Source organism: Zalophus californianus, chromosome X (genome assembly GCF_009762305.2).
Source record: "Zalophus californianus isolate mZalCal1 chromosome X, mZalCal1.pri.v2, whole genome shotgun sequence".
NCBI lineage: Eukaryota > Metazoa > Chordata > Mammalia > Carnivora > Otariidae > Zalophus > Zalophus californianus.
The window spans coordinates 73,511,139-74,664,571 of NC_045612.1; the positions used below are offsets into that span (position 1 = coordinate 73,511,139).

At 39.7% G+C, this 1,153,433-nt stretch overlaps 6 protein-coding genes and 1 pseudogene across 19 annotated transcripts; 2 read left to right on the forward strand and 5 right to left on the reverse strand.

The window, feature by feature from the left end:
• Positions 1–7,443: 7,443 nt before the first annotated feature.
• EFNB1 (ephrin B1) lies at positions 7,444–19,728 on the reverse strand. The gene is made up of 5 exons (XM_027609274.2): positions 19,577–19,728; positions 10,651–10,928; positions 9,780–9,872; positions 9,446–9,574; positions 7,444–9,284 (listed from the first exon to the last, which is right to left on the reverse strand). The coding sequence occupies exons 1-5, from the start codon at positions 19,702–19,704 to the stop codon at positions 8,872–8,874; spliced, it is 1,041 nt and encodes a 346-aa protein (XP_027465075.1). The 5' UTR covers positions 19,705–19,728; the 3' UTR covers positions 7,444–8,871.
• A 91,947-nt stretch (positions 19,729–111,675) lies between these two features.
• Positions 111,676–152,437, reverse strand: STARD8 (StAR related lipid transfer domain containing 8). 7 transcript variants are annotated; one of them, XM_027608908.2, is made up of 16 exons: positions 152,285–152,437; positions 124,929–125,000; positions 122,838–122,919; positions 121,796–121,859; positions 118,898–120,321; positions 118,110–118,283; positions 117,944–118,006; positions 116,953–117,112; positions 116,310–116,508; positions 115,691–115,901; positions 115,308–115,422; positions 114,827–115,051; positions 113,928–114,041; positions 113,608–113,825; positions 113,327–113,503; positions 111,676–113,173 (listed from the first exon to the last, which is right to left on the reverse strand). In XM_027608908.2, the coding sequence occupies exons 1-16, from the start codon at positions 152,400–152,402 to the stop codon at positions 113,056–113,058; spliced, it is 3,534 nt and encodes a 1,177-aa protein (XP_027464709.2). In that variant the 5' UTR covers positions 152,403–152,437; the 3' UTR covers positions 111,676–113,055. The 7 variants fall into 7 exon arrangements, 5 of the variants coding, with proteins under 5 accessions (XP_027464709.2, XP_027464714.2, XP_027464710.2 ...); XM_027608913.2 differs by lacking the exon at positions 152,285–152,437 and adding an exon at positions 145,019–145,193; XM_027608909.2 differs by lacking the exon at positions 117,944–118,006.
• A 55,688-nt stretch (positions 152,438–208,125) lies between these two features.
• On the reverse strand, positions 208,126–233,185 carry YIPF6 (Yip1 domain family member 6). Its single transcript, XM_027608683.2, has 7 exons — positions 233,028–233,185; positions 222,668–222,796; positions 221,274–221,352; positions 217,855–217,897; positions 215,245–215,370; positions 214,451–214,608; positions 208,126–212,675 (listed from the first exon to the last, which is right to left on the reverse strand). Exons 1-7 carry the CDS (start codon positions 233,166–233,168, stop codon positions 212,557–212,559), a joined length of 795 nt encoding a protein of 264 aa, XP_027464484.1. The 5' UTR covers positions 233,169–233,185; the 3' UTR covers positions 208,126–212,556.
• Positions 233,186–266,692: 33,507 nt separating this feature from the next.
• OPHN1 (oligophrenin 1) lies at positions 266,693–766,614 on the forward strand. 6 transcript variants are annotated; one of them, XM_027608515.1, is made up of 24 exons: positions 266,693–267,020; positions 267,548–267,718; positions 426,578–426,673; positions 466,503–466,564; positions 539,312–539,413; positions 563,035–563,145; positions 565,682–565,786; positions 567,794–567,923; positions 570,517–570,617; positions 574,629–574,720; positions 580,000–580,078; positions 582,517–582,550; positions 583,081–583,143; positions 584,635–584,709; positions 641,171–641,255; positions 646,432–646,490; positions 647,586–647,691; positions 669,198–669,357; positions 708,721–708,868; positions 732,845–733,171; positions 752,160–752,325; positions 753,351–753,401; positions 761,444–761,485; positions 762,677–766,614. In XM_027608515.1, the coding sequence occupies exons 2-23, from the start codon at positions 267,565–267,567 to the stop codon at positions 761,475–761,477; spliced, it is 2,340 nt and encodes a 779-aa protein (XP_027464316.1). In that variant the 5' UTR covers positions 266,693–267,020; positions 267,548–267,564; the 3' UTR covers positions 761,478–761,485; positions 762,677–766,614. The 6 variants fall into 6 exon arrangements, with proteins under 6 accessions (XP_027464316.1, XP_027464318.1, XP_027464313.1 ...); XM_027608517.1 differs by lacking the exon at positions 426,578–426,673 and adding an exon at positions 472,685–472,756; XM_027608512.1 differs by lacking the exon at positions 762,677–766,614 and adding an exon at positions 472,685–472,756 and having other exon boundaries at positions 761,444–761,477.
• Positions 371,740–372,420, reverse strand: LOC113930905 (V-type proton ATPase subunit E 1-like). Of its 3 annotated transcripts, none has more exons than XM_027608519.1 (2): positions 372,376–372,420; positions 371,740–372,321 (listed from the first exon to the last, which is right to left on the reverse strand). In XM_027608519.1, the coding sequence occupies exons 1-2, from the start codon at positions 372,418–372,420 to the stop codon at positions 371,740–371,742; spliced, it is 627 nt and encodes a 208-aa protein (XP_027464320.1). The 3 variants fall into 3 exon arrangements, with proteins under 3 accessions (XP_027464320.1, XP_027464321.1, XP_027464319.1); XM_027608520.1 differs by having other exon boundaries at positions 371,740–372,055; positions 372,146–372,420; XM_027608518.1 differs by having other exon boundaries at positions 371,740–372,420.
• Positions 766,615–962,117: 195,503 nt separating the features above from the next.
• On the reverse strand, positions 962,118–962,596 carry LOC113931126 (transcription factor BTF3-like). The gene has a single exon (XM_035725731.1). It carries the CDS (start codon positions 962,498–962,500, stop codon positions 962,201–962,203), a length of 300 nt encoding a protein of 99 aa, XP_035581624.1. The 5' UTR covers positions 962,501–962,596; the 3' UTR covers positions 962,118–962,200.
• An 8,652-nt stretch (positions 962,597–971,248) lies between these two features.
• LOC113930407 lies at positions 971,249–973,039 on the forward strand (annotated as a pseudogene).
• Positions 973,040–1,153,433: the final 180,394 nt, after the last annotated feature.

Below are 1,153,433 nucleotides of genomic sequence, written 5' to 3' on the forward strand. Positions count from 1 at the left end.
GAGATAAATTATTCAAGTATTAGTGGCAGAGTCAGGCCTCAAACGCAGGCCTCCCAACGCTGAGTCTCAGCTCGGCGGGGGGGGGGGGGGGGGCTGCACAACAGACTGGATGTTCCTTCATCTGGGCCTGAAGTAGCCGGCAGCCTACCACCACTGGACTCCCACCGGAACTGTAGTGACCCAGGCTGAGGCTGAGGCCAGAGATTCTCTGGCTGCTGAGCCCCTGATTCCAGTGGCCACACAGAGACCAGCCTGGAGCAGACTTGGCGGCCTACAGCGGGGTGAGAAGCACCGAAGGCCGCTCCGGGACTCCGAGGCTAGTAAACGGCACGCACCGAGCGGTTACCAGGGCACTGTTCCCGGGGCTTGTTAGGCAGGCCTTCATGTAATCCTCGCTGCAATCTCATGAGGATGCCGCTACTCTCAGCCCCATCTTCTGGAGCAAAAACCAAAGGCACAGAGGGGTTTCAGGAACTTGCTAGAGAATTCAGAGCCAGAAAGCGGTAGAGCTGGGGTGCCCACCCTGGCAGCCTGACTCCAGAGTCTGGGCTCTTAACTACCACCGGCAGCCAGCCTCTGAGGCCACGTGGCTGAACATCAACAGCGCAGGCTGCAGGGCCCGGCTTCTCCCTCTCCTCTGGCCAGCACTACCCTCTCACCTCAGCACTGTGGCAAAGTACCTAAGCATTTGGACTCTGGAGTCAGGCCTCTTGAGTTCAAATCCTTTTGCTCTGCCACTTCCTAGCTACGTGCTCACGGACAAGGTACTTTCCCTTTCTGAGCCTCCGCTTCTGTACCTGGGGCACAGCGTTAATCATAGCCCTACCTCAGATAAGGCCCCCTCTGGAACCTCACTGAGCCATGAGGTGTCAAAGGAGTAACGCCTGTCAAATGTTGAGCACAGTGCCTGGCCCATAGGAAGGATTCAATCAATGTTCCCTGTTATTGTAGGGTAATATAATAACATGTCGACGCTCCAGACTGGCTGGACAGTAATGTAAGTAGGTAGAGGGGCAGGGACAGGGCCCTGGGATGACTGTCCCAGCCCATCCAAGCCCCTTCACTTCGACAAACATTTCAAAAGGGTATTGATACTGCCTCTGTACTAAACTCTATTCTGGGCCTCAATCTAGGTGAGATACAGAGATGAACTAGACAGGGTTTCCGGCCTCCAGAAGCTCGGAGTCTAGTGGGGGAAACGGACACAGGCCACGTAGCGTGAGCAGAAGCACTGTGAGAGCTGAGAAGAGAACCGTATCCTGGCCTGGATTTGCGGATGAGAACGTTCATGAAGGAGTAATAGGAGTTTGCCAGGCCAAGGGCAGGTGGGTGGGCATTTCTGGCCAATGGAAGGGCATCCAGAAAGGCTCAGAGGCTTAAGGGTGCCTGTCCCGGTCAGGGACCAGAGAGTAGGTTTGTGTCGTTAAGGTGAGTATGGCGTGGAAGGATGAAAGGTTCAAAGCTTAAAATACGGGCAGGGATCAGATCGGCCAGGGCCCCGATACCCATGCTGAGGAGTTGATGGATGATTGACACATTTGAAAGGTAAACAGAGATTGGCCATATCAGGATTGAGTTTGGGCAAGAACATTTTGGCTGCTGTTTTGCAAGAGAGGCGGACGGGATGGAAGCACGGAGACCAGGTGGGAGGCTATTGCCATCGTCCCGGCAGGAGATGAAAGGCAGCTTGAACCAGAGCAGTGGTGTTAGGGGTGGTCAGCAATGGGCAGAGTCAAGAGCTGTTTCGGAGGCAGAGACTACAGGATTAATCCTGAAGTTTCTAGCTTAGGCCCATCTGTGGCAAGACTCTGGCTGAGGTGGGAGCAGACACCTGTGCTCTGTAAACTGGTCTCTTTTTCCCCTTTGGTGTTTATTTTTGTTTCCTTGTAAAGTTCATTGCAGAAAATTCTGCTCTTGTTTCAGCTGAACTGAAAGAAAGGGAGATTTTTCCATCCCGCAGCTGGGACCTGGGTTCCCGCACCTCCTAGGGCCCGGGTTTTACTGGTGGCAACTCCAGCGGAGTGATTATACACAAAGCTAGAAAGATCTGGTGAGGCTAGGGCCCAGGAGAAGGTTTGGTGTGGTTTGGCAGGCCTGCTGAGGCGGATGGGGGGGTAGCCGGGGGGGGTAGGGGGGAGGGTAGTGAGAGCCGTTTGGCCTGGATCAGGGGATGGGGGTGGGTGCGGTGCTGTGTAGAGCGAGAAATTCGAAAATCCTGCCTATTGGCTTTTTCAAAGGAGAATGGCTCCCTTCCCTGGGCAATGTCCGTAGGTCATAGATACCTCTGGCCTTTTCTTCTCTGGATTAGACCCTCCCAGGCCCCACTGGGAGGTGCCTCAGTTGAGCATCTGTGCTAGAGGAAGGGATCCCAGAGTACACAGTAAACAACCCATGGCGGTGGCGGGGGGGGGGGGGTATTGGGAAGCTGTGTGGTGGTTTGAAGAGGCGATGGGCTGGAAGTCAGAAGACCTGGGTGAAGGCCAGTCATGCTGAACTTTCTGTGTGACTCCGGGCAGTTCCTTCTTCCCCTCCCTGGGCCTCAGTTTTCCCATCCATCCAACAAGGGGGCTGGACTAGAAGGTCTCTAAACGCCCTAACAACTTGAAAGATTCCATTCTCTTCTCTGAATCTGCCCAGGGGGAGGCCTTGGGGGCTGGGGCACCGGCAAGGTCTGAGAATTCCATAGCAATTTGCATGTGAAAGCATGTTACTGCCATGGCTATTAGTGTGGGCAGGGGGGCTGAAGACAGGGCAAGGACAGCTAACTGTCAGGCTGGCCTGAGAGGCCCAGGCTGGCTGCCTGGGTGGGGGAGGGAGGGAGGGAGGGAGATCCCGGAGGTGTGCACAGGAGGCTGGACCACCTCACTTGTCTCCCTTTAAGGCCCCGCCCAACGGAGATGCCCAGTTCTGGGTCTGCGCCATGAACCAGCGGGTCTGGCCTCCACAGTCGCCCCCAATCTATTGTACCTAGTGACTTCAGAGCTGTGTGAGGTGCCACAGGAGAGGGGGGCACCCAGGGAACGGGGCAAACTATCAGTGCATTTTCCAGGTCGGCTGTGACCAGGCCTAAACCTCCCAGGGCCATGTTTCCCTCAGGGTTATATATAATGTGTCGTTTTGGCAATTGCCTTGTGTAAACTTACATAGTTTGTCAATATAAATACTGTGTATATATGGATTTGTTTGGTTCACTCACAGGCACAGACTTCTGGGGATTCTGAGAGATCAAAGCAACAATGCGTAAGAAAGAGCAGGCGACTGTGGCCTGTGAGGCAAAGGAGCTGGTTCTGAGGCCTGGCTCAGCCGGTCCTCCCTGTGTGTCCTTGGGTGATAAGTCCCTTCTTGTGCCTGGGCCTCAGTTTCCCCCTGAGGGGCTTGGTCTGGAAAGGAGCTCTTGGGAAAGTCCTAGCTCTACCATTTCCTGGCCTCTGGCCTCTCAGATTCTACTGAACAGGCCTGAGGGCAGCCAGGGAAATCTGGCTCATCCCCTGAGAGCGAGGGCTCTGCCCAGTAGAATCCAGCCGGCATGAAATCCCCATGATGCAGGGTGGATTCCAGGATCTCCTTGGCTTCTCCTGGTCATCTGGAAGCTAAGGAGCCACCTGGAGCCTCTCCCTACGGCCCTGGCCAGAGAAAAGGGGCAGCTCCTCTCTCAGAAGCCAGTTCTTCAAGTGCTGCCTCTAGGGAGGCTGGGAGAGACGAACCCATGGAGCCACGGGGATAGCAAGGGCTATGGACACACATCTCTTCTACTCTGGCTTTGGAAGAGTTTATTATGGGTATATTGTGCCCAGCCCCCAGCCCAGGAACCTGGGACTAGGGCTAAGGGAGGCAGCCTGGAGACTGGAGCCTCAGGGTAACTTCTGATGGGGATGTTCAGGAGCTTTACAAAAGGCCAGCTTTGATCAGTGATGATGGGAACAGCCAGGGGCTTGGGGTCCCCAAGAAGCCCAGCCGAACTGCCCATTCCCTGCCTCACGAGAAAAGCAACAGGTACCATTTATTGGTGCTTACTACGTGCCCGGCATTCAACAACTCATGGGAAAAAAAAATGGATGCGTGAATGCATGAAAGGCTAACTTTAGAACCCAAGTTTCTAATCTGTGTACCTTCTATTCTGCCTCTCACATTCCCACGACCCATCACCATGCAAACCCTTAAGAGCTAACCAGGCACTCAAGGGCCTTTCTAGAATGTGACGTCCCTGGTAGCAGGGACCTTGTCTATTCTGTGCATCACTGTACCCCAATGCCCAGACCACTAGCTGGTATATGGGAGGTGCTTAGTAAATAGTTTCTGAATAGATGAAGAAATCTTGTTCTACTCCTCATTAGCCAGACAGGGAAACTGAGGCCCAAAGCAACAGGGGCCTGCCTGCCTCTGGTCAAAAAGAGTCAGGCTGGAGCTGGGCTGGGCCCTCAGTCTCGAGCCTCTCTCGGGCCGGGGCTCTTTCCCCGTTTATCAAAGGGCCCTCCGGCAAACTCCTCCCACCCTCCCATATCCCTTCACACATTCCTTATTCCCCCCACCCCCCAGCTTTTCCTCTTTTCTCTTTGCCAGCTGGGTAATTAACCATTGGAAACAGAACCTATAATTACTGTCTCCCCCATGCCCTTAAATTGCTTTCAGTTTGGGATCCGTGACCCCTGTCCTGGGTGGAGGTTGGTCTCGCCCTCAGCAGCCAACCTAACAAGCACCAGCTGGGGCTCCAGGCCCCCCACCCCAGGTCTAATGGCCAGCTGTACAGGAGACCAGCAGCAGATGGGCAAGGAGGGTCCCCAGGCCGGCTGGGGCTGACTCAGCTGGGGTGTCAGTGGGCCTGTGACGTGCCTGGGCAGGACAGGAGGTGAGGCAGGCAAGGCTGGATTTCTGAGAGCGACTGGTGCCAGGTGGCCAAAGGGCCACTGGCTCAGCAGGGGCAAAGCTAGGATGGTCCCAGTGGGGCCCGTGTCTCTCCTTGGGTTCTTTGGCCCACCCTCAGGACCCTGCCTAGAGTGCGCCAGGCCATCCCCATCCTCGGGGAGGCCTCCTGTGAGCGTAAAATGGACCAGAGCAATAAATCACAAGAGCCCCGGTTTTCCAGCTCCGCGAGGCCCGCCCCTTCAAGGGAAACTGACGCCTGGTTAGCACCTGCCCAGCTTGCCTCATTGGTGATCTGGGCTCAGCCTGCAGAGGAAGCCAGGCAGCCCCACCCTCACCTGGAAAGCATCCTCTATCCCTGACTCACCACGAGCTTGGGCCCAGCTGGGACAGGAAGGAGAGCTGAGGGTGGGGCTGGTCTGGGCCCTACCACAGGAGGCTCACACCTCCTGCCTCCGCCTAGCTCAGCTTGGTCTCTCTCTGACCCACACAGCTGGGAAGGCAGGGTGGGGGAGGGCTCCTGTCCTTCAAGGTCCCTAAGGAAGCACGCTTGCTCGGTCTCACCCGAGACAGGGCAAGGGGCAAGGGGGTGGGGAGAAGGAGAATCACCTTCAAGGAACTTCCACTTGCTCACAGCGTAGAAAAAGGCCTGGGCTCCAATCCCAGTGCTCTGGATCCCTTGATATGTGTTCCTGGGGCAAGTCACTGCCCCTGATAGAGTCTCAGCTTCCTCATCTCAAATATGAGGCAAATAATTGCCCACCGTCCACCCTCACAGGAAGGTTTATGAGACTCGGTGACAACGATGTGCATAAGGTAAGTGAAACAAGTGGCAGGCACTGTCCAGGTGAAGGACACTCTGCCACAAGGAGCTACTGAGCACTACTGTGTGGCCAGCCCAGCTCGGGCACTGAGCCCAAGCCCGCACCAGCCGTGGCACCCAGGCCAGGGCAAGTGGGAACGGCCAGTCACAGATCTGGGCTGTTGGAGAGACGGCCCCACACTTTCCCCTGCTGTCTCCCGCAGATTTTACTTCACACCCCCATAGCTACTACCCCCAAGGGGCCCCCAGGAACTCGACCCCCCCCCCACCGGTAGGGTGAGGGCAGCTGATGTCATGGGCTGGGCAGGGGACCACCCAAGCACACTGAGTTGCAGAAGTGCATGAAGGGCTCACCCAACCCGGGTCAGGCTCCACCTCGGTTAGAGATGTCAACCCGGCCTGAACCAGCCCTGGTTAAAGACCCCCCGACCCAGGCTGGGGGCCCCACGCTGGGCAGGCAGTCAAGTAGCAGAGGCCCCATCTGATCCAGGCACTTCCTTTGGTTAATGAGAAACCAAATAAACAGCCTCTGCCCCAGCTGGCTCCAGGAGCACCCCAGCCGGGCCCAGCCCTGCTCCAGCCCTGCTCCAGCCCTGCTCCAGCCCAGCCTCCCTTCCCTTCACCCTACAGGGCCCATGGCTCTCCTCCCCCTTCCTTCTCCCAGCACTTCCCACTTCCCTCACAGCCCTGCCTGCGCCTTGGCTGGTGGTTCTCTGAAGCTTCCTGCTCTGGATCACTAGCTAGCCCTCCCCTTCCTTCCTCCTTCTTCTTTCCTCTAGTGCCTTCTTACCCATTTCTAGCTACTGGGATCTCATTCGCCTCCTCTCCTGACATCTGCCTTGGCCATCTCTACAGGGAGCTCCCCACCCCCAGACGGGAGCAGGAAGGCCCCGGGCCCTTGCCAGTCTGCCTCTCTCCTGTGGGATTGAGGCCAGACCCTCTTCAGGGCCCCCGCCACCCTCCTGGACCATCGGCCTGCGGGAGGGAGACTGGGTGCTCACGGCTGCTCACGGCCGCCTAGCTCCAGGGCTTCGCCTGCCAGCCAGAAGCCCCTAAGTATATGCCCTGGTGAGGACTCTGGTGTGGCCCACCTCTGAGGACGAGAGAGGCTAAGAAGTGAACTAGGCGGCCTGAAGCAACCCCAGCACCTAGTGGGCCACAGCTGAGGCCCAGCTCTTGGAAAGTTATTTCTATCCACCTTCAGGTGTCTTGAGGCAGGGCAGGGCCGGGCCTGCCAGCAGGTCCCAGACGTAGGTAGCTCCAGCCAGGTGGTGGCAGTGCTGGCGGACACACCCAGGGCCCCATGGGAACACCCCTTCCCCCATCAAGTCTCTCTAGCAGAGCCTAATGACAGACTGGGCAGATGCTCATGGCCTGTGCCACCAAGGTGACAGGATGGACAGGGAGAAATGGTCGCAGGCTCCAGCAGAACAAGAGGGCAGAGGAACTTGGGGGCGGGGGGCAGAGAAGAAGACAGGCATAGGACACCTAGAAACATCTTGCTCCACTAGGAAAGCCACCCTCTTCCCATACCTGCCCAGATCTTCAGTGATTTGGGCACAGGAAATCTCTCTCTCTCTCTCTCTCTCTCTCTCTCTCTCTCTCTCACACACACACACACACACACACACACGCACACACTCACATACTCACACCTCATTCCCCAACATCATGACACCATTTTACACCCATTTCTCCATGTGGTTAATTTTTTTTTTAGTTCTCATTTTTTTTCTAAGAAAAAAGCAACAAGAAAATAATTCAGAGTTTATACAAAACATCTTTACATTATTTCTTCCAAAAAAGACTAGTATTTACACAAATGGCAACAGAAACAAAAACAAAAAACCCTTCCGACTGCCACCTGGAAGGGGCTGGCTGTTTGGCTCCCTCTCCCACCTGGCACTGGGGTGGGCAGCGGGCCAGGAGCCAGTGTGGAGGTGGGGGGCATAAAGGCCCAGCTCCTTCCATGGCCACTCTGGGAGCACCTGCAAAGCGCACTCAAGTGGCCGTCTGTACGCAGCCGTGCTGGCAAGGAGCCGGGGTCAAAGTGCACGGCGTGCTGGCCCAGCCCTGGGCAGCCTCTTCCTCTTTCCAGGCCCCGGCCCAAGACTGGAGGGGCCAGCGGAAGCTGGGTTGAGGGGGCACCCACCTGTGCTAGAGCCCAGAAAAGGAGCAGGCCTCCTGGCCTTATACCCGCTTAGGTCTCTGCCCTGGGCCTCCATTTCCCCACCAGGCCAAAGGATGCCAAAGGTGAGGAGAGAACAGGGCGGGGAGGGGGAGGGGAAACTCCCAGCTCTGCAGGGCAAATAGCCACCTGGGCACCTCACCTCCCTCCACCCCCATGAGGTCATCTGCCTGCAGCAGCTCTCCTGTTCCCCAGGCAACAGCCAATTAAGACGTTAATTACCGTGAGAGTGAGGGAGGCAGGAGATGCCCAAGAATCCCACAAGGAAGAGATTTTTTTTTTTTTTTTTTTTTTTTTTGGTGGAAGGGTGGCAGCCACTACCCCATTGCCAAGATCAGCTTTGTAGAAGGAGGGTCAGGAGGGCAGGGCGAGACACTTTGCCCAATAGCCCTCTCGTCTTCCCTCCTGGGCAAGAACAGCTCTGGCCTGCCACCCCTCCCCCAAATACCAAGGCGTTTATAAAAGAAATGCCATCCTATGCTTCCTGGCTGGCCACATCGTGCCCCAGTTCCCTTAAACTGGGCTAGGCCAGGCTCAGAAAGCCGAAGGAGGGGCTGCCTTTTACATTTTTCCATTTTTCTTTAAAAAACAGATGAAAATGAGTTGACAGCTAAAAAATGAACACAAAAACATTAAAAACAGTGATGACAGTGGACAAACAGTCCTGGGAAGGGGGGGAGGGGGGAGGGGAGGCAGGGCCAGGGGAGCATCTTCCTGCCTGCTGTCCATCAGCGTCCAACCCTGCCCTCCAAGAAGGGGCGCCCCTGCAGAGCCCAGAGGCCTGGCCAGAGGGGGAAGGCACAAGAGCATGGGGGCTGGGGGCACAAGCACCCCCTCCGAAGCCCAGGGGGCAGGGCAAAAGGGGGATTATAAAAGCCAAGAAACTACAAAACTAAATACAAAGGTGGGCACAGCTGGTTGGGGAGGGGAGCGTGGGGGAGAAAGGAGAGGTGCAGTCCTGGCCGACTGTCCCTCGGGGGCCCGAGGCCGCGCTGGGCCCTCAGACCTTGTAGTAGATGTTCGCTGGGCTCTGGGGCGGCATCTCCTGGACGATGTAGACGGGGTGCCCGTAGTCCCCACTCACCTTCTCGTAGTGGGGGCAGTAGTTGTTCTCTGTAGTCCGTAAGGGGATGATGATGTCGCTGGGCTCGGTGCCCGCCGTGCCACTGCCCCCCTTGGGACTGGCCAGGGTACTGAGTGAGAGGGCGGGCGCCCGCTGCTGGGTGTGCTTCCGGTGCCGCTTGCGCAGCTTGAGTAGCAGAACTGTCAGGAAGATGATGATGAGCAGGAAGATGACACAGCCGGCGCCGACGGCCGCGAACAATGCCACCTTGGAGTTGAAGAAGCTGTCGGGGTCCCCACTGCCACCTCCGCTTGCCCCTGGGCCACTTTTCTCTTCCTGGTTCACAGTCTCTGAGGAAGGAGGAGGGAGGGGAGACGTGGTCGGCCACAGGTCCCAGGGACGCGCTGCCCACTTCAGGCTGGGCCCCGTGCCGCCGCCCTTCAGAGATAAGGGCCTGAAAAGGCAGCTAAGCAATGGCTTCTGCCCTTCGGGAGACACCTATACCACTCACCATGCTTGCCATCAGAGTCACCCAGGGAGCCCCGGCCACTGGGGGCCTGTGTGGCCATCTTGATGGTGTTGTCTGCCTCCTTGCTGGGCCGGCTGGTGGTCAGCTGCTCAGGCGTCACAGCATTGGGGTCTGGGGCCGGGGAGAGGACAGGTGAGTGGGGGACCCCACGAGCATAGGTGCCTCACTCATCTAGCACGAGCAAACAGTGACCTGTAAGTCAGATCCCAGATACTCTGACCCTATTGCCCCTCCCCTACTCCCAAACGCAGCCATACCCAGCCAGGGACATCTGTTGCAAAGGCTCAACTAGGGAGCCCTCACGCCGGGCACTCACCTTGCCCAACCTTCATGACAATCTTCATGGTGCGTGTGCGGCACACGCCTCCCTCCCGGTTTTCCAGGCCCTCCAGGCTCCCATTGGATGTAGCTGTAGCAAGAGGCCAAAGAAATCAGGGTGGGGGGGGGGAGAAAGTCTGCCCACACTACCTAGAAATCCTAGTGCTGTCTTAGCCCGTAGGAACAGAACTGGGAGCTGGGGCGAGGGGGCGACAAGCAGCTCCCGCCTACCTGCGAAACTTTCCGCTCTCGGCTCCCTCGCGCTGGGAAGAGAGTAGCCGGCCCGGCCCAGCCCACGTCGGAAACTAGCGCTTCCCCCAAGGGGGCTGCTCCCTTATCAGGACCAGGCCTTAGCCCTTCTTTCTCAGTGGACACTGAGGTATCTTCTCTCTGGGCGATGTTGCTCAGAGGCCAAACAATTAGAAGCGGAATCATGGGGGAGGCTCCTATACAGCCTGGAAGGAAGCCAGTCAGGTAAACTGGGCTGCAGTCCCAATGCTATTCCCGGCTCCCCAAGTGACATGGGGCTAGAAGCTCCTTCACCTCTTGGGGCCAGTTTCCCACGAAGAGAAAGGCCCAACAGCCAGCTGAGGCCAAAGGGTTCTGCCAACTCTGCCATTCCCGAGATTAGACCTGAGGTAGGCCAAGAAAATGAGAGAGGGCACCGCGAATTGGAGTCTCCTCCCACCCAACTCCTAGAGCCAAGGTGAGCGGGCAGCCACCCCCTTGGTGAATGTTAGGGCCAGAAATCCAAGGCCAGTCTTCAGAGGGGACTGGCCCAGGACAGGCCGTGTGCTGTCTCACCGTACTACTTAGAAGCTCCTGCTGCTACAAGATAAGAGAGAGCCCTACGATGGGAAGGGACTCACAGGTAATGTAGTAATCATGGTGCTTCTTAAACTCCAGGCCCATGTAGTTGGGGCTGAACTCCTGGAACTTAATGGTGAAGCGAATCTCCTGCTCTGGCCGATTGCAGGTGACCAGCACGTTGGGGTCAAGCACAGTGCTGCAAGCAGCCGCCTGCTCAGGCCGCACCAGGTACAGCTTGTAGTACTCGTAGGGCCGCCCTGCTTCCGCTCGGGGGCAGATGATGTCCAGCTTGTCGCCAATCTTTGGGTAGATCACCAGGCCCTTCCCACTCAGGAACCTGCCCAGGAGGGATGACATGGTCAGCCTCAGGGTTGAGGGTCCCGGGCCATCCCCCCGGATCGGGGGCACACACGATGAGGGCCACAGGCTGAGCCTACTGGGGGGCGGGGGAGATGGCAAGGATAGGCATTCTGTCCTTCCTCCATCCTCAGGCTGGGGCTGAGGAGAGACAATCACACTGCCAGCAGGGTGTGGAAGGGGTGGCCCATGGGCAACGCTGCCAGGCTTTGACTGCTCGGCAGGGTGGGGCACTGCCGAGCCGGGGGAGCCCGTTGTCCTAATGTGGCATTTCCGCAGGGGGGCTGACGTGGCCAATGGTGTCAGGCTCCGGCTGCCTGGAGGTGGCAGCCCTGTTCTCCCACTGCCATCACACATTCCTTCAGAGCCACTGCTACCATCTCCCCAGCACACATGCGTGTGTGTGTGTGTGCACACATGCACCCAAATACACACACACACACACGCCCCATGCCCACACATGCCTTAGCCACCACCCCTGCGGCTCCCAGGCTACAACTGGGGGAGCTCAACCTGTCTGGGACCCAAGCCTTCTCTCCCCTCCTTGCTAATCTTGGGCAGGATGGGGAGATAGGAATAGGCATCGCCTGGAACCAAGGGGTAATGGGCACAGTCTCTGGCCAGGTGTGACTCCACACGGCTCTCCCCACTCCCCACAGCCCAGTGTCTCAGAGGGGGGACCCATCCAACCCCCATAATGTGAGAACCTGAGTCCCTAAACTTGACCAGTCTCAGTCCTAAAAAGAACAGAGGGAGGGGAGAAGGTGCCCAAACACAGACAACAGATCATGTGAGACAGGGCCCCAGGAACCTCACACATCTGTGTTCTAATCCTCCCACCTCCACATCTGCCTCTGTTCCAGATCCTGAGGGAGACGGGCAAATGCCTTCTGAGCCAGGTTCATCTTCTAATCTTGAAGGCCAGACACAGGGACTAGCAGAGGGAGGGTAGCTGCCCAAGCCCATCTATTCATATCACTCTGTCCTTACCTAAGCACACAGTAAAACAGTGCTGCTATCTTGGCCATTTCTGAGCCTGGGCAGGCTGGAGCTGGGAGCAAGGCAATAGCATGGAGGAAGGAGAAAGCAGACAGACTTTGGAACCAGACAAACACGGCCCTTCCTAGCTCCGCGACCTTGCATGAGCTGCCTGATCTCCCTGAGTTTCAGTTTCCTCACTTATAAGCAGGCCATGATAAGAGCCCTACCTCCCTGGGATTGTGGAGGAGGTGCAATGGCGCATGCAGAGTGCCTAGCGCATAGTAGGCACTCAACATGTCTGACTCTCGCTTAGAAACAGTCTAGTCTGCCAAGAGGCAAGACACTAACAGCAAGTACCTACAAGGCCAGTCTTGGGGGTTTTTGGCAGGGGTGGGGGGTGGGCTGGCTAGGAAGAGAAGCTGTGGCCCCATCCTCAAGGATTTTATCGTCTGCTGTGGGTCAGAAAAGTAAAAATGGTCCATGCTTTAGCAACAGACAGTACCAGGCTATCTGTAGGTTATGTGGGAGGACGGTGGTTCCAGCCGCAAGGGCTGGAGGCCGTGAGAGGAAGGAGATAATTCACCTGACAGGAGATGGTTCCTCAGAAGGAGCAGAAGGAAAGTGAGTCCTGGGGGGCGACGGATAAGAAGTTAACACAGAGCAAGAGTGGACAGGAGTGGCTGGAACACAAACCCCAGGCCAGTGACTGGCCCCACAACTGGTAGAGAGAAGCAGAAGAGGTGGAAAAGCTCAGCTGGGGCCAGACTGAAAGGCCTCAGGTGTCACAACAAGCAGGGTGGCTTTCATCCCACTGGGGACAGACCTTCTAGCAAGGACAATGAAGGGTTGAAAGCAGTGCTTCAGGAGAACAGAGCTGACAGCAGAAGAGCATGGCTCCACTTCCTGGGGGCCCGTTGCGCACTGGAGACCACAAGGTACGAGGGCCTACCGGGAGCTCAGGGCCCTCACTCGAGGGAGGCAAATGATACCCCAGGAGGTGAGTCTAGACCAAGTAGATGAAGAAAGGCAGCCCTCCCTCCATGTTAAATGAGGCTTCAACAAGCTGAGACCTGCCATCTTGCTGTACAGGAGGGTAAAAACCACAAGAGGGTCTTTCCCTTAGTATCTAGCTTTACTGCACTCCAGAGGGCCATGGGATGAAGGCCCCTACAAACATTTGCGAGCGAACACCCTCACCCCATGCCCCCATAATTCCCAAGGCAGTTTTCAATTCCCCAGCCTCACACTAGGTCCACCCAGACAGCAGGATTAAAGGACTTGTAACTTCTTAGAGCCAGAGGAACCTTCGAGACCCACTGAGTCCAGGCCCCTCATGTGACGGAGGGAGTGATCAGAGGAACATTTGCTATGGAAGAGAGGTGCTCAAAGCCAACTGGAGGAGGCTACCCTCACCCAGGACGTTAACCCCTAGGGGTCTAAGAAGCCTTGGCTGAATCCTTGCATAGCTGCACTTCAACGAGACCCTCCCTGGAGGTGACGGCAGGGTACACAGAGGGCATGCGAAGGGGCACAGGCCAGCTCACCCCTCAAACCACTCTGCCCGGGCTTCCTCACCGTGGAGGCTTGGCTGTTCTGAGCACATCAATGGCCGTTCAGGCTCTGGAGCTCCGGAACTGAAACACAGGGCTTCCAGCTACTGGGGGCTCTACCTTGAATCCAGAGACATCGAGAAAACAGGTATCTATACAGTGGATGGAGGAGGGGGAAGAAAAGAGGACTATTGCCCCTAACACCCCTCAGCCTTCTCTTCAACCTCCGCGACGACTTCATAAATATTCATCAGTTCATTTGCATAGCAGCTGGCAGAGGGAAACTCACCTTCCCCTAAAGTGCAGAAGGGAGAGGAGCCTGATGAGACCTGCCTTCCCTGACCCTGATCCCCCATAATGGTGCCTCCTCAGCATCTTCTCCAGCATCAGGAGAACTGCTTCTTGGCCTATGAGAAGCCCAGGAAAGTGGCAAGGGGACATAAGGGGCAGGTGTGTAGCCAGGGAGAGCGAAGCCTGAAGCCAGGTACAACACCAGTCATACTATACAGGGGGGACCCTGCAGGTCTCCCCTCATACATGTCAGGTTAGGAGTAGGGGCAAGAGAGGAGGAGAAAGAGATTGTCCCCAAGTTAAACTCTTTATCCCCCACTTTTCAAAAACTACTACTCCCCCATTATGAAGCCAAGCTTTCTTGCCTGGGGCCACCCCCAGACAAAGCCCTTTTCTGGAAAATAAGGGGATTGACAAGGCCCAGCAGGAAGCCTGAAGCAGGTCGCCATGGTAACCCCTGAGGCCTTCCCTCCTTAGCCTCTGATAGCCCCAGGACCCCAGTGAGCCACCCCAGGGAGTAAAGGGACTTGCGGGAGGCGGCCGGAGCATTCCAGCTCCTTCTTATGGCCTGCCTCTTCCCTTCCACCCTAGCCCAAGTCTCTCCCTCAGCCTTTCTACTGAGCTGAGAAGTGCCGCCATAACTGCTAGTAAGAATCCCGGGACACAAGAAGCCTGAAGGGTCTGGGGCAGTAGCCCAGTCAGAGGCCAACTGCCCGCCTGCTTCTGGCATCCAGCTGAGCCCCTCTCCACCCAAACACCTACAATCTGCAGGGGGGCCAGCTTGCAGCTGTAGGGGTCATGCCCAGAAAGGTGCCCACACTGGCTTCCCTCTCGCCCTTCCCACAGGCTCTGGGAACCTGTGGTCAGAGAGCGGCTGAAGGGACAGCCCGGTCCCAGGCCGTGCCGGGCCAAGCTTGGTAGAAGACTCCAGCCATGGCCTTGACTCGGGGACCCTGGTGGCACTGCGCCTGCACCCACAGAGTGGCAGGACGAGTGGAGGACAGACCCCAAGCCAGAGCTCAAGTCTGCTCTCATCCCAGCAAGGGTGGGGAGCCCCCAAATTAAAGGCTCCTCTTTCATTCGCCCAGCTCCACCCAGCCCCCGAGGCGGCAGGAGCAGGCCTGGCGTGTCCCAGCAGTGCCCGCCCAGGCGTGGGTGGGCAGGAACAGCAGCTGGGTCCTGGCGAGCGCGCACACACACACACACACACACACACACACACACACACACACACACACACCCACACACACACACACACACACACACACACACACACACACACACACACACACACACACACACACACACACACACACACACACACACACACCGCTGTTGGAGGCAGGGAAGCCAGGAGAGTCCTAGAGAAAGTCAACCTCCCCACCTACACTGAACCCTGCCCTCCCCTCCGCCCCACCAGGCTCATACTTGGGTCCACTGGGGGGCCTAACACCCCTTTTCTTGTTGTCTGCTTTCTGTGGGATCCCTGAGAGGCAGTGAGGTTCCTGACCCAGAGAGGAACCAAAGGTGCTGTTCAGAGCTTGGGAGGGAGAGTGCCAGGCGGTGAGCTGACTGCCTCTAGCTCAGGTCACCCAAGCAGGCTGCCCTCAGAGGCAGACCTAGCAAAATCAAATGAGGAAGCCAGGGCACTGCTCATCCCACGCAGGCAGAGCCTGAGTCACAAGGACAGATGCGCGCACACCTGTGAGGTAAGAGGGGAACCCAGGGGCAGGGAGCCGGCACCTCTTTCCAAACCCCACCTTGAATTCCTATCTCTCCTAGATTCCAAGGTAGCAGGATGGCATGGAAGGAATGGAACATGACAAGCTCTACCCCCTATGAGCTGAGTCTAGACAAGTCACTTCCCTCTTCCAGGCACAGGCCTTCTCATCTGGAAATGGGGGCAATTCCTACTCCCTGGGGCTGTTGGGAACCAGCAATGAACTTACAGATGAGGATGCTTTGTAAGTAGCAAGGTGCCGCCTGATTGCTAAGGTAGCCTGCCAAACACAGTACCATTTAGAAGTAAGAAGCCACAGGAGCTTCCGCTCCTGGCTGCAGGCATCCCCACACCCCGAAATGACCACTACGAGAACACACACCGGAGGGGCCACTATGGTGCCCAGGGCCAGGAGCCCAGGATGTGGCTGGTGAGCACCCCCCCACCTCAGCTCCCCTAATAATCACAGAGTGGACCCTCCCCCAAACCTGGTGTTCTCTTGGCAACAAGCAGCCTCCGGGCCGGCCCACCCCTCCCACAGTCCCAACCCCAGAAAACAGTAGTGTCCAGGGCCTGCCCATCCCCATCCACCTGAGCTGACGAGGCAGTAGAGAACCCAAGGGGAAACAGGGAACCCTCCAGTTAGCCCCCACCCCAGCCTCACAGGCCCTTCTTGCCCCAGGGCCCCGGCTGCCTGGGATGGGGGTGGGGAAGGAGGAGAATGGGAAACTTTAGGAGCCGCTGGGTTCCCATCACTCTCAAGCCCCCACCTGTGGCCAATCAGCCACAGGGTAGAAGAGGTCAGGTCCCTAGCCGCCCCGGAAAGGGGCCCCCTGAGCTGGCCTCCCCAGGACTGTGAGCTGGAACAGCTGTGAGGGGGCTGGGACCAACATTTCGGCTTGTAGCGGGCAAGCCTAGGTTGGGGGTCTGCAGCTGCCCCCACCCATGCTGGATGGAGTCAAGGGTCCTGGACACCAAGCCGAACCCCCCACCCCCACCCCCTTATAGGGAAGGTGTAATGTGATCTCAGGCACATTCCCACTCCCTGGAGGTGGGGGAACCTGAGTGGGGGGCAGGAAGGGGTCAGAATGGGACTGAGAGACTGAACTGCAGCAGCTGGACTTGGCTGAGGACTCAAGTGTGAGGCCTGCCGGCTGCCCCAAGCTCTCCGGGGAAGAGGCTGGGGGAGGGGGCCACTCTGGGACCTTCCATCACAGCCCCCAACCCACCCAAGCACATGCATACACTCTGGTTGCTCCCAACCTGTAGTGGGACTGAACCTGCTTCCCCACCCCGTGCTCATCAGGCAAATCTGACAAGAGGGGCGAAGGAGAGGCAGAAGCTCTCGCCACCCAGGGACTTCCACGCTGAAAGACCCCCCGCACCAATTCGGGAAAGAGCCTAGAAGTCTTAAGCTGGCCCTTCCTGCTCTCCTCTTCCATCAGGGCTAGGGCTGCACGCACCCTGGAACCTGGAAACATACCCCCAACCCCATCACTTCTTTATTTTGATTTGTTTTTTCCCCCAAGAAGGAAGCAATTAAGCAAGGTTTATGGGCACCGGGAGATTTGACCGGGGGGGGGGGGGTGCCGGTTCCTGACAAGGCTGAGGAAAGACACCAAAAGCAGGGAGGAAGAGGGGAGGGAAGAGAGAAAATGAGCCTGTGAGGGAGAGCACGGGCATGTGCGAGAAACAAAAGGACTTGAGAAAAAGAGGCAGAGAGTGACTAAGAGTGAGAGGGAGTGTGAGAAAGAGGGAGAGCAGGCGAGCCTAGCTGGAGAGGGGAGGTGAGCGCAGCTCACAGAGGGTGTGAGAGGGCGAACAGACACAGACCCAAGAGGGAGAACTCGGGCAGGAGGCAAAGAGGGAGAGGCAGACAGAGAGAGACTGTTTATTTGAAAGGCTGGGGCAGCCTGAGGGTTGGGCGCGGTGGCAGAGGCAGCCCCCAGAGCTCTAGTGGAGCTGAGGGCAGTGCCTCCCTCCTGTCCTCCTGCCCACCCCCCATGCACCCACACACACAGACCCTTGGACGTGGATGGAACTGGGGTGGGGGGCGGTGTGCAGGGGCACCAGGATCAGTCCCCCACCATTCTCAGGATCTGCTCAGTTACAGGGCAGAATTCGTGCGGGTGCTACTGAGTCCTACTGAGTCCTCCCCCCGCGCCGGATGCCTGCCCCCTCAGCCTGAAGTGGATGGTGGGGTGGGTAGAACTCAAAAACCTGTAAACTGGTCCAGAGCACTAAAGGCTCAAAACACAAAAAGGGAGAAGCTCAGAGAGATCTTGTTTCTCCCAGCACCACCACCTCCCCCCCCACCCCCCGCAACTCTGCAGGAGAGCTCCTTTCCAGCTGTGGAGCTGCCTGCTATCTCTGGTTAGAGACCCGAGAGAGCAATTAGGTCACTCCCATGAGCCCCTATAATGGGCTACCCCAGGCGGATTTCAGCTATCCTGGCTCAAGAGAGAGCATTTCCAGCCTCCACCTCCCCTGTAAGCAGGGGGTGGAGGGGAGGAACTGGGCTCTTCACAACCTTTCCCCTTGAGCTAAGCAGCTCAGGGCCCCCAGACTATCCTGACTCCCTGCTGTTAGGAGAGCGCTGCACCCAGTTTAGCTTCTAGGTGGGGGAGAAATTCTTGTCAATCCCTTTCCTTGGTACCTTGTTCCCTTTCCGGAACCCTCTACACTGACCTTGTTTTAGCCATCCCACAAACCAGTAAATAGGACCCTACCTTAACCCAAGGAGAATAGAACTAGAGAAGGTACCTTCTCCCCGCTCCAGGGCTGAGAGATGCACTGTCCCTGGAACCTAAGAGGCCAAGGCAGGCAGGAGCCCGGGAAGTTAGCCGGGGAGCCCAGGAGAGTGGAGATAAAGAGATTCCAGATACAAAAAATCAGAGAGCACAGAGGGCAGGCCAAAGCCCCCCAGTTTCCCACTAAGTAGGGGTATCCGCATATTGCCAGGACCTCCACAAAACAGGAAGAGCAATCTTGACCCTGGATTCCAACCCCAGGCCGGAATGCCAAAAGAGTAAAAGGTCCAGAGGTCACTACACAGCCCCAGCGACTCTTCACTAACAGCCTCCCAGAAACCACTGAGCCACCGCCCTAAAAGGTGTGCGTGTTGTTTGGGGTGGGGGGGGGATTGTGAAGGGGTAGGAGGAGGAAGAAAAGAAAGCATCTCCTCTACGTAGCTACATCCCCAACCCCTTGGGAAAAGCGAAGCATAGCTCCCCAATCTGAGGGACAGAGGGTTGGGGGGGGGCACTGGGGCCCGCCTGGGCAGGAATCCTTCGACCCCAACCCACCTCCCTTGCCAGCTCGGACGCCACTCTCTGCCTGGGCTGGCCCTCGAAGCTCTGCCGCCGGCTCCATTGGACCCCCGACGGGCGCCGGATCGAACCCCCCCTTCCCCAACAAATCCCTCTCCCACTCCGCCCCTCTCCACCGGCCGCCTTTGTGAGCCTGGGAGAGGCGCCCGCCCTTCCACGGCCCCGGCAGGGAGAAAAGAGGGGCCAGAAGAGACGGCAAAGCGAAAAGCTGGGGAGGTAAAGAGGAAAGAAAGAGAAATGGAAATGGGAGAAGCCCGAATGGGGATACAGGCGCTGCCCCCCGCCCGAAGCGCGTAGTCCCGAGCCGTGGTCCCTTCCCAGCTAAACAAACGAGAAACCTGTGTTCCGGCATCGTCCCCCACCCAGGTCAAGCTCGCCCCTCGAGCGGCTCTCGGAGAAAACCGCCACGTTCCCAGGGGCCCCACAGGGGAATGCGTTCTCTCCCCCACCCAGCTCTCGGATGCGCCCTCGAGCGCCCGGACTCCCAGCTCCGCCAGGCGCGACCATCTCGACTTGATCCGGGACGTGCGGAGGAGAGGGCGGGGAAGCCAAAGGGTCACAACCCAGCCGAGTGCCCCCCACCCCACCCCGCCGCACCCTGCCCCGCCCGCCCGCAGGAAAACACTCGAAAACGCCAGAGACAAAATGGGGCGCCGCTCCTCCTCGAAACACCTCCCCGCACGCACTCGGGGGCGCGTGGCCTCACCCTGCAGGAGTGCCTCCCACCCCCAGGGACCAGAGCCAATAAGTTACTCACTTGGGGTTGAGGGAGCTCCAGGACACGGGCTCCAGGTTCTTGGCCAGCGGCGTGGCGAGCCGGCACAGTGCCAATACGACCATCGCCACAAGCCACTTGCCGAGCCAACGCTGCCCAGGCCGGGCCATCTTCCCGGGAGCAGGCTGCACTTGGGATCCCCTGGCGCCTCCTCAGCAAACTGGCCTCGCCTTCCCGTGCTGCGCTGCGCTCTCAACCGCTCAGGCGCCCATCCTCCGCAGTCGCCGGCCTTGAAGTGCTCCCCTCCCGCCGGCTTCGGTGTCGCTCTTCTCCGCCCGGCGGGCCAGGAGGACTCACTGGGCAGCCGTCCCCAACCCGGGCATGGGCCGCGGCCTCCGAGGACTCGCTCCCCTGGTCTCTCCGCCGCACGAGGCGCGACGGGGGCTCTGAGCCCCCGGGTGATCCGGCCCGATTCCGCTTGGCTCCCCGAGACTGTTCGGGACTGCGCGCCCTCTCCCTGACTGGGTCTCTCGGAGGCCGACCCGACGCCTCGGCCGTCCCGGGATCGACGCCCCTCGGAAGAAGTGGGAGTCTCCCCCCGACGCGAGCTCAGTCCGGGGGCTCCCGGCTGGGTCGCCCTGGCACGGTCTCCGTTCCTCCAGGCCACACTGGGACTCTGGGCTGCGCGCCCCCCGACAGCTTCTACTTCAGCGGGGGCCCCGTTCAGTGTACTCAGAAGAGCGGGAAGACGCTGCCGAGCAAGCTAGTCCCATCAGTTTGCGCTTCTGGAGCCTCGGCCCGGTAGCCCCGCAGCCCCGTCGCCGAGTCCTAGCTCCCCCGCGATCGCGCCCGAAGGTCTGCGGCCAGTGCGAGCCTCGCACACCTCCCACTGCTGTCCAGCGCGCATAGACTCCCTCCGCCGCCGCTGAGCTGTCTACTCCCCTGCTCAGGCGAACGCAAGGCCAACCCTACTCCTCTTAGCCAATAGTAAGCTCCGTCTCGGGGTCCTTGTCCCGTGCCACGCCCCCAGAGCAGGAAGGGGGCGGGGCTCCTGGGAGCTCTTAAGGACGCCGTGCTCACGATGGCACCAATCTGAGAGTGCGGCTCGTGCGGTTAGGGGTGGGTCCGGTTTAGTCCCGTTCCCAGAGCGCTCAGCCCGTGGGAAGTTGACGTTCCTCTAGGTCTGTCGGCCTGCTCTCCTCCCGCGCGCCTAGTCAACACTCTGGCCCACTGACCGGGGCCAGACAGGCCCTGTCACAAGTACCCCTGGAAAGTACTTCCATTCTCTTTACACAGGAGCCCCGAGGTCCTGCTCTGTGCCCACCTCTGTGGCAAAAGTAGCCGCTTTGCTCCCCGTCCCATCTCACGTAGGGCTCTGGTAGGCCTTCCTCCTTCTTACCTCGCAGTGCAGTGTCTGCTTGCCCTTGGACCTGGAGTCCTAAACCTACGGATAGCGGTAGGTGAAGGAGACTCAGAGAGGTCAAGTACGGGATGGAGGCGGATGGGAGGTGCGTTCTTTGGCCCTGGGGACAGGCCTTCGGATTCTCAGCTTCGGGGGAGAGCCGTGTGGGACCCGGGAGCCCAAACTTAGAGTCTTGTCCTGTCTGAAGGGGCAGGCAAGGCCCCGGAAAAGGCCAGCGGGAATGAGCGGGCACCTCGATAAAGAAACACACCTCGAGGGCAAAAAGGAAAAGGCGCAGGCAGACGCCTTTTGAAAAAGCAAAAGCGGGCGTCCTGGCCCCAAGACGCCAGACTCTAGCCCCTCCCGGCCTCGCCATCTGGGTCTTTGTCTCCCAGCCCGGGCCCGTTCTCCCCGCCCCTCCTCGCTTCCTTGCTTATAACTTTGGCTCCATCCCATAGCTCAGACCCTCCCGGTCCGGCCCGCTCTCCTGGTCGGACCCCAACAGGCATACCCACGTGCTAATGTCTCCCCCTACTGGTCTTCCGTAGCACTGCGGGAACCCCGGACAAACTGGAAGCTCACACCCAGGAGCTTGGCCCACAGAAACCTAGCACTTGACTTGAACGCGAGACTTGGGACCGGCGTGGTGGCCTTGGCAAGAACCGCGGCCCAGTATGGGGGGGGGGAGGGAAAGCACTAGGAGGAAGATCTGGGTTTGGGGTTGGCTTTGGGATATAGTCTCCTCGCCACTTCTTGATGGAGACAATTAGGTGAGCAACATTCCCAAAGGGCTCTACCGTTTACACAAGTTCCTGTCCTTATCGCACTCAAGTCGGAGTTTCTCACTGGACTCCTATGATGATCTCTTTGGCTGTAGAGTGGACCTGGATTGGGGGGGGGGGATAAGAAAGGAGAAGCTAGGCCCCTCCTCCTTTTAGGGACAGGGCCTGGAGGGTGAAAGGGATCTGGGTGGACAGGGACCAAGAGGAGCTATGTCGGGTCTCTCAGCTGACAGCTGGACCCCTTATTGGGGTGTGAACAAGGAGAGATGAGAACAAGGGCACACCAATAGTCCAGCTTGGGGACTAGGATCCCTTGAAATGTGTGCATGGCACCTGAGTATGGAAAGAAGCCTGCTGCTTACTGAGTGCCGAGTCCGTGTCAAGAACGGTGTTAGATGGATTTCCTCTCAGAGTCCCTTGACCTAAGTTCCACTCCCCCCATTTCACGTAAGAGGGAAGATAAGGCTCAGGGAAGAGGAGTAGCTCCACTGAGGTCACTGGGCTAATCGGTGGTAGAAGCAGGACGTTCCCCCAGGCTTATCTGTCTCCAAAGCCTATACCAATTGCAAAGCCTGTACCATACTGACTTGCCACATGTTCAGCCCCTTCTCGCCTACTTGCTTACTTAATTCGTTCCTGGCCAAAAGTTGGCTCAAGCTCGGAAGGCAGCAGCCGTCGGGATATAGCCAGGACTCACTCTTCATTCACACGTTACTAGGCCTGGGAAATTTCGGCCACATCTCGAGGTTCCCACCTAAAATCACCACCACCAACCCCAGAACCAGCCTCAGATTCTGCTGCCAACATGCCCCCAGGGCCCTTTGGGAGCAAGCCCAAGACCAGGTGGGGGATGGGGGAGATGAGGCTATGGTGCCAGACTTGGGAACCCTGAGCAGCTCCTGAGCGTGCGTTGGCACACCCTAATGCTGGGTGGGGAGGGCAGCCGAGGAAAGAGGAGAAGACCCCTTATGTTGAGGCCGGCTTTACATGATGGCCACCCCTGGTCACAGCACAACCTTCTGCCTCAACCTGCCCACTCCAGCTCTAGGGGCCTCAGTAGCAGGTCGGGGCCCACTCTCGGCCATAGCCAGGGCCAGTGACTCCAGGCCCGCACCACCTGCGCCACCCTAGAGGGACCTCAGATGTAACGATTCAGGCCCCTGAGGTAGGGAGAAATTACTCCCCAGGGGAGCCTGAGAAGAAGTTGGGAATCTGTGCGGCAGGCGGGCCCTCTCTTATCCAAGCCCTCCCTACTCCAGTAGCAGTCACACCCCTCGCCAAGCCTCCCAGATCAGCGTCATCACACACACACACACACACACACACACACACACACAAACACACGCACCCATCGGGGTTCAAGTCCACCAGAGTTTCCTGAGCACTGATGCTGTGCTAACCTCTGAGCTGGGCCTATCCTGGTGACCCAAACAAGAGCCCCGCCAAGCCCTGCCTTTGAGGAGCTCCAAGCACACCGAAGTCAGCGTGCGGGGACCTCCCAGACCAGGGATCATGCAGCCCCCAGAGAACTACAGAGAAGTTCCTTCTGAGCTCAGCTTCCCACACCCATGGGAGGCAGGGAGGTATCAACTTCCGAGTCCCAGACTTCACCGCTTATCAGCTCTGTCTCCTTGGGCAAGCTACTTTGCTTCTGTGTGTGCATCTATAATCTGGAGATCATCCCTCCTTCACAGAGCTGTGGTGAGGGGTGAATGAGATAATGTACAACAAGGGCTTAGCATCATGCCTGGCCCACCCCGGTGCTCACTATATGGAAACTCATTCTTCCAGAGACACCCTCATTCCTAGTCATACAGGTTCTCGCTTTTGCATGTTCACATGTTTTGTGTGCACATGCACAGTTTTTAGCCCCTCTTGTATTTTCACATACAGGTGCGTAGTCCCACAAGAACACTTGGGGTCTCTCACCTATCAGTGCATGCAGCCCCAGGTGGCAGGCCTGGTTCCCACTCCTATGGAACCTAGAGTCTAGCCTCCACATTTCTCTTGTCGCTGTTACATACACATGCACGAACACACACATACACACACGTAATTCCTGTGGCCCTTGTCCTTGACCTGTACTCGCCTGCCTTGAACTCTGAGACAAGAGAGGTGAATTAGTTTACCTAAGGCCACACAGCCAGGAAGTAGAAAAGTCACGATCTTAACCTAGGCTACTGAGCTACACAACTTGTGTTGTAACTGATGACTCTCATGAGTCTACACTGATATCCCAAGGCTCTGGAAAGGAGTGTGTGCCAAGGGGTGGGCCTTGCATACCAAAGGGTCAGAGCACAGGAAGCCTACCCCGAGGCCCAGGGCAATGTAAGCTGGGAGAGCCCAGTGAGGCTAGCAACCCTCTATTGTACCTACAGTCATCCCCAGCCTGCCCTAGGTCCCTGTCTGTGCCCTCAAAGACGCACACAGCCATTCCCTACAGGGAGAGGGAGAGCTTCGTTTCTTGAACACCCACTGTATGCCACCCACTGTAGCTGGGTACTTTCACTTTGGGCGCTGCGTTATCTGAGTATAATTCTCACAACGTCCCTGAGGTAGACATTGATAGGCCTACTCTAGAGATGAGAAAAACTGAGGCTCCAGACTCGAACGGTCTGCATCCCCCGCCCGCAGCCTCCACTTGTGAGGCCCTCTCGTGCCGGCTGGCTCATTCCCGCTGTCCATTTCTCTCCTGTTCTTCCCTCTGCCCTCAGGGCCCTCCTAGCTGAGCTTTGCTGGGGTCTGTGTTGGGCCCAGGCTGTCCTCCCTCCCCCACAAATACCTGGTTTCTTCCCCAAATCACTCTCTCTCTCTGGGTTAGTCTCAGGGCAAACCCAGGGTGGGGCCGGAGCCCTCGCGTTCTCCCTCCTCCCCTTTCCTGGATGCACCACACCCCAGCACTAGGTCAGATGGAGCTCCAGGGAGGTAAACCTTGAAAGTCTAGTTCCACTGCAGCCATGACAATTTTCAGTGGCTGGTGCAGGAGGGGTTGGTCCCAAACGCCCAAGGTTCAACCAGACTCTCAACCCCCAGTCCCCGCCCCAGCTTCACGCCTGGTTTACAGGTGTTTGTGGTGAGATCACCTTGATCTTCCAGGTGTCAGCCTGGCCCCTGCTCAAGCTGTCGGCAGGATACTGGGGATAGGAGGAGCCCGGCTTCTTGAGATGGTCCTGCCCCCTCCCTCCCTCTCTCTTTATCCCCTCCTTATTCCACTTTACCCCACCCTGGACTTCTAGAAGTCTGTCCCAAACCCTCAGGCCCCATACAGGCAAATGACCGGCCCCTGGCCCTGAAAAGAGCCTGGAACAGGACATCTGAAAGACAGAGTATGGCTCGGTGTGGCAGAGGAGGTGGTACAAGGCTCTGAACTGCAGCTGGAACCTTGGGTTCCTTGGAAGCCTCACCTTTGGACATCCGTGCCCTCCTGTCCCCTCCAGCAGTCCCTCCTGTCTTGCGCTCTCTAGCCCAGCAGGGGGCAGTCGGGGAGGGGGGAAGTCCCACAGCACTCTGGCCCAGCCCTCCCGTTGTTCTCGCACTCCCCCGTGACTTGGAGAGTAGGCAAAGCAGGACTGGGCCATTCATCATGGTCAAGGTCTCGGGAATTTGGGGAAGCGGAAGTGGTAGCTGTCCCCACCTGTCACTGGCCCCAGCCTAGCTCCCCATCTCAGAAGGCCAGTAGGCCTGGGGGAGGATGATGCTGGCTAGAGAAATAGCATCTTCGTCCAGTCCTGCTCCTCGCTCCTTAGAGAACGCACTGGACATGTCAGGCCCCATAAACACGGGGAATAGAGTTCCCCTAGAGGAACACCCCAAGCAGAGCAAGCATCTGGACAACCCAAGGAGCACCGGGAAGGGCAGCTGCTTCCTCATCTCTCCAGCCCTCCTAGATCTGACCTCTTACCAGCCTATGAGCTAACTTCTTACATCCCACCCTGCCATGAAGGCTAAAGGGTCAGGTCCTGGGCTTCCTTGACTGATAAACCCAGGCCTACTGGTAGAAAGGTCATGAGCCCCTGGGGGCATCCTGAGGAGAGACAAAGGACCCAACCCAGCTGGCCAGATACCCACTGGCAGATAGCTATATGGCACCCAGGCTCACCAGCCTCCAGCTGCCCCTTAACCAACCCAGCCAGGATCTCTGACATTGAAACCTCCTGTCCCCACTCACAACTTAGTCAAGCTTGGTTTCGAGACCTTCCGTCCTACCTTCGGGCAGGAGGGCCCCAGTGCTCCCTCCTGGGCTCAGTGTACCTCCCAGTGAGCGCCCAGTTTCCTTCTAAGCCATTAGTCTCCTCACCTCGCCTCTCCCATCCTGGCCCCACCACCTCCACTTGGGGGTGGGGTAAGACCTCCATTAAGGAATCACCCAGCATCTTCCTTATGGGAAGCCAGCTTCTCAAGGGAACAGAAATTTCCTTGGCCTGGCTGGTTTTTCTTTCCCAGACCCTCTCCAGGGCACAAAGTAGAGCCCCCAACCTCAGGAGGAATTTTCCTCCTTGGGCTGGTGTCCTGGGAAGGAGTGGGGAAGTCAAGAAGCTGGGGGCTTCTGAACTAAGAGCACCATAGGGGGTTAAGGCTCTGAAGACATGGGAGGGAGGAGGTGGGATTTTCAGCGGTGGGGAAATGAGGCACTAGGTAGGTTGTTGAATCAAAGCGGTAGAGTCCTCAAGGAAATCCTCCCCTCTCCCCGTAGCCTCCCTTATTCCTCAATCTCTGTCGACCCCCAGTGGCCAGCCCAGTATTTGCATTCCCAAAGCTGACCTAGCCCTAAACCCGGCCACTGACAGCCAACGGGAACTAGGGGACACTGCCAGCTCTGGGGGCTGGCCTGGGCTGGGCTGGGCCAAGAACATCCTCCCTTCTCCTCCCCATCCTCCCTCCCGGTGCTGTCAATCCGGTCTATCCAGGCCCACATTAGAATCCACCTCCTCTGGGCAGCCTTACTGGCAGATCCTGGAAACTTTCCTTCCTTTGAGCTCCATATCATGGCTGTACCACCTGTGATTGGCACTTGAATTTTCATTGTTTGTGTCCACCCTATAGCTCTCCCACTGCCTACTAACCTGGGGCAGAAATCACTGACTGCTTCTCCTTTACCCTCTGCGTCAGGGCCAAGCATAAGGATGGACATACAATAAATGTTAATGGTGATGATGGTGGTGGTGACAGCTGCCATCTACTGAGCACCTGCGACATCCCACGTACTTTGTATCCATTTTCTCATTCAAAAGTCATTTTATGTACAGACCAGGAAACTAATGTTATCAGAAGTCAATTGATCTAAGTAACGCCTCACATGTAGTAAGTGGCAGACTCTGAGGCTTGATGCAGGTTTCTCTGGCTCCAAGCTATAGGTATCTCCATCTCCTACGGGCCAATACACTGCCTTTACCCCTGGAAGGGACGTGGGGATGACTACGACTCAGCCCCTGACGACGAGCCATGGTGTGGGCCATGGCAAAGACGATATGCTCCACAGAGCATGGAGGAACTGGCTCCACATCCTTCCAGGTTTTCTCTAGTTTGCTCTTTGACAGAGCAGATTGCCAAGCCCAGAAGCAAGTCTCCCGGGTCCCAGCACACAAGGAGACTGGGGCCAACAAGAAGACTTCTGTGGACAATAAGTGCTTAAAAGAGTCAAGAATCCAGTGCCACAGAGGAAGAGTCCCTCAGACATTGCTCTCAGTAGGATACCCAGACCCTCCCGAGAACCAACATGGGTCAGTTCAGTTCACCAGGCTCTGGGAGCCTGACAGGAGCTGGAATCTGAGGTTTAAAGAGATGAGCGAGGTGCGCCAGTTACTTCCCCTTTCTCCATGCTGTGCCCAGTTAGCTAACAGTCCCAGGCCAACAAGCACCACTGAGTAGAGCACACACTGATCTGAACCTTACTCTTGCCCCTGACTTCCCTGAACCATTTTGCCTTTTTCCAGCCTGGTGACCTAAGAGGAAACTGAGTCATCTCACGCCTGCCCTCCCTCCTTTCCCGGGTAAAGCATTCACCTGAGACTCTTTCAGTCACTCCATTCTTACTAGTCCTTGGTGCAAAGAGTACCTGCTTGGGCTGAAAAGGAAAAGAGCCCATTGTGGGTGTCTCAGGTGGTTCAAGCTCCCCCTCCCTTGCCTGTCCCCACCACGAAGGTCCCAACAAGGCCTTGGCTTAGAGTTGACAACCCTGGGGACGCCTGGGTGGCTCAGTCGGTTAAGCGTCTGCCTTCGGCTCAGGTCATGATCCCAGGGTCCTGGGATCGAGTCCCACATCGGGCTCCTTGCTCAGCAAGGAGCCTGCTTCTCCCTCTGCCTGCCTCTCTCTCTCTCTCTCTCTCTGATAAATAAATAAAATCTTTAAAAAAAAAAAAAAAAAGAGTTGACAACCCCGGAAAGCAGGAAGCTCAGTTCCCCAGGCACACTCTTACAAGGAGCAGACCCTTCAGGTTTCGGGTTGGACTTTCCACGGACAGTTCACTAAGGGTTTTTTTTTGTTTGTTGGTTTTTTTGTTTTTGTGTTTGTGGTTTTTTTGTTTTGTTTTGTTTTTTTGCCGAAGTGGATGAGTGGTAACACCCGCTTTTGTTCTTTGTTTTTGTTTTTTTAATATTTATTTATTTATTTATTTTGATGTAGTGTTCAATGATTCATTAGTTGGGTATAACACCCAGCGCTCATCACAACACGTAACACCTGCTTTTGAAAATGTCCAGTCTGGGACGCCTGGGTGGCTCAGTCAGTTGAGTGTCTGACTTTGGCTCAGGTCATGATCTCAGAGTCCTGGGATCGAGTCCCATGTCTGGCTTTGCGTTCCAGTGTGGAGTCTGCTTGTCTCTCCCCCTCTCCTTCTGCCTCTCCCTTCTCTTGTGCTCTGTCTCTCAAATAAATAACTGAAGAAAATCTTGTAAAAAATAAAAAGTCCAGTCTGAAATGACCAGGCACAGGCCTCTGATTCTGAAACCCTTTCTTGTTTTTTTTCTCACATGGGTACAAAACAGAACTGCTTCCCATAGGAAATCTCAGGCCTGCTAGCAGGGCCTCTCAGGACCACTGCTGGGCAGAAGCATAGTGATCTTCCTCTAGGAGCGAACGTGCCCTCACCGGGCAACCCACTTCCATCAGCAGCGAACAACCTCACTCCCAGCCTAACTGATTGCTAAGACTGATGGGTGTGCACGTACCCTGCCACAAAGAATATTTGCACTCCAGGAGCTCATTAGGGAAGTTGGGCTCACACACTGCCACCTAGCACTTAGCAAAACGTGTACTTTCAGAAATAATGACTCCAGGAGCCTTGTCTGAAGGCGTGCAGTCCAGCAAGCTATCCTGACACCCTAAATGATCCCAGGGATGAAATCAGATCCCCGGGGTCAGTGGCCCTCAGATGGGGATTGTGGGGGCACACATCACTGCACACAAGTCAGCACACCACCGTGCCCCGTGGATGGGGCAGGGGTGTCACACAGTATTGGGTAGCCTGGTGGCATTCACCGTGAAGGGCTGGGAGTCTATTTTATAGAGTTGTGAGGGTTAATTGGGTAATATATGTGAAGCATTTATATAGCATGCACCATGGATGTGTTAGCCCTCATTAACTGTCTTTTTGTCCTCTTCAAATATTTATTAGCCAATTTGTATTTCTTCTCAGCTTTACATATTCCTCTCATTTGTCTTTGCGTTTTTTTGTTAACCCGTGAGAACAATTTATCTGTCAAGAATATTAATTATTTGTTGAAACTCTCTTGAACTTGGAGCCCAAATTATTTTACTATGTTTTTGCTTTTCAGATTATCCCTGATAACAGCTTTATTGAGATATAATTTACATACCATAAAATTCACCCCTTTAAAATGTACAAATCAGTAGGTTTTAGTATATTTGCATAGTTGTGCGAACATCATTATTATCTAATTTCAGAATATTTCATCATGCCCCAAAATACCATATCCATTAGCATCCACACCCCACTCCCCATTCCTTTCTCCCCCCAGCTCCCGGGAACTACTACTAGACTTTCTGTCTTGGTGGATTTGCCTATTCTAAACATTTCATATAAATGGCATCATACAATACATACATCTTTTGTGACTGGCTCCTTTCACGTAGCATAGTGTTTTTGAGGTTCATCCATGTTGTAATACATGTCAGTAGCTTTCCCGTTTTTATTGCCACACGATATGTCATTGCATGGATATACCACACAATTTTTAGGCATTCATCAGTTGATGGGCACTTGGGTTGTTTCTACTTTTTAGATATTATGAATAATGTTGCTATGAACATGGATGCACAGATTTTTGTGTGGACGTATATTTACATTTTTCTTGGTTACATATACCTGGGAGTGGAATTGCTGGGTCATGTGGTAATTTTATCTGTAACTTTTTTTAGGAACTGCCATATTGTTTTCCAAAGCAGCTGTACCATTTTACATTCTCACCAGCAATGTACGAGGGTTTTGATTTCTCCACATCCTCCCCAACATCTATTTCCTTTTTTTTGATTATAGTTATCCTAGTGGGTGTGAAGTGGCATCTCACTGCGGTTTTGGTGTGCATTTCCCTGATAACTGGTAATCTTGAGAACATTGTCGTGTGCTTATTGGACGTCTGCACATCTTCTTTGGAGAAATGTCTATTCAGATACTTTACTCATTTTTACTTGGGTTATCTGTCTTTTTAATGTTGAGTCCTAAGTACACTTTATATATTATGGACACAAGTCCCTTACCAGATATATGATTTGCAAATATTTTCTCCCATTCTGTGGGTTGTCATTTCGCTTTCTTGATATGGTCTTTAAAGCACATTGTTTTCTTTTGTTGCTTATGTTTCTGTCATCACATCAAGAAACCACTGCATAACCCAAGGTCTCAAAGATTTACTCCTAAGGTACTTCTAAGAGTTTTATAGTTGTAGCTCTTACATCTAAATCTTTGATCCATTTTGAGTTCATTTTAGCGTCTGGTGTGTGGTAGGGGTCCAACCTCTTTTTTTTTTTTTTTTTTTTTTTTTTTTTTTGCGAGGGGATATTCAGGTCTCCTAGCACTTTTGTTGAAAAGACTTTTCTGTCCCCATTGAATTGTCCTGGCACCCTTGCTGAAAATCAATTGACTATATGTGGGAATATTTATTTGGGGGCTCTCGGTCATATTCCATTGATCTACATGTCTATTCTTATGCCCATATGATACTGTTTTGATTACTCATGTACTAGCTTTGTAGTACATTTTGAAATTGGAAAGTGTGAATCCTCTAACTTTGTTTCTCTCTTTCAAAATTGTTTTGCCTTTTCAGGGTCCCTTGCCTTCCATATATGAATTTTAGGATCTGCCTGTCAAATCTGCAAAACAAAGCCAGTTGGGATTTTCATGGGAATTGCACTGAAACTATAGGTCAATTTAAGAATGAAATTTAAAATATTAGGTTTTCTATTTCATGAACACAGAGGATGACTTTCCACATATTTAGATCTTCTTTAATTTCTGACAATAACATTTTGTAGTTTTCCGATTACAAGTCTTGTACTTCTTTTGTTAACTTTATTCCTATTTTATTCTTTTGATGTTATCATACATGAGATTGTTTTCTTAATTTTATTTCAGATTGTTCATTGCTAGTATAGAGAAATACACATTTTTGTACATTGACCTTGTATCCTGAAACTTTGCTAAATTCATCTGTTGCTTTTATAGGCTTTTAGTAGATTTGTTATGCTTTTCTATACATAAGATTATATATTCTATAAGTAGAGATAAATATTTACTTTTTCTTTCATTATCTTTCATTTATTTTTTCTTGCTATATTGCCCTGGCTAGAGCCTCCAGTAAAAATGTTGAAAAGAAGTGGCAAAAGCAGACATCCTTGTCTTACTCCTGAACTTAGGGAGGAAGAACTCAGTCTTTCCCCATTTAGTAAGATGTTAACTGTGAGTTTTTTTGGTAAATGCTCTTTATCTGGTTGAAGAAGTTCCCTTCTCATTCTAGTTTGTTGAGTTTGGGGGATTTCATTTATCATGAAAGAATGACAAATTTTACCAAGCACTTGAGTGTCTAATGAGAAGATCGTGTAGTTTTTGTCCTTAATTAATATGGGTGTTAAATAAACCTTTTATTCCAGGATAAATTCCACTGATTGATAGTGCTTAATCGTTTTTATTTATATGTTACTGGATATGGTTTGGTCTGTAGTTTTCTTATGATGTCATTGTCTAGCTTTAATATCAGTAATATTTACTTCATTTGAATGAGTTGAAAAAGGATTCTCTCCTTGTATTAGGATTCTCCAAAGAAATAGAACCAATAGTATATATATATATATGAATTGGCTTATTCACTTCTGCAATAATGGAGGCTGGCAAGGCCAAAATCTGTAGAGCTGGGGTGCCAGTTCATGTCGGGAGGTTGATAGCTGCTGTAGAACCAGAAAGAGCTAATGTCCCAGTTCAAAGGCCTTCAGGCAGGAAGATCTGATGTTCTAGCTTGAAGGCTGGCAGGCAGGAAAATTATTTGGGGCAAAATCAAGTAAGATTGGGGGATCAACCCTTTTATTCTATTCAGGTCTTCAACTGATTGGGTGAGGCCCATCCATATTATGGAAGGCAATCTGCTTTACTCAGTCTGCCGATTTAAATGTTAATCCCATCCAAAAACACTTTCACAGACATTCCCAGAATAATGTTTGACCAAATATCTAGGCACCCCATGACCCCATAAAGCTGGCACATAAAATTATCTATCACAAGTCCACCCCTTATCAACTTGACACCCATATCCATCTCCTTAAATCATACTTAATCTCCAAATAAAGACTGTAACAAGGTTATAATTCCACCAACATGATGCAATTATCCTGCTTACAACCAAAAGCACACTAACTCCTTTCCCAGATCAGGGGGTAAAGTCCTTGAGTGATGTTTACTCTCCCCATGATATCCCCATAACTTAAATAATATGATGTAAAGTTAACAATACTTGAATACTGTTACTCAAATCTTCCTGTGCCTTTCTCTTGTAAGAACACTTGTCACTGAATTTAGAATGCACCCAGATAATCCAGGATGATCTCCTCATCTCGAGCTCATTAACTTAATCATACCTGCAGAGAGAGATCCTTTTTCCAAATAAGATAACATTCATAGGTTACATAGTATTAGGGCGTGGGCATACATTTTTGGTGGCTACCATTCAGGGAATGGGGTGAGGATCAAGTGCAGAGAAGGTATAAAAAGGGGCTATCATGTTGTGTTTGTCTCGGTCACCATCATCATCACAGACATTTATTGAGTGATAACCACGTATCAAGCTCCATGCTAAGCCGTTTATGCACATTATCTCATTAAAGTGGCCCAACCCTCTGAGTTGTTACTATTATTACCCCCATTTGCCAGTGAGGAAGCTGCGGTACAGAGAGGTTAAGCAACTTGACCACACTCACATAGCCAGGAAATGGTGTGCCTGCTTACTAACTAGCTCCCTGACTTCACATCCAGTATCCCTAACCACAACTCTCAGCTTCCCCCTCACACAGGCCTGGGGATTGGCATTCAATGCATTGGCAGTGGTTTTAGAAGCATCCTGATGTGATTTTGGGGAGCCTGGGCTCTGAGGTCAAACAGGCTTAGGTTCCCATTCTGTCCCTGCCCCTTATTACTTGTGTCATCTCCCTGAGCTTCTGTTTGTCCTATGATAAACTGGGGAGAAATCATTTATTCATTCATTAAATGCCTACTCTCTGCCAATAAAATAACACTTAGCCATCAGCAAGCTGTGCAGATTGAATGAGTTCATGCATGTAAATATCCCGGCACATACTAAAGATTTAACAAATTGTGGCTATTTTTATTACCGTATAGTTACAACTGAGAGAGAGAGAGAGAGAAAGTGAAAGAGGGGGAAATGACTGGAAGGACTTACATTTGGAGTGAGACCAGATGGAGTCGCCAAGACCTAGGCTGATTCAAATGCCAGGAAGGCAATGGTACAAATAGGCAGAGATAGCCTAGGACCCTTGGCTAGGCCCTGGAGAAAGAAGACTCTCCCAGGAGGGTTACTGGTTGTCATCTCAGCCTGAATTTACATGAGGTGAACACACGAGGGCGTGTGATTCTCACAACAGGCTGGCTCAGAGACTCCCAGGGAAGCCCCAGGTTCATTCTCCCTTGTTTCTACCTCTAGGGCAGCAGGCCCAGGCCCCGTGACTGAGAAAGAGGCTGATGGAGGGAGGGAGAGGGCCTGGGAGATTAATAGGGTCCTCTCTGGGGCACAAAAGATACCTTATGTCAACCCACGGAAGGGAGTAAAAGGGAAAGTAAAACTGGCTCAGCACATTTAGGGGTTGAGCGCGGAGGGAAGAAGTCACAATACAAGGGACTGAAATGACCTTATAGCCTTCAGGCTAGGCAGGTAAACAACATTAGTGTATTACACACACACACACACACACACACACACACACACACACAGAGAGAGAGAGAGAAATTACGAGGGAGTCCCAGATTTCTGGAAGGGAACATGAGTGAGGCATGAGAATGTCCAGTTGGGAGCATTTGGGGCCATACTAGATCTCAGTCTTCATGTTATAATAATGAAAAATAAAGGCAGCAAAGCTTCATGTCTCTATAGGGTTAGTATGTGGAACAGCTCTAGTGAGAAAGATCCGATGAAATCAAGCCTGTCCTGAGGTTAGAAATCTCAAAGAACTTTTAGCCTAAACAGGATGGTTGAAACTTCAGAATTAAAGGAGCAAGGAATGGTAGCAAGATGCACCAGTTTTAGAGTCAGGCACATTCACTGCATACTTGCTGGCAGTGTCGCCTTGGGCAAGTTTATAAGCTCTCTGATTTGCCCCATCTTTCAAATGGGCATAATAATAATAGTACTACTAGGTAAGAGTCAAGTAAGATACTGGGTATAGAAGTGTCTGGTGCACAGCAGCTACCTAGAAAATGCTCAATCTACAGCTATCCATGAGGGAATCTTGAGAAACAACTTCAGTGTGAAACTTTGGGGACCCTGAGGCAGGTTGCCTTACTTGGGAGCAGTAACCTACTGTTGGAAGATAAAACCCATGTAGGATTGGACCTTCTCTAGATAATCTTTAGGAACATTCCACTCCTGAGACAAGGAATTATGGGATGTGCAGAAAGATACCTAGTTCTCATCAGCCAAATTTCAGCTCAATTGCCACCTCCTTGGAGAACCTTCTCCAACCATCCAGACTAAGTTAGTGCCGCTTCCCCAACCCTAGCCATTGCCTAAGCAATTATCTTGTTTATTTTTTCATAACAGTTATCATAGTCTAAAATTACCATTTTCTTTATTAGCTTACTCTCTGGCATGCACACACACACATGTGCGCACACACACACACACACACACACACACAAATCCAGTAAAATTTGTTGCTGTGATGTATAAGAAACGGACCCTAGCATCAAAGAACTTATGATACAGGTGTAAAAGTAGTTGAGGACTCATGTGTCAAGGTCAGGAGCTCACTTCCAGCCAAGGGGTATGAGTTCTGGGAATTACTGGGGTCTTGAGCAAGGCTTTGAAGGATGAATAGCATTTGAAAAAGTGGAGGTAAGTGAAGAGAGAGGAGTCAATGAATGACAACAGCAACAGCAGTTCTTATTTTCTGAACACCACCATGGTAACAGACCTGGTTCTCAGCCCTGCAGTAGAGCAGTAAACAAGCCAGAGGAGACCCTGGCTCTGGAAAGGCACTCACACTGCAGTTGAGAGGAGACAGGACCTTTCAAATAGTAATCAGTACAATGTGGAGGATAATGCAGGGTAATGGGATGGAAAGAGATGGACATAGACGTGGGTGGGCTTCCCATAGAGGTAGGTTATCAAGGGGCCTTTGAAGAGGCCATGTCTGAGCTAAGATCAGAATGATTAAAAAAAAAAAAAAAAAAGCCAGGCACCCAGATTCCAGTCCACCCTTCTACACACAAGGCTCATTTCCCCTGCATTCAGCCCTTGCCACCTCTTCTCTTTGTCCTCTGATCTTTCCCCAGAACCTTTCTTGCTTCCTCTGGCCACTCTCTACTCCTTTTACTGTAAATCACTCCAGCCTTTCAAAGCCTCTTTCGATTTTCCTTTATTTAGTAACAATTCAACAAACCAAAAGGCCCCAAATCCAGCCAGCAAACTCAAGAAGCTTATTAGAAAGGGAAAAAGACTGGGAGAAGACAATGAATCCTCATGCCTCATTTTTTCCTGTCGCACTGGTGAACTCAAAATAAAAACAGTAACCTGACAGGGATGCTGTGGGGATTGTCCCACCTAGCACATAGTCGGTACTCAGGACACGTTAATTCCCTTCTCTCCCCCACTCCTTGATATTTTCAAATGTGAAGTGTCTGTTTCTAATGTTGTGTTCATCATAGAAGAAAAGAAAAGAATAGCAATCACCCTCATAAATTTCCCAGGACTCAGAAGTAACAACCAATTAACCTTTCGGTGTGTTTTTTCCAGGATTTTTTCTAGGTTTCTTTATTTAAAAAAACAAACAAACAGATTTATTGAGATATAATTTGACTACCATAAAGTCCACCTCTTTGAAGTGTATAATTTCTTAGCATATTCCCAAAGTTGTGTGATAGTCATCACTATCTAATTTTGGAACATTTCATCACTCCAAAGAGAAACTTTGTACACATTAGCAGTCGCTCCTATTTACCCCCACCTCACGTCCAAACTAAACCAATACTTTATTTTCTGTTTCTGTAGACCTGCCTATTCTGAACATTTTATAAAAATGAAGTCTTTTGTGTCTGGTTTCACTTAGCATGATTTCAAGGTTCATCCATGTTGTAGTATATATTGGTAATTCGTTCCTTATGAATTCCTTATTCCAACAAATAACATCTTGTTGTATGGATATACCACATTTTGTTTATACAGTCTTCAGTTGATAGACATTTGGGTTATTTCCATTTTTTACTATTATGAATAATGCTACTATTCATTTTTTATGTGGACATATATTTCTTTTTTCTTGAATAGTGTATATACCTAGAAGTGGACTTGCCGGATCATATGGTAACTGTTCAACATTTTGAGGAACTACCAGACTATCAATGTTTCTTTCTTCATGTTAGTGAAGATAATACAATCACCTGCACTAGCTGTTAATACAATCACCTGCACTAGCTTTCTGAGATTTTATTTTTTTCTCCTAGTTTCTTAGTAAAACTTATTTTTTCAAGCTTCCTTTTAAAAATGCATTTGAGTCAATAAGGCATGGCCTAAGCCCTGGGAATACAAACATAAATAAAAGCTGGTCCTTGGGGCGCCTGGGTGGCTCAGTCGTTAAGCGTCTGCCTTCGGCTCAGGTCATGATCCCAGGGTCCTGGGATCGAGCCCCGCATCGGGCTCCCTGCTCGGCAGGAAGCCTGCTTCTCCCTCTCTCTCTGCCCCTGCTTGTGTTCCCTCTCTCGATGTCTTTCTCTCTCTGTCAAATAAATAAATAAAATATTTAAAAAAAAAAAAAAAAAAAGCTGGTCCTTGCTGTCAATGAGCCCACAGTCTAGCAGGGAAAGCAAACACATCAAGTTCAATTCCATGTGGTCTGTCCTATAGTAAAGAGAGATTTACAAACTGCTGAGAGATCTCGGACGAAGAGACCAAAACTCTTCCCGTGGGGTGCTAGGGAAGGCTTCCTGGGGGAGGTGACATTTGCACAGTCTGGAAAGATGAGTATGGGTTCATCAGGTTGATGAGGAAGGAAGGGAGGAGGAGAGGGAGGGGGAGGAGAAGAATGCCAAGCAGAGGCAATAAAATGCGAAAAAGCATGTAAACATGAGCAAAAATGGCACCCAAGATGCTACAAATAAACTGGTGTGGTCAGAGTCCCACGGAGTTGTGATACTGGTAATGTAGGTCAGGGCCAGATTTTGAAGGGCTTTGAATGACATGTAAAGAATTCATAATTTAACCTGTATCACTGGAGAGCCTTAGAAAGATTTAAGGCTAGGAGTTGGCATGGTTAGAATTACAGAATTTAAAAAGTGTTTGTAGGGGCGCCTGGGTGGCTCAGTTGGTTAAGCATCTGCCTTCGGCTCAGGTCATGATCTCAGGGTCCTGGGATCGAGCCCCGAGCCCCGGGTTGGGCTCTGCTCCCTGCTCAGTGGGCAGTCTGTGTCTCTCCCTCTCCCTCTGTCCCTCCCCCCACTCATGCTCTCTCTCTCTCTCTCTCTCTCTCTCTCTCTCTCTCAAATAAATAAATAAATAAATAATATTTTTAAAAAGTATTTTTAAATCAAAATAGTATGCATGTATATGGTTAAAAATCAAGGAGCAGAAGTGTTTATTATAACAACTAGCAGTCTCTTGCTCCATTTGTCCCATGTCAGACCCTCTCTTCTTTTGTTTCTCCTGATAATTAGTTCCTTCATTTATTCCTACTAATATACATAAGTGGCTATTTCTTGATCTATCAATTTAAGACATAACCTCCTTATTTTTATCTTTGCAATATACACTCTATCTTTGTATATTGTACTCCTATCTGTGTACTCCCATCTTTCAATGGACACTACACCGTTTTACATTCCCACCAGCAATGTATAAGAGTTTCAATCACCCCCTTGCTTTTCTGTGTAGCTTTAGACAATATACTTGTATCTGTATTTCTTGTTTTAGCAACACTAAATATCTCTTGACCCTCCATTCTGTGAGATGATATTAGTGGCCCTGCTTTTCCCTAATGCTCTTCTCTCCTTTCTACATCCCATTTTCTGTCACCTGTATTTTTAATTTTGCGTTGTCAAGACTGATGATATTTGCATTCTGTTCTATAAGCATAATTGACTCTTCCATGTTTTCTCTCTATATGTTGATTCAAAATAAACAATGGTTGCATTAATTTTTGTGACTTGTACATTTTGTTCCTTTTATAGCCAAGTAGTTTAGTGCCCCCATTTCCCTTTCTTATATAGCTTTTTGTGTATTCTGCTGTTGCTGGGTGGAGGATTCTGTTAGGTCTAGTTGGTTTATAGTGTCATTTAAGGTCTCTATCTCCTTATTGATTTTTTATCTGGTTGTTCTGTCTATTATTGAAGGTGCGCTATTAGAGTCTCCAAAAATTATTGTAAAATCATTTATTCCTCCCTTTAATTCTGTCAATTTTTGCTTCATATATTTGGGCATCTGAGTTCAGTCACATATGCCATTCAGATGGTCTCAACACCACATTACTATCTCAAGGCTATATCTTTGGGACAGCTTCTAGGAGCAGGAAAGGCAAGCAGAATGCACATTTCAAGGACAGAGGAGTGGGTGAGGAGCTTCTGATTGCCCTGGTCCACCTCACCAGTCAATTGGTGGTTATGTCCTCTCCATGACATCCCTTAACCTTGGATTTGGCAACGGGTTCTCATATATGACACCAAAACACAAGAAAAACAATTCAAATAGGCAAATTTGAATTAGAATTCATCAAAATGAAAAACTTTTATGACATAAAGGGCTATCAAGAAACTGAAAAAACAATCCCCAATATGGGAGAAATATTTGCAGATCACAAAGGACTTGTATGTAGCATATATAAACAACTCTTAAAACTCCATAACAGATGATCCAATTTTTAAAAAATAGGCAAAGTATCTGAGTAGACATTTCTCCAAAGAAGATATACAAATGTCCAATAAGTACATGGAAAGATTCTCAAAATCATTAGTCAATCGTCAAAACCACAATGAGATACCACTTCACATCTACTAAGATGGCTACAATCAAAAACTCGGATCATAACAAGTGTTGGTGAAGATGTGGAGAAATCAGAACCCTCATATATTGATGGAGGGAATGTAAAATAGTGCAGCCACTTTGGAAAGCAGTCTGGCAGTTCTTCAAATGGTTAAACATTAAGCTACCATATGACCCAGCTACTACAATCCTAGGCATACACTCAAAAAAATAATAATAAAAACACACACATTCACACAAAAACTTGTTTATGAATGCTTATAGCAGCATTATTCATAATAGCCAAAAGGTGGAAACAACCCAAATATCTATCAACAGATGAATAGATAAATTAAATACGCTCTATCTGTATAGTGAAAATTTATTTCACAATACAAAGAAATAAAACTCAGACACATGCTACAACACAGATGAACTTTGAAAACATTACATTAAGTGAAAGGACCCAGTCACAGAAGGCAATGTATTATATGACTCTAATTATATGAAATGTCTGTAATAGGCAAGTCCACAGATACTTCCGGTTGTCAGGAGTTGGAGAAAAGCAGGAAGGGGGGATGACTGATAATACAGGTACAGGATTTCTTTTTGAGGTCATGAAAATGTCCTAAAGTTGACTGTGGTGGTAGTTGCACATACACTAAAAACTATTGCATTATATACTCAGTAATGGATGAATTGTATAGTATGTGAATTATATCTCAATAAAGCTGTTCTTAAAAAAAAAAAAAAAAAGCAGAAGCTGTGATGCATTCAGACCTGCTCAGTTAGCAGAGGTTTCATGTACAGGCAATAAGGAAATAAATATGGGACTTGAAGAGACAGAACCTTAGAATGATCTGGCCTCATGGAGGCTGGAACTGGATTCTAAGCTACTCCAGAGATCCCAGCAGCAGGAGTTTAAAATACTCACTCTTAGCCTCTATTTTCATCTTTCAGATCCAACTTTCAGTGCTGGCTACTTGATGATCTTCTCTAGTTCCCGTATCAGAATTCCTTTTGCATGGAGTTTTCTGCCAGACCACCTTTAAGGTACCACCAAGTGGGCTGCCCTTTGGTCAAATAGCCAACTTGATTCAACTAACCATGCTCACCTCTACTCCACCTCACCAGATTCAATTACTTCCTCTTCCCTTCCTTGCTCCCACAGCACTCTGAGCCTCTCTCTATTATAGTCCTGAGCCTCTTGGATTCCTCAAATGTAAGTATACATTTCTCTCCCAGAAACCTGTCCTGATTCTTCGTCGCTTCTCCCAGGGCATCTGGCACAGTCAGGCACAATATAGGTACTAAGTCAAAATGCATTCAACACTAATGATAATAGCATTTATCAAGTGTTTACAATATGGCAGGCATTGATACCTTTTCATGCATTAACTAATTTAATCCTCACATCAACCTTATAGGGTAAATACTATTATATTCTGATAATACTGATGAGGAAACTGCGACTTTAAAGAAGTTAAGTAGCTTGCCCAAGATCACACAGCTAATAAGTGGTAGAGCTAAGAATTAAACACAGCGGCCTAGCTCTTGAGACTTTGCAAATTGCATGAAATCCAGAGGACTAGTAGTGATGACAGTGAATCAAGCATCAGAGAGTTCTTTGCAGGCTGGAATAATGAGTTGAGAAGGACAAGGTGAAATATTAAAGCGCCAAATGTAATCTGTAACTAGCCCCACGCCTCACCCCTCAGTCCAGCTGCACAAGTCTAAGAAAGGGAAGGTGGGTCGTAGCAGCAGTGAATTTGGAAGCCCTTTGAACTTGCCCTTTTCCCTTTATTCCCTCTAATCAACCATTTGCCAAGTAAGGCTACAGTCATTTCCACCCATGCCCTCCTCTCCATTCTCACTCATTCTGCCTTAGTTTAAGACACTAACATCCCTTCCCTAGACCACAGCAAAAGTCTCTTCGATGACCCTGCCTCCAGCCACCCTTTCCTCACACCTAGGGTGAATCTAAAACCCTACCTGGCAGACTTCCCCTTCAAGACTCCCTATCTCTTCCCCCTTACTAAAATGTGAGCCCTTGAGATAGAGGTCAGACCTTGTTTGTCTTTCCATTTCTCCTACCATCACCAAAAAAGACACACACACACACACACACACTGTGCTCAGTGCAGTTCCTGGTGTGACAAAGGCTTCTTAAATATCCTGGGTCTACCAAAGAGAAATTTCAATTTCTTCACTAAAGATGGTATGCAAGTGAGGAGAAAGGCCTATATCACCGCCACCCTCACATACTTCTGTGCCCCTAGGCTACCATGACCCTGGGCACCTCTCTATTACCAGCTGATGAAGCAGTATCCTTTCCTTCCTTGCCATGGGCCACCAGCAGCTCTCTCTGGCATATATAGACCCATCTGATCATCAATTAAGTGAAACCACCCAAAGGTTTATCCAAGGTCCAGGCACATGTGGTTAGCTAGAGGAGCTTGGACATCTCTACCTCTCAACAAAGAGTGAATGAGGGTGGCCTCCACCAAAGATTTTTATATCTTGCCTTAAGATTTTCACATCATTTTCATCCTTAAGTATCCTGCAAAGGAGGTAGGACAGGAGCTTCATATTTCAGATGGGGAAACTGAGACTCAGAGAAGGAACAGGAACTTCCCAGGGTCACTGAGGCTGCACATGAAATTCCAACTCCAACACACACACATAGTACCTGGAGCACATTGTGGATACATTAGTGGTGATGTCTTACCCATATTCAGTCCTGCCGTCCTGATAAATACAGGGATCTGAGATAGCACGCACAATCTGCATTGGTTAATCAGACTTGTTAGTCACACTGTCAGGGTTTCAGTTTCAGCTGAAAGGAAGTAGCCACCAAGAATCAGTTCTGGACTGTGAAGGTTGAGGTGCTATTACTCTGTGTATGTGTGGTGAGGCAGGGCGGGGGTAGGGGGTGATGTAGTGGGAAATGAGAAGAAATAAGAATGCAGGCACCATGAAATTCCAGGCTCACACCGGTCTCCAGGGTGCCCACTTAAGTCCCTGGCTCCTCACTGTGGCTTCTACTTATAGGCCTGGTAGTGAGCTCACCTCTCCCTGGCCTTGCCCTTCCCCTGTTCAACATCCCCGTGCAGGAGAGGCTTCTCACCTCCTGCAGGCCTTTGACCTCTCTACTTAGGAATAAAACATACACCTCCCCTAACAACTTCTTAGATCCCTTTGATCCTTACTTTTTCTTCTAACATTCTATAAATTTTTATTTATTTTGTTTATTGTCTGTCTCCCTTCACAAATGTGAGCTCCACGAGGGAAGGGATTTTTATATGTTTTTGCCTCTCATAGTCACTGTTGTGTTCCTCGGTGACAAGAACAGTACCCGGTACATCATGGGTGCTCAGCAAATATTTGTGGGATGGATGGGGTCTCACAGTCCAAATCTTCCACTGTCAGCCATCCAGCCTATAAAACAGCACTGTGTGCACTCCATGCCACAAGCCCATGAAGTATGGAATGGGGAATGTAGTTACAGAGAACTGCTTGGTCCCGTTGAAGGGCTAAAGCTGGTATCTTTCCTTCTGGTTTCCATGTCATGGCATGCACCTCACACCCACCCACCCAGCCCTGCAACCTGGACAGACTTCCCCTTCTCTCAACTTACCTAGTCCTTCCTAGCAGAAACCTCAGGGGTTAGCCAAAACTCTGCCTGACTACCTCAAATTCAATCCCAGTCCTATCCACTTTCATTGACATCTACATCTACCACCTCTTTCCTGGGTAGTAATTCAATCCAATAAACATCAGCTTACGGTGCACAAGATACCAGGCTGTTTCCAGAATGTTCATTCAACACACAATCATTAAGCACCTACAAGGTGCCATATGAGGACAAATAAGACTTGGTTCCTGTCCTCAAATTGATCCCAGTTGAGTAAGGGAGTCTGAAATATAACTAGATTCATACTAATTAATGTGATTAATTTTGTGACAAAGAGAAACCAGGGGTTGTGGGAGCCCAGAAGGGGAACTCCAACCCAGACTGGCTTTCAAAAAAAGAAGTTGGGCAAGCTGAGGTTAAAAGGATGAGGGTTTTGCCAAGTGATGAAGTAGGAAGGAAGATGTTTCAGGCAGAGGAAGAAGTGTGTGCCAAAATCTGGAGATGGGCAAGAGTGGTTTGTAAGATAGAAGTGTTGCCATCTACTAGGAAGTGAGAGAGATGAAGCTGGGAAGAAAGCATATGTCAGACTGTGGGGGGCCTTGTAGGCCCTGGCGAGGAGTCTGGATTTTACCTAAGGAGCAATGGGGAACCAGTGAAGGGTATTTCAGGGATGTGGAGAATGGTTTGGAGAGGCAAGAGTGAACTCAAGGAAATCAGTTAGGAGGTACTCTGGTATTCCAGGTGGTAAAAGATGATGATGACCTTGTGTAGATATGGAGGACAAGGCAGACTCAAACTTGAGATGTAAGGAGGAGACAAAAATCAAGAACAAAAACAAAAACCAACAACACTGGACTTGGAGACTGGTTCACTGAAGGATCTGATTCGGGAGGAGAAAGATGCTGAGTTGGGTTGGGGCCAACAAAAGCCATTGTGGCTTTGAGCTGTTGGTGGGACTTCTGAGGGAAGATGTCCAGTAGGCAGATAGACTTATAAGTGCTGATATTTTTCTCAAATAGCTCAGTCCTGCCCATCTTTGGATTCTCCATTCTCTTCATTATTTTCATCCAGTGCCTTGTCATTTTTACTAGATCTCTATGTACATACCTCTCTGCAATCTTCTTTCTGAGGCCATCAGTTTGTCTGCCCACCTCCATCCCATTATGTTCTTCTCTGTTCCATCCCAACTAAATATCTCTAAGTACATCTGAGTATAACTGCATATTTCCAATTAATACATTATTCTATTTTCCATCAGTCAATTTTTTCCCATGGTGAATTTTTAATTGCAGACATGTACATTAACTCTTGGCATAGCATCATCTGATCAGAGGCTTTTGAACTGCTAAATAGAAAGACCCTTAGAATGTGAATCCCAGAGAGAGGAAGCGAGTTGTCAAGAAGATCACACAGTGAGTTCATAGTTGAAAGGGGACCAGAACCTGGTACTTCTGCACCCCAAGCTGGTGCTTGAGTGCATACAGTGGGTTCTTCTTAGTATGAAAAGGGCTGTTTAATATATTGAGCAAACAGAGAGGGTGCTTACTTGCCATGAAAACATAAAAAGGAGCTATGAAATTTCCTCTTCCAAACTCTCTCAGCAGAGAACTGCTATTCAACTGACTCCGGCTTTTCTGCTTCAAAATAGGCATTTTACTAGGCTGACTTCTGCCTCGTATACATTCTCACTGGGTCAAATATCACCTAACAAGTAGTAAGTTATTGGGACCAGCCCATGGGGAGACAATGGAGACAGGTATTTCTATTCCAAGTACCCCATTACAGCAGAGTTGTAGGTGCCTTATTGGCCAATCCAGAAATCATCCAGGGATGACACACTTGTTCAAATAGTGGCTTCTGAGAGCTGGGAGCCCAATGGAGAACAATAAATGTAAATTACCCACAAGGACTGGGGTCCATCTCTTCCAGACCTTCCTTAGGGAGAAGGAAAACATCACAATGGGGGTAAGGGAACTTCTGAGGCCTCCAACCCACTTGGTGGCCTCTCTGAGACCTGAAATCTGTGCCAGCATCCATCCAACTGACCCAGAATGACCTATAATTATCACTGAGGGGCAGGAGACCTAAAACCCAATCTCTTCTCCACTACTTAGTAGCTGTGTGATCTTAAGCAAGTTACTTAATCTCTCTGAGCTCCAACTACTAATTCTGTAAAATAGAGGTAATTAGTATCCACCTCACAGTGTTGTGAGATGCTTGCAGAAGAGTGTGAAAATGAAAGAACTCTATAAACTGTAAACCAGTGCACAAATGTGAGGAAGTTTTATTGCCAGGAATTCTTCCTGCTGTCTGACCAGCAGTCCCACCTCTAGCATGGTCTCCTCTTGCTGTAGTGTCAGCCCATGCTCTCTTATGAGCCCTTATTCTTCAAAGGTGCATGAGGTAGCTTCCAAAGACTACAACTGCTTTCCTGAATCTTGTGGAGCCCCCACTCTCATTTTACTGAAAAGTAGAGACTCAAGGGTACATGATCTCTGACTTCAGACCTCAGAAGTATTGTCACAAGCAGAGGTTGTAGATGGGATCTGGGTGGCCCCCAGGGTGGGAGAGATTAGGACCCATGCTCAAAATTTGCTCCTTCCCTTCCCCTAGCAGCCCTTCTTCCAATAGCAGATGACAAGCCCCACGAAGCCACCTGAGAAATCTGCATTTTTAACATACACCTCAGATGATTCCAATGAAGAGTTCCCCAGACCAGACAGCTGCCTTAATTAATCTACGTGGACAGGGCCAATAGCCTTCCTAGGTTCCCCGCAAAGCAATACCTTATCTTAAATGATGGCAGTGAGACACTGTGAGTGACAGGTGGGAGTGGCATCTGGGGTCCAGCGTCTCCACTTCTCTCAGATGGTACCTCATGAGTGTGACCACGCGGCCCCACAAGGTGCAAATATGCTTTGATCTTCCCATGTTTGAGCCAAACAAGCTTTGTTTGTCCCCAGCCTCTGCTACAATTCAGCCTTGGGGGCTGTGAACACCACAGGAACCACAAATAATGGAGAGGCACAAAGCCAATTTTTGTGAGTCTGGGAAGAATACACACAGTGGCTTGATGGAGGAAGACAGTAGGAGGCCCCTTTCAAAGAGGACATAAGAGGAAAGGAGATAGAGCAACTGAGGGATTTGGTCAGAGCCCAGGATGCATGTTCTAGGAGGTGTCTTTGAGGGAAATCCAATGACAGCATGGGGCAGAGGACTGTGTGGGGGTAGGGATGATATGATTTCCAAACAGCTTGAGAAGAAAGTCCCCCAGCTCCTTTTCTCCATGGCTATATCACTAACAGCAGAAACTGGTGCCCTGCATTTTGTTAGTGTCATAAAACACACACCAGACAAGGAAGCAGGAATCCCAGGTCTGAGTGCCACCCCTAATATAGATGCACAAGGAGTGGGGAGAGAGGAAGTATCTATGAACAGGTTGCAGCTCTGCCTCTGCTACCAGTACTAGGACCCCCAGAAGTTCTGGATAGCACTTGACAAGGATGCTGCGCAGAAAACCCCAACACAAAATAAAGGTGGAACCAGAAAACTGTGAAGTCTCTGTCATCCCTAATTGTCTGGTTCTTTATCTCTCTGCTTAATCCGATCAAGATGAAGAGATTTTCCAGGTAGGAGATCATAGTAATAAAGCTAACATTGATTAGATGCTTTATTATATGTTTCAGACTGTTCTAAGCCCTTATGTATCACCCATGTAATCCTTATAGAAGATGGGGATTTTTATGGCTTTAATTTTACAGATGAGGAAACTGAGGCACAGGGAGGTTAAGTAACTTGCGCATAATTCAGTTTGGGGCAGTACAGGCCAGGTTATGCTGCATTAATAAACATCACTTAAATCTCAGGGACTTAAAAAGGAAGCTTACTCTCACTCATCTTATATGTTCATTGTGGGTCAACAGGAGGGTTCTAGGACCCAGGCTAGGGGAGCAATCACCATCTTATGACAGTGACACCACCATCTCAACCTGGGCTTCTACCATTGTCAAAATTATGGAAGACAAAGGTGGACAGCTGAAGATTGCTGTGCCATTAAATGTTTAGATCCAGGTGTGACCCTTGTCAGTTCTGTCCTCACTTCTTTGGCCAGAACTAGTCATATGTCCACATCTAACTTCAAACAAGTGGGGACATATAATCCTCTGTGTACCTAGAAATGCAAACAGAGCCTACTATTGATGAATGTCAGTGATGCCTATCACAATCCCACACCTGGCCCAGATTTAACCTCTGGCTGCCTAGTTCTCAAGCCTCCACTCTCTATCACAGAGCTTGACTTGTCTCCTCCTGTGCCCCCCAGGAAGAATGATTGACACTCTTCCTGTGAGAGAGCTAGCAATTGATATGGTTTGGGGTGGGAGGGGTGGGAGACGTGGGCCTCTCTCTGCCTGTTCAGTGTCTCTCTGTGACTCTTGCCACCAAATCCCTCAGGATCCCAGGGTGTTTTCTACCTGCACTCCTGGAATAAGTCCAAGTCCAGTATCCCCTTCTATTCTCTGATCTTGGAGGGGTAGGAGTGCATAGGCTTCTGGTGAACCTTATCACACCTCACCCCTTCCACTAGCTCAGGCTCACATAAATACTTTCTTGTTGAGTTTTGGGTGCTGGGAGATAGAACAGTGGAGACAGAAAAGCCAGAGGGAAATTGGAAGTCCTCACTCCTGGTGAGCAGAGAACAGTAGCAGAAGTTTAACTTGATGGCTGAAGCTTCTACCACAGCCTACCAAGGTGATGTTAGGAAACTGAGGGGAGGCTTGTATAAAGGAATCTGGGGTGGCATCATCACAGAATGCAGCAAGAGAGATTAAAGTTAGCTACTGAAGACTTCCTGATGATAAATGTAATTGTTTCTGTATGCTTGTCTCCCCATTCATTGAGGGAGAAACTATTAAGTTCATCTCTAGATCCTCAGCACCTAGCATAGGCCTGGCACAGAGCGAGCACTCAGAAAATATTTGGGGCAGGGGCACTAGAAGCAGACATTTAAGAATGTGGAGATAGCCAGGCTGGCTTAGGCCCCTTCCAGGTTAAAGAATGCCGCCACTAAGCCTTCCTATACCATGCTGGATTGCTTGATGAAAGGCAAAGCTGGGCTCAGGCCTGGGGAAGCTTAACAGACTACTGTTTCCACAGGAACTGAGCAGCCAGTTTCCTCCACAGGCCTCATTCCTCCTTTCAAGTGGGGCCCACAGTCCCTGACCCTTGGGTACCTGGAAGGGGATTAAGAAGGAACAAACCCCGCAGGGTGGCTCAACCTCTTTGCCCCAGTCATACCAGTCTCCTTCTAATTCTTTAAGCAATCTGATATCTTCCCCATTTTGAGGCCCTAGCTTAAAGTAGTCCCTTGACTCTTAATTTGGCAATTCCTACTCATCCTTTAGGTCTCATTTTAGGGCCTTTTCCTCATAGGGGATTTCTTTGACACTCCCCTCCCCACCAGTCTGAATTTTGCTTCCCTTGCTATATACTCTCAAAGCCTCTCTATTTCTTTTTTCAGAACATTTATCACACTTTGTAATTTGGAATCAATTGGGGGAATGATTTGCTTTATGTCTGTTTCTCCCAGTAGACTGTAGTTTCATGAGGTCTGAGATCATGTTTTTTCACTGTATAACCCCAGTATTTAGCATGATGCCTGATGTATAGTAGGTTCAATAAATATCTGTTAAATAAATGGATAAAATTATGAATGAATGTCTAACTCTGAAGTCTTTGCTCTTTCCGTTAAACCACATTTCCTTTGGTGCCTAATATGGCACCTGGCCCATAAGTGAAGTTCGATTAAAGTTTCTTCTCTCCCTCCTCCTGCTCTTCTTCCCTCTGTCCCTCCCTCCCCTCCTCCTTTCTTCCTTCCTTCTCTCACTACTCCCTTCGCTGGGAAACTCCTGCCTAGATATACATCTTCTACTGAGAACTTCAGACACTAAGACTCCAGATGGGTCAGCAGGAGTGGGGAGCATGGCTAAGCCACACCATGCTCAGAGTAAGCATGCATTAGGAGGCAGAAAACATGCTACCTGATCCCCAGCATCTCCCACCTCCAGGCAGATGCCAAACCACACTGGGACCTGGGTTTGGTGTCCAAGGCCTACCTGTTACCTAGCAACTAAGGTTACATTGAGGTGGGGACTCGAGTGCAGGGGGAAAATAAGAAGAATGGCAGGGATACCAAGGGGTCTCTCAGAGACTACTCACTAGCCCCAAGGGAACTTTGTTGACCTGGCTGGGTAACTGTGCCCCACTATCTGTCTATGGCAGAACTCTATGGGGTCACCTCTGGAAAACAACTGGGCAGAATCTCCAAATTTCGGCACTGAAAGCAGGAAAAGATAGGGAAGTCCACCTGGTTCCACTCCATGCCCACTGCCACTGGCCCCTGATGCCCCATGCTGTAGCATCCCCAGCAGCTGTTCTCACAGATTCTGCTTGCACATTCCCAGTCACAGGGAGCTTACTACTCCCTAAGGAGGAAAACCCTGAACCCTCTGCTATATCATTTGGGTACCCCTGTCTACTGGATTGTGCTGTCATAGCTCAGATCCCATCTCAAGGGAATGGTATTGGTCCGGGGGAATGGTCTGTCACTCAGTCTGGGAACATAGAGGAATGGAGGGCTAGAATCCTCTGTCAGGCCTCCAGAAGTCCTAGGGACCCTACTTAGCACCCTCATATACAGTCCATGCCGGAGACTGTGCAGAGCAGCCTGTACAAGCAGCTAACCTGATGTTCAAGGTGCTCACAGGCAAAAGAGCTTCTTCTTCAGGGTGGGGATCATATCTCTCTGGTTTGCCACTTCTGTCACATGGCTGTTGCCCAGTAAAGGATAAGGATTGAGCTGTATTCATCTTCGTGACCAGCACGGTGCCTGACCTTGTTCATCAAGTGAATGGGTGGATAGGTTCTCCTCCCTGCGTAAGTTACTTCACTTCTCTGAGCTTCATTTTCCTTATGCTTCAAATGAGCACCATAACCCTTGCCCTATCTAGCTCCTAATGACAGTTGTTGGGAGGGGGAAGGCAATGTCAGTTGGTATACTTTGGAAAGAGTGTGAGAAATCATTGGTATTCTCAGTCTTTGTTTCCACCTTGCAGAGGAACATCCACCTCTCCTGACTGGTTCTCCAGCTTCTGCCTCCCCCAAGTTTTCTCCACCAGAAGCTCACAGGGCTCCCCCACTCATGAACAAAAGACTCCACAGATTAGGCCACCCACTTCACAGGCACCCTTCAGACATTCTTACCCCTATAGTCCCTGGCTTCAATTGTCCCCACCCTTCTCCCACTTCCAGAAAGATCTTGGTTGCTCTAGTTGCCCACTGGCCCCTGGAAGATACCCTTAAAGCTACCTTTGTGGACCCCGGCAAAGACTGCTTCTTGGCAGCTGCCACAGTGGGTGGATAAGCCAGGAATAGGGATTTATCACCAAGAAGGCCAAAGCTATAAGCAGCCTGGATTTGGTGGAAGAACCACTTGAGAACTTGGAGGAATAGTGTGTCAGTTCAGAGATCCAATGAAAATAATCCAAACTGTTGCTTAAATAAATTTCCCAGGGAGAACAGAAAAGAAGACATTCCCTCAGAGAAGGTATTTAGCACAAGAGGAACTTTAAGAGTACATCTCAACCATTCCCCTGCCTCTGTTCTGGGCTACCCTGAAGCCATCACACACTAAGGAGACTCTCTACACTGTTTAAAACTTGGCAGTTTAAGATAAATTGGAAACACCCTAAACACCCAACAATAGGGAATTATTTAAATAAATTACAGCTCGCCCACAGGATGCAATATATATATATGAAAATATGCATAATTTTCATATATTTTAAAAATATACATATATAAAAAATGCTTAAATTATACTTAGATATAGATATAGATAAAAGATTGGAAAGAAATACACTAAAATGCGTACACTGATTACCCTGGGTGGCAGAGTTATATATGATTTTTATCTTCTTCACTGTACTGTCATTTCTTACCAAATTTTATCCATTAAGTAAATGTAATATTAAAGTACTGATCAAGGCTACAACATGAATATACCTTGAAAACAGCATTTGAGGAAGTGGCTTTCCCCAAGCTACAAGGTGAAAACTCAGCAAATCTCAACTTGACACCTAGGGCTGAAGTAAATTATGAATTCCGTGCCCCAATGGAGCTTGGCAGGAAAGATAAAAAGCCTAGTGGGTAGAGGAATGGGTCTAGTCCCAGCTCTGCCTTTAGCTCACTGAGTGACCTCCGGGACAAGGCACTTGAAAACCCAAAACTCTCAGAAGTGGAATGAGCACTTAAATACCCTCTAATCCAAAGAGGGTAAATGGGTGGTATGTATGCTATTGCCCCTTTCTCCCTCATCCATGGCAGACATCGCTGATTCATTCCTTCTCCTTTAGCCCAGATGTCCTCAGAGTCCACCTCCAGGTAGTGATCCAAGTAGCCACTGCTTATTGTGTAAATTTATATTCCCAATTTGATCTGATCCCTTCATTTTATAGTTAAGGAGAAAAGTTTCCTAAGGCCATAAAATGAGTAAGTAGCCATGCCAGGACTTGCACCTGGGACTCCTGCATCCCTGTCCAGTGTGCATTCCACTTACCATCTATCTCCCTCTCATGATACCTCTTTGTATATTTGGAGGGGTCAAATAAGATAATTTATGTGCAAGCACTTTCCAAACTGTTAAATGCAGTGCATATATGTGGGCAAAGGATGACTGTTATAGACATTGGGTGATTTATCAGTCCATATATATTTCAAGTGCCCAGGCTATGTGAGGTTTTCTGGAGGAGAAGAGAGAAGCACACAAAAGAACACATTATTCTAGGAAAGAAGCTAGTAAGCCCAGGTGGCCCATGAGAACAGACTCCAGACATGCAATAAGCACCAGTCCACAGGTCCAAGATCTGAAAGAAATCAGGTAGTAGATGGGAATTTGTTCCTCCCTCCCCATTTGGTTTCTTCTTTGCATTCTGTTTCAGCTTTTCATGGTCACAGCTGCCCAAGCTAGAGTTCTAGAAATATCTGCTACAGGAAGTAAAAACTTATAAATTATATACAAATTAGAAGCTGGAGAATGTGGATAGGGCCAAAGAGATGAATACTTGGCCAACTGTGCTGTTCGTAGTGGCTCACACTTTGGGCCCTACATCCAAGGCCAACCCCATTTATCCTGAGCTGGATGTACTATTCTTTTATAAATTGTTTTGAAACATCTTTATGGTTTGTGAATATCTGACTGCGTGGAGAGCTTTGCTGAGATCATGGGTGGTCTCCTCTAGGGAGTGTTTGATAAGTGGCTGAATTCAAGGGGGGGTGCTTCAAAGACATGTGCAGTCTATAGAGCAAAGCTCACCAGACACAGTGGGTACCAACATCTATGGCTGGCAGAAGGTGCTTCTTCTAGACCAAGACTCTGGAAAGTAGGAAAGACTGGACCTTCCTGTGGCTATAGAACAGCTTTTCCCACAGTGTACTAGGGCCTGTTCTTCAGACCAAGGGCCTAAGCCTCAGGCCGGCCTGTTTTCTATTCTCACTTCTTTTTATAAGACCTTGGCATTGTCATCTGTGACAAGAGGATAATGACACTGCCCCAAGGGTAGCCATCAAAATGCAGAAGAGAACATAAAGAGCATAGAACACAGGGCTGCATGTGGAGGGGCCATAGTAATCCACCACTTCACTTCCTTTCTTCAGGAAGAACCATTCAAAGAAGGGCCTTTGCCTCCCCAACCTGCAGCCCAACTCCCTGCGAGAGCAGACCAAAGAACATGATAAGGAGACCAGCCAGCCAAGAGATTCTACTTCCACTGTCAGAGGTCTCATTTTTATTCATGGCCTCACTTAATGTCTCCAGCCACCTTAGAAGCTCTAAATTATCATTAGTTCCATATTAGGGATGAGGAAACAGGCTGCTTAGCAAGGTGAGGTGACTTGCCCAAGGTCACAACTTTCACAGTGAGGTCTGTCTGTCTTGTAAGACTGGGCTTTGTTTATGATGCCTCATGAGAGTCAAGAGAGTTCCTGCTCACAGAGCTGCAATGTTCAAGGCACTATGAATGGAGAGGATCAAGAAAGCCTTCTCATGAGACAATGGATCCCATAGAATTTCAGCTAAATCAAACAAGGGAAAGGAAGCAAAAAAGACAATCCAAAGATGCTAGCATAGGGGGTACAAACTGAGTAAAGCATCAGTTAGGGATAGAGGCTGCAACTCTGTCTCTTATAGCTGTGTAACCTCGGAAATTTTACCTTACTTCTCTGGGCCTCAGTTTCCTCATCTGTAACATGAAGATAGTTACAGGACCTTCTGTATAAGGATATTATGAGAATTTGATGAGATAATACATGTAGAGCTCTTAAAATAACATCCAACTCATAGTAGACATCTCAATAAATAGAAATTAGTACTACTATTTAGTAGAAGGGAGAAGATGAACTTGGGGAGGTAGATTTGAGCCAGCTCCTAGACAATGATGGATGTCTACACGCTAAATTTTGGAGTTTTTCCTACAGGTAATGGGAAGCCATTGGTAGTTCCCGAGTCAAGGAGTGTCATGAGCTAAAGCTGTTTTCTAGGAAGATCAGACTAACAAAGTCATAGGCCAGACTCTCCTAGAAAAGACTGAGAATTCTGGAATTTTCCTGATGTCCAGTAGATATGTGAACAATTAGTACTTTGGAGATTTGGTGGGAAGGAAACCATGGTAGCCTGAGTACTTGAAACCTGGCGCCGGGATTTGGTCTCCTAGAAATGTGACAGCCTGTGACTGGAGGCTCTTTTGTGCTCTGTTCCTTAATCCTATCACACATTCCCTGACTATCCATTATTCAAGGAGGCTTATCCCTGGGATGGGCTGCTGGAAATGTCATGATGTTTGAGTGCAGGGAGTTGCAAGCAATGACTCAGTCCACCTAGCTCAGGCCACCAGAACATTCTTTACCGGGGTGGTGGTGATAGCAGCGTTTTTGTGTCTGTCATTTGTCAATTTATGTTCAGATCTTGTCTCTGGCCCTTCCTTCCCTCTGTTCTATGTTGGGTTTGGCCAATTTGAGGCACTGGTGGAAGACTAGAAGGCAAGGGGAAGTAAGTCTTTCTTCATCTCTGGTCCTGCTTTGGGGGCTGGCTCTGGAAGCAGCTGTGTTTCCTCTGTGCTCCATCTCTCACCAGGCAACTCTCTGTGGTTCTAGTTCCCCCTGAATTACCCAGCATCTGTGTTCCAGTAACACCACCTCTTCCTATTGTTCTTCCAGTCTAAGGGTGACAGTGGTCTGCTGCTGCTAATGTGGGCTGCCTCGCCATCCTCTGTTTGGCCTCTCAGATCAAAAATATTTGTTGGATGAAAAAAATGACCTCCTATCTCCAACTCTCCTAGTGAGGTCAGGCTGGGGAAGGGAGGGCCAGGGGATAGCTGAGCCAGATAAGCCCTTTCCAGCTATTTGACTTTGCTCTGCCTGCTGAGGCCTGGGGAAGACAGAGTGAGTACCCAGCACCTGAGAGCAGGAAAGCCTTCTAATACCTCTTTCTCCCTCTCAGAAGTAACTATTTCCTGACTTTCCAGGAAACATATAAGCTGGCAGTGTCCTGGGGCTCAGCTGAGACTGTTGGGCCATAGCCAGGCCTGACATCCCAAGTTCTTCTCCAAAGCTGGAGAGGTAGATGTCCTACCTGGAGGAAGACAAAGGAAGAAAGCTGGGCTTTTAGAGCAATTCAGACAGGGCTGCTGAGTGTGTGTGTGTGTGTGTGTGTGTGTGTGTATGTGTGTGTGGGATAGAGAGAGAAATCGTGATTGTGAGTCTGTGTGTGAGCCCCTGTATGTCTCTGTGTGAATCCTTGTGTTTCTGAGGGTCAAGAATAAGGCTGAAGGGAAAGGTAGTATGTGCCATCTGGTGTTGGCAGCTGCATGTGAATGTGTGTATGTGAGTGCCAGTGCATGACGGGAGCCAGACTCTGTGTGTGTGTGTGTGTGTGTGTGTGTGTGTGTGTGTGTGTGTGTGTGTGAGAGAGAGAGAGAGAGAGAGATACTATGTGAATGAGTACATGTGTGACTATGTGAGACCAAGGGGGTTGGGAGGGAGGGAGGTGGGCAGGAGAGTAAGGGAGAAGGAAGGAAGGGAGAGAGGGAGAAAAGAGAGAGCCGAGTCTACCCCAGCCAGTCAAGGGCCCTCAGAGATGAGCAAGTTCTGCCAGAGATTTCCTTCTCCCTATGCTCCCAACAACCTGAAGAACACCTCCTGTCTGCTCATAGCCCTCTTCTAAACCTTTACCAATAAGTGCCTGCTTGTTCCCTTCTGCTTTCCTTCCCCCCAGGGGAGCAGAGAGTGGTTTCCCTAGTCCACAACTGGATGAGAGGTTGACCTGTTTGCTGTCCCAGAGAGTTCGAGTCATAGAAAGGTGGCAACCAACAGGAGGGGTAGTTCTATCAGAAGAAGGTGCTACCACAGGGGGGAAGTAGAGAAGAACCATCTTGATTTCTCTCTATTCCCCCCCTCAACCCTTGCAGGTGCCTCCCATTGACTGAATCCAATGGGAAGCTAGAGGGCAAGGGAGGCCAAGTGATGCTGTCCCTAAGGGTCAACTGCCTCCTGCCCACATGGGATAAAGAGCAGGGTAAAAAGGGGGAAAGAATGAAGCTGGGGGAGGGGGTGAGCAGCAAAATAGAGCTAATCAAGGAAGACTCTCTGGAAGAAGTGGCCTTCAAGGGAGATGTTAGGGAGCCCAGCCTCTGAGGCCTAGCAGTCAGGTTCAGGTTGGGTGGGCTGAACAGAAACTGAAGGGTGTGGGCCTCTGGCTTAGTTCTGGGCAAGGTTGCCTAGAGGTCAATAAATGGGACAGTGAAGTTATATCTTTCTTGAGGAAAGTTCTGGTCACTTTGCTGAATGGGGGACATCCAGGAAGGTAGGTGGAGCTGTGAAATTGGGTGGGCAGCTCCTTCCATCAGGGTAGGCTGGGCCCCGACTTTTCCTGGGAAATGAACATTCTGGAGTCATCAGACCATATCATCTGAGTGGGGAATGCTGAGTTCCATCGGGGCTCTCTCTCTCTGAGTAAAAACATCTAGGGGTCTTAGCAAACCTCTGAATTGCCAGCCAGAGAGGGGAGCACATGGTGGGATACAGATGCAGCAAGTACATTCATTTTCTCTTTGCTGCCCCGGCACTGAAGTCATTTCTGGAGCACTCCATTCTCCTCTCCGTCTACTTCTTCCTTCTATACCTTCAGGGGAACCCTGGGCCTCTCTTGGCAAAACACTCTGAAATCTCAGATGTTACATGGTGACAGAACCAGAAGAGCTGGACTGCATATGCCAGCTACAGAGATTGGGATCAGACATTAAAAAAAGGTGAGGGATATTCAAACACTAAACCAGTTGCCCATGAGAAGGTATAGGATCCTATGCCTGGAGGGGGTGGCCTGGTGCTATGGAGGAAACCTGGCTTCTAGTACTGGTTTTGCCACTAACTCTCATCTTCAGAAAGTACATTCTGGCCTTTGAGCCTCAGCTTTCCCATTTATAACGTGAAATCACCAGGTGGGCCTCAGATGGGTTTTATAAAGAAGAAAGCATAAAATGAATGAGGAAGTATTTCTAAAACTATAAGTCACCAGGTAAACCTGAAGTATGGTAAAATACAGTAATAATGCTGACAGGAGCTCCCAGGGTGTCCCTTGGCAGGGAAACATGTCTGTTGACTAGACGAATGAATGTCTTTATACAGACACACATTTCCATGTATACCTAAACTTGAAGTCTGCAGAAGCTTGAACATTCTATAGGGAACATTTTGATCCAGAACATACATATATCTGAGTTCTTGGGTGTAAGGATCTATGAAGGCTGTTAGTGTCTGGGCGGAAAACAGCCTGGAGGAACGATACACAGCTTGCTTACCGCCAGCCCCAAAGATACACACTTGTGCTCACTTTTACTGAAAACTCAGTTCCTCTGGACAAAGTCAAGCCCTAGGCAGGGCCTCACAGCCAATTCCATCTTGCCATAGCCACTCTTCTTCCAGCTTGCCTTTGAGTCTGTCCGAGAAATACATTATTCACTGTGATTTGAAGCTTCACCTGGGTTTGGGGGAGAGGAGTTAGATAGGAGAGTGAATGAGATTTCATAACCAAAAGAGCACTGGACTGGGAGACAGAAATTCCCTTCTATTCCTGGTCGGCCATAGACCTAGGGTAAGTTCCTTGCCCTCTTTGGGCACTTGCATCTGAAGCCAGGGGGAAGTGTCTAAAGGCCAAGTGAGCTAAAATCCACTGTAGGCTCTCGAATGGGCCTTTCTATCCTGGCAAAGAACATTTTGGAGAAAGAGGAAATTCTGCCAGAGGAAACCAGGAGCTTTAACAGACTGTCTTATGAACTGCAGGCATTCTGCCTGAGATATATACGTCAGAAGCAGTGGTTGGAGAATAGCACTGTGCACAATATGCTCTTTCCTTTCAGACGGTTGAAGGATATCAGAGGCCTCCTGAGAGAAGGTATGAAGAAGGGCAGGGAGCTGCTTGCAGGATGAATCCCAGGCCATATGAGCCCGCTGGCCCCTCGTGAGAGGGATGGCAGTGTTCAGCTCCTTGCTCTGGGCTGCAGCTAGGTTGGAACCGGGGTTTTGTCCATTTTAGAGATGGGAAGACTGAGGCACAGTAAGGTGAAGAAACTTGCCTGAGGCCCTTCAGCTATTAGGCAACAGAACCAGAATATGAACTCAGATAGTACGATTCCAGAGCCTGTGTGCTCGCTTCCACACCTCTTGCCATCACACTGGACAGCTGTGCTAAGGGCTCTCAGCAAAGAAGTAATCCAGCTTCTGCTCGGTGCCAGGCGCTGCTCTAAGCAGTGAACAAGACAAAATCCCTGCCCTGATGGGCTTCAAGTCTAGTGCAGGGAGGCAGACAGTAAACCAGCAAAAGGTTAACACTGTGTTAAGTTGTGATAAGTGCTTTGATAAAAGGTGAAGCAGGGTCGTGTGCCAAGAGTGATGGGTGTGCTGTTTTAAACAGGATGGTCCCAGATGGTCTCATGAAGAGCTGATATTTTTACCTTTTTTCTGTGAGGTATAATTTACGTAGAACACAGGCACACGAATCCCCCATACAGACAGCCAATTGCTCCAAGCACCATTTACTGAAAAGACTGTCCTTTCCTCCATTGAATCACAGTAAGGGCCTTTTTTGTAAGTCAGTGACCGTGTTCGTATGAGTCCATTTCTGGCGTGAGCTGAAATGTGAATGAAGTAAGGAAACCAGCCACAGTGCTAAGTGGGACAGAACATCCCAGGGCCTGAACTAGGGTGAGGCAGTTGCCTTGGGCTGAAATTTAAGGGGTCACCAAAAAATCTTGGTAATTTTTATGTATTTTAGCATAATGTTTTTAAAATCAGAATGAATGCAAGAAATCCACGATAAAAATATATCAGAACTGTACAAGAAGGCAGACTGGGTATTGCTGATTTTTCCTTTTGTCTCTGGCCCCAGTGTGGCTTGACATTGCCCTGCTGCGTACAGTGCTGAAGGCGGGGTAGGGGAGCAGCCCGAACAAAGTGCCTAAGCAGTTGGGCCTGAATTGAGGGAGGTGCATATTAGAGAAGGCTTCCCAGAAGGGGTGTTATTTGACCTAGTCTTGAAGGAAAACTAGGAGTTTCTAGGCAGAGTCTGGGGTAGGAGTACAGCACAGGCAGAGCACAGTGGGAGCAAAGAGATGCTGGCCTGAAAGAGCCTGGAATTTGAGAGAAATCAAGAGGTAATCTGGTGTGGCTGGGTTCTGCCCACAGTGGGGAAGGAGAGAGGGTGAGGGAGAAGGCTGGAAAGATATGCTGAGACCAGATGGCGAAGGGCCTATAACTCCAGCTAAGTATGGGCTTGGTTTTGAAGGTGAAGGGAAGCCACAGATGCATTTTTTTCGTTGGGGGTAGTTAGTACATGCAGTGCTTAGGAAGAGGTTAGCCTCCACAGAGGTCTTCCCTCTGCCTGGGTGCTTGTCTGCTGGAGGTGTGGACATCAGGGCGTGGGCTTCATTAAAGGATAAGAGTTCCAGGGGATGGAGCCCAGAGCAAAAAACCACCAGACTCCCACATTAGCCTTTACTTCCCTTGGGGACTTCATTCGAGTCACTGATCACTCCAGACATTGGGCTTTCAAGCTGGGTATTTGGACTCTGCCTGTGCACAGGCAGGCATCATTGCCACCCTCCTCTGGCAGGTGGCTCGCTCCACTTCAACATATTGTCTTCCAAGAGAGGCCTGTTCCTGCTCCCCTGCAGGGTCCTCTCCTCTCCGTGAGGAGCCTTCTCAGCTGCACACAGTCTGTATGCCATAGAATTTAGGGCTGAAACGCGGTTCTCAGACCATCTAAGACAGTGGTTCTCAGCTCTGCCTACACACTGGAATCACCTGGAAAACATTAAAAAATACCACTGCCTGGGTTTTGCCCCCAGAGACTCTGACGTAATTGGTCTGGGGTGTGGCCTGGGCATCTGGTGACTGGCTCACAGCCAGGGCTGACAGCTACCAATTCAGGGTTTCTTAAACACCCCTGATGGTAAGAATCACCTGGGGTACTTGTTAAACCTACACATTCCTGGGCTCTACCTAAAAATCTAGACGGGCTTCTTTCTGACTGGACTTAGGAGCAGGGTTCCCAGCATGTGGATAACTCCTTCCTGCTCCTTCTCTTCTTACCCACAGAGATGAGCCTCAGGGAAAATGGTATGCAGGTTGTGGGTGAAGAGTTGGAGTTAGGGGCCTCTCACAGAGCCATTTGCCCTGGACTATTATATGTTAGCATGTTTATTGAGCAGCAAGCAGATTCTCAAAGCTTCAGCAACCCTAAGTGTAGATGAGTCCTCAGCTCTAGGGGATGCCCCCCCCTTTTTAGCGGCTGTAAATTCCAAGATGATCTGGGCAGAAAAATAGGACAAGGAAGCTGGAATAGAGTTCCCAATAATAGCTTTCCCCTCCTGCCTTGGAAGAGATAGTGTTGGGCAGATAAGCAAGAGATTCGGTGTGGAGGGAGAGGAGCAAAAAATAGGGAGCAGGAAGAGAAGGGGTAGGTTCAAGGTATTGAGTGGGCAATGGAGAACACCCCCACAGGGCAGGCATCAGAGACACAGAGCCTGGGGCACAAAAGCCAGTGCCCGAACCTATAACATATCCTTTTATAATCCAATGTCACAGAGAACTGCAGAGTGGAAACTTTAGGCTTAGCCATAGTAGACTCTCAAAAAATATTTGTTCAATAAATGAGTAACGTCAAGCTTTCAGGTTCTAAGGACATGCCTCTAGAGCAGCCACTGAGGGGCAAACTGGCTGAGCTAAGTGGATACTCTTCACCACAGCCAGCCTGCTTTTATTTGTTTCGTATTTTTTTTTCTGAGTTAGATTTCATTGGAACATAGAATTTTAAAAGTATTTTTAAGTGTGGAAACCACAGATGTGTTCCAATGTTTTCATATTACAGATAAAAAGGAAACCGAGGCTTGAAAGGGAGAAGGGACTCACCTTGGTCACATGCAGTCAGTGACAGAATAGGAGCTTAGGCCATGGCTGTCTGAGGCCTAGGATTCAGCCTTCCCAAAACTGTCTGAAGGTCATTTTCACTAGATCAGGCTTCCCTCACCTCAGATCTCTATTTCTCCATCTCAAGTCTATTTAAATGACCTGGAAATTGGGCGAGGCAGGGAGTGAAGGAAGGAAAGGAAAGGGATGGAGGAGGAAGGGAAGGAAATAATAAAGGAGAGAAAAGAAGAAGGTAAGGAAGAAAAGAAGAGCTTGCTGCACTGCGTGTTCTAAAAGAAGAGGATTGGGAGACCCGGGAGTATTCAAAAACCAGGGATTTCTTGAAGAGCAACATTTCTCTGGATAGAACTTGACTGGACTAGAGAGTGAAGCAAGGTGAGACTGAGGGAAAAAATCAAACTTAAAAAAATATATATCTAATTTAGTCCCTGAAGGAAGCCCGGGCTGAATTCTGCAATGGTTTGGGCACTTGGAGATACCTCTCGTGATGCATGAGAGACAAGAGCTCTGAGCATCTGTGGACAAATAAATCATCTGTGGACAGATAAATTGGACTTCATCAACATTTAAAACCTTCGTGCATCAAAGAACATTATCAAGTAAATTAAAAGATACTTTATAGAATGGGAGAAAATATTTGCAAATCATATATCTGAGAAGGGTTTAATATTTAGAATAGACCTGTTACAACTCTTATTACTCAATGACAGAAAGTCACACAACCCAATTCAAAAATGGGCAAAGGACTTGAACAGATATTTCCCCAAAGAAGAGATATAAATGGCCAAGAAGCACATGAAAAGATAGTCAACATAACTGACCATTAAGGAAATGCAAATCAAAACCACAATGAGATATAACTTCGTGCCCACTAGGATGGCTATAAATTATATATACATATATATTTAAATATATAATATGCATATTTATAGATTTTAAAAAGAAAACAACAAGTGTTGACAAGGATGTGGAGAAATAAGAACCCTCATATAGTGTTGGTGGGAATGTAAAATGGTATGCCCTCTGTAGAAAACATTTTGGTACTTCCTCAAAAAGTTAAATAGAGTTAACGTATGACCCCACAAATCCACTGCAAATATATACCCAGAAGAATTAAAATGGGCACTCAAATAAACTCTTGTTCACAAATGTTCATAGCAACACTACTCATAATAGCCAAAAGGTGGAAACAACCCAAATGTTTATCAACAGATGAATGGATAAACAAACTGTGGTTTATCCATACATCAAATAAGATTCAGCCATAGAAAAGAAATGAAATACTGATAATATATATAGAGAGAGATTTGGATGAACCTCAAAAACATAAGCTAAGTGAAAGAAGCCAGACACAAAATCACATAATGTATGATTCCTTTTATATGAAATATCCAGAATAGGCAAATCCGTAGGGACAAAAACAGATTAATGGTTGCTAGGGAATAGAGGAGGGGTGATTGAGGAGTGACTAATGTATATGGGGTATACTTCTGGGGGTGTGAAAAAGTTTTGAAATTAGGGAGAGGTAGTGGTTGCAAAACACTGTGAATGCACTAAATGCCACTGAATTGTATACTTTAAAATGGCTAATTGTATGTTGTGTGACTTTCACCTCAATAAAAAAAAATCATGAGAGATCACAGTTGCCATCATTAAATAGAAGACACGCCACCTGAACAGTCAGCTCCTCAGAGCTAGTATCATGTGGCCTTCTGTAGCATGAGCAACACATTTTCTATACATTCAAAGCTTAGCTTGATAACCAGTAGCAGCTCAAAGATGCAAACAGTGTCCCCTAGCTAATCGATCTGGTTATAACCAACTCAAAGTATGAAAACTAGAGCTTCCCCATGCTTTTCTCTTTCTTATTGGAACCCTGATTTTGTTCAGGTAATCACCCTCCTCTGCAAGGTCATGTGATTCAAGAGATGGGTCCTGATTGGTTTAAAACTATTGTAGAACCATTGACCCCTGGCCTGTGATTGTCTTAGGCATGGGTATGTGACACAGTTCAGACTAATGAGATACTTGGGGAAGCTTACTGGGGGACCTTCTGGGAAAGTTTCCCTTGCTTTATAACGAAACCACATGGGAAGAGATGATCTCTCCCATCTTTTGTGAGATGTTATTGGGCTGGAAAGGAGCAGTGGCAGCCATCTTGGAACCAGACTCAGATTGAAACCACCATATGGATTAGAGAGGAGCCACAGGCCAATAAATCCTGCAATCATCTTGACACGCATCTTCATCCCTTATAGTAATGGCTACCCACAGGTATCAAGTCCTAATCATTAGAAAAGGGGTCTTTGCATATGTAATTAAGTTAAGGATTTTGAGACAAGGCAATTACCCTGGCTTATCCAGGTAGGCTGTAAATGCAATCACATGTGTAAGAGAAAGGTTTTGAGAGATACACAGAGGAGAAGGCAATGTGAAGACAGAGGCAGAGATTGAACTGATGCCAACTACAAGCCAAGGAATGGCAACAATTGTTGAGGAATCACCAGAAGCTAGGGTAGAACCATGGAACAATTCTCCCCTAGAGCCTCAAAAGAGAGGGTGGCACTGCCAACACTTTGATTTTGGACTTCTTCCCTCCAGAGAATAAATCCTGTTGGTTTAAGCAAACCAGTTTATAGTAATTTATTATAGCAGCCCTAAGAAACTAATATACATCCCCCATATACTCTGTGCTTCCCTTAGGCAGATTCCCTGCTGACCCATTCCAGTTTCAGTGGAGATACCCCCCATCAGCCCTGTTTCCTGGGCCAATTTTCCTGCGGCTGCCTCCCCCAGCTCCTATGCTGCAGTGATGGGCTGGAGTGTGCCAACTGGTGCTGATGAGAAGGGTCGTGGTGAATCCTATCCGCCCATTTCCCCACCCTTAGCCAACTCACCCACCCCAGAAGCCCCTGGTAGCCCCACTCTAAGCATTCAAACATACTTAGCTCTTGGTCTCCCATGGCCTCCCATTAGCTTCCTGGCACCTGACCCATAGGCTATCCTTATTCCTTCCCAGAGGACTGCGCCTCCATTCTCAACCTCTCCCCACCCCAAAAGCTGCCTTCCCAGAGACATATCTCATCACATCCCAAGAACTGATCCTGTCTACCAATCAGGAAGGGCTACAGATAAGAAGTGGGTTCTGGGGCGGGGGGGAGAAGTAAGAGTGGTCTCCCTTCACCACACAAATCCACCACCTCCCTTTTCAGGATCCCTGGCTCCTCATCAGTCACATGACAGTTTTGGAGGCAGGCAGATATGGAGTTTAAATCCCACTTCCCCTACTTAGCAGCTATATAATTGCAGGCCAGTTCCCTAATCCCTTAAAACTGGGGATAACAATATTGAAAAGATTTTTATGTATAGTAGCTGATCCTTCACTTTCTGCATTAATAATATTGCCAAAGTTTAGAATGTTTACCACAAGACAGAACAATTTTTTAAAGGTACATGAAAAAATCTATTTATATATGCATAATTTTTGTTAACCATGAAGACAAATAAATAACTTGTCACTGTTATAACTAAATATGTATTACCAGTGAGACTGTCATTGTGGTATTACTAGGCTCATGTGACATCCACACCATTCTGTCCATATTGCATGAACTGGGCCACTGTGACCTCAACCAACATTATACACCTTCATCTTGTAATGAGCTGTGGTGCTCAATAAATCATCATTGCGTTATTATGGCGTTGTTTCTTAAGAAAAATTGATGTCCCCTTAAAACATCCCCTTATAACAAGTCCTTTGCTATTCAGATGCCTTGGATGTTTAGGTTCCAAATGAGTGACTCTCTACTGGGTTTCCTTCTGTCATCAGCGAGACCCAAGACCTGACCTTTACTGCCCATCTGCTTGCAACTGCTGACCTTTGTCCCACATTTTTCCTTAAGCTCTTCTTTCCAGCTTATCTCTTAACTCGGGCAAATGAAAACCCAAACCACCCCTCAAGCAAGAGCTACTGCCCTGGTAGGACCTCCAGCCAACCCAGATCACCCAGACCAGTTTGAGTGTAATCCTCAACTAACACTTAGACAAATGGACCATGGACTGACCTCTAGAATGACTGACAACTACCTTTAACTCATTATAATACTAAAATCTCCACCCAAGGAGGAGCACAAGCCTTATTTACATAGCATACAAAGTATGTATAGGCATGTTTCCTTAAGGCACATATAAGGCCTTATGCCCGCTTCTACATAAGATAACAAGTCTTCCCTACTCACCTAAACCTAAATAAAAGGAGCCTATTCACCCTTGCTCGGGAAGTCATGGCTTTGGAAGTTATTCCCTGTAAGCTCCTTATTTGCCGCAAATAAAGTTTACTTTGGCCGACAACTCCACCTGGTGTATCTGTGACTCACCAGGGAGCAAATTCATGTTGGTTCGGTTCCACTTCCTCCCAGGGTGGTATTAAGAGAGAATATTAAAGTTCCTGTCCACAAAGTCCCCAATCAAATGCCAGGTCCATGGAGCCTCTTGGCACATGGGAACCCTTACAGTGAGGAGGCAGGGAGGATCTGCTTGGGGGCTGTCCATTCCCCTCGCCCCGGCTGTCCTCTTTCCTGTCAGTGAACATTAGTGGATGGGTCCAGCTTTTGGACTTGATCAGAGAGTGAAACAAGTATGAAAGTGGATTAAAGAGGACCAGCCATGAAGTGAGTAGCTCTCAACAGGAAGGGAGCCATAGGCTCACCTTCACCCTCTCCCTGGGTGTGATAGTTAATGTTATGTGTCAACCTGACTGAGCCATGGGGTGCCCAGATATTTGGTCAAACATTATCCTGGGTGTGTCTGTAAGGGTGTTTTTAGATAAGATTAACATTTGAATAGGAGACTGAATAAAGAAGATTGCCCTCCCTGATGTGGAAAATCCTCATCCAATCAGGTGAAGGCCTGAATAGAACAAAAAGGCTGACATTCCCAGGAGTAAGAGGGAACTCCTGTTTGACTATGTGAGCTGGGACATCCGTATTTTCCAGCCTTCATATTTCAACTGAAACATTGGCTCTTCTTGAGCCTCAAGCCTGCCAACTTTTAGATTGGAACTTATATCATCCGCTCTTCTGGTTCTCAGGCCTTTAAACTTGAACCAGAACTACACATGGGCTCTCCTGGGTCTCCAGCTTGCTAATGGTAGATCTTGGGACTTCTCAGCCTCCATAATTGTGTGAGCTAATTCCTCATAATTAATGGATCTATTTATCTGTTTATCCTATTGGTTCTATTTCTCTGGAGAACCCTAATACCCTAATAACCTGTCATCCATTTCTTCCAAGACATAGAGCTCCTTACACATTGGCAGTCCCAGAATTTGGAATCAGGAGACCTGGGTTCAGATCCTGACACTACCACTAATCTGCTTGGGTAAGTCATTCACTGTTCATTGCTGGTCTCAGTAGATTGGTTTGTAAAGATGGAAAATAATACCCACTCTGCCATCTTGCTGGACTGTTGATGCATCCAGCCATAAGACAATGGTAGATCCATAATAATTGAAAGCCTCTACCCCCACCAACCCCACGTTTTCATCAAAAGAGACTTTTTCACCCCTGTCAGAACAAAAAAGTTTTGAAGAAGGAAGGCACCTAGAATCCTGGCATCTGGATCCTCCTCTATTACTATCTCACTGAGTAGCCTAGGCTGGGTCAATTGCCCAGTGAGTACAGTAAGGAGAGTGGCCAAGGAAAATTGGACCATTCTAGGAACCTAAGAGACATTGACCCACAGAAAGGAAAGAGCAATTTCCACAGTAGATTCAAAGGTGCCCTTTATGAAACCATCTACCAAGGACGAGGTCCCAGATCTTTTAAGTCCAGCTTCCAGGACATGGTTCTGTTTGGGGTTTTATAAGCAGGCAGCTCTGTTCTCCAAGTCAGTCCATCAATCTCTCTTTCTCTTCCCTCCTCTTTCTTCCCCACCCCATCACTAAACTTTTCAGAGATTTGTTCAGCCCAGTCATCCAGAATCAGGTAGGCAGTCCAGCCTCCTGATTTGACTCACAAACCTCTGAATGGAGAGAATTTCCAGGCAACCTAATGCAAGGTTGTTATTAGCTTCTGATTGCCAAGACTTCTTCTGGGGTGTTTCTTATTAAAGAGACATTTGTTCTTTAATACCCAGATCCCAGGATCTGGGTTTCAGGAGTTTTGGAGGTATTTCTAACACTCCGCTCTTCTCCTTCGCTTTCTCTCCATCTTTCTCCCCTTTTCTCTTTTTTCCTGGGTCTTCTCCTCTGTCCTTTGTAAAAGCCCTTCTTGGCATTCTTTTTTTTTAAATTGTGGCTTTAATATGCAGTGCTTCAGTTACACAAGATACAGAACAGTTCCATCATCCCCCAAATGCTCCCTTGTAGTCAGGCCCCTCCCTCAACCTCTAAACCCTGTGGGTCAGTAGCTTGAGTAGCATTCTAGAGAGTGGAGACTCCTGTGTGTTTTCTTTCTGGTGCCAGAGTACTATTCCATCAGGTGCCTGGACTCGGGGCTTCCATAAGGCTTTAATGGCAGAGGAGAGTGCAGAGCTACCCCTGGAAATCTGAGGATGACCACTGCATGACCATAAGCCAGAACTGCTCTGAGGTGTTGAATTCATTCTTAGTGAATTAATGCAAACTTTGATGTTGACTTTCAAATGTATCCTTGTTTATTAATTTAAAAATGGCCAGTGATCTCTTTCTCACCTCCCCTTTCCCCATTGTATGAAGCTGTACTTCATCTGTGGCTTCATAGTAGCCCTTTCATGGAGCTGGGTACTATTTTATTTCTGAGGCAGGGACCCTTTCCAGAGCTTTCAAGACCTGATGTGAAAATGGAATCCTATACAACACAATTAGGAGGTAACTTTGTTCCAGGAAGGGGCTTACTATGGGATTCCTTGGCGTCAAATGCCACTTCATCCCTCCTCACTCCTGCACTTGAAGCATAAGTGGGTGTGCCAATGTTTGATTTGCATGCTGGGGTTTTTTTTAGCATCACATCTGTTATTCAAGCCCAGGAATACCTAGACTCATTAAACAACCTGAGTTATTTGGGCACTTCTTGGAGGCCAGCTATGGCAAGATTCAATATTACCTCAAGGTCACTGAATCTCTTAGACATTTTGTTTATGGGAGAATGACATTATTTCTGTCTCTTGAAATCCCTGGGTGCTGCAAAATCATAGGACAAAAGTATTTTAGAGCTGAATGGGTTCTGTGTGGCAGGTTAGTAATCCAGTCCAGCCATTTCACATTCTTAAAATATTTTATCATTTTATTTTATTTCATCATGGTAAGTGTACTCTTTAATCTTCATCCCCTATTTCACCCATCCCCCCACCCACCTCCCCTCTGGTAACCATCAGTTTGTTCTCTATAGTTAAGATCTGTTTCTTGGTTTCTTTCTCCCTCTCTGTCCCTCTAGCTCATCTTTCCTATGCTCATTTGTTTTGTTTCTTAAGTTCCACATATGAGTGAGATCATATGGTATTTGTCTTTCTCTGACTAACTTATTTCGCTTAGCATTATACTCTCGACCTCTATCCATGTGGCTGCAAAGGGCAAGATTTCATTCTTTTTGATAGCTAAGTAATATTCCATTGTATATATACACACCACATCTTCTTTATCTTTTCCTCTATTGAGGGAAACTTGGACTGCTTCCATAGTTTGGCTATTGTAGAGAGTGCTACAATAAACATAGGGGTGAGGGTAGACCTTTGAATTAGTGGTTTTGTATTTTTTTGTTACTGAGATTACTGGATTGTAGAGTAGTTGTATTTTTAATTTTTTGAGGAACTTCCATACTGTACCACAGTGGGTGCACCAATCTGCATTCCCACCAACAGTGCAAGAGGGTTCCTTTGTTTCCACATCCTTGCCAACACTTGTTGTTTCTTGTCTTTTCCATTTTCCATTCTGACAGGTATAAGGTGTTATCTCATTTTTATTTGCATTTCCCTGATGATAAGTGATCATGAACATCTTTTGATGTGTCTGTTGGCCATCTGTATGTCTTCTTTGGAGAAATGTTAGCTCATGCCTTCTGCCCATTTTTAATTGGATTATTTGTTTTTCGGGGGGTATTGAATGATATCAGTTCTTTATATTTCTTGGATACTAGTCCTTTATCAGATATGACATTTGCAAATATTTACTCCCATTATATACATTGCCTTTTAGTCTTGTTGTTTCCTTTGCCGTGCAGAGATGTTTTATTTTGATGTAGTCCCAATAGTTTATTTTTGCTTTTATTTCCCTTGCCTCAGGAGACATATCTAGAAAAATTTTGCTACAGCTGATGTGAAGATTACTGCCTGTGCTCTCTTCAAGGATTTTTAGGGTTTCAGATCTCACATTTAGATCTTTAATCCATCTTGAGTTTATTTTTGTGTATGGTGAAATAAAGTGGTCCAGTTTCATTTTTTTGAATATGGCTGTCCAGTTTTCCCAAAACCATTTGTTGAAGAGACTTTTTCCCATTTCATATTCTTTCCTCCTTTGTAGATTAATTGACCAGATAATTGTGGTTTATTTCTGGGTTTTCTGTTCTATTTCATTGAACTATGTGTCTTTTTTTATGCTAGGACCATACTGTTTTAATTACTATTGCTTTATAATATAACTTGGAATCTGGAATTGTGATGCCTCCAGTTTTGTTTTTCTTCTTCAAGATTACTTTGCCTATTCATGGTCTTTTTGATTCCATGCAAATTTTAGGGTTCTTTGTTCTAGTTCTGTTAAAAAATGTTAGTATTTTGATAGGGATTGCATTAAATCCATAGATTGCTTTAGGTAGTATAGACATTTTAGAAATATTTGTTCTTCTAACCCATGAGCATGTAATGTCTTTCCATTTCTGTGCATCATCTTGAATTTCTTCCATCAGTGGTTTATAGTTTTCAGAGTATAGGTCTTTCACTTCTTTGGTTAAGTTTATTCCTAGATTTTTTATTGTTTTTTGTGCAATTATAAATGGGATTGTTTTCTTAATTTCATTTTCTGCTGCTTCATTATTAGCATATAAGAATGCAACAGATTTCTGTACATTGATTTTGTATCCTGCAACATTACTGAATTCATTTATTAGTTCTAGTAGTTTTTTGATGGAGTCCTTATGTTTTCTATATACAGTATCCTATCACCTGCAAAGAGTACAAGTTTTATTTCTTCCTTACAAATTTGGATGTCTTTTATTTCTTTTTCTTGTGTGATTGCTATGGCTACAACTTCCAGTACTATGTTGAATAAAAGTGGTGAGTGGACATCCTTGTCTTCTTCCTGATCTTAGGAGGAAAGCTCTAAGTTTTTCACCAGTGAGTATGATGTTGGCTGTGTGTTTTTCATATAAGCCCTTTATTACATTGAGGTATGTTTCCTCTAGACCTACTTTGCAGAGGGTTTTTATCATGAATGGATGTTGTACTTTGTCAAATGCCTTTTCTTTACCTATTGAAATGATCATATGATTTTTATCCTTTCTCTTATTGATGTGATGTATCACGTTGATTGTTTTCAAATATTGAACAACCTTTGAATAAATCCCACTTGATCATAGTGTATGATCTTTTGTTTTTTATTTTTATTTTTTTGAGTAGGCTCCATGCCCAATGCGGGGCTTGAACTCATGACCCTGAGATCAAGAGTCACATGTTACATTGATGAGCCAGCAAGGTGCCCCGAATGTGTATGATTTTTAAATGTACTGTTGAATTTGGTATGCTAATATCTTTTTGAGGATATTTGCATCTATATTCATGACAGATATCGGCCTGTAGTTCTCCTTTTTTGTGGTGACTTTATCTGGTTTTAGTATCAAGGTGACACTGGCCTCATAGAATGAATATGGAAATTTTCCTTCCTCTTGTATTTTTTGGAATAGTTTGAGAAGAATCGGTATTAACTCTTCTTTAAATGTTTGGTAGAATTCACCTGTGAAACCATTTGGTCCTGGACTTCTGTTTGTTGGGAGTTTTTTGATTACTAATTCAATTTCATTGCTGGTAATTAGTCTGTGCAAATTTTCTATGTCTTCCTGATTTACTTTTAGTAAATTATATGTTTCTAGGAATTTATCCATTTCTTTGAAGTTGTCCAATTTGTTGGATTGGAGGTTTTCATAATATTCTGTTACAATTGTTTGCCTTTCTGTGGTGTTGGTTGTTATTCTTCCTCTTTCATTAAAGATTTTGTTTATTTGGCTTCTCTCTCTCTCTCTCTCTCTCTCTCTCTCGATGAGTCTTGCTAGAGGTTTATCTATTTTCTTGATCTTTTCAAAACCTAGCTCCTGGTTTCATTGATTTGTTCTATTCGTTTTTCAGTTTCTATATCATTTATTTCTTCTCAAATCTTTATTATTTCCATTCTTCTGCCAGTTTTAGGTTTTGTTTGTTCTTTTTCTAGCTTTTAAGGTGCAAGGTTAGGTTGTTTATTTGAGATTTTTCTTGCTTCTTGAGGTAACCCTGTATTGCTTAGAACCACTTTTGCTGCATCCCAAATGTTTTGGACCATTGTGTTTTCATTTTCATTTGCTTTCATGTACTTTTTAATTTCTTCTCTGATTTTCCTGGTTGATCCATTCATTGTTTAGTAGCATGTTATTTAACCTCCATGTACTTGTGCTCTTTTAGATGTGTGTGTGTGTGTGTGTGTGTGTGTGTGTGTGTGTGTGTGTGTGTGATTGACTTTCTAGTTTCATAGTGTTGTGGTCAGAAAAGATACATGGTATGACTTCAATTTTTTTTTTTTGAGGCTTATTTTGTGGCCTAATATGTGATCTATTCAGGAGAATGTTCCATGTGCACTAGAAAAGAATGTGTATTCTGCTGTTTTAGAATAGAATGTTCTGAATATGGCTGTTAAATCCATCTGTTCCAGTGTGTCATTCAAAACCAGTGTTTCCTTGTTGATTTTCTGTTTGAATGATCTGTCCATTGATGTAAGTGGGGCGTTAAAGTCCCCTACTACTATTGTATTAGCTATCACGTGTTTCCTGTTATTAACTAATTTATGTTAAGTGCATAAATACTTACAGTTGTCATATCTTGTTGGATTGTTTCTTTTATTATTATATAATGTCCTTCTTTGTCTCTCCTTAGTCTTTGTTTTAAAACCTATTTTGTCATGGGGTGCCTGGGTGACCTTGTCTGTTAAGTGTCCAATTCTTGATCTCAGCTTAGGTCACACTCTCAGGGTTCTGAATTCAAGCCCCATGTTGGGCTCCACACTAGGCATGGAGCATACATTTAAAAAAAATCTATTGTGTCCAATATAAGTATGACTACTCTGCCTTTCTTTTCACATCCATTTACATGATAAACGTTTCTCCATCCCCTCACTTTCAATCTGCAAGTGTCTTCCAGTCTGAAATGAGTTTCTTATAGGCAGTATAAAGATATGTCTTGGTTTTTTTAAGGTTTTATTTAAATTCCAGTTAGTTAACATACAGTGTTATATTAGTTTCAGGTGTATAGATGGGTCTTATTTTTTTTTATTTTATTTTATTATGTTATGTTAGTCACCATACAATACATTGTTAGTTTTTGATGTAGTGATCCACGATTCATTGTTTTGCATGTAACACCCAGTGCTCCATGCAGTACGTGCCCTCCTTAATACCCATCACCGGGCTAACCCATCCCCCAAACCCCTCCCCTCTAAAACCCTCAGATTGTTTCTCAGAGTCCACAGTTTCTCACGGTTCATCTCTCCCTCCGATTCCCCCCCTTCATTTTCCCCTTCCTTCTCCTAATGTCCTCCATGCTATTCCTTATGTTCCACAAATAAGCGAAACCATATGATAATTGATTTTCTCTGCTTGACTTATTTCACTTAGCATAATCTCCTCCGGTCCCATCCACGTTGATGTAAAAGTTGGGTATTCATCCTTTCTTATGGCTGAGTAACATTCCATTGTATGTATGGACCACATCTTCTTTATCCATTCATCTGTTGAAGGGCACCTCGGCTCTTTCCACAGTTTGGCTATTGCAGACATTGCTGCTATGAACATTGGGGTGCATATGGACCTTTTTTTTTACTACGTCTGTGTCCTTGGGGTAAATACCCAGGAGTGCAATTGCTGGGTCATAGGGTAACTCTATTTTTAGTTTTTTGAGGCACCTCCACACTGTTTTCCAAAGTGGCTGTACCACCTTGCATTCCCACCAACAGTGTAAGAGGGTTCCCCTTTCTCCACAATCTCGCCAACATTTGTTGTTTCTTGCCTTGTCAATTTTGCCATTCTAACTGGTGTAAGGTGGTATCTCAATGTGGTTTTGATCTGAATTTCCCTGATGGCTAATGATGATGAACATTTTTTCATGTGTCTGTTAGCTATTTGTATGTCTTCTTTAGAGAAGTGTCTGTTCATGTCTTCTGCCCATTTTTTGACTTGATTATTTGTTTTTTTGGGTGTTGAGTTTGAGAAGTTCTTTATAGATCTTGGATACCAGCCCTTTATCTGTAGTGTCATTTGCAAATATCTTCTCCCATTCTGTGGGTTGCCTCTTTGTTTTGTTCACTGTTTCCTTTGATGTGCAGAAGCTTTTTATCTTGATGAAGTCCCAAAAGTTCATTTTTGCTTTTCTTTCACTAAACTTTGGAGATGTATCTTGAAAGAAGTTGCTGTGGCTGATGTCAAAGAGGTCACTGCCTGTGTTCTCCTCTAGGATTTTGATAGATTCCTGTCTCACATTGAGGTCTTTCATCCATTTTGAGTTTATCTTTGTGTATGGTGGTAGAGAATGGTCGAGTTTCATTCTTCTGCATGTGGCTGTCCAATTTTTGCCGCACCATTTATTGAAGAGACTGTCTTTTTTCCATTGCATGTTTTTTCCTGCCTCCTCAAAGATTATTTGACCATAGAGTTGAGGGTCCATATCTGGGTTCTCTATTCTGTTCCATTGGTCTATATGTCTGATTCTGTGCCAGTACCATGCTGTCTTGGTGATCACTGCTTTGTAATATAGCGTGTAATCGGACAACGTGATGCCTCCAGCTTTGTTTTTCTTTTTCAACATTTCCTTGGCGATTCAGGGTCTTTTCTGATTCCATACAAATTTTAGGATTGTTTGTTCCAGCACTTTGAAAAATGTCATTGGAATTTTGATCTGGATGGCATTGAAGGTATAGATTGCTCTGGGTAGCTTAGACATTTTAACCATGTTTATTCTTACGATCCATGAGCATAGAATGTTTTTCTATCCTTTTGTGCCTTCTTCAATTTCTTTCATGAGTGTTCTGTAGTTCCTAGAGTACAGATCCTTTACCTCTTTGGTTAGGTTTATTCCGAGGTCTCTCATGGTTTTTGGTGCTATAGTAAATGGAATCATTTCTCTAATTTCTCTTTCTACAGTTGCATTGTTAGTGTATAAGAAAGCAACTGATTTCTGTGCATTGATTTTGTATCCTGCCACATTACTGAATTGCTGTATGAGTTCTAGTAATTTGGGGGTGGAGTCTTTTGGGTTTTCCACATAAAGTATCATGTCATCTGTGAAAAGAGAGAGTTTGACTTCTTCTTTGCCAATCTGAATACATTTTATTTCTTTTTGTTGTCTGATTGCTGTTGCTAGGACTTCTAGTACTATGTTGAACAATAGTAGCGAGAGTGGGCATCCTTGACGTGTTCCTGATCTTAGGGAAAGGCTCTCAGCTTTTCCCCATTGAGCATGATATTTGCTGTGGGTTTTTCATGGATGGATTTTATGAACTTCAGAAATGGTCCCTCTATCCCTATACTCTGAAGAGTTTTAATCAGGAAATGATGCTGTATTTTGTCAAATGCTTTTTCTGCACCAAGTGAGAGGACCATATGGTTCTTCTCTCTCTTCTTATTAATGTGTTCCATCACACTGATGTGTGAACGTTGAACCACCCTTGCATCCCGGGGATAATAAATCCCACGTGGTCGTGGTGGATGATCCTTTTAATGTATTGTTGGATCCTATTAGCTAGGATTTTTTTGAGGATTTTGGAATCCATATTCATCAGGGATTTTGGTCTGAAATTCTCCTTTTGGATGGGGTCTTTGCCTGGTTTGGGGATTAAGGTAATCCTGGCCTCATAGAATGAGTCTGGAAGCTTTCCTTATGTTTCAGTTTTTTGAAGCAGCTTCGGGAGAATAGGTATTATTTCTTCTTTGAATGTTTGGTAGAATTCCCCAGGGAATCCATCAGGCCCTGGACTCTTTTTTTGGGGGAGGTTTTTGATCACTGCTTCAATCTCATTCCTGGTTATTGGCCTATTCATGTTGTCAATTTCTTCCTGTTTCAGTCTTGGGAGTTTATAGGTTTCTGGGAAGGCATCCATTTCATCCAGATTGCTCAGTTTATTGGCATATAGTTGTTGATAATAATTTCTAATAATTGTTTCTATTTCCTTGGTTTTAGTCGTGATCTCTCCCCTTTCACTGATAATTTTATTAATTTGGGTCCTTTCTCTTTTCTTTTGGTTAAGTCTGGCCGGTGGTTTATCGATCTTATTAATTCTTTCAAAGAACCATCTTCTAGTTTCATTGATTTGATCTACTGTGTTTCTGGTTTCTAATTCATTGATCTCTGCTCTAATCTTAATTATTTCTCTTCTAATGCATGGCTTAGGCATCGTTTGTTGCTTTTTCTCTAGTTCTTTAAGGTGTAAAGTTAGTTGGTGAATTCGGGATTTTTCTATTCTTCTGAGTGAGGCTTGGATGGCTATGTATTTCCCTCTTAGGACCACCTTTGCAGTATCCCATAGGTTTTGGACTGATGTATTTTCGTTCTCATTGGTTTCCATGAATTGTTTAAGTTCTTTGATTTCCTGGTTGACCCAAACATTCTTGAGCAGAGTGGTCTTTAGCTTCTAAGTGTTTGAATTTCTTCCAAATTTTTTCTTGCAATTGAGTTCCAGTTTTAAAGCATTATGGTCTGAGAATATGCAGGGAATAATCTCAGTCTTTTGGTATTGTTTGAGACCTGATTTGTGACCCAGTATGTGGTCTATTCTTGAGAAAGTTCCGTGTGTGCTCGAGAAGAATGAGTATTCTGTTGTTTTAGGGTGGAATGTTCTGTATATATCTATGAGGTCCATCTGGTCCAGTGTGTCATTCAAAGCTCTTGTTTCTTTGTTGATTTTCTGCTTAGATGATCTGTCTATTGCTGAGAGTGGAGCATTGAGGTCTCCTACAATTAACATATTGTTATCAATATGACACTTTATTTTGGTTAATAGTTGGCTTATGTAGATGGCTGCTCTCATGTTGGGGATGTAGATATTTACAATTGTTAGATCTTCTTGTTGGATAGACCCTTTAAGAATGATATAGTATCCTTCTGTGTCTCTAACTACAGTCTTTAGTTTAAAATCTAATTTGTCTGATACAAGAATTGCTACCCCAGCTTTCTTTTGAGGTCCGCTGGCAAGGAAGATGGATCTCCATCCTTTCACTTTCAGTCTGGATGTATCTTTAGGTTCAAAACGAATCTCTTGTAGACAGCATATGGATGGGTCCTGTCTTTTTATCCAATCTGCAACCCTGTGCCGTTTTATGGGAGCATTTAGGCTGGTCATGTTGAGAGTGATTATTGAAAGATATGAATTTGTTTTCATCATGTTGCCTGTGAAGACCTTGTTTTTATAGACTGTCCCTGTAAATTTCTGTTCTATATCACCCTTGGGGTCTTTCTCCTTTTATAGAACCCTCCTTAATATTTCTTGCAGGGCCGGCTTAGTGGTCACACATTCTTTCAGTTTCTGCCAGTCTTGGAAGCTCTGCATCTCTCCATCCATTCTAAATGACAGCCTTGCCAGATAAAGTATTCTTGGCTGCGTGTTCTTCTCATTTAGTACCCTGAATATGTCTTGCCAGCCCTTTCTGGCTAGCCAGGTCTTGGTGGATTGGTCTGACATTATTCTGATATTCCTCCCTCTGTACGTAAGGAATCTCTTCCCCCTCACTGCCCTTAAGATGGTTTCCTTGGTTCTGAGATTTGCAAGTTTTACTATTACATGCTGAGGTGTTGGCCTGTTTTCCTTGATCTTGGGAGGGGTCCTCTCTGCCTCTAGGACATGAATGTTTGTTTCATTCCCCAGATTAGGGAAGTTCTCAGCTACAATTTGCTCAAATATATCTTCTAGTCCTCTCTCTCTATCCCCTCAGGGATTCCAATAATTCTGACATTGGAACATTTCATGGTGTCACTTATTTCTCTGATTCTATTTTCATGGATTCTGAGTTGTTTTTCCCTGGCCTCCTCTTTTCCCTTTTTATCTATTAATTGGTCTTCTAGGTCACTAATTCTTTCTTCTGCCTCACTTACCCTAACTGTTAGATTATCTAGATTAGATTGGATCTCATTGATAGCATTTTTAAGTTCTGCCAATTCAGCTTTCCTTTCTGCCCTTAGAGACTCTGTGTTGCCATTAATTGATTTCTCCATTCTAGCTATTGTCTTCACAATTGCTAGCTTGAATTCCATCTTCGACATCTGAATCCATTTGTAAATCTGCAGCATAAGTCATAGTCTCTGAGTCTTTCCAATTTTGGGAGTTCCTCCTAGTCACTCTGTTGATGGGTGTTTGAGAGAATGTATAGAGTCCAAATTATTGACCAGAACCCAAGCAAGATGCACCTGTTTTCTAGGGACCTTAGGGTTGCTGGCCTCTTGTTTTCCCAAGCTGTCTTCTGGGGGAGTGGCCTGCAGCACTGTTACTCAGGCAACCCTGTTTGGGCAGAGTTGCCCTGCCCCCTGTAGTGGGGGATGGGCTCAGTGAAAACGGTTTTTTTTTTTTTTTTTTTTTTGGCTTTTGTTCTCTGGCCACTTTCCACCTCTCTTCCAAGAGTCAGAGCAGAAGAGACTGTTTCCAACCCTCTGCCTCAGAGCAGAGAATCACAGTCTGTTCTTCAGTGAGCTCTCCAGGCCACACTATTTCCATTTCTGTCTGTGCTTCTATAAACTGCAGCATCCTGAGTTGTGTGCCCCTCCACAGTGCTCCCAGTCCTGCCTCCAGGTCGGGGCTCGTCTTTGCCCTTTGTGCTTCTAAAACCGCCTCCAGTTCACATGCACAACCTCACAGCTCCAGGTTTCCATCCTGTGGGCTGCCCTAAAGTCCTTTCTCCACCACTACCGGTCTGTGAGTCTGTGCCTGGTCCACAGCGTGGGAGGCTATTGCTCACCGGAGGTGTAGGATCCCCACCACCAGGCTCCCTCTTGTTGCCTTTTATCCTCTGATATCTGTCCGCGGAATCTCGGCTCCCCGCTTCGTACCTCGAAACCAACCGCCTGAGATTTTCTGTTGGTAGAGATCCAGATCTATCTTCTTACATCTTAGGCTGATTTCATGGGTGTTCAGAGTGGTCTGGTAGATATCCAGCTCAGTCCGGGGACCGGTTGGAATAGGGTCCCCTACTCCTGTGCCATCTTTTCCCCCTCCAGGTCTTATTTTTTTAACCCACTCTGTCACCCTATGTCTTTTGATTAGAGCATTTAGTCCATTTACATTCAAAGTAATTATTGCTAGATATGTATTTACTTCCGTTTTGTTACTTGTTTTTTTGTTGTTGTTGTTATTCTTTACTTAGATTTTCTCTGATCCTTTCTTTTCTTGCTCTCTTTCATGGTTCATTGGCTTTCTTTGGTGATATACTTGGATCCCTTTCTCTGTATTCTTTGCATATCTATTAGTGATTTTTGACTTGTGCTTACCATTAGGTTTGCATTTAGCATCTTCTACATATTGTAGTCTACATTAAGTTGAGGATGCTTAAATTTAAACCCACATTTTAGGTATATGACATCATATCTTTCATCCTTTTATTTTATGAATCTCTTGACTGATTTTTACAGAAATATTTATTTTTACTGCTTTTGTGTTTTTTACTTTTTATACTCTCACTTGTGATCTTTCCTTTCCACTAAAAGAGTTCCCTTTAATATTTCTTGTAGGGCTGATTTAATGATCATGAACTCCTTTAGTTTTTGTTTGTCTGAGAAACTCTTTATCTCTCCTATTCTGAATGATAGCCTTGCTGGATAGAGTATTCTTGGCTGCAGATTTTTCTCATTCTGCACTTTGACTATATCATGCCATTCTCTTCTGGCTTACCAAGTCTCTGCTGAAAAATACGCTGCTTGCCTTATGGAGTTTCCCTTGTATGAAACTGTCTTCTTTTCTCTTGCTGCTTTTAAAATGTTTAAAAATATTTATCACTGCTTTTTGCCATTTTAATTACTATGTATCTTGTGGACCTCCTTGAATTTTTGTTTTGGGAACTGTGCTTCCTGGATGTAGATATCTCTTTCCTTTTCCAGATTAGGGAAGTTTTCAGCTATTATTTCTTTAAATAAATTTTCTGACCCCTTTTCTCTTTCTCCTTCTGAGATCCCTATATTGTGAATGTTATTATGCTTGACGGAGTCACTGAGTTCCCTGAGACTATTTTCAATTTGTATAATTTTCTTTTTTTAAAAAAGATTTTATTTATTTATTTGAGAAAGAAAGATGGAGATAAGGACAGATAGCAAGAGAGAGCACGAGCAGAGAGGAGAGGGAGAAGCAGGGTCCCTGCTGAGCAGGGAACCCAACATGGAGCTCGATCCCAGGATCCTGGCATCATGACCTGAGCTGAGGGCAGACGCTTAACCAACTGAACCACCCAGGTGTCACTCAATTTGCATAATTTTCTTTCCTTTCTTTCCCTCAGCTTTTTTACTTCCTATTACTCTGTCTTTCAGGTTATTAGTTCACTCCTCTACTTCATCTAGTCTGCTATTTATTCCATCAGGTGTATTTTTAATTTCATTTGTTGTGTTCTTGATCTGTAATTGTTTCTTTTTTATTTCTGTGTTAAGGGTCTCACTGGTGTCCTCCACTCTTCTCAAGTACAGTGAGTATCTTTATGATCATTACTTTAAATTCTCTACTCATGCACATTACTTATATCCATTTCACTTAGGTCTCTTACTGTGGTTTGGTCCTGTTCTTTCATTTGGGACATATTTCTCTGTCTCTTCACTTTGTCTGACTTTCTGTGTCTGTTTCTGTGTGTTAGGAATGTCAGCTACTTCTCTTGCTCTTAATGATAATAGCCTTACGAAGAAAAGGCCCTGTAGTGCCCTGAAGTGAAGTGTCCCTTGTTCCCCAGGACCTGGAGCTTCTGGGAGTGTCTGCTATGTGTGTTGTGTGTGCTCTGATATTGAGTCTTGGCCTCTTTATCCTTTAGTCCAGTCGTCTGCAGAGGCTCTTTTTACCTATTGTGGGCAGTGTTTGGTCCCCAGCAAGGGTGGGGTGTGTTTTAACAAGGCATATGGTGATATGCTTGCCAAATGAGATCTGCCCCCCAGCCCCTGCTGCATCCTTGGCATTCTTAATAAAAGACAGCCTAGCTGGCCCATGGTTAACAGTGGAGGGAGACTCAACTTGGGGACCTCTCACTAATTACTGCTACTTCCTTCTCCCCAACTCTATACAAACATTGGCAGGACCCAACTAATGCTTTTGGCCTAGGGGAGGACCTAGGGCATTTCTCTTCATTCCCTGCCCTTAGTGTGGAATTGTATAGCCAAAGCTTTCTTATAGGTGCTTGGATAATAGCAGGGCAATGACATAAACCTACATCATCCAGCTTACAACAGAACCCATCCCTGAGGCCCATGCCAGTCCCATCTCAGCTTCTGGCCTGCTACCACAATGCAGGTACCACCCAGAAACCCATGTCTAGCCCAATACTCCAACAGGCTGAAGAGGTTCTGTCCTGTCAAATGGCCACTTCTCACAGTTTGGGTTTCTATATCAGGATCTGCCTCTTCCCCAAGTCAATGACCCCAGAAATATCTTCTCTCTAGGAGAAAGCACACCCACACATGGAATGCCAAAATGCAACACAATAACCAACCATTCATACCCACAAGATTATCTGTTTGGTAGACGGAAGAGATGTCCTTACCTTTCTTTCCTTTCTCTCCCTTGTTTGTCCCTCTCCTCATTGTCACCTTTATCCTCAATATCTACTTTGTTTCTTTGTTTCTCACTTTCCACCCACAAGCACAGCATCGTTTCTACTTGTTCTGGTAGTCTTTCCAATGCTGGGGTCTCAAAGCTTTCCCTAGTGTCTTTCCCTGCCCTCAATGGACAACCCAGGTCAAATGGTTGGTTTGCATCCCTTCCTCCAGGGTCACATCTCTGCCTTGTTCAGATGATATTCCCAGTCTTTGCTCAAAAGCACAGGCTAAGCTCTACTCAGGCCAAGTCCAGGCAAAGTGCTAGGGACTTTGAGGAACTGAGTCATAGTTCTTGCCTTCCAATGATTCCGTTAGTTGAGATGAGAGCACACAAACAGGCAATTAAAATGCAGTATTGCCAGTGTCATGTAAAGTAAATACAGGGATATCTACTCCACACTGGGATTGAGGAAGAAGAGCAAGGAAGGTTTGCAAGAAGACATGAAATCTGACTTGAGACCTGAAGAAGGAATTAGAGTTAACCAAAGGAAAAGAAATGGCATTCCAGACAAAGGAACTTGCATGTTCAAAGTCTAGGAAGAAAATGAAAGCATAACACATTCCAGTAACTGCAAGAGATTGTATGTGGCCAGAGCAAAGAATGTAAGGGAATTTAGTGATGAAGGATAAGGTACAAGGGTAGGGCTGTGTTGTGGAGAGCCTGGTATGTCATGTCAGGAATCTGAGATTTTATCCTGAAGGCCTGAGGGAGTCATTGAAGAACCAAACTCATGGGCCTTTAACTTTGGTCCCCAGGCAGAGAAGGTGAGTGCTACAACCAGTCCTGTGCCCTTGAGAGTTGCACACCCAGCTCACTTGGCAGAATGGCCTAGAGATGAAACACCTGGGCTCTGGAGCCAGACTGCCTGGGTTGGAAATCCTGTTCTGCCCCTGGATGCAAGTAACCTCAGATAGGTTTCTAGACCTCTCTAGACCTCAGTTTCTTTACAAAATGGGGACAATTATAGTACCGATCTTGGAGTGTAGTTATGAGGATTAAATAAAATAATACATGTAAAGTATCAGGCACCTACAAAGTACTTGATACATAGTAGCTATTATGTCTTATTTATTACAGGCATAAAGCTCTCACTATATGTAAGGCACTGTTCTAATTAGTAACTAAGTATTAATTCATTTAACCCTAACAACATCTCTATGATGGCTAGATAGAAGGAGCTACATAAACTTCTTAAATAAGACTGACAAAGCCAGCAATCAGCCCAAACCTGGACAGAGTTCCCATAAGCATGGGGGGGGGGGCAGTCAGGGGCAGTATGACACTCCCCTCAAAACACAAGTTTCTGGTTGGACTGATGTGATTGGTGTGTGTGTGTGTGTGTGTGTGTGTGTGTGTTCAGAGGAATGAGAGACAGTGCCTGTACCAGGCCAATCCCCTCCAGCTGCGGAGCCAGCTTGGCCTGTGAGTAGGAGAAGAGTGGTTATGGAATGGTCTTGTATGAAGACTTTTGGGCTCCAGGAAGAGACCCCTCCCCACATAATCTGGATGGGCCTGGCCTGAATGAGGGGTAAATGCTTACCCCTAGCCCTGTCCCCTGCTAATGTGGTCTGTTTAGAAGGCCTAGCCTGGGAGCTCTCTGGACCAATACCTCATTTCAGTCTGGAGATACTGCCCTCCTAACTCCTTCCTCTCCACCTCCCCCAGCTGATTAGAGGATCAGACTCCCTCTCTTCTCTCTCCCAGACAGGCTGCCATCTTTCTGTACAAGGCAAGTGCCTGAGGACAAAGACATTCCCAGGACACTGCAAGGGACATACAGAGCAACACCCCCACATATGCACTCCTGTTGACGGGGCTGACCACGTGTGTGATTTACCCCTGGGGGAGGAAAATGGGGTGGTCAATGGTTGCAACCAGCCCTGGGTCTCCAACCCTCCTTCAGCCCCACCAGCTCCTGGATAAGCAGTTCATCTAATACTCACATTTTGAAGGGCTACAAGTGCCTGCATGCCTCTGCCCTTGTCCTATGACTGGTGTGCCCACCACACACCCTGATTGCAGCAGAGGTTGTGTCACCAAGACACACTACAACCCAGAGTTGCATAATTAAGTAAATGAGAAGGGGAAATGATGTGCATTAGAGACTCCTGTGTGTCTTTGTGCCTAGGATTGTTCTTCTGTGCCACTGTGTACACATGTGCCTGTGTACTCTGCATCCCCATGCATCACCATAGTCAGCACATCCTAACAGAATATTTTGAGGGCATTCTACTGGAGCCATTAACACACTATACCCAGATGACTGGGTTACAACATAAAATCACCATGATTTTATTACCACCTGGTAATGGACTTCTGCTACATCCCTGAGCCTCCCTTCCCCTGTGAATTCCTCTATCAATCCCCATCAGAGCCAGGGTCACCAATAGAGTGAGGTGAAGTGGGGAGGTGAGGATGTCCTTTTCTTTTTCTTTTTAAAAAATAAACCACTAATCTGTATTTATTTCTTATTTCTTTATTGCAAGGCCAAGACTTATTTGATTTTATGCATCATCTTTTGGTGCATAAAATGCCTCCATAATGAATCTTTTATCATTTTCAGTTTTGGTCTTTTTTCTTTTTTGCCCAGAGTTATTGGGAAAAAATTGACATATATCACTGTATAAGTTTAAGATGTACAGCATGATGGTTTGATTTACATATATTGTGAACTGATTAGCACAATAGGTCCAGTTAACATCCATCATCTCATATAGATACAATAAAAAGAAGAGAAAAAACAAAAAAATATGTTTTTCCCTTGTAAAGAGAACTCTTAGGATTAACTCTCTTAACAAATTTCCAGTATATCATAGAGCAGTGTTAGCTATAGCCAGCATATTACTTCTTATAACCGGAAGTTTGTGCATTTTGACGGCCTTCTTCCACTTCCCCCTCCCCCACCCCACCTCTGGTAACTGCAAGTCTGATCTCCTTTTCTATGAGTTCTATTTTTTTAGATTTCTACATATAAATGAGATTATACAATATTTGTCTTTCTTGTCTGACATCCTTCACTTAGCATAAAGCCTTCAAAGTCTGTTCATGTTGTCATAAATGATAGAATTTCATTTTTTTATGGCTGAACGATGTTCTATTGTAGCTATATATACCACACCTTCTTTATCTATTCATCCATTGATGAACACTTCGATTGTTTCCATGTCTTGGGTGTTGTAAATAATGCTGCTATGAACATGGGGGTGCAGATACCTTTTTGAGTTAGTATTTTTATTTCCTTTAGATATATTCCCAGAAGTGGAATTGATGGATGATATGGTAGTTCTATTTTTAATTTTTGAGGAACTTTCAGACTATTTTCCATAGTGACTGCACCAATTTGCATTCCCATCAATAGCTCACAATGGTTCCCTTTTCTCGATATCTATGCCAGCTTTTGTTATCTCTTGTCTTTTTGATGATGACCGTTCTAACAAGCATGAGGTGATATGTCACTGTGGTTTTAATTTGCATTTCCCTAATGACTAGTGATGTTGAGCATTGTTTTCATGTACCTGTTAACCTATCTTATGTCTTCTTTGAAAAAATGTTTGGGGCGCCTGGGTGGCTCAGTCGTTAAGCGTCTGCCTTTGGCTCAGGTCATGATCCCAAGGTTCTGGGATTGAGCCCCTCATCGGGCTCCCTGCCCCAAGGGAAGCCTCCTTCTCCCTCTCCCACTCCCCCTGCTTGTGCTCCCTCTCTCACTGTGTCTCTGTCAAATAAATAAATAAAATCTTAAAAGAAAAAATGTCTGTTCAGATCCATTACCCAGTGTTTAGTTGGTTGGTTGGTTGGTTTTAACCACTGAGTTGTATGAGTTCTTTATTTTTTTAGTTTAATTTTTAAAATTTTAATTCCAGTATAGTTAACATACAGTGTTATATTATTTTGAAGTGTACAATATAGTGATTCAACAGTTCTATACATTATTATACATTATTCAGTGCTCTGTATGAGTCTATATATTTTGGATATTAACCCCTTGATAAGGGGTTATGGTTTATGGTTATGGATATATGGTTTGCAATTTTTTTTTCCATTCCATAGGTTGTCTTTTTTACTTTGTTGATGGTTTCTTTTGCTGTGCAGAAGCTTTTTAGTTTGATGTAGTCCCAGTGTTTATTTTTTATTCTGTTTCTTGTGCTTTAGGTGTCATATCCAAAAAATCATCACCAAGACCCATGTCAAGGAGTCTTAAGTTTTCTTCTAGGACTTTCATGGTTTCAGATCTTACATTTAAGTCTTTAATCCATTTCAAGTTAACTTTTATGAGTGGTGTAAGATAAGGGTCCAGTTTCATTTTTTTACATATGAATATCCAAATATCAGAACACCGTTTATTGAAAGACTTTCTTGGGGCACCTGGATGGCTCAGTCGTTAGGCATCTGCCTTTCGCTCAGGTCATGATCATAGGGTCTTGGGATCGAGCCCCTCATCGGGCTCCCTGCTCGGCCAGAAGCCTGCTTCTCCCTCTCTCACTCCCCCTGCTTGTGTTGCCTCTCTCACTGTGTCTCTCTCTCTCTGTCAAATAAATAAAGTCTTTAAAAAAAAAAAAAAGAAAAGAAAAGACTTTCTTTTCTCCATTGAGTATTCTTGGTTCTCTTGTCAAGTATTAGTTGGATGTGCATACTTGGGTTTATTTCTGGCATCTTGATTCTGTTCCATTGGTCCATTTGTTTGTTCTTATGGTAGTACCACACTGTTTTGATGAGTATTGCTTTAAATCAGGAAATGCTATGTCTCTAGCTTTGTTCTTCTTTCTTAGGATTTTTTCGGTTTGGGGGGTCTTTTGTGGTTCCATATAAATTTTAGGAGTGTTGTTATACCTATGTAAAAAATGCCATTGAACACTTGATAGAAATTGCATTGAATCTATAGATGGTTTTTGGTAGTATTGACATTTTAACAATATTAATTCTTCCATTCCATGAACACAGGATATCTTTCCATTTATTTGTGTCTTCTTTGATTTCTTTCATCAGTGTCTTGCAGTTTTCAGAGTAGAGATCTTTCACCTCCTTGATGGAATTTATTCTAAGTATATTATGAGTTTTGATGCTATTGTAAATAGGGTCAGTTTTTTTCACTTTTAGAAATTTTGTTGTTAGTGTATAGAAATGCTACTGATTTTTGTAGTTAATTTTGTATCCTACAACCGTACTGAATTCATTGATTAGATCTAACAATTTGTGGGTTATTTTGGTTAAGGCTTTAAGGATTTTCTATATTTAAAAGTATGTCATCTGCAAATAGAGACAATGTTACTTCTTCCTTTCCTATTCTGATACTTTCAATTTCTTTTTCTTGGCTGATTGCTGTAGCTAGGACTTTCAGTACTATGTTGAATAAGAGTGGTGAGAGTGAGCACCTTTGTCTTATACCTGATCTTAGAAGAAAAGCTTTCAAATTTTCACCATTGAGAATGAATTAGCTGTGGGCTTGTCACATATGGCCTTTATTATGTTTAGATATGTTCCTTCCATGACTAATTTGTGAAGAGTTTTATATGAATGGATGTTGAATTTTGTCAAATGCTTTTTCTGTATCTACTGAGATGAACTTAGGATTCTTTTATTCTATTAATGTGATTGATTTACATATGTTGCATCCCAGGGATAAATCCAAGTTGGCCATGGTGAATGATTCTTTTAATGTGTGTTGAATTCAGTTTCCTAGTATTTTGTTACTAGTATTCCTAGTATCTATATCCCTATACTCATTAGGGATATAAACCTGTAATTGTTTTTGTTTGTTTGTTTTGTTGTTGGTTTTTTTTCTAGTAGTTTTCTTTTCTGGTTTTGGAATCAGGGTAATGTTGGTCTTATAAAATGAATTTGGGAGAGTTTCCTCCTCTTTGATTTTTTGCAAGAGTTTGAGAAGATTTGGTGTTAATTCTTCTTTAAACATTTGTAAAATTCACCAGTGAAGCCATCTGGTCCTGGGCTTCTTTTTGTTGGGAGATTTTTTATTACTGATTCAATCTCCTTACTAGTAATTGGCCTATTCAGATTTTCTATTTCTTCATGATTCAGTCTTGGTAAGTTGTATGTTTCTAAGAATTTTTTCATTTCTTCTAGGTTTTCCAGTTTGTTGACATATATTTGTCCATACTATTCTCTTATGATCCATTGTATTTCTGTGGTATCAGTTATAATGTGCCCTTTTCCATTTATGATTTTGTTGACTTGGATTTTTCTCTCTTTTTCCCTTGGTTAGTCAAGAGTTTGTCAATTCTGTTTATCTTTTCAAAGAACCAGCTCTTAGCTTGTTTAATCTTCTCTATTGTTTTTTTGTTCTTTATTTTATTTATTTTTGCTCTAATCTTTATTATTTTCATTCTTCTCTTAACTTTGGGCTCAGTTTGTTCTTTTTTGATTTCCTTAACATATAGAGTTAGGTTGTTTTGGGGGGCTCTTTCTTGCTTCCTAATGTAGGTGTTATGCTCTGAACTTCCCCCTTGGAACTGCTTTTGCTGCATCCTGTAAGTTCTGGTATGTTGTATCTCCATTTTCATTTGTCTCAAGAAACTTTTATTTCCCCTTTAATTTCTTTTTTGGTCCATTGGTTGTTCAGAAGAGTGTTGTTGAATTTTCATGTGTTCATAAATTTTCTAGTTTTCCTCTTGTTATTGATTCCTAGTTTTGTGCCATTGTGTTCAGAGAAGATACTTGGTATGATTCCTATATTTTTGAGTTTACTAAGACTTGTTTGTTTTGTGGCCTAATGTATGGTCCCATGTGCACTTGAGAAGAATGTACTCTGCCATTTCTGCATAGAATGTTTTGTATAGATCTGTTAGGCCCATATGGTCTATAGTATGTCAAATCCACTGTTTCCTTATTAATTCTTTGGATGATCTATCCATTGTTGGGAGTGTGGTTAAAGTCTCCAACTATTATTGTTTTAGTGTTTATTTCTCCTTTTAGCTCTGTTAGTTTTTGCTTTATATATTTAGATGCTCTGATGTTGGATTCATAAATATGTATAACTGTTTTATGTTCTTGATGTATTAATCCCTTTTTTATTACATAATGGCCTTCTTTCTTCCTTTTATTATTTTTAAAGTCCATTTTTTCTGATATATCTACCTCTGTTTTGATTTTGTTGTTGTTGTTGTAACCTTTTCCTTGAAAAGACTTCTCCCATCTCTTCACTATGTGTGTCTTGAAGGCAAAAGTGAGTTTCTTGTCAGCAGTACCTCTTTAGCTCTTTTTAAAAAATCTATTCAGCCTTTCTGTGTCTTTCAATTGGAGGTTCTCCTGTTTTTTTTCTTGTTTTGATGTCTTTTGGTGTTAGTATGCTTTGACTTCTTTATCATGTTCTTTTGTGTAATTGCTACAGGTTTTTCCCTTGTGGTTACCATGAGGCTTACATAAAATATCTTAAAATTATAACACCCTATTTTAAGCTGATAACAACTTAACTTTAATAGAACTTCTAAACTTTAAACTTTTATTTCTCTTCCCCTCACATTTTGGTTATTGCTGTTAAAAGTTACATGTTTTTATATTGTGTAACTAGTAACAGATTATTATAGTTATAGTTATTTTTACTACACTAATTTTTTAACTTTTAAACTACAGTTTAAGCGAATTATTCACCACCATTACCAAATTACAGGACCTACCTTGAGATGTCCTTTTCAAATAGCACTTGATAATAATAATTTTTTTTTTAAAGCTGAAAGTTTACTGGTTTAATTTTAGGCCTTTAAAAAAAAATCTTTCTATCAAATCCACCACATTAAAGCAGTCAGAACAAAGTGTTCCTGGTGTCCAAATGGATGCATCAAAGCAACCAGGTCAAAATGCCATGTACCCATGTGTGTGTGTGTGTGTGTGTGTGTGAGAGAGAGAGAGAGAGAGAGAGAGAGAGAGAGAGAGTGAGAGAGAGAAAGAGAAAGAGAGCCTCTGTGTGAGTAAATAAGGGTCACTGGCTACATGTTTCCTTTTTTGAACACTTGGGGCAGCCCAAGTACCTGTAGGCCTGGGGGCCTTGTTCAGTGTACATAGTGTGTGTCCATGTGGGCAAAGGTGCCTATCACCATTACCCACAGAAATAGTGTCAGAGTGTTTCCATCTGCGATCTTGAAATTGCATTTGCCTGGGGTGAGGAAGTAAGGCTGATCCATGGGACGAAGAGCTGTTATTTGCACCCCCCTCCTCACTCTTTCATTGCTTCCACCAATCTAGCCAGCCTTCCCAAAAAATCCCTCCAGTGGAAAGTCTTAAAATGCTTCATAAAAGAGAAGGGAGCTTGGTGCCAGGTCTGCTCAGGCTGCAAATCCCATTAGGGAGAAATGGAATTGAGGAGTATAAGCCTTGTGAGACCTCAGCCTTTTAAGGTTTTAAGGTGGAAAGAAGCCAGGAACCCAGCCTTTGTAAGTGCCAGCACACTGGTATCCTTGGCAGTTGGGAGGAGTTGGGGCTGGGAGGGTGACTAGGGCTGGGTGGGGAGTGCAGACAGACTTACAGTGAGACTAGGCTGACTGAGAGGGCTCAGTATTAGTCTGTGGGCAAGCTTCAGGGCACGTGGACTGCGCCCAATTCAAAGATGATGCAGGCTTCAATGCCATCTGTCACCCCTGCTGCATCCTTGCCTTGGATGGAACTCTCGATTCTTTTGCCTGGGTGATTGCAGTGGTCTCTTCTGATCTCCCTGCAGTTCTTCTCTCCCTCTCCAGTCCATGACGCACTCAGTGTCCAGAGTGAGTCTTCTATAACAGGCTCAATCTCATCACTCCCAGACTGAAACCCTCTGCTTGTTCCCTAATGTTTATGGCAGCATTTCTCAAACTCTGTGGCCTGGGATGATCCCTGGATCTTGTGACAAAACGGGCTCCAAAGGTAAATAAGTTAAGAGGATACTGGGTTCAACAAAGTAAAACAGGTGTCTTTATTGCAAGACAGATCAGCACCTGTACTATAATAATGTGTACTGAGGCTCACCAAAACCCTCCTCTCTACCACCTTTCTCACAGGACATTGTGTTCAGCAGAACACAGTTTGAGGAACACTGGCTTGACAGGTCTCTGGAACCTGGTGCTTGCCTGCACCTCCAGCTCCCATATGTTCACTAATGCTGTCCTCTCAACTCAAATGCCTTCCTTGGCCCTTCCATTGCCTAATTCGTACTTAATCTTTGAGGACTCTTATACTTGTGCCTCCTCCAGGAAACTTACTATGGCTACCCCCACCCCCTACTCATCACTCACTCTCCCGGCTGTGCCTATCTCTGCCTTGTCAGTAATGGCCATGTATTGAAATGATTTCTGTATTTGTCTCCTGCATGAGATTTTTAGCTCCTTGTAGGCAGGGTCTCAGCTTTATTCAACTCTGGGCCCAGAGTGCAGCACAGGGCCTGCCAGTTCTCAGTGAATGCTGGATGGAAAGATGGGACAGAAAGAACAGCGGAGAAAGAAAAAGAGATTTTAAGAAAGAGAAGGACAGAAAGAAAGAGGGAATGAAGAAGCAACAGCAAGTACAATTAACCCCTGAACAACGTGGGTTTGAACTGCATGGGTCCACTTATACGTGGATTTTTTAAAAAGATTTTATTTATTTATTTGAGAGGGAGAAAGAGAAAGCGAGAGAGAGTGCAAGAGCAGGGGGAGGGAGAAGCAGACCCTCCGCTGAGCAGGGAACCCAACATAGGACTCAATCCCAGGACGCTGGGATCATGACCTGACCGAAGGCAGACACTTAACCGACTGAGCCACCCAGGCACCCCTATATGCAGATTTTTTTTACAGTACAATACTGTGAGTATATTTTCTCTTCCTTATGATTTTTTTCCCATCCCTGGTGCTTTTATTTGTGCTTTTTTTAAGTATTTTTTTAATTGTTATGTTAATCACCATACATTACATCATTAGTTTTTTATGTGTTCCATTATTCATTGTTTGTGCATAACACCCAGTGCTCCACGCAGAATGTGCCCTCTGTAATACCCATCACCAGGCTAACCCATCCCCCACCCCCCTCCCCTCTAGAACCCTCAGTTTGTTTTTCAGAGTCATTGTCTCTCATGGTTCGTCTCCCCCTCCAACTTACTCCCCTTCATTCTTCCCCTCCTGCTATCTTCTTCTTTTTTTTTTCTTAACATATATTGCATTAATTGTTTCAGAGGTACAGATCTGTGATTCATCAGTCTTGCACAATTCACAGTGCTCAGCATAGCACATACCCTCCCCCATGTCTATCACTCAGCCACCCCTTCCCTCCCACCCCCCCACCACTCCAGCAACACTCAGTTTGTTTCCTGAGATTAAGAATTCCTCATATCAGTGAGGTCATATGATACATGTCTTTCTCTGATTGACTTATTTCACTCAGCATAAAACCCTCCAGTTCCATCCACGTCGTTGCAAATGGCAAGATCTCATTCCTTTTGATGGCTGCATAATATTCCATTGTGTATATATACCACATCTTCTTTATCCATTCACCTGTCGATGGACATCTTGGCTCTTTCCACAGTTTGGCTATTGTGGACATTGCTGCTATAAATATTGGGGTGCATGTACCCCTTCGGATCCCTACATTTGTATCTTTGGGGTAAATACCCAGTAGTGCAATAGCTGGATCGTAGGGTAGCTCTATTTTCAACTGTTTGAGGAACCTCCATACTGTTTTCCAGAGTGGTTGCACCAGCTTCCATTCCCACCAACAGTGTAGGAGGGTTCCCCTTTCTCCACATCCCCGCCAACATCTGTCGTTTCCTGACTTGTTAATTTTAGCCATTCTGACGGGTGTGAGGTGGTATCTCATTGAGGTTTTGATTTGGATTTCCCTGATGCCGAGCGATGTTGAGCACTTTTTCATGTGTCTGTTGGCCATTTGGATGTCTTCTTTGGAAAAATGTCTGTTCACGTCTTCTGCCCATTTCTTGATTGGATTATTTCTTCTTTGGGTGTTGAGTTTGATAAGTTCTTTATAGATTTTGGATACTAGCCCTTTATCTGATATGTCATTTGCAAATATTTTCTCCCATTCTGTCGGTTGTCTTTTGGTTTTGTGGACTATTTCTTTTGCTGTGCAAAAGCTTTTTATCTTGATGAAATCCCAATAGTTCATTTTTGCCCTGGCTTCCCTTGCCTTTGGCGATGTTTCTAGGAAGAAGTTGCTGTGGCTGAGGTCCAAGAGGTTGCTGCCTGTGTTCTCCTTTAGGATTTTGATGGACTCCTGTCTCACGTTTAGGTCTTTCAACCAGTTGGAGTCTATTTTTTGTGTGGTGTAAGGAAATGGTCGAGTTTCATTCTTCTGCATGTGGCTGTCCAATGTTCCCAACACCATTTGTTGAAGAGACTGTCTTTTTTCCATTGGACATTCTTTCCTGCTTTGTCGAAGATGAGTTGACCATAGAGTTGAGGGTCCATTTCTGGGCTCTCTATTCTGTTCCATTGATCTATGTGTCTGTTTTTGTGCCAGTCCCATACTGTCTTGATGATGACAGCTTTGTAATAGAGCTGGAAGTCCGGAATTGTGATGTCACCAGCTTTGCTTTTCTTTTTCAATATTCCTCTGGCTATTTGGGGTCTCTTCTGGTTCCATACAAATTTTAGGATTATTTGTTCCATTTCTTTGAAAAAGGTGGATGGTATTTTGATGGGGATTGCATTGAATGTGTAGATTGCTCTAGGTAGCACTGACATCTTCACAATGTTTGTTCTTCCAATCCATGAGCATGGAACGTTTTTCCATTTCTTTGTGTCTTCTTCAATTTCTTTCATGAGTATTTTATAGTTTTCTGAGTACAGATCCTTTGCCTCTTTGGTTAAATTTATTCCTAGGTATCTTATGGTTTTGGGTGCAATTGTAAATGGGATGGACTCCTTGATTTGTCTCTCTTCTGTCTTGTTGTTGGTGTATAGGAATGCCACTGATTTCTGTGCATTGATTTTATAGCCTGCTACTTTACTGAATTCCTGTATGAGTTCCAGCAGTTTTGGGGTGGAGTCTTTTGGGTTTTCCACATACAGTATCATATCATCTGCAAAGAGTGAGAATTTGACTTCCTCTTTGCCGATTTGGATGCCTTTGATTTCTTTTTGTTGTCTGATTGCTGTGCCTAGGACTTCTAAAACTATGTTGAATCACAGTGGTGAGAGTGGACATCCCTGCCGCGTTCCTGACCTTAGGGGAAAAGCTCTCAGCTTTTCCCCATTGAGAATGATATTCGCTGTAGGTTTTTCATAGATGGCTTTTATGATATTGAGGTATGTACCCTCTATCCCTATACTCTGAAGAGTTTTGATCAAGAAAGGATGCTGTACTTTGTCAAATGCTTTTTCTGCACCTATTGAGAGGATCATATGATTCTTGTTCTTTCTTTTGTTAATGTATTGTATCATGTTGATTGATTTGCGAATGCTGAACCAGCCTTGCAGCCCAGGGATAAATCCCACTTGGTCATGGTGAATAATCCGTTTAATGTACTGTTGGATCCTATTGGCTAGTATTTTGGTGAGAATTTTTGCATCCATGTTCATCAAGGATATTGGTCTGGAATTCTCCTTTTTGATGGGGTCTTTGTCTGGTTTTGGGATCAAGGTAATGGTGGCCTCGTAAAATGAGTTTGGAAGTTTTCCTTCCATTTCTATTTTTTGGAACAGTTTCAGGAGAATAGGTATTAATTCTTCTTTAAATGTCTGATAGAATTCCCCTGGGAAGCCATCTGGCCCTGGGCTTTTGTTTGTTGGGAGATTTTTGATGACTGCTTCAATTTCCTTAGTGGTTATAGGTCTGTTCCGGTTTTCTATTTCTTCCTGGTTCAATTTTGGTAGTTGATACATCTCTAGGAATGCACCCATTTCTTCCAGGTTATCTAATTTGCTGGCATAGAGTTGCTCCTAATATGTTCTTATAATTGTTGTATTTCTTTGGTGTTGGTTGTGATCTCTCCTCTTTCATTCATGATTTTGTTGATTTGGGTCATTTCTCTTTTCTTTTTGATAAGTCTGGCCAGGGGTTTATCAATCTTGTTAATTCTTTCAAAGAACCAGCTCCTAGTTTTGTTGATCTGTTCTACTGTTCTTTTGGTTTCTAGTTCATTGATTTCTGCTCTGATCTTTATGATTTCTCTTCTCCTGCTGGGTTTAGGCTTTATTTGCTGTTTTTTCTCTAGCTCCTTTAGGTGTAGGGTTAGGTTGTGTATTTGAGACCTTTCTTGTTTCTTGAGAAAGGCTTGTATTGCTATATACTTTCTTCTCAGGACTGCCTTTGCTGTATGCCAAAGATTTTGAACAGTTGTGTTTTCATTTTCATTGGTTTCCATGAATTTTTTTAATTCTTCTTTAATTTCCTGGTTGACCCATTCATTCTTTAGTAGGATGATCTTTAGCCTCCATGTATTTGAGTTCTTTCCAACTTTCCTCGTGATTGAGTTCTAGTTTCAAAGCATTGTGGTCTGAAAATACGCAGGGAACAATCCCAATCTTTTGGTACCGGTTGAGACCTGATTTGTGACCTAGGATGTGATCAATTCTGGAGAATGTTCCATGGGCACTAGAGAAGAATGTGTATTCCGTTGCTTCGGGATGGAATGTTCTGAATATGTCTGTAAAGTCCATTTGGTCCAGTGTGTCATTTAAAGTCTTTATTTCCTTGTTGATCTTTTGCTTAGATGATCTGTCCATTTCAGTCAGGCAGGTGTTAAAGTCCCCCACTATTATTGTATTGTTGTCAATGTGTTTCTTTGCTTTTGTTATTAATTGCCTTATATAATTGGCTGCTCCCACGTTAGGGGCATAGATATTTACAATTGTTAGATCTTCTTGTTGGATAGACCCTTTAAGTAGGATATAGTGTCCTTCTTCATCTCTTAGTACAGTCTTTGTTTTAAAATCTAATTTGTCTGATATAAAGATTGCCACCCCAGCTTTCTTTTGGTGTCCATTAGCATGGTAAATGGTTTTCCACCCCCTCACTTTCAATCTGGGGGTGTCTTTGGGTCTAAAATGAGTCTCTTGCAGACAGCATATTGATGGGTCTTGTTTTTTAATCCAATCCGATAGCCTGTGTCTTTTGATTGGGGCATTTAGCCCGTTTACATTCAGGGTAACTATTGAAAGGTATGAATTTAGTGCCATTGTATTGCCTGTAAGGTGACTGTTACTGTATACTGTCTGTGTTCCTTTCCGATCTATGCTGCTTTTAGGCTCTCTTTTTGCTTAGAGGACCTCTTTCAATATTTCTTGTAGGGCTGGTTTTGTGTTTGCAAATTCTTTTAGTTTTTGTTTGTCCTGGAAGCTTTTTATCTCTCCTTCTCTTTTCAATGATAGCCTAGCTGGATATTGTATTCTTGGCTGCATATTTTTCTCGTTTAGTGCTCAGAAGATATCATGCCAGTCCTTTCTGGCCTGCCAGGTCTCTGTGGATAGGTCTGTTGCCAATCTAATGTTTCTACCATTGTAGGTTACCTATCTCTTCTCCCGAGCTGCTTTCAGGATTTTCTCTTTGTTTCTGAGACTCGTAAGTTTTACTATTAGATGTCAGGGTGTTGACCTATTTTTATTAATTTTGAGAGGGGTTCTCTGTGCCTCCTGGATTTTGATGCCTGTTTCCTTCCCCACATTAGGGAAGTTCTCTGCTATTATTTGCTCCAATATGCCTTCTGCCCCCTCTCTCTTTCTTCTTCTTCTGGGATCCCAATTATTCTAATGTTTCATCTTATCATATTGCTTATCTCTCAAATTCTGCCCTCGTGATCCTGTAGTTGTTTATCTCTCTTTTTCTCAGCCTCTTTATTTTCCGTCATTTGGTCTTCTATATCGCTGATTCTTTCTTCTGCCTCATTTATCCTAGCAGTTAGTGCCCCCATTTTTGATTGCACCTCATTAATAGCCTTTTTGATTTCGACTTGGTTAGATTTTAGTTCTTTTATTTCTCCAGAAAGGGTTTCTCTAATAACTTCCACGCTTTTTTCAAGCCCAGCTGGTATCTTTAAAGTCATGATTCTGAACTCTAGGTCCAACATCGTACTAATGTCAGTATTGAGTAGGTCCCTGGCAGATGGTACTACCTGTTGTTCTTTTTGCTGAGGTGATTTTTTTCGTCTTGTCGTTTTGTCCAGAGGAGGATAGATGAATGAGACAACAGAATGCTGACAGGTTAACAATGTCTCCAGCAAATATACTCTATACAAATCAGGGGACAAGAAAGGGAAAGAAAGAAGAGAAAAAAAAAGGGAAAAGAAAAAGATAAAAACAAACAAAAACAGAACAAAACAAAACAAAAAAGAATATGATCAAATATGATCAAGCTAGTGCATAGACCAGTGCCACACACTAGCTTTTGGGCATATTTTGGTCTGTTAGAAGAAAGTGCCTGCTAAAATTTTAAAGGAAGAAAGACTTATATATGTACAAAATAAGGGTTGATACAATGAAGGGATGGCAGATGACTGTAAAGATGAAAATTATAAAAGATTTTATAAAAGGAATTGATAAGAAGTTGTTTTTTAAAAAGAAAGAAGAAGATTTAAAAAGAAAAAGAAAAAAAAAGGGAGAGAATGTGATCAGGCAGGAGAATAGAACAAAGCCATACAGTAGTGATTTAGGGTATATTTTGATCTGTTAGAAGAAATTGTATCTCAAAATCTTAAAGAGAGAACAACATATATATATGCCAAAAATAAGGGTAACTACTATGAAGGGATAAAAATATGACTCTAAAAATGAAAAATAATTTTTTAAAAAAAAGGGATAAGATGTTGTTTGAAAAAGGGAAAAAGAAAAATTCAAAAAAAACAGTTGAAAAATTAACCTTGAAAAACTAATGAATTATGGTAAAAAAGCCATGAATTCTATGTGCAGTACTCCCCTAGCGCTGGAGTTCTCCCGTTCTCCTTGATCGGTAAGCTTGGTCTTGGCTTGCTGGCTGTTCGTGCTGATCTTCTGGGGGAAGGGCCTGTTGCCGTGGTTCCCAAATGTCTTTGCCGGAGGCGGAATTGCCCCGCCCTTGTGAGTCCGGGCTGAGCAAGCTGCTCTGGTTTGCTCTCAGGAGCTTTTGTTCCCTGCAAGCTCTCGGTACAGCTTTGGAGGACCAGGGTGAAAATGGTGGCCTCCCAATCTCCACCCGGAGGAGCTGAGAACTCGGGGCCCCGCTCCTCAGTGCGCCCCCAGAGAAAAGCAGTCACTCCCATCTCCCATGTCTCCAGCCGCACTCCGTGCTCACCCGGCCTGTGATCCAGCGTTTCTATGTCTGGCACCCGACCCCATGTGGAGTCTCCAAACCCAGCAGATCCCTGTGGTGCGCTTCCACGCTGCTCCTCCCGGGGGAGGAAGAGGAGTCTCCCCGGATCTGCCACTTGTTGGGTCCCTGCTGGAGGAGCAGTGGCCCGACTGTGCCGCGGATCACGGTTTATGGCAACCCCGAGCTGAGAGCCCGCGCCTTGGCTCCATCTCTGCAGCCGGCTTCCCCGCTCCGATACCTGGGAGCTCTGCCGCACTCAGGCACCCCCGGTCTTTCTGTGACCCCAAGGGTTCTGAGACCACACTGTCCCGCGAGGTTTCCACCCCCGCTTGGGGCAACGTCCCTCTGCGGAGCCAACTTCTAAAAGGTCTGATTTTGTGCTCCGCTGCTCCACCACTCGCCAGAAGCGGCCGACGGAGGCCCCCTCCCCCACCGTCTATTCTCCCGAATATAGCCTCGGATTCACTTCTCCGCACGTCCTACCTTCCAGAAAGTGGTCGCTTTTCTGTTCAGAGAGTTGTTGCTACTCTCCTTTTCGATCTCCTGTTGAGTTCGTAGGTGTTCAGAATGGTTTGATCCCTATTCAGCTGAATTCCTGAGACCAGACGAAATCCAGGTCTCCTACTCCTCCGCCATCTTGCTGTCTTCCTTATGATTTTTAATAATATTTTCTTTTCACTTGCTTACTTCATTGCAAGAATGCAGTTTATAGTATATAATACATATAACATACAAAATATGTTAACTGTTTATGTTATCAGCAAGGCTTCCATACAACAGTAGGCTATTAGTAAAGTTTTGGGGGAGTCAAAAGTTATACATGAATGTTCAACTATGTGGGGGATCGATGCCCCCAATCCCCATATGTTCAAGTGTCAACTATATGGAAGCTTTCGTTAGGAAGCCTTCAGAATGCTCCAGGTTCTGTGTGTCAACCAAACGGACTTGAAATTGAACAGCAGACATTATATAAGATACTCTATGCTGCTTTAGTAAGAATGGCTGATCATTCTTAGCTTATTGACATCCAGTGATGCTGTAGCCCACACACAGTAGTGAGGCCAATACATTGGGCAAGTCCATCCTACTAATTCAGCACTGTTCACTAATTTGAAAAACAAAACAAAACAAAACAATTTCTGCTAAAGAGCTCAGGAAGGTCATCCCCTTGCTCAGGTGGCCCCCATTTGGCCCACAGGCAGCGTGTGTCAGTGTCAGGTTCTACTCCACTGGGGCCTTACCCATAAGCTGCTGTAGTGCCTCTATGGAAGGAAAGGTCTGAGGACTCACCCATCTCCACAGAAGGGCACTGGGGCGTCCTGGCCGCCACGCAGGTGATGCATCTCTTGTCTCTCTGGGCCCATTTCCCTCTCCTTCCTTCTGAGGCTCAGAGTTTGGAAGTGGGGAAAAGAAAGACACTAGAAAGAAAGGCCAAAGTTAAGGTTTAGATGGGCTTCCTTGTGGGCAGAACCCTAGCTTTCCTAGAACCTGATATAAAATAAGTACTCAAGGAATCTTTGTTAAATGAGTGAATGTAGGTCAAGAGATATGAGCTTGGGGGCTGGAGTGAAATTCAAGGAGTACCTCAATCCTCACTTTTTCCAAGAGTCACTCTGAGGTGGCTGCAGGGCCTGAGTTTCCACCCTCGGGATTGAAACATTGTGTCTTGAGAGGTCTCCTTTGAAATGCAAACTTATTACCAAAGAGGAGAAACCAGTATTTAGTCACTTCATATTTGCCTATCAACTTGCCCTAGTATCTGTTCATTGATCAAACACTGGGTACATACAAAGTGCCAGGTCCTGCATCAGGTGGGCATAGTCCTTGCTCTGTTGGACTCACAACCCATGTTGAAGATGCTTCCACCTGGGCACCAACCCAACTGAAGAAGGGTAGGGTTTCCCAGCTTGACTTGAAGGGTTTCACTGCTAATCATTCAATGCTTATTCATTGAGTGTGTACTAACTACTGTCCTGATTCTGGTGATAGAGCAGAGACCAAACCTATCGAACATCTCTGCCCTTAGTGGAGCTTCTGCTGAGTGGGGAGGGACAGGCAATATATGAAATTCGTCAATGACATAGTATGTCAGATGGTGGTAAAGCAGAAAAATGACATAGGGAGTGTTGGGGCCAAGGATGGGGTATACATTGCCATCTCAAATATGTGGCCACAGAAAGCTTCACTGATGGGGCGTGTGGGTGGCTCAGTTGGTTAAACGTCTGCCTTCAGCTCAGGTCATGATCTCAGGGTCCTGGGATCGAGCCCCACATTGGGCTCCCTGCTCAGAGGGGAGCCTGCTTCTCCCTCTCCTTCTGCCCCTGCTCATGTACTCTCTCTCACTCACTCTATCTCTCAAATAAATAAATATAATCTAAAAAAAAAAAAGAAAGCCTCACTGATATTTGAGTAAGAACTCCAAGGAGGTAAGAGAGAAAGCTTTGCCAGTATCTGGGGAGTTAGGCAATGTAAGGACACCAAGGCAGGAGTAGGCCTGACAAGGGAGAACAAGGTGGTCAGTGTGGCCAATGCAGATAAAATGAGGGGGAAGTAGCAGACGTGGTTAGAGAGGTAACAAGGGGCAAACTTGGGCAGGGCCTTGTAGACCATCACAAAGACTTGAGCAAATCAGAAGCCATTGGAGTTTTGAGCAAATGGTCTTTCTTGTTTCTATATTGAGAATGAATTGTAGGAGGCTAGGGTGGAAATAGGAAGGCCAGTTGAGAGGCTCCTGCAATCACCCATGGGAGAGATGTTGTTAGCAAGGACTAGGGTGAGATCAGTGGGTGTGGTAGGGAGCGGGAAGTTTCTGGAAGGATTTTTTTTTAATCTTTTTTAAAAGATTTTATTTATTTATTTGAGAGAGAGAATGAGAGAGAGAGAGAGAGAGCATGAGAGGGGGGAAGGTCAGAGGGAGAAGCAGACTCTCTGCCGAGCAGGGAGCCCGATGCGGGACTCGATCCTGGGACTCCAGGATCATGACCTGAGCCAAAGGCAGTCGCTTAACCAACTGAGCCACCCAGGCGCACATCTGGATGGATTTTGAAAGGAGAACCAACAGAACTTGGATTGAATGTGGGGTATGCAAGAAAGATAGGCTTTTGGCCTGAGCAACTGGAAAGATGGAGCTGCCATTTATTGATAGTTGCTGCCAATAATCAAACCAATTTTCAGGGCATGGTGAAAGTAGACCAAGTTCCTGCAAAGCCCATTTACCTTCCTCAGTGCAGGCCCCACTGCAGATCCTGCTTGACCTAGCAAAGCCCCATGTGTTTTGCTGGAAGGAAGGGAATGAGATATTTGGCAGGCCCAGATAGAAATACTGGAATCTGGGAGAGTCAATGGAGCCAGAGACAACACATGGGGATCTGGTTCCTCCCTTGAGCCCTGGGTTTCTCTGGGGCATGAGAGCATTGGATATTATGAGGTACCCCAGCACCTTTCTTTGCTTAACAGCTTCTTTTTGACAACTCAGTCCACCCTATTACTCCCAAGGCTTTCAAAGGTTTGTCAGAACTGAGAAAGGTGCAAGTGCCGGGTTTCCTGGTTGGAGCCTGGTTGTTAGGGAGTAGGGATGGGGTGAGGCTTTGGGAGCTAGAGAAAGATGGAAATGTTCAGCTGTTTGGCTGGGTAAGAGGGGAGATTGGGAGCCCAGCGCAGAAAGAAACTTGAGCTTGGGGTGGCCTTGGTATTGTTTGGAGTCCACGTTTACTGGCCACTGGTTAATATCCTTTGCCAGAAGCCAGAAGAAAGGGAAATGTGTTCAGACCTCAGTTATGAGTGACCTTGTACCCAAGAATTACACTTGTCTCTGATCCTAGGGATCACTGGTCAGGTCTGAAGGGACATCTGTTACCACTTCCTGTCCCAGACCTTACCAAGTCCTTCCTTAACAAAGATGACCAAGACTTTAGTCCTCACTCTTGGTCTAAGACCAAGAGAACCATCACCACGCTTACTTGTTCCCTTGGCAACCCTGGGCATTTGGTGGGCTGACCGGCCCCTTTGGAGAAGCGGTTGTTATAAGGAGGCAATATCCTTAGGGCAAAAGTAACTTTTAGAAAAATTAATCCTCCATGGGAAGACTCACCAGAGAAAAATGTCTGTGTCTTTCATGGCCAACTAGGAACTTGCCATGTATTTCTCACTTAAATTAGATTTGCTCTTCGATGCTTACTTTTTTACTCAAAGCCAGTCCTCCTTGACCCTTGAGCACACCCACTACCCAGGTAAGCCCCATGCCCAGTCCTGCCCTTGTCCTAGACTCTGCTCTGTCTTTTGGGGCCCTTGTGGTCCCCTCTCCCTGGCTCTTTCAGGACCTTTCCCTGGAGGGTCTGCGAGTAGCTTCTTTCCTTATGAGAGTGGGAAGGAGATGGAAAGGAGTCAAGAAAAGCCTCAGGGACTGTTGGGAAAGGCAGTCTCCTGCAGTCTTCCACCCCTCACCCTCCATTTCCCCCCTACCTCCATTGGGCCTTGGGCCTAGAACATTGTGCTGGGCTTCTAGCCTTGTGAGGGACTCTCTCTCCCTGTTCTGGGCTTGATGCCTACTCATGTGTTCTGCTTAAGCTCCCACATCCGTGGCCCTCAAGCCTGCCCCCAGCTTTCTGTATTTCAGACCCCACAGGGGGTAGGATCAAGTCCTTCCACCAAAGCATGAAGTGGGGCACCTGCAGTCACGCTGCCAGCTATAAAACAGATCCTCTGGCATGGGGGATCCAACACTCTGCAAGGGGCTGAATATTGTGCACTTTCTCCTCTCTTGCTGCAAGTAAGAGTTATGCCACTTGAGCCTGGTGTGTGTGTTGTCTATTCTCAATGACCTCAAAGCATGTATGGGTCTCTTCCCTGGGTGGCACATTTCACCTTGACTGCATAGCCTCAGCACCCCATGAACAGTAAAACAGTGAGACCAATTCATGCCTTGGTTGCTGGCAGTTACCTCTTGTGTTTGGATAAACCAGAACAAAGCAAGGCTGAGGGCCTCGCAAGGCCCACGCTTGGAAGGAAACTTCACCTCAGATGTTCAAAAAATTCTTTGGCCCCGCTATCAGGGCACCTCTGTGACACTCTCCTCGAGGCTGTCCAGGATAAGGACAGCAATTCAGGGAAAGGCTGATTGGAGACCACACCTCTGTCTGTACCCCATCTTGGAGACAGGCCTCCTGCCTGGGCAGTGCCCACGTGCTCTACCCACTTGCTGAGGCTTGCCTCCCGCAGGATGTTGGATGGCAATAACCTCATCCAGCTGCTCTTGGATAGCTTTCTGAGCTGAGTTCCTTGTAAGGAACTCAACTTTCTGTAAATTCTTAATCGTGTCCTCCTTTTTGCCCACGTTTGCTCCAGCCAGGGCGCAAAGAATCTGGTGACTGTGTGTGTGCACACATGAGCATGTGTGTATAATACACATGTCTGTAAGCATGTGTGTGTAAGCATAGACCTACCTGCAACCAGGAGAGGGACAGGAGCTTCTTCCCAGAGAACAGGGGCCCAGAAGTCCCCAAATCCATCCCCTGGAAGTGGTGGCGGTGTGGAGGACAGACCCTGCTTTAGGTCCCTAGACCATGTCTCTACTTACACTGGGTGGGCTTGGAGGAAACACTGAGTTGAAGGGGGGTCTTGCTCAAGGTCACATAGTTCAGAAGTCACGGAGCTGTGACAGACTCCATGGCTCCTGATTCTCAGAGCAGTGTTTTTACTACTCCCCTAGAGCAGAGAGAAGAATCTTCATCCTGCCAGTCCCATGGAGCACCTGTGAAGCTTGCAGGAACCCATGGACAGAGCAATGCTTAGTTGGGTGTCAAGGGCCATGTGGCTGTGAGAGGTGACTCTTAGGCATCGTGTCTCCCTGGGTGTCTGGCAGAGTCCTGAGTCCCTGGCGAGCACTCCGGCCTGCCTATTTGCTTGTCACCTTCTAGCCTCCTGCTGCACAATTCTCTCAGCTACATGCCCACTTCATCTCTGTACCTAGAGACCCAAGCTGAACTGGCTGTGAGGGCCCCTTCTTCAGAGCTCTGGGAGTAGGGCTGGGGGGCTCACAGTCAACTCTCCGCAGCCCTTCTTTTCATCTTCCTTTATCTTCTCAACCTTGATTTTCTGGATTTACAGACTTCGGTACCAATGGCCTTAAACAGTTAACCCAAATCACAACTGGAAGGATTTGAGTTAGACCAACACTTCTCAACCTTGGCACTATTGACATTCTGGGTTGGGAAATTTCTTGTTGTGAGTCTGTCCTATGGCCTGAGCAGCAGCATCCTTAGCCTTTGCATGGCATTTGGTGTGCCATTACCACATTTCTCCCCACTGTGTCCTAGTTGTGACAACAAAAAACATTTCTAGACATTGTCAAATAGCCCCTGGAAAGAAAAATTGCTTTCAGTTGAGAAACACTGGGTTAAGCTGAAGGCGGCCACTCTGGTTCTGCCTCCCTTTCCTGGGAAGGCTGTGGTGTAGGTGGTGAACTAAACCAGCTCCAATGTTCCCCGTACCTCTCTGAGGCCCTCTTCCTGCCAGGCCCCTTGCCTGCTTGGGGATAAGACCCAGAACTCCAGGAGCCAACACTTGTGAGCTAGGCCCAAGCACTCCCATCCATACAACTTGGGAGGACTTGGAAGTAGATTGGGATGAGAGCTGGTAGGGTGGGAAGGGACCAGGGATTAGGGGAGGACACTGGGCCTTGCCCTTGTGTTAATAGTGAAATGGCATTTGTTTGCAAGACCGAGTCTTAGGGCAATGTGCCACTTTCCTTCTAGAGCCCAGCTGGGTCTTTTTTAGACCTTACCTGTCCTGCTAGGTGCTCACCATGGCCGAGCATCATAACTCCTTGATTTTCTCCTCTCTAAGCAATCTGTCATCACCATGGGGTACCTGGACAAAGCCAGTGCCACCAGGGGTGTCCCTGGGCTCAACCCTCCAACTCCTCTACCCTGAGGGTCCTAGAGTGTGACACTATCAGTGGTCTGAGCACCTCCATGTGTCAGGGTTGTAGGGCCTTCATTGTGTTGTAAGTGACTCCATTCTCCGCACAATTGCCCGTAATGCCTTTGCTTAACCACCCCTCAGGCACCCTCACCTTTTCAGTCTTGTGGCCCATGTGGCAGGAGTAACCAAGGTTTTGAGTTGGTTCCTCCAGGAACTCTTGGAGGGAACTTGGCAAGTTAGAGCTATAGGATGTCTTGGCTCTAGGACCCTTGGAGAACCAAAGCCCAAATCGCTGTGCAGATCATAACCCTGAGGCCAAGAGAAGAGGGACAAGGACTCAGTGGCTGTATAGGGTCTAGAACTGACACCTCTTGGCTCCCAGTCCATGACCTTTAACTTCTCTTTCCAGGAGTCTTAGAAAGAGCTTTCTCCTTGGGTTTCCTGCACCCCTTCTAACCTCACCCCACCATGCTGCCAGGTTTAACTTCCTTAAGCATAGCTTCTGTTATACTCCTCTCCTGCTCAAAAACCTTCAGTGGCTCCCTGTGGCCTAGGCCCTAGGGAATTCCATTCAAAGTCACCCTCTGGGGAGTCTCTTCTCCAGACCCATCCCCCTTCTCTCCCTGCCTCCACTGCACTTACCTGCCAACCCAGTTCCTCAGGTTCACTAGGTGGGACCTGTGCTCTCCCAGCTGCCAACTCTAGCTCACACTCTTCTCTCCTCCATGAGATCTCCTCCTCCCATCCTCCCCAAATCATTCTACTCTTCTAGCTTCTCTCAAATGCTACCTTAAAATGATGCTCCCCCTGCACTACCCCATTAGAATGAAATCTTGCCTCCCCTAAACCTCTGCCCCTTGGCATACCTTCCATGTTTCCTCTCACATTCTAGCACTCCCCGAGTCTCAGTTTCCCTGGCCTGTAAAATGAGTCTCTAAGCCTTCAGCACATGGACCCGCTGTGGAATTCAGATCAAAGCAGCCTACGTAGCATGAAGGTGTTTGACAGTGCTCTCCTGTTGCCCTTCCTCACCATGCCATCCCTAGTGACCTGAGGCCTCAGCTGGTGGTGCACTTAATTCAATGATGCTACAGCACTGCTCACTGTCCTCCAGCTCCCCATCTTGTGGGAGGATGGGGGGTGCAAAGCCTTCTGAGAGGTTGGGCCTCTAAGCCTCAGAGTAGGAAGTAAGTTTGCCACTCAGATGTAAATAATCAAATATGCAGCCAGATCCAAACCTGGCCTGGGAGGGGGCAAGTGGTGGGAGAAATCTGGTGCTTGGGCCTCAGGTCCATTTCTGTTCCTCCCACCTGTCCCTGGGAGCTGGTCTCCAGAAAGGAACTCAGCCCTGCTGTTTGCCAAATAATCCTTGCCCGTCCTCCCCAAATTCTGGTTCAACCTCCAGGCCTCATGGGAGTCATTTGAAACAGCCTCTGTCTCCAGGTAAGATGCTGCCAGGTAAGCGGTGCTTTAGTGAGCCACAGAATGAGGAAGTGCTCCTTACCATTCAACCCCCAATGTTTCCAGTCGTTCCCCTCGACCTACTTCCTCTCTTTCCTGCATGGACAAGGGAACCACTTGTCACCAGCTGTTGGATGAAGAGTGTCTCGGTCACGTGTTGCTTCTTCTCTGGCTGGGCTCCATTTTCAGCGCCCTAACTCTGCCAAGTTTATCCCACTGGGTCTAATGCCCACTGCCATGCCCAACCACAGCCTTTCTTTGGTCTTCAGAGTCTGACAGCCCAAGCTTCAAATTCAGGCTCCCCCACTTGCTGGCTCTGTGACCTCAGGTAGGTCCCTTCACCTCTCAGGGTTGCAGGTGTTCTCATCCATAAAGTGGGGCTATTAATCACAGGATTGTTGTGAAAAGTGAATGAGCTCATGCATATAAAGTGCTCAACACGGCTTGGCATCATAATTGCACACTAAGCATTAGGGGAGGAAAGGCATGTAAACTGTGTAAGCAGTGCTTGGCATAGAGTAGGCACTGAATAAATGTTAGCTCCCCTTATGCTGATACCCACCTGAAGGTCTTTTGGAAGCAAACCGAGTGTCCTTGACAGGAGGCAGTAAGGAGACTGACCTGGCCACCCCCCCAGACAAGCGAAACCACGAGAAAAGGCACTCTTGCCTCACTCACTCTCCCCGCCCACCTCGCTGACTAATCTTTTCCCACCCACCCAACACTGAGTCACACAGACTCAATTTGTTCAAATCTAGCTCCAGTACTAACTAGCTGAGTAGAACGTTGGGCAAGTCCCTTCCTTCACCTCTCTGAGCCTTAGTTTTTGCACCTCTAAAATGGGGCTCAAAATTATCCCTACCTTCGGGGTTTTATGAGTAATGAGAAAACAGGAATGTGAGCCGTGTCAGGCACACTGGAGAGAGGCTGGTTTTCATTTCTGTGGTTCCTCCTCCTTTGCATAGGCCCTAGGCCCTGCCTCCTTTCTTAGCACCCTGCCCCATTACCCTCCATCTCACTTTCCTCCCACCTCTTCTTCCTCTCCTCCTAAAGCTGTCACAGGCCAGGACATGGCCATTTACTCTGCACTTGTTTATGCGGGCTTCTTTGGGTGACCTGGACAATGTGTCCCACTCCACGGACAAACTGAAGCCACTGACTCAGCTGCTGATTCGGAGGAGAGAAGGCCGGGAACCCCAGGAGCTCTGCCTCCCAGTCGGGAGCCCTGGGCTATATTGCTCTCATTTGGCAGCAAAGAACTTGTCCAAGGCCATAGAAGCCAGTTAGAGGCCCTGACAGAAACCTGCTTGCCTCCCTGGACTAGGAAGCATAGCTGGGATGGAGTTAGAAAATGAGAAGAGGTGTCTACACTCCAACAAGGAAGGCCAGAAGTGCCCTTACAAGTCGCACGTGCTAGATCACAGGAAGTGTAGAGTCAGGCCTCCAGCGGCCCAGGCCTGAGTACCTCTCTTCCCCTTGAGCAGCAACGTTTTAACTTTAATACAGGCTCTGTGCTGCCCTCTGCCAGGGCCACCTTATCATTAGGCATATTAGGCCTGGTATCTAGGGCCCATAAAAATGTTTTCATCCTGATTTATTTTAACATCAGAAGAGAAAAGGAGTATAATAACAGCACATATATAATGAATAGGGCAGCCCAAATAATATTCACCTTTATACCGATGCAGTTGTAAAATATAATTTTAAATATTGTTTATAGAGGAAGGACCCATTAAAGTCCAGATGCAGCCTTGGTCTCTGCTCCATCCCAGGCCCTCCCCGTTGTTTGAGGCACCATCTGCTTGTCTTAGACGTACAGCAGCAGCCCAAGGCCACCCTAGAGCCCTCTGGAGCACTGCTGGAATCCAGGAGGCAGGGCAGGGCAAAGGAGGCCAACTCCCAGCAGGCTGTGAGGGCAGACGAGGGCAGTCTCTACATCATCGTGCATGCTACCATCCCTGGCCCTCTTCCCTCTCTCCTGGCCAGACTACTCTTCAGCCAGCATTCCTCAAACACATTTCCTCTTTTGTTCAACAGCTCTCATACCTACCACTCCCAGTTCACTCCCCACGCCCCCCCCCACACACACACACTGAAGGCAGCAGTGGGAGGTAGGAGTGTCCTCTCCCTTTGCACTGGGCTCCAGTGGAAAGAAGACAGGCTTAGGAGTCTGGGCAGAAGTCCTCATTCAGTCCCTTACTTGTTGTGTACTCCAGGGCAAGTCGCCCTGTTTCTCAGACTCTGAAATCTCCATCCAGAAAAAGGGGGGGGGGGGTGTGCTAACACCTCACAGGAGACTTTTGAGGTTAAAAGGACATGCTGTAAGGGAAAATGCATGGCATGGTGCCTGCTATAGAGTAGACACTCAGTTCAGTATCCATGCGTTCCCTCGTAGCCAGTAGGAGGGTTTGATGCGGGTCTCACCCACTCTACCAGGCTCCTTTGGGCTCCTGTGCACCCACCCTCACACTCCCTGCCTCATGCTCTCTCATGTCTCCCTGCTGCTACACCCAAATACGTAACTGCATTCAGCACACACTTCCTGAGACCCTGTGCTGGACACTGGGGCCACAGAGCTGAATCTCACTGGGTCCATGTCCTTGATGTCATAGCCTAGGCAAAGAGACAGGCTTGTCCGTTTGAGGTTAGTTTTGTGCGACAAAAAGTGCTTTTTGAGTGATCCACTCAAAAAGTGCTTCAGGAGCTCGGGGGTGGGTTGGTTAGGAAAGGCTGGCTGGGGCTGGAAGGGTGTGAGCAGCTGGTGGAGATAAAGGAGAGCAAGCCAAGTAGAGGAAACCTTGCAGAGCAAGGGCTTGGAGTGAACAAGGCAACATTATCAATGGTGATGAAACACTCCCTTTAGGCCTGTCAGTGTACTAGGCACTGTGCTAGGTGCCTGGGCTCCTCTCAACACTCACTTTACAGATGAGAATGCCGAGGCTCAGAGAGCAAAGGGGCTTGCTCAAGATCACAGTGCTAAGAAGTGGCAGAGCCAGGACTTGAACCCACCTCTGTGTATCTCCAGATGCCCTCCACCAGGCCTCCCTGCCTCTCTGGGCTGGGCACTATGAAGGACGCAGAGATGATCCTCACTAGGATCCTGATCCCGGGTGCTCCCAGGCTAATGGGGGTCATGTGACTGGTACCCAAAGAACACAAAGAGGAGACATAAGCAGGACGGAAGCTTGGAAACAGATGCAAAGGGCAAATGAGGACTCAGAAGAGGGAGTCAAGAAACCTTGCTGGAAGCTTCAGGGACAGCTTCATGGTGGGGATATACTGGCATTGGGCGTTGCCAGACTGATGAAGTCTGGGGGTGATAGCACTTTGTAATAATTGACCTACATTGCTAAGTAACCTGCACATCTCTCCAAGCCTCATTTTATGTATGGGGAAACTGGGCTCCCAAAAGTTTCAATAACTTGCCCACAGCCCCACAGCTAAGAAGTGGCAGAGCTGAGACCTGAACCTGGGTCCTCCAAATCCAGGACAGTTCTATGTCTGCTCATGGCAGAGGAAATGGAAGGAGCATGTCAAGCACATGGCCGAAGAAGGGAAGTGAAAAGAAGAAACTTGGTGGACAAGGCCTAAGGCCACATCACGGGGTCCTGAATGCCACAGTCTGAAAAACATAGGATGATACTTGACTTTTCGACTCTTGAATGATTCACCTGGTACTAAGTATAGGTGGAAATGGGCAGGATAAGAGAAATGAGGTGAGTGCCTCTTCCTAATGTCTGGGTGGAAAGGCATGCAATATGAACAGGGTGCCCTAGACACTGGGTAAAAGCTAGATACAGGAGACACGGCCGAGGTAGATCTGACAGCATGTGTGGCTAGCTCCCCTTTAGGTCCACATGATCCAGGCCTCTACTTACCTCTCCCACGCCCTCTCCTTCTACCCTCCCCTTGCTCCTGCATTCCAGCCATGCTAACCAGCTGCTCACCCCCAGAAAACGCCAACTTTGCCTCCACCCCAGGTCCATTGTATCTGCTATTTCCTCTGCCCAGAACTCCTCCCCTTAGATCTTTGCATGGCTGATTCATTCTCCGCCCTCAGGTCTTGGCTTACGTATCACCTCCTCAGAGAGGCCTTCCCTGATCATCGGATGGACGTAAGTGCTCAGTCATCACTGCCTTACCCTGCTTGATTGCCTTCATCACCCTTATAGCTGAAGTTAGCTTGCGTGTTTATCGTCTACCTCCCTCCACTTGTCCAACTACTAGGATGGGTGCTAAAGGCATGTGGGAACCTTGTTGGTCTGGGTCACTGCTGTATTCTCGGTGCCTCGTGTCTGGCATATATGCCAGCATTCTGCGACTACCTGTTGAATGGCAGAATGTATGAGTGTTTGGACTGACGGATGGATGCCTGTATGCATTGGTTATGTGGGAAGGTGAGAGGGCTCTGGGAGTGACGGGGCATCTGCACAGAAGTATAAATGAAACCATGGATGCCAGCGAGGTCCCTGATGAGCAAGGTGAAGCAGGGTGGTGGAAAAGGAAGAACTTGGAGGAATGACCGAGGTTGAGGTGGCACAGAGGGAGAAGAGAAGTGAAAGGGGCAAGGAAAGAGGGTCAGGAGCCGTGCTCAAAGAAGTGGGAAGAGCTCCCCTTGCGCAGAGGAAGGAGGGCTTCAAGAGGGAAGATAGGGCCAGGGAGCCAAATTCTCAGGGCGGAAGTGGTATGAAAACCAATCAGTAGTTAGGATACAAAAAGGTCACTGGGATGTTTTGAGCCTGATGAGGTGTGTCCAGCATGGTGGCAGCCGAGGCCATGGGGGTCTGAGAGCCAAGGAGGCAGGCAGGGCCCCGATGCCAAGCAGAACATAATGTGCATACCCACCCATCCACCCAAGCCCAAGCCCTCTGCACAGAGGCTGACTGGCGAGGGCGAGGCAGGTAGGAGGCAGGGTAGCGGAGACTACCATTTATTCGTATCCACCATGTGCTAGGCACTGTGCAGCCACATTCACAGCCATTGGCTCATTCGACCCTAATGACAACACTGCAGTATATAAATAATTCTTAGCCTTATCTTCTGTGAGGAAAAAGAAGTCAGATAGGTTAAATGTGTCACTTAAGATCACAGCCAGGAAATGATGGAGATAGAGCTCTGAACCCAGGTCTACCATCTACTCTCAGCCACTCTGGCAACGAATGCCAGAGATGGGGAACCACACTGGTCCCCCACTGGGCAGCTGGTCCAGGGCAAGGGTCCAGAGCTGAGAGGTTGGAGGGATTCTCTGGCTCTTCCAAGAATCTCCCTCCTACACGACTCTTTGTCTCCTAGCGACCGTCACCTGGGCAGACATTATCATCTCACCCATTGACATCGGGGCCCTGCCTGCCTCCTTGGCTCTCAGACCCCCATGGCCTCGGCTGCCACCATGCCCAACCCTATACTCTGTCCCATCGCCCCAGCCTCCTTCCACGAGCAGGTCAGGCGGTGCTTGCGCCAGAAGGTCCCCTGGCTGCCTGCCTCAGGCCACTGGCTGGAGCTTCCCCCTGGTGTCCCTTAACACCAACACTGCTTGAGCCATCTCTCATCACCCATACCCACATGTGGGGGGCCTCCACTGTTCTCCCACGGGCGAATGACTGACAGCACTTCTGTTCCACCGTGCTGCCTCCTAAGGCTAGCTGAGGGCCCCAGGCAGCAGCAGTGAAGAAAGGCCAAAGGCACGTAGGGACAGCTTAACCCAAAAGAAGAGAATAAAAGGTAACAGAGAAATGGGACTTGACAGACGCCCCAACCTGTCCAGGCCGAGCGGGGCAGGCCAAACTGAACACTTGCTGAGCCTGGCTTGTTGCCAAGGTGTCACTGGCCTATTTGGCCCACAAGGAGGCGGACGTTCAGATAGAGGGACAGCAGTAGGACTTGTTTGCCCCAGGCGACCCAATGGCACTCAATGGGTACAAACATAGATTGGATGGCAAAGCCTGCGCTTCCTCTCTAACTGCCTCCAGGAGCTTGGGAAATTTATGGCTACAGCAGTGCGGCAAAGAGAGCCTTTTCCTGTGGGGAAGTAAAGACGAGGGGGCCTTTCTAGCCCCCGCCCTCCGGGCTTTGCCGGCCACTGGAGCCAGACCAGGGGCTGCCTTCAGGCACTCCAACCTCTCTTAGGCTGGTTTATGGGGAAAACCGGGTCTCCAAGCCTCCAGGGGCTGGGTTTCCACTCTTCATCCTGAAGCCTGGGCTGTGCGTGACAGGTGAAGGAAGGAAAGCAGAGCCGGGAGCATCTCTCCCTAGGGCTACTGTCAGGATGCCTGAGGTCATGCTTGTGTGCCACTCCAACTGGGGACCCTGGCCAGATCAGGGGACAGGGGGTCTGCAGCTTCTGCCCAAGCCCTGGCTTCCTGTAGTCCCACCTTCCCCACCCCCAAATCACCTCCCAAAGAGAAGAGCTGAGGCCCTCCCCATTCCCACCATGGCCTCCCCCCAAATCCTACACCGGTAATGTTCACAATTTCTCACGCTAACACTAATAAGCCCACATTGTAACCTGCCCTCAGTCCCCAGCCCATCATCTCAGGGAAGACAGTCACACAACCAGAGTCCATCTCTAGTAATGCTTTATTGTTCTCCCGAGGGGTCACATGGTTCCTGCCTTCCACCTCCCTCATCCCTGCTCCCTTGGGCTTTCCAGACCCCTGCTCGCACCCACAGATTATAATATACTCACAATAGAATACGTGTGTGTATATAGATGTGCATATATATGTATCTATATATATATACAAATACATATATATATTCTGACTGTACAGTATTTATAGGTACAAATAAAATAGGCTTAAAAATTACAACATTGGCTGGGACCCATCCCACTCCAGTTTATTGAGCTGAAAGAAAAATAAAGCACCAGTTGGCATCTGAACGTCATTTGGAATTCCACATAAGTCAAGATAGCTGCTGGGTGGGACGGATCAGGTTTGGATCAAGCCCCAGCTGGCTGAAGTGACACTCGGCCCTTCCATCTGGCTGGCCAGCTGCCGGAAGCAGGGGCCAGGTCTCTGCTTGATGACGGGGCTCTTATGTCAGCCTGGTACCATAGGCAGGAAGAGCAGGAGAAGGGACGCAGACACAGATATGTGTCTATTCACTACCATCTGCTTTTGCTTGGCCTGTGCAGTGGGAGTGAGCCCGTTTGCTCTCCAGACGTAAGAGTGTGTGACCAAGGGCCGCACAGAACACCAGGGAGTGGCAGATAAAGTAGGCGGCCCGAGCCAGGGAGACTGATTCACTGGTCTCCTGAGACCTGAGAAAGGAAGCCCCCTCCCCGCTCCACTACCATCTCCCAGGCTGCCCCAAACTGTCCTGTTGCCCGCTGGTAGTGCGCACTCTTTAAATCAGCCTCAGGTGAATCAGCATCGCATTTACACCAATAAAACAGCTCATGGTGTGGTTGGGGCTGCCCTGTGCTCATCCTCTTTAGTTCGCTTTCTCTGGCAGAGCTAGTTCAGGACCAATATTAGGCCCCAAGGCAGGACCAGAGCCTCCTGCCAACCTCAAAGGGACCCGAGCACCAAAAAGGACGGCTTGGCCTCTCGGAGTGGCAGAGAGCTGGATGCACACACTGCTCTCTACCTCCTTCCCCCTGCAGGTGGGGAGTGCTGGCAAGGCTTCAGACTGATGGTGCCTCGGTGGGCCTGGAGGGCTGCAGCAGTCTTCTGCTCCTGAAAATGACTCCTCTCTCTTGGGAGGACAGAACACAGGCTGGTGGGTACAGGTGGAGTAGAGATGGGACACTGAAATTCTCTCCTCCTCCCCTGTATGTGTGGAGGAGCTTCAGGAAGACAAGGGGACAGCAGGCTGCTGGATCGGCAAGGGCCTGGCTCTGCCCCTGGAAGCAACACGTGGGGGCTGCTCTCCTTTCCTTACCCCCTTACTTCCTTGGTGCGGAGGGGCCTGGGTGGTGCCACCCTGGCGCCGAGCTGAGGCTCACAACTTTGTCTCGGGGCCAGCTGCCTGCAGGGTGGGGAAGGAGTCCCGGATCTTTGCCACCTCCATGGCACACAGGTGCCCAAAGACTTTGTTGTACCAGTCAGGAGAACGGCCCCTGGGGAGGTAGAAGTAGGCAGGCATGAGCCATGGGTTCTGCCCTGGAGCCCTGGGCAGGAGGAAGGAAGAAAGGCCTCGCCCCCAGCCCCCAGGGATCGATGGCACGGGGCAGAGATGGGGAGAGTGCCGTGCGGCTGAAGGGGCCTGGTACCTGAGATCAGCGCGGCAGATGTGAGTGAGCCGGGAGCGGCCCAGGCCGCAAGGCTCCATGAGGTACTGGGAAGTGAGCATCATGGCCCGCACCCCTGACTCTGGCACGGGCTGCTCCGGATCCAGGGACTGGGAGACTAGCAGACAGCCGCCGCGGGGCAGGTCGGAGCGCCACATCCTGTGGGGAAGGGACACACACACACGGTCAGGTTCCCGGCGTCCATTCCCAGTCCACCTCCCTGGTCCTGCACGCACGGCAGGCCGACAGCCAGAAGCCCTCACCGGAGCACCACAAAGTCGCGGCAGGGATGGGGCGCCATGCTGTCGGTGACATAGTGGTACAGCTCCACGCCCGGCATCAGGGCTTCCAACACCTGGGCCCGCAGCAGGTCCTCGTCCCAGAGGGCCCTCTCCCGCAGAACACGGTGTAGCACCACGGCTGGAGGGGCCGCCACCTCAGTGGACGCCTTCCACACACGCAGGGGGTGCCCGTCTGGAGCCTGCGAGCCACGGGAGTGGGGACGGGGGACAGCCGTCAGGGCTGGAGAATACCCACTGTGCCCCTCCCACCCCCCCCGCCCCCAGTTCCAGCCTGCCCTCACTTCAGCCCCTGACAAGGGAAGGCTGCAGGGGTCCTCTGCTAACCCTAGCCAGATCCGGACAGGCCGTCCCTGTGTTCCCTGTCCTCTCTCCTTTCTGGATGTCTGCTTCTCCACCTAGTCAAAAGCACAGAGAGATGGCGAGACGCAAGTCCTCTGGGGCCTACCAGGCTCTACCATGAAAGGGACACGGGGCTTGGAATTTCTGGAAGTGAACAGGAAGAGAAGACGGTGATCATCCTCAAGGAACCTGCCATCTAGCACAGGCGGAAGGACAAGGGCACAGCTGCCACTCGGTGAGTCTTCCGTATGTGCCAGGTGCCGTGCCAGCCTCTCATCCCGATCCCAGGAGGGAAGTTTCACCACGACTGGCGTACACACGGCAAAGCTCGGGCTCGCGGTCTCACTTGGCACGGGAATCCAAGAAAGAGGATGGCTAGCGCCAAGAGAAGGACAGAGAAGGCACCTCCCATCTGGGACATGACAGGAGGCTCTGACCAAAGGAGAGGGCATATCAAGTTGAGGCTTCCTGTGGCTTGGGGCATGTAATGCTCGGGGCAGGTCAGCCAGGGCCGGAGCACAGAAGTGCAAGTGTGAGGAGCTCAGCACGGCCGTGGTGCAGAAAGATACTGGAGGTGAGGCTCTGCACGCACAGAGTTGACGTGTCTGCAGCGGGGCTTTGGTACAGGAATTCCGGCCGGCGATGCCCAACAGAGAGCCCCTGGTCTCATCGGGTTCTCGGGTCCTGAAGGTCCTTGGCTCTGCTGGCTGACACCCTCCAAGATCAAGCCGAGGCACCGTGCGACTGACGGGGCAGCTCCTTCCCTTGGGACTTTGGACCTCCCTGCCTGCCCTATGAACGCTCCCAGCTCCGTGGCAGCCACGGGCAGTGTGCTACTCACCTTCCTGCAAGCCAGCTCCGTGTGCTGGGGCCCTGGCATACTCATCCAGCCCTTGAAGCGCTCGGCAGCATCACGGAGCAGCTCCTGGACGCTCTCCTCCATGTAGAGGCTCAGGCTCCTGCCGGCAGCTTGGGCCTCCCGCAGCTCAGCCAGGCCCGGGCCGGGAGGGCAGAGCTCAGCCGCACTGTAGGAGCCACATAGTTGCAGCACCATGTCCTGGGGGACCTGGGAGAGCACACATGCACTAGGGCCGTGGGGAGCAACAGAAGGTCAGGGGCCATCAGTCCCAGAACCCACGGGATCTCTCCGGTCCATGTTCAGGGGCAGAGAGGCCTGGCTACGGCAGTGAGGTAGATGAGAAAGCTTGTAGGGCAAGAGTTGGAAGCTGAGGGGGTATGTGTCAAGTTGGGCCCTGTCCCTGACTGGGGGTGCAGAGCTCTGGCCTGGTGGTTCCCCTGGATCTGGGCCTAGAGTTACTCACTTGGAAAAGTTTCTTGCAGTCACTGATCATGTGCGATAGGCCCTGGGTGGCAGCCATGTTCTCACTCAGGTCCCTAGGGCCCGGCCGGCCAGCCAGGCTGCGTTTGCTCCTGATCCTGGAGGGAACGGGAGGAGAGGATGGCGCACGGGCACAAGACAAGATGGATGACCGGCTGGCTTCTAGCTCCCCCAAAACACAAAACAACCTGCTGCCCTTTAGAAGGCCCTGCTTCAAAAACATCCAACCGGTCCCAGGCCCCCGAAGAGCCAGGCTGACCCCTTGTGGTGATGCCTGGGAACTGCAGGGCCAGCCCTCAAGGGTCCGCAGCCCAAGGGGGCCCAGACCCTCCCCGCCTGGCCCTGCCACATCCTGCCCTGTTTCACCTGGGTGAGGGGCTATCCTTCTTGGAGACGTTGAGATGGAAGATGGAAGGCGCCAGGCACACTGCTAGGTTGCCGGCTGTCATCTGGTTTTCTTCAGCAGAGGCGATGTCACTTAGGAAATAGAGCAGGGTCTGTAGGACCTCGCGGTTCTCGTCGGGGAGCAGCAAGGTGGCGGCCTGCGCTGCAGCCAACCACTGATCCTTGGGGAGGACTGTGAGGAAGGAATGGCAGAACGGCTTTCTTATTCCCCTAGAAGCTTCCGGCAACAAGTCTCCTGCTTCTAGGAATGCAGAGGGCACAGTGGTCCCAAAGGAAGTCAGTGAGAGGACAGGGTAAAGATGGGCTCTGGGAGGTCTCTGCGTACCAGATCAAGCCCCACTCTAATGTGCAATGTAACCTTAGGGAAGCCCCTGCCTTTCCTTGGGGCCTCAGTCCAGGTCTCCATATAAGGGGTTTGGGGAACAGAGTGTGGTCTCCCTCCAAGGGCCTTTCCAACTCTGGATAGTAGATCTTCCAACGAGCTCATTCATGCCCACACCCGGTTCATCTCTCACAAGCCCCAGGATTCAGGGAGATCGAGAACGGGGCAGGTTGCTGGGGGCAGGTGCAGGTGACTCACGCTGGTAGATCTGCAGAAAAGTGGTGGTGAGCTTGCTGGTGAAGATAGGCTCTGGTAGGTCCCGGAAATACTGCTTCAGCAAGTCGGCCACATCGTAGGCCGATTGGCCGTCGTAGCAAACATTGTCTGGTGAGGTCTCATTCATTTGGCGCAGGTTCTGGATCCTGGACTTCACCCCCGACTTGCGGAAGATGCCCACCTGGCCCATGCAGGGAAGGAAGGGAGGGAGGGAGACATGCAGGGCAGGGGTGGGGTGGGGAGGAAGGTTATGAGGCCAGCCCTGACAGGGCCTCCCCAAAGACTTCCCAGCCTGCCAGGCTTCCTGACGGGCAGGGTAGGAGAAAAATGGCAAGACCAAAGAGAAGGGTTTTTATAGCCTCAGGGTCAAGGAGAAAGATGGCTGTAGCAGGAATGAGTAGGAAAAGAGGGACCGAGGCTAAGGCAGGCTCCTACAGATGGGGCCTACCGTGCCCAGGCCAAAAAGAAGCTGGCAGACAGCCGGGCAGAGGGGAGCTTCAGCTTAGGAAGGCCCAGAAGGGTCTCTAGTGGGCCAGAAAGGCCCTAGCGGCCCCCCTCCCCCACTCCTCAGCCTTGGCTTTCCTCCCCAGTGCCATCTCTCTGCAGGTCCCCCGGCAGGGCTCACCTGGTCCAGGCACTGGCTGCGCAGGTAGCGCATGGCTTGCTGAATGCTCTGTGGCAGTGGCTGGCCGGTGCGCTGCACGTGGATGAGGGGGGGCACCCCGAACACGTGCTGGCCCCGGTAGTCCGGGGTCTTATGCCTTTTCATGAACTTGGGCACTGACCTGTTTGGGGGAGTGACAAGAGGTCCGTGAGGGATGTTGGGGTCGGCCCAGACACAGCTTGGAGACTCCGCAGTCTCAGGGGGCTCGGGCAGGGATGCGGGGGTGAGAGGCACACCACGTCCCCAGAGTCAACATTCCCTGAGCACCTGCTCGGGGCCCGGCCCTAGGGAGTCACAGAGGAATCCAGGGAGCTCTCGGTCTGCTTAAGGGGATAATTGCATCAACAGGCGGGGACAGTATACATGGTCAGGAGCGGAGCAAGCAAGAACTTCGGCTAAGTCCCACGAGGAAGGAGAAGTATACCTAGCGGATCAGAGAAGCCTTCAGGGAGGATATGGAAATTCAGCAGGCTCTTGAGGGATAGGTAGGAGTTGTCCCAGAGGAGAAACGGGGAAAAGGCATTCCAGGCGGAGAGAAGAGCACAAAGGCAAAGGGGCAGGAAGGAGAGGACGGCACGCTCAGGGAAGGACAACGCCCCCACTGGCCTACATGGCGGCATGGCTTGAGGGCGGCAGGCTAAGGACCCCAGCAGCTGGGGCAGGGCCAGAACACGAAAGGGTCAGGATGGGAAGGAAGCTGGACCTTCCTTGGCACTGGGGGCGGGAGGGGGGGGCACGGAAGGGTGTTTATCGGGAGAGCAGCAACCAAAGCTGCCTTTCAGGACAATCTCACTGGCGGCAGCCCGGAGGCTGGGATGGAGGTACGGCTGGAGGACGTGGGGTCCCCCGCCCCCACTCCTCCTCGCACAGACACACGCACGTCCCATGAGCACCCCCCACAGACCATATGCAAGCCATGCCACGGCCCCTCCAGCTTTCTGGCACAACCTACCACTGCTGGCTTCTGGCTTCCTCCCGCCTGCACCCACCTTCTGGGGCTGACCCTGCCAGGGTCCTGGAGCGGGGACAGGGAGGGAGCCAGGGCGTGGGTGAGCAGCTCCCCGCCCACCCCACCCCACCCCCCCGCCGCCTCCCCACCACAGCCCGGGAGCACTCACCAGACCCATCCCGGCTTGTGCGGCACAGTGTACTTCTCCATGAAGGCGGTGAGCCGCAGCAGCGAGCCCTTGTGCAGGAGGTGGATCTGGCCGGCAAACTGCCGATTGATCTCCAGGGACTCTGAGTTCAGGCTGGGCCGGTGGGAGTTCTGGAAGCTGTGCCAACGGAGCTTCCTGGTGAAAGATGGGGGGGGGGCAGAGAAGGCCAGGGGGGCAGGTTTGGATGAATCTTAAGGTAGGCTGAGTTCTTCGGGTCCCTTTATTCTCCCCAAAGAGAGCAGATGCGGGGGGACGGGACTGTTGTCAGTGCTGCTACTGGGCCCCAGGGTGGAAAAACCGAATCTTAGTTTCCAGGACTGCCCAGTGGGCAAGATGCTCTCAGGGAGGGTGGCACGGAGCTGAGGCCCATCTAGAGCCACCAAGCAGTAAGTACCATCATCCCCTTACGCTTCCAAGACTGCAGCAGAGGGGCTGCTCTGAGAACCCAGGATGGCAAAGCTGGGGACCAGAAACCATCTCCTCTAATACCTTCGATTTGCACATGGGGAAACCAAGGGCCAGAGAGGAGCTAGAATTTGCTCAAGGCCGTATAGCAGAGGCAGGCCCTGAACTTAACCGGGAGGGAACGGAGACCCTGCCCCTGGGCCTCGGGACTCAGAAATTGCCTTGAGGGAGCGTTGTGCAGCGGAGAGAGGGGCAGGAAGAGAGAGAAGAGGAAGGGTGCGGAGGGGGAGAGACAGAGAGACACAACAGAGTCCCCTGTCCCCAGCCCTGCTCAAACCTCCCACCTGCAGGGTCTGGTAAGTGAGGCGCCAACGCCTGAATCTCGTCGTTCCCGCGGTGCTAATGCCTGAGGTCCAGCCGGCGAGCCTGCGGCCTCGGGCTCGTTCAGCGACTTTCCACTACTGTCCAGTTCGCCGGAGGAGGCCACGGTGTCAGCAACGGAGTGCCTATCTTCCACCGTCAGGCTGGGGGCAGAGGTGGGCTCCCCACCTGAATTTGCCTCCTGCCCATTATGCTGGGCTGGACCCGGGGCCTGAGCCTCGGCCTCGGCCTGTGCCCGTGCCAGGGGCTCGGCCTGCACCCGACCCTGAACCTGAGCTGGGACCACTGGCGGAACATCAGCCTGGCCCGGGGCCGAGGACCCTCTGCGGGCCGGGGCCTCCATCTGGGCCAGAGCCTCAGCCTGCCCCTCGACCTCAACTGTGGCCATCTCTGCTGCTGAAGTGACCTCCTCCTCCTCTTCTTCCTCCTCTTCTTCCTCGTCCTTATCTCCAGTCCGCAGGTCCGGGTAGACGGCCCGGGACCAGAGCTCTACCCGTTGCTGCAGCCCCCACACGTGCTGGAGGATATCGTCCAGGTGGGTGTAGCTGCCCCCGCCCTCGTCCTCTTCGGCTGCAGCCCTGGCCAGTAGTGGCTCCGCTGGGTACAGCTCGGGCATGTTGTCATAGATGCTGGCATGGCTGCCCGTGGAGCCGCAGGAACCCCGGCGCCCTTCATAGCCCCGGGGCCTACCTGGCTGCCAATCGGCCAGGCGCTGTCCGTCCTCAGGAAGCAGGCTCTCGATGGACAGGGAGCGAGGGAATGTGCCTGGCTTGTGGTCCCCGGGCACGTGCACAAGGCAGTCCCCCCGGTGCGCCCGCTGCGGATGCCGAAACATGGCCACAGGCCAGGCCTCCCAGGCCCTCTGAGTCGCAGTGCCGCAATCACCGGCTGAGGTGGCTGCCCTGTTCTTGGCCCTGTAGAATCCAGCTGAGAGGAAGCCACGGCGACTGCAGAAAGAGGAGGCTTTGGTGGCCTTCTCTAAGGTGGCTGGGCCACGCGCGGGCTCCGCTTGCCGACCGCCACCCTTTTCCTTCCGCCTCAGAGAATCGAGGTGCTTAAGGAAGCTACGAGAACGGTGCTTCTTGGCTTTGTCCCGGGGACCCTCTTGGCCCTGGGGGGCGCTGAGGAGGAGCTGGTTGCTCGGGCTGGGGACACGGCAGGGTGAGGGCAGGTCCGTTGGCTCCGGCGATAGGCTCACGGTGATGGCTGGTAGGGAAGTGGCACTGAGCTCTGTGAGGACGCTCTCACAGCTGGAGGTCCCCGGCAGGCCAGGGCTCGGGGGAGCCAGCAGGTCAGAGCAGCCCCCACGAGACCAGCATTTACTTTCTCGCTGGAAAGCCCAGTGGTTGCTGATGCTACATTGCTCTTCTTCTTCTGAGTCTTCATTCTGGGGAAGGAGCCACGGGGTCAAGGTCAGAGAAGTCTAGTCCCCAAGCCCTTGTTTGTACCCCCACACTCTGCCTCCAAACTCTTGGGGGACTTTGAGGTAAAGGGTCCCGCTTTCTGATGGAGGACATGTCCTAGATGGGGAGCTGGCTCTGGGAGCAGCAGAATAAGCCAGGGCTCAGGGACGGAGCCCAGATGGATGGTAACGGTCATCTCATTAATCTAATCCCTCCTCATGTTACAGACAGGGAAACCCAGACCCACAGATGAGAAGCCACTTGCCTAAGGTCATACAATGGCATGCACTAAGTCAGTGAGAGAGCCGGGGTTAGAATCCAGGTGTCCTGGGATGCCTGGGTGGCTCAGTCGTTAAGCGTCTACCTTCGGCTCAGGTCATGATCCCAGGGTCCTGGGATCGAGCCCCACATCGGGCTCCTTAGTGGGGAAGCCTGCTTCTCCCTCTGCCTGCCGCTCCCCCTGCTTGTGCTCTCTCTCTCTCTCTCTCTCTCTGACAGATAACTAAAATCTTTAAAAAAAAAAAAAAAAGAATCCAGGTGTCTTGTCCTCCTGTCCTCAGCAGCCTCCCAAGTCTCTAGGCTATAGTCTTAGATTAGAACCACAGAGTGCCAGAACTGGAAGGAGATTTTAGATTTTCTAATTTTCTACTTTGCGATATGGGGAAATCAAGGCCCAGAGAGGGGAAGAGGCTTGCTCAAGGCTACTGAGCAAGCAGTGGCAGAGGCAGGACCAGGCTCCAGGGGTTTCCTGCTTCCCAGGCCAGGGCTCTGGCAGCTCAGCTGGCCCTGCTGGCTCCAGACCTCTGGTGGAGAAAGCCCCAGAAGAAACCCACAAAGCCCGACCCTATGGAAGGATGAGGTCATCAGGCTAGCCTTCCAGGGCTCCAAGCGGACTAAGAATCCTCTCCGTTTCTGCAATTCCAGGTTGGCAGAGTCAGAAAGGCCTCTTGAGGCTATTAATGCCCCCCTCCAGTTTGGTGTAGAGATGGGGAACATGAGACTCAGGGGTATAAGACCTCATGGGGACATAGCTGGGGATCCTGACTTCTCAGATCATATAGGCCATGATTTTTCCACCACATTATTCTGTCTCTGCTCCCTAGTCAAGGAATTCTTACCATCGCAAAGCAGGTAGAGGAGGCAGAGAGATTTCCCTGAGGAAGGGCCATCACTGGACCAAGTTATGAGTAAACTCAGTGGGGAGAGGTGTGCCAAAGGGGGTGGGTGAGGCCATGGGCCAGCGTACCTGTTCTCAGACTCCAACCTCTAGGCCACACTTGCCAAAACCCAGCAGGCTCATAGAGCTCCTTACACTTCACTCCCAGGCTGGAGCAAGGCACCTCTCTGTAACATCTCAGACTCCCAGGGCACGGGAGCTGGTTTTGCAAGTGCCCTGTGTATGTCCTGGGTTCCCCGTGGTGCCACAAGGCCCCAGGCTCCACCCTTGCCATGACTCACTTGCTTGCTTTGAAAGTGAACTTCCAGTTTCATCGAGGCACAGTTGTTCAAGGTCATCAGCCTCCTGTAAGGAAAGAAAGCAAGCGCTCACCCAAGGGTCCCAACCAAAGGCTGCGGGGCATGACCCACCAAGACAGTCCCAAGATGCCATCCACTACTTTACATGCCCGAGCCATCAAAACATCTCCTAAGACCCAGTGTTCATGAAGGTTTCAGTGCCAGACGCAATGCTCGGGAGATTATGGCTTCTGTCCTCTGGGAGCTTATATATGCGGAATAAACCACTACAGAGATGGGGCAAGTTCAAGAACAGGGTAGACTGAGGCACAGCAGGCACAAAGGGGGGGGGACAAGGAACTTCCATGAAGGGGGATTAGGCAGTCAGAGAAGGCTTCCCGGAGGACAGGGGTGGGATTCTGAAGGAGAAAAAAAAAAAACAGGGACTTCTATGCCAGGCTTCCACAAGAGGCTGTGACAAGGGAGGGAAACGGTCAGTAAACGGACCAGCGCTGGTGTGACAGGGGAGACGGAGGCTGATGCGGTCGGTCAGAGCCAGATTGCAAAGGTGCCTCATGGTAAAAAAGCGTTGCTTTCCTCTGCAGGCAGTTGCACACCCCAAGCAGAGGGGTGCCTGCTTGGAAGCGGAATCTGGTGGCCGTAAAGAGGCTGGATCAGGGCGAGGAGGGGAATGGCAGGCAGGCCAGTTAGTAGGCTACTGAAGCAGATCCAGAAAAGCCGTGGTTTGGCCTGAAAGAAGGCCCAAACCCGTGTAAGTAGAGAGGGGCCAAAGCACAGGAATGTCTGGGGAATTGAACTGAAGGGAGAAGATGAATCACAGCCAGATCTTGGCTCTCTAGCTAGAGGGCCTGAGCGCTGCGGCGTCACAGACACAAAAGACAGAGTGAGATGTGCGACTGCGGCAGAGGAGTGTTGTCACAGGCTGGGCTCCTCCTCTGTTGGAGGGGACACGGACTGTTTCTTCCCCCGGGGAAGCCCCAAGCCAGGCCCTGACCTCCCAGGCCTGGCCCTTAGTGCCCCCTACCTGCACAGGGCCCCCAAAGAGTCCTCGTCCAGAAAACCGTGGTCCTTCTTCACAGAGCCAATATCCAAGGGAAACAGACCTTCTGTATGGCGGAGAAAAGCCAAGATGAGTCGAGGGTGGTAGGTCAGCAACTCAGTGCCAGTAGCCCTTGAGGTGGGAAGGGGAGGCCAGGGAAGAGAGGAGGCAGGAAGGCAAAAAGCCGAGCAGAAGGAGCAAACCTGGGGTAAGGGAGGGGCCCAGGGAGCTCGGGTTGACCATCAGAGGCAAGTTCAGGGTTGAGGGAAAGGAGGCTTGAGCTGGATGAGAGGACCCAACAATAAGACAGGTCCCCGGGAGATGGCAGGTCCGAGGTCTTGGGTGGCTGCCAAGAGCGAAGCTCACCCTCCCACCCCAGTCCCCTTTGCATCCTGGGCTACTCAGACAGGGAGCCTCCTCCCCGGCCCAAGGTGAACTGGGGGGAGCAGGGAGACAGTGAGAGAGGACAGTATGCAGCCGAACAATGCCTCATTTCCTCCTACTGGTCCAAACAGGGGAGCCCGCTCCCTGGGATGTAGGAAGGGGAGGGGAGAGAGGAAGGAGTGCGGTCAGAGGACAGGGCATCCAGGAAATCCCACACCTCTCTGCCTGACTGCTAAAAGAAACCCATTTTCTCATTTAACTAACATTACTTGAGCACCTACTTGATGTCAGGCACCGGGGATACAACAGCGAACGAGATAAAAATGATCCCTGCCTTCACGGAGAGACCGTACGGGGAACAAGATCATACAGTTCTAGGGGCGCCTGGGTGGCTCAGTCGTTAAGCGTCTGCCTTCGGCTCAGGTCATGATCCCGGGGCCCTGGGCTCGAGCCCCGCATCGGGCTCCCTGCTCCGCGGGAAGCCTGCTTCTCCCTTTCCCACTCCCCCTGCTTGTATTCCCTCTCTCGCTGTGTCTCTCTCTGTCAAATAGGTGAAATCTTTAAAAAAAAAGAAAGAAAGATAATACAGTTCTAAATGCCATGAAAGACATTAGCCAGGGTGATAGGGTAAAGCGAGGCTGGTGGGGTGGGGACCACTCGGAGAGAGGTGACTTCCGAGACAAGTCCTGAAGAGGGGGCTGGCCGGGCCAAGAGCCTGGGAAGAGGATTCCAGGCAGGACTAACAACATTAAGGCTCTGAGGAAGGAAAGGTGTGAGCCTGGAATGAGGATGATTCCTGGATGATTCCTGGCAGTGGGGCCCTTGGGAGGTGGAATTTAGACCTGTTCCATCTGAGATGCCTATCAGACAGATGAGGAGATACTGAATTGTTGGCTGAATGGATGAATCTGGAGCTCGGGAATGAGGTCTGACAGAGATATTTGGGAATCACCAGAAGATGCACGGTACTTGGAGAAGGATCTCCTGGGAAAGAAATGTGGAGAGGGAAGAGGGGCCAAGATTGAGCTCTGGGACACCCCAACATTTCGATCTGTTAAGAGAAAGCAGAGTCTGGTATAAGAAGACTGACAGCGGCATCTAGAGAGAGGCAGCCAGGAGAGGCGAGTGTTCCAGAAGCTGAAGTGAGTGGCCAACGCCCCTCATCTCTCAACGGCTGTTGAGAGATTAAGACTGGGAAGGGACCGCTGCATTTGATCACGTGGGAGTCCCTGGTGACCTGGACAAGGACTGTTTGGTTGGCAAAGTGGGAGTGAAGGCAGGGTACGGTGGGGAGTGTGGGAAGAAGAGGGAAAGTGGAAACAGCAAATATAAACAACTCTAAAGAACAAAACAGAAAAATGAAGGGAAACAGAGAAATTGAGGCCATGCGGGAGCTGAGATGAGGTCAGGGAGCCCAGGATGCATCTCTGCAAATGGCATCCTCAGCAGTGGTACAGTGCAGGGGCCCTGGTCGAGACAAGGCACTTTAACACACTGGTGACACCAGAGCTTAGAAGAGCCCAATCAGAGTGACCCACTAGAGATGACGCTGTCGTGACAGGAGCAGGACCAAAGAGCATAGCTTCTTGCGTGGTTGGAGAAAGGTTCCGATTGGCCTCCTTTTACAGATGAAAAACAGAGGGGTACGGCAAGCTTTGGGGTAGGGAAGGGGGAGCAACCGAGTAGCCTTACCTTCAAAAAGCTGAGCATACTGAGGGAATCCTGTTGCTCGGAGCCACTTGCATGCTCTCTTGGCTTCAACTTCTAAAATGGAACAGAGGGACAGAAATAGGCAGAGAAATGGGGTTAGCCGGGTGCTGGTACTGAGCCACCCCGGGTGTACGTTGCCTCACCTTCCGCGGACAAGCACCTCCAGTTCTCGGGATCTGGAAATGGCAAGGAAGGCATGGAGGGGCCTGGCATATTCGCTGGGGGTCACAGCCAGCTAGGATTTACCTTCGGTTCCCCATACCCTACCCTCTCTATGTCCTGGTGCGCCTTTCTTGAGCCTCACTCCCTGCCTGTCCCAATACCCCTCTCACTCTCCCAGCCCTGCCCAAGAACAGAACCCACCAGCAGCAACTCCCAGGAAAGCGTGGAGTCAGCCACAAAATGTTCAACGATTTTCATTCTCTTTCCCACCCTTATTATACCTAACATTCCCCAGCACTTTGAGAACCAAATCTCACTTAACACACACAATATGCTGTGAAGAAGGTCTTACTCTCTCTGTTTTATGGATCTCCAGACAGGCTCAGGAAGGAAGGGGCTCATCCACAGTTTCACAGTTGACCAAGGTAGCAGTACTGGGGCCAGAGATCAAACTCAGTCTGACTCCCACTCAGGGCTCCTACCCTTCTGACGCGGCAGCTTCCCCAATGCTCACCCTCCCCGACCACACATCGATTTCCAGCCCTCCCTCCCCAGGGAGCCTCCCAGGACTGCTCCAGCTCTCCCCGGTGGCTAGGCCTATGTGGTGTAATCCAGTGCTGATTGTCATGATGACACAGTGCGGGCCTGTGAGAATCCTGGAGGACGCTGGTTGGGTTAGCCTCCCACCTCTGCTCTGGGAAGGCCCAGCACCCCTCCCAGCCTCAGTGGAGACACGCACCTGGAACTAAAGGAGGCCAGGGTGGGCTGAATGCCATTAGCAAAGCCCTGGGACTGCCCAGGCAGCAATGTGTTTCCTACCCAAGTGCTGCCAGGGAGCAGGGGGCTGGGACTATGGGACCAGGCACTGTGGGGTTGGGGGATGAAGGAGGCTGCTGGCTCGGCAGAGCTGCTCTGGCCACAGAGCACGCGCCCAACATCTCCTTGATTTCCTTAACACCCATGACCAGGGGACTCCAAGGAGACTGGTGAGGTTTCTCTGAGACAGGAAGAGCTCTTTCTCTCCAGTGCTCTCCCACAGGGAAATCCAGGATGAGGTCCTGGCAGCTGGGACTGAGAAGTTAAAAGACAAAATGGTACTTGAGAGGATGCTGGGTGGGGACATGAGGGAGGGAAGAGGGCAGAAAGGTGGAAGTCGGTCAGAAAAAACAACAGGCTTCTCAAGGGTCACACACTGATGAGGATTTGAGGAGGGAGAAGAGAAGGCTCTGGAGCCCCCAAGGGCTTTGGGGGCAAACAGGAGTGGGGCGGGGATGAACATCTGTGTGTTTCCCAGAGTGAGGGCCACCCCAGCATCTGCCTCTGCACACAGCTGTAGCCAAGTCTGCTCATGTCCATGATCCGTGAAGATTGGCGTGGGACGGCACGCCCGTACGCACACACGGACAGGCCCCTCAGCCTGTGTGCGCACCCAAATCTGTATGTGCACATGTTTTTTGTTACTGCAACTTCCTAACCTATGATAAAGATCTAGGGGTCATCAGGACTTCTGAGAGGTCCTGGAAAGCGTTTGTTCCCACTGAGCTCAGCCAACAGTACCGCAGATCCTCTGGCAGGGGGCAATGCAGGCCTGGGAGAGGATGCAGGTCTCTAGGCAACAGGCCGCCTGGGAGAATTGTGCTAAGAGCTGCTGGGAGGGACTTCACATCAGCCCAGGAAGCATTAAAGGACATGGTTTTGCTGTTAGGACAGCTGAACCAGCTGCCATAACCACCTCCCTGTCTCCTGATCCTACCACAGCCCCAGGAGAAGGCCCTTCTCCATCCACAGAGCCCCTCCCAGCAGCCAGCTCTGCTATCCCATCATTAGGACAAAGAGAAGGTACTGAAGGAGGGACCTGGTAGGAGTTTCCAGAAAGGCAGGCACAGAAGGAAACAGTGATCCCTAAAAGGGCCATGAGTCTGGTATGGCCACCCCGGGCAGGGCAGGCAATCCCCAGGGATAGGCCTGCATGCCAAGAACACACCCTCAAAGTCCACTGCAGCCCTCAGTCCTTCGTGACTAGAGGCAGAACAAAGAGCGAAGGGAAGGAGAGAGGCACCTGCCTGCCCGTTACTCCTGAGCTCCCTCCTAAGCCTGAAGCAGGTGGGAGAGTGCAGTAATAAAGTCCTACATCTTAAATATCTGCACCATCTACCCGAGCCACGGAGGCAGAGCTCTTAGGAGAGTGGCGAGCCCCCTGCCCCTCTCATGCTAGGCAGCGGCCCTAGCCAGGGTTGTCAGGAAGGAAACAAGCTCACGTGGGTAGGCACCAAGTTCTTTCACTGCTACCTAGAGCCCTCTAGCCCCTTGCTATTCCAAATGTGATCCCTGGACCTGCAGCATCAGCATCACCAGGGACCTTGTTAGAAATGCAGAATTCCCAGGGGCGCCTGGGTGGCTCGGTCGTTGAGCGTCTGCCTTCGGCTCAGGTCATGATCCCAGGGTCCTGGGATCGAGCCCCGAATCGGGCTCCCTGCTCAGCGGGAAGCCAGCTTCTCCCTCTCCCACTCCCCCTGCTTGTGTTCCTTCTCTTGCTGTGTCTCTCTCTCTGTCAAATCAATCAGTCAATCTTAAAAAAAAAAAAGAAATGCAGAATCCCAGACCTACTGAATCAGAATTTACATTTATTTAACTAGATCCTGAGTTGATTTGCATGCACATTAAAGTTTGAGAAGCACTGGCCTATATCACCTAGTACAAGGATTCTCACCCTTGGATGCACATTAAAAACAGCTAGGAAGCTTAAAAAATACCAATTTCCTGGGGCCCCAGCCTCAGAGGCTGATTTAATTGGTCTGTGGTGAGGCTCTACAAATCAGCACTTTAAAAAAGCTACAGTACGGGGCATACTGAGGCCCAAGGGACTTTTCCAACTCCCACAGAGTTACGTGTCACAGCTGAGACTATGACCCTGATCTTTTATTTTTCTTTCAGTTTTTGTTTTATTTCCAGTTACTTAACATACAGTGTTATTTTAGTTTCAGGTATACAATATAGTGATTCAACACTTCCATGCATCACCCAGTGCTCATTACGACAGATGCCCTCCTTAATCCCCATCACTGATTATACCCATCCCCCCAGCCACCTCCCCTCTGGTAACCATCAGTGTGTTCTCTATGGTCGAGCGTCCGTTTCTTGCTCACTTGCTCTCTCTTTCCCCTTGCTCATTTGTTTTGTTTCCTAAATTGTCTTTCTCTGACATTTTGCTGAACATAAACTCTCTAGCTCCATCCACGTGGGTGCAAACAGCAAGATTTCATTCTTATTTATGGCTGAGTAATATTCCATACATACATACACACACACACACACACACACACACACACACACACACACATATCATATCTTCTTTATCCATTCATCAATTGATAGACACTTGGGCTGCTTCCATATCTTCCCTATTGTAAATAATGCTGCTAAAGACATAGGGGTATATGTATCCCTTTGAACTAGTGTTTTTGTATCCTTTGGGTAAATACCCAGTAGTGCAATTGCTGGGTCATAAGGTAGCTCTGTTTTTAACTTTTTGAGGAATCTCCATACTGTTTACCAGAGCGGCTGCACCAGCTTGCATTCCTACCAACAGTGCAAAAGGGTTCCCCTTTCTCCACGTCCTCACCAACACCTGTTGTTTCTTGTGTTGTTGATTTTAGCCATCCTAACAGGTGTGAAGTGATATCGCACTGTAGTTTCAGTTTGCATTTCCCTGACGGTAAGTGATGCTGAGCATCTTTTCATGCAGCTGCTGGCCATCTGGATGTCTTCTTTGGAGAAATGTCTATTCATGTGTGACCCTGATCTTTTCATTTCCTGTCCAGCTCTCTCTTTTCCAGTAAGTTATGCCACTTGCCCTCAGATGCCAGGTAAACAAAAGGCTTAGACTCCAAGGAACCAACTCCAGGTCCCCCCAGTTTTTTCCGCCCTTCTGATACAGTAGAGTTACAAGCCTGAGTTGAAATCCTGGTGCTGCCAGTCAGGAGCTCTCTGACTTTGGGCAAGTTACTTAAACTCTGTAAGACTCAGTTTCCCCCTCTGTAAAATGGAGGTAATAGAGTCTACTTGGAATAACTACTGAGAGCATTAAGTAAAATACTGGAGAGGGAAAAAACAAACAAAACCCTGGCACACTCCCCACTAACTGAAGGGTCCCAGGAAAAAAGAACAGAAGAAAGAGGCCCAGCTGGCATTTCCTTTCGGGTCTGGAAAGTGGCTGCATCCACATTACTGTCAAAATTGCAGCCAAAAGGCTCTGGGAAGTGTGGTTAGTTAGGAGGCAGACGTTTCAAAGAGGTCACAACAGCTTCAAAAAACAAAGGAGCCAAGGAGTTTGAAGCAGGGCTACGGACTGAATCCCCAGCAAGTACTCCCTGGCAGGAATCTGGAGAATGTAATGGGCTATTACCCAACAGGATGTCAGGGACACTGGCTCCCAACAATACACCACCTCATGGAGGCCTGGGAGGCCCTGAGGCTCCCTCCCAGATGGAGCAGTCAGAGACATATGTCTTGGTGATTAAGGACTGAGCTAAAGTGCTTTGCGTTCATCCCTCCCACCCGTCCCAGCCTGCCCAGGCTGGGCCCAGAAATGACCAGTCACCCCCAGGAGAGTCCACTCACCTGAGGTTGGGGCCCCGGTATCCCAGACTAAGGATGGCCTTATGTGCCCGGCGGGGAGAGTGACACAGGGCAGGCTGAGGCGAGTGATGAAGGAATGTCTGTAACCCCTAGTCCTGCTTCTATGTCCAGATGTGCAGATTCCAGCAGTTTCAACCTCTATATTCTACAGGCCGTGCTCTGGCCAAGGCTAAGATGATATGCTGGGACAGGTCAGGAATGGCACTCAGCTGGCACAAGCTGGATTCCACAGAGATTTAAGCCCAGACTCTCTCCCTGGGGAGGGTCCCAGCTGATCTGAGCCATAAGAATTGGGGAAAAGGGCATACTCAAAAGCTCCAGGGTCAAATCAGGTCTCAAGGCCATGCCCACAGGTTTCCTGGAGGGAATGTCAAAGAAAAATGGCTGAGCAGCAGCAGATGATTTCAGACAGCAATATGCACCTACACTTATGTAGGCCACATAGCGGGATCCTCTTAGCACAGAGCTTTTTTTCTATTCAGAGGAGGATGGAATGAGGAGAAAAGTGGGGCTTCTGTTCCTGAGAAACACTATATGAACAAGGGTAGTTTATGTACTCAGGAAAGGGGCAGCAACATCTCCCACGGAGGAAACGCAATAATGCTCAAAGATGACAGAACTGAGTTGAAGAAAGCTTTTTCCAATCCAGCTAGCTCCCCTACTCACTGCCTAAGTCATTTTAGCCAACCTGCTTCATCCCCTAAGCTTTGGATTTTGATCTATGTAGTGAAGACCAACAGCTTTCCTGCCTACCTCCGTGGTTACTATGTGGAATGGGTCAGGTTTTGCCTGGTTTTGAAAGTGGCTGTATGAAAGTTATCATTAGAGAGCACTACTTTTGTTAAGACTACTTGAACTTGGTGTCTCTCTCTCTCTCCTGAAACTAGTTTTACACTGTATGCTAAGTGAAATTTAAATAAAAAATGTTTAAAAAGACGGACCTTGGTATGCACACATTCACAGTCTTTAAGGCTCAGTTCAGAGTGTGTCCTACTTGTAAAACAGTGAGCATGAGCTAGGAGGAAAAGAAAAGGTAACCGGCAACTAAGTTGAGGGAGGTCAGGCCTCACCCAGCCAATATCACCAACCCCACCCTCTTCATGCCACACTCAGGGGACTTGAGTCCTTCTCCCTTGTGGTCACTCAGTGGGTTATGAGAGAGCTGCCCAGACCCCACTTCTGCCTACTCTTTCCCAACCCAAAACCCAGCTCAGGCAGAGGTACCAGGTAAGACCCGGAGCCCAAGACAAGTAATGGGTGGATGTCACAGAGGCCCAGAACAACGGGGTCCTTGTTACTGCCAAAAGAGCAACCTCTCCACTCAGACTGCACATTATAATCTGAAAGCTTTTAAAAATTCCAGGGCCTGGCAGGGGGGCGGCGGGGGGCGGCTGGGTGGCTCAGTCGGTTAAGCGTCTGCCTTCGGCTCAAATCATGGTCTCAGGGTCCTGGGATCGAGTCCTCGTGGCGGCGGCATCATCATCATCATCAGGCTCCCTGCTCAGCGGGGAGTCTGCTTCTCCCTCTGCCCCTCCCCCCAACTCGTGCTTGCAAGCGCACGTGCGCTCTCTCTCTCTCTCTCTCAAATAATTTGAATTTCCTGGAGGGAATGTCAAAGAAAAATGGCTGTGCAGCAGATGATTTCAGACAGCAATATGCACCTACACTTACGTAGGCCACATACCAGGATTTTTCAAATCTTTTTTAAAAATTCCGGTGCCTGGGCCCCAGTCATGACCATTTAAATTAGAATCTCTGGGAAAGTTTTCATTTGTTTTTGAGAGCTTTCCACATGATTCTCAAGTACAGGCAAGGTAGAGAACCACTGCCCTGAACAAACATGGCCAGCTAAAAAGCCACAGCGTAGGTGTCTGGAAAGATTCTAGCCAGAGGCCATACTCAGGCCCATTCTGGTCACTGGTCCGTGTTCTCTCTAGGCCCAAGTGAAGGAGCAAGAGACCAATGAGCAGTAATATGAATGCATATGGTGGGACAGGGGAGGGCGAGTCTGTGGGTGTTTGCGAAGGTAATTTATTCAAACAGTTAGCTGGCCTACTCCATAAGGAAGCTTTCAGCAAATGTGCTGATTTCCTTTGCCTTACTTTGCTTTCTATTTGGAAAGACATCTCCTTCACGGCCCTCGCTCTAGGACGAATGTCTCCCAAACAAGGTCTGGGATCAGCATGGTCTCTCCCACCTTTAGTGAGCCCAGGAGGAAAAGCCAGCATTCTGAGGGAGTAGAGAAAGACCTGGAATGCCACTGTCTATGTGACAACCCAAGTTTCCAAGGTGGGCTTTGCAAGGCCGAGCTGGTATTCCAGGTAGGCAGAAGGGCCCCCCACCACTCCAGGCCCTGCTGCTATAGCTGGGAAATGCTAGGTCCTGGCAAACAGATCCTCAGCTCATTTCTCTTGGTGGATGCAAGGCCCTTTTCCTTTGCCCACCTTCACTCCCAGAGAGGGATCCTTTAAGGAAGACATGTGGGCTTTCTGTCAGGGGGCTTGTATCTCACTTGGCCCCAAGGGGTTATTAGCGGCTCCTTTCACCCTCCCATAAGGATACATCTAAGGAGCCTAGGCCACAAGAAGTGTGCCCACCCGGCCTTGAGCCTTGGGTCCCTCAGAGGCGGGGCTTCATTCAAATTTACACAAAAGCTGCAACAGGGGACTGTCTGGCTATGACCCCCCACTCCAGAGGGACAGAGCGAGAGGAGCCCTCACAAGGGCTCATACTAACAGCTGTCATGACTTTTACGACTGCCAAGACTTCCCTTCCTGACCTTGGGCGGAACATTCAGGGGGGTCCGCAATACCCTGTCCTCCGGGAGACTGCGTACACTTGTCTCCCTGCTACTGCTGTTCTTCGCTGTAATCACAACTCTTAGTAGAGTCTTACAGGGGAGGGGGCAAAAGGGGGAAAGAGGCAAGACCAAAATAGCTCTCATCCCACATTCCAAACCCCACAGGAGGGGTGCCGCAGTAAGGGCTGTTGGATTTCAGGCAGCCAGCTTGGCAGTGCTAGCCACTGGCTGGCCTCTAGCTTGTTAGGTCGCAAGGCAGGACTTGGGGCCCCTGCTGCACCTGTTGGGATGCCAGTCTTGATCTCAGCCAGAGCTACAGCCGGACGCCAAGCTCCCGGGCCCGTGTGAGCAACGCTTTTGGAGTCTCCCTGTCAGAACTGCAGCACCACCAAGGCACACAGCCCAGGCAGGGACAGTACCATGCGACTGGGTGGCAACATAGTGAAGCCACTGAATCTTCCTGCTGGCTAGTGGCAGGTTGATATGTGTGGTCCCCGTTCTAATACCCCTCTCTCCTTAACGCTCCATGTCCGCACCAAAGCCAAAGGGAGTCAGGGAGTCTCAGGGAGTCTCAGCCAGGGATAATGTTATGCCCCAGGAGACCTCTGGCAATGTCTAGAAACATTTTTGGTCATGGCAATTGGAGAGGGATGCTACTAGCACCTATTGAGTAGAGGCCAGGGATGCTGCTCAGCACGCTACAGTATCCAGGACAATGCCCACAACAAAAGAAAGGCTGACTCCAGACCTGAAGTGTGACACTGAGGTCGGCCTCCACCTTCCCTGGGGGCCTCAGGCACCCCCTCCTTGAAGATGTGCTAAGGGATGAGGCAAAGACTGGATGCCCGATTCCGTGGAGGTCCCTTGTCTGTGGACACTGTCAATCCCTTGCAGGCAGGGTCAGGTCAGCCAGGAACAAGTGGCAGTTCGAGTTTGGAGTTTTTATACAAGAACCACCCCCCAACCGTGCCCCTCTCCCCCACGAGGTGCAGCCTGAGATCTGGTATGCAGCTTCAAGTGAGGGAGGCACAGAAGGGCCCTGTGGCTAAACCAGGCCTCTGGCCTCCCGGGGCTGCTTGAAAATTGGGGTCCAGAGTCCAGTCTGTGGTCTCCTAGGCTGGTACTTGATACTGCAGGGTTGAAGCAGGCACCTGACATTCTTGCCCAGCCGGTGAAGGTCAAAACTGCCACCTACTCTGCTGCAGTCACTCCATTAGCTTTCTTGCCCTCAGGGGATCCTGCCCCCAACCCAGTCCCAAGTGCTCTGACAAGGTCATGGTTACAAGGAAGGACTGGTGTTTTAATAAGTCATGCACTACTCCATCGCCTCCAGTCGCCAGCCTGGAGGCAAGAGATACCAGCCTAACTGGTCTGGGGCAGATGTTAGACCAGTGGTAACTGCTCTCCACTACGGTACAGGTATTGGACTGAAGGTCAGGAGAACTACATTCTAGCCTTAACTGTACTAGGAACTTGTTGGGTGACCGGGGGCAAGCCACCAACTCTGTCTGGGCCTCAGTTTTTCCGTCTCCTAGTGGCCGCTCACCAAAATCTAGACCCAGAGCAGGGGCATGTGTGATTCACACTGGCTGGTTCAGTAGAGGGAGCACATTCTCTTTTGGGAGACTCCAGTGAGGGTGGTCAGTGGGGACCAAGACCAAACCCATCTTCCCTTCCCAGTCTGGCTCTCCTGCTTTCCTGCCTCCCAAGGCACCCGAACACCCAGGCTTAAACCACTAGTCATCCTGTTCTGTCCTCTCTCGACTCATGTATTTAAGTCACCAGGTTCTATCGACTTTTCCATCAAGCGGTCACGGTTTCCCAAGCCCAACCGTGCTCTAGGCTGGCATGCCTGGATTACTTCAGCCCTCCAACTTCCCGGCCTCTAGTCTCTCCTTTCAATAGGTTGTCCCGCCAGCTTCTTCTTACAAGAGCCCAGCTCTGACCTGGCCACTCTCCTACTCTGCAGCCTAGCAGGCTCCCCACCGCCCACAGCACAGAGCAGACACCAGCCTGCTTTCCACCTGGCACTTGAGGCCTCCTACACCCTAGACCCAGCCTGACTTGAAGCTGCAAACTCCCATTATTCATCAAGACAGAGGTCATACCCCACCCCCATGAAATCTTCCTTCCCTGACCTCTCACTAACCCCCTACAACCCAACCGCTCATTCAAATGAAGTGACCCCCTACACATTCCCATTACCTTCTCAGCGGCACATGAGACTGTCTACCCCATTCAACCAGAGTCCCACAGCATTGGATCCTATTGGTCTCAGTATCCCTACTGCAGTGCGGTAAGGGCTACAGAATGTTCTGGCAACACCCAGACGGGAAGTCCTGCTTTCCAGCTAAACAGCGTGCAGGCTTCTGACTCCACCCATTCCTCTGGCATCACTACAGCAAAGACACGGAACTGAGGAGACACGCTGCTTGCAACTCAGCCAACTAGATAGCCAGCAGAACACCTTGCCCCAGGGCAGAAACCACGGGGCCAGGAACCAAGGCCCAGAGGTGTAAAAAGGGAAAATAACCTCTGCCTGAGGGTGAAGGCATTCTGGCCTCAAGGAACCCTCAGCGCTTTCTTCCCAAGCTCCTGCGAGGGTACATGAGAAGGGACATGCGCCGTCTCCTGCTTCCTCTCTTAGCCTGCAAAGTCTTGGCACTCACCCATTTTGACCCTGTGCCACCACTTTTACATCCCACCCCCTCCCTTGCCTACTTCCTTTTCCTTTTGCAGAGGCCAAATATAAACTCCTGGGCAGGAAATGCCTTGAAGGAGCCTGGTCCCACCCTGAGATCCCAGAAAAAAAATTGTCTCTTACTGAAAGAAAATGGGCCCGAGAGAAGTAGCCTCTTCACAGGGTCTGTTCCCCCTCTGTAAGCCAGTGGACACAAGCCTCGCCTGAGCCCCGCAGCCAAAGGGAGGGCTGTGATTCTGGGCAGAAAGGGGAGGGCAGGGACCTTCCTTGGCTTTATGGGCAGGGGGTGGCAACGTGCATGCTTAGGCCATGGGGGGTGAAGGGAAGGAGAATCCAAAATGGTGACCTAACAGCTGTGTAATATCTAGAAACAGAGGTTTTCGGGTACAGTGGGAAGACTAACGGGCTAACAATCTGAGAATGTGGCTTTTAGTCTTGGCTCTGCTACTTCTCAGCTGTGGTTGTGTTCCTTATTGATAATAACACTTATGATACTGAATGTATTTATTAATAATAATTAAGATTAAACACTAATATTTACAGAGTCCTTACTACGTGCCAGGCCCTGAGCTAAGAACTTTACCCAGATCACATTGGGCAAGACTTAACTTCTCTGTGCTCTGGTGTCCTTATCCATAAAATAGCGATATGATTATATCACTGACAACAGGAGGTTTTTGCAGGTATAAAATGAGATAATAACAACCACCACCAAAGGGTTCTGAGTCATTATTGTGTCCCAGGCATAGGTACTTTTTATATGGTTTATATCACTGAATCTTGACAACAACCCTGTGGGGGTAAGTGCTATGAAATTCCTATTTGACAGATGAGAAAACTAAGGCCCAGAGAGATCGAGTAACTTGCCCCAAATCAGCAGCTAGGAAGTGGTGGGTCAAGGTGCAAATCCAGGCAGTCTAGATCCAGAGTCCTCCAAGTCCACCAAGTTAGAATACTCTTCATTAAACAGGAGAAGTCACCTTGGCCATAGACACAAGAAACATACACCAGGAGTTTTGCAGCATGAACCCTTAGTGTGAAGTAACCTCCCATCGGTGGAGAAAACACTTGACCATCCCACATCTCATGTGGTCCCTATGACAGCCCTGTCCGAAGCAGACCTACTGCACGAATGGGGAAACTGAGGCTACAGAAGGTCAAGTGGTTTCCACTGGACTACGGTGGGGGCCTAGAGCCTGCCTAAATGCCCACAGCCATCCTGTCAATCTGTTCCCATGTTGTCTCCCTAGGCTCTCCCCTCCAAATCCACTCCTACTTGGTGCCAGGCCCCGTGCTAGGCACCAAGGTCTGAAATTGAACAAAAGCCAAACTCTCCTGGAATACCTGACGAGGCCCATACTTCCCAGGGAGGCAGAAGCTAAGACGGGCTGTCCTCTGAAGCACTCTCTGGCCTCTGTTTGGCGGCAAGATCACAGAGAATGAGCTCGAAAGCAATGGCGCTCACAGCTGGTACCGCCTATGGGAAGGAAGTCTGCAGCCCCCCGAGGGCCCTGAGGTGGGAACACTGTGAGGAGGGTTACAGCTGCCGGACCAAAGCTCACCCCTCCACATGCCCAATACCAGCACGGGTCACACCAGCTGGAGGGGTCACGCAAGTGAATCCGGCCAGCCTCCCGCCTGCCCCTAACCACCCACACCTTCTAAATAACAAAATCTAGCTGTCAGGAAAGATCATTATAACGTCTCTTCTTCCCTGATACCACCCAGCACCCTGTTCTCCACCCCTAGTGCTAGAAGGTGCTAATCAGGCAGGCCTGCCGCTGTCAGAGCGACCTCCCCAGTTTCCTCCTGCACACCCTCCCCCAACAGTGCAGCTCTGCTTTAGAGCCTCGATACCCAGCCCTTTGATTTTTCTCTCCTCTCCATCTGTCCACCTTGGTGGGGAGAGGGCAGGCAAGGACCTAGGGACTGTGTGCCCAGGAGTGACTGATCACTGGTGGGTAAAATAAGCAGTCAGGGGCAGAAGGGAGACCCAAGCCCAAGCTCTGGCCTCCTGGCCGGGCACCCGAGAAAGGGAGAAGAGGCATGGCACCGTTGCGAAGGGTGTGGGCGGTGGACGCAGCCTGCCTGGGGCCTGATCCCAGTTCCATCATTCCCTAGCCATGTGACCTTGCGTATGTTCTTCCTTTAGCCTCTCCCTGCCTGTTTCTTCATATGTAAAATGGGGATGAGGATAGTAGTTCTTACCTTACAGAGGTACCATGGGAGCTAAATAAGTTCAAATGTGTCAAGAATTTAGAAGAGTTTACTATGATTATTGTCATTATCATGGTCAAAAATATCACTCGAGGAGGCCAGAAGGATCCCTCCCTACAGGTGGGCGTGGCCAAGGAATGCTTTTTGGGAGGAAGTAGAATCTGAAGGACAGAGAAGTCCAGACCTAAGGCCTAGTGGGCAGCATGTTTGAGCATCGCACAGTCCCGGGTCAGTGAAAAACAGCAAAGAGGCAAGGTGGCAGAAAGTACCCCTAAACAACAATAATAGTGAGAATTCTGTTCATATGATCGGATTCACTACTCACCAACCCCATGAGGTAGGTACATATAGCTGACAGAATGGAGGCTCACAGAGGTTAAGTAATTTGCCCAAAGTCACCCAGTGCTGTTTATCCCAGAGCCCCTGCTCCCCACCATGACACTTTCCTGCCCCAAGCTCCGTGCACACAACTCAGCACGCCTTTGGCTTCATCTCTATTCTGGCCCCTTTCCCACACGCCCCTCTTTGCTTTTCCCATTTAGAAAGGCCTGCTCAGATGGGGGGCTGCTCAGGCCAGATGCCTGGGGCCAAGCACTTCCCAAGCTGCCTGCTTGTAGCCCCAGCCTGACTTGACCTTGGCCTGGAGCAGAAAAGCTGGCTGCAAGTGCGTGTCTCACACCTCAGACAGGCCAGCCTTTGGCCAGCCCAGATAAAGGACAGGAAATCCTTGGCCACCTCCCCTGGAGATTGCTCCCTCTACCATGGGAACAGAGTTGCAGCCTGGGCAGAGGTTCCTCTGTGGTGAGGAAGCTGCCGAGTCAGCCCCAGCTGCCTTGGCTGCCGGGTGTGGTTTGGGGGAAATAGGCAGGGCTGAGCATCAGGAGACTTAGGCTCCAAATCCTCCCTCCCTCGGAGACCAGGCCCTTCCCCTATCTGGGCCCCAGGTGGGCATCAGCAAGGATCACACTGCTTATCTTACCAGGCTGCCCTGAGAACAGAATGGAATCGTGGAAGTGAAAGTGCCTTGGAAATGGAAAGAAATAGGAAGACTCATCGTGGTCATCATCGTCAACTGCAGGGGAGGAATGGCTGAGTTGGTGTTTCTCCCCATCTGATTCACCCTCCTAGGCCCCACTGTGGGCATGGCTCATACTCATTTCCGGCTTTGATGCTCCTCAAAATATCCCCTTCCCCTACCACCTCCACCAGCTCAAGGGAAGAAAGCAAGTGGCAGGAAAACAGGATATACTGGCAGCCCCCACAGAGTACACTGCAGTCAACTCATCAAAAGTGAGCACCTCCTCTCACCAGACTTGCCCTCTGCTATGAGGGCCCCAAGAAGAAGGCCCTCGCCTCCAAGGGCTCCCCAGTCATGAGAGCTGGCTGGGCCTGACCAACAAACAAATCAAAGAGTTGCATGAGGTGTTTGGACCCAGGAGTCTGGGGGTTCAAAAGGCACCTGCTGGAATCACCAGGAAAAGATAATGGAGAAGTCTTGTAGAAAAGTTCAGGCTAGGGGCTCCTGGGTGGCTCGGTCGGTTAAGCGTCTCCCTTCAGCTCAGGTCATGATCCCGGGGTCCTGGGATCGAGCCCCGCATCAAGCTCCCTGCTCAGCGGGAAGCCTGCTTCTCCCGCTCCCTCTCCCTCTGCCTGCCACTCCCCCTGCTCGTGCTCTCCCTCCCTCCTTCTCTCTCTCTCAAATAAATAAATAAAATGTTAAAAAGAAAGAAAAGTTCAGGCTAGAAATAAACAGAGGAGAGTGAGGGACTTCCAGAGCCCCATTTCCCATTCCCAGGGCCACCAATAGCAGCATGTGCAAAAGACAGTAATGACGCTGGGAAGGGGACTGGTCCCAGGTCCCTTGAGAAGTACTTGGAGGAACTGAGGCTGTTTGGTGTACAGAAGAAGCAGAGGGACTTGGGTTCTGTCCTCAGACCTCTGGGAATCAGAGAGAACAGACACTGGCTAGGTGGTCCCAGGGGGCAGAGCTGGGACCCAGGGTTGTAGAAGCCATGGGGATATGGCGTTCAGTTCAACATAAACAAATGCTTTTGGACGTCCCAGGAATGAAAGCAACTGCTTTGAAACGTTGTGCTCGGGTACTGAAGATGGGGGCACAAGAGCTACGCAAATACCTGGTGGGAAGATCTCGGTTCACAAGGAGAGTTGGACCGAGTGTCCTCTAAAGGCCCTTCTCCCCGGAGCTCTGTCTGCTTCCTACCTCTGGGGTATTGTGGGAGAAAGCATAAAGGTGACTGGGGCTGGCTGAGCCCTTGGCCACTTCCCACAGAGACCTGGGATCCCAAGAGCACCTCGGGCCGCTACTACCCAGGGAGAGCAGGTGACTCATTAACTTGTGGCTGAATGGGTCAGAGGGTGGCCACTTGGGACACACACAAACATGGGGAGGGGGCTGGAGAGCAAACTGCACAAAAGCCCATGGCTCAAGGAAAACCCAAGCTGTGGCAGTTCAAGGCCTGGTCAGCCCAAACTGACCAGCCAACGGGCGAAACTTAGTGACTGGGCCTGGCAGAATTTAAAGCCAACTGACCTTTGCCTTGTGGACAAGCAAAAGGCTTTGGCTGGGAATGCTTAATCTTTGGCTGGACTGGAACCTGAGAGACCACCGAGTGCACGCCATCTGCCCTGCCAGTTTTAAAAATTGTGGAAACTGAGGCCCAGAGAAAGCAAATGTCACTCATGTAGAAGCAGCTACAGAGAGGCACAACCAGAAGCCAGGCTTCCTGACTCTATCCCTAAATGTTGGTTCCTTCTCTTCTCATTGAAATTGCAGAAAACCGCTTGGGGTCCAGAGCTTTCCCAATGGGACCTGGCCTGACCTGTCCCAATCTCCACTGCTTGTCAAGATACAGGCTCTTGCAGGAGGCCTCAGCCTTACAGCAGCACCTTACAGTGTGGCTCACGGCCCAGGACCCTGCCTAGTGTGGAGGAGGGACCCACAGCTGTACTGAAAACGGACACACACGCAGGCCTACTAATGGCAGATCCTTTGGTTGGGTATTTCTCGCTCTTTCAAACTGACCTTAGAGGGGGTCAAGTGCTCCTGGAAACACCCCCAGCCCCTTCTGACTCTGATTCCCCCTTACCCCACTGCCCATCTGAATCCCTAGCAACCCAACTCCCTGACCCTCTCAGTAACCACCCAAACGAACGTGTGTCCTTCAGCAATGTGAGGAACAGCTTCCGTCTGCCCAAACGAAGACACAGGGGCAGATGTTTAGTTGGCCCTGGAAGTTCCCGCGAAGGAATGTTTGTTAGTGTCCCCTTGGGGCAGGCGAGGGTTAAGATGGGACCCCCTTAAGGCCTGCAGTGAACAGGGAGTTAGTTAATGGCCATCCCCCAGAGGTGACTTTTCAAGGTGGTTATTATGTGGCTCAATCATTAACCAAGCAGTGGCAGGACCCCAGGCTTGTTGGAGAGGAGCCACTCCTTTCCCAAGGACAGCCCAAGAGCAGGAGGCTGCAGCCAGGGAGAGCACTCATGGGGTCTCGCCGTCCTCTCACAGCCTGCTCTGGAGCAGTGGGAAGGGAGGCCTGGATGAGGGAAGCTCTCCCTCAGCTCCACACGGGGGTGGAGGAGGGCTGGCCCGGATGTGGAGGAAGTCAGCACACCCTTACTGAGGCAGAGGGAAAAGGGAGACAGTGAGGGTTTTATCATGAATGAGAGAGGAAGCTCCAAGCTGGGCCTTGGTGATTAGATGACAAGCTGGGAAAGACGCTCATCCTGAATGCATCCTGTTTTGCTCCAAAGTGGCCTCAGGGGCCAGGGGAGGGGCCAGGAGGAGAGGAGCCTCCCAGGAATTCTCCCAGGCCTGCTGACCTCAAACTCCTGGGTGGCCCTGGAACTGGGGAGGCAAGTGGGAGAGGTTACCCCATTTACTGCTAGAGGAGCAAGGCACAAAGTTTCTTGTGCCTCTGGAGCGGCAGTCCCAGAGACTGTGGCTAATGCTGTAAAATGAGGGGCCGGGGCTCCCTAATCGCTCCAGCTCTGACTTTGCCTGGGCCTCTCTTCAGAGGTTCAGCTCAAATGTCACTGCCTCGCCTCTGTCAGTCATCTTCCCCTTAGTCAAAAGCAACAGCTCCCTAGTCAGGCCTCCCCGGGCAAAACAGCCCCCTCGACAATTGGAAATATGAACACTGTCAGGATATCTGATGATATTCAGGGGCTCTTCTAGGTGTGCTAATGGTACAGTAGCTATTTTTTACGAATCCTTATCTTTATATATATATATATATATATATATATATGTAAAGAAAGAGAGAGAGAGAGAAAACTACTTATAGATAAATTGGTAAGATGTCTGGGATTTGTTTCAAAACAACAAGAAAGAAGGTGAAGTAGATGGAAGTGTTAATAGGCAGGATTATAGCCATGGGCTGTTGCAGTTCCGTGATGAGTACAGAGGGCCTAATTACACTAATCGTCTCTACTTTTACATATGTTTGAAAGTCTTCATAATCATTTTTTTTAAAAGTCCTCACGGAGGTAAAGACTTAGTATGCCATGCATTATTTATGCCAGGAACCCCCAAACTAGATTCCCTGAAGATGGGGGTTACACTCTGTGTCCTCCACAAGACCTAGCCAAGCCTGAACTTAATGACTAACAATTTGTACAGTACTTGGTAGTTTACAAAGCACTTAGCCATGGATCCCCTCGTTTAATCCAGTGAAGTGGAAACAGTGAGGAGAAACTAAGAGTCCGAGAGGTCACAGGTGGAGCAGCGGGGCCTGGATTTAAACCCCCCATATGTCCAGCTCCCAGTCCCCTGCCCTTTGCCCCACACCACCCTGGATTCCTGAGGAACTTAACATCCGGTTACCTGTACCAGTAACCTGAGGGTCAGAGTAAACAGGGACAGCAATCGGCGACATGTGAGCTCCCAAAGTGGAGGGTTGGGCAAGAGCAGACTCAACACACAAACACAGCATTTCAGACCTGTGACAGACTGATTCGAGGACTATTAGTACCCCCTCGTCACATACACACAAACCAAGAACGCGCGCGGGTCACAGATGAAAAGAGCCTTAATAAACACGGGACAGCAACAGCTGTGTGCCCAGGCCTGTGCTCAACTACTTTGCTTAGGGTTGCAGGATGGGGGAGCTCACACTTCCCATCCTAGAGCCCTTGTATTTTTGAGATCGTTTATCTCTATTTTATCTGATAATAGCCTCCCAAAGGCCCAGGGCCAAGGCACTTGATCTTACCCAAACTTGAAGCCCAAAGAAAAAGTTCTATTTTATTCAAGCCAGAGGCAATTCCTTCTTCCAGCCAAAGACCCCTTGCCCCACCTTCTCCAAAAAGGTGAGGGCACAGGCTGCTTTTGTTAAGCCTGCCATCCACGGAACCTGAACGTTCTGTGGCCGGAACAGAGAACTCCGAGAGGGTCCTAAGCAGAAAAGCGCCAGCAGCTGCAACAGCATCCAGATTCCTTCCTCTCCTCCCTTTGGAACCTTCTTGCTTTTGTGTTGCTGCAGGTATCCCTGTAGCTGGCTCCAGGGGTTCTCTGCTCCCTCTCCAATCCCTAGCCCTAAGGGCAGAATTTTAAAACTTCAGAATGGCAGAAAGGGTCAAAGTTCAGGCCTCTTTGTGCCACTTTCTTGGCTCCTGTGCTCAAACTCAGGAGGTGTGCTTTACTAAGGAAGGCCCTTCCATCCACCCTGCACAACTCTGCCCCAACTCCCCAGCACTCACACAAGCTACACAGCCCCTTTGTGCACCTTCTGCCGCTCTTCTTGCTCTAAACACATCCAGGTATCTCTCAACCGCGTCTCCTCTCCCGAGGGGGGAGGTGAGCTGCGGATGCACCAGGAGGTTTAGCATACTTCTGTAAGAGTTGCTTAAGAGGTGGACAGAAGGCCAGAGAAGACGGGAAACGGGATTCTGTCCATGTGGTGTTTTCTAGCCCTAATGACAGAGGTCCAGGGAACAGAAATTCCAAACCCCAAATCCAGAACAAAATTGGACAGAGGTCATACGCCGGAAATGAGGACCAAACCCAGAATGTCCAGTGACACGGTAGCTGTAGCTTTAGGGCGAACGAATCCCCAACCCCCAACACCCTCATTCCTGTCACCCTCTTACCCGGTTGCTCCATCAACCATTCATAAACCACCTGCAGCCGTGCCTCTTTCTCTGTGCCCTTGGGCTGGCTGCCTTCCCATCCCCAGAGAGAAATTGTCTCTCCTTTATTCCTGGCAGATGGAAGTGAGGGGAAAACTCAGAGAGCGAGAGCAATAAGAAAAGATGGTGGGTGGAGACAGCAACCCTTAGAGTGGGGGGGGGGACAGGTCCCACAGTAGGAGTCCGGGTTTGAAAATAGCCCTGGGTGTGATTCATCACCCTCTCCTCCTACGTGGGCAGACCTCGGGGCTCCAAGGGGGACAGAGGCAAGCCAGGCTTCTCCAGCCCAACCTCTGGGGTCCCAGGCTCTGAGTTGGCCCCACTCCTCCCCACCTTCAGTCTGGCTGCTGCCCTGCTCACCCTTCCCGCCACTACTAGTTTTCCAGCTTGCTTGGCGGCATAATCACCACAAAGCTTTCCATCTGCATAGCTTCTGTCGCCCCAAGGATCTCAAAGACAACCTTTTACCTGCCAGGGAGGAGCCTGAACCCGCATGACAAGTCAAAATGTCATGGAAGAGACGGGCCCTTTAGATACTGAAATCCAGCCCAGCACCTGAAGTTGAGCACAGCTGAAAGTGCACAAGTGCAGTTGAAAACACTGTGGCCCGCAGAAGTAGCATGACTCACGTGTAAGGTCACATGAATTAGCGGCTGAACCCCAGTTTCCTGAGTCCTAAATCAGTGCTCCACTTTAAAGAGTCTTGGGAGAAGAGAAATGGAGAGAGCCCCAGACTACCTAATTTGGAAGTCCCAAAAAAATGTCCACTAAAAGGAAACCTTTCCTCAGAGCTTCTGTAATCCAAACCCATTTGGGACTTCAATGGGGCAACTGAGCCCTGAAAGATGCGACTTATCCAAAGGTTTTCACTTGATCCCCACAGCTACCGTAATACCAGGAAAGTCCGGAGCGTTTCTCAGAAGAGAGGACAAGACAATGGCCAAGGGGAAAGCCCATAGGGCCCGACCGGGGATTCCTGGAAATGCCCTCAAAAGCAGAGGAAGGAAAAGGGTAGGCGAGGTGGCACCGAGCCCGAAGGGCCGCCACCCCTGCCCAGTACCAGTCCCCCTCCAAAGCCCCAGAGCTCTGGCTCCAGAATTCCGGCCAAGCCCGGGATAACGGGCGGAAAGCCTTCTTCTACCACCCGACTCGCGGGGCTTCCCTGGGGAGAAGCGCTGCCAGCGGGCTCAGGGAGTCCCCCAATTTCGGCGACTCCGACCCCAAAGCCCCGGGGGCGAAGGTGGCTCGGCTTGCGTCCTCTGCGTCTCCTGCGTGCGCTGCCCGGCCGAACCGCTAAGAGCGGGGGCGGGCCAGAGCGCGCCGGGGACTAGGCCGGGCCAGGGGGCCCAGGGGGCCCAGGAGGCCCCGTTGGTCCGGATTTTTGCCTGACGTCGCCCCAACTCCTACCTGGAGCCCGCGTCCACCACTTGGGGTTCGAGACCCTGACACGGCGGCCAGTGGGCAGGAGGTGAGTGCAGGAAGGACTGCTCCCGTCCGGGGCACGCGCGGAGCCTGGGGTCGGGCGTGGGTAAGGGTGCCAGCGAGAGGAGCAGCTGCCGCGGCTGCTTAGCTGTTGTCAACCCGAGGCCACTTTCGGCGCAGGTGGGGAGGGAACGGGCGGCGAGTTGGGCGGTAGGGACGCCCCGCCCACCTACAGGACCCTCGACCAATGAGGGCGCAGTCCGGCCCACCGGACTCCCCAGAAAGTCGCCCAAATTGTGGTGGGCGGGGCCCTGCCGCCTAGCTGCTCCAATATCCGCGCGGCTGACTCTTGCTCAGGTCACACCGCTGGTGGGGAGGGGGTAGGCGGGGAGAAGTCACCGCCGGAGCGCGCGGCGGAGGGTGAAGGAGCGAGCAGCCGGCCAGGCGCATAGACTATTTATTGGGCTCTGAATGTGCCTGGCACCGTATGGGGGGTTTAAATACATGCGCCATGTGCACGTGAAGGTTCAGTGGCTTGCTGCGGGTAATTTACGGGGAGTTCAGAAGACAACTTCAGTGAGATCGCCGGTTAGTGGGGACAACCAAGAGACGATCTTGGACATAAACAATTTGAGCAGGAAGTTGCCATTCCCACCTTGCTCAAGCCCCAGCATTGTGCAACTTCCCCACTACCCCCAGCTCTCTGCCTCAAGTCCAAACTCTACCTCCGCGGAGAACTTCATGGAAAACTTGGGGCATATGCATTAATCATGACAGGCAAGGGCTCCCAAGAGTGTGACGTCAGAAAGGTGGCTTAAATTCTATAAGAAACAGAGTGTTAAGATTTGATTTCTCTCTTGCCTTTCCTCACAAGGGTCCAATACAAGTTCACAACCATGACTTCACTGTTGAATTGAGGACTCCTATTAGCGGGGACTGGGAGTACTCGAGACGACCTGCCATCCAACCGCCATCTTCCACAGTTACAGATACAGAAACTGAGAAGAGATGACTCACTCAAGCTAACCCACCAGATCCATGGCAGGGATAATACCTGCACGTGGGTTATTTTCTCCATACCTAACAGATGGGAGAAATGAAGCTGAAGTTCCTGGAAAGCATGGGCCACATCCATCTAATTTGTTTGCTAGAGTACCCAACACAGGCGAGAGCAAAAATTCATGTTTATTAGGACAACAACTTTGTTAAGGTCACCCAGACAATGGCAAAGACAGACAGAGCCCCAGGTGTCCCCCTCCTGTCTGGTCTTCAGACAAACTGTAATTCTCCCACCTTCCTTCCCTGCTGGCCCTGATGAGAATCAGAGGAGAAATGCTGAAGCAAGGCTACCCCCCAGGGTGCACCCCTCCTTTCCTCTCAGTGGCAAGACGGAAGGGAACTGGCACTTTGTTCAAGATGAACCATGTCCCTGTGGGTCTTGGATGTAGACGAGACCTGCAGATGAGACTCCAGAACTCACTTCTGGAAACAAAATCCTACCCAGTGTCAGGAACCCCTGTAATGGGTGGGGAGGTAGATGACCTCCTTCCTGAGGCTGGGCTGTTATATTTGTAAGCATCCCTAAGGTCCTGAGTTGGGGCCAAATTTATCTTGCTTTTGGAAAATGCTAAAAGGGTATAAAAGTGTGGGTCCTGCAATATCCTTGTAGCTTCTCTAAGGGGAGGAAGCCATGTCAGAGCCGATTCCATTCACCACATGGCACCAAGCACAGTGCCCACGGTAGTTTCTCAGTAATGCTGAAAGATAATCAAGGGACAACCATGAAGAAATTGCAGTCATATAAATAATGACCAAACCCCACTAACCTTTTAGTAGATACATTTAACTGACTCAGAGATGATGGATTCTGAGACACCCGGTTCTTTAAAAAAAAAAAAGTAATCAAACCAGACAACTAAAAAAGGGAAAACTACAGAAAGTACAAAAACTACAAAAGAGCATAGCGCCTGGCATAGAGTAGGTACTCAATAAAAACATCTTTTGAATGACTAAGTGAACACAATAGTCAGGAAAAGCCACAATCCTAATATTTGCCATGCACATTGTGACATTTTTTAAAATGGCCAAGCCAAAAAAAATAATAATAAAATAAAATAGCCCAAGCAATGTCCAGGCTATTGCTTTGGGTCTTTCTTGATCTCCTTCTCTTAACCCATGAGCTTTAGAAAGCCAAGAACTCAGCCTCTTTAGAAGGAGATAGCTCGTTTCCTTCAATCCTTGCTCCCTGATCTACACCCCCCAGGCCCTGACCTAAGTCAGAGTAATTGTGCCTGGAACAGATGAGGAAATGGTACCTTTTCACAGTCTCCTTTCTGGGCTGCATCTCGAGTGGCTCTGGTGATAACTGGAGCCCGTAGGTTCTGGGTGTCCCTTTTCCCATGAGCCCCCACTATTGCCTGTGTGTCCTACAGTGCTGTTACCGGTGCTACCCGAGATGCCAGCTCGGCCATTAAGGGGGGAAACGTAGAGTGCATGAGAGCAGGCTGAGGGCAGGTGGAAAAGCCTTGGGGTGCACGTATGCATTTCTATGCCCTAGACATGGGGCTTCCCTCTGCCACTACCAAAGCCCAGTTGGGTCATACAAAGAGCAGTATGATGGATTCTGGAGCCAGACAGCCCAAGCACAAAGCCCAACTCTGCTACTTACTAGCCGTGTGACCTTGGGCAAATTACTTTCCACCTTTCTGTGCCTCAGTTTCCTCACCTGTAAAGTGCGGATCATCACAGTCCTGACCTTATATGGCTGTTAGGTAGATCCACTGGGCTAAATAGCACTTAGAATGGTGGCTAGCTCACAGTACATGCTCCTAAGTGTTAGATATGGTGACAGAGGCACTGGGCAATGAAGTAAAAGACTTGGGTACTACTCCAGTTCTACCACTTTCTGGCTGTGTCACCGAGGGGAAGGCATTGTGCCACTCCAAGCATCAGCGTCTTCACCTGTGAAATGAGGATAGAGCATAATCCCTAGCAGGCAAGATTAAGACAGTGGATGTGAGGGTGTACTGTAAAGGGTGGTGGCAGGTGATGGGATGGCCAAGCAAGGTGTTGGACAGCTCAGCTTCTTTCCAAGGCCAATCAGCTCTTTTCTTCTAGGAGGTGGCAGAGAGAAACTCCAGATGCTGTTACTGTGAGCCACACTCCAAGACACTTGGGTCCCAATAAGTGCCTATCTGGACTTCTGACGGCCCCCACAGCTCTCCCTGTCTAGGAATGGGGATTCTTCAGACTGTTGCAGGCAGACCCATAGCCCCACTCTGGAACGGCTGAGGGTAACGAAACAGGTGCTTCCACTACTCTTTTTCCGTGGAGCGAAAGGATCAGCAGCAAATAATCCCAGAGAACCCAGCTGAGAAGAGAGAACCACGAGAGGGAAATGAATTACACTTGGACCAGCCCTGCGCAGCACATGACCACGGATGCCCTCATACTCACACACATGTTCCCGCATACCTCATCGAGAGCCCACCAGTCAAGCCTAGGACGGGAAAGGCCTGCTTTTCGAAGGTTCAGGGGCCCCCACCCAGTTTCATGAAAGGGGGCTACTGATCAGATCCCCACAACATGAGACAGTTACAGCTCATTAAAAAAAAAAAAAAAGCCTCAGGAGCCATCCCACAGCAGGGGAGCTTGCGCTAAGAAGGGCAGCCAGAACAGGACCAATGTAGGAAGAAAGGGATTTGGTAGTAGGAGGGGTTTGAAAAGGTCAGGGGCAACAGGCACCTCACCGTGCGTTGCTGAGTGGGAGTGGGGGACGGAGCTAAGCCCCGGGAGGAGCACAAAGACCACCTCTCAGCCCAAAGCCCAGGAGACCACTATGGCTGTGCCTACCCCACACCCGAGAGTACCCTGAAAGCGGGGCGGGGGGGCTCTGTGCTGGGCTGGGAGCCCTGGGCTGGCTGTGAGGAAAGCTGGAGTACTGGCTGAGCCAGGCACAGGCCAGGGGAGTTTCAGGGATCGCTTACTCTCCCAGGACACCCTCCTCCCCAGCTCCAAGCTAGGACACAGATGCATCTATTCCCTCTCACCTGCCTCCTGGAACTATTGAAAGGAATGTTTGGGGCAGCTCATGATGAACCTCCAGGCACCTGGACTAGGCAGCTGGAGAGGGAGAACCCAGGCCCCCTCAGTCTCTGCCTCCCACTCTTCCCCAGACACCCAAGAGCCTGCCCCCATCTCTCCAACAGATAGCAGGCAAACTGTCAGCTGCTGGAGAGCCGGCCCCCAGCATCCGCACAACAGACTCACTGAGCCATGACAGTGTGGCGGGCCCCATTTCACACCCAGGTTGGGCCCCTGGCCTGGCTTTACTGGCCAGTCTCAAAGGGGCCAGAGGTTTTCAGCTGCAGGCAAAGGGAGCACCCCCTCCATTCCCTCGAGAAGGTCTGCCTGCCTCAGCTCGAACAAAGCAAGGGGCTGAGCCCTTGGTGAACCTGGCACAGACACCCAGAGCAGGATGTCCACTCCCACTCTCCCGCCCCATTCGTGCCCTTCCAGAGGATAGTCACGGTGTGGTGAGATGAGCGAAAGCAAGTCAACTTCTAACACAAAACCCTCGCCCTGCCCCACTCCACCCCCATGCACAGCTACAAGCAGCTGAGACCAGAGGAACCATCCCTGTGCCCCCCAACAATGTTCCCCTCTGCCTGACTTAGTTTCAGTCCTTGAGCTCGCTCCTTCCTGGCCAGGCTCAGTTTCCTCATCTGGAAAAACAGAGCTGGATCCTGCGTTCTTGGATACCTCCTTTTCTTTTCTTTTCTTTTTTTTTTTTTTTGAGAGAGAGGGAGGGGCAGAGGGCCCAGAGCCCAACGAGGGGCTCAATCTCACAACCCTGAGATCATGATCTGAGCGAAATCAACAGTCGGATGCTTAACCGGCTGATCCACCCAGACACCCCTGGTACCTTCTTTCCATTACATTCTCTGCTTCTGTGAGCTTCTCTGTGTGTTCGTTCCTGTGGGGGTGAGGCTCCTAGAAACCCAACATTCCTGGAGCTTCTGCAGAGGAAGGGAGTACTTGGGGGTGTAAGAGTCCTCTGAGGATGAGGAGAAAGAGCAGAGGAAAGTGAGAAAAAGGAAGGAGGAAGGCTGAGGTCAAAGGCAGAGAAAGAGGCGGGGCAGGTGCTGAGGCCAAACCAGCCTAGAAGTTTAGAGACCTGGCCCCTGCCTCCAGCGCTGCCTCCAGCTCACCCAGTGGCAAAGGACACACAGAGCCTCTGAACAGAGCTCAGGATCCCGCCCCCTTGCCTGGGACCTTTCCACTTGTCCCTCAAGGGAAGCAGCTCCTGGGACAAAACAGAAAGGGTGAGGAGGAGATGGAGGAGGAAGAAAGAGTGGGCTCTTCCTTCCCACCCAACAGGCTGCCCCGTCAGTCCACTATGGTCTGACCTCATGCTGCAACCAGATACAGCGCCCGCGAAGTTGGAGGGCTGCGGGTGGGAGGTGGGAGCGGGGGATGCGCTTTCACGGGCCTGCCCAGAGTCTGGCCCAGTCCAACCCTAAGATTATGGGTCTCTAGGGCTTGGTATTCTCAGTTCAAGCAGACAGAACCATGCCCTGGCCACCCACCCTGTCTATTTCCCCTGAAGAATAGTCCGCAGAGGCCCCTGGGTGACATCAGAGAGGGCACAGGATGTGTAGTGACGCTTGAGGGCCACTCAACGAAGGGTCTGGGCTCTTGAAGCCCCTCTCAGTGTGCCCTTCTCCAAACATAGCTACCCCCTCCACACCCCTCCACACACCCCTCCACACACCCCTCCACACACACACACACACACACACACACACACACACACACACATTCTCACTAAATAAAAATTCTGAGCTGATCTTCAGCCAGGGCCCTGGTTTCCCTATACATATGTATCAACCCATCAGTCAACATGGGCACCCAGGCACTGGGTGTGGGGCGGGGGGCTGGAGCAGAGAACAAGGCAGGTAGGCCCAACAGCCAGGGCCTCTGCCTGATGGAACTCCCATGCCAGTGGAAGAGTCAACAGTAGCCCCCAGATAGAGAAGACCCAACCCAGGCAGGTGTGCAGCCAGATCAGGTCCCAGAGGACAGGGAGACAGGGGACAGCAAGGCCCCCAGGTTTGGACACTTGATATCTCTGGATCAACGGACCCCCAGGAAACACCAGGGAAGTGACTCCTGGATCAGGGGCCAGGACACTGCAACTCTGGCTTCTACCCCCGTTTTACCACTGAGGAGCTATGTGACCTGGCTGAGAGTCTTGCCCTCTCTGGGCCTCGGGGTCCACATATGTACAATCAGAGAGTCTGTTCTGAGGATTTCTGGGGGCCCTGTCCTTTAAGTGTGTTCGTGTTCTATGACAAACCCACGTTGAGAAACCCAACCCAGTTTGCTACGTCCTCCCTGCCATTCGGGCAGGAGCAAGGGAGAACTTACTGGGGAAAAGGAAGTGGCCCAGCCCGGAAATTTTTTTAAGCACTCCGAGAAATATATACTTTTTTCAAAGTACCGGGTAGTCTGGGAGACCCGCTAGAGTGGAAACAGGCCTTGGGATGGAGCTTTTAGGCAATTCAAAGTGACTAAAAACATGCTGCTAGGGTGGCTGGGCCATGTCAGGCAACTGGGGACCGAGTGAGGCAGTAAGGGTCTCCTGGAGCGACAGGGGCTGTGTGGAGCTACTGGCTAGGTAGTAAGACCCAAGGATACAGAGACAAAAAGAGGGATAGAAGGACAGATGGTGGGATGAAGTCAAAACATAAGCGGAGGGCCAGACATAGAGCGGGACAGGAAGACAGATGGGAGGGTGGAAGTGTGAGGCCAGAGGCAGGGACAAAGAAACTGCTGGAGCACTAGGGGGTAAGGGACATACTGTTTGTTAAACGCCTACTATGTGTTAACAACCAAAATGTCGCTCTTTTTTGAGTGGAGGATGAAGGCAGAGGGAGAGAGGCAGGGACGGACGAAGCCAGAGGGACAGCTGAGATGAAAGGATGCGGGCGCCTCGAGAAAGCCCACGAGCTGGCTAAGAATTAGAAGAAAGCAGGAGTGCGGGGATGGAAGGTCTGAAAAAAGGAGAGCGCCAGCCAGGGGTGGGATCAAAACGGAGAGAGGACTAGTAGATGAAAGCGGGACTGGAAGCAAAGATGCGGAGGCGAGGGGGGCTCAAGTTTTGTCTAGCCAGCCGGCAGCGCCGACGCTCCCAGCGACGTGCGAGCCTAAGCCCTGACCTCCCACCGGGGTCCGCCCAGCTCCATTCACCTGGCTTCCAGCGCGGCAGGTCCCACCGAGCGCCCTTCACACCCCGCGGCTTCCACGGCACCCACGTCCGGGGCTTTGGGAGCCGCAAGGCTGGCCCCCCACCCGGCGCTTCAGCCATGAGTCCACCGGCGACTCCCAAGCGGAGCGCTGGCGCCTCGGGTGGTCGTACCGGGCCTGAGCCGCTGGCGGGGACGGCGCCCAGGGAGGGAGGGGCTGAGGGAACGACGGCCCCGGTTGCCCCGCCCCCAGAAAAGTTCCACGCCCCCACCTTGAGCAGGAAGCCCCCCTTCTTTATCCTACGCTGGCCTCAAGTCATTTCTTTAGCTGGGCTCCTCTGCCTCGCCCCTCGCCAATGCACCTCCTCTACTGGGTTGCCGTGACCCTCCGGCCTTTTGCATACTGGCCCCCTGTATGAGGGGTGTCTCACCACCGATCCCACTCCTCTTTTGCTGTCCTATGCCAGTGCGAGATAGTGAGGGTCAGCCCCTCCACCTCCCGTCTCCCCCAGATCTCGTCGCCAGGTCAGCCCCTCCACGTCCGGTCTCCCCCAAACCTCGCCAACCACGTTACATGGCAGGAGCCCGTGTGCCACAGCCAGCTGGAGTGGGGAACAGCGGCTCCAGCCCACTTGGTGGACTGACTCACTCACTCCCTCAGCCTCCTCCACGCCCTGCTTCTTACCACCCTCCCAGCCCCATGTTCTGTCTGTCTGACCAGAGCAACAGGACTCTGGCTTCCAAAGAGGACGCCTTGAAGTCCTTCTAGCACCGAGAATATCCGGGACCTTAGGAGCAGAAGCGTTCCTTTCTTATAGACTCTCTTACATTAGAGAAGCAAAACTGAGGCCCAAGAATGCAAATGGCCTGGTGATCATCTCAGTGGGACAATTATCTCTGTTGCAGTGCTGTCGTGAGGCTCCATCGCAGCTCAGCATGGTGCCTGGCACAGCGTGCAGTCTCCATAAAGAAAGATTAACTTCTGGGGCACCTGGCTGGCTCATTCGTTGGGCATCTGCCTTCGGCTCCAGTAGTGGTCCCGGGGTCCTGGGATCGAGCCCCGCATCGGACTCCCTACTCGGCGGGAAGCCTGCTTCTCCCTCTCCCACTCCCCCTGCTTGTGTTCCCTCTCTCGCTGTGTCTCTGCCAAATAAATAAAACCTTAAAAAAAAAAAAAGAAAGAAAGATTAACTTCTATTCGCAAAGATATCAGCACTGAGGATCTGCCACGAAGAAAGCCTGGACCAGGACGCTAAATTACATGACTTTCCCTGACCCCTAACCTCCACCCACGGCAAGCAAACTTGCATGCCCTGATTTGGGGATGGTGGGGAGTTCTGTCCGCCTTTGTTTACAGTGGAGGAAAGGCAGAAAGTTGTCAGCTTTCAGACCTGGGTACTTCCACTCCGCTTCTGGTGGTGGCCAGTAAGGAGGCAAGATTCTAATCGTGGCTCTGCATGAACTCAGCAAAGCCTGGGCAGTTTTCCCTCTTGTGCCTCCACTTCCTTGTCTGTAACATGAGGATAATAATCCCATGACTCAATCAGAATAATGGTAAAGGGATACACAGGTGAAGGTCACAGCCCCTCTCTCGACCATCCCCATACCTTGTGCCACTAGACTAGGGCCAAACAGCGCCATTTGTGAGGGACAGGCTAGGAGAAGGAAGAGGGGTTTGTGAATTCGTATGTGCTTATTTGCACAAGATTTGCACTCGCTTTTCATAGATGCCATGGGCAGAGCTGGAAAGGAATGAGAAAGAAACGTGTTGATCTCCGTGCCCGTCACCCTTTGCCCCAGGGCAGTGTTGGCACACAGTAGGCGCTCACAAAGTATTGCACGAACGTATGCTTCCCACGGGGAAGAGAACTTGCCCAAAGTCACACAGTGAGTCTGTCTCACAGTCAAGACAGATCTCCTGTCTACCCCTACTAGGCCATGCTACTTGACGGAATTTCTTTTCCCCCATATGATCATCAATCAGTGGGGAGCTCATTCCTCTCCCCCGGAACCCTCTGGCCTATCAGCAACCCCCATTCCTGACGAGCTCAGCCAGGAGAGGCAGCCACGGGGAGGCCTCTGTCTGTGCCCAGCTTGGTACTAGCAAGCCTTTGACTTCTGAGTTTCTCGCAGCCCCTGCACTGCCTCTGCCCCCCAGGGGCAAGTTCCTCTCTGAGGAGCAGGAGGCCCCAGTCAGCTTCCTCCAAGCACAGGAGTTTCCCTTTTGCTCTCTGGTGGGGTGGGAGTGCGGGACACAGCCTCTCGGAGCAGTAGCCTTGAAGGAAGGGCGGCGGTGGCCATTTCCTACCCTGCTAAGGCATCTCCCTCCCTGGCTAGTCCCTCCTGTTTCCTGAGTTCTGCCACTTCAGCCCCAGCCAGAACAGTGGCATGAAAGGGGCTCCAAAGTTTGCCTTGAGTCGCAGAACCTTGGACCTGGAAAGGACCTCAGAGCTCATTTATTCCCACCTCCTCCCTACTACTGGGAATGCCCTCTGGTAGCAGAGAGGAGGGGGGCATGTGATCTAACCTCTTCCAGCTTTAATTGTCTCCTTCATAAGACGGGCGGGATGACACCTACCCCGCCAGTGTTGTTGTGGGAGGGAATGTGAGAACAGATTTAGTAAAAGCTATTGTGCCCTGAGCACTAACTCTATGCCCTGCCTTGTTCCAGGTGCTTTTTGGGTATTCGTCTATTTAATTTTCACCGCAACCCTCTAAAGTAGGTTACTGTTATTATTGTCATCATCATCACCATCGCCCTCTTTGACCCTTTGTCATAAAGGTAACGCGACTTGCTAGGTTCACACAGCTAAGAAGTGACGCTGGCAGAATTTGAACCCTGAACCTCAGTTTTCACCAGTATCACGACGGGGATCATCCTTACCCCAGAGAATGAGCCCTCTTTAAATTCCATGAGCTCACATGTGTCTGTGCGGCTGGAACTTTTGTACCCAATGCCCCTGACGGCTAAGGGGGAAGAATGCGTAGAAACCCTGGGGGAGCTGAAGACACAACCGGAAGCTTTGGCTCCATGCAGAGGATGTCTTTGAAGTCCCCGCTCTTATCTTAAACACCTACTTGGATTTCCTGGTTAACTCTGGTGTACATCCATGTTGTTTTCTGAGAAAAACGGGGGCTTTTCTCCTTTAAGCCTTTGAGGAAAGTTGACACTCCAGGAAGACGGGCTACACTGGTCCTGTGCATCTGTGTGCTCCAGGCCACTGCCTTTTATCCCAGGGGTACCACACACCTGGCATATGGTGGGCCCTTAGTCACTGAGAAGAGCTAATGTTAATGAAGTGCTTTTGTATGAACCAACATTCCCCAACACTTTCCACATATGATTTTAATCATTGTGACAATTCTATGAGGAGGTAAAATGATTATCATTGCCTTTATTTTCTAGTGGGAAAACTGCAGCACAGAGAGGTTAAGCAACTAGCCCCAGGTCACACAGTTTGTGAGTGACCACTAGGCTTTAAACACCCCCAGCCTGAGTGTCAGCCTTGGCTTGTAACGGCTCTACGGACTGCCCCTCAGGCCACAACAGAGCCTCTCTTCCTTACCCGTCTCCACCACTTCCTACCAGGATGATTGAGTTGATTCTTGGCAGAAGCAGGACTTATTCCCATTAGAGGAGCAGCGCCTTGAGGGCGGATACATAGTGTCTCCCCCACCGACCCACCCTTTCCCAGATGATGCTGAGCCAGGCTCTGGGCTGTGCAGACGGCTTGTCCTCCATTCGTGTGTGGCAACTGACTGGTCTCTGACCTGTGGCAGTCTCTTGGACCTAGCACCTACTGGGCTGGTAGACAGAGCACTAGCATTTCACACAGGAATCCTCTGCCACTCTCCTTGGCAAAGATCCAGCTTCGGAAATGGCTGCCCATCATCCACAGGGGACAAGTCCATGCCTCTAACATTGACATTCAACGCGCTGCAAATCGGCTGGCACTCCCAGAACACCCTAGACCTCATTAACCCTCCAGATGTGTTACATGGGATCTTCTCTCTCGCAAAAATGCTCATTCTTATTTCTTTTGACTTTTTGTTTTTCCAAACACTTATATGGTGCTTTCTGTGTGCCTGGCACTGTTCTCAGCTGTTTGCATATTTTAACTCAAGGACTCCTTACAGAAACACTGCAGGTATTGTTACTCTCCCATTCTATAAGTGAGAGAACTGAGGTACAAAGAGGCTAAGTTATTTGCCCTATCTCCTGCACCTGGCAAAGTCCTGCATATTCCTGCAGCCCTTCTTATGAATACCATAAGCCATTCCCTATCTGGGCGTTCCCACAGCTCAGTTGTATCGGCACTCATTCTATGTTGAGTTTAGTTATCTCTGTGTCTTCCTGCCCAATAAGAGTGTGAATTCTCTGAGGGCCAGGACTGTGTTTTATTACTTATGGCCTATCTGTTGCTCGGGAAGGAGTCTGGCATTGAGTTGGCACTTAGGAGATATTGGCTAAAGAACTGATGACAGTTGAGAGAATGAATGAGTGACTGGCCCCAAAGCAGCCTTGACCAAACCAAATGGTGGCTGAGAAATTTGGGGTTTTCTTTCCCCAATGTTATTGGGATAGAGGAACGTAAAGATGACCAAGCATGAAATGCGACCACAGGTAGGGAGAGGGGAAGAGAGAGAACCCCCCCGCCCCGCCCTGACCACCACTATCCTGCCATTTGTGTGGCTGGACCGCATCTGGCACACAAGGCCATTTGGGTTGACAGGGCATCTAGTAAGCCACAGAAGCTGGCAGCTCTGGGGTCTGCTCTGAAGACCTGAGCTCACTGGATTCTGCGTTTCTCCCTCAGAGACCCCAGGACTGCCTCTGCAATTCAGAGGTTCATATGGAAAAGAGCAAAGGGCTGAACTGTCACCCCGAGGGGTTGGAGTTTGCTGCTTTTGGTCTCAAATGCTATGCTTCAGTGAACTTTGTCTGTCTCTTGCTGGCCAAATGCACTTTGTAGGAAAACAGAGGGGGGTCTGGCCCAACTCTGGCCTCAAGTCCTGCTTCCACCATGCAGTAGCTGTGTGACCTTTGGCAAGTTACCGAACCTAGAAAAATGGAAATAACTTTTTCTGCCCTGCAAACAGAACTTGAGATACTGGATCTGAGAGCCTTTGTAAGGGGAAAATGACCAGATGCAGAGAAAATGGCAGCAGGAGGGCTACTTCTAGCAGCGTTCCGCAGCTTTCCAGTTGAAGGCAGCTAGGTGAGGGACCTGAGCCTCAGCCTCTCCCCTCTCTCACCCTGCCTGAGTATGACTCCGGTACAATCATCAGCCTTTTCTGGGCCTTTGTAAAATGGGAAGGATAATTCCTAGGCCCTTGCAGCCAAGTTGTAGCGGGGTTGCTGGATGGGAAGCAACATGGTATCCACGTATGGATTTTATCAGCTCCAGATAAAGGGATCCCTGAGCACTGCACTGCAACTCTCAAAGCACCCTTGGGTTTGAACACCAGCTTTTTTTTTTTTTTAAGATTTTATTTATTTGAGAGAGAGAGAGAGAGAGAGAGAGAGCATGCATGAGTGGGGGGGGGGGAGCACAGGGAGAGGGAGAAGCAGGCTCCCAGCTGAGCAGGGAGCCCGACGAGGGGTTCGATCCCAGGACCCCGGGATCACCACCTGAGCCGAAGGCAGATGCTTAATGACTGAGCCACCCAGGCGCCCCTGAACGCCAGCCTTAACACTTACTTGAGGACATGTCATATCACCTCTCTGGGCCTCCGTTTCCTCACTTGTTCAGTGGAGACAATAACACCTACCTCCCTCAAATGTTATGTGGATCAAAAGTGAAAGTGTCAGTGAGATGCCTTTATCAGTGACAGAATGGCCCCTTAGCCCTTCACCCTGCTTCATGTCTTTCTTCCTGCCCTTGAATCATGTAGGCTGCAGAGTTGGGAACTTCACTGATTCTTTCTGCCTTTGTCTGGGTCCAGCCCCAGCCACCCCCCACCCCCGTCCCCAGCTTTAGTCCCTACTCCTTTGCCCTGGTCAAAACTCGCAGAGTCCCTTCCTCCTCTTCCCATCATCTGGCGGGGTGCACCAACAACCCCACAGTAACGCATACCTTGCACTATGGCTCAGGGGTTCAGGGCTCTGTCCATTTGAGCAACTGGCCTTTTGCCATAAGCAAAAGCTGCTTTTATGCCAGAGGAGTGGTTTGCAAGTCAGGGATCATTATTCTGCCTCCTGCATCCCCACCCTCTTGTGACTGGTCCAAAGGGCCAGCAAACCATGGCAGGGGGCAGGCTTTTTTGCATCCATCACCTGGTATGTTCCCCTGGGATTCTAGAGCAGCACATGAGAGAGCACCCAAGTGGTGGGGGGCTTCCACAGAAGACCAGCCTGGAGCTGGTGGGCCCTCAGAGCACATCTGCTCCACTCCTTCATGGTCCAGATGAAGATCTTGAGGCCACCCAGGGAGGGGCAAGCAACTCAGGGCCCCGCACCCTGGCTTTGCCCTCCAGTATTTGCCTCTGGAAGATTCAGTCTTCTAGAGCTCTCATGGGGCCTGAGTTGCTCAACTGATTAGGTCAGAAGAAGGGATTCCAGAGAAGTCCCAAGGTTCTCTGGGAGGAACTTCTCCTGTAATTTCTCCTCCATGGGGTGTCCTCGGGTAACCCATGCTGAAGTCTGGAAATAGAAGTTGGCAGCACAAAGGTTCTCAGATTAAAAAGCAGCACACCTGGAACAGATAGGGGCATCCATGTGCACAGCTGTAAAAGGGGCGGAGCATCGGGCCACTCCCCCACACTTTCCTGACAACAATGGGTTGGAAGCCAGGCTACCTTCCCAGAAGCCTGGAGACGAAGGAGCCTTATAAAAATGCCCAGCTAAGGCCAAGAGTCCAGCCAGAAGGGCAGAATTTAGCCCCAGGTCAGATGCACCCCACGGACTAGAGAGTTCGGGGACAGGGGGCTACATCCCTTGTCCAAACAGAACCCCAGACCCTGTGCAGTGAGAGGCCCCATGACGGTAGGGCACTGTCGTATTGTCTTGAAGTCTAGGGTGGCTCCAGTAGGATATGAGGGTTCACAGGGTCTGCTCACACCCAGGACTCAGGGGCAGGGCCTCTGGCTCAACCTCCCCTTTCCGCCTGCTCACCTTCCTTCCCTAGCTGTTCTCTGCCCAAGCCTAGCGTGTTCTGTGTTCTGGCTTAACCAAGGAGGCTTTTCTCCTCGCCTAAGTTATTGCCCTCCATGCCCCGTGGTGCCACCTGTGCCCCCCTCTAGCTGTGCAACCTTGGGCACATGACTCGCCCTTTCGGGGTTCATGATACCTTCATCTGAGCATGAAAAGGTGGGACGGACTACATCAGCGGGCTTGCAGATTGCTCCTCACAGTGACCAGAGAAGGCCTGCCTTGGGGAGGTTGGGGGAGGAGAGAACACGGGAAGGCTGAGGCAAGAGGCTCTAGGCCCCCACCCCTACTCAACTTTGCTCCAGTCAGAGCCGTAATGCTTTTTATCTGTTCTACATAGCGGAGTTCTACATAGAATTCAGTCCAGGCCGGGGCAAGGAGCCTGCATCTAAGGCAAATTTAAAGGCCAATGGACTCGATGTGTTCCTCTTGCTCCTGGGCCTCAGTTACCTTCTGAGTGATCATTATACACCACGATACAAGTAGAACATTTAGAGCAGTGCCCAGCACATAATGATGATGTCAACTGTAGCCACCATTTGTGGAAAGTTATGTGCCAAGAATTGTGCCAAGGCTGTACCTGGGTCAACTCACCTGATCCTTACAGATCTTCTCAAGAAGGTATTATTATTGGGGCACCTGGGTGGCTCAGATGGTTAAGCGTCTGCCTTCGGCTCAGGTCATGATCCCAGGGCCTGGGATCGAGCTCCACATCGGGCTCCCGGCTCAGCGAGGAGCCTGCTTCTCCCTCTGCCTCTCTCCCTGCTCATGCTTTCTCTCTTTGTATCTCTGTGTCTCAAATGAATAAATAAAATCTTAAAAAAAGAAGGTATTATTATCCTCACTTTACAGATAAGCACACTGAGGCACAGAGATGTTAAGCAACTTGTTCCTTTGGTTATTATTTTCATTGGCAAATGACATTACCCCTCGTCTGGAAAAGGGGCTGAGTTCACCTCACAATGTGACTGTGTGCCTAAAATCGGATCGTGGCGGCAGAGTGAGTGCATTCCCACTCTGACGACCAGTCCGGGCTGTACGGATGGTGGTGCCCTCGCGTGCCAAATCTGAAGCCAAATCTACAGTCTGGGGCCACTTCTGCAAACAGTGCCGTGGTAAACTGCTGCATCTGCTAAGAAAGTAAGGACTGGCTTGCACGCTCAGAGTCTAAAAGAAACTGAGCAGCCGAGCTGGTGGGAACTTAGAAGGTGGCTAGATGGGCCTGCGTGCAACAAAACACTACTGACTTGCTACATTCAGCCCTTACTGAGCCTACTACTCCCAATATTCTCCATCTGCCTGGGTTAGCCTTCCTTCTTCTCCTTCTTTTTCCCCTTTTCTGCCCCCCTCTATTTTTCTCTTCCTCTCTCCTCCCTCCCCTTGCTCAGCAATACTCCTCCGAACTTGCTAAACCACAACCCTCATGTTTCTTATATCTCCACTTTCCAGGGGAATTTGGCAGATGGCCCCAACTGCTTCTCCTGATTGATGCCCCCTCTCTGCCCACATTCATCTCTTTTTGGGCCCCACCCACTCTCTCCAGGCCACTTCCCTTAACTTGAGGGCCCTCAGCCCAGCGGCTTGCCTTTTCCCTCAGTAACTTGGCTGTCAGAGCCACTAGCTTCCTGGGAAAATCCCTTCCCTTTTCTGGGTCTCAGTTTCCCCAGCTGGTACAGGTTAGCTCTCGTTTCCATTTACAGCTAGCCCATTTAAAAAATTGAATCTTCTTAGCCACCTCTCCCTCTCTCTCTCCCGTATTTGTATCTATATGTACACCCACAGCACACACATGGGGAACACCAAAAGCATTAGCTGGGCCAGAATCTGAGGAACTGAGACCTGAGGGAGGTAGAGGCTGAAATAGCAGTTGCAGGATTTTCAAAGCCGAGCATCATTTTGAAAGCCAAGTAACTTTAGAAAATAACGGTCCTCTCAGCTGGGTTTGTCTCCAAAGGAAGGTCAAGAACTATGTGCCCAGAAGCAGGACAGGAACAAAGCACCAACCCCTCTAGGTATAGCACACCCTCTGGGATTGAGTTCCGTATCTCCTATCATTCGCCACCTGCCTGTTCTAGACAGGTCATCTGGGCTAAGGGCAATGGAAACTCGGCCCCAGAGGGACCAAGGGTTCTGTTCTCAAGGTGCTTACATTCAAGCTGCAGACACAAGCATGGAGAGAAATAGAACACCCCTTAGAGTTTCCAAAAATGCTTGTATGTCTTTTGTCTCATTTGGTCTCTACAACAGTCCTGTGAGATAGCAGGAGAGGAATTGTTATCCCATTTTACAGAGCAGAGGACTGCGAATCAAAGAAGAGACCGAATTCGCCCAAGCTGATCTGACCAGCAAATGGAGAGCTGAGGCACAAACCCAAGTGTTTAGTCTCCAGAGCCAGCACTCTGTCCAAAGCATCATGCTTTGGCCTTTTCAATAGCTTTGACAGTAGGAGCTTTCTGGGAAGCTGCGAGGAAACCTCCAGACAGTGGTTGGTTATGGAAATTAGGAATGAGGGATTATAGGACTTTGGTTCTCCATTTTATATCCAGATGTACAGGTTGAAATTTTTCCTTGGAGAACATATTTTATTTCCAATCTACATGTGAAAGGAAATAGCTCCAACAGGAGGCAGAGTATGATCCATGCTAGAAGACAGACACACAGTATGCTGGGGATTTGAAGGTAGAGGCAACAGTATTTGAAATGAGCTTTGAAGAATGGCAAAGGTCTAAACAGGCTGAGATGGGGGTGGGGAGTCCCAGAATCCCAGAGACTGCAGTGGTCAGCTTTCCAGCTCAACAGCTGTTGCTGACTTCTGAGACAACGCGCCAGCCTAGAAGGAATTCTTCCTGAACAATTAGGTGCATATAGTGGACAGCATTTCCTGTTTTCTTCCCTTTCCTCATTTTATATTGTGAGGTACCTGGGTCAGAGCCCAGGGCTTGGGAAACACCTGCTTCATCCACTCACCCCTCACCTGGACTGTGATCCCAGACTGCCAGTCCAGCCAGACACAGGCACAAGGACCAGCAGATTGAGAAATGGAAGGGGGTTCCAGCAAGGCCTCCCCACACCGCTTTCCACTGTCTTTTGTTTTTGTTTGTTCGTTTTTGGGGGGTTTGTTTGTTTGTTTTTGTTTTTTTTTACTGGGGTCCAGTATCAAACTATCAGGTGATCAGATTGATCACTTTTTTTTTTTTTTTGGTAAATCAAGGTCAAATACCTTTTCATTTAAGGGTCTCATAACCATAGTGTGTAGGAGATCAAGGGCCTTAGAGCCCCACCCTCTCCAATCTCCTTATTTTAATGGTGAAGAAGTCCAGGCCCAGAAGGAGAAGTTACCTGCCCAAGGTCACAGAGTTTGTTAGCAGTCAAATCATCATGCTTGGTTATACTTTAGCTCCTACTGACAAATGACCCTTGCTGTGCGCTGGGCCACCGAGGAGCTCATCGGCAGACATGAGAAAGCAAGCCCATCTGGCCTTGGGAGACCTGAGGTGTATCAGGCACATCTGATCCTTCCATCACTCCAGGGGAAGAAGCTGCCCTCTGGCCTGCACACTGCTTCCCTGAAGTGGGGGTGGGGCTCTACAGCCATGATTCAACATCAGCCTTCCCCATCCCAGAGGCCCAGGGGCTCATTCCTGAGGCCTCAGCTCTTGCCTTCTTAATCTCAAATCAGGCTTCTGGGCTGCAGAAAACATCTCTCCCATCCCTCACCCTCCTGCCTGGGCTAGTCATGGCGGTCATTTTATAATCTTAATAACTATGTTTTGCCTGTTGCCTGGGAGCTTATAGAGCACTCTTATACCCACTACCACACTAAGTTCCCACAACAACCCAGGAGATGGGTATTTTGATCTTCATTTTAAAACTGAGGCTCAAAGAGGTAATCACATAGCTAATAAGTGACAGAGTCAGAATTCAACACGGAGCTGTCTGAATTCTCCAGAAACTGAGTTCTTTCCACCACTTTAAGGCTACCTTTTTTTGCTTGTTCCTTGACGAGGACGAATGGGCAGATGGGTGGATGGAAAGATGAAACAAACAGTTCTTGAGCACACCCTGTCTGTGGTTTGCTCTGTATTGGGCATGAAGATACAGAGAGCAATGAGACGAAGTTTCTACCCTCAGGAAGCCCACCATTTCAGTGCATGCTTCTCAAACTTTTGCACCAAAGTACCAGATGGTTGAACAGAATGAACTCATTTCCCACACAGCCCCAAGGAGATGCAGAAGCCCATGTAGTCAGCCACAAGTGTGAAATTTCTTTGAGGTCTCCACTTTTATCTCACAAATTCATGTGAATTTTGCATGCTATTCCATAACATAATCTGCGCTTGTTTTAATATAAAAATAATGCTCCCCCCACCTGGATCTTTTAAGGAGAATGAGCCATTCCAATCAGATGCTCTTGGAAGCATCTTCCAGGAAGAGGCTCTGCTTACCCCTGGCCCAAAGGGACACAAAGTTCCCTTTGAGAAGGAAGAGACAATGGTACATTTTTGTGTTTTGAAGGAACTGTTACTCTGCAAAACTAAGATTTTTGGTAAAGATGCTGTGTGTGTGTATGTGTGCACACGCACATGCATGTAACACATGATCATGTGCCTATAGACGTTCCAGAGGTGACCAGAACTGTTTCTTTGTGGGACCATGTTCCTTTGGCACCCAGATGATCCACACTTTTACCCTGCCAACTACCTGAGAACTAATCAGGTTCCTCAATGCAAAAACCAGAACTGGAAAGGACCTAAGGGGTTCTGGGAGGTTTTTCATTTTTCTTTTTCTTTTTTTTAATATTTTATTTATTTATTTATTTATTTGAGAGAGAGAGAGAGAGAGAGAGAGAGAGTAAAGAGAGCACAAGATGGGGGAAGGTCAGAGGGAGAAGCAGACTCCCCGCTGAACAGGGAGCCCAATGCGGGACTCGATCCCGGGACTCCAGGATCATGACCTGAGCCGAAGGCAGTCGCTTAACCAACTGAGCCACCCAGGCGCCCTTTTTTTTCTTTTTAATTTTATTTTTTTATGTTCAATTAATTAACATATAATGTATTCTTAGTTTCAGAAGTAGAGGTCAGTGATTCATCAGTCTTATATAACACCCAGTGCTCATTACATCACATGCCCTCCTTAATGCCCATCACCCAATTACCCCATCCCCTCCCCTCCAGCAACCCTCATTTTGTTTCCTATGGTTAAGAGTCTCTTATGGTTTGTCTCCCTCTCTGATTTTGTCTTGTTTTAATATATACAATGGAATATTATTATTCAGCCATCAGAAAATGAACTCTTGCCATTTGCACCAACATGGATGGAACTAGAGAGTATTATGCTAAGTGAAATAAGTCAGTCAGAGAAAGACAATTATCAGATGATTTCACTCATATGTGGAATTTAAGAATCAAAACAGAGAAGCATAGAGGAAGGGTGGAAGGTTGTTTTTTTTTTATAAAAGACCTTTTGCATTGACTCTTTTGGTAATTGTGGTTGGGAAACCACATCCCAACGACAGAGAGCTGAGAGAGGAGAAAGCCAGGCAAACTTACAGCAGCTCATGTGGGGCAATGAAGTAGTTATCCTGACAGATATTTGGGGACTGGCAAAGTGCTTCCCTCCTTTCGCGGGCTTTAAGACAAGAGGCATTTACTTTGTGAAGCCTGAATGCTGTTCTGCTGTTTGTGGGTTCTGTAATTAATTTACGTCTGCTTTTTCTTGGTTTTAAAGGAAGGTTCTGAGTGACAGCCTACTTTGATGATACTCAGATAAACAAGAAAGGAGGCTTGGACCTTCTTCTGGGCCATAGGTTAAAGGGAGCAGGGGATCTCTGGGGGCCAGATGTGGTGATAACAGCAGTAAGATCAAAGTACGACATCTCCAAGTGGTGGATAGGGGAGAAGGGTTGGAGATTCTGAAACAGCTGCCCCTCCCCTCCGTAAGAGTCTCCTTTGGCCTTTTTCTCTTTCCAAACCTTGAAGGGCTTTGTGTTTTGTTTTTAATAAGGAGGCCGTTCCCTTCTCTTGTGGAATGTATTCTCTGAAATATCCTGTTCCAGGGGCACATGGACACAGAGTTGGAAGCCTCTGTTCTCAGGAGCCCCACTTCCTATGTTTTCATTTTTCTTCTCAAAATGTAAACCAAACCAGCTCTTCCTGTTTCTGGGTTTGGGATGTGGAAGGTCACACAGCAGGGACCCTCTAGCAAACAGGTCAGTAGGGGCCTCTGAAAGCTGCCCCTTGGCTGCCCTGCCATGGGAGGAGCACTGTTTGAATGGAATTTAGTCCTATGGAAAGAGGAGGAGGAGGAGGAGAACAGCATCCAGGCTGTGGTGAGGGAACAGTTCTGTTTTTGATGCCAGTTTGCTTTCCTTTGCCTTTGCCCTTACCCCAAGCCAATGAAAGCCTGGGTACCATAAAGCTTTCACCAGCTGAGCTGCTGATCTTCAGCCACTGGTTACTGTCAATCAAGAGTAAGTTTAGGGAATAGTCATCAGGACTGTGAGGAATCATTTTAGAGTTGGAGCAATCTACCCTGGGGAAAGACAGATTCAGGGGAAGACGTTATAGATGAGTCAGAACTTGGCTTCTAGTCTCAGTTTTACCACTGATGAGCTGCCTGCTGTTGTGCAGATCATCTGCCTTCTCTGGGCTTTGAGCTCCTCAACTACAATGAAGGCATTGGACTGTATGAACTACAAAGTCACTTCCGTCTATGACTTTGGGAAATTCTAAATGCCAGTAGATAGGTCATAGGGAAGAAGGAACAACTTCCATGAGACTCCAAGGGGTGAAAATGAGACAGCTGGGTGAAAGTTGTAAGGCAGATTCTGGTTCTATATAAATAAGAACTTTCGACTGAGTACAGAATGTAAAGGGATATTTGACCATACCTGGAGAGTTTGGTCCAAGCCCAAGTGGATACATAGCAGGCATGGTATAAAAGGGAGGCCGTTAGCTGTTAAGCACTGGACTAGAGCAGTGGTCTCCAACATCTACTTTTATGTGGTCAACTCCAGTCTCCAAATGAAATCTTCATGAAATCTCCAAAAGGTAAAATAGATTTGGTTGAATGAAGCACCCCTCAATTCTGTCCTCCTTTCACATACCCCAGTGAATCTCTGGGAACTCTAGAGTTCCTCAGTATTTGGTTTGAAAACCACTGGTTAGTAAGGTCCTTAAGTGCCCTTCCTGCCTTGAGATGTAAGGTAACCTCAAAGTTTCCAGGGTTTGGTGGAAATGTGTTTTACATGGATCTGCACCATTAGCTGGAACTACAGGAACTTCAAGACCCCATCTCAAGACAATTTGTCATCTGGAGACAGTGGAGTCTGTGTGTCAATTTAGATTAGCAAGTGCAGAGCTGAAATGATAGAGAAGAAAGTCTGCTGAAAGGAAGAAGTCACTAGCCTGATTACCAGCAGTTCTTTTGCTATGCCATCAAAAATAAAAGACAGTCTTTGCCAGATTCATTGTTTATTTGAGGCCCTGTGTTTAGTCCTGGGACTACAGGAGTCAGTCAGATATAGCTCTCGTACACACATGGTCTGTGGGAGATACAGGAAAGAAAGGAGGTAAATGAGGAACAATATGTTCTGTTATAATAGAGATGTGGAACTGATGGAAAGGGAATCTAGAGGATGGCTTAACAGGCCAAGTGGAGGGGGGTTGTTGGTAAAGACACCCACAGTGAAGAGTCCAATATGAGAGTTCATTGTATGTAGAGGAAATAGGGAGTTGTCCCATGGAGCTCAGAAATGTGAGGATGTGGCGGTAGATGAAAGAAAGATAGGTTGTTTAAGTTGTGAAAGACCTTGAATGCCAATGCAAAGAATTTGGACTTTGACCAAAGGTAAGGAACAATCAAAGGTTTTTGAGCATGACCAAATTGTTCTCTTAAAGAGTGAACTCTGGGGGCGCCTGGGTGGCTCAGTCGTTAAGGGTCTGCCTTCGGCTCAGGTCATGATCCCAGGGTCCTGGGATCAAGCCCCACATCAGGCTCCCTCCTCCACGGGGAGCCTGCTTCTCCCTCTCCCACCCCTCCCCCCGCTTGTGTTCCCTCTCTCGCTATGTCTCTGTCAAATAAATAAATAAAATTTTTAAAATAAATAAATAAATAAAATAAAATAAAAAGTGAACTCTGGCAGCAGTATGGGAAATGGACTGGAAGGAAAAGCATGGTGACAGGGACACCAGTTAAGAAGCCATAGCAACCATCCTTGCCAGAGCTGCTAAGGTCTGAGATGGAAGGCTATCCTAGTGTGGATGGAAAAGAAGAGGCAGAAGTAGGAAACATTACAAAGAAGTTTCTTGGCCATGATTTGGCAAGTGGATGACAGCAAATGAGAGAGACGGAGGAGTCCAGATGATTCCCAGGATTCTTGCTTGACTGGGGGGATGACGGTGCATTAACCAAGAAAGAGAGTCCTGTAGAAGGAGAAGGTTTCCAGGAATATGATGATGAATAATGATGTTTAGTGTTGACTTTGAAGGATTTATGGGTTGTTCTGGTAGAAGTGTCCAATAACACTTTCCAGATCTTTTCCAGACCTGTCATTCCTCCTGCAGTTCTCATTCCCTTCCTAGCCCCCGGGTAGTTATCCCATGCCATCCAGGCCTTGCTCTGATTCTGGATTGGTCCAAGCTATGAAAATGCCCCACTAGGCTGTGCCTCAGGACATTTGCCTTACCTGCATCTGTAAACCTGGGCCTGACTTTCTGTTTTGCACTCCTGAAAACAGGCGTTGGGAACCTGGACTTCCCAGCCCCTTTTGACCCAAAAGGAAGCGGTTACACTCCTCCACAGGTCTGGAAATCCTTCTCCAATCCCAAAGAACATCTTGAAATTGCCCTTTCCACTGACCCTATCTCCACCTCTCCCTTCCTTTCACTCTGACTCTGGCAGGGGTGGAGGATCAAGGATGACACAGAATCAGAGTACCAAGGACTTTGGGACCTTCTATTTCAACATTTTTATTTTCCAGACAAGAAAATTGAGGCCCAGGGAAAGGAAACAACTAAGTCGAAGTCACAGAAGGAGTTAATGTCAGACCTGGGACCAGATCTTAGAATTCTCAACTCACAGTCCAGTATTTTTGCATTGGCTGAATTCATTATAGATCATGGTTGAAAGATTTCCTGTCTCAAGTGATAATCAATTCCAGATGCCCCCTAACTAAGTAGATCTTTATACTATTCCAAGTTGCTGGATAAACTATTTGTCAAATGCTAGATAAGTTATACCTTGCAAATATTTTTCAAGAAATAGCAAATGTTAAATGGCCAAATCTGTCAAGAATTAGTTACAAGAATGATTTGGTCATTTTCAAAAGAAAGAAAGTTAATTAAATTATTATTACTGATTTTCTTTGGCTCAGTATTTCAGTCTCCTGCCCTCCTGAGCCTTGGAAGTGATACCCAACAGCAGCTTAAATAAATGCACTTAAATTAATGTATTTGTTTCTATTTTTTCCCCTTTAAACTGGTCTCCCTGCCCCCTCAGAGCTGAAGGGAGGGGTCTGGGGCAGCTGATACACAGAGTCTGGTGCTAAGGCCAAGCTTGCAGCCAGGCCAGAGACAGTTGGGTTGGGGAACCAGGCTCTTGTTACAAGCCAGCTATTACCCCCCACGTCACCTCAGCTACTTCTGCAGGAGCCTGGAGAGAGGCCCTGAATGGCTTCAGGCAACAAAAGGAGCTTTGTGCACTGGGGGCAAGGGGCCTCAGGGAGGATTTGGTACAGAGGTAGCAGGAGGTCAGCTCAGCAACCTCCCACCTCTGCAAGCTGCTGGGAGCCAACGGGTTAAGCAGAAGTGTGAGGTCTACAAGTGAAGGAGTCATTGCATTTCAGAGCAGCAAGATACCTTTGAGGCCATTTGACCAAATTATTCATTTTATAGTTGGGGACGCTAAGGCCCAGAGAGGGAATGAGACAGGCCCCAGGTCACACAGCTGGCAAATGGCAGAGCCAAAACTGGAACCTAGAGCTTCTGGTTCCCTAGTCAAGTGTTCTCACTTCAGTATCTGTGAGGCCATTCAGAATTGTGGATTTTGTTTAGAAGGAGGGAGCTCCGTTTAGGCTCCGGAACCTACTTCCATCTCAGGAGCAATTCGTGCTTGCATAACATGATATGAGGACTTGGAAGGAGGATGTAGTATTTCAGGGAGCCCAAGAGCACTTAGTGAGTCTTAGGGTGGGCCCTGAAGGCCTGAACCTCCTTCTGACCTGCTGGTTTGTGTTACTGCTACCTCTGTGTTTCCCAGTGTTTGTATATATGCACAGGATGAGTTGGAGTGATACACTGACATTTTGAATCATGAGAGATATATATTGAATTCAGTATTTATTAGGAAAGATGTAACTAGTAGCACAAACACTAATTTCATAGATATTATGGCTTCGAGTAAGGTTATTGTTTAAAATCGGATTGATGCGAAGAAAAAAAAAATAAGTACGAACTGGCACGGGGTGAAGTGATGGCAAAAACTGTGAAGTTGATTCACAAATATGTAAAATCTGGGAAACACTGTGCTGGTGGATTCTTGGACCATTATAGCACAGCTGTCAGAGGTCCTTCAGCCCATCCTCTTGGGCCTGGGCAGCACTACATATGTTGAAGCAAGTTGGACATTCCTAATGTTCTCCTGTGAAGACAGTGCCAAAGGTGTCCTCTGTCAGTGAGACCACCAGGACAAAAGCAGTAGCATGTCAGAGAACCCTTCCCCTGACTGATCTTAATATGAAGAAGATGACATATGTAAATCATATTCAATTGTCAGCTTTGAATCAATTTCTTGGCTTTTTTTTCTCTACAGTGTCCCTGGTTGGTCCTCTCCTCCATCATATCTGTTCAACTCTGGTGGAAATTGTCAGAATGGCATATGAGAACACAACAGTTTTAATGTGCAGATGGAACATTGAGGGTCAGAGAGGGGAAGGTTCTTAAGATAATTCAGCCGTGAGTGGAACGGTCAAGACTGGATCCCAGGCCTCCCGACATCCAAATTCGTGCTTCTTCCACCTCTGCCCCACATTTCCCGCTCCACAATTCCTTCTCCATTGCCTTTCCCACATATTCCCCTCAGCAGGACGCCCCCCCACTCCAGATCAGGCAGCCACCTCCACTGACGTCCTGTCTAGCAAACTCACTTTAGTCCTTTAAACTCATCAAGGGCCCGAGAAGCTGGTAACATTGGTCACCTCCAAGAGGATTGCTGGGTGGTTGAGAGACAGAGGTGGGAAGAATTTTTATTTTCATATCTCTTGAAGTTTGAGACATGTGAAGGTATTACATATTCCAAAAATAACTGACTAAAAAACCAAAGAGTTCTGCCCTTCCCTGAGCTAGATCTCAGAAATAATATTTGTTCAGCATTTTGACATCCTAATGCACTATCTTGTATGATGCATACTAGAGCTCCATGCAGTAAGTTCCATTTTATAGGTGTGGACACTGGTCCAGAGAAAGGGAGCTCCTTATTTGGGCTCATACAGTGAACTGGTAATGAAATTTGTACTAAAATCTAGGTCCTTTGATTCCCAGTGCCTTGTTGCTTCGGTTGCCACATCCACATAAAGTCATAATTTGTGCCAGATGGTCCTTGGATTGGCCTGAGACAAAGTGTTCACGTTTGCCCTTAAATAGACATTTTCAAACTTTAACCTAAAGAAGTAGGACAAAAACTAGTCCCAGCTCAGCTTTGTCCGTGGCAACTTCTTCTGCCTGGGCCCACCCCCTAAAGGACACTCTCTTTCCTCAGGAAGCCACAGACCTCTCAGCCACCTGGGGCCCACCCTTCCAGGATTCAGCCCTGTTGACTGAGCTTGGCACAGACACTCTAACGAGGCAACTTGGCAGCTGCAAGTAACATTCATCTGAGGGGGTCACTATTTCAGGGTCTGAAGGGTTTCTTTTTAGCCTCTGCAGCTGGTGTCTCTGAAATGGAGAAGTTTGTTCTTCTCCCAGGATGGGTAGCCCACAGATATTGTGTCCCCAAAAGTCGCTTTTGCAAAGCAGGAACTGTGCTCAGCAAGAAGTGCTGGAATGGTGAAGGGGGAGGAGGTGGGGAGTGGAAGAGCAGATGTATGCTGTATGCTGATCAACGCAGTGTTCCTACTTCAAAATAGGTCCCCTCTCATCTGCTGTCATGGCAGTGCAAATAAACACCTTGCCCTGACAACTCTTCTTTTTTTCTAGCAGCCACCACCCAAGAACTCAAGATCCTAAGGTGGGAAAGTACTTAGGAGGTCACCAGATACCCTCTCTGCCTTCAGGTAAAACTGTGCCCAAACTGGCTCCAACTACTGGGGGAAGTCTTCAGGAGCAAGAGATCAGGTCATCTCTTCCAATTGCTCCCTAAGCTGCCTCACACAGGCCCTTAGCCTGCCACTTGTTCATTGATGCCTTTCTGTTTCTGTGACCCTCAGCCCTAACTGCCACCTAGAAACCATGCTCAATCAAGTCATGAGCTCATCCTAAAGAAAAACTGTAGCCAATGGGAATGGCTGAGGTTGGGCTAGAGCCAGGAGGATGGCCTACATGGCCTCAGCAAATCTGAGCCAATGCCAGGAGTTCGGACTCTGGCAGCAAATTCACTCCCGGCCAGTATCCTTCTTTCTCTTCCTCTCCAAACCAGGTGTCCCCTCCAGACAGCTGTGTCCTCCTCAATGAAAGTGAGTTGTTCCCAGAATGCCACTAACTTGCCCACACCCAAGTAGGACACCAGGGGCAGAAGGCAAAGAAACTTGTTAGAAAAAGGAGAGAATTTTTCGCTTCAAGGCTATATGTTTTCCCTCAGTCCTCACTAACCCTCTTAGAAGCCTTTCAGATAAAACAAGTGTTGGGACTATCACAGACATTGAATCCTAAATGTCATGTTTCTCTCCTTTACCTTCCATTTACTTATTCCTTTTCCCAACATACCTCCCACCCGTAATATACTTCCTGGGGGAAAGTAGGCACCTGAGAACAAGGGAAGCATATGGATGGCTGCCACTTGCTGATAGTTCTTTAGGGAAATCCTCCCCTGGCTCCCTGACCAGAGAAAACCCTCCATCTGAGAAATAAAGAAGTTCTGCATGCTAACTCCCTTCCAGAAGGAAAGGCTGGAGGAGGTCAGGAAATGCCCACTGGAGGGAGACAGAGGATGTTTCCAGATTTTGCATCTAGGCCATTGATTGGTCAGGAACCAGATCAGCCAGCTCATGAGTACCACTGAGAAGCTCAGCCCCATTGCATGACACTTGTGACCCCCACCTCACACACTTACCGGTGTTCTTCCGCCTCTGCAGCAATGGGAAGCACTACAAAGGAAACAGAGAAGAAATCAACACATTGCAGAGACCCATGCAATGTCAGAACTGGAAGGAATCTTTGGAAGTCAGCAAGTTCAATCTACTCATTTTACAGAAAGACACACTGAGGCTTACAGAAAAGGAAAATGAAGTACAATAGGAAACCAAGTCGAGCCTAGAAGCCCAGACTCCTGCTGCCTGATCCATAATACTTTCTCCCGCTCCACTGACTGACTCCTCTGGTTCACTTCACTCTCATGGACTGGGGAGTGTCCCTAAGTCGGGAGTTGGAGACAGTCTGCACAGCTCACGGTGCTGTTCCAAGAACCGACAGTAAGGATTATCAAAGAATCAGTTAGCATTTGCTTGGCAACATAACGTCATTAGTTAGAAGCAAAGTATGTTGGTGGGAAGAGCAGTATTTAGAATTGGAAAACTCAAGTTCAGGGCTACCTTATTATGTAACATTGGACATACCTTCTTGAGCCTCAGTTTCTGCATCCCTAAGACTACGATGGTAATAATCCCAACCTCACAGGCTTTGTGAGAAATTAATTTACATGAAAGCACTTTTTAAAATAAAACACATTATAAAGTCATTCATTCAATAAATATTTTTAGAACACCAGTACCCTATGGAGCACTATGCACCATGCTAAAGCTGTAGCAGTCATCTAGACAGATAAGGTCCCTGTTCTCATAGAGCAGGGACAAACAATGCATAGGTAAACAAATAAATAAGGAACTTTCAGACATCACTAAGAACCAAGAAGGAGAAACTAAAGAAAACAGGATGAGGTAAGGAGTGATAGGGTAGGAAAAATAGAGATAATTGCTTTAGAAAAGGTGGTCAGAGAGGGTGTCTCAGAGGAGCTGAAATTTTTTTTAAGTTTTTAGTTTCATCCTAATTAGTTAACATATTAGTTTCGTGTGTACAATATAGTGATTCAACAACTCCATACATCACCCGGTGCTCATCACCACAAGCGCACTCCTTAATACCCATCATCACCCCTATCCCCCTCCCCTCTGGTAACCTTCAGTGTGTTCTCTATAACTAAGAGTCTGTTTCTTGGTTCTCTCTCTTTTTTTCCCCCTCTGCTCATTTGTTTTGTTTCTTAAATTCCACATATGAGTAAAATCACATGATATTTGTCTTTCTCTAGCTGACTTATTTCATTTAGCATAATACTCTCTAGCTCCATCCATGTCATTGCAAACGGCAAGATTTCATTCTTATTTATGGCTGAGTAATATTCTATTATATATATAATATATATTATATATACCATATCTTATGTTGTGTGTGTACATATATATACACTATATCTTCTTTATCCATTCATAAGTCATTGGATACTTGGGCTGCTTCCATAATTTGGCTATTGTAAATAATGTTGCTATGAACATAAGGGTATATGTATCCTTTTGAATTAGTGTGTGTATTCTTTGGGTAAATACCGAGCAGTGTAATTGCTAGATCATAGGGTAGTTCTATTTTTACTCTTTGAGAAACCTCCTTACTATTTTCCAGAGTGGCTGCACCAGTTTACATTCCCACCAACAGTGTGTGAGGGTTCCTTTTTCTCCACATCCTCACCAACACCTGTTGTTTCTTGTGTTGTTCATTTGAGCCATTCTGTCAGGTGTGAGGTGATATCTCACTGTAGTGTTGATTAGCATTTCCCTGATGATAAGTGATGATGAACATATTTTCATGTGTCTGTTGGCCATCTGTATGTCTTCTTTGGAGAAATGGTTGTTCATGTCTTCTGCCCATATTTTTTGGATTATTTGTTTTATGGGTGTTGAGTTTCATAAGTTCTTTATATTTTTTTGGATGCTAACCCTTCATCAGATATGTCATTTGCAGTATCTTCTCCCATTCTGTAGGTTGCCTTTTAGTTTTGTTGATTGTTTCCTTTGCTGTGCAGAAATGTTTTCTTTTGATGTAGTCCCAATAGTTCATTTTTGCTTTTGTTTCCCTTGCCTCAGGAGACATATCTACAAAGTTCCTATGGCCAACGTCAAAGAGGTTACTGCCTGTGCTCTCCTCTAGGATTCTGATGGTCAAGTCTCACATTTAGGTCTTTAATCCACTCTGAATTTATTTTTGTGTATGGTGTAAGAACATGGTCCAGTTTCATTCTTTTGCATGCTGCTCTCCAGTTTTCCCAAAACCATTTGTTGAACAGACTGTCTTTTTCCCATTGGATATTCTTTCCTGTTTTGTCAAAGATTAATTGATCATAGAGTTGTGGGTTTATTTCTGGGTTTTATATTCTGTTCTATTGATCTATGTGTCTATTTTTGTGCCTGTACCATAATATTTTGATTACTGCAGCTTTGTAATATAACTTGAAGTCCAGAATTGTGATGCCTCCAACTGTGCTTTTCTTTTTGAGGATTGCTTTGGCTATTTGGGGCCTTTGTGGTTCTATACAAATTTTAGGATTGTTTGTTCTAGTTACGTGAAAAATGCTGGTGGTATTTCGATAGGGAGTGCATTAAATGTGTAGATTACTTTGGGTAGTATAGACATGTTAAAAATATTTGTTCTTTCAATCCATGCGCACGGGATGTCTTTTCACGTCTGTCATCTTCAATTTCTTTCACCAAAGTTTTATGGTTTTCAGAGTACAGGTCTTTCACCCCTTTAGTTAGGTTTATTCCTAGGTATCTCATTATGTTGGGTGCAACTGTACAAGGGATTGTTTTCTTAATTTCTTCCTCTGCTGCCTCATTATTGGTGTATAGAAAGGCAACAGATTTCTGTACATTGACTTTGTATCCTGTGACTTCACTGAATTCACGTATCAGCTCTTGCAGGTTTTGGGTGGAGTCTCTCATATTTTTTTATATAGAGTATCACGTCATCTGCAAATAGTGAAAGTTTTACTTCTTCCTTACCGATTTGGATGCCTTTTATTTCTTTTTGTTGTCTCATTGCTGTGGTTAGGGCTTCCAGTATTATGTTAAATAAATGTGGTGGGAATGGAAATCCTTGTCTTGTTCATGATCGTAGGGAGAGAACTCTGTTTTTGTCCATTAAGGACGATGTTAGCTGTGGGTTTTTCATAGATGGCCTTTATTATGTTGAGGTATGTTCCCTCTAGCCCTACTTTGTTGAAGGTTTTCATCATGAATGGTTGCTGTACTTTGTCAAATGTTTTTTCTGCGTCTATTGAAATGATCACATGGTTTTTATCCTTTATTTTATTGATGTGATGTATCACAATGATTGATTTGCAAATATGGAACCACCCTTGCAACCCAGGAATAAATTCCACTTGATTGTGGTGAATGATTTTTTTTAAATGTATTGTTGGATTTGGTTTGATAGTATTTTGTTGAGAATTTTTGCATCCATGTTCATCAGGGATATTGGCCTGTAGTTCTCTTTTTTAGTGGAGCCCTTATCTGGTTTTGGTATCTTGGTATCAGGGTAATGCTGGCCTCATAGAATGACTTTGGAAATTTTCCTTCCTTTTTTATTTTTTGGAATAGTTTAAGAAGAGTAAGTATTAAATCCTCTTTAAGTGTTTGGTAGAATTGGCCTGTGAAGCCATCTGGCCCTGGACTTTGGTTTGTTGGGAGTTTTTTGATTACTGATTCGATTTCTTTGCTGGTTATTGGTCTGCTCAAATTTTTTCCTGTTTTAGTTTTGATAGTTTATATGTTTCCAGGAATTTATCCATTTCTTCTAGTTTTTCCAATTTGTTGGCATATACTTTTTCATAATATTCTCTTAGAATTGTTTGTATTTTCATGGTTCTGGTTGTTACTTCTCCTCTCTCATTTGTGATTTTATTTGTTTGAATCTTTTCTCTCTCTTTTTCTTTATAAGTCTGGATAGACGTTTATCAATTTTACTGATTTTTTTTTTTTCAAAGAACCAGCTCCTGGTTTCATTGATCTGTTCTACTGTGGGTTTTTTTTTTTTTTTTTTTTTTTTGGTTTGCTTTTTAGTTTCTATATCATTTATTTCTGCTCTAGTCTTTATTATTTCCTTCCTTCTGCTAATTTTAGGTTTTGTTTGTTGTTCTTTTTCCAGCTCCCTTAGGTATATGGTTAGGTTGTTTATTTGAGGTTTTTCTTGCTTCTTGTGGTAAGCCTGTATTGCTATATACTACCCTCTTACAGATGCATTTGCTGCATCCCAAAAGCTTTGGATGGTTGTGTCTTCATTTTCATTTGTTTCCATATACTTTTATTTCTTCCTTTATTGTTTAGTAGCATGTTATTTAATCTTCATGTGTTTGTGGTCTTTCCAGATATTTTTTTGTGGTTGACTTCTAGTTTCATAGCATTGTGATAAGAAAAAAATGCATGGTGTGACTTTGATTTTTCTTGACATTATTGATGATTGTTTTGTGGACTAATATGTGATCTATTCTGGAGAATGATCCATGTGCACTTGAAAAGAATATGTGTTTTGCTGTTTTAGGATGGAATGTTCTGAATATATCTGTCAAATCCATCTGTTCCAGTGTGTCATTCAAAGCCATTGTTTCCTTGTTGATTTTCTCTTTAGATGATCTGTCCATTGATGTAAGTGGGGTGTTCAAGTCCCCTACTATTACTGCCTTATTATTGATAAGTTCCTTTATGTTTGTTTTTAACTGTTTTATGTATTTGGTGGTCCTATGGTGGGTGCATAAATATTTACAATTGTTATATCTTCTTGTCGGATTGTCCCCTTTATTATTATACAGAGGACCTGAACTTTGAACCAGAGGCCTGCATGATAAGACAGAGCCAGTAATGTGACAATCTGGGTGCAGAACATTCCAGGCAGAGGTTGAAGAGAGAAGCAAGGGGTTTTGAGGGCCGGGGGAATAATTGGGGCTTTGATTTAAATTACGTTAGGAAGACATTGGAGGGTGTAGAGGAGAATGACAATATCTGATTTTCACTTTAAAAAGATCATTCTCTGGCTGCTGTGTGGGGAATGCATTGTGGAGCTACAGTGAAAGCAGGGAGACCTTTTAGGAGGCTTTTGCAGTAGTTCAGGAAAGCAATGTCGAGATGTTACTTTGAAAGAAGGGTTTCTCTTATGCAGTCAATCAAAAGCTTATGGGGAAAGGAGTTGTCATAGTATTTGTCATCTCTCTTATCCCCTGAACAATGATTGCCACACCAGGTGCAGACACTTGACTACAATGATTTCTAGTCTTAGGAGATTAGTCTCAGCCCTAGATCACTTTAAAATGGCTAAAGTTCAGCTCCACCTTGGTAGACCACAAGACAACCTGGTGAACCTTCAACCCACAATTGGCCACAGAAGAGAGGAGGGGTGGGAGGTGTTCCCCTAAGGGTTCATTGACAAGAACCTTGAGGGATGCTAGTATGAGAGAGATGGCAAATTATAGAATGAGATAGGTGTAAAAAGAGGAGAAAGACCAATCAAGAGGGACAGATATGGTATTCCCCTACAAGCTACAAAGGGACCTATGATTAAGCAAGTCGATATAATTCTCAGTGGTGGACAGAAGGGGACTAAAACAAAAGGTTAAGGGAATGGGAGAGAAGGAGGAAGCAGTCTCCTGTGAGGTCCTAAACGTGACCATTCTGGGAAATTAGGAGATGAACTGTTGGGTGGAAAAGACTGTAACTCTGCAGTCCTGTTCTATTCACATTAAATTCCCTCTTCTCCCACCCTATCCCCCAACCCATCATGGGTGCAACAGATTAAAGATAGAGCAAGAGCTAAATTAGGCTTTAATTTTACACAGGAATTTAGTTTACAAATAAGTGACCTTGTTCGTCACACACATTCCACATGGTAGGTTTTTTATCCTCATGTAGCACATGAGGAAAATGGGGTCCAGAGAAGTGAAATGACTTACCCAAGGTCACACAGCTAGTAAATATCAGAACCAAGTTTATACTTTAGGCCTACGGAGCTTCCGATTTTATTGTATCCTATTCTTTTCTCCCTGGGGTCCAGGATAACCTGAACTGGGCCAGGACTATGAGTTCCACTCTGCTTTGGACCCTGATCTTAGTAGCTGAGGACCTTACAGGAAAAGGTGAGGCATAAACTTCTATATCAGAGAGTTCTGCTGTAGAGTGGAGGCTCTTTTTGTTTCCTGTTGCAGAACATATTCCTCACACTTGGGGCTGTTCTGAACCCAGGAGTCTAGAAGTTACAGAGACAGCCACCCTGGAAGAGACCAGGATTAGTGGTGACAGTGTTCCCATCATTCATTCATTCATTCATTCACTCCCTACAAGCTTCCTCAGGGCCAGCCCTGTGCTAGGTATTCAGGGATTCAGACAAATCAGGCACATTCCCTGCCCTTGAGTAACTCACAGCCAAGTGGGTGGGAGGGGAAGCCACATGCACATATCATCACAATTCCATGTAAGTGCTATTGGAAAGTATAAAACCCTGTGGACCTGAGCAAATGGAGTAATTGGTTGCTGGGAGTGTGGATGCATTGTCACGAGGGCCTTCATGAAGGAAGCAGCATTTAGAACAGGACTTGAAGGATGAAGTTGTTCATGAGGAAGACAAGAGGGCAAAGAGCATGGCAGGTAGAAAGAAGAGCATAGAAAAGGGCAAGGAGGTATAAAAGCATGTGGTTTGTGGAAGTGTATAGTCTGGCTGGAGAGCGGAGTAAGAAATGAGTCTGGAACAGGGGTAGGGGCCAGATTATGGACCTTGTACGTCATGTGAAGGAACTTGAACTTTATCCAGAGCCCAGTGGGGAGCCATTGAAGGGGCTTAAAGAGAAGGGTACCATAGTCAGATTTATATTTCAAAATGTTATTTTACCTGTTGAGTGAAAAAATAGATTGGGAATGGGACTGGGGGAGGTTAGACAAAACTAGAGACAGAGAGGCCAGAGCAGATTGGAGCAGTGGCCTTTGGGACAGAAAAGGAAAGGACCAATATATGAACTATTTATATGGTAAAACCAAAGTCAATGATAGGATGAATCCAAAGTTTCTGGCCTATGCAACTGGGTGAATAACAGGGCTATTAACTGAGGTCAGGAATGGAGGAACCGGCATGATTGGGGGTAGAGGGAAGGAGAGTCTTCCTTTTGTAATGAATCACAGTTTTGAACTTGTTGGATTTGAGGGGTCTGTGGAGAATCTGTTCAGAGCTGTCCAGAAGGCAGTGTGGTAGACCTACAGAAGCAAAGTCACACAGAAGCAAATATGGTCCCTGTCCTTGAGGATCTTACAGTCTAGTGGGCAATAGAGTGGCCAGCATAAAAAGACAAATCAGGAGTTGTTGAGAGAAATAGGGAATCATGTTGAAAGCGTGAAAAAGAGAGAACACAAGCTAAAAAGGGGATGGGAGCATAAAGCTGGTTGCTGGGTGAGAAGGTGGGAGGTCTAAGCGGGGTGGTTTTGGAGGCAAGCTGCAAAGGCAGACCTTGTCCAGACCCGAGGAGTCCTCAGCAGTAAGTGGCCAGGATGGACCTTACTCTCTCCAGCAGCCTCTCTGCTGTGCTTGCAAGTGCTATGACCAGCCCTTGCCCTGCTATCTGAGGGCAAGCCTGGAGACTTTTCAAACTTTCTTTGCCTGGTTTCTCTGCTCCCTCTCATCCCCTGGCCAGTCCTGTGCCACAGGCCCAAGGCTGGGGCCAGTCATGAGAGCACGTTCTTCACATTCCAGCCTCCCCCAGCCCTATCAGCTAGGACACACAGAGCCTTATTCACAGCCTGACCCTCCTGGCCTCCAGAGTGGGCCCTCACCACCTCCACGTGGAGCCCCAGCTGGGGTTTTGCCAACACAGACTGTGGCCACTGTGGGAAGCAGGCTTTTCTGATTCCTCAAGAGCTTATTTCTCTGCATCTTAGGGTTTCTCTGCTGGGATGGGGTGCAGTGGGTCCGGCCACTAGTATGTGCATGAATATGCATGTATGTCCTATACACTCAGCCAACTTCCTCTAGGCTAGGCCTAGAATAGGGGCTGTGTGTGGCGGGACACGGGTGGATAAGACACAGGCTGGGTCCTTAGAGGAGCTCACAGTCCAGTATGGAGACATCTGGATAATGAAGGGCACTGTGTGGGCTGAGTCTGGAATCATCCTGCCACCAGGTCCTAAATTGGAGCATTGGTGTCATGATGCCACTTTTAAACCCCATCCCGGAGGCCTGGGAACATGTGTTCATGTTCAGGGTGTGCTGTCTGCTGAGAGGGGGTGCTACAGCCCTGAGGATTGCCAGTCTTTTTCCTGGAAAGGGGAAAGGAGACCTGATTTAGAGTAAGACCGACCCACACAGGCATTCTGGGCCTAACCATGTGATTTGACCAATTCTTTGCTGGTCCTCCAATTCTTTGTTGCCTATAATGATAAGAGAGTCCTTGACAATTCTCATCCTCCCATCACAGGGAGGAGGGTAAGGGACAACCCCAGCTGGGAAAGGGCAAAGGAAGACATGATCTCTAGAAGGTCTTTGTAGAACACAGAGTCTGGGACAGCCTTGTGAGGAATCCCCAGAGGGTCTACTTCCTTTGTCCCCTCTCTGAAGGTACAAGCTGTCCCATGCTAGCTAGGAGTGTGGCCCCAGAACGCCTGACTGTCCTTTCCTAGCCACCAGGACTATGGTGGTCTCATATCTACTCACCAACCCCCCCAGAAGAGTACCTGACCTGTAGCCTCAGGAATGCTGATCTACATATCATTTTATAACTCCTCCCATGACAAAGTCCTGCTGCCTTGAACTCTTTTCACCTTAATTCCTTCCTGCCTGTTGTGGAAGGGTCTCCTTTCCTCTTCTCTCCCCATTTCTCACCTGGCCAGCAGGGTTGTTCCAGGCCCAGCCCTTTGCCTTCTGTCCTTCCTTACTGTCCTTCTGCCTCCACAGCAGGCAAGAGAGCTTGAGCCAGGGAGGAGAGTGAGCAGCTGCAACCCCCAGGGGTTCTCTGGATAATCTCAGGAATGTCATATCCCTAAGTCTTGACTTTCCCACCAGCCAACAGGGACCCTCCTTCCTGCCCACAGCTTGAGAGTCCTTCCAGGAGAGGGGCCTTGGATGGGGCGAGCGCAGGGAAAGACTGAAGGGGAGAGACACAGTGGTTCCAGGGTGGAGCAAAGCCTCTTTTCCAGACTCTGCAACTAGTTCAACAAGGGTTGGGAGAAGGGGTGGGGAGAAAAGAGGGGAATCACCTAAACAGTCCACTTCCTGAGCCTCAGGGTAGTAACATCAGGTTTCCTACTGTCTTTTTACTTCCAGAGGATGTTCCCAAGTCCACGCTCTCCTCAGGCAGGTAAATCTTATTTTTCAGATCAGGAAACTCAGAGCACAAACCGTGGGCCCAGGATCACCTAGAGCAACCAATCAACTATCTTCAAATTTAACTCAGACTTACTGAGCACCTACTCTGTGGCAGGCCCTTTCATATATGTCCTCGTTGCAATCAATTGTGAAGTAGAGAATATTCTCCCCATGTTGTACATGAAGAAACTGGGGCTCAGAGAGGGGAAGTAGAGGCTGACCCTGGGCTAGCTGATTGGTGTCCTATTTCCAGCAGCTACTGGATTATATCATTATACCATATTCTTCTCCCAAGGTCCGAGGGTGACCCAGGCCCGGGCAGAGGAGAGTCCAGGGAAAGTCAGCCCACACCAATTTCCAGGACCTCAAACCCCATTCCCCAAGTGCAGGGCTTCCTTTCTTCTACCCCTTGGCAACCCCAGCCTTGGAACTGCCAGCTGAACTGGACTTCAAGGTCCCTGGTTGCAGCAACAGCAGCTTGAGGGGTGGGCCAGAGAGGTGGGGGTCAAGGAGCTCCATTCCTCCACCCCTCTGTGAAACCTCTGACCCCACATCCCAGCGTAGGCCACTTAAGCTCTGCTCCCTGTTATTGTTCTTAGTGACTTGGAAATGCAGGCCAGGCCCTGGCTCCCAGAGCTTGTCAAGCCTCCAGCTGTCCTCAGGCCCTACTGGCTGCTGAGAGGACCAACCTCCAGGGCAGGCTCATTCTCCTGAGCCTGAGCTCCCTTCCCATTCCCCAGGGACCTTGAGTAGAAATCACTGACATTTGGGGAGCAGGTTTTTTTTTTTCCACTTTGCTTGGAAGTTCAAAGAACTATATATGAAAAATGATGAGAGTGGCAGAGCTGGGGAGACTCTCAGAGATAAACCAGTCTAACATAGTCATTTTATAGGTGGAAAACTGAGCAGAGATTATATAAACATAGTGGATAGAACATGGACTTTGGACCCGGATTACATGGGTTTAAAATCCCAATAATAGCTGTGTGACCTTGGATAAGTTTCTTAACATTGTTCTGTGTTTCAGTAAAATGAGGATGATGGGAATAATAGCCTTGCAGTTCTTGTAATGATAAACTGAGTTAATATATGTGAAGGGCACGGAACAGTGTCTACCACATAATGTGTGCTCTATAAATGTTAGCAATTAATATTAGTTTTAACTTTCTGTAGTGCTTTGGAGGGAAAAAACCAACCTGGCATTGCCAATCCACAACCTTTTCCAGTTACTTCTGCCTTTACCAGCCATATTGTCAGATATGTCTTCCACCACCACCCCCCACCAGCCCCCACTCATACTCCTTTTGGTGCCAATGAAACTAAAGGTAAAGTAAGAATTAGTGTCCAAGACATAAGTTAGACACTCCCCTTCTCACCTCCCCACTGCCCATCTCCATCTCTCCTAGTTCCCAGAACAAATATTGTCCAATCTCTTGATGACTTGATCAAACAGTACAAATTGTGCTGAAATGGGGCAACTGGGAGAGAGGGACAAGGGCTAGGAGTTCAGATCAGGCAAATTCTGGAGGTCCCCATCTCCATCTCCTGGTTGGGCCCACTTTTAAGATTGTTCTGGCTATGCTGTTGCAGGAAGTACCAGGGACTCCAGTTTAGCCATTCCTTTGCCTTGAAGACTAGGTGGGAATTGCCATGCACTGGTGCTAGATAGACTAAAATTGTTAAGCAAACAGTTTCATGCCCTGGCATTTTCTGGACTGAATCAGTCATACTCACCAACAGGGCACTTGGGGGTTGTGAGTATGAAAAACTCTCATTTTATATCCACTAGACAGTAAGTTCCATGAGGTTAAAGACCCACAACTATTTTATTAACCATTATCTATCCCCTCAGGGCCTGATGCATAGTAGGCCCTGAATAAATATTGCTTGGTAATGACTGAAGGAATGAATTCCTCAAGGCTATTCCCAGCTTAAGGAAACCTCCCATTTTCTTCAAGATAACAATAAATAAACATGTCAACAGTCCTTGCTGTCATTATTTCATGCATTCCTCACTACAACCTTGTGAGGTAGGAATTATGATTTTCCCCAGTGTACAAATAATAAAAATGGTTAATACTCACTAACTGGGTGCCAGGTGTTTTATACATGTCAACTCAGTTAAGCCTCGTAACAACTTTATGAAGTGGGTACTATTATTAGCTCCATTTCACAGAGCAGGAAACTAAAGCTCAGAGGGGTGAAGTACTTTTCTCAAAGTCACACAGCTAGAAAGTTGTGGCTCAGAGAGTGAAGGGCTTGACTCCTTGTTTTGTTACTCTAGGGACCCTGGTTTTTTCACTGCATCAAGAGAACACTAAGTAAAGTCGAACTCCCACACACAAATTTGCAAGTTTCTAATTTTGACCCTTGCTCCCATAACTGTACACATCCAATTTCTACATCCAGGGCAAGTCCCCTGGTTCTCTGTGCCTCCTCTTTCTCCTGTCTCCAACCTTACCCCTCCTTGAAGAAGCCTCCCTCCTTTTCTCCATAGATCATCTCTTCAGATTCTGATCCAATTGTGCATCTACCATGTGTTGGGCTTGTAAATCCATTATTTCCTTGGCAATTCCACTAAGTCTTATCCACTGAGGAAAGATGGCTTGCCCAAGACCTCTCAGCTTAGATGTGGCAGAGGTGGGCACTACATCCAAGCCAGTCTGACTCCATGTCCAGTGTTCTTTCTGCCACACCCAGCTGCCTTCTGTTCTGAGCCAGGAAACTCCTCCCAGAAAGCTTTCTAGATCACCAAGAAACCTACTCAAAACTCTCTTTAAGTCCATGTTTTGTCAATAACATTAGCACACCTGTTCTTTTACTTCAGCCCATTGACCTGGGCCTCACAAATTTGTGACATATGCCAGCATCTAGGCAATTTACAATTAGCCACACAAGGAGAAGCCATAGTGTGGATTTTTCACCCATGTCAGGAGCCAGTGCCCACCACTCAAGTTGACTAAGCTGTGGAACTACAAAGAGAGGTCCTGAGGGTGAAGACTCCTTCTATGGGGTATAAGACCTTGCCCTGTCCTCTCTAAGTGGTTTTTCCATGACCTGGGAGAGTATGTCATAGTTCCTTTCTTTGGGTCCAGTAATTGAGAGGGGACCATATGTACAAGTCTCAGATGTACAAGTATACACCTACCACTTACACACACACACACACACACACACACACACACACACACACACACACACACTGGTTAAGGGACTCATGGCAGTATCCTGGGTGGTGCAGTCAGTTAAGCATCTGGCTCTTGGTTTTCACTCAGGTCATGATCTCGGAGTTGTGAGATTAAGCCCCGTGTTGGACTCCATGCTCAGTGGGGAGTCAGCTTGGGACTCTGTCTCTCTCTCTCTCTCTCCCTCTGCCCCCCTTTTCTCTCTCTCAAATAAATAAATAAATCTTAAAAAAAAAGAAACAGGCTATTGGAGGAGGTGGTGAGCTCTACATCACTGGAGGTATGCAACAATGTCTAGCCATCCTTTTGGCAAGATGTGATAGGACTCCTACATGGAATGTGGGAATGGCATCCAGAAGCATTTAAGAGTTTCTATACACTCATATGCTCTCCTGAATTCTCTACACTCCTTCCTGCCCCTCTCACAATGAATACACTCTACATGTGGAAAATGGGTCTTGCTTGAGACAATAAGGGCCAAGGCCTGGAAAAGTAGAGACATCCTGGAGGCTGGGAGTACAACTGCTGAATCACCCAGTTACCATCACACTTTCACCCTATATCCTGCCAGGCTGATTCTGGACAAAGACTGCGAAGTTGTGAGTTCGCCTGGGGACAGAAAGAGCCCCAGGGGTGAAGAAGCACGCATGAGTATGTGTGCTCACATGAGTGTATATATGTACATAAATATGAGCGGGCAGAGGGAGTGTGAAAGCACACACACCCATATGAACAGGTGCCTAGGAGCCAGGTATAAGAACAGCCACATACAAGTCCCATGCACACTGTGGCAGTGAATTCATAGGAGACGGTGCTTGAGAATATGTCCTTGGGTGAATCAGGAGAGCCCTTGTGCACATATGCACTGATATGCATGACTAAGTATGTGAATATAGTGACTGGGGAAAAGTGTGGTGTCCCTTGTTGGACCATGACTGGATGGTTAAACTCTCTGAGGCTTCCCAGCTTACAAAGGACTTTTCTCTCCATAATTTGCTTTGCCTCCCATAGAAGCTCTGCAAGTAAGTGAGACAGGGTTATTACCATGTGTGGTTATATGTGACACGTGTGTTAAAGTCCCACCTGATATTGCCCTTGGATTCTACTGCAGACAAGTTGTGTTTGGATTTGGCCACAGGGAAGGAAGGAGATTATGGTCTATTACATAGACCATGTGTGGACCCGGCTGTGTCCTGACTGCCCCACCTGTGACCTTGGGCACAGCTCTTTCCATCTTTGGGCCTCATCCATAGTTTAGAGGGAGGGAAGGGGGAGGAACAGGTGACCTCTATGGGCCTTTCCATCTCTGACATTGTATGACTATCTGGTATAAGAGAAAAGAATTGAAAGACAGCAGGGAGTATTGACCCTCTCAAAGTCACCTAGAGGTCATGGCTTAGATAGAGCTCCAGCCAGATTCTCCACCTTCCAGGTCAGTGCCCTCCAGGAACAGATATGCCCACCTGATACAAAGAGAGTTCCATGAAAGAGGATCCAAATTCTGGTCACTTGTTATGTGCATTAACACCATGCTAAGTGCTGGAAGGGAGCAAAAGGACACATCGAAGGAGTCCTGTGTGTGTGCATGTTTGAGTGTGAGGCTGGAGTGCGGACCCATATGCATGCTCGGTTTTGGTAAGAGCCCATTGATACCTTTCTGGCCCCTGCCAGCCTGTGGGGAAGACACATCAGCCACATATGAAACTATTTATACTGGGTTCATCTCACATCCGAAGGTCTTATCCCTTGGCTGCCCCTAACCCCAGTGCAGCTCAAGCAGTCCTGGGCCCTGGCCTGGCATCTTGCTACCTTCTCAGTATCCCTGGCTTCTGAGGTAGCACTCTTCAGCTCCCAGATGGGTTGCTTCTGGTCCTAGATTCACGCAGGGCCAGAGTATAGAGTGCTGAAGGGAAATTGTGGCTGAGGAGCAGATAAGACCTGAGCTCTCAACCCTGGAGTTTCCAAATATGGAATAATCCTTGTTCTTTGCCTGGTGCCCCCCCCCACTGTGTGTCATTTGGAAACCTATTTCCAACAAGTCATGTGTTGACCACCTACCTACTCCATGCCAAGCACCTTAAAGACACCAACTCCCCAAATCCTCATGACATCTCTGTGAGGCAGGCACTGATTAGTATCATTTTTTTAGATAAGAAAACGGAGGCTCAGAGAGGACTTGCTCAAAAGCACACAGCTAGTGTGTGTGTGTGTGTGTGTGTGTGTGTGTGTGTGTGTGTGTGTGTGTGTGTATCAGGGGGGTGGAATTCAAACCTACGTTTCTCTGCTTCCCCCCCCCTTCACACCTCTTCAGCTGATGGAGAGCACCATATGGTATGGGATGGTAGGGGGCTCGGTTTCTCCATTAGGACCACAAGAAGGTTGAATGAGATGATCTAAAAGATCCCTTTCAGCTATGGCAGACTCTGTTACAACCTGCCCCTCTCTGCACTCAGCTCTCCCACAGTCAGGCAACTGCTCACAAGGGGGCCTGGCTCAGAAAGGGAGGGTGACTCAGAGTAGCCCAGAAGGCCTGCCTCTCTGACCAGGACCTCAAAGCAGTAGCATTGGAAAAGTAGCATGTATGTGGGTCTGTCAGGCTGCCTCTTAGCCCTGAGATATAACCATGTGTTGATTCACATCTGCCACAGCCCTGTGTGTGGGAGGGCATGCATATGTGCCTTTGTGCCATGTGCATGATTTTGTATATCTACGTGATTTGGTGTATGTGCCTAGGTCTGTGTGTGTCTGCATGCATGTGCATGGGACGGTATCTATTTGTGTACATGTGTGCCTGTCTCTGTATGTGTATGCAGGCATACATGCGTGAGTTTACATGATAGTGGATGTACGCTGTATGTGCATGTGCATGTGCATGTGTTTGTCCTGAAATGCATGTGTGTGCACACTTGAATGGTGTGTCTATGCACCTGAGTGTGTAACTATAAACATATACACATGTGTACATCCTGTGTTTGTGGAAATGCATGAGAGAATGTGTGTGTGTGTGTGTGTGTGTGTGTGTGTGTGTGTGTGTGTGTGTGTGTGTATGCCAGTGTCTAGGACTGGGATAGAGGTCTCCAAGCCTTCTGGGGGTGGATTCTCCTGCCCTAACAATTTCTAAGAGGCTGAAATGGGCAGGGAGTGTTTGCTGGGAGTCTGAGAGACTGAGGTAATGAATGCAAAGTGATTCCAATCCCTGCCAAGCACCCAGAATGGTTAGCCGGAGTAGAGGACAGTGGTGCCAATCAGGTGTCAAATCTCACAGATATTTTTGCTTCCCTGTTGCCTTGTCCTTATCATTAGATCCATCTCCCATCATCTCCTCCCCACCCAGCCTCATTGCCATCGCAGCCACCTTCCTGGCCTCAGCATCACCACTTGGGCCCTTCCACACCGGAGTGGAAGGCTGCTGGAGTGCATTTCTTAAAAGTGTCCACTGAATTATATCCCTACTTCACTGAATTCCTCCTGATCCCCTAAAACAACAGTCTCTGGACTTTGGAATTTCACAGATGAGAAAGACAATTTTTAAATAAATACATAAGGGAACAGAGCACTGCAAACTTTTTATTTTGCTGAGGACAGATATTTTTAAAGTCTCTTACTCTTGAACCCCACCTCATTGGAAAGACGCAATAATCTCCAAATAAAGAATAGTCTTTTGAATTGAATTAATTTAGCTTTCTGAAAATTGTACTACATTATTCCCACTTTTCTCCCATTTCACTGCAGATGGGTGAGAATCTCATTTAGGACCCCCACTAGGTAAAGACCACAGCCCCATGGATCAGTTGCAGACCCTATGGGAGGCAGCCCCATTCCCCCCTCTCTAGCATCTCTTCCCTCAGACCCTGTACTGGAGGCACCCCGCCCCCCCAACTCTGCCAGGCACGCCTGGAATGCCCTTCCCCGCTTTTTGGACTGACAAAGTCTTCCTTCAAGCCTCAGGCCCAGCCCAAATGTGACCTCCGGTGAAACCTTTCCAAGTCCCTTCTGGTGGAAGTGATTTTTCCTTCCAAGGGTCCCAGCCTTCTCTTCGTCCTGTTTTACAATCAGGCTAGTTATTTAAAAGTTTCCCTACTGAATTAAACTGTGGGACGCCACATAGTGTCAAGAGAGTTATGGACTTAGGAGTTCAGATCCCAACTCTGCCAGGCATATCTGAGTGACCTTCCTTAATCTTTTACAGTGTCCCTTCCGCATCTATAAAAACAGGAAAACAGTGGGTTTTGGTAAAGATTACCACCACAGTTAATGAACTGAAAGTGCCTCTGTCTGATACATAGCAGATACTAAATAAATATCAATTTCTAGGATCTTGAGAGCAGAAATTATGCCCTGCACATCCTTGTGGGTCCTGTTGTGCTCATGTATTCCCCATGTCCAAGATATAGTAGGCATTCAACAAGTATTTACCGACCGACTATCTAGCATAGTATCTAGCATATAGTAGGTGCTTGATAAAGATCTGTCACTTTTCCTACCTCCTCTTTGAGGACAGAAGCCATGTCCCTTTTTGTCTTCATGTAACTCCTATGGTGCCTAGCACAGAGCTTGATATATGTTGATGGAAACTAGTAATAGTAATCATAATAATAGTTACTGTTACTCAGATGGATGCTCTATGCAAGACATCACGCTAGGAACTTAACACACATTATCTCTTTTATTTGCAAACATTTAGTATGTAAACAAAAATACCAACCTCATCGCCTTATTGAGGTTGGTACCCCTACTGTCTTCATTTTAAAGCTGAGGAAACTGAGGCTCAAAGGGGCTAAGAATCTTGCCTTTGTGGCAAGGCCTGGGAAGCAATGGAGGCAAGTTTTATGATAGGCAGCTAGCCTACTTATTTTTATGGGAAAGCAGCAGACATTTACAGAGCTGGTTAAGTGACAAAAGCAAGACTTGAATCCAATTCCTTCTAGCTCCAAGGTAGTCTCAGAAGCCCATCTGCCTTCCACCTGGCACACAGTGGTCCCCGGCTGCCTCTGTCCCCTCTGAGCCCTTCTGAGTGGAGTGGGCTGGGTCTGGGCAGCCACTTACCTTCACTTTCCTGAAGCAAGCCCAGAAAACGTCCAGCAGAGGCATGGTGGGGTGCAGGGAGCTGGCAGGGTCAGGCAGAGTTCTGCCGGGCACAGGCCTCTTTCTCTCTAGGGACTAGACTAGAGAGGATGCGGGCCTCCGTGAGAATCAGCCCTGGCCCTGTGCTCCATCAGCCGCACCGGGCACACCAGTGAGGGGAGACGCACAGAGCAGCCTGGCCTGAGCTCAGTTTGCCTCCTCTTCAGGCGCCTCCCAGAGGGCCCCAGGGAGGGAAGTAGGAAGGGAGGGAGGGAAGGAGGGAGGGAGAGAGAGGCTAGCTAAGGAGGAGGGACCAGGAGGCGGGTCACTGATTCAAACTCGGCACCGTTAACCAGTTGGCTGGGAGTGGAGAGCAATGCCAGTTGAAATTCCTTGAACATTACAGTTCCCAGGCTTGGAGAGTCCGGCCTGCCTGCCGGCTCACCCGTCACTCTGCCACCGGCACTCTGGCATGCATTCCTTCTTGCCTCCTGCTGAATGACACACCAGCTCTCCCTGGGGGCCACTGGGGACAACCAAGACCACACAGGTGCTGTGGAAAGAGAGCGCAGCAAGGGGAACTTTCAACCCAGGCAGGACCTAGGCCAAGTGTGAAGGCGGTTGGTGGAAGCAGAAAAGCTATGAGCCTGGGGAACTTTCTCAGACATGAGACTCTGGGCCCTTGGTCACTGGGTCATTCTCCAACCCCCACTTTAAAGTTAAGAATCGTGAATCACTCTGGCACCTTGGGGAGGCACCTTCCTTTCTGGACCTCAGTTTTCCTGGCTGTGCAATGACAGGCAGGGTCACAGGTGTCTACGTCTCAAGTATGTATGACTCCTGTTTGGAGTTAGGTACAGGGCAAGTCTAGAAGAAACTGCATTCTGGACAACAATTACAGCTCCTCTCAGAACTCCTGTGTGGCCCATAAGAGGTCAGGTAATGTTCCAAAGCCAATCTGAGCCCACAAAGGCCATTTCATTGATTTGCCTGCCTCAGGGCATCATAACTCTTGCCCGCCTCAGATAACCTGGGTGGATGCCATTTTCTGAACATCTGAGGAGATGATAGCTTTCCTCCTTTATCTAGTCCCATGCTCAGAAACCTGAGCATTCCAGGCTGAACTTCTGGATCTGTTCAGCCTAGAATGCTCAGGTTTCTGTTCAGCCTGGAATCTGAACTTGAACCTCCTGGAAACACTGAAGTCAGTTCTTTCAGCAAAAATAAAGTTAGCACTAGGCAGTTCTAGAGGTTTTATGGGCAGGAAGCCATTAAGAAGCAGTGATTCTCCCCTCCCCCAAGCCTCAGCAGGCAGGGTGCTGTGGCTGGCAGCCAAAAGCCTCCTAGGAACCCCATGGCAAAGGGCCAGGCGTGAGTCTCTCGGGGCATGTGTCATCACAAGGCCCAGAATAACTTACTCCCCCTGGCCTCACTTCCCTTTCAGAGACCCCAGCTGGTCAGGCAAAGGACCAAATCCTGGGACCCTTTGAGGATGCCTCTGCTTCTTTGAGGACTTTCTTCATTACTGGTTTGGTCCAGAGGTTTGTCCCTAGAGTCTGTGAGAATCTTTCCAGCTCTGCTTACAATTTACTCTGTGGCCCTCTGTTTCCCCATTTGTCTCCTGGGGAGCTTACGATAACTGATCTCTCATCTTCTCTCTAGCCCTGACCTCTGGGGTGCCTCAGATGGTCTGTTCTGTTGGGCCCTGTCAGGATGACAGTCAGCCATAGATAAGACAAGTGGCTCCTTCCCACTCACCTCCAGCTGGACACAGTCTTATAAGGCAAAGCCCCCTGTATGGGGCAGAAGGGTAACATGAAGACGCAGAGCAGAGTAGTGTTCCCTCCTTTGAGTATATGCCCTCTTCCCCCACAGCCAGAGACCTGAGGATGGAGAACCATGAAACAACTGTTGGAGGAGAGGCTCTATGGCAGGAGAACAGACCTCCTAGGATGGCCCCATGACCTCTGGAGTCCATCTCCTTCTTTAGATTCAGGCCACTGCGAGGAGGTGGCTTTGGCCATTCACTCTAGAGGTAAGAGTGCACAATACACTGACCGGAGAGACCAGGAGAATGGTTTCAGTTCCAGGCTTCTCACACCAGTTTAGCCTTGAGGATATTAGAAAACAGTAGTAAGCCCATGAACTCTGGAGGTAGACTGCCTGGATTCAAATCCCAGCTTTGTTACTTTCTAAATGGGTGACCTCGGGCTTGCTGTGGCCTTAGTTTTCCCATCTGTAAAATGGGGAATAATAATAGCACCCAGCTAGTTGGGAGGTTTAAATTAAATGAGTTAAAGCATTTAGCATAGGTTTAGTATTGTGCCTGGCATAAGGTAAATTCTCAATAGATGTTATTTGTTATTACTGAAGAAGCTAAGGCTTTGGGACCAGACAGTCTTAGATTTGAATGCTGGCTCTGTTACCTTTTAGCAGGGTTCCCTTAGGAAACGCACTTCACTTCTCGCAGCCTGGTGCCTCATCTGTAAACTGTGGATTCACTGTTTACATAAGGGGACCACTGCTGGGAGTCAATGAGGTAACATCCATTTATACTTAGCATGCTCAGCACATAGTAAGTGTTCAATAGATATTAGTTCCCTTGTTCTCTCTTCCTGTCCTGGGTGTTCCTGACTCTCCCTGCTTCTGGTAAAGCAGAAGGAGCATTGATTTGGCATCATCCAGACCTGAGTTCCGATCCAAGCCCAGGCACTTTTTGACTGTGTAACCACCTAAGGCAAGTCACTTTATCTCTAGGACTCTGTTTCCCTGGCTGTAACATGGGGAGGAAGATAAAGATATTTACTCACCTCCCAGCCTTGTCATTAAGGAAGGAGGGACATGAAGAACCTGAAAATGTTGTGCGTTCTCTCAGTTAACATGAATTCTCCCTCCTCTCTTTCTTCCTTCTGCCTCCGACACTCCATAAGGACTCTGAATCTGTGAGCGCTTCCCTTGCCTCACACCGAATACCTCCCAAGATCAGAATAACAGACATGAAGCCTGCTTTCCTTGATGGTGGGTAGAGGGTGGTGGTTGGGAGGAAAGTCAGGGAAGGGGGTTGGCTGTATAGGAAGTGCAGCACTTAGGGCAAGGGAACAAGCAGGTGTGTGTGTGGGGGGGGGCTATCTATCACATTAACATTCACCAGGCCAGCTGCTTTATTTCCTTACCCAGGAACTGGCACTGCCTGTGATAGGGTGTCTTGTTTAAGGCCAGAATCACCAGTCCATGCCAAGGAACCCAGGTGAAGGAGAAGAAGAATCTTGGTACGGTTGAGACCTGTGAGTTAGGAAGAATGGCCTTCCTCTCAGGGTAACTGTGTCCATCCTTCTGCCAGATATTGCGCAGATCACAGTTGGAACCACTGGAAGGAGAAGCCTGTACCAAATGAAGACAGGAAGTCAGAGACATACCAGAACAGCGGTTCTCAAGCTTGATTGCTCTCCAGACACCTTTCCACTATTAAAAGTTATTAAAGACCAGAAATTTTATTTATGTGGGCTATATCTATGGATATTTACCATATTAGAAATTAAAACTGAGACATTTAATGAATACTCATTGATTTTATTCATTCAAAAAACATGCTTACAATTTAGACATGTTAACATAATGACATATTTTAGAACATGTCTGTATTTTATTTCATTTTAGTTTAATTCCAGTTAGTTAACATACAGTGTTGTATTAGTTTCAGGTGTACAATATAGTGACTCAACACTTCCATGCATCACCTGGTGCTCATCACAAGTGCCCTCCTCCTTCATCCCCATCACCTATTTCCCCCAGCCCCCACCCCCTCCCCTCTGGCAACCATCAGTTTATGCCCTAGAGGTAGGAGTCTGTTCCTTGGTTTGTCTTTCTCTCTTCTTTTTTCCTTTTGTTCATTTGTTTCATTTCTTAAATTCCACATATGAGTGAAATCGTATGGTATTTGTCTTTCTCTGACTGACTTATTTTGCTTAGCATTATACCCTAGCTCTATCCATGTCCTTGTATATGGCAATATTTCATTATTTTTAATGGTTGAATAATATTCCATTGTATATATACGCCCCTTCTTTAACCATTCATCAATTAATGGACACTTGAGCTGCTTCCACATCTTGACTATTGTAAATAATGCTGCTATAAACATAGGGGTTCAGGTATCTCTTTAAATTAGTATTTTTGTATTCCTTGGGTAAATACCCAGGGGTGTGATTGCTGGATCATAAGGTAATTCTATTTTCCACCTTTTGAGGAACCTCCATACTGTTTTGCAGAGTGACTGCACCACTTTGCATTCTAACAATACAAGAGGGTTCCCCTTTCTCCACATCCTTGCCAACACCTGTTGTTTCTTGTGTTGTTCATTTTAGCCATTCTGACAGGTGTGAGGTGATATTGCGGTGTAGTTTTGATTTGCATTTCCCTGATGATGAGTGATGTTGAGCATTGTTTCATGTGGCTGTTGGCCATCTGGATGTCTTCTTTGGGAAATGTCTGTTCATTTCTTCTGCTCATTTTAATTGGATTATTTGTTTCTTGGGTGATTTGTATAAGTTCCTTATATACATTGGATACTAACCCTTTATTATTGGATATGTCATTTGCAAATATCTTCTCTCATTCTGCAGGTTGCCTTTTAGTTTTGATGATTGCTTTCTATGCTGTGCAGTTTATTTTTACTCTTATTTCCCTTGCTCAGGAGACATATCTAAAAAAAAAAAATGCTGCTATGGCTGATGTCAGAGACCTTACTGCCTATGCTCTCTCTAGGATTTTTATGGTTTCAGGTCTCACATTTAGGTCTTTAACCCACTTTGAATTTATTTTTATCTATGGTGTAAGAAAGCTGTCTAGCTTCATTCTTTTGCATGTTGCCATCCAGTTTGCCCCAAACCATTTGTTGAAGAGACTGTCTTCCCATTGGATATTCTTTCTTGTTCTGTCGAAGATTCATTGATCATATGGTTGTAGGTTCATTTCTGGGTTTTCTATTCTGTTCTATTGGTCTATGTGTCTATTTTTTGTGCCAGAACCATACTGTTTTGATTATTACAGCTTTGTAATATGACTTGAAGTCCAGAATTGTGATGCCTCCAGCTCTGCTTTTCTTTTTCAAGATTGCTTTGGCTATTCAGGGTATTTTGTGGTTCCATAGAAATTTTAGGATTGTTTGTTCTAGCTCTGTGAAAAGTACTGTTGATATTTTGATAAGAACTATCTTAAATATGTAGATTGCTTTGGGTAGTATAGATATTTTAAACATATTTGTTCTTTCAAATCATGAGCATGGAATGCTGTTCCATTTCTTTGTGTCATCTTCAATGTCTTTCATTAGTTGTTTTATAATTATCAGAGTACAGGGCTTTCAACTCTTTAGTTAGGTTTCTTCCCAGCTATCTTATTGTTTTTGGTGAATTGTAAATGGGATTGAATCCTTAATTTCTCTTTCTGCTGCTTCATTATTGGTGTATGGAAATGCAACAGATTTCTGTACACTGATTTTGTATCCTGTGACGTTATTGAATTTGTGTATCAGTTCTAGTAATTTTTTGATGGAGTCTTTTGGGTTTTCTATATATAGTATCATGTCATCTGCAAATAGTGAGTTTCACTTCTTCCTTGCTAATTTGGATGCCTTTTATTTCTTTTTGTTCTATGATTACTGTGGCTAGAACTTCCAGTACTCTGTTGAATAAATGTGGTGAGAGTAGACATCCTTGTTTTGTTCCTGACCTGATGCTAGGTGACGGTTTTTCATAGATGGCCTTTATTATGTTGTGGATGTTCCCTCTAAACCTACTTTGTTAAGAGTTTTTATCATGAATCGATGTTTTACTTTGTTGAGTGCTTTTTCTGCACATACTGAAGTGATCATATGGTTTTTATCCTTTCTTTTATTAATGTGATGTATCACATTGATTGGTTTGCAAATATTGAAGGATGCCTGCAACCCAGGAATAAACGCCACTCGATTCTGGTGAATATTTTTTTAATGTATTCTTGGATTAAGTTTGGTGGTATTCTGTTGAGGATTTTTGCATCTATGTTCATCAGAGATATTGCCCTACAGTCTCTTTTTTTTGTGTGGTGTCTTTATCTGGTTTTGGTATCATGGTAATGTTGACCTCATCGAATGATATTGGAAGTTTTCCCTCCTTTTTTTTAGTTTTTGGAATAGTTTGAGAAGAATAGGTATTAACTCTTCTTTAAATGTTTGGTAGAATTGGCCTGTGAAGCCATCTGGCCCTGGGCTTTGGTTTGTTGGGAGATTTTTGATTACTGATTAAATTTCTTTGCTGGTTATCTGTTCAAGTTTTCTATTTCTCCCTGTTTGTTTTGGTAGTTTATATGTTTCTAGGAATTTATCCATTTCTTCCACATTGTCCAATTTGTTAGCGTATCATTTTTCATAATATTCTCTTAGAATTGTTTGTATTTCTGGGCGCCTGGGTGGCTCAGTTGGTTAAGCGACTGTCTTCGGCTCAGGTCATGATCCTGGAGTCCCTGGATCGAGTCCCGCATCGGGCTCCCTGCTCAGCAGGGAGTCTGCTGCTCCCTCTGACCCTCCCCCCATCTCATGTGCTTTCTCTCTCATTCTCTCTGTCTCTCAAATAAATAAATAAAATCTTAAAAAAAAAAAAAGAATTGTTTGTATTTCTGTGCTGTTGGCTATTATTTCTCCTCTCTCATTTGTGATTTTCTTTATTAGAGTCCTTTTTCTTTTCTTTTTGGTAAGTCTGGCTAGAGGTTTATCAATTTTCTTAATTTTTTCAAAGAACTAGCTCCCAGTTTCATTGATCTGTTCAGCTGTTTGTTTTTTAGTTTCTATATCATTTCTGCTCTAATCTTTACTATTTCCTTCCTTCTGCAGACTTTAGGCTTCATTTGTTGTTGTTTTTCTCTGTTAGGTGTAAGGTACGTTTGTTTGAGATTTTTCTTGCTTCTTGAGGTATGTGTGTATTGCTATATACTTCCCTCTTAGGACCACTTTTGCTGCATCCCGGAAATTTTGGACCATCGTGTTTTCATTTTCATTTCTTTCCATGTATTTTTTGTTTGTTCCTATATTTCCTGGTTCACCCATTCATTGTTTAGTAGCATGTTACTTAACCTGCATGTATCTGTGGTCTTTCCATATTTTTTCTTGTGATTGACTCCTAGTTTCATAGCGTTATGGTCAGAAAAGATGCATGGTATGACTTTTCTGTTTGTTGAGGCCTTTTTTGTGGCCTAATATGTGGTCTATTCTGGAGAATGTTTCATGTGCTCTTGAAAAGAATGTGTATTCTGCTGTTTTAGGATGAAATGTTCTGAATATATTTGTTAAGTCCATCTGTTCCAGTGTGTCATTCAAAGCCTTTGTTTCTTTCTTGATTTTCTATTTAGATGATCTGTCCATTGATTTGAGTGGGGTCTTAAAGTCCCCTACTGTTATTGTTCTGTTATGAATTTAGTTCTTTTATGTTTCTTATTAATTGTTTTATATATTTGGGTGCTCCCACATTGATATATTTGGGTGCTCCCACATTGGGTGCATAAATATTTATAACTGTTGCATCTTCTTGTTGGATTGTCCCCTTTATTATTATATACTGCCCTTCTTTGTCTTTTGTCACAGTCTTTGTTTTAAAGTCTAGTTTGTCTGATATAAGTATTGCTACTCTGGCTTTCTTTTGACATCCATTTGCATGATAGATGTTTCACCATCCCCTCAATTTCAATCTTCAGGTGTCTTTTTGTTTAAAATGAGTCTCTTGTGGGCTTGTTTTTTTATCTATTCTGCCACCCTATGTCTTTTGATTGGAGCATTTAGTCAATTTATATTCAGAGTAATTACTCATATATTTGTATTTAGTGCCATTTTGTTCCTTGTTTTGTTGTTGTTTCTGGAGATTTTCTCTGATCCTTTCTTGTCTTTCTTTCATGATTTGCTGATTTTCTTTAGTGATATATTTGGATTTCTTTCTCTTTATTCTTTGTATGTTTATTAGTGGTTTTTGATATATGGTTACCATTAGGTTTGTATTTAATCTTTATGCAAATAGCAGTCTATTAAGCTGATGGTCATTTAAGTTTGAACCCATTTTTTTATGCTTCTCCTCATGTTTTAGGTATATATATTATATTTTATATCTTTTATTGTGAGTTCCTTGACTGATTTTTTACAGAAATATTTATTTTTACTGCTTTTGTGTTTCCTGCCTTTATACTCTCACTTTTGGTCTCTTCTTTGCACTTAAAGTGTCCCCTTTAATATTTCTTGCAGGGCTGGTTTGTGGTTGTAAACTCCTTTAGTTTTTGTTTGGGAAACTCTTTATCTCTCCAATTCTGAATGATAGCCTTGCTGGATAGACTATTCTTGGCTGCAATTTTTTTCTTTTTAGCACTTTGAATATATCATGTCACTCTCTTCTGTGTTGGAAAGTTTCTGCAAAAAATCCCCTTCTGGGGTTTCTCTTATAAGTTAATGACTTCTTTTGTCTTGCTGCTTTTAAGACTGTCTTTATCGCTATATTTTGCCTACTTAATTGCAATATGTCTTTATCTGGATTTGCTTTTTGTTGATTTTGATGAGAATTCTCTCTGCTTCCTGGATCTGGATGTCTGTTTCCTTCCCCCAAATTAGGGAAGTTCTCAGCTATTATTTCCTCAAATAAATTTTCTTCCTTCTTTTCTCTCTCTTCTTCTGGGACTCCTGCAATAGGAATATTACTATATTTGGTGAAGTCACTGAGCTCCCTAAGTCTATTCTTGTGTTCTATAATTCTTCTTTCTCTCTTTTGTTCAGCTTCATTGTTTTCTGTTACTGTGTCTTCCAGGTCATTAATTTGTTCCTTTACTTCTTCCCACCTGCTATTCATTCCATTGAGCATGTTTCTAATCTCCTTAATTGCACTCTTCCTCTTTGATTCTTTTTAACTCTTTAATTTCTTTGGTAAGGGTCTTACTGATGTTTTCAATTCTTTTCTCAAGCCCAGTGAGTATCCTTATGATTGTTGCTTTAAATAGTCCATCAGGCATGTTACTTATATCTGTTTCACTTAGATACCTGGCCGTGGACTTATCTTGTTCTTTCATTTAGGATAAATTCCTCCATCTTCACATTTTGTCTAAGTCTCTGCCTTCTCTGTTTTAGAAAAGCCAGTTATGTCTCCTGCTCCTGAAAGTATTGGCCTTAGGAAGAAAGGTCATGTAGTGCCCAGGACTTGATGTTTCAGTAAGTGTCTCCAATGTGGTTGTGTGTGCTCTGCTGTTGTGTTTTGGCTGCCCTGTCCTTCAGGAGAGTCATCTGAAGAGGCTCTCCTTGCCTGCAGTGGGAAGTGTTTGGTCCCTGGTCTGATTGTGGTTGAGTTTTAACTAGGTGTGCTCAGGTCTGCTTGTGAAATGAGACCTGTCACCACCTCCACTGGAACTAGGCCCTCCAAAACTTTGTTTTGGGGAGATATGGTATGGACAAGGGTTTGTGTTGGTCTTCTCAGTGAGGGGTCCACCTCACTGAAACTGAGTCAAGTTTGACTAAGACGGGGAGACCTCCTAGAGCGCAGGCAGGGGTGGAGCTTGGTGCAAGCACGTTAGGCAGCCATTGTCCATGCTGAGCTGCTTCCTGCAGGTGGCTCTGTGTTTATGTTGAGAGGCGGGGGATGGAAATGTTGCCAGTCAGCTCCTTTGTTCCTGGAGTGGTATCTCTGTGAATGCTGATTCTCATGGACTCCCTCTGAGAAGAGCAAATACTCTCCCCGCTGTGTACCCCAGGCAGTCTTCAGATCACTGTTTCCACACTGTCTGTCCCTGGTTTGTTTGCTGCCTTCTCTCCAAGAGCAGCACAGTAGTCTCTGGGCTCTAACCCAGCCAAGCCCACTGACTTTTAAAACTCCAGGCTTTAAGCCCCACTGGCTGCAAGAACTTACAAGATTCAGCCACTCTCATTTTCCAAGCCAGTGGCTATGGGAAAATGTTCTCTTTGTGGGATCCCCTGTGTGCTCCTCTTTCTCATTTGCCCTTCTCCACCACCTCCCTCTCCTCTGTAGCAGCCAGGATCCATTTCTCCTCTAAATCACATCTCCAACACTTCCTACCTTCTTAGATGTGGCTTCTTCTCTTTTTAGTTGTGGAGTTTGTTCTGTCAGTCTTCAGGTTGATTTCTGGGGTACTTAGGATGATTTGTTAGTTATCTAGCTGTATTCATGGGACGAGGCAAGCCTAGGGTCCTCCTACTCCACTACCATCTTCCTCCCTGTCTCTAGAACATGCTTTTAGTATAGTTTATAAATAATAATATTTTCTATAGCTAAGATAAATTGACTGAGAAGAGGGGCATGGTTTCACATTTTTTGATATTCTCTTTAATGTCTGTCTTAATAGAGGAGAACTGCATTCTCATAGATGCTCCTACATTCAGTCTGCTGTGATATGCTGTTTTGGTTGAAGTATATGAAAAGCACACTTCCTCCCACAGATATATAGTTTGAAAAGGAAGACCTCACTGAACCTTGGAAAGGGTGTCAGTTATCCGTAGGGATTCTTGGGCCACTTTGAGAACCACTGTATTATGAGATCTTGATTAGACCTCATTACAGGATGCTAGAATATGTGAGCTGGAAGAATCTAGCAGATCATCCAGTTTGAGACTGTCATTGTGCAAAAAGGGAATCTGAGGGCCACATAAGGAAGGGATTACCCCAATTATACACAGTAAGTCAATGGCAGAGCTCAGATGTGGACCCAGGTCACCTGCTACTTAGGAAAGTTCTTTTCTCAACACCTCTGAATAAATATAGCTTTATAATTCCAAGGGTACTACAATGGACAGTACCCTAGTCTGATTTATAGAGAGTTTTGGGTTCTAGTACTGATCTGTCATTGATGCAGCAGTCAGAGTTTTTCAGAGCATTCAAAGATCATAGAATCAATAAGAACATTGCAACAATTATAAAGTAGTGAGCCCCCTATCACTGGACATATACAAAGGAAAAGTTGGCCCAACTAACCTCTCATGTTCCTATTGGCTTCAAGAGCCTACTGGTGGTGACTATAAATGGTACTTGCACCAAAGTTCAGGCAGGGTTCCTGTGGCAGGGCCTGATCGGTCACTTTTCCAGGTTGAACTAGGAATGTGATAGGCACCTACTATATATCAAGCAATATACTGAGTGTCTTGTTCCAACAAAAGCCATACGTGATTTCAGATGATAATAATACATATCACTGCACTAGAAAACCATCTATCTCACTTCCTTTTGTTTCAAGTTCTACCTGTTCATTTTATGCTCATTTTAATAAATGCCATGGACCCAGTGAACCTTCAAATTGTTGGGGGTGGCAATGGTGAGGAATCAGAAAAGTGAACCTGAACAGAACATGGCATTTTTATCTCATCTTTTCCCCCCTTGATTTCCAAGTATTTGCCAATCTTTCAATCAATGACTTTCACTGTAACAAAGGGAGAGAGCAAAGCCCAATGGAAATAGAGTTTCTTGGCAGTCCATAGGAAGGTAAGGATAGAGTGAAAGGCACAAGTCTAGATTTTCATTTCCAATAATTATTGTAGAGACTAGAAGCATAGAAGAGACAAACTGTGGAACAATCTCCAAACAACAATTTATGCCCCCAGAGAGGAATATGGTATTATATACAGCTCCTCAAGGGCAGAAACTTTCTCCTAGGGGAACACGGTTTTCCAATGAACACGTATTTTCAATGCAAAGCTGTTCACATTGGCATCTAGCATTGTCAGTAGGGCACAGGGTCTTATATCCAGGCCTTTTACTTTTATTCGTGTATTCATGTATTCATTCATTTATTCACTCAGTAGATTTTACTGATAACTACTCTGTGCTTCACTCTGAGGTTACAGAGATAGTGATTTATAACAATAGCTAACATATATTGAGCACTTTCTGTATACTAGCTCTGTTCTAAGTGCTCTCAAAGCTTCATCTCATTTAGTTTTCACAGCAACCCTATGTAGAAATTACTCTTAAAATTCCCATTTTACAGATGAAGAAACTGAATACCAAAAAGATGAAAAATCTTGCCCAAGGTCATACAGCTGGTAAGTGGCAGAACAGTAGAACAGATCAATGAAACTAGGAGCTGGTTCTTTGAAAGAATTAACAAGATTGATAAACCCCTGTCCAGACTGATCAAAAAGAAAAGAGAAATGACCCAAATCAACAAAATCATGAATGAAAGAGGAGAGATCACAACCAACACCAAAGAAATACAAACAATTATAAGAACATATTAGGAGCAACTGTATGCCAGCAAATTAGATAACCTGGAAGAAATGGATGCATTCCTAGAGATGTATCAACTACCAAAATTGAACCAGGAAGAAATAGAAAACCTGAACAGACCTATAACCACTAAGGAAATTGAAGCAGTCATCAAAAATCTCCCAACAAACAAAAGCCCAGGGCCAGATGGCTTCCCAGGGGAATTCTATCAGACATTTAAAGAAGAATTAATACCTATTCTCCTGAAACTGTTCCAAAAAATAGAAATGGAAGGAAAACTTCCAAACTCATTTTACGAGGCCACCATTACCTTGATCCCAAAACCAGACAAAGACCCCATCAAAAAGGAGAATTCCAGACCAATATCCTTGATGAACATGGATGCAAAAATTCTCACCAAAATACTAGCCAATAGGATCCAACAGTACATTAAACGGATTATTCACCACGACCAAGTGGGATTTATCCCTGGGCTGCAAGGCTGGTTCAGCATCCGCAAATCAATCAACGTGATACAATACATTAACAAAAGAAAGAACAAGAATCATATGATCCTCTCAATAGATGCAGAAAAAGCATTTGACAAAGTACAGCATCCTTTCTTGATCAAAACTCTTCAGAGTATAGGGATAGAGGGTATATACCTCAATATCATAAAAGCCATCTATGAAAAACCTACAGCGAATATCATTCTCAATGGGGAAAAGTTGAGAGCTTTTCCCCTAAGGTCAGGAACGCGGCAGGGATGTCCACTCTCACCACTGCTATTCAACATAGTATTAGAAGTCCTAGCCACAGCAATCAGACAACAAAAAGAAATCAAAGGCATCCAAATTGGCAAGGAGGAAGTCAAACTCTCACTCTTTGCAGATGATATGATACTGTATGTGGAAAACCCAAAAGACTCCACCCCAAAACTGCTGGAACTCATACAGGAATTCAGTAAAGTAGGAGGCTATAAAATCAATGCACAGAAATCAGTGGCATTCCTATACACCAACAACAAGACAGAAGAGAGACAAATCAAGGAGTCAATCCCATTTACAATTGCACCCAAGACCATAAGATACCTAGGAATAAATTTAGCCAAAGAGGCAAAGGATCTGTACTCAGAAAACTATAAAATACTCATGAAAGAAATTGAAGAAGACACAAAGAAATGGAAAAACGTTCCACGCTCATGGATTGGAAGAACAAATATTGTGAAGATGTCAGTGCTACCTAGAGCAATCTACACATTCAATGCAATCCCCATCAAAATACCATCCACCTTTTTCAAAGAAATGGAACAAATAATCCTAAAATTTGTATGGAACCAGAAGAGACCCCAAATAGCCAGAGGAATATTGAAAAAGAAAAGCAAAGCTGGTGGCATCACAATTCCGGACTTCTAGCTCTATTACAAAGCTGTCATCATCAAGACAGTATGGGAATGGCACAAAAACAGACACATAGATCAATGGAACAGAATCGAGAGCCCAGAAATGGACTCTCAACTCTATGGTCAACTCATCTTCGACAAAGCAGGAAAGAATGTCCAATGGAAAAAAGACAGTCTCTTCAACAAATGGTGTTGGGAAAATTGGACAGCCACATGTAGGAGAATGAAACTGGACCATTTCCTTACACCACACACAAAAATAGACTCCAAATGGTCGAAAGACCTAAACGTTAGACAGGACTCCATCAAAATCCTAAAGGAGAACACAGGCAGCAACCTCTTGGACCTCAGCCACAGCAACTTCTTCCTAGAAACATCGTCAAAGGCAAGGGAAGCCAGGGCAAAAAATGAACTATTGGGATTTCATCAAGATAAAAAGCTTTTGCACAGCAAAAGAAACAGTCCACAAGACCAAAAGACAACCGACAGAATGGGAGAAAATATTTGCAAATGACATATCAGATAAAGGGCTAGTATCCAAAATCTATAAAGAACTTATCAAACTCAACACCCAAAGAAGAAATAATCCAATCAAGAAATGGGCAGAAGACATGAACAGACATTTTTCCAAAGAAGACATCCAAATGGCCAACAGATACATGAAAAAGTGCTCAACATCGCTCGGCATCAGGGAAATCCAAATCAAAACCTCAATGAGATACCACCTCACACCCGTCAGAATGGCTAAAATTAACAAGTCAGGAAACGACAGATGTTGGCAGGGATGTGGAGAAAGGGGAACCCTCCTACACTGTTGGGAATGGAAGCTGGTGCAACCACTCTGGAAAACAGTATGGAGGTTCCTCAAACAGTTGAAAATAGAGCTACCATACGATCCAGCAATTGCACTACTGGGTATTTACCCCAAAGATACAAATGTAGGGACCTGAAGGGGTATGTGCACCCCAATGTTTATAGCAGCAATGTCCACAATAACCAAACTGCAGAAAGAGCCAAGATGTCCATCGACAGATGAATGGATAAAGAAGAGGTGGTATATATACACAATGGAATATTATGCAGCCATCAAAAGGAATGAGTTCTTGCCATTTGTAACGATGTGGATGGAACTGGAGGGTGTTACGCTGAGTGAAATAAGTCAATCAGAGAAAGACATGTATCATATGACCTCATTGATATGAGGAATTCTTAATCTCAGGAAACAAACTGAGGGTTGCTGGAGTGGTGGGGGTGGGAGGGATGGGGTGGCTGGGTGATAGACATTGGGGAGGGTATGTGCTATGGTGAGCACTGTGAATTGTACAAGACTGTTGAATCACAGATCTGTACTTCTGAAGCAAATAATGCAATATATGTTAAGAAAAAAAAAGAAGAAGAAGATAGCAGGAGGGGAAGAATGAAGGGGAGTAAGTCGGAGGGGGAGACGAACGATTAGAGACAATGGACTCTGAAAAACAAACTGAGGGTTCTAGAGGGGGGGTGGGGGGATGGGTTAGCCTGGTGATGGGTATTAAAGAGGGCACATTCTGCGTGGAGCACTGGGTGTTATGCACAAACAATGAATCATGGAACACTACATCAAAAACTAATGATGTAATGTATGGTGATTAACATAACAATAAAAAATATTTTAAAAATTTAACAAAAAAATAAATAAGAAAGCTAAAGATAAGATGTGGCATTAGGGTTGAAGACTGGGCAAGATTTGGGAAAATAATGGGATGAGTATTCCAGACAGAGAGAACAGCATAAGCAAAGGCCTAGAAGAAAAATTTCAGAAATTACATCTGGCACATATGACAAAGTTCATTCAGGTGGTCTGTGGTGTTGGGTGCTTGGAGTTGCCAGACTGAGCTAATATGAGTACAGGATGCTCAGTTAAATTAAATTTAAATTTCAGATAAACAGTGAATAATCTTTGTAGTATAAGTATGTCTGAAATTAAAATTTAACTGGCATCCTGAATATTATATAGCAACCATAAGGGTGTATAATTGAAATGCTAGAATGAGAAAAGATAAATTAGAACTGATCATAGAAGGCTTTCAATGTCAGGTTAGGTAGTTGCCATATGACCTTGAAAATATGCCTCTCTGAGCCTCAGTTCTCCCATCTGTAATGTGAGTGCACTGGACTAGACCAGAGCTTCCTGAACCTGGCTGCACATCTATATTTAAAAATATAGACTGTCAGGCCCCTCCCTAGATATTCTTAGTCAGAACCTTAAGGGGTAGGACCTGGATCTCTGGTGATTCTGATGAATAGCTGGGTTTGGAAACCAATGGGCTGGGTGGTTCTAAGGGTCCTTCTAGCTCCCATGTTCTTTGTGACCAATCCAAGAATTGATTATGCTGGAGAAGCAGGATATACCTTTATGCTTTTAAATCCCTGAGACCCTTCTGTCCCCCAGGTTTCCTTACCAGGGAGGCCTAACACAAAAGACTTCGGAATTCCCATTCTATTCCTCTCCCAGTGGCAAAAGGCTACCATTTTAAATGCCCACACTATGGGGAGTTCTGGCAGATGGGAAGGAGGTAATCGTTTCTTTGCTGAAAAATGACCTTTGTCTTGGCAGGAACTTCTTACTGCCCAAGGCAAGGGACCAGGGATGGCTGGAGGATGGGATGTAGACTAGAGTTCTGTGTGTCACAGGACCATCAGGGTAAGCAGCCAGAGATTGAGGCAGGCCAAAAGGTGATGCCCAGAAAAGACATTAAATGCCCCTTGGAGAAGTGAATCCCTGCGGTGGGAAATACTGACTCTCCAGCTCAGGAACACAGTGGCTCTGCCCATAAGTAGGTCAGCTCAGCACCTCCTACCTCCTGTTGCCCCTACCTCAACCAGCCTGGTATGCTGAGAGTTAAGGAAGGGCAGGGGACATGATCCCTAAGGACCAAGTTCTGGGACCTAGCCAGGCCCAGCAACCCATACTTTAAGCCACTTTACTCTGCCTCTCTGGGGAGGCCTTCGGCTCCTTTCTTTCTTTCTTTTTTTTTTTTCAAGTATGATTAACATACAGTGTTACATTCATTTCAGGTATACAATATGATTTAGCAATTCTATGCATTTCATCAGGATAAATGTACTCAATTTCCTTCATCTGTCTTACCTATCCCCCTTTCCCCCTCCCCTCTGGCACCACCAGCTTGTTCTCTGTCTTTAGGAGTCTCTGTCTTTAGGAGTCTGATTTTTTCTTTGTTTATTCATTTGCTTCATTTCTTAAATGCCACATATGAGTGAAATCATATGGTATTTGTCTTACTCTGACTTATTTCACTTAACATTATACCCTCTAGGTCCATCCATGTTGCAAATGGCAAGATCTCATTCTTTTTTATGGCTGAGTAGTATGAAGTATTTTATATATATATATGAAGATTATATAGTGTGTGTGTGTGTGTGTGTGTGTATATATATATATATATCTCCATTCATCTATCGATCGACACCTGGGTTGTTTCCATATCTTTATTGCAATAAACATAGAAGTGCATATATCTTTTTGAATTGGTGTTTCTGTTTTCTTTGGGTAAATACCCAGTAGTGGAATTACTGGATCATATGGTAATTTTATTTTTAATTTTATATTTAATTTTCTGAGGAATCACCATATTGCTTTTCACAGTGGCTGCACCAACAATTTGCACTCCCACCAACAGTGCAAAAAAGATTCCTTTTTCTCCACATCATCAGCAACATTATTTCCTGTTTTTGAATTTAGGCATTCTGACAGGTGTAAAGTGTATCTCATCATGGTGTGTACAGATGGTGCGGAACTTTGTTTCTCCAAGTAGATTGTAAACTGAAGGCAGAAATTAGTACAGTCCCCAGCAGATGGGTGAAAACCCCGTTTCCCACCATATTATTAAGCTACCTGATTGATGTGGCTTAGGTTAAGTAGGTAGATATGATTTTAGTTTGGCAAGGAACTAATATGGAAGACTATGGAGTCATAAAACCTGAGTTTGAACCCTGGTTGCACCACTCACTGTGACTCTGGGCAATTTATTTAACCTCCCCAAATTTCCAGGTTCCAAAACTTTGAAATAAGGATAATACCAAAACTTTAAAAGGCTGCTGTGATTAGAGGAGATACTGTTATAAAGTAGTTAACATAACACCTGGTATATATTACTTGCTCAGTAAATGTGATTTCCCTTTTTGCTTGCTGCCTGTGCAATCCTACACAGCATTCAGTATTGTCTGATCACAATATATTACATCTGAAAACAGTATGCAGCAAATGTCTGTGTCTTTCAGCTCAAGAATAGGCACGTACAAAATCTCCTTTTCCAGTGTTTTTATTTGCACATTTAACATTCACAAATCATTTTACAGATTTATTCTTTCCACAGGTTCATTATTTACAGGAAAGATCAGGATTAAAATGGAGTATTGAAGAGAACCAAGAAATTACCAGCAGTGATAGCATAGAGTACAAAGGCTCTGAAATAAACAGAACAGAGCGGACAACAGCAGCGTGTGGCCACTTCCTACCAGGCGGAACCACTGACTTCATTGCCTTAAGGCAAAGCCTTTACTCTGTTATTTCTCCCACCTAGTTTAACCCAAATAAAAAAGGATTTTACTCTCACGCTACTGCTCTCTGAGGTCTTAGAAATATAATTGGTATTATAAATGACTAGATGCATCCCCTGACTATAAACACCTGAATAAACAGGTTAAATTTTGATGCATTAACCATCCCTCTGGGAGAATAAAAATGAAAAGAGGCAGAAGTCACTTGACTCTTAAGACTTTGGGAAAAAGGAGAGGAGAGAGAAAGAGAGAGAGTGTGTGTATGTGTGTTGGGTGGGGGGAAAGGAGAGAAAAGGGGCTCAAGTTTGGGGAGGGCAGCAAACCTAACTCTTTCCGATGTACAGCTGCTCTTGTGTTTTCTGCAGATGCTAATATAGTGTTCTATTATTCAGGGGGAAAAAAAAAGGATGAGAGTTATGTATCTCCAGTCAGTTGTAGGGTGTAATGGCTAATGACAAGGAGCATACCCTGGGAAAGGGGTACATTCATTTCATGTATATAACAATGCAATTCAAAACTGTCTTACTATGCTCCCATCTACAGTGTTTTCCTATTTTAAATCAATTTACTGTGTGACCTTGGGCAATTTACTTAACCCTTCTATGACTCAATTTTCTACTTGTAAAATGAGAATTATAGCACTTTATGTTAAGGAGTAGAGGAGATACATAAAAAGCACTTAAGAATAGTGCCTGGCCAAACCAACAGAGACAGAAAGCAGATTGGTGGTTGCCAGAGGCTGGGGAGAAGGGGAAAAGGAAGTGATGCTACTGGATATGGGATTTTATTGTGATGTGATGAAAATGTTTTAAAATGAACTAGTGGTGATAATTACACAATTATGTGAATATACTGAAAAATTACTTAATTGTACATCACTTTAAAAGGGTGAATTTTATGGTAAAAGTATATCTCAATAAAGCTGTTATAAAAATTCTTAAAAAAATAGAATATTGCCTGGCACAATGTAAGTGCCCAATAAATGTTAAGCCATTATTAGTAGTAATATTATTGTCATTATTATTACTTGGCCATCCTATGGCCTGAGTAAATTCCTAGAAATTCTTTATTTTCAATAAAAGCCCACAGAATCTAGAAAAGTATTTCTAATTTACATACATGAATTAACATTCACACATTTATTTCTGTCCAAATTGTCTCAGAAGTTAACAGTCTAATTAAGAATAACAATTTCAGTATTTTACTCTGGAATAAAACAGCTCATGCAATGGATGTCTGATCGTATCATTATAGCATTTAAATAAATTTCAATGACTTGATGTCACTGCAATGACCGAAGATTTTCATTTTCATCTTCAGGAATAAACAGGAAGTCCAGGTACAGTAAGTAGTTAGATTATAAGAAGTATACAATTAAATCTTCAAATACAGGCTTGCTAGCCTTCTAATCACATCTAGCGGATACTTCATAAAAAGACAAATATAGTAAACAATAAAATGCAGACTGGTCCTATGCCCTATGACAAGCCCACCTTGCCCAACAACAGGAAAAAACCCATCACAATAAAAAGATCCTATTCAACTCATGTAATAAGACTCCTAAGAGGCAAAAGACTTGACAGTTAATGGTTGACATTTAAGACTACACTGCACATTCAAACATGTTTGCATCAGTTGAGTTTTTATAATCTGAACAGCAATTACATCCAGTCTTCACCTTTCCTATTGCTAAAGAATGTGACAACGGAGGCTCAATCTCAGAAGTAGGAGCAGCAAATGACAAGCCATGACAGTGATGTACCACATTTGGTAATGATGCTCACACACTTGAGTTTCATCTAAAGCATGAAACTTCCCAATTCCTGGAACAGGGTTTCCTTTGTTAAAATCCCCGTTAAAATCCCCTTCTCTTCTAGTCTTTGTTTCTAAAATTAGCCATATGCCTTTGCAGCAAACCAGGGAAAGCTGCGTTGAGGGTTACAACTTCCAGATCATCAGGTCTTCTGCCACAGAGAGCAATGCACTTTTTTTTTTGCATATATTAAGAAAATAATCATTTATACCATAAAACTGACCATTCATTTCCAGAAAGATAATCTCCATTTTACCCATCTTCATTTAAATCAAATGAAACCATTCCTTAAGTCACCCGAGAGCAACAGATTAACACACAGAACAAGCTGCCTTAATACCCAATGTGATAACCCCCTCTCCCCGCCCTCTACCCACACAACCCCCACCCCTGTTGTAGCCTTAAAAATTTCTGACCAAAATATTTAGCCTGAGTACAATTCACCCCTAGGCAATTCCCTTTTGAGAAACATGATCATTTCTTTAATTTTTACATTATAACCATTGGGACGGATTATGAAATAACTTTCTAAGAGAGATGTTTTTAGTAAAGGTTAGGAAATTTCAGACAATGGAAATAGATGATAACTTAAGGACCAATTTCAAAATCAAAACCAGTTTCAAAATATTGTCTTTACCAATTCAAGATTGAAAAATTGGCTTTGTGCTCACCAGGTTTATTTTAATTAGAAGGGAAACTGAAATGAATATAAATATATAACCAAAACCTCTGGACAAGGCTGGGACAGAAGGGACCAACTCTGTAATGCTCACTAATTTAATATCACTCCAAGAACTCATTTGTCCTAGTAGTGTTCTTGGTTAATCTGGGAATGGAGAAAATACGTTTTTAAAATTATATATCTATGTGTAGTCTTTAGATACAAAATGAATAAATATTTAGATTCCATGATAAAGAAAAACCGTGGAATAAATTCCTATCTTTGTAAGTAACTGTATATACAATGAATGTTTTCTGCCTGACTCCTAATCTTTTGTCTATTAAGAGTTCTTCAATGTGCAATTTATAGAAGGCAGTAGCTCATATTACCTTAAAGGAGCGCTGTTTAGCTTAGAATCAGCCTTTCCAGACACTCTGCTCCCTGAAAAGCCTTCACACTTGTGTGTATAAATAGCTGAGAATACAAGTAGGTGCACATGTGCAAAAAAAGTACTTGTCTAAAGAAGAGCTAAGTAGCTTTACAAATAAAGTCTAAAACCAAGAAAACAAATTGCTATTCCCCGACCCAAAAAGCACATCTAATGAAAAAACTGCTAAGCCCACTATGAAGAGGTGGCAGCTGTAAACCCACGTCATCCAACGTCATGCTCTAAGCATCTAGTTGTTCTGTGAACCAGCCATCAGAACACTAAATCCCTCCATGTGCATACGGTTAAATGCAGGCTTCTGATTTAGCTTTACTCTCTAGTTAGAAGCCAGACTACACAGAATAATGAAGAATTCCTTAGAGCTATGCTGTATCCAAACTGCCTCATTCTACCCTGAAGAAGAAACAAGTGCCCAAATGATAATATGCATTAAGGACCAACCAATCTAAATTTCGGAAGTCTTCCACCCAGATAAGTTCAAGCACTGGTCCACTGAGAGCTTTAATGAAAGGAAAATTACATATTGACTGCTAACAGCTTACATATTCAGAGCTAGGGAGTAAGATTAAAAACTAGAGTGTCAATGAGGTGCTGTTAATAAGCATGGCGGAAAAGGGACTATACAGAACGACTAAAGAAGCTGATTCTTTAGATGTCCTTTGCTTTTTTAAAAAGCAACGAGTGCAGAATTTTCTCCAGTCAAAATCTGAATACTGGTTAATGCATGTTTTCTCCTCCCCAATTATGAACCCCGTTCCCAACGTCTGTCATTGCCTTTTTAAGCCTAAGAAAGAAATAAAACAACATGGATAGACTACCCATTCCTATTTATGAAAAGAGAGGCATATTCTAATAGTCATAAGGCAATGTGTTTAAGAGCTGCACCTGAACTGGTATTCTCAAAACTGAAAATATAGTTGCTAATTCCACTCAACTTGCAGGATGTATCCATGTGCTTCCCAAATCGTTGGTTGTCACTCAAATGGACCACAGTGATCCTATCATGCCTTGAGGCAGCACTATACTGCACATACTACGTATTTTGAAGAAATAACATCAAGAGGCAAAGGACAGCCTTTCAAACATCGGTTCCTTACATAAGCAGTGATGGTGCTTTATGGCTCCCTTTTAAATCTCCTCACATACCAAATACCTCCAAAATTAGACAAAAGAGGGCCAGAGGCAAAGCTCCATGGTGAATTGCATCTTTCAGATGAGCTTTCAATTCACTGGTTTTTAGTTTCCATTTCCTGATTTACTGAGGAGTGAATGTGAGAATCATCCAACTGATGACAAAATAGAACAAGAAAACGGGATAAATGGCCAGGGCTTTGCGGTTTGGAGGCTGGCTATCGGCCAGAAAAGCTGTAGAGGCTAAACGAAACAAACAAAACAAAATGGAATCTTTAGTATAATAAGATTGTCACAACCACTAACATTTACTACACTTTAATGTGCTTGGCATAGTCTGGAACACAAAATTATACAAAAAGCTCAGTTATATTTGTGATCTTCAGAGAAAAAGGCATTCTGCAGCATAGTTTTCCAGACAGTTGAGAGCTACTTGTTTCCAATACTAAACTTTGAAAGTTTTCGACCATTTCACACGAAAATCTTTCTAAAAGGAGCTTCCTACCCTTTTCTGAGAAGTTACTGACCTGTGCCGAATACACTGAGAAAGATGTATAAGGCGAGTTGCTCCTATGGCAAATGGCCTCATACTGCTGTGCTTTTTGAGTAATTGTGTTATTGGCTCTTTTAGATGCCATTCTTCTTGTCCACCCAGGAAATGAGACTCATCCTTTTACTCATCAGTGATCACCCTTCACGGGCAATCTTTCCTGAACAACCATCTTGTATTCTGCCATCCCAGGCGGAACTGCCCACTTACCGCCTCTGTGTCCCTACCATACCCTGCACAGACTTCCATCTCCCGCCTGGGACGCCTATTGCCCTTAAGTGTTTCCCTGTCTGGCTGTTCCACTAAGTTCTGAACTCTGAGGATAGAGACCATGCCTAGCAAAATGCCTGACACATAGTTTGTGCTCAAGAAATATCTGCTGAATTAAAAAATGGAATGCCTCTCTCTCTCTTCTAAAATTCTACTTTCTGAACTGCCATAAGCCTGGACACTGGATATTTAGAACTACAAGTATGGTAAATTATCAGACTCTAAGTGAGGGAATGAGGGGGTTCTCCCATGGGTAAAGCACTTGAGCTTAACACACAGTCTTCATAATATCAATTGTGGCATTCTCAGACCTTATTTTTGGGTTACTTCTTGGATTTTAACCATGTTTCAGAGCAAAGATATGTTAATGCACTTAAAAATATTAGGCAGTCTGTCTATCCCATGAAGTAAGAAGCCAGTGAACAGTTCTAGTTGAAGGTAGAATTTTAAGAGAATTTTAGGAATGCAGCAACAACGAGCCCATAGCATGCACTGCCACCGCTATAGGCTCTTCCTAATCTTTGGCAGAATTTTCTACTGAAGCAGAAAAGTACTGTAGATGATATACCTAACAACCTATACTGGGAGGTAGTATAATACAGTTCTAAACAGGTGTGTCATCTGCTTGGGTTTGAAACTTAATTCCGTATTCACTAGTTTTGTGTCCTAGGGCAAGTTGCTTAACCTCACTGGCTCTGTTCCTCATCTGTAAAAATGGGACTAATAATACTAGTTTTTATTTATTAGAGTTGTGAGGGTTAAGTGAGATAATGCATATAAAACACTCACAACGGTGCTTGCCTAGAATAAGCAATCTGTAAATGCTGGCTACTATTCTCATCATGATTAATTTGTCAGGAAAAAGCCCAAGTCATTTCTCAAGTCACCTATGCCTCATCCTATATGCTAGGATCTGAGCTAGGTCTAATGTAATCTCCTTTCCCAACCCTATCCATTATTTAAGAATAAAAAAGAAAGGATATGACTGTCCACATCTCAGAAGTCCAGATATCCAACTCAGATAAGATGGACAGCATCCCTATCATTGCCTACTTAGAGAAGAGGGTTCTATGGATGATACTGGCAAGAATCCTACCACTCACATATGACTCAGGAGTTACACTGCACTTCATCCAGTCTTCATCTCTAACTCATGTTTTTGTTTGCTTTGCTATTGTAGAGATAAGTACATTCTTACCTACTATAGACCAGGCAAACATGACGATCACCACAAAGAGCCGGACCATGAAGTTTATAGGTCCTGGCTCAGCCAAAAGCACCAACCGGCAAACCAGCATTGCCACTGTCAAGGGAAGTATACAGTAACCCAGCACACAGAGGCTCTGAAAAAAAGATCTAAAAAATAACATACATCTGTAAAGATCATAAATATAGTTGATCTGTATCATGATACAGTTTATTACACAGATTTCTATATATCATGGATTGTTACCTTCCTTCAAATACATAATACCTATACCCTAACGTTGATTTTATGAGGAGAGCCTTCTGTATTAAGCATATGCTTTAATTTTTCTCTCCCCATACTCTTCCTCCTTTCCTCTCAAACTCCTGAGAGTCAACCACCTAGGGTACCAGATGATCTACTCTAATTCCTAGAGACTTCCTTCTCCCACCGAACCTCTAAGACAGTTGTTCTTAATCTTTTCTAGTTGAAAGACCTATTTGAGAATTTGTTGAAAGCTACAGACCATCTTTTATGCAAAATGGACATAATCTTCTAACACAAAAAAAGTCTCCATATGATTTCAGGAGCTGGAGAAAGCATCTGAAGCTTATCATAGGACCCTAGATAATTTAAGGTAAGTTAAACTAGGTTATCCCTGTTCAGTGGGTTTAAGAGAACTTTCTCTTTAGCCCTCATTTATTTTCATTTTTTCTTTTAAAAAAAATACCTAACTAGCCAGACTTCATTAAAAATCTAAGATATGCTACCTGGCAAGGGAAAAAGTATATTTTAGTAATACTCACATGTTTCCTCCAAGAAGTTTTGAGTTGAGGGTGATAGTAACTGCACCAAACCAGACAATGACAAACACTTCTGCAAACTGGGGCCCTCCATCCTTTTCACTATCTATAGAGCTTCTTTGAAGCATTCTGTGACAAGGAAATGGCATGAGAATTGCTTCATCTTTTATTTAGAGCAATAAAGTTAAGGCAAACTTTGAAACAGGAAGCTGTCCTAAACCTTACCTGAAGATCTGTAATATATAGGTTGTACGAAAGTAAAATGCCAGAAATATTTGGCAAGGCTCCCTTACTTCCAATTCCAAATGCCTCAGGACTACAAGGGTCACCTCACTTGGCCTTGTTGGGATGTGTAAATGGATTATTGAAGACCTTTTTTGGTTAAGCAGAGGTTATAAATTGAAGGGTCAAATGTGACTCACAGACATGAGGTTGTCAGTCCATACAAGACTTAAAATGGGTTTAAATTCAAGTGACGGTTTTTAAAATTGGGAGGTTTCACCTAAAAATATGTATTTCTGGATTTTCCTGAAAAACCTGAAGACTTTCTAACAGTGGGCTTACGTTCCTACATGGCAACAACTGAGAGCAGTTGACTGACATAGAAGCAGGTCCCTTCACAAGGGGCTTCAGGTCACCAAATCAGGCACACATTTAGGTTACTTCTCTAGCCCCTAGACACATTTGCATTTGTAATCCTTTGGTTAAGGCTTTAGTTCTGACATTTATTATTTTTTTAAGATTTTATTTGAGAGAGAGAGAGCAGAGCAAGAGAGAAAGTATGAGCGGGGGGCGGGAGGGGGAGCATAGGGAGAGGAAGAAACAGGCTCCCCACTGAGCAGGGAGCACGACATAGGGCTGGATCCCAGGACCCCAGGATCATGAACTGAGCCCAAGGCAGACACTTAACTGACTGAGCCACCCAGGTGCCCCTAGTTCTGACATTTCAAAATGGAAACAGTCTATAAACCTATTTAGGTGATTCTTTTGAATCAAAACACAGATTATTACTAAAAGACTTTGCTTTAAAATGGAGTAGCTGAACAGTCACTGAAATATTTTCTCTTTGTCTAAGAATTTTACAGACATAAACTGTTTTGAATTGTGGACTAGAACACTTGGACTGAGTGTCATTTTTTTCCCCAGAAAAATAGTAACACGAAGCTCCCAATCTCTTTTTATTACATAGTATAGAGGAATCACATAGTAAGTCTCGCCCTGCTATGCTGTTTGCCGGGACAGGCTTCTGTATTCTACAGTTGTAAGTACTCCATTCTGTGTCCAGACAATCCGATGCAAGGAATGCTGGCACTCATCACTTGTTGTCTAGAATCTCTACTGCTTCAGCATGTATGATGGGAGAACATTAACAGGCCTCGAAGGCAGGAGATCCAGAGAGTGATCCTAGTTCTGTCACTAGGTGTATAAACTAGAATAAATCACTTGATGTCTTGGGACTCCAGTTGTCCTCTCTGCAAATAAATTGGATTAAACTACATAATCTCTAATGTTAACCTTTTTAAAACTAAAAAAAATATATGCTCAGTGATTCTACTATAAACCTGTCTGTCAAGGCACTGGAGTATTGCCCTTGATGTGGTTATTAAAGGCATAAGAAATAGCACTCTATGTTATTACCTAAGTTACATTAAAAATGGGTAGAAAAATCATTAGAAATTTGCTGAATTTAGAATCATAAAAGGTCAAGCCTGGAAGGGATCCTTAGCCATCTCCTTTTATAGATATGGAAGAGGAGACCCAGAGGGGTTAGTTGGGAAGAGATGTATAATAATCACAGAGGAAGAAAATGGGCAATCAAGGAAATCTGAGGTTGAATCCCAGGTCTACCACTGATTGTAGTGATCTCGGTTCAGTCCCCAATCTCTTTGAACCTAAGCTTGTTTGTCAAAAAAGAAAGAAAATAATATTCTTGCTATGAGGATAAAATACAGAGAAGGTATTTAAAAGTTTTCTGTAAACCGGGAAAAATCATTATACACATTTTAGGGTTCTAGGTAGCCCCAAATCGCTTTGCAGATAGCACAGTCAGGATGAGAACCCAGAACCGAATCCTAATGCAGTATTTTTTTCCATGCTACCAATGGTTATATTCCCCTTTCCAATGGAACTTCGCTCTTCTGTCTTCTCCAAGTACAATGTGTATGGAAAGCCTAACACTTTGAAACATGATCTTGCTTTGAACTCTATCAGTTCTACTCTAATTTATTCTCATTCTCATCTGTATTATTATTAAGATTTAAAAAGACCTATGTTTGCAAATAAACAGTGCTTAAACCTATAGATATTTAATTCACTTAGTTTAATGATGGGGAGGTGCATGAGAGTAAACAAATGTCAGTTCAACAGAAATGCCTAAAACAGGCTAAGAAGTTATTGGTAAACAGAGAGAAGCGCAATTTTCATATCTTTAATTCCATCACTCTTTGAATTGATCTGGAAACCTGCTTCACTTTTTAGATTTAAATCATAAGGACTACAATATGTCATAGAAGTCCCAAATTAAATATTCAAAATTCCCCTCAATTTTGAAACTCCACACAAAAAAAGTACAGTCTATCTCAAATGACAAAGGAAGGAAATGTAAGTACTTACAATGCAAGTGTCACACAAAGGATCAAAGGGCCCCATAGATCCCCTATGAGGCAAGAAAAAACAGACTATTAAGAAACAACTACGTAGTATTTTCTAACTTTATTCCAATTATCTACCTCTCCCACTCTTGGAATGCAGACATCAAGGCTCCTTCTGTCGGCCCAAGCCTTCCCACTTCTCCTACCCCTCTACCTGCCCTCCCTGCTCCCCAATTCTGAATGCCCTTCTTCATATATCCTTTAAATTTTGTTGACTTCTTAGACCACAAATCACCTCTCTCCCACCTACTAAGCCACATTCCAGCATGCTATAAAGACCAAGGGGCAGGGAGTCAAAAGACTTAGGTGCCCCACCCTCAGAAAGACTAGAGCCAAGTCACTCCACAAAACTGAGACTACATTAGACAAAGCAAGTATAATCAGGCTCACCTCAAGAATATGAGAAATGAAGCTTAGAAGGAAGTGATTTCCCCAAGTTTATATAAATAGTTAGGTGTGGAGGGGGGACCAGACCCCCTGGTCTTCTGAGTCCTACTCCAGAGCTCTTTCCACTCTGCCACACTGCTTCCCTTCTATAATCCATTACACTGAACTAGTATGGAATTGCTGTTCTTATAGGTGAAAAAACAGGCCAATATTGGTAATTTCATTAGGTCAAACCTTAGCAAATAACATGAAAGCTTTTGGAAAAGTATAAAAGGCTCTGCCAACATCAGGTCTAAGCACAGCGGTTCTCAATTAATAGCTGTTAGGTAAATTAATCAGCCAACAGTTCAGTAACATACAGCCTACAGCAAAATTACCTTCCTCCACTAATATGAAAAAAGATACATACACCATTTCTAACTTTAACCTCTTACGTACATAACTTTAAAGAAGTATGCATATGTACATACTTATATTGTTTTTTTTTCACATTATATATGTAATTTTGACACCACTGAGGAAAGTTTGGAAAAGGTATAAAGAAAAATTATAATCCTACCACTCTGATAAAATATTGTTTTTCTTGTTAAATTTTTGAACTTATCAACTAAAAAAGTGAATTCAAGTACAACTGACATTAATATACTGGCTTTTAAAAAAATACACTTAAGTTTTTTTTAATTCATAAAAAATCTGTAATAGTATTTTAAAACTATTTTCTTATTTTAGCAGAATATATATATATTTAGAATATATTCTATTTTTAGTAGAATAGATTCTATTTAGTAGAATATATATATACCTTAATAGAATATATATATATCTATAGATATATATATATATCACAAAATTTACCATTTTAGTCACTTTTAAGTGTACAGGCTTTGGGTACATTCATTGTTGTACAACTTTTTTTTTTCATTGTTGTACAACCTTTGTATCATCCATCTCCAGAACTTTTTCATCTTCCCAAACTAAAACTCCAACCCGTGAAATAATAACTCCCATTCCCCACTTAGCCTCCAGCAATCATCATTTTACTTTCTATCAATTCAACTACTCTAGGAACCAAATATAAGTGAAAAAAACGTATGTCCTTTTGTGACTGGCCTATTTTACTTAGCACAATGTCTTCACGGCTAATCCATGTTGTAGCCTGGATCAGAATTTCACTCCTTTTTAAAACTGAGTCATAGTCTATTAGTATACGGTATATGTCACGGTGTATATACCACAATTTGTCTATCCATCCGTCTACCTTCTGGCTATTGTGAATAAGGCTGCTATAGACATGGGTGCACAAATATCTGCTTGAGTTCCTGCTTTCAATTTTTGGGTATATACCTAGAAGTAGAATTGCTGGATCATATAGTAATTCTATGCTTAATTTTCTGAGGAACCACCATGCTATTTTGCACAAAAACTGCACCATTTTACATTCCCACTAGCAATGCGCAAGGGTTCCAATTTCTCCACATCCTCACCAATATTTGTGATTTCTGTTTCTTTGATAACGGCCATCCTATTGGGTGTGAAGTGATATCACATTGTGGTTTTTTTTTAATTTATTTTTAAGTTGTGAATTTTTTCCTTGCCACTTTACCAAGGGCTATGCTAACAGGGCAGGGCAGAAGTGCAAATTTGGGCCATGACTGACTTACCCTTTGTGCCAGCCTATGTGTCTATCCCCACAAGGTCTGGGAATGGACCTTAACACAAGACATAGCTAATCATCATCACTAATCGGCAAGATAACACACTGGTTCTGCACTGTCACTGAAGCAAACTTGCTTTGGACTGAGCCACAGCAGCAGTTGAAAGGGTATCCTCACATCTGGGATAGCAGTGGTAGAATGGAAAGGGCAATGAACTTGAAAACTGGGTGCTAGTCCTGCCTGTGTCATCTTGACCAGACACTCAGCTTCTCTGAGACTCATTCTCCTCATCTGTAAAACAGGAGCAATAATTCGTACTTCACAAGGTTGTTGTAAGGATTAAAAAAGAGGTATGTGTAGGGGAAGGGCAAGGCACTAGAGTAACAGCTAACATTTATGGGCTGCCTACGAAATGTCAGATGCTGTGCGAGGTGGTTGATATGCATTATCTCTAAGCCTCACCAGCAGATACACGGTATTATCTCCACTTTAACAGAGGAAGAAACTTGAGCCTCAGAAAAGTTAACTGTCTTATCCAAGATCACATAGGTAGTGATGGAACCACTATTCAAACCCAGATCTGTCCATGCTCTTTCCACTATATACCAGCAGTAGCAAATCATGTCAGCTCCAACCCACAGTGTACTATGTTAAAAAAGATTCTGACACTGCATCCATGTGCCACATACTTGACATCCCTACATTACAGCTGAAATGCTGCCAAAATAGAAGGTACACTCATGTACAACATCATTGTTACTACTCTCAAACAATTGATTCAATTTTTCTGATAAAGGGTACTATGAATGCAAAAATAAAAGGTCTAACAATTTTAATAATAAATTCTAAATAAGAGCATAATTTATTGCAAACACTGTTTTGATAGAACTCGTGGACAAAAAAAAGCAGTCAGCAGACTAAGTAATAGTTCTGCAAATAGAAATGTCAATAAGGGTATTAATTTGTTAATCCTTAATGGGTATTAGCTGTTATTCTAATTTAATATTCAAACATTTTGCCTTTCCCTTGGAGACTGTCAGTTCTGTGGTTGAATAAAGTCCCTATGTGTTTGCAGCTTCCAGAAATATTTTTTTCAGTGGCAGGTGAAGATATACAGTCTATATTTATTAATGAAGACAATATATTAAGCAAATTCTTCCAATCTCTGAAATTCCATTCTAAATGTTTAAATTCTTCAGAATGTTCATTTGCATGTTCATTTATGTATTTTTTCATTCTGCAAAATGTCAGTTTTCTTATCACAGAAATTTAGCCACAAAAAAGTATTTATGATAAGGTATGCTGAAAAATAGCAAATCCTCAAGAAACTCATACTTACAATCTCTCAAAAGAGTATTACTTTTCCTTGGGTACAAAACATGCATGAATTTTTTCCCAACAGCTTTTAGATCACGCATCTGAAAGACAGAAACAACTTGTTGTAGTGTCATGACTAAGGTTACCAAGTAGTCCCCTCACTTAATTTGCTCAAATTTCTTTTATTTTAACCTCCTGGGTTCATTGAATTTGGGAGCTACAATTCCAGTTTAACTCCTTCACTATACAAACAAACAGAAAGGTAGTGTGTTTCTTATTAACTTTTTTCTTTTTCTAATTTATTTAAATTCACTTAACTAACATATAATGTATAATTGGTTTCAGAGGTAGAGGTCAGTGATTCATCAGTCTTATATACTACCCAGTGTTCTATTAACATTTTTATTAACTCCTTAAGCCAACATTTAACTCTTTACCACATCCACCAGCTCTGTTTTGATTTTTAAAGCTCTGTAAAAGAGAAATATAGCTGTCCCAATATATTACTTAAAGAAACTAAAATAATATAACTATTAAAAATCTACTCTGCAACACATGGCATCTGACTTTCAGTTCATAACTGATGAAGTCCTAAGGGCCAATTAGCCTGCTCCCCGGCTACCGCATTATATACAATATAAAACAAATTAATCTCCAACATTCCCAATTTAACTGGTAAATGAATCCTAAAAGCTAGATTTTTAAAAATCAAGACAGCTGAGGGGCACCTGGGTGGCTCAGGTCACGATCTCACAGTCCTGGGATTGAGCCCCCTGTTGGGCTTCCTGCTCAGCAGGGAGTCTGCTTCTCCTTCTCACTCTCCCCCTGCCCCCACCCCATTCATTTTCCCTCTCTCTCTCAAATAAATAAAAAAAACCTTTAAAAAAAATCATGACATTTGAGGTAATACAAATATAACCTGCCAAAATATAGTTGAGATAATTCTGTCCTGCCTTTTTTACCTAGAAATTTCTTCATGTCATTTAACAGTTCTTTGTAAATACATTTTGAACGGTTGTTTAGTATTCCATTACATAGATGTAACATAATTTACTTAACTGATATCCCCTCTGTTGTTCAATTTCCCCTTATTATAAGGAATGCTGTAATAAACATCTTTGTGTATTAATATTCTTCTGTATTTTGAAAAATATTTTTTAAAAAAATTCCATATACTGTATGTGGAGCAGAATTATCAGCTTAAAAATATTCAAACATTATAAGATTCTTAATACTCATTATGGTGAAACTGCTCTCCAAAAAGGCTGTACCGAATTATTCTCTAGGGGAAAATCTTAAACTTCAATCAATAAGATATACTGAAAATCAGTGAGCCAAATAAAAATTATTACAAAGTACTATAGTTATTTAGTCCCATGATACTGAATAGAAGTTCTCTCAGCTAGTCTCACTTACAATGGTATTCTGAACAGATTCATTTAATGTGGAGCTGTCAAATTCCCGAATGTGAGATCTCATAGGAATGGTGATTTCTCCTTCCACGGGGATGTCTTGTGAGATCGATATATCGGAAAGGCCTGCAAACTGAGAATAGTTGGGGGAAAAAAGTAAAGTCTATAATCAACTGCATTCCTCAAAGACAACATTTCCTAGTGAGTAAGGACTACTTCTTTTTGTAGGGATTTACACAATTTTTCAAGTAACGTATTAGTTTACCAGACATTAAACAATACGGTCAACTAAAATTCTCAAATGCTTATTTCTTTTAACTTAAAGAAGGAGATGGCATATGATGGGAAAAATTACGAAGTAAATGGCATAGACACTTTCTTGCCCTCAAATATTTGCTTTCTTTCAAGCATGAAACCTTCACATGGCACAAGCTAACAAGACTGCAAAGCTATTTGAAAGCAACCTTTCGGCAACCACATCTTCACAGAGCCACAATTCTGTAGCTCTTCTGCTCCTTGGTAGGCTCCGGTGGCCTCTGCTGGCTAGAAAGGAGCATTAGGTGAAGCCTAACGGGAAACTGGGAAGAACAGGGAAATAGCAAAATAAATCTTGATTTCTACTCTTTTTACCAGGTTACCTAGCAAACCAGATCAAATAACATTTCCAAAGTGAATTATGAGATTGCAAGCTTATAAACTCTTATGTCCATCTGCCAAATTTTATTATTCTAACTAAAACTCTGAAATCTTCAAGTTCCTAAGAAAACAAAAGCAATCCCTTCTCACATGGATTTTGGCCCAACAGGCACAATATTTAGAGGGTAGCAGTTGTAGGTAAACCAAGTACAAGACAGTATACTGAAATTTTAGGAAGAATAACGTTGCTCAAAGAACTTATGAAAAATAAATTCTCAAACACACTTTTAATAAGAAATGCAAATTAAAGCTACTTGTAATAAAAATTTTTCCCTGTTAAGACTGGCAAAAATCCAACAGTTTGACAACATACTCTGCAGGTGAAGCATTCACACACATCTGGTACTACAGTCTACTGAAGATAAATCTGGCAATATCTAGCAAATTTATATATGGATCGCCCATTGACTAAGCAATGCCACTTTTAGGAGTCTAAAGACAAAGTGGCAAAAACACAAAAGGACATATAAACAAAACTACTTATTATAACACTACTTGTAAAAGCAAAATCCTGAGAATAATCCATATGCCCATCAACAGAGGACTACTTGAATAAAGTATGGGATATGCACATAACAGAGTTCTATGCAGCTGTAAAAGGAATGGGAGTATCTCCAAAGAACTATTTATGGAGTGTTAAATAAAAAAGCAACGTGGAGAAAAGTTTGTATAATATGCTACCATTTATCTAAGAAAGGAGGGAATACAAATACACACTCTCACACCTGAACGTTATCTTTTAAATGTAAGAAACGTGTAAGAGATAAATCATGCAGTGTGATGTAAGTCATATGTAAGAAGTAAGTCATATGATTTTTTTTTAAAGAGGCTTCCTATTAAGGAAAGTGGGGAATAAGGTAGAGAAGACAGGGAGAGAAGTTAGGCTTCTTCAAATACAAGTTGTTCTATATATATGACTTGAGAGCTTGAAATCATATAAATAGTTGCAATAATTATGAAACAAAATTAAAACTTAAAAGAAGTCCTTAAGACTGAAAGAAAAATGAAACAAATGAACCTACTGTACGTTGAATTAAATGCACAACCACACAGCAACTATTTCAAGTGACTTTAATACACCGTAATTTGACTTGTGATTAGAATGTAGAAAGCTGGAAAGAATACCCCTCCCACTAGAACAATGAGAAAAAGTTAGATAAACTACAAAATCATAACTTTCCTTGAACCCATCAGAGAGTGGAGGTTGTAGAGCAACCAAGCAGCCTGATTAAAATCTAAGAAAAGAGAGGTACTTCCAGGAAAACATGGGACATGAGCACTACTTTGCACATTGTATCATAACACAGAGAATGACACTAGGCATCACACAGACGCTTAAGAATTCTGCTAAAATTTAGAATGAATTGCTAAAGGCCAAGCATGGACTAGTACAAGAATACAGAGCCCCTGGAAGCATCAGACACAAGGGGAGTTCACACCCACTTGCAGAGTCTTCTCCACCGACTTCCACTGGGTCTGGGTTTTGGGGGAGGGAGGAGCTGCCAATTCCGAGAAAAGCAAAGAGCCCTGCTCAGACTCTTCTCCCCTACAGAACAACAGCCTTAGAGCTACTGGGAGAACTCTGTTGTCTCCAGGGCACAGGCGAAGACCCACTGTGGCTGGGGAAAGGGAAAAGACAAATCTCTCTACTCCTGGGGGAGGGATAGGAAAACATCCTGAGGCCAGACCACGACAGTCTCCTTCAGCTGGAGAGAGAAACAGAATCAGTGAAAAGTCCCACTCAGGAGACACAGGGATACACGGTTTACCTAAGGCTGAGGCTGGACCAACACAGCAAAGAATCCCCCCTCCCAGCCCCATCCCCTAGAGTAGCAAGTACGGAGTCAAAACCAACAGCAGTCTACTGCTAGGGGAGGGCCTAAAGGTTGGAGAGAGAACCACTATCTTATGCAAGGGCAAAGGGAAAATGCAGAGAGCTGAGAATAGAACAGGAACGGTAGGAAAAACACAGGGATGATCTAGCACTCACCCCAAGCACAATGTAACAGAAGAGGAATTTGAAGTTGGTGACACACTGAAGGTTCCCATAGCAAGGATGAAACTCAAGCACAGTTCAACTCCTGACCAGACTGATTTAATCCCCACAGGAAAACCTTGGCAGAAAAGATGTGCCACTTCCAGGCAGTCTCTACTGTTCTATACATGATGGCCAGCATTCAATAAAAAAAATTACTCCCCCCACAATGAAGAAACAACCCACTATGATGAGACATAGCAATCAATAAAACCAGAGACTCTGAGATGCCCCAGATGTTAGAATTACCAGAGGAAAATTAATAGGACTATGATTAATATGTTAAAGGCTCTAGTAGAAAAGGCATGTGCACAAACGATGGTGAATTTCTGCAAAGAGATGGAAACTGTAAAAGTCAAATGGTAATCCCAGAAATAAATGAACACAGTAACAGATGAAGAATGCCTTTGACAGCTTTATCTGTAGATTCAACACAGCCAAAGAAAGAAATCAGTGATAGGCCAGTCAAAATATATATATATATAATTGGAATCCCAGAAGAGTGAGAAAATGTGTCTGAAGAAATATTTGGAAAAATAATGGCTGAATATTTTCCAAAAATAATGACACACATCAAATGACAGATCCAAGCCCAGAGAACCTCACTCAAGATAAATACCTAAAGACAAAACAAAACCAAAAATCCACAAACCTGGACACAATCAAACTACTGAAAACCAAAAATAAAGAAAATCCTGAAGGCCGCCAGAGAAAGACACTGCATTCAGCGGGACAAAGATAAATAACAGACATTTCACCCACAACTATCCAAGCTAGAAGAAAATGGAAATACCTTTAGAATGCTGCAAAAAACTGTCAACCCAGAATTCTAAACCCAGGAAAAACAGCTATCAAAAATGAAGGCAAAATACTTTTTTCAGACAAGCAAAAGCTGAGACACACACTACAAGAAATGTTAAAGAAAGATCTTCAAGAATGTGATATCAGAACGAAACTTGGACTTACACAGGAAAAGAAGATCTCCAGAAGTGGTTAAAATGAAGATAATTATAAAAAATATTTTTTCTTGTTTTAAATTATTCTAAAAGATGATTGCCTAGAGCAAGGGTCACAAAATTTTTTCCTTAAAGGGTGCCAAAAGTAAGTGTTTCAGGCTCTGAGAGCCATGTAGATTCTGTTGCAACTACTGAACTCTGCTGCTGTAGCATGAAAGCAGTCCAAGACAAGACATAAACAATTAATAAAACCTTATTTATAAAAATAGGTAGTGGGCCAGATTTTAAATCATAAAAATATGACATTTAGGAGATAACTGGAAATTTGAACACTGACAAGATATTTGATATTAGGGAATTACTAATGAAAGACCATTAAAGATTGAAGGGAATTAAGGAAAAACAACAACTCAAGGCAATGTGAGATCCTGGATAAGATCTTGAAACATTAGTAGAAATGTGGTCTAATTCAAGTAAGATCTGTGATTTAGTTAATAGTATTGTGTCAATGTTAATTTGCTGATTCTGATCATTGTACTATAGTTATGTACAATGTTAACATTAGAGGAAACTGGGTAAGGGCTATATAGGAACTCTCTGTTGCAACTTTTCTGTAGGTATAAAATTAGTTAAAAATAAACAGGTTAAAACTCATACTCCAAAGAAAAAGGAACCTTTGTGCATCTCTGGGGGGAATGCAAGCTGGTGCAAGCCACTGTGGAAAACAGTATGGAGGTGCCTCAGAAAATTAAAAAGAGAATTACCATAGGATTCAGTAATTCCACTACTGGGTATTTACCCAAAGAAAACAAAAACACTAATTTGAAAAGATATATGCACCCCTATGTTTATTGCAGAATTATTTACAATAGCCTAGATATGAAAGCAGACCAAGTGTCCTTTGATAGATGAATGGATAAAGATGTGGTATAGATGCACAATGGAATATTATTCAGCTATAAAAAAGATTGAGATCTTGCCATTTGCAGCAACATGGATGGATCTGGAGGGTAAGTAATGCTAAGTAAAATAAGTCAGAGAAAGGCAAGTACCATATGATTTCACTCATAAGTGGAGTTTAGGAAACAAAAACAAATGAGCAAAGAAAAAAAGAGACCAAAAAACCAGACTCTTAAACATAGAGAACAAATCTGTGGTTGCAAGATGGGAGGCTGATTGGGGGGATGGGTGAACAAGATAAAGGGGATTAAGAGTACACTTATTGTGATGAGCAGCACTGAGATGTGTATAGAATTGTTGAATCATTATATTGTACACCTGAAACTAGTATAACACTGTATGTTATACATACTTGAACTTAAAAAATAAACAAAAAAAAAGATTAAACAAAAAAATAAAATCGTATTCCAGAAAAAAAATGTGGGGAGATGAAATAAGAATAGCAGAATTTTGATAGGTACCTGGGTTCATTATACCACTCTTTATTTTATTTATATACTTAAAAGCTTCTGTAATAGAATTTTTAAATACACCATTTCCTTGTTTCTGCCATTCCCTCGAACTACTCTCCTTCCCCTCCTCGTCCCTGATCAAACTGCTCTGCAATTTGCCTACTCCCTTAATCCTTTGTAACTTGGCACTTTGCCTTCCCACAACTTTACTTTCCCCACGACTCTGTAACAGTGACCTCATAACCAAGAAGTACAAGGATCCCTTCACCCTCTGAATATTCTTCAGCACTTAATATGTCAATCACCCCTTTTGAAGCTGTATTCTCTCACTACTATGACACTGACCTTTCAAGCTCCAGGATTGCTGTTTTGAGTTTTCATGCTGCCTGCAACTGCTAGGGAAGGCAAAGCAGTACAGAAGGAATGAGCTTCAAAGCCAAACTGGGCTCTGCCCTCACTTGGAGACAACACCTCATGCTCAACACAACATGCTCAACATACGATATTTAGAGTGTATTGGTTAAGAGTGCTGCTGGAAGCCACCCAGCTCTAACATTTACTACCTACGTGACACTGAGCAGGTTCCTTAACCTCTCCATACCTCAGTTCCTCATCTATAAAACTGAGAGAATAGTATCATCATCACAGGGTTGTTGTGAGGAAGAAATGCATTACTATGTGTAAAGCACTTAGTAAGAGGCTCACAGCAGGGGCTAGATACATGTTAGCTCTAGTTCAAGATTCCCAGGGGGTCAATTCCAGTTCTGTCCCTTGTATAAAATGGGGAATTTGGCTGGCCTTTGTCTCCTGTTCCTGCAAGGTAGCCTCTAAACCCTTGGAATTTCCTAAATGATAGTGTTATTTTTGTTATTCATGGTAGGCCCTAACAGTTTAGCTAACAGGTGAGTCATGGTAGGCCCTTAGACAGTTTATGCTAATGAGATGACTCAGCATGGGGGCAAACCATTCCAGACAGACAAAACACAATATTAGAGGGCTGAAGCTTTGACTCCTGTGACATAAACCTGGCCTCTGGGGAGGGGAGGAGTCAATGATCTATCTAGTCAATCATGCCTACATAAAGAAACACTAATAAAGACTCTAGATACATGAGTGCACTTCACTGGTTGGCAATATTCTGCCTGTTGTCACAGATTGATGTATCAGGGGGTTAACAGGGTCCTGACTCCACAGGGAGAAGACAAGGAAGCTTTGTGTTAGGGGGACCCTCCCAGATCTCACCCTATGCATCTCCCCCTTTTGCTGGTTTGAAGTGTATCCTTTTGCTATAATAAAACTGTAATTTTAAGTATGGTGCTCTCCTGAATTCTATGAACCATTCTAGTGAAGTATGGAGCTTGAGGGGATCATGGGAACCCCTGAATTTGCAGCCAGTAGGTCAGAAGTAAGGGTGGTCCTGGGAACATCCAAACCTGTGGCTGGTGTCTGAAGTAAGGGCAGTCTTGTGGAAGACTGTGCCCTTAACCTGTGAAGTTTGGCCTAACTCCAGCTAATTGGTTTTGGAAGTCACTGCAGTCACTAAAGTGTCATGTGATTCCTATCCTATCCCCCATCCCAACATTTCCTTAGTACCTCTTCTCAGGAGAATCAGTGATACGGTTCAGAGAGCTGAGCCAGGATCTGTGGACTTCAAGCCCCACCTATGACAAACAGGACTTCTAGGCCCTCAGCTAGTCAGGTCTAGTGGACCTTGCTCTCTGACTAGCCTCTCAGCGGGGATGAAAGGTGCCTTGGACCCAATGTCTCTTCCCTTCTCCCTCTGCAGGCAGGCTCAGGCACATATATGCACACATGTGCACAGAAACCCATGTGTACACTCTGCTGCCTAGCTTGGGCCAAGGAGGGGAGCAGGTAGAGGCAGGGCCAAAAAGATACAGTAGAAGCAGGGACTGCAGACTTAAGAAAGCAGCTGGGACCAGATGGGTTATACTACTGACCAAAATCCTGGAGCAAAGAGTCAACAAGTTGGGGGGGTAGGCATCAAGCAGAAACCAGCTCAGTCCAAGAGGCTTGGCTCCAAGAAGTGGGGAGGGGTGACTAGTGGTGTGGTCTCCAGCCAGCCCCTTTACCTGAGGCCTTCCAGACCTCAGGCTAAAGCCATTATTATAACTCTTTTTCCTGCTCCCTAAACAGACAAACAATAGATAAGCATTACCAAAGACTGTCTTCTCAACTCTATGCAAATGACTCCTAATTAAACCTAGTCCTGACTTCTGAGCCCTGAAGTCCAGGTTTTAGACAAACTGCCTGCTGGATATCTATTGGATGGCCTGCCAATATCTCAAACTAAACATGTCCAAAAGTGAATTAATCAACTTTTATGGTCCTCATCCTCCTCTTACGTATTTCTGTTCAGGGCATCAGTATCTTGCTTTTCAAAATGTGGTACTGGGAGCAGCAGCGGCAGCAGAATCACCTGGGAGCTTGTCAGAAATGCAGACTCGCAGGTGTCCTCTCAGACCTACCAAATCAGAATCTGCCATTTAACAAGATCCCCTAGATGACTGCTATGCACATTACAGTTCGAAAAACTCTGATCCAAGACACAGTCTCCCTAGCACTCCAAACCCTCAAGGAGCCTGCCTGTGTCCAGTCTTCACGGCTCCCATCACTGCTATAGTCCAGGTAGCAATCACTTGTTCCTAGAACTACTGGTTTCGCTAGTCTAGCTTCCAAACATTCCTCATGGTAACTCTCCCTCAATTATGTTGTCAAATTCATGATTTTAAACCCTTCCCTCCTCAAAAATTTCCATTGGCTCCTCATTGCCTATTAAAGCTTAGTAGTCAACAAGAAGAAATATTGTATGATCATTATTATTATTGTATGATCATTATGTGCCAGGCACTCTACCAAGTGCTTCACGTGTCTTAACTCATTTAATCCACTAACAACCTTATGAGCTAATTATTACTGTATCTTCATTCTACAGATGGGGAAACGGAGGCATGGAGAGGTTAGATGACAGAGCTGGGAATCAAACCTAGGCAATTTGACCCCAGTGCACAAATTCCTAACCACTGTTTCATACTGCTCCCTAATTCAGTGGCCTTATTTTTTTTAAGGCTTACCTCCTAAGACTTCCCTGTAATTTAGCCAAAGTGATCTACCTGTTGTTCTATAAATACATTAACATTTCCCAACTTCTGAGAGGTTGTGCAGTCTTAATGGAAATAATCCGGGCTTCAAAAGCGGACCTAGTTTAGGGGCGCCTGGGTGGCTCAGATGGTTAAGCATCTGCCTTCGGCTCAGGTCATGATCCCAGGGTCCTGGCATCGAGTCCCGCATCGGGCTCCCTGCTCAGCGGGGAGCCTGCTTCTCCCTCTGCTTCTCTCTCTCTCTCTTCTGTCTCTCATGAATAAATAAATAAAAATCTTTAAAAAAAAAAAAAAAAAGCGGACCTAGTTTCAAATTTTAGGCCTGGCCACTAACTGGTTCTAAGACCCTAGGGAAATGATCAAACCTCTCTGAGTCTCCTCTCCTCATCTGCAAGTAAAACACAATTTAAAAACCACCTAACTGAAATGGTTGCTGTGAAGTTTAGAAAATATGCAGAGGATGTCTAGTACAATCTTGGCACATAGCAAGTGCTCAATCATTGATAGCTCTTATGCTCACCTGAAATTTCAAATCTTACCCACCCTTTGACGCCCTCTCAAATATAACTTCTACTGTGTAGCTTGCTTTGTCACCCCAAATGGACATGATAGCATCTTCCTTTAATTTTTGTTAATATTTTACGTGTAACTCTCTCTGATTTACTACCTTATTTTAACATTGTACTTGTGTCGTATTAGACTGTAAGCACCATAAGGGCAAGCCCTAAAACATTTAGGGCAATGCCCTAAAACAGCTAGCATAATGCATTGCACATTGTGGGAGTTCAATAAACATTACTGAGTAGAGGCGGATTGGACATTGAGTAATGAATGACCAGAACCACTAAAATTAATTGGGGAAAACTTCATTTAAAAAAAGAGGTGGAACAGGAACTAAAAACAGCTAAGCATCTGTAACTATGTCGCACGAGGCACTGTGTGTATAATAATAGCTCATTAGTACTCTCATTAATTCTGTGATGAGTTACTATCCCATTTTCCAAATGAGGACACTGGGGTTGAGAGTGACTTCCTCAAGGTCACAATTGTTCCATGAGAACTTGAACCCACTCACTCTCTTTCACTGCTGTATCCCCAGTGCCTAAAGGAGTGCCAGGAACACAGTAGATATAACACACAATAAATATTTGTTGAATGAATGAAGAAATGAAAAAATAGTGCTAGTAAGCAGAACCAGGACTAGAAGCAATTTCACCTGACTCCCAGTTCAGTCCTCTGCTGTGAATTTGCCAATCTAAAACAGAGGAAAGGGATGTACCATTTATTAAACTGCTATAAAACTGAACACCGTTTGGGAAAAGGGATCCTAGGGCAGAATGCTGAATAATTACACTCCTCAGTTCATGACACTGTGTTTGACACTTTACATAAATTATATCATTTCATCTTCCTAAAAACTCTTTGAGGCAGGTATTTTTATATCCATTTTACGGATGAAGAAACACTCTCCGTGAAATGATTTGCCCAAACTCTCATAAGAGGCAGAGCGGGTGATTCCAGCCCAGGTAAGTTTAACTCCAAAACTTGTGTTCTTAAATACTTGTCCAGGCTTTGGGCTTGTACTTGCAATGGAAATCGTACCCCCTGTAGCGACAGGAGCAAGACAGCATCATGAACAGCAGGGCATCATGAAGAGCATTGCAAGGAACTGCAACAGGGAGGGCAGGGATTAAATCAAGACTACTGAGGTCACTGAACAAATCAATAATCAAGTTATAATGTCCTTTGGGAAGCAATCTCATTAATCCAAGAATGCTGCTACTCCAACAAGAACTAGTGACAGAACTTGATAACATTAAGGACAGCAGGGGCAAAGATACTTAAGAAATCACCTAAAGCTCAGCATTTAACACAATGTACGGGAGGAGGACAAGCCCTGAGAGTATGGGACAGGAAAATGAATAGGAGTTTCACAAGAAGGCGTGGAAGGAACGAGGAGGACAGGGGGAAAGCGGTTAGCCCAAAGAGCAGGTGCAGTGTTGAGACTGGTTCTGGCATCGGGTATAGGAAGGGCCTACCGGGAGGAAGGAGTTCCGGCCTTCTCCGGCCAGAAGCCCGTCACCCGACTTCCTTAAGGGCACTCTGCCTCACCCTCAGTCCCTTTTGCCGCAGAACCCAAGCTCACCAGGGGCCTGGGCGATGTTGTCCCCGGGTCTCCTGAAGACTCGGCCGCTTTCGCCATCTTGGCCCTCCTTCTCCCCGGTCGCTCCCACAGGCCTTTGCGGAACCTGAGACGTGGAGGCCGCGGCTGCTCAGCGCGCGTCATCGCGCGGCGGTCGCGTCACCGAAAGGCGCCTGGTAACGGCTGTCGGTCCCGTCACACGTTGCTGTCCCTGTCCTCCGGGTGTCCGGGAGAGGTCCGAGTCGCCGCACCTCGCTTCGCTTCTTAGGGACCGCAGGTCCCTTCAGACATGCTCCCCCTTTTCATACTCAACCCCGATCCTAAGATCGGTCCACGGCTGCCTTTTTTTTTTTTTTTTTTTTTTTTAATGCATCGCACGCGCGCACCCGTTTCTCGCCCTCAGGGCGGGTCCGCAGAGCTAGCACTTCGCGGAAAAAGCCTGCGCCTCCCCGGACCGCAGAAGAAATTCGCGTTTCCGTGCTTCTGAATAAAGAGATCAAGGCCGCCTGACCACCTGCTTCCTCCGCCGTCGCTCCTGCCTTGCGCTCCCCCCCGCCCCGCTACCAGCCGCTTTCCACTTCCCAGCTTTTATAAACTATACAAGATTACTTTTCTTATTCCCTCACCCCCTTTGAGGAGGGTCGAAGCTAGCTTCTCTATATACGTTGGCCAAAATTTTAATCTCACTACAACTTCTAAAATTGCTAAGTGATTTGGAGCAAGTACTAAAGATGTTTAAGGTCTAAAAGAGGGTGATTATTGTAAGAATAACAACAACAACAAAAACAAACCTGCATGTCCCAACCTCTTTTCCCCACCTAATTCCGGGTCTTTCTCACTCCATTTTACCTCGGGCCCAGGTTAAAATGCGATCAGGTAATACAGTCATTTTTGATGCAAGGAGGATTCAGGATACCTGAGTGTCCTTTGGTGGTATGAATATCAGGTTTCCGCTTTTAAGAAACAGGGTAGGGATGGGTGTGTAATAAAGTGCTTTCTATTTTTGGATAGGCAATCCAGAAAGAAATCAAGTGTTAAATTTAAGAAGAAAGAATGTGGATGGGCGCCTGGGTGGCTCAGTTGGTTACGGGACTGCCTTCGGCTCAGGTCATGATCCTGGAGTCCCGGGATCGAGTCCCACATCAGGTTCCCCGCTCAGCGGGGAGTCGGCTTCTCCCTCTGACCCTCCCCCCTCTCATGCTCTCTCTCTCTCTCTCATTCTCTCTCTCTAAATAAATAAATAAATAAAATCTTTTAAAAAAAAAGAATGTGGAATATGGTGGGAGGAAATTCTCAAATAAATGTTGGGGTGGGGGTGTGGGGGGGGTTTTTTTGTTTAAATATTCTCATAATTCTTCAGCTCAAGCACATTTTCAATACTTGCTCAAGTACTGATGGGAGTGATATTAAAATTGAGGCCAATAGATTTGAAACTTTTTTTTAAAAGATTTTACTTATTTGAGGTAGAGCGAGAGAGCAGGAGCAAGGGAGCAGAGGGAGAGGGAGAAGCAGACTCCCCGCTGAGCAGGGAGCCCCACGTGGGGCTGATCCCAGGACAGCGGCATCATGACCTGAGTGGAAGGCAGACATTTAATGACCGAGCCAGCGAGGAGTCCCTTAAACATTTTTTTTTTACAAGAGAATATTAGGTACAATTCCCCAGCCCCAGCTTTGCCACCCACTCTACCCCTCCCGCTTCCACCCCAGTCCAGATTTCTGGCACTTGTTATCAGGTTACCAAGTCCCTTCCCGTTTTTCTGAGGCTGTTGATAATCTCTTCTATTTCCTTGCCAACCTCCAAAATTAAGTTATCTCTCCCTAACTCCAAGCTCCAACTTCTGCCACCTAACCTCATCTCTTGGCCTCTTTGCTACTGGTTTCAAGATGGCTCTGATGCTGGGTTAAGAAGAGGACAGGCCATAAAACAATTGTTCAGGCAGTCAGTGTTCAGGTTCCCTAGGCATTAATTAGTTCCGGCTAAAATGTCAGTTTCCCTCGGGTGCCTGGGTGGCTCAGATGGTTAAGCGTCTGCCTTCGGCTCAGGTCATGATCCCGGGGTCCTGGGATCGAGTCCCACATCGGGCTCCCTGCTCCTTGGGAGCCTGCTTCTCCCTCTGCTTCTCTCTCTCTCTCTCCCTCTCTCATGAATAAATAAATGAAATCTTTAAAAAAAATAAAATAAAAAAATAAAATGTCAGTTTCCCTCATTTAACTAATAGGGTACAGGTTGAATATGAGGTAATATGCTGTGAAGAAAAAAACTCAGAAAGAAAGGTTGTAGAGGAGGCAGGTGGCATAGGGACATGCTCCTAAAATAGGAATTATTTTATGTTTTTGTTTTTTTTTAAGATTTTATTTATTCATTTGAGAGAGAGAGCACAGGCAGGGGGAGCGGCACACAGAAGGAGAAGCAGGCTTCCCTCCAAGCAGGGAGCCCAATACGGGACTCAATCCCAGGACCCTGGGATCATGACCTGAGCTGAAGGCAGTTGCTTAAGGACTGAGCCACCCAGGCGCCCCAGAATTATTTTATGTTTTAGTTGCAAATATATCTTACAAAATTGCCAAACTCAGTATTCTTTAACACGCTTTTTCGGTCATTACCCTCTGTTAGACTATGAACATTTACAGTGCAGCAGGACTCAACATGACTTGCCCAAAGTTGCCCAGAAACTTTGTAAGTGGTGGAAGTGAGATTAATATTTAGGCCAATAGGTATGGAGAACTTTTTTAGTTGTTCTAAATTACAGGACAATACAAAGCGCAACTCTAAGAAAACAACTAGAAAATATTGAGGAAACAGGCAGTTTCCTAGAAAAATGGTCAAAATTAATTCAAAAAGGAAGTAGGGAATTTCGTTGGGATAAAATTTTGGAAATGAAAAATCAAATATATAAAAAGAAAAGTACAGAACAGTTTGTATGGTATGCTACCATCTGGGTAAAAAGTAAGGGGGAGGGAATATATATTCATATACTTGAATTTTCACTGACTATGTCCCAATGGCTACACAAGAGATTGGTAACAGTGGTTGCCTCAGGAGACAAACGGAGGGACTGGCAGTAAGAGGTGGGAGGGACTACTTAATGACTTTCAAGGGAGGATTTTTGTTGTATAAACTTTCATGCAGTTTGAAATTTTTACCATAGACATGTATTACTTTAACATAAAGTTGTCAAAATCTATCCTTCCCTCCCACCCACAAAGTGCTGGATGGTTTCACAGGCTATTCATTCAAGCCTTCAAGGAGCAGATCATTTCTACATTACATAATTTTTTCCAGAGAGAGGGAAAAAGAAAATTTACAGATTTATTCTGGGGACCCAGTATAAAAATGGTATCAATCCTGACAAAGAGTACTAAAAGAGAAAACTGTAGCAGTCTCACTATCAATATTAGGTACAAACATCTCACACTAGCAAATCAAAACTGGCAAAATAATACAATAATAATATCCCATGACCAAGTAGAGTTTTTCTCAGAAATGTAAAGTTCATTCAGAAACAGGAAATGCAATAGTGATAACTGACCATTTTAACATGTCAAAGAAAAAAACCATCATCTTGATGCTGAAAATTCAACTTCATTCCTGAAAATAAATACATTATTAATAATAACTACATAATAACTACATTAGGATACTTAATTTCATAAAGAAATCTGTCTCAAACCAAAAGCATCTTGCTATACCTGGCATTCTATTTAAGCCAAGACCAAGAGAAGAATGCTTATTATCACCACTATCATTTGACACTGTTCTGCAAGTGCCAGGCAGTGCAATTAGACTCTTCCTCCACTGGGGGCCAGGGGTAGCCTTGCTCATTCTCTTTGAGGCCATTGGTCCCCCTGGATATTCTCACCCATAAACCCCACCTTAACCCTCTCTCTCTAATACACAAGCAAACTTCTAGCCCTAGAAACTCCAAGTCTGTTTCGCACTTCCAGTATTTTCTTTTCTTGGCACTTGCCTCTCCCAAAGTATAGCACTTCTCTATGTAAACACTCCACCCTTCCTGGTGTAAACATAGTTTCTTCCCTCTCCTATTGTAAAGAATTACTGATAACTCCCCTCCCTAACCTATCTGCCTCCACCTCTTTCCCAGTTGCTGCCTTGGCCCAGCCCTTCCCTTACCCCATTCTCCTCCAGTCCTTTTCCACTTTTTGAGGCTTAAAAAAATAAAAAGATTTTATTTATTTACTTGAGTGAGTGAGAGAGCAGCGAGAGAAAGAGCATAAGCAGGGGAGAGGGGCAGAGAGAGAGGGAGAAGCAGACTCCCCGCTGAGCAGGGAGCCCAATGCTGGGCTCAATCCCAGGACCCCAGGACCCCAGGACCTCAGGACCATGACCTGAGCTGAAGGCAGATGCTTAACTGACTGAGCAACCCAGGTGCCCCAACCGAGGCTTTTCATACCTTTTATTTTCACACCTATCTCCAAACTAGGTTTTTTTTTTTTAAAGATTTTATTTATTTATTTCAGAGAGAGAGAGAATGAGAGATAGAAAGCACGAGAGGGAAGAGGGTCAGAGGGAGAAGCAGACTCCCTGCTGAGCAGAGAGCCCGATGTGGGACTCGATCCCGGGACTCCAGGATCATGACCTGAGCCGAAGGCAGTCGCTTAACCAACTGAGCCACCCAGGCGCCCTCCAAACTAGGTTATTGCTCTGACTCCTCTACCGTGTACCTCATCCCTGGGCTTTCTCAGCGCTTCCGACTCAGGACTGCCTTGCCCCTGGGCTAGGAGGAGGTCAGGCTATAACGCTCTAAAGGTGAAAAGATGTAAAGGACATAAACAACTCACAGAATAGGAATTGCCATCGCATTTTTTCCTGTTACAGACATATCCAACAACATTTATGATTGTGTATACCTACATTAATTATTCTTTTTAAAAACATGGATATTTTCTGGGGCGGCTGAGAGACTCAGTCGTAAAGTGTCTGCCTTTGGCTCAGGTCATGATCCCAGGGTCCTGGGATTGAGCCCCGCATTGGGCTCCCTGCTCCGTGGGAAGGCTGCTTCTCCTTCTCCCACTCCCCCTGCTTGTGTTCCCTCTCTCTCTCTGTCAAATAAATAAATAAAATCTTTTTTTAAAAAATGGATATTTTCAATAGAGCAGTTGACATTTGATTTTTTTATCCATAAAATTATATTCACAATCTTAACATGTGACAAATTATAGTTTTGTAGCAAAAGAAATAATTTTATAATTTATTTTTTAATATTTGTACATTTGTCCATATTATTCTATTTGATTCATACTTTCCCCAAAATTTTGCTATGAAAATATCCAAATATATCCAAATATCCAAATATATAGAAAAGTTGAAAGACTAGTACAGTGAGCCTCCACCTAGATTTCTACAATTCACATTTTGCTATTTCTGCCATCATACATGGATACATCTCTATCCATCTGTCCATCCAACAAATCTCTTCATGCATCATTCATTTCATTCTTTATACATTTCAAAGCAAAGACATTAGTATACTTCATGCCTAAACACTTAAGCATGCATTGTTTGGAAAAGGAAAAATAGATCTTTGTGTATTGACATATGAAGATGTCCATGATATATTAAAAGAAAAATGCGGCATATAAAAAACAGTATTTGTGTTAAGTATAGAGGTTAATGCAGACAGGAATTTAATTGCCTCAACAATATCCATTTTTCCCTTATTCCTTCTTGATAGACCCCACTTTTGTTCAGTTCGGCAATGTGTCCAGACCCAAGTATTGAATCATGATCAATTCAAGTCAATCATGGCAATCTTCCCAACTTCCTTTGCTGACATGGATGACCATATGATCCAGTTCTGGCTAATGAGAACAAAAAGAAGTCATCCAGGGAGGCTTCTGGGAAAGGCTTTGTAAGATAGAAGAAACAAATTCAGCTTGCATGGCTTGCCTCTTCCCCCACTCTTCCTTCCCTGAATGCAGGTATGATGTCTGGAGGTGTAGCGGCTAACTTGCAACTAAGAGAAGACAAAGATATGGACAAATTGTCATGGGCTGAGAATGGTCTTTTCATATTCTATGTAATTTTTTAAAAGAATCATCACATGTTATTGCAATATATGAATAAGTATATCTCTATGAAAATGGAGATATACTGTCAACACTTAATTCAAACTAAATTTTGGAGGCTTAAATGAGAAAGTAGCAAAGTGTGGACAATAAAGTTAAAGTTAAATATACTCTATTGGAAGAGTAGTCTGTCTTACCCTGCATTTCCTTCAGAAAGCAGAGCCTGAGACAAGGACTTTTATATACATGTTGATGTTGGGAAGTGATCCCAGGCAACAGTAGGAACTGGGAAGAGTGAAGCAGAAATGGAAGGAAGTTCATTAGAAGGGTACATTTTCAAGCTGCAAAACTGGGGATAGATACCACTGGGGAACCATGTAGAATGTGCTTTACATTTGTCCCTGGAGAGACAGAAGAGGGAACTATTTCTCTACAGTTCCCACATCCCATTGTCAAAGGTCACTATGTGGAGTGTTAAGTCTCTTGCATCTCCAAACATGCGCGCATTTCAGAATGGCAGAAGAGATTTCCATAGGCCTATGACAGAAGGTGAAATATAGCACAGCATAGACAAGTGCTTTTTGGTTCAGCCTGGCAGAATGGAGGGCTGAGAGGATTGAGGCCCGGCAAGAGAGGTAGATGCCTAGTCTAAACACAAGATGATGGACATCTGCAAAATAGTGGTGGCAGTAGGAATGCCAAAGGAGCAATTTTGTTTTACTTTTTTCTTTATTTTTATATTTGCATTTATAAAAAGAGAGGCAACTTAGTGAAGTGAATAAGAACATAAACTCTGGAACCAGAGCACTTGGGTATGAAACTCAACTCCACCATTTACTCATTTACTTCTTACTTGACTTTTGTCAAGTTACTAAACCTCTCTGTGCCTCAGACTCATCATCTGTAAAATGGAGACAATAACAATAGCTGACTTACAGAGTTGTAAGGACTATGAGTTAAACGTTAGCTATTAATACTTACAATGGAAATACATGTTTGTCGTAAGGAATCAAAATACCTAAGTATATAAAACACAAAATGTCCTGTATCTGTTAGAATGCTTTTGTTTTCAAGTGAAAGAAAAGCAAACCACACTGCCAGGGAGGGATTGGACATGGATAGGATATTGAGATAGGAAATCTCGGGATTAGGTAGTTGGAAGGTGACACAAAGCTATTCTGTCAGCAATGTCAGGTCAGGTCAAGTGTTGAGGGAAACTGAGGAGTGGAAAGCAAAGCAGGTAAATTGAGTGGTGAGTGTTAGTATCTAGCTAGCCAAGGAGGAGTATTCCTTCCCTTACCTCCTTTGGTTATTCCTTCTGCCTCTTTTTCTCGTCCTTCACTATCTTGCTTGTTAGCAGCAATGCCCTCCACTTTTGTAGCTAGGAAGAAGGAGGACATGGGACTACTGTGAGAGAATTTCTTGGCTCAGTGGACCACAGGAACTAAAAATGTAGAATGTCTGGTCAGTGTTTGTTCTGAATAAGTTCATCTGAAAAGTGTACTTTTCTTTTTTTTCTTTTTTTAAAAGATTTTATTTATTTATTTGATAGAGAGAGACACAGTGAGAGAGGGAACACAAGCAGGGGGAGTGGGAGAGGGAGAAGCAGGCTTCCCGCGGAGCAGGGAGCCCGATGCGGGGCTCGATCCCAGGACCCTGGGATCATGACCTGAGGCGAAGGCAGACGCTTAACGACTGAGCCACCCAGGCGCCCCTGAAAAGTGTACTTTTCAAAAGTGAACAAAACCTTTGCAATTAGACTTTCATTGAAATTACACACAGAGCAAAGAGAAATGTGTCTGCTGGACTATACATTTCTTCTTCCCACCCTTCCCCAACATCTCTTTTTCAAAAAGGGAGGTTGTAAATAAGGAGAGCAGGAGGAAGGATAGGAAAGGAAAGAACACTCTGAGGAGTATGGAACAGCTTCACTTCTCTTTCTTTAAGTAAACTGCAATATGAAAACACCATTTGGAATCATTTTGAGGTAGGTTTCCTCTATAAGAAGGTTGGGAAAGGAAAATGGTGTGAGTGGGCATGACAAAGTGGGGCTGAGGCCACTGATTTTCCTAGATCTTGCAGTCCCTAAGGAAGCATACATAGGGTGCCTGGGTGGCTCAGTTGGTTGAGCGGCTGCCTTCGGCTCAGGTCATGATCCTGGAGTCCCTGGATCGAGTCCCGCATCGGGCTCCCTGCTCGACAGGGAGTCTGCTTCTCCCTTGACCCTCCCCCCTCTCATGTGCTCTCTCTCTCTCAAATAAATAAATAAAATCTTAAAAAAAATTAAGGAAGCATACATAATCCACTAATATCTGAACTACTTGTATGAGAACTTAAAATATAGTTACTTCTTTAGTTCAGCTCACCAAATTATTTCCTACCTCTGTTTATGTGTGAATTCTTAGAAAAGCCCACTGCTTTAATGTATGTGAGATGAGCAAGAAACAAGCTCAGGGAGAAACAAAACCACCTCACTCCTTCTCTTCTTTGATTTCATTGGGACTTAAAATTAATTGATCTACTGATATTTCACTGTCCCACATCCCGCTGATATCTTCTCTTCCCTACTTATTCCGCTCAAACTCCGTTGATGATCACTGTACTCATGCCCTTGCAAAACTCTCAACTCCTTTGACCCTGTTTTGCTTCATCGTATTTATGTGGCAAAAGTCTAGCCCCGGTTGAAGGCAACACCAGATCTCCTTGGTGCCTGCCACAGTTAGCTAGGTGTGATTAGAGTAAAGCCTGCAACTACGCTGACTGGTCTCACTTTAAATGACCACAAAGTTTTATGGACTGGTTAATGCTGCCTGGTGATCACACATATTTTATAAGTCCAGTCACTCACCCAATCGCTTAGACGAGTATTTTATTATACCTCTGTCTCCTCAACATTTTCTCCCTAGTCCTGAATTTCACATGACAACTTTGCCTTCAACTTCACTAACATAAAAGCAATAAAAAGAGAACTTCTACAGACTTTCACCACCACAACTACCCACTTATAAACATCTGTAACCACACTCTCTGCCCTTGCTCCCAACAAATGTCATTATTATATAGGGCTAACCCCCTTCACTCGTGTACTAGATCCAATCCCCTATCTTCCCACTCAAAGATAACATGTCAAAGTTAAAAGGAAATGTCTACATAAATGAAATGAGTTGGTTAAAATAACAAATAACCTAGCAGGTTAAAAATAACAACTAGCCTCAACTTGGGCTCAACTATTTTAGAAACGAATTTCACATACATTATTGCATCTTATCCTCACAAAAATTGTGAGGTAACTTTTGTTATTCTTCCCATTTTATGAGACTATGAGACTTAAAACAAGATACGTGATTTGTTCCAAATCACTCAGAAATTTTGTAGTGATAAAAGTGGGCTTAAAATTAAGCCAAGAGTAATAATGAAGGTTTTTTAAATTTATATAAGAGTACTATATACATATCCATGCAAACAAGTTTAAAAACATCAAAGAGATGGATAGATTCTTAGGAAAATATAAATCGAAACTGCCCCAGGAGGATTTAAAAAACCTTATCAGAACAATACCTTTGTAATAACATATTTTATTTTTAAAAAATATTTTACTTGAGTATGGCTGACACACAATATTACATTAGTTTCAGTTGTACAACATAGTGATTCGACTTCTGTATATGTTATGCTGTGCTTACCACAAGGGTAGCTACCATCTGTCACCATACAATGCTATTACAATATCATTGACTATATTTCTTATGGTGTGCTATTTTATTCCTTTGATTTATTTATTCCATAACTGGAAACCTGTATCTCCCATTCTCCTTCACCCATTTTGTACAACACACTCTCCTCCTTCCCTCTGACAACCACCAATACTCTGTATTTGCAGGTCTGATTCTGTTCTTTGTTTGTTTATTCATTTGTTTTGTTTTTTAGATTCCACATATGAATGAAATCATGTGACATTTGTCATTCCCAGTCTGACTTATTTCACATAGCATGGTACTCTCTAGATCCAAGCATGGTGTTGCAAATTGCAAGAACTCATCCTTTTTATGGCTGTGTAATATTGCACTATATTTATCTCAATGGACACTTAGGTTACTTCAATATCTTGGTTACTAAATAATGCTGCAGTAAGCATAGAGGTGCATATATCTTTTCAAATTAGTGTTTTCATTTTCTTTTGGTAAATACCCAGTAGTGGAATAACTGGATTGTATGGTATTTCTATGTTCAATTTATTGAGGGACCTCCACAAATCTTACCACAGTGGCTGCACTAATTTACATTCCTACCAACAGTGCATGAGGGTTCCTTTTTCTCCATATCCTTGCCAACACTTGTTTCTTGTCTTTTTGATATTAGCCATTCTGACAGGTGTGAGGTGATATCTCATTATGGTTTTATTTTGCATTTCTCTGATGATTAATGATGTGAAACATCTTTCCATACATCTGTTAGCCAATTCTATGTCGTCTTTACAAAAATACCTATTCAAGTGTCTGCCATTTTTAAATCAGATTATTTGTGAAGTTTTTTGGTGCTGAGTTGATTAAATTTTTATATATTTTGGGAGATATTAAGCCTTTATTGAATACATCATTTGCAAATATCTTCTCCCGTTCAGTAGGTTGTTTTTTTGTTTTGTTGGTTTCCTTTGCTGTGAAAAAGTTTTTTATTTTGATGTAGTTCCAATAGTTTATTTTTGGTTTTGTTTTCCTTGCCTTAGGAAACATGCTTAGAAAAATGTTGCTACAGCCGATGTCAGAGAAATTACTGCCTGTGTTCTCTTCTAGGACTTTTATGGTTTCAGGTCTCACATTTAGGTCTTTAATGATTTGTAGTTTATTTTTGTGTATGGTGTAAGTGGTCCAGTTTCATTCTTTGTATGTCACTGTCCAATTTTCCCATTGGATATTCTTGCCTCCTTTGTTGTAGATTGAAAATATAAGCATGGGGGCGCCTGGGTGGCTCAGTCGTTAAGCATCTGCCTTCTGCTCAGGTCATGACCCCAGGGTCCTGGGATCGAGCCCCGCATGGGGCTCCCTGCTCAGCAGGAAACCTGCTTCTCCCTCTCCCACTCCCTCTGCTTGTGTTCCCTCTCTCACTGTCTCTCTCTGTCAAATAAGTAAATAAAATCTTTAAAAAAAATAAGCATGGGTTTATTTCTGGGCTCTCTACTCTGTTCTATTGATCTATGTGTCTATTTTTGTGCCAGTTGGGTGGAATTTATCTGTGAATCCATCTGGTCCTGGACTTTTAAGTTTTTGGTTTTGTTTTTATTACTGATTCAATTTAGTTATTACTAATTGGTTTGTTCAGATTTTATACTTATTTCTGATTCAGTTTTGGAAAATTATGTGTTTCTAGGAATTTATCCATTTATTCTAGGTTGTCCAATATACAGGCATATATTTCTTTGTAGTATTCTCTTATGATTCTTTGTTTTTCTGTAGTGTCTGTTTTTACTTCTTTTCTTTCTTTTTTGATTTTATTTATTTTGGTCCTTTTTCTTTTTTTCTTGATGAGTCTACCTAAGGATTTATCAATTTTATTTATCTTTTCAAAGAAGCACCTCTTGGTTTCATCGATTTTTTTATTTTATTTATTTTTTTTGGACTCTATGTGATTTATTTCTGCTCTGATCTGTATTATTTCTTTCCTTCTACTCACCTTGCGTCTTTTTTGTTCTTCTTTTTCTAGTTCCTTTAGGTGGAAAATTCGATTGTTTATTCAAGATTTTTCTTGTTTCTTGAGGTAGACCTGTATTGCTATTTATTTTCCTCTTAGAACTGCTTTCATCCCATTTTAAAGATTTAGAACATTTGTGTTTTCATTTCATTTTTTCCATGTATTTTTAAATTTCTTCTTTAATTTCTTCATTGACACATTGGTTTTTTTATTAACATGTTGCTTAATGTCCGTGTGTTTGTGTTTTTTCCAGTTTTTTTCTTGTGATTGATTTATAGTTTCGTATCATTGTGGTTGAAAATGATGCATGGTATAATTTTAGTCTCCTTAAATTTATTGAAACTTGTTTTGTTGCGTAACATACGATCTATTCTAGAGAATGTTCCATGTGCACTTAAAAAAATGTGTATTCTGTTGTTTTTGGATAGAATGTTCTATATAAATCTGTTATGTCCATCTGGTCTAATGTGTCATTCAAAGACACTGTTAATTTATTGAGTACCTGCCTGAATATCCATTGATGGAAGTGGAATGTTAAACTGCCCTACTATTATTTTATTATCATTCATGTCTCTGTATGTCCATTAGAATTGCTTTATGTATTCACATGCTCCAATGTTGGCTACATAGACATTTACAGTTGTTATAGTCTCTTGTTGGATTAATCTCTTTATCTTTATGTAACGCCCTTCTTTGTCTCTTGTTACAGTTTTTTTTAATTGCTAATTTTATGTATTTTGTGCACACATTAGGTAACATGCAGTTTTGAGTGATGGGATAACAGATCACTTTTTCACTCTGAATCCAACCAAATCCCATTTTAATCCCATGAATATTGTGAACTTAAACTGATGTCACTTTATCAACTTTAAATATTTGGAAATTCTAAAATATTATTTTTGTTTACTTTTTCACTTTGTTTTCTAATAGATATTTTTAAGAGTGACTTTTAAAAAGTATTTTACTAATTTATTTATTTAAGAGAGAGCAAGCGAGCACACGAGCGAGGGTGGGGGAGAGGGAGAGGGCGAAGCAGACCCCCTGCCGAGCTGCAAGCTTGATGTGTGGCTCCATCCCAGAACCCCAAGATCACATCCTGAGGCCAAGTCAGATGCTTAACAGACTGAGCCACCTAGGCACCCCTAAAGGTGATTTTTTTAAAAAAGATTTTTTTTTTGTTTTTATTTTGAAATGAGTATAGACTTACAGAAAGTTGCAAAGTACGAAAGAGTCATAGGTAATTCTGACCCCAGAGTGATATCTTATATACTTGTAGTACGATGTCAAAACCAAAAAATTGACATCAGAGAACTAGACTACCAAGAACTAGAGAACTAGACTACAGACTTTAGTAAATTTTCACCTTTTTAAAACCTACATTTGTGTGTGTGTGTGTGTGTGTGTGTGTGTGTGTGTGTGATTCATTACAGTCTTTATTTTAAAGTCTATTTTGTCTGATTTAAGTATTGGTCCCCAGTTTTTAAGAAAACATTTTAAATAGTCAGAGAATCAGTTCTATAAATCAGAGGTTGAAAAATATTACTTGTAAAAGGACAGATAGTAAATGCTTTTGGCTTTGAAGACCTATTGCTTCTCTTACATGTTCTTTTTGTTTTATTTTGAATTTTTACAGCTCTTTAAAAATGTAGTGTCTTAGCCTGTTTGAACTGCTACAACAAAATACCACAGACTGGGCTCCTTATAAACAATAGAAATATATTTTTCACGATTCTGGATGCTAGAAGTCCATGATCTAAGCACTAACACCAAGGCCCTCTTTCTGGTCATAGCTGGTACATTTTCACTATGTCCTCATATAGTGGAATGGGCTAGAGGGCTCTGTGGGTTCTCTTTTATAAAAGTGCTAATCCCAGTCATGAGGGCTCTACCCTCATGACCTAATAACCTCCTCAAAGCTCCACCTACTAATACCATCCCTTTGGGGTTAGAATTTCAACATATGAATCCGAGGGAGGGGACACAAACTTATAGACCATAGCACACCAAAAACCATTTTTGACTTAAGTAGCAGCACAAAAACAGTCTGCAGGCTGGATTTCGTTTGCAGGCTGTAGTTTGCCAATTCCTGCTTTAGCTCTAGCTACCTGTTTACAAGATATACAGAAGGCAGAAGAACATGTTCAATGCTACCATAGGGATGCAATCAGCAAAATCCGAACTGAGGGAAACTTTAATCTACAAACAACCTGTTTGTGGTGTATCCTCAAAAGCTCAACATCTCCTCCTCAGTCCCAACTTTGAAAATAAATTCAAAAGCAAAACTCAATTGCTATGCGTGAATTTTACTTGGATCGTAATTCAAAAAAACAAAAGTTAAAAAAAAACACCATTTGAGACAACCTGCATAATTTTCAATACTGATGATATTTTTGATGAGATTAAGGAATGGTTTTATTTTGTTTTGTTTAATTTTGGTATGATAACAGCTTGTCTATATCTACCAAAAATCCTGTTGGGATTTCACTTGGAATTGCAATTAATTTATATGTCAACTTGGGGAGGACTGACATTTTTAACAGTATTGAGGCTTCACACACATGAATATAGAATATATCTATTTATTTATATCTTTGATTTCTTTCATCAATATTTTGTAGTTTTCAGAAAAATGCATACATATTTTTGTTAAATTTATACTTAAGCATTTCATTTCCAGCATTATTGTAAATGGTATTTTTAAAATATCAAATTCTACCTGTTCATTGCCAGTATTTATATTGACTTTTTATCCTGTAATCTTGCTAAACTCATTTATTAGTTTTAGGAGATTTTTGTAGATTTATTTAGATTTCTGGGTGAACAATCATGTCATCTGTGAATAAGGACAATTTTATTTCTTCCTTTCCAATCTAGATGCCTCATTTCTTTTTCTCATCTTTTTGCACATAATAGGACTTCCTGTATGACATTGGGCAGGAGTGGTGAGAGAGGACATCCTTGCTTTCTTCATAAATTAATTATGACGTTAGAGTAGATTTTTCACTGATGCTTTTTAGTAGATTACAAAAGTTCCTGTCTATTTCTGGTTTGCTGAGAGTTTTTATCAGGAACGGGTGTTGAGTTCTGTTGAATATTTTTTCTGCATCGATTACAGAAAATGCATACCATATGACATGATCGTATGGTTTTTCTTACTTAGTCTGCTAAAATGGTGAATTACATTGATTGATTTCTCAAATGTTGAACCAGTCTTGCTATCCTAAGATGGAACCTACCTAGTGGTATTGTATTATCCATTTTATATATTGCTGGATTTGATGTTAGTGTTTTGTGAAGATTTTGTTGAAGAAAGGATTTTGATCTGCAGGTTTCTTTTAATATTTATGCTTTGGTATTAAAGGAATGCTGGCCTCATAAAATGAGATAGGGTGTGCAATATCCTATTTTCTGTAAGGAAGTGTTTAGAATTGGTATAATTTCTTTGTCAATATTTGGTAGAATTCATCAGCGAAAACTATTTGGGCCTGAATTTTCTTTTTTGGAAGTTTTTTTAAAAGATTTTTTTAAAAAGATTTTTATTTATTTAATTGAGAGAGAAAGCACAAGTGAGAGAGAGAGCAGAAGCAGAGCAGCAGAAGGAGAGGGAGAAGCAGGCTCCCTGCTGTGGGGTTCCATCCCAGGACACCAGAATCGTGACCTGAGCTGAAGGCAGGCACTTAACCTACTGAGCCACCCAGGTGCCCCAAGATTTCATTTTTTTGATGGCCGATAGAAGGTTTTTCTTTTTAACTGTAAATTCAATTTATTTAATAAACACAGGACTATTTAGGCTATTTCTTCTTGTGTGATTTTTGATGGTTGATCTCTTCTAAGGAATTGGTCCATTTTATCTATGTTGTTAAATTATGGGCATAGAGTTGTTTGTAGTAATTTTTCTTTATTATCCTTTTAGTATCTGTGCAATCAGTAGAGATCTCTTTCATTTCTGATGTTGGTAATTGGCGTCTTTTTTTTCTTATTCAGGTTTGCTTGAGGTTTATCAATTGTATTGATCTTTTGAAAGAACCATCTATTGGTTTCATTTATTTCCACTATTATTTTTCTATTTTTGGCTTCATTCATTTCTCCTCCAATCTATATTATTTTCTTCCTTCTGCTTGCTTTAGTTTCAATTCTCTTCTGCTCTTTCTTTTCTAATTTTATAAATTAGAGGCTTAAGTTACCAACTTAAGGTCTTTCTTCTTTTCTAATGTAAGAATTTAATGCTATAATTTTCTTTCTAAGCACTGTGAGAGCTGCATCCTACAAAAAATGATATGTTTTATTTTTATTTTCATTTAGTTCAAAATATTTTAAATTTCCCTGATTCTTCCTTTTGATGTGCCAGATATTTAGAAGTGTGTTGATTAATTTACAAATATTTGGGAATTTCTCAAGATATTTTGTTATCACTCTCTTATTTAATTACATTATAGTTTGAGAACATATTTTGCATGATTTGTATCCTTTTAAAATTTAATGTTTGTTTTATGACTTAGAATATGGTCTATGTTGGTGATTGCTTCAAGTGTACTTGGAAAGAATGTCTATTCTGCTGTTGTTGAGTGGCATGCTCTATAAATATTAGTTAGGTCAAGCCGAATGATTATGTTGTTCATGTAATCTATATTCTTTAACATTTTCTGCCTACTTGTTCTATCGATTACTAAGAAAGGAGTGTTGAAGTCTTCAATTATACTTGTGAATTTATCTATCACTCTTTTCCGATTTATCAGTTTTTGCCTTATATATTTTGAAAGTTCATACACATTTAGGATTTTTATGTCTTCCTGGAGAACTGACACTTTTACCATTATGTAATATCTTTCTTTATTCCTGATATTATTCCTGGTTCTAAAGTCTAGTTTTTCTCAGGTTAGTAGAGGTACTCCAGCTTTCTTTTGGTTAGTGTTTGCATGGTATTTTTTGCTATCTTTTTACTTTTAACATAATAGATTTTTATATTCAAAGTAAGTTTCTTTTAAATAGCATACAGCTGGATCTTACTTTTTTACCTAATCAGACAATCTTTGTATTGTAATGGATATATTTAGATCATTTCTATCATTGATATACATGGTGTTATATATACCATCTTGCAATTTGTTTTTTATTTGTTCCATCTGATTTTTGTTTCTCTCTTCTTTTTCTGATTTCTTTCTCATTAATTCACTGTTTTTTATCATCCCATTTTTTATCCTTTTTTTGGATGATTAGCTATAATTTTTTGCTCTATTAGTTCAAGTGGTTGCTTTAAGGTTTATATTAAATATCTTTAATATATCACAGTCAGGTGATATATTCAAGTAATTTATACAACTTCATTTATAGTGTGAGAACCTTATAACACTTCCATTTCTTCCTTCTTGGCCTTTGTGCCCTTGCTTTCATAGATTTTACTTCTACATATATTATAAACTCTGTCATACATGGTTGTTTTTCTTTAAACAGCCAATAATCCTTTAAACATATTTAAATAACAAGAAAGGAATTATTTATATTCATACGTATATTTACCCTTTCTGCCTTTCTGGTGTTCTTAATTTGTTTGTGTAGCCCAAGGTTTCCCACTGGTATCATTTGTCTACCATTTGAAGGAATTCCTTTAATAGCTCTTGTAGTGCAGGCTTACTAGTGATAAATTATTTCATCTATTTTATGTCTGAAATTATCTTTATTAAAACCTCAAGGGTTTTTGTAACAGCTCTGTTGAGATATAATTCACATATTATATAATTCACCCATTTGAAGTATATAATTCAATGACTTTTAGTATATTCACAGAGTTATGCATCCATCACCACAATCAATTTTACAAACTTTCATCACCCCAAACAGAAATCATGTATCCTGTAGCCATTACCTGTCAATTTCCCATTGCCCATTCCCAGCCCTAAGCAACCATTTCTCTCTAGAGATTCTCTTTTTCTGGACATTTCATATAAATGGAATCACACAATATGTGGGCTTCTTTCACTTAGCATATGTTTTCAAGGTTCATCCATGTGGAGGTATGTATCAGTATTTCATTCTTTTTTATGGCTGAGTAATATTATATTGTATAAATAAGCCACATTTTGTTTATCCACTCATCAGTTCATGGTCATTGGGATTATTTCCATTTCTTTTGGCTATTATGAATAATGTTGCTGTGTACTTCTGCAAGAAAGCCTTTATGTGGACATAAGTTTTATATACCTAAGAGTAGAGTTGCTGGGTCATATGGTAATTTTATGTTTAACATTTTAAGGAACTACCACCCTGTTCACCAATATGGCTGAATTTTATATTCCCAACAGCAATTTATGAGGGTTTAAATTTTTCCACATTCTTGCAGACCCTTGTTATTTTATATACATTTTGTATATGTATTATAGTCACCTGGTGGGTGTGAAGTGATATTTAATTGTGGATTTGATTTGCATTTTCATAAGGACTACTGGTGTTGAACATCTTTCATTTCCTTTTTGGCATTTTACCTATGTTCTTTGAAGTAATGTCTATTCAAACTTTTGGCCCATTTAAAAATTATTGTATTTTTTATTGTTGAGTTATTAAGAGTAATTTACATATTATATATACATTTTTCCTGTAAGATATATAATTTACAAATATTTTCTCCCATACTATGTGTTTTCTTTTCACTTTCTTGATAGTTTTGTTTGATGAACAGTAGTTTTAAATTTCAATGAGGTCCAATGTTTTGTTGCTGTCCTTTGGCTGTCATAGCTAACTCAAAGTCACAAAGATTTGCCTCTATATTTTCTTCTAATAATTTTATAGCTTTCAGCCCTTCTATGTCTATGATCTATTTTCAGCTAATTGTGCATGATGTAGATACTCATTTTTTCCACATTTAATTCTCATTGGTTAAAAACCATTTGTTAAATTCTGCCTTTTCCCATTGAATCACCTTGTACCTTGTAAAAATTCATTGATAGAAGATGTCTGGATCTATTTCTGTGCTGTCTGTTTCATTCTTTTTATCTGTGTGTCTATTTTTTGTCAAAAATACCAACTCCCTTTGTTACCGTAGCTGTACATTCAATCTTGGAATCAGATAGGGTAAGTCCTTCAACTTTGTCTCTATTAAAAAGGTCTTTAGTTATTGTAGGTGCTTAGCATTTTCATATAAATTTTATTTCTTTTTTTATCATTTTATTTTATTTGTTTCATCATGATAAGCATACTCTTTAATTCCCATCACATATTTCACCCATCCCCCATATAAATTTTAGAATTAGCTTTTTAACTTACGTTTTTAAAGACAGTGGAAATTTTTATTGGGATTGCATTAAATCTATTGATCAGTTTGGGGAGAATTACCATCGTAACAATATTAAATAATTAAACATTTTTCAATCATGAATATAGCATAGTTTTTAAATTATTTAGATCTTCTTTAATTTATCTTAGCAATATTTTTGAAGATTATACTGTACAGATCTTAGATATCTTTTTAAAAATTTATTTCTTGCCATTTATATTTACTGTATTTGGATTTGTAAAAAATTTTTCACATTTCTTTTGCTAGTATGTAAACATATGATCAATTTTCTTATTAACCTTGTGTTCTATGACCTTGTTAAATCCACTGACTGTAAATTATTATTCTAACTGTTGTTTTGTTTTTGTTAGACCTTTTCATTTTAGCCACTCTTGGAAGTGTGTATCAGTACGTCACTGAAATTTTAATTTGCATTTTTTAATAATCAATGGTGTTGTGCATTATTTTCAGGTTAATTTACCTTTCTAAAAATTGAGATTTACTTGGCACAAAATATTACATTAGTTTCAGGTATATAACCTAGTGATTCATCAACTCTATATGTTATGTTATGCTAGCCATAAGTGGAGCTGCCATCTGTCACCATACCATTACAATACCATTGACAATATTCCCTTTGCTGTACCATCCATCCTTAGGACTTATTTGTTCCATTACTGAAAGCCTGTACTTCCCACTTCCCTTCACCCATTTTGCCCATCCCCCCTCCCCTGCTACTGGCAAGTACCAGTTTCTTCTCTGTACTCATGGGTCTGCTTCTGCTTTGTTTGCTTTATCATTTGGTTTATTTCTTAACTTCCACAAATGAGTGAAATTATATGGTATTTGTCTTTCTCTGACCAGCTTATTTCACTTAGCATTATACCATCTAGATCCATCCATGTTGTTGCAAATGGCAAGATCTCATTCTTTTTATGGCTGAGTAATAGTCCATGGTGTGTGTGTGTGGGGGGGAGGTGTGTGTGTGTGCCACATCTTCTTTATCCTTAATTTGGCTATTGTAAATAATGCTGCAATAAATGTAAGGGTGCATATATCTTTTCAAATTAATGTTTTCATATTCTTTGAGTAAATAGTAGTGGAGTTACTGGATCATATGGTAATTCTATTTTTAATTTTCTGAGGCACCTCCACACTGTTTTCCATGGTAGCTGCACCAGTTTGCAATCCCATTAACAGCACATGAAAATTTCTTTTTCTCCACATCCTTACCCAACACTTGTATTTCTTCTGTTTTTGATTTAACCATTCTGACAGGTGTGAGGTGATATCTCATTGTGGTTTTGATTTGCATTTCCCTGATGATCAGTGATGTTGAGAACTTTTTCATGTGTGTGTTGGCCATCTGTATGTTTTCTTTGGAGAAATGTCTGTTCATGTCTTCTGCCAATTTTTTAATTGGATTATTTGGGTTTTTTGGTGTTGACTTGTGTAAGTTCTTTATATATTTTGTATACTAATCCTTATCAGATATGTCATTTGCAGATATCTTCTCCCATTCAGTAGTTGTCTTTTAGGTTTGTTAATTGTTTCCTTTGCTGTGCAGAAAATTTTTTATTTTGATCAAGTCCTATTAGTTTCTTTGTGTTTTTGTTTCCCTTGCCTTATGAGGTATAACTAGAAAAATGTTGCCATAGCCAATACCAAAGAGAGTACTGCCTGTGCTCTCTTACAGGACTTTTATGGTTTTAGGTCTCACATGTTGGTCTTTAATCCATTTTGAGTTTTTTTTCTTAAAGGTTTAGTTGCATTCTTTTGCATGTAGATGTCCAGTTTTCCCAGCACCATGTTTGAAGAGAATGTCTTTTTCCCATTTCACTTTCTTTCCTCCTTTGTTGAAGATTAATTGACCAATATACTTGTGGGTTTCTTCCTGGGCTCCCTCTCCTCGTGCATGGATCTATGTGTCTAATTTTGTGCCAGTACCAAACTGTTTTGATTACTACAGCTTTGTAATATAACTTGAAATTTGGGATTGTGATACCTCCAGTTTTGTTCTTTTTCAAGATTGCATTGGCTTTTCAGGGTCTTTGTGGTTTCACAGAAATTTTAGTATTATTTTTTCTAGTTCTTTGAAAAATGCTGTTAGTATTTTGATAGAGATCACATTAAATCTGTTGATTGCTTTGGATAGTATGGACATTTTAATAATATTTGTTCTTCCTATTCATGAGCATGGAATATCTCTTCATTTTTTTGTGTCATCTTCAATTTCTTTCATCAATGTTGTATAGTTTTCAAAGTATAGGCCTTTCACGTCCTTAATTAAGTTTATTCCTAAGTATTTTATTATTTTTGGTGAAATTGTATATGGAATTATTTTCTTTTTTTAAGTTTTTATTTTAATTTCAGTTAGTTAATATACAGTGTTATATTAGTTTCAGGTGTACAGTATAGTGATTCAACATTCCACACATCACCCTGAGTTCATCATGACAAGTGCACTCCTTCATCCCTATCACCTGTTTAGCCCACTCCCACCCCTCTGGTAAACATCAGTTTGTTCTCTATAATTAAGAGTCTGTTTCTTGATTGTCTCTGTCTTTCCCCTTTTTTCCCTTTACTCTTTATTTTATTTCTTAAATTCCACCTATAAGTGAAATCATATGGTATTTGTCTTTCTCTGACTTATTTATTTCACTTAGCATTATACTTTCTAGCTCCATTCATGTCATTGCAAATGACAAATTTTCATTATTTTTTGTGGCTGAATAATATTCCATTGTATATGTATATACCACATCTTCTTTATCCATTCATCAATCAATGGACACTTGGGCTGCTTCCATATCCTGGTTATTGTAAATAATGCTGCTGTAAACATAGGGCTGCATGTATCCCTTTGAATTAGTGTTTTTTAATTCTTTGGGTGAATACCCAGTAGTGTGATTGCTGGATCATGCAGTAGTTCTATTTTTAACTTTTTGAGGAACCTCCATACTGTTTTCCACAGTGGCTGCACCAGCTTACATTCCCACTAACAGTGCATGAAGGTCCCTTTTTCTCCATATTCTCACGAACACTTGCTGTTTCTTTTGATATCAGCCATTCTGACAGGTGTGAGGTGGTATCTCATTGTGATTTTGATTTGCATTTCCCTGACGATGAGTGATGTTGAGGATCTTTTCATGTGTCTGTTTGCCATCTGTATATCTTCTTCAGAGAAATGTTTTTAAACAATTAGTTTTGCCAAAGTTCTGTCTTATTAATCTTTTTAAGGGAGCAATTCATTTTGTAAATCTTCTCTGTTGTTTTTTTTTCTTCTCTATTTCATTATTTCCCTTATCCTTATTATTCTTTTTTAATATTTTCTCTATGCACTTCTTCCCAATTTATGATTTGAATGTTCAACATTTTTTGTTTTTAAACTTTCTGGTTTCCTGTTCAAGTTATTTAATGTCATAAATTTTAGCCTGTATACTTATATAGCCTTTTTCAGGTATGGCACCCCAATTTTAAGATGCATAGTTTTATTATTCTATTCTAACATTTCTTAATTGCCTTTATGCTTCTTTTTTTAGCTAAAGGATTGTTTATTAATATGCAATTTTATTTCCAAATATATGTGATCTGTTAGTTATCCTTTGTTATTAATGTCTAGTTTTATTGCATGAATTTTTATAGTAGCATTATTTATAATAGCCCCAAAGTGGAAAGAATCAAAATGATCAATTGATGAATGGATAAACAAAATGTGATATATTTATACAATAGATTTTTATTCAGCAATTAAAAGGAATGAAGTACTGATTCACATTAAAATTGATAAGTGAAAGAAGCCAGGCAGTAAAGGTCCCATGTTATATAATTCCTTTCAGGTAACATGTCCAGAATAGGCAAATCTATAGAGACAGAAGGCAGAATAATGGCTGGTAGAGCCTGGTTGCTAGAGGTCGGTTTGTGGGGAAATGGGGAGTGATTCCTAATACGTTTTTGTTTATTTATTAATTTTGAGGTAATGAAAAATTTATAAAATTTATTGTGGTCATGGTTGTTCAATTTTGTGACTATGCAAAAAAGCATTCAATTGTACATTTTAAATGTGTGGATTTGGTATGTGAACTATATATCAATAAAACTGTTAACTAAAAAAAAAGTCTAGGGCTATTGCAGCAAAGTATTGGTTAGGCATGACAGTGACTAAAGTTTTCAGTCCTCCCAGAATGGTTATTTCAAGAACTATGCACTGTTTCATATTTATTTAAAATTTAAATAGTTCCAATTTACTGTTTATTGATAAAGGCATGTTAAAAATGTAAAATAGTTTGCATTTTCTCCTCAGTGTTCTATTTATTTAATTTTGTTTTACCTTTATAGTTTAACAAAGCAGTTTTACATAAGCTCACATGAACCACAAAAAGTAAGCATTTTTTTAACCACATGATGTACAATTTTAAATTGGGTCCCACATTAAATAATCTAATGCCTCACTTAAATTTTTTGGTGAACCAAACTCTCCCCACATCTTTGGGTTCGGTGGGGCTTTTAAAAAATGTGTTATTGCTGGCTACAAGAAAGCTTGGCTTTACTTTGCACAATCTCAGAATAAGTAAATCAGGAATATGATTTTATGGGTTATATGAATATTCATTATATGAATAGGGGACGTAAGAATTTGGGTATGTGAACTGGTAGTACACTGGGAAGAAAACAAAAAAAGTCATGTTAAAACAAATGAGCAACAAGGGCATCGGGGTGGTTCAGTAGGTAAAGCGGCTGCTTTCCGTTCAGGTCATGATCCCAGAGTCCTGGGATCGAGCCCCGCATCAGGCTCCCTCTCCATCTGCCTCTCTCCCCAACCCATGCTCTCTCTCGCACTCTCTCTCTCAAATAAATAAATAAAATCTTAAAAAAAAAACAAGCAACAGAAACAACTTTTTTTTGGTTCCTTAGTGAATTAGATCAGGTCACACTACAGGTAGCTGAGTCAAAAAAGTATTACTGCCAAACAGGGAACCCAATTTAGTAAAGTCTAGGTAGCTTTTGGGATATGAGACTGGGGATAGGAAGAATGGGATAAGTCCCTTAAACTGAAAAGATCTGAGACCGCATCTGTGCTGTTGTAGGAAAGCAGTGTCTTTTGTTAATTGGGCTGGGAATATCTGGGTTTGTGGGTTAGGTAAGCACTCAGGATGGCTGGACATGGTCTGTTGTGTAAATGAGGTCTACCTCCTACTTTTATCTAGTTGGGCCTATACCCATGTCTGCAGGACAAGTCAGGATTTACTTATATGAGATCACTTTAGTGGGTAGTAATCAAAGTTTTTTTAAAAAAATGAAATAGAGTAGAATATAATAGGATAGAAGATAGTAGAGCACATACTATGTAGTATTCTGTGAAACTTCATATATGTTCTGGTCTATGATGTAAAATGTATTGCTTACTATGTTCATTGTCAAAAAAGTTCAAATGGTACTGACTTAAGTGATGCTCCTTGAGTTTTTGGTTTTGAGGGTGTTTTTGAGTTTTTTTGGTCTTAATTTTATTTTTAATAAGATATAATAAAAACTCAAACTGTCTAGGAGGGTGTAAAATGAAAGCCCCCCCCCATCGCATTTCCACTCCCTCAAATCAGGGCCCTTAAAATTACTTATATAAATACATATATACATACACACTCCCATTTTATTTAGCTACAACTTAAAAATATTATAAATTATAATATATAATATAAAACACAAAATTTGTCATACTCTAGATACTGATGTAAAACTAGTTTTCAACTAGTTTGTTTCACTTACATACCGTGGGTGAATTTTTGTACTAAGTTGTTCTCTTTATGTGTGCATAATCTCCTACTGCATGGATGTATATCATTTATATATCTAGTTCCATAATGGCCATATCAGGGGTTTCCAGTTTGGCTACTACAAAAAAATGCTATAGTACACATACTCGTCCATATCTTTGCATTCTTCTGTGATGAAATATATAGCACAAATTCCTAAAAGTAAAACTGTTGGGTCAAGGGGAATATGCATTTAAAATTTTGATATATATTGCCAAATTGCCTTCCAAAGTGTTTACACCGGTTTACATTCCCATAATCGGTCTATGAGGGTTCCTGTTTCTCCTTGTCAACATCAGTTTTTAGAAACATTTTAAGCTTGTCCAATTTGATGAAAATAATATCACCAGCACATAGGCAGGCTAGCATAGAAATTAAGATGAAATCCTGGGGTCCCAGCAGCTAGATTTGATTCCCAGCTCAAACACTTCCAAGTTGTGTGACTTTGGTCGAATTACTTTATCTATTTAAGTTTCAGTTTCTTCATCTGGGGAATAGCAATGATATTCCTAGGTACCTCGGACACAGTAAATGTTAGTATTTATTTACCTTTCAGTATTTAACATTATTAACCTAAAATTCAATGTTGTTTTTGAGAATAGAAAGTAGAGTAACTTAGTGGTCTAATCAAGCTTTTTGAAGATTGAAATGCAAATTCACCCACAATTCATTTTTAGTAAAGTTCTAAAACCAGTTTCCTTCCTGTGGTAATGTTGGTTTAACAATGAGAAAGAGAAAGCATGATTGGCATGTACTGGCCCCTTGCTGCCTTGCCAGAGCATTGCCACTGCACTGTTCCCTTCTTTAGACAACCATCTTGATGTTCATGGTGTGATGTTTCCATTTATAAAGTTGCTAGTATAAAATTACTGCAAATTTGTGGGTAACGGTCCAATTTATATTGCTCTAGAATTATTAAAATGCTTTGTTTTATATCTTAATATTTTACTTTAAGTATAAATACATATCCATTTGCAGTCAGTGACATGTTCTTTACATTTGTCTACTGCTTGTTTTACTGTGAAAAAAGGAAGAGATTTAAAGAAAGAATCATGTGTTTTATCTTGTATTGTTTTACTTTAAGAGAAACTAAAATAAGTTGCTAGCCTCAGTTGTCTGAAGGCTTCCTCATGTCTTATCACCCTCAGAGCCAAAAACCTGTTGGAAAATATCTCAGTTGTTTTATTTTTCTCAAGTTATTCTAGTAATTCTGTTAAAAAAGGAGGTAATGTGCTATGTGATATGAGTAAAAATGACCGCATACAAAACGTTAAACAAATGCCACAGTTATTGAATCACATTTATTTAATTATTAGCTTAGAGTGTAAGATGAACTGCCATGGAAGTCAGAAAGTCTAACTTTTGCCAAAATGAGGAGTGGAAACTTTCACTCATGTTATTAATCAAAACCACTGTTGTAGGAGGAATGTCATGTCTAAACCAGTTTTTAATAGATAAAACCCTATATCAATGACTGGATGACAGGACTGTGGACCCCCTCCAACAAAACCACATGTCGGTACTTGTTTAAAATTAAGATTTCCCAAGAACTTACCTAGGTCTCCTCTCCTTCCATTTTTTGGATTCCTTGTAATTTTCAGGCCTCAATCCATATTATTTGGCCTCAACCCATACCTGAATCCATATTATACTCTCAGACCCTGGGAGAAGGTTTCAAGAAAGTCTTCATTTTCAACAAACACCCTGAGTGATTCTTATGTGAATCAAAGTTCAAGAAACATTAGTTGAACATCATGACTTAGGTTCCACTATTTAGTAAGAGTCCTTAGAAATTTTTGGACAGTTTCTGGCCCTTCAGTAGATCATACTACCTTCTAAGATGTTAGAAAATGGAGTAGGCAAGCAGGCTGTACTGGAATGGTGGGTATTGGTATCTTTCTGGGAGTTTTTTTAATATTTTATTTATTTGTTTATTTTAGAGAGAGAGAGAGAGAGCACATGTGTCTGAGCAGAGAGGGGCAGAAGGAGAAAGAATCTGAAGCAGACTCCGCACTAAAGCCGGGCTCCATCTTATGACAGCAAGATCATGACCTGAGCCAAAACCAAGAGGCAGATGCTTGACAGACTGAGCCACCCAGGCATCCCTTTCTGGGAGTTTCAGTGTAAACAGCCATGCCTTCATCATCCTTAGAATGTCTCTCAGAATTGAAATAGGCTCTGTTTGGATTTTTTTTTTGGAACTGTGGCTAGTTAAGAATCAAAATGGACGCAGAAAATAGCCACAAGGAGACCATCCTCAGATCTTTACCAATAGACAGCTTTGACATAGTCCTGCTGACATGAAAGTGTGATGAAAATGCTAAATTCTAGGAATAAAGAATTTTGGTAGATAGTAAATAACATGGATTAAACAGATTACAATTTTAAAGCTATAAATTGATGGTTTTTTCCACCAAGAAATATCATAAGGGGAGACTTGAAGAGGGAAGTTAAGTGGAGCATTGGATATCTGGATAACTATGGAAAAGGATTTTCCCTTCCTTCAACCATTTGCCACTTATAACTACTAAAATCTTGGCCTAGGCTAGGGAAAGAAACTAGGCCAAGTTTAGTCAAAACAGCAAATGGGCCAGAGCCAAGGCTGGGGCTTGGGAATGGTGCCAACAATAGTATAGGATTTAGGCTAGGCTAGAACTAGGAGCAAGGTTAGCCATGTGGTGGGGCTGGGGGACTGATAGACACTTTGTCTTATGTTCCATGCAGTTCAAGTCTGGAAAATGTAGAAGGTTGGGCATATGGAACATGGGAGCCAGATTTGTCAGCTGTCTTCAAAGAAGTTCACCATAAAACCTTCGTTAATATTAAACCTAGGCTAATTTCAAATTATTTGCTGCAGTTACCAACAAATGACCTTGAATTATTTTTTTCCGTGTTACAGTACTAAGTACACCCAGTCACATAAACAGGATGAAATGGAGATTAGATATTGATGTATTAGACTGGAAGGCATTGTAATGCAATGGCAAGAAAATGGCTGCAGATTCAGACATGGATTTAAATCTCTGGTACATCATTTAATTTCTTGGCCAAGTAGCTTAACTCCTCTGAGTTTTAGTTTCCTCATATGTAAAATGAAGGTGACAACAGAACCTTTCTCACAGAGTTGTCATGTAAAGTAAATGAGAACATTTATGTAAAGTGCCTGGCATAAGAGAAGTCATCAACCCGTGCTGCCCCCTAGCCCTCCACTTACTCTTGCTTCCCCTCTAGTTTCTCTTCTTGTTACTGATACAGCCCAGTTAACTGATGTATCTTTTCTATGTTTTTGTGAAAGAAGAACTATAACATTTTAGAACAAACACCTTTAAGATTTTTTATAAGAAGCAGAAGGGTTATAAAATATTACTTTATATCTTTAAGATAAAAACTCTCTTAAAACACATCTCATAAGTTACTGGAGCTTAAAATGTCATTTGGAAAATTACCTTTCTTTCCAGGCGCCCAGAGCATTAAAAAAAAAAAAAAAAAAACCTTCCTTACATATATATATATTTTTTTCACATGTGGATAAGAGCAAATGATTAACAAGCACTGTATTGAAATATTTTAATGAAGCCATCTTTGATCCCAGATGGGAGAGATGAAGTAGAAGTTGGCATATTAAGTTAATTATGGATATTTGTTTGATTTTCTCAGGGACGTATATTGCCTTTCCTAAAAATCTATGACATATGGTTTCTTTACTTTCCCACTCCTTATATCTTGCAAATTGTGAAATAAATTTTAAATTTACAAGATCATTTAACCCAATGATCTGCTTCATTGGGTTAAAGGGTTATGGCTCTGGTTCCGACATGAGGGACAGACAGATAAGACACATCAAGTTGATAAGCTCCTATCCTGGAGGACCTGAGTTGAACAGTGTTGAGACTTATAGCTGTCCTGCAACTCCACCTTAGAGTAATCCACTAAAATGATTAACTCCTGGGGATTTCAGGTTCTGGTTCTTAAAACCTGAAAGGGAGTCTTGGCCTTGTTATGCTGTGGACTCTGAGTGTACTGAAAGTTGAAAGAAAGCATATTTAACCAGACCACAAACCAGGATATAGTTTCTGTATTAGTTGAAATGTAAATTTCTCTGAGCATGTTTTTGTTTTTGTTTTCCTATAATGATAATGAACAAGGATCAAGTTGTGTTGTTATATAAATAGTAATGTTTTTCTAGGAATATCATTGTAAGCAATCTGACTCTCTCTGCCTCTGATGTTGTTCATCAGACCAAGAACAATGAAAAAGCTTTGGGCTCAACCAACATTTACTGAGGAGTTATTATATGCCAGGTACTTCCACATATATTATCTATAGTTAATCCTTAGAAAAACTTTTGGGGGTGCCTGGGTGGCTCAGTCGTTAAGCGTCTTCCGTCGGCTCAGGTCATGATCCTGGGGTCCTGGGATCGAGCCCCACATCGGGCTCCCTGCTCTGCTGGAAGCCTGCTTCTCCCTCTCCCACTCCCTCTGCCTGTGTTCCCTCTCATGCTGTGTCTTTCTCTGTCAGATAAATAAATAAAATCTAAAAAAAAAAGATTAAAAAAAAACTTCTAAAGAAGATATTATTCCAAAGAGAGTTTACATGACTTACTCAGGTCACTGAGATTCTAAGGGGTGGAGCTAGACCATATTTCAGCTCTGTATTACCAATATTGTTCCAGCTCTGTGTTCTTTCCACAGCATCAGAGCTAACATAAGAGTGACTGCTTAGGAAAGAGATACTGTCCTGCATTAAGACTGTAGAGGTTGGTGTTACCTTTACATACAGGAAATAGGGGAAATGGGATTTGTTTCCCCCAACATTTTTTAAAAACTTTATTTTTAGATCAATTTTAAGGTCACAGCAAAATTGAGAGGGAGGTACAGAGATTTCCCATATACCCTCCACCCCCCCACATGCACAGCTTCCCTTGTTATCAACATCTCCCACCAGAGTGGCACATTTGTTACAGTTAATGAACCTACACTGACACATCATAATTACCCAACGTCCACAGTTTACATTAGGGTTCACTCTTGGTGCTGTACAAATGTATAATGATATGTATCCACCATTGTAGCATCATACATAGTATTTTCACTGCCCTAAAAATCCTGTTTTACTCCACCGATTCATTTCTCTCCCTCCTTTCCATACCCTCTAGCACAACCCATCTTTTTACTGTCTTCATAGTTTTGCCTTTTCCAGAATGTTATAATGTTGGCATCATAAAGTAGGTAGCCTTTTCAGATTGGTTTATTTCACTAATATGCATTTAAGTTTCCTCCATGTCTTTTCTTGTCTTGATAGCTCCTATCTTATTAGCACTGAATGATATTCCATTGTACGGATGTACCACAGCATATTTTTACATTTACCTACAGAAAGACATCTTAGTTCCTTCCTAGGTTTTGATAATTATGAATAAAGCTGAAAGGGGACCAATTTCCAAATCCTCAACTTTCTTTAGTACTACTTCCAAAAAAAACTTATTTGCCTTCTCTCATCTTCTCTTTGCCTTTCCTACTTCCCTTTCCAAGTCTCTAAAAACGAAAGCATACCTTTCAAAGGTCAAAAATCTTACTAAGGTACATTGACTCAGGGTGTAAAAACCCTTGGTGCTAAGCAAGGCAACAATTTCAAAAATTGATGTCCAGGAATTTTCTTTAAGTCAAGGTCCTGTGCTACCCCTTCCCCATCCATCTCACTAAGAGCTGCATTTCCAATAAAGTTTATGTTTTAAGTTTAATAATGATAAATACCATAGGATTTCACTCATATGTGGAATTTAAGAAACAAAACAACCAAGCAAAAGGAAAAAAAAAGAGAGAGGCAAACTAAGAAATGGACTCTTAATTAGAGAGAACAAACTGTTGGTTATCAGAGGGGAGGTGGGTGGGGGGATGGATTAAATAGGTGATAGGGATTAAGGAGTACGCTTGTTGTGATGAGCACTGGGTGTTGTATGGACATTTTGAATCACCATATTGTATACCTGAAACTAATATTATACTGTATGTTAACTAACTGGAATTTACATAAAAACATAAAAAGAGAAAAACCTCTTAATGACCACACTTAGACTTATTCCAGTCAAATAATATCATTAATTGACTCAAATCTTTGATCCGTGGAACAAGATATCCTAGGGATAGCAGCACAATCCTATTACATGGTTCATATTGATATGATGGTTTATGACCTTGATGTTGGATCTCAGGTTACCCTGATTTTGTAATGGCTATTTGAGGCATGTTGTTACAAATAAAGTTTATGAGATCTGAAAAAAATAATAATCACAATATATAAGAGTTTCATGCTGTTTTTATCTATTGTGTTTGCGTAACAATTGCAATTGTAACTGAATCTAGAAGATTTTTTATACTTGGAGGCTATGATCACAAAGAAATAAAAATAATTCAATTTCTATTTATGGACAAATCTTTGTTGTAGAGAAATTCAATATGGTGATCAATAGAAGACTTTCAAGTATAAAAATATATTATGATGGAATATAATTCTATGGGGAGAATGCAATGGATATTTGATTTCAAGGAGAAGAAAGAAACAATGCAAATTTTCTGAAGGTTAAAGGAAAGTTTACACTTTTGTGTTTAATGTTTGATAGTGGGCATCAAATTGCTCTGGTATTTATCATCCAATGAAAATCTTTAAAAGCATAATATAAAAGTTTTATTTTCAGTTGTCAATATGTATAGTATACTGGATATTGTACCTTTTGCAATTATTTAAACATGATGAAAAATTTAGATGTCAACCTAAAAATATGTGAGGGAGTACATAGCTTCTCAAAATTCTTCTAGGGGTTATGTGAATACAAGTTTGAAGATCCCAATCCTTTAGAGTTGTTGTGAGGGTGAGGTATAATGTATGCAAAGCATCTAGGATAATGCTCAATTAATGTAGCTATTATTTGAGGACTGAGTTCTCATTTTAATCCTCTTTCTTCTTTGGTATTTGATCCAGGGCATTTGTTTTCCTCTGCACTTTAGCCTCATTGTCTAGATAAAGGATAAAACAGATGATTGTAAAAACACTTTGGGTATAGGAAATTAGACAAGTAAGAGTGTACCTAACATCAATAATGTCAATGGTAATATTCATAGTGATGAAAACAGGTATAGACTATAAGTCAAGGCATATAGTAGATATGCAGTAAATGCTTGTCAAATTAGTGAATGAATGCTATGAGGAACCTTGCTAGAATGAAAGACCATACACCCATTTATTGGGCACCTTCCCTAGTACCTGCATCGGTGTTTTAAAAGCTCAATTTGGACATTTTCTCATAAAGATGAAAGGAGTAGGCAATAAAATCCTTCCCTGGGACGTGGCTACTCATTAATTTTCTGAAGGTGTTTCTTCACTGGATTCTTTACCAAACTGCAGTAGAGTGTAGTGGTTAGAAGCAGTGCCTCTGGAACCAGCCAGGTTAGGCTCAAGTTCAAACACTGCCACTTAAGTAGCTGTGTGTCTTTGGGCAAGTCATTTAACTTCTCTTCAACTCAGGTATCCTTACATGGGTATAATAAGAATACTAACCTCATAGGATTGTTTTGAGGGTTAGTGAAATGGGTTTAAAGAATTATAGGTTGTGTGGAAGGTGGAAGAATGTTGCCCCCAAATATGTCCATGTCCTAATCCCTGGAACCTGTGAATATATTACTTTATGTGACAAACAAAATAATCGCAGCTGTGATTAAGTTAAGGCTCTTGAGATGGGGAGATTATCCTGAGTTATTTGGTGGGTTCTTATGAGCGAAAGCGGGCAGGAAAGTCAGAGTCAGAGCAATGCAGTGGGAGAAAGACTTGATCAGGCATTACTGGCTTTGAAGAGGAAGGAAGAGGGCTATGAAGCAAGGGATGTGGATAGCTTTTATAAACTGGAAAAGGCAAGGAAGTGGATTCTCCCCTGGAGCCTCCAGAAAAGAACACAGCCTTCTGACATCTTGGTTTTGACCCAGTGAGGTCCATTTCTGATTTCTGACTTCCAGAACTCTTAAGATAATAAATTCATGTTGTTTTAAGTCACCAAGTTTGTGGTAATTTTTTACAGCAGAAATAGGACACCCATACCGGTGGGTTAGCCATTATTACCCTATTTACAACTCCCTTCAGTTCTGGCTTTTCTTGGCTTTCTTCACAAGGCAACGTAATCTAAACCCTTCTCCACAATAAAAATGGATCCTTTTGCCCACGGACACACGATTTTCCACCGCGAAGCTGCTCTTAATCTCAAGGCATCCACCTGTAAGAGTAGCCCCAGTTCTCCTACCTTGGACAATGAACAAGAGGTCTCTTAGCCAAGCTGCAAGACAATTTATAACATCTTCTTCTTAGGTTTTCCACTTACACATGGAAAATCATGTGCTTTAATGAACAACCTATGCAGTGAATTGAATCACAAAAACCATACTCTGAGGTCCTAGTCAGGAAAAAGTGAACTCCTAATTATGGCCTCCCTTCCTTTGGCAGGGGGTTCTGAGCCTAACACTGAGATCCTAGAGTAGGAGTCAACCCTTGAGGTTGTCCAGGTCGAGGGCCCATGGGAATTAGAACACTAGGATCAGGAGAAATGGGCAAGGGAAGGGAAAAGGAAGTTGCTCCCTCAGAGGTTAGCTGGAAAGAGAGTAAGGAAAAAAAAAAAAGCCAATGGGAAGTGAGAGATAGCCTCCCACAACCGACGCCTCCCGGGTTCTCTCGCTCGTTTCGGAAACTTTTCCTCTTAGGCTCCAGCGTGGCGCACCTGCCCCTCGAGGCTGGGCCTGGGGAGCGAGCCTGGGGCAGGCTGGGAAAGTCTTGCTAGGAGAGCCTCCGCCCTGGCTGGGTGGTGGGGAGATCGCAGGGAGGAGTCATGGGGCGAGAAACGGAAAGACTACATCTCCCAGGCCGCCACGCTTTCCAGCAGGAGTCCTAGGGCGCCGACTGCTCCCCAGTTTCCGTAGGCAAGCGCCAGGCTACCGCAGCTATTGTGCGTAGCGATATCGACCTCCTCTTCCCTCTCGGGTGTCTCGGGAGGAAGGCTACGTTTCAATTGCCGCCGGGGCTTAACCCCTCCGACGCCTACCAGGACAGCAGGCCGGCTCCCTTGGACCAGGAAGAACTCTTGGGAGCGAGAACACTCTGGTCACGCAATCCCAGGGTGCGAGGAAGACAGCCGAAGAAGGAGCCCGAGGGCTGGGGCTCGGCACAAAGGTTCGCTGGGGCGGGGCGGCAGCTCTGGCTTTAAGAAGGGGGAGGGGATAGTGCAATCAGGGTTGCCCGCGGAGTTCGGCAAAGGAAATCTTCAGCTAGCTCGGGAACGAGGAGCGAGGAGAGGAGGCTTCCCGTCCCAGCGCCTACCCCAGCCTCCACCCTGGGCGGGCCGAAGTGTCACGTTTGCAGTTGCTCAGGAAGGACTCCCGCTGGTCTCCGGAGGCAGGCTGGGCTGCCTGTCAGGGGAGGCAATGCCTTGGGGGCATGCTGCTTGCTAGGCAGAACCCCTCCGGGGTCGGACTGCGTTAGTTAGCTTTCTGTGTCACCTGAAGCAATTGCCGGCCGCCCGCTTCTGGCACAGACCAGCCAGCTTTGCCCAGGAATCTCCACGGAACAGGTACCTGTCCTCCAAAGGGAGGGAGGCTACGAGTTTCCCAGGCGGGTCCCGCGCTCAGTTCCTCCCATCTGCTCCCCCCTGCTGTGCCGCTGATGCTCTTGGTCTTTGTGTCTTTCCTCTCTCCTTTCAGCCCTCGCCATCAGAACCATGGGGCATCCCCCTCTGGAGTTCAGCGACTGCTACCTGGACAGCCCCGATTTCCGCGAGAGGCTCAAGTGTTACGAGCAGGAGCTGGAGAGAACCAATAAATTCATTAAGGACGTGATCAAAGATGGCAACGCGCTTATCAGCGCAATGAGAAGTAAGTGGAAGGTTTCGATGGATGAGCTGTTTCCCTGAGCTAGTGGCTCTGGCCTTTCAGCTCTTCCACACCGCAGGGGAAAGGGAGGATTCACGGTGCTTCCCAATCCAGTTCTCTGAGGCGAGTGGGTTTCCGAACACTTAGGAAGCGGCGTCAGTTGAAGTGGAAGGTGGTGGCTATAACTAGAACTTTAGTGGCCTTGACTTTGTAAGACTTGATCTGTACCTGTGCCAAGGACCCCCTTGCTCTGCAGCTATCCTTACTTGGCAGATTGGTGTTCTGAAGGGACAATTTGCCTGTACTGTTGGACATGTTTAGTACTCATGACTTGGGTAAGGAGACATTCAAGCTGACCAAGGAACTTGCCCTAGCACCTCCTAAAGAAGAGAGATTTGAAGCCGGCAGCTTGAGTAATGGTTTTGTCCTGGCTTCTGGTTGCTAACGGATGAGGGTCGGGGCAGTAAAAAAAAAAAAAAAAAAAATCTCTGTATCAACCTGTTTTCTAAGGAAAGCACCTTTGCCCCAGTGACTTTTTTCCTTTAAGGTCCTGAGCTATGGTTTTGGTCAGAGTCAGTCTAAGCCCAGAATTATTGGATGGCCTCACGTGCCACTGAATTCTGCTTGGGGGTGAAACTGAGACCTACCTGGTACCTGGCATAAGGAGCCCAACCCCCAGGGAGCATACTTCAGGGCCAGTGGTCTGAAGGAACCTCATCTAGCTTGGCTTTCCCAGTGGTCACAGCTGGCAGCTGTGGGACCCTACCCCCCCTTCCCCACTGTGTGGAGTTTTTATTTCTGCTAGTTGGCAGAAGGCTTGGAGTAAGAGAAAGAATAATAAATATTCCCAACAAGAGTGCAGGCAAGCCAGCCCTTTGTGCCAAAGTATATATACCCAGAAGAATGGAGGATAGCAATTGGGTGGAGTGATAATTTTTTCTCTTCTTGGCTGAAAAGTGGTTGCAAAAAGTAAAGTCACTGGTCAGAGTCACTGGTAAATATGTCCCGTCTGCTTATAACTGTGTTCTGAATGGGTTTATCCCTGAAAAACTGTGTCCAGAGTCCAGTGTGGGGACCTTCTCAAGGCAGATGGAACCGATGAAGAGCAGGGAGAAAGGCTTGGGGGTGCGGTGGTAACAGCTACCAGCTGGTATTTTTGTGCAGCTCTTTTGATTTGCTCCTGGGAATCTGTGCTTTCACTGCCAGTGTTGTCTGCTCACTTTGGTGAGAGTATATCAATTGCCCAAGTTCCTGCTGGTCATTTGATTGAGTTTGATTATTTAATTTTTTTGTCGTATTGTGGTCTAAACAAGAGCACACTCTTGGAAGCACCTTAAAGATGGGGTATTTGAAATGCTGATCCTTAGAGGCGTATAGGCTAGGCTTTGGGGTGTGTTGCCACTTAATAGAATTCATTGAGGGGTTAAAGATATGCAGGCTATGCCACAAAAGTAGTTAGAAAGATTGAGGGTTCATTGAAAGGAAAAGGGGAGAATGTTTGGATTTTTTAAAATTTTTACTTATTATGATAAACTGCTTGGTGTAGTATCTACAGTCAAATGTAGCTCATCATAAGCCCCAGGAAGGGAATGGTTTTGTGAAGTGTATGGTAAGCTGAAATTGTTTGTGCTAAAAAGTGACCAGATACAGAGAGATTAAGATTAACATTAACATTTGAGGAAGGACAGATTTTTGTATGCTAGGGGCAAGTAGTGGTTCTTACTCTTTCCTTCTTCTCTGAGACTGAGACTGGTAAGAGTCAACAGTTAAGCAGGCCTAAACCTTTGCAGATGGGTGGAAGATCCAAGAAATAATTTGGCCCGTGGGGTTTCTTGATATTCAGGGTGGTTTTCTGTTTCCGAATATACATAGAAAGCCAAAATAGGGCAGGGAGGAAATAAAACCCAGCAGCTAACCCACACTCCATTTCTTTCCTTTGAGTTGCATGATTCTAAAAACATGATTTAGATAGAGGCAAAGGCGGGATGTTTCCCACTGTCTTGACCACAGTAATGTTTATACTCCCACTCTACTTCCTCACAGTGTGCTAGCTTTTTGAGAGTAAATTGGGAAGCAAAGCAAAGGTATGCTTTTTCTTTGTGTGGAGGAAACAGGAAAAGAGAACGCTGGAACTGGAGTTAGAAGACGTGGCTTCGCCATCTTGGGATAAGATGGCGCAGATTGCTGACTTCATCTGTTAAATAGGGGTGATTATACCCACCTCACAGGGTTGTTGTGAGACTCAAAGGAGTTAATGGATTATGAAAGTGCTTTTTGAATGGAAACAGCTAAACATAGAAAGTTGTTGATAATATGTCTTTAGGCTAATAATGTATCTGCTGGTGAGTGTGTATTTTTCAGTAGGTTTCTGAAGGGAAATGAATAAACAGAAGTAGTTGGAAACATAATTTTTGCTGTCATCTTATTGGAAAATGTCACTCCCTACATTGGCATGTCTCAGCGATTAATTTTGTATTCATGTGTGGGGATTCATTTTGGCATTTGGCGCCTGGCATTAACATCAGAAAGAATGACTGACACCTTTCCATTTACCTCACTAAACTGACTAGCAAATCAAATGGCTAGTGTTTCTAGGAACCAATGAAACTTGGTGCATTGTGCTGCAAAAACTAGCTGCAGTTTTTGTTAAAGTTGCTAGCCTAGGTGGAACTGGATTTCTACATTTATCCTGCTTGTGTCTGATTTTGTACAGAGCTCCAGATAAGGTTTAAGTCACAACTTTGTGTCATGATTTAGTCATTAAACATAGGTCCCTTTTGAGTGTTTAGATTTACTTACATCTGTACTCAGAGGTAATTGATGTTATGAACAATACTCAACATGTCTCCCTTGGGGAAGTAGTTGATTTCCCCCCTTTAAATGTGATTTATTTATAATCGTTGGGGTACAAGATGATGCTTATAATTTAAACTAGTGGAAAATAAAAACACCATGACTCTGAAAGGTGAACATATTGCCTGCTTTTCTGTTTGTCCTTTGTTTTTATGTTGGCAGTTTTGGTCCCTGGTGGTGTTTGAATATTTTCTAGGCACTCAGGCTAGGAATTATTCAGAAGAAGTGACGTGGCTCCTGCTTATATCACAAGGCAACATGATACACCTAATAAATGATATATATAGTTCAGTGAACACATACCATTCATTCAGTAAATACTTGTACACATACTATAATCAAGCCTGTCCTCAGGGCTGTCACAGATGTGGCAGGCTTAGTCATACATGGATCCTGCCCTCAGAGAGTTCCTAGATTAGTAGGAGAGAAAAGACATGGGTAGAGATCACTATCATGTAAGGCAGTAGATATGGATCAGAGCCATAAGAATGAAACGGGTGGGTATCAGGGCACATGACACCAGCAGGAGAGCTCATTTCTTGGTGGGAAGGCAAGGAAAAGGAAAGGAGGAAATAGCATTGTATTTGACAGAAATCATACTTACTGCTTGTTAACTGTTCCCAGTGCCAGGCATTAAAATATTGTAACAGCCTTATGAGGTAAGGATTATTCCCACTGTATAGATGAGAAAACTGAAGTTCAGAGGTGCTGAGTAACTTTCTCAACAAATAAGGGCGAGAGTGTGAATTAGAACCCAGACCTGACTCTAAAGGCCCTGCTTACTTTACTGTGTTGCACTGTATTCGGGACGAGGCATTTCATGTAGTAGGAATGACCTAGAAGATGTAAAGGGACAGCAGGTAATTCAAGTTATCTGCAATGGATAGGTTGCAGGAAGGACATTTTGGGAGATGAGGTTGGACTGGAAGGTTGAGGCCTTAATTGTGCAGGGACCTGTTAAATACTTCAGATTTTTCTTCATAGATAGAGGGAATATTAAAAATGTTTTTCGTTAGGAGAGAGGCATGGTGGCAACTGCCTTCGGCTCAGGTCATGATCCTAGGGTCCTGGGATCGAGCCCCACATCGGGTTCCCTGCTCGGCCGGGGGCCTGCTTCTCCCTCTCCCACTCCCCCTGCTTGTGTTTCCTCTCTCGCTGTGTCTCTCTCTGTCAAATAAATAAATAAAATCTTTAAAAAATTTTTCATATGTCACAAAATATTCTTCTGCTTTAGAATTTTTCAACTGTTTAAAAACATAAAAACCATTCTCACCTCAGCTAGGGGAGGGAGGCATGCCAAAATAGGCAGCAAGTTGGGTTTGTCTGTCTGGTAGTAGTTGGCAGACCTCTGATATAACTAGTCAACCTAAAAAAACCGAAATGGATTTTTATTGGCGAGGCAATGAAAATAGCTAATGGTAGAATATACTGCCATATTTCACATTTCCATCAACTAGGTTTCCTTTGGTGTGCTATTAATTATGCCTAATCCGGATTCAGGGATCACAGGCTCAAGTGCTGTCAGAGACCAAGGAGAAAACGGAAAAGTATAAAGCTGTTGGAAATGGGTTAATAGGGCTGGAAAGATTGGGGCAAAATATAGCAGCCTCACCCCATTCAAATGGCCTTCTTTTTTTTTTTTAATGTGCTAACTAAATAAAATACATTCAGAGCCTATATTTAATCAGGTTGCAACTCCTGAGCTAGATGATCTAACTCTATTAGTCTATGAGTCTTGAATGCTTATGTGCTAGGGAAATGAAAGGCAACAGTCTTCAGATCGAGATTTCTCTGGGGAAGCACTACAGGGCACTGTTTCCATATGAGCAGAGACAGAATGATAGTATAATGGGGAACAATCCCTAGACATAACGATTAGATACCTGGGTATGGTTCTGTTACTAATGGGATCTGTGACCTTTGTAAGTCATTTTTTTGGGGCCCCAGGTCTGCAGCTTTATAAAGGTAGGGGCTGGGCAGGAGATCTGTAAGCTCACTTTCAGCTCTAACATTCCATGGCTTTGTTTTTTTGTATTGCATATTGTAGTTTACTCATTTGGGAAAGAAATGACTAACCCAATTATAGGAACTTATTTTATGCCTACATAAATTTTCACATTATTTTAGTGTACATGTCAGTATTTAGTTAAATAGAAACATTTAAACAAAAATTTTAGTCTTTCAAAAACCAAGGATAACATACATTATGTATGTTTGTATATATAAAGCAGATGTCAGGAAAAAAGAATTATATCACTAAGCCTATACATATACATGTATAGTCACACATACATAGGTTGTCTGGGACTAATGAAAACCTTTGTTTTAAAAGAATACAAAAGAGGGGTGCCTGGCTGGCTTAGTAGAGCATGCGGCTCTCAATCTTGGGGTCATGAGTTTGAGCCCCATGTTAGGTGTACAGATTACTTACGTAAATAAACTTAAAAACATTAAAAAAATAAAAATATAAAAGATGCATTCTGTACTAAAAATGTACATGAAGTTGATAAAGTAGAAATCATATAATTTGTATAGCTTTTATAACCCAGTCTTAAATTCTTTAAAAATGCCACTTTCTTATATTCTATCCTTTTTTTCCCTAAAGATTTTATTTATTTGACAGAGAGAGACACAGCGAGAGAGGGAACACAAGCAGGGGGAGTGGGCGAGGGAGAAGCAGGCTTCTGCGGAGCAGGGAGCCCGATGCGGGGCTCGATCCCAGAACTCTGGGATTATGACCTGAGCCGAAGGCAGACGCTTAACGACTGAGCCACCCAGGTGCCCCTATTCTATACTTTTTTAAAGACAAGAGTTTTAGATATTTACATTAAGGTGACCTTTTGGGGTATCTGTTCACCTCTTGCTTTGGCAACTGGGGCACCTGTCTGGTAAGTGTTTTCTTGGAAGGACGGATTGATTCCTTCTGTGAGGCAAATTTGATCTTGAATATCAATGGGAACCTGGTTGCTAGTTCCAACTCTGTCACTAGCTTGCTGTGTGACATTGAATGAGTCGTTAGCTTTGTGAGCCCGAGTTTTCCCATTTGTAAAATTAGAGTTTTGGTCAGTAAGCCTTAGCGTTCCTCCCGGCTTTATCATTCTCTGTTTTCTGGGCTGCAACTGTCTTGCTCATAGCCAAGCAGCCTAAATTGATTCTGTTATAAACTTTAGAGCCAATTCACCTTTACTCTGGAAGAGTAGGCAAGGGGAAAATCAAACTGATATGTCCAGCATAAGTACATGACTTGAATCGTGCTAACTTATCTGATTATCTTCTTGATGAATGCTTCCTGAAAGGTGTCACCCTGATGGCCTTTCATTCTGTCCAGAATAGCTCTCTAGTGAGAGAACCCAAGGCTTTTAATTCCTTCGGGGTGGGTATAGTGTCATGGTGTGCAGGGAGGAGTTGGTGATGTAATATACATTCTCAGCAGATATCCTGTCATTATCTTGGTGATATTTAATTAGTGCCTTAGAACACATGGGGTTATTTTAGATATTCTCTGAAGTCAGATCAATGTAATGAGTATGTCATGTGGTACTGTTGTTAGTAAGTGTTAACCAGTGTCGAATGGAATTTGGTGGGGGCATTACTGCCATGTTCGTTGAAGGCCCTCAGGAAACCAGATTCCAAAGTCTAAAGTAGTTGGACTAGTAGTGCTGTAGGGACTTGGGAGGAAAAGGGAACCAAACCAGCCTTTCAGTGTGACCATTTATAAGAAGTTTTTTGTTGGGGCGGAATGGGGGATGGTGTTGGGATCGGGTAGGGAATGTTGTGGCTTGACCTGCTTGTTAAGAGCAGTTTTTCAGAGTTAATAGTGATGAAGGGAAGTTACTTTTTAGCTTAATTTTTATAGCCTCACTTGTTAAAGCATAGCCGCAGTCTTGTTTATTCTGGCATCTGTTTCTCTAATCATTTACTATAGGAATTTTCTAAAGCCCATGAAGATCTAGAAGGAAATATGGTTTTCCAGGGGAGTACCCTTGAAATCTTGAGCTGAGTTTTTTTGCTGGTGGGGTAGAGAGCCCACATGATGCTTTATTGGACTCGCATCAAGTGCTAAAGCCTTGCACAATGTGAAGGCATTTCAATTTAATTCAACATGGATTTGCTAAGCACTTGTATGTGTCAGGTACTATCCTGGAAATGGGGTGAATAAGGCTGCTATGGGCTCTCCCTCTTGGAGCATACATAAAACATCTGATTGCTCATTTAAATAATTTAATTACAATTGTGAGAATAGCAGTGAAAAGTTCAGGGTATGATGTATATTCTATCACATGTTACAAGGAGGATCTTTGTGGGGGAGAAAAGGGAGTTAGACTATGGGGATGTAACTGTCCATAGGAAAAAGAATGAACTGAAAAAGGAAGAGTTCCTAAGTCAAAGCTACCTGTCTTACTATCCTTCCCTTTGTAGTTAATGGTCCTGGCTAATGGTAGTTAATAGATACTTCAAGTGAGTGGAAATTTTCTCAGAAACAGACAGGGTATAGTACATTTCATGGGGTCTTCAGGGAAAATCTATAGTACCTACTGTCTCCTTTTATAACTATATTACAATTTTTTTTGATCAGTAACACATGAGCATGGTACAAAATTCAAAAGGTACAAAAGGCTAAACCTTCTGCCTCCTCTTATGTCCCACTTCCCGGGTTCTCCACCATAGCAGCAACAACAGGTAGCTGTTTGTTTATTCTTTAAAAAGACTTTACCCCATTGCTTCTTTTAACTTCTGTTTCATCTGAAAAGATGTAGAACCTTTGTAGCAGCAGGGTTTGTGGCATTTTAACTTAACCTGCCTCCTTTTCCCTTCTCCATAGTTTTGGGGTAACCTTGAAAACCAACAGCCTCATAACCACATTAGCTGTGGAAACCAGCCCTTTTAGCATCTGAGGGGGAAGACTGGGTTTGTAGCTCCTCAAGAACTCACATACCCAGAGTCTTGTCACTATTTAACCTGTCTCAAAGCTACCTAGAAAAGCCCACTTATAGGACTTCTCTTTTTTTCACCTGACTTAGGGCTAGCTCAGTGGAAAAGTTCTATCCCTAGGGTGTTTAACATTACAGCTGCATGAGACTGCAATACCAGTAGGGCAAGCAAGAGCCTGGCCAAAAACATGAAAGGAAGAAATGGGGAATGAGATACCCACGGGGGCTTTGGAAAGCTCTGACATATTCCTGGAAATCTAGAAGGCCACGTGCATGCCCAGGACTATGCATGTGCCTAGAAGAGACCTCAGAGGGCTCTAATTTCTCCCCTATGGCTGAACTTGAGGCAGAATTGTGAAGTACCTGGCTGAGTGTTGAGGGAATGTCCCAACATACACACAGAACCCCTTGGCAAAAGGTGGCAGTCTTTTTTTTTTTTTTTAAAGATTTATTTATTATTTATTTTGAGAGAGTGAGAATGAGAAATAGAGAGCACGAGAGGGAAGAGGGTCAGAGGGAGAAGCAGACTCCCTGCCGAGCAGGGAGCCCGATGCGGGACTCGATCCAGGGACTCCAGGATCATGACCTGAGCCGAAGGCAGTCGCTTAACCAACTGAGCCACCCAGGCGCCCCAAAAGGTGGCAGTCTTAATGGTTCAAGACATTTAAGAAGGTCTCTGAGAAGTCACTAGCTGGCCACTAAGCTAACCAAGCAGAGATGTCATTGGCAAGGAATACAAGGAATACAAACATTACAGAAATAATCCAAGAAAGACACTAAACAAAGCAACAACAACAACAGCAACAAGACCTGGGTGGAGGTCAGGATCTGATTTTCAGAGGTACCACATTATATTGTTTAAAATGCCCAATTTTCAACAAAAAATGATCAGGCATACCAAAAAAATTTGACCTCTATGTAGGAAAAAAAGCAGTCAGTAGAGACTGTCCCTGATGTGGCCTAAATGTTGGAATTTAGACAAAAAAGATTAAATCAGCTAATATAAATATAATCAAAGAAATAAAGGAAACCATGTCTAAAGATTTAAAGGAATTCATGAGAACAATGTATCAACAAAGAGACACTACAAACAAACAAAAATTATAAAGAAGAAGAAGAGAAATTCTGGAGTTGAAAAGTAAAATAGCTGAAATGAAAAATTCACTAGAGAAGTTCAATAGCAGAATTGAGCTAGCGGAAGAGAGTAAAGAACTTGAAGATTGAGATTATCTAGTTTAAGCAAAAGAAAGAAAAAAATGAAGAAAAACAAACAGAGCCCCAGAAACTGTGGGACACAGTATATAAGATATGCATAATGGAAGTCCCAGGAGAAAATAGATTGAAAGGGGCAGAAAGAATATTTGAAAAAATAATGGCCTAAAATTTCCCAAATTTGATGAACAACACTAATCTCCAGGTTCAGGAAGCTCAAAAAGCTCCACATAGGAGAAACTAAAGGAGAGCCGTGCCTAGATATGTTATAGTTAAACAGTTAAAAACCAAAGACAGAGAGAATCTTGAAAGAAGCAAGAGAAAAGTAACTCACCAGGTAAATGGGATCCTTAAAAGATTAAAGGTAACTTAACAAGAACCATGGAGACGAGGAGGCAGTGCTGCTGAAATTCAAAGTGCTGAAAGAAAAATAATGACAACCAAGAATTCTGTATTCATGAAAACCATCCTTCCTCCTTCAAAAACAAAGGAGAAATTAAGACATTCTCAGGCAAACAAAACCAAAAACTGAGAATTTGTCACTAGCGGACCTGCCCTATAAGAAATACTAATGGGAATCCTTCAGGATGAAATGAAAGAATGGTGAATGGTAACTCAAATCTGTACAAAATATGAAGAGTACAAGTAAATGTAACTATATACGAAGACATAAGAGACAGTATAACTGTCTTTTAGTACCTCTTTTTTCCCTACCCGACTTAAATGACGACTGCATAATGCAATATTTACAAAGCTATGTTGATGAGCTTATGATATATAAAGATGCAATACATATGACAATACAGCACAGAGCAGGAGAGAGGAAACAATTATACTGGCACCATTGTTTCTGTATGCTTTCTAAATTAAGTTAAAATTAATCTGGACCAGATTGTCTTAAATTAAGGTGGTAATTGTAATCCCAAGGTCAGCCACTAATAAAACAACTAAAAAATATATAGTGAAAGAAACAAAGGAATTAAAATAGTACAGTAGACAATAATTAACACAGAAGAAGGTAGTAATGGAGGAATAGAGGACACAAGATAAGATATATCGAAAATAAATGGTAGACATAAATCCTGCCTATCTGTAATTATATCAGGTGTGAATGGAATACACACTGAAGTAGAAAGGCAGGAATTAGCAAAATGGATAAATTGATTAAAATACATACTGTCTTTAAGAGATACATTTTGGATTCAGAGACACAAATGGTTGAGAATAAAAGGATGGAAAAATATGCCAAGCAAACAGTAACCAAAGAGAGTTGTGGTTGGCTATACTAATATCAGACAATGTAGATTTTTTAATTTTTATTTTTTTTAAGATTTTATTTATTTATTTGACAGAGAGAGACATGGTGAGAGAGGAAACACAAGCAGGAGGAGTGGGGAAGGGAGAGAAACAGGCTTCCCGTGGAGCAGGGAGCCCGATGTGGGGCTCAATCCCAGGACCCTGGGATCATGACCCGAGCGGAAGGCAGACGCTTAATGACTGAGCCACCCAGGTGCCCCAATGTAGATTTTTTAAAAAAAGATTTTGTTTATTTATTTGAGAGAGAGCGAGCAGAGAGAGGAGCAGAGGGAGAGGGACAACCAGATTCTGTGCTGAGTCTGGAGCCCAAAGCGGGGTCCAATCTCATGACCCTGAGATCATGACCAGAGCTAAAACCAAGAGTCAGATGCCTAACTGACTGAGCTACCTAGGTGCTCCCAGACAGCATAGATTCTAAGACAAAATATTTTTGACATACAAAGAAAAATATTTTATAATGGTAAACACAGTTCATGTATCAGGAAGATAGAAGATTATAAACATATGCACCTAACAACAGAGCCTCACAATACATGAAGCAGAAGTGACAGAATTGAAGGGAGAAATAGATACTCTAAAAATAGTAGTTGGAGACTTCAATATTCCACTTTCAATAAGGGAGAGATTAACTAGACAGAGATCAACAAGGAAATAGAAGACTTGAACAATACTATAAACCAACGAGACCTCTTACAGACATTTGTAGAACACTCTACATGACAACAGCAGATACACATTCTTCTCAAGTGCACATGGAACATTTTTCAGGATAGACCTTCTGCTAGGCCACAAAACATGCCTACATATATTTATTCACATGAAGCATATTCTCTAGCTACTGTGGAATGAAACTACAAATCAATAACAAAAGGATATTTAGGCAGTTCACAAATATGTGGAAATTAATTATCAGACTCTAAGTGTCTTTTGGGCCAAAGAAATCATAAGGGCAATTAGCAAATATGTTGGAATGAATAAAAATGAAAAATGCCAGAAATTATGGGATGCAGGAAAAGCAGTGCTTAGAGGAAAATTTATAGCTTTAAATGCCTACATCAGAAAAGAAGAAAGACCACAATTCAGTAATCTAACCTTCCACATCAAGATACTAGAAAAAGAACAAACTAATCCAAAAGAAAGTAGAAGAAAAGAAGAGAAAAATATAAAGTGGAATTAAATGAAATAAGGAATAGGAGAGCCATAGAGAAAATTTAAAAAAATCAAAAGTTGGTTTTTAAAAAGACCAACAATATTGAGAAATCATTAGTTAGACTGACAGAGAAAAGATAGAAGATTTGAATTATTAAAAGCAGGAATGAAGGTGGGGACACTACCAACCCTACAAAAATTAAAAAAAAATGGGGGAATACTATGAATAACTTTATGCCAATAAATTATGTAATTTAGATGAGATGGTCAAATTTCTAGGAAGACACAGACTACCAAAATTGACTCCACAATAAATGGAGAATCTGTATAGACTTATAACAACTAAAGATACTGAATTAGTAATCAAAATACTGCCCACAAAGAAAAGTCCAGGCCTAGCTGGTTTCACTGGTGAATTCTTCCAAACATTTAAATAAAAATTAATACCCATCCTTTGCAAACGAGAGAGAGAACACTTCTTAACATATTCTCTGAGGCCACTAATAGCCTGATAGCAAAACTAGACAGCACAAGAAAATAAAACTATAGACCATAATCAAGTGGAATTTATCTCAGGAATCCAAAGTTAGTTTAACATCTGAAAATCGATCAATGTAATCATGCACCAAATAATTGGAATAAGAGAAAAAACATATAATAGATACAGATATTTTCTTAAAGATTTTTATTAGAGAGAGAGAGAGCATGCTCGAGCACGAACTGGGGGAGGGGCAGAGGGAGAGGGAGAAGCAGACTCCCCACTGAGCAGGGAGCCATGATGCAGGGCTGGATCCCAGGACCCTGGGGTCATGACCTGAGCTGAAGGCAGACACTTAACCGACTGAGCTATCCTGGTGCCCCCATATGATACAGATATTTTAAAAACCTTATTATGTTAAAAACCATTAAACTAGGTATATCAGGTTAGTGGTTGTCTAGGGCTGGGGGAGAGGGTCGCAATGTATTATGACTATTAATAGGCGAAGGATTTCTGTTTGGGGTTGTGAAAATCTTCTAAAATTAGATTGTGATGATAGTTGTACAACTCTTTGACTATACTGAAACCCACTTAATTGTACACTTTAATGAGTGAATTTTGTGATATGTGAGTTATATCTTAAAGCCATTTTTTTTCCCACATTGTGCATGTGAAACGGAGGTGCTTGGCTTATAGTCCTACTTTTTCCTTTGGTTCTTACAGAATAACAGACCTGGAAGGTTGTTTAGGAAACTTTACATCCACTCTGTTGAGTTTATGTCTAGGGAAAAGGAAGCCAAGGGAGAGAACTGACTCCAGGGACATAGAGCTGGCATCCAAATTGGGACCAGAATCAGATTTCCTGGTTTTCAATTCTAAGGTTCTTTTTATATTGTACTCTAAAGCAGGTATCTTGCATTAAAACTGCCTGGATATTTTTTATTGGGACCGGGGGTACTTTTGTTTCAAATGACCCAGTTGGCAGTAAAGAGCTGGACCAGTAGTAAGTTTCCTTTCATTCCCTTCCCCCAGCCCACCATCATGGCTGGGATTAGGGGTTTCCCTGTTAAGCAGTCTAGCCTCAATTTAATTAGGATCTGGTTGTGTTTTCTGTCCTTTGTCATAGAAGAACGGCTATACATTCTGATGGTGTGACACTCGTCCTCATTGTTTCCTTCCTTAAGAGCCTACACCAGCTGGTTAGGCAGTTCCAGAGGCCTCCTCTCTTCTCTGCTCATTTGTTGATGTCTTTTGGCAAAAGCAGCTGCTTTTCTTGTAGTGGGTAGTGTCTAATTGGGAAATGTGTGGCATTACTAAAGGGTGACAAAGTCCTCCCCCCCTATTATTTTTATCGTAAGGCAGCATGAAATTTCTTCTAAGTGGCAAGCAGTAGGCCCCACACTATAGTACCATATTAGGAACTTAAAGGCAGTTCTTTGCAAAAGGTTTTCATTAAGGACTTCCCAGAAATAGGAGGGCCACATTTCAGCTTCCAACTCTCTTTACAGAGCCAGGCTGTCGTGGAAAAGCCTTTCCGTGTGATTGGAAAAATATGTATTTTGCATATGGCAGTTGACAGCTGGGGACTAATCCTGAATTCATCCATCCTGAATTCATTAGGTGGGGGGAGGGTGGTGAGTAACAAGCCATCAAGGTGTTTTATAGCTGCCCCTTACAGCTTTTGTCTAGAGCAGGAGAAAAACTCCAAAGGGAGTTGTAGAGAGAATGTCCTTGCCACCATTGTCACCATGCTGAATTTCTCTTGCTCTTAACATGGTAAATATTCATAGCTCTCCATGTCTGGTTTGTCTGGAGAGATCTCTCTTCTAGAATCCCCGCCCATGCCCAGTGTTTCAGGGTTTATGGGTATGATTATTCTGTTATGGCACTAAATAGGAAAGCAAAAGGTTATCAGTGTGCTAATTGGGTAACAGCTCAGCCAGGGATTGTATGGCTGCACTGGCAGAAAGGAAGGGGAGGGAAAGCTGGGGCTTCTTGGCATTTTGTTTGCTTTTCCTTTGTGAAAAGCAGTTGCTGTTTATTTCCTTTTCTTTTTGACTAGTGGGCACGATCTTGCTGGAAATGGACGCATAGAGTTCCAAGGGCCCTTCAGAGAACATTTAACTCTTTCATATTTCAGATGAAGAAGCAAACTTAAGAGGGGATGTTGCTTGTCCAAGATCATGGAGCCAGTTAGTCAGAGAGTCATTACTGGAACCCAGTAACTAGTTCCCTCTCCTGGGCTCTGTGCAATATCACTATGCCTCACAAAACACTCTCTACTCTTCACAGCCTCTTTGCTGAGCCTGTGATTTTTTTTCAGAATCACTTTCAGATTGTGAAAGAAAAGACTTGTTTTCTCTTTACTGCCTCTTGCCAAGAATGCACCTCCAGTGTTGGCCTTAAAGACAGCCACGCATTTCACAGACCTGCGGGAATGGAGTAGGGGAGGGAAGGTTCAGGAAGGCTGAAGTTACTGCTGTACTTTTTCTAGTTGGCTCTTGCCTAGCTTGATGAAGCAGATCAAGAGAACGTTCTTTTATAATAGAATTCCCCTCCAGATATGTGGAATTTAGAGAATCCAATTATGCATGAGGAAGAAGTAATTCTAATACAAATTGAGTTGTGTTTCAGGTATGGTGAAGTTTGTGCTGGGCAACAGCAAGGCTGGGATCTGTGAATGTGGTCTTACTCGGGTTGACCAATTACCTGGATGTGGATATAGATATAGGCATAAACTGTGGATATAGATATGGGTATAAATTAACATTTGCAAAGCACTTTATAGTATACAAGGCACTTTCACATACGTTATGTCACTTAATCTGGGAAGGAAAATGTTATTATCTCCATTTTATAGATGAAGAAACTAAGGCTTAGGGAGCTTAAGTACTTTCCCACTGCTAGTCAGTAGTAGGACTAAGCCTTAGATTTTCTGAGTAATCTTTCCGCTGTTCCACATTGCTTTTTTCCCCTTTAATGATGAAAGAAAATATAAGTGCTATTCAGAGGAACAGATAGTTTAGAAAGAACAGATCTGAAGAAGAGATACGTCGCCTTCTGTAGAGAAACAGGAGTAGCCACCAGTATGCGTGTATAGGGGAAGTGGCCATTAAGAAAGGTTTGAAAGCTGGAGGACAGCAGTAAAGAAGTGGGTAGCTGGCAGGGCAGATAGCCCAGGGCTCGTGGTAGAGTCTCTGGCATCATCAACCTACTTGTGCTATTCTGGGAAGGTTGCTGTGAAGAAGACAGTCCAGACCAGTGTAGAGATCTTTTTTTTTTTTTTTAAGATTTTATTTATTTATTTGACAGAGAGACAGCAAGAGAGGGAACACAAGCAGGGGGAGTGGGAGAGAGAGAAGCAGGCTTCCTGCCGAGCAGGGAGCCCAATGTGGGGCTCCATCCCAGGACCCTGGGATCATGACCTGAGCCGTAACGACTGAGCCACCCATGCGCCCCAGTGTAGAGGTCTTTAAAGGAGAATTCTCCGAAGCCAGGGAAGGTGGTTAGAAAGAATTGAAGAAGCTTCATATTGATGATGGGTGAGGGGGGTGGCCCTGGGCAACGTTCATTACAGATTTGGGATGTAAAATGAAGCTTAAAATAGCACTTTAGCTAATAAGGAAGTAAAATAGGTGGGTATTTTAATATGCCACTTAGTTTTCTATTCTAGAGGTTTCATTGGTGGTGCAGACATTATTTAGTCCAAGTTATGTGAATGTTGACTTTTAGGGCTAATGCATATCTTGTTTGAAACCAGTTTCATCCTTAGATGGAGTTGTGTGTTTGCACTGATATCATACGTAATAATACTTCATAAAAATAATGGAAGTAAAACATCTCTCTTAGTATTTTTCAGTTCACCTGTTTTACCTATGATTTCAATTTCATCTTTACACCAACCCTAAAGAGCTAATCAGGCAGGGTATTATTAGTGTTCCTCTTTATACAGGTGAAGTGACCGAGGGCAACTAATGGTCTCCCACTATTACAGATGAGGAAGTTGAAATTCAGAGAAGTTAAGTGATTTGCTCAGAGTTATTCAGCTAATGTGTGGCAAATTGGGATCCAAACCTAGATTTTCTGGCTCTCAGGGGCTTCAGATTTTATTCTTATTCTAATGTATTCTCTGTAGAATGGGATCAGTGGTTATGCCTTACAGGGTGGGTTTGGGAAGTCTGTGTCTCTGGCTTTCTTGTCTAGTCTCTTGCCATGGTAGGTACCTGATTCTCCCTGATGTGTGTCCTAGCTCTGGCCTGGCTTTGCACTCAGTCCTCTTCTGCTCCTTGAGCCTGCCCTCCTAACACCATTTCCTTATCTATCTCACTCTCTGTTAAACTCTTATTACTATTCAGTCTTCTCACTGTTGCCCAGTGCCAGATGCCATCTCCTACCTTCTGGATCCTAGGAAGCCCTCTCAGAAACCTTGCCTTTCTGTGCCTTGTTTTTATGCCTAGCTACCTCTTTCTGCTCTGATGACTTACCTGCCACCCTCCAAATTGTGATTTAAAGTCTTTGGGCCCCTCCCTCAAGCCATGTGTTAGACAGCCCCCATTCAAAGGAGCTCATAAATATTAGGTGTGCCATGGTGATGTTTAGGACCAATCCTTTGCTTCTCTCTTACCCCTGTGCCTTTAATCAGCTTCTGCTTCCCTGGTAATATGAGAATAATTGGCATGTTTCCTGGGCAAAGCCCATTATATAGATTTCCTTTGCAGCAAGCTGTTTTGCCCTGACCCATGTCTGGCATTATTACCAAAGCTATATTGCTGGTGTTTTGTCAGGTCTAACAAGTCCAGCAGGATCTGGCTGATTAAAGCATTGAACCAGTCACTGGGCAAGGAGGCACTTGCTTGGCAAGTCTTCTTTCTAGGGAGAATTCTTTTCTCTCAGTAGCAGTCTCATCCTCAAGGAGTTAGTAGTCCTCTTTAGGACTGGCTTTCCCAAAGTGTGGCCCTCCAGGAGCTTCTGGGTGTTCATGAAGGCTGCTGGACAATTGTGGCTTTGATGTTTCCTATGGGATACTGTCTGAGTTCCTCCATCAGGCAAGAATTAATAATGTGATGTTTAAAAAAAAAATCATTCCATTGGCACATCAGAGAATGTCACTGTGGTCTCTCTATTGGATCAGCAAAGACTTTTGTTTTCTAATGGTGACAAGTAGAAGTTGGTGGAAGGGATACTCACAGGCATCGTATACTTCGAAGTGTTTTGTAGGCTCTGACTTTAAGAATAAGTGATTGAGGGAAACTTTTCTAGCCTTGCACCTTTGCTCTTTGCTCCTTCTTAGAAGTCCTGGGCTGAAGGGAGATGGGGTAAGGAGTTACTTGATTTCTCAAAGAGGTCTCCTTGCTCTGTTTGCACCAAAGCAAGGGTCAGCATACTATGGCTCATGGACCAAATCCTGCCCACCACCTATTTTGTAAATAATGTCTGTTTTTGTAAATAACATTTTATTGGCACAGAGCCACACCCACTTGTTTATATGTTGTCTAAGGCTGCTTTTGCACTAAAATGGCAGAGTTGAGTAGTTTCAGCAGAGACAGTATAGTCCTTGATGACTAAAATAGTCTGTGTAACACTAATTGGCTGTTGTTGGGTAGGGCAAGACATGGAGTTTCTTGAATGTTCCTTGGGCCCTTTAGTTTTTGTCCAGCTTTGTCTGGGTTTGTGTAGAGAGGTATATAAGGAAGTGGTTTTAGAAATAGCCTACTTCCTAAAACACAATGAAGGCTTAGAATCCATATGGTACTACTGGGTGTTTTTGTTTCTGTTGTTGTTGTTTGAATGGGTAAAAGCCTCCATCAGTGATGCATCCCTAATGCCTAGCCCAGGGCCTGACTCAATCTCAGCTCTGGTCTCAAGAAGCTATCATCCAGGGTTTTTGCTTTCCCCAGTGACCAGTCAGAAGCACATTGCTTTTCCAGTGCAAAAATTGATCATCTTTCAGTTATTTGGCCATGAACCCGTTTCCTCCTTCCCATTAGAGACCATCATTGGGTAAAAGATCATTGGAATCTTTTACAAATCCCCTGAAGAGTTTGTATGCATTGGTTGATTTTGAACTGGTATATTAAGCCCTAAGGTGTAATCTATGGCTTTGCTAGAAGGGAAACGCATGATTTCTGATGTATGATTTGTCATAAAATAACAAGAATCTTTTCTTCTCCTTGACCAATTTGGGAACTTCTGGTTCATTAAAGGGGCCAGATAGCAGTTCCCTTGAGAGTTAACAATGAAGGTGACAGGACAGGAACCACAAAAGTCACAATTGGGCATGCTGCCCAGTCGGGCTTTCTCCAACTGGTCAGATATTATTTCAGAGGTCCAAAGAAATGGAATGTTATGAACAGGAGTACCTCTCAGCATTCCTGGTTTTTATTTATTCCTTGTGATTAACTGGTATGATTTTGGCATTTTGGTATGATTTAATATAAATTTTAAAAGCATGGCAATTGCTAGATGTGATTTCATGTTATTTGTGGTACCTCTACTAAAATGGAACAGTCTGGCCTCTAAAACCTAGTTTTAGAGAATAACCACAAGTTCCCCTATATAAGTAAGGCAATCAGAATTATAGTGTTAGAAGGGGTTCGGGAGGTCATGGAGTCAACAACAGCTATGTTTTCCAGGCACCTAAATCAGCCAAAATAGATGAGAGCTAGAAAAGGTATGGAATTAGATTGTTGCCTTAGGGATGTTTTCCATCATTAACTTCTGTCCTTTTGGGAGCACTGGGTACTAGTTTGTTAGGGAAAATATAACTTTTGGATCCCAGGGCTTTAATTAAGTCTTCTATTTTTTTTCAATCTTACCTAAAGGACACTTGGGACTAAAGTAGTTAAAGATATGCTCTTGGTTGAGGTTATGTTACTGAACTTAGGTTTCAGCATATTCTCTGTCTAGGAAATAAGAGTTTATCAGCAAAGAATGACATGGCGAAGCTTAGCACAGTAGCTTGATGTTTTGTGCATTCTAGGCACAGAGACCTGGGTTAAAACTCCATATTTGCTTTTGACTTGTTGAGTGGCATTTGGCAAGCTACCAGCCTCTTAAAGTCTCAGTTTCCTCAACTATAAATGGAGATAGTAATACCAACCCTGGTCATTGAGTGTATTAATGAAATCAGATATTTAAAAGTAACATGCTCTTCATAATTGTTAGGATCTGCTAAGTATTTTTTAAAAACATATTTGTGGCAATCCTTGTGCCATAAATAAACTTAAATTGTAGTAATCAACAACTTGGTTGGAGTTTGGGTATGGGCCATTAATTGAGAATTCAAGAATACATTTTACAAAGAGAAGAGCAAAGTAACATGAGTCATAGTGCTTTCTGTCAGACAGCCCTGCAGAGATGCCCCAGTGAGAGTAAGTAAGGTAGGGACTGATCAGAATGCCTTCTGATATAGCATATAAAAGAATTTCACTCACAAGGAAGGTATCAGTGTGCCCGATCTTGGTCTCCTTTTCTATAATAATAATTTGAGAAAGATTAGCATTGCTATTTGCAGTTGAGTGTCATATCTTTGCTGCAGTTCTCCTGGCACTGAGAAAGGGAACACTCTTTAGGTCTGGTCAAAATGCCTAACATAGTGCCTGATCCTCAGTATTCTCTAAGTATTCTATTCGAATGAATAATGAGAGCCATTTTACAACAGGTAAATTGAGAAAAAGAACAGTTAAGTGGCTTATCCAAGGAATAACACAGAAATTGTGGCCTTGTCCCTAATGGGACCTGGTCTCCTACTTTGGTTTTTTAACACAAATCCTTCCCTTTCCAGTCTCTCTTTCCTCTTGCCCCATGCATCTCATGCAGTATAATGTAAAGGGACTTCCTTCCCCCTCACCAGCTGGTGATCAGCGTCTACCTAAATTAGGAGAGTGGGTTAAAAATGCAGTGGGAATGCTATATGGCAATTCAAAGTACAGTGTTTTAGCTAGGATTTCATAGTTGTTGACATTGCTACAAATAGGGAGGGCCCTTTTTTGTCTCTAATCAGAGAAGAGGTTGAACAAAGGGGCCTAGGTGGGAGTATGGAGAAGGTTGGGTGTCATGGCATGGATTTTATGGTTGTGGTGACTTGGAAGAAAAGCACAGTAACAGTGATGTGTGGATATGGGTATAGAGGGTATATCTCATTCTACAGCCTTGACTCCTTGGATCTGACTACATTCCTCAGGGAGGTGGCATTGATTAAAATGAGTTATTCTGATAGAGCCACAGGGTAGGGCTAATGTACATTAATAAAACTGTGTGTAGAAGTCCTCTCTCTGAATATACAGGCACCCTCTGTCTCTAGAAAGCTGGCCCCTTTTTGAACTCCTCACTGTGCCCCAATTGTTGCAGAAGTAATTTGGAAACCCCAGCGGAAATACATAAACAGGGTCTGTTACACAGTGGGCCTAAACAAATTGGAGAGGTATAATTTCACATTCGATGGCAGGCTATTTGAGTGTTTTTGTCTTTTCCTCTTCCTTTGCTTCCTGTCTGCTTTTGAGTCACTGCAGCAGCTCTTTTCGTACTTTTTTTTTTTCCTATTGAGGTACAGTGGACACACAATGTTACATTAGTTTCGGCTGTAAAACATAGTGATTCAATTTCTTTATATGTTATGCTGTGCTCATCACAAGTGTAGCTACCACCTGTCACCATATGATGCTATTACGATATCCTTGACTAGATTCCCTCTCCTGTACCATCCATCCATAACTAGAAGCCTATATCTTCCACTCCTCTTCACCCATTTTGACCAAATCCTCTGGCAACCATTACTTTGTTGTCCATGTTTATAGGTCTGATTCTGCTTTTTTAAAAATTGGTTTTGCTTTTTAGATTCCACATATGAGTGAAATCATACAGTATTTGTCTTTCTATGACTGACTTTCTTTAACTTAGCATAATACCTTCCAGGTCCAGCCATGTTGTTGCAAATGGCAGGATCTCATCCTTTTTATGGCTATGTAATATTCCATTGCAAATATATACCACATCTTCTTTATCCATTCATCTATCAGTGGACCTTTAGGTTATTTCCGTATATTGGCTGTTGTAAGTAATGCTGCAGAAAACATGTGGGTGCATATATCCTTTTGAATTAGTATTTTCATTTTCTTCTGATATATACCCAGAAATGGAATTGCTGGATAAAATGGCAGTTCTATTTTTGGCTTCTTGAGGAACCTCTGTTTGTTTTCCATAGTGGCTGCACGAAATTGCATTTTTACCAGCAGTGTATGAGGTTTCATTTTTTCCAACATCCTTGCCAACACTTGTTATTTCTCATCTTTTTGATAATAGTCACTCTGACAGGTGTAAGGTGATATCTCATTGTGGCTTTGATATGCATTTCCTTGATGAAGAGTGATATTTAGAATCTTTTTATGTGCCTGTTGGCCATCTGATGTCTTTGGAAAAATCTCTATTCAGAGCCTCTATTTTTGTTTATTTATTTATAAAAGATTTATTTATTTATTTGTTAGTTTATTTATTTACTTAGAGTGAGAGTGGGGGGAGGGGCAAAAGGAGAGGGAGAAAGAATCTGAAGCAGACTTCCCATTGAGCAGGGAGCCTGACATGAGGCTCGATCTCATGACCCTGAGATCCTGACCTGAGCTGAAATCAAGAGTTGGATGCTTAACTGACTGAGCCACCTAGGTGCCCTAAGATCCTCTATTTTTAAATAAAAAAAATTTTTTTTGCTACTGAGTTATATGAATTCATTATGTATTTTGGATATTAACCCCTTACTGGATATATCATTTGCAAATACCTTCTTGTATTCAGTAGGCTGCTTTTTTTGTTGTTGCTGATGTTTTTCTTTTCTGTGCCAAAGCTTTTTGTTTTTCATGTAGTCCTAATAGTTTTTATTTGCTTTTGTTTCCCTTGCCTTAGGAGATGTATCTAGAAAAATACTGCCAGGGCTGATGTCAGGGAAATCACTGCCTGGGTTCTGTTTGAGCATTTTTATGGTTTTAGGTTTCACATTTAGGTCTTTAATCCACTGTGAGTTTATTTTTGTTGGTGTTAAAAGATGGTCCAGTTTCATTCTTTAACCTTTAGCTGTTCAGTTTTCCCAGCACCTTTTATTGAAGAGACTGTCTTTTCCCCCTTGTTTATTCTTCCCTCCTTTGTCATAGATTAATTGACCCCATAATCGTGGTTTATTTCTGGGCTCTGTATTCTGTTCTGTTATCTATGTGTCTGTTCTTGTGCCAGTACCATACTGTCTTGATTATTACAGCTTTGTAATATAACCTAAAGTCTAGAATTGTGATTGTCTCCAACCTTGTTTTTCTTTTTCAAGATTGTTTTGGCTATTTGGGGTCTTTTGTGGTTCCATACAAATTTTGGTATTTTTTCTAGTTGTGTGAAAAATGTTGTTGCTATTTTGATAGGGATTGCATTAAATCTGTAGATTGCTTTTGGTAGTATGGACATTTTAACAACACCCATTCTTCTACTCCATAAGCATGGGATATCTTTCCATTTATTTGTGTCATTTTCAATTTCTTTCATCAGTGTTTTATAGTTTTTAGAGTCCAGGCATTTGACCTCTTTGGTTAAGGTTTTGTTTAGGTATTTTATTCCTTCTGGGATAATTGTAAATGGTACTGTTTTCTTAATTTCTCTTTTTGCTACTTTGTTATTAGTGTGCAGAAATGCTACAGATTTCTGGGTATTAATTTTTTATCCTGCCACTTTACTTGATTCATCTATTACTTTTAGTAGTTTTTTGGTGGAGTCTTTAGGATTTTCTACATATAGTAGCTTGTCTGAAAATAGTGAAAATTGTATTTCTTCCTTGCCAATTTGGATCCTTTTTTATTTCTTTATCTGATTGCTATGGCTAGAGCTTCCAGTGCTGTGTTAATGGTAAGTGGGGAGAGTGGACATCCTGGTCTTATTCCTGATCCTTTAAGGGAAAAGCTCTTAGTTTTTCACCATTGAGTATGATGTTAGCTGTGGACTTTACTCATATGGCTTTTATTATGTTGAGGTATGTTCCCTCTACACCTAGTTTGTTGAGAGATTTTATCATGGATGGAGGTTGTACTTTGTGAAATGCTTTTTCTGCATTTACTGGGATGATCATATGACTTTTATCCTTTCTCTTGTTAATATGGCATGTCATGTGTATTGATTTTGTGAATATGGAACCACCCTTGTATCCCCAGAATAAATCCAGCTTGATCATGGTGAATGATTTTCCTAATGTATTGTTGGATTTGGTTTGCAAATATTTTGTTGAGGATTTTTACATCTATGTTCGTCAGAGGTATTCGCCTGTAGTTTTCTCCTTTTGTAGTGTCTTTATCTGGTTTTGTTATGCGGGTATTGCTGGCCTTATAGAATGTATTTGGAAGCTTTTCTTCCTCTTCTCTTTTTTGGAATAGTTTGAGAAAAATTGGAATTAACTGTTCTTGAAATGTTTGGTCGAATTCACCTGTGAAGCTATGTGGTCTTAGACTTTTGTTTGTTGGGAAGTTTTTGATTATTGATTCAGTTTCATTGCTAGTAATTGAACTGTTCAACTTTTTTTATTTCTTCCTGAATCAGTTTTGGAAGGTTATATGTTTCTAGGAATTTACTCATTTCTTCTAGGTTATCCAATTTGTTGGCATGTAATTTTTCATGGTATTCTCTTATAATCCTTTGTATTTCTGTGGTATTGGTTGTTACTTCTCCTCCTTAATTTCTGATTTTATTTATTTGAGTCCTCTCTCTTTTTTTTTTTTTCTTGATGAGTCTGGCTAAGGTTAATCAATTATGCTGATCTTTTCAAAGAGCCAGCTCCTGGTTTCATTGATCTATTCTATCGTTTTTTTAGTCTCTATTTCATTTATTTCTGCTCTAATCTTTATCAGTTCCTTCTTTCTACTGGCTTGGGGCTTTCTTTGTTTTAGTATGACTCTTTAATTTTTCTTTAAACTGATTCATTGAAATTTCAAGATGATGCCTACTTAAGTTTTGGTTTTTCAGATTTGCTAAAAAACAAAAACAGAAAACCCCATGTATTAACATCTCCTTACCTTGTGTGACTCTGCCAGTTTCTATTTTCAGTTATCAGTCATCATCTTTTCAGATAAAGTAATTGTAGTTGTTCCATTAGCATTTCATTTTAAAACACATCAGTTGCTTGGCCAACATTTGGTCCTCTATTTCTGGATCATGTCCAGGTCTCATATGACATTCTGAACATTGTCATTAGCATTCCAGGGCAATGCTGAAGCCAAGGGAGGAGATTTCAGTCTGCAAGGTGTGTAATTCCCTGCTTAGTGATAATCACCGTTTTGTTGGGCTTGTAATTTTTGGAAACAGTACACACCTCCTCCCCTTGAGGACTGTAGCTGATAAAATGCTCTTCATTTTATTCACTTACGGAGATGCTTTGGTGTGTTCATGAGTGTCAATGTGGTCTAGTACCAGGAAGACTGGCCTAGCATTCCTAGAACCAGGAGTCAAGTCCTAAATCTTTGCTACCCACATATTAAGTACAGTTTATCTTTTAGAGCCTTAGTTTCTGTATATGTGAGATGGAATCAAGAACACCTGCCCTGTTTACCCAGGGTCCTGAAATCAAGCCCTGCATTGGGCTCCCTGCTCAGCAGGGAGTCTGCTTCTCCTTCTCCCTTTACTCCTCCCCACCCCCTGCTCGTGCTCTCTCATTCTCGCTCTCTCTCTCAAATAAATAAATCTTTAAAAAAAAAAGAGTACCTGCCCTATTTACCCCTTAAGATTATTCTGAGAATCAAGTGAAATTATAGAAGTTAGATTACTTTTTATTAAGTGCTGTACACTGGTGGGAAATGTTGATTGATTGAGACTTAAAGATTATAGGATGTATCAAATAATTTTGCTTCCCTGACTTACTTATAAGCCATTGGACCAGTTGCTAATTAGGGTAACTAACCTAACGTGCATAAAAATGCTCTTACTGCCTCATTGCAGTAATAGCACTATATATTTGAAGGTCAGTTTTCTTATCTCAATATCCAGAATAAAACTGAGAGTCTAAAGGTTGGCCTCAAATAGTCTTAAATAGCTAAAGTGGTTTTCACTGGGCATTCTACTCCATGAAAGAGCATGTGGTTTCCTACCCCTCAGAAATTTAGAGGCAAAAACTAAGGATGTGAAGGTGAAGTAAGAAGGGGTCTAGAAACAGAGCTTTGATATGAAGAATAAGTAATCAAATTTAATTGAATTAAGGTTAGGGAGGCAACTCAAAATATCTGAAAAACAGGTATAAAGTCTACAAAACATTTTGTTTGGGCTGATTTTGTGGAGGGATAAACAGTTCTATGTACCTGAACATTTGTTGAGTATATGATAGTCTTAGATTGATTGATGGTATCATGATGATGAAATTGAGTCATCCAAAATCTCTTTAGAAGGAAGTATTAAATGATAGCTTTCCATTAAAATGGTTAAAATGAAGAAAATCAGTGCTTAAAGGGTTAAGCCTTATCCAAATTGAAAATTAACTTTCTTTAATGATGCATTATCCAATAATGCTGAATAAATAGGAAATTATTATATTAATATTTTAGTGATCATTATAAAATTATTTTTATTTATTTATTTTTGTTTTTAAGATTTATTTATTTATTTATTTGACAGAGCGAGAGAGAGACAGCGAGAGAGGGAATACAAGCAGGGGGAGTGGGAGAGGGAGAAGCAGGCTTCCTGCTGAGCAGGGAGCCCGATGCGGGGCTTGATCCTAGGACCCTGGGATCATGACCCGAGCCGAAGACAGAGGCTTAATGACTGAGCCACCCAGGCGCCCCTAAAATTATTTTTATTTTTCACAGCTGGATACTTTAGTATTATTACACCTAATATATAGGTAGAGGGCCTTAACAGGGTACTGTTATGCCAGATTTGTGGCATCATCTGGAGAGGAACACATGGTCCTTATCTTTTCTGGTATGTTACCTATAAATATAAATAAAGGACTTTCCTATAGGCATTGTCTCATTTTACAAACTGCACAGTGATCCACTGAAGTGCGTATTGTTACTCCCATTTTACAGATGAGAATACTGAGGCTTCAGGTAGGATCCATGCAATCTATTCTTATAAGTGGTTTGCATCTTGTCTCTAGACTGTAAAGCTTTTGTTTTTTTTTTTTTCAAGTCTTCCACATAGTTAGCATCGTTATGCTCTGCATTTTAGAACAGTTCTGAAAAGTAGGTAGGGCATATAGGTATCATTGCTTCCATTTTATTATCTGAAGAAATTGAACTGAAAGGTGCCAAGTAACTTTCCCAAGGGTCACATGATGGCTAGAACAAAATGGGAATATGGATACCCTCTTTCCTTTGCACTACCTCAGGTTGCTTGCACCTTTTGTGAAACCTCACCTACCACCCAGAACTGTTGAAGATAGAGATTACTTATTCTGCAGCAGCTTCTGCTTTCAACAAGGCAAGGACTTGGGCATCTTCCAGCTTTCCTGTTGACATCTAGGAAATCCCAGTCATGTACAGGTCTGATGTCAGTTGTATTACAGGAATGTGGCTGTGCCAAAATAGAGGAAAAATAAAATAATTTCAGGGACTGGAATGAGTAGAATAGGGGATAGATGATGAACAAGAAATGTTGTACCATATAAATATGTAGGACTTTATTATTTCAAATGAATATGCATTACTTTAACAAACCTGTTTGCATCTCATACAAATTATTTGAAATAGGGTTGTTGTCATTAACCCTGTCCTGCAGATAAAGAAGCAAAATAACTTAAATATACAAAGTCACACAGTGGTAAAGCTGAGACTTGAATCCAGGTCATCTTACTCTGCATTCTGTATCTCATTTCCTCCTTTGTTCCTTCCCTGCTTATGCCATCCCTCCAGAGCTCCTCAGATGTGATTGTGGTACTTCTGTTTTAGAATTTTTCTTGAGCCTGTGTGGTATAGATGTTCCCGTTGCTCAAGAAATGTCCCATCCATCAAACAGTGTGTCTGGTGTAGTACCTGACTTCTTAGAGTTCAGAATGCTGCCTCAGGTGAGACTCATCACTGCTCCTTTGCCTTGTGCTCTTGAGCTCAGGATCACACACAAGGAAGTAGCCAACTGGCACAGCTCTGTGAGTCTCTATGGCACTAGGTCATTGATAGGGAATTTTCCTTTTTAGAGTTGAAAGACACAGTTAGTCTTTGATTTAGTTGCTGAGCACTGACCCCCTCCCCCTTAGATTTCTCCCGATTTAAAGCAGGTATTATTTCAACATCAACAGTTCCAAAAATAACACATGCTTGCACACATGTGAAAAGGTTGCTCATCTGTAGGGAAGAGAGGCAGTTCTAAAATAAAAAGGCATATGATTTTTATATTTCAGTTGTAGCACATCATTACCCTTCTCTCTAGGAATGCTTCCTACCACAAGTTGTGTCTCCCTGATTTTGAGTTTTTAAATTTGGTTTTCAATTTATTTGGTGTCTTTTTCCTCTTCCATAGGGATCATTTTAGTATTCTCTTTTGCTAAAGTGAAAGGCATTTGATACTGGTTCTGTATCTGGGCTCTGACGTTAGTGGTGTGAAAGGTCCTAAGACCAAGCTCCCTAAGCCATAGATTGCTAAATAAACAGTGTCCTCCTGGAATCTGCGGACTTGAAACATTTGGTGTCTGTGTTCCTATTCCTATTCAGCACACAGGGACAGTTGGCAGCAGGGACTGTATCTTAATTCTCTATCTTTGGCTTTGTTTATCATCTTCCCATCTTAACCTGCTTATGATTTAGCGCTGGCTTGTTCAAGTTCCGTCAAGGACACTATCATTCTTTCTAGGCAGACTATCAAAATGTTGAGTATTTACTTCAACTACTCCTATATAATTATAACTCTCTATTAGGAGTTTTGTGGAAACACCTCCCCACTTTTATTTATTTTTCACTTTTATTGAAGTATAACTAACATACAGTGTCATGGTAGCTCTAGGTGTACAACATAATGATTCAACACTTCTATACATTACTCAGTGCTCATCACAGAAAGTGTACTCTTCAGCCCCTTTATCTATTTCACCCAATCTTCCCACACACCTCTCCTCTGGCAGCCACGTCTTTGTTCTCTGTATTTAAGAGTCTGTTTTTTTGTCTCTTTTTTCTATGTTTGTTCATTAGTTTTGTTTCTTAAATTCCATGTATGACTGAACTCAGAAGGTATTTGTCTTTCTCTGAGTTATTTCACTAAGCATTATACCCTCTAGGGTCCATCCAACATCCCCTCCCCACAATTTTATATTTTAATGTGTGGGTACATACTAAGGTATGTTTTTCTCAGGGAACAAGTCCATAGTGTTTGGTGAATTTCCAAAGATTGAAAACTGCTGGCCATATGTGGGACCTATCTTGGCCCTTTTCATTATGAAAATGTGTTGCAAACCTGATCTTATAAGCACTCATCTGAATATCTTACCAGGGATTATTTCTTTGGTTTCTAGTTCTTGGTGTAGCGCTATCTATAACTCTTACTGAACTGTTTGAAGAGAACATATCTTAAGGCCTGTCAACATAAGGTATGCAGCAGGGTTTATTTATACCTGGGGTTTCATAATTTGATTTACTTTGTCTTTGTTTTGAGTGAAAACCCAGCTAAGCCTTTTCCCCACATCCTGCTGACTTCCTTATTTTGGTTCATGGTATCCCCGGCTGGCCATTTGGCCAGACTTGAAACCTCAAAGACAACTTTTCTTTCTTTTTTTCCTCCCATGGCCCTAACATCCAATAAGTGGCCAAGTCTGGTAGGTTTATCTCTGGCATTGTCTTTCGCATTTAACTCTACCTTTCCCTTGCTCTCCTTCTGGGTGCATTTCAAACTGTTAACCACTTTTTCCTGAGCAAAAACTGGTCCTCAACTGTTTATCTTTTTTTTCCCCTTTAGTTTGTCCTATACTGATTCTAGATGAACTGTTCCAAATCAAAGCACCCATCATGCCACTTCCTGTTCAGAAGCATTAAATGGCTTCTCATACTGTGAACTTCCTTAAAAAAAAAAGAATGTTTGGTCTGACCTTCAAGGTTTTCCAGATTAGGCACCCAAGTGTCTTCTCCAGACTCATTTCCTGTTACACCCATTTGTATCCTTTGTTTTCAAGCTAAATTGGACTCCACACTGTTTTCCAAACCTATGCTTAGCTCTGTACCACCTTAGTCCTTTTTGCCCTAGCCATTCTTTTGCTTTTGTCTCCATCATCTCTCTTTGTTGTAATCCTTCCATCTTACAAGGCCCATGTCAAATCTCACCTTCTTCCTTCTTCCCAGATCCTCCCAACTGAATGTGATTTCTTCCTTATTTGAACTCTCACGGGCCTATCTATGTCTCATGAGGCTTGTATGATTCTTGATATTATAGATATTTATATACTCATCTTCACTGCTTCATTGGATATTGTCCTTCAAAGACAGCAGTTGTTTCTTAATAATCTTTATATTACTGTATAATATGAGGCCTAGAGCTTTGCATATAACTGGCTTTCCATAATTATTTGTGAAACTGAATAGAGTTCTCTTTAGTTATCTTTATTGTTTCAGTAGTTTATCTGAAATTTTTGTAGGCCAGGCTCACATGCCACCTTCTCAATTAGAACTAGCACTACATCCACTGATGATCATTTATATGTTATTTATACTGTATTTGTAGCCATCTATTTTGTTATTAAATTAGCTAAATTTGGGAATATCTCCCTTCCCCTCCTGGGAGAGGGACTGGCTCTGATTCATCTTTGTATATCTCATGACATTAAGCACAGTGCCTAGCTCATAGAAAGATATTCAGTGACTGTTAGTTGAATTGAGTAACTATAATTATCCTAAAGTTTATATTTTTTCATCTTCTTTTCAAAAAAGCTATTCTTATGCTCAGCCACATTCATAGAGTGATTAGTATATAGAACAACTTTTCTCCCAATTATCTGAGACCCACTCTAAGAACCTTTCCTTGTCTAAGTCATGAATGGTGAAGTTCCAATATCCACTAGGAATTAGAGGCTATATGAACACATCTAGGGTTGTTGTGTGTAAGAATAGAAGGTTGTGACATTAAAAAAAATCTGTGAGTGTAATACTAACAATAGGTGATAAGATATATCGTGAGGATGGTCTACCTCATGCTGCAGTACCAAACAACCTACAAAAAAAAAAATCAATGGCTTATAATAACAAAGGTTTATTTCTTTATCATGGTGCATATCCATGGAAGTTTGTCTGGGTGCCCTGTTTATCATAGAGACGCATGGACTGAGGCTGAGGAGCTTCGTTTCTTTCTTTCTTTCTTTTTTTTTTTTTTTGCTTGTTTCAATTTTGTATTTAAATTCCATTTAACATATAGTGTAACGTGGTTTCAGGGGTAGAATTTAGTGATTCATCACTAACATACAACACCTAGTGCTCATCACAACAAGTGCCCTCCTTAATGCCCGTCACCCATTTAGCCCATCCCCCCATCCACCTCCCCCCCAGCAACCCTCAGTTTGTTCTCTGTAGTTAAGAGTCTCTTATGGTTTGTCTCCCTCTCCTTTTTTCCCTCCTTCCCCTATGTTCATCTGTTTTGTCTCTTAAATTCCACATATGAGTGAAATCATATGGTATTTCTCTTTCCCTGACTGACTCATTTCGCTTAGCATAATACTCTTTAGCTCCATCCATGTTGTTGCACATGGTAAGATTTCATTCTTTTTTGATGTCTGAGTAAGATTCCATTACATACCACGTCTTTATCCATTCATCAGTCAATGGATATTTGGGCTCTTTCCATAATCTGACTATTGTTGATAATGCTGCTATAAACATTGGGGTGCATACATCCCTTTGAATCAATATTTTTATATTCTTTGGGTAAATACCTAGTAGTACAATTGCTGTATCATAGGGTAGTTCCATTTTTAACTTTCTGAGGAACCTCCATATCGGTTTGGAGAGTGGCTGCACCAATTTATATTCCCACCAACAGTATAAGAGGATTTCTCTTTCTCCACATCCTTGTCAACACCTGTTGTTTCCTGTGTTGTTAATTTTAGCCATTCTGACAGGTGTGAGGTGGTATCTCATCATGGTTTTGATTTGTATCTTCCTGATGATGAGTGATGTAGAGCATCTTTTCATGTGTCTGGAGCTCCATTTTCATATATGCTTTTCATAATGACTGGGGCAAAGGAAAAAAATGAGGGTCTCCTCCATGGCTCTTAGAGCTTCTACTTGAAATGATATACATCACTTCTGCTCATATTACACTGGCCAAAGTAAGTCACATGGTCAAAGCTGCCTTTAGAGAAGATGGGAAAGTGCAACCCTACCAGCTGCCTGGGAAGTAGGAATCAGCAATATTTGGTGTACAACGCTAATATCTACCATACATAGTAAAGGCTTCATGAAAGCCATATTATAAAAACTTAATCCAGGATGTTTAGGGAGGGCAGGGGAGAAGGATAAGGAAGTGTTCAGCTCAATCAGAATTTAAGTCCTGCAGAGGTACTTATTGAGCACCTTTTGTATACTAGGCACTGGGATAGGGTGATGAACAAGACTAATATGGTCTCTGCTTTCAGGGAACTAACATTCCAGAGGCAGGCAAAAAATAAGTAAGCAGACCAATATTGTGGTAAAAATTGTGATGGGACTACACAAAGGTTGAGAGAATAATGAAGGGAGACTTTCTTTTGGTAGCATGGTCAGGGAAGGCTTCTTAGAAAAGGTGGCATTTAATTTGGAACTTAATTTGGAAGGCACCAACCACACAAAGGGATTAGGAGAACATTGCAGACAAAGACTCTGAGGTTGCAAAGAGCTTCCTTTTTTCCCCTTTAAGATACTAAAAGAAGAGCAATGTGGTTAGAAAGTATTGAGTAATTGCCTATTCACTCAGAGCCTATCCGGCAGGTAGGGATATAAAATGTAAACCCATTAGAGAGTTTAAAACAGGAGGATTCAAGTGATACAATTTATATTTTCAACTTACTCGGGTTGCACCATGGATAATGAATTCAAGATGGGCAAGAGTGCACAAGGGGAGACTGTTTAGGTGGTAGGTGCAGGAGGTACATGTGAAATGATGATGGCTTAGATTGGGGGGAGTCAGAGAAAAGTATATTAGATATTTAGGAGTTTAAATCCGTGGTTTTGGTGACAGATTAGATATGGAAAATGAGGGAGAGGGAAATATCACAGATACCTGGTTTCTAGATGGATGTTGGAGCCATTCTCTGTGATGGGGAATCCTGGACAAACAAAAACTGTTCTGTGGAAGATTGGGCATTAGATTACATATATATTGAGGAGCCTTCCTGACACACAGTCCAGGCATACTGCCTGTAGGTTAGGGCCAGCTCTCTGTTACTGTATAAATGTGCTCCTCATTTGAGGCATGGGGACGAGGGTAAAGTGACTTCTTTACAAGCCTGATAGCCCTGTGTGGTTTCCTTTTCACCATTAAATGCATCATCACTGCAGGAAGGGAACACATAGAAGGGGCTGGAGAACATTTTAGTGGGTTTGAAAATTTCAAGTGAAAAATGTGTTGGCTTGACATATTTGGCAACCATTCCATAGGGTTATTATAGCTGCAGCTGAAATCAATTAATGGAGCAGTAGATGAGAATCCAAAACATCCAAAGATCATTCCAGTATTGGGGCACTATGGAAGAGGGTGATCTTTAGGTGGATGTTTCTCTTATTGGACAGAGGGTAAGTTGAGGAAAATGTACACAGATTCAGTCATGAACAACTGTAAAAGTGTCTCCTAAAAATACTAGCCAATAAAAGCTAGTAAATGGAGGTACAGAAAAAAGGCAGGAGGCAACATAAGATTGAAGTCAGTTCCAGTTTCTTTGCAGTCCTTTGTGTCCCAGTCTGGTAGTTTTCCTGTAGATATTCTGGTCTGGAATAGCTGGCTTCTTAGTTTTTCTTTGACTCACTTCCCAACCCCAAGCAAGATCATTAAATTACCTTTTTATAAATGTTAGAGGATGGAAGTAGCCTGATTTGGGAAGAAAAAGTAGCAAGCAAGAGCAGTGCCAAACGAAAGATGGTGGTGATAAAAACAAAAAACAAAAACAAAACCCAAACAACTCGGGGAATTAAGAAGGGTTAACTAGTTAATCTAATAGAGAAAAAAAAAAAGCCAAAAGAAACAGACAAGCTGTGTTGAGGCCACAGTGTGGAAATGAATTCAGCTACCTGAGAAACTGCAGGCTTGTAGGGAAATGCAATTGGCTTCACTGATAGAAGGCCTGGGGCAAGGTTTGGGGGGAGAAGGGGGATGGGGGTGGGGAAGCCTGTTTTGTAAACTGGCTGGGAATCCTGTTGCAAATGCATATGGTCCCCAGTTAACAGCAAATTTTAAGTTAGAGGTTAAAAAAAAAAAAGAGGAAAAGGTCGTTAACCTTGCTATGATTTTATCTAAATGGAACTTCCATTACAGGCTTAGAGAAGATTAAAAGAAATCGGAGTGAACTGTACTGGAGGCTTTTTCAACATAGCTCTTGTTAAACAGCTCTGGGACTGCTCCCAAGGCAAGAGCTGCTCACAATGGGGACATAATTTTCATTAGCCACCCAGAGAAGATTAACAACAGGATCCAGTTATTTGCAGTTTCCTCAAGCCCCACAGTCCAGACAGAATCACATGCTTCTGGGAGCAAGTTCCCCTAGGAAGGCAGGGAATGATGGGTAAAGTTATAGCTAGTTACTACTGACCAGGGGCTCAACCTGCAAGACAAGTATTCAGAGTTAGTAACTCCCTGGTAGTCCTTCCTATAAAACCTTAAGCCATAGACATGGGGAGAAGGCATGTGGATTCACCTAGCCTTCATATTCTTGATGCTTACTGCCTATACAGGGAGATCCTGCCTTGTTCTGTCTCAGGGAGGAATGGTTTGAGGATCCTAACAGCCAGCTTCCAACCTCAGTAATCTATTGATCAGAATCTTTGCTATGCATTCAAAGAAAGGATCCCAGATTCCTTAGGAATCCTGAAATTGCCTTCATGTGAAGTAGTAACAATTAGAATATATAATGAAAGGAAAGACTTCATTTATTTATTTTATTTAATTTTTAATTTTTTAATTTTTTTTAAGATTTCATTTATTTGTTAGAGAGAGAGAGAGCACAAGTAGGGGAAGCAGCAGGCAGGAGATGCAGGCTCCCCGCTGAGCAGGGAGCCCAATGTGGGGCTCGATCCCAGGACCCTGGGATCATGACCTGAGCCGAAGGCAGACACCCAACCGACCAAGCCACCCAAGTGTCCCTATTTTATTTTATTTTATTTTAAATTCCAGTAAACTTAACAGTGTTATATTAGTTTCAGGTGTGCAATATAGTGATTCAACAGTTCTGTACATTACTTGGTGCTCATCAAGGTAAGTGTACTCTTAATCCCCTTTGTCTTTTTCACCTATCACTCCACCCATCTGTCCTCTGGCAACCACCAGTTTGTTCTCTATATTCAAGTATCTGTTAGGAGGGATCACTTTATCATGATGAGCACTGAGTAATGTACATGACTGTTGAATTGCTCTATTTGTATACCTGAAACTAATATGACATAGTATGTTAACTATTATGGAATTAAAATAAAAGTCTCTTTTATTTCGTCTCTTTTTTTCTTTGTTCATTTGTTTTGTTTCCTAAATTCCACATATGAGTGAAATCATATGCTGTTTGTCTTTGTCTGAATGACTTAATTTCACTTAGCATTATGCTCTCTAAGTACATCTATGTTACAAGTGGCAAGATTTCATTCTATTTTAAGGCTAAATAATATTCCATTAGGGCACCTGGGTGGCTCAGGTGGTTGGGTGACTGCCTTCGGCTCAGGTCATGATCTGGGACTTCTGGGATCGAGTCCCGCATCAGGCTCCCTGCTAAGCAGGGAGTCGGCTTCTCCTTCTGACCCTCCTCCCTCTCATGCTCTCTCTCTGTCATTCTCTCTCTCTCAATAAATAAATAAAAATCTTAAAAAAATAATATTCCATTTATATATATCACATCTTTATGCATTTAACGATGGATAGCCACGTGGTGGGTTGATTCTATATCTTGGCTATTGTAAATAATGTTGCAAGAAACATAAGGGGTTTTGAATTTGTGTTTTGGTTTTCCTCACTAGTGGAATTATTGGATTATATGGTAATTCTATGTTAACTATTTGAGGACTCTCCATACTATTTTCTTTTTTTCCCATACTATTTTCTACAGTGGGTGCACCAGTTTGCCATTCCCCACCAACAGTGCATGAGGATTCCTTTTCACCCACATCCTTGTCAGCACTTGTTATTTCTTGTGGTTTTGATTTTAGCCATTCTGACAGGTGTAAAATGATATCTTATTGTGGCTCTGATTTGCATTTCCCTGATGATTTAGTGTAATGTTGAGCATCTTTTAATGCACCTATTGGCCATCTATATCTCTTCTTTGGGAAAATGTCTGTTCTGGTCTTCTGCCCATTATTTAATCAGATTATTTGGGTTTTTTTGATGTTGGCTTGCATAAGCACTTTATATATTTTGGATATTAACCCCTTATCAGATATATCATTTGCAAATATCTTCTTGCATTCAACAGGCTGCTTTTTTTGTTTTGTTGATGGTTTTCTTTTCTGTTCCAAAGCTTTTTGTTTTTCATGTAGTCCTAATAGTTTTTATTTGCTTTTGTTTCCCTTGCCTTAGGAGATGTATCTAGAAAATTAGTGCCAGGGCTGATGTCAGGGAAATCACTGCCTGGGTTCTTTTTGAGGATTTTTATGGTTTTGGGTTTCACATTTAGGTCTTTAATCCATTGTGAGTTTATTTTTGTTGATGATGTTAAAAGACGGTCCAGTTTCATTCTTTAACCTTTAGCTGTTCAGTTTTCTCAGCACCTTTTATTGAAGAAACTGTCTTTCCCCCCATTGTTTATTCTTGCTTCCTTTGTCATAGATTAATTGACCCCATAATCGTGGTTTATTTCTGGGCTCTGTATTCTGTTCTGTTGATCTATGTGTCTATTTTTGTGCCAGTACCATACTGTTTTGATTATTACAGCTTTGTTTTTTTTAAAAAGGTTTTCTTTATTTATTTGAGAGAGAGAGAATGAGAGAGAGAGAGAGAGAGAGAGCACATGAGAGGGGGGAGGGTCAGAGGGAGAAGCGGGCTCCCTGCCGAGCAGGGAGCCCGATGCAGGACTCTCCTGATCCAGCAACTCCAGGATCATGACCTGAGCCAAAGGCAGTCACTTAACCAATTGAGCCACCCATATGCCTTGATTATTACAGCTTTGTAATATAACCTAAAGCCCGGAATTGTGATGTCTCCAGCTTTCTTTTTCTTTTTCAAGATGGCTTTGGCTATTTAGGGTCTTTTGTGGTTCCATACAGATTTTGGTATTTTTTCTAGTTGTGTGAAACATGTTGTTGGTATTTGGTAGCGATTGCATTAAATTTGTAGTAGGTTTTGGGCTTTGTTTGTTCTTTCACCAGCTCCTTTATATGTAAAGTTTGGTTTATTTTAGATTTTTCTTGCTTTTTGAGGTAGCAAAAATTGTACTAGCATAATATTCCCTCTTAAACAGCTTTTGTTGTACCCAAGAGATTTTGAAATGTTGTGTTTCATTTTCAGTTGTCTCCATGTATTTTTTTGATTTCCTCTTTGATTTCTTGGTTGACCCATTCATTGTTCAGTAGCATGCTATTTAGCCTCCATGTATTTGTCTTCTTTCTAGATTTTTTTTCTAGTGATTGATGTTTTTAGTTACTTATTGTTGTGGTCAGAAAGGATGCATAAAATGATTGCAATTGTTTTGCATTTATTGAGGCTTCTTTTGTGTCCTAATGTGTAACCTATTCTGGAGAATGTTCCATGTACGCTTGAAAAGAATGTGTATTTTGCTTTTTTCAGATGAAATGTTCTGAATATATTTGTTAGGTCCATCTGTTCCAGTATGTCATTTGAAACCATTTGGTGATTTTCTGTCTGGATGATTGATACAAGTGGGGTGTTGAAGTCTCCTACTATTGTTTTATTACTGTCAATTTCTTCCTTAATGTCTGTGAATAGTTGCTTTATGTATTTAGGTGCTCCCTTGTTGGGTGCATAAATATTTACAATTGTTATATTCACTTATGGGATTATTCCCTTTATCATTATGTAGTGACCTTCTTTGTCACTGTTACAGTCTTTGTTTTGAAGTCTAGTTTGTTTGATTCAAGTACTGCTACCTGAGCTTTCTTCTTGCTTCCATTTGAATGGTAAATATTTTTCCATCCTGTTACCCTTTCAATCTGTGTGTGTGTTTAGGTCTGAAGTGAATCTCTTGTAGGCAGCATATAGATTGGTCTTCCTTTGTCATGTATTCAGTCACCCCATTTCTTTTAATTGGAGCCTTTAGTTCATTTAAATTAGAAGTAGTTGTTGATAGGTGTGTACCTACTGCTGTTTTATTACTTCTTTTACAGTTATTTTTTTGCAGTTCTTCTCTGTTCTTTTCTTCTCTTGCTCTCTTCCCTTGTGGTTTAATGACTTTCTTTAGTGATATGCTTGGATTCCTTTCTCTTTATTTTTAGTGTATCCATTACTTATTTTTGATTTGTGGTTACTATTAGGTTCATATATAACATCTTACGCATATAGTGAGTGGTCTATATTAAGTTGATGTTTGCTTAAGTTTGAACCCATTACAAAAGCATTAAATTTTTTGTCCCTAACACCTGTTATGTGTATGATGTCATACTTTACATCCTTTTAGTTTTTGAATCCTTGATTGGTTTTTATAGATATAATTGATTTTACTGTGTTTGTGCTTTAACCTGTACTGGTTTTATAAGTGATTAATCTACCACATTTATTATGTTTGTATGCAACTGTATAATTTTTTCCTCTCTTAATTTTCTTACTTCTGATTATGGTCTTCTCTTTCCATTCAAAGAATTATCTTCAATGTTTCTCATAAGGCTGGGTCAGTGGTGACAAACTCCCTTAGCATTTGTTTTTCTGGGAAACACGATGTGTCCTTCCATTCTAAATGATAGCCTTGCTGGAGAGATTATACTTGGTTACAGGTTTTTTCCTTGTAGCACTTTGAATATATCATGCCATACTCTTCTGGTTTGTAAAGTTTCTGCTGCAAAATCTGCTGATAGCCTAATGGAATTTCCCTTGTATGTAACTGTTTTCTTTTCCCTGGCTGCTTTTAAAATTCCGTCTGTGTCACTGGGGCGCCTGAGTGGCTTAGTCAGTTAAGTGTCTGCCTTTGGCTCAGGTCATGATCCCAGAGTGCTGGGATCGAGCCCCACATCAGGCTCCCTGCTTAGTGGGGAGTCTGCTTTTCCCTCTCCCTTTGCACCTCCCCCTGCTCATGCTCTCTCTTACTCAAATAAAAATCGTTAAAAAAATTCTCTTTGTATCACTACTTTTTGCCACTTTAATTATGACGTCTTGGTGTACCTCCTTGGGTTCATTATTCTGGGGTCTCTCTGTGCCTCCTGGATCTGGATGTCTGTTTCCTTTCCTAGATTAAGGTTGTTTTCAGCTATTATTTCTTCAAACAAATTTTTACCCCCTTTCTCTCTTGTCTTCTGGGATCCCTGTAATGTGAATGTTACTGTTTGATGATGTCAGTGAGTTCCCTTAACCTGTTCTCATCTTTTATTAACTCTTTTTTTTTTCATTTGCTATTCAGCCTTGGTTGCTTTCCATTACTATCTTCCAGTTTGCTGACCCATTATTTTGCTTTTTCTAATCTATTGATTCCCTCTAGTACATTTTTAAAACATTTATTTATTTGAGAGAGAGTGGGGGTGGAGGGGCAGAAGGAGAGGGAGAAAGAATCTCAAGCAGACTTCCCACTGAGCACGGGGCCCAATGCGGGGCTCGATCTCACAACCCTGAGATCATGACCTAAGCTGCAACCAAGAGTTGGACACTTAACCAACTGAGCCACCCAGGTGCCCTGGTTCCTTCTAATATATATATATTTTTCCTTTAATTTTTTATTGTTATGTTAATCACCATACATTACATCATTAGTTTTCCTTCTAATATATTTTTAATTTTAGTTACTGAGTTCCTCATCTCTGATTGGTTCTTTAAAAATTTTCTATCCCTTTGTTGAAGGTCTTACTGAGATCCTCTACTCTTTTGTCAAGCCCAAAGAGTGTCTTTATAACCCTTCCTTTAAATTCTTAATCAGGCATATTGCTTATCTCCATTAAATTTAGTTCTGTTGTTTTGCTGTTCTTTTACTTGGGACATAATCCATTGCCTCTCATTTTGTCCAACTCTCTGTATTTTTTTCTGTGTATTAGGAAAATCAGCTAAATCTCTTGATCTTGAAAATAGTGAACTTATGAAGAAGAGGTCCTGCAGTGTACTCTTGCATAATGCCCCCTATTTACCAGAAATAGGCACTTCAGGAGTGTCTCTTATGTATGTTGTGTGTGCCCTCCTGTTGTGGCTGATCTGTGTTTGTCTTCAGTCCAGTGGCTGCTGTCACCCACTTTGCCTGTTGTGGGGAACAGTTTGGTCCCTGTGTTGTTAAGGGGCCAGTCTGCAGCTGCCATAGGCTTATAGTTGGGCAATATCAGCAGTCAGACCAGATGCCTGTTCTCATCCTGTTTGCCGAGGCTGCAATACCGCTAAACTGCAGGGCACTCTCCCTGTGTTGTGTTCTGAGATACTTTTGTTGGTAGATGGGTCCTGCAGTTGAACCTGGTGCCTGTCCCTAGTTCATTTTTGGAGCTATAATAGCACTGACTTGCAGGGTGCTCTTCCTGCCTTGTCCCTCGAGAGAATTTTGTTGGTTGGTGAGGCTGGCAGTCAGACTGGGTGCTCATCCCCGATCTGTCTGCTGGGGCCACAGTGACCTTGAACTACAGGGTTCTCTCCCTGTGCTGCATCCCTGAGAGATTTTTGTTGGTGGGTAGGGAGAGAAGTCAGATCAGATATCTGCCTCTAGTCCATCTGCTGAGGCTGCAGTTGAACTGGTGTATGTGGTTATCTTCTCCTCTCTAAAGCACTTTAGAGTGGCGTTAGTCCCTGCTGGGGCTGCTTACAGGATGAAACATGGCGGGAACCACTTTAGAGGGACTCTTGCCGAGTGTGGTGAGTTGGATGGGGTGGATGTCCTAGAGAACCTGGAGGTGGGGCAGGGGATGTTAGCAAGTTAAGTGGTGGGTGTTAGTGCTGGTTCCTGCAAGTGTCCAGCTATCCAGGCTGGTGGAGGGGGTGGTGAGAAACGGTGCCTGCTAGCTCTTTTGTTCTTGAAGTCTCCTAAAGATCCCTGCCCTTCCAGAACATGTTCTGAGATTAGTAAGTGAATCTCCTTCACATGTACCCCAGGCACTTTTCAAACTGTTGCTTCTATGCCATATCTCAGCAGGGTTGTATGTTATGCTGGCTCCTTAAGGGCTGGGACTGTTTCATATCACCCTCTAGCTTTCCCCGAGCTAAGCCTGCTGATTTTTTTAAAGTACTGGGTTTTAAGCCCTACAGATTGTAAAAACTCCTGAAGTTAAGCCCCACTGGTTTTCAAAGCCAAATGTTATTGGGACTTGTCTTTCTACTGCAGGTACCCCTTGTCTGGTGTGACTGGTGTGGGGTCTGTCCCTCTCCCTTTTCTGTGCTTCTGGTGTCCCTCCCATTTGTGGTTAGTATGCCTGGGAGTTTGGTTCCTGACTGCATGTCCGCCCCTCTTATCGTTTTTGATGTGGCCCCCTCTCTATGATTAACTGTGGAAAGTCTATTCTGCCAGTCTTTGGGTCATTTTCTGGGTTAGTTGCAGTGATGTGTCTGCTCTCTAGGTGTGTTCATGGGGTGAGGCGAGCATCAGATCCTCCTGATCTGCTATCTTCCAAGAAGTCTCCAGAAAGACCACATTTAAATAGCAATAGAAAAGAGAAAATATCTAAAAGTAGACTTAATAAACAATATGTAAGTTCTGCATGAATGAAAAAATAAATTTACTGAGGACCATAAAAGAATATTTAGACTAATAGAAAGGCATGGCATATTCTTAAATGGAAAAATAATATAAAATACATTAATTTACTCAAGACTTAAGTAAATAGTAAGATAAATTAAACTCAGTTCAAGTAAAGATACATTTTTTTGTTAAGCTGGATGTAAAAATCATATGTGAAAATAAGCAAGCATGAAAACCCAGAGAAATTTGGAAAAGGGGAATAGTTAAGGGAGATGTTTTATCAGAGATTAAAAATGACATCTTTAAGCTACAGTAGTTAAAGCAGTGTGGTACTGCTACATGATTTTATGGGCAAATCAATGAAACAGACTAGAAAGTCTAGAAATAGATTGAAATCAGATAGAAATTTAACATCTGATAAAGGTGGCATTTTAGAGTAGTGAGAAAAAGATGAATTACTTAAGGGTCACCTTGGTAGCCATTTGGGAAAATGAGTAGCATCCATACCTCATGGTTAACCACAGTTAGATCAAGATTTAAATGTAAAATATTGGACCATAAAACTAATAGGAAATATGGGAGTGTTTAAAAATTAAGTTTGGAGTAGGTATTTCTAAATTGTGATACAAAATTAGGAAGCAATAAGAGGAAAAGATGCATGAAACTCAAACCTCTGGAAAAAGAGCATCATGGTAAAGTCAAATGAGTTACACTCATACATTATTGCAGTAGAGATTGGTACATTCGGCATGTAGGAAATTTGGCAGTTTAAGTCAAAATGAAAAATTATATACTTTAACCCAGGAATTCTAATTCTTTGGGTTTATTCTATTGATATATCCAATATATCCATACATGTGCAAAAAGATACATGTCCAAAGATGATCTACATTGCCACTGTAACACATGACCACAAATCTAGTGGCTTAAAACAAGACAGATTTATTCTCTTACAGTTCTGGGGGTCCTAAGTCTAAAATCAGTTTCGCTGAGCAAGTCAAGGCATGAATAGGGCTGGTTCTTTTTGGAGGCTCTAAGGGGAAAATTTGTTTTCTTGCCTTTTTCAGCTTCTAGTGGGTGCCTCAATTCTGTGGTCTGTGGGTCCTCCCTCCATTTTTAAAGTATATCTCTCCAGTCTTTGCTTCTGTTGTCACTTAGCTGTCTTCTCCCCACTTAGCCCTAATTCCTGCTTCTCTCTTATAAGGATCCCTGTCATTATGTTGGGCTTATCCAGACAGTTGGTCATCATCACCCCATCTCAAAATCCTTAATCATATCTGCAAAGTCCCTTTTGCCAGTAAGGTAATATATTAACAGGTTCTGGGGATTAAGACATGAACATCTTCGAGGGGCCATTAATTAGCCTACCATGGACATGTTCTGGCATATCCTCTCTCTGGAAGAAGAAGAAACTGCTAATGATAATTGCCTCTAGAGAGAGGAACCTGGGGGCTGAGGGACAAGGGTGTGACAAAGACAATTTACTGTATGCCCTTTGAACTTTTTGTGTTTGTATGTCTGTATTGTCTCTTTAGAAAAAGTGACATATGCTCATTTTAGAGCTTTTGGAAGTTGCAAAAGAGTAAAACTTAATTCAACCATCCAGACTCAACACTGTTAATATTTTTTTCTATATTTCCTTTTATTTTTTTAAATTCAAAGTTAGTAGTAGACAGAATAAAGGACTCTCAAAGATTTCAAAGCCCTAATCCTCAGAACCTGTGACTATACTATACCACACATGGCAAAAGAAACTTTATAAAGATGATTAAGCATTCTGAGATAGGGAGATATTCTGGATTATCTGGGTTGAGTAATGCATCTAGGAGCCAAAGAATGTGTATAGCCTTGATCAGCTGAAAAAGGGAAGGACTGAATTCTTGGACTTCTGAGCTCTGGAACTGTAAGAAAATAAATTTATGTCATTTTAAAATACTGAATTTTTGGTAATTTGTTACACTAGCATTAGAAAACTAATGCAAGTTCTTTAAATGATAAGCATTTTCCCACATGCTTTAACTTTTTTTGTGAACACTGTAATTAATGGCCCTTTACTTTAATATTATCACTGTTTATTTGTTTGCCTTATTTTCTAGACTGTAAGTTGTACAAGGGTAGGGACTATTCATGTATTTTTTCCACAGCTTTATTGAGATGTTATTGACATATCTGTACATTTAAGATGTGATGATTTGATACATGTATATATTGTACAGTAATTACCACAATAAGGTTAGTTAGCACCTCCATCTCCTCACATAATTACCTTTTTTTTTTTGGTGTGTGGTGATAACATTTTAGTTCTATTTTCTTAACTTTCAAGTTTATAATATAGTACTGTTAATTATAGTCACCATTCTGTACATTATATCTTCAGAACTTATGCATCTTAAAGCTGGAAGTTTGTAGCCTTTAACCAAAATCTACTCATTTCCTCCAACCCTCAACCCCTGGCGACCACCAGTCTGCTCTCTGAGTTCAGCTTTTTTAGATTAATGAAAGCATACAGTTTTGTCTTTCTGTGACTTATTTCACTTAGCACAGTGCCCTCAAGGTTGATCCATATTGCAAAAGGCTGGATTCCCTTCTTTTTTTATGGCTGAATAATATTTCATATATTAATATTCTATATATAAGTGTGTGTGTGTATATATATATATATATATATATATACATACACCACATTTATATTTACACTACATTTTCTTTATCCATGCAACACTTAGGTTGTTTCCATGTCTTGGCTATTGTGAATGCAACAAACTTGGGGGTACAGATATCTCTTTGAGATAGTGATTTCATTTCCTTTGGATATATCCCCAGAAGTGGGATGCTAGATCGTATGGCAGCTCTATTTTTAATTTTCTGAGGAACCTCCATACCGTTTTCTATTTTGGCTCCACTAATTTACATTCCCACCAACAGTTCACAAGGTTTCCCTTTTCTCCACATGCTTGCCAACAATTGTCCTTTTTCTTTTTGATAATAGCTGTCTTAAAAGTTGTGAGGTGATATTTTATTGTGGTTTTCATTTGTATTGCTCCAATGATTAGTGATATTGAGCATATTTTTCATAAATATGTTGGGCATTTGTATATCTTCGTTGGTCAAGTGTCTATTTGGGTTCTTTGCCTATGTTTTAATCAGATTACTTGGGTTTTTTTGCTATTGAGTTGTTTGAATTCCTTATGTATTTTGGATATTAACTTATTAAATGTATGGATTGCAAATATTTTCTCACATTCTATAGTTGTCTCTTCACTCTGTTGATTGTTGCCTTTGCTGTGCAGAAGCTCTTTAGTTTCATGGACTTATATTTGTCTATTTTGCTTTTGTGGCTTGTACTTTTGGTGTCACATCCAAAAAATTGTTGCTAAGACAAATGTCAAAAAGCTTTACTTCTATGTTTTCTTCTAGTAGTTTTATAGTTTTGGGTCTTACATTTAAGTGTTTAATCCATTTTGAGTTAATTTCTGTGAATGATGTAAGATAGGGGTCCAATTTCATGCCTTTGGATGTGTATATCCATTTTTTTCCAAAACCATTTGTTGAAGAGACCATTGTTTTCCTATTGAGTATTCTTGGCTCCCTTGTTCAAATATTAGTTGGCCATATATATGTGTGGATTGATGATGGGCTCTCAGTTCTGTTTCATTGGTCTATGTGTCTGTTTTTATGCCAGTTCCATATTATTTTGATTACTATAGCTATATAATGAAGTTTGAAATTAGGTATCATGATGCCTCCAGCTTTGTTCTTCTATCTCAAGATTGCTTTGGTTATTGCTCTTTTGTTGTTTCATGTGAATTTTAGGATTGCTTTTTCTATATCTGTAAAAATGCCATTAGAATTTTGATAGGGATTGCATTGCCAAATGGCTTTGGGTAGTATGGACATTTTAGTACTATTAATTCTTCCAATCCATGAACATGAGCTGTCTTTCCATTGTTTTGTATGTTCATCATTTTTTTATGAATGTATATGATTTTCAGTGTACAGATCTTTTATCTTCTTAGTTAAATTTACTCCTAAGTATTTTATTATTTTTGATGCTGTTGTAAATGGGATTGTTTTCTTTATTTCTTTTTCAGATTATTATTAGTGTATGGAAATAGCTGATTTTTGTATTGTGGTGAGCATAGCTACCTTGTATTTATGTCTTGATCACCATTATATTTCCAATGTCTTTTCCACAGTGGCCCCTTAATAACTATTTAGTAAATTAATGAATATGCCATAATTTATCTTACTAGTATTTCAATTAGCTCTTAAGTTTTTTCCAATGTTTTGCTTTTTCCCAAAAGTAGCTCTTGCCACACATAGCTGATAATAATATTAATGATAATAAAATAATAATAATCTCTTAAGTGCTTTATATACATGATCTTAATTTAATCCTTATAAAAATCCCATGAGGGGTAGATGCTATTATTGTCACCCTTGCCCAAGATTGCACAGTTTGTAAGTGGCAGAAGCCCAGATCTGTCAGACTCCCGATCTAATACTCTTAACCACTATGTTCCATCCACAGCCTGCTCAATCATTGGCTCATACTGTATATGCTGATTTTGATAACTTGCTTTTTTACCAAATCACACATCGTAAGCATCTTCCCATATCATTACAGATTTTTTACTGTCATTTAAACATGTTGCTTAATATTCCATTAGATATATCTACTAAAATTTATAGGACCAAGATTGTATTAGCACTTCCTTTGTAAACTTAATTGAATTTGTTTCCACTTTTAATTTGGAAAATTTCGAATACACACCAAAGTAGAGAGGAATATAAAGAACACCTGTGTACCCATCATGCAGCTTCATAAATTATTAACATATGGACTATCTTTTTTATCTCTAACCCTCACCTGATACCTTACTCCTGGGCTGGATTTCTTTGAAGCAAATTTTCAGACATATAATTTTATCTGTAAATACTTTAGCATTAGGGGCGCCTGGGTGGCTCAGTCGTTAAGCGGCTGCCTTCGGCTCAGGTCATGATCCCAGGGCCCTGGGATCGAGCCCCGCATCAGGCTCCCTGCTCCACAGGAAGTCTGCTTCTCCCTCTCCCACTCCCCCTGCTTGTGTTCCCTCTCTCACTGTCTCTTTCTCTCTGTCAAATAAAGTCTTAAAAAATACTTTAGCATTAAACACAATTTTTATACTATTCAGTTGTAGCAACTGTATCCTAGTAGCTTAGTAATTCAAGTTAGGGTAGAAATTAGTATTCAGAGACAACCTGGAAAATGAGTAGAGCCAATGACCTCACTTTGGTTGGGAAAAGCACAGTTGGGCATCCATCATCAGTGATCTGCAAGTGATAATTGAGTGTGCCCCAAGAGAGGAAAAAGTCCAGAGCTATGGTTCTCAATCTTGGCTGAACATTGGAATTACTCCAGGTACTTTAAAAATACTGATGCCAAGACTACTTCCAGAGATTCTGATGTGATTGGTCTAGGATAAGTGTGGGACACTGAGGTTTTATTTTATCGTGGTAAAATATACGCAATGTAAAATTTATCATTTTAGCCATACTTAAATGTACAATTCAGTGGCATTTAGCACATTCATAATTTTATGCAACCATCACCACTGTACATTTCCAGAACATTTTCATGATCTCAAACAAAAACCCTGTACCCACGGAATAATAATTCTGTTACTCCATCCCCTCAGCCCCTGGCAATCATCATTTTACTTTTTGTCTATGAGTCTGCTTATTCCAGGTACATAATATATATTGAGTGGAATTATATAGTATCTGTCCTTTTGTGTCAGGCTTATTTCGCTTACCATAATAGTTTCAAGATTTATCCATGTTGTAACATGTATTGGATTTTCATTCCTTTTTTTTCCCATTCCTTTTTAAGGTTGAATAATATTCCATTGTATGTCTTACTACATTTTGTATCTCTGTTGTTTCTGTCTTTTGGCTATTGTGAATAGTGTTGTTATGAATACTGGTGTGCAGTTACCTGCTTGAGTCAATTCTTTTGTATAAACGCAAAGATAGAACTGTTGGATCATACGGTAATTCTGTTTAATTTTTTGTGGTACTACTATACTGTTTACTGCAGTGGCTGCACCATTTTATTTTCCTACCAGCAATGTATAAGGGTTCCAGTTTCTCCACATCCCCATAGTGCTTATTTTCTTTTTTTTAATAATCGACGTCTTAATGGGTGTGAGGTGGTATCTCATTGTGGTTTTGTTTTCATTTCTTTATTTTTCTTTAAAGGTTTTATTTATTTATTTGAGAGAGAGAGAGTGATTGAGAGAGAGAAAAGGAGCAGGGGGAGGGTCAGAGGGAGAGGGAGAAGCAGACTCTCCATTGAGCAGGGAGCCCAGTGTGGGGCTCAATTCCTGGGACTCCGGGATCATGACCTGAGCCAAAGACAGATGCTTAACAGACTGAGCCACCCAGGCACTGCTAATTTGTGTTTCTTTAAATGGCTAGTGATATTGAAAATTATTTCATGTGGTTATTGTCTATTTCTATATCGTGTTTTGAGAAATATCTTTTCAAGTCCTGTGCCCAATTTTGAATTGTATTTTTTTGTCTTTTGTTGTTAAGTTGTAAGAATTCTTTATATATTCTGGATATTAATCACTTAACAGATGAATGATTTGCAAACAGTTTCTTTCATTCCATGGGTTGCTTTTTCAATCTCTTAATAGTATCTTTTAATGAACAAAAGTTTTTTAATTTTGATGAGGTCCATTTTTGTCTATTTTATTCTTTGTAACCTATACTTTTGGTGTCATATCCAGGAAATCATTGTAAAATCAAATTCTATGAAGATTCTCCCCTATGTTTTCCTCTAAGAGTTTTACATGTTTACCTCTTACATTTAAGTCTTTGACCCATGTGAAGTTAATTTTTGTATGTAGTGTAAGATAAGGGGCTATCTTCATTCTTTGTATGTGGACAGTTTACCCAGCACCACATGTTGAAAAGACTGTTCTTTCCCCATTGAATGGTGTTGACATCCCTATTGAAAATCAATTGACCATATATGCAAGGGTTTATTTCTGGATTTCTATTCTATTCCATTAGTTTATATGTCCTTATGTCAGTTCAGTATGTTTTTTTTTTATTATAGAACCTTTGTAGTAAGTTTCGGAATAGAGAAGTATGAGTCCTCTACTTTGTTCTTCCTTTTCAAGATTGATGTGGCCATTCAAGGTCCCTTGAGATTGTGTATGAATTTTAGGGTGGGTTTTTGTATTTCTGTAAAAAATGCTGTTGGGATTTTGACAGAGCTTGCATTGAAGCTGTCGATTGCTTTGGGTGGTAGTATCATCTTAACAATATTAAGTCTTCAATTTATGAACACAGGATGTCTTTCCATGTATTGTGTCTTCTTTAATTTCTTCCAGTGATGTTTTGGAGTTTTCACCATAGAAGGCTTTCACCTCTTTGGTTAGGTTTATTCCTAAGTATTTTATTCTTCTTGATGCTATTGTGAATAGAATTTTGTTTTTTTTTTTTAATTTCCTTTTCATATTGTTCATCACTACTGTTTAATAATACATTAATTTTTTATTTCTTAGCTTTTTGATTTTAGCCATTCTGACAGGCATAAGGTGATATCTCATTGTGGTTTTGATTTGCATTTCCTTGATGATGAGTGATGTTGAGCATCTTTCAATGAGTGATGTTGAGCATCTTTCATTGTGTCTTTTGGCCACGTGTATGTCTTTGGAAAAAGGTCTATTTAGTTCCTCTACCCATTTTTTTAATTGGATTGTTTGTGTTCTTTTTAGTGTTGAGTTACCTAAGTTCTTTCATATTTTGGATATTAACCCCCTTATCAGATGTATCATTTGCAAATATCTTCTTCCACTCAATAGGTTGTCTTTTTGTTTTATTGATGGTTTCCTTCACTGTACAAAAGTTCTTCTTTACATATAATTCTAATAGTTTCTTTTTGCTTTTGTTTCCCTTAACAGCCATATCTGGAAAAATGAGTGATTGCCTGTGTTCTCTTCTAGGGTTTTATGGTTTCAGGTCTTACATTTAGGTCTTTAATCCAATTGGAATTTATTTTTGTGTGTGGTATTAGAAAGTGGTCATTTCATTCTTTTGCAGGTAGCTTGTCCAGTTTTCCCAGCACCATGTATTGAAGAGACTATCTTTTCCCTATTGTATATTCTTGCCTGCTTTGTCATAGATTAATTGACCACATGATGATGGGTTTATTTCTCTGTTGTGTTTCATTGATCAATGTGTCTATTTTTGTGTCAGTACCATACAAAAAAAGGAAACTACAGGCCAACATCTCTGATGAACATAGAGGCAAAAATACTCATCCAAATATTAGCAAATTGCACTCAACAATACATTAAAATAATCATTCACCATAATCAAGTGGGATATATTCTGGGGATGCAAGGGTGGTTCAATATTCACAAATCAATCAGTGTGATACAACACATCAACAAAACAAAAGATAAAAATTATATGATCTTTTCAACAGAGAGAGAAAAAGCATTTGACAAAATTTAACATCTATTCATAATGAAAACTCTCAACCAAGTGTGTTAGAGGGAACAAACCTCAACAATATATGAAAAACCCACAGGCAATATCATACTTCATGGTGAAAAACTGAGAGCTTTTCCCCTAAGGTCAGGAACAAGACAAAAATGTCCACACTCACTATTTTTATTCAACATATTACTGGAAGTCCTAGTCACAGCAATCACAGAAGAAAAAGAAGTAAGAGCCACCTATATTGATAAGGAAGAAGTTAAACTGTTACTAGTTGTAGGTGGCATGATACTATATGTAGAATATCCTAAAAACTCCACCAGACACGACTAAAAGTAAAAGATGAATTCAGTAAGGTTGCAGGATATAAAAGTATTATCCAGAAATTGGTAGCATTTCTATACACAATAAAGTAGCAGAAAGTGAAGTACAAAGAAAAATTCCATTAACAATTGCACCAAAAAGAGTAAAATACCTAGGAATAAACTTACCCAAGGAGGTAAAAGGCCTATACTTGGAAAACTATAAATCACTGATGAAAGAAATTGAAGGCAACACAAACAAATAGAAAGATAGCCTGTCCAATGGATTGGAAGAATATATAGTTAAAATGTCCAAACTATCCAAAGCAATCTATGGATTTGATGCAGTCCTTGCCAAAATATCAACATTACTCACAGAACTAGGACAAAGAATACTAAAATATTAAGGAACCACAAAAGACCTCAAATAAGCAAAGCAATTGCAAAAGAAGAACAGTGCTGAAGCTATCTCAATTCTAGATTTTAAGAGATACCACAGAGAGAGGAAGATGGCAGCAGATTAAGGAGGATCCTAGGCTCATCTCCTCCCACAAATAAAACTAGATGAATATGAAATCGTCCTAAATACCCTAGAAATCACCCTGAAGACTGACAGAACACAACTGAAGGGAGAGAAGAGGCCATACGGAGGAAGGTAGGAAGTATGGAGACATGGTTTAGGGAAGAAATGGATTGCAGGTGTTGTGGAGGGAAGGGAGCCATGGTCACAGAGAAGGGTGAGAGAGAATTACACAGGGGAATGCACAGGCAAAACATTTCCTCAACGTCATTGGCTTGGAAAATGAGAGGGGTTGAATTTTGTGAGTTCTTGCAACCAGTGGGTCTTAAAGCGTGAAGGTTTGAAGATCAGCGGGCTTGGCTGGGATAGAGCCTGGACGGCACTGCACTGTTCCTGGAGTGAAGTCAGGCAAACAACCTGTGGAGAAGACCCCATGGGAGCAGCGGTCTGAAGAAATCCTAGGTCATGTATGGGGAGATCATTTACTCTTCTTGGAGCACGTGTTTGACAGGCAGCATTCATGGAGATACCTCTTTGGGAACAAAGGAGCTGTCTGGTAGTATTTTCCTCCTCTGCCCCTCAGCATAAGCACCATAGTGTGGACACTGGTTCCCTAACTTGCTTACTCCAAGCCCTATTCCCCTGTGCTCTGGCAGGGCTGCCCTTCTCAGTTAAGTTTGTATCAGTCCTGGTGCAGCAGACCCATTCTACAGAAGACCAGCACCAACCCCTGTCCACAGCACATCTCTGGACCAGAGAGTTCTGTAGGGCCTCAGTTTTGGTGGAGTTGGTGTCAGATTTCATTTCACAAATAGATCAGAGCACACCCAGTTAAAACTGCCCACATTCTGGCCAAGCATCAAGCACTGCCCACTCCAGGCCAGGAGAACCTCTGCAGATGACTGGCCTGAAGGATACAATAGGCAAAACAGAACAGCGGAGCACACAGCACACACGAGAGACACTCCCTGAACCACCAGGCCCTGGACACTATATAGTCTCTTCTTAATAAGGCTATTACTCTCAGGAGCAGTTAACATAGTGGGCTGTCGCAACACCCAGAAGAAGACAGAGACTTAGACAAAATGCCAAGTTGGAGGAATTCATCCCAAATGAAACAAGATGAGGTCATGGCCAGAGATCTAAGTGAAACAAATATAAGTAACATGCCTGATTCAGGAGAACTGAAAGCAAAAATCATACAGATACTCACCGGGCTTGAGAAAAGAATGGAAGACTTCAGGGAGGCCCTTACCACAGAGATAAAAGAGTTAAAAAACAATCAGAAATGAAAAATGTAATAATGAAGTTTCAAAACAGGCTTGATTCAATGAACACAAGGATGGAAGAAACAGAGGAATGAATAAGTAATATAGAAGATAAAATAATGGAAAATAATGAAGCTGAAAAAAAAAGAGGAAAGAAAGGATTATGGAACATGGGAATAGACTTAGGGAACTCAGTGACTCCATCAAATGTAGTAACATTCATATATAGGAGTCCCAGAAGAGGAAGAGAGAAAAGGGGGCAGAACATTTATTTGAAGAAATAATAGGGGAAATTGGGGAATGAAAGAGACATCCAGATCCAGGAGGCACAGAGAACTCCCATCAAAATCCACAAAAATAGGCCAACACCAAGACATATTGTAATTAAATTGGCGAAATATAGTGATAGAGAACCAGTCTTAAAAGCAGCAAGACACAAAAGAAGACAGTAACATACAAGGGAAATCCCATAAAGTGATCAGCCCATTTCTCAACAGAAACGTTGCAAGCCACAAGGGAGTGGCCTGATATATTCAACGTGCTGAATGTGAAGAATCTGCAGCCAAGAATACTTTGTCCAGCAAGGCTGTCATTTAGAATAGAAAGAGAGATAAAGAGTTTCCCAGACAAACAAAAATTAAAGAAGTTTATGACCAGTAAACCAGCCTCTGCAAGAAATATTAGAGACTCTTTGAGTGCAGAGAGACCAACATTGAAAATGTCAAGAAAGGATCAGAAAATCTCCAAAAGCAAATACAAAACAAATAATAAAATGGCACAAAATACCTATTTGTCAGTAATTACCTAGAATCTAAATGGATAAAATACTCCAGTCAAAACACATAGGGTGTCAGAGTGGATAAAAATAAAAGATATATCTATATGCTGCCTACAAGAGACTCATTTTAGACCTAAAGACCCCTGGAGATTGAAAGTGAGGGAATGCGGAAATATTTTTAATTCAAATGGACATCAGAAGAAAGCCAGTGTAGCAATACTTATATTAGACAAACTACACTTTACAAAGATTTTAACAAGAAACAAAGAATGGCACTATATAATCATAAAGGGGAAAATCCAAGAAGATCTAACAGTGGTAAATGTTTATGCAACCAATGTGGGAACACCCAAATATATAAAAATAATAAAGATGAAGGAATTAATTGATAATACATTAATACTAGGGGACCTTAACACCCCACTTATCAACCGACTGAGCCACCCAGGTGCCCAACACTCCTACATCAATGGATAGGTCATCTAAACAGAAAATCAACAAGGAAACAATGACTTTGAATGACACACTGGACCAAATGGACTTAACAGATATATTCAGAACATTCCATCCTAAAGCAGCAGAATGCACATTTTTTTCAAGTGTACATGGATCATTCTCCAGAATAGATCACATATTAGGTCACATATCAGGCCTCAACAAATAGAAAAAGTATGAAATTATACCATGCATCTTTTCTCACCACAACTCTATGAAACTAGAAGTCAACCACAAGAAAAAAATTTGGAAATACCACAAATACATGGAGGTTAAACAACATGCTACTAACCAATGAATGGGTCAACCAGGAAATCAAATAAGAAATAAGAAAATACCCGTATGCTGTCTACAAGAGACTCATTTTAGACCAAAGACACCTCCAGATTGAAAGTGGGGGGGTGTGGAGAACCATTTATCATGCTAATGAACATCAAAAGAAACCTGGGGTAGCAATCCTTATATCAGACAAATTAGATTTTAAACCAAAGACTATAGTAAGGGATGAAGAGGGACACTATATCATACTTAAAGGGTCTATCCAACAAGAAGATCTAACAATTATAAATATTCATGCTCCTAATGTGGGATCAGCCAATTACATAAACCAATTAATAACAAAGGAACAGATTGATAATAATACAATAATAGTAGGGGACTTTAACAACCCACTCACAGTAATGGACAGATCATCTAAGAAGAAGATAAACAATGGAACAATGGCTATGAATGACACACTGGACCAGATGGACTTCACAAATATATACAGAGCATTCCATCCTAAAGCAGCAGATACACATTCTTCTCGAGGGCACATGGAACATTTTCCAGAACAGATCACATACTGGGTCACAAATCAGGTCTCAACTGGTACCATAAGATTGGGATTATTTCCTGTATATTTTCAGACCACAGTGCTTTGAAACTTGAACTCAGTTGCAAGAGGAAATTTGGAAGGAGCTCAAATACTTGGAGGTTAAATAGCATCCTACTAAAGAATGAATGTGTCAAGCAGGAAATTAAAGAAGACTTAAAAAATTTCATGGAAACACATGAAGATGAAAACACAAATGTTCAAAACGTTTGGGATGCAGCAAAGGCGGTCCTAAGAGGGAAGTACACAGCAATACAAGCCTTTCTAAAGAAACTAGATGAGTCTCAAATACACAAGCTAACCTTACACCTAAAGGAGCTGGAGAAAGAACAGCAAATAAAGCCTAAACCAAGCAGGAGAAGAGAAATAATAAAGATTAGAACAGAAATCAATGAAGTAGAAACCAAAAGAACAATAGAACAGATCAATGAAACTAGGAGCTGATTCTTTGAAAGAATTAACAAGATCGATAAACCCTTTGCCAGACTTATCAAAAAGAAAAGAGAAAGGACGCAAATTAATAAAACCATGAATGAAAGAGGAGTGATCACAACCAACACCAAGGAAATACAAACAATTTTAAGAACATATTATGAGCAACTGTATGTCAACAAATTAGGCAATCTGGAAGAAATGGATGCATTCCTAGAAACTTATAAACTATCAAACCTGAACCAGGAAGAAATAGAAAATCTGAACAGACCCATAACCAGCAAGGAAATTGAAGCAGTAATCAAAAATCTCCCAACAAACAAGAGTCCATGGCTGGACGACTTCTCAAGGGAATTCTACCAAACATTTAAAGAAGAATTAATACCTATTCTTCTGAAGTTATTTCAAAAAACAGAAATGGAAGGAAATTTTCCAAACTTGTTCTATGAGGCCAACATTACCTTGATCCTAAAACCAGATAAAGACCCCACCAAAAAGGAGAATTACAGACCAATATCCATGATGTACATGGATGCCAAAATTCTCACCAAAATACTAGCCAAGAGTGTCCAACAGTACATTAAAGGATTATTCACCATGCCCACGTGGGATTTATTCCTGGTCTGCAAGGGTGGTTCAACATTTGCAAATGAATCAGTGTGATACATCACATTAATAAAACAAAGGACAAGAGCCATGTGATGCTCTCAATTGATGCAGAAAAAGTATTTGACAACATACAGCATCCTTTCTTGATTAAAACTCTTCACAGTATAGGGATACAGGGAACATACCACAATAACATAAAAGCCGTCTATGAAAAGCCCATAGTGAATATCATTCTCAGTGGGGAAAAACTGAGGACTTTTCCCCTAAGGTTAGGAACATGACAGGGATGGCCAGTCTCGCCACCTTTGTTCAATATAGTATTAGAAGTCCTAGTCTCAGCAATCAGGAATCAGAATGATATAAAGGGCATTCAAATTGGCAAAGAAGTCAAACTCTTACTCTTTGCAGATGACATGATACTTTATGTGGAAAACCTAAAAGACTCCACCTCAGAATTGCTAGAACTCATACAGGAATTCAGCAACGTGGCAGGATATAAAAGCAATGCATAGAAATCAGTTGCATTTCTACACATTAGCAATGAGACAGAAGAAAGAGAAATTAAGGAATCGATCAGATTTACAGTTGCACCAAAAACTATAAGATACCTAGGAATAAATCTAACCAAAGATATAAAGGATCTGTACTCTAAAAACTACAGAACATTTACAAAAGAAATTGAGGAAGACACAAAGAAATGGAAAACCATTCCATGCTCATGGATTATAAGAATAAATATTGTTAAAATATCTATGCTCCCCAGAGCAATCTACACATTCAGTGTAATCCTTATCAAAATACCATCGACATTTTTCACAGAGCTGGGAGAAATAATCCTAAAATCTTTATGGAACCAGAAAAGGTCCCAAATAGCCAGAGGAATGTTGAAAAAGAAAATCAAAGCTGGTGGCATCACCATGCTGGATGTCAAGGTATATTATAAACCTGTAATTATCAAGATAGCATGGTACTGGCACAAAAGCAGACACATAGATCCATGGAACAGAATAGAGAACCCAGAAATGGACCCTCAACATTATGGTCAACTAATCTTTGACAAAGCATGAATATATATCCGGTGGAAAAATGATAGTCTCAATAAATGGTGTTGGGAAAATTGGACAGCGACATATAGAAGAATGAAACTCGACCATTGTTTTATATCATATACAAAGATAAACTAAAAATAGATGAAAGACCTAAATGTGTGACAGGAATCTATCAAAAACTTAGAGTAGAAGAAAGGCAGCACCGTCTTTGCTAGAAGTTGCCACAGCAACTTCTTGCTAGACACGTCTCCAAAGGCAAGGGAAACAAAAGCAAAAATGATCTATTGGGACTTTATCAAGATTAAAAATTTCTGCACAGCAAAGGAAACAGTCAACAAAACTAAAAGGCAACCTACGGAATGGGAGAAGATATTTGCAAATTACTTATCAGATAAAGGGCTAGTATCCAAGATCTATAAAGAACTTATCAAACTCACCACCCATAAAACAAATAATCTAGTTAAGAAATGGGCAGAAAACATGAACAGACATTTCCCCAAAGAACACATAAGAAGGGCCAACAGACATGAAAAAATGCTCCACATCACTTGGCATCAGGGAAATACAAATCAAAACCACAATGAGATACCACCTCACATCAGTCAAAATGGCTAAATTTAACAAGACAGGAAACAACAAGTGTTCGGGAGGTTGCAGAGAAAGGCGAACCCTCTTATACTGTTGGTGGGAATGCATGCTGGTACAGCCACTCTGGAAAACAATATGGAGGTTCCCCAAGAAGCTTAAAATAGAGGTACCCTATGACCCAGCAATTTCACTCGTAGGTATTTACCCCAAAGATTCAAATGTAATGATTCGAAGAGGCACATGCATCCCAATTTTTATAGCAGCAACATCCACAATAGCCAAACTATGGAAAGAGCCAAGATGTCCATTGACAGATGAATGGATAAAGAAGATGTGGTGTATATATACACAATGGAACATTACTCAGCCATCAGAAAGGATGAATACTTAACATTTACATTGCTTTGGATGGAACAGGAGGATATTATGCCAAGCGAAATAAGTCAATCAGAGAAAGAAAATTATCATATGGTTTCATTCATGTGGAATGTAAGAAATAGTGCAGAGGATCATAGGGGAGGGAAAACTGAATGGGAGGTCATCAGAGAGAGACACAAACTATGAGAGACTCTTAACTATGGAAAACACGCTGATGGTTGCTGCAGGGATGGTGGGTGGGGGGATAGGTTAATTGGGTGATGGGTATTAAGGAGGGCATGTAATGTGGTGCACAGTGGGTGTTGTAAGCAGCTGATGGATTGTTGAGCTCTACATCTGGAGCTGGTGATGTATTATATGTTGGCTAACTCAATTTAAATAAAACAAAGATGATTTCTATGCAGAAGGAAAAGAAATAATAACAGACTCTTAACTGTAGAGAACAAAGTAACAGTTGCTGGAGGGGAGGTGTGCAAGGGGATGGGTCAAATGGGGATGGGTATTAAGGAGGGCACTTGCTCTGATGAGCTCTGGGTGTTGTATGTATGAATGAATTTGTTGTTTCATTCAACAAATCAATGAAACCAGGAGCTGTTTCTTTGCAAAAATTAAGAAAATCTCTAAACTTTTCATTATAGATCTTGGATACTAGCCCTTTATCTGGTATGTAATTTGCAAATATCTTCTCCCATTCCGTAGGTTGCCTTTTAGTTTTGTTGACTGTTTCCTTTGCTGTGCAGAAATTTTTAATCTTGATAATTAATAGATTAACTCCTGAAACTAATATTACACTATATGTTAACTAACTGTAATTTTTTTTAAAGATTTATTTATTTGACAGAGAGAGACACAGCGAGAGAGGGAACATAAGCAGGGGGAGTGGGAGAGGGAGAAGCATGCTTCCCGTTGAGCAGAGAGCCCAAGGTGGGGCTCGATCCCAGGACCCTGGGGTCATGACCTGAGCTGAAGGCAGATGCTTAACGACTGAGCCACCCAGGCACCCCAACTAACTGTAATTGAAATAAAAAAATAAGGAAGTACATGGAAAGAAATGAAAATGAAAACACAATGGTTCAAAACTTAGGGATGCAGCAAAACCGTCCTAAGAGGGAAGTATACAACACTACAGTCTTACCTTAAGAAGCAAGACAAATCTCAAATAAAGAACCTAACCTTATACCTAAAGGAGCTAGAAAAAGAAAAAAACAAATGAGGCCTAAAGCCAGCAAAAGGAAGCATATTATAAACATTAGAGCAGAAATAAATGATTTAGTAACTAAAAAAAATCCCAATAGAACAATCAATGAAACCAGGAGCTGTTTCTTTGCAAAAATTAAGAAAATCTCTAAACTTTTGCCCAGATTTATGAAAAAGGAGAGAGGACCCAAATAAATAATATCAGAAATGAGAGTGGTGAAATAATAACCAACACGACAGAAATAATAATTAAATGACAATATTATAGAAAAGTATATGCCAAGAAATTGGACAACCTGAAGAAATGGATAAACTCCTGGAAATATATAAACTACCAAACATGAAACAGGAAGAAAACGAAAACTTGAACAGGCTGATAATCAACAAGAAATATTGAATCAGTAAGCGACAATCTCCCACCAAGGGAAAGTCCAGGACCACATGGCTTCACCAATGAATTTTACCAAAGATTTAAGAAGAGTTAATATCTATTCTTCCCCAACTATTTGAAAACTAGAAAAGGAAGGAGAACTTCCAAATTCATTCTGTGTGGCCAGCATTAATGTGATACCGAAACCAGATGAAGACTCCACTAAAAAAGGAAACTACTGGCCAATATACCTGATGAACATGGATGCAAAAATTGTGAATAAAATACTAGCAAACCTAATCCAACAATACATTGGAAAAGCATCATTCACAACCATCAAGTGGGATTTATTCCTGGGTTGCAACGGAAGTTCAATATTTGTAAATGAATCAATGTGATACATTACATCAATAAGTGGAAAGATAAGAACCACATTATCATTTCAATAGATGCAGAAAAAGCATTTGTCCAAGCACAGCATCCACTTATGATGACATCCCTTAACAAAGTTGGTTTGGAGGCAAAACACCTCAGAACAATAAAGGCCAGCTATGAAAAACCGATCATCGTATATGGGGAAAAACTGAAGTCTTTTCCTCTAAAGTCAAGGAACAAGACAAGGATGTTCACTCTCACCACTTATGTTTAACATAGTAATGCAAGTCCCAGCCACATCAATCAGACAACAAAAGAAATAAATGGCATCCAAATCGGCAAGGAAGAATTAAAACTTTCATGATTTTCAGATGACAAGATACTCTATCTATAAAACTGAGACTCCACCAAAAATCTATTAGAACAGATAAACAAATTCCGTGAAGTTGTAGGATACAAAATCAACATATAGAAATCTGTTGCATTTCTAAACACTGATAATGAAGCAGCAGAAAGAGAAATTAAGGAATCCATTCCATGTACAGCTTCACCCAAAACAACTAAGATAGCTAGGAATAAACCTAACCAAAGAGGTGAAAGACCTATATTCTGAAAACTACAAAACACTGAGGAAAGAAATTCAAGACAACATGAAGAAATGGAAAGACATTCCATGCTCCTGGATTGGAAGAACAAATATTGTTCAAATGAATACTACCCAGGGCAACCTACACATTTAATTCAATTTCTATGAAAATACTACCAACAGCATTTCTCATGGAACTAGAACAAACAATCCTAAAATTTGTATAGAATCACAAAATACCGTAAATAGGGATAGCAGTCTTGAGAAAGAAAAACAAAGCTGGAAGTATCACAATTCTGGACTTCAAATTATATTACAAAGCTATAGTAATCAAAACAGTATGGTACTGGCAGAAAAAGAAACACATTTGATTAATGGAACAGAACAGAATATTCAGAAATTAACCCACAATCATAAGGTCAATTAATCTTTGATAAAGCAGGAAAGAATATCTAATTCAAAAAGACAGTCTCATCAACAAATGGTGCTGGGAAAACTGGGCAACAACATGCAAAACAGTGAAACTGGACCACTTTGTTACACCATATGCAAATGTAAATTTAAAATGGATCAGAGGCCTAAATATAAGACCCTAAAAATCCTAGAGGAGAACATAGGCAGTAACCTCTTTTGCTTTGGCTGTAGCAACTTCTTCCTAGATAGGTCTCCTGAGGCAAGGGAAAAAGAAGCAAAAATAAATTGTTGGGACTAATGAAAATAAAACCCTTCTAAGCACAGTGAAGGAAACAACAAAACTAAAAAGCAACCTACTGAATTAGAGAAGATATCTGCAAATGACATATCCAATAAATGGTTAGTGTCCAAAATATATAAAGAACTTACAGAAACCTCAACAGTCCCAAAACAAATAATCCAATTAAAAAATGATCAGAAGATATGAATAGATATTTTCCAAAGAAGACATACAGATGGCTAACAGACACATTAAAAGATGCTGAACATCACTGTTCATCAGGGAAATGCAAATCAAAACTACAATGAGGTATCATTTCATACCTGTCAGAATGGCTAAAATCAAGTACACAAGAAACTACAGGTGTTGGCAAGGATGTGGAGAAAGGGGAACCCTCTTGCACTTTTGCTGGGAGTGTAAATTGGTGTAATCGCTGTGGCAAACAACATAGGATTTCCTTAAAAAGTTAAAAATAGTATTACCCTATAATCCAACAATTGTACTACTAGTTATTTATGCAAAGCATACAAAAATAGCAATTCAAAGGGAAATATGCACCTCGATGTTTTTAGCAGCATTATCAAGTGTAGCCAAATTATGGAAAGAGCCCAATTGTTCATTGACTGATGAATTCATATGGAAGATGTGGTGTAAATATACATAATGGAATATTACTCAGCTGTAAGAAAGAATGAAATCTTGCCTTTTGCAAATTTGTGAATGTAGTTAGAGTGTTATAATGCCAAGCAAAATAAATCAGTCAGAGAAAGATAAGTACCATATGATTTCACTCATAAGTGGAATTTAAGAAACAAAACAAGGAAGCAAAAGGGAAGAAAAGAGAGAGGGGATAATGCAAGAAGCCAATTCTTAACCATAGAGAATAAACTGCCAGTTACCAGAGGGGAGGTGGTGGTGGGGAAGCTGAGTTAAATAGGTGGTGGGGATTAAGGCGTGCACTTGCTGAGATGAACACCGGTTGTATGGAAATGTTGAATCAGTATATTGTACATTTGAAACTAGTATTACTCTGTATGTTAAGCAACTGGAATTCAAATAAAAACGTTTTTTAAAAAATGAAGAGTAAAAAAATATAGTGCAAAGCTGTAGTAATCAAAACAGTATGGTATTGGTAGCATCTTTCTAATTTTTCTGCCTCCCTTTAGTTTATTCCAAATGTTGGTATACTCTTGCCCTTATTGCCTAGGTTATCTTCCTTAAAAACAAATCTGTCCAGACACTTAATAAACATTTGTTGAATGGATGAATGTTTTTCACTCTTTACTTGCACTTGACTCCTCCCTGTGTATAGGAATTAATACCAAACTTCTTAACAAAGCATGATCATTTATTATCTGACTGCCGCCCACCTCTTCAAGCTTCCTTTCCTAGCTTTTCCTCCCATATACATCCTCCATTCTAGCCACCAAACGACTTAATTTTTCCTGAACGTTGTTGTCATTCTTAAGCCCCATATCCTTGCTTACAACTCCATTCTCAGGCTGTGTTGTTTCCTTTACCTGTCATACATATTGCACATTTTCTCAGTCTGGAAAATGTATGCATTCTTCAAGTTCCTGCTCGCATTTATTCTCTTCTGTGAAGCTTTCTGCATCTCACCCAAGTATAGTCAGATGACCCCCTGTTTTATTTTTCCAGGTCCTCTGATTTATACTTTTATTGTTACATTCATGACATTGTATTATAATTATTTAATGTCTATATCCCTCATGTGAGCTCTTCCAGGTCAGGGACCATGTCTTCTTTGTCTCCATCACCTATAGTCCTTAGCACCATTTTGTAAAGTAAGTGCTCCCTAAAAGTTTGTTCAATAATCATTCATTCATTCATTCTGCATGTTTACTGAACATCTCCTGTATGCCATGAAATGTTCTAAGTGTTACAGATTCAGTGGTGAAAGAGACCAAGTCCTTTCTCTTAATGGAGGTTGAATTTTAATGAGGAAAAACATAAAATGTAGTAAATAATTAAATAAGGTATTTTGTTTTTTAAAAGTTTTTATTTTAATTTTAGTTATTTAGCATATAGTGTTATATTAGTTTCAGGTATATAATACAATTACATACATCACCCAGTGCTCATCAGGATAGGTGCCCTCCTTAATCCCCATCACCCATTTCACCCAGCCCCCCAATTCTTCCCTTCTGGTAACCATCAGTTTGTTCTCTATAATAAGATATTTCTTGATAGTTATTAGTTCTATGAAAAAATACAGCAGGATAATGGGATAGAGAATATCATACGTATTATATTTTTAAGAGTTACTTGTAGCTTCTGTAAGTTTAATGAATTATAGGAGTAAGAGTTGGAAGCAGGAAAATCAGTTAAAGGGGTATTACACTAATCTGGTTAAGAGATGGTGGTGGCCTGGACCGAAGTAGTGGTGGAGGTGGTGGAAGTGCATAGGGATTCAAGATATTTAGAAACTGGAACCACTGAGGCACCTGGGTGGCTCAGTTGGTTAAGTGTCTGACTTTATCTCAGCTCAGGTCTTGATCTCAGGGTCGTGAGTTCAGGCCCTGAGATGGGCTCCATGCTGGGCATGGGGCCTACTTAAAAAAAAAACAAAACAACTGGAGCCATTGTTATTTATTACTTGCCAATGAATTGGTTGAGAGATATAGAAGGGAAGGGAGAGGGAGGGAAAGAGAGGAAGAAAGAGATCAAGGATGAGTCACAAGTGTTCTTGGCTTGATAACCTGGATTGTGTGTGTGTTTGTGTGTGTGTGTGTGTGTGTGAGAGAGAGAGAGAGAGCACACAAGAGTGAGTGTGAGAGAGAAGATAGTTTTATTTGGACATAATAAAATTTGAGATGCCTATTTGAAATGAATAAACAAGGGTAGTTTTTGTCAGTCTAGAATTTTTATCAGCTGGATAGCATAAGCAAAACTTCATTCCCCTATCCTTACTTCTTTGATTTGTGAGAGCAGAGATGAGAGAAGGAAGCATTTTGACAGTTGAAAATTGGCTTCCTTAGGCATTAAAATTACTAGAGTTTACGTAGGTTTTTCTTATATTTCACCTTTTGCAAACGTTAGATGGAGACAAGATGTTTGCCCCTCCCTTTCCTTATTCAGTTTTCAAAAAACCTGACCCACACAACTGGCCCTTTAGAAGGGCCATATTGGTCTTTGAAAGTTAATAACAGTTGTGGATAGATTGGCTAGAAGTCAACTGGTGGGTGGCAGGGAAAATAATTGATTAGTCAGAGCCAAATACAGTTATTAGTTCCTCAGTATAGATGAGAATTTGTGGGGAGCAAAATATTCTTAGAAGACACTACTAAACAGTAAGGATGATTGTTCAGTATTGGGTTTGGCTTATTTTGAAACATTAGACCCTAGAGTTTGGATACCAGCCCAGTGAGGCCAGTGGTAAAAACTGCTAGCGCAGATTCAGGATTTTTAAATTTCTGGAACTCTAGGCTATATTCTAGGAGACTGCTGCCAACGTGGGGTTTGCCATGGAGATCTGCTTTTTCTGCCACAGAAAATAACTGCTTTTTGAAATACATCCTTAAAAGGAAACGATTTATTTGCTGTAATCTCTTGGCTGGTTTCAGGAAGGGGTTAAATCTGGCTTTGATGAGTAATGGGTATGGATGGGATTATTATAGTTTGTGTCCAGAAAAACCAGAAAAGCTATTTTTTCAAAAGATCCTATTTAACTGTTGGCCCTTCTTCTGTTGGTGTGCTAGAGGCTTTTATGTTCTTCCTTTGGCTCCTGGTATTCTATCAGTGAGTTCATTATCAGTTTATAACAGTTTGTGGTTAAGACCCTGGAGTTAAAATTTTATTCCAATTGATTTACCTTCATATTGATAAGTAGCAGACACAAAGTAGCTCATTGTTTCTGATCCATAAGGCAGAGTACTTATGTAGGATTTGTGGGAAGAATTTCAGAGCAGGAATTAAAAATAGTAAATTATATTAAGTAAAACCTCTTGACTCTTGGGTTACAGCTAATACACAGCCACTCATGTTTTTTAATTGGCCTGAAACACACGGATCCAGCAGAGTAAACATTTTGCTGTTCTATGAACACTTTTCCAACTCCTTTTCTTACTTGCTCCTAACTCAGTTTCACTTGGATTTCAAATGTGAACAACAAAGTCTAATGGAATTTATTGTTTGTGTTTTTTTAAACAAATGGTCTTTAAGGAACATCTGGTTGCAGTTAATAGTTCTCTGTGTGTGTGTGTGTGTGTGCCTAATGTCTTCAGTCGTAAGGTTCATTTCCAGATTCAGATCTGTTCTAAAAGAGATTTTGTTAATTACACGTTTTATAGCATGAAATGCAGAGTAATTTCTTTATTTTTCTTTTCTTCTGATTTACTGAGCCAAATATGACTGAAGTTTCCCCACTGTTCAGGCCAAACACAGTATTGCAGTATTCTTTGTTACATTTGCCTATGGCAAAGGATTTTAGAGGTTGACAAGATCTTATTTTGTCCATTTATTTCTGGGTAGGAGAGATTAATATGCTCTTGACATTTTAGACAGGATAATTCTTTAATTTTTAATTTTTTAAGGATTTTACTCATTTATTTGTCAGAGAGAGAGCGATCACAAGCAGGAGAAGCGGCAGGCAGAGGCAGAGGGAGAAGCAGGCTCCCCGTTGAGCAAGGAGCCCGATGCGGGACTCAATCCCAGGACCCAGGGATCATGACCTGAGCCAAAGGCAGACACTTAAACAACTGAGCCACCCAGGCGTCCCACAGGATAGGTATTTTTGTGTTTGTCTGTTCTGGGCATTGCTAGCTGTCTAGTATTTTAGCTGTCCCTCCCTATCTTGCAATAAATGCCAGTAGTTCTCCCTGAGTCATTGTGCCAACCAAAATCACCTCCACACATTTCCAACTGTCCCCTGGCTATATAGTACTGCCTTGAGATTGAGAACTATTGATAAATTTTAAACTCCTCATATTTTAGAGGGGTGACTGAGGACTAGAGAGACCTGCTGAAGGTTACACAACTAGTGACAAAGCTGGACTAAAATTCAGCTCTCCTGAAATTCGCCTAGTGTCCTTTCTTGCCAGATATTTTGAAGGGTTCATTTAATTACTTTTAGGCTGATGTCTTTTGTACTTTTAGGGAGTTTTGACTGGTGAGAAGGTATTCCCAGGCATACATATGGTCAAAAGGTAGTAGAATCTGAAATTTAATTAAAGAATATTATGCTTCAGTTTTTACTTAGACAAGAAATTTAGCTATGTCTGCTGTGTGACAGCTTGAAAAAAATGGTATCTCTCATGAGCCTCTACTTTTGAAATAATATACATGGGAAGAGGTGGTGATATGAAAAAAAATACTTAAGGCTCTGGAAAGAGGTCTTTTTTTAAGTTGAATGCAATGAAGTATTTGCAACCCATTCTCTCCTTTCCTCTCCATAGCTGCTTCCCAGTATTCACTAGGAATCAGGTGTGATCACCAGCTGCTTTATTTTTTCTTCAATCACTCTTCCCCCATAAGTTGTAGATGACATATAAACTTGCTTTCCGGTTATTTAACCCAGGTCAGAGTGTGAACTCATGAGGTACCTGGCAAATGTTCCCGCTTGGGGAAATGATTCTGAACTTATTCCCAGGCCAAGTGGTGGCATCTCACTCGGTCTTACCTTTTTCACCAGTGACAATGAGGCAAATAAATAAACACAGAACTGTCTTCTCTGCTGTGGGGTTTCTGCCTGAGATTACTAAATGTGATTAGCTCTCTCATGGATAAGAGAAAGAATTGAAAGAATACATTGGAGCTTTCTGAGGATCCCTGAGGGCTTGTCCTCTTCTGGACAGCCTATTGTTTTCCATTTATTTTTCCCTTGTTTTCAACGTTGAGCTTCCCTTTAGAGGATTTTCCTCCAACTGCCTATTTAATTCCATTTTGATCATGCCAAAATGTTTTCCAAGTAGACTTAGGCAATCTATAGTTGGTCTGAGATGAAAAGTGATGTTTTTCTACCCCTTTATCTCTGATTTCACTCAGTAGCATTTTTAATGTAATCTGTATGCTTAGCATGGTGACCCTCACCCCTCCTCCTAGGTGGGCCACAACTACAAAGATCTTGCCTATCACCAGAACAGAAAGTAAACCTTGGTATTCTACAGGCTTTGGGCAAATAGTGTTAATAATATGCTTTTGGGCAGAGATCCTTTTATGTTCTACCTCCTGTTCCAATTAATGAATAGATCCAAGGCCTATTTTGTTTTGGGGGTTATTTTTAAAACACCATACAGTTCACCCATTCATACTGTACCATTCACTGGTTTTTAGTACATTCATAGAGTTGTACAACCATTACCCCAGTCAATTTTAGAATATTTTCATCACTCCAAAGAGAAACCTTATACGCATTAGAAAGGCCTACTACTAAGCCTGGGTCAATGTCAATCAATAATGGCTAATGTTTGTTGAGAGTGTATTCTGTGCACTGGGCATGTATTATCTCATTTAATACTTGTCACAATCCTGTAAGCTTTGGACTGATACTATCCCCATTTTACAAATGAGGAAACTGAGGAAACATGGAGACATTTAAAAGTTGTTCAGAATCAAACAGGTTTTAAGTGGTGAAGCCTGGATTCAAATGCAGACTGTTTGACTCCACAGCATTTTTTAAGTTTTTAATTACACTTAATAAACATACAGTGTTATATTAGGTTCAGATGTACAATATACTAATTCCATACTTCCATACATCACCCTGTGCTCATCACAACAAGTGCACTCCTTAATCCCTATCCCCTATTTAAACCACCCTCAACCCCCTCTCCTCTGGTAATCAAGAGTTTGTTCTCTATAGTTAAGTCTTTTCTTGGTTTGTCTCTCTGTCTCTCTGTCTCTCTCTCTTTTTTCCCTTTGCTCATTTGTTTTGTACCTTAAATTCCACCTATGAGTGAAATCATATGGTATTGCTCTTTCTCTGATTAACTAATTTTGCTTTGCATTATACTATCTAGCTCCATCCATGTCATTACAAAAGGCAAAATTTCATTGTTTCATGGCTGAATAATATTCCATTGTATGTATATTCCACATCTTCTGTATCCATTCATCAATCAATGGATACTTTTGCTGCTTTCATAACTTGGCTATTGTAAATAATGCTGCTGTAAACATAGCGGTGCATGAATTAGTATTTTTGTTTTCCTAGGGTAAATACCCAGCAGTGCAATTGCTGGATTGCAGGGTAGTTCTATTTTTAACTTTTTGAGGAACCTCCATACTGTTTTCCACAGTGGCTGCACCAGTTTGCATTCCCACCAGCCGTGTAAGAGGGTTCCCTTTTCTCCACATCCTCGCCAACACCTCCTATTTCTTGTGTTGTTGATTTCAGCCATTTTGACAGAATGTAAGGTGATAGCTCATGGTAGTTTTGGTTTGTATTTCCCTGATGGTAAGTGATGCTGAGCATCTTTTCATGTGTCTGTTGGCCATCTATATGTCTTCTTTAGAAAAAGACCTATTTGTGACTTCTGCCCATTTTTAAAGTAGATTATTTGTTTTTTGGGTGTTGAGTTTTATAAGTTTTTTTTTATATATTTTGGATATGAACCCTTTGTTGGATATGTCATTTGCAAATATCTCTTCCCATTCTGTAAGTTGCCTTTCAGTTTTGTTGATTGTTTCTGTGCTGTGCAGAATCTTTTTTTTTTTTTAATGTAGTCCCAATAGTTTATTTTTGCTTTTATTTCCCTTGCCTCAGGAAACCTATCTAGAAAAACATTGCTACAGCCAATGTCAGAGTCTTTATTGCCTATATTCTCTTCTAGGATTTTTATGATTTTAGGTGTTTTATTTAGGCCTCTGATCCATTTTGAATTTATTTTTGTGTATGGTGTAAGAGAGTGGTTCAGTTTCATTCTTTTACATGTTGCTGTCCAGTTTTCCCAACACCATTTGTTGAAGAGACTGTCCTTTTTCCATTGGTTATTCTTTCCTGCTTTGTGGAAAAACAACTGACCATTTAATTGTGGATTTATTTCTCGATTTTCTGTTCTGTTCTATTGCTCTTTGTGTCCGTTTTTGTACATGTACCATACTGTTTTGATTACTACAGCTTTGTAATATAACTTGAAGTCCAGAACTGTGATGCCTCTAGCTTTGCTTTTCTTTGTCAAGATTGTTTTGGTTATTCGGGGTCTTTTGTAGTTCCATACAAATTTTAGGATTGTTTGTTCTAGTTCTGTGAAAAATGCTGTGGGTATTTTGATAGGGATTGCATTAAATGTATAGATGGCTTTGGGTAGTATAGACATTTTAACAATATTTGTTCTTCCAATTCAGAAGCATGGAATGCCTTTCCATTTCTTTGTGTCATCTTGAATTTCTTTCCTCACTGTTTTATAGTTTTCAAAGTATAGGTCTTTCATGTCTTTAGTTAGTTTTTTTCCTAGGTATCTTATTTTTTTCTTGCAATTGTAAATGGGATTGTTTATGCAGTTTCTCCTTCTACTGCTTCATTATTGGCGTATAGAAATAAAACAGATTTCTATGTTGATGCTGTATCCTATAAATGGACTGAATTTGTTTATCAGTTCTAGCAGTTTTTTTCATGGAGTCTTTAGCGCTTTCTACGTATAGTGTCATGTCATCTGCAAATAGTGAAAGTTTTATTTCTTCATTACCAATTTGGACTCCTTTTCTTTTTGTTGTCTGATTGCTGTGGCTAGGACCTTCAGTACTATTTTGAATAGAAGTATTGAGAGTGGACATCCTTGTCTTGTTCCTGCCCTTAGGGGAATGGCTCTCAGTTTTTCCCATTGAGGATGATGTTCGCTGTGTGATTTTCATAGATGGCCTTTATTATGCTGAGATCTGTTCCCTCTAAACCTACTTTGTTGAGGGTTTTTTTTTTTTTTATCATGAATGGATGTTATACCTTGTAAAATGCTTTTTCTGCATCTATTGAAATGATCATATGGTTCTTATCCTTTCTCTTATTGATCTGATGTATCACGTTGACTGATTAGTGAATATTGAACCACCCTTGCATCCCAGGAATAAAACCTACTTGATCTTTTGTGAATGATTCACTTATGTATTATTGGATCTGGGTTACTAGTATTTTGTTGAGGGTTTTTGCATCTGTGTTTATCAGAGATATTGGTCTTTAGTTCCTTTTTTCTTTGTTGGGTCTTTATGTGGTTTTGTTATCAGGGTAATGCTGACCTCATAGAATAAATTTGGAAGTTTTCCTTCTATTTTTTGGAACAGTTTGAGAAGAATAGGTATTAACTCTTTAAATATTTGGTAGAATTTGCCTCTGAAGCCATCTGGCCCTGGACTTTTGCTTGTCGGGAGTTTTTGATTACTTATCCAGTTTCTTTGCTGATAATTGGTCCTGTTCAAATTTTCTATTTCTTCCTGGTTCAGTTTTGGTAATTTATATATTTCCAGGAATTTATCCATTTTTTTCTAGGTTGTCCAATTTGTTGCCATATAGTTTTTCATAATATTCTCTTAGAATTGTTTGTATTTCTGTGCTGCTGGTTGTTATTTCTCCTCTTTCACTTGTGATTTCTTTTCTTTTAGTCCTTTCTTTTTTTTCTTGATAAGTCAGTCTAGAGGTTTGTCAATTTTATTGTTTTTTTTTTCAAAGAACCAGCTCTTGGTTTCATGTATGTGTTCTATTGTTTTTTTTTTCTTTTAGTTTCTCTATCATTTATTTTTGCTCTAATACTTATTATTCTTTCCTTCTGGTGGTTTTAGGTTTTGTTTGTTGTTTTTATTTCCTTTAGGTATAAGGTTAGGTTGTTTATTTGAGATTTTTCTTGCTTCTTGAGGTAGGCCTGTATTGCTAGAAACTTCCCTTTTGGAACCACTTTTGCTGTATCCCAAAGGTTTTGAGCCATTGTGTTTTAATTTTCATTTGTTTCAATGTACTTTATTTCTTCTTTTATTTCCTGGTTGGGCCTATTCATTGTTTAGTAGCATGTTGTTTAACCTCCATATATTTGTGGTCTTTCCAGAAATTTTCTTGTGGTTGACTTCTAGTTTCATAGCATTGTGGTTAGAAATGGTTCTTGGTATGACTTCCATTTTCTTGAATTTGTTGAGGCTTGTTTTATGGGCTAATATGTGATCTATTCTGGGGAATGATCTGTGTGCACTTAAAAAGACTGTGTATTCTGCTGTTTTTGGATGGAATATTCTGAATATATCTCTTAAATCCACGTGTTCCAGTGTGTCATTTAGTCATTGTTTCCTTGTTTATTTTCTGTTTAGATGGTCGGTCTATTGATATAAGTGGGGTGTTAGAGTCCCCTCCGGTTACTGTATTATTATTGATTTTGTTGATCATGTTTATTATTAACTCTTTTATGTATTTGGGTGCTCCCATTTGGTGTGCATAAATTTTTACAATTGTTATATCTTCTTGTTAGATTGTCCCCTTCTTGTTATAGTCTTTGTTTTAATGTCTGTTTTGGCAGATATAAGCATCGTTACTCTGACTTTCTTTTGACATCCATTTGCATTATAAATGTTTCTCCGTCTATCTATCAATCTGAAGGTGTCTTTAGATCTAAAATGGGTATCTTTTAGGCAGCATATAGATGGGACTTTTTTGTAATTATCCATTCTGCCACCCTTAATATCTTTTGATTGGAGCATTTAGTCCATTTACACTGAGTTATTGATAGATATGTATGCATTACTATTTTATTACTTGTTTTGTAGTTGTTTCTGAAGATTTTCTCTGAACCTTTTTTGCCTTTCTCTCTTTCATGGTTTGCTGGTTTTCTTTTGTGATATATTTGCATTTCTTCCTCTTTATTCCTTGCATATTTATTAGTGGTTTTTGATTTGTGATTACCATGACGTTTATATATAGCATCTGCTTATAGCAGTCTGTAGTAAGTTGATGATTCTTTTAGTTTGAACTCATTCTTTACTCCTCCCGTCCCTACATTTTAGGTGTATGGTGTCATATTTTACATCTTTTTATTTTGTGAGTTCCTTAACATATTTTTTACATAAATATTCACTTTTACAGCTTTTGTGTTTCCTACCTTGATACTGTCACTTTTGATCTTTCTGTTTCACACAAAGGATTCCTTTAATATTTCTTTCAGGTTTTGACTAATGGTCATGAACACCTTTAGGTTTTGTTTTTCTGGAAAACTCTATTTCTACTTCTATTCTGAATGATAGCCTTGTTGGATAGAGTATTCTTGGCTGCAGATTTTTCCCATCTAGCACTTTGAATAAATCATGCCACTCCTTTCAGGCTTGGAAAGTTTCTGCTGAATAATTGGCTGCTCACCTTATGGGGTTTCCCTTGCATGTTACTATCTTCTTTTGTCTTGCTGCTTTTAATATTTTTTCTTTATCACTGTATTTGGCAGTTTCATTACAATATGTCTTGTGTTTTGTTGATTTTGTTGGAGGTTTCTCCATGTCTCCTGGATCTGGGTATCTGTTTCTTTCCCCAGATTAGGGAAGTTTTCGGCTATTTTTTCAAATAAATTTTTGCCCTCTTTTCTCTGTTTCATTTTTCTGGGACTCCTATAATATGAATATTATTATGTTTGATGGAGTCACTGAGTTCCCTAACTCTGTTCTTGTTTTACATAATTCTTTTTTTCTCTTTTGTTGAGTTTGGTTACTTTCCATTACTCTGTTTTCTAGGTCAGTAATTAATCTTTCTGCTTCTTCCAGCCTGCTGTTTATTGCATCAAGCATGTTTCTAATCTCAGTTTTTGCACTCTTCCTCTCTGATTGGTTCTTTTTTTATTGCCGTGTTAAGGGTCTCTCTGATGTCTTCTGCTCTTTTCTCAGATCCTGTGAGTATCCTCATGATCATTGCTCTAATTACTCCACCAGGCAAATTACTTATATCTATTTTGCTTAGATCTCCAGTCATGACCTTGTCCTATTTTTTCATTTGGTACAGATATCTCTGTCTTCTCATTTTGTCTCTCCCTGTTCCTGTTTCTGTTTGTTAGGAAAGTCAGCTATATCTCCTGTTCTTGAGGGTAATGGTGTTATGAAGAAGAGGTCTTATTTTGCTGTTCCATGTAGTGTCCCCTGTTCCTCAGGGCTTGGCAGTTCTGGGAGTGTCTCCATTGTGTGCTCTGTGTGTACTGCATTTGTGTCCTGGCTGCTTTATCCTTCCAGCCGCTTGTCTGCAGAGGCTCTCTTTGTATGGTGTGGGCAGTATTTGGTCCCTGGCCTGAATCTGGCAAGTTTTTATTAGATATGCTCTGGTCTGCTTGTCACATGAGATCTGTTGCCACTCTGCAAAACTACTGGGTCAGCAGACATGGTGTGAGGTGGGGTTTGCCCCCGTCTTCTGGGGGAGGGTGCTTGCCATGTCAAGTGTGACTGGGAAGGATGAGGCAAGTGTGACTGGGAAGGGTGGTTTCACCACAGTGTGGGCGGGCGGGGCTTGGTGTAAGCAAGTTAGGTAGCATGTGTCATTCCTGTGCTGGTTCCCATAGGAGGCTCTCTGTTTATGCTGAGAGATGGCAGAGGGAAATGGCATCTACCAGCTTCTTTGTTCCCAGAGAGGTCTTTCCATGAACGCTGTGTCTCTGGGACATGCTCCTAAATGAGCAAATATCCTCTGCAATATGTGCCCACGTGTTCTTCAGATCGCTGTTTCAGTGCTGAATGTCTAGGGATTGTTTGCCTTCCTTCTTTCCAAAGTAGCACAATGCCTTTCAGGCTGTATCTGTGCCAAGCCCACTGCCCTTTAAAACTCCAGGCTTGAAGCCTTGCTGGTTGCAAGAATTCATGAAATTCTGCCCCTCTCACCTTATAAACCAATTGCTATGGGAATTCATTTTTCCTGTGTTTGGCTCTCCTGTTTGCTAGTCTGTCTCTTGCCCTTCTCTGTGTTGCAGGTACCTCCCCACTGCAATGGCCATGATCTTTTTTTCTCCCAGTCCCTGTCTTTGCACTCCCTATCGTCTTTGAGGTGGCCTGTTCTCTACCTTTAGTTGTGGAGTTTGTTCTGCCAGTATTTAGGTCAATTTTTGGGCTACTTAGGATGATTTGATAATTATTTAGTTGTGTTCACGGGAAGAGGTGATCCTAGGGTCCTTGTACAGTGCCACCATCTTTCCCTCCTCTTCCTTGACTCCATAGCTTTTAACAAATCATCACCCCGTCACACTTTGGTCATGTGATAGGAATAAGCACAGTCTTCCCTACTTTTCGTCAATGTGAACCATGATTTGAGATGTTCTATGATAAACTGGTGAGTGAACACACAGAGTAACTGAGTTGCCAGAGTGAAGAAGGGGGTGGGAGGATGGGCGAAATGGGTGAAGAGTGGTAGGAGATAACAGACTTCCAGTTATAGAATGAATAAGTCATGGGAATAAAAGGCACAGCATAAGGAATATAGTCAATGATAACATAATAGCATTGTATGGTGAGAGGTGGTAGCTACACTTGTGGTGAACATAGCATAATGTTTAAACTTGTCAAATCACCATGTCGTACACGTGAAACTAATGTAACATTGTGTGTCAACTAACCCAAATAAAATAAAAATAAAGGAAGTAAGTCCGTATTTATTGATTACTTGCTACATATCAGGTACTGGTACAGAAGCAAAGTGGCATGTGGAGAGGACTGACGCAGAGATCATTTCCTTAAAAAGTTTCCAATCTAGTTGGTTGCTGGTTTATAGTGTAGCACCACACTTTAGAGATGCCATACACTTGCCACAGATGGTTGATACTGTTAAGCCTAGTGGAAGGTGAGATTAAAGTGGGCTGGTGTGATTAAAGACTTCCAGAAAGAAGTAGGTTTTACCTAAATGTAGATGGGAATAACATCAAAGGCATAGGGTTGGGAAGGCCTGGAAACATATTGGGAGGATCTTGAGATAGGTTGGAGATTGGAAGATGGTGAGGGAGACCATTGTGCAAGTCAAACTGTGAAGGGTCTTCATATCAGACAAAAGAGTACATTCATTCATTTAATGGATGTTTATTGAGCAATTGCTATGCACTAGCACTTGTGTAGATATTCAGGTAGAGCAGTAGGCAGAAGACAAAAATCCCTGTCCTCAAAGAAACTTAAATTCTGTTTGAGGAAGTAGATGACAAGTCAGTTACAAATCAGATTGTATGACTGATTAAGTAGGGGATAGGGTGTGTCCAATGTAGGAGGTAGTGGCTATAAATTTATAGTTTTAACTTTTTCATTTCGAAAGCAGAGAGCTGTTAACAAACTTCTCATATTTTGTTTTGGCAGAACATTTATCCTTGGGATTGCCTAAGAGAGATGATTTGGAAGTGAGAAGTTAGGTGTGGAGAAGCATGGAGGCAGGTAGGAAGGTCAAGGTCAAGTCAGAGCTGGGTCTAGCTTGTTATTCTGAGTCTAGCTGCTGTGGTATTGTGGAAAAATCACTGGATTTGAATCCATATGGTTTGGACTCTGCCAGTAACCTTAGGTCACTTCAATTCCCTAGGCTTATTTTCTCTTCTGTAGAAATATCTAACAAGAGTTTTTTCTGGATTACTTGGCATAATATGAATAAAAATTTTATTAGTTGTGTAATACTGTACAAGGTGAAGAGTTATTATGGACAGTGCCTGTGAAAATTGCATTTCCATTCTTTTTGGTCCGTCTACAGTTCTGATAGTAACATTTAATTTTTTGTGTCAGTGAAGTCATAAAGTACAATTTTAAATCACAAAGTGCAACTAATACAAGATACTCTATAAGAGGTACTATCCTAGATACTGGGAGTGCACTGGTGACCAATACTACTTATACCCCAGGAAGTTTTCTTTCTTCCTTGTTCAAGGCTGCCAGCATGAAAGAAGGGAAATTTGGTTGTGGAGTAGGTAGTATATTCAGTACTGGCCACACTCCTTCTGCAACCTTGCCCTGTATAGCAACCAGCCTTCCCACCACACTGAACCATGTTATTACTGATATTTCTCTTTGTCTCTTAATCTCTTTGTCTTTCTGTCTGTCTCTATCATTCATTCGTTTGCAGCTGCATTTCCTTCTGCCTGAAGCACCCTTCCCTGCCATATTTTTTTTTTAGCAATCTCTAATTTCACATCCTCAACTCATATATCCCCCTCCTTCAGGACGCCTTCTCTGATATTTTTCCCACTGTCAGAGTTACTCCGCTGAATTGCACTTGTTCCATGTGAGTCACCATCACCAGAATGAGCTCCTTGAAAGCAGGATTGTATTTTGTCTCTTTTTGGGTCTCTGGTACTTAGTGCTGGAATTGCTATTAAGGAAATGCTTGCTGACTGAAGGAATCATAACTATACAGATCCCTCTGTGTTATCTAAGAAAATTTTCAACAGTCCTGTATTTGTGAATCTTTAATGAACCTAAACATAAACCAAAGGCTTAATGACTGAAAAGTGTATCATAGAGAGACTATAGAATATAGTAATAAGGCTTTATAACAATTATGGGGATATAATTCTAGATCCAGATCACATTGTAGCTCCTTCTGTTCCTGGAGATGGGGCCTGGAAGCAAGTCCTTTAATCTCTCTGTGACCCACTTTTCTCATCTGTAAGATGAGGATCATAGTCATCTCTACCTCATAGGGTTGTTTTGAGAATTACATGAACTAATATATATATATGTGTGTGTGTGTGTGTATAATATTTGACGCTTCTTAGTACATAGTAAGTACTCTATAAATGTTAGCTTTTCTTACCTAAATCAACTAGTTACCCAGCATATTTATGGACAAGGCAGTTTGAGAAGTCTAGTGATCTCTTTAATTTCAACATTACTGAAAACAGGTATTTCCTGAGTGCCTGCCATGATCTAGGTACTAAGGCACAGTTGGATAAAATTTGGTGTCTGCTGCCATCAGGAGTCTTTGCTTTTTGTTTTGAAAGATTTTCCTGCAGAAATTTCTTGACATTCTAAGATTTTAGTCACACATAATATTAGCATTTGTCATAAGAGTTTCTTGAAAAAATTTCAGTTGTTCACCATGTGATTACTCAACAAAGAATTCCTGTTATCTCTGCACATATAGCTACTGGCATATTTCTCAAAGATGTCTGCAGGTTTTCCTAAGGTCTCAATTTCAAATTCTTTTACCTCAGGCAACCACTGATCTGTTTCTATCTCTATAGTTTTGTCATTTCAAGAATATTTATTAAATGGAATCCTATAGAATGTGAACTTTTGAGACTGGCATTTTTTTTTTTTACTCAGCATGATGCCCTTGTGATCCATCTGAGTGTTCCATTGTATGGATGTACTGGTTTTTTATCCATTCTCCAGTTGAAGGACATTTGGATTGTTTGCAGTTTTTGGTGATTACAAATACAGCCGCGTTAAACATTGTCATACAGGTTTTCATGTGAATGCAAGTTTTCATTTCTAGAGGATAAATGCCCAGAAATGGGATTGTGGGCTCATATATGTACATGTTTAATATTATAAGAAACTGACTAGCCCTTTTTCAGAGTGGCTAAACCAATTTATATTCCCACTAGCGATGTATGATAATTCCATTTTCTCTGTATCCTTGCCAGCACTTGGTATTGTCACTATATTTTATTGTAGCCATGCTAATAGGTGTGTAGTGAAATCTCATCTGGGCCTTAATTTGCTATTCCTTAGTGGCTGATGATGTTGAATATCTTTTCATGTGCTTATTTGCCATCTGTATATTTTGTTTCACTAAGTATCTGCTCAAGTGTTTCGCCCATTATCTCATTGGGTTGTTTGTTTTCTTACCTTTGGGTTTAGTAAATCATTTATATACTCTGGATATGAGTTCTTTGTAAAATATGTAATTTACAAATATTTTCTTCTAGTCTGTGGCTTACTTTTTTGAACATTTTCTCATTAGGGTCTTCAACAGAACAAGTTTTTAGTTTTGGTGAAGCCCAATGTATTTACTTTTTCTTTATGTATTGTGCTTATGGTATCCAAGAACATGTCACATAACCCTAGGTTACTAAAATTTTATCTTATGGTTTCTTGTAGAGATGTCACAAGTTTAGGTTTTACATTTAGATCTATGGTCTATTTTGAGTTCATTTTTGTATAAGGTGCAAGGTTTAGGTTGAAGTGGTTTGTTTGTTTTTGCCTATGGATATCCAATTGCTCCACAACATTTGTTGAAAAATCTCTGCCACTTCTTAACTGTGACACCTTGGGAAATTATTTAACCTCTCATGGCCTTATTTTCCTTTCCTCAAAAATGGGGATAATAATAGGACATAACTTCTAAGGTTGAAGTGAGGATTCTAGACTAGATGTGTAAACACCTGCTGGTAGCCATTATTATTACACTTACAGAGTTTCAAATTTTGGTAATTTATTTTATAATTTACAAAATTTGATAACATACATTGTCTCTTTTAATCCTTTCCAAGGATGTTGGGGAACATGGATCAGTGCTAACGTAGGGTTCTGGCAGATGGGTTCTATTGAGATGATGACTGAAAGTACTTGTAGTGAGGAAGTGACAGCAATTCCCATTGGGAAGAGGAGCTGAGACCAAGGCCAGTTCAGTACAAGTCAAGAGTATGTGTAGCCAAAAACGGGAAATAAAAAATGAAGTCAAATGTTATGGAAGAGAGAATTCAAGAAAATTTTTCAGAATTGGTAAGGGCAAATGGGGTTCTGGACTTTGTGTATAGAGTAAAATATTGGGATACACTCTTATTGAATTGTGGCCTCATAGCCTTTTTTAAAGGTCTTGGACTTGGCATTTCACTTCAGGATGCTCTTTACTAGCTGTGTGGGAGTCTTTTGCCCTCTCTTCTCTAAGTGAATTTAGTCCAAGACCTTGTTTTGCTGTGAACACTTCTGATTTGATGCCAATAGTGTGGTGATGTGCCAGGTGCCCTCTGGGAAATCTTTCTAAAACATACTGCTTAATAAAGCTGTAAAGGCTGAAGAACCTTCTCAGAAAGCTGATTGTGCCTGTGGTAGGTCTTGGTCTGGAAGCCATTTCAAAAACTGGATACCATGCCACTTTGTTAATCCCCATTATGCTCTCTGGCATTGCATATCTTGTTGGCTGCCTAGGAACTCTCCTTAGTCTCCCTGAGAAAGAGCTGGAAGCTTCAGTGGTTTTTTTTGTTTGTTTGTTTGCTTTTTTGTTTGTTTTTTACTTCCTCTTTGGTCTGTGTTCTGAGATCCTACGTGAATTAATCTTTTCTGATAAGCACGTGTAGTCACAACCATTCTGACCAGAGATTCCTATCAGTCTGGTCAAGTGTGAAGTTTTACTTAGGGTAGTGTCATTGGAAACCGATAGTATAATTGAAATTGCCTCTGAGCTGCAAGAAAAAGCAAAACAAATATGTTTTATTGCACAGTACTGAAGATCAACTCATTGTGGTGGTTTATGTGTAAACCTCCAAGATGATAATGGTACCTGACTTCAGTCCTTTGTAGTTTAGAAAGCCCTGTGATGTGCCCTATTTAATTTGACTCTTCCAACAAGGACAAGAGAGGCAGGGCAGGGATTATTTTTCATATTTTATAGATATGCAAGCTGTCAGGGATTTGGAACTGGAGGGGGCTGGGTTATCACCCATAGTGTTCAAGAGCATAGTTTCTGAGGCAGATTGCCTACTTTTTTTTGAATTTTTGTATTTTGGTAAAATATATTATATAACATAAAATTTGTGATTTTGAACATTTACAAATGTACACTTCAGTGGCATTACATTCGTAATGGTGTATAACCATTACCACTGTTTCTAAAATGTCTTCATCACCCCAAACAAAAACTCTGTAACCATTAAATAACTCCCCATTAGCCCTCCCCTCAGCCCTTACTAACCTCTAATCTACCGTCTGTATGAATTTCCCTATTGTAGATATTTCATGTAAATGGAATAATATAATATTTGTCCTTTTATAGCTGGCTTATTTCACTTAGCATAATGTTTTCAAGGTTCATTCATGTTGTAGCACACATCACTATGTCATTTCTTCCTATTGGCAAGTAATGAATATTCTGTGGTTTCTGTGTGTATGTGATATATATATCACATATTATTTATCCATTCATCTGTTGATAGGGATTTAGGTTACTTCCACATGTTGACCACTGTGAATTGTGCTCTGTGAACATTTGTGAATAAGTTTTTGTTTGAATACCTGTTTTAATTCTTTTGGGTTATACCTAGGAGTAGATTTGCTGGGTCATATGGTAATTCTTTTTTTTTTTTAAGATTTTATTTATTTATTTGAGAGAGAGAGAGAGAGCATGAGCGGGCAGAAGGGCAGAGGGAGAGAGAGAATCTCAAGCATACTCTGCGCTGAGAGCCCGACACATGGGGCTCCATCTCACAATGAGATCAAGACATGAGCCAAAATCAAGAGTCGGATGCTTAAACAACTGAGCCATCCAGGTGCCTCCATATGGTAATTCTGTATTTAGCTTTTTGAGGAACTTTCAAACTTTCCTACAGCAGTGGTACCATTTTACATTCCCACTGGCAATGTACAAGAGTTCCAACTTCTTCATATCTTCACCAACACTTCCTAGTTATTTTTTTTAAACTACATCCTAGTAGGTGTGAAGGAGATATATTATTATAGATTTTATTTTCATTTCTCTAATGACTAAGAATGAGCATCTTTTCATATGCTTATTTTCCATCTGTATATCTTCTTTGGAGAAATGTCTATTCAAGTCCTTTGCCCATTTTTAAATTGGGTTATTTATCTTTTTGTTGCTGATCTGTAGTTTTCTATGTGCTGGCTATTAACCCTTATCAGATATATGGCTTCCAAATATTTTCTCCCATTCTGTAGGCTTTCACTTTCTTGATGATGTCCTTTGTTGCACAACAGTTTTAAATTTTGATGAAATCCAATTTTTCTATTTTTCTTTGTTGTTCATGATTTTGTTATTATATCTAAATTCATTGTCAAGTCTGTGGTCATGAAGATTTACTCCCATGTTTTCTTCTAAGAGTTTTATGCTTTTACCTCTTATTTTAGGTTTTACTCACTTGAGTAAATTTTGGATGTGATGTGTTGTAAAGGTCCAAATTTATTATTTTGCCTGTGGAAATACACTTGTCCAGCCACATTTGTTGAACACGCTGTTCTTTTTCCATTGAATGGATTTGACATCCTTGTCAGTTTCTGACTTAAAGTCTTTTTTGTGTTTTATTAGTATATCCACCTCAACTCTCTTTGGTTCCTGTTTGCAAATAGTCTCTTTTTATGGCTGAATAGTATTCCATTGTATATATATGTATATGTATACATACACACCACATCTTTATCCATTCATCCATCAGTGGACATTATTGTTTCTATATCTTAGCTATTGTTAATAATGCTGCAATGAACATAAGGGTGCAGATTTCTTTTTGAGTTAGGTTTTTCATTTTCTTCAGATAAATACCCAGAAGTGGAATTACTAGATCATATGGTAGTTCTATTTTTAATTTTTTTGGGAAATCTCCATACTATTTTCCATAGTGGCTGTACCATTTTATGTCCCTACCAGCATTCACAAGGATTTCCATTTTTTTCCACATCCTTGCCAACACTTATTTCATGTCCTTTAGGTACTAGCATAAGGTATGAGGTGATAACTCATTGTGGTTTTGATATGCATTTCCCTAATGATTAGTGATGTTGAGCATCTTTTCACGTGTCTGTTGGCCATCTGTAGGTTTTCTTTGGAAAAATGTCTATTCAGTGGCTAAAATTAACTCAGGAAACAACAGATGTTGGTGAGGATGTGGAGAAAGGGAAACCCTCTTATATTGTTGGTAAGAATGCAAACTGGTGCAGCCACCCTGAAAAACAATATGGAAGTTCCTCAAAAAGTTAAAAATAGAACTACGACCCAGGAATTGTACTACTAGGTATTTATCTAAAGGATACAAAAATAGTGATTTAAAGGGGCGCATGCATCCCAATGTTTATAGCAGCAATGTCCACGAGTGTCAATATATGGAAAGAGCCCAGATGTCCATCGACGGATGAATAGCTAAAGATGTGGGGTGTGTGTGTGTGTGTGTGTGTGTGTGTGTGTGTGTGTAATGGAATATGTATATATATTTCATTCCAGTCAGAGAAAGACAAATACCATTTCACTCATGTATGGAATTTAAGAAATGAAACAGATGAACATAGGGGACGGGAAGGAAAAATAAGATAAAAATAGAGAGGCAAGTCATAAGAGACTCTTAACTATAGGGAAGAAACTGAGGGTTGCTGGAGGGGAGGTAGATGGGGGGACGGGGTAATTGGGTGATGGGTATTAGGGAGGGCACTTGATGTAATGAGCACTAGGTGTTATATGCAACTGATGAATCACTAAACTCTACCCTGAACCTAATAATACACTATATGTCAACTAACTTGAATTTAAATTAAAAAATAAAAAAAGTCTATTCAGATTCTCTGCCCATTTTTATTTTTATTTTTTTTAAAGATTTTATTTATTTATTTGAGAGAGAGAGAATGAGAGAGAGAGAGAGAGCATGAGCGGCGGGAGGGTCAGAGGGAGAAGCAGACTCCCCGCTGAGCAGGGAGTCCGATGTGGGACTCGAACCCGGGACTCCAGGATCATGACCTGAGCCAAAGGCAGTTGCTTAACAAACTGAGCCACCCAGGTGCCCTTCTCTGCCCATTTTTAAATCAGATGTATTTTTTGTTTTTGTTTTGTTTTGTTTTGTTTTCTATTTAGTTGTATGGGTTCTTTACTTTTTTGGATATTAACCTCTTACCAGATATATGATTTGCAAATATTTCCTCCCATTCAGTAGGTTGCCTTTTCATTTTGTTGATGATTTTTTTTTTTTTTTTGCTGTTCAGAAGGTTTTTTGTTTTAAAGATTTTTATTTATTTATTTGACAGAGATACAGCGAGAGAAGGGACACAAGCAGGGGAGTGGGAGTGGGAGAGGGAGAAGCAGGCTCCTTGCTGAGTAGGGAGCCTGACACGGGGCTTGATCCCAGGACCCTGGGATCATGACCTGAGCTGAAGACAGTTGCTTAATGACTTAGCCACCCAGGCGCCCCAGCTGTTCAGAAGTTTTTTAGTCTGATGTAGTCCCACTTGTTTATCTTTGCTCTTGTTGCCTTTGCTTTTGGCGTCAGATCCAAAAATCCTTGCCAAGACTGATGTCAGGGAGTTTACTTACCATCTATATTTTCTTCTAGGGGTTTAATGATTTCAGGTCTTACATTCAAGTCTTTAATCCATTTGGAGTTAATTTTGTGTATGATGTAAGATAGTAGTCTCATTCCATTCTTTTGCATGTAGCTGTTTAGTTTTCCCGGTACCATTTATTGAAGATCTTTTCCTTTCCCCATTGTATATTCTTGCCTTTTTTGTCATAAAATAATTGACCGTATACGTGTGAGGGTTATTTCTGGGTTCTCTATTCTTTACCATTGATCTGTGTGTCTGTTTTTATGCCAGTACCATACTGTTTTGATAACTATTTGTATGGAATAATTTTTTCCATCCTTTATTTCTTTGGATGTATTTCTGTCTTTGGATCTAAAGTGAGTCTGTTGTAGATACCATGTAGTTGGATCCTGTTTTTTAATCCATTCCATGGATTAAATCCTATGTGATTATTTAATTGTATGGATCCATTCTATGGATTCTGCCTTTTTATTGGAGTGTTTAATCTGTTTACATTTAAAGTAATTATTGATAGGTAAGAACTTACTTCTGCCATTTTGCTATTTGTTTTCTGTGTGTCCTCTACTATTTTTGTCCCTCATTTCCTTGTACTGCCTTCTTTTGTGTTTAGTTGAGTTTTTTGTAGTGAGACATTTTTATTCCCATCTCATTTCCTTTTATGTATGTTTTTAAAATATTTTATTTGCGGATACCTTGGGGATTACATTTAACATCCTTAATTTATAACAAGCAAGTTTGAATTGATACCAACTTAGCTCCAATAGCAAACAAATCTCTGCTTCTTTACAGCTCTGACCTTCCCCTGTGTATTGTTTTCACAAATTACATCTGTATTCACTGTGTGTCCAGGAACGTAGACATGTAATTATTTGTATGCATTTGTCTTTTAAATCATGTAGGAAATTAAAAAGTGCTGTTACAAACCAAAAATACAATAATGCTAGGTTTTATATTTGCATATATAGTTGCCTTTACAGGAGATCTTTATTTATACCTTCATTTTTGAGTTACTTTCTAGTGTCCTTTTATTTCGACCTAAAGGAGTCCATTTAGCATGTCTTGTAAGGGAAGTATAGTGGTAAAGAACTCCCTTAGCTTTTGTTTATCTGGGAATGTCTTATTTTCTCCCTCATTTTGAAGGACAGTTTTGGCCTCCATGGTTTCTAATGGGAAATTGGTTGTTAATCATAAATGAGGATCCCTTCTACATGACAAGTCACTTTTCTCTTTCAAGATCCTTCCTTTATCTTTGACTTTTGGCAGTTTAATTACAGTGTGTCTGTGTGAGTCTCTTTGAGTTTGTTCTCCTTGAAGTTTGTTGAGCTTCTTGGATGTATAGATTTTTATCTTTCATCAAATTTGGCATGTTTGGGGCCATTATTTCTTCAAATAGTCTTTCTGCCCCTTTTACTGTCTGTTCACTTTCTGGCAGTCCTATAGTGTATATTCTTGTCTGCTTGATGGTGTCCCACAGGTCTCTGAGATTCTGTTCAGTCTTTAATATATTTAATGATTCTCATTTTATTTATGTATTATATTCCCAATTTTTATTTGCTGTTTTCCTTTAGCTCTTTTAGCATATTTAAAAAAGTTATTGTTCTGAAATTATTGCCTGGTAAATATGATATGTCAACATCCTAAGTTTCGGACTATTGTTCCTTTGGACAATACTTTTCCTGTTTCTTCATATGCTTTGTGATTTTTTTTGTTGTTGAAAAGTAAACATTTGAATATTATAAGGTGGTGACTCTGGAAATTAGATTCTCTCCCTTCCACAAGATTTTCTTTCTTTTTTCTTTAAACTATTTTGGCAAAGGCTATATCCTTTGGCTTTGTCCTGTGGGGTCACGAATGTCTCTGATACTTAGCTTGTGTTCAACTAGAATTTTGACACAGGTTTTCTTGAATGCCAAAAGCTGAAAACAAATATACAAACCAATAAACAAATAACTCTCCCAGTCTTTCCTGATTGGTCCTGTGCTTGAGTCATCCTTTAACAATTAGCCAGGCTTGCACTGACTAGGGATTGGCCCAAGGTGAAAGTTGAGGGTCTTCTCAGGTATTTTCTGAGAATGCATATTGCTCTGGGCATGAATGTGGTTTTGTTTGATTCCCCGTATACACAGTTGCTTTTGAATATTCTAATTTTCCGAGGAAACTCTCCCTTAGCTTTTGCTCCCATGCCGTAGTCAGTGTATTGTTGGTTTCAACATAATCTCCTGCCTGAAGCATCAGAGGGTTGTTAGGTCATCTGGCAGTATTTTCAAGAATTGCCCAACTACTTTCCCAGCTTGAGTTTTGAGTTACATGAAACAAACACAAGCACCTGACCTCAGTCTTTCAGGTATCCACCAGACAGGTTCAAACAGGTATACATGATGATTTGTGAAAAAGATCTGATCTGCACCTTCTAGGACCAAGGGCTAAGGTCACACACTGGGAACACAGGCTGCCACCATTTTAAGACCACAAATGCCATTGCATCAGAGATGGGGTGGATAAAAGGCAAGTTAAAAATCCCACAAACCTTCCTACTATTGTGAGGTTGCCTTATTTTTTTTTTAAAGATTTTATTTATTTGACAGAGAGAGACACAAGCGAGAGAGGGAACACAAGCAGGGGGAGTGGGAGAGGGAGAAGCAGGTTTCCCGCTGAGCAGGGAGCCCGATGTGGGCCTCCATCCCAGGACCCTGGGATCATGACCTGAGCCGAAGGCAGATGCCTAATGACTGAGCCACCCAGGTGCCCCGAGGTTGCCTTATTTTTGATTCAGCATTTTTTTGGTGAGTGTAAACTTTTGACTGTTTTCCAGAGTTCTGATGAAGTTGGTTCTGACATTTTCTACTTGCTTTCTGATGTTTCTGGATGAGGGAGTGGGGCGAGAGCTTAGAGCTACTATCTGCCATTTTGCTAATGTTACTTCCTGACTACACTTTTTAAAAATTTTAATTCCAGTTAACATACAGTGTAATATTAGTTTTAGCTGTACGATATAGTGTCTCAGCAGTACGATATAGTGTTTCAGCAAGTTCCATACATCACCCAGTGCTCATTACAAGTGTACTCCTTAAGCCCCATCACCTGTTTCACCCATCCCCTTGCCATCCTTCCCTCAGGTAACCCCATCACTTTTCTCTCTGTAGTTAAAAGTCTATTTCTTGGTTTGTCTCTCTCTTTTTAGTCCCCTTTGCTCATTTGTTTTGTTTCTCAAATTCCACATATAAATGAAACCATAGAGTATTTGTCTTTCTCTGACTTATTTTGCTTAGCACTATACTCTCTAGCTCCATCCACATCATTTCAAATGGCAAGATTCCATTCTTTTTTAATGGCTGAATAATACTCAATTGTGTGCATATGTATGTGTATATAGATACATACTCCCTTCTTTATCCATTCATCAATTTGATGGACACGGGCTACTTTCATAATTTGGCTATTGTAAATAATGCTGCTATAGACTTTGGGGTGCATGTATCCCTTCAAATTAGTATTTTTATATTCTTAGGGTAAATATTTAGTAGTGCAATTGCTAGATCATAGGTAGTTCTATTTTTAACCTTTTGAGGAATGTCCATACTGTTTTCCACAGTGGCTGCACCAGTTTGCATTCCCACAAACAGTACATGAGTGTTCATTTTTCTCCACATCCTTACCAACACCTGCTGTTTCTTGTGTTGTTGATCTTAACCATTCTGACAGGTGCGAGGTGATAACGCACTGTACTTTTGATTTGCATTTCCCTGATGGTAAGTGATGTGGAACATTTTTTTCATGTGTCTCTTGGCCATCTGTATGTCTTCTTTGGAAAAATGTCTGTTCATGTCTTCTGCCTGTTTTTTACTGGATTATTCGTTTTTTGGGTGTTGCAATTTATAAGTTCTTTATATATTTTGGATACTAATCCTTTATCAGATATGCCATTTGCAAATATCTTCTCCCATTCAGTAGATTTCCTTTAAGTTTTGTTGATTGTTTCCTTTGCTGTGCAGAAGCTTCTTATTTTGGTGTACCCCCAATAGTTTATTTTTGCATTTGTTTGCCTTGCCTCAGGGGAACTATCTTGGAAAAAGTTGCTACAACCAATGTCAAAGAAATTGTAAAGGGGATTGTTTTCCTAATTTCTCTTTCTGTTGCTTCATTATTGGTGTATAGGAATGCAATATATTTCTGTACATTGGTTTTTTATCCTGTGACTTTACTGAATTAATTTAGTAGTTCTAGCAGTTTTTCATGGAGTCTTTAGGTTTTTTTGTATATAGTATTCTGTCATCTGTAATTAGTGAAAGTTTTACTTCTTCCTACCAATTTGGGTACCCTTTATTCCTTTTTGTTGTCTGATGGCTGTGGCTAGGACTTCCAGTACTATGTTGAATAATGGTGGTGACATCCTTGTCTTGTTCCTGACCTTAGGGGAACAGTTCTCAGTTTTTCTCCATTGAGGATGGTGTTAACTGTGGGTTTTTCATAAATGACCTTTATTATGTTGAGGTGTGTACCCTATTAATGTACTTTGTTGAAGGTTTTTATAATGAATGGTTGTTTACTTTGTCAAATCCATTTTTTTTTTGCATCTATTGAAATGATCCTATGGTTCTTATCCTTTCTCTTATTGATATGTTGTGTCACATTGATCGATTTGTGAATATTGAACCATCCTTGCAACCCAGGAATAAATCCCACTTGATCTTTTTGAATGACTTTTTAAATGTATTGTTGCATTAATTTTACGGTACTTTTTGTGGATTTTTGCATCTGTGTTTATCAGAGATACTGGCCTGTGGTTCTCTTTTTTGTGGTGTCTTTTTCTTGTTTTGCTATCGGGGTATTGCCGGCCTCATAGAATAAATTTGGAAGTTTTCCTTCTTCCATTTCTTAGAATAGTTTCAGAAGTGTAGGTATTAACTTTTAAAACTCACATAGGTATTAATTCTTCTTTAAATATTTGGTATAGTTTGCCTATGAAGCCATGTATTACTGGACTGTTCTTTGTTGGAAGTTTTTGATTACTGATTGAATTTATTTGCTGGGAATCAATCAGTTCAAATTTTCCATTTCTTCCTGTTTCAGTTTTGATAGTTTATATATTTCTCAGAATTTATCCATTTCTTCTAGGTTGTTCAATTTGTTGCCATATAGTTTTTCATAATATTCCTTTAGAATTACTTGCATTTCTGTGGTGTTGGTTGTTATTGGTTGTGATTTTATTTATTTGAGTCCTTTCTCTTTTTTTCCTGATAAGTCTGGCTAGAGGTTTATCAATTTTATTGATTTTTTTTTCAAGAATCAGCTCCTGGTTTCATTGATCTGTTCTGTTGTTTTTTTCAATTTCTATATCATTTATTTTTGCTCTAATGTTTATTATTTCCTTCCTTCTGCTGGTTTTAGGTTTTGTTTGTTTTTCTTTTTCTAGCTCCTTTAGGTGTAATGGTGGGTTTTTTATTTGAGATTTTTCCTGCTTATTGAAGTAGGCCTATATTGCTATGTACATCCTTCTTAGAACTGCTTTTGCTATATCCCAAAAGTTTTGGACCACTGTTTTCATTTTCATTTGTTTCCATGTACTTTTTAATTTCTTCCTGATTTCCTGGTTGACCCATTCATTGTTTATTAGCATGTTATTTAACCTCCATATATTTTTGGTCTTTCCAGAAATTTTCTTTTGGTTGACTTCTAGTTTCATAGTGTTGTGTTCAGAAAAATTTCGTGGTATGACTTCCATCTTCTTGAAATTGTTGAGACTTGTTTTGTGGGCTAATATGTCACCTATTCTGGAGAATGTTCCTTGTGCACTTGAAAAGAATGTGTATTGTGTTGTTTTAGGATTAAATGTTCTGAATATATCTATTAAAATCCTTCTGGTGCTGTGCGTCATTCAAAGCCGTTGTTTCCTTGTTGACTTCATGTTTATACGATCTGTCCATTGATGTAAGTGGGGATGTAAAGTCCCCTACAATTGTTGTATTATTATCAATTAGTTCTTTTATGTTTGTTATTAACACTTAATGTATTTGGGTACTCCTATGTTGGGTGCATAAATATCTACAATAGTTATATCTTCTTGTTGGATTGTCCCTTTATTATTGTATAGTGTCCTACTTTGTCTTTTATTACAGTCTTTTTTTAAAAGTCTATTTTGTCTGATGTAAGTATCGCTACTCTGACTTTCTTTTGACATCCATTTGCATGATAGATCTTTCTCCATCCCCTCCCTTTCAATCTGCAGGTGTCTTTAGGTCTAAAGTGAATGTCTTGTAGGCAGCAGATAGATGGGTCTTGTTTTTTAATTCATTCTGTCACCCTGTATATTTTGTTTGGAGCATTTAGTCCATTTACATTCAAAGTAATTATTTATAGGTATGTGTATATTGCTATTCTATTACTTGTTTTGTATTTCTGAATATTTTCTTGCTACTTCTAAGTAGAGGGTGAAGTGATACTACTTCTAAGTGTTGATTGGTAGATAGTAGATTTCCACTAATTGGTAGTTTTCTTTGCTACTTCTTGGAGAGAACTTTGTTCACTGACATTTTCCCATTTCAGCTCAGACCTTGTATATGATTATATTATTGTGTAAAATTAGAGTACTATTACTCTCTTCAGTGAATTTGCCAATGAGGGAAAAGGTAATAGCTATAATTGGTCAGAGAGACATTCCTAATGCTGAGTGGGAAGACAGCTGCTTATGGAAAATGAACAAAAAATGGTCATTACTTCATGTCAGCTTGTACATTATGAGATTTTTGCTTCCTGTTGTTGTTTTCTTATATTAATCATGTAACGGTGTCCTTACATTAACCAAGTCCCCATCTACTTGCCACACTGATCTACCAGCTTTTTCAGCATGCTAGGTCCTTTTGTAAGCAATTTGTTAGTATTATCAAGACTTAGTGTTAAGGCTGTATAAATTGGAAAAATTGTTATTGGGAATAGATATTCTTAGCCATTACTTTAAAATCCATCTTTTTGGGCTCCTGGGTAGCTCAGTTGGTTAAGCGACTGCCTTCAGCTTAGGTCATGATCCTGGAGTCCCGGGATCGAGTCCCGCATCGGGCTCCCTGCTGAGCAGGGAGTTTGCTTCTCCCTCTGACCCTCTGCCCTCTCATGCTCTCTATCTCTCAAATAAATAAATAAATCTTTAAAAAAATAAAATCCATCTTTTTACCATATTAACTATACAGCACAAAAATGAAACATTGCAGTATATGTTGGGGGGGATGTTATTGCTCTGGCTGAAACACAAACATATAAAAGTAATTATTCCAATGGAAGTTTAAAATCACAGAAATACTACCGCCTTAAGCATCCCATCAAAGACAATTGGTGTTGGGCTAAAGGAACAGGAGATTATGAAAACCACCCAGCGATCAAAGTTGTTGCTACCATGACAAGAGGTCCTAGAAAAAAATCCATGACAGACTCTTCATGTGCGTGGATGTTAGAGATTGAGGAAGAATGCATTTTTATTAATTATTGAGAAAACCCAGCTTCCCCACACAGAACATACATTGAGTAAGGGTGGACATATTACAGGCTATAGAATCAAAGAACCTTAGGGCTAGAAGGAAACTGAGCTCTTTTGGTATTTCAGTGCACACATATTTAAAAAATTTATTACAGAAAATTTTAAACATACCAAAACCAGAGTCTGGTATAATGAACCCCATGTATCCATCACTTACCGTTTTGTCAATGTTATTTCATGTATCTCCTCCCCCCCACCCCACCAACACACACACACACATACACACACACACACACACACACACACAGTTTTTTTTCTGGAGTATTTTAATACAGATCCCAAGTATGTCATTACAACCACAAATATTTCAGTATGTATCTCTGATAAGGACTTTTTAAGTATATATAACCACTACAGATCATCATATTCAATAAAAATTGCTGGTAATTTGTTAATATCATCTACTACCCGGTCTAAGTTTATATTTTTTGATTGCCTCAAACTGTATCTTTTTTTATTAGATTTAATTTTTTAGAGCAGTTTTATTTCACAGAAACATTGAGTTGAAAGTACAGAGTTTTCATATGCTCCCTAACTACACCCCCACCTTTCCCATATTATTAAAATCTTGCATATTTTACATAAGTTTTTACTCTTTATGTTGTACATGACCTGGGTTTTAACAAATGTATAATGATATATATCCACCATTACAGTAGCATACAGAATAATTGTTGTATTCTAAACATCCCCTGTGTGCCACTTACACATTCTTATGTACCACTCCCTACTGAATCCTTGGCAATGATTGATCTTTTTACTGTCTCCATAGTTTTGTCTTTCTCAGAATGTCCTATAGTTGGAATCATATGGTAGGACCCTTTTCAGATTGGCTACTTTCACTTAGCAATATGCATTTAGAGTTTCTCCATGTTATTTCATGGCTTGATAGCATTTTTTTTTTTCTGAGTAATACTTTATTATCTGGATATACCATAGTTTATCCATTTACCTGCTGAATGATACACCAGTTGCTCCCAAGTTTTGGCAATTATGAATAAAGCTGTGTAAACATATGTGTGCGGGCTTTTGTGGGGACAAAAGTTTTTAACTCATTTGGGTAAATACCAAGGATGGTGTTTGCCAGATCATTTGATGAAAAGTATGTTTACTTTTGTTAAGAAACTGCCAAACTGTATTCCAAAGTGGGTGTACTATTTTCATTTTCATTTTCATTTTCATTAGCAATAAATGTTTTTTTCTAAAGATTTTATTTATTTGAGAGAGAGAGCACACACAAGCAGGGGGAGGGGCAGAGGAAGAGGGAGAAGCAGACTCCCTGCTAAGCAGGGAGCCTGACGCAGGGCTTGATCCAAGGACTCTGGGATCATGACGTGAGCTGAAGTGAGACACCTAACTAACTGAGCCACCCAGGCACCCCCTCCTTTACTTTTGAAGTATAATTTTGCATTTGCACATAATTCTAGGCTGATGGATTTTTTTTTCACCTCAGCATGATAAATATTTTACTCCACTGTTTTCTTGCTTGCATGGTTTCTTTTATTTATTTATTTTTGCTTGCATGGTTTCTAAGGAGAATTTGGATATAATTCTTATCTTTCCTCCTCTATAAGTAAGGTGTTTTTTCCTCTGGCTTCTTTCTTTCTTTTTTTTTCCTTTATTTTGATTTTCTGCAGTTTGAGTATGATATACATGAGGGTAGGACTTTTTGGTATTTACCATGCTTCGTGTTCATTGAGCCCCCTAGATCTGTGGTTTGGTGTCTGAAAATAATTGGAAGGAAATTCTTAGTCATTATTGCTTCAAATATTTCTTTTGTTCTTTTCTTTCTTCTTTTCGTGGTAATTTCATTATGCATATGTCACACTGTTTTTAATTGCCCTACCAATTTTGGATATTCTGTCTGTCTTTCAATTATTTTTTTCTCTTTGCATTTCAGTTTTGGAAGTTTCTGTTGACTTATCTTCAAGCTTACACTAATCTTTCCTTGGCCTATTCCAATCATTTGATGAGCCCATAAAAGGCTTTCTTCATTTTTGTTCTTGATTCCTAGCATTTCCTTTTGATTCTTTTCTGTAGTTTACATCTTTTTGTTTACATTACTCATCTGTTCTTGCATGTTGTCCACTTTTTTCCATTAGAGCCCTTAACATATTAGTCATATTTTAAAAAAAATCCCTGATTTAATTATTACAACATTTGTGAAACATCTGAGTCTAGTTTTGAAGCTTGCTGTGTCTCTTGAAATTGTGTTTTTTGTTTTTTAGTATGCTTTGTAAATTTTGTTAAATGTCAGGCATGATGTACTAGATAAAGGGAGTTGTGGTAAATATACCTTTAGTGTGAGACTTTATGTTTATCTGGCTAAGACTTGGGTTGTATTGGTGTTTGCTATTTCTGGAGGTGTCAGAAACTAAAATTTCCTTTGGTATCCTTGTTTTTGTCTCCTTTTTTGTCTTTGGGTTTCCCTAGTGATTTCTTCTGAAATAAGGTTTGAAAGGTACAGTACTTTCAGTTGTATTTTCCTCATATTATACATGAGCCCTTTTGATATTCTGCTAAATTTTGGGGGGAGGGCAAGATGAGAAGCATTCAGTAGTCACATGTTTAGGATTTAGTGTTTTAGTGATCCTGTGCCCCTGGGCTGTGACCTTTACAAGTGCTTCTCAGTTCTCTTACCTTAGGTTACGAGAGAAATGCTAGTGGGGCCTAGAGTTGGTATTTTCTTTTTCCTGCATGGAAAAGTAGAGGTTGCTGGAGTTGAGTACTTTCATTTCTCTGTGTGAATGGTGAAATTTTGCTTCAGTTAGGAATTTTCCTTTCTTCAGATTGGTTAGGCTTTGATAAAACCCTAGTCAATTAGGCTCTCATAAAATAATTTCCCTTGAGTTTAGGTTTTTTTAAAGAAGAATAGAATGCTCTGGGTGTATTTCAAAATGGTTATTTCTCCCCCTCCTCTTGCTGGAAACATAAGGGTGTTTTTCTCTGATCTTCATTGTGAGAACCTGGTAGGGCTCCTGGTGCTAAAACTCACAGAATTGTTGGGGGACTCCCTAAGACTGCCCCCCACCAGAGCTTTTAAATCTCAAACTTGTCCACACTGAGCCTCCAGAAATTTAAACAATTATAATTTTGTTTTCTTACCCTGGTACTGTCTCCAATGAGGGTTTGTACTCCTGAGCTTCTGCTCCACCAAGGTATGACTTTTTGTATTAACCTGTTTGTCCCTCCAAATTTGAGGCCCAAGTTTGTCCTGTGACCTCAATTATCTGATGAATTTAAGAACTATTGATTTGCAGTTTGTTCACCTTATTTTTGTAGTGATGTCTTCCATGCTCCTTACATACTTACTGGAAACCAGGAAGTTCTTTCAAACTTTATAGCTTAAGCCACTTGTTTTAAGAGATTTATCTAATGTCACCCAAGTAGTTTGTAAATTACAAGCACTTATTATATGCCAGGCACTCTTACAAGTACTTTAGAAAACGTATAACATTAGTGTGCTAATATCACGCTCATTTTACAGAAGAGGAAGCTGAGGAGCAGAGACGTTAAGTAACTTGCCTAAGGCCACAAAGCTATTACCTTTCAGAGTAGAGATTTGAACTTAGGCAATCAGGCTCTTCTCTTCTAGATGATTCCTAACAAGTGATAAGTAGTACTACTGAATGTAGGATGGGTGTGAATATGCCTTTTTTGGGGCCTGTTTGTAATATGCTCTAGGAAGCTCATGTTTCAGGGGAGTTTCCTTTTTAATCATCTCTAATATTTTCCTTCTGTGATCTCTTGTGCTTCCTCACAAAAATAGAAACTACTCATTTCCCATTCCAGTCATTCTGTTTCATAAAAGCCATAGGTCCTATAGATATGAGACCAGTGGAGGCTTGTGTTTATTATAAAGCATCAATAAAGCCATATGTACCCCTTAATATTTTCCTTCTGTGATCTCTTGTGCTTCCTCACAAAAATAGAAACTACTCATTTCCCATTCCAGTCATTCTGTTTCATAAAAGCCATAGGTCCTATGGATATGAGACCACTGGAGGCTTGTGTTTATTATAAAGCATCAATAAATCCATATGTACCCCAAACCTTACCTGTAGTGTAGAATAATAGTGTGAACACTATTTTTAAAGTTTGTATATAATAAATATTCACTGCACTTATATTTTCTTATTTGGTGGATATTTTAAATTACAATTACAAATCACATGAGAAGGTCCAAAATTTGGGGGGGGCGTGCATCAAAAGTGTTTTTTTCATATTTGAATGGGGTAACCATTGCTAAAGAGAGTATGAATGAAATAATAGAGCAAAGATGAGTAGAAAACAAAACGTTTGGTTAGAAAGGGAAACCCTAGCCTCATTGGCTCTTCCAGTTTTCCAGACTGACCAGGGCTGTCATTTTGGGAGAATAGGGAAAGAAGACGTATGTGAGGTGATACTAAGAATATTAACCCGAGGGGTTTTTGGCATTGGTATTCTTGGATTGGAATCACATTTCCACTGTTTAATAGTTGTTTGATTTGGGACAAGTTACTCTCTCTGAGTATCAGCTTCCTTATCTGAAAACGGAATTCTTAATATGCAAAGTAAATCACAAAATACATAAGGCAGCAAATAAGGTGGCTAGAAACTCAGGTTCTGGTAACATGAAGTCAAATGGACTGGGATTCAAATCCTGGCTCTCTCACTTAACATTTGTTTAACCTTGAGGAAGTTACTTAACCTCTTTCAGCTACATTTTCCTCAACTGGAACTAACAGTGGTTCCTATCACAATACAGTTTTGAGTAGTAAATTAAAGAATCCTTGTAAGCCATTTGGCTTAGTGCTTGATATGTCATATGTTTTCAGGGAAATGATGGCTCTAGTCTTGATAATTATTATACTAACACAAATGAAACTTGCCTAACATGTATTTGTAGTTCAGTAAATATTTAAAGTTGAGAAGAGATGGTGGTTTGTGTTTTTTTTTTTTGTAGACAGATGATTTATTTCTATACTTATATACCTCAGTTATGTTCTTCTTTGACTCTGGGCTACCTCTAGCATGGGTTTTATACTCCTTTTTGCTTTTAACTGTGGACTAAGATTTTATCGTGGAGAGCACCACTTGTCTTCACCAAACTCTCCTTGTAGCAGATCCTTTTCTTCTTTCTGGAAAAGGAGAATATTTCTTCTGTGTCTCTTCTTCCTGGAAGAGATATATATATATATTTTTTTACCTTCAACTGGTCTTCTTGCCAAAGATGATGGCTCTTTGAATAAGCCTCCTGAGATTAGTAGTTCTTTTATTTTTTTAAAAAAGATTTGATTTATTTATTTGAGATAAGAGAGCAAGAGAGAGCGTGAGAGCAGGAGTTGGGGAGCAGGCAGAGAGGGAGAAGCAGACTCCCCACTGAGCAGGGAGCCTGATGCAGGGCTCAATCCCAGGACCCAGGATCATGATCTGAACTGAAGGCAGAGGCTTAACCGACAGCCATCTAGGCGCCCCAGAGAACAAGGGAATTAAAAACCTGATGCCTGGGATCCACAGCTAAAAATTCTGATTTAATTGGTCAGAGGTGCATTCTGTGCACTGGAAATTTTAAAGCTCCTGTCATTCTAGTGTGTAACCAGGGTTGAGAACCTTTGCCCTAAAACATCCCTTGTCAGAACCTTCAGTGACTCTATTATGTACTCAATAAATATGGACATCTGAGCCTGGTGTTCAAGCACCGCCATGAACTGGCCTGTCCTGGTCAGCTTTTCTGAGTGTTATCTTTCATTACTTCCCAGTGTGAACCTGCTCTTGTTAATCTAGAAGACATATTACTCTTTGAAAGTGCACTTTCTTACACCCATTCTTTGGCTAATATATATATTTTTGCTTGGTATGCCCTCCCCATTTTTTAGCTGTTGAAATAAAGATCTGTATAAGATCTTTAAAGCCCAATTAAAAAAAACACTTCCTCAAAGAAGCCTCTTGTGATTTACCCCACGGAAACAATTCTTCCTTTCTCTGCCTGAACTTTGGCAGCATGCACATTGCACTTACCGTGCACTGCCTTGTATTTGGACAAAATATAATAAAATTTTGCAACAATATACAATAGAATAAAATGCATTCTACAGTAGTTTATTTTATGAAGTTTAGAGAGTTAGAGATTAATAATTATTATTTTAGTTATAATAACTCAATAAATAGTAGGCACTATTATATTCCAGGTACTATATTAAGTATTTTTATAATATTAATTTAATCCTCAAGACAATTTTATGAGGTAGGTATAATTAGCCTCATTTGGTAGATGGGAAACTGAGGCAAAGACAAATTAAAAGAGTTTGTTTTGAAGTTAAAAAGCCTGTAATGGGTAGAGCTGGAACCCAGGCAGGCTGTTTCCAGAATCTGTGCTCTTTATTTTTTTTTAAATATTTTATTTATTTGACAGAGAGAGAGAGCACAAGTAGGCAGAGAGGCAGGCAGAGGGAGAGGGAGAAGCAGGCTCCCTGCTGAGCAAGGAGCCCGATGCAGGGCTCGATCTCAGGACCCCAGGATCATGACCTGAGCTGAAGGCAGACGCTTAGCCATCTTAGCCACCCAGACACCCCCAGAATCTAGGCTCTTAAGTACTACATTTTACTACCTTTCTGAAGAGAGTCTAAAGATGGTTTAAGCGAAGTCAACTAGGTGACAGTTTAGTCTTTGGCAGAGTGGTAGAGTGGGATTTGTACCCAGGCAGTCCGCATATTGTTATGTCTAGAACTACCTTGTGTACTATGGTAGGCACTGACCACATGGGCCTATTGAGCAGTTGAAGTGTGGCTAGTCTGAATTGAGATGTGCTGTAAGTGTAAAATATGTATTGCATTTCAAAGACTTGGTATGATAAAGTAGGAAATCTCATTTTTACATCTGTAGATACAGAATATCATCTTTTATTTTTTTTAAAGCTTTTTTTTAAGATTTTATTTATTTGACAGAGAGAGACACAGTGAGAGAGGGAACACAAGCAGGGTGAGTGGGAGAGGGAGAAGCAGGCGTCCCGCTGAGCAGGGAGCCCGATGCGGGGCTCGATCCCAGGACCCTGGGATCATGACCTGAGCCCTGAAGGCAGTCGCTTAACGACTGAGCCACCCAGGCGCCCCCAGAATATCATCTTTTATACTGATTACATGTTGAAATTATATTTTGGGTAAATTGAGTTAAATAACATTATCAAAAATAATTCTTTTTATACCTTTTTAATGTGACTACTAGAAAATTTAAAATTAGATACGTGTTTGCATTTGTGGCACACCTCATTTTCTGTTGGACGTCACTGATGTAGAAAGTATTTTCATGGAAGAGGTCATTTTAATTCTTATGGCAGAATCATAAAGCAACAAAACAAATGCTTTTATGTATCCTCATTTTAATTTTTTTATAGACGAGGAAACTGAAGCTTATAAAGATTTATCAATTGACTAAGGTCACACATCTGGAAGGTGCTGGTGATGGGACTTAAATGGTCATCTTCCTAATCCTGGATGCTAAATACTGTTTTAATTCCATTTTATGTCATAATTCTTCATTATGCAACTATTTAGTATATTATGGGATATTCTTATTTGGATCTTGTGAACTTGGTTACTGGTCACAATTTCAAATGACTTTCAAGACTCTTAACAAATTACTGTTGTATTTGGTAGGCAGAGATATTTTAACCTGCAATATTAGTCTTTCTTGTATCTGCACCATCTTACCAAACCAGCTTTCGATTGAGAATGAGTTTTTCAGGTCCATTTTTTCGTTGTGTCCAATAATGCAACAAGCTCTATTATAAAGTTTCATCCAGATCTGTGCTGTGTGAACTTTATTCTGATGATGAGAGCTCATAGCGGAGCCTTAGTTTTCTCATTTGTAAAATAGGATGATATCAACTTTCACATAGGGTTGTTAGGATGATATGAGATGATATAAAGTACCCAGGGCAGTACCTAATACATGATAGGAAATCAGTTAACAGTAGTTTCTTTCCTTCCTCCAGATGGGTCACCAACAGGAAACCTTTTACAAGCTCCCTAAGCCAAGTTCATTATTCTTTCCTAGGTACTACCACAAAACAACTCTGTTATAGCTCTGATTTCATTCAGGATTGTGGTAGTTTCTGCTCTCCTTTTCTCCATTTTATGTATTGTAAACTTCCCAATGGCTAGAATCACATTTTATTCATCTTGTATCACTATAACTTCTGGTACTGTGCTATACCCAGAGTAGGTGCTCATGACCAGCCCAGAAGTTAGAAATGGAGCTTATGACCTGGTGGTTAGAATGGGAGTCTAGGGTGACTTTTTTGTTGATTATTATAATAGATACCTGCTTGAAAATGAAAATGTTAAAATATTTATCATATATAAAATTTAGAAAAGATTATGCAACACACACACACACACACACACACACACACATTGTAGGGAACTTCCCCTTCTGGAAATGTAGAGTAGATGTCCTTTTTTTCCTATCCCTCCTGCAATGTACAAATAAGAACCATGGGCATTATATATAAAACAGATATAGTACAAGAAGACTATGAGTAGAAACAGGTAGACAAACTGTCTAGGAACCTTGACCTGAGGAAGTACATGGTGGTGAATTCCCTGGGTGTTCTTTTGGTCTCATATACCCAGTCTGGGAGCTGTAGAAGCTGGCAACCAGATAATGCCAATAGGCAGAAGCAAAAATAAAAAACAAAAACCCAAGCAAAGTCTCCTCTAGGGGCAGCCTAGCCAGACAGAAGACTTTTAGATAATAACTGTTCTTCTCAAGTCAAATACCACAGAAAACTGTATGGCTCTACCTCCATCACTACCAGCAAAGACCAGCTTATGAATCTACACCATCCTTGCCTGACTGAAATGAATGAAGCACCCTAACCACTTCTTCCAGCTCGGGTAGTATCATTGGAAGCCTGTTGAGGTGCTGAGGAACCTGAACTCCCACACCTATGTAGCAATAAGGAGAAACCCTTCCTCTTTTAGGTATCAGTCGAGGCCAAGATCCTCGATTTTCCCCAGGACCTGACAATAATGGGCACTTACCTTCACCCATCAGAGAGGTGTCAGAGGAGGCTCACTAAAACACAAGATTTAATGAGATTAAGGATCTCATAACAGAATACCTTAAATGCCCAGGATATAAGAAAAAATCTGTTATACCAAGAATCATTAAATGTTAAACGTCGGTCATAAAATTGCTTTAATCAGCAATTGTTAATATGCTTGAAACAAATGAAGAAATAGAAATCTTAGCAAAATATAGACAATAGAAAGAAGAATAAAATGAAAATTTTAAATGGAAAAATAACTGAAATTAGAAACTCAATGGATAAATCCAACAGCAGAATGGAAAGAAGAAAGAATCTGTGAATTTAAAGATAAAACAATAGAAACTCACCAGTCTAAACATAAGGGAGAAAAAAATAGATGAAAAAATGAACTGAGCCTAAGGGACCATTGTGATTATAATAAAATGTCTAATATTTGTATCATTAGAGTAGAGAAAAAAAGGAAAAGAAGGTGGGGCTGAAAAGTGGAATATATACCAGTAAAACCTGAATATTGCCCTGGCATTTGAATATTTGAGTTTCTAGCTCATCAGTGTGACTTAATTCCTCCCCTCCCCTCCCCTCCCCTCCCCTCCCCTCCCCTCCCCTCCCCTCCCCTCCCCTCCCCTCCCTCCCTCCCTTCCTTCCTTCCTTCCTTCCTTCCTTCCTTCCTTCCTTCCTTCCTTCCTTCCTTCCTTCCTTCCACTTAGCATGATATTTTCAAAGTTCAGACACATTGTGGAGCCTGTTCTTAAAAACTCTGCATTTGGAGGTGAGATTTTGCTGTATTAGTCAGGGTTCTCCAGAGAAACAGAAGCAATAAGATGTGTATATGTATAGAAAGGTATTTATTTTAAGGAATTGACTCACACAATTGTGGAGGCTTGCCAAATTCAAAATCTGATCGGGGAGGCCCGCAGGTTGGAGAACTAGGAAAAAGTTGCAGTTCTAGTGCAAAGGCAATCTGCAGTAGAACCAGGGTCTACTGGGCTTCTAGTCTATTTGGGCTTCTATATAACAAATATACCATAAACTGGGAAGCTTATAAACCATGGAAGTTTATTTCTCCCAGTTTTGGAGGTTGGGAAGACCAAGATCATGGTGCGGGCAGATTCAGTATTTGGGGAGGGCCTGATTTCTAGTTCATAGATTGTGTCTTTTTGCTGTAGCCTCACATGGCAGAAGGGGACAAGTGAGCTCTCTGGGACTTCTTTTATAAGAGCACAAATCCCATTCATGAAGGCTTTGTCCTCATGATGTAAGCACCCCCTCAAAGGCCCTACCTCCTGACAGCATTACAACTGGGTATTAGGGTTCAAAATACGAATTTTGGGAGGGACACAAACATTAAATCTATAGTAACCAGGAAGAGCCAATATTGAAAATAAAGCCCAAAGGCAGTTGTGTGTGTGGAGAAAGAGTCTGGTCATGTATGCTAGTCCCCCAAAATGTGCCTAAGATATGTGTGCCCATGTCACTTGAAGGAGTGTTTGACCTAGAGGTATGGAACATTAGGGATAAGGACAGCCTTACGTAAGGTCACAAAGACAGTAGGAACTATGGCCAGAATTTGAACTACAAAGCCAGTGTTCTTTTTACTTCATCATGGCGGTTCAAATGCTACTCAACAGTCCAGAGGGATTATTGTTTTTTTTAATTAATTTTTTAAATTTTATTGTTATGTTAATCACCATGTATTACATCATTAGTTTTTGATGTACTGTTCCATGACCCATTGTTTGTGCATAACACCCAGTGCTCCACGCAGAACGTGCCCTCTTGAATACCCATCACCAGGCTAACCCATCCCCCCACCCCCTCCCCTCTAGAACCCTCAGTTTGTTTTTCAGAGTCCATCATCTCTCATGGTTCATCTCCCCCTCCGACTTACTCCCCTTCATTCTTCCCCTCCTGCTATCTTCTTCTTTTTTCTTTTTTTTTTAAACATACCATGTTGCATTATTTGTTTCAGAAGTACAGATCTGTGATTCAACAGTCTTGCACAATTCACAGTGCTCACCACAGCACATACCCTCCCCAGTGTCTATCACCCAGCCACCCCATCCCTCCCACCCCCCACCACTCCAGCAACCCTCAGTTTGTTTCCTGAGATTAAGAATTCCTCATATCAGTGAGGTCATATGATACATGTCTTTCTCTGATTGACTTATTTCACTCAGCATAACACCCTCCAGTTCCATCCACGTCGTTGCAAATGGCAAGATCTCATTCCTTTTGATGGCTGCATAATATTCCATTGTGTATATATACCACATCTTCTTTATCCATTCATCTGTCGATGGACATCTTGGCTCTTTCCACAGTTTAGCTATTGTGGACATTGCTGCTATAAACATTGGGGTGCACGTACCCCTTCGGATCCCTACATTTGTATCTTTGGGGTAAATACCCAGTAGTGCAAATGCTGGATCGTAGGGTAGCTCTATTTTCAACTGTTTGAGGAACCTCCATACTGTTTTCCAGAGGGGTTGCACCAGCTTGCATTCCCACCAACAGTGTAGGAGGGTTCCCCTTTCTAGTCCAGAGGGATTATTAATGGCTAAAATCATTTCAGTGCTGTTTTGTCAGAATAGATACTGATTTTGTGTGAATATTTGTGAATTCAAAATGTGTATCTGAGTCAGAAGCCTCGTTCTTTGAAATAATGTACTTTTTGTAACTTTTTGGATTTGAACATCCATTGTTGAGGAGTCTTCACTATGATCTGGGAATGTTGAATTGATAGCATTGAAAGATCTGGCTACCTATTTTGCTTCACTGCTAACTTTTTACAGGATTATATCTTAGCAAGAAAAAACGACTTGCTGCATGCTTTGTTGTATAGCTACACTGAGTATATGTTAAAAAAGTTATGGACTTAGCAATGAAGAAATTATGCAGTGAAAATTATTAGATAGAATGGAATCTTACAAATGATTTCACTTAAGGGAGAATGATAAGGAATTATCATTTTTTTTGACATTATTTGAAGATGCCATGCTTTAATGTTCTAAAAAGGGCATAGTTTGTTTTTTTATTATTTTTTTATCTTTTAAAGATTTTGTTATTTATTTGACAGAGAGAGAGAGACAGTGAGAGAGGGAGCAGAAGCAGGGGGAGTGGGAGAGGGAGAAGCAGGCTTCCCGCCGAGCAGAGAGCCCGATGCGGGACTCGATCCTGGGACTCCAGGATCAAGACCTGAGCCAAAGGCTGATGCTTAACGACTGAGCCACCCAGGCGCCCCAAGAGTATAGTGTTGTATTTTATTTTATTTTATTTTGTTTTACAGAGAGAGACACAGTGAGAGAGGGAACACAAGCAGGGGGAGTGGGAGAAGGAGAAGCAGGCCTCCCGTGGAGCAGGGAGCCCGACATGGGGCTCGATCCCAGGACTCCGGGATCATGACCCCAGCCAAAAGCAGACACCCAACTACTGAGCCAGTCAGGCGCCCCTGTAGTTTGTTTTTAAGTAGGAAATAAAAAACAACATAAATTTACCTTTTACACTTTAAATGGGTGAATTTTATGATATATGAAGTATATCTCGATAAAGGTATTTAAAAAAAAACTTCACTTAATCTCCCCGTTATTCTGATTTTTTTGTCTTTCTTTTTTTAATTTAATTTGATTTGATTTTATTATATTGTGTTAGTCACCATACAATACATCATTAGTTTTTGATGTAGTGTTACATGATTCATTGTTTTCGTATAACACCCAGTCCTCCATGCAGTATGTGCCCTCCTTAATACCCATCACCGGACTAACCCATCCCTCCACCCACCACCCCTCTAAAACTCTGTTTGTTTCTCCGAGTCCATAGTCTCTCATGGTTCATCTCCCCCTCTGATTCCCCCCCCTTCATTTTTCCCTTCCTTCTCCTAATGTCCTCCATGCTATTCCTTATGTTCTACAAATAAGTGAAACCATATGATAATTGACTTTCTCTGCTTGACTTATTTCACTTAGCATAATCTCCTCCAGTCCCATCCATGTTGTTGTAAAAGTTGGGTATTCATCCTTTCTGATGGCCGAGTAATATTCCATTGTATATATGGACCACATCTTCTTGATCCATTCATCTGTTGAAGGGCATCTCGGCTCTGTCCACAGTTTGGCTATTGCGGACATTGCTGCTATGAACATTGGGGTGCATGTGCCCCTTCTTTTCACTACATCTGTGTCTTTGGGGTAAATACCCAGGAGTGCAATTGCTGGGTCATAAGGTAGCTATTCTTAATTTTTTGAGGCACCTCCACACCGTTTTCCAAAGTGGCTGTACCAACGTGCATTCCCACCAACAGTGTAAGAGGGTTCCTTCCCCTTTCTCCACAACCTCGCCAACATTTGTGTCTTTCTAATGCAGAAACTTTTCTTTCCCTTTGTCAACAACATTCTTTTTCCTTATCCCAAAGCATTGAGAAGCTCCTCTGCCCTTGGATGCTGCTCTTTCCTGTAACTGGTTTTAAAACATACTTTTTCTCTTCCTACTTTATATCAAAGCCCTATCTAATTCTGACATTGAAATGACTTTATGAAAGGTTTTGTGTTTTAGTTTCATCAAAATCCCCAGTGAAACCCAAGTTGCTTTCCATTCTAAGCCTTGTGTTTATTTTAATAATGGATTGTTTTCCCATAGCTGAGGTGTCTAGGCCTTGTCCTCATTTTTCTGCCCATAAATACTCACATTGTAATTGTAGCTCTGGTGATATTATTCCTTTACATAGAGTTAAAGCTTATGAGAAATGTGTACATAGCAGGTCAGTGGGCTCTGCTGATAATTTACTTCTTACTAACAGTAATGTGCTTTGGAGAGGGCTTGTTCCCCCCCATTTCTTTTGTGAATTAATATGAAATAAAAAAAAAAACTTCTAAAGGATTTTTCTAGGAACAAACTACTAAATCTTAAGAGGAAAATCTTTTAGGAATGAAATGAATGTTCTGTGGGAAATTTTACAAAGTTTAAGACTCTTTTTTTTTTGCCATGTAAACCTTTTGTTTTAATAAATAAGACCGATTCATGGCTTAGATTCTAAATCACATTTACAGATGAGGAACGCTTCTAGGCCCAAACAGGTGAACAGTGCTACTAGTGCTGGTAGGAATGCATGCCCCCCCCCCATGCATCTGAAGCCTAAAGAGCAGAGACTGAATGTCAGAGAACACCATACACATCACCCTCTAGACTTGAGAACGACAGCAGAAGATGAGAGGAAGAGCAGAGACTCGGGGAAGCTCCAGTAACCACCATCTGATACCCTCACCTTCATGCTACAGAAGCAGATGAAAGTTGTGCTACTTTCAGATAAGCTAAGAAGGAGGTTTCCTGCTCATAGTAAGTCAGACTTTCTCTCCTGTTAACAATTAGGCCAAGGGCATTAGCTACAGAGAGAATCCACTGATAAATATAGAATATTACAACAGCGAAGAGGATATCTTGTTTCTTCAAATATCAGAAACTTTCGCATTACAGCAGGAGAGCAGTGGATAAACTCTGCCTCACCCAAAGGTTTAGTCCAAAAACTTCCTGTTGGCATTTGCACCAAATAAGGCTCCCTGTACTTCTGGCATTATCTGCTGGGCTATGAGATCCAGCCAGCTTTCTAGGGTATTGGAAACTTTTATTTTACGATCCCCGTTGTAGATCTCAACTCCACCAGCTATTTCCTCAGGCAGGTAGGCCTCCCGATTAAATTGGACATCAACATCTTTTTTGGTGGCAATTTTGTACATAGGAATCGCTTTTTGCACTGCGGCCTTTACCAGAGGGAAATCCTGCTTCCTGCAACGAACATTCATTCGGGGCTCTAACAGTTGGTACAAACCCTGAAGGACCAGTCCATCCAGCAGCACCTGGTACCTGGTTGTATCTTTTACCACTTTGCTGAGTCTCTGTTTTGCTTCATTTAGTAGGTCTGTAATAAGGTCATCTCCTGCTCTGAGGACTTTGAGCCTTGCTTGATTCATCAAATTAGACATCTGGATTTTCTGCTGCTGCTCAATCTGCTTTTCTTTCTTCTCGTAGTATTCCATAATCTTCAGTCTTTGGGTTTGCACAAGATGACCTTTCTCAATGTTGAACTCTTCCTCTGCCTTCACATCTATTTCCTCTGCTTTCTCATTGGCTTCTTGTTCAATAAAAGCCACCATATGCTTAATCTGCTTTTGCATGTCAGCATCGCTGAGGGCCATGGCGAAAGCTCTGCTAGGCTGGAGGCCCACTGGCTCTAGCTTAGGCTGGAAGCAAAGTTGAAGACTCTTAAGAGGGTTTTACCCACTCGATGCCGTGAGGCTACCATGAAGTTCTGTGCTAGGCCTAGGAGACAGAGAGATGAAGTAAACACAGTGCCAACTTATAGGTAGCACATGGCCTAATGGGAAAGATAGGCATATTTACAACTAGCCATACTATGGTCACCATTCTTAGTGAACCCAAATTTGAAATATATGCTCTTTATTAATAGCAATGTACTTACGTGCTTAAGGTAACAACAGGATAGAATATTTTAAATTAGTGCTGTTCCTTATTTTCTGAGACACTTAGTACTGATAACAGACAAATGAGAATTTTGTAATTCTCTTTTGAGAGCACCCCTGAACTTATAGACAGGGGTTAGAAGAGAGGAAATAATGCTACGGAATTTCTTGCCTCTTTCTTCCCCCTCCCCTGACATTTTCATGTTGTTGAAATCTGGTTGAGGGAATGCCATAAGAATTTCTGATAAATAAAGAAACCACTAAAAGATAATGTGTAAAAGATAAAATATGGCAGAGGCAGTCTTATATTTTGGAAACACTTGGCATGTTAAAAAGCTCTTTTTACCATGTAAATATGATTTGGTTATTCTTTGGTTCATAAAAGCTTTTGTAGGTTGAAATTTAAACTTCTTTGTATGACATACAAAGCTCTTCATAGTTGTTCTTCTACTTATAAGACTTTTCCAGATTTATTTCCTACTATTCTTGCCCATAACTGTACTTGCCAACTGCATGAGGTTCTTAGAATATTTCTATTTTTTTCCATATTCATTATCTCTTTATTGGCTATTTCTTTTGCCCAGAATTTTCTCATCCCTTCTCACCTGGGTAAATGTCTCCTTATTTTTGTAGTCACAGCCGAATATATATTACTTTTTTTTTTTTTAGATACTGAGTAAACATTTTACATGAGATTTATCCTCTTTCTCACTATAATGATAATATCAATATATGCTTGCTAAGAAAATTTAGAAAATACAGAAGATATAAATAAGAAAGTAACAATCATGCACAGTCCCCAGTAACCACTTTTTTTTGACATGTTTTCTTTCAGTCTTTTTCTCTAAGCGTATCTTATATTCTTTAGATAGTTTTGCATTTTTTGGTAAATGTTTAATTAGCTCCCTTTATTAATTCTTTTTAATCTCATGTTTCATTATTCCCCTAGTTTGTTTGTTTGTTGTTTGTTTGTTTGCTCTGTTCATGTTCATATAGCTGCTATCCTCTCTCTTTTCTCCATTTTCTGCTTTCATACTTAGTAGTTTCCTCCTGAAAATTTAATTATATGGTATTCTCTCTGTCAGCTATGCCCGCCACCTTCACTGATCTTGTTTTCCTTTCAAGCCTGTTATAAAATCAAAATTCCAAATACATTTTGCATGATTCAATCCACCTGCTTTTCTACCTTGTTCTTTGAACACCGATGGAGATTAAATTTGGATGTTTAAGCTGGAAGATATCTTGGGGGAGATAGGCCTCCATTATTATTTTCAGATCAACTCATGTGCCTGGCATATAATAGGTACTCAGTGAATATTAGTGTCCTTCCTGCTCCCAGCCTCTTGTTCCTATTAAGGTCACACACTGGTAATTGGCACATTAGGACTGATTCCAGGTCTACTGATTCCCAGGCCAGCATGTCTTCTTGATTGGCTACTCTGTTCAAGTGTTGTTCGGTTGTTGAAGATACCTTTTATCTCCAAAATCCGTAAGTCTTTTCTCATCAAAATTCTTGCAAAATTAGTGTTCCTGAGATGTTAGTTTGACTGACTAAATGACCCAGGGTAGAATGGTTCCTTGCTTTGTGACTTCTCCCAGGCTCACCTAGAGAACTTCTTATTAGAGTTGGGAATATAATTCATAACTTCAGCTCCTAGATTTTGAATTTAGGCCATTAGGGCCCACTGGTTTCTCTGAGGAGAGTTCCTAATTTTCTTTTTTTTTTTTAAAGATTTATTTATTTATTCATGAGAGACAGAGAGAGAGAGGCAGAGGGAGAAGCGGGCTCCCAAGGAGCAGGGAGCCCGATGCGGGACTTGATCCCAGGACCCTGGGATCATGACCTGAGCCGAAGGCAGATGCTTAACCATCTGAGCCACCCAGGTGCCCGAGTTCCTAATTTTCTCATAAGGAAATACAAATTTAATATGGAGGTTTTGAAAGTTTGATGATAGCAGTGTTAACTTAGGTTCACAGAATCATAGGATGTTAGAACTGGGAGAGACCTTTGAAGTCATCCTGTAGAGCTCCCTATTTTATTGATGAAGGAAATGGAGCTAAGGATCACTTAGCTGTAAAATGGCAGACACCACTAGGAGCTCAGGCCTCCTGCCATTTGTACTGAAGACACTAGAGAATATGTCTAGGCAGAAGCCAGAGAGTAGGTGAAAGAGATGGGCTTTGGATATGTGTCTTTCCTGTGACATACAGCAGTGATCATATTTACAATTGTGAAATGGTCCACAAAAATGCATTTCCTTCCTACACCTTAGTCCTGTGTTGTAAATGCACAGGAGCAATTGTCTCAAGTTAAAGAAATTGGATTGTTTTCTCAGAGAAATTCTCTATAGAGAAATTGAGATTACATTGCCCCATTTTCATGATGAACCTAATTTGGAGTACAGTTGGCCCTTGAACAATGTAAGGATTAGGGGCACTGACCCCTCTCCCCTGTGCACAAATCCACATGTAACTTTTGACTCCCCCAAAACTTTATTAATAGCCTACTGTTGACCGGAGGCTTTACTGTTAACATAAAATAGTTGATTAACAAATATTTTATAATGTTTTATGTATTACATACTATATTCTTACAATAAAGTAAGCTAAAGAAAAGAAAATGTTATTAATAAAATAGAAAATACATTTAGAGTACTGCACCACATTTATGAAAAACAAACAAAGAAACAAACCCGTGTGTAAGTGGATCCATGCAGTTCAAACTGTGTTGTTCAAGGGTCAACTGCATGATTGTTCGGGAGTTTTAGATTCCCTTCATAAAAATAGTGACATTCTCAGCATACACACTTTGGGGAAAGCAACTGATGTTGGTGGAAAGAGTTCTGGTCTGGGATTCAGTCCTAGCCCTCCCAGAATTCACTGTGGACTTTACATAAGACCCTTCCCCTGTTCTCTGGGCCTTGGTTTCCCCTTTTGTAAGATCAGAGGTTATATTGGTTCCTCTTGTGAATCTTCTTGTGTTGATATCCTAGGTTCTAAAGGCATTTTTAGCATTCTGCTGAAGCAGCCACTCCTAGCCATCTGCTGCATTCCAGGAGAGGCCCCCATTCTCTCCCTATTGCCTAATTAGATTGTTTCATGCTACAGACTAACGGGCATGCTGCATTTGTCATTTCTGTAGATCCCTTTGTTTTCTCTTGAATTTCACAGTTGTTTCTTTGCTTGTTCATTTCTCATCAGACTCTATTGTTCTGCTATTAATAGAGGTTTGTCTTCTTTGTCACTTCTCTCCACAGCTCATCAGTTCTGACAACCATTCAGTGCTCAGAGGACTCTACTGATATTTTATTTTAGCCAGAACACCACCAAATATAACAGTATGTGTATCTCAAGGCCATGCAGTTTGTATCTCTGCTAATAGTCTCTGTGCTTTCTTTAAAAAGGGTATTATTTAGGGCGCCTGGGTGGCTCAGTTGGTTGGGCGACTGCCTTTGGCTCAGGTCATGATCCTGGAGTCCCGGGATTGAGTCCCGCATGGGGCTCCCTGCTCGGTGGGAGGTCTGCTTCTCCCTCTGGCCCTCTTCCCTCTCGTGCTGTCTCTCATTCTCTCTCTCTCAAATAAATAAATAAAATCTTAAAAAAAATAAAATAAAAGGGTATTATTTACTATCAAAATACTATTGTAATAATATTGAAAAATTTTTTAGCTGTAAGCTTAGCTCTTAAATATTTCTATCTTGTCCCATTTTATCCATATATATTTTATGCATGTTTTTGAATAATCTTTTTCAATATAAAGGTAATGTAACTGCATAAAAATATTTGGAAAATAAGAGGAAAACAAATCACTTCAGGATCCACCACTTTAGTTCAACCACTATTAATACAACAGTATACAAAATCAAGCAGTCCAATTAAAAAGTGGGTAGAGGATCTGAGTAGATGTTTTTTCCAGTGACGACATACAGATGGCTAACAGGTACATGAACAGATACTCAACATCACTAATTATCAGGGAAATGAGAATCAAAACCATGATGAGATATCACCTTGTACCTGTTAGAATTGCTTTCCTCAGAAAGAAAAGAGATATGGAGGAAAGGGAAGCATGTAGAGAAAGGGGAACCCTCTTGCACTGTTGGTGGGAATGTAAATTGGTGTAACAACTATGGAAAATAGTATGGAGGTTCCTCAAAAAATTAAAAACTAGAACCACCATATGATCCAGGAATCCCCTGTCTGGGTATATAATACATCTGAAGAAAACAAGATCACTGTCTCGAATAGATATTTGCACCCCCATGTTCATAGCAGCATTATCTATAATAGCCAAGACATGGAAATAACCTAAATGTCCAGTGGTGGATGAATTGATAAAGTAGTTGTGGTATATATGTACAATGGAATATTATTCAGCCATAAAAAGAAGGGTATCCTGTTATTTGTGATAGCATGACTATAATGTTAGGGCATTATGTTATGTAAAATAAGTCAGAGAAAAAATACTGTATGACTTCATTTATATGTGGAAATCTAAAAACCTGAACTCATAAAAACAGAGAACAGATTGGTATTTGCCAGAGACAGGGTTGAGGGGTGTGAGAATTGGGTGGAGGTGGTTGAAAGGTACAAACTGGAAAAAAAGGTATCATTCCAATTTTTTAAAAATATATTTAGTTATTTAAATACAATTTTGAGGTTTTTCATTAACTTTATATTTTTAAATTTATAGAATAGTTACAAAATATTACAAGAAATTTCTATATAAACTTTATACTCAACCTAGGTTCCTCACATGTTAACATTTCTCACACTTTTTTAAAAATTTCAATTCCTGTATAGTTCACGTACAGTGCTATATTAGTTTCAGGTGTACAACATAGTAATTCAGCACTTCCCTACATTGCCTTGTGCTCATCATGACAAGTGCATTCCTTAATCCCCATCATGTAGTTAACCCATTCCCCCACCCAGCTCCCCTCTGGTAACCATCAGTTTGTTCTCTATAGTTAAGAGTCTTGTTTCTTGCTTTCTCTCTCTCTCTTTTTTCCCTTTGCTTGTTTGTTTTGTTTCTTAAATTCCACATATGAGTGAAATCATATGGTATTTGTCTTTCTCTGACTGACTTATTTCACTTACCATTCTACTCTCTAGCTCCAGCCATGTTGTTACAAATGGCAAGATTTCATTCTTTTTGATGGCTGAATAATATTCCATTGTATATGTATGCCACATCTTCTTTATCCATTCATCAGTTGATGGACACTTGGGTTGTTTCCATAATTTGGCTATTGTAAATAATGCTGCTATAAACACAGGGGTGCATGTATCCCTTTGAATTAGTGTTCTTGTATCCTTTGGGTAAATACCCAGGAGTGTACATGCTGGATTGTAGGGTCGCTCTATTTTTAACTTCTTGAGGAAGCTCCATACTATTTCCCAGAGTGACTGCACCAGTTTGCATTCCCACCAATAGTGAATGAATGTTCCTTTTTTACCACATCCCTGCCAACACCTGTTGTTTCTTGTGTTGTTGATTGTAGCCATTCTGACAGGTGTGAGGTGATACCTCATTGTAGTTTTGATTTATGTTTCCCTGACGATGAACATGATGTTGAGCATCTTTTCATGTGTCTGTTGGTTGTGGCACTGCTTTTGATGGACTCCAGCCAAGGTGGGGTTAGTTCTGTAGGAGAACATGGGGCTGAATGCCTCCTGTTAGCAAGGGTTGCTCAAGACTGCTGTGGAGGGGACTTGAAGCTGGAGGGGGTGTGTCCACAGGAGAATATGGGGCAGGGCGTCCTGTGAGCAAGCTAGGTGTAGTGCTTTTTGTGCTTCACTCTTTTCTGCAGTGTTGTTTATCTAGGCTGGGTGTAGGGAAGGGAAATGGTGCCTGTCAGCTCTTCTGTTCTTGGAGAAATCTCCCAAAGATCCCTGCCTCTCCAGCACAGCTTTGAGATTAGTAAACAAATCTCCCTCTTGTATATCCCAAGTGTTTTTCAAACTGCTGATTCTATGCTGTGTCTTCCCAGGGCTGTTTGTTGTGCTGTCTCTTTAAGGGTGGAGACTCTCCTTTTGCACTCCTGTCCTTCCCAGAGTCCTGCCTGCTGATTTTTATGAAGTTCTAGGTGTTAAGCTCTGCTGATTGTAAGAACTTGTGAAATTGGGCCCTTTTGGTTTTCAAAGCCAATGTTATGGAGATTCATCTTTCCTGTGCAGGTTCCCTGTGCCTGGGTTACCTGGTGTAACGATCTCCCCTCTTAATGCCTGTGGCATCCCTCCCTCCCTCAGACAGCCCTCTGGGTCAGTTTAGCTCTAGACCACACATCTCTGCCTTTCCTACTTCCTTAGATGTGGCCTCTTCTTTATATTTAGCTGTGGAGTCTGTTCTGCCAGTCTTTGGGGTGTTTTCTGGGTTATTTGCACTGATGTGGGTGTTATCTAGTTGTTGTATCCATCGGATGAGGTGAGCTTAGGGTCTTCCTATTTCACCATCTTTCCCGGAAATCAGATTTTTTAGTATCCTTTGTAATAAATTGGTAATCCATTAAGTAAATGGGTTTCCTGAGTTTTGTGAGCTGCTCTAGCAAGTTAATCAAACCCTAGATGGGGGTCCTGGGAACTTCTTGACTTCCAATTGACCTCTGAAGTAGAGGGCAGTCTTGTGGGACTGATTCCTTAACCCATGGAATCTGATTCTATCTCCAGGTAGATAGTGTCATAATTAAATTCTTCTTTGTGTGGGAATCTGCCCCATGCAACATACACATTGAAATTGGGTTCAGAATCTTTTACTATTGTAAATGGTTTTCTTAATTTCATTTTTGGATTGTTCATTGCTAGTATATAGAAACATGATTTGTTTTTATATATTTATTTTGTAACTTACAACCTTGCTAAATTTGTTTATTCTAATTGGTATTTTTACTGATTCCATTTGAATATTTTACATGACAAGATCATGTCATCTGCAAATATAGTTTTTCTTTTTTTCCCTTTTTTTAGATTTTATTCATTTGGGAAAGAGAGAGAGACAGAGAGAGAGAGCAAGAGAGAGCACGAACAGGGGGGAGAGACATGGGGCTTGATCCCAGGACCTGGAGATCACGACCTGAGCCAAAGGCAGATGCTTAACCATCTGAGCCACCCAGGTGCCCCGAATATAGTTTTTCTACTTCCTTTCCAATCTGGATACCTTTTATTTCTTTTTTTATTGTGTGTGTGTGTGTGTGTGTGTGTGTGTGTATGCCATGGCTAGAATCTCCAGTATAATGTTGACTAGAACTGGTGAGAGTGGACGTCCTTGTCTCATTCTTGAATTAGGGGGAAATTATTCAGTCTTCACTACTAAGTATGAAGTGAACTGTATGTTTTTCATAGAAGCTCTATACCAGGTTGAGGAAATTTCCTCTCTTCCTAGTCTGTTGAGTGTTTTAATAAGGAAAATTGTTGGATTTCGTCAAATGCTTCATTTTATCAACTGAGATGACTATGTGATTTTTCTCCTTTATTCTATGTTTTTTGGGGGGGGCAAGGGGCAGAAGGAGAAGGAGAGAGAGAGAATATCTTAAGCAGACTCCTTGCCCAGCACAAAGATGATGGACCCTGAGATCATGACCTGAGCTGAAATCACGAGTCGGGCATTAACCAACTAAGCTACCCAGGTGCCCCACTCTCCTTTATTCTCTTAATGTAATGCATGACATTGATTTTCATGTTGAACCATCCATACATTTCTTTTTTTTTTTTAAGATTTTATTTATTTATTTGAGAGAGAGAGTGAGCCAGAGAGAGAACATGAGCAGGGGCAGAGGGAGAGGGAGAAACAAGCTCCTCTGAGCAGGGAGCCTGATGTGGAGCTCGATCCCAGGGATCATGACCTGAGCTGAAGGCAGAGGCTTAACTGACTGAACCACCTAGATGCCCCCACTCATGCATTTCTGAAGTAAATCCCACTTGGCCATAATGCATAATCCATTTTATATGTTGCTTTAATATTTCCTTGCTTATACTTGCTTTATTTTTATTTTGTTCTTCTCTTTCCAGTATCTTAAGAGGAAAGGTTAATGATTTGACATCTTAAATATAAGTATTTGTAGCTATAAATTGTACAGTAAGCCCTGCTTTAGCTACGTGCCCTATGTTTTTGTGTGTTGTATCTTCATTTTCATTTATCTCTAAGTATTTTCTAATTTCCCTTGTGATTTCTCATTTTACCCATTTACTACTTAGTAGTGTGTTTATTTTCTGCACACTTGTGAATTTCTCAACTTTATTTCCATTAGTAATTTCTAATATCATTCCATGTGGTCATAGAACATACTCTATGATTTCAGTTCTTTCAAATTTATTGAGGATTGTTTTATGGACTAGCACATCGTCTAAGTGGGAGAATATTCTATGTCCACCTGAGAAGAATGTGTTTTCTGCTGTTGTTGGGTGGGGCGTTCTATAGAGGTATGTTAGGTCTAATTGGTTTCTGATGTGTCCAAGTCTTATATTTCCGTATTGATTTTCTGTCTAGTTCTTTTTTTTAAAAAGATTTTATTTATTTATTTGACAGAGAGAGAGAGAGAGAGAGACACACACACAGTGAGAGAGGGAACACAAACAGGGGGAGTGGGAGAGGGAGAAGCAGGCTTCCACTAAGCAGGGAGCCCAATGCAGGGCTTGATCCCAGGACCCTGGGCTCATGACCTGAGCCGAAGGCAGACATTTAACAGCTGAGCCACCCAGGTGCCCCAAGTTTCTGTCTAGTTCTAACCATTACTGAAAGTAGGTTATTGGATTCTCCAACTATTATTGTTGAATTGTTTATTGTTTATTTCTCCTTTCAATTTTGTCATTGTTTGTGTTACATGTAGTTTGGGAGCTCTATTGTTAGATACATATATGTTTATAATTGTTATACCTTCCTCATGAATTGGCCTTTTTATCATTATAAAATGTCCTTCATCATTTCCAGTATCATTTTTTGCTCTGAAATGTATTTTATTTGATGCATATATAACCACTAAAGCATCCGTGTTGGGCTCTGTGCTGGGCACGGAGCCTGCTTAAGATATTCTTTCTCCCTCTCCCTCTGCCCTTCACCCCCCCTCTAAAACATAGAATAAAGGAGAAAATTCACATAGTCAACTTATTTGATAGAAATGAAGCATTTGACAAAATCCCACAATTTTCCATATTAAAACACTCAACAAACTAGGAATAGAGGAAATTTCCTCAACCTGGCATAGAACATCTATGAAAAACATACAGTTCATTTCATACTTAGTAGTGAAGACTGAATAATTTCACCCTAATTTCAAGAATGAGACAAGGATGTCCACTCTCACCAGTTCTAGTCAACATTGTACTAGACATTCTAGCCATGTTTTTCATCTTTTTACTTTTGACTTATTTGTATCTTGAATGTAATATGTGTCTCCTATAGGTAGTATACTGTTGAGTTTTTTTTTAAAAATCCAGTTTGCATTCAGTCTTTTGATTAGGTTATTTGATGAATTCACATAGCAATACAAGCCTTTCTCAAGAAACAAGAAAGGTCTCAAATACACAACCTAACCCTACATCTAAAGGAGCTGGAGAAAGAACAGCAAATAAAGCCTAAACCCAGCAGGAGAAGAGAAATAATAAAGATCAGAGCAGAAATCCATGAAATAGAAACCAAGAGAACAGTAGAACAGATCAACGAAACTAGGAACTGGTTCTTTGAAAGATTTAATAAGATTGATAAACCCCTGGCCTGACTTATCAAAAAGAAAAGAGAAAGGACCCAAATAAATAAACTCATAAATGAAAGAGGAGAGATCACAACCAACACCAAAGAAATACAATTACAAGAACATATTATGAACAACTATATGCTAGCAAATTAGATAATCTGGAAGAAATGGATGCATTCCTAGAGATGTATCAACTACCAAAACTGAACCAGGAAGAAATAGAAAACCTGAACAGACCTATAACCACTAAGGAAATTGAAGCAGTCATCAAAAATCTCCCAACAATCAAAAGCCCAGGGCCAGATGGCTTCCCAGGGGAATTCTACCAAACATTTAAAGAATTAATACCTATTCTTCTGAAACTGTTCCAAAAAATAGAAATGGAAGGAAAACTTCCAAATTCATTTTATGAGGCCACCATTACCTTGATCCCCAAACCAAAGACCCCATCAAAAAGGAGAATTACAGACCAATATCCCTGATGAACATAGATGCAAAAATTCTCACCGAAATGCTAGCCAATAGGATCCAACAGTACATTAAAAGGATTATTCACCACAACCAAGTGGGATTTATTCCTGGGCTGCAAGTTTGGTTCAACATCCGCAAATCAATCCATGTGATACAATACATTAAGAAAAGAAAGAACAAGAACCATATGATCCTCTCAATAGATGCAGAAAAAGCATTTGACAAAGTACAGCATCCTTTCTTGATCAACTCTTCAGAGTATAGGGATAGAGGGTACATACCTCAATATCCCTGAGATTCTTAACCCATATTAGACTGCATATTCATGACTCGTCAGTATGGCATAGATCTGTAGTTCTCAAAGTCTGTTCCCTAGACCAGCAGCATTAGCATCACTGGGCACAACGTTAGAAATGCAAATTCTCAGCTACTACTCCACACCTACTAAATCAGAAACTGTAGGAATGGGGCACGGTAGACTCTGTTTTACCAAGCTTTATCTCTCCTCTTGGTTTTGATGCACTTTGAAGTTTGAGTGCTGACATAGATAGAGAAAGAGCATTGTGGGCTTTGTGGTAGGAAGACTTCCAATGAGTTTTGGAGCTTTCACTGGCCAGCTCTCGGGTGTTGCTGGGCAACTTACCTCCTTTGAGACACTTTTACCTTTTTCTCTGAGAAGAATATTTGCTCTATATAACTCATATAGTTGTGAGACTAATCAGAGACAAACAAGCTCCTTTGTAAAGTATTAAGCCTGCGTGCACATGTAAGCCATCATTACAGCCAAAGGTAACTAAAATTTACTGAGTATTTTTTCTAGGCCAGGAACTCTGTATATGTTATCTCATTTAGTGCCTAGCCACTTTACAAGTAGTGTTAGAATTATTTAGCAGTTCAGTGTAGTTTTCCAACTGTATTAAAATCTAAACATTGAAATCCATTAAAATCCAATTACATCAAAATCGAACTAAATCAAAATGCATCTATATCAAAATATAACTACATAAAAATCCAGTTATATCAAAATTCAGGATTGGGAGCTAGAGAGGGAATGCTTTTTATTAAAATACTAAGAGAATTTTGTTGGATTTTGTCACCTCCTCACTGAGAAAAGCACATCCTTTTTTGTCCTACCAGTAGTTAGAGCATGTTAATAGTTAGCGCTGACACTACAGTAATTAATTCTGTGCCATAGAGGAAATCATGTTTCCTCCTTTGACTTCAATCTTCTCATTTTAGAATAAGCAGTTTTACAAGAAAACTCCTTTAATTATCTTTTCCACTTTAGTCTGTTAGTTTAAGATGTGCGGTTACATGTGAAATTTAGTGATTGTTTAAAGGTATAAAAACTGCTTTCCTTTTGAAGTTTAAGAGGAGGTATCCTTTTGGATTTGATTAACTACTAATGTCAGATTAGAACTGATTGGATTGTATTGGACCTGATTAGGAAATACTAGTTGAATTAGCTAAAATTTCCCTGTCAGTATTGGTCCTTAGGAGTGTGATTAGAGACTCTTAAAACTCAGGGGTGGGATTTCTCATATTAATGACACATTTATTTCCTGATAGGTACTCACTGTTAATATGAACATAAAATTCAGCTATTTTGCCACAACCCTCTCATATGTGGGGATGAGTGTGTGTGTGTGTGTGTGTGTGTGTTTGTACACAGGTATATTTGCTTTAAAGTACCAATCTTATTGGCTGGATATTGTTACATTATATCACATTTACATGCATTTCTTTGTTACATTATATGTACTGTAATCGTGATTTAACAGGGGCCAGAATGTCAGCTTAAATTTGTAGCATTTTGGTTCCTTTCTCTAAGTTTGACTGGACCTAGAAGCTAGCCAGTGATAGTCAGTCTCTGAAGAATTTTGTTTTCCTGTGCTAAAGAAAGAAATTTGCCCCAAAAGGACATTTGCTATTGTTTCTACACCCAGATAGCAGAATTTGTTTTGCTTTACCTCCTGTAGGTCTCTTTAGAGGCATAACAGCAGCCTATATTCTTATGATTTGAAGGCTCTAAGCTCTCTGCTTTTTTAACAGTTTCCACAGATGACAAATTAGAATAGGAAAAATAGTGGGGAGCTTATAAAGATTTTCTCTCAGTCCTTTTTGGCCTAGAAGTCTCCTTCTTTGTTCTCTCAAAGGCTGAGTCTTTTGCATAGGCCCTGCCAAGAAAAAAAAAAAAAAAAAAAAAAAAAATCAGAGTTTTCCCTTGGGAATCAGAGAATGGCCTAGTACTCAGTAAATCTGAAAAAGACAAGCTTTTCAGATGTTAATAAGACTAAGCAGGACCCTGCAGCATGGAGGGCAAATTAAATACCCAAGCAGTATAACCTTTCCCTGGCCTCTGGCCAGATACTTACTATTGGTGATAACTTTAAGAAGGGATCTCAAAGGTAGAATTCCACCAGAAGGCATTTCACTGACTTTGGAATTCCATACAACTCCCAAAGGTCACAACAAGCCAAAAAGCACTGGTGCCTGTTTGGGTGCCAGATTTTCACATTTTCTCTGGGTTTCTCTCTGTGTCCCTAAACAGCTGCTACTGAGTGCTGAACTGCCAGTTGCTGCCACAAGCACGTAGGAATCTTGGAAAAAAAAGTTACCTGTTCTGGAAAGAGAACAGCAGACACAGGGAAAACCAACCATACTTCTGCTGCTGCTGCTTCTTAGTAGTAGTAGTACTATTATTAATGAAAATTAAAAAGTACAGAGAGTCGTATAATAAACATTGTTGCATCCATTTCCTGAAGATGAACATTTGTCATGTTAGTTTTATTGCTCTCTTTTTGTACTCTTTATTGCTCTCTTTTTCTAAATAAAACATTACAGAGATAGTGAGGTCTGCTTTTAATTCTCTCTCTAGTCCTCAGCACAGGCAACCACAATGCTGAATTGGGTGTGTATCCTTCTTGGCCATTCTCTCTCTCTCTCTGTGTATCTCTGTCTGTATCCATATATCTCAGAGATATTTGATATGTTTATAAAATCTTTATATATATTTATTTGAATTTTTTCACAAATGAAATCATACTACATGTACCATTAAAATTACTTTTTTACTCAGAATTATTCCTTTTAGATGCTTAGCTATTTCCATGTTGAGATTTTATATATATATGTAATATATATGTAATATAATATATGTAATATATATTATATGTAATATATAAGTAATATATGTGATATATATATAATTTATCCACTTTTAATACTGAATAGTATACTTCTGTTATGAATATTGTTGGGGAAATTAAAAATAAAATCTGCTAACCCAGGAAATCGTTTTTGTAAATATAGAAAAGAACGAAAACTGTTTTATTATTGAATAAACATTAAAATAAACTGGGATGTAAATAATAGACAGTCCACTACTAAGATTGCAAGGAGAGAAAGAAATCTCACCCTTTTGTATAGCCAAACAGATACAATCCATTATGTACATGTTCTTTTTTTTTTAAAACTTTTTATTTATTTATTCATGAGAGACAGAGAGAGAGAGGCAGAGGGAGAAGCAGGCTCCCAAGGAGCAGGGAGCCTGATGCGGGACTCGATCCCAGGACTCTGGGATCACGACCTGAGCCGAAGGCAGACGCTCAACCATCTGAGCCACCCAGGCGCCCCAATTATGTACATGTTCTAAACTAAACTATAACTTGTCCTCAAGTAAAGTGACTTGACAGCACTGTTAGATATACATAGATCATCCAAAATTCACCTGGTAATTGAAATGCTATGCATTTAAATTGTCTTTATCAAAAGGGAAAAAAAGAAAACTTTTATCTCTTATGACTAGCAGGCAGTTAAAACTTGAAGCAAGGCACCTCAAGTAAACTTCCAGGGTAACAGGGAGATAAGGACTTAATCTTCCTTGATGTTAATATTTCAAAGAGATTGCTCCTAGGCCTTTAAGACAAATATTCCTGGGTCATAATGCTTATATAGCTTTGACAAATATTTGCATATATATCGAAGGGACAGAAGGCAGCTTTACAATTAAATTTTCTCAAGGAAATGAAAGGGAGAGGGGAAAAGGTCTTTCCTTCGTGGCAACCAGGAACATTCAATCCTACAGTATAACACATATTTATCTATTAATTTCTCTATTAATGGGCTTGTAGGCTGTTTCTAATTTTTCATTATTGCTAATAATATGACAATGAACATCCTCATATATGCCTTCCTGGAAAATGTGCAAGAGTTTCTCAGGTAATGAACATTTTTGGAATTACCAGATATTTCCAAATTACACTTTTGAGTGGTTATATCCATTTATACTTCTACCAACAAATATGGTATTCTCCATTTATCCACATCCTCAGTGCTTGATGTTGTACCTGAAAAATTTTGCCAATATGATGACTCTGAAATGGAATCTCATTATTGCTTGATTTTTATTTTCCTATTTTTTAAAATTTGAGTATAGTTGACACACAATGCTACATTAGCTTCAGGTGTACAATGCAGTGATTCAACTTTATTGTATGTTATCCTATGCTCACCACAAATGTAGCTACCATCCATCACCATATAATACTATTACAATATCATTGAATATATTTCTTATGCTGTATCTTTTATTCCTATGACTTGTTCATTCCATAACTGGAAGCCTGTATCTCCTACTCCCCTTCACCCAATTTTTCCATTGCCCCCACCCCTCTCCTCTCTGCTAACCATTAGTTTGTTATCTGCATTTATAGGTCTGATTCTGCTTTTTCTTTATATATTCATTTGTTTTTTAGATTCCATGTATGATTGTGAAATCATATGGTTTTTGTCTTCTCAGTCTGACTTACTTCACGTAGCATAATAGCCTCTAGATCCATCCATGTCGTTCCAAATGGCATGATCTCAACCTTTTTTATGGCTGCATAATATTCGTGTGTGTGAGAGAGAGAGAGAGTGTGTGTGTGTGTGTGTGTGTGTGTGCATGCATGCATGCACTTGTGTATGTATACATCATATCTTCCTTATCCATTCATGTATTCATGGACACTTAGTTTGCTTCCATATCTTGGCTATTGTAAATATAATGCTGTGATACACATAGGGTGCCTATACCTTTTCAAATTAGTGTTTTGGTTTTCTTTGGGTAAATACCCAATAGTGGAATTATTAAATCATATATTCCTCATTATTTCTCACTGTTTTCAACAGTGACTGTACTAATTTACATTTTCACCAACAGTGGACAGGTGTTCCTTTTTCTCTACATGCTTGCCAGCACTTGTTATTTCTTGTCTTTTTGATTTTAGCCATTCAAACAGGTGATATCTCATTGTGGTTTTAATTTCCATTTTTCTGATTATTGGTGATATTGAGCATCTTCTCATGTATCTATTGGGCATCTGTATGTGTCCTTTGGAAAAATGTCTATATAGGTCCTCTGCCCATTTTTAAATCAGATTTTTTTTTGATGTTGTATAAATTCTTTATATATTGTGGATTTATATAAGCTCTTTATATATTTAACCTTATTGGCTATATCATTTGCAAATACCTTTTCATATTCAGTAGATTGCCTTTTCATTCTGTTGGTGGTTTCCTTCCCTGTGCAGAACTTTTTTTATTTTGATGATGTCCCAATATTTTTTTCTGTTTGTTTTGTTTTTGTTTCTCTTGCCCTAGGAGACATATTTAGAATAATGCTGCCAGGGCTGATGTCAGAGAAATTACTACTTGTGTTCTCTTGTAATATTTTTATGGTTTCTGGTGTCACGTTTAGATCTGTAATCCGTTTATTCTTTGTGTGGTGTTAAAAAGCAGTCCAGTTTTTACTTTTACATGTAGCAGCCCCGTTTTCCCTGCACCATCTCTTGAAGAGACTGTCTTTTCCCCATTGTATATTCTTGCCTCCTTTGTCATAGATTAATTGACCACATAATGATGGGTTTGTTTCTGGGCTCTCTATCCTGTTGCATTGATTTATGGCAGACTGTTTTTGTGCCAGTACCGTACTGTTTTGATTACTACAACTTGGTAGTATATCTCGAAATCTGGAATTGTAATACCTCTAGCTTTGTTCTTCTTTCTCCAGATTGCTTTGCCTACTTAGGTCTTTTGTGGTTCTATACAAATTTTAGGATTATTTGTTCCAGTTTTTTGAACAATGCTGTTGGTATTTTGATATGGATGGCATTAAATCTGTAGATTGCTTTGTGTGGTATGGACATTTTAGCAATGTTGGTTCTTGTAATCCATGAGCATGGAGTATCTTTCCATTAATTTGTGTCATCTTCTATTTCTTTCATCAACGTTTTACAGTTTTCAGAGTACAAGTCTTTTACCTCTTTGGTTAAATTCATTCCTAGGTAATTTTTTAATGCAATTATAAGTGGTGGTGTTTTCTTAATTTTGCTCCTTTGTTATTAGCATCGCGTCTTCTGCAAATAGTGCCAGTTTAACTTCTTCTTTATGAATGTGAATGCCTCTTATTTATTTTTTCTTATCTGATTACTGTGTCTAGGACTTCCAGTACTATGTTGAATAAAAGTGGTAAGAGTGTACATCCTTGTCTTTTTCCTGATGTTAGAGGAAAAGCTCTTAGCTTTTCACAATTGAGTATCATGGTAGCTGTGGGTTTTTCATAGATGGGCTTTATTAAGATGAGGTATATTCTCTCTAAGCCTACTTTGTTGAGAGTTTTTATCATGAATGTATATTGTACTTTGTCAGATTCTTTTTCTGCATTTATTGAGATGATCATATGGTTTTTATCCTTTCCCTTGTTGATGTGATGTATCATGTTGATTGATTTGTGAATATTGAACCATCCTTGCATCCCTGGAATAAATCCTACTTGATGATGGTGAATGACATTTTAATTATTTTGTGTTGTGGTGTGGACTTCCTTTGGCTTCATCTTGTTTGGAACTCCTTGGTCTTTTTGCATTTGGGTGTTTATTTTTTTCCCCTAGGTTAGGGAAGTTTTCAGCTATTATTTATTTAAATAAATTTTCTACCCCCTTTTCTCCCTCTTTTTTCTTCAAGGACTCCTATATTGTGAATATTTGTTCACTTGTTGTTCAAGTGATCCCTTAAGCTATCCCCATTTGTATTTTATTCTTTGTCTCTTTTTGCTGTTTAACATGGGTACTTTCCCTTACCCTGTCTTCCAGATTGCTGATATATTCTGCATGTGCTAATCTATTATTGATTCTCTCTAGTGTATTTTTTATTTCAGTTGTATTCTTCAACTCTGACTGGTTCTTTTTTTATATTTTCTATCTATTTATTAAGGGTCTCACTGAGTTCTTCTGCTCTTCATTCCAGCCTAGTGAGCATCTTTTAAGATCATTACTTTAAATTCTTTATCAGGCATACTATGTATCTCCATTTTATGTAGTTATTTTACTGAGGTTTTTTTCTTGTTCCTTTTTTTGGAGCATATTTCTGTCTCCCCATTTTGCTTGACTTTCTATATTTGTTTCTATGATTTGGTAGACCAGCTACCTCTCCTAAACTTGAAAGAATGGTCTTGTGTATGATTGTCCTGTATATAGACTGTGTAGCTATGGTAACTTTTCCTCGTTGAGTGGATCTATGGCTGGCAGGAGCTGGGGGTCATGGGGCTTTTCACATAGTGGATGCCCTGTGAGGACAGCTGAAGCTGAAATGGGTGCAGGCTGTAGTATCCCGAGGTGTTTATCACGGAGGGGAGGGTCCTTGACTGGTTTAGAGCTGAAGCCAGTGCAGGGGGGTGTGTTCCAGGATGCTCCACATAGGGGAGCCCTGGTGAAGTGGCTGAAATCAATGCAGACATAGGCTTGGGGTTCCCAGAGCCCTCCACATGGGGGGCACCCTGGCTGAGTGACTGAATCTGTGGCTGACATCAGTCAAGAGGTTCTAGAGCATTCTGCACCAAGGCTGCCTTTGTAAGCTGTCTGAAATGTGTGGACCATGGTGTTTGTGGTACTCTGCATCCACGTCACCCAGGCATGAAGGCTGGGGCTGTAGTGAGTGCTAACCAGTGGTGTCCCAGTGTGCATCGCCCCATGACCACCTTCACTGAATGCTGTGGTTGGAGGCCTGGGGCTTCACTGAGGCAGCAGGCCAGTTAGGGTGTCCAGACCGTGCACTGGTCTGTGCTTTCAAAGTGGAGGGGTAGTGTAGACCATGTCTGTTGGCCCTGTCCACCTGGAAAATGTTCCAGTAGCTACCCAACTGTTGTTTGGTGAAGTTCTAGGGCTGAGGCTTTTATATATAACAACAGTTTTTTTTTAAATTAAGTCTTTAATTTAAAGAATATGAAGAAAAAAGAAAAAAAGGAGTAAAAGGAAAAGAAGAAAGAAAGAAACAACAAAAAAGGAAAAGATAAAGCAAAAAAACGTGAGAGTGTGAAGCAGGACGCTAAGCTTGCCTCATCTCACACATACAACTAGTTAACACATCAGGGTAAATAATGCAGAAAATGACCCAAAGACTGGCAGAACAAACTCTACAACTAAAGGTAGAGAAGAGGCCGCATCAAAGAAGGTAGAAAGAGCAGAGACACAGTTTGGGAGTGAAACATACTATGGCCATCTGTGGGTGGGAGGGAGCCAGTGGTGCAGAAAAGGGTGAGAAACAGACTGTCATGCTGGGAAACCTATATGGGGAAGACAAAGCCCCATATTTGGCTTTGAAAGTGAGAGGGGCCAAATTTCATGAATCCTTATAACCAGTGAGACTTAAAGCTTGGAATTTTAAAAAATCAATAGTCTCAGCTCTGGGAGAGCCTGGAGGGTACTAGGAATCCAAGTCCCCACTTTTAAAGAGATAGCATGACAAACAACCCATGGAGATACAGTGTAGAACCACTAGTTTGAAAACCTATGGGGCATATGGGAGGGAGAGTTATTTACTCATTTCAGAGCATGTGCCAGAGAAAAGGGTAGCAGGGAGACCCCTCCAGGAACAAAGGAGCTGACAGGTGCCATTTCCCTCTGTGCCCCACCCCCAGCATAACCACACTGACACCTGCAGGAACCAGTATAATGCTGACATTTGCTACCTAACTGGTTTGTACCAAGACCTGCCCCCATGTGCTTTGGCATATCTGCCCTTCCAAGTCACGCTTGTCTCAGTCCACAACACTGTGGGTCCACTGCCCCAGAAGACCAGTACAAATGCTACCAACACCACATCTCTGACCTGTGCATTTTGCATAGCCATAGGTCTGGTGTCAGTGTGGCAGGTCTCACTTGTCAAGAACACCAGCGTGCATCTTGTTAAAACACACTGCACTCTGGCTGGGACAAAATGCTGCCCATAACAGGCAAAGAGCCTCTGTAGATGACTGCACTGGAAGAAAAAGCAGGACACACGAGAGGGCATAGGCAACATATATAGTCAACACTTTCTGACATGACAGGTCCTGGGGAACAGGGGACACTGCATTGCAGGGAATTGCAGGACCTCTTCTTCATAAGGCCATTACCTTTAAGAACAGAAGACATAGCAGACTTTCATAATACACCAAAACAAACACAGAGAGACAATATGAGGAGACAGAGGAGCATGATCTAAATGAAAGAACAGTATAAAACCACAGCACGAGACCTAAGTGACATGCCTAACAGATAATTTAAAGAATGATTAAAAAAAGGTAAAAAAAAAATTATCATAAAGATACTCAGTGGACTTGAGAAAAAAAGTAGAGGACATAAGTGAGGCCCTTAAAAAAAGATGAAAAAAGAAACAATCAGAGATGAACACAATCTAAAGATTTAATGCAATCCCTATCAAAATAACCACAGTATTAAATTTTTTAATTAATTTTTTTTAGAGAGAGAAAGAAAGCACAAGTGGGGTGGGGAGGGGCAGAGGGAGAGGGAGAGAGAAAATCCCAAGCAGGCTCCACGCCCAGTGCAGGACTCGATCACAGGACCCTGATCATGACCTGAGCCAAGATCAAGAGTTGGATCCCCAACTGAGTAAGCCATCTAGTCATTCCTTTTTTTTCTTTTTTATTGGCTTTCATTTTAATTCCAGTATTGTTAGCATACAGTATTATATTAGTGTCAGGTATACAATATAGTGATTCAACAATTCTATTACATCACCCAGTGCTCATCATAAATGTACTACTTAATCCACATCACCGATTTAACACATCCCCCTTCCCACCTCTCCTCTCCTATCAGTTTGTTCTCTACAGAGTCTGTTTCTTGATTTGTCTCTTATTTTCTTTTGGTCATTTCTTTTATTTATTAAATCCCACATATGAATGAAACCATATGTTATTTGTCTTTCTCCTACTGACTTATTTCACTTAGCATTATACACACTAGCTCCATCCATATCCTTACAAATGGCAAGATTTTATTTTTTTACGACTGAATAATATTCCTCTGTGTGTGTGTGTGTGTGTGTGTGTGTGTGTGTACACGTACATATATATCACCTCTTCTTTATCCATTCATCTATCAATGCACAATTCAACTGCTTCCATCATTTGGCCATTGTAAATAATGCTGCAATAAACATAGCAGTGCATGCACCCCTTTGGATTTATTTTTTTTTTTTAATTTAAATTTTAGTTGGTGAACATACAGTGCAATATTGGTTTCTGGAGTAGAATTCAGTTATTAATCATTATCCCTTTCAATTACTGTTTTTGCATATCCAGTAGTACAATAACTGGATCAGAAGGCACTTCTATTTTTAACTTTATGAGGGCCTCCATACTGTTTCCACAATGGCTATACAAGCTTCCATTCTCACTAACAGTGCATGAATGTTCCTTTTTCTTGACATTGTTGTTTCTTGTGTTCCTGATTTTAGCCATTCTGACAGGTTTGAGGTGATATCTCATTATAGTTTTGATTTGCATTTCTTTGATAACTGATTTTGAGCATCTTTTCATTGAAGTGCCTGTTTAGTTTTTAAAGATTATTTATTTGCTAGAGAGAGGGAGAGAGTACAAGCAAGGGGAGCGCAGAGGCAGAGGGAGAAGCAGGCTCCCTGCGGAGCAAGGAGCCCCATGTGGGGACTTGATCCCAGGACCCTGGGATCCTGACCCAAGCTGAAGGCAGACACTCAATCCACTGAGCCACCCAGGCGTCCGTATCTGGGCTTTTAATGTGAAAGTGGAGACAGCATTTGCGCAGCTCCTTGGTCCTTTTAAATTGCGACCTTTTTTTTTTTTTCCCTGTGCCTCAATATGCCCTGGCCTGATATGGGCTTGCAGACCTGGAACGTATTTGAAGCATCAAGCTCACTGTGTGGACCAAACCCTCTGGTTTTTATGTGTCGACTCAGTTCTGGTCTGGGCTTTTTAAGTTAGAGGGAGAATGTAAACTGTGTAGATCTCCAATCTCTCTGACTCGGAGAGGTCTGCTGAAGCTCTTCTGTCATTTTTCAGAGTTCTAGTGTTGTCTGTGATGAACTAGTTGCTCTTTTAAACCATGCCTTTTTTCTGTGACCTGGCACAGAGGAATCTGTTCCTGGTCCCTTAGTATCCCTCTCCACTGCCATTCTCAGCATCAGGGTGGGGTTTTCTTTTGTTACCATGTTCCCCCCTCTCTTGGTCTCTTTTGCTGTCCTCTACTGTGCAGATTCTGTTCAGTTGGCCCTCAGTTCTTCAGGAGGAATTGTTCTATATATAGGTGTAATTTGGTGTTTTCCACAGAGCTTGTGAGTTCAGGGTCTTCCTACCTCACCACCTTGGACCAGACTTTATATTTTTTTAACCTATTAATTGAGCACTTTATGTTTATTGGCCATTCGTATTTCAACTTTTGTGAATTGCTTGTTTTTGTATTATTTACCCATTTTGTCTTTTGGTTTGCTGGCTCTTATTATTGGTTTATAAGTGTTATTTGTATGTTCCAGAAGTTAATTCTGTTAAATATGTTACAAGTAACTTTCCCCTCTTCCTTAGTCTTTTCCATTTGCCAAAGGCAAACACTCTGTTCACCTTCTCTTCCTTTTTATCTTATGTTGCCTTTTGTCGTAAAGAAGTTTTTAACTGTTAAATATATTCATATTTTCCTTTATTATTTGCACATTTAGTATCTTTAAAAATTGTTACACTAAAGTTAGGAAGATATTTTGTTTTCTTCTGTAAGTTTTAAAGATTTGATATTCACATTTAGGTTATAATGCATCTAGGTTTGTCTTATAACATATCTAGCCTATTGGTAGGGAGAGTTTTACCAACTTGTTATTCATTACTTTCCTTACTATTCTTGGACTGGCACTTCTCTTTTGAAGGACTGACTTTATCAAGTTCCATAAAAAAATCCTACTGATTAGAATTGCATTGAATTTATAGATTGAGAACTGACCCCTTATGATAATTCAGTTTTTCCATGTATGGAAATGGATGATTGCGATATTAATATGGGGACATTTGTGTCTTTCAACACTGTTTAAAAATTTTTTACATAAAATTCATGCACTTCTTTTCTTAGATTTACTTCAAGGTAGCTTATTCTTTTAGTTGCTATAATGAATCATAATGAAAAATAATTAGAAAATTATTTTTAACATATAAGAATTCTATTATTTTTTATATGTTGATCTTGTATCTAGGAACCTTGATGAAGTCTCATTAGTTCTAATGATTTGCCTGTAGGTTTGCTTGGATTGGCTAAGTAGTAAATTATGTCACCTATAATTTTAAGACTTTCTTTCCAGGCTTTATACTTAATATTTCTTTTTCTTGTCTAACTGCAATGGCTGGAATTCCACATAATGTTTGTTAGTAAGAGTTATAGGGGTTTCCTGGATTTTTAAATATTGGATTATCCTTGAATTCTTAGAATAAACCTTACTTGGACATGATATATAGTGACTTTTTTTCAGTTTTATTGAAATATATTTGCCATACAGCACTGCATAAATTTAAGATGTGTAGCACAATGACTTGATTTACCTATATTACAAAAAAAATACCACTATAAGTTTACATAACATCCATTTCCTTGTATGTATAAAAAAAGAAAAAATGTTTTTTCCTTGTGATAAGAACTTTTAGGATCTACTCTCTTAGCAACTTCTAAATATACCATACAGCCCTGTTAACTATAGTCTGTTGTGTTGTACATTGCCTCCCAAGTACTTATTGGTCTTAAAACTGGAAGTTTGTATCTTTTGACCACCTTCATCTAATTCCCCCAGGCTCCCACCCCCTACGCCCTGCCTCTGGAAAACACAAGTCTGATCTCCTTTTCCTTTTCTGAGTTCTTTTTTTTAGATTCTCCATATAAGTGAGATCATGAGTATTTGTCTTTCTCTGTCTGACTTATTTCACTTAACATAATGCCCTCAGTGTCCATCCATACTGTTGTATGTGGCAGGATTTCCTTCTTACAGTGACTTTCTTTTGCATTGCTTATACACCAATATTTTGTTTAGGATTTTTGCATCTATCTTCATAAATGAGTTTGGTCTAGAATTTTCTTTCCATGTACATTTTATCATTCACTCATTCAACATGTGTTTATTAATTTCATATTGTGTTCCATGTATTGTTTTAATAAGTGTGGAGATAGTAATGAATGAAGTGGGTAAAAATCCTTGCTTTCATTAAACTTTATATTCTACTAGGAAGAAGACAGATCATAAACAAGATGATTAAATATATAGTATGTTAAATATTGACAAATGCCAATGATAAAAAATAAGCAGGAATGGGGATAGAGTTTATATATTTGTGTGCATAGGGTATATGCGTTCTTAGATAAGGATTTATAAGGAAGGCTCTCTGGTAAAGTGACATTTCAGTAAAGACATGTGGGGGAAATTTTAATGGCCCTGAAGGGTGCATGTTTCTGGTAAGTTGAAGGAATAGAAAGAAAGCCACTGTGGCTAACCCTGGTTTTACTGTTAGGCCAATAAATAATTGGATAGCTTTCTCAGTTTTTAAAAAATATATTTTTTTGAAATAATTATAGAATCACTGGAAATTAGGGTGCCTGGGTGGTGCAGTCAGTTAAGCAACTGACTCTTGGTTTTAGCTCGGGTCGTGATCTCAGGATCGTGGGATTGAGTCCTGAGCCATGCTCCTGTGTTGTACTCTGCGCTTAGCAGGGAGTCTCCTTGGGACTCTCTCCTTTCCCTCTGCCCCTCCCCTCTGCTCTCTCAAATAAATAAATAAATCTTTTTAAAAAAGGAATCATAGGGAATTACAAATAAAGTACAAAAATGTTCCTTGTACTTTTCATTGAGTTTATGACAATGGCTACTTCTTAAATAACTTATACAATATCAAAACCAGGAAACTGATATGGGTTTAGTGTGTATGTAAAGTCCTATGCATTTCATCACACTTGTGGATTTGTGTGACTATAACTTCAATCAAGATATAAAACTAGCCCATTACCACAAAGATCTCCTTCATGCTACCCCTTTGTATTTGTACTTACCCCTCCTTATCCTCTGGCAACCAAGAATATGTTATCCATCTCTATATTTCTTGTCATTTTGAGAATGCTATACAAATGGAATCATATAGAATATGATTTATTGAGACTGGCTTTTTTTTCCCCACTCAGAACAATTTTTTGGAAAATCTTTCAAGTTGTTGTGTGTATCAATAGTTCGTCCCTTTTTATTGCCGAATAGCATTCCTTGGTATGGACATATCATAGTTTGTTTAACCATTCACCTGGTGAAAGATATCTGGGTTGTTTCCGGGTTTTGACTACTAATAAAGCTGCTGTAAATATTTGTGTAGAGGATTTGGGGCAGGCATATATTTTCATTTCTGTGGAGTAACTGCCTCGGAATACAATTGCTGGGTTTTATGGTGTTTTTTAAGAAAATTTCAAACTGTTTTCCATAGTGGTCTTACAGTTTCACATTTGCAGCAGTAGTGTATGAGATTCAGTTTTTCTGCATCCTTGTCAGCTTTTGATATTGTCACTATTTTCAGTTTTAGCCTTTTTGATAAGTATATAGCAATATCTCATTGTTGCCTTAATTTGCACTTCCCAAATAGCTAATGATGTTGAGTATCATATCTTGTACTGATTTGCAATCCATGTGTCCTTTTCAGTGAAATATTTCTTCATATCTGCCCAGTTTCTGATTGGATTGTTTGTATTTAGTTTTCAATTTTTGTTATTCTTTATATAGTCCCTATTCTGTGAAGCTTTTCTGATATATGTGGTTTGTAAATATTTTCTCCCAGTCTATAACTTGTCTTTTCATCCTCTTTAACAGGGTCACTTTGCAGAGTAAAATTTTAAAATTTTGGTGAAATTTGATTTATAGATATATTTCTTTTATAGGTCATGCTTTTAGTATCAAGTCTAAGAACCCTTTAACAAGGACTATGACCTAAAGATTTTCTCCAGGTTTTCTTCTAAAAATTTATTGTTTTAGGTTTAGGGCTAAGGTCCATATTGAGTTAATTTTTGTATTTTTTTATGCCTCATGTTTAATGACTCCAGGACTTTATGTTGAAAAAGTTATCCTTGTTTCGATCAATAGTTTTTACACTTTAGATAAAAATCAGTTGGGCCATAATTTATGTAGATATTCTGCACTCTAGGAGGTGGAGCATAACTCCTCTCTCTTTGAGTGTGGGCTGTATACAGTGTTTTCCTTCCAAAGATGCGGTATAGAATGAAGGAAAGAAACACTAATTTTAGTGTGGACAATCTTGAGAAACACTGCTTCATCCAGGTAAACAATGTCAACATTAGCAGTGGTAAGTCATGTTGATAGTGTGTGTCCATGATATGATGTGATAAGAATGGCACTTTTGTGTTTTGTTCCCCAAAATATTTAACCCTAGGTTATGTGAGAAATATCATAACATTCTGATTGGATGATATTTTACAAAATACCTGACTAGTGCTCTTTAAAATTGTCAAGGTCATTAATATAAGAAAAGACAGAGTAACTGTCACAGCTAAAAGGAACCTAGGGAGACATGACTACTAAATGTAATGTGTGATCTTCCAGTTATAAAATAAGTAAGATAAGGGGATGTAATTTACAACACAGAGCATGTAGTAAATAATGTTGTAACTACTTTGTATTGTGATATATGGTAATGGCTTATTGTGGTGACCATTACATAATATTTATAACTATCAAATCACTGTGTTCTACAGCAGAAACTAATAAAATATTGTATGTCTCTTTTTCTGTTGTCAGCCAAGAAAAGAGGAAGTACTGAAATAAAAACATTTATTTGGGGATCTTAGAATTGCAGTTCAGGGAGTATAGATTCAGGTAGCATCACAGATGTGTCCTGTTGAAGAGTAAAAGTCAGGGGTCTTCATTAGTAAATTGTGGAGTTACTAGAAAATGCATGGAAGTTGTTTTCCAAAGATTACGACTGGAAGATGTAATTACATTTTACAACTCACTGGTTTTCTGGGTACCCTGTGTCTGTTACTAGGAAAATATATGTGCAGAGTGTCTAATTTTTTTCAAGAATGTTGACGTAACAGTCTTGTGTTCAGTCATATACTTCTGCCCACTTCAGTAGTTCAGTGTAGTCCCTATTTCAAAAAAGCAGGATGAAATTTTTAGTCCTAAAATAAAGTCTCATGTTCAGAGGTTTTCAACAGATTTACATTTCCCCCTTTTGATTGAGATATCTCCTCTGTAAAACATCACAGGTCAACATTTGACCCCTCATTGCCAGTGTGGTCTTCAATACCTAATCTGGTTCCCTCCTGTACCTTGGACGGGGATATTAGTGATCCTGTTCTGGTATCCTAGGTTAGAAGGTAGATTCACATGGGTTGTCCGCTTTGTGAATTTTAGTAATGCCAAGCATGGTCATGTGGCAAATCATAAAGCATGTGACTGAGCTGGGTACAGCAGAAAGAATAAGTTTGGATATGCATTTAAGAATCATTAAATTATAGAGTAGTATAAAAAACACAATGAAACCAGTTTAGTGTGTAATGACTGGAAACCATTGAGGTCACATTTAAGTAACAATGAAGGGTAGTAGAGAGAACATTCAGGTACTTCCCATTTAAAGTGTATATCTTATCAAGGTCATAAGCATTGGAGATCATCTCAAAACACTGAGCTACCATCATCCTATTTGATGCATTATTTTTGCAGAAATTTGACAGGCAATAGGTACACATTTTAAAATAATTATATAAAAAAGAATTAAAAGTACTATGATAAGTACAGTTTGTATGATTATTCTAAACCAAGTGCCCAGACCTGAAGGTAACCAGTTAAATAGATTAAAAGACCTGGGGTCTTTAGGTGAAATTCACTGCAGCCAATGTGCTTGTTTTCTGATTTTATGCAATTATGTTTCTGCTTTCCCAGAGGAATTTATCCATGTGCAGCAGGTGGTATTACTATTAAATACATGCCTACATGCCTCCTTGTTCAGCAAGTAATCAATGGCTAGGTGCATTGGGCATCCTGTTACAAGGAGAACAGATTTTATTGAACTTATGCAAATATACACATTGTCATGGAAAATAAGAATATTTAAAAGAGTTTCAGAATTCTAGAGGGATAAGGTAGGGAGAAAAAGATAAAGCCTTCAACCTTTGTTGTAAAGATACACTTTACCAAGTTGTAAGTTATAAATAGCTTAAAGGAGAGGAGAAAATGGGGTCCTATAAATCTGGAAAACAAAACATTGAAGAAATCTGTTTCCATTAGAGTTTGAGAAATTCTTACCCACTTTAGTGTTATGATCTTAAATTTATCAAAACCTGTGTTTTAGAGTATTTGTCAAATTATACATCTCTTTGAAGATGAAGCACTTTTAAAACCATAACTGTCCATAAATGACAAAAGACTTAAAAAAATAGAGATCTGAAGCAAGTTCATTACGATGCAAGTGACAAGCAGATTTGGTGATTTCTGTGGCACACCATTTCATGATAATAACTAGAATTATCTTTATACCAGGACATATCAGGATTTTAGGAATATTACATTATTTCTAGAACACTTAGAATATATTCCTGTACAAATATAACATTAAAGAAGTATTACTTTTTGAAATGCTTCCTATGTAAATTAACATATTAGGTAATCATAATTATTGTAACATCTCATTTTTTTATAAGGAGAGGGAACAAATCTTTTGAGAAGTTCCAGGGGCCATCTAAAAATCACAAAGTTAAGGAGGTGGGGGTTGGGCAAAATGGGTGAAGAAATGTGAGAGATACAGGCTTCCAGTTATGGAATGAATAAATAATGGGAATAAAAGGCACAACATCAGGAATATAGTCAATGATATTGTAATAGCTATGTATGGAGATAGATGGTAGCTACGCTTGTGGTGAACAAAGCATAATTATGTATAAACTTGTTGAATCACTATGTACACCTGAAACTAATGTAATATGTGTGTCAAGTATACTCAAATTAAAAAAATATTACAAAAAAAGTCTAGAATTTAATTTGGGGAAGTTTGTTAAAAATACCAAAATTTTTGGATTACTTGACCAAATAGGATCATTATCATTATCATTATGAAACAGTATTTAATTATCTATTTGACCACTGTGACAATAAAAGATTTCAAAGACAAGGGTGCCACTTTGGGCTCCTCGTTCAGCATAGACTCTGCTTGAGATTCTCTCCATCTCTTTCTGCCCCTCCCAGTCATGCTCACTTGCTCTCTCTCTCTAAAATAAATAAATCTTTAAAAAAGAGAAAAAAAGATTTCAAGGACAAATATAAGGGTTACATAGTTGTACAGGAAATTATTTTGATAAAACACAAAATCTTTTTTAAATATATTACTTTGAAAGATAAAGAAAACCTTTCACAATATCTTATCAAAAGCAACTCAATACTCCGAGAAAGCTTTGTCCTTTTAACAGATAAAAGATAATTTTTAGTTTTACATAAATATGTTATGGGTATTAAGGCTTAATTTTATTTTATTTTTAATTAAAAAAAATTTTTTTTTTAATTTGACAGAGAGAGATACAGCGAGAGAGGGAACACAAGCAGGGGGAGTGGGAGAGGGAGAAGCAGGCTTCCCTCTGAGCAGGGAGCCCGATGCGGGGCTCGATCCCAGGACCCTGGGATCATGACCTGAGCCGAAGGCAGATGCTTAAATGACTGAGCCACCCAGGTGCCCCAAGGCTTAATTTTAAAACCCTTATAATAACGATTCAATCTGTAGCCAACTTGATCATATATATAATTCCTTTCCATAAACATTTTACAACTTTCTGTATCTATTTAGGTCTGTCCTATCTTTTTCCTGGAACAATTATTTTACTTTAGTAGGACAAAATTACATTCTTTTTTCCTTTGCCAACTCCCCTACCATGTCTTTTATATCTTTCCTTATCTAAAAAATACATTCTGTTTTCCTTACTTTTCATATAGTCACTACCTTTCACCCTTATTATTTCTAGTAGTTTTTTTAAAAAAAAAAACAAACTCATTTTTTGACAATTTCAACCTTATTAGTTTAAATGTTATTTTCTCAATTTCAAAAAAATTGCAAATCTTATCTAGAAAAGAAATTATGTGAGACAGTTATTACAGCATAGTTACAGATTTACTCTTAAGAGGATAGCATGATTCCTTGTGCATTAAGTGCATATAAACTCTTTCCATATTATATAGTTAAAACATACCATACACTTTTTGGACATTATCGTATGAAATTTATTTGCATTTTAAATTATCCTGACATTGCTCTGCTAGACTGGTAATGATAGAACAGGCAGGGGCAAGAGGATCACCAAATTGTTGCTGAAGAGGGTTATTCTAAGTTGACTAGGAAGAATAAAGGTTTTTAAAAACGGGACAATTTCTAGACTGATAGCAGAGCAATGTCTGGGAAGCCATCACCAGAATTCCCAGATTGTTACTAGCAAGTAGTTATAAGAAATGGGAAGAGTTCTTTTAAATAAAGATTGCTGCCTGCCTGCATATCTAAAAAACAAGGCAACAAGGTATGAGCCTATTGAAGAGTGATACATTTTGGCCTTGAGGAGCTAACACAATGTGTGTACCGGACAGAAAGGGTGATGGTTCTTGTATTGGCCTTTCTAGCTTTCTGCACAGACCCTTTTGTTGCTCAGTTTATTGTGGTATGAGTAGTAGCCATAGGGAGAGGAGCAACTGAGGTGGCTGTGTAGTAGGGGGACACTCGACTCCTCTTTTCCCTCCAACACAACTAGATAATTATCAAATCATTCTGAATACCCAAGCAGTTAGCCTGAAGACTGACAGAACAAACTTCACAACCAGAGGTAGAGAAGAGGCCACATGGAGGAAGGTAGGAAGTGCAGAGAGGTGCTTTGGGGGAGAAAGGGATCCCAGGTACTGCAGAGGGGAGGGAGACCTGGTTGTGGAGAAAGGCAAGGGAGAGAGGAGCACACAGGGGAATGTATAAGGAGAACACTTCCCCAGAGCCATTGCCTGGGAAAATGAGAGGGGCTGATTTTTCTGAGGTTTTGCACTCAGGGGTGCTTTGAAGAGTGGAGTTTTAAAGGTCAGTGGGCTTGGCTGGGATAGAGCCCTTAGGGCACTAGACTACTCAGGGAGAGAAGGCAGGCAAATAAGCCAGGGGCAGATTGAAAGGGAACAGTGATTTGAGGAATGCCTCAGGCACACAGTGGGGAGATACTCACTCTTCTTGGAGCACTTGCCTGAGAGGTAGCATTCACAGGGACTTATCTCCTGGGACAAAGGAGATAACAGGCAACATTTCCCTCCCCCATGCCTCAGAACATATGGAGAGCCACCTGCAAAGGGCAGCTTGGCCCCCACATTGGCTGCCTAAGCCTGCTTGCTCCAAGTCCTATGGCCCTGCACTCTGGCATGATTGCCCTTCTCCATAAAACTTCCCTCAGCCCTGGCATGGCAAGACTCTATCCCAGAAGATGAAGGCAGGCCCCTGCCCACACCAATTCCCTAAAGCCTAGAGTTTTAAAAGTCAGCAGGCTTGGCTGGGATAAAGCCCAAAGGGAACTGCGCTGCTCTTGGAGAGAAGGAAAGCAAACAACCCAGAGGCAGACAGCATGGAATCAGTGATGTGAAAAATGCCTGGGACACACAGAGGGAGATTACTAGCTCTTCTTGGAATGCTTCCCTGAGTGGCAATATTCAGTGATATGCCTTTCTAGGGACAAAGGAGATGGTTAGTGCCGTTCTCCCCACCCCCACCCCTCATCATAAACACAGAGCCACCCACATTTGGTAAATAGCACAGCACCCACACTGGCTATCTGACCCGCTTACACCAGGTCACACACCCCTGTGGTTTGCTGGTAGTGCCCTTTTTGGGTAAGTTTGCCTCAGGCCCATCATGGCAGGCCCCTCTCCCAGAAGTCCAGCAGATACCTCTGCCCACACCACATCTCCCAACCAGAGAGTTCTGCAAGGCTTTAGTTCTGGGGGAAGTAGTATCAAGTCTCATTTAACAAGCAAACTACAGTACACCTAGTTAAACTCTCTACCCTCTGGCCAAGGACCAAACACTGCCCACTGCAGGCAAGGAGAGCCTCTGTAAATAACTGGCCTGAAGGACAGAGCAGCCAAAACACAACACAGGGTGCATGCAGGACATACCAGAGACAATTCCTCAAGGGCCAGGCCCTGGACAGTATATGACCTCTTTTTCATAAAGCCATTACTCTCAGGAGCAGGAAACAGAACAGGCTTTTCTAACACAAAGAAGTCAGAGATTTAGAGAAAATGTCAAGATGGGGGAATTCATCCCAAATGAAACAAGATAAAGTCATAGGCAGAGATCTAATTGGAACAGATATAATCAATATGCATGAAGGAGAATTTAAAGCAGAAAATCCTAATACTCACCAGGCTTGAGAAAAGAATGGAAGACTTCAGGGAGGCCCTTATTGCAGAGATGAAAGAGTTAAAAATCAGAAATGAAAAATGCAGTAATTCTGATTTAGATCAGACTGGATGTAATGAGCACAAGGATGGTAGAAGCAAAAGGACAAATAAATGATATGGAAGATAAAATAATGGAAAATAATGAAACTGAAAAAGAAAGAATTATGGAACATGAGAATAGACTTAGGGAACTCAGTGACTACATCAAACATAATAACATTTGTATTACAGGAGCCCCAGAAGAAGCAGATAGAGAAGAGGTGACAGAAATTTATCTGAAGAAATAATAGCTGAAAAATTCCCTAATATGGTGAAGGAAACAGACATCTAGATCCAGGAGTCACAGAGAACTCCCATCAAAATCAGCAAAAGCAGGGCAACACCAAGACATATTGCAAATAAATTAGCAAAATATCGTGATGAAGAAAAAAATCCTGAAAGCAGCAAGACAAAAGAAGTCCCTAACTTACAAGGAAAGACAAATAAGGCTAGTTGCACTTCTCTCCACAGAAGCTTGGCAGGCCAGAAGGGAGTAGCATGATATATGCAACTTGCTGAATGGAAAAAATCTGCAGCCAAGAATATTCTGTCCACCAAGGCTATCATTCAAAATAGAAGGAGAGATAAAGAGTTTCCCAGACAAACAAAAACTAAAGGAGTTTGTGATCAGTAAAGTATCTCTGCAAGAAATATTAAGGGGAACTCTTTGAATGGAAAGGAAAGACCAAAAGTTATAAAGATAAGAAAGGATCATAGAAAATCTCCAGAAATAATGACAAAACAAGTAATAAAATGGCACTAAAAACATATCTATCAATAATTACTCTGACTGTAAATGGACTAAATGCACCAATCAAAAGAATAAAGGGTATCAGAATGGATTAAAAAAAAAAAAGGCACCTCTATATGCTGCCTACAAGACACTCATTTGAGACCTAAAGAAAACTGGAGATTGAAAGTGAGTGGATGAAAAAAACATTTATCATGCATATGGACATCAAAAGAAAGCCAGAGTAGCAATAATTATTTTGGATAAACTAGACTTTAAACTGAAGATTGAAACAACAGATGTAAAAGCGTACTATATCATAATAAAAGGGACAATTCAACAAGAAGATCTTACAGTTGTGAATATTTATACACCAACATGGGAGCACCCAAATATATAAAACAATTAAAAACAAACATAAAGGAAATCATTGATAATGGTACAAAAATAGGTGGGGACTTTAACACCCCACTTACATCAATGGACAGATCATTTAAGCAGAAAATCAACAAGGAAAAATGGCTTTGAATGACACACTGGACCAGATGGACTTAACAGATATCTTTAGAGCATTCCATCCTAAAGCAGCAGAATATACATTCTTTTCAAGTGCACATGGGACATTCACCAGAATAGATCACATACTGGGTCACAAATCAGGCCTCCACAGGTACAAAAAGATTGAGATTGTACCAGGTATATTTTCTGACCACAATTCTATGAAATTAGAAGTCAACCACAAGAAAAAGTTTGGAAGGATCATAGATACATGGAGGTTAATCAACATGCTACTAAAGAAGGAATTGGGCAACCAGGAAATTAAAGAAGAAATTTAAAAATACATCGAAAAAAATGAAAATGAAAACACAATGGTCCAGAATCTTTGGGATGCAGCAAAAATAGTCCTAAGATGGAAAGATATAGCAATACATGCATACCTCAAGAGGCAAGAAAGATTTCAAATAAAGAACCTAACCTTACACCTAGAGGACGTAGAAAAAGAACAACAAATGGAGTCTAAAACCAGCAGAAGGAAAAGAGTAATACAGATTAAAGCAGAAATAAATGATATAGAGACTAAAAAACAATGGAACAGATCAATGAAACCAGAAGCTGGTTCTTTGAAGAAACTAATAAAATTGATAAATGTCTATCAGACTTACAAAAAGAAAAGAGAAAGGACCCCAATAAATAAAATCACAAAGGAGAGAGGATAAATACAACCAACACCACGGAAATACAATCAGAATATTATGAAAACTATATGGCAACAAGTTGGACAAACTGGAAAAATGGATAAATTCTTACAAACATATTAACTACCAAAACGAAAGAGGAACAAATAGAAAACTTGAAAAGACTGATAACCAGCAAAATAATTGAATCAGTAATAAAATATCCTAGCAAACAAATGTCCAGGAGAAGATGGCTTCACAGGTGAATTCTACCAAACGTTTAAGGAAGACCTAATGTCTATTCCTCGCCAACTATTCCAAAAAATAAAAAAAGGAAAGAAAACTTCAAGTTCATTCTATGAGGTCAACATTATCCATACACTAACACCAAATAAAGACTCCACTAAAAAGAGAACTATAAGCCAATATCCGTGATGAATAGGGTTGCAAATTCTCAATAAAATACTAGCAAACAGAATCCAAACAATATATTAAAAGAATCATTCATCCTGATCAAGTGGGATTTGTTCCTGGGTTGCAAGTGTGGTTCAATATTTGCTAATCAATCACTGTGATATACCACATTAATAAAAGAAAGCATAAGGACCATTTCAATAGATGCAGAAAAAGCATTAGACAAAGTACAACATCCATTCATGATAAAAATCCTCAACAAAGTAAGGTTAGAGGGAACATACCTTAACATAATAAGGGCCATACATGAAAAACTCACAGCTAATATCTTCAGTGAGGAACAACTGAGAACTTTTCCTCTATGGTCAAAAACAAGACCAATGTTATTCACCATAGTACTAGAAGTCTTAGCCACAGCAATTAGACAACAAAAAGAAATAAAAGGCATCCAAATCAGCAAGGAAGAGGTAAAACTTTCTCTGTTTGCACTATGACAGGATACTGTATATGAAAAACAAAAGACTCCACCAAAAAACTGCTAGAACTGTTTCCCTTTCCTCAGGAGACATATCTAGAAAGATCTTGCTAGGGCCGATGTCAGAGAGGTTACTGCCTGTGTTCTCTATGATTTTGATGGTTTCCCGTCTCATGTTTAGGTCTTTCATACATTTTGAATTTGTTTTTGTGTGTGGTGTACAAAAGTGGTCCAGTTCCATTCTTTTGCATGTTGCTGTCCAGTTTTCCCAACACCATTTCTTGAAGAGATTGTCATTTTCCCATTGGATATTCTTTCCTGCTTTGTCGAAGATTAACTGACCATATAGCTTTGGGTTAATTTCTGGGTTTTCTATTCTGTTCCCTTGATCTATGTGTGTATTAGTGTGCCAGTATCGTAGTGTCTTGATCCCTATAGCTTTGTAATAGAACTTGAAGTCCGGAATTGTGATGCTTCCAGCTTTGCTTTCCTTTTACAAGATTGCTTTGGCTTTATGGGGTCTTTTGTGGTTGCATACAAATTTGGGGAATGTTTGTTCTAGCTCTGTGAAAAATGATGGTGGTATTTTGATAGGGATTGCATTAAATGTGTAGATTGCTTTGGGTAGTATAGACATTTTAACAATATTTGTACTTGCAACCGATGAGCATGGAATGCTTTTCCATATATTTGTGTCATCTTCAATCTCTTTTGTCAGTGTTTTATCATTTTCGGAGTACAGATCCTTCACCTCTTTGGTTGGGTTTATTCCTGTGTATCTTATGGTTTCTGGTATAGTTGTAAATGGGATTGGTTCCTTAATTTCTCTTTCTGCTGCTTCATTATTGGTGTTTAGAAATAGAACAGATGTCTGTATGTTGATTTTGTACCCTGTAACTTCACTGAATTCTGTATCAGTTCTAGCAAGTTTTTGGTGTAGTCTTTTGGGTTTTCTTTTCATGTCATCTGCATATAGTGAATGTTTTCCTTTTTCCTTGTCGATTTGGATGCCATTTCTTTTCGTTGTCTGCTTGCTGTGTCTAGGACTTCCAGTTCAATGTAAATGACAGTGGTGATAGTGGATATACTTGTCTTGTTCCTGACTGTAGGAGAAAAGCTCTCAGGTTTTCCCCATTGAGGATGATATTACCTGTGGGTTTTAGTGTATGTGGCCTTTATCATGTTGCAGTTTATTCCCTCCAATCTTACTTTGTTGAGAGTTTTTATCATGAATGGATGTTGTACTTTGTAAAATGCTTTTTCTGCTTCTATTGAAATGATCATATGGTCCTTATCTTTCCTTTTATTCGTGTCGCTTATCACAGTGATTGATAAGCAAATACTGAACCACACTTGCAACACGGGAATAAATTCCACTTGACTGTGGTGAACGATTCTTTTAATATATTCTTTGATTCTCTTTGCTAGTATTTGATAGAGAATTTTTGCATCTATGTTCATCAGGGATCTTGCCTTGTAGGTCTCTTTTTTAGTGGAATCTTTATGTGGTTTTGGTATCAGGGTAATTCTTGCCTTATAGTATGAATTTGGAAGTTTTACTTCCTTTTCTATTTTTTGGATTAGTTTGAGAAGAATAGGTGTTATGAAGCCACCTGGCCCTGGACTTTTGTTTGCTGGGAGATTTTTTTATTGCTGATTTAATTTCTTTGCTGGTTATCAGTCTGTTCAAGTTTTCTGTTTTTTCCTGTTTCAGTTTTGGTAATTTTTATGTTTCTAGGAATTTATCCATTTTTTCCAAATTGTCCAATTAGTTGTCATATAGTTTTTCATAATATTCTATTATAATTGTTTTTATTTCCATGGTGTTATTTGTAATTTCTCCTCTTTCATTTGTGATTTTATTTATTTGGGGCCTTTCTTTTTTTGTTAGGTGTGGCTGGAGGTTTATCAACTTTTTTTTTTTTTAAGATTTTATTTATTTATTTGACAGAGACACAGCGAGAGGAACACAAGCAGGGGGAGCAGGAGAGGGAGAAGCAGGCTTCCCACGGAGCAGGGAGCCCGATGTGGGGCCGGACCCCAGGGCCCTGGGATCATGACCTGAGCCAAAGGCAGACACTTAATGACTGAGCCACCCAGGTGCCCCTGGAGGTTTATCAACTTTTAAAATTTTTCGAAGAACAGCTCCTGGTTTCATTGATGTTTTCTACTGTGTTTTTAATTTCTCTATAGAAACACATACAGAACACATTTCTTTGTGTTCTGATCTTTATTACGTCTTTCTGTCTGCTGGCTTTAAGCTTCATTTGTTCTTTTTTCTAGCTCCTTTAGGTATAAAATTAGGCTGTTTACTTGAAATTTTTCTTAGCTCTTGAGGTAGGCATGTATTACTATATCCTTACCTCTTAGGGCTGCTTTTGCTGCATACCAAAGGTTTTGGACCGTTGTGTGTTTATTTTCATTTGTTTCCATATTTTTTTTGTTTATTTCTTCTTTGATTTCCTGGTTGACCCATTTATTGTATGGCATTATGTTGTCTAACTTCCATGTATGTGTGATATTTCCAAATTTTTTCTTGTGGATCTCTTTTAAGTTTCATAGTGTTGTGGTCAGAAAAAAACGCGTGGTATGAGTCAGTCTTTTTATATGTATTGTTTTGTGACCTAATATGCGATTTGTTCTGGAGAATGACCCATGTGCACTTGAAAAGAATGTGTATTCTGCTGCTTTAGGTTGGAATATTCTGAATATATCTGTTAAGTCCACCTGGTCTAGCCTGTCATTCAAAGCTATTATGTCCTTTTTGATTTTCTCTTTGGGTGATCTGTCCATTGATGTAAGTGGGGTGTTAATTCCCCTACTATAATTGTATTATGATGAATGAGTTCCTTTATGTTTGTTATTAATTGTTTTATATATTTGGGTTCTCCCATGTTGGGTGCATAAACACAATTGTTAGATTTTCCTGTTGGATTTTCCCTTTTACTATTATATAGTGCCATTCTTTGTCTCTTGTTACGGTCTTTGTTTTAAAGTCTAGTTTGTCCAATATATGTATTGCTACAGTGGCTTTCTTTTGATGTCTCTTTGTATGATGAATATTTCTTCATCCCCTTGCTTTTAATCTTCAGGCATCTTTAGGTCTCAAATGAATAAGCCACATATAGGGTCTTTTTTTTTTCTTCCCATTCTGACACCTTGTATCTTTTGAGTGAAACATTTTGTCTGTTTACATTCAGAGTAATTATTGATAGATATGTATTTAGTGCTGTTTTACTTGTTTTGTCATTGTTTCTGGAGATTTTTGTGATCCTTTCTTGTCTTTGTCAGTTTTGGCCTCTCATTTCCACTCAAAGAGTCCCATTTAATATTTCTTTCAGGGCTGGCTTAGTGACCATGACATCCTTTAGTTTTTGTTTGGGAAATTCTTTAACTCTTCCTATTCTGAATGATAGCTTTGCTGGATAGAGTATTCTTGGCTACAGATTTTTTTCCGTTCTGCTCATTGAATTTATCATGCCACTGTCTTCTGGCTTGCCAAGTTTCTGTTGAGAGGGCTGAAGCTAGCCTTATGCATCTTATTTTGTAAGTTAGGTACTTTGTCTTGCTGCTTTTAGGAGTTTTTTTCTTTATTACTGTATTTAATTACAACATATCTTGGTGTTGGCCTGCTTTTGTTGATTGTGATGGGAGTTCTCTCTGCCTCCTGGATCTGGATGTCTCTTTCCTTCGGTAAATTAGGGGAGTTTTCACCTATTATTTCCTCAAATAAATATTCTGCCTCCCTTTCCCTCTCTTCTTCTGGGACTCCTGTAATATGAATGTTACTACATTTGATGGAATCTCTGAGTTCCCTAAGTCTATTCTTGTGTTTCATAATTCTTCTTTCAGCCTTCTGTTCATTGCATTAAGTTTGTTTCCAGTCTCAGTTATTGCATTATTTTATCTCTGAGGTAAAATTCTCTTTGTTGCCTTCCATTCTTTTCTCAAGTCCAGTGAGTATCCTTATGAGTGTTGCTTTAAATTCTCTAGGAGTCATGTTACTTATATCTGCCTTGCATAGAACTCTGGCCAAGGCCTCATCTTATTCTTTCATTTGCAATAAATTCCTCCATGTTAGCATTTTGTCTAAGTCTTTCTCTTCTTCTCTATGTTAGAAAAGCCTGTTCTGTTTTCTGTTCTTGAGAGTAATGGCTTTATGAAGCAGTGATCATGTAGTGTCCACGGCTTGGCACTTCAGGGTGTCGTTCTGGTGTGTGCTCCTGTGCTCTGTTGTTATGTTTTGTCTGCTCTATCCTTCAGACCAGTCATCAGTAAACCTCTCCTTGCCCGCAGTGGGCAGTGTTTGGTCCTTGGTCAGAGTGTGGCAAGTTTTAACTAGGTTAGCTGTGGTCTGCTCTTGCAAAGAGAGTGGATCCTACTTTATCTAGAACTGAAGCATTTGGAACTCTGGTCAGGAGACATGGCATGGGCAGGGGTTTCTGCTGATCTTCTGGGGAAAGGGCCCACCATGCTGGGACTGAGTCAAGCTTGATGGAGAAGGGCAGTCCCACCAAAGTGCCACGGTTTGAGAGTTGGTATAAGCAAGTTAGGCAGCTGTGTCAGCCCTGAGCTCTTTCCTGCAAGGGTCTCTGCATTTGTGCTGGAGGGGGAAGGGAAATGGCTCTAGCCAGCTTCTTTGTTCCTGGAGAGCTCTCTCTGAAGGCTGCCTCTTAGAGAAGTACTCTGAGAAGAGTGAATAGTCTTCCCCTTTTGTGCCCCAGGCGTTTTTGAGATTTTTGTTTCCAAGTTGTCTGCCTCAAGGTTTTTGACTGACTTCTCACCAAGAGCAGCACAGTGACCTTTGGGCTCTAATTCTGGCAAGGCTGCTGACCTTTAATACTTCATGCTTTAGAGATGTTGTGTGGGTAGGGGATTGTGCTGGACTTTTAGGGGAGGATCCTGCTGTGCTGGGACTGCGGCAGTCTTGACTGACCAGGGTTGTCCTGCCAGAGCACAGGGGTGTAAGAATTGTAATCAAGTCAGGCAGCCTGTGTAAGGCCCTGAGCTGCTTCCTGCAGGTGGCTCTGTGTTTATGCTCTGGGGAGGGGGAGTGAAATGGGGAGCAGCCAGTTGTTTTGTCCCCAGAGAAACATCTCTGTGAGCACTGTCTCTCAGGGAAGCACTCACAGTAGAATGAATTATCTCCCCTCTGTGTGTCCCAGGCATTTTTCAGATTGCTGTTTCCAGGCTGTTGCCTCCCCCTTTTTTGCCTGTCTTCTTCTCTCCAGGAGCAGGGAAGTTCCCTCCAGGCTCATACCAGCCAAGCCTGCTGACATTTTACAACTCCAGACTTTAAGCCCTGCTGGTTGCGAAAACTCAGGAAACTCAGCCCTCTTGTTTTCCCAGTCAATGGCTTTGGGAAAACATTCTCCTTGTGTGTCCCTTTGTGTGCTTGTCTCTCACCCTTCTCTGCAGCTCCCATGATCCATTTCTCCCCCAACCATGTCTCCCCACTTACCTTCTTCAGTGGGGCCTTTTCTCTCCCTTTAGTTGTGGAGTTTGTTCTGTTGGTCTTCAGGTTGATTTCTTGGGTATTTAGGATGATTTGATAGTTATCTCATTGTATTCATGGGACTAGACCAACCTAGAGTCTCTCTGTTCTGACACTTATCTTCCCAAATTCTGGTTTATTTTTCTCTTATTTTAGCCTGGTAGACTCTGTTTAGTATTTATTGTAAAGCAGATCTGCTAGCAAGTAATTCAGTTTTTGTTTATCTGGGCATATCTTCTTTTTTGAAGGTTAATTTCGCTAGATGTAGAATATTATTGTAGGGTTGTAGGGTTTTTGTCTCACGGAGTGGAACAATGAGTCTCCAGGACACAAAAGGGTGAAGTGAAGTGAAAGTTTATTAAGTGAAGTCAAGAAGAGAAAGGAGAGGAGAGGAGCGGGGAGGGAAGGAGAGGCAAGGGGAGGGGAGAAGGAGGGGAGAGGAGAGAGGAAAGGAAAGGAGCTCTCTAGAGTGAGAGGGGTTCTGAATGGGTTGCCACTGAGGGCTTTTATGGTTAGTCTTTTGTAGAAAGCTGATCAGGGAACTTGGCAAATTTCTTGTCAATAACAGGTAAGAACAACAGGGTGTATTTGTAAATATCATGAGACTATCCTGTCTATATTTAGAACAAAGATAGTAGATTTGTTACCTTCCCTTCTCTCTGTTTAATATCTCATCTATAACATTTCTTCACATCTGGGATTTCTGTGAGCCTAGTCATGTAGCTCCCTACCTGTCTTTCCCTTCCTAGCCTCTCCTGTCCCTTACTCATTATCTTGATAGTTCCCTCCACCCCAGCATTTTGAATATGCTACTTTGATCCTTCATGATTCCTGATGAAAAATTCCGCTGTTAATCTTATTGAGGATTCCTTGTTCATGATGTCTTTTTCTTTTGCCTTTTTAAAAGATTTTGTCCCCTTCTCTATCTTTCAGCAGTTGACTGTGATATTTTTAGGTGTGTATATCTGAGTTTATCTTCCTTTAGGTGTGCATTGAGCTTGTTGGGAGTGAAGATGATTTTTATTTTTATCAAATGTGGCAGATATTCTTTCTTCATCTTCCTCTCTTATTCTAGGATTCCCATTGTGTGTGTTGTTATGTTTATGGTGCCTCATAGGTCTCTGGGAGTCTGTTGATTTTTCTTAATTCTTTTTTCTTTCTGTTTTATAGATTTGGTAATCTCAATTGACCTGTCTTTAGCTGCACTGATTCTTCTGCCTGCCCAATTCTCATCTTGAGCTAGTGTAGTAAATTTTCCATGTTGATTATTATATTTTTTAACGACAGAATTTTTGTTGATCTTTTAAAATATTCTCGGACTCATTATTGATATTCTGTATTTGGTGAGACATTGTTCTCATTCTCTCCTTTAGTTTTTTTAGATATGGTTCTTTTTAATTCTTTTTATATATTTAGAATAGCTAATTTAAAATCTTTGTCTAGTAAGTACAATGTCTGGGCTTTCTCATGGATGGTTTCTGTTGATAACATTTTTTTTAGTATAAGCCAATGTTTCCTGTTTCTGTGGGTCTCCTAATTTCTTGATGAAACGTGTACATTTAATATGTAATGTGACAATTCTTGAAATGAGAACCTTTCTCTTTCCCCATGGTTTGTGTGTGTGTTGTTGTCTCCTTGTTTATTGACTTCTTGAACTAATTCTCTATTAAAGTCTGTATTTTTTGTTGTATGTAGCCACTGAAGTCTTTGGTAGGTTAGCTTAGTGATCACCTACTGATTGTACAAGGATTCAATGAAATATCTTGAGTCAGCAAGTTTCCCAGCCTTTGGTGAAGGGCTTTGTTGGTGTATGTTATGGCATGCCCCCAACACTTAGCCAGTCAGTTCACAACTCTGCCTACCCATTCTCTCTCTTCTTGTTCAGGGCCTCAAGGTCAGATAGAAGTGAGAGATTAGGGCCATCTCAAATCTTTCATGGACATAGTCTGAGGTGTGCACACATTCCTTCACACACACATGTCTTTCTAGATTCTTAGAAATAGGTTGTAGCTTTGCATAGGGCCTGTGCACATGTCATTCTCCAAATTGCATTCTCCAGTTTTTTGATGAAGCATTTTGTGTTCTTGGACCCAATTCCAGTGTATTTTTGGGAGTAGATTCCGTACACTAACAGTTCTCTGAATACCAGCTAGATGTCCTACCATTCAACTCAACTATGACACTATCTCCTTGGAAACCGGGTTCTACAGGTTAAGGTTTCAGTTGTACAAGACTGCACTACCACTTTCAGATGTCTGTCACAGGTCTAGTGCTTCTGACGAACTGGCTATAAACTAGAGGTTCCCAAAATGTCCTTAGGTTTGATTAATTTGCTAAAATGACTCACAGAATTCAATGAAATATTTTATTTACTAGATTACAGGCTTATTATGAAAGGATAGAACATAAGAAAAGCTATATAGAAGGTATGTATAAGGCATATGATGGGAAAAGGGTGTGGAGCTTCCATGCCCTGTCTGAGCATACCATTCTCCCCACTTTTCTACATACTTACTTAACCTGGAAGTTCCTTTTAGGTTTTTATGGAGGCTTCATTACATAGGAATGATTGATTAAATCAGTGGTCACTGGTGGTTGATTCAACCTCCAGTCTCTCTCTCCTCCCCAGAGGTCAGGGGAGTGAGAATGAGAGTTCCAATGCTCTAATCACATGGGTAGTTCTCCTGGCAACCAGTTCCCATTTTTAGGTGTGGTCCAAAAGTCATGCCATTAACCTAACAAAAGACAATTTTATGGCTCTCATCACAGAAAATTTCAAGGGTTTTGGGAGCTGTGAGCTGGGAATGGTGGATGAAGACCAAATATATATGAGAAGTATATTCTGGTCATCTGAATGATCAAATATATATTTCTTATAAATCACAGTAGCACAGTAAATATTTTGGTTAACCTCTTGATAATTCCCAACTTTTACATTGCCTTGGGTTACCACGATTTTTTAAAAATTTGAGATGATTGTTTTTCATAAATGCCCCCAAAACAGCACTGCTTACAAAGAATGAGCTTTGTTAGGACAGAGACTAGACTTAAGAATGGAACTTTAAGGACCTGTTAAAATGGACAAATAGTGAAGGTCCCTTAAGAGTTCAGCCTTGTAAAACTCCAACCCCATTCTGCTCTCCCTGGTGGCTGCTAACCTGTTGGTTTACACAGCTATCATAGTTGGGAAGCTGTTGGTTTTCAATGCTACAGCAGAGCTGGGGAGAGAGTGATTTGATTAGGTTTACTTAATACACAACAAAGTACACTGGTATTATCAAGATTCAATCTTTTATCTTGAACAGAGAATCCTTACATTGTTAAGCCTTTAATTTATTAGAGACTATTATGTATATTGTATAATCTAACATATATTATAATCTGTTATATATATAACATATATGACAGAAAAAACTTGTGTCCAGGATATATAAAGAAATCTTATAGCTCAATAGCTCAACAATAAGAAGACAAAAACCCAATTATAAAACTGGCTAGAATCTTAACAGACCCTTCATGACAAAAAGATATTGTAAATGCCCAATAAGTTCATGATAAACTACTTAGCACCATTAGTCATCAAGAAAATGCAAATTAAAACTATAGTGAGATACCACCACACATCCATTGAAATGGTTAAAATTGAAATAAAAAAAGTCATTTACCAGATTTTTATTGTAGCTTTATTCACAATAGACAATATATGGAAGGAATCCAAGTGTCTGTTGATAGATGAATGGATAAGTAAGATATGGTGTGTGTATATATACACACACACAATGAAATATTACTCAGCCATAAAAGAGAATGAAATCTTGCCATTTGTTACAACATGGGTGGACCTTGAGAGGATTATGCTAAGTGAAATAGGTCAGACAGAGAAAGACAAATACCATATGATTTTACTTACAGTGGAATCAAAAAGAGCGGAAACAGGCCCACAAACACAGAGAACAAACTGGTGGTTGCCAGAGGGGAGGTGAGTGGGGGAATGGGCAAAATGAGTGAAGGAGAGCGGGAGTTACAGGCCTGTAGCTATGGAATGAGTAAATCACCAGGAAGAAAGGTACGGCATAGGGAATATAGTCAGTGGCATTTCAATAGCATTTATGGTGACAGATGGTAGCTATATTTGTGGTGAGCATAGCAGAGTTGTTGAATCACTATGTTGTATACCTGAAACTAATATAACATTGTATCTCAGAAATGCTTCACTAAAAAAAGATTTTATTTTTTTAATTTAATTTAATTTTATTATGTTATGTTAGTCACTGTACAATACATCATTAGGTTTTGATGTAGTGATCCATGCCTCATTGTTTCCATATAACACCCAGTGCTACATGCAGTATGTGCCCTCCTTAATACCCATCACCAGGCTAAAGCATCCCCCCACCCTCTTCCCCTCTAAAACCCTCAGTTTGTTTCTCAGAGTCCAGAGTCTCTCATGGCTCGTCTCTCTCTCCAATTTCCCCCTCTTCATTTTCCCCTTCCTTCTCCTAATGTTCTCCATGTTATTCCTTATGTTCCACAAATAAGTGAAACCATATGATACTTGACTTTCTCTGCTTGACTTATTTCACTGAGCATAATCTCCAGTTCCATCCATGTTGATGTAAAAGTTGGGTATTCATCTTTTCTGATGGCTGAGTAAAATTCCATTGTATATATGGACCACATCTTCTTGATCCATTCATCTGTTGAAGGGCATCTTGGCTCTTTCCACCGTTTGGCTATTGCGGACATTGCTGCTATGAACGTCGGGATGCCTATGGCCCTTCTTTTCACTGCATCTGTATCTTTGGGGTAAATACCCAGGAGTGCAATTGCTGGGTCATAGGGTAGCTCTATTCTTAATATTTTGAGGAACCTCCACACTGTTTTCCAAAGTGGCTATACCAACTTGCATTCCCACCGACAGTGTAAGAGGGTTCCCCTTTCTCCACAACCTCTCCAACATTTGTTGTTTCTTGCCTTGTCAATTTTTGCCATTCTAACTGGTGTAAGGTGTTATCTCAATGTGGTTTTGATTTGAATTTCCCTGATGGCTAATCGTGATGAACATTTTTTCATGTGTCTGTTAGCCATTTGTATGTCTTCTTTGGAGAAATGTCTGTTCATGTTCTGCCCATTTTTTGACTTATTTGTTTTTTGGGTGTTGAGTGTGAGAAGTTCTTTATAGATCTTGGAAATCAGACCTTTGTCTGTGGTGTCATTTGCAAATATCTTCTCCCATTCTGTGGGTTGCCTCTTTGTTTTGTTGACCGTTTCCTTTGCTGTGAAGAAGCTTTTTATCTTGATGAAGCCCCAGAGTTCATTTTTGCTTTTGCTTTACTAGCTTTTGGAGATGTATCTTAAAAGAAGTTGCTGTTGCCGATGTCAGAGAGGTTACTGCCTATGTTCTCCTCTAGGATTTTGATGGATTCCTGTCTCACACTGAGGTCTTTCATCCACTTTGATTGAGTTTATCTTTGTGTATGGTGTTAGAGAATGGTCGAGATTCATTCTTCTGCATGTGGCTGTCCAATTTTCCCAGCACCATTTATTGAAGAGACTGTCTTTTTTCCATTGTAGATTTTTTCCTGCTTTGTCGAAGATTATTTGACCATAGAGTTGAGGGTCCATATCTGGGCTGTCTGTTCGTTTCCATTGGTCTATATTTCTGTTTCTTGTGCCAGTACCATGCTGTCTTGGTGATCACTGCTTTGTAATATAGCCTGAAATTATGCAACGTGATGCCCCCAGCTTTGTTTTTCAACATTTCCTTGGCAATTCGGGGTCTTTTCTGATTCCATACAAATTTTAGGATTGTTTGTTCCAGCATTTTGAAAAATGTCACTGGAATTTTGACCGGGATGGCATTGACGGTATAGATTGCTCTGGGTAGCATATACAATTTAACAATGTTTATTCCTCTGATCCATGAGCATGGAATGTTTCTCCATGTTTATGTGTCTTCTTCGATTTCTTTCATGAATATTCTGTAGTTCCTAGAGTATAGATCCTTTACCTCTTTGGTTAGGTTTGTTCCGAGGTATCTTATGGTTTTTGGTGCTATTGTAAATGGAATCGATTCTCTAATTTCTCTTTCTGCAGTTGCATTGTTAGTGTATTAAAAAGCAACTGATTTCTGTGCTTTGCTTTTGTATCCTGCCACATTACTGAATTGCCCTATGAGTTCTAGTAATTTGGGGGTGGAATGTTTTGGAATTTCCACATTAAGTATCATGTCATCTATGAAGAGAGAGTTTCACTTTTTCTTTGCCAATTTGAATACCTTTTATTACTTTTTGTTGTCTGATTGCTGTTGCTAGGACTTCTAGTACCATGTTGAACAATAGTGGCGAGCGTGGGCATCCTTGATGTGTTCCTGATCTTAGGAGAAAGGCTCTCATCTGTTCCCCATGGAAGATGATAATTTGCTGTGGGTTTTTCATAGACGGATTTTATGAACTTGAGGAATGTTCCCTCTATCCCTATACTCTGAAGAGTTTTAATCAGGAAAGGATTCTGTATTTTGTCAAATGCTTTTCTGCATCAAGTGAGATGGCCATATGGTTCTTCTCTCTCCTCTTATTAATGTGTTCTTTCACATTGATTGATTGGCCAATGTTGAACCACCCTTGCATACCGGGGATAAATCCCACTTGTTCATGGTGGATGATCATTTTAATGTATTTTTGGATCCTGAAATTATCCTTTTTGATGGGGTCTTTGCCTGGTTTGGGGATTAAGGTAATGCTGGCTTCGTAGAATGAGTCTGGAAGCTTTCCTTCTGTTTCTATTTTTGAAACAGCTTCAGGATAGTATGTATTATTTCTTCCTTGAATGTTTGGTAGAATTCCCCAGGGAATCCATCAGGCCCTGGACTCTTTGTTTTTTGGGAGGTTTTTGATCCCTGCTTCAGTCTCGTTACTGGTTATTGGCCTATTCAGGTTGTCAATTTCTTCCTGTTTCAGTCTTGGCAGTTTATAGGTTTCTAGGAAGGCATCCATTTTCTTCCAAGTTGCTTAATTTATTGGCATATAGTTGTTGATAATAATTGCTAATAATTGTTTTTTTCTCCTTGGTGTTAGTCGTGATCTCTCCCCTTTCATTCATTATTTTATTAATTTGGGTCCTTTCTCTTTTCTTTTGGATATGTCTGGCCAGTGGTTTATCGATGTTATTAATTCTTTCAGTGAACCAGCTTCTTAGTTTTGTTGATCTGATCTACTGCGTTTCTGATTTCTAATTCATTGGCATCTGCTCTAATCTTAATTATTTCTCTTCTAATGTGTGGCATAGGCATCGTTTGTTGCTTTTTCTCTAGTTCTTTAAGGTGTAGAGTTAGTTGGTGAATTTGGGACTTTTTTATGTTTTTGAGTGAGGCTTGGATGGCTATGTATTTCCCCCTTAGGACCGCCTTTGCAGTATCCCATGGGTTTTGGAGTGATGCATTTTCCTTCTTTTTGGTTTCCATGAATTGTTTAAGTTCTTCTTTGAGTTCCTGGTTGACCCAAACATTCTTGAGCAGAGTGGTCTTCGGCTTCCAAATGTTTGAATTTCTTCCAAATTTTTTCTTGTGATTGAGTTCCAGTTTTAAAGCACGGTGGTTTGAGAATATGCAGGGAATAATCTCAGTCTTTTGGTATCAGTTGAGACCTGATTTGTGACCCAGTATGTGGTCTATTCTGGAGAAAGTTGTATGTGTGCTTGAGAAGAATGAGTATTCTGTTGTTTTAGGGTGGAATGTTCTGTAAATATCTATGAGGTCCATCTGGTCCAGTGTGTCCTTCAAAGCTCTTGTTTCTTTGTTGATTTTCTGCTTAGATGATCTGTCTATTGCCGAGAGTGGAGTATTGAGGTCTCCTAAAATTAACGTATTGTTATCAATATCACTCTTTATTTTGGTTAACCGTTGGCTTATGTAGATGGCTGCTCCCATGTGGGGGCGTAGATATTTACAATTGTTAGATCTTCTTGTTGGATAGACCCTTTAAGAATGATATAGTGTCCTTCTGTGTCTCTAAGTACAGTCTTTAGTTTAAAATCTAATTTGTCTGATATAAGAATTGCAACTCCAGCTTTCTTTTGAGGTCTGTTGGCATGCAATATGGATCTCCATCCCCTTACTTTCAGTCTGGATGTATCTTTAGGTTCAAAATGAATCTCTTGCAGACAGCGTATGGACGGGTCCTGTCTTTTGATCCAGTCTGCAACCCTGTGCTGTTTTATGGGAGCATTTAGACGTTCACATTGAGAGTGATTATTGAAAGAAATGAATTTATTGTCATCATGTTGCCTGTGAAGACCTTGTTTTTATAGACTGTCTTTGTAAATTTCTGTTCTGTATCACTCTTGGGGTCTTTCTCCTTTTATAAAACCCCCCTTAATATTTCTTGCAGGGCCGGCTTAGTGGTCACATATTCTTTCAGTTTCTGCCGGTAGTGGAAGCGCTGCATCTCTCCATCCATTCTAAATGACAGCCTTGCCGGAGAAAGTATTCTTGGCTGCATGTTCTTCTCATTTAGTACCCTGAGTATGTCTTGCCAGTCCTTTCTGGCTTGCCACATCCCTTTGGAAAGGGTTGACGTTATTCTGATGTTCCTCCCTCTGTACGTAAGGAATCTCTTCCCCCTCACTGCCCTTAAGATGGTTTCCTTGATTCTAAGATTTACGAGTTTTACTATTACATGCTTGTGCGTTGGCCTGTTTTCCTTGATCTTGGGAGGGGTCCTCTCTGCCTCTAGGACACGAATGCTTGTTTCATTCCCCAGATTAAGGAAGTTGTCAGCTACAGTTTGTTCAAATATATTTTCTAGTCTTCTCTCTCTCCACTCCCCTCAGGGATCCCAATAATTCTGACGTTGGAATGTTTCATGTTGTCACTTACTTCTCTGATTCTATTTTCATGGATTTTGAGTTGTTTTTCCCTGGCCTCCTCTTTTTCCTTCTTATCTAGTAATTAGTCTTCTAGATCACTGATTTGTTCTTCTACCTCACTTACTCTAGCTGTTAGATTATCTAGATTAGATTGGATCTCATTGATAGCGTTTTTAAGTTCTACCAATTCAGCTTTCATTTCTGCCATTAGAGCTCTATGTTGCCATTAATCAATTTCTCCATTTTAGCTATTGTCTTCACCATTGGTACCCTGAATTCCATTTCCGACATCTTGGTTTTATCTGTATCCATTTGTAAATCTGTGGCAGAAGTCACAGTCTCTGAGTCTTTCCTATTTTGGCAGTTCCTCCTCCTAATCATTCTGTTGAGAGGTGGTTGAGGGGATGTACAGAGTCCAAATTATTGACCACAACCCCAGCAAGGTGCACCTGTTTTCATGGAACCTTAGGGTTGCTGGCCTCTTTGTCTCCCAGCTTGTCTTGTGGGGAAGGGGCCTTCTGTGCTTTTACTTAGGCAACCCTGTGTGGGCAGAGTTGCCCTGCCCCCTGTGGCGGGGCATGGGTTCAGTGAAAACCAGTTTTTGGGGGCTTTTGTTCTCTGGCGCCTTTCCCTGGCAGATTTCTGTGTCTCTTCTGCGAGTCAGAGCATAAGGTATCATTTTTAACCTTCTGCCTCAGAGCAGAGAGATCGCAGTCTGTTCTTCAGAGAGCTCTTCAGGCCACACTATCTCCATTTCTGTTTGTGCTGCTATAAACTGCAATGTCCTCACTGTGTGCCCCTGAGCTGCGCTCCCAGTCCTTCCCTCCAGGTAGGGCATGTCTCTGCCCTTTGTGCTTCTATAACTGCCAGCTGCCCCCAGTTCGAACTCGTGGCCCCACTGCTCCGGATTTCAGTACAGGGGGCTCCCCTAAAGTCCTTTCCCCATTGCTACTGCTCTGTGAGTCTGTGCCCTGTCTGCAGCACGGGAGGCTATTGCTCACCATCGGTGTAGGATACCCATGGCTTCCTCCCCCTGCTTGCCCTTTATCCTCCAATATTTGCCCGCAGAATCAAGGCTCCCTGCTTCGTACCTCGAAACCAAACGCCTGCGATATTTTGTCTGTAGGGATCCAGGTCTATCTTCGTACATCTCAGGCTGCTTTCTTTGGTGTTCAGAGTGTTCTGGTAGATTTCCAGCTCAGTTCCGGGGACTGGTTGGAATAGCATCCCCTACTCCTCTGCCATCTTTTCCCAAAACCACTAAAAAGATTTTAAGTTACCGGCTGTTGGAATTTCATCAACTAAAATTCTCATATATTGTTGTTGATTGGAATACAAAATAGTACATTGGCTTTGGAAAATAATTTGACCGTTTCTTGTATGTTTTAAGGTACACTTGCACCTAACCCTGTAACCCATTTATTGGACCCCTATGTATTTACCCAAGATAAATGAAAATATATGTCCTAGAAAGATTTATACATGAATGTTTAGTGTTTTTCACTATTGTGAAGAAACAGCACAATGTCCATAAATAGGTGAATGAATGAATTATGGTATATTTATACACTGGAATTTACCCAGCAACAAAAATAATGAATTACAGATCGATGAATTTCTACGATATTGTGCAGACCAAAGTAATTTAGATATAAGAGTATGTTCCATATGATCCCATAGACAATAATAGTGATAATAAGTAAATTGGTTTCTATACAACATTAATTACCTGACTAATTAGTCTTGTTTTAATTTACCTTATTCCCAGAAAGCTTCTGTTGTGTAACAAACACTATTCTGCTACATTCTAGAATGAGTGGGTGAAAAACATTACAGAAGACAGATGAATATGAAGGTGGTGTAGAGATAACCCTCAAAGATAGCTTGAACACTTAGGAGAACGAGGCTTGGTCGACAGGGATGCAGAAGCATTGGGAAAGATAAAGTAACGATTTTACATGGTGTAGAGTGAGGCAGTAAATTTTATTTTATTTTTTTTTTAAAGATTTTATTTATTTATTTGACAGAGAGATAGAGAGCACAAGTAGGCAGAGTGGCAGGCAGAGGGAGAGGGAGAAGCAGGCTCTCTGCTGAGCAGGGAGCCGGACATGGGGCTCGATCCCAGGACCCTGGGATCATGACCTGAGCCGAAGGCAGCCGCTTAACCGACTGAGCCACCCAGGCGCCCCGTAAATTTTATTTTAATTAGGAAATAAATGCCCCATACATAACAAGCATTGCTAGGTTATCTATTGATGCTTTGGTGTCCAAAAGTTACTCAACTCATTTATCTGAAATACAGGACTCATTCCTGACACTTTTCTTAGTATAGAGGCCAAATATATGAGACTTTCTTTCGCTGAAGAGCTGCTAATTTATGCTTGTTCATATTTGTGAATGTGATTTGTTTGCGTTGTCTCATTTTTTATTTGTTTGTTTAGAAGGTAAGTATAGGAATGCCTATCTTTGTGTATTTAAGAGGAGTAAATGAGAGTGCTTATGGAAAGTCCTTCATAAACTTTTTCAAGCTCTGTGCAAATGTAAAGTAGTGTTTTCCATCCAGCCCAAGGTCTGGAGAAGAGATGTTGTTGCAAATAATGAAAATGGGAATGAATGCAACTCCTTTTTTACCCCACGCTTTTACTTACAAAATAATATAAATGTAAAAAAATCATAATATTTGTGGTTTCTGAAATGTTTAGATAGTTCTAAAAGAGGAGTGATTATTAACTGTACTTTGTATTAAGAAAAAACTGAAGGAATCCAGGTATTTGTGAAAGGGCAATATAATGAATATTCTTATTTAATTTCCCTGAGTGACACAGAAATCACATGGGGGAATTCTGAGCTTGTCCTTTTCTGCTCCTAGCCAAGGAGGCCAGAGGAAAGTGATTGTTTTCCAGCCATGGAGCCAGTTTTGTGTTCTCTTTCTGATGAAATATGGAAAACAGGGTGTGCATGCTCCTCTTACATTTATGTGTACCAGATTTGATGTAGAAAATGTTACTCCAAAGTGTGGAAATTTGAGAAGGCATGGTAACCTGGTGTGCAGTCCCTACGCTTTGTAAAACCTTTCTTCTTTTTTAAAGGTTTTATTTGAGAGAGTGTGAGCGAGTGGGGGGAGGGGCAGAGGGAGAGCGAGAGAGAGAGAGAGAGAGAGAGAGAGAGAGAGAGAGAGAGAGAGATTCTCAAGCAGACTCCCCGCTGAGCACCAATCCTGACACAGGGCTCAATCCCAGTACCCATGAGATCATGACCTGGGGCAAAATCATGAGTCAGATGCTTAACTGGCTGAGCCACTGCTCCTCTCTTCTTCTTTCTTCTCCTTCTCCTCTTCCTCCTCCCCCTTCTCTTCCTCCTCCTTCTCCTGCTTCTCCTCCTCACCAGTGATGTGTTTAAAGGGTCAAGGATCTAAATCCTGAAAATAAGCTCTTCTGGAAATGTGATGTAGACAACATGACAATAAAATTCTAGGCAGGTTAATCTGTTCCAACCAAATGTCTGAGCACGTTTTATTGTTTGTGCCTAACCATGTTAGCTTTTTATTGAAAGGAATAGATGTTATTGTTTGCACTGTTTCCCTTTCTGTTGGTCTGAGAGTAAAAACTCTCATAAGCCTATGTATCTGATAGATAGATGTGAAAGTGGAGGAGGCTGAAACTATGGAGTTAAAGAAGAAATACGAAAAGGGAAGCAAAAATAACCAGAAGTTTGAGCTTCCCTGGAAGATGTTCTAATGGATTACTTTAGTTAGTGGGAGGAGTGCCCCTTAAACTGTAAAGGACATATGAAGTATATGAAAATGCAGTTTCTGATTCTGTAAGTCTGCGGTTTGACCTGGGAATGTGTATTTCCATAAAGCTCCCATGTGATGATGATTCTGCTCTGAGATGCGCTCAGAGTAGCAAGGCTGGAGAGTTTGGCTGTACCTTTTGGTGAAGGTCATATTTTAAAAAATTTCACTGAAGAAAATTTGTCAAAAGGCTAGCTAAATATGATTTAGTTTTATACCTTCATTAGACTTTCATATAATAAAATTCAAAATTATTCACCCAAAATAAAAGCATTTGTCTAGGCATACCACCCTGAAGTTTTTCATTAATTGCTTCCTTAGTTCAGATCCCTTGCTGAATACTATGTGAACAAGTTAAATTTGTTCTCCTGCCAGATAGTATCCTAACCCAGGCTGCCATAGGGTTAATGTGTAAAATGTCCAGGTTGTGCCTGTGTTGCCATGGAAAAGGACAGACCATCTAGCTTCTACTTTTGATACTGCCGGCTGGCTCAGGGACCTTGAGTACCACAGCTCTAAAATTCAGCTATTTTTTTTCCTTTGTAGAATGATTGTGGGTATTTGTTTGGTGAGAGGTGAGAAAGCATTTAGTTAGTGCCCATAATTGGTGCTCAATTAATGCTTAAAGAGATTCTTTAGGAGTAAAACGAAGTAGTTTTAAGTCTTATAGGCTTTGGGTAGAAGGAGTCAGAGAGGAAAGGAATTGAGAGTAAAACACATCCTATAACTTAAAAGAAGGACTTCACTAAGCTGCCCTCCTTCCATCTTTAATGGTTTTAGTTGCTCAAATCTTCTACTGAAGTTCTGATCTTTTGTTTAACTTTATTAAATGCAAGTTGCTAACTACTGGGAGAACTTCCTTTTGCTTTTCTTCTATCAGCCTTATCAGAAATGAGTAAATCAGTTAAAGGACAGCAGTCTTGACCATTTCTTCTGTTCCTCTTACTTTGCAGATTATTCTTCAGCTGTTCAGAAATTTTCTCAGACACTTCAGTCCTTTCAGTTTGATTTTATTGGAGACACTCTGACTGATGATGAGATTAACATTGGTAAGTCTTCAGCTACATGTGGCCTTGTGCCTCTTGAGGCAGTTCTGAGACTCCTAGGTTTTTGGATACAGGGAACCTGGGCATCTTCATCCTCTGTGATCTAGTGTCAAGCTCATGGGAGGCTGCTTAAGAAGGGTAAAGAAACATTGTCTCCCAGTCCCCTTCTCCTCTCAAACAAAAGCAATAAAAAGATAGCCCTTAAGCCTCCACTGAGGCCTTTGACTCAGTCAATCTTCAGGGGACTTTTTCTTTAAAGAATCTAATACATGAAAACAGATATTTTTGTAAAATATAAATGAAAGAGTGATTTTTTTTTAAATTCTAAAATGATTTAGAATAACAGTCCTCCAAGGAATAAATTCCTCTAGAATGTTTAAAAGTAACATTTATATATGTCCAGCTTTTCAGACAACAGGACATTTGACATCTCTCTTGGGAACTGAATTTAACAACTCACTCTATGAGCTGTGTGATCTTGGACCGATACTTCCTTTTTCTGAGCCTTAGTCTTATCATCTATAAAATGTGTTTAATATTAATATCAAGAATGTTACCGGGAAGAGATTGAATAGTGGATGTTAAAGAACTTTGTGTTAGTTGGTATGAAGTTAAAGTAGTGTCAGCAAACTATGGCCCTTGGGCCAAATCTTGCCTGCCCCCTTCTTTTGGTAAATAAAGTTTTGTTGGAACACAGCCACATATATTCGTTTAAATATGGTCTAAGGGAAAAAAATATTGTCTAAGGGTACTTTTGTGGTAGGACAACAACATTGAGTAGAAGTAGCAGAGACTGGATGGCTTTCAAAGCCTAAAATATTTGTTCTGGTCATCTAAGAAAAAGTTTGGTAACCAGTGAGCTAAAGAATTAGTGTAAAGCATTTGCTAGACAAGAACACTGGATCACAGGACTATGGTGAATGATTTAATGTCACTGAAACAAGTTAGTTACAAGGTTGTATTTATGAACCCCAGCATTAAAATATGAAAATGTATTATTATTATTTAATGGTCATTGTAGTAAATATGAATAATATATAAAAATATAAAATTACCTATGATAGTAAGATATTCCATCACAGAAACAATGTATTAGATGGTATTGGCATGTTATATTTTGGCTCTTTTTTGTACATGTGTCTCTTATGTGTATGCAATTTAGTTCATGCTAAATATGTAATTTTATCTTTTTAACCTAACAGTTTATCCTAATCAGCTTCTGATATCATTTAAAATTCTTTGTAAATTTCATGGGGGAGCAAGGACATTGTTTTTATTCACTGCTATTTCCCTAGCATGTAGAGGGTGCCTAACATATAGTAGATACTCAGCACATGTTTGTTGAGTAAATAAATAATGGATGAATTCGGATCTCTTTATTATAGGAGCCATAGTTTATATGATATTCAACTATTTAGCTTATTTCTAATTTTTCACTATTATAAATAATACTGCAATGAGTACTTTCATGAGACTAAGATTGATGACTGTTTTGGTAAATGTGGTAGTGTAACTAATGAGGCACACATTTGCATTTAGATTATTTATTCACTTCATTTTAATTTTGCAGATCTATTTTTGACTAAGGGCATGACTTATTTAAAAGTTAATATCATGAGCTCTAGAGTCAGATAGCCCAAATTTGAACTCTAGCTTTGGAATTTATTATCTGTGTAATCTGGGGAGATGACTTTCCCTTTTTTGAATGTTAATTTTTCTCATCTTTGAAATAGGGTTGAGATGATCAATGCCAAGTGTGCACAGTGCCTAAATATATGTTAACTGTTTAATCATTGTTAATATAAGACTTGATTTCTTTGTACTCTGCAATGGACTGAGTGCTTCTGTGTCCTTCCCAAAATTCATATGTTGAAATTCTAACCCCTGATATGATGGTATCAAGAGCTGGAGTCTTTGGGAGGTGATTAGGTCATGAAAGTGGAACCCCTCATTGATGGGATTAGTGCCCTCCTAAAAGAGACACCAGAGGACTCTTTTACCCTCCTTCCATCCCGTGAGGATACACAAGAAGTTGTCAGTCTACAACCTCGAAGAGCGCTCTCACCAGAACCTAACTATAATGACACCCTGATCTCAGACTTCCAGCCTCCAGAACTGTGAGAAATAAATTTCTGTGGTTTATAAACCACTCAGTCTACAGTATTTTGTTATAGCATCCTAAACGTGGTAAGACAGAAAGAAATTGGTACTGGGAAGTCAGGGTGTTCTGTACCAAATACCTAAAAATGTGGAAGTAGCTTTGGAACTGAGTAATGGGAAGAAGCTGCAAAAGTTTGGAGGTGCATGCTAAGAAAAGTCTAGATTGTCATGAATGGCATTTTAAAGGCAATTGTGGTGAGAGCTCAGAAAGAAAAAAGGCGAGCCATAGAGAAAGTTTCCATGAAGAACATGTTATTAGACAATAGAGAAAAGCAATCCTTGTTATAAAGTAGGCAAAGAACTTGGCTGAGTTGTGTTTGCATTCTAGTGTTCTGTGGAAGATGGTGTTTTCTGACTGAAAAAAATTGAATATTTGGCTGAGGAAATTTCTAAGCAAAGTGTTAAAAGAATGGCTTGGTTCCCCCTGTTTCTACCAAAAGCTGAGAGGAGAAAAATGAATTGAAGATGAAATTATTAAACAAAATGGAACCAGAACTTCAAGATTTGGACACTTCTCTGCCTGTCCACATTACAAAAAATGACAGTGTGTTTGGAAGAGAACACCAAGGGTGTGGTGGACTGACCATTGCATAAGGAGATCAATGTGGGTGTGAACCATGGAACAGAAGCCAGGAATAGAGATGGAATTATATGAGCAGAAACACTACCAGCTGGGAGTATAGGAAACAAAAATGGGACAAAATGAAGGAAGACTGACTTCTTAGACCCTATTAGACCAGACCATATAGCTATTTGGCTATGAACATGCACTATTTTTCAAAGACAAGAGAAGAAGGACTCTGAAGCCAATCCTGAGATCATCAGGGCTGCCACTTCCATCACATGTGTAGAGTGCAGAGGCCCTAGGGCCTCCCCCTAGATTTGAAAGGGTGAGACCAATGCCCAAGGAGCTGTAAGGGGTGGGCTCTCTGAGGGTACAACACCCATCTTACCGTAAATGTCAACAAGTGCCGTTTAGGGAAAAGGTGTGTGAGTTTGAGCATGATGGCTTATAAACAAAAATAAAAATGGCGCCCCCCCCCCCCCCCCCCCGGCTATTGATGCCAGGTTCTTGTGGGTGTTTGTGAGCTCCATTTAAGTTGCTAGCTGTGACACAGCTTCTTAATGTATGCTTTACAACAACACTTTAACTCAGTTGCCATTTGCCTACCATCTCCAGAAGCTCACAGTTACCATCTGATCATTGCCTTTAGGGATGATGACTCATGAATTGACTTTTCTTGATGGGGACTGAGAAAAGATTTTGAGATTTTAATTGGCCTGTCATAGTCATTGTCCTTGTTGAATGTGTCATTTTGAGAACTGGGATTTGTGATGGTAGTGAGAAGAACAACCAGTGCTCCAGCAGTTTAAGGTAAGGCTCTTTGGAGGCTTTGAGAGGAAATATTAGACACCCTACTGGGAGGGCATTGTTGGGAAACAGTTGCTTTGGAAGCTGAGACAGGAGAGTGTGCCATACCCTCCAATTGCCAACACTACTGGCCCAGAGTAGGTAGATCTTCTGTTCAACTAGAAAAATTGGTAGAAGTACAGTTATGATAGAATTTTGGGTTGAGATTTAGATTTCACATTATATGTGAAGAGAGCCTTGCAGTTCTTTTCATAATGCATTTTTCATGATGGCTGCAAAATGTGACTCAGTACCATTAACCCCCTTGTAGATACCAGTTGTCTAACAGAGATGGTAGTGATTCCTAGAGGATGTGAGTCAAAACCTGAGGCTTCTTTGGAGAGTCCCTTCCCTTGATCATCAGCGCTAGTAACTAACTTGAGTAGTCTGTGTCTAACAGGGACAAGTGAGAGAAAATGTCTCACTGCCCTGATGATGACATTTGTCCCTGCTCTAGAGCAAGACATCTATGCCTTCAATTGGCATTGCCTGGCTTTTTCTCTACCTCTGTAGCTCAGTAACCAAAGGAAATCTCAGGAGTTTGGGTACTTTTGTGTATACTTCAGATTTATTAGCTATGGGATCTTAGCAACATTACCTAAGCTTTTTGGGCCTCTGTTTTCCTCATCTGTAAAGCAGGAAGTATAATCTATTTCATAAGACTGTGAGGAGTAAATCAGATAAATACATATACCAGAGAGTATATGTAAATGATTAGGCTCAGTGTCTGACTTGTGATTGGTGCTCAGTATTTCATAGTTGTTACCAGAAAGGTGGTAGAACCTAAGTTTTGGAAAATTTCAGTTTGAAATTATACTTCCTGAATAACTGCAAAAGAAAATGTGAAATAAACTGTTAATATTCTAGGAACCTTAGAGAGTATCTAGCTTAGTTATTCCTAATATATGTCACAGTGACCTGAAGCTCTTATTGATTCAGAGTCTCAGGACCTCTCTTAGATCAAATAAATCAGAATCTCTGTAGTGGAGCCTAGCGCCCTGATTTCTACACAGTCATCATAAAATGATGAGCATTTTGGAACCCCATGTCAGTTTTCAGGATTTTTCAAACTGTTCCTTGGATCCTCAATTTCTCCTATCCACCAGTGCTCAAATGAAGCATGTAAGAATTTACTTGAAAAATTGAATTTCCAGATTAAAAAATAAGCTGATACTTACACAGTGCTTACCAAGTACCAGGTCTTGTTTTAAGCACTTTACATAAACTGATGAGAGAGAAGCAGAGAGACAGGGACAGAGAGAGGCATGTGCGCACGCATGCGCACGCACACGCGCACACACACACACGCACACACACCCACAGAGCAAGAGAGGGAGGGAGGGAAGGAGAAGATGAGAATATACTAAGCTAGTTTACCAACCTTCCTGCCACCACTCCTGCCAATTCTACAGATAGGGAAACTGATGTCCAGAGTTGGGCTAGTGATTGTTGAAGGTAGTGCCAGATTTATTGCTGGAACCAAGGTCTCCTAAAGCCCAATTGATTTATTCAACTAATTTTTATTGAGCACCTGCCATGAACCCTGCCGTCATGGAGCTTCCATTCAGGTAAGTTTTAGGAAGAAGTATAGGCAAATAACTTCCTATATCATTGCAGTACCAGGAGCAAGAAAGATGGGTGCTTCCCATGTAGGCTTCAGAGAACCTCCTTGCTCTTTTCGTAGGAACCCTGCTATTGTATTTGTTCATTAGTAAATAGGTAGAAAGTGTCCATTAAGTGCCATAGACTGGGGATTCAGAGACACAATGAATCTCCCTGCCCTTGAGGATCTCATAGTCTATTAAAGGAGGCAGATGAGTATACAGACAATTGCAAGACAATATAAAAAGTACTATGATAGAGGTAGGCACACAGTGGCTCCTACTCCACACTGGTGTGTGTGTGTTTGTGTGTGTGTGTGTGTGTGTGTGAGAGAGAGAGAGAGAGAGAGATAGGGAGAATAAACAAGGAAGGCTTCTCAGAGAAATGATATCTAAGTTAGATGCAGGGCTAGGGTGAGGCAAGTGAGGGTGCTAGGGCTACAATTTAAGAAAGCACTTATTCTCAGGTTCATGCAAAGTGCAGGTGGGCACCAGAGTGTGAGTGCCTCCTAAATTTTGCACCATGAGTGCCTCACTTGCCTCTCTCCTGTCCTGGTCCTGATCTGAGTTGAATTTCTAAAGGATGAATGAGAATTAAGAAAAGACAACAGAGAAAACAAATATACAAAAGCACAGTTGAGGGGAGTAAGATTATCTTTCTTGAAACTGGAAGTCACTGAATGTGACTGGAAAAGATGGAGAAGGAGTCAGAGATTAAGACCTGAGAGGTTGCATAAAGGCTAAGTTAGAGTCTTGGCAGGTGATGAAAATGAGCAAAGCAGACTGTATATAGGATGACAATTGATATTCTGTCTCTGTGACTTGGTAATGAGAGGTAGGGCTTGTGACAAACAGAAAAAGACGTGCTCCATCTAAGAGCAGCATCCTTGAATGGGCTCTAGTGATTGTTGCTATCTAAAAATGTGGGCCTATATTGCCAGAATCTCCTATTTTTTCCCAGAAAGTGATACCCAGATACTTTATGCATAGTATTAAGTGTCAGCAGTTCAGTCAAAAACACTATGCGAACCAAACAAAACATACCTGTTGGTATGTTTACAGTACATGGGTTTGTGATGCTGATGCCTGGGTTAGACAGTGAGGGGCCTGGAATACCTCATGAAATATCTTGGATTGTATCCTGAAGTTTATGGGGAGTAATACACAAATGGGAAGAGATCAGGAAGGAGACCTAAGCAGATTCCCAAAAGTTTTGACTTAATCTTAAAAACTCTGGTGGACCTCACTGGAGAACCTTATATATATATGTATATATATATGTATTTTTTTCTTTTCAAGTTTTTATTTAAATTCCATTTAACATACAGTGTAATATTAGTTTCAGGTATGGAATTTAGTGATTCATCACTTACATATAACACCCAGTGCTCATCGCAAGTGCCCTCTGTAATATCCATCAGCCATTTAACCCATCTCCCCGCCCATCTCCCCTCCAGCAACCCTCAGTTTCTTCTCTATAGTTAAGAGTCCGTTTTCTGGTTTGCCTCTCTCTCTTTTTTCCCTGTGTTTATCTCTTTTGTTTCTTAAATTCCACATATGAGTGAAATCATATGCTATTTGTCTTTTTCTGACTGACTTATTTCGCTTAGCATAACACCCTCTACCTCTATCCACATCATTGCAAATGTCAAGATTTCATTCTTTTTAGAGCCAAGTAATATATTCCATTGTGTGAGTGTGTGTGTGTGTGTGTAGTGTATATGATGTTTTCTTGTTCTTTCTTTTGGGATGAATTCTTCTGTCTTGGCATTTTGTCTAGGTTGGCTTTATGAAGATGAAGTTGTGTGACGTCCAGGGCCTGGTGCTTCCGGCTCTAGTGTGTATTGTGTGCATTCTGCTGTTTTGTTTTGGCTGCTCTATCCCTTAGATCAGTCTTCTACAGTGGTTCTCCTTGTCTGCAGTGGGCCGTGTTTGGTCCTTGGCCGGAGTGTGGCAAATTTTAACTAGGTGTGTTCTGTTCTGCTTTTTAAATGAGACCTGATGCTATTTCCACTAGAACTGAAGCTTTGCAGAACTCAGTGGTCACTAGACATGGTGCATTTGGAGATGTGTGCTTTTCCTCTTGGGAAGGAGCCTGCTGTGCTGGTCCTTAGGCACACTTTCCTGAGAAAAGCAGTACTAGCAGAGTGCAGGGGGGCGAGACTTGATGTAAGCAGGTTAGGCAGCCAGTGCTGGTGTCGTGCTGTTTACTGAAGTTCCTTTATGCTGAGGAGCAGGGTAGGGAAATGGCACCAGCCAGTTCCTTTGTCTCTAGGGAGTACAGTCTTTGCTTGCTACCATCAGGAAAGCCCTCCCAAAAGAGCGAATAATTTCCCCTCATGTGTCCCAGGTGTTTTTCAAATTGTTTTTACACTGTGTCTGAGTTGTTTGCCTTCCTGGACCAGCACAGTTCACTTTGGGCTCTATCCCATTCAAGCCAGCTGACTTTTAAGACTCTATACTTTGGGGGCCTGGTGTGGCAGGGATCTTCTGCGCTGGTCTTCTGGGGTCCTGCCATGCTAGGACTGATGCAGTATTGACCCAGAAGGGCAGTCATGACAGAGCATGGGGGCATGGGACTTGGAGCAAAGCAGGCTAAACAGCCAATGTCTAGGTTAGGCACCTTTAGTAGGTGTGTCTGCTGAGGGGTGGGGAAGTGAAATGGCTCCAGGTGGCTCTTTTGTTCCTGGAGAGGCAATGCCACCATGTCTCTGCCAAGAACCTTATATTTTAACCCTGAGTTTCAGTCTTGTCATCACTAAGTGGGGTATCCATTGGGTGAACCCTGGTAGCATAGTCCTCTTTTGTGCACCTGGCTTGTTACCTCTTTCCCAGAAGATGGCACCTATTAAGTTTTAGCAGGTTTGTTTATGCCTAGAGAAAGAAAAAACAGTGTTGTAAAATCTCAGACTACAAATTACATTTCCACTCTAGTCATCCTAACATTTTTGAAGAAATCCCTTTGTGGACCAAGCAGATTGACTTAAGGTCAAACTTGCAGGTAGAAAATTCCATCAACCACCAATTACTGCTTTCTGGGAGCAGATAGCTCAAATAAAGTTCAACATTGTCATTCCCCCCTCCTCAGCCCCCGTACGTTTAATCAACATGGATATTATTCATTGCCGAAAACTCACAGCCAGTCATAAACCACCTGATTAGAAAGGAGTTAGTCTCTTGAGGAGTTTTCTTGATTTTTTTTTTTCTATAAAACCGGATCATTTTTTGAGAGGGGGATGGCAAAAGTCAGTTTTTTTAGCGTCAGGCATCTTAAAAGAAGAGGGATACCTAAAGTGAAAAAGAGAAATACTAATATCAAAGTGTATATTAAAGAAAAGAGCCAGGAGTTAAACCCTGAAGTTCCAGTTGTTTCTAAGAGGTCAGTGGGGAAAAATCTATCAACTGTACTGTACCACTCCTGGAGTTTCTTGAAGCTCCCAAGCTGGGTGTCAGTGCTTTAGGTGACATTGTCCACAGACTTGGCTACCATGCGTATAAGGGCATACATAAACTGAACATTTTACCAGGCTTTCTTAATCCAGACAATGTCTTTTCCAGGGAGAGTCTAGCTCAATGCATGGTCTCCTGTTGTGGTGAGCCATTCATTAGAAGTTTATACCAAGTTATCAGGCTTTATTTCACAGGTCTTCAGATCTTGGGGAAAGGGCCAGTTGTAAGGCAACCTGGAATCTTTATAGGAAACTGGGCTGTCAGGTTTTAGTTCTTCATGAGTCCGAGTCATATGAGAGGGCGAAAATTGGAATTGTTAGTTTGGAGGATTATAACTAGATATTAAAGGAAATGGAAAGGATTGGAAATTTGGTATTTACGAATTGGGCAAGATAGCAGGATCCAGTCTGATTTACAGATAGGTACCAAAACTGTTTTTTTTTTTTTTGACAGAGAAGGGGAGAAAGCCAATGAAATCTCAACCAGGCAAGATAGAATATGCATGCTCATAAATTACCCACAATTAACAAGAGGTGCAAAAGCTCAACTAACTCAAAGACCAAAAAACAGGGCAAAACTGATCATCCAAAAGGGTGTGCTATGCATCGTTCCCCATTAAAACAAAATTTCTCTCTTTTGATCAAAGTTCATCTCAGAGATTAATTTTTTTCAAAGATAAATTGCTTTTTTTCCAAAGATAAATTACTCTTGATCAAAAAACAAGGCTGGTCTTACTAGATTTGGCCTAATTATTTATACAGTTGCAACCAAGATGGTAATTTGCCATATGGGTCTATTTGAGTTTGCTTTGCCAGAAGTTTTCATAAAGAATCTCAGGTGGATTTTTAGAAGTCTCTTGAGGCTAAGAAGCCAATCTAAGTATTAAATCTCCCAGATTTCATCTGTACTACCTATAAATTTGGGTGAATTCCTTTCTTCTCTAGATCCCCAAAAATATCCAAAAGTGTTCGGGCCTGCCAGGAGACTTTCCTACTCACTTATAAGGCTGGAAACTATGTAATCAGGTATCAGCCTGGTTTCCCCAAGAGGGCTTTGTATGCATTGGCTCTATAAAGTCAACCTTTCCTCCTCAAACATATCTGGTCACATATATCTGATTCAATGAACATCACGTTCAGTTATGTCATTCCAGGCAAAGCTTTGGTTGCATAACCAGTGTTTTCAATCCTGTCCTGATAACAAAGAGTTCAGACTGTCATTAAACCTATGCAAATAATTATATTTTCTTGGAAATAAAAATATTTAATATGAATTTTTGAATCATGGAGAGATTTTGGAAGAGAGAATAAGATATCATTTAGAATCATTTCATTTTATAAAAGCATAATCCACTAATTGTTATGACTTATAGATAGCTTATGAAATAAGAGAAGTGTGTTCCTTATATTTCCAAAAATAGAACATTATATCATCAATAATATTCTGAACAAAACCTGCAGTCATCCTTCATCAGTTTACTTGGTCCTAAGAAATTAATTCTTGTTCCATTTGACTGTGCATTAACAGTCACATTAACTCACCTGATTCTTGATGCGAGTTCTGGAAATCCTGACTCAGTTCACTGGTACAACCTCAAAGTTCTTTAAAAAGTGCCATCAGAAGCATGTACATAGAAGTACTGGTACAGCTCTTTTCCATGGGGTTCTGAGAAAATTCTTCTTTGTTAACAGAGAAGTACCCTGGTTTTCTTGGATACATCAGTTTAAAATATAAAATATTATAGATGAGAAAAAGATTTAAATGGCTGTAGCTTATTACTAATCATTTTCAAAAGTGAAAGATCTGATGAGAGTTCATTACAAGAAAAATAATGCAACTGACAAAGACATGGTTGTCTCTGTGACATTCATAACAAGATAAAAGTCAATCTAAGAAAAGTTTTTAGACAAAATATCTATAAACATAATGATTTCTATTTTCAAGGAGTGGATATTACATGTCATTTATAAAAATGAATGAATACAATCTTTACAAGGGAAAAAATCTCCAGATATAATATAATAATAATGACATAATATACCAATCATATAGTTAGAATATACCAAGAATACATCAAGAATTTCAAGTAAAGAGAATTAATAATCTGGAATAGGTCCTTAACATCTGTATATTGATAAGGTAGCATAGATAAGTGATGTGAGTCTTCATTTGAAACCACTGACTTGACAATGCTAAATTAACAAATAAGTTAAAACTGATAACACTATACTGTTGTCTAATATCAGGGAAGGCAGCACCAGGACTCCGATAAATAGAAACAAGTCGTGGACAAGGAGGGCATTGACAATTCTCTAGGAACTTTCTGTACATTATACAATATGTGAAACATGTATATTGAAACATTTAATGCATACAAATTTAAATTAGGGAAGGCTAAGCATTTCTTCGGTTTTGACAGTGCTTCCTGTGTAACACAGATGATAAAACCAAAAGCACTAAAGCTGTGCGCTGGACAGTTAAAGATGTGGTGTATTCAGATTATTGCCACAGGGAGAAACTTTGTTAATGAGGAACATTTCAAAGAAAGGAAACGTGGGGTATTAAGAAAGGAAACGCGGGGTATTATAGAGATAAGTAAATAAGGGAGCCATCTGTGAGTCTTAATGGGAGTCACGAGGAAGGTTGAAGATGGGTCTAATGTTTGAAGACAGGATGGTCCTTTGCAGTTGAGCTGTTTTACAGAATACAAAAGGGTGAGGCATGTCTTAACAGTTGCTGCTTTCCTGGAGCCCAGGGCTCAGATAAAGTTCAACATTTACCTGAATGTTTACATTTAACTTCTCTATATGTTCAGACAGAATATGAATAGCTGTCATTTGCTGAGTAGCTACTATGTGCAAAATGCTTTGCTTGCATTATCTAATTTTCAGAGCAATTCTAAGGAGATAGACGGGCTAATGGAGGTTAAAAAACTTGCCCAGGATAATATAGCTAATAATTAGCTTAAGTGGGATTTAAAATCAGTTCTTGATTTGAAAGCTTATACATATATGCTTTCCACTCAACAAATCACAATTATTTTGATGTATAAACCACTCCTTTTCTTTGGTCTAAGCATAATTTTCTATTCATAGTTACGATTATATTTTATGTACACTTTTTATGTACAATTTTTGTATTCTTTTTTCATATAATATTTCACCTTAAGCATTTTGTCATGTTTATAAAATGTGTACTGCTCCCTTTTAATGGCTGTAGTAATAGTCCATTAAGTAGATGTACTTAATCGTTCCTCAGTCATTGGACATTTTGTTTACAGTTGTTCATTATCATTAATAATGTTGAATGCCTACCTTTGGGCATCAAGGTTTCTTTCTCTGTATTCAGGATTAGTTTTTAGGTGTGGTTTCCTAGAAAGGAATTTACTGGCTAAAAGAGTATAAACAGTTTTGAGCCTTTTGATCCATATTGTCAGCCTTCATTGGAAATTTACAACCCTTTTGGATGACAGGGTATATTAGTGTTAAGAAACTCACTTGACCTTGCTAAACCTCAGTTTTCTTATTAAAAAAAGGTTATAATGAATAAGACACGAGAAGCATCTAGCATAGTGTCTTTCCTTTTCCTTTCCCCTTAACTTTTTGCTCTTTCTCCCTTGAAATTTTCTAGGGATAGTTAATTTTTTCTGGACTCTCATTTTAATACTCTGGGACCAGTGGACATTATTAAAGAGTATTTGTTGGGGGAGGTCATCGAGAAGGTGGGACCTCTGCACCCATGAGCTGGATCCTGGCAATTGGAGGCTTATGTCCCCCACCCCTGTCCTACTTGCCTTCTCTGCTCCCTGAAGCTGCCAAAAGGATATGGCCTTAAGATAATGAAGGGGTTGCTAAGACCATTTAGATGGTATATGTGATTGAACCAAGTTAAGACCTTTATAAAAACTTTTAAGATGTGGTAGGTGGGTGCAGATATCTACTCATCTTACTGTCACCCAAGACAAACCTTGCATGTAAGTTTCCTTTGCCTATTTAAACTACCACCTACTAATCTTCAGTCTATCCCTGACCTCTGCTTATGGGGACCAATTTCATATTACACCTGGGAGGCTCCCTAGGAATTTGCAAGCCAACAACATTGCAGTCAATTTTCTAAGCTATGTTTTGTGGTGAGGAGGGCAGAGGATATTGTTGACAGTGGTGGTGGTGACACGTGGTTATGCAGGTCTGTCTTCTTTTTCTAGCCAGTTGTTTTTTCTTTTATTATCGAAGTATACTTGACATTAATATTATATTAGTTTCTTGTGTACAACATAGTGATTCAACAGCTCTGTATGTTATGCTGTGCTCATCTCAAGTATGATGACCACCATACAACACGATTACAGTATCACTGACTATATTTTCTGTGCTGTACTTTTATTCCCATGCCTTACTCCCCTTCACCCATTTTGTCCATACTCTCACCCCATCCCCTCAGCCAGTAGTTTGTCCTCTGTAATTATGGGTCTGATTCTGCTCTTTTGCTTATTAATTTGTCTTATTCTTTTAGATTGCACATATAAGTGAAATCGTATGGTATTTGTCTTTCTTTGTCTTAGTTCCTTTAGCATAATATCCTCTAGATTATCCTCTAGATCCATCCATGTTGTTGCAAATGGCAAGAGCTCATTCTTTTTTATAACTGAGTAATATCCGTGTGTGTGTATCACATCTTCTTTATCCATTCATCTATCAGTGGACACTTGGGTTGCTTCCATATCTTGACTATTGTAAATAATGCTGCAATAAACACAGGGGTGCCTATATCTTTTCATATTAGTGTTTTTGTTTTCTTTTGGTAAATACCCAGTAGGGGAATTACTGGATCATTTGGTATTTCTATTTTTAATTTATTGAAGAACCTCCATATAGCTTACCACAGTGGTTGAACCTATTTATATTCCCACCAGCAGTGCATCAGGGTTCCTTTTTCTCCACATCCTCACCAACACCTGTTGTTTCTTGTCTTCTTGATTTTAGCCATTCTAACAGGCATGAGGTGATACCTCATTGTGGTTTTGATTTGTATTTCCCTGATGATTAGTGATGTTGAGCATCTATTCATGTTACTTTGGAAAAAGGTCTCTTCAGGGTCCTCTGCTCATTTTTAAAAAAATTTTTTAAAGATTTTATTTATTTATTTGAGAGAGAGAGAGAATGAGAGACAGAGAGCATGAGAGGGAGGAGGGTCAGAGGGAGAAGTAGACTCCCCGCTGAGCAGGGAGCCCAATGCCGGACTCGATCCTGGGACTCCAAGATCATGACCTGAGCCAAAGGCAGTCGCTTAACCAACTGAGCCACCCAGGTGCCCCCTTCTGCTCATTTGTTAATTGGATTGTTTGTTTTTGTGGTGTTGAGTTGTGAGTTCTTCAAAATTTTGGATATTAACCCCTTATTGCATATATCATTTGCAAAATCTTCTCCCATTCAGTAGGTTGTCTTTTTGTTTGTTGATGGTTTCCTTTGCTGTGCAAAAGCTTTTCATTTTTGCTTAGTCCCAATAGTTTATTTTTGCTTTTGTTCCCCCTGCCTTGGGAGATGTATCTAGAAAAATGTTGCTATGGCTGATGTCAGAGAAATTACTGCCTGTGGTTTCTTCTAGGATTTTTATGGTTTCAGGGCTCACATTTAGGTCTTTCATCCATTTGCTTGTTGATATTGAGTTGTGCAGATTCTTTATATATTTTGGATATAAACCCCTTATCAGATATATCATTTCAAATATCTTCTCCCATTCAGTAGGTTGCCTTTTTGTTTTGTTGATGGTTGCCTTTGCCGTGCAGAAGCTTTTTATTTTGTTGTAGTCCCAATAGATTACTTTTTACTTTTGTTTCCCTTGCCTGAGGAGACATATATGTAAATATGTTGCTTAAGTTGATGTCCAAGAGATTAAGGTTTATGTTTGTTTGTTTTTTTTTTCCTTAGGTATTTTTATGGTTTCAGTTCTCACATTTAGGTCTTTAATTCATTTTGAGTTTATTTTTGTATATGGTGTAATAAAGTTTCTTTCTTTTGCATGTAGCTGTCCAGTTTTCCCAACACTATTTATTGAAAAGACTATCTTTCCCCATTGTATATTATTGCCTCCTTCCTTGTAGATTAACTGACCATATAATTATGGGTTTACTTTTGGGCTGTCTATCCTGTTCCATTGGTCTGTGTTCTATTTTTGTGTCCACACTCTATTGTTCTGGGTACTATAGCTTTGTAATAATATATCTTGAAATCTGGGAGTGTGATACCTCTATCTTTGTACTTCTTTCTCAAGATTGATTTGTCTATTTGTGGTCTTTTGTGGTTCCATATGAATTTTAGGATTGTTGTAGTTCTGTAAAAAAATGCTGTTGGTATTTTGATGGGGATTGCATTGAATCTGTAGATTGCTTTGGGCAGAATGGGCATTTTATTAGTATTAATTTTTCCAGTGCACGAGAATGGTGTATCTTTTCCTTTGTGTCATCTTCAATTTCTTTGATCAGTGTCTTGTAGTTTTCAGAGTATAGGTCTTTCACCTCCTTGGTTAAGTTTATTCCTAGGCATGTTATTCTTTTTGGTGCAATTGCAAATGAAATTGTTTTCTTAATTTCTCTTTCTGCTACTTTGTTATATGTATTGAGAAATATAACTGATTTCTGTATATTAATTTAACTATTTATTCTGCATCTTTACTGAAATCATTTATTAGTTCTAACAGTTTTTTGGTGGAGCCTTTAGAGTTTTCTATATACTGTCATGTCTTCTGCAAATAGTGACACTTTACTTCTTCCTTTCCAGTTTAGATGCCTTTTATTTCTTTGTCTTGCCTTATTCTGGCAGGTAGGACTTCCAACATTATGTGAATGAAAATGGTGAGTGGCCATCCTTGTCTTGTTTCTGGTCTTAGAAGGAAAGTTTCAGTTTTTTTGCCATCGAGTGTGGTATCAGCTAAGGGTTTTTCATATATGGCCTTTATTATGTTGAGGTATGTTTTCTCTAAACCTACTTTGTTGAAAGTTATATGATGAATGGATGTTGTATTTTTCCAACTGCTTTTTCTGTATGTATTGAGGTGATTATATGGTTTTCATCCTAGGTATTACATTTATTGATTTGTGAAAATTGAGCATCCTTGCATCCCTGGAATAAATTCCATTTGATGTTAATAATCCTTTTAATGTATTGTTGAATTTGTTCAACAATAGTATTGTTGTTAGTATTTTGTGTTTTTTTAGGATTTTATTTATTTATTTGAGAGAGTGTGTGTACAAGTTAATATTTTGTTAAGGATCTTTGCATCTATGTTCATCAGGGATACTGGCCTGTAGTTTTCTTTTTTTCATAATGTCATTGTTTGGTTCTGATATCAAGGTAATGCTGACCTTGTGGAATGAATTTGGAAACTTTCCTTCCAATCTCTTTTTTGGAATAGTTTGAAAAGAATGAGTTTTATCTCTTATTTTACTGTTTGTTAGAATTAATCTGTGAAAATTTCTGGTCCTGGATTTTTGTTTGTTGGGAGTTTTTTGATTAGCGATTCAGTTTTGTTCCTAGTGATCGGTTTATTCAAGTGCTCTTTTTTAAAAATTGTTATTAACATATATTCTATTATTTGTTTCAGGGGTACAGGTCTGTGATTCATCAGTCTTACACAACACACAGCACTCACCACAACACATAGCCTCCCCATTGTCCATCACCCAGCCACCCCAACCCCCACCCCCCTCCCCTCCAGCAACCCTCAGTGTGTTTCCTTAGATTAAGAGTCTCTTATGGTTTGTCTCCCTCTCTGGTTATTCAAGTGTTCTATGTCTTAATTGACTTTTGGAATATTGTATGTTTTTAGGAATTTATCCATTTCTTGGTTGTCCAGTCCAGACCAGTTTATTGGTATATAATTTTTCATAATATTGTCTTATAATCCTTTTTATATTTCTTTTTTAAAAATTTTTGTTTATTTACTTGACCATGAGAGAGAGAGAGAGAGAGAGAGAGAGAGAGAGAGAGAGAGAGCACACAAGTAGGCAGAGAGGCAGGCAGGGGGAGAGGAAGAAGCAGGCTCCCCGCTGAGCAGAGAGCCAGATGGTTGCTCCCAGGACCCTGGGATCATGACCTGAGCTGAAGGCAGATGCTTAGCCAACTGAGCCACCCAGGCACCCCCTTTTTATATTTCTGATTTCAGTTGTTATTTCTCCTTTTTCGTTCCTGATGTTATTAATTTGAGTCTTCTCTTATTTTTTTTTTTTGATGATTGTATGTTAAAGGTTTATCAATTTTGTTCATCTTTTCAAAGAAGCCGTTCTTGGTTTCATTGATCTTTTAAGTTTTTTTTTTTTTTTAATTTTTTTATTGTTATGTTAATCACCATATATTACATCATTAGTTTTTGGTGCAGTGTTCCATGATTCATTGTTTGTTCATAACACCCAGTGCTCCATGCAGAACGTGCCCTCCTCAATGCCCATCACCAGGCTAACCCATCCCCCTACCCCCCTCCCCTCTAGAACCCTCAGTTTGTTTTTCAGAGTCCATCATCTCTCATGGTTCGTCTCCCCCTCTGACATACTCCCCTTTTCTTCCTCTCCTGTTATCTTCTTCTTTTTCTTTTTTCTCAAAATGTGTTGCATTATTTGTTTCAGAAGTACAGATCTGTGATTCAACAGTCTTGCACAATTCACAGCGCTCACCGTAGCACATACCCTCCCCAATATCTATCACCCAGCCACCCCATCCCTCCCACCCCCAACCACTCCAGTAACACTCAGTTTCTTTCCTGAAATTAAGAATTCCTCATATCAGTGAGGTCATGTGATACATGTCTTTCTCTGATTGACTTATTTCACTCAGCATAACACCCTCCAGTTCCATCCACGTCGTTGCAAATGGCAAGATCTCATTCCTTTTGATGGCTGCATAATATTCCATTGTGTATATATACCACATCTTCTTTATCCATTCGTCTGTCGATGGGCATCTTGGCTCTTTCCACAGTTTGGCTATGGTGGACATTGCTGCTATAAACATTGGGGTACACGTACCCCTTCGGGTCCCTACATTTGTATCTTTGTGGTAAATACCCAGTAGTGCAATTGCTGGATCAAACGGTAGCTCTAATTTCAACTGTTTGAGGAACCTCCATACTGTTTTCCAGAGGGGTTGCACCAGCTTGCATTCCCACCAACAGTGTAGGAGGGTTCCCCTTTCTCCACATCCCCGCCAACATCTGTCGTTCCCTGACTTGTTAATTTTAGCCATTCTGACGGGTGTGAGGTGGTATCTCATTGAGGTTTTGATTTGGATTTCCCTGATGCCGAGCGATGTTGAGCACTTTTTCATGTGCCTGTTGGCCATTTGGATGTCTTCCTTGGAGAAATGTCTGTTCATGTCTTCTGCCCATTTCTTGATTGGATTATTTGTTCTTTGGGTGTTGAGTTTGATAAGTTCTTTATAGATTTTGGATACTAGCCCTTTATCTGATATGTCATTTGCAAATATTTTCTCCCATTCTGTCGGTTGTCTTTTGGTTTTGTGGACTGTTTCTTTTGCTGTGCAGAAGCTTTTTATCTTGATGAAATCCCAATAGTTCATTTTTGCCCTGGCTTCCCGTGCCTTTGGCGATGTTTCTAGGAAGAAGTTGCTGCGGCTAAGGTCGAAAAGGTTGCTACCTGTGTTCTCCTTTAGGATTTGGATGGACTCCTGTCTCACGTTTAGGTCTTTCAACCATTTGGAGTCTATTTTTGTGTGTGGTGTAAGGAAATGGTCCAGTTTCATTCTTCTGCATGTGGCTGTCCAATTTTCCCAACACCATTTGTTGAAGAGACTGTCTTTTTGCCATTGGACATTCTTTCCTGCTTTGTCAAAAATAAGTTGACCATAGAGTTGAGGGTCCATTTCTGGGCTCTCAATTCTGTTCCATTGATCTATGTGTCTGTTTTTGTGCCAGTACCATACTGTCTTGATGATGACAGCTTTGTAATAGAGCTGGAAGTCCGGAATTGTGATGCCGCCAGCTTTGCTTTTCTTTTTCAGTATTCCTCTGGCTATTCTGGGTCTCTTCTGGTTCCATACAAATTTTAGGATTATTTGTTCCATTTCTTTGAAAAAAGTGGATGGTATTTTGATGGGGATTGCATTGAATGTGTAGATTGCTCTAGGTAGCATTGACATCTTCACAATGTTGATTCTCCCAATCCATGAGCATGGAACGTTTTTCCATTTCTTTGTGTCTTCTTCAATTTCTTTCCTGAGTATTTTATAGTTTTCTGAGTACAGATCCTTTGCCTCTTTGGTTAGATTTATTCCTAGGTATCTAATGGTTTTGGGTGCAATTGTAAATGGGATAGACTCCTTGATTTGTCTCTCTTCTGTCTTGTTGTTGGTGTATAGGAATGCCACTGATTTCTGTGCATTGATTTTATATCCTGCTACTTTACTGAATTCCTGTATGAGTTCTAGCAGTTTTGGGGTGGAGTCTTTTGGGTTTTCCACATACAGTATCATATCATCTGCAAAGAGTGAGAGTTTGACTTCCTCTTTGCCGATTTGGATGCCTTTGATTTCTTTTTGTTGTCTGATTGCTGTGGCTAGGACTTCTAATACTATGTTGAATAGCAGTGGTGAGAGTGGACATCCCTGCCGCGTTCCTGACCTTAGGGGAAAAGCTCTCAGCCTTTCCCCATTGAGAATGATATTCGCTGTAGGTTTTTCGTAGATGGCTTTTATGATATTGAGGTATGTACCCTCTATCCCTATACTCTGAAGAGTTTTGATCAAGAAAGGATGTTGTACTTTGTCAAATGCTTTTTCTGCATCTATTGAGAGGATCATATGATTCTTGTTCTTTCTTTTGTTAATGTATTGTATCACGTTGATTGATTTGCGGATGTTGAACCAGCCTTGAAGCCCAGGGATAAATCCCACTTGGTCGTGGTGAATAATCCTTTTAATGTACTGTTGGATCCTATTGGCTAGTATTTTGGTGAGAATTTTTGCATCCATGTTCATCAAGGATATTGGTCTGTAATTCTCTTTTTTGATGGGGTCTTTGTCTGGTTTTGGGATCAAGGTAATGCTGGCCTCATAAAATGAGTTTGGAAGTTTTCCTTCCATTTCTATTTTTTGGAACAGTTTCAGGAGAATAGGTATTAATTCTTCTTGAAATGTCTGATAGAATTCCCCTGGGAAGCCATCTGGCCCTGGGCTTTTGTTTCTTGGGAGATTTTTGATGACTGTTTCAATTTCCTTAGTGGTTATAGGTCTGTTCAGGTTTTCTATTTCTTCCTGGTTCAATTTTGGTAGTTGATACATCTCTAGGAATGCACCCATTTCTTCCAGGTTATCTAATTTGCTGGCATAGAGTTGCTCATAATATGTTCTTATAATTGTTTGTATTTCTTTGGTGTTGGTTGTGATCTCTCCTCTTTCATTCATGATTTTGTTGATTTGGGTCATTTCTCTTTTCTTTTTGATCAGTCTGGCCAGGGGTTTATCAATCTTGTTAATTCTTTCAAAGAACCAGCTCCTAGTTTCGTTGATCTGTTCTACTGTTCTTTTGGTTTCTAGTTCGTTGATTTCTGCTCTGATCTTTATGATTTCTCTTCTCCTGCTGGGTTTAGGCTTTCTTTGCTGTTCTTTCTCCAGCTCCTTTAGGTGTAGGGTTAGGTTGTGTATTTGAGACCTTTCTTGTTTCTTGAGAAAGGCTTGTATTGCTATATACTTTCCTCTCAGGACTGCCTTTGCTGTATCCCAAAGATTTTGAACAGTTGTGTTTTCATTTTCATTGGTTTCCATGAATTTTTTTAATTCTTCTTTAATTTCTTGGTTGACCCATTCATTCTTTAGTAGGATGCTCTTTAGCCTCCATGTATTTGAGTTCTTTCCGACTTTCCTCTTGTGGTTGAGTTCTAGTTTCAAAGCATTGTGGTCTGAAAATATGCAGGGAATGATCCCAATCTTTTGGTACCGATTGAGACCTAATTTGTGACCTAGGATGTGATCAATTCTGGAGAATGTTCCATGGGCACTAGAGAAGAATGTGTATTCCGTTGCTTTGGGATGGAATGTTCTGAATATGTCTGTGAAGTCCATTTGGTCCAGTGTGTCATTTAAAGTCTTTATATCCTTGTTGATCTTTTGCTTAGATGATCTGTCCATTTCAGTCAGGGGGGTGTTAAAGTCCCCCACTATTATTGTATTGTTGTCAATGTGTTTCTTTGCTTTTGTTATTAATTGCCTTATATAATTGGCTGCTCCCATGTTCGGGGCATAGATATTTACAATTGTTAGATCTTCTTGTTGGATGGACCCTTTAAGTAGGATATAGTGTCCTTCCTCATCTCTTATTACAGTCTTTGTTTTAAAATCTAGTTTGTCTGATATAAGGATTGCCACCCCAGCTTTCTTTTGGTGTCCATTAGCATGGTAAATGGTCTTCCACCCCCTCACTTTCAATCTGGGGGTGTCTTTGGGTGTAAAATGAGTCTCTTGCAGACAGCATATTGATGGGTCTTGTTTTTTAATCCAATCTGATAGCCTGTGTCTTTTGATTGGGGCATTTAGCCCATTTACATTCAGGGTAACTATTGAAAGGTATGAATTTAGTGCCATTGTATTACCTGTAAGGTGACTGTTAACTGTCTGTTGTCTGTGTTCGTTTCTGCTCTTTGCTGCTTTTAGGTTCTCTCTTTGCTTAGAGGACCCCTCTCAATATTTCTTGGAGGGCTGGTTTCGTGTTTGCAAATTCCTTTAGTTTTTGTTTGTTCTGGAAGCTTTTGATCTCTCCTTCTATTTTCAATGATAGCCTAGCTGGATATAGTATTCTTGGCTGCATATTTTTCTCGTTTAGTGCTCTGAAGATATCTTGCCAGTCCTTTCTGGCCTGCCAGGTCTCTGTGGATAGGTCTGTTGCCAATCTAATGTTTCTACCATTGTAGGTTACATATCTCTTCTCCCGAGCTGCTTTCAGGATTTTCTCTTTGTCTCTGAGACTCGTAAGTTTTACTATTAGATGTCGGGGTGTTGACCTATTTTTATTGATTTTGAGAGGGGTTCTCTGTGCCTCCTGGATTTTAATGCCTGTTTCCTTCCTCACATTAGGGAAGTTCTCTGCTATAATTTGCTCCAATATACCTTCTGCCCCTCTCTCTCTCTCTTCTTCTTCTGGGATCCCAATTATTCTAATGTTGTTTCGTCTTATCGTATCACTTATCTCTCGAATTCTGCCCTCGTGATCCTGTAGTTGTTTCTCTCTCTTTTTCTCAGCCTCTTTATTTTCCATCATTTGGTCTTCTATATCGCTGATTCTCTCTTCTGCCTCATTTATCCTAGCATTTAGTGCCCCCATTTTTGATTGCACCTCATCAATAGCCTTTTTGATTTCGATTTGGTTAGATTTTAGTTCTTTTATTTCTCCAGAAAGGGTTTCTCTAATAACTTCCACGCTTTTTTCAAGCCCAGCTAGTATCTTTAAAGTCATGATTCTGAACTCTAGGTCTGACATCGTACTAATGTCCATATTGAGTAGGTCCCTGGCTGACGGTACTACCTCTTGTTCTTTTTGCTGAGGTGATTTCTTTCGTCTTGTCATTTTGTCCAGAGGAGAATAGATGAATGAGAGAACAAAAGGCTAACAGGTTTACAACGTCCCCAGCAAATATACTGTATACAAATCAGAAAAGACCTGAAACCAGGGGAAAAGAAAGGGAAAGAAAGAAAAAAGAAAGAGAAAAAGAAAAAAAAAAAGAAAAAAGATAAAAACAAAAACAAAACAATTCAAAAAAGGCAGAATATGATCAAATATGATCACGCTAGTGCATAGATCAGTGCCACACACTAGATTTTGGGCGTATTTTGGTCTGTTAGAAAAAAGTGCCTCCTAAAATTTTAAAGGAAGAAAGGCATATATGTACAAAATAAGGGTTGATACAATGAAGGGATGGAAGATGACTGTAAAGATGAAAATTATAAAAGATTTTATAAAAGGGCTTGGTAAGATAAGTTGTTTGAAAAAAGAAAGGAGATTTAAGGGAAAAAAAAAAAAAAAAGGAAAAAGGGAGAGAATGTGATCAGGCAGGAGACTAGAACAAAGCCATACACTAGTGGTTTAGGGTATATTTTGATCTGTTAGAAGAAACTGTACCTCAAAATTTTAAAGAGAGAACAACTTATATATATATGCCAAAAACAAGGATAACTACTATGAAGGGATAAAATATGACTCTAAAAATGAAAAAAAAATAAAAAATGTTTTTTTTTTTTTTAAAAAAAGGGATTTATAAGATTTTGGTTGAAAAAGGGAAAAAGAAAAATTAAAAAAGTCAACAAAAATTAACTTTGATGAAATAATGAATCATGGTAAAAAAAAAAAAAAAAAAAAAAAAGCCATGAATCTATGTGCAGTATTCCCCTAGCGCTGGAGTTCTCCTGTTCTCCTTGATCGATCAACTTGGTCTTGGCTTGCTGGCTGTTTGTGTTGATCTTCTGGGGGAGGGGCCTGTTGCTGTGGTTTCCAAATGTCTTTGCCGGAGGCAGAATTGCCCCGCCCTTGTCGGTCCGGGCTAAGGAAGCTGCTCCAGTTTGCTCTCAGGAGCTTTTGTTCCCTGCAAGCTCTCGGTACAGCTTTGGAGGAGCAGGGCGAAAATGGCGGCCTCCCAGTCTCCGCCCGGAGGAGCTGAGAACTCGGGGCCCCACTCCTCGGTGCGCCCCCAGAGAAAAGCAGTCACTCCCGTGTCCCCGGTCTCTGGCCGCACTCCGTGCTCACCCGGCCTGTGATCGAGCGTTGCTATCTCTGGCACCCGACCCCGCTCGGAGTCTCCAAACCCAGCAGATCCCTGCAGTGCGTTCCCGCACTGCTCCTCCCCGGGAAGGAAGGGGAGTCTCCCCGGATCTGCTGCTTGTTGGGTCCTTGCTGGGGGAGCCGTGCCCCGACTGGGCCGCAGATCACAGTTTATGGCCACCCCGAGCTGAGAGCCCGCGCCTCGGCTCCGTCTCTGCAGCCGGCTTCCCCGCTCCGATACCTGGGAGCTCTGCCGCACTCAGGCACCCCCACTCTCTCTGTGACCCCAAGGGTCCTGAGACCACACTGTCCCGGGAGGATTCCACCCCCCGCTTAGCCACTGCAGCGACGTCCCTCCGCCGAGCCAACTTTTAAAAGGTCCGATTTTGTGCTCCGCGGCTCTAGCACTTGCCAGAAGCGGCCGGCGGAGGCCCCTCCCCCGCCGTCTATCCTCCCGAATATCGCCTCGGATTCACTTCTCCGCACGTCCTACCTTCCAGTAAGTGGTCGCTTCTCTGTTCAGAGAGTTGTTGCTACTGTCCTGTTCGATCTCCTGTTGAGTTCGTAGGTGTTCAGAATGGTTTGATCCCTATTCAGTTGAATTCCTGAGACCAGACAAAATCTAGGTCTCCTACTCCTCCGCCATCTTGCTCCGCCCCCGATCTTTTAAGTTTTTTTAGCCTCTATTTCATTTATTTCTACTCCAAGCTTTATTATTTCCTTTCTTCTAGTAACTTTGGACTTTGCTTGTTCTTGTCCTCATTCCTTTAGGTGTAGGTTAGATTGTTTATTTGAGGTTTGTCTTACTTTTTGAGGTAGGCTTATATCACTATAAACATCTAAAGTAATTATAGGTATATGCTTGTTGTCATTTTATTAATTTATTAATTTCTTTCTGGTTGTTTTTGTAGTTTCCTCTGTTCCCTCTGTTCTTCTTTTGCTCCCTCCCCTTGTGGTTTGATGGCTTTCTTTGGTGTTATGGTTGGATTCCTTTCTCTTTATTTTTTGTGTATCTATTGTAGGTTTTTTTAATTTGTGCCATTTCTGCTGAAAATTCAGTTGATAGCCTTTTGGGGGTTCCCCTTGTATATAGCTGTTTGCTTTTCTCTTGTTGCTTTTAAGATTCTGTCTTTATCTTTAATCTTTGACATTTTAAGTATTATGGATAATCTCATCTTACTGTGACTTAAAAAAAAAAAAATAACCCTAAACAGCCATTTGCAGGGTTAGCTATTAGAAGGTACTGTAATGACCCATAATATTTGGTTAAAAATGTATCAGTAAGAGGTCTTATAGGACTTCATGTCTCAATGCCAGAAATAACCATTGCCCGGACCTCCTGTTTTAGCTCTTGAAGGATTTCTCAACTCACTATAGACATGAGCAAAGAATAGTGAATATGAGACCTTTTGAAGAACTGAAAACATCATTTGGGGGGCAATTAGAGAAAAGTATGTGACATGGATACTTCGGCTGTGACAGGAGTCACATTATTATCTTACAGTGGTTAGACAGAGCATTGAATTCATGATCTCTCTGGGCAGCTAACTGTGTGACCTTGACAGTTCCCATCTTTGGACTCTAGTCTCCTTATGACTCAATCAAGGTAGTTGGACTAAAATAGTTAATATGTAAAGTCTGAGCCTTTCCCATAGTAGGTGACCAGAATGCAAAAAATATCTTTACTTTTTGCTTGTTGACATATACCTCGGTAGACTTTTAAAGTCTTCTGGTCACCTAATAAATAAATTTATAAGGTTATTAGAGGCCAGCAATTGAACAAATGGTTTTCCTCGATTCAGTTACTGAATTTTAAATTGATTCAACAATCACAGAATTCTTTTTAATTGAAAGTAAGGATCAGAAAGCTCTGACCAGGTTACCTCCATGGGAATGGTTGAGAAATGACCTCTGAAAAGCTGCTCTTTCATAAAAGCAATAAAAACAATGACAAACATTTCCAAAATCAACTTTTTAAGAACTCTGGAAATCCACCAAAATTTGAAATAATAGAAGGTGTGCTTGTTCAAAAAAAAAAAAAAACAGCTGCATAATTAAAAGATCAGTGAGCTTTGTGGTGTTTTGCCCTATTTTCTATGTTCCATGGTAGCTTTGAAAACTAACAGCTGGATAGTTAGGGAAGCTGTGAAAACCATCATTTTAGTAGCCACTGGAGAGGGCAGAATGAGATTGTAGCTACCCTAAAGCTGAAAAACATTACTTGTAGGGGTTTCCATATTTGAATTGACTCAGAGTGGCTTACTACAAGTGGGTTATTCCTCAGAGCATTTGTCAAAGCAATTAATTGGTAGTAATTTCTTAGTACTGCAGCTCTCTTAGGCTGCATGAAGTGTGATAGCAAACAAGAAGCCAAACAATAAACTTAAAAGAAAACCTGGAGAATGAGATGTCTATAGAGAACTTTGAAAAGTTGCAACATATTCCTAGAAATATAGAAGATCATGTACATGTGTAGGGCTTTGCTCCTATGCACGTTCTGTGCCTATCTAGAAAAGACTTGAGAAAGCTCTATTCTCTTACTTCTAGCTGAATTTGAAGCTCTGGGCAGGAAGACTAAGACAGAGTTATAAACTATCTGGCAGAGTGTTGAAGGCACTCACCAACACACACGAGAGCCCTTTAACAAAGGCTGGGAGACTTAATGTTTCAAATTAAATAAATCTCTGTTTAATCATTAGCTGACCACTAAGCTACCTGACTAGAGATGTCATTGGCTTCATATGATAAAGAACACAGACTTTATAGAATTAGTCTCTAAACAAACAGCAACAACGAGAACAACAAAATTGGGAAAAAGGGGGGGTTTTGATTTCTCAAGTTGTCACAATATGTAGTTTAAAATGTTCTCTTTTCAACAAAAATTATGAGACATGTAAAGAAATAAGAAAATTTCCCATGAACAAGGAAAAAAAAAACCCAAAATCAATATAAACTGTCCCTGAGGAAGACAAATCATTGGACTTCCTAGAAAAAGACTTCCAATGAGCTGTTTTAAATATTATAAACATACTTATATGTGAATAAAATTGTAATTTATTTATTTAATAAAAAGAATGAATTATTTAAAATTGTGTAGTTGAAAAACATAACTGAAATGAAAAATTCACAGGGGCTTCACCTCAAATTTGTACTAGAAGATGGAATTAAATATAAAGACAGATGAATTGAGATTATTCAATCTGAGGGAAAAATAAATTAAAAAATGAAAAGAACTTCCGAGACCCATAATAGAATATACATAATGGTAGTCTCAGAAGAAGAGAATAGAGAGAAAAGGCAGAACAGATATTTGAAGAAACAAAGTCCAAAATCTTGCTAAATGTGATGAATAACTTTAATCTGCTCATCCAATAAGTTCAACAAAAGTTGAGGGAAGGAAAACTTGTAAATATGTGCTTAAACATATTACAGACAAATTTGGAAGCAAGGGAATAGAACACTGGAACAATACCATAAATCAACTCTACCTAACAGATGTTTTCGAAACACTACCCAAGAACAGTAGAATATATTTTTTTCATGTGCACATGGAATATTCTCCAGGAGAGACCATAGGTTAGGCCATAAAACAAGATTCAATAAATTTAAAAGAATCAAAATCATACAAAATATGTTTGGTGAATACAATGGAATGAATTAAGAAATTAATAACAAAGTTGGAAAAGTCATAAATATGTGGAAATTAAAGAGCATACTCTTAAATAATCAACAGATTAAATTTAGAGGTAATCACAAAGGAAATGATAAAATACTTTGTAATTAATAACAACAAAAACACGGTTTACCAAAGCGTGTGGAATACAGCTAAAGCAATGACTGGAGAGAACTTTGTAGCTTCAAATTTCCAACATTAAGAAAGAACAAAGGTCTCAAATCAATAACCTAAAGTTCTGCCTTAGGTCACTGAAAAAAAGGAGCAAAGTTAAGTCCAACACAAAACAGAATGAAGAAGATAACAGAGAAGAAATTAATGAAATAGAGAATAGAAAAACAGTAGAAGTAACAACAAAACCAAATATTGGCTTATTGAAAAGTTAAACAACATTGACAAACCCTTAGCTAGACTGACCCAAGAGCATTACTAAATTACTAAAATCAGGAATGAAATAGGGGCCATTACTTTTGACCTTACAGAAGCAAAACTGATTATAAGGAAATAGTATAAACATTTCTATGTCTACAAATTGGATAATCTTAGTGAAATCAACAAATTCCCTGAAAGATACAAACTACTAAAACTAATGAAATAGGAAATGTTACTGGACCTATAACAAAGAGATTGAAATTTTAATTAAAAAAAATATCCTACCAACTCATTTTGTAGGGCCAGCATTACCCTGATACAAAAACCAAAGGTACCCCCATGTTCATGTGTCAGAAAACTTAATATTGTTAAGTTGGCAGTAATCCCCATATCTATCTACACATTCATTGTAGTACCTATCAAAATCTCAGTTGCTGTTTTTTTTCAGAAATTATCAAGGTGATACTAAAATTCATATGGAAATTCAAGGGACCTAGAATAGCCAAACCATCTTGAAAAAGAACAATGTTGGAGGACGCATACTTCCCCATTTCAAAACTCATCACAAAGGAACTGTTATCACAAATGTGTGGTACTGGCATAGAAACAGACATAGAGATCAGTGGAATAAAACTAAGAGTCCAGAAGTAATCCCTTATTTTATGGTCAGTTGGGTTTTGACAAGGCTGCCAAGATCATTAATTGGGGGAAAAATCTTTTTGATAAATGGTGCTGGGATAACTGGATAGACATGTGAAAAAATGAAGTTGGACCATTACCTTACAGCATATATAAAAGTTAATTCAAATGGATCAAGGAGTTAAATGTAAAAGCTAAAACTATAAATCTCTTAGAAGAAAAGAAATAGATATTGACAACCTTGACTAAACAGTGGTTTCTTACATAAGACCTCAAAATTACATGCAATAAAAGAAAAAGTAGATAAGTTGGATTTTAACAAAATTTTAAACCTTTTTTTCTTTAAAGGAGACTCTAATGAGAGTGAAAGAAACCCATAGAAGGCAAGAAGATTTTGCAAATAATCTGTCTGATAAGGGATTTTTGTCCAGAGTATACAAAGTACTCTTAAAACTCTATAATAAAGACAAGTAGCCTAATTACAAAATGGGCAAAATAATGGAATAAACATTTATCCAAAGAAGATAATTAAATGGCCAATAAGCACATGCAAAGATTCTCAATACCATTATGAATTAGGGTAAAACAAAACCACAATGAGATGCCAGTTCAAAGCCACTAAGTTTGTGGGTAACACAAAGAGAGGTAATAACAAATATTGTCAAGGATGTGGAGAAAAATTGTGTAGATGATTTAGAAAACAGTTTTGGCAATTCTTCAAAAAGTTAAACCTACAGTTACCGTATGATTCAGCAATTCCCTGCCTAGGTATATACCAAAATAATGGAAAACATCCACATAAAATATGTACACACATGTTCATGGATGCATTATTCATAATAGCCAATAAATGCTAACATATGTGTCCTTCAATTGATGAGTGGTCAAACAAATGTGATACAGCCATACAATGGAGCATTATGTAGTAATAAAAAAAGAAATATTGATTTACAACATGGAATAACCTTGAAAATATTATACTAAGTGGAAGAAAGTCATAAAAGACCACATATTATTTGATTTCATATATGTATGTATATGAAATGTCTAGAGTAGGCAAATCCATGGAGATAGGAAGTAGATGAGTGGTTGCCTGAATGTAGAGGGAAATGGAAATGGCAAGTGATGCTAATGAGTTTGTGGTTTCTTTTAGGGGTGATAAAAATGATCTGAAATTATATAGCAGTGATGGTTGCACAACTTTGAAAATATACTAAAAACCACTGAGTTGGATACTTTAAAATGGTACATTTTATGGTATGTGAGTAATATCTCAAAAAAGTGATTTAGCTAAAGCTAAATATTGTCAAATTTTTCATTTTTTTCCTCATGAATGATGAAGCCTGACTAATTTTAAAAACCTACCTGCTGGTAGTAGTAGCTTCCCTCATTTCTTTTTGATAATCTAGTCAGATGGTATTTAGTAACCGAATCTTTGGTTATCTCTCCCTGGAGAGTTGTGGGCAGTGTGACAGTGGAAAGACCTTAGCTCTGGCAGCAAGGTCAGAATTCGATATGTAGAATTGTCATTTACTTCCTGTGTGACCTTGAACAAGTTGCTTACCTTCTGTGAGCCTTCGTATTCTCATGTTCAATTTAGGGATAATTACATGTCCCTAATAAAGTTTTTATGAGTATTAAGCTGTCAGCCAAAGGGCTTTATCCATTTGTTTCAGGAAATTAACCTTTTCCTTTCAATGTTCCAATATGATATACATCTCATTTCTTTTAGAGGCACACTGATCTTGCCTGGAAAAATGCTAGAATAAGAAACAAAACAAAACAAAACAAAACAAAACTCCCTGACTCCTTTCGTAGTGTTAACCTTAAAAATAAAACGGTCAGTTATTTTACCAGCAAAAATGGATTTATTTGGGAATAAGAGAGAATTACAATTCAGGACAAGTAAATTATGGCAAAACCATAGGCAAGTTCAACAAGCAAAGGAAAGAAACATTATTTTATGGAGAAGGAGGAAGTTGAGAGGGGTTGTTGAAGAAAAGCAAGAGTTTAGGGTGATGATTGTTTCTCCTTGGCTGAGTTGCAGGGGTAGTTGGTATCTGTAGGAGATGCAATGTACATCTTTCCCTGTTGAGGCCTGTAATTGATGATTCTTTCCTGCTGAGGATTCTTCTCTTAGGGGTCTGTGATTGACGACTTGTCCCTTAATTGACATTGAGTGTTATGACTCCCCCTTCCAGCCCTTCCTTCTAGCATCCCGAGTTTACTTTAGTTAGGTTTCCCTTTATTAATTTTCACAGTAGCATACAGTATTTGGGGACAGGAGGTCAGAGAACATTTCCATTTTTTTTCCTATTTACTCTTCCTGATTAGGGTATTTTTTTTTATCTATGTTGAGCTTGAGCTTTTAATTTGCAGTGTTTCCAAAGGTGACCTCCCTGGGTATGTGGAGCAACTTGATCCTCAGAAGAAAAGAATGTCATTGGTGTCCTATATTGACCCAGAATGTAGTTTCTTTGGTACTAGGAGTTCTGGATTAGTTGTCCAGTTCTCTTGGGAAGGGGAATCTATTTTTTATTAAAAATATTAATATGTTTGGGGCGCCTGGGTGGCTCAGTCGGTTGAGCAGCTGAGCCTTCGGCTTTGCTCATGATCCTGGGGTCTTGGGATTGAGCCCCACATCCGGCGCCCTGCTTGGTGGGGAGCCTGCTTCTCCCTCTCCATCTGCCTGCCACTCTGCCTACTTGTGCTCTCTCTCTCTGTGTCAAATAAATAAATAAAATCTTTAAAAAATATTAATGTTTCCCTTCCTTCTCCTAATGTCCTCCATGCTATTCTTTATGTTCCACCAATAAGTGAAACCATATGATAATTGACTTTCTCTGCTTGGTTTATTTCACTTAGCATAATCTCTTCCAGTCCCATCCATGTTGATGTAAAAGTTGGGTATTCATCCTTTCTGATGGCTGAGTAATATTCCATTGTATATATGGACCACATCTTCTTTATCCATTCATCTGTTGAAGGGCATCTCAGCTCTTTCCACAGTTTGGCTATTGCAGACATTGCTGCTATGAACATTGGGGTGCATATGGCCCTTCTTTTCACTACATCTGTGTTTTTGGGAAAAATGAAGGGGGCGGGGAAATCGGAAAGAGAGATGAACCATGAGAGACTATGGACTCTGAGAAACAAACTGAGGGCTTTAGAGGGAAGGGGCATGGGGGGATGGGTTAGCCTGGTGATGGTTATTAAGGAGGGCACATACTGCATGGAGTACTGGGTGTTATACAAAAACAATGAATCATGGATCACTACATCAAAAACTAATGACGTATTGTATGGTGACTAACATAACATGATAAAATAAAATTAAAAAAATAAAAATATTAATATGAATATATTTATTTTCTAGGCTTTCAGTATGTTTTCTTTAAATCAGATACCATTTGAGAATGTACTTTCTGTTTCTGGCGAGAAGTTGTGACCTTTAAAATAATAGTTGCCAGAATTTGAAGGGACACTAAAGACTTTTACTCATCTTTCTTTTTATATGTGAAGACCATGAGGTCCAAGAAGAAGTTACTTGCCCAGACACCTTGCCAATAGGTGGCAGAACTGGCAGTAGAAGAGTAGAAAGTTGGGATGGGGGAGAAGGGGTTAGGTTTATTGCCTACTGTGTGTTGGCACTTTACATTTATCTTCTGATTTAGTTTTTATAACAACACTCTCATAGATATATTATGCCTCTTTGAAAAATGAGGCAACTGAAACTCAGTTAAGTCACTTATCAAAAGTTGTACAGCAAGAAGATGATAAAATATGGCTGCAAGTCCAGCTTTCTTTCTCTCTCTCTCTCTAAGTCATGCTCTTTTTATTTCACTAAGCTGTCCCCTTAACTAGAATCCTCTTTATCTATCACCCTAATAATAGATGTTTCTATCATGTCACATGCCCTTCTTATCTATAATCCCACAAAAACTCTTTAGGAATCTGAGGAAAAACAAAATTAGAATCCAGGGAGATGGAATTTATCTTAATATTAAGGAAGGAGATTTAAATAAAGACATCCTGAAAGCAAGGAATGGCCTGCCTTAGGAGAGAGTGAGCCCTGTTATTTAGTTGACTTACAGTACTGGGCAGACTAAGACTTTGGGTTTTCCTGGAATAAAAGGCTTCTAGTTTGATAACTGCGACAATCCTGGGCATAATAAGAAAAGTTGGTCTTCACTACTGTCACTGGATGTGTGTCAGCAAAGATTGGGTAGTTCCTCAGGTTTTGAAGCATTGCATGAAGAGTTGGGTAAGACCATCTGAGTTCCTTCTGTTACTGTGGAACAAGATGTTCACCTTGTTGTTTATGGAGCTAATGTCCAAATTGTGATAAAATTAGGTCAGAAGGCTGGTAGTTAAATATAATAATAACACTAACACAAAACAGAAGCAAAAGAGTACCTGGGTCTTACTGCTCTCTGTACTACACAACATAGTTTTATTATTGGTATTTTGTTTTGTTGATTCATTTTTGTTTTATTTCAATATAAGAATATACTCTTGGGTAGTTAAGCTTTATTTTCTGGCTCAGTCTCTGAGTGTTCACCACTGCAATTGTATTTTACCAATGAAGCTATCTGACACTTAGCAAGTGAATCAGGGCTTAAATGGTCTGGGAAGGGGGGGGGGTTGGCATTAGTATCTAAACTTCCCAGATGATTTTAATATGTAGCCAGTGTCAAGTATCACTGCCTTAAATCAAAGAAGGAACAGAACTAACATTTATTGAATCACTATCATGTGTTCTGGGAGCTATACTTGATGTTATCTTGTTTAATCATCAAATAACCCTGTGAGATAGGAATTATTATTTCTAGACAGGGGAAGTTGGTCTCAGAGAATTTGAGTAACTTGTCAAAGGTCATAGCTAGTAAGTCACATGTGCTTTTTACTCAGCCATAGTGCTTCTAAAAACAAGAAAAAACACTCAAACTTTATAAAATCTGTTGGCAACTCATTATTCAATTATATCTCCATAACTACTCTGAGTAACAATTTAATATCCTAATTTTACAGTTGGAGAAATTGAGGCACGGAAGGGCTAAATTGAGAAATTTGTCTAGGTTGGTAAGTAGTGGAGCAGGGATTCAAACTCAAGTCTCAAGATTTTAGCTCAGCTTTTTTGTTTTTTAATACAGCAAACCCATCGCCCCTCCCCTAATCATTTTGCTTGTCTGTGAAATGAGAGAAGTCCTAGCTACTCCTAAGGATGCCTGTGAGGATTAAATTAAATATTAGCTATGAAAGAACTCATGGAAAATTGCATGCCAATATTCTCGACGAATACAGGTGTAAAAATTCTCAACAAAATATTAGAAAACAGAATTCAGAAGCACATTGGAAGGAGCATAAACCAGGATCAAGTAGGATTCATCCCTGGGGTGCAAAGATGGTTCAACAAATGCAGATCAATACATTTGATATATTACATTAATAGAATGAAAGGTAAAAACCAATGATCATTTCAATTGATGCAGAAAAACCATTTGACAACTCTCAAAAGCCAAAGGCCAGGACTGGAATTCATAGGTGAATTCTATCTAATATTTAAAGAAGAGCTAAGGCCTGGTCTTCTCAGACTACTCCAAAAAATGCAAGAGGAAGAAAAACTTCATTCCAGGAGGCCAGTATCACCCTGATACCAAAACCAGATAGAGATACCACAAAAAAGAGAACTATAGGCCAATATCTCTCATGAATATAGATGCAAAAGTCCTCAACAAAATATTAGCAAACCAAATCAAACACTATATTAAAAAAATCATACACCATGATTAAGTGGGATTTATTTCTGGGATGCAAGGTGATTCAATATTTGCAAATCAATCAATGTGATAAATCACATCAATAAGAGAAAGGATAAGAACAATATGATCATTTCAGTAGATACAGAAAAAGCATTTGCTAGAGTACAATATCCATTCATGATAAAATCCCTTTGCAAGGTAGGTCTAGAGGGAACATACCTCAACATAATAAAGGCCTTCTATGAAAAACACACAGCCAATATCATACTCGATGGTGAAAAACTGAGAACTTTTCCCCTAAGGTCAGGAAGAAGACAAGGATGTCCACTCACCACTTTTATTCAACATGGTACTGAAGTCCTAGCCATAACAATTAGAAAACATAAAGAAATAAAGGCATCCAAATTGGTAAGGAAGAAGTAAAAATGTCACTATTTCAGATAAAATAATACTCTATATGGAAGACCCTAAAGACTCCACCAAAAAACTACTAAAACTGAGAAATGAATTCAGTAAAGTTACAGGATACAAAATCAATGTACAGAAATCTGTTGCATTCCTAAAAATTAATAATGAAACAGCAGAAAGAGAAATGAAGGAATCAATCCCATTCACAGTTGCACCAAAACAATAAAATATCAAGGAATAAACTTAACCAAAGAGGTGAAAGACCTGTACTCTGAAAAGTATAAAACACTGATGAAAGAAACTGAAGACAACAGAAATAAATGGAAAGACATTTCATGCTGTTGGGTTTGAAGAACAAATATTGTTAAAATGTCTATACAACACAAAGCATTCTACTGATTTAATGCAATCCTTATGAAAATACCAACAACATTTTTCACAGAACTAGAACAAACAATCTTAAAATTTGTATGGAATCACAAAAGACCTGAAATAGCCAAAGCAATCTTGAAAAACAAAAACAAAACTGGAGGTATCGAAATTTCAGATTTCAAGTTATATTACAAAGCTGTAGTAATCCAAACAGTATGATACTGGCATAAAAATAGACACATAGGTCAGTGGAACAGAACAGAGAACCCCCAAATTAACCAATTAGTATATGGTCCTTAATCTTTGACAAAAGAGGAAAGAATATCCAATCAGAAAAAAGACAGTGTCTTCAACAAATTGTGGTTGGGAAAACTGGACAGCAACATGTAAAACAATGAAACTGAATCCATATATACAATGGAATATTACTCAGCCATCAGAAAGGATGAATACCCAACATTTGCATCAACATGGATGGAACTGGAGGACATTATGCTAAGTGAAATAAGTCAACCAGAGAAAGACAATTACCATATGGCTTCACTTATTTGTGAATAAGTGAATAAGGAATAGCATGGGGCACATTAGGAGAAGGAAGGGAAAAATGAAGGGGGGGAAACCAGAGGGGGAGATGAACCGTGAGAGACTATGGACTCTGGGAAACAATCTGAGGGTTTTAGAGGGGAGGGAGATGAGGGAATGGGTTAGCCTGGTGATAGGTATTAAGGAGGGCATGTATTGCATGGAGCACTGGGTGTTATACGCAAACAATGAACCATGGAACACTACATCATGGGACTAACATAACATAAAAAAAGAATGAAACTGGACTTTCTTTCACCATACACAAAAATAAACTCAAATTGGATTAAAGACCTAAATGTAAGACCTGAAACCATAAAAACCATTAAAGAGAACACGGACAGCAATGTCTCTGACATCAGCTGTAGCAACATTTTTCTAGATACGTCTCCTGACAAGGTAAATAAAGGAAAAATAAACTTTCGGGACTACATTAAAGTAAGTTTCTGCACAGCAAAGGAAATAATCAACAAAACTAAAAGACAACCCACCAAATGGGAGAGGATATTTGCAAATGGCATTTCCAATAAATGGTTAGTATCCAAAATATATAAAGGACTGCTACATCTCAATACCCAAAGAACAAATAATCCAATCAAAATGGGCAGAAGACATGAACATTTTTCCAAAGAAGACATAAATATGGCCAACAAACACATGAAAAATTACTCAGCATCACTCATTATCATGAATATGTGGTGGGGGGTGGGAGGGGTGGGGTGGCTGGGTGATAGACATTTGGGAGGGTGTGTGCTATGGTGAGCGCTGTGAATTGTGTAAGACTGTTGAATCACAGACCTGTACCTCTGAAACAAATAATACATTGTATGTTAAAAAAAAAAAAAGAAGATAGCAGGAAGGGAAGAATGAAGGGGGGGAAATCGGAGGGGGAGATGAACCATGAGAGACTATGGACTCTGAGAAACAAACAGGGTTCTAGAGGGGAGGGTTTGGGGGGATGGGTTAGTCTGGTGATGGGTATTAAAGAGGGCACGTACTGCATGGAACACTGGGTGTTATACACAAACAGTGAATCATGAAACACTACATCAAAAACTAATGATGTAATGTATGGTGATTAACACAACATAATTAAAAAAAAGGAACATGCAAATCAAAACTACAATGAGGTATCACCTCACTCCTGTCAGAATGGCTAAAATAAAAAACACAAGAAATAAGTGTTTATGAAGGTGTGGAGAAAGAGGAATCCTTTTGCACTGTTGGTGGGAATGCGTATTGGTACAACCACTGTAGAAAACAGTATGGAAGTTCCCTAAAAAATTAAAAATAGAACTACCCTACAATCCAGTAATTGCACTACTGGATATCTACCCCTAAAATACAAAAACACTAATTCAAAGGGTTATATGCACCTCTGTGTTTATAGCAGCATTATTTACCATAGCCAAATTATGGAAGTAGCCCAAGTGTCCATTGATAAATGAATATATAAAGAAGATATGGTGTGTGTGTATTAATATTTTATCTATATCTATCTATCTAGATCTATATAATGGGATATTATTCAGTCATAAAAAAGAAGGAAGTCTTGCCAATTGCAATGACGTGGGTATAGCTAGAGAGTATATTCCTAAATGAAATAAGTCTGAGAAAGACAAATACCACATGATCTTGCTCATATGTGTGGAATTTAAGAAAGAAAACAAACGAGCAAAGGAAAAAAAAGTGTGACAAACCAAGAAACAGACTATTAATTATAGAGAACAAACTGATGGTTACCAGAGGGGGTAGTGTGGGGGGATTGGTGAAATAGGGCTTGGGATTAAAGAATATACCTATCATGATGAAAATAAAGTAAAATGAAATAATATGTTCAAAATGGGGTAAAGAGATTAGTTTCAAAATAACTGCACTGCAGGACCTAAATGCTGGACTTAGGTAATCAAGACTAAATAAAGGCCAAGCATCACCTCATTGTTATAGTTCAATCATAAGTCGGGGCTATGGGAGCACCTTACTGAACAAAACAGATGTGTTTTGGAAAGTTGGAAAGTTTGGAAAGTTTTACAAATCAAATATTTACATTTTAAATATGTTAGGAGAGTTTAGTAATTAAAGGTATCCTGAAATGAATCTTTCATAATGTTAATGCAAACAAAACAAATATAAACTAATTATATTATGATTAACCACCAATAAAAATAATAGCTAAAGAAACATTTGACAGAATTCAACATCTGTTCATGATAAAAACTTTCAACAAATTAGGTATAGAAGGAATGTACCTCAACATAATTAAGGCAATATGTGACAGCCCACAGCTAAGATCGTACTCAGTGGTGAAAGTTCCAAAGCTTTCCTTCTAAAATCAAGAACAAGACAAATGTGTCCACTTAATACTGCTATTTAGCATTGTACTGGAATCCCTAGCCAGATTAATTAGGTAAGAAAAAGAAATTAAAAGCATTAGAATCAGAAAGAAAGTAGTAGAATCATCTCTGTTTGATTTTATATATAGAAAATCCTAAAGACTTCATCAGAAAAATGTGGGGTAATGGGTAAAAGAAATAGGTGAAGGGGATAAACAGTTAAAAAAAAAACAAAAAGATTATCTGGAAAAGAAATAAAGAAAATGATTTTATTTACATTATTTACAGGAGCATCATAACAAAAGTATTTAGGAATAAAATTAACCAAGATGGTCAAAGACTTATACTCTGAAAACTATAAGGCATTGATGAAAGAAATTGAAGATTACACAAATAAATGGAAAGATACAGTTCTCTTGGATTGGAAGAATTAATATTGTTAAAATGTCCATACTACCCAAGGCAGTCTACAAATTGAAAGCAATCCCTATCAAAATACCATCAGCATCTTTTACAGGCTAGAACAAATAATCTTAAAATTTGTATGAAACCACAAAAGACCTTGAATAGTCAAAGCAGTCTTGAGAAAGAAGAACAAAGCTAGAGGCATCATACTCCCTGATTTCAAATTATACTACAAAGATGTAGTAATCAAAACAGTATGGTACTGGCATAAAAACAGATATATCGATCAGTGGAATAGAATAGCAAGCCCAGAAATAAACCCAGGCTTATGTTGTCAATTAATCTAAGATAAAGGAGGCAAGAATATACAGTAGGGATAAGACAGTCTGGAGTTGGGAAAGCTAGATATTCACTTGTAAAAGAATGAGAGTAGGTTCCAATCTTACACATTCACAAAAGTTAACTTGAAATGGATTAGACTGAAATGTAAGACCTGAAACCATAAAATTCCTAGAAGAAAACATAAAGAAAAAGCTTCTTGATGGGGTCTTTGCTATGACACCAAAGGACAAACAACAACATAAAAAAAAAATCAACAAGAGGGACTGTATCAAACTAAAATTCTTGTGCACAGCCAAAGAAACAGTCAACAAAATGAAAAGGCAACCTATGGAATGGGAGGAAATACTTGCAAATCATGTATCTGGTAAGGGGTTAATAGCCAAAACATATAAACAACTCTGACAACTCAATAGCAAAGCAAACAAACAAAAACCCTCAAATAATCCAATTAAAAATGGGCAAAAGGCTTGAATCAACATTTTTCCAAAGACGATATTAAAATGGCCAAGAGGTACATGAAACTTGCTTAACATCACTAACCATAAGGGAAATGCAATTAAAACCACAATGAGATATTCCCTCAGTTAGAATGGCTTTCATAAAAAGGACAAGATGACAAATGCTGGCGAGGATGTGGAGAAAAAGGAACTTTTGTACACTGTTGGTAGGAATGTAAATTGGTGCCAGTTACTGTGGAAAATAGAATGGAGGTCCCTCAAAAAATTAAAAATAGAATTACCTTATGATCCAGCAATTCCACATCTGGGAATTAATTATCCAAAGGAAATTAAGCCACTATGTTGAAGAGATATCTGCACTCCTGTGTTCACTGCAGCATTATATATAATAGCCAAGACATGGAAACAACTTAATTGTCCATTGATAGATGAATGGATAAAAAAGTTGTGGTATATATATGGTACACACACACACACATATACACATATATACATACATACTGGGATACTATTCAGCCATAAAATACAAGGATATTCTGCCATTTGTGACAACGTGAATGGATCTTTATGGTATCATGCTAAGTGAAATAAAGACATACTGTATGATCTCACTTATATGTGGAACCTAAAAAAGAAACTCCTAGGAAAGGTAATTGGATTTGTGGGGGTTGGGGTAATTGAATGAAGGTAATCAAAACGTACAAACTTCCAGTTATAAGATAAATAAAAACTGAGGGCATAATGTAAATATGATGACTGTGATTAGCATGGCTATGTGGTATATTTGAAAGTTGCCAAGAGAATAGATCCTATCCTTAAACTCACATAGTGTTGTGTGTCAATTATATCTCAATAAAACTGAAGGGAAAAAATCTCTTGGGTAGTGGAATTGAAAAAAAAAAAAGAAAAGAAAAGAAAGAAAAAACAAAAAAAGAAAAGAAATATTCAACAGGCACTGAACACATTCTCCTATTGGCCTTAGGTTTGATGCCTTCCTCTCGTGTCCAGGCTGGCTTGGAGCACTGGTCCCTAACTTATATCACTCAGATCTCTGCCCACTTCCCTATCAAGTACTCTGATTAATTTGGTTTATCTTTTATTCTGTCTTTCTAGCTGAATCCTTCAAGGAATTTGCTGAATTGCTCAACGAAGTAGAAAATGAGAGGATGATGATGGTAGGTCACTAACACTGGGGCTTGAACTGGTATCTTGGCTGATATTGGGGATTTTTCTGTCCTCATTCATTGGATTGATACTCTGTTGTTTCAGTGTCTGTCTCATGGCTGTTTAGAACAGTAAAGATATTTAGGAAGTAGATCTGGTTATTCTATTTTAAGCTTTTACCCTGGGAGTTTCGCATTAGGTAGAAATTAGTGTGGAAATTCCATTTCTGTTCATATCAGCAAGAAGCGGTTTCAAAGGACATTAAACTGGGCTATTGAACATGTGGAAAGAAATTGTGGCCCTTATTGTCCTTAAATTACTCATTTATTTTTCTGTTTCTCTGCTTATAGAAATAAATAATACAGACTTTATTTATATTTGACATATAATTGTTTTATTTAAATCTCTCTGTAGACTTCTCCTTATATTTAAAGTTTATTTCTTAAAATAATAGATTTATTTTTTAGAGCAGTTTTAGTTTTACGAAAACACTGAGTGGAAAGTACAGAGAGATTTCACAGAACCCCTTTCTTCTGTTTTGATTACTGTAGCTTTGTAGTAAGACTTAATGTTAGGTATGAAATTTAGAATCAATTTGTCAGTACCCACAAAATAAATTGATGGGATTTTGATCAGGATTATGTTGAATCTATAGAACAAGTTGGGATAAACTGACATCCTAAGAATATTGTCTTCCTATTTATGAACATGGATTATCTCTCCATTTATTAAACCCTTCTTTGATTTCTTTCATCAGAGTTTTGTAGTTTCCTTACATAGATCTTATATTTCATTTTTTTTTTTTTTTGGTGAACTCTATTTAGCAGCTTAAAAAATAATCTTTTTGTGTGGTCCCTAGACCTGCTGCACCAATGTCTCTTAGGAAATTGTTAGAAATGCAGGTCCTCGGCCCCACCCCAGACCTATTTGGACTTAAATGTAGAAGTACCTAAGTTGGTCAATATTTCTTTTTATTAGGGGTGTGAAGGTAATGTTGGAACTTTGTAGAGGGTGATGAGAGATCTACCTTCCCTTTCTTGATAGGATGATTTCCTGTGGGCAGTTCAGTTTTGTTAAGTCTATTTATTCAATAGCCAGAGTTCTTTAATCTGTCATTACTCATCCTTTTCAACAGTATGATACTGGCTTCTGAGAATCCTGCTGCCATTTCATCTAGGCTCCTAGAGAAGTAGAATTGAAGGCAGGACTTGGATGTAGGGGAAGTAGAGACTTAGGTTCTAATAATGGCAGTGCTACTAATTGTTGATTTCAAACAAATGGTATTTCGCTGTCTTTCTTTTTTCATATGTATAATGAGGAAAATAACCCCCACCTCCCAAGGTGGTTGTAAGAACTCCAAATGATATAATGAATATGAAAGTCTTCTATAAATAGCAAAAAAATACTTATTAAGTGAGTGTTCTTTGTAGTTAACTTTTGTTACTTCCAAGATTCTGCTTATGGAAATTTGACTTGGGAATTTTCTTAGTTTAAGAGACTTGCTTCTAAGGATATTAAGGAGAGACCAATATGGGTAGTTTCTTTGGAGTCTGGTAGATGGCCACCCTAGCTAATCTACACTCTGCTAAATGTTTTCTTCTGCCTGAAGAATTTGTGGACTGCTGCCAATGTTGATCTCAAAGGCATTCAACTCCATTTCATTCATGTACCACTAGAAAGCTCAGCTATACTTCTCTTCAGCCCTAGTTGTTTCCTTTTTTTTTTCCCTTGAGATCATGAGTGACTTTAATCAAGAAAGCATTTCTTTTTTTATTATTATGTTATGTTAATCACCATACATTACATCATTAGTTTTTGATGTCGTGTTCCATGATTCATTGTTTGTGTATAACATCCAGTGCTCCATGCAGAACGTGCCCTCCTTAATGCCCATCACCAGGCTAACCCATTCCCCCACCCCCCTCCCCTCTAGAACCCTCAGTTTGTTTTTCAGAGTACATAGTCTCATGGTTCGTCCCCCCCTCCGATTTCCCCCCCTTCATCCTTGCCCTCCAATCACAGACCTGTACCTCGGTACCTAGTTGTTTCTTGATCTCTTTTATTTACCCAATTACAAAGCTCTAAAATATGAAAGTAGGACTCATCTTTTGAGACATTGTTTTTCTCACCCTTCTTGCTGGCTTTTTTCCACAGGAGTGACTCATTTTCTTCTGTCTCTCATTATGTTGTGCCTCTTTGTCCCCACAACTCTTCAATCATGTATTGAGTGTTGGCTCCCCATTTCCCGTTTAATTTTAGGAATGCTGTGAAGGTTAGGCTCAATGAGGGCCTTTCACAACATGCCAGGAATTCATTGCTTCACTGCACCTCTCCCTTTTCCTAGAACTGTGGTAAAAGGACTTCTTACCCCACTATGGATAATATGGGAGGTGTTAAATAGCTTCTTTTCCTTTCTATAAGAAGAGGCCAAAAGAAGCTTTAGAAGAGGAAGTTCACAGCTCTAGCCTGTGATAATTGCAAATGTCTAGTCATTCTTGTAAATGAACTTAAATTGTGGAAGGAATTATGGAGGAAAGTTTTGAAGAGGGGCATTCCAACTGTGATGTTCTTAAATAGTACCCTGTGGGATATTGTATTACCTCAGAAGTTGGCCTTGAAAAGTTTGGATAACAGATTTCCTGTATGATTAACGTTTTGCTTGCCTAGGTGCCTTTCTGACTCTGAAGGCGACCCTGTTAACAATGTGCAAGGTCTGTCTTTGAGGACTGCGAAGAATGACCTAAAGAGACCCATACTATTTCAAGCAGTATATCCTCAATGACTTCTTTTGGTAATTAGTTATCCCATCAAAGATTCATGAACAATCCTACACTGCTGGTTTGAGTACCATCTCTAATCTGCTAAATGCCCTACCTAGTGTTAATTGGGATTCATACAATAGGAACCTGATTAGCTAAACTCACTAATGTGTTGTTTAGAGTGTCACTTATCATGCTGGGGGTTCTACCCTGGGATAGCAGGTAGGAACTTTTCTGCTAGAGAGCTTATGAAATGGGTGTAGTGATCAGAAAGGGGAATAAAGATCATGTTTAATTAAAAGGGCTTTTTTTGAGTAGTTGCTAGACTTCTAAGAGATTTGAGGATAAAACGAAATAAAAAAAAAGTCAAGCTTCAGTGTGATCTTTTCCTACATCTCTAGCTCTGTGTTCTGGCAGAAAGTATTATAATAACCAATGAGTGTCAAAGAGAGGAAATGCTCAGCGTATTTATTTGTGTTGTAGGAGACTGGTAGCAGTATTATAATCAATGTGATCAAGTGAGAACTATGGCGTCCAATTTCAGTGAATCATGTGCTAGTTTTCTTGACAGAGACAGGGCCAAACATACAAAAAGCAGTGGCCTTATGGACCTGTGTAAGAAGTTGCTGGCACACCTGCTTATACAAGAAAATCCCCTTTGAAGCATAAAAACTGGCAACTGTACCATTCTTGGGTTGCCTGTGCATGCAAGGGCTCAGCTGAAAGTCCATATAGAAGTTTGACACATACTACTCTCCTTAGAAATGGCATGTTCACTTCGTATTCAAAGGCAAACTTCTTCAATGTGTCCCAGGTAACCACTTTTTGTGTGTTACCTTTGTGAAAGTGGAAATAGGTTTTCTAATTATCTGTTGCTGCACAACAACCTATTCCAAAATGTAGTGGCTTAAACTAAAACCATTTAATTTTATCTCATTATGTTGTGGGTCAGGAATTCAGATAGGGATCAGCTGGGTAATTTTTCTGCTTCATGTGGTAGTATTCACCTGGGAGGTGGGTTGAGGTGGAGAGTCCAAAGCAGTCCAAAGCTTTGCTCACCTATCAAGCATCTTAGTGGAATGGCTGGGAGGCTGGGCTCAGCTGGACTTTTGATCAGAAAGTGTATATTTGGCCTCTCTCGGTAGGTAGTCTCAGGATGGTCCAGCTTCCTATAGGGTAGCTCAGGGCACCCCAGGGGAAGTGTTCCAAGAGACCCAGGTGGAAGTTGCTGGCCTTTTATGACCTAGTCTGAGAAGTCACATAGTGTCACTTCTGCTATACTCTATTGGTTCAAAGAAGTAATAAACCCTGTCATATTTAAGGTAGAGGGGACAGCGACCTCACCTCTCAGTGGGGAAAGTATCACAAAATTTGTGGCCATGTTTTAAAACTTGCACAAAAGGAGAGAAGAAAAATGACTCTCTGTACTGGATCTATGACATTAATGACATAATTTGTTTCCAGGTATGTACACAAAGTTGATTATCACATATCTCACAGTCCATAGAACTATAGAGTGTGTTGGGCAAGAGAGATGTGCTAATACTTTTTTTAAAATTTAAATTCTATTAGCATACAGTACATCATCAGTTTCTGATGTCATGTTCAATGATTCATCAGTCATGTATAACACCCAATGCTCATCCCATCATGTGCCCTCTTAACTGAGCTAGTACTTTTAATAAAAGAATTCTTTTTTTTAAATATCTTTTATTTATTTATTTATTTATTTATTTATTTATTTATTTATTCATTCATTCATTTGAGACACAGAGATACAGAGAGAGAGAGAGAGAGAGAGCATGAGCAGGGAGAGAGGCAGAGGGAGAGGGAGAAGCAGGCTCCTCGCTGAGCCAGGAGCCCGATGCGGGGCTCGATCCCAGGACCCTGGGATCATGACCTGAGCCGAAGGCAGATGCTTAACCATCTGAGCCACTCAGGTGCCCCTAATAAAAGAATTCTTATTTTTGATCAAGGAGAATCACTGATGTCCTTATTTTTGGTACTAGGGCTTCTGGTAGAGCTTGATTAGATGAGAGTTTGGCCATTTAGTTGAACTCTGAATCATACCTGGACGCAAAACAGGAGACCCAAAGTGCCTGCAGGACACAGATTAAAAAATATGTACTAATGCGCCAACCCCAAATGCCCATGCATTTTGGTGGTAGTTTAAAAACTGCTTCTTGGGATGCCTGGATGGCTCAGTCATTAAGCGTCTGCCTTCGGCTCAGGTAACGATCCCAGGTCCTGGGATCGAGCTCCGCATTGGGCTCCCTGCTCGGCGGGAAGCCTGCTTCTCCCTCTCCCACTCCCCCTGCTTGTGTTCCCTCTCTCGCTGTCTCTCTCTCTGTGTCAAATAAATAAATAAATAAAAGTCTTTAAAAACTGCCTCTTAATCTGGAGAATACAGGACTGGTCAAAACTGGCTTTCTACTGTTTTTTTCTACTTTTGTTATGAAGATATATCTTGTCTTACTGACACTTTATGTCTCATTTGACAAAGAAGGCAGTACCTCATTTCCCTGTCTTATCTCAAAATTAGTGCAATGGGTCCTAAAATCTAGCCCTTCAGATGTATTCTCTTAGGTCCTCCATTAATGTACAGCTGATTCACACCACTGAAGAAAACAAACCCCACTTGTTGCCTTGGATAGATGCAATCTTTCAAGAGGTTTATATGAACACAAATCTTTGTATATCTCTGCCTGCCCACTGAGCAAGGGGTCCAGTTTGCAAATGGTGTTTTTATATCTCTAGAACCATATTAATGTCAATATTTTTCATTCTTGGACAGGCTGTTTTTATCAGCTTTGGAGCTGATGCCTACATTTGTAGGTAATTTGAAGGCCTGATCCAGTGCTCTCTGTGATGCTGTAATATACTCCTAAGTTCTGAAGAAAATGTTCTGATTTTTATGACACTCCCTGGCAGGACCGGAAATAGTTTATCCTGGGATTTATCCTGATGCTATTACTGCTAAATCATTTGCCTCCCATGAAATGGTTTGCACTTGGTGCAATTGGTATTTTCAAACATTTTCCATTCTCTTTCTCTTTTCCACATATACTTCAGGCCCCCTGTATCTGTTTCTGGACATGACTATAGATACTTATTGATTAAAAACTCAGATCAGACTACCAGTAAGTTACAGAGAAATGCCCCTAATGTCGCTTCTCTCATTTCCTCTCAAAACATTTGATTTTAAGAGACCAGTATGGGAAAAAAAGACAGTAACAACAATGAAAAAAACCCGCAAATCAATTTACATTTTGCAGGTTGATGTATTACAGGGTAATGCCTTAGTAACAAGGAAACTGAATCTGAACCTTTCTAATCTGAAAGTTGTTTTGTGTGTTCTTTCTTTTTTTCTAGGTACACAATGCTAGTGATTTGCTGATTAAACCCCTGGAAAATTTTCGGAAGGAGCAAATAGGCTTTACCAAGGTACATTTTCTCCAAATGTATAAGATATTTTTTATACCTGAGTAGTTTGGGCTACCACTCTTCACTCTTTAGGGGTGAGGAGGGTTCATATATATACGAAAATTCATTCAAAAAAGTGAGAAAATCTGAAATTGGCTCCTGGCTATGTTTCCAACGAGCTGTGCAACTGTGGACAAGTTTCTTCTCTTTTTGGAGCTTCAGTTTCTCCATCTGGAAAATGAGGAGCTTGATAATAGGCATTATTTAAAGGGCACTTACTATGTGCTTGCTAAGCACTGGGCTACATGCTTTACATTCATTCTCTAATCACAACAGTTGTGTGAGGTTCTGGTATTTTCCACATTTTACAAATGAGGCAGCTGAGGTTTGGGCAAGATAAAAAAAACCTGACCAAAGTTGTATAGTTAGGGACAGTAGCCAGCATTTAGACTTTAGGATTTCTTTTAGCTTTAAATCCCACATTCTTTCCATTAAGCCCTACTATGTAGATATTTGCTGTCCAATATGGTATCCATAGCTATATAAATAAAATAAAATTAGCAACTCAGTTTCTCAGTCATGCTAGTCACATTTCAAGTGCTTGGTACCTACATGTGGCTACTAGCTACTGTGTTGGATTGCACAGACATAGAACATTTCCGTCATTGTAGAAATTTCTACTGGACAGCACTGTGCCAGATAATCTCAGATTATTTCCAGCTTGATCACTCATGGATCTGGCTCCCCAGTGTCTCATAAAGAGGTACGAAAAATTGTTAAATTTCTTCTTTTCAGCTAAGAATAGACCTATTTTTTGAACTCCAGTATGTATGCAACATGTAACCTAGATAGTCTTCCAGACCTAAATGTAGCGTCTTGACTAAGCATCTGGTCCTAAAAAGGATTGAGAACACACCATCTGGTTATTATCTGGAATATTGTGACAGCAAGCAGTTTGGATTGAAGATAGCAAGTTGAGAGAGGAAAGAGGAAAGACGAGATTAGTGGATGTGATGTCACTGTTGGATGTCATCAGTCAGCTTGACCTGGGTATTATTTGAATGACTGCCATTCAGGCTAACTGAGTTAATATGGATAGCCCAGCAATTCTGGATTCTACTTGATATATCTGGAATCTCATTAATGTAAGTACTTAATTGGGAAAATATATAATTGAAGGAGGGAAGAACCTTTAAAATCATAAGTGTGGTATGAAAATAGTTAAGTGATATGACAGTTGTTACATAACAATGAATCTTTATGAAGAAGGACAGATAATGTGAAAATCTTCACATAGTCTACTTTCACTCCTGGATGAGATTAGGAAAAAGGAAAGTAAGAATATGCTGCAGTGGTTGATTGACCTCATGTCATCTGAGGGAAAGGAAACAAATATCTATTATATATTTCCTATGTCCCAGGCCTGTGCTGAGGATTTTACATGTGTTGTCTTCCTTAATTCTTACAGCAAACCTATGAAGTAGGATGTATAATATCCATTATCTCAATGAAGAAACTGAGACTCAGAAAGGTTATATTCTTATATTCCTATCGGTCTTTTTTTTTTTTTTCCTACTTCCTTACCATAGGGTCAACTTGTACACCTAAAAGGCGAGTGACCAACTCTCAGGGTGAGGGCTGTTTTCAAGAAACTATCTAGAATTATCCTGGTAGTAAGTAAAATTTAGGGTAATAGAAAGAGCAGTGAACTAAGGACTAGAAAATGCAGGTTCCCGTCTACCCCTGTGTTTTCAAATTATTGCCTATCAGTTCCAACACTTCTCAATACCTATTCTGTGAAAATGGATGGAATTCCTTTAAGCATCTCTCCTTTACAATGATCAAGCTGTAAAGCTTTCTCAGGAGATGGTGCTGGAGGGATATTGCAGGAGGAAGGGGCTCTCCTGAAGTTTCCAACTGCTGCAAAGTGGGGGTCAGTAGAGAGGGAGTGAGCTATCTGGTGGGGGCTCTGACCCAGCCACACATCTAGAATACATGGCCCCTCAGTGCCTTTGAAGCCTCTGCCTGGCCTGGCGATAACTTATCTGCGGATCTCTCAATTTAGGTCTCTCCCTGAAGGCCTCCCCACTCATTCTGTCCCCCAGCTCCCCTCTGTAGGCCCCACACCTCTCCCACCTGCTGACTGAAGGTTTATAACAGAGCTGCTGCTCCCTGCTTCCTCTGCAAGCCCCCATACAGCCTGCTTGCTCCTTAGGGGGTTCCTACTGAGGCAGGCTGGTCCTGCAAAGCTTATTGGTAACCTAAAAGGTTCCCATTCTCTCTCTATTCCTACTCCACTAGTTGCTGCTTGCTTCCCCACCTACACTCTGGAGAGTTGCCTCCTGCTTACCTAGTGACTCTAGAACACCAGGCCAAACCAATTTAAGCTAACTTCTCTGCTTAAATTACACCTTTTCCAATGAGTTTGGAGCCCCTTCCAAATTTGCCCTTCCATGGGTACCCTCCCTCAGCCTCAGGGTACTGTAAAGAATTTCCTTATATATTATAGTTAGTTTTTTTTTCTTTTAGTTTAATACGTTTGGAGTTTAATAAATCTATATAGTGGTTTTTATCTTTTGATTGGGCCCAGACTGATACACCCAGCACTGCTGCTAGTTGGCTCTGTGACTTAACTGGTAGTGGAAAATGCTTTGCTAGGCCCTTACAAATATAGATGTATGTTCTCATTTGAACCTTGTAAAGTAGAACTTATTGTCCTTTTTTACTGATGAGGACACTAAGATTCAGTGAGGTGTAGTGTTAAAGTCATTCAACCAGGAAGTGGCAGAGCTTGGATTTGAATTCATTTCTCTCGATTGTAAGTCTGGGGGAGAAAAAAAAAAAGCCTTGAATTCCAGGTCGCAGGTCCAGATGGAGCTGCTGCAGGTACATATCTTGGTAATACTCCATGGAAAAATTTAATGGTTAAAATGAAGGGTTCCTTGGGGCACCTGGCTGGCTCTGTTGGTAGAGCATGTGACCCTCGATCTTGGGGTCATGATTTCAAGCCCCATGTTGGACATAGAGATTACTTTGAAAAAGGGGGGGGAGGAATTCCCTGTTACCCATCCACTAAGCATGGCCTGCTAAGAGGGACAATGCTAAGTTGATGTCTTCTGCTTTTAGAGGGCAACATACACCACAAGTGGATGTGCTACTTCAATTTGCCAAGTAACCCAAAAGCTTTGAGCCTAGAGGAAAAGCAAAACAAAAACTTTTGCAGCAGGGTAGGGTCCAACTTAGTCTGCCTGCATGTTCTGAGAAATAACTCCAATTTTTTATGCTCCAGTTCAAGGAGTCACCTTTTTTAATAAAGGCCAACTCACATGTCCAGTATTTCATAAAAAATGATGCAATTCTCCATGTAAATATGGTTAGCAGAAATTATGCAAGTAGTATGAAAAGTAGGCCATTATTTTTTCCCACAAGGATCCCAAAGGAAAAAAAAAGATAGCACTTCTCTCTTGGCCTCAGTTTTCTCATATGTACAACAAAACCAATGGACAAATAATCCTTAATCTAATCTGTGTGAGATTCTAAGGGTAATTAACTAAAAGTGCATCTGTTCAGTAGTAGAAATTGGCTAGTCAGAATTTACTGTGCTGTAAATGTAAAATATGTGCTAGATTTTGAAGATGGTGTGAAAAATGTAAAATATCATTAATATTTTATATTGATCACATGTTGAATGGTATTTTCGATATAGTGGGTAAAATAAGATATATCATTGAAATTAATTTCACCTGTTTCTTTTTCCTTTTCTTAATATGATTACTAGAAAGGTAAAAATTATAGATATGGCTTGCATTAGATTTCTATTTGGTAACACTGAACTAAACAATGTAAGTACAGTTGAATTATTTGTTTAATAACTAGAGGTTTGTACTTCTTGATTCCCTTTATCCATTTTACCCATCCCCCCCACCCAGCTCCCCTCTGGCAACAACCAGTTTGTTCTCTGTATTTAAGAGTTTCTTTTTGGGTTTGTTTGTTTGTTTCTTCGTTTGATCATTTGTTTTGTTTTTTAGATTGCACATGTAAGTGAAATCATATAGTACTTGTGTTTTTCTGACCTTATTTCATGTAATACCCTCTACATCCATCTATGTTGTCACAAATGGCAAGATCTCATTCTTTTTTATTGCTGAGTAATATATACCACATCTTATTTACCCATTCATCTATCAGTGGACACTTGGGTTGCTTTCATACCTTGGTTATTATAAATAATGCTGTTGTAAATACAGGGCTGTATATATCTTCTTGAATTAGTGCTGTTTTTTCCTTTGGGTAAACACCCAGTAGTGGGATTACTGGATCATGTGTTATTTCTATTTTTGATTTTTTGAGGAACCTCCATACTGTTTTCCACAGTGGCTGCACCAGCTTACAGTCCCAGCAGCAATGCAAGAGGGTTCCCCTTTCTTTCTCTGCATGCTTGCCAACACCTGTTGTTCCCTGTGTTGCTGATTTTAGCCTTCCTGACAGGTGTGAGGTGGTATCTCATCCTGGTTTTGATTTGCATTTCCCTGATGATGAGTGATGTTAAGCATCTTTTCTTGTGACTATTGGACAACTAGATGTCTTCTTTGGAAAAATGTCTGTTCAGGTCCTCTGTCCATTTTTTAATTGAATATTTGCTTGTTGATATTGAGTTGTACAAGTTCTGTATATATTTTGAATACTAACTCCTTATCAGATATACTATTTGCAAGTATCTTCTCTCATTCAGTAGGTTGTCTTTCATTTTGTTGATAGTTTCCTTTGTTGTGCAGTTTTTTATTTTGGTGTAGTCCCAATATTTTATTTTATTTTAGTGTTCAGTAATTTATCAATTGTGCATAATAACACCCAGTGCTCATCACAACACATGCCCTCCTTAATGCTCATCACCCATACCCCATCCCCCCACCCATCTCCCCTCCAGCAATCCCCAGTTTGTTTCCCAGAGTTAAGAGTCTCTCATAGTTTGTCTCCCTCTCTGATGATTTTCAGTTTTCCTGCCCTTCCCCTATGATCCTCTGCACTGTGTCTTATGTTCCAAATATGAGTGAAACCATATCATAATTGTCTTTCTCTTATTGACTTATTTTGCTCAGCATAATAGCCTCTAGTTCATCCACATTGATGTAAATGGTGATGGCTGAGTAATATTCCATTGTGTGTGTGTATGTATATACACACACCACATCTTCTTTTTCTTTTTTTCTTAAGTTCAGTTAGCCAACTTATAGTCCATCATTAGTTTTTGATGTAGTGTTCAATGATTCATTAGTTGCATATAACACCCAGTGCTCATTGGATCACGTGCCCTCCTTAATGTCCATCACCCAGTTACCCATCCCCCCACCCCCTTCCCTTCTGCAACCCTCAGTTTATTTCCCAGAGTCCAGAGTCTCTCATGGTTTGTCTCCCTCTCTGATTTCTTCCCATTCAGGTTTCTTTCCCTTCCCCTGTGGTCCTCTGTGCTATTCCTTATGTTCCACATATGAGTGAAACCATATGATAATTGTCTTTCTCTGCTTGACTTATTTCGCTTAGCATAATCCCCTCCAGTTCCATCCATGTCGATGCAAATGGTAGGTATTCATCCTTTCTGATGGCTGAGTAATATTCCATTGTATATATGGACCACATCTTCTTGATCCATTCATCTGTCGTTGGACATCTTGGCTCTTTCCACAATTTGGCTATTGTGGAAAGCCATTGGACATTGCTGCTATGAACATTGGGGTGCAGATGTCCCTTCAGATCACTACATTTGTATCTTTGGGGTAAATACCTAGTAGTGTAATTGCTGGGTCATAGGGTAGCTCTATTTTTAACTTCTTTTTTTTTAAAGATTTTATTTTTTATTTATTTGACAGAGAGAGACACAGCGAGAGAGGGAACACAAGCAGAGGGAGTGGGAGAGGGAGAAGCAGGCCTCCCCACTGAGCAGGGAGCCCGATGTGGGGCTCGATCCCAGGACCCCAGGATCATGACCTGAGCCACCCAGGCGCCCCTCTATTTTTAACTTGTTGAGGAACCTCCATACTGTTTTCCAGAGTGGCTATACCAGCTTGCCTTCCCACCAACAGTGTAAGAGGGTTCCCTTTTCTCCACATCCTCGCCAACATTTGGTGTTTCCTGTCTTGTTAATTTTAGCCATTCTGACTGGTGTGAGGTGGTATCTCATTGAGGTTTTGATTTGTATTTCCCTGATGCCAAGTGATGTGTAACACTTTTCATGTGTCTGTTGGCCATTTGTATGTCTTCTTTGGAGAAACGTCTGTTCATGTTTTCTGCCCATTTCTTCACTGGATTATTTGCTTTTTTGGGTGTTGAGTTTGATACGTTCTTTACAGATCTTGGATACTAGCCCTTTATCTGATACGTCATTTGCAAATATCTTCTGTCATTCCATAGGTTGCTTTTTAGTTTTGTTGACTGTTTCCTTTGCTGTGCAGAAGCTTTTTATCTTGATGAAGTCCCAGTAGTTCATTTTTGCTTTTGTTTCCCCACACAGAGAGCAGTCACCTGGTCCTGCATGTACCCGCGATGCCCCTCCTGGGGGAAGGCGGAGGGTTGCTGGGTCTCTGCCCCTTTCAGGGCCCTGCCCGCAGAGTGGTTGCTGGATAGTGCCGCAGTTTGGGATTTATGGTGAACGGAGCTGAGAGTCCCCTCTTGGGCTCACTGACTGCAACCAGTTTCCATGCTTCAGTGCTTGGGACCTCTGCTGGCTCAGGTATCCCTGTTCTTTCTGTGACTCCTGGGTTCCTGAGACCACTCACAGTGTCCCAGCTAGCATTCTTCCCTGCTTCTCCACTTGAGCATCTTTCAGGAAGGGATGTCTCTCACTGGAGCAGACTTCTAGAGGTTCCGATTTTGTGCTCCTGGGCTCTATCACTTTCCAGTAGCTGGCTTACAGAGGCTCCCTCCCCCCACCATTTATCTTCTGATATATCTCTTCAGATTCACTTTTCTGCACCTCTTACCTTGCAGAAAGTGGTCACTTTTCTGTTTGTAGAATTCTAGCAATTCTTTTCTTATATCCCAGGCTGAATTCATGGGTGTTCAGAATGGTTTGATAGTTATCTAGCTAAATTCAAGGGACCAGATGAAAGGAGTTCCCCTACTCTTCCACCATCTTGCCTCCCTCCCCCAGTAGTTTAATTTTGCTTTTGTTTTCCTTGCCTAAGGTGACATATCTAGGAAAATGTTGGCTGATGTCAAAGAGGTTATTGCCTATATTGTCTTATAGGAGATTTTTGGTTTCAGGTCTCACATTTAGGTCCAACTATTTACTTTTGGTAGAAAGCTTCTGCCATTTCATGGGTTCTCTGGATTCAGAATCAACAGGAAGGCAGCATTTGATGAAAATTCATATACACATAGATATAGAATTAATTAAATTAGTTAACATAAATAAAATTATTCGAATAGCACCTGGCATGTAATACATGTTAGTGTTTTCTGTTGTTGTTATCATCATCCTCATCATTATCATTGTTATTGGCAGTAAAACAGGGAGAATAGAACACTTTCCATAAAATTGTCCAATTGGTGATAGTCTTACTCTGATTAAAAATTCACAAGGAGAAAATTTAATGAGTGAGACAGGAAGATAAATACAGTGGCAATGAATGTTTCCCACGTGACTACTGGTACATGGAGAGGTTTCATGTCACTGGATCTCCAGATTTGTGTCTCTGGCTTTGCGGGGTGTTTGAGATGTCTTTTTGTCATAGGAAGTTAGAAAAGGGGAGGGGCAAATAATTGAGAGTGCTGGGAACTAAGAGGGGACATATTTGGAATAAACTCATCTTGTTGTTCAAAGAGGATTAGCCTCTTCAAATGATGCTGATGATAGTACCTCTTGAAATAATGAATATCTTGTGTGAAATCTGTGGAAAGTGTTGGAGCATGCATGGTGGGGATTGATGTGTAATATTCAAATGATACTCTTCTCCTGTGACTCCTGTAATAGATTTTGAGCTATTGGTTAGGGAATTTGCTGGGTAATGCAAGTTATAATGTTTGCAGAGTCCATTTGCAGACCAATGAACTCTGTTGTCAGTTCAACTTGGCTGACTTAGTCCCAGTGGACAGGCTCTTTCAATAATCAGAATCTCAAAAGGCCATTTTGTAACTGAGATATTTCACAAAGACAACAGTTTCTCTATCTGATTAGCCATTCTGTGATGTCTTGGACACTAGCTTTTGTTATACAATAGCTTCTAAATGCCTCAGATGGTTGGGTTCCCAAGCATAGAGTCATGGGCCAGATGATTTCACAGGTATCCTCTCCATCAGAGGATTTTTTTCCCAGGGGAAACTGTGCTGGTAGGGCTCCTAAATCCCTACTTTAGCCAGAGCAGTTTCTCTTGGATCTGTTTTATATACTGAACTTTTGGGGCAATATTTCTTTTAAAATAGGATTCTATTGGCTAAAAGGTTTGCAAACCACCTCTTTACGCTAAAACTCGATTGGTCTCTCTTTTCCAATTAAATAGGATATGTCTTCTAATCTCTGTATGGCAGTTGGGATACTTATGCAATTAGATGCATGTTTGTTTTCCTCAAATTTTAGTGTGTAATCTGCAGTGTGATCAGACTAATCCCATTTTACAACCCTTGAGTTTTGAGAAAAAAAGTGTTTATTTTTTCCACTGTAAAAATTGAACCTATATACAACACACACTTGCACAATAATTTAAAATAAAATAATACAATAAGATCTATTAAAAACTCAACAGTCTTCATTCTTTCCCCACTCCTCAAAGTCATATATTTTTAACCATTTGTATTCTTTTGGTAGTTGCTTTCATATTTAAAAAAATGCTTTTATTGCTACTGCATTATCCACTTAAGAAATTATTTATTTTGTCTTGCTATGAATAGAGGAAGTCATTGCTCAACACCTCTCTCTTTCCCTCCCCTTCTGTTGCTGGGTGGACTGGGGAGATCTCCAGACCCTGACGCCTCCTCCCAACCTATCTCTGGTTTGTTGCCAGAGGCTCTTTGTTTCATTGCAAGAAAGAATTCAAGGATGGATCAGACACAGTGGTTGAGTGGTACAAGTGGAAGAGTTTATTAAAGGGAGAGTACACTTTTGAGATCTGAGAGCTGGTGAGTTCAAGTGAGAGCTGTGCCTAAGCTAGCGTTTGAGGTCTCTATCTTTTATTAACAGTTATTAACTAAGGGGTAGAATATTTGTTATTTGTGGAGGGGATTTCTTTGGGAGCAGGGTTTCATGCCTTTTCGCTCTTACTTGGTCAGGCTCTCTGGCCTTCTTTGTCTAGGGCCTGTCTGGTGTGATCTGGCTTCCTTTGGCTTTGTTTTTGGAATACTGCCAAGACAGGTTTCTAACTTTCTTGATAATGGGCCGTGACTCCCACCTTACTGGCCTCCAGACATCCTGTTAAAGCCTAACTGTCTATTCTACCACTTCTAAGTTCTGATAACTATAACATCCTTTTACTTACCTCTGTTACTTTAAATAATATACTTAACCCCTATTTCTTACTCCATTACTCACTTTTGACTGTGGCTTTGTAAGATGGAGATATTAACACTTCTATCTTCCTTTACTGCCTCTAAACCCTCGACTCCTATCAACCACACCTTCACTTTTCACTGGTAGGGTTGATCACATTACTACTGGTTGATCACACTACTATTCTAGTCTGGAACCTTAATTAAATCTTGTTGGTGGTTATTATTAAGCTCATTTTATAGTGACAAATGCAAGTGACAAATCCAGGATTTGAACTCAAGTTTCTTGGCTCTGAGTCCATAAATTTTCACATTTCTTTTTTTTTTTAAGATTTTATTTATTTGACAGAGGGAAACACAGTGAGAGAGGGGACGCAAGCAGGGGGAGTGGGAAAGGGAGAAACAGGCTTCCCATGGAGTGGGGAGCCCAATGCGGGGCTCGATCCCAGGATCATGACCTGAGCTGAAGGCAGACGCTTAACAACTGAGCCACCCAGGCTCCCCAATTTTCACATTTTTCTATACTGGATTAATATGAGTATTAATTTCTGGTGGCTAGGATAGATCAAGGATGATCCCCTTCTTTACCCTTTTCTCCTAATTTCTTGTCTACTAGGCTTAGATAATTTTTGTCTACCTACTCTAGACTCCTATTTGGTTAACTCCTTCTATTCCTCTCACCTCTCAAAAGTCCTGGCACATGCAAATCTTGTGAGTAATTTCCCATGTGTATATTTTAGTTATCACTTGGTTAGCAGAACCCTTCCCACCACTATTCCCCTTCTCACCACCATTCAACCCCCCCAAGCCCCCTGCACCAAGGTCAAGGAAGGACAAACCAAACTCAGTCCAGTTCTGTTCATAATGGTTCTTTCATCCTGCATTGTAGAATGCCGGGCTGTCCATTGGAGATGGCAGAATAAAGACTTAGTCATCCACTGTAGACACATGACAGAGAAAGTATTTGTACCCTTTGATTCATATTTTTTGGGGCTTGTCACAATTGCCCACAGTATTATGTTTTCAGTTCTTTTTTAAGGTTGCTCTTGCCAAAGAATAGTCACTGAATTGAGCCTTTGTGTATTCTCTGGTGAGAATAAGGGCCAAATGGCCTAAGACATCTGAATCTGCATTTAACCCACTTTCTGAAGAGTTGGAGCTTGTGTGGAAGCTATGATATAGTGTGTTCTCACCCAACAGATGTCAGGCAAGTAGGCATTGACAGTAATGTATAAGTTTGCCAGTCTTACTGTTACTTCTTCTCCATGAACAGAGATCATAGAAAAAACTTTAGGAAAAGGGCTTGTTCTGGAGGTAGATAATGTTGAAAAAAAGTAAAGAAGATGGAACAAAATGAACCCTGATAATTAGGGTAGGTGAGGCTAAGGGTATTAGTCTGCCCTGGATTCCAAATGTGAGTGCATATCCTGGGACAGAGAGGAAGGAAGGAGGAGCAAATAACCATGAAAAGCTACAATTTGAATTTCAGATCACTTCATCCCTTGAGTCTCAGTGCCCCGTAATGTATTAGGTAGAAGAGTCAAGGACTCAACATGCTCAAGAGCTAAGCTGTGTGACAGTAATCCATAAGTGATTTTCAAGCCAACATCAAATACTTTACATGCTTTGTAATAATAATTACCACATAGTAGGTGCTTGTTGTATGTTACCTCAATTAAGCATTATTATCCACTTCCTACAGATGAGGAAGTCAAGACCCATAATGGTCAAATAACTTGTCCAAGGACAGAAAGTTATTAACAGAAGCAAGCTTCAACCAGATATTTGTTAATTCCAGAAATCATACTCTTTCCTTTTTATATACTCTGAAACCAGCTTTGTGGGGTTGTTATGAAAAAATTTATAAAGATAGATTAATAATGCCTACTGATAATTTAATGGGTAAATACATTGTGACAAAATCACACTATTTTACAGTAATAAGAATGAATGAACTAGACCTGTTGTATACAACAACAGGGATGAATGACAAATACAAGATCAAGGGGAAAAAAGCTAGTCACAAAAGATTGCCTACTGTATGTATATATTTGTACAAAGTTCAAAAACAGGCAAAAATAAATGATGGTGTTAGAAGCCAGGATACTGGTTACCCAAGAGTGGGGGTATAAGTGAGAAAGTCCGGTGTATTCCATTTGTGAATATTTATTGAGAATAGTGCAGAGTATTTTTCAGATTATATGTTACATTTTTTTACTAAGTTTTAAATTTTAATTCCAGTATAGTTAACATACAGTGTTGTATTAATTTCAGGTGTACAATATAGCGACTCAAAAATTCCATCACAAATGCACTCCTTAATTCCCATCACTGTTTAATACATCACCCCCACCCCTCTGGTAACCATTAGTTTGTTCTCTATAATTACGAGTATGTTTCTTGCTTTCTCGCTCTTTTTCCATTTGCTTGTTTGTTTTCTTTCCTAAATTCCACATATGAGTGAATGAAATCATGATATTTGTCTTTCCTGACTTATTTCACTTAATATTATACTGTCTAGCTTCATCCATGGTTTTGCAAATGTCAAGATTTCATTCCTCTTTATGGCTGAATAATATTCCTCTGTGTGTGTGTGTGTGTGTGTGTGTGTGTGTGTGTGTGTGTGTGTGTGTGTGTGTGTGTGTGTACACCACACCTTCCTTGTCATTCATCAGTTGATGGACACTTGGGCTCCTTCCATAAAAAAGGCTATTGTAGATAATGCTGCTATCAACATCAGGGGGCATATATCCCTTTGAATTAGTTTTTCTGTATTCTTTGGGTAAATACCTAGTAGTGCAATTGCTGGATCATAGGGTAGCTCTATTTTTAACTTTTTGAGGAACCTCCATACTGTTTTTTCCAGAGTGGCTGCACCACTTTGCATTTCCACTAACAGTGCAAGAGGGTTCCCCTTTCTTTCTCTGCATCCATGCCAATACCTGTTGTTTCTGGTGTTGTTGATTTTAACCATTCTGACAGGTGTGAGGTGATACCTCACTGTAGTTTTTTTTTTTAAGATTTTATTTATTTATTTAACAGAGAGAGACACAGCGACAGAGGGAACACAAGCAGGGGAAATGGGAGAGGGAGAAGCAGGCTTCCTGTGGAGCAGGGAGCCCGATGCGGGGCTCGATCCCAGGACACTGGGATCATGACCTGAGCCAAAGGCAGACACTTAATGACTGAGCCACCCAGGCGCCCTTCATTGTAGTTTTGATTTTGCATTTCCCTGATAATGAGAGATATTGAAAATCTTTTCATGTGTCTGTTGGACATTATGAAGTCTTATCTAGAGAAAAGTTTATTCATGTTTTCTGCCTAATTTTTAAATTGGATTATTTGTTTTTTGGATGTTGAGTTGTGTAAGTTCTTTATTTTGGATACTAACCCTTTATTGGATATGTCATTTGCAAATATCTTCTCCCTTTCAGTACATTGCCTTTTAGTTTTGTTGACTGTTTCTTTCGCTGTGCAGAACCTTTTTATTTTGATGTAGTCTCAGTAGTTTATTTTTGCTTTTATTTCCCTTGCCTCAGGAGACATAACTAGATAAATATTGATATGGCTGATGTCAGAGAAATTACTGCCTGTGCTCTCTAGGACTTTCATGGTTTTAGGTCTCATATTTAGGTCTTTCATCCATTTTGAGTTTATTTTTGTATATGATGAAAGAAAGTGGTCCAGTTTCATTCTTTTGCATGTTGCTGTTCAGTTTTCCAAGCCCCAATTGTTGAAGAGACTGCATTTTTCTCATTGCATATCCATTCCTCTTTTTCAAGGATTAATTAACCATACTATTGTGGGTATATTCCTGTGTTTTCTATTCTGTTACATTGATCTATGAGTCTATTTTTATGCCAGTACCATACTGTTTTGATTTCTACAGCTCTGTAACATAGCTTGACGTCTGGAATTGTAAAAATTCCATTTTTGTTTTTCTTTTCTTTTTTTTTTAAATTATGTTTTGTTAGTCACCATACAGTTCATCATTAGTTTTTGATATAGTGTTCCATGATTCATTGTTTACGTATGACACCCAGTGCTCCATGCACTATGTGACCTCCTTAATACCCATCACTGGGTTAACCCATCCCCCCACCCACTTCCCATCTAAAACCCTCAGATTGTTTCTCGGAGTCCATAGTCTCTCATGGTTCATCTCCCCCTCTGATTTTCCTCCCTTCATTTTTCCCTTCCCTCTCCTAATGTCCTCCATGCTATTCCTTATGTTTCACAAGTAAGTGAAACCGTATGATAATTGACTTTCTCTATTTGATTTATTTCCCTTAGCATAATCTCCTCTGGTTCCATCCATGTTGATGCATATGGTGGGTATTCATCCTTTCTGATGGCTCTGTAATAGTGCATTGTTTATATGGACCACATCTTCTTTATCCATTCATTCGTCTGTTGAAGGGCATCTAGGCTCTTTCCACAGTTTGGCTCTTGTGGACACTGCTGCTATGAACATTAGGGTGCATGTGGCCCTTCTTTTCACTATATCTGTATCTTTGGGGTAAATACCCAGTAGTGCAATTGCTGGATCATAGGGTAGCTCTATGAAAAGCCCACAGCAAATATCATTCTCAGTGGGGAAAAGCTGTGAGCCTTTCCGTTAAGATCAGGAACACAACGAGGATGCCCACTCTAGCGACTGTTGTTCAACATAGTACTAGAAGTCCTAGCAACAGCAATCAGACAACAAAAAGAAATAAAAGGTATTCAGTTTGGCAAAGAAGAAGTTAAACTCTCTCTCATCACAGATGACATGATATTTTATGTGGAAAACCCAAAATACTCCACCCCTAAATTACTAGAACTCATAGAGCAATTCAGTAATGTGGCAGGATACAAAATCAAAGTACAGAAATCAGTTGCTTTCCTATACACTAACAATGTAACTGTAGAAAGAGAAATTAGGGAATCAATTCCATTTACAATAGCACCAAAAACCATAAGATACCTTGGAATAAACCTAACCAAAGAGGTGAAGGATCTATACTCTAGAAACTACAGAACACTTATGAAAGAAATTGAAGAAGACACAAAAGGATGGAAAAACATTCTATGCTCATGGATCACAAGAATAAACATTGTTAAAATGTCTGTGCTGCCCAGAGCAATCTATACTTTTAATGCCATCCCAATCAAAATACCAATGGCATTTTTCAAAGTGCTGAACAAACAAACCTAAAATTTATATGGAACCAGAAAAGACCCTGAGTCGTCAAGGAAATGTCGAAAAAGAAAAACAAAGCTGGGGCATCACGTTGCCTGATTTCAAGCTATATTACAAAGCCGTGATCACCAAGACAGCATGGTATTGGCACAGAAACAGACATAGATCAGTGGAACAGAGTAGAGAGTCCAGATATGGACCCTCAACTCTATGCTCAACTAATCTTCAACAAAGCAGGCAAAAATATGCAATGGAAAAAAGACAGTTTCTTCAATAAATGGTGCTGGGAAAATTGGACAGCTATATACAGAAGAATGAAACTTGACCATTCGCTTACACCATACAGAAAGATAAACTCAAAATTGATGAAAGACCTCAGTGTGAAACAGGAATCCATCAAAGTCCTAGAGGAGAACATAGGCAATAACCTCTTCGACATTGGCTACAGCAACTTCTTTCAAGACACGTCTCCAAAGGCAAAGGAAACAAAAGTTCCACACTCTTTTGATTACTATAGCTTTGTAATATAACTTGAAGTCAGAAATTGTGATGCATCCAACTTTACCTTTCCTTTTGAAGGTTTGGCTATCCAGGGTCTTTTGTGGTTCCATACAAATTTTAGCATTGTCTTTTCTAGCTCTGTGAAAGATGCTGGTGGTATTTTGATAGGGTTTGCCTTAAATGCATAGAACGTTTTGGGTAGTATAAACATTTTAACAGTATTTATTCTTCCAACCCATGAGCATGGAATGTTTTTCCATTTCTTTTTGTCATCTTTAATTTCTTTCCTCATTGTTTTCAGAGTACAGGTCTTTCACCTCTTGGTTAAGTTTATTCCTAGGTATTTTCTTGTTTTTGGTTCAATTTTAACTGGCATTGTTTCTTCAGTTTCTCTTTCTACTGCTTCATTACTGATTACAGATTTCTCTTGTTGATTTTGTATCCTGTGACTTTACTGAATTTATTTATCACTTCTATCAGTTTTTTGATGGAGTATTTTGGATTTTCTATATAGAGTATCATGTCATCTACAAGTAGGAACATTTTTACATCTTTGCTGATTTGGAAACCTTTTGTTGTTGTTGTTGTTGTTGTTGTTACCTGATTGTTGTGACTAGGACATCTACTACTATGTGAAATAACAGTGGTGAATGGACATCCCTATCTTTTTCCATTGGCGATCATGTTAGCTGTGGGATTTTCATATATGGACTTTATTATGCTGAGCTATGTTCTTTTTAACCTTACAGTATTGTTTTTATCGTGAATGGATGTTGTACCTTGTCAAGTGTTTTTTGTGCATCTATGGAAATGATTATATGCTTCTTATCCTTTCTTTTAGTAATGTGGTTTATCATCTTGATTCATTTACAAATATTGTACCACCCTTGCACCCCTGGAATAAATTCCACTTGATTGTGGTGAATGATTCTTTTAATGTATTGTTTGATTCAGTTTGCTATTGTTTTATTCAGAATTATTATATTCATATTCATCAGGGATATTGCCCTGTAGGTCTTTTTTTTTTTTTTTTTTTGTGGAGTCTTTATCTGGTCTTGTTATCAGGGTAATGCTGGCCTCAAATAATGCATTTATAAGTTTTCCTTCCTTTTTTGGTGTTTGGAATAGTTTGAGGGGAACAGGTATTAATTTAAATGTTTGGTAGAATTCACCTGTGAGGCCATCTGACCTGGGACTTTTGTTTTTTGGGAGTTTTTTGATTACTGATTCAATATCTTTGCTGGTTATTGGTCTGTTCAAGTTTTCTATTTCTTCTTGTTTCAGTTTTGGTAGTTTATATGTTTCTAGTAGTTTATCCATTTCTTCCAGGTTGTACAATTTTTTTGTACATGATTTTTCATCATATTGTCTTACAGTTGTTTGCATTTCTGTGGTGTTGGTTGTTATTTCTGTTCTCTCTTTTGTGATTTTGTTTAAGTATTTTTTTTATGAAACTGGTTAGAGATTTACAAATTCTGTTGATCTTTCATGGATCCAGCTCTTGGTTTCATTGGTCTTTTCTATTGCTTTTTTAGTTTGTTTATTTTTATTTCTGCCCTAATTGTTATTATTTCCTTCTTTCGGCTTGAAGTTTTGTTTTTTGCTCTTCTTCCAGCTCCTTTAGGTATAAGATTAGATTGTGTAGTTGAGATTTTTCCTGAGTCTTTAGGTAGGCCTGTATTTTTTATAAACTTCCCTCTTATAATACTTTAACTATATTCCAAATATTTTGGATCATTGTGTTTTCATTTTCCTTTGTTTCCATGTACTTTTTGATTTCTTCTTTGACTTCTTGATTGACCCATTCATTGTTTAGTAGCATATTATTTGACTTCCATATGTTTGTATTCTTTCCATTTTTTTCTCTTGTGGCTGATTCCAAGTTTCGTAGCGTTGTGATCAGAAAGGATGCATGGTAAGACTTTTATCTTTTTGAATTTGCTGAGCCTTGTTTTGTGTCTTAATATGTGATCTGTGCTGGAAAATACTCAATGTGCACCTTGAGAAAAATGTGTATTGTGCTTTTTTAGAATGGATGTTCTGACTATATTTGTTAATAACTCTGTTCTAGTGTGGTACTCAAAGCCATTCTTTCCTTGTTGATTTTCTGTTTGGATGATCTGTCCATTGAAGTGTATGTTGTTTTAACATCCTGTACTATTATTTTATTACTACTGATTTTTCTTTGTTTGTTATTGACTATTTTATGTATTTGAGTGCTCTCATGTTGGATGAATAAATATAATTTTTATGTCTTCTTGTTGGTTTGTCCCTTTGTTATATAGTATTCTTTGTCTCTAGTTATAGACTTTGTTGTAAAGTCTATTTTGTGTGATATAGGTATTGCTACTCCAGCTTTCTTCTAACAGCCATTATGATAAATATTTCTCCATCCCCTCTCTTTTAATATGCAGGTGTCTAAGTTTGAAATGAGTCTCTTATAGGCACTGTATGGATGGGTCTTTTGTTTTTTTTATCTAGTGTGTCACAGAATGTCTTTTGATTGGAGCATTTAGTTCATTTACATTCAAAGTAATCATTGATAAATATGTATTTATTGCCATTTTTGTGTTTGTTATGTGGTTGTTTTTATAATTTTTCTCTGACCTTTCTTGTCTTTTTCTCTTTAATGGTTTGCTGGTTTTATTTAGTGGTAAACTTGGATTGCTTTCTTTTCATTCTTTGCGTATCTATAAATGATTTTTGATTTGAAGTTACCAGTAGATTTATATATAACATCTTCTGCATATAGCAGTCTATATATATTTTTTAAAGATTGTATTTATTTGACAGAGAAAGACACAGCGAGAGAGGGAAGCCAAGCAGGAGGAGTGGGAGAGGGAGAAGCAGGATTCCTGCAGGGCTCGATCCCAGGACCCTGGGGTCATGACCTGAGCCAAAGGCAGATGCTTAACCGACTGAGCCATCCAGGCGCCCCTAGCAGTTTATATTGTTGATGGTCACTTAAATTCAACACTGTCTTCTCTTCCTCCCCACATCATCTTTTAGGTGTATATTGTCATATTTTGCATCGTTTTATTTTGTGAATTCCTTGACTGATTTGCTGATATACTTATTTTTATTGCCTCTGTGATTACTTCTTTTCAAACTGTCACTTATGGCCTTCCCTTTCCATTCAAAGATTCCTTTTAACATTTCATTTCAAGCTGGCTTAATGGTAATGTATGCCTTTAGTTTTTGTATTAGAAAGTCTTCATCTCTCCTATTTTGAATGGTACCTTTGCTGGATAGAGGATTTTGGGATGTAGATTTTTCACTTTCAGTACTTTGAATATATCATGCTACTCTCTTCTGGCTTGCAAAGTTTCTGCTGAAGAATCTGCTCATTGCCTAATGGGTTTTCTGTTTTTTTTTTTTTTCCCCTCTTGCTTATTTAAAAATTTTTTTGTTACTGCTACTTTTTTCCATTTTGAATTCTATTTGTCTTGGTGTAAACCTCCTTTGGTTGATTTTGTTAAGGGATCTCTGTGCCTCCTGGATTTGGATATCTGTTTCCTTCTCAAGAATTGGGAAGTTTTCTGCTATTATTTCTTCAAGTAAATGTCTCGTCCCCTTTTCCTTATCTTCTGCTTCTGGGATCCCTATAATGCTAGTGTTATTTCCCTTGATGGAGTGTCTGATTTCCCTAAGTGTTTTCTAGTTTTGCACAATTCTTTTTTCTCTCATGTGTTCATCTTGATTACTTTCCATTACTTTGTCTTCTAGGTCATTAATTCATTACTCTGTTTCTTCCATCCTGCTATTTATTCCATCAATTATATTCTAAATTTCATTTATTGTGTTCTTCATCTCCAATGGGTTCTTTCTTATCTCTGTGTTAAGGGTCTCACTGATGTCCTTCACTCATTTCTTAAGTCCTGTTAGTGTTTTTATGATCATTAGTTTAAATTCTCTATCAGGGATATTAATTATATCTCTTTTGCTTGGGTCTCTTGCTATGGTTTGGTGCCGTTCTTTCATTTGGGCATATGTCTCTGTGCCTTTTTTTTTTCTGTCTAACTCTTTGTGTATGTTTCTGTGGGTTCAGAAAGGCTATGTCTCCCGCTCTTCGCAGTAGTGGCCTTATGAAGAATAAGCCCCGTAGTGCCCTGCAGTACGGTGTTCCTTTTTCCCCCGGGCATTGCGCTTCATGTAGTGTCTCCTATGTGTTTTCTGTGTGTGCTCTGCTTTTGAATGCTGGTCTTTTTTTTCCTTTTGTCCAGTTGTCTTCTGAGCCTGTCTTTGTCTCTTGTGGGCAGTCTTTGGTCTCCAGCAGGTTTGGCACTCATTTTAACAATATGGAGCTGGTCTGCTTGGAAAATGAGACCTTCCAGTATGGCCATCCTTGGAACTGAGGTCCCCCCAAACACTCAGGTCGGTAGATGGGGTGTTGTTATGGTTTGTGCCCGTCTGGGGGTGAGGTCCCGATGTGTCAGAACTGAGGCGAGTGTGACTAAGAAGGGCAGATCTTGCCAAAGTGTGGTGGGATGGGACTTGGTGTGAGGAAGTTAGGTAGTAAGTATGGGCACCATGCTGGTCCCCACTAGTGGCTCTGTGTTTATGTTGGAGTTCAAGGGAAGGAGATGACACTTGTAGCTCCTTTGTTTTTGGACTGGTTTCCCTGTGATCCCTACCTCTCCAGGACATGCTCTGAAATGAGTAAGTCACTCTCACTCCTGTCTGTCCCCAGCAGTTTTCAAATTACTCTTTCTTTGTTGCATCTGCACATGCTGTTTTTGGTACTATTCCTTTAAGGGCAGGTTCTCAGCTTCCTAATGCCCTTAGGACTCTACCAGAGCTGAGCCTACTGATTTTCAAATTTCCAAATTTCACTGATTGTAGGAACTCACAAAATTCAGACCCTCTTACTTTCAAGGACAAATGTTATGGGGATTCATTTTTCCTCTGTGGGATCCCTGGTGTGAAAGACTGTTTTTTGTCCTTATCCATACCACCAGCTCCCTCCCCACTGCAGACTGCCAGGGTCTGTTTTGTTTCCAGACTGCATCTTCACATTTCATACCTTCTTCTAGGTGTTCTCTTCTCTGCCTTTAATTTTGAGTTTTTGCTACCAGTTTTTAGATTGTTTTCTGGGATATTTTTGCTTATTTGAGTGTCATCTAGTTGTATCTGTGGCACAAGGGATGCTTAGGGTCCTCCTACTCACTCCACCATCGTTCCAAGCTTCTTCATATGTTACAATTTTCCAAAAATTCATAAAAGAACATTAAAATATTAATATTTCCTTGTATCGTATCTTTTGCTGAAAGTCTCTTGTGTATGTACATAGAGGGCGTCAGTGTTTGATGCAAAATCTGTGGGTTTATGTTCCTGAATGTCTTTCCTAAGGAGCTTCCTCTGCTATTATGACTTTCCCTCCCTTTCCCCCATATGCGACTTTCCCTAAGCAATACATAGTATTGTTTTGCATAGTATAGTAGTCAAACCATGGATTGTGGAGCCAGACTACCTGACTTTGCATCCTGGCTCATCAACTTACTATCTTTTGAACTTAGGCAAGCCACTTAACTTCTCTGGGCTTAATTTTCTTATCTATAATGGGATAAATAATGGTACCGAACTTAAAGAGTTGTTGTGAGGAATAAAAGTTTTAATTTGTATATAGTGTTTAGAACAGTGTCTGATACCTAATAAGCATTTTGTGTGTTTGTTATTAGTGCTTTTCCTGTTTATAAAAGAGAAATAATTTTTCATTTATTCTTTTTGTACCTTGTTTTTTTGACTCAATATTATATATGTGAAATTCATTTGTGTTCATATATTTAACACAAATTCTTTCATCTTTATTGCTATATGGTACTCCATTGTGAGAATATACTGTCATTTCTTTAAACATTCTTTTATTGATTGATGAAAAAGTTACTTCTCTTTTTTATGCTAGTGCAAACATTACTCCCATAGAAGTGTTCTACGTGTCTTTTGCACATTTGGAATTTTTTCCAGGGTATATACCTAGAAATAGAATTTTTGGGTTGTAGGGCATGCACATCTTTAGTGGCTATTACCAATTTGTGTCATTACCAGGAGTGTGAATGAATTTTCTTTGCTCCATGTCCAAGGAAAACAGAAGCTGGTTCAGAAACATGTAAGAAAGTTTCATTCAGCAAATGTTTATTGTGTCTGTATCCCATGAACAGAATGAAAGCAATTATACTGGAATGCAAATCTGCTGTCTTGCAAACAGAAAGAACTCTACTTAATACCAAATGAGATCACACATGTAAAGTACCTGCCATACAGTAGTCACCTTTCCTCAATAAATTTAGGAATGTACTCACTCAGGCTAATATGGTAATGTTATTGATAAAAACTTTTTATTAGGTAATCTATCGCCCCCAAAATAGAAAAGTATCTGCATTTAGCGTGAAGAGGAGATGGTTAAAGGGGAATATCATCCCATTTGTGATGTTGAAAGGATTATGCTTTAGAAGGAGATCACATCTGTTTCATCTTCCTTGCCATCCTTCAGTAGAGCTGAAGGAAATTGCATCATAAAACAGAGTGACACCAAAAGATTTATCCTTCATTTTGTGATAAAAAAATGAGAGTGTTATCTGCCCATCCTCTCTACCTTAGTGACCTTTCTACTTGAACTATTTAAAAGCATGTTTGTAATTACAAGCAGGACTGTGTTCAAATGAGTGGGACCCACGTGAGCTTGTAACTTTGTCTCCGATAGCAGCTGGCTTCAAACTCAACTCTGGAGAGGATAAGAAATGAGGAAAATCAAGAGCACGTAACCCTTGAATTAGATTGTAATATTCAGGGTGCCTGGGTGGCTCAGTTGGTTGGGCAACTGCCTTTGGCTCAGCTCATGATCCTGGAGTCCTGGGATCAAGTCCCGCATCGGGCTCCCTGCTGAGCAGGGAGTCTCCTTCCCCCTCTGACCCTCCCCCCTCTCATGCTCTCTCCATCTCATTCTCTCTCTCAAATAAATAAATAAATAAATAAAATATTTTTTAAAAAGATTGTAATATTCAGATTCAAGAAATTAAAGGAGAAATCAAAAAGTACATGGAAGCAAATGAAAATGAAACATAATATTCCAAAACTTTTGGGATGCAGGAAAAGCAGTTCTAAGGGGAGTTTATAGCAATTCGGGGCTATGTTATGAAGCAAGAAACCTCTAATAAACAACCTAACTTTAAACCTAAAGGAGCTAGAAAAAGAAAAACAGACAAAACTGTAAACCAGCAGAAGGAAGGAAATAGTAAAGATTACAGCAGAAATGAATGATGTAGGAACAGAAAAACTAAACTACTATATATATTATAGTTTAGTATATTAGTATTGTTAGTATATATATAAAATAGTACATATTTTATGTATATACTAATATATATAATATTTAACATAACATATAACATACAATATATATATGTTTTATATATATATATATACGTGTGTGTGTGTGTGTGTGTGTGTGTGTGTGTGTGTGTGTGTGTGTTATACACACACACAACCAATCAAAGAAACCAGGAGCTGGTTCTTTGAAATTATCAACAGAATTGGTAAACCTCTAAACAGACTCATCAGAAAAAAAAAAGGACCAGGTAAATGAAATCACAAATGAAAGGGATGAAATTACAGCCAACACAATTATAACAAATAATTGTAATATTATGAAAAACTATATGCCAACAAATTAGACAACCTAGAAGAAATGGATAAATTTCTGGAAACATGTAACCTACCAAAGCTGATGCAGGAAGAAATAGAAAATTTGAATAGGCTGATTAGCAGCAAGGAATTGAATCAGTAATCACAAAACTCCCAAGAACCAAAAGTCCAGGACCAGATGGCCTCACAGACGAATTCTATAAAACATTTGAAGAAGAGTTAATACCTATTCTACTCAAAGTATTCCAGAAAATACAAGGAAAACTTTCAAATTCATTCTATGATGTGAGTATAACCCTGATACCAAAATCAGAGGAAGATACCACAAAAAGAAAAGAACTACCAGCCAGTATCTCTGATGAATATAGATACAAAAATCCTCAACAAAATACTAGCAAACCGTAATCCAACAATATATTAAAAATATCATTCACCACGATCAAGTGGGATTTATTCCTGGGGTGCAAGAGTGGTCCAATATTTGCAAATCAATCAATGTGATACATCACATTAATGAAAGAAAGCATAAAGTCCATATGATCATCTCAATAGATGCAGAAAAAAGCATTTGACAAAATATAACATCCATTCATGATAAAAAGCCCTCAGTATACCTCATCATAATAAAGAGTATATATGAAAAACCTACAACTAACATCATACTCAGTTGGGAAAAACTGAGAGCTTTTCCCCTAAGATCAGGAACAAGCCAAGGATGTCCATTCTCATCGCGTTTATTTCACATAGTAGTGGCTATCCTAGACACAGCAAACAGACAGGAAAAAGAAATAAAAGGCATCCAAGTGGGTAAGGAAGATGTCAAACTTGCAGTATTTGCAGCTGACATGATAGTATATATAGAAAACCTGAAAGACTCCACCAAAAAACTACAAGAACTGATAAATGAACTCAGTAAAGGTGCAGATACAAAATCAATGTACAGAAATCTGCTGCATTTCTATATGTTAATAATGAAGCAGCAGAAAGAGAAATTAAGGAATGAATCCCATTTACAACTGCACCAAAAACAGTAAGATACCTAGGAATAAATCTAACCAAAGAGGTAAAAGTCCTGTACACTGAAAACTATGAAACATTGATGAAAGAAAATGAAGATGACACAAACAAAAGGAAAAATATTCTGTGCTCATGGAGGAGGAGAATAAATATTGTTAGAGTGTCTATACTACCCAAAGGAATCTAACATTTAATGCAATCCCTATCAAAATACCAACAGCGGTTTTCATAGAACTAGAACAATCTAAAATTTCTGTGAACCACAAAACTCCCCAAATAGCCAAAGCAGCCTTGAAAATGACAAACAAAACTGGAAGTAACACAATTCCAGACTTCAAGTTATATTACAAAGCCATAGTAACCTAAACAGTGTGGTTCTGGCACAAATATAGACACAAAGATCATGGAACAGAATAGAAAACTCAGAAATGAAGGCACAATTATGTGTCAATTAATATTTGACATAGGAAAGAAAACATAACGGATAAATGACAGTCTCTTGAACAAACGGTGTTGGGAAAATTGTTGAGCTACATGCAAAAGAATGAAACTGGATCACTTTCTTACACCATACAGAAGAATAAATTCAAAATGGATTGAAGACCTAAATGTGAGACCTTAAACCATAAAAATCCTAGAGGAGCACATAGCAATAATGTGTCTGAAATCAGCTGTAGCAACATATTTCTAGATATGTGTCCTGAGGAAGGGAAATAAAAGCAAAAGTAAGCTATTGGGATTTCATCAAAAAAAGCTTCTTCACACCCAAGGAAACAACCAACAAAACTAATGGGAATCCTACTGATTTGGAGAACATATTTGCAAATTCTTTGTCTGATAAAAGGTTAGTATCCAAAACATATAAATAACTTATACAACTCAGCCCTCCCAAAACAAATAATCCAATTAAAAAATGGCCAGAAGACTTAGACATTTCTCCAGAGAAAATATACAGATGGCCAAGAGACATGTGAAAAGATGCTCACCGTCAGTAGTCATCAAGGAAATGCAAATCAAATGTACAGTAAGATATCATCTTTTAGTCAGTATGACTAAAATAAAAAGCACAAGAAACCACACATACTGGTGAGGATAGGTAGAAAAATGAACCCTCATGCACTGTTGGTGGGAATGCAAACTGGTTTAGCCACTGTGGAAAATAGTATGGAGGTTTCTCAAAAAACTAAACATAGAAATATAATTAGAAATACCATTTGATACAGTAATTTCACTACTGGGTATTTACCCAAAGAAAATGAAAACACCGATACAAAAATATATATGTATTCTAGTGTTTATTGCAACATAATTTGCATTAGCTACCATAAGTTAGTGTCCATCAGTAGATGAATGGATAAAGAAGATGTGATATATATATATATATACACAATGGAACATTATTCATCCTTAAAAAGAATGAACTTTTGCGATTGGTGACAACATTGTTGGGGCTACAGTATATTGTGATAAGTGAAATTAGAGAAAGGCAAACACCATGTGATTTCACTTATATGTGGAATCTAAAAAATAATATAAACAAATAAATCAGAAACAAACCCATAAATACAGAGAACAAACTGGGGGTTGCTAGATGGGAGGGGGTAGGAGGAAGGGTAAAATGGGTGATAGGGAATATGAGGTATTGGCTTCCAATTATAGAATGCAATCATATGAATGAAGTGTACAGCATAGGAAATATAGTCAATGGCAGTGTAATAGTGTTGTATGGTGACAGATGCTAGCCGCACTTGTGGTGAACATAGCGTAATATATAATAGATTCATTGAATCACTGAGTTCTACACCTGAAATTAATGTAACATTATATTTCAACTGTACTTCAATATAAAACAATATTTTGTATGTAGGGGTAGGTGGGGGAGCTAACATTTGTTCAGTACTTACTATGTATTGCAATCTATACTGGCATTTAGTTCTCACAATACCTGTGAAGACAATATTATCCCTGTTTTGCAGATGAAGAATCCAAGGATCAGAGAGGGTAAGGACTTGTCCAAGGTCACACAGGTACAAAATAGTAGAGCTAAGATTATACTCTGGTCTGTCTGGTCTCTCCAATTCCAAAGTCATTCCTTTCATCTTATATAGTTTGGGTACAGTTTTGATCTTGCTGTTTGGCTCTAGCTGTTAACCAGGAAAGCTTAAAATTCAATGTCCTATAACACAGGTAATTGCAAATTCTTAACTGCTAATTTGCATTAACAAATTAGTTTGTTGATACTTTAGATTCCAAGGGCTTTGATGATGATTTTCTTTAGTAAGATGTTCAGGAGGAATAATAAGTAACCAGGAATAAAGTGACTGAGTCAGTTGGGCTTCTTGTTAACTTGAAGCAAAAAAATCATTCCTGGAGAAGCTAAGTGGTGGAGTAATAAGTGGACCCAAGGCTTGCCTCATCCCTCGAACACAGGTAGATAAATATCAAATCATTCTGAATACCCTGGAAATCAATCTGAGGACTGACAGAACAAACTGCACAACTAGATGGAGGGAGGAGGCCACATCGTGGGAGATAGGCGGTGCAGAGATATGGTTTGGGGGAGAAACTGATCTCGGGTGCTGTAGAGGGGAGGGAGCCCTGGTCATGGAGAGAGGCAGGGGAGAGAGAGGAGTGCACAGGGATAATATAAGGAAAACACTTCCCTGAAACCATTAACTTGGAAAATAAGAGGGGCAGATTTTCATGAGTTTTTGCAACCATCAAAACTCAAAAACTGGAGTTTTAGAGGTCTGTGGTTTGGATGGTATAAAGCCCTGAGGGCACTGCGGTGCTCCTGTAGAGAAGGCAGGCAGGTAACCTGGGGGCAAAGAGCACAACCTGTGGATCACCTAAGATGCACTGGGAGAGACAGTTCCACCTTCCTGGAGTGCATCTGAGAGAGGTGGCATGGCAGGCACCATTTCCCTCTCCCGCCACTCAGCAGAGGCACAGAGACACCGGCTGAGGGTAGCTAACCAGGACGCTAGCTCTTTAGTGCTCTTTGCTCCAAACTTGTTGCTCCTGTGCCCTGGTGTGTCTGCCCTCTGGGTCAAGCCTGCATCAATTCCAGTGTAATGAGACCCTTCCCCAGAGGACCAGCACTGGTCCCCACCACACCAGGTCCCTAAAGTTTGGAGTTTTAAACCTCAGCTGGCCTGGCTGGAATAGAGCCCAAAGTGCACTGTGCTGGTCCAGGTAGGCAAGCAACCCAGACGTAGACAGTGGGAAAACAGTGATCTGAAAAACAACTACAGCACGTGAATGGAAATTATTTGCGATTCTGGGAGGGCTTCCCTGACAGCAATGAGCCAGACTCCCCTCTGCTGGGACAAAGGAGCTGGCTGGCAACATGTCCCTCTCCTGTTCCGCAGCATAAACTAACGTCAGCAAATGGCACAGTGCCAATACTGGCTGTCTCACCTGCCTACACCAACTCCCCTCCCCTTCATTCTGCTGGTAACTGCTTTTCATGGGCAAGTGTGCCTAAGAACCAGCACAGGCGGCCCCTTCCCCAGAAGACCAGTGCAAACCCCTGAATGCATTATGTCTACTGACAGTAGAGTTCTTCAGAGCTTCAGTTCTAGTGGAAATACCATCAGGTCTTTTCTAACAAGCAGACCAGAGCACACCTAGTTAAAACTTGCCACACTTTGGCCAAGGTCCGAACACTCCCTGCTACAGACAAGGAGAACCTCTGTGGAAGACTGTCCTGAGGGATAGAGCAGCCATAACGGAAGCAAGAGTGCATGCAACATACACCAGAGACACTTCTTGAAGCATCAGGCCCTGGACATTATATGACATCTTCTTCATAAAGCCATTACTCTCAGGAGCAGGAAACGTAACAGACTTTCCCTAAAACACAGAAGAAACCTTGACAAAATGCAAATGTGGAGGAATTCATCCCAAAAGAAAGAACAAGTAAAGGTCACAGCCAGGAACTCTAATTGAAATGGATAATAATTAGTATGCCTGAATCAGAATTTAAAGCAACAATCCTTAAGATACTAGCTGGGTTTGAGAAAATCATAGATGACACCAGGGATTCTCTTACTGCAGCATTAAAAGAGCTTAAAACCAATCAGGCCAAAATGAAAAATGCAAAACAAAGCTTTTAAACTGACTGGATATAATGACCACAAGGATGGAAGAAACAGAGTAACAAATAAGTGATATAGAAAATAGAATTATGGAAAATAATGAAGCCATTTAAAAGAGGGAAACAAAAATCTTAAATCATGAAACTGGATTTCATGAACTCAGTGACTCAATGAAGTCCCAGAAGAAGAAGAGGGAGAAAGAGCAGCAGAAGGTTTATTAAAAGAAATTATAGCTGAAAATTTCCCTAATCTGGGGAAGGAAACAGACATCCAAATCCAGGAAGCACAGAGAACTCCTATCAAAATCAACAAAACCAGGCCACCAACCATCTATATTGCAAAATATAGAGATAAAGAAAAAAACCCCTAAAAGTAGGAAGACAAAAGAAGTCCCTAACTTGCAAGGGAAGACAAATAAGGTTAGCAGCAGATCTCTCCACAGAAATTTGGCAGGCCAGAAGACAGTGCAATGATATATTCAACATGCTGAATGGGAAAAATATGCTGCCAAGAATATTCTATCCAGCAAGGCTGTCATTCAGAATAGGAGAGGTAAAGTGTTTCCCAGATAAACAAAAACTAAAGGACTCCATGTTCACTAAACCAGCCTTGCAAGAAATATTAAAGGGAAGTCTGGTAAAAAGACTAGAAAGGAACAGAGAAAACCTCCAGAAACAACAACAAAAGAAGCAATAAAATGGTACTAAATTCATATCTATAAATAATTACTCCAAATGTAGGGGGACTAAATGCTTCAATCAAAAGCCATGGGGTATCAGAATGGATAAAAAACAAGACCCATCTATATGCTGCCCAAAAGAGACTCATTTTAGATACCTGCAGATTAAAAGTGAGGGCATGGAGAAACATTTGTCGTGCAAATGGATGTCAAAAGAAAGCCAGAGTAGCAGTACTTATATCAGACAAATTAGATTTTAATTCAAAGACTGTATGTAACAAGAGATGAAGAAGGGCACTAGGTCATAACAAAGGGGTCTGCCCAACAAGGAGATCTGTTATAAAAACAGACACAAAGATCAATGGAACAGAATAGAAAACCCAGAAATCCACCCACAACGATATGGTCAACTAATCTTCCATAAAGAAGGAAAGCATAGCCAATGGAAAAAGGACAGTCTCTTCAGCAAATGGTGTTGGGCAACCTGGACAGCAACATGCAAGAGAATGAAAATGGACCGCTTTCTTAGACCATTCAGAAAAACAAATTCAAAACGCATTAAACACCTAAAATGTGAGACCTGATCCTTGAAAACAGAAGCAGTAACCTCTTGACATTGGCCCTAGCAACTTCTCACTCGATACATCTCCTGAGGCAAGGGAAACAAAAGCAAAAATAAACTATTGGGATTTCATCAAGATAAAAAGTTTCTGCACAGTGAAGGAAACAACAAAAGTAAAAGCAGTCTTCAGAATGGGAGAAGATATTTGCAAATGACATAACTGATAAAGGGTTCTTATCCAAAATCTATAAAGAACTTATAAAACTTAACACTCAAAAAGCAAATTATCCAGTTAAAAAGTGGGCAGAATAATATTCCATTGTATATATGGACCACATCTTTTTTATCCATTCGTCTGTTGAAGGGCATCTCGGCTCCTTCCACAGGCTAATGTGGACTTTGCTGCTATGAATGCTGAGGTGTATATGGCCCTTCTTTTGACTACATCTGTATCTTTGGGGGAAAAAAAAGGTGGGCAGGAGACATGAATAGACATACAGATGCCTAACAGACACATGAAAAGATGCTCAGCATCACTCATCATCAGGAAAATACAAATCAGAACTACAATGTGATACCACCACTCTCACACCTGTCAGTGGCTAAAATTAGGAACACAGGAAACAACAGGTTTTGGCGAGGATACAGAAAAAAGGGTAACTTCTTACCCTGTTGGTGGGAATGCAAACTGGTGCAGCCACTCTTTTATTTATTTATTTATTTAAATTCAACTAGACAATCATCAGTAGTTTTTGATGTAGTGTTCAATTAGTTGCGTATAACACACAGTGCTCATCACTCTTTTTTTAAATTTTTTATTGTTATGTTAATCACCATACATTACATCATTAGTTTTTGATGTAGTGTTCCATGATTCATTGTTTGTGCATAACACCCAGTGCTCCATGCAGAATGTGCCCTCTTTAATACCCATCACCAGGCTAACCCATCCTCCCACCCCCCTCCCCTCTAGAACCCTCAGTTTGTTTTTCAGAGTCCATCGTCTGTCATGGTTCCTCTCCCCCTCCGACTTACTCCCCTTCATTCTTCCCCTCCTGCTATCTTCTTCTTTTTTCTTTTTTTTAAACATATGTTGCATTATTTGTTTCAGAAGTACAGATCTGTGATTCAACAGTCTTGCACAATTCACAGCGCTCACCATAGCACATACCCTCCCCAATGTCTATCACCCAGCCACCCCATCCCTCCCAGCCCCCACCACTCCAGCAACACTCAGTTTGTTTCCTGAGATTAAGAATTCCTCATATCAGTGAGGTCATATGATACATGTCTTTCTCTGATTGACTTATTTCACTCAGCATAACACCCTCCAGTTCCATCCACGTCGTTGCAAATGGCAAGATCTCATTCCTTTTGATGGCTACATAATATTCCATTGTGTATATATACCACATCTTCTTTATCCATTCATCTGTCGATGGACATCTTGGCTCTTTCCACAGTTTGGCTATTGTGGACATTGCTGCTATAAACATTGGGGTGCACGTACCCCTTCGGATCCCTACATTTGCATCTTTGTGGTAAATACCCAGTAGTGCAATTAGTGCTCATCACTCTTGAAAACGATATGGAAGTTCCTCAAAAAGTTAAAAATAGAACTACTCTACAATCCAGCAACTGCACTCCTAGGTATTTGCCCAAAGGATATAACAATACTGATTTGAAGGGATACATGCACCCCAATGTTTATAGCAGCATTATTAACAATAGCCAAATTATGGAGAGAGCTCAAATGTCCATTGACTAATGAATGGATAAAGAAGATGTGGTGTATATATACAGTGGAATGTTACTCAGCTATAAAAAAAGAATGAAATCTTGCCTTTTGCAATGACATGCATGGAGCTAGAGAGTATTATGCTAAGTGAAATAAGTCAGAGAAAGACAAATACCATATGATTTCACTCATATGCAGAATTTAAGAAATAAAACAGGTGAACATAGAGGGAAAAAGAGAGAGGTAAATGAAGAAACAAACTCTTAAATATAGAGAATAAACTGAGTGCCGCTAGAGGGGAGGTAGGTGGAGGGATGGATTAAATGGGTGAAGGGTATTAAGGAGGGCATTTTTGATGAGCACTGGATGTTGTATGGAAGTGATGAATCACTAAACCCTACACGTGAGACTAATATTACACTGTTAACTAACTGCAGTTTATGTAAAATTTGGAAGAAGAAAAGAGATATACTTGTTTCTAAACCTAAAGAAAAAAAAATCATTCCCAAAATTGGATCATGTATCAGTCAGTATTCTCATAAGAAACAGAACAGAGAAATAGAAGCAATAGGATGTCTGTATCTGTGTATGTGTATGTATTTGTATCCATATATATGTACAGAGAGATTTATATTAAGAATTGGTACATGTGAGGGGCTCCCGGGTGGCTCAGTCGGTTAAGTGTCTGACTCTTGGTTTTGGTTCAGGTCATGATCTCAGGGTTGTGAGATTGAGCCCTGCATTGTGCTCCACTCTGGGTATGGAGCCTGCTTGGGATTTCGCTCTCCCTCTTTGCCCCCCCCGCCCCCCCACTCTCCATGCTCTCTCTCTCTTAAAGGAAAAAAAAGAAAGAGAGAGAGAGAGAAAGAAAGAAAGAAAGAATAGGTTCATGTGATTGTTTAGGCAGGTAAGTCCAAAATCTGTAGGGCAAGATAGCAGCCTGGAGAAGAAGCAAAGAATTGATACTGCTGCTCGAGCCTGAGGCATTCCCTCTTCCTTGGGGAACCTCAGTCTGTTTTCTTCTAAGGGCTTTAACTAACTGAATGAAATCCATCCACATTACAAGGTGTAATCTGCTTTACTTAAAATCTACTGATTTAGATGTTAATTGCATCTAAAGATTACCTTCATAGCAACATCTAGACTAGTGGGTTTTTTTTTTAAGATTTTATAATTTAGGAGTGAGTGTGAGAGAGAGAGCACGAGCCGTGGGGAGGGGCAGAGGGAGAGGGAGAAGCAGACTCCCCACTGGACAGGGAGCCTGACACGGGGAGCTGAAGGCAGATGCTTAACCAACTGAGCCATCCAGACGCCCCTAGATTAGTGTTTGACCAAAAGTTTAGGTACCATAGCCTAGCCAAGTTGACACATAAAATTAATCATCATAACATTATAACATCATTTGTTATTGATTTAAGAACTCTGGAGTTAGGCAGTTCTAATTTGCAATCAGTGGCCTCTAGATATCTTCTCTTATGATTCTCTTCGACTTTGCCTTAAGGTCATAACATGATAGTCACCGCTCAACACATCACACCCTACATATTTGCATCTTAATCAAGAAGGAAATAAAAGGGCTTTTTTCATATGACATATTCTGTCTTTTATACAGAGAGAAAAATGTCTTCCTAAAGCCACCTTCGGATTTCCCCTTTTATCTCATTGGCAAGAACAGAGTCATAGGTCAAATTTTAGGCAATAATTGAAAAAGAGAAACTGAAGTACTAAGATTTCCCCTTGGTCTTGCTTTCCCAGAGAACATTGCTACCTGCCTGATATCCGAAGAAACACTAAGGAATAAGAAGGATGGCTGTTAGGTCGGCAATAAAAAGTGACTGCCATAATGGCCTTTCAAAAATAGAGATTTTGGACCCTAACCAAAAACCTCTGGAATATGCACAAAGGTCAGGAAATAGTAAAATTCTGGTTATCTGCCTGCAGTAGTTTCATGTAATAACCACAGAAGTTTTTTTCATGTCTTCTCTTCCGAGGAGAGAGGGAGAGCCAGAGAGGGAAAGTGACTCCTCCAATGTCTCATAGTAAGCTAGTGGCAGAACTAGAATTAGAACCCATATTCTTTTGATTCATGCTCTTTGTATCACATTTGGTCCTGGATTCAGAGTATCTTAATCACTTTAAAAATTATATGGAGGGGCACCTGGGTGGCTCAGTCATTAAGCATCTGCCTTCAGCTCGGGTCATGATCCAGGGTCCTGGGATCGAGTTCCCACATCGGGCTCCCTGCTCGGCGGGGAGCCTGCTTCTCCCTCTCCCACTCCCCCTGCTTGTGCTCTCCCTCTCTCTCTCTCTCTGTCAAATAAACAAATAAAATCTTTAAAAAAATTCTATGGAAAATTTTCCTACCTATATAACATAGCCATGTTGTGGTTTTCCAGTTAAAAATTTAACATAATTTGACTTACTGTTTGCCATTCATATTGTAGTTTATATTTGGTAGTAGAAGGGACCTTCAAAGGCATAAGTCTAATGTCACTTTACAAATGAGGAAACAGAGGCTTACATGACTGACCCTAGAGGCAAAGCTTTTTAGTGGGGGAAATGGGACCAGAACCCAGGTCATCCTACTCCTATTCAGGTGTAATCATACTTCCCTTCAAAGGTATTCCATAATTATGATATATTAGAGCTCAGCTTTACTGTGTATTCTCTAATCACTTATAATATTATCGACATCCTTGAAAATCCAAGTAGGGCAGTACTGCAGTGTTAACTTTGTAGGCTCAAAGTCATGCCCCTTCTTTAACCCTTCCCTACTTCAGTCATTTCCCTTCAGACAGAACCAGGTGCACCTCTGTGCATCACAGTTTCCTTATTTGGAAAAAAAATGAGGGGAATGAGTGACATAGTTCAGACATTTTACTTCTGAAGTTCTATAAATCATACAAACAAGATTGGAACCAATAGCTAGGTCTATAGATTGCGTGTCTGAAAATCAAGGAGTCCCTTTTTAATTTAAGCCAATATCTATCCAGACAACTTAATTAATAGAACTTTTTGTTTCCTTGCCTATGTTTTAACCAAAACAGATATCTAAGGATTCTGTCTTTTAACTGGCATTATGTCATCAGTCCTAACAGGCACAACAGTCCTTGAGGAGGTCTACATTCCAAAGCCAGATTTCCCCTGAAAAGGCTCTCCGGGAAATGAGTCTCCACACAGTAGAGTATACTCTCCCAGGATGGCATGTCCAAAGACTTTTTCTTTTGCTTAGTTACTTGTGTAGCTTTTGTGTCTGAGAGAGGAAATGTACTGAGCTGCTTCTTACATACTTCTCTCTTATATATAAGCAGTTGACATTATTAGGCAGTAATAGTGAAGAAACAACTTTAAGCCTAAACTACAATTTTCTACATTGTCTCTTTTCAGCTTTGCAATAACTCTATGATATAGGTACTATTATTATCTTCATTTTGCATATGAGGAAATTGAAAGGCAGGGAAATAGGAACCTTAAGTAAGCTGGTATTTGATTCAAGGGTAAATTCTCATACTGGGAAATAAAGGGAAATTGTTGCTAGATGAAGTAACCTGCTGAAATGAATGACAATTTCTTTCTTTATTTATTTTTTTAAAGATTTTATTTATTTATTTGACAGAGAGAGAGACAGCGAGAGAGGGAACACAAGCAGGGGAAGTGGGAAAGGGAGAGGCAGGCTTCCCGCCAAGCAGGGAGCCCAATGCGGGGCTCAATCCCAGGACCCTGAGATCATGACCTGAGCCGAAGGCAGTCGCTTAACTGACTGAGCCACCCAGGTGCCCCATGAATGACAATTTAATTTGGCCTCCAGTTTTTATTCCCTGAAGAAATGTATCATGGCCACAAAATACTTTTCTGGGAACTCTAGAAAACCTTGTGTATTCGTTAGCTATTGCATTAAGAATTCTGCATAACAAAATACTCCCAACCTCAGTGGAATACAGCATTAAGCATTTATTTCTAGCTCACACATCTATGTGTTGATTGTGGTAGCTCTGTTGACCTCAAATGGGTTTAAATGGCTTGGCTAAGGCCATAAGTGCTATTTAGGTCTTCTCCATGTGGCTATTTTTCAAAGATTGGGGGTACTGGGGCATATTCTTCTAATGATGAGGGCAGAAGTCCATAGTGGGTAAGCAGAGAAATGTGAGGTCTTTTAACGTTTTAAAACTCTCACACTGTTACTTTCTCATAAATTCCACTGGCCAAAACAAGCTATATAGCCTAACATCAGTTCAGCGTACAATAATTTCTGCCTCTAGTGGGAGGACTGCAAAGTTACATGACTAAGTAGAATGGCACAGGGAAGGGGGAAGATTTGGGAACAGTAATTCAATCTACCATGACCTGGCTGAGCATTAGTGGTGATAGAATCAGAAGGTGAGAGTTAGAAAAGATCTTTTGATGGAAACAAAGAGATGTAGTAAGAAGAGCCTTGGGGTCAGGATATTTGGGTTTGAGTACTACCTTGACACTACTTGGTAGGACTTTGATGAAGTCATTTTCTCTTATGATATTTCAAAATTAAGTTTATGAGGCCTCTTTATTAAGTATTTCATTTTCTAGATAAGTTGCTGAAACAAGAGGGGTGAAGTCATTATTAGCCTGATTTCAAATAGCTAGGTAGAAGCAGAGCCACGACTAAAACCTAGGGTTCTATTTTATTCCTATGTATTCATCACTACAGAAAAGGAAATATTTGGAGGTGGTGTGAAGAGAGTTTTCAGCCCTCCTCCTTTCCTCATGAAATTGAAGTTGTTTTACTGTGATTCCATTTCCCACAGTGCAATGCTCATGTTTTCCATTTCTTCCAAGGGCTGAACAAGAGGAAGTAGTCCGAAGTCATAACAGGAGGGATTGAAGTTCAAGCTGAGATAGTTACTTCCTAAATGGAACAGCATTTAAATGCTGTATGTTAGGGAAACTGTTAACATTGCTTTCCTCAAAGATCTTTCAGAAAGGCATCTGCTGCTATGTGATGTGTTAAGGGGAGTTATTGTCAAAGCAGCAAAGTGGGGTAGATATGATTCATGACCTCTTGTAATTTTGTGGTACTACAACTCTGTATGTATAGTTGTTTATTCGTTAAACATTTACATAGTGCTTATTTTGTGCCAGATACTCTTCTAAGTACTCTACAGATATTAAATTACTTATTTCTCAAAACTAGCCTATGAGGTAGAGACACTTATTTATTCCTCTTTTAAAGATTAAAATAAACATTTGCTACAACATAGATGGGCCTAGAGGGTATAATGCTAAGTGAAATAAGTCAGAGAATGACACATATCATATGGTTTCACTCATATGTGGAATTTAAGAAAACGAAAGAAATGAACAAACTAACAAAAGAAGACAAACAAGTAAAGAGACTCTTAAATACAGAGAACAAACTGGTGGCTGCCAGAGGGGAGGTGGGAGGGTGATGGGTGAAATAGATAAAGGGAGTTAAGAGTACACTTATCCTGATGAGCACTGAGTAGTGTATAGAACTGTTGAATTATTATATTGTACACCTGAAATTAATATAACACTATGTTAATTATACTTTAATAAAAAAGGAAAAATACATTAAACAGTAACAAAACAAGCAAAAACAAAAGCATAAGGCCTAGGGAGGTTACATAACTCTCACAGTCATGTACTGGAAAGGAACAGAACTGGTGCTTGAACCCAGGTAGTGTGGTTCCATGGTCCATGTCCTTAACTACTGTGCTATGCAGTACCAAGAATCAAGGCACAGGGCAGTATCAAGGCACACAGAACTCACAACTAAACAGACCATCTCTGCTATTTTCACTGGTTCTGTGAGATGAGAAATTATTTCACCACTCTGAGCCTCAGTTTCATCTGTAATACGCAGATGATAATTATACACTACCTTACAGGATTGTTGTGAGCATTAAATGAGATAGTGTATAAAACATGCTTGGGACTGAAACATTAGTTCCATTTTAGTGAATTACTTCTATCAGTTTTTAAAATGTCTTTCTAAGTATTCTTTTCAACCCTTCATAACCTTAGTTTGTTTGATTTATCCATATGATTTATGCTTTAGCAACTCTGTAAGATGATTTGGTATTGCCATCTCCGTTTGACACAAGGTAAAAAACAATGAGGCAATTTCCCTCAGGGAAGAGATTAAAAGCCAGTGACCCCATATGTCTTGGCTGTCTGGAAGGTTGCTGAGCTGTGCCATCTCCTTTTTCCTAAGTTATATTTACCTTAAAAATGGTACTGAATATGAATTTTATCTGTAGTGTTGAGAATAAATCTTGTATTATGGTTTTGAGTTTGCTAATTTATGTTCATTATTTCTTCTCTGAACCCCCAACAAGAAATTATTAAATAGTTTCTGGTGCCCTTGTGAAGAAGGGCCTGAGTATGTTGCTAAATACCAGAGTCCCATGTCTGTGGACAGAAGCACCATCCTCCTATACAAAGAATAATACACTATCTACAAAAAGCTCACACCCCAGCATGTGCTGCATACTGGGGTCCCCAGGGAATGTGCAAGTGGGTGGAGGAGTTATATAAGCTCATATCCCCTTCCAAGGGGAAGGAAGAGAAGGACAACAGCTGTCAGCTCCACAGCTGGTCTTGCCAGCCCAAATGATCCCAGCTTCATTAGGCAAGAGAAGGAGCCTCCTCAGCACATTGGAAGGGAGATTTCCTGAACCAGATCCAATGTCTTAAACCTTTGGCAACTTATGTTAACTTCCTCTAGCTAGGACAGAAGTTTGTTGGCTCTGGCTGTCTGGACATAGTGTTCTCTAGGCATTTTGTATGGTCTTCATCTAGTTGCTCATCTATAGGAAGCTCTCATGGTGCAAGAGTTCAAAGCCTACATTACACTCAGACTTTTGGTTGGACAGTTGCTCTTGCCTCAGTGTCAGCTTCAATCCACTAGACTAAAAAATATATAAATAAGAAAATCTGCAAGGACACGTAAGAAGCAGCAATCTCTGTTAAGTGATTTGTTCTTCATTTACTCCAATTCTCTTTATTTGTGAAAGATGTTGTTACCACATTAATTAACTTCATTTCTTTTTACAACTGAACAGAATATTGGACTTTTGGGGTACATCTCTTGTCCTTGCTGGACCTATGAGGGTCTTGAAGGCTGGTTTACTCTTCAAAATTCCCTCTGAGCTGAGCCCATGCTTTGTACAAACTCAGCTACTATATTTATAGCTAGAACAGATGAAATAATTTTATGACTGGAATGTTGAAATTATACTTAAGAAACAAAACTGGAGAAGAAAAGGAAAACTGTTTGCCTATGGACTTAATTCTTATGATGATTTATTCTCATAATGTTCTTCTATAACAATTTTACTGTGTGTAAATGGTATTATAGCATCTTCATATTAAAATGGTACAGTGACAATATTTCTAGTTATTGGATGTACTAGAATGACTAAAATATTAATATATATAATTCTGTTCATAACAAATCCTTCTTCCTTCCTTTTGTTTGTCCATCTCCTTTTCTTTTTCCCATTCTTTTTTTATTCTCACATCTCTTTCTCACTCAGCATTTACTGAGTGCCTGCTCTTTACCACACACTGCAATTTATTTATCTCTGGGAGTACAGAGATAAATAAAATATAGTTCCTGCTCTCAAAGATCTCACAGTCTAGACCAGCAAATAGACAATTACAGTACACTCTGTTCAGTTCTGTTACTATGTACACAGTGCTGAGGGAGCACAGGAGGAACCCCAAACCCAGACTAGGACATGAGGCATGGAGGAAGGCTTAGAAAAGACACCTTGGAGGGGCGCCTGGGTGGCTCAGTTGGTTAAGCATCCAACTCTTGATTTCAGCTCAGATCATGATCTCAGGGTTGTGAGATCAAGCCCCACGTGAGGCTCTGTGCTGGGTGTGGAGCCTGCTTGAGATTCTCTCTCTCTCTCCCTGTGCGCCCCCCCCCCCCCCGTCAAAAAAGAAAAAAAGAGGGATACCATGGTAGCTCAGTTGTTAAGCATCTGCCTTCGGCTCAGGTCATGATCCCAGGGTCCTGGGATTGAGCCTCGCATTGGGCTCCTTGCTCAGCGGGGAGCCTGCTTCTTCCTCTCCCACTCCCCCTGCTTGTGTTCCCTCCGCTGTGTCTCTCTCTGTCAAATGAATAAATAAAATCTTTTTTTAAAAAAAAGATACTATGGAGAACATGATACAGGAATGGAATCATGAAGGATGAAGTAGAGTTAGCGAGTGAATGGAGTGTGAGGAAAGAACTTGCTAGGTGTTGGGCACAAGTTATGCAAAGATAGAAGACTGTCAAGGTACACGTTGATCATCTCACAAAGGATCTTGTATGTCCGGTCAAGGTGTATAAACATGCGGCCAATACTGAAAGCTTTTAAGGAGGGGAATGGGGTAGATTTTACATAGTTCATTCCATTTCTTACTGGCTGTGTGGCCTTGGGCAAGCCATTTAACTTCTCTCAAGTTTGGTTTCTTCATTTGTAAAACAACCATCATCATGTTTATTGTAAGGTAACTCTGATGATTACATGGGGTTCACAGGTCCAGACAATGTGTGATGTATTAGAGGTATTAAGAAATTATTTGATTCTCTTTCTTTGTACTCATCTGTGATTTCTTGCATTACATGGTAGGTTAACAGGTGTATCTTGAGTACCTATTATGTGCCAGTTTCAATTCTAAGCCCTAGGAATATAGTTGAATAAGACAGTTCTTGACTTCAAGGAGCTCTGAAGTATGTACCTAACTATAATAATCACAAGGCCATGGTTTCCAGTCTCCTCTATGCCATTAGGAAATCATAAACCCATTCATTTTCTAGCCCTCTTTAAACTTCTCTCTATCCCCATCCATCTTTACCTTCTTCCCTCCCCTGTCAGATAGCATCTTGGACCTTCTCCTACCCATTGTCTTTCCATATGAGCTTTGTATGCTATCCTCTTCACTTGTCTTTTCTTATTTGTTCCCTCTATATAGAAACATACTTAAATCTTTCCTGCATTAAACACAGAGCTCCATCCTTATCCCTAGGATCTGGAGAAACCACAGCATAACAGCGTTGGTCCAGCCAGTGTTAGTCAAAGCACTGTAGCAACAGAACTCAGGAGTCAGCGTTATTTAGAAATGGAGATAGATGGTTCAAGGATAGTCTCTTAGCAGGGTGAAAGGTGACTAGTTCAGTGGTAGGAGTGTGGGAGTGGTGGGAGTAATCAGTGTTGTCCAGAATCAGAAAGGATCTAGTTCTAGAGAACCTGATTACCAATGTAGGGACTAAGGCATAGGAAATCAGTATGGGACTCAACTGAGATGCAGGGTGAACCAGGTGGAAATCCTGATGTCTCAAATAAGACACAAAGTCAAAGTCAGGCTAGTAGCCACATTGACATAGTGGTGAGTCCAGTGTATGGGTCCACAGTTCTCAATATATCTTACCCCATGGTAGGCCTCTTCTTAGCAACTAAAGCCAACTAGACCTGTATGAGCATGTCAAGTAGCTTTCACTCCTGGGAAGAGAAGGAACTGGCTGGCTAAGGTCTCACCATTTCAATTAGGAGATGTTGGAGAAAGAGCATTCATGCTAAGTAGATAAAATAACATGACAAAAGCACAGTATGAAAAGTATGGCATATTTCAAGAACATAGAATACTCTGATATGGCTAGAACATGAGTGGTTCATACAAGGAGTGCAGGATATGAGACTAGACAGTATATTGGGATGAGACTGAGGGCCTTGAATTCCAGACTAAAGAGCTTGTACTTGGTACTGAATTAAGTCTACTATTGCTATCCCATAACTGGGGTCTTGGGATCTGGTTCAGTGGTGTGCTGTGTGTCCTTAAAGCATTTCCTTGATTGTTTTTTCTTATAAAATATATGATAGTTTCTTTACAAGATTGTCTTTTTTCACATTGGGTAATTGATGGCCAGAAAGTGTTTTGTTTAAGGCACCATAAGTAATAATTGGAAAAGGTGGAATTTAAACCTGGTTCAGTGCCCTTAACATAATCTAGTATAGTATTGGAGTTAGAAGCAAAGACTTAAAGCAGCATTTATTAACAATAGCCAAATTATGGAAAGAGCCCAAATATCCATCAATTGATGAATGGTAAAGAAGATATGGTATGGAATATTACTCAGCCATAACAAGGAATGAAATCTTGCCATTTGCAATGACATGGATGGAGCTAGAGAGTATTATGCTAAGTGAAATAAGTCAGAGACAAATACCATATGACTTCATTCATATGTGAAATTTAAGAAACAAAACAAATAAGCAAAGGGGACAAAAGGAAAACCAAGAAACAGACTTTTCACTATAGAAAACAAACTGATGGTTACTGGAGGGGAGGTGGATCGGGGATGGGCTAAATAGGTGATGGGGATTAAGAAGTACACTTGTGATGAGCACCAGGTGTTGAATGCAAGTTTTGAATCACTAAATTGTACACATGAAAGTAATATGACACTGTATATTAACTAACTAACTGGAATTTAAATAAACACTTAAAAAAAAAAAGAAGCCAGAACTTTAGAGTCACATCTGGGTTTAAATCTTATCTCCTCCATTTCTAGCTGTGCAACCTGAAGGAAGTTAGTTCTCTGAGGCTCAGGCTCATTCCTCATCTATAAAATGGGGATAACAATAGTAACACTCAGAGGCTTTTGTCAGGATTTAAAGAAGTAATGCATGTAAAATGCATAATATAACAACTGGCAAATGATCCTCAGTAAATGGTAACTTTATAGTATTATATATAATTCAGATAAAAATGTGATTTGCAACTATTTGCAAAAGTTGCCCAAAATAGACTAAAAGGAGTTGATGTAATATACTTATGGGCAGGTAGTTCACATTAGTATTTCTAATTCAACAGCAGTTTGATGCTGTGGTTATATTTGGATCCAAACATATTGCTTGTTCTGCAGCTGAGGTTGCAAGTCCATTTCATTCATTCATTCAACAGATATTTATTTAGTTCCACCATATACAAGAGACTGTTTCATGTACAGTGACCAAGAAAGATGAAGTCTGTGCCCGTGTGAAGCTTACATTATAATGGTGTGGCAGGGGGTGGGATGCTAATAATTAGATAAATTAAATTATTTACTATTAGGTAAACAATTAGATAAATAATTTTAGATAGTGATAAATGCTATAAAGACAATAAAATGGATAATTTGGTAATTTGACTGGTGGGGGTAGAGATAGTACTGGGCAACTTTAAAGGGGTTTATACTAGAAAGCTTCTAAAAAGGTGACGTTTTAGGTGTGACCCGAATGTTAAAAAAGAGCCAGCCTTGGGAAGAGCTGGAGAAAGAATGTTTTAGTCATGAAAACAGTTAGTACCAGGCTCTGAGATAAGAGAAGCTTGATTGTATGTTTAAGAAACTTGAAAGAAATTCATTTTGGCTGGGGTGAACACTGGGGAGAGAGTGGTAGAAGATGTAGTTGGAGAAGAACACAGGGATCAGATCATGTCGGGTTTTGTAGGTCATAGTAAGAAATGTGGATTTAATCCTAAGGGCAACAGAGAACTCTTGAAGGTTTTAAGCTGAAGGAAGTGATGTGACTGATTTCTGTTTTTGATAATAATAGCTTTTGTATATTAGATATAGTGATAAGGACATTACATGTATTTGGCTCATTTTAATCCTCAAGTAACCCAAATAGAATAGGATACTATGTTATTTTTGTGATTATTTTGAAGAGTATGACATCTGAAGTTTAGGGAGGTTAACTTTTCAAAAGTCATAAAATTCATAATATAACCAGAATTTGAGTTTGGGTCTGTCTGATCCCTGCACCTACTATTTTTTTACTGTGGTTTAAAAGAAAATATATTTCTATAACAGAATTTGCCATTTTAATCATTTTTAAGTGCACAGTTGAGTGATATTGATTACATTCACAACTATGTGCAGCCAACACCACTACATAATTCTAAAACCCTTTCATCATCCCACATACAAACTCTGTAGCCAATTGACACCTTTCTGTCCTCTCTTCAGCTCCTAATAAACTTTAAACTACTTTGTATCTCTATGAACTCTATGAACTTTTGTATTCTACATACTTCATATAAGTGGAATCATACAATACTTGTCTTTTTGTCTGACTTACTTCACTTAGCATAATGTTTTCAAGGTTCATGTTGTAGCATGTATCAGAATTTCATTCATTTTTATGGTTGAATATTACATTGTATGTATATACCACATTTTGTTTATTCAGTCATCCATTGTTGAACACTTGGGTGGTTTCCAGCTTTTGGCTATTGTGAATAATTCTGGAATAAACAATGGCAACCAAGTATCTGTTTGAGTCCCTGTTTTCAGTTCTTTCAGATATATACTCAGGAGGGGTCACATTATTAATTGTATGTTTAAATTTTTGAGGAAATGACAAAATGTTTTCCAAGGTGACTCTACCACTTTGCATTCCTTTTGGCAGTGCACAAGGTTTCCAATATCTCCACATTCTCGCTGACACTTGTTATTTTCCATAATTTTTTTAAAATTATAACTATCCAGGTAGTATAAAGTGGATGTATCTTGTGGTTTTGATTTGCATTTTTAATGACTAATGATGATGAGCATCGTTTCTTGTATTTATTGCCATTTGTATATCTGGAGACATGGAGAAAAGTTTATTCAAGTTGTGCCCATATATTTTTGCTCATATTTTTTAAATAATTGAGTTATATGGTCTGAATATTGTTCAGTGCAAGAATTCTTTATATATTCTAGATACTGGACCTTTATCAGATGTATAATTTGCAAATTTTTTTTTTCATTCTGTAGATTGTCTTTTTACCTTCCTGACAATAGCCTTTGGTGCACAAAAGTTTTTAATTTTTATGAAATCTAGTTTATATTTCTTTTGTTGCTCATGATTTTGGAGTTACATCTAATAAATCCGTTACAAAATCCAAGGTCATGAAAATGTACCTCTGTATTTTCTTCTAAGAGTTTCATGATTTTGGCTATTATATTTAGGTTGTTGATTCATTTTGAGTTAATTTTTATATAAGGCATGAGGCAGGGGTCCAAATTTTTTCTTTTGCATATGGAAATCCAATTGTCCTAGCACCATTTGTTGAAGACACTATTTATTTCCCCATTGAATGATATCGATACCCTTGTCAAAAATCATTTGGCCACATATATATGCGTTTACTCTAGATTCTCATTTCTATTCCATTGCCAGTACCACATTGTTTGGATTACAGTAGTTTCATAGTAACTTTTGAAATTGGAAAGTGTAAGTCCTCCAATTTTGTTCTTTTCCAAAAATATTTTGGCTGTTCAGGGCCCCTTACAATTTCATATAAATATGAGGATCACTTTTTACATTTCTTCAATAAATGTTGGATTTTGATAGAGATTGCATTGAATCTGCAGATCAATTTTGGTAGTACTGTCATCCTAACAATAGTTAGTCTATGATCCAAGAACACAGGGTATCTTCCCATTTATTTGGGTCTTCTTCAGTTTCTTTCATCAATATTTTGAGGATTTAAGTGTAAAAGTCTTTCAACTCCTTTGTTACATTTATTTCTAGGTAATTTAATCTTTTGGATACTATTGTAAATGGAATTGTTTATTAATTTTCTTTTTCAGATTGTTCATTGCTGGTGTATTGAAACACAACTGATTATGTACCCTGCAACATTGCTGAATTCATTTATTAGCTCTTGTAGATTTCCTGTGCATTTTTAAAAATAAATTTGTAAATATAGAATCATGTCATTTCTGAAGAGACATCATTTCACTTCTTCCTTTTCAATATGGATGCATTTTCTTTCTTTCTTTCTTTCTTTCTTTCTTTCTTTCTTTCTTTCTTTCTGTCTGTCTGTCTGTCTGTCTTTCTTTCTCTCTCTTTCTTTCTCTTCTCTTCTCTTCTCTTCTTTTCTTTTCTTTTCTTTTCTCTTTTCTCTTCTCTCCTCTTCTCTTCTCTTTTCTTTTCTTTTCTTTTTTCTTTCTTGCCTCATTACCCTGCTTAGAACTTCCAGTACAACATTGAATAGCAGTTGTGAAAGGAGTTCTTATCTTGTTTCTTGACCTTAGGGAGAAAGCTTTCAGCCTTTTGATATTTAATATGATGCTATGATGCTACCTGTGCAGTTTTAATAAATGCCCTTTATTATGTTGAGGAAGTTCCCCTCCACTCCTAAATTTCTGGGTGTTTTTATTATCAAAGGTTTTTGAATTTTGTCAGATGACTTTTTTGCATCAATTCAAACGATCATGTGTTTTTTTCATTCTACTAATATGGTGTATTAGATTGATTTTCTATTTTTATTGAAGTATAATTGACATATTAACTTCAGGTGTATAACATAGTGATTTGACATTTATATACATTATGAAATGATCACCATGATAAGTCTACTTACCATCTGTCACCATACAGTATTATTTACAGTATCATTGTCTATATTGTCTATAGTGTACATTACATGCTTGTGATTTATTTACTTTATAAGTGGAGGTTTGTACTTAATCTCCTTCACATATTTTGTCCATTCTCCCAACACTTCCCCTTTGGCTACCATTAGTTCTCTATGTTTATGAGTCTTTTTCTGTTTTGTTTTGTTTATGTTTGTTTTGTTTTTTAGATTCTACATATAAGTGAAATCACACAGTATTTGTCTTTCTCTGACTTATTTTACTTAATACCATCTAGGTATGTCATGTTGTCACAAATGCTAATATTTAATTCTTTTTATGGCTGAGTAATATTCCAGTGTGTGTGTGTGTGTGTGTGTGTGTGTGTGTGTGTGTGTGTGTGTGTGTGTGTAAAACCTCTTTGTTATCCATTCATTTATCAATGGACGCTTGGGTTGCTTCTATATCTTGGCTGTTGTAAATAATGCTACAGTGAAGATAGGGGTGCATGTATCTTTTTATGTTTTAATTTTTTTTTTGGATAAATACTTTGGAAGTAGAGTTGCTGTATCATAATGCAGTTCTATTTTTGATTTTTTGAGGAAACTCTGTAATGTTTTCCACAATGGCTGCACCCTTTTACGTTCCCATCAACTGTGCACAAGGGTTCCTTTTCCTCTACATCCTTGCCAACAGTTGTTATTTCTTGTCTTTTTGATGAATAGCCATTCTGACTGGTGTGAAGTGACATCTCATTGTGGTTTTGATTTGTATTTCCCTGATGATGAGTGATGTTGAGCATCTTTTCATGTGTCTTTTGGACATCTGTATGTCTTCCTTGGAAAAATGTCTGTTCAAGCCCTCTTCCCATTTTTAATCAGATTATTGTGTTTTTTTTTTTTTAGGTTGAATTGTATGAGTTCTTTATTTTGGGTATTAACCCTTTATATAAGATATATAGTTTATCAGATATATAATTTATAAATTTCTTCTCCAACTCAGTTGGTTGCTTTTTGTTTTGTAGACAGTTCCTTTACTGTGTGAAAGCTTTTTAGTTTGTTATAGTCCCAATAGTTTATTTTTGCTTTTATTACCCTTGTCTGAGGAGGCAGATCCAAAAAAATGTATCACTAAGACAGATATCCAAGAGTTTACCATCTATGTTTTCTTTATCATATTTAGGTATTTAATCCATTTTGAATTTATTTTTGTATATGGTGTAAGAAAGTTGTCCAGTTTCATTTTTCTGCAGTAGCCTTACAATTCCCTCAACACCATCTAATGAAGAGACAGTCTTTTCCTCATTGTAAATTTTTGGCTATTTTGCCATAAATTAACTGAGCATATAAATGCGAGTTTATTTTTGGGCTCTCTATTCTTTTTTTTTTTAAAGATTTTATTTATTTATTTGAGAGAGAGAGAGAGAGAGAGAGAGACAGACAGACAGCTAGCAGGAGCAGGGGGGTGGGGCAGAGGGAGAAGAAGAAACAGACTCCCCGCTGAGCAGGGAGCCCTACGCGGGACCTGATCTGAGGACCCTAGGATCATGACCTGAGCCAAAGGCAGATGCTTAACCAACTGAACCACTCAGGCGCCCTGGGCTCTCTGTTCTGTTTCATGGATCTGTATGACTGTTTTTTTTGCCAGTACCATGCTGTTTTGATTACTGTAGTTTTGTAGTATATCTTGAAATGTGGGATTGTGATATCTCCTGTTTTGTTCTTCTTTTTCAAGATTGCTTTTGCTATTCAGGAACTTGTGTGGTTTCATACGAGTTTTAAGATTATTTGTTCTAGTTCTGTGAAAAATGTTAGTATTTTGATAGGGATTGCTTTAAATGTGTAGATTGCCTTTGGTAGTAGGGACATTTTAACAATATTAATTTATCTAATCCATGAGCACAGTATATCTTTCATCAGTGCATTATAGTTTTCAGAGTATAAGTCTTTCACCTCTTTGGTTAAATTTGTTCCTAGGTTTTTTTTTTTTTTTTTTTATTCTGTTGTAAATGGGATTGTTTTCTGCTAATTCATTATGAATACATAGAAATGCAACAGATTTCTGTATATTAATTTTGTATCCTGCAACTTTACCTAATTCATTTATTACTTCTAATAGATTTTTTTGTAGGGTCCTTAGGGTTTTCTATATATAGTATCATATCATCTGCAAATAGTGAGTTTTACTTCTTTTCAATCTTGATGCCGTTTACTTCTTTTTCTTGTCTAATTGCTGTGGCTAGGACTTACAGTACTATGTTTTATAAAAGTGATGAGAATGAACATCCTTGTCTTGCTCCTGATCATACAGGAAAAGTTTTCAGCTTTTCACCATTGCATACAGTGTTAGCTGTGACTTTGTAATGTATGACCTTTATTATGTTGAGATATGTTCCCTCTATAGCCACTTTGTTAAAAGTTTTAAATTTTAAATAGATGTTGAATTTTATCAAATGCTTTTTCTGCATCTATTGAGATCACATGATATTTAGCTTTCATTTTGTTAATGTTTTGTATCATGTTGATTGGTTTGCAGATACTGAACCACCCTTGCATCCCAGAAATAAATCCCACTTTGATCATAGTATATGATGATTTTAATGTGTTATTTAATTCAGATTGCTAATATTTTGTTTAGGATTATTTGCATCAGGGATATGGACTTCTAAATTTTTTTCATCTCTCTCTGGTTTTGTTATCAAGGTAATTTTGGCCTCATAGAATAATTTTGAAAGCATTCTTGACTTTTCAATTTTTTTTTTTTTTAGTTTGAGAAGAATAGATATTTACTCTTAATTAAATGGTAAAATTCATCTGTGAAGGCATCTAGTTCTTGACTTTTGTTTCTTGGGAGTTTTTTGATAACTGATTCAGTTTTACTAGTAGTAATCAAGTCTTTTCAGATTTTCTGTTTTTTTCCTGGGTCAGTCTTGGAAGATATATATTTCTAGGAATTTATTCATTTTTTTCTAGGTTGTCCAATTTGTTAGCATATGATTTTTCCTAATAGTCTGTTTATTTATTTATTTATTTATTTTTGTATTTCTGTGATGTCTGCTTCAACTTCTTTCATTTTGAATTTTATTTATTGGAGCCCTCTTTCTGTTTTCCTTGATGATTCTGGCTAAAGGTTTATAAGTTTCATTTATCTTTTTAATGAACCAGCTTTTAGTTCCATTGGTCTTCTTTATTGTGTTTTTAATTTCTATTTTATTTATTTTCACTCTGTGCTTTATTATTTCCTTCCTTCCACTAACTCTGGGCTTCAGTTGCTTTTCTTTTTTTTAGTTACTTTGGGTGCAAGGTGAGGTTATTTATTTGAGATTTTTCTTATTTCTTGAGGTAGGCCTGTTTCACTCTAAACTTCCATCTTGGGATGCTTTTGCTGCATCCCATAGATTTTGTAATGCTGCGTTATCATTTTCATTTGTCTCACAAGGCATTTTTGGATTTCCTCTTTGATTTCTTCCTTGACCAGTTGTTTAGTATCATGTTGTGTATCCTTCATGTGTTTTTGTTTTTTCCAGTTTTTCCCTTGTAATTGATTTCTATTATCGTACCATTGTGGCTACAAAAGTTGCTTGATATGATTTCAGTCTTCTTAAATTTATTGAGACTTATTTTGTGGCCTAACATGATCTATCCTGGAGAATGTTCCATGTGAACTTGAAAAGAATGTGTATACTGTTATTTTTGCATGGAATGTTCTATATACATGTATTGGTCCATTTGGTCTAATGTGTTATTTAATACCAAGATTTCCTTATTGATTTTTTATCTGGATGGTCTATACATTTATTTAAGTGGTATATTAAAATCCTCCTCTATGATTGTGTTGCTGTCAGTTTCTCCCTTTAGGTCTGTTAATATTTTCCTTATATATTTACTGCCCCTTTTTGGGTGCATGTATATTTATAAATGTTGTATCTTCTTGCTGAATTAACCCCTTTATCACTATGCAGTGCCCTTCTTTTTTTAACTTCCAGTCGTTGTTTTAAAGTATGTTTTCTCTGATATGAGTATAGATAGCTACACCAGCTTTCTTTTTGTATGCATTTGCATGGAAGATCTTTTTTCATCCCTTCATTTTCAGTCTGTGTGTGTCTTTATATCTGAAGTGAATCTCTTGTAGGTAGCATATAATTGGATCTTGCTTTTTTATCCATTCAGCCACCCTGTGTCTTTTGGTTGGAACATTTAGTCAATTTTTATTTAAAATAATTATTAATATGTATGTACTTATTGCCATTTTGTTCATTATTTTCTGGTTGTTTTTGTAGTTCTTCCTTGATCCTTTCTTCTCTTGCTCTCTTCCTTTGTGATTAAATGATTTTTTTAGTGCTGTGTTTGTATTCCTTTCTCGTGTGTGTGTGTGTGTGTGTGTGTGTGTGTGTGTGTGTGTGTGTATTATATAGGTCTTGGGGTTTTGGCTACCATGATGTTTATATATCACAATCTATGTATACAACAGTCCATTTGATGTTGATGGTCGCTTAAGTTTGAATGCATTCTAAAAGCACCACAGTTTTACTCCCTTCCCCACCCAGACTTTGTATTTTTCTAACCATATTTTAGATCTTTATTTTGTGTTTCTATAAACCAATTATCGTAGATATAGTTGGTTTTGCTACTTATGTCTTTTGACCTTCATACTAGCTTATAAATGGTTGTCATTACCTATATGTTTGCTTTTAAAAGTGGGATATTTTTTCTTTCATAATTTTCTTCTAGCAATAGCCTTTTTTTGCACTTCAAGAAGTCTTTTTAACATTTCTTCTATGTCTGGTTTAATGTTGCTGAAGTTCTTTAACTTTTGTTTTTCTAGGAAACTATTTTTCCTTTAATTTAAAATGACAGTCTTGCTGGGTAGAATATTCTTGGTTTTAGGTTTTTTCCTTTCTCCACTTTGAATTGATGATCATTCCACCCTCTCTATCCTGCAAGGTTTAATGCTGACAAATTAGCTGATAGTTTTATGGGGGTTCCCTTATACATAACTAGTTACTTTTGCTGCTTTTAAGGTTCTCTCCCTTTAAGTTTTGACATTTTAATTGTAATGTGTCTTGATGTGGACCTTTGTGGCTTCATCTTGTTTGGGGCTCTCTGTGTTCATGGACCTGGATGTCTGTTTCCTTCCACATATTAGGTAAGTTTTCAACAACATTTCTTCTAATATATTTTCTTTCCCCTTTTTTCTCTATTCTGCTTCTTGGACCACCAAATGTGAATGTCAGTATACTTAGTGTTGTCTCAGAGGTCCCTTAAACTATTCTCATTTTTTAAAATTCTTTTTTTATTTTTGCTATTCTATTTGGGCGACTTCTACTAACTTGTCTTCCAGATTGCTGATCTATTCTTCTGCATCATCTAACCTGCTATCAATTCCCTCTAGTATATATATTTTTTTCATTTCAATTATTGTACTCCAGCTCTGATTTTTTTTCTTATATAACTTCTGCCACTTTGTTGAAGTTCTCACTGTATTTATCCATTCTTCTCCTGAGTTCCCTTCAGATCTTTATGACCATTATTTTGACCTCTTTAGCAGGTTGATTAATAATCTGTTTCATTTAGTTTTTTTCTGAGGTTTTGTCTTGTTCTTTTGTTTGGAACATATTATTCTGTCTTCTCATTTTGCCTGACTCTCTGTTTGTTTTTATGAATTAGGTAGATCAACTGTATCTCCCAGTCTTGAAGGAGTATGCAAATTTACAATGTGTCCTGAGCATCACAGAAGTGCAATCTCCCCCTGTCACAAGAACCAGGCACTCCAGAGGTGTTCCCTCTGTGGGCTCCATACACTCTTCTCTTGTAGCTGGGCTATGATTAGTGTGGATGTGCTGGTGGGCAGGACTGGCTCCCAAACTGGCTGGCTGCAATACCTGCTATGGCTGTGATTGCACTGGTAGGTGGGGCTGGATTCCAATGAGGCTAGCTAGGAGGCCTGGCTGTGGTTGCTGAGGTCATAGTTTTGGGTGGGGTTAGCCCTCCACCACAGCTGGCTGCATGGCCTGGCCATGACTGTTGCAGGCATGCTGGTGGGTGAGGTTGATCCCCCTCAATGATGGGAATGTTTTGGTATGTTGTGGTTCTAGATGGAGGCCACTCACCTGGTATGGTAGGCCAGGAGCTTCTTTGGGAGAATATTGCTCATGACCAAGTCCACCTGCTATGTGTGGCAGCATGAGAGGCACTTTGAGGGGACCCCAGTTTCAGTTGTGACCTCCTGCCTGGTTTGGTGGGTCAGGAGCCACTTTGTAGGAGTTGCTAGTTCCAGCCAAGCTTTCCCACAGGGTGTGGTATAGCAGGAGCAGCTTTAGAGGTACATCTGCCAGGGCAGGCAGGTGGAGTGTGGTGGGTTCACAGGGGAATGCTGGGGCAGGGCAAATGATGCTAACAAAATAAATGGAGACCTTCAGAAATGGTACCATCCAGTGCTGGGCCAGGTAGGTAGAAAGAAAGTAAAAAAAAAAAAGACACCTGCCCACAGTTTTGTTCCTGGAGAAAGTTCCTACAGATCCCTGCCCCCCCAGCACACATCCTAAAATTAGACAGTAAATCTCCTTCATCTATGACCAGGCACTTTTCAGATTGCTACCTCTGTGCTTCATGTCCAAGCAAGTGTGTTTGTGTGAGAGCCCTATAAGAGCAGAGTCTTCATTTCATATAGCCCTCTGGCTCTTCCAGTGTTAAAAACCTAACTGATGTTCTAAGTTCCCAGAACTAAGCACCACTGGTTTTCAAAGCCAGGCGTTATTGTCTTCCTGGTGTAGGTCCTCAGGGCTGGGGTGCTCAAGGTGGGACTTAAAACCCTTGATCCTTAGGAAGGAACTCTGCATTTGTGATATCCCTCCTGATTATGGTTTGCCATGCTGAGGTGTGGGTCCTAACTAGACCTCATCTCTACTCCTATGTGTTTTAATGTGGCTTTTTCTTCTTATCTGTAGTTGTGAAAGAGCTGTTCTTCTAGTCATTGTGTCATTCTTAGATAGTTGTTCTCCATGTGGTTGTAGTTTTGGTGTGTCTATGAGAGGAGATGAGCTCGAGATCTTCCTGCTCCACCATCTTTAGAGACTGCTACAGTGATTTTCTTATGAGCACCTTTTCATTACTGGGAAAAAAAACCCACTTGGTCATAGTCTATAATCCTTTTAATATTTTCTTAGATTCTGTTTGTTAGTATATTGTTGAAGATTTTTACATCTGTATTCACAACTTATGTTGGTTTATAATTTTATTTTCTTACGATTTTGTTTGCTTTTCTGTTTTTGCTTTTTTTTTTAGAAACTTTCTCTTCTTTTTTAAAGATTTTATTTATTTATTTGAGAGAGAGAGAGAGAGTGAGAGAGAGCACAAGCAGGGGGAGCTGCAGGCAGAGGGAGAAGCAGACTCCCCGCTGAGCAAGGAGCCCGATGTAGGACTCAATCCCAGGACTCTGGGACCATGACCTGAGCCGAAGGCAGTCGCTTAACCAACTGAGCCACCCAGGTGCCCGAAACTTTCTATTTTCTATCAACCTTATTTTCATTTTGTTTGCCTTTGTGGAAGAGCAAAGGACCACTCAGTGATTGTTCCTATACATTCAGTGGCCTGAGCAGTGGGAGCTACAGAGCAGTGTTTGGTTGCAGGCTGAGCACTTCAGTCCTCAGTAGGAAACTGCTGAATAGGCACAGAGGGCACCTGCATGCCTTCAGACCAGTCTGTGACTTCAAGTTGAGTAGCAGTGAACTCAGGAGCTGGAGCCATCCATTCACCCTGAAATTCCTCCTGGTTCACAGCCTTTTCAGCAGCAACCTGCTCTTCTTTTTCAGTCTCTTCAGGATCTCTGTAGAAGGAGAGATCAGGCATGACCTCCCATGGGTACTTACAGGAAATGATGCTATGCATGCGCAGAACTTCCTGGGCCAGCATCCACCACATCACGCCCATTGAGTGAGTTCCCTTGTTGCTGCAAGGGATGGCAATGTCCTCATAGTGCAGAGAAGAGTCTGTGTTATACCAAGCAATGGTAAGCAGGTTAACAAAAGATGCCTCATTGAGAGGCTGGTGGTCAGCCCTGCGATCAGTAACCACCAGAAATCTTGGCTCCCAGAAGGCTGCCTGGTTCTGGTTAGTGAAGGTTCCAGGAATGAAGTGGCCAGCAATAGGAGTGGCTCCGGTAGCAGCAGCAAACTTCAGCACAGCTCACTGGCCACTACGCCTGGATGATATGACACTGACATCAGCTGGGGTATTTTTTTTTTTTAAGCTATTTAGCAGTTTTATTTAGATCATTAAAAATCTTGTGAGTTCTCTTATAGCAGTTTCTAACTAACAATACATTATAAATGAGGAATGTATTATTTCTTCCACATGCCATTAAAATGTTTGCTAACTCCATCCTCTATTACTCATAATGTATATGAAAAGCAGAAATGTACAAGATAGTCTCTGTTTATTTTGTAATAAAATGAGAAATTAACAATATGAGTTATAATCAGAAAAACTACCCTTTGGAAATTGAACAATGCTATCCTAAATAATTTTTCAATCAAAGAAGAATACAAATCTATAATTAGAGACTAGGAGAAAAATTATGAGAATAAAACATACTCTGTCATTCTTAAGGATATAGTCAAAATCAGCAAATAATCAGTAAAAGAAAATCATAGCTGTAAATTCAGCTGGGTTTTCAATGGCAACAATGGCACAAGTTCCCAGCAGAAGCTTTTCCCAGGTTCTCTTCAGATCTATGATGTAGATGCTGTCACTTTTCATTTAGTAGATACGCTGTTCCATTTGGAAATCAAGGATGGTGCCACCTAAGTGGGTTCCTGCTGCAAGGAATTTGAGTACGTCCTCCTTGATTTTCAGGACATCAAGGGCTCTGGAATTGTGAAAGTTTCCCTTTAAGTTATGACAGAAACACAAACTGCCATATGGACACCTCTCTGGGTAGCATGGAAGGCTATTGTCTTGTGATGTTTTTATCTGTCTTTGGTATCGGAGTAATGCTGGCCTCACAGAATGAAGTAAAATTCACCAGTGAAGTCATCTGTTCCTGGAATTTTCTTTGTTGGGAGGTTTTTGATTACTGATTCAATCTTTTGTACTTTTTAAAGGTGTGTTTAAAATTTCTATTTCTCCTTGAGCCAGTTTAAGTAATTTTGAGTAGTTTCAGAATTTCTCCATTTCAGCTAGGTTGCACAGTTTGTTGACATACAGTTTTCCATAGTATTCTCTTATAATCCTTTTTTATTTCTGGAAGGTTGATAGTAATGTTCTCACTTTCATTTCTGATTTTGACTCCTTCTTCTCGTTTTTGTTAGTTTAGGTAAAAACTTGTCAATTTTTAAAATCTTTTTGAAGAACCAACTTTTGGTTTTGTTGATTTCTATTGTTTTTCTATTCTCTGTTTCATTTACCTTTGCTCTAATCTTTATTTTCTACATTCTGATGGCTTTAGATTTAGTTTGCTTTTCTTGTTCTAATTCCTCAAGGTGTATATGAAGGTTATTGGTTTTACCTCTTTATTCTTTTTTAATATAAGCATTCACATCTATAAATCTTCCTCCCAACATTGCCTTTGCTACATCTCATAAGTTTCAGTAAGTTGCATTTTCTTTTTATTTATCTCTAAGTATTTTCTAATTTCACTCGTGATTTCTTCTTTATTCCTTTGATTGTTTAAGAGAGTGTTATTTAATTTCCACATATTCATGAATTTTCCGGTTTTCCCTTCTGTGATTGAGTTTGAGCTTTATTTTGTTGTGGTTGGAAAAGATACTTAAGTAATGTCAAATTTTCAAAATGTATTAAGACTTGGTTTTTGGCCTAATATATTGTCTGTCCTAGAAAATATTCTATGTATAGTTGAAAAGAATGTGTTTCCTGTTCTTGTTAGGTGGGATATTTAATATATGTGTGTTAGGTATCAATAGTTTATGGTGTTGTTTATTTTGTATTTCCTTATTGTTCTTCTGTCTACACATTTTATCCATTATTGAAAGTGGGTATTGATATCTTCACCTGTTGTAAAATTATATAATTCTTTCTTCATTTTTTTGAGTTGTCAGTGAGTTTATTTTTTAGGTTTTTATTTAAATTCCAGTTAGTTAACATACCATGTAACATTAGTTTCACATGTATAATATAGTGATTTAACAATTCCATACATCACCCAGTGCTCATCATGACAAGTGCATTCTGTATTTCCCATCACCTACCTTTATTGTATTATTATCAACTAGTTCCTTTATGTTTGTTATTAACTGTTTTATGTATTGGGGTGCTCCCATGTTAGATGTATAAATATTTACAATTATTATAACTTCTTGTTGAGTTTTCCCATTTATGACTATATAGTGTCCTTCATTTCTTGCTATACTCTTTGTTTTAAAAGTCTATTTTGTCCAATATAAGTATTGCTGCTCTGGCTTTCTTTTGACATCCATTTGCATGATAGATGTTTCTCCATCCCCTCACTTCACTCTGCTGGTGTCTTTACGTCTAAAATGAGTCTCTTGATTGGCAGCATATAGATGGGTCTATTTTTTTAATTCATTCTGTCACCTTGTGCCTTTTGTTTGAGTGTTTAGTCCATTCACATTCAAAGTAATTATTGATAGATATGCATTTATTTTCATTTTATTGATTTTTGCTTATTTCTGAAGATTTTCTCTAATCCTTTCTTGTCTTTCATTTAAGGTTTGCTGATTTTCTTTGGTGATATATTTGGATTTCTTTCTTTTTACTCCTTGCTTATTTGTTAGTGGATTTTGATATATGGTTAACATTAGATTTGTATATAACCTCTTCTGCATATAGCAGTCTATATTATGTTGATGGTTGTTTTAAGTTTGAACCCATTCTTTTTTTTTTCAAAGATTTTATTTATTTATTAGAGAGAGGGAGCAAGGAAGGGAGATGGAGATGGAGAGGCATGGAATTCCAAGCAGACTCCACACTGAGCATGGGGCCTGATGTGGGGTTTGCAACCCTGAGATCATGACCTGATTCGAAACCAAGAGTTGGACAAACCACTCAGGCACCCATGAACCCATTCTTTACTCCTCCCCATGTTTTAGGTATATGTTGTCATATTTTACATACTTTTATTTTGTGATTTCCTTGACTGATTTTTTACAGAAATTCATTTTTACTGCTTTTGTGTTTCCTACCTTTATACTATCAGTTTGGGCCTCTCCTTTCCACTCAAAGAGTCCTGTTAATATTTTTTGCAGGGCTGGTTTAGTAATCATGAACTCTTTCAGTTTTTGTTCATCTGGGAAACTCTTTATCTCTCCTTCTGTTCTGAATGATAGCCTTGCCTGTTACAGTATTCTTGGCTTCAGATTTTTCCCATTCAACACTTTGAATATATCATGCCACTCGCTTCTGGCTTTGAAAGTTTCTGCTAAAAAATCAGCTTATAGCCTTATGGGTTTTCCTTGTAACTTACTGTCTTCTTTGGTCTTGCTGCTTTTAAAATTTGTTGTTTATCACTATACTTTGCCAATTTAATTACAATATTTCTTGCTATGAATCTGCTTTTGTTGATTTCGATGAAAGTTCTCTGTGCCTCCTAGATCTGGATATCTGTTTCCTTCCCCAGTTTAGGGAAGTTTTCAGCTGTTATTTCTTCAAATAAATATTCTGCCCCCTTTCCTAAGCCATCTTCTTCTGGGACCCCTGTGATACAAATGTTATTATATTCGATGGAGGCACTGAATTCCTTAAGTCTCTTCTCCTTTTACATAATTCTTCTTTCTCTCTTTTGTTTAGCTTAATTACTTTCCATTACTCTGTCTTCTAGGTCATTAATTCCTTCCTCAGCTTCTTCCAGCCTGCTGTTCATTCTATCAAGCATGTTTCTCATTTCATTTATTGAGTCATTTATCTCTCCTATGTTATTTCTCATCCACGTTTTAAGGGTCTCACTCATGTCTTCCTCTCTTTTCTCAAGTAGTATGATTATCCTTATGATCTTTAAATTGTCTATCAAGCATGTTATTTATATCTGTTTCACTTAGATCTCTGGCCATGTCCTTGTCCTGTTCTTTCATTTGGGATAAATTTCTCTGTCTTCTCATTTTGTCTGTGTCTCTGTGCCTGTTGCTCTGTGTTAAAAGAAAGTCAGCTACATCTTCTGTTTCTGAGGTTAATGGCCTTATGAAGAAGAGGTCTTGCAGTGTCCTGCCATGTAGTGTCCCCTGTTCCCCAGGGCCTGGCACTTTCAGTAGTGTTTCCAATGTGTGCTGCATGTGTTCTGCTGTTTTGCCCTATCTACTTTATCCTTTAAGTCAGTCATCTGCGAGGGTTTTCTTTGCCTGTTGTGGGCAGTGTTTAGTCCCTGGCCTGAATGTGGTGCATTTTAACAAGATGTGCTCTGGTTTGATTGTGAAATGATACCTATCACCGCTGCTTCCAGAACTGAGTCTCTGCAAAACTCTCATGTTGGGAGACATGGTATGAGTAGAGATTTGGGCCACTCTTCTTGGGGAGTGTCCCCACCACACTAGGACTGAATCAGACATGACTGGGAAGGGTGGTTTCACCAGAGCATGGGAGATAGAAGACTTGGTGTAAGCATGTGAGGTAGGGAGGGTCAGTGCTGCACTTGTTCCTGCATCTGGCCCTGTGCTTATGCAGAGGTGTAGGAGGATGGAAATGTCGCTGGCCGGGTCCTTTGTTTCCAGAGGTGTCTCTCCTTGAATGCTATCTCTCTGGAACATGCTCTGAGATGAGTGAATAACCTCCCCACTGTGTGCCCCAGGGTCTTCAGATTGCTCCTTCCGTTCTGTTTGTCCCCAGATTGTTTGTCTGCCTTCTCTCCAAGAGCAGTGCAATGCCCTCCAGGCTCTATCCCAACCAAGCCTGCTTACCTTTAAAACTCCAGATTTTAAACTTGTTGGTTGTAAGAACTCAAGAAATTTGGCCCCTCTTGTTTTCCAAGTCAGTTGCTATAGGGATTCATTTTCCCTGTGAGCTCACCTGTATGCTAGTGTGTCTCACACCCTTCTCTGTGACTACAGCAGGCACGATCTCTTTCTCTTCCAAAGTACATCTCCATTCTTCCTACCTTCTTTCATGTGGCCTCTTCTCTATTTTTTTTTTTTTGTGGAGTTTATTCTGCCTGTGTTTAAGTCAATTTCTAGGGTATTTAGGATGATTTGATTGTTATCTAGTTGTACATGAAGGTAACATTAATAATATATATGTAAGCTATAAGTAATATTTAGATTGTCATAAAAATGTAATTACTGACTATAAATCAAAGAAAAATTGCATTAAAAGTATATTGAGAGTATCAGGAAATGGTTTTGGGTTGGGGGACAAAGGAGATGGTAGTGGTAATGAGATAGGGAGAAGAAAGAGTTAAATCCTCATCTTTATTTGAGAGTTAATAGATAATGCACAAAATTTTAAAATTCATAATAGCAATATAAATTTATTTTGAGATATTAGAGATATGGAAGTAAATACTAGAATAATTGGCTTAGAGACAAAAGAGGTTATTTCTAAAGAAGAGGTAATAGAAAGGTGACTGGGTATAGCTGCTTGTCTTAACCTACTGCATGGAACTAGATGATAATTTGAATTAAGACTTTAATAAAAGTCTTAAACATGAATGCTTCTGATGTGATCACTTGGGCATTATGAATGTAATGCTGCAAGCAAATTTCCTGGGTCTGTTTTCCATATTCAGTCTCTGATTCTCTATAAATTTCTATTAAATAAGAAAATTTGTAAAAGTTAAACCTAGCATTCAGAGTTCGTAGTTGGTATACAGTAAGGAACCTCACATCCTGCTTGGCAAAGGTATATTCTCAATGTATAGGAGTTCCTTTCCTTCCTGATCAGTCTAACAACTGTTTTAATGCAGCCATTTAACTTGAGGATGGCCAGTGACTCTTGATCAGAGCCTCTGCTACATTTGGCTTTGGAGTCAAATTGTCCCTGAAATGAAAGCTCTTTTTAACTGATATTGGAATGTCCCAGAAGAAGTAGGCTGATGTCACTGATTGTTGACATTAGTGGAATTAAATGTAAGTGAATTCCAGAAGAAATAGAAAATCTTAATAGACTTATATAAAGAAAAGCCCAGGACCAAGATTTAGTTTTTCTTTTTTCTTTTTGATGGCTGCTTAATATTCCATTATATATATATATATATATATCTGTTGATGGACATCTTGGCTCTTTCCATAGTTTGGCTGTTGCTTGCCATTTGCAACGAAGTGGATAAAGCTAGAGGGTATTATGCTAAGTGAAATAAGTCAGTCAGAGAAAGACATGTATTATATGATCTCACTGATATGAAGAATTCTTAATCTCAGGAAACAAACTGAAGGTTGCTGGAGTGGTGGGGGGTGGGAGGGATGGGGTGGCTGGGTGATAGACATTGGGGAGGATTTGTGCTATGGTGAGTGCTGTGAATTGTGTAAGACTGTTGAATCACAGACCTGTACCTCTGAAACAAATAATACATTATATGTTAAAAAAAAAAAAAGAAGATAGTAGGAAGGGAAAAATGAAGGTGGGGGGGAAATCGGAGGGGGAGACGAACCATGAGAGACTATGGACTCTGAGAAACAAACTGAGGGTTCTAGAGGGGAAGGGGGTGGGGGAATGGGTTAGCCTGGTGATGGGTATTAAAGAGGGCACATATTGAATGGAGCACTGGGTATTATGCGCAAACAATGAATCGTGGAACACTACATCAAAAACTAACGATGTAATGTGTGGTGATTAATGTAACATAATAAAATAAAATTAAAAAAGAAAAAAAAGAAAAGCCCGGGACCAACTGGACCCACTGGGAATTCTACCTAGTGTTTAAAGAATTGACACTTATCTTTTACAAACTCTTCCAAAAACAGAAGAGGTGGAAATACCTCCTAACTCATTCTATAAGGCAGATATTACCCTGATAGCAAAACTAAAGGCATAACAAGAAAACAAAATTACAGGCTACTATGGCTCATGAATAGTTACCCCTTATCTATGAGGAATACATTCTAAGACCCCCCCCAGTGGATGCCCGAAACCATGGGTAGTACCAAGCCATATATGTATCTATAAAATTTTTAGTACCAAGCTGTATGTGTGTGTATGTATATGTATATATATTTTTCTTATACATATATACATATGATAATATTTATAAATTAGGCACAGTAAGAGATTAACAACAATAGCTAAAAATAAAAAAGAACAATTGTAACAGTGTACTATAATAAAAGTTATAACAATGTGGTTTCTCTTTCTCTCAAAATATCTTTTTGTACTCTACTTATCCTTCTTTTGCTAATGTGAAATGATAAAATTCCTGTGTGGTCAGATGAAGTGACATGAATGACATAAGCATTGAGACATCTTTAGACTACTATTGACCTTCTGATGTTACATTAGAAAGAGGATCTTCTTGCAGACTTTGGTGGACTTTAGTAACTGAGACTGTGGAAAGCAAAATTGTGGATAAGAGTGTACTACTCTATAGATGTAAAGGTTCTCAGCAAAATACAAGCAAACCAAATCCATCAGCATATAAAAATAAGTATATACCATAATCAAGTGAGATCTGTCCCTGGAATGCATGGTTGGTTTAACATCCAAAAAAATCAATCAATACTGTATACTATATTAATAGATTACAGGACAAAAGTACTTGAACATCTCAAGACAAAGAAGGCTTTTGACAAAATCCAACACCCTATCATGATAAAAATATTTTACAAACTAGGAATGGAAGGGAACTTTCTCAACCTGATAATTGAGAAATATAAAAAACCCATTACTAACATCATATACATAAGTGAAAGACTATAACCCTTCCCTCTAATCTCAAGAAATCAAGGATGTCCACTCTTGGCACTTCTATTTAACATTATGCTGGGGGTTCTAGCCAGGATAATTAGCCAAGATTGGAAAGGAAGAAGTTAAAACTATCTGTGTTTGCTGATTACTTCATTTTAAATATAGAATCCTAAGGTACAAACACACACACACACACACACACACACACACACACACACACACACACACACTATTGGAATAGTAAAGGGGTTCATCAAGGTTGCAGGATACAAAATCAATATACAAAAATAAATTATATTTCTATACACTATTAATAAATTATTTGAAAATTAAAATAAAAAATTCCCCTTTGCAGTAGCATCAAAATATTAAAGTACTTAGGTATAAATTAACAAAAAATTGCAAGAGTTATATGTTGAAAAGTACAAAACGTTAATGGAATAAATTAACTAAGACCTAAATAAATAGAAGGATAAATAGAAACACATCTTGTGTTCATGAATCAGCCTTCATATTGTTAAGATAGTATAGTCACAGAATTGATCTACAGATTCAGTGTCATCTGTACCAAAATTTCAGCTGGCCATTTTTCAGATTGATAAGGTGATCCAAAATCCACACAGAAGACCAGAATAGAAAAGGAAATATTGAAAAAAAAAAAAAGAGTTACAGTCTTTAATTTCAGAACTTACTACAAAGTAATCAAGACAGTGTGGTTGTGACATGAAGATAGACATATAAATGAATAGAATAGAACTGAGAGTCCAGAAATAAACCTATACATTTACGGCTGATTGATATTTTCTGAGAATGCCAAAACAATTTAATACGGAAAGAATAGTCTTTAGAACAAATGGTTCTGAGACTACTCGTTATCCATATGCAAAAGAATGAAGTTGGAGCCCTATATCACACTGCATTCAAAAATTAAAACCAAAAAATATAAAGTTATTGGAAAAAAACACAGCTATAAATCTTCATGAACTTTGATCGGGCAACATTTTCTGAGATATGACACCAAAAACACAAGAAATTGAAGAAAATAGGCTGATTGAACTTCACAAAATTAAAAATGTTCATGTTTCAAAGGACACTACCAATAAAGTGCCAGAACAACCCAAAGAATGGGAGAAAATACACCACAGCTAGTATTCAGAGTTATATAACAAATTCTTGTAACTTGAAAATATAAAGATAAAAAAACAAATTTACAAATGGGCAAAATAATTCAATAAACATTTTGTTGAAGAATATATATATGTGAGTGTATATACATGTATACACAAAGGGTCAATAAACACATGAAAAGACATCATTAGTCATTTAGGAAATGCAAGTCAAACTACAGTGAATGCAAGTTAACACCCAATAGGTTATTTGTAACCAAAAAGTCACATAAGGGTTGGTAAGGATGTTCAGAAATTGGAACTCTCATTCATTGCTGTTGACAATGTAAAATGGTACTCCTGCTTTGGAAAACAGTTTGGTAGTTCCTTAGATAGTTAAACATAGAGTTGTCATATCACTCAGCAGTTCCACTGCATATATATATATATGCCCAAATGAATTGAAAATATGACCACAGAAAATCTTGTACATGAATGTTCACAGCAGCATTATTCATAATTGCTGAGGAAATGGAAATAACCCAAATGTCCATCAATGTGAATTTATAAAGAAAATGTGGTATATCCATACAATCAAATATTATTCAGCCATAAAAAAGAATGCTACACCATGAATGAATCTTGAAAACATGTTAAGTGTAACAAGACAGGCACAAATGGTCACATATTGTATGACTAGAATTATATGAAACCTCTAGAGTATACAAATACACAGAGACAAAAGTTAAATTTTGGCTTTTGAGGGGAGTATTAGGAGAAGGGGGGAATGACTACTAATAGGTATAGGGTTTTTCTTAGGTGATGGAAATATTCTGGAATTAGACAGCAGTGATGGTTGCACAACTTTGTAAATACACTAAAAACCTTGAATTGTTCACTTTAAAGGATGAATTTTATATGTGAATTACATTTTATAGTTTTTATTTTAAAAATTGAATTGGAGGAAGAAGTGACCAACAGAACTTAATCTGTTCTTAGAGAATTCACTGACATTTTCTGGCTCTAATGCTTTCTTCAAAGAATTGCTACTTTAAATAGATTCACCTGCTGGAGGAATGGTGTGTCTTACCTATGTTTTGTGGGAAAATTTCTATCTCATGTGATTTGGTATGAGTGTGGGCTAGGGCTATAGACCTACTTGAGTTTTATTCACAAGGTTTCCTGGTTATTTACAGGCCTCCTGAGTGTAATTCCTCTCATGATCATCTGGGCTCTATTTGACTATGTGGAAGAAATCCAATAGATCTATATATTATATGACCTTGGACAAGTTAGTTCATTTTTTTGAACCTTAGGTTCCTTTACAATAGCTACTTCTCAGGGTTGTGAAGACTAAATGAAATAATGGATTATAAGTACCTACTTCACTGCCTGACCTGATGTGGGCCTCAGTTAATGTTAGTTTCCTCTCTGCTTCTTTATCTTGGGAAAAAACACTTTCCTTCCAGGTCAGAGGTCACTGAGCTTGGTCCTGGCTTCCTGCCCAGGAACAGATTGCCTCTAGAAATAAATCATGTGTGAGTTTTTTTTTTTTTTTTTTTTCTTTTTGCCTGTGTGTCTCTTGCTGTGCCTCTTCTAGTAACTGGCACTCTGTAGGTGCTCAGTGAATTTGGATTTACTATGACACAACACAGGCCCTTTACATGAATTTCTCAGCATGGTGTTGAGAGGATTGCAGTGTGTCAGCATTCGTGTGTGACATATGAGCATTGTTAATGCTCCTTTGGAGCTGTGTGACTTCCAGTTGTGCTGAGGCAGAGAACTTAATTAAATTTCATACTTAAGGAGAGTGACGGCTGAGTCCTCCATCCCCCATAAAGCTTTTTGTCTCTTGCTTTCTGGCTACACTTTCCAGGATTGTTTCCTCCTTTGTAACATCATCTTTTAATAGGGCAGTAGTAAAATGCTTAAACAGTATCAAAGAACTCATCATATATAGAGACAGTCCAAGGTTCCTATTGCCTTGGAAAAGTTTTACTTAGTATTAGTCTGTCTAAATGCATTGTATATGACTTTTATTTTTAAATTTTATTTTATTGTTATATTAGTCACCATACATCATTAGTTTTTGATGTAGAGATCCACACGTCATTGTTTTCGTATAACACCCAATGCTCCATGCAGTGCATGCCCTCCTTAATACCCATCACCAGGTTAACTCTTCACCCCACACTCTTCCCCTCTAAAACCCTCAGTTTGTTTCTCAGAGTCCAGAGTTTCTCATGGTCCGTCTCCCCCTCCAATTTCCCCCCCCTTCATTTTTCCCTTCCTTCTCCTAATGTCATCCATGCTATTCCTTATGTTTCACAAATAAGTGAAACCTTTCTCTGCTTGACTTATTGCAGTTAGCATAATCTCCTCCAGTCTCATCCATGTTGATATACAAGTTGGGTATTCAGGGGCTTTGGAAAAGATGGCGGAGGAGTAGGGGACCCTATTCCACTGGTCCCTGGAATTGAGCTGGATATCTACCAGACCACTCTGTGAACACCCATGAAATCAGCCTGAGATGTAAGAAGATAGATCTGGATCTCTACAAACAGAAGATTGCAGGTGGTTGGTTTCGAGGTTCGAACTGGGGAGCCATGATTCCATGGACAGATATCAGAGTATAAACAGCACCAGGAAGCAGCCTGGCTGTGGGGATCCTACACCGCTGGTGAGCGATAACCTCCCGTGCTAGGGATGCGGCACAGACTCGCAAACTGGTATGGGTGGGGAAAGGACTTTAGGGCAGCTTCCTGGACAGAAACCACAGCGGTGGGGGTCACGCGTGCAAACTAGGAGTGGCTGGTGGTTTTAGAAGCACAAAGGGCAGAGACGTGCCCCAACCTGGAGGCAGGACTGGGAGCACTGTGGAAGGGTGCATAACCCAGGACGCTGCAGTTTATAGCAGCATAGACAGAAATGGAGAAACTGTAGCCTGGAGAGCTCACTGAAGAACAGACTGCAATCTCTCTGCTCTGAGGCAGAGGGTTGGAAACGGTCTCTTCTGCTCTGACTCTCGGAAGATATGCAGAAAGTCACCAGGGAAAGCCGCCAGAGAAAAAAAGCCACAAAAAACCGGTTCCCACTGAGTTCATGCCCTGCCACAGGGGGGCAGGGCAACTCTGCCCAAACAGGGTTGCCTGAGTAACAGTGTGGCAGGCCCCTCTCCCAGAAGACAGGCAGGGAAAACAAGAAGCCAGCAACCCTAAGGTCCCTAGAAAACAGGTGCATCTTGCTTGGGTTCTAGTCAATAATTTGGACTCTATACATTCCCTCAACCACCCCTCAACAGAATGACTAGGAGGAGGAACCCCCCAAATAGGAAAGACTCAGAGAATATGACTTATGCCACAGATTTACAAATGGATTCAGATATAATCAAGATGTCGGAGATGGAATTCAGACTAGCAATCGTGAAGACCATAGCTAGAATGGAGAAATCCATTAATGGCAACATAGAGTCTCTAAGGGGAGAAATGAAAGCTGAATTGGCAGAACTTAAAAATGCAAGCAGTGAGATCCAATCTAATCTAGATAATCTAACAGCTAGGGTAAGTGAGGCAGAAGAATGAATTAGTGATCTAGAAGACCAATTAATAGACAAGAAAGAAAGGAGGCCTGGTGCTCTGTCCTCAGCATGGGAGGCTGTCGCTCACCGGTGGTGTAGGATCCCCATGGCTCGGCTCCCTCCCCCTTCTGTTTATCCTCCGATATTTGCCTGCGAATCACAGTTCCCCGCTTCCTACCTCCAAACCAGACACCTGCGATATTTTGTTTGTAGAGATCCAGATGTATCTTCTTACATCTCAGACTGATTTCATGGGTGTTCACAGAGTGGTCTGGTAGATATCCAGCTCAATTCTGGGGACTGGTTCGAATAGGGTCCCCTACTCCTCCACCATCTTTTCCCTCAATCTGTATATGACTTCTAAAGGCATATATTGAATTCACCACTGTGTTCCTTCTTTCTCCTTTGAAAAAAATGAGGGAGTAGTTAATGCATGTGAAAAAAATAAGAAAAATACTGGGAAGAAGAAAAAGTAACAAGTGTACAGGCCCATTTTAAGTGTCATTTTTGGAGCAGCAGCTCCCAGAGCCTTCAGGTATACTAATAACAATTGCCGTTTGTGTAGGTGGAATGATTCAGGGTTATATTTGAGGAAATTGAAACTGGTGAGACCCGTGCTAAAGCAAATTCTTTCTGTGTTCTTCCCAGAGGCTAGAGAGATTGGAAACTTCTGAGACCAATGCTAAAGCAAATTCTTTCTGTGTTCTTCCCAGAGGCTAGATAGATGAATCCTGACACTGCATCTTTCATTCTTAATTCTGAGCATAGTGAATTAAAAACTTATATAGATATCTTAATGTGTGCTTTCTCTCCCACATGTAGGAGCGGAAAAAAAAATTTGAAAAGGATGGTGAGAGGTTTTATTCCTTGCTGGATCGGCACTTACATCTATCTTCCAAAAAGAAAGAATCTCAGTTACAGGAGGTATGTTCAAAAAGCTGTTCTCATCTTCCTTTGCCGGCTGTGTCTTGGTAACATTGGCATCTTCCTATTCCAAGGCTCTCTTCCTGCCCTGCCTCAGCAGGGATCCACTATAATAGTAGTACTTACAGTTAAAATCTTTGCCTGGAACTCAGGAGCCTTGAGTTCTCAAGGCAGCTCCTCCACTAACTCACCGTGTGACATTTTTGTTGTTGTTTGTGTTTTGGACATTAGAATAAATAATTTAATACATAAATCGTGTTTATGTAAGCAATAAAATGCAAGTTTGAGAAAATAAAATTTCACCATACAAGACTATTACAATATTATTGACTATATTCCTGACACTGTGCCTTTTATTCCTGTGACTTATTCATCCCATAACTAGAAGTCTGTATCTCTCACTCCCTTTCACATATTTTGTCCACCCCCATCAGTTTTTTCTCTGTATTTATAGTCTCATTCTACTTTTTGTTTGTTCATTCATTTGTTTTGCTTCTTAGATTCCACATATTAGTAAAATTATATGGTATTAATCTTTTTCAGTTTGACTTACTTCACTTAGCATAATACCCTCTAGGGCCATCCATATTGTCACAAACGGTAAGAGCTCATCATTTTTCATGCCTGTCTAATATCCCAATATCTACATCTTCCTTATCCATTCATCTATCAATGAATATTTAAGTTGCTTCCATATCTTAGCTGTTGTAAATGCTGCAATAAAGATAGGAGTGCATATATATTTTTGAATTAGTGTTTTCATTTTCTTTGTATAAATACCCAGTAGTAAAATTACTGGGTCATATCGTAATTCTTTAATTTTAATTTTTTGACGAACCTCCATACTGTTTTCCATAGTAGCTGCCCAAGTTTACATTCCCACCAATAGTAGATGAGGGTTCCTTTTTCTTCACATCCTCTCCAACACTTGTTATTTCTTATCTTTCATGGTGTGACTTTGGAGAACATATTGTTTTCTTGGCCTCATTTTCCCTTTCTGTCAAAGGAAGAGTGGTACTCAGTGATCTCCAGAGTCCCTTTCAGTTCTATGTTTCTGATTCCATAATCCACATGAGGATAAAGTTAAACTAGTGTTGTATTTGGTAGATCAGGAGCAGGTCTTCTACATTTTTCCCAAGATATTCCAACATTACCTTTTTTTTTAATGGATTTTCAGTGACTTCAGTTCAAATAAGCCACTATTCCATGAGTGCATACCACATGCCAGGCATTATGCTGGGTGCAACAGGACTACAAAGTCAATGAGACATACTTCCTGTCCTTCTGCAGCTTATAATTGGAATGCTAAAATAAGAATACACATGACACTTAAACAAGTAGAATTTTTACATACTGTAACATGAATGTGTATGTGGTGTCCGTGTAGGGGTGGGAAGGTGTCTGGAGAATAAAAACCTTACATCTGGATGTGGAGATTTGCCCTGGCACCATAGCGGTGCCCGTTCAACAAAAGGTAAAGCCTTTGATAGAAATGGAGAAATGGACCTCTCACATGGAGGGAAATGGTCCCAAGAATAGAAAACATGGAGTACGTTTGGGGACATTTGACCAGAATTTTCATTGTTTTTGGAGAGTAGTGAAAGACAAGATAGGATCAGGGAAGTTGAGGTCATATTGTGGAGTAATAGTCTCAGGAGTTTGTATTGAATTCTCTCGGGCCTGGGAGGATCATTGAGCACTTTTGGTAGTGAAAGCAATATGAGTGGAATTCTGTTTTAAGAAGCTTGAACTGTCTGAGGTTGTAAGATGAATTAGACCCCTGACAGACTGGAAGCAAGAAAACCAGTTTAGGGAACTATTGCAATGATCTAGGGGAGAGGGTCTAAGTCACAAGAGTGGCACTGGAGAAGGAAGGGAAGGAACTAACTGATTTTAAACTGTTTTCAATGGCAGGGCACCTGGGTGGCTCAGTGAGTTAAGCATCAGACTCTTGATTTCAGCTCAGATCGTGATCTTAGGGTCATGGGATTGAGCTCTGCGCTGGGCAAAGAGCATCCTTCAGATTCTCTCTCTTCCTCTCCCTCTGCCCTTCCCCCCCAGTCACATGGGTTCTCTCTCTCTCTCTTTCTCTAAAATAAATAGACCCTTAAAAAATACAACTTTTTAATGGATAGATCCTTGTGTTGGATAATAGATCCAGTAAAAGATGGAGATATTTTAGATTCAAGTATAAAATGAGACACTCAAATGAATAAGGTCTGACATGAGCTAGGAAAGTTCTTAGAAATCATCTTGTCCAAGGTTACACAGATTGTGACAAAGCTGAAGCTTATCTCCTGATATGTGCTTTGGTGAATATCCATTACGTCATGTGAGGTGTTTCAAATTGATGAGTCAGGAACCTCAGTGGTGAATAGACTTAGTATTGAAAAGGTGAAGGACTACTTTTCTTCCTTGAACTGGAATAGTTTGGGGTCTTCTGTCATTTTCCTTCTGCATTCTTTTGTTTCCTTCCTTTTGCATATATTCTGGGTCAGGTTCCTGAGCAGAAAAGAGTTAACATAATAGGCCAAGTCTACTATGATTAGAAAAATCTGACTACAAGATTAGCTCTTGGCTTGTATCTGGGAACTTGGCTAGTGAACAGTTTCTTACGCAGATATAAAATTTTCCCTAAATGGTAAGAGTGACTCACTGTGCCTAGACTGCCTGTACAAACAATGTGGTTTATGCTGAACATCTTATTTTCTACTGGGAGTCTGGAATTTTGGTATATGCTTAGTAGTGGGTGCCTCTGTACAGCCCCCAATAAAAACCTAGGGCAGTGAGTCTCAAGAGCTTCCATGGTAGACAAAATTTCACATGTGTTGTTAAAAGTTCTTGCTGGAGGAATTAGTTGTGTCCTGTGTGACTCTTCTAAGGGAGAACTCTTGTAAGCTTTCACCTAGCTTCCTCTAGACTTCATCCCATGTATTTTTCCCTTTGCAGATTTTGCTTTATATTCTTTGACTAAAGTAAATACTAGCCATGAGTATGACTATATGCTGAGTCCTTTAAGTCCCTCTACAGAATTACCAAACCTGGGGATTTGTAACCCTGGACATAGTCCAAATTTTATTCTTTTGGAGGATTTTCCAATGAAAGCTTCTGGAATGTCCTAGAAGTGTGGTGTTTTATGTAGATGTTCCCATTGACTTTCCTAAAGAGCAAGGATGCAGCCTTTGTACTTCTTTAATTAAAAATAATCTGGGGGACCCTGGGTCACTTTTTTATATGAAGAGTCTTGATTTTTAGAGCAGTGTCAGGATTAAAGAAAAATTGAATATGTGTACAGAGTTCCCATATATCCCTAATTTGCCAGCATACAGTTTCCTCTACTATTAACATTTGCATTAGTGAGATACATTGATATGATTGGTGAGCCAATGTATTGCGCATTCTGTGGGTTTTGACAAATGTATAATGACATGAATCCATCATTACACTATCATGCAGAATAGTGTCACTGCCAGAAAAGTCTGTGGGCACCACCTGTTCATCCCTCCATCATCTTTCCACACTGCAAACCCCTAGCAACTATTGATCTTTTTATGGTCTCTATCTTTTTGCCTATTCCAGAATGTTTTATTGTTGAATTATACAGTATGTGGCATTTTCAGATTGGCTTCTTTCATTTAGCAGTATGCATTTAGGGTTCTTCTGTGTCTTTTCATGATGGGATAGTTCACTTATTTTTAGTGCTGAATAAGATTCCACTGTGTGGATTTACCACAGCTTTCTTTTATCTTTTCACCTCTTGAAGGATATCTTGGCTTCCTCCCTGCTTTGTCAATTATTTTTTTAAGAATTTTTTTTTTATTTCAGAGAGAGAGCACACCTGAGAGAGCACAAATGTGGGAGGGGCAGAGGGAGAGGGAGAAGCAGACACCCCGCTGAGCAGGGAGCCTGACTCAGGGCTTGATTCCTGGACCCTGGGATCAGGACCTGAGCTGAAGGCAGACGCTTAAGTGACTGAGCCACCCAGGTGCCCCCCAACTTTGTCAGTTATTAATGATGCTGCTATAAACATTTGAGAGCAGGTTTTGTATACATAACTTTTCAAATAATTTGGGCAATTACCAAAAAGCACAATTGGTAGATTACATGGTAAGAGTACATTTAGTTTTGTAAGAAACTGTCAAATTGTCTTTCACAGTGGCTGTACCATTTTTTTTTTTTTTTTGTATTATCAATGAATGAGAGCTCTTGTTTTTCTTGTTGCTCTCTTTGCCATCATTTGGTGCTGTCTGTGTTTTGGATTTTAGCCATTCTAATAGGTCTGCACTGTGATCGCATTTCTATTATTATTTTAATTTCCTGGGCAACCTTCTCAGGTACCCTCCCTCTTCAGGTGCTTTGTACTATTGCTCAGTACTCTTGCTCAATAAACTTTGCTTTACTGCCCACCAAAAAGAAAAAAATTCATTTCCCTAATAGTATATGATGTTGAACATCTTTTCATATTCTTTTTTGCCATGTATAGATCTCTTGGTGAGGTGTCTGTTCAAATATTTTGCCCTTTTTCATTGGATTGTTTTCCTATTATTGCATTTTAAGAGCTCTTTGTCCATTTTATTTTTATTTCTATTTTTATTTTTTAAGATGTATTTGAGAGACAGAGCACAAGCATAGGTGTGGAGTGGAGGGGCAGAGAGGCAAAAGGAGAAGGAGAAGCAGACTCCCCGCTGAGCGGGAAGACCAATGTGGGACTTGATCCCAAGCAGGACCCCAGGATCATGATCTGAGCCGAAGGCAGAGGCTTAACCAACTGAGCCACCCGGGTGCCTCACTATTTTTCTATTTTTTTCAAAGAATATCCTACGACTTCTCTTTTTCCACCCCCCACCCCGGGTAAGAGATATTTATTTCAGCTTTCTAGGGTAAAAATAAAATTTTAACTTGGATTTTTGTTTTAAGTTTTTATTTAAATTCTAGTTAGTTAACATATATTGTAATATTGGTTTCAGGAGCAAAATTTAGTGATTCTTCACTAACATATAACACTCAGTGTTCATCACTAGTGCCCTCCTTAATACCCTCACCCATTTAGCCCATCCCCCTGCCCACCTGCCCTCCAGCAACCACAGTTAGTGCTCTATAGTTAAGAGTCTGTTTTTGGTTTGCCCCTCTCTCATTTATGTGCCCCTATAGTCATCTGTTTTGTTTCTTAAATTCCACATATGAGTAAAATAATATGGTATTTGTCTTTCTCTGACTGATTTATTTCACTTAGCATAATATACTCTAGCTCCACCCACATTATTGCAAATGGCAAGATTTCATTCTTTTTGATGGCCGAGTAATATTCCATTGTATGTATATACCACACTTCTTTACACATTCATCAGTTGATGGACATTTGGGCTCTTTCTATAATTTTGCTATTATTGATAGTGATGCTTGTTTGTCTATTTTAGATATCAGCCCTGTATCAGATAAGTGTTTTGCATAGATTTTCCTCCAGTCTATGGCTTGTCTTTTCATTCACTTAACCAAGTTTCTCATAAAGCAGAAATAATTTTTAATGAAACCCAACTTACCAGTTTTTTCTTTTGTGGATTATGCTTTGGATGTTATATCTAAGAATTTGTCACCAGAGGTGTAGGAGGACCCTGAGAGCTTGTCTCAGCCCTCAAACACAGCTAGATAGTTACCAAATTATTCTGAACAACCAAGAAGTCAATTGGAGGCCTTAGAGAATAAAAACTGCAAGTCTACAAGTAGAAAAGTGACCACCTTTTAGTAGGTAGGAGGTGTGGAAGTTCACTTGGGGGAGACATAGCTGTGGATGCGGCGGAAGGGAGGAAGCCTGCTAATGGAGGCTACCACAAGGTATTAGAAGCAGTGGAGTACAAGATCTGAACTTTTAAGTTTGCTCCCATGGAGGACATGCCTGGATCAAAGATGCTAAGGTGGTGAAGAGGGGCAGAATCCCAGGAATGACAGGGTGGTCTGAAGATCTCCTGGGTCCCAGGAAGAACAGGTGGCACCAACGTGCTGCACTGTTCCCACACATAGGAGCTGGGAAGGTGACAGAGAGCATCTGGTCTTGGTGCCAGGTTTTGGCTATAAACTGTGAACCACTGCATGGTCCTATGACTGCTTTCCTGGGATGGGCTGGGAAAGATAGTTAGAACTTCTCTTGGAGGAACAGTGTGGTTCCGCACCATGGGTGTCCCTGATGTTTGGAGTTTTGAAACTCAGTCACATGCTGGAGATAAAAAGGCTTGGACAGGGGCAGGGTGAATGCAGTTTCCAGACGGAGACTGGGGAAACAAATAGGGTGATTGATCATTTCTCTGTGTGGGCTCACTGATGCGTAGGGGGCATGAATCTGCAGCTCCAATGCTAAAGAGCAGGGTGCCGCCATTTTAATCCCACCCATCAGTGCTGAAAGCCTTCAGAGAGCAAAATAGCGCCACCTACTGGAGACCAGAGCCAGTTACACCAAGGCCCACCCACCCTGTGATCTGGAGAAGCATTTCCACTGAAACAAGTCAGCCTGGGAATCAGCACGACACTCTCACCAAGAACACCAGTACAAACACCTAGCTCTCACCAAGTTTATTAACCATAGAGTGCTGCAAAGCTACAGCTCTAATGGAAGGAGAATTGAACTTCCTTTTTACTTTTATTCTTTATTTCTTTTATTTTTATTATTTTTTCCATTTGTTTTCTTGTATTTTCCAATTTCTATTTTAAATTTTTATTATTTTAAAATATATATATGTGTATACTTTCATATGTATGCATATTTTTGTCTACTTTCCATTTTATTATTTTTTAAAATTTTGGGATCTAGGGGTGCCTGGGTGGCTCAGTCGTTAAGCGTCTGCCTTCGGCTCAGGTCATGATCTCAGGGTCCTGGAATTGAGCCCCATATCAGGCTCCCTGCACGGCGGGAAGCCTGCTTCTCCTTCTCCCACTTCCCCTGCTTGTGTTCCTGCTCTTGCTGTGTCTCTCTCTGTCAAATAAATAAATAAAATCTTAAAAAAAAATTGGGGGATCTAGATTCTTTTAACAAGTAGTCCAAAACACACCCAGGATCTAGGTTTTTTTGGTTGTCTTGTTTTGTGTTTTTATTTTTGTTTTTTTTCTTTTTCTTTGGTTTTTGCTTTTTTGTTTCATTGTTATTTGTTGTTTGTTGTTTTTGTTGGTGGTGGTGTTGTTTCTCTTACTTCTTTTCTTTCTTGGACAAAATGACTAGATGGAGGAATTCACCCCCAAAGAAGATCATGACCAGGGATTTAGTCAATACAGGTATAAGTAAGATGTCTGAAGTAGAATTTAAAACAACGATTATAAGGATATTAGTTGGGCTTGACAAAAGCATAGAAGACACTAGAGAATCCCTTACTACAGAGATAAAAGAACTAAAATCTAGTCAGGCTGCAATTAAAAATCTATAACTGAGATATAAACACAAATGGAGGTCATAAAAATGAGGATGGATGAAGTAGAGGAGCGAATCAGTCATATAGAAGACAAAATTTTGGAAAACAATGCAGCCAAAAGTAAGTGGGAAAGAAAGGTAATAGACCATGAAGGAAGACTTAGAGAACTCGGCAAATTAGTGAAATATAATAACATTCATATTATAGGAGTCTCAGAAGATGAAGAGAGAGAGAAACGGGCAGAAGCTTTATTCAAACAAATTATAGCTGAAAACTTCCCTAATCTGGGGAAGGAAACAGACATCAAAATCCAAGAAGCACAGAGAACTCCCATTATATTTAGCAAAAGCTAGTCACTGCCAAAGCATATCATAGTCAAATTCACAAAATAAACAGATAAGGAAAGAATCCTGAAAACAGTAAGGGGAAAAAAAGGTTCTTAACCTACAAAGGAAGACATGTCAGGTTTGCAGTGGATCAGTCCACAGAGATTTGGCAGGACAGAAAAGAGTGGAAGGAAATATTTAATGTGCTGAATGGGAAAAATATGCAGCCAATAATTCTTTACCAGCAAGGCTGTCATTCCAAATAGAAGGCGAGTTAAAGAGTTTTCAAGATAAACAAAAACTAAAGGCGTTTGTGAGCTCTAAATCAGCCCTGCAAGAAATTTTAAGAGGGACACTTTGAGTGGGGGGAAAAAAAAAGACCAAAAGTAACAAAAACTGGAAGGGACCAGGGAACAGCACCAGAAATTGCGAGTCTATAGGTAACACAATGGAACTAAATTCATATCTCTAAATAATCACCCTGAATGTAAAAAAAAAAAACACACCAACCAAAAGACATAGAGTATCAGAATGGATAAGAAAACAAGATCCATCTATATGCTACCTACAAGACACTCACTTTAGATCTAAAGACACCTGCAGATTGAACGGGAGGGGATGGAGAACCATTTATCATGCTAATGGATGTGAAAGGAAAGCTAGAATAGACATACTTACATCAGACAAACTAGATTTTAAAATAAAGACTTTAACAAGAGATGAAGGAAGGCATTATATCATAATTAAGGGATCTATCAATGAAAGCACAACAACCAAAAACCTGTGGGATGCAGCAAAAGCAGTCCTAAGAGGGAAGTACAGTGCAGTACAGGCCTACCTCAAGAAGCAAGAAGAGTCTCAAATACATAACCTGAAGTTAAAACCTAAAGGAGCAGGGCGCCTGGATGGCTCAGTTGTTAAGTGTCTGCCTTCTCCTGAGATCGAGTCCCGCATGGGCCTCCCTGCTCCGCGGGAAACCTGCTTCTCCCTCTCCCACTCCTCCCTGCCTGTGTTCCTTCTCTTGCTGTGTGTCTCTCTGTCAAATAAATAAATAAAATCTTTTTTAAAAACCTAATGGAGCTAGAAAAGGAACAGCAAATAAAACCTAATGTCAGGAGAAGAGAAATAATAAACAGTACAGCAGAAATGAATGATATAGAATAAAAACCAGTAGAATGGATTAATGAAATTAAGAGGTGGTTCTTCAAAAGAATTAATAAAATTGATAAACTCCTAGCCAGATTTATCAAAAAGAAAAGAGAAAGGATCAAAATAGATAAAATCATGAATGAAAGAGGAGAGATCACAACCAACACCACAGAAAAACAAACAATTGTAAGAGAACACTATGAAAAATTATATGCCAACAAACTGGGCAACATGGAAGACATGGAGAAATTCCTAGAAACTTACAAACTACCAAAACTGAAACAGGAAGAAATAGAAAATTTGAGCAGACTCCTCACCAGCAAAGAAATTGAATCAATAATCAAAAATCTCCCAAGAAACAAAAGTCCTGAGCCAGATGGCTTCCCAGGGGAATTCTACCAGACATTCAGAGAAGAGTTAACACCTATTCTTCATCAAACTATTCCAAAAAACAGAAATGGAAGGAAAGTTTCCAAACTCATTCTATGAGGCCACCATTACCTTAATTCCAAAACCAGACAAAGACCTCAGTTTAAAGGAAAATTACAGGCCAATATCCATGATGAACATTGATGCAAAAATTCTTTATAAAATACTAGCAATTCACATTCCACAGTACTTTAAAAGATTTAATCATCCCAATCAAGTGGGATTTATTCTTGGACAATAGGGGCTGGTTCAATATCTGTAAATCAATCAACATGATACACCTTATTAATAAATGAAAAAATAAGAACCATATGATCCTTTCAATAGGTGCAGAAAAAGCATTTGAGAAAATGCAGCATCCTTTCCTGATAAAAATGCTCACCAAAGTAGGGATAGATGGACCAAACCTCAACCTCATAAAGGCCATATACAAAAGACCCACAGATAATATCACCTCCAATGGAGAAAAACTGAGACCCTTTCCCCTATGGTTAGGAACAAGACAAGGATGGAGGTTCACTCTCACCATTACTATTTAACATACATCTGGAAGTCTTAGCCTCAGCAATCAGACAACAAAAAGGAAAAAAGGACATGCAAATTGGCATGAAAGATGTCAGACTATCACTATGTGCAGACAACATGATACTCTATGCAAAAAACCCAAAAGACTGCCAAAAAATTGCTAGAATGAATACATGAATTCAGCAAATTTGCAGGATATACAATCAATGTACAGAAATCTGTTGTATTTCTATACACCAGTAACTAGGCAGCAGAAAAAGAAATCAAGGAATTGATTTCCTTTGCAACTGTACCAACAACAATAAGATACCTAGTATAAATCCAACTAAAGAAATAAAAGATCTAGATTGGAGAAAAGATGGCAGAGGAGTAGGGGAGCCTTTTCCAACTGTTCCCCGGAATTGAGCTGGATATCTACCAGACCACTCTGAGCACCCACGAAATCAGCCTGAAATGTAAGAAAATAGATCTGGATCTCTACAAACAATATCGCAGGCGGCTGGTTTCGAGGTTTGAAGCAGGGAGCCATGATTCTGCAAGCAGATATCAGAGGATAAACGGCAGTGGGAGGCAGCCTGGCCATGGGGATCCTACACTGCCTGTAAGCAACAGCCTCGTGCGCTGGGGACGGGGCACAGACTCGCAGACCGGTAGTGTCAGGGAAAGGACGTTAGGGCACTATCGGGGATGGAAACCCGGAGCGGCGGGGTCACGTGTGTGAACTGGGAGCAGCTGGTGGTTTTAGAAGCACAAAGGACAGAGACCTGCCCCGACCTGGAGGCAGGACTGGGAGCGCTGCAGAGGGGTGCACAACCCAGGACACTGCACTTTATAGCAGCACAGACAGAAATGGAAATAGTGGGGCCTGGAGAGCTCACTGAAGAACAGACTGCAATCTCTCTGCTCTGAGGCAGAGGTTTGGAGACAGTCTCTTCTGCTCTGACTCAGAAGAGACGTGGAAAGCCGCCAGGGAAAGCCACCAGAGAACAAAAGCCCCCCAAATCTGGTTCTCACTGAGCCCATCCCCCGCCACAGGGGGGCAGGGCAACTCTGTCCCACCAGGGTTGCCTGAGTAACAGCGCAGCAGGCCCCTCCCCCAGAGGATAGGCTGGGAAAAAAAGAGGCCAGCAACCCTAAGGTCCCTAGAAAACAGGTGCATCTTGCTTGGGTTCTGGTCAATAATTGGGACACTATATATTCCCTCAAACACCCCTCAAAAGAATGACAAGGAAGAGGACCCCCCAAAATAGAAAAGACTAAGAGATTATGACTTATGCCACAGATTTAAAAATGGATGCAGATATAACCAAGTGTCAGAGATGGAATTCAGGCTAGCAATTGTGAAGACAATAGCTAGAATGGAGAAATCAATTAATGGCAACATAGACTCTCTAAGGGGAGAAATGAAAGCTGAATTGGCAGAACTTAAAAATGCTATCAGTGAGATCCAGTCTAATCTACATAATTGAAAGCTAGAGTAAATGAGGCAGAAGAACGAATAAGTGACCTGGAAGACAATTTAATAGATAAAAAGGGAAAAGAGGAGGGCAGGGAAAGACAACTCAGAATCCATGAAAATAGAATCAGAGAAATAAGTGACACCATGAAGCGTTACAAAGTCAGAATAATTGGAATGCCGGAGGGAGTGGAGAGAGAGAGAGAGAGAGGACTAAAAGATGTATTTGAGGAAATCGTAGCTGAGAACTTCCCTAATCTGGGGAATGAAACAAGCCTTCGTGTCCTAGAGTCAGAGAGGACCCCTCCCAAGATCAAGGAAAACAGACAAACACCCCGGCATGTAATAGTAAAACTCACAAATCTTAGAACCAAGGAAACCATCTTAAGGTGAGTTAGGGGGAAGAGATTCCTTACATACAGTGGGAAGAATATCAGAATAACGTCAGACCTATCCACAGAGACCTGGCAAGCCAGAAAGCCTGGCAAGACATAATCAGGGTACTAAACGAGAAAAATATGCAGCCAAGAACACTTTATCCAGCAAGGCTGTTATTTAGAATGGATGGAGAGATGCAGAGCTTCCATGACCGGCAGAAACTGAAAGAATATGTGACCACTAAGCCGACCCTACAAGAAATATTAAGGGGGGTTCTATAAAAGGAGAAGGACTCCAAGAGTGATATAAAAAACAGAAATTTACAGGGACAATCTATAAAAACAACGTCTTCACAGGCAACATGATGGCAATTAATTCATATATTTCAAGAATCGCTCTCAACGTGAATGGCCTAAATGCTCCCATAAATCGGCACAGGGTTGCAGATTGGATAAAAAGACAGGACCCATCCATATGCTGCCTACAAGAGACTCATTTTGAACCTAAAGATACATCCAGACTGAAAGTGAAGGGATGGAGATCCATCTTCCATGCCAGCGGACCTCAAAAGAAAGCTGGGGTAGCAATTCTTCTATCAGACAAATTAGATTTTAAACTGAAGTCTGTAGTTAGACACAGAAGGACACTATATCATTCTTACGGGGTCTATCCAACAAGAAAATCTAACAATTGTAAATATCTATACCCGCAACATGAGAGCAGCCATCTACATAAGCCAGCCGTTCACTAAAATAGAGTCATATTGATAACAATACGTTAATTATAGGAGACCTCAATACTCCACTGTCAGCAATGGACAGATCCTCTAAGAAAATCAACAAGGAAACAAGAGCTTTGAATGACACACTGTACCAGGTGGATGTCATAGATATATACAGAACATTCCACCCTAAAACAACAGAATACTCATTCTCCTCGAGCGCACATGGAACTTTCTGCAGCATAGACCAAATACTGGGTCACAAATCAGGTCTCAACCGATACCAAAAGATTGAGAGTATTCCCTGCATATTCTCAGACCACAATGCTTTAAAACTGGAACTCAATCACAAGAAAAAAATTGGCAGAAATTCAAAGACTTGGAAGCTAAAGACCACTCTGCTCAAGAATGTTTGGATCAACCAGGAAATCAAAGAAGAACTTATGCAATTCATGGAAATCAATGAGAATGAAAACACATCAGTCCAAAACCTATGGGATACTGCAAAGGCGGTCCTGAGGGGGAAATACCTAGCCATCCAAGCCTCAAAAAAATAGAAAAATCCCGAATTCACCAACTAACTCTACACCTTAAAGAACTAGAGAAAAAGCAACAAATGATGCCTAAGCCACGCATTAGAAAAGAAATAATTAAGTTTAGAGCAGAGATCAATGAATTAGAAACCAGAAACAGAGTATATCAGATCAAGGAAACTCTTAGCTGGTTCTTTGAAAGAATTAATAAGATCGATAAACCACTGGCCAGACTTATCCAAAAGAAAAGAGAATGGACCCAAATTAATAAAATGATGAATGAAAGGGGACATATCACGACTAACACCAAAGAAATAGAAACAATTATTAGAAATTATTATCAACAACTATATGCCAATAAACTGAGCAATCTGGATGAAATGCAGGCCTTCTTGGAGTCCTATAAGCTGCCCAAGACTGAAACAGGAAGAAATCGACAACCTGAATAGGCCAATAAACAGTAATGAGACTGAAGCAGTGATCAAAAACCTCCCAAAAAACAAGAGTCCAGGGTCTGATGGATTCCCTGGGGAATTCTACCAAACATTCAAAAAGAAATAATACGTATTATCCTGAAGCTGTTACAAAAAAATAGAAACAGAAGGAAAGCTTCCAGACTCATTCTATGAGACCAGCATTACCTTAATCCCCAAACCAGGCAAAGACCCCATGAAAAAGGAGAATTTCTGACCGATATCCCTGATGAATATGGATTCCAAAATCCTCAACAATATCCTTGCTAATAGGATCCAACAATATATTAAAAGGATCATCCACCACGACCAAGGGGGATTTATCCCTGGGATGCAAGGGTGGTTCATCATTCGTAAATCAATCAATGGTATAGAACACATTAATAAGAGGAGGGAGAAGAATCATTTGGTCCTCTCAATTGATGCAGAAAAAGCATTTGACAAAATACAACATCCTTTCCTGATTAAAACTCTTCAGAGTATAGGGATAGATAGAACATTCCTCAAGTTCATAAAATCCATCTATGAAAAATCTACAGTGACTATCATCTTCAATGGGGAAAAGCTGAGAGCCTTTCCCTTAAGATGAGGAACACATCAAGGATGCTCACTCTTGCCACTATCGTTCAACATAGTATTAGAAGTCCTAGCAACAGCAATCAGACAACAAAAAGAAATAAAAGTATTCAAATTGGCAAAGAAGAAGTCAAACTCTCTCTTTTCACAGATGACATGATACTTTATGTGGAAAACCCAAAAGACTCCACCCCCAAATTTCTAGAACTCATACAGCAATTCAGTAATGTGGCAGGATACAAGATCAATGCACAGAAATCAGTTGCTTTCTTATACACTAAAAACGCAACTGTAGAAAGAGAAATTAGAGAAATGATTCCATTTACAATAGCATCAAAAACCATAAGATGCCTCAGAATAAACCTAACCAAAGAGGTAAAGGATCTATACTCTAGGAACTACAGAACTGTCATGAAAGAAATTGAAGAAGACACAAAAAGATGGAGAAGCATTCCATGCTCATGGATCAGAAGAATAAAGATTTTTAAAATGTCCATGCTACCCAGAGCAATCTATTACCTTCAGTGCCATCCCGATCAAAATTCCAATGATATTTTTCAACGTGCTGGAACAAAGAATGCTAAAATTTGTATGGAATCAGAAAAGACCCCGAATCACCAAGAAAATGTTGAAAAAGAAAAACAAAGCTGGGGGCATCACGTTGCTCGTTTTCAAGCTATATTACAAAGTCGTGATCACCAAGACAGCATGGTACTGGCATAAAATCAATACATATAGACCAATGGAACAGAATAGAGAACCCAGATATGGACCCTCAACTCTATGGTCAAATAATCTTCGACAAAACAGGAAAAAACATGCTTTGAAAAAAGACAGTCTCTTCAATAAATGGTGCTGGAGAAATTGGACAGCCATGTGCAGAAGAATGAAACTCGACCGTTCTCTAACACCATAGACAACGGTAAAGTCAAAATGGACGAAAGACCTCAGTGAGACAGGAATCCATCAAAATCCTAGAGGAGAACATAGGCAGTAACTTCTTTGACATCGGCCACAGCAACTTCTTTCAAGATACATCTCCAAAAGCTAGTGAAACAAAAGCAAAAATCAACTTTTGGGAATTCCTCAAGATTAAAAGCTTCTGCATTTGAAAGGAAACAGTCAACAAAACAAAGAGGCAACCCACAGAATGGGAGAAGATATTTGCAAATGACACTACAGATAAAGGCCTGGTATCCAAAATCTGTATATAAAGAACTTCTCAAACTCAACACCCAAGAAGCCAATAATCATGTCAAAAACTGGGCAGAAGATATGAAAAGACACTTCTCTGAAGAAGGCATACAAATGGCTAACAAACACATGAAAAAATGTTCATCATCATTAGCCATCAGGGAAATTCAAATCAAAACCACATTGATTTACCACCTTACACCAGTAAGAATGGCAAAAATGGACAGGGAAAGAAACAATAAATGTTGGAGAGGTTGTGGAGAAAGAGGAACCCTCTTACACTGTTGGTGGGAATGTATGTTGGTAAAGCCACTTTCGAAAACAGTGTGGAGGTTCATCAAGAATTTAAAAATAGAGCTACCCAATGCCCAGTAATTGCACTTCTGTGTTTTTACCCTAAAGACAGAGATGTAGTGAAAAGAAGGGCCATATGCACCCCAATGTTCATAGCGGCAATGTCCGCAATTGCCAAAGTGTGGAAAGAGCCGAGGTGCCCTTCAACGGTTGAATGCATAAAGAAGATGTGGTCCATATATACAATGGAATATTACTCAGCCATCAGAGAGGATGAATACCTAACTTTTATATCAACATGGATGGAACTGGAGGAGATTATGCTCAGTGAAATAAGTCAAGTAGAGAAAGTGAGTTATCATATGGTTTCACTTATTTGTGGAACATAAGAAATAGCATGGAGGACATTAGGAGAAGGAAGGGAAAAATGAAGGGGGGGATCACAGGGGAAGATTAACCGTGAGAGACTATGGACTCTGAGAAACAAACAGGGTTTTAGAGGGGAGGGTGGGAGGGGGGATTGTTTAGCCTGGTGGTGCGTATTAAGGAGGGCATGTACTGCATGGAGCACTGGGTGTTACACAAAAACAATGGATCGTGGATCACCACATCAAAAAGTAATGATGTATTGTATGGTGACTAACATAACAATAAAATTTAAAAAAATAAATAAAAAAACATTCATCAATTAAAAAAAGAAATAAAAATCTGTAGCCTCAATATTATATAGCACTTATGAAAGAAATTGAAGAGGACACAGAGAAGTGTAAAAGTATTCCAAGTTCATGAATTGCAAAAAGAAACATTGTTAATATGTCTATACTATCCAGTGCAATTGACACATTTAATGTGATTTCCATCAAAATACTGCCATCATTTTCTCCAGAACTAGAACCAAGAAATTTAAAAGTTTTTGGAACCACAAAAAACCCCATATAGCCAAAGCAATTCTGAAACAGAAAAACAAAACTGGAGGCATCACAATTGCAGATTTCTGGGTATATTACAAAGCTGTAGTCATCAAGACAGTATAGTATTGGCACAAGTACATACACATGATCAATGATACAGAATAGAGAATCTAGAAATGGACCCACATTTCTATGGTCACCTAGTGTTCGACAAAGCAGAAAAGTCTATCCAATGTAAAATAGACTGTTACTTCAACAAATTGCGTTGACATAACTGGACAGCAGCATGCAAGAAGAGTGAATGTGGACCACTTTCTTTCACTGTCCAAAAAATGAATTCAAAATGGATGAAAGACCTTAATGGGAGACAGGAAACCATCAAAATCCTAGAGGATAACACACACAGAAACCTCTTTGACCCTGACCATAGCAGGTTCTTACTAGACACCTCACAACAGGCAGGGAAACAAAAGCAGAAATGAATTGTTGGGGATTCTTCAAGATAAAAAGCCTCTGCACTGCAAAGGAAAGAATCAACAAAACAAAAGGTAGCCTATAGAATGGGAGAAGATATTTGCAAATGACATATCTGGTAAAGGTTTAGTATCCCAAATCTAGAAAGAACTTAGGAAATTCAATACCCCAATAATAAATAACCCAGTTAAGAAATGAGCAGAAGACATGAATAGATACTTTTCTAAAAAAGACATCCAGAAGGCTAAGAGACACATGAAAAGATGCTCAACATAGTTCATCATCAGGGAAATACAAATGAAAAACCATGATGAGATACCATCTCACACCTGTCAGGATGACTAAAATTAATAACACAAGAAAGAACAAGTTTTGGAGAGGATTTGGAGAAAGGGGAACCCTCTTGCATCGTTGATGGGAATGCAAACTGGTGTAGCCACTCTGGAGAAGAGTATGGAGATTCCTTATAGGGTTAAAAATAGAACCACCCTATGATCCAGCATTTGCACTAATAAGCATTTCCCCAAAGGATACAAAATACATATTTGAAAGGGGTGCATTCACCCCAATGTTTATAGCACCATTATCAACTATAGACTTACGATGGAGAAAGCCCACATCTCCATCAACTAAAGAATGGATAAAGAATATTTGGTATATATATATACACAATGGCATATTACTCAGGCATAAAAAGAATGAAATATTGCCATTTGTAATGATGTGGATGGAGCTAGAATGTATTCTGCTAAGTGAAATAAGTCAGTCAGAGAATGACAAATACCATATGATCTCACTCATTTGGAACTTTGAACAAAGAAAATATATGTATATGTGTGAAAGGGGAATATAAAAGAAGGAGAGAGGGAAGCAAGTCCTATGAGACTCTTAATGATAGAGAACAAATTCAGTGTTAATGGAGGGATGTGGGTGGGGGATCAGCTAGATGTGTGATGGTTATTAAATTGGTACTTTTTTTATGATGAGCACTGGGTGTTGTATGTAATTGATGAATCACTGAATTCTACTCCAGAAACCAATATTGCCCTGTATGTTAACTACCTAATATTTAGATTAAATTTTTTAATTAAAAAATTAATAAATATTAAGAAAATAGTTATCACCAAGTCCAAGGTAACCTAAATTTTCTCTTCAGTAATCTGAGAGTATTAGAGTTCTGCTTTTTACAATTAGTTCTGTGGTTTATTTGGGGTCAATTGTTGGAAAAAAATGTAAGATCTGTCTTTCTAGATTCATTTTTTTTGGCATGAGGATGTGCAGTTGTTCCAGCACATCCTCATGCCAAAAGAGTATCTTTTCTTTTTTTGTCCTTTGCTCCTTTGTCAGAGATTGACTGACTATATTTATATATAAATATACCTTTCACGTTTTCTATTCTGTTCCATTGATCTGTTTGTCTATTCTTTCACCAGTGGCACATTGTTTTGATTATGGTAGCTTTATAGGAATTTTGAAGTCAGATAGTGTCAATACTTTAATTTGTTCTTCTCTCCAAATATTGGGTTGGCTTTTCTAGATTTTTCCCCCCCTCTTTATGAACTTCAGCATCACTTTGTTGATATACAGAAAATAGCTTGCATTGATTTTGAATTGGATTGCACTGAACGTATAGATCAAGTTGTGAAGAAATGACATCTTCATATTTTCTTTCTATGTCTGTACATGTAATATCTCTTCATTAATGTAGATCTTTGATTTCCTTTATTAGTTTTATATTTTTCTTTATATAGACCTTACGCATATTTTATATGCCAAAGTATTTCAAATTTTCTTCTAATTCAAATTGTTTTGTGTTTTTCACTTTAAATTCCAATTGCCCACTCTTAGCATGTAGGAATTGACTTTTGTACATCAACTTTGTATCCTGCAGTTGTATATGTAGTTACTTATTAGTTCCAACAGATTTTTGTTGATTCTTTGGGATTTTTCTACACACACAATTGTGTCATGTGTGAACAAAGATAGTTTTACTACTTTCTTCCCAATATATATATCTTTTATCTCCTTTTCTTATTGTACTAGCTTGGAATTCCGCTATGATTTGAATAGGAGTTGTTACTGATCTTAGAGGGAAAGCATCTAGTTTCTCACCGTCAAATACGATGTTAGCTGTAGGTTTTTTGCAGATATTCTTTATCAAATTGAGGAAGTTCCCATATAATTTTAGTTTTTTTAAGATTTTATTTATTTGAGAGAGAGAATGAAAGAGAGAGAGAGAGAGAGAGAGAGAGAGAGAGAGCACAGGAAGGGGGAGGGGCAGAGGGAGAAGCAGACTCCCTGCTAAGCAGGGAGCCTGATGTGGGACTCAGTCCCAGGATTCCAGGATCATGACCTGAGCCGAAGGCAGTCGCTTAACCAGCTGAGCTGCCCAGGTGCCCATATAATTTTAGTTTGATGAATGTTTTTCTCATAAATGGATGGATGTTGGATTTTGTCAAATATTTTTTCTATATCTGTTGGTATGATCATATGATTTTTATTCTTTGGGTTGTTGATGTGATGATCTACATCAATTGATTTTTGAATGTTGCACCAGCCTTGCCTATGTGGAATAATTCCCATGTGGTCCTGTATATTTTTTATATATAATTTATATATAATTTTTTAGACCTTGTTGGATTTGATTTGCTAATATTTTGTTTAGAATTTTTTCATCTATGTTTATGAGATATACTGATTTGTACATTTCTTTTATTGTAATGTTTTTGTCTGGTTTTAGTGTCAGGGTAATGGTGGCCTCAGAGAAGGAGTTACAAAATATTCCCTCTGCTTCTATTTTCTGGAAGAGAGTGTAGAACTTTGGGATCATTTCTTCTTTAAAATATCTAGTAAAATTCGCCAGTGAACCCACCTAGGCTAGTGCTTTCTTTTTTGGAAGGCTTTTAATTATTTATTTAATTCCTTTAATAAATATCCTTTCAGATTGTGTGATTTCACCTTTTGCGAGTTTTGTGAGATTGTGTCTTTCAAGGAATTGGTTTATTTCTTTTAGGTTATCAAATTTTAGGCCTTAGAGTTGTTGTAAATACTCCTTCATTATCCTTTTAATATCCATGAGGTCAGTAGTGATGACCCCTCTTTCATTTCTGACATTTTAAATTTAGGTCTTCTCTTTCTTCCTTAACCTGGCTATAGTCTTATCAATTTTCTTGATGTTTTGAATTAACCAGCTTTTGAGTTTGTTGATTTTTTTTCTATGATTTCCTGTTAATTTTATTGGTTTCCTTAAAAATTGTTATTATTTATTTTCTTCTTATTCTGGTTGTAATTTGCTCTTCTTTTTCTGGTTTACTAAGGTGGAATCTTAAATTATTGATTTTAGATTTCTTCTAATATATGCCTTTTATGCTATAAACATTTCTGTAAGCATTACTTTCACTGCATCCACAAATACTAAGTTGCATTTTCTTTGTCATTTAGTTCAAAATATTTTTTATTTTCTCTTACGAATTCTTCTTTGACCTATGTATCAGTTAGGAATGTGCTGTTTAATCTCTGAGTATTTTGGCAGGTTCCAGCCATTGTTTGTTATTGACTTCTAGTGTAATTTATTCATGGTCTGAGAGCATACTTTGTATGATTACTATTCTTCTGAATTTATTCAGGTGTATTGTATGTCCCAGAATGTGGTTGATCATGGTGCTTGTTCTATGTGAACTTGAAATAAGGTGTATTCTGCTGTTGTTAGATGAAGTGTTCTACAGATGTTAATTAGATCCTGTTGGTTGATGGTGCTGTTCAATTCAGTTATGTGTTTACTGATTTTCTGCCTCAATTACTGAGAGAGGAATGTTGAAATTTCCAACTCTAATTGTGGATTCATTTATTTTTATCAGTTTTTGGCCTCACTTGTTTTGATTTCCTATTATACATAATAAGGGTTGTTATATCTTCTTAGATAACTGACCCATTTATCATTATGTTATGCCCCTCTTTTCCCCTGACAGGTTTTGTTGCTCTGAAGTCTCCTTTTTCTGAAATTAATATAGTTACTCCAGCTTTCTTTTGATACCTGTCAGCATGGAATATCTTTCCATACCTTTACTTTTAGTCTCTCTATGTCATTTATATTTCTAGTGATGTCTTATGCATAACGTATAGTTGGCTCTTACTTTTTATGCACTTTGACGGTCTCTGACTTTTAATTGGTGTGTTTAGGCCATTAACCTTTAAAGTGATTGATATAGTTGGGCAGATTTCTACCGTGTTTGTTATTGTTTGCTACCCTTTGTTTATTTTTTTGTCCTCTTAAGTTTTTTCCTGCCTTCTCTTTTTTTAACTTAAAGTTTTATATGATTCCATTTTCTGTCCTCTCCTAGCATATGAATTATACTTTTTAAAAAACTTTCTTTAGTGGTTAATCTTTTTTGCCATATGCATTTACAATTAATGCATGTGTACTTTCAAATAACATAATGCTGTGGCACAGGAACCTTATAACAATATTTTCAATTTCTCCCTTCAGTCCCATATAATATTGATGTCATTCACCTTACTTTTTAATAATCTATAATTACCAGATACATTGTTACAATTATTATTTTGGACAAACTCTAATCTGTAAGATTAGTTAAAAATAAAAAATGTTGGCGCCTGGGTGGCTCAGTCATTAAGCGTCTGCCTTTTGCTCAGGTCATGATCCCAGGGTCCTTGGATTGAGCCCTGCGTTGGGCTCCCTGCTCAGCGGAAAGCCTGCTTCTCCCTCTCCCCTGCTTGTGATCCCTCTCTTCGCTGTGTCTCTCTGTCAAATAAATAAATAAAATCTTAAAAAAAAAGAAAAAATGTGATTTTATTTTACCTTCCTTTATTCCTTCTCTAGTGCTCTTCTTTTCTATATGTTGGTAATGCATTTCTCACTTATATAGTTTTCCCTCTGCTTGAAGAAATTCTTATAACTTTTTTTTTTTACAGATTTTTTTTTTTTTTTTTTTACAGATGCGGGGCTCGATCCCAGGATTCTGGGATCATGACCTGTGGTGAAGGCAGACACTTAACGACTGAGCCACCTAGGCACCCTTCTTATAACATTTCTTGGGTCGTTATTCTACTGGCAACACATTCCTTCAATTTTTGTTTGTTTGAGAAAATCTTTAATTTTTCTTCCGTTTTTAAAAATAACATCACTGGATACAGAATTCTAAATTTGTGATTTTTCTTTCAATATCTTAAATATCTCACTCTACTCTCTTCTCTTTGCATGGTGTCTTAAGAGAAATTTTATTCTTGCCCCGCTTTAGATAAGGTGTTTCCTCTTGGAGATTTTCTTTCAAGATTTTCTCTGTGTCTTTAACTTTGTGCAGTTTGAATATGATATGCCTACATGTAGATTTTTTTTGTATTTATACTGCTGTTGTTCTCTGAGCTTTCTCAATCTTTTGTTTGGTACCTGTCTAATTTTGGAAAATTTTTAGTCATCACTTTAAGTATTCCTTATGTTTCTCCTTTTCTTCTCCTTTTGGCATTCCTAGTATGCATAACTTACACCTTTTAAAATTGCCCAACACTTCTTAAATATTTGACTCTATCTTTTTTATTCTTTTTTTCTCTTTGCATTTCAGTTTTTGAAGTTTCTATTAACATATCTTCAAGTTCAGTGATTCTTTCTGTAGCCTTGTTCAGTCTGTTGATAAGCCCATTCAAGGCATTCTTCATTTCTGCTATTGTTTTTGATTTCTAGCATTTCCTTTTGATTATTTCTTCACGTTTTCACATATCCACATATATTACTCATGTGTTGTTGTGTATTCTCCTCTTTTTCAATTAAAGCCCTTACTGTAATTTCTGGTGTAATAATTCCACCATCCACTATCTCTGCCTTATCTAAGTTTGGTTTTGATGTTTGTTGTTTATCTTCAAACTGGTTTTTGTTGTTGTTGCCCTTTTGAATGCCTTGTACTATTTTGTTGAAAGCCAGGCATGATGTTCCAGGTAAAAGGAACTGAGATAAATAGACCTTTTGTATAAGGCTTTATGTTTATGTGACTAGGAGTTAAGCTGTGCTTAGTTTGCTGTTAGACTATGCTTGGTTTATTCCAGCTATTGTTCTCAGAAGCCAGAATTTCCTCTGGTGTTTTTCTTTCGTTTTCCCCATTGTCTTTGGATTTCCTTAGAGAGGTATTCTTTTTAAAAAATATTTATTTGAGAGAGAGAGAGAGAGAAGGAGAGATGAGTGTGGGGTGTGGCAGGAGCAGAGGGAGAGAGAGACTCTCAAGCCGACTCTCCGCTGAGCTTGGATCCTGACGTGGGGCTTGATCTCATGTCCCTGAGATCATGACCTGAGCCGAAAGGAAGGGTCAGATGCTTAACTGAGTGAGCCACCCAAGGGCCCTGAGAGTTATTCTTAAATAACTGATAGTCTGATATTGTCTGCAGTAACAGGTTTCTGCTTCTGGGCTTCCGCTCTGGTAAGCTCTGATTCTCCATTTTCAACTGTCTATCCAATATTTGAGGCAACTGTTTGCCCTCTGACTTCAATTCTCTGTTGTTTCCAAGGGGAGTTGTTCATTTTCAACTTGTTCATCATTTATCTTGTGAGGATGGGTGAGATAACTTTCAAGCTTTTTAATTGTTGGACCAGAAACCAGAAGTTTCACATTGATCACTTTTTATTTCTTGATTTATAATTCTATGTCTGTAAAATAAAAGAATTAAGATCATTACTTGATGTTTAAATTCTCCCCTAGCTCTAGCATTCTGTTGAGTCCCTAAGCAGTGACTTGCATAAATGATTATGCTGTTATGTGACATTTGCTACTCTTCTTCTACAGGCAGACCTCCAGGTGGACAAGGAGAGGCACAATTTCTTTGAGTCCTCCCTTGATTATGTTTATCAAATCCAGGAAGTTCAGGAGTCCAAGAAGTTCAACATTGTGGAGCCAGTAAGTTCTATCTGTGGATGAATAGTCTAGAAATATTTACCAAATGCCAGGTTAATGTGGATTACTTTGACCATAAAATTGAAATTTCAAAGATGGTGAAGGATATTTAATGTTTAATAATGAATATCAAGAAAATAAACACACTAGCTTGGGTAACTCTTGCTCTCTTACTAGTAATATTTTATCTCTCTTCCTTACCTCCCCTCCCCCACCTTTTTTCCTCTCCCATTTTCTCGCCCCCCAGGTATGATTTTTCTTTCCTTCTCTTTTCTTGCTTCCTTTCTCCTTTTCTCCCTCCTTTGATTTCTCTGTCACCCTTCCTTTTACCTTGTTCCCTTCCCTTCCTTGCTCTCATGCTTTCATAAATCTTCTAAAGTGCCTATCATATGCCAGTCAGTGTTCTAGGAGCTCATGTCCCTTGCACTCAATGACTTCCTTTTGTACTATTTTTACTTCTATCTTCTTTATTTTTTTCTACTTACATCTCCTTGACTATAAAAGAGGTATGCTTTGATTTGACAACTATGCTGAATTTTAACTCTTGGTGCAGAAAAGCTAGAAAAAAATTATAGGAAAAACAAAACAAAAATCACAAATTCCCCATACAGAGATAGTCACTGTTAATATTTTGGCATTTTCCTTCCAAATTTTCTGTGTATCTATTATATTTCTTTCTCTATTTATGTGTGTCTTTGTACTTGTAGATGTGGGTGTGTGTACACCTGTGTGCAGGTCTGTGTACACATGTATATGTTTTGCACATGAGCATGTATATCTATGTACATGTGTATCTGTCCTCACATTTGTATATATCTGTATATATATGTGTGTGCAGCCAAGTGTTTATTCATTTGTACACAAAATAATTGAGCTTCTGTTATATGTCAGGCACTGTGCTAAACACTGGGTATTCTACAGTGAAGAAGACAGACTCTGTTTCTCTCTTTATGAAGACTACACTCTTATTGGGTAGACAGAAGGGAAAGAAGGATACACATAAATAAAACTAATTGTAAGTTATGATAAGGGCTAAAACAAATAACAAGAATGGGCAGCTACTTTAGATTAAGTGTTCAAAGAGGAACTCTGGAAGTATCACTTAAGTTCTAAAGAAAGAGAGGATGAGGCCACATGAATAATGGGGAAATAATATTAAAACACAGAAAAACACGTGTGCATGGTCCTTAAGTTAGGAAAGAACGTATGCCCGAGGGATGAAAAGATAAGTGCCTTTAGATACAGGCGATAGAAAAGGAAAGTGGCAGGAAATAATGTATGATAGGAAGGCATAGGACTTGTAATCACGGTAAAGAGTCTGGATATTAGTCTAAGTGGAGTGGTAAACCACTGATAAGTGTTAAGCTGGATATGACATGAGCTGATTTTGTTGTGTGGAGAATGGCTTGGAAGAGAACAAAAGTGGAAGTAAGGAAACCAAATAGGAGGCTACTACAGCAGTCTAGGCAAGAAAAGATGTTAGTTTGGGTTAGGGTGGTGGAAGTGGCAACAGAAAAGAATGTCTGGATTAGAGATATATTTTGGTGGAAAAACTGGTAGGATTTGGATTGATATGTGAGTGGAAGAGAAATCGAGGATGATTCTTTACTTTCTGGCTTGATTGAGTGGGTGGTAGTGTCATTTCCTGAGATGAGAAAGCTTGGAGGAGAAACAGAAAGATTTTGTATATGACAACGTATGTGGTACACACACCCACCTATACACACACACACACACACACACGTGTGTGTATATGTACATAGTTGTTATATGTTTATGTATATATACATATATATATAGTTTGTGTTTATATTTATAATATATGCATGTGTATATGCATATGGTGTATCTGTGTGCATATTTACATATACCTACCTGCTTATTTTCTAAAATGAGTAGAGCAGTTATTACTACTTCCTATTATTACACTTCACTATTGCCAGAATTGAGCATTATTGTTTAAAGGTTTGTATTTCATAGATTAAATCATATTTTCATTGTTTTTATTTCTGTGTATTTAATTATTAATGAGGTTGAATATTTGGAACATTAAAAAATTTTATTGATCATTTGTATGTCTTATTCTGAAACCCCTCTGAAACATTTCTGATTTGAAAATGGGCTCACGCTCTTTGAATCTTTTAGCATTAGGGCAGTCTTCATTAGGGTACAGAATCTTACTTTACTCATTTATTCACTTATCTATTTATTCAACAAATATCGAGTACCTACTCTGTGCCAATTCTGAGGCTATAGAGAGAAAATACAGTCTATTCCCATCTGGTCCAAACTATGAATGGTTTTATATGCTATCTGGAAAGGATCTGAATGAATACATTTTTAGTAGTTCTTATATTCTGGAAGTAAGTTCATTGTAAATGTTTAATAAAAGAATAGCTATGTGTAGACCTGTTTGTGTTTTCACAATTACTTTTAACACTGTACTCGGTATGTGGAATTTCTTTTCCGTGTTTCTTTTTCCTTTATTTGGTAATGAGAAGGTACTGGTGATAAAGTTTTTTTTACACATTTTCCCTAGGTGTTGGCCTTTCTTCATAGTCTCTTCATTTCCAACAGCTTGACTGTGGAGCTCACACAGGATTTTCTCCCATACAAACAGCAGCTCCAGCTCAGTTTGCAGAATGTGAGTTTGCATGGGGGTTTCTTTACCTGTCCCTACATTCCAATTGTATTTCAGCCCCAATGACCTTGACCTTGAAATCCCAGTTTATTGCATTCTAGCCAATTTGTCAGGACATACTAGTGTGGATCATAAATATTTTAGTGTGCTTGCTCTTCCAGTTTCAACTCTTACCAGTCTTTGAGGCTTATTGTTTTTTTTGTTTTGTTTTGTTTTTAAGATTTTATTTATTTATTTATTTGAGAGAGAAAGAATGAGAGATAGAGAGCACGAGAGGGAAGAAGGTCAGAGGGAGAAGTGGACTCCCTGCTGAGCAGGGAGCCCGATGCGGGACTCGATCCCGGGACTCCAGGATCATGACCTGAGCCGAAGGCAGTTGCTTAACCAACTGAGCCACCCAGGTGCCCCTGAAGCTTATTGTTGTTCAAACCTACCCTTCCACCCACTGACACCTCTATTTATCCAATAAATATTAAATGTTGCTAATTTACTGCATCCCTCTCAGATCAGAACCCAGCTATGGGCTTGTTTTAAGCACAGATCTTATGCTACTTCCGTGTTGGTCAGTCAAGGCACTTGTGAGTTTTATGAACGTGAATGCCCATTTTCCCCTCTCTTCCTTTTCTCATTAATTACTAGAGTTAAATAAATTATATATAAAGGTTTTACTCACCTTCTTTCCCATGCTGGTTTTTGTAGATGGCCATAGGCACCACCTTCCCATCTTTGTAACGTATATATTTTTTCTCATTTGTTTATTTAACCCACATTTAATGAATGGTTATGGATATAATATATACTCTGTGCCAGACATGGACATACCATAATGAAGTACGTTAATTTTTCTTTCCTCAGGGAACAGGAAAGAAACATAAACACTGGAACACATCATAATTCCTTGTGATAAGTGTTTCAATAGTGTTAAGAGCAACAATTTGAAGGAAGCACAGAAAGTGGAACATTTGACTGCTTGGCACAGTTAGAGAAGGCATCACTGAGATAGTGACTGTGGACTAGTTGTTGCATTGCATAAAATCTGTATTTTTATATGAAAAAGGTTGGTAATAAGGTTGGTAGTGGAAATAAACCTCACCTGGTTGTTTAGGAGGATCCTGACTTAGAGTTGTTTTGTTTCTTTCTGGGTACTCACCTTCACCAGAATGTGAGAGCCCCTGACTTCTATGGATTTATAAAATATTCCTATAACCAGGTTAATCATTTGAATCTTCCTCCAAATAGAACTTGAAAAGTATGAGTTTAATAACAGCACTTTGTATCTGTGTATATGATGAACTCATTCACAGGATAATCAATAGAGTGGGCCCAACAAGATAAGGTAGTTCAGATCACCTTTTTGACTGATCTAACAGTCTTGAGGCTGGACACTAAGGACCTGTCTCTAGTGATTTTCATACTCACATTTCAAACATTTGCTATTGTGTTTTAGTGGTGTAGGTTTAAATAGATTTCTTCTTACCATTAGCTTTTGTTATTCATGGAAATGAAAACATAACTTTTCTATTGACCTGTCTTCAAAGATAGCACCTTGTCATGTATTTTATCCTAATAGCCAGAATTTGGTTCAGAGTCAAGTAGGCAGTAACTTTACTTGAGGCAGAGCTTAGAAGTTGCCATGATAATATTATCTTTGGAAACCTTCTTTACAGTTTCCCATCCTGTAAAGCGAAGTTCAGTTTGGTGCTCGGAATTCTAAGAACCCTTATTTATTGGCTTATGTGATTCCCATTAGAATAAAAATTCTCCCAGATGTGTTTTTATGTTTATATTGCTATTTATGTTTCTGTTTCCCTTTTAGTCTTCAGCACTGTTAAACTCCATAAAATTGTTTTCTAGTCACTATGTTGTTCTACGTTTCTTTTTTTTTTTTTTTTGCTATGTTGTAACATAATATGCAAACCAAGAAAACTCTGAACTGGATCTATGACCAATAAGTGCTTTTTAGTAATGATGGTGATAATGATAATAGTGACAATGATAATATCTTCACAGACAAGAAATCATTTCTCCAGTACCCGGGAAGAGATGGAAGAACTTAAGAAAAGGATGAAAGAAGCTCCCCAGACATGCAAACTTCCAGGACAGCCTACCATCGAAGGCTATCTCTATACACAAGAGAAATGTGTGTGGGAATACAAGGATACCCACTGGGTTTCAGTAGGCTAGCACCTACTGCCACTTGGCTTCTCCAAACTCCTGGCACCCATATTGTTTACAGACCCCTGACAACTACACCTCTTTGGAGAAGAGTCTGGGAACAGTGAAAAAAAGAAAAGGAAGGAGAAATTGGAGGGGGAGGTTAAGGATTTGTCTTCCAAAGACTTTGGGATGATAAGATCTAAGGTTTTTCTCTGTGATTCAAAATGGGGATTGTTAATTATTTAATCCTTCTGATGACTGTGACTGGGGAAAAAAAAGGAGGTAGGGGAAAGGAGGCAGAAAAATAATATTTATTACACCTACTATGTACCAGGCATGGTGCTAAGTGCTTTAAATATACTATCTCATTTAATCTTTAAAAACGCTTATCATACCCATTTTACTTGAGGCCATGGAGGCTTAGAGAGATCACTAGTTGAAAGTTACCCAACTCTATGTTGGCTAATTGAACATAATAAAAAAAAGGGAAAAAAAAGAAAGTTACCCAACTATCAATTAGCAAGCCTAAGAGTAAACTCAGTTCTCTGAAATGCCAAAACCTATGCTCCTGTCACTACACCCTGTACCTTCCACTGCCTTAGGAGCACATATTTGCTCTTAAAGCACTGAACAACAACCCTTGTGCTTTCAGTGAGCAAGACAGTTGTTCATTGCTAACCAAGGACCACGGGTTAACTTACCCATTCACTGAATATTGCAGAGTATTTAAGCCTTCCTGCTTCCTAAATTACATTATGAAAATCTGTATGTGCTCTTTGATTTTCCTTATGAACTATGACCCAGTGCTCCCAAAGCCTGTGATTTCAGCCCTGCCCAGAATTATTATACCTGAGAAGAAGAGGCAAAAGAGGCTATTCAGATGTTACCAGTTTGAAAAACTACTGCAATTCACAAAGCAGGGCATTTAAGCAATGATCTTATCATCTTTTCTTCTCTTAGAGAAATTAACTTTTGGTGGTTTTCAAAGATATGTTCTTCCACCTTTCAGGTTTATCTCTTCAACTCTGCATTGCAGAATTTCTCAATCTCAGTGCAACTGATACTTTGGGCTGACGTTTTGGGCTGGGGGATCATGTACATTGTAGGGTATTTAGCAGCATCTATGGCCTGTCCTCACTTTATTCTAAGAGCACTCTATAGGTGTGACAATCTAAAATGTCTCCAGGCATTGCCAAATATCTCTTTGGCAAAATTGCCCTTGGTTGAGAACTACTACTGTATTATAAAAGATGTGGGAATAATGATTTTGTAATCTTGGCTGTAATATCAACTAGCTACATGGTCCTTCTGTGCCCCAGTTTTGTAATTTGTCAAATGGATATGACGTTGCTATTCAGTTGAATGTTTATCGAGCATACTTTTTGCCAGACAATATGCAGTGCATTGGGGATTTAAAAAAAAAAATGAACCAATCTTGGTTTTGCCTCCAAGAAGTTCATAGTCTGATGAGGAAGGCAGACAACTATATCAAGAATTATAAGGAAATGTGTTGAGTACTGCATTTGGGGCATATATCTAAGCGCTTCACTGAGGAAGCAATGTTTGAATTAGGACTTGAATTATGAGTGGAAGTTTGATAGGCAAAAAATGGGGGGAAGAAAAATTCCAGTTATACACATGTTACTCAGGCACAAAGGTGTGTGAAGATGTAGTTTATTTGCAGGGTCTTAGTTTGCCAAGAATAGCCCTGGTTTACACTTGTCATCCTGATGTAATTATTAATAGTGACCCCATTCACTCTTAAGTATGTATTGAATTTGGACTAAAAATATATGGCGACCTATTTATTTGGTAAGTGAAAGTAATTCAGTGAGGCAGGACCATAGAGGGTGGCAAAAGACAAAGTAGGAAAGGTAAATATCATATTATGAAGGGTCTTGTGGGCCAACCTGAGTTTAGAGACGGTGGGAAAGCCATGCGTGATTTATAAGAAAAATTATATAAAGAGAAATATGTATTTAAAAAATATTCCTTTAACTAAAGAATGGAGAATGGACTAGAAAGGAGTGATCAGAAATGGGGGAAATCAGAGAGAAGGCCACTGTCATAATTAATTAGTGAAATGGTGAGTTTTTATTTTGTTTGAAGTAGATCATAAAACATCTAAAAGTAATTCAGCAATAGTGCCCTGAACTAATTCAGTCCTAAAAGGGATGGAGAGGAGGAAGCAGCTGAAGGAGAGACATGTGGGGAAAAGAATGAGCAGAACCCAACCACCAATCAAATGGGACAGGTTACAGGGAAGAAGAAGCAGAAGATTACAGATGTTTCCAACTCATACAATAGGATGAACAGTAGAAGCATTTAGAAGACATGGCAAGAAGAGCTATTTGGAGCATGCTAGAGCAAATGTGGAAAGCATTTGATGAGGATTAGGATCCCTATATGTGCTGTGGGTCGATAGCCCACAAGGTTGGAGTTCAGGGGAAGGTTAGAGCTAGATCTGAAGCCCTATGACTATGAAGAGCAGACTATAGCATTTCCATCTTAGGAGTGTATTGACCATATAGCCAAATGGATATAGTCTGTCAGCTCACTTTTGCCTATCATTGTAGGGGCTTTGGGAATATCCTGGGTGAAATATTACTGCCAGTATGAGAAGGAGACCAAAACGCTCACCATGACACCTATGGAGCAGAAGCCAGGTGCTAAACAGGTCAGTTCTTTTGTGTGCCATATTTTTTTGAAATGCATCTGTGACTGCATCTCAGAAAAGAGTATATCTTGACTTAGTGTCAAAGAATCAAGTCCAACACTGTCATGTGAAGCCATGACTCTGTATGTTCCTCTTGACCTAAGTTTGCATTGGGCCAGATACTACTCAGTTGAGTGAAATATATCTATTAATTATGTCAAGCCTTCTGAAGGTGCTTGTACTTTCTCAGATCATTTATTAAATTATTACAAGTGCTCATCCATTGTACAAGAAAATTTGCAAGTATATGGATGAATTGCAGGAAGATAGTGTTACCTGCTTTTAAGAAGTCTCTACTTCTTAGGATTCTTAGGATTCCTTTAAATAGTTTAAAATATCATTTTCCAAAATTCCTTTTTTAGAGAAGCATGTCTGTTTCCTAAAGTTGGAATAACCTATACCCCATATTCTGTGTAATGTTCGGATATATTTAAGCAGATAATACTTCTTCTGTCCTTCAAACCTTCCTGATTCCCTAAAATGTCAAGATGAATTGAACATACTAAGAAGATAGTTACTTACCTGGAAGAACCCAATCTTATACATTACTTACTGTACTATACTATATATATGACCACACAGCCAAAAAATGTTATTCTGTCAATCTCACTTTTGCCTATCTTTGTAGAGGCGTTGGAAATTCTCTGTCTCTCTCTCAAGGGTTTATTAAGATAAAAGCTGATAGATAGACTGTTCATATTCTAAAAGTAGTTTAGTGTGTACCTTAAACTGTCCCTCAGACTGGGTCTTAAGGCATGATTTTGAGGATTTCTATTCTTTACAAATTGTTTACAAAGTCTAGCAGGGTTCATTTGTTAGCACTGAACCTTGGTGGTGTGAGAAGACCCAATTTGTTAGGCAGAAATTTGGAGAAAAATTGGACCAATTTGTCTCCATTGCTGGTGCTTTCCATGGAAGATCTCTCTTGTGTGGCTTGTTCACAGAAAATTAGAGAGGACTGAAATTTGATGTCAGGCTATAGAAAACTGCCTTTTTGTCTTTAACCAAAAATTTTGTCACTCGGCTTTTAACGTGTATTGGAGATGGAAGGCACCTCTAATGAAGTGTACCAAATGGGGTTTCCAGAAGCCTCATCCATGCTTCTCTATGGGCTAGTTGCTCATTCCTGACTCCAAAACTCTTACTGGTTTCCAGTCTGGTAATTGCCAAAGTACCTTTCAATGTGGTTTCAATAAATTTATCTTGTGCTCTATCACAGAATTTTTTCCATTTCTGTCAGAACTTAGCTATGTATTTTACTGGCTAGTGCTTATAAGCACTGTCCTGTAATTTCTTCCTTTTCTTCTCCTACACACATTACTTTCCCAGTCCCAGACTTTAAAGTAAGCTGATTTAGGCCCCCTTTCCCCTGCTCAGGCACCTACTACAAAGCTCAAGACAGAAGCGGACGTACCACTTTCATATCCTCCTATGAGATGAGCACAAGCTCTCCTTTTAGTTTTTCTTTCCTTCTTCCCTTTTCATTGAGTGGCTGCTTGTAAAATTGCAATAGTGTCAGCCTAAGCAGTTTTAATATGGAGTTCCTTATGGAGTGGAAAGAGGAACTTGTTTCTCTATTTAGAAGGAAGGGAAGGTAAAGTAGTAACTTGAATTTCCCTAAAATGAAGCTGGAAATAATTTCTTCTTGTCAGTTCTCTCAGTTCCTATTACTGGTTTGTGTTTTAGAAAGGTAAACAATACAAGTAAGTGAGACTGTAATAACACCATAAAATCCACTATTTATTGAACATCTACTGTGTGCCAGGCACTGAGCTAGACACATTTCGGCATGTGCCTCATTTACTTTCCCAGTAGCCCTGGCAAGTATTAATAGTTCAATTTGAAGGTGGCAGAATTAGCCCTCTTTGTGACTATGGTACTTACCAGTGTTCCCTACTAGTTCAGCCTATCAACTTCCACTTGTGTTGTGCTGCTCATTTTACAGGTTATCTTCCCAAATTATGTTTTATAAGATCCCCATCATTTACCTGTCAGGCAGTTGTGGTAAGAGGAAAGAGTGCTGTATTTTTATAGACTTTCAACAATTGGGTTTAAATCCTAGCTCTTTGGCCTAGTAGCTTTTTGACCCCAAGTAAATTATGTAATGTTACTCAGTATCATTTTCCTCATCAGAAAAATGGCAAGAATGATACTGTAGTTCATAAAAATTTCTTGGGCACTAACTCTTTCCTAGACCCTGGAGATATAAAGATAAATAAGATGCTGCCCATGCCCTTGAGTTCTCAGTCAATTGGGGAAATAAGGCATGAAAACAGGAAGTTTTAATATAATGCACAAAACACATAGTGAACAGTGCATGGGATTGGGGAAGAATATTGGAGGAAATGAAAGCTGAACTGCAGTTTGTAGAACAATTAAGAGTTTAGCCAGACCAAGAATATAGATAAAGTCATTGCAGGTGGAGGAAACATTATTTACAGTTATGGAATCATGAGAGTTATGACGTGTGAAATGAGAGCACTTCTGCACGGATGAGGCATGAAACAGATGGGGGTGGCTAGAGGTAACCTGGAGTAATAGACAGGGCCTAGGCCCCTGAGCTATGATGCCTTTGACTCTGAGGGAGCTGAGAGTTTAAAGAGGGAGGGTGAGTGTATAATGCTGTTAAGTTACTGTCATCTTGAAAGTCTAGTAATTCTTGATACCTTTAGTATTGGGGTAAAGAAGGCAGATTGAAGAATGAAATTAGAGTTGAATTTTTATAGTGTAGGAACAGTAAAAGGATAGGCCCGAAAGGGGGTTGAGTGTGCCAATAAGAAAGAAGTATTGTATGCAACTAATGAATTGTTGAACACTACATCAAAAACTAATGATGTATTATATATTGGCTAATTGAACATAATAATAAAATAAAATAAAAAAAGAAGTATTGTTTGATCAGTTGGATCAACTGTATGGACCAGTTTGGATGGCATAGTACCTAGACCCAGACCTGGCACTTGGGAAGTGTTTCTGAATTTCTGGCAGCTAGGTGGTTAGCATTTTCCCCATTTAATAGATTGTGAAGTTAAGATTCAGAGGGGAAAACAATTTGCCCTGGATTGTAAGCTAGTAAATGGCATAACTGAGACAAAACCCCAGGTTTTAAACTTCCTAGTTTATTACTATTTCTACTATACTGACTTGGTTGACTTTGGGTAAGCCATTTTACCTCTCTGAGCTTCACTTCTTTCTAAGGGTTGTTATGAAGAAAGTTGATTTAAAGATACCTAGCATAATGTGTGGCAAATAGTAGGTAATTGATAAATCTTACTTCTCTTTCCTATACCACATTGTCTCTGTTGAGATAATAGAGGGAAACTGAACAATGTGGGATTGGGAAATTTTAATCTGTGGACACAGTGGACTTCAATGGCCTTATTAAGTGCCCATAAGACTAAGGTGGGCTACACTGTTCTGCATATATGAAATATCAAATGGAACTTTGAGTAATATATAAATTTGCTCATTTTCTCTACTCCTGCCCAGTCTTTGGAGAGATTGCTTTTGTGATTCCTGTCTTCCTGAAGAGTCTGGAGGTGGGGAATGAAAATGTTTCTCTCCCCTCCTCCATCTGCCAATTTAATAGAAGGAGGGTCGCATAAAGCCACTCCCAACCTGGAAGTTTCATGAAAATTTTATTCAATACACTTAATGCCGTTTGGTCAACCCATTTGTCCTACATTCCCCTGATATTATGTATAATTAGCTTCCTATTTAATCTACCATGCTTGGAAAACAGTACTGACCTATCCCGAGCATTTTGTCCTGGTCTCAACCATTAATTATTGGAGCAAGAAGAAACCATCTGCTGCAGATACTGTTTGAAGGGACAAGGTTCTCAGTGAGGCTAAACATTACTCCTGCTGCCCTGACAGATGCCTTCCAAGTGGCTGAGGCTACTGCAGGAGGCAGAAGAAGCTTCTGTGCATTTTCTTTTCAAATTGGCTATTAATCCTTCTCTTATATCAGGGGCCTTTGGACTTAACCCTGAAGTACTGCGTGAGGAGGAAGACAGAGTCTATCGACAAAAGGTTCTGTTTTGATATAGAAACTAATGAAAGGTAAGCTGTGCTGGTATGAACTGGTAATGTCCTCATGTGCCAGGTGCTGAGCCTGAGTAGATCTTTTATTTTCCTCTGTCCTCTCTCGTGCTGAAAATGAGCAAATCTGTTCATGACATTACTGTTTTGGCTCTCTGGCTGCTATTCACAGGAACCCCTGTTAGACCTGGCCCAGAGCTGGTTTTCCCTGTGGGAACTTCAGCCAGCTTTGCCTCACCTGCTCTAGGCAGAATAAGTCATTCCTAGGATTTAATTTGCTATGAGATATGCTGCAACAGTCAACATTTGGTGACGCTGCAGAGACAGCATAACAAAACTCATTCTTTTTTTTTTTTTGTAGTATCAAGTTTTTATTTAAATTCCAGTTAGTTAACATATAGTGTGATATTAGTTTCAGGAGTCGAATTTAGTGATTCATCACTTACATACATCCAGTGCTCATCATCACAAGTGTCCTCCTTAATGCCCATCACCCATTTAACCCACCCTCCACCTCCCCCCAGCAACCCCAGTTTGTTCTCTAGTTAAGAGTCTGTTTCCTAGTTTGCCTCTCTTTTTTTCCCCTATGTTCAACTGTTTTGCTTCTTAAATTCCACATGAGTGAAATCATATGGCATTTGTCTTTCTCTGACTGACTTATTTCACTTAGCATAATGTGTTCTAGCTCAATTCATGTTGTTGCAAATGGCAAGATTTCATTCTTTTTCATGGCCAGGTAATATTCCTGTGTGTGTGTGTGTGTGTGTGTGTGTGTGTGTACACCATATCTTCTTTATCCATTCATCAGTCGATGGACACTTGGGCTCTTTCCATAATTTGGCTATTGTTGATAATGCTGCTATAAACATGAAGGGTGCATGTATTCCTTCAAATCAGTATTTTTGTATCCTTTGGGTAAATACCCAAGAGTGTAATTGCTGGATCATAGAGTAGCTCTATTTTTAACTTTTTGAGGAAACTTCATACTGTTTTCCAGAGTGGCTGCATCAATTTGCATTCCCACCAGCAATATAAGAGGGTTCCCCTTTCTCAGTATCTTTGCCAATGCATGTTGTTTCCTGTGTTGTTAATTTTAGCCATTCTGACAGGTGTGAGGTGGTTTCTCATTGTGGGTTTGATTTGCATTTCCCTGATGATAGTGATGTTGAGCATCTTTTCATGTGTCTGTTGGCCATCTGGATATATGTCTTCGATGGAAAAATGTCTATTCATGTCTTCTGCCCGTTTCTTAACTGGATTATTTGGTTTTTGGGTGTTGAGTTTGATGAGTTCTTTATGGATTTTGGATACTAGCCCTTTATCCGTAATGTCATTTGCAAGTATCTTCTCCCATTCAGCAAAACTCATTCTTTTATCTCCTAATATAACATACAAGAATGAGTTAATTAAAACACATTTTTAAGGGGAGATAGAAGGGATGGAAGATGGTAGTGGTAGTGGGGAGTCTTTTTTCCCCACTTGGTGCAAACATGATACAGACTTCCCCTACTTTGCAGGTATACTGGAAATAGTTTGATTATCAACTTTCTGATTTCAGCTAAGGCTTTCAAACTTTGTACTTTGTTGCATTTGTTTCTCTCCAGTACCCTCTTTTTGTTTTCTGGAACTGGGCAGTTTTATCAGAGGTGAATTTAACCTTGAAATTTTAAAATGAGAGCATTTGGAGTTCCTTTGGAGAAAAGCATATTATGTAGTTGAGAGGTTGATCCAAAATTCAGTGAATAAATGTCCCTGTACGTTATTTCGGTCTATTATTTCTATGTGTTAGGTACCACATAATAGAATAGAATTTAACAAAACAGATTTCCTAGAAAGGGACTTAAAGGTTGAATTAGAATATCATATGAACTAAACTATCAAGGACTGGAATCATAAAGATTATACTAAGAGATGAGGACTTTTATTTATTTATTTATTTTAGTCTGGAAATAAGTAAAAAGTCCTTTTCCCCATTTGAAAATCTGTTTGTTAATCCATATGATTTCTTTGTTAGAAATGGATGGTCCTGACCGAAGATGGTTGTGATAGTAAACATTGTTACTGGTAACCATGCAGCTGTCCCTCATTTCTCCAGCAGCTTCAGGCCTAGTTGGAAGGGGGAACTATAGTCCTATTTACTGCAAAAAATAACTATTGGCTGTGGCTTCTCTTTCATGAACCTTTATTGTCTCTCGCTCTGTAGCATCAAGGTGCTTAAAAGAAATTAAAATTATCTGTGTCTAGTTTCATTCTGATTCCCTTTTCAGCTTAAATTTGCAAGCTATTTGCAAATAATATCCCTATAGACTTAAAGCAGTTGCAGACAATTTGGCCCTGAGATAATGTGCTGGGACCAGTTTATCATCATATATCTTGCACCTAGTGCTATGCGTAGCTCATGATAGGTACTAAATTTGGTGTTTATTTTTAAATGTATTTTCCCACCCCATAACACTGAGGAATTCTGAGACTAGAACCCAGGAATTAAAGTTTTGGTGTGTCTGTGATTTTAGTTACCACATATTAGGCTCTTAAAAAACATTCACTCACCTAATCCCCCTCCCCCATTTTACTGGTGCGGAGACTGAGACTTGAATATGTTAAGTTACTTGCCCAAAGTCACACGGTGGCAAGGCTGAGTGCAAACGCTCGTTTGTAGGTCTCCAAAGTCCATGTTTTTTTTTTTTTTTAATTTTGCTCCATTGTCTTATAAGGAGAATAAACATGCTGTGAAATAAAGGGTCAAATATAATAATGAACAGGTGCTGAGGTACCTCTGTGTGCATGAAGTTTTGTGAAGAGTGTGGCATCTGCTTTCCTGGATAGTAAATCTGATATAAGAAACAAAGTCAGCATTCCCAGCAAGCATCAGTCACCTATACTCATGTCCCTGCAGCACAGAGAGCTAAGGACTCTTTGAGTTCCTTTTACTATCTCAGGAATAGAGGGTAACTATTTTTTTTAATTAGTTTTGCTGCCATGGTGCCTGGGTGGCTCAGTTGGTTAAGCCTCTGCCTTTGGCTCGGGTCATGATCCTGGGGTCCTGGGATCAAGCCCCACGTTGGGCTCCTTGCTAAGCAGGAAGCCTGCTTCTCCTTCTCCCTCTGCCTGCCGCTCCTCCTGCTTGTGCTCTCTGTCTCTTTATTAAATAAAATCTTTAAAAAAATAAATAGATTTGCTGCCAATATTTGAAACCACAGGCTTATAGCTCATAGAACTTGAAGTGCAATAATAATAATAATAATAATAATAATAATAATAATAACCTAACAACAACTGCTAACGTTGGCCTATGTACCAGGCACTATTCTCAGCCCTTGAAGAGTATAATTTCGTTTAATCCTCACTAAGTTCCATGAGGTATGGGATGTTATCCCAATTTCACAAAGGAGGACAAGGAGACAGGGAGAAATTAAGCAACTTAGGTAACACAGCAAATGGTAGAGCCAGGATCCAAATCCAGGAATTCTAGTCTTCAAACCCACACTCTTGACCATTGCTCTGTACTGCACATATGCTATGTATGTCTTTTTGTTCTGGATGAGTGACTGGGACCTCAGGAAGGGCAGGGGATTTGCCTAAGGTCATAAAGATAGTCAGTGGAAAATCCTGGACTAGAAGTCAATGTTCTTTCTACTTTGTCATCCTGTTCTTATAAATATTATTCTGTGAATTTGACTTTCTGTGGCACCCAAGAATCTTCAAATGCTTCTTGAATAGTCACTTATTCATTCTTTCAGCCTCTCTGTAAGGTTAAGAGAAGACACGCACTGGAGTTTTAATTTCCTAGATAGGGAAGCTGAGTTCCAGAATGTGTTTAATGTCATATCTGGTCTGTACTGTCTGCTTTTATATCTGTTGCCCATTTCCTTGTTCTTCCTCTGGCTTCAGGATTCAGCTGGGTAGCTGTCTTTACAAAGATTTCTAGACTTGCTAGCCCCATGTGATATATCCAAAAAGTTGGTTATTTGTTAGAGAAGAGTAAACTTGAAAGAATCCAGTGCCCAAAGCCAAGTTCTGGTTTTCAGTTGATTTTGTCTTAAAGATCATTTGGGGGTTTTCCTTTTTAAGGTGTACTTTAATGGAGTAAAAGATGGAACGTCAAATAGGAATCCCATGGTATCAAAACTGGAAGGGACCTCCCAGCTGATCTGGTCCAACACCGTTATGGATAAAGAAACTGAGGCCCATAGAGACCCAGTTGCTTTTCCGGGCTCTCTGAACTCTCTTGTCATTGTTCTTACTATTCCACGACTCTGAGAGAGGTCTTAACAGAAGGAGTTAAGAGGAACCAGTTTCTCATAATGGTGCAGATATACAGATAATGCAAGGAGACTTTATATCTGCAATAATATGGTCAATCTGGAATTCTCAGTTTGGTTGTGAAAGTCTAAGAAGACCATACAGAGTATACCAACTTGGAGTATCTCTGGCTATAGGTAGCCTACAAGTAAATAGAAAAAAAAAAATGGGTTTGAGGCCATCTCTGATGGAGAAAAGGCCTTGTAGCATGGTGGTTAAGAAAGAACATGGCTGTTGGACCAGAATTCCTAAATTTAAATCCTGGCTCTATACTTACCCACTGTGTGAACTTAGGGAACAACTCGGTGCCTCAGTTTCCCCTTTTGTAAAATAGGGATTCCTGTATGGTACCTGCTTTATAGGTTCCTAGGTAGATGACATGAATTTATACCTATAAAATACTTAGAACAGAACCTGGTTCCTAATGAACATTCAGTAACTGTTATTATTTAGTCATAAGATTGCTTAAGTCAGCCAAAAGGCCTCCTCCCTGTGCTGAGCTAGCGTGCATGTTGTTGAATTCTTTCCAGCTGGAAATACTCTTTGGACATCATAGATGGGGGAAGTAGGAAAGCCATTTTTTTTTTTTTGATGGATGAATGTGCCCATGCTGAACATGCTTACTCCTAGAGCCCAGACCAAACTGCTGGCTTCTAAGAAAGGCAAAGAGAGCCACGGTTTGTCTCAAGTACAATGGAGCCAATTTAAGTGTGTATTCTGATGAGGTGTCTTGGGATCTACCTTCCTATTTCCTTGCCTGACCCTGGCATGAGGCTGCCAAGATACCATCTCCCCTAGGGTTCCCAACGTTACTGCTCTCTAAATGTTTCATTGTTTTTTTTTTTTTTTTTTTGAGTAAGAGAGATTTTGAAAAATTGGAATTCTGTATGTGCCTGCTCAGTGTGACACCTCCCAGGGCTGAGAGGGACCCTAGATCACAAGACTTCATTTTCTCGGGTGAGTTTTCTACTTTTAACTTGTCATCTTTTTCCCCTTAGGCCAGGAACCATCACTTTGCAGGCCCTTTCAGAAGCTAACAGAAGGCTATGGATGGAGGCCATGGATGGAAAAGAACCTGTAAGTTACCTCAGGATACTAGAGAAACCTCAGCACCATAATCCAGTGTGTGAGTGCCCTTAGTGGTACCAGTGGGTCTAGGACAATTAAATAGTCAGATCATCAGACTCAAAATTTTAGAGCTAGAAGGAATTGTTGACTTGATATTTCTTGCTTAAAAAGTAAGGCAATTTTGAGTTCCAGAGGGTGAGGGACTTCTCTGGAATTACTCTCAGAAAAGGCATAACAGCTGGGCCTAGAATCCAGGTTTCTCAGCTTCTTGCTGCAGTGCTAGATGATGCAGCTGTGCCCACAAGATCTTCTTAAGAAAGAAAATTAAGCCTTTTTTCAGTTTATAAAACATGTGTTCATATAGAAAGATGGAAAATAATTGTCATAACTGAATAAGCATTTGTTAAGATTTTATTCACATTGGTTTTGCTGCTCCCATCTTACATTCCTAAGTCAGCTTATTCTCTTTAAGGGTACAGCTATTGGGGAAGATGGTACTGCCATACTATATCCCAAGATGTACTGGTCCGTTTAGAACATTGTTACATAAGAGGACAAACAGTACCTTAAAAGTTTTAGTGACTGTCATAGAAAGACCAATATGAAGAGTCAGAAACGAGGAAAAAGCACTTTTTCTCTTCAGTATCTTCCATGTAGGTTTCTTCTAGTGGCATATGAACTAATATCACCTAACTAGTGTTGGAATTCCAAAAGCCTGAATTTGGATCTTTTGTTGTGCCATTCAGTGGTTGTGTGACTTTGAGCAAGTTATTCCATCTCTCTGAGATTCAGTTTTCTTCTCTTCAGTAAAATGGGTTTAATAATCTCTGTTCTACTTACCTCACAGAGTTGCTTTGTAAAATCAAATGAATGGAAGTCTGTCAACCATAATGTGCTATATTAGTTTTAGGTGCTTCTAACTGGGCTGAAGAAAGAGTGCAAAGCTACTGAGATTCAATAATATTTGGATATAGTCTAATCTTGTTTTATTCAAGGCAAGAATGTGCTAAGAGGGGGAAATATACTCCAGGGTTTTCTTTCTGTGTCTCCTCAGTGCCCTGGAGACTAAAGAGGAATACCCAGATCTCAGATTGCATTTATAGCACCCAAGAAGTTTAACTATTGCATGCCTTTGATGTTTCTCTAGGAAGATGGTGGGAGGCTGAGCAGAGCATTTTATTCTTGATTCCCTCTTCTGAACTTGTTCTCTCTTTAGATTTTAATGGTCAAAGGATGCAGATGGCTTTTTGTGGAGAATGACGTTAGAATACAGGTCCACTGAATGTGGATCCTTAACAACTTGATTATGATAGACTTTCCACAGATATCTTGTTTATTTTTTTAAGATTTTATTTATTTATTTGACAGAGACACAGAGAGAGAGGGAACATAAGCAGGGGGAGCGGGAGCGGGAGAAGCAGGCTTCCTGCTGAGCAGGGAGCCCAATGCGGGGCTTGATCCCAGGATCCTGGGATCATGACCTGAGTCAAAAGCAAATGCTTAACGACTGAGCCACACAGACGCCCCCACAAATATCTTGTTTATAAAAGTGGCAGCAAGGGCTGGTCAGCATAGAAATCTCCTTCATTGAAATATCCATGGGCATACACACAGATGCAGATAATTTTCTTTTAAAAGGAGAGATTGTTAAAGCAGACTAATAGATGCCATATAGAAGGCTTATTTCCTGCAGTTTCACATTATTATTTTTGCTGCTTTACTAAACACCTCAGTTCACTAATCTTATACTGGGTATACATGCCTTTGTTTAAAGTGTCAGAGAAGATCAGGACTTGAAGGGACATCTACTCCAATCCTGATCATTTTAGAGATCTTGATTTTGAAGTGTAGAGAATGAAAAGGACACACACGCCCGAGATTTCATAATGAGGTAGAGGTGGAGCCTGGACTAGACTTCGTCAAGGATCTCCTCTTTGGTTTCTCACACAGCTGTCACAGTGTGTACTTCAATATGACTCAGACAAATCTTGATCAATGCATGGATCTCTTTCAGTTGGACACTTGCTTTTCTACAGAGAAACACCCATTAGTTAGCCTTTGGGGTAGGAGGTTGGTATTGGGAACATTTACATTTTACCATCAATGCCCGTTAGCCATATATCCATTAGAAAACTATTTCTTTTCTCTCATGCTCTCTTGCTCCATCAGAAAAATTCTGCAAGCTTTACATAAGTAAATCTCTAAGATGGGTAGGCTGCAGTGAGCTACTTGGAATCTGCCATAGTCTTCAGAGATTGTTAATCCACGTGTTTTCTAGGGACCTAGGCAAAGATCATTCTGTTTAGTCCACTTTTTCATCTTATTAAAGCTTTAGAGTCGCTAATGGTTTTGATGGACTATCTGGGGAAAGAGATTTAGTATTATTCGCCATACTTACCTATAGTGATTCCCAATAGCCATGGCTTTTTCTTTCTCTTCTTTTGTAGATCTACCACAGCCCCATAACAAAACAGGAAGAAAGTGAGTCAAATTTATGATCTATTGACATTACAAACTGCTAGCTGTCCTAATCACAGTTAATACTATCATCAATAATATGTAATATTGATGCAAGTGTGTTTATTGATTCCTCTGTGTAGAATAAAATTCAGACCTATTTTTTTAATATGTCTACTTATTGAAATAAGGAAGTCACTTTATCTTAGCTTATGGTGTGGGTAGTAATAGTAATATAGAGAATAGCATTATATCTTTCTTGTTCTAAACACATGATAGAAATTATGTGCATTTCCACCCTAACATTTCATGTTTGATGTTGCTCATGTCTAAAACAAACATAATACAATGGAATCACTAAAAGCATTTTGTGTTATAAGAGTAAAAGCTCTATTCTTCCCCTGAGGGGGGGGGAAGATCTTTCCATTTAAGGGTATTGGAGATGAAAAACCATACCCCTTATTCTCTCATTGCAGTCTCTTAGCATGATCAATAAATGTTTGGTAGGTAAAGCTTGTTATAGCAGGATCTAACTCTGTTTTCCTTTGAAACAGTGGAGCTGAATGAAGTGGGGTTCAAGTTTGTTAGGAAGTGCATCAATGTCATTGAGACTAAAGGTAAGACATGAACCAGAGTGTTGGCAGTGTTTGAATTCGGTCACTCTGAATTTATTCTGGGGCAATTTCTCTAAAGTCGCAATGATGTCATTTGTTGGTCAGGACTCATTTTAGCAATGAAGACTATTTATGAACCTTGAACACGAGACACAAATTTCTAAAATTCCAGCAAATTCCAAGCCAGTGGTATCCAAGCATATTGGGATAATTTGTGGTTCCCTGCTTTTAAAGAGAAAGAGCTTAATTAATCAAATGGTACAAAATTCTAAGTTATGCAAGATAATTATGTCCCAGATATCTGCTGTACAGCACAAAGCTGTAGTTAACAATACTGTATTGCAGACTTAAAAATGTTCTAAGATGGTAAATCTTGTGTTAAGAGTTCTTTTTTTTTTTAAAGATTTCATTTATTTATTCATGAGAGACAGAGAGAGAGAGAGAGAGAGAGAGAGAGAGAGAGAGAGAAGCAGAGGGAGAAGCATGCTCCCAAGGAGCAGGGAGCCTGATGTGGGACTCGATCCCAGGACCCTGGGATCATGACCTGAGCTGAAGGCAGACGCTTAACCATCTGAGCCACCCAGGCGCCTGTGTTAAGAGTTCTTATCACAAAAAAATAATAATGAATAAAGAGGGCCACAGAAAAGTTTTAGAGGTGATGGATGTGTTTCTGCATAGATTGTGGCGATGGTTTCCTTTATCTCCAAGCTCACCAAGTTGTATATATTAAATATGTACAGCCTCTTGTATTTCAAAAAAAAATAAAGAGAAAGAGCTTCAAACAGCTTATAAAGTATTCTAAAATACTACTGGGCACTCCTCAAATAGTGTTATGACAGTTCCATTGCAAATAAATAAAGAGTTCAATTTCTGCCACAATACATATCAGTTTAAAAATTGATGGGGTGCAAAGCTGAACTCAGACAAATATGGAATCAGTGTTTTCCCAGGTTGATTATACTCTCTAGTTTCTCTCTCAGAATATTTAGAATGTGGGCAGGTAGTATATGAGCCAAGCCTCTTTATTCTTTGAAATGTTGCTAGAATTTCTCTATATGCAAAATGGCCATTTGTTTCACATATGCCATATTCCATCCCTTTCTCCCTTTATATCACTGCTCACAAGCAACTCGGAGGTTGATATTTCCTCCTTTTTCAATTAAACCGTAGCTCCCTTTTTCAATTAAACCCTATTCTCAGCCACCTGCTGCTACCCACCTAAGCATATTTTTCTATTTACTATAGAGTATATTCTCTTCTGTTCACATTAATGAAGTCTTGGTATAATCCAAATGAAAGTATGGAGAGAATAATTTGGAGAGAGGCTTCAAAACTGTTCCCCTATTGCAGGGGAAGGCTGGAGAGCTTGCAGAGGGTAGGGAGACACTTTCCTGTTTGAACTGACACCAGGGTGTAAGTACCTACTTTCTCTACCCTGAGGAAAATGAAAGCTCTAGCTATGGAAACAAAACTGACCTCAATTTCTTTCCCTAGGGATCAAGACAGAGGGATTATACCGTACTGTGGGCAGCAACATTCAGGTTCAGAAGCTGCTGAATGCCTTTTTTGGTAACAATTTTAATTTCATAATTCTTATTGGAAATTGTGTATTAAAAATAAATGTGTCTATAAGAGAAAGGAGACATTGCTAAAAAAGGTTGTAGAATGTTTAAGAAATATTTTCAAAGGAAAAATGTACGCATATTTGCCTACCCAGGCTCAGAGACAATCTTGCCTTGAAACAACTAGCATCTCTCCTTCTCCACATCATATTGACACCTCAGAACCTTTGCAGTCTGGCTTCTTCCTCAGCCTCTCCACTGGAACTACTTTTGCCAGGCTTAGAAGGTATCTTCTGTGAAATCCAGTGAACAATTTTCAGACTCTGTCTTGCTTGATCTCCTTGTTGACTATTTCCTCCTTTTTGAAACTTTCTCCCTAATGTGACTTCTGTGACTCAACATCCTGTGACTTTTCTAAAATCTTGTATTAAACCTTTCAAGTGACTCTTGTCAGGTCCTTTTTCTTCTTCTCATCTTCTAAATCTTGGCTGGGTATTTTCCAGCATTCCATCTTTGCCACCCGTTGCTTCTTCTTCTACATGTATTCCTAATGAATAAATATTAACTTGGTTATGCATGACATTTTTTCCCCTTTTTACATGTCTACTGATTTTTAAAGTTTTTATTTAAATTCCACTTAGTTAACGTTCAGTGTGATAGTAGTTTCACATGTATAATATAGTGATTCAGCACTTCCATATAACACCAATTGCTCATCACAAATATAATCCTTAATCCCCATCACCTGTTTAACCTATCCCCTTACCCACCTCCCCTCTGATAACCATCACTTTGTTCACTGTAGTTGAATCTATTCTTGGTTTGCCTTTCTCTTTTTTTCCCCTATGCTCACTTGTTTGGTTTCTTAAATTACACAAATGAGTGAAATCATATGGTATTTGTCTTTCTCTAATTGACTTATTTGGCTTAGCATAATGCTCCCTAGCTCCATCCATGCTGTTACAAATGGCAAGATTTCATTCCTTTTGATGGCTGAGTAATATTCCATTGTGTATATATACCACATCTTCTTTATCCATTCAGCAGTCAAATGGACATTTGGGCTCTTTCCATATTTTGGCTTATATTCATAGTACTGCTATAAACATTGGGGTGCATTTATACTTTGAATTAGTATTTTTTTGGGCAGATACCCAGTAGCGCAATTGCTAGATCATAGGGTAGTTCTATTTTAAACTTTTTGAGGAACCTCCACATGGTTTTCCAGAGTGGTTGCACCACTTTGCATTCCCACCAACACTGCAAGAGGGTTCCCCTGTATCTACATCCTTGTCAATACCTGTTGTTTCTTGTGTTGTTAATTTTAGCCATTCCGACTAGTGTGAAGTGATTATCTCATTGTAGTTTTGATTTGTATTGCCCTGATGATGAGTGATGTTGAGCATCTTTTCATGTGTCTGTTGGCCATCTATTTGTCTTCTTTGGAAAAATTTCTATTCATGTCTTCTGCCCATTTTTTTTAACAATTATTTGTTTTTTGGGTGTTCAGTTTTATAAGATCTTTATAGATTTTGGATACTAACCCTTTATCAGATATGTCATTTGCAAATACCTCTTCCCATTCCATAGGCTGCCTGTTAGTTTCATTGATCATTTACTTTGCTGTGCAGAAGCTTTTTATTTTGGTGAAGTCCCAATAGTTTATTTTTGCTTTTATTTCCCTTGCCTCAGGAAACATATCTATTGAGAAGTTGCCACGGCTGATATAAAAGAGGTTACTGCCTGTGTTCTTCTCTAGGATTTTGATGGTTTCCTGTCTCACATTTAGGCCTTTACTCCATTTTTATTTTTGTGAATGGTATAAGAAAGCATTCCAGGTTCATTCTTTTTCATGTAGATTACCAGTTTTTGCAGTACCATTTGTTGAAGACACTGTCTTTTTTCCATTGATTTTCTTTCCTGCTTTATTGAAGATTAACTAACCATACAGTTGTGGGTACATTTCTAAGTTTTCTATTCTGTTCCATTGATCTATGTGTCCATTTTTGTACCAGTACCATACTGTCTTGATCCCTACAGTTTTGTAATATAACTTGAAGTCCAAAATTGTGATGACTTCAGCTTTGCTTTGTTTTTTTCAAGATTGCTTTGGCTATTCAGGGTCTTTGTGGTCCTATACAAATTTTAAGATTCTTAGTTCTAGCTGTGTGAAAAATGATGTTGGTAATTTGATAGGGGCTGCTTTGGGTACTATAGACATTTTCATAATATTTATTCTTCAAATCCATGAGCATGGGTCTTTTTCCATTTCTTTGTGTCATCTTCAGTTTCTTTCATCAGTGTTTTATAGTTTTCAGAGTACACATCATATACTTCTTCAGTTAGGTCTATTCCTAGGTATGTTATGCTTTTTGGTGCAATTGCAAATGGGATCAATTCCTTGATTTCTCTTCCTGCTGCTTCATTATTGGTGTATAGAAATATAACAGATTTCTGTACATTGTTTTTGTATCCTGCGACTTTACTGAATTCATTTATCATTTCTAGCAAGTTTTTGGTATAGTCTTTCAGGGTTTCTAAATATAGTATCATGTCATTGGCAGATAGTGAACATTTGACTTCTTCCTTGCCAATTTGGATGCCTTTTATTTTTTTCTTATTGTCTGATTGCTGTGGCTAAGACTTCTAGTACTATGTTATCAGTGGTGAGAGTGGGCATTCCTGTGTTGTTCCTCACTGTAGAAGAAAAGCTATCAGGTTTCCCCATTGAGGATGATAATAGCTGTGGGTTTTTCATATATGGCCTTTATTTTGCTTAGGTATTCCCTTTAATCCTACCTTTTTGAGGATTGTTATCATGAATGGATGTTGTACTTTGTCAAATACATTTTCTGCATCTATTGAAAGGATCATATGGTTCTTATCCTTTCTTTTATTAATGTGGTCTATCATGTTGATTGACTTGCAAATATTGAAGCACTCACAGCCCAGGAATAAATCCCACTTGATCATGCCAAATGGTTCTTTTCATGTACTGTTAAGGATTCAATTTGCTAGTATCTTGTTGAGAAATTTTACATCCATGTTCATCAAGGATATTTGCCTGTAGTTCTCTTTTTCAGTGGAGTCTTTATCTGCTTTTGGTATCAGGAAAATGCTGGCCTCAAGAATAAATTTGGAAGTTTTCCTTCCTTTTCTAGTTTTTGGAATAGTTTGAGAAGAATAAGTATTAACTCTTCTTTAAATGTTTGGTGGAATTCCCTTGTGAAGCCATCTGGCCCTGGACTTCTGTTTGTTGGGAGATTTTTGATTACTGACTCAATTTTTTAGTGGTTTTCAGTCTGTTCAAGTTTTCTATTTCTTCCTGTTTCAGTTCTGGTAATTTATATGTTTCTGGAAATTTATCCATTTCTTCAAGGTTGTCCACTTTGTTGGCATATATTTTTTTCATAATATTCTCTTATAATTGTCTTTCTGTGGTATTGGTTGTTATTTTTTCTTTCTCACTTTTGATTTTATTTATTTGGGTGATTTCTCTTTTCTTTTTAATAAGCCTGGCTAGGAGTTTATCATTTTTCTTTATTTTTTCAAAGAAACAGCTCCTGATTTCATTGTTCTGTTCTATTGGTTTCTTTTGCCTCTATATCATTTCTTCTGCTTAATCTTTTTATTTCTCTTCTTCTGCTGGTTTTAGGCTTCATTTATTGCTCTTTTTCTAACTCCTTTAGGTGTAAGGTTAGGTTGTATATTTGAGATTTTTCTTGCTTCTTGAAGTAGGCCTAATGTATTGGTATATACTTCCCTCTTAAGAGTATGTCTAGCAATTTTGATTAGATTCTGAAAATCGTGGATATTGCATGTCTTGATTTTGCTGACTTCTATTAAAGAGTATTGAAATTAGTTTTTCAGGTAGTTATTTGTAGATCAACTTCGTCCATTTCAGGGTTCCTTTTAAGCTTGTTAGGACAAATATAAGGTATCTTTTACTGGCCAGGTTAGTCCTACTACTAAAGTCTGCCTTCTTTTTTCTCTTCATTCTTATTGGTTGGAACTTAAACATCTCCCAGCTCTGCATCACTTCTTGGAATTGTTCAGCTTAAAATTCCCTGATACTTCATTGGCCAACCTCATAGACTTTTTTTTTTAAAGATTATTTATTTATTTTTAATTTATTTTAGAGAGAGAGAGCACAGGCTGGGGGAGCCACAGAGGGGGAGGCAGAGGGAGAGGGAAAGAAACTCAAACAGACTCCGTACTGAGTGGAGAGCCCAATGTGGGGCTCGATCCCACGACCCTGAGATCGTGACCTGAGCCAAAATGAAGAGTCAGATGCTCACCTGACTGAGCCACCCCGGTGCCCCTAGCTCATACATTTTTATCTTGGCCACTCATGGCTTAGTATTCAATGGACAGACTCAAGGAGACCCATAGAAATTTTTTTTTTAGTTCTTTCTCTATACAGCTCTCTCTTTTCTGGTACACTGCCCTGCAAATTCTAGCTGTCTCAGCCTCTCTGAACTCCAGTCTTTGTCTCTTCCACCTGAGGAAGACTTCCATGCTCAGCAAGACTTCCAAGCTCCCTATGCTACCATTCAGAATGTGCTGCTTTCAGGTAGCAAGTGGTGACAATGGTAGGACTTAGTTTGTTTCCCTTTTCTTCAGAGTCATTGCCAAAGAGCTCTTTCTTATATTTTGCCCAATTTTCTAATTGTTACAACAGGAGAGCAAGTCTAGTACCAGTTACTCCAACGTGGCCTGGAGTAGAAGTCCCTCTGTGGGGTTTTACTAGCACCTCTGTGCGGACAGCACCCAAAAATCTCTAGCCTAGACATCATCTCCTGAGTTCTAAATGCAGTGTATCTAGTTTCTCACTGGACCTGTGCTTCCCAAATCTATTTAGGTCATGGTACATTGTAATGATCATATCTGTATAGCATACTCTGTTATATGAAAAAAACTGATCATGGCAGAGGTATTAAGCTCCAAGGGCCAAAGGAATCGGAATTGGAATTGTCGCAGACTCTCTCTGTACATACATGTTTCACAGATACATATATTTGACATGTTCAGAACTAAACTTAATTGTTTTTATCTTTCTGCAAACCTGCTGTTCTTCGTTTTGTGAATGGTAGTAAACTATCTGATAATGGCAGTTTTCATAAAGCGTCAGAAAACAAATTGAATGTGGAGAGCTGTAGTTTGAATAAAGCACGTGTTTTTGGTCTTTTCTCTGATGCATAGCTTACCTTCCATAACCCTGTAGGCCTGACAACCTAACCCTGTTAGTATTTGAGGATGCTACAGCATGTAGTAATAGCAGGTATAGAGTTTTTGTATTATAGAGTACATCATTATTGCCTCAGCATTTGTTTGCATTTATCACTTTGCATTCTTGACTTAAAAAATCACATTGTCCTATTCCAGGCCATTTACATCACATTTTATAAGCTATAGGACACTTTTTTTATTTATGAAAGGGCTTAAAGCATGACCCAGAATACTTAATCTCTGAAAAATTATTGAAATCAGATTAGCTGTTTAGAATTCTCTGTCTAGTATCACTACATTCTTCTACCTAATATATAATAAGCTAAAACATGTGCCATGCTCAATATCCTACTGATTCTCTTACAGGCTTCAATAGGACTGAAATGGTTCCCTCAAATCATACATGGCAATACAATTTGATTCATATATCATAGAAAGTGGCAGGGTTGGCATATTGCATCTATTCAACATCAAGTTCCAAATATCATTACTTACATGAATATCTGAAAAGTAGACCAAGAATTTCTGGATATAAATATTTATACATATAATATAAAACAGTGTCAGTTTTACTTATTTATGCATAAAAGTGGTAAACTCTGATCCTTTCCCCAATTCTAATTCTAGATTTGGTGATCCTTATTCATTTAACAGATAATTTGAGTATCTAACTAAGGGTCAGGCATTTTGCTCAAGGATGTAGATTACAATGAACATATCACTTGCATTTCCTGCCTTTGTGGGGCCTACATTTTATAGGAAAGACTGTCTTTCTGCTAACTTGCAATTTATATTTGTATGGGGTGATCTCCTTTCTAAGCTTCTTGTATATTATGTCTTCTGGGGATGCTCACTGGGATCCTCAAAAGTATTCTTGCTTCTTTTCACCCTACCTGATCTATTTCCACACCATTAGGGGCCAGCTGCCTTGGCTCCATATAGCCTCATCATGATTTATCCTGGGAGGAAGAGTATTCCTCTCCTTTTGCTAGCACAGCATGTTTTTATCTCTTCTTTCCTTAAGTCTCATGCTCTATGTAAGTCAAAGGTACACTTCCAGCTATGTTTTTTAACTTAAACAACCCTCAGAGTACTTTCTTTATAGCATCTCCTATAACACATGACTGTGGGCTTTTGTTGTTGTTGTTGTTGTTGTTTACTAAAAGCTTCCATTCTTTGCCCAACTGAAAATCTGTCTTTTTGCCAAATAAAATATAACACAGACCACAAAGTCAATGGGAGGGGAAAACACATCCACAATCTAATTATTTTCATTCAGGCCATCATTGGGTTAGTCACATTCCTCCCCCAGCCAAGATTGTTGCATTATGCTCTGTGGTTTTTTTTTTTTTTATGTTCAGTTAGCCACTCTATAGTACATCGTTAGTTTTTGATGTAGTGTTCAATGATTCATTAGTTATGTATAACACCCAGTGCTTGTCACAGCATGTGCCCTCCTCAATACCCATTATGCTCTATTTTAACAGATTCTGCAAACTGAGGGGGTAACATCTTCACTCATGCTGAATCCATCATAAACTACTCTAATCACAGAGAAGCTAATCTGATTACCTCAGAAACAGCTTGGTACTGCATCTAAGTGTTCTGCTTCTCCACCCCTTATCAAGTCATAGTCATCTTATTAATGATAATACCTATTATAATAATTACATATATTTGTATTATAATCTTGATAATCATAACCATGCACATGATAATACCAATGTACCTAGCACATTGCAGGTTCCTTCAGTGGGACTCCAAAATCTTGTGCTCCAGAGAGTATTTCACAATGACTGAAACAGAGGGGTGAGATAGAGTAGGGAGACTGGATGTATTGACATGTGTCCTTTATGAAGTTGATTCTAGCTAGGAAGCCATACACAGAAAAGCATTATTCCCACAATACTATTACCTAATGCCAGAGGCCTGCTGAACTAAACAGAGGAGAAATGAACATAGTGAGTAAAGTAACATATAATTGGTAAAATGTTAATTATTTAGGTTTTAAAATTTCTCCTTTTATCTTTATGCTATTAAAAAATACATTTAATTTTCAGAAACTAAATGGAACACCTAATATAATCATATGTAGACAGTTAAATACAATAGAAATTATAGTGAATTTTTTTAACAAAAATCATACTTTGAGAGGAAATAAAGGTGGTGGAGAAATAGGGGACCCCATTCCAACCAGTCCCCTGAATTGACCTGGATACCTACCAGACCACTCTGAATACCCATGAAATCAGCCTGAGATGTAAGAAGATATATCTGGATCTCTACAAAAAGAATATTGCAGACGGTTGGTTTTGAGGTATGAAGCAGGGGGCTATGATTCTGTGGGCACATATCAGAAGATAAATGGAAGGGGGAGGGAGCCTTCAGGATCCTGCACCACCAGTGAGCGAAAGCCTCCCGTGCTGAGGTTGGGGCACAGACTCGCAGACAGGTAGCAATGGGGAAAGGACTTTAGGGCAGTCCCCCAGACTAAAACCAGAGTGGCGGGGCCATGCATGCGACCTGGGGGTGGCTGGTGATTTTAGAAGCACAAAGGGCAGAGATGTGCCCCGACCTGGAGGCAAGGACTGAGAGCACTGCTGAGAGGCCCACAACCCAGGACGCTGCAGTTTATAGCAGCACTGACAGAAACGGACATAGTGTGGCCTGGAGAGCTCACTGAAGAACAGACTGCGATCCCTCTGCTCTGAGGCAAGGTTTGGAAACAGTCTATTCTGCTCTGGCTTTCGGAAGAAACGTGGAAAGCCACCAGAGAACAAAAGCCCTCAAAAACCGGTTTTCACTGAGCCCATCCCCCCCACAGGGGTGCAGGGCAACACTGCCCAAACAGGTTTGCCTGAGTAACAGCGCAGCAGGCCCCTCCCCGAGAAGACAGGATGGGAGAACAAGAGGCTGATAAGTCCCTGTAAAACAGGTGCATCATGCTTGGGTTGTGGTAAATATTTTGGACTCTGTACATTCTCTCAATCAACCCTCAACAGAATGGCTAGGAGGAGGAACCCCCAAAGTAGGAAAGACTCAGAGACTGTGACTTCTGCCACAGATTTACAAATGGATACAGATATAACCAAGATGTCGGAAATGGAATTCAGGGTAGCAACTGTGAAGACGATAACTGGAATGGAGAAATTGATTAAGGGCAACATAGAGTCTCTAAAGGCAGAAATAAAAGCTGAATTGGCAAAACTTAAAAATGCTATCAATGAGAACCAATCTAATCTAGATACTCTTACAGCTAGGATAAATAAGGCAGAAGAATGAATTAATGATCTGGAAGACCAACTGATAGAAAAGAGGTAAAAAGAGGAGGCCTGGGATAAACAGTTCAAAATCCATGAAAACAGAATTAGAGAAGTAAGTGACGCCATGAAACATTCCAAGGTCAGAATTATTGGGATCCCTGAGGGGGTGGAGAAAGAGAGAGGACCAGAAGATATATTTGAGCATTTCGTAGCTGAGAACTTCCCTAATCTGGGGAATGAAACACACATTCCTGTCCTAGAGGCAGAGAGGACCCCTCCCAAGATCAAAGAAAACAGGCCAACACCCAGGCATGTAATAGTAAAACTTGCAAATCTTAGAACCAAGGAAACCATCTTAAGGGCAGTGAGGGGGAAGAGATTCCTTACGTACAGAGGGAGGAACATCAGAATAACGTCAGACCTATCCACAGAGAACTAGCAAGCCAGAAGGGGCTGGCAAGACATACTCAGGGTACTAAATGAGAAGAACATGCAGCCAAGAATACTTTATCTGGCAAGGCTATCATTTATAACGGATGGAGAGATGCAGAGCTTCCAAGACCTGGAGAAACTGAAAAAAATATGTGACCACTAAGTCGGCCCTGTAAGAAATATTAAGGGGGGTTCTATAAACGGAGAAAGACCCCAAGAGTGACATACAACAGAAATTTACAGATACAATCTATAGAAAAAAGGAGGACTTCACAGGCAACATGATGACAGTAAATTCATATCTTTCAATAATCACTCTCAACATGAATGGCCTAAATGCTCCCATAAAATGGCACAGGGTTGCAGACTGGATAAAAAGACAGGACCCATCCATATGTTGTCTACAAGAGACTCATTTTGAACCTAAAGATACATCGAGACTGAAAGTGAAAGGATGGAGATCCATCTTCCATGCCAGCGGACCTCAAAAGAAAGCTGGGGTAGCAGTTCTTATATCAGACAAATTAGATTTTAAACTAAAGACTGTAGTTTGAGACACAGGACACTATATCATTCCTAAAAGGTTTGTCCAACAAGAAGATCTAACAATTGTAAACATCTATGTGCCCAACATGGGAGCAGCCATCTACATAAGCCAACTGTTAACCAAAATAAAGTCATATTGATAACAGTACGTTAATTGTAGGAGACCTCAGTACTCCACTCTCAGCAATGGACAGATCATCTAAGCAGAAAATCAACAAAGAAACAAGAGCTTTGAAGGACACACTGGACCAGATGGACCTCATAGATATATACAGAACATCCCATCCTAAAACAACAGAATACTCATTCTTCTTGAGCGCACATGGAACTTTCTGCAGAATAGACCACATACTGGGTCACAAATCAGGTCTCAACCAATACCAAAAGATTGAGATTATTCCCTGCATATTCTCAGACCACAATGCTTTGAAACTGGAACTCAATCGCAAGAAAAAATTTGGCAGAAATTCAAACACTTGGAAGCTAAAGACCACTCTGCTCAAGAATGTTTGGGTCAACCAGGAAATCAAAGAAGAACTTAAACAATTCATGGAAACCAATGAGAACGAAAACACATCGGTCCAAAATCTATGGGATACTGCAGAGGCAGTCCTAAGTGGGAAATACATAGCCATCCAAGCTTTACTCAAAATAAATAGAAAAGTCCTGAATTCACCAACAACTTTACACCTTAATCAACTGGAGAAAAGGCAACAAACGATGCCTAAGCCACGCATTAGAAGAGAAATAATTAAGATTAGAGCAGAGATCAATGGATGAGAAACCAGCAACACAGTAGATCAAATCAGCAAAAGTAGAAGCTGGTTCTTTGAAAGAATTAATAAGATCGATAAACCACTGGCCATATTTATCCAAAAGAATAGAGAAAGGACCCAGATTAACAAAATTATAAATGAAAGGGAAGCGATCACGACTAACACCAAGAAAACAGAAACAATTATTAGAAATTATTATCAACAAGTATATACCAATAATGAGGCAACCTGGAAGAAATGGATGCCTTCCTGCAAACCTATAAACTGCCTAGACTGAAAGAGGAGGAAATTGACAACCTGAATAGGCCAATAACCAGTAACGAGATTGAAGCAGTGATCAAAAACCTCCCAACAAAACAAGAGTCCAGGACCTGATGGATTCCCTGGGGAATTCTACCAAACATTCAAAGAGGAAATAATACCTATTCTCCTGAAGCTGTTTCAAAAAACAGAAACAGAAGGAAAGGTTCCAGGCTCATTCTATCAGGCCAGCATTACCTTAATCCCCAAACCAGGCAAAGACCCCATCAAAAAGGAGAATTTCAAACCGATATTCTGATGAATATGGATTCCAAAATTCTCAACAAAATCCAAGCTAATAGCATCCAACAATACATTAAAAGGGCCATCCAACATTACCAAGTGGGATTTATTCACAGGATGCCAAGTTGGTTCAACATTCACAAATCAATCAATGTGATAGAACACATTAATAAGAGGAGAGAGAAGAATCGTACGGTCCTCTTAATTAATGCAGAAAAAGCATTTGATAAAATACAGCATCCTTTCTTGATTAAAACTTCAGAGTATAGGGGTAGAGGGAACATTCCTCAAGTTCATAAAACCCATCTATGATAAACCCATAGTGAATATCATCCTCACTGGGGAAAAGCTGAGAGCCGTTCCCTTAAGATCAGGAACAGGACAAGGATGCCCACTCTCATTACTATTGTGCAACATAGTACTAGAAGTCCTGGCAACAGCAATCAGACAACCAAAAGAAATAAAAGGTATTCAAATTGGCAAAGAAGAAGTGAAACTCTCTCTTTGCAGATGACATGATACTTTATGTGGAAAATCCAAAAGACCCCACCCCCAGATTACTAGAACTCATACAGCAATTCACTGATGTGGCAGGATACAAAATCAATACACAGAAATCAGTTGCTTTCTTATACACTAACAATGAAACCGTAGAAAGAGAAATTAGGGAATCAGTTTCATTTACAGTAGCATCAAAAACCACAAGATACCTTGGAATAAATATAATCAAAGAGGTAAAAGATCTATACTCTAGCAACTACAGAACACTCATGAAAGAAGTTGCAGAAGACGCAAGAAGATGGAGAAACATTCCATGATCATGGATCGGAAGAATAAACATTGTTAAATGTCTATGCTGCCCAGAGCAATCTATACCTTCAGTGCCTTCCCAATCGAAATTCCAATGGCATTTTTCAAAGTGCTGGAGCAAACAATCCTAAAATTTGTATGGAAGCAGAAAAGACCCCGAATTGCCCAGGAAATGTTGAAAAAGAAAAGCAACACTCGGGGCATCACATTGCCCGATTTCAAGCTATATTACAAAGCCATTATCACCAAGACAGCATGGTACTGGCAGATAACCAGACATATAGACCAGTGCAACAGAATAGAGAGCCCAGATATGGACCCTCAACTCTATGGTCTAATAATCTTTGACAAAGGAGGAAAAAATATGCAATGGAAAAAAGACAGTCTCTTTAATCAATCGTGCAGGGAAAATTGGACAGCTATACACAGAAGAATGAAACGACCATTCTCTAACACTGTACACAGAGATAAACTCAGAATGGATGAAAGACCTCAATGTGAGAGGAATCCATCAACATCCTAGAGGAGAATATAGGCAGTAATCTCTTCGACATCGGCGACATGGACTTCTTTCAAGATTACTAGGAATCTCCAAAAGCAAGTTAAACAAAAGGGAAAATGTACTTTTGGGACTTTATCAAGATAAAAAGCTTCTGCATAGCAAATGAAACAGTCATCAAAACAAAGAGGCAACCCACAGAATGGGAGAAGATATTTGCAAATGACACTATAGACAAAGGCTGATATCCACGATCTATAAAGAACTTCTCAAACTCAACACCCAAAAAAGAAATAATCAACTCAATGAATGGGAAGAAGATATGAACAGACACTTTTCAAGAGACGACCTACAATTGGCTAACAGACACATGAAAAAATGTTCATCGTCATTAGCCATCAGGGAAATTCAAATCAAAACAACATTGAGATACTACCTTACACCAGTTAGAATGTCAAAAATTGACAAGGGAAGAAACAAATGTTGGAGAGGTGGAGAAAAGGGAACCCTCTTACACTGTTGGTCGGAATGCACGTTGGTACAGCCACTTTGGAAAACAGTGTGGAGGTTCCTCAAAAAATTAAGAATAGAGCTACCCTATGACCCTGCAATTGCACTACTGGTTATTTACCCCAAAGACACAGATGTAGTTACAAGAAGGGCCATATGCCCCCCAATGTTTATAGCAGCAATGTTCGCAATAGCCAAAGTGTGGAAAGAGCCGAGATGCCCTTCAACAGAGGAATGGATAAAGATATCGTCCATATATACAGTGGAATATTACTCAGCCACAGAAAGGATGAATACCCAACTTTTACATCAACATGGATGGGACTGGAGGAGATATGCTAAGTGAAATAAGTCAAGCAGAGAAAGTCAATTATCATATGGTTTCACTTATTTGTGGATCATAAGGAATAGCATGGAGGACATAAGGAGAAGGAAGGGAAAATGAAGGTGGGGAAATCGGAAGGAGAGATGAACCATGAGAAACCATGGACTCCAAGAAACAAACTGAGGGTTTTAGAGGGGAGGGGAGAGGGGGGATGCGTTAGCCCGGTGATGGGTATTAAGGAGGGCATGTATTGCATGGAGCCCTGGGTGTTATATGAAAACAATGAATCATGGAACACTACATCAAAAACTAACGTTGTACTCTATGCTGACTAACATAACATAATAAAATAAAATAAAATTTAAAAAAATTTCATACTTAACTATTCAGCGTCTAAAGACTTATGTTTAGTATAAAACTCACATGTATCTAGACAAATAGATCATAAATATATATTGAAAAGAAGCATCTTCAAAGTATATGAGCTCTTTGAATTACAGAGACATAATACCCCTAGGATATTAAACAAAAGCGTATCACACTCTACTTTAGGAGCTGCATTACTTGAACTCTATGCATTTATCTGTAAAGCAACTCTGCAGGTTAATAACCTTTATTATACTCAAGTATAGTGGGGAGGTTTACCTTTCAATACATAGTCAAGGCATTTTTATTCCTAAGGTCAGGGTTTTGTGTGTGTGTGTGTGTGTGTGTGCGCGCGCACACGCGCATGTATTTAACAACTTATAGGTTCAGTACCTTAATCACAACTATTCTTAGTCACCGAAATAGGTACGTTGAATGTTCTCAGATCATGTGTACTTTGAACCAGTACCACTAAGAGGCTGGAATAATTTGTAAATAGTTATTTAATGTCCTTTTTTATATTCTTTATTTGCCTTCAGTTTTGAAGCTGGAAATAAAGTTTGTGCTATGAATATTTGTTTTTTCAATTGTTTTCTTAAAATCTGAATAATGGATATCAAAGTCATCTTCAGTTCCCAACCAACATACTGCCCTTTTCTAGCATTCTTGACAATGTGTGAAAAGTGGGAAAGAAATATTTGTGTCAGGTGTATCTTATCTTACAAAAAAGTTAAATTTTTGACATATCAATCTGGTAACCTCCTTACCCTACCTGCTACCTGCTACCTGCTGCTTGGTTTCTCATTTGGAGAGTCTATCCACTATCTCACCATGAATAAGGAACCAGGGAACTTTTTGCACTTATGTCCTATTGCTACTGTAATCAGTCAGTCTTATGGAGTTAAAATCAAGGTGTTGGTGGGGTTGCGTTCACTCTGGAGGCTCTAAAGGAAAATCTGTTCCTTTGCCTTTTGTAGCTTTTAGGAGCTGACTACTTTCCTTGTTTCCTATGTGCCAGGCACTGTATCAGGTGGTAGGTGTATAGCAGTGAATAGACAGACAAAAAACCCATTCCTCATGAAGCATAGAGTCTAGCAGCAGCCATATTGTTCATGGATATAGTCCTACATTTTCCTCCCAGAATAAACTCTGGAATATCCCCAATCCAGGGTTTTGTTGATCTCCACCTGACAGTACAGGCAATTGGAAAAGAGAAATCACAGTTACGTTTTGAAAAAACAGCCTGCTCCTTGAACCAAGGTCTTTCATACTATTTATATGAATTATGTAAGAAGAATTTATTATCTTTGGGATAGTGTAAAAGTATTATTTTTTTCTGATATGGAGTATATGCCTCATTTTCTCTGTCTAAACTCCACTGGTTCTCATTTTCCTCCTGGTCTTATTGCTTATCTTCTGCCTCCTCCTGTCTTGACTTATGAACCCCTTTCTACTTTCCTTAGACCAGTCTTACAGTTCACGCCATTTCATTTATTGATTGATTCAGTGTTTATTGAATGTCTACTATATGATAGACACTAGTGTTTATGGCTGCTCTTTACCTCTCTTTATCTTTTATTTTTCTCCTATGCTTCACATATCCCTTGCCTTCCATTCTGACATACTGTCAATTTATTTTCATAAAATGTCTCCCATTAGCTCACATTGGAGACCCTTTCAGATACAGGTAACCAGTCAATTCAATCAGAAATAAAAGACTAGTCTTCTCTAGATCAAATCTAGTTGTCATCTGGGAAAATTGCATTTACAGAATTCTCAGGTAGGTGGTACATACTCTAGCATTCCTCAGTCTATTTTTTTTCCCCACAAGATGCTTGCATCTCTAGGAATCTAATATCCAGCACAATGGCTGACATAAGAAGTATTTGTGGAATGAATGAGTGGTGTAATGATAATTCCAAAAGTCACAATACTTGGGACACAGTGCTGGCTACAGCAAAATCCAGCTATAGTTCCATATTCATTTATTTCTCATGTACTTTTAATAATGGTACAAGTAATTAATTGCCAGTTACATTTAACAGTCTTTCACATACTTTTTGAAATAAAAACTGACATTAGAAATCAGCAAAATTTGTAGAATAGAATGCTCAGCAAGTCCCATTGTAGTGTGAGTATACATTCTAAACTGATTTCACAGATTGATCAGTCTATACTTGCACTCACAATTTTACATTCCATGGTAGGTACATGTACTGCTAAAACATAAACTGAGGCGCATTAAAAATTTAAGAGCTAATTTGAGGATAAATCCATTTGAATTGGGCAGCATTCTGTCTAGCAGATAGAAAAGAGCTGAAAGGCTCTGTAGAAAATGAAAGACTTTTTTTTTCCTTTAAAAATTTTTATTGTCATAGAATATATAGAACATAAAATTGCCATTTTAGACATTTTTAAGTGTACAGTTTTGTGACATTAATTACATTCACAATGTTGTACAAACACCAGTATTTATTTCCAAAACTTTTTCATCATCCCAAACAGAAACTCTATAGCAATTAAGCAATAACTCCCCATGCCCCGCCTCCAACTTTTTTTTGTTATGTTAGGTTAGTCACCATACAGTACATCATTAGTTTTTGAGATGTAGTGTTCCAAGATTCATTATTTGCGTATAATACCCAGTGCTCATTATAGTACGTGCCCTCCTTAATACCCATCACTGGGCTAACCCGTCCCCCTCCCCCCTGAAACACTCAGATTGTTTCCCAGAGGCCATAGTCTCTCATGGTCCATCTCCCCTTCTGTTTTCCCCCGTTCAGGTTTTCCTTCCTTTCCCTAATGTCCTCCATGCTATTCCTTATGTTCCACATATGAGTGAAACCGTATCTATAAAGAACTTCTCAAACTTCAACACCCAAAAAACAAGTAAGTCAAAAAATGGGCAGAAGACATGCATAGACACTTTTCCAAAGAAGACATACAAATGATAAGAGACACATGAAAAAATGTTCAACATCATTAGCCGTCAGGGAACTTCAAATCAAAACCACATTGAGATACCACCTTAAACCAGTTAGAATGGCAAAAATTAATAAGGCAGGAAACAGCAAATGTTCGTGAGGATGTGGAGAAAGCGGAACCCTCTTACACTGTTGGTGGGAATGCAAGCTGGTACAGCCACTTTGGAAAGCAGTATGGAGGTTCCTCAAAAAGTTAAAAATAGAGCTACCCTATGATTCAGTAATTGCACTGCTGGATATTTACCTCAAAGATACAGATGTAGTAAAAAGAAGGGCACCTGCACCCCAATGTTCATAGCAGCAATGTCCACAATAGTCAAACTGTGGAAGGAGCCGAGATGCCCTTCAACAGAAGAGTGGATAAAGATGTGGTTCATATATACAGTGGAATATTACTCAGCCATCAGAAAGGATGAATACCCACCATTTGCAAAGACATGGATGGAACCGGAGGGGATTATGCTAAGTGAAATAAGTCAAGCAGAGAAAATGAAAGAGTTTTATAGGCAGATGGGAGCAGCAACAGGAAGTTATATTGGGAGGAAGGGTAGGTTGCTTATTACCAAGATTACTTTCCTTTAGGGAATGTCGGGTTTTTCAGACATCTAACTAGTGCTGATTAATTGATTTCTGATGGACTGGTTTAAAATTCCTTTTCTGGGAAAAACAAAATAATAATTAAGTCTCAGTTTGGGTAATGTGGGGGTTACCATAAGTGACTTCATTTTGGGCCTGTTGTCTCATTTTTTTAAGAAGTGCACCTCTTTTGAAAAGACTCTCAGCCTAATTGAAAGATGTGATCAAAATTTAAGGCACTAGTGCTACTTCCAGCTACTGCACTGGGGTGCTCACAGGTGTTTTTGTTTGTTTGTTTGTTTTCTTTTCTGATTCTGTGTGGTATTCATATGTCATGACATCGGATTCACACTCTTTAAGTTGGCCATTCTCTTTGCTCCTTTTCTGACATTCTAATCCCAGGGAGGTCATTTTCTTGATTATTAGCAGCTGTGAGCATGCTTAAATGAGATTTTGAGAGAACACAGTGTCCCACGGAGACTGCTATGATTATTATTTTTTTAAAGGTTTTTATTTATTTATTTGACAGAGACAAAATGAGAGAAGGAACACAAGCAAGGGGAGTGGGAGAGGGAGAAGCAGGCTTCCCGCTGAGCAGGGAGCCCGACGCGGGGCTCAATCCCAGGACCCTGGGATCATGACCTGAGCCAAAGACAGATGCTTAACCAGGCGCCCCAAGACTGCTATGATTATTATAAAGAAGATAATTCCACATGTGTGGAGTGTACTTTGGAGCCATGGTTCCCAATATCCAAACCAATCAGAATCAACGTCAAAGAAAGACCCCATTGAAGTTGCTTTCTTAATCCAAGTGAGTTGTTCAGTAATCTTATGTAGCTGAGTCTCAACTTTCCCAGAAGTGTCAGTCCAAGTGAGCATTTCATATTATCCATAGCACAAACACCTGCCTGCTCAGCTGAAAGATAATCAAGGGCTATCCAACTTCGTTCAGAAAGTCTAGGGATTTTTTGGGGCAGTTATTGCTTGAGTAGTAGATTCAGGTATAGTCACCAGAGTTAAGGAGCATTGTTTTCCTGTGTATTAACAGAGAGGAAAAGCAAGTAGTGAAAGGCAAAAGGAAAGGCTTCCTATTGGATATGAAAATCCTGATCTACAATCTTGGGAGAGCTCTGCACCTCAAGATGCCATCTACTTCTGGGGAGGAACCTCCCTAGTGAATAATAATTTTAGATCTCTAACTGGTGTACAGCTCCAAGAGTCTGAAGGAGCTTTTTTAAATTGGGAGCTGTGGACCTAAGGTTCAAGTTCTAGAAGTTTGACTCCTGTCTGGGTAGTGAGGGGGACCTGGTATAGTCCCTTTCAAGGAGGTTCAAGAGCACTCTTTATTCTTAATAATTCCTAATAAGAAGGGTGGGAGAAAATTGGAAATATTAGTTTGGAAAATTATAGCTTGTAGCCTGGATAACTGAGGGAAGTAGCAGAATTTAGAATCCACTCCAGTGTGGAGTTATATAACAAAATCTCAATGACAATAAATAGGACTAAAATTTGATATTTCAGAGTTGTGTTATAATTTTCTACAGAAACATTCATTTTTTTCTACAATCATGCTCATTTCTATCAAAGATAATCCCAGTGAGACTAATTTGTTTGCAAAATAAATCTAGTCCATTACAGTGGCCTGATTATGAGTGCAGCAAAAATAGTGATTGACCATACAGGCTCTTTTTAAATCTGCTTTGCTGTAACTTTTCCTATGTAATCTTAGAGTGGACTTTTAAAACCCTCTCCAGGCTAAAAAACCAAGCCAACGACTCCCCATCAGACTTCTGGAATACCTTTAGATTTGGATGAATTCCTCTCTTCATGAGGTCCCCAACATATTCTGAGGTCCCTAGGCCTGCCAGGAAGTGACCTCCTTTATTCACCTGGTTAGGCTGCTAAGAATCCTGTAAGCAAGGTACGAGGCTTGTTTTTCCAAGGGGCTTTATTAAGTCCATAAAGTCAACCTTAGTTCTTTAAAGATGTCTCTTCATATTTGATTCTATGCATATTCTCAAATACAACATTCCAGTCAAAGCATTGGTAACATAACCATTGTTTCCACTTGTGTCTAAGGAGAACAGATTCTTACTGAACTTATTCAAATAACTATATTGCCTTGAAATAAGAAAACTTAGTAAGTTTAAATTCTGGAGAAATCAGGTAAAGAGAAAAAGTAAATGGTTATGTTCTGGTTAATTAGTTATACTTTACAAAGTTACTATAGTTCATAGATAGCTTAGGAGAGAGAAGTTTCCTTAAATCTGGATAAAAGAAAACATTAAGGAACAAGCAATGTTTCAAAGAAAAAGTTTTGAAAAATATAATTATCTTCATTAGTTCATTCATCTTCATGTTGTTGTTCTGCTTGAATCCAGTTTTTCCATTAGTTCTGGACATTCTTGCTCAGTTCAGTTTTATAATGGTAACGTTATCAGAAACCTGTATTCTAAAGTAATTGTCAGATTCTTTTTGTGAATCTCTCCAAAGATGAAATGCTTTTGCAAAAGCAACAGAGTAAATAATAACTGTCTGTAAATGGCAATAGACTTACAAATGTCCATGGTTAAAGATCTGATGATAGTTCGCTATAATAGAATTGTCAACAAAATTTGGTTATTTCTGTGATACATAACATTTTATGGTAATTACTGGAATTATGACTGATGATATTATACCAAGGTGTATCAGATTTTTAGGAATTTCACATGATTTCTAGATCACTTATATCAATAATATACATCCATACAATATAACCTAAGAAAGTTTATCATCATTTACCTAACAATATTCCCCATGTAATTTAACATACCAAATAAGCCTAATTAGTTTAACATTTCTCTTTTACAAGCTGAGAGACAAATCCTTTGAGATTTTTCAAATACCTTCTGAGAAATCTCAGTTAGTTTGAGGTAGAAAAGATGTCATTTAGAATTTGATTTTGAGAAAGTGTCAAAGGTTTGAGCATTTGATTAAAAAGGATCAAATTTCATAATGAAATAATATTTTATATATTTAACCAAAGTGACAAAGAAGATGGTAAAGACAAACACATAAGGTTATATAGTTCTGAACAAACCTTAGCTCTCTTAATATTGAGAAGACTGGGTTTTCTTAATTATTAAAGACCTGATAAAGACAATGTGAAGCATAGTAAGTTATTTTGGTCAGACACAAAATCTTTGCTTTCCATGTAGATTATTAAAAGGCAAAGAAAAACCTTTCATAATTTCTTATCAAGAGCAGACCAATAATCCAGAAAAATTTTGTCCTTTTAGCATATGAAAGAAAATTTTTAGCTTTAGTTTTACATAAGTACAATTGATATGATAGCTTGTTTTTAGAACCCTTATTATTTCTAGTAGTTTTAATTACATATATTAATTAGAATTCTTAACCCTTAGGATCCTTAATTTCTAGTAAAAACCACGAAGTAAACAATAGTAGACTGGAAAATTTATAAGTACATTTCATAATTTTTAGAAGTATATTCTTCCTCATAGTGAATTTTCCAGAGTGGTGCAAAATATGTTTAATTATAGACTCAGATATCTGTTCCTCTATAAAAGGAAGCCAAAGGTAGATAAACCTATGTTTAATAATTAATGTTTCAGTGTTTTATCTTATTTGGAAATGATCTAGTATTCAATGAATATCCATCATTTAACTTTATCTCAGTATAACTTTAATGTTTTATCTTACCAAAAAGATTTAGGAAACTATTTTTAAATAGATACACCATAAAGTATAATTATTGTTAAAATTTTTATTTACTTTTAATGTTTTGAGTATACTTGATATACAATGTTACATTAGGTTCAGATGTACAACATAGTGATTCCACATCTCTATACATTATCCTGTGCTCACCATAAGTATAGCTACCATCTTTCACCATCTAACACTCTTACAATATCATTGAGTATATTCCCTATGTTGTGCCTTTTATTCCTATGACTTATTCATTCCATAGCTGGAAACCTGTTTATAAACATTTACTTACATCTGTTTAAACTTACTCATTCTTAACAATTATGTTTAAATTAGTCATGAAAATTTTATGAGATATTATATAGCTAACCATTATATTAAGTTCTCTTTCTTGCTGATAAATTCTGTAACAGAGATAACATGAGCTTATATGACTTTTAGTAAACCTAGATAGAATAAAAGTATATTTAATACTGATAACTTTAAAGACCTGCCTGTTTTAATTAAACCAACAAACAAATGAGCTTTTATTTACTGAAGATTATCCTAGTTCACATGAACTTGAAAAACATTTGGGTTGGTTTCTATACTTCTGAGGGTATACTTGATTTATATAAATTCTTATTTGTCTTTAAGCAATTAAATAGAGCTGTTTATAAATTAAGTTTGGCAATATCATCTGGAGGGTAGAAAAATATCACACATCTATAACATACATATATAGACATTCATAAACATACAAACATGAAAGGAGATCTTACGTCTTTCATTTTACCTTAGGGAAGAAGGCCTAAAAAATCCTTTCTATCAGGCTCTGAATAAAAACTTCCAATTTAGCCAACTTCTGAACATAGAGTTACCTTAAAAAAATCCTTTCAAGTATCTTGTCAGGATTCAACTGGGACAAATAATAAATATTCCTGGCAACCCTTTGGATGCAAGAGTTGTCCCGAAAGAGGGTACAGAAGATGCTACCCCCTAAGATCCAGAACCGAAAATAATAGCCAAAAGAAAGAAAGATGTAGGCAATTCCCCTGAGAGTAGGCAATAGTTGGTAGGACACTAGATGCAAATTGAATGTGTCCTGCATTTCTGTTCAGCCATAGCTAGCCCTAAATGGGGTACAGCCCACATTTCTGTCTGGCCAAATTTGGGAGACTACCCAACCTGACAGTTGCCAAACCAAGCTCTCAGGACACAAAACAAGACAAAGAAGAAGGCAGTGGCTGTCCACGGTAAGACCAACAACCCATGACAAAAGTATCTGAAAGCAAAGTCATGAATCACAGTTCAAAAATTTAATTCTTACAAAAGTTTAATTCTGCAAATCTGAATTTGATAAGGAAGGGACACTGTAAATGTTTACCTTTCTCTACCAGGCACTACAGATATCTGTGAGAGCTGACTTTGGTAAGAATTCTCACCATTTGCTGGCTTCTGCCCATTTTTCTGGGATCCCATCTGTAGGCTCCAGAGCAAATGGGTTGTCCCAGTGGGTATGATCATGGTCATCAGAGACCGTGGAGGAGGAAAAATAATTTTCCCTCTACATTTTATGGTGAGTGCTTGGCTGAAGACCATTTATCTCTAGAAGATCTCCAAAATTGATAAGTGTACTTAGGTTAAAAGTTCTCCATTGTAGCCATTGTAATTCAAGATGATTTTAGTAAGGTTAATGTGCTTTTTCATCCTTAAAATTTCATTCATCTGAGGCCTCACACTGGAGCTAGTCCAGCTTAAGTCAGTCTCAGTCTGACCCCACCCAGTCTGGTTTCTAAATCAGTCTCAGTCTGATGCTGGACCCAGTCTGGTTTCCACATCAGACTCAGTCCAGAAAAATACATGCTCAAATAAAGTCTGAAAACTCATAATGCAAAGGCTGCAGAGCTAGGATCCAAGAAGGACTTACTCACAACCTCCAGAGGCAGCAAGAAAGCAGCAGACTCAAGGGGCTCAACTGGTACCCTTGTGTGGTTGCTTGTTGTTCTTGGAGGCCTTTGGAAGTGGGTTTCTCCTTCAGATCCCATTTGTGACATCAGAACTGTTACAAGATAAAGTAAGGCATATTAAAAACTTTAAGTGTATTTGAGCAAAAATCAATTCGAATCAGACATCATCCAGTCTAGCAGATAGAAAGGAGTTCAGAGGAGCTGTACAAAATGAAAGACTTTTATGGGCAGAAGGGAGCAGGAACAAGGAAGTTATACTAGCAAAAAAGCATGTTGGTTATTGCAAGCTTACTTCCTTTATAAAGGATGGCAGTGGTTTATTAGGCAGATTACCTAACTAGTGCTGTAAGGGTAATTCCTGATTGTTTAAAAATTCCATTTTTCTTTTTATTATTATTATTTTAATTATTTTCTTGGGAGCCAAAACTGTAATTCGCACTTTGGTAACATGGACTTAGCATAAGTGACTCCATTCTGGGCCTGTTGTCTTATTTTTTTATAACTCAAAATTCTATAGAATACAGAGAAGAGAACTAATAAATCACGACTAAAAGCATGAAACCCACAAATAATGGACAAATTTAACAATAAGGATTTTTATTGTTCAGAATTAAAGTACAATAATAAATGTTTCACTCTTCTGTACTAACTCCATATCTTGAACACATTTTTTTTTGTTTTACCTATCACCTATCATGTTGTATTGAAATTATTTTTTGATGCATAGTTGTCCCGGGAGAATTTGTTTCTCAAAAAAGGAACCATTATATACATGACTGTACTTCATACCATTGCATAAAATTCCTACCATATATGGTTTTATAAAATACGGTTTCTGTGAATCTCTACAGATAGTACCACCAAGTTATCTAAACTGACAGGTAATTAATATTTGGAAATAATGGCCACCTGGGTGGCTCAGTCAGTTAAGCGTCTGCCTTCAGCTCAGGTCATGATCCCAGGGCCCTGGGATCAAGCCCCCCATCGGGCTACCTGCTCAGCAGGGAGCCTGCTTCTCCCTCTCTCTCTGCCTGCTGCTCCCCCTGCTTGAGCTCTCTCTCTCTCTCTCTGTCAAATAAATAAAATCTTTAAAAAATGTATTTGGAAAGAAATAGTAACTAACAAGTTAGTAATATTTTTACATGGGAAGCCAGAATTCTCAAAGATGCCTAAATCCCCATCAGAGGCTATCCCTCATTTAATCTATGTAGATTAGAATTTGCAAAGGGAAATAACAGCTTTTTTTCTCTGTTGAAGGGCATCTTTTATTTGTTTTTCGTATTGTCCTCATCTTTCCCTTACTGTTGTTCCTTTGCTGGCCAGATGATCACATCCAACCTTTCTATAGGCTGTTCTTACCTGGTTAGTTAGTTCAGTTTTGATTATTCTTCCCACTCAATTCATCTTTTTAATTTTTTTAGAGCATATTGTGGTCTCCCTCTAGTGGGGAACCTGTCATCTCAAAAAAGAAAAAAAAATTATGTACATTCTAAAGCCAAGCAGTCTGGCCATACTTCCATATTTGTCCACCTTGTGAATTTTTATTCACCTATTAGATTTCTGTTCTGTATCCACAAAAGCCAAACCGCATCTTACCCAAAACAGTTAATCACTTCCTTTTCTCTACTAGTTCTGTACTTTGTACAATTTCTATTATTGTGCATTTCCTACTGTGAAGTAATTACTTCTGGGCTTATCTGACCTGCTTCACTGTGTCTTAAGGCGAGAGACTACTTTTTAATCTTAGTTGAGCATCATGTATATATGCATATCAAGAATTTCTAGAATCTTAATTTAATGGAATATGACTGTGGGCCTTTGAAATCTTTCACTTCCATCTGGAGTTCCTGGAGATATCTGGAATTTGTGACAGACACTGTTACCACCAATTTCCTGAATATTTAGAAATGATATGTATTTTCAACATTAACCTCAGTCCTTTCAAGGACCCCTTAGGCCAATCTATTATCTGTTGCACAGTCGCAGCTAGATGCTTTATCTCTGGGTATTTTTGGATATCAACTGCTCACCTCTTAGATTTCAAAAAGGCCAGAGATAATTCTGCTGTTTCTCTTCTCTGCTCCTTATGAGTCCCTCTACCTCTCCCACCCTTTTCTCTTCCCCTCCCCCTCCTCTTTTTTTTCCCTCCGCTCGCCCAACTTCTCTTTATCTATTTTAACCTTTTCCTACAGGAGTCCTTGTAGGAAGCCTCTATTTTCCAAGCAGTCAGTTGCTCCAGGGCCCTTTATGTCTCTCAGAGTTGTCAAGTTAGGACCCACTCAGTGTATATTGATAGTTTGCACATATGTAGACACCCCCTCCTGAAGAAACTGTCACCCTAGGGAAAGAAGCTACAGAGCTTCTTACTAAGTAAGTCCTAAGATTTTATCAGACTGTAATTGCTTGTGCATCTCTAGTCTATTCTTCACTCTGGTGCCCATTGTGCGGCCACTCTTCTATATCTGTGTGCACCCACCAGCATTCTGGGAGATCATCCCACTCCTGAACCCAAATGCTCAGTTAGTTAATTGCCTCCTGCAGAGACTAATAACCTGCCTTACTGGCTCCAGCCAGCCAGCCTCTGCCCAATGTTCTACACACGGGATCTGTGTACTCCATGGATAAATATTCAGAATTGATATCTATGTGGAAAGTGACCCTAAGATAAAGATGGAGTAAGCTTGCCAAACTTTAATTTTAGAATTTTAATTTTAGATAAACAGGTTTGGGATACACTTATACAAAAAAACCAAACCAAACCAAACCAAACAAAAAAGCCCTAACTGTTGTTTATATGAAATTCAAATGAAACTGGGCATCCTGTATTTTATCTGGCAACCTGAATCTGGGGTCAGGTGCAATAGGAACTTACAAGTCATGTTAAGATTTTATTCCTTAACATAAGAAAAATGAAAAATGACAATGTTTTAAAACAAGTTTTATGAAGTAAGTTTGCATTTTATTGACTGATGAGTCCATGAGGACACCAAAATAGTCCACTGATCAAGCAAATCCAAGTTTGTTGCACTATTGTAAGGAAGGCCACAACCATGACAACACTGTCTTAGTATCTTCTCAGAACAGGAAAATCAAAGAAGGGAGTGCATATTATGAGGTTTTTGGAATCTGTTTTGAGGCAGGTCTTTCAGTATTGGTGCCTACATGATTTAGATTAGGCAAAGTTCAGAACACACAGATTCCATGCACCCCAAGTTGCCACAACTGTGGCTGTGCACTGTGCCCCTGGCAGCCACTGGACTGTGGGAGATCTGGCCTAAGACTAGTGGCTCAGTGCAAATTTTGCTAACTCTGCCAGTCTGATCCCTTCTGCAGTCAGCCTCCCTCAGAGCCAGCTCGCCTGGGTCTCACTAACATCACAGAGAAAGCAAAGCACCCAACAGGCAAGGAATCAGTTCAGATGTCTGGACTGAAAGGACAGTGACTCAGACACAATAGCAGGACACAGGCAACACATGTAGGAGAATGCCATGAAGTGCCATGTTCTGGTGAACAGGGGACTTAGCACTGCAGGGTATTACAGGTCCTCTTCATGGAGCCACTACTTTCAAGAGCAGAAGACATAGCTGACTTTCCTAACAAAAAGAAACAGACAAAACAGTAGACAAAATGAGGAGATAGAGAAATATATCCCAATGAAAGAACAGGACAAAATCACAGCAGGAGACTGAAGAAAAAGAGAAATAGATAATATGCCTGATAGAGAATTTAAAGAAATGACCATAAGATACTCACTGGACTTCAGAGAAGCATGGAGGACATCACTGAAAAACAGGACAAGGAGATAAAAAAAAGATGACATCAGAAATGAAGAACTCAATAAATGAAATTAAAATACAATAGATGGAACAAATAGCAGGCTACAAGAATCAAAAGAACATATCAGTGACCTGGAGGATAGAGTAATGGAAAGCTGAATCAATCTCAGCTGAACAGAAGAGAGATACATATTGCATAATGAGAATAGACTTAGAGAAATCAGTGACTCAATCAAGCATAATAACATTTTCATTATAGGGATCCCAGAAAGAAAGGAGAAAGAAGGGGGGCAGAAAATGTATTTGAAGAAATAATAGCTAAAAATTCCTGAATCTAGGGAGGGAAACAGATTCAGGTTCAGGAGGCACAGAGATTCCCCCAAAAATTCAACCCAAGGAGGTCCACACCAAGATACATAGTAATTAAAATGGCAAAAATAGTACAAAGGAAGAATTTTTAAGGTTACAAGAGAAAACAATATAATTACATAGAAAGAAAACCACATAAGGCTTTCAGCTTATTTTTCAGTAGAAACTTTGCAAGCCAGAAGGGAGGGGCATGAGATGTATACAATGTGCTGAAAGGAAAAACTCTGTAGCCAAGAATACTCTATCCATCAGGGCTATCATTCGGAATAGAGGGGAGATAAAGTGTTCCCCAGACAAACAAAAGTTAAAAGAATTCATGACCAGTAAACCATCTCTGTAGGATACTGTCTTAGTATCCTCTCAGAAGAGGAAAATCAAAGGGAGTACATACTTAACAAGGTTTTTGGAATCTGGTCTGAGGCAGGTTTTTCATTATTGGTGCTTGCATGATTGAGTTTGGATAAAGTTCCATGTTCACAGATGCAGAATGTTAAGGGGGACTCTGTGAGTGGAAAACAAAATCCATAAGTAAGAGTATGAAAAATAAGCACAAAAGCAAAAAAAAAAAATAAGTATATCTGTAAAAATCAGTCAAGCACAAAATAAAAGGATGCAAAATATGAACCAAATACAGGAAATGTGGAGGTGAGAGGAGTAAAGAATGAGTTTAAAATTAATATAGACTACAGTATGCAGAAGATGTTATTTACAGCATGAATGGTAACCACAAAGGAAAAAATAGGAATAGATATGCAGGAAATAGAGTAAGGAATTCAAGTATATCACTAAAGAAAACCAGCAAATCATTAAAGAGAGAAAAAGAAGAAAGGATATGAAAAAAAAAAAACCATGAAACAAGTAACAAAGTGGCAATAAATAACGTATCTATTAATACTTGCTTTGAATGTAAATAGACTAACTGCTCCAATCAAAAGACATAGGGAGACAGAGTGGATAAAAAAACAAGACCCATGCACATGTTGCTTATAAGAGGCTCATTTCAGACCTGAAGACACTTGCAGATTGAAAGTGAGGGGATGGGGAAATATATATCATGCAAATGAATGTCAAAAGAAAGGCAGACTAGCGATATCATTATTGGACAAAATACACTTTAAAATGAAGACTGTAGCAAGAGACAAAGAAGGATAGCATATAATAATAAAGGGAATGATCTAACATTTTCAAGTGCACATGGAACATTCTCCAGAATAGATCACATATTAGCTCACAAAACCAGTCTCAACAAATTCGAAAAGACCCAAGTCATACCATGCATCTTTTCTGCCCACAATGCTATGAACTTGAACTAGAAGTCAAGCAACCATGAAAAAAAATCTGGAAAGACCACAAATACATTGATGTTAAACAACATGCCACTAAACAGTGAATGGGTCAACCAAGAAATCAAAGAAGAAGTCAAAAAGTACATGGAAACAAATAAAAATGAAAACACAATGGTCCAAATCCTTATGGATGCAACAAAAGCAGTTTTGTTTTGTTTTACCTTTCACAATAAAGTTTATTACGAAAACAGACTGGTGTGGCGACAAGGGGACAGACAAGTACATTTAGGTTGGGTGGCTCAGGTGAAGTAGTGTGGCTTCTTCACATTGATGCCATACTCACTGAGGGCAGGGCAAAAGCAGTTTTAAGAGAGAAGTTTCTGGCAATAGAGGCCTGACTCAAGAAGGAAGAAAAATCTCAAAACCCTCACCTTGTACCTAAAGGAGCCAAACAACAACAACAACAAACAACCATAACCTAAACAGCAGAAGGAAAGAAATAATAAAGACAAGTGTAGAAATAAATGATATCAAAACTAAAAAGTAATAGAACAGATCAATGAAACCAGGAGTTGTTTCTTTGAAAATTTCAACAAAATTACTAAGCCAATAGCCAGACTCATTTAAAGGAGAGAGAGAGAAAGGACTCAAAGAAAATCACCAGTGAAAGAGGAGAAATAACCAACACCACAGATATACAATTATAAGAGAATATTATGAAAAACTATATGGTAACAAATTAGACAACCTAGAAGAAAAGGATAAATTCCTAGAAACATATAACCCACCAAAACTGTACCAGGAAGAAATAGAAAATTTGAACAGACTGATTACTGGCAAAAACATTGACTCAGTAATCAAAAAACTCCTAACAAATAAAATTCCAGGACCAGGTGGCTACACAGGCAAATTCTTACATATTTTTCTCAAATCATTCCCAACAACAACAAAAAAATGAAATCTTCCAAATTCATTCTATGAGGTGAGTATACCCACCAAAACCAGAGATAGACACCACAAAGAAAAAAAAAAAAGAACTATAGGCCAGTATCTCTGATGAACATAGATGCAAAAATCCTCAACAAAATGCTAGCAAACCAAATCCAACGGTACATTAAAAAAATCAACACAATGAAGTGGAATTTATTCCTGGGACATGAGGTGGTTCAGTATTCACAAATTTATCAACATGATGTATCACATCAATAAGAAAAAGGATAAGAACCATAAGATCATTTGAGGACATGCAGAGAAAGCATTTGGCCAAGTATATTTCCATTTATGATAAGACTCCTCAACCAAATAGCTGTAGATGGGATGTACCTGAACATAATAAAGGATATATATGAAAAACTCACAGCTAATATCACCCTTGATGGGGGAAAAACTGAAAGCTTTCCCCTTAAAGTCAGGAAGAAGACATGGATGTCCACTGTCACCACTGTTATTCAACATAGTACTGGACATCCTAGCCACGGCAATCAGATAACACAAAGAAATAAAAGCATCCAAATCCATAAGAAAGAAGTAAAAATTTGACTATCTGTAGATGACAAGATACTAGATGAAAACTCAAAAGACTGCACCAAAAAACTAGTAGAACTGATAGGTGAGTTCATAAAATTCCCAGGATACAAAATCAGTGTGCAGAAGTGTATTGCATTTCTATACACCAATAATGATGCAGCAGAAAGAGAAATTAAGGAAACAGTTCCATTTACGATTGCCCCAAAAATAAGATACCAAAGAATAAACCTATGCAAAGAGGTGAAAGACCTGTACTCTGAAAACTATAAAACACTGATGAAAGAAATGGAAGAGGACACAAAGAAATGGAAAGATACTCCAAACTCCTGGATCGGAAGAACAAATATTGTTAACATGTATATACTACTCAAAGCAATATACACATTTAATGTAATCCCTATCAAAATGCCAACAGCATTTTTCACAGAGTAGACCAAAAAAATCCTAAAATTTCTACAGAAGCACAAAAGACCCCGAATAGCCAAAGCAATCTTGAAAAAGAAATGTAAAGCTGGAGAATCACAATTCCAGACTTCAAGTTATATTACAACCCTGTAGTGATAAAAAAATATATGGTACTGGCATGAAAATAGACACATAGATCAATAGAAAAGAATAGAAAACCCAGAAATGAACCCACAACTATATGGTCAATTAATATTAGACAAAGCAGGAAAGAATATCCACTAGGAAAAAGTCTCTTCAAGTGGTTTTGGCAAGCTGGACAGCAACATGCAAAAGAATAAAACCAGACCACTTTCTTACACCATACACAAAAATAAATTAAAAATGGATTAAAGACCTAAATATGAGACCTGAAACCATAAAAATCCTAGAGGAGAACACAAGGAGTAACCTGTGTGTTAATTATTTCTCCTCTTACTTGTGATTTTATTTATTTGGGCCCTTTCGCTATTCTTTTTGGTATGTCTGGTTAGAGGTTTATCAATTTTGTTTATCTTAAAAAAATAAAAAACAGCTCCTGATTCATTTATCTTTTCTATTGTTTTTGATTTTGTTGTTTGTTGGTTTGTTTTTAGTTTCTATATCATTTATTTCTGTTCGAATCTTTATTATTTCTTTCCTTCCTCTGGATTTAGACTTCATTTGTTTTTCTTTTTCTGGCTCCTTTAGGTGTAAGGGTGGATTGATATTTTTCTTGCTTCTTGAGGTAGGCTTGTATTGCTTTACTCTTCCATTTTAGGACTGCTTTTGTTGCATCCCAAAGGTTTGGGACAGTTGTGTTTTCATTTTCATTTGTTTCCATGTATTATTTCTTTTTAAATTTTCCTTCTTTCTTTCTTTCTTTCGAGAGAGCTTGCATGCAAGTTGGGGTGGGTGGAGCGTAGGAGGGTAGGAGGGGCAGAAGGAGAGAGAGAATCTTAAGCAGGCTCCATGCCCAGCACCGAGCACAAGGTAGGGCTGAATCTCATAACCCTGGGTTCATGACCTGAGCCAAAATCAAGAGTAGGACACTTAACCAACTGAGCCATCCAGGCACCCCTGTATTTTCTTCTTTCTTATTTGATTTCTTGGTTGACCCATTCATTATTTAGTAGCATGTTTAACCTCCATGTATTTGTGGTGTTTCCAAAATGTTCTTGTGGTTGACTTCTAGTTTCATAGTGTTGGGGTCAGAAAAGGAGTATGGTATGATTTCATTCTTTTTGTATTTGTAAAGACTTGTTTCATGACATAATATGTGATCTATTGTGGACAGTGTTCTATATGCACTTGAAAAGAATGTGTATTCTGCTGTTTTTAAGATAGAATGTTTGGAATATATCTGTTAAGTCCATCTGGTGCACTGTGTCATACAAAGCCATTGTTTTCTTGTTGATTTTCTGCTTAGATGATCTGTCCATTGCTGTGAGTGGGATCTTAAAGTCCCCTACTGTTATTGTATTATTATCAATGAGTTTCTTTATGTTTGCTAATAATTGTTTTATGTATTTGTGAGGTCAATTGTTGGGTGCATAAATATTTACAGTTGTTATATCTTGGTGAATTTTCCCTGTTATGATTTTATAGTACACTGCCTCATTATAGTCTTTGTTTTAAAGTCTATTTTGTCTGATTAAGTATTGCTACTCTGACTTAATTTTGACATTCTTTTGCATGATAAATATTTCTCCATCCCCTCATTTTCAATCTGCAGGTATCTTTAGAGATAAATTGAGTCTCTTGTAGTCAACATATAGATGGCTCTTTTTTTATCCATTCTGATACTCTGTGTCTTTTGATTGGAGAACTTAGTCCACTAACATTCAAAGTAATTCTTGATAGATATGTATTTTTTGCCATTTTATTACTTGTTTTGTAATTAGACCTGGAGATTTCTCTGATCCTTTCTTGTCTTTGTCACTTTTGGTCTCTTCTTTGCACTCAAGGAATCTCCTTTAATATTTCTTGCAGGGCTGGTTTGGTGGTCAGGAACTCATTTAGTTTTTGTTTTGTTTTGTCTGGGGAACTCTTTATCTCTCCTTCTGTTCTAAATGATAGCCTTGCTGGATAGAGTATTCTTGGCTGCAGAGTTTTCCATTCAGCAATTTACATATATCATGGTCCTCTCTTCTGACTTGCCAAATTTCTGTTGAGAGAGCTGCAGCTAACCATATTGGTCTTCCCTTATATATTAGGGACTTCTTTTGTCTTTCTGCTTTTTAAATTTTTTTCTTCGTCACTATATTTTGCAAATTTAATTACAATCTCTCTTAGTATTGGCCTACTTTTGTGGGTATTCATGGGAGTTGTCTGTGCCTCCTGGATCTGGGTATCTTTCCCCAGATTAGGGAAGTTTTCGGCTATGATTTCCTCAAATTTTCTGACCCCTTTTCTGTCTCTTCTTCTTCTGGGACTGCTAAAATACAGATGTTATTACATTTGATGGAGTCACTGAGTTCCTTAAGTCTATTCTTGTGTTCCATAATTCCTCTTTCTCTCTTCTGTTCAGCTTCATTATGTTCCATTATTTTGGCCTGTGTATCACTTATTTGTTTTTCTGCTTCTTCCAGCGTTGTATTCATTGCATTGTCTGTTTCCAATTTCAGTTACTGCATTTTTCATTTCTGACTGATTCTTCTTTAACTCTTTTATCTTTGTGGTAAAGTTCTCCCTGAAGTCTTCCATTCTTTTCTGAAGTCCATTGAGTGTCCTTATGATTGTTCCTTTAAATTCTCCATCAGATGTGTTACTTATACCTGTTCCACTTAGATCTCTAGCCTCAACCTTATCTTGTTTCATTTGGAATAAATCCCTCCAGCTTTGCATTTTGTCTCTCTGCCTTCTTCTGTGTGTTAGCAAGGCCTGTTATTTTTCCTGGTCCTACGAGAAATGATTTTATGAAGAGGTCATATAGTGTCCATGGCCTGGCACTTCACAGAGTTTCTACAGTGTGTTCTCTGTGTGCTCTGCTGTTGTGTTTTAGCTGCTCTATCCTTCAGGCCAGTCATCTGCAGAGGCTCTCCTTGCCTACAGTGGGCAGTGTTTGGTTTGAATGTGGCCAGTGTTAACTAGGTGTGCTATGGTCAGCTTGTGTCATGAAATCTGATACCACTTCTATTAGAATTGAAGCCCTGTTGCATTCTCTGATCCAGAGTCATGCTGTGGGCAGGGTTTTGTGCTGATCTGGGGGAGGTGCCCTACAGTGCTGGAACTGAAGGAAGCATGACTGAGAAGAGCAGTTCCACTGGAGCACAGGGGAGTGATGTTTGATGTCAGCTAGTTAGGCAGCTAGTGTTGGTGATGTACTGCTTCCCACAGGTGGCTCTGTGTTTATGTTGAGGTTCAGGGAAGGGAAATGGTGCTGGCATTCCCCTGTCTCAGAATAGGCATCTCTGTGAATGCTGCCTATCAGAGATGTGCTCAGAATAATTTCCTTCCTGTGTGCCCAGAATTCTTCAGATCACTGTTTACTTGCTCTCTGCCCCTAGGTTGTTTGCCTTCCTTCTCTCCAAGAGCAGGACAGTGCCCTCCAGGTTCACATCAGCCAAACCCACTGTCCTTTAAAATTCCAGGCTTTAAGCCCCACTGGTTGCAAGAACTCAGAAACTTCATCTCCTCTCATTGTCCAAGCCAATTACTTTGGAGAAATGTTCTACTTGTGCATTCCTGTGTGCTCTCTCTCACTTGCTCTGCCCTGCAACCATGGCTCCCTCCCTTCCACAGTACCTGTGATCTCTTTTCTCCCTAAGCCATGTTTCTGCACTTCCTACCTTCTTTGGTGTGGCCTCTTTTCTCCCTTCAGTTGTAGAGTTTGTTCTGTCAGTCTTCAGGTCAAGTTCTGGGTTATTTAGGATGATTTGATAATTGTCTACTTGTATTCATGGATAGTTGGGAGCCTAGGGTCCTCCTACTCTGTTGCCATTTTACTCTGTCTCCAGGTACATTTTAAATTCATGTGTCTTTGCTATGTCTCAGGCAGAGTTATTTAGGGTGCTGTCTTTTTAAGGGTGTGGTCTTGGTTTCCTGTAGCCTTCTGGCTCTCTGAGTTAAGGCCCACTGATTTTTAATATTCCTGCACTAAGCCCCACTAGATATCAAAGCCACACATTTTGGGGACTCATCTTCCCATTGTGGGTCCCCAGGCCTGGGGATGCCTAGTGTGTTTGATACCCTCCCTTCTCTGTGCTTTTCATGCCCCTCCTGTTTGTGGCTAATCATGCTGGGAGTTTGGTTCCCAACCTTTTCTACAGCCCTCTCTACCCTTTTTGGTGTGGCCTTCTCTTTACAACTAGCTGTGGAAGATCTGTTCTGCTAGTCTTCAGGTTATTTTCAGAGTTAGGTGAAATGTAGTTCTTGCCTCAGTGACTCTGTGGGATGAAGTGAGCTCAGGATCCTCCTACTCTACCATATACCCTGCACTCTCATTTTCTTCTTTTTTTTTAAATCTTCTATAAGTATTTTCTTTGTGGTTACCATGAGGCTTTTATAAAACATCTTAAAGTTTTAAAAGTTTACTTTAAGCTGAAAATAAAAATCAATCCATTAAGAACTTTATACTTTTGCTTCTGTACCCCACCGTTTGTTACTGATCTGACAACTGACATCTTTTTATATTGTATATCATTAATAAATTTTTTAATTATAGTGTTTCTTAATTTTTTGTCTTTTAACTTTTATACTAAAAAGTTGACACCACCAATAAAGTATTATGGAATTCTTTTTTTCTTTCTTGAGGCTGAGAAGTATCTTTTTAAAATTTTTATTTAAATAGTAGTTCTGTAACATATGGTGCAATATTGGTTTCAGTAGTAGAATTCAGTGATTTATCACTTACATACTATACCCAGTACTCATCACAACAAGTGTCCTCTTTAATACCCATCACCCATCTAGCCCTTTGCCCACCCATGTCCCCCCATCAACCCTCAGTTTATTCTATATCATTAAGAGTCTCTTAGGGTTTGTTTCCCTTTTTTTCTTTTTCCCCCTTTCCATATATTCATCTGTTTTATTTCTTAAAGTCCACATATGGCATTTATCTTTCTCTGACTGACTTATTTTGCTTAGCATAATACACTCTAGCTCCAGCCACGTCATTGCAAATGGCAAGATTTCATTATTTTTCTTGACTAATATATATATACACACACACACACACACACACACACACACACACACACACACACACACATATATATATATATATATATATATAAATACCACTTCTTCTTTATCCATTTATCAACTGATAGATATTTGGGCTCTCTACATAGTTTGGCTATTGTTGATAATGCTGCTATAAACATTGTGATTCATGTACCCCTTCGAATCTGTATTTTTGTATCCTTTGGGTAAATACCTAGTAGTACAATTGCTTGATCGTATGGTAGTTCTACTTATAACATTTATGGAATCTCCATATTGTTCTCCAGAGTAGCGGTACCAGTTTGCATTCCCACCAACAGTGTAAGAGTGTTCCCCTTTCTCTGCATCCTTGTCAACACATGTTGTTTCTTGTGTTGTTGATTTTAGCCATTCTGACTGATGTGAGGTGATATTTCATCATGGTTTTGATTTGTATTTCCCTTATGATGAGTGATGTTGAGCATCTTTTCATGTCTGTTACCCATCTAGAAGTCTTCTTGGAAAAAATGTCTATTCATATCTTCTGCCTATTTTTTAACTGTATTATTTGTTTTTTGGGTGTTGAGTTTGATAAGTTATTTAGAGATTTTAGATACTCTTTATCAGATATGTCATTTGCAAATATTTTCTCCCATTCCATAGGCTGCTTTATAGTTTTCTTGATTGTTTCCTTCACTGTGCACAATCATTTTATCTTGATGAAGTCCCAGTATTTCATTTTTGCTTTTGTTTCCCTTGCCTCTGGCTGTGTGTTTATTTTATTTTATTTTAAAAGATTTTATTTATTTCTTTGAGGGAAAGAATGAGAGAGAGAGAGAGAGCACATGAGAGAGGGGAGGGTCAGAGGGAGAAGCAGACTCCCTGCCGAGCAGGGAGCCTGATGCGGGACTCGATCCCAGGACTCCGGGATCATGACCTGAGCTGAAGGCAGTCGCTTAACCAACTGAGCCACCCAGGCGCCCCTGGCTGTGTGTTTAGTAAGAAGTTGCTACAACTGAGGTCAAAGAGATCGCTGCCTGTGTCATCCTCTAGGATGATGGATTCCTGTCTCACATTTAGATTTTTCATCCATTTTGAGTTACTTTTGTGTATAGTGTAAGAAAATGGTCCAGTTGCATTCGTTTGTGTGTCACTGTCCAGTTTTCCCAACACCATTTGTTGAAGAGTCTCTCTTTTGCCCACTAGATATTCTTTCTTGCTTTCTTAAAGATTAATTGACCATATAGTTGTGGGTTTTGTGCCAGTACTATTCTGTTTTGGTGAGTACAGCTTCATAATATAATTTGAAATTCGGAATTGTGACACCTCCAGCTTGCTTTTCTTTTTCAAGATCGCTTTGGCTAATTGGGGTCTTTTGGTTCCATACACATTTTAAGATGGTTTATTCTAGTTATATGAATAATGCTGTTATTTTGATAGGGATTGCATTAAATGTATAGCTCATTTTGGGTAATATAGATTTTTCACAGTATTTGTTCTTCCAGTCCATGAGCATGGAATGTTTTTCCCTTTCTTTGTTTCATCTTCAGTTTCTTTCATCAGTGTTGTATAGTTTTCAGAGTACCAATCTTTTACCTCTTAGGTTAGGTTTCTTCCTAGGTATCTTATGGCTTTTGGTGCAATTGTAAATGGGATTAATTCCTTGATTTCTCTTTCAGCTTCTTTGTTATTGGTGTATAGAAATGCAAGAAATTTCTGTACACTGATTTTGTATCCTGCATCTTCACTGAGTTCATGTATCACTTTTATCAATTTTTTGGTGGTCTTTCAAGTCATTTATATAAAGTATCATATCATCTGCAAATAGTGAACTTTTTTGCCAATTTTAATGCCTTTTATTTCTTTTTGTTGTCTGAATGCTGAGACTGAGACTTCCAGTACTATGTTAAATAGAAATGGTGAGAATGGACATCCTTGTCTTATTCCTGACTATACGGGAAATGTTCTCACTTTTTCCCCATTTAGGATGATATTAGCTGTGAGTTTTTTTGTAGATGGCCTTTATGATGTTGAGGTATGCTCCATCTATCCCTACATTGTTGAGGGTTTTTATCAAGAATGGATGCTGTATTTTGCCAAATGCTTTTTCTGCATCTATTGAAAGGTTCAGATGGTTCTCATTCTTTCTTTTATTAACGTGGTGTAACATGTTGAATTGATTTGCAAATATTGAACCAGCCCTGTAGCTCAGGAATAAATCCCGCTTGATCGTGGTGAATAATTCTTTTAATGTACTGTTGGATTCAATTTGCTAGTGTCTTGTTGAGAATTTTTTACATCCATGTTCATTGGGGATATTGGCCTGTAGTTCTTTTCAGCTGGGTCTTTGTTTTTGAAATCAAAGTAATGACAACTTCATAGAATGAGTTTGGAAGTTTTTCTTCCATTTCTATTTTTTGGGACAGTTTGAGAATAGGTGTTTACTCTTCATTAAATCTCTGGTAGAATTTCCCTAAGATGGCATGTGGCCCTGGACTTTTGTTTGTCAGGAGATTTTTGATTACTGATTCAATTTCTTTGTTGGTTATGGGTCTGTTAAAGTTTTCTATTTCCTCCTGTTTCAGTTTTGGTAGGTTGTATGTTTCTAGGAATTTGTCCATTTCTTCCAGAGTGCCCAGTTTGTTGGCATATATTTTTTTCATAATATTCTCTTATAATTGTTTGTATTTCTGTGATGCTGGTTGTGATCTCTCCTCTGTCTTTCATGATTTTATTTGGGTCCTTTCTCTTTTGTTTTTGATAAATCTGGCTATGGGTTTATCAATCTTGTTAATTCTTTCAAAGAACCAGCTTTCAGTTTCATTGATCTATTTTACTGGGGGTTTTTGTTTGTTTGTTTCTGTATCATTTATTTCTGCTCTAATATTTACTACTTCCCTTTTTCTGTCGGCTTTAGGCTTTATTTGCTGTTCCTTTTCTAGTTCCTTTAGGTGTAAGGTTAGGTTGTGTATTTGAGACTTTACTTACCTCTTGAGGTAAGCCTTTATTGCAATATACTTCTCTCTTAGGACTGCCTTTGCTGTATCACAAAGGTTTTGGACTGTCATGTTTTCATTTTCATTTGCTTCCATGTACGTTTTTATTTTGTCTTTAATTTCATGATTAACCCATTGATTCTTTAGTACAATGTTCTTTAACCTCCATGTATTTGTAGTCTGTTCATAGTTTTTCTTTTGGTTGACTTCAGGTTTCATAGCATTGTGGCCTGAAAATATGCATGGTATGATCTCAACCTTTTTGTGTTTGTTGATGGTTTTTTGTGACTCAGTATGTGATCTATTCTGGAGAATGTTCCATGTGCACTCAAAAAGAATGTGTGTTTTGCTGCTTTCTGAGGAAATGCTCTGAATATATTCTTCAATTAAGTGGGGTATTCAAGTCCTCTACTCATATTGTATTATTATCAGTGAGTTTCTTTATGTTTGTTATTAATTGATTTATATATTTGTGTGTTCCCTTGTTAGAGGCATAAATATTTACAATTGTTAGATCTTCTGGATGGATAGACCCCTTCATTATGATATAATGCCCTTCTTCATCTGTTGTTACAGTCTTTATTTTTAATAAAAAGTGCAGAAATTTTTTTAAAATCTAGTATGTCTGGTAGAAATATGGCTACTCTGGATTTCTTTTGACATCCATTAGCATGATTGATGGTTCTCCATCTCCTCACTTTCAATCTGCAGGTGTCTTTAGGTCTAAAATGTGTCTCTTGTAGGCAGCTTATAGATGGATCTTGTTCATTTTTTTATCCATTTTGAATCCCTATTTCTTTTGATTGGAGCATTTAGTCCATTTACATTCAGAGTGATTATTGTAAGCTATGAATTTAGTGCCATTGTGTTACCTGTAAAGTTGGTGTTTCTGGTGATGTTCTCTATCCCTTTATAGGCTTTGTTGCTTTTGGGTTTTTATTCTCCCACTTAAAGAATCCCCCTTAATATTTCTTGCAGGACTGGTTAAGTGGTCACAAACTCCTTTAGTTTTTGTTTGTCTCGGAAACTCTATCTCTCATTCTGTTCTGAATGACAGCCTTGTTGGATGAAGTCTTCTTGGCTGAATATTTCTCCCAATCAGCACATTGAATATATCCTGCCATTCTCTTTTGGCCTGCCAAGTTTCTGTGGAGAGATCTGCTGCAAACCTGATTTGTCTTCCCTTGTAGGTTAAGGACTTTTTTCCCCTTGTTGCATTCAGGATTCCTTCCTTGTCTGTGCATCTTGTGAATTTGACTATACCTTGGCAGTGGCTCACCTTTTTGAATTTAATGGGAATTCTTTGTGTTTCTTGGATTTTTATGTCTGTTTCCTTCCCCAGATTAGGGAAGTTTTCAGCTATAATTTGCTAGAATAAACGTCCTGCCCCTTTATATCTCTCTTCATCTTCTGGGACTCCAGAATGCAATGAATATTATTCCATTTTAATAAGTTGCTAAGTTCCCTACGTCTATACCCTCCTGATCCATTACCTTTGTTTCCCTCTTCTTTTTAGCTTCATCTTTTTTCATAATTTTATCTTTTATATAACTGAGTCATTCCTCTGCTTTGTCCATCCTCATTGTTCTGACATCCATTCAGATTTCCATCCAGGTTATAGCCTTTTTAATTTCAACCTGACTAGATTTAACTCCTTTATCTCTGTAGTAAGGGATTCTCTAGTGTCCTCTATGTTTTTTTCAAGCCCAGGTAGTATCCTTATAATTGTTGTTTTAAATTGTAGTTCAGACATCTTACTTATATCTGTATTGATTAAAGCTATGGCCATCATTCTTCCTGTTCTTTCTTTTGGGGTGAATTCTCTATCTTGTCGTTTTGGAAGTCAAAAAGAAGTAAAATAAAATTAAATTAAAACTAAAACATAAATAAATAAGGGCTCCTGGTTGCCACAGTCAGTTAGGTATCCAACTCTTGATTTAAGATCAGGTCATGATCTCAGTGTGGTGAGATTGAGCCCTGCCTCAGACTCCATGCTCAGTGGTATGTCTGCTTGAGATTCTCTCCCTCTGCCCCTCCCCCTGGTTGCACTTTATCTCTCTCTCAAATCATTAAATAAATCTTTAAAAAGGAAGGAAGGAAGAAAGGAAAGGAAGGAAGGAAGCTAGATCTTAGAAGTGTTTGGTCTGCTTGTTAAGAGGTCACTTGATAGAAAAATGAAAAAAGCACATAAAATATTGAAAATGAAAAAAATAATTTACTCTTTTTGCATCCAACAAAAAAAAAACAAAGACAAAAACAAAACCAAAAAGCAAACAAATGAAAATACCCAAAGGAAGCTAGATCTTGTTTCCCCTAGAACTGAAACTTTGCAGCTCTCTTTGATCCATAGACTTTATGCCTGAGAGGGGTTTGTGCTGTTCTTCTGAAGGAGGGAACTGCTGCTCTGATTCTCAGTTGGACTTGCCCTAGTGGAGATGTGCCTGCAGGGTGCAGGGGGGTGGGGCTTGGAGTTAGCAGCTCTGACCTCCACTTGGTGGTGCTCTTTTCTCTCACTGAGGTAGGTCGTTGCTGGTGGGCAAGGGGTGAAAATGGCTCCGCCTCTTCTGGTCTGTGGAGTGGGGAGCTTGTGCCCACCACTCTTCAGGAAGCCCTCACAGACATGCAAAAAATCACCCCTCCTGTGTCCCTGGCTTCCAGATCACAAGTAGTCAGAGTTGTAGGCAGAGGGAGAGGGAGAAGCAGGCTCCCTGCTGAGCAGAGAGCCAGAGGGCTCAATCTCAGGACCCTGGGATCATGACCTGAACCAAAAGCAGATGCTTAACCAACTGAGCCATGTAAGCACCCCTTAAAGTTCTATTTTATGACTGTTTGGTTATAAAGGCAAATATTATAGAGAATGAACTATATTAATATTTTCTTTTGATTTAAAAAAATATTTTTTGAGCCTCTAAAAGTATCACGGGCCCTAGGCATTGTGCTTACTCTGCACAGTGGATGTTAGTCCTGGATATTTGGACACATTCTCTCATGATATCATATAGCCCTTTGTCATTTTTATTGTCATTGGCATATGAGTTCTTAACAGTTACAGTGATTACTTTCTAATAAAAATGTGCTCTTTACAACTACTTTGAAATATCTATCTTGTATCACTCAGATCATGTTAAACTTGTCTTTTTGCTTCAATTTCATCATGGACTCAAAACCACTTTGCAGTTTCAGCTTGTTCCATTTTATTTTTATTTTCTACTCATACCCTGCTTGGTACCATTTGAACTCTCAGCTGTTGGAAAGCCTTTCTCAGATAAGGCCTTTGGCTTGGCATAGCAGTTTTTGGCTCAATATGTTTCAGAAGGTTGAGTTCAGTGTCCATTTGATCTCCACTTGTAGAATTGAGGAGATAACAACACAGGTAGACTGGAAAAGAAGAATGCACACAAGTGAGGCTTTAAATAGTGAAAAAACTGAAGAAATAAAAATGTTTATCTGCATGTTATACATTCACACAATGGAATGCTACACAACAATTACAATGAATTAACTATTAGAAGAGTTGGTAAACTCTTTCTGTAAGGGGCCAGATAATAGTTGAGGGGTTGAGAGCCACATTATCTGTCTCAACTCCGTTGCTGTTGTGAGAAAGCAGCCATAAACAATATGTCATCTAATGAGAGTGTTCCAGTGGCTGTGTTCTAATAAAACTTTATTTATAAAAACAGGTCGCAGGTTGGTTTTGGACCAAGTAGGATATATCAACATGAATAAATATCAGAAACATAATTTGAATAAACAAAGTAGAAGGATTCATGCATTTTATTAACATTTGGATAAAGTTTAAAGACCCAAAAAAGAATATAATATTTATGGATGTGTGTGTGTGTGTGTGTGTGTGTGTGTGTCAGTGCACATGCGCACACATGTATTCATGATAGTGGTTATTTCTGAAGAGGGAGGGATGGGTACACAGAGTGAGTCAATTTAATTACAGTGTTTAATTTCTTTATAAAAATGATCTGATGGATATATGGCATAATATTATGATACGATTAGTACATGGATTTTTGCTATATTTTTTCTCTTTTTGTCTTTATGTTTGAAATATTTTACAATAAAAGACACTGTGTAAGCCAATCAAAACATGTTTGAAAGCTAAATTTGACTCAGATGCCATCACTTTGCCACCTCTGCTGTTGATGCGTGCAAGAATTCTAAGGAATATTAGCATGGTGGAAAATGAAGAGTCCTTATGTTAGCAGATTGGAATCTACTACATTTATGTCTGGAGGCTTTTAATGCAATAACAGTTTATGATAGATGATTTGAATATTAAGATGTAAGCTCTTTTTTGTCAACATATAACATTTCCTTCTTTCTCTTTACAGAATTGTTGCATAATTTCTTGACAATATATACATATTACAATAACTTTTTATGACCTTATTCTCTAGCATACTTCATATTAGCTTTGCATTTTCTCTGTGGTTTTGTGGACCCTTAAAAAGACTCAGCTTGTTCCAATTAAATCTAATTACTTAATAATCTAATTAACTACCTCTCCTCATCATGGAAGCTTTTTCTGTGACTTGCCTCTGGCCACTCCAGAAGTATCCTAGAAAACCTGGCAAACATTGTGCCTTTTTTTTTCTTGTTTTAAGGATTTTATTATTGGTTCTTGTTGAAGGAAGGAAAGAATTTGAGGTGACCTTAAAAGATGGGTAGAGTTTGAATAGGCTGAATATGGGAGGAATGTTTCAAGCAGAAAGGATAGTGAGCAAAATCGTAACAGCAGGAATAATATTCTTTGAAGGCCAGTGACAAGTAAACACATCACAGCATTAAAACTTGATAATTCCTAAAACCAAAAAGCAAAAAACCCTTGATAATTCTTTGATATCCATCAAGTGTCCCATCTCCTCCTAGAAGCCTTCCTTGTTGACATCCTTAAGATACTGTATCCTTCCTATGTTTCTTATTGTCCCCCAAAATAGCTTGGTAACGAACTATATTCAGTTTGGAAGAACAGTATTGTGCCTTTTTAGTAATATGATGCTCCATAACCATTGCTTTTCTTGTTCCAAGATGAAGGCTGGCATTCTTTTCTATTGACCTTGAACTCATTTGGTGAAGAGTTATGAAATGAACCATATATTGAGCTCCATGAGAACAGAAATTTTGTTTTATCTACTGCTATGTTCTTAGAACCTTGAAATAGTGTTTGGCACAGAAAAATTACTTCAGAAACATGTGTTGAATAAATAAATGAATGATGTTATTCATTTCAGAGGGCATAGTTCTGCATGGTTTCTAGTGAGATGTGGGGTTATTCCAAAGGCAATTTTAGATAACACAGTGGAAGATGGAAACTCAAAGCTCCGAGTTTGATTGATTAATGTGCAGTTTCACCCCAGTTCCCTTTTTATTTCTTTAGTATAATTTTACTTTTGACATCCTGTTTTCTTTTTATTTTTTCATATGCAGTATGCATATATCAGATTCTATGTAATACGCTATTTATTACCTCACCCAATTTCATGTGTTAAATATGTTTTATAAACCTTAATATTTAAATGCCAATTTTTGGTTTCTTTACTCAATTGAAACTTGTTTGTGTGACTCTGCAAACTTTTTTTTACATTTGATGCTTTTATCTGTGCCGTTATTATTTCAGTGTCGTTTTAGTTCATTACTCTCTATAATTGTCACTCTTTATGGTACAGTGCCCATAGCCATTGTCAGTTGAGTTACAGAAAGACTGAAAAGGAAATTGTTTCTACTGAGGCCCAGCAGTATGGTTATATGCCAGAAATAGGGTATGATTCCAAAAAGTATCAACATACCTTCTTATTTACTGTAAGCACCTTGGGGGTCTTCAAGAATCCTCTTTGAGAACCCACATTTCCTTACCAAAAGAGGAGGTTTTCAAGTCTGAATCCAGAGTAAAGGAACTCACAGAGAAGGCTTGTTCTGTAAGGGTTAACATAGCGGGTAAGAGACCACAAATCATGTCCATCTCTTAATCTGAGCAATTGAAATTAGACATGACAAAAAGGTCCTTGCAGGATAATATATACCAAGAACAGTGCTTAATACTTATCCAGGTTTTTAAAGCCATGTAATTTCCTTTTTTCTCTTTTTTATTATTATGTTATGTTAATCACCATACATTACATCATTACTTTTTGATGTAGTGTTCCATAATTCATTGTTTGCGTATAACACCCAGTGCTCCATTCAGTACATGCCCTCTTTAATACCCATCACCAGGCTAACCCATCCCCCCACCCAATTATTTGCAGAATAAATCTGATCATAGACTTTTATCAAAGAAAAAGAAGCATAGCCACAATTCACGTACTGAACATAATCCATCGTAACAAGCAAAATTTTCACACACATAGAACATCTCAGATATCCTAAATATTGTTACAAATAATTCCTAATCACTTTTGTCAACATCCCAGAAGTTAAATCAAACAAAAGCAGAGAATAAGGAGGTATATAAAGTAAAATCTTTTATTTGATAAGTCCTAGTGAGAGTGGTTGCCAGGTCCAGATTTTCACATAACTTTACCACTCCATATTGTTCTCCAGTTTTATATTTTTTCACCACAAATTATCAAGCAGAGAATGGATAATTTATCTCAAGATTTTATATAATAAATTTATAAAATAATGATTCTGTTTACCAATAAAATATCCATCCTTCCCCAAATTAAAGCCATCTGGGAAAATGTTTCATTCCTTTTAATTGTATACTTATCCCTATTCCACTGTATTTTAATACTTTATCTTCATGTATGTTCTTAAGACTTTGAATAATCCTTTAGCATCTACATTTGTATAACACCTATGTCATCATGCTCTTACAAGAATTCCCCAGGGTATGATGTCCTGGAATATTGTTGTTTGTGTCCTAAGTCCTGTGTCAGCACCATCTAAAACATGGAATAGGCATTATTATAGTTCCGTCAGCTTAATAGATGCTTCATCAACATTTGGGAAACCGTGTAGGAACATTTGGAACAGGGGACAATGTCAGGACTGAGGGGCTGTTTGCCAGGGGCCCAATTGTAGGCATCATCTCAAAGACTGTCCAGATCAATAGGCAACTTTCTTCATTTGTAACTCTTCCAAGCTGGGCCCTTGACTCTCCAATTCCTTTTCTCTTATCAACACCATGTTTTCTGCTATTAAATCATAACTATCTTCATTTTCTCTCCCTCTTTCGACTTTTCTTTTCCTGGTCACAATGCACTTCTGGTTTCTTTTAGGGCCTCTCTTGCCCATAAGTCTCAGTCACTGGACCCTCTTTATGAGTAGCTATACCCACACTGGGAAAGAGCCAGTCCCAGCAACCATAAATATCATATTTCCTTGATTCTAAGACTCACACATTTTTCACATTTTCACATTTATTAAATTGAGATTTATCTCATAAGTGATGGTATGTCAGTATAATTGACAGTTTTCTTCTCTCTTACTAATACAAAAATAATGGTAGAAATTACATTTAAAGGTATTTTAGATTTGAAGTAGCAGTAATTTAAGAAAGTATACAAAGTCACACTGGTAACCTTCACACACAGAGATTTTGTTTACATGTAGTCCCTTGTTTCTGCCCTGACCTTACCACATTGCTTTATGCTGGCCTATTAAATCAACATGACAGAGATTCTTCTTGCTGCCCTATGAGTGTTTCCTGTTATATGGGCCTATCTTAAGTCCTTCTGTTGAATGTGTATTGAATAAATACTAAATGTCAAACATGGTGATAAATGCAAAGGATAAAAATATGAGCAAAACCAGTCATAGTCTTTGCTTTTTTTCATTAAAGACTCTTTTAAGATAGTGTTATCCATTAGCATTATCAATTGTTCTGGTCGTTGGTCAGATCATGCAGTTGTTCCTCTGGTATCTAGGTTCGTCAGTCTTTTTTCCTCAGTCATCTCTTCCATAAGGAAGGAACTATTCTGGGCAATTATTTTGACTATGTCCAGTGAACCTGTAAAGATATGGCAACAGTTTGGGATGGCTGCTTCAAGCTGATCCATCTCTTTCATGGCCTCATCATTTACTGCTGAGGCTTTCTTTCTAGTGTGTGGATCTAATATGTTGTGTCTGTCGTTGTCAGATTTTTAAAGGAACTATACCAAGTCCAGTGGAATTGCCTAAGGGTTTAGTTTTTCTCTTTACACATAGTCTTTATATAGCTCAAGGAAAGTTCCCACTGAGAATGTGTCAGCTGGCACTTGCTAGGTCTAAAAGGAAGCTGTTATTTCTTCTCTTGAGTTAAATTATCCTCAAAAGGTTGGTGTTTGGATAGAGACTTCTGAGTGCCCTACCTGATTTCTTAGTGTTCTCTGCTCAAATCTGTAACCACCTCCTCTTGGGACAGCAAGTATTCAACATGTACGTACTCTCTTGGTAGGGCCTTGCTTATGATGAGGTTTTGTCTTTTTTTTCTTTCTTTTTTTAATTGAAATATAATGGACATATAACAGTGTATAAGTTTAAGGTATACAATGGTTGGTTTCATACATTTATATATTGTGATATTATTGCTATAGTAGCATTAGCTAACACCTTTATCATGTCACACATTTATCATTTCTTTTTTTGTTAAGAACTGTTAAGAATTAGTCTCTTAGCAACTTTAAAGTTTATAACATGGTATTGTTGACTATACTCACTTGGTGTGCCTAAAAGCTCCAAAATTTAGGGGCACCTGGGTGGCTCAGTCGGTTAAGTGACTGCCTTCGGCTCAGGTCATGATCCTGGAGTCCTGGGATCGAGTCCCGCATCGGGCTCCCTGCTCAGCAGGGAGTCTGCTTCTCCCTCTGACCCTCTTCCCTCTCGTGCTCTCTCTCTATCTCATTCTCTCTCTCAAATAAATAAATAAAAAAAATCTATAAATAAAAAAATTTTAAAAGCTCCAAAATTTATTTAACTACTAGTTGTAAGATTTTACCCTTAAACAACACTTCCCCAATTCTGTCAACCCCAGCCCCTGGTAAATCACCATTCCCTCTATGTTTATGAGTTCAGTTTTTTAAAAATCCTGTTAGGATGGCTTTTATAAAAAATACAAGATAACAAGTGTTGGTAAGGATGTGGAGAAAAAGGGAACCCTTGTTCCCTGTTAGCGGGAATGTAAATCAGTGCAACCTGTGGAAAACAGGATAAAGGCTTCTCAAAAATTTAAAAATGGAAATACATATGATCCGGTACTTCACCTACTGGGTATTTACCCAAAGAAAATGAAAACACCAAGTAGAAAAGATAAATGCATAAATGCATCCCTATATTTATTGCAGCATTATGTACAATAGCCAAGATATGAAAGTAACCCAACTGTCATTGATAGGTAAATAGATAAAGAAGTTGTGGCATATACATACAGTGGAATATTACTCAGCCATAAAAAATTAGACTTTACCATTTGTGACAACATGGGTGGATCTAGAGGATATTATGCTAAGTGAAATAAGCCAACAGAGAAACACAAATACCATATAATTCCATTTATATTTGGAATCTAAAAAGCAAACAAATAAATCAAAATGCAGAAGCAGACCTATAAATATAGAGAATAAACTGGTGGTTTCTAGAGGGGAGAGGAGTAGGGAGATGGACAAAAAGTGGTGAAGAGGAGTGGAAGATACAGGCTTCCAGTTATGGAGTAAATAAGTCATGAGGATAAAAATTAGAGCATAAGGAATATAGTCAGTGGTATTATTTCGGGTTTTTTTTTTTAAAGATTTTATTTATTTGAGAGAGAGAGAGAGCATGAGCAAGAGGGGGTAGAGGGAGAGGGACAAGCAGAGTCCCCACTGATCACAGAGCCTGATACAGGGCTTGGCACAGGGCTTGTTCCCAGGACCCCAAGATCATGACCTGAGCTGAAGTCAGACGCTAAATGGACTGAGCCACCCAGGCATCGCTATGGTCAGTGGTATTGTAATATCATTGTGTACTGACAGATGTTAACTATACTTGTAAATATAGCATAATGTATGAACTTGTTGAATCCCTATTTTGTACACCTGAAACTAATGTAACATTATGTGTCAACGATGCTTCAATTAAACAACAACAACAAAAGAAAGAACTGGATAGTAGAGAAAATGGTAACTGTGTTTGCTTCCTGGGTTGGGAACTGGACAATTAGGGACCAGGGGTGGGAGGAGACTTCTTTTACATAGTGTATCTTCTATACTTCCAAAATGTTGTTCCAAATATATACATAACCTGTATAAAATTAAATTGAAAGAAAAACAACTTCAGTTTTTTCTGGATTCCACATATAAGTGGTATCATAAAATATTTGTCCTTCTCTGTCTGATTTACCTCATTTAGCTTAATGCCTTCAAGGTCCATCCATGTTGTCACAATTCACAAATGGCAGTATTTCCTTCTTTCTCATGGCTGAATAATATTCTATTATATATATATATATATATCATATCTTATTTATATATTCATCTGTTGAAGGACACTTAAGGCACAAGACTGTTTCCAAGTCTTGGCTGTTGTAAATAGTGGTGCAATGAACATGGGGGTTGCAGATATCTCTTCGAGATACTGATTTCAATTTTTTTGGATATGTATCCAGGAGTGAGATTGCTATTCTTATCTTTTTGATACTAGCCATTCTGACAGATTTAAGATGATATCTTGTTGTGTTTTTAATTTGCATTTCCATGATTATTAGTGATACTGAGCATCTTTTCCTGTGTCTGTTGGCCATTGGTATATCTTCTTTGGGAAAAATGTCTATTCAGGTCCTCTGCTCATTTTTTATTGGTATTATTTGGCTTTTTGGTGTTGAGTTGCATACATTCTCTATATATCTTGAATATTATCATATATAGCATTTGCAAATGTTCTCTCCCATTCAGTAGGTTACCTTTTCATTTTCTTTGTGGTTTCCCTCACTATGCAAAAGTTGTTTTTTTTTTTTTAATTTTTATGCAGTCCCAATAGTTTATTTTAGCTTTTATTTACCATGGCTGAAAAGACCTATCTAGAAAATGTTGCTAAGGCTAATGTCAAAAAGATTACTGCCTGTGTATTCTGCTGGTTTTATGGTTGCCTGTCTCACATATAGGTCTTTAATGCATTTTGAGTTTATTTTTGTGTGTGGTGGAAAAAAGTGATCCAGTTTCATTCTTTTGCATGTAGCTGTCCAGTTCTCCCAATACAATTTGTGAAACAGACTGTCTTTTTCCCATTAGATATTCTTTCCTCCTTTGTTGAAGATTAATTGACCATATAATTGTGGGTTTGTTCCTGGGTTATCTCTTCTATTACATTGATCTATGTGTCTATTTTTGTGTCAATACCATAATGTTTTTACTAGTACAGCTTTGTAATATAACTTGAAGTCTGAAATTATGATGCCTCCAGCTTTGCCATTATTTTTCAAGATTGTTTTGGCTATTAAAGGTCTTTTCTGGTTCCATGTAAATTTTAGGATTTTTGTACTGGCTCTGTGAACAGTGCTGTTGGCATTTTGACAGGGATTGCTTTGAATGTGTAGATTGCTTTGGGTATTATAGATATTTTAACAATATTTGTTCTTCCAGTCTATGAACATGGAATGTCTTTCCATTTCTTTGTGTCATCTTCAGTTTCTTTCACCAGTGTTTTATGGTTTTCAGAGTCTTTCACCTCTTTGGTTAGGTTTAACCCTAGGTATCTTATTATTTTTGGTGCAACTGTAAATGAGATTTTTCTTTTAATTTCTCTTTCTGCTGCCACATTGTTAGTGTATAGAAATGCTATACATTTCTGCACATTGATTTTGTATCCTGTGACTTTACTGAATTCATTTATCACTTCTAGTAGTTTTTTGGTGGGTCTTTAGGGATTTCTATAGAGAGTATCATGTCATCTGCAAATAATCAAAGTTTTACATTTTCCTTACTAATTCGGATGCATTTAGTTTCTTTGTGTTGTCTGATTGCTGTTGCTAGGACTTCCAGTACTATGTTGAATATAAGTGGTGAGAGTGGACATCCTTGTCTTCTTTCTGACCTTAGGGGGAATAGCTCTCAGTTTTTCTCCATTGAGTGTGATGTTTGCTGTGGGTTTTTCATATATGCCCTTTTTTATGTTGAGGCATGTTCCCTCTAAACCTACTTTGTTGAGGGTTTTCATCATGAATGTATGCTGTACTTTGTCAAATGCTTTTTCTGCATCTATTGAAATGATTCTATGGTTTTATCCTTTCTCTTATTGATGTGATGCATCATGTTGATTGATTTGCAGATATTGAATCACCCTTGCATTCTGGGAATAAATCCCACTTGATCGTGGTGAATGATTTTTTTAATGTATTGTTGGATTCTTTTTGGTAATATCTTGTTGAGGAATCTTCCATCTGTGTTTATCAAAGATATTGGCCTATAGTTCTCTTTTTTGTTTTTGTCTTTATTCAGGTTTTTGCATCAGGGTAATGCTGGCCTCATAGAATGAATTTGGAAGTTTTCTTTCGTCTTCTATATTTTGGAATAGTTTGAGAAGAATAGGTACTAACTCTTTAAATGTTTGGTAGAATTCAACTGTAATGCCATCTGGTCCTGGACTTTTGTTTGTCAGTTTTTTTAGTAATGATTTGATCTCCTTGCTGATATCAGTCTATTCAATTTTCTATTTCTTCTTGCTTCACTTTTGGTGTTTAAGTGTTTCTAGGAATTTATCCATTTCCTGTATGTTTTTCAATTTGTTGGAATAGAGTTTTTTATAATAATTTCTTAAAATGGTTTGTATTTCTGTGGTTTTGGATGTTATTTCTCCTCCCTTCTATGTAATTTTATTTATTTTGGTCCTTTCTCTCTCTCTCTTTTGATAAGTCTAGCCAGAGATTTATGAATTTTATGTATCTTTTCATAGAATCAGCTCCTGATTCATTGATAAGTTCTATTGTTTTTTTAGTTTCTATATCATTTGTTTCTTCTATAATCTTTATAGTTTCTTTCTTTCTGCTGGTTTGGGGTTTTGTTTTTCTTTTCCTAGCTCCTTTAGGTGTAATGGAGTTGTTTATTTGAGATTTTTCTTGTCTCTTGAGGTAGACCTGTATTGCTTTTCTGCACCTGAAAGGTTTTAGACCATTGTGTTTTCAATTTCATTTTTTCCATGGAATTTTTTTTTATTTCTTCTTTGATTTCCTGGTTGAGCCATTCATTGTTTAGTTGCATGTTGTTTAACCTCTATGTATTTGTGGTCTTTCCTAAATTTTCTTGTTGACTTCTAGTTTCATAGCATTGTGATCAGAAAAGGTGCATGGTATGATTTTGGTCATTTTATATTTGTTGAGGTCTGTTTTGTGAGCTAATACATGATCTGTTCTGGAGAACGTTTCATGTGCACTTGAAAAGAATGTGTATTCTGCTGTTTTACAATGGAATGTTCTGTATATATCTTTTAAGTCCATCTGGTCCAGTGTGTCATTCAAAGCCACTATTTCCTTCCTTAAGCCAAACAGTTTGGCTGATCTCTCCATTGATATAATTGGGTTTTAAATTCCCCTACAATTACTGTATTACTATTGATAAATTCCTTTAGGTTTGTCATTAACTGTTTTATATATGTGGGGGGTCTTATTTTGGGTGCATAAATACTTACAATGGTTATATCTTTTTGTTGGATTTTTCCCTTTATTATTATATAGTTTCCTTCATTGTCTCTTTTTATAGATTTTGTTTTAAAGTCTATTTTGTCTGATAGAAGTATTGCTACTATATCTTTCATGGTTTCTTTGTTTTCTTTAGTGATAAACTTGGATTTCTTTCTCTTTATTCTTTGCATATCTACTAATGGTTTTGATTCATGGTTACCATTAGGTTTGTATATAACATCTTCTGCCTATAGCAGTCTATATTTAGTTGATGGTTGCTTACATTTCAAACCTTTCTTTACTCATCACTACCCCCCCCATTTTAGGTATATGTTGTTATATTTTACATGCTTTTATTTTGTGACTCCCTTTACTTATTTTTTTTTACAGAATTACTTATTTTTACTGCTTTTGTGTTTCCTTCTTTAATACTTTCACTTTTCATCTTTCCTTTCCACTCAAAGAGTCCCTTTTAATATTTCTTGTAGGGCTGTGTTAGTAGTCAAAAACTCCTTTAGTTTTTGTCTAAGAAACTCTATCTCTCCTTCTACTTTGAATGATAGCCTTGCTGGGTAGGGTATTCTTGGCTATCGATTTTTCCCTTTTAACACTTTGAATATATTATGCCACTCTCTTCTGGCTTGTAAAGTTTCTGTTGAAAAATTTGTTCATGGCCTTATGTAGTTACCTTTTTATGTAACTGTTTTCTTTTCTCTTACTGATTTAATTTTTTTTCTTTATCACTACTTTTTTTCATTTTGATTACTACGTGTCTTCGTGGATCTTTATGCCTCCTGAATTTGGATATCCTTTTCCTTCCCCAGATTAGGGATGTTTTCAGGTATTATTTTTTGAAATAAATATCCTGCCCCCTTTTCTCTGTCTTCTCCTTCTAGGTTGCCTATAATGTGAATATTATTATGCTTGACAGAGTGACCGATTTCCCTAAGTGTATTTTCAATTTGCATAATTCTTTTTTCTCTCATTTGTTCATCTTTATTTACTTTCCATTACTTTGTCTTCTAGGTCATTAATTCATTCTTCTGCATCTTCCTGCCTGCTATTTATTCCATCAATTGTGTTCCTAATTTCATTTATTGTCCTCTTCATCTCTAATTGTTTTTTTTTATATCTGTATTAAGAATATCACTGATGTCCTCCACTCTTAAGTTGAGTGAGTATCTTTATGATCATTATTTCAAATTCGCTATCAGGCATGTTACTTACATCCCTTTTGCTTTGGTCTCTTGCAGTGGTTTTGCCCTGTTCTTTCATTTGTGATACATCTTCTCTCTCTTCATTTTGCCTACCTCTCTGTGTCTGTTTCTGTGTTTTAGGAAAGTCAGCTATACCTATTGCTCTTGAAAGTAGTGGTCAGAGTGTGCACTTTTAACTAGGTGGCACTTGTCTTCCACCACAGGGGATGCTCAGCCACTGTGGAGACTGAAACTGGCCAAGGCCACTGCACAAAACTTGAGTGGACTGATGGGGGTGCAGTGCCATAAACTGTTCACACTGGCCCTCCTCCACTGGGGATGCACATCTGCCACAGAGACTGGAGCTGGCTGCTCCATACAGCATGGTGGGCAGCAGGTGCGGTTTTAACAAGTTGTGTACATCCTCTCTGAGAGGCTGACAGATCCAGGGGTGGCAAGGTTTGCATGTGTCTTCTGGGGGAGGGGATCTGTAGCACTGGGACTGAGAGAGGTCTGGCTGGGGACATGTGCTATGGTGTAAGTAAGTTAGGTAATGAGTGCTGGTGCTGCACTAGTTCCCACAGGTGGCTGTGCATTTATGAATTTGGACCGGGAAGGGAAATGTCACCTGCCAGCTCCTTCATTCCTGGAGAAGTCCCTCAAGTGAACTCTGAGATTAGTAACTAATTCTCCCTCTTGTAAGCCCCAGGTGCCTTTCAAACTGCTGCTTCCAAGCTGTATCTCCATGAGCTGTTTGCTGTGCTGTCTCTAAGGATAGGGGCTCAGCTTCCTATTGCCTTCTTAGAGCCAAGCCTGCTAATTTTTATAGTTCCAGGCTTTAAGTTCTGCTGGTCATAGGCACTCGCAAAATTCCGCCCCTCTGATTTTCAAAGCCAAATTCTATGAGGATTTTTTTCCCTTTGTAGGCTCCCCAGTGTGCTAGTCTGTTCCTTGCTCCTCTCTGAGCCTGCAGCTCCCTCCTTCCAGCTTTCAGACCCACAGGGTTTAGGTTCCCACTGAATCCTTGCCCTTCCTACCCTCTTCAATGTGGCCTCTTCTCTACTTTTAGTTATGGAGTTATTCTGCCAGTCGTTGGGTCCTTTTCTGGGTTGTTTGCACTGTGCAAGTGTTATCTAGTTGTATCCTTGGGAGAGGTGAGTAGAGAGTCCTCCTTCTCCTCCATCTCCCCTGGAAGTCCCTACTGATGACTCCTTTTGTATTCTGTATTTTTGTTTTATAAAGTTGGTTGCCATGTTATTTGATATGCAGATATTCATAGCTGTTTTGCTTTCATTTTGAGTAAGGTTTTTAGCATTAAAAGTGTTCTTTGTCTCATTTAGTGCTTTTGGGCTTGAAATCTACTTTGCCTGATACTGATTGCATTTGCCTGGTAGATCTTTGCCCATTCCTAAATTTTCCTCTTTTGCTTCACTTCCCTTTGGCTGATGTCTTTCCATTATGTTTTGCCCTTTCCTTTCCTAGGAGCAATACCTTCCATGACTTCTTTTTGAAGATCACTTAGAACACTCTTCCACAAGTGCTCTGATTTACCCTATTTTTCAGTATTTTTATAGTTTGTTTAGACTTTGTCTTTCTGGTGCTGGTTTTAGATTAATCTTAGCCCTCCAGACCCCTTATTTTCTTATGAATGACCTTTTCCCAGCATTTCGCTTGCTCCCTGCAAATGTTTGTGGAGAAGGAATGTTAGTGATAGCTCCCTGGGATTTAATGTTTATATTCCTACTTTCAAGTGATTTGGAATTTGGGTGTTTTCTATGTTTTTATTATGTGGAGGGCATGGCTTTGTGTAGCCCTGTTTTTCTGGTGGTTCCATGTTGTTTTCTGGAGGATGTGTAGACAGACTTAGATTTACATGGCCAACGTTACCTTGACATATGCATTTCACATATGGTTAAAAATACTTTGTAAATATTTCAATGGCTATAATATTATGGTAAATAAAAGGACCAATATTTATCAGATTACTTCCTTATTATTTAGCATTTAACTTTTTTCCTTTTTTGTGATGACGTATTTGTAGATGAGTCTATTCTAATGTATACTTTGGGTAGATTCGCTGACAGAACTATTGCTTCAGGGTTATAAGTGTTATTAATAATCTTGATGTAATTTGAATCCAGGGAGAACCAATTGGCCACAGATGGATTTACTTTAAGCTGCTAAAGTAGTCTCTACCCTTTTATAAGGTCACATCCCTCTTCCCTATGTATATAACAGGATCCAGGTCTGAAATAGCTGGGACCACCAGTGTGGCCATTTCTGGTGAAGAGTGAGAGTTTGACTTCTTCTTTGCTGATTTGGATGCCTTTTATTTCTTTTTATTTTTTAAAGATTTTTACTTATTTATTTGAGAGAGAGAATGAGAGAGAGAGAGAGAGCACATGGGGGGGGAGGATCAGAGGGAGAAGCAGACTCCCCACTGAACAGGGAGCCCGATGAGGGACTCGATCCTGGGACTCCCGGATCATGACCTGAGCCGAGGGCAGTCACTCAACCAACTGAGCCATCCAGGCACCCATGGATGCCTTTTACTTCTTTTTGTTGTCTGATTGCTGAGGCTGGGACTTCTAGTACTATGTTGAACAACAGTGGTGAGAGTGGATATCCCTGTTGTGTTCCTGACTTTAGAGGAAAAGCTCTCAGTTTTTCTCCATTGAGAATGATTCACTGTGGGTTTTTACTATATGGTTTTTATGATATTGAGGTATGATCCTTCTGTCCCTACACTGCAGAGTTTTTATCAAGAAAGGATGCTACATTTTGTCAAATGCTTTTTCTGCATCAGTTGAGAGGATCGTATGGTTCTTATCCTCTCTTTTATTAAAAAGAAACACAGAAACATGAGTGAATTTTTCAGATCTTCACTGTGAGAGCCTGATAGGGCTCCTGGAGGTAAAATTCACAAAAGTGTGCAGGTCCCCCTAGAACCAAGCCCCCTTAAAATTTTTAACTCTCAAACTTGTCCACACTGAGCCTCTATCAAATCAATTGCAGGTTAGGTTTTCCTAACCCTGTAGTGGTTCCCAAGGAGTTTTCTGCTCCTGGGCTTCTGTTCTAGTAAGTTTTGATTTTCTGGATCTGCCAGCCTCTCTCTTCAGTTTTAAGGACAGTAGTTTGTTATATGACCTTAATTCTCTGATGGATCTAAGAGGAGTTGATTTTCAGTTTGTTACCCTTTTTTTCTTGTGTGGATGGAAGACATGACTTCCAAGCTTCTTACATGCCTGAATGGAATGCAAGGGAATTTTTAAGACATCAAAGACATGGTCGTTGTACAAAGTTTTCATCTCTTGAAAACTGGGTAGAGTGACTATCATTTAATGTAATGTATTTTCTTTTTCTTTTTCTTCTTTAAAGATTTTATTTACTTTAGAGAGAGAGAGAAAGTAGGGGGAGGGGCAGAGAGAGAGAGGGAGATAGAGTCTCAAGCAGACTCTGCACTGAGCACAGAGCCCAACCTGGCTCTCTATCCCACTACTCTGAGATCATGACCCAAGCAGAAACCAAGAGTCTGATGCTTAACCAACTGTGCCACCTAGGCTACCCACTTTATTTTTCTTTTAAAGGGGTAAACAGTAAGAACTTTTAGAACATTAACTTTTTTCTTTTTTTTTTTCTCCTCAAATAGATCCTAAATGCCCAGGAGATGTTGATTTTCATAATAGTGACTGGGACATTAAGACAATCACCAGCTCCTTGAAATTCTACCTCAGGTATGCCTGATACAATTTGGGACTTTGTTTTTCATAGTTGATGAAATTTGTCTAGGTGGAGATTGGAGCTTATGTGGTCACAGTTTCAGGAGGTTGGAGTTGCTAAAGAAAAAAAGAGTGAAAAGGATTTCCATCAAAAAAGAATGTGTATTGTAAAATTTTTAACCTGGGAATTTAGGCAAGCAAAGCATCAAAATAATAGAATTATTGAAAAATGGCTTTTCCTTAAAGTAATGGAAGTTTTGCCATTGTTCATAGATAGAGTGATGTCTCAATGTGCTCATGAATAATATCAGGATTTATGACAATTCAAGGTTGTTAACATGTTTTGTTGAATAATAACTATTTTGAAACATTAAATTGCATTTGACAAACATAATATTTGTGTCTGTGTGTTATGCATCATATTTCATGCTTTCATCCATATAATAGAAATAAAAAGAACAAGAAAATGCAGTCATACAAATGTTAGAACTGAGTGAATTGAGAGCAATAGGAAAACAAAATTTACCTTATCAGCAAAATTTGGTGATGCACAGTGGTGATGAATATATCATTTAGTTGATTGGCATAAATTTATATTATGTAAAAATATTTGGGACATATACTTTTTTTGAGGGGGGACATATACTTTTTAAACTCATTCATTTCTTACTATTCTTTATGTCCAATAGTATGTACCATACATTATTTACTAAATGTCTTTTTTTCAATTATTGTACTCTTTAGGCATTTAAGATAGATGTTTGAATATCATTAATCCAAAATAAATTGGGTCCCAGATATTGCTGTTAAGTGACCTTCTGCTGTAGTATCATTTTAGAACTTTATATAAACATGAATGCTCTTTCCGGCAGTATTTCTCTGGCATCTGCCAAAGAAGAAATGTATTGTTGTTAGAGGGTTTATACTGTACTAAGCAGTGTTCTAGTTGCTTACATTGATAATATCATTGTTTTGTTTTGTTTTTTTACAATAATACTGTTAGGTAAGTGGTATCATACTAATTTTACAGAAGAGGAAATTGAAAGGCACCTCCTTTCCTGTTAAGTAATATCCATGCTCACAGCTCATATTATTTGAACCTAACTATCTCTGACATATAGGCCATTGGTATTGGAACATCTTCTTCCTGTTTCCCACCCTCAGGGGCTATGACCTTCTTGGAGTTGCTTGGGTAATTTTAGTGAAGACAGAGAGCAATATACTATGCATACTTTTAGAAGACTGGTGGTGATTAGTGAGGGTAAATGATTCTATGTCTCTAGCCTTTTTCAAAGCAGTCAATTTTTTTCAAAGATTTATATAGGTTAAGTACCTCCCCACATTACATCTTTCCCAACTCATCCCATAATAAGCAGTGTGGCCCTTTTGAAAGATGGGAAGATCAAGCCTGAAAACCTGAATGAGCAATACCTCCAAGAAAAGATTTGTCCTTAAGACGTAATGTATGGGCATTTAATATGCACTAGCCAGTTAACACCCTTTAGGTTTCTCAAATACTTTAGTATTTTCAGAGAGGGACTATTCATCTGTGTTATATATACCTAACTCGCCCCTTATTCCAACATTTCCAGAAAAGTACCCTAAAAACTACCCTTTCTCTCTCTAATATCTTTAATCTTTCTTATTCAACTGGCTCTTTCTTCTCAGCATATAAATATGCTCCTGTAAAGCACATCGCTTTGACCTGTGTCTTTTTTCATAAATGAATAAATTCATTCTCCCATTTCCTAAATTATTCAATAAACATTTCCTGAGTATCTAGTCTATGTCTAGCATGGTACTAGGCAGTAGGTATACAATTGTGAATAGATGTGGTCTCTAAATTTGAAAAAGTTATAGTCCAGTTAGGAGAGCAGAAAAAAACAAATAATCATACAAATATAACAAACCATAATAAGTGCTCTGAAGAAAAGGTGCAAGGTGTTATGAAGACATATATAGGAAGACTTGGTTTATTCTGGTTGTTTTTTGAACTGAGGTTTGAATTGTAACTTAGAGTCAGCTGAGAGGTGGCAGTTCCAGACAGACAGAACTATATACGCAAAGGCCTTGAAGCATGAGAGAATGACCCCTTCTACATGTACCAGTATAAGTGGTGTGTTGTAGTATAGAGAGGGAAGGAAAGATATTAGGAGCCAGATCATGCAAGGTTGTATGGGATGTTTTAAGAATTGGGGTCTGAATTTATTTTATTTTATTTATTTATTTGACAGAGAGAGAGAGAGAGACAGCGAGAGCAGGAACACAAGCAGGGGGAGTGGGAGAGGGAGAAGCAGGCCTCCCGCCAAGCAGGGAGCCTGATGTGGGGCTCAATCCCAGGACCCTGGGATCATGACCTGAGCCGAAGGCAGACGCTTGATGACTGAGCCACCCAGGCGCCCCATTGGGGTCTGGATTTATTTTAAAAGGAATGGGAATAAACTGAGAGATTTTAAGCAGTAGGTTACATGATGAGATTTGCATTTTGAAAAAAACATATAGAGATCAGATTAGAGGGAATCAATAGGTAGGTAGAGATAGAAACCAATTAGTAGGCTATTGCTGTGGTGCATGAAAGAGATGATGCTTCTGCTTGAACTAAGGAGTAACAGTGTAGATTGGTAGAAATAAGCATACTTAAGAAATTTAGGGAGTAAATTTAGATATGAGAATGGGGGAGATGGAGATAAAAGAATGACTTCCATGTTTATGGCCCATACAACGAAATGGTGGCCATATATTTACTGATTTGAGAAACACAAGACAAAAACTAGATGTAGGGGAGATGACAAGTTGGGCTTTAGATATGTCAAATTTGGGTGTCTGAAGAAATCAGGGCAAGATATTAAGTGAGCAATTGCATATATGGGAATGAACTCAGAGAAGAAATCTGAGCTTGAGCTAAAAATTTGTGAATCATTGAAAATATATATGGTAATTGGGAGGAAGGAGCTTGGATGAGATTGCCTAATAAGAGAGATACTTCATGCCTTCCTATCCAAGCTTCAGTATATGAAGTAATCTACACACAGTGTCTCTACTTCTTCTTTTTTTTTTCTTAGATTTTTAAAATTTATTTATTTGTCAGAGAGAAAGAGTGCATGGACAAGCAGGGGGAGCAACAGGCAGGGGGAGAAGCAGGCTCCCTGCTGTGCAAGGAGTCCGATGCTTGACTTGATTCCGGGATCCTGGGATCATGACCTAAACTAAAGGCAGACACTTAACCCCCTGAGCCGTCCAGGTGTCCCAGTGTCTCTACTTCTTAATCTCCCAGTTTGCTCCTTAACCCATTGCAGTCTCCCTCCCAACACTTCTCCACTGCAGCTGCTCTTGCCAAGGTCACTAGTGACTCCCTCAGTGCTAAACACAATGTACAATTTTCAGTCTTTACTTGATTTCTTTGTAGCATTTGAAGCTGTTAATGAGCCCTCCTTGACACTTTCTCCTCTTTTGGATTCTAATATATCACTTGCTTTTGGCTTTCCTTGTACCTTTTTTGACCATTTTTAGCAGTCCCCTTTATGGACTTTCTACCTGATATTTTCCAGGATTCTCCTCTCTTTTTCCTATAATGGAAGGATGGAAAATTCAAATATCCACAGGGTCCAGGACACGAAAATGAATGAAGCAGACTACTTCCATATTAAAACATTGCATATTGAACCTGTATTTGCATAGTGATCCCTTTGTTTATATATAATCAGCAACAATATTTACTTCCACAAATAACCATATGGGCCCAATATAGCCAGATCTTTCCATTTTTCAGTAGAGGTAGAAAATATGGATCTTTTGTGAAATATCTCAAATTTTTATATTCTGATAACTAATACAATTCCATGTCTTTTTTAATACACTATTCTGGACAAATAATAAATGGAAGGCCCCGTGTAGCTGTTGGGTGAGTTGGCCATCTCTCCTTGAGCCGTGGTATCTGTTCTTGTGGTTTTAACCACTCACCTGTGTTCATGGTTTTAACCACTCACCTAGGTTTATGATTTTCATATTTACTTCTCAGATCTAGAAGGGCATTCCATCCATCTGCCTGATAGACATCTCCCTTTGGCTATCCCAAAAGTCCCTCTGGCTTAGCATCTCTACTTCCTTCTGAATCCATTTCTATTCTATCCAGTCTCATAAACCAGATGACTTTCTCCCTCACCAGTATACCTGTCATTGAAGAAGTTCTGTCTTTAATGTCTTTTAAATAATTCTCCTCATCATTTCTTTCTATCCTTGATGCCACTGTTTTTGTTTAGGCCTTTATTATCTCTCAACTGGACTACTACAATAATAATAGTGGCAGGCAGTATAAAAGTGATTAAGAACATAGACTCAAGACAGACTGCCTAGTTCTACCACTTACTGGCTGTGCATGGTCTTGGATGAATTATTTAACTTTTCTGAACTTCAGTTTCCCCATTTATAAAATGGATATAATAACAATATCTACCTTACAGGGTTGTCATGAGGATTAAATTAGTAAATATATGCAAATCACTTAGAACAGTGAAGCATTTACTATTATTGTAAGTGAATTATTTTTTCTGAGCTATGCACCACCTATCTTTATTTTATCATCACACTGGTCCTTTTACATTGTAAATTTTGTATATGGCACTCTTCTCAACTAGACTATTAGTTCCTTGGCGGTTTGGGGTCTGTCTTACTCATCTCTGCAGCCTCAATATCTGGCACAATGTCAGGTACCTGTAGGTGCTCAGCCAATATTTTTTTACTAAATAAAGAAACCTATTGGGCCTCAGTTTTCTCCTCCATTAAACTGGGATTTGAATAAGTGCTCCATCTCACAGGATCATTGGAAGGATCAGATGGGAGGACAGATATGAAAGCACTTTGAAAACTAAGGAACTATCAAACTGCAAGGACTTTATAGCAGCATTCAGAGTGGGTTCACTTTGGAATTTTTCAGTACTGGTTTGTGACTCCTTCCACTTTTGGGAACTAATTAGAGACCCTGCAGGACTAATTGGCTTTTACTTTTGCAGGTATTCTATTGAATTACTAGTAAGTAGCATTCCTCTGACAACGTTTCAGGTGAAGAGAGAAATGTATGTAGTCACACACTAAGCTCTAGGGATCAGAAACAAGCCTTGCTGTCCACAGAACTGAAAATCTAAGACCCAGCTATTCCCTCCCCAAAGGAACTTACAGTCTTCATTAATTTCAGGAATCTCTCTGAACCTGTCATGACCTATAGACTTCACAAAGAGCTGGTCTCGGCTGCCAGTAAGTATTTATGTTACTAGTTAATTGTGTTGTCTTGGCTTTTTAATAATGTTCATAGCAATGAACCTAGAAAAATGAGAGAAAGTGAGGGGAAAAAACAAAACATACCCATAGATTTTTGTCCACTGCCAAATGAGAGTATTCTTGCTTGCTGTCTAACTCGAGTGTTATATTACTTTTCATAAATCAATGTAAGTTGAGTAGGTTGGAGAAAACTGGCTAACATGAGGATGTGACAGGTGTGAGGGCTTTATTGACTGAATGTGCCTCTTCAATCAGAATAAGAGCATTGGTTCACATAACTAGGGGGCACCAAAATGGTTCCATAATAGTTGCTGTTTTAGATTTTTTCATAACTTTGCCTTTTCAAATGCTTTTCATTTGTGCTATGAATTATTACTCCTAATCTGTTAGTGCTAGAATCACATTTCCTAGATGATAAAAATGAGGGTGAAAGTGGAGCATTGCATGGGAAATACGGCATATAGAATCACTCCAAAATGTGGCAGCTGAAGAAGTATTAAAAGTTTTGGCTGAGGCCAGTATATGAGTATCCCTCCCTATCTCTACATGACCCTTCTCCTGCTCTGTGCTCTCTGTGGTGTGCAGGAAAAAGACTGAGAAGACTTGACCTCATAATGAATTTTTGTTGAGGCAAGAGACCTTTGGTCTTTACTCTGAGCTCTCTCAGTGATTTTCACATAAACCCAGAGGTGGCAGTATACCTCCCAGCACCACAGAAAGATGGGTGGGCAAGTTACATGTGGAACTTTAGGGACAACCTGCTATACCTAGAACTCTGACTTCCTCAGAGATGGTCTTATATTCTCATCTTTCTATTCTCTCTCTTTTTTTTTATTTTTCTAGGCCTATTTCTTTGTTTTTATCTCTCTTTTTGTCTTTTATCTCTCTTTTGGTCTCTTTTGTCTTTCTCTCTCCATCTCAGTGTCTTTTTTTCTTGATCTCCCTTTGCCTGTTTATCTCTCTGTCTCTTTTCATCTCTCTGTGTTTCTGATTTTGTGTGTGTGTGTGTATGAGAGTTTGCTTGATCCAGTTGCCCAAAAGGCAAAACTATTTCTCTTTGTTCTCTCTCAGAGTCCGACAACCTGGATTACCGGCTGGGAGCTATTCACTCCCTGGTATATAAGCTACCCGAAAAGAACAGAGAGATGCTGGAACTTCTTATAAGACACTTGGTCAAGTAAGTAACTTCTGGGTTTTCAGGAAGAGTTTCTATTAGAGGACTGGCCCACAGGGTAGCATCGCAGAGAAACTGTTTGTCATCTCCTTATGTCCCAGCCACCAACTGTTTCATCCTGGACAGTCTGAGTGCTCTATGAAGAAGGTGATTTTGCCTTGGCCCTTGTATATATCCTCCCAGAGTCATCATGCATCTCAGTTGAAGAGTAATACCGGGTAAAATGGGCTGAACGCAGGCTTTGCAGTCAGATAAACTTGGTTTTAAATCCCAGTTGTACCATTTACTTAGCTGTATAATCTTTTAGCCTGTTTAGTCATCTGTAAAATGAGAATAGTATTGCCCACCACGCAGGACTGTTCTGTGGATTTGAGTGAACACAGATAAAGTGCATAGCACATAGGAGATTCTCAAGAAATGGGAGTTATTATGAAGATTGTGGCCAACTTTTTAATTGGGTATGGCAGGCAGGAAAGACAGTATTATAGAGAGTAGGCTTTGTGATGAGCTCCAAGATGGTGCATTTAAGTGGCATGGGTGGTGCTTTCTGGCCAGAGGGTTCAATGTTGTGGATGAAGATGAATTTACTTGACTTGTAAAAGGCCAGAAACTGGCTCTTATGAAGCATTATGGTGCAGCAGAAAGCACTCTGACTACAGGTCAGCAAATCTGGGTTCTGGTGTCAGTTCTGCTACTAGCTTTATTGACAATCATGGGCAGGTCACTCTTGAGGCTTCTTCTGGTATATTAAAAAGTACAGAAATGAGACAACAAGCTTAGAGAAATTGCAATGCATTTTATATGTGTCTGTTTTTCAAAATAAAGCTATCATGACACTCAAAAAAATGCAGTAGTCATACATTTTTAACCTCATTTGGAGAAGATCTCAAATACCTAAACTTGAAGCCTTTAGTGAAGGTGAGGCTCCAGGCTAAATGGCCCTCTTGGTCTCCCCCTGTGATAAATTCTGCATCTCTGGATCTCAGGTTTCCCTGTGACATAATGAGACATCACCAAGATTCAGTGCAGCTGACATTCTATGTTTTTCTTATACTTCTATAACAAATGAGCATTATAGACACTAATATAGATAAAGAGGCAGAATTAACAAGAGGATGCCTTTTATATTTATTGCCAATATTTGTAATTTGGGCTAATAGAGGACATCACGAGGCAGTTTCTTCCCAAAAAGTTGTTTGTGATAATTTCAATGAAAGTGTAACAATCAGCACATAAATCATTTGCATATTAATTTGAAGTTGCCCTGGGGGAAAGAGAAATTGGGTTCAAGTTCCACGTTACCACTGATTTTCTGTGTGAACTGAAGAAAGTCCCTCCCACTCTCTGGGCCTCCATTTATTCATCTATAATATGAGGGGACTGAACTAGCTAATCTAAAATAGTTATTCCTGCTCTGATTTTCTGAGATTCCTAGTATGTGACAGGAGCCAAGGACTGAGCTAAGGATTATCCTGCTAGCAGTTAGTGAGAAGCACCTGCTTCCATCTACCCAAAGGTTGGCTACTGCCTTACTTCAAGAATCTTGGTCCTTGGGGTGCCTGGGTGGCTCAGTCAGTTAAGTGGCTGCCTTCGGCTCAGATCATGATCCCAGGGTCCTGGGATCGAGCCCCCCATTGGGCTCCATGCTCGGCTGAAGCCTGCTTCTCCCTCTCCCACTCCCCCTACTCTCTCTCTTTTGCTTTCTCTCTCTCTGTCAAATAAATAAAATCTTAAAAAAAAATCTTGGTCCTCAAAAAGCCTAGAACAAAAGGAGCAAAAGACACAAACACACAAGACACAGAAATAGATAAACAAATACTCTTAAATATATGAAAAACTGCTCATTTCCTCAAAGAAGAAAAATGCAAATTAAAATCTGCACTGAGATACCATTCATTGGCGAAACCTAATGCATGACCACATTCTCTGTTGATGAGACTTTGGGGCAAATAGATACTCTACTACATTGCTGGCATTAATGCAATACAACACTAGAGGAGGAGAATTTGACAAGATCTAACAAGTCTGCATATTCACTTACCCTGTGCCTAGAAATTCTACTTTTAGACATATACCCTGAAGACACACCTCCACAAGTACCAAACAACATATGCACAAGGTTAAACACTGAAGCACAATTTTTTAATACCAAAAGGTTAGAAATACAAAGTATCCAAGAATAGGGGACTAGTTGAGTAAATAATGGTATATTCAAACAATGTAGTATTATACAGTCAAAAAAGAATTAGGAAAATACCTACAAACTTTTTTTGTAGTGATTTCTAGAATGCATTATGAATTTCAGGGTGTATAACAGAGAACAACAGCAAAAATAAAAACAAAAAACCCAAAGTTAAAAACAAGGTATCTGAGTATGCTACCCTTTTTATAAGAACAAAAGAGGGAAATAAGGATATATAAGAATATTAAACACATAGTTTCTTACTTTTGTCAAATTAAGCACACAATAAGATAAATAAAAACCAAATGATTCAAAAAGTTAAACCAAATGACCCAGCAATTCTACTCTTAGGTATATAATAAGGAGAAATGAGAACATATGTTCACGTAAAAACATATACACAAATATCCACAGTACCATTATTCATAGTTGCCCAAAGGTGGAAACAACCCAAATGACCATCAACCGATAAATAAAAAAATAAAATGTGGTATAAATATACAATGAGATATTATTCAGTGAAAAAAGAAATGAAGCCCTGGGGCACCTGGGTGGTTAAGCATCTGCCTTCGGTTCAGGTCATGATCCCAGTGTCCTGGGATCCAGTCCTCTTGCTTATGCTCTCTCGCTAGTGCTGTCTCTCTCAAATAAATAAATAAAATCTTAAAAAAAAGAAATGAAGCACTGACACATGCTACAACAAGGATGAACTTTGAAAATATTATGCTAAGTAAAAGAAGCCAGACACAAAATACCACATATTATATGACTCCATTTATATAAAATGTTCAGAACAGACAAATCTATAAAGACCAAAAGTAGATTAGTGGTTGCCTAGGGCTGGGATGTGGGGACATGGGAGGGAATGAGGAGTGATTACCATGGGGTTTCTTTTTGGAGTGGTGAAAATACCCTGAAATTAGATAGTGATGATGGTTACACAACTCTGTGAATATACTAAAACCATTGAAAAAACATTAAAAAGGTGAATTGTATGGTATGTGAAATGTATTTCAATAAAGCTGTTATAAAAACAAACTAATAAGTATGGTAAAGGAAACCATCAACAAAACAAAAAGGGAACCTATTGAATGGAAGAAGATATTAATCTGATAAGTTAATGTCTAAAATACATAAATCATACAACCTAACACCATAAATTCCCAAACCATCTGATTTAAAAATGGGTAAAAGATATGAATATACATTTTTCCAATTTCCAAAGAATACGTACAGATGGCCAACAGACACGTGAAAAGATGCTCAACATCACTTAGTTTCAGGGAAATACAAATCAAAACCATAATCAGATATCACCTGCCAAATGTCTAGTATCAAAAAGACAAGAAATAACAAGTGTTGGTGAGGATGTGGAGAGAAAGGAACCCTCATGCATTGTTGGTAAGAATGTAAATTGGTGCAACCACTGTGGAAAACAGTATGGAGGTTCCTCAAAAAATTAAAAAATAGAATTACCATATAATTCCAGTAATTCCACTACTGGATTTACCCAAGCAATATGAAAACACTGACTGAGAAAGATATATACACCCCTATGTTTATTGCAGCATTATTTACAATATTATTTACAGTAGCCAAGATAATGAAGCAACCCAAGTGCCCATCCATAGATGAACGGATAAAGAAGATGTGAAAATAATGCATATATTATATATATAATATACATATTATATATATAATGGATATATAAAATATATATAATGGATGTGTGTGTGTGTGAAATAAACCAGACAGAGAAAGACAAATACTATGGAATCTAAAAAACAAAACAAACAAAAACAAATAAAACAGACTCTTAAATTCAGAGAACAAACTGGTGTTTGTCAGAGAGAAGGTGGGTGGGCGGGGGATGGATGAAGGGGATTAAGAGGTACAAATATCCAAAAGGCAAAAAAAAAAAAAACAACTAATGAAAATGATTACTAAAGGGGGTAGTTGGTGAATAGGGTAGAAGGGATAAAGATGAGAGCCACATTCCTCTAAATCCACCTCCTTGTATGGTTTTGACTTTTGAACCATACTTATGTTTTATATATCCAAAAAGTAAAAATCAATCAAGGATATAAGCCCCGAGACTGAAGATAAAAAAGTAAATGAGGGACGCCTGGGTGACTAAGTCATTTAAGCCTCTGCCTTTGGTTCAGGTCATGATCTCCAGGTCCTGGGATAAAGCCCCGCATCGGGCTCCCTCCCTGCTCAGGGGGAGTCAGCTTCTCCCTCTCTTTCTGCCCCTCCCCCTGCTCATATGCTCTCTCTCTCTCTCTCTCAAATAAATAAATATTTTAAAAAAGCAAATGAGTCTAAATGTTTATCAAATTGGTAACATAGTCCCATAAAGGAAATAGCTATTGCAAATAATTTATAAACACAGTCCTCTGACTCATCCTTAATGAGATAATATTTTAAAAGCAGGAAAAGCTACAAAAAAGTAGTAAGCATCACCCAGTAGGTTTAGTAATAGTAATAATATTATAATTAAATTTGAAACTATTTTATATTTATATATCACAAGGATAAAGGAAAAAGTAAATATATTAGTATTATCAGACGACAAGATTTATGGTGTAAGAAAAAGAGATAAGGATACAAAATGTAAGATATAAAGAAAAAATCTATAACGGTAAAGTTGAATTTAGAAAGCCAATATGAACTCATGATTTATTTTTTTAATATTTTTTTCTTTTTTTAAGATTTTATTTTATTTTACAGAGAGAGACAGCGAGAGAGGGAACACAAGCAGGGGGAGTGGGAGAGGGAGAAGCAGGCTCCCCACTGAGCAGGGAGCCTGATGTGGGGCTTGATCTCAGGACCCTGGGATCACAACCCGAGCTGAAGGCAGACGCTTAACGACTGTGCCACCCAGGCGCCCCTGAACTCATGATTTAAAAATGAAATAACAATGGATCTAGAGTGTATTATGCTAAGCTAAATAAGTCAGTCCGAGAAAGACAAATACTGTATGATTTCACTCATTTGTGGAATTTAAGAAACAAAACTGATGAACGTAAGGGAAGGGAAGGAAAAATAAATAAGGTAAAAATAGAGAGGGAGACAAACCATAAAAGACTCTTAACTATAGAGAACAAACTGAGGGTTGCTGGCGGGGAGGTAGGTGGGGGGATGGGGTAATTGGGTGATGGGCATTAAGGAGGACACTTGATGTAATGAGCACTGGGTGTTATATGCAACTGATGAATCACTAAATTCTACCCCAAAACTAATAATACACTATATGTTAACTAACTTGAATTTAAATAAAATAAAACCAAAAACAACCCCAACAAAACAACAAAACTTCTATTCATTGAACCAGTCTTGAAGTGATTCTACCCCCCCAAAAAAGCTATGAACATACATAATGCCAAGCTCTTTGTTTCTAAATAACATTCACTTCTTAGAGAAATGGCTGATTACAGGTCTGAGGCAAGGAAAATACCAGGTGAGCCTAGGATAAAGTGTACCTTTGTGAGCAAATAAGAGCTCAAGTACTAATACAGTCATGTCACGAGGACACAGGAACCTGCTTGAAAAGGCTGACACTGATTACATTTGGAGTCAACATAAACATCAAAACCAAAAATACTGTATTTGAGTATAACTCTTTGAATAAATAAAAATTTATGGGAGATAAGTAGAATAAAGAAAGCTCTTCCTTACAGAAGAATGCCAGCTAATAGATGTGGGAGAAATAATAGAATTAGACAAACCTGTAGTTTCTAACCTCAGTACCGTTTCAAGCATATATCAAAACCATTGGGTAAAAGATTGTTCAGCAACAAGATATTCACATAATTTCAATGTATCACCCACAGATTACTTACTAATTACAAATGAAAAAAAATGTATCTTTACAATCAAGCTATCTGGCAAACACCAGTTTACTTAATTGATCAAACTTAGCATCACTAATAATAGTACAAACTGGCCTTATGTGCCTCTTGATAGGATACAGAAAGAAGTACACAATATAACTTAAATAATTTTGCCAAAAAGGTTTAACCTGAATCAAATTAAACCTTTCCAGTTTACAAAAAAATAGAGGGTATAGAAAAATACAGACTGCTTGACATTCTATTAAGAAACTAGCTTGAACTTTTCCCTGGCCTGGGAAACAGAGGTAGGGGTACTGTTCTATATTAAGAGACTAAAGAAACATAAACAAATACAGTGCATGAACTCTGGATCTAGGTTTGAAAAAGCCCAACTATAATTTCTTTTTGCATGACATTTGACAAAATCTGAATATGGACCACTAATTGGATGATGTGACACTGTAAATTTTCTTGGGTATGAAAATATTTTGTGATTTTGTAGAACAGCATGCTTCTTTTTTTTTTCCTTTTTAAGTTTTTATTTAACTTCCAGACAGTTAACAAATAGTGTAGTCTTAGTTTCAGTGCTAGAATGTAGTGATTCATCACTTCCATACAATGACCAGTGCTCATCACAAGTGCCCTCCTTAATATCCATCCCCCACCCACCTCCCCTACAGTAACCCTCAGTTTGTTTTCCGTAGTTAAGAGTCTATTTCCTGATTTGCTTCTCTTTTTTTCCCTATGTTCATTTGTTTTGTTTCTTAAATTCCACATTTGAATGAAATCATATGGTATTTGTCTTTCTCTGATTTATTTCCCTTAGCATAACACAGTCTAGCTCTATCCACATTACAAATGGCAATATTTCATTCTTTTTGATGGCTGAGTAATATTCCATTGTATTTATAAACCACATCTTTTTTATCCATTCATCAGTCGATGGACATTTGGGCTCTTTCCATAATTTAGCCATTGTTCATAATGCTGCTATAAACATTGGGGTGCATGTATTCCTTCGGATCAATATTTTTTGTATCCTTTGAGTAAATACCTACTAATACAATTGCTGGGTTGTAGGGCAGTTCTATTTTTAATGTTTTGAGAAATGTCCATACTGTATTCCAGACTGGTTGGACCAGGTTGCATTCCCACCAACAGTGTAAGAGGGTTCCCCCTTCTCTGCATCCTCACCAACAGCGTTGTTTCCTGTGCTGTTAATTTTAGCCATTCTGACAGGTGTGAGGTGATATCTCATTCTAGTTTAGATTTGTATTGCCCTCATGCTGAGTGATGTTGAGCATCTTTTCATGTGTCTGTTGGCCATCTGGTTATCTTCTTTGAAAAAATGTCCATTCATGTCTTCTGCCCATTTTTTTAAACAATTATTTGTTTTTTGGGTGTTCAGTTTTATAAGATCTTTATAGATTTTGGATATAACCCTTTATCAGATATGTCATTTGCTAATATTTTTTCCCATTCTGAAGGTTGCCTTTTAGTTTTGTTGATTGTTTCCTTCACTGTGCAGAAGCTTTTTATCTTGATGAAGTCCAGTAGTTCATTTTGTTTCCCTTGCCTCCAGAGACATATCTAGTAACAAGTTGCTACAGCTGATATAAAAGAGGTTACTGCCTGTGTTCTCCTCTAGGATTTTGATGGTTTCCTGTCTCACATTTAGATCTTTCATCCATTTTGAATTTGATTTGTCTATGGTATAAGAAAGTGGCCCGGTTTGTTTCCAACAAACTGAGGGTTCTAGAGGGGAGGGGGGTGGGAGGACGGGTTAGCCTGGTGATGGGTATTAAGGAGGGCACGTACTGCATGGAGCACTGGGTGTTATATGCAAACAATGAATCATGGAACACTACATCAAAAACTAATGATGTAATGTATGGTGATTAACATAACATAATAAAAAAATAAATAAAGCTAAATCCAAAAAAAAGAAAAGAACAATGTTTACTGATAATTATGTTTCCTTAATAAAGAGTTTAAAGTGGAAAAAAAAAAAGTGGTCCAGTTTCATTCTTTTGCATGTTGCTATCCACTGTTCCCAACACCATTTGTTGAAGAGACTGTCTTCCTTCTCTAAGATACTCTTTCCTGCTTTGTTGAAGATTGGTTGACAGTATAGTTAGGGTCCATTTACCGATTCTCTGTTGTGTTCCACTGATTTATGTGTCTGTTTTTGTGCTAAAACCATACCGTCTTGATCACTTCAGCTTTGTAATATAACTTGAAGTCCAGAATTGTGATGCCTCCAGCTTTGCTTTTCTTTTTCAAGCTTGCTTTGCTATTTGGGGTCTTTTGTGGTTGCATACAAATTTTAGGATTATCTCTTCTAGCTCTGTGAAAAATGCTGGTTGTATTAATAGGGATTGCATTAAATGTGTAGATTGCTTTGGGCAGCATAGACATTTTAACAGTATTTTGTTCTTCCAATCCATGAGCATGGGATGTTTTTCCATTCCTTTGTGTCATCTTCAGTTTGTTTCATAAATACTCTGTTCTTTTCATAGTATGGATCTTTTACCACTTTGGTTAGGTTTATTCCTAGGTATCTTATGGTTTTTGGTATAATTTTAAATGGGATCAATTCTTTGATTTCTCTTTCTGCAGCTTCATTATTGGTGTTTAAAATTCTAGAGATTTCTGTACATTAATTTTGTATCCTGTGACTTTACTGAATTTGTGTTTCAGTTCTAGCAATTTTTTGGTGGAGTCTTTCAGGTTTTATACAGAGTATCATGTCATCAGTGAATATTGAAACTTTCTTCACTTCTTCATTGCTGATTTAGATGCCTTTTATTTCTTTTTTTGTCTGATTGCTAATGCTAGGGCTTCCAGGACTATGTTAAATAACAGTGGTGAGATTGGATATCCCTGTCTTCTTCCTGACCATAGAGGAAAAGCTGTCAGTTTTTCCCCATTGAGGGTGATATTTGTGTGGGTCTTTCATATGTGACCTTATGATGTTGAGATATGTTCCCTCTATCCCTACTTTGTTGAGGGTTTTATCAAGAATGGAGTTCTAACTTGTCAAATGCTTTTTCTGCTTCTATTGAGAAACTCATATGGTTCTTTTTCTTTTATTAATGTGTTCTGTCACATTTACTGATTTGCAAATATTGAACCCCCCTGCAGCCCAGAAATAAATCCCATTTGGTCCTGGTGAATAATCCTTTTAAGGTACTGTTGGAGTCAATTAACTACTATCTTCTAAGAGTTTTTGCATCAATGTTTATCAAGGTTATTGGTCTGCAATTCTTTTTATGGCGTCTTTGTCTGGTTTTGGAATCAAGGTAGTGCTGACCTCGTAGAATGGGTTTGGAAGTTTTCCTTCCTTTTTTTTTTTTTTTTTTTTTTTTGGAACAGTGTGAGAAGAATAGGTATTTACTGTTTAAATGTTTGGTAGAATTCTCCTGGGAGCTGTCTGGCCCTGGACTTTTATTTCTTGGGAGATTTTTGATTACTGATTCCATTTCATTGTGGGGTATCAGTCTGTTAAAGTTTTCTATTACTTCCTATTTCAGTTTCGGTAGTTTATATGTTTCTAGGAATTTATCCATTTCTTCCAGATAGCCCAATTTATTGGCATATACTTTTTCATATTCTCTTATAGTGTATTTCTTTCGTGTTGGTTGTGATCTCTCCTCTGTCATTCATGATTTTATTTATTTGGGTTCCTTTTTTTATTTTACTTTTACTTTAAAATTTTTATTTAAATTCAATTAGCCAACATATGGTGTATCATTAGTTTCAAATGTAGGTTTCAGTAATTAATCAGTTGCATATAACACCCAGTGCTCATCACATCAGGTGCCCTCCTTAGTGCCTGTCACCCAGTTACCCCATCCCCCCACCCACCTCCCCTCCAGCACTCTTCAGTTTCTTTTTTTTAACCCTCAGTTTTTTTCCCATAGTTATATCCAGGGGTTTGTCAATTTAAAAAAAATATTTTATTTAAATTCAATTTAATTAACATATAGTGTATTATTATTAGTTTCAGGGGTAGAATTGAGTGATTCATCAGTGTCATATAACACAGACACCTCATTACGTCAACTGCCCTCCTTAATGCTGATCATCCAGTTACCCCATCCCCCTCATCCACCTCCCCTCCAGCAACCCTTAATTTGTTTCCTATACTTAAGAGTCTCTTATGATTTGTCTCCCTCTCTATTTCATCCTATTTTATTTTTCCTTCCCTTCCCGTAATTCATCTGTTTTGTTTCTTAAATTCCACATATGAGTGAAATCATCTGGTATTTGTCTTTCTCTGACTGACTTATTTCACTTAGCATAATATCCTCTAGTTCCATCCATATTGCTGCAAATGGCAAAATTTCATTCTTTTTGATGGCTAAGTAATATTCCATTATATATATATATATATATATATATATATATATATATATATACACCACTTCTTTAACCATTCATCTGTCGATGGACATTAGGACTCTTTCCATATTTTGACTATTGTGGACATTGGTGCTATAAACATTGGGATGCATGTGCCCGTTTGAATAACTATGTTTGTATCCTTTGGATACATACCTAGTAGTACAATTGCTGGGTTATAGGGTAGCTCTATTTTTAATTTTTGAGGAACCTCTATACTGTTTTCCAGAGTGGCTGTACCAGTTTATATTCCCATCAACAGTGTAAGGGGCTTCCCCTTTCTCTGCATCTTCGCCAACATCTCTTGTTTCCTGGGTTGTTATTTTAGGCATTTTGACTGGTGTGATTTGGTATCTCACTGTATTGATTTGTATTTCCCTGATGCTGAGTGATGTTGAGCATTTTTTCATGTGTCTCTTGGCTATTTGTATGTCTTCTTTGGAGAAATACCTGTTTTTGTCCTGCCCATTTCTTGACTGGATTTTTTGTTTTTTGGATGTTGAGTTTGAAAAGTTCTTTATACATTTTGGATACTAGCCAATTTTCTGATAAGACATTTGCAAATATCTTCTCCCTTTCCATAAGTTGCCTCTTAATTTTGTCAACTATTTCCTTTGCTGTGCAAAAGCTTTTTATCTTGATGAAGTCTCGATAGTTCATTTTTGCTTTTATTTCCCTTGCTTTTGAATACGTGTCTAGCAAGAATTTGATGTGGCCGAGATCAAAGAGGTTGCTGCCAGTGTTCTCTTCAGGATTTTGTTGGATTCCTGTCTCACATTTAGGTCTTTCATCCATTTTGAGTTTGTTTTCATGTATGGTCTAAGAAAGTGATCCAGTTTCATTCTTCTGTATATAGCTGTCCAATTTTCCCAACACCATTTGTTAAAGAGGCTGTCTTTTTTCCTTTGGATATTCTTTCCTGATTTGTCAAAGATTAGTTGACCATAGAGTTGAGGGTCCATTTCTCAGTTCTCTATTCTGTTCCACTGATCTCTGTGTCTGGTTTTGTGCCAGTACCATACTGTCTTGATGAAGACAGCTTTGTAATAGAGCTTGACACCCTGCATTGTGGTGCCGCCAGCTTTGGTTTTCTTTTTCCACATTCCTTTGGCTGTTCTGGGTCTTTTCTGGTTCGATACAAATTTTAGGATTGTTTGTTCCTCCTCTGTGAAAAATGTTGATGGTATTTTGATAGGGATAGTATTGAATGTGTACATTGCTTTGGGTAGTATAGACATTTTAACTATATTCTTCCAATCCATGAGCATGGAATATTTTTCCATTTCTTTGTGTCTTCCTGAATTTCTTTCATAAGTGTTCTGTAGTTTTCATAGTACAAATCCTTTATCTCTTTGCTTAGGTTTATTCCTAGGTATCTTATGGTTTCTGGTGCAATTGTAAATGGGATCAATTCCTTGATTTCTCTTTCTTCTGCCTCGTTGTTAGTATATATAAATGCAACTGAGTTCTGTGCATTGATTTTATATCCAGTGACTTGCTGAATTCCTATATCATTTCTAGGAATTTTGGGGTGGAGTCTTTTGGAATTTCTATGTAGAGTACCTTGTGTGAGTGTATGTTTGAGAGTGAATGTTTGACTTCTTTTTTGCTGATTAGGATGCCTTTTGTTTCTTTTTGTTGTCTGATTGCTAAGGCTAGGACTTCCAGTAGTATGTTGAACAACAGTGATGAGAGTGGGCATCCCTGTCATGTTCCTGACCTTAGGGGAAAAGCTCTCAGTTTTTCTCCATTGAGGATATTTGCTGTGGGTTTTTTGTATATGACTTATGATATTGAGGTATGTTCCCTCTATCCCTACATGGCAGAGGGTTTTCGTCAAGAAAGGGTGCTGTATTTTGTCGAATACTTTTTCAGCATCTTTTGAGAGGATCATATGGTTCTTGTCTCTCTCTTTTTTTTTATTAATGTGGTGTATCACATTGATTGATTTGCAGATGTTGAACCACCTTGCAGCCTAGGTATAAATCCCAATTGCTCATGGTGAATGATCGTTTTATTGTAGTATTGGATCCTATTAGCTAGCTAGTAACTTGGTGAGAACTTTTGCATCCATGTTCATCAGGGATATTGGTCTGTAATTCTCCTTTTCTGTGGGGTCTGTGTCTGGTTTTGGGATCAAGCTAATGCTGGCCTTATAGAATGTGTTTGGAGTTTTCCTTCCATTTCTACTTTTTGAGATAGCTTCAGAAGAATAGATACTGATTCTTCTTTAAATATTTGGTAGAATTCCCATGGTAGGCTGTCCAGCCCTGGACTCTTGTTTGTTGGGAGATTTTTGATTACTGCTTCAGTTTCTTTTTTGGTTATGGGTGTGTTCAGGTTTTCTATTTCTTCCTGGTTCAGTTTTGGTAGTTTATATGTCCCTAGGAATGCATCCATTTCTTCCAGATTGCCTAATTTGTTGGCATATAGTTACTCATAATATGTTCTTATAATTGTTTGTATTTCTTTGGTGTTGGTTGTGATCTCTCCTCTTTCATTCATGATTTTATTTATTTGGTTTCTTTCTCTTTCTTTTTGATAAGTCTGGCTAGGGGTTTATCACTATTATTCTTTCAAAGAATCAGCTCCTAGTTTTAGTGATCTGTTCTACCGTTTTTTTTGTTTTGTTTTGTTTTATTCTATAGCATTGATTTTTGCTCTAATCGTTATTATTTCTTTTCTCCTGCTGGATTTAGGCTTTATTTGCCGTTGTTTTTCCAGCTCCTTTAGGTGTAAGGTTAGGTTGTATATTTGAGACTTTTCTTGTTTCTTGAGAAAGGCCTTTATTGCCTATATACTTTCCTGTGAGGACTGCCTTCGCTACATCCCAAAGGTTCTGAACTGATGTGTTTTCATTTTCATTTATTTACATGTATTTTTTTTAATTCTTCTGTAATTTCCTGGTTGACCCATTAATCTTCAATAGGATGCTCTTTAACTTCCATGTATTTGTGTTCCTTCCAAATTTTTTCTTGTGATTGTGTTCAGATTTCAAAGCATTATGGTCTTACAATATGCATGGTATAATCTTGATCTTTTTCTACTAGTTGAGACCTGATTTGTGACCCAGTATGCGATCTATCCTGGAGAGTGTTCCATGTACACTTGAGAGGATTGTGTATTCTGTTGCTTTAGGGTGAAATGCTCTGAATATATCTGTGAAGTCCATTTGGTCCAGTATGTCATTCAGAGCCCTTGTTTCCTGTTGATCATCTGCTTAGATGATCTGTCCATCTAAGACCCCATTATGAGTGGGGTCTTAAAATCCCCTACTATTATTGTATTGTTATCAATGTGTTTCTTTAATTTTGTTATTAATTGGTTTATATAATTGGCTGCTCCCATGTTAGGGGCATAAATATTTACAGTTGTTAGGCCTTCTTGTTGGATAGACATTTTTATTATGTTATAGTGTCCCTCTTCATCTCTTATTACAGTCTTTGGTTTAAAATCTATTTTGTCTGATATGAGGATTGGTACTCCAGCTTTCTTTGATGTCCTTTAGCATGATAAATAGTTCCTCACCCCTTTCTTTTCAATCTGTAGGTGTCTTTGTCTAAAATTTGTTACTTTTGGGCTCTCTCTCTTTGCTCAAAGGATCCCTGTAATATTTCTTGCAGGGCTGGTGTTCATGAACTCCTTTAGTTTTCATTTGTCCTGAAAACTCTTTCTCTCTCCTATTCTGAATGACAGCCTTGCTGAATAAAATATTCTTGGCTGCATATGTTTCCCATTTAGCACATTGAATATATCATGCCTGTCCTTTCTGGCCTGCCAGGTCTCTGTGGACAGGTCTGCTGCCAGCCTTATGTTTCTACCCTTGTAGGTTAACGACCTCTTCTCCCCAACCTGCTTTCAGGATTTTCTCTTTGTCTCTGGAATTTGCAAGTTTCACTATTAGATGTTGAGGTGCTGATCTATTTTTATGGTTTTTGTTGGGGGTTCTCTGTGCCTCCTAGACTTGAATGCCTGTTTCCTTCCCCAAATTAGGGAAGTTCTCAGCTATAATTTTTTCAAATAAATCTTCTGCCCTCCTCTTTATCTCCTGGGACCCCTATTATTCAGATATTATTTCACTTTATGGTATCACTGGTTTCTTGAAGTGTGATCCAGGAGTTGTTTTTCTCTTTTTCTCAGCTATCTTATTTTCCATCATTTTGTCTTCTATATCACTGACTCTCTCTTCTCCCTCATTTATCCTAGCTGTGAGAGCTTCCATTTTTAAATTTTGCCCTTAGTTCTTTTACTTCTACAGTAAGGGATTCTCTAGTGTCTTATCCTTTTTTCAAGCCCAGCTAGTATCTTTATAATCACTGTTTTGAGTTCTAGTTCCAACATCTTATTTATATCCGTATTGATTCAATCCCTGGCAGTGTCTACTTCCTCCTGTTCTTTCTTTTGGTGTGCATTTCTCTCTCTCATCATTATGTCCAGAAAAGTAAAGAAGAAAGAGAGAGCAAAGACAAAAATAATATATCTGATTTTAGATAGAAAGAAAGAAACAAAAAGAAAGAAACAAAACAAAAGAAGAAAAAATCAAACAAGAAATAAAACAGAACAAAACAATGAACTAGATCATGGGTGTATTTTGGTCTGTTTGTTAAAAGAAACTAGATCCCAAAATAGGAAGGAAAGAAATATACACACACACACATATATACATACACAAAAATAAAATAAAATGGAAAGAATGGAACCCAAATTTAATATATATATAAATTATATATTAAAATAAAAATTGAAAAAATAAGAGAAAGATTGAAAAAATAAGAAAATTGCTGAAAATAGATAAACCTGAAAGACTAAGGAAAAATGCTATATACTGTTTTCTCCAAGAGCTGAAATTTGACAGTTCTCTCTGATTGGTAAACTTTGTGGTAACCATTTGTTCCTACTGGTCTTCTGGGGGAGGGGCCCCTTGCACTGATTCTCAGAAGTCCTTGCTTTGGTGCAAGTGCACCCCTCCTGCCAGCAGCCCAGGCTCATTGTAAGTGGCTCCAGATTTCATTGCACATGCAAAACAGCATGTGGTGCTGTTTTGCTCCCTGTAGGCTTTCAGCACTGATCTCTAGTCCTGGGGCTGGAAGTTCAAATCCCCCCATCCTCAGTGAGCCCTCATGAACAATCACTTTTATCTCCCTGGTTTCCGTGCATACTTTGTGTTCACCCAGCCTATGATTGAGCATTTTATCACAGACATGCAACCCAGTTTTGAGTCTCCAGTCTTTATTGACTCCTTCAGCGTGGACTCAGCTGTTCCTCCCGGGGTGGGGGTCGTTGAGGGTGGTCTCGTTGTGCTTCTGCCTTTGGCTGGGCCCCTGCCTGGAGAGTGGTCCAAGGACAGTTCAGCAGTTTGCAGTTTATGGCAACACAGAGCAGAAAGCCGGCACGTAGACTCACTCTTTTCAGCTGGCTTCCCCACTCTCGTGCCTGGGAACTCTGCCACACTCAGGCACCCCCATTCTTTTTGTGATCCCGGGGATCCTGAGACCATGCTGTCCCACTTGGGATTCTGCCTCGCTTCCCTGCCTGAGCACCTTTATGCCGGGGACGTCCCCCACTGTAGCAGACTTCTGTAAGTTCCGATTTTGTGCTCAGGTGCTTATAATACTTTGCCATGGTCTCCTAAACAAGCTCCCTCCCCTCCACCATATCCTCTGAATTACTGCCCTGGATTTAAGTCTCTGCACCTCCTACCTTCCAAAAAGTGGTTTCTTTCCTTTTTTTAAAAAAAGTATTTTATTTATTTATTTGACAGAGAGAGAGAGAGAGAGAGCGCAGGGGGAGCAGGAGAGGGAGAAGCAGGCTCTCCGCTGAGCAGGGAGCCCGATGCGGGGCTCGATCCCAGGACCCTGGGATCATGACCTGAGCCGAAGGCAGCCGTTTAACTGACTGAACCACCCAGGCGCCCCTGTTGCTTTTTTATTTGTAGAATTGCAGTATTTATTTTTTTAGATCTCCGATTGATTTCACAGGTGTTCATAATGCTTTGATAAGTCTCTAGCTGAATTCCAGGGACCAGGCATACTCAGGGTACCCTACTTCTCCAGCATCTTAACTCACTCACCCTAGGGGTTTGTCAATTTTATTAATTTCCCCAAAGAACTGGCTCCTTATTTAATCTGTTATACTGTTCTTCTTGTTTCTGTATCATTTATTTAGGCTCTATTCTTTATTATTTCCCTTCTACTGGCTTTAGGCTACATTTGCTATTCTTTTTCTAGATTGTTTAGGTGTAAGGTTAGGTTGTGTATTTGATATTTTTATTGCTTCATGAGGTAGACCTGTATTGCTATATACTTCTCTCTTAGGACCCCGTTTGCTGCATCCCAAAGGTTTTGGACTGTCGTGTTTTCACTGTCATTTGCTTCCATGTATTATTTAATTTCCTTTCAAGAGAAGGATTTTTTTTTAATTTTTTTTATTGTTATGTTAATCACCATATATTACATCATTAGTTTTTAGTGCAGTGTTCCATGATTCATTGTTTGTTCATAACACCCAGTGCTCCATGCAGAACGTGCCCTCCTCAATACCCATCACCAGGCTAACCCATCCCCCTACCCCCCTCCCCTCTAGAACCCTCAGTTTGTTTTTCAGAGTCCATCATCTCTCATGGTTCGTCTCCCCCTCTGACATACTCCCCTTTTCAAGAGAAGGATTTTTTTAGATTCATTAGATGACAGACATGGAAGTGCCTTTAGATCACCTAATAAACTTTCATTTTACAGATGAGAGAATACATACATGGGATAGAAAAAAATAAGCCAAAAGTCACATAAGTGACTGAACCAGCTTTAATGAACTGCTTCAGTTTTTATTTTTATGTTTTCTGTATTTACTGAGGTATAATTGACAAATAAAAATTATATATATGTTTAAGATATACAACTTGATGTTTGGTTTATGTATACAGTGTGAAATAATTGCCACGATAAAGCTAATTAATTTATCTACCACCTCACATAATTTCATTTTCTTCTTTTTGTGGTGATTACACATAAGGTTTACCCTCTTACCAAATTTCAAATGTATAATACAGTATTGTTAATTCTATTCTCACTGCTATACATTAGATCTCCAGAACTTAATCATCTTATATAACTGAAACTTTGTACTTCTTTACCAACATCTTCCCATTTTCCCCTCCCTCCACCTCCTGGCAACCACCATTCTACTTTCTGCTTCTATGTCTATTTTGGATTCCACATATAAGCAAGATTGTTTAGTATTTGTCTTTCTAGGTTCATCCATGAACCTAGCAAATGGCAGAATTTCCTTCTTTTTTTAAGGCTGTTTAACATTCCATTGTATATATATATTTATCTAGCTACCCATTGTTGAACACTTAGTTTGCTCCCATATAATGCTGCAATGGGAGTACACATAACTTTTTCAGATAGTGATTTCATTTCCTTTGGATTGTCTATGCAAAATGAACAAACCTTTCAGAATCCCTAATAAAAGTAGAAAGAGAGTTTTATTTGAGCCCAAGTTAGGACAGCTGCCCAGGAAACATGGTCTTTACAAGGAAGAAAGTGCTCCAGAAAAATGAACCTTTTTTACAGGATTATAATACTTTTTTACGTCTTGTAAAGGCTCAAAATATTATAGATTAGCACATAGGCAGGAATCACGAGTTTCATCATTCAGGAATGCAGGTGATGTGGGATCTCTGAGCAAAAAAGGTCAAGAAAGAATTCTTGACATGTTTTCAGTGCAAAAAGGTGTTTTTATTAAAGCATGGAACAGGACTCATGGACAAAATTGCTGCACTGTGACTGTGTGGAGAAATTGACTATATACTTTCAAATTGGGGGGCAGAGATAAGGGAAGTCACTAAAGGGATTTCCATATGTTAAAGAAAACTTACAGGATCCTGGAGGTCTGGCTATTGTCAAGCTAAGGTTGCTTTTAGTCTCTAGCAAAACGTCAACATTAAGGCAGCCATGAGCTCCTTGAGGAATGTCACACTCTGCATGTCTCAGGTATTTCTCAATGGGCTGCAAGTTGTAAGGAAATTTAATTGTATCTACATTTCTTTTGCCTTTCTTCTCATCATAGGGGTAGGAATATTGACTGATATCTCAAGGACATGATGGTTTTCCTTTAGGCTACTCATTCACAAAGCAGGTGTACAATGTATGCATGTTGAGCCATAAATCAGGCTTTTGATTTAAACAACATTTATGTACAGTAATGCTAACTAAAAAAGAAACCTAAAATGGCTTCCCTTGTGTATCAGGCCTTGAGAGAGTTTTTCTCTCATCAGGATATATACCCAGAAGTGGGATTCCTGGATCATAAGGTAGTTCTATTTTATAGACATTTTAGTTTATGACCTCGGATCTAAACCATCTAATCAAAATTATTTTTCTAAACTGTAGGCTTTTTACAACCTCCCTCTGATAGCCATTTTTTGTTTTAAATTTTGATGTTCCAGAAGTTGTACCCATTGTTGGCGAGTCCATGTGGACTAGGGAATTTGAGATTTGTTTGCTGTCAAGTCATATCACAAACTCCTACCTAATTCACTACTCACAATGCTCTTATTTTTGGTTTTATTTCCCTTATTAACCCACAATTTGGGGTGTGACATACCTCTTAATGATAATGTATAATAAAAAGAGAGATGTCAAATGCAAAGAAATCTCCCTCTAAAATAGGTTACCTTCCAAATCTCATAAGAAGGCCAAGAAGAAAAAGAATGTCCTAAACGGGATACCAGGAACCTCCCTTAGAAAAATAGAAGGTGGCTTTAGCTTAAAGAGAGCCCCACAAGGGTTTTGATTTCTTAACAGGAATTAGATAAGCAAGCAGTGGGATGCAATAGGATGACTGTAAGACTTGTGGCCCAACAAATATGGGTTTGAATCCTTGTCATGTATTCACAAACTGTGTGACCTTGATTAAGTGCTTTACCTTCTGTAAACCTAGGCTTCAGAGATAAAACACTCTGCCTTTTTTGGAGTTGGGAGTGTTAAGTGAGCTCTGGCACCTTCACCAGAAGTCCATTCCTTTCAAAGTTCACAGAAGGAGATAAGCATTCACAGGTGTTGGAGGCTGCAGTCTCACGAGTGTCCTTGCCTTGCTACTAGTGGTTTAGCCACTTGGTGGTGGTATGGAGTTGCTTTTCCATTTTAACATCTCAAAAAAATTGTCATTAAATAATAAGGGTTAATTGTCGAAATATTTAAACCGTTAAAAGGGACCCATCACCAGCCCAGCAATAATAAATGCCTGTGAATGGTTGCTGTTCATTATCATGTGAATGGCACCCAACCTTTGTAATGAGCTTAACAGACTTCATCAGGATTTGTCTAAGGATTCTGTCTCTGTCAGTTACCCACTTAGTAAAGAGCCTGCCTGTTGATAGGGTCAGTCTCTCAGGGGCCTTTACCTGGGAGGGTTTTGAAAATTAGTGTTTGAGGTGGGTGGTCTCACTGCCTCACCTCCCCACCCTCACAGCCAAACTAACCAAAGAGCTGCTCATATTTTATTTGCTGCCTCCAGTACTATTTGAAAGAGCAGTAGAGGCACTTAGTTCCATTCAAAATAATTAATTGGTAGCTGCTTTGTATGAGTCACACACACTTGAAAGTTGTTTACCATCTAGTAAGGGAGGCAGATAAGAAACAGAAAATTGTAACATATTTGCTTGCCAATGGTGTCAATCAAGAAGAGGACAATGGGCTGTGATAGCCCTGAAGGAGATGTCACCTAAAGTGAATCTCAGAGGATAAATAGACATTCTTTATATCCAGAAGGAAGGAGACATTCTAAGCAGGAGTGGCATGAAACAACATGGTATAGCCAGAAAACCTAATCTAAGCAGTATAGTGTATCAAGAGTATCAGAGGTCAGCAGTACTTAGATGGAGACTCCTGGAGAGGTAATAATAATAGCAGATATTTCTAATGCAATATTTCCAGGATACCATGTGAAAGCAATTTAGCTCTATGTAAACAGCCCTGTGAGGTGGGTACTATTTTTGCATATGGGAAAACTGAAGCCCAGAGAGGTTATGTCACTAACACTGTTGCACAATTGAGTGGTACTGTTAGGATTCAAGCCCACGTCAGCTTCAGAGTCCAACCTTTACATTGGGATTAGAAACAGGCTATAAGTTGCAACTTTGAAGAGAGCTGGCCTTATCCTATAAGTGCTACAAAGCCCCTAAAGAGAATTTTAGCAAGATGAGTGATTAGGGATCAGAATATTGGTAATTACAGGCTCTACTCTGATGAGACTGACTGTGATTTCAAGGAAATCCCTTTCCTTCTTTGGACCTCTGTTTTTTTGTTTTTTTGTTTTTATTTTTTTAAAGATTTTATTTATTTATTTGAGAGAGAGAATGAGAGAGAGCACATGACAGGGGGGAGGGTCAGAGGGAGAAGCAGACTCCCTGCTGAGCAGGGAGCCCAATGCGGGACTCGATCCTGGAACTCCAGGATCATGACCTGAGCCGAAGGCAGTCACTTAACCAACTGAGCCACCCAGGCGCCCTGGACCTCTGTTTTTTTGTTTTGTTTTTGTTTTGGGGTGTGTGTGTGTGTGTGTGTGTGTGTGTGTGTGTGTGTGTGTGTGATTTCATCTGTAAAATGAGGACAGTGATGATAAAGGGCTAATTTCAAGGATCCCTTCCAGCTCTTTTGAGTTTTTTACTTTCAAACTAGGGGTGGGGGAGGGGCTACATTCCTGACTGGTGTCAGACTGGTGAGACTGGTAGGTACTTATCTATGTGCTTTGTTCTTTTTTATATGTGCTTTATACATGCTGTACTTATTGCCTGGAATGTTGTCTTGCTTCTTTCCTGTCTTTCTAAATACTTTCTAACTATGGCTGCCTACCCCCCTTCTCTTAACTCCTACAGTGCTACTAAGTTAGCTGTGTCTCACTTAGGCCCCTAATAATATACTTTTATTCTTTGCTACTTGTTTGCTTTGTAGTCTTCTCATATATATTTTGGACTCTACTTTTTTCCTACTTTTTAGTTTCTCTTGCCCCCATATCATCTAACACAGTCTTGGTTACAAGGGGGTCTTGGAGAAAATCTTGTTAATCATTTTTTTTTTCTCTTTTGGCAGTGTATGTGAGCACAGCAAAGAGAATCTTATGACCCCTTCCAACATGGGCGTGATCTTTGGGCCCACTCTGATGAGAGCTCAGGAGGACACTGTCGCTGCCATGATGAACATCAAATTCCAGAACATTGTGGTGGAAATCCTAATTGAGCACTTCGTCAAGGTATGTATTCCCTGTTCTCACCATCACTTCTCCAAGCATGTGACACTTTCCCCTAGCCACCTTTTAGAGTTGTGTCTCCCTCCCTTGTTCAAGTTGATAATGGAAGGGAATTCTATTATGACACAATGGCATTTAAATAGCATTTCTGACACTGAAATTCATTCATTTAGCAAATACTGTTCAGTTCTATAACTATTTTATTATCAGGCACCAGGCTAGATGGTATAGAAGAAGAAAAAAATCATTGTTCATGCCTGTACAGAGTTAATAGTATAATATGAAGATAGCCATATATACAAATGAAAATGATAGATATGAAAGTGGTGCGTGTATAATGAAACCATAAAGAAAGCAATATCTATACTTATTTAACCTCATCCTATTTCAAAAAAAATTAAGGTGGTATATTTTATATGGTATATAAAATACAAGGTACTATATTATACATCATAATTAGGTCAAATGAAAAAGGAAAAATAAGGATAGAGACAGAAAATGAACCCAGGAATGAGGCTAGACAAGAAATAATTATTGACAAGTCCTGTACACTTGCTACAGATGGCCTTTCATCTGACTCTTAAGCTTTCTAGTAGCCAGTACCATCCTAGCAAGGTTTAATTCAATAAAAACTTTTCTGCAGGGGGAGGAGGCTAATGACACTATCTAGATGGCATCTACAGTTCAAACCCAAGCTCTACCACTTACCAGCTATATTTGGTGGAATATAGGTTAGGCTTCTAAGACTCCACATATAAACACAGTGGCTCCAACAAAAGAGACATTTATTACTTGATTGTGGGATAGTCCAGTGAGGTGTTCCAGTGCTGATATCGTGACTTGACAGGGGCAAGAACCCAGTTTCCTTCTTTCTTCTTGTTCTGCCATCTCTAAGGGCTGCTTCACTGCATGACCAAATATCTTCTATATCATATCAGTTGAGAAGGATGAAAGAAAGGAAAATGAAGGATACAACCCTGTCCTTTAAGGCCAGGACCTGAGAGTCACATATATCACTTTTATTTATATACCATTTCAGAATTTAATCCTGTGGTCACATCTGGCAGATGAGTTAGGGAAGTATAGTTTTTATCTGGGGCCCTCCTGTGCCCAGATAAATCTTTAGTTCTTTTTCTAAAAGAAAAATGAGTGTATATTGGATTACAACTGGTATTCTCTGCTATATTATCTGTGTTACATCAAACAACTTCTCTGATAGTCATTTTTTTTAGCTAAAATGTGAAGATGATAATAAACCTGTACTATGTGAAGTACTATGTAAATGTCCAAGGCCACTTAGCTAGTAACAGAGCTGGGGTTTAAATCCAAGTAGCCTGGCTCAGAGTTGAAGTACTTAATCACTATGAAGTGCTGCCTCATTGATCATTTTTGAATGGTGATATTATTGGGCATAGAGGACACTTGGGATTATCAAGGATGGGTACTTGCAAAGAAGTACAATTTATGTCACTACTGTAGGTGGAAATAAAGGAAAATAGGGAAAGGAAATTTCAAGGAGATGACCCAGCATGAACAAAGGCCCAAAGACCTAAAACTTCAAGTAATTTGGTATTGTTGGAACATGAAATAAAAATAGCAGTGGTCAGAGATGTGATTGGAGGCAGACAGGGGCCAGGTCCCAAAAGGACTAAACTCTGTCTAGTTGAAGAGTTTGGAATGTTTGGCATTGTTCCTACAGGCTTGGGAAAGCATTGCTTAAAAGTAGAGTAGTATTATGGATAGACTTACATTCAGGAGGCATTATCTTGTCTGTGGTGTGAAGGATAGATTACAAAGAGAGAGGGTAGTGCCATTATCAGAGCAATAAATAACTGTAGTCTGAGTCAGGGTGGTGGGAAGAGGAACAGGGAGGGAAAAGCATAGGACTGAGTGATTGGAAGTGGAAAATGTGGGAGAGGAAGATGTCTGAATTCTGGATTTCTAACTCGGCTGACTGGATGGATGGGGCTGTCCTTCATAAATATAAGAAATACAGAATGGAAAAGGTTGGGAGAAGATGGAAAAAAACTTGATTTGCTGCAGGTTGGACTTCAGATTCCTGAAGGATATCCAGAAAGCAGTATTTATGAAGTAGTTGGAGTAAAGTAAGGAGTAGCAAACTTTACTCAAAGAAAATATTTATGGTAAATATTTTAGGCTGTGCAGGTCATAGAAATCTTTCACAACTATTCAACTCCACCTTTGTATTGGGAAAGCAGCCATAGACAACATGTAAACAAATGAATATTCCAATAAAACTCTGTTAACAAAACAGGGAGCAGGCCTATGGGCTGCAATTTCTTTTTTTTTTTTTTTTAAAGATTTTATTTATTTATTCATGAGAGACAGAGAGAGAGAGAGAGAGAGAGGCAGAGGGAGAAGCAGGCTCCCGAGGAGCAGGGAGCCTGACGCGGGACCCGATCCCAGGACCCTGGGATCATGACCTGAGCCGAAGGCAGACGCTTAACCATCTGAGCCACCCAGGCGCCCGCGGGCTGCAATTTCTTGACTCTTGGTCTAAAACCCAAATTTCATTAATTAATTAATTGATTGATTGATATTCAATCAACCAATATGTATTGAGTACCCACTATTTGCCAGGTACTATTTTAGGTCCTGGAGATACAGCCCTCATGGAATTTACATTCTGAAGGAAGTAGAAAAACAATATTCAAAATAAATAAAATACATAGTGTGTTAGATGGTAATGAGCATTAAGAAGAAAAATAAAGCAGAGAAGGGGAATAGGAAGGGTTGGAAAGTGGTTTTGTAATTTTAAAATACAGTAAGTCGTCACTAAAAGGACAAATTTTGAGCAGAGATCTATAGGAAATAAAGGAGTGATTTCATTCAGCTATCTGAGGGAAAAGCATTCTAGGCTGAGAAAATGGTAAGCACAATATCCCTGAAGCAGAAGTGTGTCTATCATGTTCAAAGTACAAAAAGGAGGCTAGATTAGCTAAAAAGGATTAAACAAACAAACAAACAAACAAACCAAAAAGAAAGAAATATAAGAAGATGGATTCAGAAAGAAAATAGAGAAAGCTGAGTAGATTCTATAGGTCCTTAGAATCCATTGGAAGGACTTGACTTCGCTGTATCTGAGTAAGATAAAAGGGAGGTTTTTAAGAGAAATAACACAATTTGATTTATGTTTAACAGGACTATTCTGGATGCTGTGTAGAAATAAGGGTAGAAGGAAGGAGATTAATTAGGAAGCTGTTTTAATAATGCAATCAAAAAATAGTTGTACCTTGGATGAGGGTAGTAATAGTGGAGATGGTAAGAAGTGGTCAGATTCTGAATGTATTTTGAAGTCAGAGCCAACAGTATTTGCTGACAAATGACAGGTGGAATGTAGAAGAGAGGAGTCATGGGTAACTTCAGGGTTTTTGTTTTTGTTTTTTATCTGAGCAATTGGAAGGATGAAGTTGCCATTTACTGAGCTATGTAAGAATGAGGGAGGAGCAGATTTGAAAGAAAAAAGGAGCAGAAGTTCAGCCTATGAGACATCTGAGATCAGAGAAGAAAACAGGATTAGAGAAATAGAGTTGGCCTTCAACAGCATAGAGTTGGTGTTTAAGACAATGTGAATGAATATTCTGGCCTAATGAACACTTTTGTGAGAGAATAAATGTTAGACCAAGAATTGAAAACTAGGGAGTGCCAGTGTTTGAAGGGCCAATGGAAGAGATTACAAAACAGATTGAGAAGGATTGATCAATGACAGATCTAGGAGATAGGGGAGCCACAGAGCCCTGGAAATGAGAGAGTCTTAGGAAGGAAAGAGTAGACAGTAGTTACAATTTCTCAAGACATGTTATGTTGGACAAGCACTGAAAAGTACCTACTGCTTTACATATAAATTTTTTTTAAATATAAGCAATATCTATACATGGCAAAAATACAAACCATAAAGAATAAAACACATTTCTATCCTTTACCTGTGTTCAACTCCTAATTCCAATCCTCATTTCAAGAGTTTCTGGTCATTTTGGCAAAGGAAAAAAGTGCGTATATACACATAGATGTATATATATATATACATATATAAAATATGTCAAATATTTTATATGCATATATTATTCTTCTACTTAGTACAGCTAAAATCTCTGGACATTATATATAAAAATAACACAAGAAGACTCTGAAATATAGAAGGTGGACCAGACTGGCTAAGGACCTTAGGACCTGAGGAATGACATGGCCACAAGTCACCTGGATTTTGTTTTTGCCTCATCTCCCAGATTGGGTGCGGTCAAAAAAGGTATCAACAAAAGTCTACTCTCTCTAGCCAAAGGACCTGGAAAGGAACAGCCCTACAACACAGAAAAATTTTAGATAGTAACCTCTGTACTCCAGCAAAATAGCACAGAAAAGAAATGCAGCCCCACCCCCACCCCTTCCAGCAAATACTGAGTGGAGAAGCTAGATTTTTACCTTTGCCAGGCTGTAACAAGCACCTGAGCCTCTCTCCCCCCACTTCATGCAGTGTTGTCAAGAAGGCCAAGTGGGGAGCCAGAATTTCATCCTCACCTGGTGGTAATGAGACACCATCTTCCACTCTCAGTGGTGTCAGTGGAGACCACATGAAGCACCTAGACACCCATGCCTATTTGGCATTGGAGTAGCATCAGAGGAGGCTTGGTAGAAATACAGGACTTTCACCACCACTCAGTGGTAATAAGTCTAGCACACTATAGTGTCAGTGGAGAGGAGACCATTTGGGGAACAGTAACGAGACACTCCTCCCCCTCTGGCCACAGTGGTATCATCAGAGGCATAGTGAGAAGTCTGAAATCCTACTCCTGCCTAGCAATAACAAGAAGTTCTTACCTTCCACTGAGATGTCAATGGAGGCCAAGTGGAAAACCTGGACTTTCACTCCATCCTGGCAGAAATGAGGCAGTGCTCCTCCTATGTTAGAGTGGCAGTGCCAGAGGAGGCCTGCTATAACAGAAGATATAAGTAAGAACAAGACTCACATAGTACCCAAAATGTGCAGGCTTCAGTTGAAAATCATTTGTCAAAATCATACCAAGATGATTCATCACAACATGAATGAGAAAAGATCATCAAGAGAAACCAACACCAAGATGACACAGATGTTAATGATCTGACAAGAATTTTAAAGTAGCCATTATAAAAATGCTTTAATGAGCTATTAGGAATACATTTGAAAGAAAAAAAAATAGAGAATCTCAGCAAAGTAATAGAAAGTTTCTGCAAAGAAATACAGATTCGGCAAATAAATAGAACATATCAAGAAAAACCAAGTAAAAATTATAGAACTGCAAAATGCAATAAATGAAACTTAAAAATCCAATGGATGGGCTAACAATAGAATGGAGAGGACAGGGGAAAGAGACTGAACTTTTAGAGTAACAGAAATTATGCAATCCAAACAACAGAAAACTAAGAGAAATTGTTGCCAGCAGACCTCTCCTAAAAGAATGGCTAAAGTAAGTTCTCTAAACAAAAAAGACACAATAAAAGAAGGAATCTTGGAATATTGGGAAGGAAAAATGAACAAATAGAAAAAGCAAATATTTGGGTAAATTTAATAGACTTTCCTTTTCCTCTTGAGTTTTCTCAGTGATGTTTGATGGTTAAAGCAAATTGTTTTTTAGCTTTATTGAGATAAAACAAAATTTACAATATGATCTGATGTGATTCTCAATGTATGTGAAAGAAATGTTTAAGACAATTACATTATAAAAGGGGGAGCATAAAGAACATTAGAGGGAGGTAAGGTTTGTGCATTTCAGCAAACAGGTAAAATGTTGAAACCAGTAGCCTGTGGTGACTCATATATGTACAGTGTAATACCCGAAACAACCACTAAAAATCTATACAAAGGGATACACTCAGAAGCACTATAGATAAATCAAACTGGAATTATAAAAAGTGCTCAAGAAGACATAGAAATCCTAAATGTTTATATAATAAACAACAAAACTTCAAAAGACATGAAACAAAAATTTGTGGAGCTGAAAGGAAAAATAGAAAAATCCACAGTTATACTCAAAGACTTTAACAGCCCTCTCTCAGAACCTTCTTACACTGTTGGTGGGAATGCAAGCTGGCGCAGCCACTGTGGAAAACAGTATGGAGGTTCCTCAAAAAGTTAAAGATAGGGGCAACTTGGTGGCTCAGTGGGTTAAGCATCTGCCTTTGGTTCAGGTCATGATCTCAGGGTCCTGGGATCGAGCCCTGTGTCAGGGCTCCCTGCTCAGCAGGGAGTCTGCTTCCCCCTCTTCCTTTGCCCCTCTCCCCTGCTCATGTTCTCTCTCTCTCTCTCATGCTCTCTCTCTTGTGCTGTCTCTCTCAAATGAATAAATAATTTTTTTTAAATGTTAAAAATAGAACTACCTTAGGACCCCGCAATTGCACTACTAGGTATATACCCAAAGGATACAAAAACACAGATTCAAAGGGGCAATCCTCTTAGAGCATTGAGAAAGAAAACCAGAGAGTAGACATAAATTGCCAGTATGAGGAAAAAGGAGAGGACAAGTAGTATCATACTAATCCTGTAGATCTGAAAATGATAATAAGGGAATAATATAAACAATTCTATGTACACAAATTTGACAACTTAAGATCAAACAGGCCAGTTCTTTAAAAAGTACAGACTACCAAAACTCACTCGACATGAAATAGATTATTTGAATAGCCCTAAAACTATTAAGAATATTCAGTTCATAATTAAATAGCATCTGAGGAAGAAATCTTTAGACCCAGATGATTGTACTAGAGAATTCTACCAACTGTTTAAAGAAAATTTAAGACCAATTCTAACCATTCTCTTTTAGAAAATAGAATGGGAGGAAACACTTCCAACTCATTGTATGAAGGCAGTATTTCCCTGATACCAAAACCAGAAAAAAGTACAAAAAAAAGAGAAAACTATAGACCAATATCCCTCATAAATTAAGTGCGAAAATCATACAAAATGTTACAGATAGATATATATATATATATTATAGTTTTACATTTAAATGTATAATCATTTTGAGCTATGTGAAGTTTAGGTTATACATATATTTTTTATAATATGTGAGGTTTAGGTTTATATGAATATATATTTATATAAATATATTATTTTATATATATACATATGTATGTATATATATTATGCTCAAGTGGGATTTATTCCAGGAATGTAAGGTGGCTGAATTGATTTGAAAATCAATCAGTATAATCTACCATATTAACAGGGTAAGAAGCAAAATCATATGATCATACCTATTTATGCAGAATAAGTATTTGAAGAAATCAACATATATTCATAAAAAACAAACTAAAACTCAGCAAATTAGGGATAGGGGACAATTATCCCAACTTGGTAAAGAACATCTACAAAAATAAATAAATAAATAAAACCTATAGCTAACATCAGACTTTATGTTGAGATATTGAATGCTTTCCTTTTAAGATTAGAATAACACAAGAATGCTTTTTCTCACCACTACTATACACCATAGTAATAGAATTTCTACCCTGTGCAATTTGGCAAGAAAAGAAGATAAAACACATACAGGTCAGAAAGGAAGAAATACAACTTTCTCTATTTGCTGATGGCATGACTGTCTACATAGAAAATCATAAAGAATCTATTAAGAAAACCTCCTACAACTAATAAAGGAGTTTAACAAGGTTACAGGATTCAAGGCCAACATGCAAAGCTCAATTGCATTTTTATATACTAGCAGTGAATGTGTGGAAAATGAATTAAAAATAGAATACAATTTACAAACTCTCAAAAACAAGTGAAATATGTAGCTATAAGTCTAATAAAACATTTATAGGATTTATATGCTGAAAATACAAAATGCTGATGAAAGAAGTAAAAGAAGATGCAAGTAAATTGAGAGACATCTTGTGCTCATGGAGTGGAAGACTCAATGTAATGAAGATGTCAGTTCTTTCCAAACTGATATATAAGTTTAAGGTAATTGATATCAAAATCTCAGCAAAATATTTTATAGATAGAGGGACGCCTGTGTGGCTCAGTTGGTTAAGCATTTGCCTTCGGCTCAGGTCATGATCCCAGGGTACTGGGATCAAATCCCGCATTGGGCTCCTTGCTCAGCGGGGAGCCTGCTTCTCCTTTTGCCTGCTGCTCCCTCTGCTTGTACTCTCTCTCTCTGACAAATAAGTAAATAAAATCTTAAAAAAAGTATTTTGTAGATGGAGACAAGATTATACTAAAATATATATGGAAAAACAAAGGAACTAGCAGAGCTAACACAGTTTTGACAATAAAGAATAAATTGGGAGGTATTATATTAATTCTCACTGTATTGCTGCAGTAAGCAAGACAGTGTGAGACTGGCAGATGGATAAACACAGATCAGTGGAAGAGAACGGAGAATCCACAAATAGCCTCACAAAGTACATCCAAATTGTTTTTGAAAAAGATACAAAAGTATATCAAAGGAGGAAGGATGGTCCTTTCAACAAATGGTTGCAATTGCATATCTATAGGCAACAAAAGTAAACTTCAACCTAAACCTCACATATTATATAAAAATTAGCTCAAAATGATTATACATTTAAATGTAAAACTATAAAACTTTTAGAAGATACATGGGAGAAAATCTTTGGAGCCTATTGAAGTCTTACTGAAGAGCTTTTAGACATGACAACCACAAGCACAAACCATTAAAGAAATCAATAAATTGGACTTCATCAAAATTAAAAACTTCTGCTCTATGAATGACCTTATTAAAAAGATGAAAAAACAAGCTACCAATGTAGAGAAAATATTTGCAAACCATATACTTGATAAAGGACTCATATCTAGAATATATAAAGAACTCTCAAAACTCAATAGTAAAAATCAAACAATCCAATTAGAAAATGAGCAAAAGACATGAAAAAGATGTGTGGTTGACAAATAAGCACATGAAAAGATGTTTAAGATCACGAGGCATTGGGGAAATGTAAATTAAGATCACAATGAGATATCACTGCATACCTATTAGAACAATCAAAAATAGTGATAACACCAAATGCTGATCAGAGTACACAAAAATTAGATCTCTCATATACTTCTGGTGGGAACATAAAATGGTATAGCTACTCTAAAAAAGTTTTGCAGGTTCTTAAAAAGAAACTTAAACATGTACTTATTATATAAATCATCATTTACACTCCTGAGCATTTACCCTGCAGAAATAATAACATGTCCACACAAAATCTCTACAGGTATTTTAATAGCAGCTTTATTTGTAAACAATAGCCAAAGAATGGATACAACTTAGATGTCCTTCAGTGGGTGAATGGTTAAACAAATTGCAGTAATTAATACAATAGAATACTACTCAGCAATAAAAAGGAATGAATTATTGGTATACACAACAACTGGTATGGGTCTCAAGGGCATTTTGCTGGTGAAAAAGCCTATCTCAAAAGGTTACATACCCTATAATTCCATTTGTATAATATTCTCAAAATGCCAAAATTATAGAGATGAAAACGTATTAGTGGTTGCCAGTGTTTAGTGATGGTGGGGACAAAGAGTGGTGGGTGTGACTAAACAGGGTAGCATTAGGGAGATCTTTGAGATGATGAAATAGTATCTTGATTGTGATTTTGGTTACATGTGATAAGATGGCATAGCATTATATACACATTTTGCCAATATTCTCCAGTTTTTGATATTATACTGTAGTTATGTAAAATGTCACCTTGTTGGGAGAAACTGGGTAAGAGGTATGTGCAACCTCTCTGCACTGTCTTTGCAACATCCTGTGAACCTGTAATTATTTCAAAATAAAAAGTTAGAAAATGTAAATCAGTTCAAATTTTTCTTATTGGTTACATGTGGGAATAATATTTTGGACATAAGTCGTTTAATAATATATATTATACAAATTTTTTAAATGAGGAGGATCTCAATATGCTCATATGGAATTATTTCCATTATATACTTTTAAATTAAAACAGCTTAGTGCAAAAATGTGTCTATAATATACTACCCTTTAAGTAAGAAAGGAGATATAAGAAAATAGAAATGTGTCTTCACATTGTGTAAAGTTTTACAGGACAGGTAAACCAGAACCTAATGAATTGGTTACCTGTAGGCATTTGGTGAGTATATGTTGGTAAGAATGGGATAATGACAATGGTTTGGTAGGGACGAGAGAGGAGCAACTCTTTGAGCATACTTTTTTTTTTTCTTTTTGCATAGGTCTGACTTACAGAATCGTAGTAACATTGCATGTACTCTAACTAAATAAAATCAACCAGGTTGGGGGAAGAACCTAAAGTGAAGTACACATAGTAACAAATTAACCTTATATTACAAATCCATAATAGCCGTATTGAAGAGGATGGGACAGAAAGAACTAACAGTAATTTGGAAAACAGTATTTTTACTCTGTATTTTAAGACAAAGACAAAAAGAACTGTACACAGGGGTGCCTGGGTGGCTCAGTCATTAAGCTTCTGCCTTTGGCTCAGGTCATGATCTCACGGTCCTGGGATTGAGCCCTGCATGGGGCTCCCTGCTCCGCGGGAAGCCTGCTTCTCCCTCTCCCACTCCCCCTGCTTGTGTTCCCTCACTTGCTGTGTCTCTCTCTGTCAAATAAATAAAATCTTTAAAAAAAAGAAAGAACTATACACAAACAGCATACTCTAGTTGGTAAATTTATTGCTCACAGTTGGTATGGGCTAGCAATTCTGAAACTAATGTGCTTATATTCTAGGATTAAATAAATAAATATGTTATGAATAGGGAAGCCTGGGTGGCTCAGTCAGTTAAATGTCTGCCTTCGGCTCAGGTCATGATCTCAGGGTCCTGGGATCAAGTACCACATCAGGCTCCCTGCTCAGCAGGGAGTCTGCTTCTCCCTCCGCCTCTGCCTGCAGCTCTCCCTGCTTGTGCACTTGCTCTCTCTCTCTCTCCCCCTCTGACAAATAAATAAATAAAATCTTTTTTTAAAAAGTATGTTATGACTATTGAAAATTAAATTTATTGCTACTGAAGATGGACATTAAACATAAACAAAGGGGGGAGGTTACAGTGATTACTGTGGTATTTGATTAGAATGGAAAGAATCAATGTGAATTCATTTTTTAAAAAAATACAGATAGATACAGAAGGAAATATGGATTAGTATGTATCTGTGTCTGTCTGCTGAGAGGGCCTAGAAGCAGTGCCACTCTAGTACCAGTGAGCACACTTAACAGCCAGATCTTGGTTTCTAAATACCATTCGCCAATAAAATAACCAGGACTTCTTAGAGAAATAGCTGATTCCAGATCTGGAGCATGGAAAATACAAGATGAGATTAGAATGTCTTGTGATGCCAGAAAATAAGGAAAAGCTAAAAAATAATTACAAGGACATGATGAAAGGACACAGGAGCCAACATGAAATTGATCCCAATGGTCAAAGTGAGAATATTTGAGCAACGAAATAATGTTATTATTGAATTACAAGCCATAGAATAAAGTAAATATATATGATTTCATACTGATAGAAACAAACACACAGGAGGGAGAATTAACAGCTCTTTCTTACCATAGAATTTTATATAACAAATTAGAATGAATAAGAAAAAATAGAAAATCACTACAGTAAATAGCACAGTGTTTGCAGGAAAGAACCATTAACAGAACTAAAATTGGTGGATAAAATTATGGCCAGAATCAGGATATCTGCATGTGATGTGGGAAAGACATTATTAGCGTTCGAAGCCAACGGCCAAGAAAGAATTCTTGAGAGGTCTTTGGTGCAAAAAGGTGGTTTTATTAAAGCATGGGGACAGGACCCGTGGGCAGAAAGAGCTGTAATGGGGTCATGAGGAGTGGCCCATTATATACTTCCAAGTAGGGAGGGGGTTAGGGATAGTGTAAGTCTCTAAGAAATTTTGGAAGCAAGGTTTCCAGGACCTTGAGGGGGGTAGCTATTGTTGGGAAAAGGTCATTTATTACCATCTAATAAAACCTCAGTCATGAGACCCTTCAGATGTATCTCGGTGGGCCATAGGCTTGGGGGATGATAGCCAACGTGTATCTTGGAGGGTTTAGAGATAAAGGAAGTTTCTAAAGGAATTTTTATATGTTAAAGTAGACTTACAGGATCCTGGGGGCCGGGGGTGGGGGCGGTCAGGCTAGGGTTGCCTTTAGCCCTTAGCAAAGTATGAACACTGAGGCAGTTGAGTCCCTAGAGGAAGGTTACTCTGCCTGTTTCAGGGACTTGTCAATGGGCTGTAGGTAGTAAGGAAATTTAATAATTTTTCTTCTGCCTCTGTTTCCCACATCACATGGTCTCAAAATATCTCTCTGCAAGATACTTATTAATGAGAAGTGGGGAAATAGTATTTTTATGGTGGAAAGTCTGGTATCACCTGTAATAAGATATATTAACATCTTGTATCATTAATATGATGCACTGAGAGGGGTACAGCATCGCTTCCTCTCTAAAAATGCATAGCCTAAATCTAATCATGAGACAATATCATAAAACCCCACATTGCCTGAATCCTACAAAATAACTGCCCAGTTGTATGCACTTTTTCCATGTAAGGTGACCTTTTTACAGGTTCTGAGGATTAGGATGTGGACATTTTGGGGGGTCATTATTCTGTCTGCTACAGTTCGCCCTCTGGCCCCAAAAGATTTACATCCATCCCACATACAAAATACAACCAAACTATTCCAAGTTCCCCCAAAATCTCAACTGATAATGGCATCAATACAAGTCTAAAACCTTATCTAATTATTATCTGCTCAAAAGTCACAAATTTCTTAATCTAAATTATCTAAACTACATATGGGTGAGTCTCTTGTTATAATTCATCCTAGGGTGAAATTTCTTACCATCTGTTCACCAATGAATCTAGAAAACAAGTAATTTGCTCCCAAAATATAGTGGTAGGACAGATACAAGATAACAGTTATAGATATTCCCATTACAAAGGGGAGAAAATGGAAGGAAAAATGAGCCACCAATACCTAGCAATTTTGAAATCCAACTGGGCAATTTTTTTTTTTTTTTTTTAGGTTTCAAGGCCTGTAATAATCCTCTGTGAATGTGGCTCAATCCTTTGGGCTTGCAGCTCCACCCTCTGAGTTTTCCTTCCTTTTTCATGAAAAGTAGCATATGTTTGAAGCTGAGTAGTTTCATTAGCCTATGTCCTGCTTGTGGAATTTTGAGGGTCTGAGCCTTCTTTCGTTTCATCTACTCTCTGTCCCTCTGAGGCCAAGCTGGCAGTGTTTATGTTGGTATAAGTATCCTCAAAATCTTGTGGGTCCCCCAGGTATGTCATTGAGATTCATTCTACTAGAAAAGAAGTTTCTCCACAATTCTTTCCTAAATAATCCTTTTAGCCATACCAACTCTAATTTTGGCTTTTACTGAGATAGCTAAGGGGATTCGTGAGTCATATGCATAGTCTCTTTAAAGAGCCCCCTGTGTAACTACTGTGCTCTTTTGATCCTTCTGAGTCACTAGCAAAAGGCTATCTAGCCATATCCTTGGCTTTCTCTCTAGAACATGCTTTTCTGACAGTGTATCTCCTAATTTTAGAATCTTTTGCAATCTGTACAGGCTGTGAATTTCCTACATTATCTGGTCCTAGAAGACCTACTCCCCTTTTGCTTAACAGTTCTTTTCTTAATTTATGTCTTTGCTCTCATGTTTTAGTATAAACAGCAAGAAGAAACCGGGCTATGTCTTTGATACTTTGCTTGCAAAACTCTTCAGCTAAATAACTAAGTTCACTGTTTACAAGTTCTGCTTCCCACCTTACTGTAGGACACAACTCAGCTAAGTTTTCCACCACTATATAGCAAAATCCCTTTTCCTCCAGTTTCTAATAACATGTTTGTCATTTCCTTCTGAACCCTCAGCAGCAGCATCTTTAACATCCATAATTCTACCAATAGTCTGTTTATAACAATTTCAGTGTTCTCTAATATACATTTTCTCTGTTGTGCTCCTCACTTCCTTCTGAGCCTTCACTAGCAGAATTGTTAATATGCACATTTCTAACAATTTGTTCAAGGCAGTCTAAGCTGTTTCTATCATTCCGATCACTGCCCAATTACAAAGCCACTTCCACAATTTTATTAAAATTTAGACTTCCACAATTTTTAAGTATTTTGTGTACAGCACACCACTTCCAGGTTCCAAAATTTATATTAATTTCCTATTGTTGCTGTAAAAAATTACCACAAACTTTGTGGCTTAAAACAAGTCAAATGTATTATCTTAACAAGTTACCACAAACTTTGTGGCTTAAAACAAGTCAAATGCATTATCTTAACAAGTATGGAAGCCAGAAGTATAAAATCATTTGGCAATGCTACATCTCTCTCTCTTAGCCCTTTCCAGCTTCTAGAAGCCTCCTGCATTCCTTGGTTTGTGCCCCTTCCTTTATCTTCAAAGTATAGCATCTTCAACTTAATCAATCAATCTCTGTCTCTTTGTCTCTCTTTCTCACTCCCTTACTCACCAACTCACCTTTGCTTCTGTTATCACATTACCTTATCCCTCTGACCCTCCTGCCTCCCACTTATAAGGACCCTTGTGATTTATAGTGGTTTTACCCAGATAATCCAAGATAATCTTCCCATCTCAAAATCCTTGCCTTAATCATATCTGCAAAGTCTCTTTTGCCATGTAAGGTAACATAATAACAGGATCTGGGGATTAACACATGAACATCTTGGTATCATTATTCTGTCACACCAGTACTCTTCAAAAGTGTTATGGTCATGAAAGACAAAGAAAGATTAAGGAATTATCACAGACTGGAGGAGACTAAAGTGACATGACAATTTAATGCTACATGGGATCCTGGACTGCATCTTAAACCAGAAAAAAAAAAAGACATTAATGTGAAAACTGACAAAATTCAAACAAAATTTGTGATTAGTTAATATTATCAGTCAATATTAGTTTTCTTATTTTGATAATTGCATTATGATTATGTAAGATGTTAATGTTAGGGGAATCTGGGTGAAAGTTATACGGAAACTCTGTTCTATTTTTGCAATTTTCCTGTAAGTCTAAAATCACTGCAAAATAAAAAGAAAAACACTTTTATTGATATATACTGGCACCATCGTTATTTGGTCTATTCACATTCTCAATAAACTAGGATATTACTGAATGTTTTAATGCTATCCAGATTGTAAATGAATAATTATATTTCATTGTTTTCAATAAATTTTTGAAATTATGAATGAGATTGGTTATCTTTTCATATGTTTATTGGTTATATTAATTTGCTAGGACTGTAATGACAAAATGCTACATACTGAGTGGCTTAAACAACAGAAATTCCATCTTGAAGATGGAAGTCCAAAATCAAGGTGCTGGCAGGGTGGTTTCTTCTGAGACCTTTCTCCTTGGCTTGCAAATGGATCCCTTCTCACTCTGTCCTCATGTAGTCTTTTATCTGTGTGTGTGCCTCCTTGGAGTCTCTTCCTCTTCTTATAAGGCCACCAGTAATATTGGATTAGGGCTCCACCTTTATGACCTCATTTAACCCTAATTAGCTTTTAAAGGCCCTATCTCCAAATACAGTCACACTGGGGTTAAAGTCTTCAAAATATGAATGGGAGGTCACATTTTGGTCCATAACAGCTATCTATTTTAGTTGAGAGATGGGGGTGGCAGATTGTTTTTACTGGGTTGAAATTTGGATGTGTGCCTATTATTCTTGTACACCCATTTAATCTTTAGTCACTAAAAACTTCACTTCAGGATAGTGATTACTTCTGTGAGAAGAAAGGCAGTGCAGTTGCTGAGGATTATTAATCTTAAAATGAGTGGTAGTTACACAGGTTTTTGTTATAATATTTTTAATCTCATATCTATCTGAAATATTTCATAATAAATTATTTTTAAATATTTAGTGGGAGGTGAGGAAATAAACATTAAGTAACTTAGTTGTAAAAGGAAAAAAAATTGGAGACAGTGGCTAAAGAGACATTGATTCAAGAGATAATCTTTTTAAAACTGATAAACCTGTACATGTTTATAAACCAGGGTGAGTAGAATTAGTATGATAGAAGCGATTAAAGATCCAAGTGAGAGAGAGAGTAATTGATGGAGGGAGGTCCCTAAGGAGCTTTGAGCAAATGGCCTCCAGATTACTGCAAGAAGGATTGCTTTGGATGACCTTTTAGGAAGGCAGGGATTATGAGGAAGCAGTGTCTGTGAAAACTGAGGAAGATAATGATTGCTGTACTCCATTTTCTCAAATACAATGTAAGTTTATCTTATCTGCTGAGAGTAAGGGAAAATGGGTGTAGGGCTGGAGGCTTGAAGTGAGTAAGAGAAGGTTTAGAACAGTCTATGAAGGGAATGGAGAAAGCTGGCCAAGGACATGTTACAGGGTTGTTAGGAAATTGCACACCATAAATCTAGAGTGGTACCATCCTTGGTGGAGCTTTACTTTCCCACCCAGCACTGCTCAAAAGCCAGTGTGTACAATTAGAAAAGACTGATTATGTGCTGCCTTCAGGTGTTTTTAAGGAAGTGCAGAAAATGAACAAAGACCAAAAATTCTGAGGTAGTTATTTATTATTCCACCATTTAGACCAATCTTAGAAGGAGGGGAAGGAAATGAGGGATTTGGTAAACTGACCAGGAATAGAGAGAGCGAAAGCATGAGATTGCTAGAAGGATAAGAAGTTGTCATCAAAGTTGGATACTAGCATTTATTTTTCTTTTCTTTTCTTTTTTTTTTTTTTTTTTTTTGAGCTCTATGTACAAATTTAATGTAAGGTTTCCATTCAGGTGCAATAAGGTTATTTACCCAATACACTTAACAAAGGTGTGAGTGCTAGTGTAATTTAGATAGATATAAGGAATGCACTAACTTTATGAGCAAATTTATCATTCCTTTTTTTGTGTTTTGATTTTTATGTGTGGGAAATTATATTGACTGATTTCAGGTGATTTGTGCTTCATTTCAAGTTTTTATTTAAATTCTAGTTAGCTTAACATATAGGGTGATACTGGTTTCAGGAGCAAAATTCAGTGATTCATCACTTACATATAACATCCAGCGCTCATCACAACAAGTGCCCTCCTTAATACCTATGATCCATTTATCCCATCCCCCACCTACCTCCCTCCATCAACTCTCAGTTTGTTCTCTATAGTTAAGAGTCTCTTATGGTTTGCTTCCCTCTCTTCTTTTTTAATCCCCTCCCCTATGTTCATCTGTTTTGTTTCTTAAATTCCACATAAGTGAAATCATATGGTATTTGTCTTTCTCTGACTGACTGACTTCATTTAGCATAATACACTCTAGCTCCATCCATGTCATTGCAAATGGCAGGATTTCATTCTTTTTGATGGCTGGGTTATATTCCTGTGTGTGTGTACACACATCTTCTTTACCCATTCATCAGTCAATGGACATTTGTGTGCTTTCCATAATTTGACTATTGTTGATAACGCTGCTAAAAACAGGGTGCATGTGCCCCTTTGAATCAATATTTTTATATCCTTCAGATAAATATCTAGTAGTTCAATTGCTGCATCGTAGGGTAGTTCTATTTTTAACTTTTTGAGAAACCTCCATACTGTTTTCCAGAGTGGCTGTACCAGTTTGCATTCCCACCAACAGTGTAAGAGGGTTCCCCTTTCTCTGCATCCTCACCAACACCTGCTGTTTCCTGTGTTGTTCATTTTAGCCATTCTGACAGGTAGGAGGTGGTACCTCATCATGGTTTGGATTTGTATTTCCCTGATGATGAGTGATAGTGAGCTATCTTTTCATGTATCTGTTAGCCATCTATTTGTCTTCTTTGGGAAAAATGTCCATTCATGTCCTCTGCTATTTCTTAACTGGATTATTTGGGGTTTTGGGGGGGTTGAGTTTGATGAGTTCTTTATAGATTTTGGATACTAACCCTTTACCAGATATGTCATTTGCACATATCTTCTCCCATTCTGTAAGTTGTCTTTTAGTTTTGTTGATTGTTTTCTTTGCTGTACAGAAGCTTTTAATTTGGTGAAGTCCCAATAGTTCATTTTTGCTTTTGTTTCCCTTGCCTCCAGAAATGCTAGTATTTTAAATGTCAAAGATGAAGCAAGTTTCTAGGTGATGACAAAAAGGTATTAGCTGATACATATAAGGTCCTTACTATGTGCCAAACACTGTTTGAAGCACTTTACACATGTTAGGAAATTTACACCTAATTTCACATAAGAAAAATACAAGGCACAGAGTAGTTGTGACTTGTCCAGGGTCACAGAGTGAGTAAGTACTGGAGATCAGATTTGGAACCAGGCAGTTCAGATCTTTACTCTACCGCTTCAAGATCTTTGTTACATTCAGAAAAATAGGTGCCTGAAATGGAGGTGAAGGTCACTGGCGATGAAAAGACCATGGAACTTTTGAGTCAACAGTTGCTGAAGAGTCACCTACATAGACCATGACAAGTTGCATTAGAAGATATTCTTCTAATTTTAGCATTTGGTGGTCAGATCATGCATCTTGTATGCTTGGCTAAGTGGTCAGGTCTTTTATTTTGAAGGTAATAGGGAGACATGGAAGCTCATTGCATGATTCATTGCATTTTAAATGTTCTAATTAATTAACAAGTGGATAGAAGATTGACACAGTGTGCTTGGTCTCTCTTCATTAATCTAACAAAATAGGGGCTTTTGTATTGTTATTCTATATAATTTTTAGAGAAAATACCAACTTCAATTTATCAGAAATCCTTTTTTTGTGTGAATAACCTCAACCCCCACTGAGTTTATTAGTGTGATTTTGCTATGCTTTTGGCCAGCAAATCAAAAGTGTATTCTGTGGAGTGATTACAGTGTTGATAATCTGTTATCCCCGAGATCTAATAGGATCATTTCTACTAACCAATGGTCAGCTTTTGAGTGAAGTTGTTATACCTTGTAACCTGTAAATATGTGTTAAATGATTGAAGTTCTGACCTTTGTGTGATACCAGAGATGTACTCTGACCATGTTTTCCAAACAAAGACATGGTAACCAAGGATCTTTCCTGACTTATAAATGTATTTCATATGAAATATCTTTCATGGAGCTATGAAATGAAGTCCCAGTTTATTATACATTTATATTGAATTGCCTTTTTTAAAAAAGAGCAAAATGATGTGTGGGTGAGATTGTTTCAGAAATTCTGGACCTTATGTAGGTGTAACCTCATAGGATAGTTGCAAGGATTAAAAGAGATAATATATATGAGAACTGATGCTGCTCTACAAGTATCAGGGATTATATGTTCCTGCCAAGTTGTTCTGTTAATGGGATATGATTTTTCAGTTGACATATTATAATTTCAGTAATGTGTTTTTTCCATTTATACTTGCTCTTAAATAGAAAAGGGCTTAATCACATTGGTTTTAAGTTTCTCTGTCATTCCCTTCCTTCAGCCTCTCTTTTAAGAATATCCAGGTTTTGTGAATAAAATTTAAATGCATCAAAAGAATTGATACTTAAGGAGTCCATTCCTAAGTCTTTTTTAAAGAGTTTTTTAAACAATTTGAATAATCTTTTCTAAATTATTTTCTAAGTTGGTAGGTAAGTAAATGATTGGGGAAGATCTGCCTCTACTCTGATCCCTAGAACAACATCAGTCATTTTTAAGTTCTGTCTCTTCCCACCTCATTGAGCAGTATGTGTCGGGGTGCCCAAACCTGATGCTGCTGCTTTGAAACACAGGCAGTTTGGACTGATAGAGGAAGACTGACTTCAGTTTTCTGAACATTTTGTCTTAGGAAACTTTCAGGAAATACAGTGGAAGGGAGGTCAGCTCTTAGCAATTTAGTTTTGAGGACAGCAAGTTATTTCACTTCAGAGGACAAAATATAGGATCGATCCATTTGAATATTAATACTGGGAAAGGGACCTTGAAGACCTTCTGGTCTCAGCTCATCATTTAATTTAAGTCCCTTTATGCATGCTGCAGTCGTGGTAACAAATTTGCATTTCTCCAACTCCATTCCCAGTCATCTACTCTTTGGAACTTTAGCCCACGCTCACCCACCTACCTCCAAAGTTCTTCCCAACTAGTTTATAAAAGAACTCTGGTACCAGCCCCAAAGTCTTACCAGTTGTCTCACTTGTGCTTTGCAAATTCATCTTCTCAGTTATACGAGCTGGCATTTCCCTTTTACTACTCCTGAGATCATTATGTTGGAGCTAGGAACCAGCAAGTTTGTCTCTTTAGATTTAGATTTGTATTCAAGGAACATGAAATCAGGCTATGTGACCAGTGTGGGGCAATTACTTTTTATCTCACTTATTCCTTATTGTAACTGTGATTGATGGGTATTAGTATTTTCATTTTTTTTTTATTAGGCACTGAGTGTGGTCAGTGGCAAAGCTGAGACTTAAATCTAGGTCTATTAGTATAAGGCTGGACCTCAGGGAATGTGGATCCCTTTATGTGAGATGTTAAAAACAACAGCGAGTTTTGGTACTTATCTTTGTATCACTGATGTTGACTTAGCTTTTCTAACCTCCCTTGAGCTCTATCCACATTGCCAATCTCGTCCTTTTACTGGGTGAGAAGCTGCCTTTTAATCCTACAGAATCTTGCTTTACTGCTTTAAGTGCAGTGTTCTGGGAAAATAATTAATTATTTTCAAGATAATTAGAAAATCTATTATCAGGATATGTGAAAATGGATTTTATTCTTATTTCTAAATATGTATGGTTAGAAGCCATGGTTGAGGAAACTAAACAGTACAGTCTTTGCTACAGATCTATATGGCTGAGGGCAGTTCTTTCTGTAAATTGGCCAGAGAAAGCTGGGCTGTTCTTAGTGCAATTTGGGGGAACTCAGTTGGTGCCTAGTTCCCAAATGGCCAAATGGGAACTTGTCCAGGAAAAACTCTACATCGTAGCAATATAATGGATTTGGGAAAGCAAACAAGAGTCCCTTTTAAGGAACTACTCTGATTTATGTATCTTTTAGACACCCATTTAGCAACTCAGAGGAAACAAGACCCTTCTAGTTCTAGTCTGTTCCTCCTTTCTTTCTGAAATGTGGCTTCTGTGAATTTTGGTCTGCCACCAGAGGGCAGCAAGAGAATAGATGAATGTTTCCCTCCACCTCTGCTTTCTGGAATAATAGGTAGATACATGTTTTAAAATATAAGTAAATATAAATATAGATTTATGTTTTATCTATTTTAAAATATATCTCTGTGTGCCTAACTACATATATACCTATATGTGTACACACACACACATATGCATACGGAGAGAACAAGAGAATCTAATTAAGCCAGGTCTGTACTTCATTGTCATTAATTTCTGAAATGATAAAGTTAACCTAAAAGTTATTAAAAATAACATTTTGTTAACTTGTATGTGTGAAAACATTTTCAGTCTAATATGTAGTTAGCTGGGGATTTGGCAAACATTTTCAAATGAATCTTCAGAAAAAATATCTTTAAGTAGTGATTATTAAGAGCAAACTGTAACCTGAAGGAAAACATCTTTGAACAGAGAATTATTAAGATTGAGAAATTCAGATATGTTCATTAGTCATAGTGAATCTTTGAAAACATAACTTCAAGTTTTCAATTCTGGCTAAATCAAGATCACACACTTTCCAAAAGCCTAGTTGTCTTAGCTTTGAAGTGAGGTCGAGACCTGTTTGAAATGAATAAACATGTCCAGGCCTGATGAGATAGTGTGATAAGTGTAGAATGCAGCTGTGAGCTGGGGTTTACCCTTCAACCTTCAGAGAGCTGTAACATTCCCCATGAGTCACCCTTTTGATGCTTGTCACCCTAAGAATTATTCAAGATTCAGCAAAAGGTAGAAATGCCTTCTCCTTCCTTTTTCTTTCTTCAGCTGGCACTGAAACAATAACTGCAAGAGCAAAAATGATAGCATTTATTGAGAGCTTGCTATGTGCCACGTACTGTGCTAAGCAGTTGACATTCAACATCTCATTGAATCCTTCCAACTTTTATGAGGTATTCCCTCCTTTTACTTGAGGTAAACTGAGACCTATAAGGGGCTAAATTTGTTGCAGAATACCAAAATCAAATATCTGTTTTTATTGTATTTTTGTAGTTTGCTTGCATATGTTTGTGCATGTGTGTGCTTGTTGAGAGAGAGAGAATGAGAGAGAGAGAGAGAGAATTATAGACTTTTGAGAATTTAAAAAGATCTCCATATACTTTTGCCTTTACTATTGTCCTTTGAGTGGTCTGAGTCTCAGGTTTGAAAATCAGAGCCTAAATAATACAGTAAGACTGGGGCCAGTGTGCTAGAGAGCCAGATGTGTACTTCGGCAGTTAGACTCGAAGCAGATTGAAGTTCCTAAGTCTGGTGGTACTGCCTATAGAAACTTCAAAAACCAGGAATCAGTGGAGGACCATTGGTGGGCTTTTTCTTTGTTCTGAGATTTTGGAACTGATGGCTGGAGCACTGCTACTTTCTTGGATTAAAACATCTTAAAATAACCCTGAAAATGCCAAGGCCAACTCTGTAGGCTTGCCAAATATCACAAAAGGTAAGTATATGATGGAAAGAATGGAAAAAATGCTTTGGAACCAGATGGCCCTGAGGTTGAATCCCAGCTCCATCCTTTGCTAGCTGGGTGGTCTTCAACAAGCTAGTCTACCTTCCTGAGCCCAGTTACCCTTACTTTAAAAATGGGGCTAATAATTAGACCTCTCTCACTCTGTTGTTGGGAGGATTCAATGAGATAAATATGTCAAGTACTTTGTAGATAGTATTGCCCACCAAATTTTAATACCTCCATTTGCCATATACTACTATCCCTTTACTGTATTGACAGGAAATTAACTTTATCTTAGTGATGACCTTCTTCCATAATCCTTTTCCCTTGGTGTCTATTAAGTCTTTGTAGCGAAATGGGCTTTCCTCAGTTGTTGTTAGACCATTGTTAATTATTGGTTGTTAAATGATACTAAAACTTCATTTCCCCAGCCTAAAAGCATCCTAAATAGTTCTAAAGGAAAACTTCATTTAAAATATGCCATTTCATTCTGAGTAGAAAACATAACCCATGCCAAGTAGATGGAGGTGTCCTTAGCAGAATCTGACTTTATTGTTTCTCTCCCTCAGTATTCTCTTCCCAAGTCAACTAGACAGGGGAATGAACTGACAGACAGAGCATAGATTATAGACCTATTAGATATAATCAGTGGGAGTATAAAAAAATTGTTTTATATAGGAAGTACTATGTTTTAAGGGGATAGAGTACCAGATTGAGGATTAGAATTGTTGGGATCTTGTCTCAGTTCTACCACCTACTAGCCTTGGAGCCTTGGGCAAATCACTTCCCCTGTTTGGACATTAGTTTTCACATAAGTATGATGTATGGGTAAGACTAGGTAGGATTCTAGAATGTTACATCTAGATGGGCCTTAAAGACTACGTGTTGAAGAGACCAAAGACAGAGCTGGTGACAGCCCTCTTTAAAAAATTGGCTCTTGGTAACAACAGACATGATATTTTCAAATTTCTGTGCATACTCTAAGAAAACGTGGTGACACACTTGATGTTTAAAGTGATCTCTGCCAAATGCTAAGAGCTCATTATTTTAACCCCATCACCACCTTTTTTCTAATGAAGTTCAGAGTACAGCTTTTGCTAATATAACCAAGGCCCAGAAAGCCCAACACAGCCTCAGCTAGAGTATAAATGGAGACTCAGTGGAAAGCTGGATTTCATCAAGGCCAAGTCTTGTAGCCTTGATTTATAAAAAGGCAAGATGCTTTTTGTACAATCTGATATTCGTAGCCCTGAAGCAGCATCTGGGAAGAATCCGGATAGTTGCTCAGTTTTGCCAAAATTTCCAAGAGTTGGAATGAATGTGGACCTCATGACAATTAGCAATTGAAAAATGATTGTCTTGTGTTAAATTTCTTCTTTATTTCACACCTAAAGACATGAAAGAGAAGAAACCAGAAGAGGGTTAATATGTGACCAGTCAGGCAAGAAGTTCATGAACCCTGTTCCCTGTGTAGATCCTTCTCTGGGTGTCCCTCAAAGCTCAACAAATTTTATCATCCAGTGTTAGCCCTCAGGAGCCTTTAGAAGAACTCCCAGGAGTTGGACTCCTGACTATAACCCCAGGCAATGGCTAAGGCCCAACAGAGTGAAATAGTATTTCTTGAATATTGAGTTTTTTAGACCAGGCCTTTAGAATTCAACTCAGCTAGGGGCGCCTGGGTGGCTCAGATGGTTAAGCGTCTGCCTTTGGCTCGGGTCATGATCCCAGGGTTCTGGGATCGAGCCCCACATTGGGCTCCTGGCTCAGCAGGAAGCCTGCTTCTCCCTCTCCCTCTGCCTCTCTCCCTGCTCATTCTCTCTCTCTCTCTCTCTGTATCTCTGTGTCTCAAATGAATAAATAAAATATTTTTTAAAAAATTAAAAAAAATAGAATTCAACTCAGCTAACATTCAGTCAATGCCAACCATGTACCCAGCAAACATATAAGCACTGGTTTACCCCCAGACTCTGCTCTGGCTACCCTCTGGGATTTTTCTTGAAGTCACTATCAAAGACTACAAAACGCTAAGTGTTCCTAACCAGTCCACAGAAAGCCAGATCAGTCTGTTCTCTATCTGGAGTTTTGGAGGGTGGGTAAATAAGTTTTGCCTAATACTCTTTCCACTCAAGGAATTATTTTTTAAACTTAAAATGTTTCCTTCTATGCTATATAGTAGAAAAAATGTTAACTTTAAAGCTAAATACATCTGAGTTCATATCATGGTCCTGCCACTTACGATCAGGGTACTTTGGAAAATGCACACTCTTTATTCCTAGCCAACTTTTTAGCCTCAAATTTCCCTCTCTAGTCTTCTCTCTAGTGAATTGACCTAGTCTGTCTAAGATTTAAGAATACCAGCTTGATTTTTCACCCCTAGAAGAGCTACTCCAGTGACCAAAGTGGGAGAAAGTAAGGACTTATTTCCTGTCAAGTTTTAGTGATAGTTTATTCAACTTTCCATTTACATTGCCAATTATTCTCCCCTTCTTAATCCTATGAAAAAGGGTGGATAGAGGGATTTATTCTGTGGTTACCCTAATGTGCTAGTTGATCAACCATGTCCTTTTGCCCTAAATTCCCTTTGGAAGTTCAGAGAAAGGAATTTGTGAACAATCAGTAAATGAATTAGTATATGTAGAATATTTTAAACTGTGCTCGACACATCGTAAACACCGTATAGGAGCTGGTCATTAAAAACAGCTCTGACCCATGGCTTGAACTTGGAAAAAGTTTGTTCCACCAAAGCCATTTTTTAGTCAGTCTTCTAGGTCAGCAGCTGGTCCCACCATTTATGCCCTTTCTTGCCACTGATGTCACTTCCCCTTTGCAATGATTGCATGAGACACAGAGGAGCTATTTTTGTATCCTGTGCCATTGGTATTTGTCCCCATCCATCCCTAGGAGAGCCCCATGCACTATGAGTTTCCCATCCTTTAGGATTTGTTTCTTCTACCTTCAAAGGGTATACTGTTATTCCTTTCTCAGAGCGTGGTTAGAATGTCTTTTCATGGATACTCAAGAAGTTGATAGGGAATTGAGTAGAACAGACTGGGTTTCCCTTCTTGTGCCTTTCTTAACTCCCTTCATCTCTAAAAGTTTTCCCCTCATTAAAAATGGACTGCCAAAAGTAAGTCCAGAGATCATGGGCCCATCATCTCTACTTTCTCCTCTCATAAGAGAAACTGTGGAGATTTTCCCAGGATTTCCTTCCAAGGGTCACTAGTTAATCTGTAGTTTATAGTTCTATTTTCAAAAAGCTAATGATATCTGTTAGTTAAATATTTACTAAATTCTTATTATATATACCTGTAAACAAAACAAAGGATCTTATATTCTACTTGGGTGAGACAAATGATAAACAATTTGATATATTTGCCAGGTGGTGATAAGTGCTCTTAAGAAAAATAAAACAAGGTAAGGGATTGTCACCTTATAGAAGATGATATTAATATAACATCATATCATATCATATCATATTTAGTCAGAAAAGTGAATAAATTAAGGGTGCAGGCCATGGTGGGTATCTTGGGGAAGAACTGCTCCAAGAATATTGAACAGCAAAGGCCCTGAGGCAGAAGTTCTTTGGCATGTTGAACAGCAAAGAGGCCAAAGTGGCCAGGGTTGAATGAGCAAGCAGGACCATTTACTCCATTTCTTTTCTCAAAGGGAATAGCAGTAACACATAGGTTAAAGCTCATTTAAAAAGAGATGTGAAATGAGACCTTTGGAGGGCCCACAGAACAGAGAGAGGTAGTGGATTTTTCCTACCGCAGTAATTTTCAATATTTCCACATTAAAGCCTGTCTTCAAGGTTTGCATATGTAGGCCAGCTTTGGGGAAGATGTTGCAATCCGTGTTGACTGTAGGGTTATAAAGGCCATGTTTTAATTTTAGAGAGGATGCACAACAGGAAGTGTCCTCTCTGTTTTTCTAGACTTTTCTCATTTAGAGAGAGTGTGAATTTAAGCCTAACAAGCATCTTCTCTGAGCTCTGCCTACTGGCACATTGGCAGAACTGGTCTCAAAAGGCTCCCAACCAGTGCCTTAGTCTATTTGGTGGAGACATCCTGTCCAGGTAAATTTGGAAGTTCTCATTACAAACCCTAGAGGTTGGTGAGCCAATATCCATCTTGGGGCCTGGGTAATTCCTTAAAGAGCAGGCTGTGAGGAAGAAGCTTTGTAAATGATAGATGAATAATTTGTATAACTGGAAGAGGGAAATAAAATCATTTAATCTGGCAGAGACCTTAAAGAGCCAACAAGTTCCTATCCCCTGATTTGCATAGCACATAACCACTTCACCCCTTATTGTTCTGATCTCCACTTCCCTCCTGCCCCAGCTCCTTATCCATCTTATCCAAGGAAATATGGGTTTAAGTCCTTTTTAGGATTGCTAATAGAATAGTTATCATTTATTGAGTGTTTAATATGTTGAAACTGTGCTCTTTACATATATTTTCTTATTTATCATTACAACAACCCTATGAAGTAGATGGTATTATTATCCTCATTTTGCAACTGTTTGCAAAATGCAAACTGAGCCTCAAGTGTCAGGCTCATATAGTTTAAGTTCCTTCCCTGAGGTTGCTTAGCTAGTAAGTGGTAAAGCCCCAACACAACTGATTCTGACTCAAAGCTGACTCTGATCTCTCTGCTATGCTTTCTTTTCCCAATCACAGTTGGAGAAGGAATAAGTGAGAATGGGCTCTATTATTTAATGGCCTTGAGGGGCCTGGCAGCCAAGATTCATTTATTAATTCTGAAAACTGCCACTGAGCTGCTACCTTTTGTCTGGTGCCCTAGTAGGGCTCTTGCTTCTAAAGATGAATGAGACAAAAATCTTTACTGTCAGGAAGCTCATGATACTGGCAGAGAATTTGGACCAACTAACACTCAGGATATAGTATAATAACTATATATATATATATATATATATATATATATATATATATATTAGATGCTATGGGAGCACATGGAAGGGGAATATATCTTTGTTTGGGAGTCAGAGAAGACTTCATACACTGGGTAATGCATGATTTGAGTCCTGAAAGTTAAAGAAGAGTGGATTAATTAAGGTACAGGCCAACATCCTGTAACAAAGAGAACCACAAATTCAGTGACATATATAAGATAGAGAAAAGTTCATTTCTGTCATGGAGAAGTCCAGAGGTAAACAGTCCAAAATTTGTGGGGCAGCTCTGTTATCCTCACCACTTGGCCTCAATCTCTGGGTCCTAGACATTGTACCACCCAAAGAGAAGGGGAAAAAGAGACAGAATGGAATAAAGACAATTCCTTTATAAAAACATGATCCAGAAGTTTACATACATCATTTTCACTTGTATTCTATTACCTAAAACTTAAGTACATGGTCTCACCTAGTTGTAAGTGAGGCTGGAAAATGTAGGCATGGGCACCCAGCTAAAACTCAGTGACTTCTATAAGTAAAAGCAAGAAGAGGGGATAGACACTGAGAAGCAATTAGCAGTCTCTGCCATAAGGAGGAAAGGTGTTATAAGCACAGAGAATTCTGTATACACGAAGGAGTGAGAAAACATGATATGTAAAGGGGTATAATAATTCAGTATGGCTGTAGTAGAGTAGGAAAATAGAAGTAGTGGAAGATGAGACTGGAGATTGCAGGCAGTGACCAGATTATGGAACACCTTGTCTGCTAAGGAATTTAGAATTTATCCCAAAGATAGTGTGGGGTCACTGAAATATTTTAAGCAGAGGAGTAGCATGATTATATTTTGAATTTATAAAGGTCCCTCAATCCATACTTTGTAGACATATTAAAGGAAGAAGTGACAGGAGGCATAGAGAAACAGGAGACGATTGTAGTAATATTAGAGAGACATGATGATCCATGAAACCAAGGCAATGGCAGTGAACAGAGAAGATATAGTAGAGAGATTAAGGAAGTATAACTGATAGACCTTGGTGATTAAATGGATGTGGGGTGTGAGAGAGAGGGAGGAGACAAGGATAATAATGTCCAGATTTCTGGCTTGGATATTAGCATTGTTTTTGAGTAATAAACAGTTATAAGGAAAGAATTAAATGTGTTTAATTTTCAGAATATTGAGGTTGAGATATCCAAATGGCATCTATTGAGCAGGCAATTTAGATATACTGGTATAGAAATTATTAGAGAAAACTAGTAGCGCAAACCATGAGAGTGAATTAAAGTGTTGAGAGAAAGAATGAGTCTAGATAAGTGAGATCATTAGAGGACTGAAAACATAATTTTGGGGAAGATCAACATTTAGGAAGAGCCAGTGAAAGAGACTGGGCAGTGTTCGGAGAGGTAGGAATATGTTTATTCAGAAAGGTAAAGGTTACCCACTTTAGCCTACATTTTTAGAACAGGAATGTCAACTCTGTCAAATGCTGAGGCAAAGTCAAAATAAGGATTGAAAAGGGACCATTGGATTTGGCAGTTAGGAGGTTAGTGGTAATCACTGTGAAAACAGTTACAAGAGTGGTATGGGCAGAGACCAGGTTGAGGAGCAAATGGGATATGAAAAAGTGGAGGCCAGGCCCTTCCCAGCAACATAAATTTGAACAGTTGTCTACATGCAAAAATATCTTCACAAGAGCTAAGGAATCCTGGTGAGGGATTACAACACCTGGGTGAAGCACAGAAATAAGAAAAGACACACCAAGGAGGAAAGATAGTCACATTATCCCTGTCACCCCTCCCCCGATCCTTGACAGCCCAATGCAGAGATAGACACCCTCCCCAGGGGGAGAGTAAAGTGAGCACCTGACTTCACCATGGACCCAACTGCTGGCCCTCCCCAGGACCAGGCCAGTTCCTGCAGGCCTGGGTGTTTTCCATAGCCCTAGTGTCCTGGTGGGCTCCTGAAAACCCAGTCCCCTTCCCCACCCAGGTGTCCTCCAGCTTCTGTGGTCCCAGGCAGCTCTTGTAGCCCCAGAAAGTTCCCACAGCATCAGGCCCAGCAGGTTCTTGTGAACCTAAGTCCTCAAGCCACACCAGCATCACCCAGATCCCATGCCCTTAGGCGGCTCCCAAGGCATCAGGCTAAGGGGGGGCCGCCACAAACCAGCCTTTTGGCCCACCCCACTGTCAGCCAGCCCCCGTGTCACCAGGCTCCTGGTGGGCTCCAGTGTGCACAGACTCTTGGTTGATTCCAGAACTGGCCAGCTTCCACAGAACTAGCCTTTAGACCAGGTCCCACAGACCCAGACTCCTGGCCTGTTTCAACACCAGGATTGCCCCTGTGGCTCAGGCTCCATGTGGGCTCCTGTGGACCCAGCCTCCTGGTCTACCTCAGTGCTAGGCCAACACCTGAAGCTTCAGCCTATAGGCTAACTCTCATGGACCCAGGCTCCTTGTCTGCCCAGACCAGGCCAGACCTCATAGACCCAATCTCCAGGCTGGCCCCCAAGGCCCCAGGTTACAGGTCAACTTCCATGGCCCTAGGCTCCAGGCTTACTTTAGTAGCAGGCCAGCCCCCATGGCCCTAGCCTCCAGGCCAGTTCCTATGAAACCAGGCTCTTGGCCCACCCAGCATCATGCCAGTTCCTGTGGACCAAGATGCCAGACACACCCCAGTAATCCCCTGAGCCTAGTGAGCCCCCATGGACCCAGGTCCAGATTTAGGTCCATCCACACAAACTCAGATTACAGGTCCATCACCACAGACTCAAACACCAGGCCCACCCCAGTGAATCCAAGCTCCACCCCCTTGGGCATCAGGCCTGCCCATCTACTCATCCAGGCACCAGACATACCTGTCCAAGAACTCCAGCCACAAGCCTCCCCAAAGACACCACCAGATGGCCCACTCAGAATCTCAGAATGAGCTAACTGCTGAAGGCTTCTGCCTGCTGAAGCCAGTTTATAAAGACTGGAACAGATGCCTACTTGGACAAATGCCAGACACAAATGCAAGGACACAAGGATCATGAATAATGAAGGAAACATGACACCATCAAAGGTAACTAATAAAGCTCCAATAACTGACCCTAAAGAAATGAAGATCCAGGAATTGTCAATAAAGAATTCAGAATAATCATCTTAAAGAAATTGGGTAAACTATAAGAAAACACAGATAGACAACTAAATGAAATTAGAGGAAAAACACATGAACAAAATGAGAAGTTCAACAAAGAAATAAAAACCATTTAAAAAAAGCAAATCCTAGAGTTCAAGAAACAGTGACTAAAGAATTCAATAGAGAGCTTCAGCATTACACTTGACCAAACAGAAGAAAGATTTAGTGAATTAGAAGACAGGCCATTTATGAGAAAATTGAACAGCCACATACAGAAGAATGAAACTGGACCATTTTCTTACACCACACACAAAACAAACTCAAAATGGATGAAAGACCTAAATGTGAGATAGGAGTCCATCAAAATCCTAGAGGAGAACACAGGCAGCAACCTCTTCGACCTCAGCCACGGCAACTTCTTCCTAGAAACATCGTCAAAGGCAAGGGAAACAAGGGCAAATATGACCTATTGGGACTTCATCAAGATTAAAAGCTTTTGCACAGCAAAGGAAACAGTCAACAAAACCAAAAGATAACCGACAGAATGGGAGAAGATATTTGCAAATGACATACCAGATAAAGGGCTAGTATCCAAAATCGATAAAGAACTTATCAAACTCAACACCCAAAGAACAAATAATCCAATCAAGAAAGGGGCAGAAGACATGGACAGACATTTCTGCAATGAAGACATCCAGACGGCCAAAAGACACACAAAAAAAGTGTTCCACATGGCTCAGCATCAGGGAAATACAAATCAAAACTTCAATGAGATACCACCTCACACCAGTCAGAATGGCTAAAATTAACAAGTCAGGAAATGACGGATGTAGGCGGGGATGTGGGGAATCCTCCTACACTGTTGGTGGGAATGCAAGCTGGTGCAGCCACTCTGGAAAACAGTATGGAGGTTCCTCAAAAAGTTGAAAATAGAGCTACCCTATGACCCAGCAATTGCACTACTGGGTATTTACCCCAAAGATACAAATGTAGTGATCCGAAGGAGTACGTGCACCCCAATGTTTATAGTAGCAATGTCCACAATAGCCAAACTATGGAAAGAGCCAAGATGTTCATCAACAGATGAATGGATAAAGAAGAGGTGGTGTGTATACACACACACACACACACACACACACACACACACACACACAATGGAATATTATGCAGCCATCAGAAAACCCTGAAATCTTGCCATTTGCAATGACGTGGATGGAACTAGAGGGTATTATGCTAAGCGAAATAAGTCAATCAGAGAAAGACATGTATCATATGATCTCACAGATATGAGGAATTCTTAGTCTCAGGAAACAAACTGAGGGTTGCTGGAGTGGTTGGGGGTGGCTGGGTGATAGACATTGGGGAGGGTATGTGCTATAGTGAGCACTGTGAATTGTGTAAGACTGAAGAATCACAGACCTGTACCTCTGAAACAAATAATACATTATATGTTAAAAAAAGAAGGAGATAGTAGGAAGGGAGAAATGAAGGGGAGGACATCGGAGGGGGAGACGAACCATGAGAGACTATGGACTCTGAGAAACAAACTGAGGGTTCTAGAGGGGAAGGGGGTGGGGAGATGGTTTGGCCTGGTGATGGGTATTAAAGAGGGCACGTACTAAATGGAACACTGGGTGTTACATGCAAACAATGAATCATGGAACACTACATCAGAAACTAATGATGTAATGTATGGTGATTAACATAACATAATAAAATAAAAAAAAGAAGACAGGCTATTTAAAATCACACATTTAGAGGAACAAAAAGAAAATAAATGAAAAAGAATAAAGATAGCCTATGTGAATTGTGTGATCCATTAAAAGAAACAATCTGTGCATTATTGAAGTCCTGGAAATCCCAGAAAGAGAAGATTAGGAGAAAGCTTATTTAAAGAAATAATGGCTTAATATCCAAAGGGAAAAAGACTGTCTCTTCAAAAAATTGTATTGGGAAAACTGGTCAGCTACATGGAAAAGAATGAAACTGGACCACTTTCTTACACCATGCACAAAAATAAACTCAAAATGGATTAAAGACCTAAATATGAGACCTGAAACCCTAAAAATCCTAGAAGAGAGCACAGGCAGTAATGTCTCTGACATCAGCCATAGCAACGTTTTTCTAGATATGCCTCCTGTTGCAAGGGAAATAAAAGCAAAAATAAACTATTGAGACTACATCAAAAAAGAAAAAAACTTCTGCACAGCTGAGGATACAATCAACAAAACTAAAAGGCAACCTACTGAATGGGAGAAATATTTGTGAATGACATATCTGATTAAGGGTTAGTATCCAAAATATATAAAGAACTGATACAACTCAACACCCCAAAAGAAATCCAATTAAAAATGGGTAGAAACATGAACAGACATTTCTACAAAGAAGATATCCAGATGGCCAACAGACACATGAAAAGATGCTCAACATCACTCATCATCAGAGAAATGCAAATCAAAACTACAAGGAGATATAACCTCACACATGTCAGAGTGGCTAAAATTAAAAACAAAAGAATCATCAAGTGTTGTTGAGGATGTGGAGAAAAAAGAACACATGTGAACTGTTGGTAGGGATGCAAACCTGTGCAGGCACTGTGGAAAACTTTATGGAGTTTCCTCTAAAACTTAAAAGTAGAACTACCCTATGATCCAGTAATCTCACTACTGGGTATTTACCCAGAAATACAAAGCACTAATTCAAAGGGCTACATGCACCCCTATGTTTATAGCATTATTTACCATAGTGAAATTATGGAAGCAGCCCAAGTGTCCATTGGTAGATGAATGGGTAAAGAAGATGTGGTATATAAATGGAATTGAGTATTGTTCAGCCATAAAAAAGAAATGAAATCTTCCCATTTGCAATGACAAGGATGGAGCTAGGGAGTATAATGCTAAGCGAAATAAGTCAGTCAGAAAAAGACAAATGCCATGATTTCACTCATATGTGGAACTTAGGAAACAAAACAAATGAGTGAAGGAAAAAGAGAGAGATACACACAAACCAAGCAACAGACTCTTAACTATAGAGAACAAACTGATGATTACTAGAAGGGAGGTGGGTGGAGATGGGTGAGATAGGTGATGGGGATTAAGGAGGGCACTTCTCATGATGAGCACTGGGTGATATATGGAATTGTTGAATCACTATATTGTACACCTCAAACTAATATAACAGTGTATGTTAAGTATACTGGAATTAAAATTTAAAAAAAAAGGAGAACTTCTCAAATCTGGGGAGAGATTTATGAACCTAGCAAGTGCTTCAAAATTTCAACCTGAAACAGTCTTCTTCAAAATATCATGTAAAATGAAAAAAAGAATTTTCAAAGCAGTAAGAGAGAAAGAAAAAAATACATATAAGGGAACCTTATAAGGCTATCGGCAGATTTCCCACAGATGTCTTTCAGGCTAAGAGAGTGTTGGTTGATATATGCAAAATGTGGAAGGAATAAAACTGCCAACCAAGAATATTTTACCTGGAAAAGTCATCTTTACGGAATGGGAGAAGATATTTGCAAATGACATACCAGATTAAGGGCTAGTATCCAAGATCTATAAAGAGCTTACCAAACTCAACACCCAAAGAACAAATAATCCAATCAAGAAATGGGCAGAAAACATGAACAGACATTTCTCCAAAGAAGACATAGAAATGCCCAACAGACACATGAAAAAAAGCTCCACATCACTCGGCATCAGGGAAATCCAAATCAAAACCACATTGAGATACCACCTCACACCAGTGAGAATGGCTAAAATTAACAAGTCAGGAAATGACAGATGTTGGCGAGGATGCGGAGAAACGGGTACCCTCCTACACTGTTGGTGGGAATGCAAGTTGTTACAGCCACTCTGGAAAACAGTATGGAGGTTCCTCAAGAAGTTAAAAATAGAGTTACCCTATGACCCAACAATTGCACTACTAGGTATTTACCCCAAAGATACAGATGTAGTGATCCAAAGGGGCACCTACACCCCAATGTTCATAGCAGCAATGTCCACAATAGCCAAATTGTGGAAGGAGCCAAGATGTCCTTCCCATAAATAAATGGAGTAAGAAGATGTGCTAATGATGTTATATATTCGGTTAAATGAACATAATAAAAATAATAAAACAAAATACAAATAAAAAAAGATGTGGTTCATATATACAATGGGATATTACTCAGCCATCAGAAAGGATGAATACCTACCATTTACAACAATGTGGATGGAACTGGTGGGAATTATGCTAAGTAAAATAAGTCAATCAGAGAAAGATAATTGTAATATGGTTTCACTTATATGTGGAATATAAGAAATAGTGCAGAGGATCATAAGGGAAGGAAGGGAAAACTGAATGGGAGTAAATCAGAGAGGGAGAGAAACCATGAGAGACTCTTGCCTCTGGGAAACAAACTGAGGGTTGTGGAAGGGGAAGTGGGGGTGGGGATGGGGCAACTGGGGGGATGGGCATTAAGGAGGGCATGTGATGGGATGAGTATTTGGTGTTATACACAACTGATGAATTTTCTAGCACTACATCTAAAACTAATGATGTACTATATGTTGTCTAATTGAATTTAAATAAAAAAAGAAGATGTGGTTTATATATATAATGGAATATTACTCAGCCATCAAGAAGGATGAATACCTACCATTTATATCGACATGGATGTAACTGGAGGGTATTATGCTGAGCAAAATAAGACAATCAGAGAAGACAGTTATCACATGGTTTCACTCATGTGAAATATAAGAAACAGGGCAGAGGATCATAGGGTAAGGGAGGAAAAAATGAATGGGAAGTCATCAGAGAGGGAGAAAAACCATGAGAGACTCTTAACTATAAGAAATAGATGGAGGGTTGCTGGAGAGGAGGTGGGTGGGAGAATGGGGTAATTGAGTGATGGGCATTAAGGAGGGCACATGATATGATGAGCACTGGGTGTTATACACAACTGATGAATGATTGAATACTACATCTGACACAAATGATATACTGTATGTTGGCTAATTGAATTTAAATAAAATTTTAAAAAGGTTAAAAAAAAAAAGAAAAGTCATCTTTCAGAAATGAAGGAGAGATAAAGACTTTACCAAACAAACAAAAGCTGTGGGAGTTCATCAACTCTAGACCTGCTTTACAGGAAATACTGAAAGGAATTCTTCAAGCTGAAATGAAATGCCACTAATTAGTAATATAAAAATATATGAAAATGTAAAATCTACTAGTAAAGGTAAGTATATACTCAAATTCAGAATACTCTAATACTGTAATATGGTAGTATGTTAACTATGTAACCCTAGTATCAATGTTAAAATACAAAAGTGTTAAAAAAAAACTAGGTACAATAATTTTTTAATAGGTACACAATATAAAAAGGTAAATTTTGACATCAAAAACAAAATATGGGAAGAGGTGTAAAATGGTAGAGGTTTTGTGTGTGTTCAAAGGTAAGTTGTTATCAGCTTAAAAGATATTTTTGTTTATGAAAGCCTCATGGTAACCACAAAGGAAAAACTTAAAGTAGATACACAAAAGATAAAGAGAAAGGAATCAAAACATACCAGTACAGAAATGATCACTTCACTAGAAGACAGCAAGAGAAGAGGAAAGGAACAGTAGAATTACAAAAGAGCCAGAAAACAATTAAGATAGAATTAGTAAATCTTTACCTATCAATAATTATGTAAATGTAAATGTATTAAAATTTTCAATCAAAAGGCATAGAATGCCAAATAGATTAAAAATAAGACCCAGTAATATGCTGCCTAAGAGCAACTCACCTCAGCTTTAAGGGCACACATAGGCTCAAAATAAAGGGATGGAAAAAGATAATACCATGCAAATGGAAACCAAAAGAAAGCAGGGATTGCTTACTTATATGAGACAAAGTAAACTTTAAGCCAAAGACTGTAACAAGAGACAAAGAAGGTCATTATATAATGATAAAGTAGTCTATTTTTCAAGAGGATGTAACAATTGTAAGTATATATGCATCCAACATTAGAGCACTAAAATATATTAAGTAAATAAATTAAGATCTGAAAGGAGAAATAGACAACAAAAAATAATAGTAGGGGAATTTGATACCCCACATTCAACAATGCATATAGACCATCCAGACAGAGAATCAATAAAGAAATATTGGACTTGAACTAAACCTCAGACCAAATGAACCTAACAAACATTTATAGAACACTGCATCCAACATTCTTCTCAAGTGCACATGGAACTTCCTAAAACATAGATCATATGCTAGGTCACAAAACAAGCCTTAGCAAATGTGTGAAGATTGAAATCATACCAAGTATCTTTTCTGACCAGAATGATATGAAACTAGGCATTAATAACAGGAGGAAAACTGGAAATTCACAAATATGTGGTAGTTAAACAACCCACTCTTGAACAACTAGTGGGTCAAGGAAGAAATCAAAAGGGAAATAAAGAATTATTTTGAAACAAATGAAAATGGAAAAACAGTGTATCAACCTTATGGGATGCAGCAAAGCAGTTTTAAGAGGGAATTTTATACTGATAAACACCCACTTTAAGACAAAAGAAAGATGACACCCAAGTCGCAACTCAGCCTTCTGCTGGAGCTAGCCAGCTGCCTGCATGCTCCACATGTGCAGTGCCCACCACCCACAGCACTTAATTATTTGATTTTCCACTGTGGCTGGTAAAACAAGAACTCTTCTAGGCACTGTATGATCTTAGGTAATTAATCCCTTTAATTCAATTTTGTGGTTCTTTCCTCACACGTAAGTATTAATCAGCTAAAGTGTTAAAGAGGACCCCCCTGCAGTTCTCCAGAGCCCTTTGTTCAGCTATCTTCTCTCTGATATTTTGCCCTGAAAAATTATCTTTCTTGCCCTCTCCATACTTGCAACTCAGTATCTTCAACTTAAGCAGACTGATGGGCTCCCCCTGAGCTTCCCTCCATATACTATGGCTTGCAGACTCTCTCCACACTGTACGCTGGGAATATCATGAGGCTCACCTCATTTCTTTTTCCTGTCTCTCGTGGATCACCGTCTTTCATTACCAGATTTCCATTGCCTTGAAACCCATTGTTATGTGTATTTTTTTCTAGTTTTTAAATTATTACTTGCAGAAGATTTAAGCCTAATACCTTTAGTCCTATCTTGGCTAGAAGTGGAAGTAGCTATTATAATCTTTTCAGAGGACAGTTTGGCCTTTTATTTCAGTATTTTAAATGTGTTTTTCTTTGACCCAGCAATTCCAGTCTTCTAGTTGCTGGAGATATAGCAGTGAACATGATAATGTACTTCCATATACCTTACAATAGATTAGAGTGGCAGACACAAAAACAAAAAAATAAATAATTACAATATATCTTGTTAGGAAGTAATAAGAAATGCTAAGGAGAAAAAAAAGGAAGGGAGATAGGAGGCATTGCATACAGGGAGGTATATAAAAATTTTAGATACATTCACTTGGAAGACTCACTGAGAGGAATAAATTTGATCATAGCCTACTGAAATTAAGAGAGCAAGCTATATGGATATCTGGAGGAAGAGCACTCCAGGTAGATGAAACACTCAGTGCATAGGCCCTGGTGTGTTTGATAAATGGCAAGGGATATTCTTAACTCCTATAGTGCATAAACATATGCTCACAAAGTGGTAGTTATTTAGAATATTATTACTATAGGTTGTGAAACTCTATGGCCTCAAAGTTTATCTGCTTGCTACTATGTCATATTCTCTCTTTCCTATGCCATGAAACATTGAGACATGCCCTGCTTTCTATCATTGTTCAGCTTTTACACAAGGTTTCCTTGTGTTCCCAGTCATGTAATTTTTGTGACCTTGCAGCCTGATACTGGTCTCTGGCATTTCTCTTTGCACTAATCATCGGGGTTGATTTCATTTTTGCACTACACAATTGTCCCCTTCTTCCCTCACCATGTGTGTGTCCTCCCAAAATGTGTGCACTCTGGCCAAAAGCTCAGTCTCCCCCAGAGACAAGAAAGATTTTCCAATACATATGACACTATATAAAAATTGTAATCATTAGGAGTGCCTGGTTGGCTCAGTCAGTTAGGCATCTGACTCTTGATCTCGGTTTGGGTCTTGATCTCAGGGTCGTGAGTTCAAGCCCCATGTTGGGCTCTGTGCTGAGCATGGACCCTGCTTAAAAAAAATTTGTAAATGATAGCTTCTCCCTCATTTGTCCAGCACTTTTTACAATGTATAAAACATTTTGTTTTCGCCCTTTCTTTTTTGACTAAGTAATGCTACATGGTATGAAATTTTAAAAGATCAAAATGATAAAGGAGTGAGAAATAAGTTTCCTCCATCCTTTCCTCAGCCACTCATTATTCCTGTCTTGAAGCAAACAATTTAACCAATTTCTTTAGTATCCTTTCAGAAATATTGGGTGCATTTTAGTAACCCTCCACACCCCACCCCTACCCATACAGTAGGTACCTTGACTACCCTTTTTACTTGATTCTCATCACACCCTGTGAGGTACATGGTGCTCTCCCCATATTACAGATGAGGAATCTAAAGCTCAGAGATAGGTGACTTGCCTAAGGTTTTCCAGGCAGTAAGTGGAAATCCAGAACTGATTGTGCAGTTTTTGTCTGCATTCTTTCCTCCACACTGTGAAGTGCCAGGTCCTGTGTCTTAAACATGATAGGAGACTTCTAAACACTTGCTGGTAACTAGAGTGATTTTAAAAATCCCAATTCCTTTAGTCATATTAGAATTGCTCTGTCAGACTCTAGATGTAGTGCTGGTAGGCATCAACTGGTAGTTAGCATTAGGGAGACAAAAACTCGATCTTTCTAATTGTTTCCTGAAAATATTCTCCTTTTACAGATCTATTCAGGTCCACCTGAGGAAAGTGCCACACCCCCAGTGCCTCCACCTCGAGTGACAGCAAGAAGGCACAAACCAATCACAATTTCAAAACGCTTGCTGCGGGAAAGAACAGTTTTTTATACTTCTTCCTTGGATGAAAGTGAAGGTCAGTACTGAGGTATATCCTTAGCTTCTTAATAGAATTAGAAGTGACTAGATTGCTGCAATCTCATGAGAAAACTTCACAGATGAGGAGTTGCTTCTTATGGATGAGCAAAGAAAGTGGTTTCTTGAGATTGAATCTACTCCTAGTTAAGATGCTATAAAGACTGTTGAAATGACAACAAAGGATTCTGAATATTATTTACACTTAGTTGATAAAGCAGTGGCAGGATTTGAGAGTATCAACTCCAATTTTGAAAGTTCTACTGTGGGTAAAATGCCATCAAACAGCATTGCATGTTAAACAGAAATGGCATGTGAAAGGAGAAGTCAGTCAATGCAGCAAACTTCATTATTGTCTTATTTTAAGAAATTGCCATAGCTAGCCCAACCTTCAGCAGCCACTACCCTGATCAGTTAGCAGCCATTAACAATAAGGCCAGACACTCCTCCAGCATAAGGATTGTGACTTGCTGAAATCTCAGATGATTGTTAACATTTTTAAGCAATAAAGTATTCTTTTATTTATTAGGCTTTTATTTTAATTCCAAAATAGTTAATATAAAGTTATATTAGTTAATATAGTTATATTAGTTTCAGGCGTACAATGTAGTGATTCAACACTTACATACAACACTTGGTGCTCATCAGAAGAAATGTACTCCTTAATCCCCATCACCTATTTTATCCATTCCAGCACCTACCTCCCCTCTGGTAACCATCAGTTTATTCCCTATAGTGAAGAGACTGTTACTTGGTTTCTCTATCTCTCTCTTTTCCCCTTTGCTGGATTGTTTTGTTTCTTAAATTCTACATATGAGTGAAATCATATGGTCTTTGTCTTTCTCTGACTTATTTCATTTAGGATAATACTTTCTAGCTCTATACAGATCATTGCAAATGGCAAGATTTCATTCTTTTATATGGATGATTATATTTCATTATATGTACCCCACATATATACCATATCTTCTTTATCCATGCATCTATCAAGGGACACTTGGGCTGGTTCCACAGTTTTGCTCTTGTAATAATGCTGCTATAAACGTAAGGGTCCATGTATCCCTTTGAATTAGTGTTTTTGTATTCTTTGGATAAATACCCAGTAGTGTAATTATTGGATCATAGGGTAGTTCTTTTTTATTATTATTATGTTTTGTTAATCACCATACATTATATCATTAATTTTTGATGTGGTGATCCATGATTCATTGTTTGCATATAACACCCAGTATTCCATTCAATATGTGCCCTCTTTAATACCCATCACCAGGCTAACCCATCCCCCCAACCCCCTCCCCTCTAGAACCCTCTGTTTGTTTCTCAGAGTCCATAGTCTCTCATGGCTCGTCTCCCCCTCCAATGTCCCCCCCTTCAATTTTCCCTTCCTACAATCTTCTTTTTTTTTTTTTAACACATAATGTATTATTTGTTTCAGAGGTACAGGTCTGTGATTCAACATTCTTACACAATTCACAGTGTTCACCATAGCACAAATCCTCCCCAATGTCTATCACCCAGCCACCCCATCCCTCCCACCCCCCACCACTCCAGCAACTCTCACTTTGTTTCCTGAGATTAAGAATTCCTCATATCAGTGAGATCATATGATACATGCCTTTCTCTGATTGACTTATTTTGCTCAGCATAATACACTCCAGTTCTATCCATGTCATTGCAAATGGCAAGATTTCATTCATTTGATGGCTGCATAATATTCTATTATATATATATACCACCTTTTCTTTATCCATTCATCTGTCGATGGGCATCTTGGCTCTTTCCACAGTTTGGCTGTTGTGGACATTGCTGCTATAAACATTGGGGTGCACGTACCCCTTCGGATCCCTACATTTGTATCTTTGGGGTAAATACCCAGTAGTGCAATTGCTGGGTCATATAGTAGCACTATTTTCAACTTTTTGAGGCACCTCCATACTGTTTTCCAGAGTGACTGCACCAGTTTGCATTCCCCCCAACAGTGTAGGAGGGTTCCCCTTTCTCCACATCCCCGCCAACATCTGTTGTTTCCTGACTTGTTAATTTTAGCCATTCTGACTGGTGTGAGGTGGTATCTCATTGAGGTTTTGACTTGGATTTCCCTGATGCCGAGTGATGCTGAGCACTTCTTCATGTGTCTGTTGGCCATTTGGATGTATTCTTTGGAGAAATGTCTGTTCATGTCTTCTGCCCATTTCTTGATTGGATTATTTGTTCTTTGAGTGTTGAGTTTGATAAGTTCTTTATAGATTTTGGATCCTAGCCCTTTATCTGATATGTCATTTGCAAATATCTTCTCCCAGTCTGTCGGTTGTCTTTTGGTTTTGTTGACTATTTCCTTTGCTGTGCAAAAGCTTTTTATCTTGATTAAGTCATTGGACATTCTTTCCTGCTTTGTCGAAAATTAGTTGACCACAGAGTGGAGGGTCCATTTCTAGGCTCTCTATTCTGTTCCATTGATCTGTGTGTTTGTTTTTGTGCCAGTACCATACTGTCTTGTTGATTACAGCTTTGTAATAGAACTTAAAGTCCAAAATTGTGATGCCACCAGCTTTGCTTTTATTTTGCAACATTCCTCTGGCTATCTGGGGTCTTTTCTGGTTCCATACAAATTTTAGGATTATTTGTTCCATTTCTTTGAAGTAAGTGGATGGTATTTTGATGGGGATTGCTTTAAATGTGTAGATTGCTCTAGGAAGCATTGACATCTTCACAATATTTGTTCTTCCAATCCATGAGCATGGAATGTTTTTCATTTCTTTGTGTCTTCCTCAATTTCTTTCCTGAGTGTTTTATAGTTTTCTGAGTACAGATTCTTTGCCTCTTTGGTTAGATTTATTCCTAGGTATCTTATGATTTTGGGTGCATTTGTAAATGGGATCGACTCCTTAATTTCTCTTTCTTCTGTCTTGTTGATGTATAGGAATGCCACTGATTTCTGTGCATTGATTTTTATATCCTGCCACTTTACTGAATTCCTGTATGAGTTCTAGCAATTTTGGGGTGGAGTCTTTTGGGTTTTCCACATAAAGTATCATATCATCTGCAAACAGTGAGAGTTTGACTTTTTCTTTGCTGTTCAGATGCCTTTTATTTCTTTTTGTTGTCTGATTGCTGTGGCTAGGACTTCTAGTATTATGTTTAATAACAGGGGTGATAGTGGATATCCCTGCCGTGTTCCTGACCTTAGCTGGAAAGCTCTCAGTTTTTCCCCATTGAGAAAGATATTTGCTGTGGGTTTTTAATAGATGGCTTTTATGATATTGAGGTATGTACCCTCTATCCCTATACTCTGAAGAGTTTTGATCAAGAAAGGATGCTGTACTTTGTCAAATGCTTTTTCTGCATCTATTGAGAGGATCATATGGTTCTTGTTCTTTCTTTTATTAATGTATTATATCACATTGATTGATTTGCACATGTTGAACCAAACTTGCAGCCCAGGAATAAATCCCACTTGGTTGTGGTGAATAATCCTTTTAATGTACTGTTGGATCCTATTTGCTAGTATTTTGGTGAGAATTTTTGCATCCATGTTCATCAAGGATACTGGTCTGTAATTCTTTTTGATGGGGTCTTTGTCTGGTTTGGGGATCAAGGTAATGGTGGCCTCTTAAAACGTGTTTGGAAGTTTTCCTTCCATTTCTATTTCTTGGAACAGTTTCAGAAGAATAGGTATTAATTCTTCTTTAAATGTTTGGTAAAATTCCCCTCGGAAGCCATCTGGCCCAGGGCTTTTGTTTCTTGGGAGATTTTTGATGACTGCTTCAATTTCCTTAGTGGTTATAGGTCTGTTCAGGTTTTCTATTTCTTCCTGGTTCAGTTTTGGTAGTTGATACATCTCTAGGAATGCATCCATTTCTTCCAGATTATCTAATTTGCTGGCATATAGTTGCTCATAGTATGTTCTTATAATTGTTTGGTGTTGGTTGTGATCTCTCCTCTTTCATCCATGATTTTATTTATTTGGGTCCTTCTCTTTTCTTTTTGATAAGTCTGGCCAGGGGTTTATCAATCTTGTTAATTCTTTCAAAGAACGAGCTCCTCATTTCATTGATCTGTTCTACTGTTCTTTTGGTTTCTATTTCATGGATTTCTGCTCTGATCTTTATTATTTCTCTTCTCCTTCTGGGTTTAGGCTTTATTTGCTGTTCTTTCTCCAGCTCTTTAGGTGTAAGATTAGGTTGTGTATTTGAGACCTTTCTTGTTTCTTGAGAAAGGCTTGTATTGCTATATACTTTCCTCTTAGGACTGCCATTGCTGCATCCCAAAGATTTTGAACGGTTGTGTTTTCATTTTCATTGGTTTCCATGAATTTTTCTTTAATTTCCTGGTTGACCCATTCATTCTTTAGTAGGATGCTCTTTTCCCTCCATGTATTTGAGTTCTTTCTGACTTTCCTCTTGTGATTCAGTTCTAGTTTCAAAGCACTGTGGTCTGAAAATATGCAGGGAATGATCCCAGTCTTTTGGTACCGGTTGAGACCTGCTTTGTGACCTAGGATGTGATCTGTTCTGAAGAATGTTCCATGGGCACAAGAGAAGAATGTGTATTCTGTTGCTTTGGGATGGAATGTTCTGAATATGTCTGTGAAGTCCATTTGGTCCAGTGTGTCATTTAAAGTCTTTATTTCCTTGTTGATCTTTTGCTTAGATGATCTGTCCATTTCAGTGAGGGGGGTGTTAAAGTCCCCCACTATTACTGCATTGTTGTCGATGTGTTTATTTGCTTTTGTTATTAATTGGCTTATATAATTGGCTGTTCCCATGTTAGGGGCATAGATATTTACAATTGTTAGAAATTCTTGTTGAATAGACCCTTTAAGTATGATATAGTGTCCTTCCTCATCTCTTCTTACAGTCTTTGGTTTAAAATCTAATTTGTCTGATATAAGGATTGCCACCCCAGCTTTCTTTTGGTGTCCATTAGCATGGTAAATGGTTTTCCACCCCCTCACTTTCAATCTGGAGGTGTCTTTGGGTCTAAAATGAGTGTCTTGCAGACAGCATATTGATGGGTCTTGTTTTTTTATCCAATCTGATAGTCTGTGTCTTTTGATTGGGGCATTTAGCCCATTTAACATTCAGGGTAACTATTGAAAGATATGAATTTAGTGCCATTTTATTGTCTGTAAGGTGACTGCTACTGTATATTGTCTGTGTTCCTTTCCTGTCTGTTACTTTTAGGCTCTTTCTTTGCTTAGAGGACCCCATGGGGTAGTTCTATTTTTAAATTTTTGAGGAACCTCCATACTGTTTTCCACAGTGGCTGTACAAGTTTGCATTCCCACCAAATGTGTCTGAGATTTCCTTTTTCTGAACATCCTCACCAAACTTACTGTTTCTTATATTTTTAATTTTAGCCCTTCTGACAGGTTTGAGGTAATATCTCATTGTAATTTTGATTTGAATTTCCCTGATGATGAGTGATGTTGAGCATCTTTTCATGTGTCTGTTTGCTATCTATGTCTTCTTTGGAGAAATGTCTGTTCATTTCTTCTGCTCATATGATGTTCACTGTGAGTTTTTCATATAAGACCTTTATTTTTAATTGGATTGTTTTTTAGGTGTTGAGTTGTATAAGTTTCTTACATATGTTAGATACTAACCCTAAATCAGATACATCATTTGCAAATATCTTCTCCCATTCAACCGGTTGCCTTTTAGTTTTGTTAATTGTTTCCTTCACTGTGCAGGAGCTTTTGTTTTGATATGGTCCCAGTAGTTTATTTTTGCTTTTATTTCCCTTGCCTCAGGAGACATACCTATGAAAATGATGCTATGGCTGATGTCAGAGAAATTACTGCCTATGTTCTCTTCTAAAATTTTTAGGGTTTCAGATCTCACATTTAGATGTTTAATCCATTTTGAGTTTATTTTTGTATATGGTATAAGTAAGTGGTTCACTTTCATTCTTTTGCATGTAGCTACCCTGTTTTAGAGGCAACATTTGTTGAAGAGACAGTCTTTTCCTCATTGTTTAGTCTTTCCTCCTTTTTGAAGATTAACTGATCATATAATTGTGCATTTATTTCTGGGTTTTCTATTCTGTTCCATTGATCTAGCTACTTATTTTTGTGCCAGTACCGTACTCTTTTGACTACTACAGCTTTGTAGTATAACTTGAAGTCTAGAATTGTGCTTCCAGTTTTGTTTTTCTTTTTCAAGATTGCTTTGGCTATTTGGGGTCTTTTCTGATTCCATATAAATTTTAGGGTTGTTTTTTCCAGTTCTGTGAGAAATACTACTGGTCTTTTGATAGGGATTTCATTAAATCTCTAGATGGCTTTGGGTAGTAGAGACATTTTAACAATATTTGTTATTCCAGTCCATGAGTATGGAGTTTCTTTCCATTTCTTTGTGTCATCCTTAATTTCTTTAATGTTATATAGTTTCCAGTGTACAGGTCTTTCATCTCTTTGGCTATATTTATTCCTAGGTACTTTATTATTTTTAGTGTAATTTTAAATAGAATTGTTTTTTATATTTCTCTTTCTGCTGCATCATTACTATTATATAGAAATGTATTGACTTTTCTGAACATTGATTTGTATCCTGCAACTTTATGAATTTATTTATCAGTTCTAGTAGATTTTTGGTAGAGTCTTCAGGTTTTTCTATATATAGTATCATGTCATCTGCAAATAGTGAAAGTTTTACTTCTTCCATGCCAGTTAGAATGCCTTTTATTTCTTTTTCTTGTCTGATTGCTGTAGCTAGGACTTCCAGTACTATGTTGAATAAAAGTGGTGAGAGTGATTATCCTTGTCTTGTTCATGATCTTAGGGGAAAAGCTCTCAGTTTTTCCCCATTTAGTATGATGTTCACTGTGAGTTTTTCATATAAGACCTTTATGTTGAGGTATGTTCCCTCAAGACCTACTTTGTTGAGGTTTTTTTTTTTTCCATGAATGGATGGGCACTTTGTCAAATGTCTTTTTTGCATCTACTGAAGTGATCATATGGTTTTTATCCTTTCCCCTATTGATGTGATGTATCATATTGATTAACTTGCTAATATTGAACCACCCTTGCATCCTTGGAATAAATCCCCCTTGTTTGTGGTGAATTAAAATGTTTTGAAGTATTGTTGTATTTGATTTACTAGTATTTTGTTGAGATTTTTTTGCATCTGTGTTCAAGAGAGATATCAGTTTGTGGGGTTTTTCTGTGTGCTGTCTTCATCTGGTTTTGGTATCAGGGTAATGCTGGCCTCATAGAATGAATTTGGAAGTTATCCTTCCTTTTCTATTTTTGTAATATCTGGAGAAGAATAGATATCAAATCTTTAAACGTCTGGTAGAAATTGCCTGTGAAGCTCTCTTGCCTGGACTTCTGTTTTTTGGGAGTTTTTTTATTACTGAATTCAATTTCTTTGCTGGTTATTGGTCTGTTCAACTTTTCTATTTCTTCCTGCTCCAGTTTTGGTAGGTTATATGTTTCTAGGAATTTACCCATTTCTTCTAGGTTGTCCAATTTGTTGGCATGTAGTTTCTCATAATATTTTCTTATGTTTGTTTGTATTTCTGTGGTGTTGGCTGCTATTTCTCCTCTCTCATTTGTGATTTTATTTATTTGAGTAATTTCTCTTTTTTTTCTGGTGAGTATGGCTAGAAGTTTATCGGTTTTGTTTATCTTTTCAAAGAACTGGCTCCTGGTTTCATTGGCTGTTCTATAGTTTTTTTTTTCTAAGCTTCTGTATCTTTTATTTCTATTAAAATATTTATTATTTCCTTCCTTCTACTTGGATTTCGGTTTTGTTTGTTCTTTTTCTAGCTCCTTTATGTGTGAAGTTAGGTTGTTTATTTGAGATTTTTCTTGCTTCTAGAGATTGGCCTGTCTTGCTATAAACTTCCCTCTTAGAACTGCCTTTGCTGCATCCCAATGATTATTGGACTGTTGTGTTTTCTTTTTCATTTGTTTCCATGTAATTTTTTATTTCTTCTTTGATCTATTGGTTGACCCATTCATTGTTTAGTAGCATGTTATTTAGCCTCTATGTATTTGTGCTCTTTCCAGATTTTTTCTTCTCATTGATTTATAGTTTCATAGTGTGGTGGTCAGAAAATATGCATGGTATTACTTTAATCTTTTTGAATTTGTTGAGACTTGTCTTGTGGCATAATTTGTGATCCATTCTGGAGAATGTTCCATGTGTACTTGAAAAGAATGTGTATTCTGCTGTTTCAGGATGGAATGTTCTGAATATATCTGTTAAATCCGTCTCGTCCAGTGTGTCATTCAAAGCCGTTATTTGCTTGTTGGTTTTCTGATTGGATGGTCTGTCCATTGATGTAAGCATGGTGTTAAAGTCCCCTAGTATTATTGTATTATTATAAATTTGTTCTTTTGTTTGTGAAGTGTTTTATGTACTTGGTTGCTCCCATGTTGGGTGCATAAATATTTACAATTTTTATATCCTCTTGTTGGATTTTCCCCTTTATTATTATATACTGTCCTTGTTTGTCTCTTGCTACAGTCTTTGTTTTATTTTTTAAATATTTTACTTATTTATTTAACAGAGAGAGCAAGAAAGCACAGCAGGGAGAGCAGTAGAAGGAGAGGAAGAAGGAGGCTCCCCACCAAGCAGGCAGGGAGCCCAATGCAGGGCTTGATCCCAGGACCCTGGGATCATGACCTGAGCCAAAGGCAGACACTTAACCATCTGAGCCACCCAGGCACCCGACAGTCTTTGTTTTTTAAAGCCTACTTTGCCCAAGTCACAAGATATAAAATCAATGCACAGAAGTCAGTTCCATATCTATACACTAACAATGATGCAGCAGAAAGAAAAATCAAGGAATCGATCCCATTTATAATTGCACCAAACACCATAAGATACCTGGAAATAAACCTAACCAAAGAGGTAAAGGTTCTGTATTCTGAAAACTATAGAACACTTATAAAAGAAATTGAAGGAGACACAAAGAAAGGGAAAAATCTTCCATGCTCACGAAATGGAAGAACAAATATTGTTAAAATGACTATGCTACCCAAACCAATCTACACAATCAAGGCAGTCCCTATCAAAATGCCATCAGCATTTTTCACAGAGCTGGAACAAACAATCCTAAAATTTGTATGGAACCAGAAAATACCCCAGATAGCCAAAGGAATGTTGAAAAATAAAACCAAAGCTTGTGGCATCACAATTCCGGACTTCAAGTTCTATTACAAAGCTGTAATCATCAGGACAGTATGTTACTGGCACAAAAACAGACACATAGATCAGTGGAACAGAATAGAGAGCCCAGAAATGGACCCTCAACTCTATGATCAACTAATCTTCCAACAAAGCAGGAAAGAACATCCAATGGAAAAAAGACAGTCTCTTCAACAAATGGTTGGGAAAATTGTACAGCCACATGCAGAAGAATGAAACTGGACCAGTTTCTTATACTATACACAAAAATAGACTCAAAATGGATGAAAGACTTAAATGTGAGACAGGAATCCGTCAAAATCTTAGAGGAGAGCACAGGCAGCAACCTCTTTGACCTCAGCCACACAGCACCTTCTTGCTAGACACATCTTCAAAGGCAAGGGAAACAAAAGCAAAAATTAACTATCAGGACTTCAAGATAAAAAGCTTTTGCACAGCAAAGGAAACAGTCAACAAAACTAAAAGGCAACCTATGGAATGGGAGAAGATATTCACAAATGACATATCAGATAAAGGGTTAGTAACCAAAATATATAAAGAACTTATACAACTCAACACTCAAAAAACAAGTAATCCAATTTAAAAAATGGACAAAAGACATGAAGAGACATTTCTCCAAAGAAGACATACGAATAGCTCACAGAGAGAAGAAAAAATGCTCAACATCACTCGGCAGCAGGGAAATACAAATCAAAACCACAATGAGATACCACCTCACACTGGTCAGAATGACTAAAATTAACAACTCAGAAAACAACAGATGTTAGTGAGGTTGTGGAGAAAGAGGAACTCTCTTACACTGTTGATGAGAATGCAAAGTGGTGCAGCCACTCCATAAAATAGTATGGGGCTTCCTCAAAAAGTTAAAAATAGAACTACCCTAAAACCCAGCAATTGCACTACCAGGTATTTTTCCAAAGGACACAGACATAGTGATTTGAAGGGACATATGCACCCCAATGTTTATATAGTTCCAATGTCCACAATAGCCAAAATATGGAAAGAGCCCAGATATCTATTGTAGATGAATGGATGAAGAAGATGTGGTGTGTGTATATATATATATATATATATATATATATATACACACACACACACACACACACAATGTAATATTACTCAGCAGTCGAAAAGAATGAAATCTTGCCATTTGCAATGACATGCATGGAACTAGAGGGTATTATGCTAAGCAAAATAAGTCAGAGAAAGACAGATCCATATGATTTGACTCATATGTGGAATTTAAAAAATAAAACAAATGAACATAGGAGAAGGGAAGGAAAAATGAAATAAAAAAGACAGAGAGCAAAGCAAAGCATAAGAGACTCTTAAGTATAGGGAAAAAAAACAGGGTTGTTGGAGGGGAGGTGAGTCAGGGGATGGAGTAATTGGGTGAGGGGCATTAAGGAGGGCACTTGATCACTGGGTGTTATATGCAACTGATGGATCACTAAATTCTACCCCTGAAACTAAAATAAAAGAAAAACAAACAAACAACAACAATAAAAACTAGTATGTGAATGTATATAGCATCACATTTATAATAGCCAAAAATGGAAACAACCCACATGTCCACCAACTAATAAATGGATTTTGTTAAAAATAAATAAATAAAAATAAAATAAATGAAGCTTCTTTTGCCTGATATAAGTTTTGCAGTTCTGGCTTTTTGACATTCATTTGCATGATAAATGTTTCTCCATCCCCTCATTTTTAATCTACAAGTGTCTTTAGGTTTGAAATGAGTTTCTTATAGGCAGCATATAGATGGGTCTTGTTTTTTTTTTAATCCATTTCACCAGCCTGTCTTTTGATTAGAGCAATTAGTCCATTTATATTCAAAGTAATTATTGATAGATATGTATTTAGTGCCATATTGTTACTTGTTTTGTGGTTGTTTCTATATTTTTCTCTGATCCTTTCTTCTTTTGCTGTCTTTCGTGTTTCCTGGTTTTCTTTAGTGATACACTTGGATTCATTTCTCTTTATTTTTTGCATATTTATTAGTGGGTTTTGATATATGTTTACTTTATGTTTGTATATAACCCCTTCTGCATATAGCAGTCCATATTAAATTGATGGTCACTTAAATTTGAATCCACTCTTCTCTCCTCTCCTCCCCATAGTTTAGGTATCCGGTATCATATTTTACATTCTTCCTTTTGTGAATCCCTTGACTGATTTTTACAAGTATACTTATGTTTCATATTCTCATTTATGGTCTTTCCTTTCTACTCAGAGTCCTCTCAATAAAGTATTTTTTTAAATTAAGGTATACACATTGTCTTTTTAGACATAATGTCATTGCATACTTAATATGGTACAGTGTAGTATGAACATAACTTCTCTATGTACTGGGAAACCAAAATACTTATTTGACTTTCTTTAATTGTAATGTTCACTTTATTTCAGTGGTCTGGAACCAAACCTGCAATATATCTGAGGTGTGCCTGTAATTACTTTAAATGAAAATGGATTAAATTCTCCAATGAAAGACATGGAGCAGCTGAGTAGATTAAAAAATAAGATTCAACTATATTTTGTCTAGAAAAGATTCACTTTAGCAGTAAGGACACAAATAGGCTGAAAATGAAGGAGGAGGAAAAGTATTCCGTGCAAATGGTAGTCAAAAAAGAGCAAGAGTAACAGTACTTACATAAGGAAAAATAGTCTATATGTCAAAAACTGTCACAAGAGACAAAAATGGTCATTATATAATAATAATTATGTCATTTATCAAAGGATATAACCATTGTAAATATATATGTACCCAACATCCGAGCACCTAAGTATGTAAAGCAAATATTAGCAGAATAAAGAGAGAAATAGAGCAATAACAAAATAGTAGGGGATTTTAATACTCCACTTTTAAAAATGCATCAATCATTCAGACAGAAAATAAGGAAATAGCTGACTTGAACAACAATATAGACCAAATGGACTTAAGAGTCATATGTTCCATTCAGTAGCAATAGAATACACATTTTTATGAACACCACGGAATATTCTCCAGGATAGATTATATGTTGGGCCACAAAATAAGTCTTAACAAATTTAAGAAGATTAAATTCATACCAAGTATCTTTTCTGACCACAGTGATATGAAACTGGAAATAAATGGCTGGAGAAAAATAGAAAAAATTACAAATATTTGGAAATTAACACACTCCTAAGAAACCAGTGGGTCAAAGAATAAATCAAACTGGAATTAAAAAAATTCTCATGAAACAAACAAAAATGGAAACACAATGTACCAAAACTTATGCATTGTAGTAAAAGCTGTTCTAAGAAGGAAGTTTATAGTGTCAAATGCCTACATTAAGAAAAAAAAATCAGAGATAACCTAGCCTTACATCATAAGGAACTACAAAAAAGAAAAAAATAATAAGGCCAAAGTTAGCAGAAGGAAGGAAAAAATAAATATCAGTGTAGAGATAAAGGGAATAAAGATCAGAAAAACAATAGAAAAAATAAAAGAAATTGTTTTTAAAAATTGTTTTTAAAAACAATTTGTTTTTAAAAACAAAATTGACATTTATTTAGACTAGGGAAAAAAAGAGAAGACTCAAAATTATTAATGAAAGAGGAGGCATTACAACTGATACCACAGAAATTCAGAGAATCATAAAGAGACAACTGTGAACAATTGCCAACAAATTGGATAACCTAGAAGAAATGGATACATTTCTAGAAACATAAGCTATCAAGACTGAATTATGAATAGAAAAACTTAACAGACCAATAATGAGTAAGGAGATTGAATCAGCAATTGAAAACCTCCCAACCAAGAAAAGCTTCTTCACAACCTAAGGTATTCACTGGAGAATTCTACCAACAATTAATGAGGAATTAATACCAATCCTTCTCAAACCCTTCCAAAAACTTTAAGAAGAGGGAACAATTATATCTCATTTTATGGGGCCAGCATTACCTTGATACCAAAGCCAAACAAGACAATATAAAACAGGAAAACTGTAGGCCAGTATCCCTGATGAACATAGATGCAAAACTCCTCAACATGATACTAGAAAACTGAATTCAACAGCAGATTAAAAGGATCTTAAACTATGATCAAGTGGGATTTATCCCTAGGATGGATACAAGTATGGTTCAATATAAATAAAACAATAAATGCGACACATCACATTGATAGAATGAAAGATAAAAATTATATGATTTCAATAGATCCAGAAAAAGCATATTCATCAATATTATTTTGTGATAACAATTCCCAACAAATTAGGTATAGAAGGAATGTACTTCAATATCATAAAGGCCATATATGACAAACCCACAGCTAATATTATACTCAAAGGTGAAAAGCTGAAACCTCTTCTAAGATCAGGAACAAGGATGTCCACTGTCTCCATTTTTATTCAGCATAATACTGTAGTCCTAGCCAGAGAAGTTAGTCAAGAAAAAGAAAAAATAAGTGTCCAAATTAGAAAGGAAGAAGTAAAATAGTCTGTTTGTAGACAGTATGATCTTTTTTTTTTTTTAAGATTTTATTTATTTATTCATGAGAGACGGAGAGAGAGAGAGAGAAGCAGAGGGAGAAGCAGGCTCCCAAAGAGCAGGGAGGCCGATGCGGGACTCAATCCCAGGACCCCCCGGGATCATGACCTGAGCCGAAAGCAGACGCTTAACCATCTGAGCCACCCAGGCGCCCTGTAGATGGTATGATCTTATACAGAAATAACTCTAGGGGCGCCTGGGTGGCGCAGTCGGTTAAGCATCTGCCTTCAAGCTCAGGTTATGATTCCAGGGTCCTGGGATCCAGCCGTGGGTCGGGTTGCCTTCTCGGTGGGGAGTCTGCTTCTTTCTCTCCCTCTGCCACTCTCCCTGCTTGTGCTCTCTCTCACACACAGACTCTTTCTCTCTCTCAAATAAATTAAAATTTTTTTATCACAAAATCTATTTTTATTTTAAACAATGAAATACCTGATATATCTTTATATTTTTCCTCTCTTTATTTGATAAAAATTTGGTACTAATTTTCCATAAAGAAGACAGAAAGATTATTTAATCCTCTCTGTCATGGTTAAGAAAAATGTGTTTTTTGTTTGTTTGTTTTTAACTAGAATGTATTATTTGTTTCAGGGGTACAGGTCTGTGATTCATCAGTCTTACACAACTCACAGCATTCACCATAGCACATACACTCCCCAATGTCCATCACCCAGCCACCTCATCCCTCCCACCCCCCTCAATTCAAGCAACCCTCAGTTTGTTTCCTGAGATTAATAGTCTCTTATATTTTGTCTCCCTCTGATTTCGTCTTGTTTCATTTTTCTCTCCCTTCCCCTATGATCCTCTGTCTTGTTTCTCAAATTCCTCATATCAATGAGATCATATGATACATGTCTTTCTCTGATTGACTTATTTCACTTAGCATAATACCCTCTAGTTCCATCCATGTCATTGCAAATGACAAGATTTCATCTTTGATGGCTGCATAATATTCCTGTGTGTGTGTGTGTGTGTGTGTGTGTGTGTGTGTGTGTGTGTGTACACACCAACTCTTCTTTATCCATCCGTTGATGGACATCTAGGCTCTTTCCATAGTTTGGCTGTTGTGGATATTGCTGCTATAAACACTGGGGTGCATGTGCCCCTTTGGATCACTACATTTTTATCCTTGGGGTAAATACCCAGTAGTGCAATTGCTGGGTAGTAGGGTAGCTCTATTTTCAACGTTTTGAGGAACCTCCATGCTGTTTTCCAGAGTGGCTGCACCAGCTTGCATTCCCACCAACAGTATAGGAGGGTTCCCCTTTCTCCGCATCCCTGCCAACATCTGTCATTTACTGACTTGTTAATTTTAGCCATTCTGACTGGTGTGAGGTGGTATCTCATTGAAGTTTTGATTTGTACTTCCCTGATGCTGAGCCATGTGGAGCACTTTTTTTGTGTATCTTTTGGCCATCTGGATGTCTTCTTTGCAGAAATGTCTGTCCGTGTCTTCTGCCCATTTCTTGATTGGATTATTTGTTCTTTGGGTGTTGAGTTTGATAAGTTCTTTATAGATTTTGGATACTAGCCTTTTACCTGATAGGTCATTTGCAAATATCTTCTCCCATTCTGTAGGTTGTCTCTTCGTTTTGTTGACTGTTTCTTTTGCTATGCAAAAGCTTTTAATCTTGATGAAGTCCCAATAGTTCATTTTTGCCCTTGCTTCCCTTGCCTTTGGAGATGTGTCTAGCAAGAAGAGGTCAAAAAGGTTGCTGCCTCTGTTCTCCTCAAGGATTTTGATGGATTCCTGTCTCACATGTAGGTCTTTCATCCATTTTGATTCTATTTTTCTGTGTGGTGTAAGGAAATGGTCCAGTTTCATTCTTCTGCATGTGGCTGTCCCATTTTCCCAACACCATTTGTTGAAGAGACTGTCTTTTTTCCATTGGACATTCTAAACTGCTTTGTCAAAGATTAGTTGGCCATAGAGTTTAGGGTCCACTTCTGGGCTCTCTATTCTGTTCCATTGATCTATGTGTTTGTTTTTGTGCCAGTACCATACTGTCTTGATGATTACAGCTTTGTATTGAGCTTGAAGTCCGGAATTGTGATGCCACCAGCTTTGCTTTTCTTTTGCAACATTCCTCTGGCTATTCGGGGTCTTTTCTGTTTCCATACAATTTTAGGATTATTTGTTCCATTTCTTTGAAAAAAATGATGGTATTTTGATAGGGATTGCTTTAAATGTGTAGATTGCTCTAGGAAGCATAGACGTTTTCACAATATTTGTTCTTCCAAACCATGAGCATGGAACGTTTTTCCGTTTCTTTGCATCTTCCTCAATTTCTTTTATGAGTATTCTATAGTTTTCTGAGTACACATTCCTTGCTTCTTTGGTTAGATTTATTCCTAGGTATCTTATGATTTTGGGTGCATTTGTAAATGGGATCAACTCCTTACTTTCTCTTTTTTCTGTCTTGTTGTTGGTGTATAGAAATGCCACTGATTTCTGTGCATTGATTTTATATCCTGCCACTTTACTGAATTCCTGTATGAATTCTAGCAGTTTTGGGGTGGAGTCTTTTGGGTTTTCCACATAAAGTATCATATCATCTGCAAAGAGTGGGAGTTTGATTTCTTCTTTGCCTATTCAGATGCCTTTTATTTATTTTTGTTGTCTGACTGCTGAGGCTAGGACTTCTAGTACTATGTTGAATAGCAGTGGTGATAGTGGACATCCATGCCATGTTCCTGACCTTAGGGGGAAAGCTCTCAGTTTTTCCCCATTGAGAATGATATTTGCTGTGGATTTTCATAGATGGCTTTTATGATATTGAGGTATGTACCCTCTATCCCTATACTCTGAAGAGTTTTGATCAAGAAAGGATGCTGTACTTTGTCAAATGCTTTTTCTACATCTATTGAGAGGATTATATGGTTCTTGTTCTTTCTTTTATTAATGTATTATATCACATGGATTGTTTTGCGCATGTTGAACCAACCTTGCAGCCCAGGGATAAATCCCACTTGGTCGTGGTGAATAATCCTTTTAATGTACTGTTGGATCCTGTTGACTAGTATTTTGGTAAGAATTTTTGCATCCATTTTCATCAAGGATATTGGTCTGTAATTCTTCTTTTTGATGGGGTCTTTGTCTGGTTTGGGGATCAAGGTAATGGTGGCCTCTTAAAACGTGTTTGGAAGTTTTCCTTCCACTTCTATTTTTTTGGAACAGTTTCAGAAGAATAGGTATTAATTCTTCTTTAAATGTTTGGTAGAATTCCCCTGGGAAGCCATCTGGCCCAGGGCTCTTGTTTGTTGGGAGATTTTTGATGACTGCTTCAATTTCCTTAGTGGTTATAGGTCTGTTCAGGTTTTCTATTTCTTCCTGGTTCAGTTTTGGTAGTTGATACATCTCTAGGAATGCATCCATTTCTTCCAGATTATCTAATTTGCTGGCATATAGTTGCTCATAATATGTTCTTATATTTGTTTGTATTTCTTTGGGGTTGGTTGTGATCTCTCCTCTTTCATTCATGATTTTGTTTGAGTCATTTCTCTTTTCTTTTTGATAAGTCTGGTCAGGGGTTTATCAATGTTATTAATTCTTTCAAAGAACCAGCTCCTCGTTTTGTTGATCTGTTCTACTGTTCTTTTGGTTTCTATTTCATGGATTTCTGCTCTGATCTTTATTATTTCTCCTCCTGCTGGGTTTGGACTTTATTTGCTGTTCTTTCTCCAGCTCCTTTAGGTGTAGGGTTAGGTTGTGTATTTGAGACTTTTCTTGTTTCTTGAGAAAGGCTTGTATTGCTACATACTTTCCTCTTAGGACTGCCTTTGCTGCATCCCAAAGATTTTGAGCATTTGTGTTTTCATTTTCCTTGGTTTCCATGAATTTTTTTCATTCTTCTTTAATTTCCTGGTTGACCTATTCATTCTTTAGTAGGATGCTCTTTAGCCTCCATGTATTTGAGTTCTTTCCAACTTTCCTCTTGTGATTGAGTTCTAGTTTCAGAGCACTGTGGTCTGAAAATATGCAGGGAATGATCCCAGTCTTTTGGTACTGGTTGAGACCTGATTTGTGACCTAGGATGTGATCTATTCTGGAGAATGTTCCATGGGCACAAGAGAAGAATGTGTATTCTGTTGCTTTGGGATGGAATGTTCTGAATATATCTGTGATGTCCATTTGGTCCAGTATGTCATTTAAAGTCTTTATCTCCTTGTTGATCTTTTGCTTAGATGATCTGTCCATTTCAGTGAGAGGTGTGTTAAAGTCCCCCACTACTATTGTATTGTTGATGTTTTTCTTTGCTTTTGTTATTAATTGGCTTATATAATTGACTGCTTCCATATTAGGGGCATAGATATTTGGAATTCTCAGATCTTCTTCTTGAATAAACCCTTTAAGTATGATATAGTGTCCTTCCTCATCTCTTCTTAACAGTCTTTGGTTTAAAATCTAATTTGTCTGATATAAGAATTGCCACCCCAGCTTTCTTTTGGTGTCCATTAGCATGGTAAATGGTTTTTCACCCCTTCACTTTTAATCTAGAGGTGTCTAAAATGAGTGTCTTGCAGACAGCATATTGATGGGTCTTGTTTGTTTATCCAATCTGATAGCCTGTGTCTTTTGATTGGGGCATTTAGCCCATTTGCATTCAGGGTAACAATTGAAAGATATGAATTTAGTGCCATTGTATTGCCTATAAGGTGACTGTTACTGTATATTGTCTGTGTTCCTTTCTGGTCTATGTTACTTTTAGGCTCTCTCTTTGCTTAGAGGACCCCTTTCAATAGTTCTTGTAGGGCTGGTTTCGTGTTTGCAAATTCCTTTAGTTTTTGTTTGTCCTGGAAGCTTTTTATCTCTCCTTCTATTTTCAATGACAGCCTAGCTGTGTATAGTATTCTTGGCTGCATATTTTTCTCCTTTAGTGCTCTGAAGATATCATGCCAGTCCTTTCTGGCCTGCCAGGTCTCTGTGGATAGGTCTGTTGCCAATCTAATGTTTCTACCATTTTAGGTTACAGATCTCCTCTCCCGAGCTGGTTTCAGGATTTTCTCTTTGTCTCTGAGACTCATAAGTTTTACTATTAGATGTAAGGGTGTTGACCAATATTTGTTCATTTTGAGGGGGTTTTCTGTGGCTCCTGGATTTTGATGCCTGTTTCCTTCCCCAAATTAGGGAAGTTCTCTGCTCTAATTTGCTCCAATATATCTTCTGCCCCCTCTCTCTTTCTCTTCTTCTGGGATCCCAATTATTCTAATATTGTTTCATCTTATGGTATCACTTATCTCTCAAATTCTGCCCTTGTGATCCTGTAGTTGTTTATCTCTTTTTCTCAGCTTCTTTATTTTCCATCATTTGGTCTTCTATATCACTAATTCTCTCTTCTGCCTCATTATTCTAGCAGTTAGATCCTCCATTTTGGATTGCATCTCATTAATAGCCTTTTTGATTTCGACTTGGTTAGATTTTAGTTCTTTTATTTCTCCAGAAAGGGTTTTTCTATTATCTTCCGTGCTTTTTTCACGCCCATCTAGTATCTTTAAAATTGTCATTCTGAACTCTAGTTCCAACATCTTACTAATGTCTGTATTGATTAGGTCCCTGGCAGTCGTTACTGCCTCTTGTTCTTTCTTTTGAGGTGATTTTTCTGCTTGTCATTTTGTCCTGAGGAGAATAGATGAATGAGAGAACAAAATGCTAACAGGGTAACAACAGCCCCAGAAAAATATACACTAAACAAATCAGAAGACACCTGAAACTGGGGGAAAAGAAAGGGAAAGAAAGAAAGAAGAAAAAGATAAAGATAAAAAAACAAAACAAAACAAAAGAAAAAAACAGAATATGATCATATATGATCAGACTGGTGCATAGATCAATGCCACACACTAGATTTTGGGCATAGGTGTGTTAGAAGAAAGTGCCTCCCAAAATTTTAATGAAAGAAAAGCTTATATATGTACAAAAATAAGGGTTATTACAATGAAGGGATGGAGTATGAGTGTAAAGATGAAAATTATAAAAGATTTTATAAAAGGAATTGATAAGATAAGAAGTTGGTTGAAAAAATAAAGAAGAGGATTTAAAAAAAAAAGAAGAGAATGTGATCAGGCAGGAGACTAGGACAAAGCCATACACTAGAGATTTATAGTATATTTTGGTCTGTTAGAAATAACTGTATCCCCAAATTTTAAAGAGAGAACAACTTATATATATATATATATATATATATATATATATATATATATATATATATATATATATATATAAAATAAAGTTAACTACTATGAAGGGATAGAATATGACTCTAAAAATGAAAAATAAAAAAGATTTTTTTAAAAAAGGGATTGATGTTGGTTGACAAAGGGAAAAAGAAAAATTAAAAAAAAAGTAAATTTAAAAAATTAAGTTTGAAAGAGTAAAGAATCATGGGAAAAAAGCCATGAATTCTATGTGCAGTATTCCCTTAGCTCTGGAGTTCTGCGGTTCTCACTGATCGGTAAACTTGGTCTTGGCTGACTGTTCTTGCTGATCTTCTGGGGGTGGAGCTTGTTGGCAGTGGTTCTTAAATGTCTTTGCTGGAGGCAGAATTGCCCCGCCCTTGTTGGGGGCCGGGCTAAGTAATCTGCTCGGGTTTTCTCTTGGGAGCTTTTGTTCCCTGCAGGCTTCCCATACAGAGTGAAAATGGCAGCTTCCTAATCTCTGCCCTGGGAGAGCTGAGCGCTTGGGGCCCTACTCCTCAGTGCGCCCCCAGAGAAAAGTAGTTAGTCACTCCCATCTCCCTGGTCTCCGGCCGCACTCCCTGCTCACCCGGCCTGTGACCGAGCATTTCTATCTCTGGCACATGACCCCATGTGGTGTCTCCAAACCCAGCAGATCCCTGTGGTGCGCACCCGCACCACTCCTCCAGGGGTAGGAAGGGGAGTCTCCCTGATCTGCTGCTTGTTGGGTCCCTGCTGGAAGAGCAGTGGCCCAGCTGTGCCACGGATCACGGTTTATGGCAACCCTGAGCTGAGAGCCCGCTCCTCGGCTCCATCTCTGCAGTCGGCTTCCCCACTCTGATACCTGGGAGCTCTGCTGCACTCAGGCACCTCGGTCTTTCTGTGTCCCCGAGGGTCCTGAGACCACACTGTCCCAGAGAGGGTTCCACCCCCCGCTTAGCTACTGGAGCGACATCCCTCAGCAGAACCGACTTCTAAAATTTCCGATTTTGTGCTCTGCGGCTCTATCACTTGCCAGTAGCGGCTGACTGAGGCCCCCACCCCTGCCGTCTATCCTCCCGAATATTGCTTCACTTCTCCGCACGTCCTACCTTCCAGAAAGTGGTCGCTTTTCTGTTCAGCGAGTTGCTGCTATTCTTTTCTTTGATCTCCTATTGAATTTGTAGGTGTTCAGAATGGTTTGATCCCTATGTAGCTGAATTTCTGGGACCAGACCAAATTTAGGTCTTCTACTCCTCCGCCATCTTGCTCCTCCCCCCTCCCACTGTTTATAACCTATTGTAATCCTTCAAGGCCCAGCTCAAATGTTACCTCTTTTACAAGATCTTCTTCAGCCCCTCCAGACAGAATTAGCACTGTCCTCCTCATAGTACTTATTTGCATGATTCTACTTGTATCATAGTAATTGATATTTTTCTCCTGCTGCACTGGTATGTTACATCTCAAAGCTTCTCCCTACCACTTACCCACACATAGAAGAAAGGCCCACAGTTGGCTGCTTGCCTATTTGTGAGGCCTCCCTGTCAATCCTGATTTATTCCCAGTTTTCTGCAGTTTCTGAAGCTGGTCTATATGTTTTCCTGTGGAAATGGATAGCTGGTTAAAGAAAGAGAATGATAACTAAACTCTTGTTACCTGACCGGAGGTATAAACTCTCTCTTCAGAAAGTGTGGACTCTGGAAACAGACTTCAGAGTTTGAAAACTGGCTCTACCACATTAGTTTTGTGACACTGAGCTTGTCTCAGTGCCTTAGATTCCTTATCTGTAAAATGGGACTAATAAGAGTTCACTAATTTATAGAGCTGTTTTGAAGATAATGATGAGATAATCCTTGTGAAGCACTTAGAACAGGGCCTGGCACAGATAAAGTGCTCAAATAATGGTATCTCTTACCATTATCATCATTGTCATTATTATCATTACCATTTTCTCATTTTGTCAATAATAATTCAGCATATTCCAGAACCTAGAAATAGTTTCCCTTGGCATAGGGTCTAGTTCAGAGTCTCCATTGCTGCTATCATTCCATCCCCTATTTCCTTGCGTCAGGAAATGGTTCTTCCCCATGTGGAAGGTAGTGGCCTCTTTGAGATTGTGTATGTGGATCATCTTTATGAGATTGGACCTCCCTAAATGTATTGAGATGGTAACAATGCTGTTATGTCCTGAAGGCACAGCCAACCCCTGTGGTGTCTTCTAAAGTAGAGCAGGGATAAAATTTCCTAGGGTCTTTCTATTAGAAGAAAGTATTCAAATAGAAACATGTAACTGAGATGTTGGGCCTAAAGCATGTGAGAGAAGAAATTCATGTCACTGTTCACTTCATTGTTCTGAAAGGGTAAATGTGCTTAAGGTTACTCCTAAATGCTAGAGGTTTACAGGTGGCCTCTGCCATAAGCATGTCCTGGAAGCACGTGATCTAGTTATGTGGCTCTTTTGTGCTTATGTCCCTACTATTATTTGTGAGCCTTTGGTAAATTTTTGTTTGAATGTTCTAGTCTTATGGCAATTGTGGTAGGGTTAATAAAAGCAGGGCTATATACCTACCTTGCTACAGAGTAAGGAAACTATAGAGGGAATCCTTTTGGCCCTGATCCCTATAATGGTGGCAGCACTGATTGGTGACAGGTTCTCAAGGAGAAGAAAGTTCTCTGGGGAAAAAAGTCTTTGCAGCAAAACTTAGCCCTTCCTTCCCACATAAAAACTCTTACCTCACTGCCCTCTTAGAGCATAATAGCATAAGTAATAACTAACAATTACAGAGTGTTTATTATGTCCCAGGCACTGAAATAAGTATACCATCTCATGTAACCCTCACGACAACCTCATGAAGTAGGTACTATTATTATTCCCATTTTATTGAGGAGAAAACTTGAGGTATAGAGAGATTATGAATTTGCTCAAGGTCCTACAGTTGATAAGAAGCAGAACTGAGATTCAGACCTGGCTATCTGACTCCAAAGCCTGCATTTCTTTTAACATTTTACTATGGAGAGTTTAAAACATAAGCCAAAGTTAAAAAAAAATAAACAGTATAATGTACTCCCCATGTGCCTATCACCCAGCTTGAACATTTACCACCCATTATGTCCGTTCTTGTTTCATCTGTACCCCTACCCACATCCCCAACTAAAACACATGTATGTCATTTCATCCATAAATGTTTCAGTATACATCTCTAAAAGATAAGGACTTTAAAGCCAAAATTACGATACCATAATCATACCTGAAAGAAAACAAAACAAACAGTAATTCCTTAAGATCACTATCTAGTCAATGTTTAAATTCTCCATCATTTTTTTAAAAATCAGGATTCAACAAGATATATGTATTATAACTGCTCAACATGTTTCTCAAGTCTCATTTGGCCAAACAGAACCTCTATTCTTAACCACTACACTCTGATCTAGGTTTTCTATTATGAAGAAAGGTGACAGTTTCCTTACAGCAGGAGTTTTCAATCAAGGATGAACAGCTTTAAGGGACTCTATGAATCTCTTAAAATTAGTTTTTAAAATTTTTCATGTATTTGTGTGGGTTAATTTGTCTAGGGAGAGTATCCTTGGCTCTCCTAAGAGTCTCAAAGCTTTAAGTAAGACTCAGAACAACTGAAAAGTAGGTACTATTGTCACAGAAAATTGTGGACCACAAAAGCTAAGGGAAGAACATGGCTAGTTGGAGGTTTCTTTATGAGGATGGAGAATGAAGTTAAATTCTGTTAAGTTTATTAACTTTAAATTTGAGAGATTTTAACAAATTACTTTTGAGAGAAATAGAAATCATTAAGGATTAACTGGTGTCTCTTTAAAAAGAAGAGAATTATAATTGGGGACTCTTAAGTTCCTTTTAAATTACATATCCCTTTTAATAAAGCATCTTGGTATATTATGGTTTTACTAAATTGTGGTGGTGAAAATCAAACTCGCATCTTGAACTGAATTCCCTATTTTATGGGATCTGTGACTCCACATGAATTGGGCTAGATAGAGACTGATTTTGCGAGATATCAGTGATTTGTTCCACAATAATAGCTCCATTGACAATGTGTAAAATTTTTCAATATTATGTGTGCGTGTATAAAAATGAAATGGTAATGAAGTTAGCTTTAATCTTCCCTCTTTGCACCACCTTTTCCTAGATGAAATCCAACATCAAACACCCAATGGTATTATCGCCAGCAGTATGGAACCCCCCAAGCTACCACAATACCCCAAACTGCCTATTCAGAGGAGTGGAGAAGCTGACACTGGGAGGAAGTCTCCAAGTAGCAGGCCTGTTTCAGATGGCAAGTTGGAGTCCTGTCCTGAAGTGGATGTGGGGAAGCTGGTGTCTAGGCTGCAGGATGGAGGGACCAAGGCCATACCAAAGGCCACCAATGGACCTGTGCCAGGCTCTGGGCCCACCAAAGCCCCCTCTTTCCACATAAAGAGACCAGCTCCTCGACCCCTGGCTCACCACAAGGAGGGTAAGTGCTTGGGAATCTCATTGGAATCAGAACTGAAACCAACTATTTTGCACCCTAATATCTTTCTGAGGTTGGAGATATTTAAGTAGGGATTTGTTTCCAGTTTACTACCACCAATATTGGAATGGTGGGTAAGAACATAAAAGCCATTCACAATAATCACTAGAGTGTAAACTTAATGAGGGTGGGGATTTGGGGCCTATTTTATTTACTTCTATATCCCAAGTGCTTAGACAATGCTTGACTGTCACAAGGTAAGCACTCATTGTAGAATAAATTAATAATAATGATGTTTTTATCAATATTATTATTGCTGCTGTTGCCGTTAAGTATCTGCTGTGTCCCTGGCACTGTACTAGGTACTGACAAATTATTTCCGATCCTCACAACCTTACTGTGAAGAATGTATTACTGTTTTTTTTTTTTTCTACTAGAAAGCTGGGGATCCTAGAGCTAAGTGACTTGCCAAAGATTCACAGTTACTAACTAGCAGAGCTGGGATCTCAATCTTATCAAGTCTGGCAGGTAACAAAGCCTGTGTTATTTCCAATAAGGCAGAACTATCACTTTTCCTTTGTATAAGAAGCTTTGAAATTGGTGAACTGATGGTTTCTCATTCTCACTTTTCAGATTAGCCAAGATAGGGACAAAGGGACACAACTTCTGCAAAACTCTGGACTTTTTAAATTACAAATTCAAGATGTGGCTTACTTTGGTAAATTTAATTGGAGACTCATGTTTGGAGGTTGGGGCTAATCCAGAGAGTATCTGGAGGGCAGTACATAATTCTATGATGATAATATGATATAATGGACAGAATATGGACTTTGATATCAGAAAGGCTCAGACCCAAATTGTGGCTCTTTTACTTTCTAGCTAGATGCCCTTCTAAAAATGTGCCTTGTTTTTTATCCTGTCCTGTTCCAGAAAGAATTTAAGGCTTTCACAATATAGAAAATACAGGAACTTAAAAATAGTAAGAATAATTTATTCAACAAGTATTTATTGAGTACTTGTTGTGTGCCTGGCCCTATCCTAGGCATTAAGGACATAAGAATGAATAAGAGATACAAGGTCCCTACTCTCTTGAGGCTTATATCAGGGCTTAGCGAACTATGGCCTTAACTGAAAAATATCAAAAGAAAAATAATATGTCATGACTCATGAAAATTATATGAAATTAAAATTTCTGTACCCATCAACAGAAACACAACACCTCATTTACATATTGTCTAAAGCTACTTTCACACTAAAACAGCAGAATTAAGTAGTAGCAACAGAGATCTTATGGCCTACAAGTCCTAAAATATTAGCTATCTGATACTTTACAGAAAATGCTTGCTGACTTCTGCCTTAGATTCTAGAGAGTACAGGTGAGAAAAAATGAAGCCAATAGAGGGAAAAAAGGTAGGATAGTAGGGATATGGAAAGAATGGAGTTAGTACACAAAATGTTTGCTATGAAGCCTTACACACTTGCTGGAACAGTGTCACAGATTTGGCTCCAAACTTTCTAGAGAAAATGAAAAGCGAAAGAACTTAATAGTCATGTAAATCCATGCTCTTAAGGTAACAACAAGCAAGTTGTTCAAAAAAGCACAACTCATCCATTTTTGAAGCCAGAGAATATTTCTAAGAAGCATTTTCTCTCAAGGATTGTTGCATATAAAAACCTCAATATGGGCTGATTGCATTGTCTCAGAGCACAATTCAATAAAAGCTATTCTATGGGGGTCTGATAAGATTTCCACTAAGTAACTGACTCTGTGAATTCTTTGGCTTGACCCAGTGATGCATTTGTCTGTATGATTAATAGTTAAGTTATTTAAAATCTGCACACCTTGGTTTCTATATCTATCTATATCTATATCTCCTATAAATAGAAACAGCTCATCCCACAGAATTATTGCTAAGGTTAAAAAAAATAACAAAATATCTGCCATGTAATCAGTATTCAAAATATGTTATTAATTCCCTTTCTCTGCCCTTGCCCTTCTTAAGATTTGCCTATTCAAGGAAATAGCCAATTAAGACCAGACTTCTATGTGGACACAACTTCAATTTATAAGTCATGTGTTGACCTTCACATCAATCTGTTAGAGAGTTGGGTAACTCAAGTTATATTCATCACAGTGAAGTTTGTTTTGCCTGCTGCCAAGTCTTGAGGTCAGCCAGATCCTGTAAGTTTAGCACACACAGTAACAGCCCTCCCTAACCATCATCTACTGCAAAGTTAAATTCCAGAGGCATTCCCCCTTCCCCTTCCTCCACAGTCCTGCTCCAGACTTCTGGCAGCAACTAACAGTTTCAGTCAATGAAAGTACTGATCTTGCTGTCAAGTATCAGCCAACCTATCTAAGTTTGGGCCACATCATTGCCTGCTTTTGCTTTCTGTCTTAAATCAGTCAGCAACAGGCTAGGGTGATGCAGCTTTTTTCAAAGCCCTATGCCTCCAGCCTTAGCCACAGAAATCAGAACTGAGGTAGTGGTTTTGGCCTTGGTGGAAAATCAGCTAAACTTCTGCCTCTTTGCTGGTTTTTTTTTTCAAGTTTTTATTTAAATTCCAGTTAGTTAACATACAGTGTAACATTCATTTTAGGAGTAGCATTTTGTGATTCATCACTTAAATATAACACCCAGTGCTCATCACAAGTGCCCTCCGTAATATCCATCACCCATTTAGCCCATCCCCCACACACACCTGCCCTGCAGCAACCCTCAGTTTGTCCTCTATAGTTAAGAGTCTGATTTATGGTTTGCCTCTCTCTTTGTTTCCCCGTATGTTCATCTGTTTTGTTTCTTAAATTCCACATAATGAGTGAAATCATATGGTACTTGTCTTTGACTAACTGACTTATTTCGGTTAGCATAATACACTCTAGCTCCATCCACATTATTGAAATGGCAGGATTTCATTTTTTTGATAGCTGAGTAATATTCCATTGTATATATATACCATGACTTCTTTATCCATTCATCAATCAATGGACATTCAGGCTCTTTCCATAATTTGGCTACTGTTTATAATGCTGCTATAACCATCAAAATTCTAGAGGAAAACACAGGCAGAAACCTCTTTGACATTAGCCGTAGCAACTTCTTACTTACTGTGCCACTCTCATGTCTCCCATCTCCATCCCTTGTATCAATCCAACATTTGAGTGGACTTGATATTCTTTACATTTTTCCTTAGCAATTAAAAATAGCACACACAAGGTGCATGTTAAATTGCATTGTTCCATGGCAATCAACTTAAAATAAAAATCAGTATTGTTTGCTGATATAATTTAGTCAAGGACTCTTTTTTTTGCAGACATAGAACTAGATGCTTTCTCTTTTTCTATTGTATTCTATTGTGATAGACCTATGAGATAGGTTTTTCCCCTCATTTCACGTTTATTTCCCCATTAAGGAAAAACTGAGGCTCAGAGAAGTGAAACAACTTCCCAGAGTCACCCACGTTGTAAGATATGGAGACAGAGCTTGAACCTTGGCTTCTTTTGAGTATCACATTTTTATTTCTTAAACAGCTTTAGCTACTTTGTCCTTTCTATTTTCTAAAAAGCATTAGCTTTTAGGAGAGCAAAATTATACAAGCCAATATCCTGCCCTCCTTTGACAGCACTGCTTCTAACCAGGCCTGGCTTTGGAGAGGGCTTTTGTGTAGTTTCTACAAAGGGACTTAGGATGTTCCTTTTGAGAGTAGGGTGGGGAAGAGATCTACTTACATGCATTTGTTCATTTATTCGGGCATAGTGCTATGCAGTGGGAGAGAAAAAGATGAAAGGCCATGCATGGTCCCTGCCCTCCAGAGGGCAGAGGATGGTGAGGCTGGCATGTAAGCAACCAGTCCCAGTCCAGTATGACCCATGTTCTGACGGGGGTGAGAATAAATTCCTGTTGGAGCATGGGGCAAGGAGCGCTTCACTCTGCCTTGGGTTCTGAGATAAAAGTGAAGCATATATCCACACTGGAAGCCTATAATACATGTGTTTAGGATCCCTTCTTAACTCTTTCCTCTGTCTTGACCAGAGAGAAAAGACTACATTCTGATGGTGTGTTCTAGGGTTTGGAGAAAGAGTGCTTGTAAGGCCTTGCTCAGCTACAGGGCCATCAATTCTCCACTGGGTTAACTATTGCAGTGAGTAGCATTTGCATCAGCTCCAGAAGCATTAGAAACAGACCTGTCCTTGAAATAATTGGCTGTGCTGGCCTTTATCCACGTTTGCTTGTTTGGATTCATTATGCTTTAGTAATCTACTGTGTTTGGTTTTCATGCTCTGCCTTTCCTGGAGCCTAACTCCCAAGTGATCCAAAAGAGTAATTAGTGGCTACAGGAGAAGAGAGGCTTTCAGGTGAGCATGGCAGAATTTCACAGAAAGTAAGAGATGATTCTAGAAAACTGGGGGAATGTACAAGGAGAAAGAACCTCCCCTTACCGTGCTTTCAGATTTGGTGTAGATGGATATAAGAAAAGGTGGGAGAAAGTTGTTTAAGGTTGAAGACTGATAGCCATGAGGTACTAAGAAATCAACAAGTGCTAAGATTGGTTATAGTCATTTTACAGAGAATGTGGAGGGAGAGAAGAGGTTGGGCTGGAGAGGGAGGTAAAATTTGTAGTAAAAGTCAGGTGTGGACCAAAGTTAAAAAGAAATTAAGAGGAAGTACAGTTTGGTAGAAAGATCATAGGCTCAGAAGGCTTAGTGAAGTCTCAGATGTGACAAGCTTCAGTCTCCGAGATAGGATTTTGAATCCTAGCTCTGCCTCAGAGCTGTGGGACCTTTGGCAAGCCACAACCTCTCTGAGTCTTAGTTTTCTTATTTGTAAAATGAAGATAATAATTATGCCCATAGGATTGTTACAACAATGGAATGAGGCATCCATTTGCTTGGCACGTAGTGAGTACTCAGTAAGTGGTAGCAATTGTTTTGCTTTTATAGGAAGCTAAGTACTAGCTACATAATCTTAGATAAACTTAACTTCTTTGAGCCAGTTTTATTAACTGTAAATGGGGACAATGCTTACATTGTAAGAAACATTTTTTGTGGGTATAAAGTAAGATTAGGTATACAAAACATTTATGCAATAATACAATAGAAGTTCAAAAAATGATATTGCTACTGGATGGGCAACAACCTCTCAGGAAACTGGCAGCCAAAGAAGATGGTACATGTTTATTCTTTTGTATTTTGGAGCGTGTGAGAAGCTGAAGCCTCAAACATAGATGACATCTAAGAGCTCAGAGCTACTTTTTCCACCCTCAAACTTTCTGACCATGCCAAATACTGAGAAAGAGGAGGACCATTGTTGAGGGGAAGAGACAAGGAAGGATATTTCGCCATCCCTCAAGGTCTACCTCAAGTCCTGTTCCTTCCATGAAGCTTCCTGACAGTTCTGCCCCAGGGAACTCTACCTTACCTCATTTCTTCTGACATTCAAGTTTGACCCTTTAATGTGGATGCTGAGTTACAGTATTCACAATTGTTTTCTAAATGTATGACTTCATTGTCCAATTCTGTTTTAAGCCCCTGGAGGGCAAAGTCTGTGTCATATCACTTGTAAGAGCATAAGGCTGGGCACAAAAGCCCTCAAGAAACACAGCGTGTCTTTCAATTTAGGTTCCAGAATAGCCCTGAAATTTGGCCATATCATGTTTGTGTGTGTGTCAAAGATGTCGCAACTGGGAACTTAAAAAAGAAAATCTCTTTATGTTGTCTTCTAATGGACTGAACTACATTTTTCTTTACTCAGTAAATATTTATGGAATACCAGTTATGTGCAAAGCAATTTACTTGGACTTTTGGTGACTACAGAGATGAATCCCACCTGGATCTTGCTATCATCTTGCTTCCGTTCTAATAGGGGACATAGAGCCACCAAAACAAAGAGCCCTGATTCAAAGTACAAGATGATTAGTGCCTGAGGAGTCAGAGAAAAGAATTTGGAGCATCTTAGGCTTGGAGCACTTAAGCTGAATCTTGATAGATGATGTAAATTTAGGTGTTTGGGAATAGGGTAAAGGGAATCTGGGGAACATATGATCAATTGTGAAACATGTATATGGAACAACAAATAATACTGTTTGTGTGGACTGTAGCATATGTGAAGAGAAATGGTGGAAAGCTAGATCAGAAAGATCAGTTGAAGCCAAGTGGAAGAGGATAGTGACTTTCAGGTTAAAAATGATTGAGTTTATTCTGCAGGCAACACTGAACTATGGAGTCTAAATCTAAATCTATCTATCAAGAGATTTTTTTCAAGCTGGTTAAGTACATCATCAGAACTGGCTTCTAAAATACTCCAAAAGCAGCATTTAAAAGTCAGCAGGGAGAGATATAGGTCTATAGACTTATATCATGAACCCATTGATCTGTAAAACAGTCCAAGTCCACGTTGCACAGCTATTGAAATGATCTTGTCAAGGTTACACAGCAAGTTTGTTTTAGTATTAAGACTGGAATCTAGGTCTCTTGACTCCCAGTTATATTACTCTTCCATCTCTGCCTCCTCAGTTTGATATTGTGGTTTTACTGTGGCAAATTGGAATAAGAGAGAACATCACTGGGGTGTTTTAACCAAGAAATCCCTTTGCTGTGACTTCAAAGTTTGACTTGTAATGAATCATCAATAAAGAGCCTAATGTTTGTTTTCCAAGGCCTTGGGTTGATGTCCATTTGGATTTGGCTGTAAGTTGGAAAGAAATGGGATTCATATTTTAGGAGGCATCATCTGGTTCTTTTATCAAGAAAAGCAATCGCCCTAAGACGGACCCAGGTTTGGGTAGAAGTATTTTCTGGTTTGACCACAGCATACTCTTCCTGTCCAACACCCCCTCCACTATCCATTTGAAATGGAACAGCATTATCAGCTCTGGTCATTTTGATCTGCAGTGACCAAGTTAGCATTATGTGGCCTAGTGGTTCCTAACTCTGGCTACACATAGCATCACCTGGGGAACTTTTTGTTTTTGTTTTAAGATTTATTTATTTATTTCAGAGAAAGAGTGCAGGGGAAGAGGGGCAGAGGGAGAGAGAAACTCAAGCAGAGTACACACCCAGAGCAGAGTCTGACGCAGGGCTTGATCTCACAACCCAGAGATCACAACCTGAGCTGAAACCAAGAGTTGGATGCTCAACCAACTGCACCACCCAGGTGTCCCACCTGGGGAACTTTTAAACATACCCATACTCAAGTCCTACCCTATTCAATTAAACTAGGATCTCTGGGGATTGGGTCCAGATACTATATGATTTTCATGTTCCCAATGTATAGCCAAGGTTGAAAACCACTGGTACTTGGGACTACCTGGACTTCAGAAATCAGATGTATCTGAATCTATTACCAATTACCTATGAGGTTACTTCTTATCTCTGTGTCTCTGTTTTCACAACTGTAGAATAGGAATAATACTTTCTACCTTGGAAGGTTATAACCCATGTTAAATGAGAATGTATGCATAAAATACTGAGTATAGTATCCTAACATCTAGAATAGAGCAGGTGTTCAATAAAAGCCAAAATTTTTACCAGCTATTTTATTACCATTACTATTATTTTTACCATTTATAATTTTTATATGACTAATAATAACAAAACAGCAGGCACTAGGAAAAACAGTGGATGCAGAAACAAGAGATAGGAGTTTCAACCCTCACTCTATCACTTACCTAACTACGTGACTTGAATTAGTTTGTCTTTCTGAACCTCAATTTTGTTCTCTATGAAATGAAGAAGATAAGACCCATCACTGTTTCTCTCCCAAGATTATTGTGAACATCAAATAGTTATCTGGAAGAGTGCTTTGAATGGTATAAAGTGTGTTAGAAAAATCAGATTATTATTATAATTTTGGTCATTTTTTAGCTGCAATTCTGTGTACCCAGCCTGGTGCTAAGGGGAATGTCATGTTCAGAAATATAAGATACAGTCTAGATGGGGAGACAGAATTTGTATGTGTGTACACAAATAATTCCTCCATTAGAATACCAATCATACTGTATTATCATTATCTCTTTTCATATCTGTGTCCCTCACCAGAATGGCTGGCTAGCTGGAGGAATTAAAAAAACCCACAAGGCAATATATAAGTACTTCATGAGTGTTTATATGGATGGAAATCACCTATGTCACCAGAACTGTTCAGAGGGGTGAAATCTGAGCTGTTTTGAGGGTTGGTTACAGTACAGATAAGACATGAGAACTGGGGCATATATCAGGCAGGAAGCAAAACAGAGTCTAACACTTACTTACTCCTCATATATGCTAGGCACTGTCAATAGGCTTATTTAGTCCTTACAATCACCTGGTGGGGAGAGGTTATTATACCCACTTCCTGGATGAAGACACTGATGGTCAAAAAGGGGAAATAACTGCCCAGAGTCCAATAGCTTGGAAGTAGCAGAACAAGGCCTCAAAATCAGGACTACCCAACTCCAAACTTTCAGTACTTTCCACCATACCATACCAGCTCACCTAGAAGTAAGAATCAAGGGCTGGCAGGGTGCCTGGGTGTCTCAGTCAGTAAGCATCTGCCTTTGACTCAGGTCATGATCCCAGGGTCCTGGGGTCAAATCCCACATTGGGCTCACTGCTCAGCAGGGAGTCTGCTTCTCCCTCTGCTTCTGCCCTCCCCCCTGCTCATGCTCTATCTCTCAAATAAATAAATAAAATCTTTAAAAAAAGAATCAAGGGCTTGCTTTGATAGGGCAATTAGGAGACCAGTTTGACTAGAGTAGAGCTGGAAGATAAAGTCCAGATTTGCTGCCTGGGATTATAATTTGGGAGCAGCTCATAGAGGGCCTTGAATTTATAGTAAAGAATTTGAACTTTATCCTATACATTTTTTTTTAGAGTATGAAATCCTTTTTTTTAAAATTTTTAAAATTTTATTATGTTAGTCACCATACAATACATCATTAGTTTTTGATGTGGTGATCCACAATATCCTATACATTTTATAGCTACTGTATGATCTTCAAGAAGAAAAATGATGTTAAAATACTTAGGGTAAACCTTTTAACAGTATTACATAGATTAAAGTTAATATTTTTTATATTTACTTTAAAATTTTATAGAAGAAAAATTGAGACTATAAAGATGTACTAAACAAAAAATCAAGAAATATCAAAATCACCAACAATATTTTTCTCCTCAATTTTTTAAGTTTTTATTTAAATTCCAGTTAGTTAACATACAGTATAGTATTTGTCTCAGGTGAACAATTTAGTGATTCAACACTTACATACGACACCCTGCGCTCATCACAACAAGCGCACTCCAGGGGTGCCTGGGTGGCTCAGTTGCTAAGTGTCTGCCTTTGACTCAAGTCATGATCCCAGGGTCCTGGGATTGAGCCCCACATCAGGCTCCCTTTTCGGCAGGGAGCCTGCTTCTCCCTCTGCTGCTCCCCCAGCTTGTGCTCTCTCACTCTGTCAAATAAATAAATAAAATCTTTTTTTAAAATTTTATTTATTTATTTGACAGAGAGAGAGAGAGCGAGAGCAGGAACACAAGCAGGAGGCGTGGGAGAGGGAGAAGCAGGCTTCCCGCCGAGCAGGGAGCCCGATGTAGGACTCCATCCCAGGACCCTGGGATCATGACCTGAGCTGAAGGCAGACGCTTAACGACTGAGCCACCCAGGCGCCCAATAAATAAAATCTTAAAACGAAACAAGGGCACTCCTTAATCCCCACCACCTATTTACCCAACCCCCCTACCTCCCCTCTGGTAACCATCAGTTCTCTATAGTTAAGAGTCTGTTTCTTGGTGTGCAACTCACATTTTTCCCCTATGATCATTTGTTTTGTTTCTTAAATTCCACATATTAGTGAATTCATAGTATTTGCCTTTCTCTGACAGACTTATTTTGCTTACCATAGTACTCTGTAGCTCCATTCACATCATTGAAAAGAGCAAGATTTAGTTCTTTATTATGGGTGAGTAATATTCCACTGTGTGTGTGTGTGTGTGTGTGTGTGTGTGTGTGTGTGTGTGTATATATATATATATATAAAATATTGTATATATATGTATACATATATACTCCATTGTGTATATATACAATATAATATAATATATACGATATTCCATTGTGTGTGTGTGTATATATGTATATATATATATATATATATACACACACACACATAAAGATATCATATCTTTTTTTTCCAAGTTTTGCTTTAAATTCCAGTTAATATACAGCATAATATTAGTTTCAGGTGTACAATTCAGTGATTCAACACTTACATAGGACACCCTCTGCTCATCACAACAAGTGCAAAACTTAATCCCCATCACCAGTTTAACATATCCCCCCACCCACCTCCCCTCTGACAACTATCATTTGGTCTTGCACTTGTGATGAGCAGAGGGTGTCCTATGTAAGTGTTGAATCACTAAATTATACACCTGAAACTAATATTATGCTGTATATTAACCAACTGGAATTTAAAGAAAAACTTGGAAAAAAAAGATGTGATATCTTCATGTGTGTGTATATATATATACACACACACACATACACACACAATGGAATATTGTATATTGTAAATTAATTGTATTAATTGTAAATTAAGAGTCTGTTTCCAGGTTTTCCTCTCTCTTCTCCCACTCATATTCATTTGTTTCTTAAATTCCACATATGAGTGAAATTATAAGGTATTTGTCTTGCTCTGACTGACTTATTTCCCTTAGCATAATACTCTCTATCTCCAAGTAGTTGCAAATGGTAAGATTTCATTCTTTTTAATGACTAATAATATGCCATTGTGTGTGTGTGTGTGTGTGTGTGTGTGTGTGTATGTACACACACAACGTCTTCTTTATCCATTCATCAGTCAGAAATGGGCTGTTTCCATATTTTGGCTATTGTAGATAATGCTGCTATAAACATCGGGGTGCAGGTATCCCTTTGAATTAGTATTTTTGTATTCTTTCAGTAAATACCTAGTGCTGCAATTGCTGGATCATAGTGAAGTTCTATTTTTACCTTTTTAATTAAGATTTTATTTATTTATTTATCTATCTATTTATTTATTTATTTATTTGACAGAGAGAGCGCGAAAGCAGCAACACAAGCAAGGGGAGTGGGAGAGGGAGGAGCAGGCTTCCCACCGAGCCGGGAGCCCGATGTGGGGCTCGATCCCAGGACCCTGGGATCATGACCTGAGCCGAGGGCAGACTCTTAATGACTGAGCCACCCAGGTGCCCCTATTTATACCTTTTTAAGGAACCTCCATACTGTTTTCCAGCATGTCTGAACCAGTTTGCATTCCCACCAACATTGCAAGAGCGTTCCCCTTTCTCCACATCTTCACCAACCTCTGTTGTTTCTTGTGTTGTTGATTTTAGCCATTCTGACATATGTGAGATGGTATCTCATTGTAGTTTTGATTTCCATTTCCCTGATGAGTGATGTTGAGCATCTTTTCATGTGTCTGTTGGCCATCTGGATGTCTTCTTTGGAAAAATGACTTTTCATGTCTTCTGCCCATTTTTTTAACTGGATTATTTGTTTTTTGGGTGTTGAGTTTTATAAGTTCTTTATATACATTGGATACTAACCCTTAATTGGATATGTCATTTGCAAATATCTTCTCCCATTCTGTAGGTTGCCTTTCAGCTTTGTCGGTTATTTCCTTCACTGTGCAGAAGCTTTTTATCTTGATGAAGTCCCAAAATTTATTTTTGCTTTTGTTTCCCTTACCTCAGGAGACATATCTAGTAAGAAGTTGCTATGGCCAATGTCAAAGGGGTTACTGCTTGTGTTCTCTAGAATTTTAATGCTTCCGTGTATCACAAATTTAGGTCTTTTATCCATTTTGAATTTATTTTTGTGTATGGTGTAAGAAAGTGGTCCAGTTTCATACTTTTGCATGTGGCTGTCCACTTTTCCCAACACCAATTGTTGGGGAGACTGTCTTTTTTCACATTGAATATTCTTTCCTGCTTTGTCGAAGATTAATTGACCATACAGTTGTGGGTTCATTTCTGGGATTTCTATTCTGTTCCATTGATCTATGTGTCTATTTTTGTGCCAGTACCATACTGTTTTGATCAATACAGATTTGTAATATAACTTGAAGTCCAGAATTGTGATGCCACCAGCTTGGCTTTTCTTTTTCAAGTATTGCTTTGGCTATTTGGGGTCTTTTGCGGTTCCATACAAATTTTAGGATTGTTTATTCTAGCTCTGTGCAAAATGCTGTTGTTATTTTGATAGGGATTGCATTAAATGTGTAGAGTGCTTTGGGCAATATAGATTTTTCACAAAATTTGTTCTTCCAACCCATGAGCATGGAACATTTTGTCAGTTCTTTGTGTCATCTTCAATTTCTTTCATCAGTGTTTTGTAGTTTTCAGAGTACAGATCTTTTACCTCTTTGGTTAGGTTTCTTCCTAGGTATCTTATGGTTTTGGTGCAATTGTAAATGGGATCAAGTCCTTGATTTCTCTTTCTTCTGCCTCATTGCTAGTGTATAGAAATGCAACTGACATCTGTGCATTGATTTTATATCCTGCCACTTTGCTGAATTCCTGTATGAGTTCTAGCAATTTGGGGGTGGAGCCTTTCGAGTTTTCTATATAGAGTGTCATGTCATCTGCAAACAGTGAACATCTCACTTCTTCCTGGCGTTTTGGATGCCTTTTATTTCTTTTGTTGTATGCTTCCTGTGGCTCGGCCTTCCAGTGCTATGTTAAGTAACAGTGGTGAGAGTGGACATCCCTTGTCTTGTTCCTGACCATAGAGGAAAAGCTCTGTTTTTCCCCATAGAGGATGATATTAGCTGTGGGCTCTTCATATATGGCCTTTATTATGTTGAGGTATGTTAGAGGGTCCCTCTAACCCTACTTTGTTGAGGGTTTTTTTTTTTTTTTATCATGAATGGATGTTGTACATTGTCACATGTTCTTTCTGCATCTATTGAAAGGATCATATGGTTCTTTACCTTTCTTTTATTGATGTGGTATATCACGTAGATTGATTGTTGAATATTGAGCCACCCTTGCAGCCCAGGAATAGATCCCAGTTGATCCTGGTGAATGATTCTTTTAATGTACTGTTGGATTTGGTTTGCTGGTATTTGAATGAGAGTTTTTGCATCCGTATTCATCAGGGATATTGGCCTCTCGTTCTCCTTTTTAATGGAGTCTTTATCTGGTTTTGGTATCAGGGTAATGCTGGCCTCATAGAATGAATTTAGAAGTTTTTCTTCCAGTTCTATTTTTTGGAATAGTTTGACAAGAATAGGTATTAACTGTTCTTTAAATGTTTGGTAGAATTCCCCTGGGAAGCCATCTGGCCATGGACTTTTATTTGTTGGGAGATTTTTGATTACTGATTCAATTTCTTTGCTGGTTATCGGTTTGTTGAAGCTTTCTATTTCTTCCTGTTTCAGTTTTCGTCATTTATATGTTTCTAGGAATGTATCCATTTCCTCCAGGTTGTCCAATTTGCTGGCATATAGTTTTTCATAATATTCTAATTGCTTGTATTTCCGTGGTGTTGGTCGTTATTTCTCCTTTCTCATTTGTGATTTTATTTATTTGGGTCCTTTCTCTTTTCTTTTTGGTAAGTCTGGCTAGAGGTTTATCAATTTAGTTATTTTTTTCAAAGAACCAGCTCCTGCTTTCATTGATCTGTTTTATTGGCTGTTTTTTAGGTTCTGTTTCATTAATTTCTGCTTTAGTCTTTATTATTTCCTTCCTTCTTCCTGGCTTTAGGCTTTGTTTGTTGTTCTTTCTCTAGCTCCTTTAATTTTAATGTTAGGTAGTTAATTGAGATTTTTCTTGCCTCTTGTGGTAGGCCTGTATTCCTATGTCTACTTCCCTCTTATGACCACTTTTGCTGTATCCCAAAGGTTTTGGGCCATCATGTTTTCATTTTCATTTCATTTCATTTGTTTCCATGTATTTTTTAAATTTTATCCTTAATTTCCTGGTTGACCCATTCATTGTTCGATAGCATGTTGTTTAATCTCCATGTGTTCTTTCCAAATTTTTTCTTGTGGTTGACTTCAAGTTTTATAGCCTTGTGGTCAGAAAAGATGCATGGAATCATCTCAGTCTTTTTGTACTTGTTGAGGCCTTATTTGTGACCTAGTATGTGATCTATTTTGGAGAATGTCTCATGTGCACCTGAAAAGAACGCATTTTGTGCTGTTTTAGGATGGAATGGTCTGAATATACCTGTTAAATCCATCTGGTCCAAGGTGTCATTCAAAACCATTGTTTTCTTGTTGATTTTCTTGTTGATTTTCTGCTTAGATGAGGTGTATATTGATGTAAGTGGGAGTATTGAAGTCTCATATTATTACTCTCAATGAGTTCCTTTATGTTTGTTATTAATTGTTTCATGTATTTCAGTGCTCTCATGTTGTGGGCATAAATATTTACAATTGTTAGACCTTCTTGTTGGATTGCCCCCTTTATTATGATATAGTTCTCTTCTCTATCTCTTGTTACAGTCTTTGTTTAAACTCTATTTTGTCCAATATAAGTATTGCTAATCTGGCTTTCTTTTCACATTCTTTTGCAAGATAAAAGTTTCTCCATCCCCTCCTTTTCAATCTGCAGGTGTCTTTTGGTCTAAAATGAGTCTCTTGTAGGTAGCATATAGATGGGTTTATTTTATCCATTCTGACAGCTTATATCTTTTGATTGGAGCATTTAGTCTGTTTACATTCAGAGTAATTAGTGATAGATATGTATGTAGTGCCATTTCATTATTTGTTCGTTGTTTCTGGAGATATTCTCTTATCCTTTCTTGTCCCTGTCAGTTTTGGTCTTTCCTTTCCACTTAAAGAGTTGCCTTTAATATTTCTTGTAGGGATGTTTTAGTGGTCACAAACTCCTTTATTTTTCGCTTGTCTGGGAAACTCTTTATCTCCCCTTCTATTCTGAATGACAACCTGCCAGATAGAGTATTCTTGGCTGCAGATTGTTCCCATTCAGCACTTTGAGTACATCATTCCACTCCCTTCTGTCTTGCCACGTTTCTGTTGAGAAATCTGCAGCTGGCCTTATGAGTCTTCCTTGTAAGTTAGGGATTTCTTTTGTCTCTATGCTTTAAGAATTTTTCTAAATCATTATATTTTGAAAATTTAATTACAGTATGTTTTGGTGTTGGCCTGATGTTGTTGATTTTGATGTGAGTTTTCTGTATATCCCAGATCTGAATAACTGTTTCCTTCTCCAGATAGGGAAGTTTTTAGCTATGATTTGCTTAAGTAAATTTTCTGCCCTCCTTTCTCTTCTTCTGGGACTGCTAAAATATGAATGTTATTACATTTGATGGAGTCACTGAGTTCCCTAAATTTATTCTCATGTTCCATGATTTCTCTTTCTCTCTTTTGTTAAGCTTCATTATTTTCCATTATTTTGTCCTCTACATCACTTACTCATTTTTCTGCTTCTTCCAGCCTTGTGTTCATTCCATCAAGTCTGTTTCCAATTTCAGTTATTGCAGTTTTCATTTCTGACTGATTCTTTTTTAACTCTTTTGTCTCTGTGGTAAGGGCCTCCCTGAAGTCTTCCATTCTTTTCTCAAGCCCAGCAAGTATCCTTATGACTGTTGCTTTAAATTCTCCATCAGGCATGTAATTATATCTGTGTCACTTGGATCTCTAGCTGTGACCTAATCTTGTTGTTTCATTTGGGATAAATCCCCCTGTCTTCGCATTTTTTCCTAAGTCTCTATCTTCTTCTCTGTGTTAGAAAAGCCAGTAATATTTCCTGTTCCTGAGAGTAATGGCTTTATGAAGAAGCGGCCATACAGTATCCATGGCCTAGAGCTTCAGGGAGTGTCTCTGGTGTGTGCTCCCTGTGCTCTGCTGTTGTGCTGTGGCTGCTCTGTCCTTCAGGCCAGTCATCCTCAGAGGTTCTCCTTGCCTGCAGTGGGCAGTGTTTGGTTCTTGGCCAAACTGTGGCAAGTTTTAACTATGTGTGCTCTGGTCTGCTTGTGAAATGAGAGCTAATACTTCCAGTAGAACTGAAGCACTGCAGAGCTTTCTATTCAGGAGATGTGGTGTGAGCAGGGGTTTCTTTGGTCTTCTACAGAAGGGGCCCACCACACTGTGACTGATGCAAGCTTGACTGAGAAGGGCAGTAACACCAGAGAGCAGTGGTATGGGACCTGGTATAAGCAGACTAGGCAGCTTGTGTTGGTGCTGTAGTGCTTCCTGCAGGTGGCTCTTTGTTTATGCTGAGGGGCTGGGACGGGGGAATGGTGCCAGCTAGCTTGTCCCTGGAGGAGTGCCTCCATGCACACTGCCTCTCAGGGAAGCACTCCAAGAAGAGCAAGTAATCTCCCCACCATATGTCCCAGGGGTTTTTCAGATTGCTGTTTACACACTATCTGACTCCCTGTTGTATACTGCCTTCTCTTCAGGAGCAGCACAGTGCTCTCTGGGCTCTATCCCAGCAAAGCCTGCTCACTTTATTTTCTTTTTAAGAGCAAGAGCCATATCTTATTCATCTTTGCACCCTCTAAGGCACCCAGCACAGTGCCTGGAGAAAATGGAGTTAAGTGTTTTTTTGAATAAACTCTGTTTCCATATTTGGGTTTCTCTAGTTTCTTCAATTCAGATCATTTACATAAGTTTCTCCAAAGGGATCTATATGGGAAGTCATTGACTTCCTCATTTCCAGATAAATTTTATATGTAATAGCATTAATGAAAATAGTGAAAAGAAAAAGGGATCTATGTACAATACCACAGTATTATGTCCAATGTATGTATAACTACCTTGTGGCGAGGTGCTCATCAAGAAACATCGATTGGTGAGACAGTTCTTCCTTGTATGGACTATCCAGCATATTGACCTATCCTTTCAAATGCCAGCAGGTCCCTCCATCATTTTGGCAAATCAAAAAGGCCAGTATAGTTTAATTAATTTTTAATTAATTAATTAATTAATTAAAAATAATTAAAAATTAAATTAATTTTAAATTAATTAAAATTTAATTAATTTTTCCAACTGTTAACCACAAATGCATCTTCCAAATTAAAGATAAAAGTTGATTAGATGCTTATTTGTTTGTTTTTTTAATTTTTTATTTAAATTCAATTTAATTAACTTATTCTGTATTTTTAATTTCAGAGGTAGAATTTAGTGATTCATCAGTTGCATGTAACACCAAATGCTCATTACTTCAAGCCTGCTGACTTTTAAAACTGTAGGGTTTAAGAATGTGGTGTGGGCAGGGGCCTGTGCCGGTCTTGGGAAGGGGCCCACCATGCTGGAATTGAGGTGAGCTTGACAGAGAAGAGCAGTTGTGCCAGAGCGCAAGAGTGTGGGACTTGGTGTAAGCAAGTTAGGCAGCCAGTGTAAGGGCAGAGCTGCCCTCTGTAGGTAGCTCTGTGTTTGTATTAAGGGGTGGGGGAGGAAAGTGGCACCAGCCAACTCCTTTGTCACCAAAGAGGTGTCTCCCTTAACTCTGCTCTCAGGGTGGTGCTCCAGGAAGAGCAAATTATCTCCCCTCTGTGTACCCCAAGTGGTCTTCAGATCACTTATTTCCATGTCAGCTGCCCCTTGGTTGTTTGCCTGCCCTCTCTCCAGGAGTAGGGAAGCTCCCTCAGGGCTCTATCACAGCCAAACATGCCAAGCTTTAAAACAGCAGTCTTTAAACACCCCTGGTTGCAAGAACTCATGAAAGTCAGCCATTCTCATTTTCCCAGCCAATGGTTTTGGGGGTGCATTCCCCTGTGTGCTCCTCTCTCTCTTGCCTTTCTCCACGACCATGGCTCCCTCCCTTCTGCAGCACCCGTGATCCATTTCTCCCCCAAACCATGTGTCCACACATCCTACCTTCTTTGATGTGGCTTCATCTCTCCTTTTAGTTGTGGAGTTTGTTCTTTCAGTCTTCAGGGTGATTTCTGGAGTATTTAGAAAGATTTGATAATTATCTAGCTGTGTTTGAGGGGCAAAGACTAGAGTCCTACTCCACCACCATCTTTGCTCCCCTCCCCAACATCCCCGCACCCCCCCCAACTAACAACCTTGCATAGTTGTACATATGCCTATTTCCATATGGTGTTCATCAGGCCATGAGTACTTTTTGTGGATTTTTTCCACTTAAATGCACATACTTTTTTGACCTGGCCCAAATCCTTGTCAGTTCATGTATAATATGTATTGGTTAAGTACTTGTACAAAATGGTTTGTGTAGTCTTTGTGGTTGGGCCCAAGTTTCTTCTATTAAGAAGAATGTTTTTGTGTCAATTGTTTTTCCTATTTTTTGGTGGTTAATTCCCTTGGCCTGTTCCCCAAAATGGATCCAATCGATCAACAAATATGAACTATCTCATATGTATGATTTTGCATTTCGTCTACATTTTTCCAGAATTCTTAATGCCTGTGTAAATAGAATAAGCCCAGTGTACAGTGCTACCAGCAATGTGTGAGTGCATCAGTGTCTCTCCTGCCAAAACTCCTGCTAAATCCATTTCATAAAAAAATTATATATATTTATTTTATATTGACTGACCTGGAAACCAGAGACATAGAAGCAGGGAGGCAAGTTAGGGGACTGCTGTGATAGTCAATGTCTTAAGTAAAAAGGGCCTGAGTTTGGGTAATTATGAATTTAATAAATTCAAATTCATCATCACATATTGCCTAAATACCTACTATGTGCCAGGCTCATACTAAACATGTTAGTACCTAATTAAAATTTTAATATCTTTGTAAGATAATGTATTATTGGTCTTCATTATATAGATGAGGTAACTAAGACTTAGCAGATTGATATTACATACCCTAGGTCACACAAACAGAAGTTCTAGAGCTGGGTTTCAAACATAGGCTTTCTGAAGGATTAAGCTGCTGGAAGAATTACAAAAAAAAAAAAAAAAAGGAAAAGAAATCCAGAGTTGTTATGACCAAAAATAGTTGGACGCTAAGGGAGGTAGCCCAGATAACTCCAGTATTGGATGCCTGTTCATGAATAGTGTTCCATTTGGCTAACCATTCAAGTAATTTTCTCTTTCAGGAGATTCTGACAGTTTCAGCAAAGTGCGGCCTCCAGGAGAAAAGCCTACCATCGTCCGCCCCCCAGTGAGGCCTCCAGACCCTCCATGCCGGGCAGCTACTCCCCAAAAGCCAGAACCAAAGCCAGATATTGTGGTTAGCAATGCAGGGGAAATCCCATCATCTGTGTAAGTAGAGTTTTTCCTCAACCTTGGCCTAAGGCTCATCTTAGGCCACCAGGAGTTCTTTCCAGGATCACCATAATGGTTGTGAAGGGTATACAGTGCACAACCCCAGGGTATCATTCACTTCATAGTCTAGGGAAATGTCACAGACAAGCCCTGTTTGGAGTGTTCCACTCAGCACCCAAGGCTGAGAGATTTCACTAACGCTGCCCTGATTTCTGTAGGGTGATAAGATTACCTTCTGCTTTCATGCTCCCTTGGCTCTGGAAATTTTTCATATTTTCTTATTGCTACTGTAATGAACAGATTTGTTCATTGTACTTGTGCCTTCAGGCTTTCTTTTTAAATCAGTGGTATGATTTTTTTTTTTTTAATCTTCTAAAATGACTCAGGTTCTCCAGAGAGTCTCTTGCAGGGTAAGAACTGAGCTAATGGCCAGCACGTTTTCCTGAGGTGGGACTGGAAGCCAAGAAACGAGGTATAAAGTAGCTAAGGCAGGGCCACAGCAGCTCTCAAGAACTAGCCTTGTATGGTCATAACTAGCCTGACTGGTCTCTCTTCAGCCAGTGCTTGGGACCCCTCTCATATACTGCCTCCTAGTATTCCTTTTTCTTGTGTCTCTTGTTTTCCATAATTGTAAAATGGGCGAAATAAGAAAAACAAAGCTTCTATCATGTTGATTAAGCAGCTAAGTGTATTTACGAAAATGTCAACAATTTATACATTGAAGCCAAGGACTTGTTTCACTTATTTCTCATAAGAATAGCCTGAACAAACAACATACTTACACCACTCTGAACCAAGGGAAAGCAAAGGGCATTAGACGTAGCCTTGAGGGTGCTTATGGTCTCTGAGTCATTTCACATTCTGATATTTGGGTTCTCCTTAGGCCCTGGTCCTTTGCAAGCTAGGGAAGCCCCTTCAGTTGGTGGCCTGTTTGGTTTATACTTTTTGTCTTGTCCATTGTCTGTTGGTTCTCATATGTATTCCAGAGCAACTCATGGGACTTGATTGGCTTCTGTTTGCAGGGTGGCTTCCAGGACCAGGTTCTTTGAAACAGCTTCCCGAAAAACAGGAAGGTAAGACACATAGATAACAGAAGAGACACCAGGTTACTTTTTAATAAATGGATCATGAGCATCACAGTTGCTGTCTTACATTCTCTTTTTCTGTTTCTGTGCAGTTTCATCTCTGGCTCTCTGTTTGTCCCTTTCTCTCCCCTAGTTCTGTCTCTCTGTTTCCTGTTCTCTCACCCTACACATCTGTTTTTGTCTCTGTACATATGTTTCTCTGTCCTTGTTATTCTATTTGTCTCCCTCATACTCTTTCTTTCTCTGTGTCATTGTCATTCTCAGTCTCTTTCTGTCTCTCTTTGTGTTTTTCTACTTATATCTCTGTTTCTGTGTCTCTGTCTCCCTCTTTGTTTGTTTTACTCTTTTTCTGTCTCTCTCTCCCCTTTCCCTCTTTCTTTGCCTGTCTCTGTATCTGTGGTATCTTTGAGTCTCTGACTGTGTTTTTCTACCTCTTCCTCTCTTCTGCTTCTCTCGTCTGTCTCTCACACACACAGTACTCACATGCTAAGTAATATTGCAAAAGAACATGACATTCAATGTAGGTCTTGTTTTTTTGTTAGTTTACTTATTTAGATTCTATTATATTCTAAAAGGGCAGCTGATAGGAATCTATAGAATGCAACACTCACATAAACAGCCTTAGAATAAACACAGGTAAACATTAGGTGGTATGATATAAATCACCTGGAAACAACTGAGGGAACAAAAACATAAACAGATTTGCTTTCCACCCTAGACCCACTAACACAGAATCTCCAGGAGTGGGGCCTGGGAATCTCTTTTTTTGTTTTATTTCCTTCCTTCCTACCTTCATTCCAGTTTGTTTGTTTTTAAAACTTCTAAGGTATTGGTACAAATTGTCCAAAGTTTGGCATTTGGGACCCTTTAGAACAGAATACCTAAGAAATGGTTGCTTAGACTTTAGGGACTCTTTTGTGATTTTGCTCCATGTTGCTTTTTAGAGAGTTTGAAATTGTGTTTCCTGATGGGTGATAAGAGTATAACTCTTCTAGGTGGTCAGTTAAAAGAACAATGTGCCTTTACCAGCAGTGGAGCTAGGGTAAGTTTAACATCATCTGGTCAAAACTGTGAGACCTAACTCACCAGGACATGATACTGCACAGCAAGTCACCCTAGTTCTGCTTGGCAGTCAGCCATTAAACCAGGTCCAGTTCTCCTTAGACAATAATTTGCTATTTATTCTACCATAACAGATAAAAATGAGGTCAAGCTCCCAGATTTCTCTTACTAATACAGTAAAATTTTAGCCTAGGATGTTTTTAAATCAGGCTTAGTCAAATGTCCCTCTTGAGAAAAAAGATGAAAGAGAGAGACAGAGAGACTCTTTAATACTCTTAATATAGTACCCACTTTTGAGCAGGACCACTTCCTATTTCCTGGTGATCCTTCCTCCCTCCCTAGAATAAGCCATATGAGAAATAAGTTACAAGGAAATGGAATGAAGTAAACTAGAATTAACAGAGTGAGCTGGGTATATCTATAAGAACACTCTTTAGAGGAAGTGATATCTAATTTGGGGCTTAAAAATGAGTAGAAATACACCAAAAAGTATGAGGAATTCATCTGTATCCTTGGACAGGGAACCAGTGTATTGAGAGAGAATATGTAAGAGGCATTAACAAAGTCCAGTAGAATCTTTAAGGCAGGCCAACTTCTAATAAGAAAACTATAGCCAAACTGATGTTGAGAGTATGGAAAGATTGATACTGCTGTCTGAGCTTTGTCACCTACTGCTCAGGGAATTCTTGGACCAACTCACAAAATAAGGGGTTGGGGGGGTGCTCTAACCAAACCAGGCACTTCAGGCTAAAGCACCACTCTACTTATCCTATGTTTAGGCCTCTGGAACCTAGATTTAATCCTGTTCCTTATCCCCAGATTCCATCTTGCCAGGAGTGTGGCCAAGACTGAAGTGGATACACCTGTCCTCCAGTGTGTCATGAGCCATAAAGCCATATAGGTTCCTCCCATTTAGTATCCACATAGAAAAAAACCACGACTTCTGTCTATACTCCCACCTTGTGACCACCACTTACATCAGTACATCTACATGCTGGCCACTGGTCAAGATCCTCAGACTAGCCACATCAGTACCATCTATAGACATTGTTGGCAAGCTCTTCTCTCTGATGAAAATAATGATCTGTTTAGCTTTTGTTCTGCTCCTTTTTGCTTTCCATTTGTACCCAACTGTAGCCTGACATTTGAATCACTTTACTTCCTCATTCATCTCTCTTCCACAACCAATAAAAAATTTAAAACTTAAATGAAAATGGGAAGTGGTCCATCAAGAAGAGAAGGAAGGGGTTCAGCAAGGCAGAACAGCTTATGCAAGACAGGTTCAGTAAGTGATTAGTGTTGCACTTTGGCTATGATATTGGGGTGAAAAGAGGGAAGCTTATCTGGAGGTGAGGCCAGAAAGATAGACTGGGTCCAGATTGTAAAACCTTATATGACATACTAAGGAATTTGGTCTTTATACTTTAGTCCATGGGGAATCATGTAACCTTTAAGCATGACAATGCATACTCTGAGATGACTAAGTTGTGAAACAAAACAAAACAAAAAACAAATAAAACCTCATTCTGTTAGTAATGAGAAAGATAGATGGGAGAGTAAAGACTGGAGACAGAGACAAATTGGGAGGCTAATCATCATGGCAACAATTGATGAGGCCCTAACCTATGGCATTGCCAGTGAAATGGAATAGAAGGACAGATATGAGATAGACACAAGGAGACCTGGCTGACTTTTCAAACATGGAGCATTGGATGGGCAACTGGGTGGCTCAGTTGGTTAAGTGTCTGCCTTCGGCTCAGGTCATAAACCCAGGGTCCTGGGATTGAGCCCCACATTGGACTCCCTGCTCAGTAGGGAGTCTGCATCTCCCTCTCCCTCTGCCCCTCCCCACCACTTATGCTCTTGATCTTTCTCTCTCTCTCTCTCTCTAATAAATAAATAAAATATTTAAAAAAAAACATGGAGCATTGGAGAAGGATTAAGAGGGAAAAAAGTCTGACTTGGAAAATTAAGTGGATGGTAACAATAATTAATCATAGAAGAACAGGTTTTGTGGGAAAGTTGCTCTCAATTTTGGACACAGTGTTTTTGAAGACCCTGTGGGATATTCAGATAGAAATGCCCAGTGCAGGTTGAGAGGAAGATGGTGGTGGAATAGGAGGACCCTAGGCTTGCCTCATCCAACGAACACAACTAGATAACTAAAAATCATCCCAAATATCCCAGAAATAGACATGAATACTGTCAGAAAAATCTCCTTAAATAAAGGGAGAGAAGAGGCCCCATTGAAGAAGGTAGGAAATGCGAAGAGTGGGCTTAGGGGAGAAAGGAATCTCAGGTGCTATGGAGGGGAGGGAGCTGAGGTTGCAGAGAAGGGCAAGAGAGAGACCAGCACACAGAGGAACACACAAGGAGAACATTTCCCTAAACCCATTGGCTTGGAAAATGAGAGTGGTTGAATTTCCTGAATTCTTGCACCAAGTGGGGCTTAAAGCCTGCAGTTGTGCTTTTTTTTTTTTTAATTGATTCGAGACACAGAGGTACAGAGAGAGAGAGCATGAGCAGGGGGAGAAGCAGAGGGAGAGGGAGAAGCATAAAGGAGAATGGGTTTTGCTGAGATAGAGGCCTGGAGGCACTGTGCTGCTCCCGGAAAGAAGGCAGGCAAACAACCCAGGGAGAGACAGCGTGGAAAATGAACTGAAGAGCACCTGCAGAACACAGAGGGGAGACTGTTCACTCTTCTCAGAGTGCATCTCTGAGAGACAGTGTTCACGGAAATACCTCCAGGAACAAAGGAGCTGGCTGGTGCTATTTCACTCCCCACCCCTCAGCATAAACACAAAGCCACATGCAGGAAGCACAACAAACAAAGCCTAAAGCCAGGAAGAAGGAAGGAAATAATAAAGACTAAAGCAGAAATTAATGAAACAGAACCTAAAAAACAGCCAATAAAACAGATCAATGAAAGCAGGAGCTGGTTCTTTGAAAAAAATAACTAAATTGATAAACCTCTAGCCAGACTTACCAAAAAGAAAAGAGAAAGGACCCAAATAAATAAAATCACAAATGAGAAAGGAGAAATAACGACCAACACCACGGAAATACAAGCAATTAGAATATTATGAAAAACTATATGCCAGCAAATTGGACAACCTGGAGGAAATGGATACATTCCTAGAAACATATAAATGACGAAAACTGAAACAGGAAGAAATAGAAAGCTTCAACAAACCGATAACCAGCAAAGAAATTGAATCAGTAATCAAAAATCTCCCAACAAATAAAAGTCCATGGCCAGATGGCTTCCCAGGGGAATTCTACCAAACATTTAAAGAACAGTTAATACCTATTCTTGTCAAACTATTCCAAAAAATAGAACTGGAAGAAAAACTTCTAAATTCATTCTATGAGGCCAGCATTACCCTGATACCAAAACCAGATAAAGACTCCATTAAAAAGGAGAACGAGAGGCCAATATCCCTGATGAATACGGATGCAAAAACTCTCATTCAAATACCAGCAAACCAAATCCAACAGTACATTAAAAGAATCATTCACCAGGATCAACTGGGATCTATTCCTGGGCTGCAAGGGTGGCTCAATATTCAACAATCAATCTACGTGATATACCACATCAATAAAAGAAAGGTAAAGAACCATATGATCCTTTCAATAGATGCAGAAAGAACATGTGACAATGTACAACATCCATTCATGATAAAAAAAAAAAAAAACCCTCAACAAAGTAGGGTTAGAGGGACCCTCTAACATACCTCAACATAATAAAGGCCATATATGAAGAGCCCACAGCTAATATCATCCTCTATGGGGAAAAACAGAGCTTTTCCTCTATGGTCAGGAACAAGACAAGGGATGTCCACTCTCACCACTGTTACTTAACATAGCACTGGAAGGCCGAGCCACAGGAAGCATACAACAAAAGAAATAAAAGGCATCCAAAACGCCAGGAAGAAGTGAGATGTTCACTGTTTGCAGATGACATGACACTCTATATAGAAAACTCGAAAGGCTCCACCCCCAAATTGCTAGAACTCATACAGGAATTCAGCAAAGTGGCAGGATATAAAATCAATGCACAGATGTTAGTTGCATTTCTATACACTAGCAATGAGGCAGAAGAAAGAGAAATCAAGGACTTGATCCCATTTACAATTGCACCAAAACCATAAGATACCTAGGAAGAAACCTAACCAAAGAGGTAAAAGATCTGTACTCTGAAAACTACAAAACACTGATGAAAGAAATTGAAGATGACACAAAGAACTGACAAAATGTTCCATGCTCATGGGTTGGAAGAACAAATTTTGTGAAAAATCTATATTGCCCAAAGCACTCTACACATTTAATGCAATCCCTATCAAAATAACAACAGCATTTTGCACAGAGCTAGAATAAACAATCCTAAAATTTGTATGGAACCGCAAAAGACCCCAAATAGCCAAAGCAATACTTGAAAAAGAAAAGCCAAGCTGGTGGCATCACAATTCTGGACTTCAAGTTATATTACAAATCTGTATTGATCAAAACAGTATGGTACTGGCACAAAAATAGACACATAGATCAATGGAACAGAATAGAAATCCCAGAAATGAACCCACAACTGTATGGTCAATTAATCTTCGACAAAGCAGGAAAGAATATTCAATGTGAAAAAAGACAGTCTCCCCAACAATTGGTGTTGGGAAAAGTGGACAGCCACATGCAAAAGTATGAAACTGGACCACTTTCTTACACCATACACAAAAATAAATTCAAAATGGATAAAAGACCTAAATTTGTGATACACGGAAGCATTAAAATTCTAGAGAACACAAGCAGTAACCCCTTTGACATTGGCCATAGCAACTTCTTACTAGATATGTCTCCTGAGGTAAGGGAAACAAAAGCAAAAATAAATTTTGGGACTTCATCAAGATAAAAAGCTTCTGCACAGTGAAGGAAATAACCGACAAAGCTGAAAGGCAACCTACAGAATGGGAGAAGATATTTGCAAATGACATATCCAATTAAGGGTTAGTATCCAATGTATATAAAGAACTTATAAAACTCAACACCCAAAAAACAAATAATCCAGTTAAAAAAATGGGCAGAAGACATGAAAAGTCATTTTTCCAAAGAAGACATCCAGATGGCCAACAGACACATGAAAAGATGCTCAACATCACTCATCAGGGAAATGGAAATCAAAACTATAATGAGATACCATCTCACATATGTCAGAATGGCTAAAATCAACAACACAAGAAACAACAGAGGTTGGTGAAGATGTGGAGAAAGGGGAACGCTCTTGCAATGTTGGTGGGAATGCAAACTGGTTCAGACATGCTGGAAAACAGTATGGAGGTTCCTTAAAAAGGTATAAATAGGGGCACCTGGGTGGCTCAGTCATTAAGAGTCTGCCCTCGGCTCAGGTCATGATCCCAGGGTCCTGGGATCGAGCCCCACATTGGGCTCCCGGCTCGGTGGGAAGCCTGCTCCTCCCTCTCCCACTCCCCTTGCTTGTGTTGCTGCTTTCGCGCTCTCTCTGTCAAATAAATAAATAAATAAATAGATAGATAAATAAATAAATAAAATCTTAATAAAAAAGGTAAAAATAGAACTTCACTATGATCCAGCAATTGCAGCACTAGGTATTTACTGAAAGAATACAAAAATACTAATTCAAAGGGATACCTGCACCCCGATGTTTATAGCAGCATTATCTACAATAGCCAAAATATGGAAACAGCCCATTTCTGACTGATGAATGGATAAAGAAGACGTTGTGTGTACACACACACACACACACACACACACACACAATGGCTTATTAGTCATTAAAAAGAATGAAATCTTTCCATTTGCAACTACTTGGAGATAGAGAGTATTATGCTAAGGGAAATAAGTCAGAGCAAGACAAATACCTTATAATTTCACTCAAGTGGAATTTATGAAACAAAACAAATGAGCAAAGGGGAAAAAATGGAGAGAGAGACAAACCAAGAAACAGACTCTTAATTATAGAGAACAAACATGTTTACCAGAAGAGAAGGAGGTGGGGATGGGATAAATATATGGTGGGCATAAGGAGGGCGCTTGTGGTGAGCACCGGGTATTGTGTGGAAGTGTCCAATTATTCTATTGTACACCTGAAACTATTATTACATTGTATGTTAGCTAACTGGAATTTAAATAAAACGTAAATAAAAAAGGAAATGTTCAGTAGGCAACTGCAACTTAGAATAGTAGTTGGGGTTCAACCCACAGAGATTTAAGGGTAGAACTGTTGAGTACAGCCACTGTGCAACTTCCTGGGGCATTTACACTTACCACAATATGAATAGTGGCCCTTTGGTGGGTTCTCAATATTTGGTGGTGATTTAAACCATGAATGGGATAAGATCACTCAGGAAGTAAGTATAAATAGACTCAGGAAAGAAGTGAAAAACAATGCTACAGAAATAGCCCTGGGACCAGCTATTTTCTGGGATATTCTGGCAACACTATATAGGGCTTCATTCTTTAGGATTGTCTCTTCCCTCCAGCTCTTCCCAGACAAGCCTAATTTAGTACTGATATAAGCACATCAAGAGGCTGGGGAAAGTTGGTTTGATCTTCAAGGCAAAGGATGATTCATGTTTTGCATGACATTTGCCCTTCCTTCCACCTTGCCCTTCTACCTATTAGAAATAATCACAGAATATAGTCTTTGGGCCAGTTTCTCTGGGCTCCACTAACCCATAGTCTAACACTCAAAGGATTGTTCTGACACCTGAGAGATTTCTTTGTATCTCGCCTCGGTTCCTGGGCTTGCTAAATCTGCCAGAGAGGTAGCCCAACTTATAAGCATAGATCTAGATGTTCTGAAACATTTGGATGGAATCACTTCCCATTTTTCAAATGGACTCTTTGGCACTGGCCTGGAAGGGTCACACATCCCCTCGCTTTGCCTTTCCAGTTCTGATTTCTAGAGTCTTAGTGAAATGTTTTTCCTCCTTTACCCACAGTTCTCAAGGCAGAGTTCCTGGAGATGAGAGTTGAGGCCTCCGGTATGTAGTCTCCACTCCTGATTACAGAACCTTGTAACACGTAAGCCTTCTTTATGGGATCTGAGCTTTTGAGGACTAAAATATCTTGTGGGTCCAGAGGATAGGAACATATTCCATGTCTCAGTTCATTAACCTATAATTATGTGACCCTTAAACTTACTACCTTCCAATTCTGAGGTTCCCTGTGTTTTTAAGTCTCCTTCCTCTTTCCTTTCTTTCTTCCCCCAACCAAATTACAGTGTAGTTCATTTGGAATCCCAGACTCTGACATTTGTGGCAAGTACATTTCGTTCTCTGAGCCTCAGTTTCCCAATCTGTAAAATTAAAAGTTTGGAGCCCTATAACTCTGACATCAGTAACCTCTCTTTTGGTATTATGGCAAGTACCATGAGTCCACTTCAGTATCATGTAGAGACTTCACACCTTCAGACCAAATCACTATTTAAGTCTTTTCCCCTGAACCTCTATCCTTAGTCCTGTATATTTGTTTAATGAAAAGTACTTTCACTTCCATTATTTCATTTGATCCATATCAGATGCCAGAATAAAGAGGATAATATATATTTTAACTTAGCAAATAAAGGAACTGAGGTTCAGAAGGGATAAATTAACTTGCTAAGGTCACAGGAGCTACAGAGATCATAGAATTTATTTTTCTCTACGTAGGAGTTATAATTGTTTGGCTATCATATTTCTGGCATGACATGAACCAGTATATATATAAATGAGATCTGGGTATCTGGAGAAGAGCTTTCCATTTGTTCCCCAGCCTCCCTTTACTTCCTATCACTGCCAGTCCTCAGGGGTCCATGGGTTGATAAGCTTTTCCTTATTATCCCTCATGGAAGTGGAATCCCAAAAAAGAAATTTGGAGTCAGTATAAGGCCATAAAGGCAGTGTCTATGTTGTAGGTGGGTAGTCTCAAAGGTATCAGGCTTCATCTTCTGTAGACTTTTGGGCGATTACAATTGAGGTCAAATGCACAGTTTCCAGCCCTGATTATAGCACCATCTTAGACCTGTTTCATGGGATCTAAGTTGTAAGGGCCTTTTCCTAGCCAGCCTCTGTTGCTCAGAAGATTAGCTACCAATTATGTAATTACCTACCTACCAAGATAGGCCTCACTTCTCAGTGGCTGTTAAGTACTTGACCAGTCCTAGCTAATTACCTACTCTCTTCTTTCCTTTTCAGGTTTTAAAATCCTTGGCCTCAGGGGACCCTTCACTGTTCTGGAAGGGTCTTCTTCAAACTCTTCTGTGCTGAGTCATTTTGTGCTGAAGAGAGCAGCTCCTTCCTGGCCCTGCACCTTCAGGCTCTAGGATGCTATAAAATAAGGGGCACATGTCTTAGACACAGGTTTATTTCTCTTATGTATTCTGTCTTTGTTCCTTCAGAAGGTCTATGTTGAGCTCCTATATGATTGTGAATGGCTGAACTCCCTCAAGCCAGACTGCAGAAACCAAGCTATCTACTGACCTGAGTGGAAGAAAGGAACTTAGTTTTCAACTCTTCTCTGAATTTCCTGTCTCCTCAAAAGACCATCAAACTCTGAAATATTTGGGACTAAAGACTGATCTCAGAGGTCTTACCCTGAAGTAAAAGCTACTTGAGTTGGGGCCATTGCTTGCCTTGGAAGTAGAAGAGTAGGAATGTTTGCCAAACATTGGTGAATCTTAACATGTCTCTTACTGAGGATAATGACCCTGGCACCAGGTTGGAGCTCTGGCACTGCAGTATATTGCCAAGAACCTGTCTGTTCCTGTTGGGCCAGACAGCATGGGTGATCCCAACCACAACTTCATGTGAACTCAGGACGGTGGCCTTTCTGTTTTTGCATAAAACCACTTAGGACAAATCTGCAAAGAATATTTTGCATGTTGAAGCCTAGGTCTGTTTGAATTATTTTCCCTCCTATTTTTTTCCAGACAGCTTAATTTCTAAACAATTAAGAAAGAAACAAAAACTGAAAACAGTTCTTTAAAAAAGGTAGACTGTATCTGTCCTGCAGAAGTTCCATTTTTGGGTCAAATACTGGGAAAAATTGTTAAGATGGATTGAGGTGAGGCAGCTGGCACTGTTGCTTCATGTTTGCCTTCTGCAGATAAGCTTTTATCTCCTCCAAGAAGCAACTCCTAACCCAGTGTCCATGGATTCAGAAACTCCATGAAGCTTCTGAAATGGTATGCCAAATTCCATGACAATGTATCTTTTCTGGGGAGATGGTCCATAACATTCTACTGAATTTCAGATGGGCCTGTGACCCAATAAGGGTTAAGAACCACAGCACTTGAGATAAAAAACTCTTTACAACCCATAAAGTATTTGATTGGAAGGCCTTCCAAAATTATTTAGTCTAATTGCCTAGTTTACTATTGGAGAAACTGAGGCAGACCAAGTTATCAGCCATGCCTAAACAAGTACCTAGGTCCCTGGGCTCCTGTACAATTTTCTTTCCGTTATACGACACTTGTTTAACAAGGGGCCTTATGATTGGTGGCTTTAGTGGTCATCAGTTTGAGTGTTGGGCTTTTACCCTTTCTTGAGCCTCCCATATTTGTTATCAAGTGGAAAACTTTCAGACACAAGCTCCTGGTGTTCCATTTGCCATTTCAGTCATTAGAAAGGAACTAAAACACGACCTGTATAGTGACTCAGAAATCTGAATAGACATTTCTGATTCTTGTTTATTGATGGGAAGCTGCTGGAGAAAGTGTCACTGCTTGTGTTCCCATGCTCTCGGGCCATAACCTGTCTTTAGGGTCTGTGTAATTATAATATGGCCAAATGTGAGAAAAAGGGCTTTCCTACTTGAACCCTTCTAGCAATACCTTCACTATGGAACTGAGAGAGAAGCATAGACATGGGTGGAGGGAGGAGAAGGAGAGAAGAAAGGAGAGGGAGATGGAAGAAGGGGAAGAGAGAGAGAATACACACATGCCCAAACCAACTCTGAGATGCCTTTGAAACAATGTTACTGAAAGATGATAGCCACTTTCAAGACTGAACTCAACATGATCCACTGGTGAATTAGTAACAAGTAGGCCTTTGTGGAAGTAATCGAGTAGACACTTGATGCTATTCCCAATAAAGACATGCCCAGGTGGCCACATAAAACTCTCTCAGCTCTACCCAGTCTCAAAGGCCAAGTTAATAAGAACCAGGGACAAGAGAGCCAAGTGATCACCATTCTACCTGAGGCTCACCCCCAAAGGAAGTTGCTGTGAGACTCCTGGGCTCACCCAGGAAGTGCTTGTTGAGCCCCGTTCTCAGAGCTGTGGCCTCTCTGCTTGCTCTGCCCCATTAGATAACTAACTAAAGCAAGTAGGTGTGTGGATTTTGGCCACAGAAGCAGTGGCCAGTGGGGCTTCAGTACATTTGAAGATGGTAAGGACATGATTTCACTCTTGTTTTCTTGGGATAGGGGAATACCAAAATCACCACTACAAATATTGAAAGATTATTGAGAACCAGAGAAAGCCACTGCAGTCCCAATTGAATAGATGTCCCAGAAGTGTGACCATGAGATTACTGTGTGTTTTCTGGGACATAGATCAAGAGCCTGGCCTAGAAAGTTGGGACTACCAGGCTGGCTGGAGACCAGGAAGCAGTAGCTGGATAGCTCTGCCCCTGCCCTGGGCTATACCTGAAGAATGCCCAAAAATGAACCTCAGTGCCTCCCCCTTTTATGCTCTAATTTAAAGAGCAAAAGCTTCTGTGGTGAGGCTCACTGTCATGGAATGAAACTGGCTTGGCCCAGGCTTGATGGATGAATAGTCATTCAGAAGAGCCTATGGGAATGGGGTGATAATTGAATAGTGGCAACTATAGGAAATTATCTGCATACCTTGGCCAGCAGGTTAGAGAAACTGGCAATGGATGAACCATAAACCTTGAACTGACTGTGGTAACATTTATTAAGCACCTACTAAGTTCTAAGTGCTTCATATACATAATCTCCTTTGTCCTTACAACAGTGATGCAAGTAGATGCTAGTCCCTCATTTTACAGATAAAAGAATTGTGGCCCAGAAGGCTAAAGTAACTGGCTCAGGGTCTCACAGAAAGTAAATAACAGGACTGTGACTCAAATCCAGGCCTCTCCGACTCTGTACCCCATGATGTTTTCTCTTTACCACACAGAGGCTACATTACTGGAACTGGATGACTGACTTTCTCTGCCTAATAAAATATTAAAAAACAAGCATTTGAAGGGAAGTAGGGCAGGTCTAGTTTACAGGGGAACAAAAACTGGACTGCAAGAGATTTCTGAGTTGGGCTTTCTCCTAACCTTCCATATACTCATTTGGTAATGTTTTAAAAAGGATCATTCAATTTTACCTTGTGAAATGAATTTATTTTTTAGTTCGTAGTTACTAAGTCTTTGGCTTAGCTGTTTTTCAAAGAGAAAAGGGTCCTTGTATATGTCTATGTACTTTACCATGGTTGTAGCATGTTTATTTTCAGTCCAAGAGACTGAAGACATCCACACATACAGTTTGAGAAGGACAAAAGGTATTGGTGCCTCTCTGGTACTTAATGCCTTGGGGTCAAATCCTTACAAGGTTTTCTGTGGTGAGAACAAAAGTTAAGAGATAATTTAGAATAAGAAATATTATTGAAGTTTTTGCTTTAAAAAGGGTGGGGAGGTTGCCCAGCCACAGGATGGGGGTGTGAAACTCAGCACCGACTTCAGTAATAAAACATCATATAGAAATACTCTAGTATTTCTAAAATAATAGTTTTAGGATACTTCCCTTTTTTAGAAGTTCCTTGATTATGTAATAACTAGAATAAAGTAGTAGAGGAAGATGTGTCTCTGTGACCAGAAAAAAATTGCTTTCAAAAGAATGTAGATCAATGATACTAGTTTTAACATAGCTGCAAGCAAATAGCCTTGACACACTACAAGCCCAAAAAGCTTCAGGAGCACTTAAAAATTGCAGAGAGAAACAACATACCTTGAAGAGATGTTTTTGATGAAGAAAAGGGAAAAGAAGCACTTGATACCAAGGACATTAATAGATGCTAGAAAGACTGCCTATGGGAAATATATATGTGACATCAGACAAAAGAAAGAGATCCTGGGGCCCATTCATGTGACTTTCAATAAAATATGCAGACTGTCCAGTATTGATGGTGTCCATCTGCAGTTTTTTTTTAATTTTATGTAAATTCAAGTTAATGTATAGTGTATTATAAGTTTCAGAGGTAGAATTTAGTGATTTATCAGTTGCATATATCTAGTGGCAATTTTTTCATGGAAACAATCTTTGAGCATATTGGACATGATGATGCAGCCACCATGCACTGCTCATGTCATCTTTTGCAATTCTAAGGAAACCCAGGCACAGAATCTTTTTATAACCAGGATTCTCAATCTACAGTCTACTTTGCATCAAACCCTTGTCATTCCCTCAGGCCTCACAACATCACTGCATGATGGGTAATAGCCCCATTTTACAGATAAGGAAAGTTGAGGTTCAGGGAGATGAGAAATGACTTTGCTCAAGATCACACAGCTAAGGATTGATAAAAATTCAGGACTGGAAGCTACAGAGGCCTTACTGTTTCTAATACATCACACTACCCCCTTAGTAGTAAAGGAATCCTGATGGTAAATAGAGAAGATGTTTAGAAATGCGACTGATGGAAACAACATCTACAAGTCTTGCTACTCCAAATGTGGTCCATCATCCCCCTCAGCAGCATCATTACCTGGGAGCTTGTTAGAAGCAGATTCTTGAGCAGCATCACAGACATTTGTAATCAAAACCTTTATTTTAATAAGATCTCTATTTCTATGCACATTAAAGTTTGAGAAGCACTGATATAAGGCATTTGAAACAAAAAAGCAGGTTGAGGAAGGAGAACTTTGAGTGAGCCAAAGACCAAAAATGGTGGATAAGGCCAATCTGGTTATGTTGGGAGTGTTTAGAAAGATTGTGTCCATAGCTGACTACTTCTTAGAGTGCTTTGTACATGGCCTCATTCTTAGATGACATGTAAATGAAGTTTCTTCACTTCAAAGAATAGTGAAACCAGCCTAGGGAAAAAGACTGAAAATCACTTGATTTTCCAATCTCTGACCACTAAAGGCAGTGGAAAGGCAACATGCAGCAGTGGAAGGAACCCCTTTCAGAAGCCCTGGGGGTTCCATATTTGCCTCTGTCACTGATTCTCTTTAATGCTCAGCAAATACCTTCCTCTCTGTAGGTCTCAAATTGTCTTTTTTTTTAATTTAAATTCAATTAGCCAACATATAGTACCTCATTAGTTTTTGATGTAGAGTTTAATGAATCATTAGTTGCATATAACACCCAGTGCTCATCACATCACGTGCCCTCCTTAATGCCCATCACCCAGTTACCCCATCCCACCACCCACCTCCCTATCTACAACCCTCAGTTTGTTTCCCAGAGTCAAGAGTCTCTCATGGTCTGTCTCCCTCTCTGATTTCTTCCCATTCAGTTTTCCCTCCCCTCCCCTATGATCCTCTGCACTATTCCTTATATTCCACATGTGAGTGTCTTTAAACAGGATAGTCTTAAAGTGCCTTTTAAGTTTTGATGTTCTGTTATTCTCAACTGTGGGTTTTGCTACAGATTACATTTAATTAAAACATGGACAAATCTATAGGCTTTTGTCTGGCCCTAGTTTAACATCCTCAGTTCACATAAGAAGGGGTATTCTGGGAGGAAATCTCACAGTCACAAAAAAGCAACATTAATGGGAATTGCAAGGAACTGGGAGGGGCATGACTCTAGTTAACCAGCTCGAAATTGGCTAGGAAAAATTTAAATTAGAAAACTGAAATTTGAGGGGCGCCTGGGTGGCTCGGGCGTTAAGCGTCTGCCTTCAGCTCAGGTCATGATCCCAGGGTCCTGGGATCGAGCCCTGCATCGGGCTCCCTGCTCGGCGGGAAGCCTGCTTCTCCCTCTCCCACTCCCCCCGCTTGTGTTCTCTCTCTTGCTGTGTCTCTCTCTGTCAAATAAATAAACAAAATCTTAAAAAAAAACTTTGAAATTTAAGAATCAATTGCTTCAAACCACATACTTGGGATTCAAATCCTATATCCTAAATAGGGCTTACTTTGCATGATTCAATAAACTGCTCTGATTTGGGCTTTTAGGGGATAGTTTATTGGGGGGTAGGAGGGGCATATAAAAAGGAGAGAACTTCTACTTATCCCCCATCTGCCGCTCATCTCTCCAAGTGATTCTGATGCCTATTAGGTGAAGACAACTGGCTATAATATAACCTCTTAAAATGGAAAAACAGATTCAGAGAGGAGAAGGGACTTGCCTAAGGCCACATACCAGAGACAATGGCAGAAAACAGGTGATCAAAGTTCAACTCTACTTTCTTTGGATGACTAGTTTATCCAAATCATACCTGCTTCCAACATCAGAGCACACACTGGGGAGGACTAATAAACCTTCTGTCTGGGTATTTTGTCCCCATCACATGTTTACAGTCATTGTTTCAGTCAAGCCTCACACAACCATATCATCTAGGCAGAGCAGAGATGATTACCCTCGTTTTATTGAGGCTCAGAGAGGTGACACAACATGACTAAGGACATGCAAGTAGAAAATAAACTTGGACCTAGGTTTTCTGATTTCATCTATACTGTACTGCTTCTCTAGGAGAGGAGAAGCAGCCCTCCAAACCCTCAGCACTTCTGGGAAATGTCAGCTCTAAGATTTTTTTTCCCTAAGATTTGAGAGAGAGAGAGAGAGAAAGAGCAGGAGGAGGGGCAGAGGGAGAGGGAAGCAGATGCCCTGTTGAGGAGGGAGCCCGATGCGGGGCTCGATCCCAGGATCCTGGGATCTTGACCCGAGCTGAAGGCAGATGCTTAACCAACTGAGCCATCCAGACACCCCACAGCTCTAAGATTTTAATTGCTTCAATCCAATTGCTTCAAAACAGATGGACTTTTTTTCCCTGTTGGAGAATATCCTAACAGTTTTATAACTTGAAACTGCAAAGCCTTCTTAGATCCATCATTTTGTCCTCATAACAGCCCAAAAGGTAGGCAAGATAAGGCATTTTGCTCCATTTGACAGATGTATAAATTGAGGCCCAGAGCATTGTATTATTTCTCTGTTGCTGCTGTAACAAATGACTACAAATTGAGCAGCTTATAACAACATCCATTTATTCTCTCACAGTTTTTGTAGGTCACAAGTTCAGCATAGTGTGGCTGGATTCTATTCTTAGGGTCTCACTGAACTAAAATCAAGATATCAGCTGGGGTTGTGGTTGTCATTTGGGGCTCAGAATCTTCTTCCAAGCTGGTTATTGGCAGAATTCAGTTCCTTGTTGTTATGTGACTGAGGTCATCATTTGTTTGACATGTGCCCCTCTCCATATTCAAGCTAACAATGGCATGTCAAATCCTGCTTCCCCTTTTGCATCTCTCTGACTTCCTCTTTTGCCTCTGCTGTGAAGGGCTTACTCTTTTATTGGAGTGATTTCACTGGGCCCACACAGATAATCCAGGATAGCCTCCCTATTTTAATGTCAGTAGTAACCTTAATCACATTTCAGCATCTCTTTTGCCATATAATTACCGTTCTAAAGATTAGGACATAAAATATTCTTGAATGTCATAATGTTGCTTAACATTGAAGCAGCTACCTACAGAAACCCTGCCTTTCACTGTAAAGACACATAGTTGTCAAGGTCTTTATCCTAGGGAAGAAAATAATTACCAGGTGCATCCCACCTACATGAGCAGTTGGAAACTCTGATGCTGTTCAACTTCTCCCATCTCTCAGAAACACTCAAGAGACAATTGGGCAACACACCAAAGAAAGTGGTAGCTGGAGTGCAAGGGGGGCTCTTTGGAAGCTGATGGTATTCCAAGATGGCACCTTGATGCTGGTGACCAATTCCGTAACTACGTCTCATTCTATCTAGGACAGGGAGAAGCAGCTTCCCCAAAGGCCCAAGGTAAGATAGGTATTCCCCATATAACTTGACCAGGGGTGCTAACACTTGTATAGCATATACTGTATGCCAAATATGTCTTTATGTGCTTTTGAATGGGTTTATTGAATTTGTCCTGATATTTCTATGAGGTGAGTAATGGTAATAACTCTGTTTCATAGATGAGAAAACTGAGGCACAGAATAGTTATGCCATTTACCCAAGTTCTCAGAGCCAGGAAATGGTAAATTCCTCTATGGCTAATCCTCTGTGCCTTCCACCAGATTGAGATAATTCTAAAGGAGAAAAGAAAAGAGGGCAGAGGAGTAGGGGACCCTATTTCAACTGGTCCCCAGAATTGAGCTAGATATCTACCAGACCACTCTGAGCACCCATGAAACCAGCCTGAGATGTAAGAAGATCTGGATCTCTACAAACAGAATATCGCAGGCAGTTGGTTTCGAGGTACGAAGTGGGGAGCCCTGATTCCAGGCAGATATCGAAGGATAAACGGCAGGGGGAGGGAGCCTGTCCGTGGGGATCCTACACCGCCGGTGAGCGACAGCCTCACATGCTGGGGAAAGGACAGAGACTCGCAGACCCCTAGCGGCAGGGAAAGGACTTTAGGGCAGCCCACAGGATGGCGGCAGGGTCGCACGTGCGAACTGGGAGCTGTTGGCAGTTTTAGAAGTGAAAAGGGCAGAGACGAGCCCCGACCTGGAGGCAGGACTGGGGGTGCTGCAGAGGGGCGCACAACCCAGGTCGCTGCAGTTTATAGCAGCACAGACAGAAACAGGGACAGTGTGGCCTGGAGAGCACACTGAAGAACAGACTGCGATCTCTCTGCTCTGAGGCAGAGGGTTGGATATGGTCTCTTCTGCTCTGACTTACGGAAGAGACGCGGAAAGCCACTAGGGAAAGCCGCCAGAGAACAAAAGCCCCAAAAACTGATTCCCGCTGAGCCCATCGCCCACCACAGGGGGGCAGGGCAACTCTGCCCAAACAGGGTTGCCTGAGTAACAGCGCAGCAGGCCCCTCCCCCAGAAGACAGGCTGGGAAAACAAGAGGCCAGAAACCTTAAGGTCCCAAGAAAACAGGTGCATCTTGCTTGGGTTCTGGTCAATAATTTGGACTCTATACATTCCCTCAAACACCCATCAACAGAATGACCAGGAGGAGGAGCCCTCAAAATAGAAAAGACTCAGACATTATGACTTATGCTGCAGATTTACCAATGGATGCAGATATAACTAAGATGTCGGAGATGGAATTCAGGGTAGCAATTGTGAAGACAATGGCTAGAATGGAGAAACCAATTAATGGCAACATAGAGTCTCTATGGGCAGAAATAAAAGCTGAATTGGCAGAACTTAAAAATGCTATCAATGAGATCCAATCCAATCTAGATAATCTAACAGCTAGGGTAAATGAGGCAGAAGAATGAATAAGCGACTTTGAAGACAATATAATAAACAAAAAGGGAAAAGAGGAGGCCAGGGAAAAACAACTCAGAATTCATGAAAATAGAATCAGAGAAATAAATGACACCATGAAACGTTCCAATGTCAGAATAATTGGGAACCCAGAAACACTTGGAAGCTAAAGACCACTCTGCTCAAGAATGTTTGGGTCAACCAGGAAATCAAAGAAGAACTTAAACAATTCATGGAAATCAATGGGAATGAAAACACATCAGTCCAAAACCTATGGAAGGGCGCCTGGGTGGCTCAGTCGTTAAGCGTCTGCCTTCGGCTCAGGTCATGATCCCAGGGTCCTGGGATCGAGTCCCACATCAGGCTCCTTGCTCAGCAGGAGACCTGCTTCTCCCTCTCCCACTCCCCCTGCTTATGTTCCTGCTCTCGCTGTGTCTCTCTCTGTCAAATAAATAAATAAAATCTTAAAAAAAAAAAACCCAAAACCTATGGGATACTGCAAAGGTGGTCCTGAGGGGGAAATAGATAGCCCTCCAAGCCTCACTCAAAAAAATAGAAAAATCCCAAATTCACCAACTAACTCTACACCTTAAAGAACTGGAGAAAAAGCAAGAAGTGATGCCTAAGCCACACATTAGAAGAGAAATAATTATGATTGGAGCAGAGATCCATGAATTAGAAACCAGAAACACAGTAGATCAGATCAATGAAAGTAGAAGTTGGTTCTTTGAAAGAATTAATAAGATCGATAAACTACTGGCCAGACTTATCCAAAAGAAAAGAGAAAGGACCCAAATTAATAAAATTATGAATGAAAGGGGAGAGATCACGACTAACACCAAGGAAATAGAAACAATTATTAGAAATTATTATCAACAACTATATGCCAATAAACTGAGCTATCTGGATGAAATGGAGGCCTTCCTGGAAACCTATAAGCTGCCAAGACTGAAACAGGAAGAAATTGACAACCTGAATAGGCCAATAACCAGTAATGAGATTGAAGCAGGGATCAAAAACTTCCCAAAATCAAGAGTCCAGGGCCTGATGGATTCCCTGGGGAATTCTACCAAACATTCAAAGAAGAAATAATACGTATTATCCTGAAGCTGTTTCAAAAAATAGAAACAGAAGGAAAACTTCCAAACTCATTCTATTTGAGGCCATCATTACCTTAATCCCCAAACCAGGCAAAGACCCCATGAAAAAGGAGAATTTCAGACCAATATCCATGATGAATATGGATTCCAAAATCCTCAACAAAATCCTAGCTAATAGGATTCAACAATACATTAAAAGGATCATCCACCACGACCAAGTGGGATTTATCCCCGGGATGCAAGGGTGGTTCAACATTCGCAAATCAATCAATGTGATAGAACACATTAATAAGAGGAGGGAGAAGAACCATATGGTCCTCTCAATTGATGCAGAAAAAGCATTTGACAAAATACAACATCCTTTCCTGATTACACTCTTCAGAGTGTAGGGATAGAGGGGACATTCCTCAAGTTCATAAAATCCATCTGTGAAAAACCCACAGCAAATATCATCCTCAGTGGGGAAAAATGAGAGCCTTTCCCTTAAGATGAGGAACACATCAAGAATGCCCACTCTTGCCACTATCGTTCAACATAGTACTAGAAGTCCTAGAAACAGCAATCAGACAACAAAAAGAAATAAAATGTATTCAAATTGGCAAAGAAGAAGTCAAACTCTCTCTTTTTGCAGACGACATGGTTCTTTATGTGGAACACCCAAAAGACTCCACCCCCAAATTACCAGAACTCATACAGCAATTCAGTAATGTGGCAGGATACAAGATCAATGCACAGAAATCAGTTGCTTTCTTATACACTAACAACGCAACTGTAGGAGAAATTAGAGAAACGATTTCATCTACAATAGCACCAAAATTCATAAGATACCTCGGAATAAACCTAACCAAAGAGATAAAGTATCTATACACTAGGAACCACAGAACACTCATGAAAGAAATTGAAGAAGACACAAAAAGATGGAAAAACATTCCATGCTCATGGATCAGAAGAATAAACATTGTTAAAATGTCTATGCTACCCAGAGCAATCTATACCTTCAATGCCATGCAGATCAAAATTCCAATGACATTTTTCAAAGTGCTGGAACAAACAATCCTAAAATTTGTATGGAATCAGAAAAGACCCCAAATCGCCAAGGAAATGTTGAAAAAGAAAAACAAAGCTGGGGGCATCACGTTGCCCGATTTCAAGCTATATTACAAAGCTGTGATCACCAAGACAGCATGGTACTGGCACAAAAACGGACATATAGACCCATGGAACAGAATAGAGAATCCAGATATGGACCCTCAACTCTATGGTCAAATAATCTTTGACAAAGCAGGAAAAAACATGCAATGGAAAAAAGACAGTCTCTTCAATAAATGGTGCTGGGAAAATTGGACAGCCACATGCAGAAGAATGAAACTCGACCATTCTCTCACACCATTCACAAAGATAAACTCAAAGTGGATGAAAGACCTCAATGTGAGACAGGAATCCATCAAAATCCCAGAGGAGAACACAGGCAGTAACCTCTTGGACATTGCCCACAACAACTTCTTTCAAGATACATCTCCAAAAGCTAGTGGAACAAAAGCAAAAATGAACTTTTGGGACTCCATCAAGACAAAAATCTTCTGCACAGCAAAGGAAACAGTCAACAAAACAAAGAGGCAACCCACAGAATGGGAGAAGATATTTGCAAATGACACTACAGATAAAGGGCTGGTATCCAAGATCTATAAAGAACTTCTCAAACTCAACACCCAAAAAACAAATAATCAAGTCAAAAAGTGGGCAGAAGATATGAAAAGACACTTCTCTGAAGAAGACATAAAAATGGCTGAAAGACAGATGAAAAGAATGTTCATCATCATTAGCTATCAGGGAAATTCAAATCAAAACCACATTGAGATACCACCTTACACCAGTTAGAATGGCAAAAATGGACAGGAAAAGAAAAAGCAAATGTTGGAGAGGTTGTGGAGAAAGGGGAACCCTCTTACACTGTTGGTGGGAATGCAAGTTGGTACAGCCACTTTGAAAAACAGTGTGGAGATTCCTCAAAAATTTAAAAATAGAGCTCCCCTATGACCCAGCAATTGCACTCCTGGGTACTTACCCCAAAGACACAGATGTAGTGAAAAGAAGGGCCATATGCACCCCAGTGTTCATAGCAGCAATGTCCGCAATAGCCAAACCGTGGAAAGAGCCAAGACGCCCTTCAACAGATGAATGGATCAAGAAGATGTGGTCCATATATACAATGGAATATTACTCAGCCATTAGAAAGGATGAATACCCAACTTTTACATCAACATGGATGGGACTGGAGGAGATTATGCTAAGTGAAATAAGTCAAGCAGAGAAGTCAATTATCATGTGGTTTCACTTATTTGTGGAACATTAGGAATAGCATGGAGGACATTAGGAGAAGGAAGGGAAAAATGAGTGGGGGGGGGGGAATTGGAGGGAGAGATGAACCATGAGAGACTATGGACTCTGAGAAACAAACAGGGTTTTAGAGGGGAGGGGGGAGGGGGGATTGGTTAGCCTGGTGATGGGTATTAAGGAGGGCACATACTGTGTGGAGCACTGGGTGTTATACGAAAACAATGGATCATGGATACCACATCAAAAACTAATGACGTATTGTATGGTGATTAACATAACATAATAAAATTTAAAAAAAAGACATATATACAGGTAGATAGAAAAAAAATTCTCCTAGAGGAGACACTGAGGCCAAATTGATTTAAAAGTCCCTTGCACCTTTGATTCTCTAAGCTTGCCCTCAGGGTCCTGGAATTCTGGAAACCCAAGTGAGCACAACTGAACTTTCTGAAAGAGTATGTTGAATTTAGACTTTTAGTGGGTTTTATGGAGCCAATGGGCTACAAAGCAAAGGTGCCCAATCTTTTCTCAGAGGCTGGAGGAAAAGGAGACTGTCAGTTCATGTGAATGTGGTCATGATGGGTTGGCCTCAGGAATGCTCTCTCCAGAGTAGAATTTCCACTTGGTAGCCTCCACATGAGATAGGAGATCTCCCTGTTTTAGTGTGCTTTGAAGATGTACTACTTTCTCTGTCTGTGAAGCCCATTTCCTGAAGGCCCAAGCCCTCAGAACACCCAAAAAAGGTACCTAAAATTAAGCCTGCAAAAGAGGGCTGGAGAACAAAGCTAGGCAGTCATCTTCTCTATGCTGGCCCTTTCCCAGGCCTTGGCAAGCTTGTGGGAACTGAGTTTACACAAGTATTGTCAGACCTGGATTTACTCCTCTGGCTTCTGCTTCCTCAGCTACTCCCATCTAGGTCCCATGATGCTACCAACCTATTGTAGTTCCCGGAGCCATTAAGATATGAGGTAGATAGGGTATGAACAACCTCAGTCCAAACTGTAGCTCACCTTTTCTCCACCCCTACTATCATTCTGCAGGACTCAGAATTCTCTCTCCCTTATGGTGCTAAGAGCTACAAGGACTGAATAAAGACTGATTTTTTTCTGTCGCTCCCTGTGTCTTCTTTGCTAGCCATTGCAGATCAGACCTTGGCTTCTAATTCCTATGGAAGGAATTTAAAGCACTATTATCTATATTCATGTCTCAATCACCATTGGCAAGTTATTTCACCCTAATAACTGTGGTTGGCCCTTAATAAATTCTCAATTAATATTAACCATCATAGTCATAGAAGTAGTAACCAGAAGTAGTCACAGAAGAAGTGGCGGTGACGGTGGTGGTAGCAGCAGCTGCTTCAGTTGCTATCCAGGAATAGAATCTTCCCTACACCACTTCAGAGCTGGTGGATCATGCTCTGTCATTCAAGATCTTCCCAAATGTTATCTGCCACTTGATTCTTAGATTTTTCAATGCAGTGTAACCTGTTTGGTTGGAAACTATTATGTCCTTTGTCCTTGTAACTAGCCATCCTGACCCCTACTACCCTATCTATGTTGTTTCCATAACTGGCTCAGTTCCCCCCATACTTGGTCTCATACAGGATTTTCATGCCAAAAACAGTCCCAACTACTCTGCCCTGTGCAGTTGCCAACAGTCAGGTCTGGAGGATTCCTATGCCTTGAGGTCTGACAGGTACTTTTTCTTCCTATGACAATTAAACTCCTGATGATGTGGCTAGGGTACCTCCACCTTTTTGAGCACCCCTTAGGATATTTTGGGGAGCAGCTGTCTTTCCCACTCTCCCTTACTTTCTTTTACTCTTTTAATATAGTTACTCCTATATTTTTTAATCCTAATGTCATTACAATTGTACTTATGGTTCTTCCTCAAATGCATTCAGTGAAGTGGTGGACAAGTCCTACAGGGGAGATAGAAAGAAGCCCTATCCTGCTACTGGCTGATTTCATGCTTAATTATAAACTAATCCTGGGTTGGCTGTCCAGGGTGTATTTATGTCCAGCAAAATATCACATTATTTTCCCTGTAATGAATAAGATATCACAAAATGTGTTAGGAAATAGTCTTTAAATAAATTTGAAGAGCTCTGGGAAAGAAGCACGGTCAGCCAAGTAGCCAGGCCAATCCCGCTGTGACAAAGAGAGAAAGGGGCTCAGGACTGACCACAAATATATAGGTTATGAGAATCAGATCTGAAGCCTTTGTATAATTTTTTCTTCTAGAATTCAGGTCACTGGGAGTTGAAACAAGGCCCACAATGGAGTTGGGGGTCCCCTGAGACTAAGGGAAGGAAATAAACATTGTGGAGTATCTATCATGAGCCAAGCATGAAGTGGGAGGGTACTGAATCCTTGGGTCTTTCCAGGAGATCTAGGATAAGAGTTAGGGTGGTAACTGGGTGAAAAAAAAAAAAAAAACAGTACTACCACCTGGAAGGCACATTACATACACTGTATGTACATTGTCTCATTTGAGCCTCTCCAATACCTCATTTTAGTCCCATTTTACAGATAAATAGACTGAGATCCAGAAATATCGTTACTTGCTCAAAGTCACATAGAGATTAAATGGTAGAAGCCAAGATAGGAATGGAGACCTTTGGGAATCCTGAGCCTGTAAAAAGATGGCATATTTTCATTACTGAAAACTTTTTTAACACTGAGGGCCCCCAAACTCAGTTGAACTGCCATCTCTAAAAGAAACTTTTCATTATGGTGCTGCAAGAGGTGGGGCAAGGGGGAAGTAATAAGTATACAGCCAGTGCCTGAAGCAAGTTGGGGATAGGGAAGTACAGGACTACTTCTAGTTTATTTTTTATTTCTTAAAGATGTTATTTATTTATTTGAGAGAGAGAGAAAGAGAGACAGAGAATGAGTGGGGGAGAGGGGCAGAGAGAGAGGGAGATAGAGAATCCTTGAGCAGATTCCTCACTGAGCAAGGAGCCTGAGGCAGGTCTCCATCCTAGGACCCTGGGATCCTGACCTGAGTCAAAGGCAGATACCAATGGATTGAGCCACCCAGATGCCCCAGGACTACCTCTGGTTTATATGGAGGCTTTGTGTGAATTAGAAAAACACCCATTGCTCAAGACACATTATGACCATCTGCCAGAAAGATTTAATAAGTAGACAAATCTCTGATTGAAAGGTGAGATGTGGCCATCACAACCACATTCTGTGGCCCTGGAAAAGTGCCCAGAAGTGCAAAGGAGGTGAAACAATCATGAAACAACTGAGACATGAATGAGCATGCCTCAGATCTATCTAAGGACTAGAAGATTATTCTACATATCAAGGCCTACATGGTTCTAAGGGAAAAGGAATTATGGAAGCTAAGTTAGAGAGAAAGAAGGGCTTTGAACTTACAGTATTAACATATTTTTTGAAGACCTTAAAGCTTTACACTGCTGACTGGTAGCTAAGAGAAAGAATTAAGTAACGGAAGAGGTAAAGGCCCTCTGCTAGGTTCTTATACACTACATTTCTCATATATTTCTCATAATAGCTCTGGGAGAGATAATGCTATGCTAATTTGAGATATGTAGAAACTGAAGCTCTACAAGTTTTTTTTTCCAAGTCTTTTTTTTTTAACTGCAATGTAGTTAACATACAGTGTGATAGTTTCAGGTGTATGATATAGTGATTCAACAATTCCATACGTCACCCAGTACTCATTACAACAACAAGTATACTCCTTACCATCTGCCGCCCACCTCCCCTCTGGTAATCATCAGTTTGTGCTCTATAGTTAAGCGTTCTTTCTTGGTTTCTCTCTGTCTCTCCCTTATTTTTTGCTTTTGCTCATTTATTTTGTTTCTTAAATTCCACATATGAGTGAAATCATGGCATTTGTTTTCTTTGATGTATTTCACTTAGCACAATAATACTCTCTACTTCCATCCATGTCATTGCAAATGGCAAGATTTCATTTCTTTTTCTGGCTGACTAATATTCCATTGTGTATATATACCATTTCTTCTTTTTTATTTAAAATCAATTATTTAACATATAGTGTATTATTAGTTTCAGAGGTAGAGTTTAGTTATTTATCAGTTGGGTGTAACACCCAATGCTCATTACATGAAGTGCCCTCCTTAATGCCCATAACCCAGTTACCCTATCCCCCCCCACTTCCCCTCCAGCAACCCTCCCTTTGTTTCCTATAGTTAAGAGTCTCTTATGCTTTTTCTCCCTCTCTGATTTTGTCTTCTTTTATTTTTCCTTCCCTTTCCCTATGGTCATCTATTTTGTTTCTTAAATTCCACATATAAATGAAATCATTTGATATTTGTCTTTCTCTGATGGACTTATTTTACTTAGCATAATGTCCTCTAGTTCCATCCATGTCGTTGCAAATGGCAAGATTTCATTCTTCTTGATGGCTGAGTAATATTCCTATATATATACCACCTCTTCTTTATCAATTCATCTGTCAATGGACATCTGGGATCTTTCCATATTTTGGCTATTGTGGACATTGGTGCTATAAACATTGGGGTACATGTGCACCTTTGAATCACTATGTTTGTATCCTTTGGATAAATACTTAATAGAGCATTTGCTGGGTCATAGCGTATTTATATTTTTAACTATTTGAGAAACTTCCATAATGTTTTCCAGAGTGGATGTACCAGTTTGCATTCCCACCAACAGGGTAAGATGGTTCGCCTCTCCCACATCCTCACCAACATCTGTTGTTTCCTGAGTTGTTAATTTTAGCCATTCTGACTGCTGTGAGGTGGTATCATTGTGGTTTTGATTTGTATTTTCCTGATGTTGAGTGATGTGGAGTATTTTTTCATGTGTCTGTTGGCCATTTGTATGTCTTCTTTGGAGAAATATCTGTTCATGTCTTCTGTCCATTGCTTGACTGGATTTTTTGTTTTGGGGGTTGAGTTTAATAAGTTCATTATAGATCTTGGATACTAGCCCTTTCTCTCATAAGACATTTGCAAATATCTTCTCCCATTCTGTAGGTTGTTATTTAGTTTTGTCAACTGTTTCCTTTGTTGTGCAAAAGCTTTTTATCTTGATGAAATCCCAAAAGTTTATTTTTGTTTTTGTTTCCCTTGCCTTTGAAGACATGGCTAGCAAGAAGTTACTGCAGCCAAGGTCAAAGAGGTTGCTGCTTGTGTTCTCATCTAGGATTTTGATGGATTCCTGTCTTACATTTAGGTCTTTCATCCATTTTGAGTTTATTTTCATGTATGGTGTAAGAAAGTGGTCTAGTTTCATTCTTCTGCATGTGGCTGTCCCATTTTCCCAACACCATTTTTTTTAAAGATTTTATTTATTTATTTGAGACAGAGAGAATGAGAGAGAGAGAGCACATGAGAGGGGGGAGGGTCAGAGGGAGAAGCAGACTCTCCGCTGAGAGCAGGGAGCCCAATGCGGGACTCGATCCCGGGACTCCAGGATCATGACCTGAGCCAAAGGCAGTCGCTTAACCAACTGAGCCACCCAGGTGCCCCCAACACCATTTGTTAAAGAGACATTTTTTCCATTGGATATTCTTTCCTGCATTGTCAAAGAGTAGTTGACCATAGAATTGAGGCTCCATTTCTGGGCTCTCTATTCTGTTCCATTGATCTATGTGTTTGTTTTTATGCCAGTACCATGCTATCTTGATGATTATAGCTTTGTAATAGAGCTTGAAGTCCAGAATTCTGATGCCACCAGCTTTGGTTTTCTTTTTCAACATTCCTTTGGCTATTTGGGTCTTTTCTGATTCCATACAGATTTAGGATTATTTATTCCAGCTCTCTGAAAATGTCAGTCTTATTTTAATAGGGATTGTGTTGAATGTGTAGATTGCTTTGGGTAGCATAGACATTTTAACTGTATTTGTTCTTCCAGTCCATGAGCATGGAAAGTTTTTCCATTTCTATGTGTCTTCCTGAATTTCTGTCGTAAGTGTTCTATAGTTTTCAGAGTACAGATCCTTTACCTCTTTGGTTAGGTTTATTCCTAGGTATCTTATGGTTTTTGGTGCAATTGTAAATGGGATTGATTCCTCGATTTCTCTTTCTTATGCCTCATTGCTAGTGTATAGAAATGCAGCTGACTTATGTGCATTGATTTCATATCCTGCCACTTTGCTGAATTCCTGTATGAGATCTAGAAATTTGGGGGTGGACTCTTTTGAATTTTCAACATAGAGTGTCATGTCCTCTGTGAAGAGTGAAAGTTTGACTTCTTTTATTTTATTTTATTTTATTTTATTATTTTATTTTATATTATTTATTTTATGTAATTGCATTTTATTTATTTAGTGGACAGAGAGAGAGATAGCGAGAGCAGGAACACAAGCAGGGGGAGTGGGAGAGGGAGAAGCAGGCTTCCCACCGAGTAGGGAGCCCAATGTGGGACTCGATCCCAGGACCCTGGGATCATGACCTGAGCCGAAGGTGGACGCTTAACAACTGAGCCACACAGGCACCCGAAAGTTTGACTTCTTTTTGCTGATTTATATGCCTTTTATTTTTGTTGTCTGACTGCTGAGGCTGGGACTTCCAGTACTGTGTTGAACAGCAGTGGTGAAAGTGGACATTCCTGCTATGTTCCTGACCTAAGGGGAAAAGCTCTCAGGTTTTCCTCAATGAAGATGGTGTTTCCTGTGGGTTTTTCCTATATGGCTTTTATGATATTAAGCTATGTTCCCTCTATCACTACACTGCAGAGAGTTTTAATTAAGAAAGGATGCTGTAGGAGACACCTGGGGGGCTCAGTCGGGTAAGCATCTGCCTTCAGCTCAGGTCATGGTCCCAGGGTCCTGGGATCAAGTCCCGTGTCAGGCTCCCTGCTCAGCGGGGAGTCTGTTTCTACCTCTCTCTCTGCCTCTCCCCCATTCATGCCTTTTTTCCTCTCTGTCTTTCTCAAATAAATAAGTAAAATCTTTAAAAAAAGAAAGGATGCTATATTTTCTCAAATGCTTTTTCTGTATCTATTGAGAGGATCAGATGGTTCTTGTCCTTTCTTTTATTCATGTGGTATATAACATTGATTGATTTACAGATGTTGAACCACCCTTGCAGCCCAGGAATAAATCCCACTTGATCATGATGAATAATCAGTTTAATATACTGTTGGATCCTATTAGCTAGTATCTTGGTAAGAATTTTTGCATCCATGTTCATCAGGGATATTTGTCTGTAATTCTTTTCTGTGGGGTGTTTTTCTGGTTTTGGGATCAAGCTAATGCTGGCCTCATAGAATGAGTTTGGAATTTTCCTTCCATTTCTATTTTTTGAAACAGCCTCAGAAGAATAGGTATTGAGTCTTCTTTAAATGTTTGGTAGAATTCAGCTGGGAGGCCATTTGGCCCTGGATTCTTGTTTGTTGGGAGATTTTTGATCAGTGTTTCAATTCCTTGCTCGTTATGGGTCTGTTCAGGTTTTCTATTTCTTCCTGGTTCAGTTTTGGTAGTTTATATGTTTCTAGGAATGCATTGATTTCTTCAAGATTGCCTAATTAGTTGGTGTAAAATTACTCATAATATGCTCTTATAATTGTTTGTATTTCTTCAGTGTTGGTTGTGATCTCTCCTCTTTCATTAATATCCTATTTATTTGGTTCCTTTCCCTTTTTGATAAGTCTGGCTAGGGGTTTATCAATCTTATTATTCTTTCAAAGAACCAACTTCTAATTACATTGATCTGTTCTACTGTTCTTTTGATTTCTATTTCATTGATTTCTGCTCTAATCTTTATTATTTCCCTTCTCCTGCTAGACTTAGGCTTTATTTGCTGTTCTTTTTCCAGCTCTTTTAGGTATAAGGTTAGGTTGTGTATTGGAGACTTTTCTTGCTTCTTGAGGAAGTCCTGTACTGCTATATACATCCCTCTTAGGACTGCCTTTCCTGCATCCCAAAGGTTCTGAATTCTCATGTTTTCATTTTCATGTTTCCATGTGTTTTTTTTTTAATTCTTCTGTAATTTCCTGGTTGACCCATTAATCTTCAGTAGGATGCTCTTTAACTTCCATGTATTGTGTTCCTTCCAAATTTTCTCCTGTGACTGAGTTCAAGTTTTTTCCAATTCTTTTTTTTATGTTATGTTAATCACCATATATTACATCATTAGTTTTTGATGTAGTGTTCCATGATTCATTGTTTGCGTATAACACCCAGTGCTCCATTCAGAACGTGCCCTCTTTAATACCCATCACCAGGCTAACCCATCCTCCCAAACCCCTCCCCTCTAGAACCCTCTGTTTTTCAGAGTCCATCGTCTTTCATGGTTCATCTCCCCTTCCTGCTATCTTTTTTTTTTTTAACATATAATGTATTATTTGTTTCAGAGGTACAGATCTGTGATTCAACAGTCTTGCACAATTCACAGCGCTCACCATAGCAATACTCTCCCCAATGTCTATCACCCAGCCACCCCATCCCTCCCAACCCAACCATTCCAGTAACCCTCAGTTTGTTTCCTGAGATTAAGAATTCCTCATATCAGTGAGGTCATATGATATATGTCTTTCTCTGATTGACTTATTTCGCTCAGCATAACACTCTCCAGTTCCATCCATGTCATTGCGAAAGGCAAGATTTCATTCCTTTTGATGGCTGCATAATATTCCATTGTATATATAACGACCTCTTCTTTAAACATTCATTTGTTGATGGGCATCTTGGCTCTTTCCACAGTTTGGCTATTGTGGACATTGCTGCTATAAACATCGGGGTGCACGTACCCCTTCGGATCCCTACATTTGTATCTTTGGGGTAAATACCCAGTAGTGCAATTGCTGGGTCGTATGGTAGTTCTATTTTCAACTTTTTGAAGATCCTCCATACTGTTTTCCAGAGTGGCTGCACCAGCTTGCATTCCCACCAACAGTGTAGGAGGGTTCCCCTTTCTCCACATCCCTGCCAATATCTGTCATTTCCTGACTTGTTAATTTTAGCCATTCTGACTGGTGTGAGGTGATATCTCATTGAGGTTTTGATTTGTATTTCCCTGATGCCGAACGATGTTGAGCACTTTTTCTTGTGTCTGTTGGCCATTTGGATGTCTTCTTTGGAAAAATGTTTGTTCATGTATTCTGCCCATTTCTTGATTGGATCATTTGTTCTTTGAGTGTTGAGTTTAATAAGTTCTTTATTGATTTTGGATACTAGCCCTTTATCTGATATGTCATTTGCAAATATCTTCTCCCATTTGTCAGTTGTCTTTTGGTTTTGTTGAGTGTTTCTTTTGCTGTGCAAAAGCTTTTTATCTTGATGAAATCCCAAATAGTTTATTTTTGCCCTTGCTTCCCTTGCCTTTGGCGATGTTTCTAGGAAGAAGTTGCTGCGGCTGAGGTCGAAGAGGTTGCTGCCTGTGTTCTCCTTTAGCATTTTGATGGACTCCTGTCTCACATTATGTCTTTCAACCATTTTGAGTCTATTTTTGTGTGTGGTGTAAGGAAATGGTCCAGTTTCATTCTTCTGCATGTGGCTGTCCAATTTTCCCAACACCATTTGTTGAAGAGACTGTCTTTTTTCCATTGGACATTCTTTCCTGCTTTGTCAAAAATTAGTTGAATATAGAGTTGAAGGTCCATTTCTGGGCTCTCTATTCTGTTCCATTGATCTATGTGTCTGTTTTTGTGCCAGTACCATACTGTCTTGATGATCACAGCTTTGTAATAGAGCTTGAAGTCCAAAATTGTGATGCCACCAGCTTTGCTTTTCTTTTTCAACATTCCTCTGGCTATTAGGGGTCTTTTCTGTTTCCATACAAATTTTAGGATTATTAGTCCATTTCTCTGAAAAAATTTGATGGTATTTTGATGGGAATTGCTTTGAATGTGTAGATTGCTTTAGGTAGCATTGACATCTTCACGATATTTGTTCTTCCAATCCATGAGCATGGAACGTTTTTCCATTTCTTTGTGTCTTCCTCAGCTTCTTTCATGAGCATTTTATAGTTTTCTGAGTACAGATTCTTTGCCTCTTTGGTTAGATTTATTCCTAGGTATCGTATGGTTTTGGGTGCAATTATAAAGGGGATCGACTCCTTAATTTCTCTTGTTTCTGTCTTGTTGTTGGTGTATAGGAATGCCATTGATTTCTGTGCATTGATTTTATATCCTGCCACTTTACTGAATTCCTGTATGAGTTCTAGCAGTTTTGGAGTGGAGTCTTTTGGGTTTTCCACATAAAGTATCATATCATCTGCAAACAGTGAGAGTTTGACTTCTTCTTTGCCGATTTGGATGCCTTTTACTTCGTTTTGTTCTCTGATGGCTGTGGCTAGGACTTCTAATACTATGTTGAATAGCACTGGTGATAGTGGACATCCCTGCCGTGTTCTTGACCTTAGGGGGAAAGCTCTCAGTTTTCCCCATTGAGAATGATATTCGCTGTGGGTTTTTCATAGATGGCTTTTATGTTATTGAGGCATGTAACCTCTATCCCTATACTCTGAAGAGTTTTGATCAAGAAAGGATGCTGTACTTTGTCAAATGCTTTTTCTGCATCTATTGAGAGGATCATATGGTACTTGTTCTTTCTTTTATTACTGTATTGTATCACATGGATTGATTTGCACATGTTGCAGCCCAGGGATAAATCCCCTTTGGTCGTGGTGAATAATCCTTTTAATGTACTTTTGGATCCTGTTGGCTAGTATTTTGGTGAGAATTTTTGCATCCATGTTCATCAAGGATATTGGTCTGTAATTCTTTTTGATGGGGTCTTTGTCTGGTTTGGGGATCAAGGTAATGACGGCCTCCTAAAACGAGTTTGGAACTTTTCCTTCCATTTCTATTTTTTGGAACAGTTTCAGAAGGATAGGTATTAATTCTTCTTTAAATTTTGGTAGAATTCCCCTGGGAAGCCATCTGGCCCAGGGCTTTTGTTTCTTGGGAGATTTTTGATGACTGCTTCAATTTCCTTAGTGGTTATAGGTCTGTTCAGGTTTTCTATTTCTTCCTGGTTCAATTTTGGTAGTTGATACATCTCTAGGAATGCATCCATATCTTCCAGATTGTCTAATTTGCTGGCATATAGTTGCTCATAATATGTTCTTATAATTGTTTGTATTTCTTTGGTGTTGGTTGTGATCTCTCCTCTTTCCTTCATGATTTTGTTGATTTGGGTCATTTCTCTTTTCTTTTTGATAAGTCTGGCCAAGGGTTTATCGATGTTATTAATTCTTTCAAAAAACAACCTAATTTCATTGATCTGTTCTACTGTTCTTTTGGTTTCTATTTCATTGTTTTCTGCTCTGATCTTTATTATTTCTCTTCTTCTTCTGGATTTAGGCTTTATTTGCTGTTCTTTCTCCAGCTCTTTAGGTGTGGGGTTAGGTTGTGTATTTGAGACCTTTCTTGTTTCTTGAGAAAGGCTTGTATTGCTATATACTTTCCTCTTAGTACTGCCTTTGCTGCATCCCAAAGATTTTGAGCAGTTGTATTTTCATTTTCATTGGTTTCCATGAATTTTTCTTTAATTTCCTGGTTGACCCATTCATTCTTTAGTAGGATGCTCTTTTCTCTCCATGTATTTGAGTTCTTTCTGACTTTCCTCTTGTGATTCAGTTCTAGTTTCAAAGCACTGTGGTCTGAAAATATGCAGGGAATGATCCCAGTCTTTTGGTACCGGTTGAGACCTGATTTGTGACCTAGGATGTGATGTATTCTGGAGAATGTTCCATGGGCACTACAGAAGATTGTGTATTCTGTTGCTTTGGGATAGAATGTTCTGAATATATCTGTGAAGTCCATTTGGTCCAGTGTGTCATTTAAAGTCTTATTTCCTTGTTGATCTTTTGCTTAGATGATCTGTCCATTTCAGTGAGGGGGGTGTTAAAGTCCCCCACTTTATTGTATTGTTGTCAATGTGTTTCTTTGCTTTTGTTATTAATTGGCTTATATAATTGGTTGCTCCCATGTTAGGGGTATAGATAATTACAATTGTTAAATCTTCTTGTTGGATAGACCCTTTAAGTAGGATATAGTGTCCTTCCTCATCTCTTCTTCCAGTCTTTGGTTTAAAATCTAATTTGTCTGATATAAGAATTGCCACCCCAGCTTTCTTTTGGTGTCCATTAGCATGGTAAATGGTTTTTCACCCCTTCACTTTCAATGTGGGGGTATCTTTGGGTCTAAAATGAGTCTCTTGCAGACAGCATATCGATGGATCTTGTTTTTTTATCCAATCTGATAGCCTGTGTCTTTTGATTGGGGCATTTAACCCATTTACATTCAGGGTAACTATTGAAAGATATGAATTTAGTGCCTATGTATTGCCTAAAGGTGACTGTTACTGTATATTGTCTGTGTTCTTTTCTGGTCTATGTTGCTTTTAGGTTCTCTCTTTGCTTATAGGACCCCTTTCAATATTTCTTGTAGGGCTGGTTTCCTGTTTGCAAATTCCTTTAGTTTTGTTTATCCTGGAAGCTTTTTATCTCTCCTTCTATTTTCAATGACAGCCTAGCTGGATATAGTATTCTTGGCTGCATATTTTTCTCATTTAGTGCTCTGCTTATATCATGCCAGTCCTTTCTGGCCTGCCAGGTCTCTGTGAATAGGTCTGTTGCCAATCTAATGTTTCTACCACTGTAGGTTACAGATCTCTTCTCCCGAGCTGCTTTCAGGATTTTCTCTTTGTCTCTGAGACTCGTAAGTTTTACTCTTAGATGTAAGGGTGTTGACCTATTTTTATTGATTTTGAGAGGGTTTCTCTGTGCCTCCTGTAATTTGATGCCTGTTTCCTTTCCCAAATTGGGGAAGTTCTCTGCTATAATTTGCTCCAATATACTTTCTGCCCCCCTCTCTCTTTCTTCTTCTTCTGGGATCCCAATTATTCGAATGTTGTTTTGTCTTATGGTATCGCTTATCTCTCGAATTCTGCCCTCATCATCCAGTAGTTTCTCTTTTTCTCAGCTTCTTTATTTTCCATCATTTGGTCTTCTATATCACTAGTTCTCTCTTCTGCCTCATTTATCTTAGCAGTTAGAGCCTCCATTTTTTTATTGCACCTCATTAATAGCCTTTTTTATTTCGACTTGGTTAGATTTTAGTTCTTTTATTTCTCGAGGATGGGTTTCTCTAATAACTGCCATGCTTTCTTCAAGCCCATCTGAAAGTGTCTTTAAAATCATCATTCTGAACTCTATTTCTGACATCATACTAATGTCCGTATTGATTAGGTCCCTGGCAGTCAGTACTGCCTCTTCTTCTTTTCGTTGAGGTGTTTTTTTTCCATCTTGTCATTTTGTCCAGAGGAGAATAGATGAATGAGAGAACAAAATGCTAATAGGGTAACAACATCTCCAGAAAATATACACTAAACAAATCAGAAAAGACCTGAAACTGGGGGGAAAAGAAAGGGAAAGAAAGAAAAAAGAAAAAGGAAAAGATAAAAACAAACAAAAACAAAACTAAACAAAATAAAACAGAACATGATCAAATATGATTAGTCTGGTGCATAAGTCAGTGCCACACAGTAGATTTGGGGCTTATTTTTGTCTGTTAGAAGAAAGTGCCTCCCAAAATTTTAAACAAAGAAAAACTTATATATGTACAAAAATAAGGGTTGATACGATGAAGGGATGGACTATGACTGTAAAGATGAAAATTATAAAGGATTTGATAAAAGGATTTGATAAGATATAAGTTGTTTGAATAAAGAAGAGAATTTATTAAAAAAATGGGGGGGAGAATGTGATCAGGCAGGAGACTAGAACAAAACCATACACTAGAGATTTAGGGTATATTTTGATCTGTTAGAAGAAACTGTATCTCAAAATTTTAAAAAGAGAACAACTTACATATATATGAGAAAAATAAGGGTAACTAATATGAAGGGACAGAATATGACTCTAAAAATGAAAAATAAAAAAGATTTTTTTAAAAAAGCGATTGATAAGATCTTGGTTGAAAAAGGGAAAAAGAAAAATTAAAAAAAAAGACAGTTAAAAAAATTAACTTTGAAAGACTAAAGAATCATGGTAAAAAAGCCATGAATTCTATGTGCAGTATTCCCCTAGCGCTGAAGTTCTGCTGTTCTCATTAATCGGTAATCTTGGTCTTGGTTGGCTGTTCTTGCTGATCTTCTGGGGGAGGGGCCCTTTGCCATGGTTCCCAAATGTCTTTGCCGGAGGCAGAATTGCCCTGCCTTTGCCAGTCTGGGCTAAGTAATCTGCTCGGGTTTGCTCTCAGGAGCTTTTGTTCCCTGCAACCTTTTGGTACAGCTTTGGAGGACAAGAGTGAAAAGGGCAGCCTCCCAATCTCTGCCCCGGAGTAGCCGAGAACTCAGGGCCCCAGTCCTCAGTGCACCCCCAGCAAAAAGCAGTCAATCATTCCCATCTCCTCAGTCTCCGGCGGCACTCCATGCTCCCCCAGACTGCGACCAAATCTTTCTATCTCTGGCACCTGACCCCTTGTGGAGTATCCAAACCCAGGAGATCCCTGCAGTGTGCTCCTGCACCACTCTTCCTGGGGGAGAAAGGGGAGCCTCCTCAGATCTGCTGCTTGGGTCCCTGCTGGAAGAGCAGTGGCCCGACTGTGCCATGGATCAGGGTTTATGGCATCCCCGAGCTGAGAGCCCGCTCCTCGGCTCCGTCTCTGCAGCCAGCTTCCTTGCTCCGAAACCTGGGAACTCTGCCGCACTCAGGCACCCCCGGTCTTCCTGTGACCCTGAGGGTCCTGAGACCACACTGTCCCAGCGAGGGTTCCACCCCCCGCTTAGCCACTGGAGCGACGTCCCTCAGCGAAACCAACTTCTAAAAGTTCTGATTTTGTATTCCTCGGTCTGTCACTTGCCAGAAGCGGCTGATGGAGCTCCCCCCGCCCCCCGCTGTCTATCCTCCTGAATATCGCCTTGGATTCACTTCTCCGCACGTCCTACCTTCCAGAACGTGGTCGCTTTTCTGTTCAGAGAGTTGCTGCTATTCTTTTCTTCGATCTCCTGTTGAGTTCGTAGGTGTTCAGAAAGGTTTGATCCGTATCCAGCTGAAATCCTGGGACCAGACAAATTCCAGGTCTCCTACTCCTCCACCATCTTGCTCCTCCCCCTGAGTTCAAGTTTTAAAGCACTGTGGTCTGAAAATATGCATCATATAATCTCAATCTTTTGGTACTGGTTGAGACCTAATTTGTGACATACCCCAGTATGTGATCTATTCTGGGGAATATTCTGTGTGCACTTGAAAAGAATGCATATTCTCTTGCCTTAGGATGAATTGCTCTGAATTTATCTGTGAATTCCATCTGGTCCAGTGTGTCATTCAAAGCCTTTGTTTCCTTGTTGATCTGCTTAGATGATTTGTCCATTGCTGTGAGTGGGTTGTTAAAGTCCCCTAGTATTATTGTATTATTATCAATGTGTTTCTTTAATTTTGTTGTTAATTGGTTTATATAATTGGCTGCTCCCAAGTTAGGGACATAAATATTTACAATTGTTAGATATTCTTGCTGGACAGACCCTCTTATGATATAGTGTCCTTCTTCATCTCTTAATACAATTTTTGGTTTAAAATCTAGTTTGTCTCATATAAGGATTGCTACTCCAGTTTTCTTTTGATGTCCATTAGCATGATAAATGGTTCTGCACTCCCCACTTTCAATCTGGAGGTGTCTCTGGGTCTAAAATGAGTCTCTTGTAGACAGCATATCAATGGGTCTTTTTTTTTTTAAATCCAATCTGATACCCTGTGTCTTTTGATTGGAGCATCTAGTCCATTTGCATTCAGAGTCATTGTGATAGATATGAATGTAGTGCCAGTGTATTACCTATAAAGTCACTGTTTCTGTACATTGTCTCTGTTTCTTTCTGATCTTTGTTACTTTTGGGCTCTTTCTTTGCTCAAAGGATCCCTTTAATATTTCTTGCAGGTCTGGTTTAGTGTTCGCAAATTCCTTTACTTTTTGTTTCCTGAAAACTCTTTATCTCTCCTTCTATACTGAATGACAGCCTTGCTGGATAAAATATTCTTGGCTGCATATGTTTCCCATTTAGCACATTGAATGTATCATGCCAGTCCTTTCTGGCCTGCCAGGTCTCTGTGGACAGGTCTGCTGCCAGCCTTATGTTTCTACCCTTGTAGGTTAAGGACCTCTTGTCCCGACCTGCTTTCAGGATTTTCTCTTCACCTCTGAAATTTGCAAGCTTCACTATTATATGTTGAGTTGTTGACCTATTTTTATTGATGTTGATGGCGGTTCTCTGTGCCTCCTATACTTGAATGACTGTTTTCTTCCCTAGATTAGGGAAGTTCTCAGCTATAATTTGTTCAAATAAACCTTCTACCCCTCTGTCTCTCGCCTCCTTTTCTGGGACCCCTATTATTCTAATATTATTTCACTTTATGCTATTGTTGATTTCTCGAATTCTCCCTTGGTGATCCAAAAATTGTTTTTCTCTATTTTTCTCAGCTTCTTTATTCTCCATCATTTTCTTTTCTATATCACTGACTCTTTCTTCTGCCTCATTTATCCTAGCAGGTAGAGCCTCCATTTTTTACTGCATCTCAGTAAGAGCTTTTTAAATTTTAATCAGATTTTAGTTCTTTTAACTCGCCAGTAAGGGATTCTCCACTTCTATGTTTTTTTCAAGTCCAGCTAGTATCTTTATAATTGTTTTTTTGAATTCTAGTTCCAACATCTTACTGATAGTCATATTGATTAAATCCTTGGCAGTGGGTACTGCCTCCTGATTTCTTTTGGGGTGAATTTTTCCATCTCATTATTATGTCCAGAAAAGAATAGATGAAAGAGAGAGGAAAGATAAAAATAGCAACAACAAAAAGAGAAAAATACAAACAAACCAGAAGAAAACAGAAAGGAAACAAAATAAGAAAAAAAATCATTCAACAAATAAAACAGAACAAAACAATAAATTATATCCTGGGTGTATTTTGGTCTGTTTCTTAAAAGAAACTAGATCCCAAAATAGGAAAAACAAAAAAACATATATATACAAAAATAAAATAAAATATAAAGACAGGAAACCATATATATATATATGAAAAAAATTTAAAAAATGAATTGATAAAATAAGAAAATAGCTGAAAGAAAATAAAACTGAGAGACTATAGAATGAGTAAAACACACACACACACACACACACACACACAGGAATGTTCTATACCATTTTCCCCAAGAGCTGAAGTTTTGCAGTTCTCTATGATCCATAAATTTGGTGCTAAGGAGTTCTTCCTGCTGGTCCTTTGGAGGGGCCTGTTGTGCTGATTCTCTGGTGTCTTTGCCCTGTTGGAATTGCCCCTCCCTTGCCAAGGGGACAGGCTCAGTGTTAGTGGCTCCAGATTGCACTATGTGATGCTATTTTGCTCCCTGGAGGCTTTCAGCATTGATAGGGTGCATGAGAATGGGGAAGCCCCGATCTCTAGCCCCAGAGCTCAAAGGTTTTGCCCCCCACTCTTCAGTGTGCCCTCACAGACAAGTAGTCAATCACTTTTGTCTCCCTGGTTTCCTTCCAAACTCTGTTCACCCAGCCTGTGATCCAGCATTTTTATGTCAGGCATGGGACCCAGTTTAAAGTCTCCAAACATTATGGACTCCTGTGGCATGGACTTGTGCCATTTCTCCCAAGTTCAGGAGGGCTGTCTCGCTATGCTTCTGCCTTTTGTTGGGCCCCTGCCTGGAGTGTGGTGGTGCAACTGTGCAGCAGTTTGCAGTTTCTGGCAACACTGAGCAGAAAGCTGGCATCTAGACTTGGGGTTTTCAGCCAGCTTCCCCGCTCTGATGCCTGCGAACTCTCCTGCACTCAGGCACCACTGTTCTTCTTGTGACCCCTGGGATCCTGAGACCATGCTGTCCCACCTGGGATTCTGCCCTGCTTCACCACCCGAGCACCTTTAAGCGGGTGACGTTCCCAGTCACTGTAGCAGACTTCTAAATGTTCTGATTTTGTGCTCAGCTTCTTATAGTACTTTGCAGTAGCCTCCTTGAGCAGGCTCTTCCCCACGGGGTATCCTCTGATATTTCACCCCAGATTCACATCTCTGCACCTTCTACCATGCAAAAAGTGGACTCTTCTATTTGTAGAATTCCAGCAACTCTTTTCTCCAATCTCCAATTGATTTCTCACATGTTCAGAAGGATTTGACATCTAGCTGAATTCCAGGGACCAGAAGAAATTAAGGTCCCCTTGTCCTCTACCATCTTAACGCCTCTGCATATATACCATATCTTCTTTATCCATTCTTCTGTCTATAGACACTTTGGCTACTTCCATAATTTGACTATTGTAAATAATGCTGCTGTAAACATAGGGATGCATGTATCTCTTTGAATTAGTGTTTTTTAAAAAAGATTTTATTTATTTATTTGACAGAGAGAGCAAGAAAGCACAAGCAGGGGGCGCAGTAAAAGGAGAGGGAGAAGCAGGCTCCCCACCGAGCAGGGAGCCTGATGCGGGTTTCGATCCCAGGACCCTGGGATCATGACCCGAGCTGAAAGCAGAACTTAAACATCTGAGCCACCCAGGCACCCTGAATTCGTGTTTTTGTATTTTGGGGGCAAATGCCCAGTAATGTAATTACTGGACTGTAGGATAGTTATATTTTTAACATTTTGAGGAACCTCCATACTGCCTTCCACAGTGGCTGCACCAGTTTGTCCACCAACAGTGGACAAGGGTTCCTTTCTCTTTCACATTTTTGCCCACACTTGTTTTGTATACCTTCTTAAAAAAAAAAGTCTATTTAGGTCCTCTGCCCATTTTTATTCGGATTGTCGTGTTTGGTGTTGAGTTGAATAAGTTCTTTATATATTTTGGATATTAACCTCTTATTGGATATATCATTTGCAAATTTCTTTTCCCCTTCAGTAGGCTCCATTTTTTGTTTTGTTGATGATTTCCTTAGCTGTGCAAAAGCTTATTCTTTTGGTGTAATCCTAATAGTTTAATGTTGCTTTTCTTTCTGTTACCAGAGAAGACATATCTAGAAAAATGTTTTTAAGCCTATGTTTTCTTCTAGGAATTTTATGGTTTCAGGTCTCACATTTAGGTCCTTAAACCAGTTTGAGTTTATTATTTTTTTTTTGTAAGGAACTCATCCAGTTTCATTCTTTTGCATGTAGCTGTCCAGTTTTCTCAACACCATTTGTTGAAAAGACTGTCTTTTCCCCATTAAATATTCTTGCTTCCTTTGTCATAGATTAATTGACCATAAAAGCATGGGTTTATTTCTGGATTCTCTATTCAGCTCCATTGATCTATATGTCTATTTTTGCCAGTACAATTCTGTTTTCATTACTATAACTTTGTAGTTATCTTAAAATCTGGAATTGTGATACATCCATCTTTGTTCTTTTTCAAGATTGCTTTGGCTAATTGGGGTCTTTTGTGGTTCTATACAAATTTTAGGATTATTTGTTCCAGTTCTGTAAGAAATGCTGTTGGTATTTCAATAAGGATTGCATTAAATCTGTAGATTGCTTTGGGTAATATTGCTTTTAACAATATTTGTTCTTCTAATACATGAACACTTAATACCTTTCCATTTGTTTGGTTATCTTTAATTTCTTTCATCAATGTTTTATAGTTTTCAGAGTACAGGTCTTTCAACTCCTTGGTTAAGTTTATTCCTAGGTATTTTATTATTTTTGGTACAATTATAAATGGGATTGTTTTCTTAATTTCTCCCTTTGTTACTTCATTATTAATATATACAAATGCAAGAAATTTCTGTATATTAATTTTGTATCCTGCAACTTTACTGAATTCATTTATCAGTTCTAATGGTATTTTGGTGGAGTATTTAGGGTTTTCTATATATAGTATTGTGTAATCTGTAAATAATGAGAATTTTACTTTTTCCTTACCAATTTGGATGCCTTTGTTTCTTTTTGAGGAGGAGATGTCTAATTGCTGTGGTTAGAACATCCAGTACTATGTTGAATAAAAGTTGTGAAAGTGGGCACACTTGTCTTCTTCTTCACCTTAGAGGAAAAGCTCTCAGACTTTCCCCATTGAATATGATGTTAGCTGTGGGTTTTTCATATATGGCCTTTAATATGTTGAGGTTTGCTACCTCTAAACCTACTTTGAATGTTTTTTTTTTAATCATGAATGGATGTTGTACTTTGTCAAATGCTTTGAAATGACCATATTGTTTTTATCCTTTCTCTTATTGATGTGATGTATCACCTTGATTGATTTGCAAATATTGAACCACCCTTGCATTAGGGAATAAATCCTTGATAATGGTGAACGATTTTTTTACTGTCTTTTTGTATTCGATTTGCTAATGTTTTGTTGAGGATTGTTGCATCTATGTTCATCAGAAATACTAGTTTGTAGTTTTATTTTTTGGTAGTGTCTTTATCTGGTTTTGGTATCAGGGTAACATTGACCTTATAGAATGATTTTTTTTTTCATAGAATGATTTTGAAAGCTTTTCTAATTCTTTGAATCATTTGAGAAGAATAGGCATTAACTCTTCTGTAATATTTGGTGGAATTCACCTGTGAAACCATCTGGTCCTGTACTTGTCTTTGTTGGGAGTTTTTTTTTTTTAATTATTAACTCCACTTCATTGCCAATAATCAGTGTGTTCAAATATTCTATCTCTTCCTTATTCAGTTTTGGGAGGTTACATGTTTCTAGGAATTTGGAAGGTTGTATGTTTCTAGGAATTTATCCATTTCTTCTAGGTTGTCCAATTTGTTGGCATATAACTTTCATAATATTCTCTCATAATTCTTTTTGTTTCTGTGGTGTTGATTGTTATTTCTCCTTCCTCTGATTTTATTTATATGAAGCTTCTCTTTTCTGTTTTTGATGAGTTGATTATCGCTTATCAATTTTGTCAGTCTTTTTAAAAACTAGCTTCTGGTTTCATTGATCTGTCGTTTTTGTTGCTATTTCATTTATTTCTGCTCTAATCTTTATTATTTCCTTCCTTTTACTGACTTTGAGCGTTGTTTCTTTTCTTTTTTTTTTAAGCTCCTTTAGGCATAAGATTATGTCATTAATTTGAGATTTCTCTTCTAGAGGTAGGCCTGTATTGCCATAATCTTCCCTCTTAGAATAGTTTTGCTGCATCCCCCAAATTTTAGACCACAGTGTTTTCATTTTCACATGTCTCCATGAATTTTTTATTTCCTTTATTTTGTGACAGATCCACTCATTGTTTAGTAGCGTGTTATTTACCTCCATGTATTTGTGTTCTCTCCAGTTTTTTTCTTGTGGTTGAATTCTAGTTTCATGTTGTTGTGGTTGAAAAAGATGTATATGACTCCTTTTTTTTTTTTTTGCATTTATTGACACTGGTTTTGTGTCCTAACGTGATCTATTCTGGGCACTGTTCCATGTGCACTTGAAAAGAATGTGTATCCACTGTTCTTAGATTGAATGTTCTGAATATAACTTTTATGTACATCTGGTTCAATACATCATTCAAAACTGTTGTTTTCTTGTTGATTTTAAGTCTGAATGAAATATCTGTTGATGTAAGTGGGGTATTAGAGTCCCCTACTATTATTATATTACTGTCAATTTCTGCCTTTATGTCTGTGAATACTTGCTTTATGTATATAGGAGTGTTGGCTGCATAAATATTTATAATTGTCACATTTTTGTGTTATATTGTTCCCTTTATCATTATGTAGTGTCAATTATTTTTGTATTATTACAGTCTTTGTTTTAGACTATTTTATTCATTTGGGGTAAGAGTAAAGGTGTCGGAGAAGTAGGAAGACCCTAGACTTGCCTAGTCCCTCAAACACAGCTAGATAAATATCAAATCATTCTGAATACCCAAGAAATTGATGTGAGGACTGACAGAAGAAGCTGCACTATTACAGTCGGTGAAGTAGCCACATCAAGGAAGGTAGGAAATACAGAAACGTAGTTTGGGGGAGAAATGGATCATGGGTGCTGAGGAGGGGCCAGAGGCCTGGTCATGGAGAAAGGCAAGAGAGAGGAGCACACAAAGGATCACAGAAGGAGAACCCTTCCCCAAAGCCATTGATTGGGAAAATGAGAGGGCCTGATTTTCCTAAGTTTTTGCAACCAGTGGGGCTCAAAGACTGGAGTTTTAGAGGTCCACAGCATGGCTGGTATAGAGCCCTGAGGGTGCTGCAGTGCTCCTGGTGAGAAGGGAGGCAGGTAACCTGGGGACAAACGGTGCAATCTGAAGATTGCCTAAGAAACACCGGGAGAGACTGTTCCCTTTTCTTGTAGTGCATCTGAGAAAGGTAGCATTGCCTCTCTGGGGACAAAAGAGCCAGTGGGGTGCCATTTACCTCCCCTGCCCCTCAGCAGTAGTGCAGAGACACCTGCTGAGGGTGGCTAACCCGGACACTGGCTGTCTAGTGTGCTTTGTTCCAAATCCCACACTCCTGCACTCTGGTGCGACTGCCCTTCTGGGTCAAACTTGAATCGATTCCAGCACAGTGAGACTGTAACCCAGAAGACCAGACCAGATCCCCACCACACCAGGTCCCTAAAGTTTGGAGTTTTAAAACTTAACAGGCCTGGCTGGGATAGAGTCAAAAGTGCACTACACTGCTCCAGGCAGGAAAGCAACCCAGACACAGACAATGTGTAAGCAGCAAGCTGAAACAAACAAACAAACAAACAAACAAAAAAAAAACACAGTGATGCATGATGGGACATTATTCACTCTTTTTTGGGGGGCTTTCCTGACAGCAGCAAGCATGAACTCCTCTCTCCAGGGACAAAGGAGCTGACTGGCACCATTTCCCTCTCCTGACCCTCAGCATAAACCAACTTCAGTAAATAACACAACACCAACACTGGCTGCCTAACCTGCTTATATCAAGTACCATCCCCCTGCATTCTGCTGGTACTGCTTTACTCAGGCAAGTGTTCCTAAGAACAGTGCTGCAGACCCCTCCCCCAGCAGACCAACACAAACCCCCACATGCACCATGCTACTAACCATAGAGTTATGAGAACTTCAGTACTAGAAGAAATAGCATCAGATCTCAGTTAACAAACAGGCCAGAGCACACCTGGTTAAAACTTGCCACACTCTGGCCAAGGTTCAAACACTCCCAACTATGTGCAAGGAGGAAATCTGCAGACAACTGTCTTGAGGGATAGAGCAGCAAAAACACAGCAGCAGAGTGCATATAGCACACACATGCGACACTTCCCAAAGCGCCAGGCCCTGGACATTCTATGGCCTCTTCTTCACAAAGCCATTCCTCTCAGGAACAAGAAACATAAGAGGCTTTCTTAACACAGAGAAGTCAGAGTCCTAGACAATATGCCAACACAGAGGAATTCATCCCAAAAGAGAGAACAAGAAAAGGTAACAGCTAATTGAAACAAATATAAGTAATATTCATGATCCAAAATTTAAAACAACAGCCATAAGGATACTAGAGGGCTTGAGAAAAGCATAGAAGACATCAGGGAGACCCTTACCACAGAGATAAAAGAGCTAAAAACAGATCAGGTCGAATTGAAAAATGCAATAACTTAGGTTCAAAACCAACTGAATATAATGACCTCAAGGATGGAAGACATAGAGGAAAAAAAGTGATACAAAAGATAGAATTATGGGAAATAATGAAGGTGAACAAAAGAGGGAAAAAAATCTTAGATCACAAAAGTAGACTTAGGGAACTCAGTGACTCCATCAAACATAATAACATCCATGTCATATGAGTTACAGAAGAAGAATAGAGAGAAAAAGGAGCAGAAGGTTTATTTGAGGAAATTATACCTGAAAAATTCCCCAATCTGGGGAAGGAAATGACATCCAGATTCAAGAGGCACAGAGAACTACCATCAAAGTCAACAAAAGCAGGCCAACAGCAAGACATATTGTAACTAAATTTGCAGAATATAAAGAAAAAGTCCTAAAATCAGCAAGACAAGGGAAGACCAATAAGATTAGCAACAAAACTCTCCACAGAAACTTGGCAGGCCAGAAGAGAGTGACATATTATATTTAAGCATGGAATGTGAACAATCTGCAACCAAGAATACTCTATCTAGCAGGCTATCATTCAGAATAGGAGAGAGAAACAGTTCCCCACACAAACAAAACCTAAAGGAGTTTGTGACCACTAAAACAGCCCTGTATGAAATATTAAAGGGGATTTTTTGAGTGGGAAAGAAAGACCAAAAGTGACAAAGACTAGAAAGGAAGAAAGAAAGTCTTCAGAAATATTGACAAAACAACTAATAAAATGGCACTAAATTCTTACCTATCAATAATTACTCTGAATGTAAATGGACTGAATGCTCTAATCAAGACATAAAGTATCAGAAAGAATATAAAAACAAGACCCAGCTATATGCTGACTACAAGAGACTCATTTTAGACCCAAACACACCTGAAGATTGAAAGTGAGGGGATGGAGAAACATTTATCATGCTAATGGACATCAAAAGAAAGCCAGAGTAGCCATACTTATATCAGACAAATTAGATTTTATTTATATATTTTTTCAAACTAGATTTTAAAGCAAAGACTGTAACAAGAGATGAAGAAAGACACTATATCATAATAAAGGAATCTACTCAACAAGAAGATCTAACAATTGTAAATATTGATGCCCCCAATTTGGGAGCACCCAAATATATAAAACAATAAGAATAAAGGAACTCATTGATTATAATACAATAATAGTAGGGGACTTGAACACCCCACTTACATCAATGGATAGATCATCTAAGCAGAAAATCAACAAGGAAATGGCTTTAAATGATGCACTGGGCCAGAGAGACTTAACAGATATATTCAGAACATTTCATCCTAAAGCAACAGAACACATATTCTTTTCAAGTGCACATGGGATATTCTCCAGAAGAGGTCACATACTGGGTCACAAGTCAACCCTCAACAAGGATAAAAGATTGAGATCATACCATGCACATTTTCAGGCCACAATGCTAAAAACTTGAAGTCAACCACACACACACACAAATTTTGGATATACCACAAATACATGGACGTTAAGGAACATCCTACTAAAGAATGAATGGGTTAACCAGGAAATTAAGGGAGAAATTTTAAACAGTACATAGTAGCAAATGAAAATGAAAACATGGCAGTCTAAACCTTTGAGATGCAGCAAAGGTGGTCCTAAGAAGGAAGTATATAGCAACAGGCTTACCTAAAGAAGCAAGCAAAGACTCAAATACACAACTTAACGTTACATCTAATGGAGCTAGAAAAGGAACAACAAATAAAGCCTAAGGCCAACCAAAGAAGGGAAATAGTAAAGATTAGAGCAGAAATAAATGATAAAGAAGGGTGCATGAGTGGCTCAGTTTCTTAAGTATCCAACTCCTGATTTCAGCTCAGGTCATGATCTCAGGGTTGTGAGATCAAGCCCCATATTAGGCTCCACATGGAGCCTGCTTAAGATTCCCTCTCTGCCTCTCCCTCTGCTCCTACCTCCCTCTCTCCCCTTCTCTAAAAGAAAGAAAAATGATATACAAACAAATAAACAAATAAAACAGTAGAACAGTGAAAACAGGAGCTGGTTCCTTGAAAAATTAATAGAATTGATGAACACCTAGCCAGACTTATCAAAAGGAAAAGAGAAAGGACCCAAATAAATAAAATCACATATAAGAATGGAGACATCACAACCAACACCACAGAAATACAAACAATTCTAAGAAAATACTATGGAAAATCATATGCCAACAAATTGGATGATTTGGAAGAAATGGATAAATTCCTAGAAACATAAACTACAAAAACTGAAACAGGAAGAAATAGAAAACTTGAATAGACTGATAACCAGCAAAGAAATTGAATCAGTAATCAAAAATCTCCCACCAAACAAAATTCCTGGGCCAGATGGCTTCCCACAGGAATTCTACCAGACATTTAAAGGGGAATATCTACCAGACGTTAAAGGGAAATGTCTACCAGACAGTTAATACCTATTCTCACACTGTTCTAAAAAATTTCAATGGAAAGAAAACTTCCAAACTTATCCTGAGGCCAACATTACCCTGATTCTAAAACTAGACAAAGACTCCACTTTTAAAAAAAGAAAACTACAGGCCAATATCCCTGATGAACATAGACACAAAAATTCTCAAGAAATCCTACCAAATCGAATCTAACAGTATGTTAAAAGAATCATTCACCACAACCAACTGGGATTTCCTCCTGGGTTGCAAGCGTGGTTAAATATTCACAAATCAATGTGATACATCACATTAATAAAAGAAAGGATAAGAACCATATGATTCTCTCAATAGACACAGCAAAAGCATTTGACAGAGTAACATCCATTCTTGATAAAAACACTCAACAAAGTAGGGTTAGAGGAAATATACCTCAACATAATAAAGGCCATGTATGAAAAACCCACAGCTAATAACCTCCATGGTGAAAAACTGAGAAGTTTTCCTCTAAAGTCAGGAAGAAGACAGGAATGTCAACTCTTGTCATTGTTATTTAACGTAGTACTGGACATCCTAGCCTCAGCAATCAGACAACAAAAAGAAGTAAAAGACATTCAAATCAGCAAGGAAGAAGTAAAACTTTCACTATTTGCAGACAACATGAAACTCTATGTAGAAAAACCAAAAGACACCACCAAAAAAAATGTTAGAAATGACATGAATTCAGTAAAGTCAAATTCAGTAAAATCAATGAACAGAAGTTTATTGCATTTCTGTACATGAATAATGCAGCAGCAGGAAGAGAAATCAAGGCATTGATCCCATTTACAACTGCACCAAAAACTATAAGATACCTAGCAATAAACCTAACTAAAGAGGTAAAAATCTGTACTCTGAAAACCATAAAACACTGGTGAAAGAAACTGAAGAGGACACAAAGAAATGGAAAAACATTCCATGCTCATGGATTGGGAAACAGATATTGTTAATATGTTTACACTACCAAAAACAACCTACATATTTAATGAAATTCTTATCAAAATACTACCAACCTTTTTCACAGAGCTAAAACAAACAATCCTAAAATTTGTAAGGAAGCACAAAAGACCCCAAATAGGCAAAGCATTCGTGAAAAGGAACAGTAAAGCTGGAGGCATCATAATTCTGGACTTCAAGATATACTACAAAGTTATAGTGATCAAGACAGTATGGTACTGGCACAAAAACAGACACATAGATCAATGGAGCAGAATAGAAAACGCAGAAATGGACCCACAACTATATGGTCAGCTAATCTCAGAGAAAGCAGGAAAGAATATTCAAGGAAAAAAGACAGTCTCTTCAACAAATTGTGTTGGTAACACTGGAGAGCAACATTCAAAAGAATGAAACTGGACCCCTTTCATACCCCATACACAAAAATAAACTCAAAATGGATGAAGGACCTAAATATGAGACAGGAAACCATCAAAATCCTAGAGGAGAATACAGGAAGTAACCTGTTTGACATCAGCCATAGTAACTTCTTACTAGATATGTCTTGCGAGGCAAGGGAAACAAAAGCAAAAATAAATTTTGGGATTTCATCAAGATAAAAAGCTGCACAGCAAAAGTAACAATCAACACAAGTAAAAGGCAACTGTTTGAATTGGGAGAAGATATTTGCAAATGACATATCTGATAAATGGTTAGTATCAAAAATCTATAAAGAACTTTTCAAATTCAATACCCCCAAAAACCAAATAATCCAGTTAAGAAATGGCCAGAAAACATGAATATATATTTTTCTAAAGAAGCCATACAGATGGTTAACAGAGATGAAAAATGCTAAATATCATTCACCATCAGGGGAACGCAAATCAAAACTACATTGAGACATCACCTGACACCTGCCAGAATGGCTAAAATGAACAATACAGGAAACAGCAGATGTTGGCAAGGATGCGGATAACTGTTGGTGGGAATGAAAACTGGTGCAGCCACTCTGGAAAATGGAAGCTATTCAAAAAGTTAAAAATAAAACTACCCTACAATCTAGCAATTGCACTAATAGGTATTTACCCAAACGATACAAAAACACTGATTTTAAGGGATACATGCACATCTATGTTTATAGCAGCATTATCAACAATAGCCAAATTATGGAAAAAGCCCAAATATTCATCAACTGATGAATGAATAAAGAAGATATTGGTATACACACACACACACACACACACACACACACACACACAAGTGATATATATATACATATACATATACATATGCATATATATACGCAATGGAATATTATTCAGCCATCAAAAAGAATGAAATCTTGCCATTTGCAACAACATGGATGGAACTAGAGTGTATTATGCTAAGCCAAATAAGTCAGTCAGAGAAAGACAAATACCATATGATTTCACTCTTATGTGGAATTTAAGAAACAAAACTGATGAACATAGGGGAAGGGAAGAAAAAATAGAATAAGATAAAAACAGAGGGAGGCAAACCATAAGAGACTCTTAACTATAGGGTACAAACTGAGGGTTGCTGGAGGAGAGGTGGGTGGGGGGTGATGGTCATTAAGGAGGGCACTTGATGTAATGAGTATTGGGTGTTATATGCAACTGATGAATCACTAAATTCTACCCCTGAAACTAATACAGTATATATTAGCTAACTTGAATTTAAATAAAATCTAGAAGGAGGAGGAGGAGGAGGAGGAGGAAAAGAGAAGGAGAAGGAGGAGAGAAAGCAGTGAAGAAATTAGAAAAGTAGGAGAAAAACCAGGAGAGGCTACCTTCAGTATCAGTGGTAAGGAAGGTGACAGAGTAGTCAAGTGTGTGAAGGGCTACAATCAGTTGAAGAGGATTTAGTATGAGAAAAACCACTGGATTTGGCAATTCGAATGCCATCCTGTATACAAGTTGGAAAAGGAGGCATACTGTATGAATCATTCATTTAACAAATATTCATTGAGCACATTCTATGTGATGTTAATGACCTTTAAGCAAAGGCCATCAGGAGCACAGCTGTAGTCAAACAAATTGGATTTTATTACTTCTTGGAGTTAGACAAGATACACTCTGTGGGGAACCATGGTGTTCCTCTCAGTAAGAGGGTGCTAGAAAGAACTTATTATAAAATTTGGGCTGTGTTGCATAATTTTGGGGAAGGTTGAAGGGAGTGGGGGTTTTCTCAAGATTAGATGCAGTCAGAAAGTGGAGACAGCTTCATGATGTTGTTTTAGTCTGTGCCTAAAAAAATTTATTAACTGGCCTTGTTTTGTTTTATTTCATTGTACTCTCAGTGTAATGTAGTCTGAGGTTGTGTTCTTTGAGATTGTTTATGTCCAACAGTGGGACAAAATGACCTGGGTTTGAAGTCTAGTTGTGAATGCCAGATCAGTTCTGGAGGTGAGGGTCTGATTATTTTCACTCTCAGTTCCCTCCTTATGGCCAAAGACACACAACGTCATGTTGCAGGACAATAATCCATGATTGATATCCAGATTTTTTTCACGCTTATCAGTATTTTCTTGATTAAGATCAGAAGAATGTCCATTGAATGCCATCTGTAGTTGAACCAGGGTTAATTTCTCTTATCCTTCTGTTATAGAATAAGTTTTTGAACCATCAGACATGACTAGGGCTGCTAAGTAGCATATAAGACTCCAGACAAAATATATCAGCCAAATATAACACAGTCAGTTGTCAGAAACAATATGACTATTAGTCCTTCTAACAGGTCTTGAAGCCGGGGACCTAGATTATGAAACCCAAGCAATAAAAATATGTCCCAGAATTCATTTGGATCTGTTTCAGAGAGCCAGGTACTTTTCATTTCACTCTAGTCACAGACTGTTCTACTTGTTCTTAGTATATATATAGATGCAATGAGAAGTATTTGCTATAACACAAACTCTCCCTTGGCTAGCTAAGAGGAAATCAAAGGCCACACCACTGTCCATGATAACTCTAGTTAACGAATTTAGAATTTGTTGGCCTTTAAAGAAGAAATACTATCATTTAATGACTTCTGGTAAAGTCAGAGACAAGTTTTGAACCAGCTTTTGTAGTTGTATTATTCCAAATGTGGAAATTATAACTCACATGAGGAAGAAATCAATAACCCCCCTGGAAGTTTTCTAGAATAATCTGTGATTGTTTTAATTTGGAGAACTCTGATCAACATATCAAAAGAAACATCATTTGCTGGAGCAATGACAGTTTTAAATATCTGGAAGTCTCTAACAATTACAACTAATACACAGAATAAGTAAATGTGCAGTCAACAGTTATAAGCCTGATGTCCATGTAAGAAATAGTAGCCTAGTGGAGCACAGTTTGTATTAAGAGCATAAATATTATTTACTATAATAGGAGTGAGTGAATTTTGTATCCCTTGAGGTACACAGATTTTTTGAGTGGAATCAAACCATTTCTGTAAAGCAAGCTGAAGTACCTCTGAAGATAAACAAGTTATTGTAACCAGAGTAACACCCGATATATGACACTATTTTTTCTTCTTTAAATTAAAATACAATTAATCTACAGTGTTATGTTAATTTCAGGTGTACAATAAAATGATTCAACAATTTTACATATTACTCAGTGCTCATCAAAATAAGTGTACTCTTCCTGAAACTAATATTACATTGTATGCCAACTAACTGAAATTCAACTAAAAACCTTTAAAAAAGGATAAATGTAGGGGCGTCTGGGTGGCTCAGGTCATGATCCCAGGATCCTGGGATCGAGCCCCACATTGGGCTCCCTGCTCAGCGGGAAGCCTGCTTCTCCCTCTCCCACTCCCTCTGCTTGTGTTCCCTCTCTCACTGTGTCTCTCTCTGTCAAATAAGTAAATAAAATCTAAAAAAAAAAAAGGATAAATGTACTCTTGATACCCTTTATCTATTTTGCCCTGCCTACCTCCCCTCTGGCAACCACCAGCACATTCTCTCTGTTTGAGTATGTTTTATTGTTTTTTTCCCCCTCTTTTTTCTTTGTTTATTCATTTGCCTTATTTCTTAAATTCCACATACAAGTGAAATTATATGGCATTTGTCTTTCTCTGACAGACTTATTTCACTTAGGATTATACCCTCTATGTCCATCCATGTTGTTGCAAATGGCAAGATCTCATTCATTCCTTTTTTTTTAAGACCTCATTCTTGTTGATGGCTGAGTATCATATATATATATACCATGGATAGACACCTGGATTGGTTTCATATCTTGACTATTGTAAATAATACTGCAATATTATATTCATATATATATACCATGGATAGACACCTGGATTGGTTTCATATCTTGACTATTGTAAATAATACTGCAATAAACATGGGGGGCAGATATCTTTTTCAATTGGTGTTTTCATTTTCATTGGGTAGATACCCAGTAGTAGAATTACTGGATCATATGATAATTCTATTTTTATTTTTTAAGGAACCTCTATACAATTTCCACAGTGCCTATGCCAATTTGCATTCCTACTGATGAAAGAAATTAAAGATGACACAAACAAATGGAAAAAATACTACACACTCATGGATTGAAAAAACAAATATTTTAAAAATATCCTTACTACCCAAAGCAATCCACAGATTTAATGCAATCCCTATCAAAATACCAACAACATTTTTCATAGAACTAGAAGAAATAATCCTACAATTTGCATGGAACCACGAAAGACCCCAAATAGCCAAACAATCTTGAGAAAGAAGACAAGGCAGGACATATCACAATCCCAGGTTTTGAGATACACTACAAAGCTGTAATAATCAAAAGAGTATGGTACTGGCATAAAAATAGACACATAGGTCAATGAAACAGTATAGAGAGTCCAGAAATAAACCCATGCTTATATGGTCAATTAATCTATGACAAAGGAGGCAAGAACATACAATGGGGAAAAGACTATCTCTTTAACAAATGTTGTTGGGAAAACTGGGCAGCTACATGCAACAGAATGAAATTGGACCACTTTCTTACACCATACACAAAAATAAACTCAAAATTAAAGACCTAAATGTGAGACTTGAAACCATAAAATTCCTAGAAGAAAACAGAGACAGTAATTTTTTGACATTGCCTAGAGATACATCTTCTAAGGCAAGGGAAACAGAAGGAAAATTAAACTTTTGGTACTACACTAAAACATAAAGCTTTTGCACAGTGAAGGAAACCATCAACAAAAGAAAAAAGCAATCTACTGAATGGGAGAAAATATTTGTAAATTATATATCTGATAAGGGGTTAATATCAAGAACTTATATAAGTCAACAACAAAAAAGACCACAAACAATCCAATTAAAAAGTGCTCAAAGGGCATGAATGGACATTTTTCTAAAGAAGACAAACAGATGGTCAATGGACACATGAAAATATGTTCAACATCACTAATCTATCAAGGAAATGCAAATCAAAAGCACAATGAGAAATCACTTTACACCTGTCAGAATGGCTAAATCCAAAACATAAGTCATATGAGCCTTGCTGATTTTTTTATTGTCTAGGCCTTGCTGATAGGATTGTAGTGACCTCAGCATTTTGTTGATGTGAGGTCAAAGTTTAATTTTTATGTGAAGGAAGGTTAGGATTAGTGATGTGAGAGAAACTTAAGAATCAGATCAGCTTGTTAAAGGGAAATTGTCTTTTGAAAGACTTAAAGGAAAGACTATTAAATTTTCATCAGGCACATCAGGTGAGGTGCAAAAGGGTCAGCAAATTGTTAGATTTAGAGCAGTAGCTATCAACTGGAGAAAATGTGTAAGAGAGTTTTGCTCTCTCTTAAATAATAGGAAACCATAAAGGTCAGAAATAATAAGGTGAAGGTAAGAAAGATCATCTTAGTGTTTTAAACGTTATAAAAGTGGAATAATAGGACAAATTGGTAATAAAGTAAAAGGACAGGGAAGAGTGTTGAAGAATCAAAAAACTAATATTGTTCCACTGGCTTGGATAGAAGCTGTCCCTCTCTGAAGTCAATAGATTCTGGGGAATTTCTGAGAATCCTTTTTATTATTTCTAGGTAGAATGGATCTTAAGTAGTCAGGAGGAAAGGATGTAGCTATTTTGAACTGGCAAACATGAATGTAAGAATCTATATCTTAGTTTTGTTGCTGTGCCAATTGTTAATAACATCTGATAAGGTCCTTTTCATCAAGTCTCAAGGGCATTTTTTTTTTCTAGTGTCTTTTTCAAGATTAAATCTCAAGGTTGCTGATTATGTGGAGGATGCTTAGGTGTGAGTTTTGGAAACAGAGTCCCATACTTGCTAATGATAAAGCTGGAGGTATCACATGAGTCCCTTGAAGTAATTAATGGTATCTGCTTGTAATATCAAATGCATGAGGTGGTCTATTATTATTTTATAAGGAGATCTTCTATATATTATAGCTACTGGTAATAATTTAGGACATGAGAGTTCAAGGGTTTCTAAGAGTGTTTTTAATTTTAGTTTCAGAATTCCAAGAGTCCTATTTTTTTTTCCTAAGGACTGTGGATGAAAAAGCTATTGACATGTCTGGGTAAAAGATAAAAATTTAGAGTCCCCTAATAGCATTACTAGCAAAATGAATATCTGTTGTTAGAGAAATAAATGGGCATTCTTTTGGTTGAGAAAAAGAAACCAAGCAGGTTTGCTGTGGGAGAAGGGGAATTTACAGGGTCATGGCTCTCCAGTAAGGAAAAGCTTTAACTTCCTCTGAGAATAAACAAACAATAACCATCACATATTCATAGCCTATTGCAGAGAACATATGTATGAAGTCCATTTGGAAGTGTTTAAAAGGTCCCTTAAGCTTTTGGTTTCTATCCATGTCCCACCTTTGCAGTTTTACCAAGATTAAGTTGTTGGCAGGTTTGGATATATTTTAGGTCACCCTTGGCAGTACCTCTAACATTGCCCCATCAATGATTATTGAATATTGTTGCCAGTTTATCTCTGCTATTATACGTAATTTCATGAAGCAATTCACTAAATTCCATTTTAAATTATTTGGTGTTTTCAGTTGACCATCTTTAAAATGGCAAATACTATCTTTATGCAATAAGCATCCTAACTTTTCCCATTTTCTTTTCTCTAAATCAGGGAGTTGTCTCTGACTGTTAATAAATAGCTTCTCTCTTCTCTGTGTGATTACAAGAGCAATTATATTGGTTAATGCTGCTTGTTTAGCTTCCCATTCCTCTGAAGCATTACCATGAAATTCTGGGTCTTTGTACTTCACGTGACCTTTTATTTTTATTAAAGCTATGTCCTTAGGTAATAGCAAAACAACTAAAAGTTCAATTTGTCATCATTTTTTCCCTTAGGTTTTCATCAAGGTTAAAAACCTCTTTATTTCCAAAGCATTCCAAATTGGTGGATTACCCCAAAAGCACATCTATCAATAGAAATATTTGCTTTTACTTTCTTCCAGCTGGTAGGCTCAGGTAATGGCAAATATTTTAGTCAAATGAGATCACTTAATTTCTTGGAGTGGTTTATATTTTAAGAGAGAATTTAGGTCTCTGATAACATTTTGAAAAATGAACAAATAAAACTAGGTCAAGGCTATTCAAGGCATTCTCTAACAAAATGATTTAAGACCATACTAAAAACACCAAGAATTAACAGAATAATTTGGTCATAAAATTGAACCTCTACTAATGTGGGCATTTTATAAGAAAAAACAGAATTCTAATTTTCTTCCTTTGATACATTATTTAACAAATTGTATTAAAGGCTCTATGAATGTACCTTTGTTCATATTTATTTAAACATACACAGATATAAAAACATACAAATAAGTTATAATGTATAGTTTTAAGTCAAGCTTTAAAATATAACAGAAGGTATAAGTAATACATATCATATTACATTTATCATTTGAATGAATAGCTTTTAAAATAAACAAAATCACATCTATTATCCTGTTCACATACCTATAATTCTCTGCAATTACTATACCTGCTACAATCAATTATTTACATTAATTATCTTTAATTTTTCTTATTTGAGTATAGTTGACACACAATGTTGCATTCATTTCAGTTGTACAACATAATGATTCAGCTTCTCATTATGCTACGCTCACCACAAGTGTAACTACCATCTGTCACAATAATGGTATTAGAATATCATTGACTGGGGCACCTAGGTGGCTCAGTTTTTAAGCGTCTGCCTTTGGCTCAGGTCGTGATCCCAGAGTCCTGGGATCGAGCCCCACATCGGGCTCCCTGCTCAGCAGGAAGCCTGCTTCTCCCTGTCCCACTCCCCCTGCTTGTGTTCCCTCTCTCGCTGTGTCTCCCTCTGTCAAATAAATAAATAAATAAAATCTTTTTTTAAAAAAAGATTATCATTGACTATATTCCCCATGCTGTGCTTTTTATTCCTGTGGCTAATTTATTCTACAACTGGAAATCTGTATCTTCCACTCACTTTCACCCATTTTTCCTATCCCCTCCCATTTGGCAACCATCAGTTTGTTTAGTTTGTTCTCTGTATTTATAGGTCTGATTATGTTTTTTGTTTGTTTATTCGCTTGCTATGTTTTTTATATTCCATATATGAGTAAAATCATATAATATTTGTTTCTGTCAGTCAGGTTTATTTTGCTTGGTATCATATCTCTAGGCCCATCCGTGTTGCTGCAAACAGCAAGATCACATCCTTTTTTTTTTACAGCTGCATAACATCTATATATATAGAGAGAAATAGATATAGATATATACATTCATATATATATTCATATATATACACACACCATGTCTTTATCCATTTGTCTATCAATAGACACTTGGGGGGCTTCCATATCTTGGCTATTGTAAATAATGCAGTAGTGAACATAGCCTTGCATATATCTTTTTAAAACAGTATTTTCATTTTCCTTGGGTAAATACCCACCAGTGGAATTATTGGATCATATGGTATTTCTATTTTTAATTTTTAAGGAAACTCCATACTGTTTTCCACAGTGGTTGTACAAATTTACATTACCAACAATGAACAAGTGTTCTTTTTTTCTCCATATTCTCACCAAAACTTGTTGTTTCTTGTGTTTTGATTTTAGTCATTCTGATATGTGTAACATGATATTTTATTGTGGTTTTGATTTGCATTTCCCTGGTGATTAGTGATGTTGAGCATTTTTTCATGTGTATGTTGGCCATCTTTATGTCTTCTTTGGAAAAATATCTATTCAGATCCTCTGCCCCTTTTTAAATCAGATTTTTTTCTATTTTGCTGTTGACATATAAATTCTTTATATATTTTGGATGTTAACCCTTGTCTGATATATCATTTGCAGGTATAGTCTAGCATTCAGTAGGTTGCCTTTTTGTATCTTTAATTAAAGTAACTAATTTGTTCTTTTCTTCTGGAGACCCAAAAAACTCCAGAGGACAAAAATAAAAAATTATCCGGTTACTTTCTCCAACTACATTTATCTTATATGATTTTTTTATATGAGAGGGCAATAAAAGATATATGTATTATTATCCAAAAGCATATGCATTTTCATTGATCTACTGACATTTTAAGAAATGAAAACAAATAAAAATTACATTTAATACTCAGTGTTTTTGTATATATGAGATTTTTAGAAACTGTACAGGCATTTAAAAATTATTTATTAATTAACTTAGGTCTAACTAAAGTTAATCTAGAAATTATAATTTTGTTAACACATTAAATCTGTACACATTGTAACATTTAAAAAATTAAATCCTTAGTTTTTCTAAGATGGTAGTGAGGTAGGAGGACCCGAGGATTTTCTCGTCCCTTGAACACAACTGGATAACTATCAAATCATTCTAAATACCCCAGAAATAAACTGATGACTGAAAGAACAAACTCCACAGCTAAAGGGAACAAAGAAGCCACATTGAGGAAGGAAGGATGTGTGGAGACATTGTTTGTGTGGGAAAACCAGATGACTGGCACTGCAAAGGGAAGTGAGCCATGGACTTGGAGAATGGCGTGGGGGGGAGCCCATAAGGGGAACAATTCCCCAAAGCCATTGGCTGAGTAAATGAGAGAAGCTGATGTTTGTCAGTTCTTGTAGCCAGCAGGGCTTAAAGACTGGCATTTTAAAGGTTGGTTGGCTGGGCTTGGATAGAGCCCTGAGGGGATTGTCCTACTCCTGAAGAGAAGGCAAACAAATACCTGAGGGCAGACTGCATGGAAACAGCAATCTGAAGAGCACCTGGGACACACAGGAAGATTTTTTGCCCTTTTCGAGTGCAACCCAGAGATGCAGTGTGTACAGAGTCTCCTTTCTGGGGACCAGGGAGCTAGTTGCTGCCATTTTCCTCCCCCACCCTTCAGCATAAACACAGAACTACCTGTGGTAAGCAGCACAGTGCCAATACCTGACTGCCAAACCTGATTACACCAGGTCCCACACTCCTGTGTTCTCGCAATACTGCTCACCTTAGTCAAGCTTGTCCCAGTCCCAGTGTGGTAGGCCATATCACAAAAAGACCAGCAGAAACCCCTGCTCATACCACATCTCCTAACCAGAGAGTTTTACAGAACTTCAGTTCTAGTGGAAGAGGAATCAGGTTTAATTTAACAAGCGGACCAGAGCACACCTCGTTAAAACTGGACACATTCTGGCCAAGGACCAAACACTGCCCACTCTAAGAAAGGAGAGCTTCTGCAGACAACTGGCCTGAAGTATACAATAGGCTCATCATGACAGCAGAGCACTTGCAGCACACATCAGAGACACTCCCTGAAGCACCAGGCCCTGGGCATTTTATGACCTCTTCTTCATAAATCCATTACTCTCAAGAGTAGGAAACATAATGGGCTTTTCTAACACAAAGAAGAAGACAGAGACTTGGACAAAATGCCAGAACAAACTCATTTCAATTGAAACAACAAGATAAGATCATGGCCAGAGATCTAAGTGAAACAGATAAAAGTAACATGCCTGGTGGAGAATTTAAAGCAACAATCATAAGGATACTCACTACATTTGAGAAAAGAATGGAAGACTTCAGGGAGGCCCTTAGCACAAAGATAAAAGATTTTAAAAAGAATCAGTCAGAAATGAAAAATGCAATAACTAAAATTGGAAACAGATTTGTAATGAACACAAGGCTGGAAGAAGCAGAAGAATGAATAAGTGATATAGAAGATAAACTAATGGAAATATGAAGCTGAACAAAAGAGAAAGAAGAATCATGGAACATGAGAATAGACTTAGGGATTTCAATGACTCCATCAAACATAACATTTGTATTTTAGCAGTCCCAAAAGAAGAAGTGTACACAGGCAGAAAATTTATTTGAGGATTTCATAGCTGAAAACTTCCTTAATCTGGGGAGGGAAACAGACATCCAGATCCAGGAGGCATAGAGAACTCCCATTACATTAAAAAAAATCAGGCCAACACCAAAACATATTGTAATTTTCAAAATATACTGATAAAGGAAAACTTGAAAGCAGCAAGATGAAAGAAGTCCCTAACTTACAAAAGAAGACCCGTAAGAAAAGCTGCAGATTTCTCAACAGAAACTTGGCAAGCCAGAAGGGAGGGGCATGATGTATTCAAAGTGCTGAATGGAAACAATCTGCAGCCAAGAATACTCTATCCAGCAAGCCTATCATTCAGAATAAAGGGAGAGATAAAGAGTTTCTCAGACAAAAACTAATGAAATTCATGACCACTAAGCCAACCCTGCAAGATACGTATTAAAGGGGACTCTTCAAGTGGAAAGGAAAGACCAAAAGTGACAGACAAGAAAGGAAAGAGAAAATCAGAAACAATGACAAAACAAGTAATAAAATGGCACTAAATACGTATCTGTCACTAATTACTCTGAATGTAAATGGATAGTGCTCCAATCAAAAGACATAGGGTGTCAGAATTGATAAAAAAAAAAAAAAAACAAGACCCATCTACATACCCCCACAAGAGCCTCATTTTAGACCAAAAGACACCTGCAGATTGAAAGTGAGGGGATGGGGGTGCCCGGGTGGTGCAGTTGGTTAGGCGTCTGACTCTTGGTTTCGGCTCACATCGTGGTCTCAGGGTCCTGGGATTGAGTCCACATTGGGCTCCACACTCAATGGAGAGTCTGCTTGGGGATTCTCTCTACCTCTCCTTCTGCCCCTCCCACTTGTGCTCATGCTCTCTATCTCTCAAATAAATAAATCTTTAAAAAAAAGGAAAGTGAGGGGATGGAGAAACATTTATCTTGCAAATGTATGTCAAAAGAAAGCCAGAGCAACAATACTTACATTGGGCAAACTAAACTTTGAGCCAAAGACTGTAACAAGAGGTGAAGAAGGACACTATATCATAATAAAAGGAACCCAACAAGATCTAACAATTGTAAGTATTTATGCCCCCAACATGAGAACACTCAAATATATAAAACAATTAATAACAAACATAAAGGAACTCATTGAAAATAATACAATAATAGTAGGGAGCATTAACACCACACTTACATCAATAGACAGATCATCTACACAGAAAATCAACAAGGAAAGAAGGGCTTTGAAACCCTGGGCCAGATGGACTTAACACATATATTCAGAACATTCCATCCTAAAACAACAGAATACACATTCCTTTCAAGTGCACATGGAAACTTTCCAGAATACATCATATATCCAGAATACTTCTCAAATCAGGCCTCAACAAGCATAAAAAGATCAAGATCATGCCATGCATCTTTTCTGACCATAACGTTATGAAGCTTGATGTCAACCACAAGAAAAAATTAGGAAAGACCACAGATACATGGAGGTTAAACAATATGATACTAAACAGGGTCAACCAGGAAATCAAATAATAAATAAAAAAATACATGGGAACAAATGAAAATGAAAACACAACGGCCCAAAACCTTTCAGATGCAGCAAAAGCAGCCCTAAGACGGAAGGATATAGGAATAAAGGCCTACTTCAAGAGGCAAGAAAAATCTAAATAGCCTAAACTTACACCTAAAGGAGCTAGAGAAAGAACAATAAACAAAGCCTAAAGCCAGGAGAAGGAAAGAGATAATAAAGACTAAAGAAAGAATAAATGATATAGAAAGAAACAGACAAAAAACAGTAGAATGGGTAAATGAAAGGAGGAGCTGGTTCTTTGAAAAAATTAATAAAATTGATGAACACCTAGTCAGACTTATCAAAAGGAAAAGAGAAAGGATCCAAATAAATAAAATCACAGATGAGATAGGAATAATAACAACCAACATCACAGAAATACAAATAATTCTAAGAACTTATGAAAAATTGTATGCCAACAAATTGCACAATTTGGAAGAAATGGACAAATTCCTAGAAACATGTAACAATAAAAACTGAAACAGAAAGAAATAGAAAACCTGAACAGACTGATAACCAGTAAACAAATTGAATAAATAATCAAAAATTTCCCAACAAACAAAAGTTCAGGGACCGATGGCTTCACATGGAAATTCTACCAAATATTTAAAGAGTTAACACCAATTCTTCTCAAACTATTCCAAAAAAACAGAAATGGAAGTAAAACTTCCACATTCATTCTATGAGGGCAACATTACCCTGATACCAAAACCAGACAAAGACTCCACTAAAAAAAAGAACTATAGGCCTATATCCCTGATAAACATGGATGTAAAATTCTCAATAAAATACTAGCAAATCAAATCCAACAGCACATTAAAAGAATAATTCACTACCATCAACTGGGATCTATTCCTGGGCTACAAGAGTGGATCAGTATTTGCAAATCAATCAACATAATACACCACATTAATAAAAGAAAGGTTAAGAACCATATGATCCTTTCAATAGATACAGAAAAAGCATTTGACAATGTAAAACATCTATTCTTGGTAAAAACCCTCCACAAAGTAGGGTTAGAGGGAACATAACTCAACATAATAAAGACCATACACAAAAAAACCCATAGCTCATATCATCCTCTATGGGGAAAAACTGAGAGCTTTTCCTGTAAGGTCAGGAAGAAGACAAGGATGTCTACTCTCACCACTCTCACCACTCTTATTTAACAGTACTGGAAGTCTTAACCACAACAATGAGACAACAAAAAGAAATAAAAGGCATCCAAATTGGCAAGAAAAAAGTAAAACTTTCATGATTTGCAGATGACATGATATTCTATATAGAAAACCTGAAAGACCACACAAAAAACTTGCTAGAACTGATACATGAATTCAGCAAAGTCTCCAGATACAAAATCAATGTACAGAAATCTGTTGCGTTTCTATACACCAATAACGAAGTAGTAGAAAGAGAAATCAAAAAATAATACCTAGGGGAGGGCGGAGCAAGATGGCGGAGGAGTAGGAGACCTGGATTTCGTCTGGTCTCAGGAATTCAGCTGAATAGGGATCAAACCATTCTGAACACCTACGAACTCAACAGGAGATCGAAAAGGAGAGTAGCAACAACTCTCTGAACAGAAAAGCGACCACTTTCTGGAAGGTAGGACATGCGGAGAAGTGAATCCGAGGCGATATTCGGGAGGTTAGACGGCGGGGGAGGGGGCCTCCGTCGGCCGCTTCTGGCAAGTGATAGAGCCGCGGAGCACAAAATCAGAACTTTTAGAAGTCGGCTCCGCAGAGGGACGTCGCTCCAGTGGCTAAGCGGGAGGTGGAATCCTCGCGGGACAGTGTGGTCTCAGGACCTTCAGGGTCACAGAAAGACTGGGGGTGCCTGAGTGTGGCAGAGCTCCCAGGTATCGGAGCGGGGAAGCCGGCTGCAGGGATGGAACCGAGTCGCGGGCTCTCAACTCGGGGTTGCCATAAACTGTGATCCGCGGCCCAGTTGGGCCACTGCTCCTCCAGGAGGGACCCAACAAGCGGCAGAGCCGGGGAGACTCCCCTTCCTCCCCTGGGAGGAGCGGCGCGGGAATGCACCACAGGGATCTGCTGGGTTTGGAGACTCCACACGGGGTCGGGTGCCAGAGATAGAAACGCTTGGTCACAGGCCGGGTGAGCACGGAGTGCGGCCAGAGACTGGGGACACGGGAGTGACTGACTGCTTTTCTCTGGGTCTCACTGAGGAGCGGAACCCCGAGTTCTTGCCTCCTCTGGGGCGGAGATCGGGAGGCTGCAATTTTCACTGTCCTCCTCCAAAGCTGTACGGAAAGCTTGCAGGGAAAAAAAGCTCCTGAGAGCAAACCTGAGCAGCTTGCTTAGCTGGGACCCACAAGGGCGGGGCAATTCCGCCTCCGGCAAAGACATTTGGGAATCACGGCAACAGGCCCCTCCCCCAGAAGATCAGCAGGAACAGCCAGCAGGCCAAGACCAAGTTTACCAGTCAAGGAGAACGGGAGAACTCCAGCGCTAGGGGAATACTGCACATAGAATTCATGTTTTTTTTTACCATGATTCATTAGTTTTTCAAAGTTAATTATTTAACTGTTTTTTTAATTTCTCTTTTTCCCTTTTTCAACCAACATCTTATCAATCCCTTTTTAAAAAAAACATTATTTTTCATTTTTAGAGTCATATTTTATCCCTTCATAGTAGTTACCCTTATTTTCGGCATATTATATATATATATAAGTTGTTCTCTCTTTAAAATTTTGAGATACAGTTTCTTCTAACAGATCAAAATATACCCTAAATCACTAGTGTATGGCTTTGTTCTAGTCTCCTGCCTGATCACATTCTCTCCCTTTTTTTTAAATCTTCTTCTTTCTTTTTTCAAACTTCTTATCATATCAATTCCTTTTATAAAATCTTTTATAATTTTCATCTTTACAGTCATCTTCCACCCCTTCATTGTATCAACCCTTATTTTGTACATATATAAGTCTTTCTTCCTTTATAATTTTAGGAGGCACTTTTCTAACAGACCAAAATACGCCCAAAATCTAGTGTGTGGCACTGATCTATGCACTAGCCTGATCACATTTGATCATATTCGGTTTTTTTTGTATTGTTCTGCTTTGTTTTTAATCCTTTTCTTTTTTTTTTCTTTCTTTCTTTTCTCTTTCTTTTTTCTTTCTTTCCCTTTCTTTTCCCCTGGTTTCAGGTCTTTTCTGTTTGTATAGAGTATATTTGCTGGGGACGTTCTTAACCTCTTGGCATTTTGTTCTCTCATTCATCTATTCTCCTCTGGACAAAATGACAAGACGAAAAAAATCACCTCAGCAAAAAGAACAAGAGATAGTACCATCAGGCAGGACATACTCAATACGGACATTAGTATGATGTCAGACCTAGAGTTCAGAATCATGACTTTAAAGATACCAGCTGGGCTTGAAAAAAGCGTGGACATTATTAGAGAAACCCTTTCTGGAGAAATAAAAGAACTAAAATCTAAACAAGTCGAAATCAAAAAGGCTATTAATGAGGTGCAATAAAAAATGGGGGCACTAACTGCTAGGATAAATGAGGCAGAAGAGAGAATCAGCGATATAGAAGACCAAATGATGGAAAATAAAGAGGCTGAGAAAAAGAGAGAGAAACAACTACAGGATCATGAGGGCAGAATTCGAGAGATAAGTGATACGATAAGACGAAACAACATTAGAATACTTGGGATCCCAGAAGAAGAAGAAAGAGAGAGAGGTGCAGAAGGTATATTGGAGCAAATAATAGCAGAGAACTTCCCTAATGTGAGGAAGGAAACGGAAACAGGCATCAAAATCCAGGAGGCACAGAGAACCGCTCTCAAAATCAATAAAAATAGATCAAAACCCCGACATCTAATAGTAAAACTTACGAGTCTCAGAGACAAAGAGAAAATCCTGAAAGCAGCTCGGGAGAAGAGATATGTAACCTAAAATGGTAGAAATATTAGATTGGCAACAGACCTATCCATAGAGACCAGGCAGGCCAGAAAGGACTGGCATGATATCTTCAGAGCACTAAACAAGAAAAATATGCAGCCAAGAATACTATATCCAGCTAGGCTTTCATTGAAAATAGAAGGAGAGATAAAAAGCTTCCAGGACAAACAAAAACTAAAGGAATTTGCAAACACGAAACCAGCCCTCCAAGAAATATTGAAAGGGGTCCTCTAAGCAAAGAGAGAGACTAAAAACAGCATAGATCAGAAAGGAACAGAGACAATATACAGTAACAGTCACCTTACAGGCAATACAATGGCACAAATTCATACCTTTCAATAGGTACCCTGAATGTAAATGCGCTAAATGCCCCAATCAAAAGACACAGGCTATCAGATTGGATTAAAAAACAAGACCCATCAATATGCTGTCTGCAAGAGACTCATTTTACACCCAAAGACACCCCCAGATTGAAAGTGAGGGGGTGGAAAACCATTTACCATGCTAATGGACACCAAAAGAAAGCTGGGGTGGCAATCCTTGTATCAGACAAATTAGATTTTAAACCAAAGACTGTAATAAAAGATGAGGAAGGACACTATATCCTACTTAAAGTTCTATCCAACAAGAAGATCTAACAATTGTAAATATCTATGCCCCGAACATGGGAGCAGCCAATTATATAAGGCAATTAATAACAAAAGCGAAGAAACACATTGACAGCAATACAATAATAGTGGGGGACTTTAACACCCCCCTGACTGAAATGGACAGATCATCTAAGCAAAAGATCAACAAGGAAATAAAGACTTTAAATGACACACTGGACCAAATGGACTTCACAGACATATTCAGAACATTCCATCCCAAAGCAATGGAATATACATTCTTCTCTAGTGCCCACGGAACATTCTCCAGAATTGATCACATCCTAGGTCACAAATCAGGTCTCAACCGGTACCAAAAGATTGGGATCATTCCCTGCATATTTTCAGACCACAATGCTTTGAAACTAGAACTCAATCACAAGAAGAAAGTTGGAAAGAACTCAAATGCATGGAGGCTAAAGAGCATCCTACTAAGGAATGAATGGGTCAACCAGGAAATTAAAGAAGAATTAAAAAAATTCATGGAAACAAATGAAAATGAAAACACAACTGTTCAAAATCTTTGGGATACAGCAAAGGCAGTCCTGAGAGGAAAGTATATAGCAATACAAGCCTTTCTCAAGAAACAAGAAATGTCTCAAATACACAACCTAACTCTACACCTAAAGAGCTGGAGAAAGAAAAGCAAAGAAAGCCTAAACCCAGCAGGAGAAGAGAAATAATAAAGATCAGAGCAGAAATCAATGAACTAGAAACCAAAAGAACAGTAGAACAGATCAACGAAACTAGGAGCTGGTTCTTTGAAAGAATTAACAAGATTGATAAACCCCTGGCCAGACTTATCAAAAAGAAAAGAGAAAGGACCCAAATCAACAAAATCATGAATGAAAGAGGAGAGTTCACAACCAACACCAAAGAAATACAAACAATTATAAGAACATATTATGAGCAACTCTATGCCAGCAAATTAGATAACCTGGAAGAAATGGGTGCATTCCTAGAGATGTATCAACTACCAAAATTGAACCAGGAAGAAATAGAAAACCTGAACAGACCTATAACCACTAAGGAAATTGAAGCAGTCATCAAAAATCTCCCAACAAACAAAAGCCCAGGGCCAGATGGCTTCCCAGGGGAATTCTATCAGACATTTAAAGAAGAATTAATACCTATTCTCCTGAAACTGTTCCAAAAAATAGAAATAGAAGGAAAAGTTCCAAACTCATTTTATGAGGCCACCATTACCTTGATCCCAAAACCAAAGACCCCATCAAAAAGGAGAACTACAGACCAATACCCTTGATGAACATGGATGCAAAAATTCTCACCAAAATACTAGCCAATAGGATCCAACAGTACATTAAAAGGATTATTCACCACGACCAAGTGGGATTTATCCCTGGGCTGCAAGGCTGGTTCAACGTGTGCAAATCAATCAATGTGATACAATACATTAACAAAAGAAAGAACAAGAATCATATGATCCTCTCAATAGATGCAGAAAAAGCATTTGACAAAGTACAGCATCCTTTCTTGATCAAAACTCTTCAGAGTATAGGGATAGAGGGTACATACCTCAATATCATAAAAGCCATCTATGAAAAACCTACAGCGAATATCATTCTCAATGGGGAAAAGCTGAGACCTTTTCTCCTCAGGTCAGGAACGCGTCAGGGATGTCCACTCTCACCACTGCTATTCAACATAGTATTAGAAGTCCTAGCCACAGCAATCAGACAACAAAAAGAAATCAAAGGCATCCAAATTGGCAAAGAGGAAGTCAAACTCTCACTGTTTGCAGATGATATGATACTGTATGTGGAAAACCCAAAAGACTCCCTCCCAAAACTGCTAGAACTCATACAGGAATTCAGTAAAGTGGCAGGATATCAAATCAATGCACAGAAATCAGTGGCATTCCTATATACCAACAAGACAGTAGAGAGACAAATCAAGGAATCGATCCCATTTATAATTGCACCCAAAACCATAAGATACCTAAGAATAAATTTAACCAAAGAGGCAAAGGATCTGTACTCAGAAAACTATAAAATACTCATGAAAAAAGTTGAAGAAGACGCAAAAAAATGGAAAAACGTTCCATGCTCATGGATTGGAAGAACAAATATTGTGAAGATGTCAATGCTACCTAGAGCAATCTACACATTCAATGCAATTCCTATCAAAATACCATCCACTTTTTTCAAAGAAATGGAACAAATAATCCTAAAATTTGTATGGAACCAGAAGAGACCCCGAATAGCCAGAGAAATCTTGAAAAAGAAAAGCAAAGCTGGTGGCATCACAATTCCAGACTTCCAGCTCTATTACAAAGCTGTCATCATCAAGACAGAATGGTACTGGCACAAAAACAGACACATAGATCAGCGGAACAGAATCGAGAGCCCAGAAATGGACCTTCAACTCTATGGTCAACTTAACTTGACAAAGCAGGAAAGAATGTCCAATGGAAAAAAGACAGTCTCTTCAACAAATGGTGTTGGGAAAATTGGACAGCCACATGCAGAAAAATGAAACTGGACTATTTCCTTACACCTCACACAAAAATAGACTCGAAATGGTTGAAAGACCTAAACGTGAGACAGGAGTCCATCAAATTCCTAAAGGAGAACATAGGCAGCAACCTCTTCGACCTCAGCCGCAGCAACTTCTTCCTAGAAACATCGCGAAAGGCAAGGGAAGCAAGGGCAAAAATGAACTATTGGGACTTCATCAAGATAAAAAGCTTTTGCACAGCAAAAGAAACAGTCCACAAAACCAAAAGACAACCGACAGAATGGGAGAAAATATTTGCAAATGAAATATCAGATAAAGGGCTAGTATCCAAAATCTATAAAGAAATTATCAAACTCAATACCCAAAGAACAAATAATCCAATCAAGAAATGGGCAGAAAACATGAACAGACATTTTTCCAAAGAAGACATCCAAATGGCCAACAGACACATGAAAAAGTCCTCAGCATCACTCGGCATCAGAGAAATCCAAATCAAAACCTCCATGAGATACCACCTCACACCAGTCAGAATGGCTAAAATTAACAAGTCAGGAAACGACAGATGCTAGCGGGGATGTGGAGAAAGGGGAACCCTCCTACACTGTTGGTGGGAATGCAAGCTGGTGCAGCCACTCTGGAAAACAGTATGGAGGTTCCTCAAACAGTTGAAAATAGAGCTACCATATGATCCAGCAATTGCACTACTGGGTATTTACCACAAAGATACAAATGTAGGAATCCGAAGTGGTACATGCACCCCAATGTTTATAGCAGCAATGTCCACAATAGCCAAACTGTGGAAAGAGCCAAGATGTCCATCGACAGATGAATGGATAAAGAAGAGGTGCTATATATACACAATGGAATATTATGCAGCCATCAAGAGGAATGAGATCTTGCCATTTGCAGCGACGTGGATGGAACTGGAGGGTGTTATGCTGAGTGAAATAAGTCAATCAGAGAAGGACATGTATCATATGACCTCACTGATATGAGGAATTCTTAATCTCAGGAAACAAACTGAGTGTTGCTGAGTGGTGGGGGGTGGGATGGATGGGGTGGCTGGGTGATAGACATTGGGTAGGGTATGTGCTATGGTGAGCGCTGTGAATTGTGGAAGACTGTTGAATCACAGATCTGTACTTCTGAAACAAATAATGCAAGATATGTTAAAAAAAAAGAAAAAGAAGATAGCAGGAAGGGAAGAATGGAGGGGAGTAAGTCGGAGGGGGAGACGAACCATGAGAGACGATGGACTCTGAAAAACAAACTGAGGGTTCTAGAGGGGAGGGGGGTGGGGGATGGGTTAGCCTGGTGATGGGTATTAAGGAGGGCACATTCTGCGTGGAGCAGTGGGTGTTACGCACAAACAACGAATCATGGAACACTACATAAAGAACTAATGATGTAATGTATGGTGATTAACATAACAATAAAAAATAAAAAAAATTACCTAGGAATAAACCTAACCAAAGAGGCAAACCATCTACTTTGGAAACTACAAAACACTGATGAAAGAAATTGAAGATGACACAAACAAATTGAAAGACATTCCATGAACATGGATTGGGAGAACCAATATTGAGGAAATGTCCAAACTCTCCAAAAGAATCTGAACATTTAATGCAATCTCTATGAAACTACCAACTACCAACAGCATTTTTCACAGAGCTAGAACAAAGAATCCTAAAATTTGTATGGAACCACAAAAGACCCCAAATAGCCAAAGCAACCTTGAAAAAAAAGAAAAAAAGCAAAGTTGGAGGCATTACAATCCCATATTTCAAGATATACTGCAAAGCTGTAGTAATCAAAACAGTATAGTACTGGTACAAAAATAGACACATAGATCAATGGAACAGTATAGAGAGTCCAGAAGTAAAACCACATTTTTCTGATCAATTAATCTATGACAAAGGAGGCAAGAATATACAATGGGAAAGGCAGTCTCTTCAACAAATGGTGTTGGGGAAACTGAACAGCTACATGCAAAAGAATGAAACTGGACCACTTTCTTACACCATACACAAAAGTAAATTCAAAATGGATTAAAGACCTAAATGTGAGATAGGATACCAGTAAAATCCTAGAGGAGAACACAGGCAGTAACCTCTTTGATATTGACCATAGCAACTTCTTAGTAGATATGTCTCCTAAGGCAAGGGAAACAAAATAAAAAATAAACTATTTGGTCCATCAACAGATGGATGGCTAAAGAAGATGTAGTATATATATATACGAGAGAGAGGAGGGGCAAAGATGGCAGAGGAGTAGGGGACCCTATTAAAACTGGTCCCCTGAATTGAGCTGGATATCTACCAGACCACTCTGAACACCCATGAAATCAGCCTGAGATGTAAGAAGATATATCTGGAGCTCTACAAACAGAATATTGCTGGCGGTCGGTTTTGAGGTATGAAGCAGGAAGCCATGATTCCGAGGGAAGATATCAGAAGATAAATGGAAGGTGGAAGAAGCCTCCAGGATCCTGCACCACTAGAGCTCAAAAGCCTCCCTCACTGGAGACTGGGCACAGACTTGCAGACTGGTAGTGGCAGGCAAAGGACTTTAGGGCAGCCCACCAGACTGAAACCTGGAGCTGTGGGGGCGAACGTGGGAACTGGAGGCAGCTGGCAGTTTTAGAAGCACAAAGGGCAGGGACGTGCATGGACCTAGAGGCGAGGGCTGGGAGTGCTGCTGTGGGGTGCACAACCCAGAATGCTGTGGTTTTAGCAGCACAGACAGAAACGGAGACAGTGTAGAGCTCACTGAAGAACAGACTTCAATCTCTCTGTTCTGAGGCAGAGGGTTGGAAACAGTCACTTCTGCTCTGACTCTCGGAAGAGACACAGAAAGCCGCCAGGGAAAGCTACCAGAGAACAAAAGCCACCCCCCCAAATGGTTTTCACTGAGCCCACTCCCCCCACAGGGGGAAGGGCAACTCTGCCCAAATATTGTTGCCCGAGTAACAATGTGGCAGGCCCCTCCCCCAGAAGACAGGCTGGGAGAACAAGAGGCCAACAACCCTTAGATCCCTATAAAACAGGTGCATCTTGCTTGGGTTGTGATCAATAATTTGGACTCTGTACATTCCCTCAACCACCCATCAACAGAATGACTAAGAGGAGGAACCCCCAAAATAGGAAAGACTCAGAGAACGTGATTTCTGTCACAGATTTACAAATGGATATAGATATGAGCAAGATGTCAGAAATAGACTTCAGGATAACAGTTATGAAGACGATAGCTAGAATGGAGAAATCGATTAATGGCAACAGAGTCTCTAAGGGCAGAAATGAGAGCTGAACTGGCAGAATTTAAAAATGCTATCCATGAGATCCAATCTAATCTAGAGACTCTAACAGCTAGGGTAAATGAGGCAGAAGAACGAATTAGTGATCTAGAAGACAAACTGATAGAAAAAAAAGGAAAATGAGGAGGCCTGGGAGAAACAGCTCAAAATCCATGAAAACAGAATGAGAGAAATAAGTGACCATGAAACAATGTCAGAATTATTGGGATCCCTGAGGGGGTGGAGAGAGAGAGGACTAAAAGATATATATACAATGGAATATTACACAGCAATCAAAAATGAAATCTTGTGGATGGAACTAGAGGGTATTATGCTGTGAAATAAGACAATCAGAGAAAGACAATTATCATATGATCTCACTGATATGTGGAATTTGGGACTACATCAAATAAAAAAGATCTTGCATAGCAAAGGGAACCACCAAGAAAACAAGAATGTAACCTACTGAATAAGAGAAGATAGTTACAAATGATATATCTGATAAAGGGTTAATACCCAAAACTTAGCTTTTGAAGTCACAGAATATCACATCCACTAAAGCTCAGAGTCTTCTTCCAAGCTCATGGAGGATATTGGCAGAATTTATTCCTTGTGATTATAGAACTGAGTAGCTATTTTTTTTTTGAATTGTCAACTGGGCAGAAAGCAATCTTTCTCTCCTTCTAGAGGCCACCCACAATTCCAAGCCACATGGTCCTTCCATGGCATGACAGCTTATTCTTAAAGGCCAGAACTAGAATCAATTTACAGCATGCTATATCAAAGTCTTATATAACATAACATAATCATGGGACTGACTATCCTATCAATTTTGCCATATAGCATAACCTAACCAAGAGTGTCTATCCCATCATATTCACATATCCTTTTCGCATGCTAGAGGAAGGCATATCCACCAAGGGTTGGGAATCTTGGGGGTCATTTTAGAATTTTGTCTATTAAAATGGGCAAAGGGCATGAACAGGGAAACCTTAAGAAATCCAAACACATGGGAAATTATATTAATAAAATATAAAATAATTATATTAATAAAATAAATGTAATTAAAACAAGTTACTATTTTCTCACTGTCAAATTGGTGAAGAGTTAAAAAGATAGTATTATGCAAAATGTGGGGAATTTGTCATTTCTACATTTCTACTTTCCGTGACTGTATAAATCAGTACAATCTTTTGGAAGGATAATTTGGAGCTTAAAAACAATCATCATTTGTATTTTTATAGTTTGCTTTTCTACTTCCAGATGTTTTCACTAAGGAATTATCTTAAGTGTGGCAAAAATTTAACTACAGGAATGTTCATTGAAGACATTCATAATAGCAAAACAACCAGAAACCATCTAAATGTACAATAATGTGTGATTAATTAATTAAAACAGAGTTACAAATAGGTAGATTCTGCAGCCACATTTAATTATTTAGGGAATTCTCATACAAAAGCAGATAAAAATGACCAGAATATCCCATTTTTAAAGTAAGTTTTTCCATGCACTGATGTTAAGGGTTCCTTGGAGTGGTCAGACACAAAGATATTTCATTTCACATAAAAAGCAACTCCTCCACATTTCAGTCATTTTCTGAATCTAAGGTTACATGAGGTGTACTTGAGGAATTTTGAATGGAATGATAGTGATAGGTTTTACGCCATATAAAACCAGACATATGTGATGATTAGAGGGAACTCAGAACTGTACTAGCCTTCTACATTGAGAAGTAATGTGGAACATCAGAAAAAGTATGGGATTAGGACTAAGAAGACCCATATTTTAGATTATTTTAATCATTTACTATGGCATAGTTGACAATTCTTTCAACTTGTGAGCCTCAGTGTGCTCACTTATACAATAAAAATTGCACTTTATCAGTGCTTATTAACCCTGACTGCACATTGGAATTACCATGGGACTTTTTTCAGTATTAAATTTTTTATTTTAATTCCAATATAGATAACATACAGTGTGATTTTAGTTTTAGGTGTACAATATAGTGATTCAATAATTCTTTGCATTACTCAGTGCTCTTCATGATAAGTGTCCTCCTTAATCCCCATCACCTATTTCACCTATCCCCCCAATCCACCACCCCTTTGGTAACCATCAGTTTGTACTCTATAATTAAGCTTCTTTTTCTTGGTTTGTCTCTTTTTCTTTTTTTCCCTTTGCTACTATTCTTTGTTTCTTAAATTCCACCTATAAATGAAATTATATGGTATTTGTCTTTCTAAAACTAACTTATTTCACTTATTATTATACTCCTGGCTCCATCCATAATGTTGCAAATGGCAAGATTTCATTCCTTTTTATGACCGAATAATATTCCATTGTATATGTATACCACATATTCTCTATCCATTCATTAATCAATGGACACTTTGACTGTTTCCATAATTTGGCTATTGTTAATAATATTGCTATAAACATCAGGGAGCATGTATCCTTTGAATTAGTAGTTTTGCATTCTTTGGGTAAATACATAATAATGTGATTGCTAGGTCATAGGGTAGTTCTATTTTTAACTTTTTGAGCAACCTCCATATTGTTTTCCATAGTGGCTGCATCAGTTTGCATTTCCACCAATAGAGCAAGAATCTTCCCCTTTTACCACATCCTCACCAACACCTGTTGTTTCTTGTGTTGTTGACTGTACCAGTTCTGAGAGGTATGAGGTGATATCTTACTGTAGTTTTGATTTGCATTTCCCTTATGATGAGTGATGTTGAAGATATTTTCATGTATCTGTTGGCCATCTGTATGTCTTCTTTGGAAAAATGTCTATTCATGTCTTCTGCCCAATTTTTACTTGGATTATTCATTTTCAGGGAGTTGAATTTTATAAGTTCTTTATATTTTAGATACTAACCCTTAATTTGATGTCATTTGCAAATATCTTCTCTCATTCCATAGGTTTTCCTTTAGTTTTGTTTATTGTTTCCTTCGCTGTGCAAAAGCTTCTTATTTTGATGAAGTCCCAATAATTCATTTTTGCTTTTGTTTCCCTTGCCTCAGCAAACCTACCTAGAGAAAATTTGCTATGGTCAATGTCAGTAATTACTCTCTGTCCTTTCTTCAAGGATTTTTATGGTTTCAGGTATCACATTTAGGTCTTTAATTGACTTTGAGTATTTTTGTGTATGGTGAAAGAAAATGGTCCAGTTTCCTTTTTTGCATGATGCCATCCAGTTTTCCAAAGACCATTTGTTGAAGAGACTGTCTTTTACCCATTGCATGTTTTTCCCTGCTTTGTCAAAGATTAATTGATCATATAATTGTCTATTCTGTTCTATTGATCTAGCTGTATATTTTTGTGTCAGTACTATACTTTTTTAATTTCTACAGCTTTGTGATATAACTTGAAGTGTGGAATTGTGAGGCCTCCACCTTTCCTTTTGTTTTTTAAGGTTACTTTGGCTATTTGGGGTCTTTTATGTTCCATACAAATTTTAGGATTGCTTGTTCTATTTCTGTGAAAAATGCTGTTAGTATTTTGATAGGTATTGCATGAAATGTGTAGATTACTTTGGGTAGTATAGATATTTAGTAATAATTTGTCTTCCAATCCATGAACATAGAATATCTTTCCATTTCTTTGTGTCCTCTTTAATAACTTTCACCAGTGTTTTATAGTTTTCAAAGTACAGGTCTTTCAACGCTTAGGATAAGTTTATTCCTAGATATCCTACTATTTTTGTTGCAATTATAAATGGGATTGTTTTCTTAGTTTCTCTTTCTACTGCTTCATTATTGATGTATAGATATGCAACATATTTTTGTACATTGATTTTGTATCCTACGACTTTACTGAATTTGTTTATCAGTTCTAGCAGTTTTTTGGTGGAGTCTTTTGGATTTTCCGTATAGAGTATCATGCCATCTGCAAATAAAGTATTACTTTTTCCTTACCTATGTGGATACCTTTTATTTCTTTTTGTTGTCTGATTACTGAGACTGGGATTTCCAGTACTATGTTAAATAAAAGTGGTGAGAGTGGACAGCCTTGTTTTCTTCCTGACCTTAGGGGAAAAGTTCTCAGTTGTTTCCCATTGAGGATGATGTTAGCTGTTGGATTTTCCTAGATGTTCTTTATTATGTTGAGTTATGTTCCCTTTGAACCTACTTTGTTGATGGTTTTTATCATGAATGGATGTTGTACTTTGTTGAATACCTTTTCTGTGTCTATTGAAATGATGATATAGTTCTTACCCTTTGTCTTATTGTATCACACTGATTGATTTGCAAACATTGAGCCACCCTTGTAACCCTGGAATAAATCCCTCTTGATCATGGTGAATGAATTTTTTAATGTATTGTTGGATTTACTTTGCTAGTATTTTGTTGAGGATTTTGGCATTTATGTTGATCAAGAATATTGACCTGTAGTTCTTTTTCTGTAATGTCTTTATCTGGTTTTGGTATCATGGTAGTTGTGGAGCCACAGAATAAGTTTTGAAGTATTCTTTGTATTCTTTCCTTTTCTAGTTTTTGGAATCGTTTGAAAGGAATAAGTATTAAATTTTCATTAAGTGTTTGGTAGAATTCGCCTGTGAAGTCATCTGGTCCCTGGCTTTGTTTCTTGGGAGTGTTTTGATTACTGATTCAATTTATTTGCTGGTTGTCAGTCTTTTTGAATTTTCTGTTTCTTTTTGTTTCCATTTTGGTAATTTATGTGTTTCTAGGAATTTATCAATTTTTCTAGGTTGTTCAATTTTTTGGCTTATTTTTTCCTAATCTCTTACAACTCTTTGTATTTCTCTGGTGTTGGTTATTTCTCCTCTCCTCTTCTTTGTTTATTTGAGTCCTTTTGCCTTTTTTCTTGATAAGTCTGGCTACAGGTTTATCAATTTTATTGATTTTTTTCAAGGAATCATCTGCTGGCTTCATTGTCCTGTTCTTTTTTTAAGAGGTTATTTTTATTTATTTACTTATTTAAGAGATGGGGGAGGGACAGAGAAAGAAAGGGAGATAGAGAGTCCCAAGCAGGCTCCCCACTGAGTGTGGAGCCTGATATAGGGCTTGATCTCACAACCCTGAGATCATGACCTGAGCCGAGATCAAGAATTGGACGCTTAACCGACTGAGCCACCCAGGTGTCCCTATCTTATTTACTTCTTCTCTAATATTTACTATTTCCTTCCTTCTTCTAGTTTTAGGTTTTGTTTGTTTTTCTTTTTCTAGCTCCTTTAGGTGCAAGGTTAGATTGTTTATTTGAGGTTGTTCTTACTTCTTGAGGTATGCCTGTATTTCTATATACTTCCCTCTTAGGACCACTTTTGCTGCATTCCAAAGATTTTGGATCATTGTGCTTTCATTTTCATGTACTTTTTTATTTCGTCTTCATTTCCTGGCTGACCCATTCATTGTTTAGTAGCATGTTATTTACCTCTGTTTACTAGTGGTCTTTCCAGATTTTTTCTTGTGGTTGACCTAGATTCATAGTTTGGTGGTCCAAAAAAATACATGGTAGGATGTTGGTCTTTTTGAATTTGTTGAGGTTGTTTATTCACCCAGTATGTGGTCTGTTGTGAGAATGTTCCATGTGTACTTGAAAATAATGTGTATTCTTTTGTTTTAACATGGAATATTCTGAATATATCTGTTGAATTCATTTGGTCCCATGTGTCATTTCCTTGTTGATTTTAAATATTTACAATTGTTAGATCTTCTTTTTGGATTGTCCCCTTTATTAGTTTTTTAAAAGATTTTATTTATTTATTTCAAAGAGAGTGAGGGAGAGAGAGCACAAGTGGGGGGAGGGGCAGAGGAAGAAGGAGAAACAGATTCCCCACTGAGTGAAGAACCCATGGGGCTTGATCCCAGGACCCTGAGATCATGACCTGAGGCGAAGTCAGATGCTTAACCAACTAAGCCACCCAGTTGCTCCTGTCTCCTTCATTATAATATAATGCCTTTCTTCATCTCTTGTTACAGTCTTAGTTTTAAAGTCTGTTTCATCCAATCTAAGTATTACTGCTTTGAATTTCTTTTGACATCCATTTGCATGATAGATATTTCTTCATCCCCTCACTTTCCATCTGCTGGTGTCTGTAGGTCTGAAATGAGTCTCTTGTAGGCAGCATATAGATGGGTCTTGTCTTTGCATCCATTTTACTACACCATGTCTTTTGATTGGAGCATTTAATGCACTTACATTCAAAATAACTATTGATAGATAAGTATTTGTCACCATTTTCTTACTTGTTTTATAGTTGTTTCTGAAGATTTTCTCTGATACTTTTTTGTCTCTCTCTCATAGTTTGCTGGATTTCTTTAGTGATATATTTGGGTTTCTTTCTCTTTATTTTTTTCACATTTATTTGTGGTTTTTGATTTGCAGTTACCGTTAGATTTGTATACATTTTCTGTATTTAGCAGTTATATTAAGTTGATGGTCATATAAGTTTGAATGCATTCTTTACTCCTCTCCTCCCCATGTGTTAGGTATATGGTATCAGATTTTATATTCTTTCATTTTGTGAGTTCCTTGACTGATTTTTCACAGAAATATCCATTTTTATTACTTTTGTGTTTCCTACCTTCATATGGTTACTGTTGGTCTCTCCTTTCCACTCAAAACATGCCCTTTAATATTTCTTGCAAGGCTGGTTTAGTGGTCGTGAATTCCTTTAATTTTTCTTTTTCTAGAAAACTATCTCTCCTTCTATTCTGAATGATAACCTTGCTGGCTAGAGTATTCTTGGCTGCAGATTTTTGCCATTCAGCACATTGAATATATCATTCCACTTTATTTTGGCTTGAAAATTTTCTGGCAAAAAACCCCCTGATAGCCTTATGGGGTTTTGCTTCTGTGTTACTGTCTTCTTTCATTTTGCTGCTTTTAAATTTTATTCTTTATCACTACATTTGCCCAATTTGATTACAATATGTCTTGGTGTAGATCTGCTTTTGTTGATTTTGCTGAGGGTTCTCTGTTCTTCCTGGATCTGGATATATTTTTCTTTTCCTAGATTAGGCAAGTTTTCAGCTATTATTTCTTCAAATAAATTTTCTGTGCTCTTTCTTTCCTTCTTCTTCTCCTTCTTCTTCTTTCTTCTCTTGGGACTACTATAATATGAATGTTATTACATTTGATGGCGTCACTGAATTTCCTAACTCTATTCTCATTTTGCATAATTCTTTTCTCTCTCTTTTGTTCAGATTTATTACTTTCGATTATTCTGCCTTGTAGGTCATTAATTCATTCCTTTGCTTCTTTTAGCCTGCTGTTCATTGCATCAAGCATTTTTCTCATCTTGTTTATTGTATTCTTCATCTCTGATTGTTTTTTTATTTCTGTGTTAAAGGTTTCACTGATGTCTTCCACTCTTTCTCAAGTCCAGTGAGTATCTTTGTAATCATTACTTTACTCCATCAAGCATGTTTCTTATATCTGTTTCACCTAGATCTCTGGCTGTGACCTGGTCCTGTGTTATCATCTGGGACAAATTTCTCTGTCTTCTCATTTTGTCTAAGTCTCTGTGTCTGTTTATCTGTGTTAGGAAAGTCAGCTAAGCTTCCTGTCTTGAGGGTATTTGTCTTATGAAGACAAGGTCCTGTAGTGCCCTGCTGTGTAGTGTGTTCTGTTCCCCAGGGCCTGGTGCTTCCAGGAGGGTTTCTAATGCATTTTGTGTGTGCTCTGCTATTTCACCCTGGCCACTTTATCCTTCATGCCAATCTTCTGCATAGGCTCTCTTTGTTGTGGGCACTGTTTGGTCTCTGGCCTGAATGTGGTGCATTTTAACTAGATGTGCTCTGGTCTGCTTGAGAAATGAAACTGGCATTACAAAATTCCCAAGTTGGAAGATGCAGGGGTTTGGCTAGTCTTCTGGGGGATGAAGGCCACTGTGCTGTGACTGAGGCAAATGTCACTGGGAAGGGTAATTCCACTGGAATTTGGGAGGGTGGGGCTTGGGCTAAGCAAGGGAGGCAGTGAGTGTTAGTGTTAGGCTGGTTGCTGCTGGTGGCCCTGTGCTTATCCTGAAGAGGAGTAGAAAATGGCCCCTGCCAGTTCCTCTGTTCCCAGTGGTGTCTCTCCGTAAATGCTGCCTCTTTGGGACACTCTCTGAAATGAGCAAATACCACCCTCCCCCATATGCCCCACGTGCTCTTCAGTTCACGGTTTCCATGCTTTGTGTCTGTGGGTTGTTTTCCCTGCCTGCTCTCCAAGAACAGCCCCAATGTCTCTGGGCTTTATTCAAGCCAAGCCTGCTGGCCTTTGAAACTTCAGGATCTAAGCTCCACTCATTGCAAGAACTCAGGAAATTTTGTCCCTCTTGCTTTCCAAGCCAATTGCTATAGGGATTAATTTTCTTCATGCCTTCCCCTGTGTGCTACTCTTTCACCCTTCTCTGTGACTGAGGCTCCCTCCCCATGACAGTGGCCCATCTGTTTCTCTCCCAAACCATGTCTCGACACTTCCTACCTTCTTGATGTGGACTTTTCTCTACCTTTAGTTGTGGAGTTTGTTCTGCCAGTCAATTACTGGGGTATTTAGAATCATTTCATAGTTATCTAGTTGTATTTGTTCCGGACGAGACAAGCCTAGGTCCTCCTACCCTGCTGCCATCTTCCCCTCCTCCCTTATTTTGTTTCTTAAATGAGTGAAATCATATGATAATTTCTCTTTCTTTGATTGACTTATTTCACTTAGCATTATACCCTCTAAGTCCATCCATGTTGTTACAAAAGGCAAGATCTCATTCTTTTTCATGGCTTTGAAATATTTTAGATATATGTTGGCCATTGTAAATAATGCTGCAATAAATAAAGAGGTGCATGTATTTTTTCAATTAGTGTTTTCATTTTCATTGTGTAAATACCCAGTTGTGGAATTACTAGATCATATGGTAGTTCTATTTTTAACTTTTTAAGGAACCTCCATACTGTTTTCCAGAATGACTGCAATAATTTACATACCCAGCAACAGTGTACAAGGGTTTCTTTTCTCCACATCTCCAATACTTGTTATTTCTTGTGTTTTGATTTTAGTCAATCATTCGATTTTAGACAAACACAAAGTGATATCTCTTTTTTGGTTTTAATTTGCATTTCCCTGATGATTAGTGATGTTGAGCATCTTTTCATTGTGTAAAGAAACTCGCTTTAGATTGAACGAAACAGAGAGGTTTAAAGTGAAAAGATCGAAAAAGTTATTCTATGCAAATAGTAACCAAAAGAGAGTTAGGTAGCTATATAAATAGCTCGACATATAAAATAGACTTTAAGTCAAAGAATGTTACAAGAGACAAAAAGGGCATTATATGTTCATAGAAAGATGAATACATTATGATAATATAACAACTATAAGCATACACAGAACAAAACAGTTTCTAAGTATGGACAGAATTAAAAGAAAAAAATAGTTTTGCAATAGTAGTGAAGATGTTAATACTCTAATCTCTATAATGGAGAAAAACTTTAGAAAGAAGACAAATAAGGAAATAGTGTGCTTGAACAGCATTCTGTACCAACTAGACCAAACAGACATATATACAACATTCTAACCAAAACAGCAGGGTTACACATTTTTCTCAAGTGCGCATGGAACATTTTCCAGGATAAAAATATATATTAAGCTGTATAAGTAGTTTAAAATTTTAAAAGATTGACATCATAGTAAATATCTTTCCTGACTACAATGAAGTGAAACTGGAAATCACCAGGAAAGAAAGCTGGAAGATTTGAAAGAAAGCTTAAACTCCAGAAGGAAACTGGAATATTCAGATATGTTGAAATTATACAACATACTCTTAACAACCAACTGGTCAAAGAAAAAAAATCAAATGAGAAAGTAGAAATTATCTGGAAACAAATGAAAATAAAAACAGAACATATCAGGGGGAGGAGCAAGGTGGCGGAGGAGTAGGAGACCTAAATTTCGTCTGGTCCCAGGAATTCAGCTAGATAGGGATCAAACCATTCTGAACACCTACAAACTCAACAGTAGATCAAAAAAAAGAATAGCAACAACTCTCTGAACAGAAAAGCGACCACTTTCTGAAGGTAGGACAGGTGGAGAAGTGAATCCCAGGTGATATTTGGGAAGATAGACCACGGGGGGAAGGGACCTCCATCAATCTCTACTGGCAAGTGATAGAGTGGCAGAGCACAAAATTGGAAATTTTAGAAGTCTGCTCCACTGAGGGACGTCGCTCCAGTGGCTAAGCAGGGGGTGGAACCCTCGCTGGGACAGTGTGTTCTCAGGACCCTCGGGGTCACAGAAAGACCGGGGGTGCCTGAGTGTGGCAGAGCTCCCAGGTATCAGGAAGCCGGCTGCAAAGACGGAGCTGAGGAGTGGGCTTTCAGCTCGGGGTTACCATAAACCATGATCCAGAGCACAGTCAGTCCCTGCTCTTCCAGCAGGGACCCAACAAGCGGCAGATCCAGGGAGACTCCCTTTCCTACCCTGGGAGGGGCGGCACGGGAGCACACTGCAGGAATCTGCGGGATTTGGAGACTCCACACGGGGTCATGTGCCAGAGACAGAAATGCTCAGTCATAGGCTGGGTGAGCATGGAGAGCGGCCGGAGACTGACGAGATGGGAGTGATTAAGTGCTTTTCTCTAGGGGCTCACTGAGGAGTGGGGCCCCACATTCTCGGCTACTCCAGGGCGGAGATTGGGAGGCCACCATTTACAGTCTCATCCTCCAAAGCTATATGGAAAGCTTGCAGGGAACAAAAGCTCCCGAGAGCAAACCGGAGCAGATTACTTAGCCCAGCCCCCAGCAAGGGCAAGGCAATTCCGCCTCCAGCAAAGACATTCCAGAACGACTGCAACAGGCCCCTCCCTCAGAAGATCAGCAAGAACAGCCAGCCAAGACAAAGGTTACCGATCAATGAGAAGGGCAAAATGCCAGCACTAGGGGAATACAACACATAGAATTCATGGCTTTTTCCCCCTGATTCTTTAGTCTTCCAAAGTTAATTTTTTTAATTTTCTTTTTTTTTCTTATTCTTTTTTTCTTTTGAATTTTTCTTTTTCCCTTTTTCAACCAACATCTTATCAATCCCTTTCTTAAAAAATATTTTTTATTTTTCATTTTCAGAGTCATATTCTATCCCTTCATAGTAGTTAACCTTATTTTGGGTATATATATATAAGTTGTTCTCTCTTTAAAATTTTGGGATGCAGTTTATTCAAACAGACCAAAATATACCCTAAATCTCTAGTATATGGCTTTGTTTTAGTCTCCTGCTTGATCACATTCTCTCACATTTTTAAAATTCCTCTTCTTTCTTTTTTCAACCTACTTCTTATCTTATCAATTCTTTTTATAAAATCTTTTATAATTTTCATCTTTACAGTCACATTCCATCCCTTCATTGTATTAACCCTTATATTTGTACATATATAAGTTTCTTTTTCTTTAAAATTTTGGGAGGCACTTTCTTCTAACAGACCAAAATACACTCAAAATCTAGTGTGTGTCATTGATCTATGCACCAGCCTGATCATATATGATCATATTCTTTTTATTTTCATCTTTTTCTTTTTTTTCTTTTTTCTTTCTTTCCCTTTCTTTTCCCCCAGTTTCAGGTCTCTTCTGATTTGTTTAGTGTATATTTTTCTGGGGTTGTTGTTACCCTGTTAGCATCTTGTTCTCTCATTCATTTATTCCCCTCTGGACAAAATGACAAGATGGAAAAACTCACCTCAAAAAAAAGAACAAGAGGCAGTATGGACTGCCAGGGACCTAATCAATACAGACATTAGTAAGATGTTGGAACTAGAGTTCAGAATGATAATTTTAAAGATACTAGCTGGGCGTGAAAAAAGCATGGAAGATAGTAGAAAAACCCTTTCTGGAGAAATAAAAGAACTAAAATCTAAACAAGTCGAAATAAAAATGCTATTAATGAGGTGCAATCCAAAATGGAGGCTCTGACTGCTAGGATAAATGAGGCAGAAGAGAGAATTAGTGATATAGAAGATGAAATGATGGAAAATAAAGAAGCTGAGAAAAAGAGAGATAAACAACTATTGGATCAGAAGGGCAGAATTTGAGAGATAAGTGATACCATAAGATGAAACAATATTAGAATAATTGGGATCCCAGAAGAAGAAAGAGAGAGAAGGGCAGAAGGTATATTGGAGCAAATTAGAGCAGAGAACTTCCCTAATTTGGGGAAAGAAACAGTCATCAAAACGCAGGAGGCACAGAGAACTGCCCTCACAATCAGTAAAAATAGGTTAACACCCCAACATCAAATAGTAAAACTTATGACTCTCAGAGACAAAGAGAAAATCCGGAGAGCATCTCGGGACAAGAGATCTATAACCTACAATGGTAGAAATATTAGATTGGCAACAGACCTATCCACAGAGACCTGGCAGGCCAGAAAGGACTGGCATGATATATTCAGAGCACTAAATGAAAAAAATATGCAGCCAAGAATACTATACCCAGCTAGGCTGTCATTGAAAATAGAAGGAGAGATAAAAACTTCCAGGACAAACAAAACTAAAGGAATTTGCAAACAGGAAACCAGCCCTACAAGAAATATTGAAAGGGGTCCTCTAAGCAAAGAGAGAGACTAAAAGCAACATAGACCAGAAAGGAACACAATGTACAGTAACAGTCAATTTACAGGCAATATTATGGCACTAAATTCATATCCTTCAATAGTTACCCTGAATGTAAATGGGCTAAATGCCCCAATCAAAACACAGAGGTTATCAGATTGGATGAAAAAACAAGATCTATCGATATGCTGTCTGCAAGAGACTCATTTTAGACCCAAAGACACCCCCAGATTGAAAGTGAGGGGGTGGAAAACCATTTACCATGCTAATGGACACCAAAAGAAAGCTGGGGTGGCAATCCTTATATCAGACAAATAAGATTTTAAACCAAAGACTGTATTAAGAGATGAGGAAAGACACTATATCCTATTTAAAGGGTCTATCCAACAAGAAGATGTAACAGTTATAAATATCTATGCCCCTAACATGGGAGCAGCTGATCATATAAGCCAATTAATAACAAGAGCAAAGAAACACATCGACAACAATACAATAATAGTGGGGGACTTTAACACACACCTCACAGAAATGGACAGATCATACAAGCAAAAGATCAACAAGGAAATAAAGACTTTAAATGACACACTGGACCAAATGGACTTCACAGATATATTCAGAAAATTCTGTCCCAAAGCAACAGAATACACATTCTTCTCTAGTGCCCATGGTACATTCTCCAGAATAGATCACATCCTAGGTCATAAATCAGGTCTCAACTGGTACCAAAAGATTGGGATCATTCCCTGCATATTTTCAGACCACAATGCTTTGAAACTAGAACTCAATCATAAGAGGAAGGTCGGCAAGAACTGAAATATATGGAGGCTAAAGAGCATCCTACTAAAGAATGAATGGGTCAACCAGGAAATTAAAGAAGAATTTAAAAAAATTCATGGAAACAAATGACAATGAAAACACAACCGTTCAAAATCTTTGGGATGCAGCAAAGGCAGTCCTAAGAGGAAAGTATATAGCAATACAAGCCTTTCTCAAGAAACAAGAAAGGTCTCAAATACACAACCTAACCCTACACCTAAAGGAGAAAGAACTGCAAATAAAGCCTAAACCCAATAGGAGAAGAGAAATGATAAATGTCAGAGCAGAAATCCATGAAATAGAAACCAAAAGAAGAGTAGAACAGATCAATGAACCTAGGAGCTGGTTCTTTGAAAGAATTAACAAGATTGATAAACCCCTGGCGAGACTTATCAAAAAGAAAAGAGAAATGACCCAAATAAATAGAATCATGAATGAAAGGGGAGAGATCACAACTAACACCAATGAAATACAAACAATTATAAGAACATATTTTGAGCAACAATATAACAGCAAATTAGATAATCTGGAAGAAATGGATGCGTTCCTAGAGATGTATCAACTACCAAAACTGAACCAGGAAGAAATAGAAAACCTGAGCAGACCTATAACCAACTAAGGAAAATGAAGCAGTCATCAAAAATCTCCCAACAAACAAAAGCCCAGGGCTGGATGGTTTCCCAGGGGAATTTTACCAAATCTTTAAAGAAGAATTAATACCTATTCTTCTGAAACTGTTCCAAAAAATAGAAATGGAAGGAAAACTTCCAAACTCGTTTTAGGAGGCCACCATTACCTTGATCCCAAAACCAGAAAGGACCCCATCAAAAAGAAGAATTACAGACCAATATCCTTGATGGACATGGATGCAAAAATTTTCACCAAAATACTAGCCAATAGGATGCAACAGTACATTAAAAGGATAATTCACCATGACCAAGTGGGGTTTATCCCTGGGCTGCAAGGTTGGTTCAACATGCGCAAATCAATTCATGTGATACAATACATTAATAAAAGAAAGAACAAGAACCATATGATCCTCTCAATAGATGCAGGAAAAGCATTTGACAAAGTACAGCATCCTTTCTTGATCAAAACTTTTCAGAGTATAGGGATAGAGGGTACATACTGCAATATCATAAAAGTCATCTATGAAAAACCCATAGCGAATATCATTCTCAATGGGGAAAACCTGAAAGCTTTCCCCCTAAGGTCAGGAACACGGCAGGGAGGTCCACTATCACCACTGCTATTCAACAGAGTATTAGAAGTCCTAGCCACAGCAATCTGTTTTCCAGAGCGGCTCCGCCAGCTTATATTCCCACCAACAGTGTAGGAGGGTTAGAAATAAAGAAATAAAAGGCATCCAAATCAGCAAAGAAGAAGTCAAACTCTCACTCTTTGCAGATGATATGATACTTTATGTGGAAAACCCAAAAGACTCCCCCCCCAAACTGCTCGAACTCATACAGGAATTCAGTAAAGTGGCAGGATATAAAATCAATGCACAGAAATCAGTGGCATTCTTATACACCAACAACAAGACAGAAGAGAGAGAAATTAAGGAGTCAATCCCATTTACAATTGCACCCCAGACCATAAGATACCTAGGTATAAGTCTAACCAAAGAGGCAAAGAATCTGTACTCAGAAAGCTTTAAAATACTCATGAAAGAAATTGAGGAAGACACAAAGAAATGGAAAAACGTTCCATGCTCATGGATTGGAAGAACAAGTATTGTGAAGATGTCAATGCTACCTAGAGCAATCTACACATTCAATGCAATCCCTATCAAAATACCATCCACCTTTTTCAAGGAAATGGAACAAATAATCCTAAAATTTGTATGGAAACAGAAAAGACCCCGAATAGCCAGAGGAATGTTGAAAAAGCAAATCAAAGCTGGTGGCATCACAATTCTGGACTTCCAGCTCTATTACAAAGCTGTCATCATCAAGACAATATGGTCCTGGCACAAAAACAGACACGTCAATCAATGGAACAGAATAGAGAGCCCAGAAGTGGACCCTCAACTCTATGGTCAAATAATCTTCGACAAAGCAGGGAAGAATGTCCAATGGAAAAAAGACAGTCTCTTCAACTAAGGGTGTTTGGAAAACTGGACCATTTCCTTACACCAAACACAAAAATAGACCCAAAATGTTTGAAAGACCTTAATGTGAGACAGGAGTCCATCAAGATGCTAAAGGAGAACACAGGCAGCAACCTCTTCGACCTCAGCTGCAGCAACTTCTTCCTAGAAACATCGCCAAAAGCAAGGGAAGCAAGGACAAAAATGAATTTTGGGATTTCATCAAGATATGAAGCTTTTGCACAGGAAAAGAAAGAGTCAACAAAACCAAAAGACAACTGAGAGAATGGGAGAAGATATTTGTAAATGACATATCAAATAAAGGGCTAGTATCCAAAATCTATAAAGAACTTCTGAAACTCAACACCCAAGGAACAAATGATCCAATCAAGAAATGGGCAGAAGGTATTAACGGATATTTTTCTAAAGAAGACATCCAAATGGCCAATAGACCCTTGAAAAAGTGCTCAACATCCCTCAGCATCAGGGAAATCCATATCAAAACCTCAATGAGATACCACCTCACACCAGTCAGAATGGCTAAAATTAACAAGTCAGGAAATGACAGATGTTGGCAGGGATGTCAAGAAAGGGGAACCCTCCTACACTGTTGGTGGGAATATAAGCTCGTGCAGCTGCTATGGAAGACAGTATTGAGGTTCCTCAGAACGTTGAAAATAGAGCTATCATACGATCTAGCTACAGCACTACTGGGTATTTACCCCAAAGTTACTAATGTAGTGATCAAAAGGGGTTTGTGCACCCCGATGTTTATAGCAGCAATGTCCACCATAGCCAAACTATGGAAAGAGCCAAGATGTCCATCAACAGATAAATGGATAAAGAAGAAGTGGTGTATATATATATATATATATATATATATATATATATATATATATACACACACACACACACACACACAATGGAATATTATGCGGCCATCAAAAGGAATGAAATCTTCCCATTTGCAATGATGTGGTTGGAACTGGAGGGTATTATGCTGAGCAAAATAAGTCAATCAGAGAAAGACATGTATGATATGATCTCAATAATATGAGGAATTCTTAATCTCTGGAAACAAACTGAAGGTTGCTGGAGTGGTGGGGTGTGGGAGGGATGGGGTGCCTGGGTGATAGACGTTGGGGAGGGTATGTGCTATGATGAATGCTGTGAATTGTGTAAGACTGTTGGGTCACAGACCTGTACCTCTGAAACAAATAATACATTATATGTTAAAAAAAAAAGAAGAAGATAGTAGGAAGGGGAAAATGAAGGGGGGGAAATTGGAGGTGGAGACAAACCATGAGAGACTATGGACTCTGAGAATCAAACTGAGGGTTCTAGAGGGGAGGGGGGTGGGGGGATGGGTTAGCCTGGTGATGGGTATTAAAGAGGGCACGTACTGCATGGAGCACTGGGTGTTATATGCAAACAATGAATCATGGAACACTACATCAAAAACTAATGATGTAATGTATGGTGATTAACATAACATAATAAAATTAAAAAATAACATATCAGAATTTATGGGATGCAGCAAAAGCAGTAGTAAAAATTAAGTTTATGACAATAAATGCGTATGTTTTAAAAAAAGAAATATCTCAGGGGCGCCTGGGTGGCTCAGTTGGTTAAGCAACTGCCTTCGGCTCGAGTCATGATTCTGGAGTCCCGGGATCGAGTCCCGCATTTGGCTCCCTGCTCGGCAGAGAGTCTGCTTCTCCCTCTGACCTTCCCCCCTCTCATGTGCTCTCTCTCATTCTCTCTCAAATAAATAAATAAAATCTTAAAAAAAAAGAAATATCTCAAATAAACAATCCAATGTTAAACATCATGTAACTAGAAAAGAAATCATTCAACCCCAGGCAGGAATAAATAAAAAAGAGAACTGAAAAACAATAGAAAACAGCAAGAAAAAATAAATTTATTTTTGGAAAAGATAAAAAATCAACACATCTTTAAGTAGAGTTAGAAAAAAGAAGACTCAAAAATAAAATTGAAATGTGAAATTTTATATTATGATTGATTTTACAGATATAGAAAGGATTATGAGATTCCTAACAACATAACCTTTAAAAATGGATAAATTCCTAGAACCATAAACTTACCAAGACTGAATCATGAAGAAACAGAAAACTTGAACAGACCTATAACTAGTAAGGAATAATCAGTAATCAGTAATCAAAATCTTCCCAACAAAGAAAACCAGAGACCAGATGGCTTTACTGTGAATTCTACCAAACATTTAGAGAAGAATTGAGGTCTATTCTACCCAAATTCTTCTTAAAACTTGAAAAGGAAAGAACACTTTCCAACTCTTTTTATGAGGTCAGTATCACCCTGATACCAAAGCCAGGCAAAGGCACTGTAAGAAAACTATAAGCCATTCCTAATGAATATAGATGTAAAAATCTTCAGCAAAGTAATAGTAAAACAAATTCAATAGCACATTAAATAGATCATATACCATGACCAAGTGGGATTTATCCCTGAGATGTGAAAATGGTTTAACATTTAACAAAATCAAATTAATGTAATACACCAAATTAATAGAATGAAGGATAAAAAATTTAGAGATCTGTGTTACAAAAATGTGTATATTGTTAACAATACTGTAGTGTACACTTAAAATATTTGTTAAGATGGTAGATCTCATTTTATGTGTTTTTTAATCACAAAATTAGAAAATTCTTTACACCAAGGAACTGGAATAAAAATACCATGACTATCAAGTCTCTCCACTTTTTAAAAAAATTTTATTATGTTATGTTAGTCACCATACAATACATCATTAGTTTTTGATGTGGTGATCCACGATCCATTGTTTTTGTTTAACACCCAGTGCTCCATGCAGTACGTGCCCTCCTTAACACCCATCACCAGGCTAACCAATCACCCCTCCCCCCTCCCCTCTAAAACCCTGCTTGTTTCTCAGAGTCCAGAGTCTCTCATGGTTCATCTCTCCCTCTGATTTCCCCCCTTCATTTTTCCCTTCCTTCTCCTAATGTCCTCCATGCTATTCCTTATGTTCCACAAATAAGTGAAACCACATGATAATTGACTTTCTCTGCTTGACTTATTTCACTTAGCATAATCTCCTCCAGTCCCATCCATGTTGATGTAAAAGTTGGGTATTCATCCTTTCTGATGGCTGAATAATATTCCATTGTATATATGGACCACATCTTCTTGATCCATTCATCTGTGGAAGGGCATCTCGGCTCTTTCCACAGTTTGGCTATTGTGGATATTGCTGCTATGAACACTGGGGTGCATATGGCCCTTCTTTTCACTACATCTGTGTCTTTGGGGTAAGTACCCAGGAGTGCAATTGCTGGGTCATAGGGGAGCTCTATTTTAATATTTTTGAGGAACCTCCACACTGTTTTCCAAAGTGGCTGTACCAACTTGCATTCCCACCAACAGTGTAAGAGGGTTCCCCTTTCTCCATAACCTCTTCAACATTTGTTGTTTCTTTCTCTGTCCATTTTTTTGCCATTCTAACGGATGTAAGGTGGTATCTCAAAGTGGTTTGATTTGAATTTCCCTGATGGCTAATGATGATGAATATTTTTTCATGTGTCTGTTAGTCATTTGTATGTCTTCTTCAGAGAAGTGTCTTTTCATATCTTCTGCCCACTTTTTTTCTGCCCTTCTGCCCACTTGATTATTTGTTTTTTGGGTGTTGAGTTTGAGAAGTTCTTTATAGATCTTGGATACCAGCCCTTTATCTGTAGTGTCATTTGCAAATATCTTCTCCCATTCTGTGGGTTACCTCTTTGTTTTGTTGACTGTTTCCTTTGCTGTGCAGAAGATTTTTGTCTTGATGGAGTCCCAAAAGTTCATTTTTGCTTTTGTTCCACTAGCTTTTGGAGATGTATCTTGAAAGCAGTTGTTGTGGGCAATGTCCAAGAGGTTACTGCCTGTGTTCTCCTCTAGGATTTTGATGGATTCCTGTCTCACATTGAGGTCTTTCATCCACTTTGAGTTTATCTTTGTGAATGGTGTGAGAGAATGGTCGAGTTTCATTCTTCTGCATGTGGCTGTCCAATTTTCCCAGCACCATTTATTGAAGAGACTGTCTTTTTTCCATTGCATGTTTTTTCCTGCTTTGTCAAAGATTATTTGACCATAGAGTTGAGGGTCCATATCTGGATTCTCTATTCTGTTCCATGGGTCTATATGTCCGTTTTTGTGCCAGTACCATGCTGTCTTGGTGATCACAGCTTTGTAATATAGCTTGAAATCGGGCAACGTGATGCCCCCAGCTTTGTTTTTCTTTTTCAACATTTCCTTGGCGATTTGGGGTCTTTTCTGATTCCATACAAATTTTAGGATTGTTTGTTCCAGCACTTTGAAAAATGTCATTGGAATTTTGATCTGCATGGCATTGAAGGTATAGATTGCTCTGGGTAGCATAGACATTTTAACAATGTTTATTCTTCCGATCCATGAGCATGGAATATTTTTCCATCTTTTTGTGTCTTCTTCAATTTCTTTCATGAGTGTTCTGTAGTTCCTAGAGTATAGATCCTTTACCTCTTTGGTTAGGTTTATTCCGAGGTCTCTTAAGGTTTTTGGTGCTATTGTAAATGGAATCGTTTCTCTAATTCTCCTAGAGTTGCGTTGTTAGTGTATAAGAAAGCAACTGATTTCTGTGCATTGATCTTGTATCCTGCCACATTACTGAATTGCTGTATGAGTTCTGGTAATTTGGGGGTGGAGTCTTTTGCGTTTTCCACATAAAGAATCATGTCGTCTGCGGCGGAGCAAGATGGCGGAGGAGTAGGAGACCTAGATTTTGTCTGGTCTCAGGAATTCAGCTGAATAGGGATCAAACCATTCTGAACACCTACGAACTCAACAGGAGATCGAACAGGAGAGTAGCAACAACTCTCTGAACAGAGAAGCGACCACTTACTGGAAGGTAGGGCGTGCGGAGAAGTGAATCCGAGGCGATATTTGGGAGGATAGACGGCGGGGGAGGGGCCTCCGCTGGCCGCTTCTGGCAAGTGATAGAGCCGCGGAGCACAAAATCGGACCTTTTAGAAGTTGGCTCGGCGGAGGGACGTCGCTGCAGTGGCTAAGCGGTGGGTGGAATCCTCCCGGGACAGTGTGGTCTCAGGACCCTTGTGGTCACAGAGAGACCGGGGGTGCCTGAGTGCGCCAGAGCTCCCAGGTATCAGAGCAGGGAAGCCGGCTGCAGAGACGGAGCAGAGTCGCGGGCTCTCAGCTCGGGGTTGCCATAAACTGTGATCTGCGGCCCAGTCGGGGCACGGCTCCCCCAGCAGGGACCCAACAAGCAGCAGATCCGGGGAGACTCCCCTTCCTTCCCAGGGAGGAGTGGTGCGGGAATGCACTGCAGGGATCTGCTGGGTTTGGAGACTCCGAGCGGGGTCAGGTGCCAGAGATAGCAACGCTTGATCACAGGCCGGGTGAGCACGGAGTGCGGCCGGAGACGGGGACACGGAAGTGACTGCTTTTCCCTGGGGGCGCACTGAGGAGCGGGGCCCTGAGTTCTCAGCTCCTCCGAGTGGAGATTGGGAGGCCACCATTTCTGCCCTGGTCCTCCAAAGCTGTACCGAGAGCTTGCAGGGAACAAAAGCTCCTGAGAGCAAACCGGAGCAGCTTCCTTAGCCTGGACCGACAAGGGCGGGGCAATTCCGCCTCTGGCAAAGACATTTGGAAACCACAGCAACAGGCCCCTCCCCCAGAAGGTCAGCACAAACAGCCCGCAAGCCAAGACCAAGTTGATCGATCAAGGAGAATAGGAGAACTCCAGCGCTAGGGGAATACTGCACATAGATTCATGGCTTTTTTTTTTTTTTTTTTTACCATGATTCATTATTTCATCAAAGTTAATTTTTGTTGACTTTTTTTTATTTTTCTTTTTCCCTTTTTCAACCAACATCTTATAAATCCCTTTTTAAAAAAAAAAACATTTTCTATTTTTTTTTTCATTTTTAGAGTCATATTTTATCTCTTCATAGTAGTTACCTTTGTTTTTGGCATATATATATAAGTTGTTCTCTCTTTAAAATTTTGAGGTACAGTTTCTTCTAACAGATCAAAATATACCCTAAATCACTAGTGTATGGCTTTGTCCTAGTCTCCTGCCTGATCACATTCTCTCCCTTTTTCCTTTTTTTTTTTCCCTTAAATCTTCTTTCTTTTTTCAAACAACTTATCTTACCAAGTCCTTTTATAAAATCTTTTATAATTTTCATCTTTACAGTCATCTTCCATCCCTTCATTGTATCAACCCTTATTTTGTACATATATGTCTTTCTTCCTTTAAAATTTTAGGAGGCACTTTTTTCTAACAGACCAAAATACGCCCAAAATCTAGTGTGTGGCACTGATCTATGCACTAGCCTGATCATATTTGATCATATTCTGCCTTTTTTGAATTGTTTTGTTTTTGTTTTTATCTTTTTTTTCTTTTTTTTTTCTTTTTCTCTTTCTTTTTTCTTCCTTTCCCTTTCTTTCCCCCTGGTTTCAGGTCTTTTCTGATTTGTATACAGTATATTTGCTGGGGATGTTGTAAACCTGTTAGCCTTTTGTTCTCTCATTCATCTATTCTCCTCTGAACAAAATGACAAGACGAAAGAAATCACCTCAGCAAAAAGAACAAGAGGTAGTACCGTCAGCCAGGGACCTACTCAATACGGACATTAGTACGATGTCGGACCTAGAGTTCAGAATCATGACTTTAAAGATACTAGCTGGGCTTGAAAAAAGCGTGGAAGTTATTAGAGAAACCCTTTCTGGAGAAATAAAAGAACTAAAATCTAACCAAATCGAAATCAAAAAGGCTATTGATGAGGTGCAATCAAAAATGGGGGCACTAACTGCTAGGATAAATGAGGCAGAAGAGAGAATCAGCGATATAGAAGACCAAATGATGGAAAATAAAGAGGCTGAGAAAAAGAGAGAGAAACAACTACAGGATCACGAGGGCAGAATTCGAGAGATAAGTGATACGATAAGACGAAACAACATTCGAATAATTGGGATCCCAGAAGAAGAAGAAGAGAGAGAGAGAGGGGCAGAAGGTATATTGGAGCAAATTATAGCAGAGAACTTCCCTAATGTGAGGAAGGAAACAGGCATTAAAATCCAGGAGGCACAGAGAACCCCTCTCAAAATCAATAAAAATAGGTCAACACCCCGACATCTAATAGTAAAACTTACGAGTCTCAGAGACAAAGAGAAAATCCTGAAAGCAGCTCGGGAGAAGAGATATGTAACCTACAATGGTAGAAACATTAGATTGGCAACAGACCTATCCACAGAGACCTGGCAGGCCAGAAAGGACTGGCAAGATATCTTCAGAGCACTAAACGAGAAAAATATGCAGCCAAGAATACTATATCCAGCTAGGCTATCATTGAAAATAGAAGGAGAGATAAAAAGCTTCCAGAACAAACAAAAACTAAAGGAATTTGCAAACACGAAACCAGCCCTCCAAGAAATATTGAGAGGGGTCCTCTAAGCAAAGAGAGAACCTAAAAGCAGCAAAGAGCAGAAACGAACACAGACAACAGACAGTTAACAGTCACCTTACAGGTAATACAATGGCACTAAATTCATACCTTTCAATAGTTACCCTGAATGTAAATGGGCTAAATGCCCCAATCAAAAGACACAGGCTATCAGATTGGATTAAAAAAAAAGACCCATCCATATGCTGTCTGCAAGAGACTCATTTTACACCCAAAGACACCCCCAGATTGAAAGTGAGGGGGTGGAAAACCATTTACCATGCTAATGGACACCAAAAGAAAGCTGGGGTGGCAATCCTTATATCAGACTAACTAGATTTTAAAACAAAGACTGTAATAAGAGATGAGGAAGGACACTATATCCTACTTAAAGGGTCTATCCAACAAGAAGATCTAACAATTGTAAATATCTATGCCCCGAACATGGGAGCAGCCAATTATATAAGGTAATTAATAACAAAAGCAAAAAAACACATTGACAACAATACAATAATAGTGGGGGACTTTAACACCCCCCTGACTGAAATGGACAGATCATCTAAGCAAAAGATCAACAAGGAAATAAAGACTTTAAATGACACACTGGACCAAAAGGACTTCACAGACATATTCAGAACATTCCATCCCAAAGCAACGGAATACACATTCTTCTCTAGTGCCCATGGAACATTCTCCAGAATTGATCACATTCTAGGTCACAAATCAGGTCTCAACCGGTACCAAAAGATTGGGATCATTCCCTGCATATTTTCAGACCACAATGCTTTGAAACTAGAACTCAACCACAAGAGGAAAGTCGGAAAGAACTCAAATACATGGAGGCTAAAGAGCATCCTACTAAAGAATGAATGGGTCAACCAAGAAATTAAAGAAGAATTAAAAAAATTCATGGAAACCAACGAAAATGAAAACACAACTGTTCAAAATCTTTGGGATACAGCAAAGGCAGTCCTGAGAGGAAAGTATATAGCAATACAAGCCTTTCTCAAGAAACAAGAAAGGTCTCAAATACACAACCTAACCCTACACCTAAAGGAGCTGGAGAAAGAACAGCAAATAAAGCCTAAACCCAGCAGGAGAAGAGAAATCATAAAGATCAGAGCAGAAATCAATGAACTAGAAACCAAAAGAACAGTAGAACAGATCAACGAAACTAGGAGCTGGTTCTTTGAAAGAATTAACAAGATTGATAAACCCCTGGCCAGACTGATCAAAAAGAAAAGAGAAATGACCCAAATCAACAAAATCATGAATGAAAGAGGAGAGATCACAACCAACACCAAAGAAATACAAACAATTATAAGAACATATTATGAGCAACTCTATGCCAGCAAATTAGATAACCTGGAAGAAATGGGTGCATTCCTAGAGATGTATCAACTACCAAAATTGAACCAGGAAGAAATAGAAAACCTGAACAGACCTATAACCACTAAGGAAATTGAAACAGTCATCAAAAATCTCCCAAGAAACAAAATCCCAGGGCCAGATGGCTTCCCAGGGGAATTCTATCAGACAATTCAAGAAGAATTAATACCTATTCTCCTGAAACTGTTCCAAAAAATAGAAACGGAAGGGAAACTTCCAAACTCATTTTATGAGGCCACCATTACCTTGATCCCAAAACCAGACAAAGACCCCATCAAAAAAGAGAATTATAGACCAATATCCTTGATGAACATGGATGCAAAATTTCTCACCAAAATACTAGCCAATAGGATCCAACAGTACATTAAAAGGATTATTCACCACGACCAAGTGGGATTTATTCCTGGGCTGCAAGGCTGGTTCAACATCCGCAAATCAATCAACGCGATACAATACATTAACAAAAGAAAGAACAAGAATCATATGATCCTCTCAATAGATGCGGAAAAAGCATTTGACAAAGTACAACATCCTTTCTTGATCAAAACTCTTCAGAGTATAGGGATAGAGGGTACATACCTCAATATCATAAAAGCCATCTATGAAAAACCTACAGCGAATATCATTCTCAATGGGGAAAGGCTGAGAGCTTTTCCCCTAAGGTCAGGAACGTGGCAGGGATGTCCACTCTCACCACTGCTATTCAACATAGTATTAGAAGTCCTAGCCACAGCAATCAGACAACAAAAGGAAATCAAAGGCATCCAAATCGGCAAAGAGGAAGTCAAACTCTCACTCTTTGCAGATGATATGATAGTGTATGTGGAAAACCCAAAATACTCCACCCCAAAACTGCTAGAACTCATACAGGAATTCAGTAAAGTAGCAGGATATAAAATCAATGCACAGAAATCAGTGGCATTCCTATACACCAACAACAAGACCGAAGAGAGACAAATCAAGGAGTCGATCCCATTTACAATTGCACCCAAAACCATTAGATACCTAGGAATAAATCTAACCAAAGAGGCCAAGGATCTGTACTCAGAAAACTATAAAATACTCAGGAAAGAAATTGAAGAAGACACAAAGAAATGGAAAAACGTTCCATGCTCATGGATTGGGAGAATCAACATTGTGAAGATGTCAATGCTACCTAGAGCAATCTACACATTCAATGCAATCCCCATCAAAATACCATCCACTTTTTTCAAAGAAATGGAACAAATAATCCTAAAATTTGTATGGAACCAGAAGAGACCCAGAATAGCCAGAAGAATACTGAAAAAGAAAAGCAAAGCTGGCGGCATCACAATTCCGGACTTCGAGCTCTATTACAAAGCTGTCATCATCAAGACAGTATGGTACTGGCACAAAAACAGACACATAGATCAATGGAACAGAATCGAGAGCCCAGAAATGGACCCTCAACTCTATGGTCAACTTATTTTTGACAAAGCAGGAAAGAATGTCCAGTGGAAAAAGACAGTCTCTTCAACAAATGGTGTTGGGAAAATTGGACAGCCACATGCAGAAGAATGAAACTGGACCATTTCCTTACACCACACACAAAAATAGACTCCAAATGGTTGAAAGACCTAAACGTGAGACAGGAGTCCATCCAAATCCTAAAGGAGAACACAGGTAGCAACCTCTTCGACCTTAGCCGCAGCAACTTCTTCCTAGAAACATCGCCAAAGGCACGGGAAGCCAGGGCAAAAATGAACTAGTGGGATTTCATCAAGATAAAAAGCTTCTGCACAGCAAAAGAAACAGTCCACACAACCAAAAGACAACTGACAGAATGGGAGAAAATATTTGCAAATGACATATCAGATAAAGGGCTAGTATCCAAAATCTATAAAGAACTTATCAAACTCAACACCCAAAGAACAAATAATCCAATCAAGAAATGGGCAGAAGACATGAACAGACATTTCTCCAAAGAAGACATCCAAATGGCCAACAGGCACATGAAAAAGTGCTCAACATCGCTTGGCATCAGGGAAATCCAAATCAAAACCTCAATGAGATATCACCTCACACCCGTCAGAATGGCTAAAATTAACAAGTCAGGGAACGACAGATGTTGGCGGGGATGTGGAGAAAGGGGAACCCTCCTACACTGTTGGTGGGAATGCAAGCTGGTGCAACCACTCTGGAAAACAGTATGGAGGTTCCTCAAACAGTTGAAAATAGAGCTAACATATGATCCAGCAATTGCACTACTGGGTATTTACCACAAAGATGCAAATGTAGAGACCCGAAGGGTTACGTGTACCCCAATGTTTATAGCAGCAATGTCCACCATTGCCAAACTGTGGAAAGAGCCAAGATGCCCATCGACAGATGAATGGATAAAGAAGTGGTATATATACACAATGGAATATTATGCAGCCATTAAAAGGAATGAGATCTTGCAATTTGCAACGACGTGGATGGAACTGGAGGGTGTTATGCTGAGTGAAATAAGTCAATCAGAGAAAGACATGTATCACATGACCTCACTGATATGAGGAATTCTTAATCTCAGGAAAGAAACTGAGTGTTACTGGAGTGGTTGGGGGTGGGAGGGATGGGGTGGCTGGGTGATAGACATTGGGGAAGGTATGTGCTACGGTGAGCGCTGTGAATTGTGCAAGACTGTTGAATCACAGATCTGTACTTCTGAAACAAATAACGCAACATATTTTAAGAAAAAAGAAAAAGAAGAAGATAACAGGAGAGGAAGAAAAGGGGAGTATGTCAGAGGGGGAGACGAACCATGAGAGATGATGGACTCTGAAAAACAAACTGAGGGTTCTAGAGGGGAGGGGGGTAGGGGGATGGGTTAGCCTGGTGATGGGTATTGAGGAGGGCACGTTCTGCATGGAGCACTGGGTGTTATGAACAAACAATGAATCATGGAACACTGCACCAAAAACTAATGATGTAATATATGGTGATTAACATAACAATAAAAAAATTAAAAAAAAAAAGAATCATGTCGTCTGCAAAAAGAGAGAGTTTGACTTCTTTGCCAATTTGAATACATTTTATTTCTTTTTGTTGTCTGATTGTTGTTGCTAGGACTTCTAGTACTATGTTGAACAATAGTGGCGAGAGTGGGCATCCTTGATGTTTTCCTCATCTTAAGGGAAAGGCTCTCAGCTTTTCTCCTTTGAGGATGATATTCACTGTGGGTTTTTCATAGACAGACTTTATGAACTTGAGGAATGTTCCCTCTATCCCTATACTCTGAAGAGTTTATTCAGGACAGGATGTTGTATTTTGTCAAATGCTTTTTCTGCATCAATTGAGAGGACCATGTGGTTCATCTCCCTCCTCTTATTAATGTGCTCTATCACATTGATTGATTTGCGAATGTTGAACCACCCTTGCATCCCGGGGATAAATTCCACTTGGTTGTGGTGGATGATCCTTTTAATGTATTGTTGGATCCTATTAGCTAGGATTTTGTTGAGGATTTTGGAATCCATATTCATCAGGGATATCGGTCTGAAATTCTCCTTTTTGATGGGGTCTCTGCCTGGTTTGGTGATTAAGGTAATGCTGGCCTCATAGAATGAGTTTGGAAGTTTTCCTTCTGTTTCTATTTTTTGAAACAGCTTCAGGATAATACGTATTATTTTTTCTTTGAATGTTTGGTAGAATTCTCCAGGGAATCCATCAGGCCCTGGACTCTTTTTTTGGGGGAGGTTTTTGATCACTGCTTCAATCTCGTTCCTGGTTATTGGCCTATTCAGGTTGTCAATTTCTTCCTGTTTCAGTCTTGGCAGCTTATAGGTTTTCAGGAAGGCCTCCCTTTCATCAAGATTGCTCAGTTTATTGGCGTATAGTTGCTGATAATAATTTCTAATAATTGTTTCTATTTCCTTGGTGTTAGTTGTGATCTCTCCCTTTTCATTCATAATTTTATTTTTGAGTCCTTTCTCTTTTCTTTTGGATAATTCTGGCCAGTGGTTTATCGGTCTTATTGATTCTTTCAAAGAACCAACTTCTAATTTTGTTGATCTGATCTACTGTGTTTCTGGTTTCTAATTCATTGATCTCTGCTGTAATTTTAATTATTTCTCTTCTAATGCATGGCTTAGGCATCGTTTGTTGCTTTTTCTTTAATTCTTTAAGGTGTAGAGTTAGTTGGTGAATTCGGGATTTTTCTATTTTTTTGAGTGAGGCTTGGATGGCTAGGTATTTCCCCCCTTAGGACAGCCTTTGCAGTATCCCATAGGTTTTAGACTGATGTGTTTTCATTCTCATTTATTTCCATGAATTGTTTAAGTTCTTCTTTGATTTCCTGGTTGACCCAAACATTCTTGAGCAGAGTGGTCTTTAGCTTCCAAGTGTTTGAATTTCTGCCAATTTTTTTCTTGTGATTGAGTTCCAGTTTTAAAGCATTGTGGTCTGAGAACATGCAGGGAATAATCTCAAACTTCTGGTATCAGTTTAGACCTGATTTGTGACCCAGTATGTGGTCTATTCTGCAGAAAGTTCCATGAGCGCTTGAGAAGAATGAGTATTCTGTTGTTTTAGGGTGGAATGTTCTGTGAATATCTTTGAGGTCCGTCTGGTCCAGTGTATGGTTGAAAGCTCTTGTTTCCTTGTTGATTTTCTGCTTAGATGATCTGTCGATTGCTGAGAGTGGAGTATTGAGGTCTCCTACAATTAACGTATTGTTATGAATATGACTATTTTGGTGAACAGTTGGCTTATGTAGATGGCTGCTCCCATGTTGGGGGCATAGATATTTACAATTGTTAAATCTTGTTGGATAGATCCTTTAAGAATGATATAGTGTTCTTCTGTGTCTCTAATTACAGACTTTAGTTTAAAATCTAATTTGTCTGATATAAGAATTGCTACCCCAGCTTTCTTTTGAGATCCGCTGGCATGGAAGATGGATCTCCATCCCTTCACTTTCAGTCTGGATGTATCTTTAGGTTCAAAATGAGTCTCTTGTAGGCAGCATATGGATGGGTCCTACCTTTTTATCCACTCTGCAACCCTGTGCCATTTTATGGGAGCATTTGGGCCATTCATGTTGAGAGTGATTCTTGAAAGTTATGAATTAATTGTCATCATGTTGCCTGTGAAGACGTTGTTTTTATAGATTATCCCTGTAAATTTCTGTTGTATATCACTCTTGGGGCCTTTCTCCTTTTATCGAACCCCCCTTAATATTTCTTGCAGGGTCGGCTTAGTGGTCACATATTCTTTCAGTTTCTGCCAGTCGTGGAAGCTCTGTATCTCTCCATCCATTCAAAATGACAGCCTTGCCGGATAAATTATTCTTGGCTGCATGTTCTTCTCACTTAGTACCCTGAATATGTCTTGCCAGGCCTTTCTGGCTTGCCAGGTCTCTGTGGATAGGTCTGACGTTATTCTGATGTTCCTCCCTCTGTACGTAAGGAATCTCTTCCCCCTAACTGCCCTTAAAATGGTTTCCTTGTTTCTAAGATTTACAAGTTTTACTATTACATGCTGGGGTGTTGGCCTGTTTTCCTTGACCTTGGGAGGGGTCCTCTCTGCCTCTAGGATGTGACTGTTTGTTTCCCCAGATTAGGGAAGTTCTCAGCTACGATTTCCTCAAATACACCTTCTAGTCCTCTCTCTCTCTCCACTCCCTCCGGGATACCAATTATTCTGACATTGGAACGCTTCATGGTGTCACTTATTTCTCTGATTCTATTTTCATGGATTCTGAGTTGTTTTTCCTGGGCCTCCTCTTTTCCCTTTTTGTCTATTATATTGTCTTCCAGGTTGCTTATTCGTTTTTCTGCCTCATTTACCCTAGCTGTAAGATTATCTAGATTGGATTGGACCTCATTGATAGCATTTTTAAGTTCTGCCAATTCAGCTTTCATTTCTGCCCTAAGAGACTCTATGTTGCCCTTAATTGATTTCTCCATTCTAGCCATTGTCTTCACAATTGTTAGCCTGAATTCCATCTCCGACGTCTTGGTTATATCTGTATCCATTTGTAAATCTGCAGCATAAGTCATAATCTCTGAGTCTTTTCTATTTTTGGGGCTCCTCCTCCTAGTCATTCTGCTGATGGGTGTTTGAAGGAATGTATAGAGTCTAAATTATTGACCAAAACCCAAGCAAGATTCACCTGTTTTCTAGGGACCCTAGGGTTGCTGTCCTCTTATTTTCCCAGCCTGTCTTCTGGGGGAGGGGCCTACCGCACTGTTACTCAGGCAACCCTGTTTGGGTGGAGTTGCCCTGCCCCCCTGTGGTGGGGGATGGGCTCAGCGGGAATCAGTTTTTGTGGCTTTTGTTCTCTGGCGGCTTTCCCTGGTGGCTTTCCGCGTCTCTTCAGTGAGTCAGAGCAGAAGAGACCGTTTCCAACCCTCTGCCTCAGAGCAGAGAGACTGCAGTCTGTTCTTCAGTGAGCTCTCCAGGCCACACTCTCCATTTCTGTCTGTGCTGCTATAAAGTGCAGTGTCCTGGGTTGTGCGCCCCTCTGCAGTGCTCCCAGTCCTGCCTCCAGATCAGAGCACATCTCTGCCCTTTGTGCTTCTAAAACCGCCAGCCGCTCCCCGTTTACATGCGTGCAGGCGCAACCCCACCGCTCCGGGTTTCCGCCCTGGGGGCTGCCCTAAAGTCCTTTCCCCACCTCTACCGTTCTGTGAGTCTGTGCCCTGTCCCCAGCACTAGAGGCTGTTGCTCACCGGCGGTGTAGGATCCCCACGGCCATGCACCATCCCGCTGCCATTTATCCTCTGATATCTCCCCGTGGAATCATGGCTCCCCACTTCTTACCTCAAAACCAACTGCCTGAGATATTCTGTTTGTAGTGTAGAAATCCAGATCTTCTTACATCTCAGGCTGGTTTTGTGGGTGCTCAGAGTGGTCTGGTAGATATCCAGCTCAATTCTGGGGACCAGTTGAAATAGGGTCCCCTACTCCTCCACCATCTTTCCTTCATCCAATTCTCTCCACTTTTAATCTTAAAATTTTACAATTATACAATTAGGAAAATTAGTATTTAAAAATTAAAGAGCCATGTTCATATTAAAATTCTTTTTTATATGGCTCAGTTGGTTAAGCATTGGCTTTTCAGCTCAGGTCATGTTCTTGGGGTCCCTGGATCGAGCCCCATGTCAGTCTCCACACTCAGCGGGGAGTCTGCTTACCCCTCTCTCTCTGCCCCTCCTCCCGCTCTCTCTCTCTCCAAATAAATGAATTTAAAAATCTTTAAAAATCTCTACTGGGGGGCGCATGGGTGGCTCAGTCATTAAGCGATTGCCTTCAGCTCAGGTCATGATCCCAGGGTCCTGGAATTGAGCCCTGCATCGGGCTCCCTGCTCAGCAGCAAACCTGCTTCTTCCTCTCCCACTTCCCCTGCTTGTGTTCCCTCTCTCACTGTCTCTCTCTCCCTGTCAAATAAATAAGTAAATTCTTTAAAAAAGATAAATAAAAATCTCTATCTGGGATGCCTGGGTGGCTCAGTCAGTTGAGCGGCTCCCTTTGGCTCAGGTCATGATCCCTGGGTCCTGGGATGGAACCCTTTGTTGTCGAACTCCCTGCTTCTCCCTCTGCCTGCTGTTCTCCCTGCTTGTATTCTCTCTCTCTCTGACAAATAAATAAATACAATCTTTTAAAACGTAAAAAATAAAAAACTCTATCTATATATCAGTTTTATTATATAAATTTAAGCACTTCTGAAAGAAAGAAAATAAATGTGCTAAAATAAAACAACGTGAATATGGAAAAAATAAACCTAATGGAATTGGAGAACTGCCAAGGCAGCCATGACTTGAATGGATTCGATACTGGAGAGACAGAAAAGTAAGCCTGACACACAGAGAAGTAAATCTAACATTTGTATCCCCTTTTCCCCCTTCATGGTCTTTACTCATTTATTCCTAGCACAAAGCTTAGAGGTTGAAAAGCTCAGCAGAGAGCATAACTACAAGTTTGAAAAGATAAACAGAGCTAAAACAGTCTCACAGAGCAGGAAATTGAAATATTTTACCACAATAACCTATTAAATTTGAGAGGCCTTGATGAATATCTCAGACTTTATGATGTGACACTTGAAGGACTGGTCCCTAGGAGTAAATTCAACTGAAAATAGACCAGCTTTCATAAATACTAAAACACAACTTTAAATCAGCTCAATCCCAGACTAGATTAAATTGTCCACCCTTTAATTTACCTGCCTAATAGACACAAAATTAATATCATTCATAGCCTCTATAATTTTTTAATGTCCAGTATTGTATAAAAATTGCCAACACACAGGAGACATGATTAAGAAGGAAAAATGCAATAAAAAGCATACCTACAATTGATTCATATTTTTCAATTATTACAGTTGTACTTTAAAATAATTTTTCATTAAACAAAATGGATAAAAACATAAAATTTTAGTGGAGAAATGAAATCTACAGAAACGAATTAAAATAGATATTTTAGAACTAAAGTTACAGTAATACAACTCAATAGATGGATTTAACAGCAGACTAGGCATGGCTAATGAGAGCATTAGTGAAATTTAAGGTAGGTCAGCACATAATATTCAAAATAAAAGTATGGATAAAGGAAAGAAGCAAATAGCATAACGAGAATAAGAGTTGTATAAGAAACTGTAGAAAGGACTAACATGAGTCTAAATGGATTTCCTGAAAAAGAGGGGAGTAAAAAGGGAGCAGAAGCATTATGTGAAAAGTAATGGCTGAGAATCTTAGGATACTACCGTAAGACATAAAGCTGTAGTTTTCAGAAATGAATATTACACTGTATGTTAAATAACTGGAATCTAAATGAAACTTGAAAAGGAAAAAAAAAATTCTTCCAGGAAAATTACTGCAATTTTAGAATTCTATTCCTAGCAGAACTCTTTTTCAACTGTGAAGGGTGAATAAATAAATTTTGTTTTTTTTTCCTTCCAAGATTTTATTTAAACTCGTTAGTTAGCACATAATGTAGTATTGGTTTCAGGAGTAGAATTTAGTGATTCGTCACTTACATATAACACCCAGTGCTCATCACAAGTGACCTCCTTAATGCCCATCACCCATAGCCAATCCCCACATCCACCTCCCCTTCAGCAACCCTCAGTTTGTTCTCTATAGTTAAGAGTCTCTTATGGTTTGCCTCCTTCTCTGTTTTTATCTTATTTTGTGTTTCTTGGCCTTCCCTTATGTTCATCAGTTATTGTTTCTTAAATTCTACATATGAGTGAAATCAAACTGTATTTGTTTTACTCTAACTTATTTTGCTTAGCACAGTACCCTCTAGCTCCATCCACATCATTGCAAATGGCAAGATTTCATTCTTTTTGATGGCTGAGAAATATTCTATTTTGTATATATACCACATCTTATTTATCCATTCATCAGTTGATAGACATTTGGGCTATTTCCATAATTTGGTTATTGATACTACTGCTATAAGCTTTGGGGTGCTGGTGCCCCTTCAAATCACTATTTTTGTATTCTTTGGATAAATGCATGATAGTGCAATTCCTGCATTGTAGGGTAGTTCTCTTATTAACTTTTTGAGGAACCTTCACAATGTTTTCCAGATTGGCTGAACCACTTTGCATTCCCACAAACAGTATAAGAGTGTTACCCTTTCTCTGCAACCTTCCCAAACTCTCTGTTTCCTGACTGGTTAACATTGTGGTTTTGATTTGTATTTCCCTTATGGTGAGTGATGTTGAACATTTTTTCATGTGTTTGTTAGCCACTTGTATATATTCTTTGGAGAAATGTCTCTTATGTCTACTGCCCAATTCTTAACTGGATTACTTATTTTGAGCTGTTAAGTTTGATAAGTTCTTTATAGATTTTGATTAGTAGCCCTTTATCCAAAACCACTTGCAAATATCTTCTCCCATTCTGAAGGCTGCCTTTTAGTTTCCTTGATTGTTTTCTTCACCATGGAAAAGCTTTTTATCATGATGAAGTCCCAATGGTTCATTCTTGCTTCTGTCTCCCTTGCCTCCTGAGATGAGCCTAGTAAGAAGTTGCTATGCCCAAGGTCAAAAAGGTTGCTATCTGTGTTCTCTAGCATTTTGATGTTTTCCTGTCTCACATTGAGGTCTTCCATCCATTTTCAGTTTATTTTTGGGTATGGTCTAAGAAAGCCATCTAGTTTCATTCTTCTGCATGTTGCTGTCCAGTTTTCCCAATACCATTTGTTGAAGGGACTTTTTTTTTTTTTTCCATTGGATATCCTTTCCTGCTTTGTCAAAGATCAGTTGAACATAGAGCTGGGTTGTCTATTCTGTTCCATTGCTCTACATGTCTGTATTTGTGCCAGTACCATACTGTCTTGATGATTACAGCTTTGTAACACAGCTTGAAATACAGAATTGTGATGCCTCCAGCTTTGGTTTTCTTTTTCAGAATTGCTTTAGCTATTGAGTCTTTTCTGGTTCCATAGAAATTTTAGAATTGTTTGTTCTAGCTCTGTGAAAAATGCTATTGGTATTTTGATAGGAATTGCATTGAATGTGTAGATTGCTTTGGGTAGTATTGACATTTTAACTGTGTTTGTTCTTCCAATCCATGAGCGTGGAATGTTTTTCTATTCCTTTGCATCTTTTTCAATTTCTTTCATAAGTGTTCTATAGTTTTCAGAGTACAGATATTTTATCTCTTTGGTTAGGTTTATTCTTAGGTATCTTATAGTTTTTGGTGCAATTGTAAATGAGGTGGATTCCTTGATATCTCTTTCTGCTGCTTCATTATTGGTATATAGAAATGCAACAGATTTCTATACATTTATTTTAATTCCTGTGACTTACCTGAATTCATAAATCAGTTTTAGCAAAGTTGGATGGAGTCTTTCAGGTTTTCTACATAGAGTATCATGTTGTCTGTGAAGAGTGAAAATTTGACTTCTTTGCTGATTTGGATGCCTTCTATTTCTTTTTGTTGTCTGATTGCTGACAACAGTAGTGACAGTGGACATCCCTGTCATGTTCCTGACCTTAGAGGAAAGTCTCTCAGTTTTTCCCCTTTGAGGGTGATATTAACTGTGCATCTTTCATATATGGCCTTTATGATTTTGAGGTATGTTCCTTCTATCCCTACTTTCCTGAGGGTTTTCATAAAGAAAGGAAGCTGTATTTTGTCAAATGATTTTTCTGCATCTATTGAAAGGATCATATGCTTTCTTTAATTAATATGGTGTATCACACTGATTGATTTGCAGATATTGCATCACCCCTGCAGCCCAGGAATAAATCCCACTTGACTGTGGTGAATAATCCTTTTTAATGTACTGTTGGATTCAATTTGCTAATATTTTGTTGAGAATTTTTGCATCCATATTTATCAAGGATATTGGTCTATAATTCTTTTTAGTGGGTTCTCTGTCGGGTTTTGGAATTAAGGAAATGCTGGCCTCATGGAATGAGTTTGGACGTTTCCCTCCCATTTCTATTTTTTGCAACATTTTCAGAAGAATAGGCATTAAATTTTCCTTAAATGTCTGGTAGAATTCCTCTGGGAAGCCATCTGGCACTGGACTTTTGTTTGTTGGGAGGTTTTTGATTAGTGATTCAATTTCTTTGCTGGTTGTCAGTCTGTTCAAGTTTTCTATTTCTTTCTGTATTAGTTTTGGTTGTTTGTATGTTTCTATTAATTTGTCCATTTCTTCCAGATTGTCCAATTTTTGGCATATAATATTTTATAATATTCTCTTAGAATTATTTCTCTTTCTGTGGTGTTTGTTGAGATTTCTCCTCTCTCATTAGTAATTTTATTTATTCACGTCCTTTCTCTTTTCTTTTTGATAAGTCTGGCTAGGGGTTTATCAATTTTGTTAATTCTTTCAAAGAAACAGCTCCTAGTTTCATTGATCTGTTCTACTGTTTTGGTTTCTATATCATTTATTTTTGTTGTAATCTTAATTATTTCCTTTCTTCTGCTAGTTTTAGGCCTTATTTGCTGTTCTTTTTTTGGGCTTTTTTAGGTGTGAGGTTAAGTTGTGTATTTGAGACTTTTCTTGCTTCTTGAATAAAGACAGTATTGCTATATACTTCTTTTTTAAGACTGGGTTTGCTGCATCCCAAAGGTTTTAGACTGTCATATTTTCATTTTCACTAGCTTCCATGTATTTTTTTATTTCTTCTTTAATTTCCTGGTTAACCCATTCATTCTTTAGTAGGATGTGCTTTAATCTCCATGTATTTGTAGTCTTTACAATTTTTTTTATTGTGGTTGACTTCAAGTTTCATAGCATTGTGGTCTGAAAATATGCATGGTATGATCTAAATTTTTTGTACTGGTTGAAGCCTGATTTGTGACCCAGTATGTGATCTCTTCTGGAGAATGTCCCATTTGCCCTTGAAAAGAATGTGTATTCTGATGCTTTAGGATGAGATGTTCTGAATATATCTGTTAAGTCCATGTGGCCCAGTGTGTCATTCAAAGCCGTTGTTTCCTTGTCGATTTTCTGCTTAGATGATCTGTCCATTGTTATAAGTACAATGTTAAAGTCCCCTACTGTTATTGTATTATTATCAATGAATTTCTCTAGGTTTGTCATTAGTTGATTTATATATTTGTCTGTGTTGTAGTTGGGCGCATAAATATTTACAATGGTTAGATCTTGTTGGATGATATATTTTATGATATAGTGTCCTTCTTCATCTGTTATTACAATCTTTGGTTTAAAATCTAGTTTGTCTGATAGAAGTATGGCTATTCCAACTTTCTTTTGATGTCCATTAACATGATATTGTTCTCCACCCCCCCACTTTCAATCTGGAAGTGTCTTTGGGTCTACAATGAGTCTCTCATAAGGAGCATATCGATGGTTTTTTATTTTAATCCGTTCTGATACCCTATGTCTTTTGATTGGAGCACTTAGTCCATTTACATGCATAGTAATTATTGATAGATATGAATTTAATGCCATTGTGTTACCTGTAAAGTCACAATTCCTATAGATTACCTCTGTTCCTTTCTAATCTTTGTTGCTTTTGGTTTCTGCTTCCTGCTCAAAGGGTCACCTTTAGTATTTCTTGCAGAGCTGGTTTAGTGTTCACAAACTCTTTTAGTTTTTGCTTATCTTGGACATTCTTTATCTCTCCTTCTATTCTGAATGACAGCCTTGCTGGATAAAGTATTCTTGGCTGCATATTTTTCCCAGTTAACACATTTAATATATCATGCCACTCTCTTCTGGCCCACCCAGTTTCTGTAGACAGATCTGCTGCTAATCTTATGTGTCTACCCTTCTAGGTTAAGGATCTTTCTTCCTTAGCTGCTTTCAGAATTCTCTATTATCTTTGTATTTTGCAAATTTCACTATGATATGTAATGGTTTTAATCTATTTTTGTTGATTTTGAGGGGAGTTCTCTGTGCCTCTTGAACTTGAATGCCTGATTACTTCCCCAGATTAGGGCAGTTCTCAGCTATAATTTGTTCAAATAAACTTTCTGCCTATTTTTCCTGCTCTTCTTCTTCTGGGAGTGCTATGATATGGATATTATTGCACTTTGTGGAATCTCTGAGTTCCCTAAGTCTATATTCATGATCTATTTTCTTTCCCTCGTCTTTTCAGCTGTGTTATTCCCCATAATTTCACCTTCTATATCACCTATTCATTCCTCTGCTTCTTCAATCCTTGTTGTAGTACATCCAGTTGGTTTCCAAATCAGTTACAGCAGTTTTTGGACTAAATTCTAAATTCTTGTTCAGATATATTGCTTATGTCCTGTTTTGAGTAAACCCCTGACTGTGATTTCTTCTTGATCTTTCTTTTGAGAAGAATTCCTCCATCATCTTGTCTAGGTTTCTGTCTTTTACATGTTATGAAAGCTTATTATGTTCCTGCTCCTGAGAGTAATGCTATATTATAAGGGGTCATACACTGTCTAGGGTCTGGTACTTCAGGAAGTGCTTCTCTTGTGTGCTGTGTGGACTCTTCTGTTGGGTTTTGGCTCCTTTTCCACACAGGTCAGTCTTATTCAGAGTTCCTCCTTGCTTGCAGCAGGGAGTGTTTGGACTTTTAACTACGTGTGCTTTGATTTGTTTGTTAAAATAAACCTGCCATGTTCTCTACTGCTAATTGTGCAAATTATTCTCTTAATCCTAAAATCAATTTCTTAGTTGTTCAAAATGGTTTGATGTTGATCAAGCTGTGTTCGAGGGATGAGGCAAGGCCAAAGTCCCTCTACTACTCTGCCATCTTAAGTCCTCCTCCAAATAAATTTTCTGTTTTAAAAAAATGAGGAAATGATTATCAGCAGATACTCCCTAAAAATATACTGAAGTAAGTCCTCTAGGCAACAAGAAAGTTATTCCAGAGGGCAAAACTTATCACTGTATCAAAAGCAACATAAATGGTGAACATTAGCAATAATCTAGATTAATGTTTTCTGTAAACAATAATAAATAATAATGCCTTCAATGGTTTAAAATTCTGTACAAATAAAATGCTTGTAAACAAATTACAAAAGCCAGCAGTGAATAAATGTAGTTTAAGTGTTCTGAAGTCCTTATATTGTCCAAATAGTGGAAAAGGGCTAATTTTTATTAGGCTCTAAAAAGTCAAAGAATCATTGTATTATCTAGGATAATGACAAAGAATTGTTAAAAAAAAAGTGTAACAAAGAAATGGAATTACAAATGTTATTTATGCATGAAGTGTAAAGAAAAAAAGAAAAAGGGACAAATAATAGGATGTATATATAGGAGACAAATATTTATATGGCATATTTAAATGCAAATATAACAGTAATTTCATTAATAATAAATAAATGAAACATTAGACTTAAAAGATGAAAATTGTCACACTGCATTAATAATTATAAATTAAAAATTAAATAAACACTGCTTACAAGGAACACACTTTTAATATAAAGATATAGACTGTTTTACATCCTCACCAACACCTGTTGTTTCTTGTGTTGTTGGCTTTAGCCATTCGACAAGTATGAGGTGATATCTCATTGTAGTTTTGATTTATATTTCCATGATAATCAATGATGTTGAGCATCTTTTCATGTGTCTCTTGGCCATCTGTATGTCTGCTTTGGAAAAATATCTATTCATGTCTTCTGCCCATTTTTAAGTGGTGTATAGGTTTTTTGGGTGTTGAGTTTTATAAGCACTTTGTATGCAAACTGGTGAAGCCACTCTGGGAAACAGTAGGGAGTTTCCTCAAAAAGTTAAAAATAGAATCACTCTATGATCCAGCAATTGCACTACTAGATATTTAACCCAAAGAATACAAAAAATACTAATTCATGTGGATACATTCACCCTGATGTTTATAGCAGAATTATCTATCATGGCCAAATTATGGAAATATCCAATGTCCATCAACTGATGAATGGATAAAGAATAGGTGTCTACCTATTATATTATATAGATAAAATGCCATATTATTCAGCCATAAAAAAAGAAGAAAATCTTGCCGTTTGCAACATGGATGGAGCTAAGGAGTATTATGCTAAAGTGAAATAAGTCAGAGAAAGACAAATACCATATGTTTTCACTCATATGTAGAATTTAAGAATAAAAAAACAAATGAACAAAGGGGGAAAAAGAGAGAGGTAAACCAAAAAACAGACTTTTTTTTTTTTAAAGATTTTGTTTATTTATTTATGAGAGACAGAGAGACAGAGAGAGAGAGAGAGAGAGGCAGAGGGAGAAGCAGACTCCCCACTGAGCAGGGAGCCCGATGCAGGACTCAATCCCAGGACCCTGGGATCATGACCTGAGCCGAAGGCAGATGCTTAACCATCTGAGCCACCCAGGTGCCCCCCAAAAAACAGACTTTTAACTATAGAGAACAAACTAATGGTTACCAGAGGGTAGGTGGGTAGGGGAATGGGTTAAATAGGTGATGGGGATTAAGGAGTGCACTTATGATGAGCAGCCGGTGTTGTATGGAAGTGTTGAATCACTATATTGTACACTTGAAACTAATACTACACACTGTATGTTACTAACTGGAATTTAGATAAAAACTTTACAAAGAGTTTTTTCTCAGAATAATAGAATTTTGTTTCATATAAGTAATGTCATTCATGACATAACATTCATGAAATAATGTGTATAGCACATATGCTGCATTTAATACATCTGTAAAGCACAGAACTAAAAAATTTAAGAATAATAACTGAATAAGCACAGTGTTATTTGATTAAAATAATATATCCACATAGTGGTACATGGAAAAGACTATATGAAGGCACATGTATAGAAGATGATGCTAAGAATACTAGCTGTATTTGTGAATAAATATAGTGTTAATAGTGTTAGAATGTGTTTACTACTGTGGTACATGGAATGTACTATATTTAGTCACATAAATAGATGATTTACTATGTGCAATATAATTTTGTTGCATCAAGCAAGAATGCTATTTAGTGAAAAAATGTATTCAATACAAGGGCTGCATTTAATACACTCTGTAAAGGCTCAAATACAAAGTTGTTTATAATAAATCTAGTTTTATTTGTGAACAAATACAGTGTTATTAAAGTAAAAAAAATACAAAGATACAGAAATGTTGAAATAAAGTGTAAGATTAATAGCATGACAAAAAAGGAACAAATCCACAATCATATTGGGAAATGTTGAAATACCTCTGTAATTTATAGGATATGTTACAAAAATATCAGTAAGAAGATTGAAAATTTGAACTGAGGACTATTAAATAGGTATAGAACACTGCCTCACAACACTGAAGAATGATCATTATTTTCAAGTGTATGTGAAAAATTTACCAAAAATTAGCACTATGCTGAACCATAAAGTAAGTCTCAGCAAATTTCAGAGAGTTGAAATAAAATAAACTATATTTTCTGACCATAATAGAATTTACTTTGAAATCAATAACAAAAAGATAAGTAGAAAATCTCAAACTGCTTGAAAATTAAGAAGGACACTTTGAAATAATCCATAAGTCAAGGTAGAAATTATTATGGAAATTAGAAAAATATATTGAACTGAGTGATAATAAAAATATGACATGCCAAAAGTTATGCAAAACACATAATGACATAATTGGAGGGCAGTACATGCATAAGAAAGCATAGCATTCAATACATTAAATATAACAAAGCAATGCATGTATAGATAAGAAAGAAGACTGAAAATCAATGATCTGTGAATCCATTTCAAGAAAGTAGAAAGCTAGGGGCGGAGCAAGATGGCGGAGGAGTAGGAGACCTAGATTTCGTCTGGTCTCAGAAATTCAGCTGAATAGGGATCAAACCATTCTGAACACCTAGGAACTCAACAGGAGATCGAACAGGAGAGTAGCAACAACTCTCTGAACAGAGAAGCGACCACTTACTGGAAGGTAGGGCGTGCGGAGAAGTGAATCCGAGGCGATATTCGGGAGGATAGACGGCGGGGGAGGGGCCTCCGCCGGCCGCTTCTGGCAAGTGCTAGAGCCGCGGAGCACAAAATCGGACCTTTTAGAAGTTGGCTCGGCGGAGGGACGTCGCTGCAGTGGCTAAGCGGGGGGTGGAATCCTCCCGGGACAGTGTGGACTCAGGACCCTTGGGGTCACAGAGAAACCGGGGGTGCCTGAGTGCGCCAGAGCTCCCAGGTATCAGAGCAGGGAAGCCGGCTGCAGATACGGAGCAGAGTCGCGGGCTCTCAGCTCGGAGTTGCCATAAACTGTGATCTGCGGCCCAGTCGGGGCACGGCTCCCCCAGCAGGGACCCAACAAGCAGCAGATCCGGGGAGACTCCCCTTCCTTCCCGGGGAGGAGCGGTGCGGGAATGCACTGCAGGGATCTGCTGGGTTTGGAAACTCCGCGCGGGGTCGGGTGCCAGAGATAGAAACGCTCGGTCACAGGCCGGGTGAGCACGGAGTGCGGCCGGAGACCGGGGACACGGAAGTGACTGCTTTTCTCTGGGGGCACACTGAGGAGTGGGGCCCCGAGTTCTCAGCTCCTCCGAGTGGAGATTGGGAGGCCACCATTTCTGCCCTGGTCCTCCAAAGCTGTACCGAGAGCTTGCAGGGAACAAAAGCTGCTGAGAGCAAACCGGAGCAGCTTCCTTAGCCCGGACCGACAAGGGCGGGGCAATTCCGCCTCCGGCAAAGACATTTGGAAACCACAGCAACAGGCCCCTCCCCCAGAAGATCAACACAAACAGCCCGCAAGCCAAGACCAAGTTGATCGATCAAGGAGAATAGGAGAACTCCAGCGCTAGGGGAATACTGCACATAGATTCATGGCTTTTCTTTTTTTTTTTTTTTTTTACCATGATTCATTATTTCATCAAAGTTAATTTTTGTTGACTGTTTTTTATTTTTCTTTTTCCCTTTCTCAACCAACATCTTATAAATTACTTTAAAAAAAATCATTTTTTATTTTTCATTTTTAGAGTCATATTTTATCCCTTCATAGTAGTTACCCTTATTTTTGGCATATATATATAAGTTGTTCTCTCTTTAAAATTTTGAGGTACAGTTTCTTCTAACAGATCAAAATATACCCTAAATCACTAGTGTATGGCTTTGTTCTAGTCTCCTGCCTGATCACATTCTCTCCCTTTTTCCTTTTTTTTTTCTTTTCTTAAATCTTCTATCTTTTTTCAAACAACTTATCTTACCAAGTCCTTTTATAAAATCTTTTATAATTTTCATCTTTACAGTCATCTTCCATCCCTTCATTGTATCAACCCTTATTTTGTACATATATGTCTTTCTTCCTTTAAAATTTTAGGAGGCACTTTTTTCTAACAGACCAAAATACGCCCAAAATCTAGTGTGTGGCACTGATCTATGCACTAGCCTGATCATATTCGATCATATTCTGCCTTTTTTGTATTGTTTTGTTTTTGTTTTTATCTTTTTTTTTTCTTTTTCTCTTTCTTTTTTCTTTATTTCCCTTTCTTTCCCCCTGGTTTCAGGTCTTTTCTGATTTGTATACAGTATATTTGCTGGGGACGTTGTAAACCTGTTAGCATTTTGTTCTCTCATTCATCTATTCTCCTCTGGACAAAATGACAAGACGAAAGAAATCACCTCAGCAAAAAGAACAAGAGGTAGTACCGTCAGCCAGGGACCTACTCAATACGGACATTAGTACGATGTCGGACCTAGAGTTCAGAATCATGACTTTAAAGATACTAGCTGGGCTTGAAAAAAGCGTGGAAGTTATTAGAGAAACCCTTTCTGGAGAAATAAAAGAACTAAAATCTAACCAAATCGAAATCAAAAAGGCTATTGATGAGGTGCAATCAAAAATGGGGGCACTAACTGCTAGGATAAATGAGGCAGAAGAGAGAATCAGCGATATAGAAGACCAAATGATGGAAAATAAAGAGGCTGAGAAAAAGAGAGAGAAACAACTACAGGATCACGAGGGCAGAATTCGAGAGATAAGTGATATGATAAGACGAAACAACATTAGAATAATTGGGATCCCAGAAGAAGAAGAAGAGAGAGAGAGGGGCAGAAGGTATATTGGAGCAAATTATAGCAGAGAACTTCCCTAATGTGAGGAAGGAAACAGGCATTAAAATCCAGGAGGCACAGAGAACCCCTCTCAAAATCAATAATAATAGGTCAACACCCCGACATCTAATAGTAAAACTTACGAGTCTCAGAGACAAAGAGAAAATCCTGAAAGCAGCTCGGGAGAAGAGATATGTAACCTACAATGGTAGAAACATTAGATTGGCAACAGACCTATCCACAGAGACCTGGCAGGCCAGAAAGGACTGGCAAGATATCTTCAGAGCACTAAACGAGAAAAATATGCAGCCAAGAATACTATATCCAGCTAGGCTATCATTGAAAATAGAAGGAGAGATAAAAAGCTTCCAGAACAAACAAAAACTAAAGGAATTTGCAAACACGAAACCAGCCCTCCAAGAAATATTGAGAGGGGTCCTCTAAGCAAAGAGAGAACCTAAAAGCAGCAAAGAGCAGAAACGAACACAGACAACAGACAGTTAACAGTCACCTTACAGGTAATACAATGGCACTAAATTCATACCTTTCAATAATTACCCTGAATGTAAATGGGCTAAATGCCCCAATCAAAAGACACAGGCTATCAGATTGGATTAAAAAACAAGACCCATCAATATGCTGTCTGCAAGAGACTCATTTTAGACCCAAAGACACCCCCAGATTGAAAGTGAGGGGGTGGAAAACCATTTACCATGCTAATGGACACCAAAAGAAAGCTGGGGTGGCAATCCTTATATCAGACAAACTAGATTTTAAAACAAAGACTGTAATAAGAGATGAGGAAGGACACTATATCCTACTTAAAGGGTCTATCCAACAAGAAGATCTAACAATTGTAAATATCTATGCCCCGAACATGGGAGCAGCCAATTATATAAGGCAATTAATAACAAAAGCAAAGAAACACATTGATAACAATACAATAATAGTGGGGGACTTTAACACCCCCCTGACTGAAATGGACAGATCATCTAAGCAAAAGATCAACAAGGAAATAAAGACTTTAAATGACACACTGGACCAAATGGACTTCACAGACATATTCAGAACATTCCATCCCAAAGCAACGGAATACACATTCTTCTCTAGTGCCCATGGAACATTCTCCAGAATTGATCACATCCTAGGTCACAAATCAGGTCTCAATCGGTACCAAAAGATTGGGATCATTCCCTGCATATTTTCAGACCACAATGCTTTGAAACTAGAACTCAACCACAAGAGGAAAGTCGGAAAGAACTCAAATACATGGAGGCTAAAGAGCATCCTACTAAAGAATGAATGGGTCAACCAAGAAATTAAAGAAGAATTAAAAAAATTCATGGAAACCAACGAAAATGAAAACACAGCTGTTCAAAATCTTTGGGATACAGCAAAGGCAGTCCTGAGAGGAAAGTATATAGCAATACAAGCCTTTCTCAAGAAACAAGAAAGGTCTCAAATACACAACCTAACCCTACACCTAAAGGAGCTGGAGAAAGAACAGCAAATAAAGCCTAAACCCAGCAGGAGAAGAGAAATCATAAAGATCAGAGCAGAAATCAATGAACTAGAAACCAAAAGAACAGTAGAACAGATCAACGAAACTAGGAGCTGGTTCTTTGAAAGAATTAACAAGATTGATAAACCCCTGGCCAGACTGATCAAAAAGAAAAGAGAAATGACCCAAATCAACAAAATCATGAATGAAAGAGGAGAGATCACAACCAACACCAAAGAAATACAAACAATTATAAGAACATATTATGAGCAACTCTATGCCAGCAAATTAGATAACCTGGAAGAAATGGATGCATTCCTAGAGATGTATCAACTACCAAAATTGAACCAGGAAGAAATAGAAAACCTGAACAGACCTATAACCACTAAGGAAATTGAAACAGTCATCAAAAATCTCCCAAGAAACAAAAGCCCAGGGCCAGATGGCTTCCCAGGGGAATTCTATCAGACATTTCAAGAAGAATTAATACCTATTCTCCTGAAACTGTTCCAAAAAATAGAAACGGAAGGGAAACTTCCAAACTCATTTTATGAGGCCAGCATTACCTTGATCCCAAAACCAGACAAAGACCCCATCAAAAAAGAGAATTACAGACCAATATCCTTGATGAACATGGATGCAAAAATTCTCACCAAAATACTAGCCAATAGGATCCAACAGTACATTAAAAGGATTATTCACCACGACCAAGTGGGATTTATCCCTGGGCTGCAAGGATGGTTCAACATCCGCAAATCAATCAACGTGATACAATACATTAACAAAAGAAAGAACAAGAATCATATGATCCTCTCAATAGATGCAGAAAAAGCATTTGACAAAGTACAGCATCCTTTCTTGATCAAAACTCTTCAGAGTATAGAGATAGAGGGTACATACCTCAATATCATAAAAGCCATCTATGAAAAACCTACAGCGAATATCATTCTCAATGGGGAAAGGCTGAGAGCTTTTCCCCTAAGGTCAGGAACGCGGCAGGGATGTCCACTCTCACCACTGCTATTCAACATAGTATTAGAAGTCCTAGCCACAGCAATTAGACAACAAAAAGAAATCAAAGGCATCCAAATCGGCAAAGAGGAAGTCAAACTCTCACTCTTTGCAGATGATATGATACTGTATGTGGAAAACCCAAAAGACTCCACCCCAAAACTGCTAGAACTCATACAGGAATTCAGTAAAGTAGCAGGATATAAAATCAATGCTCAGAAATCAGTGGCATTCTTATACACCAACAACAAGACAGAAGAGAGACAAATCAAGGAGTCGATCCCATTTACAATTGCACCCAAAACCATTAGATACCTAGGAATAAATCTAACCAAAGAGGCCAAGGATCTGTACTCAGAAAACTATAAAATACTCATGAAAGAAATTGAAGAAGACACAAAGAAATGGAAAAACGTTCCATGCTCATGGATTGGGAGAATCAACATTGTGAAGATGTCAATGCTACCTAGAGCAATCTACACATTCAATGCAATCCCCATCAAAATACCATCCACCTTTTTCAAAGAAATGGAACAAATAATCCTAAAATTTGTATGGAACCAGAAGAGACCCCGAATAGCCAGAGGAATACTGAAAAAGAAAAGCAAAGCTGGCGGCATCACAATTCCGGACTTCCAGCTCTATTACAAAGCTGTCATCATCAAGACAGTATGGTACTGGCACAAAAACAGACACATCGATCAATGGAACAGAATCGAGAGCCCAGAAATGGACCCTCAACTCTATGGTCAACTTATCTTTGACAAAGCAGGAAAGAATGTCCAATGGAAAAGAGACAGTCTCTTCAACAAATGGTGTTGGGAAAATTGGACAGCCACATGCAGAACAATGAAACTGGACCATTTCCTTACACCACACACAAAAATAGACTCCAAATGGTTGAAAGACCTAAACGTGAGACAGGAGTCCATCAAAATCCTAAAGGAGAACACAGGTAGCAACCTTTTTGACCTTAGCCGCAGCAACTTCTTCCTAGAAACATCGCCAAAGGCACGGGAAGCCAGGGCAAAAATGAACTATTGGGATTTCATCAAGATAAAAAGCTTTTGCACAGCAAAAGAAACAGTCCACAAAACCAAAAGACAACCGACAGAATGGGAGAAAATATTTGCAAATGACATATCAGATAAAGGGCTAGTATCCAAAATCTATAAAGAACTTCTCAAACTCAACACCCAAAGAACAAATAATCCAATCAAGAAATGGGCAGAAGACATGAACAGACATTTCTCCAAAGAAGACATCCAAATGGCCAACAGGCACATGAAAAAGTGCTCAACATCGCTCGGCATCAGGGAAATCCAAATCAAAACCTCAATGAGATACCACCTCACACCCGTCAGAATGGCTAAAATTAACAAGTCAGGAAACGACAGATGTTGGCGGGGATGTGGAGAAAGGGGAACCCTCCTACACTGTTGGTGGGAATGCAAGCTGGTGCAACCCCTCTGGAAAACAGTATGGAGGTTCCTCAAACAGTTGAAATTAGAGCTACCGTTCGATCCAGCAATTGCACTACTGGGTATTTACCACAAAGATACAAATGTAGGGACCCGAAGGGGTACGTGTACCCCAATGTTTATAGCAGCAATGTCCACCATAGCCAAACTGTGGAAAGAGCCAAGATGCCCATCGACAGATGAATGGATAAAGAAGAGGTGGTATATATACACAATGGAATATTATGCAGCCATCAAAAGGAATGAGATCTTGCCATTTGCAACGACGTGGATGGAACTGGAGGGTGTTATGCTGAGTGAAATAAGTCAATCAGAGAAAGACATGTATCACATGACCTCACTGATATGAGGAATTCTTAATCTCAGGAAAGAAACTGAGTGTTACTGGAGTGGTTGGGGGTGGGAGGGATGGGGTGGCTGGGTGATAGACATTGGGGAGGGTATGTGCTACGGTGAGCGCTGTGAATTGTGCAAGACTGTTGAATCACAGTTCTGTACTTCTGAAACAAATAACGCAACATAGTTTAAGAAAAAAGAAAAAGAAGAAGATAACAGGAGAGGAAGAAAAGGGGAGTATGTCAGAGGGGGAGACGAACCATGAGAGATGATGGACTCTGAAAAACAAACAGGGTTCTAGAGGGGAGGGGGGTAGGGGGATGGGTTAGCCTGGTGATGGGTATTAAAGAGGGCACGTTCTGCATGGAGCACTGGGTGTTATGAACAAACAATGAATCATGGAACACTGCACCAAAAACTAATGATGTAATTATATGGTGATTAACATAACAATAAAAAATTAAAAAAAAAAAGAAAGTAGAAAGCTAGAAAGAAATCAAACCCCCTGAAATAAGAGAAATGAAATAATAAAGATAAAAGCAAAAATTACTTCAATTAAAACAAACTTGTTTTCAAACAATGGAAAAATTTATCAAAGCTGAAGTTGGTGTCTTAAAACATCTAGTAAAACTGATAATCCTCTGACAGGAAATAATCAGTGTAATTCACCCACTTTGTTATCATACAAAAGAGAAAAATCACTTGACCATGTCAATTAATACAGGAAAAGCATTTGACAAAATTCGATACTCATTCATGACCAAAATTCTTGGAAAACTAGGAGAAAAGAGGAACTTCCTCAACTTGATAAAGAATATCAACATAAAACCTACAGTTAGTATCAAATTCAATGGCAAAAGAAAATGCAAGAATGTGCACTCATTACTCTTAACATAGAACCAGAATTCCTACCCAGCTCTATAAAGCAATAAAATAAAAAAGACATACAAAGCTTAAGAAAGAAATGAAACTGTTCCAATTTGTAGTTGATATGAAGGTCTCCACAGGAAATCTCAAGAATCTACCAAAACCCCCAAAACCTGCAGAACCAAAATGTGCAAAGTTCTGATCTTGCAAGATACAAGATCAACATAAAATTTGATTATACTTCTATATTTGCAATAGCGACATGGAAACTGAAATTTAAAATATAATACCATATGGAATTCAAGAAACAAAACAAAGAAAAAAAGAGACAAAAAACCCACAATTTTTTGTAAAGAGAACAATTGGTGGTTTCCAGAAGGGAGGTGGGATGGATGGGTGAAATAGATAAAGGGGATTAAGAGGCACTTGTCTTGATGAGCACTGAGAAATGTATAGAATTGATGAGTCATTATATTGTGCACCTGAAACTGTTGTATGTTAATTATACTTAAATAAAAAAGTACAATACCATTTATAGTCACTCAAAAATTCACTGCTTAGGTATAAAAGTAAAAACTATTCAGTGGTGGAAGGATAGTATTTCAACAAATGATGCTGAAATAATTGGATAACCAGAGGCCAAAAAAATGTATCTCAGTGTAAACCTTACACCATATACAAAAAAAACTTCATCAAATAAATCAAACATATTCTATTTTTATATTTATTTTATTTTAATTCCAGTGTAGTTAACATAGTTTCAGGTGTACAATAGAGTGATTCAACAATTCCATATATCACTCAGTGCTCATCCAGATAAGTGTACTTTTTTTAAAATAATTTTTTATTGTTATGTTAATCACCATACACTACATCATTAGTTTTTGATGTAGTGTTCCATGATTCATTGTTTGTGCATAACACCCAGTGCTCCACGCAGAATGTGCCCTCTTTAATACCCATCACCAGGATAACCCATCACCCCACCCCCCTCCCCTCTAGAACCCTCAGTTTGTTTTTCAGAGTCCATCGTCTCTCATGGTTCGTCTCCCCCTCCGACTTATTCCCCTTCATTCTTCCTATTTGCAACGACGTGGATGGAACTGGAGGGTGTTATGCTGAGTGAAATAAGTCAATCAGAGAAAGACATGTATCATATGACCTCACTGATATGAGGAATTCTTAATCTCAGATAAGTGTACCTTTAATCACTTTCACCTATTTAACTCATCTTCCCACTGACCCCCCCCTCTGGTAACAATCTGTTTGTTCTCTATAGTTAAGAGTCTTTTTTAGTTTCCATCTTTTTCTTTTTTTTCTTTTTAAGATTTTATTTATTTATTTGACAGAGAGAGAGAGCGCCCAGGCAGGGGGGGCAGCAGAGGGAGAGGGAGAAGCAGGCCCCCCACTGAGCAGGGAGCCCGACTACTCGGGACTAGATCCCAGGACCCTGGGACCATGACCCGAGCCAAAGGCAGATGCTCAACTGACTGAGCAACCCGGGCACCCCAGTTTCCCTTTTTTTTTCTTTTGATCATCTGTTTTGTTTCTTAAATTCCAAATATAAGTAAAACCAAATGGTATTTGTCTTTCATTCTCTATCTTATTTCGCTTAACATTATACTCTCAAATCCATCTATGTTGTTGCAAATGGTAAGATTTCATTCTTTTTTATGGCTGAATAATATCCCATTGTATTTTTATATGCTACTTCTTTATCCATTCATCTCTTGATGGATACTTGGACTACTTCCATAATTCAGCTATTGTAGATAATACTGGTATGAACATTGGGGTGCATGTATCCCATTGAATGAGTATTTTTGCATTCCTTGGGTAAATACCTAGTAGTTCAATTGCTGATAGTAGCTCAATTTTTAACTTTTTGAGGAACTTCCATACTGTTTTCCAGAGTGGCTGCACCGGTCTGCATTCCCACCAACAGTGTAAGAGGGTTCCCCTTTCTCCACATCTTCACCTATACCTGTTATTGATTTTAGCCATCCTGTCAGGTGTGAGGTGATATCTCATTGTAGTTTTAATTTGTGTTTCCTTGATAATGAGTGATGTTGAGCATCTTTTCATGTGTCTGTTGACCATCTGGATGTCTTCTTTGGAAAAAAAAGTCTATGTCTTCTGCCCATTTTTAAATTGGATTATTCATTTTTTGGGTGTTGAGTTTTATAAGTTCTTTGCATATTTTGGATACTAACCCTTTATCAGATACGTCATTTGCAAACATCTTCTCCCATTCTGTAGGTTGCCTTTCAGTTTTGTTGATTGTTTCCTTTGCTCTGCAGAAGCTTTGTATCTTGATGAAGTCCCAATAGTTTTATTTTTGCTTTTGTTTTCCTTGCCTCAGGAAACATATCTAGAAAGCTATTGTTATAACCAATGTTAGAGAAATTCTACCTGTGGTTTCTTCTAGGATTTTTATGGTTTCAGTTCTCAAGTTTAGTTCTTTAATCCATTTTGAGTTTATTTTTGTGTATGGTGTTAGAAAGTAGTTCAGTTTCATTCTCAAATAAATCACAATTTAAATGTTATTAAGTCTGTAATATTTGTGGAAAAAGAAAACTTAGGAGCAAATAATTGTTACATAGGACTTGGTGAACTTTTCTTAAGCATGATACCAATAGCATGACCCATAAAATTAAAATTTGAAAAATTATTATTAATTCCTTCATTGAAATTAAAATGTTTATAATCTGCCAAAAACCCTGTTAAGATTATGAAAATACAAGCTACAGACATGGGAGAAAATCTGAGAAACTAATCATGTGTAGACTATATAAAAACTCACAAAACTCAACAGTAAAAAATAAACAATCCAATTAGAGAGGTACATGAACAGACATTTCACTGTAAAGGATATGCAGTTTGAAAATAATCATATTAAAAGACATTTATCACATCCAGTCATTAGTAAAAATGTAAATTTAATCTTTTGCACAGTGAAGGAAACCATCAAGAATACAAAAAAGCAACTTACTGAATGGGAAAAGATATTTGCAAATGATATATCTGATAAAAGGTTAATATTCAAAATATATAAAGAACTTATGCAACTCAACATGAAAAAAATAATCCACTGTAAAAATGGGCAGAGGACATGAATAGACATTTTTCCAAAGAATATAAATGGCCCACAGACACATGAAAAGATGCTTGACATTACTAATCATCAGTGAAATGCAAATGAAAAGTCCAATAAGATATCATTTTATGCCTGTAAGAAGGGCTAAAATAAAAAAGAAACATAAGAAATAACTGTTGGAGAGGATGTAGAAAAAAAGGAACCCTCATGCACTGTTGGTGGGAATGTAAATTGGTACAGCCACTCTGGGAAAAAATATGAACGTTGGTCAGAAAATTAAAAATAGAATTACCATATAATCCAGTAATTGCACTGCTGGCTATTTACCCAAAGAAAATGAAAACACTATTTCCAAAACATATATTAACCTCTATGTCTATTGCAGCATTATTTACAATTGCCATGATATAGAAGCAACTCAGGTGTCCAAGAATGGAAGAATAAAACAAATGTGGTAGCCATAAGGTAAATATATATTACTTAACCATATAATAAATATTACTTAGCCATAAAAAATAATGAAATCATGTCATTTGTAACAATATGGATGGATTTAGAGGATATAATTGCTACGTGAAATAAATCAGTCAGAGAAAGGCAAATACCATATGATTTCATTCATATGTGGAATTTAATAAATAAATGAACAAAGAAAAAAGAGACAGCTAAAAAAACAGACTCTTAAATACAGAGAACAAACTGGTAGTTTCCAGAAGGGAGGGGGTGAGAGGATGGGCGAAATAGATAAAGGGAATTAAGAATACACTTACTGTGATGAGTGCTGAGAAATGTATGGATTTTTTCAATCATTATATTGTAAACCTGAAACTAATATAATGTATGTTAATTATATTTTAATTTAAAATTTAAAAAGAAACAAGGAGATATCATTACACATCTATTAGAAGAGTTAAAGTAAAAACTAGTGAATACATCAAATGTTGGTGATGATTCATAGAATTGCTTTCTCATACATTAGTTTTGGGAATGTAAAATGATATAGCCATTCTGAGAAACAGTTTGGAAGTTCTTAGAAGAATAAACATATGCTTACCATACAATCTAGCTATTGTATTTCTGGACGTTTATCCCAGAGAAATAAATCTTTATACACACATAAAAACTGGTACATGAATATTTAAAGCAGCTTTGTTCATAGTAGCCTTAAAACTTAAAGCCCAAATATCCTTTCATAAGTGAAAGAAATTGTGATACATTCATGCCATAAAATCTACTCAACAATGAAAAGAAATAACTATTGACACACCAAACAACTTGGATGAATCTTCAGGGAATTACTCTCAGTGAAATAACCACTTCCAAATGTCACATTCTGTATGCTTTCCTTTATATAACATTCTTGAAATGATACAAGTATAGAAATGGCAAAAAGGGTAGAGGTTTTTGAAAATTGATCTCATAAAATGAGTTGATATGTGCTCCCTCCTTTTCTATTTTCTGGAAAGACTGTGTAGAATTGATGTCAATTTTTTTTCAGATGTTTCTTATAATTATCCAGTGAAACCATCTGGGCCTGGAGATTATTTTTCAGGAATTTTAAAACTATTAAGTCAATTTATTTAATAGTTATAGAGCTTTTAAAACTATTTAATACTGTTTGAGTCAGTGTGGTTTGTTGTTTGCAATGAATTGGTCCTTTTTACCTAACTTACAAATTTATGTGTGGATTACTTTATAGTATACCCTTATTATATTTACAACATCTACCAACATCCACAGTGATATCCTGTTTCATTTCTGATATTGGTAAATCATATATTTGCTTTTGTTTTCATTGTCAGTCTTGGTAGATGTATGCCAACTTTTTAAAAGATTTATTTATTTATTTGAGAAAGAGAGTGGGGGAGGGACAGAGGGAGAAGGAGAGAGAGGATCTCAAGCAGACTCCCTGTTGAGCATGGAGCCCAGTTTGGGGCTTGATCTCATGACACTGAGGTCATGACCTGAGCCAAAATCAAAAGTTAGATGCTCAACCAACTGAGCCACCCAAGCGCCCCAATATATGACAATTTTCAAAAAATCCAGCTTTTTTTCATTGGTTTTCTCTATCCTAGAGTTGTTTCTGTACAGAAATCTGCTGCATTTCTATACACAAATAATGAATCAGCAGGAAGAGAGACTAAGGAATCACTTCCATTTACAACTGCACCAAAAACAATAAGATGCCTAGGAATAAAACTAACCAAAGTGGTGAAAGACCAGTACTCAGAAAACTATAAAATACTGATGATAAAATTAAAGAAGGCACAAAGAAATGGAAAGACATTCCATGCTCATGGATTGAAAGAACAAATATTGTTAAATGTTTCTTCTCAGGGACATGTCCCAAGTAGAGGGAATAATCTTCCCACTATGTGCCCCAGGAATTCTCCAGATCACTGTTTCTACCCTGCATCACGACAACATCCATTCATGATTAAAAAAAAACAAAACCCTCAACAAAGTAGGCTTAGAGCGAACATACCTCAACATTGATTTTGTATCATACTGTGACTTCACTGAATTCCTTTATCAGTTCTAGTAGTTTTTTGGTGGAGTCTTTTGGGTTTTCTATATATAGTATCATGTCATTTGCAAATAGTGAGTTTCACTTCTTTTTTGCCAATTTGGATGACTCATTTCTTTTTGCTGTCTGATTGCTGTGGCTAGGACTTCCAGTACTATGTTAAATACCAATGGTGAGAGTTGACATCCCTGTCTTGTTCCTGATCATAAAGAAAAAGCTCTAAGTTTTTTCCTGTGGAAGTTTAGACTCATCACTAGGCCTCCAAGAAAATCACTGGTTGAGAAGGAGAGGAGTATCTCAAAATTGCTCCCCCCATGGCTTCCACTGAAATTGTGATGGAATGGGGCACTTCTTTACAACTAGATGAGGTTACCATTATGGAATGGTGAAATTTCTGGTTCTCCATGAGGTATCACTCAAGTGGAATGGCAGGAGCTACTTGTTATCACTAGGTAGGGGAGACAGTACAGATTCTCCATGTAGTCTCCACTAAGACAAGCTGTGGGCATTTTTGCCACCAGATGGGAATCAAAGTTGCAGATTCCTATTCAGTGTTCTATTATGCCACCCTCGTAGGGTGAGGTGAGGAAGGATGTTTCATTACAGCTCAATGAAAGTGGATGTCTAAGTGTCCTGCTTAGCTTTGCTGGTGAAGATGAGGTGGAGCCACATGTTTTTACATATTGTTTGGCTGCAGTAGGAAGGAGATTATCATCTAGAAGCTTTCTGTCATGAGTGGCTGTCTCCATTTCATGGTTATTTGAATAGAGAGAACTGATATTTCTTCTTCTTCTTCTGCTTCTTCTTCTTCTTCTTCTTCTTCTTCTTCTTCTTCTTCTTCTTCATTGTTGTCATCATCTTTGTCTTCATCTTAATCTTTGTCTTTGTCTTCATCTTCTTCGATCTGAATATTGTCATTTCTAATGCCAGTTTCTACAGCTCCCAGTTCTGGATATATGAAGCAAAAAGAAATCCAAGGGATTCAGAAGCAAAAGGAAATCAGAGAAATTCACTACCACATTGACAATAGGGTGTCAAGGTACTAAGGTCGACTTCCTTCTTTTTCCAACTTTCAGAATATTCCTTATTTATTTACATATACTTTCTAGTATTTTAAGATGAGCTTACACAAAGAATAAAAAGAAGTGCATATACTACATTTCATTTAAAATTGGATGTCAAGGAGGAGAGGAAGATGGTGGTGGAGTAGGAGGACACTAGGGTCACCTCATCCCATGAATAGAGCTAGATAAGTATCAAATCATCCTAAATATCCAGAAATCAACCTGAAGCCTAACAGAAAAACTCCACAACTAAAGGGAGAGAAGAGGCCACATCGCAGAAGGTAGGATGTGAAGTTGAGATATAGGGGAGAAAGGATCTGTGGCTGCTGTGGAGGGCAGGGAGCCTTAGTCATGAAAAAGAGTGACAGAGAGAGAGAAGAACACAGAGGAATGCACAAGGAGAACATTTCCCTAAACCACTGGATTGGAAAATGAGAGGGGCTCATTTCATGAGTTCTTGCAACCAGTGAGGCTTAAAGCATAGATACATTAAAGGTCAGTGGGCTTGGTTGAAGTAGAACTCAGAGGGCACTGCACTGCTCATAGAGAGAAAGCAGGAAAACAACCTAGGGAATAAAGGAGATGGATGGGACCATTTCCCTCCCCTGCCCCTCAGTATAAATACAGAGCCACCTGTGGGAAGCAGTGCAGCACAACCACTGGTTGCCTAACTGGCATACAACAAGCCCCACCCCCAGTGCTCTCACAGAACTGCCCTTCTCAGTCAAGCTTACTTCAGTCCAAACATGACTGTCTAATTCATCAGAAGACCAGCACAAACCCCTGTCCACACCACATCTCCTGGCCAGATGATTTGAAAGGGCCTCAATTCTGGTGGTGGGAGTGTCAGGGCTCATTTCACAAACACACCAGAGTACACCAAGTGAAAACTCGCCACATTCAGGACAGGGACCAAACACAGCCCACAGCAGGCAAGGAGAACCTCTGCAGATGACTGCTCTGAAGTATAGAGCAGCCAAAACACAACAGCAGAGCACATGAAACACATACCAGACACATTCCCTGAAGTGCCATGCTCTGGGCACTACATGGCCTCTTCTTCATAAGGCCACTACTTTCAGGAGCAGGAGACATAATTGGCTTTGCAAACACACAGAAGAAGACAGAGAGTTAGACAAAATAAAAGAGGCTGAGAAATTTATTCCAAATGAAAAACAACAACAAACAAAACAAAACAAAAACACAAAAAAGCAGAACAAAGCCACAGCCAGAAGTCTAAGTGAAAGAGATATAATCTTCCAAGAGACTGGAAACAGACTTGAGGTGATGAACAACAAGCTAGAAGAAGCAGAAGAATGAATTAATGACCTAGAAGATAAGAAATGGAATAATAAAACTGGACAAAAGAGAAAGAGAGGAATTATGCACATGAGAATAGACTTTAAAGAACTCAGTGACTCCATCAAATGTAATTATGTTCAATTTATAAGAGTCCTAGAAAATGAAGATAGAGAAAAAGGAGCAGAACATTTATTTGAAGAAGTAATAGCTGAAAACTTCCCCAGTCCAGGGAAGGAAACAGATATCCAGATCCAGGAGGCACAGAAACCACCATCAAAATCACCAAAAGCAGGCCAACACCAAGACATATTGTAATCAAATTCGTAGAATATAGTGACAAAGAAATGATCTTAAAAGCAGCAAGACTAAAGAAGTCCTTAACTTAGAAGGGAAAACTCATAAGGCTAACTGGTGATTTCTCAAGAAATCTTGGCAAGCCAGATGGGAGTGGCATGATATATTCATGATATATGGTATATATATCTACATATATATATGTACACTACACTACATATATATATGTGTGTGTATATATATATATATATATATATATATATATACATATGTATGTATATATATACCATGCTATATGATATATGATATGTTGATTTTATATATATACCATGATATTTGATATATGCTGGATGGGAACAATCTGCAGCCAAGAATACTCTATCCAGTGAGGTTATCACTCAGGATAGGAGGAGAGTAAAGAGTTTCCCAAACAAAACGTAAAGGGGTTTGTAACCACTAAATCAACACTGTAAGAAATATTGAAGGGGAATTTTTCAGTGCAATGTAGAGACCAAAAGTGGCAAACACAAGAAAGGATCAGAGAAAATCTCCAGAAACAATGACAAAATAAGTAATAAAACTGTACTCAATACATATCTATCAATAATTACCTTGAGTATAATTAAACCAAACACTCCAATCAAAAGACATAGGGTGTCAGATGTAGAGAACAAAACACCCATCTATATGCTGCCTAAAAGAGATTCATCTAAAGACACCTGCAGATTGAAAGTGAAGTATGGAAAAATATTTATCACACAAGTGGATGTCAAAATAAGGCCCGAGTAGAAATACTCATATTGAGCATACTAGACTTGAAAACAAAGACTGTAACAGGAAACAAAGAAGGACACTATATAATCATAAAAGGGACAAACCACCAAGAATATATAACAGTTGTGATTATTTATGAACCCAACATGGGATCACCCAAATATGTAAAACAATTAATAACAAACATAAAGGAACTAATTGATAATAATAAAACAATAATAGTAGGGAGCTTTAGCACCCCACTTACATCAGTGGAGAGATCATCTACGTAGAAAATCAACAAGGAAACAATGGCTTTGAATGACACCCTGGACCAGAAGGACTTAATACATATATTCAAAACATTCCATCCTAAAGCAGCAGAATACATATTGTTTTCAAGTGCACAAGGAACCTTCTCCAGACTAGATGACATATTAGGTCACAAAACAGGCTTAAACAAATACAAAAAGATTGAAGTCATACTATGCACCTTTTCTGACCAGAACACTGTTAAAGTAGAAGTCAATCACAACAAAATTTTGGAAGGACCACAAATACATGGAGGTTAAATAACATGCTATTAAACAATGAATGTCTCAACCAGGAAGCCAAGGAAGAAATTAAAAAAATACATGGAAACAAATAAAAATGAAAATATAATGATCCAAAATGTTGGGATGTAGCAAAAGCAGTCCTAAGATGCAAGGATATAGCAATACAGGCCTATTTCAAGAAGCAAGAAAAATCTCAAATTAACAAGCTAACCATACACCTAAAGGAGACAGAAAAAGAACAACAAACAAACTCTAAAGCCAGCAGAAGGAAGAAAATAATAAAGATTTAGCAGAAATAAATGATATACAAGTTAAAATAAACAATAGGACAGATCAATGATACCAGGAGCTGGTTCTTTGAGAAAATTAATACAATTGATAAACCTTTAGCCAAATTTATCAAAAGAATAGAGAAAGGACCCAAATAAGAAAAAATAAGGAGGGCACATGATGTGATGAGCACTGGGTGTTAAATGCAACTAATGAATCATTGAGCACTACATCAAAAACTAATGATGTACTATATGTTGGCTAATTGCATTGAAATAAAAAAAAGAAAGAAAGAAAAGAAATAGCAACCAGCACCACAGAAATGCAAACAATTATAAGAGAATATTATAAAAAATTATATGCCAACAAATTGGACAGCCTGGAAGAAATGAATAATTTCCTGGGAACATATAAACTACCAAAACTGAAAGAAAAACAAATACGAAACTTTAACAGACTGATAACCAGCAATGATTGAATCTATAATAAAAAAAAAAATCCCAAGAAATAAAAGTCCAAGACCAGAATGCTTCACACACAATTTCTACCACACATTTAAAGAATTAATACCTATTCTTCTCAAACTCTTCCAAATACAGAAATGGAAGGAAAACTTTCAAATTCATTCTGAGGCCAGCATTACCTTGATACTATAACCAGATAAAGACTCCACTAAAAAAGAGAACAAGAGACCAATATCCCTGATGAACATGGAAGCAAAAATTATCAGTAAAATACTAGCAAATCTAATCCAATAGTACATTAAAAGAATCATTCACCACGATCAACTGGGATCTATTCCCGGGTTGCAAGGGTGGTTCTATATTCACAAATCAATCAACATGGTACACCACATTAATATAAAAAAGGAAAAGAACCATATGATCCTTTGAATAGATGCAGAAAAAGCATTTGCAAAGTACAACATTCATTCATGATAAAAGCCCTCAACAAAATAGGGTTAGAGGGAACATTCCTCAACATAATAAAGGCTATATACAAAAAAACCCCATACCTAATGTCATCCTCTATGGTGAAAAACTGAGAGATTTTCCTCTACAGTCTGAAAGAAGACATGGATTCCACTCTCACCACTGTTATTTAAATTAGTACTGGAAGTTCCAGCCTCAGCAATCAGACAACAAAAGAAATAAAAGGCAACTACATCCACAAGGAAGAAGTCAATCTTTCAATATTTATAGACGACATGCTACTCTACATAGAAAACCCAAAAGACTCCACCAGAAAATGGCTAATACAGATACATGAATTCATTAAATTCACAGGATACAAAATCAATGTACAGAAATCTGTTGCATTTCTATATAACAATAATGAAGCAGCAGAAAGAGACATCAAGGACTTGATCTAATTTACAATTGCACCAAGACCAATAACATACTTAGGAATAAACTTAACCAAAGAGATAAAAGATCTGTACTCTGAAAACTATAGAACACTTATGAAAGAAATTGAAGATGACAGAAAGAAATGGAAAAATATTCCATACTCATGGGCTGGAAGAACAAACATTGTTAAAATGTTTATACTACACAAGGCAATCTGCACATTTAATGGAATCCCTATCAAATTACCACCAACATTTATCACAGAGGTATAGCAAACAATCCTAAAATTTGTATGGATCCATAAAAGAATCCAAATAGCCAAAGTAATGTTGAAAAAGAAAACCAAAACTAGAGATATCACAATTCCAGACTTCAAGCCATTTAACAAAGCTGTAGTCATCAAGACAGTATCATACTGGCACAAATACAAACACATAGATGAATGACACAGGATAAAAATCCCAGAAATGAATCCACAACTATATATTTGATTAATCTTTAACAAAGTGGGAAAGAATACCCAAGAGAAAAAAGACAGTCTCTTCAACAAATGATGTTGGGAAAAGTGGACAACAATATGCAGAGGAATGAAACTGGACCACTTTCTTACACCATACACAAAAATAAATTCAAAATGGATTAAAGACCTAAATGTGAGACAGGAACCATCAAAATCTTAGAGGAGAACACAGGCAGTAATCTCTTTGACATTGTCCATAGCAAGTTCTTACTAGATATGTCTCCTGAGGCAAGGGAAACAAAAGCAAAAATAAACTATTGAGACTTCTTCAGCATAAAAATTTACTGCACAGTAAAGGAAACAATCAAGAAAACTAAAAGGCAATCTACAGAGTGGGGGATGGTAATTGTAAATTATATATTTGATAAAGCATTAATATCCAAAATACATAAAGAGCTTATCAAACTCAACACCCCAAAATAAAAAAAAATCCAGTTTAAAAATGGGTAGAAGACTTGCATAGACACTTTCCCAAAGAAGACATCCAGATGGCTTATAGACACATGAAAAGATGCTCAGCATCACTGATTATCAGGGAAATACAAATCAAAACTACAATGAGATATCACCTCACACCTGTCAGAATGGCTAAAATCAACAACACAGGAAGCAACAGATGTTGGTGACTGAAGAAAAAGGGGAACCCCCTTGCACTCTTGGTGGGAATGCAAACTGGTGTAGCCATTCTGAAAAACAGTATGGAGGTTCTTCAAAAAGTTAAAAATAGAACTATCCCACAACCTAGTTATTGCATTTCTAGGTATTTACCAAAAGAATATAGAAATACTGATTCAAAGGGAAACATGCAACCCAATGTTTATAGCAGCATTATCTACAATAGCCAAATTATGGAAAGAGCCCAAATTTCCACTGACTGATGAATGGATAGAGAAGATGTGGTAGATATATACAATGGAATATTACCCAGCCATAAAAAGAATGAAATCTTGTCATTTGTAGTGACATGGTTGTAGCTAAAGAGTATTACACTAAGCAACATACAACAGTCAGATAAAGAGAAATACCATGATTTCACTCATATGTGGAATTTAAGAAAGAAAACAAATGGATATAGGGGGAAAAAGAGAGGCAAACCAAGAAACAGACTCTTAACTAGAGAAAACAAACTGATGGTTGCTTGAGGGAAGATAGGTGGGGGATGTGTTAAATGGGTGGTGGTATTAAGGGCACTTGTGGTGAACATTGGGTGTTGTATGTAAGTGATGAATCACTAAATTGTACATTTGAAACTAATATTACACTGTATGTTAAGTTACTGGAATTTAAATAAAAACTTTAAAAAAACACATTTTTTATCTCACCTTCATTGATGAATGATAACGCTGCTGGGTGGAGTGTTTTTTGTTGTAGTTTTATTTTTTAAGATTTATTTATTTATTTATTTAGAGAGAGAATATGAGCAGGAAGAGGGGCAGAGTTAGAGAGAATCCAGAAGCAGACTCCCTGCTGAGTGTGGAGCCCAATGCAGGGCTTGATCCCAGGACCCTCAGATCATGACCTGAGCTGAGATCAAGGGTCTGCTGCTCAACCAAGTGAGCCACACAGGTGCCCCTTGTTGTAGGTTTTGAATATATTGTGCCACTTTCTTCTGGCCTTCTAAGTTTCTGCTGAAAATCAGCTTTTATAAAGTTATAGCTTTATAGGTTTTCCTTTGTACTTTAGTCACTGCTCTCTTGTGCTTTTAAGAATCTCTCTTTATTTTTAAATTTGCCATTTTAACTATTACTTGTCTTGGTGTGGACCTCCTTGGGTTCTTCTTATTTGGGACTCTCTCTGATTACTGGACTTGGATGTCTGTTTCCTTCTCCAGGTTCAGAAATTTTCAGCTATTATTTCTTCAAATAAAATTCCTGATTCTTTGTCTTTCTTGTCTCTTTAGAGACCTGCAAAATGCAAATATTAGTATGTTTGATGTTGTCCCAGATGTCCCTGATTCTATCCTCTTTTTAACTTTTTTTTTCTTTTGCTGTTTAGCTTGTGTGCTAAACCCTTTCTTCCAGATTGCTGATTTGTTCTTCTTCATCTTTTAATCTGATGTTGATTCCTTCTAGTTTATTTTTCAGTTATTGTGTTCTTCAACTTTGATTGGTTCTTTTTAATATTTTTGACCTGTTGGTTGAAATTCTGTCTGAGTTCATCCATTTTTCTCTCAAGTTTGGTGAGCATCTTTATTATCATTACTTTGAACTCTTCATCACGTTGATTGCTTATGTTCATTTCAGTTCTTTCTATTTCTCAAGTTTTGTCTTGTTCTTTCTTTTGGAGCATATTACCCTTTCTCCTCATTTTTTTTTGATGTCCTTGTTTGTTTGTTTGTTTGTGTTTGTTTCTATGTATTAGGGTAAAAACTACCTCTCCCAGTGTTGAAGAACTGGTTTTGTGAAAAATGTCTCCTGGGTAGACTGTGTGCCTGGTGGGTTTTGCTGGCTGCTTGAAGCCATAGTGCATGCTTCCTGGAGTTTTCTGGGTACTTTATGTTGGGACCATTATGGTGGGATGACTGGAATTGAAGTGGGCAGCAGATAGGGGGTCCCAGTGTGCTCTATTGCAGGGGGCACCCTGTTGAAATAGCTGTATTTTAAGAAGGTACAAGTGTGGACTAGGTGTTTCCAGGCCATTTGAACATGAGAGTGCCCTGAGGGACATCTGGAGCTGAAGTGGATATGGACCAGGTGGTCCTGGGGTACTCCAAAGAGGAGATGCCCTAGCAAATTGGCTGAAGTTGCAATGGGTGTGGGCCTGCAGTTTACTGAATTGCTTTGTACCTGTGTCACCTTGTGAGATGTCTGGATTTGTAGTAGTTGCAGTCTGAGGATGTCCCAGTATGCACCACACTGAGGTCACCTTAGTGGGATGGCTGGAGCTTTGGCAGATATGAGTGTGGGGGCCACTTTAAGGAGAGAGCTGGGGCTGGGATAGACCAGGGTCCTTGTGCTCCCTAAAGCAACAGGCTGGCTAGACATCCAGATCCTACTCCTGTCTGTGCTATAAATGTGGAGGGGAAATGCAAACAATGGTGCTTGTCAGCACGTTTAATCTTGGAAAGATTTCTAGCAATTCCCCCACCATTTGGCAGATCCTTTAGGGTTAGTTCAATTCTAGTCTAGCTGCTTTTTATATCACAGATTTTTTATTCTGTGCCCCAGTGTGCCTGGGACTGGTGTGGGTTAGGGGTCTGGGGATTGCTGAGGCAGCAGGCCAGCTAGAGCACCTGGACCCTACTCCTTTCTGTGCTATCAAGGTGGAGGGGGAACATACACAGTGATACTTGCCAGCACAAACAGCACTGGAGACAATTACAGTGTTTTCCCACCATTTGGCAGACACTCTAGGATTAGTTCACTTGTAGTATAGTTGTCCTTTAAACTGTGGCTTTTTTTTTCTGTGCCCCAGGGCAAGCAAACCTGCTCAGAGTCCCTCAGTACTAATCTTCCCCACTGCAGTTCACAGCATTGGGAGTGGGCTTCCCATCATTACTCCGTCTCCATTTCTCCTGCCATTCTTTATGTGGTTCCTCTATCCTTTGTTGTGCCAAAGCTTTTCAATCAGCCCTCAGTTCTTTAGGAGGAATTGCTCTATATGTAGGTACACATTCAGTGTGTCATGTGAGAATGTGAGTTCAAGATCTTCCTATGCTGCTGCCCTGGACCCTCCCTCAAGTTGTGGTATGTATTTATACAAGGGAATACTATTCAACCATAAGAAAGAAGGAAATCCTGCCATTTGTGACTACATGCATGGACCTTGAGGTGATTATGCTAATTGAGATAAGTCAGAAAAAAAACAAATACTGTTTGGTATCACTTATATGTGGAATCTAAAAAAGCCAACTTTTAAAAACAAAGTAAATTGTGCTTATCAGGGGCTGCAGAGTAGATGAATTGGGAGATGTTGATCAAAGGGTGCAAACTCGCAACTAGAAGATGAATAAGTTCTGGAGATCTAACACACAGCATAGTGATTTAGATAAACAGTACTGTATTGTATACTTTAAAGTTGTTAAGAAACTATCTTAAATGCTGTGACCACAAAAAAGGAGATGATTATTATGTGATGTGATAGAGGTTTTAGATAATCCTACAGTGGTAATCATATTAAAATGTATACATGTATCAAATAAAAATACTCATGTTGAATTTAAGAAACAAAACAAATAAATATAGGGGAAGAAAAGAGAGAGGCAAGCCAAAGAATGTTGTACACCTTGAAGTTATACAATGTTATATGTGAATTATATCATAGGTAAATGAATAAATAAATACTTCCAAACTCCAGCATAAACCTACTGGTATATGTACTTTTAAAATAGCTTTATTGAAGTATTTTTGATATTTAAAAAACACAGTGGGCACATTTAATGTATACAATGTGAATAAACTTGGAGATATGTATACATCCATGAAACCATCGTCACAATCAAAATAATAAATATATCCATTACCTCCAAAAAAAGAAAACAATGAAATATAAAATGGAAAAACAAGAAAGAAAATCGTTGAAACAAAAAGGTGATTATTTGAAAATATCAATAACACTGAGAAACATCAAGTAAAACTGACAAAGAAAGAGAGAAGGCATAAATTACCAATATCAGGAATGAAATAGGGCATATAAAACTACAGATATTGCTGTCATTAAAGTGAAAAAAAGGGAATATGAGAAAGAACTCTATGCATATAAATTCAACAACTTAGATTAATGAACCAATTTCTCATAATCCACAGATTACTAATACACATCCAGTAAGAAATAGGTAAGTTAACCATGAGAGACTATGGACTCTGAGAAAAAAACTGAGGGTTCTAGAGGTGAGGGGGGTGGGGGATGGGTTAGCCTGGTGATGAGTATTAAAGAGAGCACATTCTGCATGGAGCACTGGGTGTTATGCACAAACAATGAATCATGGAACTCTACATCAAAAACTAATGATGTAATGTATGGTGATTAACATAACAATAAAACATAAAAAAAAAGAGTCCTAGAAAATTGAGTCCAAGATTTAAAAGTATGTGAAAAAAAGAAAGCCTCAGGTTCACATGGCTTCACTATAATATTATACTAAATATTTAGGGAGGAATTTGTACTAATTCTATATGGAATGTGGAAGACATTGCTTTTGCGCTCTTGAAGTTTATAACAAAGCATGGAAATTAAATAAATAATTATAAGTGTAATTAGTATTAGGAATTTTCCATACACTTCCATTGCACCACATACTTCTAAATACTCATGCATCTATAGTATAATAAAATCCAACATTTCCTGGGTGAAAATGGGAGCAGCATGAGGCTAGGGTGTAAATGTAGGGTAGATGTTCCTAAGGAATGATACATAAATTGATATCTTAAGGATAAGTAGGAATTGACTAGGTAAAAAAAGAGGGGAGAATATTCAGATTGTAAAGAATATCATGTTTGCAGCTTTAAGATGGAGGAGGGCTTGGCATGTTGACAGAACTGAGAGGTCTAATGTGGCTGGAGTGGAAATAGAAAGGTTGCAAGTGGAGATAGATAAAGCTGGGAAACTAAATTTAACTTTGTGTGTCAAGTTAAGTATTTGGGGCTTTCTCCAATGGGCATTTGAAAGGCATTGAAGCAGAGATGAGATACAATCAAATACTCATTTTTAAAAGATCACTTTGGCTAATGTGTGAAGGATTGCAGGGGCATAAGAACAGTTATAAGTTGATTGATTAAGAGACTATTTCATTAGGCCAGTCTAGAGGTGAGAGTGGACTAGCCTGGATTCACAGCTGAATGTATGGAGGGAAGAAGATGGAATAAAAATATTTTAGAGATATAATAAGAGGATTTACTGATAGGTTGTCTGTGGAGGGTGATGGCAAGGGAGGAAGACAGGATGGCTTTTACAATCCTCTCTTTGTCTGCGAAGTTGGTGTTGCCACTAATGAGAATATTCCCAGTATATATAATATGCCTGGCACAGCACCTGGTGCATAGAAGGTGCTCTGGAAATTTGAATTCCCTTATACTTTAGTAATAATACAAACAAAATGAAACCTAAAGCCCAGTTCTCCCATTGCTTAGATAGCATTTGCTTCACTGAAGGGAACCTTGGGAGACAATCAACCTCTGAGACTTCCCTCTCAGGAGGAGGATTGGCCTAAAGCAGATGGCAAATTGATGACTATGCTATGATGAAACCTCTAGGAGCCTCTGGAATACCCTGATATTTGCAAATTTTTTAAAGGAAGTGACCCCAGAACCCAGTCTTGACTGTCCCTATGATCTTCTCAGCAAAAGGGTCCTTATGCCTCATGAAGATTATTTGGCCAGAAACTTGCCCTATGCCAGGATAAACGACTACCCTTTCCTTCTTGGACTGCTGCCCCCACACATAGAAGAAAATGGCTTGGAAGTGGTCCAGAGTAGGGAAAGCTGAGAAAGGAATGCATGAAGAAAAACTGCCTGCAAAGAAAGATAAAAGCAAGGAATGCAATGGCCTGCCTGAGGGGCAAGGAAGGAAGCTAAGTAACAGAAAAAACAGACTTCAAGGAGAACAAGAGTGAGAGTAAACACAGATGGGGAAGAAAAATAACTTATCTTTAGAGATTCACTTTTGATTGTCTAAGTTGGAGTTCTGAGAGTCACAGCCAAAAGGGACCTATGAAGCCTAAGGATAAGCATTTTCCCTGGTGTGAGAGATATATTGGCTATCTGTGTGATCTTGGAAACACTCTTACCACTCCAAACTTCAATTTCCCAAAAGCAACATGAGAGGTGGGACTAGAATGTCTCTAAACTCTACCAGCATGTGATTTTAGATGAATATGAAAAATCAAGTGGGCATTACAGAATAAATGAAGTGACTTAGTTATTAGAGAGTTGTCCCTGGCAGTGGAGAGAGTGGAGGGTAGAAGGGTGCAGAAGATTGGGACCTCTTTCAAAAGATACCATGCATAAAGCACATGCCACAAACTCTGTCAAATAAATGTAAGACTTACATGGTCACCCATCAGTGGACTCCTGGGTTTTCTCTGAGTACATCCAAAACCTGGGATTTGGCTCTGGCTACAGAATGCCTGTCCTGATGCCTTGCAACATATTTATCATCTCTGGCAGGTCTGAAAATTTTGCTTATTTAAATGATAGCTAATGTCCTCATTAGAAGAATACACAAAAAAAGATAATTTTGAAAATCTCAATAATTTGCCCAAGACAACCAAAAAGTAAAATGTAAGCCTAATACATCACTTTAACAGCATTATCTAATTAGAAGAGGGACAAGATCTATAGGTGGGAGCTTGATAAAACAGATTTGAGTTTAATATAAGAAAGAACATTGTAGGGGCACCTGGGTGGCTCAGTCGGTTAAGCATCTGCCTTCAGCTCAGGTCATAATCCCAGGGTCCTGGGATCGAGCCCCATGTTGTGCTCTCTGCTCAGCAGAGAACCTGCTTCTCCCTCTCCCTGCCACTACCCCTGCTTATACTCTTCCTCTTTGTGTCAAATAAATAAATAAAATCTTAAAAAATGAAAGAACATTGTAGCTGCCTCAGGGTGGGGATGGGGCTCATTACCATAGGTGACCACAGAATAAGTTTTGGAAAGTAAATGTATCTTTCATAACACCTGATCTCCTTTTATGTTAAAGTTATTAGGAAGTTTTAAGTTGCAAGGAAAATGAGTACCTGGATTAGCTAAGATCAGATCATGTTATATAGAGGTGTCTTGGGGTATATGGAGGCCATGGTGGTGAGATAGAATTGTGTGACCTCAGGGAGAATGAGAATAATGACTCAGCATCATTCAAGATATAACCACAGTTCCAATGGCTCAGATATCTGTTTGATCCTCCATAAAGAAGAACACCATTTCTCCCTAGGTCCTTCTTTATTTAAATGCCATGGTTATACTATCAAAGTGAGAAGGAAGCTCTGATTGATTTTATTTGTCACTGAGCATTACATAGGCATTGTCACATAGGTTTCTTCTCCTTTTCATACAGTCTTTGCATCAGAAAATCTTGAGGCCCAAGGATATCTCCAGGAAGTCCACAGACTCCTTAAAATTCTTGGCAAAGTATAATCAAAGTGCAGTTTTACTTTCACTGTTTGCAGATGACATGATAGTCTATGCAGAAAACCTGAAAGACTCAACCAAAAATTTGCTAGAACTAATAGGTGAATTCAGCAAAGTCATAGGATGTAAAATCAACACACAGAAGTCTGTTATATTTCTATACACCAATAATGAGGCATCAGAAAAAGAAATCAAAGAAACGATCCCATTTGCAATTGCACCAAAAACAATAAGATACCTAGGAATAAACCTAGCTAAAAAGGTAAAAAATCCAATTAAAAAATGGGCAGAAGACATCAATAGACAATTTTCCAAAGAAGACATCCAGTTGGCTTACAGACACATGAAAAAATGCTCAATATCATTCATCATCAGGGAAATACAAATCAAAACCACAATGAGATACCATCTCACACCATCAGAATGGCTAAAATAAACAACACAAGAAAAAACAGGTGTTGGTGAGGATGTGGAGAAAGAAGAACACTTTTGCACTGTTGGTGGGAATGAAAACTGGTGCACTCTGGAGAACAGTTCAGAGGTTCTTCAAAAAGTTAAAAGTAGAACTACCCTATGATCCAGCAATGGCACTACTAGGTGTTTACCCAAAGGATACAAAAATACAGATACGAAGCGGTACATGCACCTGGATGTTTATAACAGCATTATCAATAATAGCCAAACTATGGAAAGAGTCCAAATGCCCACTGACTGATGAATGCATAAAGAAGATGCAGTATATACATATACAATGGAATATTACTCAGCCATAAAAATTGAAATCTTGCCATTTGCAACGATGTGGTTGGAGCTAGAACGTATTATGCTAAGTGAAATAAGTCACTCAGAGAGAGATAAATACCATATGATCTCACTCACATGTGGAATTTAAGACATAAAACAGATGTACATAAGGGAAGGAAAAGAAAACAAAAGGAGAGAGGGAAACAGGCCAGGAGAGACTCTTAACGATAGAGAACAAATTGAATGAAGGTTGATGGAGGGAGGTGGGTCGGGGATGGGCTATATGGGTGATGGGTATTAAAGAGGACACTTACTGAGATGAGCACTCGGTGTTGTGTGTAAATGCTGAATCACTGAATTCTACTCCAGAAACCCATGTTGCTCTGTATGAACTAAGTAAAATTTTTTAAAAAATGTGCAGTTTTATCAGGAGGAAAGAATTTTATTATCCCTAATAGGTTAAGAAACACTGTTGGAGAATTTTTTTAGATTTGACAGGATCCTTGATTCAATCATGTGTGGACTGGCTATTAGGGTCCCATACCATATGGCATAATCTTATTGAGAAACAATGGCTTAAAGCTGCTTGTCCAGAAGGAGTCAGTGTAAGAAGCAAGCATGTAGAGCTTCTTGTACTATACATTTGCTAAACAGTTTCTGTTTAATCCTCATATTCTCAAATTATAAATAATCATTATTATTGCTCTTTATTGGGTATTTACTATGAAACTAATACACACATCCTCTGAGACAGGCAATGTTAAGGAAACGTAAGGAAACTGAGGCTTGGAGAGGTTAAATAACTCATTCATTATCACACAGCTAGGTATTAGTATAGCTAAGATTTGAATCTATGTAGTTTCTAACTTCAGAGCTGGGCCTCTTAAATACCAAGTTTTAATTGTCTAAAAATATGTCTATAAATATCATTTATATGCATAACAATTTGTATTGAAAACAGGACTATCAATCAAAATAACAGCTCATTAAATTGAAATAAGGCATGAATAAGAACCTGAAATGAAATACTCCCCACTTCTTACCCCAGGGCAGCTCCTTAATGGAAGGTACTACAGTTGGGTTCATTGTCTGGAAAATATACCATCATATCAAAGATCTTAAAATGTGCATACCATTTGTTCAGCAAATATATCTCTAAGAACATTTTAAAGCAAATATTAAGGATGGCTATAAAAACTTGGCTATGATGGTTTCCCCAACATTATATTTTAAATTATTATTTTTTAAAAAATATTGATACATTAAAATTTACTCTTTTGGTATAGGGTTCTATGAGTCTTGTAATCACCAGCACAATCAATATGTGAAGTTCTTTGACTGAAAAAATTTTGCACTGCCACAGTCACACCTTCTGCCCATTTCCAACCACTGAAAACCATTCCTATAGTTTTGCTTTCTCCAGAATGTTATATAAATGGAATTATAAAGTATTTAGTCTTTGTGTATGGCTCCTTTTGCTTAACAGGATGCATTTGAAGTTAATCTACATTTTTGCATGTTTTATTGTTGAGTAGTATTACATTATATGAATGTACCAGTTTATTTATCCATTATCATCAGTTGAAGTTCTTTGGATTGTGTCAAATTTTTGGTGATTATATATAAAGCTACTATAAATACCCACTTTACAGTTATTTTTGTGAAAATAAGTTTTCATTTATCTTAGGTAAATTCAAAGTGGTATCTTGGTGCGATTTTTTTAAAAGATTATTTATTTATTTATTTGACAGAGAGAGACACAGAGAGAGAGAGGGAACACAAGCAGGGGGAGTGGGGGAGGGAGAAGCAGGCTTCCCACTGAGCAGGGAGCCCGACGCGGGGCTCGATTCCAGGACCCTGGGATCATGACCTGAGCTGAAGGTAGACACTTAATGACTGAGCCACCCAGGTGCCCTTGGTGTGATTTTAATTCTCTAATGACTAATGATATCTTATTTTTTAATACAAGTAAAGAAATTCAAATGTGAATTTAAATATTGACAGGTCTTTTGAAAAATAGCTTTATTGAGATATTTACATACAATAAACTGAACATATTTAAAGTATACAATTTAATATACATGTAACTATGAATTTAAAATTTTTATCTTTTACTATATTTGGGGAGGTTTTGAACATAATTTCTTCAAAAAGTTTTGTGCCAGGGCACCTGGGTGGCTCAGATGGTTAAGCATCTGCCTTCGGCTCAGGTCATGATCCTAAGGTCCTGGGATCGAGTCCTGCATCGGGCTCCCTGCTGGACGGGGAGCCTGCTTCTGCCTCTGCCTCTGCCTCTCTCTCTCTCTCTCTCTCTGACTCTCATGAATAAATAAATAAAACATTTAAAAAAAATAAAAAAATTTTTTGTGCCAATATCTTTTTTCTCCTCTTTTGAGAATCCAATGACCTAAATGTCACACCCTCTGATATTATTCCATAGGCCTCTGATACTCAGTTTATTTTTAATATTTTTCTCTGTTCCAAAGATTTGATAATTTTTATTGACCTTTGTCATATTTATAATGACATTGATCCTGTCCAGTGATTCATTTTTTTTATTTGCTACATTTACATATTGTAATATGATTGCCACTGTAAAGATAATTAGCCCCACTACCCAACACATAATTATCATTTCTTTTTAGTAGTTGGAATAATTAAGTTCTAGTTTCTTAGCAACTTCGATGATTATAATAAAATATTGCCATCTATATTTGCTATCCTGGAAATTAAATCTCTAGGACTTGGTTACTACTTGTTGCAAGTTTGTGCTCTTAAAAACCATCGTCCACATCCCCTCTTTCTTTTTACGAATTTTGGCTTTTTTTGAATCCACATATAAGTGATTTTTTTTGCCTTTGAGTATAGTTGGAACACAATGTTACAGTAGTTTCAAATATACAGCATAGTGATTCAACAATTCTATACATTATGCTATGCTAACCACAGGTGTAGCTACCATCTGTCACCATGCAACACTATTATAACACCATTATAATACCATTGAATATATTTCCTAGCATTTGTTTTTCACTGTCTGAAGTATTTGACTTAGCATAACGCCCTCAAGGTCTATCCATGTTGTTACAAATGGCAGGATGTCTTTGTTTCTCATGGCTGAATAATATTCATATGTATATTATTCATACCCCTACATCTTCTGTATTTGTTCATCCACTGATAAGCACTTAAGTTGTTTCCATAGTTTGGCTCTTGTGAATAATGCTACAATAAACATGGGAGTTAATATATCCCTTCAATATCCTGTATTTATTTCCTTTGGTATATATCCAGGAGTGGAATTGCTGAATCATATGGTTGACCTATATTTGTACACCAACATTGTACAAAGTTCTTTTTTTCCCACATCCTCACAAACACTTCTTATCTCTTGTCTCCTTGATAATAACCATTCTAACATGTGAGATTTGTGTACCTGTTGGCCCTTTGGATGTCTTTGGGAAAATGTCTATTTAGTTCCTCATTTTTTAATTAGATTTTTTTGTTATTGACTTATATTAGTTATTTATATATTTTGGATATTAACCCCTTATCCAATATAGTTTGCAAAATGTTCCAATTCTATAGATTTCCTTTTTTGTTAATTGCTTCTTTTGCTGTTAAGAAGCTCTTAAGTTTGATGCAGTATATCATTTGTTGATTTTTGTTTTTGTTGTTTGTGCTTTTGGTGTCAATCAAAAAATCATTGCCAAGACCAATGTCAAGGAGCTTCTTCCCTGTCTTTTCTTCTAGGAAATTTATGGTTTCAGGTCTTATGTTTAAGTCTTTGCTCCATTTCAAGTTAGTGAGTGGGTAAGATATGGGTCCAATTTCATTTATTCTGCATGTGTTTATCCAGTTTTCCCAGCACCATTTGTTGAAGAGACTATCCTTTCCCTATTGTGTTTTCTTGGCTCCCTTGTCAGATATTAGTTGACCATATATGCAGGGCTTTAGGTTTGGTCTCTGTATTCTGTTCCATTGGTCTATGTGTCTATTTGTATGCCAATACTATACTGATTTTATTACTATAGCTTCATAGTATAGTTTGAAATCAAGAAGTGTGATACCTCCAGTATTGCTCTTTTTTCTCAATATTTCTTTAGTTATTTGTGGCCTTTTGTAATTCCATACTAATTATAGGATTGTTTCATTCTATTTCTATAAAGAATGTTTCTGGTATTTTGATGGGGATTGCACTGACTCTATAGATGATGTTTGGTGGAATAGACATTTTTTTAAAGATTTTATTTATTTATTTGACAGAGAGAGACACAGTGAGAGAGGGAACACAAGCAGGGAGAGTGGAGAGGGAGAAGCAGGCTTCCCGCTGAGCAGGGAGCCCGATGTGGGGCTCAATCCCAGGATCCCGGGATCATGACCTGAACTGAAGGCAGACGCTTAATGACTGAGCCATCCAGGCACCCCTGGAATAGACATTTTAACAATATTAATTCTTTCAATGCCTAAACATGGCATGTCTTTCCATTTATGTGTCTTAGATTTCTTTCAACAAAGTCTTGGTTTTTACTGTACAAATATTTCACCTCCTTGGTTAAATTTATTCCTAGACATTTTATTACTTTTAATGCTATTGTGAATGGAATAGTTTTCTTCATTTCTTTCTCAGATATTTCATTGTTAGTGCATAGAATTGCAACTGAATTCTGTATCAATCTTATATTCTGCAACTTGACTGAAATTTGTTGATTAGTTCCAATAGTTTTTTGGTTTGACTCTTTGGAATTTTCTGTATGCAAAATTGCATCATCTGCAGATAATGACAATTTTTTACTTTTTCCTTTCTAATTTGAATGCTTTTTACTTCTTTGTCTTGCTTAATTGCCCTAGCTAGGACTTCTGGTACTATCTGGAGTAAGACTGGTGAGAGTGGCCATTCTTGTTTTGTTCTTAGAGGAAAAGATTTCAATTCTTTACTATTGTGTCTAATATTACCTGTGGATTTGTTGTGTATGTACAGCCTTTGATATGTTGAAGTATAATCTTTCTATAACCAATCTGTTAAGGGTTTTTAACATGAAAGGGTGTTGTACTTTCTCAAATGCTTCTTCTGTATCTATTGCAATAGTAATGTGTTTTTTCTTTCATTTATTAATGTGATGTATTACATTTATTGTTTTGCATACATTGAAACATCCTTGCATCCCAGAGATAAAATCCATGTGTTCATGGCCTTTAAATGTGTTCTTGAATTCAGTTTGCTATTTTTTGTTCATAATTTTTGCATCCATATTCATCAAGGTAGTGGCCTATAGTTTTCTTTTCTTGTGGTGTCTTCATCTGGCTTTTCTATCATGGTAATGCTGACCTTGTAGAATGATTTTGGGAGTGTTTGCTCCTCTTCAACTTTTTGGAAGAGTCTGAAAATGATTGATTTAATTCTTTACATTTTTGGTATAATATACCAGGAAAACCGTCTGGTCTTGAAGATGTCTGTATTGGGAAATTTTTGATTACTGATTCAATCTCTTTACATGTTATTGGTCTATTTAGATTTTCTATTTTTTCCTCATTCAGTCTTGGTAAGTTATGTCTTTTTAGGAATTCATCCATTTCTTTTAGATTATCTAATTCTATTGACATGTAATTGTTCATAATTACATCATAATCCTATGTATTTCATCGTATCCTCATAATCCTACGTATTTCATAGTATCAGTGTGATATCTCCTTTTTCAAATCTCATTTTATTTATTTGAGTCTTCTCTCTTTTTTATAGTTTAGCTAAAGTTTTGTCAATTTCGTTTATCTCCAAAAAACCAGCTCTTAGTTTTATTGATCCTTTCTGTTTTTTTTTTTCTAGTCCCTACTTTTTTCTGCTCTGATTTTTTATTTCTTTTCTTCAGCTAACTTTGGACTTCAATTGTTCTTTTTCTAGTTTTTTGAGGTGTAAAGTTGGGTTGCTTATTTTAGATCTTTCTAATTTATTTTTTATTTTATAAATTTATTTTTAATTCAAGTATAATTAACATACAGTGTTATATTAGTTTCAGGTGTATAATATAGTAATTCAACAATTCTATACATTTCCCAGTGTTCAACACCCTAAGTGTACTTTTAATCCCCTTCACCTATTTCACCCATCCTCCATGCAGGTCCCCTCAGGCAAACACCAGTTTGTTCTTTATAGATATATGGACACTTGTGTTGCTTTCATGACTTGGCTTTTGTAAATGATGCTGCAACAAACATAAGGGTAAATATATCTTTTTGAATTAGCGTTTCATTTCTTTGGATAATTACCCAGTAGTGGAATTATTGGATCATATAATAATTCTTTTTTTGATTATATGATAATTCTATTTTTAATTTCTTGAGAAACCCCCATACTGTTTCAACAATGGCTGCATCCGCTTGCATTCCCACCAAGAGTGCATGAGGGTTCCTTTTTCATCATATCCTCACCAACACTTGCTGTTTCTTGTGTTTTTAAAATTTGTATTTATCTTTTAAATTCCAGTATAATTAACATATGGTGAAATAGTTGAAGGGGATAGAGTGCACTCACTGTGATGAGCACTAAGTATTGTATAGAATTGTTGAATCACTATATCATACACCAGAAACTAATATAACACTGTATAATTCTTGTGCTTTTCATTTTAGCTATTCTGACAAGTGTGAGATCATATCTCATTGTGGTTTTGATTTGCATTTACCTAATAATTAGTAATGTTGAGCATCTTTTCATGTGTCTGTGGCCATCTGTATCTGTTTGGGAAAATGTCTATTTATGTCTTCTGCCCATTTTTAAATTGGATTATTTGTTTTTATGATGTTGAGTTGTATAAGCTCTTCATATATTTTGAAAATTAACTTCTTATCGCATATATCATTTGCAAATATCTTCTTCCATTTCATAAGCTTTCTGTTTTGTTGACATTTCCTTTGCTGTGCAAAAGAAAGATATTCATTATAGTGTAGTCCCAATAGTTTTTTTGTTTGTTTGTTTGGAGACATAGCTAGAAAAAAGTTGATACAGCTAATGTTAAAGAAATTACTACCTCTGTTTTCTACTAGGAATTTTATGGTTTCAAGTCTCACATTTAGGTTCTCAATCCCTCTTGAGTTTGTTTTTGTATGTGGGGAAAGAAAGTGGTTCAGTTTCATTATTTTGCATGTAGCTGTCCAGTTTCCCCAATACCATTTGTTGAAGAGACTGTCTTTTACCCATTGTATATTCTTACATCTTTTGTCATAGATTAATTGACCATATAATCCTGGGTGTATTCTAGGGCTTTCTATTCCTTTCCATTGATCTATGTGTCTCTTTTGGTGCCAATACTATACAGCTTTGATTACTACAGCTTTGTAGTATTCGGTTTTTTCTTTGTTTTTCAAAATTGCTTTGGCTATTCAGTATCTTTTGTAGTTTAATACAAATTTCAATATTATTTGTTCTAGTCTATGAAAAATGTTGTAGGTATTTTGATAGGAATTACATCAAATGTGTAGATTGCTTTGGATAGTATAGACATTTTAATAATATTTGTTCTTCCAGTCCATGAGCATGGAATGTTTTCCATTTCTTTGTGTCATCTTCACTTTCTTGCATCAATACTTTATAGTTTTCAGAATATAGGTCTTTCACCTTCTTGGTTAAGTTATTCCAATATTACTCAGTGATCAGAAAGGATGAATATCTACCATTTACATTGACATAGGTGGAACAGGAGGATATTATGCTAATCGAAATAAGTCAATCAGAGAAAGACAACTATTATATGGTTTTACTCATATCTGGAACAGAAGGAGTAGTACAGAGGACAATAGGGGTAGGGGGAACTGAATGGGAAGAAATCAGAGAGAGAGACAAACCATATGAAACTCTTGACTCTGGGAAACAAACTGAGGGGTGCAGAAAGGGGGGGTGGGGGGATGGGGTAACTGGGTGATGGGCACTAAGGAGGTCACGTGATGTGATGAGCACTGTGTGTTATACACAACTAATGAATCATTGAACATTATATCAAAAACTAATGATGTACTATACGTTGACTAATTGAATTTAAATAAAAAATAATAATTATTGATAGGTTTGTTCTTATTGCAATTTTGTTACTTGTTTTATCATTGTTTTTGTGGTTCCTTTCTGTTCCTTTCTTCTCTTGCTCTCTTCCCTTCTGGTTTAGTGGTTTCTTTTCGTGATATTTTTGGATTCTTTCCTCTTTGTCTTTTGCTTGTCTATTACATATTTTTGATTTGTGGTTACCATTAGGTTTATATAGCAGATTTTATTAGGTTGACAGTTAAGTTTGAACATATTGCAAAAGCACTCAATTTTTACTCCCTTTCCCTCTTTTTATGTATATGATGTCATATTCGTAGATTTTTATTTTGTCAATGCCTTCACATTTTTATAGATATAATTGATTTTACCATTTTTGTGGTTTATCGTTTTGTACTGGTTTTATAAGTGATTAATATACTGTTTTGATTATGTTTGTATGCATCTGTGAATTGTTTTCCTTTGCTGGCCTTTCCTTTTCACTCAAAGAATTCCCTTTAACATTTCTTACAAGGCTGATTTATTAGTAATGAATTCCTTTAACTTTTGTTTGTATGAGACACTTTTTATCTCTCATTCTATTTTGAATGATTGCCTTAATGGGTACAGTGTTGTTGGTTGGAGGGTTTTTTTTCCTTTCAGCACTTTTAATATATCATGTCCCTCTCTTCTGACATGCAAAATTTCTGCTGAAAAATTAGCTGATAGACTTAAGGGGTTTCCTTTATATGTAACTGTTTTCTTTTCTCTTGCTTTAAAAATTATCTCTTTATCTCTACTTTTTGTCATTTTCATTATTATGTGCCTTGGTCTGGTGATCCTCGGGTTGATTTTTTGGGGGATATCTGTGCCTCCTGGATCTGGATTTCTGTTTCCTTTCCCAGATTAGGGAAGTTTTCAGCTACTATTTCTTCAAATAAATATTCTGTCTCTCTTTTTTTCTCTTATTCTTCTAGGATCTCTGTAATGCAAATTTTATTATGCTTGATGGTTTTGCTGAGTTTCCTTAACTTATTCTCTTTTGTTATTCTTTTTTTTCTATTTTCTGTTCTGCTTGATTTCTTTCCATCACTGTCTTTCATATCACTGATCTATTCTACTTCCTCTAGTCTACTATTTATTCCCTCTAGTTTATTTTTCCTGCTAGTGTATTTTTAATAACAGTTACTAAACTTTTCATCTCTCATGGTTCTTTTTCATATTTTTTAATTCTTGGTTGGAAGTCTCATTAAGATTCTCCACTCTTTTCTCAAGTCTAAAAATTATCCTTATGATCATCACTTTGAATTCCCTATCAGGAATATTGCTTATCTCTATTTTATTTAGCTCTTTTGCTGTGATTTTGTCATGTTCTTTCATATGGGACATATTCTTTGGTCTCCTCATTTTGTCTAACTCTCTGGGTCTATATCTGTGTATTAGGAAAGTCAGCTATATCTCCTGATATTGGAAGTAGTGGCCTCATGATAAAGAGATACTGTAGTGCTCTGTAGTGTAATTTCCCCTGTTTATCAGAACCTGGCACTTCAGGTGTGTCCCCTATGTGTGCTACATGTGTCCTACTATTGTGGTTGAGTCATGTTTGCCTTAAGTTCATTCAGTTGAAATAGCCCTCTTTGCCTGTTGTGGAAAGGATTTTGTCACTGTGCTGTTAAGGGGTCAGTCTTGAGCCTCCTTGGGTTTGGGTTGGGTCAAACCCTTAGTCCATTTGCCAAAACTATAGTCACACCAAGAGGGTGCTCTCCCTGTGTTGTTTCCTGTGAGGCTTTCATTGGTGGGTGGGGCCTTTAGTCAGACCAGATATCTGCCTCCAGTCTGTCTGTTGGAGTTCCTGTCATTCTGAGCTACAGATTTCTCTGTTTGTGCTGCCCCATGTGAGTTTTCCATTGGTGGAAGAAACAAGCAGTCAGATTAGATGCCTGTCCCCAGCCTACTGCTGGGGCTATAGTCTCACTGGTGTACGCAGTTGACTCCACCCACCCTTCCTGGGCCTAGTGTCACTTTGGAGTGCTCCTGGCGATGGTTAGGGCCAATTGGAGAATGAGACATGTCTCGTGTAGCTTTGGCTAGACTCCTGCCAAGTGACGCTGGTTAGATGAAACAGTCCACTGGAGCATGGTGGCAGAGTGTGTGGTATTAGAAAAGTATACACTATTCGGCTTGCAAGCTGGGACCTGAGGCCTCTTTGGAAAGATTCCTGCTGAGTGGGGTAGGTTGGATGGGACAAGTCTTTAGGAGAATGTGGAGGTGGGATTCACAGTATTATTAAGCTAAGAAATAAGTGTTGGCAATGGTTCCTGCAGGTGTCTGTGTATCTGACTAGTGGGGGGAGAGGAACAGAAATGGTGCCCACCAGCTCTTTTGATTTTGGAGAAGCCTCCTAAAGGTCCCCGCCCCTCTAGCATATGTCCTGAGATTATTTAATAAATCTAGCTTCTTTTCTATAGGGTAGGAGTTAAGATGGTGAGGAATAGGGGGGACCCGAAGCTTGCTTCATCCCTCAAATACAGCTTGGTAAATATCAAATTATTATTATTTTTTAAACAATTTTTTATTATGTTATGTTAATCACCATACATTACATCATTAGTTTTTGATGTAGTGTTCCATGATTCATTGTTTGCCTATAACACTCAGTGCTCCATTCAATATGTGCCCTCCTTAATACCCATCACCAGCTAACCCATCCCCCTACCCCCCTCCCCTCTAGAACCCTCAGTTTATTTCTCAGAGTCCAGAGTCCATAGTCTCTCATGGTTCCTCTCCCCCTCTGATTTCCCCCCACATTTTTCCCTTACTACTATCTTCTTCTTCTTCTTTTTTTTGTTAACATATAATGTATTATTTGTTTCAGAGGTACAGGTCTTTGATTCAACAGTCTTACACAATTCACAGTGCTCACCATAGCACATACCCTCCCCAATGTCAGTCACCCAGACACCAATTCTCTCCCACCCCCCACCACTCCAGCAGCACTCAGTTTGTTTCCTGAGACTAAGAATTCCCCATATCAGTAAGGTCATATGATACACGTCTCTCTCTGATTGACATATTTCGTCAGTATAACACCCTCCAGTTCCATCCACGTTGTTGCAAATGGCAAGATTCCATTCCTTTTTATGGCTGCATAATATTCCATTGTATATAGACCACCTCTTCTTTATCCACTCATCTGTCGATGGACATCTTGGCTCTTTCCATAGTTTGGCTATTGTGGACATTGCTGCTATAAACATTAGGGTGCACGTAGCACTTTGGGTCCCTAATTTGTATCTTTGGGGTAAATACCCAGTAGTGGAATTGCTGGGTTGTAGGGTAGTTCTATTTTCAACTTTTTGAGGAACTTCCATACTGTTTTCCAGAGCGGTTGCACCAGCTTGCATTCCCACCAACAGTGTAGGAGGGTTCCCCTTTCTCCGTATCCCTGCCAACATCTATCGTTTCCTGACTTGTTAATTTTAGCCATTCTGGCTGGTGTGAGGTGGTATCTCATTGAGGTTTTGGTTTGGATTTCCCTGATGCCAAGCGATGTTGAGAACGTTTTCATGTGTTTGTTGGCCATTTGGATGTCTTCTGTGGAAAAATGTCTGTTCATGTCTTCTGCCCATTTCTTGATTAGATCAATTGTTTTTTGGGTGTTGAGTTTGATAAGTTCTTTATAGATTTTGGATACTAGCCCTTTCTTTATCTGATGTCATTTGCAAATATCTTCTCCAATTCTGTCGGTTGTCTTTTAGTTTTGTTCACTGTTTCTTTGCTGTGCAAAAGCTTTTTATCTTGATGAAGTCCCAATAGTTCATTTTTGCCCTTGCTTCCCTTGCCTTTGGAGATGTTTCTAGGAAGAAGTTGCTGTGGCTGGGGTCTAAGAAGTTGCTGCCTGTGTTCTCCTTTAGGATCTTGATGGACTCCTGTCTCACATTGAGGTCTTTCAACCATTTTGAGTCTATTTTTGTGTGTGGTGTAAGGAAATGGTCCAATTTCATTCTTCTGCATGTGGCTGTCCAATTTTCCCAACACCAATTATTGAAGAGACTTTTTTCCATTGGATATTCTTTCTTGCTTTGTCAAAGATTAGTTGACCATAGAGTTGAGGGTCGATTTCTGGGCTCTCTATTCTCTTCCATGGATCTATGTGTCTGTTTTTGTGCCAGTACCATACTGTCTTGATGATTAGAGCTTTGTAATAGAGCTGGAAGTCCGGAATTGTGATGCCACCGGCTTTGCTTTTCTTTTTAAACATTCCACTGGCTATTTGGGGTCTTGTCTGGTTCCATACAAATTTTAGGATTATTTGTTCCATTTCTTTGAAAAAAGTGAATGGTATTTTTTTTTATTTATTTATTCATGAAAGACAGAGAGAGAGAGAGAGAGAGAGAGAGAGAGAGAGGCAGAGGGAGAAGCAGGCTCCCAAGGAGCAGGGAGCCTGATGTGGGACTCGATCCCAGGACCCTGGGACCATGACCTGAGCCGAAGGCAGACGCTCAACCATCTGAGCCACCCAGGCGCCCAAGTGAATGGTATTTTGATAAGGATTGCATTAAATGTATAGATTGCTCTAGGTAGCATTGACATCTTCACAATATTCTTCCAATCCATGAGCATGGAACGTTTTTCCTTTCTTTGTGTCTTCCTCAATTTCTTTCATGAGTATTTTAAAGCTTTCTGAGTACAGATTCTTTGCCTCTATGGTTAGATTTATTCCTAGGTATCTTATGGTTTTGGGTGTGATTGTAAATGGGATTGACGCCTTAATTTCTCTTTCTTCTGTCCTGTTGTTGGTGTGTAGGAATGCCACCGATTTCTGTGCATTGATTTTATATCCTGCCACTTTACTGAATTCCTGTATGAGTTCTAGCAGTTTTGGGGGGGAGTCTTTTGGGTTTTCCACATAAAGTATCATATCATCTGCAAAGAGTGAGAGTTTGACTTCTTCTTTGCCGTTTTGGATGCCTTTGATTTCTTTTTGTTGTCTGATTGCTGTGGCTAGGACTTCTAATACTCTGTTGAACAGCAGTGGTGATAGTGGACATCCCTGCCGTGTTCCTGATCTTAAGGGGAAAGTTCTCAAGTTTTCCTCATTGAGAATGATATTTGCTGTGGGTTTTTCATAGATGACTTTTATGATATTGAGGTATGTACCCTCTATCCCTATACTCTGAAGAGTTTTGATCAAGAAAGGATCCTGTACTTTGTCAAATGCTTTTTCTGCATCTATTGGGAGGATCATATGGTTCTTGTTCTTTCTTTTATTAATGTATTGTATCACATGGATTGATTTGCACACGTTGAACCAACCTTGCAGCCCAGGGATAAATCCCACTTGGTCGTGGTGAATAATCCTTTTAATGTACTGTTGGATCCTGTTGGCTAGTATTTTGATGAGAATTTTTGCATCCATGTTCATCAAGGATATTGGTCTGTAATTCTTTTTGATGGGGTCTTTGTCTGGTTTTGGGATCAAGGTAATGGTGGCCTCCGAAAATGAGTTTGGAAATTTTCCTTCCATTTATATTTTTTGGAACAGTTTCAGAAGGATAGGTATTAATTCTTCTTTAAATGTTTGGTAGAATTCCCCTGGGAAGCCATCTGGCCCTGGGCTTTTGTTTGTTGGGAGATTTTTGATGACTGCTTCAATTTCCTTAGTGGTTATAGGTCTGTTCAGGTTTTCTATTTCTTCCTGGTTCAATTTTGGTAGTTGATACATCTCTAGGAATGCACCCATTTCTTCCAGGTTATCTAATTTGCTGGCATAGAGTTGCTCATAATATGTTCTTATAATTGTTTGTATTTCTTTGGTGTTGCTTGTGATCTCTCCTCTTTCATTCATGATTTTGTTTATTTGGGTCCTTTCTCTTTTCTTTTTGATAAGTCAGGCCAGGGGTTTATCAATCTTTTTGATTCTTTCAAAGAACCAGCTCCTCGTTTCGTTGATCTGTTCTACTCTTCTTTTGGTTTCTATTTCATGGATTTCTGCTCTGATCTTTATTATTTCTCTTCTCCTGCTGGGTTTAGGCTTTCTTTGTTGTTCTGTCTCCAGCTCCTTTAGGTGTAGGGTTAGGTTGTGTATTTGAGACCTTTCTTGTTTCTTGAGAAAGGCTTGTATTGCTATATAATTTCCTCTTAGGACTGCCTTTGCTGCATCCCAAAGATCTTGAACAATTGTGTTTTCATTGTCATTTGTTTCCATGAATTTTTTTAATTCTTCTTTAATTTTCTGGTTGACCCATTCACTCTTTAGTGGGATGCTCTTTAGCCTCCATGTATTTTAGTTCTTGCCGACCTTCCTCTTGTGAATGAGTTCTAGTTTCAAAGTATTGTGGTCTGAAAATATGAGGGAATGATCCCAATATCTTGGTACCAGTTGAGACCTGATTTGTGACCTAGGATGTGATCTATTTTGGAGAATGTTCCATGGGCACTAGAGAAGAATGTGTATTCTGTTGATTTGGGATGGAATGGTCTGAATATATCTGTGAAGTCCTTTTGGTCCAGTGTGTCATTTAAAGTCTTTACTTCCATTTTGATCTTTTCTTAGATGATCTGTACATTTCAGTGAGGGGCGGTGCTAAAGTCTCCCACAATTATTGTATTGTTGTCAATGTGTTTCTTTGCTTTTGTTATTAATTGGCTTATGTAACCGGCTGCTCCCATGTTAGGGGCATAGAGATTTACAATTGTCAGATCTTGTTGGATAGACCCTTGAAGTATGTTATAGTGTCCTTCCTCATCTCTTATTATAGTCTTTGGTTTAAAATCTAATTTGTCTGATATAAGGATTGCCACCCCATCTTTTTTTTGGTGTCCATTAGCATGGTAAATTGTTTTCCACCCCCTCACTTTCAAGGTGGGGGTGTCTTTGGGTCTAAAATGAGTCTCTTGCAGACCGCATATTGATGGGTCTTGTTTTTTCATCCAATCTGATAGCCTGTGTCTTTTGATTGGGGGATTTAGCCCATTTACATTCGGGGTAACTATTGAAAGATATGAATAGTGCCATTGTATTGCCTGTAAGGTGACTGTTACTGTCTATTGTCTGTGTTCCTTTCTGGTCTATGTTACTTTTAGGCTCTCTCTTTGCTTAGAGGACCCCTTTCAATATTTCTTGTAGGGCTGGTTTCCTGTTCGCAAATTCCTTTAGTTTTGTTTGTCCTGGAAGCTTTTTATCTCTCCTTCTATTTTCAATGAGAGCCTAGCTGGATATAGTATTCTTGGTTGCATAGTTTTCTCATTTAGTGCTCTGAATATATCATGCCAGTCTTTCTGGCCTGCCAGGTCTCTGTGGATAGGTCTGTTGCCTGTCTAATGTTTCTAACATTGTAGGTTACAGATCTCTTGTCCCAGGCTGCTTTCAGGATTTTCTCTTTGTCTCTGAGACTCATAAATTTTGCTATTAGATGTCGGGATGTTAATCTATTTTTATTGATTTTGAGGGCAGTTCTCTGTGCCTCCTGGATTTTGATGCCGGTTTCCTTCCCCAAATTAAGGAAGTTCTCTGCTATAATTTGCTTCACTATACTTCTGCCCCTCTCACTCTTTCTTCTTCTTCTTCTGGGATCCCAATTATTCTAATATTGTTTCATTTTATGGTATCACCTATCTCTCAAATTCTGCCCTCGTGATCCAGTAGTTGTTTATCTCTCTTTTTCTCAGCTTCTTTATTTTCCATCATTTAGTCTTCTATATCACTAATTCTCTCTTCTGCCTCATTTATCCTAGCAGTTAGATCCTCCATTTTGGATTGCACCTCATTAATAGCCTTTTTGATTTAGACTTGGTTAGACTTTAGTTCTTTTATTTCTCCAGAAAGGGTTTCTCTACTATCTTTCATGCTTTTTTCAAGCGAAGCTAGTATCTTTAAAATTGTCATTCTGAACTCTAGTTCCAACATCTTACTAATGTCCGTATTGATTAGGTCCCTGGAAGTTGGTACTGCCTCTTGTTCTTTTCTTTGAGGTGATTTTTTTCCGTCTTGTCATTTTATCCAGAGGAGAAGAGATGAATGAGAGAACAAAATGCTAACAAGGTAACAATGACCCCAGAAAAATATACACTAGACAAATCAGGAAAGTCCTGAAACTGGGGGAAAAGAAGGGGATAGAAAAAAAAGAGAGAAATAAAAGAAAAAGATAAAAAAAACCCAGAATATGATCAAATATGATCAAGCTGGTGCATAGATCAGTGCTACACACTAGATTTTGGGCGTATTTTGGTCTGTTAGAAGAAAATGCCTCCCAAATTTTTAAAGAAAAAAAAATATATGTACAAAAATAAGGGTAAATATGATGAAAGGATGGAATATGACTGGAAAGATGAAAATTATAAAAGATTTTATAAAAGGAATTGATAAAAAGTTGGTTGAAAAAAGAAAGAAGAGGATTAAAAAAGAATAGAGAGGGAATGTGGTCAAGCAGGAGACTAGAACAAAGCCATACACTAGAGATTTAGGGAATATTTTTGTCTGTTAGAAGAAACTGTATTCCAAAATTTTAAAGAGAGAACACTTAGATATATATATACCAAAAATAAGGTTAACTACTATGAAGGGATAGAATATGACTCTAAAAATGAAAAATAAAAAAAGATTTTTAAAAAAAGGATTGGTAAGATGTTGGTTGAAACAGGGAAAAGGAAAAATTCAAAAAAAAAGAAAAGAAAAGAAAAAGAAATTTTAAAAAATTAACTATGAAAGACTAAAGAATCATGGGGAAAAAGCCATGAATGCTATTCCCCTAGAGGTGGAGTTCTGCCATTCTCATTGATCGGTAAACTTTGTCTTGGCTGGCTGTTCTTGTTGATCTTCTGGGGGAGGAGCCTGTTGCCATGGTTCCCAAATGTCTTTGCCGGAGGCAGAATTGCCCTACCCTTGCCATTCCCGGCTAAGTAATCTGCTCGGGTTTGCTCTTGGGAGGTTTGTTCCCTGCAAGCTTTCCATACAGCTTTGGTGGATGAGAGTGAAAATGGTGGCCTCCCAATCTCCATCCTGGAGGAGCTAAGATCTCAGGGCCCCACTCTTCAGTGAGCCCCCAGAGAAAAGCAGTCAATCGCTCCTATCTCCCCAGTCTCCTGCTGCACTCTGTGCTCACCCAGCCTGTGACCAAGCATTTCTATCTCTGGCACACAACCCTGTGTGGAGTCTCCAAACCCAGCAGATCCCTGTTGTGCACTCCCATGCTGCTCCTCCCAGGGGAGGAAGGGGAGTCCCTCAGGATCTGCCACTTGTTGGGCCCCTGCTGGAAGAACAGTGGCCTGACTGTGTCCTGGATCATGGTTTATGGCAACCCTGAGCTGAAAGCCCACTCCTCAGCTCTGTCTCTGCAGCAAGCTTCCCCTCTCCTATACCTGGGAGCTCTGCCACACTCAGGCACCGCTGGTCTTTCTGTGACCCTGAGGTTCCTGAGACCACACTGTCCCAGCGAGGGTTCCACCCCCTGCTTAGCCACTGGAGCGACATTCCTCAGCAGAGCCGACTTCTAAAATTTCCGATTTTGTGCTCTGCTGCTCTATCACTTGCCGGTAGTGGCTGATGGAGGTCCCCTCCCCCGCCGTCTATCTTCCCAAATATCGCCTCAGATTCACTTCTCCACACGTCCTACCTTCCAGAAAGTGGTTGCTTTTCTGTTCAGAGAGTTGCTGCTATTCTTTTCTTTGATCTCCTGTTGAGTTTGTAGGTGTTCAGAATGGTTTGATCCTTATCTAGCTGAATTCCTGGGACCAGACGAAATTTAAGTCTCCTACTCCTCTGCCATCTTGCTCCTCCCCCCATATCAAATTATTTTGAACACCCAAGAAATTGATCTGAGGACTGAGAGAGAGCAAAAATGCACAACTAGAGTTTGCAAAATGGCCACATTGTAGGAGGCAGGAGCTGCAGAGGGTTGATTTGGAGGAGAAAAGAACTATCGGTGCTGCAAATGGGAAGAAGCCCTGTTCACAGACAGAAGAGTATGAGAGAGAGAGACAGAGAGAAAGAATGAAAGCACAGCAAGGGGATTGCACACACAAAAAAGTCTTCCCCAAAACTACTGACTGGGAAAAGAATAGGGCCTAACCACTGCAAGTTTTTATAAGTGGCAGAGTGAAAATTTTGAAGTTTTGAGATCCACTCCATCACCAGGGTTAGGTGTTATGGTCTTGCTGGTGCTCCAATGGGGAAGGATGGCAGAGACCTGGGGGCAAGCAATGTGATCTGAGGATCCCCTGAGTCGTACAAGGAGAACCAGTTCCTGTGCTTGGAGTGCATTTGGGACTGGCAGCATGGCCTCTCCAGGGACAAAAAACCCAATGGGCACCACTGGTAGCTGAAACTTCCCTAAACTTGGGAAGGAAACAGACGTTGAAAACCAAGAAGCAGAGAGAACTCCCATTAAATGCAACAAAAGGCAGCCATCACCAAGATATATCATAGTCAAATTCACAAAATACACAAAGGAGGAATCCTGAAAGCAGTAAGGGGGGGAAAAGTCAGCCTACAAGGATTTCCACAGAAATCTGGCAGGCCAGAAGACAGTGGCAGGATATATTCAACAGGCTGAATGGGAAAATTATGCAGCCAAGAATACTTCCTCTAGCAAGGCTATCATTCAGTGTAGAAGGAGAGATAAATTTTCCCAGACAAAAACTAAATGAGTTCATGGACACTAAACCCGACCTGCAAGAAATATTAAAGGGGACTCTTTGAGCAGGGGAAAAAGACCAAAAGCAAGAAATACTAGAAAGGAATAGAGAACATCACCAGAAACACCAACTTTCCAGGTAACACAATGACACTAAATTTGTATCTATCAATAATCACCATGAATGTAAATAAAATAAATGATCTAATTAAAAGGCATAGGGTTTCAGAATAGATAAAACAAACATGACCCACCTATATACTGCCTACAAGAGACTCATTTTAGACCTAAAGACATCTGAAGATTGAAAGTGAGGGGATGGAAAACCATCTATCATGCTAATGGACATCAAAAGAAAGCCAGAGTAGCCATAATAATACCAAATAAACTAGATTTTAAAACAAACAATGCAACAAGAGATGAAGAAGGACATTATATCATAATTAAGGTGCCTATCCACCAAGAAGGTCTAACAATTGTAAATATTTATACCCCCAACTTGGGAGCACCCAAATATATAAAATAATTAATAACAAACATAAAGAAACCCATTGATAACAATACAATAATAGTAAGGGACTTTAATACACCAGGTACATTATCTAAGCAGAAAATCAACAAGAAAACAATGGCTTTGAATGACGTACTGGACCAGATGGACTTAAGAGATACATTCAGATCATTTCATCCTAAAACAACAGAGTACGCATTCTTTTCAACTGCACATGAAACATTCTCTAGACTAGATCACATACTGGGTCGCAAATCAGTATTCAACAGGTAGGAAAAGATTGAGATCATACCATACATATTTTCAGACCAGAGTGTGATGAAACTTGAAGTCAACCACAGGAAACAGTTGGAAAGACCACAAATAGATGGAGATTGAAGAACATCCTACTAAAGAATGAATGGGTCAACCAGGAAATTAAAGAGGAAATAAAAAAAAAGAAAAGAAATGGAAGCAAATGAAACTGAAAACATGACAGTCCAAAACCTCTGGGATGCAGCAAAGGCTCTCCTAAGACATAAGTATATTGCAATACAGGCCTACCTCAAGAAGCAAGAAAAAGCTAAAATACACAACAGAGCCTTACACCTAAAGGAGGTAGAAAAAGAACAGCAAATAAAGCCTAAAGCCAACAGAAGAAGGAAAATAATAAAGATTAGAGCAGAAATAAATGATATAGAAACAAAAAAAAATCCAGTAGAGCAAATCAATGAAAGTAAGAACTGGCTCATTGAAAAAATTAACAAACTTGATAAACCCCTAGCAAGACTTATCAAAAAGAAAAGAGCAAGGACCCAAATAAATAAAATCATGAATGAAAGTGGAGAGATCACAACCAACTCCACAGAAATAGAAACAATTTTAAGAGAATATTATGAAAAATTATATGCCAACAAAGTGGGCAATCTGGAAGAAAAGGACAAATATATAGAAACATATAAACTATGAAAACTGAAACAGGAAGAAATAGAAAACTTGAACAGATCAATAACCAGCAAAGAAATTGAATCAGTAATCAAAAATCTCCCAACAAACAAAAGTCCAGGGCCAGATAACATCCCAGGGGAATTTACTAGACATTTAAGGAAGAATTAATACCTATTCTTCTTAAACTGTTCCAAAAATAGAAGTGGGAGGAAAACTTCCAACTTCATCCTATGAGGCCATCACTACCTTAATTCTAAACTAGACAAAGACCCCAACAAAAGGGAATCACATGCCAGTATCCCTGAAAAACGTGGTTGCAAAAGTTCTCAACAAGATATTAGCAAATCAAAACCAACAGTACATTAAAAGATTTATTCACTATGATCAAGTAGGATTTATTCTTGGGCTGCAGGGTAGTTCAATATTTGCAAATCGATCAATGTGATAAACCACATTAATAAAAGATAAGAACCATAGATCCTCTCAATAGATGCAGAAAAAGCATTTGATAAAACACACCATCCATTCATGATAAAAAGCCTCAACAAAGTAGGTATAGATGGAACATACCTCAATATCATAAAAGCCATATATGAAAGACCCACAACTAATATCATCCTCAATGAGGAAACACTGAGAGCTTTTCCTCTACAGTCCTGAACAAGACAGGGTTGTCCACTTTCACCATTACTATTGAACATAGTACTGCAAGTCTTAGCCTCACCAGTCAGACAAAAAAAAAAAAAAAAAGAAGAAGAAGAAATAAAAAGCATCCAAATCAGCAAGAAGTCAAACTTTCACTATTTGCAGAGTACATGATACTCTATGTAGAAAACCCATAAGATTCCACAAAAATTCCTGGAACTTATATAAGAATTCAGAAAATTCACAGGATATAAAATCAATGCACAGAAGTTTGTTGCATTTCTATACACCAATAATGAAATAGCAGAAAGAGAAATCAAGGAATCGATTCCATTTACAATTTCAGCAAAACCCATAAGATACCTAGGAATAAACCTAACCAAAGAGGTAAAAGATCTGTACTCTGAAAATTATGATTATGAAAGAAAATGAAGAGGACACAAAGTAATGGAAAAACATTCTATGTTCATGGAATGGAAGAACAAATATTGTTAAAATGTCTATACTACCCAAAGCAATCTACACATTTAATGCAATTCTTATCAAAATATGAGCATTTTTCACAGAGCTAAAAGAAACAATCCTAAAATTTGTATGGAACTGCAAAAGACCCGAATAACAAAAGCAATCCTGAAAAAGAAAAGCAAAGCTGGAGGCATCATGATTCCAGACTTCAAGCTATATTACAAAGCTGCAGTCATCAATACAGTATGGTACAGGCACAAAAACAGACACATAGATCAATGGAACAGAATAGAAAACCCAGTAATGGACCCTGAACTATATGGTCAACTAATCTTTGAGAAAACAGGAAAGAATATCCAGTGGAAAAAAGTCTTTTCAACAAATGGTGTTGGGAAAACTGGACAGCAACATGCAGAAGAATGAAACTGGACCATGTCCTTACACCATACACAAAAATAAATTCAAAACGGATGAAAGCCCTAAATGTGAGGTAGGAAACCATCAAAATCCTGGAGAACACAGGACAAAACCTCTTTGACCTTGTCTGCAGCAACTTCTTACTAGACACATCACTGGAATCAAGGGAAACAAATGCAAAACAACTATTGGGACTTCATCAAGATAAATTCCTTTGCACAGGGAAGATAATAAGAAAAGTAAAAGGCAGCCTATGGAATGGGAGAAGGTATGTGCAAATGACATATCGGATAAAGGGTTAGTATCCAAAATCTATAATGAACTTAATTACACTCAACACCCCAAAAAACAAATAATCCAGTTAAGAAAGGGGCAGAAGACATTAATAGACATTTATCCAAAGAAGAGATCCAGATGGCTAACAGACTCATGAAAAGATGCTCAACATCACTCATCATCAGAGAAATACAAGTCAAAACTATAATGAAATACCACCTCACATCTGTCAGAATGGCTAAAATTAACAACACAGGGAACAGCAGATCCTGGTGAGGATGCAGAGAAAGGGGAATCTTCTTGCACTGTTGGTGGGAATGGAAACTGGTGCAGCCACTCTGGAAAACAGTATGGAGCTTCCTCAGTAAGTTAAAAATAGAACTACCCAGTGATCCCACAACTGCACTACTAGGTATTTACCCAAAGGATACAAAAATACAGATTGGAAGGGAACATCCACCCTGATGTTTATAGCAGCATTATCAACAGTAGCCAAACTATGGGAAGAGCCTGACTGAAGAATGGATAAAGAAGATGTGTGATTATTATTATTATATATATTACTCAGACATCAAAAAGAATGAAATCTTTCCTTTTGCAAAAACGTGGATAGAGTTAGAGAGTATTATGCTAAGCAAAATATGTCAGAGAAAGACAAATACCATATGATTTCACTCATATGTGGAATTTAGGAAGCAAAACAGATGAACATATGGGAATGAGAAAAAAAAAAGAGGGGGAAGCAAACCATAAGAGACTCTAGAGAAGAAACCTAGGAGTGATGGAGGGAGGTGGCTGAGGGATGGGGCCAAACAGGTGATAGGTATTAAGGAGGGCACTTGTTATGATGAGCACTGGGTGTTATATGTAAATGATGAATCACCAAATTCTACTTCTGAAACCAATATTACACTATGTGTTAACTAAGTTGAATTTAAATAAAAATTTGGAAGAAAAAAGGTAAATAAATCTCCTTCCAGCATACCCCAGGCACTTTTCAAACTGCTGCTTCTATGATGTATCTCAACAGGGCTATTTGTTATGCTGGGTCTTAAAAGGCTGAGACTGTTTTCCTATAGCCCTCAGCTATCCCAGAGCCAACCTTACTGCTTTTAAAGTTCTAGCTGCTAAATCTCACTGAGTGTAAAAAGCTCATGACTTTAAGCCCCTCTGGTTTTCAAAGCCAAATGTTATGGGTACTCATCTTCTTAGTGCAGGTCCCCTATGTTTGGGGTGCCTGGTGGGTCTGTTCCTCTCCTTTCTCTGTGCTTGTGGTGTCTGTCCCATTTGTGATTAGTCTCACAGTTTAGTTTTGTTGCCGAGTACCTCTCCACCTTCTTACTATTTTTGATATAGCCTTCTCTCTAAGATTAACTGTGGAGAGTCTGTTCTGCCAGGCTTTAGTTCATTTTCTGGGTTAGTTACTCTAATGTGGCTCTTATCTGGTTGTATCTGTGAGATGAGGTGAGCTTAAGGTTCTCCTAATTTGTCATCTTCCCCGGCTCCCTTTTATTTCTTAATATATGCATTTATTGCTATAAATTTCCTTTCAGAACTGATTTGGAGCATCCCACAATATTTGGTATATTGTGTTTCCACTTTCATTTGTTTTAAAATGTTTTTATTTCCCTTTTGATTTCTCATTTACCCATAGGTTGTTCAAAAATGTGCTGTTTACTTTCCATTTACCTATAGATTTTTCACCTGTCTTATCTTTGTTGATTTCAATATTCATACCATTGTGTCAGAAGAGATATTGGTATGAATTTAACCTTCTTAAGTTTTCTAAAACTTGTTTTGTGTCCTATTATATAATCTACCTTGGAAAATACACTGTGTGCACTTGAGAAAAATGTTTATTCTGCTGCTATTGGTTGGAATGTTCTATATATACATCTAGTAAGTCCAGTTGTTCTAAAGTGTGCTTCAATTTTAACATTTTATTGCTGATTTTCTGTGTGGATGATCTATCTATTGCAGAAAGTGGAATATCATTGTCCTCTACTATTATTTTATTGTTTATTTTTCCCTTCAGATTAGTTAGTATTTGCTTAATATATTTAGGTGCTCTGATGATGGGTGTTCATATATTTATGATTGTTACATTTTCCTTTTTTATTGAAGTATAGTTGACATAGTGTTATATTAATTTCAGACATACAATATAATTATTCAACAATTCTATACATTACTCAGTGCTCATCACAATAAGTGTACTCTTAATCCCTTTTATCTATTTCACCCATTCTCCCACCTACCTCTGCTCTGGAAACCACCAGTTTATTCTCTGTATTGAAGAGTCTGTTTTGTTTGTCTCTTTTTTTCCTTTGTTTATTAATTTGTTTTCTTTCTTAAATTCCACATATGTCTTCTTGATGTATTAGCTCCTTTACTATTATTCAATGGCTTTCTTTGTCTCTTGTTACTGGTTTTGCCTTCAAGTCTAATTTGTCTGATATAAGTATAGCTACCTCCACTTCTGTTTTCCACTTGCTTGAAATATTTTCTTCCATCCTTTCACTTTGAGCCTGTATGTCTCCTTAGAGCTGAAATGAATCTCTTGTAGGCAGCCTACCTTTGGGTCTTTAAAAAAAATATTTTCTGCTATCATGTGCTTTTTGATTAGTGAATTCAATCCATTTACATTTAGGGTGATTATTGATATGTAAGGACTTATGACTACCATCATGTTTTTTGCCTTCTAGTAATTTTGTATCTCCATTTTTTCTTTTTCCTTCTGTTTCTGCCTATTTTTGTAAATTGGTGCTTTTCCATGGTGGTATGCTCTGTCTACCTACCCTCCCCCATTTTTGCTTCAACAATCTACTCTAGATTTTTGCTTTGTCATTACCACAGGGTTTACATTAAACATCTCATAAATAAAACAATAAATTTTATGTTGATAGCAACCTATCTTTATTTTTGTATAATCTCTACCCTTTGCTCCTCCACTTTTATTTTTTGATGTCACAATCTACCTCTTTTTATCCTCTGTGTTTGTTAACAAATTATAGTAGCCACAATTCTTTTTTAAAGATTTATTTATTTATTTATTTATTTATTTATTTATTTATTGAGAGAAAGCATGAGTTGGGGTAGGGGAAGAGGGAGAGAATCTTTAAGCAGACTCCCCACTGAGCACAGAGCCTGATGCGGGTCTGAATCTCATGACCCATGAGATCATGACCTAAGCCAAAACCAAGAGTCAGACACGAATGAACCACCCAGGCACCCAGCTATAGTTATTTTTAATACTCTTTTCCTTTAACTTTTCTACTATAGTTAAGTGGTTAACATTCCATTCTAATACAGAGTTACATTAGAAAACTAATGTCTATTGACTGTCTATTTTTCACTCACTAAAGTGTTGTATACTTTCATATGTTTTCATGCCACTGATTAGCATCTTTTCTTTTCAGCTTGAAGAACCCCTTCTAGCATTTCTTATAAGTCAGGTCTACTGGTGGTGAGCTCTCACAGCTTTTGTTTCTCTGAGAAAGTCTTCTTTTCGCCTGCATATCTGAGGGACAACTTTGCCAGATAAAGTACTCTTGGTTGGTAACTTTTTGGTCTTTCAACACATTGAGTATGTCATTCCATTTTCTCCTGCGCTATAGAGTTTCTATTGAGAAATCTGCTGATAATCTAATGGGAGTTCCCTTGTAGGTTACTTCCTTTTTTCTCTGGTTGCCTTTGAGATTCTTTATCATTGATTTTTGACAGATTCATTATAATATGTCTTAGAGAAAGGCTCTTCCTATTGAGATAATAGAGTGTTATATTAGCTTCATGTACTTGTGTGTCCAAGTTCTTTTCCAAGTCTGGGAAATTCTCAGCTATTATTTCTTTAATAAGCTCTCTGCCACTTTCTCCCTCTTTTCTCTTTCTGGAATCCCAATTATTCTAATATTTTCCTTTCTGATAGAAACTGATAGCTCTCATAGGGTTTCTTCACTTTTAGAAATCTTAGTTCTTTCTTCTGACTGAATTATTTCTATATTACTATCCTCCAGTTCACTTATTCCATATGGCCTTCTCTATTACCAATGCACTTTATTGAATTCTTCTCATTTCTCGAATTCTATATAATTTAATAATTATATATTATATAATATATATTTTATACATGATATACATGTATACATTTTATACATGATATATATAATATATATTATATAAATTATACATATAATTTAAAATCTCTTTGGTAAAGAACTTCTGTTTATTAATTTTATTCTTGAGTTCATTGAATTATGTTCTAAGGTTTCTAATAGCTTGGATTATGTGCAAAGACTATTTTGAATTCTTTCTTTGTTAGTCCACAATATTTTGTGCCTTTGAATTCAGTAGTTGGAGAATTACTGTTTTCTTTTTTCAATTCAATATTTGTTTGATTTTTTCATGGTGTTTGTAGGTTTGTGCTTCTGCTTTCACATTTGATGTAGCAGACACCTCCTTAACTAAAGTTTTATTTCTTCTACAGTTCTTACAATTCAATAGGCTGGCTATTTGAAACATTTTTTAATATTCCAGAAGGTGACACTATAGCTCACGTTTGTAGTTTCTCTCTGGCCCACTGACCTTGGCCTATTATCTGAGGATCCTGTTTTTACCAGAACTTACTCTCATAGATGCACTCTGGAGCACTTACAAGGAAATGGCAGCAGAGTTGAGAAAGGTGTGGATTTAGCAGTTGGGGCTTGGATGATGTCCACAGACCTGGTGGGGACATCCTCAAGTGGTGCACTCTCAGAGGTTTATGGACAGACTTCTTGCTGAAGTCCTGAAGTAGACAGCAAGAAACATGTTCATGTAACGTCCTTTGATGTTTTTACTGTTTCCTTCAGGTTCTTCTTTTTCTCCCTCCCCCCAGTCATGGAGGTCCTCACTCAGCAATTCAGATGCTTCTGGAGAGAAATGGGTTTCTCAAGCTGCAACCTACACAATTGGGGTAAGCCAGCAGTCACTCATTACTTTTGCTTTTATGTTTTCCTGGAAAAGGTTACCACTTTCCATCTCCTCTGCTGGAGAGACTGCTGCTATTGCTGCCAAAAGCCCAGCCCCTTGAAGTGTCATCCTAGGGAGGGGGCTACCTTGACAAGTTTTTCTCTCTCTTCTGTATTCAAACTGGTCACTGTCCCATTCCAGTGGTGTGCTTGAATCTCTCCTTAGGCAGGCTGGACTTCCACCAATTCTCCTGTTCATAGGTATCTGGAAGGCAGTTATGCTCACCACTATACCACCAACGCCATAGGTATCTGCTAAGCTTTGTACTCTTTAGGTTTCTACCCCCCATGGTGGGGTAAGGCAGATATGCCTACTGCCTTGGATTTACAATCCTTACCAAGGTACTCTTTGTTTATTTCAGATACACATGTGGGCTAGAAACCTCCCAGATCCCCTGATATAATGTGTAGAGGAGTTTTTGTTTGGTTATGGATGCCTAATTAGTTGTTTAAAAAGGGGGAGAGATACACCATCATGATGCTGACATCCCCAATGATTCTTTTTATCAGATATTATATTTTTGTTCTAAAATCTTCACTTACTCCAAGGAGGAGTTAAGATGGCGTAAAAGTAGGGGGACCCTGGGCATCCCTTGTCCCTTGTACACAGCTGTATTGAGGTCAAATCACTTGAAACACCTAGCAAATAGATCTGAGGGTTGGAAGAAGGATCTCCACAGTTGGAAGGAAACAGCATAGCAAGTGGAAGGTGCATGGAAGTGAATTGGGGGAGAGAAAAGCTGCCCTGCTGCTGAGGAGAGTGAACTTTTTTTGCAGGGAGAGAAAAGGGAGAGAGGGAGAGAAGGGTTAAGGGAGTGTGGCATTGAGTTCAAACAAAAAGGAAACCTCTCAGACCACAGACTGGGGAGCCAGGTGGGGCAGGAACTGAGTGGCACAGGTATTTTGCAAACAATAACTGGAGCTCAAGCTCTGAGATTTTGGAAGTGCACGACTTTCACTGGGACTGAGCTATAGGGTGCACACCTGGAGAGAAGGAGTGCTCTGGTCCAGGAGTGAGCACAAAGTGGTGTAGGGCTCTCCAGGGTCACACTGGGAGAGATCATTCCTCTTCCTGGAATACATTTGGAGGAGGATATATTGCCTCTCCACAGACAAAAGATCTTGCAGGCTCCAGCAAAATGTCTTTCCTAGACAGGGGACAAAGGCATGTGCAGAGGGTAGTTAACCTTGTTACTCATTTTTATGGTGACATACCACAGATTCTGTGCACTGCACAGGCAGGGGACTGTTTTTCTGTGACAAAGGGCACTAGTCAGTGTGCAGCAAGCTTCTAATCTGGAGGAAGAGCAGGTCTGAGCAGTGCCAGCTCTTTAAGATTTGGAGTTTTGAATCCCAGGCACCTGCCAAAGATAAAATGCAGGAGATTTGGAGTTTTGAATCCCAGTTTTGCCAAAGATAAAACTTAGGAGAGCTGGCTGCAGGGCACAATGAGGGCCCCTGTTTTTCTGTGAGGGCTTCCTGAACAGCAGGGGGTGTGAGATCTCCTTGTCCAGGGACAAAAGAGTGAGGTGTCGCCATTTTACCACGACTACCAAAACGGCTGGACATCAGAGAACAACACAGCGACCCCTAGTGTTTGTAGGAGCCACTTACATCAAACCCTGCCCCACTGTGCATAGCAAGTGCTTTTTTTACTGGTCAGGATTGACTTTGAGCCACCAGAGCAGGCCTCTCCCCCAGAAGAGCAAAACAGGCAGTATGCCACATGCACCAAGTCTACTGATCATACAGTGCTTCAAATCATCCCCTTCAGTTTTGTTGGCAATAGGACCAGGCTGGTTTTTTTTTTCTTTCTTTCTTTCTTATTCTTTCTTTCTCTTGTGCAATCAGGGTTATGGTTTTTTGTTAGTTAGTTTGTTTTATCATTTCCTTTTCTTTGTTTTTGGAATCAGGTTTCTTTTTTTTCTTTTTCCCTTCCTTTTTCTTTAGAATCAGGTTGATAGTTTTTGTGATTGTTTATTTTTTGTTTTGTTTTGTTTTGTTTCCGAGTCCCTTTCTTTTCTCTTTTGTTTGCATCAGGCTTTTTATCTCTTTTTTCTTTTTCTTTTCTTCCTTTTTTTCCAGGCTTTATTCAACAAACAAATCAAAGCACACCTAGATAAAGGTTCAAGCACTCCACACTGCAAACAAGGAGGAATGCTGAGGAGGACTGACCAGTAGGAAAAAGCAGCCAAAACATAACAGTTGAGTGCACACAACATACACCAGGAACACTTCTTGAAGTGCCAGACCCTGGACAGTGTATGACCTGTTTTTAATATAACATTACTCTGAAGTGCAGGAAATATAACAAGCTTTCATAATACACAAAAGATAAAAACTTAGCCAAAATGTTAAGATGGAGGAATTCTCCCCAAAAGAAAGGTCAGGAAGATATCACAGCCAGGGACTTGCTGAAAACAGATAAGCAATATATCTAACAAGAATTTCGATCTACAGTCATAAGACTACCAGCTGGACATGAAAAAAACATAGAAGACACCAGAGAAACACTTGCTGCAGAGATAAAAGATGTAAAAACTAGTCAGGCTGAAATTTAAAAAAATGCTATAACTGATGCAAAACAGATTGGACATAAAAACAATGATGATTAAAGAAGAAGAGGGAGGATAGGCGATATAGAAGATAAAATTATGGAAAATAATGAAGCTGAAAAGAAGAGAGAAAGAAAACTATTAGATTATGAATATAGACTTAAGGAACTCAGAGATTCCACAAAGGACAATAATATCCATATCTTAGCAGTCCCAGAAGAAGAAGAGCAGGGAAAAGAGGCAGAAGGTTTATTTGAACAAATTAAATCTGAGAACTTCCCTAATCTGGGGAAGGACACAGGCATTCAAGTCCAAGAGGCACAGAGAACTCCCCTCAAATCAACAAAAACAGGTCAACACCAAGATATATCATAGTGAAACTTGCAAAATACAAAGATAGAGAGAGAATTCTGAAAACAGCTAGGGAAAAGTCCTTAACCTATAAGGGTAGACACATAAGGCTAACAGCAGATCTGTCCACAGATACCTGGCAGGCCAGAAAGGACTGGCATGATATATTCAATGTGCTAAATGGGAAAAAATATGCATCCAAGAATACTTTATCCAGCATGGCTGTCATTCAGAATAGAAAGATATTTTCCAAGATAAACAAAAACGAAAGGAGTTTGTGAACACCAAACCAGCTCTGCAAGAAATATTAAAGGGGACACTTTGAGTAGGAAAGAGAGACCAAAAGCAACAAAGACTAGAATGCAACAGAGACAGTCTACAGGAATATCAAAATTGGAGGTAATACAATGAAACTAAATTCATATCTTTCAATAATTACTCTGAAAGGAAGAGGATAATAGGCTTCAATAAAAAGACATAGGGTATTAGAATGGATTAAAAAATAAACAAAACCTATTGATATGTTCCTTACAAGAGACTCATTTTAGATCCAAAGACACTTCCATTTTGAAAGTGAGGAGGTGGAGACTCATTTATCATGCTAATGGACATCAAAAAGAAAGCTGGAGTAGCCAAACTTGTATCAGAAAAACTAGATTTTAAACCAAAGTCTGTAATAAGACATGAGGAAGGACACTATATCATAATAAAGGGGTCTATCCAATAAAAGAGCTAACAATTATAAATATTTATGTATCTAACTTGAGAGCACCCAAATATATAAGCCATTTAATAACAAACTTAAAGAAACTCATTGATAATAACACAAAAAGAGTCGGGGATTATAGCATCTCACTCACAGCAATGAGCAGATCATTTAAGCAGAAGATCAACAAGGAAACAAGGGCTTTGAGTGACACACTGGACCAGATGGACTTCACAGATATATGCAGAGCATTTCATCCTAAAGCAGCAGAATATACATTTTTTTGACTACACATGGAACGTTCTCCTGACTAGATCACATTCTGGTTCACAAATCAGGCCTCAACCAAAACAAAAAGATTGAGATGATACCATGCGTATTTTCAGACCACAATGTTATGAAACTTGAAGTCAACCACAAGAAAATATTTGGAAGGACCACAAATACATAGAGGTTAAAGAACATCTTACTAAAGAATGAATAGGTCAACCAGGAAGTTAAAGAAGAATTAAAAAAATACATGGAAGCAAATGAAAATGAAAACAGACAGTTCAGAATGTTTGGGATGCAGCAAAGGCAGTCTTAAGAGGGAAGTATATAGCAATACAGACCTTCCTAAAAAAGCAAGAAAACTCTCCAGTACACAACCCAGCTTTACTCCTAAAGGAGCTAGAAAAAGAATAGCAAATAAGCATAAATCCAGCAGGATAAGGGAAATAATAAAGATTAGAGCAGAAATAAAAAAAAAACAGTAGAAAAGATCAATAAAACTAGGAGCTGGTTCTCTGAAAGAATTAATGAAATTGATAAACCAGACTTACAAAAAGAAAAAAGAAAGGACATTAATAAATAAAATTACTAATGAGAGAGGAGAAATCACAACCAACACCACAGAAATACCAACAATAATAAGAGAATGTAATGAAGATTATATGCCAACAAAGTGTGCAATCTGGAAGAAATGGATAAATTCCTAGAAACATATAAACTACCCAAAGTGAAACAGGAAGAAATAGAAAATTTGAACAGACTGATAACCAGCAAAGAAATTGAATCAGTAATCAAAAATCTCCCAACAAACAGAAGTTGAGAGCCAGGTGGCTTCCCAGGGGAATTTTCCCAAATGTTTAAAGAAGAGTTAACACCTATTCTTCTCAAACTGTTCCAAAAAATAGAAATAGAAAGAAAACTTCCAAATTCATTCTACAAGGCCAGCTTTAATTTGATATCAAAACCAAAGACCCCACTAAAAAGGAGAATCACAGGCCAATATCCCTGATGAACATGGATGCAAAAAATTCTCAACAAGACACTAGCGAATTGAAACCAACAGTACATTAAAAGAATTATTTACCATGATCAAGTGGAATTCATTCCTGAGCTGCAAGGGTGGTTCAGTATTTGCAAATCAATCAACGTGATAAGCCACATTAATAAAAGAAAAGATAGGAACCATACGATCCTCTCAATAAATGCAGAAAAAGCATTTGACAAAATACAGCATCCCTTTCTTGATAAAAGTCCCTTAAGAAAGTACGGATAGAAGGAACATAACTCAACATCATATAGACCATATACAAAAGACTCACAGCCAATATCATCCTTAATGGGGAAAAAACTGAAAGCTTTCCCCCTAAGGTCAAGAACATGACAGGGATGTCTACTGTCACCACTGTTGTTCAACATAGTACTGGAAGTCCTAGCCTCAGCAATCAGAATACAAAAAAGAAATAAAAGGGATCCACATAACATAATAAAATAAAATTTAAAAAAAAGAAAAGGGATCCAAATCAGCAAGGAAGAAGTGAAATTTTCACTATTTGCGGAGTACATGATACTCTATGTAGAAAACCTAAAAGACTCCACCAAAAAATTGCCGAAACTGATATAGGAATTCAGAAAATTCACAGGATATAAAATCAATGCACTGAAGCCTGTTGCATTTCTATACACCAATAATGAAGTAGCAAAAAGAGAAATCAAGGAATCGATTTCATTCACAATTGTACTCCAAACCGTAAGATACCTAGGAATAAACCTAATCCAAGAGGTAAAGGATCTGTACTCTGAAAACTATAGGACATTTATGAGAGAAATTGAGGAAGACACAAAAAATTGGAAAAACATTCCATGTTCATGGATTGGAAGAACAAATATTTTTAAAATGACACCCCAAAACAATCTATACATTCAATGCAATCCCTATCAAAATACCACCAGAATTTTTCACAGAGCTGGAACAAATACTTCTGAAATTTGCATGGAACTGGAAAAGACCTTGAATTGTCAGGGGAATGTTGAAAAAGAATACCAAAGTTGGAGGCATCACAATTCTGGACTTCAAGCTGTATTACAAAGCTGTAGTCATCAAGACAGTATGGTACTGTCATAAAAACAGAAACATTGATCAATGGAACAGATTGAATACCCAGAAATGAATCCAAAACTCTATGGTCAATTAATTTTTGACAAAACAGGAAAGAATATCCAATGGAAAAAAGAGTCTCTTCAATAAATGGTGTTGGGAAAAACTGGACAGCAACAAGCAGAAGACTGAAACTTGACCACTTTCTTACACCATACACAAAAATAAATTCAAAATGGATGAAAAACCTAAATCTGAGACAGGAATCCATCAAAATCCTAGAGGAAAACACAGGCAGCAACCTCTTTGACCTCACCTGCAGCAACTTCTTTCTAGACATATCTCCAGAGGCAAGGGAAACAAAAGCAAAAATGAACTATTGGGACTTCATTAAGATAAAAAACCTCTGCACAGCAAAGGAAACAATCAACAAAACTAAAAGGCAACCTACAGAATGGGAGGCGATATTTGTAAATGACATATCAGATAAAGGGCTAGCATCCAAAATCCATAAAGAACTTATCAAACTCAACACCCCCAAAAACACAAATAATCCAGTCAAGAAGTGAGCTGAAGACATGAATAGACATTTCTCCAAAGAAGACATACAAATGGCTAACAGACACATGAAAAAATGCTCAACATCACTTGACATCAGGGAAATACAAATCAAAACCACAATGAGATACCACCTCACACCAGTCAGAATGGCTAAAATTAACCCATCAGGAAAAACAGATGTTGGGAAGGATGTGGAGCAAGAGGAACCCTCTTACGCTGTTGTTGGGAATGCAAACTGGTGCAGGCACTCTAGTTAAAAAGTTAAAAATAGAACACTCTACAACCTGGCAATTCCCCTACTAGGTATTTATCCAAAGGATGCAAAGATAGTGACTTGAAGGGGCACATGCACCTCAATATTTATAGCAGTAATGTCCACAGTAGCCAAAATATGGAAAGAGTCCAGATGTCCAATGATGGATTAATGGATAAAGAAGATGTAGTGTATATATACACAATGGAATATTACCCAGCCATGAAAAAGAATGAAGTATTACCATTTGCAATGACGTGGATGGAAATAAAGTGTATTATGCTAAGTGACATAAGTCAGTCAGAGAAAGACAAATACCACATGATTTTACTCATATGTGGAATTTAAGAAACTAAAGTGATGAACATAAGGGAAGTGAAGGAAAAATAAAATAAGACAAAAACAGAGAGGGAGGCAAACCATAAGAAACTCTTAACTATAGGGAACCAACAGAGGGTTGCTGGAGGGGAAGTCAGTGGGGGAATGGGGGAATGGGGGAATGCGGTGGTGGGCATTAAGGAGGGCACTTGATGTAATGAGCACTGGGTTTTATGTGCAACTGATGAATCACTAAATTCTACCCCTGAAACTAATAATACATTATATGTTAACTAACTTTAATTTAAATAAAATCTTAAAAGAAAATCTTAAGAAAAAAAATCTTTACTCCATTTTATACTTTCCATTTATCCACTGAGAATCTTTCTCTTTCTGTTAACTTCAAAGTTTTCATCTGTACTTCATAAAATATGGTTATAATAGTTGCTTTAATGTTTGTTTGATAATTCCTACATCTGGATCATCTTGTAGGCAGCATCTATTGTTTGTCTTTTTCCTTGAGAATTAGTCACATGTTCCTAGTTCTTTGTATGTTGAATAATTTTGGGTTGTATTCTGCACATTTTGAATATTATGTCATAAGACTCTGGGTCTTGTTAAAAGTCTCTTGGTAATATTGATTTGTTTCTTTGTTTTAGCTGGAGTTCAACCTGAGTAGGTTCAGACTGAAAATTCTCTCTTGTCTTTTGTTGCTGATTATTCCAGTGTCAGTTAATTTTTTTTAAGATTTTATTTATTCATTTGAGACACAGAGATACAGAGAGAGAAAGCATGAGCAGGGAGAGGCAGAGGGAAAAGCAGGCTCCTCGCTGAGCCAGGAGCCCGATGTGGGGCTCGATCCCATGACCCTGGGATCATGACCTGAGCCGAAGGCAGATGCTTAACCATCTGAGCCACCCAGGCGCCCCCCAATGTCAGTTAATTAAAAAGACTTTCTTATACTGTTTTTGTCTCTCTCATCTTTGTGCCACTTAGCAGTTAGTCAGGGACTTAGGTGGTGGCTCTTATCAGTAGTAAAAGCCTTTGCTATGTTGCTTTGGGTCTCTACCTCACATACACAGCTCAGGTGTGCACCTGGGAATTTTGTTAATTCATACACAGGGTTAGGGGATCACCTAACCAGATTTTTCTTTGTGATTTCTCTTACACTGCCTTGATCCTAGGAGCTTCTTTCCTCTATACTCTTGTTAGAAAGATGTGTTTTCTCTCAAAGATTTTGCCACTCAGTGCCATGCAGTTATGTACATCTGAGGCCATCCTAAGAGGGAATCAGTGAGAGAAAAAGATGTAAAAACAATATAAAAGAAAATTATATACACAGTTTTTGAACAACAGGTCCCCCTTTCCTTATTAAGAAATATGGATTTTCTCTTGTGGTTTAGATAAATGTACCACTGCTGCTGCAGTAGAGCCCCATGAGTGGGGCCACTTCAAGGCAGGGCCTAGAAAGAAAAAGAGAAAAAAATAAATGCAAACAAAGATTGCTCCAACATTTAGGGGCTAAGAGTGGTCTTCTTTCCCAATATTCTTGCTAGCAAGACAGGGTTTCTCTCAGTTTTCACTGTCCCTGCTTGTTGTGCAGTTCTGCACTAGAACTGCCCTAGAGTCAAAGCCAAGAAACAAAAATGAGGGAAACCCCCAATAAACTCACTCCCATAAGAATTATTCTTCAAGTTTTGATTTCCTACTGAATCTGCTTACTATTGTTAAGTTTTCAGAATCCTCAAACATTTGCTTTTTGTATTTTTGTCAAGAGACTTTAGTTGAAATCAATAATGAGATAGACTATGCAGGGCCCATCAAAATTTTTTCTAGAATTATTTTTTAATTGAAATTTCAATTGATATCACTGGAGGATTACCTACAATTGTACAAAATAGTACAGAGAAATCTCTTGTGCATTTTGCCTAGGTTCCCCCATGGTAACATTTGCAAAACTACAGTATATTATTAGAACAAAGATGCTGACATTGATATAATCCATAAATCTTATTCATAGTTCCTCAGGTTTTTACTCATTTATGTGTGTATATTATACAATTTATAAAATTGTATCACCTGTGAAGATTCCTTCACCTGCACCACAGTCAAGTTACTGATTAGTCCCAACAACTCTGTTTGCACCACAGTCCAGTTACTGATCCAGTTCTGAGGATCCATCATATTGCCATTTTATGACAACACCTACCATCCTCTTGCATCCCTCTTCTACTTCTAACCCCTGGAAACCAATAATCTGTCTTACATTTATAATTTTATTATTTCAAAAATAAATAAGTCATGTATAAATGAATCACACAGTATGTAACCATTTGTGTCTGGCTTTTTTTTTTCCCACTCAGCATAATTCCTTGGATATTCATCAAAGTGGTTGCCTTCATCAGTAATTTGTTACTTCTTATTATAGAGTAGTACTGCACACTATGTATTTATCACGGATTCTTTTTAAAAATATTTATTTTATGGAAAGAGAGAGAGAGAGTGAGAGAGAGAGAGGAGGGTAGGGGCAGAGCAAAGACAGGGAATCCAGGCAGACTCTGCACTGAGTGCTGAGCCTGACTCAGGGATTGATCTCATGAACCCAAGATCACGACCTGGGCTGAAAGCCAAAGTCGGATGCTCAACGGACTTTGCCATGGGGGGATCCCAAGCACCCCTATCATTGATTCTTTTTTAAAAAATTTTTATTTATTTATTTATTTATTTATTTATTTATTTAAGAGGGAGAGAGTGAAAAAGCACACACAGGGGGAGCAGCAGAGGGAGAGGGAGAAACAGGTTCTCTGCTGAGCAGGGAGGGAGCCCAATGTGGGGCTCCATCCCAGGACCCTGAGATCATGACCTGAGCCAAAGGCAGATGCTTAACCAACTGAGCCACCCAGGCACACCCTTATCATGGATTCTTTTTAAAAATTTTAGTTCCAGTGTGGTTAACATACAGTGTTATATTAGCTTCATATAATAATTCAACAATTCCATACATCACCCAGTGCCCGTCATGACAAGTGCCCTCCTTAATCTGCATCACCTTTTTCACCCATGCCCCACCCACCTTCCCTCTGGCAGCCATCAGTTTGTTCTCAATAGTTAAGAGTCTGCTTCTTGGCTTCTCTCTCTCTCTCTCTCTCTTTCCCCCCTTTGAACATTTGTTTTATTTCTTAAATTCCATATGAGTTAAATCACATAGTATTTGTCTTTCTCTTGGGTGACTTATTTCGCTTAGCTTTATAGTCTCCAGCTTCATCCATGTCCTTGCAAATGACAAGATTTCATTTTTTATGGCTTTCCATCTCCTGGTTTTGGCTTTTATTTCTTCTTTTTATAGTTTCTGTAGGTGTAAGGTTAGATTTTTTTTTGAGATTTTTCTTGCTTCTTGAGGTAGAGCTGTATTGCTATAAACTTCCCTCTTAGAACAGATTTTGATGCATCCCAAAGGTTTTGAGCCATTGTGTTTTCATTTTCATTTGTTTCCATGTATTTTTTTTTATTTCTTCTGTTATTTCCTGGTTGACCCACTCTTTGTTTATTAGCATGTTCTTTAACCTCCATGTATTTGTGGTCTTTCCAGATTTTTTCTTGTGGTTGACTTCTAGTTTCACAGCACTGTATTCAGAAAAGCAACATGGTATGACTTTAATATTTTTGTATTTGTTGAGGTTCGTTTTGTGGCCTAACGTGATATTTTCTGGAGAATGTTCTATGTGCACTTGGAAAGAATGTGTATTCTGCTGTTTTAGGATGGAATGTTCTAAATATATCTGTTAAATCCATCTGCTCTTGTGTGTCATTCAAAGCCATTATTTCCTTGTTGATTTTCTGTTTAGATGATCTGTCCATTGATTTAAATGGGATGTTAAAGACCTCTGCTACTATTATATTATTATTGATTCATTCCTTTATTTTTGTTATTCACTGTTTTATGTATTAAGGTGATCCATTTTGGGTGCATAAATATTTAAATTTGTTTTATCTTCTTGTTGGATTGTCCCTTTCATTATTACATAGTGCCCTTCTTTGTCTCTCATTACAGTCCTTGTTTTAAAGTCTATTTTGTCCAATATTAGAATTGCTACTCCAGCTTTCTTTTGACATCCATTTGCATGATAGATATTTCTCCATCCTTCACTTTTAATCTTCAGGAGTCTGTGTGTCTCAGTTGAGTCTCTTGTAAGCAGCATGCAGATAGTTCTTGTTTTTTTTTTTTTTAACCATTCTATCACCCTATGTCTTTTTATTGGAGCATTTGTTCCATTTACATTCAAATAATTATTGATATGTATTTATTGTGATATTATTACTTCTTTTGTTGTTGTTTATGAATATTTTCTCTGATCCTTTCTTGTCTTTTTCTTTTTCATGGCTTGCTAGTTTTATTTATTGATATACTTGGATTTCTTCCTTTTTAGTCTTTGCATATTTATAGATGGTTTTTGTTTTGTGGTTACCGTTAGGTTTGTATATATCATATTCAGTATTTAGCAGTCCATATTAAGTTGATGATTGCTTGAACCAATTCTTTACTTCTCTACCCACCATGTTTTAGGTATATGGTGTCATATTTTACATCCTTTCATTTTGTGAGTTCCTTTACTAATTTTATACAGAAATATTCATTTTTACTGCATTTGTGTTTCCTATCTTCATTATATCACTTTTGATCTTTCCTTTCCATTCAGAGTCCCCTTTAATATTTCTCTCAGTGCTGATTTAGTGGTCATGAACTCCTTTAGTTTTTGTTTGTCCAGAAAACTCTTTATCTCTCCTTCTATTCTCAATGATAGCCTTGCTGGATAGAGTATTCTAGGCTGTAGATTTTTCACATTCTGCACTTTGAATATATCATCCCAGTCCCTTCTGACTTGGAAAGTTTCTGCTGAAAAGTCCACTGGTAACTTAATGGAGTTTCTCTTGTATGTAACTGTCTTATTTTGTATTGTTGCTTTCAAGATTTTTTCTTTATCACCATATTTTACCATTTTAATTACAATATGGATTGGTGTGGATCTAATTTTGTTGATGTTGGGGGTTTCTATGTGCCTCTTGGATCTGGATATCTGTTCCCTTACTCAGATTAGGGAAGTTTTCAGCTATTCTTTCTTCAAATGAATTTTCTGTAAATTTTTTTCTCTCTTCTTTTGGGACTCTTATAAATATGAATGTTATTACATTTGATGGAATCACTGAGTTCCCTAAGTCTATTCTCATTTCTCTTTTGTTCAGAATGATTACTTTCTATTATGGTCTTCTAGGTCATTAATTCATTTCTCTACCTCTTCCAGTCTGCTGTTCAGTGCATCAAGTGTGTTTCTTATTTCAATTATTGTACCTTCATCTCTGATATGTTATTCCTTATCTCTATGTTAAGGTTCTCACTGATGCCTTCCACTCTTTCTCAAGTCCAGTGAGTATCTTCATAATCATTTTTTTAAATTCTCTTCAGGCATGTTAATATCTATTTCACTTAGGTCTCTGGCTGTGGCCTTGTCCTATTTTTAAATTTGGGGCAAATTCACCTATCGTCTCATTTTGTCTAAGTGTCTGTGCCTGTTGACTATGGGTTTGGAAAGTCAGCTATGTCTCCTGTTCTTGAGGGTAAGGGCATTATGAAGAAGAGGTCCTATAGTGCCCTGCTGTGCAGTGTCCCATGTTCCTCCAGGCCTGGCTCTTCAAGGATTATCTCCAATATGTGCTCCATGCTCTCTGCTGTTGTGTCCTGGCTGCTTTATCCTTCAGGCCAGTTATCTGCAGTGACTCTCTTTTCCTGTTGTGGGCAGTGTTTTTTCACTGGCCTGAATTGAATGTAGCCAGTTTTAACTCAGTGTGCTCTTGTCTGCTTCTGAAATGAAACCTATTGCCACCGCTGCTGGAACTAAGGCCCTGCATAACTCCCAGTTCAAGAGAGGTGGTGTTGGCAGGAGTTGGGGCTGGTCTTCCGGGAGAGGGGGCCTGCCACACTGGGATTGAGGCAATTGTGACTGAAAAGGGCAATTCCACCTGAATGCAGGGGGTCAGGGCTTGTTGTAAGCAAGTTAGGTAGCAAGTGTTGGTGTGTGCTGTGCTGGTTCCCACAGGTTGCCCTGTGCTTATGCTGAGGGGTGGGAGAGGGAAATGGTGCTGGTCAGTTCCTTTGTTCTGGAGGGGTCTTTCCATGAATGCTTCCTCTCTGGGACATGCTCCTAAAAAAGTAAATAACCTCCCCATTGTGTGCCCCAGGCACTCTTCAGATTGCTGTTTGCAAGCTATATGTCTGTGGGTTGTTTTCCCTGCCTTCTCTCCAAGAGCTGTGCAATGCCCTCTAGGCTTTCCCTGAGCCAAGCCTGCTGACTTTTAAAACAGGCTTTAAGCACCACTGGTTGTAAGAACTCACAAAATTTGTTCTGTCTCTCTTTCCAAGACATTTTCTATGGGGAATTGTCTTCCCCTTGTGGGCACTTTGAATGGATACCTGTGGAGTAGAAAGGGTTGGATGCAGTGAATCTTCAAAGGAACATGGGGGCAGGGCATGAGGTGTTAGCAAGATAGGTGGAAAGTGCAAGCACTTGCTCGTGTAAGTGTCTGGCTATCTAGGCTCAGGTTGGGGGCTGAGATACATGACACCCACCAGCACTTTTCTTCTTGGTGAAGTCTCCTAAAGATCCCTTCCCCTGAAGCACGTGTTGAGACTAGTGAATAAATTTCCTTCACTATACTCCAGGTGCTTTTCAACCTGCTGTTTCTATGCAGTGTTTGGGCCAGGCTACTTGTTATGCTGGCTCTTTAAAGATGGGGACTCTGTTTCCTATTGCCCTCTGGCTCTTCTCAAACTAAGGCGACTGATTTGAATTTACCTGGAGTTAAGCCTTTGTGATTGTAAAACCTCACATTGTTAAGCCCCACTGGTTTTCAAAGCCAAATGATATGAGGACTTGTCTTCCTAGTACATGCCACAGTGCCTGTGGCGCCTGCTGTGGGGTCTGATCTTGTTGCTTCTCTGTGCTTGTGATGCCCCTTCCATTTGTATTTAGTGTCACTGGGAGTGTGGTGCCTGAGTCTCTGCCCCTCTTACCCTTTTCAGTGTTGCCTCCTCTCTTTGATTAACTCTGAAAAGTCTGTACTAGTAGTCTTTAGTTCATTTAAGAGTTAGTTTCTCCGGGCACCTGGGTGGCTCAGTCAGTTAAGTGTCTGCCTTCAGCTAAGGTCATGGTCCTGGAGACCTGGGGTTGAGCCCCATGTCGGGCTCCTTGCTCAGCAGGGAAACTGTTTCTCCTTCTCTCTCTGTTCCCCTGCTCCTGCTTTCTCTCTATCTCAAATAAATAAATAAATAAATTTTTTTTAAAAAGGAGTTAGTTTCTCTGATGTAGTTATTTTCTCAGTGTGTCCTTGGGTAGAGGTGAGCTCAGGATTCTCATACTCGGGACATCTTTCCAGAAGTCTGGATTCCCTTAATTTTTATCTGAAAAGTCTTTATTTTGCCTTAATTTTTAACATCTTTGCTGGATATAAAATTCTTGGTTGAGAAGTGTTTTTCCTTGAGAATTTTGAATATGTTATCCTACTGCCTCTGGCCTCCATTGTTTCTGCTTAGACATCAGCTATTGATCTTATTGGGGTTCCCTTATAAATGATATACAATTTTTTTTTCTTGCAGCTTTCAAGACGTTTCTCCTTGTTTATTTTCAGCATTTTTTTTTTTTTTTTTTACTATGATGTGTCTGTGAATGTCTTTGAGTTTATCCTACTTGGAATTCATTGAACTTCCTTGACATGTATGTAGTCATTTTAAAAATACATTTGAAACAGTTTTGGCTACTATATCTTTGAATATTTATCTTCTACTTCTTTCTGTCCTACTGATACCCCCATTATGTGCATTTTGGCATTCTCAACAATGTCCCACATTTTTTTGAAGCTATGTTAATTTTTCTTCATTCTTTTTTCTCTCTGTTCTTCAGCTTGCATAATCTCTATTAATTTATGTTTGTTTGTAAATTATTTTTCTGCCTGATAAATCTACTCCTGGGGGACTTCTAGTAAGTATTTTAATTCAGTTATTGTGTTTTTCAAGTCCAGAATTTGCATTTGATTCATTTAAAATTTTGGGTTTAAAAAGAATTCTAAATTATTATCTTTTTAAAAATTTTACTTTATTATGTTAGTCAGCATACAATACATCATTAGTTTTTGATGTAGTGATCCATGATTCACTGCTTTCTTATAACACCCAGTGCTCCATGCAGTACGCGCCCTCCTTAATACCCATCACTGGGTTAACCCATCCTCCCACCCCCCTCCCCTCTAAAACCCTCAGTTTGTTTCTCTGAGTCCATAGTCTCTCATGGTTCATCTCCCACTCTGATTTGCCCCCCTTCATTTTTCCCTTCCTTCTCCTAATTTCCTCCATGCTATTCCTTATGTTCCACAAATTAGTGAAATCCTATGATAATTGACTTTCTCTGCTTGACTTATTTCATCTCCTCCAGTCCCATCCATGTTGATGTAAAAGTTGGGTATTCATCCTTTCTGATGGCTGAGAAATATTCCATTGTATATATGGACCACATCTTCTTTATCCATTCGTCTGTTGAAAGGCATCTCAGCTCTTTCTACAGTTTGACTATTGAGGACATTGCTGCTATGAACATTGGGGGCATATGGCGTTTCTTTTCACTACATCTGTGTCTTTGGGGTAAATAACCAGTAGTGCAATTGCGGGGTCATAGGGTAGCTCTATTTTAAATTTTTGAGGAATCTCCATACGGTTTTCCAAAGTGGCTGTACCAACTTGCATTCCCACCAACAGTGTAAGAGAGTTCTCCTTTCTCCACAACCTCTCCAACATTTACTGTTTCCTGCCTTGTCAATTTTTACCATTCTACCTGGTGTAAGGTGGTATCTCAATGTGCTTTTGATTTGAATTTCCCTGATGGCTAATGATGATGAATATTTTTTCATGTGTCTATTAACCATTTGTATGTCTTCTTTGGAGAAGTGTCTGTTCATGTCTTCTGCCTTTTTTTGACTTGACTATTTGTTTCTTGGGTGTTGAGGTTGAGAAGTTCTTTATAGATCTTGGAAATCAGAGCTTTGTCTGTAGTGTCATTTGCAAAAAATCTTCACCCATTCTGTGGGTTGCCTCTTTGTTTTGTTGACTGTTTCCTTTGCTGTGCAGAAGCTTTTTATCTTGATGAATTCCTAAAAGTTCGTTTTCACTTTTGTTTCCCTTGCCTTTGGAGATGTGTCTTGAAAGAAGTTGCCGTGGCCATTGTTGAAGAGGTTACTGCCTATGTTCTCCTCTAAGATGTTGATGGATTCCTGTCTCACATTAAGTTCTTTCATCCATTTAGAATTTATCTTTGTGTATGATGTAAGAAAATGGTCGAGTTTCATTCTTCTGTATACAGCTGTCCAATTTTCTCAGCACCATTTATTGAAGAGACTATATTTTTTCCATTTCATATTTTTTCCTGCTTTGTCGAAGATTACTTGACCATAGAGTTGAGGGTCCATATCTGGGCTCTCTATTCTGTTCCATTGGTCTATGTGTCTGTTTTTGTGCCAGTACCATGCTGTCTTGGTGATCACTGCTTTGTAATATAGCTTGAAATTAGGCAACGTGATGCCCCTAGCTTTGTTTTCTTTTTCAACCTTTCCTTGGCGATTCAGGGTCTTTTCTGATTCCATATAAATTTTAGGAATGTTTGTTCCAGCACTTTGAAAAATGTCATTGGCATTTTGATTGGGATGGCATTGAAGGTATAGATTGCTCTGGGCAGCATAGACATTTTAACAATGTTTATTCTTCTGATCCATGAGCATGGAATGTTTTTCCATCTTTTTGTGTCTTCTTCAATTTCTTTCATGAGTGTTCTGTAGTTCTTAGAGTATAGATCCTTTATCTCTTTGGTTAGGTTTATTCCTAGGTATCTTATGGTTTTTGGTGCTATTGTAAATGGAATCAATTCTCTAATTTCTCTTTCTACAGTTACATTGTTAGTGTATAAAAAGCAACTGATTTCTGTGCATTGATTTTGTATCCTGACACATTGCTGAATTGCTGTTTGGGTTCTAGTAATTTGGGGTTTTCCACATAAGGTATCACATCATCTGTGAAGAGAGAGAGTTTGACTTCCTTGCCAATTTGAATACTTTTATTTCTTTTTGTCTGATTGCTGTTGCTAGGACTTCTAGTACTATGTTGAACAATAGTGTTGAGAGTGGGCGTCCTTGTCATGTTCCTGATCTTAAGGGAAAGGCTCTCAGCAGTTCCCCATTAAGAATGACATTCACTGTGGGGTTTTCTTGGATGGATTTTATGAAATTGAGGAATGTTCCCTCTATCCTTATACTCTGAAGAGTTTTAATCAGGAAAGGATGCTATATTTTGTCAAATGCTTTTTCTGCATCAATTGAGAGGACCATATGGTTCTTCTCTCTCCTCTTATTAATGTGTTCTATCACATTGATTGACTTGTGAATGTTACACCACCCTTGCATCCCAGGGATACAACCCATTTGGTCATGGTGGATGATCCTTTTAATGTACTGCTGGATCCTATTAGCTAGGATTTTGTTGAGGATTTTGGAATCCATATTCATCAGGGATATTGGTCTGAAATTCTTTTTGGTGGGGTCTTTGCCTGTTTTGGGGATTAAGGTAATGCTGGCCTCAGAATGAGTCTGGAGACTTTCCTTCTGTTTCTATTTTTTGAAACAGCTTCGGGAGAATAGGTATAATTTCTTCTTTGAATGTTTGGTAGAATTCCCCGGTGAATCCATCAGGTCCTGGACTCTTGTTTTTCAGGACGTTTTTGATCACTGCTTCAATGTTGTTACTGGTTATTGGTCTATTCAGGTTGTCAATTTCTTCCTGTTTCAGTCTTGGGAGTTGATAGGTTTCCAGGAAAGCATCCATTTTTTCCAGGTTGCTTAATTATTGGCATATAGTTGTTGATAATAATTTCTAATAATTGTTTCTATTTCCTTGGTGTTAGTCATGATCTCTCCCCCTTTCATTCATAATTTTATTAATTTGGGTCCTTTCTCTTTCCTTTTGGATAAGTCTGGGCAGTGGTTTATCGATCTTATTAATTCTCTCAAAGAACTAGCTTCTAGTTTCTTTGATCTGCTCTACTGTGTTTCTAGTTTCTATATCATTGATCTCTGCTCTAATCTTAATTATTTCTCTTATAATGCATGGTTTAGGCGTTATTTGTTGCTTTTTCTCCAGTTCTTTAAGGTGTAAAGTTAATTGGTGAATTTGGGATTTTTCTATTTTTTTGAGTGAGGCTTGGATGGCTATGTATTTCCCCCTTAGGACCGCCTTTGCCGTATCTCATAGGTTTTTGACCAATGTGTTTTCATTCTCATTGGTTTCCATGAATTGTTTAAGTTCTTGATTTCTTGGTTGACCCAAACATTCTTAAGCAGAGTGGTCTTTAGCTTCCAAATATTTGAATTTCCTCCAATTTTTTTCTTGCGATTGAGTTCCAGTTTTAAAGCATTATGGTCTGAGAATATGCAGGGAATAATCTCAATCTTTTGGTATCGGTTGAGACCTGATTTTTGACACAGTATGTGGTCTATTCCGGAGAAAGTTCCATCTGCGCTCAAGAAGAATGTGTATTCTGTTGGTTTAGGTTGGAATGTTCTGTATATATCTATGAGGTGTATCTGGTCCAGTGTGTCATTCAAAGCTCTTGTTTCTTTGTTGATTTTCTGCTTAGATGGTCTGTCCATTGCTGAGAGTGGAGTATTGAGGTCTCCTACAATTAACATATTATTATCAGTATGACTCTTTATTTTGGTTAACAGTGGCTTATGTAGTTGGCTGCTCCCATGTTGGGGGCATAGATATTTACAACTGTTAGATCTTCTTGTTGGATAGTCCTTTTAAGAATGATATAGTGTCCTTCTGTGTCTCTAACTATAGTCTTTAGCTTAAAATTTCATTTGTTTTATATGAGAATTGCTACCCCAGATTTCTTTTGAAGTCCATTGGCATGGAAGATGGATTTCCATCCCTTCACTTTCAGTCTGGATGTATCTTTAGGTTCAAAATGAGTCTCATAGACAACATATTGATGGGTCCTGTCTTTTTATCCAATCTGCAACCCTGTGCTGTTTTATGGAAGCATTTAGGCCTTTCACCTTGAGAGTGATTATTGAAAGATGAATTTATTGTCATCATGTTGCCTGTGAAGTCCTTGTTTCTATAGATTGTCTCTGTAAATTTTGTTCTATATCACTCTTGGGGTCTTTTTCCTTTTATAGAACCCTCCTTAATATTTCTTGCATGGCTGGCTTAGTGGTCACATATTCTTTCAGTTTCTGCTGGTCCTGGAAGCTCTACATCTCTCCATCCATTCTAAATGACAGCCTTGCTGGATAAAGTATTCTTGGCTGTATGTTCTTCTCATTTAGTACCCTGAATATGTCTTGCCAGGACTTTCTGGCTTGCCAGGTCTCTGTGGATAGGTCTGACGTTATTCTGATGTTCCTCCCTCTGTACGTAGGGAATCTCTTCCCTCTAATTGCCCTTAAAATAGTTTCCTTGGTTCTAAGTTTTGCGAGTTTTACTATTACATGCTGGGGTGTTGGTCTGTTATCCTTGGTCTTGGGAGGGGTCCTCTCTGCCTCTAGGGCACGAATGTTTGTTTTATTCCCCAGATTAGGGAAGTTCTCAGCTACAATTTCCTCAAATATATCTTCTAGTCCTCTCTCTCTCTCCACCCCCTCAATGATCCCAATAATTCTGACAGTGGAACATTTCATGGCATCACTTATTTCTCTCATTCTGTTTTCATGGATTTTAAGCTGTTTCTTCCAGGCCTCCTCATTTTCCTTCTTTGTATCAGTTTGTTTTCTAGATCACTAATTTGTTCTTCTGCCTCATTTACCCTAGCTGTTAGAGTCTCTAGATTAGATTGGATCTCATGGATAGCATTTTTAAGTTCTGCCAGATCAGCTCTCATTTCTGCCCTTAGAGACTCTATGTTGCCATTAATTGATTTCTCCATTCTAGCTATCATCTTCATAACTGTTACCCTGAAGTCTATTTCTGACATCTTGCTTATATCTATATCCATTTGTTAATCTATGGCAGAAGTCACAGTCTCTGAATCTTTCCTATTTTGGGCGTTCCTCCTCTTAGTCATTCTGTTGAGGGGTGGATGAGGGAATGTACAGAGTCCAAATTATTGATCACAACCCAAGCAAGATGCACCTGTTTTATAGGGACCTTAGTGTTGTTAGCCTCTTATTCTTCCAGCCTGTCTTCTGGGGGAGGGGCCTGACACACAGTTACTCAGGCAACCCTATTTGGGCAGAGTTGCCCTTCCCCCTGTGGGGGGATGGGCTCAGTAAAAACCATTTTTGGGGGACTTTTATTTTCCTCTGGTGGCTTTCCTTGGTGGCTTTCTGTGTCTCTTCCAAGAGTCAGAGCAGAAGTGACTCTTTCCAACCCTATGCTTCAGAACAGAGAGATCGCAGTCTGTTCTTCAGTGAGCTCTCCAGGCTACACTGTCTCCGTTTCTCTCTGTGCTGCTAAAACCTCAGTGTCCTGGGTTGTGTCTCCCACAGCATCACTTCCAGTCCTTGCTTCCAGATCCAGTTACATCTCCACCTTTTGTGCTTCTAAAACTGCCAGCCACCCCCAGTTCGCATGCATGCCCCCACAGCTCCAGGTTTCAGTCCGGGAGGCTGCCCTAAAGTCCTTTCCCCACCACTACCAGTCTGTGAGTCTGTGCCCAGTCCCCATTGCGGGAGGCTTTCAAGCTCCGGTGATGCAGAATTGTGGAGGCTCCCTCCCCTTTCTGTTTATCTTCTGATATCTGCCCTTGGAATCACGACTCCCTGCTTCATACCTCGAAACTGACCACTGGTGATATTCTGTTTGTAGAGAATCATATATATCTTCTTACATCCCAGGCTGATTTCGTGGGTGTTCAGAGTGATTTGGTAGATATCCAGCTCAGTTCAGGGGACCGGTTGTAATAGGGTCCCCTGCTCCTCTGCCATCTTTGCCCCTTCTCTAATTTATTATCTTTTGATCAACAATGTCATACCTTCTTTTACTTCTCTATTCAAGTGTTTTTGTATTTTTTTTAGTTATGTGAACATATTTATAATGGATACTTTGAAATATTATCCTCTTAAACTTGACATCTTGTCACTCTTACAGGTGTATGGGTCATACTTTCTTGTTTCTTTCCTTTCCTTATAATTTGTTTTGTTGGGAACTGGATATTTTAGAAAATATATTGTAGCAATTCTGTATACTAGTCCTTCCACCCCTGTTTTTTTTTTAATAGTGACTTGTTTACTTCTTCAGTGAATGACTGCATTTTTTTAATGACGTCTACTTTCTTCCAACCCTCCACAGTCTTAAATCTCTGGTGTTGTTTCTCTGGATGATGAAACTTTGGGAGTGTACACAGCTACCAGGGGATGACAGTGATAATAGTAAGGTTCTCTCCCACTCTTTCTCTGACCATACTCAGCTGCTAAGCTTCACTAATTTCTTCCCTATTTCTCTATCATTTACAACAGTGTGGTGGAGCATAAAATTTATCTACAAACCAATCTAATCAAATTGTGGCTCCTTTTATGGAATGGTTTCAGTGGTCAGTGTTTCATATTTGTTCTGACATTAGCAGAGCTCCTCCCAACTGTCTCATTCCCTAGTTCTCTCCTTCAAACTAGCCAGTCTACAGTTTAGGCTGTATCTTCATTAGATATATAAATCTTTTATCAATTCCCTTTACCATAATGTCACTGGTTTTGAGAGAACTGTTCGTTTTAAACTTCCCCATGCTCTTACAAATGAAGTCAGTTCCTTTGAGAAGAGATTAAGAGCTATCTGCTTTATGTCTTGCAGGTCCACCCAAACAAAATGTTTTAAACTAGGGTTCAGGAAGTCAGGGGCAATGACAAGCATCTCTCTGAATGACACTGTCATTCTAGGAGCTGAATGCTCAGTGGTGGTGGGGTGGCTGGGCAGTAGCCTGAGGTCCTCTCATCTTCCTTCTCCTGGTATTTAACCACCATTTGAAATTATGGGCGAAAAACCCCATTGCTCAGTATTCTCAACACATCATACCCAGGACAAGGTCACCCTTTCAGAAGTGGAGGTTAGGCAGAAGAAAAAAGCCCTCTGGTCCCAAATCTAGACTGAGCTTCCTATTTATTGAGCCTCAGCAACAGATATCTGAAGGCAATGTGAAAAATGCTGAATTCCTGTTTCTCTAGGGAAGAATGCCCTCTGACTGGTAGCTGAGGGAAGAGGGAACACTGTGTTTTTGGCTTCAGCTGTTTGGAGTGGAGTATTTACCTTGTTAATCTGGGAGCAGAATGGGAGGGAATGGTTTTGGTTCAAATACCACATACTCTACTTTCTTACCTAATCTTTGCGTATTTTTCTTGAATACTTGTTGCTTCATTTGCTGTTTTCCTTCAGGACAACTTCCAGAGCTTTTAAATGGTTGTTTTAAAATAATATTCAAGAGTTTCACCAGGGAGTGGGACCATGGAGTTCCTCACACTGGCATGTCATATACGTATATGTACCTTTTCTTGGATATGTGCTTTGAAAATCTTTTCTCCTAGGCTTCAATTTGTCTTTTCATCCTTTTCTCATGGGCTTTTACAGAACAATTTTTTTAAAAATAATTTTGATGAGGTTCAATTAATCAAATTTGCTTTTGATGGATCATGCTTTGGCAACAAATTAAAGAACTCTTTTCTTAGTCTCAGATACCAAAGATTTTGTCCTTTTTTTTTCTAAAAGTTTTAGAGTTTTATGTTTTACATTAAAGTCTGTGATACATTTTTTTTAGAATTTATTTTTTTTTTAAGATTTTATTTATTTATTTGAGAGAGAGAGAGAGAATGAGAGATAGAGAGCATGAGAGGGAAGAGGGTCAGAGGGAGAAGCAGACTCCCCGCCGAGCAGGGAGTCCGATGTGGGACTCGATCCTGGGACTCCAGGATCATGACCTGAGCCGAAGGCAGTCGCTTAACCAACTGAGCCACCCAGGCGCCCTAAGTCTGTGATACATTTTGAGTTAAGTTTTGTGTAAAGGAATTTAAGTCAAAGTTCATATTTTTTGCCCATGAATATCCAATTGCTCCTGTACCATTTGTTGAAAAGGCTAACCTTCTTACATTGAATTGCTTTGTACCCTTCTCAAAAATCAGTTGAACATATTTGTGTGTATCTATTTCTGGTTTCTCTATTTTTTTTCTATTGAACTATATATCTGTCCCTCAATACTACAGTCTTGATTACTGCAGCTATATATGAACAGTTCATATCTGAGTTATTCCTCCCACTTTATACTTCTTTTTCAAAACTGTTGTAGATGTTCTAGTTTCTTTGCCTTTTCATCCACATTTTAGAATTATCTATTCTGTATATACAAAAAATATTGCTGAGATTTTTACAGGAATTATGTTAAACTTATATAAATTTGAGGAGAATTGACATTTTTTTACTGTGCTGATTCTCCCAACCCATGACCATCGTATTTCTTTCCATTTATTTATGTCTTCTTTGATCTCTTGTATCAGAATTTTTAAATTTTCAGCATACAGATTCTATAGCCAAGGAAAAAAAAGAAATAGTTTATATGTTCAATTATAGGGAATTGTTTAAATGAATACGAAACATCTTTACAATGAGATACCCTGTAGCTGGTTAAGTGACAAGACAGAAATATAGTCATTGACATAGATCTTCACTGTTAAATATCAGAATACCATTTACCTTTTTTGTTCTCCCTTTTTCTGGAAAATGGAAAGCACACAAGAAGATAATTACTCAAAAGGAAAACAAGTGTTAATTGTATTCACTTGGGCAAGATGTTTATATCCCCAGTGTAGAGCTATAGTTTAGAGAAAGTAGTGTAGGTTTGAGGCTGAATTGCTGCATTTTACACTCTCTTGAATCTGCAAAACTGGTCTGGGTATGTTTACACAACAAGTTCCTATAGAAGAAGATTAGAGTTTGCCATATACATCAATTGCAAGCAGAAGAAAGTGAGTTGGGAGGATAACTAAAAGGCAAGTTTTTGTTTTTTACCTAGTGCCCTTACCTTATAGTGTCCAGAATGTGGAGGAGGGCCAGAAATGCATAGGTATTGCAAATGAAAGGAAAGAAGTATGCTACTTTTTAACTATTGTAACCTTGCCTATCAATACATATGTCCACTCCAAATTTTTCTGAACTAATAACTACTATAAGAGCTTGGGAAGATGGCAGTGTAGGAGGACCCTGAGTTCAACCCATCCCATGTTTACAACTAGATATCATCCACATTTAAGTCAATAAGTCAGAGAGTGATCTGAAGACTAAAAGAACAAACATCACAACTAAATATAGGTAAGACGCTGCATCTGAAAATTTAGGAAGGTCAGAAAGCCTGACGGAGGCTGCCCTCAGAAGGAAGGACGCTATAAGCATGAAGAGGACAAAGAAATGGGCCCTTTCACCAGGGAGCTCACATGGGGAAGACTAATCCCCATAATATTTGGCTTTACAAACCAGAGGGACTGAATTCCATGAGTTTGTATAACCAGTGGTATTTGGAGTCTGGAGCTTTAAAAGTCAGTTGACTCAGCACTAGGTAAGCAGGGATGGTGACTGATAACTGGGTTGCTGCCCTTAGACAGCAGCCTGTGTGGAGAGGCAACATTAAAATGGCAGTTTACACAATGCAGAGGGCAAATGTGAGATAAATCTGTTCATATGGATTTTGGAGCATGTTGGAGGACTTCTCTGAAAACGAAGGAGCTGGAAGGCTCCACATCCCTCCCCCATCCTCCTGCAAAAACACAGAACCATCTGTATGAGGTGGTGCTGCACAGACACTTGCTACCTAACTTGCTAGCAGTGCACCACAGCCATGAATTCTGTAAAATGGCCCATTCCAAATGGCTAGCCTCAGGCCTGGGCTCAGGGCAAATTCTGGTAAAGCCTAATGTGCACTACACCCAGCCACCATGCCCAGCTACACTCTCCAGCCAGCATCCTGCACTGGGCCATACCGAACCCAGGCATCATCAAATACTATGCTAAGCCTCATGTCCCCAGCTACACTGACACACAGCCCCCAGCCACTGTAGCACTTCATGGGTTCTGGCATAAGACTACTGGCCTGGTATAAATTTTCCTAACACCTCTGCCCTACTCCAAGGTTCTCCAGCAGGCATCCACCCCCAGAACTGCCCTGCCTGGGTCCCACTAACACAACAGAGAGCAAGCACAGCCCCTAAAAGGCAGAGAGTCAGTGCAGATGACTTCACTGAAAGGAAAAGTGACTCAGACAAAAGAGCAGGGCATAAGCAACACACATAGGATACTCTCCTGAAGTGCCAGGTTCTGGTGAACAAGGGACACGTCCCCACAGGGCCCTCCAGGACCTCCTCTTCATAAAGGCACTACTTTCAAGAGCAGAACACAGATGACTTTCTTAACACAATGAGGCAAACAAAATGAGAAAGAGAATTTTATCTCAAATGAAAGAACCAAGGCCATGGCCAGAGATCTAAGTGAAACAGATATAAGTAACATACCTGATAGAGGATTTAAAGCAATGATCATAGGGATACTTACCTGACTTGAGAAAACAGTGGAAGACATGAGTGAAACCCTTAACACAGAGATAAGGAATAACATAACAGAGATAACATGCATGATGGAATGAACAGCAGGATGGAGGAAATAGGAACAGATTAGTCACTTAGATGACAGAGTAATGGAAAGTAATTAAGCTGAACAAATGAGAGAAAAAAGAATTATGTAAAACGAGAATAGACTAAGGGAACTCAGTGACTCCATCAAACATAATAGCATTTATATTGTAGAAATACCAAAAGAAGAGAGAAAAAAAGGGACAGAAAATTTATTTGAAGAAATAGTAGCTGAAAACTTCCCTGATCTGGTGAAGGAAATAGATATCCAGATCCAGGATGCACAGAGAACTCCCATCAAAATCAACAAAAGCGGATCCACACCAGGACATGTTGTAATTAAATTGGCAAAATATAGTGACAAAAATATAGTGTCAAAGAAACAAATATTTAATAAAGCAGCAAGGCAGAAAAAGTCAGTAACTTACCAAGGAAACCCCATAAGGCTAGCAGGAGATTTTTCACCAGAAACTCTGCAAACCAGAAAAGAGTGGCATGATATATTCAAAGTGCTGAACATGAAAAATCTGCAGCCAAGAATACTCTGTCCAATAAGGTTATCATTCAGAACATAAAGAGATATAATTTCCCAGACAAACAAAAACTAAAGGAGTTCATGAACAATAAGACAGGCTTGCAAGAAATATTAAAGGGAACTCTGTGAATGGAAAGGAGAGACCAAAAGTGACTGTATGAAGGTAAAAAATAGAAAACCAGTAAGAATGAATAGTTCTGTAAAAAATCAGTCAAGGAAATAAAAAATGATATAAAATATAATAATATATACCTAATATGTGGGGAGGAGAGGAAAAAAGAATAGATTCAAACTTAAATAACCATCAACTTAATACTGACTCTTGTATGCAGAAGAGGTTATATACAAACCTAATGGTAATCATATATGAATAACCACTAATAAATATGCAAAGAATAAAGAGAAAGAAATCCAAATATACTAAAGAAAATCAGCAAAACATGAAATAAAGACAAGAAAGTATCAGAGAAAATATTCAGAAACAATGACAAAACGAGTAATAAAATGGCAATATGTACATATCTATTAATAATTACTTTGATTGTAAATGGACTAAATGCTCCAATAAGAAGACATAGGGTGAAAGAATGAATAAAAAAACAAGACCCATCTATATGCTGCCTTCATGAGACTCATTATAAACCTAAAGACACCTGTAGACTGATAATGAGAATATGAAGAAACATCTATCATGGACATGGTTGTCAAAAGAAAGCTGGAGTAGCAATACTTATATTGAACAAAATAGACTTTTACAACTGTAACAAGAGACAACAAAGGACACTATATAATAATAAAGGGGACAATCTAACAAGAAGCTATAAAAATTGTAAATATTTATGTACCCACCATAGGAGCACACAAATACATAAAATATTTAATAACAAACATAAAGAAACTAATTAGTAATAATATAATAATAGTAAGGGATTTTCACACCCCACATACATAAAAGGACAAATCATCTGAACAGAATATCAAAAAGGAAACAAGGGCTTTGAATGACACACTGGACAGATGGACTAAGCATATATATTGAGAGCATTCCATCCTAAAACAACAGAGTACACATTCTTTCCAAGTGCACATGGAACATTCTCCAGAATGGATCACATATTAGACCACAAAACAAGCCTCAACAGATTCAAGAAGTTTGAAAGTATACCATGGATCTTTTCTGACAACAATGTTATGAAACTAAAAGTCAAACACAAGAAAAAAAATGGAAAGACCACAAAGACATGGTGGTTAAATAACATACTACTAAACAATGAATGGGTCAATTGAGAAATGAAAGAAGAAATAAAAAGTATGTGGAAGCAAAAAACAATGAAAACACAATGGTCCAAATTTTTGGGATGTAGGAGAAGCTGTTCTAAGAAAGAAGTTTATTGGAAAGCAGCCTACCTCAAGAAGCAAGGAAAGTCTCAAATAAATGACCTAACCTTGCACCTAAAGGAGCTAGGAAAAGAAAAACAAATGAAGCCTAAAGCCAACAGAAGGAAGAAAATAGTAAATATTAGAGCAGATATAAATAATATAGAAAGTAAAAAAACAATAGAACAGATCAATGAAACCAGGAGTTCATTCTTTGAAAAATCAATGAAATTGATAAATCTCTACTCAGATTTATCAACAAAAAAAGAGAAAGGACTCAAATAAATAAAATCACAAATGAGAAAGAAGTAACAACCAACACCACAGAAATACAATTAAAAGAGGATATGATGAAAAACTGTATGCCAACAAATTGGACAACTTAGAAACTACCAAAACTGCAACAGAAAGAAATAATAAAATTGAACAGACTGATAAACAAATAAATAAAAGTAAATAAACTGAATGAGTGATTAAAAACTCCCAACAGGGGTGCCTGGGTGGCTCAGTCAGTTAAGTGTCTGCCTTTGGCTCAGGTCATGATCCCAGAGTCCTGGGAGAGAGCCCCACATTGGGGTCCCTGCTCAGCAGGGAGTCTGCTTCTCCCTCACCCTCTGCCTCTCCCCGCACTTCTGTCTCTCTCTCTCTCTCAAATAAATAAATAAAATTTTTAAAAGAATAAAAAATAAAAATAAAAATAAATAAAATAAAAATTAAAAACTCTCAACAAACACAAGTCCAGCCCTGGATGGCTTCACACGTGAATTCTAACAAACATTTAAAGAAGAGCTAATATCTATTTTTCTCAAACTATTCCAAAAAACAGAAAAGGAAGAAAAACTTCCAAATTCGTTCTATGAGGCCAGTAATACCTTGATAGCAAAAACAGATAAAGACATCACTAAAACAGAGAACTACAGGCCAATATCCCTCATGAACATAGATGCAAAAATCCTCAATAAAATACTAGTAAATGCATTTCAACAATATGTTAAAAAATTATTCACCACAATTAAGTGGGCTTTATTTCTGGTTTCAAGCATAGTTCAATATTCACAAATAAATCAACGTGATACATCACATCAATAAGAAAAGGATAAGAAACATATGATCACTTCAATAGACACATAAAAAACATTTGACAAAGTACAACATCCATTCATGGTATAAACTCAACAAAGTAGGTTTTACAGGGAAAATACCACAACATAATAAAGCCCATATATGAAAAACCCATAGACAATATCATCCTAAAGGGGGAAAAACTGAGAGATTTTCCCCCAAGATCAACACAAGACAAGTTAGTCCACTCTCACTATTTTTATCGCACAAAGTATTAGTATTAGCCACAGCTTTCAGACAACAAAGAGATATAAAAGGCATCCAAATTGATAAGGAAGAAGTAAAACTTTCACTATTTGCATATGACATGATACTTTATATAGAAAACCTGAAAGACTCCACCAAAAAACCGCTAGAACCTTTACATGAATTCAGTAAAGTCATAGGACACAAAAATCAACACACAGAAATCTATTGCATTTCTGTACACAATAATGAAGCAGCAGAAAGATAAATGCAGGAATCAATCCCATTTATAATTGCACCAAAAATCATGCCATACCTAAGAATAAATCTATCCAAAAAGGTGAAAGACCTGTACTCTAATACTATAAAACTCTGATGAAAGAAATTAAAAATGACACAAAGAAATATAAAGACATTCTGTGCTCATGGATTGAAAGAACAAATATTGTTAAAATATCTATACTACCCAAAGCAATCTACATACACTTTTAATGTAATACCTATCAAAATGCACACATTTTTCACAGAGCTAGAACAAACAATCTGGAAATTTGTATGAAACCATAAAAGACCCTGAATAGCCAAAGTCATCTTGAAAAAGCAAAGCAAAGCTGGGACATCACAATTCTGGACTTCACATTATTATTGCAAAGCTGAAATAATCAAAAACAGTATGGCACTGGCACAAAAATGGACACATAGATCAATGTAACAGAATAAGAAAACCAGAAATGAACCCATAGCTATATGGTCAATTAATCTTCAACAAAACAAGAAAGAGTATCCCATCGAAAAAAGAGTCTCTTCAACAAATGGTGTCAGGAAAACTGTACAGCAGCATGCAGAAGAATGAAACTGGACCATTTTCTTACACCATACACAAAAATAAATTCAAAATGGATTAAAGACCTATATGTGAGACCTTGAGCCATAAAAATCCTAGAGGAGTACATAGGCAGTAACCACTTTGACAATGGCTACAACATTTTTTTCTAGAAATGTCTCCTCAGGCAAGGGAAACAAAAGCAAAAATAAGCTATTGGGACTTCATCAAAATAAAAAGCTTCTGTACAATGAAGGAAACAATCAACAAAAGTAAAAGACAACCTGATGAGCGGGAGAAGATATTTGCAAATTACATATCCAAAACTGTCAGTATCCAAAAAATATAAAGAAGATATTTGCAAATTATGTATCCAATAATGGGTTAGTATCCAAAATATATGAAGAACTTAAAAACTCAACAACCAAAAAACAAATAATCCAATTAAAAAATGGGTGGAAGACTTGAACAGACACTTCTCCAAAGAAGAATAATAGAAGGCCAAAAGACACACGAAAAGATTTTCATCATCACATACCATCAGGGAAATGCAAATCAAAACTACAATGAGATATCACCTCACACCCATCAGAATGGCTAAAATCAAAACACAAGAAACATGGCTAAAATTAACAGGTTAGGAAATGACAATATTGGCAAGGATTTGGAGAAAGGGAATTGAACCCTCTTACACTGTTGTGGGAATGCAAGCTGGTGCAGCCACTCTGGAAAACAGTATAGAGATTACCCAAAAAGTTGAAAATAGAGCTACCTTACAACCCAGCAATTGCACTACTGGGTATTTACTCCAAAGATACAAATATAATGATCCAAAGGGTCACCTGTACCCCGATATTTATAGCAGCAATGTCCACAATAGCCAAACTATGGAAAGAGCCCAGATGTCCATCAACAGATGAATGGATAAAGAAGAGGTGGCGTATATATACAATGGAATATTACACAGCCATCAAAAATGAAATCTTGCCATTTGCAACGATGTGGATGGAACTAGAGAGTATTATGCTAAGTGAAATACAAGTCAGCCAGAGAAAGACAATTATCATATAATCTCACTGATATGAGGAACTTGAGAGTCAAGACAAAGGATCATAGGGGAAGGGTGGGAAAAATGAAACAAGACAAAACCAGAGAGGGAGACAATCCATAAAAGACTCTTAATCTTAAGAAACAAACTGAAGGTTGCTGGAGGGTAGGGGAGAGGTGGGGGTGGGGGGATGGGTTGGCTGTGTGATGGACATTGGGGAGAGTATGTGTTGTGGTGAGCACTGGGTGTTGTGTAAGACTGATGAATCACAGACCTGTACCCCTGAAACAAATAGTACATTATATGTTAACTAAAAAATAAAATAAAGAAAGAAAACCAAAAAAACCCCACAAATATTTGGAGGAAAGTAAAAAAATAAATAAATAAAATATTTTTTTCTACAAAAAAAGAAAGAAAGAAACAGGGTGTTGGCAAGGATGTGGAGGGAAAGAAACCCTCTTGCACTGTTGTTGGAAATTCAAACTGATGTCCACCATGGAAAACAGTATGGAGGTGCTTCAAAATTTAAAAATGGAATGTTTCTATCATCCAGCAATTGCGCTACTGGGTATTTACTCAAAGAATACAAAAATACTAATTCAAAGGGATATATACACCCCTATGTTTATAGCAGCTTTGTGTACAATAGCCAAGCAATGGAAGCAGTCCATGTGTATATGGATTGATGAATGGATAAAGATGGCATGATATATATATATAGCCAAATAGTATTCCATGGTATATATATAGTATTTCATGGAATATATATTCCATTGAATACTATTTGACCATAAAAATGATGAAATCTTGCCATTTGCAACAACATGGATGGAGCTAGAGAGTATTATGCAGAGTATTATGCTAAGTGAAATAAGTCAGTCAGAGAAAGACAAATACCATACAACTTCACTCATATGTGGAATATAACAAAACAAAGGAGCATAGGGTAAAAAGAAAAAGAGAATGAGGCAAACCAAGAAACAGACTCTTAACAATAGAGAACAAACTGGTGGTTACCAGAAGGCAGGTGGTTGAGGTGATGGGTTAAATAGGTGATGAAGATTAAGGAGTGCACTTGTGAAGAGCACTGGGTGTTGTATGGAATTGTTGTACACCTGAAACTGGTATAACATTGTATATTAATTAATGGAATTAAAATAAAAACTTAAAAAAGTAACTACTGTAAAGGAGCAAATAAGGAATTAGTGAGCTTGTGACAAGAGGGGTAAATAATCCCTCTCTACATTATACCTGTATAAAGAGAGAGAACAGAGATCTCCTATGTTTCAAATCCACAACATGAAGAGAGTGACATAAATTTTCCATCTCTGCACAATATTCATTATGTATTGTGAATTGAAAAAAGTAGATTACAAAATAGTAGTCTGTATGGTATGAATCTATTTAATAAAAAGTCCAAACTCAATATATAAGCATAAATAAAGGTACATAGAAAATGTTCAGAAGGGTAAATACCTCTCAGTTTTAATTGTAGTTATCTCTAAGAAATGAAATTCTAATTGATTTTTTTCTTTTGTTGTTTATATTTTTTATTGTTGGACAGTGACCTTGTAATACCTGTGTAATATTTTTAAATTAAACCATATTAAAAATTCTTAAATCTGTATGAGTATGAAGAGGCTCAAAGGAGACTGTCAGAAATAGAAAGGCCCCTAGATACTAGTTAATCTACCTCTTGGTGTTCTCATGTGGAAACCAATGCCCAAAAAAGAAGACACTTGGCTAAGATAAGAATTTTGATGTCCTGACTTCTTGCCCCCTGATCTCTCTTACTACCTCATTTAATTAAATATCTTAGTATAAACTTAGTCAGGAATAGACAGCAACCACCAGGAATGTCTATACTGACCAATTCCAAGACGCAGGGTAAATATTTATGTTATATTGCAAAATCAAATGTGAGCTAATCCTGATCCTTCAGCGCCCTGCACTGGAAGAATGGAGAGCATCTTCTCCCCCCCGAGGTAAAAAGAGACTTCAATGACTACTCAGAATTCACAAAGCAAGTGAAAAGCCCATTCAGGGTCTGAACCTGGCTAGAACACCGTCTTCCAGACATTCAGGTGCAAGCAGTCACATAGTTCTCTAGCTTAGGCCCCGGGTCATAAACTTGCCGAGACTAGGTTGTTCCTTATTTCACTTACAAAATGAAGTTATTGGAAATCTCTCCCTATTGCATCCCTCTCTGTGAGTCAGGCACATTATCAATCACTCCTAATGAATTATTAAATGCTTTAAAAGTGATAAAAAGAAATAAGCCAGCCTGAAAGCCAGCAGGAACTGCACCCCTTGTGAGTCTGCTAAAAAGAGGAGCCCTCATCTTTATTCATCATGCATGCAGGATAAGCCCAAGTCATTTTACCGCTGCTCCCTACTTCCTCCTCATCAAGTTTCTCTCGTGGACTTGAAAGTTGAGCACCCTAAACCTTGACTAAAGGGGAGGAAGGAAGTGAACCAGAATAAGAAACTTTTCCTTGAGGGCACCTAGCATGGCAGTGTGGTACGGTGGAGAGATTACCAGGTCTGAGAACACACAGACTGAGTTAAAATCCCACCACTGTCAAGTATTGATATTAGAACATCTACTAGGTCCTTTCATCTTTCTGAGACTCACTGTTCCCTCATCTGGAAAATGGTGTAAAGTGGGTTTCAATGAAGTGCTTTCCCACTTGCTTCCATCTCTTGAGTTTCTGTTTTAAGTACATCTTCCCTGTCTTCTTCCAGGAATCTGGCACGGGAAATGTTGCCCTGTCTTAAAGTGTGGGCACACTCAAACATTCTCATGCTTTTAAGCCCCATGCCAATGTTCTGGGGTTTGCAGTCTGCAAATGCAAAGCAGATTTTGACTACACACTCACATACCATAGAGCTTTTCGTGTCTCCAGCAGTTCAGACAGAACATTCCCTAATGGAGTGGACTGGAGGGTGTGGCTTGTCACCAATCACTAAAAGCTTCATCCACTGGAGACCAGATGGGCTTTAAGGCCTCCAGCTCCTTGGCTGTGGTAAAAGGGCCTTGTTAAGAGAAGGCTGATCCCACTGTGGGTGTAAACTACCCTGATTCAGAGGCCTATAGTAGAGCAGAAAGAACATTAGAGGGGGAATTATGTAGTCATACAATGTGTCCTTGCACAAGTTAAAGCCCCTCTCTGGAACACTGTTTTTTTCTTTTGAAAGTGGGGATAATAACCTCTGATCTACTTATTTCACAGGGAAGGATTAAAATAAATCATGGGCATGCGTGCTTTAAAAGCTTTACTGCTCTATTTACACATATGTTATTATTATGTCATAGGGTTTAATCTGCACATCCACCCTTGGAATTTTGAGCTAGTAGAGCCTAAGGCCAGGAGAATTGGTTAAACCAGGCAGGGCCCAAGCCCTCCTGATAAATGCAGTGAGACAACTTTGTAGCTGAATATAAACTCTGGAACAAAAAGAGAGGACAAAAAGTGAGCCAATTTAGTTAAGAGGGAAACCATTGCTCCAGGAGAGGTATAATGCTCACCCTGAGAAAAGAGGAAAAAAAAACCAAACATGTATCCATTCTTAGAACCATGAGTTATTTATTTTGTGAAAGATGTTTGGGCCATAACAAAAGATGGTGGTCTGTCCCTAAGGAGTTTCTTCTGACAAGTTTCTGAAAAAATTTGAAGCCTTTTGGGGGCCTCCAAATAACTTGTCTTATAAAGAGGGATTTCCAAAAGCTAGCATTGAGAACTGAAGTCTGTTCAAGAAGGCAACCTTCTGAGGAGCAGTTAAACAGATTCTGTTTTCCAGAATTAGCCTCAGAGGTTGAAAACAATGAGAAATCAACATCAGTAGACCTCAAAGAAATTGAAGGAACCAAACATATAAAACAGCCTTTTAGCAAGGGCCAAATAGTACAGCACCCAATTCAGGGATTTTGAGGAAAATTTTAAAATACTAAGTCACAGGTCATAGTCCAGTGAAGGAAGTCTAAGAGGTAGGGATAGAATGTTTAAACTCCTAGTAACTAGGACTAGACTAAACATATACGAGAAAACTATAGTCATCTCTTCTTGTTTTCTTTCTCCTCTCTATAGCCCCAATATCACAGTTCTCTGATTTGACTTTCACCTCTGCCTGCATTCCCCAGAGGCCTGTGTCCACAAGATTCCTGTGAGACAGCACTGTTGAGGTACTCCTACCTAGGCTGAGCCAGCAATCCTAACAATTTTGTCCTTGACTCTCTCTCAGCCTTCGTTACCTCCCACAGAGCTTCTGTATCCACCCTCTCTGTATCAGCTGGTTTCTGAAAGCCATAATTCTGCACTCCATTTTTAATCCTTTTGCTTTTGTCTTGATCCCCATTTACCACATCACTGCCTTTACATCCACATTCTCCCTTTCTGCCCAGTCCTAGAGTGAAACATGAATAACATTGCATGTACTAACTAATTAATTGTGACTGTGTTGTGTACCATTTTGGAAAAGATTGTGTGGCTCTATCTGGGCTTGATGGGAGAGAGTACCATGACTGTATACCATGAGAGTGTAGGTTGATGAGGGATTGTGAGTGGCAGTATGCAGTCTGTATATTTTTTGACAGAGATGAGCCCCTTTGGATAAATGGTTTCAGAGTGTACTTGGCTTTATTTTTGGCTTATTTAAAATACCGACTTTTGGATCAAGCTCAACCATCACCATCACTCTTAGTTGTCCCACTCACTTTGGGACAGCCTGTATTCTTGAGTACTGAATAATTTCTGAGGACTTCTTGACCCAGTCAGCAGTAGGACTTTGGGCTTCTGTCTAGGAGGCATATGTTGGGGGGAACAGAGAGTAAGTGCAGAGTGCAGAGGATAGGAAAGCTACAACCATTATGCATTTAATGGTGTGTGTGTGTGTCCAGTCCAGTATCAGAACAGAACTGATAAGATAAAGGGAACACAAACTCACTGCTTTATGCAAATTTTGCTTACATGCCCAGGCTCAAATAGCTCTTGGGCTATTATCAGAACTCCTAATTCCAGCAATAACCTTTTCCTTGCTAGGCATTTTAGAGGGAAGTAAACTCCTAGGAAATAAATTATTGTAGTTTTTTCACAACTAGGCCTGGTAACTCCTCCCTCTAATTTTCAAATAGGGTTTTCACATTCTTCAGGAAAATCTATTTTTACCAAGTGCCCCCCAAAAGATATGGATTTCTTGCCCTGGCAATGATGGTCCCCCCACAAAGAGGCTTGTCCATAGTTTTATAAATTAAGCATTGTCTTTACCTGTGAATAACAGAAAATTCCAAACAGTTGTTGTTATTAGGGATTTTATTTTTCTCACAGGAGAATTCCAGAGGTAGGTGGCTTTATGATGCTCTGAGATATCTAAGCCTTTTCTGGTCTTCTATTCAGTCCGGCCTGCAACACGTGGTTCTAACAATTTTCACTGTCCAGTGGTGCTCAATAAGGGGGTAAGTGAAAGAAGAAATTAACATTGTGTTTAGAAGTAACACCTTCTCTTTCTCATGACAAAGCTATACGGTTTGGCTATGGTTAACCATGTCTTCTCAAGACAAAAAATAGCTACTCTACTTCCTGTATCACATACATATACTAGATAAGAAGAAAGGAAAGGGCAGAGAACAAAAGAAATACACAAGATGAGTTATCCTGACCTTAAGAGCTTTCCTAGAAGTTCGATCTGGAGATTTCTGTTACATCTCAATGACTAAACTCTGTCACATGCCCACTCCTAATTACATAGAAGGCTGGGAAAGGTCTATCTTCTTTTAAACTGAGAAAATTGTTACACACAAAAATCGTAATTCTCTTACTATGAAAGAAAAGTTGACTAATGCATAGATGGAATATATTTTCCACAACAATTGTAAGATTCAATCATTCAAAAATATTTTGAGGGAGTACTCTGTGCCAGGTACTATTCTAGACAATGGGGACACAACAGTGAGCAGGACAGGCATGTTCTCTACATTAGGGCAACTCACCTAAACTCTATGGACCTAATTTTTCAAACCTAATAGTGATAATGCCTACCTTGCATGATTGTTGTAAAATACATCCAATTTTTACAGATATATATGTATATATGTATGTACAAATAATGATAATAAATATATAAATAATGATAAATTGTATTAGTACCATTTGTAAGTAATCTATAGTTTTCTTATTGATTTGAAAAGCTGTCTTAATTCTACACTGAATTATAAATATTCTTTTTTCTTTTTTCCAGTTTTATTAAAATACAATTGACATATAACATCATACAAGTTTAAGGTATACACCATAGTGATTGAATATATGAATATATTGCAAAATGATTATCACGATACCTTTGGTTAATATCTATCACCTCACATAGTTACATTTTTTTTCTAGTGACAAGAACCTTTAGGGCTACTCTCTTAGAAACTTTCAAATATACAATACTGTATTGCTGGCTATAGTCATCATGCTGTACAGTACACCCTCATAACTTCTTATGACTGGATGTTCATACATTTTCACCACCTCCACCCATTTTTCTCACCCCATCCATCCATGCTGGCAACTACCAATCTGTTCTCTGTTTCTATAAGATCAGTATTTCTGGTCCTGCTTATAAATGAGATCATGCAGAATTTGTCTTTCTCTGACATTTCACTTAGCATCACACCTTCAAGATTCATTCCTGTCATCACAAATGGCAGGTTCTTCTTTTCTGGCTGAATAATATTCCATACATATATGGAATATATATGGAATAACATTGCATGTACTAACTAATTAATTGTGACTGTATTGTGTACCATTTTGGAAAGGATTGTGTGGCACTATCTGGGCTTGGTGGGAGAGAGTACCATGACTGTATACCATGAGAGTGTAGGTTGATGAGGGATATATATATATGTATATATATCCCACATTATCCATACATCTGCTGACGAACACTTAGGCTTTCATGACTTGGCTATTTTAAATAATGCTGCAATGAGAATAGGGATGTAAATATCACATTGAGATAGTGATTTAATTTCCTTTGGATATACACCCAGAAGATGAATTGCTGGATCATATGATAACTTGATTTTTAATTTTTCAAAGCCATCTATACTGTTTTCCATGGTGCCTGCACAAATTTACATGCCTAGAATGAGTGTACAAGGGTTCCCTCTTCATTTCCTTGCCAGTGTTTGTTATCTTTTGTCTTTTTCATAAGCTGTTCTAATAGGTGTGAAGTGATATCTCATTGTGTTTTTCATTTGCATTTCCCTCATGATTAGTGATATTAGCACCTTTTCATGTCTGATGGCCATTTGAATACTTTGTTTAGAAAAATGACTACTCAGGACCTATGTCTATTTCTAAATTAGATTACCTCAGTTTTTTGTTTATTATTTGTTTTTCCTGTTAAATTTCATGAATATTTTATGTATTGTGGATATTAAACCCTTATCAGATATGTGGTTTGCAAATATTTTCTCCCATTCCATAGGTTCCCTTTTCTATTCCATTGATTTTTTTCCTTTTTTTGTCACCTTTTTATTGTTATCTTTTAAAAAATTTTTTATTTAAATTCAATTTAGTTAACATATAGTGTATTCTTAGTTTTAGGGGTAGAATTTAATGATTCCTCAGTTGCTTATTACATCATGTGCCCTCCTTAATGCCTATCACCCAATTACCCAATCCCCCCAACCTACCTCTCCTCCAGCAACCTTCAGTTTCTGTCCTGTAGTTAAGAGTCTCTTACGGTTTACCTCCTTCTCTGTTTTTATCTTATGTTATTTTTCCATCCCTTCCCCTATGGTCATCTATTTTGTTTCTTAAATTCCACATATGAGTGAAGTCATATGGTATTTGTCTTTTTCTGACTGACTTATTTCACTTAGCATAATACCCTGTAGTTCCATCCACATTGTTGCAAATGGCAAGATTTCATTATTTTTCATGGTTGAGTAATATTCCATTGTATATATATACACCACATCTTCTTTATCCATTCATCTGTTGATGGACATCTGGGTTCTTTCCATAGTTTGCCTATTGTGGACATTACTGTTATAAATATTGGGGTGTATGTGCCCCTTTGAATCACTATTTTTGTATCCTTTGGATAAATACCCAGTGGTGCAATTACTGGATCATAGGGCAGTTCTATTTTTAACTTTTTGAGGAACCTCTACACTGTTTTCCAGAGTGGCTGCACCAGTTTGCATTCCCACCAGCAGTGTAAGAGGATTCCCCTTTCTCTGCATCCTCGCCAACATTTGTTGTTTCCTGAGTTGTTAATTTTAGTCATTCTGACTGGTGTGAGGTGGTATCCCATTGTGGTTTTGATTTGTATTTCCCTGATGCCAAGTGATGTTGAGCATTTTTTCATGTGTCTGTTGGCCATTTGTATGTCTTTGGAGAAATGTCTGTTCATGGCTTTTGCCCATTTCTTGACTAGATTTTTTTGGGGGGTGAGTTTGATAAGTTCTTTATAGATTTTGGGGTGCCTGGGTGGCTCAGTCCCTGGGATCAAGCCCTGCATTGGGCTCCCTACTCCATGGAAGTCTGCTTCTCCCTCTCCCACTCCCCCTGCTTGTGTTCCCTCTCTCCCTGTGTCTCTCTCTGTCAAATAAATAAATAAAATCTTAAGAAAAAGTTCTTTATAGATTTTGGATATTAGCCTTTTGTCTGATAAGACATTTGCAAATATCTTCTCCCATTCTGTAGATTGCCTTTTAGCTTTGTTGGCTGTTTCCTTTGTTGTGCAGAAGCTTTTTATGTTGATGAAGTCCCAAGAGTTCATTTTCACTTTTGTTTCCCTTGCCTCTGGAGACATGTCTAGCAAGAAGTTGCTGCAGCTGAGGTCAAGAAGGTTACTGCCTGTGTTCTCCTCTAGGAATTTGATGGATTCCTGTCTCACATTTAGGTCTTTAATCCATTTTGAATTTGTTTTTGTGTATGGTGTAAGAAAATGGTCCCGTTTCATTCTTATGCATATTGTTGTCTACTTTTCCCAACACCAATTGTTGATGAGACTGTCTTTTTCACATTGGATATTCTTTCCTGCTTTGTTTGAGATTAATTTGCCATATAGTTCTATGTTCATTTCTGGGTTTTCTATTCTGTTCTATCAATCTTTGTGTCTATTTTTGTGCCAGTACCATACTGTTCTGATTGCTACAGCTTTGTCATATAACTTGAAGTCAGGAATTGTGATGCCTCCTTCTACTTTTCTTTTTCAAAGTTGCTTTGGTTATTTGGAGTCTTTTGGGGTTTCATACAAGTTTCAGGATTGTCTGTTCTAGCTCTGTGAAAAATGTTGTTAGTATTTTTTTTGTATATTATATGGCCATTTAAAATCTTTAATCAAATTTCATCAAAGATTACCAGCCATATTATATGCCATGATTAGCTTTCTATAAACAACTTTACTTTCTGTGTACAAATCAGTGTCAATGAAATAAAAAATAAAACCATATCCTAGGCAAAGAACTTTATTAACCCTTTTTTCAAACTTTATTTCCAGGCTTCTTCAGCTTAATTAGCTGCAAAGAATGAATTGTGTATAAGCAAAACCTGAAAAGAGCTGCAATGTCCAAGGGGCTTTGGCTTAAAAATATTAGAGATCTAGAATATATCAGATCCATGAACAAAATTGTAAAAAGCAATCATAATATAAAATAGCAGTTCCCAGTAACTTCTTCGAGTTTTATCTTCTTCAGAAGTTGACTCAATTCAGTTTGCTTCATTCTTGGAAGCCTCATCAAAATTCTCCACAAGATCTGGAACTTCATCATCATCATCCTCTCCAGTAGCAAGTGGTGCTTTTCCATCCACACATTGTTTGGGCAGAGCTTCAGCCAGTCTTCTTAAACTAGTCAGACTGTCTGCACCAAGTTGGTTTAAGATACTGGGTAGCATTTCTGTCAGCTGCTTTATCTCAGCATGGCCTGTAATGGTGAAAGTGTTTGCTGCCAGCAATGCCTGAACTTTGGGGTTGTTAAAGTGGATCACTGTTCCTTGGTCTGTGAACATACTCACTTCTTCAATACCAGAGATATTGTTTACCCCTAACTTCTTTAAGGAGAACTAAAGTTTTTTATCATCTGCTGTAGCCATTCTATGAACCACCTTCTTCTTTCAGGGAGCAGTTCTTTTCCCACCAATGCACACTTGCGCTTGCAATTTGGCAAGTTTCTCCCGGTTCATGATAGTTTCTTTCATCTTGGAGTGGAAATGGGATGGCACGGAGGAATAGGGTTGGTGTTCAGGGGGTCTCCTGTGGACCAGCTGAGATTAGGTACACACACGCAGGGACACAAGATGGCAACTAGAGGCACTGTTAGTATTTTGATAGGGAATGCATTAAATGTGTAGATTTTTTTGGTAGAATAGAAATTTTAAAAATGTTTGTCTTTCTAATCCATGAGCATGGAATGTGTTTCCACTTCTTTGTGTCCTCTTCAATTTCTCTCATCAGTGTTTTATAGTTTTCAAAATACAAGTCTTTCATCTCTTTGGTTAGGTTTATTCCTCGGTATGTTATTGTTTTTGGTGCAATTGTAAATGGGATTGATTCCTTAATTTCTCTTTCTGTTGCATCATTACTCGTGTATAGAAATGCAACAAATTTCTGTATGCTAATTTTCTTATCTGCAACTTTACTGAATTCATGCATCAGTTCTAGCAATTTTTTGTGGAGTCTTTTGGGTTTTCTATATAGAATATCATGTCAAAGTATTACTTCTTCCTTGCTGATTTGGATATCTTCTAGTTCTTGTCTATTTGTTGAGTCTGGGACTTTTAGTACTGTTAAATAACAGTGGTGAGAGTGACATGCCTGTCTTGTTCATGACTAAAGAGGAAATGCTTTTAGTGTTTCCCCATTTATGATGATATTAGCTGTGTTTTTTTTTCATATAAGGCCTTTATTATGTTCAGGTACATTCCCTGTAAACCTACTTTATTGAGGGTTTTTATTATGAATCATTGTTGCATTTGTCAAATGCTTTTTCTGCATCTACTGAAACATCATATGGTTCTTATACTTAGTTTTATTAATCTGGTGTATCATGTTGATTGATTTGTGAATATTGAACCACCATTGCAAACCAGGAACAAATCCCACTTTGTTGTGGTGAATGATTTTTTAAATATATTTTAGATTCTGTTTGCAAGTATTTTATCGAGAAATTTTGCATCCATGCTCATCAGGGATATTGGCTTATAGTTCTCTTTTTTAGTGAAGTCTTTATATGGTTTTGCTATCAGGGTAATGCTGGCCTCATAGAATGAGTTTGGAAGTTTTCCTTCCTTTTCTATTTTTGGAATAGTTTGAGAAGAATCAGTATTATCTCTTCTTTAAATATTTGGTAGAATTCATGTGTGAAGCATTCTGGCCCTGGATTTTTGTTTTTGTGAGTTTTTTGATTAATGATTCAATTTCTTTGCTGGTTATCAGTCTGTTCAAGTTTTCTATTTCTTCTTGTTTCAGTTTTGCTAGTTTATATATTTCTAGGAATTTATCCATTTTTTGCAGGTTTTCCTATTTGTTGGCATATAGTTTTTCAAAATATTGTCTGATAATTCTTTGTATTTCTGTGGTTTTGGTTGTTATTTCTCCTCTCTCATTTGTGATTTGATTTATTTGGGTCCTTTCTCTTTTCTTTTGGATGAGCCTGGCAAAAGGCTTATCAATTTTCTTAATTTTTTCAAAGAACCAACTTCTGGTTTCACTGATCATTTATGTATATATATATATATATATATATATATATATATATATATATATATTTTAGATTTAGTTATTTGAGAGAGAGAGTGTGTGTGCATACATGCAGGGGGAGGGCAGAGGGAGAGGGAGAGAGAGAATCCTCAAGCAGACTCCCCACTGAGGACTGGTCCCCTTTTAGGGTTCAATCCCAGGACGCTGAGATCATGACCTGAGCTGAAATCAAGAGTCAGACACTTACCCAACTGAACCACCCATATTCCCCTATTGTTTTTTAGTGTCTATATCATTTATTTTTGCCCTAATCTTTATTACTTACTTTCTGTTTTGGCTTCAGGCTTAATTTGTTTTTCTTTTTCTAGCTCCTTTAGGTGTAAGTTTAGGTGGTTCATTTGAAATTTTTCTTGCATCTTGTTGTAGGCCATTATTGCTCTGTCCTTCCCTCTTAGGATGGCTTTCGTTGAATCCCAAAGGTTTTGGACAGTTTTGTTTTCATTTTCATTTTTTCCATGTATTTTTTATTACTTCTTCGATTTCCTGGTTGACCTATTCATTGTTTGTTAGCATTTTGTTTAACCTCCATGTACTTGTGGTCTTTCCAGATTTTTTCTTACGGTTGACTTCAAGTTTCATAGCAATATTGTCAGAAAAGATGCAGTATGATTTCAATCTTTTTGTATTTGTTGAGGTCTGATTTGTGACCTAGTATGTCATCTATTCTGGAGAACACCCCATGTGCACTTGAAAAGAATGTGTATTCTCCTGCTTTAGAATGAAATGCTCTGAATCTATCCGTTAAGTCCATCTGGTCCAGGGTGTCATTTAAAGCCATTGTTTCCTTGTTGATTTTCTCCTTAGATGATCTGTCCATTGATGTAAGTGAGGTGTTCAAGTCCCCTACTATTATTGTATTATTATCAATGAGTTCCTTTTTTATTTGTTATTAATTGTTTTATATATTTGGGTGCTCTCATGTTGGGTGCATAAATATTTACATTTGTTAGATATTCTTGTTGGATTGTCTCCTTTATTCTAATATAGCCCTTCTTTGTCTCTTGTTATAATCTTTGTTTTAAAGTCTAATTTGTCTGATATAAGTATGGCTGCTCCAGCTTTCTTTTGATATCCTTTTGCATGATAAATATTTCTCCATCTTTTCACTTTCAATCTGCCATGTCTTTAGGTCTAATGTGACTCTCTTGTAGGCATCATATAGATGGGTCTTGTTATTTTTTTCTTTTTAACCCATTCATACAACCTATGTCTTTTGATTTGAGCATTTAGTCCATTTGTATTCAGAGTAATTACTGACATACGTATTTAGTGTCATTTTATTACTTGTTTTGTTGTTGTTTCTGGAGATTTTCTTTGATCTTTTCTTGTCTTTGTCATTTTTGGTCTTTCTTTTCCACTCAGAATCCCCTTTAATATTTCTTGCATGAATGGCTTAGTGGTCAAGAACACCTTTAGTTTTTGTTTGTTTGGGAAACTCTATCTCTCCTTCTATTCTGAATGGTAACCTTGCTGGATAGAGTATTGTAGGCTGTAGATTTTTCGTATCCAGCACTTTGAATATATCATGTCACTCTCTTTTGGCTTGCAAAGATTCTGTTAAGAAATCTGCAGCTAGCCTTATAGGTCTTCCTTGTAAGTGAATGACTTTTTCTTGCTGCTTTTAAGATTTTTTTCTTTATCAGTATATTTTGCAAATTTAATTACAATATGTCTTGGTGTTGGCCTGCTTTTGTTGATTTTGTTGGGAGTTCTCTGTGCCTCTTGGATCTGGATGTCCGTTTCCTGCCTCAGATTAGGGAAGATTTCAACTATCATTTCCTCAAATAAATTTTCTGCACACTTCCCGCTCTCTTCTTCTTCTGGGACTCCTATAATATGATTGTCATTATGTTTGATGGAGTCACTGAGTTCCCTAAGTCTATTCTCGTATTCCATAAGTCTTCTTTCTCTCTTTTGTTCAGCTTCATTATTTTCCACTATTTTGTGTTTTATATCACTAATTCATTCCTCTGCTTCTTCCAGCCTGCTGTTATTGCATCAAACCTGTTTACAGTCTCATTTGTTGCTTTCTTCATTTCTGATTGATTTTTTTAAACTCTTTTATCTCTGTGGTAAGGATCTTTTTGATATCTTCTATTCTTTTCTCAAGCCCACTGAATATCCTTATGATTTTTCCTTTAAATTCTCCATCAGGTGTGTTACTTATAACTGTTTCACTTAGATCTCTGGCTATAGCCTTAACTTGTTCTTTCATTTGGGATAAGTTTCTTTTCCTGGCATTTTGTCTAAATCTCTGCCTTCTTCTTTCATGTATTAGAAAAGCCAGTTATGCTTCTGCTCCTGAAGGTAATGGCTTTATGAAGAGGCCATGTAGTGTCCAGAATCTGGTGCTTCATAGAGACTCTGGTGTGTGCTGCCTGTGCTCTGCTGTTGTGTTTTGGCTGCTCTGTCCCTCAGGCCAGTCGTCTGCAGAGGCTCTCCTTGCCTGCTGCAGGCAGTGTTTGTTTCTTGGTCAGAATGTGGCAAGTTTTAACTAGCTGTACTCTGGTTTGCTTGTGAAATGAGACCTGATACTAGTTCCACTGGAACTGAGGCATTGCAGATCTCTGGTTGGAAGATGTGGTGTGGGTTGGATTTTGTGTTGGTTCTGGGGGAGGGGCCTGCCATGGTGGGACTGAAGCAAGCTTGACTGAGAAGGGCAGCTCCACCAGAGAGCAGGGTGTGTGGCTTGGTGTAAGCAAGTTAGGCAGCCAGTGTGAGCTCTATGCTGCTACTAGCAAGTGTCTTTGTGTGTATGCTGAAGGGTGGGAGTGGGGGGAAATGGCACTGACCAGGTCCTTTCTCCCTGGAGAGGCATGTCCTTGAATGCTGCCACTCAGGGAAGCACTCCCAGAGGGAGTGAATAAGCCCCCTTGCCCCCCACCACATGAACTCCAGGCATTATTCAGATTGTTGTTTCCATGCTGTTTGCCTCCAGGTTTTTGCCTGCTTTCTCTCCAGGAGCAGCGCAGTGCCTTCCTGGTTTTATCCCAGCCACGCCTGCTGACCATTAAAACTCCAGGGTTTAGGGAAGTGGTTTGGGCAGGGGCCTGTGCTGGTCTTCTGGAGGAGTGGCCTGCAGCACTGGTACTGAGGTGAGCTTGAGAGAGAAGGGTGATCACACCAGAGCACATAGGTGTGGGACTTGATGTAACCAAGTTAGGTGGCCTGTATCAGCCCTGAGCTGCTTCCCCCAGATGGCTCTGTGTTTATGCTGAGGGGAGGGGGAGGGAAATGGCACCGGTCAACTCCTTTGTTCCTGGAGAGGAGTCTCCCTGAATGCTGCCTTTCAGGGAAGCACTTTGAGTGAATAATCTCCTCCCAGTGTGCCCCAGACATTCTTCAGATCACTGTTTCCACTCTGTCTGCCCCCAGGTTGTTTGCCTGCCTTCTCTCCAGGAAGGGCACAGTGCCCGCCAGGCTAATACCAGCCAAGCCCACTGTTATTTAAAACTCTAGGCTTTAAGCCCTGCTGGTTGTTAAGGATTCACATAATTCAGCTCCTTTCACTTTCCAAAACAATTGCTTTGGGGAAATGTTCTCCTTGTACATTCCCCAGTATGCTCCTCTCTCTTGCCCTTCTCCTCACCCACTGCTCCCTCTCCTCTGTATCACCTGCAGTCCCTGTATGTCCTACCTTTTCCACGTGGCCTCTTCTCTCCCTTAGGTTGGGAGTTTCTTCTGTCAGTGTTCAGATTGATTTTGGGGGTATTTAGTATGAGTTTATAGTTATTTAGTTGGGTTCATAGAAGAGATGGGCCTAGGGTCCTCCTACTTCACTACCATCTTCTTGAATCTGATTATTTTCTTTCACTATCTAAAAAAGCTTCTCATTTTGACATAGTCCCACTTAATTATTTGTGCTTTTATTGCTTGTCCTTTAGGTGTCATGTCCAAAAATAATTTCCAAGACCAATGTCAAGGATGTGTTCTCCTTTGTTTTTGTTGTTGTTAGAAATTTTATGATTTCAGGTCATACATATAGTCTTTAATATATTTCAAGTTAATTTTGTGAATGGTGTAAATAATGGTCCAATTTCATTCTTTTGCATGTAAACATCCAATTTTCCCAGTACCATTTGTTGAAGAAATGATCTTTTCACCATTAAATATTCTTGAACCCCTTGTCAAATATTAGTTGAACAGATGTGCATGGGTTTATTTTTGGCTCTTGATTCTCTTCCATATATCTATTTTTATGCAAATAGTATAGTTTTCTATAGATTTGTAATATAGTTTAAAATCAGGAAGCATACTGTCTCCTGATTTGTTCTTCTTTCTCAATTTTCTGTTCACAATCTTCTGTGGTTTCACATAAATTTTAGGATTGTTTTTTTCTATTTTTATAAAAATTCCATTTGAATCTTACAAAGATTGCATTCAATGTACATATGACTTTGGGTAGTAGGAATATTTTAACAATGTTAATTCTATAAGCCATGAACATGATATTTCCTTTATTTATGTCTTATTCAAAATTTTCACCAATGTCATAGTTTTCAGTGTAGAGATTTTTCACCTCCTTGGTTAAATTTATTCCTAAAGTGTTATTTTGAAGCTTTTGCAAATGGGATTGTTCACTTTATTTCTTTTTAATATATTTTGTTCTTAGTGTATGGAAACATTATTGATTTTTTAATGTTGATTTTATATCCTGCAACTTTATGGCATTTATTGATTAGATCTAAAATCTAAAAGTTTTTTGGTGGAATCTGTAGGATTTTCAGTATATAAATCATGTCATCTGCAAACAAAGATAATTTTATTTATTCCTTTGTGATTTAGATGCTTTTTATTTCTTGTTTTTATCTGATTGCTCTGGCTAGGACATCCAGTACTATGATAATTAAGAGTGGTTCGAGTGGTCATTCATATCTTGTTCCTGATCTCTTAAGTGGAAACATTTTCAACTTTTCACGATTAAGTATTATGTTAGCTGTGGGTTTGTCATATTTAGCTTTCATTTAAGATACATTCCTTCTATACTCAACTTATTGAGAGTTTTATTAAGAACGCATGTTGAATTTTGTCAAATGCTCTTTCTTCATTTGTATAGGTGATAATTTGATTTTTTTTAAAACTCTGACCTGAAGTTTTTTTTTTTTTTTAATTGAAGTATAATTGACATATAACATTATATTAGTTTCAGGTATACAACATAATGATTCAGTATCTGCCTACACTGCTAAATGATCACCACAATAAGCCTAGTTGTCATTTTTTACCATACAAAGTTATAATTATTTTGATGAGAACTTTTAGGATTTACTCTCTTGGCAACTTTCAAATAGGTACTACAGTGTTATTGGCTATAGTCTCTGTGCTGTACATTACATCTTCATAACTGTATTTTATATTTGAAATGTTTTTTCACCCAACCCAAAGCCCCCTCCACTCTAGCACCTACAGTTCTGTTCTCTGTATCAGTGAATTTTGTTTTGGTTTTAGATTCCACATATAAGTGAAATATGGTTACGTTGCATTTATATACCACATCTTTGTTATCCATTCATTCACTGATAGACACTTAGGTATTTCCATATCTTGGATATTGTAAATAATACTGCAATGAACATAGGGGTGGACACATCTTTTAGAAGTAGTGTTTTCATTTTATTTTTCCAGATAAAAACATTGTAGTGGAATTGTTGGATAAGATGGTAGTTTTATTTTTCATTTGGGAAGAAATCATATTGTTTTAAATAGTGGTTGCACCAATTTGAATTCCCACCAACAGTGCATGAGAGTCCCCTTTTCTCCACATATTAGCCAACACTCATTATTTCTGGTTTTTTTGATACTAGCCATTCTAACAAATGTGAGGTGGTATCTTGTGAATTTGTTTTGTGTTTCCCTTATAATTAGTGATGTTGAGCATCTTTTCATGAGCCTATTGGCCATCTATATGTCTTATTTGCAAAAAAGAAGTCTATTCAGGTCCTCTGACAATTTTTCAATCAGATTATTTTTGCTGTTGAGTTCTATGAGTTCTTTATATATTATGGATATTAGTCCTTTACCAGATATGACTTGCAAATATTTTCTTTCATTCAGTAGGTTTCTTTTTTTTTTTAAAGATTTTTAATTTATATAAGCAAGGAAGAACAAGCAGGGGGAGTGGCAGAAGGAGAGGGAGAATCAGGCTCCCTGCTCATGTGGGGCTTTATGCAGGGCTTGATGGTGGGCTCAATCCCAGGATCCTGGGATCACGACCTGAGCCAGAGGCAGATGCTTAACCAACTGAGCCACCCAGGTACCCCATCATTCAGTAGGTTTCTTTATCATTTTCTTAGTTTTCTTTGCTGAGCAGAAGTTTTTCAAGTTTGATGTAGTCCCATTTGCTTATTTTTGTTTTTGTTCTTTTTTACCTTTCTTTTATGGTCAGGTACAACATCATTGCCAGAACCAATGTCAAGGAGCTTATTGTGTGTGTTTTATTCTAGGAGTTTTATGTTTTTAGGTCTTCCTTTTAAGTCTAAAACATTTGAGTTCATTGTGTATGGTGTAAGATAATAGTCTAGTTTCATTCTTTTGCATGAGGCTGTCCAGTTTCCCCAACATCATTTACTAAAGAGATTATACTTTCCCCATTGTACATACATAGATTCTTTGTCATAAAATTCAGGTGGGTAGGGGCGCCTGGGTGGCTCAGTCGTTAAGCATCTGCCTTCAGCTCAGGTCATGATCCCAGGGTCCTGGGATCGAGCCCCGCATCAGGCTCCCCGCTCTGCGAGAAGCCTGCTTCTCCCTCTCCTGCTCCCCCTGCTTGTGTTCCCTCTCTGCCTGTCTCTCTCTGTCAAATAAATAAAAATAAAATCTTAAAAAAAATTCAGGTGGGTTTATTTGTGAGCTTTCTATTTGGTTCCATTGATTTGTGTGTCTGTTTCTTGACAATATCATACTGTTTTAGTTACTATACCCTGTAATACACTTATAAATAAAGAATGTGATGCCTCCAGCTTTGTTCTTCTTTCTCAACATTGTTTTGGGTATTCATGATGTTTAGCAGATATGTACAAATTTTAAGACTGTCTGCTATTTCTGTGAAAAATGCCATTGAATTTTTGATAGGGGACAGTAGATGGAACCTAGACCCAGAGGGTCCAAAGCGTGGGATACACCAGCTGGAGAGCCTCACGGAACCTTGGAATGTAAGAAGGAGGGTGACAGCTGTGGCAGAAGTGGTGGCCAAGGAAAGGTGCCTTAAAAAGTCCTTTCAAGACAATCTTGAAGACACAAAGAAATGGATGAAAGAGAAAAGGAATAAAGATTTGGCAGAGACTGGCAAACAGAAGTCTTTTATAAGTGCACCATGCCAAATAATCTCCAACACTTCTATACTGCTGAAAAACTACCATGATAAAAACAGAATGTTAGTTTTAGCTTTGGAAAATGAAAAACCCAAAGTGAGAAAAGCCCAAGATATCATCCTCCAACTGAGAAAAGAATGTTACTACCTCACGTGTCAGCTATACACATTGAAAGAAAAACCGACTTCACAACAAACAGAAGAAACTTCTCAGAACCAGGAAATATGTCCCTCTGGAGTGAACTCCAATAGTGACAACAACTCTGGGGATTTATTTGTGAAGGATATACCACAAGCTCCTCTTCAGGAAGCTCACCTTCTGGGACAAAGAGAATCATTCCAAATAGAAGAGCAAATACCTATTTCTCAAGATAGACTGGGATTTGATTTGGATTCAGATAAAGATAAATCTGTTGATAATGTCTTACCTACAACTGTATCTGTCCATTGAAGTTTAAAGAAACATTTTAACAATCTATGTCAGTTCAATACCTTGGATGATTTTGAAATCAGTCATTTCTCAGTGCAGCCCTTTGAATCCAAAAGAATTAGATGTGTAGACCCTGAAAACGTAGAACAGAGTGTTTGTTAATGAAATAAGGGTCAAATTAACTTATCACCAAAGTTGATTGACCCAGGAAGACCTACTAAAACAAAAGAAAACATTTTAGAATATAAACTTGAACAAACTAAAAGTAAGCATAGAGGTACACAAGGAAGAAAAGGAGAAAAGAAAAGCTAACAGGAGAAAATCAAAATCTTTATCAAAGTATGAAAGGAGCAAAAGTGAAAATTAAAAAAAAAACTGTTTCCAAAAGAAAAAAAAAGTTGGATGAATCTGTCACTTCCAGTGATGTTTACAATCTTAATTTGGAAGAGGCTATTCATCTCACTCCTTTCTGACAAAAAATGAGCAATGATTCTAACAGAGAAGAAAACAACAATGAATTTGAAGTGAGCATCTGTGAATCAAATAGTTCAGGAGATGATTCTGATGACCTCTATTTGCCCACTTGCAAGTAGAGTCAAGATCTCTCCAGTGAATCAGATAGGAGCCCAGTCACCAGGTCTCAACCTAAAAGAGCACTAAAATATGGAGATGAAACAGAGATGGAAGATTCTAAGCTTACAAAAACTCCTATCAGTGCACTACCTAAAACTCACTGCTTACTTCATTTTAGCCTGAAGGATATCACCAATGTCCCCTTGTATCTTGTAGTGAAAATCAGTAAACTTTCTCATTCTCCATAAAAGAAAGAAAACCCAGCAGTGTGTCTGCCTAAGCGCAGGTGTGCAGTCAGTATGAATTACAAGGAACACACTCGCTTCAAAACTGAGAAGAGGATATCATTTTACATATTTGTGTTTCTTGAATTCTCCAATTTTCAAATAGAAAAAAGATTCCAGACGCAGTTCAAAAAAAAAAAAAAAACAAAAAAACGAAGCAAATACAGTGAAGTGTTTGTTGGATGCTGTTTAAATTCATCCTACTACACCTATACTTCAAATGTGATGCTTTTTTCCATACCATTAATAAATTTGGTTTATTTTTTCTTTTAAATATAAATAACTGGACCTAAGCCCTATTTCTTTTTTTAAGATTTTATTTTATTTATTTGACAGAAAGAGAGACAGTGAGAGAGGGAACACAAGCAGGGGGAGTGGGAGAGGGAGAAGCAGGCTTCCTGTGGAGCAGGGAGCCCAGTGTGGGGCTAGATACCAGGATCCCGGGATCATGACCTGAGCAGAAGGCAGATGCTTAACAACTGAGCCATACAGGTGTCCCATAAGCCCTATTTCTTAAACTGCCTAAAACACTTAATTTTACTCAGAATGTATGTTCTACAAAAATTTTAGAAATGAAAAATCAAATTAAGATGTTTTAATTATAAGGTTCTGTTGTCTTTATTTTTCCCTTAAGTGGAAAATACTAGAATGAATGATTTTTTTGAAGACAGTCCAAGGATCTTTTGAAACTCTTTATATAATATTTGAATAAATAAGTCCTTGACATGCACAGGAGGGTATACCCTAAGTTATTTGTGGATCTCTTATACCACTGTTATATTTAAAATTTCAAATAAAATGTGAGATCATTATTAAATAATTAATGGTTGCTTAGGCTCAGGGAATAGGTAAGTGACAAGCTCTGAATACCAAGTTCTACATGTACATTGTTCAGTGATACCTCAGCAAAATCACAAATTGTTATGTCTTGGACTTTCAGGATAGTTCCCTAATTAGTGGTTACCATATTGGGGTCAATGAAGCTATAAAACATTTCCATCACCATAGAAAGCTCTCTATTGGGTGATTGCAAATTTGGTGTCTTTGTACTTTTAATATTACTGTATTCTTGCTGTAGTGTTCATCTATAGACTGTTAAGAATTGCTTTATATTTTAACATTTTACATAAATGTTATTTTGTATATATTTTCTTGCAACTGACTTTTAATTCACCATTGTTTTTGAGATTTATCCATGTTGGCAGATGTAGATTATTTTCATCAGTATTTTATTATATAAATAAACTGAACTTATTCTTTTGAGAGATTAGAAAAAAAAATTTTGTTAAGGATTGCAATGAATCTGTTAATTGCTTTTGGTGGTATGGAAATTGTAACAATGTTAATTTTCCCAATCCCTGAGCATGGAATACCTTCCTATTCATTTGTGCCTTTTATTTCTTTCATTTATGTCTTGTTTTCAATATACAGGTCTTTAACCACCTTTGCTGAATTTATTTTTAGGTATTTCATTCTTTTTGATGCAATTATAAATGGGATTGTTTTATTAATTTCTCTTTTGATAGTTCATTATTAGATGTTTGTATATTTATTTTATAAACTGAAACTTTATTAAATTCAAATACTAATTGTAACAGTTCTTTTTTTATCACATGACCTCACTGATATGAGGAATTCTTTTTTTTAATTTTTTATTGTTATGTTACTCACCATACATTACATCATTTGTTTTTGATGTAGTGTTCCATGATTCATTGTTTGTATATAACACCCAGTGCTCCATGCAGAACGTGCCCTCTTTAATACCCATCACCAGGCTAACCCATCCTCCCACCCCCCTCCACACTAGAACCCCCAGTCTGTTTTTCAGAGTCCATTGTCTTTCAGGTTCATCTCTCCCTCTGATTCCCCCCCTTCATTCTTCTCCTCCTGCTATCTTCTTCTTTGTTTCTTATAACATATATTGTATTATTTGTTTCAGAGGTACAGATCTGTGATTCAACAGTCTTGTACAATTCACAGTGCTCACCATAGCACGTACCCTCCCCAATGTCTATCATCCAGCCACCGCATCCCTCCCACCCCCCACCACTCCAGCAAACCTCAGTTTGTTTCCAGAGATTAAGAATTCCTCATATCAGTGAGGTCATGTGATACATGTCTTTCTCTGATTGACTTATTTAGCTCAGCATAACACCCTCCAGTTCCATCCATGTCGTTGCAAATGGCAAGATCTCATTCCTTTTGATGGCTGCATAATATTTCATTGAATATATATACCACCTCTTCTTTATCCACTCATCTGTCGATGGACATCTTGGGTCTTTCCATAGTTTGGCTATTGTGGACATTCTTGCTATAAACATTGGGGGGCATGTACCCCTTCAGATGCTTACATTTCGATCTTTAGGGTAAATACCCAGTAGGGCAATTGCTGGGTCGTAGGTATTTTTTCTACCGTAGCTCTATTTTTCAACTTTTTGAGGAACCTCCATACTGTTTTCCAGAGTGGTTGCACCAGCTTGCATTCCCACCAACAGTGTAGGAGGGTTCCCCTTTCTCCGCATCCCCGCCAGTATCTGTCATTTCCTGACTTGTTAATTTTAGCCATTCTGACTGGTGTGAGGTGGTATCTCATTGAGGTTTTGATTTGGATTTCCCTGATGCTGAGTGATGTTGAGCACTTTTTCATGTGTCTGTTGGCCACTTGGATGTCTTCTCTGGAAAAATGTCTCTTCATGTCTTCTGCTCATTTCTTGATTGGATCATTTGTTCTTTGGGTGTTGAGTTTGATAAGTTCTTTATAGATTTTGGATACTAGCCCTTTATCTGATATTTCATTTGCAAATATCTTCTCCCATTCTGTTGGTTGTCTTTTGGTTTTGTTGACTGTTTATTTTGCTGTGCAAAAGCTTTTTATCTTGATGAAGTCCCAATAGTTCATTTTTGCCCTTGCTTCCCTTGCCTTTGGTGATGTTTCTAGGAAGAAGTTGCTGCGGCTAAGGTCGAAGAGGTTGCTGCCTGTGTTCTCCTTTAGGATTTTGATGGAATCCTGTCTCACATTGAAGTCTTTCAACCATTTTTTGAGTCTATTTTTGTGTGTGATGTAAGGAAATGGTCCAGTTTCATTCTTCTGCATGTGGCTGTCCAATTTTCCCAACACCATTTGTTGAAGAGAATGTCTTCTTTCCATTGGACATTCTTTCCTGCTTTGTTGAAGATTATTTGACCATAGAGTTGAGGGTCCATTTCTGGGCTCTCTATTCTGTTCCATTGATCTATGTGTCTATTTTTGTGCCAGGACCATACTGTCTTGATGATGACAGCTTTGTAATAGAGCTGGAAGTCCGGAATTGTGATGCCGCCAGCTTTGCTTTTCTTTTTCAACATTCCTCTAGCTATTCGGGGTCTTTTCTGGTTCCATACATATTTTAGGATTATTAGTTCCATTTCTTTGAAAAAAGTGGATGGTATTTTGATGGGTATTGCATTGAATGTGTAGATTGCTCTAGGTAGCATTGACATCTTCACAATATTTGTTCTTCCAATCCATGAGCATGGAACCTTTTTCCATTTCTTTGTGTCTTCTTCAATTTCTTTCATGAGTATTTTATAGTTTTCTGAGTACAGATCCTTTGCCTCTGTGGTTAGATTTATTCCTAGGTATCTTATGGTTTTGGGTGCAATTGTAAATGGGATTGATGCCTTAATTTCTCTTTCTTCTGTCTTCTTGTTGGTATACAGGAATGCCACTGATTTCTGTGCATTGATTTTATATCCTGCCACTTTACTGAATTCCTGTATGAGTTCTAGAAGTTTTGGGGGGGAGTCTTTTGGGTTTTCCACAAAAACTATCATATCATCTGCGAAGAGTGAGAATTTGACTTCTTCTTTGCTGATTTGGATGCCTTTGATTTCTTTTTGTTTTCTGATTGCTGAGGCTAGGACTTTCAGTACTATGTTGAACAACAGTGGTGAGGGTGGACATCCCTGCTATGTTCCTGACCTTAGGGGGAAAGCTCTCAGGTTTTCCCCTTTGAGAATGATATTTGTTGTGGGTTTTTCATAGACGGCTTTTATGATATTGAGGTGTGTACCCTCTATCCCTACAATGTGAAGAGTTTTAATCAAGAAAGAATGCTGTACTTTGTCAAATGCTTTTTCTGCATGTATTGAGAGGATCATATGGTTCTTGTTCTTTCTTTTATTAATGTATTGTATCACATGGATTGATTTGCACATGTTGAAACAACCTTGCAGCCCAGGAATAAATCTCACTTGGTCGTGGTGAATAATCCTTTTAATGTATTGTTGGATCCTATTGGCTAGTATTTTGGTGAGAATTTTCGCATCCATGTTCATCTGTAATTCTCCCTTTTGATGAGGTCTTTGTCTGGTTTTGGGATCAAGGTAATGATGGCCTCATAAAATGAGTTTGGAAGTTTTCCTTCCATTTCTATTTTTTGGAACAGTTTCGGAAGAATAGGTATTTAATTTTTCTTTAAATGTTTGGTAGATATCCCCTGGGAAGCCATCTGGCCCTGGGCTCTTGTTTGTTGGTAGATTTTTGATTACTGTTTCAATTTCCTTACTTGTTAGGGTCTGTTCAGGTTTTCTCTTTCTTCCTGGTTCAGTTTTGGTAGTTTATACATATCTAGGAATGCATCCATTTCTACCAGATTGTCTAATTTGCTGACATATAGTTGCTCATAATATGTTCTTATAATTGTTAGTATTTCTTTGTTGTTGGTTGTTGATCTCTCCTCTTTCATTCATTATTTTGTTTATTTGTGTCCCTTTTCTCTCTTTTTTTTATAAGTCTGTCAGGGGTTTATCAATCTTATTAATTCTTTCAAAGAACCAGCTCCTAGTTTTGTTGATCTATTCTACTGCTCTTTTGGTTTCTAATTCATTAATTTCTGCTCTGATATTCATTATTTCTCTTCTCATGCTGGGCTTAGGCTTTATTTGTTGTTCTTTCTCCAGCCCCCTTAGTTGTAGGGTTAGGTTGTGTATTTGAGACCTTTCTTGTTTCTTGAGAAAGGCTTGTATTGCTATATACTTTCGTCTTAAGACCACCTTTGCTGCATCCCAAAGATTTTGAACAGTTGTGTTTTCATTTTCATTTGTTTCCATGAATTTTTTAAATTCTTCTTTAATTTCCTGGTTGACCCATTCGTTCTTTAGTAGGATGCTCTTTAGCCTCCATGTATTTGTGTTCATTCCAACTTTCCTTTTGTGATTGTGTTCTAGTTTCAAAGCACTGTGGTCCAAAAATATGCAGGTAATGATCCCAATCTTTTGGTAGTTTTTGAGACCTGATTTGTGACCCAGGATGTGATCTATTCTGGAGAATGTTCCATGGGCACTAGAGAAGAATGTGTATTCTGTTGCTTTGGGATGGAATGTTCTGAATATATCTGTGAAGTCCATCTGGCCCAGTGTGTCATTTAAAGCCTTTATTTTCTTGTTGATCTTCTGCTTAGATAATCTGTCCATTTCATTGAGGGGGGTGCTAAAGTCCCCTACTATTATTGTATTGTTGTTGATGTGTTTCTTTGCTTTTGTTATTAATTGGCTTATATAATTGGCTGCTCCCATGTTAGGGGCATAGATATTTACAGTTTTTAGATCTTGTTGAATAGACCCTTTAAGTATGATATAGAGTTCTTCCTCATCTCTTATTATAGTCTTTGGTTTAAAATCTAATTTGTCTGATATAAGGATTGCCACCCCAGCTTTCTTTTGATGTCCCTTAGCATGGTAAATTGTTTTCCACCCCCTCACTTTAAATCTGGACTAAAATGAGTGTCTTGCAGACAGCATATCAATGGGTCTTGTTTTTTCATCCAATCTGATACCCTGTAGGTCTTTTGTTTTGGGGATTTAGCCCATTTATATTCAGGGTAACTATTGAAAGATATGAATTTAGTGCCATTGTATTGCCTGTAAGGTGACTGTTACTATATATTATCTGTGTTCCTTTCTGGTTTCCCTTACTTTTAAGCTCTCTCTTTGCTTAGAGGACCCCTTTCAATATTTCTTGTAGGGCTGGTTTGGTGTTCACAAATTCTTTTAGTTTTTGTTTGTCCTGGAAGCTTTTTTATCTCTCCTATTTTCAATGACAGCCTAGCAGGATATAGTATTCTTGGCTGCATATTTTTGTTTAGTACCCTGATTATATCATGCCAATGTCCTTTCTGGCCTGCCAGATCTCTGTGGATAGGTTTGCTTCCAATCTAATGTTTCTACCATTGTAGGTTACAGACCTCTTGTCCTGAATTGCTTCAGGAATATCTGTCTCTGAGACTTGTGAGTTTTACTATTAGATGTTGGTGTGTTGACCTTTTTTATTGATTTTGAGGGGGGTTTTCTGTGTCTCCTGGATTTTGATGCCTGTTTCTTTCCCCAAATTAGGGAAGTTTTCCACTATAGTTTGCTCCAATATATCTTCTGCCCTCTCTCTTTCTTCTTATTCTGGGATCCCAATTATTTTAATATTGTTTTGTCTTATGGTATCACTTATCTCTCGAATTCTGCCCTCGTGATCCAGTAGTTGTTTATATCTCTTTTTCTCAGCTTCTTTATTCTCCATCATTTGGTCTTCTATTTCACTAATTTTCTCTTCTGCCTCATTTATCCTAGCAGTTAAAGCCTCCGTTTTTGATTGCACGTCATAAAGAGCCTTTTTGATTTTTACTTGGTTAGATTTTATTTCTCCAGAAATGGATTCTCTTGTATTTTCTATGCTTTTTTCAAGCCCAGCTAGTATCTTTATAATCATCATTCTGTACTCTAGTTGCAACATCTTACTAATGTCTGTATTGATTATGTCCCCGGCAGTTGGTACTGCTTATTATTCTTTTTTTTTTTCAGGTGAGTTTTTCCATTTTGTCATTTTGTCCAGAGATGAATAGATGAATGAGAGAACAAAATCCTAGAAGGGTAACAATGACCCCAGAAAAATATACACTAAACAAATCAGAAGAGACCCAAAACCAGGGGGAAAAGAAATAAAAAAAAAAAAAAGAATATGATCAGGCTGGTGAATAGAACAGAGCGACCCACTAGATTTTGGGTATATTTTGGTCTGTTAGAATAAACTGCCTCCCACAATTTTAAAGAAAGAAAACTTATATATATATATATGCAAAAATAAGGGTAAATATGATGAAGGAATGGAATATGACTGTGAAGATGAAAATTAAAAATGATTTTTAAAAAGGAACTGATAAGAAGGTTGAAAAAAGAAAGAAAAAAGTTAAAAAGAATAAAAGGAGAGAATATGATCAAGTGGGAGAGTAGAACAAAGCCATACACTAGATTTAGGGTATATTTTGGTCTGTTAGAAGAAACTGTATTCAAAAATTTTAAAGTTGGAAAAACTTTATACACACACACACACACACACACACACACAATATAAGGTTAAATACAATGAAGGGATAGAATACGACTGTAGAAATGAAAATTTTAAAAGTTTTTAAAAAAGGAATTGATAAGGTAATATATTGGTTGAAAAAGGAAAGAATAAAAATTTAAAAAATAGAAAAAGAAAAAATAAAGAAAATTAAAAACATTAGCTTTGAAAGACTAAAGAATCATGGGGAAAAAAGCCATGAATTCTAGGTGCTGTATTCCCCTAGTGCTGGGTTTTGCTGTTCTCATTCATTGGTAAACTTGGTTTTGGCTGGATGTTCTTACTAATCTTCTGGGGGAGGGGCCTGTTGCAGTGATTCTCAAATGTCTTTCCCCAAGGTGGAATTGTACTGCCCTTGCCAGAGGCTAGGCTGAGTAATCTGTTTGGGTTTGCTCTTGGTAGCTTTTGTTCTCTGAAAGCTTTCCGTAGAGCTTTGGAGGACAAGAATGAAAATGGTGACTTCCCAATCTCTCACCCTGGAGGATCTGTGAACTTGGAGCCCCACTCCTTAGTAAGCCCTCAGAGAAAAGCAGTCAATCACTCCTGTCTCCCTGGTCTCCAGCCACACACCATGCTCACGGCCTGTGACCGAGCATTTCTATCTCTGGCACACGACCCTGTTTGGAGTCTCTAAACCCAGCAGATTCCTGAGGTGCACTTCCATGCCACTCCTCCCCAGGGAGGAAGGGGAGTCTCCCTGGATCTGCCACTTGTTGAGTCCCTGCTCAAAGAGTAGTGGCCCGACTGTGCCAAGAATCACAGTTTATGGCAACCCCGAGCTGAGAACCCAATCCTTGGCTGTCTTTGCAGCCGGCTTCCCTGCTCCAATACCTGGGAGCTCTGCCACACTCAGGCACCCCCAGTCTTTCTGTGACCCCGAGGGTCCTGAGACCACACTGTCCCAGTGACAGTTCCACCCCCCGCTTAGCCACTGGAGCGACGTCACTTGCTGTATCACTTGCTGGTAGTTGGCCGACAGAGGTTCCCTCCCCTTGTGGTCTGTTTTCCCAAATATCGCCTCAGATTCACGTCTCTGCACATCCTACCTTCCAGAAAGTGGTTGCTGTTCTGTTCATAGAATTGCTGTTATTCTTTCCTTTGATCTTCTTTTGAGTTTGTTGGTGTTCAGAATGTTTTGGTAACTATCTAGCTGAATTCCTGGGACCAGACGAAATTTAGGTCTCCTACTCCTCTGCCATCTTGCTCCTCTCCCTTTGATTCAACAATTCTGTACATTACTCAGTGCTTATCATGACAAGTATATTCTTAATCTTCTTTACCTATTTCACCCATCCTCCTACCCACTTCCACTCAATAACCTTCATTTTTTTCTCAATAATTAAGAGTCTGTGTTTTGGTTTGTCTCTTATTTTGTTCATTTGTTTTGTTTTTAAATTCCACATATGAGTGAAATCATATCATATTTGTCTTTCTCTGACTGACTTATTTCACTCAGCATTTTAGTGTCTCTATCATGTTGCAAAATACAGGATTTCATTCTTTTATATGTCTCAGTAATATTCCATTATATATATAATAATATATAATATATAACACACACACGATATATCACAACTTCTTTATCCATTCATCTATCAGTGGACACGGGATGCTATCATAATTTGGCTACAGTAAATAATGCTGTAATAAACATAAGGGTGCCTATAGCCTTTTGAATTTGTGTGTTTGTGTGTGGTTTTTGTTTTTGATTTTGCTTTTTGTTTTTGTTTTTTAATAAATACATAGTAGTGTGATTACTGGATCATAGGGTACTTCTATTTTTAACTTTCTGAGGAAATTTTTTCCACAGTGGCTGCACCAGTTTGCCTTCCCACCAACAAAGCAAGGGGGAATCATTTTTCTCCACATCCTTGCCAACACTTGTTTCTTCTGTTTTTTATTTTAAGCATTCTGATGAATGTGAGGTGATATCTATTGTGGTTTTGATTTTGATTTCTATTTCCCTGATGCTGAGTGATGTTGAACATTTTTTCATGTGTCTGTTGGCCTTCTGGATGTCTTCTTTGGAGAAATGACTGCTCATGTCTTCTGCCCATTTTTAAATTGGATTATTTGTTTTGTGGGCATTGAGTTTTGTATGTTATTTATATATTTTGGATACTAACCTATTATTAAACTTGTCATTTACAAATATCTTCTTCCATTTGGTAGGTTATCTTTTAGCTTTATTGATTGTTTCCTTTGTTATGCAGAAAGTATTTATTTTCATGTAGTCCCAAGTTTATTTTTGCTTTGGTTTGCTTTGCCTCAGGAGACATATCTAGAAAACTTTTGCTATAACCAATCCCAGAGAAATTACTGTGTGTCCTTTCTTCTAGGATTTTTGTGGTTTCAGCTCTCACACTTAGGTCTTTAATCCATTGAGTTTGTTTATGTGTTTGGTGTAAGAAAGTGGTCCAGTTTCATTCTTTTGCATGAAGACGTCCAGTTTTCCGAACACAATTTGTTGAAGAGACCATCTTTTCCCCATTGGATAGTCTTCCTTCCTTAGTCAAAGATTAATTTACCGTATAATTGTAGGTTTAATTCTGGGTTTTCTATTCTGTTCCGTTCTATCTGTGTCTATTTTTGTGTTAGTACCATACTGTTTTGATTACTACAATTTTGTATTATAACTTGAAATCTGGAATACCTCCAGTTTTGCTTTTCTTTTTCAAGATTGCTTTGGCTATTTGGGGGGTCTATTGTGGTTCCATAAAACTTTAGGATTGTTTGTTCTAGTTTTGTTAAAAATGCTGTTGGTATTTTGAAAGAAATTGCATTAAATGTGTAGATTGCTTTGGGTGGTATGTGTGTTTAAAAAAATATTTGTTCTTCCATTCCATGAGCATGGAGTTATCTTTCCATTTGCTTCTGTTGTCTTCAATCTCTTTCACCAGTGTTTTATACTTTTCAGAATACAGGACTTTCACCTCCTTGTTTAGGGTTATTCCTAGGTATTTTATTTTTTGGTGCAGTTGTAAAAGGGATTATTTTCTTAATTTTTTTTTCTGCTCCTTCATTATTACTGTAAAGAAATTTAACAGATTTTCCCCACTTAGGATGATATGAGCTGTGGGTTTTTCATATATGACCTTATTATTTTGAGGTACATTCCCTATAAAACTACTTTATTGAGGGATTTTATCATGAATGAATATTGACCTTTGTCAAATGCTTTTTATGCTTCTATTAAAATGATCATATGTTTCTTATCCTTTCTTTTATTAATGTGATTAATTTACAAATATTGAACCACTCTTGCAATGCAGGAATAAATCTCATATGATCATGGTGAATGATTTTTTTAATGTTCAGAATTTCTGCATACATGTTCATCAGGGATATTGGCTTGTAATTCTCTTTTGTCGTAGAGTCTTTATCTGGTTTTGGTATTAGAGTAATGCTGGCCTCATAGAATTAATTTGGAAATTTTCCTTCCATTTCTTTCTCTCTCTCTTTCTCTTTTTTTTTTGGAATATGTTGAGAATAGGTATTAACTCTTCTTTAAATGTTTGGTAGAATTCATGTGTGAAGCATTCTGGCCCTGGGCTTTTGTTTCAAGGAAGTGTTTTGATTACTGATTTAATTTCTTTGGAGTTATTGGTCTGTTCAAGTATTATATTTCTTCCTGTTTCACTTTTGGTAATTTATATGTTTGTAGCAAGTTATCCATTTCTTCCAGGTTGTCCAATTTGTTGGCATATAGTTTGTCCTAATATTCTCTTATAATTGTTTGTACTTCTGTGGTGCTGGTTGTTATTTCTCCTCTTTCATTTGTGATTTTATTTATTTGGGTCTTTTCTTTTTGATGAATCTGGTGAGAGCTCTATCAATTTTACTAATTTTTTTCAAAGATCCATCTCCTGGTTTCATTGATATTTTCTGTTTTTGTTTTAGTTTCTTTATAATTTATTTCTGTGATTTTCCTTATTTCTTTCTTTCTGCTGGCATTAGGCTTTGTTTGTTGTTATTTTTCTAGCTCTTGAGGTGTAAGGTTAGGTAGTTTAATTGAGAATTTTCATGCTTGTCGAGGTAGGCCTGTATAGCTAGGAGCACATTTGCTGCATCTCAGTGGTTTTTAACCATATATGAAAAAGCCCACAGGTAATATCATCCTGAATAGAGAAAAAGTGAGAGCATTTCCTCAATAGTTAGGAACAAGTCAGGGATTCCAATCTTGTCAGTGTTATTTAACATAGAACTGGAAGTTGTAGCCCCAGCAATTACACAACAGAAAGAAATAAAAAGCATCAAAATCAACAAGGAAGAAGTAAAACTTCCACTATTTGCAAATGACTTGATACTCTATATAGAAACCCTAAGGAGTCCATCAAAAAACTGATAGAACTGATACATGAATTCAGTAACATCACAGGATACAAATTCAATGTTCAGAAATCTGTTGTATTTCTATATACCAATAATGAGGCAGCAGAAAAAGAAATCAAGGAATCAATCCAAGTTACAATTAGAGCAAAACCCATAAGATACCTAGGAATAAACCTAACCAAAGGTACTCTGTACTCTGAAAGCTATAAAATTCTGATGAAAGAAATTGAAGATGACACAAAGAAATGGGAAAACATTCCATGCTCATGGATTGGAAGAACAAATGTTGTTAAAATGTCTATACTACCTAAAGCAATCTACATATTTAATGCAATCCTTATCAAAATACCACCAGCATTTTTCACAGAACTAGAACAAACAATCTTAAAATTTGCATGGAACCACAAAAGACCCTGAATAACCAAAGCAATCATGAAAAAGAAAAGAAAAGCTGGAGGCATCAAAATTCCAGACATCAAGCTATATTACAAAGCTGTGATCATCAAGACAGTATGGTACTGGCACAAAAATAGACACAGAGATCAATGGAACAGAATAGAAAACCCAGAAATGAAAGCACAACTATATGGTCACCTAATCTTCAACAAAGCAGGAAAGAATATCCGAATGGATAAAGACAGTCTCTTAAATGTTTAGTGGGAAAACTGGACAGCAGCATGCACAAGAATGAAACTTGACCACTTTCTCTTTTTTTTAAAGATTTTATTTATTTGATAGAGAGAGAGCACAAGCAGGGGGAGCAGCAGGCAGAGGGAGAGGGAGAAGCAGGCTCCCTGCTTGGGAGCCTGATGGAGGGCTCAATCCCAGGACCCTGAGCTGAAGGCAGACACTTAACCAACTGAGCCACCCAGGCACCCCATGATGAATGATTTTTTTTAATGTATTGTTGGATTCAGTTTACTGATGTTTTGTTGAGGATTTTTTCATCTATATTGTCAGAGATATTGGTCTGTAGTTCTCTTTCATTTTATATTTAGCTGGCTTTGTTATCAGGGTAATGATGGTCTCATAGAATATATATTTGGAAGCTTTCCTTCCCCTTCTATTTTTTGGAATAGTTTGAGAAGAATAAGTATTAACTCTTCTTTAAATGTTTGGTAGAATTCACCTGTGAAGGCATCTGGTCCTAGTTTAGTTTGTTGGGAATTTTTTGATTACAGATTCATGTTCATTCTTGGCAATCTATTTGTTCAAATTTTCTGGTTATTCCTGATTCAGTTTTGGGAGTTCATATGATTCTAGGAAGTTATCTTTTTCTTCTAGTTTATCCAATTTTTTGGCATATAATTTTTCATAATATTATCTTCTATTCCTTTGTATTTCTGTGGTGTCAGTTTTTAATTTCTCCTTCATTTCTGATTTTGTTTATTTGAGTCTTCTCTCTCTCTCTCTCAAGTCTGCTAAAGGTTTTTCAATTTTGTTGATCTTTTCAAAGAACATACTCTTGGTTTCAGTGATCTCTTCTATTGTGTTTATTAAAATTTTGTATATCATTTATTTCTGCTTTACTTTTGTTATTTCCTTCCCTCTTTTTTGTTGTTGATCCTCTTTTTCTAGCTCCTTTAGGTGTAAGGTTAGATTGTTTATCTGAGATTTTTCTTTTATCTTCAGGTAGGCCTGTATTGCTATTATCTTCCCTATTATTTTTTTGTCTTCTCCAAATTTTTATTTAAATTCCAGTTAGTTAACATAGAGTGTAATATTAGTAACAGGTGTAGAACTTAGTGATTCAACATGTACACACACTACATGGTACTCATCATAAGTGCCCCCTGCTATACCCATTACCTGTTCAACCTATCCCCCATCCACCTCCCCTCTAGTAACCATCAGTTTGTTTTCTATAGTAAAGAGTCTGTTTCTTAGTTGGCTGCTCTTTTCCGCCATGTTCATTTCTTTTGTCTCTTAAATTCCATGTATGAGTAAAATCATATGGTATTTTTCTTTGACTGATTTATTTCGCTTACCATAATACTCTCTGGCTCCATCCATGTCATTGTATATGGCAAGACTTCATTCTTTTTTATAGTTGAGTAATATTCCATTACCTATATATCACTTCTTTATCCATTCATCAGCCCATGAACACTTGGGCTCTTTCTATAATTTTACTATTATTAATAACGCTGCTATAGACATCAGGGTGTATGTATCCCTTTGAATCAGTATTTTTGTATCCTTCGGATAAATACCTAACAGTGCAATTGCTGGGTCATAAGGTAGTTCTATTTTCAATTCCATACTGTTTTCCATAATGGCTGCACCAGTTTGCATTCCCATCAATAGTGTGAGAGGATTCCCCTTTCTCTGCATCCTCACCAACAACTGTTGTTTCTTGTGTCATTTATTTTAGCCATTCTGCCTAGTGTGAGGTGATGTCTCATTATAGTTTTGATTTGTATTTCCTTGATGATGAGTGATGTTGAACATCTTTTCACGTGTCTGTTGGCCATCTCTGTGTCTTCTATGGAAAAATGTCTATTCAAGTCTTCTGCCCATTTTTTGACTGAATTATTTTTTGTTGGGTGTTCACTGTTAAAAGTTCTTTATAGATTTTTGATGCTAACCCTTTATCAGATATGTCATTGGCAAATATCTTCTCCCATTCTGAAGGTTTCCTTTTAGTTTGTTGATTGTTTGCTTCACTGTGCAGAAGATTTTATTGTGATGGAGTCCCAATAGTTCATTTTTGCTTTTGTTTCCCTTGCCTCCAGAGACGTATCTAGTAAGTTGCTATGGCCAATGTCAAAGAGATTGCAGCCTGTGTTCTCCTCTAGAGTTTTGATGGTTTCCTGTCTCACATTTAGGTCTTTCATGCATTTTGAATTTATTTTTGTGTATGGTGGAAGAAAGTGGTCCAGTTTCGTTCTTCTGCATGTGGCTGTCCAGTTTACCCAATACCATTTGTTAAAGAGACTGTTTTTTCCATTGCATAGTCTTTCCTGCTTTGTTGAAGATTAGTTGACCATGTAATTGTGGGTTTATTTCTGAGTTTCCTATCCTGTTCCATTCATCTATGTGTCTGTCTTTGTGCCAGTACCATACTGTCTTTATCACTGCAGCTTTGTAATATAACTTGAAGTCCAGAATTGTGATGCCACCAGCTTTGCTTTTTTTTCAGGATACTTTTGCTATTCTGGGTCTGTTGTGGTTCCATGCAAATTTTAGGATAGTTTGTTGTAGTTCTGTGAAAAATGCTCGTGGTATTTTGATAAGGATTGCATTAAATGTGCAGATTGCTTTGGGTAATAGAGTTGTTTTCACAATCTTTGTACTCCCAGTACTATGCTAAATAATAGTGATGCGAGTGGACTTCCCTGTTCCCTCCATCCCTACTTTGTTGAGGGTGTTTATTTTTAATGACGAATGGATGTTGTACTTTATCAAATGCTTTTTCTGCATCTATTGAATGGATCATATGGTTCATATCCTCTCTTTAATAATGTGGTATATCATGTTGATTGATTTGTGAATACTGAACCACACTTGCAATACAAGAATTAATCCCACTTGATCATGGTAAATGATTCTTTTAAAGTATTTTTTGGGTTCGATTTTTTAGTATCATGTTGAAAATTTTTCATCCGTATCTATCAACAATATTGGACTGTAGTTCTCCTTTTTATTGGAGTCTTTGGTTTTGGAATCAGGGTAATGTTGGCCTCATGGAACGAATTTGGAAGTTTTCTTTCCATTTTTTTTTTTTTAATTTGAGAGGAATAAGTATTAAGTCTTCTTTAAATGTTTGGTAGAATTCATGTGTGAAGCATTCTGGCCTGGACTTTTGTTGGGAGATTTTTAATTACTGATTCGATGTCTTTGGTTGTTATCAGTCTGTTCAAGTTTTCTATTTCTTCCTGTTTCACTTTTCTAGTGTATAAATTTTTAGGAATTTATCATTTTTTCTAGGTTCTCCTATTTGTTGGCATATAATTTTTCATCATATTCTCTTATAATTGTATGTATTTCTGTGGTGTTTGTTGCTATTTCTCCTCTCTGTGATTTTATTTATTCTGGTTCTTTCTCTTTTCTTGTTGATAAGTCTGGCTAGGGGGTTATCAATTTTTTTTTCAAAGATCCAGTTCCTGCTTTCATTGATGTTTTCTTTTAAATTTCTATATCCTTTATTTCTACTCTCATTTTTATCATTTCTCATCATGTACTGGCTTCAGTCTTTGTTGTTCTTTTCCTAGTGCCTTTAGGTATAGTTATGTTTTTTATTTGAGATTTTTCTTGCTTATCGAAGTAGGCTTGTATTTCTATACTTCCTTCTTATCACTGCTTTTGGCACATCCCGAATGTTTTGGACTGTTGTGGTTTCATTTGCATTTATTTTATGTATTTTTTATTTCTTCTTTGATTTCCTGGTTGACCCGTTTGTTCTTTAGTAGCATGTTGTTTAACCTCAATGTATTTGTGGTGTTTCCAAATTTTTTCTTGTGGTTTACTTCAAGTTTCATAGCGTTCTGGTGAGTAAATATGCGTGGTATGATCTCATTCTTTCACGCTTGTTGAGGCCTGATTTGTGACCTAGTATGTGATCTATTCTGGAGAATGTCCCATGTGCACTTGAAAAGAATGTGTATTCTGCTGCTTTGGGATGAAATGTTCTGAATATGTCTGTTAAGCCCATCTGGAACAGGGTGTTATTCAATGCCATTTTTTCCTTGTTGATTTTCAGCTTAGATAATGTGTCCATTGATGTAAGTGGGGTGTTCAAGTCCCCTACTATTATTGTATTATTATCAATGAGTTCTCTTATGTTTCTTATTGTTTTATATATTTGGGTGCTCCCATGTTGGGGGCATAAACACATTCAATTGTTAGATATTCTTGTTGGGTAGCCCCCTTTATGATGATATAGATACTTTCTTTATCTCTTGTGCAGTCTTTGTCTTAAAATCTAATTTGTTTCTGGATACCTGGCTTGCTCTGTCTATAGAGCATGCAACTCTTGATCTCAAGGTCATGAGTTCAAGTCCCATGTAGTGTGTGGAGCCTACTTAAGAAAAAAAATCTAGTTTGTTTTTATAATTATTGCTACACTGGGTTTCTTTTGACTTCCATTTGCATGATAAGTGTTTCTCCATCCCTTGGTTTCTATCTACAGTTGTCTTTAGGTGTAAAATGAGTCTCTTTTAGGCAGCATATAGATGGGTCTTGTTTTTTTTTTTAATCTATTTTGACACCCTATGTCATCTGATTAGAGCATTTAGTCCATTTACATTCACAGTAATTATTGATTGATATGTACTTATTGCCATTTTATTACTTGTGTTGTCATTGTTTCTGGAGATTTTCTCTGATCCTTTCTTATCTTTGTCACTTTGGTCTTTCCTTCCCACTTGAAGAGTCTCCTTTAATATTTCTTGCAGGGTTGGTTTAGTGGTCACAAACTCCTTTAGATTTTGTTTGTCTGGGAAACTATCTCTCCTTCTATTCTAAATGATAGATAGCCTTGCTAGATAGAGTATTCTTGGCTGCAGATTGTTCCCAGTCAGCACTTTGAATATATCAAACCACTCGTTCTGGCTTGCCAAGTTTCTGTGGAAACATGTTCAGCTACCTTTATGGTTTTTCCCTTGTAAGTTAGGGTCTTCTTTTGTTGCTTTAAGATTTTTTCTTTATCAGTATATTTTGCAAATTTATCTACAATATGTCTTGGTGTTGGCCTGCTTTTGTTGAACTCCTTAATGGGAGTTCTCTGTGCCTCCTGGATCTGGATGTCTAATTCCTTCCCCAGATTTGGGAGGTTTTCAGCAATTATTTCCTCAAATAAACCTTCTGTCCTGTCTTGTCTTCATCTGGGACTCCTATGATATGAATATTATTATGTTCCATGAAGTCAGTGAGTTCCCTACCTCTGTTCTCGTGATCCATAATTTCTCTATTTTGTTCAGCTTTATTATTTTCCATTATTCTACTTTCTATATCATTTATTCATTCCTGTGCTTTTTGCATCCCTGTGGTAATTACATCTACCCCATTTTGAATCTGTTATTGTATTGCTCTTTTTTGTGTTGCTCATTTTTGTATTGTATTGCTCATGATTGTTTTTTTAGCTCTTTTGTCTCTGTGGTAAGGGTCTTCCTGATGTCTTCTATGCTTTTCTCAAGCCAAGCAAGTATCCTTATGATTGTTGCTTTAAATCTCCATCAGGTATATTAATTATATCTGTATTGACTAGATCTCTGGTTGTGACCTTTTATTGCTTTTTATTTTGGGATAAGTTCCTCTGTCTTGGCATTTTTTCTAAGTCTCTGTCTTCTTCTGTGTGTAATCAAAGTCTATTTCCTGCTTCTGAGAGAAAGGCTTTATAAAGAACATTTCATATAGTGTCCAGAGCCTAGCTCTTCAGGGGCTGTCTCTGGTGTGTGTTGCACATATTCTGCTGCTGTGTTTTTCTGACTTATCCTTCAGGCCATTTGTCTGCAGAAGTTCTCCTTGTCTGCAGTGGGTAGTGTTTGGACCTTGGCCAGAGTGTGGGGAGTTTTAACTAGGTGTGCTCTGATCTGTTTGTTAAATGAGACCTGATGCCACGCTGGGACTGAGGCAAGCATAACTAGAAAGGGCAGTTCTACCTGAATGTGGGGGGTCACGGCTTGGTGTAAGCAAGTTAGGTAGTGAGTGTTGGTTCCCACACATGGCCCTGTGGTTATACTGAGGGGCAGGTGAGAGAAAGGGTTCCAGCCAGTTCCTTTGTCCCTGGAGAGTGATCTCCATGCTTGCTGCTCTTAGGGAAGCACTCCTAGTAAAGCAAATAACTTCCCCTTCTATGTCCCAGGCATTTTTCAGATCACCGTTTTCATGGTGTCTGTTCTTGTTGCTTGTCTGCCTGGAGCAGTGTAGTGCACTTTGGGCTCTATCCCAGCCAAGCCTACTGACTTTTAAAACTCTGTACTTTAGGGTCATGCTGTGGCGGGGGCCTGCACTGGTCTTCTGGGGGACGGACTCACCACACTCAGACAGATGCAGGTTTGACTGAGAAGGGCAGTCACACCAGAGTGCAGGGGTTGTGGGATTTGGAGCAAGTAGGCTAAACAGTCAGTGTTAGGGTTAGCTGCCCTCAGCAGGTATCTCTGCATCTATGCTGAGGGTCAGAGGAAGGAAATGGCTCCCACCAGGTATTCTGTCCCCAGAGAGACATCTGTGAACACCACCTCTCACAGATACACTCCAAGAAGTAGGAACAGTCTTTCCCCCATGTGCTTTGGGTGATCCTCAGATCATGCTGTCTGCCCACTGATTGTTTGCCCGCCTTTTCTCCAGAAGTAGGGGAATGCCCTTAGGGTTCTATCTCAGCCAAGCCCACCTACATTTAAAACTCCATTCTTTGAGCCCCACTGGTTGCAAAAACTCATGAAAAAGCCCCTCTCGTTTTCCCAGCCAATGGCTTTGGAGTAGTGTTCTCCTTGTGCATTTGCCTGTGAACTCCTCTCTCTCACCTTTCTCCCTCCCGTTGGCAGCACCAACAATCAAATTCTCCCCCAAACCACATCTCTGCACTTACCTTCTTTGATGTGGTTTCTTCTCTTCTCTAGTTGTGCAGTTTGTTCTGTCAGTCCTCAGGTCAATTTCTTTGGTATTCAGAATGATTTGATGGTATCCAGTTGTGTTGGAGGGAGGAGACAAGCCTAGGGTCCTCCTACTATGCCGTCATCTTAGCTCCTTCCCTATACAGTGTTAATTTTCCCTCTTAAATCAACTTTTGGTGAACTCAAGTTTTTGAACTATTGTGTTTTCATTTTTTCTCCATTTTTTTAAATTTCTCTTTGATTTCTTAGTTCACTCATTCATTATTTTACCTCCATTTATTTGTTTTCTTTTCAGATTTTTTTCATGTACTTAATTTCTGGTTTCATAGTGGTGTGGTTGGAACAGATTCATGGTGTGACTTTGACCTTTTCGAATTTGTTGAGACTTGTTTTGTGACCTAATAGAAGCACAACGCTTCCATGTGCACTTGAAATAATTTATATTCTGCTGTTTTAGGATGGAATGTTCTCAACATATCTGTTAGATCCATCATGCCAATATGTTATTCAAAGCCATTGTTTCCTTGTTGATTTTCTATTTGGATCATCTATTTGTTGATGTAAGTGAGGTGTTAAAGTCTCCTACTACTATTGTATTAATATCAGTTCTTTATGTTTGTTACTAGTTCCTTTATGTTTTTGGGTGCTCCTGTGTTGGGTACATAAGTATGTACAATTGTTTTATCTTCTTGTATTGTTCCTTTTATTATTAGTGTCCTCTTTTGTTTCTTGTTATGATCTTTTTTATAAAGTTTATTTTATCTGATATAAGCATTGTTACCCTGGCTTTCTTTTCACACCTATTTGCATGATGCTTTCCCATACCTTTCTTTTTACTTTGTATGTGTCTGTAGGTGTGAATTGAGTTCCTTGTAGGCAGCATATAGATGGGTCTTGCATTTTTATTCATTCCATCACACTATGTCTTTTGATTGGAATGTTTAGTCCATTTTCATTCAATATAATTATTGATAGGTGTGTACTTATTGCCATCTTGTTACTTATTTTGTGGTTGTTTTTGTGGTTCTTCTCTTGCTCTCTTTTCTCACAGTTTGCTGGTTTCTTTAGCAATGTACTTGGATACATTTCTCTGTATATTTTGCTTATCTATTACTGGCTTTTGATTTGTGATTACCATTAAGTTTGTATATAACATATATGCATATATAAGTCCATATTATGTTGATGGCAACTTAAGTTTGAACACATTTTTACTCCTCTCCTCCACATATTTTATGTATATGGTGTTATACATTACATACCTTTAGTTCATGATTCCCTTGGCTGATTTTGATAAACATACTTTTTTTTTTGCTTTTCTGTTTCCTACTTTTCTTTTTCCAACATATGGTCTTTTCTTTCCACCCAAATAAGCCCTTTAACATTTCTGATCAGGATGCTGGTGGTAATGAATTTCTTTAACTTTTGTTTGAGAAACTCTTTATTGTTCCTTTTATTTTGAATGGTAGCCTTCCTTGATATATATTTTTGGTTCAAATTTTTTCTTTTCTTTCAGCACTTTGAATAGATCATGACTCAACCTTCCAGCCTGCAAAGTTTCTCCTGAAAAGTCACCTTGTACCCTTATGGGGTTTCCTTTATATGTAACTGCTTTCTTTTCATGTGTTGCTTTTAAAATTCCCTCTTTATCATGAGGTTTTGCCACTTTTATTACTATATATTTTGGTGGACCTCATTTGGTCAGTTTTTCTGGGGCCTCTCTGTGCCTCTTGGATCTGGATTTCTGTTTCCTTCCTCAGATATGGGAAGTTTTCAGCTCTTATTTCTTTAAATATTTCTTTAAATATTTTCTCTCTCTTCTTCTGGGATTCTTATAATGCAAATATTATGGTCAATTTTTTTTTTTCCTGCTGGAACTATCTTTTTTTTTTTTTGATGTAGTGTTCCATGATTCATTGTTTGTTCATAACATCCAGTGCTCCATGCAGAATGTGCCCTCTTTAATACCCATCACCAGGTTAACCCATCCCCCTACCGTCCTCCCCTCTAGAACCCTCAGTTTGTTTTTCAGAGTCCATCATCTCTCATGGTTCGTCTCCCCCTCTGACTTACTCCCCTTCATTCTTCCTCTCCTGTTATCTTCTTCTTTTTCTTTTTTCTTAAAATATGTTGCGTTATTTGTTTCAGAAGTACAGATCTGTGATTCAACAGTCTTGCAAAATTCACAGCGCTCACCGTAGCACATACCCTCCCCAATGTCTATCACCCAGCCACCCCATCCCTCCCACCCCCAACCACTCCAGTAACACTCAGTTTGTTCCTGAGATTAAGAATTCCTCATATCAGTGAGGTCATATGATACATGGCTTTCTCTGATTGACTTATTTCACTAAGCATAAGACCCTCCAGTTCCATCCACGTCGTTGCAAATGGCAAGATCTCATTCCTTTTGATGGCTGCATAATATTCCATTGTGTATATATACCATCTCTTCTTTATCCATTCATCTGTCGATGGACATCTTGGCTTTTTCCACAGTTTGGCTATTGTGGACATTGCTGCTAGAAACATTGGGGTGCACGTACCCCTTCGGGTCCCTACATCTGTATCTTTGTGGTAAATACCCAGTAGTGCAATTGCTGGATCGAATGGTAGCTCTAATTTCAACTGTTTGAGGAAATTCCATATTGTTTTCCAGAGTGGTTGCACCAGCTTGCATTCCCACCAACAGTGTAGGAGGGTTCCCCTTTCTCCACATCCCTGCCAACATCTGTCGTTCCCTGACTTGTTAATTTTAGCCATTCTGACGGGTGTGAGGTGGTATCTCATTGAGGTTTTGATTTGGATTTCCCTGATGCCGAGAGATGTTGAGCACTTTTTCATGTGCCTGTTGGCCATTTGGATGTCTTCTTTGGAAAAATGTCTGTTCATGTCTTCTGCCCATTTCTTGATTGGATTCTTTCTTCTTTGGGTGTTGAGTTTGATAAGTTCTTTATAGATTTTGCATACTAGCCCTTTATCTGATCTGTCATTTGCAAATATTTTCTCCCATTCTGTCGGTTGTCTTTTGGTTTTGTGGACTGTTTCTTTTGCTGTGCAAAAGCTTTTTATCTTGATGAAATCCCAATAGTTCATTTTTGCCCTGGCTTCCCATGCCTTTGGCGATGTTTCTAGGAAGAAGTTGCTGCGGCTGAGGTCGAAGAGGTTGCTACCTGTGTTCTCCTTTAGGATTTTGATGGACTCCTGCCTCACGTTTAGGTCTTTCAACCATTTGGAGTCTATTTTTGTGTGTGGTGTAAGGAAATAGTCCAGTTTCATTCTTCTGCATGTGGCTGTCCAATTTTCCCAACACCATTTGTTGAAGAGAGTGTCTTTTTTCCATTGGACATTCTTTCCTGCTTTATCAAAGATAAGTTGACCATAGAGTTGAGGGTCCATTTCTGGGCTCTCGATTCTGTTCCATTGATCTATGTGTCTGTTTTTGTGCCAGTACCATACTGTCTTGATGATGACAGCTTTGTAATAGAGCTGGAAGTCCGGAATTGTGATGCCGCCAGCTTTGCTTTTCTTTTTCAATATTCCTCTGGCTATTCGGGGTCTCTTGTGGTTCCATACAAATTTTAGGATTATTTGTTCTATTTCTTTGAAAACAGTGGATGGTATTTTGATGGGGATTGCATTGAATGTGTCGATTGCTCTAGGTAGCATTGACATCTTCACAATGTTTGTTCTCCCAATCCATGAGCATGGAACGTTTTTCCATTTCTTTGTGTCTTCTTCAATTTCTTTCATGAGTATTTTATAGTTTTCTGAGTACAGATCCTTTGCCTGTTTGGTTAGATTTATTCCTAGGTATCTAATGGTTTTGGGTGCAATTGTAAATGGGATTGACTCCTCGATTTGTTTCTCTTCTGTCTTGTTGTTGGTGTATAGGAATGCTACTGATTTCTGTGCATTGATTTTATATCCTGCTACTTTACTGAATTCCTGTATGAGTTCTAGCAGTTTTGGGGTGGAGTCTTTTGGGTTTTCCACATACAGTATCATATCATCTGCAAAGAGTGAGAGTTTGACTTCCTCTTTGCTGATTTGGATGCCTTTGATTTCTTTTTGTTGTCTGATTGCTGTGGCTAGGACTTCTAATAGTATGTTGAATAGCAGTGGTGAGAGTGGACATCCCTGCCGTGTTCCTGACCTTAGGGGAAAAGCTCTCAGCCTTTCCCCATTGAGAATGATATTCGCTGTAGGTTTTTCATAGATGGCTTTTATGATATTGAGGTATGTACCCTCTAACCCTATACTCTGAAGAGTTTTGATCAAGAAAGGATGCTGTACTTTGTCAAATGCTTTTTCTGCATCTATTGAGAGGATCATATGATTCTTGTTCTTTCTTTTGTTAATGTATTGTATCACGTTGATTGATTTGCGGATGTTGAACCAGTCCTGCAGCCCAGGGATAAATCCCACTTGGTCGTGGTGAATAATCCTTTTAATGTACTGTTGGATCCTATTGGCTAGTATTTTGGTGAGAATTTTTGCATCCATGTTCATCAAGGATATTGGTCGGTAATTCTCCTTTTTGATGGGGTCTTTGTCTGGTTTTGGGATCAAGGTAATGGTGGCCTCATAAAATGAGTTTGGAAGTTTTCCTTCCATTTCTATTTTTTGGAACAGTTTCAGGAGAATAGGTATTAATTCTTCTTGAAATGTCTGATAGAATTCCCCTGGGAAGCCATCTGGCCCTGGGCTTTTGTTTCTTGGGAGATTTTTGATGACTGCTTCAATTTCCTTAGTGGTTATAGGTCTGTTCCGGTTTTCTATTTCTTCCTGGTTCAATTTTGGTAGTTGATACATCTCTAGGAATGCTCCCATTTCTTCCAGGTTATCTAATTTGCTGGCATAGAGTTGCTCATAATATGTTCTTATAATTGTTTGTATTTCTTTGGTGTTGGTTGTGATCTCTCCTCTTTCATTCATGATTTTGTTGATTTGGGTCATTTCTCTTTTCTTTTTGATCAGTCTGGCCAGGGGTTTATCAATCTTGTTAATTCTTTCAAAGAACCAGCTCCTAGTTTCTTTGATCTGTTCTACTGTTCTTTTGGTTTCTAGTTCATTGATTTCTGCTCTGATCATTATTATTTCTCTTCTCCTGCTGGGTTTAGCGCTATTTGCTGTTCTTTCTCCAGCTCCTTTAGGTGTAGGGTTAGGTTGTGTATTTGAGACCTTTCTTGTTTCTTGAGAAAGGTTTGTATTGCTATATACTTTCCTCTCAGGACTGCCTTTGCTGTATCCCAAAGATTTTGAACAGTTGTGTTTTCATTTTCATTGGTTTCCATGAATTTTTTTAATTCTTCTTTAATTTCCTGGTTGACCCATTCATTCTTTAGTAGGATGCTCTTTAGCCTCCATGTATTTGAGTTCTTTCCGACTTTCATCTTGTGGTTGAGCTCTAGTTTCAAAGCATTGTGGTCTGAAAATATGCAGCGAATGATCTCAATCTTTTGGTACCGGTTGAGACCTGATTTGTGACCTAGGATGTGATCAATTCTGGAGAATGTTCCATGGGCACTAGAGAAGAATGTGTATTCCGTTGCTTTGGGATGGAATGTTCTGAATATGTCTGTGAAGTCCATTTGGTCCAGTGTGTCATTTAAAGTCTTTATTTCCTTGTTGATCTTTTGCTTAGATGATCTGTCCATTTCAGTCAGGCAGGTGTTAAAGTCCCCCACTATTATTGTATTGTTATCAATGTGTTTCTTTGCTTTTGTTATTAATTGCCTTATATAATTGGCTGCTCCCATGTTCGGGGCATAGATATTTACAATTGTTAGATCTTCTTGTTGGATAGACCCTTTAAGTAGGATATAGTGTCCTTCCTCATCTCTTATTACAGTCTTTGTTTTAAAATCTAGTTTGTCTGATATAAGGATTGCCACCCCAGCTTTCTTTTGGTGTCCATTAGCATGGTAAATGATTTTCCACCCTCTCACTTTCCATCTGGGGGTGTCTTTGGGTCTAAAATGAGTCTCTTGTAGACAGCATATTGATGGGTCTTGTTTTTTAATCCAATCTGATACCCTGTGTCTTTTGATTGGGGCATTTAGCCCATTTACATTCAGGGTAACTATTGAAAGGTATGAATTTAGTGCCATTGTATTGTCTGTAAGGTGACTGTTAACTGTATGTTGTCTGTGTTCCTTTCTGATCTTTGCTGCTTTTAGTCTCTCTCTTTGCTTAGAGGACCCCTTTCAATATTTCTTGGAGGGCTGGTTTCCTGTTTGCAAATTCCTTTAGTTTTTGTTTGTTCTGGAAGCTTTTTATCTCTCCTTCTATTTTCAATGACAGCCTAGCTGGATATAGTATTCTTGGCTGCATATTTTTCTCGTTTAGTGCTCTGAAGATATCTGCCAGTCCTTTCTGGCCTGCCAGGTCTCTGTGGATAGGTCTGTTGCCAATCTAATGTTTCTACCATTGTAGGTTACCTATCTCTTCTCCTGAGCTGCTTTCAGGATTTTCTCTTTGTCTCTGAGACTCGTATGTTTTCCTATTAGATGACGGGGTGTTGACCTATTATTATTGATTTTGAGAGGGGTTCTCTGTGCCTCCTGGATTTTGATGCCTGTTTCCTTCCTCACATTAGGGAAGTTCTCTGCTATTATTTGCTCCAATATACCTTCTGCCCCTCTCTCTCTCTCTTCTTCTTCTGGGATCCCAATTATTCTAATGTTGTTTCGTCTTATCGTATCACTTATCTCTCGAATTCTGCCCTCGTGATCCTGTAGTTGTTTCTCTCTCTTTTTCTCAGCCTCTTTATTTTCCATCATTTGGTCTTCTATATCACTGATTCTCTCTTCTGCCTCTTTTATCCTAGCATTTAATGCCCCCATTTTTGATTGCACCTCATCAATAGCCTTTTTGATTTCGACTTGGTTAGATTTTAGTTCTTTTATTTCTCCAGAAAGGGTTTCTCTAATAACTTCCACACTTTTTTCAAGCCCAGCTAGTATCTTTAAAGTAATGATTCTGAACTCTAGGTCCGACATCGTACTAATGTCCGTATTGAGTAGGTCCCTGGCTGACGGTACTATCTCTTGTTTTTGCTGAGGTGATTTTTTTCATCTTGCCATTTTGTCCAGAGGAGAATAGATGAATGAGAGAACAAAATGCTAACAGGTTTACAACATCCCCAGCAAATATACTGTATACAAATCAGAAAAGACCTGAAACCAGGGGAAAAGAAAGGGAAAGAAAGAAAAAAGAAAAAGAAAAAAAGGATAAAAACAGAACAATACCAAAAAAGCAGAATATGATCAAATATGATCAGGCTAGTGCATAGATCAGTGCCACACACTAGATTTTGTGCGTATTTTGGTCTGTTAGAAAAAAGTGCCTCCTAAAGTTTTAAAGGAAGAAAGACGTATATGTACAAAATAAGGGTTGATACAATGAAGGGATGGAAGATTATTGTAAAGATGAAAATTATAAAAGATTTTATAAAAGGACTTGATAAGATAAGAAGTTGTTTGAAAAAAGAAAGAAGATTTAAGAAAAAAAAGGAAAAAGGGAGAGAATGTGATCAGGCAGGAGACTAGAACAAAGCCATACAGTAGTGATTTAGGGTATATTTTGATCTGTTAGAAGAAAGTGTATCTCAAAATTTTAAAGAGAGAACAACTTATATATATATATGCCAAAAATAAGGGTAACTACTATGAAGGGATAAAATATGACTCTAAAAATGAAAAATAAAAAACGTTTTTTTTTTTAAAAGGGATTAATAAGATGTTGGTTGAAAAAGGGAAAAATAAAAATAAAAAAAACAGTTAACAAAAATTAACTTTGATGAACTAATGAATCATGGTAAAAAAAAAAGCCATGAATTCTATGTGCAGTATTCCCCTAGCGCTGGAGTTCTCCCGTTCTCCTTGATCGGTAAACTTGGTCTTGGCTTGCTGGCTGTTCCTGCTGATCTTCTGGGGGAGGGGCCTGTTGCTGTGGTTTCCAAATGTCTTTGCCGGAGGCTGAATTGCCCCGCCCTTGTCGGTCCGGGCTAAGGAAGCTGCTGGGGTTTGCTCTCAGGAGCTTTTGTTCCCTGTAAGCTCTCAGTACAGCTTTGGAGGACCAGGGTGAAAATGGTGGCCTCCCAATCTCCACCTGGAGGAGCCGAGAACTCGGGGCCCCACTCCTCAGTGTGCCCCCAGAGAAAAGCAGTCACTCCCATCTCCCTGGTCTCCGGCCGCACTCCATGCTCACCCAGCCTGTGACCGAGCGTTTCTATCTCTGGCACCGGACCCCGTGTGGAGTCTCCAAACCCAGCAGATCCCTGCGGTGCATTCCCGTGCCGCTCCTCCCCGGGAAGGAAGGGGAGTCTCCCCAGCTCTGCCACTTGTTGGGTCCTTGCTGGAGGAGCAGTGACCCGACTGGGCCGCGGATCACAGTTTATGGCCACCCCGAGCTGAGAGCCTGCGCCTCGGCTCTGTCTCTGCAGCCGGCTTCCCCGCTCCGGTACCTGGGAGCTCTGCTGCACTCAGGCACCCCCGGTCTTTCTGTGACCCCAAGGGTCCTGAGACCACACTGTCCCGGGAGGATTCCACCCCCCGCTTAGCCACTGTAGCGACGTCCCTCCGTGGAGCCGACTTCTAAAAGTTCCGATTTTGTGCTCCGCGGCTCTATCACTTGCCAGAAGCGGCAGGCGGAGGCCCCTCCCCCGCCGTCTAACCTCCCGAATATCGCCTTGGATTCACTTCTCCGCATGTGTACCTTCCAGTAAGTGGTCGCTTCTCTGTTCAGAGAGTTGTTGCTACTCTCCTCTTCGATCTTCTGTTGAGTTCGTAGGTGTTCCAAATGGTTTGATCCCTATTCAGCTGAATTCCTGAGACCAGACGAAATCTAGGTCTCCTACTCCTCTGCCATCTTGCTCCGCCCCTATTATGGTCAATTTTGACACTGAGTTCCCAAGTGTATTTTCATTTTTTAAATTTTTTTTCTCTCTCTCCTGTTCAGCTTCATTACTTTCCATTAGTCTGTCTTCCATGTTGCTGTTCCATTCTTCTGCTTCCTCTAAGTTACAGTCTATTCCATCTGGTGTATTTTAATGTTAGTTATTGAGTTCCTCATCTCTAATTGGTTCTTTTTTGTTTTCTATCTCTTTATTTAGGGTCTCACTCAGGTCCTCCACTCTTTTCTCAAGTCCAGTAAGCATCTTCATGACCATTACTTTAAATTCTATATCAGGCGTATTACTTATCTCCCTTTTACTTAGGTCGCTTGCTGTGATTTTCCCCTGTTCTTTCACTTGGGACATATTCCTCTGTCTCCTCATTTTGTGTAATTCTCTGTTACTGTTTCTGTATGCCAGGAAATTCAGCTGTGTCTCGCGCCCTTGAGAGTAGTGGCTTTATGATGAAAAGTTCCTGTAGTGCCCTGCAGTACACTGTCCCCTGTTCACCAGACCCTTTTTCTTTAGGGGTGCCTCCCATGTGTTGCATGTGTCCTGCTTTTGAAGCTGAACAGCTTTTGTCTTTAGTCCAGTTCTCTATAATGTCTGCCCTGTGAGCAGAGTTTGGTCCCTCTGTATTTGGTGGCCCAGTCTGGGGCCACCTTGTGTTTGAGTTAAGTCAGACCAGCCATTTGCCAGAAATGCAATACCACTGAGGTAGCAGGCACTTTTCCTGTGCTGTCACCTGAGAAGTTTTTGTTGGTGGGTAGGGCCTTCTGTTAGACCAGCTGTCTGTGCCTAGCCTACTAATGTGGCCTCTTCTCTACATTTAGCTGTAGAGAGTCTGTTTTGCCAGTCTTTGGGTCATTTTCTGGGTTATTTACACTGATGTGCGTGTTATCTAGTTGTATTTACTGGACATGGTAAGCTTAGCATCCTCCTACTCTGCCATCTTCTGTAGAATTTTACCATACTGTTTTTGATTACTACAGATTTGTAGTATATTTTGAACTCTTGCATTGATACCTCCAGCTTGTTTTTCTTTCTCAAGATTGTTTTGGCTTTCAGGGTCATTTGTGGCTCCATACAAATTTAGTATTATTTGTTATAGTATTATGAAAAATGCTGTTGGTGTTTTGACAGAGATTGTATTCGATCAGTAGATTGCTTTGTGTAATATGGACATTTTAACAATATTAATTTTTCCAATCCCTGAGCATGATATATATTATCATTTGTTTGTTTCATCTTCAATTCCTTTAATGAATATTTTATAGCTTTCAGAGCACAGGTCTTTTACCTCTTTGGTTAAGTTTATTCCTAGCTATTGTATTGTTTTTTTGGTGCATTTGTAACCATTGAAACCACCTGGCCGTGGTATTTTCCCTGATGGGAAGTTTATGATTAGTGATTCAATACCCTTGCACTTTATTCATCTGTTCAGAGTTTCAATTTCATGGCTCACTTTTGGTAGGTTGAATGTTCTAGGAATTTATTTCTTCTAGGTTTTCTAAGTATATAATTATTCAAAGTACTTATTTTTTATTCTTTGTATTTCTGTGATATCGGTTTTAATTACTCCTTTCTTTTCTGTTTTTATTTATTTACATGTTCTCTTTTCCTTAGTCAAGCTAAAATTTTTAAATTTTGTTTATCCTTTCAAAAAACCCAACTCTTACTTGTATCAATCTTTATTAATTTTCTGTTTTTATTTCATTTACTTCTGCACTTATCTTTGCTATTTTCTTGTGTCCACTAGCTCTATGCTAAATTTCTTCTTTTTCTAGTTTTTGAGGAATATAGTTAAATTGTTTATTTGAGATCTTTTTTTTCTTGATGTATGCGTTTATTGCTATAAAATTCCTCTTCCATTATCACCTGGAGGGGAACTTGCACACACGTCTTGTGCCCTTGTTTTTATATCTGGTACTTTGGTTTTTATGTATACCACCCAGTAGATGTCCCCTGATCTCATGCTCAGTGATGAATAAGGATTCTGCTCATGTGTTCCATCGGAGTTTAACGGAGAGGCATTTCATGGCCACCTATTTTCCCCTAAGCACAGCATAAACAGCAGACTGAAATGTACACCTGCTCTTTATGTGAAAAATGCCTATTTTCTGAATTTGGAGTTTGGCCTAAAAGGCAGGATACTGGATTGGCACACATCCAGGACCCTCCTGAGGGGATCTCTCTTGGGAAAGTGGCTGGTAGTTCCCATCTTTTTCTATCCTTCTACCTTATTTAAGATCCCTGGTATCTTCTGAAAAGGAACTTCTAATCTCGTCTTGCACCCTGATTTTTGTGGCTGCTACCTAGGGGACAACTGTACAATACCAGATATGGTGGCCAGTGGGGCTTATGCTCAAATCCCACAGGAGTATATATATTTGTATACTTTGGGAAACCAGACAACTTACATGCTAAGAAATGAAACTGGACCACTTCTTATGCCTTATACGAAAAATTACATTTACGAAACCATAAAAATCCTACAAGAAAACATAGGGAGTAGGTAAACCTTGACATCAGTCTTGGAGATGATTTTTCTTTTATTTGACACCAAAACCAAAGGCAATAAAAACAAAAATCAATAAGTGGAACTATATGAACCTAAAAAGCTTTTTCCTGATTAAAAACAAGGCAGAGGAACCGAATGGACATTTTCTTTCAAGAAGATGTACAAATGGCAAACAGACATATGAAAAGATATTCAACATCACTAATCATTAGGGAAATGCAAATCAAAACCACAGTGTGATATCACCTCACACTAGAATGGCCAGAGTCAAAAAGACAAGAAATAACAAGTGTTGGTGAGGACATAGAGAAAAAGGAACCTTCAGGCACTGTTGGTGCAAATGCAAATTTATGCAGTCATCATGGAAAACAGTATGGTATTTCCTCAAAAAATTAAAAACAGAATTACTATAGGATCTAGTAATTTTACTATTGGGTATTTACCCAAAGAAAATGAAAACACTGATTCAAAAACATATTTGCATCCTTATGTTTATTGCAGCAGTATTTACAATAGCCAACATAAAGAAGCAAACCTAGTGTCCATCCATAGATAACTGGATAAATATGTTTTATATATATAAATATATTTATATATTTAATATATATACTCATTATATATCTTATATGTATATAATGAAATATTACTCAGCCATAAAAAAGAACGTGATGTTCCCATTTGCAACAACATGGATGGACCTAGAGGATACAATGCCTAGTGAAATAAGTCAGAGAAAGAGAAAAACATTATTTCACTCATATGTGGAATTTAAGAAACAAAACAAAGGAACAAGGGAAAAAGCAACAAACAAAAAACCCAGACTGAAATATAAAGAAAAAACTGGTGGTTGCCAGAGGGAAGGTGGGTTGGGGAATGAGTAAAATAAAGAGGATTAAGAGTACACTTATCCTGATGAGCACTAAATAATGTGTAAAACTGGTGAATCATTATTTATACAACTGAAACTATTATAACACCATATTTTAATTGTACTTCAATTGAAAAAAGCTAAAATACTTATGCAGAGCAAAGGAACCCATCAGTAATATTCAAAGGCCACCTACAGAATGGGAGAAAATCTCTGAAAATCATTTATCTGTTTGGGGTTAATATCTAAAATATGTAAAGAACTCATACAACTCAATAACAAGAAATAAAAATAAGTAGAAAATAAAAACAATCCAATTAAAGTGTGAGCAAAGAATGAGAAGTTTTCCCAAAAAGACATAAAGATGTCCAACAGGTACATGAAAAGTTGCACAACATTACTAATAAAGGAATTGTGAATCAGAACCACAGTGAAATATCACCTCAGGCCTCTTTGAATGTCTATTATTAATAAGACAAGAAGTAACAAGTGTTGGTGAGTCTGTGGAGAAAACAGACCTGTTGCACAGCATTGGAGGAAATGTTAATTAGTACAGCCACTATAGAAAACAGTATGGAGATTCCTCAAAAAATCAAAACTAGAACTAGGATATGCTACAGCAATTCTTTTTTTATTTTTTTAAAAGATTTTATTTATTTATCTTTGTGAGAGAGAGAGAGAGAGAGAGAGAGAGAGAGAGCATGAGTCAGGGAGGGGCAGAGGGAGAAGCAGACCCCCCACCCTGAGCAGGGAGCCCCACAAAGGATCCATCCCAGGACCCTGGGATCATGACCTAAGCTGAAGGCAGATGCTTAACCACCTGAGCCACCCAGGCGCCTCCTTTTTTTTTTTTTAAAGATTTTCGGCAATTCTATATCTACCCATTTTCTGAAGGGAAGGAAAATGCTGACTCAAAAATATATATGTACCAACATATTCATGGTAGCTTTATTTGTAATAGCAAAGACATAGAGGCAAACTAAGTGTGCATCACCAAATGAATAGTTAATGGAAATGTAGTATATATACCATGGAATACTATTCATACACTAAAAGGAAGGAAATCTTGCCATTTATGACAACATGGATAGACATGGAGGGTATTATAAGTGAAATAAGTAAAAAAAAAAAGACAAATACCTTATGTTCTCACTTATTTGTAGAATTAATTTTTTTTAAATTAAAATATCTCATTCTTTTTATGGTTGAGTAATATTCCAGTGTGTCTGTGTCTGTGTCTGTGTGTGTGTGTATCTTTATTCACTCATCTATCAATGGATATTTGCAACAACATGGATTGATCTGAAGAGTATAATGCTAAGTGAAATGTCAGAGAAAGAAAAATACCATATGATTTCATTCATATGTGCAATTTAAGAAACAAAAAATTAACAAAGGAGAAAAGACAAACAAGAAAAGCTTGATCTCCTTTTTAAACTTATTTTTTAATTTTTTTCAAATTTTATTTAAATTCTACTTCTTTAACATATAGTGCAATATTGTTTTCAGGAGTAGAATTTAGTGATTCATCACTTACATATAACAATGCCCATTGCTCATTATAACAAGTGCCCTCCTTAAAACCCATGACCTATTTAGCTCATACTCCACCTACATCCCTCCATCAACCTTCAGTTTGTTTTCTATCAGTGTCTCTTATGGTTTGCTTCCCTCTTTCTCTTTTTTCTCCTCTCCATATGTTCATGCTTTGTTTCTTATATTACACATATGAGTAGAATCATATGGGATTTGTAGTTCTCTGACTTATTTCACTTAACATAACACACTCTAGTTCCATCTGCATCATTGCAAATGGCAAGATTTCATTCTTTTTGATAGCTGAGTAATATCCCATTATATATATATACACACACACACACGCATACACACATGTGTATATACATATATATATATACACACACAAAAAACATCTTTATGCATTCATCAGTTGATGGACATTTGGGCTCTTTCCATAGTTTGGATATTGTTGATAATGGTACATGTACCCATCTGATTCTGTATTTTTGTATCCGTTGGGTAAATACCTAGTAGTGCAATTGCTGGGTCATAGGGTAGTTCTATTTTAAACTTTTTGAGAACCCTCTATACTGTTTTCCAGAGTGGCTGCACCAGTTTGCATTCCCACCAAAATTGTAAGAAGGTTCCTCTTTTTCTGATTTCTCACCAATATTTGTTGTTTCCTGTGTTGGTAATTTTAGCCATTCTGACTGGTGTGAGGTGGCATCTCATTGTGATTTTGATTTGTATTTCCCTCATAGTGAGTGATGTTGAGCATCTTTTCATGTGTCAGGAATGCATCCATTTCTTCCAGATTGCCTAATTTGCATACAATTACTCATAATAGTCTCTTATAATTATTTGTATTTCTTCAGTGATGGTTGTAATCTCTCCTCTTTCATGGGTCTTTTTTCTTTTTGATAAGTCTGACTAGGGGTTTATTGATCTTATTAATTCATTCAAAGAACCAGCTCCTAGTTTCGTTGATCTGTTCTACTGATTTTTTATTTCTATATCATTGATTTCTGCTCTAATCTTTATTATTTCTTTTCTCCTGCTAGATTTAGGCTTTATTTGCTGTTCTTTTTCTAGTTCCTTTAGGTGTAAGGCTAGGTTGTGTATTTGAGACTTTACTTGTTTATTGAGAAAGACATGTATTGCTATACACTTCCCTCTTAGGACCATCTTTGCTTCATCCCAAAGGTTCTGAAGATCTGTGTTTTCATTTTCATTTGCTTCCATGAATTTTTTAAAATTCTTCTTTAATTTACTGGTTGACCCATTCATTCTTTAGTAGGATGATCTTTAACATCCATGTATTTGTGTTCCTTCCAATTTTTTCTTGTGATTGACTTCAGGTTTTAAAGCATTCTATTCTGAAAATATACATGATAAAATCTCAATCTTTGAAGAAGATAGCAGGGGGGGAAGAATGAAGGGGGGGAAATCGGAGGGGGAGACGAACCATGAGAGATGATGGACTCTGAAAAACAAACAGGGTTCTTGAGGGGAGGGGGGTGGGAGGATGGGTTAGCCTGGTGATGGGTATTAAAGAGGGCACGTTCTGCATGGAGCACTGGGTGTTATACACAAACAATGAATCATGGAACACTACATGAAAAACTAATGATGTAATGTATGGTGATTAACATAACAATAAAAAATTAAAAAAACCTTATGAAAATAAAACTATATGCTGGATAATAAAAAAAAGATCTCAATCTTTTTGTATTGGTTGAAACCTGATTTGTGTCCTAGTTTGTGATCTAGTCTGGGGAATTTTCCATGTGCTCTCAAGAAGACTGTGTATCAAGAAGACTGTGTATTCTGTTGCTTTTGGATGAAATGCTCTGAATATATGTGTGAAGTCCATCTGGTCCAGTGTGTCATTCAAAGCCTTTGTTTCCTTCTTGATCTGCTTTAATGATCTGTCCATTGCTGTGAGTGGGGTGCTAACATCCCCTACTATTATTGTATTATTATCATTGAGTTTCTTTAAGTTTGTTATTAATTGGCTTATATATTTGGCTGCCCCCAAGTTAGGGGCATAAATATTTACAACTGTTAGATCTTCTTGTTGGACAGACCCTTTTATTATGATATAGTGTCCTTCTTCATCTCTTATTACAGTTGTTGGTTTAAAATCTAGTTTTCCTGATATAAGGATTGCTACTCCAGCTTTCCTTTGATGTTTATTACCTTGAAAAATGGTACTCCACCCCCTCAGTTTCAATCTGGAGGTGACTTTGGGTCTAAAATAAATCTCTTGTAAAAAATAAAATAAAATAAAAAGTCTCTTGTAAATAGTGTACTGATGAGTCTTGTTTTCTTTTTTTAACCATTCTGATACCCTTTGTCTTTTGATTAGAGCATTTAGTTCATTTTCATTCAGTGTAATTACTGAAAGATATTAATTTAGTGCCATTGTATTACTTGTAAAGTCACTGTTTCTGTAGATTGTCTTTGTTCCTTTGTTCCTTTCTGGTCTTTGTTACTTTTGGGCTCTCTGCTCAATGGATCCCCTTTAATATTTCTTGCAGGGCTGGTTTAGTGTTCACAAATTCCTTTTTTTTCCTTGGAAACTCCTTATTTCTCCTTCTACTCTGAATGACAGCCTTGCTGGATAAAGTATTCTTGGTTACATATTTTTCCCATCTAGCCCATTGAATATATTATGCCAGTCCTTTCTGGCCTTCCAGGTCTCTGTGGATAGGTCTGCTGTCAGCCTTATGTGTCTACCCTGTAGGTTAAAGACCTCTTGTCCCAAGCTGCTTTCAGGATTTTTTCTTTATTTTTGAAATTTGCAAGCTTCACTATTACATGTTAAGATGCTAACCTATTTTTATTGATTTTGAGGGGTGTTCTCTGTTCCTTCTGGACTTGAATGCCTGTTTCCTTCCCCAGATTAGGGAAGTTCTCAGCTATAATTTGTTCAAATAAACCTCCTGCCCCTCTCTCCCTCTGTTCATCTTCTGGGACCCCAATTATCCAGATACTATTTTCCTTTATGGAATTGCTGAGTTGTCGAAGTCTCCCTTTGTGATTCAGTAGTTGTCTTTTTCTCTTCTTTTCAGCTTCCTTATTTTCCATCATTTTATCTTATATATCACTGACTTTCACTTCTGCTTCATTTATCCTCTTTCAGAGCCTCCATTTGGGACTGCATCTCAGTAATAACATTTTTTAATTTTGGCCCGAGTAGATTTTAGTTCTTTTATTTCTACAGTAAGGATTCTCTAGTGTCTTCTATGCTTTTTTCAAGCCTACCTAGTATCTTTATAATCATTTAAAATGTAGTTCAGACATCTTATATCTGTATTAATTCAATCCCTGGCAGTGAGTACTACTCTGTCTTGTTCTTTCTTTTTGGGTGAATTTCTCCATTTTGTCATTTTGTCCAGAAATGAAAAGAAGAAAGAAAGAGAAAAGACAACAATCACAACAACAATAACAAGAAAAAAAAAACCCAAAACAAACCAGAAAAAAACAAAAACTAAACAAAATAAGAAAAATCAAGAAAAAAAACAGAACAAAACAAAAAACTAGATTCTGTGTGTGTTTCAGTCTGCTTGTTAAAACAAACTAGATCCCAAGAGAGGAAAGAAAGAAAAACATATATTTACAAAAATAAAATAAAATACAATGAAAGGAAACCAAAAGTAAAACTATATGTATATATATATGTATATAGTTTTATTTTTGGTATATATATCATATATATAAAAATAAAAATTTTAAAAAGAATAAAATATTGAAAAAATAAGACAATAACTGAAAAAATAAATCTGAAAGACTAAATAATAATAATAAAACTCCCCCACAAATGCTATATACTCTTTTCCCCAGGAAGTGAAACTTTGCAATTCTCTATGGTCAGTAAACTTTGTGTTGTTCTTTGAGAGGGGCCCGTTGTGCTGATTCTCAGGTGCCCTTGCCCTTGTGGAAATGTGCCTCCCTTGCCAGGGGGACAGGATCAGTGTAACTGGCCCTTGATTCCACTATGTGGTGCTGTTTTGCTCCCTGAAGGTATTCAGCACTGATGGGCAGGATTAAAATGGCAGGTTCCCCGCTCTTTAGCCCTGGAACTGATAGTTCATGCCCCCCACTCTTTAGTGAGCCCTCACAGAAAAGCAGTCATTCACTCTTGTGTCCCTGGTTTCCATCCGAATTCTGTTCACCCAGACTGTGATGGAGTTTTTTTTATCTCAAACATGGAACTGAGTTTCAAGACTCCAAATTTTATGGACTCCTGCAGCAAGGACCATTTCTCCTGTGGGAGGGAGGGGGATCTCACCATGCTTCTGCCTTTTGCTGGTCTCCTGACCTGAAAGCAGTTGCATGACTGTGCAGCAGTTTGCAGTTTATGGCAATACAGAGAATAAAACCAGCACCTACACTCACTGTTTTCAGCTGGCTTTCCTGCTCCAATGCCTGAGAACTCTGCCGCACTCAGGCACCCCCATTCTTCTTGTGACTCCGGGGATCCTGAGTCCATGCTGTCCCACCTCAGATTTTGCCCTGCTTTGCCACTTGAGCAACTTTAAGCTAGGGACATCCCCCACTGTAACAGATTTCTAAAAGTTCCAATTTTGCACGCTGCTGCTTATAATACTTTGTGGTAGCCTTCTTAAGCTGGCTCCCTAACCTCCTCTTCCCCCATATCCTCAGATATATCAACCTGGATTCAAGTTTCTGCTGTTCCTACCTTCCAAAAGTGGTTGCTTTTCTATTTGTAGAATTGCAACATTTCTTTTCTCAGATTGATTTCACAGGTGTTCAGAATGATTTGATAACTATTTAGCTGAATTCCAGGGACCAAAATTAGGGTCCCCTACTCCTCCACCATCTTAACTGAAAATAGTTCTTATAGGTTACAAACTCTGGTTGCAAAGGATGATATTCTTTTCTAGATCAAAATCCCATCAAATTAGGGTTGCTTTTTTTTTTTCTTTCAGTTAAGTCCAAAGTAATTTAAAGTTATTTTTCTCCCATCTTTCCTGGGTTGTTTTAAGTTCCAGGAAATTGACAACGTGGTCCATTTCATGTCAGAGGAACTACCTAGTCCATAGTGGTTGACATCTATGCCAACTGACTTCTACTGAAAAGTGTGGAACCTCAACCAACAACTTTTCATTGGTCTGAACAAATCTTTGGAGTTCTCAGCCTGACCATAATACCTCTGGGCCTTACCTCAATTTTACTGTATCTAATATAAGCTTTTTATCCTTGAACACAGAGGTTAGGCTCCATGAGCCTAATATAGGCCCATTTGTACTAAGCACCCCATTCCACCAGCTCTATTCTCTCATTCACCTCCTAAGAAAGCAGTGAGAAGCAAGATAAAGATACAATTTTCTCATCTGCACAAAACCATCTGGAGGTTTCTGATGCTCCATTTCTTAGAGAGGTCAGATTGACACTTTTTTCAGTGACCTTCACTAGTCTGTATCTCTTACTTCCCTCTCTCTATCTCCATCTCTAGATGCATAACTCCCACAACTCTTAAGTCTTCATTCATTCTTCCTAATCTATAAACTATTGAATATATCTTGACTGTTAGTATTCAAAAGTGTATTTTGAAAATCAGAATCCAAAAATTAACTCGTCATTTGTTATTCTTCTGTGGCCTCCTTTTCAAAGAGTAAACTAATATTTCACAAACATTATCTAAAAAGGAAAGAGGGTGTAGGACAACAGGAATTAAAGGGACTAAAACTGACTTGTCTAATATTAAAATATTGCCATAATATGAATACTCAGAAAAAAAATGGAAGATTCCCCTTTTACTACTCTCACCTTATTCTTTTCTCCTACCAGAGATAACCAGTATTAACTATTTTGGTATATTTCTGATACTTTCCTATGCCTTTTAACATATATATGGATACATGGTTTTCTTACTATAAATGGAAAAATACAATACATATGCTTCTGAAACTTATGATTTTTACTTAGTAGTATATGAGTCATTTTTGCATGCTAGTTCATGTAGGCTGATACCATACTATTTAATGGCTCCTTATGCATAATGTGGATGTACTGCAATTTATCCATTTGCATATTGAGGGACATTTAATTAATTCCAGAGTTTTACAATCCAAACAATAGTGTTGTTTAATAAGGATCCTGGAAGGTTGTGGCTTCAGGGCACATCTCCCCTGTAATTTTTAAAAAATATTATTTACTTATTTATTTGACAGAGATAGTGAAAGAGGGAGCACAAGCAGGGGGGAGTGGGAGAAGCAGGCTCCCCGTGGAGCAGGGAAGCCCGATGCGGGGCTCGATCCCAGGACCCTGGGATCATGACCTGAACCTAAGGCAGATGCTTAATGACTGAGCCACCCAGGCGCCCCTCCCCTGTAACTTTTTATCTGCAGTAGAACAACAACCAATTGACATGCTTTCTGGTCTTGTAGTACACATTTGAGGCTACAGGTTCTTCTGAGATTTACAGATGAAAGGGCTGGCTTGGGATTCAATCTTCCATGCTACCAAAAGAGAGACAGTATTCTAGAAGTGGAAAAGAAAGACATCTCCAACAGTGCCTGTAAGATAACTGATAAGGGAGGATCTCCCAGAAAGAAAATCCAGGCAATAAGAAAGTCAATGGAGAAGGGAATTAATGCCTCCAAGATGAAAGAAACATAGGCTCACCAAGATTACTTCACAATTAGGAAAGAGAATTGTTATAATTACTCAGTAAGATCTTATAATTTTTATGGTCCTTTTTTTTTCTTTTCCACATTGGTGTTTTAATGCAGGCATATTGTCTCTTTTCCTCCATTGTATATTGTGTGTGTACAGATAACTTGTCTTTTAGTGTATTGGTCACTGCTACAGGAAGCCACATTCAGACAAGATGGCAATAACTTCTCATCATTCAGATACTTTGAGCTTGATGCAAGTGTGTCTCTTGAGGACAGGGGTGAACATATTGATGTGTGGTAGGAAGGGTACACATTTTGATGGTCAATAGGGTAGAATGTTGAAAAAAACTACAAATCCCCCAATATCCATTTTAACCTTCTTTCTTAGTAGTTAAACAGCAATAAAACTAAATTGTGACTAATTTGGTGGGAATGGAGGTAACTTGTGCAAAATATGGGTCATACACTTAGAGGGAAGAAACAAGATCTTCCCTCTTCTACTCTGCCTTCCTGTTGCCTGGACTTTAAATATGATAGTGAAAGCTGTTGATTCCAACTTGTACATGAGATGTAAGCCATGTTTTGAGAATGATAGAGCAATAAAATACAAGAAGTATGGGTCTCTTCCACTGTTGAATTGACATAACTACATTAGATTACATACCTTGACTTTTATATGAAAGAAAAATAAACTTACATCTTATTTAGATAACTCTTTGTATGTTCCCTTTGTTGCAGAAACTTAATCTGTTTCCTAACTAATACACACAGAAAGCCAGAAGACAGTGAAACAATCAATATATGTAGATGATTAAGAGAAAAAGAGCAATGAATCCTGAAATAAGCTAAAATATCATTCATCTGATGGGGAAAATGAAAAAAAAATGTGTACATATATAGCATGAGATACAGTGCCACTTACTTTCCTCTATTTGAGGAAAATATTTAAGGAAGTGCCCTAAACAAATGTAAATGGAATGTTCTTAAGCTAACCTATGATGAAAAGTATAAGAAAAGAGTAGTTAGGGGTGCCTGGGTGGCTCAGTCCTTAAGCATCTGACTTCAGTTCGGGTCATGATCCCAGCGTCCTGGGATCAAGCCCCGCATCAGGCTCCCTGCTCGGAGGGGAGCCTGCTTCTCCCTCTCCAGCTCCCCCGTGCTTGTATTTCCTATCTCTCTCTGTCAAATAAATAAATAAAATCTTTTTTAAAAAAAGAAAAGAGTAGTTAGCAATTAATCTTGTAATGTGTGTGTATGTAATTAATGTTAAGTGAGTAATGATACTATACTGCCAAAAATATTTAAATGTTAATTAAAGATTGTTGAAACAGAAGGATCATGAAAATGATATAAGGAAAACATAATGATTACCTGGAATTAAAATGTCTAAAAGTCTTTGCAAACACTGTAGCAGTTATTTTTGTTTTTCTTGTTGCTATTGGTAGTCAATGTGGCTGATGGGAGTTTGTGTCAGAGTGCAGAGAAAGATGAATCTTGGGTAATAGGGAAGTTTAAGTGAGCAAAGGTCCCAATTTAGTCTATGGATGAGAAGAGGGTTATGGGTAAGTAAAGCAACCTGGCAAAAATAGTTATTAAATATCAATTAATAGTAATAGAGAAAAGTAAGGTTGTGAGACATGAAAATTAAGCCATTATCAAAATTGAATTTAAAAAACTAGTAGAACTTTCAAAATAACATTGGGGAAAATGGGAATAAATGAAAGCTGACAAAACCAGAAAAATTAAGGAAAGGGGAAAAGTGAGTCAGTCAGAGAAACAAAGTCAGAAAAGAGGAAATGACAATAAGGTATAATGAATATTAAATAAGATAGAAGTATTAACCAAGTCTCAGTTATCAACATAAATGTAAACAAACAGGGTACCTGGGTGGCTTAGTCTGTTAAGTGTCTGCCTTTGGCTAAGGTCATGATATTGGAGTCCTAGGATCGAGACCCACATAGGGCTCCCTGCTCAGTGGAAAGCTTGCTTCTCCCTCTGCCTGCCACTCCCCCTACTTGTGCACGCTCTCTCTCTGTCAAATAAACAAATATATTTTTAAAAAAATTAAAAAAACTGAAATCTCCAAGCAAAAGAGAATCTGTAATATTGGATTAAGACACAAACTATGATGCTTATGAGAAACACATTTTTTTAAAAAAAAGGTCAAAAGGAGAATTAAAAAAAATGTTTTGACATACTAAAGGAGAAATGTTATTGTTGGAAAAAGTGGAGTTAAAGGATAAAACCATTACATAGGACAAAGGGGTATAATATTGCTCTCGTTATCTATTGCTACTTAGCAAGCCACCCCAACACTTAATGACTTCAAACAACCATTTTTATTATATTTCATGATTTTCTAGGTCAGGAATTTGGTAAGAACTTTGGTTAGGTAGTTTCTGATCTACCTGATGCCTGCTATGATACCTGAGACTGGAAGATCCCTTCCAAGATGACTTCTTCACTTATGTGTGGCACCTCATTACCCCTTGGCTTCACTATTTTTCATACTCTCATATTTCTCAGTAGCCTGATTTATTCTTGATAGGTCTCACTTGTTGAGGTTATGCCAAAACCTGTCAGTGTTCCAAAGGGAGGGATAACAGCACGTAATTTCAGGCTGATTTCAAGCAGACTCACTAGCAGCAGCTTGTAAAGTATGCAAACATATACAGTCCTTTGGGACAATTATAACCCCTACTGGTCTTCAGACCAGGTAATTTAAAGGTGGCCCTTGGGCAACAGTTGCAACAACTGGGGCTCCAGATGAGTTTATAAGCTCCTTTCTGAGCGGTACCAGCAAGCTGTAGGGAGGCTAGGGAGAATGCAAAACAGGTGTCCCTTGGCCTATATTCTCTAAAAGCTCCTCTGTAACATCTAGACTTGATTAACCTGAAATCTGCCCCTCAGGCTGAGCTCTAGGACCAGTAAATAGGCCCTTTTCACAGGACGATGGGGGATGTGTTTCAATCCGCTGTGTTGTGCCCTGGGTGGTTAGCCTGCCAAGAACTGCTTTGCCAATTGTTTCAGTCCCCTGGTACTCAGCAATGTTAAGTGCTCCTGGTCACCAGAGCCAGGTGTTTAAGTGGTGTCCTCTTTGTGGAATGCACAAGTCTGCTGCCTTCTGCATAGGCTTTTGGGAGCCTAGGCCTGGAGCAGGCCTGTCAGCTTCAGCAGGAACACCAAGGAGCTTGGGGTCAGGGCAGGCCTGCAAGCTTCAGCAGGGCCATGGGGGAGCCTGAGACCAGGCAAGCTTGCTGGCTTTCAGTGGAACTGTGGGGGTGCCCAGGGCAAGAGAGTCCTGCTGGCTATGGCAAAGCTATGGGAGCATGTGGGGGCAGGCCAACCCAGCCAGCTTCAGCAGGGCTTTGGGCTTTGAGGGAGCCTGGGGTCAGGTGCAAGCCCACTGGCTGCAGCAGGGTGACAGGGAAGCCTGGGCCAGAGTGAGCATGTGAGTTACAGCAGGATTAAAGGTGTGCCTGGGGGTGGGGCAGTTCCACTGGCTTCAGGGGGCCTGTGGGAGATCACAGGGGCAGAGCAAGTCTGCAGACTTTATCTACTTGATCAGGGCTGGGTGAAATCTTGGCTGTGGGACACTAGCAAGGTAGATGGAGAACAAAAATTGCACCCACCAATGAGTGCATCCTTCCTTGGAGAAACTCCAACCAGAGCCCCTCCTCTTCCTGGAGATTGGTGGGTTGGGGCAAAAGTTCAAACCCTCTAATTATAACAGCACTCTAGCTGGTCTTAAGGGCTAACTTACTTAAAGTTAACACACCTCTTGCTTGCTTGCTGACTGACTTAAGGTCCTTCATCTGTAACAGAACTAATTTACTTTCTTTGAGACTTGAAGACCACTGTGCCTTGGGGAATAAAGGACCAGAACATCCCCAGGCCACAGAGGACAGCAAGTCTGTTTGAAGCCCCCTTAGCTTTCTGATTAGCCAAGCAATCTTTTAGCAAAATGTTTTTCTTTTTTAAGGCCACACAAATGACTTTACTGACATACCTTTGCACATCTGTAGACTTTGCCCTACTTTGCAGAAAGAACAGAGTACTCTTGCACAACCCATGGGTACCAAGGAACCAGACCTTCTTGCACAACTTCCCTGGGCACCAAAGAGCTAGAACTTCTTGCACAACCTCTGAGCATGGAGATAACTCTGTAGCTGACATCATTGAGTCTACATGTAATCAAGAAATGTCACAGGGTTCTTGGGTGGCTCAGTAAGTTAAGCAGCTGCCTTGGGCTCTGATCATGATCCCAGGGTCCCGGGATCGAGTCCTGCATTGGACTCCCTGCTCAGTGGGGAGTCTGCTTCTCTTTCTACCTTCCCCCTTGCTTGTGATCTCTCTCTCTCTCTGACAAATAAATAAATAAAATGTTAAAAAAAAAAAGAAATGTCACAGACCACTGCACGCTCTTAACTGATTAAACCCCTTTAAAAATCTCTGGGCCAGGCAGAAACCTAGGAGTTGGCCTTTAGTCAAGAGTCTGCTTTCTCCCAATGTGGCCAGCCTCCTGATTAAAGCTCATATTCCTTTCCAATCAAAGCACATCTCTTGAGTACTGGTCTTTTGAGTGATGGGCAGCCAAATTAGTTTCTGGTGACCAGCCCCATCTTGCGGCTATCTAGGGGCCCCACCCTAAGTCACCTTATTAGCATAAACTCAGATGTGTTTAAAGGGGCTCATTATGAATAACAAAAGATATTCCTATCACTCAGGGAATTCCAAAAGTTTTAGGAGCTCTGTGTGAGGAAGAGAGGATAAGGATCAAATATATTTCTTATTATACTATAAGAATATAGTTGTCTCAAATTATGTATATTTTTTCCTCAAATGTTTATTAGAACTGTCCAGTAAAATTGTCTGACCTACAGTATTTGTGGTGGGGGCATGGAAGGATAATTTAAACAACAGATTTATTATCTCTAATTGTTATAAAATTATTTAGATATTCTGTTTCTAGTTTATTCCATTTCAGTAAGTTATATATTTTTAAGAATTTGTCCATGTCATCTAAATTTTCAAATTTTAGCATAAACTCAATATCTTATTATCTTTTAATGTTTTTCATCTGTAACTATTACACTTCTTCATTCTCACAATTGTTTCGTTGTTGTTTCTTTCATGTATATTGCCCTCTGCCCTTGTTCATATTACTAGTTTTTTCAACAATCTTTGACTTTGCTGATACTTTGTGTATTTAGTTCATTCTATTAATTTCAATTATCTTTGTTCTTCCTTTCTTTATTCTGTTGCCTTTTTCTAACTTCTTAAATTGAATGGTTAGTTCATTAAATTTTAACCTTTTTTTTCTAATATAAGCATTTAAGGCTATAAAATTTGCTGTAAAGATTTTTCAAATACATCTCACAATTTTTATGTGTAACATTGCTATCATTGTCAAGATCTAAATATCTTCTATTATCCATTATTATCTTCTTTTACCAATGAGTTATTTAGAATTATGTTTCTTAATTTCTAAATTCATGAGGATCTTTCTAGCATACATGGAATTATGGTTTTAAAAATATATTATGAATATTAACTAAATTTTGTTGGCATTAGAGAATATGGCCTGTATGGTATTATTGCTTTAAAATTTACCAATGTGTGATCATTTTTAAGAAATATTCCATGTGGTCTTGAAAAGAATGCATATTCAGCAATTATATATATGTAATTATAGATGTGTGTATAAATATATACATATACATTAAATATATAAAAATATACATACACACATATATGTAGGTGGACATATATATTTACACTGTTTTATATATAGATGTAGGTATAAATAAGTTGGTATGTTTATCTTTTTGCATATGCTTGTCAATTATGTTGATCAAAACCTTCATATCATTACTGATATTTTACCTGCTTGTTCTGTGTTATTGTGAGAGAAGTTAAAATCACTCACAGTCATGATGGGTTTATTATTCTTCATATTTGTCAATGTTTATTGTAAATGTTTTGATATAATTTTAAAGGTTTTACCTTACTTCATCTATTCTAAGATTTACAATTCTTCCTTATTTTCACATTTCTGAAATCAATATGTGTCTTATAATTGATGGTGTCTTACAATAATAATTAGCTATATTCTTTTAATTTAGCACATATTTATGTATCCTACAATTTATATAACTCTTGATTTGATGAAATATGGTGTGTCATCACAGTGAGCTAAAACTTCTTTCAGTATAAAGTGATCTTTATGTTCAGTAATGCTTCTGTTTATTTTTTGTTTGCTATGATTATAGCTATACAATATTCTTGGTTAACATTTGTCTGGAATATATTTTTTCCTTATGTTGTATATATGTATCTTATAATTAGTCTTAAAATTTAATCTGAGATTTTTTGTCTTTTTTTATATTTTATTTAATTATTTAATTTTTTTATTATTATGTTATGTTAATCACCATACATCACATCATTAGTTTTTGATGTAGTGTTCCATGATTCATTGTTTGTGTATAACACCCAGTGCTCCATGCAGAACATGCCCTCTTTAATACCCATCACCGGGCTAACCCATCCGCCCACCCCCTTCCCCTCTAGAACCCTCAGTTTGTTTCTCAGAGTCCATAGTATCTCATGGCTCGTCTCCCCCTCCAATTTCCCTCCCTTCATTCTTCCCTTCCTGCTATCTTCTTCCTTTTTTTTTTTTTAACATATAATGTATTACTTGTTTCAGAGGTACAGGTCTGTGATTCAACAGTCTTACACAATTGACAGCATTCAGCATAGCACGTACCCTCCCCAGTGTCTATCACCCAGCCACCCCATCCCTCCCACCCCCCACCACTCCAGCAACCCTCAGTTTGTTTCCTGAGATTAAGAATTCCTCATATCAGTGAGGTCATATGATACTTGTCTTTCTCTGATTGACTTATTTCGCTCAGCATAACACCCTCCAGTTCCATCCACGTCATTGCAAATGGCAAGATTTCATTCTTTTTGATGGCTGCATAATATTCCATTGTATATATATACCACATCCTCTTTATCCATTCATCTGTGGAAAGAGCCAAGATGTCCATTGACAGATTTTTTTGTCTTTTAAATTACATGGAGTATTAAGTCATTTTTTACTGTAATACTGATATTTTTGGATTTTCCACAGCTTATTTTATGCTTTCTAATTGTTTTACTTTTTCAGTTTCTTTTTATTGTTGTTGTTTCTTTTAGGTTATTATACATGTTTCTCTTTGCATTTTTTCACTCTACTAGGAAGTTAAATTCTCTATCTGTATTTATTTCTTTTTTTAAGTTTATTTTTTAAGATTTTATTTATTTATTCATGAGAAACAGAGAGAGAGAGAGAGAGAGAGAAGCAGAGGGAGAAGCATGCTCCCAAGGAGCAGGGAGCCTGATGTGGGATTGATCCCAGGACCCTGGGATCGTGACCTGAGCCGAAGGCAGATGCTTAACCATCTGAGCCACCCAGGTGCCCATCTTTATCTCTATTTCTTTCACTGCTATACTAGAGAATTTTATTTTATTTTACTTTTTTAAAGATTTTATTTATTTATTTGACAGAGAGAGACAAAACGAGAGAAGGAACAAAAGCAGGGGGAGTGGGAGAGGGAGAAGCGGGTCTCCAGCTGGGCAGGGAGCATGATGTGGGGCTCGATCCCAGGACGCTGGGATCATGACCTGAGCTGAAGGCAGATGCTTAATGACTGAGCCACCCAGGAGCCCTTATACTAGAGAATTTTAAAGCTAGTCTTGACTTTTAAAAGATTAGTCATTAAAAAATAAAAAAAGAAGAAAAATAAAAAGATTAGTCATTATCTTTACCATTCACCTGAAAGATATGAGGACCTCAGAGCACCATAGTTTTATGGCCCACTACTGACATATTTGAATTTTGTCATGTATGTTAGATTTGTCTCTCTTTTAAACACACAAGATGTTGTTGTTATCACTGTTATTATGGTGTGTTTTTATGGTGTTATTATGGTTGTTTTATACAATTATTATTCATTTGGATTTATCAATATATTTATAACTTCTTTCATTCTCATTTTTTACTGCTCCCAGGCATTCTACCTGAGATTATTTTACTTATGCTGGAAGAACATTCTTTACATCTTCCTTTAGTATGGATCTTTTGGTGACAAACTCTCATTTTTTGTTTGCTAAAAATATGTTTATTCTGAGTTTCAAAGATTCCTTTGCTAGATGTAACATCCTGAGCTGATGGATTTTGTTTGTTTTCTTTCATTGTTCTCTTAGCACAACAAAGATATAAATCCATTCTCACCTTGTTGTTGAAAAGCTAGCTAGAGGGAGGCAAGATGGCAGAGGAGTAGGGGACCCCATTTCACCTGGTCCCCTGAACTTAGCTGGATATCATTTGACATCATTTTGAAAACCCACAAAATCAGCCTGAGATGTAAGAATATATATCTGGATCTCTACAAGCAGAAAAGTGACTGCTTTTTGCAAGGTAGGATGTGCAGAGTCATGAATCTGAGGGGAGATATCGGAAGATAAACAGAAGGGGGAGAGAGCTTCCATAATTCACCTGTTCTTCCAGCTTGTCTTCTGGGGGAGGGGCCTGCCATGCTGTTTGAATTATTATGGATCAGAATTATTTGGATCCCCGAGGGGGTGGAGAGGGAGAGAGGTCTAGAAGCAAATTATAGTTGAGAACTTCCCTAATCTGGGGAAGGAAACAAGCATTCGTGTCTAAGACGCAGAGAGGACCCCTCCCAAAAATGAATAAAAATAGGTCAATACCCTGACATATAATACTGAAGCTAGCAAACCTCACAGCCAAGGAAACTATCTTAAGAATAGCTAGGGAGAGGAGTTTCCTTACATATGGAAAGAGGAACATCAGAATAACATCAGATCTGTCCACAGAAACCTGGCAGGCCAGAAAGGGCTGGCAAGACATATTCAGGGTATGAAATGAGAAGAACATGCAGCCAAGAATACTTTATCTAGCAAGGCTGTCATTCAGAACAGATGGAGAGATAAAGAGCTTCTAGGACAGGCAGAAACTGAAAGAATATGTAACCACCAAGCCAGCCCTACAAGAAATATTAAGGGGGATTCTGTAAGCGAAGAGAGACCCCAAGAGTCTAATGGCCAGAAAGAAACAGAGACAGTTTACAGAAACAGGGATTTTGCAGGGAATACAATGGCACTAAATTCATATCTTTCAATAGTTACTCCTAATGTAAATGGGCTGAATATTCCCATAAAAGACACAGGGTTTCAGATTGGATAAAAAGCAGGATCCATCCATATGCAGTCTACAAGAAACTCATTTTGAAACTAAAGACACCCTTAGATTGAAAGTGAAAGGGTGGAAAACCATTTGCCATGCTAATGGACACGAAAAGAAAACTGGGGTGGCAATCCTTATATCACACAAATTATATTTTAAACCAAAGACCATAGGAAGAGATGTAGAGGGACACTATAGCATCCTGAAAGGGTCTATCCAACAAGAAGATCTAACAATTGTAAATATCTATGCCCCCAACATGGGAGCAGCCAATTACATAAACCAATTAATTACCAAAATAAAGAAATATATGGATAATAATACATTAATAGTAGAAGACTTCAACACTCCTCTCTCAGCAATAGACAGATCATCTAAGCAGAAGATCAACAAAGAAACAAGAGCTCTTTTTTTTATGTTATGTTAGTCACCATACATCATTAGTTTTTGATGAAGTGATCCATGATTCATTATTTTTGTATAATACCCAGTGCTCCATACAGTACATGCCCTCATTAATACCCATCACCGGGCTAACCCATGTCCCCACCCCCCTCCCCTCTAAAACCATGTTTGTTTCTCAGAGTCCATAGTCTCTGATTGTTCATCTCTCCCTCCGATTTCCCTCCATTTTTCCCTTCCTTCTCCTAATGTCCTCCATGCTATTCCTTATGTTCCACAAATAAGTGAAACCATATGGTAATTGACTTTCCCTGCTTGACTTATTTCACTTAGCATAATCTCCTCCAGTCCCATCCAAGTTGATGTAAAAGTTGGGTATTCATCCTTTCTGATGGCTGAGTAATATTCCATTGTATATATGGACCACATCTTCTTTATCCGTTGATCTGTTGAAGGGCATCTCGGCTATTTCCACAGTTTGGCTATTGTGGACATTGCTGCTATGAACATTGGAGTGTATATGGCCCTTCTTTTCCCTACATCTTTGTCTTTGGGGTAAATACCCAGCAGTGCAATTGCTGGGTCATAGGGTAGCTCTATTTTTAACTTTTTGAGGAACCTCCACACTGTTTTCCAAAGTGGCTGTACCACCTTGCATTCCCACCAACAATGTAAGAAGGTTCCCCTTTCTCCACAACCTCTCCAACATTTGTTGTTTCTTTCCCTGTCCATTTTTGCCATTCTAACTGGTGTAAGGTGGTATCTCAATGTGGTTTTGATTTGAATTTCCCTGATGGCTAAAGATGATGAACATCTTTTCAGGTGTCTGTTAGCCATTTGTATGTCTTCTTCAGAGAAATGTCTTTTCATATCTTCTGCCCATTTTTTGACTTGATTATTTGTTTTTTGGGTGTTGAGTTTGAGAAGTTCTTTATAGATCTTGGATACCAGCCCTTTATCTGTAGTGTCATTTGCAAATATCTTCTCCCATTCTGTGGGTTGCCTCTGTTTTGTTGACTGTTTCCTTTGCTGTACAGAAGCTTTTTATCTTGAGGAAGTCCCAAAAGTTCATTTTTGCTTTTGTTTCACTAGCTTTTGGAGATGTATCTTGAAAGAAGTTGCTGTGGGCGATGCCAAAGAGGTTACTGCCTATGTTCTCCTCTAGAATTTTGATGGATTGCTGTCTCACATTGAGGTCTTTCATCCACTTTGAGTTTATCTTTGTGGATGGTGTTAGAGAACGGTCAAGGTTCTTTTTTCTGCATGTGGCTGTCCAATTTTCCCAGCACCATTTATTGAAGAAACTGTCTTTTTTCCATTGCATGTTTTTTCCTGCTTTGTCGAAGATTATTTGACCATAGAGTTGAGGGTCCATATCTGGGTTCTCTATTCTGTTCCATTGGTCTATATGTCTGTTTTTGTGCCAGTACCATGCTGTCTTGGTGATCACTGCTTTGTAATATAGCTTGAAATCAGGCAACGTGATGCCCCCAGCTTTGTTTTTCTTTTTCAACATTTCCTTGGCGATTCGGGGTCTTTTCTGATTCCATACAAATTTTAGGATTGTTTGTTCCAGCACTTTGAAAAATGTCATTGGAATTTTGATCGGGATGGCATTGAAGGTATAGATTGCTCTGGATAGCATAGACATTTTAACAATGTTTATTTTTCCGATCCATGAGCATGGAATGTTTTTCCATCTTTTTGTGTCTTCTTCAAATTCTTTCGTGAGTGTTCTGTAGTTCGTAGAGTATAGATCCTTTACCTCTTTGGTTAGGTTTATTCCGAGGTCTCTTATGGTTTTTGGTGCTATTATAAATGGAATCATTTCTCTAATTTCTCTTTCTACAGTTGCGTTTTTAGTGTATAAAAAGCAACTGATTTCTGTGCATTGATTTTGTATCCTGCCACATTACTGAATTGCTGTATGAGTTCTAGTAATTTGGGGGTGGAGTCTTTTGGGTTTTCCACATAAAGTATCATGTCATCTGCAAAAAGAGAGAGTTTGACTTCTTCTTTGCCAATTTGAATACCTTTATTTCTTTTTGTTGTCTGATTGCTGTTGCTAGGACTTCTAGTACTATGTTGAACAATAGTGGCAAGAGTGGGCATCCTTGACGTGTTCCTCATCTTAAGGGAAAGGCTCTCAGCTTTTCCCCATTGAGGATGATATTCGCTGTGGGTTTTTCATAGACGGATTTTATGAACTTGAGGAATGTTCTCTCTATCCCTATACTCTGAAGAGTTTTAATCAGGAAAGGTTGTATTTTGTCAAATGCTTTTTTCTGCATCAATTGGGAGGACCCTATGGTTCTTCTCCCTCCTTTTATTAATGTGTTCTATCAGATTGATTGATTTGAGAATGTTGAACCACCCTTGCATCCCGGGGATAAATCCCACTTGGTCATGGTGGATGATCCTTTTAATGTATTGTTGGATCCTATTAGCTAGGATTTTGTTGAGAATTTTGGAATCCATATTCATCAGGGATATCAGTCTGAAATTCTCCTTTTTGATGGGGTCTTTGCCTGGTTTGGGGATTAAGGTAATGCTGGCTTCATAGAATGAGTTTGGAAGTTTTCCTTCTGTTTCTATTTTTTGAAACAGCTTCAGGAAAATAGGTATTATTTCTTCTTTGAATGTTTGGTAGAATTCCCCAGGGAATCCATCAGGCCCTGGACTCTTTTTTGGGGGGAGGTTTTTGATCCCTGCTTCAATCTCGTTCCTGGTTATTGGCCTATTCTGGTTGTCAATTTCTTCCTGCTTCAGCCTTGGCAGCTTATAGGTTTCCAGGAAGGTCTCCATTTCATCCAGATTGCTCAGTTTATTGGCATATAGTTTTTGATAATAATTTCTAATAATTGTTTCTATTTCCTTGGTGTTAGTTGTGATCTCTCCCCTTTCGTTCATAATTTTATTAATTTGGGTCCTTTCTCTTTTCTTTTGGATAAGTCTGGCCAGTGGTTTATCGATCTTATTAATTCTTTAAAAGAACCAACTTCTAGTTTCATTGATCTGATCTACTTTGTTTCTGGTTTCTAATTCATTGATCTCTGCTCTTATTTTCATTATTTCTCTTCTAATGTGTGGCTTAGGCATCGTTTGTTGCTTTTTCTCTAGTTCTTTAAGGTGTAGAGTTAGTTGGTGAATTCGGGATTTTTCTATTTTTTTGAGTGAGGCTTGGATGGCTATCTATTTCCCCCTTAGGACTGCATTTGCAGTATCCCATAGGTTTTGGACCAATGTGTTTTTGTTCTCATTGATTTCCATGAATTGTTTAAGTTCTTCTTTGATTTCCTGGTTGACCCAAACATTCTTGAGCAGAGTGGTCTTTAGTTTCCAAGTGTTTGAATTTCTTCCAATTTTTTTCTTGTGATTGAGTTCCAGTTTTAAAGCATTGTGGTCTGAGAATATGCAGGGAATAATCTCAATCTTTTGGTGTCGGTTGAGACCTGATTTTTGGCCCAGTATGTGGTCTATTCTGGAGAAAGTTCCATGTGCGCTCGAGAAGAATGAGTATTCTGTTGTTTTAGGGTGGAATGTCTGTAAATATCTATGAGGTCCATCTGGTCCAGTGTGTCATTCAAAGCTCTTGTTTCCTTGTTGATTTTCTGCTTGGATGATCTGTTCATTGCTGAGAGTGGAGTATTGAGGTCTCCTGCAATTAACGTATTGTTATGAATATGACTATTTTGGTGAACAGTTGGCTTATGTAGATGGCTGCTCCCATGTTGGGGGCATAGATATTTACAATTGTTAGAGCTTGTTGGATAGATCCTTTAAGAATGATATAGTGTCCTTCTGTGTCTCTAATTACAGACTTTAATTTAAAATCTAATTTGTCTGATATAAGAATTGCTACCCCAGTTTTCTTTTGAGGTCCACTGGCATGGAAGATGGATCTCTAACCCTTCACTTTCAGTCTGGATGTATCTTTAGGTTCAGAATGAGTCTCTTGTAGGCAGCATATGGATGGGTCCTGTCTTTTTATCCAATCTGCAACCCTGTGCCTTTTTATGGGAGCATTTAGGCCATTCACGTTGAGAGTGATTATTGAAAGATATGAATTAATTGTCTTCATGTTGCCTGTGAAGACGTTGTTTTTATAGACTGTCCCTGTAAGTTTCCATTGTATATCACTCTTGGGGTCTTTCTCCTTTTATAGAACCCCCTTAATATTTCTTGCAGGGCCGGGTTAGTGGTCACATATTCTTTCAGTTTCTGCTGGTCGTGGAAGCTCTGCATCTCTCCATCCATTCTAAATGACAGCCTTGCCGGATAAAGTATTCTTGGCTGCATGTTCTTCTCATTTAGTACCTTGAATATGTCTTGCCAGGCCTTTCTGGCTTGCCAGATCTCTGTGGATAGGTCTGACGTTATTCTGATATTCCTCCCTCTGTATGTAAGGAATCTCTTCCCCCTCACTGCCCTTAAGATGGTTTCCTTGGTTCTAAGATTTGCAAGTTTTACTATTACATGCCGGGGTGTTGGCCTGTTTTCCTTGATCTTGGGAGGGGTCCTCTGTGCCTCTAGGACGCGAATGTTCATTTCATTCCCCAGATTAGGGAAGTTCTCAGCTATGATTTGCTTAAATACATCTTCTAGTCCTCTCTCTCTCTCCACTCCCTCCGGGATGCCAATTATTCTGACATTGGAACGCTTCATGGTGTCACTTATTTCTCTGATTCTATTTTCATGGATTCTGAGTTGTTTTTCCTTGGCCTCCTCTTTTCCCTTTTTATCTATTATATTGTCTTCCAGGTCGCTTTTTCGTTCTTCTGCCTCACTTACCCTAGCTGTTAGATTATCTAGATTGGATTGGACCTCATTGATAGCATTTTTAAGTTCTGCCAATTCAGCTTTCTTTTCTGTCCTTACTCTATGTTGCCATTAATTGATTTCTCCATTCTACCTATTGTCTTCACAATTGCTAGCCTGAATTCCATCTCCGACATCTTGGTTATATCTGAATCCATTTGTAAATCTGCAGCATAAGTCATAATCTCTCAGTCTTTTCTAATTTGGGGGTTCCTCCTCCTAGTCATTCTTTTGATGAATGGTTGAGGGAATGTATAGAGTCCAAATTATTGACCAGAACCCAAGCAATATGCACCTGTTTTCTAGGGACCTTATAATTGCTGGCCTCTTGTTTTCCCAGTCTGTCTTCTGGGGGAGTGGGCTGCCGTGCTGTTACTCAGGCAACCCTGTTTGGGCAGAGTTGCTTTCCCCTCTGTGGTGGGGGATGGGCTCAGTGGGAATCAGTTTTTTGGGGCTTTTGTTCTCTGGCGGCTTTCCCTGGTGGCTTTCCGCGTCTCTTCTGAGAGTCAGAGCCATAGAGACCATTTCCAACCCTCTACCTTAGAGCAGAGAGATCACAGTCTGTTCTTCAGTGAGCTCTCTAGGCCACACTGTCTCTGTTTCTGTCTGTGCTCCTATAATCTGCAGCATCCTGGGTTGTGCTCCCCTCCACAGCACTCCCAGTCCTGCCTCCAGGTTGGGCACATCTCTGCCCTTTGTGCTTTTAAAACCACCAGCCACTCCCAGTTCGCACACGCAACCCCGCCACTCTGGGTTTCCTTCCCGGGGGCTGCCCTAAAGTCCTTTCCCCACCACTACCAGTCTGCGAGTCTGTGTCCCATCCCCAGTGAGCGAGGCTGTCACTCACCAGTGGTGTAAGATCCCCATGGCCAGGCACCCTCCCGCTGCCATTTATCCTCCTATATCTGCCCGCAGAATCACGGCTCCCTGCTTTTTACCTCAAAACCAACCGCCTGCGATATTCTGTTTGTAGAGACCTAGATCTTCTTACATCTCAGGCTGATTTCGTGGGTGCTCAGAGTGGCCTGGTAGATATCCAGCTCAATTCCAGGGACCAGTTGAAATAGGGTCCCCTACTCCTCCGCCATCTTTTCTTCCCCCCCAAGAAACAAGAGCTTTTTTTTTAAAGATTTTACTTATTTATTCATCAGAGAGAGAGAGAGGAAGGGAGCACAAGCAGAGGGAGTGGCAGGTAGAAGGAGAAGAAGGCTCCTCACTAATCAAGGAGCCTTATGTGGGACTCGATCCCAGGACCCTGGGATCATGACCTGAGACAAAGGCAGTGGCTTAACTGACTGAGCCACCCAGGTTACCTGAAATAAGAACTTTGAATGACACAATGGACCAGATGGAATTTTAGATATATACAGAACATTCTGTCCTGAAACAAGAGACTATTCATTCTTCTTGAGTGCACATGGAACTTTCTTCAGAATAGACCACATACTGGGTAACAAATAATGTCTCACCTGATACCAAAAGATTGATATTATTCCCTGCATATTTTTAGACCACAATGCTTTGAAACTGGAACTCAACCACAAGAGGAAATTTGGAAGGAACTCAAACACTTGGAAGTTAAAGTGCATACTGCTAAAGAATGATTGGGTCAACTGGAAATTAAAGAAGTTAAACAATTCATTGAAACTAATGAGAATGAAAATACATCAGTTCAAAACCTATGGGATACTGCAAAGGCAGTCCTAAGAGGGAAATACGTAGGCATCCAAGCCTCTCTCAAAAAATTTGAAAAATCCCACATGCTCAAGCTAACCTTACACCTAAAGGACCTGGAGAAAGAACAGCAAATAAAACCTAAGCCAAACAAGAGAAGAAAATAATAAAGATTAGAGCAGAAATCAATGAAATAGAAACCAGAAAACAGTAGAAAAGATCAATGAAACTAGAAGCTGGTTCTTTGAAAAAATTAATAAGGTCAGTAAACCTCTGGCCAGACTTATCCAAAAGAAAAGAGAAAGGACTCAAATTAATAAAATCATGAATGAAAGGGGAGAGATAATGACTAATACCAAGGAAATAGAAACAATTATTAGAAATTATTATGAGCATGGACACCAGAGTGGCTCAGTTGGTTAAGAGGATGCCTTCAGCTCAGATCATGATCCCAAGGTCCTGAGACTTAGTCCTGTATTGGGTTCCTTGCTCAGCAGGGAGCCTGCTCTTCCACTGCCTGCCACTCCCCCTGCTTGTGCTCTTTCTCTCTCTCTCTCTGACAAATAAATAAATGAAATAAAACAAAAGAAATTATTACCAGCAACTCTATGCCAACATATTAAGCAATCTGGAAGAAATGGATGCATTCTTGGAAACTTATAAACTACCAAGACTGAAATAGGAAGAAATAGACAATCTGAACAGAACAATAACCAGTAAGGAAATTGAATTAGTAATCATAAACCTCCCAAAAAACAAGAGTCCAGAGCTTCCCAGGGCAATTCTACCAAACATTTAAAGAAGAAATAATACTTATACCTATTCTACTGAAACTGTTTCAAAAAATAGAAATGAAAGGAAAATTTCCAAACTTGTTCTATGAAGCCAGCATTACCCTGATCCCCAAACCAGACAAAGACCCCATCAAAACGAGTATTACAGACCAATCTCCCTGATGAACATGGATTCCAAAATACTCAACAAAGATCCTAGCTAATAGGATCCAACAGTATATTTAAAGGATTATTCACCATGACCAGGTGGGATTTATTCCTGGGATGCAAGGGTGGTTCAACATTCACAAATCAATCAAAAAGATAGAGCACATTAATAAAAGAAAAAACAAGAACCATATGATCCTCTCAACTGATGCAGGAAAAGCATTTGACAAAACACAGCATCCTTTCCTGATTAAAACTCTTCAAAGTATAGGGATGGAGGGAACATACCTCAGTATCATAAAAGCCATCTATGAAAAGCCCACAGCGAATGTCATTCTTAATGGGGAATAAGTGAGAGCTCTTCCCTTAAGGTCAGGAAAATGAGAAAGATACCCACTCTCTCACCATTACTGTTCAACATAGCACTAGAAGTCCTAGCCTCAGCAACCAGACAACCAAAAGAAATAAAAGGCACTCAAACTGGCAAAGAAGAAGTCAGACTCTCTCTCTTTGAAGATGACATGATATTTTATGTGGAAATCCCAAGACTCCACCCCCAAATCACTAGAACTCATACAGAAATTCAACAATGTGGCAGGATACAAAATCAATGCACAAAAATCAGTTGCATTTCTATACACTAACAATCTACTGAAGAAAGAAATTAAGGAACCTATTCCATTTATAATAGCACCAAAAACCATAAGGAATAACTTGGGAATAAACCTAACCAAAGAGATAATGGATCTATACTCTAGGAACTACAAAACACTTACAGAAGAAATTGAGGATTGTTAAAATGTCTATGCTACCCAGAGCAATCTATACCTTCAACGCCAACCCAATCAAAGTTCCAATGATGTTTTCCAAAGTGCTGGAACAAACAATCCTAAAATTTGTATGGAATCAGAAAAGATCCTGAATTGCCAAGGAAATGTTGAAAAATAAAAACAAAGCTGGGGGCATCATGTTGCCGGGTTCCAAGCTATATTACAAAGCAGTGATCACCAAGACAGCATGGTACTGGCACAAAAACAGACATATAGACCAATGGAACAGAATAGAGAGCCCAGATATGGACCCTCAACTCTATGGTCACATAATCTTGAAACAAGCAGGAAAAAATATGCAATGGGAAAAAGACAGTCTCTTCAATAAATCGTGCTGGGAAAACTGGACAGCCACACGCAGAAAAATGAAACTGGACCATTCTCTAACAGCATACATAAAGATAAACTTAAATGGATGAAAGAGCTCAATGTGAGACAGGAATCCATCAAAATCCTAGAGGAGAACATAGGCAGTAACCTCTTCGACACCAGCCACAGCAACTTCTCTCAAGGTACCTCTCCAAAGGCAAGGGAAACAAAAGCGAAAATGAACTTTTGGGACTGCATTAAGATAAAAAACTTCTGCACAGCAACGGAAACAGTCAACAAAACAAAGAAGCATCCCACAGAATGGGGGAAGATATTTGCAAATGACACTACAGATAAAGGGCTGGTATCCAAGATCTATAAAAACTTCTCAAACTCAACACCCAAAAAATAAATAAACAAGTCAAAAAATGGGCAGAAGACATGAACAGACACTTCTCTAAAGAAGACATACAAATGGTTAACAGACACCTGAAAAGATGTTCATTATCATTAGCCATCAGGGAAATTCAAATCAAAACCACATTGAGATACCACCTTACACCAGTTAGAATAGCAAAAATTGACAAGGCAAGAAACAACAAATGTTGGAGAGGTTGTGGAGAAAGGGGAACCCTCTTACACTGTTGGTGGGAATGCAAGTTGGTACAGCCACTTTTGAAAACAGTGTGGATGTGACTCAAAAAAAATTAAAAATGGAGCTACACTATGACCCAACAATTGCACTACTGGTCATTTACCCCAAAGACACAGATGTAGTGAAAAGAAATGCCACATGCACCCCAATGTTCATAGCAGCAATGTCTGCAATAGCCAAACTCTGGAAGGAGCAGAGATGCCCTTTAACAGACAGATGGATAAAGAAGATGTAGTCCACATATACAATGGAATATTACTCAGCCATCAGAAAGGATGAATACCCAACTTTTACATCAACACGGATGGAATTGGAAGAGATTATGCTAAATGAAATAAGTCAAGCAGAGAAAGTCAATTATCATATGGTTTCACTTATTTGTGGAACATAAGGAATAGCATGGAGGACATTAGGAGAAGGAAGGGAAAAATGAAGGGGGGAAAACTGGAGGGGGAGGCAAATCATGAGAGACTATGGACTCCGAGAAACAAACTGAGGGTTTTAGAGGGGGAGAAGGTGTGGGGATGGGTTAACCCTGTGATGGGTATTAAGGAGGGCATGTATTGCATGGAGCACTGGGTGTTATACGAAAACAGTGAATCATGGATCACTACATCAAAAACAAATGATGTATTGTATGGTGACTAACATAATATAATAAAATTAAATTAAATAAAAAAAAGAAAGAAATTGAGGAAGACACACAGAGATGGAAAAACATTCCATGCTCATGGATTGGAAGAATAAACATTGTTAAAATGTCTATGCTGCCCAGAGCAATCTACACTTTCAGTGCAAACCTTATCAAAATATCATTGACATTTTTCACAGAGCTGGAACAAACAATCCTAAAATTTGTATGGAACCAGAAAAGACCCCAAATCGCCAAAGAAATGTTGAAAAAGCAAACCAAAGCTGGGGGCATCCCAATGCCTGACCTCAAGCTATATTACAAAGCTTTGATCATCAAGACCGCATGGTATTGGCACAAAAACAGACTCATAGATCAATGGAACAGAATAGAGATCCCAGAAATGGACCCTCATCTGTATGGTCAGTTAATCTTCGACAAATCAGGACACCTACCCAATGGAAAAAAAGACAGTCTCTTCAATAAATGGTGCTGGGAAAATTGGACAGCCACATGCAGAAGAATGAAACTGGACCATTCTCTTACACCATACACAAAGATAAATTCAAAATGGATGAAAGACCTAAATGTGAAAGAGGAATCCATCAAAATCCTAGAGGAGAACATAGGCAGTAACCTCTTCAACATCGGCCACAGAGACTTCTTTCAAGACATGTCTGTAAAGGCAGGGGAAACAAAAGCAAAACATGAACTTTTGGGACTTCATCAAGATAAAACCTTCTGCAGAGCAAAGGAAACAGCCAACAGATCTAAGAGACAACCTACAGAATTGGAGAAGATATTTGCAAATGACATTACAGATAAAGGGGATAAAGGGCTGGTATCCAAGATCTATAAAGTACTTCTCAACCTCAGCACCCAAAAAACAAATAATCCAGTCAAGATATGGGCAGAAGACATGAACAGACACTTCTCCAAAGAAGACATACAAATGGCTAACAAACACATGAAAAAATGTTCATCATCATTAGCCATCAGGGAATTTCAAATCAAAACCACATTGAGATACCACCTTACACCAGTTAGAATGGCAAAAATTAACAAGACAGGAAGCAACAAATGTTGGTGAGGATGTGAAGAAAGGGGAACTCTCTTACACTGTCGGTAGGAATGCAAGCTGGTACAGCCACTCTGGAATACAGTATGGACGTTCCTCAAGACGTCAAAAATAGAGCTACCCTATGGCCCAGCAACTGCACTACTAGGTATTTACTCCAAAGATACACATGTAGTGAAAAAAAGGGGCATATGCACCCCAATGTTCATAGCAGCAATGTCCATAATAGCCAAACTGTGGATGGAGCTGAGATGTCCTTCAACAGATTAATGGATAAAGAAGATGTGGTCCATATATACAATGGAATATTACTCAGCCATCAGGAAGGATGAATACCCACCATTTGCATCGACATGGATGGAACTAGAGGTGATTACACTAAGTGAAATAAGTCACACAGAGAAAGAGAATTATCATATGATTTCATTCATGTGTGGAACATAAGGAATAGTGCAGAGAACCATAAGGGAAGAGAGAGAAAACTGAATGGGAAGAAATCCGAGAGGGAGACAAACCATCAGAGACTCTGGACTCTGGGAATCAAACTGAGGGCTATAGAAGGGAGGGGGTTGGGGGGATGGGATAACCAGGTGGTGGGTATTAAGGACGGCAGGTGTTGTGATGAGCACTGGGTGTTACATGCAACTAATCAGTCATTGAACACTACATCAAAAACTAATGATGTACTCTGTTGGCTAACTGAACATAATAATAAAAAAAAAAGAAAAGAAAAGTTAGCTATCATTGAAGTGATAATTTTTCTAAGAACAATTTGTATATATTTTTTTCTGATTGCTTTTAACATCTTTTATTTATTTTATTTGCTAGAAGTGATATGACTTGGTGAAGATTCCATTGCATTTATCCTGCTTTATATTCCTTGGTCTTTTAATATATAAATTTGCCTTCATAAAAGTTTTGAAAATATGTAGCCATTATTTCTATATATTGATCCTGTCCATTTTTTTCCTCCTCCCTTATGGGACTCTAATTGGATCTATGTTGGTCCTTCTTAATTTACTTCTTAAACTTTAAAAGAAATTCCATCTCTCTATCTTGGATATTTTTCCAAAGAAGACATACAGATAGCTTACAGACACATATAAAGTACTCAGCATCACTGATCATCAGGGAACTACAAATCAAAACTACAGTGAGATATCACCTCACACCTGTCAGAATGGCTAAAATCAACAGCACAAGAAACAACAGGTGTTGGTGACGATGCAGAGAAAGGGGAACTCTCTCACACTGTTGGTCGGAATGAAACTGGTGCAGCCGCTATGGAAAATAGTATGGAAGTTCCTCAAAACATTAAAAATAGAACTACCTTATAATCCAGCAATTGCACTACTAGGTATTTACCCAAAGGATACAAAAATACTGATTCAAAGGGATACATGTACCTTGATGTCTATAGAAGCATTATCAACAATAGACAAATTATGGAAAGAGCCCAAGTGTCCATGGACTGATGAACAGATAAGGAAGAGGTGGTATATATATATATGCAGTGGCATATTACTCAGCCATAAAAATGAATGAAATCTTGCCACTTACAGTGACATTGGTGGAGCTAGAGATTATTATGGTAAGCAAAATAAGTCAGTCAGAGAAAGACAAATACCATATGATTTTACTCATATGTGGAATTTATGAAACAATACATGACTATAGGGGTAGAAAAATGAAAGGCAAACCATAAAACAGACTCTTCACTATAGAAAACAAACTGAGGGTTACTGGAGGAGAGGTGGGTGGGGTATGGGTTAAATGGGTGATGGGTATTAAGGAAGGCACTTGTGATGAGCACTGGGTGTTTTATGGAAGTGATGAATCACTAGATTCTACACCTGAAACTAAAGTTACACTGTATATTAACTAACTGGAATTTAAATAAAAACTTGAAAGATGAAAAAAAAGGAAAATATGCTTGATATCATTTTAGTTTTCTTAAATTTATAATATTTGTTGTGTCTCTTTTTATGTGATTTAACTAGGGAATTTTTCTGTGTGTACTTGAGGAAAATGTGTGTTCTCTTTTTCTTGGATGGAATGTTTTATATATATATCTTTTAGAACCATGTATTCTGAGGTATGCTTCAAGTAATAAATGTTCTTTTTGATTTTGCAGGTGGATAATGAAATTTGTTGAAAAAAATAAATTAAAAAATGTTAATCAAATATATAATTTAGTGAAGAATAATTTACATGAAATACATTTTTCTTTTAATATAGTTAAGGCAATGTTTAAACTCTTTAAATTAAAGGAAATATAGTAAAAAAATAAGGATTCTGTGATTGTTAGGCAGCATTAGTATGGCAGAAGATGACTGCTAGACACCTCAACTCAATATTACCCAGATTCTGTTCATTCTACTGACTAAATATCTTTCCTATCTTTTCCACTGACTCAGTTCTGACCTTCAGAATGTTCTAACTGGTCTCCCTGTTTCTAGTCCTCCCTTTCTCCAGCCAATTCTTCACATTGTTTCCATAATTATCATCTAAAAGAAAATAAAACAAAAAAACCTATAATCTTACTCCCCTGCTTAAAATTCTTTGATGACTCTCCATTGCATCCAGGATAAGATCCAAAGCCCTTAGCCTGGCATTGCAGGCTTCTTTTCTTTTCTTTTTCTTTTTTTTAAATTTTTGTATTGTTAACATACAATGTTACATTAGTTTCAGGTATACAATATAGTGATTCAACACCTCTGTACATTATTCTATATTCATTCACCACAAATGTAGCTAACATCTGTCACCATGCAATACTATTGCAATATCATTGACTATATTCCCTATGTTGTACCTTTTATTCCCATGACTTATTCATTCTATAATTGGAAGCCTACATATCCCACTCCCCTTCTCCCATTTTGCCCGACCTCCTATCCCTTTTCCCCCTGGCAACCATCAGTTTGTGACCTCGGGTTTACGGTTTCTCCTTTCTAGGGCTTTGGGTCCCCATTTATAGTATAAGGGAGATTTGATAATATATTTTACAAAGGTTTGGCTTGAGGACACTGTGCATCTATGATTCCATAACTATCAGGTGTGTTTGTAAGTGTGTATATATATATGTATGAATTTGGATGTTGCTCTGTCCCTTGGGCTTCAGTTAACTTATAAAATGAGGATTTTGATCTAGATAATCTCTTTAAGGTCCTTCTAGTTTTTAAAGGTCATAATCCAACAATTCTGTAGCCCAAGCCTTTTTCCAAAATCAGATACTAGTGTTTCTCCTCATATCTTTTTTTGGGGATATCTTTATTATCCTCCTATACATTTTCTCATAGTCCAAGGATGCTCCCCCTCTTGCAACTCCCAGAAAAAAAATACAAAGTGTTCCAGGCCTTGCCTCAGAGTTTGGGAGTTGAGTTCCCCTCTAGCTACACTCCTTTCAGCTCCAAAGAGCTATAAAAAAAAAAATGCCAGCTGCTTGGAATTATCTCCCACTACTAATAGTTTTTTTTTCTTTAGTTGTCTTGAGAAACTAAATTATTTTCCAAATAAGCTCCTGTCAGGTTTATAATAAATGTGATTTAAGTGAGAAAATCATCACCCTCTCAGGCTGGGAAAACCACTCCAATCTTTCCAGGGAAGAATTACCTTCATTAACCAGGGCCTCTCCCAGAATCTTCAATGCAAGAATCTTACCTTGGGGAGGCACTCAGAGATAAAAGACTGTGGAGTGAACACACAATTATCCCCAGCTCTCTTGGGGAACCCAGACATTCAGGGCCTACTGAGCCCTCAAGAGGACCATCTTCAATAAGCTCCCTGCCTTCACACTGGGCAGCCTCTCTTTCAAGCCCAACAGATGAAATCTCTCCTGTTTGTAAAGGTCTATGGATATCTCATTCCACTATTTATGCCACAATTTAAAAGATCTTTAAGGATTCTTAAAGATCATCAGTCAGGTCTAACTGCCTTATTGAAGAGATGGGGAGACTGAGGCCTAGAAAAGGAAAAGGACTTACCCAAGTTCACATGATGAGTCAGTGGCAAAGCCAGTCTTTGCAGCCTGTGGAGGAGTAGCAACCACATTGTAGTTTGATTTTGCAAATTTTCTCTGCCTCATATTTTGCCCTTTATCACCCAGTGCTCTAGTCATCCTGAAAGTTTTTGTTTTTGTGTGAGTACCCAGTTTTTGGATACAAGGGGAACTATCAGAGAGGGACCTATCCCTTTCTTCAGTCTGGTTCAAAGCACTTACTAGCCACACCTGATTCTTCTTGAGACCTTGGTTATCTAACAGCTTAAGCCTATAATAAGCCCTGGTATGTTTTTTATGACTGCTCTGGCTGAGTTCTCAGCCTATTTATCCATAATCAGGGACAGATTTCCACAAACAGGAGCTGCTTTAGGCCCTGAAAGCTTCATCTCCCCCCCAAGAAACACCTCTAAGAGCATGCCTCATGGAAAAGGAATGTAATAGAATAAAACATCTCTGGAGATCTTGGTGACTTAGTGCTCTTCTTACCCAACTCCTGTCCTCCCCATCACCCACCATCACTACCAGTCCCCTCTGCTGACAGCTAGCCTAGTGCATTCTCACACCACACATTGACATGAACAAAACGGTACTTAGAAATACATTTTAAGACAATATGAAAGAAGGACTTATAAACTCTGTCATTGAGAAACTTAGGGCACAGGGAGAATATGGTTTTCATTGCTGCATTCCTTATTCATTAATCACTCACTCATTCATTCATTCCTAAACAGTCACCAAGTGTCTATTGTAGGTTAAGACCTGTGTGAGAGTCTGGGGATAAAGAAATAAGGCACTAACCACTGCCCTCAAGGAGTGCCCAGATTAGTGGAAGCAGATGTGACAGTGTTATAATACACAGTGATCAGTGTAAGATTAGGGTTTACATACAAAATTTGGGTTAGGGGACTCAAGCAACACTTCACAAAAAGATAGTTTTTTGGTGATTTTGGAACAACAAATAGGATTTCACCATCAGAAATTGGAAAGGGGGATCTAAGCAGAGGGACAACTATGTCAAATCCTGTGACTGATTATAATAGTTAATATTTATTGAGAATCTACTATGTGTCAGGTATTTTATGCCAAATTCATTTAATCCTGACAAAAATCCCAATGAAGTAAATAATATTATTACCCCATTTACAGATGGGTAACTGAGGCACAGAGAGGTTAAATGACTTGCCCAAGGCTATTTTAACTAGGGAATAGGGGAGGCATTATTTTACCCAAGCAGTTGGACTTCAGAGCTGATGCTCTTAACTACTACATGGTATTGCCTCTTTCAGATACTAGTGAGAGACATCTTGACTAGTCTGTAAGGATGGAGGGGTGGAGATACAGAGGGTGAAAATGGCAAGGAGCAAGTGGAAAAGATCATAATCAAAGAGGTATGTGGAGAAACAATGAGGATCCTTTAAAATGGAGGAGGCTTTTGCATTAGGTATGACTCTTAGACAAAAAATCATGTCTGTGTGGAATACCCTATTTGCTCACCTCTATATAAGATATTATTGCCACATCCCAGGTTGGCGCCAGAATCCAGGAGGCTTATACAGTGTGCAGATAAATGGAAGAAGAGCTTCTAATCTCCAGGTTCTCATGGCCTCTGCTGACACCCTTGTTATCCAAGCCCAACCAATGCGCTATGAAAGAAGCAAGGTGAAAACTACCTGAGGAAATAAGGCCCCAGGCAAACGCTGTCTTTGGCCTTTGTTTGGAAGGAGCTTGTGAGGTCCAAGAGAGGTGGTATTTGAAGGAAACTGGGGGCAGAGATGTAGTTTCTTGAGAGGTGAGGATATTTGTGTTCTGGTCACAAAACCCTTCTTTGGAAGTGTAACCACATTAATAAGGGTTTCTTTTCTCACCATTCTTTCTGCCTTTAATCTTTTTTTAGTAGTTAGTTTTGTGTCTGTGAAATGTCAGTAATTTTCAGTTGTGCTGCAAAGAAGCAGAAAATATGTGTTGCAGACATAGCTTGTCCTCACCCAATATCCATTCTCTTCTTCCTGTCTAATGGAACTCTGATTTTGTTTGGGGCAAAAGTAGTCCCAGATAAACAACCAAACAGACAAATACAAAACTGCATGTTTCAACCTTCCTAGCCTCCCAGAAGGTTTCTGGCCAATGACAGGTAAGCAGAAGTCACTGTGTGGAGATTCTAGGAAAGTATTTTTTAAAAGGGGTAGACTCAGTGGAAGCATAACTTTTGCTTTTTCCTCTCCTTTCTTCCTGCAATGCAGAAGTCTGGTGCTATAAGAACTATCTATCTTATAGATAGAATTCTATATCCCAAGAATCACATCACAGGTAAAAATAGTAGAACATAAAGACACAGCGATCTGGATACCCAGTGGGTCTAGACTCCCTATTAATTTCTTATTATATGAGAAAAATAAATCCCTTATATATTTAAACCTCTGTGTTTTTTGTATGCTTGTTTTCTTTTATTATTTGTGGACATATGCAATCCCAAATTGGTGTAATCTGCAACCTTCTTCAAGTGGAGTTTGAAGAGTGGTGGGGCAATGGGATCTACTGAGGATGAGGTGATTCTGAGGGGTAAGCTGTGGGCAGCTGCTCCTTCCTTCTTGAAAGACTTTCTTCCGAAGCTCCCCTTTGTCCAAACCTGGGAATTTCTCTGTTGTGATTAAATCAGTAAAGCACTTCCCTTACAAGAGGTGGCAGTGAGAACCAGAGACTTTGAAGAAAAGTGAAGCCCAGGAGATAAAATATGGACATCTGAAAAAAGCTGTACTTTCCCTCCTATATCTATTTTTTGAAACTTTTCTCTAGCAAAATCTAGGATGTTTCCTATTCTGTTATTTTTTAAACATTATAAATGTAATGATTTAATAACTATAAGTAAAACATAATGATAGAATTGTGCTTCTTTTACAGACTGGTGACAATGATTGTGTTTAGCTACAATTTTCACATCGAAACTTAAAACAATATTCACAATGAATAAAAAACTTTACAAAAAAACTCATGGGTAATGAAGACATACAAAGTTTGACATAAGTCAAAAACATAAACCAAAATTGTTGGAGTTACTCATATTTCAAATTCAATATAGTTGTATTTAAAATTAATACCTATAGATCACAATAATTTGCTTTTATTTTTAGATATTACAGAGAAGGTATATACTCCATTGTTTATAACTTTTTAAAGTTTTCATTTTAATTCCAGTATATTTAGCATACGGTGTTATAATAGTGTCAGGTGTGCAGTATAATGATGCAACAATTCCATATATCACCCAGTGTTCATCATGACAAGTGCCCTCCTAAATCCTTATCACCTATTTCACACATGTGCCCACCCACCCCCCTCTGGCAACCATCTGTTTGTTCTCTATAGTTAAGCGTCTGTTTCTTGGTTTGCCTCCCTCTCTTTTGTTTCCCTTTGATCATTTGTTTTGTTTCCTAAATTCCACATATGAGGGAAATCATATGGTATTTTTTTCTCTGACTTTTTTCATGTCACATTACTCACTAGCTCCATCCATGTCATTGCCAATGGCAAGATTTCATTCTTTTTCACAGCTGAATACTATTCCATTATATATCCCACAACTTGTTTATCCATTCATCAGTCAGTGGACACTTGGATTGCTTCCATATCTTTGCTATTGTTAATAATGCTACTATAAACACAGGAGTGTATGTATCCCTTTGAATTGGTGTTTTTGTATTCTTTGGGTAAATACTCAGTAGCATGATTGCTGCCAGATCATAGGGTACTTTTATTTTTAACTTTTTGAGGAAGCTTCATACTGTTTTCCAAGTAGCTGTACCAGTTTGCATTCCCACCAACAGTGCAAGAGGGTTCCTTTTTCTCCACATCCTCACCAACACCTGTTGTTTCTTGTGTTGTTGATTTTAGCCATTCTGACAGGTGTGAGGTGGTATCTCATCATGGTTCTGACTTGTGTTTCTTTGATGATGAGTGATGTTGAGCATCTTTTCATGTGTCTTTTGGCCCTCTGGATATATATTTTTTAAAGAATTTATTTATTTATTTGACAGAGAGAGCAAGAGAGCACAAGTAGGGGCAACAGTGGAGGGAGAGGGAGAAACAGGCTCCCACCAAGTAGGGAGCCCCATGCGGAGCTCGATCCCAGGACCCTGGGATCATGGTCTGAGCTGAAGGCAGACACTCAACCATCTGAGCCACCCAGGTGCCCCTGGATGTCTTTTTAGAAAAATGTCTACTCATGCCTTCTGCCCATTTTTAATTGGATTATTCTTTTGGGGGTGTTGAATGTTATAAGTTCTTTATATACTTTGAATACTAACTCTTTATTGGACATGTCATTTTCAAATATCTTCTCACATTCTATAGGTTGCCTTTTAGTTTTGTTGATTGTTTCCTTCACTGTGCAGCTTTTTATTTTGATATAGTCCCAAAAGCTGATTTTTGCTTTTGTTTCCCTTGCCTCCATGGACACATCTAGAAAGAAGTTGCTATGGTTGGTGTCAAAGAAGATACTGCCTGTGTTCTCCTCTAGGATATTTATTGTTTCAGGTCTCACATTTAGGTGTTTTATCCATTTTTAGTTTATTTTGGTGTATGGTGTAATAAAGTGATCCAGTTTCTTTCTTTTGTAAGTTGCTGTCCAGTTTTCCCAAAACCATTTGTTGAAGATTTATTTTTCCCATCAGATATTCTTTCCTGCTTTGCTGAATATTAGTTGACCAATAGTTGTGGGTTCATTTATAGGTCTTCTATTCTATACCATTGATCTATGTGTGCGTTTTTGTGCCAGTACCATACTGTTTTAATCACTACAGCTCTGGAATTGTATGCCTCCAGCTTTCAAAGGGATACAAAGCACTCTGATGTTTATAGCAGTATTATCAACAATAGCCAAATTGTGGGAAGAGCCCAAATGTCCATCGACTAATGAACGGATAAAGAAGAGGTGACACACACACACACACACACACACACACACACAGAAATATTACTCAGCCATCAAAAAGAATGAAATCTTGCCATTTGCAACTACATGAATGGAGCTAGACAATATAATGCTGACTGAAATAAGTCGGTCAGAGAAAGACAAATACTATGTGATTTCACTCATATGTCAAATTTAAGAAACAAAACAAATGAACAAAGGGGAAAAAAAGAAAAAGAGGCAAACCAAGAAACATACTCTTAACTATAGATGTTTCCCAGAGGGGAGGTGTGTGGGGGAATGGGTTAAATAGGTGATGGGGATTAAGGAGTGCATTTGTTGTGATGAGTACTGGGTGTTATATGGAAGTGTTACATCACTATATTGTACACCTGAAAGTAATATCACACTGTATGTTTACTAACTGGAATTTAAATAAAAAACTTTTTAAAAAGTAAAAACAAAAAGTTAAAAAAATGAAAAGAAAATATTTACAAACCATATATGCAATAAGGAATTAATAGCCAAAACCCAATATCAAAAAAACAAATAATCTAATTATAAAATGGACAGAAGTCCTGAATAGACATTCATCCAAAGGAGACACATACAGATGGTGAAAATGTACATGAAAAGATACTCAGCATCACTAATCATCAAAGAAATGAAAATCAAAACCATGATGAGATACCACCACACACATGATGGAATGGCTATTATAAAGAGACAAGAGATAACAAAGGCTGGTGAGGGTGTGAAGAAAAGGGAACACTTGTGCACTACTGGTAGTAATGTAAACTGGTACAGACACTATAATATAATATATGTTATATTATATATACTCTAAGGAAAGGTAGTATAGAAGTTTCTCAAAAAAGTAAAAGTAGAACTACCATAGATCCATCAATCCCACTTTGGGATATTATTCTGAAGGATATGAAATTACTATGTTGAAGAGATATCTGCACTCTCATGGTCATTGCAGCTGTATTCACAATAAAATATGAAAAAAAAACATAAATGTCAATCAAAAAATGAATGGAGAAAGAAAATATGGTATATTTGTGCAATGGAATATTATTCAGTAATAAAAAGATGGAAATACTGTCTTTTGCAACAACATGGAAAATACTTGGTGCATAATGTTAATGGAAGAAGTCAGACATAGACATACTGTATGATCTCACTTATATGTAGAATCTCAAGAAGCAGAAACCATAGAAACAAAGTAGATTGGTGGTTGCCATAGGCTGTGTAGTGGGGGAAATTGGGAGATGTTGGTCAAAGTGTTCAAACTTTCAGTTATTAAGAGGCATAAGTTCTGGGGATCTAATATATAGCATGGTGACTCTATTTAACAATATTCTTTTATATACTGGAAGGTTGCTAATAGAGTGGGTTTTAAATGTTCTCACCGTATCAACAACAATGGATATTATGTGAGGTGAAGTGTGTGTTAACTGTTACTGTGGTCAACATTTTGCAATATACACAAGCATATATTATCACATTGTACACCTTAAGCTTACACAATGTTTTATGTCAATTATATATCAATAAAGTTGGGGGGGAAAGGGGGGAAGTTCCAAAGATAGTCTGAACAGTATAATGAACAAGAGTAGACAGAGAAGACTGTCAGTAATCTAGAAGATCAATAGACATTACCCAGTTTGAACAATAGAGAGAAAATAGACTGAAAAAATAGTAAGGAAAGCCTATGAGAAATATGAGATTATAACAAGAGATCTAACAATTATATCACTGGAATCCCAAAAAGGAGAGAACGTAAACCAGAGAAAATATTCAAAGAAATAATGGCTGAAATTTTCAAAAATTTGGCAAAAACCATAAGATTCAAGAAGCTGAGAAAACACCAAACAAGACAAGTCCAAAGAAATGCATGCCAAGACACATCAGAATAAAATTTATAAAAGGTAAATACAAGAAAATACTCTTGAAAGGCATGAGAAATAACACTTGATCAAATGTAGAAAAACAATAAAATGACAAGAGATTTGTCATCAGAAACCATGGAAGACAGAAAGATGAGGCATAATATTTTTTTAAGTACTGAAAGAGAAAAACCCAGATATTTATTATACCCATTGAAATATCTTTCAGAGAAGGTGAGGAAATAAAGACATTCTCAGATAAAGGACTAAGAATTTGTCACAAAAAGATGTGAGGAAGTTCTCTAAAAAGAAAGAAAGTAATAAAATAAGGATGATTGGAACATCAGTAAGGAATAAAGAACAGAAGAATAGAGTAAGCAAAAGTATGGGTAAGTACAATAAGCTTTATTTCCTTGAGTTTTCTAAATGATGTCTGACATAGCAAAATTTTTACCGTTATCTGATGTGGTTTGTAATGTATGTACAGGAATTTTTTTTTAAAGATTTTATTCATTTATTTGAGGGAGAGAGAGACAGAGATAGTGAAAGAGAGGAGTGGGAAAAGCAGGCTCCCAGCTGAGCAGGGAGCCCGACACAGGGCTCGATCAGTGTTTTAAATATATCATCCAACTGTCTTCTGGCCTGCAAGGTTTCTGCTGACAAATGTGTTGGGAATCTTGCTGAGGAAACTTTGCCCATGAAAAGTCACTTTTCTACCAATGCTTTTAAGATTTTCTCTTTGTCTTTTGATAGATTATAATGTATCTTAGTGTGGGTCTCTGATTTTATCATATTCAGAATTCATTGAGCATCTTGGATTTGTGTTCAAATTTGTGAAGTTTTCAGCCATTATTTATTTAAAAAATCTCTCTGCCCCTTTCCCTATCTCTCTTTTTGGGACTCTTATATATAGGTTCCATTTGATCCTGTCCTATAAGACCCTTTGCCTCCAATCAACGTTTCTTTATTCTTTTTTTCTCCACCTCAGACTTGACTATTTTAATTGTTCTGTCTTAAGGTCACTAATTTTTTTTTTATCTGCCTGCTCAAATCTGCTGTAAAACCTCTCTAGTGAATTTATTATTTCAATTATTTCACATGTCATTGCCTTCTGCAGCCTTTCACAGCTTGAGATCCAAATTATGCCACTTTTCACAGTCTGAGCTCCAAATCAGGCAAAAGAGAAACATAGAAATAAGTTCTATTCTGCTCTCTCAGTCCCAAGAAATGAAACCGGGAAGTGGGCTGTCTCCTCCTGACCTTACTGTGCTAAGGGAAGTGTAGGACAAGGGCAAGTAAAAAATGCCATAAAACTTTTTATCATTTTTTAAAGATTTTATTTATTTGAGAGAAAGAATGAGATAGAGAGAGAGAGAGCATGAAAGGGGGGAGGGTCAGAGGGAGAAGCAGACTCCCCGCTGAGCAGGGAGCCTGCAGCGGGACTCGATCCCAGGACTCCAGGATCACGACCTGAGCTGAAGGCAGTTGCTTAACCAACTGAGCCACCAGGTGCCCCAAACTTTTTATCATTTTAGCAGTGCCTGGGTGACCCAGTTGGTTAAATGCCTGCCTTCAGCTCAGGTCATGATTCCAGGGTCCTGGGATTGAGCCCCTTGTCCAGCTCCTGCTCAGTGGGGAGTCTGCTTCTCCCTTTCCCCCTGCTCATGCTCTCTCTCTCACTCTCTCTCAAATAAATAAATTAAATTAAAAACTTTTTATCATTTTGAATATGGCTTTTTCATGATTAGGTATTTTCTTGATTGCTATAAACCTCTGATAGATTTCCATAGCTCCTATAAAGTTATTTTAAACAATCTTTAGGCAGGATTTTAATCTTTCCATGGGGGATCAAGGGCATGCAGCTTCCTGCTTTGCCATTTTGCTGATGTTACTCACATTATTCATTCTGTCCTATAAATACTGTATTTAAAAATTTCATTAATTTTCATTTAATGTAATTGTTGATATATTAGGGCTTAAGTTTGCTTTTTATTTTTGTTTTTGATTTTTCACTATGTATTTTGTTTCTCTGTGTTCATTTTTATATCTGCCTATGAATTACTTGAACATTTTGCAGAATTTCATTTAGACATTTCTATTATTTTTGTCCGTGTCTTTTTTGTATTGTCTTTTAAGTGGTTGACCTAGATATTACATTTACATTACATTTGTATTATCAATAATTTGTCTTATGTTCTTTCTTTGTCATTTTGCTAGAATATATATTATATAGGATATATTATTATATATTATATATTATACCATATATTATATTATTATATATATCAAATATATATATTATATGTATAATATATAATATATATGTATAATGTATATATGTATTATATATATAATATATATATATAATACATATATTTGGAAGGAAAGAAAGAGACTATATATATAACCATCATCTAATGATATTGTTTTTTCCCAGTTCTCATGAAGTATACAAATTTTACCTCCCTTTAACTCCCCTGGTTTTAAGACAACTGTTTAAAATATTTCCTGTACAGAGGCACCTGGGTGGCTCAGTCCATTAAGCACCTCAGGTCATGATCCTGGGGTCCTGGGATTGAGCCTTGCATCAGGCTCCTTGCTCAGCAGGGAGTCTGCTTCTCCTCCCTCGGCTGGCTGCTCCCCATTTGTGCTTCTCTCTCGCAATCTCTCTCTCTCTCTGTCAAATTAATAAACAAAATCTTTAAAAAAAATAAAGCAGTGAAGAAAAAAAAACTGTCCACCCAAAATCCTATATTCTTCATATCTGTTCTTCAAAACTGTAGGGAAAATTAAGACATTCCTATGTAAACAAAAGTTGAGAGAATTTATTATTACTAAACCTATCCTACAAGGACTGTGATAGGTAATTCTCCAAACTGAAATAAAAGAGAGAGAGGCAAACCAAGAAAGAGACTATTAATTATAGGGAAAAACTGATGGTTACCAGGGGGAGGTGGTTTGGGGGAGGTTATATAGGTGATGGGGATTAAGGAGTGCACTTGTTCTGATGAGCACCAGGTGCTGTATGGAAGTGTTGAATCACTATAGTGTATACTTGAAACTAATGTTATGCTGTTGTTAACTAACTGGAATTTAAATAAAAACAAAAAAAGGAGATAATAACTTGAGCCATACAAATACATAAAGCCCATCAGTAAATGCAAATACATGGACAAATATAAAAATCAGTATGATTGTGGGGCACCTGGGTGGTTCAGTCAGCTAAGTGTCTCCCTTCAGCTCAGGTCATGATCCCCGGGTCCTGGGATCGAGCCCCTCATCGGGCTCCCTGTTCAGTGGGGAGTTTGCTTCTCCCACTCCCTCTGCCTGTTGCTCCCTCTGCTTGTACTCGCTCTTCCTCTCTGTCAAATAAATAAATAAAATCTTAATAAAATATTTTAAAAATTAGTATGATTGTAATTTTGGTTTGTAACTCTACTTTTTCTTCAGGTTTTAAGAGACAAATAATTATAAATCTATGTAAAGAGGTACACAATATATTGTGACATTAATAACAGTGTGGGGAAGGGTAAAGCATTAATAAAGTAGTGTTTTGTATGTGATTGAGGTTAAGTTGATATCAGTTTAAAATAGATTATTATCACTTTAGGACATGATATGTAATTTCCATGGAAATCAAAAGGTAAATGTATTGAGAATATACACAAAAGGAAATACAAAGAGAATCAAAACTGTCACCATAAAAAAATCAACTAATCACAAAGGAAAGCAATAATGGAGAAAATGAGACACAAAGAAGCTATAACACTGGGGCGCCTGGGTGGCTCAGTCCATTAAGCATCTACCTTCGGCTCAGGTCATGATCCTAGGGTCCTGGGATCGAGCCCCACATTGGGCTCCCTGCTCCATGGGAAGCCTGCTTCTCCCTCTCCCACTCCCCCTGCTTGTGTTCCCTCTCTCGCTGTGTCTCTCTCTGTCAAATAAATAAAATCTTTTTTTAAAAAATAGAAGCTATAAGACTTACAGAAAACAAATAATAAAATAATGAAAATAAATCCAATCTAATCAGTAATTACTTTAAATTTAAATGGATTGAACTCCAATCAAAAGACATAAATAGACAGAATGAATTTAAAAAACAGAGTCAAACTATATATTTCCTACAAGAGACCTACTTTTGATCTAAGGATACATATAAGTTGAAAATGAAAAGATGGGAAAATATATTTTATGAAAATTATAACCGAGAGAGCAGAGATAGCTACACTACATAACAGACAAAATAGACTTGAAGTAAAAAAAAATATTTCAAGAGATAAATATGGACTTTATATAATGATAAATGGATCACATCATCAAGAAAATAAAATAATCGCAATGTATTGGCACAAACATCCGAGCTTCTAAATGTATGAAGCAAATATTGAAAGAATTAATAGGAGAAATAAACAACACTACCATAGTAAAAGGAATCTTCAATACCTCACATACAATAATGGCTAGAACCAGAGAGAAGACTACTAAGCGAATAGAGGACTTGAACAGCTCTATGGACCAATTGGATACAAAATACACAGAACAGTCTACCTGAGAAAAGCTGTTAATAGACATGTTTTTCAAGTGCACATGGAATATTCTCCAAGATCAACCATATATTAGGCCACAAAACAAGTTTTAGTAAATTGTAAAAAAGTTTAAAATCACACAAAGTATCTCTTCTCATAATAATGCAATGAAAGTAGAAATGTAATCACAAGCTCAAAAAATTCTCATAGATGCGATTCTAAGAAATAAGATTACATACTTAAAAATTCCAAAACATAGAAGGAAATAAGACACCATGCATACAACCAGCAGAAATAATAGACATACTGTTATCAAGATTTTAAATAATGGAATTATCAGACACATAATAGAAAATGAGAATTAATGTTTCAACATAATTTTAAAGAGGGGCTCCTGGGTGGCTCAGTTGGTTAAGCAGCTGACTCTTGATTTTGGCTCAGGTCATGAACTCAGAGTCCTGGCATTGAGGCCCACGTTGGGCTCTGTGCTCAGTGGGGAGTCTGCTTGAGTATTCTCTGTCTCTTCCTCTCCTTCTGCCCCTCCCCTTGCTTGTGCTCTCTCTAAAATAAATGAATCTTAAATAAATAAATTAATTAAATTTAAAGACTGAAAATAATAAAGTGCAATTGAGAATTTTTTCATGAAGAAATTTTTAAAATTTTAATTAGAATTTATCAAAATAAAAAATAGTAATTGAATTAAAAACCTTTGATAGGTTTAGCAACAAATTGAACAAACCTGAAGAGAGGATTAGTGTCATAGATGATAGAACAGACGAGATTATCTAGACAGCACAGAGACACAAAAAGATGAAATTCTTAAAAATTCAAATAACATACCTGATAAAGAGTTACGAACCAAATTATATAAAGAACTTATAAAACACAACACCCAAAAACCAAATAATCCAATTAAAAATGGGCAGAAGACACGAATAGACATTTTTCCAAAGAAGACGTATAGATGGCCTACAGACACATGAAAAAATGCTCAACATCACCCATCACCAGGGAAATACAAAGGAAAACTACAAGGAGATATCACCTCACACCAGTCAGATTGGCTAAAATTAATAACAAAAGAAACAACAGGTGTTGGTGAGGATGTGGAGAAAAAGGAACCCTCTCACACTGGTGGTGGGAATGCAAACTTGTGCAGCCACTATGGAAAACAGTATGGAAGTTCCTCAAAATGTTAAAAACAGAACAACACTATGGTCCATCAATTGCACTCTTTGGGTATTTACCCAAAGAATACAAAAATACTAATTCAAAGGGATATATGTACCTCTAAGGTTTATAGCAGCATTATCTATAACAGCCAAATTATGCAAACAGCCCAGTGTCATTGACTGATAAATGGATAAAGAAAAGGTGCCATATAAGAATAGGGATGGAGCTCAAGTATTATGCTAAATGAAATAAATCATTCAGAAAAAGAAAAATACCATATGATTTCACTCACATGTGGAATTTAAGAAACAAAACAGATGAGCAAATGGGGAAAAAAGAGAGAGAGAGGTAAACCATAGCACAGACTTAACTATCAAGAACAAACTGATGGTTAGCAGAGGGGAGGTAGGTAGGGGGATGGGTGAAATAGGTGATGGGGATTAAGGAGTGTACTTGCTGTGATGAGCACTGGGTGTTGTATGGAAGTGTCAAATCACCATATTGTTCACTTGAAACTAATATTACACTGCATGTTAAATAACTGGAATTTAAGTGAAAACTTAAAAAAATTAAAAGTAAGATAAACACTAAAAAATAGAAAATATCAATGAAACCAAGAGCTGATTCTTTGGAAAGATAAATGAAATTCATAATTCTTTAGACAGACTCATGAAGGAAAAAAGGGAAAGGATTCAAATAAATAAAATCAGAAATTAAAGAGAAGTAAAACTAATACCACAAAAATGGGAAAAATCATAATAGACTACTAGGAACAATTATATGCCAACAAATTGTACAATGTAGAAGAAATGGATAAATTCTTAGAAATGGACAGTCTTCCAAAACTGAACCAGGAAGAAATAGAAAATCTGAACAGACTGATTATAGGTAACAAAATTGAATTGGTAATCAAAAAACTACCAAAAAATAAATGTCCAGAACCAGATGGATTCACAGGTGAATTCTACCAAAAATATTGAAGAAAAGTTAACACCTATTCTCAAACATTTCCAAAGAATAGAAGAGGAAGGAAGGCTTACAAATACATTTTACTAGACCTTTACTAGCATTTACCCTGACACTAACTTCTAAAAGCACAAATCATATGGTGTAATTCTTACCCATGACATGTAAGGAGGTCTGCTGTGGAGTTCCTAGGAAATATTTTCCGTCTGAAAAAGATCAAAAGGATGGATTGTCTTGTCTTTAAGTCTGTGGACATCATTGCACAAAAACTTGATGTGTGTCACTGCTGTGGCTATTTTTTGACCATAAAAGAAGTAGCTGACATGCTGAGGACAACAGAGCAGACAAATGGAAACGACTTGAATCCTTGATATTATGGAGCCACTGAATTGACCAACATCATAACTATCTCCAGGGCATTTGTTAAAGACAATAAATTTTCATACATTTTATCGTAATTTAATCTATTTTACTTAAGTTTGTTACCTGCAGTTCAAAGCCTCCTAAGTGATACAAATAGGTTAGGAAAGGAAAGTGAGGAGTTAAGTTGGGATACAGTGATTTGGGGAGAAAATCTGTGGCACATCTAGGTATATGATGCCCAACAGGCAGTTCGCTACATAAGTTTGAGCCAAAAGAAAATACGAGATTAGTCTTGATACTTGGGAAGGAGCCCTGGTCTTCATTTGTAGTTAGAGGCCGGCTATTCATTGACCACTCCCTACTTTCTCACACCTAATATAGTGGCAGAGTCATAATAGGGGAACTCTACTTCAGGGTTCCAAGGAAAGAATAACAAGGATCTGTAAAAGAAGGGGCTCACGAGAGTGAGTAATGATGCCTCCAAGATCAAAAGTCAGTACTTGCTTAGCTTAACCTCAGAATGTTCTGGTAGTACTGTTCCCAGCTCTCACTCCTCACAGCCCACATTCTGAGATTGTCTTATAGCAGTAGCTCTGGAAAAAAATCCAGGCACCTTGTGGGACTTTCCTTGGGTTTGCTACCAGCTGATCACTGTCCCAGTAAACTGCCATTAAAGCTTAGGGCATCCAGCAAAGTCTATATACGTGTTCACAGCCACCAGAGGACAGCACAGTCTGGACAAGCCTTCCCAGCCAGCAATGCAAGCCAGACTTCCTGGGGTCATTTTCTGCCTGAACCAGAGGTCCACCTCCTATTGCCTTTAATTTTAGGCTGGGACCCAAGGGGTCCTAGAAAGGGAGCTCAGAGGCACTGGGTTTTAAACAGACTCTAGCACCTTGCCTTTGTCTTTGTGACTCAGTTTCAGGCCTTGTGGGGGAAACAAGAACTCCCCATAGCCACAGTGTCATGGTTTAAAGCCAAAAGCAACTGGAAGCTCAGGCCGAAGGATATATTTAGAGGGTAGATTCCTCCTCTGCTTCCTCCGGAAGGGGCAGGCAGACCTTGGCCTTATGTCCAGATCACATAACCACAGACTGAGAGCTGAGAGAGCCCTTAGCTATTAGGCAAGAATTCTTAGCCTAGGGGGTCTATGAGTCGCCTGAAATTATATGCAAAATTGTACCACCTGCATTCACAGGTTTCATCAGTTTCTCAGAAGTCTACGATCCCAGAAAAAGTTAAGCATTACAAAACCTTTAAGTTACAGATGAGCTCCTGAGAAGGGGGTCAGGGGAACTTGCCCAAAGCCACAGAGTAAGTCAGGAGCAAAGCTGGGACTAGAACTCAGGGCTTTGACACAAAAGCAGATACTCTTTGTACATGCAATAATTTAAAAACTTTCTCTTCAAACTGTTAGTTTCCTGGGCATATCAAGGAAGGGGGACAGAAGATGATGAGAGTGGTAAACTAGAACTGGGCCACCTGTGCAACCCACACTACATTTGCAGGTTAGTACGATGAGCTGGAAAGGAGAATGTGAAGAGAATATGATCAGGGAATCCAAGAGTCTGATGGGGGAAGTTTCCAGAATGCCTTATCCATGTCTGGCTGAGGCCTCCTCTTCCTCTTTTCCTCTGGCTCTAGGATTGTATCTGCTTCCTTCTCTTTACATTCACTGACTCAGTTCTCTTGGGTTCTATCCCCATAGGACCAGTTGCATTTTTACTGTGGATTTGAACACAATCTCCTTCATTTCTTCCTTTTTTTTTTTTTTTTTTTTTTTTTTTTTTTTGCCTTCTTCAAAAGTGAGCATCCAGGAACTTGAGGTATTGGTGCCACTCACTTCTAGGCTATGGCAGAACCATAATATAGTAAGGAATCTTACAGAATTTTTGAGTAACTAACTTCATTCTGTTACTAAGCTGAGTGACCAATAGAACATCTGATGGGGAAAGCATCTTAAAAACTTCCTAAAGTCCAAATCTGATTACACAAAAGGGGTTCTGTGACCCAGAGAGGAAAAGGTATGGACCTCTCATCACAAGAACTTAGGAAGCTAGAACTGCATAGCAAGTATATATGATTCCTAGCTCTCTTTAGCAAGCTAATTTTCTGTCTTCTCTGGTGTGCTGCTGGAAGTTTCATTTTGAAGGTCTGGCCAGCAGGCAAAACTGTCAGCCTGGTGGGTTTCTTAGGCCCTACCAGAGTCTTCTTCCTAATCTTGTGCCTAGTACAGGACACCTCCCACCCTTGCTACCAGGTCAGCCTTCTGGATCTCAACTTCAGTTACGTATCTTTGAATGCAGTATGGCAAAACAGAAAAGGTCCCACACTCTGGGTTTCAATACCAGATGCAACACTTGCCAGTTTGGTGACCTTAGGTAAATCACCTCTCTTCTCAAAGCTCAGGCATTTTATCTGTGAAATGGAGACAGTACCTCACTTGGCACTCTTAATTCCCTTTATCTAGCTTTACCTTTTTTAAAATAACATTTCTCACTTTTTTGCATACTTTATAATTTCTTTGCTTATTGTTTTCCCAACTCCCCATTGGAACATCAGCTCCATTTATAGCAGGGATGATCTTTGGCTGCTTCATTCACTTTTTTATGCCACCACTTAGAACAGTGCTTGATATATAGTGTGTTTTCATTTTTTAAAAATATTTTATTTATTTATTTATTTGACAGAGAGAGAGAGAGAGAGAGCACAAGCAGGGGGAGCAGCAGAGGGAGAGGGAGAAGCAGACTCCCTGTTGAGCAGGGATCCCAATGTGGGGCTTGATCCCAGGACCCTGGGATCATGACCTGAGCCAAAGGCAGACCTTTAACAACTGAGCCACCCAGGCACCCCTATAGTGTGTTTTCAGTGGAAATCTGTTGAACGAATGAATGAGAATTACATAAGAGAATAAGTGGGAGTGTCCAGTTTACAGAAAATTCTTACCTTTAGGATTCTCTTGGTCTTTTTACGTGCTGAGCTTGGCAAGTGTGTGGGGTAATTGAATACCTGTTCCTCTCATTGGCCTGCCTTCCCAACTGCTGCCTGTTCCCCCCCACCACATGCCAAGGAGAGGTAGAGGCATTTCTAGTTGCAAAGTTGGTAGCCATGTCCAAGGGATGGTCTGGGGAACTGGTACAGGAGGTCAGGAGGCTATCTCAGTCTAGACCTGTATCTGCCTCCCCTGGACAGTGAGATCCCTGCATGGGTGGAGGTGAGGGGGGTTGCTGTGTTCTCTCCTTGTGTTAAAAAAACCTTTATCACCAAGAAGCATACATGGCAGATATATTGGCAATTTAGCACCCTTTGGTGGGACAAATTTAGAAGTAATCAGTATTTATGAAGCTCTAAAAATTCAGAAGTTAAATACTAAGCATACAACGGTGAGAGCTTTGTCATTATAATGAAAGTCCAATTAACACACATTTTAAGCAGCCTGGACTCTTCTGTTCGCTTTCCATCCCTCTTCTCATCTGCCTCACCACCCCCTTCAGGTTGTGTGTGTCTTTCTTTTTTTTTTTAAGATCTTATTTATTTATTTTTTTATTTGATTGAGGAGAGAGAGAGCGCATAAGCAGGTGAAGAAGTGGAGAGGGAAAAGCAGACTCCACACTGAGCATAGAGCCAGACACGGGGCTCGATCCCATGACCCTGAGATCACGACCTGAGCCGAAACCAAGAATCAGACACTTAATCAACTGAGCCACCCAGGCACACCCTGGTTGTGTGTGTCTTTGTCTGCCTGTCCCCTAGCCCACCCATGTGTTTCCTCTCAACCTGCCCTTTCTGGGTGACCTGATCATAACATTTGTCTAATTCTTTTTGTCTTTCTCTGGTTCTCAGCTCTCATCCTAAGAAATGGTTTGTAGACAGTTTTTTGGTTTTGTTTTGTTTTTTAAATTAGGAACAGCAAAGCAGCGTAAACAGTAAATAAGTCAGCACATAAGCTTCTGAAGTCCCAGGGGGAAGGCTGGGGAGTGTGCCACAGAATTTCCTGAGGGAGAAGTTAGTATCTAAGTTTCTATGAGCTGGTAGACACCACCACAGAGGCTATGCCTGGGCCTGTACAAAGGGAATTCTCAGCTGAACAGAGCCCAGAAAACTAGACATACATGGCTGGGGGAAGGCTAAGAGGCCACTTAGACTACTTTCATGCCTGTTAGCTGACACACTTCTCTGCAACATCTAGAAAAAGCACTTCTTTAAGCCCTTCCTGAGCATCTCCCATGAAAAAGAGCTCACTCCATATGATGACAACTTGTTCCATTTATATCCCTTTCAGTTAGAAAGTTCTTCCTTCTTTTGAGCTAAAATCTTCCACCTATGGGTATGAACTCTGCTCTCTGAGGCCTCCTGACCCCATCTGCTCCCTCTGACCATGACAGCTCTGTAGAGGTATGAATGCAGAGACCATGACCCTTAAATATTCTCTTCTCCAGCATGAACAGCCACAGTTCTAACTCTTTCAGCTCCCTTTCCTGACTGCTCACTTCCTTCTGGACTCATTTCACATATGACCCCTTAATGTATGAAACTCAGAGCTGGGTACAGCTAGTCAATAAGAGTCAGTCTAACCAGGGCAGAGTGAAAAGGGATTGTTACTTCACTTGATCTGGACACTTATGCTTGTATTAATGCAGCCTAAGTCCTCATTAAATTTTTTGGCCTTAGCATCCTAATGGTGATGCCTGTTAGGCAAAGTCTCAATTCCCTTTCCTATAAACTGTGTACAGGGCAGTCTCTTTTTTTTTTTTAAGATTTTTATTTATTTATTGAGAGAGAGAGAATGGTAGAGAGAGAGCACGAGAGGGAAGAAGGTCAGAGGGAGAAGCAGACTCCCTGCTGAGCAGGAAGCCCGATGCGGGACTCGATCCTGGGACTCCAGGATCATGACCTGAGCCGAAGGCAGTCGCTTAACCAACTGAGCCACTCAGGCACCCTACAGGGCAGTCTCTTACATCCTGTGTATAGCCAGTTGGTTTTCTGCATCAAGCGCAGGACTTTCCATTTGTAACTGTCAATAATATGGTCAGGTTCTTACTGACCTGGCAGTTATTTCAGTCTGTTGACATCATTTTGGAGCCTAACTCAGTGGCTTGAAATATACTCCCTCTCCCTTTCAGCCTTCAAATTTTAGCAGTATATGTAAGCCTGTTTTGCTATTTTGTTGGGACATCCAGTCCCTCATTCATTCCTTTAAGAGGGTGGGGCCACTTTCTCTAGGTGTTCCAGGGGACAATTCTCAAAGCCTATAGTATGGGAATGGCCTTGATCAGTGAGTACCAGCACAACATTAGCTGAAAAAGCAGTTGTCTCCTCCCGCCTAGCTGGGTTTCCATCAGGAAGAACTCCATACATTAACTGGTTCATTCAGCCATTCCAGTTGGCTGCCAGGGAATTTCAAGCCAGGCAAGAGCAGACCAACACACCAACAGGACTCTTGTGATGGCTCAAAAGCTGAGGTCCAATGGGCCTCCAATCAGCTAAATGTAGGACCCCTTCTCTATCCCAGAAGGGTTGGCCTAACTCTAGTCTTGGTCCTGAGCACTCAGGTTGATTTCTCCCCCCTCTTTAAAACTGGGCCTATCTATGACCTCTAGGACCAAAAACTGACTGCAGCAAAGGATGTGGTATCTTCGACCATTTTTTTAGTAGCCACTTAAATAGTTTATTTCATTTTATGTTAATACATTAATTAATTTTAACTTTTTTGAGATATATTTGAAATATAACATTGTGTAGATTTAAGGTATACATGTTAATTTAATACATTTATATATTATAATATGACTGTACCTCTTATCAGTTATGTAATTATCATTTCTTTTTAGTGGTTGGTCTCTTAGCATGTTTGATGGTTATAATCAATATTGTTTTCTGTATTAACTACACCAGGCATTAGATCTCTGGGACTTACTATTTTTTGTAAATTTGTACCCTGAAACAACATCTGTCTTATCCTCTCACCCTGACTCCCATCCCCTGGTAACCATCATTTTACTCTCTGTTTTATGAGTTTGGCTTTTTAATTTAATTTAATTTAATTTACTTATTTATTACTATTATTTTTTAAGTAGGCTCCACACCTAATCTAGGCCTTGAGCTTATAACCCCAAGACCCTGAGATCAAGAGTCGCACGTTCTACTAACTGAAACAGCCCGGTGCCCTGGAGTTTGGCTTTTTTAGAGTCCACATATAAATGATATTATACAGGATGTGTCTTCTGTCTGACTTATCTCACTTTAGCATATGTGTTCAAGGTCCATCCATGTTGTTGCAAATGACAAGATGTCCTTTTTTCTCACGGCTGAATAATATTCGTGTGTGTGTGTGTGTGTGTGTGTGTATGTATCTATCTCTGTCGATCTATCTATCTATGCCACATTTTCTTTATTGATTCATCCTTTAATGGGCACTTAGGCTGTTTCCCTATCTTGGCTATAGTGAATAATGGTGTAATAACTAGAAGGGTGCAAATATCTCTTCAATATCCTGTTTTCCTTTCATTTGGGTATATACCCAGAAATGGGATTGCTGGATCATATGGTAGAACAATTTTTAATGTTTTGAAGAATCTTTATATTATTTCCCACAGTGGCTACACCAATTTACATTCCCACTAACGGTATATGAGGGTTCTCTTTTCTCCACATCCTCACCAACACCTGTTATCTCTTGTCTTCTTGATGATAGCTATATAACAGGTATGAAGTGATATCTCATTGTGGTTTTGCTTTGTATTTTCCTGATGATTAGTGATGTTGAAGACTTTTTGATGTACTTGTTGACTCTTTGGGTGTCTTATTTTTAAAAATGTCTATTTAGTTCCTCTGCCCATTTTTTGACTGGGTTGGTTTTTTGTTATTGAGTTATATGAGTTCTTGATGTATTTTGTGTTTTTTGTATTTTGTTGTTTTATTTTAATTCCAGTAGTTAACATACAGTGTTATATTAATTTCAGGTGTACAATATTATGATTCAACAATTCAACAATTCCATACATCACCCAGTGCTCATCACAGCAAGTGTGCTCCTTAATCCCCATCATCTATTTCACCCATCTCCCACCCACCTCTCCTCTGGTAACCATCAGTTTGTTCTCTATAGTTAAGAGTCTGTTTCCTGGTTTGCCTCTCTCTCTCTTTTATTTTCCCTTTGAACATGTGTTTTGTTTCTTAAATTCCACATATGAATGAAATCAAATGGTATCTGGCTCACTTTGTTTAGCATTATACTCTCTAGCTCCATCCATGTCTTTGCAAATGGCAAGATTTCATTCTTTTTGATGGCTGAATCATATTCCATTGTATATATAATCATATCTTCTTTATTCATTCACCAATCGGTGGATACTTGGGCTACTTTCATAATTTGGCTAATGTAAATAATGCTGCTAGAAATGTGGGGGTGCATGTATCCCTTTGAATTAGTGTTTTTGTATTTTTTGAGTAAATACTCAGTAGTGCAATTACTGGATCATAGGGTTGTTCTATTTTTAACATTTTGAGGAAGCTCCATACTTTTTCCACAGTGGCTGCACCAGTTGGGCTTCTCCCCAGCAGTACACGAGGGTTCCTTTTTCTCCACATCCTTGCCAACACTTTTTGTTTCTTGAGTTTTTTATTTTAGCCATTCTGACAAGCCTGAGGGGATAGATATCTCATTGTAGTTTTCATTTGCATTTCCCTGATGATGAGTTAATATCCAAAATACTAACAAACAATATTATGATTCAATTTGTTTGTTAATTTTTTGGATATTAACCCTTTATCTGATATATAGTTTGCAAAAATGTTCTCCCATTATGTAGGTTGCCTTTTCATTTGTTATTTGTTTCCATTGCTGTGCAGAATATTTCAATTTTGAAGCAGTCTAATTTATTGATTTTTACTTTTGTTGTTTTTGCTTTTGGTATCATATCAGAAAATTGTTGCCAAAACCAAAGTCTAAGAGTTCTTCCTTGTGTGTTTTTCTAGGAGTTTCATGGAGTCAGGTCTTATGTTTAAGTCTTTGATCCATTTCAAGTTAATTATTGTGAGTGGTATAAGTTGTATAAGATAGGGGCCCAATTTCACTGTTCTTTATGTGTTTAACTAGTTTTCCTGACACCATTTGTGGAAGAGACTATCATTTCCTCATTGGGTATTTTCAACTCCTTGCCAAATATTAGTTGGCCATACATGCAGTAGTTTAATTCTGGGCTCTCTATTCTGTTCCATTGGTCTATGTGTCTATTTTTATGCAAATACCATGCTGTTTTTGTTACTATAGCTTTGTAGTATAGTTTTAAATCAGGAAATGTGATACCTCCAGCTTTGTTCTTCTTTTTTTTTTTTTTTTTTGTAGTATTGCTTTGGCTGTTTGTGGTCTTTTGTAACTCCCCACAAACTATGAGACTGCTTTTTCTATTTCTGTGAAGAATGTCATTGGTATTTTGATGAAGATTGCATTGAATCTATAAATAGCTTTGGGTAATATGGGCATTTTAACAATATTAGTTCTTCTGATCTATGAACATGGGATGTCTTTCCATTTGTCTTATGTGATTTCTTTCTGCAAAGTCTGGTAGTTTTCATTGTACAGATCTTTCACCTACTTGGATAAATTTTTTCCTGGACATTTTATTATTTTTGATGTTATTGTAAATGAGTTTTATTTATTTAATTTTCACTTGTTTTATTTTTAGTGTATAGAAATGCAACTGATTTCTGTATATTGATTTTATATCCTGCAACTTTACTTGAATTCATTGATTAGTTACAACAGTTTTTTGGTTAAGTCTTTGAGATTTTGTATATACAAAAACATATTGCCTGAAAATGGTGACAAGTTTACTTCTTCCTTTTTTATTTGAATGTCTTTTATGTTTTTGTCGTGCCTAACTGCACTAGCCAGGATTCCATGTACTTTATGAAATAAGAGTAGTGAGAGTGAGATTCTTTTTTTTTTTAAGATTTTATTTATTTATTTATTTATTTATTTAATGATTTTATTTATTTATTTGAGAGAGAGAGAATGAGAGATAGAGAGCACGAGAGGGAAGAAGGTCAGAGGGAAAAGCAGACTCCCTGCTGAGCAGGGAGCCTGATGTGGGACTCGATCCCAGGACTCCAGGATCATGACCTGAGCCGAAGGCAGTTGCTTAACCAACTGAGCCACCCAGGCACCTGAGAGTGAGATTCTTGTCTTGATGATCTTAGAAGAAAAGCTTTTAATTTTTCACCATTGAGTATACTGTTAGCAGTGGGTTAATTTCTCATTTTAAAAGAATACATTATAAAACACTTAAAAAGGAAAGTTCAAAATTCTTATAATCCTACCATTCAGACATAACCCACTAGACATTTTGTTGAAAATATAGACACATATATGTCGTACACATACACACATAGAATATTTTTTATAAAATGGATCATGTTATACATGCTTTTTAGTCTACTCCTTTTAAGCAGTATTATATAAATTGATATATTATATATAATACATATATTCAACCTATATGTTTTGTACATATGTATATGCAAAAACTTATAGTTCTAAAGCACCACTGCTAATGACTACATAGTATTCCACAGGTACCACTCTCTGGAGGATATTTAGGTAGTTTTTAATTTTTCAATAGTATAAACATCATAATTAATATCCTTGTGCATAAAATACATGTTTTCTAGATTTTATTTATTTAACAATTTATTGTTGATTGAATGTTTATAGATACTTATCATGCTAAGTAGGAAAATGGTGAATGAAACAGCCCTAGTTCCTGCCATCTTGAAGCTTGTATTCTAATAGTCTCTTTGTCTCTTTAGGTTCAGTTTCTAGAGATAGAACTGCTGAATCACAACTGCTTTCCAAAAATGATGTAGCAATTTACAGTCTTTCCAACACAATACTAATAGTGCTCATTTTCCATACTCTCATGAACCCTAGGCTTCCTTTTGAGCTTTGGGTTGTTTCTTAATAATTTAATCAGGAAATTGGAGGTGAGTAACCATTAAAACAAGAGTTGGGAGGGCATATGGTGTCTAGAATCTTACCATGATTTTTTAGTTTTGGTTTTTGGCCTCTAGTCCCTGATATTTTTTGTTAGTTAATTCTAAGAAATAGTTTTCTTTCCTCCTCTTGTATTCTAGAGTATGAACAACTTCATTTATTAGTTTATTTATTCATTCATCCATTTATCATTCATCTCTTGATAAGTGCTTATTTTGTGCCATGGCCTTATCAAATTTCAGGAATACAAAGATGGATAAGATAACATGTCTCCCCTCAAAAACTCCCAGGCTACTCCTCAAAGGTCCTGGGGCACAGCAGTCTCTGACACTATATGATGAACTTAAGTGCTTTAGTGTTGCAGCTCCTTAGGTCTATGAGCATCCTGTGTGTTTGGGACATCAGTGTTAAAAACCAGAAGGTGTATGTGTATGTGGAGGATTTTTGCCTCCCTGTAGACAATTTAAGAAAATATCTAAGACCAATATAAAGACTATCTCAGGCAGGGTGTGCCTGGAGTGACTGAATGAGTGCATTCATACAACATTTGGGAATAGAGTAGAGTCCTTCCAAATGATATCCTTGGTAGTTTGCAAAAAAGCATTCCTTCCCTGGTTTTACTTTAATATCCTGCCCGATAATTTCACCAGTCCCCTTGTTGAGGAACCAGTGAACATGCCAATCAATATCACAAATGTTAAGAAGCTGGGAAAGGGTGGAGTCAAGAGACAGGAGCCCAAGACCACATCCTCAGCCCAAGGACATTGTGTGTGAACTGGGACCTTGGGCCACAACTAACAACATGCATTTATCTTATTCAAGTGCAAAGTCCTGCACCTAAGCTACATACAAAACCTACCTGTAAAAGTCAATTAAAGAGTAAATGCTGACACAGTGCAAACCTTGCAGGAAGCTCTAGAATTAGTGGGGAGACAGGGAGAAAATTATAGTGCGGTGTGATAAGTGCTACCAAAGGGACAAATGCAGGACACTGCATTGAGATGGGGGAAGATTATATCCAGATGGGAAGGTTGAGGGAGTGTCAAGGATATGGCAGTAAACAATAGACAAAAATCACTGCCTTCATGAAACTTACATTCCAGTAGAGGGAGACAGATAATAAACATAAAAATAGTAGATATTAAATGCTATGGTGGAAAATAAAGCAGGGAAAAAGATGAGATGTATGAGGATGAGGAATGTAATTTCATATAGGGTGTTATCATTGAGAAGGTAATATGTGAATAAAAACCTGAAAAAAGTTAAGGAGTGAGCCACATGAATATCTGGCTATAGAGAACTCCAGACAGAGGAAGTGACAAGTACAAAAGTCCTAAAGTGGGAACACACTTTTCATGTTCAAGGAATAAGTAGGGCCACTGGTATACTTGAAACAGAACGAGGTAGGGTAAATAGTTGGCCATGAAGTCAGAGAGATTAGGATTATAAAGCAGGGGAAGGGGCAGAACATGTAGGGTCTTACAGGTGACCATAAGGATTTTGACTTTTACTCTGAATGAGGTGGGAAGTCACTGGAGGGTTTAACTAAACCCTAGAGGGACTTAAATACTGTATTCAGAGTTGGACTTTATTCTATAGGTAATGGAAACCTCTCAAGGGTTTTGAGAAAGGGAGTGACATGTGGATCTGTGTTACAAAAATCACACTTGTGGCTGGTAGAGGACAGGTTGAAGGGGAGCACCTGGAAGTAGGAAAACTAGTTAGGAGAGCATGTCCCTTCTCCATAAAGTGCCTGTGATGGAGAAGTAATTATCTCTCATCTCAGTTCTTTCACTGTTATTCTTGCCTACTCCATATCCCTGAGGGTGCTGGAGAACAGTTGGTCCTTCTCTCAGAGTCTGGAAACCTTGAAGCCAGCAGAATGAAGGAAGTCTAGAATGGTGGCAAGGATACTGGTTAGGAGACTTTACAATTACCTCAGTGTGAGATAATAAGGACCCAGCAAAAAGGGTAAGATTTGCTAGAGGATAAAACTATAGGTACAATTACAAGATGGAAAGTCAAGACCCAGTAGCAGCACTTGTGAAAATGAGGTAAGGATTTTATATTTTCTTTCTCCAAATTTTTATTTATTTATTTATTTATTTATTTATTTATTTATTTATTTATCAATCACTGATGTTCTGTTCATTTTATTTTATTTTATTTTTTATTTAAATTTAATTAGTCAATATATAGTCCATCATTAGTTTCAGATTTAGTGTTCAAGAATTCATCAATTGCATATAAAAATTTTTATTTAAATTCCAATTAGTTAACATACAGTGTAATATTAGTTTCAGGTATAGAATTTAGCGATTCATCAGTTCCATTCAACACTCAGTGCTCATCACAACATGCTTTCTTCCTTAATACCCATCACCTATTTAACCCATCCCCCTGCCCACCTCCCTTCCAGCAACCCTCAGTTTGTTCTTTAGAGTTTATAGAGTCTGTTTCTTGGTTTGCCGAAAATGAGGTAGGGATTTTAATTGGAATGACTTCCTTGGCTCACAGTAAAAGACTCTTAAAGAATTGAGTAGGCACTCAGTATCACTTTGAGCATTGGAATAAATGAATAAATGAATGAGTGAGTAACAGAAAATGCCAGCCTTTTAAATAAAGTGCTTGATGATATTTATTGCTATCTAATATAAATATGTAAGCCTCATATATATTTTTAAATGTTCTAGTGACCATATTTTCTTAAAGTTAAAAAAAGTAAAATTAATTTTAATACTATATTTGCAATGACATGACGGGAGCTAGGTAGTACTATGCTAAGTGGAATAAGTCTGTCAGAGAAAGACAAATAGCATATGATTTCACTCATATGTGGAATTTAAGAAATAAAACAAATGAGGAAAGGGGAAGAAAGAGAAAAGCAAGAAAACAGACTCTTAATTATAGAGAACAAACCTTTGGATATTGGGGGAGAGGTGGGTGAAATAGGTAATGGGGATTAAGGAGTGCACTTGTTGGGATGAGCACAGGGTGTCCTATGTAAGTGCCGAATCACTAAATTGTACACTTGAAACTAATATTACACTGTATGTTAACTGAACTGGAACTTAAATGAAAACTTAAAAAAGAGTTATAATGAAAGGGAAAGTGCATGAGTTTTACAGTCACAGTGACCTGCTACTTATCAGCTGTGTGACCTTGAACAAATTACTTAACATTTCTAAACCTCAATATTAAGGTGCCTGGGTGGCTCAGTGGGTTAAGCATTTATCTGCCTTTAGCTTGGGTCATGATCTCAGGGTCTGGGATTGAGTCCTGAGTCGGGTTCCTTGCTCAGCAGGGAATCTGCTTCTCCCTCTGCCCCTCACTCCACTCATGCTCTCTCTCACTCTCTCTCTCTCAAATAGATAAATAAAGTCTTTAAAAAATATAAATAAATAAATAAACCTCAGTTTTCTCATAAATAAAACCTAATGGCTTAAGGTTGTTGAAGGCCTTGTACATAATCTATTGCCATAGTTCATCAAATTTAAGATGCTATTAGTTGAAATCACACCATTATTTTATATAACACAGAGGGAAAAAAATACTGTTAGACAACAACACACTACCAAAGACACCATTGATCTCAAGATGCCTGGCAATTTTAAAGTTGTCAAAATGTGAAAAATTTACCACATTGTTCTTCTCATTATTGATTTACAGATAAATATTTGCTGAAAGAGTTTAAGTTCATTTTCTTCATTTGACTGTGAGCTATTCAATGACAAAATCTGGGCCTAAAGCACTTCTTTCATTCCCAAACAAGGCCTGGCACAATGTAGTCACTTAATCCACTTTATGTACATTGATTTGACTTCTCTTCCTTCCAATGCTCTATGTCAGGTACTGGATAGGCAGATATGAAGCAGATTAGGCCCCACCCCTCTAGGAGCTCCAAGTTTGCTAATAACAACAGCAGCAACAGCAACAGAATAATCATAGCTACTATTCATTGAGCTCTTACTATCTGAAAGCATTTTACCATTACATTCACATCCAGGCATACCTTGTTTTATTGCATTCCACTTTATTGCACTTCACAGATAATTGCATTTTTTCAAACTGAAGGTTTGTGGGAACCCTGCATCAAGCAGGTCTGTCAAGTCCATTTTTCCAAAAGCATTTGCTCACTTTGTGCTTCTGTGTCACATTTTGGTAATTCTTTTTTAAAAAATTTTTCCAGCTTTATTGAAGTATGATTGACAAAAATTTTATATATTTGAGGTTTTAATGCATGTATACATTAGGTAACAACAGCCACAATCAAACTAATTAACATTTTACTTACTTCACATAAGTACCACTGCTTTTGTGGTGAGAAAATTTTTCGGCTACTTTCTAACCAAATTCAATTATACAATACATTATTATTAATTATAGTCATCATGCTGTACCGTAGGTCTCCAGAACTTGCTCATCTTATAACTGAAAGTTTGTACCCTTTGACCAATATGTTCCCTTTCTCTCTAACCCTCCCAGCTCCTGATTAGTCAGCAGCCATCAACATGGAGGCAAGACCCTCCTCCAGCATAAAGATGGTGACTTGCTGAAAGCTCAGATGATGGTTAGCATTTTTAAGCAATAGAATATTTTTTTATTAATATGTTATGTTAATCACCATACATTACATCATTAGTTTTTGATGTAGTGTTCCATGATTCATTGTTTCCGTATAACACCCAGTGCTCCATGCAGAACGTGCCCTCCTTAATACCCATCACCTGGTCAACCCATCCTCCCACCCCCTCCCCTCTAGAACCCTCAGTTTGTTTCTCAGAGTCAATCATCTCTCATGGTTCATCTCCCCCTCTGATTTCCCCCCTTCATTCTTTCCCTCCTGCTATCTTCTTCTTCTTCTTCTTCTTCTTTTAAACATGTAATGTATTATTTGTTTCAGAGGTACAGATCTGTGATTCAACAGTCTTGCACAATTCACAATGCTCAACACAGCACATACCCTCCCCAATGTCTATCACCCAGCTGCCCCATCCATACCACCCCTCACCACTCCAGCAACCCTCAGTTTGTTTCCTGAGATTAAGAATTCCTCATATCAGTGAGGTCATATGATACATGTCTTTCTCTGATTGACTTTTTCACTCAGCATAACACCCTCCAGTTTCACCCAAGTCATTGAAAATGGCAGGATTTCATTCCTTTTGATGGCTGCATAATATTCCCTTGTATATATATACCACCTCTTCTATATCCATTCATCTTTCGATGGACATCTTGGCTCTTTCCACAGTTTGGCTATTGTGGACATTGCTGCTATAAACATAGGGGTGCACGTACCCCTTCGGATCCCTACATTTGTATCTTTGGGGTAAATACCCAATAGTGCAATTGCTGGATCATATGGTAGCTCTATTTCCAACTTTTTGAGGAAATTCCATACTGTTTTCCAGAGTGGCTGCACCAGCTTGCATTCCCACCAACAGTGTAGGCAGGTTCCCCTTTCTCCTCATCCCACCAACATCTGTTGTTTCCTGACTTGTTAATTTTAGCCATTGTGACTGGTGTGAGGTGGTATCTCATTGAGATTTTGATTTGGATTTCCCTGATGCCGAGTGATGTTGAGCACTTTTTCATGTGTCTGTTGGCCATTTGGATGTCTTCTTTGGAAAAATGTCTCTTCATGTCTTCTGCCCATTTCTTGATTGGATCATTTGTTATTTGGGTGTTGAGTTTAAGTTCTTTATAGATTTTGGATACTAGCCTTTTATTTGATTTTGCACATATCTTCTCCCATTCTGATGGTTGTCTTTTGGTTTTATTGACTGTTTCTTTTTTTGTGCAAAAGCTTTTTATCTTGATGAAATCCCAATAGTTCATTTTTGCCCTTGCTTCCCTTACCTTTGGCAATGTTTCTAGGAAGAAGTTGCTGCGGCTGAGGTTGACGAGGTTGCTGCCTGTGTTCTCCTTTAGGATTTTGATGGACTCCTGTCTCACATTGAGGTCTTTCAACGATTTTGAGTCTATTTTTCTGTGTGGTGTAAGGAAATGGTCCAGTTTCATTCTTCTGCATGTGGCTGTTCAATTTTCCCAACACCATTTGTTGAAGAGAATGTCTTCTTTCCATTGAACATTCTTTCCTGCTTTGTCAAAGATTAGTTGACCATAAGGTTGAGGGTCCATTCTGGGCTCTCTATTCTGTTCCATGGATCTATGTGTCTGTATTTGTGCCAGTATCATACTGTCTTGTTTATAGCTTTGTAATAGAGCTGGAAGTCCAGAATTGTGATGCCACTAGCTTTGCCTTTCTTTTTCAACATTCCTCTGGCTATTTCGTGTCTTTTCTGGTTCCATACACATTTTAGGATTATTTGTTCCATTTCTTTGAAAAAAGTGGATGGTATTTTGATAAGGATTGCATTGAATGTGTAGATTGCTCTAGGTAGCATTGACATCTTCACAATATTTGTTCCTCCAATCGATGAGCATGGAACGTTTTCCCATTTCTTTGTGTCTTCCTCAATTTCTTTCATGAGTATTTTATAGTTTTCTGAGTACAGATTCTTTGCCTCTTTGGTTAGATTTATTCCTAGGTATCTTATGGTTTTGGGTGCAATTGTAAATGGGATCGACTCCTTGATTTGTCTCTCTTCTGTCTTGTTGTTGGTGTATAGGAATGCCACTGATTTCTGTGCATTGATTTTATATCCTGCCACTTTACTGAATTTCTGTATGAGATCTAGCAGTTTTGGGGTGGAGTCTTTTGGGTTTTCCACATAAACTATCACATCATCTGCAAAGAGTGAGAGTTTGACTTCTTCTTTGCTGTTTTGGATGCCTTCTATTTCTTTTTGTTGTCTGATTGCTGTGGCTAGGACTTCTAATACTATGTTGAACAGCAGTGGTGATAGTGGACATCCCTGCCGTGTTCCTGATCTTAAGGGGAAAGTTCTCAGGTTTTCCTCATTGAGAATGATATTTGCTGTGGTTTTTTCATAGATGACTTTTATGATATTGAGGTATGTACCCTCTATCCCTATACTCTGAAGAGTTTTGATCAAGAAAGGATGCTGTACTTTGTCAAATGCTTTTTCTGCATCTATTGAGAGGATCATATGGTTCTTGTTGTTTCTTTTATTAATGTATTTATCACATGGATTGATTTGTGCATGCTGGACCAACCTTGCAGCCCAAGAATAAATCCCACTTGGTCGTGGTGAATAATCCTTTTAATGTACTGTTGGATCCTATTGGCTAGTATTTTGGTGAGAATTTTTGCATCCATGTTCATCAAGGATATTGTTCTGTAATTCTCCTTTTTGATGGGGTCTTTGTCTGGTTTGGGGATCAAGGTAATGGTGGCCTCATAAAATGAGTTTGGAAGTTTTCCTTCCATTTCTATTTTTTGGAACAGTTTCAGAAGGATAGGTATTAATTCTTCTTTAAATGTTTGGTAGAATTCCCCTGGGAAGCCATCTGGCTTTTGTTTGTTGGGAGATTTTTGATGACTGCTTCAATTTCCTTAGTGGTTATAGGTCTGTTCAGGTTTTCTATTTCTTCCTGGTTCAGTTTTGGTAGTTGATATATCTCTAAGAATACATCCATTTCTTCCAGATTGTCTAATTTGCTGGCATAGAGTTGCTCATAATATGTTCTTATAATTGTTTGTATTTCTTTGGTGTTGGTTGTGATCTCTCCTCTTTCATTCATGATTTTGTTTATTTGAGTCCTTTCTTTTTTCTTTTTGATAAATCAGGCCAGGAGTTTATCAATCTTGTTAATTCTTTCAAAGAACCAGCTCCTCGTTTTGTTGATCCGTTTTACTCTTCTTTTGGTTTCTATTTCATGGATTTCTGCTCTGATCTTTATTATTTCTCTTCTCCTGCTGGGTTTAGGCTTGATTTGCTGTTCTTTCTCCAGCTCCTTTAGATGTAGGGTTAGGTTGTGTATTTGAGACCTTTCCTGTTTCTTGAGAAAGGCTTGTATTGCTATATACTTTCCTCTTAGGACTGCCTTTGCTGCATCCCAAAGATTTTGAACAGTTGTGTTTTCATTTTCATTGGTTTCCATGAATTTTCTTAATTCTTCTTTAATTTCCTGGTTGACCCATTCATTCTTTAGTAGGATGCTCTTTAGCCTCCATGTATTTGAGTTCTTTCTGACTTTCCTCTTGTGATTGAGTTCTAGTTACAAAGCCCTGTGGTCTGAAAATATGCAGGGAATGATCCCAAACTTTTGGTACTGGTTGAGACCTGATTTGTGACGTAGGATATGATCTATTCTGGAGAATGTTTCATGGGTACTAGAGAAGAATGTGTATTTTGTTGCTTTGGGATAGAATGTTCTGACTATATCTGTGAAGTTCATTTGGTCCAGTGTGTCATTTAAAGTCTTTACTTCCTTGTTGATCTTTTGCTTAGATGATCTCTCCATTTCAGTGAGGGGGGTGTTAAAATCCCCCACTATTATTGCATTGTTGTCGATGTGTTTCTTTGCTTTTGTTATTAATTGCCTTATATAATTGGCTGCTCCCATGTTCGGGGCATAGATATTTACAATTGTTAGATCTTCTTGTTGGATAGACCCTTTAAGTAGGATATAGTGTCCTTCCTCATCTCTTCTTACAGTCTTTGGTTTAAAATCTAATTTGTCTGATATAAGGATTGCCACCCCAGCTTTCTTTTGGTGTCCATTAGCATGGTAAATGGTTTTCCACCCCCTCACTTTCAGTCTGGGGGCGTCTTTGGGTCTAAAATGAGTCTCTTGCAGACAGCTTATTAATGGATCTTGTTTTTTAATCCAATCTGATAGCCTGTGTCTTTTGATTGGGGCATTTAGCCCATTTACATTCAGAGTAACTACTGAAAGACATGAATTTAGTGCCATTGTATTGCCTGTAAGCTGACTGTTACTGTAAATTGTCTGTGTTCCTTTCTGGTCTATGTTGCTTTTAGGCTCTCTCTTTGCTTAGAGGACCCCTTTCAATATTTCTTGGAGGACTGGTTTCGTGTTTCCAAATTCCTTTAGTTTTTGTTTGTCCTGGAAGCTTTTTATCTCTCTTTCTTTTTTCAATGACAGCCTAGCTGGATATAGTATTCTCGGCTGCATATTTTTCTCATTTAATGCTCTGAAGATATCATGCCAGTCCTTTCTGGGCTGCCAGGTCTCTTTGGATAGGTCTGTTGCCAATCTAATGTTTCTACCATTTTAGGTTACAGATCTCTTCTCCCGAGCTGCTTTCAGGATTTTCTCTCTGTGAGACTTGTAAGTTTTACTATTAGATGTTGGGTTGTTGACCTATTTTTATTGTCTCTGTGCCTCCTGGATTTTGATGCTTGTTTCCTTCCCCAAATTAGGGAAGTTTTCTGCTATAATTTGCTCCAATATATCTTCTGCCCCTCTCTCTCTTTCTTCTTCTTCTGGGATCCCAATTATTCTAATATTGTTTCATCTTATGGTATCGCTTATCTCTCGAATTCTGCCCTTCATGATCCAGTAGTTGTTTATTTCTCTTTTTCTCAGCTTCTTTATTTTCCATCATTTGGTCTTCTATATCGCTGATTCTCTCTTCTGCCTCATTTATCCTAGCAGTTAGAGCCTCCCTTTTTGATTGCACCTCATTAATAATCTTTTTGATTTTGACTTGGTTAGATTTTACTTCTTTTATTTCTCCAGTACCGGTTTCTCTAATAACTTCTATGCTTTTTTCTAGCCCAGCTAGTATCTTTAAAATCATCATTCTAAAGTCTAGTTCTGACATCATACTAATGTCCGTATTGATTAGTTCCCTGGCCGTCAGTATTGCCTCTTGTTCTTTTTGTTGAGGTGATTTTTTCCATCTTGTCATTTTGTCCAAGGGAGAATAGATGAATGAGAGAACAAAATGCTAACAGGGTAACAACGTCCCCAGAAACAAATCAGAAAAGACCTGAAACGGGGAAAAGAAAGGGAATGAAAGAAAAAAGAAAAGAAAAAGAAAAAGAAAATATAAAAACTAACAAAAACAAAACAAAACAAAACAGAATATGATCTAATATGATCAGGCTGGTGCATAGATCAGTGCCACACACTAGATTTTGGGCGTATTTTGGTCTGTTAGAAGAAAGTGCCTCCCAAAAATTTAAAGAAAGAGAAACATATATATGTACAAAAATAAAGGTTAATACAATGAAGGGATGGAATAGGACTATAAAGATGAAAATTATAAAAGATTTTATAAAAGGAATTGATAAGATAAGAAGTTGGTTGAAAAAAGAAAGAAGGGGATGTAAAAAAAAGGGGGGAGAGAATGTGATCAGGCAGGAGACTAGAACAAAGCCATAAACTAGAGATTTCGGGTATATTTTGATCTGTTAGAAGAAATTGTATCTCAAAATTTTAAAGAGAGAACAACTTATATATATATGCCAAAAATAAGGGTAACTACTATGAAGGGATAGAATATGACTCTAAAAATGAAAAATAAAGAAGATTTTTATAAAAGGGATTGATAAGATGTTGTTTGAAAAAGGGAAAAAGAAAAATTAAAAAAAAAGACAGTTAAAAAAATTAACTTTGAAAGACTAAAGAATCAGGGGGAAAAAGCCATGGATTTTATATGCAGTATTCCCCTAGCGCTGGAGTTCTGCCGTTCTCATTGATCGGTAAACTTTGTCTTGGCTGGCTTTTCTTGTTGATCTTCTGGGGGAGGGGCCTGTTGCCATGGTTCCCAAATGTCTTTGCCAGAGGCAGAATTGCCCTACCCTTGCCATTCCGGGCTAAGTAATCTGTTCGGGTTTGCTCTCGGGAGCTTTTTTTTCCTGCAAGGTTCCCGTACAGGTTTGGAGGATGAGAGTGAAAATGGCAGCCTCCCAATCTCCGCCCTGGAGGAGCCGAGAACTCGGGGCCCCACTCCTCAGTGAGCCCCCAGAGAAAAGCAGTCAGTCACGCCCTTCTCCCCAGTCTCCGGCTGCACTCTCTGCTCACCCAGCCTGTGACTGAGCATTTCTATCTCTGGCACATGACCCCGTGTGGAGTCTCCAAACCCAGCAGATCCCTGCAGTGCACTCCCATGCCGCTCCCCCTGGAGGAGTAAGGGGAGTCTCCCCGGATTTGCCGCTTGTTGGGTCCCTGCTGGAGGAGCAGTGGCCTGACTGTGCCATGGATAACAGTTTATTGCAACCCTGAGGTGAGAGCCCTCTCCTCGGCTCTGTCTCTGCAGCCGGCTTCCCCACTCCGATACCTGGGAGCTGTGCCATAGTCAGGCACCCCAGGTCTTTCTGTGACCTCAAGGGTCCTGAGACCACACTGTCCCAATGAGGGATCCCCCCCTGCCCCGCTTAGCCACTGGAGCAACATCCCTCAGCAGAGCCGACTTCTAAAAGTTCCGATTTTGTGCTCCGTGGCTCTATCACTTGCCAGAAGCGGTGAATGGAGGCCCCCTCCCCCGCCATCTATCCTCCCGAATATCACCTCGGATTCACTTTCTGCACAGCCTACCTTCCAGAAAGTGGTCGCTTTTCTGTTCAGAGAGCTGTTGCTATTCTTTTCTTCAATCTCCTGTTGAGTTCGTAGGTGTTCAGAATGGTTTGATCCCTATCCAGCTGAATTCTGGGACCAGAGGAAATCTAGCTCTCCTACACCTCTGCCATCTTGCTCCACCAGCGACAGAGTATTTTTAAATTAAGGTATATACATTGCTTATTTTAGATATAATGCTATTGAACACTTAATAGGCTACAGTATAGTGTAAACATAATTTTTATATGCACTGGGAAACCAAAAAATTTATTTATTTTTATTTTTTTCCAAAAAATTTATTTAACTTGCTTTATTGTGATATTTGCTTTATTGTAGTTGTCTAGAACTGAACCTACAAACATCTTCAAGGTATGCCTATATTCTTTTTCCATCCTTTACTTTTTACACCATCCTGTTAATTTTAATTTGAGTCTTTATATTTAAAGTGGGTTTATTTATTTATTTTTTACCCATTCTGACTACCTCTGTCTTTTATTTGGTGTATTTAGACCACATTTACAGTGATTATTGATATTAGTTTCAGGTGTACAACATAGTAATGCAACAATTCTATATATTACTCAGTGCTCGTTAAGATAAGTGTACTCTTGATCCCATCACCTATTTCACCCATCCCCCCACCCACCTCTCCTCTGGTAACAGTTTGTTCTCTATAGTTAAGAGTCTGTTTTTTGACTTGTTTCTTTGATGTTAACTATACTGGAATTGAAATTTAATTTTTTCCTAAAAATGATACAATAAAAAAGTGATTATTGATATACTTGAATATGTAAACATCTCTAATGTTTGTAACTGTTTTCTATTTGTTGTATTTTTTCTTTATTTCCTTTTTTCTTCCCCTCTTTTTTCTGCCTTCTCTGGCTGTAATTGAACATTTTACATTACATTTTATATGATTTAATTTCTTCTCCTCTCTTAAAACATTAATTATACTTTTAAAAAACAGTGATTTATACTGTACAACTAAGTCCACTTTCAACTAATCTTTGTTGAATTAATTTACAACTAATCTAAGTCCACTTTCAGATAGCACTATTCCACTTTCATGTAGAAGTTGGTGTACCTTAGGGTATTCCCTCCTCCCTCCCATACCTTATAACATTGCTATCATTCATTTCATTTAGCTATATGCTAAAATCACACAGTACATTGTTACTAGTATCACTTTAAACAGTTTCAGATTAATTAATAATGATAAATTATTGTATTTTACTTTTATTTATTTTCTACAATATTCTTCTTACCTATTTATGTGCATCCAAATTTCTGTCCTATATGGTTTTATTTCTTGAGTAACTTCTTCAAAATTCCTTGCAGGGAAGGTCTGCTGGCAATAAATTCCCTCAGTTTCTTGTGTGTCCAAGAGTCTTTATTTTTCCTTTACTTTTGAAAGATAATTTTGCTGGATATAAAAAATTCTATGTTCATGAATTAGTTTTTCTTTTGGCTCTCTAAATTGTTCACTCTCTTCTTGATTGCAAGGTTTCTGATGACAAGTCTGCTGTGATTCTTATCCTTGTTCCTGTATCGATAAGATACCTTCTGTTATCACACCACCATCACTGCTAGCTTCCTTCAAGATTTTCTCTTTGTCTTTGGTTTTCTACATTTGAAGTATGATATGTTTAGATGTACATTCTTGGGATACTTATTCTGGTTAGATAAGACATTTGTGCTTCTTGGATCTGTGACTCAGTGTTTGTTATTAATTTTGGAATGTTCTCAGCCATTAATATTTCAAATATTTCTTCTGCCCTGTTCTTTTTTTCTTATTCTGTTATTCTGAGTAAGTGTATCTTACACCATTTGGCATTATCTCATAGTTTTTGGATATTCTGCTTTTCTTTTTCTTTTTGTGTTTCAATTTGGGAAGTTTCTATTGACATATTTTCAAGCCAATTAATTCTTTCCTTGGTTGTGCCCATTCTACTGATTCTTAATTTCTGAGTTTTTATTTAGAGCATTTCTTTTTGTTTCTTTATTAAAGTTTCCATCTTTCTACCTCTGATACTGATCTCTTTCTGAATGTTGTCTACTTTTTTCCTTACAGCCTATTACATATTAGTCATAGTTATCTTAAATATTCTGCCTAATAATTAAAGATTCTGTGTCATATCTGAGTCTGGTTCTGATGCTTTCTTTGTCTATTCAGACCACGTTTTCTTCCTGCCTTTAATTAGTGTACATTGCAATGTTTTGGTGAAAGCAGGAAATAATGTACCAGATAGCAGCAATGGAGATAAATAGGTCTTCGGTGTGAGGTTTTATGTTTATCTGGCCAGGAGTTGGGCTGCATTTAACATTTTATGTAGTAGTAGGTGCCAAAGGCTCCAAATTCCTCTTGTCCTTGTGTTTCCCTCTCCTGTTGTCTTTAGGTGTCCCTAAGACTTACTCCTTAAGTAAGCTCTGTGTTTTGCAGTCCTTTCTGTTGTAATCCACTGTTATTATGCTGGAGCCCTATTGGTGTAGTGCTAAGGTATGAAGAAGGGGAAGTGTTCTATGGTCTTATGATTACTTTTCAGTCTTTTATTGGACCTGTGTTATTGGGATATGACTTTCACAAGCATTGTTTGTTTGTTTGTTTGTTTTAGCTTTTTAAAAAACTCCCCTATGTGAAACAAAAAGTCTTAAGGGGACTGGAGTTGAATAAATGCCTTATCCCTGCAGGTGGGATAAAGCTCTGGTAAAGTCTTTTCCTCTGAAGAACAGGCCTTTGTTGTGAAAATGCTCTAGGTGCATCTTAAAATGTTTATTTTTCCTCTACCCTGCCAGAGCTGCAAGGGGGATTTTTATTGACTTTCCAACATGAGAAAATGATGGAATTCTTGGAGATAAACTCTATAAGATTATGGGTTTCCTTACTAAAACTGAGGCTCCGACTCACACTAATCCACATTCAGATTCCAGCAATTTGTCAAAATTACCACTTAAGTGTTCTTACAAGTTTATGGCTCTAATGATTGTTGCTCTAGATCTGGGTGGTGATTCTGTAGATTTACCCGTTTTTCCAGATTTTTGTGTAGTGGTTTGCCCTGAAATGTCAATTCTCTGATGGCTCCAAGAAAAGTCATTTATATTCAGTTTGGCTTTTTTTGTTGCTAGGACAAGATTGATGTTAGATCTGAAAGTAGAGGTCTGGGAAAATATTTTAAGCGTGTGTTTTGGCCCATAAAACAAACTTATGTGATGCCATGACAATTTTCTAGATGAAGAAATTGAGGCTCAGAAATGTTAAAGAATTTGTCCAAGATCATTCAGTAAGTAGTGGAGTTTGAATTTGAACTCAGCTCTGACTCTGATAGCTAGAACATAGGCACACATAGCTAATAAATGAGTCAGAAAGTGATGAGAATCATAAGGGGACAGAGAAAGTATTATGATACTATGGAGAATGGTGCTGTCACTTCAGGATGGGGGAAGGAAATTTTATTAGATGAGGTAGAAGTTAGGTGGGTTTTGATAAACACAGGGGAGACCAGAACAGAAACCTTGAACTCTGGAGGCAGGGAATGATGATATCCAGATATTAAGATTACCTTACATGACTGTCCCATAATTTCTAGCCTGGCCATTGCTTATCCCACTTCTCTGTGATAAGAAACAAGTAAGGTATTCAGAGCCTGACGGAAGTGAAAGGTTATTGGCCATTCTCCTTCACTGGGCTAAAATTATATGTCAGGTATCTGGGATTTGATTAGTTTTATTCTCTTCAGAGGCTCCACCTTGGGAAATAGAGAGCCTAGCAATAAACCCACACATATATGGTTAATTAATTTATGACAAAGGAACCAAGAATATACAAATGGGAAAGGACAGTCTCTTTAATAAATGGTGTTGAGAAAACTGGACAGCTACATGCAAAAGAATGAAACTGGACCACTATCTTACACCACTCACAAAAAATTAAGTTCTTGAATGTAAGGTCTGAAACTATAAAACTCCTAGAAGAAAACATAGACAGTAAGCTCATTGACATCAGTCTTGGTAATGCTTTTTTTTTTGGATTTGACTCCAAAAGCAAAGGCAACAAAAGGGAAAATAAATGAGACTACATCAAACTAAAAACATTCTGCACAACAAAGAAAATCAACAAAATGAAAAGGCAACCTACAGAATGGGAGAAAATATTTACAAATCGTATCTCTGATAAGGAATTAATATTCAAAATATATAAAGAACTCATACAACTCAATAACCAAAAAATCCAATAAAAACGGGCAGACTATCTGAATAGACATTTTTCCAAAGAAGACCTATAGATGGCCAAGAAGTACGTAAAAAGATGATCAACATCACTAACCATCATGGAGATGCAACTCAAAACCACAATGAGCTATTACATCATACCTGTTAGAATGCCTATTATCAAAAAGAAGGAAAGAAATGAAAGAAAAGAAAGGAAAGGAAAGGAGGGAGAGAGGGAGGCAGGGAGGGAGAGAGGGAGGGAAGGAGGAAGGAAGGGAGGGAGGAGAAGGAAGGAGAAAGGAAGAAAGAAGAAGAAGAAGAAAGAAGAAAAGAAAGAAAGAAGAAGAAAGAAAGAAAGAAAGAAGAAAGAAAGAAAGAAAGAGAAAGAAAGAAAGAAAGAAAGAAAGAAAGAAAGAAAGAAAAAGAAAGAAAGAAAGAAAGAAAGAAAGAAAGAAAGAAAGAAAGAAAGAAAGAAAGAAAGAAAGAAAGAAAGAAAGAAAGAAAGAAAAAAGAGAAAGAAAGAATTGGTGAGGATGTGGAGAAAGGAAAACCTTGCACACTTAAAAATTCCCTTGTGTTGGTGCTGACATAAATTGGTTCAGCAACTATGGAAAACAGCACAAATGTTCCTTGAAAACATAAAAATAGAATTACCATATGATCCAGCAACTCCTCTTCTGGATATTTATCCAAAGAAAAATGAAAACACTAACTCAAAAAGATATGTTCACCCCCATGTTTGTTGCAGCATTATTTACAATAGCCAAGATATGGAAACAACCAAGTGTCCATCAACAGATGAATGGAAAAGTAATACAATGGAATATTATTCAGTCATATAAAGAATGAAATCTTGCCATTTGCATTAACATGGATGCACTTAGAGCATTATGCTAAGTAAAATATGTCAGGCAGAGAAAGACAAATACTGTATGATCTCACTTATATGTGGAATCTAAAAAATAAAAAAAAAAGCTCATAGATACAGAGAACAAACTGGTGGTTGCCAGAGGCCATGGAGAGGGGAGTCACGAAATGCCTGAAGGTGGTCAAAAGGTACAAACTCCCATTATTAAATAAGTAAGTCATAAGGATGTAATATGCAGCCTGATAAGTATAGTTAATGTATTGCATATTTGAAAGTTGCCAAGACAGTAGATCTTTAAAGTCCTCATAACAAGAGAAAAGTTTTATAACTATGTTTGGTGAAGGATACTAACTAGATTTATTGTGATCATTTCACAATACATACAAATACTGAGTCATTCTGTGGTACACCTGAAACTATTTTAATGTCATATGTCAATATACCTCATTTAGAAAAAAAAGAATTTATGCTCTGGGAACCAGGCAGACACAGGAAGTGCTAGAGAGCCCTCTATGGTTTATTCATATTTGTCAGTGGCACACCAGGGTGAGTGGAGTCTAGAAGCAAACACTGAGGACCAAAGATGGAAGCCCCAATTTACCAATCCAGAAGGCCTTGTTGTTCTTTTCTCCTCTTAAGTATGTTTCTGCAGAAAAGACTCCCTGAAGAACCCCTCTTACACTGTTGGTGGAATGCAAACTGGTGCAGCCACTCTGGAAAATAGTTGGAGGTTCCTCAAAAAGTTAAAAATAGTGCTACCCTATGACCCAGCAATTGCACTACTAAGTATTTATCCAAAGAATACAAACATAGTGATTTGAAGGGGCACCTGCACCCCAATGTTTATAGCAGCAATGTCTACAATAGCCAAAATGTGGAAAAAGCCCATATGTCCATTGACAGATGAATGGATAAAGAATATATATATATATATTATATATATATATATATATATATATTAGAATATTAGTCAGCCATCAAAAAGAATGAAATCATGCCATTTTCAGGACGTGGATGGAACTAGCTAAGCGAAATAAGTCAGAGAAAGACAAATACCATATGATTTCACTCATATGTGGAATTAAAGAAACAAAACAGATGAACATAGGAGAAGGGAAGGGAAAATAAAATAAGACAAAAACAGAAATAGAAACAAACCATAAGAGACTCTTAACTATAGGAAACCAACTGAAGGTTGCTGGAGGGGAGGTGGATCGAGGTGTGGGGTGATTGGGTGATGTGCATTTAAAAAAGGCACTTGATGTAATGAGCACTGGGTGTTTATGCAACTGACGAATCAATAAACTTTACCTCTGAAACTAATAATACACTATATGATAATTGATTTTAAATTAAAAAAGACTCCCTGAATACACTCATTGTCTTGGTGGGGAGGCTAGGACTACCTAAAATGCACCAGACCTAGTGTACAAATAAAATCAGAAGATTCTACAGTTAACAAAGAAGGTTGCTACCTTTATTTGAGAAGTACTGAATCCCAAAAGGCCTCTGCTTAAAGTTGTTTCCCCCAGTGAACCTACCTACAGCTTGTCTCTGGCCATCTCTTCTGTTTATGGCAGTGGCTTTAAACATATTTTTACCCATTGATCCAGTAGTAAGAAGACATTTTATTGTATGAAACAGTAAATGCTTTCACTTGCATGTGTATTTGTGTGTATATTCATAGATATTTTCATGTATATATGGATTATAGCTTTTATATGTCAAAAATTGGTAAACATGGGCAATTTCATATTGTTCAACCAAATATAAAAACAAGTTTCACTAAACAATGGGGATCCTTAGTATGTGAAATCACTGTGATATTTTCTATTTTGTTCTATTTAATTTTCAAGACATATCAGTTGTTACCCACTAAATTGATTTCATAATTTACTAGTTTGTTGTGACTCACAGTTTGAAAAACACTGGTTTAATGTGCTATCTACTAAAGGCTCTTCTTAAAATACAGGAATTTTCCTTGGGATAGATAATGCCATAGGTTAAGGCCAGAGGTTCCTCCAGAGAATGTGCTGATGAGAGAAGGGAGAGAGGGAGAAAAGAGAAAGGAAAGGGTTAGAAGCTCTTGACCTAAAGTCTCGGGCTTCTTCCTGCCAAGAGGAATTGTGGCAATACATGGCTTATTCCCATAGGCATATCTAGCCTAGCCCCATAGGCCAGAGCTGGCACTAAGTACTCACAAGGATTTGTGTCCTACCACATGAGCCAATGGTCAAGATTTAATCAGACTCCTGTTGGATTCTGTACATGAAGATCAGCCCTAGTCTGTTTGACATGTCTTGTCATCAGCAACCTATTCTGCTGCTGACAGCTCCTGTCGGCAGAACCAGTGTCCGGTTACATGCTCATCCTAGCTAGGACAAGGACGGGGAAGAGGAATGCAGCCCACGTGCATAACTGTCCCTCAAGCCAACTCTCTGGTTTGGACAAGAGATCGCTTATGGACTAATGGGAGCAGCTATAGACAACAGGCTCTCAGGATTTTTCTTCATTTTTTTTTAAAGATTTATTTATCTATTTGAGGGGAGAGGGGGCAGAGGGAGAGAATCTTCAAGCAGACTCCCCCAGCTGAGGAGGGAGGCCAATGAGGGGCTCGATCCCACGACCCATGACATCATCATGTGAGCAGAACCAAGAGCAGATGCTCAACTGACTGAGCCATCCAGGGGCCCCTCAGGATTTTTCTTATTAGACCCTACCTGGATTCCAGCTTCTGCCTCCCTTCTCTAAGAACAGTTAGGACCTTCTGACCTGATCAATAAGCTCAAACTGTTTTGAACTGAGGCTTTAGTACCAGCCCCAAATAAGTGCTACTTGTCTTCCTTTTGTTACTGCTATGATGCTATCTTGGGGCCCCTAATCTGACATTTAATTTCCTGTCTGGGTCACCTACCTTGTGCCTCCAGCCTAGAATCAGGGATCATTCAGTGATTATGAACCTGAGCAGGTAGCAGATTACTCAGTGATTATGACCCTGATTAGGCAGCATGTTTATAAGGACTGGATTCAGGGGATCTGAACTCATTCTCTGAGTAGTTGGGCTCCTGTGTTGCTATGAAGTTCTCTTACCCAGCCACAGAAGGTTGAGTGAAATAGATAAGCATCTACCGGAGGCTTGGTACTGGGACCTTCAAAGAAGAGCAACTGATCAATCAGGGCTCTTCTGGTGGGTGGTTCTTAGAACAATACCTAAAACCCAACAGTTTCCATTTAACTATTCTGTAATTGCCTCAGGAAAACTTCCCCTTGCTGAAATACCTCAATGCCAAAGCCTGTGGCCTTTAGATAAGAACCATGAGATTCTGGGGAAATCTTCCATTTTTCTTCCAGCCAAAGTAACGGACTTGAAGCCCTATTCCTTTGTGTGAGAGTCTAGGTAGCTCTCCTCCAGGAAAGGATAGACTGGCACCTGATGAACTTCTCCACCTATACCCATCTTCTTGGTGGTGGTACTCAAGGCCACATTGTAGGGTTGTACCATTTATGCCTTACAATTGTCCTGCTATCAAATGGCTGCTCATAGTGCTGCACTCACCCAGAAGGCACACCGTTGTGTACTGGGTCTGCCCAAAGAAGATTTTTTTCTAATTCATACTGCATAGCCCTAGGGCAACACTGATGACTCCAGAACTCCTCTGAAAGAAATATTTAAGAAGTTTCTCTGGACTGGTCAGAGTTCCAAAATGAGAGGCCCCCTGTGAACTAGGTCTTCCCTTCTCACTCACTTTACCCATCTGGCACTCTCTACTTCAAGGTTTCCAAGTCTTAGCTATATGGTGATCTATCCGTAATTCAGTTCTTTGGCCCTAACTTCACTCCTGAACTTCAGACAGGTATGATCCAACTATCTACCTACCATCTCCACCTGGAGAATACACAGACACCTCAGACTACATTCTAAATCACCTCCCTGTCAATATTCCCTATCTGCACTGGACATTTTCTACTTGCTTGTCCAGATGCACTCTCCATTCTTCCCCTATACTGCTCTGTTTCCTGCAACTCTGACATAACCTCCTTATTGCCTTCCCTGATTCTCCTTTCTTCTCATATGCAGGTCCAGAATCCATGATCCTTTTCTCTCAGCTTCCCATAGCACTCTGGATATGAGATGAGCAGTGTTGTGTATGTGACTGTTCCTCTGCTAGAAAGTGATCCCTTTGACAGTAGGAATCATGCTATGTTCATTCTGTAGCTCCAGTACCTATCAGAGGGTCTCCCACATAGTAAGTACCCAAATAATTGATTAAAGTTGATTTGTTTTCCTATTTTTTCTTTTCTTTTTTGGTATGTATATGTGAGCACATATGTGCTAATAAAGGTGGAGGAGTGGGAAATCAGTGTCCTGGGGATCACAACAAATGAGGAGAAAAAGTTTAAAGCTAAAGATACAGAATGGGAGAAAGTGCTAAAGAAATAAGGAAAGGGCAGAAAGGAATTGAATTTTAAGGAGCACCTATTGTATGCCAGCTTCTTAGTCTCTGAGAATTTGAGTTAACTTTCCCAGAATCACAGGACTAATAAGCCCCAGGGAGAAAGTTGAAGAGAGCAGTAAAGGACACAAAAGGTTTGGGTGAACTATGAAAATACAGAAAGGAAGGAGAGGAGTCAGTGGTTGGAATGGCAAAAGGTACAGTTTTGGGGTTACTTATTTGTAAACTCAACAAGTAGTAGGAGCAAGCTGGAGTAGCCAGGTAATTTATTAAATACTCAAATTACTGGCAACTATTGTCCAACAATCCTGATTCAGTAGCAAAGGATGGAGCTGGGAACATAATATTTTATAGGTGCCTCACATTATGCTAATGCAAAGGATCATAAACCACACTTTGAGAGACCCTGAGGTAGGCAGCAGGGTCCCGCTGAAGATTGAGTTTGTTTGTTTTTTTAAAGATTTTATTTATTTATCTGACAGAAAGATAGAGAGCATAAGTAGGCAGAGCGGCAGGCAGAGGAGAGGGAGAAGCAGGCTCTCCGCTGAGCAAGGAACCTGATGTGGGGCTCAATCCCAGGACCTTAGGATCATGACCTGAGCCTAAGGCAGACACTTAACTGACTGAGCCACCCAGATGCCCTGAAGATTGAGTTTTTTAAACTTACCAAATAATAAAATCTCAGAGATGAAAGTGGCAAGAATCACTTCTTCAGCATCCCTGCCAAAGGGCCTTCTAGTCCCTGTTTCCTACACCATAATGTGAGACCATCCCCACGTTACAAGAAAGTCTACCCAGTCTTTTGCTAGACTGACAAATCATTAGAAAATTCTTTCTTTAAAAAAAAAGAAAATTCTTTCTTAAACTGAATCTAAATTGAGATCTCCAAAGCTGTCACTCATTGGCATTCTCTCTGCTTTTTGAAGTAGTGCAGGTCAACTCTCTCTGTCATGGACTAGATAGGCAGGTAGACCCAAAGGATAGTAATGAGGGTACATTGGGAATAGCTGCTGTGGGACTACAGAATTAAACTAAAATTCTCTCTATGAAGTTCCATCCAAAAAGTAGAAATATCTCAAGAAAGCCCAACCATTCTGTAGATTTCATGTGGTAGAAAGAGCCTCAGCAGATTTCACATGGTGGAAAAGGTTCAGGGGTCATGGATACATATGTCTGACCCAGTGACTACTATATAGGAAGATAGTATTCCAGGAAAAGGGTGTGATTTTTCTGCTCCCACCTCTAATACCCTAGGCAAACCTATAGGATCTGGTTTACAGGGTTTCCTGGGGGGTTGGGTGGGCAGAGATTCTTGAAAAGGAGTATGGGAAGGGGGTTCTCAGAAAGAACTGTTTTTTTTTTCTTTCCAAGTTTTTATTTAAATTCCTGTTAGTTAACATACAGTGCAATATTAGTTTCAGGTGTAGAATTTAGTGATTCGTCACTTACATACAACACCTAGTGCTCATCACAAAGTGCCATCACCTATTTAACCCATTCCTACCTCACCCACCTCCCCTCTGGTAACCATCAGTTTGTCTTCTATAGTTAAGAGTATGTTTCTTGGTTTGCCTCTCTTTCCCCTCCATGTTAACTTGTTTTATTTCTTAAATTCTACATATAAGTCTCAGAAGGAACTCCTGAGCAGAGCTCCTTCCTGATTTTTGATGCCTCCCAATTTCCCCCAAAGAGATCTTTTCATCAGCTGTGATCACAGCATATTGAGTTAGGCAGTTCTATTTAAGATGAATTTTAGCAATATAATAATATAATATATATATTATATACAATGAAAGAAATATAATAATAGCCAATTATTTATTAAGCATTTTTTGTGAGCCAAGAGTATTCTACATGCTAAACATGGATGAACCCATTTAATTTTCATATTTATCCAGTGAGTCAGGTATTATTATAGTCCTCATTTACATATGAAGAAACAGAACAGAGAAAAGCCCCAATTACCACAGTTAGGAAGCAGCAGAATGAGCTCTTCTCTGAGAATTTAAAGAATTAGAATTAAACCCTAGTTTTTTCCCTAAGTCACTGTGTTAATCTTCTCTTTTCCTGATCCCAGGTTCCATATTTGTAATACAATATGTAATGAGATATGGTCCAGGGGCTTCAACTAGATTGACCCCAAGTTTCTTCCAGGTCATTCATTCAGTTCATTCAAATATGGTCACTCAATAATCACCTCAATGCCAGGCCCTATGTAATCAAGACACCATCTCTCCCCTTACAGAGCTCCCACTTTATCAAGGGCAAGGAAGACCACACTAACTTTCCTGGGTCTCAGGCAGGTGGATAATAATTACTTGGTGTCTGCAAACCATAAAGTGTTCTCAGTCAAAGCTCTTAAAGGGACTCAGGGTAGGGAAGATGGACTGGAGATACCCCTGATGGCACAGCACAGGACATAGCTGGGGATTTTGGCAAGAAACAGAGTAAGAGAGGTCAGAGAGACAACTGGGGACAGGAAGGAAGAGGTGAGATAAAGGAGGATAGGAGGGAAGAAAGGAAGGAGGGAAAGGAAGAGTAGGGGGAGAGAGGGAGGGAAGTCTTCCTAGCTAGTATGTAGGAAACTGAGCTGTTCTCCATAGTCATTTGTTCTTGACACTCACAGGCATGGGGTGACTTACCTTAGAACATGACATGATTTAAAGGACCAAGGTGAGAATCAACACCAAATCTATCACCTCTCTGTCATGACTTCTAAAGAGTACGGGGACCCAAGAAAGCCCAGAAAAGCAATGAACATGGCCTACAGATAGGAAGCTTCATTTCTCTTCTATGCCCTGAACTTTCAGCAACCAGTATTATCCTGTGTACCGCTATCATCAGGTTTGAGCTGCCTGTCAATCAGCTCTTGCTATCAGTCTAGGCCTACTAACAAGCCTTTGGTTGCTCCTTTGGCCCCTCCCAGAGGTATAAAACACCAATGGTGGAATTCCAGGCTTTGGGTCAGGTGGTAGGAAGATATACTACAAGATCTTGAATAATAATCATGCAGTAAAAATGCCACCATTCTTCCACTATGTGCTTGAGCACCAAATCACTAATTGATCATACCATTGTCTTCTGTACAACTTAAATAAACACTGCCTCCAGAACCATTCTCTGTCAGTGGATAAGCACTGGAATAAAAAATTATATCTATTTGCAACCCTACTTAGCCTTATCAGATCATACTAAGTAGGCAACCACCTGCTCTATGCATGCAAAATCTTGTGATTGAAAGCCGCAAGCAGTCTATAAGGGCTCATTCAGTGTATGAACTTCTATTTATACCAAGCACTCTCATGGAAAGAACCAGAAACCACAGCCCTGAAAGTGTCCTTAAATATCATTTAGTGTAACTGAGGCACTTATATTGCTTGCGCTGAGAAGTTTTAGTGCGTGAGCTATAAAAAACGGGGGGGGGGAATGGTAAGCTCTATAATTTCTATATTTGAGAAAATAAACAGTTGTTTTGGGGAACAAAGGTTCTCCTGGAAGTTCTAGAGGGGAGGGGGGGGGGGGGGGCTGGGCTAGCCTGGTGATGGGTATTAAAGAGGGCACATACTGAATGGAGCACTGGGTGTTATATGCAAACAATGAATCATGGAACACTTACATCAAAAACTAATGATGTAATGTATGGTGATTAACATAACATAAAATAAAATTAAGAAAAAGTTTCTCCTGGATTAAATGGGAAGGGAATTTATGCAGGGAAAAGGCTTACTGCATGCTTCTTCTGTTTTGACATTATGGTTATGGTAAGAATCTTGATATGAATTATTTCCTTTCAATTTTGTGACAATCCTATAAGATAATAATTATTAATTTATTTTGAAGATGATGAAATTAAATATTAGAGAGGTAAAGGATCCTGCCTGAGGTCAATAGCTAGTAAGTGATAGAGTCAAGATTTGATCAATTTGATCATTTTGATTCTAAAGAACCTTTCCAACATACTATGTTGCCTTCCAATGTAACACAGAATGACATCATGGAATTGTATTCCATTTATTCCACAAATATGTTGTGTCCGATGTGCCAGGCATGGTTCTGGCACTGTAAGGAGCACATAGATGGGGTTCTTGTACTCATGGAATTTATGGCCTGGAGGCTAAGGGGTTAAGGGGGACACTGGCAGTAGTCAAATTATTACTTAAAATATGTTATTATCAATTATGGAAATATTAAAGGAAAATATGGGGAGCTTGGAAAGCATATCAGGGAGGGTTTGATGTAGTCTGAGAGGTTTGAGTTGAATCTGTAGTTGAAGAGTGCTAGGGAGAGTGCTAAATCATCCAAGCTAACAGAAGAGCTTTGCAAAAATCCTATAATGAAAAGACCTGAAAAAAGTTCAATATGTCAGGAGTACAGAAGAGGAGGAGGGGAACAATTGATGAAGAAGACCCTGTAGGCCTCAATGAGGAGTTTGGATTTCATCTTACAAACAAAGTAAAACAGCAATTGGAGAATTTTAAGCAAAGGAGCAAAAGTATATTTTGAAAATATATTTTTCCACTTATGGTATATGTCATATATGCAGAAAACTGCATAAAACTTACTTGTACAATTCAATGAATATTTATGAAGTTAAATGCATATAACCATCACCCAAGTCAATAAATTATACATTGCCAAACCACAAAAATACTTCCATGTAACCTTCTTTGATTATAATCCATTCCCTTCTCCCAGTGGCAATTTACTAACCTGACTTTTGTGATATCCATGTCTTTTTTTTATTGTAAAATTAAACTTCCCATTTTATGGTAATTGTAAAATCAGATGTCGTAAGAAATGATATAGAGATATCCCTGTACCAAGTTTCCCTCAATAATAGCCAATTTGCAAGCCACAGTGTCACAACCAGGATATTCAAATTGATATGGTCAAGATACAAAAACAGTTCTGTAACTACAAGGGTCCCTCCTGGTGCCCTTTTACGACCATACTTACCTTCTTGTCCCCCTGACCTACCTGTTCCTATACCCTGGCAACCACTAATCTGTTCTCTATGTTCTCCATTTCTATAATTTTTTTCCATTTCAAGAATGTTATATAAATGGAATCATACAGTATTTGACATTTTCGGAATAGCTACTTTCACTCAGCATAATTCCCATAAGGCCCCTCCCCCAGAAGATCATAATTTCACTCAGCATAATCCAAATCCCCATAATTTGGATTCCCAATTATGAATCCATAATTTGGATTCATCCAAATTGCTGAGTGTATCAATAGTTTGTTCCTTTTTTACTGGATTCCATGGTATAGATATAGCACAGTTTGCTTAACCATTCACCTCATTGAAATATATGTGGATTATTTCCAGTTGGGGGTTATTAATAATAAGTTGATATAGACCTGTTATATATATATATATAGGTTTTTTGTATAGGCAGAATTTTACATATTCTATTATATTCTATATATTCTAAACTTCCTATTTATATATAGGTGGTTTATATATTTAGGTTTTGTATGTAGGTTTTCTGTATATGCACAGAAAACCTATATATACAGTATATATACAGGTTTTTGTGTAAACATAGTTTTCATTTCTTTGGGTTAAATGGCCACAAGTGCAATTTCTGCAATGTATGGTAAATACATGTTTAATTTTTTTAAGGTATTTTCAAACTCTTTCCCAGAGTAGTTGTATCATTTTCATTCTCACCAGAAATGCATGAATCAGCCAGTTTGTTCATATCCTCTACCAGAATTTGATGTTGCCACTGTTTAGTTAAACCATTCTGATGGATGTACAGTGATGTTTCCATTGTGGTTTTAGTTTGCATTTTCTAAATATCTGATTATATTGAGCAATCTTTTCATGTGCTTATTTGCCATCTGTATATCCTCTTCAGTGAAATGTCACCTCATGTCTTTTGTCCATTTTCTAGTTGGATTGTTTGTTTTACTGTTGAGCTTTGAGAGTTATAGATATTATTCTTTATTGTATGTATATATAATCATTTGGGTTGATTGTATTGTTTAGTTTCTGTTCTGTTTAGTAGTTCTATAAAGCTCTGAGAGTAGGGGTTAGAAGTTATTCTACTACAGTAGTAAATTTGTCTATTCTTTTAGCTTTTTTCATTTTTTTGCATCGTGTTTCTGATGCACAGTTGTTTGATGTATATACATTTAGGAGTGTATGCCTTCCTAGTGGACTGATCCTTTTATCATTATCTAATGAACTTTTTTTGTTTCTAGTCATTTTTTTATTCTAAACTATATTTTATATTGATATACATATTCCTGTTTTCTAAATTAATGTTTGTATAGCATCTTATCCTTCCTTTGCCTTTCAACTTAGCACTGTCATTGTATTTAAAATGAGTGTCTTATAGAAAGCATTTGTGGATCAGTTATTTTTTTCGCTACTCTGAAATCTCTCTTAATTATATTGGGGGCATTTTATATTTAAGGTAATTATTGTTATGTTAGTGTGTCATTTTTTTCTGTTTGATTTCTCTGTTTCCTATTCTTCTGTTCTTTTCTTACTTGTTTCTGCGTGATTTGAACATTTTTTTAGGATTCTATCTTCATCTATTTGTAGTGCTTTTTAGTATATTTCTTTGTATCATTTTCTTAGTGTTTGCTCTAGATATTACAATTACACCTACATAACTTATCTCAGTTTTTCTGGTATTGCAGTTTAACTATTTTGATTTAAAGTGCAGAAACCTTACTTTCTTTATGTCCCTCTTACCCTCCTCACTTAAAACATATAATTTGTAAGTACTTCTTCTACATAAATTGGGCACTATATCAGATTTATAACTTTAGTTCACTTATCAAATACCTGAATAAGAAACTAATGAGAAGAGTCTATTATACTCATCCATATTTTCCCCCATTCCAATGTCCTTCTTTCTTTTCTATGGTTTCAAACTTTCTTCCACTAGCATTTACTCTTTCTTAAGAGAACTTCTTTTAGCCTCTTCTTTAGGGTAGGTCTGCTGATGACAGATTCTCTCAGTTTTCCTTTATTTGAGAAGAATTTCTTTATTTTTCCTGCATCATGAAGTACAATTTAGGTAGAAATAGAAATCTAGGTTAATAGTTCTTTTCTTTCAGTGTTCAAAAAGATGTATCCCGTTGGAGGAGCAAGATGTGGAGAGTAGGCGACCTAAATTTTGTCTTGGTCCCAGGATTCAGCTAGATAGGGATCAAAACCATTCTGAACACCTATGAACTCAACAGGAGATCGAAGAAAAGCATAGCAGCAACTCTCTGAACAGAAAAGCGACCACTTTCTGGAAGGTAGGACATGTGGAGAAGTGAATCTGAGGCGATATTCAGGAGGATAGATGGCAGGGGAGGGGGCCTCTGTCCACACACTACCGGCAAGTGATAGAGCTGTGGAGCACAAAATCGGAACTTTTAAGAAGTCGGCTCTGCTGAGGGATGTTGCTCCAGTGGCTAAGCGACGGGTGGAACCCTCCCTGGGACTGGGTGGTCTCATGACCCTCGGGATCACAGAAAGACCAGGGGTGCCTGAGTGTGGCAGAGTTCCCAGGTATCGGGTGGGGAAGCCGGCTGCAGAGATGGAGCCGAGGCATGGCCTCTCAGCTCGGGTTGCCATAAACTGTGATCCGCAGCACAGTCGGGCCACTGTTCTTCCAGCAGGGACCCAACAAGCGGCAGATCCGGGGAGACTCCCTTCCTCCCCCAGGAGGAGCAGCGTGGGAGCACACCACAGGGATCTGCTGGGTTTGGAGACTCCACACGGGGTCGAGTGCCAGAGATAGAAACACTCGGTCACAGGCCGGGTGAGCACGGAGTGCGGCCAGAGAACAGGGAGAAGGGAATGACTGACTGCTTTTCTCTGGGGGCGCACTGAGGAGCGGGGCCCCGAGTTCTCGACTCCTCCAGGGCAGAGATTGGGAGGTTGCCATTTTAACTCCCGTCCTCCAAAGCTGTATGGAAAGCTTGCAGGGAACAAAAGCTCCCAAGAGCAAACCTGAGCAGATTACTTAGCCCAGACCGGCAAGGGCAGGACAATTCTGCCTCCAGCAAAGACATTTGGGAACCACGGCAACAGGCCCCTCCCCCAGAAGATAAGCAAGAACAGCCAGCCAAGACAAAGTTTACCCATCAATGAGAACGGCAGAACTCCAGCACTAGGGGAATACAGCACATAGAATTCATGGCTTTTTTTTACCATGATTCTTTAGTCTTTCAAAGTTAATTTTTTTAACTTTCTTTCTTTTTTTTGAATTTTTCTTTTTCCCTTTTTCAATCAACATCTTATCAATCCCTTTTTTAAAAAATCTTTTTTATTTTTCATTTTTAGAGTCATATTCTATCCCTTCTCGGAGTTACCCTTATTTTTGGTATATATATATAAGTTGTTCTCTCTTTAAATTTTTGAGATACAATTTCTTCTAACAGATCAAAATATACCCGAAATCTCTAGTGTATGGCTTTGTTCTAGTCTCCTGCCTGATCACATTCTCTCCCTTTTTTTTTTAAATCCTCTTCTTTCTTTTTTCAACCAACTTCTTATCTTATCAATTCCTTTTATAAAATCTTTTATAATTTTTCATCTTTACAGTCATATTCCATCCCTTCATTGTATTAACCCTTATTTTTGTACATATATAAGTTTTCCTTTCTTTAAAATTTTGGGAGGCACTTTCTTCTAACAGACCAAACTATGCCCCAAATCTAGTGTGTGGCACTGATCTATGTACAAGCCTGATCATATTTGATCATATTCTGTTTTTTTTTGTTTCTTGTTTTTGTTTGTGTGTTTTTATCTTTTTCTTTCTTTTTCTATCTTTTTTCTCTTTCTTTCCTTTTCTTTTCCCCCAGTTTCAGGTCTCTTCTGATTTGTTTAATGTATATTTTTCTGGGGACGTTGTTACCCTGTTAGCATTTTGTTTTCTCATTCATCTATTCTCCTCTGGCAAAATGATAAGATGGAAAAAAATCACCTCAAAAAAAAAAAAAGAACAAGAGGCAGTACTGACTGCCAGGGACCAAATCAATATGGACATTAGCAAGATGTTGGAACTAGAGTTCAGAATGACGATTTTAACGATACTAGCTGGGCTTGAAAAAAGCGTGGAAATTATTAGAGAAACCTGTTCTGGAGAAATAAAAGAACCAAAATCTAACCAAGTCGAAATCAAAAAGGCGATTACTGGGGTGCAATAAAAAATGGAGGCTCTAACTGCAAGGATAAATGAGGCAGAAGACAGAATTAGTAAAACAAAAGACCAAATGATGGAAAATAAAGAAGCTGAGAAAAAGAGAGATATACAACTACTGGATCACGAGAGAAGAATTTGAGAGATAAGTGGTACCATAAGATGAAACAATATTAGAATAATTGGGATCCCAGAAGAAGAAGAAAAGAGAGAGGGGCAGAAGGTATATTGGAACAAATTATAGCAGAGAACTTCCCTAATGTGGGGAAGGAAACAGGCATCAAAATCCAGGAGGCACAGAGAACCCCCCTCAAAATCAATAAAAATAGGTCAAAACCCTGAAATCAAATAGAAAAATTGCGCGTCTCAGAGACAAAGAGAAAATTCTGAAAGCAGCTTGGGAGAAGAGATCTGTAACTTACAATGGTAGAAACATTAGATTGGCAACAGACCTATCCACAGAGACCTGGCAGCCCAGAAAGGACTGACATGATATCTTCAGAGCACTAAAAGAGAAAAATATGCAACCAAGAATACTATATCCAGCTAGGCTGTCATTGAAAATAGAAGGAGAGATAAAAAGCTCCCAGGACAAACAAAACTAAAGGAATTTGCAAACACAAAACCAGCTCTGCAAGAAATACTGAAAGGGGTTCTCTAAGCAAAGAGAGCCTAAAAGCAACATAGACCAGAATGGAACGCAGAAAATAGACAGTAACAGTCACTTTACAGGCAATACAATGGCACTATTCATATCCTTCAATAGTTACCCTGAATGTAAATGGGCTAAATCCCCCAATCAAAAGACACAGGCTATCAGATTGGATAAAAAAACAAGACCCATCAATATGCTGCCTGCAAGAGACTCATTTTAGACCAAAAGACACCCCCAGATTGAAAGTGAGGGGGTGGAAAACCATTTACCATGCTAATGGACACCAAATGAAAGCTGGGGTGGCATTCCTTATATCAGACAAATTAGATTTTAAACCAAAGACTGTAAGAAGAGATGAGGAAGGACACTATATCCTACTTAAAGGGTCTATCCAACAAGAAGATCTAACAATTGTAAATATCTATGCCCCTAACATGGGAGCAACCAATTATATAAGGCAATTAATAACAAAAGCAAAGAAACACATCAACAACAATGCAATAATAGTGGGGGACTTTAACACCCCCCTCACTGAAATGGACAGATCATGTAAACAAAAGATCAACAAGGAAGTAAAGACTTTAAATAACACACTGGACCAAATGAACTTCACAGATATATTCAGAACATTCTATCCCAAAGCAACAAAATACACATTCTTCTCTAGTACCCATGGAACATTCTCCAGAATAGATCATATCCTAGGTCACAAATAGGTTTCAACCAGTACCAAAAGATTTGGATCATTCCCTGCATATTTTCAGACCACAGTGCTTTGTAACTAAACTCAATCACAAGAGGAAAGTCAGAAAGAACTCAAATACATGGAGGCTAAAGAGCATCCTACTAAAGAATGAATGGGTCAACCAGGAAATTAAAGAAGAATTAAGAAAATTCATGGAAACCAATGAAAATGAAAACACAACTGTTCAGAATCTTTGGGATGCAGCAAAGGCAGTCTGAGAGGAAAGTATATAGCAACACAAGCCTTTCTCAAGAAACAAGAAGGGTCTCAAATACACAACCTAACCCTACATCTAAAGGAGCTGGAGAAAGAACAGCAAATCAAGCCTAAACCCAGCAGGAGAAGAGAAATAATAAAGATCAGAGCAGAAATCCATGAAATAGAAACCAAAAGAAGAGTAGAACAGATCAACAAAACGAGGAGGTGGTTCTTTGAAAGAATTAACAAGATTGATAAACCCCTGTCCAGACTGATCAAAAAGAAAAGAGAAATGACCCAAATCAACAAAATCATGAATGAAAGAGGAGAGATCACAACCAACACCAAAGAAATACAAACAATTATAAGAACAGATTATGAGCAACTCTATGCCAGCAAATTAGACAATCTGGAAGAAATGGATGCATTCCTAGAGATGTATCAACTACCAAAACTGAACCAGGAAGAAATAGAAAATCTGAGCAGACCTATAACCACTAAGGAAATTGAAGCAGTCATCAAAAATCTCCCAAGAAACAAAAGCCCAGGGCCAGCTGGCTTCCCAGGGGAATTCTACCAAACATTTAAAGAAGAATTAATACATATCCTTCTGAAACTGTTCCAAAAAATAGAAATGGAAGGAAAACTTCCAAACTCATTTTATGAGGCCACCATTACCTTGATCCCAAAACCAGACAAAGACCCCATCAAAAAGGAGAATTACAGACCAATATCCTTGATGAACATGGATGCAAAAATTCTCACCAAAACATTAGCCAACAGGATCCAACAGTACATTAAAAGGATTATTCACCACAACCAAGTGGGATTTATTCTTGGGCTGCAAGTTTGGTTCAGCATGTGCAAATCAATCCATGTGGTACTATACATTAATAAAAGAAAGAACAAGAACCATATGATCCTCTCAATAGATGCAGAAAAAGCATTTGACAAAGTACAGCATCCTTTCTTGATCAAAACTCTTCACATTGTAGGGGTAGAGGTTATATACCTCAATATCATAAAAGCCATCTATGAAAAACCCACAGTGAATATCATTCTCAATGGGGAAAACTGAGAGCTTTTCCCCTAAGGTGAGGAAAGCGGCAGGGATGTCCACTATCACCACTGCTATTCAACATAGTATTAGAAGTCCTAGCCACAGCAATTAGACAACAAAAAGAAATAAAAGGCATCCATATTGGCAAAGAAGAAGTCAAACTCTCACTCTTTGCAGATGATGTGATAGTTTATGTGGAAAACCCAAAAGACTCCCCCCCAAAACTGCTAGAACTCATTCAGTAAAGTGGCAGGATATAAAATCAATGCACAGAAATCAGTGGCATTCCTACAAACAAGACATAAGAAAGAGAAATTAAGGCATCAATCCCATTTACAATTGCACCCAAAACCATAAGATACCTAGGAATAAATCTAACCAAAGAGGCAAAGAATCTGTACTCAGAAAACTATAAAATACTCATGAAAGAAATTGAAGAAGACACAAAGAAATGGGAAAATGTTCCATGCTCATCGATTGGAGGAACAAATATTATGAAGATGTCAATGCTACCTAGGGCAATCGACACATTCAATGCAATCCCTATCAAAATACCATCCACTTTTTTCAAAGAAATGGAACAAATAATCCTAAAATTTGCATGGAACCAGTAAAGACCCGAAATAGCCAGAGGAATGTTGAAAAAGAAAGGCAAAGCTGGTGGCATCAAAATTCCGGACTTCCAGCTCTATTACAAACCTATAATCATCAAGACAGTATGGTACTGGCACAAAAACAGACACATAGATCCATGGAACAGAATAGAGAGCCCAGAAATGGACCCTCAACTCTATGGTCAACTCATCTTCGACAAAGCAGGAAAGAATGTCCAATGGAAAGAAGACATTCTCTTCAACAAATGGTGTTGGGAAAATTGAACAGCCACATGCAGAAGAATGAAACTGGACCATTTCCTTACACCACACACAAAAATAGACTCAAAATCGTTGAAAGACCTCAATGTGAGACAGGAGTCCATCAAAATCCTAAAGGAGAACACAGGCAGCAACCTCTTCGACCTCAGCCGCAGCAACTTCTTCCTAGAAACATCGCCAAAGGCAAGGGAAGCAAGGGCAAAAATGAACTATTGGGACTTCATCAAGATAAAAAGCTTTTGGGCGCCTGGGTGGCTCAGTTGGTTAAGCGACTGCCTTCGGCTCAGGTCATGATCCTGGAGTCCCTGGATTGAGTCCCACATTGGACTCCCTACTCAGCAGGGAGTTTGCTTCTCCCTCTGACCTTCTTCCCTCTCCTGCTCTCTATCTCTCATTCTCTCTCTCTCAAATAAATAAATAAATAAATCTTAAAAAAAAAGATAAAAAGCTTTTGCACAACAAAATAAACAGTCAGCAAAACCAAAAGACAACCGACAGAATGGGAGAAGATATTTGCAAATGACATATCAGAGAAAAAGCTAGTATCCAAAATCCATAAAGAAGTTTTTTTTCTTAAGTTTTTAAATTTTTAAAAAATTTTTTATTGTTATGTTAATCACCATAGATTACATCATTAGTTCTTGATGTAGTGTTCCATGATTCATTGTTTCTGCATAACACCCAGTGCTCCAAGTAGAATGTGCCCTCTTTAATACCCATCACCAGGCTAACCCATCCCCCACCCTCCTCCCCTCTAGAACCCTCAGTTTGTTTTTCAGAGTCCATCATCTCTCATGGTTCCTCTCCCCCTCCGACTTACTCCCCTTCATTCTTCCCCTCCTGCTATCTTCTTCTTTTTCTTTTTTTTTAACATATGTTCCATTATTTGTTTCAGAAGTACAGAACTGTGATCCAACAGTCTTGAACAATTCACAGCACTCAACATAGCACATACCCTCCCCAATGTCTATCACCCAGCCACCCCATCCCTCCCACTCCCCACCACTCCAGCAACCCTCAGTTTGTTTCCTGAGATTAAGAATTCCTCATATCAGTGAGGTCATATGATACATGTCTTTCTCTAATTGACTTATTTCACTCAGCATATCACCCTCCAGTTCCATCCACGTCGTTGCAAATGGCAAGATCTCATTCCTTTTGATGGCTGCATAATATTCCATTGTGTATATATACCACCTCTTCTTTATCCATTCATCTGTCGATGGACATCTTGGCTCTTTCCACAATTTGACTATTGTGGACATTGCTGCTATAAACATTGGAGTGCATGTACCCCTTCGGATCCCTACATTTGTATCTTTGTGGTAAATACCCAGTAGTGCAATTGCTGGATCGTATGGTAGCTCTATTTTCAACTGTTTGAGGAACCTCCATACTGTTTTCCAGAGTGGCTGCACCAGGTGGCATTCCCACCAACAGTGTAGGAGGGTTCCCCTTTCTCCACATCCCCGCCAACATCTGTCGTTTCCTGACTTGTTAATTTTAGCCATTGTGACTGGTGTGAGGTGGTATCTCATTGAGGTTTTTATTTGGATTTCTCTGATGCCGAGCGATGTTGAGCACTTTTTCATGTGTCTGTTGGCCATTTGGATGTCTTCTTTGGAAAAATGTCTGTTCATGTCTTCTGCCCATTTCTTGATTGGATCATTTGTTCTTTGGGTGTTGAGTTTGATAAGTTCTTTTTAGATTTTGGATACTAGTCCTTTATCTGATCTGTCATTTGCAAGTATTTTCCCCATTTTGTCGGTTGTCTTTTGGTTTTGTGGACTGTTTCTTTGCTGTGCAAAAGCTTTTTATCTTGATGAAATCCCAATAGTTCATTTTTGCCCTTGCTTCCCTTGCCTTTGGCGATGTTTCTAGGAAGAAGTTGCTGCAGCTGAGGTCGAAGAGGTTGCTACCTCTGTTCTCCTTTAGGATTTTGACGGACTCCTGTCTCACGTTTAGGTCTTTCAACCATTTGGAGTCTTTTTGTGTGTGGTGTAAGGAAATGGTCCAGTTTCATTCTTCTGCATGTGGCTGTCCAATTTTCCCAACACCATTTGTCGAAGAGACTGTCGTTTTTCATTGGACATTCTTTCCTGCTTTGTCGAAGATGAGTTGACCATAGAGTTGAGGGTCCATTTCTGGGCTCTCGATTCTGTTCCATGGATCTATGTGTCTGTTTTTGTGCCAGTACCATACTGTCTTGATGATGACAGCTTTGTAATAGAGCTGGAAGTCCGGAATTGTGATGCCCCCAGCTTTGCTTTTCTTTCTCAATATTCCTCTGGGTATTAGGGGTCTCTTCTGGTTCCGTACAAATTTTAGGATTATTTGTTCCATTCTTTGAAAAAAGTGGTTGGTATTTTGATGGGGATTGCATTGAATGTGTCGATTGCCCTAGGTAGCATTGACATCTTCACAATGTTTTTTGTTCCAATCCATGAGCATGGAACGTTTTTCCATTTCTTTGTGTCTTCTTCAATTTCTTTCATGAGTATTTTATAGTTTTCTGAGTACAGATCCTTTGCCTCTTTGGTTAAATTTATTCCTAGGTATCTTATGGTTTTGGGTGCAATTGTAAATGGGATGGACTCCTTGATTTGTCTCTCTTCTGTCTTGTTGTTGGTGTATAGGAATGCCACTGATTTCTGTGCATTGATTTTATATCCTGCTAGTTTACTGAATTCCTATATGAGTTCTAGCAGTTTTGGGGGGGAGTCTTTTGGGTTTTCTACATACAGTATCATATCATCTGCAAAGAGTGAGAGTTTGACTTCCTCTTTGCCGATTTGGATGCCTTTGATTTCTTTTTGTTGTCTGATTGTTGTGGCTAGGACTTCTAATACTATGTTGAATAGCAGTGGTGATAGTGGACATCCCTGCCGCGTTCCTGACCGTAGGGGGAAAGCTCTCAGTTTTTCCCCATTGAGAATGATATTGGCTGTGGGTTTTTCATAGATGGCTTTTATGATATTGAGGTATGTACCCTCTATCCCTATGCTCTGAAGAGTTTTGATCAAGAAAGAATGCTGTACTTTGTCAAATTATTTTTCTGCATCTATTGAGAGGATCATATGGTTCTTGTTCTTTCTTTTGTTAATGTATTGTATCACGTTGACTGATTTGCGGATGTTGAACCAGCCTTGCAGCCCAGGATTAAATCCCACTTGGTCATGGTGAATAATCCTTTTAATGTACTGTTGGATCCTATTGGCTAGTATTTTGGTGAGAATTTTTGCATCCATGTTCATCAAGGATATTAGTCTGTAATTCTCCTTTTTGATGGGGTCTTTGTCTGGTTTGGGGATCAAGGTAATGGTGGCCTCATAAAATGAGTTTGGAAGTTTTCCTTCCATTTCTATTTTTTGGAACAGTTTTAGGAGAATAGGTATTAATTCTTCTTTAAATGTCTGGTAGAATTCCCCTGGGAAGCCATCTGGCCCTGGGCTTTTGTTTCTTGGGAGATTTTTGATGACTGCTTCAATTTCCTTAGTGGTTATAGGTCTGTTCCGGTTTTCTATTTCTTCCTGGTTCAATTTTGGTAGTTGATACATCTAGGAATGCACCCATTTCTTCCAGGTTATCTAATTTGCTGGCATAGACTTGCTCATAATATGTTCTTATAATTGTTTGTATTTCTTTGGTGTTGGTTGTGATCTCTCCTCTTTCATTCATGATTTTGTTGATTTGGGTCATTTCTCTTTTCTTTTTGATAAGTCTGGACAGGGGTTTATCAATCTTGTTAATTCTTTCAAAGAACCAGCTCCTCGTTTTGTTGATCTGTTCTACTCTTCTTTTGGTTTCTATTTCATGGATTTCTGCTCTGATCTTTATTATTTCTCTTCTCCTGCTGGGTTTAGGCTTGATTTGCTGTTCTTTCTCCAGCTCCTTTAGGTGTAGGTTAGGTTGTGTATTTGAGACCTTTCTTGTTTCTTGAGAAAGGCTTGTATTGCTATATACTTTCCTCTAAGCACTGTCTTTGCTGTATCCCAAAGATTTTGAACAGTTGTGTTTTCATTTTCGTTGGTTTCCATGAATTTTCTTAATTCTTCTTTAATTTCCTGGTTGACCCATTCATTCTTTAGTAGGATGCTCTTTAGCCTCCATGTATTTGAGTTCTTTCTGACTTTCCTCTTGTGATTGAGTTCTAGTTTCAAAGCATTGTGGTCTGAAAATATGCAGGGAATAATCCGAATCTTTTGGTACTGGTTGAAACCTGATTTGTGACCTAGGATGTGATCAATTCTGGAGAATGTTCCATGGGCACTAGAGAAGAATGTGTATTCTGTTGCTCTGGGTTGGAATGTTTTGAATATGTCTGTGAAATCCATTTGGTCCAGTGTGTCATTTAAAATCTTTATTTCCTTGTTGATCATTTGCTTAGATGATCTGTCCATTTCAGTGAGGGGCGTGTTAAATTCCCCCACTATTATTGTATTGTTGTCAATGTGTTTCTTTGCTTTTATTAATTGCCTTATATAATTGGCTGCTCCCATGTTAGGGACATAGATATTTACAATTGTTAGATCTTCTTGTTGGATAGACCCTTTAAGTAGGATATAGTGTCCTTCCTCATCTCTTCTTACACTCTTTGGTTTAAAATCTAATTTGTCTGATATAAGGAATGCCACCCCAGCTTTCATTTGGTGTCCATTAGCATGGTAAATGGTTTTCCACCCCCTCACTTTCAATCTGGGGGTGTCTTTCGGTCTAAAATGAGTCTCTTGCAGGCAGCATATTTGGGTCTTGTTTTTTTATCCAATCTGATAGCCTGTGTCTTTTGATTGGGGGATTTAGCCCATTTACAATCAGGGTAACTATTGAAAGGTATGAATTTAGTGCCATTGTATTGCCTGTAATGTGATTGTTACTGTATATTGTCTCTGTTCCTTTTTGATCTGTGCTGCTTTTAGGCTCTCTCTTTGCTTAGAGGACCCCTTTCAATATTTCTTGGAGGGCTGGTTTCGTGTTTGCAAATTCCTTTAGTTTTTGTTTGTCCTGGAAGCTTTTCATCTCTCCTTCAATTTTCAGTGAGAGCCTAGCTGGATATAATATTCTTGGCTGCATATTTTTCTCGTTTTCTGCTCTGAAGCTATCATGCCAGTCCTTTCTGGCCTGCCGGGTCTCTGTGGATAGGTCTGTTGCCAATCTAATATTTCTACCATTGTAGGTTACCTATCTCTTCTCCCGAGCTGCTTTCAGAATTTTCTCTTTGTCTCTGAGACTCGTAAGTTTTACTATTAGATGTCGGGGTGTTGCCCTATTTTTATTGATTTTGAGAGGGGTTCTCTGTGCCTCCTGGATTTTGATGCCTGTTTCCTTCCTCACATTAGGGATGTTCTCTGCTATTATTTGCTCCAATATACCTTCTGCCCCTCTCTCTCTTTCTTCTTCTTCTGGGATCCCAATTATTCTAATATTGTTTCATCTTATCATATCGCTTATATCTTGAATTCTGCCCTCGTGATCCTGTAGTTGTTTCTGTCTCTTTTTCTCAGCCTCTTTATTTTCCATCATTTGGTCTTCTATATCGCTGATTCTCTCTTCTGCCTCATTTATCCTAGCAGTTAGTGCCCCCATTTTTTATTCTACCTCATTAATAGCCTTTTTGATTTCGACTTGGTTAGATTTTAGTTCTTTTATTTCTCCAGAACAGGTTTCTCTAATAACTTCCACGCTTTTTTCAAGCCCAGCTAGTATCTTTAATGTCATGATTCGGAACTCTAGGTCCGACATCATACTAATGTCCATATTGAGTAGGTCCCTGACTGACGGTACTATCTCTTGTTCTTTTTGCTGAGGTGATTTTTTTCTTCTTGTCATTTTCTCCAGAGGAGAATAGTGGAATGAGAGAACAAAATGCTAACAGGTTAACAACGTCCCCAGCAAATATGCTCTATACAAATCAGAAAAGACCTGAAACCAGGGGAAAAGAAAGGGAAAGAAAGAAAAAAAAGAAAGAAAAGAAAGAAAAAAAAAAAAAAAGAAAAAGATAAAAACAAAAACAGAACAATACAAAAAAAACCAAATATGATCAAATATGATCAGGCTATTGCATAGATCAGTGCCACACACTAGATTTTGGGCGTATTTTGGTCTGTTAGAAAAAAAAATTGCCTCCTAAAATTTTAAAGGAAGAAAGACTTATATATGTACAAAATAAGGGTTGATAATGAAGGGATGGAAAATGACTGTAAAGATGAAAATTATAAAAGATTGTATAAAAGGAATTGATACAATAAGAAGTTTTTGAAAAAAGAAAGGAGAAGATTTAAAAAAAAAAGGGAGAGAATGTGATCAGGCAGGAGACTAGAACAAAGCCATACAGTAGTGATTTAGGGTATATTTGGATCTGTTAGAAGAAAGTGTATCTCAAAATTTTAAAGAGAGAACAACTTTATATATATATATATGCCAAAAATAAGGGTAACTACTATGAAGGGATAAAATATGACTCTAAAAATGAAAAATAAAAAATGTTTTTTTAAAAAAAGCGATTGATAAGATGTTGGTTGAAAAAAGGAAAAAGAAAAATAAAAAAAAAACAGTTAAAAAAATTAACTTTGAAAAACTAATGAATCATGGTAAAAAAAAGCCATGAATTCTATGTGCAGTATTCCCTAGCGCTGGAGTTCTCCCGTTCTCCTTGATTGGTAAACTTGGTCTTGGCTTGCTAACTTTTCGTGCTGATCTTCTGGGGGAGGGGCCTGTTGCTGTGGTTCCCAAATGTCTTTGCCGGAGGCGGAATTTCCCCACCCTTGTGGGTCCGGGCTAAGCAAGCTGCTCCCGTTTGCTCTCAGGAGCTTTTGTTCCCTGCAAGCTCTGGTACAGCTTTGGAGGACCAGGGTGAAAATGGTGGCCTCCCAATCTCCACTCAGAGGAGCTGAGAATTCGGGGCCCCGCTCCTCAGTGCGCCCCCAGAGAAAAGCAGTCACCCCGTTTCCCTGGTCTCCGGCCGCACTGCGTGTGCACCCGGCCTTTGACCGAGCGTTTCTATCTCTGGCACTTGACCCCGTGTGGAGTCTCCAAACCCAGCAGATCCCTGCGGTGCGCTTCCGCACCGCTCCTCCCGGGGGAGGGAGGGGAGTCTCCCCGGCTCTGCCGCTGTTGGGTCCGTGCTAGAGGAGCAGTGGCCCAACTGGCCGCAGATCACAGTTTATGGCAACCCCGAGCTGAGAGCCCGCCTCAGCTCCGTCTCTGCAGCCGGCTTCCCGCTCCGATACCTGGGAGCTCTGCTGCACTCAGGCACCCCCGTATTTCTGTGACCCCCGAGGGTCCGGAGACCACACTGTCCCACGAGGGTTCCACCCCCGCTTAGCCACTGGAGCGACGTCCCTCAGCGGAGCAGGCTTCTAAAAGTTCCGATTTTGTGCTCCGCAGCTCTATTACTTGCCAGAAGCGGCCGAGGGAGGCCCCCTCCCCCGCCGTCTATCCTCCCGAATATCGCCTTGGATTCACTTCTCCGCACGTCCTACCTTCCAGTAAGTGGTCGCTTCTCTGTTCAGAGAGTTGTTGCTACTCTCTTCGGTCTCCTCTTGAGTTCGTAGGTGTTCAGAATGGTTTGATCCCTATTCAGCTGAATTCCTGAGACCAGACAAAATCCAGGTCTCCTACTCCTCCGCCATCTTGCTCCACCCTATAAAGAACTTCTTAAACTCAACACCCAAATAACAAATGATCCAATCAAGAAATGGGCAGAAGACATGAGGAGACATTTTTCCAGAGAAGACATCCAAATGGCCAACAGACACATGAAAATGTTCTCAACATCACCCGGCATCAGGGAAATCCAAATCAAAACCTCAATGAGATACCACCTCACACCAGTTACAATGGCTAAAATTAACAAATCAGGAAATGACAGATGTTGGCGGGGATGTGGAGAAAGGGGAACCCTCCTACATTTTTGGTGGGAATGCAAGCCGGTGCAGCCACTCTGGAAAACAGTATGGAGTTTCCACAAAAAGTTGAAAATAGAGCTACCATATGATCCAGCAATTGCACTACTGGGTATTTACCCCAAAGATACAAGTGTAGGTATCTGAAGGGGTACGTGCCCCCTGATGTTTATAGCAGCAATGTCCACAATAGCCAAACTATGGAAAGAGCCTAGATGTCCATCGACAGATGAATGGATAATGAAGAGGTGGTATATATATACAAGGGAATATTATGCAGCCATCAAAAGGAATGAAATCTTGCCATTTGCAATGACGTGGATGGAACTGGAGGGTATTATATACCAAATAGGTCAATAGGTCAATCAGTGAAAGACATGTATCATATGATCTCACTGGTATGAGCAATTCTTAATCTCAGGAAACAAACTGAGCGTTGCTGGAGTGGTGGGAGTGGGAGGGATGGGGTGGCTGGGTGATAGACATTGGGGAGGGTATGTGCTATGGTGAGCTTGTGAATTGTGTAAGACTGCTGAATCACAGACCTGTTCCTCTGAAACAAATAATACGGTATATGTTAAAAAAAAATAGAAGAAGATAGCAGGAAGGGAAAAATGAAGGGGGGGAAATCAGAGGGGGAGATGAACCATGAGAGACTATGGACTCTGAGAAACAAACTGAGGGTTCTAGAGGGGAAGGCGTGGGGGCGTGGGTTAGCCTGGTGATGGGTATTAAAGTGGGTGCGTACTGAATGGAGCACTAGGTGTTATATGCAAACAATGAATCATGGGACACTACATCAAAAACTAATGATGTAATGTATGGTGATTAACATAACATCATAATTAAAATAATGTATCCTTTTTTTATTCTCTGTTTCTTGGACTCTAATGATAGATATGTTGGATCTTTTGGTATTGTCCCACAGGTGTCCAATGCTCTGTTAATTTTTCTTGTAGATTATTTTCTTTCTGTTTTTCATATGGTGTGAATTCTATTGTTTTGTCCTCAAGTTTACTCATTCTGTCCTCTGTCATCTGCACTGTACTACTAAGCTCAACTAATGATTTTTTCTTTCTTGTTATTGTTTTTTTAATAAAAAAACAGTTAGTGTTTTTATAGCTTATTTTTCTTTGCTGAGATTTTCTAATTTTTCATTTGATCCAAGGGAAACTTAATTGATTATTGAAACATTTTCTGATGGCCACTTTAAAATCCTTGTTAGATAATTCCAACATCTGAGTCATCTCCACTTTGTTGTTATCTGATTGTTTTTCTCATTCAATTGTGATTTTTCTTGCTCAGTATGGTATGTGACTTTTAATGGATTCTGGATGTTTGGGGTATTATATGACGATATTCTGAGTCCTGTTTAAATATTTTACTTCATTTCACCTTTTTTTTTTTCAAGTGGGCACTCCCTTCATTGAGATATACTACAAGGACCAAGAGGGTATGTATGTTCAGCTTCTCCCTGGGTCCTGCCGACACCACCTCTGCAAAAGTGATGGACTGACTCATATTGCTTCATTGCTGATGGATGGAGTAGATGTTTACCTCTTCGATACCTTCCCAGTGAAAGCAGAGCAAACTAGTGTTGCCTTCTAATGAAGTGTAACATCAACCCCCAACTGGTTCACTAACCCCATAGAAGGCTGATTCAAATTTCTCTATTGCTACATGATGGAAGTGGAAGCTCAGTTCCTACTAGAACCTGTTGACACAGAGGAGGTGCAAGAATGGGGCAGGAGTGCAACCCAATTCTATACTTTTCCCTGTTTCTTTAAGAGTGATTGCTGCTAGGTGTGTGTGGAGGCTCAGTCTCAGCCCTATTGAGACTATTCTATTTTGGCAGAACCAGAATTATGTCTTTTTAAACAGTTTTATCACCTACATATACATCCATTAAAATATAGCTAGATTTCCCTTTGGACAAATTATATGAACAGAATCATACGGTGTATATTTTCTTCTTTGGTTTCTTTCACTCAACATGCTTGTGAGATCAAAACATGTTGTTGCATATAACTATAGTTTTTTTTGTTTCCATTACCATATAATATTGCATTATACAAACACACTACAATCTATCTGTTCTACTCTACATCAATGTTTAGATTGGTTCAAAATTAGTTATTGTTTATTATGAACAATACTATCATGACCATATATGTATCATGGTATATGTATCATGGTATATGTTTATGTCTCATGGTGCACAGAAACATTAGTTTTCAAGTCATACCAGTTGTGGAATATCTGGGACATAGACTATGCATATATCCATCCTTAGTAAATAATTAAAAACATTTTCACAAAGTGGTTGTAGCCATTTACACTACCACCAACAATATATGAGAGCTCCCATTACTCTTATAATCACCATGACTTGTTATTGTCAGGCTTCTAAATCTTTTCCTATCTGATGGGGATATCAGATGTATGCTTCTTTAAAAAGATTTCCCCATACTGTTTTGATTACTACTGTTGCCAAGAATGAGATGGAAAAGGAAAGAAGCCTCGGTTCTTTTTGCCACCACTGTAAGGAATTACAGGACAGCAAAATCAAAGTACAGCAAAACAAAGATTTATTACAGTATACTCCAAGGGAGGAGTGGGCCAGTCAAGAGAGACAAAGGCCCTAGAAACTCCAGGGTGTGGTCTTAAATCAATTTTTTCCTTTAGGTGGGTTCTAAGATTGCAACATTTGAGCGACAGTTCTGAATTATATAATAATTAGTCAACTCTCCATGTCCTTTCCAAAGATGTATTCAAAATATCTGCTCGGGGTAGGAAACCAACATTATTTCTATTCTAGAGACATAGGTCAAATAAGGACAAGTGGTTGCTTTCTGCCTGAGTGCAACAAGCACAACAAACTTAACTCTTCCTCTGCTGGGGTGTTGTAACCATAGACAGACTGCTAGATGGGTGCAATGGGGTGGTCCCTGGGTGATCTTCGGTTGGGACTTTCCATCAGGAGGTCTAAGGTCCATCCTCCTATTGCTAATGCCTAGCTTCCTGCCTAACACTATTACTTTGTAGTATATCATGAAATCTGGGATTGTGATACCTCTGGCTTTGTTCTTGCTCAAGACTGCTTTGGCTTTTTGAGATCTTTTGTGGTTCCACACAAATTTCAGCATTATTTGTTCTAGTTCTGTGAACAAATGTTGTTGGTATCGTGACAGGCATCGCATTAAGTTGGTAGATTGCTTTGGGTAGTATGGCCATTTTAACAATATTGGTTCTTCCAATCTATGAGCATGGAATATCTTTCCATTTGTTTGTTTCATCTTCAGTTTCTTTCATCAATGTCTCATAGTTTTCAGAGTACAGGTCTTTCACCTCCTTGGTTAAGTTTATTTCTAAGTATTTTATTATTTTGGTGTAATTGTAAATGGAATTTTTTTCTTAATTTCTCTTTCTGCTACTTCATTATTAGTGTAAAGAAATGCAACCAATTTCTTTTTTATTTTTTAAAAGATTTTATTTATTAATTTGAGAGAGAGAGAGAGAGAGAGAACATGAGCAGGGGGAGGGGCAGAGGGTGAAACAGACTCCCTGCTGAGCAGGGAGCCTGATGCAGGGCTCAATCCCAGTACCCCGAGATCATGACCTGAGCCAAAGGCAGCTGCTTAACCAACAGAGCCACCCAGGTGCCCCAGAAATGCAACCAATTTCTATATATTAATTTTGTATCCTGTGACTTTACTGAATTCATTTATCAAGGAACCCTTGTGCACTGTTAATGGGAATGCAAATTGGGGCATCCACTGTAGAAACAAGATGGAGGTTTCTCAAAACCTTAAAAATAGAGTAACCATACGATCCAGTAATTCACTGTTGGAATATTTACCCAAAGAAAGCAAAAACACTAATTTAAAGAGATATATGCTTCGCTATGTTTATTGCAGCATTATTTACAATAGCAAAGATATGGAAGCAGCCCGTGTCCGATCATAAAGGAAAGGATAAAGAAGTTGGTGTGTGTGTGTGTGTGTGTATGTATGTGTGTATATATATATATATATATATATATATATATAATGAAATATTAGCCTTCAAAAAAGAATGAACTCTTTTTTTGCAACAACATGGATGGACCCTAGAGGGTATAATGCTAAGTGAAATAAGTCATAGAAAGGACAAATACTATATGATTTTACTCATATTTGGAATTTAAAAAACAAAACAAATGAACAAACAAAGAAAAAAAAAGACAGACCAAAAAAAAACAAAAAACAAAAAACCAACCAGACTCGTAAATAGAAAGAACCACCTGGTGGTTGCCAGAAGAAGGTGGAGGGGGCATGGTGAAATAGATAAAGGGGTTCAAGAGTGCACTTATCCTGATGAACACTGAGTAATGTATAGAGTTGTTGAATTATTATATAGCATATTGAAAACTAATAAAGCACTGTATATTATTAATTATACTTCAATAAAAATAAATAAATAAATAAAAGGCACAAAAAGAAAAAAAAAGATCTTCCCAGGGACAAAGTTAAGCATGCATTGGAAGGAGTAAGTAGAACATATTTTCAATGGCAATTTTATGGATGATATAGACATACCCATCTTATTTTAGATTGCTATTACAACAAAGGATGTGTTGGAGAAATACAACTAAGGAAAGACATTTCAGCAAGTGGAGGAGAAGGTGAAAGTTATGACTAAGAGTGTCCAGGAATTTGTGGCCCTGGGTTCCTAAATTATGAGCTCTGAAGTTCTTTAGCGTACATAGTAAATAGGGACAATGTGGCATATTTTAATTTTTTTGAGTGAAACATCAAGTAGTACCTGATATCTATCAGACATCCTGCAAGCTACTAGCTTCAGGTAGTTTACAGTTTCAACATTATATTGTGCTATATTCCTTTTGATGGTGATGATAAAAATCAAGTACTGTGTGAAAATCCATATGGAGGAGGAAATGAGGAAAGTGATGTCCAATCTGATTCAAAGATCTAAGAAGTTATGCACTGACTGAAGTGTGGCTATTTAAGATAAATTAAAATGATGTTTTACTGTTTATTAATATGTATATTAATATTTTTCTTTCTATTTATGTGTATTATTTTGTAATCAGATACTAAATTAAGTCTAATTAAGTCTAATTACTAATTATAAGTACTTACTGAGTTGTTTGAACTTAACAGCTTAGTAGATGGAACTGTTAGATATTTCTTTTGGCTCAGAGATGCTCTAAAAAATTAATAACTTTTTTCACTAAGCTAAGGATAACCAAGAAAGTTTGGGAACTTTTGGTATAATCTGACTAACCAAAAGAAGATATGGGAAGGTGACCTAAATGCTTTCTCTCTTGGCCATCTCCCTGTTCTATGATATAAGCTGCAAGACAGCCTAGAGCTTCATTCCACTTTCTCCTTCCCTGTATCAAACTCCTTACTGCTTGGGGGTGCGGGAGGGAGCTTGGACAAGCATTTCCATACCTGATCTATCTGCAGAAGAAATACTGCTTTTGACTGGAACTCCAAGAATGTATTATAGTTCTCAATTGGAGGTGAATTTTTCATGGACCATAATAAAGTAGCTTTATCTTCTCTATATTAGTGATAGTTTCTCGTTTGAAGATTTATTTATATGTTCCTATTACCAATGGACAAAATGAACTCATTAACTTACATTTTGAGCTCATTTTATAAGAAAAAAAAGGCCCACAAAAGAGAGATTACAATCAGAAGAGGAATTGCTATGTAGTTAATTGATCTTATTCTTCACTGGCATGGGGAATTCTAAATGCTATGCTTAACACAGACAGATAGGTAGGTAGGTAGATAAGCAGATACATAGGTAGGTACATAGATAAAGATAGAGATAAATATATATTTATAATTATGCCCAGATGAAAATATTAAACTTTTAAATATTCTCATTAAGAAGGGCAGAGAAAAACCTCAGAAGCTAGATAATAGACTGTTGGGGTGGTAGGCCATCTAGAGACCCTGTAGACACATTACAGATGGGAACACCAAAAAGTCAGATTCTGACAGAGTGGGCACAGCATCAGGGCCCAAGTCCTTGTTTGCTAAGGGAGGAAGCATATAACAAAAGTTTTAGAATTACCTTTCCTTTGTCACATGGTCTTGCTTTACATTGCTGTCTTTAAGATCTCTTTATCAAAGTCTTAGAAAACAAAATGTTAACATATTATCTATTTTTAAAAATTAGAAAGTTTCCACTTAAGGAGAATATGTTCAGGAGGGGTTGCTATGCTTCTGGGAGATTCTGAGACCAAGAGAGTAAAAAGACTTTTGCAGGACACACAGGACTAGAACCTATGACTCCTGACCGAAAGGCCAAAGCTTTGTCCAGTCAGTCTTAGAGTCCTGTCCTTATGTCCCAGCATGATGGGTCAGGAAAGCTATGATCTGAACTTGTTTTCTGAATTTCTGTAGGCTGGGGAACTCCTTCAGTTGGGGCAGTTTGGCTCCTGCATCTGGTTTCAGGCCCAATGCCGAGCTTGCTGTGCTGGGAAACTTCCCAGACCTGTCCTCCGTGCTTGGTTTCCCTACCTAAGAGCTCAAGGGAAGGGACGAGTGAATCCCTTGGGGTGGCTGAGATTTGCAGCCCATCTGAGAGGCCTGTTGGAATGCTTGCTCCTAGCTGACCCTGGAAGGAAATAAGAAAGGAAAGAAGAAGAAATGGGGGAGGGAGGTAAAGAGGCAGAGAGGCAAGGAGGTGGTTTCTCCAAATATCCCTCCCAGCAGGCACTGGCCAGGACCATTAGGCCCAGCGCTTGTGGCCTCAAGGAGGCAGGAATTTGAGGATTGTTTGCTGGCTGGGTTTTCTCCCCCCCCTTCCCCCTCCTTCTGCTCCTTGGGTTATGGTGACCCGAAATGTGTCTCACAGTGAATTCTGAGGCGGCAGTGTCTGAGAATAGCTCACAGAGCTGCAGCAGTCTCCCCAACCCTCTGAAAAGACAAGCAGGAGGAAAACTGTAGCACATTCTGCCTGCCCCGCCCCTAAGTGATTTGGGGGGCTGAGCACTGGAGGTTGGGGGAATCATGACCTTGTGTTCCTTGATGTTATTTGATGTTGGTTTTGGCTGCATTCAGAGAATTAAAAAGCACATAAAAATGAAGCTAATAAAACTGCAGGAGTAGGGAATGGGCCAGGCACAGGTTGTGGGCTCCCAGAGCAGCTGTGGCCAAGCTTTCAGGCCTGGCCGGCTCACCATCTTTTCAAGGTGCAGACTTGGGCCAGGCCACAGCCAAATAGCAGAGATTAGTCGACTCTGGTGGCCTATCTTATTAAAAATCCTGATTAACTTTATACAGGGAAAATAATGAGGCGTATAAGATGTGCATCTTTAGGCTCACTTTCTGGCATCCATGGGTACAGGACCAAGGTTGCTTTCCTTCCAGGCAGCATTTACTCTGTCCAGGCTGGAACAATCAGGGTGCTTCTGCCAGTTTTCCTACCAGAAGACTCTAGGCTAAGAATAAGGGTAAGAGCTGGTTTTACCAGGGAGTAGTGGCATCAGGTTGTGAATAAGAAAGAGGGGTCTGGTCTAGGCCAGGAAGGTACTGTATTCAGGAAGATGCTGAGAGGCTGAGAGAGCCATAGAGTGGCAATGAAAACAGGAGTCATCAGTACTTTTTCCCTGATTACCTGGTATGAGGCATGATAACCAAAAGAATGCCTAGTATGAGTGTGAGTGGAGGTCACTTACACGTTTCCTCATCTCTACTCTACATGGTGGCCTACATATATATAAAACAAGAAGAGGAATATTTGCCACATAGACTTGACTGAGGTGAAAGCAGAGGTTTAGGCTTTCCTAGAGATGCTCATAGCTGCAAGGGCATTGGATTTGGAGACAGAAAGCCAAAGTCCTAACTCTGTTGCTTCTTAACTACATGATTTTGCATGAGTATATATATAACCTTCCTTTTGGCCTTAGTTTTCTCATCTGTAAAGTGGTTATAAGACCTTTGCACTGAGTAAATGAGATAACAGATGTATTTGGCAGTGTATCTAGCATATGCTTAGCACTCAAAAAATTTTAGTCCCTGCTGCCCCCCTTCATTTACTAAAGTCTAGAATAGAAAGACAAGTGAGGAGGTTTGAAGCTATATATCCTCCCTAACATAATCATAAATGTTGGTACAAAGAATGGAAAGCTGGAAGCCTGGCAGAGCCCCACAGAGGATTGTTCCCATAGCTATTCCAATGGGTGGGAGTAGAAGCAGGGAAGTGGAAGGGAGGGAGAAAGGAACAGTGGAGGGATTTGAGCCAAGTGTTAGGAAACATAAATGATTCAGAGAGGGACAACTCTCACCTGATTGAGATCAAGGACACTTTCTACTTCAGTGTAGGAAATTGTAAAGATGGGGAGTTGGTAATAGGTGACCTCTCAGCTGCATTGGGCATTCTTTTTTTTTTTAAGATTTTATTTATTTATTTGAGAGAGAGAGAGAGAGCCCAAGAGGGGGTAGGGTCAGAGGGAGAAGCAGACTCCCTGCTGAGCAGGGAGCCCAATGTGGGACTCGATCCCAGGACTCCAGAATCATGACCTGAGCCAAAGGCAGTCGCTTAACCAACTGAGCCACCCAGGCACCCTGCATTGGGCATTCTTGTAGCTGCCATCTCCTCTCCGCTTCCACTTAAGAATAGTCTACCTTTGATCATTTTCCCATTACGCTGTCATCCATCTTATCCTCAAACTGGCAAGGGTCACCAGACCCTTGCACCACTTGTCTAATGGAAGAGCCAGCTGGCCCATGGCCCAGACCACCCAGCAGCAAAGGGTAAGTGGTGCTATAATCTTGAGATTTACTGTGTTTGCCCTCTCATGGCCAGCAGGAGAGTCAGAGCAGCATTAAATTCACTTAGCACTTACTGAGAAACCTCAAGGATAACATAGTGAAATTATGTTCAGTTTCCAGAAGGGGAAACTGAGGATCATAGAGATAAGGTGACACATCCATAGTCATCTGGTGATAATTCGGGCATGTCCGATTATGATGCAAATTCCTAGGGGAGTCTTAAAATAGAAGGCTCCATATGGAGATAAAAGGTGAGAAAATCTTCCCCATCCCTTTTCTCTCCTTCCCAAAGCCCTTATTCATAAATTCCCCTTTGACCAGAGTTTTGGTAAATAAAGTCAGGGCCTCTTGTACCAAGAAGGACAAATTCTTGGTGGGGGGCGTGCCTGGGTGGCTCAGTCAGTAAAGCATCCAACTCTTGATTTCTGCTCAGGTCATGATCTCAGAGTTGTGAGATCAAGCCCCGTGGTGGGCTCCACACTGGACATGGAGCCTGCTAAAATTCTCTGCTCCTCCTCCCCTCTCTCCCTCTCAAAAACAAAAGGCCAGATTCTCTCCTTGTGGTGACCCACATGTATTCACTCTGGAAGAGAATTCAAACCAAACTTTTGGCTATGAAGACACTAAAGTCTGCTTTCTCATTTCCTCTGTCTTTAGTTCATTGTTGAGGACAGCTCACTCTTCCCCTTTCATCTTCAAAGAAACATGCTTCCTTCTGGGATGTTTGGATGCCAGCACTGGAGTTCTGAGTACAACTGCCCCCGCCCCCCCCTCCAAGGCAGCTCTTCCACCTCTGATTTGTATGCTATTCTCTCTAGTCCCCATGACCAGTGTTTCTCCCAATTCATGTCTTTCCCAGACACCTGCCCCACTCTATTTCATATTCTGTTCTCATCTCACTTCTGCTTTAACCAACATCGTCTTTCCCCCTAAGTTCACTTTTCAGCCTTTCTCACCAGAGTTCTCTGTCCAGTTTCCCTCTTGGGATCCCCAGTTTTCTACTCTCAGTTCTGTTGGTGTCAAAACATGTGTGCCCCTCTGCTTGTTGATTTCTCTTCCTTCTTTTCCTTCTAAGCAACATTTACTCCTTATAGGCTGGTATGATCAGGGGGCTTCTGCCAGCCAGCCCAGCAGGGGACTCTTGGCTAGTATTAAGGCTCAATAGCTCCATTATATTTGTAAGACACTTCTGTGTTTGCACTGAATATACTGAAATACTAAACTTGCATCCAAAAGGTCTCATTATGCAAACCATCATGGGGGAAGAGGAAGCCTACTTCTGCTGTCCTGGGAAACTGAAAACAGACATAAGCAAGGGAGCTGGGTCCTGTGACTGACTCTCAGATCATGATGTAAGTGGGTGGGTGGCAATTACTGCAGTAAGAGGTGTGTGTTGGAATTATTATGCTTCAAAATGAAATATTTGTATGACATTTTTCTCTCATTTCCAATAAAATTAAGAGCTTTGGGGTCTAAATGCTATAACCTTCAAAAGATACAGTCTGAGCACTTCAGTGTTTGTCTATGCACCAGAATAAAGCTTATAAATTAGAATCTGTCAGTCAGAGTTCCCCATGGAAAGGTTATGCTGTACCTGAAAAATGTGTACTACCTAATTAATTCCAGTCTGGATTGTGGCTGTAGGAGCAAGATAATGTGATGGGGGGGGGGGGGCCGGGAAGACCAGGCTCAGGCTTTCATTTTAAAGCTAAACTCTGATTTCTTCATTACTCACTTACAAGAATTCCAGGGGCCCTAAGACCTTGGTGACATGGGCCTAGTGGAGAGAAAATACTCTGATAGAAGACTATCCTGACTGCAATGTTAAGGCCCAGTAGATATAGGTAGCCCATCCAAGGCAGGACAAGGCAGGGAAGAATTGCAGCTACTTTACCACTCACTTGGTTAGTGATGTGAGATTTGGTTATGGGAGGAGTGAGAGGCACAAGAGTGGAACCTGACCTTAGAGGAGGAAAGCTGAAGTGGGAGGTGGCTATGAGCCCCAGGACTAGAGCTACATGAAACAGGATAACCAGGCAGGAAACCAAGCTTATGCACTGGGCAAGCATGAGGTAAGGGAGCAGAATACTGAAGCTTAAGGGCTACATAGATGTTTATGTCTCACTCCTAACTCACCAAGTGTCATTCATTTAGCAGCAAAGAAGACTGAGGAAGCAGTAGACACAATACAGTAACCCAATGCCAGGTGCCAGGTACCAGGTCTGAGGAGTGTAACTTCTTTCCAGACTGCACTGACTGAAAGGTATAAAAATTCTAAGATTCTCTCCAACTTGATCAAGACAGGCTCAGGATCTGTGGCAGGAAGAGGTCTGAGAAAGAGGTCAAGAGTGTGGCAAATTTGGGTTGGAAAATTGGGCAAGGGGAAAGCTAGAACTTATAACCACCTGGATATTTTTCTCCCTTCCAACTCCTTATCAAACCTACCCTCCACTTCTACTCTCAGTTGCAAGCTCTAGAGATAGGTGTTAATCATTCCCAGCCTGGTACAGTGATAATAGCATGGACTTTGGAACCAGAAAAAAACCTTAATTCTACATCTTCCTTTTTTTTTTTTTTAATTTTTTATTGTTATGTTAATCACCATATATTACATCATTAGTTTTTGGTGCAGTGTTCCATGATTCATTGTTTGTTCATAACACCCAGTGCTCCATGCAGAACGTGCCCTCCTCAATACCCATCACCAGGCTAACCCATCCCCCCACCCCCCTCCCCTCTAGAACCCTCAGTTTGTTTTTCAGAGTCCATCATCTCTCATGGTTCGTTTCCCCCTCTGACATACTCCCCTTTTCTTCCTCTCCTGTTATCTTCTTTTTCTTTTTCTGAAAATATGTTGCGTTATTTGTTTCAGAAGTACAGATCTGTGATTCAACAGTCTTGCACAATTCACAGCGCTCACCGTAGCACATACCCTCCCCAATGTCTATCACCCAGCCACCCCATCCCTCCCACCCCCAACCACTCCAGTAACACTCAGTTTCTTTCCTGAGATTAAGAATTCCTCATATCAGTGAGGTCATGTGATACATGTCTTTCTCTGATTGACTTATTTCACTCAGCATAACACCCTCCAGTTCCATCCACGTCGTTGCAAATGGCAAGATCTCATTCCTTTTGATGGCTGCATAATATTCCATTGTGTATATATACCACATCTTCTTTATCCATTCATCTGTCGATGGGCATCTTGGCTCTTTCCACAGTTTGGCTATGGTGGACATTGCTGCTATAAACATTGGGGTACACGTACCCCTTCGGGTCCCTACATTTGTATCTTTGTGGTAAATACCCAGGAGTGCAATTGCTGGATCGAACGGTAGCTCTAATTTCAACTGTTTGAGGAACCTCCATACTGTTTTCCAGAGGGGTTGCACCAGCTTGCATTCCCACCAACAGTGTAGGAGGGTTCCCCTTTCTCCACATCCCCGCCAACATCTGTCGTTCCCTGACTTGTTAATTTTAGCCATTCTGACGGGTGTGAGGTGGTATCTCATTGAGGTTTTGATTTGGATTCCCTGATGCCGAGCGATGTTGAGCACTTTTTCATGTGCCTGTTGGCCATTTGGATGTCTTCTTTGGAGAAATGTCTGTTCATGTCTTCTGCCCATTTCTTGATTGGATTATTTGTTCTTTGGGTGTTGAGTTTGATAAGTTCTTTATAAATTTTGGATACTAGCCCTTTATCTGATATGTCATTTGCAAATATTTTCTCCCATTCTGTCGGTTGTCTTTTGGTTTTGTGGACTGTTTCTTTTGCTGTGCAGAAGCTTTTTATCTTGATGAAATCCCAATAGTTCATTTTTGCCCTGGCTTCCCGTGCCTTTGGCGATGTTTCTAGGAAGAAGTTGCTGCGGCTAAGGTCGAAAAGGTTGCTACCTGTGTTCTCCTTTAGGATTTGGATGGACTCCTGTCTCACGTTTAGGTCTTTCAACCATTTGGAGTCTATTTTTGTGTGTGGTGTAAGGAAATGGTCCAGTTTCATTCTTCTGCATGTGGCTGTCCAATTTTCCCAACACCATTTGTTGAAGAGACTGTCTTTTTGCCATTGGACATTCTTTCCTGCTTTGTCAAAAATAAGTTGACCATAGAGTTGAGGGTCCATTTCTGGGCTCTCGATTCTGTTCCATTGATCTATGTGTCTGTTTTTGTGCCAGTACCATACTGTCTTGATGATGACAGCTTTGTAATAGAGCTGGAAGTCCGGAATTGTGATGCCGCCAGCTTTGCTTTTCTTTTTCAGTATTCCTCTGGCTATTCTGGGTCTCTTCTGGTTCCATACAAATTTTAGGATTATTTGTTCCATTTCTTTGAAAAAAGTGGATGGTATTTTGATGGGGATTGCATTGAATGTGTAGATTGCTCTAGGTAGCATTGACATCTTCACAATGTTGATTCTCCCAATCCATGAGCATGGAACGTTTTTCCATTTCTTTGTGTCTTCTTCAATTTCTTTCCTGAGTATTTTATAGTTTTCTGTGTACAGATCCTTTGCCTCTTTGGTTAGATTTATTCCTAGGTATCTAATGGTTTTGGGTGCAATTGTAAATGGGATCGACTCCTTGATTTGTCTCTCTTCTGTCTTGTTGTTGGTGTATAGGAATGCCACTGATTTCTGTGCATTGATTTTATATCCTGCTACTTTACTGAATTCCTGTATGAGTTCTAGCAGTTTTGGGGTGGAGTCTTTTGGGTTTTCCACATACAGTATCATATCATCTGCAAAGAGTGAGAGTTTGACTTCCTCTTTGCCGATTTGGATGCCTTTGATTTCTTTTTGTTGTCTGATTGCTGTGGCTAGGACTTCTAATACTATGTTGAATAGCAGTGGTGAGAGTGGACATCCCTGCCGCGTTCCTGACCTTAGGGGAAAAGCTCTCAGCCTTTCCCCATTGAGAATGATATTCGCTGTAGGTTTTTCATAGATGGCTTTATGATATTGAGGTATGTACCCTCTATCCCTATACTCTGAAGAGTTTTGATCAAGAAAGGATGTTGTACTTTGTCAAATGCTTTTTCTGCATCTATTGAGAGGATCATATGATTCTTGTTCTTTCTTTTGTTAATGTATTGTATCACGTTGATGGATTTGCGGATGTTGAACCAGCCTTGCAGCCCAGGAATAAATCCCACTTGGTCGTGGTGAATAATCCTTTTAATGTACTGTTGGATCCTATTGGCTAGTATTTTGGTGAGAATTTTTGCATCCATGTTCATCAAGGATATTGGTCTGTAATTCTCTTTTTGATGGGGGTCTTTGTCTGGTTTTGGGATCAAGGTAATGCTGGCCTCATAAAATGAGTTTGGAAGTTTCCCTTCCATTTCTATTTTTTGGAACAATTTCAGAAGAATAGGTATTAATTCTTCTTTAAATGTCTGATAGAATTCCCCTGGGAAGCCATCTGGCCCTGGGCTTTTGTTTCTTGGGAGATTTTTGATGACTGTTTCAATTTCCTTAGTGGTTATAGGTCTGTTCAGGTTTTCTATTTCTTCCTGGTTCAATTTTGGTAGTTGATACATCTCTAGGAATGCACCCATTTCTTCCAGGTTATCTAATTTGCTGGCATAGAGTTGCTCATAATATGTTCTTATAATTGTTTGTATTTCTTTGGTGTTGCTTGTGATCTCTCCTCTTTCATTCATGATTTTGTTGATTTGGGTCATTTCTCTTTTCTTTTTGATCAGTCTGGCCAGGGGTTTATCAATCTTGTTAATTCTTTCAAAGAACCAGCTCCTAGTTTCGTTGATCTGTTCTACTGTTCTTTTGCTTTCTAGTTCATTGATTTCTGCTCTGATCTTTATGATTTCTCTTCTCCTGCTGGGTTTAGGCTTTCTTTGCTGTTCTTTCTCCAGCTCCTTTAGGTGTAGGGTTAGGTTGTGTATTTGAGACCTTTCTTGTTTCTTGAGAAAGGCTTGTATTGCTATATACTTTCCTCTCAGGACTGCTTTTGCTGTATCCCAAAGATTTTGAACAGTTTGTGTTTTCATTTTCATTGGTTTCCATGAATTTTTTTAATTCTTCTTTAATTTCTTGGTTGACCCATTCATTCTTTAGTAGGATGCTCTTTAGCCTCCATGTATTTGAGTTCTTTCCGACTTTCCTCTTGTGGTTGAGTTCTAGTTTCAAAGCATTGTGGTCTGAAAATATGCAGGGAATGATCCCAATCTTTTGGTACCGATTGAGACCTGATTTGTGACCTAGGATGTGATCAATTCTGGAGAATGTTCCATGGGCACTAGAGAAGAATGTGTATTCCTTTGCTTTGGGATGGAATGTTCTGAATATGTCTGTGAAGTCCATTTGGTCCAGTGTGTCATTTAAAGTCTTTATTTCCTTGTTGATCTTTTGCTTAGATGATCTGTCCATTTCAGTCAGGGGGGTGTTAAAGTCCCCCACTATTATTGTATTGTTGTCAATGTGTTTCTTTGCTTTTGTTATTAATTGCCTTATATAATTGGCCGCTCCCATGTTCGGGGCATAGATATTTACAATTGTTAGATCTTCTTGTTGGATAGACCCTTTAAGTAGGATATAGTGTCCTTCCTCATCTCTTATTACAGTCTTTGTTTTAAAATCTAGTTTGTCTGATATAAGGATTGCCACCCCAGCTTTCTTTTGGTGTCCATTAGCATGGTAAATGGTCTTCCACCCCCTCACTTTCAATCTGGGGGTGTCTTTGGGTGTAAAATGAGTCTCTTGTAGACAGCATATTGATGGGTCTTGTTTTTTAATCCAATCTGATAGCCTGTGTCTTTTGATTGGGGCATTTAGCCCATTTACATTCAGGGTAACTATTGAAAGGTATGAATTTAGTGCCATTGTATTACCTGTAAGGTGACTGTTAACTGTCTGTTGTCTGTGTTCGTTTCTGTTCTTTGCTGCTTTTAGGTTCTCTCTTTGCTTAGAGGACCCCTCTCAATATTTCTTGGAGGGCTGGTTTCGTGTTTGCAAATTCCTTTAGTTTTTGTTTGTTCTGGAAGCTTTTTATCTCTCCTTCTATTTTCAATGATAGCCTAGCTGGATATAGTATTCTTGGCTGCATATTTTTCTCGTTTAGTGCTCTGAAGATATCTTGCCAGTCCTTTCTGGCCTGCCAGGTCTCTGTGGATAGGTCTGTTGCCAATCTAATGTCTCTACCATTGTAGGTTACATATCTCTTCTCCCGAGCTGCTTTCAGGATTTTCTCTTTGTCTCTGAGACTCGTAAGTTTTACTATTAGATGTCGGGGTGTTGACCTATTTTTATTGATTTTGAGAGGGGTTCTCTGTGCCTCCTGGATTTTAATGCCTGTTTCCTTCCTCACATTAGGGAAGTTCTCTGCTATAATTTGCTCCAATATACCTTCTGCCCCTCTCTCTCTCTCTTCTTCTTCTGGGATCCCAATTATTCTAATGTTGTTTCGTCTTATCGTATCACTTATCTCTCGAATTCTGCCCTCGTGATCCTGTAGTTGTTTCTCTCTCTTTTTCTCAGCCTCTTTATTTTCCATCATTTGGTCTTCTATATCACTGATTCTCTCTTCTGCCTCATTTATCCTAGCATTTAGTGCCCCCATTTTTGATTGCACCTCATCAATAGCCTTTTTGATTTCGATTTGGTTAGATTTTAGTTCTTTTATTTCTCCAGAAAGGGTTTCTCTAATAACTTCCACGCTTTTTTCAAGCCCAGCTAGTATCTTTAAAGTCATGATTCTGAACTCTAGGTCCGACATCGTACTAATGTCCGTATTGAGTAGGTCCCTGGCTGACGGTACTACCTCTTGTTCTTTTTGCTGAGGTGATTTCTTTCGTCTTGTCATTTTGTCCAGAGGAGAATAGATGAATGAGAGAACAAAAGGCTAACAGGTTTACAACGTCCCCAGCAAATATACTGTATGCAAATCAGAAAAGACCTGAAACCAGGGGAAAAGAAAGGGAAAGAAAGAAAAAAGAAAGAGAAAAAGAAAAAAAAAAGAAAAAAAAGATAAAAACAAAAACAAAACAATTCAAAAAAGGCAGAATATGATCAAATATGATCAGGCTAGTGCATAGATCAGTGCCACACACTAGATTTTGGGCGTATTTTGGTCTGTTAGAAAAAGTGCCTCCTAAAATTTTAAAGGAAGAAAGACATATATGTACAAAATAAGGGTTGATACAATGAAGGGATGGAAGATGACTGTAAAGATGAAAATTATAAAAGATTTTATAAAAGGACTTGGTAAGATAAGTTGTTTGAAAAAAGAAAGAAGATTTAAGGAAAAAAAAAAGGAAAAAGGGAGAGAATGTGATCAGGCAGGAGACTAGAACAAAGCCATACACTAGTGGTTTAGGGTATATTTTGATCTGTTAGAAGAAACTGTACCTCAAAATTTTAAAGAGAGAACAACTTATATATATATGCCAAAAACAAGGATAACTACTATGAAGGGATAAAATATGACTCTAAAAATGAAAAAAAAATAAAAAATGTTTTTTTTTTTAAAAAAAAAGGGATTTATAAGATGTTGGTTGAAAAAGGGAAAAAGAAAAATAAAAAAAGTCAACAAAAATTAACTTTGATGAAATAATGAATCATGGTAAAAAAAAAAAAAAAAAAAAAAAAAAAAAAAAAAAAAAAAGAAGGCATGAATCTATGTGCAGTATTCCCCTAGCGCTGGAGTTCTCCTATTCTCCTTGATCGATCAACTTGGTCTTGGCTTGCTGGCTGTTTGTGCTGATCTTCTGGGGGAGGGGCCTGTTGCTGTGGTTTCCAAATGCCTTTGCCGGAGGCGGAATTGCCCCGCCCTTGTCCGTCCGGGCTAAGGAAGCTGCTCCAGTTTGCTCTCAGGAGCTTTTGTTCCCTGCAAGCTCTCGGTACAGCTTTGGAGGACCAGGGCGAAAATGGCGGCCTCCCAGTCTCTGCCCGGAGGAGCCGAGAACTCGGGGCCCCACTCCTCAGTGCGCACCCAGAGAAAAGCAGTCACTCCCGTGTCCCCGGTCTCTGGCCGCACTCCGTGCTCACCTTGCCTGTGACCGAGCGTTTCTATCTCTGGCACCCGACCCCGCTCGGAGTCTCCAAACCCAGCAGATCCCTGCAGTGTGTTCCCGCACCGCTCCTCCCCGGGAAGGAAGGGGAGTCTCCCCGGATCTGCTGCTTGTTGGGTCCCTGCTGGGGGAGCCGTGCCCCGACTGGGCCGCAGATCACAGTTTGTGGCAACCCCGAGCTGAGAGCCCGCGACTCTGCTCCGTCTCTGCAGCCGGCTTCCCTGCTCTGATACCTGGGAGCTCTGCCGCACTCAGGCACCCCCGGTCTCTCTGTGACCCCGAGGGTCCTGAGACCACACTGTCCCGGGAGGATTCCACCCCCCGCTTAGCCACTGCAGCGACGTCCCTCCGCCGAGCCAACTTTTAAAAGGTCCGATTTTGTGCTCCGCGGCTCTAGCACTTGCCAGAAGCGGCCGACGGAGGCCCCTCCCCCGCCGTCTATCCTCCCGAATATCGCCTCGGATTCACTTCTCCGCACGTCCTACCTTCCAGTAAGTGGTCGCTTCTCTGTTCAGAGAGTTGTTGCTACTCTCCTGTTCGATCTCCTGTTGAGTTCGTAGGTGTTCAGAATGGTTTGATCCCTATTCAGCTGTATTCCTGAGACCAGACAAAATCTAGGTCTCCTACTCCTCCGCCATCTTGCTCCGCCTCAATTCTACATCTTCCTAGTAAGCAATTTAGTCCTGCCTTCTTTTCTTCCCTGAACCTCAATTTTCTGTTCAATTTCCTCATCTGTAAAATGGGAATAACAGCCCCTTCTTTCTTTGCAAAGTTGTTGTGAAGAGTCAATAAAATTATGCATAATGAAATCAAGCATAATGTCAGATACAATTGGTTGCTATATAAATACTTGTCGAATTGGAATACTTGAGGCAAATTTTGGATCTATTTGATGTACACATTGGCCTTAATACAATTCAAAACTAACTGCATTCTTTGACTGACTTATTTCACTTAACATTATACTCTCTAGTTCCATCCATGTTTTTGTAAATGGCAAGATTTCTTGTTTTTTTTTTATTTTTTTTATTGTTATGTTAATCACCATATATGACATCATTAGTTTTTGATGCAGTGTTCCATGATTCATTGTTTGTTCATAACACCCAGTGCTCCATGCAGAACGTGCCCTCTTTAATACCCATCACCAGGCTAACCCATCCCCCTGCCCCCCTCCCCTCTAGAACCCTCAGTTTGTTTTTCAGAGTCCATCATCTCTCATGGTTCGTCTCCCCCTCTGACATACTCCCCTTTTCTTCCTCTCCTGTTATCTTCTTCTTTTTCTTTTTTCTTAAAATATGTTGCGTTATTTGTTTCAGAAGTACAGATCTGTGATTCAACAGTCTTGCACAATTCACAGCGCTCACCGTAGCACATACCCTCCCCAATGTCTATCACCCAGCCACCCCATCCCTCCCACCCCCAACCACTCCAGTAACACTCAGTTTGTTCCCTGAGATTAAGAATTCCTCATATCAGAGAGGTCATGTGATACATGTCTTTCTCTGATTGACTTATTTCACTCAGCATAACACCCTCCAGTTCCATCCACATCGTTGCAAATGGCAAGATCTCATTCCTTTTGATGGCTGCATAATATTCCATTGTGTATATATACCACCTCTTCTTTATCCATTCATCTGTCGATGGGCATCTTGGCTCTTTCCACAGTTTGGCTATGGTGGACATTGCTGCTATAAACATTGGGGTACACGTACCCCTTCGGGTCCCTACATTTGTATCTTTTTGGTAAATACCCAGTAGTGCAATTGCTGGATCGAACGGTAGCTCTAATTTCAACTGTTTGAGGAACCTCCATACTGTTTTCCAGAGGGGTTGCACCAGCTTGCATTCCCACCAACAGTGTAGGAGGGTTCCCCTTTCTCCACATCCCCGCCAACATCTGTCGTTCCCTGACTTGTTAATTTTAGCCATTCTGACGGGTGTGAGGTGGTATCTCATTGAGGTTTTGATTTGGATTTCCCTGATGCCGAGCGATGTTGAGCACTTTTTCATGTGCCTGTTGGCCATTTGGATGTCTTCTTTGGAAAAATGTCTGTTCATGTCTTCTGCCCATTTCTTGATTGGATTATTTGTTCTTTGGGTGTTCAGTTTGATAAGTTCTTTATAGATTTTGGATACTAGCCCTTTATCTGATATGTCATTTGCAAATATTTTCTCCCATTCTGTCGGTTGTCTTTTGGTTTTGTGGACTGTTTCTTTTGCTGTGCAGAAGCTTTTTATCTTGATGAAATCCCAATAGTTCATTTTTGCCCTGGCTTCCCGTGCCTTTGGCGATGTTTCTAGGAAGAAGTTGCTGCGGCTAAGGTCGAAGAGGTTGCTACCTGTGTTCTCCTTTAGGATTTGGATGGACTCCTGTCTCACGTTTAGGTCTTTCAACCATTTGGAGTCTATTTTTGTGTGTGGTGTAAGGAAATGGTCCAGTTTCATTCTTCTGCATGTGGCTGTCCAATTTTCCCAACACCATTTGTTGAAGAGACTGTCTTTTTGCCATTGGACATTCTTTCCTGCTTTGTCAAAAATAAGTTGACCATAGAGTTGAGGGTCCATTTCTGGGCTCTCGATTCTGTTCCATTGATCTATGTGTCTGTTTTTGTGCCAGTACCATACTGTCTTGATGATGACAGCTTTGTAATAGAGCTGGAAGTCCGGAATTGTGATGCCGCCAGCTTTGCTTTTCTTTTTCAGTATTCCTCTGGGTATTAGGGGTCTCTTCTGGTTCCATACAAATTTTAGGATTATTTGTTCCATTTCTTTGAAAAAAGTGGATGGTATTTTGATGGGGATTGCATTGAATGTGTAGATTGCTCTAGGTAGCATTGACATCTTCACAATGTTGATTCTCCCAATCCATGAGCATGGAACGTTTTTCCATTTCTTTGTGTCTTCTTCAATTTCTTTCATGAGTAATTTATAGTTTTCTGAGTACAGATCCTTTGCCTCTTTGGTTAGATTTATTCCTAGGTATCTAATGGTTTTGGGTGCAATTGTAAATGGGATAGACTCCTTGATTTGTCTCTCTTCGGTCTTGTTGTTGGTGTATAGGAATGCCACTGATTTCTGTGCATTGATTTTATATCCTGCTACTTGACTGAATTCCTGTATGAGTTCTAGCAGTTTTGGGGTGGAGTCTTTTGGGTTTTCCACATACAGTATCATATCATCTGCAAAGAGTGAGAGTTTGACTTCCTCTTTGCCGATTTGGATGCCTTTGATTTCTTTTTGTTGTCTGATTGCTGTGGCTAGGACTTCTAATACTATGTTGATTAGCAGTGGTGAGAGTGGACATCCCTGCCCCGTTCCTGACCTTAGGGGAAAAGCTCTCAGCCTTTCTCCATTGAGAATGATATTCGCTGTAGGTTTTTCATAGATGGCTTTTATGATATTGAGGTATGTACCCTCTATCCCTATACTCTGAAGAGTTTTGATCAAGAAAGGATGTTGTACTTTGTCAAATGCTTTTTCTGCAACTATTGAGAGGATCATATGATTCTTGTTCTTTCTTTTGTTAATGTATTGTATCACGTTGATTGATTTGCGGATGTTGAACCAGTCCTGCAGCCCAGGGATAAATCCCACTTGGTCGTGGTGAATAATCCTTTTAATGTACTGTTGGATCCTATTGGCTAGTATTTTGGTGAGAATTTTTGCATTCATGTTCATCAAGGATATTGGTCTGTAATTCTCTTTTTTGATGGGGTCTTTGTCTGGTTTTGGGATCAAGGTAATGCTGGCCTCATAAAATGAGTTTGGAAGTTTCCCTTCCATTTCTATTTTTTGGAACAGTTTCAGGAGAATAGGTATTAATTCTTCTTGAAATGTCTGATAGAATTCCCCTGGGAAGCCATCTGGCCCTGGGGTTTTGTTTTTTGGGAGATTTTTGATGACTGTTTCAATTTCCTTAGTGGTTATAGGTCTGTTCAGGTTTTCTATTTCTTCCTGGTTCAATTTTGGTAGTTGATACATCTCTAGGAATGCTCCCATTTCTTCCAGGTTATCTAATTTGCTGGCATAGAGTTGCTCATAATATGTTCTTATAATTGTTTGTATTTCTTTGGTGTTGGTTGTGATCTCTCCTCTTTCATTCATGATTTTGTTGATTTGGGTCATTTCTCTTTTCTTTTTGATCAGTCTGGACAGGGGTTTATCAATCTTGTTAATTCTTTCAAAGAACCAGCTCCTAGTTTCGTTGATCTGTTCTACTGTTCTTTTGGTTTCTAGTTCATTGATTTCTGCTCTGATCTTTATGATTTCTCTTCTCCTGCTGGGTTTAGGCTTTATTTGCTGTTCTTTCTCCAGCTCCTTTAGGTGTAGGGTTAGGTTGTGTATTTGAGACCTTTCTTGTTTCTTGAGAAAGGCTTGTATTGCTATATACTTTCCTCTCAGGACTGCCTTTGCTGTATCCCAAAGATTTTGGACAGTTGTGTTTTCATTTTCATTGGTTTCCATGAATTTTTTTAATTCTTCTTTAATTTCCTGGTTGACCCATTCATTCTTTAGTAGGATGCTCTTTAGCCTCCATGTATTTGAGTTCTTTCCGACTTTCATCTTGTGGTTGAGCTCTAGTTTCAAAGCATTGTGGTCTGAAAATGTGCAGGGAATGATCCCAATTTTTGGTACCGATTGAGACCTGATTTGTGACCTAGGATGTGATCAATTCTGGAGAATGTTCCATGGGCACTAGAGAAGAATGTGTATTCCGTTGCTTTGGGATGGAATGTTCTGAATATGTCTGTGAAGTCCATTTGGTCCAGTGTGTCATTTAAAGTCTTTATTTCCTTGTTGATCTTTTGCTTAGATGATCTGTCCATTTCAGTCAGGGGGGTGTTAAAGTCCCCCACTATTATTGTATTGTTGTCAATGTGTTTCTTTGCTTTTGTTATTAATTGCCTTATATAATTGGCCGCTCCCATGTTCGGGGCATAGATATTTACAATTGTTAGATCTTCTTGTTGGATAGACCCTTTAAGTAGGATATAGTGTCCTTCCTCATCTCTTATTACAGTCTTTGTTTTAAAATCTAGTTTGTCTGATATAAGGATTGCCACCCCAGCTTTCTTTTGGTGTCCATTAGCATGGTAAATGGTCTTCCACCCCCTCACTTTCAATCTGGGGGTGTCTTTGGGTGTAAAATGAGTCTCTTGTAGACAGCATATTGATGGGTCTTGTTTTTTAATCCAATCTGATAGCCTGTGTCTTTTGATTGGGGCATTTAGCCCATTTACATTCAGGGTAACTATTGAAAGGTATGAATTTAGTGCCATTGTATTACCTGTAAGGTGACTGTTAACTGTCTGTTGTCTGTGTTCGTTTCTGTTCTTTGCTGCTTTTAGGTTCTCTCTTTGCTTAGAGGACCCCTCTCAATATTTCTTGGAGGGCTGGTTTCGTGTTTGCAAATTCCTTTAGTTTTTGTTTGTTCTGGAAGCTTTTTATCTCTCCTTCTATTTTCAATGATAGCCTAGCTGGATATAGTATTCTTGGCTGCATATTTTTCTCGTTTAGTGCTCTGAAGATATCTTGCCAGTCCTTTCTGGCCTGCCAGGTCTCTGTGGATAGGTCTGTTGCCAATCTAATGTTTCTACCATTGTAGGTTACATATCTCTTCTCCCGAGCTGCTTTCAGGATTTTCTCTTTGTCTCTGAGACTCGTAAGTTTTACTATTAGATGTCGGGGTGTTGACCTATTTTTATTGATTTTGAGAGGGGTTCTCTGTGCCTCCTGGATTTTAATGCCTGTTTCCTTCCTCACATTAGGGAAGTTCTCTGCTATAATTTGCTCCAATATACCTTCTGCCCCTCTCTCTCTCTCTTCTTCTTCTGGGATCCCAATTATTCTAATGTTGTTTCGTCTTATCGTATCACTTATCTCTCGAATTCTGCCCTCGTGATCCTGTAGTTGTTTCTCTCTCTTTTTCTCAGCCTCTTTATTTTCCATCATTTGGTCTTCTATATCACTGATTCTCTCTTCTGCCTCATTTATCCTAGCATTTAGTGCCCCCATTTTTGATTGCACCTCATCAATAGCCTTTTTGATTTCGATTTGGTTAGATTTTAGTTCTTTTATTTCTCCAGAAAGGGTTTCTCTAATAACTTCCACGCTTTTTTCAAGCCCAGCTAGTATCTTTAAAGTCATGATTCTGAACTCTAGGTCCGACATCGTACTAATGTCCGTATTGAGTAGGTCCCTGGCTGACGGTACTACCTCTTGTTCTTTTTGCTGAGGTGATTTCTTTCGTCTTGTCATTTTGTCCAGAGGAGAATAGATGAATGAGAGAACAAAAGGCTAACAGGTTTACAACGTCCCCAGCAAATATACTGTATGCAAATCAGAAAAGACCTGAAACCAGGGGAAAAGAAAGGGAAAGAAAGAAAAAAGAAAGAGAAAAAGAAAAAAAAAAAGAAAAAAAAGATAAAAACAAAAACAAAACAATTCAAAAAAGGCAGAATATGATCAAATATGATCAGGCTAGTGCATAGATCAGTGCCACACACTAGATTTTGGGCGTATTTTGGTCTGTTAGAAAAAGTGCCTCCTAAAATTTTAAAGGAAGAAAGACATATATGTACAAAATAAGGGTTGATACAATGAAGGGATGGAAGATGACTGTAAAGATGAAAATTATAAAAGATTTTATAAAAGGACTTGGTAAGATAAGTTGTTTGAAAAAAGAAAGAAGATTTAAGGAAAAAAAAAAAGGAAAAAGGGAGAGAATGTGATCAGGCAGGAGACTAGAACAAAGCCATACACTAGTGGTTTAGGGTATATTTTGATCTGTTAGAAGAAACTGTACCTCAAAATTTTAAAGAGAGAACAACTTATATATATATGCCAAAAACAAGGATAACTACTATGAAGGGATAAAATATGACTCTAAAAATGAAAAAAAAATAAAAAATGTTTTTTTTTTTAAAAAAAAGGGATTTATAAGATGTTGGTTGAAAAAGGGAAAAAGAAAAATAAAAAAAGTCAACAAAAATTAACTTTGATGAAATAATGAATCATGGTAAAAAAAAAAAAAAAAAAAAAAAAAGAAGGCATGAATCTATGTGCAGTATTCCCCTAGCGCTGGAGTTCTCCTATTCTCCTTGATCGATCAACTTGGTCTTGGCTTGCTGGCTGTTTGTGCTGATCTTCTGGGGGAGGGGCCTGTTGCTGTGGTTTCCAAATGCCTTTGCCGGAGGCGGAATTGCCCCGCCCTTGTCCGGCCGGGCTAAGGAAGCTGCTCCAGTTTGCTCTCAGGAGCTTTTGTTCCCTGCAAGCTCTCGGTACAGCTTTGGAGGACCAGGGCGAAAATGGCGGCCTCCCAGTCTCTGCCCGGAGGAGCCGAGAACTCGGGGCCCCACTCCTCAGTGCGCACCCAGAGAAAAGCAGTCACTCCCGTGTCCCCGGTCTCTGGCCGCACTCCGTGCTCACCTGGCCTGTGACCGAGCGTTTCTATCTCTGGCACCCGACCCCGCTCGGAGTCTCCAAACCCAGCAGATCCCTGCAGTGTGTTCCCGCACCGCTCCTCCCCGGGAAGGAAGGGGAGTCTCCCCGGATCTGCTGCTTGTTGGGTCCCTGCTGGGGGAGCCGTGCCCCGACTGGGCCGCAGATCACAGTTTGTGGCAACCCCGAGCTGAGAGCCCGCGACTCTGCTCCGTCTCTGCAGCCGGCTTCCCTGCTCTGATACCTGGGAGCTCTGCCGCACTCAGGCACCCCCGGTCTCTCTGTGACCCCGAGGGTCCTGAGACCACACTGTCCCGGGAGGATTCCACCCCCCGCTTAGCCACTGCAGCGACGTCCCTCCGCCGAGCCAACTTTTAAAAGGTCCGATTTTGTGCTCCGCGGCTCTAGCACTTGCCAGAAGCGGCCGACGGAGGCCCCTCCCCCGCCGTCTATCCTCCCGAATATCGCCTCGGATTCACTTCTCCGCACGTCCTACCTTCCAGTAAGTGGTCGCTTCTCTGTTCAGAGAGTTGTTGCTACTCTCCTGTTCGATCTCCTGTTGAGTTCGTAGGTGTTCAGAATGGTTTGATCCCTATTCAGCTGTATTCCTGAGACCAGACAAAATCTAGGTCTCCTACTCCTCCGCCATCTTGCTCCGCCTCAATTCTACATCTTCCTAGTAAGCAATTTTAGTCCTGCCTTCTTTTCTTCCCTGAACCTCAATTTTCTGTTCAATTTCCTCATCTGTAAAATGGGAATAACAGCCCCTTCTTTCTTTGCAAAGTTGTTGTGAAGAGTCAATAAAATTATGCATAATGAAATCAAGCATAATGTCAGATACAATTGGTTGCTATATAAATACTTGTCGAATTGGAATACTTGAGGCAAATTTTGGATCTATTTGATGTACACATTGGCCTTAATACAATTCAAAACTAACTGCATTCTTTGACTGACTTATTTCACTTAACATTATACTCTCTAGTTCCATCCATGTTTTTGTAAATGGCAAGATTTCTTCTTTTTTTTTAAATTTTTTTATTGTTATGTTAATCACCATATATTACATCATTAGTTTTTGATGCAGTGTTCCATGATTCATTGTTTGTTCATAACACCCAGTGCTCCATGCAGAACGTGCCCTCTTTAATACCCATCACCAGGCTAACCCATCCCCCTGCCCCCTCCCCTCTAGAACCCTCAGTTTGTTTTTCAGAGTCCATCATCTCTCATGGTTCGTCTCCCCCTCTGACATACTCCCCTTTTCTTCCTCTCCTGTTATCTTCTTCTTTTTCTTTTTTCTTAAAATATGTTGCGTTATTTGTTTCAGAAGTACAGATCTGTGATTCAACAGTCTTGCACAATTCACAGCGCTCACCGTAGCACATACCCTCCCCAATGTCTATCACCCAGCCACCCCATCCCTCCCACCCCAACCACTCCAGTAACACTCAGTTTGTTTCCTGAGATTAAGAATTCCTCATATCAGTGAGGTCATGTGATACATGTCTTTCTCTGATTGACTTATTTCACTCAGCATAACACCCTCCAGTTCCATCCACATCGTTGCAAATGGCAAGATCTCATTCCTTTTGATGGCTGCATAATATTCCATTGTGTATATATACCACCTCTTCTTTATCCATTCATCTGTCGATGGGCATCTTGGCTCTTTCCACAGTTTGGCTATTGTGGACATTGCTGCTATAAACATTGGGGTACACGTACCCCTTCGGGTCCCTACATTTGTATCTTTTTGGTAAATACCCAGTAGTGCAATTGCTGGATCGAACGGTAGCTCTAATTTCAACTGTTTGAGGAACCTCCATACTGTTTTCCAGAGGGGTTGCACCAGCTTGCATTCCCACCAACAGTGTAGGAGGGTTCCCCTTTCTCCACATCCCCGCCAACATCTGTCGTTCCCTGACTTGTTAATTTTAGCCATTCTGACGGGTGTGAGGTGGTATCTCATTGAGGTTTTGATTTGGATTTCCCTGATGCCGAGCGATGTTGAGCACTTTTTCATGTGCCTGTTGGCCATTTGGATGTCTTCTTTGGAAAAATGTCTGTTCATGTCTTCTGCCCATTTCTTGATTGGATTATTTGTTCTTTGGGTGTTCAGTTTGATAAGTTCTTTATAGATTTTGGATACTAGCCCTTTATCTGATATGTCATTTGCAAATATTTTCTCCCATTCTGTCGGTTGTCTTTTGGTTTTGTGGACTGTTTCTTTTGCTGTGCAGAAGCTTTTTATCTTGATGAAATCCCAATAGTTCATTTTTGCCCTGGCTTCCCGTGCCTTTGGCGATGTTTCTAGGAAGAAGTTGCTGCGGCTAAGGTCGAAGAGGTTGCTACCTGTGTTCTCCTTTAGGATTTGGATGGACTCCTGTCTCACGTTTAGGTCTTTCAACCATTTGGAGTCTATTTTTGTGTGTGGTGTAAGGAAATGGTCCAGTTTCATTCTTCTGCATGTGGCTGTCCAATTTTCCCAACACCATTTGTTGAAGAGACTGTCTTTTTGCCATTGGACATTCTTTCCTGCTTTGTCAAAAATAAGTTGACCATAGAGTTGAGGGTCCATTTCTGGGCTCTCGATTCTGTTCCATTGATCAATGTGTCTGTTTTTGTGCCAGTACCATACTGTCTTGATGATGACAGCTTTGTAATAGAGCTGGAAGTCCGGAATTGTGATGCCGCCAGCTTTGCTTTTCTTTTTCAGTATTCCTCTGGGTATTAGGGGTCTCTTCTGGTTCCGTACAAATTTTAGGATTATTTGTTCCATTTCTGTGAAAAAAGTGGATGGTATTTTGATGGGGATTGCATTGAATGTGTAGATTGCTCTAGGTAGCATTGACATCTTCACAATGTTGATTCTCCCAATCCATGAGTATGGAACGTTTTTCCATTTCTTTGTGTCTTCTTCAATTTCTTTCATGAGTATTTTATAGTTTTCTGAGTACAGATCCTTTGCCTCTTTGGTTAGATTTATTCCTAGGTATCTAATGGTTTTGGGTGCAATTGTAAATGGGATAGACTCCTTGATTTGTCTCTCTTCGGTCTTGTTGTTGGTGTATAGGACTGCCACTGATTTCTGTGCATTGATTTTATATCCTGCTACTTTACTGAATTCCTGTATGAGTTCTAGCAGTCTTGGGGTGGAGTCTTTTGGGTTTTCCACATACAGTATCATATCATCTGCAAAGAGTGAGAGTTTGACTTCCTCTTTGCCGATTTGGATGCCTTTGATTTCTTTTTGTTGTCTGATAGCTGTGGCTAGGACTTCTAATACTATGTTGAATAGCAGTGGTGAGAGTGGACATCCCTGCCGCGTTCCTGACCTTAGGGGAAAAGCTCTCAGCCTTTCTCCATTGAGAATGATATTCGCTGTAGGTTTTTCATAGATGGCTTTTATGATATTGAGGTATGTACCCTCTATCCCTATACTCTGAAGAGTTTTGATCAAGAAAGGATGTTGTACTTTGTCAAATGCTTTTTCTGCATCTACTGAGAGGATCATATGATTCTTGTTCTTTCTTTTGTTAATGTATTGTATCACGTTGATTGATTTGCGGATGTTGAACCAGTCCTGCAGCCCAGGGATAAATCCCACTTGGTCGTGGTGAATAATTCTTTTAATGTACTGTTGGATCCTATTGGCTAGTATTTTGGTGAGAATTTTTGCATCCATGTTCATCAAGGATATTGGTCTGTAATTCTCTTTTTTGATGGGGTCTTTGTCTGGTTTTGGGATCAAGGTAATGCTGGCCTCATAAAACGAATTTGGACGTTTCCCTTCCATTTCTATTTTTTGGAACAGTTTCAGGAGAATAGGTATTAATTCTTCTTGAAATGTCTGATAGAATTCCCCTGGGAAGCCATCTGGCCCTGGGGTTTTGTTTTTTGGGAGATTTTTGATGACTGTTTCAATTTCCTTAGTGGTTATAGGTCTGTTCAGGTTTTCTATTTCTTCCTGGTTCAATTTTGGTAGTTGATACATCTCTAGGAATGCTCCCATTTCTTCCAGGTTATCTAATTTGCTGGCATAGAGTTGCTCATAATATGTTCTTATAATTGTTTGTATTTCTTTGGTGTTGGTTGTGATCTCTCCTCTTTCATTCATGATTTTGTTGATTTGGGTCATTTCTCTTTTCTTTTTGATCAGTCTGGCCAGGGGTTTATCAATCTTGTTAATTCTTTCAAAGAACCAGCTCCTAGTTTCGTTGATCTGTTCTACTGTTCTTTTGGTTTCTAGTTCATTGATTTCTGCTCTGATCTTTATGATTTCTCTTCTCCTGCTGGGTTTAGGCTTTATTTGCTGTTCTTTCTCCAGCTCCTTTAGGTGTAGGGTTAGGTTGTGTATTTGAGACCTTTCTTGTTTCTTGAGAAAGGCTTGTATTGCTATATACTTTCCTCTCAGGACTGCCTTTGCTGTATCCCAAAGATTTTGGACAGTTGTGTTTTCATTTTCATTGGTTTCCATGAATTTTTTTAATTCTTCTTTAATTTCCTGGTTGACCCATTCATTCTTTAGTAGGATGCTCTTTAGCCTCCATGTATTTGAGTTCTTTCCGACTTTCATCTTGTGGTTGAGCTCTAGTTTCAAAGCATTGTGGTCTGAAAATGTGCAGGGAATGATCCCAATCTTTTGGTACCGATTGAGACCTGATTTGTGACCTAGGATGTGATCAATTCTGGAGAATGTTCCATGGGCACTAGAGAAGAATGTGTATTCCGTTGCTTTGGGATGGAATGTTCTGAATATGTTTGTGAAGTCCATTTGGTCCAGTGTGTCATTTAAAGTCTTTATTTCCTTGTTGATCTTTTGCTTAGATGATCTGTCCATTTCAGTCAGGGGGGTGTTAAAGTCCCCCACTATTATTGTATTGTTGTCAATGTGTTTCTTTGCTTTTGTTATTAATTGCCTTATATAATTGGCCGCTCCCATGTTCGGGGCATAGATATTTACAATTGTTAGATCTTCTTGTTGGATAGACCCTTTAAGTAGGATATAGTGTCCTTCCTCATCTCTTATTACAGTCTTTGTTTTAAAATCTAGTTTGTCTGATATAAGGATTGCCACCCCAGCTTTCTTTTGGTGTCCATTAGCATGGTAAATGGTCTTCCACCCCCTCACTTTCAATCTGGGGGTGTCTTTGGGTGTAAAATGAGTCTCTTGTAGACAGCATATTGATGGGTCTTGTTTTTTAATCCAATCTGATAGCCTGTGTCTTTTGATTGGGGCATTTAGCCCATTTACATTCAGGGTAACTATTGAAAGGTATGAATTTAGTGCCATTGTATTACCTGTAAGGTGACTGTTAACTGTCTGTTGTCTGTGTTCGTTTCTGTTCTTTGCTGCTTTTAGGTTCTCTCTTTGCTTAGAGGACCCCTCTCAATATTTCTTGGAGGGCTGGTTTCGTGTTTGCAAATTCCTTTAGTTTTTGTTTGTTCTGGAAGCTTTTTATCTCTCCTTCTATTTTCAATGATAGCCTAGCTGGATATAGTATTCTTGGCTGCATATTTTTCTCGTTTAGTGCTCTGAAGATATCTTGCCAGTCCTTTCTGGCCTGCCAGGTCTCTGTGGATAGGTCTGTTGCCAATCTAATGTTTCTACCATTGTAGGTTACATATCTCTTCTCCCGAGCTGCTTTCAGGATTTTCTCTTTGTCTCTGAGACTCGTAAGTTTTACTATTAGATGTCGGGGTGTTGACCTATTTTTATTGATTTTGAGAGGGGTTCTCTGTGCCTCCTGGATTTTAATGCCTGTTTCCTTCCTCACATTAGGGAAGTTCTCTGCTATAATTTGCTCCAATATACCTTCTGCCCCTCTCTCTCTCTCTTCTTCTTCTGGGATCCCAATTATTCTAATGTTGTTTCGTCTTATCGTATCACTTATCTCTCGAATTCTGCCCTCGTGATCCTGTAGTTGTTTCTCTCTCTTTTTCTCAGCCTCTTTATTTTCCATCATTTGGTCTTCTATATCACTGATTCTCTCTTCTGCCTCATTTATCCTAGCATTTAGTGCCCCCATTTTTGATTGCACCTCATCAATAGCCTTTTTGATTTCGATTTGGTTAGATTTTAGTTCTTTTATTTCTCCAGAAAGGGTTTCTCTAATAACTTCCACGCTTTTTTCAAGCCCAGCTAGTATCTTTAAAGTCATGATTCTGAACTCTAGGTCCGACATCGTACTAATGTCCGTATTGAGTAGGTCCCTGGCTGACGGTACTACCTCTTGTTCTTTTTGCTGAGGTGATTTCTTTCGTCTTGTCATTTTGTCCAGAGGAGAATAGATGAATGAGAGAACAAAAGGCTAACAGGTTTACAACGTCCCCAGCAAATATACTGTATGCAAATCAGAAAAGACCTGAAACCAGGGGAAAAGAAAGGGAAAGAAAGAAAAAAGAAAGAGAAAAAGAAAAAAAAAAGAAAAAAAAAGATAAAAACAAAAACAAAACAATTCAAAAAAGGCAGAATATGATCAAATATGATCAGGCTAGTGCATAGATCAGTGCCACACACTAGATTTTGGGCGTATTTTGGTCTGTTAGAAAAAGTGCCTCCTAAAATTTTAAAGGAAGAAAGACATATATGTACAAAATAAGGGTTGATACAATGAAGGGATGGAAGATGACTGTAAAGATGAAAATTATAAAAGATTTTATAAAAGGACTTGGTAAGATAAGTTGTTTGAAAAAAGAAAGAAGATTTAAGGAAAAAAAAAAAGGAAAAAGGGAGAGAATGTGATCAGGCAGGAGACTAGAACAAAGCCATACACTAGTGGTTTAGGGTATATTTTGATCTGTTAGAAGAAACTGTACCTCAAAATTTTAAAGAGAGAACAACTTATATATATATGCCAAAAACAAGGATAACTACTATGAAGGGATAAAATATGACTCTAAAAATGAAAAAAAAATAAAAAATGTTTTTTTTTTAAAAAAAAAGGGATTTATAAGATGTTGGTTGAAAAAGGGAAAAAGAAAAATAAAAAAAGTCAACAAAAATTAACTTTGATGAAATAATGAATCATGGTAAAAAAAAAAAAAAAAAAAAAAAAAAAGAAGGCATGAATCTATGTGCAGTATTCCCCTAGCGCTGGAGTTCTCCTATTCTCCTTGATCGATCAACTTGGTCTTGGCTTGCTGGCTGTTTGTGCTGATCTTCTGGGGGAGGGGCCTGTTGCTGTGGTTTCCAAATGCCTTTGCCGGAGGCGGAATTGCCCCGCCCTTGTCCGGCCGGGCTAAGGAAGCTGCTCCAGTTTGCTCTCAGGAGCTTTTGTTCCCTGCAAGCTCTCGGTACAGCTTTGGAGGACCAGGGCGAAAATGGCGGCCTCCCAGTCTCTGCCCGGAGGAGCCGAGAACTCGGGGCCCCACTCCTCAGTGCGCACCCAGAGAAAAGCAGTCACTCCCGTGTCCCCGGTCTCTGGCCGCACTCCGTGCTCACCTGGCCTGTGACCGAGCGTTTCTATCTCTGGCACCCGACCCCGCTCGGAGTCTCCAAACCCAGCAGATCCCTGCAGTGTGTTCCCGCACCGCTCCTCCCCGGGAAGGAAGGGGAGTCTCCCCGGATCTGCTGCTTGTTGGGTCCCTGCTGGGGGAGCCGTGCCCCGACTGGGCCGCAGATCACAGTTTGTGGCAACCCCGAGCTGAGAGCCCGCGACTCTGCTCCGTCTCTGCAGCCGGCTTCCCTGCTCTGATACCTGGGAGCTCTGCCGCACTCAGGCACCCCCGGTCTCTCTGTGACCCCGAGGGTCCTGAGACCACACTGTCCCGGGAGGATTCCACCCCCCGCTTAGCCACTGCAGCGACGTCCCTCCGCCGAGCCAACTTTTAAAAGGTCCGATTTTGTGCTCCGCGGCTCTAGCACTTGCCAGAAGCGGCCGACGGAGGCCCCTCCCCCGCCGTCTATCCTCCCGAATATCGCCTCGGATTCACTTCTCCGCACGTCCTACCTTCCAGTAAGTGGTCGCTTCTCTGTTCAGAGAGTTGTTGCTACTCTCCTGTTCGATCTCCTGTTGAGTTCGTAGGTGTTCAGAATGGTTTGATCCCTATTCAGCTGTATTCCTGAGACCAGACAAAATCTAGGTCTCCTACTCCTCCGCCATCTTGCTCCGCCTCAATTCTACATCTTCCTAGTAAGCAATTTTAGTCCTGCCTTCTTTTCTTCCCTGAACCTCAATTTTCTGTTCAATTTCCTCATCTGTAAAATGGGAATAACAGCCCCTTCTTTCTTTGCAAAGTTGTTGTGAAGAGTCAATAAAATTATGCATAATGAAATCAAGCATAATGTCAGATACAATTGGTTGCTATATAAATACTTGTCGAATTGGAATACTTGAGGCAAATTTTGGATCTATTTGATGTACACATTGGCCTTAATACAATTCAAAACTAACTGCATTCTTTGACTGACTTATTTCACTTAACATTATACTCTCTAGTTCCATCCATGTTTTTGTAAATGGCAAGATTTCTTCTTTTTTTTTAAATTTTTTTATTGTTATGTTAATCACCATATATTACATCATTAGTTTTTGATGCAGTGTTCCATGATTCATTGTTTGTTCATAACACCCAGTGCTCCATGCAGAACGTGCCCTCTTTAATACCCATCACCAGGCTAACCCATCCCCCTGCCCCCTCCCCTCTAGAACCCTCAGTTTGTTTTTCAGAGTCCATCATCTCTCATGGTTCGTCTCCCCCTCTGACATACTCCCCTTTTCTTCCTCTCCTGTTATCTTCTTCTTTTTCTTTTTTCTTAAAATATGTTGCGTTATTTGTTTCAGAAGTACAGATCTGTGATTCAACAGTCTTGCACAATTCACAGCGCTCACCGTAGCACATACCCTCCCCAATGTCTATCACCCAGCCACCCCATCCCTCCCACCCCAACCACTCCAGTAACACTCAGTTTGTTTCCTGAGATTAAGAATTCCTCATATCAGTGAGGTCATGTGATACATGTCTTTCTCTGATTGACTTATTTCACTCAGCATAACACCCTCCAGTTCCATCCACATCGTTGCAAATGGCAAGATCTCATTCCTTTTGATGGCTGCATAATATTCCATTGTGTATATATACCACCTCTTCTTTATCCATTCATCTGTCGATGGGCATCTTGGCTCTTTCCACAGTTTGGCTATTGTGGACATTGCTGCTATAAACATTGGGGTACACGTACCCCTTCGGGTCCCTACATTTGTATCTTTTTGGTAAATACCCAGTAGTGCAATTGCTGGATCGAACGGTAGCTCTAATTTCAACTGTTTGAGGAACCTCCATACTGTTTTCCAGAGGGGTTGCACCAGCTTGCATTCCCACCAACAGTGTAGGAGGGTTCCCCTTTCTCCACATCCCCGCCAACATCTGTCGTTCCCTGACTTGTTAATTTTAGCCATTCTGACGGGTGTGAGGTGGTATCTCATTGAGGTTTTGATTTGGATTTCCCTGATGCCGAGCGATGTTGAGCACTTTTTCATGTGCCTGTTGGCCATTTGGATGTCTTCTTTGGAAAAATGTCTGTTCATGTCTTCTGCCCATTTCTTGATTGGATTATTTGTTCTTTGGGTGTTCAGTTTGATAAGTTCTTTATAAATTTTGGATACTAGCCCTTTATCTGATATGTCATTTGCAAATATTTTCTCCCATTCTGTCGGTTGTCTTTTGGTTTTGTGGACTGTTTCTTTTGCTGTGCAGAAGCTTTTTATCTTGATGAAATCCCAATAGTTCATTTTTGCCCTGGCTTCCCGTGCCTTTGGCGATGTTTCTAGGAAGAAGTTGCTGCGGCTAAGGTCGAAGAGGTTGCTACCTGTGTTCTCCTTTAGGATTTGGATGGACTCCTGTCTCACGTTTAGGTCTTTCAACCATTTGGAGTCTATTTTTGTGTGTGGTGTAAGGAAATGGTCCAGTTTCATTCTTCTGCATGTGGCTGTCCAATTTTCCCAACACCATTTGTTGAAGAGACTGTCTTTTTGCCATTGGACATTCTTTCCTGCTTTGTCAAAAATAAGTTGACCATAGAGTTGAGGGTCCATTTCTGGGCTCTCGATTCTGTTCCATTGATCTATGTGTCTGTTTTTGTGCCAGTACCATACTGTCTTGATGATGACAGCTTTGTAATAGAGCTGGAAGTCCGGAATTGTGATGCCGCCAGCTTTGCTTTTCTTTTTCAGTATTCCTCTGGGTATTAGGGGTCTCTTCTGGTTCCGTACAAATTTTAGGATTATTTGTTCCATTTCTTTGAAAAAAGTGGATGGTATTTTGATGGGGATTGCATTGAATGTGTAGATTGCTCTAGGTAGCATTGACATCTTCACAATGTTGATTCTCCCAATCCATGAGTATGGAACGTTTTTCCATTTCTTTGTGTCTTCTTCAATTGCTTTCATGAGTATTTTATAGTTTTCTGAGTACAGATCCTTTGCCTCTTTGGTTAGATTTATTCCTAGGTATCTAATGGTTTTGGGTGCAATTGTAAATGGGATAGACTCCTTGATTTGTCTCTCTTCGGTCTTGTTGTTGGTGTATAGGAATGCCACGGATTTCTGTGCATTGATTTTATATCCTGCTACTTTACTGAATTCCTGTATGAGTTCTAGCAGTCTTGGGGTGGAGTCTTTTGGGTTTTCCACATACAGTATCATATCATCTGCAAAGAGTGAGAGTTTGACTTCCTCTTTGCCGATTTGGATGCCTTTGATTTCTTTTTGTTGTCTGATAGCTGTGGCTAGGACTTCTAATACTATGTTGAATAGCAGTGGTGAGAGTGGACATCCCTGCCGCGTTCCTGACCTTAGGGGAAAAGCTCTCAGCCTTTCCCCATTGAGAATGATATTCGCTGTAGGTTTTTCATAGATGGCTTTTATGATATTGAGGTATGTACCCTCTATCCCTATACTCTGAAGAGTTTTGATCAAGAAAGGATGTTGTACTTTGTCAAATGCTTTTTCTGCAACTATTGAGAGGATCATATGATTCTTGTTCTTTCTTTTGTTAATGTATTGTATCACGTTGATTGATTTGCGGATGTTGAACCAGTCCTGCAGCCCAGGGATAAATCCCACTTGGTCGTGGTGAATAATCCTTTTAATGTACTGTTGGATCCTATTGGCTAGTATTTTGGTGAGAATTTTTGCATCCATGTTCATCAAGGATATTTGTCTGTAATTCTCTTTTTTGATGGGGTCTTTGTCTGGTTTTGGGATCAAGGTAATGCTGGCCTCATAAAATGAGTTTGGAAGTTTCCCTTCCATTTCTATTTTTTGGAACAGTTTCAGGAGAATAGGTATTAATTCTTCTTGAAATGTCTGATAGAATTCCCCTGGGAAGCCATCTGGCCCTGGGGTTTTGTTTTTTGGGAGATTTTTGATGACTGTTTCAATTTCCTTAGTGGTTATAGGTCTGTTCAGGTTTTCTATTTCTTCCTGGTTCAATTTTGGTAGTTGATACATCTCTAGGAATGCTCCCATTTCTTCCAGGTTATCTAATTTGCTGGCATAGAGTTGCTCATAATATGTTCTTATAATTGTTTGTATTTCTTTGGTGTTGGTTGTGATCTCTCCTCTTTCATTCATGATTTTGTTGATTTGGGTCATTTCTCTTTTCTTTTTGATCAGTCTGGACAGGGGTTTATCAATCTTGTTAATTCTTTCAAAGAACCAGCTCCTAGTTTCGTTGATCTGTTCTACTGTTCTTTTGGTTTCTAGTTCATTGATTTCTGCTCTGATCTTTATGATTTCTCTTCTCCTGCTGGGTTTAGGCTTTATTTGCTGTTCTTTCTCCAGCTCCTTTAGGTGTAGGGTTAGGTTGTGTATTTGAGACCTTTCTTGTTTCTTGAGAAAGGCTTGTATTGCTATATACTTTCCTCTCAGGACTGCCTTTGCTGTATCCCAAAGATTTTGAACAGTTGTGTTTTCATTTTCATTGGTTTCCATGAATTTTTTTAATTCTTCTTTAATTTCCTGGTTGACCCATTCATTCTTTAGTAGGATGCTCTTTAGCCTCCATGTATTTGAGTTCTTTCCGACTTTCATCTTGTGGTTGAGCTCTAGTTTCAAAGCATTGTGGTCTGAAAATATGCAGGGAATGATCCCAATCTTTTGGTACCGATTGAGACCTGATTTGTGACCTAGGATGTGATCAATTCTGGAGAATGTTCCATGGGCACTAGAGAAGAATGTGTATTCCGTTGCTTTGGGATGGAATGTTCTGAATATGTCTGTGAAGTCCATTTGGTCCAGTGTGTCATTTAAAGTCTTTATTTCCTTGTTGATCTTTTGCTTAGATGATCTGTCCATTTCAGTCAGGGGGGTGTTAAAGTCCCCCACTATTATTGTATTGTTGTCAATGTGTTTCTTTGCTTTTGTTATTAATTGCCTTATATAATTGGCCGCTCCCATGTTCGGGGCATAGATATTTACAATTGTTAGATCTTCTTGTTGGATAGACCCTTTAAGTAGGATATAGTGTCCTTCCTCATCTCTTATTACAGTCTTTGTTTTAAAATCTAGTTTGTCTGATATAAGGATTGCCACCCCAGCTTTCTTTTGGTGTCCATTAGCATGGTAAATGGTTTTCCACCCCCTCACTTTCAATCTGGGTGTGTCTTTGGGTGTAAAATGAGTCTCTTGCAGACAGTATATGGATGGGTCTTGTTTTTTAATCCAATCTGATAGCCTGTGTCTTTTGATTGGGGCATTGAGCCCATTTACATTCAGGGTAACTATTGAAAGGTATGAATTTAGTGCCATTGTATTACCTGTAAGGTGACTGTTAACTGTCTGTTGTCTGTGTTCGTTTCTGATCTTTGCTGCTTTTAGGTTCTCTCTTTGCTTAGAGGACCCCTCTCAATATTTCTTGGAGGGCTGGTTTCGTGTTTACAAATTCCTTTAGTTTTTGTTTGTTCTGGAAGCTTTTTATCTCTCCTTCTATTTTCAATGATAGCCTAGCTGGATATAGTATTCTTGGCTGCATATTTTTCTCGTTTAGTGCTCTGAAGCTATCATGCCGGTCCTTTCTGGCCTGGCAGGTCTCTGTGGATAGGTCTGTTGCCAATCTAATATTCCTACCATTGTAGGTTACATATCTCTTCTCCCGAGCTGCTTTCAGGATTTTCTCTTTGTCTCTGAGACTCGTAAGTTTTACTATTAGATGTCGGGGTGTTGACCTATTATTATTGATTTTGAGAGGGGTTCTCTGTGCCTCCTGGATTTTAATGCCTGTTTCCTTCCTCACATTAGGGAAGTTCTCTGCTATAATTTGCTCCAATATACCTTCTGCCCCTCTCTCTCTCTCTTCTTCTTCTGGGATCCCAATTATTCTAATGTTGTTTCGTCTTATCATATCACTAATCTCTCGAATTCTGCCCTCGTGATCCTGTAGTTGTTTCTCTCTCTTTTTCTCAGCCTCTTTATTTTCCATCATTTGGTCTTCTATATCGCTGATTCTCTCTTCTGCCTCATTTATCCTAGCAGTTAGTGCCCCCATTTTTGATTGCACCTCATCAATAGCCTTTTTGATTTCGATTTGGTTAGATTTTAGTTCTTTTATTTCTCCAGAAAGGGTTTCTCTAATAACTTCCACGCTTTTTTCAAGCCCAGCTAGTATCTTTAAAGTCATGATTCTGAACTCTAGGTCCGACATCGTACTAATGTCCGTATTGAGTAGGTCCCTGGCTGACGGTACTACCTCTTGTTCTTTTTGCTGAGGTGATTTCTTTTGTCTTGTCATTTTGTCCAGAGGAGAATAGATGAATGAGAGAACAAAATGCTAACAGGTTTACAATGTCCCCAGCAAATATACTGTATACAAATCAGAAAAGACCTGAGACCAGGGGAAAAGAAAGGGAAAGAAAGAAAAAAGAAAGAGAAAAAAAAGAAAAAAAGAAAAAAAAAGATAAAAACAAAAACAAAACAATACAAAAAAAGCAGAATATGATCAAATATGATCAGGCTAGTGCATAGATCAGTGCCACACACTAGATTTTGGGCGTATTTTCTTCTGTTAGAAAAAAGTGCCTCCTAAAATTTTAAGGGAAGAAAGACATATATGTACAAAATAAGGGTTGATACAATGAAGGGATGGAAGATGACTGTAAAGATGAAAATTATAAAAGATTTTATAAAAGGAGTTGATAAGATAAGTTGTTTGAAAAAAGAAAGAAGATTTAAGAAAAAAAAAAAAGGAAAAAGGGAGAGAATGTGATCAGGCAGGAGACTAGAACAAGGCCATACACTAGTGATTTAGGGTATATTTTGATCTGTTAGAAGAAACTGTATCTCAAAATTTTAAAGAGAGAACAACTTATATATATATGCCAAAAATAAGGGTAACTACTATGAAGGGATAAAATATGACTCTAAAAATGAAAAATAAAATTTTTTTTTTTTTAAAAAGGGATTGATAAGATGTTGGTTGAAAAAGGGAAAAAGAAAAATAAAACAGTCAACAAAAATTAACTTTGATGAAATAATGAATCATGGTAAAAAAAAAAAAAAAAAGCCATGAATCTATGTGCAGTATTCCCCTAGCACTGGAGTTCTCCCATTCTTCTTGATCGATCAACTTGGTCTTGGCTTGCTGGCTGTTTGTGCTGATCTTCTGGGGGAGGGGCCTGTTGCTGTGGTTTCCAAATGTCTTTGCCGGAGGCGGAATTGCCCCGCCCTGGTCGGTCCGGGCTAAGGAAGCTGCTCCGGTTTGCTCTCAGTAGCTTTTGTTCCCTACAAGCTCTCGGTACAGCTTTTGAGGACCAGGGCAGAAATGGTGGCCTCCCAATCTCCACCCGGAGGAGCTGAGAACTCTGGGCCCCGCTCCTCAGTGTGCCCCCAGAGAAAAGCAGTCACTTCCGTGTCCCCGGTCTCCGGCCACACTCTGCGCTCACCCGGCCTGTGACCGAGCGTTGCTATCTCTGGCACCCGACCCCGCACGGAGTCTCCAAACCCAGCAGATCCCTGCAGTGCGTTCCCGCACCGCTCCTCCCCGGGAAGGAAGGGGAGTCTCCCCGGATCTGTTGCTTGTTGGGTCCCTGCTGGGGGAGCCGTGCCCCGACTGGGCCGCGGATCACAGTTTATGGCCACCCCGAGCTGAGAGCCCGCGACTCTGCTCCGTCTCTGCAGCCGGCTTCCCCGCTCTGATACCTGGGAGCTCTGGCGCACTCAGGCACCCCTGGTCTCTCTGTGACCCCAAGGGTCCTGAGACCACACTATCCCGGGAGGATTCCACTCCCCGCTTAGCCACTGCAGCGACATCCCTCCGCCGAGCCAACTTCTAAAAGGTCCGATTTTGTGCTCCGCGGTTCTATCACTTGCCAGAAGCGGCCGACGGAGGCCCCTCCCCCGCCGTCTATCCTCCCGAATATCGCCTCGGATTCACTTCTCCGCACGTCCTACCTTCCAGTAAGTGGTCGCTTCTCTGTTCAGAGAGTTGTTGCTCTCTCCTGTTCGATCTCCTGTTGAGTTCGTAGGTGTTCCAAATGGTTTGATCCCTATTCAGCTGAATTCCTGAGACCAGATGAAATCTAGGTCTCCTACTCCTCCGCCATCTTGCTCCGCCCCCCCAAGATTTCTTCTTTTTTATGGCTGAATAATATTCCATTGTGTATATGTACCACATCTTCTTTATTCATTCATCTGTCGATGGACACTTGGGCTGCTTCCATAATTTGGCTATTGTAAATAAGGCTGCTATATTATGGAAGTGTGGAATGATTATATTGTCCCCCTGAAAATACTATTACACTGTATGTTAACTAACTGGAATTTAATACAAACTTAAAAAATAAATAATGCTGCTATAAACATAGGAGTGCATGTATCCTTTTGATTTAGTGTTTTTGTATTTTGGGGGTAAATACCCAGTAGCAGGATTACTGGATTGTAGGGTAGTTCTGTTTCTAACTTTTTCTATAGGATATCATTCATATGTGGAATTTAAGAAATATAAAAAAGAAAACGAGCAAAGGGAAAAAAGAGAGAAAGAGAAACCAAGAAACAGACTCCTAGCTATAGAGAACAAACTGGTTACCAGAGTGGAGGTGGGCAGGGGGATGGGTAAAATAGGCAATGGGGATTAAGCAGGGCACATCATAATGGGCACTGGGTTGTTGAAGCACTATATTGTATCCCTGAAACTAATATCACACTGTATGTTAATTATACTGGGATTTAAAATAAAGTAAAATAATAAGAATAAAAAAACCTAACTGCATTCTTAGCACTGTTTTGCACTGGCAACTAGCAGAAATTAGCCAGGGCTTAAAAGACAGGACCTAGTCTCCTAGTCTCCTAGGTCCAGCTGGTCCTAACTCCAGCTCTGAGCTGAAGATTAGGGGAAGGGAGAGAGAGAAAGATTGAGATTTGAGAAAATGAAAGGAACTAAACTGGGAGAAAGGAATGGGGCAGTAGAAATGGGAAAGCACAAGAACATCAAGAGAAGGGAAAGCAATAGAGAGAGAAAGAAAAGATGGATAGAAAGAATAAAGGAAGAAAGAGGAGGGTATGAGGCAGAAAGAACAATGGAGAGAGGGGACAGAGATAGGAAGAAGAGAGAGACAAATAAAGAGAAAAAATGAGAAAGATAAAGAAAATGAATGAGGGCTTGGAATCAACCAAATTAAGTTACCATTTGGGCACAGTTGCCATGTGACTCAGAAATTCCACTCTGAGCTATCCACCCAAAAGAAATGAAAACAGATGTCCAGGCAAAATCTTGTGCATGAATGTTGATAGCAGTATTATTCATAATAGCTAAAACATATAAACAACCCAATTGTTCATCAACTGATGAATGGATAAACAAAATATAGTATGTCCATTGAATGGAATATTATTTAGCAATAAAAATAATGACATGCTGACACAGGCTACAACATGGATGAACCTTGAAGACAGTAGGCTAAGTGAAAGAAGTCAGTCACAAAGGACAAATATAATTCCGTTTATATGGAATGTCCAGAATAGGCAAATCTGTGAAGACAGAAAGTAAATTAATGGTTGCCTAGGGCTGGAAGAAGTACGTATGGAGAGATTGGAGGGTGATAGCTAAGAGGTATGGGGTTTCCTTTTGGAGTAATTAAAGTGTTTTATAGCTGACTATTAATGGATGCATAACTCAGTAAATACTATAAAAGCTACAGAATTATACTCTTTAAATGAATGAAATGTGTGGTATGTGAATTATATCTCAATAAAGCTATTTAAAAAGGAAAACCAAAATCAGGCAACAGGCTGGATTTTTCCCAAGGGCTATAATTTTTCTGGCCCCTGGCTTAGCACATGGACCATTTTCAAAAATGTTCAATATGTGCTTGAAAAGAATATGCATTCTCCAGTACTGGCATACAAAAATGTGTGTTTCTATATACTAGCAGTGAATTATATGAAAAAGAAATAAAGAAAATGATCCCATTTACAATAGCATCAAAAACAATAAAATACTTAGCAAGAAATTTAACCAAGGAGGTGAAAGATCTCTACATTAAAAACTACAAGACATTAGTGGAAGAAATTTAAGAAGACACAAACGAATGGAAAAGTATCTCATGTTCATGGGTTGGGAGAATTAGTGTTGTTAAAATGTCCATACTACCGAAAGCCATCTATAGATTCAATTCAATGCAATCCCTATCAAGATTTCAATAGCATTTTTTTTACAGAAGTAGAAAAAACAATCCTAAAACTTATATGAAATCACAAAAGACCAAAAATAGCCAAAGCAATCCTGAGAAAGAAGAACAACGCACAATTCTTGATTTCAAGCTATATTATAAAGCTATAGTAATCAAAACAGGCAGTATTATACTGACATAAAAACAGACATATAGACCAATAGAACAGAATTGAGAGTGCAGAAATAAACCCATGCATATAAAGTCGGCTGATATTCGACAAAGGAGTCAAGAATACTTAATGGAGAAAAGACAGTCTCTTCAATAAATGGTGCTGGAATAATTAGATATTCACATGTAAAAGAATGAAACTAGACCACTATCTTACACCACTCACAAAAATTAACACGAAATGGATTAAAAACTTAAACATAAGACTAAAAACCATAAAACTCCTAGAAGAAAACATAAGGAAAAAGCTCCTTGACATTGTTTATGACAATGATATTTTAGATATGACACCTGAGGCACAAGCAACAAAATAAAAAATAAACAAATGGAACTATATCAAACTAAAAAGCTTTTGCACAGCAAAAGAAATGAGGAACAAAATGAAAAGGCAATTTATGGAATGAAAAAAATACTTTCAAACCATATATCTGATAAGGGGTTAGTATTCAAAATGTAAAAAGAACTCATACAACTCCATAGCACCAAATAAATGAACAAAAAACAACCAAAAAACCCCCAAATAATCCATTAAAAATGGGCAAATGACCTGAATAGATATTTTTTTTCCAAAGAAAATGTACAAATGTCCAACAGGTACATGAAAATGTGCTGAACTCCATTAATCATTAGTATTGTAAAAATAAATTCAAGTCAGAACCACAATGAGATTATCACCTCATTCTAACACTTGTTAGAATAGCCATCATCAAAGACAAGAGAAAACAAGTGTTGATAATAATGCAGAGATAAGGGAACCCTTGTGTATTGTTGGTGGTGTTGTAAATTGGTATAGCCACTATGGAAAACAGTATGGGGGTTCTTCAAAAATTCAAAATAGAATAACATATCATGATTGTACTACTGTAACTATATCTGAAGGAAACAAAAATGCTATGTTGAAGAGATATCTGCACCCCCATGTTCATAGCAGCATTATTTACAATACTTAAGACATGGAAACAACCTAAGTGTCCACTAACAGATTAATGGATAAAACGATGTTGTATACTTATGTGTCTGTATTAGAATATTACTCAGCCATAAAAAAGAAAGAGATCCTGCCATTTGTGACAAATGGATGGACCTTGAGGGCATTATGCTAAGTGAAATAAGTCAGACAAAGACAAATACTGTATGACCTCACTTATATGTGGAAACTAAAAACAAAACAAAAATCATAAAAAAAAATCAGATTTGTGGTTACCAGAGGTGGTGGGCAACAGGTGGGGGAATAAGATGGAGGCATTCAAAAGGTACAAAATTCCAATTATAAGATAAATAAGTACTGGGGATGTAACGTACAACATAATAATTCTAGTTACCACTGTGGTATGGTATGTTTGAGAGTTGTTGAGAGTAGACATTGAGTTCTCATCACAAAGAAGAAAGCATTTTTTTTCCTTTCTTTTTGTGATCTATACGAGATGATGGATATTAACTAAATTTACTGTGGAAATCATTTCACGGTATTTGAAAGTTGAGTCATTATGCTGTACATCGTAAACTTACACAACGCTGTATGCTGATTATATTTTAATAAAATGGGGAAAATAAAACAACTAGACAAAAATAAAGTTAATGAGCATCTTTATCTTCTCAACAACTTAAGGACTTTATTTTTTAACTCTAATGACCCTTTCTCAATATGTAAGCTGTTGTCAAATTCTTTCTTCTTATATTCCCACACATTAGACATTATTTTTAGTCAGTATAGTCAATGTATTTTTACATTTATTCACGTGTTTATCAATATCTTTGCTAATTATTGCCTCTTGCATCTCAGACCTTCCATCCAATGTCCTTTGCCATCTATCTGAACTGTATCACTTAGAATTTCCTTCATTGAGCATCTGCTTAAAAATATCTTTAACTTGAAAGATAGTTCTGCCAGGTAGAAAATTCTCTCAGTACATCAAGGTTAATATTTGACTGTCTTCTATGCCATTATTATTATAATTGGCTACCCTTATAGATGATCTGTTTTGTTCCTGTTTTCCCCTCCTCACTGTCTACTTTTATTATATATTTTTTTCTTTGGTGTTCTGAAAAATCACTATGATGTATCTAGATTGGATTTATTTGTCTAGCTTGGGACTTGTCAGGACTCTAGGTCTTAGAAACAAATGTTTTTGAAAAATGTTGAAAAGATTCTCAGCTATTGTGTTTTTGAATAATGCCTCTTCCTAGTGCTCTGGAAGTCTAGTTAGGTATGTATTAGATCTGTTCTAATTCCCTATTTATTTATTTGACAGAGAGAGACACAGCAAGAGAGGGAACACAAGCAGGAGGAGTGGGAGAGGGAGAAGCAGGCTTCCTGCCGAGCAGGGAGCCTGATGCGGGGCTTGATCCCAGGACCCTGGGATCATGACCTGAGCCAAAGGCAGACGCTTAACGACTGAGCCAGCCAGGTGCCCCACTGTTCTAATTTCCTATCTCTTAACCTCTCATATTCTCTATTTTATTGTCTTTCTGCTTTACATTATGGATAATTTGTTTGCCTATCTCTAGCTTTCCTAATTCTCTCTTCAGTTATATTTAATTCTACTATCTATGTTTTAGTTCTAGTGATTCTATTTTATTCTTTTTCACATTTTGAAAATTTTGGTTTGCTGGTTCTGTATAGTCTCTTGTTCCTTGCTTATATTTCAAGCATTTTATAAATTTCTTTAATCACTCTAAATAAAATTAACTTTATATTTTATGTGTGATGGTTTTACATTCTTTAGTTTGTGGGTCTGATTCTGATGCTTGTTGTTTCTGTGGGCTTTTACTCAGGGTATCTTGTTTTGTGTGTGTGTGTGTGTGTGTTTTGTAACTTTTGACTATGAGATGCTCATTTTCTTTGGGCCATCATATATAGGAATTTTTGAGGCTTGGATGCATTCTTCCATAGAGGATTTGCCTTTGCCATCACCTGTGGGAACTACTGATCTGAGATCCCAGCTTTTAGTTTTTCAGACCTCATACATATGTTGAATTAGGACTACAAAAATCTATGAAGACCATCTATGGCTATAAATTCTCATGAGAGATTTATTTTTCTCCTTCACCCAGTGCCAAGATCAAGCGAGGCAGGTTTTCTTGCTATGTCCTTCTGTGAGACAGATTAATTGTTTACTCTTACATTAAGCGTATAGCCCTTTAGAGTGCCAGCCTTATGTGGATGGCTGCATAATATTCCATTGTAAATACACCACATCTTCTTTATCCATTCATCTGTCGATGGACATCTAGGCTCTTTCCACAGTTTGGCTATTGTGGACATTGCTGCTATAAACATTGGGGAGCCCCTTCAGATGACTACATTTGTATCTTTGGGGTAAATACCCAGTAGTGCAATTGCTGTGTCATAGGGTAGCTCTATTTTCAACTTTTTGAGGAACCTCCATACTGTTTTCCAGAGTGGCTACACCAGCTTGCATTCCCACCAACAGTGTAGGAGGGTTCCCCTTTCTCTGCATCCTCGCCAACATCTGTCGTTTCCTGAATGTGTTAATTTTAACCATTCTGACTGGTGTGAGGTAGTATCTAATTGAGGTTTTGATTTGTATTTCCCTGATGCCGAGTGATGTTGAGCACTTTCCCTGTGTCTGTTGGCCATTTGGATGTCTTCTTTGCAGAAATGTCTATGCTCATAGATTCTCTGAACACTCAGTAAACTGCTGTAGCCCAGGTACCTCTAAGGAGAGATAGGGAGGGAGACCAAGAGACTTGGCAAGGCACTTGGGAGATGGTAGGGCTGGAGAAGATCATTTTCTCTCCTAACAGGATTGATCTGAAGTTCTGGGAGGAGGCAGTTGTTCTGTGGAAATCATGGGCTCATGTATACCAGAAATCACTGTCACTCTTGGAGTAGTTGCTTGTAAAGACAATTCCATTGTGATATAGTACCTTCTTTATTCCTATGTATAATGCTGCATGATTTGAGTTCTTTGAGCCTCTTTGCAAAGACCTAGAAAATAAACCAACCTTTCAAAAAAGAAGATATAGCGCAGAGATCAAAATCTTAGGCTTTGGCAACAAACATACTTTAGCTTGAGTTCAGGCTTTATTACTTAGAACTAACCTTGGCTCTGAGCCAGAAATAATGTTGGGTCAGAGCCTCAGGGTCTTCATCGATATAATGGGAGTAACTATGCTCAACTGATAGGGTTGATTTGAGGATTATGTAAGGCAAAGTATAAGAAGTTTAGCTTTAGCAATTCTTAGAGCATTTAGCAATTCTTAAGCAAATGCTTAGTACATTCTATTATTATTATTCCCTTGAGTCAATCTCTGTGTCACCCTCTATTGTATTCTTAAATAATGTTTTAGTATAGCTTCCATCTCCCAAAACTAATTATGTTACATTTTTGTTAAAAAAAGTCCTTAATTATGTCAAGTGGTGCTCTATAATCAGTTGTGAGTTGTGGCAAAAAAGAAATTGTTGATAATACCTTAAACATTAAAGTTGGTGGATTTTTTTTTAAATATACACTAGGAGGTTCACATTTTTCCTTTTAATACTGTCAGTCTTACCTGTATTTGCTTTTGTAATTGGGAGGGAAGGGCTGAGCAATAACTGTGTGTCAGCAATTGCATGGAATACTGGAAGCTCCCTTGAGGGTATGCCACATGCGGCCTTTAGCTTTTACATGTGGCAGCTGAGAATGACCGGCCTACAGAAAAATTCCACTTCTTAACAGAATACATGGGCTTCTCATAATGAGCTCTAGCCCAGACTCATCTCTAGCACTTACTCCCCACTAGTTGTCTTTTTTTTTTTAGATTTTATTTAAATTTAAGTGAGTTAACATATAGCGTATTACTAGTTTCAGGGGTAGAATTCATCAGTTGCATAGAACACCCAGTGCTCATTCCATCCAGTGCCTTCCTTCATGCCCATCACCCAGTTACCCCATCCCCCCACCTGCCTCCCTTCTGGCAACTCTCAGTTTGTTCCCTAGCATTAAGAGTCTCTTGTGGTTTGCCTCCCTCTCTGTATTTATCTTATTTTTCCTTACTAGTTCCTATTTGCTTTGTCAAAGCCATACTCTTTCCTGCCTCTTAGATATTTATCTATGCTCTTCCCTCTGCTTTGCTTGTCTGCTCAGCTACCTTTCCCTCCTGTGAAATTTCCTTTCACTGTTCAAGGCCTGAGTCTGGGCATATTATCTTCTCTAGAAATGTGGAATGTTGTCTCTTCTTCGGCATTTTTTTTCCGAATTCCTGTTTTGATCAATCAATGATGCCCCATGCCCACAGAACACCAAGTTTGCTGACTTCCTACAGCCTGCATTACTCTTTAAAACGCTGATGGTGCGCCTGGGTGGCTCAGTCGCTAAGCGTCTGCCTTCAGCTCAGGTCATGATCCCAGGGTCCTGGGATCGAGCCCTGCATCAGGCTCCCTGCTCAGTGGGAAGCCTGCTTCTCCCTCCCCCACTCCCCCTGCTTGTGTTCCCTCTCTCGCTGTGTCTCTCTCTGTCAAATAAACAAATTAAAAAAATAAATAAAATAAAATGCTGCTACCACTCTCTGGGATGCCCTGTCTGCTACATAGGAAACCCATGCCAGTGAGTGTCACCTCAGGAAGACAATGGTAGGTACAGGGAGGAGAGTAGACAGCACATACTGTCACCACACAGACATTGAGACACAATCTAAGAATTGCATCAGGTCCTGAAGTCTTTGATAGATTGGTCTGCTCTGAGAAGCCTGAGACTGGAAATCAGGAGATTCGGTTTTTTTCAGTTTATACTTTGGGCCCTTCATTATTCAGGAACAGCCTTGCCAATTATTTACCATATAGAGCCTCAGTTCCCTTATCTGCAAAATGGGTTTGATCTTTGACCTTCCTGCCTCCACTGGATGTTGTGAGATTCAGAAGAGATCATATGTTCTGGGAATTGAAATGCTGGCAAGGATTTCTACGGTTCCCCTTTAAACTTGGGGTAAAGGCACAAATTCTTTAGTTTGACACATAGGCCCTCATTGGCTTTGCTTGTACCTCCTCTCTCTACCCTCTTCTCTCACAGCCACACCCTTCTTCCAACTTTTCTGTTAGGCTAAACTATTCATAGTTTCCCTAACAAGGCTGCTGTCTCTTGACTGAGGAAGAACGCCTTTTTCTTTACCCTCAGCCCCATCTTCATTCAGCTTGGGCCACAACCTAGACTGCTCTAAGAAGGCTTCTGACTAGACCTTCCCACTACTCTATGAGAGGCATTCTTCTGTACCCCAACAGAACCTTGAACTTCCCTCACTGTAGTACCTATTACATTATATTACAATTGTCTGTGTTTTTTTCTGTCTCTCCCACTAGTACCGGAAGCTCCATGAGGACAGAGACCATGTCTGTCTTGTTCCTGTGTGGGGTACATAATGGTTGCCCAAGTAGTTTGTGAATAAATGAAAGAAGAAATGAATGAGGGAATAATTGGATATTGAACCTCTGTGAAGAATCCTTGCAGGCTTTAGAGGTGGTGGGGCTCTTTCACAAGTTTCATATCCACTCTTACCACTATGTATAAGCACCAAAAGGCCTTACTTCCTTTGGGGACAAGTGTCACTGCCCAGGTGGCAGGTGATGTGCCTCTCACAGTTATCTGCTGCTCTGCTGGCCTATTTTCTGATCTGAGATTTGAAGTACCCAGTGGTGATTGGGAGGGGTGGGGCTATTTGCAGAGTCTGGTTTAAGTCTGCTTTCTTGGCACAGTCTTCCTGGTTAGCAGCCAGTCCAAGTTCCCCAAATGGCCTTCTCCTTGCTAGAAGTACCCTGGGGAAGTAGTTGAGGGCAGAATGGAAGTTGTAGTCTGAAGAAATGGTGGCAGGAGAATCTGAGAATGTGAATCATCTGCATATGCCTGTTAACTAAGAAACCTACATTGTCATACTTCAGTGTGCTTTTAAATGTTTTTCATTGCTTCTGCAGTTACTTCTCTAGCTTTGCCAATAATTCTCTCCTCCTCTCACCCCACCCCCGGCAGTGGCATGAAGAAAACCTCTTGGGGAGTGGATGGTAGGCGAAGTACGTGCTGTGGTTGGAATAGAGATTCTTGAACTGTGTACATGGAAAAAACAGATGAGAAGCAGAGGCTCTCTCACCAGGGTTCTGAACCAGTGTGCAAAGGGATCGTAAAGATTCTCAGGTGCCCTGTCACCCAAGCATTTTGCCTGCAGGCATATGAAGGGACCATAAGCTGGGTGTTCTAGGGCTAGTCCCTTGCCACAAGTCCTAAATCACAATAACATTCTATATATGTATATATTGGCCTGGATTCCTGATGTGAAGAATGTTTGGGCTAGATGCTAAGACCCATTCTATCTCTAAAAGGCAGCAATTATCGATCAAAAGTTAGCCTAATCTTGTCTGAGGGATGGATGTAAGGAGGTTGGGGGTGGATTTGATAAAAAGTCCCAGACTGGCCTGGCCTGAGGCATTTAATAGGCTATAAACTCATGAAAGCATGGACCGTGGCTTACTTAACTCCTAAGTATCTCTGCTATTTATGAGATCATCCAAATGGTAAACAAATTATTTCACTTTTGAGCCCTTTCCCATCAATCAAGGGGTTGACGGCATCGATAACACAGGACTCAATTATTGCTTTGACCCTGTGCTCTCCAGGTATTCAGTAAATTTTTCTTGAGTACAAATAATGGGGATTTTAGTTCCAAAACTACGTGTTCTAGGGATAATGAAATGCCCATTCCTTTCCCCTTTTATGTCATGATTAAGAAAGGCATTACTGTAGTTTGCAATAAGCATGGTTTCCATACTGGAAG

Excerpts from the sequence above, each read along its gene's own strand:
- EFNB1 (XM_027609274.2), bottom strand. The coding sequence starts at position 19,704 with ATGGCCCGGCCTGGGCAGCGTTGGCTCGGCAAGTGGCTTGTGGCGATG. Across the intron at positions 10,929-19,576 it reads TGGAGCTCCCTCAACCCCAA|GTTCCTGAGTGGGAAGGGCC; the intron begins GTGAGTAACTTA and ends CCTCCTGGGCAG. Across the intron at positions 9,575-9,779 it reads TGTCATGAAGGTTGGGCAAG|ACCCCAATGCTGTGACGCCT; the intron begins GTGAGTGCCCGG and ends CCCCGGCCCCAG.
- STARD8 (XM_027608908.2), bottom strand. The coding sequence starts at position 152,402 with ATGGCTGAAGCGCCGGGTGGGGGGCCAGCCTTGCGGCTCCCAAAGCCC. Across the intron at positions 116,509-116,952 it reads GCAGCCAGTGCCTGGACCAG|GTGGGCATCTTCCGCAAGTC; the intron begins GTGAGCCCTGCC and ends TGCATGGGCCAG. Across the intron at positions 114,042-114,826 it reads CGGAGCTGGCTTGCAGGAAG|GTGGAGAAGCAGACATCCAG; the intron begins GTGAGTAGCACA and ends GCTTTTGACTAG.
- YIPF6 (XM_027608683.2), bottom strand. The coding sequence starts at position 233,168 with ATGACGCGCGCTGAGCAGCCGCGGCCTCCACGTCTCAGGTTCCGCAAA. Across the intron at positions 217,898-221,273 it reads TAATACTCTTTTGAGAGATT|GGGATCTATGGGGCCCTTTG; the intron begins GTAAGTATGAGT and ends CTTGCCTCATAG. Across the intron at positions 215,371-217,854 it reads CTTTGTGTGACACTTGCATT|AATGCTTCAAAGAAGCTCTA; the intron begins GTAAGTACTTAC and ends TCCTTGTCACAG.
- OPHN1 (XM_027608512.1), top strand. The coding sequence starts at position 267,565 with ATGGGGCATCCCCCTCTGGAGTTCAGCGACTGCTACCTGGACAGCCCC. Across the intron at positions 563,146-565,681 it reads AGTTCAACATTGTGGAGCCA|GTGTTGGCCTTTCTTCATAG; the intron begins GTAAGTTCTATC and ends CATTTTCCCTAG. Across the intron at positions 583,144-584,634 it reads CAATGTCATTGAGACTAAAG|GGATCAAGACAGAGGGATTA; the intron begins GTAAGACATGAA and ends TTCTTTCCCTAG.
- LOC113930905 (XM_027608518.1), bottom strand. The coding sequence starts at position 372,420 with ATGGCCCTCAGCGATGCTGACATGCAAAAGCAGATTAAGCATATGGTG.
- LOC113931126 (XM_035725731.1), bottom strand. The coding sequence starts at position 962,500 with ATGTTCACAGACCAAGGAACAGTGATCCACTTTAACAACCCCAAAGTT.